Source organism: Tursiops truncatus, chromosome 9 (genome assembly GCF_011762595.2).
Source record: "Tursiops truncatus isolate mTurTru1 chromosome 9, mTurTru1.mat.Y, whole genome shotgun sequence".
Lineage (NCBI taxonomy): Eukaryota > Metazoa > Chordata > Mammalia > Artiodactyla > Delphinidae > Tursiops > Tursiops truncatus.
The window spans coordinates 40867786-42021218 of record NC_047042.1 but is presented as its reverse complement, the minus strand read 5'-3'; the positions used below and the strand labels follow the sequence as shown (position 1 = coordinate 42021218).

At 36.6% G+C, this 1153433-nt stretch overlaps 3 protein-coding genes, 2 long non-coding RNA genes and 1 pseudogene across 28 annotated transcripts; 2 read left to right on the top strand and 4 right to left on the bottom strand.

Moving 5' to 3' along the window:
- Positions 1 to 203924: 203924 nt before the first annotated feature.
- On the bottom strand, positions 203925 to 236248 carry NDUFA4 (NDUFA4 mitochondrial complex associated). 2 transcript variants are annotated; one of them, XM_073809679.1, is made up of 5 exons: positions 235858 to 236248; positions 210871 to 211133; positions 210663 to 210783; positions 209403 to 209491; positions 208646 to 208705 (listed from the first exon to the last, which is right to left on the bottom strand). In XM_073809679.1, the coding sequence occupies exons 2-5, from the start codon at positions 210910 to 210912 to the stop codon at positions 208688 to 208690; spliced, it is 270 nt and encodes an 89-aa protein (XP_073665780.1). In that variant the 5' UTR covers positions 210913 to 211133; positions 235858 to 236248; the 3' UTR covers positions 208646 to 208687. The 2 variants fall into 2 exon arrangements, with proteins under 2 accessions (XP_004328999.1, XP_073665780.1); XM_004328951.3 differs by lacking the exons at positions 210663 to 210783; positions 235858 to 236248 and adding an exon at positions 203925 to 204221 and having other exon boundaries at positions 208645 to 208705; positions 210871 to 211060.
- On the top strand, positions 235476 to 435615 carry PHF14 (PHD finger protein 14). 23 transcript variants are annotated; one of them, XM_073809676.1, is made up of 20 exons: positions 235478 to 235944; positions 236446 to 236556; positions 244164 to 244942; positions 251297 to 251441; positions 265065 to 265224; positions 270001 to 270112; positions 273355 to 273492; positions 285705 to 285851; positions 286656 to 286926; positions 287234 to 287340; positions 288466 to 288561; positions 290416 to 290519; positions 293005 to 293136; positions 302000 to 302168; positions 323718 to 323768; positions 323890 to 324011; positions 364127 to 364156; positions 364913 to 365030; positions 399091 to 399175; positions 435414 to 435615. In XM_073809676.1, coding segments are annotated over exons 1-20 (2886 nt in total). In that variant the 5' UTR covers positions 235478 to 235943; the 3' UTR covers positions 435422 to 435615. The 23 variants fall into 23 exon arrangements, 15 of the variants coding, with proteins under 15 accessions (XP_033718927.1, XP_033718923.1, XP_073665777.1 ...); XM_033863030.2 differs by lacking the exons at positions 399091 to 399175; positions 435414 to 435615 and adding an exon at positions 388580 to 396558 and having other exon boundaries at positions 364130 to 364156; XM_019928017.3 differs by lacking the exons at positions 399091 to 399175; positions 435414 to 435615 and adding an exon at positions 388580 to 396558.
- Positions 430690 to 432295, bottom strand: LOC141279537 (uncharacterized). Its single transcript, XR_012333953.1, has 3 exons — positions 432162 to 432295; positions 431601 to 431657; positions 430690 to 430751 (listed from the first exon to the last, which is right to left on the bottom strand). It is a non-coding gene; the product is annotated as an uncharacterized lncRNA (long non-coding RNA).
- A 188822-nt stretch (positions 435616 to 624437) lies between the features above and the next one.
- On the top strand, positions 624438 to 675787 carry LOC141279536 (uncharacterized). The gene is made up of 3 exons (XR_012333944.1): positions 624438 to 624546; positions 674458 to 674533; positions 675393 to 675787. It is a non-coding gene; the product is annotated as an uncharacterized lncRNA (long non-coding RNA).
- THSD7A (thrombospondin type 1 domain containing 7A) lies at positions 668475 to 1124254 on the bottom strand. The gene is made up of 28 exons (XM_073809674.1): positions 1123608 to 1124254; positions 933817 to 934648; positions 887012 to 887260; positions 883841 to 884022; positions 847758 to 847913; positions 846226 to 846438; positions 772486 to 772680; positions 761745 to 761979; positions 756928 to 757043; positions 741456 to 741588; positions 739600 to 739703; positions 728227 to 728421; positions 726494 to 726757; positions 710089 to 710267; positions 707454 to 707459; positions 705695 to 705828; positions 701360 to 701513; positions 698108 to 698252; positions 696628 to 696743; positions 693071 to 693188; positions 692454 to 692599; positions 691864 to 692038; positions 684490 to 684663; positions 680260 to 680355; positions 677121 to 677203; positions 676562 to 676772; positions 674013 to 674100; positions 668475 to 673311 (listed from the first exon to the last, which is right to left on the bottom strand). Exons 1-28 carry the CDS (start codon positions 1123768 to 1123770, stop codon positions 673227 to 673229), a joined length of 4947 nt encoding a protein of 1648 aa, XP_073665775.1. The 5' UTR covers positions 1123771 to 1124254; the 3' UTR covers positions 668475 to 673226.
- On the bottom strand, positions 718691 to 719160 carry LOC109548802 (large ribosomal subunit protein eL22 pseudogene; annotated as a pseudogene).
- Positions 1124255 to 1153433: the final 29179 nt, after the last annotated feature.

Sequence of the window (1153433 nt, the reverse complement as noted above, 5' to 3'; positions counted from 1 at the left end):
TATCCTGTAACAAGAAAAGCATATATCTTAACCAACCTAAAGGTACACCTAAGCAATAAGAGGGAATAAATGAGTGATGGGGTAAACCACCTAAAAAATTCAACGTTTGACTTAAATTGACTACTTTTCTCTCTCTCTTTGTATTTTTTTTTTTTGCGGTACGCGGGCCTCTCACTGTTGTGGCCTCTCCCGTTGCGGAGCACAGGCTCCGGACACGCCGGCTCAGCGGCCATGGCTCACCAGCCCAGCCGCTCCGCGGCACGTGGGATCCTCCCAGACCGGGGCACGAACCCGCGTCCCCTGCATGGCCACCAGGGAAGCCCTCTCTATTTTAATGTATAAAACTTTGAATTCTTGAAATGTTATTGCCATTTTATTCATGTGAATTCTTTATAAGTTACTACAATTTAAAGGAATTATTTTTCAATATTAAAATTCACGATCCCATATACCATATCTATATGAAAATTTTAAATTTTCGATAAAATAAAACAATACTGAAAATATCAGAAAATAAACATTTATTTTTTCACACATTCTGTATTTTTTAGATGAGAAGTTCTGTATTATTTGAACATAAACATACAAAATCAGAAGGAAAAGAAAGTTAAATATCTTAATTTACACCACAAAAGTAAAAATAAATTTTTAAAAAATAGCTTCAACATCAAGTGAACTAAAAGTTTCAACATCTGCAAGTGGTCATGTATTTGACTACACCTAAACTACCCAAGTGTAGGTTTTTATTCCTCTTGTTCAATTTACTGTGTCTTCCTGCCTCGGAGTCTTATACCTCTGTCCCCCCTGCCAGTCCAGACCTCACAGGGACCACAAGGCCATCCATCCCAGAGCCCAGCTATGCTCATGAACAATCTTGCCAAAGCCATCACTGCCTACAAATTCCAGATGTTGTGGCTTTGGCCGTCTGAACCCAGAATATCTTACCTTCCTTACCTCTTACTATTTCCTAAAACAGTTTTTTCCAAAGCCTGTTCCTCAAACACTTGTCTGGTTAGACATCTTTCAGAAAGAAACAAAACGAGTTGGGAAGAATTGCATGCTAACACTGCTCCTGCCTTTTCTTAATATAAATCTTAGGAAGGAAGTAATAAATTCTATAGTAAAGAAACTTGTGTCTTTTCTTTTAATCTAGCATATTAGCATTTTCTTTCTTACCTGACTTCGAAACTAACACACTCAAACAAAACTAACACAGTCACTCTCTCTCTCTTTTCAAAAATACTTACCAACGTGTTCTACAGACACACTTTAGAAAATTCTGTTCTTAAATTTACCCTGTGCCCCAGGCAAATTGAACACATGTCCATTCTTGGATTACATGTGTGCTTTGACACTGTGCCACCTCTACTGCCGCCTAGTGACTTGTACATATATCTTATTTCTCCTACTATGCTGGAAGTTTTTGAGGATCAGATTACATCTGCTTAATTTTATAAAACTTTGAGTGTCATAAACACAGCAGAAATATTCATATTTGTAACCTTAATGAATGCATGGTCAGAGCTTACTGAGGGCAAAGACTTCTAGGGTGGAAAGATGAGAATTAGGGGACTCTGGAGAACACGTGAGGAAAGGCCAGTGAATGATAATAGAGCAGACAGAAGCTCTCTCAGCCTTTATGTAGCCAGGAGAAGAATATTGCTTATACCCTTGATGATGGGATGAGACCCAAGTACAGCTTCTTTGCTTACAACAGAGGATGAAGCAGTAAAACTAAAGAAAAACAAAAAAACAAAAAAAAAACCCTGCAGTATACAGCAGGGCTCTTCAAATGAGGGACACTATTTTGAAAAGGTAGGAGTTTTAAAGAAATAAGTTCCAGATTCTCGACTTCTGTATATATTCTGCCTGAAAATTAATCTGCCTGTGGAGCCAGTGAAGTTCAGGTTCTCCCTTCCTCCCTCCCTTTCACGCTGAACCAGCTTTCCACATGACAAAAGGAAGTCACAGCCCTCTTACGGCTCATTGCCTCCCAAGGCATACATCTTCCACAGCAGCATAGGGACCACTTTGCTGTTACTTTAATCAAGGCATCATAATCAGCACTCTCACTCATCCACAAAATTTGACATTTTATATTTAATAATGATATGTATAAATTTATAAGATGTTTATACTGTTTTAATCAATTGTATGTTAACATTTATAACGATAACTCAGCAGGTAAAAGTTTAATACTTGAAGCATTTGGTTATATGAAAAAAATAATTTCAATTTATAAATGATCTTTGTTGCAGAGGAGTATTATATGATAGGGTAATCAATAAGTCTTTCAAGCATAAAAGTATATTACATTAGGATAAAATCCTTTGCAGAAAGTGGAATGGAAGTACAAGCTCAAGGAGAAAAAAAGAACAATGTAAAATTTCCAATGATTACATTAGGTCTTATATATTTATAATATATACCTATATATCTTTAACAGATATGGTTATCAAACTACTTATGTTTTTTGTATTGCTTAAAATACGTTTAAAAGAGTGATGAAAAATTTTAAATTTCTTAATGTCAATATTTATAATATACTGGTAATTACATACTCTATTTCAAAAAGTTTTCAATTGATTATGAAAACTGATGAATATCTATTTTAAAATGTGTGATGGGTACATTTTTAAAGTATTTTTTAAAGAGGTATGTGGGCAAAAAAGAAACCACAGGCTTAAGGCTAAAAGGAAGAGGTTTGAGGTTAACTGGCTACCACTCTACTTCTAAACTAGAAAAAAACTGAAAAGAAGAAGAAAAAGAAAAGAAACAGCTACTGTTTGTGGGTACACACATATACACACACCCTCCTTCCCTCATTATACCTAGGCCCCATCCTTTGCCTATCTCCTCTACCAGCTCCACCTCTGACATGCCTGGTGGTAAAGCCAAACGTTTCATTCTCTGGCAAGAACCAAAGACCAAGAACCTTAAATTACTCCAGAGCAGTGACCTATAGATGTCACCCAGTGTCCACCCTAGAATGAGCCACTCTCATGAAGCTAGAGGCTGCAACAGGCAATGGAGACCCCCAAGGAAGTGACAGCAAGGACATTGACCAGGTGGGGGAAGCCCCTGGAGGGAGCACACCTGAGTTAAGTGTACAAAGGTATTTTGAGCGAAAACTGCAATAGCCACTTCAGAAGCTGAACAGTCCCAGAGACAATGCTGTGACTGGTGGCAGGAACCAGCTCCACCCAAGACCTGAAAGATGGAGCAGTCAGGTGTGTAGACAGATCGAGTTGAATACTTGTGAGACCTTTTGAGGGCCTTGTGAGGAAGGAGAGACTGGGGTGTGGTGACCCAGAGTGGGACTCTGAGCCAGAGGACATGGTGATATGGCCCTGAGGCCAATGTCTGTGGTCCTTGACTCCTGTTGTCTAAGGCTGAAGACCTCCATGACTGTGTGGGCCACATTTATATCTTTTGTTCTGAAAATCCCCCTTAGAATCACCTTCACTATGTCCTTGTCAATCCAGGTATCAAAATCACACAGAGGGTTGAGAAAGTATTCACTGAATTAAGGTTTAAATATTCACAATGGAGAAAAAAAACAGCTTGAGATGCTAAAATATTTCATGTTGATTTACCACATTAAACAAATTCTGAAGGTAATTGCTTGATCTTTCATTTCATTTTCCTGTGCAGACCCGGCTGCCTCTAACTGATGGGAAAACATGAGGCCACACAGGTTCAGTGCCTTTGCAGACTTCAGGACTGCAGATTCCGTCTTCAAGAGCCATCATGGACAGAAACAATAGGAGGAGTGATCCAAGTGTTTAGTTTCACCAAAATATGTTAGAAACAATGTTTTTCTCTCTGATTAACACACAAGTACACACATTTTCAGATAGTTACCAAGAAGCAAGTTCATTTAAGATGGTTGATGTTTCTTTCTCCACACAAAATAGTCAAGAAAGTAATCTTTTGAAATTTCTGACCAAAGGAAAGTTCTCTGGAGTTCCCTTGGATAAATGTTTGTCTCTACCTGGGGACTGTGCGCTGTGACTTGGAGAAATGAGCACTCCCCTGGAATCAGATGAGCTCAATTCCAACCTAACTCTACCATTTGTTATTTGGTTACCGTAGCACCTCAGATACTTCCTCTGTAAAATGAAGATAGTGTCTGCCTCAAGGGGTTGTAAAAGTAAAATATAGGTAAAATTGGAGTCAATGTTAATTTTCTTCCTTTCTTTTTCACACCTGAAAGGTATTATCCCCGCATTAAGTGCTTGGATTTGAATTGGCCTCCACCTGAGAGCAATAGAACAATGAACTGAAATAAAAGGTTAAGCTCATTTTTACTGGTTGAACAAAAAGGCCATTAGAAAAAGCAAAAACCTGCAAATTATATGAATCTAGGTTAATTGTTCAGGAGCTTTTTCTCGTTGCAGTGAAGACTCTAAAACTTAAGTCACTTTCATTTATGAATATTAAATCAAATACATCTAATCTAGCCTAAATTTATATCCCAGCATAAGTAATTGAGTCATATAATGTGTCACATAGGAATATTAATTTTTTTAAGTGAAGGAATACCAGGAGGATGATTTGATTTTAAGGAACTAAGTTTTAGTTTTTAGAAAGCAACTGAAGACTATAGAAATGTCGGTAGAAAATATTTAGGCAAAAATAGTAATAACAATAATAGTGATAAGTAGCTAAGATTTACTGATAATTATTATCAGGTACTAACTGAGTACTAATATGCTACAGACATTGGTAGGGAGCTTTTATATATATTAACTCCTCTCAGCCCACAACAACCCTACAAAATAGGCATTATTGTTGTTGTTGTTATTCTGTTGTTGTTATCATTGTTGTTATCATTGTTGTTGTAGTTGTTATTATTGTTGTTGTTCTGTATGAATGAAGAGCTTGAGGCCCAGAAAGTTCCCCGAACTAGAAGGGGAAGGATCTAGAAAGCAACCCCAAAGTCGGCTTGCTTAACTGCTAACAGGTGATACTACTGTAAATAGTTTGTGAGGCCTGAGGAAACTGAAAATAAAAAGTAAACTGTCAAAGGGATTTTTTTCCTGATTGTCTTCTTACTCCATGTCCCCATGGGGCTGATATAAGCCCAGATCTTTTGTTAGAACCAAGAAAACGAGCATATTCTGCCTAAATCAATTTTATTAGTGCCAGTTTAGTTACTCTTTTAACAGTATGATTTGAAACACTTGTGAACATAAAAACTGGTAAGATTTTCATTGTTTTCGTTTTTACTGGGGAGAAAGGCAATGTCAATATAATACAAATATAATTGTGAAATTTTAAAATGTACACCTATTTTTATTTTATTATACTAAATAAACCCTTTAGCATGTTGTAAAATACATGTTATAATAATAGGTTTCCACTTACCAAGTCAATACAAGAAATGGTAACAAATTTCTATAATATTCAAGACATGAAAATGTAGAGAGATGGCAAATAAAATCCTGGCTTTATGATTATTATTGTTGTTGTTTCTATTTCCAAATTTGTGTTACTTTTCTCAGGAATTGTAGCCTGTTTAAGAAAGTGAATCCTACTTGCCTTGAGCAAAACAATCATCTCTCATCCATGCTTAGGATTTCAATATGATCATCTGATGTTCAGTAACACTTTGAAAATTCAGCTTGGGTGACTGTCAAGTTCTACACTCGTGTCTGGGAGCCCTCTCTAACTTGAAACACCATTTGTAGGTCTCCAGCAATCAAGTACACACACCTTCATAGAAAGGGAGTGACAAAGGTTGATTAGTTTATCTAGAGTAATAAAAGGAAAACTCAAAACAACATAATCTCTGTTTCAAGGAATCAACTCAAATTTAATAGAACAACTGCACACCAATGGTGATAATGAAAGCAACAACCAAATAAACATTATTTAATGTCATAAACACTATTTAGACTTGGCCTAAAATTCCTAAAGACAGTGTCCATTTTGGATCTACACCAAATTCAAAATTCTTTTAGCTGTCAAGCAATTTTTGGTGCTTTCCATGTGCCAATGATGAGATAGGCACCAGGATCAAGTGGATAATTAGTAAACAGACACAGTCTCTGACCTAGTGGAGTTTATAGCCTATGTCTGTTCACCCTGATAGAGACTGGACTGGATGAGAGAGACCAAGAAATAATAAACAGTGGTAAGATGATGAAGTGAGATGGGAGAAACAAGAGTAGAAAAAGACAGTCAGAAAAGAGCGAGAGTGACATAACGGAATACATTTAAAAGTGAGAAAGAGAAACGTTGCCCCCAAAGACTCAGCCCTGCTTTATTCATTGATCTGAAAGAACCCTTCTTATAGCTTTTTTTATAATACCAAAACCCTTCATTATTACAGCAATCTTCATAAGGAGCCTAACTTTATATTCTTAGATTAATATTTATAGTTTCTAATGCAAATAGTAAGTTCCCATATTTTATATTATCTTTTTCATTTAAACTAACATGCTACAGAGATCAAGATCTAACAATGAGGTGATAAAAAATGAAAAACTGTAAATGTCAGCTCCTTATGAGGCCATAATAGCTTGACTGATACTGCACCAACAACGTGTGTAGAAACAATACAGAGTATACGTATATTTTAATTACTCTTATAAAATCTGTATTATAGTTTAGAAAAATACTATAAGCAGGAATAAACAAAATTAATTTTTGTGTAGCTATAAAAATTATTTATTTCTAAAATGGATAGTTTTTGCTGTTAAATATGTATATTATGTGTAGTGCATAACTCTATACATTATATACCTCACATATTTAACAGTGAAAAGCTATGATTATTTATAAAAGAACATTTTTAGTCATTAGATGTCTATGTCATTTGATTCACTGAAATTTTAAGACATCTTTATTGTAATAAAATTACCTGATAGCATATATAATATTCCCCCATTCCTTTATAACCCTTCCTTCAATAATTAATGAGAAAAATGAATTTTAATTTTTACTCTAAGGTAAATATTTTGTGAAAATAATGTTAAATCTCTCTCAGACAAAAATTTTTACATGGTTTGCTTTAATCATAATTATGGAAACTGTGACTAAAGCAATATGCATTATACAAAGAAAGAAAGAAAGCTAGCTATAGCATAGGCTCAGTATCTCTAGTGTGTTATCAAAGATGGTTTAAATAGGATCCTCTAGCATTGGATAACCTAGATAAAATCAGTGCAGGAAATTCAATGGAATGAAAAAAACATGATCCCGGATATCTTAGAGAGTACAGCCTAATGAGAGGAATAGCAAGATCAAGAATATATCTCTATATTTGGGCATTTAGGGAAAGAACAGAAATGGCTATTTGAGAATGACTCAGCCTCCAACCCATATGCTATACACAGTTTATGAAACATTTCACATAAGATATAACTTTGGTGCTATAATCTTAAATTAGTGTGGAGTTGGTGCTACTCCAAACCTGCCTCATTGGGTAGTTACATATTTCTTAGATGCCACTAGTTATAAGAAATATTTTTTTAAGTTCTGCTAAGAATGAAAAAAAACACTGCCAATTAAAGATAACGTGCCCTTGTTTGTAAAATACATCCCATTTCCAGAAATACTAAAGTATGAAAAAAATGTGCATCTTGGAATCAGTGAAATTCAATAAAGAAAATCTCACTCAAATTGTCCTCTGGTCTAGCCTTTTCATTATTAATCCTTCCCCAGTGTCCTAAGGTGGTTCATGATCCACACCCAGCATCAGAATAGTAGCAAGTCTCCTTTACTAAATTCTGAATAGTCTGCCCCTCTTTTTGCCAACAGAGCCACTTCAGAGGACATCTTTAATCGTATCTTAATACCTTTCCCCCCACAGCTCCTCATTTCTACAGCAAGATCTGTACAACCCTTGAGACTAAGGAAGCTCATGCTTTTCTAAAGTGCTTCCTGCCAAATGTCTCGTTACTACCCGTGTAGTGGACTGGTATTGTCACAAAGATAACACTGGAGTGACTGATAGAAAGAGAAGAACACAAGTTACCTTGCCAGAAATAAAGGGTACAAGAACGTGTTGCATGAAGTTAGAGGATGCAGAACAGGAAACATAGGCTTCCCAGGCCCTCAAATCCCCACAATGTTCCCTGTTGACTGTGATACCACCTGGTTGGAGTAAAGATCCTGTCGTTGGATGTTCAATCCCCTCCTGTTCTCCAGCTGACCACCAACTATGCTGAAGACCCTAGGTATGCGGTACCTGCTAGTCCAAAGGGTGTGATGAGCAGTACAACTCTAGCACACCCCTGAGTAATGACTGCAAGACCAGGTAAAACAAAGATCAATTCGTCAGATATAACATCCCCCAATGGAACTGTTTTGAGCTAGAGATGGCTCCTTTATCCCATTGTATATATTTTATTTCCAATTCTACAGGAAAAGACATCTTTTATGCTGAATGTTATCATAAGTCTCTCTCATTGAATAGGCGTAGGGAGACTTTGTTACATCCAATGTGACACATACGGGCATTGTCCTGTCCACAGCAGAACAGGGCATTGATATTTCTATGTCTAACCATTTCAAGTCTACTTACAAGTAGAGTAATCCATACAGTTCAAAGTGTGGAACATACTGGCTGTTGGAATTTTGATTCCTTAGGTAAAATCTACTGATATTCTAATAGCACTTTATTAAAGAGAGAGAAAAAAATGGCCATTTTGAATCACAGGAAGTTCATTTCTAGCACCTACACAGAGAAATCTGTAAAATGACTAGTGAGAGGAAAATATGTCTCACAAGGAATGAATCTTACCTCTGAATTCTTTCAGTTCTGTCCTCACACCAAGAAAACTAATCATTAGGGATAAATGCCTACACTGTTTTATTTTCAGATTTAGTAATGAGAAACCTGTTATTCCTTTCATTCCATGGATGAGACAGAAAATATTTTCTTGGAGTCTAATAACATAAACTATTCTGCTGATTTTTCAAATTGTGGGGAAACACCTATATTTTATTGTAAATGGAGAATAAATGATGAATCACAGGGGTAAAAAAAGATTTCTAAAATTCTGCTTTGGTTACAGGTAAGACCAAGGACAACCTGATTCAACATGTAGTGACTATAAATAGTCCTAAGAGGATTCTGGCACAGCTGGGGTTTGGACCCATTTCTGTATGTGTCACTGTGGGGTGGCAGCGGGGGGTATACTCATTGACCTTTGTCATTTTCCTACACCTCTGGCCTGGGGAGATAGCACCAAATGGACCACATGGAATGGGTTTCCCAACAAGAAAAGAGAGAGCAGATACTGGAAGAGTGCTGGACAGACATTAACAATAGAATTTTCCCTAAGAGATCTTTTGGTGATATGGGTCCATCATCAACTCTCAATCCCTTGTTTGTCGCTTGAGTCTCTTCCACTTACTGAACTCTCCTGACAAGTGGCAGTGTGGTAATACTCCCTTCCTGTCATACTCCCTTCCTGTCACTGTCAGTACAGTGAATATGCTGCCACATACAACTCTAAACATTCTATCATATATTAACGCATATATGTGGAACCTATAGAAATGGTACAGATGAACCGGTTTGCAGGGCAGAAGTTGAGACACAGATGTAGAGAACAAACATATGGACACCAAAGGAGGAAAGCAGAGGGGGGTGGTGGTGCTGGTGTGATGAATTGGGAGATTGGGATTAACGTGTATACACTGATGTGTATAAAATGGATGACTAGTAAGAACCTGCTGTATAAAAAATAAATAAAAATAAATAAATAAATAAAATTCAAAAATTCAAAAAAAATAATAAAGTGCACATAGAATTCAATGGTAAAAAAAAATGCTGGAGTAGCAATTCTCATTTAAAAAAATAATAATAATAACCCAAACATTCAGAGATCAGCAACCTCTACCTGATTTCAGCTACAATGTTGGCTTAATATTTCTACATCGTATTGACTCCTGATCCATGGAGTAGAAACATAGCAATGCATTAACTACCATCAACTAATTATTGTTTAATAACTGAAAGACAATCTATTTCCTATGACTTAGATGCTTGTCCCAGATCTACAGTATTCCCTCTCGGTATATTCAGTTTTGCAGGGTTTTATCTCAAAATAATTTTTGATCATCCTTTACACTGGATGCTGAGAGCATTTTTTATCTTTGCTTTAGTTAAATTATATTTATGGTGCATTGAGAATTCTGATATACCAAAAATTTACTGAGACGCATAGAGATATGTCATTTTCTTGTCTTCTGAGAAAGCTTGTCTATGTTGTTAAATGTAGATTAAATATATTTTAACAAAAAGTGATTGAGAACTATCATTGGTAAATAATAAGATATAAATAGGAAAACACTGAAAATTAACATAGTTATTAAATAGGATTTATTATTATTAACAGACTACTCATTTGGAAGCTGAAATCCAATTTATGTAACTGCTTGACTAGATATATTCTTTACTTTGATATGGTAAGAATATAATAATTCACTGTTTTTTCATGCTGATCAAGCTCTTAGGATTATAATTTATATTTCAGACAATTAAAAATGCCAAAAGGTCAGATCAGAAATAAATGAAAAAGAAATGAAGGAAACAATAGCAAAGATCAATAAAACTAAAAGCTGGTTCTTTGAGAAGATAAACAAAATTGATAAACCATTAGCCAGACTCATCAAGAAAAAAAGCAGGAAAACTCAAATCAATAGACTTAGAAATGAAAAAGGAGAAGTAACATCTGACACTGCAGAAGTACAAAGGATCATGAGAGATTACTACAAGCAACTATATGCCAATAAAATGGACAACCTGGAAGAAATGGACAACTTCTTAGAAAACCACAACCTTCTAAGACTGAACCAGGAGGAATAGAATATATAAACAGACCAATCACAAAAACTGAAATTGACTGGGATTAAAAGTCTTCCAACAAACAAAAGCCCAGGACCAGATGGCTTCACAGGTGAATTCTATCAAACGTTTAGAGAAGAGCTAACACCTATCCCTCTCAAACTCTTCCAAAATATAGCAGAGGGAGGAACACTGCCAAACTCATTCTACAAGGCCACCATCACCCTGATACCAAAACCAGACAAAGATGTCACAAAGAAAGAAAACTAGAGGCCAATATCACTGATGAACATAGATGAAAAAGTCCTCAACAAAATACTACCAAACAGAATCCAACAGCACATTAAAAGGATCATATCCCATGATCAAGTGGGATTTATCACAGGGATGGAAGGATTCTTCAATAAACGCAAATCAATCAATGTGATAAACCATATTAACAAACTGAAAGAGAAAAACGATATGATCATCTCAATAGATGCAGAAAAAGCTTTTGACAAAATTCAACACCCATTTATGATAAAAAGCCTCTGGAAGTCGGCATAGAGGGAACTTACCTCAACATAATAAAGGCTGTATATGACAAACCTACAACCAACATCGTTCTCAGTGGTGAAAAACTAAAACCATTTCCTCTAAGATCAGGAACAAGATAAGGTTGTCCACTCTTACCACTATTATTCAACATAGTTTTGGAAGTTTTAGCCACAGCAATCAGAGAAGAAATAGAAATAAAAGGAATCCAAATCAGAAAAGAACAAGTAAAGCTGTCACTGTTTGCAGATGACATGATACTTTATATAGAGAATCCTAAGATGCCACCAGAAAACTACTAGGACTAATCAATGAATTTGGTATAGTAGCAGGATACAAAATTAATGCACAGAAATCTCTTGCATTCCTATACACTAATGATGAAAAATCTGAAAGAGAAATTAAGAAAACACTCCCATTTACCATTGCAACAAAAAGAATAAAATACCTAGGAATAAATCTACCTAAGGAGACAAAAGACCTGTATGCAGAAAACTATAAGACACTGATGAAAGAAATTAAAGATGATACCAACAGATGGAGAGATATACCATATTCTTGGATTGGAAGAATCAACATTGTGAAAATGACTCTACTACCCAAAGCAATCTACAGATTCAACACAATCCCTATCAAACTACCAAAGGCATTTTTCACAGAACTAGAACAAAAACTTTCACAATTTGTAGGGAAACAAAAAAGACCCCAAATAGCCAAAGCAATCTTGAGAACGAAAAACAGAGCTGGAAGAATCAGGCCCCCAGACTTCAGACTATACTAAAAAGCTACAGTAATCAAGACAGTATGGTAGTGGCACAAAAATAGAAATATAGATCAATGAAACAGGATAGAAAGCCCAGAGATAAATCCATACACATATGGTCACCTTATTTTTGATAAAGGAGGCAAGAATATACAATGGAGAAAAGACAGCCTCTTCAATAAGTGGTGATGAGAAAACTGGACAGCTACATGTAAAAGAATGAAATTAGAACACTCCCTAACACCATACCCAAAAATAAACTCAAAACGTTTTAAAGACCTAAATGTAAGGCCAGACACTATAAAACTCTTAGAGGAAAACATAGGCAGAATACTCTATGACATACATCACAGTAAGATCCTTTTTGACCCACCTCCTAGAGAAATGGAAATAAAAACAAAAATAAACAAATGAGACCTAATGAAACCTAAAAGCTTTTGACAGCAAAGGAAACCATAAACAAGACAAAAAGACAACCCTCAGAATGGGAGAAAATTCTTGCAAATGAAGCAACTGACAAAGGATTAATCTCCAAAATTTACAAGTAGCTCATGCCGTTCAATATCAAAAAAACAAACAACCCAATCCAAAAATGGGCAGAAGACCTAAATAGACATTTCTCCAAGGAAGCTATACGGATTGCCAACAAACACATGAAAGGAAGCTCAACATCACTAATCATTAGAGAAATGCAAATCAAAACTACAATGAGGTATCACCTCACACCAGTCAGAATGGCCATCATCAAAAAATCTAGAAACAGTAAATGCCGGAGAGGGTGTGGAGAAAAGGGAATCCTCTTGCACTGTTTGTGGGAATGTAAGGTGATACAGCCACTATGGAGAACAGTATGGAGGTTCCTTAAAAAATTAAAAATAGAACTACCGTACAACCCAGCAATCCCACTACTGGGCATAGACCCTGAGAAAACCATAATTCAAAAAGTGTCATGTATCACAATGTTCATTGCAGCACTATTTATAACAGCCAGGATATGGAAGCAACCTAAGTGTCCATCGACAGATGAATGGGTAAAGGAGATGTGGCACATATATACAATGGAATATTACTCAGCCATAAAAATAAACGAAATTGAGTTATTTGTAGTGAGGTGGATGGACCTAGAGTCTGTCATACAGAGTGAAGCAAGTCAGAAAGAGAAAAACAAATACCGTATGCTAACACATATATATGGAATCTAAAAAAAAAAAACAATTCTTGTGAAGAACCTAGGGGCAGGACAGGAATAAAGACACAGATGTAGAGAATGGACTTCAGGACACGGGGAGGGGGAAGGGTAAGCTGGGACAAAGTGAGAGAGTGGCATGGACATATATATATACACTACCAAATGTATAATAGCTAGCTAGTGGGAAGCAGCCACATAGCACAGGGAGATCAGCTCAGTGCTTTGTGACCACCTAGAGAGGTGGGATAGGGAGGGTGGGAGGGAGACGCAAGAGGGAGGAGATATGGGGATATATGTACGTGTATAGCTGATTCACTTTGTTATACAGCAGAAACTAAGTCAACATTGTAAAACAATTATACTCCAATAAAGATGTTTTTTTTTTTTTTAAAGAAAAGGAATGCCAGACGTTTTATCATATATCTATCTGTTAGGATCGCTTCAGTAACAAGGGAAAACAAGCATCTAACTTAAACTGGCTTAAATTTGAAAGAATTTACTGACTCACCCACCCAAAGGACCAAAGTAGGATAAGCTTTAGTTTGACTTAATTAAGAGAGCTTTCTACGTAACACTCTTTTGTGGATCAGCATTATATTGATGCTGTAGCAGTCTGGGCCTCACGTCTCTGCAGGAAAACATGTAAAAGAGAAATCATTTCCAAGTTTCCCTGGATAGCAAGATCAACTTTTCCAGGAGCCTTCAGCAAACTTTTCTCCTACTCTTTAACCCAAATTGTACCAAAGGCCCATTTCTACACTAATTATTGATAAATATCTTTAACAAGTCATGTTCACCCCTAGAGCCTGGCAAAGGATCAGCTACTCCTTATGCAAGTAGTTTTAATGAGCTGCATTAAATCACACATCTTACAGGAAGAAAAAGGGGCAAAATGTTGGGTAGGCAACCAACCACTGCCTTAGGATGAAGTTCAGTCAATATATTTTGCTAGAGAACATGGATGGACTTACTTAGTTTAGAAGCGTGTTCAGTATGTTGGCTTTCCTGACCTCCTGTATGCTATATTATCCTAACTGACCGTGGGAATTTGCTATAGGCATCATCCTTGGAGTCTTGCCAACACATAGCATGAATCTTGTGTTCAGGTGGTATAAAGAAAAGGTAGGATGAGCTCAGTCAGTCTCTCCTTTCCCTTGTTATCTTTGCTTCATCTACATAAAATAGTCTTGATTTGTTCAATTTGGTTCAAAGTCTCAGGGATTTCAGAAACGTAACCATGTATTTAACTTTTTTGAGTTGCGGAGGGAATTTTTTCACTGTAAGAACAATATCATCACTCATAATGAAATCAAATTTAAAAATCACTTGTAATGTCACTTTTCTAACTCAATTTTTATTAAAATTATGACCTCATTTTTTCTAGTAAATACATTATAAACATCTCTGTATATTGTGATACAGTTTCCATACCCCTATTCTTAATTCCTTCATAAAATTTTGACAAGTTCATGTATATAACTGACAATATTTAACTGGAAAATTAAATTTAATTCTAAAATATTTGGCTGTTTCCTACATTTTTCATTGTTTTCATGATTTGAGGGGGCTAATTCCTTATTTTCAACCTATCCTAGAAATGTCATTGTTCCCATGAGACAAAGATGGCAGAATGACTGCCTATTTCTCCATCTGAATGCCACTTTTAGACAATAGACTCTACATCCAGATAAAAGAAAGAAGCATTTCATGTTATGATACAGACAAGGAACACACTGTATTTGAATTTGAATCATTCAGAAGGAAATTGTACTAGACTATGAACCAGAAGATATACTGCAGTGTAACGCTTGGGAAGTCTCAAAGAGGCTTCTTACCTTCTTTAAATTTAGCCCATTCATATAACATGATGCCCAAGTATAAAATGAGAAAAATAGTCACTGCCCTCCCCCGCTGCCAGGAGACAGGGAGATTGTTTGATAGTGCATTGTAATTTTTGAAATAATATTTATTTTTCTGCTTATAAAAGTAATGTATGCTCATTGTGGACTTTTTTTAAAATTCAGGAAAAATATATAAAAGCAAATATAAGCTACCTGTAAATGTACAGTTCAGAAATAACTTTTAATATAAACTTTAAAGTTGTTTCTACAATTTGTATTTTTAATGGTATAAAATTAGACATAGTTCTGTACACTCCCTTTGACACTTCATATTGTGAGTGTTGATTTCAAACAGTAGCATACCAATTCAAAATTGAGTGACATACATCAGAGAAAAAAAAAAGAAAAGGGAACCTGAATAACGCGTTTGTGGATCTAACTGTGAACTTACAAGAACTTCAAGAAACAGAACAAATGAAAGGGTGCTAGAGGAAATGAGAATGTGGGACATTTCACATGACAGGTGATCTGTTTTCTTCAATAAATAAGTGGCGTGGGAAAAAAGAAGGAGAACTATTGCAGATAAAAAGAGACATTAGATACATAACAACTAAGTGTGATATGTGGACCCTGTATGGATTTCAACTTAACAGAGCCATATGTTTAAAGGCATTTTTGAGGCAATTTGGAAAACCCAAATATGGACTGAATATGGAGTCTATCTGAATGTAATCCTCACTAGATGATATTAAGGAATTATTGCTCATTTCACTACATTTCATAGACAATTGCACTGTGCTATGTCCTCTAAAAACACTATTCCTTGTTAAAGATGCACACTGAAGTATTTACTGGTAAAGTAATACAGTTCCTGGGATTTACTTTCTAATACTCCAGCAAAAAGGGGGAGGGGAAAATAATTAACAAGATTGGCAAAATGTTGATTATTGTTTAGGCTGAATGAGGGGGGATCATTATATATTCTCTCTACTTTTGAGTTATGTTTAAATTTTTCTATAATAAAAAGATGTTTTTATTGTTAAAAAATTGAGTGACATATTATGATAGACTGCACATCATGTGAAGGTAACAAAAAAAATGATCTTCAATATACCTACATCAAATATTTCTCTACAAAGTAAGCAAAGCAAATTTCTTTGATGTGATCACCAGGCAGCAGTCACAGAAGCAGTGGATTCTTGATGTTGTTCTCTTACCCAGAGACACTAAAAATGCAGGGCACACAGTGAGTCACCAGGATGGGCCCATTCCCCACTAATGCTGCATATCCCTATACATGTATACTATGAGACAGACAATCATCTGTGTAATCTAAGAACTTTAGTTTTAAGTGAAAACCCTAGGGTCAGAACTCCACACAACACCTGTCCACTTGCCCACTGAGCATTCACCTGAGGATGTGTTTATCACCACCAGGTATCTAGTCTGACAGGCTTGATCCCAGCCATCTGGCTTGAGTCTAAAGCCCCAACCCAGGGACTAGAGCCACCTATCCCCACTACACCACTCTGACAAAATGTTTTTTAATTATTTTTTCTTTTTGCCTTTTTTTTTTGGCTGCTCCGTGCGGCTTGTGGGATCTCAGTTCCCTGACCAGGGGAACCTGGGCCCTCGGCAGTGTAAGCACGGAGTCCTAACCATTGGACTTCCAGGAAATACCCCAAAATGCTTTACATAGTGTTACCTTAGAAAGACAAGGCAAAGGACCAGAAATCTACTTGTCTGAAAATAAAACTTTTCAGTACCTTGTGGACACCTTTGCAATTCTTGTAGATGATTGGCCCGGTAAAAGCAGTCTGGAAATAAAGTAGGAGATTGTCTTTTTATTTGCTTCTACAAAATGATGTAGGCTTCTCCCTAAGATTTGGGAAAATATTCTATGTTCCGTGTGCACCTGGGTGTGACAACTGCCAATGCAAAAAAGTATACATGGTTTCCCTTCCCACACAGTGACAGCAATGTGGATGCTTCTGTGTGTGAGGGTGATGCAGTTGGAAGCATCACTGTTGCCAACTCTTATCTCTCCCTTGACCTATTTTTGCAATACTTCTTTTTCATCAATTTTAGTTGGGCATATGTGCATAGTCTGCCCTCTTGGATTGGAATTTCTCTTCTGTTGAATTTTTACTGTGACCACTCATGAAAACTGCATGGCAGGATTTGGAATCAGAACTGGAGGCTCAGTCTTCACTCTACTACATAGCTGTGTGGCTTTAGACAAGTGACTAAATGTCCCTAAGCCTCAGTTTCCTCATGTGAAAGTGGAGTAAATAATGTCAGACCTTCTTATGTTGGAGTTATTTTGAGGTTCCAGCGAGATTATGTTTATCTGAAAGTTTACTCACTAAAATACAAAAGTAATCATAGCTTCCATGCTTAAACCATTGAATGGCTCCTCTCAATTTATAATAAGATCCTAAATAGTTACGGAGTCCTTCATTATCCTGCCTCATTTCTACCCAGCCTCATCTCCTACATCTCCCTGCTGGCACTCCAGACACACTAGCCACTTCATTCAGTCATTTCATTTTCAAAATAAATGGGGGAAAAAGTCAATTTGACTATCTTTTCAAAACACCTGCAACCTCTAGGCAAGGTCTTCCAAAGTTTGCATCCAAAACGACCTTTCAAGGTATGAATCACAATCGCCAAGCCTATGCATGCTATTCTGCAGATACTGAGAAAAATCCTTCGGCTACCAAAATGTAATATTAATATCAGTGATCTTGGAATTATGACTTTATGTCTGGCCTTTATAAAAGATCATTTACTCATTTCAAAACTGTTTCTAACTCAACAGGTGTTGTGCCCCGTTTAACATTCAGAGTGAAGTCAACAGCAGACGGATAAACAGCTTGGCATCTGGCTTTGCTGCAGAACTGCCAAGAGAAGCCCAAGCATCCTGCATCACCTGCCTTTTCTAAGGTTTCTGTTGTCATACGAATGGCTCATTTTGTGGCTCCAGCAATGCTTGAAATTGGCTGTCTGGTATCACAGAATGCCTGACCCTGACCAAGGGGCAAATGTCAAACCATGCCAGAATACACAGCTTGGTTTCAAAATGACTAGCAAAATTCACTTCTTAGGAGAAGGGCATTGTGCAGATTTGATGCCAAGATCTATGGAAAATTATTCTATGCTTAATTTGAAAGTTCACTCTTCTGCTTGCTAGTCAGCCATTGTAAATATCAAAGTTATGGAAATATACCCACTACTTTTATCCTTTCTCCCACCGTTTGTCACTTCCATTCCTCAAAAACTTAAATGGAAATACAAAGCACTCAGTGTAGTCTGATTTTGCTGTGAATTTGTCTTAGGTTGGGTTCCCTAGAAGCAGCACTTGAACTGGGTATTCTTGGGCAAGTGATCTATTAAGGGAGTGCTTTCAAGAAACTAAAGGAAACAGGCTGGGCAGGGGAAGAAGCTGGACAATGATGTAGCTTCAGGAGCAGTCTAGCCTCAGACTGGTCCCACAGGGACCTTGGGAGCATGAATTGAACCTCATAGATTAGTTCAACTAGAGGCAAGGGGCTGGGCTATCACCCTCCCATGTCAGCCAATCATTAGCCTATGGCATTTTTCAGGCAAGTTGGCTCATATCAGCCAAGAGCCAACCTCCAGAAGAATGCATCTATGAGCTCTGAGCAGCCAACACCTACAGCATGTGGGGATGGTTGCAGCAACCTAGTAAAGGGGATCTGGGCAGCGCACCACAGACTGTACCCACTCCATAGCCTTATTATATTCCTCCCATAAATCTCTGTCATTATAATTATTATGATATTTTTATGACCATATTGTTTTTGGTAAGGAAGCCTAAAGACAAGTAAGAATGATCTTTGAGTTCTAAGCTGGGCTGTACCTATTTCAGTCTCATAAAAGTAGCAAGAAACTGAGAATGTGGAAAAGATGTAATTTACTTTTACCCCAGCAATTTACAGATAGCTGATCATGGTCTATAGGAAACTCAAGCAAAGGATATGTAACAGGTTTTTTTTTCCTAAACCATTTTATTTCCATTCTGCTATTGTTATTGCAAAGGATTATTCTTAGAAAACAAATAAATTAAAAGCTAACCTGTTCTTCAACGCTCAAAACCTGTGATGACAAAACAATGATTTATCTCACCAGTTAGAATTCAGTAAAATTCATCTTTATTTCACCTTAGCTAATCCAGAACTTCAATTCTGAATGCAAACTATAGTGCATTCGGTGGCATTTTACTGGGAAATAGTTTTATTATTAAAGTCCAGTGATTTACACAGCTATTCAATTCCTATTATCCTTGTGTTTTGTTTGAAAGCTTTCAAACACCCAGTAATGACTGTTGCCAAAGTTCTCATATCCAAATACTCAGGAGCATTTTTCCTCTCTTTTACCAGATTCTTTCAAGCTTAAATACATAAAGAATTTGGATTTTACTTCTCAACTAACATTTTGTTTTATTTTGTTTTATCCTGCTGAGGACACAAGGGCACTAACTGGCCAGACCTAAAAAATGTATACTGTGGGTAAACACATATGCAGACAATCTTGATACTACATCAATGAATGCCTTGGGCAATACTGCAGACATAATTTAACATTACAGAACACGTACAAATGAATGAATCAACAGCTTAATCTGGGACCATAAACTTTCAAGAAGTAGAGAAATAGTCTCCATAGCTTAACCTTCCCAAGTATGCTGGAAGCAAAGAAAGCTTTACCTTGAAGATAATGAAACTTTAATTTCAGTGCCCTTCCATTGCTCCCGTTTTGTTCAAACCCTGGGAACGACCCTACAATATTTTCACACATTCATCTATTTTTTTTTAATTTTGCAGAGGCAATATATTTGATTCCTTTTTTTAAAGAGGCCCCCCAAATTATAAATTTCACGTCCTACAAAACTTGGATTCTGCCATGCTTACCCATTACCCGGACCACGTTTTTCTACCTAAGTAGCCAGGTTGGGATGTGATGAGAGGAACTGATTCTTTTGTCACCTGTGGCCCACACATCTTCAGGAGAGGGCGAAGGATTCAGTGCCTGCTTTCATCAACCCTATGGCTAAAATCTTTATTTAGAAATGCTTATCATGAGTATTCCCGCCACAGCTAACAGAAATAACACGCTTCAAGGCACTAGAATGTATAGCCCCATGGTCTCTTTTGGTTTCCCTGCCCTGCATGCCACACATCCTTAAAAGACAGTCAGGCAAGGGACTCCCAAGCATTTATCTGAGGATACAAGATTGTCTTTATTAGTGTGTCTGCGGCACCTGAGTCTGCATATGCCATTTAAAATTAAAAGGCCACAGGATTTTAGATCCAATCATAAGACTGCCAATTAAGGTATCATTTGTCTTTGAATAAAAATCATTTGTAGTTGTTTTTCTTTTATCCCCACGCTCTTATTTACTGTAAATTTCCAGCAGGCAGTATGGACCACAGCTGCTCAACCTGTTTGAAAACTATCTAACGCAGATTCATTTGCAAATGGACACTAAATAAATACTCGTTGATGATATGTGATGATTTGGGAAAGATTTTCATTAAACATGTTTGATGGGGATTAAATCTTTATGAAAACACTTCTGAGCCAGGGTGACTTTCCCCAAGTCATGACTGATCCACTTCAACAGCTACCAGATATGGAAATCCCTCATATTTAACGCCAGTTCTATGAATATAATGCCTCTGAAACTTGAATCCATTAACAGAGTCAGAAAATATGTTTTAAAGTATGAGAAGAGCTAAAAATTTCTTCTCCTCTAACTGGAAACAGAAATACCAATTTTGTTCGAAGGAGATCACTCACCAGTGCAAGCTCCTCAGCTTACACATTAAATTCTAATTTTGAGTAGATCTATTCATTTACTATTGCAACAAAATATATTTCAAGTGTTTTAAAACAAGGAAATATACGCCAAGACTTAGAATAATAAAGTGACTTGGAAACAGTTGTCCTTCCCAGTCAGGTAATGCTTGTTTCTGTAAAAAGAGAATGCCAAGCATTTTTTCTTTTCTTCATCCTCTCTTGAGTTGATAGGCCTGAAGCTCCCAAACAAATTTTTTTCTGTCCTGTCTCTGCTCCCTAGGGAAAGGCTGGATTTCATTTTGAGGTCACGTAATGGAGGCAATATAATTTTATAAAATCAAAGAAGGAAAAACCTGAATTCCTGCCATCTTTTGTTCTCCCTTTTGTTTTGAAGGACAAGGGCAGAGGTCTGGCCTGCTTATACATTCCAAAGGAGTAAGGAAGAGGCCCCTCCTGGCCTCCTCTCTCCTGATCTTCCCTTTTAGGATTCCGAGGTCCTGGCAGGAGCTTATGTCTCCATTGCATAAGCCCTACCATCTAATTCTGCTGTTCCAATTAAAGTCACACACTGGTAAAAAAAAAAAAAAATCAGATCTGATCACTAGTGTTCATTGTTGATGTTAAGTCTGATAATCAAAAATAGTAGATTTACTGCCTATTATAGCATTGTATAAAGACAGGTAATTAACAGTTTTCTTTTTGGTCATGATATCACCAGCTGACCTAAATCTTGGTAAATTATTTTAGTGATAAGACCTTTTATTTTTTATAGGAATCACCTGTATTAGTGAAGTAGGAACGGCTGCCTCTCCTGCTCCTTTGGTCTTCCGGACCAGAGCAGGTACATGTCAGATACTTCCACAGGTCAGCACAGGTCAATTTCCAAGGCAAGCACCAACTTAGAACTATAATCCATACTACTTATGGGTGCAGAATGGCTGTTCGGTTCATGCTCTATTTCTAAGTCCAGAGACTCAAAAGAAGTATCAACTCTTCCCCAGGAGTCAGAACTCTGGACAATCATATATGCAGCAGAGAGCACACAGAAGCTGCGCAATCACAGACACCCTGGGAGACTCAGTGACCGCTTCAACCCATAATACGGAGAGGACCAAGTGTGCATCTCCTCAAAGACCTCAAACCCACGATAACCCTTGACCCATGGCAGGTCCATGAGAGTGGAGCCTGAGAGGAGCCCAACAAAATTTTTGAGGATTTTGAAGTGGCACTGCCACAGATATACAGAATATCCTCTGACTGAAGGAGCCACTGAAATGTCACAGAGAAATTTAATGGGAAAGAAGCCTGGTTATTTATCATATTTCTTTTTTGCTGAGGACCCCAAAATACTACCAATGGTTATATTACCTATAGAGGGCATTATTTATACTACAATTTACCAACTAAACAGATAGGGATTTGAATAGTGTTTTTCATGCCCAAAGAGTCAGTGTCAAATAAAAACAATAGTGACGATAACAGCTAACATATACTGAGCACTTAGCATGTGAAGGGATCTGGACTAAGGGGTCTGTACATTATTTCACTTGACCCTCATGACATGCTTATAAGGTAATAGATACACTAGTAAAACAGTATATTTTATTTATATAGTTAAAATACTCAGCATATATCCCCACTCTCCCATTTATATACGGTGTGACCTTAAGTTTGTTTGAACTTGTTCAAGTCACTTCCTCTCTTAGTCTCAGTTTCCCCATATGAAAAGTAAGAACCCCATCACCTGCCTTCCATACACCATAAGATTATTGTGAAGATCAAGACACAATAGATGAAAAGTTTGCTATACACTAGAAAACTCACAGGTGAAATTTTTATCTACAAAGTTAGGTTTTATGTGTCCACTTGTAGTCACTGGTTATCTTGAGAAGGAAAATGTTTTAAATGCATCAGTGTGGACTTCCTTAGTGGTGCAGTGGATAAGAATCCCCCTGCCAATGCAGGGGACACAGGTTCGATCCCTGGTCCAGGAAGATCCCACATGCCACAGAGCAACTAAGCCCATGTGCCACAACTACTGAGCCTGCACTCTAGAGCCTGCGAGCCACAACTACTGAGCCCACGTGCCACAACTATTGATGCCCGTGCAACTAGAGCCCATGCTCCACAACAAGGGAAGCCACCACAATGAGAAGCCCACGCACCACAATGAAGAGTAGCCCCAGCTCGCTGCAACTAGAGAAAGCCTGCATGCAGCAACGAAGACCCAACACAGTCAAAAATAAATAAATATAAATAAATAAATAAATGCATCAGTGTTTGCTTAAATATGGAAACCTTCCTGTTAGTACATGGATCGTAAACCTCTTTTAGCGTGGTCCACCAAAATGGAGAGAGCATATAATCTATATAATATGTTAATATTTGCATGAAATGTGTAAAAGCTTTCACAAAAAGCAAAAAAAGCTTTGTGAAAGGTGAAGGTGGTGAAATTATTGATTCCATCTAGGCTTAATTTTAATAAGTTCTCTTATAGATGGCTTTTTATTATATCCTACAGCCATTTAAAAAATGTTTTAATCAACACTTCTCTTTTATAGCTGCCAATCTTTTTCATCTCCCTATGTCCCACAGAAGTTATCAACATCAACATGCCATATATTAAAAGTCTTCATTAACCAGGGCTAATTATTTGAGAGTTAGGCCTCTCTTTTCCACTTCATGTTCTAAATCAATGCGTCTGCAGAGAGTTGCTTCATAGTGTGAGATTTTGTGGGCTGGGTTTTTCCTCCATTTTGGGTCACACCAGGGCTACTCCTGTGAAATTCAATTAGAACCTTATAATAGTTCTCTGTAAACTTCACTACTTCAAAAACAAACGGTAAGATCTTGAAAGGAGCCTACAACTGCTGGAGAGAGTTTATTAACACTTTGTCAGAAAATGTGTTTTTTGTCTTAGGCAGATCAATCAAACCCACTTCAATTGGCAAGTCCCTCCACTCTCAATGTGAAAAACAGACTTGTCTAATTCTCTCAAAAAATGTTAAGAAACACTCCAGTTCTTCACAGCTATAACACTATTGAAAAAATTTTCCCCCTTTCAACTTGAAAAAAAAAGTCACTTTTCATTTGGCATAATGATTATCTAGGGACCATAAATGAGGTAGTAAAAAAAAAACCTATTATTTTAAAGAGCCTAGAGGGAAAGTAAATTCTGTAATTTTAACAAGATTTAAACCTCATTTGCCATACTCTTTCACAGAAAGCAAAAGGGAAGCCAGCTCAGCAAATCAATGCAATTATGAGCCTATTAAAAAACGCACACACACAAGGGAAGTGAACTGATCAAAATTAGGTAATATCAGCATTTAAAATTTAACCCTGCATTCAACAATCTGCTATTTAATTTTCTGTGATTATGTACAAACAGTGAACGAAACAGTAGGTTTTTAAAGAAATAACAAGTTTTTTAAGCTATAACTTTAAGTTAACTTGGTAATGGTAACAGCAAATGATAAGTACTCAGAAAAAGCAAACATTAAGATTGAATGAAAGCACCCACAGGGCAGACATAATAATCTGTATGGACAGGAAAAGAGGTTGATAAGGAAATATGACATAACAATACAGGTACATTCAGACAGTATTGGGATGGGGGAGTTACAAGTAGCAGTAAGGAGAATTTGAACAATTATTTTTAGAGAATTAAATATAACATTTTGAATAGCCAGAGCTGTCTATGTGATTGTTAGTATAAACTTCTGATACTCATTTATGGGCTTTGTTTCTGCTTTCTCTTAAATTGTAAGCTATCAAAAGACAGAAACACAGCTTCTGTTTCCATCATAACTAACTCCTTTACAGCACCTGGTTCAGTGCTCTTGCAATGTTCTGTAAAGTACATTAAATTTGTTTGATGGACTAGCTGGCTTACCAGTATGGGAAAACAAAAAAAAAATTGTTAGTATTTACACAGCAATAAAATCAGTAACAATCATGTCAGTTCTATTTACTATATGTATGGCCTCTATCAAAAAGGTATTACTTTTACTAGCTAAAAAGTACTGCTTCTGACTGCCTTGAGGTCATGCAAATAATAAATAATCATGCAATGAATTTCTCTTTAACAATTTCTTACAATATTTATGCAATGCTTTACAGTTTACAACGTACTGTTCTGGGATATTATCCCATTTAATCTCACTTAATCCCAGAATATTTCATTGAGCTTCTATTAATTTTCTAGTAAATTTCTTGCCTGTATCTCCACCCTACTTTTAACTTTCAAGTAGCAAGGAATTTGCTAAAAGAAAAAAAAGTCACAAATGTCTACAATCACTGAATTATAATTTATACTTTGATGCCATCAGTTAATTTGTAGGTTGTCAGCTAAATTTAACTTTCTGCCCATGTGTACCAACTTGGTAGATGAAATTCAGTAAGAATTATCATCACAACTAAAAATAACACCTAAGCTATTGGAAAAAAAATAGGTCGATAATGTCTTCAATGAATCTTTCCCTTTTTAATGATTTTCATTCACAATTAGCCTCTCGACAATGTAATCAAATTATGGAAAAGATGGTAGATTTATTCTGTTATATTCTATTTTGGCATAAAGATCCTGATCTCATCATAAGAAAACTAATATGCACTAAAGGAAATTAGACACTAAGACCACTTTTGGACTGTGAATCATAACCAAGATTCAAATATTAAAATTTAAGCTGTCCCTTACCAAAGTTCTTAAAAGCCCATTGACCTGCATTTGCCCTTCTAAATTTCCCTCCTTCCAAATTTTGGTAACCTTAAAACAGTAAAATTGGCATGTAGGACCCCAGATTTCAATAAATAATTTGTCTGCCCTCTGAGACCGTTGATCTCATGGTATTCTCTAAAATTTACTCACCCCAAGCCCATTCCTTTATGGTTGATCTGATAAACCAGTCTGAACTGAGGCACTACTATGAAATGGTATTTGCATTTGAATAAAACCTTCTAGAGATCTGATTATTTCAATACAAAGAAATGACTTCAGCGATGGTTACTTCAAATATACATCAATGACTATATGGCAAAACATATGGAAATCATACCCATATCACACTGCCACTCGTTCACCTGCTCTGACTAATCACAGGCTGGTTCTGACTACAAGCCCAAATACATCTGCTAGCTGTCCATCAAAATGAATAAACTATGGGTCCTGCTCTCAGAGAGTTTATGCCCCATATCAGTAGCTCTCAACTGATAAAGATTACCTGGGCCTCTCTTTTAGGGATTCTGATGTGCTGTTTGAGGCAAAGATCCTGAGTTGTCTGAACTAAATTTGGAAAATTCTGTTCCAACCAAGAAAAAGGTGATACACATGTAGGGGAAAATATACACATATATATTTGTACATATATATGTGTGTACATATTAATTCAAATAAGTGCTAAAGCAAAATGGGGAGGAAGTGCCAAGAAAAGAGAAGTGTTATTTTCACTGGGGCATTGAAGAAAGCAGAGGGAGCTTTTGAATTTCATTTTCAGTGGTAAAATTTCCTTTTTAGGCTGAGGAAACACTATGAATAAGGGCATAGAGATAGGAACATGAATGTCACACTGGGGGAACAGAGAATAACTGGGGTGGGGGTCAAGGTAGGTTAAGGTTCATGGAAGAATGTATTTTCTTTCTTCTTAAGTTGTTAAGTCTTTAATAACTTGATGAGTTTACAGTCCAACTGGGCTCCAGGAGAAAAGTACAAACAAAAGCTTAAAAACTGAAATACATATAATACTATTAAAAAGAAAAAGAGAAAGTTGAAATCTAGTCAGCTACAGCTGTATGAAAGCAAAAAGAGCAGATCAACCCAATTTTCATGGAACTGAAAATGAGTCTTAGCAATGTAGCAATGTAATTTGAAGACTGATGACCCTTTCAGATAATATGAATCTGAATAGAATATAACAGAATAAATCTACCATCTTTTCCATAATTAAGTCCAGAATATGACTTAATGATTTCAAAGAATTTTCCTAGAACCACCTAAAGCTAAGAATACTGGGCGATAAATCAGGATCACTGAAAAGCCACATGTGCTTAGAATAAAGGCAAACTAAATGAGAGTGAAAGGGAGACCATCACGCTCTCTTTCACTCCTTTGATATAGTAAGGGAGTCAGAAGTGGCCATAACCCAATAGCATCATTCTATGACTCTGAGAAATAAGGTGGAAGCAATTCTGTCAATGGATGGGTGGGAAGCAGGTTGGTTTAAAGGAAGGGCCAGCAATGTTTACTCGGCTTTCTTCAGGGGATGCCAACAGGATGCCAACAGTACAATCTTGAAACTCCTCTCCTGAGACAAACTCTACTGGTTCATAATATACAGACAAGAAAGGAGACACCCTTAAACATTGTTTACCACTTATTTTAATGACAGGGTAGAATGAAACATTATTATAAAATATACATAACATAATATAATATTTCAACTAATCAAAAAGGCTCTTTATTTGTGGTCCTGGAGTCCAAGTCTCTGAGACAAGGTTCCTCACAGCTGTCTTTAACTGAGCTAGTCACTTTCCTGTCTGCACCAACAAACTTCTTTCTTCCTGAAACACTTTCTCTCTTAGCTTCTATGTCACTGTGTTCTAAATTGTTTCATATCTCAAATGGCTCTTCTCAAGTTCCTCTTTAAAGTCTCTGAATGTTGGCATGTCCAGACCTTATTTCTCAGTCCTCTTCTCTTTCTTCCCTTAATTATACCCCTTTTCCTCATCAGTGATTCTCAAGTGTGGACCGGGACCAGCAGTCATAGCATAATCTGGGGAAATTAGAAATGAAAATTCGGGGGCCCCATCCCATGCTACTGAACCAGAAACTCTGAGGGTAGAGCCAGCAATCTGTATTTTAACAAACCAACCCCGTATGTGATTCTGATGCACACTAACCTTTGAGAACCACATCTATACACTATCTCATCCAATCACAAAGTGTCAATATCAATGTATGATTATGACGCCTAAAGTACATCTCTCACCTGATCCCTACCCTGGACTCAAGATGGTATACCCAACTGCTAGCTTGACATCTCCAACTTAATATCGTCTAAATAGAATTCTTGATTATTGATTTCTCCCAAGTTTGTCCTCCCACTTTCCCAGTAAATGACACCATCATTCATTCAGTTGCTCAAACTAAAAACTTTGAATTCATCTTCGTTTCTTCTTTCACTCATCCCCTCAGCAAATCCATCAGCAAGTCCTGTCAACTCTACATCCAAACCACATTCAGGGATCCAATTATTTCTATCTCTTCCTCTTCACTACTACTACCTTAGTCTAAAGCATTATCCAGTGAGACAGAATCAGCAAAAGTCAAAGAAGGGGGGCTTCCCTGGTGGTACAGTGGTTAAGAATCTGCTTGCCAATGCAGGGGACACGGGTTCAAGCCCTGGTCTGGGAAGATCCCACATGCTGCGAAGCAACTAAGTCGGTGCACCACAACTACTGAGCCTGTGCTATAGAGCCCTCGAGCCACAACTGCTAAGTCCACGTGCTACAACTACTGAAGCCCGCGTGCCTAAAGCCTGTGCTCTGCAACGGGAGAGGCCACCACGGTGAGAAGCCCGCCCACCACAACAAAGAGTGGCTCCCACTCACTGCAACTAAAGAGGGCCCGCGCACAGCAACGAAGACCCAATGCAGCCAAAAATAAATAAATAATTTTTAAAAAAATTATTTTAAAAAAAGTCAAAGAAAGAAATTAGAAAACAGAGATTTTAGGATTTTAAGGAATCGGGGCAATGAAATATCACAAAAATTTTTAAAAAGAGGAGGGTCTCAAGTCAGAAACATAATATACATCTCCAGGATGCCAAGAAAGAGGAAGACTGAGAAAAGAAGTTAGTGTCACCTAAGAGGTCAAGGTAGAATTTAAAAGACTATATGGACTGACGGCCCACATGGATAAATATTTTGAGAAAGAAAAGGGAGAAGGTAAGAGCTGGCTTTGATCTCAAAAAGTCGGTACTGAGGACATCCGCTACAGTAGGAAAAATGACTGAGGAGTTGAATAAGAAAGCAAAGGTTTGAACAGTCACTGCAAAGAAAGACAAGTACTAAAACAACATAAGAAACAGAAATAAATAACTTAGTTAACCTTAATGTGAATTTGTGTTCTGAAGTAACGGACCACCTCCATCTAGAAATGTGTTAAACTGAATATTTGGGATAAGTCCCTTCATGATAGGTCCTCAGATGATTTAAACATTGATATGGATCATCACATAAATTATTTTTTCCATGGCACTTGGTGTCAACCATGAAGCAAATGGAAGCATTGGACTTGTTATCATGCAAAGTTTATCCCAGGAAATTATATCACAAATAGTATAGACCTAGCATTTCTAATTACATGAGACTATTTTCCCTTCCTTGGTAACTATTTACATTATTGTTTGGAAAAGACACCTACTCCAGCATCAAAGCGTATCAGAAAGATAATTTCTAGCTAAAGTTAAAATGATAAGAGAACACTCCCCAAATGAAAAAGGTGAGCCTCAACCAAAACTAGAGACATAAGCAGACCCAACGTAAAGCTACATCCACAGTATAATGTACAGAATGATAGAATTTGACTTCATACTTAAAGGTTATTCGATTTATTGAATCTACAGTGGCAAAGATAAGTGCTCCTTTTTTAAAGTTAAATTTGTTTCTCTATTTATTCATTTAACTAACTCCAATTGGATTACTTCCATATGCCTGGCCCTTTGGTATGCGTTGGGGCTATGGACTTGGCATCTGCATCCGAGCAGCATTCAACAGGCTGAGAGGCAGCCAGGGTCAGCGCATCCAGAGAATGCTGCAGGCATCACTTCAGGAATCAAAGAAGGGGCAGCTTGACCAGACTGGAGGAGTCAGAGAAGGCTAAAAGCTGACCATTGAAGGCTTAGTATGAGCTTTCAAGGTGAAAGGAGGGGACATTCTGACCTCTCTTTCCTCATACATCCTGAATTCCCTAAGTAAGTGCTACACATAGTATGGTCTGGACCGGGGTCAATCCACAAACTATCAATACTTTTGGTCCAAGATGAAGTAAATACAAAAACTAAGAGTAGCATTTGGAAATTTTTTATCAGTTTGACAGGGTAAGTATAAGCCTGTTGAATCTAGTAATAAAAAATTAGGGTTTGTAGTTTGTATATATTTGCTTTTATCTAATGATGCTAATAATTCATTTTTATTTTGTTTTTAAAAAGTACTTGTCTGTGATGGGTTGGAAATGTTTATAAAAACTGAGCTGAAAATATGTCCAACAGAAACCTGTACATGAATGTTTATAGCAGCTTTCTTCATAATTGCCAAAATGTGGAAGCAACCAAAATGCCCTTCAGTAGATATATGGATATATAAGTTGTGGTAAATCCAGACAAAGAAATATTATTTAGTGCTAAAAAGAAATGAGCTATCGAGCCATGAAAAGACATGAGGAGGAAGCTTAAATATGTATTGCTAAACGAAAGAAGTCAATTTGGAAGACTATATACTGTATTATTCCTACTTTCTGGTAAAGGAAAACTTGGAGACAGTAAAAGGATCAATGGTTGCCAAGGGTTAGGGGGAGAAAGGGATGAATAAGTGGAACACAAAGGATTTTCAGGGCAGTGAAATTATTCTGTATGATACTATAATAGCATATACATGTCATTATGAATTTTCAAAGCCCATAAAATGTACAACACCAAGGGTAAACCCTAATGTAAACCATGGACTTTGTGTGATAAGAATGATGTGTCAGTGGATTCATGGACTAACAAATGTACCACTGGGGTGCAGAATGTTGATGGTGGGCAAGACTGTGCATATATATGGGCAGAGAGTATATGGGAAATCTCTGTACCTTCCAATCCATTTTGTTGTGAACCTAAAACTGCTCTAAAAAGAATAGTCTACTAAAAAAAAATTTTTTAAAAACTGGTTCTTAACCACAGATGGTTTGAGAGACACACCCCTATTTTCATTACTTGTTGGCCCCAAACCCTACCAGCTCCTCTGGCTGTATGAAACATCATGGTAACTCCTTGTAGGAGCCAAGAAAAATGAGGCAGTGGAGGTAATTATTCACCACATGCTACAAATCTTCTTATAAAATTTGATAGTAATAAAATTCAATAAAATTTTAGCAATATTTAAGGTAAAATGTAAAAGCCCATCATAAAACCATGTTCAGAGACAATAAGAATCATCAATATAATGAATATTACTTCACTGTTTTTATCTTTGTGGAATAATACTACCTATACTCACTTGCAACTTCCTTTTTTCATTTACTTTATCTTGTACATTTTCCCATGCAGATTCAGAAAAATGGTAGCTGTGAAGATGTAAAATTTGAGTGCCTACTATGTTCCAATGTTCTAAAAATTTCAGTGTTTTATCCATTTGTTTCTCATGAAACCCTATGAAGTAGATACTATTATTCTTCCCATTATACAGATGAGAAAACTGAGGCACAAAGATGTAAATAATCTAATCAAGTTCACACAGCTGTTAAGTGTCAGATCTCAGAAATAGAAATATATATAGTTCACTTTATTCTTTTTAAAGGCTACTTAGCATTCCCATTTTTTAATTTAATGATTTCTATTTTAATAGATATTTGGATGATTTTGTTTCACTATTATAAATAATGCTGCAACATCCTATACATGTTACTTTATTCACTTACCTTAGTGTTTCTATACAATAAATTCCCATATGTGGAGTGTGAGATCCAAGGGTTTAATACATTTTGGTTAGAACAGATATTGGCAAATTGTCCTCCAAAGTGCTAGCATCCACGGATACTCACAACAATCATGCATTAGAGTTGTCAGCTATTTATCCTTTACAAATGCCATATATTATCACTTAAAAATTCTTTTTTACTCTTAAAACCAAAAATATCTTATTATTGTTACAGGAATCTTAAAGCTACATTATAATGATGTGATATTTCTAGAGATGATTATACATGGCATCTGGGCTTAGGAATCAAATTCCTGTTTCTTACTTCCCCTTCTGCTCTGCCTGTGGAAAGAGGGAATGGATGCCCTGAGACCTCCCTAAGGAGCCCTGGCACTAACTACAACCCATAAGGTTTGGCCAAAACTGGACAAGCTTTTGGAAAGTATTAATTCAACTATCATCCAACCTGCTGCAGTCAACCGCCTGTCAGTCATTCATCATGCGGCGTGAGGCTCTTGTTTAATAACTTTGCTAAGGGCTGCACAGAAAAAAATCATACAAGACTACATCAGCCAAGCAGTATTCCTTGCTTTTCCTCATCACTGTCCTCTACCTCAAGCCCACCAAATAATTCATTTGCATGACATTTCGTCACTTGAACTATTTATCCTTTAAATGGCATCTTAGCAGTTAAGGTCCTCTTGCTGTCTTCTTTTCCTTCTTCCTTTGGCTGACACTTTTCCTGGAAGTTTGTGAAAAGGCTTGACATTCGCAAAGTCTGAAGTCTTCTGGTGATACCAAATGTAACAGGAGTGGAAGCATGATTAGCACAGGGTGACATTATGCCTCTTTAGCATGGTTTGGCTCAGGTTATAGAACCTGGGCAGTTGTAACACAGACAGAGGCTGTGGCCATTTCCCTTCTATTTTATGATCATCCCATCCTCTTTCATTATTTTGTGCTTTCGCTACATCCTGGCCTAGCAGTCTGTAGCAGCAGGCTAGAGAGATAAGGCCTGGTAATAAATAAAGTCGAAGGTTACAACCACAAGAAAGGGAATGTGGGAAATTGTGATGATAAGGCCGTATGTTTAGCCTTGGATATGTTCTCTAAGGGTAGTTGGGAGCCTTTTTACCCTGTTTTAAGAGGACTTCACATTTACACTCTGCCTATCATTCAAACATTCATTAAAGCGTACGCTTCACAGCCAGGCAAAGAGACTGTTTGACAGCACCCATTTCTTGTTCTAGCGAGTTAAGTACAAAAAACAGGCATAGTGCAAATGGCTTCCACTCAAGATAAAATTCTGTAGAATTCTGAATTTTACTGAGAAAAGATATTAGAAAAATATCATTTGACTGATGATCAGCCACAAAGAGGGTGGCCCTTTCTAGTCACCTTAGATCCCCAAACGTGTAGATAACAGAGTTCTGAAGAGGGATGGTATACAAAGATGTAGAGGGTAAATTCAAACGTATTTAATTAATTGAACAATATGACCAATTGATAAATAAATAGGGAGTGGGGAAAATCCTTGCTAGTACCCTTCATGTTATCTTTTTTTTTCATAAATTTATTTATTTGTGGCTGCATTGGGTCTTTGTTGCTGCGTGTGGGCTTTTCTCTAGCTGTGGAGAGCAGGGGCTACTCCTTGTTGCGGTGCGCGGGCTTCTCATTGCAGTGGCTTCTCTTGCTGCAGAGCACGGGCTCTAGGTGCACGGGGTTCAGTAGTTGTGGCACACGGGCTCAATAGTTGTGGCTTTCAGGCTTAGTTCCTCCGCGGCGTGTGGAATCTTCCCGGACCAGGGCTCAAACCCGTGTCCCCTGCATTGGTAGGCAGATTCTTAACCACCGCGCAACCAGAGAAGTCCCATCATATTATCTTTGACACGTACTGGCTTGCATCACAACTGCAGGAAAAGAAAATTTCCCATAATATACAGCATCTCATTTTACTTTTCATTCAAGTCCTCAACTTTAAATATGGATCTGAATTCCATTGTTAAGGATATGTATCCCAATAGTTGTTTGGGAAACGAGAGAATAATGAGAGGTATTTTATTTTATTTTATTTATTTATTTTTGGCTGCATTGTGTCTTTGTTGCTGCGCGCCGGCTTTTCTCCAGTTGCGGAGAGCGGGGGTTATTCTTCATAGTAGCAAGCGGGCTGGGGGCTATTCTTCATAGTAGTAAGAGGGCTTCTCATTGCAGTGGCTTCTCTTGTTGTGGAGCATGGGCTCTACGCGCACGGGCTTCAGTAGTTGTGGCTTGTGGACTCTGGAGTGCAGGCTCAGTAGTTGTGGCGCACGGGCTTAGTTGCTCTGCGGCATGTAGGACCTTCCCGGATTGAGCCCGTGGATTTTTAACCACTGTGCCACCAGGGAATTCCTGAAAGAAATTTTAAATCTCTTTCCTGTGCACAGAAAAAAAATATTTTCAATACAGATTTAGTAATATTCAGTAATTTTGCCTGTATAGCTCATTTTTTTCCATTTTTTTTCCTTGACCACCCCAATACACTGCTTTTTGCTTGATCAAGAAAGAAATCAAAGTTGGACAAAAAGCTACAAATGAAAGGAGTGGCCTGGGAAGCATAAGATAGATATATTTACTAAAGCACGAAGGCTCCCCCTTGTGATGTATTACGGACAGCTGAGGGAGCCAGCTAGGAGGCAGCAAGGACTAGTGTTGGATGTCCGGTGTGCATTGGAAATACTAGTCACTGTATCTTATTATTGGATTTTAACTGATTCAGATCTCCTCTAACATGTATGAGTAACTATAGGACCCAGTAGTCTATGTAAAAATCATTAAAAATAGCTACAAGCAAAAAAAAAAAAAAAAAAAAAAAAAAAAAAAAAAAAATAGCTACAAGCATTTTATAGAAACCACAATAAATTCCAAATGGATTAAAGATTTAAATGTAATAAAGTACCTAGTGAAATTTTAATGAATAATTTCATGAGCCTTAACTGGGGAACAACTTTCTAAACAGAACATGAAAGTCAAAAGCCATAAAAAAGAAGCTGCTAGATTTGATACATAAAATTCCTAAACTAAATTTCTTAAACTAAATTAAAAGAAAACTTTTTAAAAATTTTACAATATAGACAATAGACCGGTATTTAATACACTTATGAAAAAATGAGCTCCTCCAAATTTTTAAGAAACAAGCACCCCATATGGTTAATAAACACACTAAGATATATCCAGTTTCACTAGTAATAAAAAATAAATAAAAATTAAAAGACAAATGAAATAGTTTTATTTCATTTACCTTCCATCTTGACCCAGATTTAAAAGAATGATAATACTTAATGCTGAGTTTTCAGAAACAGACACTTTTATACATAGGTAGATACATATAGACAAGTTTTCTGGGTGGTAATATGGATATATATAACTGAATATATATATATATATGATTGAATGTGCATATTCTTTTACCAGAAAGGCAATCTCTACAAATTTATCAAACAGACATTCTTGCATAAATAAGAAATGAATATTCAAAGTATTTTCTATTATATTAAAGTACTGCAAAGAGTATTAAATGCTCACTTTTTACAGAAATATAGATCAATGGAACAGAATAGAAAGCCCAGAGATAAACCCATGCACACATGTTCACTTTATTTTTGATAAAGGAGGCAAGAATATACAATGGAGAAAAGACAGCCTCTTCAATAAGTGGTGCTGGGAAAACTGGACAGCTACATGGAAAAGAATGAAATTAGAACACTCCCTAACACCATACAAAAAACTAAACTCAAAATGGATTAAAGACCTAAATGTAAGACCAGACACTACCAAACCCTTAGAGGAAAACATAGGCAGAACACTCTATGACATAAATCACAGCAAGATCCTTTTTGACCCACCTCCTAGAGAAATGGAAATAAAAATAAAAATAAACAAATGGGACCTAATGAAACTTAAAAGCTTTTGCACAGCAAAGGGAACCATAAACAAGACAAAAAGACAACCCTCAGAATGGGAGACAATACTTGCAAATGAAGCAACTGACAAAGGATTAATCTCCAAAATTTACAAGCAGCTCATGCAGCCCAATATCACAAAAACAAACAACCCAATCTAAAAATAGGCAGAAGACCTAAATAGACATTTCTCCAAAGAAGATATACAGATTGCCAACAAACACATGAAAGGATGCTCAACATCGTTAATCATTAGAGAAATGCAAATCAAAACTACAATGAGGTATCACCTCACACAGTCAGAATGGCCATCATCAAAAATCTACAAACAATAAATTCTGGAGAGGGTGTGGAGAAAAGGGAACCCTCTTGCACTGTTGGTGGGAATGTAAATTGATGCAGCCACTATAGAGAACAGTGTGGAAGTTCCTTATAAAACTAAAAATAGAACTACCATACAACCCAACAATCCCACTACTGGGCATATACCCTGAGAAAACCATAATTCAAAAGGAGTCATGTACCACAATGTTCATTGCAGCTCTATTTACAATAGCCAGGACATGGAAGCAACCTAAGTGTCCATCGACAGACGAATGGATAAAGAAGATGTGGCACATATATACAATGGAATATTACTCAGCCATAAAAAGAAACGAAATTGAGTTATTTGTAGTGAGATGGATGGACCTAGAGTCTGTCATACAGAGTGAAGTAAGTCAGAAAGAGAAAAACAAATACCGTATGCTAACACATATATATGGAATCTAAAAAAAAAAAAAAATGGTTATGAAGAACCTAGGGGCAGGACAGGAATAAAGATGCAGACCTACTACAGAATGGACTTGAGGACACTGGGAGGGGGAAGGGTAAGCTGGGACAAAGTGAGAGAGTGGCAGGGATATATATACACTACCAAATGTAAAATCGATAGCTAGTGGGAAGCAGCCGCATAGCACAGGGAGATCAGCTCAGTGCTTTGTGACCACCCAGAGGGGTGGGATAGGGAGGGTGGGTGGGAGGGAGGGAGATGCAAGAGGGAAGAGATATGGGGATATATGTATATGTATAGCAGATTCACTTTGTTATAAAGCAGAAACTAACACACCATTGTAAAGCAATTATACTCCAATAAGAATGTTTAAAAAAATTTTTTTAAATGCTCATTTTTTCAGATTTGGTAAATAAATAGACTCCTTGTTACAAAAGAATAATACACAGCTGTTTAAAATGATGATATAATCATGCTGTTAGATGCCATTAAATGTCCATGATAAAACTGCTAAGTTAGAAAGGCAAATATTAGATAGTCCTATTTTCTACAACTATATTTTTATATACACTTTAAATTTCTAGGTAATTCATGGTTTAACGTCAAGAATGGTTATCTTAGTGGGTGGGAGTTTATAGAGGGAGAGAGGATAACTGGTGATTTCTACTTTTTCTTGATAGTTTCCTTTGTTTTCTGTGTTTTATATAATAGATATAACTTTTATTAAAAAAATTATTTTCCTTAAAAATATAATGAAATCCTCATTTTAGAGCTTTTTCTCCACTTTAACTGCTTTTTAAAGACTTTAGATAACGAATTAGACAGAGCTAAACATATTTTTAATCTATGTGCCGACTAGTCTTAACTCTGAAGGAAATTCACCGTAGCAGTTGGTTCTGAATATAGAAACCATGGCTAAACTAAACCTGCTGGAGTGGAGTACATTTCTGCAATTGTCTCCTCCAAATGTTCCATTTGACAGATAAAAACATTTTAATTAGGAAGATGCCTTTCCCAAGTCACAGAGCAATGGGCAGCCAGTCAGAGTGAAAATTCAGATACTCTCACTCTTCATCAACTTCTTGTTCGACTTCAAACCCTGCTTTCGTGACTTTTATTGAAATGAGTATAGAAACAGAATTTAAGACAGTTCTCACAGCATGCTAGTGTTGTCTTGAACGATGACATAAATAATAACACTGACTGCAGGAGTATTGCCTTACTAGGAGGAGCATATGCAAACCACCCATGCTCCAAATGTGCCATTGGTCACCAGGATTGTAACGATGAGGAGGAGAAAGCGGATGGTATACCACCACTGAGCTATGGCAGCATGCAGGCCCCTGTGTTAAATGCTTTATACGCACTATCTCATTTAATTGTCACTACTTAAATAGAACTTTGTTATTTTCTGCATTTTCTTGAGGAAGCCAAGGTTTAGAAGAGTGACTTACCCAGTATCACAGAACTGGTATGACATTCTAGCACCTCCTAGGTATATTTAACTCCAAAATTCAAAAATAAAGGACTTTCCATTGTTACCTGAAACTGCTTCAAAGATTCAAAACATATCACATGTCTTCCTGATAGTAGGTTAGAACTAAGCACCATTTACATAATGTCCAGCATATTATAATGTATTACCAGCCATGTTGCAATACATTTTCACGCCTCCTTTAATAATGGTCTCATAAATAATGTGTTAATCAATAGTCAACCTCTATATTATACCTAGAAGCACTAGCCCATTGCATACTCATCAGATGACAGTGTGTCTTTCTGCTAAACTGTCTTCAGAGAACTTAAAAGTGGTGAGAATACCAATAAATTATTACATAGCACATATTCAACTATACTTGGACACTTTTAAAATAGGTAATGGGTGTAAATCTTTAGTAGATCTGACTTAACGAAATTTTGCTGTAAATCTCCTTCCTCATTCATTTGCTCTTTTTGTTATATTCTTCTTACATGTTTCCTTATTATACTATTTTATTTTCCCTTTCAATCACTCTGCTTATATTTGTCTTCTCAGGTCTTAAACTGTACACTTATTATTTCTCCATAATTCATATTATAGGCTCCATGTACCCTTCACTCACCCAATCCTTCCCTGGGAAGCAGCAATGATGAGCAGTGAAGGAAAGCAAGAAGGGAGAACCCTACAGAAATGCCAAATAGGCTGGAATTTAGGGATTTAACCCAGTGAGTCACCTAGTTGCAGAGAGAAAGTAGAGAGCATGAGGCAGAGTCATCCCTCCTTCTCTCTAAGTTTAGACATGACAAAGATTCTCTCCTTGACGTAACTCTAGCCAGGCTCCTCTGAGCCCTCTTCTCAACTAGCCCTCAACCTTGGCCTATAAACAAACTAACATAGTTTCTAATGGCTCAAGACCATTTCCCTAAGATGATCCTAGCCCGCTTAAAGTGTCTGCCTGAGAAAATTCAAGGTTTTCTAAAGAATCTGTTTGTTCCAATCAACATCTGAAGATAGGGCTCCTATGTCTCAGTCTCTATGGGAAGGTAGAAGCCTAGCTTCAATAAGGGCCAGTTAGCAAACCCAGATGGATTTCACATAGACGAACTCCCACTTCTCACTTCTTGTAACTGTTCACTTCCCTGACTCTACTGAGCCCCCATTCAACACCCTCCCTATTCCCACATACTCCCTTTAAAATACCCAGTCATCTCTGTACAAATTGAAGTTGAGTTCAGTTCACACTGGAATCTTTTCCCTATTGCGGTAGTGTATTACTGATTAAAATCTGTCCTGACCACTTTAACTATATGTCTGGCTTTGCTTATCTTTGACAGGTGGGGGCATCACGGGGGCAGGGATATTTGGCAAGAAGAAAACAAGGAAGAACCTAGAGGCACTTCTAGATGTGGTAGACAGGGAGCTCCTTCAGTTTTCTGAGAGCTCTTTTCCTTTTAGACACTCTTGCCCTAGAGAATATGGTGGGTGGGACTCAGAGGAGAAGTAATGTAGGATGTCACTTAACTTGGGCTTGCTTTATGCTCAAGGGAAAAAGAAGTAGAATTTCCTTTAAGCCTCTGCCAATCAATTCACCAGGATAAAAAAAATGAGAAAGGAGCTTTAGCAACTAAACGATAAATATTATCCACTTGCACTTAATCAGGGTTAACTCCCAGGAGAAATTAGAATACATTACAGCCCTGCATTAATGGTGGGAACAAAATGGAACCAAGTAGGAAGATGTGACCAGTGAGAGTGAGAAGTAGCTGTGAATCCAATACAGAGGGCACTGAGTGGGATTCCTGGGCCCGAGTGTAGGAAGGAAAGGATAACAGGAAAGTGTGATAAAGTGTACATACGTATCAGGAGGTAGAGCCAGATGATCTGGACCCAAACCCTCCCTCTGGCCCTGACTACTTGTGTGTTTGTGACTGATCTTGGCCATTTCACTAACCTTCTCTGAAATCCGATAATTTTTCTTATATAAAGGAGGTAATAATACCTGGCTGGCAAAATAACACATAAGGTATGTAAAATGCTTAGCACAGGGTCTGACATCTAGAAGTATAATCAGTTACAGAGTGAGATTTTTCTGCTGTTATGCATCTAGGGTTGCCAGATTTAGCAAATAAAAATATAGGAGGCTCTGTTAAATTTCAATTTCAGATAAACAAGGTATAAATTATTTAGTATAAGTACAACCTGTACAATATTTGACCCCTATTTATCTGAAATTCAACTTTAACTGCATATTCTTTTTTTTTTTTTTTGCAGTACGCGGGCCTCTCACTGTTGTGGCCTCTCCCGTTGCGGAGCACAGGCTCCGGACACGCAGGATCAGTGGCCATGGCTCATGGGCCCAGCCGCTCCACGGCATGTGGGATCTTCCCGGACCAGGGCACGAACCCGTGTCCCCTGCATCGGCAGGCAGACTCTCAACCACTGAGCCACCAGGGAAGCCCTAACTGCATATTCTATATTGTATCTGGCAATGATACAAGTTGCATTCAAAACTGGAGTTAAACAGGCCATGAGCATCTCACTTTTGTAAAGGACCTACAAACAATTAAGGGCCAAAGGTCCTATGAGGAACTGAGCCAAACTGGCTCTGCTACTCCCAATCATCTCCCACATACCCCATCCACTCCCATCCTCACCACAGAGAGTTGAAGAAAATGTCAGAGAGATTCGTTGGAATAAGGAATTATCAGCCTAGGGAGACAGTAGTTTTTAACCACCACTCTCAAACCAAGTGGGAGCATCTCCTTCCCTGGGTTGGATGAGCTGATTATGTACCTGAGTTGCTGACATGCCCTCTGGACCTATGAGATAGCAGAGTTTGCTGTCATGACAAAGATGCTTGTGTTTCCTATGAAACACATGGGAAGTCAAGTAAACACTTCAGAAGGTATGGGGATTTGGAAGGGTCCTGAGGAGTTAAAGTCAAAGCAGCCTAGCTTGCATCACATTCAGTGCAGTGATGAGGCTCGAGTGGGCCTTCTAACGCATTCACAAGTGAATCTCACATAAGAGACAATATTTAGATGTCCATTATGCAGAGAGCAGTGATGGTCAGTTAATGGTAATTGTAGAAGCTTCAGCAGTCAAGAGATCTACAGCAGTCCCAGGTAAATGAAAAGATTTAACTTCTCTCCACCTCCTACTCTTGAACATATCGGAGGCAGCAGAAAGGAGGAAAGGAAAGAACAGAGCACAACTTTGCCCCTTGCCAAGTCCCCTAGACTGAATCCTCACAAGTGCTGAGAGAATGAAGATGAGGCCTGAATAAGATGTGAGACACAAACTTTAAATTGGACTAGACTGAGCTAAATTTTCTAATAACTGAAAGAAACCAGAAAGCCTGGGATTCACCCGAAATGACATGAAAGATGACAAGGAAAAGGAGATCTAACCAAACATGTTTGGAAATAGTAATTGAAGAAAAATAAAATTGTTTCATGTTTGGACGTGCACTAAGCTCAGCCCCTCTTTGCTGGCACTCTAATTATGCACAGAGTAAGTACAGTCAATCCAGATTCCATATGGGAGCTCCAACCTAAGAGCTCCTTAAATATTTCAGTGTGCTTCAGAACAAGGCTCTGAAGTGTAGGCTGGTGAGCTGGACGAAGCAGAGGTAGGTTTCAGTTCACAAATAAGGGCATCAATTAAATTGTGAGGCAATAAAGATCAGAAGTGTTAGGCTTTGGGGAAAGGCTACTAATAATGAGGTAGAAGTTGGCTTCAGCCACCAGGTCCACTGTTGAGTTTTGGAGATTCCGGGCACCTGGTGAGACAAAATGGCTTACCTGTGGACTTAGATTGGAATTCTGCCCTTCAATTTAGTGTCTCTGAAATGTAAGGTCATAGTTTCTTAAGGAAAAAAAAAAAAAAGAGCATGGAAAAACCATTTCAAAACTACTGAATGAGAAAAGTCCTCTTTATATTATTTGAGCTGAGATTCTTTGTAACAGGTAACAGCAGGACAGCCAACCACTAGTTTGAGATTTGCTTCTGACAGCAAGGACACTTCCTGGAACATTTAAAACAAAGAACTGGGGTGTAGGAACCTCCACAGAAGTATCATGGCCTCCACGCTCATGTCACAAAATCACCCCTTTTTTTAACCTTTAGATCCTTCTTGTTTAAATTGATCTTTTGCCTTTAGTCCTGTTATACTCACAATACAGCTTAGCTCTTAGCTTGTATTTTTCAGGGGTAGTGCCAGTATTAGGTGGCATTTGTCCCCCGAAAAAGATTTGCTTTGTAAAATGAATGAGGAACCATGGTCTTTTCTTCCTATTGTTTTTATTATTTGATATGTATTCAAAACTAAATATATATATATATCAAAGCACTATATAATATAAATAAACCCAGAATTTTGGTTTCACTGGTTAATGAAATAAGATTTGTTGATCTTCTGAGGGAGTTTGTCGAGTGAAACACAAAACTTAAAATACTAAATACTGCTGAAAATGTCTATTTAGTGTTGTTGAAGTTTTTTTTATTAAAAATGAAAAAATCAATAAAATACCCAAAGTCCCTCTAAATAGTTGACCACAAAGAAGCTAAGTTAGCAAAAGAGGAAAAACAAGAACTTTATTCTAATTACAGGATATAGAAAAACTTGTGCCAATTCTCAGATGTGTTCAATGGGGGCAGAAGCACAGATCTAGCTTTCTTTGTAGTAAGTACACGGGGGATTGGAATAGTATTACCGAGTTCCTGCCACATGGAGCATCTAAAACAAAATATCCTCAATCCAATTCGCCAAAACTGATGATTACATGTGGTGGAGGTGGCAGAATTCTAAGACAGCCCCCAAGATTCCTGCCCCCTGGTGTACAAGCCCAGTATAATTCCCTCCCTTTGAGGGTGGGCCAGGTGTAAATATGATGAGACAGACTCTCTCATGATTAGGTTATGTTCTATAGCACAGTCTGCTTTAAGAAAAGGAGATTATCCTGGGTGGACCTGAGCTAGACACGTGAACCGTTAAAAGTAACTAAGCTCTTCCTGGTGAAAGAGATGTGTGAGGATTGAAGTGTAAGAGGGATTGCAGTGCAAGCGAGATTTTTCCACTGCTGGCCTTGAAGGAAGAAGGGGCCACATGGCAATGAATGCAGGTGGCTACAACTGCAAGGAACTAAATTCCACCAACACGTGAATGAAAAAGGAAGTGGATTCTCCCCCCTGAGCCTCTACAAACACAGAAACATAGACTAGGCAAACCTGATTTTAGCTTTTGAGACCCTGAGCAGAGAAGAACCCAATTAACCCTGCCTGGACTTCTGACCTACATAACTGGAACCGAAAAATGTCTGCTATTTTAAGCCACTAAGTTTGTGTTAATTGTGATGCAGCAATAGAAAACGAATAAAGAGGACAACAATTATCACTTAAAATTGGTTTGGCAGGGCTTCCCTTCCCTTCCCACTGGTGGCGCAGTGGTTGAGAGTCCGCCTGCCGATGCAGGGGACACGGGTTCGTGCCCCGGTCTGGGAGGATCCCACATGCCGCGGAGCGGCTGGGCCCGTGAGCCATAGCCGCTGAGCCTGCGCGTCCGGAGCCTGTGCTCCGCAACGGGAGAGGCCACAACAGTGAGAGGCCCGCGTACTGCAAAAAAAAAAAAAAAAAAAAAAAAAAAATTGGTTTGGCAGAAAGGTGGTGATAGTTGAGTTAACCTCACAAAAGTAAGTCAAAGGATATCTTAACTGTAGTCTAGTCATGGGTACATTACACAACACAAATTGAGGTATATTCCACTAAATACATGACCAATACCCTTCCAAATTGTCAAGATCATGAAAAACAAGGAAAAAACAATCACAGACCAGAGGAGACTAAGGGGACATATGACTAAATGTAATGTGGTATCCTGGATGGGATCTTAGAAGGACATTAGTGGAACAACTGAATAAAGTCTAGAGTTTAGTTTTAAAATAAATAACTAAATAAATTAATAGGACCTGCAAAATATCATACAAATATCTAAATGAATTCAATAGTGAACAAGTGAAGTTTAAATACATTTAATTTTATATGCATTAAATGCTATTGTTTTGGCCATATGCTAATTTGATTAAATATTATAAAGTTATTTATAGTCACTATTTTTAGTAAATGTAATAGTTAAATTTTTATTTAAAAAAAAACAGGTGTAACATGCAATAGATGTATAGCTCTGCCATACTGATCTTTTCTTTATGGTCTCAGTGGATCCCCAAGGTCAGTCCAAAGCAACAGTAAGAAAAGTAATATCCTAAGGCTTTTTATTCCATTCCATTGCTAACGTAGGTCAGACAGTAGTCAGAAGATTAGAAGATGTCATCCCCTAATCTGAGCTTCTGATACTTAAGAGATCACTAGAGGACCCACAAGTTTAAAGATTCTGTTCCAGAATGTTTAATGTGCTTTGTAAAGGTGAACTCAAAGATTTACCTGAAAAGGGGAGAGAGATCAGGCCCAGGTCCTGCAGCAGCCAGCATGATACTATTAACATCAAATGCACCACATTCCTTATACTGCTTTAATTATCAATGCTAATAGAAGAAGCATGGGGCAATAAATTCAGCATTTGGCTGGCAAAAGAAAGCTAGTTTTCATGTTTCATTTTTAAAGGAGTTATATTCCTATTTAACTTTAAGTGTCCTTGCATGTTCTTTCAGACTAGTTCCTGCTATATTCTACAAAGCTCTTACTGAAGCAAAGAAAAGAAGACCACTAGGATTTTCTCTTTTTTTTTTTTTACTTCAATTACTTACTGTCTACACTCATAGTAAAAGATCACAGGCTGGAGATATAGTGCCTTTCTTTGCCTTAAGATGATAAGGATTTTATCTGATTTTTGAACTGCTATTTGTCCATTTGAGAACATGTATATATGACATTGTGTTTATAATGCATTTTCAGATACATTATCTCATATTTTTACTCAGAACCAGCTTCCCCAAGAGTTAGAAAGAACACAAACTACGATTCCCTCTACACAGATAAGGAAATTGAGGCTGGGACAGGTAGAGTGAGTTGACTACCAATGGATCTGAATGAGATATTTTCATTCCTGGTCCAATGCCGTTTGTAAGCAGATGTGCCTTTGGCTTCTTTTCTTGCCTTTTTTTGCCACCCACTGCCATATTCAGTGGGGACTAATGTCATTGCTAAACTCTGGCTACTGTGGTTCCCCAATTTCCTGGCCTTCCTGCTACCGTTGGACTGCTTTGGACTTCTTACTACTCTTCTCTCTTTCCTAAGCAAAACTTTAAAATCCTGCTCAAACTCTGTTCCTCTAGTGAAGACTTTGTATTTGTCCCCAGTAAGGACAAACACGTGGATAACCAGAGTGCCATTTGGCCCTGGACCTCACACAAAGACCCAAAAGTTTAGACTTCGACATTGTCTCTGGATGAGGCTATGTGAACAGTCATAGAAAGAATAGAACTTTAAACTTGTACCAATCCCTAACCACATGACCTACATACAGTATACCAACATACTTGGTTTTTTTTTTTTTTTTTTTTTTTTTTTGTGGTACGCAGGCCTCTCACTGCTGTGGCCTCTCCCGTTGCGGAGCACAGGCTCCGGACGAGCAGGCTCAACGGCCATGGCTCACGGGCCCAGCCGCTCCACGCATGTGGGATCCTCCCGGACCGGGGCACGAACCCGTGTCCCCTGCATCGGCAGGCGGATTCTCAACCACTGCGCCACCAGGGAAGCCCCCATACTTGTATTTTTAAAAATCGTATAATTGCCATTTGAATGATATGCTGAATTGTAATTTTAAGTGTTAATTTGTTTAAAATAAACATTTGAAATTCACCACAATTGTTGAAATCCTCTTTCTACACTGCTTCAAATTTTACTAAAACTAGAGTTTCAACATATGAAATGGCCATAGCTTGTCTCAAATTCTAGAAGGTCCCCTTTCCAAGGGGGACCCATAATAGAAAGTTGAACAAACAGTGGATAAATGTATATTCAGTAATTTACTTACACTGTGTCCTAAGTGACATCACCTTTTAAAATAAAGAGCTGGAATTGTGCCTACAGGCTACCATCACTAGTAACTATTTTCATAGTTGCATTGTTTTTAAAGAAATCATGACAGAAAATGGGCAACAGATTTTGAGATGAGGCTGATTGGTTAGTTTCACAGAACTAGCATTTCTCTATTTCAAATATGACTGAGCTAAATATAACTTGTTTATGGAGAACAAGAAACAAAAAAGGAGTTAACAAAGTGAAGTTTAACAGAAGAGCAAGTTCAGTCCCTTAGTGTTTAGAGCAATTCATACAACAATTTTGCATATAGAATAATCTCAATCCTTTTCTAACCCATCTCAAACACCCCATCCTCAGTCACTTCATTAAGCAGTGTTTAGCAATCCCCATCCTCTGTTCCTGCCAAGCCAATCGGGTCCCCACTAGTTTTTCTCATCCATCTTATACCCATGTCCCTTTTACAGTCTGTGGAAGCTCTCTTAAAGCTCTCTTTCATGTATGAACATTCTCTTAGAAGGAAAACTACTTTCCTGATTTCATCCTAACAAACACACAATTATGTGTACAGTCACAGCAAATCACCATGGCAGTCCCAAGACATGGTTAAACAACAACAAAAACTTTTATAATGGTATCCTAGCAATTGATACGTGTTTTATTCAGAAAACTATTTTGTTTTCCACTTCTGCTATCTGCCCTCTCATATCCATCACTGCTCTTCTTATTGGAAACCTCTTTCTCTAAATATCAACTGCAACCATCACAGGTTGAGATTTAATCTGCATTTATCATGAATAAAGATACATTTCCATTCCCTCCCACTGTGTGTAACCACAAACGATGTACTGTTTTTAATTCTAAATTATTTGTTTTTCTCCTTTTATTAAAGGAGTCACGCTAACTATACTGATTTGAAGGTTTTCCTTCTTGAGGAGCTACGGCAATGAAAATTGGCACCAGTCCTCATACTTTGGGGCAAAAATATTTACAAGTGTCTGGAACCAAATCCTGCTGGCCCTACAAGAAACAAGTGTACTCTGCCTTATCGCTCTCTGTCTCTCTGTCTCTGTCTCTGTCTCTTTCTCTCTCTCTCTATTTTGTTTTCACGTGAATCTTTTTTGTGCAGAAACACAACATATTTCATTTAGACGGGTCTCATCGTTCCTTTAATCTAGGAAGCTGGCAGAGAATGTTGAAGTCAAAAAAGGACAAGATGGCACAGTTATATGTGGCCAAAGGTAATGCATACTGTGCAGGCCAAATAGAAATTTTTCTGATGATTTGAAAGACTGATTTAGTAAGCCAAATTCTCCCCAGTGTCTGGATAGAGCTCATGAGAGCCCCATGCAAGGAATAGGGAAATAATGCTCCTCTTCTTGGTGATACAGAAATTAATGCCCAGGAAAGTTTATGACTCCAACAGGAGTGTGTACCCTCGGTCCAGTTTTCTGTCCCAGAGTAACCTGCCATAAGCCAAGAATTCACCATTCTAAGGAGAAATTTAAATACACAAAATATTTAAAATTACCCCCAAGTGATTGTTGATTCAGATCATTACCACTCTTATTATTGTATTATATTTATTGATGGCAGAGAACAGAAAAGACAGAGAAACCAAAATGTCAGCCAAACAAAAGAAGGACCTGCTGTCACTGACTGCATGCCCATCTCATATTTAGAAGCTCAGAAGCTGAGCAAAAAGCTAGTGTGTACCTTAGGCAAGAAGCAGCAGCAACAACACACATATACAGTTTTTGAAAAGGGCAAAATGTTCAGAGTCTGCCTGTTCAGCACAAAGAATCCCCAAAAGCTTTGGAGACTTGTCCTTTTAATGAGAAACAATAGTTTGCGTCCAGATGCTCCTCATCATTACGAACACTTTGGCATCAGAAAGAAGCACAAAAGGGGGCTATGAGCCCAGCGCTTTGAAAATAAAGGCCCCAATGGATAAGTGCACCTATTAATATAAGTGGTTCTGAATAGATTCTGCTTCTGCTCCAAGTCTATCAATTAACAGCAATAAAAATAATACACCATTGCCAAAAAAAAAAAAACAAGGTATCAAGCATATCTGGAGACACCTATTTTTTTTTTACTAACAGTAATCAGATCAGTTGCATGAATATAAGAATTTAAAAAATGCCCTTGAAAATACTGACATCCTTCAGATTGGTTTCACACTAAAGACAAAATGTCTAGCATGATTCTGATTTGCAGCTATTTTACTGTTGAGCAAAAGTAGACTAAATATATTTCCATTTAATAATAGAAATGAGAACATGAGCTTCATGGCAAAGTTGCCATGAAAGAAACATGCGTAAATGAACTAATGATGATCATACTGCACTGGTATTTCCTCTATTTATATTGATTGAAGAAAAGGCAGTTTAATTGATATTTGCTTTTCTATTATTTTAAAATCAAAATAAGTATATTAAAGTGTCATCAAATTGGGACTTCCCTGGTGGTCCAGTGGTTAAGACTCTGTGCTTCCAATGCAAGGGGTGCAGTTTCGATCCCTGGTCAGGGAACTAAGATCACACATACCACACGGTGGGGCGAAGAAAATATAAAAAGGAATAAGTAACTAAAAATAAAGTATCATCAAATTAATTAGTATCTAATACTTTGCTGTTAGACAGCATGAGTTTAAATCTCAGCTCTAACACTTCCTAGCTGCATGACCTTGACCCTGCTATGTAACCCCTCTAAACCTCTACTTTTTCATCTGTGAATTGGAAATAGTAAAATGGTCCACTTTATGGGGTTATTGTGAAGATTAAAGAAATAATCTATATGCAGAATTATGACCGGCTCTGGAATTTAGGATCTCCTCAATATATGGTTACCTTTTATTAACATCTAAAATTAAAGACATTTTAGGAAAATTTGAAAATTGTCATCCAGGAATTTTACAAGCAGTTTTACATTTGAGAATTGTGATGTGTATTTTAAATATGTCCATAATATCAAAAAAGAAATTAAATTCACTGTCTAAGCTCTTTTTCCATGGAGGTGCATTAATGCAAATTAGACAGAATGACTTTTCCCAGTTATAATTGGGCTGAAATGAGGTGGAAGGAACAGAAAGACAATTAACTTTAGCTTTTTTTTTTTTTTTTTGTAATCTCCAGCAGTTCGGAGTAGGTTTTAGTGCTTGATGGTTGTAGACTGTCAATTCTGCCAGGCGAAATTATTCAGAGACCTTCAAGGGGCTTTGTTTATCTCATTTTTCAATTAACCTCTGCGTTTTAACTTCATCATAATGCCTATGCCAATTCACACCAAAGAACAAACAAAAAAAATCCCGTTTGCTGTCATTATTTCTTTGCTTCACAAATCTAGTTTTATTTTTCCTTTTTAATGCGTAAAGAAAATGCATGAATGAGGTGCATTTCAGATTGCAAAAGACCAGCAAAGTGGCAAATGATTTAATATAAATTAAGTTTCTGTGTTAACCTTTTTCCCTTTCTTTTCTTTTACGTGTTTCTTCATGTGAGGTAACAGCTAAGTTTAGCACTGCTGAGAGCAAAGATCAAAGTATGCTTAAAGGCTGGGATTTTTATCATCCTCGTTTGAGATTTCGAGGTCTACATGGTTACATCTAAGACAGGAGATCAGGATCCATCTCTTCTTCCCTGAGAGTCAATGTCACTAGACTTAAATCTAAATCCATGTATCACCTTCAAATGTACGTTAATGGCACTGAAACACCTCCCCCTCATTTTTATTGTCAGTACCAGGATAAGAGTAGCTTTTAGATAAGCATGTCCAGATTTTTTTCACATTATTTAAAAGGTGCTTTTGAATGGACAGCACATTTCAACATAAAGCAAAGAAATATTAATGGAAATCTTTAAATAATGAGTCCATTCAAGAGAAAGCCTATAGAAGCTCTACATATGAGGGAAGCAATATAAATGCCATCCAGTGGGTAAAAAATCAAAATACGCGTTTCTGAAGATGACCAAGTAGGCGTGCCCAGACAAGTGCCATTATTTTCTTCTGAGAATAAATATTGGTGGGCCCAAGAAATTCCTTAATTATTTGCAAGTCTCCTTCAATTAACATTTTTCTTTTTTCTTCAGATTAAGAAATGGGGTTATATAGAAACTTTCCATAATGACTGAATTACAGGCTTAATTCATATTTCCACTGAACCAAGTCATTAGGTGACCTTAGAGTTCCCTAGACATCACCCTAAGCCCTAACCTGAATGAATCACATCTCCATAAATGAAGTAAGTGCAGACTAAAGTCATTACAATGTTTTTCCTTTCAAGACACCAATACTGAGGGTAACACTTCAATATTCTTGCTTTGTCTCCATGCATAGCATTAAAGTATGAGCTGGTCTGACCTCATCAATCTTTTTCCCGGAAGAAAACACTGTCAGTCAGTAACAGGTTTTGATCATTACAAGCCTAATGTGGATTTTGAGCTAGATTTCTAATCTACCAAATAAAACTCTCTATATCCTATTATTCAACCTTATGAGCAAGGCAGAAAAGAATTTGATATCTTATTCTTTGGAAGAAAAATAAGTCATTGAAAAATCATCTTAAGTAAAAAATATACCTAATTTCAAGGAAAAAAAGAACAACCAAAAATTAGAAATATAATTTTAATAAAGAAATATTGTGAAAACTCAAGTACATTTTTTAAAATACAAAATGTTGAAAACATAACACTAATTCAGAAAAATGTTCTGTACTCAAAGGTAGTAAGCCTCTCGAGATTCTACACTTCAAAAGAATCGTGAATTGCAACAGCAATAGCCCCAAGGGAATTAATACAGCACTCTCTTTCCTCTTTCTGGTGTAAACAATTTTCTTCCTAACTTGCACAACCCAACTTTTAACTGGGGTATAGTCAGAAGGACCTTCCAACTTCTGTGAAAATTGGTCTGAGCATTTTGATGCTGTCACAAAGTTTCCGCTTTGCTCAAGACAGAGTGGCTGCCAAAGGATTATGAACTGTGCCCTCATCAATACTAGAGATCTCACTTTCCAGATCACTGGACCCAGAGATATGGCCCACAGAGCACGAGGAGGGTGAGGAAAACTGACTCAAGAATATTCTGGTTGACATCAGACACTTCAGCATGGGAAAAGCCATCACCTTCAACATTTGCAAAAGCAAAGCATATAAAAGAACCCACTAGTGTTCATGTAATACTTTAGAAATATAAAATATTGACTGTTGACATATCGATGTGATCTTTGGTTTTTAATGGTACATAGAAAGTTGACCAATTATGGAGAACTGTTTTATGCTTCCCAATATTGGCATATAAACATTTCAGTTATGTATATACAACCAATGTTCAACATGTACGCATGTGTGCTTATACATAGAGTTAAACAAATCGTTGAAAAACAAGTAGTCTTTTTTACTTTTTTCCTTACAGAAAACATTTTGTTTTGAACAAAGCCCAAAACCTAAATAAACATTTCATGACCCAAATACAATATTCACTGATTTGTAAGGAAGTATTTTCATTGATTACTTAGATTTTTCAAATTCTTTCTATATACAGGTTAGTATTGAGTTTTCCACAGATAGCATTTGTATTGATAAATATAATAGTTTGTGTTAATATCCATTTAAAAATCTGTTTCATACTCCCTACACAAACATCCTCATTAAAGTAAGTTTTATGTTTCAATCACCCTCACAGGGCATTAGAGAAGGTAAAAAGAGTGCTTGAGAATTAAAAGTGTGAAATCATAATAATTTTTAATAGGACTTCCAAAGGGATTATAGTTCCACCTTCCAAATCGCCCTCTTAACATATACTTATAGTGACTTAGCAAATTTAAGACAGTATAAGAATCAGCAGAAAAAAAATCAGAAACAAAAGAGTAAATTCGTCAGACTTACCACCATAAAGGAACAAAGTAAATTCTTCTAAAACTTCCATTGGAATTCAAGTAATAATGTATATGAAAGATATTACTATAATTATAAAGTAATTATAATTACTTTATAATTCCGAATGTGGTTTCATTCGGAACCACAAATATAACAGATACAAATCTCCTCAACTCTGTTGACAAAAAGCCATGAGAGAAACAAGGAAAACTGCTGGTGATATTTATTAGGAAGAATATTTTTCCACTTAGTGCCATCTCACTTCTCAAGTAACTGACTTTCACAATGTGCATTTTTGTTTCTCCCAATTTTTCTAAGCCTTATTTTATTTAAAAGAGAATAAGTAAGTCAATAAGAGATACCCCATACATGTAAACTAATACCCAGTCTAAAGTTTCAGACAGATTTATAAGTACCTCCTTACAATGTACTGTGATCTTATAGGATAGTAGAGGTCTACACAAGACTCTGTAGATCTCGAAGAAGAAACCAAACTCACTAGCAAGGGGGCAAGGCACGTTGTGAGGCTTGTAGAAAAGTGGAAAGCATCCACTCAAGAAAAGGTGATATGTGGATTCTCTTCAGAAGAATTACCATATTTCACCTAATTTATGATGTTCTCAGGGCTAAGACACCCATTAATTTATGTTCTACAAAGAATTTTTAAAATTACAAATCATAACTGTAAAACAGCATGGATTTAATACATATTCCTATTTCAGACATAGTAAAGTGTGGAAAATATGAATATCATCATCATTTGAAGTATAGAAGAGGAACCATTGTTTGAAGAACTTAAAGATGTAGAGTTTGTGTTACAAGAAGCAGAAATTATAAGCAACGAAGTTTAAGCAGTTGGCGAGGGGTGTGTGCGTGTGTGTGTGTGTTTGTGTGTGTGTGTGTTGGAGTGAAGAAGAGAGGACGATTCCCAGATTTTGAAGATGATTGAAAAGCAGAATACGTCATTACGGTGATCTTGCATATTAGGAGGCATTAGAGGATATAAAGTGAAGTAGGCATGGAGGTAATGACCTGACCTCATCTTTCTTATTGGGACTTTGGAGTAAAGGTCTTTCTGTACCAGGCTAGGATGGAATGTCTGGCCGAAGTTTAATAATTCCCACAGTCTTGCAAGAGCCTGAAGTTGCAGAGCCCAGCATAAGCAGAGATGCAGGAGGTACCCATCATGATGACTGTCTCAATTTGTGTCTGGGCAGCTGTTATTAGGACTTCAAAGAAAATGTAGGTGATGAGATGCCACAGAAATTGTATACCCCTAGGGGCAGAGATTCAGTCATATGCCAAATTTTTAAGTAAACATTATATTAAGGTGTCAGTAATAAAATCTTCTCTCTTTAATATTCATTCAAAGTACCCACTGACCTTAAAGTAGAATTAAGTACAGCACAACTCTCCTGAGAGAATTAATCATTTCTTTATCACTAGTCAGGAATCATATTCCCAAATGCTAACTCTTGCCCTCTAATAATTCACTTCTACCTTCTGTGGATCCCTGGTTGTGTGCCCAAGCCCTCTCCCTGACCTCAGCAGAAGAAGTTGGCTTCAGTGCAGTCTGTCCTTGAAGACCACCTGGGAGCCTCAGATCGTGCCCAGTGCAGCAGCCTGTCGGAAATGGGCTACTGCCAGTGCCAAGCAGAGAACACCTGTGCCTCGCCGTCTGCACTGGCCACTCTTCTGCTCCCAAGGATCTTGCACGATACAGGTCAAGTCTTTCTCCAGTGATAATTTAGGTATGGATACTCCTCAGGTTTTCTTGTTGCCACTGCACCATCAGTGCTGAATAATGACTTGGGAAATGTGTGAAGGGAATCAGAAATTAGGGCTTGAGTCAAGTTTCCTTTAATTCCCGGTGTCTTTTTTATGACTAGGATTTTATTCTCTAACCCTACATCAAGCAGTACCCACTTATTGTAAAGGTGCCCCAAACACACACACGTGCACACACACACCCCACACATAAACAGTTTATCTTGTACCATAATGGTACAACTGAATTGACTCAACTATCAATCTCGTAAATATTTGTGGAGCTTTCAGTTTCCACTTGGCATTGTGCCGGATGCTGGGGCTCCAGGCATTATCCCTGTTTTCAAGTAGCTCAGAGTTTAAAGGGAAAGACAAAACAGAGCTTCTTATATTTAATAAAATATAGACCAGATAAGGAAACACTAGTATGTACAAAATTACTTTCTCAAATCACATTTTTAAGAAGATCTTTCAAGTAAGATCTTCCATCTATAAACAAAAATAGAGCTCATAAATGGAAAATATTTCTATTTTTCTAAACCTGGTCCAAAACTCAGCTTCCTCACCTTCCTTGATTAACTTCACCCCCTCTGCTGTTTGGTTTAATATGAAATCAATATTTCAGTTTTAAAAACATATGGAAAATATTTATTGCATTAGGAATATTTTAAGATTTTGCTTTATACCCTGCTCCTGAATTGATTTATGGAAAAGATCATGAGGATTTTTTTGGATTCCAAGCGCAGTGAGATCTCAGTAAACGCCAACTGACCAGTGATTCTGCTAGGTAGTCGCATTTTACTAGCTGTGGCAACATTTATCTAGTGGTTTCTCCTTTAGAGGGAAGTATGAGTTTTTTAAATCCTACATCTTTAATATAGTGGAGAGGAAGAGTCCTAGTTGGAAATCTATTTATTGGGGTGCTGGTATTATATGTGGGTATGCTTACTTTTTTCAAAAATGTGAAGGCACAGCACCTAGTTCAGTTTTTTTATTGTTATTACTCAGGTGATACAAATAAATCACAAGTTTTGAAACTAAATTACCTTGAAGTTCATAATTTTCTTTTTAATCTATAAGAGCAGAAGTTTGAGTGAGGTGTAATGCTACTTTATTTTGATGTGCATCAAATTTCAATTGTATTTTAAAAATCTAACTAGTTAATCTTGAGGTACTTGAGATCATTATGACAAGCTACAGTATTTTATTTTAATATAAAGACTTCCCCCAAAGTACTTATTCCACTTTAACTACTACCAAAGTAAGGAACAGGAGTCTGTTTTTTCAAAAACTTTTTGTCTTCTGGTGAACAGTTGATAAATAGCTATAAAACAAAGTAAATGCATGACACTAGGTGCTCTAAGAGAGAGAATACCATTCCCATCATTATCTTAAGAAATGTTCAGCTGGTGGTGAAAAGCCAGAGTCTAAGAAAGATATATCATGTCCATACAGTAGAAACAATTTTTCTTTCATACTCTCTGCCTCATATGTTTATGCTTATGAATAGAAAATGATTAAAATGCATAACAGGGAAATGAAAATTCTAAAAGTATGAAAGAATATTATTCATTCTGGGATTAATGAGGTAAATCACTTAGTATATGTTATTTGCGAAGAGGTAGGAATTCTAAGGATAAATTGCTCCACCCCAAATATTCTCCTTTCCCCTTTTGGTTTTATCAGCTGCCAGGGCTTACCCTGAGGAACTCTGTGTTAATGCATATTCCACTCTAGTCTTAGCCACAGAGGATGTGCCTTCAGTCTCTAAAGTCCTTTTAGGGTACACCCAGAAATAATATAAAGCAGGGTAAAAAGCATGCAGCATCTGCTAGAGACCAAGACCTCACCTTATATTTGCAGTGTTGAACTTGATGACTGCTTCTGACCTTCCAGACTCTGAATTCTGTATTCATTTCTCCCAACACTAGACATTTGCCTTCCTGAATATACCACAAGTCTTCCTCAGAACAGCCCTACTTTCTTGCCCCTGCAACCCAAAACATACGTAGAGCCTAATAAGTTATCTGATTCCACGGAGAGGCATAGATTCATGAATAACTATTTCAGCTTCAGCGTAAACAATAAAAAAATGCCAGTCCTGGGTCAGTTGTGGTATGAGAGGCAATGAATTTGGAAAAGAGATGTTAAATCAAAACCAGAGCTCTCAAGATATAGTCCCTAAAGAATAAGAGAAGAAACAGTAGTTTCTTTATCATATTATCCTGATATTTTGAGTTTGCTTTGGAAATTCTGGAAATCCAGAAATATGCTGAAGATATCTCTGTGCTGATTCTCTGTTCCAAGGGTCTTTATTTTCCATCTATTCTGGTTTCCTCTTTGGATAGAATATACTTAATTCCCCAAAATAAGGTTTATACGCCCACAGTGCCACTTCAAAATCTGAAAAGAGGATTTAGGCTACTTTTGTCAGCACTGAAATGAAAGGAATGAAATCATAACCATTAGGCAAAGACCTAGTCTCTCCCCAAAATGAAAAAAATATGGAAATATGAGAGGAATTGAGAAATAATCATACATTGGTTTTACCCAAAAAGGATATATTCCATATAGTGATATAGAATACTATCATACAAACAGAGGAACTTAGTATCTTCAGTGGTATATTTTGCCATTCAAGACCTTTTGGCCAAAAAAGGTAAAAGATAATTGTTTATAACTAATTTAAAGAGAAAATAGATATTACAAATGATATCAAAATGGATATGCCTATAGTGTTAATAGTTGTTTCTTGATTCGCTTTACTTAAAATATTCTGATTAGGGCAGCTTAAAATTAATCCCCTTTCACTGATCTTGGCAGAGGATTTTTAGCAAGTAATTCTATTTGAATTACTACTGCAGAATTAATCCTTTTCACTGCTTAAGGCAAAAGAGAAACCAGAGAAAAACAAAGAATATAAGCTGGGGTTGAGATAGTTACGTTCAATTCGTTCTTTCTTAATTGAAAAATTGAATGAGGTATTTTGTATTATAAGTAAATCCTTCCTCTATATTTATTTTGCTTCCTTCTAAGGGAATAAAAATCATGTCTTACAAAGCAGGTATGAAATACTCGTTGTGTGTCTGAGTGAAAATTTATGATCATTTCCATAATACATAAAACTAAGATTCTTGTATCAACCAAAATGAAAGCTAACAGAAGAACAACATGAAGAAATGTTTCTCCTATTCTGAATTCAAAAGAAAATCCTAAATTGTGCCTATCTCTCTGAGTTTGGCAAGAGTTTATCTTGTACGATGTTGTCAATAAGCTAATCATTGAAGCTTTACATGCTGTTTTTTCAATTCTCAGATTCTTTAGAAAACAATTTTTTAAAAAGGTAATCAATGAGGAAAAAAATGAGTTCTCATGGTCCAAGATGGTAATTTTCAACATGTAGGGAACAAGCTAGAGGAAGGGATGGAGAAGAGGCAAAGGGCATGTACGCATTGTCTTTAAGGAGTTTCATTACATTTCTGCTTAAGTACTATTGACCAGACTTAGTTAGAAAGCCATAAAACATCAAGGTAAACTGGAAAATGCACTCAATGTTGGGTCATGCTGAGCCAAAAACTAGAGATGTGGCACCATGGAAGAAGGAAGAGATACTATGGGGCAACCAGCAGGCTCTGACACACTCTGCCTCTTTAGCCACCTATAGATTCTTTCCTCTTACATGTGGAACAAACTCTGCCTCTCCTGAAGCAACCCAGTGCCAAAGTCCCATCCAATTCCAGCATCCAGCTCAAAGTCCAGCGTGTCTGGGTGATATGATACATTAAGTCTGGATATGATAAGTCACGGTCTGAGAAGCTACAAAATAAAATACAAATTATTTTCCCCCTCACTGCATCCAATGGTGAAGTAGAAATAGAATTTCCCATTAGGAAAAGGGGAAAATTATAAGTACAGAGCCATCACTGGTCCTTTGCAGCTATCAAAACTGGCTTTGCTGTCATAGTTGGCTTGGAAATTGCTTTATATCCTGCTAAAGTTGCTGCCTTGTTTTGGGTAAGAGAAGTAGTCGGCTGTTTTAACCTGCAAGGCCTTAAACTCTCAGTTTGCATCCCAGTTAGAGGCAGAGATGGTTGAGCTTATTAGAGCAACATTGCCTCTATCTCAGCTTACCCCTAGCCAATTCTATCCTAAGTAAAGTTCTCACTTCTAAAACCTGTGGAAAGCAACAATAATAACAAAAGTTTGAATTCTTATTTTCCCCAAGGCTTTGAGAAAAGCAGGCAAATGGACTGCCTTCCAAGAGACCTTTGGGGATGGTGTTCCCAAATGTTTTTGATGACATAATTGAGATCACCAGCTTTCCAAACTGCAATGAGTTCTTGTTACCTGGCAATTTACACTAATCCAACACCACGTTATTTGTAGTATTCCATTTCTGTTGAGAAAATTTGAATTACTTAAGGTTAGATTAAGTTACAAGAGACAGAAAACCCAAACTAATGATGGACTAAAAAAGGCCCCAGTTTATTTCTCTCTCATTTAAACTCCTGGTGTATGGTCGAGGATCGGCTGGGTACTCCACAGGTTCTGGGTCCAAGACTCCTTCTGTTTTGTTGCCGTTGACTCCTAGTGCTTTAGATTTGGTTTTGACATCTGGAGTACATTCTCACCTCCTTATCACAATGGCCAGAGGCAGGTGACAACACTTTCCAGGCTCCCTAGCAGCTACGGTTCCAGAGGTAATGTTACTTGTGCCAGTGAGATGCACTCATGAGAGATTTGGAAAGTGGAAGTCAGACGAGAGGTTATCTTACAACGGTGGATACGGTGGTGGCTCGCAAGCAATTTCCAAGAGATGTGAGTACCTGCAGAAGTCATATTCTAAACACTACTCCTTTGTAGCATGGGCAGCCAAGGTGATGGCAGAGGGGACAGCAACAACAGCACCTGCCAGACCTCTGCCTCTCGGGACAATGACGTGAACTTAAAACCAACTGTCCTGTGGTGGTTCTCTGACTTCCACTCCTCCAACCCTTCTGATTATTTTGTAAGCACTTAATTCACAGTGCTAAGTCCTTCTCTGCTTGGATACCTGGAGTGGTTACTGTTTCCCGGCCTGAACTCTGGCTGATATATCTACTGTGTTGTCCCTCTCACATGTTTGAAGCTGAAGCAGGCTCGCCACTCCCACATTTATATTTCCATCTGAAGAAAGGAAGGGAGGGTAGTAGAGGGAAAGCAGTTTCCTCTTAAGGGCATGACCTCAAAGTAGCACACATCACTTCCTCTAAAAAACATCGAACAGTCCCATGGTCACATCAAGCTACACATCAGAGTCACATCAAGCTACACATCAAGGTCACATCAAAGTAGGCCAGAAGAGTAGACGCCAGCAGGGCAAACATATGATCAGCTAAAACTTGGAAATTTTAATTGATGAAAGGAAAAAGAGGAGAATTAGATATCAGGGGACAATTAGCAGCCTCCACGAAAGATCTCAATACATCACCCACTTTCAGCAACAAGGCCGTGGTCATTTTAACTACGGAAAGGAAACATACTGAAAAAAGAAGTAAAAAGAGTAAAAAAAAAACACCAAAAACCAGACAATGTTAAGTTATCACCATTTCAGTAGCTGCCAACCACAGGCCAGAAACAGGAAATAGTCATTATGTCATAAATTTAATTTTATCAATAAAACTTAAGTTATTGAAGTCCTTTCCTCTCATCCTGGTCCACTGAGATCTACTATAGCCCTCCTCACACATACTCACACACACAGGAATTCAATAAAGTAGTGCATTTCAGTTTTCTTCTTTATGTTAGACCAGCTTCCTTTATGTCCCCAGAGCATGAATTCACCAAGGCCTTTGTTGTTTGGGGCACAAAATTCAGCACTGTATACATTCAGAGATCTTATTTTCTTAGGAGATTTTTACTATGACCCTTAGCCATGACCTTTATTATTTCCTTTTTGTGGCTTCTCTTTTTAAATTATTCTGTTCGAAAAAGTCAGACCCCAGTTAGGAAACATTTTTTCACAGAAGGTGGTGGCATTTTCAAAGCTCTTAGTTTAGTGCCTTAAAGAGTTTGGACAGAGAGTAGCACTTGAATCTTATAATTATCCTATGTTTGGAGCATGGATTTTGACAGGTGTGCAAGCAGGACCAAGTAATGAGAGAGTTGGCAAAACAGTTGAATTGTCACGTAATTCATTGGTCAAAAGATAATCATTAGTAGTAATAACAACGGGTCTTTAGGAGAACAAGAGTTTCAGTTCTGGCTCAAAATAATTTTTCCAGTCAGGATTTCAAGCACGTTTTATATACTAGCTGCACTGTTTTATCCAATCATTTGGCTCTCAATTCACCCAGAAAATATATCATATAATTCTGCCATATTTCTTATCACAGAAAATATGAGATTGTAGAACCATAAAGACCATCTTGTTCAGCCTCCCATTCAAGAAACAGTTTTACCTCTATTGACCATTGTCCCACATACTTCGTCAAGCCCACCCACCAAAAAATGGTGCCTCAGCTTGCCATCTGTAAAATTGGAATAATAGAACCTACTTCAAATGGTTGTCAAAAGGATTCATTAGTCAATATTTGTGAAACCCTTAGAACAAGGCCTGGAAAATATTGAATATTAAATAAATATTTGTTAAATCTAAACAAACTACTTAAGAGAAAGAACTCTGTGTCCAAGGGAATGGCACTTAGAAGGGGAGAGCCTGTGCCATGTAGAGAGCAATCCCCTGGAGAACATCCTCTTCTGAGGCCTTCAATTTAGTTTTCCCTCTTTCTTATCCATAGCACAAGCTTTCTGCCCCTTTGATACTTCACCCATCAACCACTGCAATAGCTATTCCCATTTCCCTAAGACCAAAATTAAACACTCAAATAAGTGTACAAGATAATGTCTACAAAGAACATAAGTAGTTGATGAATTCTAATTTAGAAAACTATATTCGTTCATTTTGAATAGATATTTCACTGATGCTCAACACACTCTTAGATCGTGCCACTTCTCCATTCAAATCCACTCAGGGTAAATACCAAAGTCCTTACAAAATATGGCCCCTTAAGGCCTCTCCAATTTCTCTTACTTGGCTTCCATTGCCCTTCCTGCCCCAGCCCACTTCACGAATCCCACTCCACATTGGGCTCCTTCTGGTCCCCCAACATATTGACTACACTCCCATCTCAGACTTTTGCTTTTGTCCCTCGCTTGCCTAGAACTCTCCTGTTCTGTGCCCCACATCTGCATGGCACACTCCCTTACCTTCTTCAGGACCTTGTTAACAAGAAGGCCTTGTCTGGCTACCCTATGTAATGTAGAACCAACCTGCCCAAACCCCCATCCATCCCCAGTACGTCTTATCCCTCTACTATTCAATATTTTCTTCTACAGCAATTATCATCAGACAAACTATATATTTACTTGCTTATTTGTTCATTCTCTGAACAACCATCCCTACACCCTGCCTCACAACACAATGTAAGCTCCATGAGCCCAGGCACTCTGGTCACTGGAGTATCCTATCCCCAGCAACTAAAAGAATGCCTAGTACATTGTAGGTGCCCAACAATATTCGTTGAATGAGTAAACAGATAAATAACTATATAATTATATACATTTGTAAGATATATAGCATATTTATCTGACATTTTCTTCCTTCTACTAATCCTGCCATGCGCACAAAGCTGCCAGTTTTTCCAGTTTGGGCAGGAGTCTCCTATACTTAATAACTGAGTCAACAAATCTTGGTGAATACAGTCCTTCTCAGTACTCACCTAGTCACTGTGTCCAAGCTGTTCTCAGACTCCAGTGTGCCCAAAATTCATCTGATCTCTCTCTTTTATGAAGATCCTGACTCAACAAGAAGTTCTAATCTCTATGATAGAGGAGATCCCTCCACTGCACTTTGATAAAAGCTACATTATGTACTTAAAACATATGTCTAAAGGAAGAATGTCTAAAGAAAAAAAACTTACAATCTATTTGGGGAGGAAAAGGGGCATTGATTTTATCTTTGTATCCTCAACTCTAGCACAATATCCAGAAAAAGTATGCACTCTAACTTTATATAAAAGACAGTAATAATAAGTATTTAGAGCTGTGCTTGTCTAAAACAGTAGTCACGGTCACTGTAACTATTTAAATTTAAATTAATTAAAATAAATAAAATTTAAAATTCAGTCCCTTGGTTGTACTTGTCACATTTTTAGTGTACAAAAGGTACATGTGGCTAGTGACCACTGTATTGGCACAGATATAGAACATTTCCATCATCATAGAAAGTTCTATTGGACAGCACTGGGCTAAAGGAAAAGGTGACCAGTTATTACCAAATAGCCCCGTGTAGACATACTAGGTTCCTATACCAATCTCCAACCAATAGTTCTGTAGGAGTTCAGGCAGGTTACCTGCTGATGACTCAGTTTCATGAGTTGTGAGGATTATGTGAGTCTTTTTACTTAAAGTACTTAGCATAGTGTCTAGTACATAATGAATAATCAATATTTACTACTATTACTGTTGTTATTATTTTTAATGAGAGCTAAACTAGCCTGGGAAACCTTAAGAGTATAAATGGGACTTGAACTAGGCTTTGCCGTCTGTGCAAGATTTAAGTAGGCAGATGAAAATGCATAATGTGGAGGCAGTTAGAATAGAGACCAGACGAGAGTACAAAGAACCTTCAATGGACCATGGTAGGCAGTTGCCAACCATCACATTCCCCCCACAAAGTGACTCACTTTTCTTCTGAAATAGAGCCTACATTGAGCCTACATTCTAGCAAGTCTGCTTAGTTCTACTTTTTAATGAAGTTATAATAACCAAAGAATAATTAACTTATTTACTAAGTAAATATGACTAAATTTTAATAACAGAGGTATAGGTTAAAATAGTAAATATGTTTAAAGCTGTTTTTACTCATTGTAAAAGGGGAAAATGTGAATGCAATCAAAATGGGTTTTTTATAGGCCATTTTGTAAGAGCTGATCCCTTACTTAAAGAATCTTATAAGTTGCTTTCTCTAAAAACAGAAAATATTAAATATTAAAGAAGTTGAATATTAGATCAATAAATTGATGTAATAGCAACAAACAACAAAAAATAATAAATAAGCTTAAAATTAGAATTTTTATTTTATCTTGAAGCATAAATTGAGGACATTAGATAACCCTCTGAATTGTTTTCTGCATTTAAAGTAATAATGTAACGATCACTTTGGATTTCTCTATGCCCCTGCACTTCCTGGTAACAGCATAATTTTTGAAAAGTGTGAATATTCATGTAAATAATTTCTTAGGTTATTGTAGCCCATGCAATTCTATCACCCATATTCTAGTTATTTCCACATTTTCATTTTATCCTGGGATATATAGAATAAAAAATCAATGATCTATCCATATGTTCAGTATTATGAGCACCTGGAATATCAGATATATAAGATAAACTTTAACTTAGTCATAAAATTCATAGATTTCAAAACTAAAAGTTCTTTAGAGATTACTTTTCCAATTTCATTAGCTTTTAATTTAACCCTTTCCTGCAAGCTGCTCAAACCCATGGGAAATTGTTAGCTATTGCCACATGATTCTGTGTAACCACCAACCTCAAAAGACCAGTGAAATGAAACAATAAACATGTATTTATCACTCCTGAATTTGCAGGTCAGCTATGGGAGCTCTGCTTCATGTATCTATCATCTTCTTCTTGGGATAGCAGGAGAGCCTGGCAAGCTCTTCTCTTGGTGGTGGCAGAAGTTCAAGAGAGCAAGCAAGCACATGTCAAGCCCCTATCTGCTAACACCCCATAGGCTGAAAGTACACTGGCCACCTTGAAGTGGGGATGGGAAACATTAAAGTTCCATGGCAAAGTGTGTAGATGTAGAAAGAAGAGAAGAACCAGAGTCAACAATTCCATCTACCAAGATTAGATATACAACAAAGCATGAGTGTAATGAAATAAACACAGGCTCCATCTCTGTAGTAGTCTCATATATTCCAGTTCAAGACAACCTCAACAGTCTGGAAAATTTCTGTGGTAAGGACAACTTGGTAAGAGAGAAAGTGTATATATTACTTTTTATGAAGTAATATATGAACTTATAAGTTGGAAATATATCTTCACACAGTAATGACAGTTTGTACTTTTCAAAAGAAACTATTTGGTCATTACAGCTACAAGTTTTTATTATTGTTATAAGTTAAAGTGGCTACATGATGGTTTTGAAAAGAGAACTTACAACTTGAATGTTCAAGATGGGCCAGGCACTGAAAAGTTTAAAAATAATCTTAAGTTCTCATTAAGACAAAAAAAAAAAAAACTGTAGTAACCAAAGTAAATGGATATAAACTCGATATGAACACAACCATTGCTTTTCCCCAAAACATTCTAGCTATGTTTCAGGAAACACATTACGTTTGATTCTATCACATTATGTTTGATTCTATCACTTATGGTATGAACAAGAAATTTCATGTAAGAGTCCAATCAAGGAATATTTTATGCTCTTCTTGGTTTAGAAGGAAAACACTTTGTGTGTGTGTATGTGTATGTATATTTGTGTGTGTGTGTGTGTGCAAATTAAAACATCTAAACCAAATGTCACCTTCAAAACTAGGCACCAGTAAAAGCCCTATACTTATTTCAACATGGAAGCCAGTACCAAAACAGTTTCAAAATTCCTTATTTGGAACTCCTATCTGAGCCAGTGGTATGTTCTTTCTATTCAGTGTCCTTAGTTAGCTTTTTTTTTCAAATTGAATTTGGCCAAAATAATTCAGAGCCAATTCTGACCACAAAGTAATAGAGCAGATGTCCTCATGAGACTCAAAAAGCTAATTGAGAAGTGTTTCTTAAATACACTGTCTTAAAAAAAATACCACTTATTTAAATGTATAAATTATATTGAGTTTATTTAAAAATATGTTGCATGCAAAAATAAAATAAATAAAAATATGTTGCATGCAAATAAGAGAAACTGACCCTGTCAGTATATAATATGTAATATATTGAGTATATTAAGTAGCTCTCAGTATCTGTAGGGAGATTGGAGAACTAGGCCTAGAAATTTGGCGGGAACCAGATACTGCAGGTAAAAGCCATGGGCAGAGTAAGGAGATTCAGCTGCTGCCTCCTTTGTTGGTCATCTTGTCCTGCACCATGGATACTGTCACTGCTCAATCCTGTCCCTGATGGATATTTCTGCCACTGGACACCTCATATGGTGCAACTAAAAACTAAAGAATCTCTTCCCTTATGTCTCTTGCTCCTGATTGAGGTCCCAGATTTGAGCATCCATTTAGCTAAGCCAGGGGCCAGGCAGTGGACAGGGAGTGTTTGACCCCCTTGGCTTCAGGAATGGGAGGCAAGATCTGGAAAAAATAAAAAACAGATGCCCTTTCTGTCAGTCATAGCTCTCATATCCTGCCAAATTCTGTTATTTGCAATTCAGAGTTATTCATGTGAAATTCATGTGATCGAGGATTTTTTTACACATTGAATTTCAGGACTACATGCACTGAACCCCATAGAAAGTCTTACGATATAAAATAACTTCCTCACATCAGATGGATAAGTAAAAATTAAGACCGGGAGGTTAGATTTCTTTTTGCAAACAAGTAGGTGTGGGAGTATTCTAAGCTGGCTTCCTCATTTCTTCAGAAAAATAATGAGAATATTTTCTTCTGTCATCACATTGACTATTATTTCCATCATAATCATCAGAGCTACCTTTTCCTTAGCGCTTTCTATATCCCATCACTGTATTAATGCTTCACAAACATTATGATCATTTTGTCTTTATAAAACCACTGCAAGGTAGGTATTTTAATCAACATTTCACAGGTTTGGAAACAGAGGCAAGGAGGCTAACTGACTCATCTAATGTTCACGGGTCTGTCTGACCCAGAGCCTCAGTCCATCTCTGCCACTCTATAAAGTCTCATCAAAATGTCTCTTCAAAAGAATGTCAAGGTTAAAGCCATTAGAAGGAAAATTCAAATGAGAGAGCAAAAGGGAAGAGCCGCCCCTATTTACTTCATTCTGTGCATTTCCTTAGGAATACATTGACATGTTTTGAACTGTATTACTATTAAATTATTACTATTACTATTAGATTACTATTGCTGTTTTCAGTTTGGTGTTTTAGTTCTAAAATCTTAGTGGCAATGATCATATGTTTGGCAGATGCTTTAGGTACCATAGACACAAAACATTTCTTCCCCAGATACCGCACCTAAATTATACTGCAAACAAATTGTTAGCAGTAAGAAAACCCTTTTTCTGAGCAAAAAGGAGCAGCCATAGACATATTTTTCTTTGAACTAATCAGTTTATGCATATATACATAAGGGAGTTAATGAACTCACCCTAACCAAGGATTAATAGCATTTTGTCATTATCAACACTTTATCCCAAAGATGGAAGAAACATTTTACCAACAGATTTGCTAATCCAGAAAACTGTCTTTTAAGGGAGAATGACTTTGTTCCCCATCTAACAGAAGCAGAAATCAAAGTCTAAAGAGGATGAAGTTCTGAGGAAAAGTATCACAAAGGAAAAATCTTAGGTCGTGTGTGTTCTATCTTGGTACATGCATATCACTAGACCTCACCACATCTGTGGTCCATTTTATAATGAGACTACCACTACTGTAGCACAGTGAGTACTGCCCAAATGAAAACTTCAGTTCCTGAATCAAGCAAAGCTCCTGTTCACCCAACATTTACATTGCTTCTGTCCATTTCTAGAATTAAAACGCGAAGAATTATCTTACTTTCAAGGAAACAAATTGAGCAAACGTTCCCATGAAAAAAATTTCATTTATACTCAGAAAGAACAGGTATTTACTAGAAATATCAGACATACATGCATCAACTTTAAGTGTCTGAAAGACAGAAAGAGGCCTTTGTTAACAGAATGTACCTCTTTGTTTAACAGCTCTTTGCCAATTTTCTAAACTGCGAATATACTGGTTGGATGACAGTTCTTTCTCAAAGCCATCTGTTCCTCTGAGTCAATCCTGTGGGAAATAGTTTATACTAAATTTGTCACATCACACCTTATTTCCAGGTCAACAGAGTGACAGCAGTAGAATTCCAACTCTTTTGCTTATTCTGTTTAACATGGAGATTAGCATACACCAGCAAATAAGTTTTGAAAGTTTTGGGACCACAGTATGGTGGTTGGCTTCACAAGCATGTGTCTGAGCCAAACTGACCAAGATTCCTACTGTCATTCCCACCAACAGATGTCATTCCTGACAATAAAACCCTTTCCAGTGGCCTATAGTTCTATTCTTCTAGGACAACACTATGAGTAAGATTTTGATGAACTCACTTATCTCTTCCATCTGCAATACATGAATGGATAAAAAAGAGAAAGTGTTTGGTTACAAGCATAATACTATTTAAGCTATATTCATGAGAATTCTTTTGAGTACAAGTTACTGAAGCCCAGTGCAATGAAATACAAATTACAGCTTCAGTCTCTGGATGAGTGTGGGGCTACCTTCTGCAGGAAGACAGCTTATCTCAGATGTCTAACCCTGAACCAATTATCTTTGGAACAAGTTAGAATACAGCAGCTCTGAAGAGCACACCTTGGATGGGGAGGTGTAGAGGAAGGTGGGAAGTTGCAGGAATGCTAGGCAATCAGTCCTGTAGAGGCCCATGATGTTTCCTTCTGTGGTTTAAACTTGGATACTGGCTAAAAAAGAGTTCACTTCTGAAACAAGAAAGTGCAAAGCCTAATTCAAAGTCCTGGCCATTTTGGACTTCCCTGGTGGCGTAGTGGTTACAAATCTGTGTGCCAATGCAGGGGACATGGGTTCGAGCCCTGGTCTGGGAAGATCCCACATGCTGCAGAGCAAGTAAGCCCATGCACCACAACTACTGAGCCTGAGATCTAGAGCTGGCAAGCTACAACTACTGAGCCTGTGCGCCTAGAGCCCGTGCTCTGCAACAAGAAAAGCCACTGTGATGAGAAGCCCACGCACCACGATGAAGAGTAGCCCCCACTCGCCGCAACTAGAGAAAACCCATGTGGAGCAACAAAGATCCAATGCAGCCATAAACAAATAAATTTATTTTAAGAAAAGTTCTGGCCATTTTAATAAGCTACTATGTAATCTAACTAATCAAATCAGTCAGTTGACAATCTAAACATACCAGGATAAACTCAAAATTCAGTGTCTCTACAATGCCAAACTCAGCCTTTCTCCTCCTCTAGATCTTGTTTGTAGAGCAAAGTTATGTCCTAAAGTTCTATTTTTTCTTTATGATTACATTCTTCTCTCTGTTGAATTGAATGTGGGATTACATCTTTTATCTAACTTGAAACTAGTATATTCTGGATTCATACACAGTCAAAAAATGGTATTTAAACTACAAAGATTACATTATTAATCTAGTAGTTGAAGTTTTTTCTAAATTATAAATGAGCACTACATTTTAATAGGTGAGCTCTGTTTTGAGTCAATTTTAGTTTCAGAAAACAAATCATCTGATTCATCCAAATAAGCAATACACTTTGCTTCTTACTTATTCACCTACTGTTTCAAATTCTTCTGCCAATAACAAAAGACGTAATTGAGCAAATGCAATTTTTGACCATTTTAAATACATATTAATATGTGTAATATGCAAATATAATTGTGTAATATATTTTTATTGCAGTACCCATATTATATATTTACATGTAACATTTATGTGATACATGAAATATGTTATAAATATATTAAATGATTTCCTAAAGAACAGTATATTTGGGGAAAATCTTCATAAGGACCCATCATTAAGAATAAAATGAAACCATAGAGAAAATATGTTCTATAATATCACTATTGTTTTGTTTTTTTTATGTTCCCACCGATATTAATTTCTCCATATCCCATTTCTTCAGTCTAACTACAAAATAACACAAAAGCCTGGAGTCAATGCTATCACCTCATCATCCTATTACTTCCTTAAAGTACACATTTCTCATAAAGGGTGTTATAGTGGTCCACAATTCACTTTTTTCATATGCAATTCCACTTTTATAAATACTTATTTTTTAACAGCACAATTAATTAAAAAAAAAAACAAACCAAGAGCCAAGAGACCTAAGATCTAAAGCTAGGTCCACTTGTAACTCATTTTGTGACGTTGATCAAATCACTTAACTTCTTTAGAATCATTCTAAAATAAAGATGTTAATCATTTCCTCAAGCTTGAAGGCTACAGTTATCAAGATTTATATTTACAAAATTCTAACCATCCTCAGAGACACTCTTTAATGGAAACACTACATAATAGCTGATAAAAATTATTGAGAAACTCTTTTTATAATGCCATTCTTCTACACACTCTGGATAATGCTGCATCTTCTCTGAAAAATCTGGAAACAATTATTTTGACCACGCAGAAGTAGATATGAAGCAAGAAGTGTCATCACAGAAACAAGCAGGTCAGGAACCATCTTTTGTAAAGGGCTCGAGATTGACCAACTATCATCAATTTCCCATATTCACATTTTACCAAAAAAAAAAAAACCAAAAAAACACACCAATAACGTATTTTAAAAACTGAGTATTCTTCCAAAAATGTATAAAAGCAAGTAAAAAATTCCATAATGGCACTGATAGACTCATTGATGGCTCCATGTTACCGTTTACTCTGTAACACTTTGCTGAACATTTGACCTATGTGACCATATTTAGTTCTTACAACTTCCCCATGTGGTAGGTCACTTTATTTCCATTTTACTGAGGCTTGAAGTTAAAACTATTGTCCCAAGCTATTAAATATTGGAGTCGAAACTCAATACTAGGTCTGTCAGAGAAAGAAGCAGAATCTAAAAAGAAATGATACAAGTGAACTTACTTTCAAAACAAACAGACTCACAGACTTAGAGAAAGAATTTATGGTTACCAGAGGGGAAGGGCTGGCGGAAGGGATAGTTAGGGAGTTTGGGATAGACATGTATACACTGCTCTACTTAAAATGGATAACCAACAAGGAACTACTGCAGAGCACAGGGAACTCTGCTCAATATTATGTAATGACCTAAATGGGAAAAGAATTTGAGAAAGAATAGATACATGTATATGTAAAACTAAATCTCTTTGCCATACACCTGAAAATATCACAACATTGTTAATCAGCTATACTCCGAAATAAAATAAAAAGTTAAGAAATAAAAGAGAAACAAATACTAGGTCTGTCAGATTCCAAGTCTCATGCTCTTACCATTTCTGCAATATTGTGTCACTTCACTTCATAGCAATGCATATGATTTGCAAATAGCATGCCCAAAAGTACAGAAGAGACTATTTGGGTATATTTCTTTTGCCTTTTTGCAAACAGACAAACCTATACTAATGGATATATATTGCAAACTGCACCACAATACCCACAAATTACAGAGACTCTATATTTAATTTTTGAATATCCCAAACATTCATAAAATAATGAAAAAGACACCCGTGAGCCTACCATCTAGATTTATGAAACATATGAAAATAAGTTACCATATTTGCTTCAGATTTTTTTAAAGAAATAAGAATGCATTGTAGTGATGGAAAAGTATTTTAGACAAAAGTTAAGTGTCTGCGGGTAAGTGTCGATATCGATTTAGTTGCTTAAATTATCACATTCAGAATGTTTCAGAAATGTGAAAAGTCTCTTCTCTGTCATTATTTCCCTTAACTGGGTTAAAAATCAATGTTGTGTTTTTTTCCAGAAACAAATTTTCTTTTAATACCTATTTATTTCTAAAAATGGAGTCACAAGAAAGTTCTACCTTTGGAAAGCCAAAATATCTGGTGCTTGGTTGGAAATATCTTTTCCTAGGATGTCTAGACTAATAAACATAGCATATTGTCTTATTGCCACAGGATAAGTTGCTTACTGAGAGGGTAAATTCTTTTTCTATTTGGTGACAATATAAGTTGATGTTTAATTTGTGTGACAGATTTCTCATATCTTCCTCGTAGAATTAGAATGCAGGCAAGGGCAGAAATTATGATGACCAGGTCAATTAAATATCACCAAAAGTTTATAATATAAAATAAGTTTGGGGAAAAGCATCCATCTTTGTTATAGGAGACTTTACATTATAACACTAATATGAAGATATTGTACTGTATTTTTCACAAACTATTTTATCACACTTTTGTGCATGAACTATTCCATAGCTTTTTATAGATGTTTAATACTTGATTTTACATGCTTCTTGGTGATTTTATTTTACCATAATTAAAAACTTATTAAAGTGCACAAATTTTCTAAGACTGTAAAGTTTATTGTTAGGGGTCACTATTACCTCTGATCTTAATAATATTCTCAGTAAATATTAATATTCATGTATAAAAATGTTTAGGTACAACTAAAGCCCCACTCACTCTCGATCCTTTCCCCCTGGAAGTAATAACTACCCTAACATTTGTGTTATTGTTTCCATGAATATTATTATACTTTTACCACAAATGTACATGTGGTATTTTAAAATATTTTGTGTAGTTTTACATATTTTCATAAATATAATCATATTATATGTATCATTTTATAACTTGCTTTTCTCAGTCAACTTTATCCTTTTGAGAATTATCCTGTTGATACCTGTAATAATACATTTACTTTCTATTAGACTTCTACCTTTCTGCCTTCAATGATTTCTTGATTCCCTGATTTTATCTATTTAATAGACTTTATTAAGTAAATTGCAAATCACTAATACGCCACTTAATCTCTCGGGACAGTAATGTTTAGTTTAAAAAAACACACTCTTTAATAGCAAAAAGATAGTTTTGCTAACCCAGTTTGTAAAACGTTACTTTCTGGGTCCACCTGACTTGCTTGTAGGAATGAAATCTCTCTTTCAGTGACTATATTTCATTAACAACAGCCCATTGTATTTTAATTATAAAGTAAAAATGTTCTTCCCTGTGAGCTAGTTTAAATACTAGTCTTTCAATTTGTGATAGCTGCACGTGAATTGGAAAATGAAGTCATGAAGATCAGCTGCAGAGTTCTCAAATAAAGACCAGAGGTGCCAGAGGGGCAATAAAAGAGAAAATATAAGGTTAAGAGAAAAATGCAAAGAAAATGATCAGGTTACCCACTCTGACTGGGGTTCAGCACTGAAATCATGTTCATTTTGCCCTGAGTCACTTTCCCTTATCTACAACTGAGGTATCATTTTAGTTTGCCCAGTACTCTCTGTCCTTTATCAGTACAATCAACTAACCAAACACTTTCAGCAATCTCTTCAGTTCTCTCTCTCCTCCTTGAACTTCATAAAACTTCTTGCACCACAAATATGAAACACAATCAGCTTCTGTCATTTGTGTCTCATATTTGCCCAGGAAGTGCAGTCCAAACTAAAGTTGGCTTTTTTTTGTAATGGGGTTCCTTTAATAGTCTTTTTATTTCTTTTTTTTTTTTAAATAAAATAAGCTCTGTTCTGCCTGTAATTTTTAGGTTGCATCTTGCTTGAACATGGGGATGGTTGATGTGAACAACAGAACTCCATTTAAGTAAAACGGTCTCATTCCTGAAGCTATATTGTCACTGACCAAACATAAACAGTCCATGACCGGGAAAATTGAAATTAAAGAAATCATTATTTAGGGTATCATTTTTATTTCAATTGAAAGATAAAAATTATTGTTTATTAGCCGACTGAAGGTCCTTGGCTTTTCTGAAAACTGTTATTCCATAAAATTACTGACTTGAGCATAGAGTAGCCACATTTACCAAGTCAATATCTCTCATCTTCGTATGGTTCTTGATGGTCTACAATGAGTTTTCAAAGCACAATACCATTTGATCCTTAGAGCCAGCAGATGACATAAATGGAAAACATAGTCTTAATAATTTATAGGTGAGTAAATTGTTTTTAATCTAATCTATGTGACTTGCAGGTCCCAGAGCAAGTTAAGTGGGAGAGTTAGCAGTGAAACTCAGGGCTGCTAACACCCGGTAAACAACGTAAAGGATTTTTTAAAGATTTTTTCATATCATGTATTTTGCCATTTGTATTGGTTTGCTAGGACTGTCAATATTCCACTTTAGGTTCTTCCAATTATTACCATAAAAAACTAAGAAGACATAGTGACTCACATCCCAGAGACACTCAATAGATAGTTTAAATGTGGGTGGATAAATGAATTCTCATACGTGAGCAGATGCTATAATTGCTAAAAGAAGCATTAAACACAATGCACCTTTTGGAAGTTTCTAATAATTGTTATTTGGCAAGTTCCTTAGTAAGACAAATGTTTCCATTTTAAGGTTATGGGTACATTACAATTTTTTTTCTCTCGCTAGACTCCAGCAATTCAAAAACATTTGATTTTCAGGTAAGCCTGTCCTATAGAATCAGCTACGAGCAAATCATTTTTCCAACCAATTCATTCACATTTCTAAAGGAAATATTACCTCTCCTGGGCAAGCAATAAAACCAGCAGACAGTGCAACAGCAGCAGGAGACACTTTTCAGAGATAATATGGGGTGTCTGATCAAGTGGTATCACCAAAGACAAGTGGAAATTGATTAATTTTAATACTACATTATGGCACTGTGGTCATTGCAGACTTCCCATGAATATTGCTCCTTTCTAAATTTCTCAATTATTCACATTAATTCAGTCTTAAGAGATAAATAGCAGCCTTTTGTTTTTTGCTTTTAAAATGACCTTATTCCTTAAATGCTAAACATTTAACATGTAAGGATTAAGGAAAAAGGTAGTCTCAATTTTAGGTACTTGAAAGTGTGTTAGTTGCTTACCATACATCATGTTAATTTGCACTATAAGTCTTCCAGGGGGATATTATTTTCCCTGCTAAACATATAAGGGAATTCAGACTAAAAGATATTAAGTCTGCATGTCCGGTTATTTGAACCAAGGTTGTCACCATCCAAAGTCCATGGTCTTCTAAAAACATGGGCTGGATCTGCTTTTTATGGTATATTATTGGTCAACCTGTGGACCACATGAGCATTCAGTGTTTTCTCACTTTCAGGATCACAATTTCTCACTCTGTCCTAGACCATGAAAATAGGGAAGTTCTCATTGTGGTCAGCATTCTCCACTAAAGAGGCCTGAGCTTCTGGGATCCAGGCAGAAGCCTCATGAGTTAGTCCTAAAAGAACTCAAGCACCCACATACATATATTCAACACCTGAAATCCGTTCCAATATCAGGCAAGATTGAGATTAGCTGCTTAGTAACAAGTTCCCTATCTCCACCCGTTTCCTTCATCTCTGCTCCCTCTTTGCCACTAAAGGCTGCAACTGATATTTACCTTAACTGGATTTTATGTATTGTTGAGGAAAGCAGAAAGAAACTCCTTAAAGTTTGATTTGCCTGGATTTTCATGTCTGACACTTTGGAGTCACAACTTTTGAGAACATAGAGAGCTATGTACTTTTCTACCCCCCAAAATGTAAATTCACAAATATTCAGACAACTCCAAATATAATTTCAAAGAGAGAGCTAAAATGATCCCATTTTGCCTCAGATGGACTTTCTATGGGCAGTGTTTTCATGCTTCTTAGAATCATTAAGGATCTTAGATGTCAAGAAATAAAGAAGAAATTAAATTTGGAGGGACATCACACACACACTTGGAGAACTGTCCAGACGATTTAGGATTTTAGAACTCAATAAGTAAATTCACTTGTGGAGATATTTTGCTGACAGATTATTAGGAAATCCTGGGTTTCCTTGAGGAACTCAAGTTCTTTTATAGCACAAATATGAATGCATATAATTCTCAGTGCTTAACACTCATGTGAAAAATAATGTCAAAATACTATTTTGATTGAAATTTTCACTTTCAACTGATTTATACGGTGCTGTGTAGAAAACCTAAGTTGCTAGATTTTAGGTAAATATAATAAACAAACTTGTTTATATATTAAACAGCACAATCGTAATGCTGAAGTTCAATATTTCTGAAAATGCAAGCATACCTTGGGTTTTAGAAGTGTAGAAACATTCATGAATAACACAATCAAGAAGGTGGTTGCTTCACTTATGAATTGTAAAATAAAATAAAATAAAAATATAATTCTCAGAGAAAACAAACCGCTATACATACATTTCAATATAAAATTTAGTTCAAGATCATTTATCCTTAAATGAACAGATAGTTCTCTAGTCAAAGTAAATATTTCTGGTACGGCAGCATGGTTCTTGAAAACATTACAGAAGAAGTGATATACTAGAGAGATACATTTGAGGATTTAAGTTCCATACAACAACTTAAATGATTGTGCAGGCAGATCCTTACTCATGAGGAGTTTCTAACTGCTTTTTGCAGTGCAACCCTCTTTAAAGAGAGTCACGAGGGATAAAGAAATGTCTATAAGTAGGATTACACTCAATATGAATTACATATGAAAGAAAGACTACCTCCAGTGAACTTCATTATAAAAGAACCAAAAGACATGGCAGATGAATGGATAACTTGGAAAGAAATGTCACCATATACAGATCTGTTACTTTTGGAATCGATTTCCCCATACCTTGGAGAGCCTTGTGCTACGTGTCAGTGTTCATTCCTTTAGGTTCATTTTGACTAGCTCTTACATGAAAATGTGCATTCTTTCATTTCATTGGAACAAACAAACTTCTCTTTAAAAAGTAGCTTATTATCCTATGGTGGCAAAGCAGTTTTATTGCTTTAGCCCCATAGGTTTTGTTTCAGACAGGGTACATGCCCTCAGGAAAGCATAAATGGACTGGAATTGTAAGAACATCTATGTCCAAATAGAGTTACCTGTTAATCTCTCTGAAAGGAGAGAGAAAGAGGAGCAAAGGAGTATTGTCAAGGTCTCTCTCAAGAGGATTCAGCATCTGAAGATTGGAGTATGTCTCCAGACTTGTAGTCTAGTGGCCCTAAAACACAGAAGATCTCAACCCATCCACCAATTGGCAATTCAGGCCTGAAGACCACACAACCCACTGTTCTTGGTCCTGTTCAAGGCTTACTGAGTAACCTTCTCATCATAATTTGCCCTTGTGAGAAGACTGGCCACAGGGAGAAAATATATTGATCAGCAAACATTTTTGGATCCTCTCAACACATTCAGTTCTCAATGTAAATTAATAGATTGGCTTTCTGGTTTTTATTCATCAATCTCTATTAGTCTGTTCTGTGCAAGTCTGCCGCCTGAGGCAAATTTGTTCCTGATTCATTGACAAATGATATTTTGAAGTTTGTCAGGCCAGGGCCAGACTCAGAAGTGAGTAAATTCTCTAAGGGAACTTGACCTAAGTGTGTGCTTTTTCCATTCGGGGAGGCAAGAACCCTAGTTGTTTTATGTACAATCTGTTATTTCTTCTGTCTTCTGTCTTTATAGCTTTGACTAAGGATATATCTCTACACATGCTTTTGGGCACACAGCTTCTCAAGCAGTGTGATAAAGCCCAGTGACACAGTGTAAAAGCTACACATGTTGATGCTGTCAGGGTGGACAGCTGGGATACAGTGGGAATGCTCGGGCCAGTTGCCACCAGCCACATGCCGCCTCCTTCATTTATCCTAGAATGTCGTGTTACTGATATTATTTTCCAGGATATGAACAACATCGGGAAGCACTTACTTAAACTACTCCACTGCTCAGTCACTTAATCGATTCACATTGTTTTCATCATAAAATAATAAAAAAAATCATGACCTTCAGTCCTCTGACGAGTTTTCTCTTTTCCACCCCCCTGATGTTATCTCTTATCAAAACTTAGCCATACCTCTCATCCTTCTCAGTTAAATCACCTATCACCTAATACATTCCTCTTCTCCCTAACTCTCATCCTGACTACAACCATAGCCACTCTAATTCTGGGACCACCCCCTTAATGAACCTAAACCAGAGGCAAATTGACAGAATAAGTAGCCAGTTTGATTGTCAGCTGTACTACAAAGCTCGTTCTCCAATTCTTACATAGTAATAGAAATTGATGTGAGTACATCCTACCTATCCAAAAATCCCATCTTTTAGTCTCCCTTGCAGTTAGGTGTGGCACTTCAGAGTTTAAGCTGAGGTAATACTTTACTTCCTGAAAATTAAGCACACCCTGGGGGTGTCACTGTCCGTCACAACTTTACAAAAATTCAAATGTTTTCAAATTCAAGTTTTTTCTTCAAAATATAGACTGCACTTTTCCTGAGTAAACTGGTAAATGTACTTTTCTCTATCTCGTTACAATCTTGAAGTTGTTCCTTATAGTTTGGCTACATGAACACTTTGCATACATTATCTCATTTCAAAGGACAAAAATGTTTTACAGTGAATGGTGGCAAGAACTGTGAAAGGTCTAAGATTTTACTCTACTTTCAAGTTAATGAGTTATCCTGATACAGTGTCATAGATGCTGGCAGAAGACATGAGACTTCATGAAAACAAAGGTCAGAAACAAAGAACTTCATTAGTCTTGGCATAGCAAGCAGCATGAGCTTCACATTCACATTATTTCTCCTGTCCCCAAGGGTCTCGAGGGCAATATGTAGGGGCCCAGGTCTATGCTGCATACACAGTGGGTTTCTGTCACTGAATTTAGGAAACCCCTAATCTTTTACAATGAGCTAGAAGCAAACCCACACTTGGCCCCAGAGGAAGACATAATCTTTGTTATACAGGTCAGGAAACAAATTTTTCCTTTCCTGGAGAAGGAGACACTATCTCTCTGTCTTCTCAGGCTGTTTGTTAAACAAACATCCTTAAAAAGAATTTGAAAACAAAGGTTTTAGTGATTCTGCCCTCAACAGTTACAGATGCATAGAGAATTGTCACCTAAAAAATGACAATGGTCAGTCTTCAGCATGGGCTCTATGAGGAAAGAAATGAAAACATCAGATTGAAGTAACTTCTATTCCCTTCCTCCTCCCCACGAATCCCCTGCCCAGGACCAAAGAAAAGAACAAGGGCAGTATTAATGATGTTTAAGGGAAAAACAAACTGTTTGCACAGCCGAAGTGGACAGAAACATCAGGTAATTATCTAGTGAACTTGGGTTAAAGAGTCACTTAACTGTGCTCTGAGAGACAAGCTCCAGTCCATTATGCAGGTAACCCTGTCCCTCATGCCTCAGCCTCCAACAATCCAGAGGACAAGGATTTGAAAGTGGTGCTGGGAATAAGAGGGTCTGTCAGACACTTGAATAGAGCAGTCTGGTGAAACATGCGCTTAGGGAACCAACTTGGGCACCCAGAGAAACAAATTGTTTCAAAAGAGAACTCTGATTTCTTTCCTTTCTGTGGTAATTTTTTTTTCCTTTTTTTCACTCTTCTCCTTTTCCCTCCTCTACCTTACCCAAGCTTATATAACCCACAAGCTGACAGCACTCACTATATGACCAGAATGATTTTAAGTGATATGAACTCATTTAATACAACAACACAATGAGGTAGATTCTAGCGTTGTCTTCCTTTTACAGAAGAGGAAATTGAGGCATAAAAAATTTAGTTATCTTCTCCAAAGTCACACAGCTAAATACATTGCATAGTCAGGATTTAAATGTAGAAAATTTGACGCCAAAGTCCATGCTCATCACTACAGGAGATCACCTCTCAGTGTTAGCACCCTGTTGTGTGATTTCCATAACCTTCTCCATGCCAAAAGAATAATATACAAAGACATAGATACCCAAGTAGGGATTTGGGAAATTTGGGGTGTTCATTTCCTAAAATTGAGATTATTATACCCTCTTATTTTCTTGCTCTTCTTATTTAAAAATCTTCCAAAGTTAACTGACAGAATCCAATCTACACTTTCTAAGTGTAGATATATGATATTCTTTGCAAGGATGTACCATAATCTATTCAATCATTACTCTATTCATGGGCATCCACCTTGTTTCCATTACAGATATCCCAGCAGTAAACTCCTTATACATAAATCTTTATAGAGCCATGCTTTTATTTCTATGGGCTCAATTCCCAGGAGTAGGTCTGCTCTCTATATTAGATAAACAATGCCAGACTGAATTCTGAGTCACATTTCACCAATGACATATGAGAGTGCCCTGTGTTCACATCTCCATTAGGATAAACATAATTGCTTCTTTTAAATGGCAACAATATGATGGGTATAAAGTGATTTCTCACCGTTACTTTAAGCTGCGTTTACCAAGTAGTGAACTTCAGATTCTTAACAAATGTAACTGACCATTTGGATCTGTTCTTCTAACAATCACAGCTAAATCTTTTTGTGCACTTTTAATAGGTCTCTTTTTTTAATTGGGTTTAAATTGTTAAACTGCTCATTTTTAATAAGGTTCTTTTTTTTAATAGGGTTTTTTTTTTTTTTTTTTTTGCGGTATGCGGGCCTCTCACTGTTGTGGCCTCTCCCGTGGTGGAGCACAGGCTCTGGACGCGCAGGCTCAGCGGCCATGGCTCACGGGCCCAGCCGTTCCGCGGCATGTGGGATCTTCCCGGACCGGGGCACGAACCCGTGTCCCCTGCATCGGCAGGCAGACTCTCAACCACTGCGTCACCAGGGAAGCCCTTAATAGGGTTTTTAAAATAGGATTCTTTCAATAAAGAGCTCTATTATTTATGGCCTCTTTATTATAGATATTAGTCATCTTTTTTCATTTGTATTTTAATTTTTCCCCAAATCTTTCATTTCTATTGAATTTATTTATGGGAATTTTTATATAAAAGTTTTTTTTTGTTTTTGTTTTTGTTTTTGTTTTTGCGGTATGTGGGCCTCTCACTGCTGTGGCCTCTCCCGTTGGGGAGCACAGGCTCCAGACGCGCAGGCTCAGCGGCTATGGCTCACGGGCCCAGCCGCTCCACGGCATGTGGGAACTTCCCGGACCGGGGCACGAACCCGTGTCCCCTGCATCGGCAGGCGGACTCTCAACCACTGCGCCACCAGGGAAGCCCCAAAAGGTTTTAATTTATAAATATTTGAATACATTTCTGTTTTCTTTCATGCATTCTGAGTATCATACCTCTAATAAGAGCTCTCTAATCTCTAACTCTTATACGAACTAATATACATTTTCTTCTAAGATTTTTAATGTTTATAGTTTTAATCTATATGAAGTCTATCTGTATATAAGATGTGAGGTAGCTTATTTTCTTATTTTCTTTATTTTCTAAGCTTATTTTCTTCCAAATGGATAGCCAATTGTGCCAGAATCTTTTATTAAGTAAATCATGCTTATTCTATGAAATTAAATTTTTATCACATACTAAATTCTCCTATTTGGTGGGATATATTTTGGACATTATTCTGCTTCATTGGTCTATTTGTACATTTTCTTGTGCCAAATAACACTGCAATCAACAATTTCCTAAAGGCTGAAAGAGAGGAGAAAGGAAATAAGCAGCACTTTTTACAAACCAGCAAAAATAAATAGAAAAAGGGAAAACAGAGTAGCATATATAATAAAACAAAATCAGATAGAAGGCTGTTGTTACATGAAATGTGAGCATTTATCTCTTTCAAGCTTTGCTGCTATTGTCTCCATTGTGGCTAGCACAAGTCATCAAATCACCTGGAGAGCTACACTAAAGTATTTAACTATTTTATATCATAAATAGTAGAGAATCTTTTACAAGAGCATGGTTTATCACAGGCTACTTTGATGTATTTTTGGAAAATCAACATCACAATAAAGTAAACCTTTTTTTAGACTGGAGATACTGAACCAATGTCATTATTTCTATCATATGCCCCAAAGATTTTGTAGTTGACACTATGTTATCTGAAGACTATTTTACTTTATTTTATTTATTTTTTTATAGAGCAGGTTCTTATTAGTTACCTATTTTATACATATTAGTGTATATATGTCAATCCCAATCTCCCATTTCATTCCACCATAACCAACCCTCCCTCCGCTTTCCCCCCTTGGTGTCCAGACATTTGTTCTCTAAGTCTGTGTCTCTATTTCTGCCTTGTAAATAAGATCATCTATACCGTTTTTCTAGATTCCACATATGTGTTAATATATATTTGTTTTTCTCTTTCTGACTTACCTCACTTTGTATGACAGTCTCTAGGTCCATCCTCCTCACTACAAATAACTAAATTTTGTTCCTTTTTATGACTGAGTAATATTCCATTATATATATGTACCACACCTTCTTTATCCATTCATTTGTCAACAGGCATTTAGGTTGCTTCCATGACCTGGTTATTGTAAATAGTGCTGCAATGAACACTGGGGTGCATGTGTCTTTATGAATTATGGTTTTCCCTGGATATATGCCCAGTAGTGGGATTGCTGGGTCATATGGTAATTCTATTTTTAGTTTTATAAGGAACCTTCATACTGTTCTCCATAGTAGCTGTATCAATTTACATTCCCACCAACAGTGCAAGAGGGTTCCCTTTTCTCCACACCCTCTCCAACATTTGCTTTCTGTAGATTTTCTGATGATGCCCATTCTAACTGGTGTGAGGTGATACCTCATTGCAGTTTTGATTTGCATTTCTTTAATAATTAGTGACGTTGAGCAGCTTTTTATGTGCTTCTTGGCCATCTGTATGTCTTCTTTGGAGTAATATCTATTTAAGCCTTCTGCCCATTTTTGGATTGGGTTGTTTGGTTTTTTTTAATATTCAGCTGCATGAGCTGTTTATATATTTTGGAGATTAATCCTTTGTCCACTGATTCATTGAAAAATATTTTCTCCTGTTCTGAGGGTTGTCTTTTTGTCTTGTTTATAGTTTCCTTTGCTGTGCAAAAGCTTTTAAGTTTTATTAGGTCCCGTTTGTTTATTTTTTATTTTATTTCCATTACTCTAGGAGGTGGGTCAAAAAAGATCTTGTTGTGATTTATGTCAAAGAGTGTTCGTCCTATGTATTCTTCTAAGAGTTTTATAGTGTCTGGTCTTACATTTAGGTCTTTAATCCATTTTGAGCTTATTTTTGTGTATGGTGTTAGGGAGTGTTCTAATTTCATTCTTTTACGTGTAGCTGTCCAGTTTTCCCAGCACCACTTATTGAAGAGACTGTCTTTTCTCCATTGTACATCCTTTGTCATTGATTAGTTGACCATAGGTACGTTGGTTTATCTCTGGGCTTTCTATCCTGTTCCATTGATCTATATTTCTGTTTTTGTGCCAGTACCATATGGTCTTGATCACTATAGCTTTGTAGCATAGTCTGAAGTCAGGGAGTCTGATTCTTCCAGCTACTTTTTTCCCCCTCAAGATTGCTTTTGCTATTTGGGGTCTTTTGTGACTCCATACAAATTTTAAGATTTTTTGTTCTAGTTCTGTAAAAAATGCCACTCATAATTTGATAGGGATTGCATTGAACCTGTAGATTACTTTGGGTAGTAGAGTCATTTCACAATGTTGATTCTTCCAGTCCAAGAACATGGTATATCTCTCCATCTGTTTGTGTCATCTTTGATTTCTTTCATCAGTGTCTTATAGTTTTCTGAGTACAAGTCTTTTACCTCCTTAGGTAGGTTATTCCTAGGTATTTTATTCTTTTTCTTGCAATGGTGAATGAGATTGTTTCCTTAATTTCTCTTTCTGACCTTTTGTTGTTAGTGTATAGGAATGCAAGAGATTTCTGTGCATTAATTTCATATCCTGCAACTTTACCAAATTCATTGATTAGCTCTAGTAGTCTTCTGGTGGCATTTTAAGAATTCTCTATGTATAGTACCATGTCATCTGCAAAGAGTGACAGTTTTTCTTCTTTTCCAACCTGGATTCCTTTTATTTCTTTTTCTTCCCTGATTGCCATGGCTAGGACTTCCAAAATTATGTTGAATAATAGTGGCGAGAGTGGACATCCTTGTCTTGTTCCTGATCTTAGAGGAAATGCTTTCAGGTTTTCACCACTGAGAATGATGTTTGCTGTGGGTTTGTTGCATATGGCCTTTATTATGTTGAAGTAGATTCCCTCTATGCCCACTTTCTGGAGAGTTTTTATCATAAATGGGTGTTGAATTTTGTCAAAAGCTTTTTCTGAATCTATTGAGATGATCATATGGTTTTTATTCTTCAGTTTGTTAATATGGTATATCACATTGATTGATTTGCCTATATTGAAGAATCCTTGCATCACTGGGATAAATCCTACTTGACAATGGTGTATGATCCTTTTAATGTGTTGTTGGATTCTGTTTGCTAGTATTTTGTTGGGACTTTTACATCTATATTTATCAGTGATATTGGTCTGTAAGTTTCTTTTTTTGTAGTACCTTTATCTGGTTTTAGTATCACGGTGATGGTGGCCTCATAGAATGAGTTTGGGAGTGTTCCTTCCTCTGCAATCTTTTGGAAGAGTTTGAGAAGGATGGGTGATAGCTTCTCTAAATGTTTGATAGAATTCAACTGTGAAGCCATCTGGTCCTGGACTTTTGTTTGTTGGAAGATTTTTTATCACAGTTTCAATTTCATTACTTGTGATTGGTCTGTTCATATTTTCTATTTCTTCCTGGTTCAGTCTTGGAAGGTTATACCTTTCTAAGGATTTGTCCATTTCTTCCAGGTTGTCCGTTTTATTGGCATAGAGTTGTTTGTAGTAGTCTCTTATGATGCTTTGTATTTCTGTGGTGTCCGTTGTAACTTCTCCTTTTTCATTTCTAATTTTATTGATTTGAGTCCTCTCCCTCTTTTTCTTGATAAATCTGGCTAAAGGTTTAACAATTTTCTTTATCTTCTCAAAGAACCAGTTTTTAGTTTTATTGATCTTTGCTATTGTTTTCTTTGTTTCCATTTCATTTATTTCTGCCCTGATCTTTATGATTTCTTTCCTTCTACTAACTTTGGGTTGTTTGTTCCTATTTCTCTAGTTCCTTTAGGTTTAAGGTTAGTTTGTTTATTTGAGAATTTTCTTGTTTCTTGAGGTAGGATTATATTGCTGTAAACTGCCCTCTTAGAACTGCTTTTGCTGCATCCAATAGGTTTTGGATCGTCGTCTTTTCATTGTTATTTGTCTCTAAATAGTTTTTGATTTCCTCTTTGATTTCTTCAGTAATCGCTTGGTTATTTGGTAATGTACTGTTTAGCCTCCATGTGTTGGTGTTTTTTACATTTTTTTCCCTGTAATTGATCGCTAATCTCATAGCATTGTGGTCAGAAAAGATGCTTGATATGATTTCAATTTTTTTAAATTTACCACGGCTTGATTTGTGACCCAAGATGTGATCCATCCTGGAGAAGGTTCCGTGTGCACTTGAGAAGAAAGTGTGGTCTGCTGCTTTTGGATGGAATGTCCTATAGATATCAAGTAAATCTATCTGGTCTATTGTGTCATTTAAAGCTTGTGTTTCCTTATTAATTTTCTCTCTGGATGATCTGTCCATTGGTGTAAGTGAGGTGTTAAAGTCCCCCAATATTACTGTGTTACTGTCGATTTCCTCTTTTATAGCTGTTAGCATTTGCCTTATGTATTGAGGTGCTCCTATGTTGAGTGCATATGTATTTATAATTATGTCTCCTTCTTGGATTGATACCTTGATCATTATGTAGTGTCCTTCCTTGTCTCTTGTAACATTCTTTATTTTAAAGTCTATTTTATCTGATATGAGTATTGCTACTCCAGTTTTCTTTTGATTTCCATTTGCATGGAATATCTTTTTCCATCCCCTCACTTTGAATCCGTATGTGTCGCGAGGTATGAAGTGGTCCTCCTGTTGACAGCATATATATGGGTCTTATTTCTGTATCCATTCAGTGAGCCTGTGTCTTTTGGTTGGAGCATTTAATCCATTCACATTTAAGGTAATTATCAATATGTACGTTCCTATTACCATTTTCTTAATTGTTTTGGGTTTGTTTTTGAAGGCCCTTTTCTTCTCTTGTGTTTCCCACTTAGAGGAGTTCCTTTGGCATTTGTTGCAAACCTGGTTTTGTGGTGCTGTATTCTCTTAGCCTTTGCTTGTCTGTGAAGTTTTTGATTTCTCTGTTGAATCTGAATGAGATCCTTGCTGGGTAGAGTAATCTTAGTTGTAGGTTCTTCCCTTTCATCACTTTAAATATATCATGCCACTCCCTCTGGCTTATAGAGTTTCTGCTGAGAAATCAGCTGTTAACCTTATGGGAGTTCCCTGTATGTTATTTGTCCTTTTTCTCTTGCTGCTTTCAATAATTTTTCTTTGTCTTTAATTTTTGCCAGTTTGATTACTATGTGTCTCAGTGTGTTTCTCCTTGGGTTTATCATGTTTGGGACTCTCTGTGCTTCCTGGACTTGGGTGGTTATTTCCTTTCCCATGTTAGGGAAGTTTGCAACTATAACCTCTTCAAATATTTTTGCGGGTCCTTTCTCTCTCTCTTCTCCTTCTGGGACCCCTATAATGTGAATGTTCATGCTTTTAAAGTTTTCCCAGAGGTCTCTTAGGCTGTCTTCATTTCTTTTCATTCTTTTTTCTTTATTCTGTTCCGTGACAGTGAGTTCCACCATTCTGTCTTCCAGGTCACTTAACCATTCTTCTGCCTCAGTTATTCTGCTATTGATTCCGTCTAGTGTATTTTTCATTTATTATATTGTTCATCTCTGTTTGTTTTTTAATTCTTCTAGGTCTTTGTTAAACATTTCTTGCATCTTCTCGAACTTTGCCCCCATTCTTTTTCCAAGGTCCTGGATCATCTTCATTATCATTATTCTGAATTCTTTTTCTGGAAGGTTGCCTATCTCCACTTCATTTAGTTGTTTTTCTGGGGTTTTATCTTGTTCCTTCACCTGGTACATGGTCCTCTGCCTTTTCATTTTGTCTATCTTTCTGTGAATATGGTTTTCATTCCACAGGTTGCAGGATTGTAGTTCTTCTTGCTTCTGCTGTCTGCCCTCTGGTGGATGAGGCTATCTAAGAGGCTTGTGTAAGTTTCCTGATGGGAGGGACTGTTGGTGAGTAGAGCTGGGTGTTGCTCTGGTGAGCAGAGCTGAGTAAAACTTTAATCCACTTGTCTGCTGATGGGTGGGGTTGAGTTCCCTCCCTGTTGGTTGTTTGGCCTGAGGCGACCCAGCAGTGGAGTCTACAGGCTCTTTGGTGGGGCTAATGGTGACTACAGGAAGGCTCATGTCAAGGAGTACTTCCCAGAACTTCTGCTGCCAGTGTCCTTGTCCTTGCAGTGAGCCATAGCCACACCCTGCCTCTGCAGGAGACCTTCCAACACTAGTAGGTAGGTCTGGTTCAGTCTCTTATGGGGTCACCCCTGGGTCCTGATGCACACCCTACTTTGTGTGCGCCCTCCAAGAGTACAGTCTCTGTTTCCCCAAGTCCTGTCAAAGTCCTGTAATCAAATACTGCTAGCCTTCAAAGTCTGATTCTCTGGAAATTCCTCCTCCCATGCCGGGCCTCCAGGTTGGGAAGCCTGATGTGGGATTCAGAACCTTCAGTCCAGTGGGTAGACTTCTGTGGTATAATAGTTCTCCAGTTTGTGAGTCACCTACCCAGTGGTTATGAGATTTGATTTTATTGTGATTACGCCCCTCCCCTACTGTCTCATTGTGGCTTCGCCTTTGTCTTTGGATGTGTGGTATATTTTTTGGTGAGTTCCTGTGTCTTCCTGTCAATGACCGTTCAGCAGTTAATTGTGATTTCAGTGCTCTCGCAAGAGGGAGTGAGCGCACGTCCTTCTACTCTGCCATTGTGAACCCTACCTATGTTATCTGAAGACTATTGATAGGTAACTGTCAACTAAGTGACAGCTGCTAAGATTTTTTTGATGGCATTATTTAATCTGAGGAATACTGGTGGGTAAAAATAAAATAAATGACAGCTGTTCGGGGTACCATTTTGGCGTTGTTACCTTCCCAGCAGTTTTAACAAGGAGAAGGATGATTTTCAACTAATCAGAAAAATGATTTACCTACTAAAACATGTTTCTTCTCTTGCTGTTTTGTTTCCTGTTGGACAGCTTACATTCTACATCTGGCAATCACTTTGTATGTGTGAAATACTATGGTATATGGAGTATATTTTTCATCCTTGTGGATTTGGGGTGGTTTTGTCACTACCATCACCATTGCTATTATTTTAGTGATATTATCTTGGAAAATGCTTTGTTTAAGGTGAAGTTACATAAACAACAAAGAAAATAACTCCTATAAAAATCCTATTAGCTCACCTATACTCACCCTATAACATCTTGGTAATGTCAGCCTTATTTAAGTAAAACTTTTCAGTAAGTTCAGTTTCTCAAGTATATGTACCCTTTATTTAGTAAAATGGTTCATTAACAATACGGAGAAAAGTAGAATAATAGGCATTGCTGTCATTCCTCAGCATCTAGTCCTGATTTTATTTGGAGTTTAAATTGCCTGATGTCCTCACTTTAATAATTGCTGAGGCTGACTTTTATGGATCTATCATGAAGAACACTTCAAGCTTTCAAGGCAATGTCATTTAAAAGACAGAAAATTAGATGCCGATATGCCTAAGTAACTGCTAATAATTAATTAAAATGAGTTTCAATTAGTGAGTTCTTTAACATCTCACCCCTTTCCTAAAATTGTTAATAAGGTAATCAGTAGGCATTATTTTGAGCATTGTAGTATTAATACATATACAAGTAATGATCTTAGTCTATGTTTAGTTAAAAAAAAAATCAAAAGCATCTACTTCATGCAGAGGAGATGCTATACTTCTATCACCCTAATGGTGTGAAAATGTAATGATGTTTTCCTACAAAGGAAAACCTCTTTTCTTTGATGTTTGAGCTTGGTTTCCATTACCACAGCCTCAGTAAGCTGAGAAGAAAACACACATTACCCACACTATCAAAGACGCCATGACTGAGCTGCTGACAAGCATATACTTAATTGTAGGATTTTAAATGATGTCTCTGCTTTTGATTTTCATGGTGACAACTTTTTACTAAAACAATATAAGCAGTACTACCTAAAATCAGCAGATGCAATGTCCTACTACTTCATAGAGGTATCCACAAAAAAACAGTAGAAATCATAAAGATGCTCAGTCTAAATGATGAATCACTGTGTTCTGTCATTTTTGTGAGTTTACTCTGAAACATTCAACTTGACATAAACATCTTAAACCTGTTTGCATAAGTAAAGAACTCCCATTATTCCTAGAAACACAAATTAAATATAGCCTAAATGATTACAGATTAAATGTATAAGATATTTTAGTAGATGTTATACTTTTCCAATCCAATTCAACTGGGATATTCCAAATTAAAAGGTATTCTGTAAAAATCACTTCTGTTAAACATGGGGAGAGAAAGAGAGATGGAGGGGGAGGGAGAGGGAGAGAGAGAGGGAGATACCATGGCATGAAAACAAGAGTAACTCATCTTGCAAGGTTATGGTTAATCCTTGTGAGGATTAAGTTAGATAACACATTGCAAAGTATGTACTTCCAAAAAATACTGTATTGTTTATCAGCTTTACAGATAAGAACAAAATATAAAAAGTGAAGATCTTGAGGTTTATAATATCTTATGGAAATGGGTGGCGGGGTGAGAGAAATCAAAGAAGAAAGACCAAGTAAGAGAAAGAGAGAGAGAATGAGGGAGAGAGATGAAGAGCTAAACGTGGAAGAAGAGGACAAGAAGGCTGGGTTGAGGTGGTGGGAAACCCACTTCAGTGGAAGCCATTTGAGCTCCTTTGACCAAGAATGTCTGCATCCCAGGGAAGTCTTAGTGTTTGTGACAGTGATGCCTATCAGACCTTTCAGACAGTGAACAAAATAGAATTCTTTGTCAAAGAAATTGAATAAGCCATCACAGGACCTCAGGTAGATTGATATATTCAGTGTGCCAGTGCATATTAGAATTCTGGGCATCCTAAATGAATTCTGATTCTTGAAGCCCTCATTGTATGAATTCTGATTAGAGGTAGTGGACAGGAATAGAGAAATTTCATCTGCTCTGCCAGGCTTACATTGTATATTGGACCCTCAGAGGATGGAGATATTGGCCTGATTCCAGGAGTTTGAGCTGTCCTGCTGAGAACCCAGTGGATAAGAATAGCCAAAATTTCTGGACTGCTCTTCTCTCGTGAAGACATAAGCCTCTCAGAATCATTTAAATTCCAGAACCTCATCATAATAAAGTCAATCCATTAACTGGAGTAGCTGTTCTCCAACTCAGGCATGCCAGTTACATCATGGCCCAAATCTATTCCTGTTAGTACTTACTAAGATACTGAATATGTTGCTAACATATATGGCTATAAGAATAAAGTTGTGGTACGCATCAGAGAGGTATACTTAAAGCAACATACAGAATTAAATGATCCATCATCTTTTACACCGATATCATCCCAGGCCCCCAAAGTAACCAACAGTTCACAATGGCTAGCCCTACGGATTTACTAGAAATGTCAGCTCTTTCTTTATTGGTATCAGTGATGATCAGTTAACCTGCAACTTTTTCCCAAGCAATAAACGTCAAGCAAAGAGTAAAAATATGGACTTATGGATATCTGGACTTATGGCAAAGCAGTAGGAGAATTTTACCATGTGTTGTCTTCATTACCTAGTCTACTCTGGGAGCCAGTTGTAGTACTCACACAGCTTTTCCCCAAAATATGTTACTCCTATGCTGCAAAACACATACTACTCCATGCTTCTTCCATTATCTTCCCTTATTTCTAGTGAAAAAAAAAGAATCCTAGTTCATGAGATTGACACTGTATAGCATGTCATTTCATCAGATCCAAATTCAAGCAGTACAAAAGACTCCAAGTGAGAAATCTCAAATAAGAGAAAATCGACAGACTCTCTTAGGAGTTTCAATATATTGAGAGTAGATTTACAAATTTGAAGAAGAATTTATGTTTGAATTAGTGATAACTACAGAGCAAAACAAGCATATGAAAACACAGCAATTCTTAACTTCAGGAAAACAGAAGGTTGGGTCAAAAAGAAAAGTAAGAGTTTACTAAATGGCTCAGCTATAAATAGACATAAAAGCTGTAAGTGACTTGGTCATTTAATGTAAGTCCAGAGAATTGATCTGAACAAAAATAACATATAACTACATTGGAAAAGTGCATGTATATGATGAGGTCAGTGGTGGTACTGTGAAAATGAGCTGAATCTACATCTTCTAAGTTATTTTTTATTTAGCAAAATGACAGTAAACATTAAAATATTTTAAAAGTTGCAACTAGTTACTTATAGAAAGCAAGAAATGGTGGGGGAGAGCAGGGAGAGATCATTGTCATTCACAGCAAGCTTAATTTGACTTTAAAATTATTTTCACATATAATTTTTATAAAACTTTTTTTAAATTTCAAAAAGCAAACTATTTGGGTCCACTTCAGCCCCCATCCACTCAAACTCAAAATTCAGACACCTGCTCTACCAACAGTCCTTGTAAACTCAAAATATCTAGATGCTTTATTTAGCAGATGACAACCCTTGATTCTGTCCCTATGTCTTCAGAGTCAATCAAAACAAAATTTTGAAAGACAGTATTTTAGCATGATTTATGATCTTTGTAATATTTTCTTTTAAGACTTCACAACTGGAAATAAATTTACATATGCCAAAACATTTAGTATGTTAGTTTTCTTCTTTCTGTCATAATAGTCATTGAAAAATATGAAAACTGAATCTCAAAACTTTTATTTTCTATTATTCTTTACACCCATTATATTTTTATTCACATCCTCAGCTTCCCAGCTCTTCATTGTAAATCATATGGGAGCAGTAGAAGTTATTGAGAGCTGCTGAGTAAGCCAGATTCGAAATATTAACTCACTTTCTAACTCCAATCACGTTAATTGCCTTACATTCAGCATTTAATGTATGTTGTTGTTGCATTTATGCCTTATCCTTTTGCTATCATTCATTCACTCACTCATGTAGTTATTGAAGCCCAGGAACTGTGATAACCACTAGAGAATTTCCATGTATTAACTCCTCAAATAGATTTTTGTTCCTGTTAGACAAAGACCATGTGTTATATTTGCTTAGAACTCCTTCATATAGTGCTCAACCTATAATAAATACATAAAACCTCATTAATAAATAAAATTTGTCTCCTGCCATTTGGATTTAGACAACATTAATATATAATAATGTAATAAAATAAATTATAATATAATATATGTTAAATATAAAAGGGACTGCTTCATCTAACTTTACTTTTTTAAGTAGGCAGCTCTACTAGTCAGGTTTAGAGTTAGTGACCATTTCAAACATCCTATGTGGATCAAAACAATTTACTACATATAAGCAACTTCTAGTATTTTGGAAGGCTATGAAAAGTCACAAGTAAAATATTCTTCCTGTCACCATTTATTAAGTTATGCCAGTGTTGACAGATTGCCATTGTTACCATTTAAAATATTAACCAACATTCAAACTGTCCTTAAAGGACCATCTATACACACCACCCAAACCACATACAAAGTTAAACAAATATAAGTAACAAAGCTAAGCTGCATATAAACAGAATTTGAAATATGATATAAAATATTAATTTAATGTTGCAAAGAAAGCAAGTTTGAGAGGCTACATAACAGGAACTTCTATAGGCACTGTTTACCTTGAAAGAGGAGAATTCAGAAATGAAAATGTTCTCATTGCTGATAGGTGTTCCTAACACTTTTTCTTTTCCCATATTTGGATGTATAAAACACATAGCTTATGAAATAATATATTGGTGCCAAATTATTAAGTTCTCCCTATATTTTTCAAACATGTGTGGTTCACCAAATTTTGGTCAAAATTTGGGACTACTAAGGACCCAAAATAACTGTAAACCAAGAAGGACCCCACTGACTTCTTAAATACCATGGTCCAATAGGACCCTGAAAGAGCTAAATTGAGGCAAGGGTCAGATCTCAGAACTGAATAAGGACAAATATCTACTTAAAAGTTCACAGAAGTCAATAACCTGGTTATCAAATTTTGTAAATTAATTTCTATTTACTTTATGTGGGTGGTTGCCTTTCATCTTCAGTGCCAATGAAACCTGACATTTCATTCCTAGAAAAAAAAATACTTATGAAGCATAATGTGGTCACAACTACTTCATAAGCAATTACTATGAACAATATTCTGAGCCACAAATATCTATAAAACACAGATCTCCTAACAGCTCACAATATACAGGAGACTACATATACGAGACAAATTTCTGGAAGGCAAACAAGAAGCATATTAGAAAATCATAGAAACCCTTAGATAGTCTGCCCAGAAGGTTCAACCAACAATGAAACTTGGAATTCATGAACTGAAATTTTCTGGGACTTGTGTCTTAGGTAATTTATATATTCAACTACTTTTTTCTTGTAGTGCACCTCTCTTTTGACTAGATAAACCAGAAAACTTGAGAAAAAGCATGTGACAAACTAAAATTAGTTGAAAAGGACTATCTTATTTTTACATCTTATTTTTCCTCACATATTATAGAATAGATATAACTTTGATGTGTTTTGTGAAATAATACCTTGAAATACCATGCTATTTTACTTGACTTTGTTTACCAAAAAAGGGTGAAAATAATAATTGATAAAATAAAGATATTTCACTTCAATTCAAAAGCCCTAAAATTTGTTATTCTAATAAATCACTCCATCAAGATGAACATACAACAGAGCTTACAGCTCTGAGAGCTTATTTTGGAAAATAGGTTGGTCTGGTATCATGATATTCAAACATTTGAAAGATTTTTGTTTCCCCTGAATAACATATTATTTGGCACTATTTTCATTCTTTTTATGTGAAATTTGACCCAAATTTGCTTTCTTTTGTGTATAAAATTCTTTTGATATCTCACTTGAAAGAAAGAAGATAATGATGTAGCAAAGTAGCATCCCTTTTCTACAATAAACAAGCTAGAGACTAGCATCTTTTGATTGTGCTTTATGATGTGCAAATCCTGATTATACAAAGGTTTTAGTTAAATTACAGAGTGCCAAATCCATGACAGAGAAATTTAAAATGATTATTTAGTTTGCAAACTGACTCAAATAAGAAAATATTCAATGCTATTCTTTAAATAAATAGTATAAAATGCTCTGAAAAAAAAAGAAAATAGCTAATTGGCCAGGATTTTACAATAATGCCTCTAAAGGCAACAAAGAGGAGATAATGATCTTCACACACAGTGCTCTAGGGATGCTTAAAATTTAAACTATTGAGAATGCCATTTCTCCCTCACCTTGGATAGTGTTCCTAAAATAAAACATTTCCTTTTCATTTGCTAAGATATGATACTCGTTATGTGCCCTTTAAATTGGTTTCATTAAAATCCATTTGCCTTAAAGGTAATTCAGTATCAGAAAATCTATTAATATGCTACACCATATTAATAGGCTAAAAGAGAGTAAAATATGTCTATTTCAATAGATGTCAAATAGAAGCACTTGAAAACTTCAACATTCACATAAGAATGTCCACTTTTGCCATTATAATTTAATATTTCCCCAGAAGTATCAGTCAATGAAAGGAAAAGAAAAGGAAAAGGTAAAATTCCCATGACTTGCAGATGAAATTTTATATACCTAGAAAATCTCAAGAAATCAATACAAAACTATAATAAAAATCAGTAACATGTCTGATTATAAAATTAATGCTCAAAAATCAACAATTTTCCCATGTATAATCTATGACCCACTAGAAAAGATAGTGGAAAAAAATATCTTGCTTACAATAGCAAAAAAAGATAAAATAGCTAGAATTTTTTTAATGTTAAGAACTTGTAAGAAAATATTTTAAATTTACTGAAATATAAAACAATTTTATTCATGGATAGTAACAGTCAAAATTGAAAAGATTTAACATACACTAATAGGATTATTTTGGAAACTTTATAAAATAAGACTAAAGTTCATCTACAAATATAATGTCACAGTATCCAGAAAAATCATGAATAAGATGAATGAGGGGTGACTTACTATATATTAAAATATATTGTGAGGCAACAATACTTAAGTTACTTTGGTACTAGGGAAATATTAGACAAATTAAACAGAATAGATACCCAAAATAATATGAAAATATACTTGACATTAAAGGTGGTTTTTCAATTAGCAGGAATTTATTCAATAAATGAACTTGACACACTGTTTAGCAATTTGGAAAAAACAAATGTAGATTTCTCCTTTATTCCATTCACCAAAATAACATCCAAGTTCATCAAAGAATGGTTAAAAAGTAAAAATATTAAATGAAAAATATAATTGTAATTTTCGTGTAGAGTAGGCATTTGTAAATAGGAAACAAAATCAAGAAGCCATTCAGAAATAGATTGATAAACTTGGATAACTTCAACATTTGAGTATGGTAACAAAGTATCATAAAGTCAAATGACAAATTAGGGAATTTTTTTATGCATGACAAAAAATATTATTCTTAATTTAAAAATTCATAAAAATGAAAAAGGAATAAGTAATCCAACTTTAAAAAATAAAATAAAATAAACAAAATAGGAAAAAAAGAAGAAAAGGCAATTCCCAGCTAGAGGTGGGGAGAAGGTCATAAAAAATAAGTTTGCTCTTACTTCCAATTTTAAAAAGCAGACGAAAACTATAATGAGATGCTGTTTTTCATCTATCCTATTAGCTAATTCAAAAGTTACCTTATACCCTGTAGTATCTGGTGTGAGGAAAATGAATAAATTGGTAAAATACTTTTTTTAAAGAAATTTGACAGTGCCTCTCAAAACTGGAAATACATATACTTTTGACCCAACAATTCTGTGGCTAGAAAGTTACCTTATGAAAATTTTAACACAAGTATCCCAAGATATGTTAAAGGGTATTTATCACTGTAAAATTAAATAAAATAACCAAAAAGTAACTATAAATTCTTTAAATGCCCCTGATGAAAGACAGATTCTATAAATGAGACTATATTTCTTGGAAATCAATGTCAGTATTTGAGGAATTAGATACTCACTGATATAGACTTATACCCAAATATTTTTAGTGAAAAATAGAAAGTGCAGAACTATGGCAATATTTGTATATACTTTTGTAAATAAAAAAGATACATATATATGCATAAATTTTAATTTTCTGGAAAGTTCAGAAGAAACTGTTCACAGTAGTTTCCTTTGAGGAAAGCTTCTGAGAGTAGAGAGATGTCTTTAAACTTCTATTTACATCTCTCTGTGCTGTTTAAACTTTCTAACCACGTGCATATCCATTTTTTTAGTTGTAAACATAAACTGATTTTATGGAAATATGGTCCACTTTTGTTTTCTTTTCCCTATTAAAAGTAATAAATGATTTTTAAGTCATTTTCTTTCTGTTATACAAATTGATGGTAACAAGTATTCGTAAGGATGTAAAGTGCACCCTGATACACTGCTGGAGGGAGTATAAATGGATTCAAACTTTTCTAGTCTGGCAACAGGTATCACCTAGAAATTCTACTTCTAAAAATTTATCCTAGGGTTAGGATAACTAGGCCCCAGAGAAAGCAATGACTCGCAGTGTTCATAATAGTCAAAAAGTGAAATATCCTAAAGGACTATTAATACTGTTGGTTTCATAAATTATGAAAAATCAAAATAATGAAGTTAAAATATAATACATATTTATGATTATTCACATGAAAACATCTGTGTGCATTCCACACTGGCTTGCAAACACTCCCAAAGAAGACTATATATATGTATATAGTCTTCTCTCTCTCTCTCTCTATATATATATATATATATATATGTAACCCAAACAAGTTCAAACTTTATAGTCCTTTCTGTAAGATATATAGAAAAAAATGATAGGAAATGAAAAAGGAAATAAAAGAACAAAATCTACACAAAAATTTTAATGTAAAAAGAGGTTGTATATTAACATGCATAGTATAATCCCATATGATTAAAATTATTTACAAATTTGTATAGAGGAACGATGTTCACAGAAAAATTAACAGTCGTTATCTATGGAAAGTGGGAAATTTTTTATTCTCTTTTTATGTCTGTGTATTTTTCCTGAATTTTCTATACCTCTAAATGATATATTCAAATCACAAAAGAATTATTAGTATTAAGTTTTTAATCATATGCCTTACTATGTAAATAATGAAAAAACATTTCATCATAAACTATAACATAAAACTATTAAATTTTTCATAGAAGAAATTACATTAAAATGTTTCTAAAATATATTAAAATGAAAAAACTGGGATTAGAAGCCTATAATCCCCACCAAAAAACACAAAAAAATCCCAAATTTGGAATGGTATTTATTCTACCTGAGGCCTTTACATAATTATAATTTCATGTGGGCTCAAATTTCCCTAAGACACAATGCCTGTTTTCAAAGTGCATATAAAATCTAGATGGACAGCAAAAGATAAATACAAAGGTAATTATTTCACAGGATAAGACAGAGTACCTATGCCACTGGAACAATGGAAACAGCAAACTTATTAGTTTTAGGGAGTACCATGTACTGGTGCGTGAGGGGCCAGAGAGAAAAGGAGGAAGTAATCATGGAGGATGAAGCATTTCAAAGCCCTTGAATAATTTTCAATCTTCTCTCCCACTTTGAAGCTTTACTAAGCTTTGGGGATAACTGACGTGGTGATGTTCTTTTCTTGTCTAGAAAAATGTACACGGCCATTATCCTAATCAACGGGAACTAAGACACATGCAGATTTCCTAGGCAGAAAGTTACTTGCAGATGTCTCATCTCCTAACTCAACTCATCACATCATAACCCCAGTATAAACTTCTAAAATAAACAAAGAAAAAATTCAATAAATACATCTAGTCTTACTGTCTAGTTTTTATAACTCACCAAAAAAAGTTGACAAACTATGAACAAGTTTCTCTATATTTTCACCACTAGTAGGTTAAAAACTATCCTAGCCAATTTTTATTGCTACACAGTAGAAATTTTCAAGAAATTACTCTTCTCAGCTCTGCCAATCACATATCATCTGGGAACTTTCTTAAAAATTTTCCATTCATCTATGTCTAAGACCTTCTATCATTATTTCAATCTGAGAAAGGAAATACAAAGAAATATATAAATGAGGAAAAGATTTACTTACCTTACTTTATTGTCAGCTGCAATTTTACATTTTCTCTATCTAACTCTAACTTGAATTTCTATTCTTTCTGAGAATTTTCAGATTATGAGAAAAGAAAGAAAAGTCAATAAATAAGGGGTATTTTAAACAGCTGCTATATTCATATTTTAATGCTTTATTTTAAAAAGATATTTCTAAACAAAAAGTATATCTATCTTAAGCCATCCACTAAAGGAATTAGAAAAATACACTACATATTCTTGAAAGACAGGGAAAAAAACATAATTCTAGGATCTAATTCTTTTGTTCCTTTTCCATTTGACCTGTGTAAGTAATAGCCAGTTAGGGAGAAACACTTAAAACCAGGGAATGAAAATCCTTCCCCGAAGTCAGTACCAGTGACAAAAGGCAGGGGATCTCTTGTCTGCAGTTGCCTTTGGTAAAATGGTCAAATTAGCTTTTTGTCTTCATAATTGGGAACGAAAAATATCATGCATCTGTCTATAGCATCAACATCTACCTTCAACGTTCTTTGATGTTGGCTCACTTAATTATGCTTTGTGTTACATTTCCCTTCACTTTCTAGGCCTAGGCTTCCCATGGGCAAGAGGATTATCCCAGTATTTACACAAATCAGTAGTGCTAAATCTTGCCCAAACAAAGATTTAGAGGGATTTAATAGTTATTTCTTAAGACTCTGGCTCTTTGGAAGCTCTTCAGTTCTAGAAAACTGAGTTGTAAACAACAACATTTAAGATGGTATTAGTAAACATGTATTTTACTGATTATTAATGTGACCATGATGGAGCATCTATTTCTCTCTCAGAAAAAGGTTGATCTCATGGCAAAGCAGCCTAAAAATGGCTCCCAACTTTATATTCCTAAGTATATTGGACAGAAATCATGTGTATTAGACAGCAAAGGCTTGCAGTCAAGTTTAAGGGCAAAGGACATGGTAATGATTTACTCAAACAACCAAAGTACTGTCTTCGTTATTAGCATACAGTTAGAACAATTAAGACCACACTGTAAATTCTATCTAAAAATAGGTTGAAGAAAAAATTCATTCCTAAACGCACTTGGTGTATTACTTCTCAAAAGATTTTCATCGCTAAACTAAACACAGATGTTAAATCAGAACCTGCCATTTTGGATTTTACTCTTTAACTTCCCATCCCACCATCTCTACTGGATTTGTCCAAAGTCATTGCTCCCTGTCTGGCCTGAGCAGAGCCCGATTTCTCTTCGCCCATAATGTGCTCACTAATCAGTCTACTTTGGCTGTCTTCCTTAAATAGTCCCAAACCAATCATAATTGTTATAAATACTTCCTTTCTTTCTTGTCCCATCATTTTATAATCAACCCTGAGAAGATCCCCCAAATATGGCTTCACCTATCCTCAAGGCCCCAAATGCATTCTTGCACACTAGTCATTTTGCATACCATAACAATAGTTCAATTCATCAAAAAATTAAATTCAAGAAACCATTTTTGAGTTGCCTAAAATATACATATTTTGGTATTTGGTGAGAAACAAAAATGAATAAGACAGAGTGTTGCCCTCAAAATGATTAGTGTTTATACATAAAAGAAAATCAAAAGAATAATTTAAAAGCAAAATTTGAAGTATAGTAATTTGTGTTATTTATAAGAGGGGCCAAAGAGAATGTGGCAATAAATTCTGATGGGGACAGAAAGACAATGCGAGGGATGATGAGTCTAGAAAAGAAGACTGGACCCTGCCCTAAACTGTGTTGTATATGCAAGAGGGGTTATCAGATGCAAGTTGCCAGATTCTACCTGTATTTAAAATACCGTTCTGAAAGAGACATAAGAAATGAGGAAGAGACTAAAAGAAAGACTAGAGTCAAATGCTAGTTAAGTAACAGAAAAAGTAGAGCTGTCATGGAGTTTATAGACTTGCAGTTTTGATGTGATACCAACAGGGTGGGTCGAGTATAGGCAGAATGAGTTGTCATTCTATTTAGATTTTTTAAAAGGAATACCCATGATGGCTCTCCTTGGCTGTAAAGCTTTTTTTGGAATTGGCTAAAACTCCACCAATTAGAAATTTATTTGTATTAAAAAGTTTAAATGTAAAAAAATTAATTAAAAATAGAAAGTTTTAAATATAAACACTCCTGGTAAGATTAGGGGGCTATCAGTAATTCATAACAGCGTAAACTAGCTCAAACAGATCGCCTCCCCATTAATATACCAGGGAAAGTTGTTTGGGAACATTCTGAGGGGGAAGAAATTATAAAACAACAAAGGGGGCTTCCCTGGTGGCGCAGTGGTTGAGAGTCTGCCTGCCGATGCAGGGGACACGGGTTCGTGCCCCGGTCAGGAAGATCCCACATGCCGCGGAGGGGCTGGGCCTGTGAGCCAGGGCCGCTGAGCCTGCACGTCCGGAGCCTGTGCTCCGCAACGGGAGAGGCTACAACAGAGAGAGGCCCGTGTACCGCAAAAACTAAATAAATAAATAAAGGTAGAGGAAAAACATACTCTGGCAAGAGCAGGCCTGGATGGCACACTAAAGTAGAATCTGGGGGCTACAGAAGTGTAGCCTGAGGAACTTGAGGACTAGGGTGGTGAGGGTAGGGCCATTCTTAGCAGGGTGCAAACCTGGTGCAACCACACATGTCCTGCATCAATGTTCAGTGTAAACTGATTCTCTTTTCATGAACAAGAACATCAAGAGCCACCGTGAAGGGAAAAAGTTAAAAAAAAAAAAAAAAATTGCAGCCTCAGAAGAATATCTATGATAAAGTGGAGAGAGCTCTACATGTTTGAAGAAGAAATGCTGACATCTTTTGTACAAACAGATTGCAGACTAATCTTTTTTGTTGTTTTTTAAGCAATAGATGGCAGAAGCAGCTTTCCTCTACACTGGACAACATCCTGAAGTCTCTACCAAGCATAAATAGTGACGGGTCCAGGGGAATGGTCACAATTCCCAATTCCCAAGACTGACTCAGAATAGTTATCAAAAGTAACTTCACAATATTTCTAAAGTCCAGTTCTGAGTGTCACTGATTTAGGATTTTTAGTTTCAAGAATTCAGAGACCTACACATATAATCAAAGCAAAGAAAAAAAAAAAGCTACTGTGTTTCTCCAAAGAATCTCCTAAAATACATTTTTTAAAACAACACAAACCTTTTGAGCTGCAATCAGTAACAATTTCCATACAATTAGCAATCTCATTGGCACTATAGAATCATTATCATGAGTTCAGGGCATCAGTAGAAGTTATCAAAATCTCTAAACTATTTACATTTATGGAATTGCTCTGCCTATTTTCTCCTTTTATTTAAATTCTTGCAGAGGGCTAAAGACTTATGAAGGAAGCTTTTGGATAAAAATCACTAACTGTATATTATGGGGGGCGGGGGACTAAAATATGTCCTATGGAATGTCTATTTCCCCTTCTAGATAATGACTTTAAGTAAAACCTGGTCCTTTGCAATTGGAACTGTGGTATTACCTAACTGGAAGTTTAAACACTGCAAAAGTAATTATACAAAAAGTTTCTGGCTTAAACATTCCAGGACTACACTGAAAAAGTAAAAAGCTGTGTCACGTGTTAAACAGTAGGCCATATCCTTGTTGTCCGGAATATAGCATAAAAGTCAATGGGTCCTTGTGGCTTATTTATTTCTTCCAATTTGGATTCCTTTTATTTATTTTTGTTGTCTGATTGCTAGGACTTCCAATAGTATATTGAATAGAAGTGGCTATTTCAATTAAAAAAAAAAAAAGTCAGTGGGTCATTAGGACAAAAGCTAGTTTCCTGACTTCTGTTTCTGCTCCTCCCAATCTACCCAAATAGATGCATTCTTCAAAGTCACTATCAGTATCTTCTCCTCCATGAAGCTTTCCCTAAATTCGCTAGCCTCTCCCAAATTTGTCCATGTTAAGTTTTTTCATTAATCTTTTGAAATTAGTCTTACTCAACTTAATTTTAGATGTGTTTACAGTTTGTCTCCTTAACTACAGTATAAGCTTCTTTAGCACAATGCCAAGCAAGTACTAGATTTTTGGCAAATACCTATTTGTTTGATTTGTTATCTATCTCTGATCATTTCTTTCTTGTCAACCCTGGTGTAAACCAGATCAGTTGGGCAATTTAGCTAGATTGATGGTTTTTAAACTGTGCTTCAAAGAACCTCTCAGAAACTGAAAGGGAAAAAAGAGGGCCCAGAGAACAGAGCCCAGGCCAGCCTCATAGGAACCCCTCACTGCCTTTGAGGAGACAGACGTGGTATATATACAATGGAATATTACTCAGCCATAAAAAGAAAGGAAATTGAGCTATTTGTAATGAGGTGGATGGACCTAGAGTCTGTCATACAGAATGAAGTAAGTCAGAAAGAGAAAGACAAATACCGTAGGCTAACACATATATATGGAATTTAAGAAAAAAAAATGTCATGAAGAACCTAGGGGTAAGACAGGAAAAAAGACACAGACCTACTAGAGAATGGACTTGAGTATATAGGGAAGGGGAAGGGTAAGCTGTGACGAGGCGAGAGTGAGGCATGGACATATATACACTACCAAACGTAAGGTAAATAGCTAGTGGGAAGCAGCCACATAGCACAGGGAGATCAGCTCGGTGCTTTGTGACCACCTAGAGGGGTGGGATAGGGAGGGTGGGAGGGAGGGAGACGAAGAGGGAAGAGATATGGGAACATATGTATATGTATAACTGATTCACTTTGTTATAAAGCAGAAACTAACACACCATTGTAAAGCAATTATACTCCAATAAAGATGTAAAAAAAAAAAAAAAGGTAATGAAAGTGACCTAAACGATTTAGCAAAGAATGAATAGAATTTTGTGAATGATTACTTGGAAAGAGTTACAGTCATCTATAATTGCCTTTAAATTTGAAGATTTCACTGAAGTAGAATATTAATGAGTACTTGTTGACTGGTGATACATTTGTCTTTTCTCCAGTCTTAGAGCCCCTGATTGTTATCCTACTACCAATACATCACAGATTTTTTATGAAATTCATAGGCTTGCCTAATGAAGGAAATTAAAATCTGGCTTCAATATCATTTAGTAATTAAATCTCAGCCTGCTTAAATTAAAATAAACAAATCAGACAGTGCAATCTATAGAATTCCTAAGTACTTATCTAATATTTGTAATTATCTAAAATTACTTTTCCTTTAGGTCTAACAGTTACCACCTACTTTCTTATGCATTTTCTTGATATAAGATGCTCTACTGCTGGGCAGCTTCCTGCCCTAGGTAATATCACTTGTTGAAGCAGGGAACATATCTGCTATGCTCACCACAGAGGTTAGCACAGTGTTCAGCACAGAGTAAACATTCAAAACATATGGATTTGTTGAATGGATGAAAATTTTAATAAATTAACATCAGAAAATCATTTTCACTAATGTTAACAGCTTCCAGTATAGATCAGCCATATTCATATTGCCTCTTTCTAAGAACACTCTTGTAATTTTCTCCAACATATCTCAGACACCCAATCCTTCTCCAAGGAAGGCAAAATAATATGGTGGAAAACAGCATGGACTCCGCAGTCACACGGCACTGAGTGTGCATATGGACTCCAACACTTGAACTTAAGCAAATCCTCAAATGTCTCCAATTCACAGACATCATCTCCTTACTGGCCTTTCAGGGTCACTGTGTGTGTTAAATAGATAATATATATATGAAAGTTCACGTCCTAAAGCTTGGCAGTTGGTAGGCATCAACAAGTGTTCCATTTTCTTCCCTCTCTGCAGCATGCTTTTCTGTATGTCCAGCTTTATTTGGATCTGGTACCTATAGAATGGTTGCTTTAGAATCCCAGTCCAGAGGGCTCTGCTTCTGGAATCCACCTCTCCTCTACATCAGCCAATAGCCAAGCACTGGGCCCTTGCCACCATCCTGAACCAGCATTAGATATCCTTCATTACACCAGCAAAGGAATTTAAAACTCTTAGATTACAAAACTCAGAGAATTCTAATCTGTTTCTTTCACTTATTCAAAACTCCTGAAGGGAAAGCCAAATTTGGCAGTACAAAGTTTTAAGTTCTTTGTATTTAATCAAAGAATGCACTTCTAGAGGTAATAGAAATTTTGATCTAATTAACACTCACTACTCTCTCTAAAACAGACTTTTAAAGTTACTGGCTGAAATTTCCTTTCTTGAGTTGTATCACCTTTAGAAATCTGAGTAATTTGAAATCTTAGTACCCACTACTATTTCACTGAACATTTCCTCAAAATCTTAGGTAACTCAATTTCAATATAAAGTATTAATTAGCAAGTTATACCTTCTTAATGCCATAAGTAACCTTATTCAGAGGTTATTGACATAGTTATGTGATGTAACCAAGTTAAATTTCAACCTTAGATACAGGCAATTATTTTCAATCAGGTCCTTTAACAGTGGCTAAATAGGCACTTGTACTACTTACATTGTAGCTTATTTCCCCACAGAGAGTTAACAACTGTTGTTCCTCTGTGTGGCCATCAGGCTTAAGAGTTTTCTGTAAAACCCAAGTCAAATGTATGTCCATCCTGTAACAGAAAGTAGGGGAATAACTGCCTGCTCTCACAACATAACATTTAATTTCTGTTTTAAAAAAATAGCTCCCATTTGTCCCAGTGAGATGCTCCATACAACTGTCTTTTTCCTTGGCTTTGCTCACCTCCCTTCCCTTTGCCTCAGTTGCTTTTATTCTCCAATCCATATTCTATTACTGATTACACACTTAGTTCTCAATCTCATTCACTTTACCATTGAGAGTATTCTAGAATGATTTTCTCTAGTCCTCTCATTGATATTTCTTTCTCAATTACTTTAATTTCCTAAAAAGAAAGCAAAGGAACAATTTTCACCAAACTGGAACTACCTCATGAGTACACTGTAGTTTACAGAATCCCATGTCAGATGTTTCATAGAAAGGTAGTAAACCCCAAAAAATGCTATAATAATATTCATTGATTCACTTATTCAAAAACTATGTAACACTTTTAACATTTCAATGAAAAGATTTCCAGATTCTCCTTCACTTTACCTAGGCCAGAAAATAACGAAAGCCTTTCTGATTTTCAATAAAACTAGGATGACCCCACATTCCACTCTCATTTAGCTACATGTATAATTATTTTTAGAAACCATGACTCTGAATATAACTGGATAAGCAGAGTGCAAAACAAAGTCTTGTTGCTCAATGTGTCTCAGTTCTTTAAGCATGTGAAGTAGGCAGCAGTTTCCAGTGTTGCTACACGCAGTTGGATTTCATTCTACTTCTTCACTCTACAAACTCTCACTGAATATGTACTATATTCTAAACACTGTGTAAGATTTGAAGGGTGCACTGTTGAAGAACTGGAGTTGCTCCTGCTCATGTAAGCTGAAAGTCTTGTAGTCTTACAAACTGTGATAGTGAAATGGAGGAAAAACACAGGATAATTTTAGAGAGTAGGACCAGGGGTCCTGGTTTAAACTGGAGTGGCAGAGAAGACATCCATGATGAGGTAGGACTTGTGGGGATCAAACAAGACAGCTGATGCAAATGAACAATCCCAAAATAGTGGATAACTATGATTAAATAGCATCAAGCAACCATTTTCTGTAGTTGGGAAGGTATGAAAATGTAGGGAGTTCATATTGTGGGCAGGATGAGACAGCATGTGTGATAGTGCTAACACAAAATGTCGAGAGGCTCAAAATGGGCCTCCCAACATTACACAACTGTAGGCTACACACAGGGGTTAAAAATGTCTTTCCCCCCACCACACATGGTGACTACCACTCCACAAAAATACCAAGGTCTTTGCTTTTCTACCACCTTTTAGGCATGATTTACTTTGAGAACAAGTTCCAAAATCAGGAAGCCCTAAATCCAACCAGAACTTTCACCATGGTGAATTATAGTATCATTGACATGTTTGTCCAACATGCATGAGGAAAGGATTAAAGGCTAAACGGAGTCACTGAGAGGGAGGTTAAAATGTCCCTCCCCCTCTCCTACCACACTATTAACAGTCTCAAGTCCTCCTTTTCTGGATAGTGTCTCAGATTATTATAAGATGCAGGACAAATTGGAAGAACATTGGAGAAGGTGCACACTTGGAAATTTTAACTAACATAAGTTTCAGAAAAAGGTTGCTCATTGGAAGGAAGGTCAGTGGACAGAATGAACGCCATCCATTCTTAAGTTTCTTCCTACAGACTCATATTTGTCACCTTTTCATTGCACTGGAACCTCAGCGCACTAAATTCATGAGTAAAGGACGACTGAAGGGCCTATTAGACAACTGCTAACAAACCCGCCACATCGTTTTGATTTTTGCCAAATTTAAGAAACACTATTATTATAGAGAAAGCTAGCCAAGTTTATACAACCCTGGACTAACAAGGTAAAGCATGTCTTTCAAAGCACAGAAAATTTGTTTCATTTTTATTCAATGTCTATTAAATAATTTGGTTAAACATTGTTAAGAAAATTTGAACTTCAAATATTAAATTCTGAAACTGATATCTTGCTAAATATATTATAGGGATTCAATTTCAACTTATTATTTCATCTAGATATTTACTCTTGTGTTAGAATGGTTTCCACAAACAGACTGTAAATTTTTTAAAGATAAGTAGCTGCATTCTTTTCAATGCCTGACAATAGTGCCTCCAATAACATATGCATATAAAATACTTGTTAAATAAATACATGGTAAGCCAAATTTAATTACAAAACCAGTTGCTGTCAATTGCATTGTCTCACACATGTTAAAAGTTCCTTGGGCTGGGACTTCCCTGGTGGCACAGTGGTTAAGAATCCACCTGCCAATGCAGGGGACATGGGTTTGAGCCCTGGTCCTGGAAGATCCCATATGCCACGGAGCAACTAAGCCCGTGTGCCACAACTACTGAGCCTCCGCTCTAGAGCCCGTGAGGCACAACTACTGAGCCCATGTGCCACAACTACTGAAGCCTGCGTGCCTAGAGCCAGTGCTCCAAAACAAGAGAAGCCGCTGCAATGAGACGCCCACTCACAACTAGAGAAAGCCCACGTGCAGCAACGAAGACCCAACACAGCCAAAAATAAATAAATAACTTTATAAAAAATAAAAAAGTTCCTTGGGCTTCCTGAGAAACCAGTAACCATATTTTTAGTTTCATTTTCACAAAATTTACTCTTCTGGCTGTCAAAGTTCGAACAATGAATAGCCTACCTTCTTCGAATGTATTATGAAAAACTCTACCATTTCTCTTCCTTGCTTCTCTGGGACTTCTCATTTTGTTTTACTTTTTTGTCCTTAGTAAAGCATCAACGAACAAAGGACAAAATAAGGGCAACAGAACAATTGGGTGATGTCTTTTATTTCACAGCTCTGCTCATCTGCTGCACAAATTGCAGAACCCATGGTTAATCACCGCACACTCCTGGTTCCCAGGGCACTCGTGGAGCTTCCCATATGGTCTGTTCAAAATGGGGACTCATACATATATCAAATACAAATTATGCAAAGAAATGTGATCATATAGTGGAACCAAGTCGTAAGAGAAAAATACCTGTTCAACAAAACAGAAACCTACTTTAAAAACCCTCCACGTTTCTCTGTTCCCAAGGCAAAGCAATAATGAGTACACTATATAAATCTTCATCCTAACATTAACTAGGATAATCTCTCAGACATACTCAACTGGAAGCTTTCATTTTCACTCATCCAAGCAAAAGAAAAAAAGTTTAATTGATTACTTCCATTTTCTTCTTCTTTAATGCTTTAGGCTTTTCAGATCTTGCTGCTTACTCTGGGTGACTTAGTCCCTCTGTGGTAAAGTTTTTAAGTGTTTTTTTTTCCCCAATTTTATCTTTAGGCTTTAATCTGCCCCTTTTCCTAGTGGCTTAAATAGACAATTTTTAGCCTCAGGTTGGATAACCACATAGTTTATGGTTCAAACTAGGGCACTTTTGAAAGTGAAAAAAAGCACAAAGCAAAAAGGATAGTGCAGCAGCAAATGAAACAGAGATTGTGCTGGGAAAACTGGGAGGTACAGTCACCTAACCTTAGGGTTTGCTTTTTGGTCAACAGAAAGTTTCTCCCACAATTTTTAAGGTTCATCGGAAGAGTCACTTACATAACCAGAAACTGTTTGACTGTAAGTTGGATCCTATTTCCTACGTATATCACTTTTCTAATGGCAGTCAACTGAGAAAGGCAGTTACAAAAATACTAAAGTTTTCATGAGACACTTTCAGTAACAAGAAGGCATGGAGAATAAAAGAAGAAAAATAGTTTTTTGGTGCAACTATGTGCTAGGTACCAAATCTATGGAGAGAGAGGGAAAGTGAGAGATTAATTGCATCTTCTTATCAATCCTATAATTTAGATATTAATGTTCCTATTTTAAGAAATGAGCAGCCCATACATAGACGGTGTGAATTACTACAAAATAATGCGTGAATTACTACAAAATTTTGGAAAAATAATCTGACAATACCTATTGAAAGTTTTAAAGTGCCACCTTTAAAGTGCCTACTTAGCAATGTATCTTGTAAAAAAGGAAAGCACCTACACATAATGATGTTATGTACAAAGAAGTTTATTACAGTATCGCTTTTAGTGGCAGAAAAAATGAACCAATTAGAAATCACATCAATAAAAGCATACCACAGAATAATGTGTGCAGTATGCTCTTGTTTTTGTAAAAAAAACAAGTAAAAAGTAAAAAGATCATGGGTTTTATGGAAAAAAAACATATGTACAAAAGTATATATGATTTATTTTATTTACTCAAGAAAGATATTTTGAGCTCTCAACATGTGTTAGGACGTGTTCTATGCGCTACATTGATGTATACTTGAAGTAGCAGAGAAGATTATTGAGGATTTGAATCAAAATATTTATGACATCCTAATAACAGGACTGACAAGGGAGAAGTCAGAATAATAACTCTTCATTCACCTCAATGTTTTTTCTGACAGGATATAACAAATATTATCAGTTTTGGAACTTTTAAGAAACTGATGCATCTCATGTATGCAGAAACAAAAGCTCCTTGCTCTTAAGTAACTAAATGAATTGACCCTCCCGGATACAACTAGAAAGTGGTCAACTTGAGTTCAGATCCCTGGCTAACTCCTGGGGCCCACAGGAGGAGCTGTTGCATTACAATCAATGTAATGCTTAGAGATTTAGCAGTTCATTCAAGATAAAACAACCTAGAAGGAAACGGAAAGAGACACGAAGTAAAGTTAAAATAAAAGCTAATTTTCGTTCACATACAAGTTTGAGATGCTTCCTTCATTTTACCAACTTTGGTCCTAATTTCCGTAATTTCATACACTACCTAAAAGATTTTCTACAACAGAGGTTAATAACTTAATAGCTGTGCAAAGGGTAAATAAGCACAGTTCTCTAAGAACTGTAAAATCAGTGTGAGCTCTGGAAGAGAGACGCTTTTTTTTTTTTTTTTTCTCTTTTGCGGTACGCAGGCCTCTCACTGCTGTGGCCTCTCCCGTTGCGGAGCACAGGCTCCGGACGCGCAGGCTCAGCAGCCATGGCTCACGGGCCCAGCCGCTCCGCGGCACGTGGGATCTTCCCGGACTGGGGCACAAACCCGTGTCCCCTGCATCGGCAGGCGGACTCTCAACCACTGCGCCACCAGGGAAGCCCGAGAGATGCTTCTTAAGTGAACGGGAACAATCAAGATAAAAAAGTTAAAGGCAGACATATATTCCAAGTCCAGCTTTAATATTGGGTACTGAGTCAACCACATAATTAGCATGGATTCAAAAACTGCAGTCTCTTTCTACATGTATCAAAATTATACCAAGAAACTCCAGAAAGCGTGGCAGACTGAGAGCTCAACAAAATATACAGCAGGTGCTGCTTGAGTCGAAGTCGCAAAGAACAGGGCTGAGGGAGAAGGAGCACAGAGAACTGGAGGAAACCATGAACTCTTGATCCAGGAATAGAATCAAAATGTAGCTGAATCTCAGGCAAACGAGAACTGGGATCTGGAAAGTCTGGAGCCAAGGCGATTGGACCCATAGCTCAGCAGCCCCATGGTCTCCTGCCTGTGCTCCTCTCTGAGGTTGCACCTGTGCCATCCTCATCCTGCCAGCAGTCCACTCAGCCAGCCGACCTCCTGCCCAGCCTAAGAAGGCTGCCGGCCTCAGCTCCTTAACATGGCCCTCAGCTCCAGTAAAGTGCACTGATTAATAATGGTCCCTTAGTTCAGATTTTTATGGGGAAAAAAAAGCATTCTGGTAGGATATCCCAGCTGGCTTAATAAAAGCCTATTGTACCACAGTGCGTTACAACCCCTAGTCAGCCTGTGGAATGGCTGTCCGAGGACTAACAGCTCAGTCCTGAGTGCATGAGGACCACACCCACTCAGTGAGCACTATGGGTGCAGAAAGACCTAAAGAGAGGTATGTCTTTTACATCTCAAAATTTTATTTCTGAGTCAGTCATTTGGAATTTGTAAAACTTTTTCTCACAGGAAAAAAAATCACAAGAAAGAGAAATAATCTTTAAAGCAAACAAAAATATCAGTTGTCTACTGTGAGTTAAACACAGTGATAGGAACTTTACATTCATTTTCTACTTTCATTTTATTTCATTCATACACCAACTCTATGCAAGTTATTGTTCATGAGGTAGTTTATACATTACGATTGGGCTCCAAAGATAACTATCAATATCTTATTAAAATCAAAATATGTATTAACCACATCCAAAATAGGATGAATGGTAACCATCATCCAAATCATTGTTTCTGTAGAAAAATATATCTCAAGTTCCAGCCTGAGCTGTTAACAGCACATTTTCCCCCAGTGAGAGCAAGAACTCCATCTCCTTCCTCTCCTACTATGTTCTGTTCAATAGTGAGGCACATCAACTCTGGACCATAAGTAATCTAGTGCCCATTGCCTGAGAGAGAGGCTCTGGGGTGAGACACGGACATGAGAAGCAGTTGGCAAAGGTGAATATGTGTTTTACAGTTTTTTATAAAAAAGCATTGTGGGGGCTTCCCTGGTGGCGCAGTGGTTGAGAGTCCGCCTGCCGACGCAGGGGACACGGGTTCGTGCCCCGGTCCGGGAAGATCCCACATGCCGCGGAGCGGCTGGGCCCGTGAGCCATGGCTGCTAAGCCTGCGCGTCCGGAGCCTTGCTCCGCAACGGGAGACCACAACAGTGAGAGGCCCGCGTACCGCAAAAAAAAAAAAAAAGCATTGTGAGGGCTGAGGAAGAGGATGAGGCAGTAAGAAATAAAGTTGGAATGAAGTTTGCATGTTTTCCCCCCTAAAGTTCCTGCTTCTTTTCCTATACATTACTACTTCCAATGTTAGTATTAAGAAATGGTAAAGTATGAAGATGCGGGACAGCAGTAAGACGCCGACCTCTTTGCTATAGCTCTAAAAGTGCTCAACCTATGAATTAAACAGAAAGGGACAGGGGTGAGAGAAAGAGAGAATTTTGCTGACCCTCTCTCAGGAACCCATTTGTAAATGCAAGGACATTCATAAGTCAGGCATATGCAAGTCAGGGACTGTGGGTAATTGGATCATATAATATGACATTCATCCCTGACTTTTTTCCCCTCACCTAGTCTCCTGGTTTTATATCCTACCTGGATGTAAGATAATACGGTTGTACACGAGTGACCTGAGTTAAAAAATAGATGCATAAAATTCTCTCAAGCTAGATACTCAGCAATCTAAATTGTGAGGCACTCTTTAGCCAGAGACAATTTCATAGAGAAGAGAAATGAGGCACTGTATTACACAAATGGAAAACAGCCTTTATTCCCTTATTAAATTTTCAAGGAGTTGCAGGGAGATTTAACCACAAAGCTCACATTATTTAGAGGATTTAATTATTGTTTGTTTCTTTCTTTCATTTTGTCTCCAAATAAAAGCATATTTCATTACATGGAGAGGTTTAATGCTTTTCAAAAGGTTCAGAAGAAAAAAAAAAAAAACTTTTCACAAAATCAAAACCATACTCCTTATTATCTACACAAGTTAAGAAAAGCCATTCTTGCTCTAGGATTGGACATGAAAAGAGGGGGGAAAAAATGTTCAGGTGGCATCTCCTCAGCTTACTCTCTGGTAGCTATGCCTTTCTAAATTTTGGAATTTGGGTCTCCCACGGCATGGTCTTACAGAGGGAGGATACTATAAGCCTTAAGAAAGTGATTTCTAAATGCAAGGTGCCCAGAATCACTTAGGGAGAATGTAGAAAGTACAGATTCTCTGGGTCCCAATCCAGACACTCTGGAAGTCAACCTCCCAAACTTGAATAAGGTCAAGACCTTGAATAAGTTCTCTCTGTGAATCACTTACACCCTAGACACTTTTCCCCAAAAAATACATATTTGAAAACCATTCATTGACTTAGACATTTCTTTTTTCTTCTCAAAGTGTGATCCTTGTATTGTCTTCAAGCAGAATCACTTAGCATGTTTGTTAAAAATGCAGATTTCCAGACTGAATCAGATTCTCCATGGGGTGCAATCCAGGAATCTTTTCTTTTAATAAGAACATTTCAAAGTAGATTAGTTTTCTATTGCTGAATAAAACTTAGTGGTTTATTAGCTCACAGTTCTTTAGATCAGAAGGCTGGTGTGGCTCAGCTACTTTCTCTGCTTAGTGTCTCTCAAGGTTTCAGCCAGACTGGGAAGCTCTGGTGAAGAATCCCCCCCCAAATTCATTTAAGCTGTTGGCAGAATCCAGTTCCTACAGATGTAGGAAGGAGGTTCCACTTTGCTGTCTGTCAGCTGAAGGCTGTCTCAGCTTCTAGAAGCTGCCGTCACCCCTTCTCAGGTGACTCCTTCTATAGTCAAGCCAGCAACAGCTGTCAAATCCCCCCCTTGTGCTTAGAGTGTCTCTGATTTCCTCTTCTGTCATCAGCCAGGCAGAGCACTCTGTTTTAAGGGCTTATATTAGATCAAACCCACCAAGATCATCTCTATCTTAAGGGCAACAGTGACATTTAATGTAACATAATCATGGAGTGATATCTCATTTTATTCACAGGTTCTGTGGATTAGGGTGAGACATCTTTGGGAAGCCATCCAAAAATTCTGCCTACCACACTCAGCCCCTCTTATATTCTGGTGTGTTGACTCATTCTCACCAATAGAATAGCAGCAGAAACGGTGTGTGTCTCTTCCAGGCCAGGATTTTTAAAATCAGGTGCTCCTTTTCCAGTTCCTCTTCCCCAACCTGCCAGATGACTTTGAGGCCATAATGGATGGTGGAGCCACAAATAAGAGTCCTGGGTCCCTGAATCACTGGGTGGAGGAAAGCTGTTCATGGGCTACATAGATCCACAGTGGATTCTTAATGAGCAATAAATGTTGTTTTGTTGGGTCAAACTATTAAACATTTGGCATTCATTTACGACAGCAAATAGTGTTATCTTATATCTGGTTTCTTCTGTTTCTAAACATAGAGTAAGCAAAATTACTTCAAAATATGCATTTTCTGAGTAGAATTGGACAGCTCTCAGTCTGAAGTATAATTCCTTCAAGTAATAGTTCTATGACCTTACAAAAGTTATTTCACCTCTTTGACTGTGATCAAATATTAACAAATTTCTGAGGCCATAACTAATTAGAATAGAAGGACTAAGACTTCATCTCCCTTTTTTAGCAAAGATCATACTTTACATTAACAGTTAACACCTATTAAATTCAACTAATCAGGCTCTCCATGCACAAATACTTTGACATTAGAAATGCTGACCCAAGCAATTGAAAAAAAGTAATAAGGACCTTAGGCTCCTCATAAGCAATTCAGTCATGCTATTAGAGATTATGTTCCTATGTTTGGTGCTTTAAAGCATACATTCTATGTACCTGTAGGTATTATATATCTGCTTCAATAAATAAAAACAGATGTTTCATTAAATACCTGGAATGGATAAAAATGTCCATTAGCAAAACACAGAAAGTGCAAACTGCCTCTTTAGTACTATCCCCAAGACACATGAAAAATAGATAATATTCACTTCTTGAACTAGGAAACCAGCAAATACACTTAAGATGACAATTTTGAAATGAAATTTTCATTTCGTGTATAGGGAGTATTTTTTTTCCCTTTGGCAAATCAACATTTAGTCTGTAAAACACGATGCTCACTCATAATGTCATGCATCTCACTCACAATAATTCTTTCTTATTAACTGCTTGTGTACAATTTATTTTCCTCTCAGGCTATGAAGGTGCGTGCAAGTGCAGCAGACTCTGGCTGGAGCTGATAAGCCAGCACATGGCAGCAGCACTGCTGGCCTGATGAGATCTGTAAGAAGACAATATTCCATTGGCTCGGAAAACTATGCTGTATATCAAACCTATCAAGAATAATATCTACAAACAATGCCTTGATGCGTTTGCCAACTCTCGCAGAAAGCTCTCTGGTGTTCTTCTGAAAATATAGCTTTATCTTTTTTTCTGTTGTAGTGAAAAAATACAGACCACATTTTTTTTTAAATATCCTTGCTTCTCTTTACATTTTTTTCACTAAACGTGGTACTCTAAAAGAATATTTTTAAATCTTGGCTTTCAAACAGACATCACTATAGTTCCAGAAGAGAACAGATTACCATCCTTTGGGTAAGGACCATTTATTTCATAGGAGAATAAAAAAGAAATCAAGAAATGGTCAAAAGACAAGTATGTCCCAATCTTACAAACTAAAATCTCATTATAAGTTTTCCAAAGCTTTTTAAATGAAATACTTATGAGGAAGGCAAACACTCCCCTAAAAATATGCTTTTCCTTCTGCTTAGAATAATTATTTTCTTTTAGTGCCACACAATTTTCTCAAAAGCACATACAGTATTTTATTCTAGTATATTTTTGAGATCTTTGTTTCCAACAAAAATTGATGCTCCTAAGAAAAATATTATTTTAAAGACAAACCACTGTAAGCAATCTAAATAGATGACACACTGGATATATTCACTTTATGTATGCATTGAGTAATTTAAAAGATAGTAAGCTACAGAGACAATATTATATTTAGATAATACTTTACAGTTTACAACATACTGACATGTATTTCCCACAACACTGTGAGGTGAAAATGGCTAGTACCAGAATTAGATTCAAATGCAAATTGACTGCCATTTTTTTGTTTACTGTATACTTTATCTTTACATACAATACCAGATTTAATCCTCATAACAACCAAATGAGATTTCTTAGAAGGCAATATTCCATTGGCAGAAAAAATTCCCTGCTGTACATCAAATCTATTCAAAAATATCTAAAACATGTTCTGATGAATTTTCCAGCTTTCACACACACACACAAACTATCTGCTGCATGTCTAAAACAGTGTGATTTATTTTTTTATATTTTTAAAAAAGGATAAGGAACTAGAGGTATAGGTAGGATTGATGACTTACCTAAAAGCAGAAGTACAGAGAAGTTGGTGCTTTGAGCACCAACTAAGGATGTGCTGAGTGCTTTACATACACACATACAATCACACGATCTCAGTTAATATTACCAACTGCTCCATAAGCCTGGTATTATTATACCTCTCTTTTTCCTCTGTGAAGTTTTATTTCTTTAATTTTATTTTCCAAGTGTCATACAGTAAACATAACTTTTTATTATTAGGTATACAGTCCTATGGACACCGACTCATATTAGATTCATGTAACCACTACCACAGTCAGATACAAAACAGTTCTATCACCCCAAAAACCTCCTTACTGCTACCTATTTATAGTCACACACACACCTCTCATTCCTAACCTCTGCTAATCACTGATCTGTTCTCTAACACTGCAGTTTTGTCTTTCCAAGAATGTCATATAAATGGAATCATACAGTATGTAACCTTTTGAGACTGGCTTCTCTCAGCCTGATGTCTGTGAAATTCATCTAATAAGTTTTGCATGCATCAATAGTTTGTTCCTTTTTATTATATCTATTTTAAATATAAATAAGATATTAGTTTGTTCCTTTTTATTATATCTATTTTAAATATAAATAAGATATAAATTTGTTCTTCTTAATATGTCTCACAAATATCTGCTAGTTTCATATTCTCCCATGGTTATCCTCTTTTCATCTTTTGCACATGCCCTTTTAACACCTAGATTTTGTGGCCACATTAACTTGTTTAAATGCTTCCCCTGTTTTTACCTTATTGGGATAAAGTGTGATTGTGCTGTTGGAATATTGCTTTCTAACCTTCTTCCCCTCATCCCTCTTAAATCATCTTTCCTCAAGATTCTCAGAATTTAGATATATAGCAAAACTAGTTAACTAGGCCAACTTTTATCAAACTCCTTGGAAATGGAATATCAAAAAATTACTGGGGGACTTCCCTGGTGGCGCAGTGGTTAAGAATCTGCCCGCCAATGCAGGGGACACGGGTTTGAGCCCTGGTCCGGGAAGATCCCACACGTCGCGGAGCAACTAAGCCCGTGCACCACAACTACTGAGCCTGCGCTCTAGAGCCCATGAGCCACAACTACTGAGCCCATGTGCCACAACTACTGAAGCCCACGCGCCTAGAGCCCGTGCTCCACAACAAGAGAAGCCACCGCAAAGAGAAGCTCCCGCACTGCAACGAAGAGTAGCCCCTGCTCACCGCAACTAGAGAAAGCCTGAGCACAGCAATGAAGAGCCAATGCAGCCAAAAATAAATAAATTAAATAAATAAATAAATTTAAAAAAAAATTACTGGGGATGGTATAAACAGAGGGGATCCAGTTTTGATAAAGGCACACTGAGCAGGAAAGTCTCGAAACTCAAAGATAATTTGTGCTTATTGTATAAGTCTTGCTTATTTAGGGAAATTTTTATTACAATCATGAATACTTTAGACGTGACCAAATTAAACCTTATTCTAATTAGAACCACCTTAAAAACCATGAAATTAGAACTAACTGAAGGGAACTGCCTATTTGTGGCACCGTGAAACTGCCTCCACTTGGCCCTAGAGCTGGGAGCATTGCTTTGCAAGAAGGCAGCTCTCAAACATGTTGATTAAATGACCTATTACCTATCTCTCACCGACACTGTCTTTCTTAATGCTCCAGTGGCTCCTTGTGTTTTCATTGTTCTAAAAAAGCAGATTTTAACATAACCAATAGATGTCTCCAAAATCCTAAGGCAAATAGGATAGTGGCACTTTGCGGTAATTTCTCATCCCTTATGGTGCACTGGAAATATCTGTGCAATCATTTGTGTTCTTACCTTTTGCCCATAAAATGAAAGCTTTTTCATAGTAGAGCCAAATTAAAGAAAAAAAGAGCTCCAGGAATCAGAAGATTGTCTTACAAGTCCCATCCTTCAGAATGAAAAAGAGGTGAACTTTGAGAACTAAAAAGAAGGTAAATTATTTGTATTCTTAAACTGTGTCCTTTGTTACAAATGAACGTGTACTATTAAAAATGTCTTACTGATATTTACAGGAAAGAAAAATAATCCACAAACTATTATTACTCCATGTTCTACCCAAAATATATCTTCTGAATCTATGTAGTTTTAAGCTGTTTCTCTTGAGCTTGCTCTGATGCCACCCATGATACATTTCCAGAATCCCTTGTGCTGATCTCTATACCACAGTCACAAGCAAGGCTTCCCACATTGCTGTCGAAAGCCACATTGATATGTATGAGTAGATGGTCAGAGACAACATTATCACCAGGGCAAAGTGCTTCCCACAGGAAAACTGTCATTAGATACAGTTTGGAATCACCAGAGGCCCTCCAAGGGAAGCAGTGGGTTGAGGGGGCACAAGTCAAAGTAGCCAAAAGGATGCACATTAGTTTCAAGTTGGGTTTCTCTTCATTAAAATATCAGGCCAGAATGTGAAAGAAGCAGAGCTATCCTGAAGTGCTTATCTAATGCTCACCACACTACCTGTTCTGTGATTACCTGTTAATAAGATATTATACATGTTAGCTATCATCTCCTATTATGGTTTTCTTGCTCCCTAGATGGATTTAGCACAAATCATGATGCTTTAGATTAGATTTCAACTCCAAAGTTGCAACATACTGAAATATCTCAATTAGTTGTGAAGGATGGCACAATAATTCATTACACGTTAGAATTTCAAGGTTTGGGAAATGATTCATTTGAAAAATTAGATCACGTTTAAGGTTATTCATATAATAACATCATTTTCACACCTACTAGGTTGTATGCTTCAGGTGGCTAATTCCATCCCTTTTCATTCATCAAGAAAGTACCTCAGATATAGTATGCTCTCATCAAATAGTTGTTAAATGAATAAATCCCTTTTGTAACCCAATATACTTTCCTGAGTAGTAGAGAGAGTGACAAAATAACCAGCTTGCCAGGAATTACTTATAACCCATGGAAGTTTCATATGCCCGTGAGAGTATGTCGCCTATGTGAACATTATCTATAAGAAGCACTGCAACACCACAAAAGACAGGGTTACTATTCTACAGCTAAAACGTTATTTCTCTTTTTCTTTTTACGTCGAAAAGAATGCTAAGCCAGTGTTTGTTATGGATGGAAATCGTTATTAATAATTACACTAGCAACAACAATTACTATAAAATACTCTGTTATGATCATAATGTTCCATATGAAATACAGTTCATTGGCAACACCTCATTTAATCCTCACAACCTTATAACAGAGGAGTGATTTTCTTTATTTAGATAAACCAACTGGTCACACTAGTAGCAAGTGGCAGATTGGTAATCAAAACACTATCAGCCTGATGCCGAAGTCCATGCTCTTTTCGCCTTAACATGCTGCCTTTATTGAACAAGGTAAAAGAAAATCATAAATGCTGAAAAATCATTAGCTGCTTCTGAATTGTAAATTTGTTTCCAAAATCTAAAAATCCATTAGCAATACATCAAAAAAGAATTCTGGGCTTCTGGGAAGATGGCGGAAGAGTAAGACGCGGAGATCACCTTCCTCCCCACAGATACACCATAAATACATCTACACGTGGAACAACTCCTACAGAACACCTACTGAACGCTGGCAGAAGACCTCAGGCCTCCCAAAAGGCAAGAAACCCCCCACATACCTGGGTAGGGCAAAAGAAAAAAGAAAAAACAGAGACAAAAGCATAGGGACGGGACCCGCACCAGTGGGAGGAAGCTGTGAAGGAGGAAACGTTTCCACACACTAGGAAGCCCCTTCACGGGCGGAGAGTGCGGGTGGCGGAGAGGGGAAGCTTTGGAGCCCCGGAGGAGAGTGCAGCCACAGGGGTGCGGAGGGCAAAGAGGAGAGATTCCCACACAGAGGATCGGTGCCGACCGGCACTCACCAGCCCGAGAGGCTTGTCTGCTCACCCACCGGGGCTGGCGGGGCTAGGAGTTGAGGCTTGGGCTTCGGTCGGAGCGCAGGGAGAAGACTGGGGTTGGCGGCGTGAACACAGCCTGCAGGGGGTTAGTGCGCCACGGCTAGCCGGGACGGAGTCCGGGGAAAAGTCTGGACCTGCCGAAGAGGCAAGAGACTTTTTCTTCCCTTTTTGTTTCCTGGTGCGCGAGGAGAGGGGATTAAGAACGCTGCTTAAAGGAGCTCTAGAGACGGGGGCGAGCCGCGGCTAAAAGCGCGGGCCCCAGAGACGGGCGGGAGACGCTAAGGCTGCTGCTGCCGCCAAGAAGCCTGTGTGCGAGCACAGGTTACTATCCACACCCCGCTTCTGGGGAGCCTGTGCAGCCCGCCACTGCCAGGGTCCCAGGATCCAGGGACAACTCACCCGGTAGAACACACGGCGCGCCTCAGGCTGGTGCAACATCACGCCGGCCTCTACCGCCGCAGGCTCGCCCGGCCTGAGTGAGCCAGAACCCCCGAAGCAGCGGCTCCTTTAACCCCGTCCTGTCTGAGCGAAGAACAGACGCCCTCCAGCGACCTACACGCAGAGGCGGGGCCAAATCCAAAGCTGAGCCCCTGGGAGCTGTGAGAACAAAGAAGAGAAAGGGAAATCTCTCCCAGCAGCCTCAGAAGCAGTGGATTAAATCTCCACAATCAACTTGATGTACCCTGCATCTGTGGAATACATGAATAGACAACGAATCATCCCAAATTAAGGAGGTGGACTTTGAGAGCAAGATTTATGATTTGTTCCCCTTTCCTCTTTTTTTGAGTGTCCATGTGGACGAAAGGCTCTTGGTGCTGCAGCCAGGAGTCAGTGCTGTGACTCTAAGGTGGGAGAGCCAACTTCAGGACACTGGTCCACAAGAGACCTCCCAGCTCCACATAATATCAAACGGCAAAAATCTCCCAGAGATCTCCATCTCAACACAAGCACCCCGCTTCACTCAACAAACAGCAAGCTACAGTGCTGGACATCCTATGCCAAACAACTAGCAAGACAGGAACACAACCCCACCCATTAGCAGAGAGGCTGCCTAAAATCATAATAAGGCCACAGACACCCCAAAACACACCACCAGACATGGACCTGCCCACTAGAGAGACAAGATCCAGCCTCATCCACCAGAACACAGGCACTAGTCCCCTCCACCAGGAAGCCAGACTCATCTAGAAAAAAAGGGAGAAAAGTCAAACCAATAGAATTAGAAATGAAAAAGGAGAAGTAACAAGTGACACTGCAGAAATACAAAAGATCATGAGAGATTACTACAGGCAACTCTATGCCAATAAAATGGACAACCTGGAAGAAATGGACAAATTCTTAGAAATGCACAACCTGCCAAGACTGAATCAGGAAGAAATAGAAAATATGAACAGACCAATCACAAGCAGTGAAATTGAAAGTGTCATTAAAAATCTTCCAACAAACAAAAGCCCAGGACCAGATGGCTTCACAGGCGAATTCTATCAAGAATTTAGAGAAGAGCTAACAGCTATCCTTCTCAAACTCTTCCAAAATAGAGCAGAGGGAGGGACACTCCCAAACTCATTCTACGAGGCCACCATCACCCTGATACCAAAACCAGACAAGGATGTCACAAAGAAAACTACAGGCCAATATCACTGATGAACACAGATGCAAAAAATCCTCAACAAAATACTAGCAAACAGAATCCAACAGCACATTAAACGGATCATACACCATGATCAAGTGGGGTTTATTCCAGGAATGCAAGGATTCTTCAATATACGCAAATGAATCAATGTGATACACCATATTAACAAACTGAAGGAGAAAAACCATATGATCATCTCAATAGATGCAGAGAAAGCTTTCGACAAAATTCAACATCCATTTATGATAAAAACCCTCCAGAAGGTAGGCATAGAGGGAACTTTCCTCAACATAATAAAGGCCATATATGACAAACCCACAGCCAACACCATCCTCAATGGTGAAAAACTGAAAGCATTTCCACTAAGATCAGGAACAAGACAAGGTTGCCCACTCTCAACACTATTATTCAACATAGTTTTGGAAGTATTAGCCACAGCATTCAGAGAAGAAAAGGAAATAAAAGGAATCCAAATCGGAAAAGTAAAGCTGTCACTGTTTGCAGATGACATGATACTATACATAGAGAATCCTAAAGATGCTACCAGAAGACTACTAGAGCTAATCAATGAATTTGGTAAAGTCACAGGATACAAAATTAATGCACAGAAATCTCTTGCATTCCTATACACTGATGATGAAAAATCTGAAAGTGAAATCAAGAAAACACTCCCATTTACCGTGGCAACAAAAAGAATAAAATATCTAGGAATAAACCTACCTAAGGAGACAAAAGATCTGTATGCAGAAAATTAAAAGACATTGATGGAAGAAATTAAAGATGATACAAATAGATGGAGAGATATACCATGTTCTTGGATTGGAAGAATCAACATTGTGAAAATGACTCTACTACCCAAAGCAATCTCCAGATTCAATGCAATCCCTATCAAACTACCACTGGCATTTTTCACAGAACTAGAACAAAAAATGTCACAATTTGTGTGGAAACACAAAAGACCCCAGATAGCCAAAGCAATCTTGGGAACAAAAAACGGAGCTGGAGGAATCAGGCTCCCTGACTTCAGACTATACTACAAAGCTACGGTAATCAAGACAGTATGGTACTGGCACAGAAACAGAAAGATAGATCAATGGAACAGGATAGAAAGCCCAGAGATAAACCCACACACATATGGTCACTTTATCTTTGATAAAGGAGGCAGGAATGTACAGTGGAGAAAGGACAGCCTCTTCAATAAGTGGTGCTGGGAAAACTGGACAGGTACATGTAAAAGTATGAGTTTAGATCACTCCCTAACACCATACACAAAAATAAGCTCAAAATGGATTAAAGACCTAAATGTAAGGCCAGAAATATAGGCAGGACACTCTATGACATAAATCACAGCAAGATCCTTTTTGACCCACCTCCTAGAGAAATGGAAATAAAAACAAAAATAAACAAATGGGACCTACTGAAACTTCAAAGCTTTTGCACAGCAAAGGAAATCATAAACAAGACCAAAAGACAGCCCTCAGAATGGGAGAAAATATTTGAAAATGAAGCAACCGACAAAGGATTAATCTCCAAAATTTATAAGCAGTTCGTGCAGCTCAATAACAAAAAAACAACCCAATCCAAAAATGGGCAGAAGACCTAAATAGACATTTCTCCGAAGAAGATCTACAGACTGCCAACAAACATATGAAAGAATGCTCAACATCATTAATCATTAGAGAAATGCAAATCAAAACTACAATGAGATATCATCTCACACCAGTCAGAATGGCCATCATCAAAAAATCTAGAAACAATAAATGCTGGAGAGGGTGTGGAGAAAAGGGAACACTCTTGCACTGTTGGTGCGAATGTAAATATATACAGCCACTCTGGAGAACAGTATGGAGGTTCCTTAAAAAACTAAAAATAGAACTACCATATGACCCAGCAGTCCCACTACTGGGCATATACCCTGAGAAAACCATAATTCAAAAAGAGTCATGTACCACAGTGTTCATTGCCGGAGATGGAAACAACCTAAGTGTCCATCATCGGATGAATGGATAAAGAAGATGTGGCACATATATACAATGGAATATTACTCAGCCATAAAAAGAAACGAAATTGAGCTATTTGTAATGAGGTGGATAGACCTAGAGTCTGTCATACAGAGTGAAGTAAGTCAGAAAGAGAAAGACAAATACCGTAAGCTAACACACATATATGGAATTTAAGAAAAAAAAAAATGTCATGAAGAACCTAGGGGTAAGACGGGAATAAAGACACAGACCTACTAGAGAATGGACTTGAGGATATGGGGAGGGGGAAGGGTAAGCTGTGACAAAGCGAGAGCGAGGCATGGACATATATACACTACCAAACGTAAAGTAGATAGCTAGTGGGAAGCAGCCGCATAGCACAGGGAGATCAGCTCGGTACTTTGTGACCACCTGGAGGGGTGGGATAGGGAGGGTGGGAGGGAGGGAGACACAAGAGGGAAGAGATATGGGAACATACGCATATGTATAACTGATTCACTTTGTTATAAAGCAGAAACTAGCACACCATTGTAAAGCAATTATACTCCAATAAAGATGTAAAAAAAAAAGAATTCTGGTGTGTACAAGGCTCATATGTCACTATATTGTATGCCAGACCATACTGTCAATAAAACAATATATAAGAGGATCTTTTATATTCAAGGCAAGAAAACTTCCTGAAAAAAATTACTTTAAGCTGTGCTTTTTATTCCCAAAAGAGAGGCCTTTTGCTTTAATTTTCAAAGTAGGCCTAAATGTAAGCATCATTTTGCCAACATATCCACATGAAAAGATTGCTCCTTGGGTGCAAAAAGAAGTTATGCTATATTCTTCTTTGGTTCCTATGCTAATTTTGGCCTTTCACATAAAAGGCTTTCTTGAACTGTTGTACCAAATGTGTGATAATTTAGTGATATAACCTCTAGTCCGTAGAATACTCACCCAAAGTTACCAAAATAATTTCATTGAAGAGAATTTGGATTCAGGCCCTTCATAAATAAAGAAAGAATATGTTCTTTTCTTTTTATTTCTTTTTTTTTTTTTTTTTTTTTTTTTTTGCGGTACTCAGGCCTCTCACTGTTGTGGCCTCTCCCGTTGCGGAGCACAGACTCCGGACGCGCAGGATATGGCTCACGGGCCGAGCCGCTCCGCGGCATGTAGGATCTTCCCGGACCGGGGCACGAACCCGTGTCCCCTGCATCGGCAGGCGGACTCTCAATCACTGCGCCACCAGGGAAGCCCAACATGTTCTTTTAAATGGGAAAACAGAGCCAAACAAAAAGCAGCCATTGTCTAATCTTACAATTTAGGAAAGGTTAGTGCATCTTTTCACTGCATACTTCAATACCACATAAAGCTTTCTAACTACGGATATCCCCAGTAGAGAATTAATCCAGAGAATAGTATCCTCACCCCTCCTTTCTCTTTTGCTTTAGCCTGTATGCTTTTATGACCACCTATCAACTCAATGTGAATAATCCACAGATCTACATCTGAATGTTTTAGAAATCTTGAACAGCTCCATGTGATCCCGGCAGAACTTCAAACAGAGAACAATAGTGTCTAAAGTGAGCTCATCCTTTTCCCTTCTAAACCTATTTCTCCTCTTGTGGTCCCATTTTTTGTTGTTGTTGTTTTGTTTTTTGTTTGTTTGTTTACGGCACCACCAGTTACCCAGGTTCACACCTTTGGATTTTGGATCACTTTGACATTTTTTTATCCTTTACTCGTCACAAGCAAATATTCCACCAGATTAAACACTCAGAATCTGAATATTTTTACCACTTCCACTGCTGTTACCTAGTCCAAGCCACAGTTCTTTCTCACTTGGGTTATTGAAATGACCTCACGATAGGTTTTCTTGTGTCTTCACTTCCTCCTGTATCAGTTAGGATTAGGTATTTGTGTATATGACAGTTCACCGGAAATAACAGGACCTTAAACAAGACAGGAGTTTATTTTTCTCACATGTGAAATAGTCCAGGTAGAGAGTGTTCAGGATTGGTATGATGTTCTATGATATCAGTAACCCATACTCCTATCATGTTCCTCCACAATGAAGAAGATTTCCCTCACAGTTAAGATGTCCATGCAAGCTTCAGCCATAAGTCCATATCTGATTTAGCATGTAGCCAGGAAGGTTGAAGAGGAAAGTCTCCCTCTTCTAAAAGTCAGTTTCTGAAAGTTACATTTAACATTTCCAATTTCCATCCCTAGGGCTGAATTTGGTTTCATTGCCACACATAACTGCAAGGGGGTTGGGGTCGGGGGCAGCCTGGAAAGTGCAGTCTTAATTTTGGGTAACCAAGTGACCAGCTAAATATTAATGGAAGACAGAGAGACTAAACATGGGGGGGGGGGCAAGTAAACAACCTCTGAATAACCCACGAGAGTCATTTAGCCATCCAGCAACTAGAGGAATCCTTTTAAAACATAAATTTTCGATCATATCTTCCAAAGCTCTTCAACAGTCCACAAGGCCCTATGTGAAATAAGAAGGCGTAAGAGGATCACCCTTAAACATTGCTGGTCTTGCATTTTAAGTGAGATGATTCAGAATGGTGTTGTGTCCAACATCTTCAGCTACAGAGATGCAGGCACAGCGTAGGCAAACCACTGGCTATGAGAAGGATTCGGGGTTTGCCAGGCAAGTGTGACAAAGTGAAAAAGGAGTGGGAGAGTTGAAGGAGTACAAAAGTGAGTGAACTATGGAGTCTAATATGGGTAAGGATGGAAGTAAGGATATGAGCAGAGTGAGTATTTAGTCCCACTCCTCCAAGAATCAGATGCAAAATAGAATTAAAAGTGTAAAAATCTTATGAGGGAGAATGCCTCTGTAAAAGGAAATAGGAATGGAGGCAGAGAGGGCTAGGAGAACCGCCAGACCATGACGCAATCTATCTGACAAGTGGGATGCAAGGTTGGGTGTAAGTATCCTAGACTATCATGCAGTCTAAGGAAAGTTCAGCAAGCCATGAGAGTCCTTGAGACAAAGTTGGCAAAGGAGTTCCGTGTCTCCCAAGAATGGGTCTGCCTTAAAATGCCCACCAACTCAGACACTGGTCTCGGTGCAAATGCAATGGATTTCAGGTGGCGAATGCAGCTGCTGGGGTCCTGTGTCAATTCAGTCACTGTAGTAGGAGGTCTGCAAGATGCGGTCTCATGGCCACTATATTGAGAGACATTTTAAAAGTTATATAACCAAAAGACTGTATGTCTCAATGGGTACAAAGTATTTTTGGAGATCATATATTAGAGGGAATAAGCTGGATACACAGGAGGGAGAAGCCTTGAAATTAATATTTAAGATGGAAAGTAGTCAGTGGTAGTAACAAAGTTGAGAGTGTGACCATGAGGATAAGTAGCTGACGTAGGAAGGAGGGAAGACCACAGGAGAAGGAAGAATCAAGAAAACAAGGGTATAAAAACGATCTTCCACTTTGGTTATTGAACCCATCAAAATTGTGAATGGGGTAATCTAGAAAGAATGACAGTAATCCAGACACTGAAATCTTCAAAGAGTTAAGAGAAACAACTTGGGGTCTCCAAATGACTGTGCAAGGGTGCAGCGGGTGTTATAATCTGATGATACGAGTTTTAAAGCTGTGGCTCTTTAGGGGCAGAAAGGGTGAAAAATTTGAAAACAACAATGAAGAGCTAGTATGTCTATACCATTTCCCAGCCCACTGGTTCAAGGAGTATGGGAAAGGAAGCAGTCACCCATCTAGAATTACAGAGGCAAAATATTATCTTTAGTATTTGACTTAAGTTATGGCAAAAAAAAAAAAAATGGAAGAAACAGACGATGCTGAGCTCTAAAGATGAGGTATTTTTGCTTATGACAAATGTATTCTAGAGGGCAGAAGAGTTTTAAGAAATGGAGGAAAGGGAGAAATGGGATCCTACTTAGCAGTTGCACAGAGCCATATGAGAATGAGAATCCAAGTAATAAATAATCCAAGTGGGCTTTGGGTTTCTTGTGGTAACTGATATAAACAGGGATACAGGGCTTGATGCAGTTGATATTGTATCTGGCAGATTTCAGTAGTGAAGCCCTCACCTAAACAGTCTAATTCTAATTTTTGGTGAGGTTAGACGACCAAAGTGTACATACTCTGTATTCTTGGACTGTATTCTTTAAACCTAACTAAATCACCTTTTTAGATCTTGTATTTGACTTTTTTCTAAAGTTTGTAACAGGAAACAGTAAGAGTCTGGTTTATCTAAACTACAGAGCTGCCGTATTTCTTTCACTTCTCACCTTCTTTTCATGTGCTTGTCCACTAAGTCCTGATCAAATACTATTTACTTCATCGTATCTTATTGCTCATTTTACTTTAATTAGTACTAACTCTTGAGGCAGACTGGGAATCAAGTCTCGGGCATCAACCGTCCTCTGAGGATCCCATCGATTAGTCCATAACCTTTCCACGCATTATCAGACCTGTTTCCTACCTGGTTATTTTTTGGGACAACTAACAGAAGTAGTTAAAATTCTTTCTACAGCTCCTAATATTCTGGAACTATCAGAAATATTCTAATTGGAACATCAGAATTATTCCAATGCATTGTATCAATCCTTCTCTACTTTCACAGAAAAAGAAATACATGTCTATACTGCATAGACATAGACTTAAGAGAAACAGAATACCCACATATGTTTATACAAATGATATTGTCTCATGATCCCAGAGGGAGTTATACACTATAAGGGTGTGAGAATCCTTTTCTTGGGGACTGAGAAATTCTTTTATAAATGTGTGCCTTCGATTTGATTCTTTTCAGCTACAAATCACTAGTAGGCTGTTGTAAACGGATTCACCTCAAAAGAAAAATATGGCAAGTTGCCTTCTGCTGTATCCAACAAAAGAGTTGCTAAAAGATAACAATACGCTCTGGGAAGAAGTTGAAAATGCATCTCTAAATTCATATTATAAGCCATACCAAATTGTAACAAACTGTTTGGGGAAGAAGAAAAACATCAAAGAGAAATTATCAGAATAGAACGCTGTCAGATGCTATATCCAGACTAGAAGATATCCACAGAAGATGAATAAAGTTTCATTTCTATTTGCTACAATTTCAATGCAGTGAATTTTACTCTATTATAGACATCAAATGAGAAGCTCTTCTTAGGCACATTACTGGTTTTAAATCAGGGTTGTTTTGAGACCTCTGTGTATATGTACGTATATACACATACATGTGCACACACACACACACACACATGCATATACTTCTCCTTTAAAAGCATAAAATTCAAGATCAGAATATGTACCTAATTACATTACTTCATTCTCCATCGTACATTTCTTCTTCCTCCATTGCATAGCTTTCCGGAAGTGACAATGAAAATAAAACTTAAAATTTTCAAGTGCTATTGTCTGCTGAAGTTTTCTTGGATTTCACTTACATTTATATCAGTCCCAGTACTTCTAGCTCTATTTCAGGAAATCAAATGTTTCAAATATATCCATCTTGTTTTGGACATAAAAAGACAATTAGAATTAAAGTGGCAATGTCTACAAGAATAAGAAAAAGGATTTTGCCCTTTAAGATTACCTGCTTCATTGCCAAATTGATTATTTAAAACAAAGATAAGTCTGTGTTAAAGGTGAATGATGTAGGTCTGGCTCTTCAAAATCCATTCATTTTGGTCACTTTCCTCATTAACTTAACTAGTCCTGCAAGCAATCCACATTGATCAGAGTTAAATTAATAAATCAACTAGGTTCCAATCTATTTTTTTCATCAATATAGCCAAAAGGAGGATAAATTAAAAAATTGAAAAAGAGAAAAATAATACGCTTTGTTTTATTCCTGTTTGTTTTCACTTGTGATGAAGATCCTTAGAAGAAACTTAGCTTGCTTTATCAGAAAAAAAAAACAGTGGTTTAAAGTCATGCTTCATTTCATGTTCTTCAAAGGAAAGCAATCTACAACTAATCAAGATACATTCTATATGAATTATTATCCTATTTCCTAACCAAAGATACACTGCCATAACCCACCGTCACATCCACAGTAAAATGTCTCCCCGACATTAAAGAGAAGAATGGTCTTAAGAGATCAAATAGAAATTCTTTTTATTTATTTATTTATTTATTTATTTTTGGCTGCGTTGGGTCTTTGTTGCTGCACACGGGCTTTCTCTAGTTGTGGCGAGCAGGGGCTACTCTTCATTGCGGTGCATGGGCTTCTCTTTGCAGTGCCTTCTCTTGCTGCAGAGCACGGACTGTAGGCACCGGGCTTCAGTAGCTGTGGCACATGGGCTCAGTAGTTGTGGCTTGCGGGCTCTAGAGCGCAGGCTCAGTAGTTGTGGCGCACAGGCTTAGTTGCTCCGAGGCATGTGGGATCTTCCCGGACCAGGGCTCGAACCCGTGTCCCCTGCATTGGCAGGTGGATCCTTAGCCACTGTGCCACCAGGGAAGTCCCCAAATAGAAATTCTTAATATTAGAGGTTCAAGTACTATAAATGTACTGGTTTGCTGGTTTTATTCTTAAACCGCAAAAAGAAATGAAATTTCTTGCAGAGTTCTTGCGTATTTTTAATCCTTAAAACACACACACATATGCACGAGCGCATACACACACCTTTCAAGTACTTCACTCACTCAGAGTGAACATGGGCACATTTCTATTCCCAAACACTGGGGTAATTTTCATGAAGTAAACTCTCTGCATGTCCATTTTCCAGCCACCTCTTTTTCATTCATTCTAAAATATAAAAATTTGTTCAACAAATATTTCTTCAGTATCTATCATATGACAGGAATTAGAAAAGGCATTAGAGACCATTGATGAATGTTTTCTGGGCTCCTTCTCTTTGCTGTACTCAGTGGGCAGGAGGGCACTTCACAATCCCCTTCTCCTTCACCATGTAAACTGTTTTAAGTATGGATAGCTTCACAATTTCGGCTCTTACCCTGATGCTCCTTGAATACATCTTAGGGCAAAACAAACCCAAATAAAACACGAATTCAACGTCAAAAGGATATTTTAATCAAATTTTCATCAGAAGACAAAAGAGAAGTTATATGACAGTCACAGAGGAAAAAAAAATTCTCACAGCCCTATCAATCCCTGCTAACTCTATTTCAACTCCCCACCCCAGCTGATATATTCAAAATCCCCTAGCTGATGTACCCTACTCAGCAAAACAAAATCCCAATAGCATTCCAAACAGCCTCCACTAAATAAAGCCTCAGTGGCTAGCCAAACCCCAAATAAGTGCTATTTTCATTCCGCCCAAAACTTCAGTTATCTGTCTACATCTAGATATCTATATCATATCTATCTATATGTATATCACATTTCTTCTCATTTAAACACTTGCCACTGCACTAATGGCTCATGCAGTCTTTTCATCATATCATTTACCTGAGTAAATGTACCCATGGCTGTGAATCCTTAATTTAGAAAAAGAATGTCACACCTGGACTCTTGAAAGCACAGAGTATGCCCAAGCTACATATAGTCCTGGTTCTGCTTTGCTGCTCAGTCTTAAACCAGCTCCAAAGCAGAAGTCCAGGTTGGGACACAAGTCAAAATCGTTTGGTTCCATTACAGTACACACTGGGACGGCTTATAGGCAACGCCACAGAGGCCTGCAGAGCCTCCTATTCACAACTTCTCTCCGGTCTAAATACACTCATTCTTCTTCCAACCACTCCCTTTCTCAATCCAAACCCAATCAGGCTTCCCTAGCTCCATGTTCAGAACACTCTCTGTGTTCTTAGGTACAAAATAAGGAAAATTAAAAGCTGGACAAGTGAATGAAATAGGGCAGGGGCATGCTACCTTGCCTACATAAGCAATTTCTCCTCTCCTTTTCAAGGGTCATAAAAGATAAATATATAAAATTGATAAAAAACATGGGCTTCCCTGGTGGCACAGTGGTTGAGAGTCCACCCACCGATCCAGGGGACACGGGTTCGTGCCCCGGTCTGGGAAGATCCAACATGCCGTGGAGCAGCTGGGCACGTGAGCCATGGCTGCTGAGCCTGCGTGTCCGGAGCCCGTGCTCCACAACGGGAGAAGCCACAACAGTGAGAGACCCGCGTACCGCAAAAAAAAAAAAATTGATAAAAAGCAGGTAAGTAATGGTTACGGGGGGAGGGGCAATATAGCATGGGGATGTGGGAGGTACAAATTTTGGGGTGTAAGATAGGCTCAAGGACGTATTGTACAACACGAGGAATATAGCCAATATTTTTTTAATACTGTAAATGGAAAATAGCCTTTTAAATTGTATTAAATTTTTTTTAATTTTGTAAAGCAGGTAAGTCCTCAATAAGCATTACTGGTGTTATTGTTGTTGCAAATATTATTTCTATTTGTTCCTCTGTCAACTATGGGAATAGAGAGCCAAATCAAGATACTCTTTAAAAACACACACTTGGGGACTTCCCTGGTGGCACAGTGGTTAAGAATCCGCCTGCCAATGCAGGGGACACGGGTTCGAGCCCTGGTCCAGGAAGATCCCACATGCCGCAGAGTAACTAAGCCTGTGCGCCACAACTACTGAGTCTGAGCTCCAGAGCCCGTAAGCCACAACTACTGAGCACGTATGCCACAGCTACTGAAGCCTGCATGCCTAGAGCCCGTGCTCCGCAACAAGAGAAGCCACCACAATGAGAAGCCTGTGGACCGCAACATAGCGTATCCCCAGCTCGTGGCAACTAAAGAAAGCCTACATGCAGCAACGAAGACCCAACGTAGTCATAAATAAACAGATAAATAAATTTATTAAAAAAAAAAGACACTTGCACTACAAGCAAAGTGGAGGGAAGAGGAACTATCCTTGCCAAGGAGAAGTTTTAATTGATGACAGCTGCAGCACTAATGAGACTGCCTCCCATTGATATGGCTCCTGCTCTTAAGTACCCCTCAGAGGGGCAGCCATAGAGACAGACAGAAACGACCCATTCTGTTGCCAGAACCTCCCATGTGGCAACATCAATAATCAGAGCAGCACTGATCCTCTGCCTTTAAATCCATGTTGTCAGCTCATACCACGTTTAGGGAATCAGACTCTCCAGGGGAATATCAGTTAATAAAAGAACTAGAGAAAAACCAAGTGTTGCTGTAAGGCGGCTCTTATGGTAGATGGCCAGTGTGTATTACTAGGAAAGACTAGTGTCATGTAAAACATTTTTTTCAAGGCTTAAGAAAAATAAAAATTTCAATGGTAAATTTAACTGTTTAAAAATATTTCTATATAGTTTCAATTTTCCATGTGAGCAAGATATTTCAAAGGCAGATACTCATTTCTGCAAAAGATATGATAGCCTAAAAGTCTTGAACTTGTGTAGAAGAAGACAAAATTCAGGTAATTCACCCCAGTACACCTCAAATATCTAGATATCTGAGATCACCTTTTCTTGCTTCTCAGCTATCTAGACTGGCTCTGTGAACTGCCCACTTTATAAAAAAGTAATAGCTGCAATGGGGTGTTTACCTTGGGCCACAGTGTACCAAGTACTTTAGGTGAATTGCTTCATTTATTAGCCACAACCTTCCATATAGGTACAATTATAAATGAGGAAATTGAGGGATAGAAAATAAAAGTAATTTTCCTTCATGTAAATAGCTCCTGATTGAACTGGGGTTCAACCCTTAGCGTCTGAGTCCAAAACCTGTTCTTGTAACCACTAACTTCACTGCCTTCTTTTAATTTTTCTGATCAAAAAGAGCTCATCAACTAAGTTCTTGTCTACTTAAAAGTAAAACGTCAAATATTGAGAGGTAAACTCTTTGCAATCTTCTTTCATATTTTCAAATTAAATCTAGACAAGGCAGCCCATTTTTTTATATAACAGTTCCCCTCACTCTCCAATATCTTCTATCAAGACCTATCAATTTCACCTCCAAAAAAATCCTGAATCAGTCCACTATTCTCCAACTCCACTGTCATCTTGTTCCTGGATTACTTCAATAGCTTCCTAATTTATGTTCTTCTTTCCACTTACATTACCCCCAAATCCCTAAAGTAGTATATAACAGTATGATTTCTATAAAATTTAAATCAGATTATGCTCCTCTCATGCTTATTTTAAATTATAAATAAAAGTTGAAACATTTTTTTAAAGTAGCCTATTCTATCTTTGCCCCTCTGCATAGGGGCAAAAAAACTAACAAACTTAGAGGACTACAAATTCCACTTTGTTTTAATACCACTTGAAAAGCAACTTTTCTTCACTTCAGTGGAAAGAGCATAAAAATTCTCAACAAATTACAATCGACAGGAAGATGTTTTCAGGATAGGTTAGACATGTGTATATATCTTTGGTTACCTATGTCAGCAAATTTTTTCTTTGCCTAGTGGACAAATTTCTGGGCAAATTTATTGTGTGTCTCAAAGATTGGAAGGTAACTATATTCTGTATGTCAAGAATAAAGATAAGGGATATGCTAAAGCATGAGATATTATTAGAAGCGAGCTTAATGAAAAATGTAACACAAACCAGTCAAAGTAATACCCAAATTTCAAGGTCTAATGAGTCTCCTGTGGAAAACCCACCAGTTGGCAATTTCTGCCTAAATGATTATTGCCTGCAGTCTAAGACTCTTCCAGGTTTTTGCTTAATGCAATATTTATTGATTTCCTACTACGTGCAAAGCGAAAATTGAATAATGTTGAAATATGGCCCCTGCTGTTTAACTGATTACAGTCTACCAAATTATACACACTTATAATCAACTCTTGGTTCAAATACCTCTTCCTTGTAGGTAGAAGGTCCCAATTGACTTCAATGGTCTCATACATCAAGAATTTCTTCACAGTGATGCTATATTTCTGTAACTCCAGTACCTTTTTACTAAAGAAAAATAAAATTTGAACACTGTAATTAACTTATTCTATCTTTCCAATACATTGCAAATCATTTTAGATAAAATGCAGCACAATATCTGACATAAACAATGATAGGTTATATTCTGAAGAATGAAAACCAAAAGCAAGAACTCCAGACCTGATTCCAAGGTCCTGACTCAGCCAAAACTCAGGGACTTGCAAACAAGTGCAAATGATAGACTCATGCCCTCAGGAAATAAGAGTGGTTCAAAGTGCTAAATCCACCTAGCAATTGCAATATCGTCTATTGCTTGTCTGTTGCATTACCTGACCTCATGAGATTAGCCTGAACAGAATTTCAGTTTTAACAATGATTTAATGGAAAACTGAATGATATCTTAAAAACACTAATGTCAAAAATACTGGAAGATGGGGCTTCCCTGGTGGCACAGTGGTTGAGAGTCCGCCTGCCGACGCAGGGGACACGGGTTCGTGCCCCGGTCTGGGAAGATCCCACATGCCGCGGAGCGGCTGGGCCCATGAGCCATGGCCGCTGAGCCTTGCGCGTCCGGAGCCTGTGCTCCGCAACGGGAGAGGCCACAACAGTGAGAGGCCCGCGTATCGCAAAAAAAAAAAAAAAAAATACTGTAAGATGGATAGTGACTTTTATTCATTAAGGGATGTATTGAATATCTACTGTATACCCTGCTTATAGTAGGCACCCTGACTGTTTTTTCTTTAACTAAGCATTTGAACCTCATTTACTTAAGATGCACCCAGGCAGGCAAATATATACCAAAGAGAAATATGCAATATAATAAATGACATCTGTTTAATAAAACTTTTTACCACTCTACAAAGAATGGTGCAACTGCATTTTATTTTATTTAAAAAAAATTGCTATATTCAGTGGAGTACAGTGAAGTGGACACACCAAGCTCTTCTTTAAATGTAAGAAAATACAGTGTCTATTACCTTTACCTTTTATGAGTTGCCTGTTCTCCCGTATTTGGCAAGACAAATAGAATTACATACTGTGAGTGACTCAGAACAGAACTTCACTATCAATCATTCCCTTGGCTCTGCACAAATTCTGTAGGGCATTCAGGACATTCTGCTGCTTATGAATATTTTAGACAAGAAGACTCCCCGAAAGCTTCCTGATGGATTAATACAAGAACGGAGGACGTTTACATGTTTTATAGCTATTTGCCAAAGTACTACAGCCATTACTACACTCCAATGAAAAGATGTCTCTTTAAACAGAAAGAAGCAACCCCGTGGAAGAGTTCTGGCTCCCTTTATCATAAACTGATTTCTAAGTAATGATATATAATATATAAATATTGCATGCAATCCTCTGCAGAAAATGAAAGGCTGTACTGGTGCCAATGCCAAACCCAGCAATAACTGTGGGGGGAAAAAAACGTAGAAAGAAAATGTATGCCAGCTATTTAAGAAAAGAAGTCTGCTCACATACCTCTTTAGCTATGCCAATGAATTAAAAAGCAATTTATTGGCGTCCCTATCATTTTATTGTGATTCACACCTATGAATAAACAGCAGAGTACCATTCTCAACAGCAATTCACAACTTATCAAATAAAGTTTATACTTTATCTTAAAGGTAACAGAAAATTTAGAAACCACAGGAAAACAGACAAAGAAAAAATTTACTTGTCGGGCCACTACTATTGATATTTTAAAGTATTTCCTTCCAGTTTTTTTTTATATGTAGTATTCCATACTTTATGTTTCCACTAATATTTAAACATTTTCCCAAGTTATTATAAAGTCTTCATAAACATTTTAATGCTACATAACATTCCATTAAGAATATGTAACAAAGTTGATTTAACATTTGTACATGTCAGATATGTAAAAGGAGCCCAATTTTTACTCTTATAAATATCATTATTTCATATCACCATTCATATATATTTCACTTATTGTTTTACTTTTTTTATTTCTAAATTAAGCAATATATCTCCCATCTAGAAATGGTGGGATAACACACCCAAGTTCCCAACGACAAAACAGGCTTTGTTGTTGTTGTTATTGTTGTTTTAGTGTATCTTCTCTTACTAAGGACAGAATAGAGAAAGTTCACATATATCTACAGAATAACTTAGTGACTACCAATTATAACATGCTTTACAATTTATTAACATTCTCACAACTACACTGGGATGCATAATAATCTCACGTTTTCAAATTAATAAATTGTAGAAAACTAATGCAGACATTAATTATGTGCACAGAATTCACCAGAAGGAGAACACTAAATAACTCTAGAAAAAATAATTTAGACTCCTTGCCAATAATGGAAATAAAATTATTTAAGACAAGAGACAAGTCTTAAACTTGCAAAAAAAAAAAAAAAGTAATTCATGACAAATACAAACAGCAAAGAAAAAGGTATCAGAACAAGTTTAAGTTTTAGCACGAAGAACTCAATCAGTCAGGGTTCAACCAGAAAACAGAAACACCGTGAGTTTCAGGCTAAGAGATTTATTATAGGAGTTAGATCTCACAAAATTAGAGGAAAAGCTGGGCAAAGGAGGCTCAAGAAGCTCAGGAGGTCCAAGAAGCTGGAGGATCAGAGTGAGTGTGACCAGCCAGGCAATCTGAAAAGCCAAACACATCCAGCCACTGAAATGGGACTTGAAAGGACTTCAAAGGAAGCTCTATATGGGAAGTGTGCTTCTGCGCAGCTACCACTCCTCTGAGTCCACTACAGAGAGTTGGGAGTGGGCCTGGAACCACTGTGGGTCAAGAATCAGAAGGAGGGCTTCCCTGGTGGCGCAGTGGTTGAGAGTCCGCCTGCCGATGCAGGGGACACGGGTTCGTGCCCCGGTCCGGGAAGATCCCACATGCCGCAGAGCGGCTAGGCCCGTGAGCCATGGCTGCTGAGCCTGCGCGTCTGGAGCCTGTACTCCGCAGGAGAGGCCACAACAGTGAGAGGCCCGCGTACCACAAAAAAAAAAAAAAAAAAAAAAAATTAAAGAATCAGAAAGAAAAGCTGGATGCAGACCAAGAGCCAGCTGGAACCTGCCAGCACCCACAGGCACCTCTGCATCTGTCAGTCACTGCATCTAACCATGTCGGCCTTCTAGGAAAATGGTTACTGCTTCACTTCTGCCTTCCAAATCTTGCATAAAGTCCTCTTTTGGCCAATGCTAACTTAAACCAACACAGGGAGGAGCATTAGAAACATATGGTTCCAGTATAAGTGACGCACTACAAACTACCACAAGGTTTGGAGTAAATGGACAGGTAATTAGCATTATAACACAGCATGCCTCTTCTAACAACAGTTCTTGCTATCATAGAAAGAAAAAACTCAAGACGTTAGTGTCAAGGAAAACTGCAACACTGATGGGAAAAAAAAACAAAAGCCTTCTTTTTACACCAAAACATGAAACATATAATAGGAATACGCAAGTAAAACTGTCTGATTTGCATATCTGAGGGAGAAATGATCTAATAAGATTACTTCTCAAGTTAATAAGGTATTATTTCCTCATTAATCATCACCACCATTAAACAAGGTTCAACTAGAATCTTTGTTGCTTATCTATTATAGCTTATGAAGACAATGCAAGGTTTTTCAATTTGTTTTTCAAATTTTTGAAGGGAAAAATAAAACTTAGAAAGCCCAAAACATAAAAAGGAAGGAGGCAAGAGAAGTGCTAAATGATCGCACTCCATCAATCTGAATGGGACTGATAGAATGTGAAATAAGTTCTAGGGCAAAAATACGCCATGGAACAATACGAAATGTCAGATATTATTTATTTGTTTAGCATTATAAGGCACAGGTAGGAAAGGAGAAATGGAAAAAAATGTTTTCCTTAAATAAAATGTCTAAAACATTTGGGGCACTGAAATGTGTCCTACGTCCCTCAAATAAGAAATATAAGCCCACTGCTGTAAAGAACAAAGTATAATAGTAAGTATGGAATATCACAGTGAGGCTAGCTTACAAAAAACAAATTAAAATGATGTATAATAATCTAGTAATAGAAAGACTGCCTAAATGATCCAAATGAAGAAGAAAATTTTTACCTGAATTACTCTAATTCATTGTTTAAAATTTTTCAATTCAAAGTAAATTATTGTTTCAGATCTGCTACATAAGGTGCTAAGCATACAAAGATGAATAAGATATATGTAAGGGGAAATCTGCCATTTGTGTTAGCCATGCAAAATCTAAACCTCTTTCTACTTTGTGTGCATTGCCTCCACTTTATTATCTCGGTGGAAGAGCAAAAGCTTCTTCCGTTACAGGGGCTAAGTATGTTAGACACTCACATTCCTAGTCTTTCTTGCAAACAGAGAATAATTTCGTGACCTAGGCTCTGGCAATCAAGTACAACCATATCTGACTCTGACACATCCACACTCTCTGCAGATGGAGGCTGCAAGGTCAGGGCACAGAAATGGCATGTGGTAGAAGCTGTGGTAAAGTTGAGGTGTTGGCACCAAAGGGGCAGCAGTACAGGTGTAGACTGGTGTTCTGCCATGGTTTCCTCATTGCACCAGCTCTGATATGGGATTTGGAGCTTTGTTCCTGCAACATTTTTCCATATATAGTGTTCTAGCCTTACATTAAACCTGGCACGCACCCAATATCTTTTCAATAAGCTCCTGCTTAATTGGAGTATCTGCTACCTGAAAATAAGAACTTTGAGTGATATATATGTTTGCTAGCCTCAAAGAGTTCACAGTCTGAAAAGAGAAACCAAATGATAATACATATAAAAGGCATAAGCATGCTATATCTAATTAACGAGCAACATCTCCATTGTGAGGTCTCAAAGGCACTTCAAACTTAGAATGTCCAAAACTTGAACTCAGACTGTACCCTCTGTCACCTTTCTCTCAGTCAATAATCGGTACCATTCTTCTGGTTGTTCTTAAAAAAAACAGTAAAACTTCTTGAAACTGCCCTCTCCCTCATTCACAATATCTAATACATCATTAAGTCCTATCAATCTTGCTTCCTAAATATCTCTCTAATCATTCACTTCTCTGCAGTATTATCACCACCCCCAAAGGCTAAGCTTCCATGATCTCTCACAGGACTGCCTGCATCAGTTAGCCTTCTAAGTGACTGATGACCCACACTTTGGCTTCCTTCCAAAGTATTTTTCACAAAGTGATCTTTTTAAAATACATATCAAATCATATGATTCAATTACACTTCTCAATCGTTTCTCAAGGCTCTGTATACTCCAGCCCCTGCATGTCTTCCTACTCTGATTTCTGTGCACTTTCTGCCCCTAGTATTTCCATTCCCAAACACACTAGCCCTCTTTCCCGTTCTCACTGTTCCCAACGCTTCTCCTTGTTTTGTATCATAACATCCTAGTCGCCCTTCAAATTTTAGTTCAAATACCATAACCACAAGGAAGACTTTGATGAATGTTGGACTATATCCGGTCTTCTTGTTACAAGCAATCAAAGCTCCCTGTATTTTTACTTATAGAATTTATCACAGTTTGCAATTTACAACATAGTGCCTATACTTAACAATGCTGTATAGTACATTAAAAAATTTGTTAAGAGATCTCAAGTTAACTGGTCTTACCACAGAAAAAGATGGGGGGCAGGAAGAAATTTTTGGACGTGATGGATGTTTATTACCTTAATTGTGGTAATGGCTCATGGGTGTATGCAGATGTTCAAACCCATCAAATCCTATACATTAAATACGTGCCGTTTTTTGTATATCAATTATACTTCAATAACGCTGTTAAACTTTCATTTTAAATCCAGAACAGCCATTGATGTGCTGATAAATGTTTAAAAGAATAGCTATGGTGGGAGGGAATGTATGTGTCTTACAATTTTAAATAATTTTAATTAAATTATTTTTAATTATTTTTATTCAAATGATTTTAATAATTTTTCAAATTTAAAAACAATAAAATATACAATACTCTTTATCATAAATTCTATATAGTCCATTGATTTTCACAGAATGCTTCTGTTGATTTTTGCTGAACTCTTGTATCCATAGCCAACCTGTAATTGCGATTGACAAGTCAGCATAGTTCCAACATGAATGCTTGTTGACATTTCCCTTTACATTAACAAGTAAGATAAAATAATGAACTATGTCAGAACTTCACTCATTCATCAGTGATGTAAAGGACTTCTCTAATAGTAGTTTTAAATACTGGAAGAGTATTTCTTCTTTTTTGTGTTATTCACCATTTAATGGCTACAAATATACAGCACACTTTTAAGTTTAATTATATCAACAAAACAACAAATCAAGCCCTGCTTTGTAGAATTTGCCTATTTCTACGGGAAAATACTCCCACGATGGCCAATTGCAAACTACCAACAAGACATCACTAACACAGAGTGGGAACTGACACCTACACAGCATCACACTGCTATATCATATATCAACCATAAAAGTACAATAGACATAGATAACCCTAACAGCATAGATAATAGAAAAATGTAGTAAACTAGGAAGTGATACATTTTGAATATCTATTAACTTTGTTCTTCATATAATGTATTTAATTGTAAGTTTGTATAACTTAATTTTTTTAACTTTATATACCTTAATGTGAAAAGAGGTAACTATTTTTTTTTCTCTGTATTTCACTGTTGTCATTTTGGAAATATTTATGGTAATTTTTAAAAATATTACACATAATTTGTAATAATGACTGTGTGTAACGGCTGTCTTATATTTCTTGACATTTTAACAACTGGTTCTTGCAAACCAGTGAAAGCTGATTCCAGCATGTTGTGGCACCACCTGCATGGAGCTGCTTGTGACACTCTTGGTTGGAATGACAATGCCATAGTTTTCTATTTCTCTTATATAACACTAAACTAGTAACAATATTGGTATTTTACTGAGTGTGTTCATAATTCGTTAAATTTTTAAAATGAGTAAAACAATTTTAACTCATTTCAAATATTTAATGTTTTTCACAAAATATCACTAAAAATATTTGTTAAATATTAATATAAACTTCAATATACATTCTCATTCTAATAAAAATTATAAGTAAATAAACTAATAGAAGTAAAATATTAGTCAAAAATAAAAAAACATACTACATTAAAGTGAATAAATTTTAATTATATACAACTGGGGAAAATAATGTTATTTAGTTTAAAAAACAAAGTTATTTAGTTTAAAAAACAAACTGTGTCAACAGAGGCATTGTTAGCCATAGATATATTTTTGTAGAATTTTCCAGCTGCTGTAAAAGTTCTCTCTGACTCAGCCCTGGCCACAAAAATGTTAACAAGATGGTTATAAGTTAACAAAAATGTTAACAAGATGGTTATAAGTTACTTTCAAATATTTTCCTCTGATTCCTTTGTCTTCAAAGAATTTCATCTTTTTACAACTTGATAAAAATATTGATAACTTTGGAGAATTCTATTTGAACAGCTCTTAGCTTGTTGGCAGGGACTGCACTGTGTTTCATAGTGCAGTTTTTGATTCAAAGAAAGCATTTCACATTCTGTGTCATCATCTTTAGTTTCAAAATATAAATATATAGATAGATATCCCAGGACTGAGACACTGACAGAAATTTCAGTGCCCTCATGTTCATATCCTACTTGTTTGGAAAACGTAAAACTGAGTAAGAATTAGCCTTGCAAAGAAATTTTTGCTTTGTGAAACTATTTTCACCTCCTTCTGAGGACTGTGAATGTCTAAAAAGAAAAAGTTTTCCAAAAGAATGTACTTTTGTTCAATTTACATTTTTGCTACTGTGTATATCACTCTTGTTTTTTAAAAAAAAAGGAAGGGGTTGTTCAACAAATTTTTCTTCTCCACCATGAATTGAGTATCTTGTGTCATTGATTGTGATGTCAAAATATAAGTGTTATATGTTAGTTATGCCTCAATAAAGATGGAAATAAAATGGGAAGCACATTAGAAAAATACAAATGAGTCAGATTTTATATTATTTTTAAATACCAAAATAATAGGTTCATGAGACACCTCATCCCTCTGGCAGCTACTAGTTGTGTTGCCTTTTTTGATATAGTCTACTTCAGCCTAAGCACTACCCAGAGCTGCCATCCCCCATGTAGTAGGTGTAGTCAGAACTTCAACACAAACTTCCCAGTTGTAGCTACCCTGAGAGAAGCTCTGGTAATGCCACCTCTGGACAACTTCTACCACCTGAACAGCACTCTAAGTTCGGCTCTATCTCCAGCCAAACAAGAAAGGATAGCCTTAGCTTGTCTGATGACTTAAATTGTGTCCTGTCTAGCCAATGTTCAACATTTGGTGTTTGTTTGATTGTTTTATTGATGGCCAATGTGACAGGGAAGGAGAAATGCAGGAGCTGAGTTGTAAAGAGAGGCTAAGGGAGGTTTTGGCAATGGTGTTAGGATAAGAAAGAGGAGGCAAGAAAGGGAAGGTAAAGGAATGGGAAAAACTGCCAATAAGTATGAACAAAGCTGCTGATCAATACTTGAGACAACAGTATCCCACCAATAAGATATGCCAGTCTCTCAGTACTTAATATTAGCTTAACATACAGAGCATTAATTTTTTTAAAAAATACGGTGTAACAAACACCGTGACTGGCTCAATGACTGTGATAATACTGATACTAGCAAAGGACAATGTCACCAAACTGAAAAAAATAGAATCTTGTTCTGGTGTTAGGGAATTGTACATAAAAAGAGCTAGAAAATGTGAGTAGGCACAGAGAGGAAAAAAGTATAATTACCTTTCAGAATGAGCTCAAAAGCACAAAAGAAAAATAACATTAAAAAAAGTCAACTAACAATTTCAACAATAGAAAGGTAAATTTGCTCTTTGATATAAGTATATTTTAAGTGACTTTGATATAAGTATATTGCAGATATTCAAGGAGGGTCATCAGGACAGTGACATAGGTCATTCCAGACTTTATTCATCCTCATAAGAAGATCAACTAAGAACTATATACCTGGAACCTGGGGGTTAGGCTGAAGCAGAGGTGGAGAAGGACTGCATTAGAAGGGTGAACATCTCATCTCATGTTCTCCTGCTCTCAGAGTAGCGTTCACATCATCAGCTCCCCTGGTTCCCAGGTCTTCAGACTCAGACTGAATTATACCAACAGCTTTCCTGGGTCACCAACTTGCAGACTGCAGATCACGGGACTTTTCAACCTACATTATCATGTGAGCCAATTCCTCATAATAAATTATATATATGATATACCGGTTCTGCTCTGGAGAAACTTGACTAATAGAGTTATGTATAGGGGAAGGGAGGGAACAAGTAAAAGGGAAAAAGGATAAGGCTAGAATTTTCAGAATATATTTTGCTTTGTGTATTTGATGTTGGGAACATATAAATATTTCACATAATTGTAAACTTTTAAAGCAATCTCTAAAAAAGCAAAAGCAAAAAATTGATAAATTAAATGGTGTGACAAGTTAGTAGCATAACTGCACACATCATTATTTCAAGTGTTTTTAAAATACAGTAATTTGATCCTACATGCCTAGTGGAATACACACTAAGCTGCAAATATACAAAAAGAGCTGCAAAAAAAAATTCTTAAACTGTTTTCAGTAATCATACCATTGGAGGTAGTGTAGTATTGCTATACTAAGTGTACTGTTGAAAAAATAAAAAGCAAATGAATAATTATACTGGCATTGGTGGGAACCAGAATTTTTGGCAGAATGCAAAGAGAAGCAAATGTAAGAATAAAAAGGTTAAGTAAAATCTCTATGTTCTTGAATTTGAATTGAAATTATCAATATGAAATCATGATATACTTTATTTTTAACACACACACATTTCTTAGCTCTGTTCACTAAAAAGGCAATAGCATGTTTAATACACATCTTGTGCTTTCTAAATATTATTTTTCCACTAAAAGAACTAGTACTCCTTGGACAAATAGAGGATTCTAAGATGGGGCAGGAAATGTAAAAGATGATTCTATAGAACATTTTGTCAAGCCAGGAACCAAAAAATCTATCAAAGACTACTGAGGACAGATAGAAAGGATTCAGGAGATAAAATTTTTTCTAGTCAAAATATGGACAATTTGAAAATCAACAAGAATAATAACTGCAATTGATTGAAAAATCAAAAATGCCGAAATTCATGATACACAATGACACTTTTAAAAAATTATTGCACACCTTAGCAAAATACTAGGGAACCAAGTCATTATTTTGAAAACTTATATATCCTGACTTTCTTGCATGAATTCAGGATATTTGAGGTTAATTAAAGAGTTGATTAGGGAAAGTTTCTTTATAGAAATATTTCAGGTAATAAATTTTAAAAGGAGAGTAAAACATCATCATTTTGCAACTCCTAATAAAATAACATATCCAGGCAGTGATCATCAATTGATTGCTAACATCAACAGAAGAGAAACAACCAGACATCCTGTCCTCTCTATGAATATCCTTATGAAACTTTCTTGCAAGAAAAAAGAAAAAAAGAAAATCAGACTGAATCTGGTCAAGCCTTTAAATCTAACTACTTATTTATAAAAAGTGAGGGAGAAAGAGAAACCTGTTAAAGAAAACCATGAGATGCAATTGGCAAAATCCATACTGTAAGAAAATTTGCAGAATAATTGCAATGGGAAAATAAAAAAGAGAAAGGAGGGGGAAACACAAATTAAAATAGATTACGGATGAGTCTTTTCAACTGCTTGCCGTTGTGAACCTTATTTAGATCCCTATTTGAACAACAATGACAAAAAAATTATGAGACCATCGGGAATATTTGAACACTGACTGGATATTACATGACATTAAGTAAATTTTTAGGAGTGATCATGACATTGTGATTACATTTTTAAGAATATCATTTAGAAACAAATACTGAAATGGTTACTTAAGAAATGATACAAAGTAGGGAATGTTAATAGGTGAAAAAAGGTTGACCATTTTTTTATAATTGTAATCATTGTTAAAGCCATACCAGCCACAAGATAATTCACTATACTGGTGTCAAAAACATATGCATGTTTGAAATTTTTCATAACAAAAAGCTTTTTAAGTATTGTATAAATAATGATATTTTTAAAAATTTTAAATCTAGAGTTCCTCAATAAAATATTAGCAAATTTAATATAACTGTATAACTAAAAATGATAGAACTCTAGGCATTCTAAGCAACAGATATGGAAAGACTGAAAATGCTATCTATAGCTTCCAAAAACAGCCCAGGGATTAAAAACAAAGAGCTGAAAGGAATAAATTAAACTTTATCATTCTTACAAAAAGTAGGAAAATTAGAAAAAAAAATTAAGCAAGGTAAACAGAAAATACAAAGTAAAATGGTAGAAACGAGTTCATGTATTCAATAAAAAGTATAAATGGACAATATAACAAGAGAAATTGAGGGATCAAGTATAATAGTGGGAGAGGTCCAAAGGCCAAAAGCCTACAGTGCAGCCCTCAGCTCCCCAAAATACTACACACACACACACACACACACACACACACACACACACTTATAGAGCAAGCTGTTCACTTATTCGTTCAAACATCTAATGAGAAGCCACTAACTCTTTAGTACTAAGGACTAGTGGCATAACAGTAAACAAGATAGACCTGATGCCTTCCCTCATGGAGCTTACAGTCAAGTGGGAAAATGCTGTTCCATTCAGAATAAGTTTGTACATATAGTCTGTTTTTCTTTTAAGAATGAGAGGTATTAAAAAATGCAAACCCTAGGGAATGCCAATACCTGTCAGGAAATAATATCCACCATCACATCATACTCATGCACAAAGCTACAGAGCACCCCTGACCCTTGTTACTGAAGTCCAAGACAGATCCACAGACACATAGATAGAATGAGAGTGCCCACTCAAGGCTAAAGAGGGCCCAGTTTAGAATAGTTTGGGGTGATGCCAGAAAGATACTGACAGTACAGAATCAGTAAAGTCTCATTAGGAAAACAGAAATTGTGCTAAATAGTTCAGAGAGGATGTACTGCAAGGAACCCTTATAAAAAAAATTATCGAAGGCCTGAAGGATCAAAAATGTTTAAGTGGGGCTTCCCTGGTGGCACAGTGGTTGAGAGTTCGCCTGCCGATGCAGGGGACACGGGTTCGTGCCCCGGTCCGGGAAGATCCCACAAGCCGCGGAGCGGCTAGGCCCGTGAGCCATGGCCGCTGAGCCTGCGCGTCCGTAGGCTGTGCTCCGCAACGGGAGAGGCCACAACAGTGAGAGGCCCGTGTACCGCAAAAAACAAACAAACAAACAAACAAAAAAATGTTTAAGTGAGGAAAATCAGAGAATAAGAACTACTGAAGCTGCTACCACCCCTTGGGCTGGAATAACAAAAGGGAGGAGAGGAGATTACCAGAACCCAGAGCACAAAGACTGCTAAAACTGCTAGGGACTGCTGTTGCCAGTGAAATCTCTGACACCCTAGCCTGAACCATCAAAAGCCACTGGGAATGGTAGTCACCCCTGACCTTAGTTCTGATACCACTAAAATCACAGAGGTCACTTTGACAACCGGAGAAACGACCTAAGGACACTGGACTGTATACAGAATAGCTGTATTCTCGTGTTGGAAATGCCATCAGAAGCAGAGGCTACTCCTATCTTCCCCTCTGCAGTCTCTCACAGGTATTTCCTATTAGTCAAATCTAACTGGAAGCTACTGGGCAAAGAGTCTGGAAATTGAAGTTTGCAAGGGTTGAGCTTCTTGGTATACAGAGTAAGGCATGCAAGGGCAGGGCGGACCTAAGAGCAACCAAAAGGCAGCCTTTTGGTATTCATCATCCATTCCCTCCCTTCTATTCATAGTTAACTTCTTTATAACAACTTGTTATTTGGAGGAACGTAAATCAGGAATTCAAAAACCGAGCAGAAGCCACCAGCCTCAATCAATGCTGAGCTGACATCAACAACTTGAGTCTTTCTAGCAAAGCATAGCATGAACCTGAAATAGCAGCTCTAGGTCAATTCCAATAAACTCTATCCCAGAATTCGTAGAAGTAAACATGTCACCAACTTAGTTGATAATTATGATTCTATACTGTATAGTTTAGCCTTTACCATAATGATATGATGGTTTTCTTCTCACTGGACAAAAAAATGGCATACTTCCAAATTATTTATTTCACTGAGCACTAATTTACCAATAACTGTACCTGAAATAATTTAAACACTAATAGAAATTACACCGATACATAGCTATTTGTTTCCAGCAATTAAACAGCAATTATTAATACACTCACTAATGGTTCAAAAGTTTTACAATAAGAAATGAATCATTATATTCCTAAAGGTTTATTTTTAATTGGCCCAGCTATTTATTGTTAAGCATATTATAATTTAATTAATCTACATTTTATGGTAGTCTCTAACTTTTATATATCCCATATTTAAAACAAAGCCCGGTCTATTAAGATTAACATTGATATCACAATAACTCATAAAATTACCATTATATTCTAGAAAAATACAATCAAACAATAATAATAGAAATCTTTTATTCTTTAATGTATGCTAGTAACAAAAATTTCAGTTGATTGAAAAAAATCATTATGTTTGATATATCAGGACACCTTCTAATACATAAAATGTCATCTAGCAGGTGTAAATGTAAAATGATGCCCTATTTTCTAAAATTCCCATTCATCCATTGTATAATATATCATGCTTCATGCTGTTTTACATTATGTAAAATAAACAATGAATACAGACTCTGAATTTTAATGCCTGAGGTGTGAAATTAGTCCTCTGCCAAGGATGTTTTTGATTGTTAGAGATTTAAAACATTCAGAAGTGTGTCAGTCTGAGACAACATTTCTTCAGTTCACTTACAAGAAATGAAATCTAGATATTTAAAAGAAGAGAATGAGACTGTGTTATAGAATGCACTATGTTGTGATTTTGCACACAGTCTTTGGTATTTATTGGATTTTATGCATACTACTTACACGGACAATAAATAGTTCACATACTTAGTTTTCCTAATTTTTCCTCTGAGGCTCCTTTACATTGCAGTTATCACAAATCCTCCATTATAACAAGATCATCTTGTTTACAAAAGTATAATCTCGAAAAACATTTGCATCTCTAATGTAATTAAGTACTTGTTCACATGATAATGTGTCCTAATTAATCTTCTATTTGCAAATTTCCATATCTGCACAATGAATAGAAATATTTTTGTGGTTAATAAAAATCTTTGGGGACTTCTGCACTAGGATGGTGTAATAAGACTGGTGCACAGAATTTCCTTTCCCAACATTCAATTCAGTGAAATAAAAATAGCAAAACCCAGGAAAAATGCAGCAGCAGCAACTAGGCAATACAATGCCATGAAGCTCAAAAAGTGGCAGCCAAAAGGGGGACAAAAGATGAGAATCTGGAGCAGAGTGGCAGGTATTTTATAGTGAGGCATCTACTCTCATCCCTCAGAAGCCAAATAGTGAGTTATTTCTGAATACCTCCAAGTCTGGAAAAAATGAACTGAGTGATGTTCTGATGGGGAGAAGTGGACAGAGCTACAGGGAAGAAACAGGTAAAGCTTGGGAAATGAACAATGAAGTTAAGAAGCTGAGTACCTCTACTAGAAGCAAAGGCCCCAGGCTACACGTGTAACATGGAAGAGGGCAGATCCAGTTCCCTGTTCCCTCAGTAAGAATGGGACATGTGTTCCAATTAGTTTCAGGGAACCCTAGTGTGGGAGGTTTAACAAAACCTCAGAAGTGAGAATAGAGTCCGAATACTCTAACAAAGCCTGCACAGAATTCGGCTCAACTCTCTTTCCAACTCCCCTCCCCACAGTTCTACACTATAGAAGACATAAGAAATACACAGCCATCAATTTCCAAGATATACAAACAGCTCATACAACTCAACAACAACAAAAAACAAACAACCCAACTGAAAAAATGGGGAGAAGACCTAAACAGACATTTCTCTGAAGAAGATATACAGATGGCCAATAGGCGTAAGAAAAGACGCTCAACATCGCTATTAGAGATATGCAAATCAAAACTACAATGAGGTACCACCTCACTATGGTCAGAATGGGCATCATTAAAAAGTCTACAGAGGAGCTTCAAGATCTCAGAAGAGTAAGATGTGCAGATCACCTTCCTCCCCACAAATACATCTACATGTGGAACAACCCCTACAAAACACCTACTGAATGCTGGCAGAAGACCTCAGACCTCCCAAAAGGCAAGAAACTCCCCACGTACCTGGGTAGGACAAAAGAAAAAAGAAAAAACAGAGACAAAAGAATAGGGACGGGACCTGCACCAATGAGAGGGAGCTGTGAAGGAGGAAAGGTTTCCACACACTAGAAGCCCTTTCGCGGGCGGAGACTGTGGGTGGCAGAGGAGGGAGCTTTGGAGCCACGGAGGAGAGTGCAGCAACAGGGGTGCGGAGGGCAAAGTGGGGAGATTCCCGCACAGAGGATCGGTGCCGACCAGCACTTACCAGCCCAAGAGGCTTGTCTGCTCACCTGCCGGGACGGGTGGAGGCTGGGAGCTGAGGCTCGGGCTTCAGAGGTCGGATCCCAGGGAGAGGACTGGGGTTGGCTGCGTGAACACAGCCTGAAGGGGTTAGTGTGCCACAGCTAGCCGGGAGGGAGTCCGGGGAAAAGTCTGGACCTAACGAAGAGGCAAGAGACTTTTTCTTGCCTCTTTGTTTCCTGGTGCGTGAGGAGAGGGGATTAAGAGCGCTGCTTAAAGGAGCTCCAGAGACTGGCGCGAGCCGCGGCTAAAAGCGCAGACCCCAGAGACGGGCATGAGACGCTAAGGCAGCTGCTGCAGCCACCAAGAAGCCTGTGTGTGAGCACAGGTCACTATCCACTCCCGGGAGCCTGTGCAGCCCGCCACTGACAGGGTCCCGTGATCCAGGGACAACTTCTACGGGAGAACGCACGGTGTGCCACAGGCTGGTGCAACGTCATGCCAGCTTCTGCTGCCGCAGGCTCGCCCATGCCTGAGTGAGCCAGAGCCCCTGAATCTGCTGCTACTTTAACCCCGTCCTGTCTGAGCGGGAACAGACCCCCTCAGACGACCTACATGCACAGGCGGGGCCAAATCCAAACTGAACCCCAGGAGCTGTGCAAACAAAGAAGGGAAAGGGAAATCTCTCCCAGCAGCCTCAGGAGCAGTGGATTAAATCTCCACAATCAACTTGATGTACCCTGCATCTGTGGAATACCTGAAGAGCAACAAATTATCCCAAATTGAGGTGGTGGACTTTGGGAAGGATATATATATTTTTTTTCCCTTTTCCTCTTTTTGTGAGTGTGTATGCTTCTGTGTGTGATTTTGTCTGTATAGCTTTGCTTTTACCATTTGTCCTAGGGTTCTGTCTGTCCGTTTTTTTCTGTTTGTTTGGTTTTTTAATATAGTTTTTAGCGCTTGTTATCATTGGTGGATTGGGTTTTGGTTTGGATGCTCTGTTCTTTCTTTCTTTCTTTCTATTACTTAAAAAAAAATTTTTATTTTTAATAATTTTTTTTATTTTAATAACTTTATTTTATTTTAGTTTACTTTTTTCCTTCTTTCTTTCTTTTTTTCTCCCTTTTATTCTGAGCCATGTGGATGACAGGGTCTAGCTGCTCCAGCCGGGCATCAGGCCTGTGCCTCTGAGGTGGGAGAGCCAAGTTCAGGACATTGGTCCACCAGAGACCTCCCAGCTCCACGTAATATCAAACGATGAAAATCTCCCAGAGATCTCCATCTCAACGCCAAGACCCAGCTCCACTCAATGGCCAGCAAGCTACACTACTGGACACCCTAGCCCAAACAACTAGCAAGACAGGAATACAACCCCACCCATTAGCAGAGAGGCTTCCTGAAATCATAAGGTAAGAGACACCCGAAAACACACCACCAGACACGGACATGTCAACCAGAAACACAAGATCCAGCCTCACCCACCAGAACATAGGCAGTACTCCCATCCTCCAGGAAGCCTACACAACCCACTGAACCAACATTAGCCACTGGGGACAGACACCAAAAACAGTGGGAACTACAAACCTGCAGCCTGCGAACAGGAGACCCCAAACACAGTAAGTTAAGCAAAATGAGAAGACAGGGAAACACACAGCAGATGAAGGAGCAACGTAAAAACCCACCAGACATAACAAATGAAGAGGAAATAGTCAGTCTACCTGAAAAAGAATTCAGAATAATGATAGTAAAGATGATACAAAATCTTGTTAATAGAATGGAGAAAATACAAGAAATGTTTAACAAGGACCTAGAAGAACTAAAGAGCAAACAAACGATGATGAACAACACAGTAAATGAAATTAAGATTTCTCTAGAAGGAATCAATAGCAGAATGACTGAGGAAGAACAGATAAGTGACCTGGAAGATATAATAGTGGAAATAACTACCACAGAGCAGAATACAGAAAAAGAATGAAAAGAATTGAGGACAGTCTCAGAGACCTCTGGGGCAACATTAAATGCACCAACATTCAAATTATAGGGGTCCCAGGAGAAGAAGAGAAAAAGAAAGGGACTAAGAAAATATTTGAAGAGACTATAGTTGAAAACTTCCCTAATATGGGAAAGGAAATAGTCAATCAAGTCCAGGAAGCACAGAGTCCCATACAGGATAAATCCAAGGAGAAACATGCCAAGACACATATTAATCAAACTATCAAAAATTAAATACAAAGAAAAAATATTAAAAGCAGCAAGGGAAAAGCAACAAGTAACATACAAGAGAATCCCCATAAGGTTAACAGCTGATCTTTCAGCAGAAACTCTGAAAGCCAGAAGGGAGTGGCAGAACATATTTAAAGTGAAGAAAGGGAAAAGCCTACACCAAGATTACTCTACCCAGCAAGGATCTCATTCAGATTCAACAGAGAAATTAAAACCTTTACAGACAGGCAAAAGCTAAAAGAATTCAGCACCACCAAACCAGCTTTACAACAAATGCTAAAGGAACTTTTCTAGGCAGGAAACACAAGAGAAGGTAAAGACCTACAATAAGAAACCCAAAACAATTAAGAAAATGGTACTAGGAACATACATATCAATAATTACCTTAAATGTAAATGGATTAAATGCTCTGACCAAAAGACATAGACTGGCTGAATAGATACAAAAACAAGACCCATATATATGCTGTCTACAAGAGACCCACTTCAGACCTAGGGACACATACAGACTGTAAGTGAGGGTATGGAAAAAAATATTCCATGCAAATGGGAATCAAAAGAAAGCTGGAGTAGCAATTCTCACATCAGACAAAATAGACATTAAAACAAAGACTATTACAAGAGACAAGGAAAGACACTAAATAATTATCAAGGGATCAATCCAAGAAGAAGATATAACAATTATAAATATTTATACACCCAACATAGGAGGACCTCAATACACAAGGCAAATACCAACAGTCATAAAAGGGGAAATTGACAGTAACACAATCACAGTAGGGGACTTTAACACCCCACTTTCACCACTGGACAGATCATCCAAAATGAAAATAAATAAGAAAACACAAACTTTAAATGACACATTAAACAAGATGAACTTAATTGACATTTATAGGGCATTTCATCCAAAAACAACAGAATGCACTTTCTTCTCAAGTGCTCAAATGCTTTGGCCACAAAAAAAGGGATAAAAGTCACATCAATAAAATTAGAACTAAAAAGGGAGAAGTAACAACCGACACTGCAGAACTACAAAGGATCATGAGAGATTACTACAAGCAACTATATGAAAATAACATGGACAACCTGAGAGAAATGGACAAATTCTTAGAAATGTACGACCTTCTGAGACTGAACCAGGAAGAAATAGAAAATATAAACAGACCAATCACAAGCACTGAAATTAAAACAATGATTAAAAATCTTCCAACAAACAAAAGCCCAGGACCAGATGGCTGCACAGGTGAATTCTATCAAACATTTAGAGAAGAGCTAACACCTATCCTTCTCAAAATCTTCCAAAATATAGCAGAGGGAGGAACACTCCGAAACTCATTCTGCCACCATCACCCTGATACCAAAACCAGACAAAGATGTCACAAAGAAAGAAAACTACAGGCCAATATCACTGATGAACATAGATGCAAAAATCCTCAACAAAATACCAGCAGACAGAATCCAACAGCACATTAAAAGGATCATACACCATGATCAAGTGGGGTTTATCCCAGGAATGCAAGGATTCTTCAATATATGCAAATCAATCAATGTGATACACCAGACTAACAAATTGAAGAATAAAAACCATATGATAATCTCAATAGATTCAGAAAAAGCTTTTGACAAAATTCAACATCCATTTATGATAAAAACTCTACAGAAAGTAGGCATAGAGGGAACTTTCCTCAACATAATAAAGGCCATATATGATAAATGCATACCAACATCATCCTCAATGGTGAAAAACTGAAACCATTTCCACTAAGATCAGGAGCAAGACAAGGTTGCCCACTCTCAACACTATTATTCACCATTGTTTTGGAAGTTTTAGTGACAGCAATCAGAGAAGAAAAATAAAAGGAATCCAAATCAGTAAAGAAGAAGTAAAGCTGTCACTGTTTCCACATGACATGATACTATACTAGAGACTCCTAAAGATGCTACCAAAAATCTACTAGAGCTAATCAATGAATTTGGTAAAGTAGCAGGATACAAAATTAATGCACAGAAATCTCTTGCATTCCTACACACTAATGATGAAAAATCTGAAAGTGAAATTAAGAAAACACTCCCATTTACCATTGCAACAAAAAGCATAAAATATCTAGGAATAAACCTACCTAAGGAGATAAAAGACCTGTATGCAAAAAATTATAAGACACTAATGAAAGAAATTAAAGATGATACAAATAGATGGAGTGATATACCATGTTCTTGGATTGGAAGAATCAACATTGAGAAAATGACTCTACTACCCAAAGCAATCTCCAGATTCAATGCAATCCCTATCAAATTACCACTGGCATTTTTCACAGAACTAGAATAAAAAATTTCACAATTTGTATGGAAACACAAAAGACCCCAAACAGCCAAAGCAATCTTCAGAAAGTAAAACGGAGCTGGAGGAATCAGGTGCCCAGACTTCAGACTATACTACAAAGCTACAGTAATCAAGACAGTATGGCACTGGCATGAAAACAGAAATATATATTAACAGAACAGGATATAAAGCCCAGAGATAAACCCACGCACATATGGTCACCTTATTTTTGATAAAGGAGGCAAGAATATACAATGGAGAAAAGACAGCTTCTTCAATAAGTGGAGCTGGGAAAACTGGACAGCTACATGTAAAAGAATGAAATTAGAACACTCCCTAACACCATATACAAAAATAAACTCAAAATGGATTAAAGACCTAAATGTAAGGCCAGACACTATCAAACTCTTAGAGGAAAACATAGGCAGAACACTCTATGACATAAATCACAGCAAGATCCTTTTTGACCCACCTCCTAGAGAAATGGAAATAAAAACAAAAATAAACAAATGGGACCTAATAAAACTTAAAAGCTTTTGCACAGCAAAGGAAACCATCAACAAGATGAAAAGACAACCCTCAGAATGGGAGAAAATATTTGCAAATGAAGCAACCAACAAAGGATTAATCTCCAAAATTTACAAGCAGCTCACTTAGTTCCATACCAAAAAAACAAACAACCCAATCTACAATGAGATATCACCTCACACTAGTCAGAATGGCCATCATCAAAAAATCTACAAACAATAGATGCTGGAGAGGGTGTGGAGAAAAGGGAACCCTCTTGCACTGTTGGTGGGAATGTAAATTGATACAGCCACTATGGAGAACAGGATGGAGGTTCCTTAAAAAACTAAAAATAGAACTACCATATGACCTAGCAATCCCACTACTGGGCATATACCCTGAGAAAACCATAATTCAAAAAGAGTCATGTACCAAAATGTTCATTGCAGCTCTACTTACAGTAGCCAGGACATGGAAGCAACCTAATTACCCATCAACAGATGAATGGATAAAGAAGATGTGGCACATATATACAATGGAATATTACTCAGCCATAAAAAGAAATGAAATTGAGTTATTTGTAGTGAGGTGGATGGACCTAGAGTGTTTCTTACAGAGTGAAGTAAATCAGAAAGAGAAAAACAAATACCATATGCTAACACATACATATGGAATCTAAAAGAAAAGAAAAAATGGTCATGAAGAACCTAGGGGCAGGACAGGCATAAAGACGCAGACCTACTAGAGAATGGACTTGAGGACACAGGGAGGGTGAAGGATAAGCTGGGACAAAGAGAGAGTAGCATGGACATATATACACACCATTGTAAAGCAATTATACTCCAATAAAATGTTTAAAAAAAAAAGCTTACAGGGATTTCCCTCGTGGTTCAGTGGTTAAGAATCCACCTGCCAATGCAAGGGACATGAGTTTGATCCCCGGTGTGGGAAGATCCCACATGCCGCACAGAAACTAAGCCCATGCACCACAACTACTCAGCCTGCACCCTAAAGCCTGCATGCCGCAACTACTGAGCCTGCATGCCACAACTACTGAGCCCACGTGCTGCAACTACTGAAGCCCACTTGCATAGAGCCCGTGCTCTGCAAGAAGAGGAGACACCACAGTGAGAAGCCCATGCACCACAATGAAGAGTAGTCCCTACTCGCCGCACCTCAAGAAGCCTGAGCGCAGCATCGAAGACCTAATGCAGCCAAAAAAAAGTCTACAAATAACAAATGCTGGAAAGGGTGTGGAGAAAAGGGAACCTTCCTACACTGTTGGTGGGAATGTACAGGTACTGTGGAAAAGAGTATGGAGGTTCCTCAGAAAACTAAAAATAGAATTACCATGTGATTCAGCAATCCCACTCCTGGGTATATATCCCGGACAAAACTCTAATTCAAAAAGATACATGCACCCTTATGTTCATAGCAGCACTATTAACAATAGCCAAATCATGGAAACAACCTAAATGTGCATTGACAAATGAATGGATAAAGAAGATGTGGAACATATATACAATGGGATACTACTCAGCCATAAAAAGAACGAAATAATGCCATTTGCAGCAACATGGATGCAACTAGAGATGATCATACTAAGTGAAGTAAGTCAGAAAAAGAAAGACAAATACCATAGCATGTATATATCTGTATAACTGAGTCACTTTGCTGCACAGCAGAAATTAACACAACACTGTGAATCAACTATACTTCAATAAAAAAATAAATTAAAAAAAGAAATACACAGCCATCAGTTGTAATTTGTTGAATAAAATCACCGCCTCTCATAAAATCAAAATTGAGTCACCTCTGGTTTTATTTATCTGAGTCTTCTTTCTTTGTTTCTTAGTAAACCTGGCTAAAGGGTTTTCAGATTTTGTTTATCTTTTCAAAAAAACAACTCTTGGTTTTGTTGATTTTTTTTAATGCTTTTCTACTCTCTATTGTTTATTTCTGCTCTTCTGATAACTTTGGGTTTAGTTTGCTCTTTTTCTACTTCCTTTAGGTGTAAAGTTAAATTGTTTATTTGAGATCTTTCGTTTTGTTTTTGTATTTTTTCTTTCACTTTTAATGTAGGCATTTATTGCTATGTACTTCCTCAGTAATGTTTTTCCTGCATCCCGTAAGTTTTGGTACGTAATGTTTCGATTTTCATTTGTCTCAGGATTTTTTTTATTTCCCTTCTGACTTCTTCTTTGACCCATTTGTTGTTCAAAAGTGTGCTGTTTAATTTCCACATGTTTGTGAATTTTCCAGTTTTCCTTCTACTATTGACTTCTAAAATGGCCAACAGGTATGTGAAAGCTGCTCAATGTTACTATCATCAGGGGAACACAAATCAAAACCACAATATGTTTTACAAATGTCAGGGTGGCTATTATAAAAAAAAAGAGAGAGAGAGAGACAAGTGTCAGCAGGATGCAGAAAAAGTTTTGGAACTGTTGGTGGGAATACAAAATAGTTCAGCAGCCACTGTAGAAAGCAGTATGAGATTCAATTCAAAAAACTTAAAATAGGGCTTCCCTGGTGGCACGGTGGTTGGGAGTACGCCTGCCGATGCGGGGGACATGGGTTCGTGCCCCGGTCCGGGAGGGTCCTGCTTGCCGCAGAGCGGCTGGGCCCGTGAGCCACGGCCGCTGGGCCTGCGCGTCCGGAGCCTGTGCTCCACGGCGGGAGAGGCCACAGCAGTGAGAGGCCCGCATACCGCAAAAAAAAGAAAAAAAAAGAAAATTAAGATAGAACTACCATATGATCCAGTGTTACCACTTCTGGGTATTTATCCAACAGAATTGAAGTCAGGATCTCAAAGAGATATATGTACTCTCATGTTCACTGCACTATTCATAATAGCCAAGATGCTGAAACAAACTCAATGTTCATCAACGGATAAATGGATAAAGAAAAAGTGCTATCTATATACAATGGAATATTACCCAGCCTTTAAAAAAAAAGGCAATTTTGCAATATGTGACAATGCAGATGAACTTTGAGGACATTATGCTAAGTGAAATAAGCCAGTCAGAGAAGGACAAATACTGCATAATTCCACTTATATGAGGAAATCTAAAATAGTCAAATTCTCAGAATCAAAGAGTAGAATGGTGGTTGCCAGGGACTGGGAGAAGGAAGAAATGAGGAGTTACTAACCAATGAGCATAAAGTTTCAGTTAAACAAGGTGAATAAGCTCTAGAGATCTGCAGTACAACATTGTACCTATACAGTTAAAAATACTGTATTGTAAATTTTAAATTTTGTTAAGAAGGTAGATCTCATGTAAAGTGTTCTTACCATAATAAAATAATGTTAAAAAAAAGAGAAAGTCACCACACAAGTAGCAACCTGAAGAAAAGAAAACACACCATGCAAAAGTATGCACACACATATGTGCATACATGCACATACTATACAGGAAGGGAAGAAAGAATGTGGAGCGGGAGGGATAGAAGAAGAAAGGGGTGAAAGGCAAGAAAATACCACATGAAAAAATTATCAAATAACACAGTCTAGTAAGAACAGATAACCTACAGAAGAAAATTCCCAACAATTTATAGATCAACTTAATAAACATCAGTTCGAGAAAACAAAAGTTCCAAGATTGAATAAGACAAGACCAGAAGGTAAGAGAAAAAGTGGTTGTGGAGGTGGACAAGTCTTAAATATGCAGGGCAGACTGGCAGACTTGAAATTCCAGCAGGAGTTGAGGACTCAGTCTTGAGTCTCAGTCTGCAGGCAGCCTGGATGTAAAACACTCTTCTTCTTCTGGTGACCTTGCTCTTTTAAAGACTTCACCTGATTGGATGAGTCCCACCCACATTATTGAGGGTAATCTACTTTACTCAAAGTCTACTGATTTAAATGTTAATTACATCTTAAAAACACCTTCACAGCAACACCTAGATTTGTGTTTGACCAAACAACTGGGTACCATAGCCTAGCTAAGTTGATACATAAAATCAGTTGAGAAAGAAAAATATTAAGAGGGAGGGAGAATGGGAGAGAAAGAGACAGAGGTTACAAGGAAATAAATTGAGGATCAAAGCAACATAATAAAGATTATAGCTAAATTTAAAAGGCAAAAGATTCATACGATCTGAAGAGAAACTAGAGTATATAAAATTAGAAACCATAAGTAACAGAATATATATAGCTAACAAATTACCAACCTAGAGGAAAAAAACAGAGAACATCATGATGACGACAGATTTTAAAATGCAAATATATCGAAAAATAAAAGCAAAGCAAATATATGAAGGAGAAAGAAGGATGATCCAAAATAAAGTTAATTGATGTCCTCTAAGTAGAAAACTTAATAAATAAATTTCCATGGGAAAAAAGGAATTAATCTTCAGATCCAAAAAGCATATCAGATTTCAGAAAAATCCTAGTTAACTTACTGAACTTCAATCAGGCTGGCCTTAGATTTCTACATATAACATTTTATGCCATAAGCATAAGAACAATGTCTACAAAATTCTATGACAGCCTGAAGCCATGATATTAGTCAAGTATAAAACCAACAGGCAGTCAGTCATTCTAAAACATTAAAGAATTTGGGGACCACAAAACTCATGAGCTTTTCTTCAAAAACTGCTTTTTAAAATATATCAAAATTTAAAATTACTTTCATAGAATGAATGAAAATAACAAACTAGGGAATGGTGAAACAATGTAAAAATGACAAGTGATGAGTTGTGTCTCCATTTAAGTAGAGTACAAAGAAAAGATAATGTTTACAGAATAGATTATGTTTACAGAATAGAATGTAAATGCCCAAAACCTTGGCAGTATGAAAATAATAATGTTACTAATAAATACCAGGAGATTAAAGAAAAGAAGTAAAAGGAAATATGAAAGCACTAATTCCCCATCATCAAAAAGTCAATCAACACCCTCTTAAATTGAAGATGTAGTTTTAAAAAGGCTCCAAACTCTTAATGATTTCCATAATCCTTCTATTTAATCTTTTAATAGGGATCTTTTAAGAAATAATGATTCAAAACATTTGATGTTTAGCAACTTCTTTCACTTCACCTTATTTTCATTTGCTAGCTCTAAATTCAAATAAAACTTAATTTAATACATTTTATTCTTAAAATATCACATACAACATGATCCTATTTCATGAAAAACATTTTTCAAAGCTTTCATTCTAGCCTCTGTTTGCATACATATATAGAAAGATAATAGGATAATGCTCACTTAATACGACGATTGCTTGGGGTAGTGAGATTGGAGATCACTTCTATCACTTTTCTGTAATTTTTTGAATTGCTTAAACCCTTCATTACAAAAATAATAAAGTAATTTTTCTATGAAAAGAAGTTTTGATGTCAAATGACAAGAATGAGTTCTACAGACATAGTAATGTCTTCTACATACATTTGAAAGTTACAATACATTGCCATAAGTATTAACTTTTCAAAGGCATGTGTACCTCATTTCCAGAATTAGATCATAATTTTCTTGGGGAGGAAAATGAAGGTTTATAGCTGTTAATATGCCTAGCAAATAACTAAGCACTTTAAAGTTACACGTTTATAATTATATATTTATACACAAACACACAAAATTAAGCTTTGGGTTTTGCATTTTGAACCATAGAGAATCATTCTGTTAGCAATCAAAAATTAATCTAGTTCCTGTGGGGAATACTGGGGAAGGCTAGGGAGTTCAGGGGGGCCAATCACTAGAGCCATAACTTGTTCAGGTTCCTGCAATTGAACTGCCTGTTTTGCAATTTGATCAGCTTTGCTGTTCCATCCATCCCTCTGATGGCCCCTACAGGGGATGATGGCTACCTGGGTCAGAAGCTGCACTGCTTCTAAAAGAGCCAGAATCAAATCTTTATGTTTTATGGGGGAATTTTTAGCAGTTAACATTCCTCTTTCTTTCCAAATGGCAGCATGAGCATGTAGCACGTGGAACCCGTATTTAGAGTCAGTAAAAATATTTAATTGCCTATCCTTCCCTAATTGCAAAGCTCTCATTAATGCAATTAGTTCAGCCTTCTGGGCTGACGTCTGGGGTGGCAGGGCCTTGGCTTTTATGACTTCATTTAGACTAACTATGGCATACCCCACCTTTCGGGTTCCCATTTGCACAAAACTGCTCCCATCAGTAAACCAGTTGACCCCAGAGCTGTCAGGAGGTTCTTCTAGAAGATCAGACCTGCTGGAGTAAGTTTGTTCTATGGTCTCTATACACTGATGCAACGTCTCCACTTGCGACTGCCGGAAGCAGAGTTGCTGGGTTCAGGGTTTGGCACACCTTTAAGGTAATGTCAGGGATGTCCATTAGGAGGGCCTGATATCTTGTTAACTTTCTTCCTGACAACCAATGATGTCCTTTGACTTCCAGCACAGATCGTACCTGATGAGGGGTTAACACACCTAAGTGTTGTCCCCAGGTGAGCTTGGAAGCCTCATTAACCAACAGGGCTGTGGCTGCTACTCCCCAGAGGCAGCTTGGCCATCCCAGGGCCACTGAGTCCAGTTGTTTTGAAAAGTAAGCCACTGGTCTCTGATCTGGTCCCAGCTTTTGGGTCAGGACTCCTAGTGCCATCCCTGACCTCTCATGAATGAATAGGATAAAGGACTTGTCCAGATTTGAGCTGGTGCTCTACGGGAAGACTGGCAGTTAGATTTCACCCAAATGCCACCAATTAGGATTAGGATATAAATATCTTCTGGTGTTTGTTCATACTTTCACAGGATAGGTTGAAGCCTTCCCCACCCAATCTGAAAAGGCTATGGAAGACTGTAAGTCCCTTTTAAAAGAAATAATTCCTTGGTTTGGACTTCCAAAGTCCCCCCAGAACAATAACAGACCCTCTTTTATAGCCAAAATCACACAGGGGCTCACAATGGCTCTAAGGATAGACTACAAGCTACACATCTCTTGGCACCCCCAGTCCTCAGGGAAGGTAGAGAAAATGAACCATACTTTAAAGAAAACCTTAGCAAAGCTCTACCAAGAAACTCATGAACCCTGTACCAACCTGCTTCCTATTGCACTCCTCAAGGTCCGTGTAGCCCCAGGAGTGGTCTGAGACTTAGTCCATTTGAAATGACCTATGTGAGGCCTTTTCTTACTACTGACATTGTACTGGATGAGGAAGTGAACCAGGCCCTGAGATATATTCTTAATCTAGGACAAGTTCAGAAGGCAATCCAGGACTGTGCCCACAAGGCACCGCCAGCTCCCACTAAAACTACGGAGGAAGGAGCAGTTCCTTCACAAATAAACCCCGGGGACCAAGTTCATCTTAAAACTTGGAAAGAGGGGTCCCCCCAAGACCAACTATTGCCAAAATGGAAGGGCCCCTATAAAGTAATTTTAACCACCCCCACTGCTGTCAAACTTCAAGGGATATCTCTTTGGGTGCATTTGTCCAGACTAAAGTTTTTACCTCCAGAAACCCCACAGGTCACCTGTGAGCCAGTGGCATATCTGAGCTACCTATTCAAAAGACAGGCACCATTGACAGATAAGTAAAATGATGTAGTGGGTTGGCTCCTATTTGAAGCCTTAAAGGGACTTGGGACCCTCTCTTGTTTCCCTGGTTGATGTGGTTCTTGACAATCGTCTGGGGCCCTTCACTACCTTCTGGCAGAACAAGGTAGAGTTTGCGTGACAAGTAATACTTCCTGCTGCACTTGGATCAATGCGACAAGACAGGTAAAAGTTAATATTAAGGAAATATGTTTCAGACATGGAAAACACAATATATTGGCTTCAAAATTTTTTTAAAGGCAAAATTAAAATGAATAAACATTAAAAAAAAAAAAAAAAAGGAAATATACACCCGGGCAGAGTGGCTTCACAATCTTGGCAGGGGTGATATCGCCTCCCTTGTCTGGTCAACAGTTAAGGAAGCCCAAAGTTAATCTGCTTCCTTCCCTTTCTAGGCCCTTTAATGGCTATTGTTCTTCTCCTTCTTAGCCCTTGTTTATTCAACCTTTTGGTTAAGTTTGTGTCTTTTAGGCTCTAACATTTTGAAGTAAGGCTCATGATGGCTCAAGGAATTCAGCCCATTCCAGCAGAAAGTGGCCCAGGTCCTTACAGCTCCTTGGAACAGTCAGTGAGGGGCTTCTACACCTCTAGGGTAGGCTAGGGTCTGCGGCCCCTGTCCAGCAGGAAGAAGTTCAGAAGAAGAGACCTTTGGCCTCTTACCCCTTAAGAATAAGGGTGTAGAGTCTCTCAGCGGGGAATGAGACAGGCTGGGACCTAGGACCCTTTGCTGCAGTGCTGCAATGCTTGCAACTGGACACACGTCTCTTCCAACAACAAAATACAAAGAAACTATACAGGACTAAAAATAACTTCGTGCATGCACAGTTGGGGCAAATTCTGGACCAAAAGATATAAAAGACCAAAAATAACTCAACTGCCCCTTCTGAAGAGTCAGGAGCAAATGCAGGGTGTCGGGAGAAAAAGCAGGGTACTGAGCATGCCCCCTGCCCACAACACCACTGGAGGGGTGGGCAAACGACCTAAACCACCCCTCAGGCCCAACCCTGGACACACCCCTACCCTCGTCCCATATAAAGAACAAGCTTGGCCCCCCTCAGTGAGCGGGCAAGAAAGGGAAACTGTTGTTTTTTCTCACTCCCCCCTGTTGTAGCAGGGGCCCCAATAAAGCCTTGCCTGAAAAAAAATTAATCTAGTATTCAAATATACGCATGCTGTTTTTTAAAATACATGTAAAACTTCTAAAACATAACACACAGAGTAATGTTATAACATGATTTCTTTGAAGGAAGATAATAAAAAGATATTTATATTTGCTTGTAATTTATAAAAAACCTCTGGAAGAATAGAGAATAACAGTGCTAGTGATACATTACCTTAAATCTTGCTAATCAAGCATACTTCCATCCTCACTCCCTACTCTTTTTGTCAGGATTTTTAAAAAATATCTAAAGTGGCCAAAGCAATGTTTTTCAGTAATGCTTATTACTCAAACTTCTATGAATCTAAGTGGCAGCTTCAGTAAAGCAAAACTCCCCAACCATTCCTCCTAACCTTATTGGTTCCCTTGCTAGTAAAAAGGGTGTGAAAGTGATTAAATTCTCATTTACCCAAGAACTCTCTCAAGTGATGTTCAACTCAAGATGTCTGGACTATAGCTGCTAACAACTGCCGTAAGGGGGAAAGATGCACATGAGAAGAAGAATAGAAAATTATGTACAAGCCAAGTATACATTTAAATACTTCCTTTTTGAGTTGAGAGAGGACATAGAAATGCACACTAAGAAATAGTTAAATAAAATGGTTGATTAATTATGCCCTATTAACTCCATCTTTGCCTTCAACAAGGAGGGTAGCATAAACATATATCATAGTATTCTGGTATTTTTAATTAGTTTGAAACTGCAGAGAATGGAGGGGAAAGCAAATATTCTTTAAGTTTCCTCCGCTTTGGACTTAGAGCCTCATTTTAAAACCAGGGCTCTAAAGTTCAGACCCGGAAGACTTAGGATGAAAAGAGAGCAGTTATCTAGGCCAGATCTTCTCCATGCACTCACTCAGTGTGTTACATTTAACAGAACTGATGTACCTTTGCACAGGAATGAGAGCCAAGCCACAATAACAGCAGCTTTGTCTTCAGTCTGAATACTCTTTAAAAGAGAGCAGGATTTTTTTTAACTAATTCAATAAACAGTAGCATAGTGAGTCATTTGAGCAAAGCTGGGTCTATTCTCAGAAAATGGGGGTACCTCAGCAAGGCCATTAATGAAATGACTACAAAGAAGTATAGCTGGAATAATTGATTTGGATCACTAAGAAGGTCAAGTTGGACACATCAGTATTTCGTGATCCTATTAGTCAGTCAAAGATAAACACAGCACTTTAATCAAATGTAATTAAATTATTGCTGTAAGTCTAAGTCTTAATAACCACAGCCAAAATGCCAGATGAACCACAAAAAATTCTCCTAAGTGTTTAAAAAAACCTCAAAACACCATTCTGTAAATTAAATGAAACTCTTTTCATGTTTGTTCCCAAATGTCTGTGTCAATGTATTTATGGGTATGGTATATATATGGAGTTAGAGTCTGAAAAATGATGTATGGGTATGGTGTATGAAGATAACATATATGTATGATTTATAAAAAGTATATATAGTCTGAAAAATTATTTATAAAAATGTATCTATAATCTGAACTGAAAATGATTTTCCCATTCTTCAGTATAACTGAATTCCTTTCTTTATGTTTTATAATTATGCTTATTTCTTATCTTTACAAATAGAAAATTTTACTGTAAAACAGCTTAGTTTTCCATTATTGTTTAATTAAAGGTAAGCAATAAAAAATTCTTAGGGAAAAATAAATTCTAATCAGTTCTTTTATGTACATGACTGATTCACATTTGTATCCTTCCTAGGTAAGTTTTAGAAGCCGCTAATCTATAGTGCATTTAACACAAAGCAGATAAAACATGGGCTACAGATGTTATTATAATGTGGCATTCTGTTTCATGTTGCATATTGTTTGCCTCTTTTCTCATAATACCTTTCTAGCAGTTGCTAGATGCTAATTATAAATTTCAAAAACTCCCAATCATCCAAACAGACATGTAGACACTGATTTGTATTAAAATAGAAATTGTGCACTTTAGGCTTTAATCATATAAATGTATGAAGATGAATGCTAGTCTATCAATGCTTAAATTGTGTAGATTAATATGTTCCTACTGTTACAACTCATGGGTGTTTTGAAAGCTAACCAAGTTGAAAACACCACTCCCACCAATGCAAGGATGCTTTTGTTATTGCTGCTAAATCAGAGTTTTGTCTGTAAATATATATAACACAATAATTTGAAAGACTTAAAATTCTATGAAAATGCAGTGATTAGTAAAACATAAATGACCTTCTAAATCTCTTTTTAGGCCATAGTCAATTGTTTATGAGAAACTGGTAATCAAGATATAGAAAAACAAACCTGCAAAATGGAACACCCCTACTCTAATATGTGGATTACAGCTCCTCCCCTCCCTGATCTGTACCAACAGATTAGTTTATTTTTAAAGAGCTCATAATTTATATGAAAAGACATGGGTTGAAATGACAATGTGTAGAAGAAAACAATCCTCATAAAATGAAAGAAGGGCTGGCTTGCTAAAGGATGACATAACATCTATCAGTAAAATGAAACAGCTGTCTCAGAAAACAAAGATAAAAGCTGAATACCTTCATAAAGGAAAAGTAGATGGAAAACCACGCTGTATTATTCAAACTCAAGAGTCCTGGAGACAAAGAAAGGTCAGTCATTAACAAGTACATCAGCTGTTGTAGAGCTACCCACACTGAACCCTGAGGTCCAGGGGGTCAACTTTGTTCTGAATGGTTTCAGTCTAAATGCCAACTGCACAGAGATCTTTCTGGGCCACCCTCCCTTATATAGTTGCAACTCATTCACCCAACCCAGCAGCACTATTATTTACCCCTACACCCCATTCATTTCCTTCAAGGAACTTAGTACTTTACTGTTTTCCCCTCTGTTCCAGGAGGGCAGAGTTCACTTTGAATTTGTTCACCACTATATTCCCAGCATCTCTCACACAGGGCCTAGCACACATAGTAGGCATCCAAAAAATAGTTATTGAATAAATTAACAAATGTTCCACTGCCACAGAGAGAACACCTAGGCCCAAATAGTCCTAAAAAGATGAGCTGCAACTCCCTCAAGAGGGGTTCTGGATCTTTTACCTCATCATCACAGTTTTCTCCCCAACTGACTTTATAGTATCACTGAATTCATCATTGTTAAAAATGTTAACAGATTTTCAACAGACTCCCAATATTCAACACAAAAATTCTTTCCTAAAAGAAAATGCTGGCCTATGCCTCCAAGGAGAATCTATGAGCCCGTGAGAGAGGTTGGACCTATGGGTAGTAGGTTTTTTGTATCATCTGTATGCTAAAGATATTATAATTATGTTACAGAAAGAAATATTCATTTACTGACAAAATTGAGGAACTTTATACTTACTGCAGAACCAAAAAGAAAATGGGCTGCAATCTGTAATTCAAAGACAGATGTAATATTTTTTAAACTTCAATGTAATGATTATTTTGGTTCTAATTAAATATAATTAATTTCTAAAAAAAATAAATCTCAACAGAAAACATGAGTTAATGTACTTTCCCATTTAAAAAATTGTGCTTTTACTAGACAAAATGCAATAATCCTACTTAGAATACTTTGTCCTAATAGTCTATGCCATAAGTAGTAATAATTATCAAAAAATGAAAACATACTATCCACCAGGCATTTTATATAACTATTAATTCATAAGATTGTCACAATTCTATGAGATGACTATTTATAGCCCTGTTTTATATTCAAGAAACTGGAGGCTCAGATGAGTTTAAAAAAACCTTTGTCTAAGGCCAAGGTGCCAGTAAATGGTATATAGAGGCCTTGAAGTTAATAACAGCACGCAATGAAATGTTGTGATGGGACAAGCAATAATCTCATATCAGGAGAAAAATATTTATCTAGAAAAAATACGGAAGAAAAATCATCAGTTATTTTTAGATACTGAACATATATATAGGTTCTGCAAAGCAAAAACCATAATTCTTCCACACTTTGTGCCTTGGATAACTTTGTTAAACTCAGCCTGAAACCTATCCCATGCCTCTCTTCTTTGAAAAAACTCTTTTCTAAGTTACAAACTTCATATCTTAAAATATTGAAGAAAGATGTGAAAGAAGAGTATAAGTAATTTTATTATTATCAATAAAACTCCAAATTCCAAAGGTGCACTGTGGACTCCCCTGCTGTTGGAAGGTTCACAGCACGGCCTGTTAAGGATATTACACCCCACAGAGAGCCACAGTGTTTAGAAGGTAGATCCTGGGAAGTAGGAACAATTCAAAGAAAATCGATTTTCTTTGTCCTTCCTGCCTACTTGGATTGAATGTAGATTTTTTTTTTTTTTTACCTATTTAATTGTTCCCTTAAACACATCTGCAAATAGATGCATCATATCCTGAAACCATTATACGTTCATCCACACAGCTTTTTCTTGAATCCAACAAAATACTTTTTTTATTTATGATCTCATGTGTCTTGAGTGAGCATTGACTTCCTAACAGATGACCATGAAGTGTGACACAGGTTGCTTAGCAACTGCCTTATGCCCAGAAGTAGAAATAACTCTTTGATATACTCACTATGTGTATTTCTCCTGATTTACTTCATTTGTGTTTAGCATGGCAGATCAAACAGAATCATTAGAATCCTACTAACACCCCCAAGGGTAGAAGAGTTCCTGGTCCACTTTAAGCTAAAGTACCCAGAGATCAAAACAGCTTACGTGTCATCACAGAACAGTACTGCAGAGTAAAAGAACAGTAAATACACTGTGCCTGTCCATTGCCAAGGATAAGGTGGATACAGTCTCATCAGTGCTGACACTACAATGTTGTTTGAAACTTGAAAAGAATTCTCAAAATTGTTATTTGTAAGCCTCACTTTTTTTGAAATGATAAAGGACTGTATTCTTCCCATTATGTTGTTTGCTACAAAGTCTTTGATATCCTGAAGGACAATCCATTGTTTTAATGCATGATATAATGTAATTCATCATGCAGCAAAAACAATACTAATTACCCTGCTTGTTTGCATCAACCATCACTCTTCGACCCTCACTGTATCTGATCCAACCTAAGCTCATTTGTATTATTTGTGACTTGTTTATATAGAAAGAAGTCAACCAAATATGCAGTGGTACTGTACCTCAGAACAATAATCCACGCAGAAGTGTCGTGGGTCTTAAATTCAAAAATGAAAAACTTAAAAGCTTTTAAAATAGAATTTGGGGGTGGAAATATGCAGTTAATATTATGATGTAATGAAAATTAAAACTTACAATATCAGCAAGGATAAAAATTAGAAAGAATTTTAATACAGGAAACCAGTTAGGTTTTTATAAAGCATACTGTTTTTAGCACAAGTTTTAAAATTTCAGTGTTCCGGAAACCTGCAAACTTTTTTATACCAAACAAAATAACAAGTGAAAAATCTTTTCAAATTGTACAATGTTAATTTAGAAACCATAAAGTTATTAAAATAATAACATCAAGGCAAAATTCACACTGTCACAAGACTAGCATTTAAGGAGCTATTTTGTTTTAGACAATAATTAAAAATCCCCCAAATTTCTATGAAATGGAGACTAGTTAAATAAATTATAATAATCCATGCAGTGGGGACTTCCCTGGTGGCACAGTGGTTAAGAATCCGCCTGCCAATGCAGGGGACACGGGTTCAAGCCCTGGTCCAGGAAGATCCCACATGCCATGGAGCAGCTAAGCCTGTGTGCCACAACTACTGAGCCTGCGCTCTAGAGCCCACGAGCCTCAACTACTGAAGCCAGTGCACGTATAGCCCGTGCTCCACAACAAGAGAAGCCACCGCAATGAGAAGCCTGCACACCGCAACGAAGAGTAGCCCCCGCTCATCGCAACCAGAGAAAGCCCATGCGCAGCAAAGACACAACGCAGCCAAAAATAAATAAATTTATATATAAAAAAAAATCCATACAGTAGAATATAGTTACATAAGTTTAATATATTTAACAATATATACAGTGGAATACTTTGGAATAGTTTTAGCTCTTTTTTTCTTTCTGTTAATGATGTAGATCTCTACAAACTGACATAGAAACATTCCCAAAATAAATTGCAAAGTGAATAGAGGGGGGTAGAACAGTGTGCTATTACATTTGTTACACTTGTGTTCAAAAAGGGAAGCTTTATATTTGTATGTGAGTGTAAATATTACCAATGTATGTGATACATATATCTCTATAAGAATCTATAAGGAACTGGTAATAATGTTTGCCTTTGGGAACTGGGAATATCCGTGACATTTTTCACTGTACAGTTAGACAAAACTTTATTTCTCTTTATGTTCTGTTCATGTGAGACAGAAAGGTGGGCAGTCTCTTTTTCTTTTTTTTTTTTTTTTTTTTTTTTTTTTGCGGTACACGGGCCTCTCACTGTTGTGGCCTCTCCCGTTGCGGAGCACAGGCTCCGGACGCGCAGGCTCAGCAGCCATGGCTCACGGGCCCAGCTGCTCCGCGGCATGTGGGATCTTCCTGGACCGGGGCACGAACCTGTGTCCCCTGCATCGGCAGGCAAACTCTCAACCACTGCGCCACCAGGGAAGCCCTCTTTTTCTTATTGATAGAGAAAGAGCACATAACACATAGTGCCCACTAGATCCCAAGCACAGGTTTATCAAGAAAGATTTAACCACGATAATAAAGTAAGCAGCCATTGGAGAAAAATCAGAATATCTAATTCCACTAACCCAAATGCCAGCAAACAGAATTAACAAGATTTCAGAATATGAAAAAATAGTACTTTTCTTTGAAATATTATTTCTCTTAGATCTGAAACCTGGCTTTTCAGAATCCTAACAACAAAGGAGAATTTAATAAGGAATTATTCTAAATCAGTGCAAAAGATCAAAACTTCTTTTAAGTGAGTTTAATAATTATGGCAACACAAATGTGCTGTGCAAAAAAAAAAAAAGGAGAGCGAGATAGCTCTAAAGTAATACGTTCCAAAGTGGGTTCCACAGAACACAACTCTCATGAGAAACTGCCACAAGAGAAGGTTCCTTGGTCAAATAAGTTTAAAATATTGTACAGTATATTTGCAGAAAAAAAATGTATTGGAGGCTCTGGGTAACTGATGTAGTTAGGAACTTGTTTTAAACTTCTTTGACCACAAAAATATTTTCACACATACACAACTATTAAAATTCCCAGGAACGAGTACTTCATTGATCCCATTTTGGGAAACACTGCTCTAAGAATATAAAAGCCAAATTGATGACCTTTCCAATGGGGAAAAAGGGAAAAACACACCTTATCAATGAATCAGTAAGGCTATTATTAAAAGGCTATGATTAAACTGATTATTCTACTTTAGTTGGAGTCACATGAAGTTATTTAATAAGGTATTGCAATTAATTTTCAAGAATAATTAAGCTACTCTTAATCTACACTCTCAGACCACTCTCAGACCACTCTGTTTTGTTTTCCACTACCTGTTTTTTTTGTTTATTTATATGCTTGTTATTGTCTATTTATTCCCACTACAATGTAAGCTCTGTAAGAACTGCGATACTGTCTGTCTTACTCAATGCTGTATCTCCAGTACTTTGAACAGCATTTGTCTGTACTAGTTTCTCAACAAATGTTGATAGAATACTTGAATAAATCTAGTACTTTTCTCTTTGTTACCTCAAGTCAAAAGAATACTTGTCACTTTTTCTCCTAAGACATGAGCAGTTAAAGGAATTTCTGTACTGATTTACTAGCTGTGTCACATTGAGGAGGTTACTGCACTGCTCTATGCCTCCGTATTTGGCAATAACCAAATTGTTGAGGCAAAGTACTTAGAACAGTATCTAGTGTATGGTAAGCACTTCATAAGTGTTAGCTGTGATGATGATGATGATGATGATGATGGTGGTGGTGGTGGTGGTGGAAAAAAGTCTTAAATTTAAATGAATTTGAGAAATGCCTGACTTATAAAATTAAACAGATATTTTACTGCATTTTTAAGAGCTTTTAATATGCCTCTGTGAATCTTCAAGTAGACACAGTTAGAACAATTCCAAAAACTGACCCTTAGACTGTCTTTCACAGAATACACATTAATGTCTCCTAGAATACCAACATTTCCAGAAACACAGTTTGGAAAGAACTCAATTAGAAGGTCTTGCATAAAGCAAATAGGTACAGAAGACCTCACTCCACCCACTCCAGAACACATAGAAATTCCCATGATTAATAAATTAGAAAGTGAGTGGATTCAAAAGGCACTTAGGTCTATGGTCCAGCTTATTATTAATTTCTCTTTTACCTTAAGCTCTGGAGGTCAAGCATGCTTTGGCTGTGAATGTTGTCTTTCCTTGAGGTTCCCTAATATTATTCCCTTATCACTTTAGCAGTTGGCTGGATGGTTTCACTGAAGCCTAATACTTGGGCTCCCATCTTCTGACTTCTGTACACTGGCACTAGCTTGGGACTGTTGCCATTCTTGTCTTCCAGCTACCTTATTTTGCAAAAGATCTAAGTTAACATTCTTTACCACAGTCTTTTCAGTCAATGAGACTTCAAAGGATAAAAAAGAATTTTACCATGATCAAAAGACTAAAGCTGTAGTAAAAGAAAGAAAATCTGAAGGTCTTTCACCTAACAAGCCACTACATAAACGAAAAGGATTAACGGTTGAATTTTTAATGCCTCTTAAAGGAAAAGAATTTTTATTTAAACATAGATCAAGACAAAATTCGAATCCCAGGGGCCAATAATGGCACCTCCTGACAGGAAGGATGGGAGAGCAATGGTGATGAATCAAAGCATAGTAGTGTGGTGTAGTGAAAACATGGGCTCTGGAGCATAATAAACCTGAACTGGAATAACACCACAACCTTCTCCCAGCTGTGAGCCCTCTCTGAGTTTCCATATCACTGTCTACAGAATTATAAAACACTATATAGATAACATTCATTGAACAATTACTTGGTACCAGGCACTATTTTAAGTCTTTTACATGGATTAACTCATTCATTCCTCATGTCAATGCCCTCTATCCCAGGACCACCAGGAACACACCTTTGGTCAAACAAGGTTGGGTTTATTGACTTGTTACAATAAGGGAGGCCATATATTGGGGAGAATTGTAGGGCACGTTAGCAAGTGGGTGTTAGAAAGGACTAGGATTCAGGCTTGTGTCAGTAATTTAGGGAGAGTTCAAAGAACTAGAACATTGCTTTGTATTTGATATGGTCAGAAAGTGAAAGTAATTCTATAATTGGTGTCTTAATAATTCTTATCTAGAAGGCAGGAAGAATAAAGCTAGATTTGTTATTGGTAAAGAAGTTATAGTCATTCATTTTAGCCAGGAAAGGGGGATACTTGGTTATTTTTGTGGTTTGGGCAATGTGCTTGTTTTTGTCTGTATTCAGACATGATTATAGAGTAGTCTTGTTTTTCTCTTGGTTCATCACAATCACAGAGTGGCCTTGTCTGCCGTTGATGGTCTATGAACTTGTTTATATTCAGCAAACGCCACAGCCTAGCTGCAGTATCAAGCCAGCTACTAGAACACCAAGCCCTAGCTGATACAAATGGGCCAGCTCCTGGCTCTCAGGTGTTGCTCTCCTCTTTCTCACTTACAGCAACACTATGGGATAGGTACTACTTATCTAGATCGTAAAGATGAAGAAATGGAGGTCGCTCAGCCATTAAGCAAAAGTGTGCAACTCGAATCCAGACAGGTACCAGACACTATTCTATGTGACGGAGAACCAGTGCTCTTAACCTCTATGCTATTCTATCTCTCAATGTTAGCTATCACCACCTTATAGGGTGGCTGTAAAGATTGCAGTCGATCCATGTAAACACCTGGCTCATGACAGCACTTTGATGAAAAGTGGTACCTGTTATTACTAAACAGAGAAACTAAAACATTTTAAATTTAGGTTTATTTTCAGTTCCTCAGGAGGCCCTGCTTTGTGAATTGAGTATCTCAAGAGGAGGAGTAGGGACTTCCCTGGTGGCGCAGTGGTTAAGAATCCACCTGTCAATGCAGGAGACACGGGTTTGATTCTGCAACCTACAACGAACAGTAGCCCCGCTTGCCACAACTAGAGAAAGCCCGCACACAGCAATGAAGACCCAATGCAGCCTAAATAAATACATAAATAAATTTATTTTAAAAAAAAGAGAGAGAAGCAGGAAACTTGACTGTAGGCCAGAGTTTTGTCACTAATGAACCATGCAAGTATGAGCCGCAAGATTCTATAAAACCCTGCAATGGTCTGTTCCCAAGGAGTTCTAAGTGTTTTGTTTTTTTTTAATCATTGCCATAGAAGAGTTCTAAATGTTTTTAGTCAAATTATTTAATTCTGTTTCTAAAGATGGCCTTCTCTAAATATTCTCTGAATGCAAATATAAAATACAAATATTATGAGTTTTTTCATGTATAAGACTGGAGTCGTTTTTTAATTATCTTTAAATATATGTATAATTTTCATTTTACTCTAGTGATGACTGCATATTAAAAGCAAGGTCTAGCCGTGAGGGTCCCTATGCTAGATTAGTATCAAAAACAGGTACAAAAATAAGGCATTTTCAAATATGTTCTTAAAAGCTTGATTTTCCTCCAAACATGAATTCTCTGTATATTACTAACTTAAAATTATGAATAAGACAAAATTCATTTATTCTTTGATTTCAACTCTGGCTGTCATTGCCTGTCACTTGAGCGTTCTAAGTTCCATTGTCCTTCATCTTACCACTCTTCCAAATTTCCAAATTTTCTCATCCCTATTCTCTGTTGGTTAACAAAATAGTTCATGTTGACTTGGTTATGCTGACAATAAATTATTGTCTTAACCCTCCAAGATGACATTTTTGCATATTTTGATTTTAAAAAAAAAGGTCGATATGGGACTTCTACGCATCATGGTAGCGAATGGCAAGAGATAGCTTTGGCTATATATATGGAGGGAAAAAAAGAGCTAGAGATAGTTCCACTCAGTTCCATGAGTGGGAGGTATAGGTAACCTATACTTTGATGTTTTAGGAGTACTCAAAATACTCTTCATTCTCACTTCTTGAAAACCATACGTGTGATACATGTTTATGGGCAGGAGTGGGAAGGCTGCTCTGCAATCAGCAAATACAAACACACACACACGCAGCGCAGTGTTACTATTTGCCTTCTATGGAGTCAGAATTTAAAGATTTTCTATTTTGCAAAGTTAGTATCTAATAAGTTTTAAGTCATGAAATGACAGTCACATCAACAGGCTGCTAAAACAAAATAATCTCTCAACTCTTATTCTTGAAGGATTCCAAAAAGAAAACAACAGTAAAGGACAATATCTTGGAACTTATATTCCAGGAAATATCCAGAATTTAGTTCCTTAAATCTGCTACCTGAGATGCCCCCTAAACTTAGATTTGTTCAGTTTAAGTGTCATCTAAGAAAAAACAAAAAACAGAGAAAAAAATCAACGAACCCAAGTTTCTAGATTCACTTTTTTGTGAGAAGTATAAACTTTACTGCATTCATTACCATAAACTCCTAAAGAAGAGGGAACACCCAATATTGTAGATAGAGCACTGCACTTGTATCAGCATAACTCTAAACAAATGATTAAGTTACTTATCTGTAAACTGAGAGAGGTAGGGAAAAGAAATAGTTCCCCAGGGTCCACTAGAGTCCTGGAGCTATTTTCAAAATCTCAAAACTATAATAGAATTAGTGTATTTTCTCACAGTAAGTCTGCACTAAATACTAGAATTTTTTTACATGGTAGAAATTCATCATCTCAGGATGGTGTCATTGCTGAACTCATGCTAAAGAGATCAGCAGTTGTATGTGTTCAGATTAATTTAAAATGAAAAACCTAATTATCATTTAAGGAGTGCTTTTGGTGAGGAAAAATAGACAAAATATTTCAAAATGTTGAATCACTGGAGAAAAATTAATTAAAGGAGCCTTTGGCAGTAAAAAGGTCGAGAACCACTTGTACCAGACAAGCCTATGATATCTTCCTGCTTTAAAAATCAATATAACTATGCATCATTTTTAATAAGGTTTTTGAATTCTTTGTATAAATTAGATGAAAAAGCAGATCAGATTTTGTTTAAAGCAGATTTAAAGTTGTTTGAAATTTTTAAATGTCTATATTCTACATTCTTCCATGTCTACTCACAAGAGGTGGTTTTCAAAAAATGTTTGTAGTGTAATAACAATAAAACAGCTTCCTCAGCCTTATCTACCTATTAAACTCTTTCATAAACTTATAAAGTTCAAGCAGCAATAACTTCCACTTTAAAATAAGGTTACAAATAAATTTAAAAGAAATTTGAAAATAAAAAATTGTTTGTAATCCTACAGTGATAGTTAAGGAAATGAACATTTTGACAATGTGTTTATCATTATCTAGTACTTTAGAATTCAAAAATATAAGCTCTGATTAGAAAAGTCTAAAATATCCTGAAGATCGTTTAAAGTCATCCTAACTCTAACTCAAAGTGTCAACAACTAAAGAGTTTGGACTCCAAGAGTGGGTTTTTGTGCATTCTTTTAGTTTTTTTTGTTTTTCTGGGTTTTTTTTGTAAAGATTTCCCAAAGGCACACACCAGTGTATTTAAAACAGGATCATCAAATTCTGGGCAACCTTGTTCCTTCTTCCTCTTACATGAGTACACAGTATGAAACATCAAGTAGTCTGGCTTCTGTTTTTTGCAGAAGTACAAATAAGAAATGGTGGGATTGTAACACTCTCTGGCTAGCTACATGAAGACAGTTTGTAGAGACTAAGGAAAGATGGATGCTGGACTGCTATCTCACTCTACCTGCACAGTGTAACTGGGTGATAGTTTTGATGACTAATCACCAATCAATTCGCTCCTAGAATTTCAGATATCTTAGGTATCTTAGAATTCATCCAGTCCAACCCCCCAATTTGTCCATGATAAACCAGAAGCCCAAGAAATGTAAATCACTTGTTCACAGTCATATAACTAGTTAGTGGATAGACTTTAAATCCAGCTCTCAGGACTCCTGCCCAATGTTCTTTCTACTACCATAAGTTAGAAACCGTTTTACTAAAATGTTACCTCTTTCTATAGCTTCCAAACCTCCCAAGGTTCTTATGCCTTAACATTTGCTCAGTTGCTGCCCTCTCAAGTGGGCTCTTCTATGGAGGGTCTGCCCAGATGATGTCATGTTGTCATAGCCCTCTGACATCACCAGTTCTGTACAGACATCTTGCTTTCCTGATACACTCACTTCAAATCTTACCACAGCTTTAACTCTACCCTCTCCATCGAATGAATAACCTGGTAACCCATGGCTTTTGGCTTAAACTTGGTGATTCTTGTTAGTCTCCATTTGTTTGTTTCAATCCTCCAAAAGGTTTAAGGTAAGTGTCTAATAAGTACCTAACCCTTTTAACACTCTTGTTATTCCTTTATTTTGTTGCCTTCTCAAGTAACTGAAAAGACCTTATTGCAGACTCCTTGAACCCAATCTTCTGTCTCAACCCTGAACAGATGGTTCCCCAGAGGGAACCAGAGGCCTGGGCCTCTTCAGCCTATTCATGCTATTGCTTTTCCTGCCAGTTCCTGGCTTCTGCTGCCCTCTAGTAGTCATTAGTAGCATGGCAGGATTTGAAACAAGAATGTCATACTTTTGTTGAATTTAATTACTCAATAGGTTGTTTCAGCATCATGTAAATACAACCTGAAAAACAAATTGTGACATGTAATTGGTGCCACTATTCTGTGACTCCTCCACCTCCAGGCCTGAGTCAGAACATGATTTTAAAGTTAGGGCTATAATGGGGCTAATGATCATGTCTATACATGCAACAGATTCTTTTACACCTCAGTTCATTTGCCCAACTCTGACGCCCATCAATAGTTCCTTTCAAGAGTCCAATTCTTTAATCCCTTCACCTGCTCAACTGAAATCCCAGCATAGGAACAGATCAAAAGGAAAAAGTGACAAAAGTGACCTAAATGTCCAACAATCAGGGTTTATTTGAATAAATTTTGGCAACATGTAATTACAATGGTATATTTTGTGACTATTAAAAATTATGTTTTAAAAATCCCCAAAAGTTTAGAAAAATACTATAATATTAAGGTGCGATAGCTGAATATTAAAAAAAGAATTACAGTAAGATCCCAATAATATAGAAAGAAAAGAAATGGTCTGAAATGTTAGTTGGTTGTTAGTCTTTGTATTATCTATAAGCATGTGTAACATTTTATAATATATAAATTATAATAATTTATACTTTAATAATTTAATTACATAAAAGCTGTACCTGTGGGTACTAAATAAATAGTGGGTCACTCATGCCTGACTGTAAGACTAAGTAACAGAGTAAGATCTCCGGAACTACTGTGGCCTGTGCCAGTTATCATAGTGATAATGCCATTATCATAGCCAAGGACATGGATAGTATTAGTGTGGGTGGAATAAAATGTTACAGTGGCAAGATAAACCAGAGGGTTAGTCACATTCTTTTGTTGTCTTTCTGCCTAGAGAATCCCTGGGAAAGACAATCCCTTTTGGCCAATTAAACCTACTAAATTTTTCAACAATTTATATGCGAGCAACTTCAAAAGTGAGTGACCAGATGTTCTACTGCATTGAGCATGCAGAGGTGTGAGAAATTTACGTGAATCACACAATGTGACATTTTGTGTAACCAGGCTGGTGAAGCAGGCCAATCCATGTACATAAACAACCCTAAGGGGGATACGGAGTGGGAATCGTGGTGTCAACTATCACAAATATGTTTAAGATTTCCAATATATATACTGTCAATATCCTTCTAGAAACTTTGTACCAATTGACACTATGGGTGTGGGATAAATGAGATAGACTGCAGGCCATGTACATTTTCTAGCATACTTGCTGCAAATCTGCTTCTCTCTCTAGTTCAAAAGAAGGGAGACCCTGTTATAATAAAAATAATCACATTTGCTCGTATTTAATTCTTTTAAGCAAAATCCTACTCAAATTTTGGTTCTTCCTCCTTGTAGGTGGTAAATTTCTTACCACTCACACATATGCACAAGAATTCACATAAGCAGAGCAAGTGAGTACCGATACCCTCAAGTGAAGAACCACTGAACATAGTCATAACCTTTCAGTATTCCTTGGTTTGGTAACAGTAAATATTTAAAAGTATATTTTTATTGGCCTTCTTGAGTCCTTTTCACTGTACTCACCTCACATTTTATCAGTTGACTAAATATAGGTTTCCTAATATTTTTCAGTGGTAATTTCTACACCTGCCATTAAAGGAAAAGATGTAAATTCCCCAAAAAGTACAAAAACTCAGATTCCTCTCTACTTTTTACTTTTTTCATTCAACTATTCAACAACTACTTGTTAAATATTTGATACATGCCAGGTATTGTTCTAGGAATTGGGGATACAACAGTGAGCAAAACTGACTAAAAAAAAAAAAAAATCCCTGACTTCCTTAAGCTTACGTTTCAGTACTTAAGTATTTGTTATCTATATATCTTTCATACTAAGCTCTATATCTAACCCATCGCAAATCCCATCAGCTCTGCCTTCAAAATGTATCCAGAATCTGGCCACTTATCACCACCTCCACAGCTAATTTCTCTTCTGATCATTCTAGGAGTATTTTAGCTGTTCTCCTTGCTTTCAACTTTCCTCTCCCTCCACCCCTCATCACCACACACATACACACAGTCTATTCTCAACATAGGAACCAATGTCATCTTTTAACGCCGAAGTCAAATTACATCACTCCATTGCTCAAAATCCTCCTATGGCACTCCAGCTCACTTAGAGGAAAGCCAAGGCTGTACAATGATCTACAAGGCCCTACAGAGTCTGGCCCCTGATACTTCTCTGACCTGATCTACTACTGTCTCCTTTGCTCACTGTGCTCCAGTGATGGTGGCCTCCTTGCCTTGAACTCACAGGGTACCTTTGTGCCTCGGGGCCTTTGCACGTGTTACTACTTCTGCCTGGAAAACTCTTGTCCAAAAACCCACAGGACCCACTCCCTCACCAACTTCAGACCTTCCCTCAAATCTGATCTTCTTAGCAAGGTGTTTCCTGACCACTCTATTGAAAATGGCAACCTTGTATTCTTCCTGCCTTCCTAATAATTTACTCCAAAGCCCAGAAAGGTAAACATTCATGCAGAGTGGGGTTGAGGGGTAGCAAACCTGTGCATTGTGTAGGAATCCATGAGGTGAGGAGGTCACCAGTGCAGGGGCCACTGGCAGAGGAAGCTTGAAGTCAGATGTCAAAGTCTTAAAAGGAAAAGATGGGTGGAGAGTGAAGAGTTCAGCCATGAGGAAGGAGGTTGGTAGCAGCATCCAGAGATTGGTTCTACTCAGAGAGGATTGATCTAACACATAAATATGTTAAAGGTAAGGCAGCCAAGTTTCTCCCAGGGGGAGAAGGGGATTACCAATATGGAAAGGGATAAAACTAAAATGAACTGTGGTGTTGGATTGGAGCTGGAGGCAAATGTTAACTCATGCTTTCAGTATATACAGATATAGAAAGAAATGTGTATGTAAATATGTGTGTATAAGTATTATGTATACATGTGTATAATCATACATATAACTCCAGCTCTGTCCACTAAAAAGATCTGGGAGCAGCAATACCTTACTAGCCATAAGCATACCTAGCACTCAGATCTTAGTTTGCAAATATCCAGTGTCATTATCCACTTATGGGGTCCAGGGATCTTTGAAAGTTGCTGATTACAGAGCTGGGCAGAGAAATTACAAGATAAGCCTGAAGCATCTTATATGCTAGAGAGAAAGGAAGTTCTCGAAGAAGGGGTTTTGTCAATATGACACAGGTGCCAGCTTGAAAGGGCCACCCACTGGCCAAATCTAGGAAAATTTGAGTAAGAAATTTAATAATAATGCTAAAAAGTATAACTTGCTGAATAAAACAAAATTCATGAATTCATCCTGATATAAAGTTTTAAAATAATAAATAAATGCAGAGAAGAACAAGATTTTCTCTATAGTATCAATAGAATAACCAATAAATATAATGAAAGTCATGGACCATCATAGTAATAATCAACCAAGAAATATCAACAGATGCTAAAGCTATTGGATGAAAATTGGTGCAAAATGGGATATTTACATACTCTCAAAATACCTCCCCATAAAATGCTTTTTTAATTACAAAAGGAAAAAGAGTAACTTTACAGTGGAGATTGCCTCACAGGTGTCTTCTTAATGAAGTGATCAAAGTTAACATTACCAATTATGAGACAAACTGAAATCACTTATCACTTGACAGGATGACATAAGAACACAACTTTACTTATGTGGCATTCTTACATGTATAATTGGCATCTAACCATGAGGAACCATTAGATATACCCATATACAGGGACATTCTAAAAATGTTTGGCCAGTGATCTTCACAAGTGACAAGATTGAAAGTCAAAGAAACACTGAAAAACTAGGTTTTTTCCTCAGCTTTACTGAAGTATAATTGACAAATAAAATCGTAAGATATTTAACGTGTGCAATGTGATGATTTGATATACATATATATCGTGAAAGAATTCCCCCACTGATGAAAAACTGTTTTTGATTGAAGGACATTAAAAAGACATGACAACTAAATGTAATATGTGATCCTGGATAGGGTCCTATTGTATAAAGAACATTACTGGGACAACTGATGAAACGGGATGAGATGGCAGTAAAGGATCAGTGCTAATATCCTGATTGTGATGGCTGTATTATGGTTGTATAGCAGAACGTCTTTGTTTGCAGTAAACTAGTCAGGAGTGATAGCCACTTACTCTGAAATGGTTTGCAACAACAGTAGTTTCTTGTAGTATTTTTGTTTTTTCTGTAAGTTTAAAGTAATTTCTAAATAAATATATAAACAACATTGTGAATCCGTTCAACACATTCCCCACTCCCTGCTCCACTTTATTTTTCTCCAGAGCACTTATCAACATCTGATATACAATACATTTTTACTTATTGTTGTTATCTGCCTTCTTCTACTAGAATACAGACTATATGGATTTTTGTATTACTTTTCCTTCTGTATTCTAGCACCTTCCACAGTGTCTGATCCATAGATGATGTTCTATAGGTATTTGTCCAATGAATTGACTTTTCCTGTCCGCAGGTGCAGATTGCCTGTGAGCTGGGGCTAAAGCAAGTACACAGTCTCAGCAAGCCAGTTAGCAGGCACAGCTCTGCTTAATGACATACATAGAAAAAGAATCTCTTCTCGAAAGGAAACACTTTCTGCAGAAATGCAGATATGCCTACTCCTAGACAAACATTGATTCACTATAAGGACAGTTTAGCCCCTTAGAGCCAGAGATTCCCAAACTCCTCAAATTTCCTTGGTAGTTTTGTGTAACAAAATGGCCCACAGCAGTTTTTTTTCCAGAACAAAGAAACAGTATGCTTCTGACTCACAGATATAGAGATCAAACTAGTGGACATCAGTGGGAGAGGAAACGGGGCATGGACAAGATAAGGGTAGGGGATAAAGAGGTACAAACTAGTATGACTAAAAATAAGCTACAAGGATATATTGTACAGCACAAGGAATATAGCCAATGTTTTATAATAAATTTAAATGAAGTATAACCTACAAAAATATTGAATCACTATGTTGTACACCTGAAACTAATATTATATTGTAAATCAACTATACTTCCATAAAATAACTAATAAATTAATTTTTAAAAAGAAACAGTCTGAAGTTTGCTTCTAAATCAATTCAAGTTACCTCATTTTCAAGCCAGATTTAAAAAAACAAAAAAAAGCTTCTGGGCTTGAATGGACAGTTAATTGTTTTTTCTTCTTCTACTAATCTTAGCAAACTTTTCAACATTCTTAGAGAAAATTTAAGTAAAGACATCTTGTTCAATCATCTATTGAGATTTTTAAATGTACACTGGAAAAAGCCCTATAAAATTTCCATTTGAAAAAGCAGTATTAATTTGAAACGTTTTTACTTTATTTGTATTTTCTTTACTAGTCATACAGCTCTCCAGAATTTAGTTAAATTAGTATGAAAATACAATGGGAGGCAGCAGGAGTATTATAGCATAAGTCTTATAACATAAGAATATGAGTCTTATAGTCAGAAAGACAAGGATTCATTCCAGCTTCACCATTTATTAGCAGTATAATCACGGGCAGGTTATTTAACCTTCCTAAGTGTCTGTTTCTTTATTATAAAACTGGTATGATAATGATAGTGTCTACCTTATGGGCTAATTGTAAAGATAAAAAAATACATAAAACACTTAGCACAAGGTCAGCACATGGTGAGGAACATATAAATATTAGCTTTTATTTTTTGTAAGTGTAATTTAAATGTAAAATCCATATGTCAAATATAAATATGCAATAAACCTAATTGAAGGAAAATATATAACTTATGTTTTTTTCCTTCTAAGTTTCATTCTGGTAAATTTTATACATGGAGTCTCGTTTTCTGTAACTCACATTAGCATATCCTTGAAAAATATCAAAGTGTGATATAAAGGTAAAGATGTAGCTTTGACTTTGCATTGTTAATATTTATGGGCAGCTCAAATTGTATGCAGAAATTATATTATTTCAGCTCGAAACTGATTTGTAAGATATGACATTTCATTTTCATTTGCACACATTTTGTCTCTAACTGATTAAATAACTTCCCAGATCAGCTTGAATTTGTCATATATGTTTATAGCTAAAGATAACAAACAAATTGTTTGGGGGCTAATTTACATAGTAAATATAGTGGAATTTTTGTTCTATATGAAGTATCAGATATAAACATTATTTTAATAAAATGCTAAAGAAGTTAACAATGTAACTTAATTATATGATATGTGTATATTTGTATTCAAATCTCGTTAAAATGTTAAAAACAAAAAGTGTTACATGGGTTGCTCTTTTCTCTTTTTCAGTTGACATGGTTAACAAGTCTCATATTAAATCTGGTTTTGTAAAACTAGAACCAGTTGCTCCTAATGCATTTAACTCTAAAGTTGGACGAAGCAAAACATCTCCAATTCTCAGACCTAGTCTTGAGTTTCAAGTCTTCTGGCTTATGCCAAACTCAGCTAATGGCAGGAAAGCTTACACTGATTGATGATGTGATGATGGTAGGTAGATACCTCAGCAGCTACAGCCCACAGGTTCAATGCAATGTTATTTCAACTGTGCCTTAATTATCTACGAAAGGTTGGCCCTTTCTTGGAGGAGCAGTTAAGCTTGTGGTAAAGATTCGATCAACCTACTTTATATATTCAGATTTTCAAAAAAAGTTTCCATGAACTGCCAAACCAATGGCTTTTGCACAGTCAGGATAGGATAAGTTGTCCAGCAATAACAAAAATACTCTCATATAGTCTACTGCAGATCAGCTGGTGGGCCAGGGGTGGGGGTAAGGGTGTCAGCTGGGGTTGTCATCACACAGGGGCACAGGCTTTTACAGCTTCTACCTAGAAGTGACTTGGATCACTTCTGTTCACATTTCATTATTCAGTGCAAGTCACCTCCAGGTACAGGAAAGTGCAATCCTAACTGTATCTGGAAACACTTAATGACTAGAACTAATCATTCTCTTACCTATTACAATTAATTCAATTTACATGGAAAATTAATTCAATTTACATGGCTATATTGTTTGGACATCTCCCACTTCATCAGTACCTCATCACCCAGGGCTAATTCTGTCTAACAGAAGGATTTTTCTCTATCATTCTATGTACTTCCTTTTTACAGCTGTCACTCTCTTGAAGAGGAAGATTTATAGGATAGAAGCAAACCCTTCCTTAGTCTATAATAGCTATGCTCTTCTGCATGGATCTCAGCCTACTTTTACGATTCCAATATAATCTCCAAAACATATTAGCTACTTAGCCAAAACAATTCTGGAAAAGAAGAAAAAGTAGAAAGACTCACACTCTCCAATTTCCAAACGTAATACAAAGCAATGGAAATCAAGACAGTGTGGTACCAGGAAAAAATAGACTTATAGATCAATGGAATAGAATTGAAAATTGAGAATTAAACATATACATCTATGGGTCAACTGATTTTGGACAAGGGTGCGAACACGATTCAATGGGAAAGGAATAAACTTTTCAACAAACGGTGCTGGTTGGTACCAACTGGATGGTTACATACAAAAAACTGAAGTTGTTTTCTTTGTATTTTAAGTCTAACATTTCCTGTGCTGCATTGACTTCTTTGAGCCTCACAGGGCCCCAAAGTCCTAAGCATGAGATTCCTTGCTCTTGTGAGATATGCCCCCCACCCAGCAGGAAAGGCTTCCCATCTGACTAGTTCCTCTATCAGCTGCACCAGCTGCAACCCACTCAGTCCTCAGTCTAATGGGTTTTATCTCTCTGCCAGACCTTGAAATGCAAACAAGCCAATCACAAACAAGCCAATGACCTCCCATGGGAACCAGGGATCACCTCATCCTCTGGATGCTATGAAGTCTGACTTCCACAGCCTCTACTTATTCCTACTATTCTAAAGCACAACCCCCATGTGACCCTGTATGATATGCTGTGTCCCTCCCTGGGGCTGCAAGTATGATTGATTAATAAACATCTATTTGATTTCATCTGTCTAGTGCTGAATATCATGTGTTCAGCCATCTCATACTATCTATGATAGGTGATACCTCCCTCACCAACTGGGTAAATAGGAGGTGATCAAAACATCCTTACCTAACGACAGATACCAAACTTAATTCAAAATGGATCAAAAACCTAAATGTAAAAGCTAAAACTATAAAACTCATAGAAAACATAGGATTTGGCAAAGAATTCTTAGATATGACACTAAATCATGAGCAACAAAAGAAAAAATAGATAAATTTGACTTCATTAAAATTAAAAACGTCTGTGCTTCAAAAGACACCGTCAAAAAAGTAAGAACACACACAATGAGAGAAAATACTTGTAAATCATATATCTGATAAGGAACTTACATCTAGGTTACATAAAGAATTCTTACAACTCATTTTAAAAAAGACAAATAACCCAATTTTTAAAATGGGCAAATAATTTTTTTAACATCTTTATTGGAGTATAATTGCTTTACAATGTTGTGTTAGTTTCTGCTTTATAACAAAGTGAATCAGCTATACGTAAACATATATACCCATATCCCCTCCCTCTTGCGCCTCCCTCCCAACCTCCCTATCCACCCCCATCCCACCCCTCTAAGTGGTCACAAAGTACTGAGCCGATCTCCCACTAGCAGCTTCCCACTAGCAATCTATTTGACATTTACTAGTGTATATATGTCAATGCTACTCTACAAATAACTCAATTTCATTTCTTTTTATGGCCAAGTAATATTCCATTGTATATATGTGCCACTTCTTCTTTATCCATTTATCTGTCCATGGACACTTAGGTTGCTTCCATGTCCTGGCTATTTTAAACAGTGCTGCAATGAACATTGTGGTACATATCTCTCTCTCCCTTTTTTTTTTTAACATCTTTATTGGAGTATAATTGCTTTACAATGGTGTGTTAGTTTCTGCTTTATAACAAAGTGAATCAGCTATACGTAAACAAATATCCGCATATCCCTTCCCTCCTGCGTCTCCCTCCACCCTCTCTATCCCACCCCTCTAGGTAGTAACAAAGCACCGAGCTGATCTCCCTGTGCTATGCGGCTGCTTCTCACTAGCTATCTATTTCACATTTGGTAGTGTATATATGCCCATGCCACTCTCTCACTTCGTTCCAGCTTACCCTTCCCCCTCCCCATGTCCTCAAGTCCATTCTCTACGTCTGCGTCTTTATTCTCGTCCTGCCCTTAGGTTCTTCAGAACCATTTTTTTTTTAGATTCCATATATATGTGTTAGCATATGGTATTTTTCTCTTTCTGACTTATTTCTCTCTCTATGACAGATTCTAGGTCCATCCACTTCACTACAAATAATTCAGTTTCATTTCTTTTTATGGCTGAGTAATATTCCATTGTATATATGTGCCACATCTTTATCCATTCATCTGTCGATGGATAATTAGGTTGCTTCCATGTCCTGGCTATTGTAAATAGTGCTGCAATGAACATTGTGTAAATAACTATTTGAATTATGGTTTTCTCAGGGTATATGCCCAGTAGTGGGATTGCTGGGTCATATGGTAGTTCTATTTTTAGTTTTTTAAGGAACCCCCATACTGTTCTCCATAGTGGCTATATCAATTTACATTCCCACCAACAGTGCAAGAGGGTTCCCTTTTCTCCACACTCTCTCCAGCATTTATTGTTTGTAGATTTTTTGATGATGGCCATTCTGACTGGTGTGAGGTGATACCTCATTGTAGTTTTGATTTGCATTTCTCTAATGATTAGTGACATTGAGCATTCTTTCATGTGTTTGTTGGCAATCTGTATATCTTCTTTGGAGAAATGTCTGTTTAGGTATTCTGCCCATTTTTGGATTGGGTTGTTTGTTTTTTTGATATTGAGCTGCATGAGCTGGTTGTATATTTTGGAGATTAAACCTTTGTCAGTTGCTTCGTTTGTAAATGTTTTCTCCCATTACGAGGGTTGTCTTTTAGTCTTTTTTACAGTTTCCTTTGCTGTGCAAAAGCTTTTAAGTTTCATTAGGTCCCATTTGTCTGTTTTTATTTCCATTTCTCTAGGAGGTGGGTCAAAAAGGATCTTGCTGTGATTTATGTCATAGAGTGTTCTGCCTATGTTTTCCTCTAAGAGTTTGATAGCGTCTGGCCTTACATTTAGGTCTTTAATCCATTTTGAGTTTATTTTTGTGTATGGTGTTAGGAAGTGTTCTAATTTCATTCTTTTACATGTAGCTGTCCTGTTTTCCCAGCTCCACTTATTGAAGAGGCTGTCTTTTCTCCACTGTATATTCTTGCCTCCTTTGTCAAAGATAAGGTGACCATATGTGCATGGGTTTATCTCTGGGCTTTCTATCCTGTTCCATTGATCTATATTTCTGTTTCTGTGCTAGTACCATACTGTTTTGATTACTGTAGCTTTGTAGTATAGTAGTATAGTCTGAAGTCAGGGAGCCTGATTCCTCCAGCTCCATTTTTCTTTCTCAAGATTGCTTTGGCTATTCGGGGTCTTTGTTTTTCCATACAAATTGTAATTTTTTTGGTTCTAATTCTGTTAAAAATGTTATTGGTAGCTTCATAGGGATTGTACTGAATCTGTAGATTGCTTTGGGTAGTAGAGTCATTTCACAATGTTGATTCTTCCAATCCAAGAACATGGTATATCTCTCCATCTGTTTGTATAGTCTTTAATTTCTTTCATCAGTGTCATAGTTTTCTGCATACAGGTCTTTTGTCCCCTTAGGAAGGTTTATTCCTAGGTATTTTATTCCTTTTATTGAAATGATAAATGGGATTGTTTCCTTAATTTCTCTTTCAGATTTTTTGTCGTTAGTGTATAGGAATGCAAGAGATTTCTGTGCATTAATTTTGTATCCTGCTACTTTACCAAATGCATTGAATAGCTCTAGTAGTTTTCTGGTAGCATCTTCAGGATTCTCTATGTATAGTATCATGTCATCTGCAAACAGTGACGGTTTTACTTCTTCTTTTCTGATTTGGATTCCTTTTTATTTCTTTTTCTTCTCTGATTGCTGTCACTAAAACTTCCAAAACTATGTTGAATAATAGCAGTGAGAGTGGGCAACCTTGTCTTGCTCCTGATCTTAGAGGAAATGGTTTCATTTTTTCACCATTGAGAATGATGTTGGCTGTGGGTTTGTCATACTGGCCTTTATTATGTTGAGGTAGGTTCACTCTATGCCCACTTTCTGGAGAGCGGGCAAAGAATTTTTTAAATGGGCCTTTCTCTAAGGAAGATATACAAGTAGCCAGTAAGCACATGAAAGGACTCTAAATATCATTAGTCAACAGGGAGGAGCAAATCAAAACCACAATGAGATCCCACTTCACACCCACTATGATTGCTAGAATTAATGGGTCAGATAATAACAGGAGCTGATGATGATGTAGAGAAATCAGAGCACTCATACACTTTTGATGAGAGTATAAAATGATGTAGCCACTTTGGAAAACATTCTGGTAGGCCCTCAAACAATTAAACATAGAGTTACCACATGACCCAGCAATTCCACTTCTAGATATACACTCAAGAGACATGAAAATATATGCCCATGCAAAAACTTGTATAAGAATATTTATAGCAGCATTATTCATAATAGCCAAAATATGGGGGGGGGGACCCAAATATCAATCAGTGGACAAATGGAGAAACAAAGTATGGTATATTCATACAATGAAATATTACTTGGCCATAAAAAGAAATGAAGTACTGATATATACTACAGTTTAAATGAATCTTAAAAAACATTATGTTAAGTGAAAGGAGTCAGTCACAAGAGTCTCCATATCAAATGATTCCATTCATACAAAAGACCAGAATAGGCAATCTATAGACGCAGAAGGTAGATCAGTGGTTGCTTAGAGCTAGGAAAGTTATGTGGGAGTAGGATGGTAATAGCTAAAGGTTACAGAGTTTCTTTATGAGGTGAAGAAAATGTTCTAAAATTGAATGTGGTGATAGTTGCACATATCTGTGAGCATATGAAAAATCATGAAATTATACACTTTTACAGGGGTGAATTATATGGTATGTGAATCATATCTCAATAAAGCTGTTTAAAAATACTAGAAGAGTATTGTAGTATATTCAAAAAGATTGACACAAATTCACAGATGACTTATCTATAATAGGTTGCTAAGAAAAGTAAGCAAATTTGGTTTTATTCCTTGTTCGAATAGAATTATGTTTTCCTATAAAATATTTCTTGGTGCTAGTATTCGAAAAGGATAGATTTGGATAATCCACTGCTCTAAATAAATATGGCATGTTGTGTTTTTATATGATAGACAAAACGGGGGAAAAAAAGAAAATGGATAGGGTTTTCAGAATTTAAGCTCTGCGTAAAAGATCCTGCTCTTTTTCCTTATTACAACTTCTCCTAGTTCCTTGAAACCATCATCCCTCTTCTGATTTGAGTCACTTCTTTACAAAACTTAAACAGAGTTCCCTGAAATGGTGCTCCCTTTAACCTTGGGGAGGCATGGTGGGGCCTGGATCAACTACAGCACCACTTGGTAACTTCTGGCAGATAGCAACCTCCTCTGGGGCTCCTCAGGGAGCAACCCAAGTGCTGCCCACAAAAAATGATGAGTAACCCTTTGTGCCTCCCGTTTTGTCATACAGTGATGAGCGTGGACAAGGATGTGTTTTTTCTATCGCTTGGACATCCTCAAAATCTGCTTCAGCACTCAGTCACTGCCCATTGCCCACAAGTGAACCAAGAAGCTGTTGAAGGAGTTTGTGTTCCAGGCAACCAAGTAATACAGTCCATGCTCCAGAATGTTGGGGTGAGGAGGTCAGGCAGAACACAGGGCAGGCACAGCTGCAGACTACATCTCCAAATAAACAAGTCATGGTTAATTTGCCCTTTCAGCAGCCACCAAGCTAGCTACCTGATGATTCTTCTAACAATGCATATGCATTTAAATGCTTGGTCTGGAAAAGCTTAATTGGATTTGAAATCTCTTTCCACTATCTTAGAAAAAGTCCAACATTACATTTGTCAATGAAAAAAAAGAAGAAAAACACTTTTTTTAAGTCATTTTTGGAACTGATTTCAATTCCTATAAAATTTTGTCCTAAAATTTTGTTTTAATTTTTTATTATATACTTATTTATTCCATCAATAATGACTATCAGGAATTTAAATGGATGATCACTTAAAAGTCTTGATCAGTAATTGCTCATGGCTATTCTAGGGGGAAAATCCTGCTATTAAAAATGATATGCTCTGTAGACTTTTGAGTCTGGCTTCTTTCACTTTGCGAGATAGTGAGATTTATCTATGTTGTTCCATGTATCAACAGTTTGTTCCTTTTTATTGCTGAGTGATGTTTCATTGTATAGATGTTCCACAATTGGTTTATTCACCAATTGATGGACATTTGGATTGCTTCCATCTTTGGTGATTATAAAGTTGTCATAAATATTGCACATAGGTTTTTATGTGGGCATAACTTTTCATGTCTCTTGCATGACACCTAGGAACAAAATTACTGGTCATATGCTAAGTGTGTGTTTAACTTTATGATAAACTGCCGTAACTGGTTAAAAAAAAAAAAGGTGATATGCTCAGAAAACAATATAAAATATGCTCAGAAAACAAATTGAAGTTTTCCATTAAAACATTTTAAAGGATTTTATTTACAATTGCAGACAAATGCAACAATAATATCTTCTGTAGTATTTGCTATTCATTATTCTCATTAAGTGTATGTTACTAAAAGGTAAAACTGATAGTACAAAATTTTTTCCACCAAGACCTATAAAGATGCCTCCAAATGCCACAAAAATTGTCATTTCTATGTCATTTTCCTGCCATGACATGAAAAGAGTTAGGAAAGCATTAGTTTAAATCCAATGGCCCGCCATTTTGAGGATGCCATCATTAACAATATTTTCTCCTCCCCGCATCTACCCCCACTCTCTCAGACATTCTTGTTTATGTCTACTAATTCAATTCCCAATCCTGTTTAACCTCTGGCATTTATACGAATTTCCAATCCCAGGCTGCTATGTCTTGCTTTAGAATGGAATCAAACTGTAGTGTGGGTACACAATCTTTCCATTTTTATTACATAAAGTCAATAGGAAATGCATCCTCCTTTTCTGAGAAAAGCAAAACCATCTGTTATGAACTGAATAGTCTTCCCCTCAAATTCATATGTTGAAGCTCAGACTCCCAAAGTGACTGTATTTGAAGACAGGGCCTTTAGGTAATGAAGGTTAAATGAGGTCATAAGGGTGGGACCCTAATCGGATAGGACTGGCGTTCTTATAAGAAGGGGAAAAGACATCAGAAATCTCTCTCTGTGTGCACGTGCACACATACACACACACAAGAAAGGTCATGTGAGGACACAGGGAAAAGGCAGTCTGCAAGCCAGGAAAAGAGGTGTCACCAGAAACTGAATTTGTCGGCACCTTGATCTTGGATTTCCAACCTCCAGAAGTGTGATAAAATATATTTCTGTTGTCTAAGCCATCCAGTCTGTCGTACCCTGTTATGGCAGCCCAAGCTCCACACTTGGTCCATTACTACATATTTTGCTGTGTCTGATTGCATCCTATCGTCTTTACTTGTTTCTTAGGAAAAGACAAAAACCAAAAACTGTCATCTCCAAAATGAATCCTTGCATCCTTCCAGCCTTCCATCAAAACTCCTCTCTTTTTTTTTCTCTTCTCTCTGGTATCAGTTACTTTGGAACACAGAAGTATTAGTGAGAAGGTCGTTTGGGAGGCAAGAAATCAAAGTGAAGAGAGATAAACAGTCTTGGGGAAATTTTTGATCAGACAATAGTGAAATATGAAGAATTGTCCTTGCTCTTCATCAAAGCCATCTCTATAGGGATGAAAGCAATTCTCTCCAGGTTCATCATCACTCTCCCTCTGAGCCTATTGGACTAACTGGTAGATTCCTGGACTTTGGTCTCCCTTTTCTAGGTTCTACACTCACTATCACCTTCTGTCAATTAATTTCCACCTAGAGATAAGTAATATAATTATGAACTGGTAAATGTTTTATTTACTGGAGTATATTAAGTTGCAATTTAATTATATTACAGCTGTTTATATTTGATATGATTAGTTTAGGCCTGGAGATTTTATCTACACTCACTGTCTCCATTTCCTCATTTTACACTCATTCCTCAACCTATTCCATAGAGATTGCTCTTGCAGTCTGCATGTTGCCAAATTTGATGGTTATTTTGCTTTTTTCTTATTGAACATTTCAGCAGCAATAGCACAATTCACCACCACCACTACTCCTTCTTAAAACAGCCTCCTCCATCGGTGTCCATTATACAACACTATGTCTCACCGAGCTGCATCTTCTCAATCTCCTTTCCTGTTCCTCTGTCTCCACAGAATCTCTAAATGCTGGAGTACTTCCAGATTGGCACAGGACTTCTTCTCTTCTGTACCTGCACATTCTCCCTATTTTTTCTTAACCACTACCTGACCTTATAATACCATCAATATGTTGATGTCTCATAATGTGTATCTCTCCAGGTCTCCAGAAACACATATCCAAGTGCTTACTTGACACACCCACTTGGATGTCCAAAAAGTAAATCAAATTATCTGTCCAAGCAGAATTCTTGATTTTTCCACAGATACTGTTTCTTTCCAAGTTTTTCATAGGTCACTAAAGGGTATATCCACATATTAGGTTGCTCAAGCCAAAAACTAGAGTCATCCTTGATCCTTCTCTTTCTTTCCCCCCTTACATCCATCAGCAAGTCCCACTGCTGCTAGTTCCACATTATATCTAAAATCCATCCTCTTCTCTCCACCCCCATTGCCACCACCCTAATCAAAAGTCCACTATGTCTCACCAAGATTGTTAAAAGTGTCTTCTAACTAGTCTCCTTGCCTTTGCTCTTGCCCTCTTCCATCCATCCTCCAAATGGTAATCAGATTATTCTTTGTAAAACAAAAAGCAGATCATATCACTTACTGAATAAAAGTCTTTCTATTATCAGAATAAAGTCCAAACGCCTTACCCTGGCCTGGCTCTTGCCTCCTCTTCCACCTCTTTTTGTACCAATTTTCCCATGGCTACATTCTGGCCACGTGGGCTTTATTTGGTTCCTCTTTGAAGCGTCAGTGTCTTTGCACTTGCTAACACTTGCGGCTGTAAAGCTATTCCAGCTCTTCCCTTAGCAGCTCATTCCTACCCTTTAGGTTTCAGCTATATGACTTCCTCACAGAGAAACTCCATTATGATCTAATTCAAAATTCTTCCTACCTCTTCTTTGCCCTCTTTTTGTTCTCTATCTTGTCATCCTGTTTATTCCCCTCATTGTACTTATCACAATCTATAACTGACATATTTACCTGTTCATCTATTTCTTCCAATAAGAAGAGGGACATTTATGTCTACATCCTTAGTCTCTATCAAAGCTTTTGTCCCCCAGTAAATATTGAATAAATTGATAGATGAATAAATGATTGAATACTATTCTGAACTTATACTCTAGTAACTGATAGCTTTGGAACTCCTTAGTTCATTCTCACATTTGCAGAACTCAGAAAGACCAATTTTCACAGGTGGATGATTTGCATTCATTGCCTGTATATTCTCCAAAATTTCACTCTCAGAGAGTAACTGACCTTAAAATTATACGTGTATTATTTCCACCATCACATGCATATGTACATATACTAACTTGAACCAAGAAGGTACTTGTTGCTAAATTTATAGTTCAGCAGCAGATCTGTTATCTTTTGGATCTGATTTATTTTCTGGGTTTCCTTCTAAACATCTGCTTTTATCATTTCTAAATTGATTTTATTTGTACAACTTTTCATATGTTTTAATATCTTAAACCACCACAATCTCTTTTATATGCTATGATCTGACCAGATGCTTATCAATACACTTTGTCTTCTTCCTGGGCACAGAACTAGTGTGGTAGTTCTTTGTGTTGTTCACTAAATATTTCTGACTCTGCCTTAAAGACACATGGTCAGTTGCTCTTCTTTGCCCACCTTGATTTTAGGCAATGTCATCCGACTGACTTAACACTAACCAATGAGAGGAAGCAGAAGTTGCAGGTGTCATTATTAGGTGGATGCCTTAAACATAACATTTCCTTCCCACTACTGTAATGATTTTGTTGAGCGACCAACCACCCCAATTTTCCCAGAACTGAGGGATTTCCTGGGACACAGGACTTCGAGATTCAAGATCACAACAATACCAGACAAACTGCTCTGGTTTGACTGGGTTCATGGGAAGCAGGGTTTTCGGTGCTAAGTCTGGGAAAGATCCAGACAAATGAGAATAGCTTGGTCACCCTATGATTTTGCAAGAAAGTGTTTACATGAAACCTCCACTAGCCTTGATTCCTTAGTGATTATGAACAAAACCTGTTACCCAACCCACACTAAGCATGTAGCATGAAAGAAAAATAAATTCAGTTTAGTAAGCCACTGAGATTTGGGAGTTTTTGTTTATATATCATAATCTGGCCTACCCTGAAAAATGCAGAAATTAGTACCTACCAGTGAGATGCTGCCATAACAATAAAACCTAACAAATGTGGCACTGGGTTCAGGCAACAGGTAATGAGGAAACTCTTTTCAAAGGCTGAAAATATGGTTGTCCAGTACTATGCCATGGCAAAACATCTGACAGACCTGCCACCTGAAATAACTTAGATGGAAGATTATATAGCTGATGAACTTGTGATCCTAAAGGGAAAGGTTAGAAAGAAGTTTAGCAACATGTTCTAGTTGGTGTTGCCTACATTCAATGAGGTATCACAAGAAAATGAGAAGCTCATGAAAAGAACTGGTTGGTAATAAGCAGAAATATACGATTTAGAAAGAATGTACAAATTCGATGATTTATAGGGTTGACAGAGGTAACTCTCCTCAAACCTAAATAGTAAAAGATAAAGCAGAGAATTAAAACTGATTAAAACTGAGTCTCTGGCAAAGATGAAAGCTAAGGTTTGTGAATAAATTGACTTGACACCCAGTTATATGCTTTCAGTTGGTCAAAATGACCCAAGGGAAAAAATTAAGGGTACGCTTCTGCCACCAAAGTCTGATAAGTCCAAGGTACTCCAATTAAGGTGAAACACCAAGAGATCGTAATAAGATGAGAGTGAGAGTAACAGAGAAGAATCAGATGATAAGAAGGAAAAGATATACAGAAAATATAAGAATGTCTAGAAAAGAACTAGTGTGTGATAGGCAAATAAAAGTACCTGGAATCAGATTAAATGCCTATTAAGTTTACAAGAACATTATTCTGTCAAATAAATCATGAGCCTAGACTAGAAATATCTGAGACTTTCTGAGTTTTAGAACAACCCCTGGCCTCCAACCTTCCTCAGACAGAAAGCAGGGTAGAAAAAAAGCTACTCAGCCTGTAGGGAGGGCATATTCTCCAACGTTCCTTTTAGGTGAGACCAAGAGGAATATTGGAAAGGAATACTCCTCAAAAGGGAAGACCTGAGAGACACAGAGAACAATGGACTGAGCAGCACCTTCCAGAAAACAGAATTACCCAATTAAGGGACATTCCCTATCCCTAGGGTAGGGGACCCTTAAAACATGGAAAGATTTCAGAATTTTAATGGACCAGAGACTGCTATGTGTTCCCATTCATCTTCTTTCTGAATGGGTATGTTTATTGGGGTTATCCTATATCTTATATGATTATATATTATGTATTGAGTATGCAGACAGTTCATCTTGTAATTCTTAAGACTCTAGATCAAGAGGAGCTATATTCAGAGCTAGCTTAGAAATAACTACACATCACTCCCTGATGTAGAAACTACTATGTATCATGCGGGGATCAATCACAACTTTGAACATGACCCATATTGAAAACTTCCTGCCAAGGAACACAGGTTGGACTTCACTAAATTCTATTGTGTTAAGCCATGAATATTTGGGGTATTATGGACTGAATGTTTATGTTCCCCCAAAATGTATATGTTGAAGCTCTGAACTCCAGTGGCAATTTGTGTTCTGTGTAACCATAACTTACTTAACTTCACTACTCCAGTTTCTTCATCTGTTAACATCGGAATAAAAATACCCAAAGGCAATGAAAAGAGCAAGCTACAGTTAAGGCAAATTTAAGCCATTCCCACCAGGTTGTGGACTTGTAATGCCAGATCATTTTGTCAGTGGCGTCAAGACTCAAAATTATTGGCACCCTCTGATAAGCATAGCTGAAAATAAAGAGAATTCTTGCCACAGACGAGGCACGATGCAAAGAGAATGGACTTTAGAGCTATGTAGATCTAGATTCGAATGCCTGCTCTTATTAAGGTAGTAGTGTGACTTTGAATCACTTATTCAACCAGCCTCCCTGAAGTTTATTTTTTTCTATATGGAAATGAGTATAATAATGCCAGCCCAATTGGACTGATGTGAGGGTAAAAAGTGAGATAACCCATGTAAACAGCCTTGCACATTTAAGCAAGAGCTCCCTTCTCTCCCCTCCCTATCCATTACAGAAAGCAAGAGAAAAATTAATCCTCCTAATTCCTTAAGCTTTACTTTTTATCCCTAGCAATCTGATTATTCAATGTTTCTCCATGTTCTTTGCTTTCTAAGCATTTCTTTCCTAACACAGCATTATATTAGGTTTGTGCTTTTAAGAAGCAGTATATATTAGCTAAAATGTCTTTCTGTTTTCTTTCCAGCGAACTAATTCTCACTGCAATCTAAAATATAAATAGCACTGTATTTCTTGCAATTGTTTGTGATCTGTGATCATGTTTACAAATTGATATGCCAGCAAATACCAAACTCATTTTCTTCTCCTGGCAACATTTAGCTGAACTCAAAAATTATACTTATTTGAAAATCAAGTTCAAAACTAGAATTAAAATTATATTTTGTACCAATATTGACCAGTAATATGATCTATTTTGTTTCCTTGTTTATGCACCTAAAAATTAATTATAGGCATCTAGTGCTTATTTCTCCATGGAGTAATTTATTCTCACTATCCATTAGGTCCTTTGTTTCATTTGCCTGCTGTAAGGAAACTAAAAGAAATGGGCATTTCATGCTCATAGTCATTTTGCTTCAATATGGAAAACAAGTCTATAAATTTATTCATGATTGTTAGGCACTGTGGGATTCTAGTAAAATAGAGGGGGAGTATCACCATATTATAATGATAAACTAAAAATGCCTCTACACATTATTTTTCTAGAGTAATTCAAATTAGTAGCTTCCATCTAGAAACATCATATAAGGTGTCTACATGGTAAACTGTCAGTAATTAGGGCTTTTCAGTAGCTATTTTATTGCTGTTTCATATATGAAAGCTTGGGTGTTTATAAAAAATATTTTACTGCATTTTATTTTCATTTTAATAACCTATAAACACTTGAGTTTTCACTTCTAAACATTCATTCAAAATTCAGCTATCATCTACAAATTAAGTTACACTATCACTCAGAAAATGTCTATAAATCAAAAGCCTCTGCAATCACATTATGTTCTATATATTCAATCAACGAATACTTGCAGGTCTATTAAGTGCAGACACTGTCAGGCCCTGGAGATACAATGATAAGCAAAACACAAACTCTGTTCTCATGGATACAAAGAAAACCTCAGTGCAGCACTCAAGATGTGTGGAATGCGGAAGTAGATTAACTCATCAAGTTTTTGTAGCTGTCATAAATATAAAGTCCATGGCCATGTGTTATGAGAGGTGCAAAGGGGAAAAGAATTGCATATTGGCTGAAAGTCACTGTCTGGAATTTTTTAACCTTCCTTTCTTTTCTTCTCTTCATTTTAATTAAGATTTTATTTTTTTAAGAGCAGATTTAGGTTCAAAGAAAAACTGAGGGGAAGATGCAGAGATTTCCCATTTAGCCCCTGCCCCCAAACATGTATAAACCCACACGCCCGTTATCAACATCCCCCACCAAAATGGTACATCTGTTACAGTTGATGAACCTAAACCGACACATCACAATCATCCAAAGTCCATAGTTTACATTATGGCTCATGCTTGGTATTCATTCTGTGGGTGTGGACAAATGTGTAATGACATGTATCCATCATTATGGTACCAAGCAGAGTATTTTCAGTACCTTAAAAATCCTCTGTATTCCACTTCCTTATCCCTTCCCCACCCCCTACCCTAATCCCTGGGAACTACTGAACTTTTTACTGTCTCCATAGTTTTGCCTTTTCCAGAGTGTCATATAGTTGGACTCATACAGTATGGAGTATTTTAGATTGGCTTCTTTCACTTAGTAATATGTATTTAAGATTCCTCCACGTCTTTTCATGGCTTGATAGCTCATATCTTTTTAGTGCTGAATAATATTCAGTTGTTGGATGTACCACACGTTATCCATTCACCTACTGAAGGGCATCTTGGTTTCTTCCAAGTTTTGACAATTAATGATACAGCTGCTATAAATATCCATGTACAGTTTTTCTGTGGGCACAAATTTACAATTCTTCTGGGTAAATATTAAGGAGAGAAGTTACTGGCTCCTATAGTAACAGTATGTTTAGGTATATAAGAACCCCATGAAGCTGTTTCCCAAAGTGGCTGTACCATTTTTTATGGATTCTCTATTCTATTTCATTAATCTATTTGTCTATTCTTTTCTAGTAACACATTTGATTACTGTGGTTTTCTATCAATAGTAAGCCTTGAAGCTGGGTACTGTCAGTTTTCCAACCTTGTTCTTCTCCTTCAATATTGCGTTGACTATTCTCTTTTGCGTCTCCATGAAAACTTTAGAATCAGTTTGTTCATATCCACAAAATAACCAAGATTTTGATTGCGACTGCATTGAATCCATAGCATATAATGAAATACATTACATTGTTATTATTATTATCTTGAACAAACTGTTATCTAGTAGATAAATTATGAAGAAAAATTAAAATTTTTATTTTACCTTCACTTATTCCTTCTTCCACATTCTCCCTTTCCTTTAAGTAAATCTGAGTTTCTGACCTACATTATTTCCCTTATCTTAAAGAACTTCTTTTTAACATTTCTTGCAAGGCAGATCTACTGGCAACAAATTCCATCAATTTTTGTTTGAGAAAGTCATTATAACTCCTTTGCTTTTGAATGATAATTTTGCAGGGCACAGAATTCTAGGGTGGTACATTTTTTTTTCTCAAAACATTAAAAATATTTCACTCCACTCTCTTCTTGCTTGCGTGGTTTCCAAGGGGAAGACAAATGTAATTCTTACCTCTGTTCCTCTATAAGTAATTGTTTTTTCTCTGGCTTCTTTAAGGATTTTTTTATCTTTTAACTTTCTGTAGTTTGAAAATGATATGCCTAGAGGTAGTTTTTTGTTTGTTTGTTTTTGCGGTATGCAGGCCTCTCACCTCTGTGGCCTCCCGCTCCGCAGCACGTGGGATCTTCTCGGACCGGGGCACGAACCCGTGTCCCCTGCATCGGCAGGCGGACTCTCAACCACTGTGCCACCAGGGAAGCCCACCTAGGGGTAGTTTTTTGGCATTTATCTGCTCAGTGTCCTCAAGCTTTGTGAATCTGTGAACTAGTTTATGACATTAATTTTGGAAAATTCTCAGTCATTACTATTCAAGTATTTCTTCTGCTCCTTTCTATCTTCTTCTATTTCCATCACATGTATGTGTGTAGCTGTCCCACAGTCCTTGGATATTCTGTCGTTTTTTTCAGTCTTCGTTCTTTTTGCTTTCCAGTTTCCAATGATTCTACTGACATATCATCCTCTAGCTCAGAGATTTTTTTCCTCAGCTCTGTCCAGTCTACATAGAGCCCATCAAAGGCATTCTTCATTTCTGTTATGGTGTTTTTGATCTCTTGAATTTCTTTTTGGTTCTTTGGCTGGACAGTGACTAAGACCAAGTTCTACATGATTCAAACCCCGTTCTCTTTTTTCTACATGATCCTGATTTTTGACTTAGTTTCTAGTGAACAGTTTAAAAGAAACACTGTATAAAAGAGCAGCAGTTTTCATATTTGTGTAAAAACCTAAAACTATGTTGAGGACTTAATGTTGTTCAACTAAATGGGACATCATTTGTACTGTAGTCCCCCTCAGGAGTTGTTCAACATGATGACCTCATCTCATTTTCTTTCCCCTCCCTAGTTGCTTCCCACTTCCTACCTTCCAGCTGCCTTAGGTCCTAAGAGGAAAAAACAACAACAACAAAACACAAGAAAAGTAAATACTAGGGAATAGCTTAATGATAGTATAAGGTTTTCAATTAGTCATTTTTTGTTGCATTTATTATTCTACTATGAAATATAAGGAGAAAATGAACAAAACTTTTCTTATTTGAGTCTACTCAGTGATGTGCCGAAGTCAGTTCACATCAGCTCTCAAGAGCTAATTCTTTTCATCTTTTTCCAACCTTTGATCAATAAAAACAAGATGGTACCTTAAACTCTGCCGCAGTGGATGTATTAGTTTTCCCTTTGCTGCTATAACAAATCACCGTGAATTTAGTGGTTTAAAACAACACAAATTTCTATCTTACAGTTATATAGAAGTCTGTCACAGGTCTCATTGGGCTGAATTCCTTTCTGGAACCTCTAATAGAATCCACATCTATAGATTTTCCAGCTTCTAGAGGTGTCCCACATTCCTTGGCTCATGGCCTCCTTTCTCCATCTTTAAAGCCAGTAACAGTGCATTTCTTTGGCCATTCTTTTATAGTCACACCTCCCTTTGACTTTCCTCTTCAGGCTCCCTCTTCCACTTTTAAGAATTCTTCTGATTACACTGGACCCTGAATAATCCAGGATAATGCCCCTATTTTAAGGTCAGTTGATTAGCAACATTAATTTCATGTGCAACCTTCTTTCTCCTTTGAATATATAACTGAATATATTCTCAGGTTCCAGGGGTTAGGAGGTAGACTACTCTAGGGGAAGGCATTAAACTGCCAATCACAGAAACTGGCAAATGCTTAAAATCAGGACTTTTCCCCCTGGAGAGCCGGTTGTTGAACATTTACCTGCACACGACAGCTAGAAGTAATCATGAGGGAATATGAGGCAAGCCCCTTGTAAAAATTATAAGATTTAATTTAACAATTTAGCAATTTAACAGGATTCTTCTAACAAAATTGCTTTGTAATTTAAGATGTTGAAATATACTATATAACAAGGAAGGATAAATTACTCTTTGACCAGTCTAAACAAATTAAATTTGCAAAGTATCTTCATTTAGGATGGATTAATATGGAGTCTGAAAATCTTGTGAAGTATTAACTCTTTTCTTAGAAAAGATTTGGTTAGAAACAAACAGAAAAGCTTATTATAGAGCATACAAGCTGTTGCCTTTTAAGATTAAAAAACAATAGCTGGGAAAGAGACCTGAGATAAATTTTTCCAGATGTTATTTATCATTCAAATAGCATCAAAAAATTCTTTCAATATCAGGCATGGATTAACTCAGCATCATTTTCAACCAAGGAGAGATGACCTACATATAAAGATTTTAATTCACTGAGTCATAATGCAAATCAGAGAGGGTGGAACATTATTATGGCATGCTATGTGGGCAGGCGTTGCTTGAGCAAACCTAGGGAGAAACATAAATCACATTTCTTAGACTTACAGCTCTGGTATAAAAGGGGGTCACCTTGTCTACATGTTGAAATCAATGATATTTGCAATAAAGAGTTATTTGATCAGATTATTGGTAGTTGGATAAGCTTTTACTAAACAGTCCTTTTCTTTCCTTTAAGTTTTATATAATATGGCTTTTAGAAGTCTCCCATTAAAGTTTCTGATGGAAGGAGAGAAAGAAATGAATTCCAGGCTTTATAAATATAATAGCTAATATTTAAGTAATACTTATTCTGGCAGGAGATACATTAAGCCTCTTACATATATTATCTTATTTAATTTTAAAGACAACCTTATGAGACAGGTCTAGAGGGTTCAGGGAATGAACTTTTAGTCAAATTGTCTGGATTCAAAGCCTGGCTCCACTACTTCCTAGTTAAGTTTGACCTTGGGCATATTTTTATGCCTTGGTTTCCTCATTTGTCTAAAAAAGTGGCGGGGGGGGGGGGGGGTGGTCCAGTAATAAGTGTGCCTTACAATGTTGTAATTAGTAGTAAATGAAGTAATACATATCGTGCCTGGCTCAATAATGTTATCCATTATAGTTAGTTTCATCCTGATACGAGATGCCTTCTTACAATCCTTTCTCTTGTCTTTTTTCTTTACCTTCTACCTAACCAAGAAAGGTGGAGATTTCCTCCAAAGATGAATTCTACCAACCACCTTAGAGGAAAGGAACGAACTGCTACAGTGGGAAATACCAAAGAGTAATAAATGTATATATAATTTCTATGTACACTTTTACTGGACTTGAAATTTAAATTTCAAATTTAGAGGTTCTGTTTTTCTATACAGCAACTGCTATTTGTTAAGATAACAAGGTTCCTGCATGCCATATTTAAGCATTTTTGAATAAGGGGTTACAGAGTAGCATTCTAACATATCCTCTTATACCACTAAAAGTAAGCCTTGGATATATAAAAATGTTTCCTGTGAATTATTTTAATTACACTGAGCATGCACTGCTTTTACAATTGGAAACAAAAGAAAAAATGCGAAAAAAGAAAATGGATATTTTTTGGCAATGGTGACTACGGTATGTGGATTCTAAGAAACATTTTGCTGTTGTTAATAAAAGGAGGACATATCTGGTTTTATTTGTGCTTGTACCTGATTTTTCCTTCATTCAGATTCATCCTGACTGAAATGTGAAATAAGAGAACAGGCTGCAAATACCCGGATAGATGTTGTTTTAGTACCAACATAATGCTCTAGTTGGAAATTTAAAAGACCTATTAAAAAATTATCCACTGGGGGGGTGGTGAAGTAAAGCTCAGAGCCCTTTTGCTAAAGGTGTTCCATAATCTCCAATTCTGATTCTCTGCCTCCATCAAGTCACTTGTAGCCACTTATGATTAGACACTCGATGAACTGGTCTTTTATAAGTATCTCTTGAACACCAACTATGTGCCTGGTCCCATTCTAGGTGTTGAGGATACATCAAACAAAACAAAGAAAACGGCAAAAATTCTTGTCATCATAGAGCTTACATTTTAGTGGAGGGAGATATATAGAACAAAATAAGCTAATTATGTAACATATTAGACAGTAATAAGTACTGAGATGAAAACAAAGAAGGGAAAGGAGATAAAAAGTGATGAGAATGCAGTAGGTGTGATATTTTGGACAGGGAAAGCCTCATTAAAAAGGCACTGGAGCAAAGACAAGAAAAAAGTGAGAGCAAGCCATGCCAATATTTGGGGAAGAGAATCCCAAGCCAGGAAAGGGCAAATGCAAAGCCCTGAGTCATGTAGAGGATCTAGGATATCCACTTGCTGGTGTGGGAGCAAAACGGAAAACAGTCAAAAGTCAGAACGTTTTCTTTTTTTAAAGTATCTAGCTTTTTTTTTGAGTAAAATAGGGAAATGTTGGGGGTTTTAAACAAAGGAATAAAGATCACTTTGAGTTTTGTATTAAAGATCAGTCTGACTGCTGTGCTGAGAACAGACTGTAGACAGGGAGACCAGCTGAGAGGTTATTTTAATATTCCAAGTTAGATGACAATGGCTTAGGACCAAGGTGACAGGAGAGGAATTGTGTGTTGAAAATAGTGAGATTCTGGGCATTATTCTTAAGGTAGAGCAAACGTAATCAATATATGGATATGGGGTGTTAATGAAGACTCCGAGGATTTCGGCCTGAACTACTGGAAGGATGGTGTGCCTATAAACTGACATAATTGAAAACAGCAGGAATGAAGATTGTGGATATGGGAACTGAGAAGTTCACAAGTTCAAGTTGGACATGTTAATCTGAAAAATTACTTTGGACAGCCAAAGCATAGTATTTGAAGACATGAGACTGGATAAAGAGTTCAAATAGTGAAAAGGTCCAAAGTGTTTTTCCTTTGGGGCACTCCAACACTAAGTGAAGGTGTATCACCAAGAGACTGAGTAGAAAAGCCAAGGACGTAAAAAAGAAAACACAGACGGCATGCTGTTCTAGAGAGTGAAGGAAGAAAATATTTCAAGGAGCTGGGTCAACTGTTACTATTAGGTCAAAGTGAGCAATGATAATTACCTTTTGAATTTAGAAACATAGAGGTCATTGATGTCCTAAACAGAAGCATTTTTAGTTGGGTAGAAAGGGTAAAACCTGATCAGGGTGGGCTAATAAACTTGAAAGCAGCAAAAGTCAGTATAATTTTTGCTTGGCTCTTGTTTCACGTACCTACTGGGAAGCATTTGTCAATTCCCAAAAATGCAATTTTTCAAATATACATAAATGTTACCCAAGGCAAGATCTGTATTTAAATGTAGCTCTGCCTAGTGACCTCATTAAGCTGAGGAACTGAAAAAGCAGTCCGCTGTATATTTAAATAAGCAGCACAGTAAAAGCATAATTTTAAACAAATTCATTTAAGGAAAAAAAAAAAAGAGCACGTTATCTTTCCTGGCAGCATTGGTATTTGTTGCAGTCCTAAGTGACAGTCAACTTCCACTGCCATTGCAGCTTCCTGAATAGCAGTAATTGGATGTAATAGTTTCTTCAAGACATATCTCATGCCAAATTTTACATTGTTTTATGTGGGAAAGTCCAGGAATACTGAACACAAAGAGTTTACTTAAAGTTTAAGAATCTTAAAAGATCCATACAATTGTCTTCAATATTAGAAAATGCTATTACTAATTTCTTAATGCATTTATTCAAAACTGCTTAATAAAATGTTTGTCTTTCAATTACTTAGCTATTTGTAACTAATGTGTAGTTTTTTACACTTTTAAACTTTGAGGTGATCTGTGCCAAAGCATCCAGTGGTTCCCAACATGGGTGGAAATGAGACAATTTTGCCCACTAGGAAACATCTGGCAATGTCTACATGCATTTTTGGTTTTCACAACCTGGAGAGGGGAAGAGTGCCACTGGCATATAATGGCAGAGGACAAGGATGCTGCTAACTACGCTAAAATAAAAATGCACAGGACAGGCCACTACAGCAAATGGTCTGACTCAGAAAGTCAGCAGTGGCGAGGCTGAGAAACTCTGCTCTGGAGATTGAAATTACCCAAGACACAGGAGCTTAAAAGTATGGACAGTCAAGTAACTGAAATGCACTCTACATTCATTTCAAGACTACCTGGGTTCAAATACAGTTGGCCCTCCACATCCATGGGTTCTGCATTCATGGATACAGACGGCTGACTGCACTATGCCACTTTATATAAGGAACTTGAGCCATCTGTGGATTTTGGTGGCTGTGGGGGTAGGAGGGGGGTGGGTGGCCTGGAACAAATCCCCCATATACCAAGGGACGACTATATCCACATCTGACTAAGAGAATGAACTGGAATAATTTAATCCAAGTCTTGGTTTCCTTACTGTTTTTGAAAAAAATTTAAGTATCTGATATAATCCATATAACATTTAATTCAGTTCCTGACATGTAAAATGTGCTATTACTTTGTAAACACAAAGATTTATTATACCTACATATTAAAATCCAAAATTGTCTCACTAAATTCCTCAAGTTTCTATAATGTCATGATTTACATATACCTATGTGGAAACTTGATATATGACATGGTTAATTCTTGATTAGCCACCACTGAACCATTGAAATGTTCTGCTCATCTGATCATTTGAGATCCAGCTAAAAGGTCAGAGCTATGTAACAGGTAACATCAATATACACCCAAACATTTTCTCTTACCAAATTCCAATTCCACAGCCCATTCTTAAAAAGTTAACTCTCACTCAAAATTGCTACTAACATACTTTCTAGCCTTTAAAAACCTGCCAAGGCTCAGCAGAAGTTCTCAAGAGCTCTTCTTGGCCACTAGTTCCATGGTTAGTAGTGATGGACTCAGATCCAACTACAATCCCCAGCCAGACCACAGCGACTAACAACCTTAAAAATCTTCAGCAAAGAGAATGCCATGGTAAAAACCAGCATTAGCAACTGCACATACTTCGACATCAGCCAGTAACAGAAATCTAGAGGTTTTCATTTTGCCCATGCCAAAGAGGCTTGAATAATCTTGCCAGTCTACATTTCATTTCCAGTTCTAGTTCTTAAATATGCCCTAGTGTTACCAATGGCCTACACACAAAATAAAAGTGTTTTATTAGAGCAGCTTAAAGTCTTATTTTCAAATTACACGAATACACAGAAATTCAAGAAACTCCTTAAATTCTAATAGTTTATTTCCTATACCCTAAGTTATAAAATTCAGAGTAGAGTTTCAGCATTAAATAGTGACACACATCAAGTTTCAAACTATTTATTAATCAGTGTAAACCCCATCACAATACACCAACAGGATTTTGTGCGTTTAGAGGGGAAATATTTCCTGGTTAAGTGGAAAATTGTGCGGATGGCTTCTGGAAGACCTTCATTCTAAGCAGCTTTATAGTGAAACATTTCATTTAGAAGTCTGGACCTTCTTTCTTCAGTTTGCTGTAATCTACATTCACTGAGTAGAACTTGGAAAAGAAAAAAGATATTTTAGATAATCAATCAAATACACAAAGATGGTATAGAAGTTTAAGATTATTTTTATTCAGCTTTCTATAGTAACAATTACAGACATTAATTTTGTATTAGGAATATTTAACAATATTAAAGTCATTCAAACAAAGACATTAAAATTCCAGTTCTTTAATAATGGTTTTGGTAAGGTAAAAATATTCAATCTTCCTCAGAAGAGCAGTAGTAGTATAATCTGGTAGAACCTATAAAAAAATTCTTCTATTTCAAGGTGAATAACTATGAATTTCTTCTGATATATACTTCCAATTCTTATGTTTTTACTTCCATCTCCACTACGTACACAGGTCACTCTCCAACAGAATAGAGAAATACCAGTTATCATCCCTATTTGGTTAGGAAAGGGCTATAAATTTAGATGGGAAAGATTTATAGCAATAAAGATTGGCTAGTAATATAAAGTAATACTTTGTTGTGTGTGTGTATCCATAATTTTTAGATACAAATTGGCCTGCTTTGATGGCTTTTCTGTCCATTTTCTCTCTCTCACTTAGACATTTCCTTAATTTCCTAACCCAGAATGCATCAAAATCAAATTTACACCTGACCACCTTTGGTACAAAAGCTTTTAAACAGTACAGTATTTCTGCTTTTAAATAATACTGTATTTTGCAAACTTTGTAATTTCCATAAATTTCCTTATATTCAACTTAAATTAATTTTAGAAATATATCTTACCATCATTACTTAAAATAACTGCCTCTAACTCTCAACAACTTTAAAAAAAATGATTTATACTTGATACTGCTCTAGAATTCCTACTGAGGAAACATTAGGATTTATACATAAGCTAAGATTTATACATAAGCTATAATCTTGAGTTTACTCATTCTTGTGCCAGGGAAGACTGAATTGTGCTGTAGTTACTTGGAGACTACATTATTTAACTCCAAAAGAACCAAAACTGCAGAATTATCATCATTTTCTTCAGTTTTTAAGGAAGAAGCTCATAAATCTGTGTCCATTATTTCTTCAAACCCTTTTCTTTATTTCTCCAAACATACCCTAACTTCTTTATCTCTAATTGAAAAATTCTTATTTTATTTGACTTTAAAAAAAAGAAAAATTCCCAGGTTGTGAAGCTTATCCTTGAGATACGTACACAGACTTTTATCAAGTTTATAAACATAAAAGTATGAATCAGTCATAAAGCAGTATTTTTTGTTCTGACAGTGTTCTCCTATGAAGCAACTGAACTAGACAATGAGACTTAAAAAGAAACTAACTGTATCATCTCTTACATATTAACAAAATATTAAAGGGAATATTTATAAAAGGAACTGCAGGTTATATTTTAAGAAATAAATATTTGTTGGGCTCTTCTAATAGATCCCAGGCACTGTAGGCAGAATGCTTTATGTTTATCTTAATTATCACAACCTTACTCATTCTTACTTTATAAAAGAAGACACTGAAGATCAAGTTATATGACTTGCCAGAAGCAGGATCAAGCCCCTACACCCAAGCAGAGTGGAAAGGTCACAGGACCTTTGCTAATTTTCTCAACACTAAGCAGGTTTCTGATGTATTTGCTTTTATTCGGTTCCATGTGCCAGTATCAAAATACTCCGTTGAAGTAATTTTCAAATCTGATTTATTTTTCAGCTTCCATGTCCACATTCCTTTTCTCAATTTAATGGTGGCTACCTTTAAGTTTTTTGTAACAACAGCTGGGAAGGCACAACATATTCTGATCTTGGCTTTGGGGCATTTTATTCAGATGATGTGTTGCTAGGCCTTTAATCCTTAAATCCTATTTTAGTCACCTCTCTTGTTTGTATTAGTTAGCTTCTCCTAGATTGTGAAGTAGCAAAAAATAACCACCAAATCTTAGCGGCTTATAAGAAAGGTCTATTTTTCATTCACATTATATGCCATTTATAAGCTGACTGCCCTGTGTTCTCTTCATTCTAATCCTGGGCTGAATGAGTAGCCCTTAACTGTCAATTTGGTCTCATGACAGATGGAAAAGAACAATGGGGGAACTACACACTGGCTCAGAAGTGGCAGATAGCACTTCCCCTCACTTGATTTGCCAGAGCAAGTCACATGGCCAAATCTGATGTTAATGGGCCAGAAAAAAAATTATCTTAGGTGAGGGGAAGTGAATGATAGAGAAAGAATAATCTAGTCTACTAGTCTTCTAGTCTAGAAGCAGTAGTAGGCATCATCCACTCCAGGCTCACAAGCTTCTGGACCTGGTTCCCTTTTATTTCTGCTTGCAAATGTCCCAATTCTTCTAAACTCATCTCTTGGCAAGTAGAGCCAGCAACAGTCCACAAACATCCTGTTTTCCAAAAATCTTTTCTATAACAAACTCTTTAGGCAAATGGTCTTTCCAAGTAACAGCAGGTGACACCTTATCAAATATTTTGCCATTACACGATTCATTTTTCCAGGCTCTAATACCAGTATCTTAGCTATTCACAGCCCAGTCTATGCTGCACACATTAGTTTTTTGTTGCTGCAACGTTCCATTTCCAGCTCACATGGCCTCATATTGGCAGGTATTTTCATGTTCCAGAACATGATAATAATTAGCTTCATTATCATAATCACCTGAGAAGCTTTCTAAACTACATACGCAGAGACTCCAATATGCTCTTTGGTGGAAGGACTAAAGGCCTGTTTTGTTTTCTTTTCTTTTTTAAAGTTTATTGGATGTGGAATCATTTTCTCCAGAATGGACTAAAATTTATAGGAGAGAAAAAACAGGATGCCAGTGTATCATTTTTTGAGTCAAAATGTGACACAGATTAGATGGTTCACTTCAGCTTCACCAGTGCATTTTTGTTTGTTTCTTGTAGCAAGATCAGTTTAGAGACTTGGAAGCCAAATTATAATCAGAAGGTTGAGTGGAAAGCTTGGAATCTGTAAAAGGTGACAGTTGTCTTAAAAGTTGTTGTCATCAGTAATGACAGCATCCATCTCCATCAAGGAGGTATATCTGCTAAGGGGCCCTGAACACTCCTCGGTCAAGACACCTCTTCTTGAGAGTGCTCAAAGAAACTGCTATTTTTTGATGAAGCAGCCTGGTATAATGGAAAATTCATGGCAAGTTATATACTGTAAATGGGTAAATTGTATGGTATGAGAATCACACCCTAATAAAGCTGTCCCCCACCCTTTTTGACATTGCAAGGATTGTTTCTTTGTATCCAAAAATTTTACAGGTAAGTAAAGCTGTGTTTGGGGAATCAACGGTCTCAGATTTTTAACTACATGGATGGACCTTAAGGGCATGATGCTAAGTGAGATAAGTGAGACAGAGAAAGACAAATACTGTATGATATCACTTAAATGGAATCTAAAAAACCTGAACTTGTAAAAACAGAAAGCAGAATGGCAGCTACCAAGGGATGGGGGGGCGGCGGGGAAATTAGGGAGATGTAAAGGTACAAACTTACCACTATTAGATCAACAAGTTCTGGAGATTTAATACACAATATAGTGATTATAGTCAACAATACTTTATTATAAACTTCAAAGTTGCTAAGGAACTATCTCTTAATTGTTCTCAACACAAAAAAGTGATAATTATGTAACATGATAAAGGTGTTAGCTAACACTACTGTAGTAATCACAGTGTAATACATAAATGCATCAAACAACAAGTTGTACACCTCGAGCTTATACAACGTTGCAGGTCAATCATGTATCAATAAAACAAATTAAAAAAAGTAAGTGGCCTCAGTCCATGAAGTTATTCTTTGGAAGAGTAGTTTCACAAACCAGTTTTCCAGAAAGATGTTAAAAAGTTTATCTAGAAGGTTTATGGTAAAATATAAGTTTCAACTGATTTTCATTTCTTCCTACTAATTCTCAGCTGAAATATGTCAACCATACCAAGAAGAAAGAACAGCCAACCAAACTAGCCACTAGATTAGTGCTACTCAAAGTGTGGTCCATGGACCAACAGCATCAACATCATCTGAAACCTTATTAGAAATGCAAATTCTCAGCCTCCGCAACAGATCAACTGAATCAGAATCTCTGGGGATGGAGCTGAAGAAGAAGATGCCTATGTATACTGAGGTTTGAGAACCACTGCACTACACTACCCAAGAACAAAGAAAATATTAAACAAGAACTATACTCTTTTTTTTCTTAGTCGAATCAGTACAATTAAGACATTATCTTCATTTCACATACAGAGTCTAAAGCCTGTGAATAAAATCCTTAGAAAAAATATTTATTAGAAAAATATGCCATTCTAATTTCACAGAACAATCTAGCAATTCTTCTAAGTTCATTGTAACAGAATCTTACTTGCAGATCCAATTTCAAAAAGAACCTACCCCATGACAAAGTTTATTAAAATACAATTTCCAGCAATTTTGAAGCAATTTTGTAGCTTACCTTGTACTGATCATTGGGACCCAGTTTGTTCCAGGGTTCTGGGTTATTCTTTTTGTCCCAACTAAAAGAAATAAAACATTATAACTGTTAGAGTAATAAAACACTATTTAAAACAGTCTTGTACTCAAGAAGCTAACATTTCAAATATATCAATCCCACCTCCTATCAGGTGAAGGACGGTGTTATTTTCATTATGGAGTTGAGAGGATTCATAATAAGCAATCTCACATAATCAATCAGAAAAAGGTACAACACAGAGCCTCTTGGGGCAGTTGTCCTTGTCCCTATCCCTGTCACAAAAAAAACTTTACACTTGGCTTTTACTAGTGTTTTCTATTTCATCAATGAAGTGATATATAGAAAACTGCATAGAAAAACAATGAAACAACCTTTTCCATGCCTGTTCTTTTACAACTTCAGAAAGAAGCATTCCCTATTGTGGAACACAGGCAAAAAACACTTAAACATACCAGCAACCCTGACTGTTTTATAAAAAGTTATTATTATCTCGATCCTCACGTTACAAAATAGGTATAAGCAGTTCTAATCAACCAATGAGAAAATGAGACTCAGAGAAATTTAGATAATTTCATGAACCAGGAAAAGTAAATGACAACAGTAGAACCGGGATCTGAACTTACTGTATGACAACAAATTTCAGGTTCTTTCTACTACTTGATGCTGCCTCCCTAAAAAGGCTGTGGCTCCTGAATCAGTTTGATAAACCACCAAAATTCCAAACATTTTCAAGCACTTACCTGACATCTGGATTGAACAACGCCAGGCGCAAAACATACAGTGCTGCTCCAGTACCTCCCGCTCCAATAAATAGGAAGAGGGGGATCAACTGGAACCAAAAACAAAATAGACAAGAATCAAGAATCATCTTCAAATACCTACATACTGATAAAAATAAACAGAAAGACTACAGTAGTTTCTACACATTGATTTCCAAGTCTCAAGCCACCTTTTTATTTTTTTAAAAACTTTAACAGCTTTATGGAGATTTAATTTACATGCCATAAAATTCATTAATTTCAAGTATGAAACCACCAACGATTTGTACTAAATTTATAAAGTTGTACAACCATCGCACGATACAATTTTAGAACATTCTCATCACCCCAAGAATCTCTCACGGCCACTGCAGTCACTCCCCATCCCCCCCCAGCCTCAGGCAACCACTAATCTGCATTCTTTCTATCTCTACAATTTTACCTTCTCTTCAAACGTCTTTTTAATCTTGTCTTAAAATTTGAAAAAATATAGACCTCATATTGAGATAAGATTTCTTATAACTACATTCAAAAGAAAGAAATGTAATTTCCAAAGGATGTAAAGATAATTCTGGTTTAAATGTAGAAAAAGTTACATTCAAATTTTAAATTTTCCCAGAAAATATATCGCCTTCTTCACTTAATATTTATACATCACTCCCATTAAATTTCCCAACTCAAGGCTTGCAAAACAAGCTCTTGGCAAATGACTTAAGCTTGCTTCGATACAGACGTTACGAAAAATAAAAATTCTGTTAAATAAAGAGTCTGAATGAGCAAACAAAAACACACCTATTATAAATACCGGTTTTACGCATAATCTCTGAAAACGTACTGCTACCAACGCTTAATGCGTCGTTAGGCAACTGGGTTTAAGATAAAAATTAAATACTGCGTAATTGATTTTTAGGGCCACAGCACGTTTATATGCAGGGAAAAATGTGAGATTCAAAAGAACTCAACTGCGATTAAACTCCACACTACAAAAATCCTCCCAAATATCAAGACGTCCAGACAAACTGAGCATTCCAAGATCAGGGACCTTCATATTTGCCTCAAAGCCTCATGGTGCAATGCAGTGAATACGAGACTCTAAACAGCACAACAAATACGGTGCCTGACCTTTCCTGGTCTTTAACCCACACAGCGCACAACTATCCCTCTTGGTCCGACCAACCTGCAAGAGGACGCGCGCCCACCACACTGTTCCAACATTTTATTTTCCTCGAGAGCGTCCCTCACCTTCCGTGTGCCAGGCCAAACCCCGCAATGCAAGGCCTGGAAGGTCAGAGCTCAAGGTCTTGGGGCAACCAGCAGAATATGACAAAGTGAGACAGGGTCCAGACAGAGGAACGGTAAAAGGCTGCGAAGGAGAAAGCTCAGGGGAGGCAGCCGCAACCCGACACAGGATGCACAAGTGAAAACACTGGGAAAGGGTTTAAGAACTTACGCTAGGATGCTTCTTGGCCTGACCGATGATCTGGCGGATCATGGCTGCGGCAGAAGCCTCGAGTCCAGACGGAGAGAACGACAAACTTGCAAAGCCCGGGACTGAACAGCCTTCGCGCCGAGGAAGGGCGGACGTCCAAAGTCAACCAGCACCTCCTATCTGAAGGACCCCTGCCTCGGAGGACGGCTTGCGACAGGAGGGCCCGGATAAAGCTGTCCTAAACAGTGCCTGCTTTGATCCAGCAGCTCTCGCGCCCGCCTAACCTGTCCAAACCAACAGCGTTCAACTGCAAAGTGAAACATTCTCATTCCTATGCTACTCATACTTCTGATGGGTAATTTTTTGCGTCAAAAGTAGAATCCTCCGATTGACTACACAGGCACTTGCTCGGTAGGCCCCGTGTTTAAAGAGGGGGCGGACAGGCGGACGCACGGGCCTCGTGCTCTGCGAGCCGGGTCCTTTTACTAGCCTCCAGGGAGCCAGGTCGGCGCGCCGAGACGCTGGGGACGCGCGTGCGGCTCGGGCGCCGGCTGCTGTAACCGCCGCTGAGGGAGCTGCGAGGCGCCTTTGGCTGCTGAGCGCCGGGCGTCTGGAGGGCAGGTCGAGTCTCTAGCCGCCGAGGTCAGCCACTGCGGTTTAAAAATACTGCAGCTGCTTCCTGTCCTTGACTGTCGTTTACGGGCAGAAATTAGAAACTAGTAAATGACTTAAAGATGGCAGTTGTCCTGTCACTGTGATCTGTAAACAGTTCCTGAGCCTCGCTTAAGTGTTCAACGCTGAAAAGACCTTTGCGACATTGCCACTATTCTCTCCCCGGGCCTGAAATTGAATTCTAAAAATATGTTTTTATTGGTCGTGTCGCTACACATAATCTTTTCCTGTACCCCAATACAATTGTCATTTATCTGTTTGTTTTTGTTTTTTAACCCGGAAGTCTTCCCTGAGACGGGCTTTAGTGGACACTCTGAACCCCCTCCAACCCCATAGGTAACTTAAAGCATCAATCAAATGATCACACAAGTAATTGGGCCTGGAAAGAATAGGAAAAGTCACCTCTGAAAAAGTAATGTTAGACCTGAAGGAGTAGACATTAACCGAGTGAAAGGAAGGATGTAGATATACAGAAGAGAGGTAATAGGAGTGACGGTCTGAAACTAAAGAGACTTTTTTGAGAAGCGGAAGGAGGTCTATACGTATGGTTGGAACTTGGAAAGCAAGGTGGGAATCAGATCTGCTGGACCAATGGTCATTTACACAGCATGGGTTTTATGCTGAGAGCATTAGGGAGTTAAGCAAAAGCAAGATGCTGTGGTTTTAAATGATTGCCTGGTCTATGAAGAATGAATTCGAGGACATAAACATGAAAGGGGAGGGACTGGTTAAGGGGCCATTACAATAGTCCCTGTGAGATAATGGTAGCTTGGACTAGTATAGGGGATGTGATGATGACGAAAAGATTCCAGAGATATTTAGGATGTAGCACCAAGACTTGGTGATTGGTCAGACATAGGGGAGTGGGAAGATGGGGGAGTCCAGGATAGTTTCAGAGGTTCAGTTCTGGCTGTGTGGATTTTGATGCCTATTATTGAGATAAGGAACAATAGAGAATGATGGATATGTATTTATGTAAAACCCAAGTGGACTTCTGTAGGGCAGAAGAGACATATAAACTAGAAGAATACATTTAGGACTCTATTTATTTATTTATTTAAGCCCACCACGCGTCTTGTGAGATCTTAGTTCGCCAACCAGGGATTGAACCCGGGCCCTCAGCAGTGAGAGTGTGGAGTCCTAACCACTGGACCACCAGGGAATTCCCTAGGACTCATTTTATTAATAGGAAATGAAGTCATGTGACTGAATGAGATTGTTTAGGGAGAGAAGGTTGAGTGACAAGAGAGACAAAGGACGTGGAGCTGGGGAATGCCAATATGCAATGCTTAGGAGAGGGAGATATGGCTAGCGAGGTAGGAAAAAAATAATAAGTGGTGATTATTAAGATGACATGTCATGAAGCTTTTGAAGACTGGTGTCTTTTTCATTCATTCAGTAAATCTTTATTAAGTACCTACTCTGCATCTGGCACTGTTCTAACTAGGGAGATAGCAGTGAACGAAAAAATTGTTCCTCCCGAATGGAGTTTACATGCTGGTTAGGAAGACAAACCATAAACAAACAATTCAGATAATTTTAGAGAGTAACAAACCAATAAAATACAATAATGAGAGAGAAGGACATGGGGGAGTGGAGGAAAGAAGTTTACTTTAGTGAGAGTAGACATGGAAGTTTCCTCTGAGAAGGTAATATTTGAGCTGAAACCTAAATGAAAAGAAGGAGGTAAACTGCTGAAGATCTGAGGGAGGAATATTCCAACTGTCAAGAAAAATGGTTTTGAGATTTTAAAAAATAATAAATAAAATGCTCAAGGGAGGCCAGTGTGGCTGAGCCATAACAAAATGAGATCAGAGAGGTTATAAAGGTCTCTCTGACATTGACCTTATAAACTATGGTAAGGAGTATGGTTATGTTAAAAGAAAATATCAGCACAAAAATCATAAAAGATACTTAGAAGTGAACACAGAAGCCTGATAGCAATAAGTATAGGTAGGCTTTCATTAAAGAAATTAGAAGCAGAAGACCTTTCCTTGCAATATTTTATTTTTAATGATAACACTTGGTAATAAAATAAGTAGGCATACAAGAATGCCACTGTTTAAGGGGCCATTGTTAATAAGAAAGTAAAATCCAGTGGCTTTCTGTTAATAAGAAAGTAAAATCCTGTGGCTTACTCTTTTGTCATTGACCTAGTTTCTAGAAGTAACAATAATATAGGTAGTCAAGTGATGCCTTTGGAATTGTTAACAAAGCAGGGTTAGAGAATATAAATTTCGTTAAAAAAATTTTTTTTTTGGCCATGTGGCTTGGGGGATCTTAGTTCCCTGACCAGTGATTGAACCCGGCCCTCTGGCAGTGGAAGCATGGTGTCCTAACCACTGGACCGCCAGGGAATTCCCTAAGTTGCATTAAAGATTAACCAAAATGTCCAATTGTAAAAGTTTAAATTTTGCACATTAAAGTTAGGGGAGTCTGTGAGCAATATTTTAAGCAGAGATTGGAAGATTAGAAGTGACAGTCTGGAAAAAGAAGCCATAGTAGAATATACATATTGTAAAAACAAACTTTAGCTTTAGCAGTAGGATTGGTATGTGTGGTAGATTATATTGTGTACAAATACCTGCTGCCTCTCCCTGGAAGGGGATATCACTTACTTGCCTCATTAATGTCAGGCTTGATAAGATGACTTGCTTTATTCGCAAATGAGATGTGAAAAGTAGCCTGTGTCATGCACAGGCAGAAGCTTTAAGAGTCAACAAATGCCGTGTTCTGTCTTTTCTCTCTGCTACAAGATCAGCAGTGTTGTAGATAGAGCCTTCTGTGTCAGGCTGAAAACTACTTGAAGCAGATATGTTGCTGACCTACGGTGGACATGTACTGAGAATGAAAAACAAACCTTTATTGTTGCAAGTCACCAGATTTGAGAGTAGTTTGTTACTGCAGCATAGCCTAGCCTACTGTGACTAATACAGAATTTGGCACTGAAAGTGTGGTGGTGTATTATCATGATAAAAATCCTAAAATATATGACATTGGATTCAGGACCCAACAACGTGTGATGAGGTAACTATTACCACAGGCTAGAAGGATGGCAATCTTTATTATGCAGTGCTGGAACATTTTGTGAAATAATTCTCAATTAATTAGAAGGCAGTTAACATCCCTGATGAACTCAGAGCTCTCAGTGAAATGGCAGGCAAAGGGTATGTTAGGAACATGTATCAGTTACTATTCTCAACAGTTGACAAAGTAGTGCAATAGAAAGAAGGACTCAGAAAATAAGTGATCCGTTTGCAAGTTATAATGATAGAGAATGGAGCATCTAGAAAGTTAGAGAAAAAAAAAAAGGGAGATTTGCTTCCATATAGATGATATAGCCTGAACAAGGCAGAAGAAATAAAAGTTCATAGTGTAAGTGCATCATGTGTAGAAGGAATTGAGATGAGTTCAATGTGAGGGAGCTTACGTTGCATAAGGAGGAGTTATAGAAAATGAAATGGAAAAGGTTAACCCAGATTTTTGAGAAGTTTATTTGGAACTTTATCTTTTAGGCGGTGAAGATTCATAAGTTTTATATCTAAATACAGGTAAAACGACTACAGGGCATACTGTCTTAATCAATGAATTGGAGCTGTTTTTTTACCATTCCACTCTGAAGACATGTGCCCTCTAGATTTCTTATTCCTTTGTTTGATTTAATTTTGTGAACAATTTAAAAATCCAAAATATCAGTTGTTCAAATTAAACGCAAGTTGTTCAGTGAATAAATCTAAAAAATCTAGGCAGTATATCAATAGCACCCCCCAAAAATTATTTCTCTTGCATGGTTTCTCTGAAGATTCAAGCCCAGAAAATTCTGGAAGGTATAGTAATTATATGTTATTAATGTGTGACAGGAAAGAAATAGCTTTATTCTTAGAGAAGAAAAATTTGATAAGTGAGCTATGGAGTGTGACTATATTAATGCAAATTGAAAGCAGAATCTTATATTTTTTACTCTGTTTGCATTTAGGCATTTAATTATTTTTCTAGCAGATAAATTGACAACCAGAGTTGTTTTTCTGATAACACAAATACAAATTATACCTTCACTTATTAATAAAGATTCTGTAGCTATACTTAATCTAAAAATAAAAATGTTCTTCCACTCGTATTGTGGTTGCTTAGTATAAACTGTAATTATAAAATTTCTATAGGAAAAATGAAAACATAGTTTGTTCTGTGAAAGTTTACTTCCGCTGTTATAAATCTCAGAGCCTCACATACTGTCATCAGTTTAAATTAAATACCTGAAGCATTTTATGTACAAAATTCAATGAATAGTAAAAAGTAAAGAAACTCTAGCAATTTAAAATTGTTGTACTCTTTTCACTGAAAACTTCTTAAATAATATTTTGGGGAAACTGTGTATTTACAATTTTTGGAAAATTATGCCATACACGTAGATCTTTAAATTACAGCTTTTTGAAAATAACTATGTTCTATTCTTCTGTGTTGCCATTTATTATCTCTCTGCAATTTCTATCTTTTCTATGAGTCCATTCATCCAGTCATTTGGTCATTCATATATTCATTCATTAAACATATATTAAGTGCCTACTATGTATTGTTCATCATGCTAAGTGCTTAGGATAAAAATAACACAGTCCTGTCTTTCTTCAATATCTTGTAGTCTAGCGGGGCTGGGAGTACAATTATTACAAAGCTTTATGATAAGTGCTACAATAGGCACTGATACACAGCTTACGTTACTTGGTGTATAGTGTCCTAACCAAGGTTAGGAACATGAATTCATTTTTGGAAATGTTGGGTCTAGGATATCTACAAAATATCCAATCAGAGATTCTCTGAAGGCTGGCAGAAATACCACTCTTGAGCTCAAGAGAAAAGTTTGGTCTAGAGGTACAATATAAAAGGAAAGGTCACGTATGTGAGAGTTACAGGAATTGATGAGCTTGGCTACAAAGAATGTGTAAGAAGGAAAGTGTAAGGAAAGAAGAGGGTCAGTGATAAAAGTCTAGAGAATACTAACAAAATGAGGACCAGGCCAAGAAGGAGAAGTCAGAACAGAAAAGCTAGAACGAGTTCGAAATATAGGCAGATATATCCATCAGGGTTCAACCAGAGAAACAGAGCTTCTAGGACATATGCATGTATAATGAGGGATTTATTATAAGGAATTGACATTATGCAATTGTGGGAGCATTTCTTATTGCATCTTGAAGTTAGTGGGAAAGGTAGTCAAGAAAGGAGGAGGACATGAGTCACAGAAGCAAAGACACATTAGAACCTATGGGGATGGGTGGGACCCATGAGGACAGAGAGACCACGTTGGTCTCTCATTGCCCCCAGGCTCTCAACGTCAATGATGTGGGTATCCTGCCAAAGACACTAGAGCCCTTTGTCACAGAACTAGATATAAACCTAGTTTAGGAGTATAGAAACTGAAGGAGGAATTTGGCAAGAACTGGAATACTAAGAGCTACCCCAGATCTCCTGCATTTCTGACATACCTACTCCTCCCTACCCTCATTGAGTTGTAGTGTCCCAATTTCCCCTTGCTAATCAAAGTCAATTACCCAAGCTAATAGAGTAACCTCCCATATGGCTGTTGATTGACTGGAATGAAGAGCGCCAAGTGACCAGGAGGCAGTTTCAACTTCCAGTTTAATAGAATCATTGCCCTACTCCCTGACAGAAGCATTCTTTTCTTGAAACTAAGGCTTCTAGACCAGCTAAGCTACAGTTGCAGGGGTGGTCAGAATTTCACTAGTGGATTATTAGGGAAAATAATAAGAGCCACTCCCATATTATCTGTCACTACTGTTCTTCAGGGTTAATCCAGAGTGGAACTAAAGTGCTACAGCTGTCTATTTGATATTGACAGCATTTCATACAGAAACATCTGTAAAACAGGCTCAAATATTTCTCAGTTAACTGGTCAAAGAGAGTGCTCTATGTAACCACAGGTGCAGGTTGAGAGGGGAGGGGGCATTATTGCAGGAGATAAACGCAGGCATCTGTAACAGTTACTCATGCAATTTACTTATACCTTCAAGACCAGCTCAAACTCATCTAGTTTCCATTTGGTGATGCAATGCTGCTCTGCATATTCAGTCTTACAGCTTTGTTGGTCAGACAAAACCCAGTTCATGATGGATAACTCAGGTAGCATGGTAATTTGCTTCAAGTACCAACAGATCTGCTAGGTTATTTTTATTATTGAAGTATAGTTGTTTTACAATGTTGTGTAGGTTTCTGGTGTACAGTTTACAGTGATTCTGTTATATATGTGTATGACCAAATATATATATGTATTCTTTTTCAGATTCTTTTCCATTATAGGTTATTAAAAGATATTGAATATAGTTCCCTGTGATATACAGTAGGACCTTGTTATTTATCTATTTTATATTATAGTAGCATGTGTCTGCTAATCCTAAACTCCTAATTTATTCCTCCCTTGCTTTCCACTTTGGTAACCATAAGTGTGTTTTCCATGTCTGTGAGTCTGTTTATGTTTTGTAAGTAAGTTAATTTGTACCATTTTTTTTAGATTCCACATATAAGTGATATCATATGATACTTATCTTTGTCTGACTTACTTCACTTAGTATGATAATCTCTAGGTCCATCCATGTTCCTGCAAATGGCATTATTTCATTCTTTTTTATGGCTGAGTAATATTCTATTGTATATATATACCACTTCTTCTTTATCCATTCTTCTGTTGATGGACACCTAGGTTGCTTCCATGTCTTGGCTATTGCAAATAGTGCTGCTGTGAACATTGGGGTGCACATATTGTTTCAAATTAGAGTTTTCTCTGAATAAATGCCCAGGAGTGGGATTGCTGTATAATATGATAACTCTATTTTTAATTTTTTTAAGGAACTTCCGTACTGTTTTCCATAGTGGCTGCACCAGTTCACATTCTCACCAACAGTGCAGGAGGGTTCCCTTTTCTCCAAACCTCGTACAGCATTTGTTATTTGTAGACTTTTTCATTATGGCCATTCTGACCAGTGTGAGGTGATACCTCCTGGTAGTTTTGATTTGCATTTCTCTAATAATTAGCAATGTTGAGCATCTTTTCATGTGCTTGTTGGCCAATTGTATGTCTTCTTTGGAGAAATGTCTATTTAGGTCTTCTGCCCATTTTTTTAAAAATTTATTTATTTTTGGCTGCGTTGGGTCTTCGTTGCTGCATTCCGGCTTTCTCTAGTTGTGGCGAGTGGGGGCTGCTCTTCGTTGCGGTGTGCGGGCTTCTCATTGCAGTGGCTTCTCTTGTTGCAGAGCACGGGCTCTAAGCACATGGGCTTCAGTAGTTGTGGCATGTGGGCTCAGTAGTTGTGGCTCACGGGCTTTAGAGTGCAGGCTCAGTAGTTGTGACACATGGGCTTAGTTGCTCTGCGGCACATGGGATCTTCCCAGACCAGGGCTCAAACCCATGTCCCCTGCATTGGCAGGTGGATTCTTAACCACTGAGCCACCAGGGAAGCCCATTCTTCTGCCCATTTTTTGATAGAGTTGTTTGCTTTTTTGATATTGAGTTGTATGAGCTGTTTGTGTATTTTGAACTTAAGCCCTTGTTGGTTGCATCATTTGCAAATATTTTCTCACAGTCTGTAGGTTGTCTTTTCATTTTGTTTATGGTTTCCTTTGCTGTGCAAAAGCTTACAAGTTTGATCAGGGCCCATTTGTTTATTTTGCTTTTATTTCTTTTGCTTTGGGAGACTGACCTAAGAAAATATTGCTACGATTTATGTCAGAGAATGTTTTGCCTATGTTCTCTTCTAGGAGTTTTATGGTGTCATTTCTTATATTTAAGTTTTTAAGCCACTTTGAGTTTATTTTTGTGTATGGCATGAGGGAGTGTTCTAACTTCATTGATTTACATGCAGCTATCCAGCTTTCCCAGCACTATTTGCTAAAGAGACTGTCTTTTCTCCATTGTATATTCTTGCCTCATTTTTCAAAGATTAATTGACCATAGATGTGTGGGTTTATTTCTGGGCTCTCTATTCTGTTCCACTCATCTATATGTCTGTTTTTGTGCCAATACCATGCTGTTTTGGTTGCTATAGCTTTGCAGTATTTTCTAAAGTCTTGGAGGGTTATGCCTCCAGCTTTGTTCTTTTTCCTCAGGATTGCTTTGGTAATTCTGGGTCTTTTGTGGTTCCATATAAATTTTAGGATTATTTGTTCTAGTTATGTGAGAAATGTCATGGGTAATTTGATAGGCATTACATCAAATCTGTAGATTGCTTTGGGTAGTATGGCCATTTTAACTGTATTAACTGTTCCCATCCAAAAAGCATGGAATATCTTTCCATTTCTTTGAATCATCTTCAGTTTCCTTTATTAATCTTTTATAGTCTGCATGTAAGTTTTTCACCTTCTTGGTCAGGTTTACTCCTAAGTATTTTTTTTAACATCTTTATTGGAGTATAATTGCTTTACAATAGTGTGTTAGTTTCTGCTTTATAACAAAGTGAATCAGTTATACATATACATATATCCCCATATCCCCTCCCTCTTGAGCCTCCCTCCCACTCTCCCTATCCCACCCCTCTAGGTGGTCACAAAGCACTGAGCTGATCTCCCTGTGCTATGTGGCTGCTTACCACTAGCTATCTATTTTACATTTGGTAGTATACAGAAGTCCATGCCACCCTCTCACTTCATCCCAGCTTACCCTTCCCCTTTCCCATGTCCTCAAGTCCATTCTCTACATCTGTGTCTTTATTCCTGTCCTGCCCCTAGGTTCTTCATAACCTTTTTTTTTTTTTTAGATTCCATGTATATGTGTTAGCATATGATATCTGTTTTTCTCTTTCTGAGTTACTTCATTCTGTATGACAGACTCTTGGTCCATCCACCTCACTACAAATAACTCAAGTTCGTTTCTTTTTATGGCTGAGTAATATTCCATTGTATATATGTGCCACATCTTCTTTATCCATTCATCTGCCGATGGATAATTAGGTTGCTTCCATGTCCTGGCTATTGTAAATAGTGCTGTAATGAACACTGTGTAAATGAATTTTTGAATTATGGTTTTCTCAGGGTATATGCCCAGTAATGGGATTGCTGGGTTGTATGGTATTTCTATTTTTAGTTTTTTAAGGAACCTCCTACTGTTCTCCATAGTGGCTGTATCAATTTACATTCCCACCAACAGTGCAAGAGGCTTCCCTTTTCTTTTTTTTTTTTTTTTGTGGTATGCAGGCCTCTCACTGTTGTGGCCTCTCCCATTGTGGAGCACAGGCTACGGACGCGCAGGCTCAGAGGCCATGGCTCACGGGCCCAGCCGCTCCGCGGCATGTGGGATCTTCCCAGACCAGGGCACGAACCCGTGTCCCCTGCATCGGCAGGCGGACTCTCAACCACTGCGCCACCAGGGAGAGGCTTCCCTTTTCTCCATGCCCTCTCCAGCATTTATTGTTTGTAGATTTTTGATGATGTCCATTCTGACTGGTGTGAGGTGATACCTCATTGTAATTTTGATTTACATTTCTCTAATGATTAGTGATGTTGAGCATTCTTCCATGTGTTTGTTGACAATCTGTATATCTTCTTTGGAGAAATGTCTATTTAGGTCTTCTTTCCATTTTTGGATTGGGTTGTTTGTTTTTTTGATATTGAGCTGCATGAGCTGCTTATAAATTTTAGAGTTTAATCCTTTGTCAGTTGCTTCATTTGAAAATATTTTCTCCCATTCTGAGGGTTGTCTTTTCTTCTTGTTTATGATTTCCTTTGCTGTGCAAAAGCTTTTTAAGTTTCATTAGGTCCCATTTGTTTATTTTTGTTTTTATTTCCATTTCTCTAGGAGGTGGGTCAAAAAGGATCTTGCTGTGATTTACGTCAGAGTGTTCTGCCTATGTTTTTCTCTAAGAGTTTGATAGTGTCTGGCGTTACATTTAGGTCTTTAATCCATTTTGAGTTTATTTTTGTGTATGGTGTTAGGGAGTGTTCTAATTTCATTCTTTTACATGTAGCTCTCCAGTTTTCCCAGCACCACTTATTGATACCATTTTAAACGGGCTTTTTTTTTTTTTTACTTTCTCTTTTTGGTATTTCATTGTAAGTATAAAGAAATGCAACAGATTTCTGTATATTAATCTTCTATCCTGTTACCTTGCTGAATTCATTTAGCAGTTCTAATAGTTTTTGTGTGGAGTCTTTATGGTTTTCTATTCAGAGTATCATGACATCTGCATATAATGACTGTTTTACCTCTTCCTTCCCAATTTGGATACCTTTTATTTCTTTTTCTTGTCTGATTGCTGTGGCTAGGACTTCCAATACTACGTTTCATAGAAGTGATGAGAGTGGGTTTCCTTGTCTTGGTCCAGATTTTAGCAGGAAGGCTTTCAGTTTTTCACCATTGAGTATTACATTGGCTGTGGGTTTGTCATAAATAGCTTTTATTACTTTGAGATATGATCCCTCTATACCCACTTTGGTGAGAGTTTTTTATCATGAATCAATGTTGAATTTTATCAAATGCTTTTTCTGCATCTGTTGAGATGATCATGTGGTTTTTGTCTTTTCTTTTGTTGATGTGGTGTATCACATTGATTGACGTGCGTATGTTGAACGGTCCTTCTGACGCTGGGGTGAATCCAACTTGATCATGGTGTATTCCCCTTTTTATGTGTTGTTGGATTTGGTTTGCCAATATTTTGTGGAGGATTTTTGCATCTATATTCATCAAAAACATTGTCCTGTAATTTTCTTTTTTGGTAGTGTCTTTGTCTGGTTTTTGTATCTGGGTAATGGTGGCTTCATAGAATGACTTTGGGAATGTTCCCTCCTTTTTTGGAAGAGTTTGAGAAGGATCAGTATAAGTTCTTCTTTGTACATTTGGTAGAATTGCCCAGAGAAGCCATCGAGTCCTAGACTTTTGTTTGCAAGGAGTTTTTTTTTTTTTTTCTTACAGATTCTATTTCACTTCTAGTGCAGATTGACTAGGTTATATCAGTAGATCTCAGTTGAAGAGCAATTCGCATGGCAACTGAGACCTGTTGCAGAGCCCTGCCAAAAACTAGCAGCTCTTCAGGCTACTCAGTAAATGGGTCAGAATAACACCCGGATGAGGTAAATGTTGCCTCCAAAATCTAAAGAGACCCACATAGTATATGCATTTTTGTGATAAGAGGAAGCAAATGCAGTAACAGATTCCTCACTTTGAAAGGCTAACTTGACATGTCCCAGGCCATTGGAACCCTCGAAATTTCACTGAGGTGGCAGAAATATGATTTTTTGATCATGTTTACTTCCCACAATCTAGCCTACAACTATCAATATGTTAGACTAGGTGTTATTTCATTTTTAGTACATCAATTCAATATGATACCATCAGTGTAACTGGCCAGCATGATTTCTTGTGGGAAAAAAAAAAAAAACACAAGGACACAGCAGGAGGGCTGCCAAGTTGATATATCCCTGAGGTAAGACAGTCAGAGTGTATTACTAATCAACAGGAAGCAAACTGCTTTTGATGGTCTCTAATAACAGCAGTAGATACAGAAGCATTCTCCAGTCCAAGATCAAGGTGCCAGCAGATTGTGTTTTTGGTGAGAACCATCTTTTAGGCTTGCAGATGGGGGACTTTTCACTGTGTCCTCACATAGTGAAAAGAGAGAGCTCTGGTCTCTCTTCTTATGCTTATAACAACAGTAATTCCATCATGGGGACTCCACCCTCATTACCTTTCTAAACCTAATTATGTCCCAAGGGCCCCATTTACAAATACTGGCATATTGGGAGTCAGAGCTTCAACATATGAATTTTCAGGAGACACAAACATTCATATGCATAGCTGTTCAGAACAGCTATCAAACCTTCAAGGGATAGATAATTCCTATTAAATGTAACCATAACATTGAAAAAAAGAATCTTCCATATTTATAAAGCATTAACCTCATAATAAAACTTGACAAGAATCATCCACCCATGCTTTCTTTAATCCCCACCAGACTAATTACAGCAATTTTATTAAAGAAATATCAAATTCCTCAAAACGTGGGTCCCTAGTAAAACATTATGGGTTAAAATTACTTGATCTTAAAACTGTTTACAGGGACTTCCCTGGTGGTCCAATGGTTAAAAAATCCGCCTTCCAATGCAGGGGACAAAGATTCCATCCCTGGTCGGGGAACTAAGATCCCATATGCTGCGAGGCAACTAAGCCCATGCACCACAATGAGAGAGTCCACATGCCATAACTAGAGAGAAGCCCGTGTGCCACAACTACAGAGCCCACGCACTCTGGAGCCCACGTGCTCTGGAGCCCATGCACCACAACTAGAGAGAAGCCTGTGCACCACAACTAAGACCTGACACAGCAAAAAATAAATAAAATAAATAAATAAATATATTTAAAACTGTTCACAACTTGAACTTCCAAGATTAGCAGATTAGGTTATTCAGACAATGCAGACTATATTTTTCTGTTCAAAAATTTTGAAGAGTATAGTGGGTTGAATAGTGTCCACTAAAAATTCGTGAACACCTGGAACCTCAGAATGTGAACTTACTTGGGAATAGGCTCTTTGCAGATGTAATTAGTTAAAGTAAGGTCATATTGGATTAGGGTGGGCACTAAGTTCAATGTTTGGTATCCTTATAAGTAGAGGAAGGGACACAGAGGCACAGAAAGAAGGCCATGTGAAGATGGAGACAGGTTGGATTTATGCTACCAATAAGCACAGGAACACCAGGAGTCACTAGGAAATGGAAGAGGCAGGGAAATTTTCTCTCCTAGAGCCTCTGGAGGAAATATGGCCCTGTTAACACCTCGATTTCAGACCTCTGACCTCCAGAACTGTAAGAAATTAAATTATTTTTATTGTAAGCCACCCAATTTACACTTGCAGTCCTTGAAAACTAATACAGATTTTGGTACCAGAAGTGAGGTCCTGTTGTAACAAATACCTAAAAATGAGGAAATGTCTTTGGAATTGGGTAATGGGTAGAGGCTGGAAGAATTTTGAAGTACATGATAGAAAAAGCCTACAATGCGTTGAAGAGAAAGTTGGTAGAAATATGTATATCAAATGCAGTTCTGGTAAGGGTTCAGATGGAAGTGAGGAGCACAGTAGAGAAAGTTTCTATCATCTTGGAGAACACATGTATTGTCATGAACAGAACATTGGTAGAAATATGAACATTAAAGGTGCTTCTGGTGAGGTTGTAGAAAGAGAACATGTTATTGTACATTGGAGGAAAGGTGATCTTTGTTATTAGTGGCAGACAACTTGACTGAATTTTGTTCTATTGTTGGGTGTGAAGTAGACCTTGTAAATAGTGAACTTGGATATTTAGCTGAGGAGATTTCCAAGCGAAGTGATGAAGGTACAGCCTTGTTTTTCCTTGCTACTTATAGTAAAATGCAAGAGGAAAGAGATAAGGCTGAGAAAAATGAAGACAGTGCAAGATAGTGCCCAATATGTATGAAATTGAAGTCTTGGAAAAGACTAGGAGAATAGAGAAGAAAAAAATATTTGGAGCTATGATAACAAAGGTTATTCCAAATCTGATGTAATATGTCAAAAAAGATTCAAGACTCTCTTCAAGTACCATGTAGAAGAAAAAGAAAACCACACCTAAATACATTGCTGATGTATACTTCATATACTTTTGAAGTATACTTCAAAAATCTGCTTGACTTTTTCACTAAAGTTTAATATTTGAATACTATATGACCCACTAATTTCACTTTGAGATATAAACCCAACGGAAATGTGTGCTTATGTGCACCGAGACATGAACAAGAATACGTATAGAATCATTATCTATAATAGCATAAACTGGAAAGAGCCAAAATGTTTATCAGGGTAAATGAAAAATAGATTGTGGTACATTCAAGCATGTGCTTCCACAATGCAAATGAACTACAAATACACACAACAACATAGATGAGCCTCACAAAAAAATATTAGTCAAAGAAACCAGAAACGAAACAATATATACTGTATGAGTCCACGTACATAAAAGTTGAAAAAATAGTGTTAGACTCAAGAAAATGACTATATTTATAGACTGCAGAGGGTATTCATTGAGGGGGCTCAAGAGAGGCTTTTTTGGTCTTGGCATGGATGGTGTTTATAAGGGTGTTTTGTTTCTTGATCCTTTCATCTGTATGTTTATTTTTCGCTTTCCTCCGATATTTTCCAGTAAAAGTTTTTTTTAACTGAGTTGTGTAGATTTAGAACAGTGTTAGGGAGTTTGCTTATGTTCTGTCACTTAAAGACCTGATGGATTAAAAAGAACAGAAGGTATCATTTACATATTCTTGTTTCTTTGAAAGCTTCACCACCTTTTGAGTTGATGACATGAAACCTCCTGTCTCTAACTAACCTTATTTGTCTAACATACAATATTGTACACTTTATGATGTTGTGTCGCTGATGCTGTCTTCCATCTGCTTTGCTTTCTTGGGACTTGCCCCTTGTGAAACTCAGCCCCTAAGACTGCCATTCATATGCACCAAAGCATAATTAACTATCTCGGCTTGTCTAAGAGATCTAATACACAACTATTATAGCAAATATTGAAATACCTCTCAATTTCATCTTTTCCTCATGCAGAACAAATACTGATAACATTTCACAGTATCATTGTTAGTTTAAAAACAAGCTGTGTTACAGTGTGAACGAAACACTGAAAACACTATGAACAACATGAAAACACTATGCTAGGTAAAAGAAGCCAGACACATAAGATCATTTGTATGAAAAGTCTAGAATAGGCAAATCCCAAAGACAGAAAGTAGGTTAGTGATTGCCAGGGTCTAGAAATAAGGAAACAAGGAGTAACTGCTAATGGGTTTGGGCTATCTTTCTGTGGTGATGTTATAAATGTTCTAGAATTAGATAGTGGTAATGATTGTACAACTTTTGAATATGCTAAAAACCACGAATTTTACACCATGAAAGGGTGAATTTTATGGTATGTGAATTGTATCTCAATAAAGCTATTATAAAAACTCAGTCCGGAGCTAAGCACCTTTTTTTTTTAAATAGATCTTTATTGGAGTATAATTGCTTTGCAATACTGTGTTAGTTTCTGTGGTACACCAAAGTGAATCAGCCATAATGCATACATATGTCCCCATATCCCCTCCCTCTTGAGCCCTATCCCACCCCTCTAGGTAAGCACCTTTTTAAAAAAAGTTAATCTTGTTATGTCTAGAGAGATGACTAACTGGCTAGGGCACAAAGATTATTTTCATAATTTTTTGTGCATTAAAATTTTTTTACTGTGTGTACATATTATCTATGAAAAATTAATTAAAAATTTTCATTATTATTCCTTTTTTATATATGTGGAAAGTTTTTACTCTGTAATGCTAGAGCAGATCCTTGCTGCCTTGGGGGAAATTCTGTAGTCAGTATATTTTATATTATTTGAAAAGAGTGATTATCAATGAACCCTTTATTAGGAAACATTGAAATAATTTTAGAAGTTCCCAGTTATCCAAAGTTGCAGTTGAGAATTCTGATTCAAACCTGACTTCTATTCCTTTGTAGATATTCTGTCCTTTCGCTGTGGAAGCACTTAGGATTCTCTTGAAGATCAGATATTTCAGCACTATCTTTTTGTACTTCATCAATATTGTTTTCTCCTGAATATCTCTGAAAACATTAATTATCGCAAGATAAAATGATCCATGGACTCTGTACAGGGAATACCCTTAAGGCAGGGGTCCCCAACCCCCGGGCCTCAGACCAGTATCGGGTTGGGCCTGTTAGGAACCAGGCCGCACAGCAGGAGGTGAGCGGTGAGAAAGCGAGCAAAGCTTCATCTGCCGCTCCGCATCGCTCCCCATAGTTCGCCTTACTGCCTGAACCATTCCCCCCATTGCTCACATTGCTGCCTGAACCATACCCTCCCCCAAGCTGGGGAAAAACTGTCTTCCACGAAACAGGTCCCTAGTGCCAAAAAGGTTGGGGACCCCTGCCTTAAGGGATCACAAATGACAGCCATTTGTTTGGCTAGCTGCCTGCTCCAGCCCAAGTCAGTATTTCTTATTTTAATCCTAATAAAATAATAATTTCCTTCTGTCATAGCAAGCACTTGTTACCAAAGGCTTGCCTTCAACAGCCACCTCATTCCAGGTGATCACATTTCATACTGTGAGTAACTGTTCTACCACTGCATCTGTATCTTATTTTCCACTGGTCATGAAGTTGTCACTGATTTTTGACACACACCAAGTCAATTAATAAACTTTTAATTCCCATTGTTGAGAAGTTGGTTTATTTTCTGAACACCTTTCTGTAGCAAGCACTGTGTCAAACAAGATTTTAGTAGAAGAAATGGAAACCACTCTAAGTACTTTATTCTGAAAAGAAATTTGGTACATACAAACTCATTAGAAAGGCTGAAAGAGTGAAAGTCAGTGATCCAAAGAGGCTTTTAGTTTCAAGATCATACAACTGTAGCTGAGATCTAGAAGTCAGAAAACAAAGTGCAGCTGTTGCTGCTAACCTTTTCCAGATCTGGTTCTCCACCATGACCTTATTTATACCTTTGAAACTGGTGAGTAGATGCCAGAACGTAGATTCTATTTTCATAGATAACGGATCTTGATTTGCTGCTGCTACAGCTAAAAGAAGGTGGTCTCTGTCTCCTTTTCACCTTCTATATCTCATGATGTACACAAGAGACCTGATATAGATGAATTATATAATTGTCTTAAAGGTTTTTTAAAATTTAAAACCTCTCATGTTGGTAGTTTTACTTAAATGTTTATTGATTCTTGGTTGCCTATATGTTTGTATACATAATGTGGTTTTGGTAGACAGAATTTATATATGTTGCCTAAATAAGAAGTCCCGTTCATCTGGCAGGTAATGAATGCAAGTTCTGTTTGTAGATGTCCTTGCTCTGATGGTGGTTGTGTGTGGGAAAAAGATCGGTGATGTAGGGAGGGAGCATGTGAGTAGGCTCTCCTTTGTGGTTTATGAGTAGTTTTATATGCCGGATCTTCCTATTCCTTATGGCAGTTCATGACACTGGGTTCATTATCCTTCTTTCTCCTATAAACCTGGTGCCCACTCTGGTAATTTCTGTAATCAGACTTCTCACTTAATAAAACTGAACTTCAAATTATATACTGGGGAGAAACACTATTTTCAGCTCCTCTGAAACTGGACTGTATGTGGCTTTTTTTCCTTCTTATGAATCACCCAGCCCATTATCCAAGTCTTAGCTCTTCTCACAGCCCTCATTATCTCTCATCTGAGTGTTAGGCAGAGACTTTACTGGAAAAAAAACTCATTTCAGTAACTCATCTATTTCACCTGGATGCGATGATTCACTTTTTAATCAGGTGGGTTTCGTTGGCAATCTGAGCCTACCTCCATAACTGTCAACATTATTTTCTAGCCCTCAAAAGTTTGCTTGTGACACTCTTCTAAGGTGTATAGCAGTATTATGCTTTTATGGCTTTATTTCTATTTTTGTGTCTCTTCTGTGATTTCAGTGAAATTTGGGGAGGGTAGAAAGGTAACTGATATGTTCAGTTACCCTTTGTGAGCCAGACCTATTATCCTTAGGTTTATAACAAACTGATTTCTACTTTTCTGGCTGCTTAAAAAACTAATCAGGATCTACAGCTTCTCACTCAAACCAGATAATACAATTCAACTTTTTTTTCATTTCTCTTGCTTTACTTCCACCAAGCACCCCATCTCTTTATCTCCAAATATCCTGTATTTGATTATAATCATTTTGAATTACGACTCTTCTATTTTACTTACCCTTGCTTATTAATTGTATTAAAACCCACACTTTTATTATCAATAATTATTCACATTTAATTGTAACTTTTATTTTCCTTTCCTTTTTACATCATGTTTTGCATTGCATGCCCTCCTATTTCTTGGATTTTTTTTCCTCCATTTTCCTGGAGTAATTATGGAGATAAGTTACTTTGTCATTTACTTCTCAAAAATTTTATTTAATGAGAGAGGCTATTATTTTCGTCTCCAGATTCTAAATGAAGAATCAGAGGCTCAAAGAATTCAAGTTGACTTTCTAAAGAAATTTCTAAACAGAAATTTGTTTCTTTCTAAACAGAAATTCAGTGGCAAAGCTCTGACTCAAATTCAGTTCTCCAGACTGTTTGTTTGTTGTTTCTTATGTATGTTTTTCCTATAGCAAGTGTCTACAACAACAGTTTGCTGTTTATGTCACTACCTTTTGTAGGAGTAGCTTGAAGGGCCATTTCTAAATATAAATCTCCTTTTTATAATTATTGTTGATGATGCTTGTACAATCACATTAGGCTTGCTTCGTTGAACAGAATTGCGAATATTAAGAGTATTCTTTGGCAAAACTCTATTAAGACTGTGGTTGCAGCTATTAGGAAGTAATTATTCTTATAATATGTGTAGTAATGCATGAATACCTCAAATTTTAATGCAGAACAAAAAAAGAAACATGATGGATTATATAATAAAAATATTTTAAGAAGATAGCCGATTATTACAAGATTCAAAATTTTCTAAGAATGCACAAATTTATCATGTGTGCTTTCAAGATGTACAAAAAATTTATAGGAGATGATATAATTGCAGTTAATAAACAATACAAATTCTTTATCTGACATAAAAATAATATTAAGTAATGCAATATCTCTTATGAATATAGATGCAAAAATAGTCAACAAAATACTAGCAAAACTGAAACCAGTAATATTCACCATGAGAAAGAGGAATTTAAACAAGTAATGCAAGGTTGGTTCAACATACGAAAATCAGTCACTGTATTATTGTACCATATTGAAAAACAAACTGCAAAAATGCATGATCATCTCAATAGACACAGAAAGAGAGTTTAATAAAACTCAAAACTCTTTCATATAAAAACAACCAACAACCTAGAAACAGAAAAGAAGCTTCTCCACCTGATAAAGGGCACGTGTGAAAACCCACAGCTAAATATAATTAAATAGTGAAAGACTGGAGGCTTTCCAGAGAGAGAATTCAAGATGGCAGCATAGGAAGATACTGAACTCACCTCCTCCCACAGACACAACAAATCTAGAACTACATATGGACTAATTTCCTCTTAAAGGGACCTAAAAATTGGATGAACAGAACCTACACAAGAAAGGGTAAAAGGACAGCATTAAGATGCGTAGGAGAGGCAAAAATACGATCTCACCAAGGGAAAAAAAGTTACACCTGAGCTGTGGTGATCCACAATCAGGAGGGATTATAAAGTTACAAATCTTTTCCCTGACGAGCAAGGGATTTGAGCTCCACATCAGGCATCCCAACCCTTAGATCCTGCACAGGAGAGAAGAGCCCTCAAACACCTAGCTTTGAAAACCAACAGGGAGTGGGGAGAACACATCCAGGAAAACTATAAAACTTTATAGTTTTATGGCTTTATGGAGGGAATGGAAAACCTGCTCTTAGAGGGCCCATGTGTAGACTCAATTGACCCAAAAACTAGCCCCAAAACACCAGATTAAAAAGTGCATGGACCATAGATAAAGGGGATGCATTTAGTAATATTGGAGTATCTACCAGAGAAGGAGGAACCAGTTGGGACATTCCCCAGGGACTGAGACACTGGCAGGAGCCGTTTTTGCAATCTCGCCAGCACTGGCAGGCACCATTTTGAAACTACTCTCCCTTTAACTGTCAGCACCAGGGGTCAAACCCCACTGAGAGCCCTGCCCAGCCCCGTTCCTTGGCTCCAAAGCTGGTTCCAAAGCTGGTAGCTTTGCCCACCAGCACTCTGCGGCAGTCATGGCATCACCACAACAGGACGGCACAAGCAGCCCACATAGGAGACACCCCTAGAGCACCTGGCTCTGTTGGCTGGGAGGGATTGTGCTTCCGAGCTCAACAGGGTGTCTCTTACATAAGGCCACTCTGTTAAGGCTGAAAAAGGTAGCTGATTTACCTAACACTAAGAAATGAACGCAGAGAATTAGACAAAATGAGACAGAGGAATATGTTCCAATTGAAAGAACAAGACAAACCCTCAGAAAATGAACTCAACAAAATTGAGATAAGCAATCCACCTGATAAAAGAGTTCAAAGTAATGGGCATATAAATGCTTACCAAGCTCATAAGAAGAATGGGTGAACACAGCAAGAACTTCAACAAGGAGATGATAGAAAATATAAGAAAGTACCAAACGGAAGTTATAATTGAACTGAAAAATACACTAGAGGGGTTCAATGGCAGACTGAATGAGGTAGAGGAGTGAATCAGTGAACTGGAGACAAAGTAATGGACTCACCCAGACAAAGCAGCAAAATGAGAAAAGAATTTTAAAAAGTGAAGATATCTTAGGAAGCCTTTGGGACAACATTAAGCAAAATAACATTCCCACTATAGGGGTCCCAGAAGTAAGAGAGAGAGAGAAAGGGTCAGTATGGCAATTCCTCAAAAAATTAAAAATAGAACTATCATATGACCCAGCTATTCCATTTCTGTGTATTTATTCAAAGAACATGAAAATACTGATTGACAAAAGATATATGTACCCCTATATTCATTGCAGCATTATTTACAATAGCCAAGATTGGAAGTAACCTAAGTGTCCATTGATTGATAAATGGATAAAGAAATTGTGGTATACAATTGTCCCTTGAACAACACGGGTTTGAACCGTACAGGTTTACTTGTACTCAGATTTTTTTCAATAAATATAGTACCTATATTTTCTTTTTAGAGATCTTTAAGTGTGGGGAAAAGTTTGTATTCAATTAGAGATCACAATATGTGGAATCAAAGGATCTAAAGTTTAAGTCCTGATTCTATCCGAACTGTTTCTGCTTCCTGCCCTTGGGTGAGTCATTTATCCACTTCTTTGTTTTTGAGGTAGAGATAGCAGTACTCATATTTTGATTGCAAGGGAGGGGACGGTCAGTGCCCCTAACCTCTGAGTTGCTCAGGGGTCAACTATACACACACACACACACACACACACATATATGTATACACACATACACACACACACAAAGAAATACTACTCAGCCATTAAAAAAATGAAATCCTGCCATTTGTGACAACACAGATGGACCTTGTTGGTATTATACTAAGTGAAATGAGCCAGAGAAAGACAAATACCATATAATTTCACTAATATGTGGAATCTAAAAAACAAAACAAAACAAATGAACAAACAAAATAAAACAAAAACAAACTCATGTATACAGAGAACAGATTAGTTGTTACCAGAGGGGAAGAGGTTGAGGAGTGGGTGAAATGGGTGAAGGGGGTCAACTGTATGGTGATGGATGGTAACTAAGCTCGTGGTGGCGATTACTTTGAAGTGTATACTGATGTCAAATTATAATGCTGTACACCTATAACATATTCTTATATATGTAAGTTTTCTCAAAAACCTGTAAACTTTCCTCCTAAGATCAGAACAAAACAAGGAAGTCAACTCTCCCTACTTTTGTTCAATAGCATACTGGATATTCTAGCAAGGGGAGTTAGGCAAGAAAAAAAAAAAAGGGAACTAGAAAAGGGGGGAAAATTTAATGCCATCTCCTGGAAGTTGCACGTACCTCTTCTGCTAACATTGCATTAGCCAGAACATAATTACATAACTGCACATAACTTCAAGTTATGAAATGAAGTATTCTTGGAAAGCTTGTGCCTATTTAAAATTTAGGGCTTTCATTTTTGAAGAAGAAAGGGATAAAAGGTACTGGGAGACAACTGTCAGTCTCTTCCATATTTATTAAATGCACATCAAAAAAGCAATTAGCTATTTTAAAATCCTTTCTTTCTTTTTTCTTTCTTTCCTTCCTTCCTTCTTTCCTTCCCTTTCCTTTCCCCTTCCCCTTCCCTCTCCCCCTCCCTTCGTTCATTCCTTTTTTTTTTTTTTTTTTAACACATGGATTGCAAAGTTTAAAAAGGTTGTCAATCTAAATGCAATATAGCCCCCTGAATTGGATCTTGGAACAGAAAAAGGATGTTAGTGGAAAAACTAGTGAAATTCAAATTTTACTTAATAATATTGTACTAATATTAATAAATAAAAACTAATAATTTTGTAAATGTTCCAGGGTTATGCAAGATGTTGACATTAGTGGAAGCTGGGCAAAGAATATACAGGAACTCAGTATTATCTTTGTGTACTTCAATAAATCTAAAATTACTTCAAAAGTTAAAAGAATGATTGCTAATATTCAATGATGAGGAGTTTGGAAAATTGGAGAGAATTCTCATGAACTCTTGGTGGTAATATATGTTAATATAGCCTGTTTTTAGAGAACAATTAAGCAGTATTTATAAAATTAAATGGTTTATGTATTTTCATTGAGAAAATCTACTTCTAAGATTTTCTCTTATAGAAACTTGAATGCCAGCTTTAGAAATCTCTTTTCCCTTTTAAAATAATTCAGAATAATTCCTCCCAATGAATGTAGGAGGTTGCCAGAGAGAGGAATGTTTGGTTTTATAATTTCAGGGATTAAACAATCCATAGTATGGTTAATGTTTGAAGCATGTAGAATGGAAATGAAGTTCCTGGAGTGGAGTTGTTTAAATATTTAAGTCGCTAGGCTTTTGACTGGAGAAATAACAGATCTGAAAGGCAGTGGGGAACATTAAGGACCAGATGCCACATTTGGATGTTGAGAAGATGAGTGGCTTCCATCTGAGGGGGCTGCAGGGTAACTTTCCACTTTATACAAGGAGGTACAAGAACGATCATTGAAAGGGAAAAGGATTTACTAAGGTTTTAAAATTTTGGAATGGAAGTTTCCTCAGCACGCTAGAAAGATTTGAGCGGGTACATAGCAGTGGTAGTTTGGGTCAGGGAACTAAAGTTTCAGAGAGATTGGAGGGTCAGAGAGACTGCATTTTTAGCAGTGATTAGGAACACAAATATGAGGTTGCAGTAACTACTATTGTGGTGGAATATCCTGAGGCATTAGAGGTAGTCCTGCTTTCAGGGAATCTGACTAGTCATACTCTCTTCATCCTGGTCATTTGCACATGTCCTTTCTTTGGTCTGGAACCTCTGTCTCTTTTTCTCCCTTCTCTAGCTGGTTCAGACACTATGTCTGGATCTAAATATAACTTTCTGCAGGAAGACTTAGCATGTGTACTTTTTCTCTGGCAGTCCTTTTCACAATTGCTCACTGACTTCTTTGTATCCTCAACTGTACCTTAAGCTCTGGCAGGGAAAAGATAACAGCTTTCTTGCTGAAGGTTCAGCCTGTATGTAATCATCCCATGACTTGTACTATATAGGTATTTACTAATTTTTCAGATTTGTTATAAAATTTAATTACAGTTTACAAAAGAATTCAACACGTTTTCTTTAAAGAATAAGCGCCACTACTGCAATGTATGATTTGATTCCTGTATATTTCATTTACAGCCCTTTGTGACACGGTATTTCCCTATGTTACAAACATTACCACTCAGTGTATATCTGGGGAATAAATGAATCAATTGAATCGGCTTCATTCAAATCTTCCTCTATCCTTGATATATAAACATTTAGAAAGTATTAATACTGCTCAGATTCTAACATTTTAACATTGTTTTTAAACATTGTTTTTAAAAATAATTAACCTGTATGTGAATAAACGTGGCGTTTGAAACTGTTGAAGGCCTGACATCCGATTGTACATACTCTCCTCATATATTTACGGATTTAAAAATTCTCCTTATAAAATAAATTATCTAAATGTATGCAAGGCAGTATTCCACATTCATGGGGCCACACATCCTGCTCCATCTTGTCAGACACAAAAATTGGCCTTCCACGGATTTGGACTGAGGGCCGGGCCTCAGGGACTTATTGGCCAAGAGCCTAGAACTCTCTACTCCCCCCTCCCACTGCTCCGCTCCTCTTGGCTCCCTCTCGCCTTCCGTTCGGTTCCTTCCGGCTCCGTTCGGCTCCTCCTCCCTGAGGGAGAGCGGAGGCGAGGCCGGCGCACGCGCCCTCGGCCCCTGCTGCTCTTAGGGCCGCTCTCTGTCTGGTGTTTTCACTTCCTTCTCTTCAGAGCTGTATCCGGGTCGTTGTTTTCCCTATTGTTTTAGGCAACCGGCCTCGGATTGTGTAAATTCTGAGTCTTTTGTTGCTTTTGTGGCAGGCTAATAAAGTTTTTCTTTCGTTTATTTTTTTTCTAAGAGTTTAAACAGGGGAAGTTAACTCCCCAGGGCTGCCGGGTTAGCCGCGCTGCCTGGGCCGGAGGGCGCCTTTGGCCGGGGAAGCGCCAAAGGAAGCCGCGCTAGCGGCCGGGGTCCGTTCTGCGAGGACCAGGGGCCGGGGGGCGGGAGGGGAACCGCAGGGCTGCACCTGGGGCGCCCCGGTCTGGTCCGCGGCGCCGCCTATTTTTAATAGCATCTTTTGGACTCGTTTACCTTGGTCTCAGTCCTCGACCTCGGCGCTGCCTGGGCTCTCGCAGCCTCTCCCTAGGTCTACTCCAAACGACCACCTCGGATTCCTTAGTAAGTGTGTCGGAGGCGTCCGCGGGGCGAGAGGTGCATTTCAGTCCTTCTAGAAGTCAGGGCCGGCTGGAGCAGGGCGGGGGTGGGAGTGTCCTGCGGGAAGCTGGACCCTTCGTGGACCTCCCCCTCCACGGTCCGTGGGAATGAACATAGCTTCTCATACTCCCTGGGCTTTGCAATTTCTATTGACTGTTACGATGTCTCAGTGAGGGATTACAAGCGAGTTTCAGAAGCAAGATGTTTAAGAGGGCCAGTTTCGATTTTGGTCGGCTTGGGTTCGTCTTTGCTGCACCTCGGGGCTGGAGCTGCCCGTGGAGCTGCCCGGCCCTCCGCAGCCAGTGTTCCCACCCCAACCTTCCCCCACACCTTTTGCTGAGAACTGAATTAAGACAGAGATTTGCACCACCTGCACGAGGTCATCTGTACCTTCCCTCAGTACCACAGCTCTCCCCCGTGCTTGCCGTGATTATGAATGACGGTGTAATGTTTTTCTCTTAACAGTGGATCGCAGCTCCAAGAGGAGGCAGGTGAAGCCTTTGGCAGCTTCTCTGCTAGAAGCTCTCGATTATGATAGTTCAGATGACAGTGATTTTAAAGTTGGAGATGCTTCAGGTAAATGTTTCCTTCTCGCTTCCCTTTTCCCAGCTTTCTGCAGTTGAGCTGATTTTCAGACTTTTCTTAAAAAGAATCCGTTTAATTAAAATGCCAATATAAAGTTAAAGCACATAAACTTTATTTTGTCTGTTTATTTCCCACCTTTCCCTAAGATCGTATCACTAAATACTGTCACTGCTTCTGGTTTTTTGATATTTACTTAGATAATTATCAGAGAAGGCCTTATTCCAAAGATGCAGTAAATACTGTAAATCACCTATACCTTATTAAAAAACAAACAGAAAGATACAAAGATGCAAAAGTGTTTTCTCTGTTCTTTACTTTAAAATATATTCATGCTTATTTTATGGACAGAGGGGAAAAAAAATCTAGAGATATCCTGAAGTAGAGTGACATCCTGAGAATAACATGAGCCATGAACAGCCCAGGAACAGAGTTCTTCTCTTTTCAGATCACTTGGCATCCTCTTGAGGGGAGTTTTGCTTTTTGTCTGTTAGCTCCTTTACCAGAATAGAATTGACCAAAAAAAGTTGTACTTTGGTAGGTGCTGGATCTTGTGGATTGGGCCTTTTAAAAATATGAGGTACAAAGTATGCGTGCTTGCTTGTTATATTTTGTGATTTTAAGAACAATAGACTTCTTTAAAGAGTCGTATATTCACATGGTACAAAATTGAAAAACAGAAAAGTGTGGTTTTCCTTTTATCTTCTGTTCATTGTAACACACACACGGACACATATATACATATAAAGTTTTCATTGCAGGAATCTGAGAAATACAAATTATGTTTAAATATTTTATGTGAAAAATACAAATACATGAACAATAAAAATTACTTAATTCTGTCCCTTTTGACAGAAATTTAGATAAAGTGAGAAATTAGAGCCCTTTCAGTCTTATCTTTTTAACAGTTTTAAAATATTCTTCCAGAGAATTTTTGTTGCTTAGTCATATCTCTCTCCTTTCCTCTGGTTTTTCTTTTTCTTTTCTTTCTTTCTTTCTTTTTTTTTTTTTTTTCTGTTCGGTATGGTAGGAAGGGATGAAATTTGGTTGTGTTTTGTTACTATTTTACTTTTAATGGCATCAGCAAGCAGAATTTGCATTGTGATTTACCAAGAACTTTTTGTTTCTACAATCTCATTTAATTTTTACAGTAACTCTGTGGAGGAGATATTATTTGACAGATAACAGGGGCACTGAGTTTAAGGAATTTGCATGAGGCCACTTAGGCCTAAATGGATCTAATCCAATTCTTTCGGCTCCCAACATTTAGAATCTTTTTATTGCTTAGATCCTAAAAGTAGATAGGTGTAATCTTAAATTGAAACTACTTACTTACTGTATCAAGGTGACTAATTGAGGTTACTTCCAACAATCAAAAGTTAAGTTTATCTTGATCAATTTTTTTAAAACTTTACTTCTCAGCTCTTTCATCTCCCATTTCGTTTACTGTTGTTTGGTACTTCCAAAGAAGAGAAAGAAAGGGAAGGTAAAGGAAGTAAAATTCAAATCTATTTTAGTGCTCTTGGTGAAAACCTTGGCAGAAAAGAATATTCTTGGCTAGAATGTAGCTTTGGTTTGTCATGGTTGAGATTGTAAACTGACAAAAATAGTTAGGTCTCAGAAGTTATGACTTAATTTGAATACCATTAGGGAAAAACTCCAAAGCTTAATTTCTTTAAGTATTCCATAATTGTTTTTATGAAAATAAATCCTGACTTTGTATATAATTTTTCTCTTTGTTTATTGACATGTATCACTTCCCTTTACAAGGGTTAAAACAATCTAATGATACAAATTACTTTCTCAAAATAATGTTTGGTATCAAGCAAATTAGAAACTCCTGGCCTTGTTAAAGCTTAATCATGGTTGATGGGAATTATCTGTTACTTGTGACAGTGGTAGAATGAGTTTCGTTAGTTTTTTTGAATCTCCTAAAAGCACTCAAAAATGTATACTTTCTGTTACCTAGTCTGCTATACTTGTAATTTACTTCCTGGGCCCCAAAGGTCACAAATTTATTTGTGTAGTTCTTGATATGTTATCATAACTGAGAGTTTAGAAGAGAATGATTTTGTTTGAAATAGGTATTAGTAGAAATTGAGTTGTATTTTACACTCTTGGTTAAGGTGCATTGTTGTCTCCCATAGCTGAGATGTTGGCTTACTCTAGATTACCAGTGTTTCCTGTTTGAATCCTTTCTCGTCTCTGTGTAAGACAGTTGGACTCTTACAGGAAATAAGACATTAGACTTATCACTGTTTTCCAAACATGCTGAAGTTGTGGGATCCCAACCCTATTTAGTAATAGGTGATTAAACTGGAGGTGGAGAAATAATAGCTAAATAATCATCTTTAATGATAGCTAATAATAATCTTTCTGATCATAGCTTCTTTCAGAACAATCTGTAGACATGACTAACTCAGTGAACTACTGACTTCCTTCAAACTTAATGTTAAAATGGTTAGATTAGTGGCCCTCAAGTTTTAACTGATTCTGTGCATCAGTTTATTCTGATTTTCATTTTGAATTCTGAAATTCTGACGACAAAACTTTATATTTCTGTTTGGCTTTAAGAATAAATATAGAGGGACTTCCCTGGTGGTCCAGTGGTTAAGACTCTGAGCTTCCGGTGCAGGCGGTGTGGGTTCCATCCCTGGTTGGGGAACTAAGATCCTACATGCCGCAGAGTGCAGTCAAAAAGTAAATAAATAAATAAACAAGAATAAATATAGACATTTCTGAAAAGTTATTACCCTTGCTGATAGACATTATTTTTGTGCTTCTCAGATGATAACATAGAGAAAGATAAATATTATTCAAAAATGACCTGCCAATAAGATTAGCAGGTGATTATAAAGAGTTAATAATTATCAGGTTCTACCTTTAGAAAATTGTGAACTAAAAATAGATCATCTTTTATTTTATCTTTAATGTGAAAGTAGGGCTAAATTTCTCATTTTTGATTGAGGACAGTCAATAAATACATTTTCAAATTAGTCCTAAAACAGTGTGTAAGTGTATTAGAGTTATGGTGGTAACCACCAGAAGAACTGTATGTAGAAAAGTGAGCTGGTACCATATGAAATTATCAGCTTTATAGGTCTAACACAGTTGATTATTGGCAGTTTCATGGTTTGGCCTAGTTAAAGTGGTTATATTTGAGACTTGGACTTAAGATTGGGTATAGGATAGGAGATACTTAAGATAGGATTGATTACATTTAGTAATCTACATAATGAATGATTATGAAAATCAGTGCATATATTACTTTTATTAAACAAGACAAAATAGCAGTGCTGTGTCTTCCCAACCCCCTAGCCAAAGTAAGATGGCTAATTTTAGATCTTGAGCCATAGTTTAGTTGGTCCAAATTGCCAGAAAGCAATTTAACTGGAAGAGTCAGGCTGAGAGTTTGCCTTGGTAGTATTTTGTGCTTAACTTCATTTGGCTAAATGGATCAAGATATGTTCATTGACCAACTGTAGCTTTGTTTAAAAGCACTTTGCTGGACGTTATGGTGAATTCACAAAGAAATAATGATAATGTTAGAATAATTAAATAAAATAGCAGATAGATGTTATAAGGCATGATCAATCACTTGTGTAGTTCAAGTCTTTCAGAGGAGATGGGACTACTTGAGACTGGATTTACGATGATTCTTTGAGGAGATGAGACTTGAACTAGGAAATGAAAGAGAAGCAACCTAGGTAGGGGAAACATTAGGTGTTAAAAATGTGGAGGATGGAAAATATCGTTTATCCATGGAGATCAGGTTTCGAGTAAAAGCGCAGTAGAAGAGATGAGCCTGGGGAAGTAGAATGAGGTCAAATTGAGGTCTTACATGCTAGACCAGTGTTTCTCAATCTCAGCAATATTGGCATTTTGAGTTGGTTAAATCTTTGTTGTGAAGGCTTGTCTTTTGTATTGGAGGATGTTTAGCAGCATCCCTGTCTTCTACCTACTCAATGCTAGTAGCACTTACTGTACCTAACCCCTACCCTAACCCTGCCCTTTTGTGGCAACCACTGTCTCTAGACATTGCCAGATGTTTTCTGTGGGAAAAATTATACCCACTTGAGAACCACTGGTTTAGATCTCTAAGAAGATGTAAAATGACACAGCTGGAACTGGAGTCAGAAGTAGAAGATGAGTTGTGTTCACTGATTGGCTTTTTAGAAAGAGATATACTAGATGAGTTAAAAATGTTTCCAAGATGATAACTGAATAGTAGACTGGTGATCTGTCTGTTATCTGTTATATATATTTATAATCCTAAATACTGTTGCACCAGATCAATAAACAGAATAGTTAAATAATTAAGGTTGATGAACAAAGATGATTTTTTATATTGCAAAGTTAACATAAAACTCTGAATTAAATCATATTGATTTTATTATTTAATATTTATCATGGGGGAAACGTAAGCATTGAATATTGTGAAGGGATTCTTGAAGGTTGGTTTCTAATCTCTGTAATTGTAAAACATTTAACTGTCTGTTAGCTGAAATAGCTATTGCTTAGAGAGGTTTTGATATATTGTGTGTTTTTTTTTTTTTTTCTTTTGCGGTACGCGGGCCTCTCACTGTTGTGGCCTCGGCAGGCGGACTCTCAACCACTGCGCCACCAGGGAAGCCCTGATATATTGTGTTTGAGAAAGGTTACCTTTTATTTAACTGAATAGGAGGTAGGGATTTCCATTTTAAAGATTTTTCTTCTAATGTAAACATTTTCATTGTAGACTTAGAATTAACTCTGTTCTTATACCTGAAATAGCTGTATTTGAAATATCTGGTTTATTTCTCTAGTCTGTTATTACTTTTTTCTTTTATTTAAGGTTGTAAGAGTGATGGATTTGAAACGTTGTTTGAGTTGGTAGGAATGGGAAATTTTTCATTACAGCCTACAAAAATAGAATTATAGACAGCCAAGGACAGTGATTTTCTCATTGTCATTATTACTAAGTAGTGCCATAACTAAATATTGTTTATCTCCATCCCTCAAGTGTGTATGTACCAAAAAGAACTTATGACTAATCAGTTGAAGAAGTTATTTTTCAGAAATCAAAGAAAGATAAAATTTGATATATTCCTGATCCCAGCAGTTGGAGTATGGAGAATGTGATATATTTGGAGAATGAAGGGTTGGGTAAGCTACTAGGATTTAATTCGTGGAAAAATCTCACATTCTTCTAATAATGTTAACAAATATAAAGCATTTAAATCTTTTTAAAATTCTGCTTTCTATTTAGGCATGATAACAAAACAAAATCAGAATCAAAGAGTATCAATTTCCCTGTACTTTTGAAAATAATCGATTGGCATTGGCAACGACAACCAAAGCAAAATTGCAGAAATGCTTGACATTCTGTAAAATTTACAACTAATAGCAAAGTTGGATTGGTCTCAGTTTTGATCAGGAGCCCACGTTTGTGCCCCACTTGATCGTTCTTTTATATCTACTGTTATGTTTTTATTGGTGAAAATTATTAGGAGTACTTTCTAGTTACTTAAGAAAAAATTCTACAAGGTTAATCCAGAGGAAAAGTTCCTTTTCTCCATTTCCCAGGGCTGTTAATTATAGCATTGCTTGCTTTAGTCAGTGTGCACAAGGATCTATCTTTGCCTTAGAAGCGTTTGGTCAACTCTGCTTATTATTATATCCTTATCTAAAAATATCTAGGAACTATTATTTTTTACCAGGGGTATTTTTCTTGGTAGGTTGGATTTAATTGGTGTGAGTGGTATAAAAAAATCACTTCTTTTCCTAATGATTTGTAGAGCTGTTGGACTGAAAATAAGTCCCCTATTTGTAAGTGACATTGGGTCCACGCTCTTTTGGAAATTTAAGAAGCTCACAAATCCAAAGATGTTTCCTAAGTTTGGCATGAATTTATTTGATGGTAAAACCTGACTGGAACTGATAGGAGTTTATTTGTAGCATTTACTTATCATACTTGTAAATATTCATACTTTTCACTGCAGATGTAACGTATTTGATTACAGTACAGTACTATAGACCTCACTGGAGGTGTTAGTGTAATATATTGTGCATACACAATGCTACCTTTCTAAAATCTGAAAAAATCTAAATTCTGTAACATGTGTGGCTCCAAAATTCAGATAAGGGATTGTTGGTCTACATGATATTGCTCTTGTGTCCTTTACAAGATTGTTCAGGATGACAGTGTTTTGTCACAACAGTCCTGAATAAGATGTAGGCACCTGTATGATAATCTTGAGATTGACAGTGATTTTATAGGTTCGATCAACATCCACTAAATGTTAGTCTTTATTTTTTATGTGATTTAACTTGCAGGATTTTTTTCATCAGCCATTTTTAAAGGATTTCTGAGATATTTTAGAAACCAGATACTAATTACAGACAACTTTTTTTTACTTTGAACACCCAGGCAATTATAGAGGCTAACACTGGTTGAGTTAACAGAAATTAAAATGGTATGGAAACATGAATTTTTTTCACCATTTTATTATTAGCCTTATCTTGGTTATAGGTGCAAAATATTCATCACCCTACAGATTTTACTATTGATGTTGGCTACAACTTGACTGTGACTGGTTTGTTTCCCACTTCCTCCTGCTCCCCTTCCACCAATAACCCTCTCCACAAATATTTTAGATTTTTATTTATTTGATTATGTGTAAAGAGGATTAGAATGTTACTGAGCAGTGTTGGTCTAAGAGGGCCTGAGCTGCCCTAGACAGGAATGGAAGGCACTTGCTAGGAAGCTTATGGTCCTGCATGAACTCTTTAAAGTCCTCAACCTATCTTTTTAGTGACTACTGTGCTTGCTCATTTCCGAGATGGATTAGGTTTTAAAAAAATGCATTGATCTCCATTCTAGGGTCTGTAGTAGTTACTGCCTAGAATTTTTGGAAGTTTCGGTAACTCTTTTATTGATATGAACAGTATCCTGATAATCAGAAAAATTGATAACTTATCTTGCAACTTCCATTTTCTGTGCCATTGCTATTGTCTGTTTTTCACTTGTGTATTTGGTGATCGTAAAATTGATTGGTATATTAGGGATGTGGTACAAATTGACTGTCATAAATGTCTATGTTCATTTTTGCTGGGTAAAGAGCGAGATAAATGGAACAAAGTTTTTGGGTCATATTTTTCTTGTTCTGAATGTGACTCAGTGCATGTAAGTCCATATAATTTATGAAAGAAAGATGTAAGAGAAGAACAATTTGGTATGTATTACATTATCATAAAGTTAAAATCAAGTGCTCAATTTAAAAAGAAGCACATTTACTTTTCGAAAAAAATTGCCTCTAGGGTACCAAGTATAGCATGAGATGTATGACACAAAATAGTGGTCCTCGTTTTAAAGCATATTTTAATTTAGAGTTACATATATTCATCTTCATTAGTGCTATATTGAACTAGAACCATTATTCCAGCTTCATTGATTTATTTAATCAGGTTGGGAACGTCTACCATTCTTTGACTTAAATTTGTTTATATTGTTTTGCAAGTTATTCACAAATTTTGGTGGTTTCATTTGTGTCAGCGTTGTGTGTGTGTGTGTGTATGTATATACATATGTGTGGTTTTTTTTTTTCTCATATTTTCAACAGATTCTGAAGGGAGTGGTAATGGAAGTGAAGATCCTTCAAAGGACAGTGGAGAAGGTTCCTGTAGTGATTCTGAAGAAAATATTTTAGAGGAAGAACTGAATGAAGATATTAAAGTAAAAGAAGAACAACTTAAAATTTCTGCAGAGGAAGAAATACTATCATCAGAAAAACAGTTAATTAAAGTGGAAAAGAAGGAGGAAGAAGAGAATGGAGAGAGACCTAGAAAGAAAAAGGAAAAAGAGAAGGAGAAAGAAAAAGATAAAGAGAAGGAGAGAGAGAAGGATAAAGAAAAAGCAACAACATCTGATAACGTGGCTGCTTCTGCTGCTTCCACCACACCAGCCACAAGTCCTCCTGCTGCTAACACATCTCCTTCAGTCCCCACGACAACAACTACAGAGGAGCAAGTCAGTGAGCCAAAAAAGTGGAACCTGCGTCGCAACCGACCACTTTTGGATTTTGTATCCATGGAAGAGCTGAATGACATGGATGACTATGATAGTGAAGATGACAATGATTGGCGACCCACTGTAGTAAAAAGAAAGGGAAGATCTGCATCTCAGAAGGAAGGAAGTGACGGAGACAATGAGGATGATGAAGATGAGGGAAGTGGGAGTGATGAGGATGAGAATGATGAAGGCAATGATGAAGATCATAGCAGCCCTGCCAGTGAAGGGGGTTGCAAGAAGAAGAAGAGTAAAGTTCTTAGCAGAAACAGTGCTGATGATGAGGAACTGACCAATGATAGCCTGACACTATCTCAGAGCAAGAGTAATGAGGTAGATCAACCCAATTTTTATGATATCTGTCTGTCTGGGGAAAAGGGAATTCTTCTTTAAACCATTCTACCCGTTATATTAAGTGGCTTCCTTGAAATCCTGTTATAGACAGCTGTGGTAGTGCGTGAGCACCCTAAATGTAACATTTATTCATTTGGTCAGCCCGCCTTTATTGAGTATCTGCTGTTTGTCACCGTCCTCAAGGAGCTCACAATCACCGTCCTCAAGGAGCTCAGTCTCTATTCTTAGAGAAATATTTCTATATCCATACCCTTGGGAAATAGTAGAGTTTTCCTTTCCTTTTTCTGTCCTCTCACTCCATTGTTCATAGGACTGCTGAATGGTGCTGAGTGGATTATGAAAACAAAGGTCACCTTTCTTTCAACTTAGTTACATCCATATCCGCATAAAAATTTAGACTTTTAGAATACTTTTGAGCAGGGCAACAAACAACTTAATGATTGTCTCAGGCTTTTAGAGATTCATTTTAAAGGTTAATTCCTTTTTCAGTTGTAGCACCCATCTGAATAGTCACCAGATCTTTGCTTTAGATGTATGGGAGTAAATACAAACTATATATTTACATATTTTTAGTGAATAAGTTCTCTCTACAAAGAAATGAAAACAAACAAACATTTCTTATCCTAAAACAAACATTACTATCATAAAACTACAGTAATGACTCAGTTCTTCCACTTGAAGTTCTACTACTGAAAGTTAGGTTTATCCATTGGGCCCAAGATGCAACATTCAAGACTCTTCAGTCAAACACATTTGTGTCTCTTTGTCTGTGTGTTTATGTATATGTTTTTCTTCAAAAGAAAGATTGAGTTGTTGTCTTACATGTAGATGTACCTGTTACATCACATGTAGAACTATAATAAGTCTGTCATGCCATTAATGTGTTTATAGTCTTAAAAATTCACTTCTTTAACAAGCACTTATTTTTTTGTTTTTTCATATTATTGAAATAGGTTAAATTGGTAGAAAGATTTTCCTTCTATGCTTTATTCTTTTACATTTCTTCTGTTTACAAATTTTACATAGCAGTGATTTTCTATTTTAAGTTTCATTAAAAAATTTGGTGTTTTACCAAAATAATATATAGCAGATTAAGAGGTGTTGTATGTCAGTAGAGAAGAAGCAGTTTATATTTTACATTATAAACATTGGTTAACTTCCAGGTTGCCCATTTTCTTAAGAAGAACATTGCCTGATTCCAGTGCTTACCTAATTCCTATCTTTAGGTAAAGGAAAATCGTCATTTGGAATATAGTATTCATAATGATGTAGCACAGACAGTTCCATATTTCCAATTTAAGGAAACAGAAGTATGGAAAATCTAATTGTTCATACTTGATTTAAACATGTATCCTGTTTATTTTATAGCACTTAATACTAACCTGTATCTACTGACTAAGTTTACCTTCTGCAGTATCACGTTCTTCATTTTTATTAGCCTGACATTCATAAAAGGAGGCTGGCTAGGATAGAGGCAGTATGGATTAGATTTATGCTAAGATGTGGGGGAACACCTGCATATGTCTAGAAATTTGCCATGTAAAATGTATACAAATTATCCATTTGTTAATAATCTGTAATACATAACAAATTGCTTAAGAGGTTGTAGACTCTTCTTTATGATGCATTTAAAGGCCACATGTGCTGTTTAGTTTTTTTCCTACTAAACAGAAGAGATTTTAGTAAATAATGGGACTTTATTTATTTAGGTTAATAGTCCGAAAGGAATGAGATTCCAGGGCATTTCTTGGATAAGTGCCTTGATACAGTTGTCAAGAAGATCCTTCTTATAGTAACTAAATTAATTCCTTTTGTGTTAATTTATGTTAATTTTCCTTTTGCTCTACCCTATGCAGAAATGTAGAAGAATTTATGTAAGGTTAATTTTCCCTCAATAATATTCTACCTGAAAGCTTGATAACTGGTTTTTTCCAAGACTGTTATTCAAACTCTTCAATAATTTTTGATGATTCTAGTCCTATATAAATGTCATTTAAATTAGATATTAAATTTTAAGAAAGAACTAATCGAAATTATTTTATATTTCTAAATTTCCTGTTCTTATAATCTTGATTTTGTAAAAAAGATGACTAAAGGTAATCCTTGTTGTCTTCTGGCCAATGTTTGTAGTTTAATCTTCCTGGTTATTTTAGGTAGTGATACCTTGCCAAGTGTGCATTAGTTAATATGTATATATTTGATTATATTTGAAGTTTTATTTTTCTATGCTTTTACTTTGTTTTCAAATACTACTTTGTAATAGAGATAGCTGAAAATGTGGTTTTAGAATACATAATAGAATTGTATTTAGTCTATATGCAGGAAATTTTTTCTTGGATGCTATGTCAGGTGCTTTTGTAGGGATATGGTTTTGGGTATCATGTAAATGATGCCCAGGAACTTTCATAATTTTGAAATTTCTTAGGGGAATTTGACTTTTTTTTTTTGAGTGGAGGCCTTTTATAATTATTGGCTCTTAATGGTCTTACCATGCCTATGCTGTAGGCCTTGAAATGCTCTAGAGCAGTGGTTCTCAAACTATTTGCTTCAGGACACCTTTATAGTCTTAAAAATTGAGGACCCTGATTATTATTCATATAGGTTATATCTTTTGATATTTGCCATTTCCAGTTAAAACTCAGAAATTTAAAAAAATGAGATGTATAGAAACACAAAAGTTATTAGATTGATGACACCGTCACGTGTCATGTAACTTCTGGAAATCTTCACCATACACCATGAGAGAGAGTGAAAAGGCAAATATCCTTAGTATTTACCTTTTGGATCCCCTGGAAGAGAGTTCCCCAGACCACGCTTTGGGAACTACTGTTCTAGATTTGGGCATTTGATAGCCTGCATTTTCTTCACATGGGCATATACCTTTGTCAGTGGCATTACGGCATTTTAGTGCTATCTGAAACAATCCCATTGGAATATGGTTACATGTCTTTTTCAAACTTTTATCTTGAAGTTTTTGAGATTCACCAAGGTTATCTTGCCTTTAGTTTTCTGAAATAAATTTTTTGGGGAGGGCTGTGTAGTATTTTCAGATAATGGTTCCCATTTTCAGGACTTTGAAACTAGAGCTTTGAATGAGAATTAGTATATGATAGAAAATCATCTCAGTATACATTTTCAGGTGGAAGTTTTTTGGGTTTTTTTTTTCATAATGTTAAATAGATTAGATGTCTTGCCATGTGAAGAAATACCAATTGTCATCTGAATTTTGCTAATTAAAATGTAAACATTTTGCCAAAATTTTTAAATAGCCATTTCTTTTGGGGGCTTCTGACTTATTAATCATTTGTCTTTTTACACATTTCAAAATAAAACAAATTGCTCTAAAGCCTAAAAAAAATCAGTTTGTAACATTGTACAAAAATTACTTGAGATTCTAGAAAATTTAACCTTCTTTAAAAACTTCTAGGAAGAACTATTGGTCAAACTTGGTATAATAATTTTTTCTCATTTTCAGAGCAATAGGATTCTTTTAATTCTGGTTTTATATGAAGGGTGCTGGAATTTCCTCCTATTAAACACACATATAGCTTAGTTAGAATTTACCCTGTTGTATATGTTATTTATAATAATCTTTGTGGAATACATATATAAATGAACACTAAACATATTTGAGAGCTGATAAAAAACATTGGGCAGAATCATTTTTGGTGTAAATTTTAAATCCCAAGGAGAAAAATGAAATAATTTACAATAAGGAGTCATTGATTTATTACTATAGTGCTCCATTTAATCTTAATAATTACCATTAGAGTCCATTAAATTATCCCATAGTATTAAAGTTATATCCTAGATGTGCCATTCAAAACCCATTTTCCCAAATTCTATTTTTATGTAAAAATCATATTTTCAAATGATGTATTTTGTGGTAAAAACTTTAGCTTAAATATTTTCTCCAGAAACTTGAAAAATGATATGTCTTTAGAAATACGCTATTAAAAATTGATACTAAATTGACTTTTGTATTCTGATCAGAAGTGCGCTTCAAGCCATGTTTGATCTATTGAAGACAACCTAGATAACTTTTTAAGAGGATGTATTGTTTAGATTTTCCCATTGAAACATTGTCAGCCATTTGGTTAGGGTAATATTGTAGGACTCTAAGTTATCCCCATTTCTATCTGTTTGTATTTAATGTCTAGTAAGAGTCTCAAATGATGGGGATCAGAGGGTCAAAATTGCCAGTTAATTTTGTTTTCTCTGCCTCTAAATGATAATATGTGTAGAGAGAAAATGGAATAGAGATAATTTAGACATTTACTGTTTTTCTGAGCAAAATGGCCAAATAGGAAAATAATAGAACTATCTGTTGATGCCAGTTTTTCTGATCCATAGACGTTTACTTGTTTCCCACATGGGTAAACCTTTTTTTTCAAGGGCTGATTAGTTGTAGTTCCACCAGGGAAATATTGGCAGAGCCCATAAACATGAATAGCCTCTCAGTCATCAAACTCTGGTTGTTTGCTAGATCTTTTTCTGCTCTGTGATTTTTTTTTAACCTAGATGTGGTACTTTAAGAAAAAAATTTTTTGGACTTATCATGGGAAAATATTTAAAGTACCAGTGTTCATTGAGGCTTATAACCTTTCTTTTGGGGTTCCAAGGAAGATTCCCCAGTGTAATAAATGGTCAGCTCATGTTTCTCTTTTTGGACCACCTACAAAGAAGTACAGAGGAAAGGAGAATGGGAATGAACATTTATTGAGTACCTAGTATGTCTCAGGAACATTCTTGCCATACATTATCTTGTTAAGTTTCACAACAACCTGATGAGGTAGGTTTTATTTTTATCATCCCATTTTACAGATGAGAAAACTATAGCTTTGAGGTTCAATAGCTATTAAGTGAGAGCTGAGAATGAAACCCAAGAACATTTGATTTTAAGGCAAATGCTGTGTCATTTGAAGCATTGCTAATGGAATGAAAATCTGGGCAGATTTTTGTTTTGCTCACTGTACTAAAGTACTTTAAAACATGAGTTTTCTTTTTAGGAAGTTTTAATCTTTATTTGCTAGCCACGTCCAAAGCCCCAAACTATTGATACTTTGGTTTTATAACAAAAAGGAGCAAAATACAAAATTCTAAAGTACTAGAATTCTCAAGAGAAATGATGCCTCCTTGTTAACTTTTGCATTCTTTTTTGATTTGTTTTTTACATTAGCTGCAAGTTTAGATTTATTACACAGAAAATATATTGAAAGAATGTTATTGTGACAGTCACGTGTCTTTCAAATGTTATTTACAAATTGCTATTGAAATGACTCTAAAGGTTACGTTTGGATATTGGTCAGTTTAAAAGAATATAGAAATATAAAAATGTTAACATGAAACAATATAGTTAATGTGTGATATGGAACTAATTTATTTTGTTTCTGAATATGGTTAGGTTCTTAAATGAAAATATATAGACTCAAGTGCCATCTTTTATTATATGTAATGCTGAGCCCAGTGTGTTAAATATGACAAGAATCGTCATCATGTTAATTTGTCATTTAAAGTTTAAATTCATAATGCCGAAGGTTTAAATTAAATGGAGCACACTCTTCCCTTTATTTTTTTATATTCATTAATACATCTTCCTTTCTCCTTTTATATTACAATTAACTAGGTATCTTTATTACCAGTTTTCACTAGATATTTCTTGACATAAACCTAATAGAGTACTCTGACTCTTCTAGCAATCAGTCAATCTGCATTCTTTTTTAGATGGTTTTCTGTACCTGTATACACAGATTTCCTATGCAGGCTTTCATGGATCTATCATCCAGTGGTTTGATGACCCTGGAAATTCTGGATTCCCCAGCACTAAAGGAGTGTAGTCTGTAATATGCCATCACATACATATTTGCTTATACGTTATCTTGATTTTTTTTAACTGTTTAATATGTGTGTGTCTTGTCTCCCCAAGATAAGATTATAAGCTTCCTAAGTGTAGGAAACATGTCTTATAGTTTTAAAACCCATATATAGGGTTAGTAATTACTTACGGGTTAATTTTTCCTTTCTTGTAGTTTCAGGGGTCAGACTATATCCAGAATGGCAAAGCAGATGAAGGGTTGTTGGTTATAAGCTTGGTTTTATATTTCCTAGAGGAGAGAGAATATGGGACTTGGAGAGAAGTGAAAAATTAGAGAGAGGGTGCTTAGAGGGTCCTTTGACAAAGAGGTTCACTTCTCAAACGTACCATACTTTGAAATTACTAAAATAATGGAGTATGCAGCATAATTTTGAAAATGCGTAAAATGATTTAAGGTGCGAATTTTATTTATTAAAATCACCTTTTAAATATGTGATTTTCTGATATTTTAATATTAGGACTCGCTGATTCTTGAGAAGAGTCAAAACTGGAGTTCTCAAAAAATGGACCATATTCTGATTTGCTGTGTTTGTCTTGGAGATAATAGTGAGGATGCTGATGAAATAATTCAGTGTGACAATTGTGGCATTACAGTCCATGAAGGTAATTTTGCTTTGTTTTGTTTTCTTTTAGAAATGGCTGGTTGATACTGCATTTATATAAGTAATATCAGTTACTTTACATATGTACTATACTAAGGTTTTCCTGTAATATTTTATGATATTTGAACTAAGACATACTGAATTTTCAAAGTATAATGGGTGTTATTTTTCAGATTACGTTCACTTAAAATGTGTTTAAAAAAATTAAAATAGATTATTACTGTATGGAAATCAGTATTTCTTTGAAGGTCATTGTTACGATATTTTCCATCATGGCATTATTTCTAGTTTTTAACTGAAATTTAGATATAGGAAAACATCTAGTATGTTAGTCTAGTAGAATGTATTATTTAAAAAGTTATTGTTGAAGTCTAGTGGTATTATAGTTTCTTCTTTAATAGTTACACTTTTAAATTTTGAACTTGAAAGGAGAATTTGTAGAGTTCATCTTTTAAAATTTGAATATGTTGAAATATGTTGAACATATTTTTATATGTAATGTGTAATTACATATTACGTATAATATGTTGAAAATATTTTTCCTGATTATGAATTTTGAACCTTTTTTTATGTATTTTTTTGTTGTACTTTATTTAAAATTTTTTATTTTGACATAATTTCTGACTTACAGAAAAGTTATAAGAGTAATAGAATTTCCATATACTTGTCAGTCAGATTTCCAAGATGGTGACATTTTGCTGTATTTGTTTTATCTTCTCTCATATAATAATTTTTTCCTCACCTCTCTGAGGGTAAATTGTAGACAAAATGTTCAGCTCTACCCCTAATACCTCAATGTATATTTCTTAAGAACAAAGAACAAGGGCATTCTTTTACACAATCACATAATTATCAAAGTCAGGAAATCAGCATTGATAGAATACTATAATCTACCGATTATATTCACATTTTGCCAATCATCCCAATAATGATGATTCTAGCAAAATAAAATCCAGGATTATGAATTGCATTCAGTTGTCATGTCTGTGTAGTTTCCTTTAATCTAGAACATATTTTGAGTCTTTTGTGTTTCATGCCATTGGCATTTTTGAAGAATACAGGCCAGTTCTTTTATAGAATGTCCTCAATATTGGGGTTTTCTTACGTTTTCTCATGATTAGGTTCAGGTTATGTGCTTTTGGCAGAGGTGCCATAGAAGTTATGTTGTGCTGTCAATGCATGTATGTTTGTTTGTCCAGTTACTGGTGATGTTATTTTGATCACTTGGTTGAGAGGGTGTCTTCCAGGTTTCTCTGTGGTAAAGTTATTCTTTTTTCCTATCAGTTAATTTTTTCTTATCAGGGCCATGACTACTGCAAAACAGTGTTTCTATGGCCTTTTCTTACTGGCCTTTCTGGTATTATAGTCCTTCTCCCAAATAGTTCTGGGTGTCTGCTGGGCTTGAGACCTGTGGGGCCTGTGCTTCTTTAACCAGTCTTCTTGCCTTCATGTGAAGCTCCCCTCCCTTGCTGCTAAGACTCACTGTGGGAATGTCTCCTATTACTGTTATTCATTCATTTATTTTTTTCAGTAATGTTTGTTTAGTACCTTCTGTGTGCTAGGCATTCTGTTGGTTTTAGGCATGTAAAATAAATATAGACATTGCTGACCTCATGGAGCTTAAAGTACAGTAAGAGAGACAGGAATGAAAACATAAAACAATAAGTATGTATCAGGTGGTCTGGACTATGGAGAAAATAAATCAGGAAAAGGAATATTGGGAGTGCTACGAATGGGGGTGGTTGAGTGGGTAGGTGGAAGTTTGTATTCATAAAAGCTTACACAGGAAATCCTCTCTGTTACGGTGATATTTGGGCAGTGACCTGAAGGATGTGAGTGAGCAAACCATGTGAATATTTGGGGAAAGAGCACTCCAGAATGAGGGAGTAGTGAGTAAAGATGTTGAAGTGGAAATGTGTTTGAGGTGTTTGTATAATGACATGAAGGTTAGTGTGGCTAGAACTGAGTGAGTGAGCTGATTAGTGGTAGAGGCAGAGCTGGGGGCAAGCCAGATGAGGCCTTGAAAGTCATAGGTTTCAGATTTTACTGTGATGGATCTGGGAAGACCGACATGAGTTTTGAGCAGAGGATTAATATACTTTGATATATGTTTTGGAAGGATCACTCTGACTGCTGGGTTGAGAGTAGACTGAAGTGGGTCCAAAGTGGGAATTGGGGAGACCATTTAGGAGACCATAGCAATGATCCAAGAGAGGAATAGGTTTTGAGGTGGAGAGTAAAAGTTTGGTTTTAAATTTTTAGAGTTTAGGTAACATATAGGGGCTGGCGAGATAAATTTGGGACTCATCAGTCTGCAGATGTTATTTAAAACTGTGAGCCTGGATGTGCTATCTAGGGAGTAGTAAAGTGGTCCTAGCACGTCAGAGGAGATGGGGAACACATTGCCAGTGAGATAGAAGAACCTTAAGTAGTGACCTGGAGGTTAGGTAAGGAAGATGTTTCAAAAGAGAAGGTAGCTCTCAAATACTGTTTTTAGAGTAAGATGGAAACTGTCTTGTGGGAAATTACTCTAATGCAACCGTAGACACCCAGTACACTAGCAGGCAAGCCATCCCAAAGGTCATGGGAAAAAAAGGGTTACGGACAAAATGTTTATATCACATGATTTATTAAATAAATGTAAAATACATAAAAGCAAGGGGAAAGATACAAAATTAGTTAACAGACTATGTACTATCATTTCTGCCATATTCTGTTGTTCACACAGAACAACGCTAGTCAAATGTAGGAGGGGACATTCCAAGAATGTTAATACTGTGGGCCATCTTAGAGGCTGCCTACCACAGATGCAGATTATATGGCATGTTAGTGTGCTGATGGAAGTGACCAGTGGAGAGAGAAAGTTGAAAATTGATGATGTAAGGAGAGAAAGGGGAGCAGTTGGTGGAGCAAGGGCTTTGAGTACAAGGCTAGAGAGGATGGGATCCAGTACCGTGGAGACATTTAATACATAAAGGTAGCCATAGTAACTGGAGGGAAAAGAAAATATATGGATACAGATGTAGGTAGGATGTTAGATGTGGCGGTCAGAGCATGTGGAAGTTATTTTTTGAATGCTTCTTTTCAGTGAAATAGGAAGCAGTCATTAGCAGAGTGTTGGAGATTTGAGGAGTGAGAGGTAGGTGTAAAATAGTTATTTGGGGGAATAACACAATACTTAATATTGTGTGTGTGTGTATACATACATACATGTATTCACATGTATATATTATGTGTATATATCATTACTAGATAGCAATAAGGAACCACTTTAGATTAGTAATGAATATAAATTGAGACCAGTCAACATGGTTGTATGTATGCATTTTTTTTTTTCCCTCCAGGAGTGGTTCAGATTTCTTGGAGGAGTTGCAGAATAGTTGAACATCAAAAGCAGCAGCTGTGCTGCCATTGTTGTATTGATCACCACTGATGGTCACAAGTATGTTACCATTGCTTGTATTCATGACTGTCATTGCTGATGTGTGATGCAGGCATGATCAGTACTATTAGTGTTGTTGACATTTCATCATGCTGAGGGCACTATCTCTACTTCATAGGTCATAGGTTTGACCATGGATGTGATTTTTAAGGCTAGCACAATGGTTTTAAGAAATTGAATTGATTGCTAACATTTAAAAACTGGGAGATTTTGTTTTGCACATTCTGGAATTCGTTCTCTTGAAGTTCTGACAGCAGTAGGTTTTCACTCTCTTACGGCAACAATCCTCTGGAGCTGAATAGGGCTGCCTCCTGCTGGTGAAGCCTACAATCTTCAGTTTACCACTGTCTTCTCTCAAATCCCTTGCTCATTTTTGATAGTTGCCTGGTCCCTAGAAGTATTTGACTGTATAGTTCCTCATCTACTTTGAGGGTGATGTGTCTTGCTGCTGGTAGGCAGGCTCCTACGGCCATGCGGTCTCAATGTCCCACAGCTATGATAGTAAAGCAACTGTTTATTGTACTATAGGTCCTTCATTTTGGACTCAGGCCTGAGTCTCCTGGGGACTAGTACCATGTACAAATCAGAATGAACCCTCTCCTCTGACCTCTTGTCTTATTTATTTATTTATTGAAGTATAGTGGATTTATAATATTATATTAATTTAAGATGTATGAAGTAGTGATTCAGTATTTTTATAGATTTTACTCCGTTTAAAGTTATTACAAAATAATGGCTATATTTCCATGTGCTGTACAATGTATCCTTGTTACTTATTTATTTCATACATAGTAGTTTGTATCTCTTAATCTCCTACCCTTATCTTGCCCCTCCTCCCTTCCCTCTCCCCACTGGTAACTGCTAGTTTGTTTTCTATATATTGAGTCTGTTTCTGTTTTGTTCCATATGTTTGCTGTTTTATTTTTTTGGATTCCACATATAAGTGATAACATAGGTATTTGTCCTTTTCTGGCTGACTTATTCGCCTAAGCATAATATTTACTCTCTAGGTCCATCCACATTGTTGCAAATGGCAGAATTTCATTCTTTTTAATGGCTGAGTAATATTCAATTGTGTATACCAGATCTTCTTTATCCATTCATCTGTTGATGTACACTAAGGTTGCTTCCATATCTTGGCTGTTGTAAATAATGGTGCTGTGAACATTGGGGTTCATGTATCTTTTCGAATTAGTGTTTCTGTTTTCTTTGTATATATACCCAGCAGTGGAATTGCTGGTTCATATGGTAGTTCTATTTTTAGTTTTTTAAGGAACGTCCATACTGTTTTCCATAGTGGCTGCACCAATTTACAATCCCACCAACAGTGTACGAGGGTTCCCTTTTCTCTGTATCCTCACCAACATTGTCTTTGTCTTTGATTTAGTCTTGTACCTCTTCGATTCTTGGTATGAGTTCTTTCCCAATAGATTCTTGTTTAAATGAATGTAGATTTCTGGAAGGACACCCCATTAGTTCTCCTTATGTGTCTAGAGCTATTAAAAGTTCATAATGATACTTGTGCTTCAGATGAATAGTCTCAATAATGGCAACTCTACTTTCTTTCTAAGGAAGCTTTGATTTTTTAGAAACAGCCAAAAAATCTTTGAGTCAAGGCAGACAAAGAAGATTATCAAACTGAGTGCTAATTTCATTTAGGTCAAAAGCAAGTTGTGTCTATAAAGTCATGTAGCATTTTTTCTTGTGTTATTCATTTAAATGGCTCTGATGGCACTTGAGCATTTGCTAATGATTGCTCATTTTTCTCCCAAGACTAACTCATTAGAATAGGTGAACTATTTTTATTATGAGAGAAGGAAGAAGGGAAGACACGGAAAGGGAAATTAATACTCCTGAGTGTGATGCTTTGTAGGCTTTTTGGGAGCAAGCTAATATGTGGAAAAAATAAATAGGGAAAACAATAAATAGAGAAACTGAGTAGTTTCTCTATTCAGAAACTGAATACGTTGTAGTATAATTGCTTTGTTGGGAGTATTGTTAATTCTGTGAACTTCAGATACATTCAAAGTTAAAGATGCAAATTGTAAATCAAAGTAAAAAATAAATCTTGAGTTTTTTATTTTATTGTTACTACTTTCTTCCTTTAGTGTAATTTTCCCTTTCTCTCATTAATTTTGGGGTTTCTATTGTATGATTGTGATTATATAATTCTCTTTCTCAGTTTCTTAGTAGCTTTTCTTTCTTTTCTTAGTAGTAGTATTAGAGCTAATATCTTGAAAGATTCCTAGTTTTGGAGATTTTAAATGATCTGTTTTGGTTTAAGGGAGAAGTATTATTAAACATCAATGTATATTTTTATAAACCTAATGAATTAAAGTTATGATTAATATAGTGTTCTAATAAAATTGTTATTCCCTGTTTGTTACTAAACATACCAAATATGGTATTTGGGATCCTTTTTAATGTAATTTCCTGTAGGTCATTTTTATCTACTAGTGCAAAAGATTCCTTGCCAAATATCACTATTCGTTTGAGAAGGGGTTGTTTTAATATGGATATACTCCTGACTTTTCCATTTAAGTTTTTTTAGTAGCATTTGGATAGCATCACTAAGAAATTGTGTTGATTAGTAGATCTGTGAAGACTTTTTCATCTTCCACTAGCTTTGTAGCAGTCTTGTCTACTAAATAGAAAAAGAAAAAAAAAACACATCAAACCCTGCTTAATAATCTTTGGTTACATGGTTGAATTTCTCTTTTGAGGAAAAGTAACAATAATCCTCAGTACAGTAATGTGCAGCCTGATCAGCGTATATATATCCTGGAGATGTTTTGGGTCAAGTCTTACTGACACTGTTATGCACTGTTGCCACCCCACATATTAATTGGAACCTGGGTTGAAAAAATATGTAATGATGTGTGACCTGGTCCAAATAACGTAGATTTTTTTGTTTTTTATCTTTTTTCTAGGTGGACCATGGTCTTACTCCCTTTTAGCTTTTAATCTTGTGTATAGTGTTAGGGAGTGTTCAAATTTCATTCTTTTACATGTAGCTATCCAGTTTTCCCAGCAGCATTTACTGAAGAGGCTGTCTTTTCTCCATTGTATATTCTTGCCTCCTTTATCAAAAATAAGGTGACCATATGTGCGTGGGTTTGTCTCTGGGCTTTCTATCCTGTTCCATTGATCTAGATTTCTGTTTTTGTGCCACTACCATACTGTCTTGATTACTGTAGCTTTGTAGTCTAGTCTGAAGTCAGGGAGCCTGATTCCTCCAGCACTGTTTTTCTTTCTCAAGATTGCTTTGGCTATTTGGGGTCCTTTGTGTTTCTATACAAATTGTGAAATTTTTAATTCTACTTCTGTGAAAAATGCCATTGGTAGTTTGATAGGTACTGCATTGAATCTGTAGATTGCTTTGGGTAGTATAGTCATTTTCACAATGTTGATTCTTCCAATTCAAGAACATGGTATATCTCTCCATCTGTTTGTATCATCTTTAATTTCTTTCATCAGTGTCTTCTAGTTTTCTGCATACAGGTATTTTGTCTCCTTAGGTAGGTTTATTCCTAGATATTTTATTCTTTTTGTTGCAATGGTAAATGGGAGTGTTTTCTTAATTTCACTTTCAGATTTTTCATCATTAGTGTATAGGAATGCAAGAGATTTCTGTGCATTAATTTTGTATCCTGCAACTTTACCAAATTCATTGATTAGCTCTAGTAGTTTTCTGGTAGCATCTTTAGGATTCTCTATGTGTAGTATCATGTCATCTGCAAACAGTGACAGCTTCACTTCTTCTTTTCCAATTTGATTCCTTTTATTTCTTTTTCATCTCTGATTGCTGTGGCTAAAACTTCCAAAACTATGTTGAATAATAGTGGTGAGAGTGGGCAGCCTTGTCTTGTTCCTGATGTTAGTGGAAATGGTTTCAGTTTTTCACCATTGAGGATGATATTGGCTGTGGGTTTATCATATATGGCCTTTATTATGTGGAGGTAAGTTCCCTCTGTGCCTACTTTCTGCAGGGTTTTTATCATAATTGGGTGTTGAATTTTGTCTAAAACTTTTTCTGCATCTATTGAGATGATCATATGGTTTTTCTCCTTCAGTTTGTTAATATGGTGTATCTCATTGATTGATTTGCGTATATTGAGGAATCCTTGCATTCCTGGAATAAACCCCACTTGACCATGCTGTATGATCCTTTTAATGTGCTGTTGGTTTCAGTTTGCTAGTATTTTGTTGAGGATTTTTGCATCTACGTTCATCAGTGATACTGGCCTGTAGTTTTCTTTGTGACATCTTTGTCTGGTTTTGGTATCAGGGTGATGGTGGCCTCATAGAATGAGTTTAGGAGTGTTCCTCCCTCCGCTATATTTTGGAAGAGTTTGAGAAAGAGAGGTGTTAGCTCTTCTCTAAATGTTTGATAGAATTCACCTGTGAAGCCATCTGGTTGTGCACTTTTGTTTGTTGGAAGATTTTTAATCACAGTTCAATTTCAGTGCTTGTGATTGGTCTGTTTATATTTTCTATTTCTTCCTGGTTCAGTCTCAGTAGGGTGGGGATTTTCTAATTCTATCATTCCTTCTACATTTATCAGGCAGCATTTATTTTGTAGAGAACTTCTCCCCTTTTATCCTTTTCAGTATTACTGTGGTCTCACACATTATCATCTACAACCTCATTACTCTTTGTGATTCTTAGATTGTCCAGATTTGACCAGTGAAGAGCCCCTTTCGTCAGGCTCTTACTTACATGCACGTGTGCACATATGCATATGCATATTTGCACAGTCCCTGCCCAATAAGTAAATAAATAAGATAAATTCCATGGGATTTTCCTCCCGTATAACTCACTTTATTTCACTCATCTCTTTATTTCACTCACTCATCTCTTAATCTTGAGATTCTTTTCATATGAGTACATATGGATAATTTATTATTATTTTTTTAATGGTATGTATTTAGCTATAGTGTGGTTCAACCATAATGTATTTACTTTTTTTGTTTGTAGTTTTTTGCTTACATATAGTGCTAACAAATATGTCATATACATGTAATAATTTCTGTGGGGTAGATTCCTAGAATGAATCAAAAGGTAAGTGCATTTAAACTTTTAACAAACTTTGCCAGATTGCCCTTCAAAAAGACTGTATTTATTTGTGTTCTTACCAACAGTGTACAAACTACTTGATAACTCTGCAACACTGCATATTAATAAATTAAAAAAAATATTTTGGAGACTATCTCTTAATTATGTGTTCACCTTATTTGTATTGAAGTTTGGTATCTGTGGCTATTTTCTTTTTTCTGTTACTTTCTATATATTTCTCTTGTCATTTCCTGTCTTTTTCTCATTGACTTCTTGGAATTTTTTTTTTTTTAATGTTAATCCTTTGTTAGCTATATGTGTTACAAATAGTTTTCATCCTTGCGAATACTTTTTCCACCCTGTTCTGTACCTTTTAACTTCGTAATATTTTTCACTGTTTAGAATGTTCATTTTTATACACATATGTAGATATTTCTCTGATACTTTTAAAGTTCCAAAATAAATTTTTATCTAAAATTAATGAATTCAGAAGAAGTGAAATTTTCTAAGGCATAATAGGAAACTAGTGTTGCTAGGTTTTATGTTTTTGGTTTTTAATCAGGTGCCTAAGTGACAGACTTCCGTATTGTAAATCGGCCATGCAACTTTTCCTTAAACATTTCATGGTTAAACATGAGCGTATTAAATGTTTTATTTTATAGAAAGCTAATTCTCCTTCATAATATATTGTATGAATAGTAAATAAAATGTGGGAACTATAGAACAGAGAGAAGATAAAACATTTCTAACAGTCCTAATATCCGGACAACCATAGTTAGTGCTTTTGTGTATTTGCTTTATCATTTCTTTTTCTTTTTTCCCTTTTTTAAAAAAATATACTTATGGCTTAAGTAATTATAATTTAGGTAAGTTTTTTTAAAAATTAATTAATTAATTAATTTTATTTTTGGCTGTGTTGTGTCTTTCTTGCTGTGCGTGGGCTTTCTTTAGTTGCAGCGAGAGGGGGCTACTCTTCATTGCGGTGCACGGGCTTCTCACTGCAGTAGCTTCTCTTGTTGCGGAGCACGGGCTCTAGGCGCGCGGGCTTCAGTAGTTGCAGCACACAGTCTCCGTAGTTGTGGCTCATGGGCTCTAGAGCGCAGGCTCAGTAGTTACGGCGCAGGGGCTTAGTTGCTCCGCGGCATGTGGAATCTTCCTGCACCAGGGTTCGAACCCATGTCCCCTGCATTGGCAGGCAGATTCTTAACCACTGCGCCACCAGGGAAGTCCTAGGTAAGTTTTTAAGTTGAGATTTTGCTAAAAGATAGTTTTCCAAATGTGGTTATTAAATGCATAACTGTCTGTTTTTCAGAGTACTTATTTCATCTAAATGTAGATGAATTTCTTTTCTGTTTGGGTTGCAGCTTGTCACTTAGTATAAGCACCTTTGTGACAAGATCTTGTAACTGGCTTGTAATAGTAGGGTACCCCTGACTGTGATGTCAGTTATCCTGATGTATTGATTGTACTGTCTGAAGAAAAATGCCACTTACATGTCATAGTACATGACAGATCATTAGGTAGCACACTTGACAGCAATGCATTAAATAAGGTCTACTAAGATGTTTTCCCCCCTTTGTTTATTTTTCAGTCTGCTGTTAGCCTAGCCCTAGACTATTTTTATTTCTTAGCATATGCAAAAATATATTCTTATGAGTGTTTATTGGGTAGTAAAGTATGTTCAAGTTATAACCATTTGGACTTTATATGTGAGCAGGCACTTTTGCTCTTTTATGCTTTAGGATATATTTGTGACAGGTATCATGCATGTTATAAGTTCTTTTCTCATAAACAACAATATTACTCAATTTAAAATCTTTTATTTTAGCGGGTTTTGTAATCAGAGTTCTAGTGATAGGATGTTAAGTACAGAAAAATGTTTTAAATTTTAAAATGGCAAATATTTTGTTCCTGTTTTTAAATTTTCTATACTGAGAGACAGTTAGAATAGATGTTAAATACTTACTGCAGATGAGGTAACTCAGCCTCAGAGATGTGGTTTGTCTACAGTTACATAGCTAGGAAGTAGAAGACTGTAGGTCTTTTGGTCTCCCATGCCAGGCTGAATGGGAATATTTCCACTGATTTGGATTATACGTATTCTTGTATAACTCAAAACAATTGTAAGCACATTTTATATTATTTTGCATTAAATATGATTTGTATAAGTTGCATGTACTCCCCAGAGGTTGATTGTTAGCCATAGAACCATGTTTTCTCTGTTTACCCATTTAAAAACATGAAAAACCTATATGAAATAGGTTTTATATATCTATAAATTTTTTATTTTATATGTTTACCCATATAAAAAAAGACTTTTTTTCTGTAATCATATTGAAAGTGTACTTTTTGCATCTTTTACTCAAAATTAGATAGGTAGAAGAGAATAAACCTTGTTTTATGGTAGTTTAAATTCTTTTGTCTATGGAAGAAAAAAATATTTTAAAATGTATTTAATCATTAATTAAAATGGATTAGAGTGGATATAAATGCTAGAACTTTGGTCTAGAGCTCAATAAACCCAACAGGTATGGCAGAGAAATAGGGGAAAAGTGGCAAGTAAAGAACTCTATAAAGGTAATAACACAGTGTGGATTATTTTTCAAGGGCAGTGAAGCTGAAGAAGAAATACTTTTCCACTTGCTGGTTGTTCTTTGTGCTTATATAATACCAGCCTTCTAGGTTACAAAGTAGGAATTTCCTAGGTTGAAATCACTTCTCAGGTTGTTTGTAGGTGGTTTAATCATTATGCAGGTGTTTGTCAGGTGTGTGGTATATTCTTTAAAAATTAGAATTGAAACTGCTTTATTTTAAAAGAGTGAACTGCTGTGATTTACCTTGATATTGGTGAATGAGATGAATAAAATGGATAGTCACTTGGGGGTTTTATTATCTTGGGACTTTGTGTGAATACAAATGAAAGAATTTGCCTCGAAGGAATATTATTTTGTAAAGAAAATAGACTTTTCTCTTTGTAGTATTGCATAACCTTTTGAGAAATCAAATTGACTGTTTTTATTGTTTTATGATTTTTTTGAATAAAATGTTTTGCTTACTGTTGCCTTTACTGAAGAATATTCTTCTATTGGTGATGGTTAATAATAACTACTCCCAGAAGAAAATTTTATTTCTTTTTCATTTTATAATTTATCATTTAAAAAATGTATATCTAAACAGAAGTGATGAAGTTGATAATTATTACCAAGCACAATTTAATTATATTAAAGAAATTAATAGTTTGATTCCTTTTCTTATCTTGTGCATGATAGTCTAGCTCCTTTAAAATCTTTTCTCTGGCATTCTTTCGTATGACTTTTCAGAATATGTTAAGGTTCACCATTATAAAGCCTTTGAATAACATAAGCTTGGCAGTAATTAAGGGATTTGCATGAGGCAGCTTATGTAAATCACAGTTGCAAACAACTTTTTAGTTTTCTGCCTACTAGGATATTTTAATATAATCTATATGGAGTGGTACTACTGTGTGAATAAAATACTTATGCATGACTGTTGACCTACTAACGACATCTAGTTAATGTTGGTAGTTTAAAATTATTTATTAATGTGTATGGGTCTTTTTCTTTCTGGGTGACTTGTTCAACTCAGTATTTATTTACATACTTATTTATTTGTTTTAACTTGGATGTCTTTGGTGGTTATGTGAAGATGCTTTTCAACAGGCTCCTGTTGTCTGTGTAGTGTATAACCAGTTTCAGTAATCACATGATCTTACATTGGATGCATATAAACTTACCTACATGGTGAGTCCTTTTGAGAGATGCTTGTTACTTATATATGTTTCTCACAGTGTTTTTTTTTAATGGCTTCAGTTTATTGAAGGGTACTTTGGGTACTTAGTGCCCTTTCGAGTTTGGCACTAAGACTACCCTCTTAGAATAAACCTGGTGAAAAGTATCCTGGGAAGGTTGATTATAGGCTCTATGTAGAAGTGACCTGTCTTGACAGGAAATAAATGTGTCTTAGGATATCAGAGAAATGCCCAAGCCTAAAGATGATGGGGCATACATTGGAACTAGAATAAGATTGTAATCTTTTTAATTACTACATATACATTAAATTATTTTTCTTAAGTATGTTTTGTCATTAGGGCAGTGTCTTCCTTTTTGGAAAAAGAGTTAGATAATATGAAGTTTGTGGTATATCCAGCACTATTTAGGTAAAAGAAAACAATTTAGGAGTCATGATTATTGTAGTCACCAGGGAGGTACTCTTTATTACAAGCCATCAATAATAGTTGATGTCCTACTCTAAAATGTAAAGAACTATGCTACATTATCTTCTTTGTTTGGTATGTTCATGGGGATATTTAAAAATTTTTTAATCACATTAGCTGCTTAAATAATTTAACCCTCAGAATATTGAGTTATCAGTGAATGAAAAGAGGGAAAAGAGTATTCTCTTTTCATTCATTTCGGTTATGGATACATTTTTACAGAAGATAGAAGAATTATAAATGTTTAAAAAGATCAGATACCTTATATAGTTCTAGACTGGCTCAGCTGTGAATAGAACTCACTTGTCTAACTCTAGTCTGAGCTATTCAAATTGTTCTGTAGGCTTAATTTATCTGTGTGCGTGTTTCTGTATTATTTTCCTTTTACTAATACTAACTTTGCATTTGTGGTTGTATGAATTTGTGTTTTAATCTGCCACCTCCAAAATTAGATTAGAGGCTTTTTGTTTGTATGTTTTGCATGATCATGGTCTTTTATATATGTGTTCAGTACAAAGGGAGCTCAAAAATATTTACTAATTAATAGTTCCTAGACTAAATAGTTCTGATTTCTTTTTAATGAGAACGCATATTTTTATGTATTTTTTTAATTAAAATTTTTTTTAAAGAACCGTAAAATTTCCTCCTCCTGTAATGCTTTCCAGTAGGTCTAAAATTATCTTAAAGAGTCATTTATTTCATTGCATATACTATGGTAGGTGAAAAAATATTTTTATAAAATGATTTCACTTATGTGTTTTGACTTTAATATTCTTATAAACCATTAATTTTTCAGAATTTTTCTCTACTTCCTTTCCCTTTTTCTTTTGTAACTTTATAAATGTGAGTTTAAAAAATAAACTCTATTTAATCATACTCTTTTTTTCTTTTAGGTTGTTATGGAGTTGATGGAGAGAGTGACTCTATTATGAGTTCAGCTTCTGAAAACTCCACTGAACCTTGGTTTTGCGATGCCTGTAAATGTGGTGTTTCCCCTAGCTGTGAACTATGTCCCAATCAGGATGGAATTTTCAAGGAGACAGATGCTGGAAGGTTGATGTCATAATTCTGTTGGGTTAATATGCCTGCTTTATAATGAGTATGCTTCTGACTATTTTTCTATTTATGATTTTCTGAGTTACACACTTTCATTTGATTGCTTCTTTGTGTCTTTTTGGCATAGACTAAATGGACAGGAGGCTACAGATCAGGGCAGGGAGGAGAAAAGATCATTTATTGAGGATCTGCATTTGCCTTTATAACCCATAATCCCATTTAATCTTAGTAATGACCATAAGATAAGAGAGATGGTAAAGTTTCCTATTTTATAGGTAGTACCTGAGGCTCAGATCATTACATAGTTTTAATTTGAACAAGTCCATAGTTAAATCTGAACTCAGATCTGTTTGACTTCAAGCATATATCAGGAAACAGAACCCATACAGTGATTTTAAAAGGGGATGTTTAGTGTAAAGAATTACTAAGCTATGATAAACATAAGATATAAAAGAACTCTAAAGAATAATACCGTAGGGCTGAGGGAGAGTATCCAGGGAATGACAAACTTGGAATGAAGACACCTTCCCCAAGGCTGGGGTTCAGGCCTTGTTAGAGAAAGTGTAGTTCCAGCCTACTGGATGGCAGAGAAGTTGGCTGGTTTGCCTGGGTCACTACCTAGTCTACAGTTCTTGGCAAGTGGGTGGCTGGGCAGTGGTTCAAAGCCTGGAATGTATGGTGTCTGTGTTGAGAGGCCCACAGAAAAGTGATCTCCAGCCTGGGCCTGCAGGGTCACTGAGGGACGATGCATGTGGTGGGGCAGAGCACTGGCGGATGTCCTCTTCCCATCCTGCAGAGAAGCCCCTTCCTCCTACAGTGCCTTCTACCACTCCCTACTGAGACAGCTTAGTATGATGTGATGCTTACTGTAAAGGAGAATTGCTGAAGGGATTCTGTTCATTGTTGCAAAGCAGATATTGAAGGGTGGATTTGAGCTGAGAGGCAATAAATTGATAACTGGCACAAAGACCTATGTTCTTTTCACTATATTCACACTCATCTTTATTACCACATTTGAGCAGTTGTCATCATCATAGCATTGGCATCTTTCATGTTTTTTTTTCTAAGGAGACTACCAACTAGGATGGGTGACTGATGTATAAGAGTAGTTTCTAACCTTTTATATTTTATGGATCACTACTTACCTTCCTCCCCCATGTAAGAGGGGGTGCTCAATTTTTTATTTTGCCACATATGTATATTTCAGTATTTTTACAGAACATTTAATATTTTAACAAGAATAACAAAATAACTTATACAAATTATCACCATTATTTTTCATATTTTAACATCTTGAAAAGGATAGGATACATTTTATCCCAAAATAAAGGACAGTCTTTTAAATTTAATAATTTTATTTTAGTAAAGTAAGAAATATTTTTCTTATTTTTCTCATTTTTACCTCAATTGGTGGACAGGGCCTTGAGAAGTATTGCCATACAAGATTGTTGGGATTGCATAGGGTCCACCATGGAATCTTACAGAACCCTGTGTTGATGTTTAGGAAAAATGACTAAAAATCTTACCTCTTGTGTGTCATAAGCTTATCCCCAAAATAAAATAAATATATAACAAATTATTTGATGTATTGACTTGAGTCTCTGGTCTGTATCGTGGACATGAGCATTATTTTATGTTTGGAGTGACTTTGGCCTAGAATTAGGGAATTTAGTACAACATGAAAAGCGTGTACTTCCAGGTTGGACCACCTATATTTGAATTCTAGTCTTTTCTTACTAACTGTGAATTTAGATTTAACCATTTTATGCCTCAGTTTCCTAGCACTTTTGAGAGAATTAAATGAGATGATTTCTGTAAGCAGTGTACTTTCTGGAGTGTAGTAAGTGTTTTAATAAATATCTCCTTAGTTTTGCTACTGCTACTACTAGTGATTTTTATCACCAATATTATTCTACTTACTTAAGGTAATCATAGAATACCAACTGCATAAATTCTTTCTTAGTAACTCTTTAGTCCTGAGATTTGAAATTTACGGTGATAAATTGTTGTGAATAAGTATGGCAGCTTTGGAAAACACAGAGCTTCGTTTTAGGGAAGAGCGTTTATTTTACCTTTTTTCTCGTCAGTAATTTGAAATTTCTATTGAAAAGCAACTATAAAGTAGCTCTCTTATCACACTAATATATAATATATACTAATACATAGTCCACAAAATAACTTGGAAAGTTCTTCTGAATGAAGAAAAGGGAGGCCTCTTTAACCATTTAGTTTTACTGGGAGATATTTGTATTGACTTCTGTGGATCTTACATGTATGTAGACACCTCCCTTCATGGTGCAGCCTGGCAAGTTTTTTTTATACTGTTTGAACATTTTATTTGTGTTGATGTTCACACTCACCTGTAGGCTAGTGTGGAAATTACAGGTCTTGATATAGTTTGAAGGATGTAATACTAGCTTTAATCAAGGCAAAAAAAGCCAAGAAATTTGACAAGCTATTTAGTATTGTAGCTAAAATGCAAAACAGATGAAAAGAAAGAACAATGCATGGAAAGAATGAAAAAGGTTTTGAAATTGACTTCTATTATGTAGTCTCATTAGACTTTTCCCCCCTCTGTTTCTGATGGGAGCCACAAATTCTACAATAGAAGATGATGTGATTTAATGTGAGAAGACCATCAGCACATTCTTACCATTAAATTTTTATTTTTTTCTTAGGGAGAGTGTTTTATCCTGTGTTAATGGTATTAAAAACCTGATTATAGGAAGTATTAGACATACTTTAATATAATAGGGTACCACACCCTATGCTGCAAACATTTCACATAAATCATTGTAACTTCCAGACTTCCTGCATGGTGCTCCATTCCTAGTAGACACTTAGTAATTAATTACTGAATGAATAAATGAAGGAATGAAAATAACATCCTGGAAGTGAATTTTTTAATATGTTATAAAGGCACTACAAATACAAGACATTGCAAAATCAAATTTGATTGATGAATATAGTTCCCATTCTGAAATGAGTTTTTTGAGAAGTAGCTTTCTACTTAGTTTGCTTTATTAAAATATGTAAATTTAAAAGAATCTATTAATAGCTTCTATGCTAGAATGACAATTCTGTCTCTTTGTTTTTTGGTGGATTTATGGGATGCTTGTTTTCTGATCCTTTCCCTAATCAACATCTGTCTTCATAGCTCCAAGCAGAATGGATGGTAAAGTAACAAGGAAAATTAGTCCTTTTTGATTTCTCAGTTTGTCTTAATTAAAAGGTTCTAAAGTATGTGCAGCTAAACAAATGAACAAAGAACTATATACAATGTATATTAAAAAGGACCAAAATTGTCTCAGCTGTTTGATATGTATTTTAATAAAGAGTCAAGTTGGCATCCTCACATGAGTGGTTGGGGGAAATGATACGCTTGTGTGCCAATCACACTGAAATGGCAGTTTAAATCTGTAGTACTGTGTGACTTGTACTAAAACATTTTAAGAAGGTCAGTAGGAAGCAAGCAGCCAGCTGTTGGGTTTATCAAAGATGAACTTGTACAGAGTACAGCAGCATTTAACACACCAGTGGAGCATGAGAAAACTGTGCAAATTAAATTGAGAAAGCAGCTGCTTGTTGAAGATGTGTATCTTTATAGTGAACTCCACAGGATGCATCTGGGAGGTTGGATTGAAACATTTTATCAAGAAAATCACAAAACCTTGGAGTTTCTTCCCAATAAAAAAAAATAATTTTTAAAGATTTATAACTATTTTCCCCAGTACATCTATAAAGTGATTCTTAGTCTTATTTCTTTAAAACTCATAATGCATCACAAAACAGAACCATGTAGCAATGATAGCCTCTCAAGCTGTGCTAAAGCAAAATTTGTTGTTAATATTTTCACAAGGTTAAGAGATATTTGCCATCTCATTTTTACCCTGTGTCTTGCAGAAGTGATATAGATCTATTTACATTTCAGAATCTAGTGATCCTGTGTTTTGTTTGATTGTAAGCAGAGTGCCTAATATATTTTAAAAATGTTCAGAGCAGTTTTTAAAAAATGGAATTAGAATCAACTCCTATTTATTTTTTCTGTTTAGTATACTGAAACTGAACATTCTTTATTTAGTGTTGTAGCATCATTCAGACTTCAAAAAATATATGTGGGGCACATACGTTTTAGTATATAGGTTGTATGGTGAACAGATAAGTTGAATGAAATATGACCTTCTTATGTTATTACAACTGCTCTGTACCATCTTCTAGCAATCAGTTTCAACCTGAGAAGAAATAAAGTTAAGATGCACACCAAAAATTGTTTTAAAATATGTCCTTAAGGGTTATCTAGTAGCTTTTAGAAAAAAGTAACAGGAAAGAGCAATTTTATGTGATTTATGCAGAGTAACTTCACAAGTCTTAAATTAGGATCCTTAATTCTCAGAGTGCTTAAAATAATGAATGTGAATACCTTTCCATGCATATGAAAATGATGTTTCATTTGAATAGTGGTTTTGTGCAAATATTTAAGAATAACAGATAAGTGCAAAGTGTGATGAATTTTAAGTGAAAGGCAATTATAGATGTTAACTCTCACCTTTGGCTAAGCTGCTGGAAAAGTAATGCTTATTGCAGTCCCTTTTTCTGTAAATGATATCATTGTATAGGTGTTCCATATTCTTTAGTTGTGTGTCTGAGATTTTGAAATCTGATCATAAAATTCTTGGAGTAGTTATTTGAGATGACACATAATTTTACATTTATTTTCCTGTGGGCATTTTTTCCAAAGGTCTGATAGCAAAATCATATCTTTTCTCCTTATAGATGGGTTCATATTGTCTGTGCCCTGTATGTTCCTGGTGTAGCCTTTGGAGATATTGACAAATTGCGACCAGTAACGCTAACAGAAATGAACTATTCCAAATATGGTGCCAAGGTAAGACAAAGTGTTTTTGATTGTCTAAGAGAAAGTTTTTACTTGTTAGTTTACATGACTTTTTACTAATATCATGGTTGACTACAGAAATGCTTATTACTAATTGTGCTATTGGAGAGCAGTTAGCACTAAATCATTTAGTATTGATAGTAATTTTCCCAGAGAGCCAATAATGTATAAATTCTTCTATATATTTGTATAACTTGGGTAAAATGGTAGTTAATGCCACTGCTGTTTTCCTCGTATTTAGCACACTGCTTAGTGCATAATGAATTCTCAGACTACATCCATATTTTTAATCAGTTGGATCGAATACAAGCTTAATTTCTGACTTTACTTTTGAAGTGGAATTTATTAAAATTATGAAAAGAGTACAAGAAGCACCCATTATTTTACTTCTACTGCAGAAGGCCAACAGAATTTTTTTTTTTTTTTACTAGCAAATGATCCTCATCCTCCATAGTTTATAAATAGGTTTTTAATTATGACTGAGTTTTAGGATTATAAGTGATAAGATTACTCACTTATGAATTTAAACTTAAGTATATAATTATTGCAAACATCTTCGGAATACTAGAACTAATTAGGCAATGATATATTCTCTTTCCATTACTATGTATTGGGCAGTTGGGAAGGAAAACTCTTAAAGAGCATTAGTAACATATTAAAGGTGGGGTGGGAAACGTACAGATTGTTGGAAAATTCTGATTTGAAATTTTTAAAATTTCACAGTTTCTGCTGTTATATCCAGAATATCCTCTTTGGGCTTTAAACACCATCCCCATCCGTCACCTTCTACCCTCGAATAATCTTGTGCTTTAGTTTGGGAGGTTGCAGCTTCCCTCTCCAGAATTAGATAAAGCTTCCAGGCCCTAGTATTGAACTTAACTTTCCTGGTGCTCAAGTAATTGTACACTATCTTGTTACCTCTCTTAAATGCCTTTAAACTATAACAAAATAATTTGTCCACATTTTCTAGTTGAGTAGGAATAATACAAATTACCTGGTCCACCAGTGTTGGAAATGGAAGTTACTACCTTTTGAGGGCAGTTTCATAATTCAAGAGCACATAGCCTAGAAGCGAGTAGCTTCCATCTTTTTCAATAAGCACATGTTTTTACCATAAATATAAATCTAGAAGCAATTAAAGAACAGTAACCAGATATTACTTCATATAACTGAGACCAGCAGTGACCTCTGGATTGAAAAGGAGAGTCATTAAATGTATAATTATCAGCTGATTATTTTCATTATCACCTGCTTTTGTTTTGAAGTATTACTGGGACATGGAGTCAAAAAATTACGTACTCTCTAGCTCATCTGCAAAATCAAACCCAGTGCTGTGAATTATATCTGGGATAGCTCTCTAGATCACATTGTCTATCCATTTCCTCCTCCTGATTACTTTCTCCCCTGTGTTCTCAGTTGCTTAGTTCCCTAGCATTTTATTTATTTACTTATTTTTAAATTTATTTATTTATTTTTGGCTGTGTTGGGTCTTCGTTGCTGTGCGTGGGCTTTCTCTAGTTGTGGCGAGCATGGGCTACTCTTCGTTGGGTGCACAGGCTTCTCATTGCGGTGGCTTCTCTTTGTTGTGGAGCACAAGCTGTAGGCACATGGGCTTCAGTAGTTGTGGCTCCCGAGCTCTAGAGCGCAGGCTCAGTAGTTGTGGCACATGGGCTTAATTGATCCGTGGCATGTGGGACCTTCCCAGACCTGGGCTTGAACCCGTGTCCCCTGCATTGGCAGGCTGATTCTCAACCACTGTGCCACCAGGGAAGCCCGTTCCCTTGCATTTTAAATGATTCAAGCAATTGAGGAAGACTCTATTTTCTTTATTAGATTGTTGTATTGTCTTATGAGACTTCATTGTTGGAAATTTTTTCTTTGTGTTCACTCTGAAATCCCTTGCCCAATTTCATCATACTACGTTAAATTACTCAGGGGACTATCCTAAACAATTTGATTCTGTTCATAGTATTGACATCCTTTAAATAGTTTAATTTCTCCATTTCTCCCTCTCTGACCCCCTCTCCTTCTCTCTATCTCTTCTCTTTCTCTCTCTTTCTCAATTTTTTGGTTTTCATGTTTAGATTAGTATTTGCTGGAATTTTTACCATACATATACTACTGTTGGTGGAAAAAGACCCATAATTAGGCAGTAGAGTGTCAGGTGTTGGGAATGTTTTCACATCTGTACCCAGAGTCCTGTTCCTGTTATTTTTATTCATTGCTGATACATCAGTTTGGTGCTGTATACCAAGTAGGTACTCACTAACTGTTATAGTATTAATATGATGTTTTTAGTGTCTATTGAAACTTTTTAATTTTTTAAAAAATGTTTCTCTCATATTTAATTTACGTATAATGCATTTATTAAGCAGTTCTTCCTTAGTTGTCTACTGGCAATCTTTCACAATTTAGCAGGTTTTTTTGTGAAGGTTCCTATTACCAGAGTAGTGTATATTTTGAGACTAGGTTTTTCTTTTTCTCTCTCTGTGGCTTAGTTAAAAGTATAAAAAAAATAAATCGGGGTGGTGGCATTTGGGGTAATTTCAACAGTTTATGCCTTTAGTTTTGCAGGTTTTCCCTTTGTATACAGAAAGAATGTAAATAATTGGCTATATTGTGTATTACTACCAACTTCACAAAATTGTTTACTTAAGATTACTTTTAATTCTCTTAAATATATTTTTTAAATGCATTATATCTTTGGTTGCAATGCCTAGATCTTTCAGTGAATTTTCTCTGGCTTCTTATTTATTTTCCTTAATTTTTCCAAGTAGTATTACATTGTTCAAATCAGTGTAGCTTAATGGTTAAGAGCATGGACTTAAAGTAAGGTTATCCTGGTTTGAAAACTGTCTTTACCTCAGTTTTCTCATGTGTAAAATTTTCTCATATGTAAAATGGAAATATAGTACCTTTTCCACATATTATTGTGGAATAGAGTGTCAAATGATTATATATATTAATACTTATAAAGTGCTTAGAATAGTGCCTAGCACATGGTAAGCCCTCAAATGATATTATTATTATCCTCATTACTATATCAGTGGAATTTTGTTTTTTAGAACTATATAGAGAATTACTTTTTTCATATAAATACTTGCCTATAGTTATTGTTTGTATTGATATACTGTTGGTTCACTATTTGTATTTTGTAGATGCTTTGTATGAGAATGCAGTTTCTGTTCTGGAAATATTTTTGCTCTGAGACTTTTCCTGTTATTCCATTGTAGGAGTGTAGCTTCTGTGAAGACCCTCGTTTTGCTAGAACTGGAGTTTGCATTAGCTGTGATGCAGGGATGTGCAGAGCCTATTTCCATGTGACCTGCGCTCAGAAGGAAGGTCTGCTTTCAGAGGCAGCAGCAGAGGAGGTAGGTTGATTTAAATCCATAGTTGGTGAATATGTTCATGAGACTTCTCGTGACTTCATTATATCCTACAAACAGGTATGCATCATAAAATAAATTTACGAGTTTATTCTTAAAATCTTTGTCTAGGTCACAGATCTAAAACTTTAAGAGTAAACAGTATATATGAGTTTCTTCAGTCTTAAACCTAGCCAGACATTTAGAAAACATGTTAAAAATTTTATAGTGAAATCTGACAGATAAAATGAAACATAATTCAAGGTGTTTTAAAGCATTATAATGTCAGCATATTTTATATGAGAATCTGAAATTATATTTGAGTAATAACCTTGCTCTGTTACTCTTTAAATAAAATCATTACCCTGTCTTCAGTCTTCAGTATTTGCATTTCTATTTCTTTACAATTATTTTTAATTCTAAAATTTTCCTACCAGAAATTTACATTAAGCAGTCAGTTGTTTTCATAGTATGTATTCGGGACTCTTTAATATTCTTTCAAGGTCTTTGAGGTCAAAACTGTCTTCATAACAGTATTAAAATAGTATATACTTTTTTTGCTCCTAATATTCTCACATGTAATAGTGGAGATTTCTAGAGATTATATAGCTATCTTCTTTAATGTCCACTATTGAGATATTAAAGAGGTTTGTAAAAATGTAAAACAGTGCCACTCTTCTCACTAAATTTTTTTTGTGTATAAATTATAGTATTTTTCATAAAAATGTTATTTTTGTTAACATGTAATGGCTTTATTGTTATTTTAAAAATTACTCAATTTTAACTTCTAATATGCTATCTATAAATATAACTCACATAAGCTCTTTGGGGTCTTCAGAACATTTTAATACTGTAAGGAGTCCTGAGAGCAAGTTTTGTTGATTCTTTAAGCACTTTATATAGGCAGGTAATTGAGTATTCTGTAGTTCTTACTTTATATTTGGGATATATTGTTATGTATATATGTTATGTTCCATCTTTTATTGGGTAAATTTTCAGTGTCATGTAAAAATATGTTTTTTATGTTGGACTTTCATCTTATTCCATTTATTTCATAGACAGGAAACAAGTAAAAAAGATAATCTGATGAAGAAAATTTGTTAAGCAAATTTTGAAGGATATATTTTATCAATATAGGGATCCTATTGAAATTATATTTTGGGTACATAAATCTGTTTTTGTGTCAGTCTCTGATTCTGATGAGTTGTACTTTAATTGAAGAAGGGTACTAAATGAACACTGAGCATTTTCACAGCTGTTTGGTAGACATAGAGGTACAATTATAAAATAGGGTTGTGCGGATTAGTGATGGCTGTAACTCAAGATGGTGAGCAAAAGTGCAGAGAGACAATACAAGTAAGACTCAAGATCAGATAAATCTCAGTGAACAGCTGGAGAAGCCTGGATTTCTTACTTCTTAATGGCTGTTTTATATAGGCAGTAAAAGAAAGGTTGAAAAAGAGAATAAGTACCTCAGTTTCATCCAATGACATCATACACCTTAGCATATTTTCATGTTTTTTTATAGCCTTCTGACATAGTACTTTATCTTACTGGTGAGAATGCATTTGAAGTTTCTATTCTTTTTGATCCACTTTGTGAAAATTCTAGATTATTTAGAATATTTAACCATGTTATGTTACAACATATTATTATTAAAACTGAACTATAGGGCTTCCCTGGTGGCGCAGTGGTTGAGTCTGCCTGCCGATGCAGGGGACACGGGTTCGTGCCCCAGTCCAGGAGGATCCCACATGCTGTGGAGCAGCTGGGCCTGGGAGCCATGGCCGCTGAGCCTGCACGTCCGGAGCCTGTGCTCCGCAACGGGGAGAGGCCACAACAGTGAGAGGCCCGTGTAGCGCAAAAAAAAAAAAAAAAAAACCCAAAAAACAAAAAAAGACTGAACTATAGCACAGACTCAGTTATGACTGAAACTTATATTATTATGGTTCACATCATATAGTTGACTTAAGGTTACTTATATTTCATTTAAACCATATGGTAGTATGGTAGTATGATAAAGTATGATTTTGGTACTGTGAACATTGTTATAATTTGTTACCATGTAGAAAATTCTCTTTGAAACATGTAAGATAATTTATCGATTTTTTTCCCACAGCCTTTGATAATGCATTGAAATCATTCATGGATTAAATTTCAAAGGCTCAAATTAGATCTTTAGCTGTTGAACTGATGCCTTAATATTGCTAGAAGAACCAGGATGGGTAGGAATGGCTCGTGGTGGATCAAAAACTTTTTAAATGAATTCATCAAGAAGTTATGTTACTTAAAGTCAGACATTTTATATCAGATCTTCAGTGATACCTTTATGTGGCTGTGTTAGGCATTATTTTAAAAATTATTCTGGATGAACTCTATGAGAGTTACTCAGATCACTTTCTCTCTCACTCCACGTCTAATCCATTAGCATATCCTGTCTTCAAAGTATATCTAGTATATGTCCAAATTCTTCTTACCACATTCATTGCTGCTATCCTAGTCTGTCATCTTTCGTCACCTGGATTAATACAGCAACCTCCTAACTCTTTCTACCCTTGCCTTGCTAGAGCAGAGGGTGGTAATTTTTTACTACAAAGAGCCAGATGTAAATATGTTAGGCTTTGTGGGCCTATGGCTTGTATATAACTATTTAACTTTGCCATTGATTATGAAAACAGCCATAGACAATACATAAACGAATGACCATGGCTGTGTTCAAATAAAACTGTATTTCCAAAAACAGGCAGCACCAGATTTGGCTTTCAGGTCATAGTTTGCCAATCCTTTTCCAGAGAATAGAGGACATTTTCAGTAGCAGCTAGTATTATCCCATTAAAATCTAAGTCAGATCTGGTCACTCCTTTGCTCAAAACCCTTTAGTGGCCTTCTGTCTGATTCAGACTAGAGGCCAGTTTCTCTGCTGATTTATAAGATTCTGTGTGATCTTCACATTACCTCTCTGACTTCATCATTTCCCCTTATTCAGCCTCATTGGTCTACTTGCTGCTCCTTTAATGAATGGCCAGGTGAGCTCCTACTCTGGGCCTCTGTACTTGTTTCTCTGCATGGGCTGCTCTTCCCTCACACGTCTCATTCCCTCACTTTTTTCGGGTCCTCATTCCATGTCTACTACTCGCTAGTCTAAAGTTAAAACCCTCTGCCTCCCATTACACTTTCTATTCCCCTTTCCTGCTTTATTCTTCCCTTTTAAAAATACCTAACGAGTATCTAATATAGCTCTAGTAGTTTTCTGGTAGTGTCTTTTGGATTTTCTATGTATAACATCATGTCATCTGCAAACAGTGACAGTTTTACTTCTTCTTTTCCAATTTGGATTCCGTTTATTTCTTTTTCTTCTGTGATTGCTGTGGCTAGGACTTCCAAAACCATGTTGAATAAAAGTGCTGAGAGTGGACATCTTATCTTGTTCCTGATCTCAGAGGAAATGCTTTCAGCTTTTCACCATTGAGTATGATGTAAGCTGTGGATTTGTCATATATGGCCTTTATTATGTTGAGGTACGTTCCTTCTATGCCCACTTTCTGAGGAGTTTTTATCATAAATAGACGTTGAATTTTGTCAAAAGCCTTTTCTGCATCTATTTAGATGATCATATGGGTTTTTAAAAATAAATTTATTTTATTTGTTATTTATTTTTGGCTGTGTTGGGTCTTTGTTGCTGTGCCTGGGCTTTCTCTAGTTGACAGCGAGCGGGGTCTGCTCTTCCTTGGTTGCGGTGCACAGCCTTCTCATTGCGGTGGCTTCTCTTGTTGCGGAGCACAGGCTCTAAGTGCGCGGGCTCCAGTAGTTGTAGCACGCAGGCTCAGCAGTTGTGGCTTGCGGGCTCTAGAGCACAGGCTCAGTAGTTGTGGCGCACGGACTTAGTTGCTTCGTGTCATGTGGGATCTTCCCAGACTGGGGCTTGAACCTGTGTCCCCTGCATTGGCAGGCGGATTCTTAACCACTGCGCCACCAGGGAAGTCACGATCATATGGTTTTTATTTTTCAATTTGTTAATGTGGTGTGTCACATTGATTGATTTGCAGATATTGAAAAATCCTTGCATCTTTGGAATGAGTCCCACTTGATCATGGTGTGTGATAATATATATGATTCTTATTTATCTTGTTTATTGTCTGTCACTTTCATTAGGATATAGATTCATGAGGACAAGGATGTTTTGTTCTTTTTTATTTTTCACTGTATCCTCAGTGCTTAAAATACAAGTTGAGGGACAAGCTCTCTTTTGTCATTCAGCTTTTATTTGGTCAGCTGTTTAGCATTTAAGGTCTTTTTTTTTTAAGATTTTATTTAAAAAACAATTCTAGGGTAAAATTAGTTTTCAAACCATCATTTTAAGTATAGTGCCTTGCATATTTGATTTCCCATTTTTCCTTGTTTTGATTTCCTATTTATCTACGGGCATGGACTGAGAATATTTCCTTGGCACATTTTCTTGTGGTATTGGAATAACTTTATTCATAAACGTGTCTCTTTATCTCTTTGGTTTGCTTAAGTTGATGTTCACTGCTACCCCAGCTCAGTTACCTGTTAAAGCGTGTGTTAGCAAATAGATCACTTTCACTTTGGTACTTCTCTAAGAATCTTATTTAACGTTTATTTGAAGTTTGACTGTAAGAAATATGATTTATTTGGAATATATACAGAATATCCACTCCTCTAAACATTCTATGTAAGCCATATTATTAGATGCTTACATACCTGGACAAAATTATTTTGATTCATACTATTATTCCTTTTGCTGATGTGTGCTTTTTACATTTTTGTTGTTGTTGAAAGCCTTACTGATTTTTTTCTTTTGTATTAACTGGGAATGTTGATGGGCCTATTTCTCAGCACAGTATTCTTTCTCTCAGTTCTCGATAGTATGTATAGCAGTGTGTTTGCTTACTAATTGGTTTGTGATATTGTGAATTATGTAACTGTATTAATAACTTCTTTAATTTTCTGGAAGTTTCAGAGTCACATTTGGAGTCTACTACCAATGTGCATGTGGCCTTTAAGATAAATGCTGTGGTGGTTCATCTTCTTGATGTTGTATCTTACCTAGGCTTTTGGCAGCAAGTAATAGAATACTTAACTGCAGTAGCATAAGTAGTTATTAACTATCTCATACGATAGGAGGCATAAACATAAGTAGTTCTGGGGCTGTTTGAGCAGCTAAATGATGAAGTCTTATTTTATCCTTCTCTCCCACCGGCATCAACATATTTTTCTTTTTAGTTCCTAACCTTGTTGTCTCATGGTCTCAATATTGCTGAAATAGCTCTTAGCACTGTGTTCTTTCATTATAGAATTCAAAGCCAAAGAGAAGGGAAAGGGTTCTGTTATTATTAGGAATGAAAAATTTTCTCATACATTCACACCACTAGATTTTCCCATCATGTCATGTATTGAAACAGTCATTATGGCCATTGTTAGCAATGAGATAAGTTGGGAAGGTGAAACCTGACATTTTTAGTTTCTGTCAAAGAAAATGGATTTTACAAAAAAGGAATATGTTGGAAGGGGATGACTGGGGTGGGGGGGTCAGCAACTAACAGTTTGCTACCACTAGCCTAAGAAGTTGGCAGTTTATTTCCATTCACTGTAGCTCATACCTAGACCAAATGAAGAAGTCTTTATATCAGCTATTAAAAGAAGGGAAAGAAGAATCAGGTGTTGTGAATTAAAACAAAAAACAAGTAAAAAGGTCACCTTTCCCGTTTTTCCCTTCTTTGTTTCAGAGTAGAATTCTAATATTCTGGGCCTTCTTTTTTCTGGGTCTGATCTGTTTCCTGGTCTTTGCCTTTTAATAGTGTCATACCCTCTCCTTCCAAGCTCCCTCATCACAGTGGAATTGGCTTCTCAGTAGTCCTTCCTTTCCAAGCCTTTTTTTTTTCTCATGGGGCTTTTTACCCCAGTCAGAGGGGGGGTCAAGTTAATACTGGCTCAGTTACTTTGTGTTTTTTAAGGGAATTCAGTTTAATAAATCAGAATATTGTTTAGTCAAGATTATTGTTATTTTTGATTTATGGTACATTTTATGTCAAAAGAGATCACCTGTCTAAACTTCAAACATTAGTATGGCTTTAGCATCTGTTAGTCAAGGAAAGAAAACAACATTCTACATTGAAAAAATAATTCCATAGACTGAATAGTACTGGCTTTATCTTTTATCATCACAGCCCCAAGTTAGTTCTATAATCTTACACAGAGCTTTGAGGGATACTCTTTTTGTTTGTCAGGGAGCATAAAAATAGCTTTAAGTTACAGTATCAACCTAGGTGGGGATAGATAGTAAACACAATAAAATGTTCAACAGTCTTTCAAGATGGCAGTAAAAGATGTCACAGGTGCCTAGTGTGGACAGGAAGTGGTGTAAGTACAGAAAGAAGGTTCCCTGGAAGAATCAGAAACTTCAGCTGGACCTTCCTGACCTATCTGTCTCTTACCTTTGAACTATCTAAGGATTACAAATTAATGTTTTTACTGTCATTCATTCAGTATATTTATTCAACAGGTATATTGACCTACTGTGTATTAGGCATTGCTATGGACCAGGGGTCCCCAACCCCCAGACCGTAGACCAGTACTGGTCTGTGGCCTGTTAGGACCCGGGCCGCACAGCAGGAGGTGAGCAGTGAGCAAGTGAAGCTTCATCTGCTGCTCCCCATCGCTTGTATTACCGCCTGAGCCATCACACCCCTCACCCCACTCCACCCCACCCCACCCCCGGTCTGTGGAAAAATTGTCTTCCATGAAACCGGACTCTGGTGCCAAAAGGTTGGGGACTGCTGCTATAGACCCTGTAGAGGTAACAGTGAACAAAACAAACTGTGCTCTTAAGGTAGCTTACATTTTAGTGGCAGGTGGGCTCTCCTCTGACAGAGTGAAAAAGTTAGCAAAAAAAATATTGTGATAAGTATTGTGGAGAAATATAAAGCAGGATAAAGTATTTAGGGAGTAAGGGAGGTAGGGCAATGCTGCTTTATATGGGGAGATCAGAGAAGGACTCTCTAATAAGGTGACATTTTATGGAAATATGTAAGGAAAATTGTAGGGAGCATATGTTTATTTGAGAGGAGAGCATTACAGGCAGGGGGAACAGAAATACAGAGGCTCTGAGGTAGGAACATGCTTGGTTTGAGGACCAAGAAGAAGACTGGAATGGCTGGTACAGAGTTAGGGGCTAGGGTTTGGTAAGAGGAGAGGAGGAGGTCATAGAGGTAGCAGGGAGCTACTTCATGTAGGGCCTGGAAAGATATGGGAATGACTTTGGATTTGCACTCTGAGTGGGGTGGAAGGCCATAAGAGTTGCATAGAGTACATATGAACCAACTGATGTTTAAAAGGACTGCCCTGATAACTGTATTGAGTACAGGCAGTAGGGAGGCAAGGGTGAAAGCAGGGAGACCAGTTAGAACTTTTATTGTAACAGGTTTTAGGATGGAGGTAATGAGAAATGAGAAATTTTATAGGTATTTGCTGAAGGATTGTGGAATGTAACAGAAAGAGAGGGTAAAAAGGGTGACTTCTTTCTGGCCTGAGCTTCTAGCAGAATGGAGTTGTGGTTTACTGAGGTGGAGAAGACTGAAGGAAGAGCAGATCTGTTGCAGGAGAAAAGGCAACTGAGGACAGTTTTGGACATGTTGAGTTCAAAATGCCTATTAGACATGTAAGTGGAGAGATCAGGTAGGTTGTTGGCTATCAGAGTCTGAAGTTTAGGGAAGCAGTCAAGGCTACAGATATAAATTTGGGAGCTGTCAGGGTATAGATAGTATTTATGGTGAGATGACTAGATGAAATTATCTAGGTTATAAGAGTAGAAGGAGATGGGAAGAGGTCTGATGACAGTCATAGGGCTACCTCAGCATTCAACAGCATTCAAATTTGGGAAAATAAGGAATCTACCAAGGAGACTGAGGAGGAGTGATCAGTGAGGTAAAGAAAAGAACTAAGAGAGGTATTTCAAAGAAGTGTTTCAAAGAGGGAGTGAGCAAATTGTGTCAAAGGAGTAAGATTAAGATTGAGAAATGACCATTGGAATTGGCAAAATGAGGGTCATTTTTCACTTGACAGGAGCTATTGGAGTGGTTGGGAGTAGTCAATGAAAACTTAGGAATGGAATAGAATTGAAGATAGCTAATATGGACAGGTCTTTAGATTTTTCCTTTTAAGAGAAGCTTAGAAGTGGAACAACACGTGGGAGCCCAAGGAAGGTCTTTTAAGTATTTTTAAAGGATATTACAGTATGTTTAGCATGCCAGTGGAGAGAAAAAAATGTGTAAGAGAGATAGAATTGCTGTAGGGAAGACGGTGTGGGATATTATCGCAACTGAAGGTTAACCTTAGAGAGGAACATTGGGCAGCTTATCCATAGTAACAGGAGATTAGTCAGAGGATATGTGTAGACATGCAGATAGGTTGAGGTATATGGTGATTGGAGGTTGTGGAAGTTTTTGTTTTGTTGCTTTTCTCCTCTCTTTGAAACCCTCTCCAGTGAAATAAATAAGGTCATCGTCTGCAAGTTAGGAATAGGGGGGAGATATTGAAGGTTTGACAGAGAGATAAAGCTATTCAATAATTATCTACAAAAATGGAATACAAATTAATTTGAGAATGTGTTCAGCTGCTCAGGGACAGGTACAAAATAGGGGAAGAGTTGGTGCCTTAGGTTTTGTCAAGTGAAGCTAGTTGAGGAAGAGAGGAACAAGCGAACCGATGCGCCATGCAAAGGAGTAATTAATTGATGGACCATGAAATAATCAGGTAAAGAGGGCAATCATGTGCATGGGCTCTCGGACAGTCAGAAGACAGAAAGTCCGTACATTGGAGACCTGAAAGGTGTTAAAAACTTGTTTGAGTCTTAGAGAGAGTGATCAGGAAAGATAAAAGATGATGCTCAGAGGGCTTCCCTGGTGGTGCGGTGGTTGAGAGTCCACTTGCTGATGCAGGGGACGCGGGTTCGTGCCCCGGTCTGGGAGGATCCCACATGACGCGGAGCGACTGGGCCTGTGAGCCATGGCCGCTGAGCCTGCGCGTCCGGAGCCTGTGCTCTGCAACGGGAGAGGCCACAACAGTGAGAGGTCCACGTACAGCAAAAAAAAAAAAAAAAAAAAAAAGACAACCTTGAGTTGAGGGGCATTCCACTTTGTCACATTGCTCATAGTCCCCACCATTTACCCTGCATCCCCCCTCCCCCCCCACCCCCATCATTACTTTTGTCTTATAATCTTCCAGCGTCTTTTAGGCCCCTTTGCACATTTACGTTTACTGGTACTTTTTCTCAAGGCATTCATGTTTAAAACTCTTTGCCTTAGACCTACTGAATCACAATCTCCAGAGTTGGGCTTTTGTCATTTCTGTTTGGAAACATCCATAAGTAAATCTGATGACAGATAGTGGTTGAAAACGATCTTAACTTGCTAGCAGTGGATCTTGGGTCAGCAACTTAACCTCTCTTGTTTTCAGTTTTCTATCCATAAAATTGATATTAAAATAATAGAACCCACCTCATGTGGTAGTGTTAAAGGATAAATGAGATAGTATGAAAAAAGGCACCTGTGTCTGGTACATGGTAGATATTCAGAAAAATGTTTTTCCCTTTCTATTTTCCATTGGGGAGTAGGATCTTGAAAGTTTCTCTAGGCAAGTTAAAGGGATATTCCAAGTCAACCAATGCCTTAATTAGGACACTATTTTGAATGGTCTAACAAAAGCAAATAGCCAGTGACTTAAACAAAGAAGAAGTTGAATTCTTGCTACATTCCAGACTGATTTGATATTGGGGGAGTTTGGTTCCAGGGACCAGGTGCCTTCTTACTTGTTGCTTCATCTTCCCTTAGTCTGTAGCACTTTCTTACATGGTCAGAGATGGTTTATCACACCTTGACTGGGTTCCACCCCATTGGAAGGAAGGAAGAAAAGGTTAAGAGTAGGCAGTTTCCTTTCAAAGGTATGGTTAGGAAATTTCACAAACCTCATTGGCTGGAACTTATCACATGCCCATATCCAGATGCTGAGAGTCTGGAGCAGAGGTTTTCTAGCAAGGTCGTCAAGTACCCAGTAGAAACTCAGAAGATTCTAGTACTAAGGAGAAGAAGGAGAGGATAGATATCAGAAGACAGTGGTTTCTGTCACAGTTAATATTTGCTTGGTATATCTGTTCCACTGTCTAAACAAGGTTAATCCCTTGGTCATTCTAGCCTTAGACTTAGGGTTTATTGTCCCGCAATCCCAAATAATGAAAACAAACAAAAAATTACTTGGGCTACCTAGTCCCCTTCAGATACCTTTTTTTTTTTTTTTTTTTTTTTTTTGCTGTACTTGGGCCTCTCACTGTTGTGGCCTCTCCCGTTGCGGAGCACAAGCTCCGGACGCGCAGGCTTAGCGGCCACGGCTCACGGGCCCAGCCGCTCCGTGGCACGCGGGATCCTCCCAGACCGGGGCACGAACCCATGTCCCCTGCATCGGCAGGCGGACTCTCAACCACTGCACCACCAGGGAAGCCCCCAGATACCTTTTTGACCAGAGATGACTGGTCTTTTTAGCGAGTCAGAGTCTAGGTCCTAATGCTTAACTCATCTGTACAAGCATGAATCCTATCTCTGATAAGTCAATTTCAACCATACCTACTACTTTAAAACAGTAGAATAGTTCTCCAGATCATTTTGACTACGCTTCAATGTGTTCTTTATTTCCATTAGCCTATTCTGTGACCAGGATGTAGAGTATGTTGTGAGAAAGCAACTGTGTGTGTGTGTGTGCACGCATTTTAATGCAATCTCCTGCCCATGTTTTTGTATTGTGTACCTATGTGAAGTAGTTATTATTAAATCTGTTTTACTAATGAGTTAACAGAGACCCAGAGATGTTTTGCAACTTGTTTGAAGCCACAAAAATCAGTAAATGGTGGAGCCAGGATTTATCTCCAGGTTTTTATATTTCCAAATTCTGTGATCACAGTGTTCACAGTGCCATATTGTGACATCTTTGGATATCACACTACAGAACTGCATCATATGCGTTTTTTTTTTTTAATGTCAAGGACACTTTAGTTTTATTATTACGATGATTTCTCTTTTTGTACTTTCTCATTTGTTTCTTCTTTTCTTAGTGTCATCATTTCTCTTTGGGCTGTAAAACCCTACCTTACTAAGAGACCCTTTAACATAACTTAGATAAAAACCTATATGGATAGCTTATCTTTATTATTCTCTTTGGGACAGACCTAAAGAATGAACTGCCTGTTACTTTGCTGGCAATCACATTGCACATTACTTTTTTTGGCTACATATTTACAATTTATTTCTATTTTTGATAGTAGATTTCTTTTATTTTTGATACCCTGCTATTTATAAATAAAAAATGTACCCATTAAGGTAGTATCATGAAATATGACTGTGAGAGAGCTGTGTTTCCATCTGAGATTTTAGGGTTTCATGAAGAGTTAAAGGGAATATCTAAAGTGTTTTATTGACAAGTCCTGGCCTTCTTTTTTTTTTTTTTTTTTTTTTTTTGTGGTACGCTGGCCTCTCACTGTTGTGGCCGCTCCTGCTGCAGAGCACAGGCTCCGGACGCACAGGCTTAGCGGCCATGGCTCACAGGCCCAGCCGCTCCGCGGCATGTGGGATCTTCCCGGACTGGGGCACAAACCCGTGTCCCCTGCATCGGCAGGTGGACTCTCAACCACTGTGCCACCAGGGAAGCCCCAGGCTTGGCCTTCTTAATCCATTTTTGTCCCAGGTGGAATCTGCCTGTGCATTTCTAGTCAATTAGAAGTACCCTACTTATCTGTGTTGGCTAGTCCTGTATTTTCTAGATATACTGTTGTTTTATAATATTTATGTATGCATAACTTTAATATTTAATGATGATTTCTACCTAAGATTATTGAAATCTTATTTGTTTTAAACCGTGATTATTTTTTTAGGTAACAAATATATCTAAATGGTAATACCTAAGATTTGATTTCAGTATTTTTAAATCCACAAGGCCCTTTAAAAAAAAATTGCTAATTTGAACTTGAGATATAGGATTAAGTTTCTAAAGCAGCAATTTTTATCATTATGTATAAAAATTACTTTTGTAATTTATTTTAGGAATAACCAACACTGTGGGCTGTTCTTCAAAAAGGAAATATTATCTATTACTGTTTTTTTAATGACCCTTTGAAGTAAAAATGTTTACTTTTTCCCCCCTGTTTTTTGATATAGGATATAGCAGATCCATTTTTTGCTTATTGTAAGCAACATGCAGATAGGTTAGACAGAAAGTGGAAGAGAAAAAACTACTTGGCTCTACAATCCTATTGTAAAATGTCTTTACAAGAGAGAGAGAAGCAACTATCACCAGAAGCACAGGTATGGATGGGATTCATGCCAAACCTCATGTTTTTTTCTTTCAATGTTATAGATTTCAGGGAATTCCCTGGCGCTCCAGTGGTTAGGAGTCCACACTGTCACTGCTGAGGGCCTGGGTTTGATCCCTGGTCAGGGAACTAAGATCCCACAAGCTACACAGCATGGCCAAAAAAAAAAAAAAAAAAATCAAGGTTATAAATTTCAGATCTCATGTGTGTTTGCCAATGACATGTGAAGTATAATTGTGAAATTTGGTTAGTTACCTAGGAAGTGGATCGTCATTAAGATAAATGGTGAGTATAGTTTGTGGTTGAATATATTACTCGTCACCTAGTCAACAAAGCAGTCATTTGTAAAGCATGCTTCCAGTACATTAAAGAATATGGCTTAGAGGAAATTATTCTATCAGTGCAATATGTTGACCACATCTTTTTTCAGTCTGTTCTAATGTTCTTTTATGCAAAGAATTTGATTAGTTTGCCTATCATATAAAATGTATTTTTATGTAAATTAAGTACATTTGTGGAGACTAGTGCAAGGCTGGTTGAGAAGAGAAACTTCAGCTTAATCATATTAGTTTTTGACAATTCTGATCATAGACTAGGACAGTTGTTACTAGGGGTAGACCTGGTTTATTATAGCCCAAGAATTATACAGTATACCTTAAGGACTGTGGATAGATATAATTTGCCTTGATATGTGAAATTCTGGTTATCTTTACTTTTTCTAAATGTGGAAGTAAAAATCATAAGGAGTATGTTCCATTTTAGTATCTTTTAAAATTTGTATACATTTCTTTTATAGGCAAGGATCAATGCCCGGCTTCAGCAATATCGTGCCAAAGCAGAACTAGCTCGATCCACCAGACCCCAGGCCTGGGTTCCAAGGGAAAAATTGCCCAGACCACTCACTAGCAGTGCTTCGGCCATTCGTAAACTTATGCGGAAAGCAGAACTGATGGGGATCAGTACAGATATCTTCCCAGTGGACAATTCAGATACTAGTTCTAGTGTGGATGGAAGGAGAAAACATAAGCAACCTGCTCTCACTGCTGATTTTGTGAATTATTATTTTGGTCAGTATAGACACTGATTCATGCACGTTTTCATTGATGACAATTTGCCGATGGAGATTTCGATATGCTGTCAATTTTTAGAAATTTACTAGCAATGTTACATATATCAAGTAAAACATGTTTATTTTCCTAATAAGTTGTGGGTTGCTGTAAAATGCTAAGCTATTTTGTGAATAGAGTTAAAAGTGTTTTGAATGATGTAGATTTATCCATGTGATCATCCCTATGGCTAGCTTCTTCCTTTGTGTATTTTGTGTATCAGCTTTTATTTTCTACTAAAGTAAAATTGGATATTTAATTTAAATAGAGAGAAATATGCGCATGATTCAAATTCAAGAAAATATGGCTGAACAAAAGAATATAAAGGATAAATTAGAGAATGAACAAGAAAAGCTTCATGTGGAATATAATAAGGTAAGTTGGCTATAAAACAAACAACATAATATATTACATCTTATTGATGATTTCTTTTTTGATTTTATAACGTTTTTATTTATGTTTTATTTTGAAATTCCTCTGGAGTTCTTACAACTTGCCTACAATTCCGACCCCTCATTATTTTCATTACCATCATTAACACATACTGAGTACTTTCTATGTGCCAGGCACAATTTTGAGCACTTTTACTTATATTAACTCATTTAATTCTGATTTCAGCTTTATAATATGGCTTAGGATTACTGCTCCCATTTTCAGAGGAGTAAACTGAGTCCTAAACAGGCTCACATAGGTAGTCAAGTCATAGAGTTGGGGTTTGAAGCCCAGCAGTCTGACTCCATTCCTTATTCCTAACCACTGTACTATGGAACTTCTCTTTCTGAGTTGTAGAAAACTTGAAAACTTATTTTGAAATTACTCTTTTTTTCTTGAATTGTTTTGTTACTTTTGATTAAAAAAAAAAACCTCCTAATTTAAATTTCCCTTCTACCCCTTCATTCTAAAGATGAGGAAGGTCAAAAAGAAATATATAAAAGCAAGTTGTGACTAACTTTTAGGTAATAAGTAACATGAGCATATAAAACCAGGATTGACTTACTGATAAATAATATTTTAAGTGATAAAAATATTTGTAGGAAGTAAATTTCCAATAATCAGCCACACTGTATTGAAAAGAGTACTGGGATTCAATTCAAAAGACCTAAGGATTCTTGCTAGTCTTATGATTTTAGCTAAGTCACAAAAACCTTGTGATCCTTAGTTTTCTCATCGGGAAAATGATGGGAGTGCGTCTTGATAGACTCATAGGATTAATTAGCAGAACGTTTCTGAAATTATATAGTAAACTATAATAGAATATATAAATGTAGGCATCATTATCATTAGTAAAAATGGTAACATAAAACAAAATGCTTACATTTTGTTGGTGCTGCTTAGATAATTGGAGACCCTCATTTTTCAGTGTATTGTACTTGCATGTGTTAAAAATATATGGACTATAAATATAGATATTTTGGGACATTTATTAATAAATTATTTACATTTTCACATATTTTACTGTATATTTTAATGGTTTACTAATTTGAATTATTTACGTTGTAGCTGTGTGAATCTTTAGAAGAACTACAAAACCTGAATGGAAAACTTCGAAGTGAAGGACAAGGAATATGGGCCTTACTAGGCAGAATCACAGGGCAGGTTAGTTTCTTTCCAATTGCTATCTTTCTCTTCTTGCTCTCTATATGATTTCAAAGATCAGAACTCTAATACAACTGTCTCTTCACTAACTAAAGAATTCCGTTTAATCAGGGTCAACTAATCCTCTGGGATAATGATTCCTGCCTGCGGTACATCTAGAGCTTTGGAAGCTGCCTACTGAGAACTTGTAGCTTAATTTGGCTGTTTTAACAGCTGTCTTGTTTGCAGATTTTTTCATTTGCTCTAACTGATTGACCTGTCGTTTGTGATGAAGCTAAGATTTGAAGCATGAGTTACTTCTACCATATTCTTCTGCCTCTAATGTAGCGGTTTTAGATTCCTTGCCACATTTCTTCTGTCCTGTTCTTGTGCTATAATTAGTTCTTTTTTAAAAAATTTTTTTTGGACCGGGGGTGTGTGTAAAATTTAAACAGAAAACTGGAGAGATTTATTTTCATGTTGATTTGATTTTGAACTGCATAAGAAATGGTTTTTGAAACTGTAATGTTAAAGTGTAGTTTTTCTCCTTCAGTAGCTATTATTGTAGTTATGAAAAAAATTAACTTTATCCTTGAACATATTTAGCCTTTTATAGTTCTTGGTATTGAAAAGAAGAATCATTGCCAAATGGATTTCTTTGAATGCTTTTTTTTGATACTGTGTATATAATTCTTAAATTAAGAATTCATTTGAATAATTTCAGTTATTTTTTTAAGGATGATGGAGACTCACTGTGGTCCTTTCACTATGAAAATAGTTTTGTTTGTGAAGGAAGGTTTTCAAAGAACAGATATTTTTCATTGTACTTGTTTTAAAGGTTTACAAAGATTCAAATTCATTAAACAATTTGTGTAGACATATTATTTTAGAAGGTAACGCATACTGATATGTATTGTGCCATGCTGGCTTTGAAGATGCTGCTTTTGTGAACAAGGTGTATATGGCTTATATTATAATGAATAACATAATATAAAAGGTGAGAATGAAGTTGCGTATGGAGAATTGACCTTTGTTTCTATTGATAAGTTGTTGATGAATTTTTGGAAGATTATGGTGTTTTATATTTTATATTTAGATAAGTTAATATTGAATGCAAGCCTATTATTAGTTTATTTGGCAAGCTAACATTATCTTTTGGCTTGGTTTGCAAGTTTGTCTCATAAGAATTTCCTGTTTAGTATAGAACATTATCTACTATAAAAGAGCATTTTCACTTATTAAATCACTTGTAACAGAAGCGCATACATTTCCTTGTGCAAATGTAAAATACACAGCCGAAGTAGAATTCATTTGTACCACTTGCAGGACACTTTCTTCCAGTTGGTTAAACAGATGCCAGCCCACCGGGCCACTGAGAAATGACTTTGATAGATGGTTGCTGTCTGGGAAGCCAGCATACTACTGATTAGTAGAAACCCAAAGAGAATCTACTTCACTTTGTGGAGAGTTTGGTCCAATAAGATAATTTTTCTAATTAACCTTTGGAGCACCAGTGTAGCTGAGATGTTGAGGAAAATAAACGGCCTCAATATTCTTTTTGTCAAGTGTACTTTTTTTTCTTTTAAGTTCTTAAATTCTTGTCCTTGTCTTTCATTTTTAAAGCTAAAGTAGAAGTTTAATTTTCATAATGTTTTAGTGGTCCACTGAAAATCGATGAAAGTATGTTATTATAGGCTTCTAACGGCAGTGACTGAGATAAAAACTCATTTTAGTCCTTTTTGCCAATGTAAACGCTTGTAAAAGATTTCCCCCTCACAATCCTAGCATATTAGTTGACTTGAGCAGTGCATAGAGGAAAGTTGCTTTATATTTTTTCTTTAAAACAAAATAAACTGCATTTGTTCAAATCAATAGAAGTTGAACATACCGGCAATTTTGCGAGCACCCAAGGAGAGAAAACCAAGTAAAAAAGAAGGAGGCACACAAAAGACATCTACTCTTCCTGCAGTACTTTATAGGCAAGTAATGAAATTATGATAGATTAATATTGTGTATTTTTTTCATTTTTAAAAATATTATTTATTTTTGGCTGCATTGGGTCTCGGCTGCTGTGCGTGGGCCTCTCATTGCGGTGGCCTCTTTTGTTGAGGAGCACGGGCTCTAGGTGTGTGTGCTTCAGTAGTTGTGGCACACAGGCTCAGTAGTTGTGGCTTGCGGGCTCTAGAGCGCAGGCTCAGTAGCTGTGGTACACAAGCCTAGCTGTTCCGCGGCATGTGGGGTCCTCCCTGACCAGGGCTTGAACCCACGTCCCCTGCATTGGCAGGCAGGTTCTTAACCACTGTGCCACCAGGGAAGCCCTTGTGTATTTTTTAACTAATACTTTTTAGTAACAAGATGCTTCAGATATTTGTGAATGAATTACGTTTATATTGGAATTTAAGTTAAATGCATTTGAAGTTCATTTTATTAAAACCATCAAAGATGCTTTCCAGATTGAATGATGATAGAAGAGATTTTGCTCCTCTTTTAATGACAAGCTAAATCACTTTTTGTATCCTTTAAGTAACTGGTGCTATGTGTGCATATGCTCCATGGAAATGAACTGTCCTCTTTGGGGAATTGGAAAGTGACTTTAAATAATGTAGATGATTATTTTCTTAAATAGTTAAAATGATATGTTAGGTAAATGGGCATTTATATTTTATTTTACTTGAATGAGTTTTAGAGGTTTACATGTGTTTTTAGGTAGTGATGGGTACTATAATATAGCTTGAATTACTGCCTTTGCACAGTGGTGGATAATGAAGATAAGTTTTAGATTTGAATCTGTCTACATTTTTTTCTCTCTTGGCTCAGTTGTAATAATTTCATTCTCCCAAATATTTTTGTTCTTGGCTCAGTATTTTACAGTATTCACAATTATAGCAATTTTACATAGTTATTAAGACTTCTTTCCATACTTCAGTAGGTTTGGATCTCACTATTTTTTCCATGTAACTGATGATATTAATTGAGAAAAGTCTAGAAGATGCTAGTATATGTTTTTGTGTGTGTATACATACACAGATCTATTCACATACACAAGTATATGCTTATGTAAATTTATAAATATTCTCCCCACAACCTCTTCCTTTCTCAGAAATAGCAGCAGTAGCAACAATATCAATCTCTATAATTACTTTCTCTTCTTGATTGGAGGCTCTCTCCATAGGTAATAGCAGATAACTTCCTTGAACTGTGGAAGCCCACTAGTGTTTTAGTGTACTTTATGAAGACTAGCACATTCTCAGTCTAGCTTTTCCAAATAAAATTGGTTCATTTGGAACCGTCAGGCATATCACTTATGCTCCTGACTTTTTATCACTACAGTTCATTTTTATTTCAGAATATACTTTAAGTAATTTTCCATTTTTACTCTGAGCAACTTTGAGACCCAGTACTGGTCTTTGTTGTCATTGTTGTATATGTGTGTATGTGATCTTTTTTTCTAGGATTATTTAAAAATTCAAACATCATTGCTGTTTCTGTATATATATGGCTTTTTTAGGTTCTCAACAACTTTTTCCTCAACCTTCACATTCTTAATATAAATATACCCTAGATTTTTAGGTCATAGTGTTTGTGCTCTCAGGAGTAGTTAACTTGTCCTTCTGCCCAAGAAAAGTTGGATTTCTTAAGAACAAACAAAAATGTAGAATAACAGTAACAGGGAGTTTCCTGGTGGTCCAGTGGTTAAGACTTCGCCTTCCAACACAGGGGGTGCGGGTTCGATCCCTTGTCGGGGAGCTAAGATCCTACATATCTCGTGGCCAAAAAACCAAAACATAAAAAAAAAAAAAAACAACCTGGAAGCAATATTGTAACAAATTCAATAAAGACTTTAAAAATGGTCCATATAAACAAATAATGTAACATAACAGTAACAACAACAGTGAAACTTCCCATTCTTTATAATAAATAATCAATTGGTATATTTTTAAGACTCAAAGTCTGATTTTGTAAAGAGACTTATATATGTAGCTTATTTACATGTTGAAGGTTCTTTGAAAGATTTATAATTAATGGTAGAAAATAAACTGAATTTTGTTTGTAAAGTAACTGCTTTTGTAGTTTTAGAGACGTAGAAAATTGAAAGATTTTTTTGTTTAATAATTTGTTTCTAGAAAAAAATTGGTCTAATGTTAAATGGGTTTTAAAGTGATAATTAAAATTAAGATAAAGACAACGTTAACATAAGTATCTAACATATGCCCTTCTCTGAAAAGTATGACACCAGCAATATTTAAATTTATACTAGATCCAGGCTATTTTTCTACATTCTCAAAAGTATATAGAACTAATAATTATTGACATTATAAAAAGACATGTTATGAAAAAATATTTGATTTCAATAAAAGAAAAATTAATATGGTGAAATTTTGAAATTTTAAAAATATGCTGTAAGTTAACTGTTCACTATGATGATAATTATTCTAATCCTTTATTTGCTGCCTTTATTCAAAGTTGTGGAATTTGTAAGAAGAACCATGATCAGCATCTTCTTTTATTGTGTGATACCTGTAAACTCCATTACCATCTTGGATGTCTGGACCCTCCTCTTACAAGGATGCCAAGAAAGACCAAAAACAGTTATTGGTAAGTAAAATGGAGAGGATTTAGATGTTAGAACTGCTTTGCTCTTAGTTTCAACAGTGTAAGTGTTATATCATATTGCTTCATATAAAGTTTTCAGTAAGTTTTTAATTGATATTTTTATAATTTTTTCCAATTTTATTGAGGTATAATTGACAGTTAAAAATTGTGTAGTTTTAAAAATAAACAAATGGGACCTAATGAAACTTAAAAGCTTTTGCACAGCAAAGGAAACCATAAACAAGATGAAAAGAGACAACCCTCAGAATGGGAGAAAACATTTGCAAATGAATCAACTGACAAAGGATTAATCTGCAAAATATACAAGCAGCTCATGCAGCAAAATATCAAAAAAACAAACAACCCAATCCAAAAATGGGCAGAAGACCTAAGTAGACATTTCTCCAAAGAAGATATACAGATTGCCAACAAACACATGAAAGAATGCTCAACATCATTAATCATTAGAGAAACGCAAATCAAAACTACAATGTGATATCATCTCACACCGGTCAGAATGGCTATCATCAAAAAGTCTAGAAACAGTAAATGCTGGAGAGGGTGTGGAGAAAAGGGAACCCTCTTGCTCTGTTGGTGGGAATGTAAATTGATACAGCCACTATAGAGAATAGTATGGAGGTTCCTTATAAAACTAAAAATAGAACTCCCATATGACCCAGCAATCCCACTACTGGGCATATACCCTGAGAAAACCATAATTCAAAAAGAGTCATGTACCACAATGTTCATTGCAGCTCTATTTACAATAGACAGGACATGGAAGCAACCTAAGTGTCCATCAACAGATGAATGGATAAAGAAGATGTGGCACATATATACAATGGAATATTACTCCACCATAAAAAGAAACGAAATTGAGTTATTTGTAGTGAGGTGGATGGACCTAGAGTCTGTCATACAGAGTGAAGTAAGTCAGAAAGAGAAAAACAAATACCGTATGCTAACACATATATATGGAATCTAAGAAAAAAAATGGTCATGAAGAACCTAGGGGCAAGACAGGAATAAAGACACAGACCTACTAGAGAATGGACTTGAGGATATGGGGAGGAGGAAGGGTAAGCTGTGAGAAAGTGAGAGAGTGGCATGGACAGACATACACTACCAAATGTAAAACAGATAGCTAGTGGGAAGCAGCCACATAGCACAGGGAGATCAGCTCGGTGCTCTGTGACCACCTAGAGGGGTGGGATAGGGAGGGTGGGAGGGAGGGAGACGAAGAGAGAAGAGATATGGGAACATATGTGTAACTGATTCACTTTGTTATAAAGCAGAAACTAACACACCATTGTAAAGCAATTATACTCCAATAAAGATGTTAAAAAAAATTGTAGTTTTAAGTTTTACAACCTAATGATTTGATATATATATGTATACATTATGAAATAATCACCACAATCAAGCTAATTAGCATAGTCATCACCTCACATAGTTACCATTTTTTTGTGGTGAGAACATTTCAGACATAAATATTTATTATAGCATTATATGAATAAAGATGTAGCAGTTTTTTGATAAATGAATTTTAAGTTAATTGAGGCTATTTTGGTATCTTAGCAATGGTTTCTTAAAGCATGAATTCTGTTTATAATTCTCTTGCTTTATTATACATTTTTTAAAATGCTTTAATTTTGTTTTGAAATTGAATGAATTTATCAAGAATTTGCCTCCATATTCATGCTTTTATTTGTAATTTAGTATTTTATTTCTAAATTAGTGTCACCGAAGGCTTTACTTCTGGTACTTGTCATTTGTGCTAGTTGTGTATTTAAGTTCAGCCATTCTTTGCAAATCTAGAAACATTTGACATATGTTTCTGAATTATTTTTTCATTAACTTAGGCATGTTGAATCACTACAGATGTTTGATAAAAGCTTATGATATTTATAAGTTTTATGCTTAATTTTAGTCCAAGCAAGAGACAGATGTTCAAATTCTAATAGATTGATTCCATACAGGAAGAATATAGGCCACAGAAAGCTCAGGAATGAACATGACTATTCTTTTTATACAAACTTTATACAAATTCTAGTTTTGGAAAAGACTTTTAAATGGTAATTTAAAAGTGAGGTTTTAAATTTAAAAGTGATTATTTAAAAGTGATTATTTAAAAGTGATTATTTAAAAGTGGTAATTTAAAAGTCCCTGTTACACCAGCTTTTTAAATGGTAATCTATACAAAAAGGTGTGTATTCTTCAAACACATTAAAGCAAGTTTTCTGACCTCATTGTTTTATTTCATAAACCTACCTCTGTTCATTTTATTAAGAAGCTCACATTCTTTCACCATTTTCACATGATTGCTTTTTCATAGTGTTCTTTTATCAGTTTGTCTTGAGCCAGTCATACTGATCAACTCTTTTTCAAGTATAGTGGAATGTATTACTTTTGATACATGTGTGATTTTGAAAGCAGAATTTAAGAAAAACTTGCTGTCACTTATTAGAATGCCTGCAGTGTTAATAAACATCCTAAGTGGGTTTCTAAATTGAAAGCCAGTTTGGTAGTCTCCAGGGCCAGGAAGCTTTGTCATGATCTTGGAAGTGTAGATAATGCATTTCTCTTCTTAAATGAGGTTATTAATTTGTCTAATCCCACTGTGCTTGCAGAGTTTGTTTTCCAGTGTGTAAGAGTTTCTGGAAGAATATCAGATGAAAGTGCATAGCCTGGGATGTTTTAGTGAAAGCTCCCCCCAGAGAACCTAAATTACTTCGGGTTCTATGCATTAGTTGCAATGTTTTAAAGTAAAAGTAGAAGCTAATATTGCAGCAAAGTGAAGTCTTCACTATCTTGTAGCTTCTAGTGATCAAACTTCCTTTGGCCTCTAAAGTCAACTTAGCTTTGCTTAGCAATTAATTGGATGTATTACTTTTGGAGTAATTTTTGGAGAATATTATTTTCTTCAGTTCTCTCAAATGTGGGAGGCAGTTTTTACTTTTTGCTTTTCAACATTTCCAGTTTATTTTTGAAATTATATTAAAGATGATAAATACTAAAAAAAACTTCACCTCCTACATACTTTACCATTAACTATGCTTTTTAGTTTATTTAAATCTATTGTGTGTGTATATATATATGTTAGAAAAACTGTGTGATGGTGTGCTACTACATCTTTTCCTCATTCTGTGCACGATAGCTTGAAATTGACCACAGGTAGGAGTATTCCTATCACAGAAATTGGCAAAAGCTACAAATTAGGACTTTTGCCCATATTTACCATCACACCGTTGCCTAATTTCTGCTTTAATCTCTACCTTAGTTTTCAGTCTTTTACTTAGGGAAAGAGGTCCTGTTACTGGGTCCTTATTTCATGACTAAGCCCTAGTTTGGGGCTTAAATTTCTACAGAGCCCACTGGTATACATTTCTGATGTCACCAGTTTCTGCTTTTGCTATCTTTATGCTATGCAAGCCTGTGTTAACACCCTTACTGCTATATCCCCCTTATGTTTGCTGCCAGCTAGAATTACTATGCAGTATGTTGCTTTACTTCTCAAATACCATATTCTGCTTGATAGACTATTCTAAGCAACTAGTCCAGTCAATAGTCCAGTCTACTATTCTAAGCAAATAGTCCAGTCTAAGCTGGACTATTCTATCCAGCTCTTTCTTCCAGTATCAGCACTGCTTTCCTGAAGATACTGGTTCTAGATCTGGATGCTTTCTGTTTGGTCCATTCCACAATAGTTCACAGCGCTGTGCTGGACTGAGTTAAGACATGTGACAGGAAAGAAGAGATGGTTAAAGCTACAGAAGTAGTTATTGGTGGAGAATAGGGAACTTGAGTGAGTTCATGTTAGATAGACTTTTCAGTGAAATAGAAGTAGTCTTGAGAGGGGAAAGGACCTGGGATGATGATAATGGGGGCTTGAGAAGAGAGGAAATAGTTTGCACCAGGTACTGTGGGAAAAAAATCAGAGATAACTGACTTGCTGAGGCTATATAGCAAGAATGTTCAGTGAATTTGTTTAGTAAGTGTGATTAATTGATTTTTCTCCAGTAATGCTGAGCTGACCAGGAGGAGGAGAGGGGAAAACCCAAGGACTTCTTAGGTTAGATTAGAGATGGGCAAATCAGATGAAGAAGAATATTAGGTGGGTGAGGCATTTGGCAGGGGGTAGAGGGACTAGTAAAGGTGTAATCTAGGCTCTGTTTTGTTTATACCTACTCCCAGTGTTTGAAATGTATTTTGTTTCACTTTTAGTTTATGTTATCTTGGTTTGCTTTTTAAAATATATAATTTTGAACACCACCTTACATTCTTTCTAAGACAAGCCTGGTAAGGTATAAATAAATAGGGTTTGATTCGTTAGAGTAGTTCAAATAGTAAATACTTATTTTAATTTTGGGGTACTAATCTTATGTTTCCACCACCCATCTGATCAGAATTTGTCTTGCATTTTCTAATTATTTAAAGAATATTATGAAGAGTATTACTTGACAGAGAATTGAGTAATATTACTTAAAAAATATTACTCAGCATAATGTCCTCAAGGTCTGTCCATGAAAAAAACTGTGGTGTGAAATCTTTGAAGACTGAAAGAGGTAATTTGTAAAGGAAAAAAAAGTAAATCATAAATTATTTATAATATTTGGGAAATAGAGCGTTACTAGATTTATTACGTTTAAAATTCATAAAATCATTTTTTCTTTTATCCTTTTATTCTCTGGATATACTTTTATTCTTTTAAAACAAAAAGAAAATATGTAGCACAAACTCTTCTATGAAGAATTTTGCAAGTAGTTTTTTCCATGTTTTTCTTCATAATTTGTCTTCCCTTTCTCCCATTAACTCTTTTTTTTAATTGAGATATAATTGACATTTAACATTTTATTAGTTTTAGGTGTACAACATAATGATTTGATATAGATATATTGTGAAGTAATTACCAGATTAAGTTTAGTTGACATCCATCACCAAACAATTTTTTTTTTCTTGTGATGAGAACTTTTAAGATCTACTTTTTTAGCAACTTTCAAACATACAGTGTAGTAGTATTAACTGTAGTAACCATACTGTACATTACATCTCAGGACTTATTTATTTTGTAACTGGAAGTCTGTCCCTTTTGACCACGTTTACCCATTTTGCCCACTCCCTCCGCTTGCCTCTGGCAACCACCTGTCCATTCTCTGTGAGTTTGTTTTTGTTTTTAATATTTCACATATAAGTGAGATTATACAGTATTTGCCTTGGACTTATTTCATTTAACATAATGTCCTCAAAGTCCATCCATGTTGTTGCAAATGCCAGGATTTTCTTCTTTTTTATGGCTGAATAATACTCTATTGTATATATAGACCACATTTTCTTTATCCGTTTATCTGTTGATGGACACAGGTTGTTTCCATGCCTTGGCTATTGTAAATAATGATGCAGTGAATATGGGAGTGCAGATATCTTTTCAAGATAGTGATTTCATTTGCTTTGGATAAATACCCAGAAGTGGAATTGCTCATATGATAGTTCCATTTTTAATTTTTTGAGGAATCTCCACACTGCTTTTCAGAGTGGCTGTACCAGTTTACATTCCCAACAGTACATGAGGTTTCCCTTTTTTCCATATCCTCGGCAGCACTTGTTATCCCTTGTCTTTTTTATGACAGTCATTCTAACAGGTTTGAGGTGATATCTCATTGTAGTTTTTATTTGTATTTCCCTGATGTAGTTTTCTATAGGCACCTTTGAAGATTTCCCTCTAAAAAGTGGGGAAAGCATGGCAAAAGGCTTAGAAATAAGAAAAAAAAACTATGGTGTGAAATCTTTGAAGACCGAAAGAGGTAATTTATAAAGGAAAAAAAAGTAAATCATAAATTATTTATAATATTTGGGAAATAGAGTGTTACTGGATTTATTATGTTTAAAAATTCATAAAATCTTTTTTTCTTTGCCTGATGCAAATTATATTTTCTAAAGATTAAATTAGCATTCTTCCTTGTTTTAGCATTATACAATAAAAATTATTTTACTTTAGTAATTAAGATTTTTAAAACCTCCTTAGGTAATTATTATGAACATAAGTTACAGTGTAGGGTGCTGGGGATCAAGAAGGTACAGCAAATTGAGGAAAATCTCTTAGTATTTCAGTATGAAGGTAGTGCTTTGGCATAAATTCCTTACCTGAATTTTCATTATTTATACTTAAAAATCCATTTTTAATTAATGGAATTTTTGATTACTTAAGGTTACCTTTAGTACTATGCATAGGAATTATAGATTTTATACATTCTCTTCCCTAATAGAATATATTAAGTAAAAATATACAGGATTAAGGTGAGTTTAGCTAAATTCATAGATAATAGCAGCTTAGTGGAATTTTTTTTCTATTTTTTAAATTAATTTATTTTTTAGTGGATTACTAAAAGAAGGCAGTTATGTGTTTTGATATTATGAAGGATAATTATGACTTTCCCCCCAATATATGTAATTCCATGGAATTGGACAGGCCATGGCTTTATCCTCAGTTATTATTTCTTAGGCTCTTGTGTACCGGTTAATGTAGCAGAGATGCTTTTTCATATCTTAAAGGCTATTTATAAGATGAGGACTATAGGGACTTCCCTGGCGGTCCAGTGGTTAAGACATCGCCTTCCAATGCAGGGGCGGGTTCGATCCCTGGTCATGGAGCTAAGATCCCACATGCCTTGTGGCCAAAAAACCAAAACATAAAACAAACAATATTGTAACAAATTCAATAAAGACTTTAGAAATGGTCCATGTCAAACAAAAACAAAAAAAAACAAACCAGAAACAATATTGTAAAAAATTCAATAAAGACTGTAGAAATGGTCCATGTCAAAACAAAACAAAACAAAAAAAAGATGAGGACTATAGAGTTTAAAAGATTGCTGAAAGAGTTGCAGGTAGTGTTTTCATCTGTGTTGGCTTTTTGTACTGCAAGTATCATGTGGCAGTTGTCTTGAAATAGGAATAGGTAAATTTCTGTTTGGCAGTTACATTTTGTTTAGATTTTTCTGAGTTGTTCAGTGTTTTGTGGTTTTCAGAGCATAATATTTCTATTATCTGAGTGCTCTAAAACAAGTTTCTCTGTCACCTAAATGTATTACTTTTGGTGGGGGTGAGAATGAGCATGAGAAGTTGGAGAATGTACTGACAAAGGTTATAGTTACGAAATGAGAAACAGAGGGGAAACAATGGAAATAATGGAAATGAGATGTCCATTTTCCTGGAAATGAGGTTCTCCTCCATCCGTAGGGCTTGCTGTGTTTTGTTATTTATTTGCTTGTTTGTTTTTATTGTAGCGGGCTGTCTTTGTGCTGGGTAACAGCCTGAAGTGTAAACTTGTGGTTTTCTCATGTCTTTTCTGAGCCTTTCCCTGGGCAAGTGTGGTCATTTAAAATTTTTTCCCATATATGCATTTTCTTTTGAAGGTCCTAGTCTTTAATGTCTGGTTCCCAAAAGGGGAAAAAGAAACATGAAGGTGGGGGGTAAAGGGTACCAGTCTGCTAAGTCCTGGAAGTCACTTTGGACCAACGGGTGGGGTTTGCAATAATAGGAGGGGTCACCCACCTCTTTGTCTGCCATCATGTGATGAGAAGCAGCAATCAGTGATCAGAGCACATATCCCCAATATTTGGAGGACAGGGTTCATTTTGTCCAACCTGGCTCCTAAAAGCTGTGACATGCTGCTGCAGGAACATGTGCACAGCTGCCTGCCATGTGGCTTAGGATGGGGGATAGGTAGCTACTACTGTACTAAGAGCTGAAATTGACCAAAATTAACTGTAATTTACCTGTGCCAGCCTTTCCCTGGAAGTTGCAAGCCTTCAGTAGACTCCAGAGTTCCAAAATAGATAAGTCAGGCAGACTCTGCTAATGTAATTGTTGTCTAGGTTGAGATTCAGATTCCTATTGCTTTCTATTCTTCCATCTTCCCCCCATATTTTTAAAAACGCTACTTTTTAAAGTTAATTAATTAACTTATTTGCTTATTTTTGGCTGCGTTGGGTCTTCGTTACTGTGCACGGGCTTTCTCTAGTTGGCGGCGAGCGGGGGCTGCTCTTAGTTGTGGTGCACGGGCTTCTCATTGCGGTGGCTTCTCTTGTTGTGGAGCACGGGCTTGAGGTGTGCGGGCTTTGGTAGTTGTGGCACACGGGCTCGGTAGCTGTGGCTTGCAGGCTCAGTAGTTGTAGCTCACAGGCCTAACTGCTTTGTGGCATGTGGGATCTTCCCGGACCAGGGCATGAACCCGTGTCCCCTGCATTGGCAGGCAGGTTCTTAACCACTGTGCCACCAGGGAAGCCCTAAAAATGCTACTTTAATACATTCTTTTCATAAATAAATTTATATATTTTCTTTTATATGTAGTAAAGGCCACCAACCAAAATGATCCATTTATTTTTGTTCACTTCTGAGAGTCTGTTTTTACAGAACTTCCTTAGTTGGTATATTCAGTACAGCTTGCTATTAATTAAGATTCAAGGATATTATAGCTGTGAGAAGACGTAGAGTCAGGGTCAATGAATACTTTGATTTTCTGGTGTCACAGTATATGTCACTTGAGGAAAAATCATGATTTCCTAATGGAAACTATCTGGGCTTCTTATGTTGGTTCACTTAAACATGTAGCAGTATTACATGTGTTTTTATTATACTTATTAGAGATACATGGAATTGCTTGATACATTATACTTATTTTTGTTTCTCTTACAAGAATGTATGTGCTTTTCTGTATGTATAATCATTGTATACTCTATGGTCACATGTTCCTGTGTATATTTTCATATATTCTAAACATATACCTGAATTTTGTATTTATAGAAAACATAGCTAATGCTGGAAGGTAAAAATAAATGTATGAACTTATATTTTTTTCTTTATGTAGGCAGTGTTCAGAATGTGACCAGGCAGGGAGCAGTGACATGGAAGCAGACATGGCCATGGAAACCTTACCAGATGGGACCAAACGATCAAGGAGGCAGATTAAGGAACCAGTGAAATTTGTTCCACAGGATATGCCTCCAGAACCCAAGAAGATTCCAATAAGAAACACGGTAATTTATTCCCTAGTTATCATAAACATTACAAAATTCTGAGGTCAGAATTTAAGGGGTGAGAAAGACAAAGGGTAAACATATACTCAGTAGCCAATGAAAGAAACATGTATATTGCTATTGGTTATTCTTAAAAGTTTATTTTATATTATGAAATATAGCAATCATACATGAGAATGTACAGTTTTTATGTTCAACATAAAGCATAATAATAATGAAGGCCCATTGTGTTCACAAACCCACTTCAAAAATAGAATATTACCAAAGCCTTTGAAGTCACCTTTGAATCCATCGGTACTCACTTCACCATCCATCTAGCCCAGAGGTCACCACGTTTCTCAACTTTGTATTTTTCATTCACTCCTTTTTTTATACGTATTGATAAGTATGTATATATGTATTCATAAATAATACATAGTTTTTCAGCGTTTGAACTTCATATAAATGGAGTCAGACTTTTTTCCTGTTATTTGATACTTTGACCAACGTTATCTTGATTTGATTCACACATGCTGATCTGTGTAATTGTAGTTCATTTATTTTCACTAATATGTAGTTTTTTATTGAAACAATAGATCATTATTAATTTATCTTTCGTTCTATAGTTTGGCAGTTTTGTTGTCTCCATCTTTTTACTTTTATAAACAACTCATTTTTAAATATCTTTCTAAATGTCTCCTGCAGCATGGTAACAGGGAGTTAGGGTATATAGCAAGGCATGGATTTGCTTAGTTATAGGATATCTGCATCTTCAGTTTTGCTAGGTAATTCCAATATTTTCCAAACCAGTTTACACTTATACCAGTAATGAATAAGTGGTATAAGTTTTGCTCCCAAACATGTTTTGTCCAATGTTTTAATGCTTTCCAGTGTGATACATGTAAAATAGTACATGGACATTTTATTTTGCATTTCCCTCAACACTTAGATGACTTAGAGCATGTATTTATATATTTTTGGTCAGTTGTATTTCCTCTTCTAGGATATGTATGTGCAAGTCTTATTCAGCTTTTCTATCAGGTTGTTAGCCTATTTCTCATTGAAAATTCTTTGAGGTCAGAGTTATTACCAGGTGCCTGGGAGCTCTACCAACCTAAGACCATTTTAAATAAAAGTTTGCATGTGTGTCTCTTCCATTACATGAGTAGTGTTAATTTCTACTCCAAACCCATGAGGGGTGGCTTGCAGTTATGAATTCTAAGGGGAGACATTTTTCACCTTTTTACCTTGAGCCAAGGCAGGCGCATTTAAAAAATCTGCCTTCCCCTGAGGGAGATGTAAATATGTATTTAGGGTTAGTTATCATCATTCATTTGTTTTATCTGTTTGGTTTTAGAGAGTCTTAATTTTTTTTTCCTTAAACTAACAGTTTTCTCAAAAGTAATTTTTAATCTGTAGTCTATATTACAATATAATCACTTAAATGATTTTGTTTAAGAGAAATCACTTAGATTATTTCATTCAGTTTTGTGTTATGGACTCATTTGAAATCAAAGAGGCAAATCTGGGAATTTTTATCTTTTAGATAATTGAAGTAGTTAATTTTGAGTGCTCTAAATTGATCAACTTGAAATAGTTTTATCTATAATTTCTACTACTTTAAAACATTTTTTAGACTTCACAAATATATTTGGTTTACAGATGAACTAGAGAGAATTTTCCTTCTTTAAATAAGCCTGTTTGTTTCTATTTCTAAAATATTTTCTATAACTGTTTGTTGCTACTATCTGAAGCTATTCTTAAAATCTTAGAGAAAAACTTCTTATGTCTACAAAATTATCCTCTTATGAAACATTTTTTCTAGTTTATTGTTTAAAGAAATCCTTAGGAACAGTACTATCATTTTTTAACTTTGGAGTTATCATATAGAGGGGAATTTTGTACATATTATAGTGATATTTATGTGCCCATAGTTTAGTATTACTTAAGATAAATGAGGATTCTGGTTTTTTTTTTCTAATTTACCTGTCTGCTTTTCCAGCCTAGAATTACAAGGAAGCTTTTAAATTTTCTAATTTAGTCCAATTCCTCTCATCTTATTCTTTGTCTCTAGTTTTCTTGTGTTAAAGTTTTGGAGATGTTGGTAGGTAAAAGACGAGAAAGGATTCTATGCCCAGTAATTTTAGGAAATATAGTATGGTTATTTTTTCTTTGGGGGGAATTCAAATGCATATTGAAGCTTTGAGAAATACTAATGTTTAGAAAAATGATTACTTTTCCTTATTTATCCTTTTTCCTAACTTATTTTATCAAAGAGCACTTTTTTTCAAGATAATATTTTATTGTGGCATAGAGCACCATGAGGTACCATCTTTGGAAATGGTATTCTAGAGGCCACAGATTCCTTGCATCAGGATCACCTGGGGTGTTTGTTGAAATGTAGACTTTGGATTCATCCTAGAGCTAATGAATTAGAATTAGGGGGTTGGGCTAAGCAGATATCTTAGGTGTTAGTCTTATGCAGACTAAAGTCTGAAAGTAACTCTCTGGATAACATTTATGATTATTACTCTTACTCTTTTCATTCTTCTCTGCCTTTGCTCCATCAGTCTGTACAGCAGTTCAGAAAACTTGTGATAAGCATATTCAGTTGGTCAGGTAACAGACTGAGGAACTTAAGAATTGAGAGATGTAAAAGAGAATGATCAGTCTCTTGATCTTGATCTTGGCTGAGTTTCTATTGTTACCTTAATTTTTTTTTTATTAAATTTATTTATTTATTTTTTGTTTTGGCTGCATTCAGTCTTCGTTGCTGCCCGTGGCCTTTCTCTAGTTGCAGTGAGTGGGGTCTACTCTTCGTTGCAGTACACAGGCTTCTCACTGCGGTGCCTTCTCTTGTTGCAGAGCACAGGCTCTAGGCACTGGGCTTCAGTAATTGTGGCTCGCAGGCTCAGTAGTTGTGGCTCGCAGGCTCCAGAGCGCAGGCTCAGTAGTTGTGGCACACGGGCTTAGCTGTTCCGCTTCATGTGGGATCTTCCCAGACCAGGGCTCAAACCCATGTCCCCTGCATTGGCAGGTGGATTCTTAACCACTGCACCACTAAGGAAGTCCCTACCTTAATTTTTTATTGGTCATTTTTGTTTGAGTTGTATTAACATTTTAAAGTTTCTTTTCTTAGCACTCTGTTAATTATGGGAATTCAAGTATATTACTGCCTAATAATAATTTGTCTAGTCAAGTACCTTTCACAATAAATAACTGATTTATCTCTTCCTTTAATTTTTTAATTGTTGTTCCTAGTATCTTCCTACTTACACCTTTTATTTTAGTACATATGTTACATTTTGGGATATTCCATCCTTAAATTCTTTCTAATAGTATTTTTGCTTTTGCTAGTTTTTTGTTTTTCCGGCCATTATTCATCAAAATATAGTTCATTTCACAGTAGTCATAGTATTCTATCTGAATTTTCAAGAAAATTTTACCCTTGTGACATAGGGGATTCATGACAGAACTTAAACTTCAGTTTCTCATTTCAAAGTAATATCTCACTCAGTAAAACTGTTGAAATGATCATCTCTTCTAAAACTTTCCATTTCTGTTAAGTTTGTTATGTTCCCTTGGGTTATAGTGATAGTACAGTTTTTAGAAAAGTAGTTTGGGGTTATTTCATGCTAGTAAAAATGATTTCATCTTGTTTCAGAAATCCATCTTGTGCGATATATGAATTGATATTCTGTTAGAATAATTTTATTTTTAAAAATTCAGACTTTGCAGTATAATTAAGTATATATAGCCCTTTAATCTGTTTTTTTGAAGTCTGTCTCTGTGGGACTGTCCAAGAATCATCAAAAACAAAAAATGATCAGAGAGCTACTATAGATTGAAGTTCCATTTTTATTGAATATCTTTTCTTACCATCTGTTATTACTTTCTCTCCTTTTATACTTTATATCTTTATGTTTAAAAATAACATCATGGTGGTAGTAAGGGAGTGAAAGGGAGAAGGAAGGGATTCACGTGTTGGAATATTTGAGTAAATCCTGGTATATTACTACTATTAATTTAACATCTTTTAAATCTATATTGCTAATAAATCCAACCATTATTCTCTATTTCTTCCTATTATTTGACCTTTGTGTATTTTACTTCATTACATTTTTCAAAGGTAGGTAAGTCAGAAGTGGATGTGGGGAATTAGTTTACTTTTATATAAGATGGTTTAATAATAATAATACCTAACATTTGCTGAGGACTGATCATATACCAGATACTGTAGTAATCCTCCACCCTACTCCCTCTTTAAAAAAATAAGTTACTTTTAACTTTTCATAACTCCTATATTACTCAAAATGAATCTGAGGCACAGAAACCTTAAGTAATTTACCTGTGATCTTACAGATAGTAAGTGGAATAGGAATTGAACCCAGACAGCCTGAATTAAGAACTAGTGTCTTTTCTGAGGTCTGTAAAAGAGCATTTAGTTGAGGTACAAATGGAGTAGTTATAAAAGCATTTGATCATTAGATAGCATAGTTGGGAATGTGATATTCTGATCTTATACCAAAATGGTCATGTGTCGTTCCATACCGTAGTGTTATCTGTGGGAAGCCAGGCATATATCCACTTATAACTCATGTAACTGAGTTCATCCACATTAAATATTACATTTAACACTCCTTTTCTTTGTACTTTCATTTAGGTGTGAACAATTTTCCTTTTCAAGCTTGTGCAAGCGCATTGGCATTAATCTTGTCAGTTACAGTGTAATAGTGTAGAAGTTAATAAAATGTTTGAAGGTTATTTTACCTCGAGGAAATTGGTATTTAAAAAGATCAAACAAAAAGAAAAAAAATTAGAAGCAGCAAATCAATAAGTACACTGACAGCATGTGTATGTATGAACTGCCAGTATATGTTTGTTTTGCTGTTCTCTGTTTTGGTTTGCTTTTTTTCCCACCTAATTGAGTACTATGAAACCTGCTGTGGAAAAAAAAGTGTATGCTCTGCATTGAGAGTGAAGTTGGAGAAGTACATAGTGGTTTTCTTTACTATTTTTTTTCTTTCCTAACTAGTCTCTCCAAATCTACCTAAAACATTTGGCTTACCACATCTCAGGTTTTTTTGATTAAGCAACAAATATCTTTTTGATTGTTTCACTTGGTTTGATCAGTGTTAAGAGAGATGAGCCCATAGACTCAGTCTCTGTGCTCCAGTGCCGCTTTTATGCCAAACAAGGCTGCTGTTAGAAAAATGGCATCCACTTTTTCCTGCTGACAGGCAGTTGCCATTTATCATGGCCAACGTGTACAATGGGAGTAGAACACTTCGTTAAACCTTACTATATTTTTATTATTTGGATACTGAGGAAAGTCATTTTTTATTTCATTCTACTCTGATTTCCTTAATAAGGATTTATAGAAATCTGAAGGAATACAGCATATTTTGAGACAGTTGATTTAATATGATATAGATGCTTTTCAAAGTGAATAGTCTCGGTGTTACTTTTTTCTCCTAGATTATTTGTACCCAAAGATCATAAAAAGATTAGCCAGAAAAGTTGTTTGAAAAAAATTATAGCACTAAAGATTTAGTATTTTTTTTTAAATGGGGTAAAAGAGCTATTTATCTGTATAAGAATGAAAATAGTATACTTTCAGAAAATACCCTTCTTAAACAAACATGGAGATTCTCTCTGTTTCACATTTTAATGTTATCATATTTAATTGTTAGTTATCAATGTTTTTGAAATTTATCATTCTGAATGTTAGAATTATTTTTAAATTAAGTTTTAACTATAAAAGTAATATGTGAATACTTTTTGTTCTAATAAATTAAAAATAGAATTAAAGTCTTCTTTAACTTTTCTCCCAACATTCCCCTTCTCCAACCCAATTCACATGCCTTGAATCTATCTTTATTATGAGGGCACATATTTTGAACTTTGATTATCTGACATTTCTATAGGTATATCTGTCAAAAAAAATAAGAAAAAAATTGAAGAATGAGCCATATGGAAAAACAGTATGGAGATAGTTCAAAAAACATAGAAATATTCAAGTATTAATAGATAAAAGAGGAATGATCTGGTTTTAGAAAATTCTTCACATGTTGTTTCCTGCTCCAGAGATAAGACTTTGTAACATCTTCCTAGATTGGCTCACAAATATCCCATCTCCAGTATTTAAGCATCTCAGTAGCCATTATTCTCTTTTATTACTGGGTACAAATAGGAGGACTAAGTCTAAAGAAGAAAAAGGGTTGAAAAGCATATTTCTGTTTAACCTTTACCTGTTATTTACTGTGTATTTTATATTTATTCAATTGTCGTAGCTACCCTGTGAAGCAGTAACTAATATCATTGCCATTTACAAATGAGAAACTGAGGCAGAGAGTTTAAGTAACCTATCTAATAAGAACATACAGCTTCAAAGTGGTAGAAACAGGAATCAAATTTAGCTAGCTCCTGAGCCCATACTTTAATTACTTTATTAGGCTGCCTTTCTAGACAAGATTACTAGTAGTTGTTCCTGGTATTTCTTGGGCTAGGGTCACAGTATCTTCATGCTTCCAGCAGCTTAGTGACTAAGGGTTTGGTCAGGAAAATGGAAGTCACTCTATGGAGAATTATGGCCTTATACTACTGTTGGCATAGCTGAGGGCGTGGCTATCAAGAAAGCTGTCACCATAGGTCAGAGGAGCTCTACTGAACATCAGAGAAACTGTCAATGAAATATCTATCCTGAAGCACCAAGCAGGTGGTAGGAGCTGACATTAGGTCAGAGAACTTGACAGTGAAGACCTCAGGTGAACATCACTGGTGAGTGGGTAGAAAAGTGAGAGTTTGTGGGGAAGTCTGCAAAGCCTGCCAGGACTGTGAAGTGGGAGCTGATGGAAAGGTCAGCAAGGCTACAGCATCTGAAAAAGCCAAGCATCTGACTCCCATGACCTCCTGAGAAAAAATGGCCTTCACTTTACTTAACTGCTTCAAATATGAGGTTACAGACATGGAACTTTCCAGGGAAGGGGGACTGTGGGGAATGTGGTTTCCACCCTTAGAGTAAGCAAGTGTGGTGGGGGTGGTGGTGTGTGCCGGACTGACCACAGACAATCTAGCATAGTAACCAACTGCAGCTTAAAAAGTGCTTAATGTAGTGCTTACTTGGCACATGGTGGGTGCCCTAAAAAGCAACATTTTAGACTCCTTTCCCCACCCCCCACTCCTGCCCCCTTTCCTTTCCTCTTAGAGGACTGTGATACCGTCTTCATCCATATTCTCCCAGCTCTGAGCCCTGTGCAAGGCAAGCTTGAAGTTCTTAATAAAACGGTTATATGCATCACTGACAGCATAAATACAGACCTGAAGAGTTATAAAATACCAAGAGGATAACCTCAGTGTAGGCCAAAGAGGGTGAACGTGGGCTTTTTACAGGCTTAGCAGTATTTAAGAGAGAGAAGTTCAACTCCTTCCCTAGCTTGCTGCATATCCAGTGGAGCCCTCACAGTGTTTGCCGTTGATTTACAGGTGTCACAGGTTTTTTCTCACCCTTGTATTTCTTTTCATTTCTTTCTTTTTTTAGTTAATTAAAAGGAGGCATGAGAGAAGTAGAGAATCTTAAAAGATAAAGGTTCTTGTGATAGATGTCAGCGTTGTTAACTCAATGACTCTCTTCCTCTGTTCCTCTTATAAAAGCTACACAAATGAATATAGGGCTTTTCTCATTAGAGATTTTGACAAAGAGAGTCCCTTTTATTTTGATTACATTAAGCAATTCTTTCTTCCAGAATTCCCTACAATTTATACCATCCATTGCCAATGTATATTTCAGAAGTCGGCTTTGATGTAATTTATTTATTTTTTAGTGGTTGAGCCTATGCTTTGGATCCATATATTCAGTATAAATGGTATAATACCACTTTATAAAATAATAACTGTCATATGTCTAATTATACATTCTGGAGAAAGCTAGCAGTTTTCTCTAATGGTTTTAACTTCTGCGTTAGCCAGTAATAATAATTGGGGATAATTTTTAAATATAGTTTTCATTTACTGTAGGAATGAAAATGTTTCGTTTGGGGAACTGGGATCTCATTTATCATAATATAATTCAGCTTCTTTTGCTCTGGGAGAATTGCTTTACTTCTCCTGCATGAAAGCCTTTTTATACGTATTAGTTTTATATACCTAGCGCACCTTTAAATGTAAAATGACCATACTTCATACATACTGTTTTCCTTTGATTCCTATATTAGATAAAATATTTTTTCTCGAACTTCTTAAAATGTTACGTGGTTCTAATCTTTCAACTATGAATTTTTATTATAGTACTTTCTTTCTACTAGTTTAAAATAGTATCTTTTTCCTTCCACTTTTCCAGTTTGTTTCTATGGCATCAAGCCAGAACAACTTGTAATACCACTGACCTTGTAGGTTGCTGTTTTAGTGATATGTGATGCAGTCACTGTCTAGTATCACACAGTCTGTTTTATGATGTTATAGTATTCTAGTTTTAAGACTTAATTGCTTTGTTTTTTACACCTTTACGGATCCCAGTAATTCTGTATTTATTTCATCTCCCCTGATTTTGCTAATTTTCAGCTTTATCTCACATCACTTAGAGGGTAGATAGTGACTTGTAATGCATACAACACAATTCTCAGCCTCAGTGGTTTGATCTTTATTTTGTCCTCTTGGGAAAACCTTCAGAGTCCAGTGAAGGGAAGACAGTACTTTAAGATGAACGTCTGTTTATAATGTATAGAAGCATGAATTGACGTTATATTTTCTTCACAATTGTCAAAATTGTAGGTAATTATCTTTTGTGTGAGTGCTTTATATTTATTCCTGAGTTTAATAGTTAAGCAGTAAAAATTGCCTGAGTGGGAATCCACGTCTTTCCATACTCTCTGGTCTTTGTGACTCCTTGTCCTACTCTTGAACCATGGATCAGGTTAATTTTTTCAGTATACACCTGTTGAGCAACTAACGAGGTAAGGCACCGGGCAGTAGATGCTGAATAGAACACTAAAGTGAAGACATGGTCTATGTCCTCAAAGAACTATGGTGATAGAAAGTTGACCCTCAAATAATGTAATATAAACTAGAAGGTAGAGTGTCCAGATGAGAGGTACATTAAATTACCCTAGAGGTAACATAACTGAAATGGAAGAGGAAAGACAGAAGATTGAGGTGAGCAACAAAACTAGAAGTTGACTATTAATACTAGTAGGAAAGTATTCTACTGGCTGAGAAATTATTTATTTTCCACTGCCCCAAACCTTTGTATTAAGAAGTTGAAATTTTTAAAGTAACAGCAAGCTGAACACCTGTAAAAGCATTGGAGCCTTTAGCATAAAATTTAGTGTAAAAATTTTGAACCACATTTAGATATCATCTAACACCCGTATTTGTCTTTCTTACAATATGTTTTTATGATAGGCATCTTGATGGCTGGCAACAGCTTCTTGCATTAGTAACTTGGCAAAATTTTAAAGAAGTTAATTGGATCAAATCTTAATAGCTTAGTGTTAGTACAGATTCACTTATCAATTAAGGTTATTGATGATTAATGACTTAGAGCACCTTCAGCAAAAAGTCACTTAATATTTCATTCATTCAGTTTTTTCAGGTAAATAGGTGTGAACATTTTTTAAGATAGCTCATTTCTCTATAAATTTTTCCTGTGTTAAGGAAATTTTGATCATTAGTATATTGATTGAAGTGTTTTTTTTAACTTAAATAACTCATATTTATTTAATTAGAAATATATATGGATATAACTTCTAATTATACTTGAGAAAATAATCAACCATTTAAAATGTAATGGTATTTTCCTCTCTAGGACAATTTTTTTGTAGCATTATTCCCTGTAAAAGATAAATGGTACAAAATCAAATTCTTAAGTGTTTTAGACAGCATCAAAACCTGTAAGATAGCCTAGTGTGTGGTGGAAAGTACCTGGACTAGCACATGATAAATTCGAATTCTAGTCCATACTCTGGCAATAACCCTGTATGTGGCCTTGGATAAGTAATTTAACTTACCCTGTTTGCGCTCAGTATCCTCATTTATAAAATAAATTAGATGATCTGCAATCTTTTCTAGAACCAAAAGCCTCTTTCTAAATTTCACAATTGTATTCATTTTTTATCCCTAAGACTGTTTACGGGAGGGTTAAAATATACACATCGACATTCAAATAATCTGGAAATGGTAATACTTTGTAATTATACTATACTTCAGGGTTTTAATTTATTTGTGTATTTATTTTATCATTTTAATCATTTTAAATGTACAGTTCAGAGGCATTATGTACATTCACAGGGTGTGCAACATCACCACCATCCACTTCCAGAAGTTTTTCATCATCCCAAACAGAAACTCCATACCCATTAAACGATAATTCCCTGTTCCTTCTTATGCCCAGCCTCTTGCAACCACCATTCTATTTTCTATCTCTCTCAGTTTGCCTTTTCTGCATACCTCATGTAAGTGACTGGCTTATTTCACTTAGCATAATATCCTCAAGCTTCATCCACGTTGTAGCATGTGTCAGAATTTCAGTCCTTTTTAAGGCTGAATTACATTTCTTTGTATGTCTGTACCACATTTTGTTTGTCCATTCATCTGTTGGTGAACATTTGGGTTGCTTCCACCTCTTGACTGTTGTCAGTAATGCTGCTATGAGCATGGGGTATACAAACACCTGTTTGAGTTCCTGCTTTCAGCTCTTTTGGCTATAAACGTAAGAGTATAATTGCTGGATCATATGGTAATTCTGTGTTATACTCTTTGAGTGACTACCAAACTGTTTTCCACAGCACTGCACAATTTTACATTTTCACCAGCACTACACAAGGATTCTAATTTCTCCATATTCTTTTTTTTTTTTTTTTTTTTGCGGTACGCGGGCTGCTCACTGTTGTGGCCTCTCCCATTGTGGAGCACAGGCTCCGGACGTGCAGGCCTAGCATCCATGGCTCACGGGCCCAACCGCTCTGCGGCATGTGGGATCTTCCCAGACCGGGGCACGAACCTGCGTCCCCTGCATCGGCAGGCGGACTCTCAATCACTGCGCCACCAGGGAAGCCCTCTCCATATTCTTGCCAACACTTTTTTTTTTTTTAAATTTTAATTTGTTGATAATAGACATTCTAATGGGTGTGATGTTGCATCTCTTAGTTTTGGTTTGCATTTCCCTAATGACTAATGTTGAGCATCTTTTCATGTGTTTATTGGCCATTTGTATATTTTCTTTGGAGAAAAGCTTATTCAAGTCCTTTCTCATTTTTTGATATAGTAGTTTGTCTTGGCATTCTTGTGGAAAATCTGTTAGAAATGTGAGGTATAGGGGCTTCCCTGGCAGTCCAGTGGTTTAAGACTCTGCGCTTCCACTGTAGGGGGCGTGGGTTCAGTCCCTGCTTGGGGAACTAAGATCCTGTATGCAGCGTGAAATGGTAATGCTTTGTGATTTTATTTTACTTTACTTTAGGGTTTTTAGTTTTGTTTTATTTTTAAAGATCACATTGGTTGGTAACCTTTATTTTTTCCCTTTTTGGCACTTACCTTTATTATAATCATTGTCTTCTGAAAAAATCGTATGAATGATTACAAGAAACATTTGTGATCAAGTGGGCCACCAGATGTATATACTGCAGGGTGATTTATTTTCAAGATTTTATTTTTTTGAAATTTTCCTTTTGCTTCATTTACAAGTGACATTTGATTGGCTTAGCCCATTTTCTTCATGATAGAAACTTCCCAAAGATAAAATATTGTTTAAGAATAATAGAGCCATGCTCTCTGAACACTTTATAAACTTTTAAACAATAGCACACTTTTTACCCTATTACTGGTCTAAGGCTGGGTAGGCAGGAGTGAGGCGGATTCTGAAGGAAGGAATACAGTCAGACTGTCTCACTAATTAAGTTTTGAGGATCCTCATTCATTCAGTTTATTTTTAAAGAAAGGAATGAATAGTTTTAAAAATAAACCATTTGCCCTTCATTGTATTTTCAATTTGTTTAGTTTCTTTGAATCTAAGACTGAGTCTTCTCATAGCCTTCAACTACCTTGTAAAATATCTCTGATAGACAGTTTTCCATATGGTCAGCCATGTCAGATAATTTCTTAGATATTTTCTCTGAGCCCTCTCTGCTCCAGCTCTAATGTGAATTGGTTTTTTTATGTTATCCTTGAACTTTATTTCATCATCATTCTGGTAATTCCTTTTAACCTTTGGTGGGTGGAATTTTCTGTTGCTTGCATTTCAGTTTCTTTTTTCATTTAGTCCCTGATCTTGACGGGGCAATGCTTTCAATGACTTATTGAGTAAAGATTAATGAGAGGTAAATTTTTTGAGATGTTACATGTCTAAAATTTTTTTAATTTCTTATACTTTATTAGTTATTTGGCTGTGTATAAAATACTGCATATTTTTTAAAGCATCACTCTACTGACTCCTGGCTTCCATTATTGCTTTCTGCATTTCTAACTTTTTTTTCCCTTCCCTTGAAACTCTTAGGATTTTCTCTTTCTGAGTTAGGATGAGTATGTACTTTCTCTGTTTCTTTTAATAGTAGATGTTCTTATTTCATGATTGCAAAGACTTCTTTTATATCTTTATGAATATTAATTATATTTTCAAAATTTTTTTCTGTATCGTGCATTGTCTGTGTTTCCTGTGGTTTCATTATTTCTATTCATGGTCATCTCTTTCATGTTGATGCTTTCAGGTGCCTAAGGACCTTTGGATGTCCACTCCTATTTTGTTCTAAAAAAGGTAATTAAGTTTGTATAGGGCTGATAACCCCATTGTTTTCCCTGTGGTGTGATTTTATGATCAGGGGGCTTTTTCTTTGGGAACCTTCTTAATGTCAGTATCTGTAGGTTTTTTTCTACAATAATTCAGTAGAAGTATTCTCTCATCTCCTAACTGATAGGTATAATTTTGACTGTCAGACTCCTGGACAGGTGAGGAGAAAGGGGCTAAAGGTCTCATGGTTTAGAAAGCAGAATTGCATTTAAGCTTCCTGGTTTCTGTTTGCTACCTCATTGCTCCCTTCTCTGTGCCTGATAAACCCTTGTACAGAGTCTGTCTGGTTCTTTTTCTCCAGAGGATATGCCTACTGTGTCCTATGGGAGAAGGGTAATCTCTTGACTGCATAGAGAGGGAGTGAAATCCTTATACTTTTATGTTATTGAAGTTTAACCCAAAGTAGCATTTTGTTTCTTACCTATGCACGTTTGTGTGATTGTAATATACTTAGGGATTTTTGTTTTTCAAGTGTTACTACTGTTAAATGCCCCATTTCCATCTATAGGATGGTAGTTTTAATAAATTAATTTAGTGTATAAATTTGATTTCCACAGTGTTGAGTATTGTAGGCAGAATAATACCCCCCCACAAAGATATCTGTGTCCTAATCCCCAGAACCTGTTTATGTGTTACCTTACATGGCAAAAGGGGCTTTGCAGGTATGATTAAAGTTATGGACCTTGAGATGGGAAGATTAAGCAGTATTATGTGGGCTCAAACTAATTACATGTGGACCTAAAAGGCGAGGACCTTCCCTGACTGTAAGTAAGAGGGAGATGTGACTACAGACAATGGGTCTGAGATATACAGCATCCCTGCCTTTAAAGATGGAAGAAGGGGGTCTTGGACCAAGGAATGTTGGCAATCTCTAGGAGATGGAATAACCAAGCAAACTGATTCTCTTCCTAGAGCCTCCAGAAAGGAATGCAGCCTGCCAACACCTTGATTTTAGCCCAGCAACACTTGTGTTGTATCGCTGTGTTTTTTTGTTTGTTTGTTTTTTGTTTTTGCGGTACGCGGGCCTCTCACTGTTGTGGCCTCTCCCATTGCGGAGCACGAGCTCCGGATGTGCAGGCTCAGCGGCCATGGCTCACGGGCCCAGCCGCTCCGCGGCATGTGGGATCTTCGCGGACTGGGGCACGAACCCGTGTCCCCTGCATCGGCAGGCGGACTCTCAACCACTGAGCCACCAGGGAAGCCCTCACTGTGTTTTGTTTTGTTTTGTTTTGTTTTGTTTTGTTTTGTTTTGTTTTGCGGTATGCGGGCCTCTCAGTGTTGTGGCCTCTCCCGTTGCGGAGCACAGGCTCCGGATGCGCAGGCTCAGTGGCAATGGCTCATGGGCCCAGCCGCTCCGCAGCATGTGGGATCTTCCCGGACTGGGGCACGAACCCGTGTCCCCTGCATCGGCAGGCGGACTCTCAACCACTGCGCCACAAGGGAAGCCCCTCACTGTGGTTTTGATATGCATTTCTTTGTTGGCTAATGGTACTGTTGATATTGTAAAGGAAAAAAAAAATGGTGCAGGCCCTTTTCCCTTTCTGCTATCTATGCTATGTTACATAGTGCAAAAATGATATTCTAATTGGACTCTTTAACAAATGAAAAATGACAGAGATTGTAGATCTGTTGTAAAGTGTTAATTAATCCTCTGTCATTATTGCCATCATCCCTCAATTTTAGCTCATATGAACTAAGAAAGCAAAACCTAATGTGATACTATGATGAAGTTCTAGAAAACCACTCTGAGGAGTAATTAATTGAAACATTGTACACATAACACTATTTTATTTTGCTGCCCTTGTCACAAGTGTAATTACGTTTTTTTGGTATGTTTATTAGTTTAATAAATGAATAAACAGACTCTTTACATAATAAAGACCTGGTCATTTATCTTTAAATATTTAAACTTCTGTTACATGAATTCTAGGATAAGTTCAGATAGTAAAACTGGGACCAACAATTAGAACTGTGTCATATGGAACATGCTTCCTTGTTATCCAGAATAATTGAGGCTATATGACTATCAGGGATATTTTTGGAAGAGTTTTCTGCATTGGGTAGAGAGTATTATATGAAATAATATTTGATTTTAATTTTAAGATGCTTGTGAAATAATCATGATTAAATTCATTTGACCTCAGTATGTTGCGGGTTTCTTCTTTACGTTTCTAGTCCAATAGCCATCTTTATTCTCACAGTTACTCAGCAGCCTGGTTATCTAGGTACCTCATGCCTTCACTTAGAGTTCCAGTATCTTTTCTCGATCCTGTGTTCAGTTATTTTAGTAATGCTTTTGCTGCTGTCCTTGATTCTTTTATCCTCTTGCCAATCTGAACTCTTTCTTTTTCCATTCCTGCCTGAGGGTTGCCAGAGTCACACATAAGTGTGTTCCTTTGAGAATTTTTTTTTCCAATTTGTTAGGCATTTTCTCCATATGCATCTTTAAGGTGAATGTAGTTTTATATCATTATAAGGGCATTAAAATTATGATTGATTCTTAAATTTAAGAACAGTTTTGATTATAGTGAGATTTTGAAAGATCTGAGCAGTATGTGACTGTTTTTATCCTTCACTTTAGTTGCACTTACCGTATTTATAAATCATTATCCATTTAATTATTTGTTTGGTATCTGTAGACTCATGGACCTGAACCCAGGTGGACAGGAGCTGTCCTGTTCACCACTATATTTTCATTACCTACCACAGAAGGTACTTAGTTTGTATTTCACAAATGAGTTCTTTTCTCTTCCACTGTGGCTATGCATCTGAAGACAGTGTACTTTGAAAGAGTCTTTTTTTCTGGCCCTTTATAGTTAGGAAGGGAATTAGTCCCTTTCTCCTTGTATATTAATCATATTTCATTGGTGAAACTGTAGAATTACTCTAAAGGTAGCCTGGGATACTTCTTTTTAAGTACCTTGTTAGACATTTTCTCTGCATTTTTTTTTTTTAATGTGGAAACTTTTCACTTGCTTTTAGAGAAGGAAATTACTTTTTTTTTTGTTTTGCGGTACGTGGGCCTCTCACTGCTGTGGCCTCTCCTGTTGCAGAGCACAGGCTCCGGACGCGCAGGCTCAGCGGCCATGGCTCACGGGCCCAGCCGCTCCGCGGCACGTGGGATCCTCCCAGACCGGGGCACAAACCTGTGTCCCCTGCATCGGCAGGCAGACTCTCAACCACTGCGCCATCAGGGAAGCCCAGGAAATTACTTTTGAAGAAAATATAAATTAGCTTAATGTTCCCTTTGAAGTTACTTTAAAATTGACCTTTGTACTTTTTGGCATATTTTCTAATAACTTTAATGTAACTTGAAAGCTTTCAGATTTTCTTTTCGTTTTCTTTTCACTCTATGTCATCTAGTGACATTTCATCTTTTATACAAGTGCCAAAGGGACTTGTTGAGACTATCTTTCCATAGTCTTTTACACAGTGTATCATCTTCTACTCTCTTTGAAGTTGTCAGATCTTTCTTACTGTCTCATACATTTTTATATTGTTTTGTATCTCTCCTTTTTTGGGAAGATAAATGCAGTAAAAAGTCAAAGTACTTTTTAGCAGCTTTGACTGAAACCATATTGTTTTTCAGGATGCACCTTTTCTTATAGATCATTTTTTTTGGAAATAAACTTAAACACATCGTTAATCTGTTTTCCATTTTATTTAACAGTATAAATCAATAGCCTGTTAAAAGTGCAGTCTTCATTTGAGAGATAATCAAATATCCTAGAGTCTGCTTTCGTTATGTTTGTTTTTAAAATATTTTTTAGATGCTAGTTCAGTAGAAATATAGAAACGTTTAGATTCAGCCCTATTGAAATGACTAAAGTGTACTAGGCATTCATGATGCCCATGTCTTAATTTACTTGTTATCTTTATACTAATTGTTTTGATTAAATTAATGCAGTTCTGGAAAGAAAGGGTTATACATGGGGGCTTTAGATATCAAGAGTTATTATTGAGTTTATTATCAGACCCAAGGTGACCTCTGAAGTACTAAACAGATTATATAAACTGTGTCTGTCACAGAACCTTAGAAGAAACCCTAGCAAAAATTTTTGTGGTGAACTAAACCATACTTAAGTCACTTTGGCTCACTTGGAAGAGATCTACTGTGGGTGTCCTTAGGGCAAGTAATCGTATTCAGAACCCAAAGGCTCCTGCTATGCTTTTTGCCTCCTGGAAATTCATCATTTTTATTTATTTCCAGGAGCATGGAATAAAGGAGACAGGGACGAGGCAGAGCTTCAGGATTTTACTTATTTTGAATATACCGTTATCTGTGAGAAGAGTTTTATAGAAACATTTATTATGTAGGATGTATCTTTTATATTTTTAGGCTTGTGGTTATTTTAATTAATAGTGTTAAGCCAATTAGATCATGATGTTCTTTTTATTTTCCACCTATTTTCCTAACCCTGTTAACATAAATTAGGTTAGATAAAAAGAAACTCTACAGCCAACTGACAAGAAGGGAAAACACTCATTTTGGGGAATCACCATTCCATCTGTTGTATGCCGATAGCCCAACGGAAACTGGTGGTGCTTTTGTTCACACTTTGTTTATATATGTAACATTTTTCTTTTGAATATTTTATTAGCTTTAATATATGATTGTTTTCAATATATTGTTTTATAATTGGAAAACAAATACTTACTTTTTAAGGAAATACATATACTGTATGTATTTCATTGAAGCATTTTGAACAGCTGCCAGACAGCCCCAACATTTATTCCTCAGCATAAATCTGAAGATATTTTAGCTTGATAGGTTTTCAAGGTTTGGCTGTTGTCCTAATTAACATTGAATTTGGAATTTTCTCATAAATAAGCATGTTCTCTTTTTATATATAAATTACGTAGGAGGGTATCTTTTTGTTTCATCTAACCATGTATGGCTTATTTATTGTCATTTGTATAAATATTGATTTGTCGTCAAAAAAATAAGTGTTGAATTTAGAGAAATCAGTGTACAAATGAATATGTGAAATCCATCTTAGTGATCTCAAAGATGCTGAGACACTGTCTTTTAGTTTTAAATTTAGTTCATTTGTGAAATGAATCATTCTAACCTTGGAAAAATCATCATGCATCTGACTTAATTATAAATTAAAACAACCCAGCTCTAAACAATTAATTAAAATTTGTTGCATGTTTTCTAGTCCAAATGAGTGAAGTTATTGAAACATTTAATTATTTGTTTTAGCTGAATAAACTATTAAAATGATGCCTATAGTTAAAAATGTTTTAATCTCTCCTAACTTAGATACATTGTCTCTAATATCATGCCACTCTTTGTGGATGATTTTATCACATCCTGTTTTCAAGTAAATGTACCAAAGACAGATAAAGAGCCAGATGATCTAAGCAGCTCAGATTGTCAGTGTTCCCTCAGAAAATAAAGTTCTTAAAAACTAACAAGAAAAAAATAGGAATGTGTCAAGATTTGGAATGATTTTCAAACTTTCTTTTACTTTTAACAGTTTAATAATTGCAAAAGGAAGCACAATTTGGAAATATACCGTCAATCATTTGGAATGTCTAGATAATTTATCTGTGTTAAGTTCTAAAGCACATACTTGTTAAATAATGTTTTTCCTTCTTCCACACCCTGTGTTCTCCCTTCTGCTTTATTTATCTTGTTTCTAAAATAGTGTCAGCCTCAATGTATACCATGAAATGACAACCTGGTTACAAATACTTCTGTACATCTAAGATGGGGCAAGCTCTTTGATTATTGAAATTATTATTTGATTATTGAAATTTGTTGGATGAGCCAAGCATGGTTTTTTTCTTTTTTCCATCGTTTCTCCCTCTTTTTAACTCCCCTTATATTTTCTGATTCATTCAGGGATACCATGTTTAAGATATCTTATCTGTTATGATCGTAGGCAGGTATGAGTTATAACAGTTACAGTTGCTGCCACTTCATTAAAACTAGAAAAAAAACCCACAACTCTCAGCATTTTCTTGGTTGGGGAACTTGATATTGTGAAACATTGTGTTTGGATTAAATCCTCTTATTTTCAATTTTTGGAAATACTAGTTGTGTGATAAATGCTAAGGCTTGCTGCAAGTTATTTCGGTAATGGATCATGTTAGTCATTGTATGTGTAAGGTACCAAATTGGATAGAATATAGTGTCAGTTTGAAGTATTCAGGTCTCCTCTCCATTGGGTAAATTGTCTCATTTACTTGTTTCAAAATATAAAAACTCTTCATTTATGCGTCACGGTATTACAGTTTATTTACATATTCAAGTGAGAATAAGAGATTTGCTTTCTTATGATAATTTGCTCATCTCTATTTGGGATTAAATTATTAATCTTGGATTTGTCATGCAAGAAAAATCACTGAATTGAGAGTTGAGAGACCTGGGTTGAAGTTTACCTCTGTCAGTTTTCAGCTGTCTGATCATCAAGTCATTTCCCTGGCCTGCTATCTCAGAGCTCTAAGATGCTGTAATTTCGTATGGCTTGTAACAACTCTGGTTTTCTGGCTAGAATTTGTTTATGTTGCTTATGTTTAGTTATTTAAAATTACTGCAGGAGTACATCAGTGATTACCTTTTTGTAATATTGATACATGCATTTAAAATGACTGTTTTAGATAATTATATTTTTATTCATTTAAAAATATTTAATAAAATATAATAAAAAGGAATTTATAAATGCAGAGGTATGTAACTATGTCATTGTGTGATAGGATCATTCTGTGGCATTATGCTTTTTGATGCTAACTGCAGTATGGGTTTGAAGAACTTCCAATTGACGGAATCAAACCAGATATTCAAAGATTTAAAGTATTAATCAGAAATGGTAAATAATTATATATCTTCAAAAGAATTGAAAACATGAACTTGGAGCATTCACACATATACTTCAAAAATTAATTCAGTGATTAGATGATTCAAAAACTAGATGACTCAACAAAAGATGGGTTGAATGAAGAGAAATATGGAAATGTGTGAAGGCCTTTTGAGCATTCTTTAGATGTTTATAGAATTAAGATAAGTAATTTGAATATTTTCCCTTTGATATTGGTTATTAATTTTGATCACCTTTTTGAAATGGATGGCTATATGCATAAATTATGCAAATTGAAAATAGATTACCAGAGAAGGGAACAATAATTTACCCTTTTTGTCAGTTGTTTTATCATTTGTATTATCTAGCGTGTTCATCTGTGAGTTTCAATCAAAACACTTATTATTTATTTTATTAAAACAAATTTATTGAACTTTTATGTAATATGTATTGTATTAAATTTAAGTCTAGAAAGATGAATATGACATGGTCCTTACCAGTTTTGGGATAAACTGCATTGGGGGACAGAAATTGAAGCATGAGGAAAGGAGTGTCACAGAAGGGAAAGATGACTATACAAAGGGCTAGCCATAAGGTTTTAATTAGGACTTGGAGAAGTGTTGTCAATATTAAGGGCTGTTTTCAAACTTTAACGTGTGTATGACTTACTTGGGGATCTTTTTAAATGGCAGGTTCTAATTCAGTATGTTGTTCCGGGCATGAGATTCTTCATTTCTAACGAACTCCCTGGGGATGCCAGTGCTTATGAACCATGATTGATATTTTGAGGAGCAAGGCTTAGTACTAATTCTTTGGAAGTAAGAACAGATGTAGGGCCTGCATTTAAAACTTTTTCCTAGGTATAGTCTTACTTTTTCTTCCTTATTTCTTCCATAATGTAATTAAAACATACTGATTGGCAATATAAATGTAAATGAATATGTAGTCTATAAATTTACTTATTTTGAACGGCTAATTTAGTCAACTCTTGGTTATCTAGGGGCAGATTAAACAGAGTGCAGTTAGCCTGGGTACTGAATAACAAGTGACTCGGTATTGTAGAGAATTGAAACGACAGTAATTTAGAAAAACATTAATGTTTTTTATATTGGACAGCAATTCTCTTTAGAATTATTTGGTACCTACTCTAACGTGGGAATGATCTTTGGTCTCAACAGTCAGGTAAAGTAATTTTGGGGAGTGGTGCCTCCTTTTTCTTCCAGTCTCTCTAAAGAGCAGTGATCTTCACATGGGGATTATAAACCTCCAGAGGCTGTGCTACATGGGTGGAGATTTTTAACATATTGGCTGCAAATCCTATTGTACTTACATTACTTTCAAACATATGGATGGCATCTTTCAAATGGGAAATGTGTTCCAAAATACAGGATATAAATTTTAAGGAAATAAGCTTGAGTCACTTATACCATGTTTTTTTTAGTTAGTTGTATTTTAACTAGGATTGGGAGACATCTGAGACCTTTGCCTCCCACTTATTTACAGCTGTTAAAGATTGTTTCTTTATGTTATTCAAACATGTTTGTGCACGCACGCACACACACACAGAGGCATACAATAGATGTGAGTCCAGGTTTAGCATTTTAGCTCTAGAAGTCGTGTAAGTTATGAAAATTTAAATGTTCTGCATAAATCATCATTGTGTGATGTGTATGAGGTGTTCAGAAATATTCAAGCTAATTTTGTAGAACTTATTTTTCTTATCAGATACCTGTGTTATTTAACAGTAAAACACTGTCACTGTTGAGTGTATTTAATTTGTCTTGTGTTTATTTCCTCTGGCATAAATTGTAATAAAGTGCAATAGAGCAGTACAGCATTAATTAGAAATGCTAATTTTCCAAGTGCTTAACCGAAGCAGTAACATTTAACAGAGAAAATTTATTTTTATTATTAATTAAACATTAGATATTTTTGTGGATTTTTCTCTTTTTTTTCTTTCTTTTTTTTTTTTTCTGTTTTTTTTTTTAGAGAACCAGAGGACGAAAACGAAGCTTCATTCCTGAGGAAGAAAAACATGAGGTTGGAATAAGTTAAGCATATTTTACACAATCTAAATTTGAGAAACTTTCTTGCTTAAAATTATTTCTGTTTTCCTCATATCCTGATTTTATGTTTTGTTTCATCCTCCCTTGTATGGCAGGAGAGAGTTCCTAGAGAGAGGAGACAAAGGCAGTCTGTGTTACAAAAGAAGCCCAAGGCTGAGGATTTACGAACTGAATGTGCAACTTGCAAGGGAACTGGAGACAATGAAAACCTTGTCAGGTAAACTGGATGCTGAGACCTTGGCTTTGGGGGATTAAGGCTCCATCTTCATCATTTTCTCATCACAGATATAATGGGGAAAACAAATCACAGCATAGGACCTTTCTTAAAGTCTTATTTAGTGGAAACAGTACTTCAGAAACAGATTTCATCCACTTAGTAACCTGCCACACATGGTTATTCTCTGGATTTAGATGTAATTAAGAGTGATTATCTGGATTTTGAACAAAAGAGAATTAATTTCCCATTGACAAGAGAAGTTGACCGTGCTCTGCATATAGAGGCCACAAAAATATATAATTTGATCCAAACCCTTTGTGCTAAGATTATTATGTTTTATCTCATAAAACAATAAAATTACTAAGTTCTGTTAGCATGTTATAAAAGTTGAAGTTTATTAGAGATAATGATGACAGATACTTTTTCTTGACAAAAACTTCGTTAGCACTTCCTTATCATTTTTCAAAACAATGTGTTAAATGCTTCTCTCTTATGAAATAAAGAAAGGTGAAAAGATGGCCTAGATAGACATTTTTTGTTTTTTGTTTGGTTTTCTTCTTTGCTTCTTTGTTTTGTTCTGTTACTTTTTTTTTTTTTAAATCAGACATAATTCTAATCAGGAATCTCAGCTGATACGGCACAGTGGCTATTCCTGAGGGTCCAGAGACTGCTAATTTTAGCCATTTGCCTCTCTTGCTGAGATGAAGAAATTGCTCAAAGCCCTGGGTGAGATGAAGGAGTGGGGGGGGGTGATCAAAAGGAGACCTCATCTAAATAAAAGAGGTATCCTCTTTTCAAAGGACAGTGACACAAAGAATCTTTTAGTATGTTACAGGAACGCTTTCTGATTTCCTTCAAAAATTGTCTTTTGATAAAGCCCTATTGAACTAACTCATGGCACAGAAATTAAATGTTTCAAAAAGAGTAAGTTGATAAAATGCATATTAGTACTGTTACAGGATTTTAAATATTTGCTTTCAAAATGATGTCATTAAAAGTATAATTTGTTTGTTTTAATTCCTCAAGTAAAGGCACCTGGTTTTAAATTTCATGGGGTTTTTATAATGTCGCTGAGGAAGGTAATGAGAAAGTAAAAATTCCAGTAAAGAAATACAAAGTGCTTCAACAAAGTTGAGAAAGTCTATCATATTAGGCCACTGTTTTTTGAAGTAGTTTATGTAGAATATCATGAGAGCTCTCCTGGAGGTTAAGCTCATTTAAGTTTAAGGTAAATTAGTTCTAATGTCAGAAGATACACATGAATAATTCTGACTGCAACATAATTTTCTGATTTGTGTAAAAAAAGAAAGCATAAGCATAACAGAGTGGAGTACATAAAACAACAAAAATAAACAGAAGAAAAAATTATAAAAACAGTCTTACATAATGAAGAAAAATTCAGTCTAGAAGAAAATTCCCATGGGGGTTGAGGGTGGCATTATAGGGCATGATCATTTTGAAACACTAGTTAAAAACTTAAGAGACCTGGTTATACTCTTTAATTACTTAAACCTATGTAAATATCTACCTCTAATTTTTTTTTTTTAAGATAGTAGCTTGATTCAGGCCTTGTTGCTATAGGCCCTATATGTTTTTGCCAGGTTTTTATTTTATTTTTTTGGTCATGTATTTGAAAGAAAGAACCTAGGAAATAAGTACAATTTTATTTTAAAAGCCACTTAATACAAGAGCATCTCCAAGACATTGTATTATATAGTTGTTTTAAAAAAAATAGGTATTGGGCTTCCCTGGTGGTGCAGTGGTTGAGAGTCCGCCTGCCGATGCAGGGGACATGGGTTCGTGCCCCGGTCCGGGAAGATCCCACATGCCACGGAGCGGCTAGGCCCGTGAGCCATGGCCGCTGAGCCTGCATGTCTGGAGCCTGTGCTGCACAACGGGAGAGGCCACAACAGTGAGAGGCCCGCGTACCGCAAAAAAAAAAAAAAAAAAGTATCATGTTTCTTTGATTCTTGATAAGATTTTTAATTAATATTAGCCTTTCCTCTCATTTAATTAGTTCCTGTTATAAAATTTTCATCCTTAATTACATTATTATAACATTCCAGTGTCTGGGGTTTTTGTGAAAGTCTCGTGAAAGGTAAAGATATTTTTGTTACTCTAGAAATGATGGATATACAAAGTCTTTTTCCTTGGTTTTGCCTTGTTAAGAAGATAACATCACAGATTTTATGCAAAGATTTTAAAAAGGTTATGAAGAGGGAATTAAATGTTTTATAAATATTATATATTGATAATGTTTCTGAGGATAAAACAAGCTGGATATAAAGCAGTGCCATCAAGTGTTTTATGGTTATAATATGATTGTTCTTTAAATATGTACACACACACACACACACACACACACACACACACACATTCAGTTTAAGCACTTTGCTCTTGGGATAAAGAAGAATTTTATGTAGAATTTCATGTGTTTAAAAAGGTACTCATAAGCTAATATCTGCCATTTCCCTTAACATCTCTTTTATTTAGTAATTGGCACCATCATTTTTGCAAATCTGCCCCAAAAGCGCACACTTTTATGATTAAGTTGCATCTTAAATATTATGTATACACGCTATTTTTAACTTTATTTTAAGACATTTTAAATTACACTTTATTTTCCCTAAAGATATATTTCAGTGCTTGATCATTATACTCACTATGTATGTCTATTAAGTTCTCTTATAAAATTAAACTTCTTGGATCATAATTTAATTAATTTACTTAATTTTTTATTGAATTTACTGTATTTTCTCAAGTTCCTCTGAACTAATATACATGACTCTTTAGAATCAGCAGTTTAGCAGTTTTGATTTTGAAACCACACTTCTCTATGTAATTCAGGCTGTATAAAAAATTTCTTTCTTATTTTTTTTTCCTTTCTATTTCAGTTATTTGTATATATGTATACATTAATTTACATGTATAATTTTTAATATCACTAGGAAATTGCAATCAATTTATCAGTTAACTGTAATAATAGGTTCCAAATGTTATTTTCTGTTTTGTCTTTAAGTTTTTCTCAGGCCTTTGGCAAGTAATTTAGTATTTCTGGGTCTTAGTTTTTCCATCTGTTGTACATGATAAGAATTGTACTATGTTCCATTACAAGCTTTGTGAGTAATTCTGTATGAAATAGTAGGGCAGTGGTATTACTTAGTAATTTAAAGAATACAGGGCTTCCCTGGTGGCGCAGTGGCTGAGAGTCCACCTGCCGATGCAGGGGACATGGGTTCGTCCCCCAGTTCAGGAAGATACCACATGCCGCAGAGCGGCTGGGCCCGTGAGCCATGGCCGCTGAGCCTGCGCATCCGGAGCCTCTGCTCCGCAACTGGAGAGGCCACAACAGTGAGAGGCCTGCGTACCGCCAAAAAAAGAAAAAAAAAGAAAAAGAAAAAGAGTACATATATGTGGGCTCTGAAATAAGGGTTCCTGTTGGTAAATATGATACAGTAATAATATAAATGCATATTTTTTACTTTTCAGAGAATGTGCATTTTTTTTATTTAATTATTCCTGCAATATGGAGGACAAAAAATTTGAATTTGTTGAAACACGTTCCCTAAAACGATTAGACTAATAAACTATTTCCGCTAAACATGGGAAATATGAAAATTACCACAAGGTGTTAAAGACAAAGATAGTTTACAGTATCATATGGATTTTTTTAAAAAAAATAGTGCTTCCTATTTTTGCCATCTACTTTTTAAACTTAATTAAAATTTGTCTGCAAAGTTTACAGTCGAAAATATATTCCTTTATGTTATTTAGTGCAATTAAATGCTGAAGGCCAAATTGAAACTGTCTTGGAATTGTGAGGTCTTTTGGGGTATTTATCTCCTTGCTGTGGATATTCATTGTTGGAGGTAGTTTTGAGCCTTTAGTGATATCTTACTTGGTTTTGCTTCCACAGTTCCTGGGACATTTAATGCTCAGTAAATGCTTGGTAAATGAATGACTGTGCCACATAAGTAGTGACTGATTATTCTTTGCTGAATTAATTAAAAAAAAAACCTTTTACTATTATAATTTATTCCTAGAACAAATTGGTCACTCAGTGTAAGTATTTGATGAAGACGTTTAAAAGGCTTAATAAAGGAGGATTACTTTCCTGTCACTAAAGAATAGTGGATGAGTTTTTTCTGTGTCTTAGGTAAAGAACTAGGAATCACAGAGTTGAGATTAGTTGATACACTCATGTGACAGTAGAAATGATTCTTCTTTTTGAACATATTTAATTTTCAAAGGATAGATTTTAGAGGTAGGTAGGCTTTTCTTCTCTATAATTCTTCATTAAACTATCAAATTAGGAATAAGACCAAACTTGTAGGCCTCAAATTTTATCTTAACTGTGTAAACTCATTGTGACACATTTTATTACTTAATGGGAGATAGGAAGAAGCAAAAAGGTCTCCTAAAACTAAGAACCTTAAAATCCATTGGTCCTCTTAAATAGCATCTTTAATTTTTATCTTGTATTGTGGCCATTACTTAGAAGCAGTGAAGGTAGGAAATGATCTATGAAGCTATTTTACTTTTATAGCTAAGTTCACACCATTAAATGTTTGCTGTATTCTCTTCCTTATTTGAAGATATGGCAAGTTATATAGATATTGAACCATTTTGGTTACAAGGTTAGGATGTTTGTTTGGTCTGTTAACAATGTTGTTAGCACTTTTATTTATTTCACAATTTAAACATATAGCTTCTGAGTGCCTTCCCCAAAACCAAATTTGATGGTATCATAAGTTATTAGGAGCACCAGCACAAATTCATATTTATCAGATTTTTATTTCAAATATTAGTCTCTTTGATAAATCAGATTTAAAAATTTTTAATTACGTGTCCTGTTCTCACTGGTATGGAGGCTTATAGACTGCCTGGGTCATAGTAAGGGGTGTTTTCCCCCAGAGATTTGATTAGACCAACAGAGCAAGGTTTAGTTGTAACTTTAGTTACTGTGTTCACAGAATATAAGGTCACTTTAAATAGATTGTTTTAGTGAATGAAATGAAACCTAGTTTCATTTCTTTTAAGAACACTTAAGATTGCATTTGATAGGTTGCTTAAAACAAATACAATGAATTATTTTATTTTGATTATAGACTTACCAGTTTACTGTTTTTTATGCAGTTTATCACATAATAATCACTCTAAATGGTAAAATTTGCTTATTCATGTAGGAATATCAAATGATTGTAAAGTGATGGTGCAAATGTATATTATTTGGATACTTATAAATTAGAACTTAGAAACAAATAGAAATTTTAAAATTATTTGTCATCTAATAAATTTCAAATTATTAAAAACATTTCCTGCACAAAGACATTTCTGGCTAATCTTCTGTTTCTTTTCCTTACTTCTACCAACAATTTCAGGGATAAGTTTTAGGTTTTTGTTTTGTTTTGTCTTGTAACCCTGAGTCAGTGATTGGTATAGTACAAATTACTGTATTCTAAAGGATTGTTTCCAAAGTTTAGATTTCTAATATTTCTTTCAATTGTGTGTGGTAAAATATATCCCCTCTTGTCACCCTGATGTCCTGTGTGATATGCCTCTTTCTTCAAGTTTCACTGCTGTTAGCTCTGGAATATGTTTCACTTGAAAGTATGACCATCTTAAAGGCAAGATCTCTGTTTTACTTATCTTTACAGCTCCCATGTTCTTACTCCAAGTCACTGAGCAAGGGGTGCCTCCCCATGGTGGTTAGTGACTTACACACTTCATAGGAGGTTGCGTTAAGGAATCATTGGCCAGATATTAAATCTTCCTAATTTTTATTTTTAATATAAAGTAGATTTAAAATAAAAATCTGATCTAAAAATAGATTTAATATACAAGGCAAAGATAAAGTAGCATATCAAGATGTCTCAGAAAGCATATAGACTTATTGTAACCCATAGCCTGTGGAAATATGCTGCCTAATTCTTTTAACAGGGAAGATAGGGCTTCCCCGGTGGCGCAGTGGTTGAGAGTCCGCCTGCCGATGCAGGGGACACGGGTTCGTGCCCAGGTCCGGGAAGATCCCACATGCCGCGGAGCGGCTGGGCCCGTGAGCCATGGCCTCTGAGCCTGTGCGTCCAGAGCCTGTGCTCCGCAACGGGAGAGGCCACAACAGTGAGAGGCCCACGTACCGCTAAAAAAAAAAAAAAGGGAAGATAAGTGTAGCATTCTAAATACAAGCTGATGAAGCATTAGGAATTATTTGAAAATTTAAACAAAGGAATATAATTATGACCTGAAACTTTGTTTTCTTAGATTTTTAACTGTTTAAAAAACTTTTACATTTACGTTATTTTTTAAATAAGCATTATAAGAAATAGTTTATAGAAACAGCTTTTCAAGGAAATTCTGATATGAATACCAAACAATAACATCATCTAATGCTTAAGTAAAATTGAAATTCAATAAAATTCAGGACACGTATTTCTGTCACATTCTGGAGGGTTTAACATAATTATGTCCCTATTTTGAGACAATATTTCTAAATTTTCATTTTGTTTAACAGTTCATTTTTAAGGTTTTTGATTTAAAAACAATAAATTATCCGTTCTACTTTAGTTTTGAAAGTTTATTATAGTTTTTGAAAACCAGGTCATTTAATTGTATTAACGTAAAAAAAAAAACCAACTAGTTAATTGAATCAGCTTAATACCAGAAGTAAAACTCTCTAAGAATGCCAATATTTAATATATGAATAATGCTAGAATGTGTGAAGAAATCAGCCTGAGCATCAATAAACAAAACATAGTTTTCTTTCTTTTTTTTTTTCAAAGATAAGTAGGAAAAAATGCAAATATTACAACTACTTAAAGTTTCATAATGTATCACCCTTCCTGATATGTTTTTTTAAATAGGTATTTTGACAAAATATGATCTTAGTAATTTTGGTATAGACCAAAAAATTAAAAATCAAGTAACAAAAATGGCTGTATCTACTTAGAAACGTAATTACATGTGCTTTGTTTCAGTGTTTTTAAATCCAGACTGTGTAAACTACTTAGAGAAACAATAATTCAACTTCCCAAAAGTTGTAAATTCTGAATTAATGATGAAACAAGCTTAAACAGTTTCATGGAAATATTTTTTTCAATTATTAAAATGTATTTATAAATTGTCTTGTCCGATTTAGGTCTCAGGACAATATATTTTCCTATTTGCTCAAGCTTAGAATATATAGGAAGTAGTTTCAGAATTGCCAACCCAAACCACGGCAAAAAAGTAAATCTAAGTTCAGTAGTTGTTTGGGTGGGTGTGTGTGGTAAAAGTTACATACAATGAAATGCCTAAATGTTAAGTGAATAAAGTAGTGAATTTTAACAAAAGCATGCACTCATGTAACCCCCATTTCTATCAAAGTATAGAACATTTTCATCACTCCCCAAAAGCTGTGCCCTTTCCTGGTCAGTCCCTCTTCTCAAAGGCAACCACTTTTCTATTTTTTTCCCTTATAAGTTGCCTCCTATAGAGTTTCATATAACTGGCATGTTTAGTATTTATTTGATGTCTGCCATTTTAATGAGTGTGTGAGGGAATCCCACTGTGGTTTTAGTTTGCATTACCCTGATGTATAATGATGTTGAGCACATTTTCATGTGCTCACTGGCTATTTGTATGTCTTCCTTTGTGAACTAATTCTTTTGCTGATTAAAAAAAAAATTGGGTTGTATGTTTAGTATTGAGTTATAGGAACTTTTAATATGTTCTGGATTTAAGTTTTTTTACAAATGCATGTTTTTCAAACATATGCTCCTTATCTATGGCCTGCCTATTCATTTTCTTAATGGTGTTAAAGAGCAGAAGTTACTAATTTTACTAAGTCCAGTTTAGCAACTTTTATGATTATTGCTCTTGTTTCCTATCTAAGAAGTCTTGGCCTAGGTCCAGGTCACAAAAATTATCTCCTTCGTTTTCTTCTAGAAGCTTTATGATTTATCTTTTATATTGAGATATGTGATTCATCTGACATTAATTTTTATGGTCTCAGGTAGAGTTAAGGAAGGTTTGTTTATTATCCCATGTGGGTTTCCAGTTTTCCAGTGCCATTTGTTGAAAACGCTTGCCTTTCCACATTAAGTTGCTTTCGTTCCACTGTTAAATATCAATCGACTTTTTAAATGAGGGTCGATTTCTAGACTTTGTGTTGTGTTCCATCAAGCTATGTACTTATTTCTGTGCCAGTACCAGTCGTCTTGATTCTTGGGGCCTTATGATAAGCTCTTTTGTTTTTCTGGATCCTTTGCATTTTCATATGTGTTAGAAAGAGCTTTTTATTTTCATTAAAAAGAATAAAGTCTGTATATAATACCAAAAAAGCACAGGCAGCAACAGCAACAACAAAAATATATAAGTTGGACTTCATTCAAAATTAAAAATGTTTGTGTATCAAAAGAATCTATCAACAGAGTGAAAAGGCAACCCACAAAATGGGAGAGATATTTGCAAATCATATATCTGATGAGGTATTGATATCAAGAATATAAAAAGCACAAGAAATCATTCACAGCAATAAGGAAAAAACCTGATTAAAAATGAGTAAAGGACTTGAATAGACATTTCTCCAAAGAAGATATACAAATGAGTAATAAGCACATGAAAAGATGCTAAACATTAATCATTAGTGTAACTCAAATCAAAACCACAATGAGATACTGCTTCAGACCCATTAAAATGGCTATTATTAAACAAACAAACAAAAATCGAAAAATAAGTTTTGGGGAGGATGTGGAGAAGAAGGAATTTCATTTCTGAGTGTATACCCAAAAGAATTGAAAGCAGGGACTTAAAGAGATACTGTACATTCATATTCATGGCAGCATTATTGGCAGTAGCCGAATGGTGGAAGCAACCCAAGTGTCCATCAATGGATGGATGGATAAACAAAATGTGGTATATGCGTACAGTGGGATATTATTCAACCATAACAAGGAAGGAAATTCTGACGCATGCTGTAACATGGATGAACATTGGAGACCTTATGCTGAGTGAAATAAGCCAGTCACAAAAGAACAAATGTTGTATGATTCTACTTAATATGGGATACTTAGTCAAGTTCATAGGGAAAGAAAATAGAATGGTGGTTGCCAGGAGCAGGGTGACTGTGGAGTTAGTGTTTAATGGGTACAGAGTTTCAGTTGGGTAAAATGAAAAAGTTCTGGAGATGGTTGGTGGTGATGGTTGCACAACAGTGTGAAAATACTTAATGCTTCAGAAATATACACTTAAAAATGGTTAAAATGGTAAGTTTTATGTATATTTAACCAAATTTTTTCAAAAGAAGCCTACTGGGATTTTGATTAGCTTTGTGTTGAATACATGGATGAATTTGGGGGAACATTAACATCTTAACAGTATTTTCTGATCCATGAACTAGGTATATCTCTACATTTATTCAGATTTTCAAATATCCATTATTTTTTCTCATTGGATGTTTTTGTAGTTTTCATTGTAGAAGTCTTGTATGTCTATTATTAAATGTATTCCTAAGTATTTAATGTTTTTTGATGCTATTGTATAAGAATAAAATATGATTTCTTTTAACTGTTTATGCAAGTTTTGAGAGCTACCAGGAGTTGAGGTAGTCAATTAGGATCACAAGCCAAGCTGAAAGTTACAATTAAAATTATTAATTTGTTGCAGTAGTATAAGCAAGAGGCCAAACGTTTAGGAAAGGTTGCTGGTTCCCAGAATGTTCCATTTCCCCGCACTGATAAGGGTCTAGTGGATCGGTGCCGAAATGGGGAGGGGTTGGGGCATTAAGGTCACTACTGAGGCAGCCTGGACAGAAGGTCCTTGCTGTTTAATGGACCCAGGGGCTGGAGGGGAGGAAAAGGAGAAGCGGTAGGCAATAGAACAGTACTGAGTCGGTGGAGCAAAGTGTCTTTAAGACCCCTCAATGAGGAGATCTTGGCAGAGGTGCACAAGCAGTCTTTCAGTCTGGCTTTTCCATTCCCCACGGAAAGAGGCCTCAAAAGTTAGATCAGCCTTACAGTCCTGGGGTAAACCCCTCTTGGTCGTGAGGTGTTGCCTCTTTTATATGTGTATTTTTTTATTTTTTGGATTTCATTTGCTAATATTTTGATAAGGGTTTTGTGTCTCTATTCACGAAAGTATTATTCTTTTAATTTCTTAAGTCTTTATCAGGTTTTGTTATCAGGTTATATTGGCCTTCTAAAAGGTGTTACAAAGTATTCTGGTTTTTTTTTTTTGAAGCATTTTTGATTGATTTTATTTCTTCATTGAGTTTTCATTGAATTCCTCAATGAAACTATCTGGACCAGAGTTTCTTTGTTGGGACGTTTTTGGTAATTAATTCAATTTTTAAAATAGGTAATAGAGCTATTGAAATTTTTTCTTCTGTCTTATGCTAGTTGTGGTAAGCGTGTTTTTTCAAGCAATTTATTCATTTCATTTCAGTTGGAAGTTGCTTCTTTTCTTTAGTCTTGCTTTTATTTTGAATGTGCACTACAACTATTTGCTTGAGACTTTCCAGCTTCCTATAATATTTCGGATCATATTCTCTTCTTCCTTCTAATACTAGGTCAGTATTTACTTCTTTCATGTATCCTTCCAGACTTACATGATCCCATAATGATCTTTTTCTTACTTTGATTGCCCTTGGGACCCACATAAAATCCCACATCATGCTGTTATCCACTTGCTTGCAAATTGTCTGTGAATTTTTACTTTTTTCACTAGATTAGGTCAGGCCTTCTATTTAGTCATGATGATTTCCTTAGTTTATACAATATGGCACAAGAAGTTAATTCAGAATAAATGCTTATTAAATTATTTACTGATGCATTGCTAAATCTGTATGCATTGCAGCTTTATACACTGAAATAGTATGTAATCTCTTTGAGGGCAGAGACATTTCTTTAAGTCCAAATTGTTTCTTTTCATTTTTAATTATTAAAAACAAACTTTAAAATAGTATATATATGTTGCAAACAACAGCAAAAAAGAGTGGTAAAAAATGGTTTCTGGTTGACTGCGATTACTTCACTCAGAGTAGGAGATCTCAATTAGTCCAAGCTTCTCACTTGCCAGTGCTGGCAAGTCACTTAATCTCTATGGATCTCAGTTTTCTTATTTTACTGGAGAAGATATCAGGCTATATCATCTCTGAGGTCTAACACACTAGCTCTGATATTCAAAGGTTATGTGATATTCCAAGTTCCCAAATAAATACTGCCTATGTGTTTACATTCCGTCACAGCTCTCCTGTAAACACCTACTTTCAGAATCTCTTGCTAGAGTATTCTGTAACTGTGTAGAATATGATTAATGATCAAGTCTCTTAGAGTGGAAGCCATTCTTGTTGCCCTTTCTCTCATTTAGCTAGAGAGGAGTGGAAGTTATTTCCTTTGATAAAGCGTACTTCCTTTGATAAAGAGCAAATATCTCTTTTCTTTTTTAAAATAACTATATTGAGATCTCATTTTCATACCATACAAATTCAGCCATTTTAAGTGTAGACTGTAGTAATTTTTAATAAATTTATAGAAGTGTTCAGCTATCACTACAATCCTATTTTAGAGCAATTCCATCACCTCAAAAAGTGCTGTGCCTCTACACTGTAAATCCTAGCTTCCACCCCAGCCCCAGACAACCATGGCAAATGTTCTCTTGTCTCTGGTTCCTCATAGCCTATTCCTTTCCTGATCCTTTTTTTTTTTCATCTTAATATTATGCTTATACATGTTTCTAGTTTTGGGTTTTTTTTTTTTTTTTCCAAAAAAAGTTTAATGCACTAAAGGCAACAAAGATTCTTTTCTAGAGGAAACTTTAGTCAGGTTACTGAACTTTCTCCTCAGCTCATCTGTATATTTCCTTATAAAGTCCAGTGTTAGCAAGAACCCTGCTAAGTTACTTTAAGCAGAACCCCCCACCCTTGATATCTGATCACCCTAGATACCTGATCAGGTTCCTCATCCTCTACTATTCTGATCACCTTGGCCTGTCTTAAGCAAAAATCCTTTTAGGTCAGTTTAGCCAGAACCCCCTTAGCCCTGATGTTTCCGCTTACTAATTTTCTATCCACTGATCCCCACCGTGTTCTTTGGCTATAAATTCCCACTTGCCCGTACTGTATTCAGAGTTGAGCCCAATCTTTCTCCCCCAATATAAAATCCCATTGCAGTGGTTCTTAAATCTATCATGATGGTCCTAAATAAAGCCTGCCATACCATCTTGAACAGCTGTCATTGAATCTGTTTTTTGTTTAACAAAGGAATTTTAATTAAAGAGATATTTCTAATTAAAGTGAGTCTTGAAATGTGAACAAATTACTCCATTTCATTCCTTCTTCAGCTTGATATTTTACATTGGATGTTTTTAAAACAAGCCTGCTAAATTTATGTGACGAGCCTAAATGTTATTAAATTTTAAAGTCTTTCTACATTTTGGGAGAGAGTTTTATATAATGGATGATTAAGTGGGGATTTATAGACACTCTGCTGGGTATGAAACCTGTTTCTGTTATTTGTGAACTCTGCCTTTATGTTCCCTGTGGCTTAGTTTCTTTATCTGTAAAATAACCATAATCAGTAGTACCTAACCCATAGATTGTTGGAGGATTAATTGAGATAAATACAAGTAAGTGGCTTGGCACAAGTGTTAGAGAATTCTAAATGCCTTATATATGCAAATGACAACTGTAATAAACCATTTATATAATGCTTACTATGGGTCAGGTACCTCATGTATACATTTTGAATCATTTAATCCTTACAGCTTCCCTGTTAGGTGAGCAGTAGTATTATCTCCTTTGAATTGTCAGAGAAACTAAGGCATAGGGAGCTTAAATAACTTCCCAAAAGAAAGTAGAGAATCACTCAGATTCAGGTAGTCTGGCTCCAGAGCCTATGCTCTTAACCTATACAGTCTCAACATAAATTTACATTTCAGCTCCCTGGTAGAATAAAACTTGCCTTTGTTAAATGTATTTGTTTCAGGCTAAATGATGACATCTCTTTCAAGATCATATCTGATGTTCTGTTTATATTATGGTTTTCAAGACTATTTGATGTTCATTGAGATTGCAGTGCTATAATCTTTATTCTTCTAACTATGCTATTTGATTTTCTTTGATATTAAAATGACCTATTTAAATAACTACTTTTCCTTTTTAACTTTAGATGTTATTAAATTATCCTTTATTTGTATTTATATTAAATGAGGATCATAGCACTCATAATAAACCCGACCTTTGTAGATGTTTATCTCTGGGACATTTGTGTTTTTTGTTTTTTATTTTGTTTTCGGCTGTGTTGGGTCTTAGTTGAGGCATGCGGGATCTTTCACTGCAGCGCGGGCTCTTCGTTGTGGCATGCAGGCTTCTTGCTAGTTGTGGTGCACGGATGGGCTTCTCTCTAGTTGTGGTGCATGGGCTACAGAGTGCGTGGGCTCTGTAGTTTGAGGCACACCAGCTCAGTAGTTGTGGCACACGGGCTTAGTTGCCTCGTGGCATGTGGAATCTTAGTTCCCTGACCAGGGATCGAACCCAAGTACCCTGCATTGGAAGGCAGATTCTTTACCACCGGACTACCAGGGAAGTCCCTGGGACATTTGCTTTTAACAAAATATACTCTGTCCTTTTTTAGCTGCAAGTTACATCTTTTACAAATAACTTTAAGATTGAAGGATATATGAATATTATATTCATTCATGTATATGAATGAATATAATATATTTACATTGTATTTATGTTATATATACACACATTAAAATGGCATATGTGTACATACTTAATTCACACATATGATACATAATACCATATATATTAATTGAAGTAGCTATTTGTGAAGATCTGTTATGCCATCTATATTTTTACCTTTTTGGTCACAAGTAATTTTAATTGTGATCATCTATTTACTGAATGCTTTTGTAGTCCCTCTATCTTGAAGAACAACGCACATCGCTCTAATTATAGATGAAGAAATCTGAGTATACAGGCACAATGATGTGAAATTTTAGAGAGGTGAGTATTTACATTAACCACCAGTTGTGCGGGGGTGGGGAAAGATGACAGCACAGTGTAATTACATTTGGTAGATCAAATTTGGAGAATAGATATACCTCACAGATAGCCTCTTGATTACCTGTGATCTGAGGGTTTTATTTTGTTTTGAGAAGAGAGGTCATTTAAATGAGTAGAACAATACAAGATAATAGACAAAGAATTGCAGTCCTTTGAAATTTAGTGAGCTTAGCAAACAAGAACATTGTTATTTCAGAATCTTCATAAAATAAATGTCAGTTTGTTCCTTAGTTGAGAAGTTTTGCATCAACTTGATTCCTTCTTCAGCATATGTGAAACAGAGACTTAAATCTCAAGAAATACATAACCTCAGAATTATATAACCTTAGGGTGATCTTGTTCAGGTTTTAAAACGTGCGTGCGTGTGTGTGTGTGTGTGTGTGTGTGTGTGTGTGTGTCTGTATTATAACATTGTTGTATTTAAACAATGCTTTCATATTTCTATCTCTATTTCACGATTCAAGATAAAAATGAGAAGATTTCAAGCCTCATTTTTTCCCTCATTTCACCTGATTCACTTATTCTTTATATGTGATACGTGTTGTTAGTATACCTCTACTTTTCTACTTAATGTTGTTGACGTATATGGAGAGGTTGTTAATTAGGAAAAGCAAGAATATAATTTTCTTGCTTATTAAGGACAGTTTCTCTCTCTCTCTTTTTTTTTGTGGTAGTGCATTTAGTATTTATCTTAATAGGCTCAAAAAATGAACCTCACTTGACAACTTAATTAGGTAACTAACCAGGAAAAATGGTGGGGAAGGTATAGGGCTAAAATTGGGAGGTTGAAGACTGTGTCAACCATGAGGATGCAGATAACTTTTCTGGGAACCAGTTGTCTCATAAAATGAGCAGTGTGTTAGATTGATTTGAAAATCCTTTTTAATTTTCACATTCTATGATTTTATTATACCATAGGAATGAAGAAAAAGAGAAAGAAATTCTGGGATTCTGAATAATTTACAGCATAAACCTCCCACCAACAGTGCTATTTTTTATTGTATTAACTCATAATATTTTTTCTAATTTTAATTCAGTTATATACTTTATAGGTCATAGCCTACCAGAAACATATGAGTTAATTATAAGGCAGCCACTTTTCATTTTTTACTAATTGAGATATAGGTTTGTGAGGAATGGTTTATAGTAGAAAATGTTTTCTTTCAATCTGAAAAGTTTTTTTTCTTCTTAACTCTGTAAAACAAAATATTATAGATTGAGCTTTTAAATAGACTAAAACATTTATAGATAATAATAACATGCTATTTGGATATTTATAGCATATCTCGTATTTACTGTAGCTTTATAGCTCCTAATAGGTTTACATGTATGATGTATGGTTCCTTTTCATTTTAATTCTTAATTTTTCTTTTAATTCTTCATTTTAATCCTTTTTGTGAAACAGTTTCAAGAAGCAATTACACTTATCCTAAATTGGAAGGAATTAATATTATCAATTTCTGAATTAGCTCTTCCTATTACAATGCAGTTAATAGGATTTAAAGTTAAATATAGTATACATGTACACAGCAGGCTCCCATTTAAAATGAGTTTTCTCCAATTCCAGACTCACTTTCTAGACTGACCTCCTGTAAGAAAATACACAATCAAGAATTAGGTTGACATTGTGAAATGACTTGGTAGCTGACTTTTATCATTGCACATAAACAGCACAGTTATTCTAAGTCACAGTATCACTTTCAGTCAGATAACCACTAAAATCACTGCACTGTGGTTTCCTGAAAATGCCATAATCCTTCAAATGCCACATTAAACTGAGAGAGAAAACCATCAGTAGTGCCTGCACGGTTATGTAGAAGGATGAGCTATGAACCAAGTGAAAAGATGTTCTGGCAGAACAGTAACCTTTCCCTTGATGTGTGCATTTCCCATTACATTTTTGACACAGAATGTTGCAGAATGATTTAATGGTGGCATTTTGTTTTGCTGACTTGTTTTTTCATTAAAAAGAAACCAAAGTTTAGGATAGGAATGTAGAGGAAGAGTGACCAAGCAATGAATTCTATTACAGGAATCTGTTTTCAAAATAAATAAGTTAAGTTTGTTTTAGGAACATGGCTTTTACCCCTTAACATTTTATGTTAACTGTGATAGACAAATCATTTAGTTTTATTATATCTTTAAAACAATGTTGTTTGTTCTTTAAAGTTAATTTTTTTCCTCCATTGTTCTCCCCTCTTCTTTTTTCCTTCCTAGTAACTCTTGATCAGAAATGACATGTCAATAAATAGGAAAGCTTTGTTCAGTAATTACATAGACTGCACATATCGCATGTAACCCAGAAAGTGTCCTACTTTTTATTGTCACTTTAGATGTATATTACTAGAGCTGATTTTACAGAGAAACAAAATACGAATATCACTGGTCTAAAAGATCAATGCCTATTAACTTTGAGAGGGCACATTTCTATTGGGAATGAAGTCATAAAGTTGTCCCACATAAAAGTAGTACAAAGCTTTTTTGCACCTATGAAAACACACTGAGAAAGAGAAAGAACCTTGCCAAAATATATTTTGTAAGACTTGCAGCATTGGACTTTCAGTTTTAATGTTAATATGGAGTGCCTGGATATGGGCCCTGCCACACAATTATTTAAAAAACAAAAACAAAAACTTGGGAATTTATTTTGCAAATACATATTTCTTAAAATCTCACTTTTGATAAAAAGATACATCAGATAGTGTTTGACTAAACACTACTTTGGTCCCCCCCATCCCCCAGGATTATAAGAATATTCATAAAAGGTGCAATTTCAACTAAAGAAATGGAAATTTGACTTGGAATTTCTCACTCAGTATGCCCTTTTTCCCAGCTGACTAACTTTTTAAACAGGAGACTGTCGCTCTTTATGAACTCTGTTAAGTGTCCATTATATTTAGTTTCCTGACGTGCTTTAATTCTGCTGCTCTTTCTTCCAAATGTCACAAAATGGAAGGGTTTACATTGAGTTCAACAATTCTTTATCTTCAAACTGTTACCTAGATCAAAAGAACTAATCAGAACAATATGCAGTGTGGATATATGTTTTCAACTAAAAGTGACTTAGGGGCTTGTTAGTGATATAATTAAAGTATACCTTACTGAACAAATACCTTTATTTTTCTTTCCTTTCCTTTTTCTCTTTCTTCCTTTTTTCCTTTGTTCCCCTTCCTCTCACTCTCCTTCCCTCTTCCTTCTTCCTTTCTCCTCCTTCCCTTCCTCTCCCCCTGACCCCGTCCCACCACCCACCCGCTCTCTCCATCATCAGGACCAGAAAGCCACAGAAATTTGTTACATAGAAATAATGTGTTTTCTGAAAAGTCCCACGTAATGGGAACTCAGTATAGGATTACCCGGAAAGATAATTGGGAAAAAAACAAAACAAAACAAAACAAAAAACAGTGGTAAGCAGTAAAACCAATGAAGTTGTAAAATAATGGGTAGGTTTAAGTAAGTAGGGAAGAATGGAGCAAGACATTCCAGAAGAGAAAAGAGACTTTGTAAGCATACTCAGGAAGATGGGAAGTCCTTTTATGGCAGTAGGTAGTTTCAAGCAGAGATCTGTGCAGAATTATTTGACCTAAAATGGCACAATTTATGGTTGTTTTTTGGGATTGTAACGTTACATAAGTAAGATATAAAAAGATACTTTATAAGATGCTATTTGCATAGCTATTACTATTTGCTAAAAATGTAGTTAAAAATAATTACAAAACTTAAACATGTTCAGGAAGAAAATATATACACACATACAGTACACATACATTCTGGAAAAAATAAAAACCATTAGTAAAACAAATGTTTTGCGTATACAGATAACCTTTTATTTCGGAGATACTGTCATACTGGCTTTAGAACGCATTTATTAATTTATCAGGTTGTTTTTTAAGTACCAAAGCAATATATGTTGTTTGTAATCACTTAACTAATAAGTGTAGGGCTTCCCTGGTGGCTCAGTGGTTGAGAGTCCGCTTGCCATTGCGGGGGACATGGGTTCGTGCCCCGGTGCAGGAGGATCCCACATGCCGCGGAGCGGCTGGGCCTGTGAGCCATGGCCGCTGAGCCTGCGCGTCCGGAGCCTGTGCTCCTCAACGGGAGAGGCCACAGCAGTGAGAGGCCTGCGTACCAAAAAAAAAATAAAAATAAAAAGTGTATAGAGGAATGTTATTTTCACCCTACTTACTCAAAACCCTGTCCATTTGGGGTAACAGACATAGTTTAGTGTATATTCATCCATACTTCTTTCTTCTATGTGCAAACAAAAAATTCAGGGCCCATTGGCTGGCCTCCTCCCTCTCTCCCTTCTATAGCTTTTGTAGGCTTTACTCTGAAATTTGTTTTTTGTTTTTTTTAACTTGAGAACACATAATGGACTTTTTCAGTAAATATAGAACTAAGCCAGTCTTTTAAATAGCTACAAAATAATGTGGATGTGCCATAATTAATTGTAGTATTTCCCTATAAGTAGAAATTCATGGGTTTTTTCTGTTTGATTTCTATCCCAAACTGAGTTTGCTAGACCAAAGTATATGCATATTTTACATTTTAATGGATACTGTTATTTCTTTTCCCAATAGACATGATTGTGTGAGGATGTTATTGCATAACTTTTTGAGAGTCTGGTGGGTAGAAATTGACACTTTGATTTTATTTTGTGACTGCCTGTGAGGTTGAGTGTTTATTCATATATTGATTAGCTATCTGGATTTTCTCATCCATGTGTTGTCTTTCCACATCCTGTGCCTCTTTATTTATTGAGATGTTTTCTCTTTTTTAAAAATGAGTTTATCACATATCTTTGTATAAGTTGCAGATCTTTTCTTTCAGGTATTTTGTGTGTGTGTTTGTACTTTGCTTGCTGATGGTACTTTTTGCAAAATTGAAATTTTAATTTTTGTATGTTGTGATATTTATGTCTAAAAACTAATATGATGTGTTATTATGACAACCAACTAATATCTCATACGTTCTTTAAGCAGGCAGTGCATATTATTTGTCTTTGCCCTTTAGATGATCTTTGTGCAGTTTTGCTTGAAATATTTTTAAAGATCTGAGTTACTATGTCATTAAAAAATAATTTATTTTACATTTTTGCCTTAGCATAATATAAAACTGTTATTTTGCTTTACTAGTATATGTCAAATTCTTCTGTTGATTTAAAAACATAATTTGTTTTACAGAGACTGTATTTTGTTAATTTTATGTGTTGAGAATGCAAATTTTCAAGCATGTTGAAGCTACTTGTCAATGTTGTAACCTTTTGTATGGTGTTTCAGACCTTGAGGAAGTTGAATACATGTTTGGTGATTGGACCTTGAGGAAGTTGAATATATGTTTGGTGGTTGATTACAGAGGCAAAAATTATTGTTTTCATTGAAGAAGTCACTGGCAAACTCTGAATTGCTAAATTCAATGGCCTTTTAATTTTCTATGTACTCTTCGTATTTGGTCTCATTTCAGCATTTAACATTGGTGACCAACGTTCCTTCTTAAAACTTTTGGTTTTCATAGTTTCAGTGTTTTACTCTAGTTCTTATCAGTGGCAAAACTGTGGTTCAAATAGTTGTATTTGGGAACCAAATTATTTGGGTTCAAATCCTCGGCCAGTAGTTATTAGTTTTGACTTTGAGTTAGTTATATTCTCTCTGTGCCTTAGTTTCCTCATTTATAAACTGGGAATAGTAATCACTCCTATCCATGGAATTGCTGTGAGGATTAAATGAATAGAAATAGAAGTTATATGCCTTCATTAACTCCCTCTTAGTCTATTACAGTAACCAGCACCTTTACTAGTTTGAATGTCACCAGGCTCCATCTAGTTGTATAAAGAATTTGTTCATGTTGTACTTAAATTTGTCCAGAAGCTTCTCATTTCTTACAAGGTAAATCCAGAGTTTAAAACATGGCTTCTAAGGCCCTCCAAACCTGACCCCCGTCTTTTTATCTTCATTTCAGTTATTCACAGCTCCAGATAACCTAGTTCTCCTTCCTAAAACTTTCCGGTTAGTTTCATGCCATCTTGCTTTAACTTTAACTTGCTCTTATCTAAAATGATCGCCTGTTTTTCTCTGGAATGAGGGCTTCTCTGTCATTTATATTTAGTCTATATTTCTTGTTCCACCCATGATTCTTAGTGTATAAGTACCATATCTTAATAATTAAGTTAATTTTAATATTCCCAGTCCCAGGCTCCATGCTTATGACATGGTATGCCCTTTACATAACTGTAGAGAATAGAGAATCTACAGATTTTAATTAAAGGCATTCGTATTTAATATTTTAGAGTAACAGTCATCAGATATTAGTGGTAACTTGGCTTAGTTACGTTATTTTTATGTACAAAATGTCAAAGCCTTATTTATTGGGTTGGCCAAAAAGTGCCCTCGGTTTTTTAAGTAAAAATAAAAGACACATTTTTCATTTTTGCCAGGAACTTTATTGACCAGCATATTCACCCTTTTGTTCCACTACCCTCTGCCGTTTTTCAGGCAACTTCATAATTCCATCTTCCCAAAACTTTTTATCTTTTTGAGCAAAGAACTGTTCCAGGTGCCTTTTATAGTCTTCCAGGGAATCAAAATTTTTTCCATTAAGAGAATTTTGTACAGACCTAAATAAATTGAAATCTGAAGATGCAATGTCTGGTGAATACGGTGGATGAATCAGAACTTCCCACCCAAGCTGTAGCAGTTTTTGCCTGGTCATCAAAGAAGCATGTGGTCTTGCGTTATCCTGCTGGAAGATTATGCATTTTCTGTTGACTAAATCTGGACGCTTTTCGACAAGTGCTACTTTCAGTTGGTCTAATTGGGAGTGGTACTTGCTGGAATTAATCCTTTGGTTTTCCAGAAGGAGCTCATAATAGAGGACTCCCTTCCACTCCCATCATATATACACAACATCACCTTCTTTGGATGAAGACCGGCCTTCGGTGTGGTTGGTGGTGGTTCATTTTCCTTGCGCCACGATCTCTTCCATTCCACATTATCGTACAGTATCCACTTTTCATTGCCCATCACAATTTGTTCTAAAAACGGAACGTTTTCATTACATTTAAGTAGAGAATCACATGTGGAAATACGGTCAAGGTTTTTTTCGCTTAACTTATGTGCAGCCCAAACATCAAAGTGATGAACATAACCAAGCTGGTACAGATGACTTTCAATGCTTGATTTGGAAATTTTGAGTATGTCGGCTATCTCCTGCATGGTATAACGTTGATTGTTCTCAGTTAATGTCTCAGTTTGATCACTGTCAACTTCAACTGATCTACCCGACCATGGAGCATCGTCCAGCGAGAAATCTCCAGCACGAAACTTCACAAACTACTTTTGACACATTCAGTCAGTCACAGCACATTCTCCCTACAATGCACAAATCTTGTTTTGTGTTTCAGTTGCATTTTTACCTTTCTTGAAATAATAAAGCATAATATGCTTAAAATGTTGGGGTTTTTTCCTTCCATCTTCAACGTTAAAATGGCTACACAAAAATTCACCAATTTTGATAAGTCTTTTTTTTAAATGCACGCTGATATGACAGCAGTCACATACACTCTAACAAAATTGTTTTGAATGAAATTAAAAACAACTAAGTGCTACTAGAGCCATCTTATGGAAAAAAACAAATGAAACTTTTGGCCCACCCAATAGATCGGGATAGTAGTTTTTGTCATACTTTGTTTTATTATAGTTTGTGTAGTAATTCAGTTCATTTTTTTCTTCATGGCTGTATTGTTCTATGAGTTAAGATATATTTAAAGTCTTAAATGAGTTTTATTACCCTTAACATTCCTCTTGTGTTTCTAAGGATAGTACCTACTTCATTGAAATCTGAATTATCTTTAATCTGAAAATATGTATGTTTACCATTAATTTTTGCTAATTTTAACTGCTTGGGCAATGCAGAGTCAGTTAAGTTAGATCTGACTAAGTCATAATCTAATTTTAGTCAGAGTAGAGGAAATAAAACTGTACTTTGTTTTATAATTTTAATGGTCTGGATCTCCTTTCCATTTTAATCTGAAAGAAAATTATTAGCAGGTTGAGAATTTCTAATTTGGCTTCTGGGGTAATTCCACAGCAATAAAAGACACTGTGATTCTTTCTTTATCTTTTTTTTTTTTATTTGTTTGCTTTGTTTTTTGATGTGCAACTTGAACCTTCATTCCTGACAGCACCTATTTCCATTCTTCTCATGCTCCTTATTTCATCACCTTTTCTCTTCCTTCTTCATATTTAACAAATGACCTCGTCTCCCGCTTCACATAGGAAACAGAAGCCATCAGACAGAAATGCCTAAACTTTCTGACATGGAACCTGTAACTTACATATAACCTTATTGATATCCATAGGCATCTCTCTTCCACCACCCTTCCCTCTCTTTTCATAACAGTACAGTAGAAGAGGTGTTCCCTGTCACTTTTATCCAACAAGTACTCTTAACTCCAACCTACCAAACTATGTGGATTTTCTGACATACTCTTCTTAAAAATTCCTCTGTACTTTCCTTCTGCATCAAATTTTACCCCACATATTCTCTCCCTGATAAATTCCTACTTACCTTTTAACACTTGCTTTAATCCTCTGTTAATCTTTTTTGTTTTGTTTTGTTAATCCTTTCCTCAACCTGCTCTCTCCTACTCATCAAGCAAGATAGTCTGTCTACCTGATATGCTTCATTGGCAGTTTATATAGGCCTCTATGCTAATAATACTTACCACTCTGTATTGAATCTCTCCTATTCAGAGTCTTACACTTTTGTTCACTTGACCCCTCCATCAGACTGTGAATTTAATGAAGAGTTATACTTATATCTCAAGTGCTGGGATAAAATTTGGCATACTATAATCTTTCCGTAATTCTTTGGATGGATAGTTTGTAAAAGATCACTTGGTTAGTGTGAATTAGGTTTAGGACCCAGACCTCTTGACTTCAGCATTCATTATCATGCTGTTTCTACAGGTTCTGTGTTATTAAGTCCTTACAATAATCCTACTCTTTTTAAAGAGACTATTATAGTGCACAATTGTGTCCTTACATGCCCTATTAACAGTATTATTAGTTTTAATGAAATGTTTATACTTTTTAACACTTTTAGTCTAGTATCTGGGCTGTTCATCATTTTAGTTGTCATTTTAGTTTTAGAGAATATAGCTCCTTCTGGATTAACTGCACAAGTCTTTTCATTGTTTAAATACTGGAAATAACTTTTGCAGTGTCATGTCACTGTATGTCATTGGGTTTCCACATTTCCCTTTTGTGACAGTAGCTACTTTTATTCTGTGACATTTAGTCTGGTCACTTGAGTGGAAGTGGTACAAAAAAACTTAATTCTTCATGCATTGTTTGACCTTTAATCTTCACAGTCACATCTTTTTAAATTCTGCACCCATTATAGTAGTAGTAGTATATCCCATGTATAAAATTGCTCACTTTATAAATTTCCTACTTCTTGTTCTGATGTTGTTTGGCGGTCTTAAATCCCTGAAAATAATTTTTGGTAACGATGTGTGGTTTATTGATATCAGCCAGACATGTTATCTGTGGGCAAACTTTTCAGTCTCATTAAGCCTCTTTTTATACTGGTAAATAAGAATAACTCTTCTTTTATATATAAATATATATAAACACACATATGTATACATAAAATATACATAACATTGCTCCCTTTGTACTTCACTTCTTAACGTGTAGTACTCGAAGATACGAATTAGATTTGGGGGAATTTCCTGGCAGTCCAGTGGTTAGGACTCGGTGCTTTCACTGCTGTGGCCAGAGTTCAATCCATGGTTGGGGAACTAAGATCCCTCAAGCCGTGCAGTGCGGCCAAAAAAAAAAAAAGAAGTTAGATTTGGAATTAGATTGTTTTCATCTTGTTTTTTTAACTTTATCAACTACAATTTTGATTTATACTGACTTTATTAGTTAATAGAACTAGAGTTAGAAACTAGAACACAGTAAGTGAAATAATTACCAGAATCTTCTGAAAATTGCCAGAATTTTCAAAAGATTCATTTACTGTTAAATAGGATTTTTTTTTTCATTTTAAAACCCTGCATATTTAAAAGAAAGAGAAAAGGTTCTTGTGATCTTTGTTCCTTTGCCAAAACAATACCTTTTCTCATTTACCCAAATTGGTTATTATGGTATTTAATTCTATGCTATGCAAGGGTATGTTGTCATTTGACCAAAGTTTGTTTTATTACACCCTTACTTTAATTCTTTGGTGAATGAAAGTAAAGAAAGAAATTTGGAAGAAAATTAAGAAGTGAATAACCCAGGTTCTACAGCCTTTCTTTCATAGATACTCTATCAGTTACACAATTCTTTATAGTTTTCCTCTGAACCTTATCTGAATACTCCATAGTTTCTTTAAAAGTTGAAATTCAGAACTCTGGAAACAGTTTTTAATGAGGTACTTAATGTATGTCTATATTCTTAAAATACTTAGGCAAGTTTGAGAAAAATTACCTCATGACTATACTATTAAACAACTGTATGATTTGACTTTAGTATAATATTGTTCATGTATTGTGTGTGTGTATATGTCAAAGATAATACATGAAGGGCCCTAAGTGTGTACAAAGATAATACATGAAGGGCCCTAAGTGTGATTTAGCCAGTTTTGATACATTGAACTACATAAAAGTAACTCTTTAAGTATGTTCTCTCCAAACAATAGCAAATGGAGGAGGACTTCTGCTTTGAGTGAAATTGTTAGGCACTCCCTGTAGCGCTCAGTAAATTAGATGGACACAGACAGCTGCACAAGGAAGATAGGCCTAGGAAAGACTAAATAAGTGGGGTTCAGTCACATCCAAGTGAAATTATATCAGTCAATGACTTTCTTTTTAAGTGATTGGAATCTTCCAGACCCATTTCTTTTGTCCGTTTACTCATTGGTGTCAATTATTAAAGAATTGAAAAATTGCCTGATTATATCAAGAACCTTGTTGTGACATGACCTGTAAATGTAGATCTTTTTAAAAGGAAAGTTGAGTTTCATGTAGTGAGAGCCTTGAGCACTCTGACCAAAAATTTATTTGACTGTGCTTTTGACGCTTTCATTTGTAAAGAAAGTATAGAATCTATTTTCTCCCTATTTTTTTTAAAAATAAGATTCCTATGTTTATTCTCATCAAATTTATTTTCTAAACTATTCAATATTTATTAAGGATATTAAAATGCATTTATTTATTCATACATCAAACTGTTATATGGAAGGTATATAAGAGACATCAGAATTTAGAGGATGATGGGAATATTCCTAAAAGGATGAGGGAGAAATCTTATGTAAACCAAGGAGAAATTTGAGTTGCATGTTGAAGTATGTATGAGCAGGTTTCAGAAGATTGAGATGGGAGGTACCAAATCCTTCAAGAGAATGAATATGAATAAAGAAATAGCGTGGGATCCTTGGAGTCATTTGTAATGTAGGTTAAAGGTAGATTGGGTCCTGGATTCAGTCTAAAGATTTTAAGAGTCATAATGGGGATTTATTGAAGGTAAGAGATAATAGGGAGAATAGTCCTTTAGGAGATTGATATTGTGGTGGCCTGTGTGATGAAGGAATGGGCAGCTGGAGATAGACCAATTTGGGGGCCTAGAACTTAGACTGATGGAAAAATAAGTGGAAAGGATTCAGTAGATTCAGGAGACGTAAGTTCACAGTAGAAGTTACAGCAGATAATTAACGAAAATGAGGAGGCAAGGAAGAAAGGGGAGTGTTAAACCAAACTATCCGACTTTAAGGTAACTAATTTGAAAGAATGGTGATACCAATAACAGAAAGATTAGTGGCTATATTTATTTTTTGGAGACAAATACAATAGGTGAATGACATCATAGGGAATTGTGAGGTTTCTTTTTAGGAGTTATTGAAGTAGAAATTTTCAGAATGCACTTAAAGTTATGTGATTATAAATACAGAGAGGAATCCAAACCCTGGAAATAGATCTAGTAACTGTTACAGATCTGTTCTGTACAACTCAAGTATCCAATCCTAATTTTCCTACCTTTACTTTAAGTAAATGACTGTGTCTCTGTGTCTCTGAAGGTCTGGTAAGGAATCATGTTCCATAAGAACAGAGGAACTGAAAGAATTGGGTAGATGTCCTTGGTTTAGTTGGACCACAGGCTGAGTCCAGAGAAATTGAATTATCTCATAGGAGATCCTCAAGATGAGATTGTTTAATATTCTGTGGGGTTTTTTTTAAAGCTTTGTTTTGGTGACCACAGTATTTATGTGTACAAATAATATTTGTCTGTGCTTAGTTGAATGTCAACTGGAATATTTGTAATTTGTCTCCTACCTCCCTTTATTTTTTTTAGCTTTTGTTTCTATGCCTCTTTCTTTGTGATTTCTTCACAGCAGCTGAATTTAGTCTACTTTAAGGCTCTTAATCTTTAGGGTACATTGAAATCACCGGAAAGGCTTATTAAACCACAGAATTTCTGCTTTGGACGCTCTGGAGTGGTGCCCAAGAATTTGTATTTGTAATAAATTCTCAGCTGTTGCTCATTCTGATGATTCGGGGACCATACTCTGAGAACCACTGCTTTGTTCCAGAAGCCCTTTAGCTGAAGCTTTAAGATAGTGGTTCTCAGCTTGGCTAGAGATGCAAGTTACCCATAGGAAGAATTACAAACAACACGATCATAAAATTATTCTTGGAGATTCTGAATCAGTAGGTTCTAAATCTGTGGAGTAGAGTTTGGCAGAGGCAGAGTTAAGGCTGGCTTAATCCTCATCTGAAAGTCTCCCTTTCTTTCACATTCTCAAGTTCATTGTTTATCCCCATTGCATGTAACTCAGCAACTTTTTCAATATCATCACACTGAATAAGAATCAGTGAAGTGTGAACACTCCCAAATCTTGGCATATTTGTCTCTTCCTCTATTTCTGTCTTTCTGGCATTCTTTGCCTTCATTTTTCTCTACCCCTGATCTATCAAAGGCACCATGATGTGAAAATGAAGACTTTAACATTTAAATTTAAATTTAAAGGGAGATGTGGTGGGGGGAAGGGGGGGAGTGTATGTGCTCAATTTTTCTGTAAATCTAAAACTTCTAAAAAATAAAGTCCATTAATTAAAATTTAAAGGCAGGTAAGTGAAATTTTCATGTATATTTAAAAAATTTTGTTATAAAAATATACTTAACAAAAAACCAAAAATATAAAAAAAGTTTGAATTACTATGATCTTATAGCATCTTAGTATATTTACTTTTATTCATATAATTTTAATAATTGTGTTCAAAAAGTTTAAAATATATACCTGCTGTGCATTATTTGAAAACTAAAAATATCAGAGTAATTGGGGAACCATTTTCCATCATAACGTTTCTTGATCTCCATTTCTTTTTTTCCCATTTTTTCGGCTTACTTAAGACCTTTCTCAGTGTCTACGCTGTTCTCTGTGATGTTATTCTGTACACCTTAGCTGCTTCAGTGTTTCCTCTTGCCTTCTTTCTATGTTTCTCACTTCTGATTAGGCCTCCTTGGATCCCACTCTCTTTGCCTGGGCTGTCCACATTTTTTATTGCTAGAGTATAACTGCTTTCTGTAGCTCTAATGTATCTTGATTCCTCCAACCTTCTGGGTTCTTCTCTTGCCTGATTAAATGGCCTAAACCCAAACTCCAGTCATTGAAGAAATTCTACCAGAATCCTCCCTAACTTTCAGAGCAGGCCATGCATTCTCCTGCTTCTTCATTTTCTGTTGAGCCCAGCTGTTCTTTATTCTCCAAATACAATTATTCCAAGGCTGTCTTGAACATTTACTGAACCATTCAGGGTAAAAGAGTCTAAAATTTAAAATTAAATGCTTTATACCACTGTTCTTAGGAGTTACTTGGCCATCCCTAACACTAAGAGTGTTCCCGTTATGCCCTAGACCTGGCTTTATAAAAAGCAGTGATCAATGATTTTAGTTAATGTCTTTAGAACTAAATTGATGCTGTATTGTACATCATGAAGAGATTAGATTCTAAAGAGGAAATTAGAAAATAAACTGGGTCTTGTGAAGGAAACAACTTAGAAGTTACATTTTAAGAATGCTTTTCTATTAGTAAAAATTGGAAAAGAGATGTTTAATATTCAAAATATTTATATTTGGATAATGAAAGTAGACAAGCTGCCACTGAATCTGTCTTATTAAGGTGGTATTCTGATAAAATTTGGATTGAAAAGAAAATGTTTATTCAGTATATTTTTTTCCTTTATAATTAAGTTGATTTGATGATTTGTTAGACATGTGGAATAGCTAACCTGCTTCACACATTTAATATTCAATGTATGACATTCTTTGATTTTCATATCTATATTAAAACATTAAACCTTTAAGTAACTTAGTGTGATTTATAAATATTTTTATGTTACATTATCAGTGTTTGAATTTTTAAATTTTCTTTTTCTCTTTAAAATAAATGCATTATAGACAAGTAAATTGTATTTAAAGAAAACAGAAGCCTGAACATGGTAACCATTAATTACATAGTGAAGTGTGGTATTTCTGGAGTATGCAGTTTTAGAGTAGTAAACATAATTTCTAGCATATATAGCAATGAAATATTTCTCGTTTCACTCATTTATTTTTCTGTAAAATTTATTTTTTGTAATTACAAACTCATTTTCTATTGCAATGTGGTAATATTGTTAACTTGTTAACTTACACAAAAGGGATTATCTATTGTTAAGAAAGACTGGGACTCCACCCATAGTTCTGCTACTGGCTAGATGAATGACCTTGAATTAAGTTACCGTGATAGTCATTTTTTCATCTATAAAGTGAAGGCATCAACCTCAATTTTTCCCCAGATTTTGTAACTTTTGTAACTCAAAGCAATTTCAAAACAAGTATTAATACAATACAGTTCTGAAAAGGATCTCACTATTCTTTGACACTTGAATCATCTGCTCAGTATCACTACTAAAGCCACAGGGAAAAAGCTACTGCCAGGGATAGAAGTGTATAAGTAACCCATTCCCTCTTGAGGCAGCTGTGACCACTGGCAATTTCTTTCTCCAAGTGAGCTAACATATCTCTTCTTAATAATTTCAATCCTTGGAATCATATAAAACAAGCATAATCCAGCTTCTAGTATTAGAAACCAACTATATTGTTTTCTGGTTTTTCTTTCTTTTTTATTTTGAAACATCCTGTTAAATCTGTTCCTCCTATAACAAGGTTTTGATCTGTGTTGGTTTTTTATAGTTTCAGACATATAAAATAGACATATTAATGGAATTAGAATTTGTAGATAAGATTGGATATAAATTTTGGAGTTGATGATGAATTTTGATATCTAGGTAATAATGTATAAGAATCTCATATTTTTAACATTTTAATTGAACCCCATAGACATGTTAAAAGTCTGTATGAACTGGAAATTAAAATAATGCTAGTGTTAGATGCTTACTATATCCCAGGCTCTATTCTCTGCTTTCTAAGTGTATTATCTCATTCAGTTTTTAACAACAGTCCTCTGAGGTATGGCCATCTCCATTTTGGAGATTAGGTAACTGAGGTACAGAGGCACTAAGCATCATGAAATAGAAATTATTCCAATTATATATTGAAATTCTGTTCTATAAATTGTTATATATTAGAATACAGTTTTTTCCTTCCATTAAATACTACTAGTGTTTGATAAATTTACTGTTGTTCATATTAGTTGCTGAGATTTATAGAGTGCTTATGAAGGGCCAATGTGCTAATGCTTTGTATAGTTGATCTCATGTAGTCCTCAAGGAAACTCCATTACACAGATATTGATTTTATCCCTATCTTATGGGTGAGGAAATTGAGAAGTATTCCTTGTTCAAGATCATACAGCTAGGAAGTGGTAGAGTTAGAGTTTTGAGTCTAGGCAGTCTTGACTGTGTTGCTAATGCTCTAATCATTAGGCATACCGCTCACCAAACTGTGCTCCTTTAGCATATTTGACTTCATTGGGGCAAAAGTAGGTGCTTTTTCTTGGTAGGCATCCAACTATACAGGATAACAGACCATTGGTGCTTGCATCAGGGAAGCCCTTTGAAAATAGTTAATTCCCTTTTTTCTACATTAATTTGTAAGTAAGCTTATTAGAAGCATATGGAATAAATAGAAAGCCAAGACTTGAACTCTGATATAAGAGACCACATAGTAGTCTTTTGTCCTAAGACGGTAGCAGCCAAGACAAGTCATGTTGCTTACTCTGAATATTAAGTGAAATTTTAGGATGGAAGAATACTAGTTAGAGCTTTTCAGTTTTTTTCAAAGTTAAATTTAGATTTAATTAGAATTTAAAGCAGATTTCTGTGACATCTAATGTATCTATTGGGTTGGCCAAAAAGTTCATTCAGTTAGTGAATCGTTCAATAAAATTCTTGGTGAAAATGAAAAATGTCTTTTACTTTTACTTAAAACCAAACGAATTTTTTGGCCAACCCAATATATATTTAAATTCCTATCAGTGTTAACTACAAATGAATCTTTGGGTTGTCTGCTACTCTCTATCGTTTGTGCATGTAATTAAAACTTAAATGTACTTCTGTGGTAAATGATGTGGTTGCTTCCTCTTTCATTTTGCTTATCTAGTAGTGCTTAACCTGCAGGCAAAGCACTTCTCAGAATATCAGATTTAGAATGTGCTTACATTTCATCACTTGGAGCCTGAAGCACTGAGAAAAGTTAGCACATGTGACTATTTAGCAAGGGAATTCAGCTCTTCCTATCTATTTCCTTGTTACTCAACGAGGGAATTCTGTTCTTTCTGCTTACTTCTCATATGCTGATAAGTACATGTCTCTGAAAACTATGTTTCACGTTATATTCTTTTTTTCTTGTACAATTTTATTTTTCCTTTCTTTGGAATTTATTCATTTTGGCATGGTAGCTCGTCGATGGCATAGTAGTGCTTTATTTATCTGTGATTGTGCCACTTTTCACTTTCTTTTTCTCAGTAGAACTTAGAAGCATTAAACACATCTCTCTAATACTTAAATATTGAAATGAACTTTTTCTATACTGTGTGACTAGTTGGTAATTTAATCTCATCTGCACAGATGTAAATATCTGAAGGAAATGATAAAATTTTGTTTTCCACAATCAAAAAGAAAGTTACTTCTCATCACCAGGCATCTAAAATTTCTCCTCTGAAAATGCGTCGGTAGGGAAATAAATATAAGAAAAACTAAAGAAAGTTTTGAAAAATAAATGCAAGTGAATGACTTGAAAATTTGGCCAAAATTAGTGTTGTATAATCAATGACCAGGTCTTTACAGTGAGGTGTATTCTCTGTTACTTTTGTTGCACAAATCTACTAAAATAGCTAGCTAGGGATATACTTTTCATAATTGTAAGCAAACGTTTCCAATATAGTCTTTAAAAAAAGGAAGGCAAGTATAGGCCCAGGGAATAAGAATCATCTGAATATTTCCTCCCTGAGACTCTGTACTTGAGTAGAACCACTCCTGTAATGTACTGATTAGGTGTGCTTGTTTTCAGTATATTGCATGCTTTCTCAAGCATTGTTAACTTGCCATATTTGATGAAAAAATAGCAAACTGCTATTATTTAAAGCATCTATTAACCAAATTACATGTTTGCTTATATAAATACAAACCCCTCATCATTTTTATATTTTCTTTTTTGTTTTACTAAGATAGATTTATTGTGACAACTAAAAGTAATAATAATACAAGAGGCAACTCAGTGTTTCAAATGATGAAATAGTTCCAATTCAACTAGTAAGAACCTTTACAAGATCATGGCATTTAGGTTTAGGGCATCTGTCTCTTTGGACCAGATCATATGTTATTTGAATCTACTATGGTATTGTTAGTGTGTTTCATAAGACATAGTGCAGAGCTGCTGTGATCTTTAAATGTTAATGTTCTTTTCTTATCACTTTACTGTGTAGATACCCTTCATGAGACCCAACTCTGCCACAGCTCATCCTCGGAGGCAATCCTGGAAACCTCTTTTATAAGTGTGATTTTAAAAATGTGGATAACACTCTCAATAGAGTATATAAAGTAAAGGAGAACAGCTATCTTGTCTTTCCCATAAGCTTATCACTGCAAAAAGTTGCCTTTGCTTGTCAGGTTTGGATAGAATGTAATTGATTGGTTTGTTACTTGGACTGACAAGGCAGTTAATTTGCCTGTGTGGATTTTTTTCTCCTTTTTTTCTTTTGCACTAATCAGAAACATTTGATATGTGCATTGTTGAAAAATACTAGATGATGTCTTGTCAGAATTGTCCTATTAAGTAATGTCTTCCCCTCTTGCTTCTTTGGCAAATGATAGACAGTATTTGGACTTACTTAAGAGTTACTGAAGCCTGTGGGACTTACATGCAATGTGCTACTTGTTGTTGAACAAATCTAGTAACAAACAAGAAAGATAATGCATTCCATTAGTCTGCTATTCTGTTTCATCCAACTTAATACATATATTCATATATGAAATACTGCATTGGGAAACAACTGTAGACTATATTAAATGTTACTTCTATTTATCATATTCAGCAAAAGTGAAAGACTTGTGAAAGCGTATGCCATTCTAGTTTTGACTCATTAGTTCTAGTGTGAAAGCACTAATATTAGTAGCATGCAGTTTTTGCAACTTCAGATTTTAAGCTTGTAAATAAGAATATATCTGTGTTGATCTCTAGATATTTTTTAGTAATAACCAAATATATTCACTCTTTATTGATTCAATACAAACTTTCTCTGTTCAGTATAATTTTATTTTTCTCAACCTTAAGTATGAGGTTACAAAATAAGGAGAGAGATACAAAGCTTTTGACTATACAGCCTGCCAACTGAAAGATCTTCATCAACATTTGTATCTTTCCAAAGGTTTACAGAATTAAAATTTGGTCTTCAAGCTTTAATGAACAAGTCTTAAATCAATGACAGAAATATGTTGAATATTTCATCACTTCATCTTGAACTGATTTAGAAGAGACTGTTTGCTGAAATTGAAATACATATATACATGTAAATTGTCAACATGTCTCTTGGAATTTCCTGATTTATAAATGTGGTTTGGGACATCTTTTCAGGTATAGTGGCATTGAAAATAGTTCAAACATTAGGAATAGAGTAGGAAATGTTATAGATAATTAAAAGCAAGTGTAAATATAAAGTTGCTGTATGCTAGTAATCTTTAGTTATACTAAGGAACCATATTATTGGATATTTAATAAAAGCAGTATGTATATAAAATATGTATAAACTGAGATTATTAACTTATTGAAAGACCTAACATTGGAGGAAAAATATTAATAACCTGTAGCAAAACCAGTAGGCTTTTTTTTTTTTAGAAAAAGAATTCATTATTTATCACTGCATAAGCTTAAGAAAAAGTTGGTAGTTATTACTATTGCTGAACTGCAGCTGATTTTAAGAAAAATATCAGATTGCCATTTCCTTAAAAAAGAATATGCTAGTGCATTTGGACCTGACTCTCCTTTGATATATGGTAAGATATTACTAGTGGTCATTTTATTTTAGATTTTTTTGAAAAATCATTAAACCTTGTGGTTTTGGTGACACTATTAATCAAAGTCCTTTCCACCTGGTTCTATTTAGAATACCATATTATCATCATTCTCCATCTTACTGTTCGGTGGTGGATATGTGGTTCCATATTTGGTGCTAGCCCTAAGAATCTTTGTCACACATCACGAATATAAACCACATAATATTCATAAGATCATTGGTCCTGCAAATGTGTATTTGGAGTAGAACTTTTGAAGAGAGTAGAATGAAACACTTTCTCCTAATCATCTCCTAGACACTCTCATATTTCCATGGTACAAAATTAACCCTTTTCTGTAATTGGTCCAGTTGTTATTCAAAGGAGATATTAATGTGTATATCAAGAGAATATACACTAAATAGTTCATATTTTACATACATGTATAAGAGAAAGCAGTCCGACAGGTAAATGATGGTTATTTGTCGCATGATAGGGAAAGAAAAAAACACTGAAATATCAAGAAGTAAAATAAATAACTCTGAACTACAAGAAGAATGACATGGCAGTATATATAGCAGTGGTTCTCAAACTTTATAGTACATCAGAATCAAGGATTTGTTTAAAAGCAGATCGCTCACCTACTCCCCTCCTCATTTTCCTCCTCATTTTCCTCCCTCTTACTTCTCCCTGCAGTTTCTGATTAAGTGGGTCTGGGATGAGGCCTGAAAATCTGCATTTCTAAAAGTTCCCAAGTGATGCTGAAGCTGGCCAGGGACATCCTTTGAGAACCATTTGTGTATAATATTTTGAAAAGAATCATGGTATTGTGGTTGACATTGATTGATTGAATGTGGCTTTAATCTTGTTAAAAGGGCCCTTAAATTTTCAAAAATACTTGTTTCTAGGTAAAAGAGATTATAGTAGTTTATAGCACATAGAGTATAACTTCTTTATTATACATAAGTTTAGTTAAGCAGGTGTTTATTTTATACCTATTTTGGACACAGCACCATTTTAGGTACAGAAATTAATCAAGGAACATAGCCTTTGTCCATAATTCACTAATTCCTTTGTTAGGAAAAGATTTGAAATTAGGATTATGTTTAACATGAAAACAAATTTAGCCTTAACCTTTATCCATTTTGTTTGTAAATGAAATTTATTTATCATTTATATATCATTGTTATTCGTGTTTCTTGAGTGTTTATCTGATTTTACAATTATAATGTTAAAAATAGATCACTGACCAATAAATAATAAGAATATTCACACTCATTATCCTATTTCCCTGTTTTTACATCCTATTACTTACTAGATCACTCTTTTTAAACTCTTAATGTTTTTTATTTGACAAAACTTACCACTGTTTTACTTGATTCTCAGTATGGGAATATTTTATTAATATTTCACCAAAATCTATTCAAGGAATTCAGAAGGACTCTCTAGCAGAATGGAATACTAACATTACTAATTTTTCTTTAAACTTTCTGAAATCATTTTGACAATTAAAACTTGTTTAAGAGACTCAGCTTTAGAGTTGCATGGCATATGAAGGCAGAAATTTTTTCCTACCCAGTCAACACTTTATCAATTTACATAATACTAAGGATTGCAATTAAAAATATTTCTGAGATAGACATGCTTTGCAAATACTTTTTTTTTTTTAAATAAACATATAGACCTCTTTCTCCCAGTACACAGTCTTAAGACTTTCTGCAGGCCTGCTGTAAGATTCACTGCTGTTCAGGTACATAGGATATAATGAAACTGGATGTTCATGCTGGGCTTTGTGAATAAAATGAGACTGACCTCCAGCCATTATCTCATTTATCTGATTTACATTGTAAAATCAAGATCTACACTATTGATTAGAGAATAATTAGTTAATTATGAGCAGGGAAATACAAAGTTATGTGGGGCTTGAGCACAGCGGGTTGTACTGCTGAAAAATTTCCAAGGGCATGAGCAGATGGAGATCAGTTTATTAAAGAACAAAGCAGATGTGTTTCAGGTATGAAAATGTCTAATCATTCTCTCATGCTGTGAAGAGGTACTTGACCTTATTGTGTATTTTTATATGAATTCTTTTATTTCATGTTTTAGTTTTGCCTTTCACTTTTAATCTTGTAACTTGACTACTGCAGATGTAGCTAACTGAATTGATCCCATTATTTAAGTGATCATTAAACATGAATTTGGACTTCAATAATTATCCAAATATTTTTTCCAGTTAATATACTTTACAGAATATTTTTGTCTTTCCTACCACTCATTCATTCATTATTGCATGTGATGAGAGTCTATAGTGACATTAATGAAAATATGTTCAAGACCTCCACATTAGCCTTTATTTGTGAAATATCATATAAAAGACATTTTCTAATTATTTTGAAAATGCTCATATAGGTGATTTGCACTAAAAGTGTTGTAAAAAGGAATAAAGTTTGCCTTTATTGATATTAAATGTTATTCTAATATTTGTAGAATGCAGAATTTTTTGCAAGCTTGTATTTTAAAAGTGATTTAACTCATGGGCCACAAACCTGCATTTTCTCCATCTGTTAAAAGGAATAATTGAATTGGCTACTGTTCAATGAAAGAGTCTGTCACTACTGGTTAATACATTTGTGTAGGTGTTTCAGTTGCTAGTAAGATTTTATGTAAGTAATATTAAGACCAATTCTTTTGGTCATTCTTCTATAGAATTTTTGTGTAGAAATGATGAAAAAGTAAGAAAATCCAACCCATCTATTCTCTTGATATTTAGTTGTGAGTTTTTTGTTTTTTTTAATTAAATGGATGTAACAGTATATATTTTCAAGGTTGGTTCTTTATTTTACTGTATATAAACTTGGAAGGGACCTAAACCAAATGTTCATTGCCATAAAAAATATCTGTGATTATGGATCAACCTGGTCATAAAACATGTACATTACTTTTCAAGTCCATGTTACAGATTTCTCTTCTTCATGAAATTTAGCTAATCATCTGGCTATAAATTATATATATAGGAGGTACACCTTTTTTTTGGTTAGTTTTGAAAAGTAGTTATTTAGTGTACTCTTCTAGTGAAATTATCAATTGGAAATTAAGGGAATTTAAGAAACCCTTTGGAACACTGGCCTGTCTCTTAGGTGTAGACAGAAATAAATAAGTTGTTTCTTTTTACTTGTGTGTATATTCTCAGTAATCAGATAAACACATGACTGATTGCTCCCATGGATCATAGGACATAGGAACATAAATCATTTTCTTCCTCTTTTATGTCTAGGGTGCTATACTTAACCATATCTAAGTAAGTATTTTAAATACATATAGAACTATGTTTATTTGGTCACTGCATTTTGTTAAATGAATGTGTAAAAGACCATATACATATAGCTGCTTTATTATTGACATCTGTATCCATTATGAATCTGATGCCTAGGAAGTTGTATTTAGTAAAAATCTAATTAAACAATGAGGTTTCCTTTTCTTATAAATGGGATTTATCTTATCTCACTTACAATTGTAATTTTAGAATGTCCCATAATATGTTAATGTGTACAGTTTTATTAGATGTTTAGAGGATATTCTTTAAGCATCCAGTTTGCATTTTATTAAAAAACATAGTGTATCTTTATAGGTTAGTTTTATATTTTTTAATTTAAGACATTGTCTTCCTATTTAATATATGTGCTATTGGTATAATAGTCCGTTTTTATTACATAGACATTTGTGTTATTTAATAAAGTATATTGTGTTATATCACAGCTTTTGTGGGTCAGTGACTGCTTTTGCACAAGATTTATTATTTTGATACATTAAATATGTACTATATTATGTGTTGTAATTACGTATTTCCAAGTATGTGTAAGAAGTAGATGTAGAGGTCATAAATAATAATTTGATCAATAACTACTTCAACTCTATTTCAGCTTTTAGGTAGCAGAATGATTGCAGATCCTTACGAGCTTCTGATTTTTGAGTTTTTAAAATGACCTATATTTGTAACTTAGCCATAATTTGTTGGCTGACAAAATTTGCTAAAGTTTACAAAATGGTGTGCGTGTGCATGAAATAAATAATTTACTATTTTTACCATCTAAATTGTTCTTTGATTTCTAGGGTTCTTAATGGCATTCCTTACGTTTGTCTATGGTGAATTAATTCTTGCAAATTCTACTGGAGTTCCCTTGTATCACTCAGGATATTTTTGTTACCAGCACACGAAGCTATAGATTTATTCAATTAAATATTTTAGTGTAGAAACAACTATATTTTTTCCATATGGAAATAATTTTAGTCGTTTTTAGAAAAGGCTAATATTTATATGTTTGTTTATTAACAGAGTTATTGATTTCAAGATTGGGTTATTTCTTTTTCTTTTTCATTTTCTTTTTTCCTCTCCTGGATTTTGGCAGTTACTAAGTGTATTAACTACTCCCTTCTGCTGCTTAGTCTTGGAATTACAGTTTTTATTTACTGCTGAGTGAGCTATAACTTGAGAGAACTTCCATATCACCCCTGATTCTATCAAGCAGATTCTTCCTTTCCTCTGGAACCCATCACTAATACATGAGTTCCATGTGTAGACTAAGTCATTCTAAAAAGTATAACTAATGAAGGAATCAGTAAGGATTAGGTCACTTCCAAATGGCATATACTTCAACATTATCTTCTAACAAATCTAGCATATAAAGTCTTTCTTTTCCCTTTTGCATTTATTATTGAGCTGAAAGATAACTTGAGTTTACAGTTAATTGAAATCAGCTACAAATTTGAACTATATCAGTGTAGCAAACTTGTTTTTAATTTATTAGCTTGAAATATATATATGTACATATACATAATACGTACACACACACACACACACACACACCAGCAAGAACCATCTTAGTACATGAAGGTAAAAGGTAATGAATTATTATTCACCTTTATATTCATCATAGTGTTTGACTCTAGTTGTACACTAGAAACCATAATTTGCAAGTTATTATGGCACAGACTTATAAAGTAAATATGTAGTAATTAGGTTGTAATTTGATATGAACTAGGAAAGCATTAATACTATAACTCTTCACTTATCAAAAGCCCAGGTTATTGGCAATCTGAACTTGCTTAAAAACCCTAAGTTAAGCAAAAAAGACTATAGTTAACCCACATTGAGTCCATGTACTTAGTAGTCCTCATTTTCATGTTTTTATAAACTGTCAATTTGCATAGTCTTATGTCCAGTGATCTGGTTTCTGAATCCACAGTGAATTATTGTCGGAGAAATGCTGCTTAGACAGATGACACTGACAATATCAGAAAGTAGTGACTGATATTTTTTAAGCAAGTGAGGAGGACCTATAAAAGTTGAATACAAGAATTCAAACAGAACAGCAGACTGATGATATTCATGTCCAAACACAAAAGGCTGTCACATTGTTAGACATGTAGCAGCATCTATTACTCATACTTGTGACCCTGGAATGATAAAGATAGAGTAAATTATATTTAATGGATTTTCTTGATGAAGCAAAGAATGTGATTCTCTTTAAATTTCCCATTAAAGATGACTGAAATACTATTTTCCATGCTTGAAGGACTACGCCCTCAGCTAACTAGAAATCTCAACCTTCTCATAACTCATAAATGCTTATACGCTGAAGGGTCCTCTAACTATGTGTTTAATGTAATTGGAATTTTAACTATTGAAGGGTAAATAAGTTGAATTGAGAAGAACAAAATTTTGTGGGCTTGCCATTTAGTTTTATGTAATGTTTTATGTTAGCTATATATTATCTATTATTTTTCTTAATACTAGAACAACAGGTATTTAAACAGTTTAAGTGCTTTTAAATATATTTTTGGGTGGTTTATTTATAATACTGGCACAGTAAATAAAGTACTGTTTGTTATTACTATTTGATTTGATTTTTTTGTATAGCTAGAATTATTATAGTAAACATTTTTATTCAAGTCCATCTCTTGAGTCTAAGTGAAGGTTTTTGGAAAAGTACGTAAGTTTATTTGGTTTATGAGAAGGAAGTTGTAGGGGAAGGAGTGCCTAAACTTAAGATATATAATTGTGTTTTAAACTTCTGTATACCTGAATAACTTAGCTAAGTTGCTAAACTTTCTGAAACTTCTGATTTCTGAAATGGGTCTTTGGGAGATTGGGTTTTATAGAATGACATGAAATTTTTACTATAAATGTAGATTTATAGTTCCCTTTATTGTGAAAATAAATTGCTTTTCTTTGCATGTTGTTTATCACAATAACTCCTTCTCCTTTTTTTCTAATAAAAGTTATTTAAGAGTAATTTTGTACTTTAAGTAATATATGTCCTATAAAATATCCTCCTTGCTTTCTTAGTTATGGATTCCTCAACTTTTTAGGTTTAAATCAGTAAGAGTATATATAAAGAGAATGTGACAGATTGGTTTGGAGAAAGTATTATTTTTTTTAACTTACAAAAAAATAGCACAAAGAATAAGAGGAATATAACCCTTTCTATAAAATGTATACATCTTTGTTATTTGTTGTTAAATTTTGGTCTTGTTATTCCAACTGATGCAAAATTCTTTTTAAAAAACACTGAAATAATACAGATCTTTCTTCATTGTCAGCAGGATGAGATTGTCTGAAACGAAGAATAGGTATGATAGTTTTCTTAGATTTTGTACATCATAGGTGGCAAAGACACTGTCAAAACATTTGTTAATAAGCTTTAAAATGTACTAAGAGGTACTTTGAAAAACCAATTGCACTGAAAGTGACAGGTAAATTTTTGAGAAAATTTATATTTTAGAAAATAAACTTCTTAGAATGGTTTTTATTTGCTGTAGATTATGTTAGCATGCTATACACATTAGAAATTTTATTTACAATCTACCTTAACTTAGAGAAAGAGAGTGATGAGGTATATCAATTGTATAGAATTAAGCTTAGTGTAGCCTAGTAGAATTCATTAGATTTAAAAGTTTTTTTAAATAATCACAATATGTTAGATTGAATTCATAATCTTGAATTATATGTATCTTATATTAGTTTTAAAACCATCTAATGGGCAAGTGATTATTATTGAAGTTCAAAATTGAAAATGTTAATGTTTGTTAGTTTTGAACACATAGGGTTATACACATAAATTTATTCCTATGCTGTTAACATTTCTACTATCAAAATGTTCTGAATGATATTTGTTTTGTTTATTTTATTTTGGTATTTTGTTTTTCCTAAAGCATTTATTTCAGGTTTAGATTGTCTTTTTCATAAACATTAATTTAATAATCTTGTCAGTTAAGGATAGAATTAACAGTGTTACAGTTGAAATATACAGTAGTTTGCTGTTTTTCTCTGAAAAAAAGTGTTTTTTAATATTATTTAAATATAGTATAAATCTGTTTACCCTGCAGGTGTGATGAATGTAGACTGTGCTACCATTTTGGTTGTTTGGATCCTCCTTTGAAAAAGTCTCCTAAACAAACAGGCTATGGATGGATATGTCAGGAGTGTGATTCTTCATCTTCTAAGGTAAGGGGAGAAACTTATAAGAAAAAGTGTTGTTTCCCTTTATTTTGATAGCTTTTCTGTATCTCACCAATGGCTTCCTAACTTTAAGGAGAATTGGAATATGAAGGACCAACAATTTACTCTATGCACTTTAAGAATATATTGCCTTGATGATTTTATTGCCCTTAAATTAAGGAGTAAAGAGCTCTACTGACTTATATAAATTTTCTCTATGAAATATTTTAGCTGTTTCGTGTATTCTCTATATTACTGTAGCATGTTAAATAGTTCTCTAGTAGCCAGTCACCCTCTGCTAATTTACCACCCCTAGGGAATAACCAATAAAATCCAATTTAGGGGCTTCCCTGGTGGCGCAGTGGTTGGGAGTCCGCCTGCCGATGCAGGGGACAGGGGTTCGTGCCCCGGTCCGGGAGGATCCCACATGCCGTGGAGCGGCTGGGCCTGTGAGCCATGGCCGCTGAGCCTGCGCGTCCCGAGCCTGTGCTCTGCAACGGGAGAGGCCACAACAGTGAGAGGCCCGCGTATGGCAAAAAAAAAAAAAAAAAAAATCCAATTTAATTTTACAGATGACTCATCTTAAGATATAGTAGGTATATTGTGAATGTTCTATAAGGTTTGCTCTTTGAGAAAACTAGTTTTTATATCATAAAATTTTTTTCTGGTAATTATTTTAGATAAGTAGAAAGGATGAAATATCTAATAAGGTTGTTTCGTAGTTTATCTCCAATAATAAACTATTGAAATCTTTTGAATATCAATCTTATAACCTTAAATTGTGACGATTGACATTTTAAGATTATTATATGCTTTTTTAAAGTGTGTGAGTAAATAGCTGGACCCCTGATGCTTTGACTTATTTGACAGAAATATTAAATATATTCGAACTAAGACAATATGGTCACCTGTGGGTTAATCAAATTATTCTTCTTTAAATAGACAACAGAAGTTAACTGTCTGTTGTAATGTGGACCTCAAGCCATCTCTCCTAAATGCCACTTAAGTGCATTTGTTTTTCCTAGAGTGAATTAAAATTGATACTGAATTCCTGTCTGATCATGGAATCAAAAATACTCTTTTTATCAGTTAAAATGATTTATTCCAGCTTACCACAGAAGCCATCTGTAAAGTTTATTTATTAAAAACTGCAGAAAAGCATTTGGCTATAGGAAAAAAAAAGCTATTTAAAGGGTTTTTTAAATAACCAAATTTATTAAAAATTTTACAAATCTGTATAATGATTATTAATATAGAATCTTATGCATTTTATTTAATAATCAAGCATTTTTGCTCAAGGTTTTAAACTATACAATATCAAGAATTATTTAAGAGGGAGATTTAAGAGGGAGATTTAAGAGGGAGCGTATTTAATATCAAAAACTTTTATTACATAATTAAAAAATGTTTTCCAGAAATTGTATTTAAATGAGAAAAAAATAATGGTGTACTATAGATTTTAAATAGTTGTCTTATGGGACTCTTTATGGTATAATATAATTTTTCTAAGTGTGTTTTTTGTTTGGAGTTTTCTTCTACCCTCAGAAAGCAATTAGGAAAGCAATTTTTGAAAAAAAGATTTATTGCATTTATAAATAAGCCTTTTTGTGTACATTCTTTTGAAAAGGTTTTATACTACTGTAAATATGGAGCATTGTATTAACTGCAGAGTGCCTTTGTTAAGTTATATAGTAATTTTGTTAATGAACATTGAAAATGCAAGAGGACATTTCACATATGTTGGGAATATACAAAATGAATATTTTGTAAGTGCAGTAGGTGCATGCCAGTAGCCATTGAGATGTTCTTGTATTTTGCTTTTCCCTGTCTACCAGAGAATAAGATCTTTGGACTCAGAATGGAAATCCATTAGGAAGGCACATTGTTAGAAAAGTTGCATTGTACTCTGACTTGTGATTGAATGAATCCCAGATATAAACAGCCAAGACTTTTAAAATATCCAAATATGGTATCTAACTGACAAATGTCACAGCAGTTTATTGTAAGGATTACAGCAGTGAAATGGATTTGTATTTTTATCATATCAAGATGAATATTACATACTTCTTTTTCTAATGAAAAATTAAGCTTAATATAATAGTTAAGCTGAAAGTTAAGGAAAATTAATTCATTCCCTTGAATACTTGTGTTACATCAACTCTGTTTTGCTCACTTTGAAAACTTTATTCCTGACAAGTAAATTTCTGTTTACATTTTCTCTTGTAAGGTGTTTGCTAGTATTGGGTCCCAAGAAGAAAACATTGATAGATAATGTCATGCTTTATAATTCAGTAAATTCCTGCAGAAGCTTTTAAATTCAGAAAGCAGTATATTATTCATACCTGAGTCAAGAAAATTAGTATCATTTGGGGGCCTAAAAGAAATCCACAATAAAAGTTAATATATTTTGCTTGTCCTTCATTCTGCTCTATTTGCTTTGGTGGAATGGTATTTTTTAGGTAATACTAAGTATATATGCCATGTTCATTTATTTTAATAGTATGAAAAGCTAAGGTAGAAGTAGTTATTTCCAGGAGAAAGGAATCAGTTGCCAATAAACTTAGGTGGGGAAAAGTGAATATAAAATTGTTATAGCCATAAAATATATATCCAACCTTCTTTCTTTATGGTAGTCAGGATTAAGTCCAAGAAGTCTTAACTTTTATTATAAAAGTTTGACTCCCAAGTAATAAATTATTTATTTTGCTTAGAATTTTAGATTATATATGGTATGGGTGTGTAGTTGAAAATGTACTTGAAAATGCATTGCACTTTAAATATTATTTAACTGTTGACATTGTCTCCAAATTTTGCATACCAGGGGAAACTCTAAAATATTGCCATGTATACTCTGAGCAGCATAATGTATTGATATATGACTTTGTCTTTCAAGTAATGGGTTTTTTTGCTGTGACCTTTATGAGAGCAAAAATCTTCTGTCGCTAATCCTGCCTATTGCTTTTAATTATAGAAAGTATAGAAATTCCACAAAAGTCTAACAAGATTCATCATATCTCAATCCATATTAAGCTTTAGCTCATGAAAGATAAAATATACTATATTAAATTAATAATATACAATTAATGATAAATTAATGATATTTCATAACAGTTTAGCTAACAGTAGAATGATATTTTAATTGAGATATAATTGACTTATTATGTTTCAGATATACAACATAATGATTCAATATTTGTATATAGAATGACTTTTATTCTACCCAGACCCACAAAGTATGGCATGATAAGACTTTCTCTGCATTATCAATCCTTCATAAACCTAGGTAGTCACTTTAGGTTTCATGAAAAATGACCAGCTACATGGATTCAGATATATACGTTACATGTAACACACACAGAGACACAAATCTACAAACATACAAACACATGCACAAAATATACTTTCTCCCATAGGCTATGCTTCAAAGATACTTGACTAAGGTAGCAGCTATCCAAGACAGTGTGCTATGTTTTTATTCAGTGGGGCTAGTTCATTGCTACTGATCACCATGCATTAGGTTTTTTTCTCTTGCTCTTTACTGTGTTGTGAAAATACTGTTACAAATGAATGCTATATGCCTGGAAAAGCAATGTATTTTATTCTTTCTCCTCCACCTCACCCATCTTTTATATTTTCTTTCATCTTTACTTTCATCCATTCTCCTAAGCCAAATACCTGGAATCATCTTCAAGTCTTCTTCATCCTGTCCCAAATAGAAAATCACTTGCTGAGTCCTGTAAAAGTGTTCTTGCTTAAATATTTCTCCGGTTTACTCTTTGCTCCTTTTCTCCACTGTTAACTGCCTTGATTCGGTGCCTCACCTTTTCCTCATTCTACCAGTTCCTCCTATTTTAGAGGCTATCTAAATAAGTCTACCAGACTCTTCACTAGGTTCCTTCAAAATGAAGTGTTTGTACCTCAGGAGATAGACAAATGACTAATTAAATTAATTCTATATAGCATCCCATTTTAATTTCTGTGTCTGAGTGTGTTTTCTAATGTAACAGGTTACTGCTGTAGAATAGGTATATAACTTCACACATATATACTTATTAAGGTATGTATTTAAAATGTTTTAGTATTGGGGTACATAAACAACAGTGTTTGGAGATCACAGTCCCACACTGCTACTAGAGTAATCTTCCTGAAAGTCTTTTTGACACACCACTGCTTTACATTTGTCAGTGTTTTCTCATCCTCCTACATATCCAGAATATAACTGACAAAATCAGGAAATTAACATTGATACACTATTACCGTCTAATCCTCAGACCTCATTCAAGGTTTGCTATTTGTCCCAGTAACGTCCTTAATAGCAAAATGATCCAATACAGAATCATTCATTGCATTTAATTTTTATGTTTCTTCAGTCTTTAATCTGGAAAGTCCCTTAGTCTTTCCTTGACTGTCATTTCATTGCCACTTTTGAAGATTACAGGGCACTTATTTTGTAGAATGTCTTTTACTTTGCATTTTTATGATCTTCTCTTGTGGTTAGATTTATTTTATGCATCTCTGATAAAAATACCACAGATGTGATGCAGTATGCATTCTATCAGGTGACACATGATTTCAATATGAACCATAAATGGTGATGTTAACTTTAATCACTTGACTGAGGAGTTCTCTGCAAGTCTTCTCCATTCTCTTCCCCTTTCTAATTAATAAGTAATTTGTAGGGAAGAACCTTGAGACTGTGTAAATATCCTATTCCTTATCAGACTTTCATTTTCTGTTTTCAGTGGTTTATATTGGTTATTATCATTATTTATTTTGATGTTTGAATTGTCTCAAATTTGGCTAATGAGAGCCACTTCAGGCTGGCTTCTGTGTTCTTTTTATATGGATCCCAGAAATATTTGAGTGCTTCCTTACTAAAGGTGTTCTAGGCTCAACTTGGTCTTTCCCTTCCCCTACTCCTGGAACCAGTGATTTCTCCAAGGAGCTCTGCTTCCCTTTTAGTGGAAAATGGTATTTAGAAACTAAGATCATGGTACTAGATGTGCTCATTGTTACTGGGATGTTGCTTCTCTTAGGTCTTCTCAGTAGACATAGCCAAGGACTAGATGTATGTATGTACATTCATAGACATACACATTTACTTTTCTTTGTCTTCATAGATATTGGAAACCATTCTGGTTTTTTCCCTTTTCATATTTATAACTCCCTCACTGAAAACTGGCTCCCATTATCCTTGATATATATTAGAAGATTAATCCCCTGACGTAAAACTAATCTCCTATCACCCTCCATTCCCCTGCTGCATGGACACCTTCTTTGCTTGCCATAACCTGAAGGCTTTTAGATTGAATTGTTCAGGAAGGAGGGGAGAGAGAGGGATTGAAGACAGACATTTTTATTTTTTACAAGCTTCTAAAATTATTTTAATGAGCAGTTAGGAATAAGAACCATTGTTTTATGTATTTTAAAAATTGTTCAGTTATTAAAAAGTTTTTAAGCTAAAAATGAATGTTTTTGCAATTTTAAAACAAATATGCACAAGGCATATAACCCAAGGCAAATTTCAACAAACTGATACTTTAAAATTATGTTGTATACTTAAATATAAGATATAGACTTAATATTATTTTGTTTTAAATTTTTATTTTATTTTGGAGTAGAGTTGATAAACAATGTTGTGTTAGTTTCAGGTGTAGGGTAAAGTAATTTAGTTATTCATATACATGTATTTATTCTTTTAAAAATTCTTTGCCCATTTAGGTTATTAGAGTATTGAGCAGAGTTCCCTGTGCTATACAGTAGGTCCTTGTTGGTTGCCTATTTTAAATACAGCAGTGTGTACATGTCAATCCCAAAGTCCCTAACTATACCTTCCCCCAGCCCTTCCCCCCGGTAACCATAAGTCCATTCTCTGAGTCTGTTTCTATTTTGTAAATAAGTTTGTATCATTTTTTTTTAGATTTTGCATATAAGTGATATCATATGATATTTGTCTTTCTCTGTCTGACTTACTTCACTTAATACGATAATCTCCAGGTCCATCCATGTTGCTGCAAATGGCATTATTTCATTCTTTTTAATGGCTTAGTAATATTCCATTGTGTATATGCACCACATCTTCTTTATCCATTCCTCTGTCAATGGACATTTAGGTTGCTTCCATTTCTTGGCTATCATAAATAGTGCAGCAATGAACATTGGGGTGCGTATATCTTTTTGAATTATAGTTTTGTCTGGATATATGCCCAGGAGTGAGATTTCTGGATCATATGGTAATTCTATTTTTAGTTTTCTGAGGAACCTCCGTACTGTTTTCCATAGAGGTTGTACCAATTTACATTCCCACCAACAGTGTAGGAGGGTTCCCTTTTCTCCACACCTACTCCAGCATTCGTTATTTGTAGACTTTTTTAAAATAAATGTATGTATTTATTTGTTTTTGGCTGCATTGGGTCTTCGTTTCTGTATGTGGGCTTTCTCTAGCTGTGGCAGGTGGGGGCTACTCTTCGTTGCAGTGAGCAGGCTTCTCATTGCAGTGGCTTCTCTTGTTGCGGAGCATGGGCTGTAGGCGTGCGGGCTTAAGTAGTTGTGGCTCATGGGCTCTAGAGTGCAGCCTCAGTAGTTGTGGCACATGGGCTTAGTTGCTCCGTGGCATGTGAGATCTTCCCAGACCAAGGCTTGAACCCGTGTCCCTTGCATTGACAGGTGATTCTTAACCACTTTGCCACCAGGGAAGTCCCTGTTATTTGTAGACTTTTTAATGATGGCCATACTGACTGGTGTGTGGTGGTACCTCATTGTACTTTTGATGTGCATTTCTCTAATAATTAGTGATGTTGAGCATCTTTTCATGTGCCTAGTGGCCATGTGTATGTTTTCTTGGAGAACTGTCTATTTACATATTCTGCCTGTTATTTCGATTGGGTTGTTGTTTTTTTGATATTCAACTGCATGAACTATTTGTAAATTTTGGAGATTAATCCCTTGTCAGTCTCATTGTTTGCAAATATTTTCTCCCATTCTGTGGGTTTTTTTTATTTTGTTTATGGTTTCCTTTGATGTGCAAAAGATTTGAGTTTGATTAGGTTCTATTTGTTTATTTTCATTTTTATGTCCCTTACTCTAGGAGAGACAGATCAAAAAAGATATTGCTGCGATTTATGTCAAAGAGTGTCTGCCTACATTATCCTCTAAGAGTTTTGTAGCATCTGGTCTTACATTTAGGTCTTTAATGCATTTGGAGTTTATTTTTGTGTATGGTATTAAAGAATATTATAATTTCATTTGTTTACATGTATCTCTTCAGTTTTCCCAGCACCACTTACTGAAAAGGCTGTTTTTTCTCCATTGTATAGTCTTGCCTCCTTTGTCTTAGATTAACTGACCATAGGTGCATGGGTTTACTTCTGGGCTTTCTATGCTGTTCCATTGATCTATATTTCTGCTTTTGTGCCAGTACCATACTGTTTTGATGACTGTAGCTTTGTAGTATAGTCTGCAGTCAGGTAGCCAGATTCCACTAGCTCCATTTTTCTTTCTGAAGATTGCCTTGTCTCTTTGGGATCTTTTGTGTTTCCATACAAATTGTAAAAAATTTTTTGTTCTAGTTCTGTGAAAAATGCCATTGGTAATTTGATAGGGATTGCACTGAATCTGTAGATTGCCTTGGGTAGTATAGCCATTTTGGCAGTAATGATTCTTCCAATCCAAGAACACAGTATATCTTTCCATCTGTTTGTGTCATCTTTGATTTCTTTCATCAGCGTCTTATAGTTTTCAGAGTACAGAACTTTTGCTTCCTTTTGTAGGTTTCTTCCTAGGTATTTTATTATTTTTGATGTGACTGTAAATGGCATTGTTTCTTTAATTTCTTTCTGATCTTTTGTTGTTAGTGTATAGAAATGCAACAGATTTCTGTGTGTTAATTTTGTATCCTGCAACTGTACCAAATTCATTGATGAGCTCTAGTAGTTTTCTGGTAGCATCTTTATGATTTTCTATGTATAGTGTCATGTCATCTGCAAACAGTGACAGTTTTACTTCTTCTTTTCCAATTTGGATTCCCTTTATTTCTTTTTCTTCTCTGATTGCCATAGCTAGGACTTCCAAAACTATGTTGAATAAAAGTGGCAAGAGTGGAAATCCTTGTCTTGTTCCTGATCTTAGAGAAAATGCTTTCAGCTTTTCACGGTTGAGTATGATGTTAGCTGTAGTTTGTCATATATGGCCTTTATTACGTTGAGGTATGTTTCCTCTATGCCCACTTCCTGGAGAGTTTTTATCCTAAATCAGTGTTGAATTTTGTCAGATTTTTCTGCATTTATTGAGATGGTCATGTGGTTTTTATTCTTAAATTTGTTGATGTGGTATATCACACTGATTGATTTACAGACATTGACAAATCCTTGCATCCCTGGGATAAATCCCACTTGATTATGGTGTATGATCCTTTTAATGTATTGTTGGATTTGGTTTGCTGGTATTTTGTTGAGGATTTTTGCATCTACGTTCATCAGTGATATTGGCCTGTAATTTTCTTTGTGTGTGTGTGTGGTATCTTTTTCTGGTTTTGGTATCACGGTGGTGGTGGCCTCATAGAATTAGTTTGGGAGTGTTCCTTCCTCTGAGACTTTTTGGTAGTTTGAGAAGCATAGGCATTAACTCTTCTCTAAATGTTTGATAGAATTTGCCTGTAAAGCCATCTGGTCCTGGACTTTTGTTTGTTGGGAGGTTTTAATCCCAGTTTCAATTTCAGTACTTGTGATTGGTCTGTTCATATTTTCTATTTCTTCCTGGTTCAGTCTTGGGAGATTGTACCTTTCTAAGAATTTGTCCATTTTATTAGCATATAGTTGCTTGTAGTAGTCTTTTGTGATCCTTTATCTTTCTCTGTTGTCCGTTGTAACTTCTTATTTCTAATTTTATTGATCTGAGCCCTCTCCCTCTTTTTCTGTATTAATATAGGGCACAGTTCACTATTCTCTTTTTTCTAGGGTATACTTGATATAGAGCTCAACACCTTCTGTGTACTGAAACACCCCAAATGAAGATAACTTCTTTTGGCGTGGTTAAATGAACAGGTATTACTATAAATATTTCTTTTAAAAGGACATCATCCAAGTGATATATATTCACAGGTGCCACTGAGAATTTAAATACACATCATATACTTTACAGTGACTGTGCCAGTTATGATTCTAGCTTTTCGTCCCTGTTCACGTTCTGTTTTGTGAAAAGCCAAAAGGTGTACATGACAGGTCATTGTCTGAATACTACAAGATGAGCTATCTTAGCTTGGAGACCTCCATTTGGTTCACTCTTATTTGATCTTTCTAGTATAGTACTCTTTTTGAGTGGTAATAAGTTGACTTCATATGCATGAAGATCTCATTTAAATTCTTATGGAAGATTTTCTGGCACTACAAATGTATGACATACCAGCTCAGGCAAGTGTGGTACTTTTTGGTAATCATTTGTATTAGAAATCCCTGAGTAGGGAAGTCTGATTTTTTTAAAATTTTTGTTCTATTTTTCCAATTTTTTTTGCATTGAGCAACTAGAATTCTGTAACTGAAATGCTTGTGTCCAATGACATATATAAATACTATCAAGCAAAATAGTCATTGAGAATTTTGCCTCTTTAAAAACTGAACAGAACAATCTCTCCAAGGAGTATCTTGCCACAATATTAAACAAGCACATTTAATTGAACCTGGTGATACTGGAAATTAAATGTCTGAGTTTTATGTATTATGAAGATTTATAAAAAATATAAAATTAAAATGAATTATCCTTTAAAGTTCTTTTAAATTTGAATCATATAACTGACCCATAAAAAAGGACTTTTTAATACTTTATTCATTTGACCTCTGGGATTTTATCTGGCATTAGGTTAGATTTTAAGTTTCTAAATTTAGCATAGTTGACAGATAAGTCATTTCCAGGTATAACTTATACCACTTAACTGTCTTAATTCAGTATTCTTCTAGGACTTGTGTGACATTAGAGGTTATAACAATATGTTTTATCAAGCTTTACTGAGTTTTTTGATTTGCCTTTTTACTGATACAGTTATGTAAAGTCTGGAGGAAAGTTGTTTATACAGTATCCTAAATTAGAATCCCATAGGAAAATCTTTGGTAGTTTGTAGACTTACGAAAAGTCTGAGAATTAAAACTATGGTGTGGTTGTCCTTGATGATGGCTATAGTTAAATATTTAAACTTTAGATTTCATCTTTGCTTTACACCACAGGTGTAAAGCCCAAACACTTCCAGGTGATCTTGTACCTTATCCTAGGCCAAGTCTGGCTGTTGCTGGTTACTCTAGCACTTTTCCTGGCAGGAAAAATTGTTTGTATAAATGTCTTTTAAGTCTTAATTTCTAATAGAGTGCTGTACTTTGAGACTAGTAACAGTGTTTTGTGAATTCAGTAAAAAGTAATAGCCATTAACAATTCTACTAACTATAGATGCTACTGTGCTTTAAAAAAAAAAAAACAAAGTGTTATTTGTATAAATTGAACGTTTATGTACTGAACTGAACTTTTTATTTGTCATTATTGCCTGCTCAAAAAAGTTGTTTACTTGATTGTCCTAGACATGTTTCTGAACCCTGTCTCTAGGTAATATTTTCGCCAAGTCGCAATTTTCAACAAAACATTGTTTATGGTTATTCTTTATAACAGAATTGGAATCTACACTGATCTGTTAGTTCTTTAACCTAGGGTAATTTTCATGGGGACTGTGCAATACACATTAAGCACACTGGTATACTGCAATAAGTCATGGTCAGGTATTCCTTAAGAATCTTTTCAAAAACAGGATTTCTTTCCTCCAGATAAAATTCGTTAGTGTTTATGATGTCCATTTTTATATATCTCAGAATATTTATAGAGAAAGAAAATGATTAGAACCTCTAAAATTATACAGATGTTTTCTGTATTAATATTTTGAAAAAAATGGAAAGACTACATCATCTTTTAAGTTACACTTTCTACAAACTGGGAAAACCAAGCCATTTTCTAATTCGGATGGCATGTGGGCTTGATGTGTTTGCATAGCGTGCTGTAAACCATGCTGTGGAATACCATATGATGAGAAACTGAATCATAACTGAGATAAATAATCAAAGTACCGTAGGGTGCCATATATAGGACTACCTTTTAGAGCTCACTAACTTCATACTATCCTTTGGTTTAAAAAATTTATCTTTTTATTTTTATTTTGGAGAAAAAGTTACCTACTAAAAATCTGATGGCTAAGCTGAAGGATATTTCATTACAGCTTTTAAAAAGTTAATAAGAATATTTCTACCTTATTAACCCAACATTTGACATACTAATTTGGGGTTATATAATATACCAAGAAGGAATGTAGGATATATTATTTATGTAAACATATTATTTTTAGTATTCATATGTAATGTGAGTGTGAGAGACATTGTTCATTGCAGAGATGGTCTTAGTTGAATTAAGTGAGCCCATTCCCAGAGTTGTGAAAGTAACACCTGAATGATAGGAATGACTTAAATCCTAGCTTCAAAAAACAGAGTGAGAGTTCATGTATTCTAGATGTAGATACAGTTAGATAGTTACTTCTAATTTTAACATTTAGTTTTACTATTTCATCATTTTGTAGAATTACTTATCTCTTAAAAAATTGTCTTTCTGACCTATGTATTGTGGTTTAAGAAGTACCCTTTTGCTAAAACTTAGTCGTCTTTAAATCTAAGCTAAGAAAATTAGAAGTATGAACTCAGTTAATGAAATTGAGTTCGGAAATCAAATATATTTAAGCATTCTGGTCTTGATTTTCTGATAGAATCTTATCAAGGTTAATAAGAAACTACAGATTAGGAGTTAGTGTGTTATGCTATGTTACATTTTAAGACACTCATTTTTTGACATCTCTCAAATTAGGATGTGTATCTATAAGTGGTTTATTTCTTTGTGATAATATTTCTTTTTTCCATAAAAATTTGCCATTAAATTTATGGAGTTATAATCTGAGGCATTGTTGAGTAAGAATATTGAGTAATTTAAAATGCACAGAAAGTCAAAGTATGCAGTGTGATGCAGAGGAAAGAGCTTTATGAGCTTTGAAAAAGAAGCAAACTGAGTTCAGATATTAACCATTTACAATGTTTGTGACTTTCAGCAAGTTGCTTCACTTCAGTGAGTTTCAGGTTGCTCATCTGTGAAAGGTTTAATGGCAATATTTAGAATAATAGAGGCACTCAGTAAATGACACATCTTCTTATTCTTAAAAATAAACAATCATTGGGCTTCCCTGGTGGCGCAGTGGTTAAGAATCTGCCTGCCAATGCAGGGGACACGGGTTCAAGCCCTGGCCTGGGAAGATCCCACGTGCGGCGGCAGAGCAACTAAGCCAGTGAGCCACAGCTACTGAAGCCTGCACGCCTAGAGCCCGTACTCTGCAACAAGAGTTGCCATGACAATGAGAAGCCTGCACAGTGCAACAAAGAGTAGCCCCCATTCACCGCAACTAGAGAAAGCCCACGCGCAACAACGAAGACACAACACAGACAAAAAAAATTTAAAAATTAATAAATAAAGTAAAAAAATAAATAAGCAATAATTTTAGCCACAGAGAGGAGAGTTCAAAATCAGTGATAATGTTCTGATTTTTCAAATGTAAAAAATGTTTTTTAAAAGGAATCTGAAGAACAGTTTTCTGTGTTTTATTTTTTATCTTCACACATACCAAGTAAAAATCTTTCTTGTCTCTTTCAGAGTTTCACACCAAATAGAGTAAGGTCATGTCTAACTTTTTCATTCACGAAAAGGTCCATTTGTTTTAATTTCTTGCTAGAGCTTAAGAGGCATTGAAAGCTATTTTTATATTTAATCTATTTTTAAACTAAGGCACTTGTAGCTCTCCACTTTAAATTATATACTATTCTATAAGGTGTCTCTTCTAAATTTATTGTATAACATTAGCAAATAGTTGGTATTTTTTATATTGATGGCAATGACTGTTTCGCATTAAATATAGAATTATGGTGCTCTGTGAATCGCACTCATCATATACTAACATGTTTATTTTGTAAGTAGAAGGAATGATATTTAGAAAGTAAAGGTTTACTATTATATTTAAACCACTGACTCTACCAAGTATTGACTAATAGGAAAAGACATAACTGATACAGGCAAAAGTTCCCTTGTAGGGAAGGAAACTTGTTTTTAACTGCAGACATTATTTTAATAGGTGAAGAAATATCAAAGAAATTTCCCATAGACAGGAGAGGTATTATTTCTGTGTCAAGGTCATGAAAGCTATAAACTTGAAACTGAAATGAAAATAAAAAGTTAATAAAATTTAAAAGTAGTGAACCACGAAAGACAGCTTTGAGATAACTTATGAATTCACTTTGTCAACGTGTATACAGTTTTTGATAACAGAAGATTCATCAAGCCTAACAAATAGCTTTTAGAGAATAGGCATATATATAAGCAACACATCCTTTTATTGTATAAATGTTTGAATACTTTTAAGGATGGAAATGTGGGAAGTTACGGGCTAGCACTTTTACATTCCTGTGGAATCTGGAAATTAAGGTAATTTGCTCTTAGGGCATACTGTGTAAATACATTTAGAATGCCATAAAGTAATTATGTGCCTTCAGTATGTCTTACAAGCATTTGTGCCAAGAGAAATCCTCATTCTTAAGTAAATAAGGAAATTTGTACTCATTCTCAGGTGCTACTAATGTCTTTCTTTTAAAAATGTAGAATCTCAATATGTGCTTTATATGTAAGAGTTAAAGGGCAGTGATTTATACATGTAAATTCTTTAGAACCCTATCTTTACACCCCATACCTCTCTCTCTCTGCCACCTGCTCCCTTGATTCCCAGTGGAAGAAACCATTAATAATGTACTTCCTTAATCATAGCATATATATTTCTCTATTTGTTTGTTACTTTAAAAGTGGAATATCCCTTTCTGGGAATATCAAATATGCTGTTCTTAACATATTTTCTGCTGGTAAAATGCTAAGTAAAGCAGATTATAAGACTGTGGTTCACACTATCCTCCCACTGCCCCATAGCCCCATCTTAGTCCAGTCCTGTTCTATATTAGCTTCAGTTCTTATTTTGACAGGACCGTATGAACTACCTGTAACTAACTTTAATTAGTTAGGTTAGGTGAACACCACTTTATTTCTCCTTGTGCTTTATTTATCAAAAAAATTTTTTTGATCTTCTGATTTACATCATAGTTTGAGATTTTCATCACTTGTCAATCTACGTAGCCCAGATTTCTGTGATTTCTCCTCAAAGTATAGTCTACAAACCACCTGCACTAGGATCGTCCAGAGTAGTTCTGTTAAGTAGGCAGCTTGGAAGGCCCATGAAGATCTGCTAAATCAGTATCTCTGGAATGGTACCCAGGAATCAGCATTATTATAAGCACCACAGGTGACAATTATGCTTATTAACATTAAAGAACCACTTCTGTGACCCTCATCTCTGTTAAATTCCTTACATATAGTTTTGTCTCTAACTGAAGTATTCACTTATTGTAACTACAGGATATCATTCACTCTCAGACTTTACTCTTCTCTAATAGAACTTTCTTTCAACCCCACAGGCAGGTTCAAGATAGGTTGATGACATCTGATTCAGGTTCAGTACCGTAGCATTTCTGGATTGCTGATATCCTATATTCCCTTTCTTCTTTCCAAGTTCTGGAATTGCCCAGCAACAGCTCAAGGATCTTCTCTGAGCTATAGATTCAGTTTGTCCCCATCAATCTTCTTCAGTTACTCAGCTTCATCTTTTTTCTACTTCTGTGTGGCTGTTGATACTGTTGGTAACATCTTCCTTCTTATAAACTCCTTCCTTGCCTTCATTGAACCTGTTCTCTTCCTGGTTTTCTCCCTTCTTGGCACACCTTTTTTTTTTTTTTGGTCTTTTTGATAAGCTTCTTTGGCCTGTTTTCAGTCTCTTCTCACTCTGCAGGTGACAGCACCCGTACCTGCTCACTACCCTACCAGTTTTGCTACAGGAAAACCTGGGACTTAAGATTAAATGATCCATCTACTTTCTCTGAGTTCATGTTCATCAAGAGAGAGACTTTCTGCCTTTTAAAATATTATCCTTTAGTCTAATAATTAAGACATAATGTAGTGATAAATTTACTAATAAGTTTTAGTTGGCCATTTCCACTGTCTATTAGTCTCCTTTTATTATAAAGCTTAAATAGTATTTGCTTAACTAGGAAAATACATTACAACATGATCTCCAAGGGAGATATTAGTGTGGAGATATGATTAAATTGATATAACTGAGGTGTCAGACTCTATTTGAGTTTTGTTTAAAGCTAGAGAGTAATAATTCAGAATAGCAAATTTTTAGTGTAATAAAACTAATATCCTTTATATAAAATATTGCTTTAAAAAATGCTTCTTACTCTTTTTTTCTCCTTTTTTCTTTCTTCTGACTCTACCTTTCTGGAGAAATTTGAAGTCAGAAAAAAATTACGTGTGTGTTTTTTTAATTTCTTAGAAATGGAATACATGGTTATTGTAGAATATTTGGAAAATTTTAAAAAGATAAAAATATTTAAGGGCTTCCCTGGTGGTGCAGTGGTTGGGGGTCTGCCTGCCGATGCAGGGGACGCGGGTTCGTGCCCCGGTCTGGGAGGATCCCACATGCCGCGGAGCGGCTGGGCCCGTGAGCCATGGCCGCTGGGCCTGTGTGTCCGGAGCCTGTGCTCCGCGGCGGGAGAGGCTGCAGCAGTGAGAGGCCTGCGTACTGTAAAAACAAAAAAAATTAAAATTACCTGCAATTATAGCACCTAAATGTATTTGTATTTCTGCTCATATTTTAGTGGTATATTCTATCTCAACCTCCTCTCTAAAAATGGCAATTATATTATACATTCTGTTACATACTTTTTTTCATATAATTGCATTATATGACAGTTTTCTATAGTGTTAAATACTCTTTTCTAATGAGATTTTTTAAGTACTATACAATATTCTTTTGCTCAGATATACTCTCAGTGTAATTTCTGGGTCAAAAAAATGAACATTTTAAAAATAAGAAAGTGCCCTACTGATCTCAGTTGGCCTTGGCGTGCAGCAGCGGCTTGAAGCAGGATTTTCGTTCCCAGACAGAGATTGAAGTCAAGCCACAGCAGTGAGAGCGCTGAATCCTAGCCACTAGACCAGTGGCCAGGGACCAGGCCCTGGCGCATCAGCTGTGTAGAAATGAATTTCCACATAGAGTTGGAAAGTAGTGAAGCAAGTAAAGTGTTTATTAGGAGGAAAAAGGGTACCTGTGGATAGACACATGGGTGGGCTCAGAGGGAGTGAGTTGCACCCTCATGGTAGTTTGAATCACTGTTATGGGGCATTTCTTCTGGGTTTCCTTTGGCCAGTCATCTTGATTTGCCTGGTTCTGAGTCCGTATTTGGTATATGTCAGGAACCTCCCATGTGTGCATGCGCATCTCTTAGCCAAGATGGATTCCAGTGAAGAGGTCTGTGGGTAACCTGACATCACTTACTATGAGGTGACGCCCCCTTTAGACCTTTGAGGAGCCTTTCTGTGCATGAATAGTTGGGAAGGTCTCCTTGACTTCAAGAATGAGGAATATGTGGTCTTTTATCTGTTATCTGGGCAGGGCTCAGCTCTTCTCTCGCTCCTGCTGTTTTGGAGTATCTGTCCACAGGGGAGAAACTCCAGCTGTTCAGACTGGGGCCCATCTGTCTCCTGCCTCACTACTAGTAATAATATTAGTAGTTAACATTTATTGAGTACCTCTATGTGCCTAGCATTATCTAAGCACTTAAAATGTATACTCATTTAATCCTCACCATAGTCTTTATGTTAGTTACTGTTTTTCATCTCTTCTCTGTGGATTAAAAAAAATGAGGTTCAAAGAAGTTCAACATTACACAGCTACTAAGTGGTACAACAGTGATTCAAACCCATATCTGCCTGATTCAAGAGCCTGTATTTTAGAAACTTTTCATATATTGAAATAGGAATTCTCTATTCCTTGTTGCAAGAGCTTCTCAAATTAGATTTTGTCCTGAAGCCATTTTAGATTTTCATCATGTAGAAACTCAGATAATTTTTCTATTATAAATAAACACTACTAGTAATAGGAAAAAGAAAAATACTTTTATTGTTAAGTGCGATCTATTTTGGTCTTTTTAATGAATAGGAGACTAAATCCTGGAGGTAATTCTTAAATGAATCGATTAAGGATGGTACTACTGTAAGATATTAAAAGATAGACTATAACTCCTCAAGGCCCTTTCTTTATAAAATTCAGTGAAGTATGTGTCTTTGCTTAGGGAGCTGCTGCTTGACAACATAGATGATTTATGTGGACCCAGCAGAATCTAATCTGTTGCACTTGGAGGGAGGTGAGGGAAAGGGATCTAGAAGTGAATTTTTTTTTAAATTAGGTATTAAGCATTGTATTTTAGCTGAGTCAAATATTACCGTCTAATGTTTGTCATGAGTTGTGAAGCTTTGAAAACCTGTACTGTAAGAAGAAACTAAAACCAACCATATTCAACCTCTTTGCAAAGATAGTTTAAGAATATTCTGATTTGTGCAGTGTTAGCCATTTTATGTATAAACGGGAAGATTTTGTATATTTTTTTTCAGTATTAGCATTATTTTGCAGTAAAAAATCCTCTTATTCAAAAATAATACCTTGTCTGTCAATGGATCAAATACTAATTATCATGCAGTTTTAGATTCATTTGGGTTAGTTCTTTTCATACCAAAGAGTATGAAATTATTTCCTCACCTATAAAAAAGTTAAAAAATGTTTCCCTCCTCCTTGACAGATAAAGATCCATATATGTAACTGTTTTTATTCCACCGTATTTCCACCTGTGACCTAGCTCAGCCATCTACGTTCTTTTGTGATTTCAGACTTCTACAAACTATTTTAGCTAGATTTAATATATTGTTCTCTTTTTTCCTCTGGACCATATCCATATGCTAAATTTAAACTCTGGTCACCTAAGATGCAATCTATTTTAATGTTTTCTCTGAAGGTTTCTTAAAGGTTTATGTTGTAGTGTTATATCGTCATTGAAGTTAAGTTGGTTTTTTGTTAAATGTACCTTCAGTAATGGCTACAAATGATTATCTGCTTCGCTGGTGTGAAACCTCTTTAAAGTATGCTTATAGAGGTTAAATTTTTTAAGAATCACTTTGAAAACTTCAAACTTCATCAAAGCATTTTATCAGTTCACTTTTGTGTTCCTGAGGGACTGGACTATTTTCTCAGCTTCTAAAGACAGATGGTATTCTGTAAATTCTGTTTCTAAAATCAGTTTTTTAAATGTAGATTAGCAGATATTTGTGAACCAGATCCAAAGTATAGATATATAGTCTAAAGCAAGTCATGAACATGGGATGTTTCAGCATTATTTTCTTATTTTAATGCAGTGGTTTCAACATACACACACCAACAAAAAATCATTAATAACTCAATTCAAACTTTATTCCAGCATCCAGTCATTAGTTTAGTTATCATTAATCAATTTTTCCCCACTTCATGTCATCTTAGGATTGTGAATGAAGTAAATATTTTTAGAAAACTTTCTTTTTTCCTTTAAAGAAAGCAAAGTGGTATATAATTTAGACATTTTCCTACCCTTTCCCTGTGACATTTAATGACAATGTGGAAGCTTTAACCTGTTTACAGCATAAATACTATATTAAGTACCATCTTATCCTCCATTTCTTTTTGAGTGCTTCTTTTTGAGTTCTACTGCTCATGAATCTAATTTTTTCTGTGAGGTAAACTTTCTTCATGATTTAGCTGTTCCCAAATCCCCAAATTTTCTCCTTTCCTACTCTTTCTCCCCTCCTCATTTTTCCCAGACTTAATGAAAACAGCATTTGGAAACATGACATTCTGTATATTTATCAAGTGTATTTGTGTTCCTTCATCAGTAAAAAGCTTCCCTAAGATAGGAACCTTCCTAATAGGGCCAAATACAATTAGTTGCCTTTTTTTAAAACTCACCATGGCAATTTGAGGGGAAAAAAAAATCCTGTAGTCTGAAACCTACACCTTTAAACAAAATTAATTTAAATAAAAGGAGACAATAGAAATGGTCTTATCTGTTCTCTATATTAAATGCTTTAAGGACTATCCAAATTACTGTTTTTTTAATAAGCTTTATTTATTTATTTATTTGACTGTGCCGGGTCTTAGTTGCACACGGACACAGATCCTTAGTTGTGGCACGCAAGATCCTTAGTCGCGGCACACGGGATCTTTTAGTTGTGGCATGCGGGCTCTTAATTGTGGAAGAGACCACATGCCAGATCTACTTCCCTGACCAGGGATCTAACCTGGGCCCCCTGCATTGGGAGCATGGAGTCTTAACCGCTGGACCACCAGGGAAGTCCCAGACTACTATTTTAAAAAGACTGATTTTCCTTTTTTATTCCGATCTAAGTAAATTTTTTTCCTGAATTCAAGACAAGATGCACAAAGAAAGCAACTTAATTCTTTCATCCCTGTGCCTTTAAACAAGCTCTGATAGATTTTCTTTTTTCGAGTGACTCATGGGTTTTCCAGTCTTCTGAGGTATTAATAGTCTTCTTTTTCAATATCAAAAATCTAGTCCAATTTAATATCAAGGTTTCAGTCTCTCAACCAGTTTAAAGCTTCTCCTCTCACCACCTCAGATCTGCTTCAAACTGGGAAATCTATAGTTTGGAAGGGGCGCATACTGGAGTTTGACTCTTGTCCCTGCTTCCTTCTGTGGGTTTTTAGTGATTTCTCATTGCTAGGGCTTTCCTACCTGCTGTTCCCTTGAAGTGAGAGATGTGTTCTATTGTGGGTTACCTGTAACTCATTTTCTGAACGTAAGTCCCTTTTGGCTCCTCTCTGATTGGCATCACCCCACTCCCACTAGGCTGTCCTCTTTGGCCCAGATCCCTTTCTAGACAATAGAGTCTTGCTCTCTTTCACGTGTCTTTCTCATTGGTCTTAAGGTAAGCACATGCAACCCCTTGCCCTGTAAGCTTAGAAGTGCAGTCATTCCCCCTGCATCTTTGCTGCTCAACTATATAGATGCATCACCAGCTCAACTCTATGTCCCTCAAAACTCCTAGAGGACAAGTTCTCTGAGTACTCTTCAGAAGCCTCTCCAACCAGTCTCAGTGTCCCTGAAACTTCTAGGGGACAAAAACTTTGAACACTTTTCAGAAAGACTCTCTTATATAGGGACTTCCTCTATAGTACCTCTGTTAAAGAAATCCTCTCCAATCTCACCTTTCCTCATTCTTCAGGCTTCTTTCTCCTTTGATGAATTACCAGACCAGTCTTTGTGTGTGTGAGGCTTTGAAGAAAATATTTTCTGAAGTATTTTATCAGTGTATATCTTTTAAAAATGAAATTTTAGACTGTTTATGAGAGGTAAATGTCACCTACCCAATAGTCCTTTACTGTGAAAATGTCATATACCCAATCATCGTGACTCAGATCATCATCTTTTTTCTTAGTTCTTCCACTTTTTCAGATACCTTCCACTATTTCCTCAAGACGCCAGGACATCATCTTTCTGATTTTACCTCCCTCCCCCTTTTTAAGCTATTATTTGGCATTTTAATGGATACTTTTCAAAAACATTAGAGCCCTCTATTATAATTCCTCAACTTTCTCTGGATCCACTGTGTTATTTCATCTCAATTTTTTTTTTCCTTCTGACTAGAAATAACTGGAGGAATTCATGGACTTAGGTTCACTACAAATTTTATGGCTCCTAAGTTAAACCAAGCCTCATTGCTGTCTTTTATGAGCTCTTGGATCAGATTTCTTAGAGCAGTTACTTCAGATTTTTGCCACATACCTCAAGTCTCAGTTGTATTTACAGCACCCTCGTTTTTTCTAGATGACTGTCTTCACTGAGAAAAAAGGGGCCATACCCTTATCTTATCTCCTCCCAACCTTAGAAATAGTCCTTGTTACTTTTCCTACTTCAACCTTTGTTACTTTCAAAATACCTCCATCTCGTTTCTTTTCTCAGAAGAAAAAAAAAATGTCACTTACTTTTGTTCTTTATCTCCAAAATCTTTCTCTTCAGAATCTAAGTTTCTATTCTCATTAAGCCCTCCTACAGAGTTTTCCAAATCAGCCTTTTTGCAAGGTCACTTTTTGCATGTCCTTCCAGGTTAGAAAACTCAAAGAAGGAGCTCTTCATTGTCCACTACTGTAAGACAGACATCACAGTTTTATCCCTGACTTTCAAGGCCATCTATAATCTGGACCCATGCTAATATTCCAGACAGGTCTTCCTCTGTCTCTCTCTCTCCCTGCCTCCCTCCTTCCTTTCCTCTCCCTTTTACAGATATCATCAGGGTGTCATGCTTGTTTGTTTGTTTAATTGAATGTTCAGCTTAAAACCTAGTTTTCCCAGCAATCCGTAGGACTACACTAAAATTCTTTTGCATTTTGCTAGACTGTTCATTTGACATTTGGTAGATGTTTCTTTGTATTGTTATTCATCTTTTTATGTCTAGGCTCTTTTTACCAACTGCAAACTCTTATGGCAGAAGGATATTTTTCATAATTCCTTGAAGACAAGGAACCTGAATGTTGCACGTAATTTTTTTCCGAGGTAGATTTAAAATTGCTCCTGGTAGTTCTTCACTGCTAGCCTGTTTCCTATTTGTTGTGATTGAAATTATTTTTTAAACTTTCATTTCGCTGAATGGCAGTGGAAGTGGTACAGCTTCTAGTTTTTGCCTTAGATGCCCAAGGCTGTTTGGTGAACAACAGATGGATGTCTGAAACATAAATTTCTGCCAGCCATGACCCAAATATGCAGAAAAGACCTACAATAAGAGACATAAGAGAATATCTATTCAGCAAGTTTAAAATAATATCCTTTCTTAGAATTGTTTCTGTCTAGATCAGTCAGAATTTCTGACTGTACCTACCAAAACTACCTATTGATTATAGTAAATTTCCTTGGAATAGAGATATAGTTTTAAATTAAAAGGAAACTGTCTCCTCCAGAATGAAGAACACTGGGGTTGTCTAAGAGTTTAAAACTAATCTGAAAGAAAATGTCTATTTCATATTTTGTACACAACATTTGATAAGAAACATAATATTTGATAAGAAACAGTAACTTTTATTTATACAGATATTTTCTTTGTCTTGATGGACCTACCAATATAATCTGCAATAGGAACCTCATTTTACTGAAAGAAATCTGTGTAGTATTCAAAAGGTATGCCACATACTCTGCTAGGTGCTTGAGATGTACTAAAATAATTAGACATGAATCTGACCCTTAAAAAATTATGTTCTATAGGATAGATAAGGCATGTATGGATATAATTATAGGATTTAAAGTATTAATACAAGATTTAAAGTGTTAAATGCCATTAGAAGGTACAGATAAACTACTGGGAATTAGAAGGCTAGAAACATTGCTTTCAGATCCAAGAATCAAAAAGATTGTGGATAATGTGACATCTGAATGGAATTATGAAAATTAGGTTGGATTTGATAGGAATGTAAGTCAGGATAGGCTAGGTTAAGCAGCACACACAAAAAAATCCCAGATTTTCTGTGAACTAACACAAGTTGATTTCTCACACAAGTAACATGTCAATACAGGTTGACAGAGCAACTCTGTACATCATAGTCACTTGAGGACCAAAGCTGATGGCAGTTTTATTTCAACATCTGTGGTCCAAGGCACTGTAGCAGGAAATATGGCAAATTATATAATGGCTTCTAAAATCATATCTGGAAATTGACACATTTAACTCCATACAAATTATATAGTTATACCTAATGTTAAGAGGCCAGGAAAGTATAATGCTACCATGTGCTACCGTATTTCAAAGGCCTTTCCGGTGTTTGAAGCAGCATAGGGGGAATCCTTGGAGAGAAGGAGTGTGTGTACAATTTGTATTGGGGAAATGGCATAATAATTTGAAAAGCAGTAATTATACTAATAATAAATGCTAAGATGTTTAATTTTTTTCTTTCTGTTTTTTTTAATAGACTTTTTTGGAGCAGTTTTAGGTTTACAGAAAAATTGAGTGGAAAGTACAGAGTTCCCCATATGCCCCCTCATTCCTGCGCCCACCCCTGTAATGTATGAAGCTGTAGTAATAGTTTCCCCTGTTATTAACATCTTGCGTTAGTGTGGTACATTTGTTACAATTAATGAGACAATTAATACATTATTACTAACTAATGTCCACAGTTTACATTAGGATTCACTCCTTATGTTGTATATTCTGTGGGTTTTGAAAAATGTGTGACAGCATATATATACCATTACAGTATCATAGAGGATAGTTTCACTGCCTAAAAATCCCTCGTGTTCCACCTATTTGCCCCTCCTTCCCTCCCCCCTAAACTCCTGGCAGTCACAGATCTTTTTACTGTCTCCATACTTTTGCCTTTTCCAGAATGTCATATAGTTGGAATTACATAGTACATAGACTTTTCACATTGGCTTCTTTTACTTAGTAATACACATTTTTCTCCATGTTTTTTCATGGCTTGATAGCTCATTTCTTTCTTTCTTTCATTTTTTTTTTCCTTTACGTTTTAGGTTCACAGCAAAATTGAGTGGACCATACAGAGAGTTTCCATGTATCACCTGTTCCCACAGATGCACAGCCAACCTCCCCCACTTGTGACATCCCGCACCTCAGTGTTACATTTGTTACCATTGAGGAACCTCCACTATATATGTGCCACATCTTCTTTATCCCTTCATCCATTGATAGACATTTAGGTTGCTTTTGTTTCAGAAGTTTTTAATTTTAATGAAGTTCAACTTAATTTTTTTTCTCTCATGGGTGGTTCTTTTGTTGTATCTAAAAAGTCATGGTCAAATCCATGGTCAGCTAGATCTTCTCTTGTTTCTTCTAGGAACTTTATATAGTTTTGCATTTTACATTTAGGTTTCTGAACCATTTTGAGTTAATTTTTGTGAAAAGTATAAGATCAGTATGTAGACTCTTTTTTTTTTTTCTTTTTTTCTTTTTTGGATGTCCAAGTGTACTAATGCCAATTTTTCTTTTTTTTTCTTAACATCTTTATTGGAGTATAATTGCTTTACAGTGGTGTGTTAGTTTCTGCTGTATAACAAAGTGAATCAGCTATACATATACATACAATTTTTAATATTCAAAAGTCAATTACTTTTTTATATCCAGCAATGAACAATTGGAATTTGAAATTAAAAACACAATACCAATTTCCTTAGCACCAAAAAAAAAAATCATATACTTATATATGTCTAACAAAATATGTACAAGATCCATATGAGGAAAACTACAAAGAAATAAATCAATATCAAATGGGGAAAGAAATCAAAATCAAATGGAGAAATATTCCATGTACATAGATAGAAAGACTTTACTTGATACTCTCAAGATGACAGTTCTTCCCAACTTCAACGATAGATTCAGTGCAAACCCAGTCAGATTCCTAGCAAGTTATTTTGTTGATATTGACAAACAGATCTAAAGTTTATATGGAAAGATGTAAGTCCTTGAATAGCTAAGACAGTATTGAAGGAGAAGAACAAAGTTGGAGGACTGAAACTATCTGATTTCAAGACTTACTATAAAGCTACAGTAACCAAGGCAGTGTGGTATAGGCAAAAGAACAGACATAGATCAGTGGAACAGAATAGACAGCCCAGAAACAGACCCATGTATATGTAATAACCCAATCTTTGGCAAAGGAGTAAAGGCAATTCAATGGAGAAAATGTAGTCTTTTCAGCTAATATGTTTTTAATGCAAAGCAAGTGGTTGGGAGGGTAGATGGAGACCATATCATAAAGGGTTACAAATATTATACCATGAATTTGTAACCACCGAAGTTCTGTTTGCCCTTTAGAGGATGTTAGGGGTCAGGAGAGGAGACATTATTTAGACCAGTGATTCACAAGCTTTTTCAGTCACAGATTTATTTTATATAGTTTGCTACATATAACCTAAAGATTTTACAGAATAAAAAGCATGCTGATAATTTTTGTTCTTTTCTTTTTACATTAAAAAATGCTGATCAGTCTCCACTAAATTGATTTTACTACCACTTGTAGCATTAAATAATTTGAAAAATATCTGGTCAAAGTGCTTTATTTTATAGTTAAGAGAAGTAAGACTCACAGAAGTAACCTCTTGTTAATCTCAGGTTTACACAGCTAGTTAATGGCAGAGCAATGACTAGGTTAGTGTCAGTTAGTGCTCTTTTTACAGTCATTTATTAATCTATCACTGAGCACTTCAGAAATTATTTTATATTGTCACTAAATCTGTTCAGTAATTAAAAACAAGTTCAGTGCTAAAATACAGATGTCTAAAATCATTTTGCAAATCATGAGTAAACTCAAACTATGGAAGGGTACACAGTGATTGATTAGGTAGAGCAACACATAGTCCTCTGATTAAACTTTGTCAAAGACTGAACGCATTCTTGTGTTATATGAGTACTTGCACATAAACGTGCTGGTTTGTCTGTTGTCACTGGAATCCACCTCTGTCTTCACCTGACATACTCTTCTAAGTCTCTGAACTTGATTTTATTCCTTCCCTCATCAGTGTCCTTCATTACTACTTCTGGTACAAACAGTTTCCTGAAAAATTTGTCTCTTAGATGTACTTGGTGTCCCTGTACTCTTAGTCACATAGTCTGCTTTAAGAATAGACTTGGAATCAAATTGTCTAGGTAACTGTGTAAATTTGGGCAAGTGACTTAATGTCTCTGTACCTCATTTGCTCACTTTAAAATGGAGACAGCAATAAATAATACCTACTTGTTAGGGCTTTTTTTTTTTTTTTTTGGCTCTTTTATCAGTGGTTTAGAGTCTAGTAACAATGACAATGAACCTAACTAATACCTAATTCAGTTTTGTATTTAGTTGCACAGGAAAAAGAAATGAAATACTTTTCACTAAGATAAAGATGAAATATACATTTATGTCTAGTATTTCTGAAACACTGAGAATAGCACATCCATTGTGTTTTTTTTTCTTTATCTGAGGACCATTTAAAATTATTTTAATAGAATGTTGGCTTTAACTATATTTCTTCAGTATTCTATAAAATTTAATTTTAATCAAGTATTAATTTTTTGTACATTTTTCACAGTATAGAAACATCTTTTTTTCCTTTGAAACTCCAACTTTGTTAAGGAGCAACAATTTCCTGCATTGGTAATGTTAAGTGTAACTTTAGCTTTCAATTCATTGCTGCAGTTACGTTTCCAGAGCCTGCTGTAAGAGATAAACCCATTGCAAATGAAGACAGTATTCATTTCCTTCCACCTCAGGCCACACTGAATTGATTGAGGTAATAAAATGACAGCACCTTGTAATATACTGAAGGCTCTTTAATTCAAAAACCAGTTCTAGCCTGATTCAGAGCTTGTTTAAAGCTAATTTATAGCTTGCATAATTTTCAGCAGGCCAAGGTAAAGGATGATATATGAAAACTGATAAAGAATTAACTTATGACACATTCAGACCTGTCTTGTTAAAGTCAACGGGTATTAAAAAAACAGAGGTGGGGGGATGGTGGAAAAAATAATTGGTAATCTTTTGCTTCACATAAGTAACATTGTTGACAACAGTTTAAATTGCCCACCGTCTTATTTCAAACCTAGCTTCTTGTCCTTTCTTTGTAAAATCAGTTCTATTTGCATTTCTTATATTGTAAAGTCCTTCATTTTTCATGACATATTAAGGCCAGTGTGAGGCTGAGTACAGTTAGCAGCTGTTGTGACTTCCATAGCGTCAAATATATTGTATGCCGCATTGGCAATGCTGCTGCTAAATAGTTCTCTGTCGGTATTTTAATTACAAATAATCTTTTTCAAGGTGCAAGCTGGAAGGAGTGAGGGCTCTTCATTTTTATTTGGGCTGAAAATTCAGGATTAGTCCTTTTGCCTTTGTGGGCTGTTTTTGCTCTCTTTATTCCAGCATATTTCTTCACTTTTGACCCACAAATAATACAACTACGATAGTAAAGTATTCTGTACTATGTGTGAAGCCAGATTCTCAGAAATTTCATGTCAGCATTCACAAGTGAAACACGGATTACATTTTCCTTTTTAATGTTTAAATCTTTTGCATAGTTATTTTTTCCTTAAAGAACAAGACAACAGTGGAGGATGGGCATAGCTTTTGCCATATTCCATTATTATAGGATCCTAGAAAGTGTTGAAAACTTTCAGAAATGCGTTTACCACTAGTAACCATGTGAATCACACTGTATATTGGAAATATTTTATATATCAAAGCTAAAAAAGTCAATGAATAGATATATAAATGTAAGGTTAGATATATGAGACTGAGAAATTTTTTGTTTCTTCAGTGTAACTTGTCTATTTAGGTATTAAGATGAAAAGATTTTGTTTAGTCTAATTATGTCTATGGTAAGTGGTCATAATTTTAATTACTTTTTTGAAAGTTATAAGCATACGTGCTTATTATAGAATAATATATAAAGATGAAAATAAAAATCACTCAGGGAATAACCACTACTAATATTTTGTTATTTTTACAACTTGAAGATTTCTATATTTTAGATACAAGCTCCATTTTCATTTGGTTCACTGTCACTAAAACGTTAACTCCTTGACTTGAGCCATAAAATATAAAAACTTTCTTTTCAAAAAGTGCACTCCTTTTTAAGTGAATTTGGAGCCCATGTGTAACAAGTGATTTCGGAGCCCTAGTAATCCAAACAGAAAAATACGGTTGTAGTATTTTTCCTGCTTTTATAGCTTGGGGAGAATGTTGTTTTTAGAACAAATATTTTATTTTTCCCACATATGAGTTTGAAAAATCTAATGAAGCCAAAGGCTTGAAGATATTACAAAAAATTCAGGGAGCAGGAATATCTGTGAGAAAGTATTATTGTTGCTTTTATATTCAAAATATTTATATATAAGAAAAATTTTTACAGCAAAAATTATTTTTAGATAGGTTCTTTTAGCCTCACTGGAATTAACAATAGAAAGCCATTAGTTTTGAGTTAATTTAAAGCAAATTTTGTCCCTGGCAAAGAATTGATTTATTTCATTTTTTTTATACATCTTTATTGGAGTATAATTGCTTCATAATGCTGTGTTAGTTTCTGTTGTACAACAAACTGAATCAGCCATATGCATACATATATCCCCATATCCCCTACCTCTTAGGCCTCCCTCCCACCCTCCCTATCCCACCCCTTTAGGTCATTGCAAAGCACCAAGCTGATCTCACTGTGCTATGTGTCTGCTTCCCACTAGCTATCTATTTTACATTTCGTAGTGTGTATCTATCGATGCTACTCTCACTTTGCCCCAGCTTCCCCTTCCCCATACCCCTGTGTCCTCAACTCCTTTCTCTATGTCTATGTCTTTATTCCTGCCCTGCCACTGCGTTCATCAGTACCATATATTTTAGATTCCATATGTATCCTTTAGCATATGATATTTGTTTTTCTCTTTCTGACTTACTTCACTCTGTATGACAGACTCTAGGTCCATCAACCTCACTACAAATAATTCAATTTCATATTTTTATGGCTGAGTAATACTCCATTGTATATATGTGCCACATTTCTTAATCCATTCATCTTTTGATGCACAATCAGGTTGCTTCCCCGTCCTGGCTATTGTACATAGTGCTGCAGTGAATATTGTGGTACATGTCTCTTTTTGAATTATGGTTTTCTCAGGGTATATGCCCAGTAGTGGGATTACTGGGTCATATGGTAGTTCTATTTTTAGTTTTTTAAGGAATCTCCATACTGTTTTCCATAGTGGCTGTATCAATTTACATTCCCACCAACAGTGCAGGAGGATTGCCTTTTCACCACACCCTTTCCAGCATTTATTGTTTCTAGATTTTTTGATAATGGACATTCTGACTGCTCTGAAGTGATACCTCATTGTACTTGATTTGCATTTCTCTGATAATTAAAATGATGTTGAGCATCTTTTCATGTGCCTCTTGGCCATCTGTGTGTCTTCCTTGGTGAAATGTCTGTTTAGGTCTTCCACCCATTTTTTAATTAGGTTGTTTGTTTTTTGATATCGAGCTCCATGAGCTGTTTGCATATTTTGGAGATTAATCCTTTGTCAGTTGTTTCATTTGCAAATATTTACTCCCATTCTGAGGGTTATCTTTTTGTCTTGTTTATGGTTTCCTTTGCTGTGCAAAAGATTTTAAGTTTCATTAGGTCCCATTTGTTTATTTTGGTTTTTATTTTCGTTACTCTAGGAGGTGGATCAAAAAAGATCTTGCTGTGGTTTATGTCAAAGAGTGTTTTTCCTATGTTTTCCTCTAAAAGTTTTATAGTGTCTGGTCTTACATTTAGGTCTTTAATCCATTTGGAGTTTATTTTTGCGTATGGTATCAGGTAGTGTTCTAATTTCATTCTTTACATGTAACTGTCTAGCTTCCCAGCACCACTTATTGAAGAGGCTGTCTTTTCCATTGTATGTTCTTGCCTCCTTTGTCATAAATTATGTGACCATATGTGCATGGGTTTATCTATGGGCTTTCTATCCTGTTCCATTGATCTATATTTCTGTTTTTGTGCCAGGGCCATACTGTCTGGATTACTGTAGCTTTGTAGTATAGTTTGAAGTCAGGGAGCCTGATTCCTCTAGCTCCATTTTTCTTTCGCAAGATTGCTTTGGCTATTCAGGGTCTTTTGTGTTTCCATACAAATTGTAAACTTTTTTCTAATTCTGTGAAGAATGCCATTGGTAATTTGATAGGGATTGCATGGAATCTGTAGATTGCTTTGGGTAGTATAGTCATTTTCACAATATTGATTCTTCCAATCCAAGAACATGGTATACTCCCCATCTGTTTATGTCATCTTTGATTTCCTTTATCAGTGTTTTATAGTTTTCTGGGTACAGGTCTTTCACCTCCTTAGTTAGGTTTATTCCTAGGTATTTCATTCTTTTTGTTGCAGTGGTAAATGGGATTGTTTAATTTCTCTTTCTGATTTTTCGTTGTTAGTATATAGGAATGCCAGAGATTTCTGTGCATTAATTTTGTATCCTGCAACCTTACCAAATTCATTCATTAGTTCTAGTAGTTTTCTGGTGGCATCTTTAGGATTTTCTATGTATAGTATTATGTCATCTTCAGACAGTCACAGTTTTACTTCTTTTCCAAATTGTATTCCTTTTATTTCTTTTTTTTCTCTGTTTGCCATGGCTAGGACTTCCAAAACTATGTTGGATAAGAGTGGCAAGAGTGGACATCCTTGTCTTGTTCCTGATCTTAGTGGAAATGTTTTTTACCATTGAGTGTGATGTTTGCTGCAGGTTTGTCATATATGGCCTTTATTATGTTGAGGTAGGTTCCCTCTGTGCCCATTTTCTGGAGAGTTTTTATCATAAATGGGTGTTGAATTTTGTCAAAAACTTTTTCTGCATCTATTGAGATGATCATATGGTTTTTATTCTGTAATTTGTTAATATGGTGTATCACATTGATTGATTTGCATATATTGAAGAATCCTTGCATTCCTGGGATAAATCTCACTTGATCATGGTGTGTGATCCTTTTAATATGTTGTTGGATTTTGTTAGCTAGTATTTTATTCAGGAATTTTGCATCTATGTTCATCAGTGATATTGGTCTATAATTTTCTTTTTTTGTGATATATTTTTCTGGTTTTGGCATCAGGGTGATGGTGGCTTCATAGAACAAATTTGGAGTGTTCATCCCTCTGCAATTTTTGGAAGAGTTTGAGAAGGATCAGTGTTAGCTGTTCTCTAAATGTTTGATAGAATTCACCTGTGAAGCCATCTGGTCCTGGACTTTTGTTTGTTGGAAGATTTTTAATTACAGTTTCAATTTTGTTACTTGTGATAGGTCTGTTTATATTTTCTAATTGTCCCTGGTTCAGTCTTGGAAAATTGTACCTTTCCAAGAATTTGTCCATTTCTTCGTGCTTGTCCATTTTATTGGCATATAGTTGTTTGTAGTCGTCTCTTATAATCCTTTGTATTTCTGTGGTGTCAGTTGTGATTTCTACTTTTTCATTTCTAATTTTATTGATTTGCGTCCTCTCCCTTTTATTCTTGATGAGACTGGCTAAAGGTTTATCAATTTTGTTTATCTTCTCAAAGAACCAACTTTTAGTTTTATTGATCTTTGCTATTGTTTTCTTCATTTCTGTTTCATTTATTTCTGCCCTGATATTTATGATTTCTTTCCTTGTACTGACTTCGGGTTTTCTTTGTTCTTCTTTCTCTAGTTACTTTAGGTGTAAGGTTAGATTGTTTATTTGATATTTTTCTTGTTTCTTGGGGTAAGTTTGAATTGCTATAAACTTCCCTCTTTGAATTGCTTTTGCTCTGTCCCATAGGTTTTGAGTCATCATATTTTCGTTGTCATACATTTCTAAGTATTTTCTAGTTTTGAGTAATTTAAAGCAAAATTTGTCCCTAGCAAAGAATTCATTTGTTTTAAATTAACAGATTTATTAATGAGTCATACTAAAAGAAAATGTTTAAGTAATTTGTGTTGTTACTGTTATTAAAAATTGAGTATTTACCCGTATTTAACCTTTTAGTCACTGTATTTATTTCAATGTATACTCACTTATTTCTTCTGATATTGAGGTATTTAATAATGATTTAGTATTATTTTCATTGTATAGGAAGATTAATTTTTTAAGCTCTGCTCTCTATTTGAGTAACTTTACATATTGATCTGGGGAAAACATGATCAAGTTAGCCTAATGAAGTTAACTAATTGTCACCCTCTTATGAACTCCATATTGAGAGGAAATTAAAGACAGAGAGAAATCATCAGGCTTTGGTTTGAAATCAAATTTAAAGTATTTTACAAAGTTGTAGTAAATTTAAATGAAGAATGTATCTATTTTAAACTAACCCTAAGTGTAGGTAATTTAAAATGTTAAAACTCAAATGTCTGGAGCATGCCAGGCATTTAGCTTTGTTTCCAAAAGAAATGAAAAATAAATTACAAAAAATGAAATATATGACAAGTAATTTTTTGAACCTTTTAAGGTACAAAAAGTATAGTAAATCAAAACAGAATTGATGAGAGTTGAGTAATATTTTCCATAGGATATGACTTAATGTACTATTCCTAATAATGTACTAATGCATCATTGTCATCATCAAGTCCACACATTGACTTCTAGATTCCTGTCTTTGTGTGGGGATAACCTGGCTTATGAGGACCCTACACACATTCATATACATGATTATACACATACATCAACCTTCTCATACCCCTGTACACACCTCCACATACATTCCTACAGATGTTCCTATGTACAGCTCTACACATAGCCCTTCACACACCCGCTACTCTTTACAAGACTCTATCATGCACACACCCTGTACATATATGTACACACTCTACACTAAAACAAAACTTACTTTGTTATCCTTACTAGGTGTGATGTACCTGATTTTATTCTTTTTAATTAAATTTCACTTTTAAAACAACTCACTAAACTCACTAGACCCACATTTCATCTAGACTAGAGCTGTTACAGTAGATCCTGACATATACAGGCCTATATTTTTGCTAGGTGTCTATGTATATGAATACAGATAGAGAAGAAAATACAATCTAGGAGGAAGTAATATTTTGCTTACATTCTTAATTTTGTGTAGATATTTTTGAAGCTTTTATGTTGTGATCTTTCATTGTTCAGCAAGGATGAGCTATAGATTTGTAAATTTCCTTTTTTTTTTTTTTTTTTTTACCATGCAGTGGACAAACTACAAGAATATTCTACGTAGAAGTATTTAAAGAAACTAAGAGTTCAAGCAAAGAGGTTTAAATTATACGATTTGAAAGCAGTTCATATAATAGGATTGATATTTGTACTTTATGATAAAATGAAAGGCTTTGTGCTGGTAAAGTGGCAGTACACTGCAGATTTTGGCATTATCTGAAATTTTTCCCAAGTACTTACTGACACTGAGAAATGTTCAATTCCTGGGAAACATCTCTTGTATACAGTCAGTCTTCTCATATAAATGTCAAGAAGCCAATATTGTTTTATGTTTATTATCTGTGAGTTAAACCTCTTTTTTTATATGTCAGTTTTTATAAAATTGAACTTAAGTAAAACTTGCCTGTGGAACATCAGGTTTATAATCAGATAGACCTGGATTTGAATATCTGCTCCTCCACTTAGTAGCTTTGCCACTCTGGGGCAAATTCCTTAAGGCTTCTGAGTTTGTATTTCCTCATCAGTAAAGTAAAGGTAATATTGTGTAGGCAAGTTCTGTACATCAGAGAATAGCATATGTAGAATGCCTAGCATAATTGCTGGCCCATTAAATTATCTATAAATTGTAACACATACCATCGTGATTATTATTATTATAATTATTACTATCGTTATTAACCCTGTGTTATTTTTATCCAGATTTGTGAGCAAAACCAAACTGTTTTGTTGCATGTGTGTTTGATTTTTCATAACCCAAAGGATAAGAGATGCCTAAGAACTTAGAGAAGCTCTTTATGTAACAGTTGTCAAGATTGAGAAAAATAGGATCATGTATAAATTTGATTATAGACTTATAACCTATGGTTTCTAGATTAATATGGAATCATATATGGAAATAGTACTATTTCATGGTTTTTTCAACAGGATTATGTGAATACTTATTTTCTAGTATCTCAATTTTTAACTCAGGCTCTTACTGTTGAATTTCAGATGATATTAAATTATTGCTAATAAAAGATGTCAGTAGATACTGCAGATGTGCTCAGGCTTACCTAAAAAAGTAATGTCTGCCTTAAAAATTCAGTTTGTTAGAATTATAAAGCATTTACCCAGGGAGAGACTTGGTGCCCCAAGGTTATTTGAGGAAAATACGAGTTTCACCTTGAGTCTTATTCATAATGGTTTACTTCTCATTCATTTAAAATAGTGGAATCTTAGAGTTTAAATCTAGAAGTGACTTTATAAAGTTACAGCTCAACTGGTCAAATTCCCTTAGACCTTTTTTCCCCTCAAGGTTATCACTAGTTAAGAAATCTAGACAGATTTTAGGAAGATGGCTCAAGAGTAAGACGTGGAGATCACCTTCCTCCCCACAGATACATCAGAAATACATCTACACGTGGAACAACTCCTATAGAACACCTACTGAACGCTGGCAGAAGACCCCAGACCTCCCAAAAGGCAAGAAACTCCCCCACGTACCTGGGTAGGGCAAAAGAAAAAACAGAGACAAAAGAATAGAGACGGGAGAGAGTGGGAGGGAGCTGTGAAGGAGGAAAGGTTTCCACACACTAGGAAGCCTCCTTGCAGGCAGAGACTGCGGGTGGCAGAGGAGGGAAGCTTCAGAGCTGCAGAGAACAGCACAGCAACAGGGGTGTGGAGGGCGAAGCGGAGAGATTCCCACACAGAGAATCGGTGCTGACCTGCACTCACCAGCCCAAGAGGCTTGCTGCTCACCCGCCGGGCCGGGCGGGGCTGGGAGCTGAGGCTCTGGCTTCAGTCGGATCCCAGGGAGAGAACTGGGGTTGGCTGCGTGAATACAGCCTGAAGGGGTCAGTGCACCACGGCTAGCCGGGAGGGAGTCCAGGAAAAAGTCTGGACCTGCCAAAGAGGCAAGAGACTTTTTCTTCCCTCTTTGTTTCCTGGTGTGCGAGGAGAGGGTATTAAGAGCGCTGCTTAAAGGAACTCCAGAGACGGGCGTGAGCCGCGTCTATCAGCGTGGACCCCAGAGACGGGCATGAGTTGCTAAGGCTGCTGCTGCAGCCACCAAGAAGCCTGTGTGCGAGCACAGGTCACTAGCCCCACCTCTGCTCCCGCAAGTCTGTGTAGCCCGACACTGCCAGGGTCCTCTGATCCAGGGACAACTTCCCCGGGAGAATGCACAGCACGCCTCAGGCTGGTGCAATGTCATGCTGGCCTCTGCCGCCGCAGGCTCATCCCACATCCGTATCCCTCCCTCCCCCCGGCCTGAGTGAGCCAGAGCCCCAGAAGCAGCTGCTTCTTTAACCCCGTCCTGTCTGAGCGAAGAAGAGACGCCCTCCTGCGACCTACACGCAGAGGCGGGGCCAAATCCAAAGCTGAAACCCGGGAGCTGTGCAAACAAAGAGGAGAAAGGGAAGGTTCTCCCAGCAGCCTCAGGAGCAGCAGATTCAATCTCCACAGTCAATTTGATGTACCCTGCATCTGTGGAATACCTGAGTAGACAACGAATCATCCCAAATTGAGGAGGTGGACTTTGGGACCAATATAGACTATTTTTTCCCCTTTTCCTCTTTTGGTGAGTGTGTATGTGTATGCTTCTGTGTGTGATTTTGTCTGTATAGCTTTGCTTTCACCATTTGTCCTAGGGTTCTGTCTGTTTTTTTTTTTGTTTTTTACTTAAAAATTTTTTTTTCTTAATAATTATTTTTTATTTTAATACCTTTATTTTATTTTATCCTCTTTCTTCTCTTTCTTTCTTTCTTTCTTTTCTTTCTTTCTTTCCTTTCTTTCTTTCCTTCCTTTCTTTCTTTCTTCCTCCCTTCCTCCCTTCCACCCTTCCTTTCTTTCATTTTTTCTCCCCTTTTAATCTGATCTATGTGGAGGACAGGCTCTTGGTGCCCCAGCCAGGCATCAGGGCTGTGCCACTGAGGTGGGAGAGCGAACTCCAGGACACTGGTCCACAAGAGACCTCTCAGCTCCATGTAATATCAAACAGCGAAAATCTCCCAGAGATCTCCATCTCAACACCAAGACCCAGCCTCACTCCACGACCAGCAAGCTACAGTGTTGGACACCCTATGCCAAACAACTAGCAAGACAGGAACACAACCCCACCCATTAGCAGAGAGGTTACCTAAAATCATAATAAGTCCACAGACACCCCAAAACACACCACCAGACGTGGACCTGCCCACCAGAAAGACAAGATCCAGCCTCATCCACCAGAACACAGGCACTAGTCCCCTCCACCAGGAAGCCTACACAACCCACTGAACCAACCTTAGCCACTGGGGACAGACATCAAAAACAACGGGAACTATGAACCTTCAGCCTGCAAAAAGGAGACGCCAAACACAGTAAGATATGCAAAATGAGAAGACAGAAAAACACACAGCAGATGAAGGAGCAAGGTAAAAACCCACGAGACCTAACAAATGAAGAGGAAATAGGCAGTCTACCTGAGAGAGAATTCAGAATAATGATAGTAGAGATGATCCAAAATCTTGGAAATAGAATAGAGAAAATGCAAGAAACATTTAAGAAGGAACTAGAAGAACTACAGAGGAAATAAGCAATGATGAACAGCACAATAAATGAAATTAAAAACACTCTAGAAGGGATCAATAGCAGAATAACTGAGGCAGAAGAACGTATAAGTGCCCTGGGAGATAAAATAGTGGAAGTAAATACTGCAGAGGAGAATAAAGAAAAAAGAATGAAAAGAACTGAGGACAGTCTCAGAGACCTCTGAATGTACCAACATTCGAATTATAGGGGTTCCAGAACAAGAAGAGAAAAAGGAACTGAGAAAAAATTTGAAGAGATTATAGTTGAAAACTTCCCTAATATGGCAAAGGAAATAGTTAATCAAGTCCAGGAAGCACAGAGAGTCCCATACAGGATAAATCCAAGGAGAAACACGCCAAGACACATATTAATCAAACTATCAAAAATTAAATACAAAGAAAACATATTAAAAGCAGCAAGGGAAAACCAACAAATAACACACAAGGGAATCCCCATAAGGTTAACAGCTGATCTTTCAGCAGAGACTCTGCAAGCCAGAAGGGAGTGGAAGGACATATTTAAAGTGATGAAGGAGAAGAACCTACAACCAAGATTACTCTACCCAGCAAGGATCTCATTCAGATTTGATGCAGAAATTAAAACCTTTACAGACAAGCAAAAGCTGAGCGAGTTCAGCGCCATGAAACCAGCTTTACAACAGATGCTAAAGGAACTTCTCTAGGCAAGAAACACAAGAGAAAGAACAGACTTAAAATAACAAACCCAAAACAGTTAAGAAAATGGGAATAGGAACATACATATCGATAATTACCTTAAACATGAATGGATTAAATTCTCCCACCAAAAGACACAGACTGGCTGAATGGATACAAAAACAAGACCCATATATATGCTGTCTACAAGAGACCCACTTCAGACCTAGGGACACATACAGACTGAAAGTGAGGGGATGGAAAAAGATTTTCCATGCAAATGGAAATCAAAAGAAAGCTGGAGTAGCAATTCTCATATCAGACAAAATAGACTTTAAAATAAAGACTATTACAAGAGACAAAGAAGAACAATACATAATGATCAAGGGTTCAATCCAAGAAGAAGATATAACAATTGTAAATATTTATGCACCCAACATAGCAGCACCTCAATACAGAAGACAAATACTAAAGCCCTAAAAGGGGAAATTGACAGTAACACAATCATAGTAGGGGACTTTAACACCCCACTTTCACCAATGGACATATCACCTAAAATGAAAATAAATAAGAAAACACAAGCATTAAATGATACATTAAACAAGATGGACTTAATTGATATTTATAGGACATTCCATCCAAAAACAACAGAAAACAGATTTTCCTCAAGTGCTCATGGAACATCCTCCAGGATAGATCATATCTTGGGTCACAAATCAAGCCTTGGTAAATTTAAGAAAATTGAAATTGTATCAAGTATCTTTTCCAACCACACCGCTATGAGACTAGATATCAATTACAGGAAAAGATCTGTAAAAAATACAAACACATGGAGCCTCAACAATACACTACGTAATAACGAAGTGATCACTGAAGAAATCAAAGAGGAAATCAAAAAATACCTAGAAACAAATGACAATGGAGACACGATGACCCAAAAGCTATGGGATGCAGCAAAAGCAGTTTTAAGAGGGAAGTTTATAGCAATAAAATCCTACCTTAAGAAACAGGAAACATCTCAAATAACCTAACCTGACACCTAAAGTAAGTAGAGAAAGAAGAACAAAAAACCCTAAAGTTAGCAGAAGGAAAGAAATCATAAAGATCAGATCAGAAATCAATGAAAAGAAATGAAGGAAATGATAGCAAAGATCAATAAAACTAAAAGCTCATTCTTTGAGAAGATAAACAAAATTGATAAACCATTAGCCAGACTCATCAAAAAAAAAAAGGGAGAAGACTCAAATCAATAGAATTAGAAATGAAAAAGGGAGAAGTAACAACTGACCATGCAGAAATACAAAGGATCATGAGAGATTACTACAAGTAACTCTATGCCAATAAAATGGACAACCTGGAAGAAATGAACAAATTCTTAGAAATGCACAACCTGCTGAGACTGAACCAGGAAGAAAGAGAAAATATGAACAGACCAGTCACAAGCAGTGAAATTGAAACTGTGATTTAAAATCTTCCAACTAACAGAAGCCCAGGACCAGACAGCTTCACAGGCGAATTCTATCAAACATTTAGAGAAGAGCTAACACCTGTTGTTCTCAAACTCTTCCAAAATATAGCAGAGGGAGGAACAGTCCCAAACTCATTCTATGAGGCCACCATCACCCTGTTACCAAAACCAAAGAGGTCACAAAGAAAGAAAACTACAGGCCAATATCACTGATGAACATAGATGCAAAAATCCTCAACAAAATACTAGCAAACCGAATCCAACAGCACATTAAAAGGATCATAACACCATGATCAAGTGGGGTTTATTCCAGGAATGCAAGGATTCTTCAATATACGCAAATCAATCAATGTGATACACTGTATTAACTAATTGAAGGAGAAAAACCATGTGATCATCTCAATAGATGCAGAGAAAGCTTTTGACAAAATTCAACACCCATTTATGATAAAAAACCCTGCAGAAAGTAGGCATAGAGGGCACTTTCCTCAGCATAATAAAGGCCATATATGACAAACCCACAGCCAACATCATCCTTGATGGTGAAAAACTGAAACCATTTCCACTAAGATCAGGAACAAGACAAAGTTGGCCACTCTCACCACTCTTATTCAACATAGTTTTGGAAGTTTTAGCCACAGCATTCAGAGAAGAAATAGAAATAAAAGGAATACACATCAGAAAAGAAGAAGTAAAGCTGTCACTGTTTGCAGATGACATGATACTCTACATAGAGAATCCTAAAGATGCTACCAGGAAACTACTAGAGCTAATTAATGAATTTGGTAAAGTAGCAGGATACAAAATTAATGCACAGAAATCTCTGGCATTCCTATACACTAATGATGAAAAATCTGAAAGTGAAATTAAGAAAACACTCCCATTTACCACTGCAAGAAAAAGAATAAAATATCTAGGAATAAACCTACCTAAGGAGACAAAAGACCTGTATGCAGAAAATTATAAGACACTGATGAAAGAAATTAAAGATGATACAAATAGGGCTTCCCTGTTGGCGCAGTGGTTGAGAGTCCACCTGCCGATGCAGGGGACACAGGTTCGTGCCCCGGTGCGGAAAGATCCCACATGCTGTGGAGTGGCTAGGCCCGTGAGCCATGGCTGCTGAGCCTGTGCATCCGGAGCCTGTGCTCCGCAATGGGAGAGGCCACAACGGTGAGAGGCCCACGTACCGCAAAAAAAAAAAAAAAAAAAAAAAAACGATGATACAAATAGATGGAGAGATTTACCATGTTCTTGGATTGGAAGAATCAACATTCTGAAAATGGTTCTACTACCCAAAGCAATCTACAGATTGAATGCAATCCCTGTCAAACTACCACTGGCATTTTCCACAGAACTAGAACAAAAAATTTCAAAATTTGTATGGAAACACAAAAGACCCCGAATAGCCAAAGCAATCTTGAGAACAAAAAACTGTGCTGGAGGAATCAGGCTCCCTGACTTCAGACTATACTACGAAGCTACAGTAATCAAGACAGTATGGTACTGGGACAAAAACAGACATGTAGATCAATGGAACAGGATAGAAAGCCCAGAGATTAGCCCACGCACATATGGTCACCTAATCTTTGATAAAGGAGGCATGAATATACAGTGGAGAAAAAACAGCCTGTTCAATAAGTGGTGCTGGGAAAACTGGACAGCTACATGTAAAAGTATGAAATTGGAACACTCCCTAACACCATACACAAAAATAAACTCAAAATGGATTAAAGACCTAAATGTAAGGCCAGACACTGTCAGACTCTTAGAGGAAAACATAGGCAGAACACTCTATGACATTAATCACAGCAAGATCCTTTTTGACCCACCTCCTAGAGAAATGGAAATAAAAACAAAAATAAAGAAATGGGACCTAATGAAACTTAAAAGCTTTTGCACAGCAAAGGAAACCATAAACAAGACAAAAAGACAACCCTCAGAATGGGAGAAAATATTTGCAAATGAAGCAACTGACAAAGGATTAATCTCCAAGATTTAAAAGTAGCTCATGCATCTCAATCTCAAAAAAACAAAGATCTCAATCCAAAAGTTGGCAGAAGACCTAAATAGACATTTCTCCAAAGAAGATATACAGATTTCCAACAAACTCATGAAAGTATGCTCAACATCATTAATCATTAGAGAAATGCAAATCAAAACTACAGTGAGATATCATCTCACACCGGTCAGAATGGCCATTATCAAAAATTCTAGAAACAATAAATTCTGGAGAAGGTGTGGAGAAAAGGGAACACTCTTGCACTGTTGGTGGGAATGTAAATTGATACAGCCACTATGGAGAACAGTATGGAGGTTTCTTAAAAATCTAAAAAATAGAACTGCCATACGACCCAGCAATCCCACTACTGGGCATATACCCTGAGAAAACCATAATTCAAAAAGAGTCATGTACCAAAATGTTCATTGCAGCTCTATTTACAATAGACAGGACATGGAAGCAACTGAAGTGTCCATCATCTGATGAGTGGATAAAGAAGATGTGGCACATATATACAATGGAATATTACTCAGCCATAAAAAGAAACAAAATTGAGATATTTGTAGTGAGGTGGATGGACCTAGAGTCTGTCATACAGAGTGAAGTAAGAAAGAGAAAAATAAATACTGTATGCTAACATATATATGGAATCTAAGGAAAACAATAAAAAAAGGTCATGAAGAACCTAGGTGTAAGACGGATATAAAAATACAGACCTAATAGAGAATGGAGTTGAAGATATGGGGAAGGGAAGGGTAAGCTGTGACAAAGTGAGAGAGTGGCATGGACATATATACACTACCAAATGTAAAATAGCTCATGAGAAGCAGCTGCATAGCACAGGGAGATCATCTCAGTGCTTTGTGACCACCTAGTGGAGTGGGATAAGGACAGTGGGCGGGAGGGAGATGCAAGAGGGAAGAGATATGGGAACATATGTATATGTATAACTGATTCACTTTGTTATAAAGCAGAAACTAACACACCGTTGTAAAGCAATTTTACTCCAATAAAGATGTTAAAAAAAAAAAATCTAGAGTTCCAAGAGGTTTGTGAATCAATTGTTGAAGACCCATGATAAGTGGCAGGGCCACCAATGAGGACTTTGACTTTCTGTGTCCAAGTCCTTTGGTCTTTCTCCTATATAGTACTAATGTCCAGTGCTTGTTTATGTACATTTGTGGTTAAATATCTTACAGTACCTATATAATTCTTAAGTATTATGTACATCCCATGATTATCTAATTGCGCTTATAATGTTTGGCATATGTAGACAAAATAAAAATATTATCATTTTGATATGTTTGTTTAAAATTTTCTATGCATTGTGTTATATTATAGTCTGAATTTCATCAAGAGTGTAATTTGATACACAGTTTTTCCAGGAGGTTTAATCAAGATACAGATTTCTTTCTTTGAAATTATCAGCTTCATTTTGCATCAGTGTAGCATGTGAATCTCTGATTTTAGGTATTTTTGTGTTTCATTCTTTAAAACCTAGTTTAAAATTATTTCTAGCACCTGTACATTTTTATGCTTAGGTGACTTTATTAATGATATTGCTGTTTCTACTTAATATTGCCTTCTCCTTTCCATGTAGTCTCTCCAAATGTGTAAAACTACTGCTTCATGGGAAAAAAAATGCTAGCATATTTTCCTCAAATTATCAGAGTATGAGAATTTGCCTGCACATTTTTTGAATGGTTACCTTTTGAATATCTAGATATCAGAAATGGCAAAGTAAAGGAATAATTTACTTAAATAGCTTCACTGTTTATTATTTTTACATTAGGATTTCTTAAACTTTTTTTTGGTGCAGGTTGTGGTTCTTTTGATGCTACAGATGCTTCTCAATTAAAGCAAAGTTTTATTGAGTTTCCTCCAAAGTATGCTGTAGAGAATAATGTTAAATTTATCATCAATGCAAAATTATGAACCACAAACACATTATCCCAAACACATAAAATTACAGATTTTTTATTTTCTCAGTAACTTTAGGTATCCTCAGATTTAAAGGTGGTAGAAATACTTGATGCCCTTTTCTCTTCGAATGGTGATACAAATAGCAATTATTCACTGCTCCATAATGGATCATTTTTATCTACATCTTGCATCTGTTCTGTTTATATAGAATAAATATTTATGTTTTCTCATTTTTCTCAACTAAGAGATACAGATAAAAGAGATTTGAAGTATCAGCTATAATTCATTTCTTGAAAAGAAAGGCCTTATACTGATACTGCATGGAAGAGAAAACTATCTAAATCATTTCAGCAGCAAGCTTGTAACAAAGATAACATCAGCATTTTCCTTCTTGAAAATGTATCTTCCCTATATTAAAGTAAGGAAGCAGTATTTTATTAAAAATAGTATGAGAAGCTCAACATGTCATCACAAACCTAGCTTAAAGAAGATCCTGTTATGTTTGATAGGGAAAAAATAATGATAAGGTTTTGTTTTAGTCACATGTTCACTATACAAGATCATCCAAAAATTCCTAAAATGCAAAAACAAAAAAAAAGTGAAATAGTTCTTATGTTAATTGTTTTCTACTTTTAAGTTGTCAAAACCAAATTATTATTCTACATAGATACACAGTGATAAGAAATTAATGACTTAATGGCTAGTGAGCTAATGTCAAAAAAGTTATCAGTTTGAAAAATCTAGAATTTTCTTTTCTGCTCAGACACACGATGTAGCCCTGTAATTTAGTACTGCTAGCTGCTTATCTATTGCTGCTTACCTATTTTTTTGTAGTTAAATATTTGTTTAGGATAGGAACAAGCTATATAACACTTGATCTGCATTACTTTAAAATTAGACATTAAAAGGTGTTAGTTACGTTAGAAATATTTCACATGCTTTGTGACTTCAGATTACATTTCCTGACTTTGACTTGGTATTGCCTTTTCCTAATGAAGAACAAAATTTCATTGAACTAGGATCTATATACTAAAATACATCCTTAGGTAATTTTTTGAAGATGGTGTGTTACAGTAATTTACAAATAAAATATATAAACTTCATTTAGCATAAATGTTTTCTATAAATAACTAGCATTAATATATTTTAATTACTTTTTCATATTGCTTATCTATTGTGTAAGGAATTTAGTGAAAAATTACTTTGAACTGTGTTTTTAAATGTATTAATTATTTTGTTCGCATTATGCAACTAATACATGTTCATTACAGATAATTTGAAAAATGCAGAGAAATGGATAAAACAAAAGTCATAATCTACTTCCCAGGGATTACCACTGTTGGCATATTGATGTATTTGTTTTTAGCGTTTCTTCTTGCCTTCATTTTACAAATATTTACTGAGCCTCTTGTAAGTGTAGGGCCCAGTAGTAGTTGTTGGGAGTACTGTGGTATCCATGAAAGGACATAACCCCTTCCTCTTGATGCTTATAGTCTAAAAGAGAATATAGACAAATGAGAAGAAAACTATGGAAGAACTCAAGATACTGTTAAAACCAGGAGCAGTGGAAATAACCTGGTTTGATGGGTCCCAGCAAATATTCTTGGTATTTTTAGAAAGTGGTAGGAATCTTCCCTCAGTTCCACTACTATTATAGGTGTATGTTCTTACTTACATCCCCTTCCTCCCTCTTTCCCTCCTTCCCTCCTTCCTTCCTTCCTTCCTTCCCTCTCTCTCTTTCTGTGTCTCATGTTTTTAAAATTCCATTGGCCATTTCAGTGAGGATCTAGAAGGAAAAACAATTCTTATGTGCATATACCTTCATATCTGAAAAATGCACATTATTTTAAAACCACTGTGCATCATTGTCATTTCTACAAACTTAAATAAACTGAGCTAACTTCCAAAATGTCTACAAGGCAATTACTTCACTATGAGCAGAAAAGAATTTAGCATTTCCAAATTATTTTTATGATATAAATATATAAAATATACATAGTATATAATATATGTTGTAAAATAACATAGTATAATAAATATATTTTATAAATATTTATATAAATATATAAACTTATAATTTGTATTATATGTGAAATATATGATACTACAAAAAGTTGCTGATTCACTTGTTATAATTGATGGAAGTATTTTATTTTATCCAGTTTTAACACTGTCATTTGCCTAAAGCAGCACAGTTTTGTAGCATTTTGTAAAGAAAATTTTGTATTAATATAATTAATTTAATCAAACAAAGAACTGTTTCTCTAATCAAATAATCATGTGCTTTGTTTTTATCATCATGAAGTAGTCTAATGAAAGTGAAAACTAACATGTGTTATAGATATATGTGATAGTACCACTAGGGAAAATGTAAAAGCATATTTTATAAGAAAAAAATTTTTAAAAACCAATGGCAAATAGGCTCTTGCATGTGTTGAGACTAAATTCTTTATTATGAATTATTAACTATATTAAATTAATTCTAGTGTTATTTTAGAATGTTTCATTGGAAAATCTAGGCTTATGACAGTATGTTTATGACATAGTTCCTAGTACTTTACAATTAAAATATGAGAATTCCTATAATAGAATATTTATTTACATGTTACAGAATTATATTTTGAAAGCAAATAATTTTGGTATGATCTAAGACTTTATATTTGAAACTAGTACCAGAGGAATATCAGATAGAAAATATCTTAGTTCCTTCAAGAAGAATTTCTTCATTTCCTTTGACATGTTTTAACATTTCCCAATCTTTTAGAGAACTTCACCTCATCCCTTCTCCAGTTATTGCCCATTTCTGTACTACAGCAAAACTTCTAAATAGTTGTCTATCCTCAGTACCTCCATTTTCTCTTTTTTCCTCTAAAATTGGAAATGTTTATAAAAAAATAAGTGAAGGAGTACAAAAATATTATATACCTCCTGATTACAGTCATGTAGAGTTAATTTTCAGAGTACTCAATTAAAGTTGGAAAGATCATTCTGATTTGACTGTTTATGGTTGAAGGTATAAAGGAACACATCTGCACTTGTTTTTAAAAGCATTTATAGAACTCTGCTATGTGTGAAAGTTTTCCTTTCATACCTACATTCAGCTCCATATGTTCATTTTCAGCATAACTAGGACATGCAAACCTAAAAGGAGATAATGAAAAGGTATTCTTTTTAAAGTAAATGCAGTAGACTCACTGTTAGTGCAAATCAGTGCTGCAGTTGTTTTTTGTTTTTTATTCAGACTGAAAGTCTTAGAGACCAGGAGAGAAAACATACCATATATTACTTTTAGGGAAGGGATATTTTTATGCTGCAGGAAAGGTTTGATTAATATAGAGATATAAAATTTAACACATAACAGAAAGCCCAAAGAAATAGTATTTTCAGCAGCCCAGGCTACCGGGAGTAATTTTATCATGATTCTTTTGGTTTTTCCATCATAGTTCAAAGATGGCTGCTATAGCCCCAGTCATTACATCTTTGTTCTTGAAATTAAAGAGGAAGAACAAAGTGCAAAATGGGATCTCCCTCTTTAACTATTTCAGCCAGCCTTTGATCCCTACTACTCCATTAAAATAGCTCTTGTTAAGATCACTTGCTATCTCTTTCTCAGTAGTCATGCCTGTCCTGAATCTTATCTGACCTCTCAACATCATTTGACAATGTCCACCATTCCCTCTTTCTTGAAACATTTTCTTATCTTGGTTTCTATGACCCTCAGAGTCCCCTAATATTCTTCCTACATAAGTGGGAACTCTTTCTCAGTCTTCTTAGCTGAATTCTCTACCTGTACCCAAGTTTTATTATCATGGCGTAGTCCTTGGGACCCTTTTCTTCTCTGTATGCCATTCCCTACATGAATGCATATAGTCTCATCTATAAGTTGAGAACTTCCAGATTTCTCTTGGTAGCCCTGAACTCTTCCCTCAATATCTAAATTCATGTATCCTGATGTTTGCCTGACATTCCCATTGGATAGCTAAAGATTGTCTCAAGCTTAATGTTGCTGAAATAGAATTTTTTTTCCTGATCCTTCCTCACTCCCACTCCCATCACGACTTGCTTCTCTCTTAGTCTTTCCTAACTTACTACTACCATTTTTGTGTGCCCCAAACAGGAATCATTCCTAATTACTCTCTTTTTTTTATCCCCCACTTTCTACCTTGCAGCCTGTCCTGACTCAGAACCATGTCATACATCTTTCCATTCCCACCACTACTGCAGTGCTCCACACCACCGTCATTTCTGATTTATACTGTTGCAGTTGTCTTCTGCCTTATTTCCCTATTTTCATTCTTACCTATAACCTCTACCCTTCCTTCTCTGTACAGCAACTAAAATAAGCTTAAAGCTCAAAATCATATTACTAGTATTAAACCCTTCAGTGGCTTCTCACTGTAAATGGAATAACCAGTGTGGCTTACAAAGGTAACCTAACATTGCCTCCTGCCAGATATACTGGTGGTCATACATGCTGAGCTCATTTGTACTATAGGGCCCTTTGCCCTTGTTGCCTATGCCTGGACATTCTCTTCTCACAGATTAGTACCTAACTGGCTCTTTCAAATCTTTCACGTCTCAGCCTGAATGTCACCTCTTTAGTAGAGGAACTTCCCTCACTACCTTGTCTAAGGAAAACCGTGCTCCCACACATTGTATTCCTTTCCTTTGTTTTTTCTACTACATCAAAATATGAAATTATTTATCTGTTAACAGTTTATTGTCTCTTTCCTATTGAAGTTTAAGATCTCTGAGGACAAAGACATGCTGTTGTTTACCACTTGTTTCTCTGTCTCCTAGAACAGAACCTGGCACATAGTAGACATTCACATATTTGTAGGTTAATAAACAGTAGAAAACATTTCTATATTATAAGTTTAAGTAATTCTTTTTTTAACACCTTTATTGGAGTATAATTGCTTTACAATGGTGTGTTTCTGCTTTATAACAAAGTGAATCAGTTATACATATACGTATACATATGTTCCTATATCTCTTCCCTCTTGCGTCTCCCTATAAGTTTAAGTAATTCTTAACATTATAATTACCATTTGTATTGAAATACTAAAACCGTAGTTAGAAAAGGAAGCAAAACTGATCATTTTTATCCTGGTAAAAAGAAAAAGCACTTTCTCCAACCATGTACATCTGAGCTCAACTTTCGACCCTGGTTTTTGGAAATGTATTTTAAATTCTATAATATAATAGCTACCATTGTTTTGAGCACCTACTGTGTAACACATTTTACTAGTAAATGTAAACATTTTACTAGTATAATTTGCATGCATAATCGTACTTCTAATCCCCAAAGGCTGTTTTTTGAGGTTAGTTTTTAATTTTTTTACATTTTACAGGTAAGGAAACTGAGACTGAGAGGTCATGTGACTTTCCCAAGGTCACACCAATAGTAAGTGCCAAAACAGGATTCAGATAGATTTGTCTGAGGCCTAATGTATATACACTCTCCATTGTGCTCATGTAGATACTTTGGGTAAGAATACACAATTATTTTACAATATAAGATCAGTTCAATTCTTAGAATACCTAAATGCACACCACCCCCACACACACAACGTCAGCAACATTTTTTGTTTTTATGTATGCTCTATTTTTGCCAACATTTATTTTTATTTTATTTTATTTATTTATTTTGGCTGCACCAGATCTTAGTTGTGGCACGTGGGATCTTTGTTGTGGCATGTGGGATCATTAGTTATGGCATGTTGACTTATTATTTGCATCTTGTGGCATGCAGACTCTTAGCTGTGGCATGAGAACTCTTAGTTGCGGCATGCATGCATAATCTAGTCCGACCAGGGATCAAACCCGGGCTCCCTGCGTTGGGAGCGCAGACTGTTACCCACTGGACCACCAGGGAAGTCCCCAGCATTAGATTTAAAATCATATTGATTTATTATGGTCACTACTGGCTCATCATGAAAAACAGTTCCAGACAGCAACTTAGGAGACTTGAATTCTGATTCCAGCTCTACTATTAAGTAACTGTGGGACCTTGGGGAGGTAAATTATGTATTTTAAGAATGGCTTCTCTATCAGTAGAGTAAAAAGAGTGGATCAAATGAACCATCCTGTAAGTAAAATACCTTCTGTCTCTATAATTTTATGGCTCTTAATAGAGAAGAGTGGTCTGGAAAACCACTGAAATCTGTTGTAACTTATGTCAGCATCTGATTTATCTCTTAAATGTGAATTGCTTATTTAATATATTGATTTGCTCTTCTTAGAAATACACACAATGAGTAGTATTCTTGCTTTAATCAGTCTTGAAATTTAGAGAGGTAATTAGAAGAATATGGATATAGAATTTAATAGTTGTCTTGAATAATCTATATTATTTTATTTTTTGTTATCTACCTTTGATTTTCCTCATATTACAAATAGAGGTGCTCACTGAATTCTCTTCTGCTTATTGCAGTGTTTCAGTTGATTCTCTTGACATTTCCAGGTATAAACAAATAGGGATGGTTTTATTTCCTCTTTTACAATTTTATACTTCATGTCCTTCTCTTGTCTAATTGTGTTGGCCAGTATCTCCAAAACAAGATTAAATAATAGTGGTATATTTGTCATCACCTTGACTTGGATTGTTTCTAGCGTGTTTCTTGGATTGTTGCTAGCTTTTGAGCTGAAAACGTGTGTTATTTTTAAAAAGTATAACAAATAAATATATAAAATATAATAATGAAAATAAACTGGAAGTTGTAGAAGTATAATACGATGCCATTCATATAAAATGTTAAAATAAAAAAAAAATACCAGGGAGTGATTAATGTCCAATTCAGCGTATTGGTTACATCTGGTAAAAAGGAAGGAAGAGTAATGGGATGGGGAAGGAATATCCAGAGGGCTTCAATAAGTGTTATAAGTTATGGTTATGATTATTGCTATGTTTGCAACATTTTATAACAAAATAATTGGACTTGCTGAAGAAACAAGGAGGTGTCTGTTGAGGAATAGAGAAGATAGGAGGCATAAATTGAACTCACTTTCACAATTCAAGTGCATAAATTTCCTGAGAGCAGGGATCAGCTCTGTTTGTTCTCCTCTCTACCATGAACATATGCACAGCACATAGTAGGTATTCACTTAATAATTTTTGAATGAAAAATAGAGGAAAGGAAGGATATTTTTCATTAGTTTTCCCTATTCCTTCTTTCTCCTTATTCTTTCATACACATCATTAATTTTTTTTAAAGTAAAGCTTAAATAATTTAGGCATATAGATCTATTTTATATATTAGAAGCCTACATTTTTTCTAAATGTACAAAATGTTACCAAGTTTTCCATACAGCTTTCTGGAACTCAACATATTATTACATATTTATTGTGCTGCTTGTGATGTGTAAAACACATAACACAAATTAATTATTGGGTACACTACTTGTGTGCTGAGTCCTAAAAATGATTCATGCTACCTATGTTCAGAGGAGGCAAAATGGTATTGCAGTCTCAAATGCCTGCTGTTGCTCAGTTATATTCCTGCTTTATCATTCTTTTGAAATTGAATATGTCATATATCAACAAGACATTTCAGACTGTGGTGAAATACAGCTTATTTTTTTTATTTTAAAAGAAAATTGGAATAAAAAGGTCACATTCTGTTTATGTACTTTCTGTGTGATAAAATACAAAACAGTAATTTAAAAAGTTAAGAAAAGTAAAATCATTTTTTAATGCTTTCATAATTCAGTGAAGAATTAGAAATTTATGTTTCCTAGGTAATTGTTGAACACCTGTATTACAAAAATTAGCACTTTCCAAATGTTTAACGAATTTTCATTGAACAATATGGTTGCCACATAATGTGGCCATGAGATCATTAACTTTTATTTTCTCATTTTTATATATTTAAATTTATAATTTAATTTTCATTAACTGTTCCATTTTGTCAGTTTTATATTCAATATTATACCAGGATTTTCTTTTGAGACCCTTCAGTTTGAACTCTCAACGTTTCCAAGAGCTTCCAAGAGTCCTTCATGTACCTACCTCTGTAGAAGCTTATGATTCTTCTTCTTAAAAAAGAGGCTATTTTTTCTTTCTCAGCAAGTAAGCTTTTGTGTTAATAACTGTCAAAGAATTGAGAAAGCCGAGGACCTCAATAATAAATCCTCTTTACATGAGCTTATTTGAAGACAAAAGAGCAGCCATCCCAAGGTAATGGTAGAATTTTATGTTTCTCAGAAACTGATTCTTGCAACATTTTCCCAGTACCCCTTTTTGTTCTCAACTATTCCTGTATCCTCATGAGATTTAGGAAATATAACACAACAAATCCTAATATTGTCAGAATGCTTGAAAAAATGAAAAGGCAGTTGGTATGTTTATCAGGATTTCTCATAAATAATCTTCAGGTAGCAGAATTCTAAACTGTTTTGGATTTAAAGATTGCTTTTCAATGATTTCTGCAAGACAGACTTAGGATCTTTTTGTATAACTGAGTAATGTGGTCAGTATCTGTTGGGCAAAAATTGAATTATTTTGGAAAAATATGTGAGGTTTAAAATTTATTGATCATGAGCAGTTCTTCTTGTCTGCGTGGTATGTTGGAAAGAGAACTCTTTGGAGTCAGACAGAGCTGAGTTTAAATCCCAGCTCCTCTTATATTTTTAGGTACGTGACCAAGGGCAGTTCTTTAATGTCTTCAATTCTCAATTTTCTAGATGGGAAACGGGAATAAGACTTATCTTGCCTGGCATTTGTGAGGATTACATACAATGCATGTAAATACTCTGTATTTAATAAGTACTCAAAAAGTCAAAACTACTATTTGTTTCCCATGCATCTATATAGTAGAGAATTTATTCATATAGTCAAAGGAAATATTAATTGAGACACTGTGATATGATAGAAATGACACTAGCTTCTGAGGATACTATGGTTAGCAAGACAGAGAAAATCTGCTATCCTGGAGCTTCCACTCTAGTGAAGGAAGACAGATAGTATATAAAATAAGTAAGTAAGTGATCATTTCATTGTGATAAATGTTATGAGGAATGATCTGTTTGGTGGAGGAAGGGCAGGTTCCGTGCATGAAGTCAGAGAACTCACTGATTAAGACCGTATAACAAAAACAAAAAACAAAAAAAACTAGGCATATAAAATTAAAGGCAGAGGAAGGAGCTAGTGCTGTTTGTTCAGGAATCACAAGGAAGACCAGCATGTTTGGAGCTGCTTAAGCAAGTTGGAGAACTGTCCAAGATGAAGCCAGAAACGTGGAAGGGGCCAGATGATAATAGGACTTTGTAGGCCATGGCAGGAGTTTGGATTCTACTCTAAACACAGTGCTGTTGGAGGGTTTCAAGCAAAGGTGGGATGTGATATTCTCTGTGTCTTACAAAAATTGCTGCCGACTATATGGACAATAGGTTGTACAACTATGAAATGGAAGCAAGAAGGCTGATTAGGAAGCTATTAAAGTAATCCAGGCAAGAAATATGATAGCATGGACTAAGATGGTAACAATGGAGATGGAAAGCACTAGACAGATTTTAGATACTCTGTGGTGATAGAGACAACAGGAGTTGGTTGTGGGGTGTGAGAGAAAAGAATCAAGGAATGACTCCTAGAGTTTGCATTTGAGCAGTTGGGTAAATTATAGACCAAGAGAGGTATAAGGCTGTTTGGGGAGGTTGTCAGTGGTTAGGAAGAGGAATCAAGTTTGGCTTTGTACATGGTATGTTTGAGGTGCCTATTTAAAGTTCAGTGAAGACATCAAGTAGCATTGGACATACAAGTTTAAAGCATGGAATATACGCCAGGCTGAAGATATAAATTGGAGAGTCATCATAAAATAGATGGCATTTGAAGCCCTTTAGAGCCATCTCCAGATAACAGTAACAGAGTTCTAAAGACAGGGATGAAAAGAAGTTAAAAGAAATAAAAGATATGGGGAAAATTCAGAGAACTAGGAGAAGAAAATTAAGAAAGATGCCAATGTTGTATTGGTAAGAATGCTTTAACTGCAAGTAATAGAAACGCAACTACTTTTTAAATATTTCATACCTTGTAGATTCAGAATTGAGAATATTAGATGGTTATAAGGTGAAAAAAGACATTTTCTTTGTTTTCTGATGTTATCTGTGTGTTGACTTTAGGTTTTCCACTCCTTCTTATTCTTCAGGTCTTAATGTATCTGTCGTTTTCCGGAGGGGGAGGAGCTTCTATGAAATTCTTAGGTCCTTCTAGTAAAACCCTCATAGCACTATACTTTCATTGAACATATCATAATTGCAGTTAGATAGTTGCTCGAGTAACCATTGTTTTGGACACAGATTACAAGCTCCATAATGCTGGGAGTCTGTCTCTTATATATCATTTTTTCTGTTTAGCACCTATCACAATACCTGACACATAGTTGATAGTCAGGGAAGAATGTAAATGGCTTTTGTAGCTCTCTGAATGCTCTTTTCAAATAGGGTTTTAAAATGTCATTGTATGAAACATTTTTTCTAATGTTGTATAGCCTAGATCATGGACTATTGAGAAACACTTTATACTTATAGAATAACTGACTGGTCGTAGAAAACATTAGTTAACTAAGTACATTTTCAGGCAGGCTTTATAAGTGATTTGGTACTTGCCACATGGCCTACTTTTTGGAATCATTTAAGAACATAGCAGTTCATGGTTTTCATTATGGTAACAGTTTAAAACAAGGAGTTTAAAACATTTAATATTTTTCTTTAAAAAGCAAAATAGTGTTTATATGGTTATCTGTGAATTCAAGATGTGGAAATGTGGCTGTTAGGTTTGACACTGATCATGAAATACAACTATTAGAGAAATTTTCTTGTGTGGAATTTTCTAAAATACTATTTTTAATTTTTCTTGAAGCAAAATCTACTTTTTGTCACCCATGAAAAATTATGCCATAAGAAATGTGTTACTTGGACGTCTAATGAGCTATTAATTTCCAATAAAACTGTGAAGATTAATGGATTCACTCTAGGGAAAATAGCATTCAACTTGAAATAGAGATATTTGAGGCAACTTAATCTGTTCACTTTGGAGTAAAGATTTTAAAATTCACTTTCTAAACATAAGTTTACTTCTCAAAGATACAGTCCTTTGATGTTGTTAATCTTAATAAAAGAGCAGTCAGTGTAAGTTACATTGAGAGGTATTTGTTTTAAAGATTCACAATACCACTCTTTGAGAATGAAGGAGGGTATATTATTTCGATGCCATACCTGAACTCTAGAATATCAATCATTAAAAAAAAAAAAAAAACTCTCCTTATGTATTGTCATGGTTTAGTTTTTTTCTCTTAACATTTTATGCCTGATAGACTTTATAATATACTTTCTCCATTGCACTGTAATTCTGTGCCTCCCTGTCTTCCACATTGGAACACGGGCTCCTCTAGGCAGCAAGACATTTCATTCATCTTTGTTATTTCCAATACCTTTCCCAGTGTCCGACACACAATCATTGTTCAATAAATTTTTGCAGGAGGAAGAAAGGAACGATTCTAGGAATAGAATTTACTTCAAGAGTTAAGATTATCTTAAAAAGATAAAATGTTTAATATGAGTCAAGGATGAAATGTATTCCAGACTCTTCTAGAATGAGGAAATTATTTACCATAACAGTTGAATCTGGTTCTCATGGTTCTTAAACTTCATGAATCCACAAAACACAGCAATGAGTTTCATGTGTGAAACATCACTCAGTATTACTGAATGACTGTGATTTTACTAGTGAGCAGTAAATACTGATTTATATTGTGGAATCTGTAATGAGCTGTCCATATCACAGAAATGCCAAAACTCTGCTATTCATAAGTCTGATTACCTCTGCATACTATTTTGGTGGGAAACTTTATAGTATTTAAAACATAAGTATACTTATGTCTAAATCATCTAACAAAGCTCATTGCTTGCTTGTCTGGTTTTATTTTTTGTGTTGAGATAACTTTGATTTTCAAAGCATTGCAAAAATTGTATGGAGAGTATGAAGCACCCAGTTTCTCCTTATGGTAACATCTTATGTAATAGGACAGTTATCAAACCTAAACATCAAGTTACATAAATAACAACATTTTCATTAAGGGAGTTTGTGTTACCTTTCACTTTTTGAACGTCTTCTACCTCTTCTCTAAAGTAGCACTAAGATTGTGATATTACCATTTATGTAAATTCTGTTTATTTCTATGACAGTGATTTGATACTATGAGCTATAACTGTCCTTTGTTTAGAACGTCAAAACTCAGCAAAGGAAGTGTAAAACTTCCGTATTTTCTCATATTTTTTTTTATTATGGCATTAATTAAAATGGCCAAAGATTATGCTTTTTCTAATGGCAATATAGAAATTAGTTTGAGTAAAATTTAACTGTAGGGCTTGACTAAGCCAAAAAAAAATTTTGTTTAATTGAAATATAGTTGATTTACAATATTGTGTTAGTTTCAGGTGTACAGCAAAGTAATTTGTTTATACACACACACATACATACAATATATTCTTTTTTTAATGCTTTTCCATTATAGGTTATTAAAAGATACTGAATATAGTTCCCTATGGTATACAGTAAATCCTTGTTGTTTATTTTACGTATGATAGTATGTATCTGTTAATCCCATGCTCCTAATTTATCCTCCCCATTCCCCCTTCCCTTTTGGTAACCATAAATTTTCTCTGTCTACGAGTCTGCTTCTGTTTTGTAAATAGATTCATTTGTATTATTTTTTAGATTCCACATATGTTATTTGTCTTTCTCAGTCTGCCTTACTTCACTTAGTATGATAATCTCTAGATCCACCCACGTTGCTGCAAAGGGCATTATTCTTTTTTGTGGATGAGTAATATTCCATTGTGTGTGTATATATATATATATATATATATATATATATATATACACACACACACACTTCTTCTTTATGCATTCATCTGTTGGACACTAAGGTTGCTTCCATGTCTTGGCTATTGTAAATACTGCTGCAGTGAACATTGGGGTGCATATATCTTTTCAAATTAGAGTTTTTGTCTTTTCTGGATATGTGCACAGGAGTGGGATTGCTGGATCATACAGTAACTCTATTTTTAGGTTTTTAAGGGACACATACCATTTTCCTTAGTGGCTGCACCAATTTATATTCCCACCAATAGTGTAGGAGTGTTCCCTTTTCTCCAAACCCTGTACAGCATTTGTTATTTGTAGACTTTTTCATGATGGCCATTCTGAGCAGTGTGAGATGATACCTCATTGTAGTTTTTGATTTACATTTCTCTAATAATTAGCGATGTTGAGCATCTTTTCATGTGCCTGTTGGTCATCTGTATGTCTTCTTTGGAGAAATGTCTATTTAGGTCTTCTGCCCATTTTTTGATTGGGTTGTTTGTGGTTTGTTTTTTTTAATTGAGTTGTATGAGCTGTTTGTATATTTTGGAAATTAAGCCCTTGTCGGTCACATGTTTGCAAATATTTTCTCCCAGTCCATAGGTTGTCTTTTCATTTTGTTTATGGTTTGCTTTGCTGTGCAAAAGCTTATAAGTTTGATTAGGGCCCATTTGTTTATCTTTGCTTTTATTTCTTTTGCCTTGGGAGACTGATTTAAGAAAATATTGCTACCGTTTATGTCAGAGAATATTTTGTCTGTGTTCTCTTTTAGGAGTTTTATGGTATCACGTCTTATATTTAAGTCTTTAAGCCACTTTAATTTTGTGCATGGTGTGAGGGAGTGTTCTAACTTCATTGATTAACATGTGGCTGTCTAGCTTTCCCAACACCACTTGCTGAAGAAACTGTCTTTTCTCCATTATATATTTTTGCCTACTTTGTTGAAGATTAATTGACCATTAATTTATTTCTGGGCTCTCTAATCTGCTCCATTGATCCATATGTCTGTTTTTGTGCCAGTACCATGCTGTTTTGATTACTGTAGCTTTATAGTATTATCTGAAGTCTGGAAGGGTTATACCTCCAGCTTTGTTCTTCTCTCTCAGAATTGCTTTGGCAATTCTGGGTCTTTAGTGATTGCATATAAATATTACAATTATTTGTTTAGTTCTGTGAAAAATGTCATGGGTAAATTGATAGGGATAACATTAAACCTGTAGATTGCTTTGGGTAATATGGCCATTTTAACTATGTTAATTCTTCCAATCCAAGAGCATGGGATATCTTTCCATTTCCTTGAACCATCTTTGATTTCTTTTATCAATGTTTTATAGTTCTCAGAGTATAAGTCTTTCACCTGCTTGGTCAGGTTTATCCCTAGGTTTTCTTTTCTTTGTTTGTTTGTTTTTAATGCAATTTTGAACAGGGCTTTTTTTTTGTACTTCCTGATATTTCATTGTTAATGCAAAGAAATGCAACAGATTTCTGTATATTAATCTTGTATCCTGCTACCTTGCTGAATTCATCTATCACTTCTAATAGTTTTTGTGTGGAGTCTTTAGGGTTTTCTACATAGAGTATCATGTCATCTGAATATAATGACAATTTTACCTCTTCCCTTTTGACTTAGATACATTTTGTTTCTTTTTCTTGTCTGATTGCTGTGGCTAGGACTTCCAATACAATGTTGAATAGAAGTGGTGAGAGTGGGTGTCCTTGTCTTGTCCCAGAATTTAGTGGGAAGGCATTCAGCTTTTCACCATTGAGTATTATGTTGGCTGTGGGTTTGTCACAAATGGCTTTTATTGTGTTGAGATATGTTCCCTCTGTACCCAGTTTGGCAAGAGTTTTTATCATGAATGGATGTTGAATTTTATCATATGCTTTTTCTGCCATCTATTGAGATGATCATGTGGTTTGTGTCTTTTGTTGATGTGGTCTATCACATTGATTGATTTGTGTATGTTGAACCATCTTTGTGACCCTAGAATGAATCCAACTCGATCATGGTGTATGATTCTTTTTATGAATTGTTGGATTCAGTTTGCTAATATTTTGTTGAGGATTTTTGCATCTACATTCATCAAAGATATTGGCCTGTAATTTTCTTTACTTAGTGTCTGTCTTTTTGGTATCAGGGTGATGGTGGCTTCATAGAATGACTTTGGGAGTGTTCCCTCCTCTTCAGTCTTTTGGAAGAGTTTAAGAAAGAGTTTAAGAAGTATAAGTTCTTCTTTGTATGTTTGGTAGAATTCCTCAGTGAAGCCATCCAGTCCTGGACTTTTATTTGCAGGGACTTTTAAAAAAATTACAGATTGTATTTTACTTCTAGTGATTGGTCTGTTCAAATTATCTGTTTTTTCTTGATTCAGTTTTGTCAGACTGTATGTTTCTAGAAACTTGTCCATTCCTTCTGGGTTGTCCATTTTGTTGGCATGTAACTGTTTATAATATTTTCTTATGATTTTTGTATCAATATTTATGCATTATTCATTGTTATTTCTCCTTCTTCAGTTCTTAATTTATTTGGGTCCTCTCTCTTTTCTTCTTGGTGAGCCTAGCCAGAGGTTTGTTGATTTTATTTATCCTGTCAAAGAACCAGCTCTTGGTTTTATTGATTTTTTCTATTGTTTTTTAATCTCTTTTATTTATTTCTCTCTGATCTTTATTATTTCCTTCCTTCCACTGACTGTAGATTTTGTTTGTTTTTCTTTTTCTAATTCTTTTAGGTAGTAGTTTAGGTTGTTTATTTGGGATTTTTCTTATTTTCTGAGAAAGGCCTGTATTTCTATGAACTTCTCTCTTAGAACTTCTTTTGCTGTGTCCCATTGATTTTGTATGGTTGTGTTTTTATTGTCTTTTTTCTTGAGGTATTTTTTTTTATTTCATTGTTGACCCACTGGTTTTTTAGCAGTGTGTTGTTTGGTCTCCATGTAATCATTTTTTGTTCTCATTTCTCTTTCTGTGATTGATTTCTATTTTCATTCCACTATGGTCAGAAAAGATGCTTGAAATTTCTATCCTTTTAAATTTGTGGAGGTTTGTTTTGTGGCCTAGTATGTGGTGTATCCTAGAGAATGTTGCATATACACTTGAAAAGAATGTGTATTCTGGGTTTTTTGGATGTAATGTCCTATAGATATCAACTAAGTCTAACTGTTTTATTGTGTCATTTAGTATCTCTGTTGCCTTATTGATTTTCTGTCTGGAAGATCTGTCCATTGATGTCAGCGGAGTGTTAAAGTCTCCTACTATTATTGTATTCCCATCAATTTCTCCCTTTATGTCTGTTAGTATTTATTTTATGTATTTAGGTACTTCTCTGTTGGGCACATATATGTTAACAAGTATGATATCTTCTTCTTGTATTGATCTTTTTATCATTATGTAGTGTCCTTCTTTGTCTTTCTTTATGGCCTTTGTTTTATTTTATTTATTTTTTAATTTATTTATTTTTGGCTACGTTGGGTCTTTGTTGCTGTGCACAGGCTTTCTCTAGCCATATTGAGCGGGTTCTACTCTTTCTTGCAGTGCACAGGCTTCTCACTGTGGTGGCTTCTCTTGTTGGAGAGCATGGGGTCTAGGCACGCGGGCACAGTTGTTGCGGCATGCAGGCCCTAGAGCATGCGGGCATCAGTAGTTGTTGCGTGTGGGCTCAGTAGTTGTGGTGCATGGGCTCTGGGGTGTGCAGGCTTCAGTAGTTGTGGCGCACGGGCTCGGTAGTTGTGGATCACGGGCTCTAGAGCGCAGGCTCAGTGGTTGTGGCTCACAGACTTAGTTGCTCCATGGCATGTGGGATATTCCTGGACCAGGGCTCAAACCTGTGTCCCCTGCATTGGCAGGCAGATTCTTAACCACTGCACCACGAGGGAAGTCCCTGGTCTTTATTTTAAAGTCTATTTTGTCTGATATGACTATTGCTACCTTAGCTTTCTTGTCATTTCCATTTGCATGAAATACCTTTTTCCATCCCCTCACTTTCAATCTATGTGTGTCTTTTTCCCTAAAGTATATCTCTTGTAGGCAGCATATTGTAGGTCCTTATTCTATTATCCAATCTGCCACTCTCTCTCTTGATTGGAGCATTTAGTCAGTTGACATTTAAAGTACTTATTGATGATTATGTATTTGTCATTTTAAACCTTGTTTTCCAGTTGATTTTGTAGTTTTTCTTTGTCCCTGTCTTCCTTTTGATTTTCCTTTTATGGTTTGATGGTTTTCTTTTGTATTATGCTAGAGTTCCTTTCTTTTTGGTTTTTGTGAAGCTGTTGTATGTTTTTGATTTGTTATCCTGGTTTTCAAGTATGCTAACCCATAACTATACCTACTTGCTTTAGACTGGTAGTCATATAAACAAACATTCTAAAAGGTCTACCTTTTCTTACTTCCCTCCCTGACATTTTGTGATTTCGATGTCCTATTTTACATCTTCATGTTTATCCTTTGGCTGTTCATTGTAGTTATAATCGCCTTCACTGATTTTTTTTCATTTTTATTCTATGTACTGGCTTATTTAAGGGATCTTCAATCCTTTTATAAATTTGTCTTTCCTGTTGTGACTTTCCCTTTCCTGTAGATTCTTACTTCTTTTCTATTTAGAGAAGACCTTTCAATATTTCTTTTAGGATTGGTTTACCATTGCTATATGCTTTTAGTTTTTGCTTGTCTGAGAAATTCTTTCTCTCTCCTTCTGTTCTAAATGATAATCTTGCCTGGTATCCTAGGTTGCATGCTTTTCCCTTTCAGGACTTTGACTATATCTCGTCACTCCCTCTGGGCCTGCAAAGTTCTGTAGAGAAAACAGCTGATAGCCTTGTGGGAGTTCCACTGTAACTCACTGTTTTTCTCTTGCTGCCTTTATAATCCTCTCTTTAACTTTCGCCACTTTAATTACCATACGTCTTACAGTAGGGCTGTTTGGGTTCATCTTGTTTGAGACCTTCTGTGCTTCCTGTACCTGGATATCTGTTTCCTTCTTTAGGTTTCGGAAGTTGTCAGCCATAATTTTTTCAAATATATTTTTGATCCCCTTTTCTCTTTCTTCTCCTTCTGGAATTCCTGTTATGTGTAGATTGGCATGCTTTGTATTATCCCATAGATCTCATATATTGCTTTTATTTTTTAAATTTGTCTGTCTGCTGTTCTGATTGGGTGATTTCTGTTATTCTGTCTTCCAGATCACTTATTCATTCTTCTACATTCTTTAGTTTGCTATTTTTTGCCTTTAGCTCAGTTTTCACCTCAGAAATTGAGTTGTCTAATTTTGATTGGCTCCTCTTTATGGTTTCTAGTTCCTTGTTACAGTGATCTACATTTCTATTGATAGTCTTTCTTAATTCCTTCAGCATTTTTATTACCTCCTTTTTGAAATCAGGGTCTGGTAGACTGGTGAGGTCTGTATCATTGTTTGTTCATTTAGGGGGATTCTATTGTTTTTTAAATTGGCAGTAGTTCCTCTACTTTTTCATTTTACTTATATTTCTCTGACTCTATGAATTTAGGAGAAACAGTTATCTACTGTAGTTTTAAAGGGCTGTTTTTATGTGTGAGTGACCCTGTGTAGACCATGTGAGTCCAGTATTGTTGGTGCCAGCGTTGTTTTTGGTATGGCTGCTTGCCAAGTCTTTCCTCGGGGTGTGCTGGCCCTTGTCTCCTTGATAGATGGGTGTGTTTGGTGTTTTGGTGACCAGAGCCTGTGCTGGATGTTGGGCAGGGCCTCCTCTTTGCCCTGTGGTTCTCACAGCCCTGTTGGGGTTAGAGTCTGCTCCCCAGTTGTTGGAATAGAGGCCCCAGATCCAATTCTGAGCTGTGGTGTGAGATAGGTGGGACTGGAGTGCTCCCTCTGGGAAAGGAGCCACTGTGTGTTCTTCCCCAGGAGACTTCTGCCAGGATGTGTGACTCTGTGATGCTGCCTGTCACCTGGTTTGTGCCCACAGAAATCACTGTTGCTGCTGCTGCACTCAGGGGCCACCTCCACTACAGGAGCGCTAATAATCAGTTCAGATTTCAGCCCTGCCTCCACTTGAGTGTGCACGAAATTCGCAAAACCCATGGTGGCAGAAGCTATGCCCTGCTGTGAGCACACTGATAATGAGGATGCTATGGTAGATCCACACCTCTCCCTTACTGAGTTGACAGTGGGGCTCCTATGAAAGATCTGCCCTCCATCCTGCGCGTGCCCCCTGTTGTGGCCCAGGCCCACTCCAGGACCTTCGGGCTGTCTCCCCACAGCCAAACTGGTTCTTCTCCCTAGGTCTGTCTGCTGAAGCCCAAGTTTCAGCACCTAGCCACTGCACACACCAGGAGGCGCGTGTCTCCGGCTGTGCTGGTCTCTCTACCCTGGGGGGCTGCAGGCCAGCTCCCACACTCTCCTCCCCAGCCTCTGAAGCTCCCTGTGTGTTTCAGCACATTTCCCAGCTGGTGAAGGAGGTTCCCAGGGGTGCAGGTCCTGTCCCTATTCCTCCTCTTCTCCCTTTTCCCTTCGTCTTACTGGTTATGTAGGCATCTTTCCAGCAGCTTTGGTTGTATGAGATCTTCTGCAAGCTTTGCAGTATGTATTCTGTGAGAATTATTCCACATGTAGGTATATTTTTGATGTATTTGTGAGAGGAGGTGAGCTCCATATCCCTCTACTCCGCCATCTTGATCTCCTTCACCCAAATTCTTTTAATATATATAAAATGCCTTTTAAATCTATGTTCCATTAAACTCCTCATTGTATTGTGAAGGATAAACAAAATGCTATCACATCCTATTGAAGAGGGCACTTCTTCCACAATGGCCAGTTCCAGTATCAATGGCTGTTGCTTATATTAATAAATAAATAAAATATGCTACCTATAAGTATTTTCCAGCTTGTATAATGAACTCAGTTATTGCTGAATAATTTCTAGTCATAAAACAGTGCATGTATGACTGGAAATTTTAATGAGCCAATCACTGATTTTTATACAACCTAGAAATTTCTTAGCTATGGAACTATAATTCGACTGGTGAGCTTGCATATCTTAAACATTTTTAGACTTTATTTCTGCCTCATTTTTGCTTGATGGAATTTTTTTAACTCCTGGGAATTTAAACCTGTATGTGTATGTTTAGAACAAAAAATAAAACAACATAAATTTAGAAATGTCTCTTCTTCTCCTTGAGTACCTGTGGGAAAAGTAGAGGTTCATATGTGTTGTCTTCAAATATTAGTACATTTAGGATTTTTGAAATGTTACATTTAGTGAATAGATGATTTATGCAAAAATATTTTCTAAAGAGCCTCTTTAAATGTTATTTCTTAATATACCATAATCTTTTAATTCATATACATTGGACTTATGCTATTCTCATTTGAAAATATACTTATATTGCCCCCTTATAGAATTTGAGGGGTTTTATTTGTTTTATTTTTCTCTAGAGTCAGTACTGACTACCCACCAACTTCAAAAGCAGGTAGCATTTTTTCTTCCAGTTTAATTGAGATATAATTGACACACAGCAGTCTATATGTTTAAGGTATACAGCAAAATGATTTGATTTATATACATCGTGAAGTAATTATCACAAGTTTAAGTGAACATCTATCTCATATACACACAAAATTAAATAGAAAAAAAATTTTTCTTGTGATGAGAACTCTTATGGTTTACTCTCTTAACAGCTTACATATATAACATACAGTGTTAATTATAGTTATCATGTTGTACATTACATCCCTAGTGCTTATTTATCTTATAAGTGGAAGTTTGTACCTTTTGACTACCTTCATCCAGTTTCCTCCCCATTCACTTCTCCTCACCCCACCCCCTAACCCAAATCTGATCTCTTTTTCTATGAGTTTGTTTTTGAAATTTAATTGATGTCCAATACTGTTAGTTCCTGTTGCATAACATTCAGTATTTCTATATATTTCAAGGTGATCACCATGATAAGCCTGGTTATGTATGTTAGCATACAAAGATATTACATAGTTATTGACTATATTCCCCACACTGTACATTTCATCAAAAGCAGGTAATATCTTTTAAACCAAAGTGTTACATATGATGGAAAGTTAGGGGCCTCTAATGTTCATTTCCAGCATACACTTCTATGCTTATTTCCTAGATATTAGATAGTCTGCCAGAGAAGGAAAATATTTTTATCTTTAAGACCATAAGTTCCGTAGGGGTTATCAAACATAAGCCTTATACAGAAACTCATCTGTCAGAGAAGAAAAGAGTGTGATGGTATTCTTAGCCCCAGCAGGTTAGCACCATATCTTAAACGTATCTTAAATACCTAAAACTTCATATTATGAAAGTTATGCTTTTCTTCATATTTATGAGAAGATATAAGCTTATAGAATTAGGTTTATGCTCATTAAGTGTCTAACCTAACTCACACTTATCATCCATCATTCATTTTCTTTTTTCCAATCCTATTTTGCCAGAGTCTTACCTTCCACTCACTGTTCTTCCTTTCCTTTCCTATTAATATGCCCTCCCTAGATGACTGTACCAATCCTTAGGGCCTTCCTTCTCAGGTCATAGAGATTCTCTCTTGATCTGAAATCATACATGGGAAACCCAAAGTCTTATTTTTAACTGTCCCATTTCCATGCCACCAAAAGCCACCACAAAGAAGTAAAAAGTAACAGGAGGAACTAAAGACTTAGAAAAGCAAACCTACTTTACTAGATCTGCTCCAGAATCACAAATTGAGAGGTAAGTGATTGCTCAACAAATGAAAAAGAATTATTCATATATACTCATACGTGAAATTAGAAATTTATTACTGTCCTTTATCTACTTGCTATTAAAATAAAAGGCCGTGATTCTGTAATGTTAGGTAATGGGATATTTCTTTGATTAACTATCTTTTGAGTCACTAAGTAGAGAAAAAAGGTAGAAATTTACAAAATAGCTCCATTTTGTTTATCGACTTATGTGTTTGAGCTAGGTTTACTAAGAACATCCCAGGTTACTTGAATTTTACAGTAGCCCTAGAGTTTTTTTTTTTTAATGTATCTATTTTATTTAGTTTTGGCTGTGTTGGGTCTTCATTGCTGCACGCATCCTTTCTCTAGTTGCAGCAAGCAGGGACTACTATTCATTGAGGTACTCAGGCTTCTCATTGCAGTGGCTTCTCTTGTTGTGGAGCACAGGCTCTAGGAGCGCGGGCTTCCGTAGTTGTGGCACGTGGGCTCAGTAGTTGTGGCTCACGGGCTCTAGAGTGCAGGCTCAGTAGTTGTGGTGCATGAGCTTAGTTGCTCTTGTGGGATCAACCCTTGAACCCTTGTCCCCGGCATTGGCAGGTGGATTCTTAACCACTGAGCCACCAGGGAAGTCCTAGACTTTCTAATTAAATATGCAACTTCTGTCATAAGAACCTCTTACGCTTTTTACTGTGAATTTAATTAAGCATTTCTTGTAAGTTCATTTCAGCATCTCTCATGGCCCACTGAAGTTGAGATTCAGTTGTAAAATGGTAGATTAATTGCCTTTTGTATTAAATGAAATAAGAATCTCAAATATGCAACATCAGGAAATTTAATTGCTTATTCAATGCATTGGAAAACTGAATACAGAAGTACAGAAAAAAGGGCCAAAGGTTGTTAAATGTAGCACATCACACACATTTTGCACTTAATGATCCAAGTGTTTATTACTATGAAGTAAATGCACCACTTAAAGAATTAGAGTGGAATTGTAAAATGTTAAAAACTCTAATTAATTTTAGTCTGAAGCATGCAACATGCTCATTTTTGCCTAAAACATTTTCATTATCGTATTTTTCCAGTTAAGAAAATTTTTTTCCTTATTGTGCAGCACTAGCATATTTTCTTTATTAAAAGCACAATCTTAGATGCCATTGAGAGTTATATCTGGTATACTTTTTTTTTTTAAGTTTAATTTATTTTTGGCTGCCTTGGGTCTTTTTTGCTGTATATGGGCTTTCTCTAGTTGCGGTGAGCGGGAGCTACTCTTCGTTGCAGTATGTGTGCTTCTCATTGCTGTGGCTTCTCTTGTTGTGGAGCACAGGCTCTAGGCACGCAGGCTTCAGTAGTTGCAGCACGCAGGCTCAGTAGTTGTGGCTCGCCGGCTCTAGAGCACAGGCTCAGGAGTTGTGGCGCACGGGCTTAGTTGCTTCACGGCATGTGGGATCTTCCTGGACCAGGGCTCGAACCCGTGTCCCCTGCGTTGGCAGGCGGATTCCTAACCGCTGTGTCACCAGGGAAGTCCCTCTGGTTTATGTTTTAAATGAATAAAAGCGCGTAGTTTTTGACCTCAGATCAGAACAATATATTATATATTGCTTTTCTATACTTAGCCTACAACTAACAGAACAGGTTAAGTGTGTCTTCATATTTTTCACCAAAAGCTGTGTATATACTACAGTTTTAAAGGACCATTATCAAAGCATACAGATAATTTCAACTATTAATTTGAATCCAATTACAGTAACTTTTCTCTGATTAAAGGAATATTTAAAATCTAAAGAAAATATCGTAAGAAAATAGAAATATTTTAAGTTAGTACTTAGTTGTACCTTCTCACTTTATTTTACTGTTTGTACCACCATGTGTCTTTATCTGCTGTCAATAGCAAATTCTGTAAAGTAAAAACAACTGACATCATTCTCTTTGAAAACAGACTCCCATTATGCTTACTTATTTCTGGAAATAAAGCTTATGTTTTCTAATTGTGAAAGTAATCTGTGCTCAGAGTAGAAATGTAAGATAAATGCATGGAAGCACAGACAAGAAAATAAAAACTAATATCATCACCATTATAAACATTTGAGGTACTTAAGGAATTTTAAATAGAAAAATGGAAAGCAAACAGTTTATTTTAGCGTGTATTTTTAATATAGAGGTGACAGTTACCTTGAATTTTCTTCCACATAAACTCTTTGTGCATACAATCACACTTACTTTGAATTTAGAAAACTTTCATTAAATAGTCATTTCTATTTTGTTTTTTTAAATCTTTTTATTTTGAAATAATTTTAAACTTACAAAAAGTTGCAAAAACAGCACAGATAATTCCCATTTGCCCTTCATCCAGCTTCCTGTAGTGTTATTATCTTCTACCGTTCAATTATTTTATAGAGTGTTTATCTGATGTTTTCTCCTTATTAGATTTAGGTTCATGCATTATTGGGAAGGATACCACAGACCAGAATTAATGTGCCCTTTTTAGTGCATCTTACCAAAGAGTTAATGTTAATATGTATTACTGGTAATGTTAACCTTCATCATTTGGTTAAGGTAATGTTTGACAGATTTCTCCACTCTAAAGGTACCCATAAAGTCATCTTTAAAGATATAATGAAATAATGGGGAAAGTGTGTCCCTTTGTATAATCCAACCTTTAAAAGAAATAATTTAAAACTTGACAGTCTGTAGGGTAAATACAGAGTCAGCTGTATTCATAGACTAATTTGAGTCCAAATATTACCTGAGCAGTAGAAATTCCAGCTGCTAAAATAATTGCTCTTTGTTTGGAGTCGGTTACCTCAAGAGAAGGGAAAAGCAGGAGTGGATAGGTTTTATTAATTGACATCAATTCTTTGAACTGTTATGAGTCAAATTTGTAAATAAGGAAAAATAGAGGGCCTTCTCTTCCAGATTGATGTTGCAAGCTGAGTAGGATTTAAACAGACTCTGTGGGTTTTACTTGGTGGTAAAAGGAATCTAGTTTAGATAAAAATGGCAGTATTGTTACTTACTTCTCTGTTATAATAACTCTTTTAGTCTCATGTTGCCACCTGGAGCATTAGCCCATAATTACATGGTCCATGTGTGCTTAGAAATTTTCATTCTCCTCACTACAGCAATGCTGTCAGTGTCCAAAGAGCAGGAAGGCCAAGGAACCACTTTTAACTGTGTGGCATTATGAGCGTTATTGTTATGTGCGTATTCCTGAAATTCCACATGTAACTAGCAGATCTGCAAGGTTGCTATAATCAACATGTTCTCTGGAGTATGAATTAACAAGCTTAAACATTAAGAGGTAAACCTGTCTGCTTTCCAGCAGCCCCAAAGGGTACATTTTCTTGTTGGCTGCTTCAGAACACTTGATGAAACAAATGTCAAACTTGTCAGGGCTGTCACTAAGAAAATGATCCGTGTAGCAAGGGTCTTCTTTCACTGGGAAAAAAAACAGATGTCTTATCTTAGCAAAGAGTGACAAGAACCTACCATCTATCAGAAGAAAATTTTGCCTGCCTTTAATATCCAGTAGTGAAGAAATACTTTGGTAAAAAAACTTCCTTTCTTTGCAGTTTCATTCATTATGCATTCACTTGTGAATGATATTTGATTTGCTGCCTGAGGTATTTTAATGATTGTATTAATCTTGAACTGTTATAAAGTTCTTATAAAAATTGATGTCTATAGAGAATGGGCTTGAGGACACGGGGATGGGGAAGGGTAGGCTGGGACGAAGTGAGAGAGTGGCATGGACATATATACACTACCAGATGTTATATAGATAGCTAGTGGGAAGCAGCCACATAGCACAGGGAGATCAGCTCGGTGCTTTGTGACCACCTAGAGGGGTGGGATAGGGAGGGTGGGAGGGAGACGCAAGAGGGAGTGGATATGGGGATATATGTATATGTATAGCTGATTCACTTTGTTATAAAGCAGAAACTAACACACCATTGTAAAGCAATTATACTCCAATAAAGATGTTAAAAAAAAAATTGATGTGTAAACTTAGAAACACAAATTAGCACTCCCCAAAAAAGGAAAAAAACAAAGCAACTTCTAAAATCCTTTCTGGAGCATTATTATATCTAATTCCAGTGTTTTATTTACAGTGATTAAAGTCTTTGGCTGTTATTATTTTGATGATATTATACCGTAGCAATTATGATGTGTTGGACTCTAGCAGTGGATTAAATGCCTTCTCTGCCCCTCCATAATCCTTTTCTGTATCCAGATCACAGCTATTCTTATACAAAGGAAGAAAGAGATTGTATCTTGTTAACTTACACAAATAGTTTAAAGGCAAAGAAAGGCAAGATATTTTAAGACATTTTCTCTGCATAAAGAAACTTTTGTACCTGTCCTGAACAGGAGGCAGTATTAGGCATGCATTTATTAACTATACTTTATTACTAAGAAAAATTCAACAACAAAAAGACTGACATTATATGAAGAATGTTAGTTAATTATGAAAGTAAATATTATAGATACTTCCTAGTCCTCAGGATCATCAGGGTAACCAAGCTTGTTAAACCAGTAAGTCATATTGCTGTGGGAACTTAGCAGACTGTCCACGTGATAAAGCCTCCACTTTTTTTCAAAAATTAAAGAATATGAATTCGATAACGGTGAGTTTGGCTTATGATGTTTCAAATATTTTTGCTTATTTCTGTTTTCAATAATGTTTTAGTAAATTCAGAAGTGTCACTACTGGATAAGGAAGGATATTATGCTTTTCCAAATTACAGACCTCTCTTTTACTCATCTTTTATTCCACTGTTTCACATAGTTCAGGAAACATTTATTGGACCCCCCCCCCCATACACTAAATGTGCCCTGCCTTGAACAACTAGGAATATAAGATAAAGAAGATAAAGCCCTGCCTTGAACAACATATAAACAAATTCAGTGCTACCTAACAAAAATTTCTTGCCACCTTTACCTGCTGTTTTAACACTTTCTGTCAGTGTTTCACTGACAGAAGACGACAGTGGAAAGTGTGGAATAGGATTTGCTTTTTATTGGGTTGTAATTAAAGTGTAATCTCTACAGACTCTTATCTTAGACTCTTAAAGTGGAAACTACCTTCATTAATAGATTTTCAAGAGTCAATTGAACATAATATGTCTAGTCAGTAGAGACAAATTGGAAAAAAAATTAAACAGCACACAGTGGCTATTGCGCTTAGATAAATATATTAAAATTACATTGCCAAAATTGATAGTCAGAAACCCCATTCCTTGCAGCCAACATATCTGTAGTGATTCAGGTTGATTGATAATATTGATAATTTCTCTGCTTTCCTGGTGTTGACAAAGGCTAAATCACAGGTGCTGTTGAAATTTAGAGACAATGTATATAAAGGAAGCTTTCTCCACCTTAATGTTTATGGGCAAGGGTGTGGTCTTTCGTGGAAAACAAATATATATATATATATGACACTTAACATATATATGTTATGTATAAACATTATATAAATATGTTATACATATTAACATATATATAACAAATATATATTTGTTATATATATACACCTTGATTTTCATTTACTTAATAAAGTCAGTTTACTTAATAATTATTTGTTAGCAAAGCTTAATAATTATTTAATTGAATTTGGTTTTTATACAGAGATGCAGGGTGATGTGTAGTGATATTGATGTTATTACTGCTGTCCAGAGATACTTAAGAAATTAAGCTACTCATACTTTAATTAACTCAGTAAAGAGTTAGACAGTGTTCTTTACTTCCATTAATAAAAATGGCAGGCCTATCAGAAATATTAGAAAAGCAAGACTGCTTTGTACTTACGTGTTGTTGAAGGAACATATATGATGAGATGGGTTATAAAATGTAAGATGAAATATTTTTCCAGATTCTCATTATTTATACTTTGGAGGTCACCATTTAATATTGAACACAAGATACACTTCATTCCTATGGAAGCAGACATTATGATGTCACTTTATTTATTCACCATGTTCCACAGGAACCTGCTATGAATTATGAGGCCACCACTTAGAATGAAACTGTAGAATGTAAGCATTCTGTCGCCTCACGTGCCCATTTTAGAGTTTCCTATTTTAGAACTGACTGATCTTCAGATAACATGGTGGCACAAGTAATTGGAAAATTGGCAGACCTGTCAAGAAAGTATGCTGGATGAGACCAAAATGCCATGCTGGGTACATAAAATGTCTCAGAAGTTAAATTTACTGTTTTTTATCAAATAGTGAAGTAAAAATATCTGGTTGACCCCCTAAAAAGGACACTTTTTAGTAGCAGGTGCTTTCAAAAGTAATTCTTAAGTCATTGATAAAATAAGTTGTTTTTAAAAACATACAGAAATTTTTAGTCAATGTGTAGTATAAAACAGCACCCACTGAGAATGTTAATGTTTAAATGTTGCATAATTGTGCCATTTTGTTTATAGCCTTTCCCCTACGATTACTGGAGTCATGATAGTTAATTCATCAGAGAAATGAAGTTAAAGTGTATTAAGTATAGGTGATAAAATGCCCTGAAGTTTATATTTTAATGTTTTCTAAAATTTATTTCACAGGAAGATGAAAATGAAGCTGAAAGAAAAAATACATCTCAGGAGCTCAACATGGAACAGAAAAATCCAAAGAAATAAAGGATTTTCTGTAGTGTTTTGAAAAGTTTGCAACTTACGTAGTAGCAGATGAAATTTCTAATTGTAAAATGTTAAGTTGTAAAATCTAATTTGCAAAACGTTCTCAATAAAGTCATTGAAAATGAAATAGGAACGTGCGTTTGGAATTTGTATTTTTTAAGAGCGATTTAAACTTTTATATAAAAGTTAGACCGTTAAAATATTTTTTTAAATTCTTTACTGAAATTTGAGAATAAGAGACAGAATTTTATCTGTAACCCAAGTGTTAACACATGTGGATGACTTTAAAAAAAAAAAAACTGAAAGTCTTTTCCCCTTACAAGCCTGTTGTCTTCTTCAAGGACCTTAACAGAATTCCAATTAATATAAAGAAAGTCCAACATAGTTCAAAAATGAACAGGAAATGCTTGCATGTGAAAACACTGAAAACCAACTACTGCCACAAGATTAAATACCATTTTCTGATTTCTGCCAATGTTTTTGGCAGATGTCTTTGGTTATTTAAAGCAGAGTTTCTTAAAATTAGAAGCAGAGTTTCTTAAAATGGGAAGCAGAACTTTGGAAGGCTTATAAGAGAATGCCAGCATACACTTCTTCCCTGTGAGAATGAAATCTGTATACTTAGCCTGGAGCCATAGTTTTATCACAAGCATCTGAGGAGCTCAGTAAAGGTGTGACAGTGGGACAGGCTGGCAGCTCTGATACAGTAGGCTGAAATGGGGAAAACTGCAAGTAGGCAAGATAGAAAAGTCATTGATGTATAGCCTCAAATAATGTAACTATGGATATCAGGAAAACAGCTATATCCCACAGACTAGACTCCCTGGATGAATTTTGAAGCAGAGTTTGAGCCAAAGAAAAGCCTGAGTAGGCATGTCAGAGTCTGAGGAGGGCCTGTGCAATAAGCAAATACAAAGATTAATTTGACTTTTTCCCATTTTTTTCCTATTTTTTGGAATAGATACTACTCTATTTCAAAATACCCATATTCACTTAGATTGGAGTTACATTAGCGGTGTCACATTTGAAAAGAAACAATAATACATGATTCATATTATCATTAAAATCTATTACATATACTATGTTGTAGGTACTGTGCTAAACAGTATTCTTTATACCACTAATCATCCCTATTAACATATAAGATAGTTATTACTTTTCTTCACGTTACCAATGATCAATCTGAGACTTAGGGAAAATAAGTTAACCAAGGTTATGGAGCGTGTAATTGGCAGAGCAAAACTTCAAACCCAAGCAGTCTCACCCCAGAATATCACATTTAATTATTGTGAACTACCTATGTCATACCTCTTTCAATTCACTATCTTCCCCAAAAACATAGTCTTTGTTGTTAGCACCTTATTTACCACCTGCTACCTCCCGTTTAATTATTTTTCTTCCCTAAATTCTTAGCCATGCTTAATTTGAAAACTTTGGCTTAAGTGAAGTTAATTAACTACTATTCCAGCTCCCCTAAAACATGAAAATCCTGCTTTATCTTTTCTACGTTGAGTTATGATGGAACAAGTGTAAAAGCATCTTACTGCTTCTCTACAATTTTTCAGTAACTTTTTGGCCATATTTTTCAGTAGACTGTTTGTTTAGTTACTAGTGTGCTGTCATCTCATCTCTTAATACTTTCATTTCTAAAATAAGTTGCTGAGTATGAGAAGAGGGACACTCAGCCACCCAACAGGCATTTTAAATATTTATATTTGTGATACCTTTAATCATTTAAAACTCTAGTTTTCCTTTTTAGAAATATTTTAAAATATGTATGTATCCCTTGGCTTATGGACAATGAGTAATAAAGTAAATCACTGTAAATTTCCTTTAGGGAAAATCTGCCGTATGAATTTATCAAATTTTTAGGGTTTATACACTTATGTCTAAGTATATACACATAAATCTTCTTATAATGCTAAAAGATTGCCCACATTATATGACTAAGCTGGTACTTTTTTTGAATCAAATTTTGCATATTATGTAGTTTTTTTATAGAATATAACATATTGTAATAGCTCAGGTTGCCATAACAACATACCTCAGGCTGCTTGGCTTCAAAAGCAGAAATGTATTTTTTCACAGTTCTGGAGGCTGGAAGTCCCAGATCAGGATTCAGCAGGTTTTGGGTTCTGGTGAGGACTCTCTTCCTGGCTTGCAGATGGTGGCCTTGCTTCATCCTCACATGGTCTTTCCTAGGTGAGTACACATAGAAGGAGGGCAGGTGAGCTCTCTGGTCTCTTTTTATAAAGACACTAATCCTATCGGATCAGGACTCCCAACTTCATGACCTCATTTAACCTTAAGTACTTCCTTACTCCAAATACAGCCATACTGGGAACCAGAGCTTCAACATGTGAGAATTGGCAGAGGTGGGGATGGGGGAGGGGCACATTCAGTCCATAACTTATTTAAATAAGTCCAAATGCCTGTTATAACAATTCCAGTTATGTTAAGGAACACTAGAGTGAAGTCCCAATGAAATGTTTATGGCAATGTGGATTATATATATTTAGGATCCTTAGAAACATTAACAATTAGAATATGATCTAACAATTGATTTCTAAAGAAGACAAACCACTACACAGTTATATATACGTGTTTTATCTCCACATCCCCATTACTTAGCTTGTTTCCTGACCCATATTGGGTAAGTTAGCTAAGTAACTAGCTTAGTTAGTTACAGCTAAGTCAGCCTGTAACAATATAGAATACCTGAAAGACAAAACTTGTTTATACTTCATGATGCCTGTATAATTTCCACCCACTCAACTGAATTGTATTTTCTTCATGTTAATTATTGAGCTATACTTCTTCACATTTTCAAAGAATTTAAAAGTAAAACAACTTTTAATCAGTATTTGTCTCTATCATATTTACATACATCATTTAAAAAAAAAAACTATACAGAATTCTACTCTCTCCTCAGGTCTGTGGAACACAGAGCAGAAGTAGGAAGAGGTGTTAATGCTGTCCTTGAAAGGAAGTTGCTGTGCACTAAAATGCCCACATTCTTAAATTCATCCAACAAAATTGTATTGGAACCTACTATATGCCATGCACTCTCTATCACCAGGGAATCATAACAAACTCCCTCTGCTGTCACTGTCTTAAAATTCCTAATACTTTTTGAATAAGGGATCCCACAGTTTTACTTTGCACTGGGCCTGGAAATTACATAGCAGGTACTAACATATGTTGCTTTTACTCTTTAAATCAGTTTTATTGGAGTATAATTTACATACAACAACATGCACCTATTTTGAATTAGCAGTTCAATAAAGTTTGATAAATGTACATATCTACATAGGTACATTTATAGCATTTCAAGATATAAAGCATTTCCATCACTCCAGAAAGTTCTCTTTTGCAGTTTTACAATCATTCACACACCTCTACTATAGCAGTGGATTTGCTTTATTTTTCTTGATTAGTTTGCCTGTTTTAAAATTTCATGCAAATGGAATCATTTCATCTGTATTCTTTTGTGCCTGGCTTTCTTCACTCAACATAATATTTTGAGATTCATCCAGGTTATTTAATGAATCAATAGTTTATTCCTTTTTATTACTGAGTACTTTTTCATTGTATGAATATACCACAATTTGTGAATCACCATTGTGTGAATATACCACCTGTTGCTGGACATTTGAACAGACATTATACAAAAGAAGATTTACAAATGGCCAATAAGTGTATGAAAACATGCTCAACATCATTTAGTTATCAGGAAAAAATACAAGTTAAAACCACAGTGAGTGACTACTGTATACCCATGGAAATGTCTGTGTTGTCCAATACAGCAGCCACTAGCCACATGTGGCTATTCAGCACTTGAAATACAACTAGTCTGAATTGAGATGTGCTGTAAGAATAAAATACATAACCAATTTTGGTGACTTAGTATGAAAAAAGAATGTAAAATATCTTAACTTTTGATTATAGGCTTAAATGGTAATATCTGGATAGATTTGGTTAAATAAAATATATTACTAAAAGAAAGTTCAACTATTTTCACTTTTTTAATGTGGTTCCTAGGAAACTTGGATGTGTAAATTCCATTGTATTTCTACTGGACAGTCATAGGTGATCATTTAGACTCAGATAATGAAATGTTGGTGAGGTTATAACACAACTAGAATTCATACAAAGAACTCAGCTAAGCCATATCAGGCTCATGGCCCATAGAAACTCAGAAATAATAATTGTGTTGTTATAAGCTGTAAATTTTTGTGGTAATTTTTATGCACCAATAGAACTCTAATGGAGGTATTACATAAAAGGTTAGGGATAGGTTGCTACTGCTGGCAAGTTAGGCATTCAGTAATGGTAACCAAATCAAGAGTAAACACTTATATTATTTTCTAGACACAGCCTTCATCCCTCCAGAATGTCCATTTTATTCATGAGCCTATTAAGAAAGCAGTGATGGAAAGAAGCAGACTAACAGCCAAGGGAATTGTCATCTTGTCCATGTGACTGCTGGTCCAAGTATAAAATGGTACACCACTTTGGAAAGAAGTTTGCAAGTTTCACATGAAGGTAAACATGCCCTTAATATATGACCCAGTTACTCTGCTATAGATTTTTACACACGAGCAATGAAAAGAGATGCCCACAAAAAGATGTATATATGAATATTTTAAACAACTTTATTCATAATATTCTTAATAGCCAAAAACTGGAGGCAATTTTTTTTCTTTTAATTAGAAGTTGTGCTTCATAATGGTCATTTTTTTTTACAACTTTATTGGAGTATTACTGCTTTACAATGGTATGTTAGTTTCTGCTTTATAACAAAGTGAATCAGTTATACATATACACGTTCCCATATCTCTTCCCTCTTGCGCTCAATTCCCTCCCACCCTCCCTATCCCACCGCTGTAGGTGGTCACAAAGCACCGAGCTGATCTCCCTGTGCTATGCGGCTGCTTCCCACTAGCTATCTGTTTTACGTTTGGTAGTGTATATATGTCCATGCCACTCTCTCACTTTGTCACAGCTTACCCTTCCCCCTCCCCATATCCTCAAGTCCATTCTCTAGTAGGTCTGTGTCTTTATTCCCGTCTTGCCCCTAGGTTCTTCATGACATTTTTTTTTTCTTAAATTCCATATATGTGTGTTAGCCTACAGTATTTGTCTTTCTCTTTCTGACTTACTTCACTCTGTATGACAGACTCTAGGTCCATCCATCTCACTACAAATAACTCAATTTTGTTTCTTTTTATGGCTGAGTAATATTTCATTGTATATGTGTGCCACATCTTTATCCATTCATCTAATGATGGACACTTAGGTTGCTTCCATGTCCTGGCTATTGTAAATAGAGCTGCAATGAACATTTTGGTACATGACTCTTTTTGAATTATGGTTTTCTCAGGGTATATGCCCAGTAGTGGGATTGCTGGGTCATATGGTAGTTCTATTTTTAGTTTTTTAAGGAACCTCCATACTGTTCTCCACAATGGCTGTATCAATTTACATTCCCACCAACAATGCAAGAGTGTTCCCTTTTCTCCACATCCTCTCCAGCATTTATTGTTTGTAGATTTTTGATGATGGCCATTCTGACTGTGTGAGGTGATACCTCATTGTAGTTTTGATTTGCATTTCTCTAATGATTAATGATGTTAGCATCCTTTCATGTGTTTGTTGGCAATCTGTATATCTTCTTTCGAGAAATGTCTATTTAGGTCTTCTGCCCATTTTTAGATTGGGTTGTTTGTTTTTTTGTTATTGAGCTGCATGAGCTGCTTGTAAATTTTGGAGATTGATCCTTTGTCAGTTGCTTCATTTGCAAATATTTTCTCCCATTCTGAGGGTTGTCTTTTTGTCTTGTTTATGGTTTCCTGTGCTGTGCAAAAGCTTTTAAGTTTCATTAGGTCCCATTTCTTTATTTTTGTTTTTATTTCCATTTCTCTAGGAGGTGGGTCAAAAAGGATCTTGCTGTGATTTATGTCATAGAGTGTTCTGCCTATCTTTTCCTCTAAGAGTTTGATAGTGTCTGGCCTTACATTTAGGTCTTTAATCCATTTTGAGTTTAGTTTTGTGTATGGTGTTAGGGTGTTCTACAATAGTGTTTGTAACAACACTTTAAAAGTAATAACTATCTACAAATGATGCTAATGAAAGTTTAAAAAGAAATTAAACAACATACAAAAAATTGTAAAAATTCAACATTCAGGGGCTTCCCTGGTGGCACAGTGGTTGAGAGTCCGCCTGCCGATGCAGGGGACACGGGTTCATGCCCTGGTCTGGGAAGATCCCACATGCTGTGGAGCGGCTGGGCCCGTGAGCCATGGCCGCTGAACCTCCGCGTCCGGAGCCTGTGCTCCTCAACGGGAGAGGCCACAACAGTGAGAGGCCACAACAGTGAGAGGCCCCTGTACCGCAAAAAAAAAAAATTCAACATTCAAAAAATAGTGTGATGCCTTCTTGAAAACATTTAATGTAAAGATTTTTAATGATTTCATGTTCTGTTTTAATGATTTTTTGAATGACTTTGCACTCGAAAATACACTGAAACACAATTTAAAATGTTTAAACCTTGACTTTATCTTCTGGATAATTCTATCCATTTCCATTGGGATTAGAAAGCTTGACTGAGAGGGAAAGCAAGATGTATGCCCAGTTGCTCCAACTTTACATCACAGGGGTTTTTTTGTTTGTTTTTTTTGCGGTACGCGGGCCTCTCACTGTTGTGGCCTCTCCTGTTGCGGAGCATAGGCTCCGGACGCGCAGGCTCAGCGGCCATGGCTCACGGGCCCAGCCGCTCCGCGGCATGTGGGGTCTTCCCGGACCAGGGCACGAACCCGTGTCCCCTGCATCGTCAGGCGGACTCTCAACCACTGTGCCACCAGGGAAGCCCTCCAACTTTAAATGACTATAAACTGCTTTGAGTTTCAACTGTCTATGAACTTCTTTGAGTTTTATTTCCACACACATCAAATAAGACATGCTCTTTCCAAGGTATAATATTTCTCATTTGTAACTTTCTGATCATCCAGATGAAATGAAGTGAGTCTAGGTAGCTTTGCTTCTCTAATATTTTTTGGAAAGCAATAATTATATTCCTATTGTGAGTAGGTATATATTCTTTCATATGTATATATTCTTTCTGTAAAACAATCACTAAGACTCTCCTCTAAGATTAAACATTTGGAGGCATTTGAAATATCTGTACTCTCTTTTAATTTGTCTTGTTTTTCCCAGATGCAACCAATCGTTGCTCTTTAAGTCGGACGTGTACAAAACAAAACACGGAGAATATTTCCTATAAGTGCATCTCCCCCATGGCTATGTAAGATTTATTCCAAAATCCACTGAGAAAGAAGAAATAAGTTCAGTTAATTGCTGTGACATTTTCCAATGCCTTGGATCCCTGAGGCCTGCACACATTTCTATTGGTTGGGTGCTAGCACCGCATGAAACTGGAGCAACTTACTCCTCCTAAGAGTAGGCTAAATAATGTTTACTCTGAATAGTGAAGGTTGTTTAGAAACCCTCTCCTTTTCACATTACCTCAAGAAAACAGTTTTTATACAGCCATGAATGAGCAAATTTCATCCCCGTCCCAGACTATCCTGAACAATCATAGCAAGTAATAATTGTCTCCCCATGGTGAATTCAATGTGGAGTCTGGGGTTTTGTTATCTAGAGAGGAAGTTAAGTGCTAACAGCAACCGCATGAAAACACATGCAACTATGGCATAATTCTGATTTGTTTAAAAAAAACAATTCATTTCCTTTTTACAAAGCCAACTAAGTACAACCATTTAAAACTGTTGAACCATGAAAGCCATTTTCCTTAAGCGTTTTAAATTTAGGAACAGACTCATGAAATTTATGGCTTTAATGAGATATTCTTTGCCTGCAGTCAAGATGAGAGCTAGATCATTGGTTTCTCAGCATGACACCTATATGTTCTGTGCACTTGATATCATGAGGCTCATCATAACACAGCCAACATCACATTAACGTTTGAAAGGTTCACTTTTGTCTCTTAGTTTATGTCTTTCATTTACACCTATGGCATGCTAAATATCTCACTCTAGAATAAAAGATATACTCTACCTTTATCGATACTGTCAATGGAGTAAAAAAATTGCTATTTTCATATCCATGTTTCAAGCCACAGTCAATAGATATGGTTTCCAGGAAACAACAGATAATTGAATCAGATGTTGTGTGTATAAGTCTGAATATGATACCCTTACTTTTGATACATAAGGAGCAGAAAATGTGGATTGCCCTGATGCATGCAGTTCCAACCATTATCATTTTTAATATTGAGTCTAATTCTAAATGTGATAAAAGATTATTGTTGCTTTTAAAGATAGATGAACTCTTGCAGGATATTTAGATTTCAGGGCAATGAGAAAGGCAACTTATTAAACAGTATCAGAGAGAGGTAATAACCACTGTAGAAATATGTCATTTTAGGTACCATTATGAAATAACACATATGAAAGAGCTCTGAAGAATCAATCCTACTATTTGCAAAATATCATTATTTTTTGACATTATACAATAAAATTCTATGATTAAGGAAACTAATCATTTAAGTTGTACTCTTAAATTTGTGCAAATGTTTGAAAGTATTTTATCTGTAAGCTTATGATTCCTGTATCATTTATTCTCATCAACAATTTCATATATATGCAAGAGAGTGGAGAGCAGAGTACAATGAATCCCCATGTACTCATAACTGAGATTCAACAATTGTTAAGATTTTGCCATGTCTGCTTTATCTATGTACTTTTTCCTCTCTCTCACCAAATTGTCTTAAAACAGATCCCAAACTGCAATACTTTTTAGCTTATGTTTCTCTCCTTTAAACAATTCATTGCTGATTGAGGTATATTTCATTTATACATGCTTTTCTATGACAGATGCACATTTTGTTTTGTTTTTTAATAATGTGAGACAATCAATAGGTTAATACGGTAATGGAAGATTGGACAACAGCACATTTTGCCTCATGCACGTCAGTCCACGGTTTTAGTGAAATTCAAAAAAAATTTGTTTTGTGTTTTTGTATTTTTTATAATGGTGATGGTCTAAGAAGCAGAAATTACACAGCATCACAGTTCACATTTGCGTTTCTGCACCTTAGGCAGAAAAATAGATCTAGTCAGAGCTGCATATCATAAAGGAGAACACGTTTCAACCTCCAGAGCACTGCTGGACCAAGACATCTTTCTGATTATACTAATAAGGGACAAAACTGGTGCATTCAGCAATGCCTTCAAAAATGTATTTTGTCAGTAAAAGTCAAATTAACAATTGAACATTGGTTCAGGGTTCTCTTTTTTTAAGACTTTTTGGCAAGTATTGATTTGAGATTTGAAATTTTACACTTGATTGTATCTAATTCTCTAAGTCAGGAATAGTCTTATGAAAAAGGTTTTAGTAGGCTGTTTGTCTTCATTGCCCTTAGACACACCCAATCTGTGAGTTCCTTCTTCCTTCACCGCAGCCTAGGTCTATCTTCCCTGAGGAACAACTGTGCTCAAGACCTTTCCTTCACACCTACATTTTTCCTAGACTCCTCTGAAATCAAGCTCTCCTTCTGCCTCCCCTCCAATCCATGATCTATTTTCCATGGGGTTCCACATACTCCATTTACTTATATCACAAGAGAACAGCTGACGAATATGGTGAATGGATTCTTCATGAGTCTATTAGGCTGTGCTAGTTTATGCTGTGGAACCAAACAATCCCTGAAACCTCAATGCCTTAAATCAACAAAAGTTTACTTCCCACTCACATCACTATGTGATATGGGTTAGGTGGCTCTTCTTGGCAGTTCTCTCTAATGTTGACATTGCAGAGTCTCCATTTCACTGTGAGTGAGGGGGGAAGAGAGACAGAGACAGATTCTGGTTCTGGTTGGGGAGACAAAAAGGGACACAGAAAATTGTCATGATTAAGTGCTCCAATAGAGGCTGATAAAGGGTGATATAGATCACAGCTAAATAAGCCCAGAGGTGGAAAGAGCACTCCATAAAAATAATACTTGAGTCTGACTTTGAAGACCTGGGATTTTATCAGAAATAGTAGTGGGAAGAGTGTTTCAGAGAGGTGAAAGAGCACTATGCAAAGGTGCAGAGTTTTCAAACGTTAAAGACAACTCAGAGTGTCTGGATCCAGGAGAATGCAGGGCAGGAAGTGAGAGGAGCTGAGTCTGGGAAGATAGGATGACGTTTTCCCGTGAAAGCCTTTGGGTCTTTGCTAAGGCACTTGGATTTAGCTCTATAGAACTGGACATACATTAATATCAAATGGTAATGAGGAACTAGTGGTAATGGCTGTACAATATTGTGAATGTAACTAATGCCACTGAGTTACACACTTTAAAATGGCAAGTTTTATGTTATATACGTATTTTTTTGCCTCAACATAAAAAAATAATAGAATATACCAAAAACCATTGAATTGTACAGTTTAAATGGATGAATTTTGTGGTAGGTGCATTATATCTCAATAATACTTTTTTTTTTAAAGAATTAAGCCTAAAAAATAATAAAATCGTATGAGGAGCTTGTAAGAAAATTGACATTTGAGCCCTATCCAATGATCAATTAAATCAGAATCTCTCAGGGTGGGCCGAGCATTCAGCAGCTTGAAAAGTGCTCCAGGTGATTCCAATGTATGGTACAGAATCACTGCTGTAGGCAATAAGAAACCAGCGAAGAATTTTAATCAGGGGAATAACATGATCAGATTTGCATTTGAGGAACACAGATCCCTAGCTCAGATCTTTCAGTAGCCACATACATGCGTATAGAGACTTTATTCATAAATGCCCAAACCTGGAAACAACTCAGATGTCCCTCAACTGGCAAATGGATAAATAAACTCTGGTATATTCATATAACAGAATACCAGGTAGCAATTAAAAAGGAAAAAAAAACCCCACCATCTTGACCATATTAACTGTATTTCTGATGCCTCAAACTCTATTGGCCAAGGCAGAATCTGTGCTTAGTTCCTTTTGGGCTTGTCTGCTGCCCAGCCAAGCTTTCCTGTTAACCTCAGCAATGTCACTCTCTGTCACTCAAGCCAGAGACCTCTTGCATTTTGCCTTCATTTTTAAGAGTTATGATGTACGTATAGTAAAATTCACACTTTTAATGTACAGTCCTGAGTGTTTTGACAAACCATACACTTGTGTAGCCACCACTACAAGTAAGTCAGAGAACAGTTCCATCACAGCCCAAAATTCCCTTGTGCCCCTTCATAGCCAACTGTCAATGTCTCCTCCCCACACCCAGACTCTGGCAGGCACTCTTCTGCTTTCTGTTCCTTTAGTTTTGCCTTTTTCAGCATATCATATACATGAAATAATATAGTATGTAGCTTTCTGACTGGAGATTCTTTCACTTCAAATTGTTCATCTGGGACTTCCCTGGTGGCTCAGTGGTTAAGAATCCGCCTGCCAATGCAGGGGACATGGGTTCGAGCCCTGGTCCGGGAAGATCCCACATGCCGCGGAGCAACTAAGCCTGTGCGCCACAACTACTGAACCTACGATCTAGAGTCCACGCTCTAGAGCCCGCAAGCCACAACTAACGAAGCCCGTGTGCCTAGAGTCCGTGCTCCTCAACAAGAGAAGCCACCACAATGAGAAGCCCGCGCACCACAAGGAAGAGTAGCCCCCGCTTGTCACAACTAGGGAAAGCCCGCGCAGAGCAACGAAGACCCGACACAGCCAAAAATAAATAATAAAACAAAATGTTAAAAAAAAAAATAGTTCATCCGTGTGGCTTCATGCATCATTTCATTCCTTTTTATTGCTGAGTAGTGTTCTTTGTATGGATGGACCACAGTTTGCTTATCTACTCCTTAGTTGGAGATATCTGAGTGGTTTCCTGGTTTTGACGATTATGAATAAAGTTGCTATAAACATTTTTATACAGATATTTGTGAGGACATGATTTTCAGTTTTCTTGGGTAAATGCCTAAGAGTGAGATTGCTGGGTCATGTGGTAAGTGTATATTTAACTTTATAAGTGCTACCAGAGTGTCTGTCCAAGTAACTGTAACATTTTACAATCCCACCAGCGGTATGTGGTGGCTACAATTGCTCCACATCACATTCTCATCAGTACTTGGTATTTTTTGCTTTGTTTTGATTTGGCATTAGCCATTCAAGTGGGCATCTCATTGTGGTTTTAATTGGCAATTACCTAATGACTGATGATGTTGAACATTTTTTCATGTGCCTATTTGCCATCTGTCTATAATCTGCTGAAGTGTCTGTTTAAATCTTTGGCCCATTTTTCTACTGGGTTGTCTGCAAAGTCATTTTTTAATGTCCCTGATTGTCTTTCTCTAGCTATGACTAAGGCAGTCAGTTGTTCCTCCATTACAATAATCAGACTTTCTTTTTCTATCATTCAATATCCTTCTAGGTCCTGCTTTCAGGAACTAGTAGCATCCTCTTGTTAGATTCAGCCACCTATCTTTCCTCATTTGAGGCCGTCCTCTCACGAACCTCATGTCTCTGAACTCCCCTTTTCATCTAATGAAGTTGCTGCCTCTGTTCTCCATCCTGGATAATTCAGACTTCCTCATCGATACCCATAGCTCCCAACCTGCATTTAGCCAAGGCTGTTGCGCATTGTCTTTTTTTCCCTCTCTGTTACCCCAAATATCCTTTTTCTCCCTTTTCAGGTTGAAGGCTTTCCTCAAATATCTAGAAATCCTCTACTGAAGCACATACTTAAAAAGTGGGCACTATGTACGTAGGGCAGATTGTAGGCTGGTGAGCTCCACCCCAGGAGGTTTTGATGAGAGAATCCTCCAAATGTCACCACCTCCGATTCTTTTCTCTGAGGCTGGCCATTTCGTCTGGGAAGAATGCTATCACCTCCGTCTTGGAACTGTATGTCTTGAGACAGTGTGCGGGGTCGGGAAGCCAGGGCTCTCGTGGGGCTAGAGAGTCTCATGGCGCCACATGTATACTCACTCAACCTCCTGAGGTCAGTAGGGAGCCTCCCTCTGTCCTTAGGAGAACATGCTGTCCCTCCATCTGGAGACTCTCTGGTTTACTTGGTGGTCTCTAGTTTTACTTTAGCTGGAGGAACAATCACCTGACTATGCAGGTTGGGGAATTCACCCAGACATCTGTTCCTTATTCATGTTTTTTTTTTCCAGCTTCATTCTTCACTCCAGCCTCCCATTTACGCCTGGCATTTCCATTTCTTGAGTTTTTAATGGGGTTTGAGACACATACTGGACTGATTCCCATCCCCCTTTACAGGCACCTGGGCCTCACCTTTCCTGCCTAGCTAAGACAGTTGTCATTCATCATGCTCTTTCCATTGTTCTAAATTTGACTTTATTTTTCTCCTTGTCCCTGTGATTTCAAATACTTTTATTTCTTTACTACATTTTTACTGGATCTTGGGGAGGCAGCAGAGAGAAACATGGATTCAGTCAACTATTTTTAAATCAAAAAAGCTCTAATTTTTAAATATAATTTTTTACAGGGTTGTGAAATTTCTTAGATATAGTTTGTAAAGAATAAAAATCCACATGAGACTATTTATGTAAAGGGAGATATTATGTGGGAGTACAGGGGTGTCTCACAGAATCCAAGTGCTGGAAAACCTCAGACATTCTGGAACGGCAAACTGGAAAGTCTTCAAGAATCAGAGTAGCCAATTGGCAGCATTCCTCTCTGTAGTCTTCCACCTATTTTTCTTACCTGAAATTGGTTCCCTTTTCTCTCTTATATATAAAAACTCTTTCTGATTACTCATCAACATAGGTTCTAAATTAACCTTAACAGTCCCCTGATCTTCTAACACCAGGAATTTCTCCTAACAAAGTCTAAATTGTCCAATGAGGTGATCTGATTGGCTTAGTTCTCGAGTCACATGTTTTCCTATATCCAATCAGCTGAGGGCAGGGAGTGGTTGGCTACAAACATAGCAACAGCTAGGACCACTGGAAGGAGTCATTTCTCCCAGACCAGGGTCACTAAGAGTTATCTACCACATGAACATTAAATAAGTAGTAGACATGACAGTGTTCTGGTCATGATAAATATTAAATAACTTCTTTTCCACAAATAGTTCCACATTTATGGAATATCTTCTCTATCGCATCCTTTATAATTTCATTAAAATATTTTACTTCCAAATAAGCTTAAAGGGTATTATAATCTAGTAAGAAAAGAAAATGAATGCTAGTTATAGTGTCAAAGTGGCTCAGAGAAACTACACATGATGTTGAAAACGTAAAGCAGGAAGAACATGACTGTCTACAGAGGCCCTGAATGAGAAGGTAGTTGACGTGCAAGGTCCCAGGCCAGAATCTACAACTCGTCGACAAACACTCAGATCAAGACCTGAAACTTCTTAACGTGGCCAGAGCACAGTTAAAGCGAAGTCTCCTGAACCAAACTACTAATGGATTAAAAATATAAATGAGGCTGTCCATAGGAGAAGAAAGTTTAATTGGAAAGTAGGTCTAAATCTCTGGGCGGGGGGGGGGGGGGGCAAAAATGAAATATAAAAGAGGAAGCAAAAATCTATATAGAATTTAATTTCATTTTAGAGCTACTGTGGTTTTGGAATCATATTACTTTTCCCAACAGTCACATTTTCAAGGACACTATATAATGGGTATTCTGATGACAGAAATGACATACTTTGGAATATGAAAGATAATACAAAACTAGGGAAACAACTGTTGATTTAAAACACTGTTACAGAATTGGAACCAATTAATTTTTTAAAAGGATAAAATCAAGTGGGATGTCATTCCCAAAACTTTGAGAACATAAAAGTTAGATTTGTCTTTAAGTATTCTAAGCATACACAGGGAAGATATAGTTCTCTGGCTTGTAAAGGTTTACATTTTCTGCAGTTCATTGAACAGACGAAATGTCAAAGAGAGATCTCAGCTCTTGGTGTCCATAGTTTATATCATGAAACACAAAAGAGGCTGTGAGTTTCCCTTAAAGAAGAAAACAGAAAACCACTACCTACAAAACCCTCTTGCTCTGTACTTATTCAATACCTGTTTAATGTCTTTTTCCTTCTAGTTTAGTGCATAATGACCCATGAATCACATTTACCCTTTGATGAGCTGGGCTGGAGGTACAGGCTTGGGAGGGACAAGGAAATGAATTCTGCCAGCAACTTGATTGGAAAGAACCCTTTCTCAGTCAAACAGTCAGATGAGACCCATTCCTGGATAACCCTTAATTGCAGCCTTGTGGAAAACAAAGTGTAGCCAGACTCTTGAACCACAGAAACTGTCAGATAACAAATGTGTGTTGTTCGAAGATAAATTTGTGGTAATTTGTTACACAGCAATAGATAGTTAATACAATCAGTGCTTTCAAAGTATGTTTACTAGGACACTATTCTCATTTTAAAACAAGATTTCACATGCAAATCAGTTTGAGGACTGTTGCATTCTAAATCCTATACCCCCCTAGAGGGTCACAGTGCTTTCTGAGAAGTACAGTGAGGACACTGTTAAATCAGAGATACTTTACTTTTTACCCATTATGGAGCCCAGCCCCATTTTGATAGTTTAACTTCTAGTAATATCTTATAAAACTAGTTTTCAAATTATCACACCACAAAGTAGTCACTGCAAAGAGCAATAGCCTACAAGCTGGAGAACACACCCCCTTGGAGGTACATCAAGACCTGCAATAAGTACTGGCATGTGGTAATTTTAAGGAAATCCACTTCCAGATTCTTGCCTCCTTATATATTCTTTTTCTCAAACTCACCTACCAGACAATACTCCTGGGGAGGAGTCTTCAAGTTTCCCTTTTCCACTTCACAAAAGAAGTGACATGAATCCCATCCATTCCCAATAAACCTCTAGATGACACCCAAGAGGACAATATGAAACACTGGTCTCCATGTTGAGCGAGTGAATGCCCGTAAGATTGGGTATCACACTGCAGAAAAGCTAATGGAATGGGAGAAATTGTTGTGGCCAGCTTTGGAAAACTCGGTGTGCCACAAAGGGGCAAATAAATTCATAAATGAAAGTCCCCTCATAGGTAATTAAAGCAAAATGAAAAATGTCGAAGGATAGGACTAGGACATCCCTATGACAAATAAAACCCACAGCCTTGAGCCGCCGCTGAGCCTCCCTGAGCATGGCAGCCAGTCATAAGGAAGGAAAGAGGCTTAAAAAGCCCTGGGGTTGGAAGACGCGGCAACTGCGTCTCTGCACAACTAGGGCACCTACCAGGCACTGGTGGGGGACCACGGACACCTAAGGGGATGGGAGGAACCCCCAGCGACCGGGTACGACGTGGGGCATGGGGTGGGGGAAGGAGAAGTGGAGGCAGGACGGGACTGGTGCCCCTGAGGGGCAGCTGGGGGAGGGGAAGAGATCCCACACCCGAAGGGGGAAATAGAGGAACCACTGGGAGGGCAGAGGATCAAAAGGGAGCGTGGCCAGGTCTCCCTTGCCCACTTGGACCCCCGGGAGCCTGTTGAGATTCCGGGCCTGATCCTCTGCCCACAAAGGCCCCCTCCAGCCACGGGGATCCTGAAGGAGTGGGAGGGAGGGAAGGGGGAGCAAAAGTAAAGGCTGGACCTCCAGGACTGGCACCCCTGAGGGGTGGCTGGGGGAGGGAAGGAGTTCCTACACCCACAGGGACCCACCCACGGTTAGGGGTCCAGCATCTACGGGGGAGACGGTGGGGGGGGCGCACAAAAGAACGTAAGGGAACGGGGCCTGTGCTTTCCCTGTCCACTTAGGCACTGGGGAAGCCTATTGGGCTCCTGGCCCTAATCCTCTGCCCTCATAACCTCCCTCCTGCCGTGCAGAGCCCAAGCCCCACCCCTACACCCACACCCAGGGCCCTACCTCTACACTTGGAGACCCCCTCCAACACGCTGAGCCTAAACCCCACCCACAGACCCTCACCCAGGGCCCTTCCTCCAAACTCCGGAACTCCACACTGCAGAGGCCCTGCTTTGGACATGATGCCTCCCGCCTTCCACACAGGTCATAAGCAGAGGCCCTGCCCCATGCTTAAACATCACCACCCCACCCGCCTAGGCCCCGCCCTACCCTAACCCCACCCCTGCCTAAGTTCCAACCCCATCTAAACTCTTCTCCCATAGCCAAGGCTTTTTTTTTTCCTCTTTTAGATTGAGGTTCTGTTTTACCTTGTTGATTCACTGTTTTTGATTCTTTTATATTTTTATTTTTCCTAATCTTTTATTTTTCTAATTTTATTTTGTTCTTTACACTTTATTATTGCTCTCTCCTTTTGGCTTGTTCCCCACTGACCCCCCCATTTTTTAATTTATTTTTGTTGTGGTTTTATTTTACCTTGCTGCAGTTGTTTCAATTATAGTTTTACTTTTCCTAATATATTGTTTTCCTATCTAATTTTACTTATTTATTTTTATTCTTTGATATTGTACTGCTCCTTTTTTTCTTTCTTTCTTGCTTTTTTTTGTTTACCATGCCACAAAGCTTGGGGATCTTGGTTCACAAGCAGGGGATTGGGCCGAAGCTCCTGCAGTGAGAGTTCAGAGTCCAAACCACTGGTCTAACAGAGAATCTCAGACCCCAGGGAATATTTATCAGAGTGAGGTCTTCACGGAGGTCCTCATCTTAGCACCAAGACACAGCTCTACCCAACAGCCTACAAACTCCAGTGTTGGAAGCCTCAGGCCAAACAACCAGTAAGACAGGAACACAATCCCACTCATAAAAAAAAAAAAATTGAGATGGCAAAAAAATATGTCACAGATGAAGGAGCAGGTAAAAACCTACAAGACCAAATAAATGAAGAGGAAATAGGCAACTACCTGAAAAAGAATTCAGAGTAATGATAGTAAAGATGATTCAAAATCTCAGAAACAGAATGTAGAAAATACAAGAAACATTTAACAAGGATCTAGAAGAACTAAAGAGCAAACAAACAGTGATGAACAATACAATTACTGAAATTAAAAATACTCTAGAAGGAATCAATAGCAGAATAACTGAGGCAGAAGAATAGATAAGTGAGCTGGAAGACAGAATGGTGGAAATAACTGCCAGGGAGCAGAATAAAGAAAAAAGAATGAAAAGAATTGAGGACAGCCTCACAGACCTCTGGGACAACGTTAAATATACCAACATTTGAATTATAGAGGTCTCAGAAGAGGAAGAGAAAAAGAAAGGGTCTGAGAAAATAATTGAAGAGATTATAGTCGAAAACTTCCCTAAAACGGGAAAGGAAGTAGTCAATCAAGTCCAGGAAGCACAGAGAGTCCCATACAGGATAAATCCAAGGAGAAACATGCCAAGACACATATTAGTCAAACTATCAAAAATAAAAAACAAAGAAAAATATTAAAATCAGCAAGAGAAAAGCGACAAATAACATACAAGGGAATCCCTATAATGGTAACACCTGATCTTTCAGCAGAAACTCTGCAAGCCAGAAGGGAGAGGCAGGACATATTTAAAGTGATGAAAGGGAAAAACCTACAACCAAGATAACTCTACCCAGCAAGGATCTCATTCAGATTCAACAGAGAAATTAAAACCTTTAGAGATAAGAAAAAGTTAAGAGAATTCAGCACCACCAAACCAACTTTACAACGAATGCTAAAAGGAACTTCTCTAGGCAGTAAACACAAGAGAAGGAAAAGACCTACAATAACAAACCCCAAACAATTAAGAAAATGGGAATAGGAACATACATATCGATAATTACCTTAAACGTGAATGGATTAAATGCTCCAACCAAAAGACACAGGCTCGCTGAATGGATACAAAAACAAGACTCATATATATGCTGTCTACAAGAGACCCACTTCAGACACAGGGACACATACAGACTGAAAGTGAGGGAATGGAAAAAATTATTCCACACTAATGGAAATCAAAAGAAGGCTGGAGTAGCAATTCTCATATCAGACAAGAGAGACTAAAATAAAGACTATCATAAGAGACAATGAAGGACACAGCATAATAATCAAGGGATCTTTCCAAGAAGAATATATAACAATTGTAAATATTTATGCACCCAACACAGCAGCACCTCAGTACATAAGCCAAATGCTAACAGCCATAAAAGAGGAAATCAACAGCAACACAATAATAGGAGAGGACTTTAACACCCCAATTTCACCAATGGGAGGATCATCCAAAAAGAAATAAGGAAACACAAGCTTTAAATAACACATTAAAATGGACTTAACTGATATTTATAGCACATTCCATCTAAGAAAAACAGAATACACTTTCCTCTCAAGTGCTCATGGAACATTCTCCAGCATAGACCATATCTTGGGTCACAAATCAAACCTTGATAAATTTAAGAAAATTGAAATCATATCAAGTATCTTTTTCAACCACAATGCTATGAGACTTGATATCAATTACAAGAAAAAAAATCTGTAAAAATTACAGACACAGGGAGGCTAAATAATATGTTACTAAATAACCAAGAGATCACTGAAGAAATCAAGGAGGAAATCAAAAAACAACTAGAAAAGAGAAAAAAAGAAAAAAAAGAGAAAAAAAACCTAGAAACAAATGACAATGAAAACACAATGACCCAAAACCTATGGGATTCAGCAAAAGCAGTTCTAAGAGGGAAGTTTATAGCAATACAATCCTACCTCAAGAAACAAGAAAAATGTCAAATAAACAACCTAACCTTACACCTAAAGCAATTAGACAAAGAAGAACAAAAAAACCCCAAAGTTAGCAGAAGGAAAGAAATCATAAAGATCAGATGAGAAATAAATGAAAAACAAATGAAGGAAGCAATAGCAAAGATCAATAAAACTAAAAGCTGTGGTTGTTTGAGAAGATAAACAAAATTGATAAACCATTAGCCAGACTCATCAAGAAAAAAAGGGAAAAGACTCAAATCAACAGAATTAGAAATGAAAAAGGAGACGTAACAACTGACACTGCAGAAATACAAAGGATCATAAGAGATTACTACAAGCAATTGTGTGCCAATAAAATGGACAACTGGGAAGAAACGGACAAATTCTTAGAAAAGCACAACCTTGCAAGACTGAACCAGGAAGGAATAGAAAATATAAACAGACCAATCACAAGCACTGAAATTGAAATTGTGTAAAAATCTTCCAACAAACAAAACTCAGGACCAGATGCATTCAAGGTGAATTCTATCAAACATTTAGAGAAGAGCTAACATCTATCCTTCTCAAACTCTTCCAAAAAATAGCAGAGGGAGGAACACTCCCAAACTCATTCTACAAGGCCACCATCACCCTGATACCACAACTGGACAAAGATGTCACAAAAAGAGAAAACTACAGACCAATATCACTGATGAACACAGATGCAAATATCCTCAACAAAATACCAGCAAACAGAATGCAACAGCACATTAAAAGGATCATAGACCATGACCAAGTGGGGTTTACCCCAGGAATGCAAGAATTCTTCAATATACGCAAATCAATCAACGTGATACACCATATTAACCAATTGAAGGATAAAAACAATCTTGACCATCTCAATAGATGTAGAAAAAGCTTTTGACAAAATTCAACACTGATTTATGATAAAAACTCGCCAGAAAATGGACAGGGAACCTACCTCAACCTAATAAAAGCCACATATGACAAACCCACAGCCAACATCATTCTCAATGGTAAAAAACTGAAACCATTTCCTCTAAGATCAGGAAGAAGACAAGGTTGTCCACTCTCACCACTATTATTCAACATAGTTTTGGAAGTCCTAGCCACAGCAATCAGAGAAGAAAAAGAAATAAAAGGAATACGAATTGGAAAAGAAGAAGTAAAACTGTGACTGTTCACAGATGACATAATACTATACATAGAGAATCCTAAAGATGCTACCAGAAAACTACTAGAGCCATTCAATGCATTTGGTAGAGTAGCAGGATACAAAATTAATGCACAGAAATCTCTGGCATTCCTATACACTAATGATGAAAAATCTGAAAGAGAAATTAAGAAAACACTCCCATTTACCACTGCAACAAAAAGAATAAAATACCTAGGAATAAACCTACCTAAGGAGACAAAAGACCTGTATGCAGAAAACTATAAGACACTGATGGAAGAAATTAAAGATGATACAAACAGATGGAGATGGAGAGATATACCATGTTCTTGGATTGGAAGAATCAACATGGGGAAAATGACTATACTACCCAAAGCAATCTACAGATTCAATGCAATCCCTATCAAACTACCAATGGCATTTTTCACAGTACTAGAACAAAAAAATCATACAATTTGTATGGAAACACAAAAGACCCCGAATACCCAAAGCAATCTTGAGAAAGTAAAGCGGAGCTGGAAAAATCAGGCTCCCTGACTTCAGACTATACTACAAAGCTACAGTAATCAAGACAATATGGTACTGGCACAAAACAGAAATATAGATCAATGGAACAGGATAGAAAGCCTAGCGATAAACCCACGCACCTATGGTCAACTAATCTATGACAAAGGAGGCAGGGATATACAATGGAGAAAAGACAGTCTTCTATAAGTGGTGCTGGGAAAACTGGACAGCTACATGTAAAAAATGAAATTAGAACACTTCCTAACACCATACACAAAAATAAACTCAAAATGGATTAAAGACCTAAATGTAAGTCCAGACACTATAAAACTCTTAGAGGAAAACATAGGCAGAACACTCTATGACATAAATCACAGCAAGATCCTTTTTGACCCACCTCCTAGAGAAATGGAAATAAAAACAAAAATAAAGAAACGGGACCTAATGAAACTTAAAAGCTTTTGCACAGCAAAGGAAACCATAAACAAGACAAAAAGACAACCCTCAGAATGGGGAAAATATTTGCAAATGAAGCAACGGACAAAGGATTAATCTCCAAAATATATAAGCAGCTCATGCAGCTCAATATCTAAAAAACAAAGAACCCAATCAAAAAACGGGCAGAAGACCTAAATAGACATTTCTTGAAAGAAGATATACAGATTGCCAACAGACATGTGAAAGGATGCTCAACATCACTAATCATTAGAGAAATGCAAATCAAAACTATAATGAGGTATCACCTCACACCAGTCAGAATGGCCATCATAAATAAATCTACAAACAATAAATGCTAGAAAGGGCGTGGAGAAAAGGAAACCCTCTTGCACTGTTGGTGGGAATATAAATTGATACAGCCACTATGGAGAACAGTATGGAGGTTCCTTAAAAAACTAAAAATAGAACTACTGTATGACCCAGCAATCCCACTACTGGGCATATAACCTGAGAAAACCATAGTTCAAAAAGTGTCATGTACACAATATTCATTGCAGCACTATTTACAATAGCAAGCACATGGAAGCAACCTAAGTGTCCAGTGACAGATGAATGGATAAAGAAGATGTGGCACATATATACAATGAAATATTACTCAGCCATAAAAAGAAACGAAATTGAGTTATTTGTAGTGAGGTGGATGGACTAGAGTTTGTCATACAGAGTGAAATAAGTCAGAAAGTGAAAAACAAATACCGTTTGCTAACACATATATATGGATTAAAAAAAAAGTGGTTCTTAAGAACCTAGCGGCAGGACAGGAATAAAGACACAGATGTAGAGAATGGACTTGAGGACATGGGGATGGGGAAGGGTAAGCTGGGATGAAGTGACAGAGTGGCATGGACATATATACACTACCAAATGTGAAATAGTTAGTGGGAAGCAGCCGCATAGCCCAGGGAGATCAGCTCAGTGCTTTGTGACCACCTAGAAGTGTGGGGAAGGAGGGTGCGAGGGAGACGCAAGAGGGAGGGGATATGGGGATATACGTATGCATATAGCTGATTCACTTTGTTATACAGCAGAAATTAACACAACATTGTAAAGCAATTATACTCCAATAAAGATGTTAAAAAAACAAAAAAATGCCCTGGGGTTCACATAAACAGAGTCAATTCTTAGTGCAAGTCAAGGAGGGAGTGGGTAATGATGGAACCCTGTTCAATGCCAAACATTTTCACATTAAGTCCTCACAACCACCTGAAGGTAAGGGGAATTATTACCCATATTTTACAGGTGCAGGAAACCACACTTCAGTGAGTTGTAAAACTAGGACTTGAATCCAGACTTGGGGCCTAAAGTTCAGTGTGCCTTTAATACCACACCATTAAGTGGGTCTTCCTCACTACAGAGGGAAGGCAGCCTACTGACACTTTTGTTTCCACCTTTAAGGTAAGACTTTAGTTCCTTTATGAAAATTTCACCTCTGTAATGGGATCCTGGGAACACTGGGCTCTTGGGATGATTTAGACACAACTCAAATCCCAGAGATATAAGCTATTCAAGCTGCATTCTGAACTCGTAAGCGTGATGGCAGGCCACTTTTTATCTCACGAAATGTCTGTAGAGAGAATGATGAGGTGCTGGTGTTTGGACAGTACTTTTCTAATAAATAATGATGCGGCTGAGAAATATTTATAATAACTGAAAATACAGTTATCACTCACATGATGTAAATCATTGTCGGAACTGAATCATACCAATTTGACCTTGTTTGACTTGTTTATCCGTTCCTAAAGTGTGTTTAATAGTTACAGAGCATATGAACAGGTTAAGTAAGATATCTTAGTGCTTCATTGTGTCTGTGAATGAAACACACCAGGAAAGAACAATGACAAAGCAAGCGGTAATTTTCCGGAGAATTTCTGTTACAAGGTTAAACACAGAGACATGTATAATCTATGTGTATAAATTTCTTGCCCTATGTCTGGCCTATTCCCTAAAAAAGAAGAGATGGTTTCTAAAATGCATGCAGTAAAACAGAAGAAAGTAAACATAAAATAGTAAAATCAAGAATAGGAAAAATATAAATTAGGAACCAAGGTCAAGACTGGAGGACGGGAGGATGCAGGCAGGTAGGGTCTACTGAGTTATTAAAGTCAAGTCACAAATTTGGCTCTGAGCTTCCTAGAGGCAAAGCAGCTAGGAATTAATGACTAGACTCACAGATTTTGATATGTTATCAGTAGGAGAAAAGTATTTTCCATTACCATCTAATTTTTGAATACTTCACACTAAATATTCTTTGCAGATAAAGTTTAAATATGGAAAGTTTGTGGAAAATAAGGGTTTTACTAATTAAAAGAAAAGGCATAAAGAAGTGTGTTTACCAAAATGTTTCTGATTATGAAAACTGATGGTTTCAAAACACATATTATAAGAAAGAGACTTTCAAAGAGTTCCCAGGTTAATCAGGAAAAGTAACCAAGGGCCTGCTGCTTTGAAGGTTTAATCCAAGATGCTTATCCAACCTCTTGGTTCAACAAATCTTGCAAATAAGGCCTTCTCAGAAGATTCACAGCATTTTCCGTGGGAGCTTGAAATGTCAGCAGAACAGGCTTTCTGATGATGTTATGCTGGCATAACATCCTAACAGTTGGGGTGGGTGTGCAAGAGAAAGATAGTAAAATTGTTTCACTGCCGGGTTTTTATGCTATACTACATAACAGCGTCTCCGGCAACGATGATAGGCGTAACATAAAGAGAAAGCAAAACAAATAAATAAACCAAAAAGAAAAAAGAAAAGAAAGCTTGACAAGAGCCAGAAGCACAAACCCTTGGTTCTCAACAGTTTCTAGTGTTAAAGGATACAATTCGAAAGAGAATAACATTATAATGTTACAATCGATTTGAAGGAGAATCCAAAGAACAGACACATTCACAGATCAGGAATATTGAAATGAATTTTCAAATGAACCCATACAAGGCTTTTCCACGAAGAGGAAGGCTGTCCCTCCACCAGACAGAACTCACTTGCATGTCTGTAGACACATATGATTTGCTTTGCCATCAATTGTGAAATAACTCAAAGGCAATGACAAGCTAGAATCAGATAAACCCTGGAAAGACGTCTCTAAATAATGCACAGTTTTCCATTGGAGACACCTAGTAATCTTAGTTGTTTATTCTGAATTTCCTTACACTGGTAAGTGAATATGACCTTCATCCTGGACACCCCACTGGTAGTAGCAGTACTGAACTTTGGAGCATTTTGAGGCATATGATGCTGTTTATCTTACTTCCTGGGATTCATAAACAGAACAGTGGCCTTCAATCTTACTTGAAGTAAACAAAATAGAGGGTCCTGAATAGAGTCCTACTGTTCTGTGGACCCTCAATATTTGCCCTAATAACAGATCTTTCAATAGCTCCTTTTAACCTAAGACTCGATAAATGGATGAGATTAGTGAACACGCAGATCTCATCAACATCAACAAATCTGTCTTCCAGGAACAGTTATGTAATGCCACAATTTCAAAACAATGCTCTAGTAAAAACTAATTTTAAACACTCAACAAATAAATAGAATTCATCAGAATTTTTCTTTTGCTAGGTTTTTCCACTGGTATAATACATTTTTTGTTCACCAAACTCTTCTCCTTCTCCTCTAAGGCCCACAGCTAGGCTGTGTTCCCAGCTTCCTTTGCAATTGGGGGTGGTCATCTGGCTGAATTCTGCCAAAGCAATGAGGGTAATGATGACTGCCTCACTTCCAGGCCCATGGCTCCTCTCCGCACCCCAACCCCACCAGCTGGACGCAGAGGACTCTGAGATACACAGGAGGGAAGGAGACCTATTTTTTTTTTTTTTTTTTTTTGCTGTACACGGGCCTCTCACTGCTGTGGCCCCTCCAGTTGTGGAGCACAGGCTCCGGACACGCAGGCTCAGTGGCCATGGCTCACGGGCCCAGCCGCTCCGTGGCATGTGGGATCTTCCCGGACCGGGGCACGAACCCATGTCGCCTGCATCGGCAGGCGGCCTCTCAACCACTGCGCCACCAGGGAAGCCCAAGGAGACCTATTTTGAAAGAAGCCAGGGTCCCTGAATGACCTGAGTTTTTGGACTTACTGTGAGTGAGAAATAAACATGTACTGTAGTAAGCCTTTGAGTTTTATGATTTATTTGCAATAGCAGTTAGTAAGCTAGTATTACTTTAACAAATACACATCCCAAATTTTTTTTTAATTTAAATTTTCAAAAATAGGCTATATATTCACATTGTTTGACAATCAAAACAATATAAAAGGTGCACATTGTCAATCTCACTCCCACCTCATTTCTGTACATGCTGTTCCATGCCCCCCTCACCTCTGCCTTCTAGTAAACTACCTTAATAGTTTCTTGTATATATTTTCAGTGTTCCTTTATACATATATACAAAAAATACAGACATTTCTCAAAGAAGACATACAGATGGCCAAAAAGCACATGAAAACATGCTCAACATCACTAATTATCAGAGGAATGCAAATCAAAACTACAGTGAGGTATCACCTCACACCAGTCAGAATGGTCATCATCAAAATGTCTACAAACAATAAATGCTGGAGAGAATGTGGAGAAAAGGGAACCCTCCTACACTGTTGGTGGGAATGTAAATTGATACAGCCACTATGGAGAACAGTATGGAGGTTCCTTAAAAAACTAAAAATAGAACTACCATATGACCCAACAATCCCACTACTGGGCATATATCTGGAGAAAACCATAATTCAAAAAAATACATGCACCGCAATGTTCTTTGCAGCACTATTTGCAATAGCCAAGACATGGAAGCAACCTAATGACCATCAACACAGGAATGGACAAAGAAGATGTGGTACATATATACAATGAAATATTACTCAGCCATAAAAAAGAACGAAATAATGCCATTTGCAGCAACGTGGATGGACCTAGATATTATCATACTAAGTGAAGTAAGCAAGACAGAGAAAGACAAATGTCATATAATATCACTTATATGTGGACTCTAATTTCAAAAAATGATACCAATGAACTTATTTACAAAACAGACACAGACTTACAGATATTGAAAACAAACTTATGGTTACCAAAGAGGAAACGTGTGGGGGAGGGATAATTTAGGAGTTTAGGATTAACATACACTACTATATATAAGATAGATAACCAACAAGGGCCCACTGTATAGCACAGGGAACTCTACTCAATATTCTGTGATAACCTACATGAGAAAATAATCTGGAAAACAATGAATACATGTACATGTATAACTGAATCAGTTTGCTGTACACCTGAAACTATACAACACTGTAAAATCAACTATACTCCAATAAAATTAATTTTTTTTAAAAAGTGCTTACAAACAATATATGTGAATATATTCTTTTCTTCCCTCCCTAGCCCAAAGGCAGCATACTATTTAAACTGCCTTACATCTTGCTTCCTTCACAGAACAAAATATCCTGATGACCTCTGCACTGAACTGCATAACAGTCTCCTCACTCTTTTTATGGCTGCATAGTATTCCATTGGATCAGCTACTATAGATTAATCAGTCATCTATTGATGGACACTTGTCAACCCATTTTCCTGAGGGTAGATAATATAATTCGAATAAATCAGTGTCAGTTTAGGATTAAAGTCCAGTCCTAGTTGACTGCAGACCACAGGCCCTGCCACACCTTCTTTAGGAGGACTGTTTTCTGGAAGAATTTTTTTCTTTTATTCTCTAAGACAACAACATAATGCACACAGGGAGAGTCAGATGACCAGAATAAATTTAGGATGGAACTGCCCTCAGCATAGCAGGTGGCAGGAGAAAGGCACGGTGGCCTCATTCAGTGTCTGCCACAGATTATGTGTGCCGACGGAGAAGTAGAGCTGTATTTGTACTTCAAGGGCCTCCTTCTCCTATTCCTTATGAAACACCGTTTTGGGGGCCGTTATTAATCTACAAGTCAAAGCCAAGCTTTTAGCTTCTACCTCTCATTGCTGAAAGGACAAAAAGGATATCAATATTTTTTTCCAATTAAAAAATCTGTAGCTCTTGGCCTCCCTTCTCACCTCTCTCTCTGCCTCCTGCACTTTCTCTCAGATGTCTAAAACCAGATGCAGCAGGCTCACCTTCCTGTTCCTCCCAGACTCAAGGTCAAGGAGCCATCGTTGAGTGTCCTACATCTGAAAGGCAGGAGCCAAGTCCTTGTGCTTCTTTGTTCACAATGTCCCTCACACTAGGCAACGTACAGGAGTTGTGATTTGAAGAGATGTGTGCAATTTCAAATGCTGAGCTCCGAACGCCTTTCTGTGCCATATAAGTTAGTTACTCAGGATGGTTTGGTATACAGACGCTGTTCCCACGCTAGTGTTCTCATCATCCTCATTAACCACAAAGCACTCTGAGAACACATTAAGGCATCAATCCTGGAAAAGTTTAGGAACTAGGCATTCTACTGAAACCGTAGATTTTTCAATGTGGAAAGATCCTTAGAGATTAACTTGCCCAACAAACTCCTTTCACAGATGAAGAAACAGCATCAAAGAGGATGTACCTTGTTCGAGTCCACACAAGAATGAGTGACAGAGATTTGGTCTTCTGAGGGCCATTGATTTTCTTTTTACATTTTATGCCTTGCTTTCAAAACTGTACAACTGGCCACGCTTTTTACTACTCTCCATTTAGTAAGTATATTAATGGGCTGTGTTTGATCTGCCTAAGCAGTCCTTGGTTTAAATAAGGCTGAAAGAAATCATGAAAAATTGTTGACCTTTGCAATTGTGAGGACAGAAGTGCCCTGTGCCGTTTTGAATGCAATGGCAAGCTTCTTGGGTAGGGGTAGGGGTAAGGGAAGAACAGTTGCCTGGGCTGAGATCTGGAGAATGGCTACAGGTACTCTGGGCATTCCTCTCTTCCCACCTTTTCCCTGAGCATCTGGAACATTGCTGGTTCCAAATCTCCTGTGTCTGTATTCCAGGGTACATGAGTGTATCCCCAAGGGAACAAAGGCGAGAAAGACACCCATTTTCTGTTATCATTTGGTGCTCAGTCACATTTTTCCATCTCAGTATAAATTTAATATCCTACCCACAGGGTTGACCTATGCAGACTTAACCCACGACCTGTCCAAAACCTTATTCAATCTGCATCACCTCAAATCATGACTTAAAAAGATGCAGGGCCAGAGTAGAAGTTGTTTGGTTGCTCTATCCTTGAAAGCGGGGGTGGGTCCAGGTCTAGTCCTTCAGTTTATAGATTTAGACTTAGTTTGATCTATTAGTCTGAGGACCACTGGATATCAAGCATGACTCATGATAAACAAAGTTGATGACACTGATTTTGTCTGCCCAAGGAAACACCTTCCCCAGACTCTGGGACAGTGTTCTCACCCATCTTCAAGCACATGATCCTAAACTGGGTCAATCATCTTATTCCATCCCTGGGGCATCCCTCACAAATGAGCAGCTAATCCACATCTGAACAACAGGAGGCGTATTTTAGGATTTTCTCTGCTGAAACTAGAAAAATAATTTCTTTCTTCTTGCTTGCTTGTGAACTGTATAAAGATATGACTTCAGAGCTGCTGGTATCTTCCCAGATGTAGAAAATCCCAAAACAAAGATGAGAGAAGAACATGGAATTCCAAGTTCCGTATCCTGAAGGTCCTGAAGCAGCCCTGGTGCCTCAAGTTCCTACTCTGTGATTCAAATAGATAATTTTCCTGGAAACCCCTTTTGTTTAGCTTATGTTGGGTTTCTGTAAATTAGAGTCCTGACTACACACCAGACTCCCAAGAGTTTGTTTTACAAACTAGATTTTCAATTTTTAAATTTATGCTAAGAAATATGCCAAGAGGATTGGAATATTACTGTAGGCTGGTTAGCTTCTTCTCTTCCCCAGAGGACAGCCTATGTGGGAAACCAAATTATGATGCAAAGGTTTCTTTGTAAGTGTAATGTCAGGATAAAAGGAGTAGAACAATCTCAAGGGGCACCTTCTATATCCCACGGCACTTTAGGGACATAATGCCTGTTAAGTAGGGAAGAGCAACTCTGCCCGCTGGACAGGCCCCGGTGCCGTGCATAATTTCTTAGAGGCACACTGGCAAACTTTTCTAACTTTTCACTTTTAAATGTCTTATCAACTACCAAATGATTCTGATCCCTCCATCCGATATCATGTAGTTTTAAATAGTTCTATGACTTTGCTCGTTGCCCTTGCTACCCTCCGCCACATCAATCCCCTCACTGCCAGCCACCTCCTTTCTCTCCTCTGGCTGTAGAAATCCTCCTTAATCTTCTAGAAATTGACAGTACACATCAGTTCCTCTGTGAGGCATTCCCATTGTTAAGTCCAAATCAGACTTTAATCCCACCCTCTCCTGCATTTCCCTTTAGGGCAAATTGCACTCATTTTGCAGGGTCACAAGCTGTGTTTGTGTTGTGTCTCCTTCTAGATTGAGTTCTTTGAGGACAGGGATTCAACCTGACCCATTCTTTCTGATGCCCAGTTTTTGACATACTCCATTGCAAACAGTAGATGCATAAAATGCATGTTGAGGGCTTCCCTGGTGGCGCAGTGGTTGAGAATCTGCCTGACAATGCAGGGGACACGGGTTCGAGCCCCGGTCTGGGAAGATCCCACATGCCGCGGAGCAACTAGGCCCGTGAGCCACAATTACTGAGCCTGCGCGTCTGGAGCCTGTGCTCCGCAACAAGAGAGGCCGCGATAGTGAGAGGCCCGCGAACCGCGATGAAGAGTGACTCCCACTCACCGCAACTAGAGAAAGCCCTCACACAGAAACGAAGACCCAACACAGCCAAAAATAAATAAATAAATAAATAAATAAATAAATAAAAATACATGTTGAATGTTAGGTATATTAGCATGAATTACTGCAGTTTTATTTATGTTTTACTTACAGGGTATTGTACTGCTCAGAACTTTTTCTGTAACATTTGACAGAAAGTAAACCTAAATTAAAAGAGTTTGAAAAAAAAAAAAAAAGAGTTTGGGGTGAGGACCTGAGAAGCAGACTTGAACAACCAAAAGACAGGAAGAGCAGGAACATAGCCAAGGCTTGAAGACAACTGGTCCCAGGGCACAGACATCCTTGAGATTTCTCCCTGTCCTTGGTCTCTGCATCTCTTCCCACATACCACCGTGACCAGCTTCTTCCTCTCACTGGGGTATGTGGGAGCTTAAAGCTCCCCGTCTCATAATGCCACTGACCAACAAAGAACTGAAACTCCCCAGCTTGAGATGGAACATTCCTAGAGAAGTGTATGGGATTGTGTCATTGGTCCCGACTCTTCACTTCTCCCTGAATCTTTATCCTTTCCTTTTTTAAAAAAAATTTTATTTATTTTATTTTTGGCTGCGTTGTGTCTTCATTGCTACGAGCGGGCTTTCTCTAGTTGCAGTGAGCAGGGGCTACTCTTCGTTGCGTTGCACAGGCTTCTCATTGCGGTGGCTTCTCTGGTTGCGGAGCACGGGCTCTAGGCATGCAGGCTTCAGCAGTTGTGGCTCACGGGCTCTAGAGCGCAGGCTCAGTAGTTGTGGCACATGGACTTTGTTGCTCTGTGGCATGTGGGATCTTCCCGGACCAGGGATCGAACACGTGTCCCCTGCATTGGCAGGCGGGTTCTTAACCACTGCGCCACCAGGCAAGCCATATCCTATCCTTTTGACTGTGAACTTCTCCTCACAAGAGACAGACCACATATCCCCCTTCTTGACTATATCTGGATGAGGTGAAAACAGCAGTGTGCTGATTCCTAGTCCAGGCCTCAGAAAGTCTCTTGATTCTATCTGGGCTCTTGCTCTTTGACTATTCCCTAAGAAGGACATGCTCAAGCCAGCCCTCAAGTGCCTGGAGACACGGGGAGCACAGCCACCAGCCTGGTACAGGCTACATCTGCTGACCCTAGCAGACCCAGCTGTATAAACCAGCTCAGCAAAGGTCATCAGACACACCCAGCTGAGCCCAGCCTCTGCCAGCCAACACTCGTGTGGCCGCCAGCTCAGGGAAAATACATGAGTATTGTTTTAAGCCACTAAGGTGTTTACCTAGCATTTTTATGGCAATAGCTAATTGACAGAAATCAAGTCTCAGCTTTGCAACTTTCTAGATATGTGGCCCTGGGCAAGAGGCCTAACCATCTGGATTTCACTCTCCACCTCTGAAAAATGGAGATAATAACGGTACCTATATCGTAGAGTTGTTGTGAGAGAAAGTACAGTGTAAAATATCTGGCACATAAAAACCACGAATATATTTTGTATTATTGTTACTGTTTCACAAGCTCATCCACAAACAATGGTAGCCAGGGAGTGGGGAGAAGTCCTAGGGACTGGTCTGGCTTGGGCAGGTGCCATCTCTGGGCCAACCACTGTGGACTGAGGGGTTGAGGGTCTGTAAGAAGAAAGCGGGCAGCTCTTATTCAATGAGACGGTGGGTGTGGTGGAAGGAGCAACCCCCAGAGGATGCAGATGCTGATTTCACGTGAAGACAGGAGGCAGGTGGGACAAACAGAAAAAAACACACCCAATACATTGTAGTTATTTCTAGAATCATAGTTTCATTGGCAACCTCTGAATCACAAGAGATGGTTTCAGATACCCGACACAGAGCAAGCGGCACGAGTGTATGCTGTCTCTTCTATTTACTAGGTATTTAATCTTAGGGATTACTAACTTAGCTCTACTTAAGTTCTTCGAATATTGGAGAATGCAAACAATAATTCCCATTCCCCAGCCTGGTTTTAGGAATTAAAGGAGATAATGTATGTAAAACAAGTGGTAAAGTAAGTGACATATAGCAGGTACTCCATAAGTGGTAGCTATCGTGGCTGCGGTTACCCTTGGCTCCTTCGATGACGTGCTGTTTCTCATTAGCCTCTGTGACTGGAGGGGACCCTTCATTTCTGGGGCTCTCTCTGCTGACTGCAGCCTAAAGCACATTCTATTAAGATCATGTGTATGATGAGGTCTGGATGTGAGCAAGCTGCCTTCATTCTAGTGCAGTTAATGATGAACATGTCCACGTCCCTAGTTTTTCAAAGGTGATGGACTCAGAAGAAACCTTGTGATATCTGATCTAGAAATCCTTTTTTGTGTGCAGAATCTGAATTGCAAAGCTGTTATTAAAACCTGCAAATGATCAGCAGTGGTAAATGTGCGATGTTAACTGCCTCTCACCCTCTTTGTCTCTCTTTGGCTGACACTCCTGACCGATGCCGGGAACTGGTGAGCAGCTTGCTGTGCTGGGCTGGAATTAACGTGTGCCTGGCAATGCATGTTCACAAATAGACCTTTGCAGAAAATTGCTCATTATTCTTGTGATTTCAGGAAATAAAGAAACACCCCAATTAATTCGCAAGCCCAAGAAAGGAAGAAGAGCAACAAGCAGTTTTCCTCTGGCAATGTGAAGGAGAGAAGCAAATCGGATGCAGATTGACTGCACAAGGTCACAATCTGCTGGAGTGCATTTGTCCCTTCTCACCCCCAAGCCCAGCAGCAAATACACGTGACCTCCTTCTTGCCCAGAGGAAGATGAAGGTGAGCCTGAGGGGGCTGGCCTTCCTGGGCATGGGAAGCAGTTGCCCTTTGTCACACCTCTGGCTGGTGTCAGGAGATGTGCTGGGGAGAAGGGAAGTCTGTAGTAGTTGAATGAAGGGATTCACCCTGAGGGGGAGATGCACAAAGAAAACGTATCATGTCTCTACGTGGAGTTAAATAAACTGCCAGTCATAATTGTAGATATATTCTCCAGACAAATTAACAATTTTCATCCCTGTCTTCATTCGTCAGAACGTGTGGTATATTGGAGTGAGCACAGGGAGAAGGGGAGGTTGTATGTCAAGTGCAGTGGGCTAGTTTCTTCTAATATGTTGCTGAATGTCAGGAAAGTGGGATCATGTGCACGATGGGTTGTCCTGGTGCTTGGCTATTAGTTCATCAAAGGTAACGTGAAGTCAGCAGGCTCAGGCATCTCAGCGTGTCCCCAGAAATGCACTTACTATCCTTAGGGAAAAGCAGTGAATTCTCAGACTGGGAACGGGCTGCAATGAACTATGGGGCTGCTGTGATCAGACAGAACAAGTAGTCCTGGCACCTGGAGCGTATTCCAATGACTTTGCATGGAAGACATGATCAATGGTTTTTTTCCAAAGATCTTGCTTTTAGGTAAATTTACTTTCCCATCATGAATGCCATGCTATCAGAAAGACAAATTAACTTAACATATGTGACTTAGTGCTCCTTTATGAATTACTTTCCAATTTTTTTTTTTTTTTTTCATTGCGGAGCACAGGCTCCGGACGCGCAGCCTCAGCGGCCATGGCTCACAGGCCCAGCCGCTCCGCGACATGTGGGATCTTCCCGGACCGGGGCACGAACCCGTGTCCCCTGCATCAGCAGGCGGACTCTCAACCACTGCGCCACCAGGGATGCCCTCCAATTGTTTTTAATAGCATCTCTTTATCTCGAGCACAAGAAAACACAGTTGACCTTTAACAGCCTCTTACAAACAAACCCAACTGCAGTCCAGGTTTTCCACTTTCAGATCTTTATCTCGTGGCACCTTGAATCCAAACTCATCTGAATGCAGGTCCAGCTGTCTCTCTAATGGTACCTCTCCATTAATTAAGCACTCTGTACTTAACAGCTTGCATGCCAGCAGCTCTAAAGGATGAAAAGGCAGTTCTCCTTTAATCCACAAATATTTATTTTCTTTTGGGGAGACTGGGAAAAAATTAAGTGTATAGGAGGATCACCAGCTTACAGAGAATGTGTGTATTGAGGTGGAAGTTTCCTGCCAAGTCACATCAGGTGCATTCAGTAAGCAGGAAGGCTGGCTCCTAATCCCTGCAATTATAAATTATGAAGTGCTGGTTAAACAAGCATCTCCCTCTTTCTGGGCTGAGGAATGTGTCTGTGTTCTCTGAGTACGTTAATGCGTGCATGTGAATGAGTTTACAGGGAGGAGTGAATATAACTCACATAGACTCGGACTCTGATATTTATGGGATCCTGTCTGCCCAGGGGCTGGGTCATGGCCTGCATAGTCTTATCCTGCCACAATGCATTATGGGACCCCCACCCCTTAGTCCATTTACATTTTTCCTTGTTTCTCAGACTCATTTATCACTGAACTGTATAGAAACTGTCCTGGAATAACAAAATAACAGGTTGGAAGTTGGACACAGCATTAGTTTTTTCAAAATATTTTCTTAAAATACAGGAGGAGTTTGTGTGTGTATGGTAGGATATTAGAAAATACAGGTTAGCAAAACTAAGGGAATAAAAGGATCATACTGCAAATATCTAGAGACTGAACAGTCAGTACCTTAGTGTATATCTTTCTGGATCATTTGTCTTTTGGAATACACACACACACATATTCTTAGTTAACAATATCTATTTTTCCACTTCAGTGTTATCTTCATCTCATCAAGTACAAGGCCATATTCACATTTTTATAATTGTCTCAAAAAGATCTTTTATATCTGGTTTGCCCATACTAGGATCCAATCCAGAACCATACATTGTCTTTAACTGTTACATCTCCTAGGTCTTTTTCAACCTAGCCCGGTACATCTTTCCATGCACTAATGTGTTAGAGTGGGCTAGTTGTCCAGGACAAGATTCCATGGCTTAGTTTAGGGCATTAACTCCCCTCTGCTTCCAGCTGTGCTTGTGCAGGCCTAAAGCTTGTATAGCATGAGAGAAGGCCCTGGGCAAGAACACGGAAAGGTTCACCTAGCATCTGTCCACTCCAGCTGCAATGCAATCAGAGGTGGGCCAAGGTGATGTGATGTGGGCACCAGGAGCTAGAGCCCACGATACAAATTTGTCTGTACTTTTTTCCTCATTTTTCCTCCATGTAGTATTATTCATTTTGTTATTCTTTAGGAGAATTTCCTATAAACAAAAAGTTATCTAAGTCTAGATATAGTTAAATTAAGCATTTTGGGGAAAAGAATGGTTTGTTTATTCTTATTTACATATGCAAAGATGTACTAATATCTTTTATTTTATTTCCAAGAAATTAATTCTCAAACTTCTACTGAGCACCAGATATTGAGTGGGTGTTGATAAAATAACCCTGCCCTTAAGTTTAGCAAGTTTTGAAAAATAAAATATTGTGGTGCTGTGGGAGAATTTTATACGGAATGTGGTGTTGGGTCAGAGGGGGGAAGTGATCAATTCTTTCAGAGGAATGAGGGAGGAGGGAGGAGACAAAAAAGTCTTCATTAATGCACTGATGCTTGACTTGGGTTTTCAAAGGTTACTAGATGAGGAGGAACATGTTTTAGGTTGAGTTATTTTGGGAGCAAGTGTTATATCGGCAGCAAGGGTTATAGGCAGGAAAAAGGAAAACTTGCTTGGGAAACTGAAAGTCATTCTGTATGACTGGCGAGTGGGTATAAAGGGGTAAAGCCAGAGTTGGAAAAAGAAGAAGGGACAGATCATGGAGACCTTGTATGTTAGACTAGATATTATATTCACTACTGATTTTACAAGGAACATTCCTGGCAGGAACACAGATGCTCAGATGTGTTCAAAATTGTTAATTTGGGAGTATACAAAACTGTGATGCATAAAATCCAATAACCTTTTGTAGAAGGCAACTGCAGGGGGTCATCACAATTTAGTTAGTGAAGACTCTAATGCATACCTTCTCCTTGATTTGCAAAATGCAGCTATGCAGTAACTTCTTCTTGGGTCATGGAATTGCATTAGACATTAAATGTGTGAAATAGAAACAACTTAGGAGAAGGACTGATGAGAAGTAGAATTGGGGTCTCCTAGGCCTCTGTTTGCAAGAGTTGATAGGCATGAGAGGAAGTAGACTACAGGAAAGTGGGAAACAGGAATGGAGGGGTCCAAGCCAGGTCTGTTGCCTCTGGTGACGCAGTTCTAGAGCCTCATGTCAAGTCCCATAAAGACGGACTACAGGCCAAGATTGACATAGCTGTTCCATGAGGTATTGTGAGGCAAGGGGCATGGGCAGAGTTCCTTTGGTACCCAGAGGCTGAAAGCCAGCATGGTTGGCAAGAAGAGCATTCTTCTACTTCCTCAGGAGACAGGACCACACTAGATCCTTGAAGTTTGGGAAGATCGGGAGATTGTCCCCTTGACAGAGACATTCAAGTTCCTATAGTAAATATGACTGGTAGGACAGCATCTCCAAGTGCCTTTGCTGGTAGTAGTTACAAAGGAGAAGGCTGGAGCGAAAGCTGCAACATAACTCTGGCTGGAACTGACCACTTGGTATGGGAGCACTTTAGGGTGACCCTCAGGAGATTCCCCATAAGAATTAGATGAGACTTTACGGGGACAGTATAAGTGGATGGAGTCAGTGTCATTGAAGTTAATGTTAACCTAACAATAGATATTCTGAGTCCCATTTGTTTCCACAATGGGTGAGGCCTGGAAGATTTGGGTTACAAATAAATAATGGTAGACCAGGAGCATGCATGGTTGGGTGGTGTGGTTCAGGACCCTTAGCTGTACCTGAAAGCCTCCCTTGTCTGTGTTTATGGCACCGTTGTGATGGTGTCCAACTTGTGGTCATATCCTCCTAAAATGTGTATTACTATTATGGATTACACTGTGAAGGTTAGAAGCACTTCAAACGTGAGACATAATCATGATAAGAGTCAGTCCTATTGCTCTGTCCACCCTTTGTTGGCTAGCTTACCTCATGCAAGTGTTGATCACTGCAAGGGAAAGAGGCCGTATATTCAACCCCTTCTGTCAAAGTGAAGAGATTTATCTGAGTACAAGTAATGAAAGCAGGCAGGGAGAGGGGAAATATGACCAGGAATCAGCTACACTTGATGAGACAGTGATGTCTGGAGGAGTCGGTGACAAAAAGGAGAAAAATCAGAGACGGGTCACTGAGCACAGCCAGCAGCACCTCCAGGTGAAGTATGATGCTACAGGTCACAGAGTGCTGCCTTCCTAACTGGGCTATGTAGGGCACTCATGAACAAGCAGATTTATTGTACTGTCACTGGTGCATCATTGAGCAGAGAAGATGTAGGGAACTGTGGGTAATAGGTTTTTGCTTTCTCTCCGATGGAAGCCTCCTTTATCTCAGCAGGCAGAGGCAGAGCAAATTGGAATTTATACATACATTATGTTCCTATCCTTCCACGTTTTGTTATAGTATGTTTGACTTCTGTTGTTACAAAAATAATGGGATAAAAATAACACAAACTACATCATATGTAATGACTAACTTTTACCATTTGTCTTTTCTGCTATTCCTATATTTCTATGCAGAATCTACCAATATTTATAACATTTTAAATAACTGTGAGGGAATAATCAAACACACCTGGGGTTTCCTTTTTTGAGGATTAAAAGAGGGAGAGAGCCAATTGTGACAACATGGATGGACTTGAGGGCATTATGCTAAGTGACCTACGTTAGACAGAGAAAGACAATACTGCATGATATCACTGATATGTGGAATCTAAAAATGAATAAACATATCAAAAAACTCCCAAACTGCTAGGTGGTTGCCAGAGGTGCGTGTGGGTGAAATTGGTGAAGGTGGTCAAAAGATACAAACTTCCAGTTACAAAATAAATAAGTCCTGGGCATGTAATATACAGCATGATGACTATAGTCAACAATACTGTACTATATATTTGAAAGTTGCTAAGAGAGGGGATCTTAAAAGTTCTCATCACAAGAACAATATGGAGGTTCCTTAAAAAACTAAAAATAGAACTACCACTTGACCCAGCAATCCCACTACTGGACATATACCCAGAGAAAATCATAATTCAAAGAGTCATGTACCACAATGTTCACTGCAGCTCTATTTACAATAGCCAGGACATGGAAGCAACCTAAGTATCCATCAACAGATGAATGGATAAAGAAGATGTGGCACATATATACAATGGAATATTACTCAGCCATAAAAAGAAACAAAACTGAGTTATTTGTAGTGAGGTGGATGGACCTAGAGCCTGTCATACAGAGTAAAGTAAGTCAGAAAGAGAAAAATAAATACTGTATGCTAACACATATATATGGAATCTAAAAAAAAAAAAAAAAAGGTTCTGATGAACCTAGGGGTAGGACAGGAATAAAGACGCAGAAGTAGAGAATGGACTTGGGGACACAGGGAGGGGAAAGCATAAGCTGGGACGAAGTGAAAGAGTGGCATGGACATATATACACTATCAAATGTGAAATAGATAGCTAGTGGGAAGCAGCTGCACCGCACAGGGACATCACTCGGTGCTTTGTGACCTAGACGGGTGGGATAGGGAGGGTGGGAGGGAGGCACAAGAGGGAGGGGATATGGGGATATATGTATACATACAGCTGATTCACTTTGTTATACAGCAGAAACTAACATTACATTGTTAAGCAATTATACTCCAATAAAGATGTTAAAAAAAAAGTTCTCATCACAAGAAGAAAAAATGTGTAATTCTGTGTGGTGATGGATGTTAACTAGACTTACTGTGGTGATCATTTTGCAATATATATAAATATCAAATCATTATACTGTACACCTGAAGTGAATATGTTATATGTCAATTATACCCCAATTTAAAAAAAAAGGAGGGAAGGAGCTTAACGAGATGGAGGGGGTGTGTTCACGGACACTGTTGGTGGCAAAGTCACTTGGTGCACTGCTTTGGGGGAGCAGTTTACATTTAAAACATGATTTTCCTTTAATCCAGCAATTTCACTACTAGAAAGTTTTCCCTACAGATATACTCATACAAATGTGCAAAGACAGATGCAAAGATGATCAGAGAAGCACACTTCAGAAGTAAAAAAAAAAAAAATGGAAACAACCTATATGTTGGTCAGTAGGGGATTTGAGTAAATGAATTACAATGCAACCTCATGATGAAATTACTCAACATTAAAATGAGTACTGTGTGTTGGAAAAGCCAGCTGTAGAATAGTTTGTGGAGTATGACTCCATTTGAAAAGTGTGTGTATATGCCTAGAATATATTTGGAAAGGAATGAACACTCTGAACAATCATTGTGGAAAATGTGACGGATGGGCATTTGCAGAAGTGGAAGTTAGATACTGTTGTACAAAAAATACTATATAACCAGCATCTTTTACTTATGTAAATTTTAAATGCACTTGAAAGTAAAAAACAAAAGGGAATATAATTTCAGGATTTTTTTAACACAACGTGCCTCAAGATAGGTGGGAGCCCCAAATGACAAATCCAGGTACGTCCCTATAGTGTGATCTTATTTTACATATCCCTCCTCAATGGGGTTTCTCCTCCCTCTTTTTAATTTCAGTATAATTTTTAGCAACTGCAAAATATGTCAAGGAAAAGCGAAAAATAAATTGAGTAGAAGTGGTTGTGTGGAATTATGAGAAAACACCTAGAAATGGTAGGAAAAAATCCTTGTGGACAGCCATCAGCCAAGAGGAAGGCACTGTCTACTCAAGGTTATTTCAACATTAAATTCTCAGGAAGCTGAGACTGGAGTTCTTCCTAATTCTTTTCCTGTGTAAATCTTGCAGGTGAGGGGAGCCAGCATGTTTCAGACGGAGGGCGCCCCCAGTTCTCCGCAGGAATTTGAGCTGAGAGACCGCCACATCCTGAGGTGTCAACTGCCATTTGGTATTACCTGTAAAGAAAACCCGTGCACAAAGCCTATACCTCACTAGCTAAACTGAACTTTGATAAAATGTCCATTTTATTAAATTGACCACAATTCTACTCCATAGGCATCAGTGAGCACTTTCTGTGTCTCAGGCCCTGCTAGACGCTGGGGATATAAAGATGAAAGTGCATGTTCTTATGGAGTTTACAATCTAGTTGGAGAAGTAAATATATGACACAGAAATTACAATTTAGCATGTTAGCTGCAATGAAGTGAGTAGGTTTGAGGTATAGTCACCAGGAAACACACACACACTGATATTTATAACTGAGAAATACATGCCCACTTTAGCTTCTTAATTCAGCTGAAGGAATCTACCACACAGACATCATCCTAAGCTCTTCTCAGGACAAACTCAACAGTGTTGTAAAATCACAAACTAATTGTGGGGACAATGGTTTGGGGAAAAAATAAACCATGATATAATTTTGTGACTGCCCATTTATGAAATGCATCCTATATTCATTCTTGAGAGGTTCCCTACTTCTCCAATTAACATTGCAATAAAAATTAGGGTCCTCTTTAGTTTTCCAAATCTGTTCATTGAGAAAAAGAATTTTTCCTTCTAAATATGGTACAAGAAATAAACAATTAGATTTGGATTATTCACAAAAACTTACTAGGAAATTCTAAAGCAAAACGTAGCAGCTAGCAAAGAGTAAACAAGAGCGCTCTTGACATCCTCAACAAACAGTAAATTTTTCCTTTCCATCCTAAGATCTTCCACACTTGTCAATTCCATTTGCTTTTAATTATGCCACGAGTAAGTCATATGGAAAAACAATAGATCTGTGTATGCTAATTATGTTTTGAAAGACAAATAGATCCAGCAGATTTAACTGAACAGAATAAATCTGTGTGCATTCTTTATTTTTGTTTGGCTGTCTGTTTTAACAAACACTATCCAGATTTACTTTAGCAGTAGTGTAAAAAGAGAGCAAAAGAAACTCGATAGGTAAATATAGGATTATGTTCAACTAAAATAATGGAATTAAAAATAAAGAGCCCAAAAGTTGTAAAATATTTTTTTGTTCTCTAATTTGATATTAGGGGCCCTTTAGAATTTGAACTCTTTCTGGCTTTCCAGAAGGCTTTGGAGTTTGCCTCCCGCCATCTGCTGGATGGTATTAAGGTTTGCACGTGCACTAGGAAGAGATCTGGAAAGACATCCAGATTCTCATGTAATGTCTCTTATGCTACTGACCAAGGCAGAGTACCCTTTTCTGGCCTATAGCATTTTTCTGTGAATATGTTTTATCTTCCATTTTCACTGCCAGAAAGATGGACAGATTAGGCAAATTCCATTTATATTTTCAAATCTGATGTGTATAAAATATGGCCTTTGCCAACAGATGAGATTATGGGACAGTGAGTGGAAGCAGAGACCTGATCCTCCCCATCACATGCTTGTTTGAAGGGTTATGTCCTTAAGCAAGGGGCAAAGAAAAAAAAAGAAGTCTGATAAGCTGATATACTAAAGTCTTATTTTATTTTATTTTTCTGTATTCTATCAAATATCTTATAAATCAGGATGTTTACATTAGTTTTATTCTGACAAATGAACTCTGTGATATAACAATAGGGTATAGAAAAAAGGAATTGATAAAATAATATTTAAAATACTAGGTTTATGGAAAGATCATCATTTGAAATTGTGATTGATACTTTATTATTCTAGGATAACTAGGCTGACTTTGAAATCAAATCACTGTCTAAACACCTTATGAAATTCTATCACAAAGTGGTATAAATTCAAAGATTATTTCATCATTACAGACAGACAAAAACAAATAAGCAAAGCTGCAGAAAAAATGCCCAAAGGACATTTTCTCATTGCATGAACATTGTGAGGTCTTATTGGTCATGGGTTAACTATTTGGTGTATTTTAGATTTTGAAATTGCTGGAGCGTTCCCATGGGAAACAATATAGCCATTATTTTCATGGTAAAGATTTGTCCATCATCTCTATCTTTACCCTTTTGCCGTTATGCATGCATTATGCTGATTGTGGCAGTGTTACCTGTATTTCTAACTGTACTTTAAGCCTAAAAACTTGTAATACTTCCCATTTAGCCAACCAGCCCTACTTTAACAAGTTAGGAAGAGAAATACATTTGAAACACCGAGTCCTTGTTGTACAAATTGTGGGGTTTCATGGAAAACACCGAGCCAAATAGAAAGCCAGCATTTTATTCTTTTATGTATAGAATAAAAGTTCCGTGGGATTGCAGCATAGGGGAGTGCAAAGGTCTAGAGACGAGGGACTTAACAGAACTGACAGCTTGCTGTAGTCTTGTTATGCAAGATCAGTTGCTCAAAAACAGATCTGATAAATCTCACATTTATTTCTTGTCTGTCACTGAGGTTGGCCACTCTAACAGATGCAGATGACAAGAGGAAGGGAACTGTAACAAAATAGAGCCTTGCATCTCAGGGAAACCTCTGTCACTGCCCTTTTCATTTAAGCTCAGCACTGTGTCCCATTAGAGAAATCTTCCAAACACCTCTTTATCTCTGAGCTGAGTTGATCCAGAAAAGACCGAGTTCCATGAGACTTGGGGAAAACAGAATGTGCATGAATAACTATGGGTGCAAACTCTTGAATGAGGCCACTTCTAAAAGACATTTGTTTTTACAAGAGCCCCTAAATTATTTAGGAGAGTAATAACAATGGAAGTATAGGAAATAAATTCCATCATCATTATGAAAACAGCTGCCATTGGCAACTTTTAATATATAGTCATGGTACCTGAGAAAGTTCTTTATTTGTGCCAACAAATGATGGGAATGAAAATCTGTCCCTTCCTTCACCAGATATGTACAGTAGGTCCTCATTATTTATATATTTTGTATTTGTGAATGTTGGGGAACATGGAAATCTATATTTTTAACAAGCTTCCCAGGTGATCTCCAAAAGCAGAAGCTTACCCACTGGCAAGCTGTGGTCAAATGGGAGCATGGGCATAGACTCCTTTTACTTTCCCTATCCCTCGCTTCAGAGGTAAACACTTTTAATGTCTGGGGTTTGCTCAATCTGTCAACCTCAGAGGCAGAAAATAGGCAAAACACTGGGAGGTGCTCTTCTTGGGAGTCATTATAGATACTCTGGAGCTCATCTTTGGGAAGTCCTAGAAGAGTAGGTATGAAGCTGCATTGAGTCCCCAACTACTCCATCTGCTCTATTTGACCTTGGATCATGGTCTTTATATCTCCAACGCTCTGCTTCTTGAAGACAAATGGGGAATGATCCTAACACAGTAGTTCACCCATCACCCCTTACATGACTCTCCAAAATTTTCCCTCTAGCCTTCATCTCTAGCCTCCTCTTTTATCACTTTCTGCTCACTTACTTTGCTCCATATGCATGGGTCTGCTAATTTGCCCTTGAACAAGGGAAACTATTCCTGTCACAGCGTCTTTGCACTTGCACTTCCCTGGATCTTCACATGTTGGTGAGAGATCTCATTTGATTTAGCTCTTCACTCATGTGTTACTACATAAGAGGTCTTCTCTGGATGCTCAGTCACTCTCCTATAATCCTGTTTTATCCTTTAAAAAAAAAATCCCTCTCATTGATACTTGACATTATATTATATGGTTATTTTTTAAATTGTCTTCACCCCAATACTCCTCCTCAGAATGTAGACCTCATGAGGATGGAGACTTTGTCTTGTTCATCTCTGTATTTTCTGCCTACTATGAAAACGCTTGGCACATGTGAGTTCTCAATAAAATGGCAGACTGACTGAACAAATATTTGTCCATAAAGGGGTCTTTAGAAATCCTCTGGCCCCACTATCATTGCCATTCACCTAGTAAAGGGAATCCAAAATTTGATTGAACGATAGTTACTTTATGTTGCATTAATATATGCTTATATTTAGAATATGTTAAAATTAATATCAAGATATTAACACAGAACAAAGACAATGCAAAGCACTTATGTGAATGCTTCCTGGGAAAATATTTTTCCTGTTACAGAAGGGTCTAGAAGAGTGCATATTAACTTGACATGTACATCTGGGGGTTGGGGGTGCTTTGAATGGTCATAGGGTATTTCAGGATGCAGGAACAGCATGAACAAAAAGCAAGGCATATTTTTGGAAACTGGGAGTAATTACAGGTGACTAGAGATGAGGGCACATGGAGGGATGTGGACAGAAATGAGGGTAGAAAGATAAAGCTAAGTTGTAAATAGCTTTGTCTATTATGTAAAATACTCCACACTCAATTTTATTTGGAAGAAATGGGAAAAAATTAAAGGCTTTTAAATGAAGAAATAACATAATCATGTCTGTGTTTTAACAACATAATACCAGAGGTGAATGGCATGTGGAGTAGAACAATTCTGTTGTAATTAATGAGGAGAGTTAGGTGGAGTCAGGGAAATATGGAAGAGTGTGGGGTGGTGGCCAGGAGGGAGGGAAAAGAAGAAATTTTCCTGAAGTAGAATCAGTAGGATTTGGGATAGTTTTGGGTGTAAATAGAATAGCCGTGAGCAACCCACTTAATAGTACCATCCTTTCTTTTGGGTGTTGGGTGGGTGTAGAACCCTACTAAACAAAAAAATGCTTCAGAATGATCAGAGAAAGGGAAAACCATAGTCCCTAGTGTTGAGGAATAAACAGTGAGAATACAGGAAACTAACTGTTAATGCATCAGACCATTTAGGATTTATTGCCACAAGATTTGGAATTATTCAGATACCTGGTAGGTTTCTCTGAGAGAGTTGTATAATAAAATGAATACAGAGCAGAGATTTAACGTAAGAAGTCAGAAGGTAATTAACTTGAAAACAACAAGACTTGAAACAAATAACCAACAGGAAAAACTGATTTAAAATATGCACTTACATTAACTAACAATATACCTATTCCACCTTCATTAAGATACTTGTTACAAATACCTCCTTTGAGCCATCCAGAAAGCGGATTATGGTTTTCCTGTAACTCACTCAGATGTAACAATAGAATTGAGCAGTCATTCCCAGGCACTTAAAAAAATGAAAAAGGAACAGAGACTTATTTGGTAAGTGGCAAGGGGCCAAGTGGAAATAGTGGAGCAATTACCCACCCTCATCTATTCCCTGTCCCATGACCAGACAAGCTCTCATCCGGGGCACCTTCTGCTGGAATGCATGCGACTGGTGAAAGATGCAGGGGTTTTGGGTTTTTTTCTGACCCAAAATTTTTTTCTCAACCACACTGAAAAAATGTTGACTCATATTGAAGCAATTTAGAAACATACTCAGGCACAAAATGGAAATAGATTACATTAAGTTTAATATTTGTTACTAGGGTACCTGCTAAAAATAACATCGCAAAGTTTTATGCTTCCTTAAAAGGGTTTTAAAAGCTGTCACATGTATTGTATCTACTTATCTTTTCTTTAACTTTTTATTTCATATTGGAGTATAGTTGATAAAACAACATTGTGTTAGTTTTAGGTGTACAGTAAAGTGATTCAGTCATACATATACATGTATCTATTCTTTTTCATATTCTTTTCCCATTTAGGTTGTTACATAATATTGAGCAGAGTTCCCAAAGGATTAAACACGTAAATATGAGACCAGACACTATAAAACACCTAGAGGAAAACATAGGCAGAACACTCTCTGACATAAATCGCAGCAGTATCTTTTTTGATCTATCTCCCAGAGTAATGGAAATAAAAACAAAAATAAACAAATGGGACCTAATTAAACTCAAAAGCTTTTGCACAGCAAAAGAAACCATAAACAAAATGAAAAGACAACCCACAGAATGGGAGAAAATATTTGCATATGATGTGACCGACAAGGGATTGGTCTCCAAAATTAACAAACAACACATGTGGCTTAATGTCACCAAAATAAACAACCCAATCAAAAACTGGGCAGAAGACCTAAACAGACTTTTCTCCAAAGAAGACATACAGATGGCCAAGAGGCACATGAAAAGATGTTCAACATCACCAGTTATTAGAGAAATGCAAATCAAAACGACAATGAGATATAACCTCACACCAGTCACAAAGTCTGTCATCAAAAAATCCACAAACAATAAATGCTGGAGAGGGTGTGGAGAAAAAGCAACCCTCCTACACCGTTGGTGGGAATGTAAATTGGTGCAGCCACTATGGAGGACATTGTGGAGGTTCCTCAAAGATGCAGGTTTAATGGCACCTCCTTGACTGAGACTTGGTAATGAATGGCAGGTCCTCTTACCAAGGATCCTATTCATGAGGCAAAGGGAGGGGCACAGAGCAGCAGAGCTGGGCTTCTAGGCACAGGTATATAGCATGTCAACTGTAACAACCTTGGTCTGTGATCTCAAAAGCTCCCCTTCTCAGAGATATGAGTTTATCACTCAATGATTATGCACTCTGAAGAACTACTCAGAAAAGTGAGGGCTCAACTGATTTCTCTTACTTATGGGTACAAAGTTCAGTGAGACTTAGGCACTTTGTACTCGTGATTTTTCATGGCTAGGTTGTACTCATCATTTCAAAAGTATCTCAAATTCACCATAAATTTTAAACAGAAACAAACTCAATGTCCAGTAATAATATATCCAATATGGTTTTTCTTGCCTTTTATAATGAAATAACTCTCCATAATTAGGGTAATCTCAAATTTTCTCATCCCCCCCAGATAGATTGTCACAAATCTTGGGAAACCCAGTGTTCAACTATTAATTATTGCTTGCATTTTTGGATGGCCAAACACAATATATGAAGTGACTAGCTGGAATCTTCAACTTCAGTATTCATATACAAATTTTCTCAGAAAACTTTGTTGTTCATCTCACCTGACCTTCACAAAGTACATGTGTGCTCAATTAGCTCTTAGGTTCCGTGATTTCCTAGCCAGTCTCATTCATCTTTGACTTCATAAAATATATGCTCAAGATGCCATATAGCAATCAAATAAGTATTCAGGAATTGCTCTTTTTTTTTTTTGAGAGAACACACTAAGTATGCACTTTATTCAGCTTAAGGATTTCATATGAAAACTCTAAGAATATAATACAATTCCAACATATGCAAATCCATATGAAGGTCTGCATTATGACTAATATTATTTAGAGGTAAAATTTTAAAGTGAGAAAATTTTTTTTCAAATTCAAGCAGATTTAATTGTGGGTGATAAAGCACACAGACACAAAAAAAGGTGACTTAGATTTAAGGCACACAAAATGGCTAATGTACTCTTAGCAAAAGTAACAGGTAGAATTCTCTCCAGTGCTTTTGGTCAAGTTTCTTTCCATGGTGAGCCCACATTGCTACATTCCAGAAACAAATGGCAAAACAAGCCAGCTAGTTGTCCATTGCACGGAAATACCAGGTTTTTATTATATCATAAACAAAATGGTGGTCAAGGAGGAGTTCATAAAAATGCTTTAGCCCTTAAGTGAAAGACAACAGGCAGAGTAGGAATTGCTCTTCTTTATTTCTTGGTTTTATAAATAAGCTTTTATGTCTTTTCTAGTCTGGTACATTAGTCAGTCATCTGTGGGTAGCCTCAGAAACAGAAAAATCTTCTACCTACATATACATATATGAGCATATCCATCATTTCTTATTTTCATAAAGATCCACTTCATAATTTAGAGAGTCCCTGTGACTATTATTGCTAGCAGTATTCCAATTGGAATATTTGTTTTGAAATGATATAGGAAGATTATTCTGAAGGCTTGGAGATCATGGGATTAACTGTAGAACTATGGCTTCGAAAAATAAAGAACTGAGGTCAGTAGGATAATGGGATCTACCTGGGGTCTGAGCATACTGCTAAGTCTGAATCATTTTATAAATGATTCAATTGCTAGAAGTCTTGCATTAAATAGAATTTAGAACAATAAACATTGTGTGCAAAGGATAAAGTGGGATAAAGTCCATATACTACCACAGGAAGCTTATTGTCCAATATGGGCAACAGACTTCAATACATCACACTCTAGTAAAATGCATTACATGGTGATTATCCCCAAATGAGGGATAAACAGGGTGCTATGAAAAGGTAATCATTCTTAACAATGTAATTAGGAAACACTTCATGGAGGAGATGGCATTGGAACAAGGCTTTAAAGACAACGGAATAAGAACTAAGGCTGGGCTCCCCTGGTGGCGCAGTGGTTGAGAGTTCCCCTGCCGACGCAGGGGACACGGGTTCGTGACCCGGTCCGGGAAGACCCCACGTGCCACAGAGCGGCTAGGCCCGTGAGCCACGGCCGCTGAGCCTGTGCGTCCGGAGCCTGTGCTCTGCAACGGGAGAGGCCACAACAGTGAGAGGCCCGCGTACCGCAAAAAAAAAAAAAAAAAAAAAAAAAAAAAAGAACTAAGGCTGATGGAACAGCTCAACTGTCATATCCAGGTCAGAGATAATGAAGGGCTAAAAGAGGCCACAGGGAATTGAGAAATCGAAAGTGTGTTCCGGGAATGGCCTATAGTTGTATGGGGCTGGTGTGGGGGGTATCTGTGATTATACTTTCCATCCTACTTGAGAGAAAATCAGAAGCCACTTCTATATGCCAAGGATGGCAAACATAGGACCAAAAGCATGATTTTAGGTAATTCTATTTAACTTTGCATTTTACAGTTGCATATGTCAGTCCAGATTTAAGGCACACAAAAAGGCTAACGTACTTTTAGCCTTTAGCCTTTAGGCTAATGTAGGTCTACTGATGATACTGAATAATTTTCTAGTCCCCAGTGATACTGTGAGAAGGTATAGTTTCACATAATTGCATGGCATCCATTATGAACATTTATTTCCTTCAAATTTTTTAATTGAGTGGCTGTTAATTGCTCTCCTCACACCATGGTCCCAGGAATAATCACTGGTGGTTGTTCTCACTCATCAATAATGCTCACTGTGCTGCAGTATATTCATCCATGAATATTTTCTGAAAAACTTTATTAAGTTTCTCTTATTGTATTGGAAAGAGCAGCCCCAAGAACAGACCTTTTGTCTGAAGTGTAATCATTAATTTTGCCCTTCTTGCTGAGTATCTCTGATTCTTGCTTTGTAAATTGCCTATATTATCCTAGATTTAACCATAGTCTGAGATGACATTTACAGGAGCAATGTCCACATTTACAGGGCTCCATGCACTTCCAATATACTCTGTGTAAGAATGATGGTATGGAGGATAATCCCTTACTCATGGAGAGAAATCAGGTTCTGTTTCATAAATAAATTCCACTCCCACATCAGTGGGAGTGGAAGCAGAAAATAGAAGTATTCTTCAACAAGGCCATATAGCCATTATGACACAGCGTCAAGGAACAGAACAAATTCAGGGGACTGCCAGTAGGACACTGCCTCAGGGTAAAGACTGTGCTTGTAAGTCCCTTTGCTAAGACATTTGAAATGATTAGGGTACCCACTAGATCCTTTTACTTGGACAAAAGAGTTCCCACAAAGATTAAGGTCTTGGTTCTGTAGAAGCCAGAAACCTCTGAAGTATCTGTAATTGAGTCTCTAGAGAGAGGCATATCTCAAAAAGAATCTTGGGTGTCACATACTAATATTTTGGTGCAAAAATGTTTGGAACTTGCAACATTTTTAAAAGAGCCATCTTGGAAAAATCATTACCAGCCTGAACTAAAAGACTGAAATCATTTGAGATATAAAAAGGTCTTGCAACTCCCATCTTTCCTCAGGCAGGAATCAGTCTGGGAAAAGTACTCACTTTTCTAATTAGAGTTCTTACTACTTTTATTCCATTCCTGTTCTACCTCTGTATGTTGGATGTGTGCTGGGCAGATAACCTGTCTTTTTATTATGAGGCCTCTGGATGAAGAAGAGCTACATTTAGACCTAATGTAGATCATAAGGTCCTGGACTTTGAACCTGATGCTGTGACTAGATGAGACTTTTGAGGTTTTGTACATGAGAAGAATATTAATATAAAAAAGAAAGTTGATAGTAATAGTTTGTGTGATTGCTCAGGAAAAACTCCTATCTCCCTCCCACAGCCTGATTGATGCTAGGCTTGGCCATGTGTTTTGCATTAGCTAGTGGGATGTTGGTAGACATTATATAAGCAAATGCTTGAAATGTGCTTGTGTGGTGGTGCTTCTGTCAGTGCCATAAGAAAAACATGTCCCGGGGAGGCTGCTCGTCCCAGGAGGAGGGAGATGTGTGGAACACAGCTTGCTCAGCTTCCCTGCACACCTGCAGCTTCAAGATGTCACCTTAGTCAACTCCAGACGTATGAGTATGAGAATGAAAACTTACTGCTGTCATGCCACTGAATCTGGGGGATATTTGTTATACATCAATAGCTAACTGATATAATGCTATATCCTAGGCACTGAGCTCAGCACTTCATCATTTATCTGCCTTGTGAGCTATATTATTAGCTTCATTTTGCAGGAAACTGGAGTTTAGAGAAGTTCAGTAACAGAGTGTAGCTGACAGCCTGTCCTAATTATAAATCTTTTCTTGTTAACCCTATCAATACCTTTCAATGTTTTGGAAAATTCAGGTTTGATCCTTTTCTCCCACTTCCCCTGACCCTGCTTGTAAAGAATCCCTGCTTTCGGATGAACATACTCAGTGGGCAGGACAAGAAGGCTTTCTCTCTGCTTACTGCTGTTTTTGCCCTAAGCAGAGATGACACTAACCAGGGCTGACCATGGTCCCAATGGTGAAGCTGGCAAAAGTTGATCTGAGGCCTTGTAATCACCCCCACTTTATGTTGCTATTTCTTTTTCCAGTGAACTGTACTACTACCTTTCAAGTACATTTTTTGAGTCCTTATGAAAAAAAAAAGAGGATTTGAAATATTTACTTGGTGAAAGAAACTCATCAGTACTGTGTGGTCTTGATCCTAGTTGCTTGGATTTTAAGCTTCTTACCTCTAAATGAAGATTGTGAGGGCTGGAGAGAACCTCGTTAGCCCTGAAATACTGTCATAAGTCAGTTGAGCTCTGAAGGGCAGGAAGGAAAGAGAAGAATAGTAGACAGGAGGTTAAAAGAAAGAAAGAACAAAATGTAGATTTGAGCTCACTTTAAGTGCTGGACACTTTACATGTGTTCTGCTGTAGCATATAGCCCACCTGGACAGAAACCGCCCTATTGAAGACATGTTATGTGGTGCCCCATACCCCTTTCATCTTCTTTTGTGTTCCCGGACCCAATGCCAGCGTGTGTGCAGAGTGCTTCCCACATAATACCAAGCAGTTCTAGAACACCAACAGGGTGTCTGAGAACTCAAATCTGAGCCTATCTGTGGGTGAAGACCAAATATATATTTATTATAAATCACAATGTTGCAATCTCCTCTGAAAAGTTGAACCCTGGCTGAAATAGCCAGGTAGGGGTCTTTCTCTAGCAACCCTTCTCACCAGTAGAAATGACTTACAGTTCTTGGAAAAAAGTCCCTTTAATTTTTTTTTTAGCAAACTATGTCTTATATTGAGTGGATTTTACTTTTAAATTTGTAGGTTTTTCTCCACTAATGAAACTGATACTAGTCAAGGAAAAAATTTCCCCAAACCTCACTTGGGACAGAGTCTTTTTATGCAATGTAATTCATGACTTCCTTCTGGGAAGATATTAGCATGGCTAATAAAGTACTAAGCAATTTTCTGATAAACTTTATGGGAATTAATGGGGCTAAAATTTGTTCTTGGAAAACTTGTCACCCATTCTTTCTAAAGAAGATCTTTTAGTGATCTTCTGCTCTTTTCTTTTTGTATTTGATCTAACAAAGGCTATTTAACATTTTTCTGTTTCTAAAAATGTCAGTACTAAGACTAAATCTTTCAATTAGCCTGCTGATTAAATTGGCCTTCTAACCGCAAAACTATAACCAAACATTTGCCTGTATGTGTAAACAACAAGATTATAACCAAACACGTATCTAAAACTAAATTTCTGATATCAAACAAAATGCTTTAGCATTTGCCTGGGCCCATTCTTCCTCTCATTCTGCTGCTTGAGGCTACCAATCCTCTTTGTGGTTCACCCTGTTCTTTTCACAGGCCAGTATCTTGGTGGGGATGGGAGCTGAATTCAGCCTTGGTGGACCCCACATTACATAATAAGATTTGCAAAATGCCTGGCATGAAACATCTACTCAATGTTGATTTCTTTCCTTATTTACTCTGCTGTTCCTTCCCTCCTTTTTCATTCCCTCTGTTCAGAGAAACCATTACGGTCAACTGGCTTTAGGGCAAGAAGATCCCCGCCACCCCCCCCCCCCCGCAAACATTAGTCTCTCATCCTCACTTTTTGCTCATAAATTCTCACAGTTTCCACTCTAAGTACTGCCTTTATATTTTTAACAAGTCTGTTCTTTCAATATACTACATTAATCACAGAATGATTTACTTTCTCTCTGTGCGGCTGACCTTGCAGGTTGATCTTCATTGAACTTGAACGTGCATGTCCCTCTTCTGTGGCTGGGGGTTGAAACAGGTATGGGGATGAAACAGGTGTGATCGTTTTGTTCCAATCCCTTCAACTCAAAGAGCAACTTCATGGCTGAGGTCAAGCTGAGCATAGAGCCCTCCCCGCCGGGCAGACACTTTCTGTCTGGCATCATTAAAGCCTATCCCTGACAGCAGAAGCCCGAGGTTGTCCTTTTCCCATTTCTTGCCCCCTGTGGTGTGTACAGGCTAAAAATCACAATCACTGCAGGAGATCTGAAACACGGGGACAAGTGTCTTTATTCTGTAGAGGGGAAAGCGAATTCTCAAAGAGACTAGGTGACTTTTCCCAAGGTCATATGGCTAGTGAGTGTAGGAGGGGGATTCCCATGCTGGCTGACCGTGGAGTCCGTGTGCTTTCGGTACACATGTCAGTACCTGCAATGCCAGACATGTTTCCTAAGACCGTGCTATACATGGTACCGGCTGTAGACCAGCATTACTGGCATCTTCTGGAAACTCGTTAGCAATACGGAATCTCAGGTGCCACCCCAATACTGAATCAGAATCTTCATTTTTACTAAGATCGCCAGGTGATTTGTACACATATGAAAGTTTGGGAAGCACAGAGATAGGACATAATACGCAGCTACTAAATAAAGGCATAACGAGTATAAAAGTAATTTTAAAAATATGTAGGAAAAGTCAAGAAGTTCTGAAATCAGTCACCTGGGAGAGTGAAGAAGAGACCAAAAGAATGGATGGAAGGCAACATGCAAAGAGTAAAAGAGAAGAATTTCTCTGCATTAAATGTCAGACTAAATGGGCCCATTGAGGACTAAGTAGGGAAAAACAACAATATCAACTCATATCTAGATAAATGGAAGATGCATTTAGGATAAACTTAGGAAAAAACTGTTAAAACTTCCAGAGAGAAGAAACAGATTAACCAGGGAAGGAGAAACAGAGATATTAGTTGCAAGAAGAAACCAGAATAATATAAAAAATCTGAAGGAAAATATATTTGAGCCTAGAATTCCATACCCAGTGAATCTATTATTCAAAGATCGGAGCAAAATAAATACATTTTCCAACACAAAAGTTGATTCACTTAGGATTCTTAGGGGCAGATCACGGAATTGTCTCTATCAAGTTTAAGCAGAAAAGGACTTATTAAACAATGCAGCCAGAGGCAGAAGGACTCACCCACGCCACCAGATGGAGCCAGCAAAAGCCCATGACTGTGGCCATTTTCTGCTCAGTGCCCATGATGCTCAGATCTGGATATGAGGAACTCAGCTACAGCCCCCAGAGGAATCTGATGCCGTTAATATTGTGCTTCCCCAAAGACCAGCTCTCTCTGCACATGGCCTTCACTTGCAGGTGCACATTGCCATCTCTGAGCCTCATATGGGTGCATCTGCTTGGCAGAGCTGAGGTCCCATAGAGATACCTAGCTTCTGGGGGGATTGGAACCATAGTTTCCATAAGAAAGACTCTGAAGAATAGGAAGGCAAGCTAGAAGAGGGGTTGAATCAGAGTTGAGTGAACCAGATTACAGTGACACTCAAAGGCTCAAAAGAGTTTATAATTAGTAAACACACTCTGAAATAATTATTCATATTCCAGAGCAAGAAAAATTTGAATCCAAGATGAAAAAAGAATTGCAAGAAGTATGGTGATAAAAGAAATTAGTGTTTACATGCCGCGAAGCGGCTGGGCCCGTGAGCCATGGCCGCTGAGCCTGCGCGTCCGGAGCCTGTGCTCTGCAACGGGAGAGGCCACAACAGTGAGAGGCCCGCGTACCACAAAAAAAAAAAAAAAAAAAAGAAAGAAATTAGTGTTTAAAGTATGTTTAAATGTGTAAATAATTTAAAATATAATTTGAGTCAAAAATTTCAATCTATATCAAAATATAAAATAGGGGTACAAGGGTAGCAAGACAGTGGAAAAGAGTTTTTGCTATTATCTTGTTGGGTAGAAATTTTAATACTGATTGAGACATTTTAAAAATTATGTTTCAGAATGTGTGCTAAAATGTGTGGATAATCACAAGGAGAATTAAAAACAGAATGTATAACTTTCAAACAAGTACAAGAAAAACAATACAAAGAAAACTAAATTAACCTCCCAAAAGACAGGTAGATTTAAAAAACTAGATCATTCTAGCAAAAGATCGATAACATTTTTCAAAAGACTAGAAATCTTGGGAATTGGATGCACAAAATGAGAAGGGAGGAATAAATCTAAACATATAGGTAATCAAAATAAATGCTAGTGTGCTGTGCCTGTCTTTCAAAAGACAGATTCCCAGATTTTAAAAACCATGCCAGGAAGTTTCAGAATAAAGGGATATTCAAAGAATTACAAGCAACTGGTCACAAAAAGAAAGTGCAGTAATTGAAATAACAGACTAAATAAATTCAAGATGGAAAGTGCTAAACAGAAAAAAGATAGTTAATATTGATAAAAGGAATAATCAACCAAAAAGATCTAAATTCCTATTCTCCACATTGTTAAGTAATTACCTACCTAAGTCGTTACTTAAATTAGGAAGAATTTATAGAAAATTATAGCACTGAGGGCTCAAGTTAAAAAATGGAACTAATGTATAATATTGTAGATATACAATATTTTTTCTATTTAGAGGAATACAGAATCAGCGGCATACATGTAGAACATGAAGGGAGCAAGAAAAATCCTTAAAGCAAACAGAACAAGTTCATAAGCAGAGACGAACTACGCAGATTCTCAAACAAAAAAGTTCAAACTGCAGCTGATCTGGCCCAAGAAAACCAAGTCTCCCAGAAGAGATCAACATAACTTGAAGAGCATAGGAAGAAAAAGACTTCCTAGCTCCTCATCAGGAGCTAGAGGTTTATATAAAACCGCATTGTATGGCATTTATACTGTACTTTCAGTATTTGTGCCTTAACTAATTAATTTATTTTACTTTATAGAAAATGTATTTGGTTCATAATCTAAAATGTAGCTTCATTTTACTCAGTGGATAAAGCTATCACTGAAATTGAATAGTATTTGTAATCCATCAGAATATTATTACCACTGATATGATCAAATAAAATATTCTTTCCACAAAGAGGGTTGTAGTGTAGCCAGTCTTGATTTTCTTTGTATTTGAAACCTCTTGTTTCACAAGTGTAGTTACCCACTCTGGTTGGGAGACAGACACTCAAAGGGTCAAGCTGGAATTTATAATCATTTTAGCAGTTTGGTATTTTGGTAGGAAAAATCATATTTTTCCCAAAGTCACCATGTTATACTCAGAAAATTCAGAAAGTGTTTTGGCCCTTGCTGTTCTTAGAGCATCTTCACCTGCACATCTTTGATAGAAGGAATTGGCTTGGTCAGCAGATCTTCCCTGGGACTTTTTCCCTTCATATTTACGGCTTAAAGTTCTGCCTCTTAGGGAGTCATTGTTATCAAGGGACACAATTTAGTATCTGCTAAAAATCAGAGCATAGTAAAAGTTTGCATTCTCAGTTCCTTCATCTGAGGACATCCATGTTTTCCAAGTCCCTTGTCAACTGTGACAAGTAGTGATTAAGAGGATGGACTTTAAAATAACATACACCAGCACTTAAATCCAGGCTCTGCTACTTAGTAGCTATGTGAACTTAAGCAAGTCATTTCCCTTCTCTGAGCCTCAGTTCTTGGTTTATAAGGTAGGCTTAATAGCAACAATTTGCAGAATCAGATAATGAGACAATGAATGTAATGCATTTGACACAGTGTTGCAATAAATGGTAACTATTATCAATACAATGAAATAGCTATAGATGTCCTTGGGAAAAAAGAAGTTAGCTGGGAGATCTCATAAATATCTTTATTGTTGTTTATCTGTTGGTGGTGAATGTGGAGCATTAGGGATACAACGCAAGAGAAAAGAGAAAATAAAATAGAGGATTAGGGAGGTAAGCTGGAGCCATTCACCTGTAAGGACCTTAGTATTGTTTGCATGTCTCATCATAGGTATTCTGACAATATGAAGCTAAAGCATTAATGATAGGCCTTCGGGGGCAGCAATTCCCATTGCAAAAACTTTTCCAAATGAGTTAACTCAATCATTTCCTATGAAGCAGGCACTCTTCTATACACTTGGGACATATCAATATATAAATTAAACCTGCTAGGTTAAATATTTATATATCAGAATGGTCACTGTCGCATAATTTATATAATGGGTCTGGCCTGAAGTACAGGTAAAAACAGAACTTTTATTTTTCAAATACAGTCTAATTTGATCATTTCTATGCCAGATTGGCAGCAAGTGCAGAAAATCTATGGTGAGAAGGTGGGAGTCCCTCTTTCTTCTGAATTATGCAAGAAATACACAGATTCAGTCAGTCCAAAAGAGCTTTACAGAGATTTTTCAGCTGCTATTGTTACTGCTGCTCTGCTGTGGCAATGCTGAAACCAACCCCTTCAGTGCAAAGTATCAAGTCACACAGCTGCCGTGACTAGGACACCCGCGCTGGTTCAAATACATGTGCGTACCCAGTGGATTTTTGGAAAAGGGAGCCCCAGTTTTCTGAGCATTATTCACAGAGAAGAGTACTCCATGTCTGAGAATTAATACAACTGATCTCTAGGCACTGGGATTATGGGTAGTTTCATTTTTTTCACTTTGCTTATCTGCAATTTCTAATTTTTCTTTAGGGACATGAATTACTTGCATTAATTTTTCAAGTTAAGAAAAGCCTCTTTTTTTTTTTTTTTTTTGCGGTACACGGGCCTCTCACTGTTGTGGCCTCTCCCGTTGTGGAGCACAGGCTCCGGACACGCAGGCTCAGTGGCCATGGCTCACGGGCCCAGCCACTCCACGGCATGTGGGATCTTCCCGGACCGGGGCACGAACCTGTGACCCCTGCATCGGCAGGCAGACTCTCAACCACTGCGCCACCAGGGAAGCCCAAGAAAAGCCTCTTTTAAAGTGAACTTTATCAGTTGTATTCAATGTGAAATTCCTCTTCTAGAGCTGATTGAGAAAAGAAGATTAGGCATGGATATTCATTTAAAAATCATCAGATCAAACTTTTCCTTTACGCACTAGTCTTTTATTCAACAAATCATCTGGCGCACGGCTTTTGTGACAGGGAGTCATGGATAGGAAAGAGACATGGCCCTACACTCATGTAGTTTACTGAGTTGTCACTAGATGCTAAGGAAGCACATGGGTCAGTTTCGGTTGCTCTGGCAAAGTCAAATGCTGACTTTCTGCTCTGAATGTGGTGGTTCTGCCATTAGAAGCCTCCGAATGGCATACCTACCAGTCAAGCGTTACAGAGTCCTTGAACTTTCAGAAAGGTGTTTCTACAGAGGTACAGAGCATGGTGAACAGATGCAGAGATGAGAGGCAGTTCCATCTGGGCTCCCATCCTGGTTCTGTCAGTGACTCCTATGTGACCTTGAACTAATTACTTAGTTCAGTCTTCATGGTTCAGTTTTCTTATCTTGGGGTAGGGACGCATAATAAATACTTATCTTGAAGTGATGATGTCAACTACGTGGCACAATGTAGTTTTCCATAAAGAGTGTTAGTACCCACATTACTGACACCTGCATACCCCTGTTCATGTAAGGGCTGGATTGAACCCACCTCCTTCCTCCTCAAATCTTTCTCTGGTAGGTTTTGGGAAAACAGGACAGGAGCTATGTGAACTCCTGAGTTGGCGCATACCAAGCTTGCTTCTCTGCTGTCTCCTAACAATTGCTTTCCTTGCTGTCATCTCCAGAAAGCTTCACACACTGGGCACTCCTTCCCTTACTCCTCAGAGCATCCTTAATGTAAGACTGCTGTGTCCAACAGCTGTTTACTGATGATGTGAGTAACATAAGGGGAACCCAGCAACAGAGCAGAATCTGAATACATGACATTGCTCTTAAAAATATTCCCAGGTCTCACGGGGATTAGGGATTTCTTGCTGTCATCTTTGTCTGTAGGTTCTTTTGCTGCCATGTTACCAGTCTTTTTGACTAAGACCCTTTTCCTGTCTCCCCAGATGCCTGGGAGTACATCTGATTTCTTTATTATAAAAAACAATTTGGTCTTCATCTAGATTAAGCTTCTGGTCTACTTTTGTATATCCAAAAAGAAATGAATGGCTTCTACTCAACAAAATAAACAATCTTTAAATCAATTCTTCATTTCTTCTAAAATGTGAAAGTTAAGGCAGAAATTCTCCTCTTTTTTAAGAGAATATTTCCCCTTCTGCTAAACTAGTTACTGCTGTTGTCATTTCTGCCACATTGAAGCTAGATTCTGAGAACAGGTGGCTTGAAAACAATTCAGTAGACTGGGTGTGTTCCTCCAAACCATTTCTCTAACTATACTTATGCTTTGAGGTGAAACTGTAAACTCCTTAATTTAATTGAGCTTAAACGGTTGTTTCTCCAGTTATTTCTGTGTTGATTTTTGTCCAATGCCTTGCAGTGTTTTCACAAAAGAACTTCATAAAGTTGATTTGATTGATTACGTCCATAGGCCTCATAGGTACCAGGGCTGAAATAAAGCTAAAAGCAGAGCAGGAGCTCTGTTTCAATGGTGGTAAGAGGAGTGAGGGATTACTTCAAATGGTATTGCCAAGATCATTTCAACGTCTTAAAAATAGCTGATATGGGCTTCCCTGGTGGCGGAATGGTTGAGAGTCTGCCTGCTGATGCAGGGACACGGGTTCGTGCCCCGGTCCGGGAGGATCCCACGTGCCACGGAGCGGCTGGGCCCGTGAGCCATGGCCGCTGAACCTGCGCGTCCAGAGCCTGTGCTCCACAACGGGAGAGGCCACAACAGTGAGAGGCCCGTGTACCGCAAAAAAAAAAAAAAAAAAAAAAAGCTGATAAATGCCATAGAATAAAATATTGAAGTCCTCTGTTGAGTGACACCTGCTTGTCCAGATAGGGTTGGGTGGCTGCCAGTAGGTGAATTAAATGTCAGTTGGGTTTATACCATAGGAGAGAATCTGTTCTAGCAGTACTTAGACTGGAAAAAGGGAATGAATTGGTAAAGAGCTGTTCTACAGCCTGCCCCTCATTCAAGGAGCTGAAGAAATCCCACTGAACGCCAGATTATTACAGGGTCAGGGTTGTGCCATTCACCTATTACCAGGCAGAAGAGTAATCATTTTCCAGCACTAAGGATAAGGCTTTCTGAAGAATAGTGCCCGGATGAAAAAATTCAAGAAACGGATATGTATGTGTTGAAAACTCAGTGGCAGACCTTGAGTAAAATTCACATCCTCTGGGGACTTCTCTGGTGGTCCAGCAGGTAAGACTCCGTGCTCCCAAAGCAGGGGGCCTGGGTTTGATCCCTGGTCGGGGAACTAGATCCCATATACATGTCGCAACTTAAAGAGTTTGCACGTTGGAACTAAGATCCGGTGCAGCCAAAATAAATAAAAATAAATAATTAAAAATCATAGCCTCTGGGCTTTGGTACTAACTAAGGAGGATATTATAAAATAAGCAATAGATTCCTTAGCCTATTTATTTCAGGTTACCTTTTAAGGCTTGAAGATTCTCATTTCTTTGTTAATTACAATTTCAATTGTAATAATTTTTTAAATGAAAATAACTTTATATTTGGGAAGATATGAATAAAATATGCACATATTCAAATATTCGGGCAATAAAATTATTTTGAAATAGAAGGAAAAAATTAACCATAAACCACCATCGAATACAATTATTCCTACACTCTATGATGTATATCTTTCCAGATGATTATATATATATATATGAGAGACAGAGTGAGAGAGAAAGAGAGAGAGAGAGGGAGAGAGAAAGGGGAAACGGGGGGAGAAAAAGAGAAATACAAAAATGTATTTGTTTATGCATTTTTCTATACTTACAAAATGAGATCATACTATACATGATGCTTTGAAACATGTCTTTTTTCATCTAACTATATCACGGAATCTTTCCATGTTAATAAATATACACGTAAATCATTTAATGACTGCATAGCATTCCATTATATGAATGTACAGTCATGTGTTTATTTAATTCCCTATTCGTGGGTATTTGGATTATTTCTACTTTTTGCCTATTGCAAACAATGAGGTTGTTATGGATTAAATTATATTCCTCCCCTCCTCCAATAAATTCACATATTGAAGCCCTAACCACCAGTGTGACTATATTTGAAGACAGGGGCTTTAAGGATATAATGAAGGTTAAATGAGGTCATAAAGATGGGTTCCTCATTCAGTAGGACTGGTATCCTTAAGAAGAGGAAGAAGTATCAGGGATCTCTCTCTCTCCATGCATGAACAGAGGGAAGGCCATGTAAGGATACAGTGAGAAAGTGGCCGTTTGCAAGTGAAGGAGAAAGGCCTAAGAAGAAATCAAACCTGCCAACACCATGACTTGGATTTCTAGCCTCCAGTACTGTGAGAAAATAAATTTCTGTTGTTTAAGCACTGGATCTGTGAAGTTTTGTTATGGCAGCCCTAGGAAATTAAGACCATAGTCATCCTAATGGATGTGAGGTGGTATCTCATCGTGTTAATGTGCATTTTGCATTTCCCTAATGATTAGTGATATTGACCATCAAATACACAAAATTTTAAGCTTTTGATTTATATTGACAGTCTGTTCTCCAGAAATCTTTTACCAATTAAAGCTGTTGACACTAGTGGCTCATTTGCCCTCTCCAGCACCCATAGGTGATATTTATCATGTAACTTGTGAACAACACTCATCACAGCTGTGGAAAATGTTGCTGTAAGCTCTTTGATTGCAATTAAAAGGTGCTACATTTCTTCAGTGTTATATACATGGCCTGAGCAGGCACTAAAAATATACTTACTGAATTGAAACTTACATTTTCAAACATATAATTGATCTTTAGAATGACTACATGAGGTTAAACGACTGATCTGATTCTTTTATATCTGCATTCTCTCTGCCTCTCCTAAGACCTCTTACTTCCAATTCCTAAGTGTTTCAGGTGGTCTCCCATCTCCCTACAGACTCTTTGATGATATTTAAGTTTACTTATCTAATCCCTAGCTCATGTCACTTTCCTTCTGTTAACATAATCAATAAATAACAGTTATTTTTTATAAGAAAGAAAGAAAAGGAGAGCAGGAAATCATGTTCTCAATTGAGGAAGCTCACATCTCTTGAACAAGGGCCCAAGAATCCACTGACATGTTGCACTACACCCTTTCATCACAGTTAACATTTCTCTTTCTCTCCTATTAACTTTAAAGTGACAATTCTACCAGTAAAATCTACTAATAATATGTTCTTCAGTGAGGAAGTGGATGCTTTTGAGTAGCCTTCCATTCGTGTCCTCCCCCTTCAACCTCAGATTTTTGTGATTTTTTTTGGCTATATCTCTGACTTTCTGATAATACAATTGATAGAAAGAAGAGGAAAACTCTCTGGTTTAGACCTTATTTGACAAAATGTCCTGGCTTGTGTGGAAACTGCTTGGAGATTTCATTCTCACTGAACTCTGTATCCTACCTTGACTTTTTGTGCTTTTCTAATCAAAACAAAGAAGCAGCATTGTTTCTCGCTTTCCTGGGAATATAAAACAAATAAATAAAAGTTCAAATGTTCTACTGGAATGAAAAGGAAGCCATAAAATGGTTCAGCCTGCAGGCATACATAACAACACAAAAAATAAAACAGCAAGCAAACATAATCTTTTGAGAGGGCATTTAGAGAATCATCATCATCTACCTTCCCACAGGTAAGAAAAGCAATAGACACCTCATATAGGTGGAATCATGCAGCATTTGTCTTTCTGTGACTAACTTATCTCACTTAGCATAATGTCCTCAATGTTCATCTATGTTGTTGCACATTGCAGAATTTCCTTCTTTTAAAAGCACAATAACATTCCAGTGTGTGTGTGTGTGTGTGTGTGTGTGTGTGTATCTCCACCTTTTCTTTTTTAAAAGGCAGAATATTCCATTGTATGTGTATATATAAATATATACCACTTTTTCTTTATTCATTTATCTATGAAGACCCTATGCTTTCTGAGTCACATTTGTTTAATTCTATTGATTTAATTCATTTTGTTTTTACCACAGAGCAGAATCACAGTATATTGTTCATCCCAAATTTCTCCCTCATTTTAATATGGGAAATTTTCCCCCTGATAGTACTGCTCATATTGTCCTAAAATTTTCTTTCTAAATGTATCTTTCTCAAATTTTTATTTCCTCATACATGGAGCTAACATCTGAACTTTCCATATTCTTCTCACTTTTTTACTTAGTTAAAATTTTCCTGTGAGGTGTCTTCTGAGAAATTAAGAAGAAAAAAAATGGAAAAAATATTTTGGGCAGTGAATGGTGGGGGAATATTAGAAGGGGCCAAAGAGTCTAAGCTTATTTGATGTAACAGGTCTAACAAGCAAAACACCAAACTGAAAAACTGGCATGTAAATGTGTTGGGGGTGCTTAGGAGAAGAGGCCAAGAAAACAAGTCTATGAGAAAAATCTGTGAGGGATGGCAAGGTAAACCCAGATGAATCAGAACAACGAAGCAAAGCTTAGTTTATCAACATTGACAGAAGCTAAAGGAGGGCAGTCTACAGATTTAAAAAAAGAAAAGATGAACATTTCAGGTATTTTATGTTGTCAGTTTCTTAAGGCATTGGTTTATTTTCCTTAATAGTCAACTTTTATGAAATATTACTAAAATGAAGAGGTTTGAACTAAAACAAGTTCATTGTGTGACATTTATGGAGTGTCATGCTGCAACTATTTGTAATGAGGTCCATTTAGGCATACTATTTAAAACATAATGTTATTATTGGATTATTGGCTGCTATATGGGGATGCTCATAATGAATTGTAGCTGTTGACAGGGTTTAATGAGATTTTCTACTTTTTTCATTCATTCATCTTTTAATAATACCAATAGTGCTCGTTTTTTATTTCAGTGGGCTGGCAACAAACAGTCCTTAGAAGAGAACAACGCCACCAGGCTGCTTCAGTGTTAAAGTGCTGTTGTGAATTGTCGGCAGCCTTTTCGGATCCTCTCTTTTTTCCGTCCAAATTCCTCTTTATCTGCCTTAAATGGTAACATTGAATTTCTTTTTGTTGTCTGACCACACGCCAGCTAAGCACTGTGAACACCCAAAGCACAACTATCTGCAGAACAACCGTCTATGAAAAAAACAAAATCTACCAGAAAAGACCTACCATTAAAGACGTAAAGGAGGCATCACAAAGAGACGGCCAGGAGGGGCAAACTAGTGATATAATCAAGTCCTCCACCCTCAGGTGGGTGACCCACAAGCTGGAGAATAATTATAGTACAGAGGTTCCCTCATAGGGGTGAGGTTCTGAGCCCTGCATTGGGCTCCCCAGCCCAGGGGTCCTGCACAAGGAAGACGAGCCCCCAGAGCATTTGGCTTTGAAGGCCGGCGCGGCTTAATTTCGGGAGTACCAAACGGCTGAGGGAAACAGACTTCACCCTAAAAGGCACACGCAACACCTCACATGCACCGAGACCCATGGCAAAAGCAGTAATTTGATAGGCGCCTGGGCCAGACCTACCTGCTAGTCTTGGAGAGTTCCCCGAAGTGGCGGAGCTCCCTGGGGACCAGGCACCGCCGCAGCCGCGGCTGGAAGCTCTTTCTACGCAGAAGCCTCTGGTAGCAACGCCAGGTGGAACCCTCCCTTTCGCTTATTAGCGCCAAAACCTGGCCCCGCCCAACAGCCTGTAGGCGCAGGCGCCGGGACGCCTCAGGCCAAACAATTCACTGGGTGCGGACAGAGCCTCACTCGTAAGCAGACAGGCTGCCTCAAGTCTTCCTGAGCCCACAGCTGTGTGGAGACGCCGCTACTCTCCACAAAGTCTGCACGAGCCTCCAGACCAGTCTTAACCACCAGGGAGCCAGATACCAGATGCGAGAAAACCGCCATCCTACAGCTTACAGCAGGCCAGACCCTACCCTGGGACCGGCTTGGCCCCGTTCCTTTCCACCAGCAGGCCAACGCAAGCTTCAGGACATCTCGGACCCCATACCCAGCTGTGTAAGGAGAAGCGCCCCTCCCCCCCCGTGCCCTCCCCCCCCACCCCCACCCCTCCAGTGATCTGACACTGGCTCTGGGATTCCTGGGCCCTGTAGCCAGACTCTAGGACCCGGCTCTTTCTGCCAGTAGTCCCGCACTAACCCTAAGACATGGCTTCCCCCACCAGTGGAGGGGGCAGCAGCCCTGGAGTCTTCTGGATCCTGACCTCACCCACTGGTGAGCCAGCATGAGTCCCGGGGCCTCTTAGGGTTGCGCAGCCAGCTGCCTCGTGACCAGGCCCCTCTAACCAGCAACAGCCGCATTTGCACAAGGCAGGGCTTGGCAACAACTGCGCTGGGGCCAGCCAAGCCTATCAGACCACCCACATTGTCAGCCTGCCTCGATAGAAGGACCCACACAGCCCTCTTACGGGGAATCCCTAGAGCATACAGCTTGGGTGATGAGAGGGGAGTGACCTGCAGGGACGCACAGGACTTCTACAAAGGCCACTTCTCCAAGGCTAGAAAGGTAACTGACCTACTAGATATATAAAAATACCAGTAGTAACTTAGACAAAAATGAGGCTGCAGAGGAACATGTTCCAGACAAAGGAACAAGATAAAACCCCAGAAGAACCAAGTGGAGATAGGCAATCTACCCAAGAAAGAGTTCAGAGTAAAGATTGTAAGCATGATGGACTGTAATTGAAACAACAAAAATTAAAGATAGAGAGTATTAAAATCAGCAAAGGAAAAGCAACAAATAACGTACAAGGGAACTCCCATAACGCTATCAGCTGATTTTTCAGCAGAAACTCTGCAGACCAGAAGGTGTGGCACAGTGTATTCAAAGTGATGAAAGGGAAAATCCTACAACCAAGAATACTCTACCCAGCAAGGCTCTCCTTCAGATCTGATGAAGAAATCAAAAGATTTACAGACAAGCAAAAGCTAAAAGAGGTCAGCACCACCAAACCAGCTTTACAACAAATGCTAAAGGAACTTCTCTAGGAGAAAAAAGAAAAGGTCACAACTAGAAATAAGAAAATTATGAAATGAAAAAGCTCACCAGAAAAGGCAAGCATATAGTAAAGGTAAGAAATCATCTACACACAAAGCTAGTAGGGAGGTTAAAAGACAAAAGTAGTAAAATTATCTATATCCACAATAAGCAGTTAAGGGATACACAAAATGATTAGATGTAAAATAAGATATCAAAAACAGTAATCATAAGGGGAGAGGGGTACAAGTGGAGGGTTTTAAAAATGCGTTTGAAATTAAGAGATCAGCAGCTTAAACCAATCACGTATATATAAGCACTGTGCAGTGTTCCAGAGAAGACATACTTTCTTTGAAGTATTTGCATTCTGATTTTTCAAAGCTTAGTCTTGTTGCTAGCTGCCTCTTCTATATCTCAAATTTATATAGAGAGTCTAGAATTAGAGAATGAAACAAACAATAACAAATCCCTGATTACTATTTGGGCACTAATTGGGTTTCGTGTATCCATTTACCCTGGTAAGATAATGAACTAAATTTATTAAGTATTTTCATTACACTTTTATTATTCCTTGGAGATTTCCAAGCTATTTATATGTGGGCGTCCGCAGGCTATCTGTTGTTAACTACATTAGGCACAAAATAAAGAAAATGGTATGTTTATTTTTGACGCACGAGATTTTAACATTTCAGGGAAATTATATGCAAGCCTGATAAATGTAAAGCAACATTCTGAGTAAAATGTGTAACTATTGCTAGTAAACTCTGAGAACCCAGCTATCATTTGTTGTGGTTAGCACCATAAAGCAAATTACCCTATCTTTTGTTTTATACAGTTTGTATCACAGATTGTAAGGTAACTACATGCTATATTCTTTGTCTAGAACAATTAATATAACCATCAATGGTAGTGGTTTACATGGGTGTAATTATCTCCGTCTTTTATACAGTTCTTCCTTATTAAGTGTTTTAATCATGATGTTACTGAGTTTATCCTTTTGTTGATGATAGCGGAAAATTGACAGTTTTCTCTTTCAGAAGTCTTAGGGATTTGATTTTTCTACTATGTTGAAGATGGTTCTTTAGTTTTAAATTGTATGATTTGCATGTAAAAGTCTTCCCATCTTTGTCCCTTCTGAAATTTACAGTAGCTGTTTAATGAGAAAATTAAATAATTAAAAAATTAAATAATTCTACTAGTAGAATTATACTTTTAAATATTTTTTCTCCTAAACTGTAAATCTCTCTTGAACTCTGCTTCTCTCTGCATCTTACAACACTATATCTGCCAATGCACCAGCAGCGGTCCTGGATATTTCTACCAGAGCTATGGCTGCAGCCTCCTAACTGGTTTTCTTCCTCAGTTTCATTCTCCTTTGTTCAATTTTCTGTTCAAATATCACTTCCTCAGAGAGCAATTCTCTGGTCCCCCAGTAGCAAACAACATTCCATCACTCTTTCTATTTCCTTGCCTTATTTTTCTTTGACATTTGTATTTTCTTTGAAGTATATTTGTTGACTCTTTCCCCTTTAGAATGAGTCCATTGCTTCATGGGCTTTGTTCCCTGCTGTATCTACTGTATCTATAGCCCCTGGCATATAGTACATACTTAATAAACATTCGTAATAAGACAGAAAATATTGGTAGGTGTCAATGGCTTAACACATTTGTGTTTTAAGTGAGAATTTCTAAAATACACTGTGCACGGTCCTAATTACACACACCACAACAAAACTATGGGGCTTATGCTTGTGGGTCCCACAGGACTATAACCAGTGGAGAAAAAGTTCTTAAATGGCTAACATCTTCAGGGCACAGCAAGAGGCAGTAGACCCAGGAGCTCAGTCTTTCTGTGAAAGAAGCCTATTAGCTTATCATCATAGCTGCAGCTTGAGGGGCAGGCTTCTAACTAAACACACATTTAAGGGCCAACTGTGATCCATTCCAGAGACCACAGAGGATGGGTGCTATCTTTACTCTCTTCCTCTGTCACACTCTAGAGTGCCGGTATTTCCTGGAGGGAAATACTTCTACATGTGCCTGGTGTCTTGGTTTTTACTTTGGATGCCTGCTGCCCAAGGGATGTCCCTTGATACCCTTGCTTGAGCTTGCATTTCTGGGTCCTGCGGGACTATAATAATCAGAGGATAGTTCTTGGCATGCTGCCACTCCCAGGACTGCACAGAGAGCAGACTGTTTAAAAGCTTGAACGTAAGACCTAGAATCATAAAACTCCTAGAGTAAAACAGGCAGTAAACTATCTGACATCAGTCTTGGCAATAATTCTTTTTTTTTTTTTTTTTTTTACATTTGCCACCAATGGCAAAGGCAACAAAAGTAAAAATAAATAAGTGGGAGTACATCAAACTAAAGAGCTTCTGCACAGTAAAGGAAACCACCAACAAAATGAAAAGGCCACCTACTGAATGTAAGAAGTTATCATAAATCATATAGCTGATAAGGGGCTAATATCCAAAATATATAAAGAACGCATACAAGTTAATAGCAGAAAAAAAAAAAAAGAAAAAAAGGATTCAATTTACGAATAAGCAGAGGATCTGAATAGACATTTTCCCAAAGACATAAAGATGGCCAACAGGTACATAAAAGATGTCCAACATCACTAATCATCAGGGAAATGAAAATCAAAATAATGAGACATCACTTTACACCTATTAGAATTCCCTGGTCATCCAGTGGGTAAGATCTGTGCTCCGAAAGGGAGCCTGGGTTCAATCCCTGTCAGCAAACTAGATCCTGCATACATGCCGCAGCTAAGAGTTTGCACGCAGCAACTAAGAAGTCAACATGCTGCAACTAAGAAGTCTGCATGCTGCAACAAAGATCACGCATGCTGCAGCTAAGACCCAGCACAGCCAAAGTAAAAATAAATAATAAATTAATAAATATTTAAAAAATAATAAAAATTTTTAAAAATTAAAAAAAAGATAAGAAAGAACAAGTATTGGTGAGGATGTGGAAAAAAGGGAATGCTTGTGCACTGTTGGTGGTCATGTACATTGGTGCAGCCACTATGGAAAACAGTATGGAGAAATTAAAAATAGAACTGCCACATAATCCAGTAATCCCACTTCTGGGTATATATCCAAAGAAAATTAAAACAAGATATGGAAAAGGTATCTACACTCTCATGTTCATTGCAGCATTATTCACAATAGCCAAGACATGGAAACAATGTAAGTATCCCTAATAGATGAATGGCTAAAGAAGTTGTAATATATATATTACATATAATGAAGTATATATATGTGTATATATATATATATAATGAAATATTATTCAGCTATAAAAAAGTGAATCTTACCATTTGTGACAACATGGATGGAACTTGAGGGCACCAGGCGAAGTGAAATAAGTCAGAGAGAGACAAATACCATATGATAACACATATATGGAATCTAGAACAAAACAAAACAAAATGAAAAACTGAACTCATAGTTAAAGAGAACAAATTAGTGGTTGCCAGAGGCAGGAGGTGGGAGATGGGCAAAATGGGTGAAGGGGGTCAAAAGGTACAAACTTCCAGCTACAAGATAAATGAGTCTTGGGCATGTAACTTATAGCATGGTGATTATTAATAATACTGTATTGTATTTTTGAAATTTGCTAAAAGAATAAATCTTAAAAGTTCTCCTCACTAGAAAAAAAGCTTTGGTAACTAAGTAGGATAATGGATATCAATGAAAAAAATTAATAGCAAATCTAAGAAAAAAATGAAAAATTTTATTTGAGCCAAATTGAGGATTATAACCCTGGAGAAGTCTCTCAAATAGCTCTGAGAACTGTTCTGAAGAGGTCAGGGGGGAGGTCAGTATATATGTGATTTTGGTGAAGGGGGTACGTGCAATCAGGCACACATCTTAGTAGAAATTTGCTATTGGCCGTAAGGAACAGACAGCTTAGTTAATGATTTTAGTGCTTTTCTAAGTAGGGGAAGATGCAAGAATCCAGGTTCTTAAAATTTTTCTCCTGAACATGTCTATCTGAAGGTTTCTTCTGCCAGTTTTCCCAGAGTACAGAGTGCCTCATCCTGATCTTAACCCTGAGTTATTTTCAGGGTGTATCGTAGGTCAGAGACTGCGGTAGCTAATGACCTGACTCTTGTAGAACTGGATGGTGGGCAACATTCTTTAGTTTACAATCCCTTCCCTTTCAGTCTTAATGTAGACCAAGGTTTGGGAGGCATTTCCTGATCAATTTGTCCCACAGTGCTAGGAATGCTCATTCCGAGTCAGATAAGGATTTTTTTTTTTTGATGAGCCACTCAATGTGCTACAATTGGACTAGGTCCTGTTAACAGTAGCCAAAAGCCTCTGGACTGCCTGTCTTACTAGTCTATTATGGTTCAGGAAATGGTTCCCTCTTGATGCTTCTTCCCATATCTAGAGTTATACTATTACAATCATTGATCTTCTAGAACTATATATTCAATCAATCATTCCAAGTCACCCAATCATCATTAATTTTATCTGAAGCTCAGTCACACGTTAGGTAATGCAGGGAATCTTATAAAATAGGCAGAATATAAGTAGTGGAGCTAGTAACATGAACAAGGTCATAAGTAAATATTAAGAATTTCCGGTATCTCCCCAGGTCATCTGACCAGTCTGTTATGCACCAATCCCTATCTTTAAGGGAAATGATATATTGGCATTGTACATAAAATTCACCAAAGATCTCTGCATAAGTTGTCTGTATAAGGCAAGTAGTGGGTCATCGTGACCCCTTATGGAACTGTGGAAGGAATGTTATCTTCTAAGGAGTTACATGGCTGGTGCCAGAAGGAGAAAAAATGATCTTTATAGTTGAGCAGGGATTTCTGCCAGTGGGGAGGTCTGGTTAACGTGTAATGCAGATGCACAATGCACACTAGAGGGAAGGGAGGAGGCCCAAACAGGAAGAGAAAATTCTTATGTTTAAATTTTTCTTATCTTAAAATGTGAATTTTTATTTCATTATGGACCACTAGGCTTATTGTGGTTATCATTTTGCAATATACACAAATATTCTATCATTACATTGTATACCTAAAACTAACATATTGTTATATGTCAAAATATACCTCAAAAAAACCCCCAACAAAACAAAGCAAAAACTATGGTTAGAGAGTTTTATTACTGTGTTATCAAACAACAAAGTCCTTGTGAAAGACATATTTTAAATATGGATTATAATTTGCATTCAGGTAAACATTTTCATTAGTCCAGATAAGAGTGTATGTAGGCTTATGCCTGTAGTTCTATATTAATTTTCTCAGCACTAAAATATTTATTGAGCTTCATGATTAACATGATTTCTGCTAAGGATATGGCACCTTCATCTTATGTTGTTCACCAACCTCATTGTCATTAATGAGTGGAGTGATAATATTTGCTTTTATTTCTAGAATTTGAATCTTCTCATGACTTAAGACATTTATTGAAATAATTTTTGTAGGGGAGGAAACATTTTCTTTACCCATTTTAGGTTCTCCAGCTAGGTCCCTGTAAATTAGGCTGACAAAAGACAGATTAACAAGAGAAAAACAAATTAAAGTTTATTAACATGTGCATCGCACATATATATGGTTGTATTCAGTGATGAGTAACTTACTGGTGTGGTTAGAACCTGGGCTTGTGTAGCATCTTAACAAAAGAACAATACATTTTTAGGAAGTGACAAGTGAAAGGAAAAAGACTGAGTTTCTAGGGTGGCAAATTGTGGGAAGGTAAATGTATGGGGGAACTAATGGACAATAAAGTCTAGTTAGTAAAGTTTGATGTAAAGATTCCTCTTGTGCATCTCTGGGCTGATAAGGGTCTAGAGTTATCACTGATGATGAACTTCTGTGCTTCCTGGTAAAGGGGGGCAGGGGACAACGTTACAAATTTATGTCCTACTTTTAGGCAAATGAGGGAGGGCAGAGAGCTTTTCTTTTTCCTTTTTCTTTCATTGAAGTATAGGTGTTTTACAATGTTGTGTTAATTTCTGCTGTACAGCAAAAGTGATTCAGTTATACATATATATATATACATTCTTTTTTTATATTCTTTACCATAGGATAATGAATATAGTCCTCTGTGCTACGCAGTAGGACCTTGTTGTTTATCCATTCTATATATAAAAGCTTACATCTGCTAACCTCAACCTCCCACTCCATCTCTCCCACAACTCCTCCTCCTTGGCAACCACAAGTCTGTTCTCTATGTCCGTGAGTCAGTTTCTGTTTCATAGATAGGTCCATTTGTGTCATATTTTAGATTCCACATATAAGTGATATCATATGGTATTTGTCTTTCTCTTTCTGACTTGACTTCACTTAGTATGATAATCTCTAGTTGCATCCATATTGCTGCAAATGGCATTACTTCATTCTTTTTTTTAGCTGAATAGTATTCCATTGTATATATGTACTACATCTTCTGTATCCATTCATCTGCCAATGGACATTTAGGTTGTTTCCATGTCTTGGCTATTGTGAGTAGTGCTGCTATGAACATAGGGGTGAATGTGTCATTTTGGATTAGAGTTTTGTCTGGATATATGTCCAGGAATGGGATTGCTAGATCATGTAGTAATTCTATTTTTAGTTTTCAGAGGAACCTCCATAGTGTTTTCCATAGTGGCTGTACCAACTTACATTCCCACCAACAGTGTAGGAGGTTTCCCGTTTCTCCACATCCCACAGAGCTTTCCTTGTATCTATTTCTTCTCAATTATCTTTATGCTAAAGTGGCACATTTTGCTACCCTTCACCTATACATTATCTCAATTCATTTTTTAATGAAACTACATAGTCCTTTGTCCTAAGGTGACCATTTCCTCAGTTTTAACATTAATTTTCTCATTCATATGCCTCTTTATGCTTTATGATTAGATCTATGATATTTCCTACAAAAATCTTTAGAAATTATGATTTAGTATGTTTAATATCCTTTACTGATAATCCAAAAATAATGCTTTGGTGGACAGCTATCTTGACTTTCAGGAAAAATTACCTTCTTTGTTATTCATATAAATTTACCCTTTATTTTCTAATTACAACTTATTGCAGTTTCTAACTTCCAGCTGCCTTTAGAATCCCTGGCCACCTTTTTTTAAGGATACCTATATTAATAGTAACTTGAATCTATATAACTGGGCATAAAAAATTACTCAAAACAATATAAATATAAGCACTTTTCATTAGAAATTTCACTCAAAAGTATTTTCCGGGCTTCCCTGGTGGCACAGTGGTTGAGAGTCCGCCTGCCGATGCAGGGGACACGGGTTCGTGCCCCGGTCCAGGAAGATCCCACATGCCGCGGAGCGGCTGGGCCCGTGAGCCATGGCCGCTGAGCCTGCGCGTCCGGAGCCTGTGCTCCTCAACGGGAGAGGCCACAACAGTGAGAGGCCCACGTACCGCAAAAAAAAAAAAAAAAAAAAGTAGTTTTCTTCTAGTAAAAGCTAGTGAAGAGATAATATGAGGAAGAAACAACAAATAACTCAATCTTTTCTTATTCCTATGAATGATTACATTACTTATTTAATCACATAATGTGTTGCTCAGTCTTTGAAGTATTATGCTTGAGGATAAAGGTTTTATAACAGCACTATTATTTGTAATGTTGTTTTACCAAATTAAAAAGTTTTAGTGTGATATGATGGGATTTTATCTGTACTGAGCACTGTTACTTATCCTTTTTCTCTGGTCCTCCTTTAGAATGCAAGTCAAATCATTATTCCCACTTAGAAGCAAAGTAATGCAAATTGACTTACTTGAAACAAAGCCACCCTAGTGAGCAAGTTCTAATGTTGCAACTGGGGCTGAGAATGCTTCCTTGGTCATTTACCTGTACTTCTAAGTCCAAAGTTAATATCCATAGATGTTAGGTACACTTCATCTCAACTTAAGTGCCCCGAATTAGATACTTTTATGTTAACCAAACTTGACCTGGTTATTAAACAGTAAAATAAGATTACACATTTTTTCTTATTTACATTTTAGTTCCCTTCCTTCCCTTTTCAACTCCTCACCTGCTTTGTTCCCAGTTATTCTGGTTTTCCTGTGAAAACCAGTGGAAATGCTTTCTACAATTCAATTTGCCTTTGGGACGACAGCCAGTGCTTTTCTGAGAAAAGTGACCTGATGACAGTTTTACTGGCCTTGTTTTATTTTTGAAACAGAAAAATAGCAAGTTCCCATCTTTCTTTAATTTTTGTTTTCCTGGGTGAGAATGCTAAATGACAGCTGTGTGGACCAAGTTCAGCTTTTCAGAAAACTGACTAATGGATCATCTGATGAAAGTGCTGCTACCATTTGGGCATCACAGTAGTTTCCCTCCTCCAGAAAACGTCCAAACAAGCGTGAAACTTGAAAACTGGAAACCAAAGAAACCTTTGTCATTTTGTTTAACAGTTAAGTTAACCCCAAATTCTTAAGTATTTTTAACAAATGGACCGAGAAAGAATCCATCTATCAGAGTCCCAAAAATGTAATTGAAAATGAAGTCAGAGTTTATAAATAACCATAGCCACAATCTTGGGTACTTAGAGCTCTGAGGTTTGTGATAGACCTGCAGGTCCTTTTTCTCATATCCCCATAATAATCACTATCATGATTGTTCTCAATGTGTTTTATTATCAACGATGACTAGTAATAAGAAAAAGTAATAATTCATTTTTTAAATTTTGTTTTTGTTTTTATTAAAGTATAGTTGACTACAATATTATATTAGTTTCAGGTGTACACCATAGTGGGTTTTTTTTAGTTTACTTTTTAATTATTTTAATTTAATTTTTATTTTAAATTGGAGTATATTTGATGTAAATGTTGTGTTAGTTTCAGGTGTATAGCAAAGTGATTCAGTTATACATATACATGTACCTGTTCTTTTTCAACTTCTTTTCCCATATAGGTTATTACAGAATACTGAGTTGAGTTCCCTGTGCTATACAGTAGGTCCTTATTGATTATCGGTTTTATATATATTAGTGTGTATATGTTAATCCCAAACTCCTAATACATCCCTCCCCTTCACCTTTCTCCTTTCGTAACCATAGGTTTGTTTTCTGTCTGTGAGTCATTTCTGTTTTGTAAATAAATTTGTTTGTATTATTTTTTTAGATTCCACATATAAGCGATATCATATGACATTTGCCTTTCTCTTTCTGACTTACTTCACTTAGTATGATAATCTCTAGGTCCATCCATGTTGCTGCAAATGGTATTATTCCTTTCTTTTTTACGGCTGAGTAATATTCCATTGTATATATGTACCACATCTTCTTTATCCATTCCTCTGTCACTGGACATTTAGGTTGCTTCCATGTTTTGGCTATTGTAAATAGTGCTGCAATGAACATTGGGGTGCATGTATGTGTGTGTGTATATATATATATATATATATATTTTTTTTTTTAAACATCTTTATTGGAGTATAATTGCTTTACACTGTTGTGTTAGTTTCTCCTGTATAAAAAAGTGAATCAGTTATATGCATATGTATATCCCCATATCCCCTCCCTCTTGCATCTCCCTCCCACCCTCCTTATCCCACCCCTCTAGGTGGTCGCAAAGCACCGATCTGATCTCTCTCTGCCATGGAGCTGCTTCCCACTAGCTATCTAGTTTACATTTGGTAGTGTGTATATGTCAATGCTACTCTCTCACTTCATCCCAGCTTACCGTTCACCCTCCCTGAGTCCTCAAGTCCATTCTCTATGTCTGTGTCTTTATTCCTTTCCTGCCCCTAGATTCATCAGAACCTTTTTTTTTTTAGATTCAATATATATGTGTGAGCATACGGTATTTGTTTTTCTCTTTCTGACTTACTTCACTCTGAAAGACCGACTCTAGGTTCATCCAACTCACTACAAATAACTCAATTTTGTTTCTTTTTATGGCTTAGTAATATTGCATTGTATATGTGCCATATTTTCTTTATCCATTCATCTGTCAATGGACACTTAGGTTGCTTCCATGTCCTGGCTATTGTAAACAGTGCTGCAATGAACATTGTGGTACATGACTCTTTGAATTATGGTTTTCTCAGGGTATATTCCCAGTAGTGGAATTGCTGGGTCATAAGGTAGTTCTATTTTTAGTTTTTTAAGGAACTTCCATACTATTCTCCATAATGGCTGTACCAACTTACATTCCCATCAACAGAGAAAGAGTGTTCCCTTTTCTCCACACCCTCTCAGCATTTATTGTTTGTAGATTTCTTGATGATGGCCATTCTGCTTGGTGTGAGGTGATATCTCATTGTAGTTTTGATTTGCATCTCTCTAATAATTACTGATGTTGAACAGCTTTTCATGTGCCTCTTGGCCATCTGTATGTCTTCTTTGGAGGAATGTCTGTTTAGGTCTTCTGCCCATTTGTGGATTGGGTTGTTTGTTTTTTTACTATTGAGCTGCATGAGCTGTTTATATATTTTGGAGATTAATCCTTTGTCCATTGATTCTTTTGCAAATATTTTCTCCCATTCTGAGGGTTATCTTTTGGTCTTGTTTATGGTTTCCTTCGCTGTGCAAAAGCTTTTAAGTTTCATTAGGTCCCATTTCTTTATTTTTGTATTATTTCCATTACTCTAGGAGGTGGATCAAAAAAGATCTTGCTGTGATTTATGTCAAAGATTGCTCTTCCTGTGCTCTCCACTAAGAGTTTTATAGTGTCCGGTCTTACATTTAGGTCTCGAATCCATTTTGAATTTATTTTTGTGTACGGTGTTAGGGAGTGTTCTAAATTCATTCTTTTACATGTAGATGTCCAGTTTTCCCAGCACCACTTATTGAAGAGACTGTCTTTTCTCCATTGTATATCCTTGCCTCCTTTGTCATAGATTAGTTGACCACAGGTGTGTGGGTTTATCTCTGGGCTTTCTATCTTGTTCCATTGATCTATATTTCTGTTTTTGTGCCAGTACCATACTATCTTGATTACTGTAGCTCTGTAGTATGGTCTGAAGTCAGGGAGCCTGATTCCTTTAGCTCTGTTTTTCTTTCTCAAGATTGCTTTGGCTATTTGGGGTCTTTTGTGTTTGCATACAAATTGTATGATTTTTTGTTCTAGTTCTGTGAAAAATGCCATTGGTAGTTTGATAGGGACTGCATTGAATCTGTAGATTGCTTTGGGTAGTGTAGTCATTTCACAACGTTGATTCTTCTAATCCAAGAACATGGTCTATCTCTCCATCTGTTTGTATCATCTTTAATTTCTTTCATCAGTGTCTTATAGTTTTCTGCATACAGATTTTGTCTCCTTAGGTAGGTTTATTCCTTGGTATTTTATCCTTTTGTTCCAATGGTAAATGGAGTATTTCCTTAAATTCTCTTTCAGATTTTTCATCATTAGTGTATAGGAATGCAAGAGATTTCTGTGCATTAATTTTGTATCCTGGCACTCTACCAAATCCATTGAATAGCTGTAGTCATTGTCGGGTAGCATCTTTAGGATTCTCTATGTATAGGATCATGTCATCTGCAAACAGTGACAGCTTTACTTCTTCTTTTCCGATTTTGATTCCTTTTATTTCTTTTTCTTCTTTGATTGCTGTGGCTAAAAGTTCCAAAACTATGTTGAATAATAGTGGTGAGAGTGGGCAACCTTGTCTTCTTCCTGATCTTGGAGGAAATTGTTTCAGTTTTCACCGTTGAGAATGATGTTGGCTGTGGGTTTGTCATATATGGCCCTTATTGTGTTGAGGTAGGTTCCCTCTGTGCCTAGTTTCTGGAGAGTTTTTATCATAAATGGGTGTTGAATTTTGTCAAAAGCTTTTTCTGAGTCTACTGAGATGATATGGTTTTTCTCCTTCAATTTGTTAATATGGTATATGACATTGATTGATTTTCGTATATTGAAGAATGCTTGCATTTCTGGGGTAAACCCCACTTGATCATGGTGTATGATCCTTTTCATGTGCTGTTGGATTCTGTTTGCTAGTATTTTGTTGAGGATTTTCGCATCTATGTTCATCAGTGATATTGGCTTGTAGTTTTCTTTTTTTGTGACATCTTTGTCTGGTTTTGGTATCAGGGTGATGGTGGCCTCGTATAATGAGTTTGGGAGCGTTTCACCCTCTGCTATATTTTGAAGAGTTTGAGAAGGATAGGTGTTAGCTCTTCTCTAAATGTTTGATAGAATTCACGTGTGAAGCCATCTGGTCCTGGGCTTTTGTTTGTTGGAAGATTTTTAATGACAGTTTCAATTTCAGTGTTTGTGTTGGTCTGTTTGTATTTTCTATTTCTTCCTGGTTCAGTCTCGGAAGGTTGTGCTTTTCTAAGAATTTGTTCATTTCTTCCAGGTTGTCCATTTTATTGGCACATAGTTGCTTGTAGTAACCTCTCATGAACTTTTGTATTTCTGCAGTGTCAGTTGTTACTTCTCCTTTTTCATTTCTAATTCTATTGATTTGAGTCTTCTCCCTTTTTTTCTTGATGAGTCTGGCTAATGGTTTATCAATTTTGTTTATCTTCTCAAAGAACCAGCTTTTAGTTTTAATTGATATTTGTTATCGTGTCCTTCATTTCTTTTTCATTTATTTCTCATCTGATCTTTATGATTTCTTTCCTTCTGCTAACTTTGGGGTTTCTTTGTTCTTCTTTCTCTAATCGCTTTAGGTGTAAGGTTAGGTTGTTTATTTGAGATGTTTCTTGTTCTTAAGGTAGGATTGTATTGCTATAAACTTTCCTCTTAGAACTGCTTTTGCTGCATCGCATAGGTTTTACATCATCGTGTTTTCATTGTCTTTGTCTCTAGGTATTTTTTGATTTCATCTTTGATTTCTTCAGTGAGCTCTTGGTTATTTAGCAGCGTATTGTTTAGCCTCCATGTATTTGTATTTTTACAGTTTTCTTCCTGTAATTGATATCTAGTTTCATAGCATTGTGGTTGGAAAAGATACGTGGTATGACTTCAATTTTCTTAAATTTACCAAGGCTTGATTTGTGACACAAGATATGATCTGTCCTGGAGAATGTTCCATGAGCACTTGAGAAGAAAGTGTATTCTGTTGTTTTTGGATGGAATGTCCTATAAATATCATTTAAGTCCATCTTTTTTAATGTGTCATAAAGCTTGTGTTTCCTTATTTATTTTCATTTTGGATGATCTGTGCATTGGTGAAAATGGGATGTTAAAGTCCCCTACTATGATTGTGTTACTGTCGATTTCCCCTTTTATGGCTGTTAGCATTTGCCTTATGTATTGAGATGCTCCTATGTTGGGTGCATAAATATTTACAATTGTTATATCTTCTTGGATTGATCCCTTGATCATTATGTAGTGTCCTTCTTTGTCTCTTGTAAGAGTCTTTATTTTAAAGTCTATTTTGTCTGATATGAGAATTGCTACTCTAGCTTTCTTTTGATTTCCATTTGCATGGAATATCTTTTTCCATCCGCTCACTTTCAGTCTGTATGTTTCCCTAGGTCTGAAGTACGTCTCTTGTAGACAGCATGTATACGGGTCTTATTTTTGTATCCACTCAGCAAGCCTGTGTATTTTGGTTGGAGCATTTAATCCATTCATGTTTAAGGTAATTATCGATATGTATGTTCCTATTACCTTTTTATTAATTGTTTTGGGTTTGTTATTGTAGGTCTTTTCCTTCTCTTGTGTTTCTTGCCTAGAGAAGTTCCTTTAGCATTTGTTGTAAAGCTGGTTTAGTGGTGCTGAATTCTCTTAGCTTTTGCTTGCCTGAAAAGCTTTTGATTTCTCCATTGAATCTGAATGAGATCCTTGCTGGGTAGAGTTTTCTTGGTTGTAGGTTTCTCCCTTTCATCACTTTAAGTATGTCCTTCCACTCCCTTCTGGCTTGTATAGTTTCTGCTGAAAAATCATCTGTTCACCTCATGGGGATTCCCTTGTATGTTATTTGTTGCTTTTCCTTTGCTGCTTTTAATAATTTTTCTCTTTATTTAATTTTTGATAGTTTGATTAATATGTTTCTCAGTGTGTTTCTCTCTGGGTTTATCCTGTATGGGACTCTCTGTGCTTCCTGGACCTGACTGACTATTTCCTCTCCCCTGTAGGGAAGTTTTCGCCTATAATCTCCTCAAGTATTTTCTCAGACACTTTCTTTTTCTATTCTTCTTCTGGGACCCCTATAATTTGAATGTTGTTGCATTTAATGTTCTCCCAGAGGTCTGAGTCTGTCCTCAATTCTTTTCATTCTTTTTTCTTTATTCTGCTCCCTGGCAGGTATTTCTACCATTTTATCTTTCAACTCACTTATCCATTCTTCTGCCTCAGTTATTCTGTTATTGATTCTTTCTAGAGTATTTTTGATTCCAGTTATTGTGTTGTTCATCACTGTTTGTTTTCTCTTTAGTTCTTCTAGATCCTTTTTAAATGTTTCTTGTATTTTCTCCATTCTGTTTCCAAGATTTTGGATCATCTTTATTATGTTTTCTCTGAATTCTTTTTCAGGTAGGTTGCCTATTTCATCTTCATTTTTTTGGTCTTGTAGTTTTTTACCTTGCTCCTTCATCTGTAGCAGTTTTTTTGTTGCTTCATTTTTATTTTTTTTGATGGGTGGTGCTGTATTCCTGTGTTATTGTTTGTTTGGTCTGAGACATCCATCACTGGAGTTTGCAGGTAGTTGGATAGAGCTGGGTCTTGGTCTGAGATGAGGACCTCTGGGCCTCACTCCTATTGATATTCCCTGGGGTCTGAGTTTCTCTGTTAGTCCAGCAGTTTAGACTCAGATCTGCCACCACAGGAGCTAGGCCCGATCTCTGGCCTGGGAACAAAGGTTTTGCAAGCTTCGTGGTGCAGTAAAAAAGAAAAAAAAAAAAAAAAAAAGAAGAAAGAAAGAAAAAAGGAGCAGTACAATATCAGAAAATAAAAAACAAGATAAAAGTAGAAACATTAAAAATATATTAGGAAAAACAAAACTATATTCGAAACAACTGCAACAAGGTAAAATAAAACCACAACAGAAAAAAGAATAAATAAATAAATAAATGAGGGGGCAAGCCAAAAGGAGAGATCACTAACAATGTATAAAGAAAAAATAAAATTAGAAAAATAAAAGATTTATTAGGAAAAATAAAAATATAAAAGAATAAACAACAATGAATCAAGAAGGTAAAACAGAACCCCAGTCTAAAAGAGGAAAAAAGAAAAGAAAAAAAAAAGCCTTGGCTGTGGGGGCGGAGTTTAGGTAGGGGGGTGGAACTTAGGCAGGGGAGGGATTTAGGGGGGCGGGACTAGGCGGGTGGGGGCGTGACCGGGGCGGGGCCTATGCTTGTGACCTGCGGAGAAGGGGAGAGGCAGCACGTTGAAAGGAGGGCCTCTGCAGTGTGGAGTGCCGGAGTTTGGAGGTAGGGCCCTGGGTGAGGGTGTGTGGGTGGGGTTTAGGTCCAGCGCATTGGAGCGGGTCTTAGAGGAGGTCTCTGAGTGTAGAGGTAGGGCCCTGGGTGGGGGTGTAGGGGCTGGGCTTGGGCTCTGCAGGCAGGAGGGAGGCTCTGAGGGCAGAGAATTAGGCCTGGGAGGCCAACAGGCTTCCCAGTGCCGAAGTGGACAGGGAAAGCACTGGCCCTGTTCCCTTCCGTTCTTTTGTGCCCCTCCCCCACTGTCTCCCCCAGTGTCTCCCTGGTAGCCGCTGGACCCCTAACTGTGGGTGGGTCCCACTGGGTGTAGGAACGCCTTCCCTCCCCCAGCCACCCCTCAGGGATGCCAGTTCTGGAGGTCTGGCCTTTACTTTTACTCCCCCTTCCCTTCCTCCCACTCCTTCAGGAGCCCCATGGCTGGAGGGGACCTCAGTGGGCAGAGGATCAGGCCCGGAATCTCAACAGGTTCCTGAGGATCCAAGTGGGCAGGGGAAACCTGGCCACGCTCTCTTTTGATCTTCTGCCCTCCCAGTGGTTCCTCTATTTTCCCCTTCGGGTGTGGGATCCCTTCCCCTCCCACAGCTGCCCCTCAGGAGCGCCAGTCTGCTTCTCCCTCCACTTCTCCTCCCCCTTTCACTCCCCCCACACCCCACGTCCTACCCTGTCGCTGGGGCTTCCTCCCGTCCCCTTAGGTGTCTGTGGTTCCCCACGGGTACCTGGTAGGTGCCCTACTTGCAAGGAGACATGAATTCTGCCTCCTCCTAGTACGCCATCTTGACTCCGCCCTGCATGTATATTTTTGAAGTATGGTTTCTTCTGGATATATGCCCAGGAAGGAGTGAGATTGCTGGATCATGTGGTAGTTCTTTTTTTTTTTTTTTAATTTATGTTGAAGTATTGTTGATTAACAATGTTGTGTTAGTTTCAGGTGTACAGCAAAGTGATTCAGTTATACATATACATGTATCTATTCTTTTTCAAATTCTTTTCCCATTTAGGTTATTACAGAGTACTGAGCAGAGTCCTCTGTGCTATACAGTAAGTCCTTGTTGGTTATCTATTTTAAATATAGCAGTGTGTACATGTCAATCCCAGACTCCCAGTCTATCCCTCCCTCCCACCCTTCCCCCCTGGTAACCATAAATTCGTTCTCTAAGTCTGTGAGTCTGTTTCTGTTTTGTAAATAAGTTCATTGGTATCATTTTTTTTAGATGCCACATATAAGTGATATCATATGATATTTGTCTTTGTCTGTGTGACTTACTTCACTTAGTATGATAATCTCCAGGCCCTCCATGTTGCTGCAAATGGCATTATTTCATTCTTTTTGATGGCTGAGTAATATTCCATTGTATATATGTACCATATCTTCTTTATCCATTCATTTGTCAATGGACATTTAGGTTGCTTCCATGTCTTGGCTAGTATAAACAGCACTGCAATGAACATTGGGGTGCATGTATCCCTTTGAACCAAAAAAGTAATAATTCTTGATATTTACCTTATGCTAGGTACATTTTCATGTACTCCTGAATACACGTTTTCATTTAATTCTTACGTTGAAACTATGTGATAGATATACCCATTTTACTGATGAATTGGTTGGGTCTGAAGAAGTTCAAAAACTTTGCCTCTGATCACCAAGCTAGTAAATGGCAGAGATGATATTTGAACTGTGGTGAATCTGATTTCAGAGTCTTAGCTTAACAATTACAAAGATAAACATATTATTTTAAAGAAGAGTTTCCTGAAACTCGAAATGTATAGGATTAGGTTTGAGTTTTCTTTGATTTGGTAATATATTTATTTTAGCTCAATTTGTTGAGTTTCATTGTACCTGTCTAAAATGTTAATATTTGAAGAATCAAGAAAATTATACAAAGGAGATGCGTGAGTTGAATGTGCAAGTGGAAAATCCTATTTATTTTTTGTAGATATCTTGGCAAACATTTTAAGGAAAAATAATCTGATAGCCTCTGTGACAAACAAAGGGAAGGCATATCATTTAACTCACAGAGAGAAAGTGTCCATTCCTATACTTGGAGTTCTATGTTAGCATTTGAAATGTGTGCTTCAGTGGGGAGTAGAAGGCGCCTTTGTCTACTGCGTAGAGATAACGGATGGAGTGGTTAGAAAAGCACAGGTCATTTTGTGTCCATCTCTAAAATCTGCATTGTCATCCTCAGGGATGCCAAGTTTCCCTCTAGAAAGTATATACCAGTTTTCTCTTTCTAGGAGGGTATAGGACAATTCCAAAAAAATCACTCGAGGGACTTCCCTGGTGGCGCAGTGGTTGAGAGTCCGCCTGCCGATGCAGGGGACACAGGTTCGTGCCCTGGTCCGGGAAGATCCTACATGCCGCGGAGCGGCTAGGCCCGTGAGCCATGGCCACTGAGCCTGCGCGTCCGGAGCCTGTGCTCCACAACGGGAGAGGCCACAACAGTGAGAGGCCTGTGTACTGCAAAAAAAAAAGAATCAAAATAAATCTGTACATATTAATCAGACTTTTACTATTTGTTTTAAAGTTGTGATCAAATGTCTGTTGTTCAGAAAAGTAATCTAAAAACACTAAGATTAACAGAGATCACTGTTCCAAATATACAAGAGCACTCTGACACACATTTAGGGGTATACATGAGTATTGTTATGCTGCATAGCAATTAGGCATAAATGTGGAACAGTTTATATAAATAACTCTAGTGCTTTATTTTCAACCATATCAAGATTTCTCAGCCTCTGAACTCTCAGCCTATGAAGTTGTCAGTATTGATGGCTTCTTTGCATATCACAGTACTTGTTAGTAATCTCTGACCTCCTAGAACTCTTGCGCATTTCAGAGAGTTTCCAAGAGTGCAAATTTCTTTTCCCTAACATTAAAGTTCTCTGTGGTCTACCACTGAACATTCCAACTCTACATCTGTTTTCCTTCTCTAACTCCAGGCTCCTAGACCCGAAACTTTCTGAAATGAATATGCATTACCATCAGCATCACCTGAGGTATTTTATAAAAACACACATACCCAGTTCTCTCTCCTGAACTATAGAATTAGAATCTCTATGCATGAATGAAGTGCTTAAACCAGCTTTCAGATGTTTCTTATGCAGACTGGAGTTCCAAAATCAGCTGTGTTGTTTTGGAGGTCTTGAAAGTGCAGATGAATTATATCATGCGCCTGAGATGTTTAAATGTATGATCAAGATATTGTGGGAAGAGAGGATACCCAGACTGGTGAGGAAAATAGTGAGAAAAATCTCAGTATTCAGCTTTCCCTAAGTCTTTCTGAAATTTTTAATGAAGAAATGTGAAGGATGTTTGCATATTATATGGGTAGTGGACATAAAGCACATGACACAGAGTGTTACCCATAGTAAGTGCTCATTAGTTGTTGCCTTGTGATATTAATTCATTCTTTCAACTAATTTTTAAGTGCCTGCAATGGTCAAGCCCTGTGTTAAGCACTGAGACTATAAAGATGAGCAAAAGCAGACATGACTTCCCCTCAAGCAGTATACAATGCATTGGTTAAGACAGACAATAATCCAATAAATACAAAAACAAATATAACAACTGAGACACACACTAGAAAGGGAAGAGAGAGTGTTAAGGGAATATATCTAAGAGGGAATTTGGTCTAAGCAGAGAAAGGGAACAGAATATGTTCCCCAGAGAAATCCAAACGAAGAGTGGAAGTGTTGGAGAATTGGAGTATTTTAGGCAGAGATCAGCATGTGTTTTACAACCCTGTGGTTATTATAAATGCCTATGTTCAGTGATTTGCTTCATAAGTCTTTAGACTTACACCCTTTTATAGACTAGAAAACTGAGGTTAATTAATGCGGGCAAAGTCACACATGATTTAGCAGGTGATGAGTTTACAATTAGAAATCCATTTGGTTCCATTTGAAGCTTACGATCTTTCTTTTTTATTTGAACATGAATGTGTTTCAAAGGGTAAATGACAGTAACATCTTCTCAGGCTTTGCTTACAGGAAAGTGTTAGAAATCAAGCATTAAGTGCATAAAGTTGGGAGTACAAGGGAAAGAAAAGAGGAATTTAAAGATACTTTGTTGCATCACAGTTTTGTTGTCGGTTGAGAACCAATGGGTATGAATCCCGTTGTGGTAGAAATGGCAATGTGGAAGCATCTGGAGTTTCCATTCTCTTCCAAAAGAGTAATTCAAAGTCAACTCTGTATCTCTGGAGAAATTGTAGATGTTAGTGTCACCACCAAATTCTTGAAAGATGAAGACTGATGATTCTTATCACATCCCCAGTTAGATTAATGCAGAAGACAAGTATATTCTGGAGAATGATGGTGGATTATTATAAGCTTAATCAGGTAGTGAATCCAAGTATAGTTGCTTTTCTTGATGAGGTCTCCTTAGTTGAGAAAATCATTACAGCCCATTGAATCTGTTATGTAGCTATTATACTGGTAAATATTTCTCCACTTTGTCCAGTAAATTAAAACAAACAAAACAAAACAAACAAAAAAGAAGCAGTTTGTTCTTACCTGGAAGGGAAAACACCACACCCTTACTGTTTTGCCTCAGGGTCTGATCACTTGTCCAGTTCTGTGCTACAGTTTTGTCTAAAGGAAATGCGGCTGTATCACTGTTCCACTGAAGGTCATGTTGGTTCACCACATTTATCACACCCTGGGCAAATGAGGGGAAAGGGAAGTAGAAGAAACCCTGGAAGTCTCGGTAAGATATCTTTCTAAGTGCCAGAAGAGGAGGATAAGACTCTTGACAATATAGCATACTGTCACTTCTTTGAGGTACCTGGGGAATATCAAGATTTCTTCCTCAAAGTGAAAAACCAGTAGTTATTTGTTGAGCCTGTTACCACTGAGAAAGAGGTACAATTCTTTGGAATTTTCTTTTGTGTGTGTGGGTATGCTTTAGAGGTAATGTATTTTACATCTGCAATGTGTTCTATGACTGAAGTTTTCTAGAGCAAGCAAAGAGCTCTCTAACTGGTCCAGGCAAGCACTATGCCATTTAACTTTAATGAACTAGCAGAAGTTGTGATGATAAACTTATCTGTGGCAGATTGGGAAGTTCAGTGAAAACAAGTCAAACTCCAAGAAGAGAATCCATAACAGACAGGAAGCAAAATAATTCTCTTTAGGCAAGTTACTATACTCATATTAAGAAGTGGCTTCTCTTTGTAACTAGCTCAGTAGAGACCTTAGGACCAGGGGATGAAGTGACCTGAGTTGTCCCTCATAAACAGATACTCTCATACCTGCCTAGCCATTAAGTTGGGGAGTGCCCAGTAGCTTTCCATCATCAAATGGAATGTCAAATCAGCAGATCGTGAAGGCACAAGAACGTTGCCTGAATAGGTAGTTCAAGCTCTCAACATGCCAACTCCTCATTGCCACCCCTTGTGAACCTATATTTGTGGTGACTTGGGGAGTTTGTTCTGACCTATTTATGGAGGAGAAGATTCAAGTCTGAATTGTCAATGGTGCCACATGATATATAGTGCTCTTGAAGGACAGTGGGAAGGAAGTTTCTGTAGCTGGGCTTAATTTCGTAGATATCATATTGTCCTCTTTGTCAGAAGAAAAGGCTTGAGATAAGGAACTATATGACTCATTGGTAATGACTAAGATTGACTGGATGAACAGAAAAATTCAAGGATTGGTGACAAGACAGTCTAAGGGGAGGTAAATATTTGCGGGGGGGAGATTTTCCTGGAATGGTCCAGAGTGAGAGAATATTTGAGTCTCATGTGAATTCTCGTCAAAAATGCCCTAGTTCACAGGACAAGATGACCATTCTATGGATAACAACAAATCTCTTCTCCAGCCACTCCAGTGCTTGTTTATTGAATTAGTTCATTTGACAAGTCAAAAAATATTTACCAAATTCCTATACATTCTGAGCACAGTTTCAGGAAAGGCGTATAGCAATAACAAAAGAAAAAAAGTACTCACTTTTATGGAACCTTTAAATTCTTCTAGTGGGAAAAGAAATATCAAATAAAAATATACATAATATTTTCAGGAGGTAATAAGTGCTAAGAAGAAAAAAATGAAGAAGTGTTGGTTGGTAGAGAGGAATGAGGTGAAATTTTAGATATTGTTTAGGCAATTCTGCACAAGTAAGGTGTAAGTGTATTATAGCCAGCTTGGAATAGTTAGCAAAAACATGCTTGTTTTGTTCAAGAAACAGGAAGGTGGCCAGTTTGACAGCAAGCAAGGGGAAAATTAGAGGAAGCAGAGGCCTGATCACGTAGGGTCTTGTAAACCATGATGAAAAGTCTCAATTTAATTCTGAGATGGGAAGACACTAGAAGGTTTCAACTAGAAAAGTAATGTGATACAAGTTATATTTTAAAGGGATCATTAGAATGCCATGTGGAAAATAGACTGTAGAGGGTAAGGGGGAAAGAAGGAAACAGGCTAGAAAATATCCAGTGGTTCAGGAAAAGGGATGACAGACTAGACTAGGATGATTGTGGGTAAGGTGGTAAGAAGTGCTTGGATTCTGAATATATTTTGAAGGTAGAACTGACAGAATTTGCTAATGGCTTTGATGTGGGTATGAAAGAAACAGAGGTGTCAAGGATAACTGCAGTGTTTCTGCTGTGAGCAACAGAAGGATAAAATTGGCATTTACTGAGATGAGGACTTTATGAGGCACGCACTGTGGGATAGGAAGAAATCACTTGTAGGTATATCATTTTTAAGATTCCTATTAAATAACTGGAGATATTGAGTAGGTAGTTAGTTGTATGGGTGTAGAATTCAGGGAGGTGGTCTGACTTGGTGATTTAAATATGGGAATTCCCAGCACACAGAGGAAATTTAAAGCAAGAGTTGGATGACATCTCTAAAGCGAGTGTAGATAGAGAAATAATGTCTAAGGATAGAGCATAGAGCCCTGGGGCACCCCAGTGATTAGAGGTTGGATGATGAGAAGGAAGCCTGAGCCCAACAGCATGTATGTTCCTAATGAGAAATAGAAACGTGGCTACCTTGATTGTTTAGTGCCATCTGCAATTAGAGGGTCTGACACTGAGCCCCCTATTTGGTACTAACTCTACAGAGACCTGTCATCTACTTCTAACAGTTTGATTTTATTGAACTCCTTCCATCTTGGAGAAGGCATCAATTTGCCCTCATTGGGGTAGATCATTCTGTGTTCAGATTGCTTTTCCTCCTGCATCATGCTCTTGCTAGAACCATCCAAGGAATTACTACATGTGGTTTACATAGTATCCTACACAACATTGTTTCTTTCTAAGGAACTCATTTTAGAGTGAAAGAAGTAAGGAGATGGGATGCTGCGCAGGAATTCATGCGTGTTATCATACACCTGATCACCCAGAAGCAGCTGGTGTTCTATCCACAGTGGGATGCCCTACTGAAAACTCATGCCAGGTAGGAGAAAATCCTTCCTTTAACTATGTAGCATATGTCTGAATCAACAAGGACATATGGTGCTATTTCCTACATAACTGAAATTCATGGATCCAGGGTCAAAAGCACGGTTGCTTTCACTATTTTAACTGCCTCACAAAATCTTCACTTTCCTTCTTGAAGACTCTGGTTTCTGAATTTAGCTTGAAGTGGGGGAATGCTTCCAGAGATACCAATTGTTTATTTAATTGGAAGTAGAGACTGTCAGCTGCCCATTTCATGCATCTCTGATAACAAGGAGAAAAGAAAAAAGGGGGCTAAAATATTTGGCTGGGGTGATTAATTGTGACCAAGAGGTGGAAAGAAGGCTGCTGCTATTCAGAGGGGGAATCAATCCTCTGAGGGTATGCCTATTATGACCAACACCAGTGGTATAATGTACAGGATGGCTAGAGCAACTCCATGTAGGATCTGTCTAGAATAAACATTTGGATTATCCCACTGGGTAAATCACAAAGTGAAAATAATTTTCTCTTAGGTATATTTTGGTTAAAAATCCCAATTCTAAACCATTATGGATGGCCTAAATCTGTTAGAAACAACACACTTTCTATTGCTTAAGAGATAAAGGAGAATATGAATTACTTTTAAAATTATAACTTAGGGAGTAATGATAATTTCCAAAAAGAAAATCATTTACTAATGGAGAATGAAACTTAGGGATTTCTGAAATGTCACTAAGAGCATACCACAAAGCAAGGGGAGAAATTAGAAAAAAATTGTTTATGATTTATTCTATGTTGGAGTTAATCATAGAAACGTCTGATTTGTTGAGTTGAAGCAGACTGATCAATATTTTCACCCTGATTCAATTGCTTTCAGGCATGGAGACACAGTGTTCAATGAGATCTCAAAATCAAAGTATGCAGTTTCTCTGTGCTTTAATTTTCCATAATTAAAATAAGGGCAAAGCCTTATCTTCCTTATTTGTCATACCCACAATTATGTGCATTAACCCAAATTTTGTAATTAAAAGAAAATTCCAGTTTTGCGACAAGGAATATCTAACTTGAAATTGGTCACTTACATTTTTTCTTTAAAAAAGTAAAGTATGAAACCAGAAGTCAACAAAAAATAATTGTTCTGTTTTCAAATTTCACATTAGACATCTTTCCATAAGGCTTGCCTGCAACATTTTCAGTGAAGGACATGTTGCATCTTTTCAGTTATGGTTGGAGGGATTAGAACAGGGGTGAGTCGGTAAATGTATTCCACTATGGCACAGTAGTACCTTTGGTTTTCCCTTCTAATTTCACTGCCTCTTAAGAGAACTTTACTGTACTGATTAATTAGACAGATAAGTTAAAAATTGATAAGTTAGAAATTGATTAAATGATTTAGGAAGAATACGAAAGATGCTTTGGAATATTTTATTTTCTTACTAAAAGACTTAGGGAGATTGGATGGTGAGGGTGAAAGGGAGGTGGGGATGAAATGAAGTGACAGAATTTGGGGAAGGAAAATCTGTAGAGTACTTCCTATTAATAAGTTTTGCTAGCCCTCTCTTACAAATGTTCTCATTTAATCTCATGAGTACTCTGCAAGAGAAGTGTTACTATTCTCGATAGAAGTTAGGAAGTGGAGACTAACAAAGGTGAAATAATTTGCCCAACTTACACAGTAAGCAATAGTGATAGAAGTTGACCTCGAATAATCAAAGGTAAAGAAGGATGATGAAAGAGATCATGAGTTTTAAGCACATTGCTTGTAGAGCTGATCTTATAGAGCTGATAAATGGTCCTGGTATTCATTCTTGGTACATTAACTAGGTGGAAGGTGAGTGACCAACTCATGGAAAGATCCTGCCAAGTAAGGAACTGCAAAATGCTGAATGATTAATTCTCCAAACAAAGATAAATGTAGTTTACTGATTTCGTGTGTGTATATGTGTGTGTGTGTGTGTGTGTGTGTGTGTGTGTGTGTGTGTGTGTGAATGCAGTGTGTTAGAAGGACTGAATATTAAAATAACATGTTCATTTGACACATAGATTCTCAACAATAGGGCTTTTGGAAACTAAGTCCTCAGCTTTGGAGTTGAAAGAAAGAAATTACTTGTCAAGTATAGTTCTACAAAGATACATTTTCTATAGAAAAATGGACATTCAAAAGTATAGCTTTATTTCACCATGCTGGTGTAAAAGGATAGGAAAATGTAATGAACTTAAGGTCCCTTAGAAATTTCTATATGTACCGTTGTGTGCATTGAAACGTATCTAAGCAGTCTGTACAAAGAAACCCATTTAATTGTCCTAAACCCTCTTTTTACCTAGTCTATTTGATCAAAGTACCCATTTAACATGGAGCATACATAAGTATTTTGAGGAAAACCAAGTCACGGGAGCACAATTTGAGGAATTATCCTACTCTCTAGGATAATGGCTTTTTTCAGATTCTTTAAGAACTTCCTATGAGTTACACTGAGTTCATATAGGAAACTAGATACTTACTATAATAACTGGAAGGGAGTCAGACAGGGTCTCTCCTGATATGCACAACATAGTTTAGGTATAATAGTCAATCTTGAAGTTTCTTTTTTTCTCTCTATTATTCCCTCCTTGTGCCGAACTTCTGCCTGTTTTGTTGCAGTTGGTGATCAATACATCAAAGGAAAAAAATAGTTTTCAGTGTACATGTCTACACGAAACGGTGAATTTTGTGAATCTTATGTTTGGTATCAGATTTCTCTGACCTCTTTCTATAATCTGTGAGCCTGGATTCTGGACAGTGTGGAAGACACTAGGGAGCAGTGGAGAATTCATGTGTAATAGGGTAATTATGCAACTGAATTTCTTCCCATGAACTCAGGGAGAGCTTCTTCTTGGGATGCTGAAGGGTACACATGAGGCTTCAGGACATGGTGCCAAATGGCTAAACAGCATGGGGGAGGTCTGAAGAGTATGTAGTGAAACAGATACCAGCACGCTATTTCTTGGGCAAAATACACAGCCAAATGTTTTCAGAGCACGTTGGTAGAAATTAACAGTTGACAAAGACTATATTTGAACTTTTCAGACCAAGAACCTGACAGTTTTTGAAACGTGTTTTAACTTTTTAAAAATTTTTTAATAAAAAAATTTTCTAGTTTAGATGTTATGAGTGACAACGATAAATCAGAAGCAATGGAGAACTTGAATTCATTCATTTGTTCCACAAATATTTATTAAGCATTAATTATGTTGCTGGCATGGTGCTGGGTGTTGGCTTAATCTTTGCCCTCAAGGAATTTACAGGGTACAACAGACAGAATGGAATAGCCCAGATAGGTCAGGGACATTTCCTTTTGTCACACATTGCTGAAGGAACTGGAAATTAAAATTAGACACTGTATATTAATTATAGATTGTTGTGTGCACTATTTCATACTCCGATTGACAGGTAAATGAAGTTCTCACATGTAGTGCAGTAGTTCAGGATGGCAGAGATTGAGTGCAGACTACGTAGCCAGAATGTCCAAGTTCACATCTTAGATCTATGACTTAATAGCTGTGTGGCTCAAATTTGCTTGCACAATGAATTATTGAGTAATGTTTTCAGCCTAATATTTGGTTGTATTCAACCATGTATGGTGTCCCTCTTTCTATGCAAGACTGTCAGTTGCAATCAGGCCCTGTGTCTGGGTATAGTGTAAAAGTGTGTGAGGACCAGAATACCTTCCCTCCCTCACTCTGCCAAATATTGTCAGTATTATTTCAGTTCAGTTAAAAAGCCATTGATTGAACACATGTTATGTGCCAGGGACTATATTAGGTGACTATTAAAATAAACTTCTTGTGTTAAGGAAATAATTCTCAGGAAGCCTGGGATGAAGTACATGTTTTTGGACTCAGAAGAATAATGTGTGAAGTGGTTGGCATTTCCCTTTTCCATGGCACTGTTAGTCATTGGGTGTGGCTATATTCTGGAAGCCTGGGGTTGAGGACTGAAGAGCGGAGAAAGCTGGACAGTGGCACCTAGAGTAAGTTGTGGAACCTTGGCAGCTGACAAGGAGCTTGGGGTTGAGCATCTGACTTAGGTTTGGCAGGAAGTGTGCAAGATAAACTTTGCTGATGACCAAGTTTAGGTCTTATTGAAGGGAGAGGAAAAAAACTTGTAGCATATGTTTTATAAACCTGTTACTTTAATCACCTTTTATGCTTTGGTTATAGGTTTTAGGATAAGAGGCTTGAGGATGTCAGAAAAACATCATAATTCAATGATTTTTGTTCCTGCCATTTTTCGCCCCATTTGGAAGTCATAATAGCCCATTTCTAGAAGCTGCTAATTCTTAAAAGAAATAAAAGTTTAAATTGCCCTTGATGACACTGACCTAGGAATCTCCTAATATCTAATTCTTGCATGAAAATGTAGCTAGCAAGATGACTCCTGCTGGCTTATAATATGCTTATTTAAAAACACCCACTTATCAGGCACAGAGCCTTGATGTTGATATTTGAACATGATTAAAATGAATTTGTAAGCCAAGTCAGTCTGTCAGATGTTTTCAGTTTAAATGTTCTGATGCGTGATGAGACTCAGCATGAGGGCATCCAAAATTGTCTTGTGAAATTTTAAAAAGTCAGCGAAACAGGCTAGAAACATTTTGACATTTAGTTAATAATCATTGCTTAATTGGGTTTTTTTTTTTTTTTTTTGCGGTATGCGGGCCTCTCACAGTTGTGGCCTCTCCCGTTGCAGAGCACAGGCTCCGGACGCGCAGGCCCAGCGGCCATGGCTCATGGGCCTAGCCGCTCCGTGGCATGTGGGATCCTCCCGGACCAGGGCACGAACCCGTGTCCCCTGCTTCGGCAGGCGGACTGTCAACCACTGCGCTACCAGGAAAGCCCGCTTAATTGGAATTTAAAATTTCCGGTCAAGAAAGCTTTTCATTTTCTAAATTTGGATTTTACTACTTAAAAATCAAATATCATTCCATTGGCTTTTTTTTTCAAATGACAGAGGTTATGTATTTTACCACAGATCACCTATGGAATGTTGGAGAGGTCAATTCAGTAATGATATAAGCATTTTTACCTCAGTTTCTGGGGTGAACAACACTACACATTTCTCCTAAATAAATACAGGTAGCTTGAGGCCATTCTAATGTCAGGCTATTTTAAAATGTGCATTTTTTCTAATGAATGTTTCAGTTTTCTTGGAGCACAATGCTCTGGTGCACGACCTTCTACTTGACAGCGATGTTCCACTGTAGCTCCTGCACAGGGTCATTACACAGGCTTACTGCTAAAGCCGGAATGGCCTATAGCTCTTTGGAGGTCCACAGCCAGCTGATTGCTAACCCAGCCCTGCCTCAGTTCAAGGCTTAAAGGAGCTCTGTGTTGCTGCCTTCCTAATTCCTGCAGTCCCAATGTACTGTCACCAAGGCTGTGGCATCCTTAATGCTATCAAGTAGGCATATAAGAGAAGTAAATAATTCGTAGGAGATGGCAAGGTTGATCACGATGTAGGCTCTTTGTAAATTAGGCAGTACCTAATATGCAACACAGATCTAGAAATCAGGTTTGGAGATAGGTTCTTAATGATTCTCTCACTTTGTCTGTATCTTTCCCTAGCATTCTGAGTTTAACCTTATTAACGTTAAGCCAATGCCCAACTGCTCAATAATAATTTCTCCTTCCTTGTTTATAGTCTTTCTGAAACATCTATAACCTCTTCCCCTTTACATTTTTGTTTTGTGTCTCAAGATACATGGAAGTATCATTCAATAAGATTTTTCATGGGGCTGTCACTACGTGCAGAGCTAGGTACTGAATGAAATGTAGAATTAACTAAGTATCATCTAGTTGGAGATATTAGATTTACATGTGTGAAATGTTTAATAACAAGGCAATATCAACCACGGTGAAGGGTCTGAGACTTTACCATACTTATAAGCTTACAAGTTGCCCTGTCACAGTTAGTTTCATGAATACTGGCAGAAGACCTGAGACTCTTAGGTCAGAGAACAAGGACTTCATTACTTACAGAACGGAAAGCTACATGAGCATTAGCATATTTGAGTCAGTTCCCCTTGCCTCAGAGTCCTAAGGAAGTGATATAAATGGGCCAGATGAATGCCTGCACACTCACTGGATTTTGATATAAGAAAGTAACCCTATGTTTAGGGAACCTGAATTTTTTTTTATATATAATAGGCTGTAAGCATGTTTGCTGTTTGCTTCAGAGAGAGACACTATCTCTATTTTCCAGAGTTGTTCACTGTGCAATCATCTTTGAAAGGATAGTCCAGAACAAAGAACAGTCAGTGTCTCTGCTTATAAGATACGCAAAAATGCAAAAGATCTATGGAGAGCTGCTTCCCAACAGGCAAAACAGCTCTCAAGATGAGTCACCTAAGCAGTATGCTAGAGAAATTCAGAGACAATGAGTTTGATCTTCAATACCAAACTCTCATTACTTTAGTTCAGAAAGGTTTTAGAGAGAAAGTTAACATCTAGAAATCTTTGAAAGGTGGGTAATATTTGGAAGGATAAAGAAAAGGGCAGTTGTACTTCTTTGGAGGAACACAGTATGAGTATGAGGCTGATAGGTTACGAGGATGCATTGATTCCGCCCTATTGCTTGTTAATCATCTGCAGCCATTCTGATTGGTTAGTGTCCATTCTGTACTTATTGTTTAGAATTTGAAATAGTAGCAGCCATAGTAGTTGTATGGTGTGGGTGTAGTATGGTCTCACTGTTGCAGCTGGTTATCCTTCAATTAATGTCGCCAGATAAAGTCTTCTATTTTTATTTGCTAAATCTGGTAACCTTATCTCCGGTACAGTAAGGCTAGGTCTCTATGGTGCAGGAGCTCAAATCCAAACTGTCATTTACTTTTGTAGGTAAAAGGGAGCCATTAAAGGTACTTGGCAAGGCATTATATGAAAAGAATTGTGTTTTAGCAGAATAAAAATGATATCGTGTGCTGGGATAGGTGATGAATCAGATCTTCCTGATTACCTAGAGAATTCCCTTATCTCTACTTTGGAGTATGGGTGGAAAAAATGTATCCTAAGTTTAGGAGATGAGTGATTTAAGGTTGGGTTTCATGGAGACAGAGAAGAGATTCCATGGATGTGGTGTAAATAACACGTAGGGGAGCTATGCCCCAAAGCATGGTTGTGACATGCATGACCTGTAATTGTTCTATGAGTGTCGATGTGGAATGTGTCACTAGTGATGAAACTGAGTGGCAGAAGACAGAGATAGCTGAAACCCTTTTATTCTCTTGTCTGCTTTGAATTGAAAGAGTTAGAGGCAGGGAAACTTACCAGAGTGGCCAGTAAGGTATATGATTTCTATGCGTTGTTTAATTTCTGTTAGGATGTGAGCCAAAAAAAAAAAAAAAAAAAAAAATGGGGAAAAAAGGAGTTTTCACATACTAGGATGTAGATTTGGATAAACTTTCACTTACAGAAAGGCCATGGGTTTTGGTGCCAAGGGTATAGATGAGGAGAGCTAGGATGAGTAAAACAATGGTGGGGACCTGGGCAGGGGGAAGACATTCATAGCAGAGGGTAGCAGCTGAGGAAGGGAGTGATGAGAAATCAGGAGGTCTTACCAGGATGAAGTAATGTACACAGTAGTATAACAAGAATACTGAAGGGCTAGAGAAGCAAAAGCAAGTAGACAGGGGTAGCTCTAATATCCTAAATATTAGAATGATGGGGCTTTATTAAAATAATTTTGTCTTCTCTGGGTTCCATTCAGATGGAATTTAGGTCTTTTGTTGTCTCCATTTGGAGAGAGCTTATGATCCTTCATGGTAAGTAGAAGATAAAACAAATAATAAGGCAGTTTTAATTTTTTCTGAAAAGTGAACAAAATAAATCTGTTGACATGAGATTTGGTTTATTTTTCATTTGACATAGAAAACAGGTGTTGTAAAATATACTAACAGGTATATTTATATACCTGTTATTGGGGGGATTTTAGTATAACTGCTAAAAGTTATAAGCAAAGGAAGAGAAAGGCATACATATGAAAAGGATGTTGTCATAGAAGTTTTGGTTGAAGCATGGAGAAAATTAGTGCCATATTTCACAGTGAGTTACAAAACCACGATGCAAAAACTTCAAAGGAGGTATTTATTCTAACTTCAAAGCAAGATTGAATTTTGACCATTATATAAGAGTAAATAATTACTCTACTGCAACTGTATTGGGAGACTTGACCATAAAGCTTTTTATTTAAGAGGCACCAGAAAATGTCAGCGGGCCTTCCAGGAAAGATCTGGCCCATAACGTGTACTTTAAGAGATAGTAAGAGACAGAAATAACTTTCCTTTTGTTATATATTGTAAATCATGATTGTTGAATGTAATGATTACACAGTTAATCTGGCAATCTGAAAGGTAGAATCTATGAAAGAGAATTGGTAGGGTTCCGGAAGTTTGGTGGACAAAACATATGGTATAAGAGTAACATTTGTAGAGTCAAGCATGTCTAAAAAGTCTGATTTAAGTAGGCAAAAAGGAAAGCAGTTTTTCTCAAGCACCCTAATATTTTCCAAACTTATCAATGGGTAAAGCTTAATTTTTATAAAGAAAAAAATAAGTAAAATTGGTTATCTTGTATGTCATGGAATTTAGGCTTCAAAATAGCTGGATTGATCTCAATATGTTAATGTTAATATGTTAATCAAAATGAAAAATATAAAAAATATCATTGGCCAACATTTACCCCAGGCATATAAGGTATAAAAATAAGGAAAAACCTTTTTTTTCTCTATGTATAATATACATCAAGGACTTCACCAAATATAGGACATGGAGAACCTTTAAAATAATTCATCTAACAGACTAGAAAGTATAATATACATCAAGGACTTCACCAAATACAGGACATGGAGAACCTTTAAAATAATTAATCTAACAGACTAGAAGGTGTATTCCAGTTATTTATTTTCTTCTTAAAAACGTTATGTGTTTTCAACTTTTCTAAAATGAAAATGTATTCTTTAAAAATAAATATTAAAACATTCTAGGTTTCTTCTCCAACATGAGGAATCAGATGGTTTGTGGGGAATTGGGAATATTGACTGACATGGTAGCTGTGAATTACTGAGACAGTGACTAGTCCCAAAGAACAAGTACACTCTTTGCAGGGTCAGTGCTTTCTGTCCGAAGTTCCTTGTCTGGCTTATAATGAAAGGAAGGGCCGGAAAGTTTCTCCGGGATGGATCATCTTTTCTCCTGTGTGTCTTGACGGACCATGACAAATAAGACTGTGTTTTAGCCACAGGAAATGAAGGAAAAGGCCAGAAAGAGGGACAGCAAGCTGGGGAAGTCAGGAAACTAGGCTAAGTCACAGTGGTTTGCCCAAACACGTTGCAAGCAAGCCACCCACCAAGTAGCACTGCATGGCTATAGTGAAATCTGTATAGTAGAACACCAGCATCATGCCAGGAACAGAGAGGCTTTTTCAGTTGGAGTCCAAACACAGAGCATCTGTCACAAAGCCACTTATAATTAATTCTGCCTTTAAATTAGCAGCTGTCTTAGAACATTTTGCTGGTGGGTGTGTTGGGGATGAAGACACATTTAGAGTGTAATGGATTGAACTTGTCAGTTTTAGGGTCACCACAGTATCCAGGATTGTGCTTGTCTAAGGGCTGCTCATGTTTATAGAAGTGGTCGTGACCTGTTTTTGAAATCTTTGATATTTTCTTGGCAAAGACTAGAGAGGCAGCTATTTCAGTGAAGAATTTAACCCATCAAATTCTTCTAATTCTTCTTTCTCTTTCTCCTATTTGTATTCACATAATTTGAAGGAAACCTGATTCCATGTAGAAAAATCATTGTCTTGCTATTCTGCCAATCCCTGAGGTGATGGATACTTATTCTTTTCCCCACAGCACCGTATGACTTACTATAGAGGGGGATAGCAAGACTACTTAATTCAGGTGTCCTCAGTTGCAGAGTAGAAGACTCTGGTGGTCATGGTGAGAGCAGGCCACCACTTTTACAAGTCTTCAGAGTGGACAGAGGTTGCTAACCCTCCTCACGGCCTTTTGCTTCTCACTTTCTCCCTCCTTATTTGATTTCTAATATTTGTGTTCAGATATAACTTGCACTTGATGACTTGAGTTTCATACTTGGGTATATCCCATTTTATTTGTTTTTTAGGACATTATTTGAAGCTTGAGCACAAGTAGTACCTCATTTATCCACTAACCATAAATAAAGAGCTCTTTTGTGAGTTTTCCAGAAGATAATAATCATAGGAGCTAGCATATATTAAGCTCTTATTATGTGTTAGCACTTAGCTAAATACAAGTGTGGCGGGCAGCCTCAAAGATAACCCCCAATGACCCTGTCTCCTGGAATTCGTGCATTGCATAATCCCTTCTTTCAAGTGCGGGCTGGATTTAGTGACTGTGACATGATATATATTTGTTGTTTTTAGCCACTAAGTTTTGGGGTAATTTGTTACACGGCAATCAATAACTAATACGACATTAGATATATTATTTCATCTTTCTAACAATCTAGTGATGTAGGTATTATTATTGCTATTATGAAGAAACATTTTGAGAGGTTAACTACCTTGTCCAAAGTAATACAACCCAGGTGAAATAGGGACTTAAACGTAGATCTGCCTGACTCCAAAGTTGCTTCATAGAACTGTTCAGCTATTCTGTCTCGGGTAACAGAAGTTTTAAACATTAATGCACAAATAAAACTTAGGTTTTCCTCATTCATCAGAATGTTGATGCCATTGAAAACCTCTCTGCCTTGCAGAAATATAGGTGGATATTGTTCTGAGCCTTCATTCTGGTTGTAGCTAGGAAGGGACGACTGTTCATGTGGGGTCCATGGCATTATTTCACCCCCAGGCCCTCTGGTTCCCTCTCTGCCTCCATTACTGGTAGCGCTCTAGGAAACGTGGCTGTTTTCTCTCCCCACTCCTGTCCTGCTTTGCTCTTGGCAATCAGTCTCTCTTTGCTACTGACGAACTGTAGCTCTCAAGAATTCTGGAGAAAACACATTTTCCCTCCAGTGGAGTTATAAATATAACCAAACTCACCTTAATGATGATGTTAGATTAAGATGTTCCCTAGAGGTATTGCTATGCTTTGAGTCATATTTTCCCCACATCAAGGACATCAGATTGTTACTTTTATGATAGTTTTTCTGCTTTGATGTATTTTTTTATTCTCCTTTATCTTAAAGCACTTTCTTTACAGCCTGGGATGAATTGTATGATTTGTATGCAAAGGAGAAGTAGATGGACTCTGAGTAAGGGCTGAGGGTTGTTTTCTATTGCGTGTGCTTGTGGACATTTTTTTTTTTCCAGTAGAGGGTACAGGTTCTCAGCTTTGTTTTGAATGACCAGGAGAGCCAAAAGTTCATTTTCACCTAAGTGGGTTATTACTCCATTTTTCATTTAATTTCACATTACTTGCAAATATGACCACATTTTCATTTATTCCTGGATAACTGCAACAGCTCCTAACTATTCTTTCTGCTAACATTGCATTCCTCTCCGGTCCAGTCCTTCTATGGCTACCCAAAGAGCTTTTCCACTTACATCGTAGTGTAAACTGATGATGGCCTCCAGCATATCTTTATGAAATAACCTGAGAACTCTTCCTGGGGTTAAATGTAGATTGTTTAAATAAACTAAAATAGAATGTTTAGAGTAAGGACTTGACGAATTAAAGTTGGGCTTTGTCTATTAGAAATTATCAAATAGGTTTATGATGACTGTACCACTAATTCTGATGTATATTAAATTACATTCAAGTGTGAAAATGAGCAGGAAAAACTGATTTCTAGTTGAATGATAACCTCTAATATAATGAAAGTCATTTAAATGTCAATATAAATATTTTTAATTCATACATTATGTTGCTTGAGTTGTGTGAGTAGTAATGAAAGTAACACTGGTGATAGTGATAGTAGGTAGCTTGATGGAATACCTACAGTGGGACACTGACAAGAACCTTATATGGATTGTCTCTTTTGATCCCCAAAAAATCCTTTGATGTAGGTACTAATACCATCCTACAATTTATAGCTTATTTTAATTTCACAAATTAGCTCACTGCTTTTTTTCAAATTCTAAGTAACTATCAGTCCTATTTTTATCAGTCAATAAAAATTCCATGTTTCTTGCTTGTCTCTTACAGGCATGTGCAATACAGTGGTTTAGGGAAATGAAATATCTTCTATCATGAAATATTATACTTCTCTAAATCAAGATTTATTATAGCTGGGGGAATTTTCTGTTATACAAGTCAAGAATTTCTATTTGTTCTGCCTAGTTTAGCTGTTCTCTCTACTTTGCTGGATAAAATAAAAAGATGTGACAAAAGGAGACCTTAATATACACAAATCCATCTCTACAAAAGTGAAAATCGGTAGCTTTTATGATTCCTTGACAAAGGGTTCCTTTTAGAAGGGAGTAGCAATTATAAATAATACTAATAGCTGTGGCTCTAGTAATAGTAGTCCATTTGTCTTAGAACCTTTTTTATAACTTTTATTTTTCCAAGTGAACCAAGATAGAATGAAGTTCATAGTGTCTCTATTATAGTTGTAGTATAAAGATGGGTCAGGAAGAAAAAAATGACAGTAATTTTTCTTGCCTATTAAAATATACTATAAAGAGCCATCAAGCATGAGTCATTATAATGTTCTTAAAGTTCCCAAATCTCTACTCTTTCTGAACTTGTTTGATTTAGAACAATCACTTTGAGAGGTAACTTCAGATAAAAACAACAGCAAGATAAATAGACCCCAATCTGTTATAAACAATTACTTTTGGGTATGTGGTCAAATAAAAACCAATCCTCCCAAATATATCCTCCCCCCAAACAAGTCCCACTTGTAGGATCATGTAGTTGAAATAATTCAGAGAAAACTCAAAATTAGTCTTGGTTAAACATATAAAATATATTAAAGAAATCAACATATTCAGCACCAGTCACAACACTGTTAGTTCTCTCAATTTCTTTTCTTTCTTCCTTCCTTCCTTCCTTCCTTTCTCTTTCTTCCTTCCTTCCTTCCTTCCTTCCTTCCTTCCTTCCTTCCTTTCTTTCTCTCTTTCTCTCTCTCTTTCTTTCTTTCTCTCTCTCTTTTTTCCTTCCTTCCTTCCTTCCTTGCTTCCTTTCTTTCTTTCTCTTTCTTTCTCTTTCTTTCTCTTTCTTTCTTTCTTTTTTGGCCATGCCTTGTAGCATGTGAGATCTTAGTTCCCAGACTAGGGATCAAACCCACACCCCCTGCATTGTAAGCACAGGGGAGTCTTAACCACTGGACCACCAGGGAAGTCCCAGTTTTCTCGATATCTATATTTAGGTGCACAATATAAAAGTAATATGAAATAAGAATGTCAAATCAAAGGATACATTTCAATGAATGAAAAAATAGTAAAACAACTACTAATTTAGGTACTTTGTATCTTCCAAGGATAAATACCTTTAGTAGTCTCTTTGCTTGTGCATGCATATGTTCATTTGCCCAATTACTTGTGATTACTCTTAAATAATCACTTGGTGATATGTTATTTCAACTAAAATCAGGCAGTGATTCAAGGTAGTAGGAAAATAATTCTAATAAATAATAAACAATTTTTGAGTGATTTTTGACTGTTCATATTGCTGTAGTGCACTCAATTAATTTAATAAAGTTAGCAAATCAAAAGGCTCACACCCCACCAGCCTTCACACAGTCTTGAGAGGCTTATGTGTTTTCGTAATAGTGTGTATTGTCAACTCAGAATCAATGGAATTAAGAAACGTATTTTTCCAACTTAGCCTACTCTTGCAATATCCATATTATCTATATGTTTATCTGTACTTAAGTCCCTCTCCTAAACTTCCAGGCTTGGTACCTTAGTTTCAATTTGGATTAACCCTTCATCCTTATTCCCCACCTAGTGCCACAGTTTTGTCAGTGCTTGCTTTATCATGAGCCTCATGTCCCCTTTTCCGCATTTTAATCTCATTAGTTCAGAATCTTATCAAACCATGTTATCATCATTTTGCACAAAATTGTTTAATATAACCCTGTAACAAATAAGATAATATCCAAAATCTTTAGGCTGGCATTCAAGATATTTATAAACTAAAGCAAAAAATGTTCTGACTTCCCTTTCATTTCTTTCACATACAACTCCAACTAACTTTATCTTTTCGCGCTGTCTTGGAAAGTGCAATTCTCTGTCCTGCCTCTGTATTTTCACTTCTGATGTTCTCTTTGTCCTTTCTAAGACCTCATAACGTCCTCAGATCATTCCAGTTTATAATAATCATTCCTGAGTTTGAAGTCAGAGAATCTGTTATTCTCAACTTCACTGTTACTCTGTGCTCTTCTTCAGGACAGGACCATACATGTATTTCTTTATGTCTCTCCTTCGAGCATATTTTAGGAGCCTTTAAATATCATCAAATTTTTAAAAAGTGTTCAATTGAAGCTACTTAGGAGAATTCAATACACTGAATGTTATTATTTTGAAAGACATGCTGTGACACCCTTTCTACCTTTCTCAGACCCCAGTCCCCTACCAACACAGAGGTATATCACGTAGGCTCTCTTATATGTGGATTATGGCACTCAGAGTTGTGAGGATTTTTGCTAATTAAACATTTCAACAGAGCCCTTGATTCTATAGGCAAGTTATTTCTTCTATGTCCACCACAGAATTAATAGCAAGGATAGTACTGTTTTGGTTGAGTATGTTTGTGGAACAGATTTATCTACAATTAACAAAAGTTCAGAGGCTAAAAAAGAACAAGATTTTAGGGAAAATTAGTCTAAATTAATGAACTTTTTTTTGGTATTTATTTTGAACCTATAAATAGTGGTATTACATTTTTTCCTGGACCTTTGTGTATGGTTTCAAATACTCTGGATAATCTGATACCTACTAATAAAAAAACAGTCTTTCCAAATGTCTCCATAAATTATCAAAATGTCCCTAAATTTTTCAATATTTCAGAACTCAAAAATATATCTCCTAAACAACCTCTTGAACACAGAAAATAATTTGACCAGCTGTACGTATGTACAGAAAATACAGTCATCGTTCATACTGGCTCAGGGGTTCCAAATGGACCAGATAGATAGATGATTAAAATAGAAAGTTTAAAAATAGCTTATGTTTAAAATAGGTCTAAATTCAACTAGACCTAAGAACCTAGACCTAGAAGATAGAAGAAACAGAGTATTGCTTTTGGTTCAGAAATTGTATTGGGTAACAATGTCTCATTCCAGTAATTTTAAGTCTGCATTAGTTATTGAATTTGACAGTTTGAAACAGTAAGTCATAATATAACTTAGCAGAAATACTATAATTTTCTAAAATAAAAATAGAGGGGATGTAATATATAGATTAAAACAAAGAGTTTCTGTTGATCCATAGGCTGTAGATTTATTCTGGAATCTTTCCTCTGAATAGTTAATGGGGTGAAGGTGGGAGGGAAGTGGTGTGACCCACAGGGTAATGGGAAAATAGTTCTTGGGAGACAAACTGATCTATGTTCCAGACCTAGCTCTACCACGTCATAGATAAATATCCTTGGGAAAACTACCTAACTTCTTAGTATATATCCTCACTTATAAAGTGAGTATTCTGATATCTCCTTTGCAGAGTGATAATGAGGATTCAATGAAATAATATATGCAAATTACATAGCACTGTACCAGGCACCTAGGCACTTCCATTACATTAGCTTCTTGCCCCTTCCTTAGTAATAAAAATAATCTAGTTATCAAATAATATTGTGGGAAAAAGGATTTTATTGTTTTTAAGGACTAGGTATTTAGATTACTATTAAGAGAATAATGATATAATATATAAATGTGTGAGCGTTTGCTCCCCCATATGCCTATCCAATAAAAATATAATGTGAGCCACACATATAATTAAAATTTTTCTAGTAGCTGTATTTAAAAAAGTAAAAAGGAACAAAGGAAATTATTTTAATATATTTTATTTAACCTTATATTTCCAAAATATAATTTTAACATGTAATTAATGAACATTACTAAGGAGACATTCTACATTCTTTTTTGTAATAAGTCTATGAAATCCAGTTGTTTTTCATACTTACAGCATATCTCAGTTCAGAATAACCACACCTCAGGTGCTCAATAGCCCCTGTGACTAGTGGTTGCTCTATTGGACTATGCAGACCTATGTACTTCTTGTTGAAGAAAAAGGGAAGAGGACATAACTCTGTAAACTGAGGACTTATTCCAAAAGAGGTTGTTTTAAGCTGATAGGAGACTGTTCATACTGGTAGAAGCTGGTAGTGTTAACTGAACAGGGTATCCATCAGGACTTTTACTTTCAAGTGACAGAACCACCTCTGGTTAATTTAAGCAGAAAATCAGATTTATTAAAGCTATTAGTTAGTTAACAATTGCTGGGACTGCTAGAAAACTAGACTTGGAGAATACCTAGTCAGAGACAAAGGCCAAATCATTCTGCAGAACTGGTACATCAAGACAGCACTGCTGAGAATGAGTATCTCTACTGGAACTGCCTCCATGATCAATGCTGGACAATAGAGATAATGCTAGAACTCTTTCCATTGCTGCCACCTTTGGAAAATGGATGCAACTGCTGATTTTATTGCCAATATTGAGAGAATGGATTTTGCACACTCCCTGCTTCTTTGCATCCCAGACTCTAAGCCAAGGTCTAGTGTGTGTCTATCTTATTGGTAGAACCTAGGTCATGTGGAAGTTGGGGAAAAAAATACTCAGTTCTCAGAGTGAGCAGTAGTCACTGCCTCTCATCAGGATTCATGGAGTAGGGGATTCCCCACGAATAGAGTTGGGTGTGGGTAGGGCGATTGTTATAGTCCAAAGAAAGACAATGTCCACCTAACAAGCTTGGGTTTTCTAGCTATCAAGTGGGATAGGATGAGAGTTCCTGAAGATTAAATTGTTTTAATGAATATTAAAATATTACATATCTGTGACACCCTTCTTTCCAATATAATTGTAATACCCATGAAATTTGTGACTTTGTTTCATGCCAGAAATATAACATGAGGGAATTTTAAAAAGCTGTGAAAATGTGTTTACTTGACCTTCATTTTTTTTTGTGGAAAGATGAAGTTCTAACATAGCATTTAGAAACCAGAGTAAATACATCGGAGTGAATGTTCTTATTTTGATATTGAAAGTAATTTAAATACTGAAGACAGAATGTATAGGAACCTGAGTAGGCTAATAAATAACACGCTTATTCTCTGCCTGAGTGTAGAACTGTTGGAGATATAGTTACAGGCAGATGAAGATGAAAATGTCATTACTTTTATTGCTAGTGTGAAGAATGTGGCTTAAATAAAAACAAATTAGGTTTCTGATGCCTCCCAGATGGAGACCTACCTGGTCTCACTGCCTCACACTCACTGGTTTGGGTGGCTAGAGAAGAATAGAGACTAAATCCTCAATATTTCAGAGACATAATGGAGACTCCATCTGATTTGGAAACGTGATCTACTAATTTCTTCCCGCAGAATACTGGGTGAGCAGTGGCCATGAGCAGTGAGGAAGTGGTAGTGCAAAGGCCTAGGAGCCTTACTCTACCTAAAATCTCTCTCTATAGGGAATCATGAAGAGTGAGGGACAAATATTCCCCATAACATTTCTAACTTTTTGTTCCTCTAAACCATTTGGCTTGGCAATTAGCCTGTGGTTTCCCAGGTATGTGACTATGGGTCCCGGAGGAGATCACCTCTTTATACAGATGTGCTCTGACCTCCATGAAGGCAGTCTTTTAATTCCAACAGGGCTCTGCTGTGCAACTTTCTGGAACCACTGGTGAGCAGTGTAGACTTTGACCTAGAAGGCTCTAAAAATGAGTGAGAATCGTACGTTATTTACATTAATTCCAGCACTTTGCCCTATCCAGTGCTTAGAGGTCACCTTATTCTATTTCTCCTCTGACATAATATCTAGACATATGGCCTACTGGAGCTCACCGGAGCGTATGCAATGAGACTGTACAACAACATAAAGATATTCCAATAACAAAATGCCGCCAATATAAAGGGGCCCCAAATTTGAATATCTGTGCTATGCTAGCATCAAATTGCCAGGAGAAAATTAAAGTTCAAAGATTGAAAACACAAAGAAATTAAATTCCAGAATTCTCAAGTTAAATTCTGAAACAATTAAAGTCCCAAATCAAATTCTCTTGTCCTTGTCAGTTATAAATCCAATGAATTAAAGTGCAATTTTTTTCCTCTACCACTTTTTATATAATAGGAATTTTTAAAAACCAGGGCCTTGAGGCCCACTTAGTGGCTGTCTCTTTATACATCTGTCCTGGGTCAAAACATTGGCCTACAGTACAGTCCCCAAAATAAAGTCATGTATCCTTTTTAGAAGAAAATCTGTGGCCAGTGACATGATAAACAGTAAGTGGGATCAAACAACTCCCAGTCACACCTTATAGATAAGGGTTGGGTTTTTTTTGGGGGGGTTGGGGTTTTTTTGCGATGCCACGTGGCTTGTGGGATCTTAGTTCCCCGACCAGGGATTGAACCCGGGCCCCACAGCAGTGAAAGTGCTGAGTCCTAATCACTGGACCACCAGGGAATTCCCTAGATAAGTTTTTTAGATGACATATTGTTACATTTTCCCAGTTAAAATGAGGACTCAATCTCTCATCATAAAAGTGAGGGTGCCACTATTCCAGGGCAGTGTCTGTAGCCTTTTGTTTCAGAATTTGCCTGGCATACCAAGGAAGCTTAGGTCATTTACAGTACAACCGGCACACCAGACACCAGTTGAAAGATTGAAATTTTAACCTGAGCTTTCTCGGGTAATGGTTATGTTACAGATAATAACACACATACACCAAAAAAAATGGTACAAACCCAGCAAAATGTCCCAGGCCTCCAAATACCTGCAGGGTGTTTAATAAGGCACTCTCCTCATATCCTAGGTGTTCTTTTATACATCCCAGTATCTACGATTCAATTTGAGGAATTATCCAAATCAAGTCCTCCCTGAATGCAGTGATCTCATCCCTTTGGATCAGAGTCCCACATGGCATCATTTAAGAGCACCCCATTGCACCTCCGTGAGGTTCCTATGCTCCAAGCCACCAGTAAACCCTATGTAGTGCTATGATATAGGACACAGTCTATATCATATGGGTGGTTCCTAAAAATTATGTGATTTTGCATTCTGTACCTTTATTTCTCAGTCTGATAAATTTTCATGGCCACAGTTCAAAATGATCAAACAGCTATTATTAAGAAACACATTTCATATTTGTGTTATGTTTTCTTTCCTCTTTTTCTAGAGGTAGAAGTCAAACTCTAGAATATTTGAAGCATTATTTTAATGATAACTAACGAGTATTATAGGAAACACTCACACTAACTTATGATCCTCTCCCTTTTAAGACAGAAAGAAAGGTCAGCTACAGTTTTTCCTCTTACATTTGATACAAGAGCAGCTGATGAAATCACACTCACACATACTATCAAAAAGTGTACCTATCTTGAGAGAAGACCAACTGGAAGGCCCTGAAAACTTGAGCACCTTCTCTAAACAGGTGTCAACTAATCTGGGGGCACATTTATAAATGGCATCCTGCTGTCAGCCCCTGACACCTGGTTGTTTTTTCTAATCTTCATGGGAAAAGTTTCCATCCATTGGGATAATTGTAGCTTTTTAACACATTTCACTATAATTAGTGAATCTGTATGTCAGTGTTTTTTAGTGTATTCCCTGATTGAATTGGAGACTGTTTTAGTTCTCCCCATGACCCGTCAAAGATAAAGAATTTGTTTACTGTAAATTGCACACCACTCACTCCTATATGCCATCTGCCACACTTAACTACACAGAGCAACAATTTTCTAATAATGGCTCTTTGAGCTCAAGAAAAATCATCAGAGGTGTTCATCATACATGCTAAGGGAATATTTACTTCTCTCTATCAACCTTTTACTTCCCTTTTTTTTAAAAAAATAAATTTTATTTATTTATTTTTGGCTGCATTGGGTTATCGTTGCTGCGCGTGCGCTTTCTCTAGTTGCGGCGAGTGGGGGCTAATCTTCGTTGCAGTGTGCGGGGCTTCTCATTGCGGTGGCTTCTCTTGTTGTGGAGCACAGACTCTAGGCACACAGACTTCAATAATTTGGCATGTGGGCTCAGTAGTTGTGGCGCACGGGCTTTGTTGCTCCGCAGCATGTGGGATCTTCCCAGACCAGGGCTCCGTGTCCCCTGCATTGGCAGGCAGGTTCTTAACCACTACACCACCAGGGAAGTCCCTCAACCTTTTACTTCTTGGTGGGATTTTCATTTTAGTGTATTAAGGTGAGATGACATTGTGCTTCTATTAAATAGTGCATAGCCAAACAGGGTTCAGAGATTCCCCTAAGTGGTAGTCATTTAACATAATTTTGAGAGTTGTACTTCCCAGAAAGGGTATAAAGTTCCAAACTTCAGAAAGGAATTCAGATTTTTACCATGACTCTTATTGTCAAGTCACAGTCAAATCTGTGAAGTTTGCCTCTCGAGCTGTCTCACCTCCTGCTTTACTGTTTTTTCCTTTCCTTTTCTTTTTTTTTTTCATCTTTTATGGAAACCTTGGGTAACCATGAAGTATATATGTCATGTTCTTAACTTACTCCTCACGTTTTTTTTTATTATTCCCAGTGGCTCTCCTGAGCTGCCATATTGGAAGGAGTAATCACAAATTTAACGCATTATTAACCAATAGACCTTGAATGTTAACAAGGTCTTCTTTCCAAAAATGAGTTGCTGAAATATATCTCTCAATGGCAAGATTGGATAAATAATGAAAGGCTTTATTTGGTTAGGAGTGTTCACAGCCCCTTATACTGAAATAGCTGCCCTCAAATGAGGTATCTATTCCTGTGGAGTCAGAACAATTAAATTTTTTATTTATAAAAATGAAATAAAACAACAACAACAAAACCACTTGTTCACTGCCTCTTTACAAAGTACTGTAGTCCATTGCTCCTTGAGGGTTTTGTTTTTTCACTTGGATAATCTTAGAGGACACTGCATGATGGAGGAAAGCCAGCTGGCTGGACTTGAAGGGCAGGTTGAATCCCTTTTTCAACATTTAATATTTATGTTCTCAAATATATCCCCAAACATTTGAGGATATTGATGTTACGACTTTATTTTGTTATCTCTGAGTCATTGCACTGCCAGAGCCCTCATTTAACTAACTGTGATGAAAGAGCGGCATAGATAGTCAGTCTTGCAGAGGACAAGCTGTAAACTTTTCCCCTGAAATTTATCTTTTGGACTTTGATATTTTTGTTACCAGATGTCCCCTGTGCTTCACAAGCTTGTGGATAAAATGAAATTGCATTTGTATTTACGACCACATTTCAATGGCTTTAAAGCCTCTCCCGGTTTACTAGCAAGGTTCCCCTTCCCCAATTTTTCTAAGACTCCCCAGGGATGCTTACTCATGACCATGAATCAGTTATCTTAGAATAAATAGAAATTCAGACCTTTTGTCTGGACCCCACTGAGACTGACATCCACATAAGTTTATCTGTCAGGTATATCCAACCTGTCAAGTACCCTCAAGGTTCACTGGAGCCCCACCTCCTTAAGTCAGTGAGAGCAGCCTCAGGGGCCCCAGGAGATTCACAGAGCTATGGATTAGTTACATTTTCTGTTCCTCCTAGTTGTAATGCCTCACTTGCTGATCCCCTTGCTATCACCGCTGAATCTCTCACCTCTTTGGATGCTTTTCTCAGCCTTGAGGTTTCCTCTCAGTGGGGAGGAGGACATTACTTTCCTTGGTGTCACACTCTGAAAGAAGACACCCACAATAAACTACTTGGGTTCCAATTTTTATTAGTTATGATGCTTCAACTCTTGACTGCACATACACAGAGTCATTTCAGCAGACACACCCACAGTGCAAGAATGACTAAATGAGAATGGGTTCCAAAGTTAACGAAAAATGGAATCTAGAGGCAGCACTTCCATCTGTAATACAGATCCAAAGACCTACTTCCTTATGGTACATTTTCCGTCAAAAACCCTCATTGTGCTTTTTTGAAAAAAGACATGATTTTATATTTTGAGATTTAACGTTGATGGTGGTTTGGTGAGTGGGAAAAAGAAGAATCATGGTCCAAGTGTTTTACCTTCCACAAGACTCCTATACCTCTACATAAATTTCTGGCATCCAATACATGTGTGGAGGGAGGGTTTTTTCCTCATTTCCTCTCTAGCCAAGCCACTGGCCAAGGAATGATATCTCATTTCTATCATTGATTACATCTAAGCACAGATTTTTACTCAATCAAACTTCTTGTAAATTTTTATATTGTTTGTGATAAAATGTTTTGGATTCTTAGAATTAATGTATTCATTTTGAGGTACACAAAACACTTATGATATGAGGATAGTATGACAGTATGAGAGTTGGGGTTACAATTGTAATGTGAAAACATTCTCTTTTTTTTCTAATTTGAAATAATAGCATTAATTTAACTTAATGAAAAGCAGCATGAATTTAAGTGATTAAAAGATCCGTAAATTACTTGGTAGATTTTTCTCTTTTCCTCTTCCTAATTACCCATGTTCTCATTATATTTTTATTCAGCTAACATCTATTTTAATTTTATTAGGTTATGATTTGGAAATACCTGTGTAAATTAGGTACAGTCCTTACTCTTAAGGAGTTCATGGTCAGAAGAAACCAAATAGGTTAAACACACACACACACACACACACACACACACACACACACACACATTGCACTTCATCAGGAACTCAAAAAGGGTTTTGAGGTTTCAACTCTACTTAAATGCTTACCAAGTGAGCCTGCTACAGTTTCATAGATGCTCTCATAAGGCATGAGATTCCTGGCTCAGAGAAAAGGACTTTATTACTCATGGCACAACAGGTCGCATGAACTTCATGCTTTCATGGATTCATTCCCCACCCCAACCAAAATCCATGGCGGTGATGTAAAGTGGCCCAGGTAGATGTATATATAGTAGGTTGGTATCAAACTTGAGGAACCTATTCTTAGGAAGCTCCCAGTGTTATAAAGAAGGCTGCTGGTGAACTTGCCTAACCTTCACCTTTTCTTTGATATCAACCCAGGTTAGGAAAAAAAGCTGCCTTCTTCCACCTTGAATGGAGACACTATCTCTATCTTCAAAGGCAGTTTGCCATACAAACATCCTTGAAAAGATAGTTGGAAGCAAAATCTATCAGTATCTTTGCTCAAATGGGCAGAAATGCAAGAGCCCAATGGAAAATTGTTTCTCACTGCTTATCTAATAACAATAACAACAGTGTGATAAATTCTGTAGAAGAGTTATGGGTATGCCACAGAGAAGAGCACGACCAAGTCCGACTCCTAGAGTCTAGGATAAGGAGAGATACATTTTAACCTGATAAGAAGGGAAGAAAAACCCATACAAAACAACTTCATAAGCATGGAAACACTGCTGCTCCGAGACTGCCCTCTAGTGTGTGAAAAGGCTTTACCTCCCTGGCATTTGGCTTTGATGTCTCTGCAGGATGGGAGGATGACCCATGCATCTCTGAGCATTGTTTTTTTTTTTGATTTAATTTTTATTTTATATTGGAGTATAGTTGATTTACAATGTTGTGTTAGTTTCAGGTGTACGGCAGAGTGATTCAGTTATACATACACATTTAGCCATTCCTTTTCAGATTCTTTTTTAAAATTTTTTAGCTGCACCATGCACATGGCATGCAGGATCTTAGTTCCAGGACCAGGAATCAAACCCACGCTCCCTGCAGTGGAAGCGTGGAGCCTTAAGGGCCACTGCCAGAGAAGTCCCCCTTTTCAGATTCTTTTCCCATATAGGTTATTACAGAATATTGAGTAGAGTTCCCTGTGCTATATAGTAGGTCCTTGTTGATTATCTATTTTATATATAGTAGTGTGTTTATGTTAATCCCAAACTCCTAATTTATTCCTCCCCCTCACACCTTTCCCCTTTGGTAACCATAAGTTTGTTTTCGAGTGAGTGTGAGTGTGTTTCTGTTTTGTGAATAAGTTCATTTGTATTTTTTTTTTAGATTCCACATATAAGTCATATCATATGATATATGTCTTTCTCTGTTTGACTCCCTTCACTTAGTATGATAATCTCTAGGTCCATCCATGTTGCTGCAAATGGTATTACTCCATTCTTTTTTAATGGCTGAGTAATATTCCATTGTATATAAGTACCACATCTTCTTTATCCATTCCTCTGTCGATGGACATTTAGGTTGCTTCCATGTCTTGGCTATTGTAAATAGCGCTGCAATGAACATTGGGGTGTGTGTGTATATATATATATATATATATCTTTTTAACAGCTTTATTGGAGTATAATTGCTTTACAGTGTTGTGTTAGTTTCTGCTGTATAACAAAGTGAATCAGCTATATGCATACATATATCCCATATCCCATCCTGCATGTATATTTTTGAATTATGGTTTTCTCCTGATATATGCCCAGGTGTGGGATTGCTGGATCATATGGTAGAACTATGTTTAGTTTTTTAAGGAACCTCTGTACTGTTCTCCATAGTGGTTGTACCAATTTACATTCCCACCAACAGTGTAGGGGAGGGTTCCCTTTTCTCCACACCCTCTCCAGCATTTATTGTTTGTATGTTTTTTGATGATGGACATTCTGACCAATGAGAGGTGATACCTCATTGTAGTTTTGATTTGCATTTCTCTCATAATTAGCGATGTTGAGTATCTTTTCATGTGCTTTTTGGCCATCTGTATGTCTTCTTTGGCGAAATGTCTATTTAGATCTTCTACCCGTATTTTGATTGGGTTGGTTTTTTTGTTTTTGATATTGAGCTGCATGAGTTGTTTGTATATTCTGAGCATTGTTGCTTTGGAGGTAAAAGCAACAAATAGCTCTCTGGTATATCACCTGGGGATCTATTTCTCTTGGTACTCCTAAGAATTTATACTATTACAAGTTTCTCTTACCTTAAAGCTTCCTTGATGCCTTTATGTGATGAGTTTAAGGGAACACTTTCTCTTGGGACTGGAGAACAGAAGAATAGCTTATTGGTTTTGATAGTTACCCCTCACTGTCTGTAGATTGTATGTGTATGACATGAGAGTCTGGTGCAAATAAATGGAATCACGGAGACAGAATTTTAGAGCTAAAAAGTTCCAGAGTTATCTAATTGATCCCTTCTTTTTTTCTTCCCTATTCCTTTCTTTCTCAAACACTTTAATTGCTTATGTATTTATGTTCCTGGCTGGGGATACAAAAATGAAGAACAATGGCTTTTTTGCTTAATGTCCTTGCAGAATATTATGGATAAACAGACGTTGTCAGTCAATTATAACAAACTGAGATAAGTTCCAAGGCAAAGGGAATTGTAAGATGCTGCGGTTGGGAAGCCTGATTTAGATAAGTGTATCATGAATTAATATTCACGGAAGATAATTCTTGAGTTGGGTTTGGAAGGATGAGCAGGGGATATGAGGGCAAGAATGGGTAGGGAGATGGTAAGTCCCTATCAGGGGCTTTTTATGTCACGCTGAGGAGCCTGGATTTTATCCCAGTTGGTACCAAGGAACTTTTAGAGGATATTTTTCAAGGAAATGATATGATCAGATTTGCATTTTAGAATGATTACTTTGGCAGCAATGTGGAGAATAGATTGAAAAGAGAAATACTGGGGACATTGGAGATCAATTAATATATTGTTACAGTGACCTAGGTAGGAGATTGATGAGGCTCTGACTCAGTCATTAACGAACAGAATGAAAGGAGTGTCTAGACACTAGCAATGAAATCAATAGAATTGGTAAAAGATGGGGAGAAACGGGAGTGAGCGAGGATACAAAAATGACCCTGAGGTATGTGGTTGTGTAACTGGGTAGATGGGCTATCATCAAACAAGATTTGGAGAAAGAAAATATGGTAACAGTCGAGATTAGTTGAGGTTTTGATATACTGTGACTTAATCACGTCTGGATCATCTATACAGAAATAATATCTGGACTCGGGCATATAGGTATGGGAACTCACTTTTATTCTTCTCTTTCATTACTTGATAGTATTTATTCCAATTTTTTATTTCTTTCTGCTGTCCCTTTTGAATTCATCATGCTTGAGCAATGGACAGGCTACTGCAAAGCACTGTGGGTTCTCCACTGAACACATTTCTCTCCTCTGAATACTCATACATCTAAAGATAGTTCTTTCATGTAAATCTTTGCTTCATATTGAATGTGACTTGAAATTACTGTAAGGTTTGCACCTTTATTTGAAAGTCAGTTAATTCAGTGGTTCTGTGTCATGAAAATGTTTTTCAGTAGAATCTGCTTTTCTTTTCCCATCTCTGTTGAAAGTGTTTTGATTGTTCTGCAAATGTGTATAGTGTTCTCAGAACTCTATTCAGCTTGCCCAATACTTTTTGAATCTGTTGTATCTGGAAATTGTTGATTCTTACGATGACAAAAAATAGTTTCAATTCTTTTGTTACTATTTGCCGTTTGTGGAATTTGGTTTCTACATTATATTTATTCAGCATGAATAATTTAAGAATAGAGCATATTGATGAGGCATTTTACACACTTAAAAAAAACAACGATTTTTGCTTCTCATTTCATGCTCATCCTTTGCTCCATGATGTACAATCAACCGCTTAACAGTTACAATCTTAATTTTATTGGTAACTTAAGATCTACTTCATCTTTTGTATTATATTATGCTGAAGAGTGAATATAGTCTTCCTTTGTAAAAGATTTTTCATCTATTTGTAAACAGAATGACTCTAAGAAGACTTAAAGAAATTATTTATTTCCATCAGAGAAATGAAACTTGATAAAAAAAGGATCAGCCTGAGGTGTATACTGAAGGTTCTGTCAGATATTTTCTGAGTCTGTACCTTTTCCTGGGCATACATGGTCATTTTCTAATTTTCCCTATATATGCAGTTGCTTTAGGGTGTCCCAATCTTTAATTTCTGTCTCCCGAAAGAGGAAAAGAGAAAAATCAAGTGGGGAGAAAGCGAGCTAGCCCTTTAAGTTCCACTTCAGCCCCGGAGGGTGGGGCTTGCCATAATTGAGGGAGATGCAACAACAGCGGTCACCTACCTCTATGTCTGCACTTCTGTGATTAGAAGCAGCAATCAGAAATCAGAACACAGCCCTATGATATTTGGAGGATAGGGTCCTTTTTGCCCACCATGTCTCCTGCAAGCTCTGTGCAGGTTGCTCCAGGAACACGTGCATGGCTGCCTGCCACGGGGTTGGTTTTGGGAGATGGGTAGCTGCTACTGTACTAAGAGCTGAAACTGACCAAAATTAACTGCAATTTAGTGTCCAAGCCTTTCCCTGGAAAGTCCAGGCCTTCAATAGACTCCAGAGCTCTAAAATAGTTGTATCAGACAGGTTCTGCCAGTACAATTATTTTCTTGGTGAGGAGAGAGATTCCTGGTGCTCCGTAATCTGCCATTTTCCTTTTTCTTTCTTCCTTCCTCCCTCATTCCCTCACTCCCTCCATCCTTCCATCCCTCCCTTCCTTCCCACCTTCCTTCCTTATTTTTTCTGGAAAGGCTGCAGATATGTGTTCCTTGGTATAAGCTGGGTTGGGATCAACTGGGCCACCTGCTCTGACTGCAGTTCTCTATTAGTCTTCTTCACACTGCCCCATGGCCATTTCCCACTGCTGCTTCAATTCACTGACTCTGGGAGTTATTTTCAGTGGAAGTGTTTGCATCTTGTGGTCCCTAATTATTTTTATAATCTGGATCTCACTCTTTCCTCACATAGGGATTTTGTCTATGTCCCTTTTCTGCAGACACCTGTCCTACCTAAGCACAGAATTGCTTTGTCTCACCATCAGTCCATACTTAGACTCTCAAATGTTGTCCTGTATCATCAATTTCTCATTATTGACTGGGCCATTTCTCTGAGTATGCATACATACCCTAGGACCTTCCTTCTGTTAAAAAACAACAACAAAAACAAACTATCTTGACCCATCATCCCTGTCTGGCTACCATTCCATTTCCACAACTTATCTTTGTTTTCACACTTCCTACTTACTCTTAATCCTACTTCATCGCTTCAGTGAAACTGTTCTTATCAGTCACCAATGACCTCCATTTTCCCAAATTCAGTGGAGTACTAATTGTTGCATTGCTTCAGAGCTTGTTCTTGATATATCTTCTGCGTATTCACTCTCTCCACAGTGAAGTTCATTTAGACCTATTTTTATTATTTATTTATTTTTTTGCGGTATGCGGGCCTCTCACTGTTGTGGCATCTCCCATTGCGGAGCACAGACTCCAGACGCGCAGGCTCAACGGCCATGGCTCACGGGCCCAGCCGCTCCGCGGCATGTGGGATCTTCCTGGACCAGGGCACGAACCCGCGTCCCCTGCATCGGCAGGCGGACTCTCAACCACTGCGCCACCAGGGAAGCCCTAGACCTATTTTGAAAATACAACTTATATGCTGATGATTATCACCTTTATTTATCTAACCCTGACATTTGCTCTGAGAATCTCATATAGACAAATATTTAATTCCCACCTTTATTTGGAGGTCTAATAAGATTTTCAAGCTCTACTCATTCAAATGTGAACTCTTGACTTCACTCCCAAACCTATTAGTCTCTTAGTCTATCTAAGATCAATTATTTTCCCAGTGACCCAAATAAAAAATAAGAGAATTATTTTCATTTTCCCCTTTCTTTCATCTCCCATACACAAACCACAAGGAATTATTCTTACTTCCTCTATAATACATTTCAAATCTGTCTACTTCTATTCATCTTCACTGTATTCTAAGCCACTACTATTTCTTATCTACAGTGCAGCAAAAGTATCCTAATTGGCCTCTCCATAATTCCTTCTTTACAAACCAATTTTTAAAGAACACAATACATCTTGCTAACTTACATGCTCAAAACCTTCAGTGTCTCCCCCGTGCTCTTAGAATAAAGTTATAGCTCTTCAGTATGACCTAAAGGTTCATACCAACCGCTTACTTAAATTTCATTGCATATTGCTCCCTCCCTTTTCTCTAGTCAGGTTCTTTTCTGATTTAGTGGACCTACTCTAAGGACAACTAATGTATTGAAAGGGTTACATGATATGTGATTTGGGGTTGACAACCGAGAGGTAATTTTTTTTTTACCCTGTTGCTGAGGTTGTAAACAGCTATGCATTGGGTATGTAGATTAGCAGGAAAAGTCAGATTTACCATCTTCCCCTACTTTTTGACCCTCCCTTTCATCATCTGGCTCCCCCAATGCCTATAAAGACCTCTCTGCTGCTCTCTCCTCCGTGGCTTACAAGAGCCAGAAGGAATGATGACACGGTACACATGTTGGGAAAGTCATACCTGACCCCCACCCTCTTGGGTGTGGAGGTAAGATTTCTTCTATTGTATTAGTATCTCTTGTCTGTACCCCTAACTAGCACCTGGCTTATTTTTTATACCTTGAAGTTAAACATTGTGTTGTTTAACTTACATTCTCTAATTTTTTCACATGGTATGAGTTGTCTGCTTTTGGACAAGCTAGGATTTTAAAAAATCCTGAGGAGGAAAAATCTAGGTGCCTATATCAAGTGTTTGTTTTGTTGTAATTGAAAATAAATTTTGGATAATTTTAGTTACTGACAGTCTAAGTAGATTTTTTATCCCCTAAGTAGGGCCAGGATTGCTGAATACTTCATAGATATCTATGCACATGATTCAGTCCTTTCAGGCAAGTCATAATCTCTATGCCGTAGAAGAGGAGGGGCAGCAGTCATACTACTGTCATTCCGTTTTACTAAGAATTATTTCTTCCATAGCAATCACTATGCTTACGTGACATGCTATCTCATGACTACTTTCCCTGACACCCATAATCCATTTGTGATATTTAATCCTGCTCAGAACCTTAGACACCAGCCGGTTTTCCTAATTTCCAGGAATTATTCACTGTTTTTATTCCCCCTCTTTAGGCATATGTCCCATGTTACCCCAAAAGTGGTTGTTATGTCACACGACATGTTGTTACTGATAATTTTGGAATTATTTTCCCCTCAGACCAGTGTCTAATGTAGTGATTGTTTTGGTATGTTTTTTCTTAAGATAGAGCAATACAATTTGTCTTTAACAATGTCGTTTTTAAACGTCTGTTAGTAATTTACAGTTTACTATTCCTTTTGCACAAAATGCTATTAAATAACATTGAGTGATTAGCTATGTACACGTGCCAAGGATTTTACAGACTTGTAAAATATCAGGCCATTTCAAGGATTTCTTTCTTGGTAGAGACATTTATAGGGAAAAGAGAAGTGAGATTAAAAAATAAATTTAGTTCAAGGTCTAGTGACAGTCAGCTGGGTTGGGTGGGTTACTCGTTTCTTCAAAGGGGTTTTAATCCATTTTACGTCCATCAGAAATTGCTTAAACAGTTTATCAGGGTTACCAATTTTTTCTTGAGATGAGGTTGTATATTATATTACAAAAAACAGATTCTGTCTTAGAGCAGATTTGGGACAGTTTTTAGTTTAAAGTTCTCCTTTTGACTCAGACAATCTTCAAAGATCTCTCTCAGTCAATAAACAGGTTCTCATTGCATATTTGTGCTAAGATCATTCACTGGATTTTTTAGCCCATTCTCTCTTACATTTTTAAATAAATGGCAAAAATTAGACACAGGCTAAATTTATGCAATATATATGGAGTCATGCTTACCAGGTCATCCACAATGTTTCATTATATATTGATATTCCTTTTCCTATGTAATAGGAATATTTCCAGACAAAATCCTATGGCAACTCAAGATCAATCTTAGCTGTTTTATATAGTCTGTGGACTAAAGCTTTTATATTATCTATGTTCTTTTCAACATGGCCTACTTTACTTATCTAACTAAGTCCAGTTAAAAGTTTCGATAAATGCTCTTGCTGTTTGCTTAACAAAACTAGAGCTATTCCTTTCTAAGGACAGAGAATTAACTTCTATTCAGAGATTTTCAAAAAATTCCAGACTGCATTATTATTTCAGAATCTCCTTTTCTCTCCTCCCCTCCCTGCCCTCTCTCCTCTTCTCCTCTCCCTCTCCTCCACATTCATCTCCTTCTTTCCTCAACTCTTTCTTCCTCTCCTTCCTCTCTTCAGTCCTCTACTTTCCACTTCCCTACCCTTCCTTTTTTTTTCTTTCATTATTCCTTCTTTCCTCCCCCACTTCCTTCCATGCTTCCTTATTTGTATCTGCTCTTGCTCTTGTCACCTTGTCTACTCTGAGGCAAAGGACCAAAGAACAAGTAGCTGTTTTTTCTAGGATTACTCACCATCCCTAAAAATGTAGGGCTATCCTTTTTCACCTCTAAGAACTCAAATTCATGATTGTATCTGGCCTACCAGGAGTGATTATATATATATATATATATATATATATATTTGTAAGCCTGGAATCCTATTAATTATGGAATGGGTACCAAACCAATTTCCATACGTGAAGTGCAGTTCTAATTCTTTTAGAGTGGGCTTGTCCACTTAATTAAGTGAGCTTTGCCTTCTAGTGTGACATTTCTTATACAGTTATGATTATAAATTTGGTTTATCTAATTATGTTGAAACCATGCAAACAACTACATTGCCATGAGCAGTGTAAAGGGAATCAGTAAAGACCGTGTGCATAATAGGTGACCTATTTTACAAGTAGTTTTATAGCAAGGCCAATCCATATATATGCTATTTTTACAAAGTCATTATAAATACCATCAGTGGTTTGATTATTTACAGATATTATGTGGTTAGAATCAGTGAACCTTTTACCAACATCTTTTATCTAAAATAATTGTGATTTTTTTTTTCTGAGCTCAACTCATTTTAAAACACTCCTCAATTCCAAACATTAGAGACATTATACTTAAATTCTTTTGAGAATCCACTAGTTACATCTACAGTTCTCATATGAAGAATCCATAAACTCACAGCCTTTTTTGTAGATTCTATTGAATTTTCTACATAGACAATGATTTCATCTGTGAATAATGATAGTTTTACTTCTTCCTTTCCTATATGGATTTCTTTTATTCTTTGTTCTTGCTTTATTGATCTGGCTAAAACCTTTGATACAATGTTGAATAGAGGTCTCACAGAGGTCCTCATCTCAGCACCAAGACCCAGCTCTACCCAACAGCCTACAAACTCCAGTGCTGGAATACTCAGACCAAACAACCAGTAAGACAGGAACACAATCCCATTCATAAAAAAAAAAAAAAAATTGAGATGGCAAAAAAATATGTCACAGATGAAGGAGCAAGGTAAAAACCTACAAGACCAAATAAATGAAGGGGAAATAGGCAAACTACCTGAAAAAGAATTCAGAGTAATGATAGTAAAAATGATCCAGAATTTCGGAAATAGAATGGAGACACAGATTGAGAAAATACAAGAAATGTTTAACAAAGATCTAGAAGAACTAAAGAGCAAACAGAGATGAACAATACAATAACTGAAATGAAAAATGTACTAGAAGGAATCAATAACAGAATAACTGAGGCAGAAGAACGAATAAGTGAGCTGGAAGACAAAATGGTGGAAGCAACTGCTGAGGAGCAGAATAAAGAAAAAAGAATCAAAAGAATTGAAGACAATTTCAGAGACCTCTGGGACAACAGTAAATGCACCAACATTCGAATTATAGGGGTCCCAGAAGATGAAGAGAAAAAGAAAGGGTCTGAGAAAATATTTGAAGAGATTATAGTGGAAAATTTCCCTAACATGGGAAAGGAAATAGTCATCCAAGTCCAGGAAGCACAGAGAGTCCCATACAGGATAAACCCTAGGAGAAACACCCAAGACACATATTAATCAAACTAACAAATATTAAATTCAAAGGAAAAATATTCAAAGCAACAAGGGAGAGACAAAAACTAACATACAAAGGAATCCCCATAAGGTTATCAGCTGATTTTTCAGCAGAAACTCTGAAGGCCAGAAGGGAGTGGCAGGGTATACTTAAAGTGATGAAAGAGAAAAACCTACAACCAAGATTATTCTACCAGCAAGAACCTCATTCAGATTTGATGGAGAAATCAAAAGCTTTTCAGATAAGCAAAAGCTAAGCGAATTCAGCATCACCAAACCAGCTTTACAACAAATGCTAAGGAAGCTTATCTAGGTGGGAAACACAAGAGAAGAAAAAGACCCACAAAAACAAACCAAAAACAAATAAGAAGATGGTAATAGGAACATACATATCGGTAATAACCTTGAATGTAAATGGATTAAATGCCCCAACCAAAAGACGCAGACTGGCTGAATGGATACAAAAACAAGACCCATATATATGCTGTCTACAAGAGACCTACTTCAGACCTAGGGACACATACAGACTGAAACTGAGGGGATGGAAAAAGATATTTCATGCAAATGAAATCAAAAGAAAGGTAGAGTAGCAATACTCGTATCAGATAAAATAGACTTTAAAATAAAGACTGTTACAAGAGATAAGGAAAGGGTCTGAGAAAAGGAGAGACGTTACATAATGATCAAAGGATCAATCCAAGAAGATATGACAATTACGAATATTTATGCATCCAACATAGGAGCGCCTCAATAAATAAGGCAAATGCTAACAACCATGAAAGGAGAAATAAACAGTGACACAATAATAGTAGAGGATTTTAACACCCTACTTACACCAATGGACAGATCATCCAAACAGAAAATAAATAAGGAAACACAAGGTTTAAATGACACAATAGACCAGATAGATTTAATTGATATTTATAGAACATTCCACCCAAAAGTGGCAGAATACACTTTCTTCTCAAGTACACATGGAAGATTCTCCAGAAGAGATCACATCTTGAGTCAAAAATCAAACCTTGGAAAATTAAAGAAAATTGAAATTGTATCAAGCATCTTTTCTGACCACAATGCTATGAGATTGGAAATCAGTTACAGGAAAAAAAACTGTAAAAAACACAAATACATGGAGGCTAAACAGTGCGCTACTAAATAACCAAGAGATCAGAAGAAATCAAAGAAGAAATTAAAAATTACATACAGACAAATGACAACAAAAACACAATGACCCAAAACCTATGGGACAGAGCAAAAGCAGCTCTAAGAGGGAAGTTTATAGCAATTCAGTCTCACCTCAAGAAATAAGAAAGTATCAAGTAAACAATGTAACCCTACACTTAAAACAACTAGAGAAAGAAGAACAAAGAAAACCCAAAGTCAGTACAAGGAAAGAAATCATAAATATCAAAGCAGAAATAGATGAAATAGAAATGAAGAAAACAATAGCAAAAATCAATAAAAGTAAAAAGCTGGTTCTTTGAGAAGATAAACAAAATTGATAAACCCTTAGCCAGAATCATCAAGAAAAAAAGGGAGAGGATGCAAATCAATAAAATTAGAAATGAAAAAGGAGAAATCACAACTGACACCACAGAAATACAAAAGATTATGAGACGACTACAAACAACTATATGCCAATAAAATGGACAACCTGGAAGAAATGGACAAATTCTTGGAAAGGTACAATTTTCCAAGACTGAACCAGGAAGAATTAGAAAATATAAACAGACCTATCAAAAGTAATGAAATTGAAACTGTAATTAAAAATCTTCCAACAAACAAAAGCCCAGGACCAGATGGCTTCACAGGCAAATTCTATCAAATATTTAGAGAAGAGAGAACACCGATCCTTCTCAAACTCTTCCAAAAAAGCACAGAGGGAGAAACACTCCCAAATTCATTCTACAAAGCCACCATCACCTTGATACCAAAACCAGAAAAATATATCACAAAAAAAGAAAATTATAGACCAATATCACTGATGAACATAGATAAAAAATTCCTGAACAAAATACTAGCAAACAGAATCCAACAGCACATTTAAAGGATCATACACCATGATCAAGTGGGATTTATCCCAGGAAAGCAGGGATTCTTCAATATATGCAAATCAATCAATGTGATACACCACCTTAACAAATTGAGGAATAAAAACCATAAGATCATCTCAATAGTTGCAGAAAAAGCTTTTGACAAAATTCAACACCCACCTATGATAAAAACCCTCCAGAAAATGGGCATAGAGGGAACCTACCTCAACATAATAAAGGCCATATATGACAAACCCACAGCAAGCATCATACTCAATGGTAAAAAACTGAAAGCATTTCCACTAAGATCAGGAACAAGACAAGGATGTCCACCCTTGCCACTCTTATCCAACATAGTTTTGGAAATCCTAGCCATGGCAATCAGAGAAGAAAAAGAAATAAAAAGAATACAAATTGGAAAGAAGAAGTAAAACTGTCACTGTTTGCAGATGACATGATACCATACATAAAAAATCCTAAAGATGCTACCAGAAAACTCCTAGAAGTAATCAATGAATTTGGTAAGGTTGCAGAATACAAAATTAATGCACAGAAATCTCTGGCATTCCTATACACCAACAACAAAAAATCAGAAGGAGAGATTAAAGAAACAGTCCCATTTACCATTGCAACAAAAAGAATGAAATACCTAGGAATAAACCTACCTAAGGAGGTGAAAGACTTGTACTCAGAAGACTATAAAACACTGATGAAAGAAATTAAAGATGATGCCAACAGATGGAGAGATATACCATGTTCTTGCATTGGAAGAATCAATATTGTGAAAATAACTATACTGCCCAAAGCAATCTACAGATTCAGTGCAATCCCTATCAAAGTACCAATGGCATTCTTCACAGAATTAGAACAAAAAAGTTTACAATGTGTATGGAAACACAAAAGACCCCAAATAGCCAAACAGTCTTGAGAAAGAAAAATGGAGCTGGAGGAAGCAGGCTCCCTGACTTCAAACTATACCACAAAGCTACAGTAATCAAGACAGTATGGTACTAGCACAAAAACAGAAATATAGATCAATGGTACAGGATAGAATGCCCAGAGATAAACCCACACACATATGGTCACCTTATTTATGATAAAGGAGGCAAGAACATACAATGGAGAAAAGACAGCCTCTTCAATAAGTGGTGCTGGGAAAACTGGACAGCTACATGTAAAAGAATGAAATTAGAACACTCCCTAACACTATACACAAAAATAAACTCCAAATGGATTAAATACCTAAATGTAAGGCTAGACACTCTAAAACCCATAGAGGAAAACGTAGGTAGAACACTCTGTGACATAAACCACAGCAAGATCTTTTTTGATCCACCTCCTAGAGTAATGGAAATAAAAACAAAAATAAACAAATGGGATTGAATTAAACTTAAAAGCTTTTGCACAGCAAAGGAAACCATAAACAAGCAAAAAGACAGCCCTCAGAATGGGAGAAAATATTTGCAAATGGAACAACAGATAAAGGATTAATCTCCAAAATATACAAACAGCTCTTGCAGCTCAATATCAATAAAACAAACAATCCAGTTAAAAAACGGGTGGAAGACCTAAATAGACATTTCACCAAGGAAGTCATACAGATGGCCAAGAGGAACATGAAAAGATGCTCAACATGATTAATTAGAGAAATGCAAATCAAAACCACAATGAGGTATCACCTCACGCCTGTCAGAATGCCCATTATCAAAAAGTCTAGAAACAATAAATGCTAGAAAGGGTGTGGTGAAAAGGGAACCCTCCTGCACTGTTGGTGGGAATGTAAATTGATACAACCACTATGGAAAACAGTATGGAGGTTCCTTAAAAAACTAAAAATAGAACTACCATATGACCCAGCAATCCCACTACTGGGCATATAACCTGAGAAAACCATAATTCAAAAAGAGACATGTACCACAATGTTCATTGCAGCACTATTTAATAGCCAGGACAGGGAACCAACCTAAATGTCCATCCACAGATGAATGGATAAAGAAGATGTGACACATACATACAATGGAATATTACTCAGCCATAAAAAGAAATGAAACTGAGTTATTTGTAGTGAGGTGGATGGACCTAGAGTCTGTCATACAGAGCAAAGTAAGTCAGAAAGAGAAAAACAAATACCATATGCTAACGCATCTATATGGAATCTAAAAACAGACCAAAAAAATGCACTGATGAACCTAGTTGCAGGGCAGGAATAAAGATGTAGACATAGAGAATGGACTTGAGGACACAGTGTGGGAGGGGAAGCTGGGGCGAAGTGAGAGTGACATCAACATATTTACACTACGGAATATAAAATAGCTAGTGGGAAGCAGCAGCATAGCATAGGGATATCCGCTTGGTGCTTTGTGATGACCAAGAGGGGTGGGATAGGGATGATGGGAGGGAGGCTCAAGAGGGAGGGGATATGGGGATGTATGTATGCATATGACTGATTCACTTTGGTGTACAACAGAAACTAACACAGTATTGTGAAGAAATTTTACTCTAATAAAGTCTATTAAAAGTAAATAAAATGTGTGTCTGTGCATACATACATATATACTTACTTTTGGAGAAAGAAACACAGTATGATATACCAGAAACTAATGAAAAGTTTTTCCTCTGAAGATGAGTAGGAGTGGGATGGGATAATATTTATGTGAGTGAGACTTCCCTGAGAATATCTGTTTACAAGATTTGAATTTTGAATCATAGTTTTGACTTTTGAAGCATAGTTTTGAACTTTGTAAGTATTTTATGTATGCAAAATTAAACAATATCAAAAGGAAAAAAAAATACTTGATGAACTGCTTGTACTCCAAAAAAAACAAACAAAAAAAAGAACAGTGGGAGCAGACATCCTTCTGTTTTTCCTCAAATCAAGGTGAAAACATTCACCATAATGTCTAATGTTACTTATAGGTTTTTCATAAATGCGCTTTATCATGTTGAGGAAGTTCCTTCTATCCTCGGTTTGTTGAGAAAGTTTTTATTAGGAAAGGATGTTGGATTTTGTCACATGCTCTTCCTGCATCCATTGACATATCATATGTTTTTTCTTTCTTTAGTTGTTTAATATGGTGAATTACCTTGATTGATTTTCAAATGATAAACCAATCTTAGATTTCTGGAATAAAACTCACTTATTCATGATTTATTTTACATTTTATATATTGTTGGATTTGGTTTGCTAACATTTTGTTTCAAATTTTTGCATGTATATATTAATGAGGAATACTGACTGGTGGTCTTCTTTTCTGGTAATGTCTGGTTTTAGTATTATGGTCATGCTCTTTCTTTTAGAATGAATTGGGAATAGTTCCCTCCTTTCCAATTTTCTTGAAGTATTTCTGAAGAATTGATACTTTCTCTAGATATGTGGTAGAATTCACCATTGAAGCCACCAGGGCTTGGAGTTTCCTTTGTCAGAAGGTTTCTACCTAAAAATTTAATTTCTTTAATACATATAGGGCTATCCATGTTATTTATTTCTTCTTGAGTGAGCTTTTGTAGTTTATGCCTTTCAAGGAATTCTAAGTCATTGAACTTTTTCAGTTTATTGGTTCTTTCCTCTGTACTCTGGGCTGGAAACTCTATCAAAATACTTGGTTGGGGCAATCATAGGGCTCACCTCATTCATTTTTCATCTCTCAAGCATTGTTGTCTTCCATTGCCTAATGTCCAGTATCTTGCAAATCTTTATATATTTTGTTTTTTCAGGCAGGAGAGAAAATCTAAAATTCTTCATTTTGGCCAGAACCAGAGTTCTTGACCCAGGTATTTTAAACCCAGGAATAAAATTTTCTTAGAAGTCAAGTTGTTAGAAGTGACTGTATCAGCCCAACTTCATGAACATGAGTCTACTTCCATCCATCCTCAAAGGTAATACAATTATTAAATTATATTCATATTAATAATACTTTACCCAATCGACACTAATTTAGGTTTGGTTGAGCTCTTTTCCACTTAACTAAGAAAATGTGGAGCCTATCTATCCTAACTCACTATTGCTAGTATCTCTGCTTTCCAAGGGCTGACCCTCTGTTACAAGGAGAGGGAATCTGTGCTTCAAGAGAGTACCAGAGATGATTGAGTAGGAAAAACACCTGGTCAGTTTATTATTTGGAGTTTAGGGACTTATCTTGGATAGATCAACAGTGAAATTATTGCTGAGTAAAATCATAAGTTTCCAAGAGAAAGAAATAGCCACAGTGATGGCTAAGTTATTATCCAGAGTAGTAATACATTATAACTGCCAAAGGAATGTTAACTTTATAGAAGTGAGAAACCCCTTATTTCCTGGTGGATTTGCTTATAATTGTTTATAGTTATGAAATATGCCAAAGCAGTTCAATTCTCAATAAACCTTTTTCACAGTATATATATGCAGCTGTTAGGCAAAAATCCTGACATGTGGGTAGAATATGAAGAAAACAAAAATAATTTTGTACAGCCTTATATTGAAAACAGACTGTACACTTAAACACCAATTTTATTTGTGAGCTACCAGAGTTCATTTTCTCCATTATACATAGCTTCTTTTAGAAGTTAGTCTTACTACCTCCAAGTATTTTAATATTAAATATATATACATGTACTAGATAATAATGAGGTGATATTACTTAAACTTAAATCATTAGTTTTAAAATGAAATTATTCTTACAAGCACATTTTAAGACAATATTTCACTCCACTAATTTTATCCTCTTAAAATGAGTATTAAGAAGAACAAATGTGTTTAGGAATAAACGAGTATATAAGTAAAAATTATTGTGTGGTGACCAAGTAGTTTTGTTTGATACTACTGCTTTGTCTCTCCTTGCCAAGTACTATATCCTCTTTTGCAGGAGAGGTTTCTATTTATTTTAATTACGTAAACATTTCTAAGCCTTAGGTCTTAAAGTTAATTAAGTCTGAAGTCATAAAGTTAATTAAGGGTCTTAGAATTACAATTTAAGTTGACACTAAAGAACAATAAATCTACTTGGTATTGAACACTTATCCCTAAAATTTTACTCATATAATACAAATAAGGTAACTGTGGATTTAGGTAATTTGCAGTGTTGCTTGAAGTTTACAAGAACAGTGCTTAAGATGTTCATTATTGTAGCTCAATATAGTTTTAGATACATATTTACATCTCTGCAATCTTAATTAATTAATCTTAATTAATATCTGCAATCTTAAGTAATTAATGATTACTTATCCATCTATAAGACAGATATAAGTTGTTTCCAGTAAATTGGCTCCCTATCAGAAAAGAAATGAGGGTCATGCATGAACCAAAATGTTGTTTGCATTTTATCCCACACTGTGACAATATTTAATCCATCCAAGTATTACCATAACTAGTATTTAACTAGTGTTAAATATTGTAGTTTCATATAAGATATTTATTTACAAGTATTTATTTATCAATAATTAAAACATTTTTACACCAATATTTTTTTAAATATTTGAATAATGGTAAAATCTCAATACAGAAATTTTTCTTAAGGGTGGCCTGATGCCTATCTGTTTATCTTTTGGTCTTTTTTATCTTAGTCACCAGGGACCCTTAATCATTAAATGAAATACCTTTGTTCCCTTTTTGGAGACTTTTCTGCCTTTCTGTAAGGGGAACAGAATTATTTTTCGAACTGTATGATTGGGCCACCTAAGTTGGCTGTTCTCTTGTTCTCAGTACATCCCCTGCTTGACCAGTGCCTGCTTTACCCACACCAACTCACATGACTGACCTTCCTATATACTTATCCTTGCCCCAGTTAATGATTGTTCTAACCTTTAGATCAGAACATCTCCATCTCCACCTGTTAGCCTATCAAAGGGGTGGTGAGGGGTGTGCCCCTCTGCTGATTTCCCTGGTAACCAATGAGCCAACCTGACATCAATTACCCCTGTAAGTGGTAACCTCCCTCTCCCCCTCCCCCCACGAGCAAAGACTGCCGCCAGTTCCTGCCTGCCCCACATGGTGGGGTGTCGCTCCAGGACCTTGCTTCAGATGGTAAGCTCTGCAGTCCATTAAACCGTTGATGTCTCTGTCATGGACTCCGGGCTCTTTCTTCAGTCTTGAAGCTGGGCAGGTACAGGGCAGGGTGCAGTCCAACAACAATTTTACACTCTAATCAGCAATATATGTGAGTTCCAGTTGCTCTGCATTCTCACCAATATTTGGGGCTGTCGATTTGAAACAGATTCATAATTCTAGCCTTTTAGCATATGTGTCATGGACTTTCATTGTGGTTTTAATTTGCATTTTCCTAATGTATTATGTTGAACACCTTTTCATGTGCTCTTTGGCATTCTTGTTTTCCTTTGTGAAAATGTATTCCTGCCTATTTCCCATTTACTTTTATTTGGATTGCTTTCTTTTTTATATTGAATTATAGCAGTTATTTATAGATTCTAGAAACCAGAACTTTGAGATGGATTTGGACTAATTTGAACATCTTTGAGATCTCTGTGTTTACATGAGTCTTCCTAGTTGCTGCATTTCTTAAACCAACACTTATTTTTGCAGATTTTTAAAATTGTCTTCTAAGACATTATGTTGGCAATGTTCTGATACATCTTGAATCTCATCCAAAATAGCTCTTTGACAATTGAACTTTCACTTTTCATTAAGCTTTGAGTTTCAGTATTTAGTCTTAAAAAGTAGCAGCCAAAATGTTCTTATCTTTTTTTTTTTTTTTTTTTTTTGGTACGCGGGCCTCTCACTGTCGTGGCCTCTCCCTTTGTGGAGCACAGGCTCCACACATGCAGGCTCAGCGGCCATGGCTCACGGGCCCAGCCGCTCTGCGGCACGTGGGATCTTCCTGGACCGGGGCACGAACCCGTGTCCGCTGCATCAGCAGGTGGACTCTCAACCCCTGCACCACCAGGGAAGCCCCAAAATGTTCTTATCTTTATGTTAGGATATGTGATACCAGAGTGTTGTAAAAATAACTAATACAGAAAGAGTTAGTAATTTGCTACTGGCTCTCCAAAGTTTTGTATACCATTTTATATTTTGGCTCAAGAAAAGATAATTTAAATTCTCTACTTTGAAGAGTAATCTCTAAATTGATTTTGTTACCGAACCAAACTTGGGTCCACTCGCCAGTGCAGTAAAGCCAGTCTACTGACACCGTGTTGTGGTGAAGGAAAGTGCAGCATTTATTGCAGGATGCCAAGCAAGGAGTCCAGACAGCTAGTGGTCAAAAGGCCTGACGTCCCCAGTGGCTTTCAGGGAAAGGTTTTTAAAAGACAGGGTGAGGTACAGGGTCGCAAGATGGGTGATCATTCTTCAGATTGGTTGGTGGTGAGAACTGGGAGTCAACATCATCAACCTTCTGGTTCCAGTTGGTCTGAGGTCTACCTGCTTGTTGCCAGCATACAGTTAACTTCTTCCACATGGTGGGGGTTTCAGTATCTGCAAAACAGCTCAAAGGATATGGCTCAGAATATTATCTATAGCGCTTGAGGAACTAAAAGTCCTTTCCTTTTTTAATGGCTAAACTATTATTATTTTCTCTTACTTGACTGTTTTCCTTTGTTTCTGCATTTTCTCACTTCTCTGGTTAAATTTATTCTTTGGAGCTTGCGGAAGGCCTAGGAGGCTAAAGTTTTTCTACAAACAAGAGGCAGGTGGAGGACATGGTGAGGTCTCTCCCAGGAAGTCCCCATGAGGTCCTGCTAAGCTATAATTTTATTGATTTAATCTTTTTATTTTAAATTTAAATGTTTTCTGAAATAATTTATTTCAGGAAAAGTTGTAAAAACAATTATATGTGAATAATTCTGTGTGAATTACCCTTCATACTAATGCTGCAAATGTTAACACTTTAATCACACTTACCTTGTGTCTTCTCTTGTATTAGGTAAATATGTAAAAAAAGTATTATAATTTTTGAAACATTTGAGAATAATCTGCAGATCTGTAATACTTTATAACACTATAAACACTTCAGTGTATATTTCCTGTTAACAGGGATGTTTGCTTTTATAATGTGGCACAATTATCAAAATAAGGAAATTAACACCAGTACAATACTATTATCTAATCCAAATTCCTGATTTAAATGTCACCAGCTGTCCCACTAATGTCCTTTAAGGAATATTTTAGAGTATAGGATCCAATCCAGAAACACACATTGCATTTAGCTTTCCTATCTTTTTAGTTTCATTGAATCTGGACCAGTTCCTAAATCATTCTTTTTCTTTTATCCCCATGATATTTTTGAAGAGCGTAGTTAATTTATTTGGTAGACTCTTCCTCAATTTAGGATTGTCTGAGGTTTCATCTTCTTTTTTTTTTTTTTTGTGGTATGTGGGCCTCTCACTGTTGTGGCCTCTCCCGTTGCGGAGCACAGGCTCCGGACGCGCGGGCCCAGCGGCCATGGCTCACGGGCCCAGCCTCTCCGCGGTACGTGGGACCCTCCTGGACCAAGGCATGAACGCGTGTCCCCTGCATCGGCAGGCGGACTCTCAACCACTGCACCACCAGGGAAGCCCCATGAGTTTTCATGTTGATTAAATTTGGGCTATGCAATTTTGGCAAGAATATTACAAAAATGATGTTATGTTCTTCTCAGTGTGCACTGTCAGGAGCCCATGACATTTATTTTTCTCATTACTGGTGAAGTTAACTTTGATTATTTGGTTAAGGTCATATTTGCCAGGTTTCTTCTTCCTATAATTAAAATGTTTTTTGTTCGGAATTACTTTGAGATCTTGTAAATATTCCTCTTCTTTTTACTGAGTCCAAGCTCGTACTGCTGGCCCCATGACAGGCCAATAAATGGAGAGATGAGTTGCTGGGGGCAAGGAATAGTGACTTTATTTGGAAAGCCAGCAAACCAAGAAGCTGGTGCACTAGTGTTCCAAAGAGCTATTTTACCCAAGTTAGAATCCACGCTTCTTTTATACTAAAAGGGGGGTGTGGTTGGTTGCTGCCAGATCCTTTCTTCTTGCAATTGTCCATATAGGTCCAGTCACAATGTTCCTGTAAACCTCCAGCAAGACAAATGTTATTCTCTGTTCTGCAACTTTTTACCTCTGTATGAATGGAAAAGTGTTAAATGTTTAAAGGTCAGGGCCTTGAGAGTGAGCTCTCCCATATACTTCAGGCTATAGGCAACATTCTTAACTTGTAGCAAAAGCAATAGAATACAAAGGTCAGAGTAAAAGAAACAGATCCAATATGGAGTTAGATCTGTGCTTCCATATTACATTCTACTCAACCTTACACTTACCAGCTTTAGTGTCTTGGATGATTTTTGCCTGGAGGAATTATTAATAGGTAGTTGTCAAATGGTGATTTTTCTAATTCCAGTATTCCTTCTACATTTATTACTTGGCATTCTACTGCAAGGATGAGCAGTCTTCTTTCCCTCTGTTTATTTATTTGTGTTAGTATGGATTTATGGAATCTTATTTTATTTAATAAGATATAATCCATTACTATCATTATTTGTTTTGATACTGAAATTGTCCCTTATTTGGCCAGTGGGAATTCTTATGCCCTTTTTCCATGTCCCCATCCTTCTTTGAGAACTTCCTTACAAAACAATTGAACAGCATTTTAAAGAACTCACACTTGAGACTTGTGTTTTTGTAGCTGTCTTATCCCCATCGTCTAAGGAAGACACTGACTACAAGAAATTTTGTCACTATTTGATTTGAACATTTCTCTAAGGTGATTTGTTTTAATCAAAAAAAAAAAGAGAGACCTTCAGTGGCCACTTTTGATATATTAAATATGGCCATAGAATCTTTGCGGGCCCTTCCATCAAGCCCTGTGACTTGCTTTGGCCACTGGGATGTGGCAAGTTCCATTTTTACCTTCTTGAAATTTTGCCGTGAGATCACCGTGTAAGGAAGCCAGTCTAGCCCATTGAAGGATGAAAGGACACCTAGAGAAAAACCAAGGCTCCCAGCGATAACCAGTACTAACTGACACGTGAGTGAGACTATCATGGATCTTTTGGCATAGCTGACTCTCCAGCTAAACTGGCTCCGTGAGTGAGCTCAGGTAAAACCAGCAGAAGAATCATTTGGCCAAACCACAGTATTATGAAAAATGATAAATCTTTTCCTTTAAAGCTTTAAATATTGGGATTGTTTGTTACTCAGGAATAATTAATGTGCCATTATAAATTCAAATTATCTCTAGTTTAATAATTCCATGTTTTTAAGTATTTTAGAGCTTTTCTCAATAAAATACGAAAAGGCAAAAGTCTTTTGGGTCTCCTTGGCTGAAAGATCTATTTGGCTTGAATTAGATAGCCCCATGGTCACACAAATGATGAACTCTGCAACTAGCAGCATTTTCCCATGGAATACTATTTTTTATGTGAAGGAGAAACTTGGGTTTTTCAGTCTTGGGTAGTTGGCAGACACATCTCTGAAAATGAATGGAGTGAGTGTCACTTCAAGAAAAATATCTCCTAGTATTTTTTGCCGGTGATAAAATTTGAACTTTCAAGTAAAAAATTTGCATTTTGGAAAACTTGTATCTGCCGCTAGAAGCTTCACAGCTTCATAATACTCTTTTGATATTGGCGATATCAACTAAGGTGATGTTTTGGTTGTTATTTTATAATGAAATTTGTCAGTATTTGGAAGATCCTCATAACCTGGTGAATCTGTATTTTCCAAATGACAAATGTATGATGTTACAAAATTATATATGTGTCAGAAAGATCCATTCAAGCAAATTAAGACCATGAATTTTAATGTGGTGAGGTACAAAAGATTTGTTCATATGGTGTCAAATTCCACATGCCAACTAACCTTTTTAAAAACTACCACTTGTAGACTTTTAGTGTCAAAGAAGAGTATTCACAATTATACAAAAGGCTATTAAATAATTCTCCCTTTTCCAAATATTTACCTGTGTAAATCCAGGTTCCTTCATTACTCAAACCAAAGCAACATATTGCAACAGGCTGAACATAGAAATGGGTATGAGAATACAGCTTATCTTCTATTAAATCAGATATTAAAGATCTTTGCAAAACAGTAAAACAATACTAGCCTTATAACTAAATTTTTGTTCTGGAAAATTTTAGCTGTTCATAAAAACATTGTATTTATGCTATATGAAATTGTTTTATTTATAAAAGAATTAATAAATATGTTAATTTTTTCTTGGTTTTTAATTTGCAATATATTGAACATAAATGGATATAACTCCCATAAAAAAAGCTATTTGGAGTCCTCAGTTCTTTTTAGGAGTATAAAGAAATCCTCAGACCCAAAGTTTGAGAACAGCTGCTCTCAGCAAATGGACAGCTGTGTATCTAAAAGATTCCCAGAGAATTTCCACTAACTGTAAACACAAAGGCCTACAAGCAGCTTCGTAAATACATAGGCAAACATACAGGGAATCCTGCGTCAAATATAATAATCTAGACAAAAGGCAGACAGAAATGTGTCCAAAAATAAACACTGTAGGAAGAAAACAATATATGCTCATGAATTCTTCAAACAGCTATAGAAGTTCTCAACCTAAAGCATTTACCAGAACCTTGAGGTACCATATCTAGTTCTCCTTCCTGGGGGAATCTGATATCCCCTACATGTCAAATCACATGCTCCCACTCTGGAGGAGGTCACTGACAGGACCCAAACTGCAAACCTAAACTAACTTTCCAAGCTCTTACCTGGGATGGCAAAATGTCTCAAAAGCAGTCATCTTTTAAAATGGCTGATGGACAATCGTCCTTTAAAATGGGTATATAATAGCACCCCAAATATGCCGATGCTCTAATCCCTGGAAACTACAAATCCCATGGAACCTATGTTACATGGCAAAAGGGACTTTAAGATGTAATTAAGGTTATAAAACATTAAAAGAGAGATTGTCCTGGATTATCTGGGTGTTAGAATCATATGGGCCTGTGAAAGTAGAAGCTTCTTCTGGCTGGAGATAGAAGAGTTGGGGCTGAAAGGGAAGTCAGAAAGATTTGAAGTGTGAGAAGGACCTGATACACTGTTGCTAGTTTGAAGATGGAGGGGGTAACATGACAAGGGAAGGAAGCAGAATTAAAGCACCAAAAGAGGCTTCCCCCTGATAGCCAGCAAATAAACAGGCACCTCAGTCCTATAACTGCATGAACTGAATTCATGATTGAATTTGTTCATCAGCTTGAATGAGTTTAGAAGATTCATCCCCAGAGCCTCCAGAAAGGAACACAGCCCAGCCAACACCTTGATTTCAGTCTGTGAGACTCTAAGGCAGAGGAACCAACTGAGCCACACTATACCTGGACTTATGATCTAAAGAGTTATAAGAATATAGATTGGTGGTGTTTTAAGATGCTAATTTATGGTAATTTGTTATGATAGCAATAGAAAACTAATACAATGGCCATTGGACTTTGACATGTGAACCCTCTTGAGAATGAGCCCCAGTTTTGACATCTCAGCAGAAACTTCCAGTCAAAGTTCAGGTACTAGAAGTTTAGGACAACACACAGGATCTCACCAGAATGTTTATTCTCTTCTTTGATCCTCTTCACCATGGTGGGTCTTCATGAGAAAAGCTCATCTTGATGGGTCCTCCAAAACTGTAATAAATACTTTTCTGATATTAATTATGAGTTAGTATCAGCATTTTATTACAATTTTGCTGCAATTGTAAAGATCTCTAGCAGACAATTTAGAGATTTTTCTTGGTAGTGATATGCAAGAAAAAAAAAAAGGATTGTTCAATAATCATAATCATGGATGGAACAGACAGAAAGGGAAACAAATATCTGGTTATAGGTCAACTGACAGTCAACTAGTTACTAGTTTCCCAGACTCCTAAAACCAACTGAAATCCATCAGAATATTGCTTAAATATTTTATCAGGAATAATAATTCCTTCCCAGATATAAACTGAATTATATTACACTGAAGGTTCTGTCCAAGTCAAGGGTGGGACAATTTTTTTTTGCAATTTTTTTTCCTCCTCTCTTTACTGAATTAACTCCTACTTACATTTTGTATCTCATATCATGTATTACTTCCTCACAGATTCTTACTGTGACCTTTCTAATTCCTAGCTCCTTATTATGCACTGATAATGTACTTCATGCCTCCATAACTCTTTTTTTAAGTCTTTTTTTTAAAAAATATTTATTTATTTACTTGGTTGCACTGGGTCTTAGTTTTGGTAGGTGGGCTCCTTAGTTGTGGCATGTGAACTCTTAGTTGCGGCTTGCATGCGAGATCTAGTTTGCCAACCAGGGCTTGAACCCAGGCCCCCTGCATTGGGAGCGTGGAGTCTTATCCACTGCGCCATCAGGGAAGTCCCTCCATAACTCTTTTTACACTTGCAATTTTACATTTGTTTTGTTGATTCTTTAAATAATGTTTCTTTCATTTACTAGACTTTAAACTCCCAGGGGCAGGGGCTATAACTGTTTTTGTTCATTATTAGATCCTCAGTGTTTAGTAGTGCTGGCCACATAATAAGGGCTCAGCAAATATTTTTAAATGGAGAAGTGAGTACGTTACCATTTAAATGTGGTGAAATGTATGAATATCCTTAATAGGAAAATTGAGCTTTTGCTTTCATTCACAGTGTTTTACTACCACTTGTGAGGACCAGTGAGATGTATGGTATGAATGTTTGAGAACAATTGCTCTGGTTCACAGTAAATTTTTGGCCTGATTTAGACAAACTTTGTTCTGGTGAGAAACTGGCCCGTTTTATAGTTGGAGAAAATTTGGTCTTTACCAAGTTTACTGAGATCAAATAGACAATCAGAGGTAAGGTTATTCTCTTACGTTTGTCATCTATTATTTTAATAAATAGAAAAGCATCCTTAGGAAAAGAAAATAACTTTTTACATCACCGAGTAGCAACTGCAGGATGGTAATAGGAATGAGAGTATGTCTGTAAACTCAATATTTAGTTGTCTTGATTACAAATAGGGTAACATACCTGGGTGTTCTACAAAGCTCATATATTCAGGGAGGATGCTGTGACTTTCTTTTCAGGATATGAAATATTCATTGAGCCCACCATGCCTTCCTTTTTTTCTTCACACTCCATTTTTCTGGTCATCTACTTACTCTTTTAGTGAATAGCTGTAAAATATCATGGTGCTTAGAAAAATCTCTTTGCAAATGTTTTTCTTTTTTTCTTTAACCAGGAGCCAAAAATATCATGTGTTTCTGTTTTGAGAATGTAACAAAAAGAGCTTCTGAAAAGTACAGATGGTGTAGCTGAGATAGGATGGCAATATTTTTTAGAGACACATTTTTATAGAACCAGATGGTCTAGTATATTCTCAAACAAATATGTCACCTATAATTTGATGAATACCTTCCAAAGGAAAATAATTTTTTCAGGAGATAACAGATGGTATCAGTCAAAAGCATATCGAGATGCTTTAAGAAAAACTTGATGGCTCAAGTGATTTAACCAACAAGATTTTCTCCAATGTACCAAGCATGTTTTAGGATCTAAAATTTGTCATCTGTAAATAATTCAACCTCATTTCCAAACTTTACCCCATGGAGAATTGAATGTAACCTGCTTTATATGATACCTATGAAAATGATGAAAATTCCTAAGTTGTTTTCTGGCTTTGTTTTTCAAGTATCTATTATATTATGGTTAAAAGAAAACAAAATACATATATGTGTCTTAAAACAGTAAATAGTCTATATTAAAATACAGAAATATTTTAATAGGACTGAACTCCATTTTACCTATGGGAGCATAAAGCTGTATTAATCATGAAATTTTATTAGTGCTTTTCTTAAAGCAGCAGACATATGAACATAATAGAAAAAAAAAGAATTCTGAAGCTGCAGGTATGGATTATTAAGGGATACTTAGAATACTAGTCACTTATTTTGCCCTGGTTTTTGGCAAATAATACTGTAACAGGGTCATGGTTCAGAAATCCCACCATACTGGTATGGTGACATACACAAGCTTGAGGGGAAGGAGGTACAATGAAAATCAGAATGTTACCTTCCTTCATGCCTCATATCTGTATGTAAACTGAGGTGGGACCATATAATTTATCATTTTACCTGTGATATGTTTGTGAGTAAAAGAGGCACTGATTGTAGATATAAAATGAAACTGTCTGGGGAAAATTGGGATTATATATTCATCCCAAGTGTTCACAACTAGTACTGTGCCTGTTAGGAACAGGGCCGCACAGCAGGAGGTGAGCAGTGGGCAGCCAGCAAAGCTTCATCTACTGCTCCCCATTGCTCCTCATTGCCTGCCTTACCACCTGAACCGTCCACCCCCCACCCCCTTCAGTGGAAAAATTGTCTTCCACGAAACCGGTCCCTGCTGCCAAAAATGTTGGGGACCGCTGGTCTAGAGTATCATTATTGTTTTCAGACTTTTGTCAACATTATAGGTAAAGACTTGTTTTTAAGACCATTTGCAATTCTGTTTCTTAGCATGGATCTCAAATAATTAAACATACATTTGTTTGTTTAAATGTAATGGGATTGAAATTCTGCTTGCAAGCATTATGTCACAGACCATGGAAGGGCAACAATCCCACTATAAGTAAAATTTTAAAAATAAAATAAATTACAAAATTATGTTTTTAAAGAAATTGAATTGCTATATTAGTAAGGAGAATAGATGAACTAAAATTCTAGAGAAGGAAAAGCCTTTCCTATATGGGTTCATGATTGCCAGCCATTTTCTTCCCTAGGGGCATTTCTTATTTGGTCTAGGAGTAAGATTGGCCTTAGTGTAAATAGAGGGATCCTGCTGAGGGAAAAACTGGAGCTTTAAAAAAAAAAATTGAGGTATAATTGACATATAACATTGTGTAAGTTTAAGATATACAATGTATTTAATTGATACATTTATATTGTAATAAGATGGCTATTTTAGCACTAGCTAAAACCTCTGTCATGACACATAATTACCATGTCTTCTAGTGGTGGGAATAATTAAAATCTAATCTCTTAGCAAGCTTAATGTTTATAATACAGTTTTGTTGTCTATAATCATGTACTGTGTATTAGATATCTAGGACTTATTTATATACTAGTTGCAAGTACATAGTCTTAAAAAAATTCATTGAAGTATAGTTGATTTACAATGTTGTGTTTAATTTCTGCTGTAGTCAAGTCACCCAGTTATGCATATATTTTTTTCATGTTCTTTTCCATTATGGTTTATCACAGGATATTACATATAGTTCCCTGTGCTATACAGTAGGACCTTGTTGTTTGCAAGTACATACTCTTAAACAATATCTCTCCTATCCCTTTCCCACTCCCCACCCCCACTCCATCCCTGGTAACTACCATTTTTTCAAGTTTAGTTCTTTTTTTTTTTTTAATTTGGTTCTTTTGAAGATTGTATAAGATAGTATGATTGATTGAATCCAGAGGGGACTCAAAAGTACAGTTCCTTTTTCTCATGAGACTGCTTGGGGACCGGCTCAACACCTCTAAAAGGTGAAATTTCTTACAGTTTCCTCATGCCTAGAGACAGGTACTGCCAGAGAGGGAAAGCTTGATGTGGCCAGTCTCCACATCAAAATATTAACACTTGACACATCAGTATGTTTGATATATATTTGAAATAGTATGGAGCAGGAAACTATAGAGCTCAGCTCAAAACCCATAAAGGACAGAATAGAATCTCTCATAGATTTTCAGGATTAAAGAGACAAAGATCTTCCAAAGCCTAAAGCCCTTCCAAAGCCTAAAGCAAAAGTCTAGAATGCCCATGCCCAAGGAACATTTTTGAACTAATGGTAAACTGCATTTAACTAAAACTACAACCTAGACCTGAGTCAGTTAAATCTCTAGATTTAAATAATCAAATTTTGACTTATCTGCCTGAGAGGAGAAAAGAATAACATTTCTTTGGGGAAAACAACATTCTCAGCAGGTGCTACAATTATTTTTTGTACAATGTAATATAGGCAATAAAAATTATGAGACTATGAAAAGATAGGGTAGTATGACCAATAAGCAAGAGCAAAAATAGGCAATAAATGCAGACCTTTAACATTCCTCATAAGCCTGGTTTAGTGATAATAAACACTTTTAGCTTTTGCTTGTCTATAAAATTCTTTATTTCTCCCCCAACTAAGAATGATAACCTTGCTGGGTAGATTATTCTTGGTTGTAGGTTTTTTCATTTCAGCATTTTCAGTATATTGTGCCACTCCTTTCTGGCCTGCAAAGGTTCTGCTGAAAAGCCAGCTGGCAGACATGTGGGAACGTCTTTATGACCATGACCTCAAAGTCTTTATCGAGTAGATTGCTTATCTCTGTTTTCTCTTTCTGATGTTTTGTTTTGTTCTGTCACTTGGAACATGTTACTCTGTCTCCTCATTTACCTGATTCTCTGTGTTTATTTCTCTGTAGTAGGTAGGTTTGTTACATCTCCTGCTCTTGGAGACGTGACTTTATATAGAAGATGCTTTATGGAACCCAGCAGCACAGTGCCCTCTGACCATCAGAGCCAGATGCTTCAAGGGTTTTCCCTATGTGGGCTGTATGAGCCTTTCTGTTGTGTTGGGCCCAACTGCTGCAGGTGCGCTGGTGGGTAGGACAGACCTTCAGCATAGCTGGCTGTGTGGCTGTTGGTGTTTGACTGCTGTGGGCATGCTGGTGGGTAGGGTAGGCCCCAGCACACCTGAATGTGAGGCCTGGTGGCACGTGACTGCTATAGGTGCGCTAGTTGATGGTAGAATGACATCTTTAAAGAGATGAAAGGAAAATAATAATCAATACAGAATTATATACACAGTAAAATGGCCCTGGGATAGCCTCATCCACCAGAGGGCAGACAGCAGAAGCAAGAAGAACTACAATCCTGCAGCCTGTGGAACAAAAACCACATTAACAAAAAGATAGACAAGATGAAAAGGCAGAGGGCTATGTACCAGATGAAGGAACAAGATAAAACCCCAGGAAAACAACTAAATGAAGTGGAGATACAAAAGCTTCCAGAAAAAGAATTCAGAATAATGATAAAGATGATCCAGGACCTCAGAAAAAGAATGGAGGCAAAGATCGAAAAGATGCAAGAAATGTTTAACAAAGATCTAGAAGAATTAAAGAACAAACAAACAGAGTTGAACAATACAATAACTGAAATGAAAACTACACTAGATGGAATCAATAGCAGAATAACTGAGGCAGAAGAACAGATAAATGACCTGGAAGACAGAATGGTGGAATTCACTGCTGTGGAACAGAATAAAGAAAAAAGAATGAAAAGAATTGAAGACAGCCCAAGAGACCTCTGGGACAACATTAAACACAACAACATTCTCATTATAGGGGTCCCATAAGGAGAAGAGAGAGAGAAAGGACCCAAGAAAATATTTGAAGAGATTATAGTTGAAAACTTCCCTAACATGGGAAAGGAAATAGCCACCCAAATCCAGGAAGGACAGAGAGTCCCATACAGGATAAACCCAAGGAGAAACACACCGAGACACATAGTAATCAAATTTTCAAAAATTAAAGACAAAAATTATTGAAAGCAGCAAGGGAAAAACAACAAATAACATACAAGGGAACTCCCATAAGGTAAACAGCTGATTTCTCAGCAGAAACTCTACAAGCCAGAAGGGAGTGGCATGATATACCTAAAGTGATGAAAGGGAAGAACCTACAACCAAGATTACTGTACCCGGCAAGGATCTCATTCAGATTCAATGGAGAAATCAAAAGTTTTACACACAAGCAAGACCTAAGAGAATTCAGCACCACCAAACCAGCTCTACACCAAATGCTAAAGGAACCTCTCTAAGTGGGAAACACAAGAGAAGAAAAGGACCTACAAAAAGAAACCCAAAACAATTAAGAAAATGGTAATAGGAACATACATAGCGATAATTACCTTAAACGTGAATGGATTAAATGCTCCAACCAAAAGACACAGGCTCACTGAATGGATACAAAAACAAGACTCATATATATGCTGTCTACAAGAGACCCACTTCAGACCTAGGGACACATACAGACTAAAAGTGAGGAGATGGAAAAAGACATTCCATGCACATGGAAATCAAAAGAAAGCTGGAGTAGCAATACTCATATCAGATAAAATAGACTTTAAAATAAAGAATGTTACAAGAGACAAGGAAGGGCACTACCTAATGATCAAGGGATCAATCTAAGAAGAAGATATAACAATTATAAATATATATGCACCCAACATAGGGCACCTCAATGCATAAGGCAACCGCTAACAGCTATAAGAGAGGAAACTGATAGTGACACAATAATAGTGGGGGACTTTAACACCTCACTTACACCAATGGACAGATCATCCAAAATGAAAATTAATAAGGAAACACAAGCTTTAAATGACACAATAGAACAGATAGATTTAATTGATATTTATAGAACATTCCATCCAAAAACAGCAGATTACACTTTCTTCTCAAGTGTGCACGTAACATTCTCCAGGATTGATCACATCTTGGGTCACAAATCAAGCCTCAGTACATTTAAGAAAATTGAAATCATATCAAGCATCTTTTCTGACCACAGTGCTATGAGATTAGAAATCAATTACAGGGGAAAAAACATAAAAAACACAAACACATGGAGGCTAAACAATATGTTATTAAATAACCAAGAGATCACTGAAGAAATCACAGAGGAAATCAAAAAATACCTAGAGAAAAATGACAATGAAAACACAAAAATCCAAGACCTATGGGATGCGGCAAAAGCAGTTCCAAGAGGAAAGTTTATAGCTATACAGGCCTACCTCAAGAATAAGAAAAATCTGAAATAAACAATCTAACCTTACACCTAAAGGAACTAGAGAAAGAAGAACAAACAAAACCGAAAGTTAGGAGAAGGAAAGAAATCATAAAGATCAGAGCAGAAATAAATGAAATAGAAACAAAGGAAACAATAGCAAGGATCAATAAAACTAAAAGCTGGTTTTTTGAGAAGATAAACAAAATTGATAAACCATTAGCCAGATTCATCAAGAAAAAGAGGGAGAGGACTGAAATCAATAAAATTAAAAATGAAAAAGGAGAAATCACAACTGACACCGCAGAAATACAAAGCATCCTAAGAGACTACTACAAGCACCTCTATGCCAATAAAATGGACAACCTGGAAGAAATGGACAAATTCTGAGAAAGGTATAACCTTCCAAGACTGAACCAGGAAGAAACAGAAAATATGAACAGACCAATCACAAGTAATGAAATTGAAACTGTGATTAAAAATCTTCCAACAAACGAAAGTCCAGGACCAGATGGCTTCACAGGTGAATTCTATCAAACATTTAGAGAAGAGCTAACACCTATCCTTCTCAAACTGTTCCAAAAAATTGCAGAGGAAGGAACACTCCCGAACTCATTCTATGAGGCCACCATCACCCTGATGCCAAAACCAGACAAAGATATTACAAAAAAAGAAAATTACAGACCAATATCACTGATGAACATAGATGCAAAAATCGTGAACAAAATACTAGCAAAAAGAACCCAACAACACATTAAAAGGATCATACACCATGATCAAGTGGGATTTATCCCAGGGATGCAAGGATTCTTCAATATATGCAAATCAATCAATGTGATACACCATATTAACAAATGGAAGAATAAAAACCATATGATCATCTCAATAGATGCAGAAAAAGCTTTTGACAAAATTCAACACCCACTTATGATAAAAACTCTCCAGAAAGTGGGCACAGAGGGAACCACCCTCAACATAATAAAGATCATATACGACAAACCCGCAGCAAACATCATTCTCAATGGGGAAAAACTGAAAGCATTTCCTCTAAGATCAGGAACAAGACAAGGATGTCCACTCTCACCACTATTATTCAACATAGTTTTGGAAGTCCTAGCCATAGCAATCAGAGAAGAAAAAGAAATAAAAGGAATACAAATTGGAAAAGAAAAAGTCAAACTGTCACTGTTTGCAGATGACATGATACTATACATAGAGAATCCTAAACATGCCAACAGAAAACTACCAGAGTTAATCAATGAATTTAGTAAAGTTGCAGGATACAAAATTAATGCACAGAAATCTCTTGCATTCCTGTATACTAACGATGAAAAATCTTAAAGAGAAATTAAGGAAACACTCCCATTTAGCATTGCAACAAAAAGAATAAAATACCTAGGAATAAACCTACTGAGGGAGACAAAAGACCTGTTTGCAGAAAACTATAAGATACTGATGAAAGAAATTCAAGATGATGCCAACAGATGGAGAGATATACCATGTTCTTGCATTGGAAGAATCAATATTGTGAAAATGAGTATACTACCCAAAGCAATCTACAGATTCAATGCAATCCCTATCAAATTACCAATGGCATTTTTCACAGAACTAGAACAAAAATTCTTAAAATTTGTATGGAGACACAAAGATCCCGAATAGCCAAAGCAGTCTTGAGGGGAAAAAATGGAGCTGGAGAAATCAGACTCCCTGACTTCAGACTTACTACAAAGCTACAGTAATCAAGACAATATGGTACTGGCACAAAAACAGAAATATAGATCAATGGAACAAGATAGAAAGCCCAGAGATAAAGCCACGCACCTATGGTCAACTAATCTATGACAAAGGATGCAAGGATATACAATGGAGAAAAGACAGTCTCTTCAATAAGTGGTGCTGGGAAAACTGGACAGCTACATGTAAAAGAATGAAATTAGAACACTCCCTAACACCATACACAAAAATAAACTCAAAATGGATTAGAGACCTAAATGTAAGACTGTACACTATAAAACTCTTAGAAGAACAGTCTTTGATATAAATCACAGCAAGATCTTTTTTGATCCACTTCCTAGAGTAATGGAAATAAAAACAAAAATAAACAAATGGTACCTCATGAAACTTAAAAGCTTTTGCACCACAAAGGAAAACATATACAAGATGAAAAGACAACTCTCAGAATGGGAGAAAATATTTGCAAAAGAATCAATGGACAAAGGATTAATCTCCAAAATATATAAACAGCTCATGCAGCTCAATAGTAAAAAAAACAAACAACCCAATCCAAAAATGGCCAGAAGACCTAAATAGACATTTCTCCAAAGAAGACATACAGATGGCCAAGAGGCACATGAAAAGCTGTTCAACATCACTAATTATTAGAGAAATGCAAATCAAAACTACAATGAGGTATCACACACTGGTACCACACACCAGTTACAATGGGCATCATCAGAAAATCTACAAACAACAAATGCTGGAGCGGGTGTGGAGAAAAGGGAACCCTCTTGCACTCTTGGTGGGAATGTAAATTGATACAGCCACTATGGAGAACAGTATAGAGGTTCCTTAAAAAACTAAAAATAGAATTACTATATGACCCAGCAATCCCACTACTGGGCATATACCCAGAGAAAAACATAATTCAGAAAGATACATGCACCCCAATGTTCATTGCAGCACTATTTACAATAGCTGGGTCACGGAAGCAACCTAAGTGTCCATCAACAGATGAATGGATAAAGATTATGTGGTACATATATACAATGGAATATTACTCAGCCATAAAAAGGAATGAAATTGGATCATTTGTAGAGACATGGCTAGATCTAGAGACTCTCATACAGAGTGAAGTCAGTCAGAAACAGAAAAACAAATAGCATATATTAACACATATATGTGGAACCTAGAAAAATGGTACAGATGAACTAGTTTGCAGGGCAGAAATTGAGACACAGATGTAGAGAACAAACGTATGGACACCAAGTGGGGAAGTGGTGGGCGGCGGCGGTGGTGGTGTGATGAATTGGGAGATTGGGATTGACATGTATACACTGATGTGTATAAAATTGATTACTAATAAGAACCTGCTGTATAAAAAAATAAAAAAATAAAAATTTTAAAAAATCCTTGAAAAATAAAGGTGCTCGATGCTATCTATTATCTCAGTATGTATTCTGCGAGAGAAAAGGGATGTTAGTGGAAAATATGGTGAATATGAATAAAGTCTGTAGTTTAGCTAATAGTAGTGTTAGTATTTTAGTTTTGAAGCGCACCATAATTATTTCAAATGCTAAGATTAGGGGATCTGGGTGAAGTCTATAAAGAAACTCTCAGCACCATCTTTGCAACTTTTATGTAAATCTAAAATCATTCCAAAAATAAAAATGAAATAAAGAAGTTTTTAGATAAAACATGAGGACATTTGTCACCAGTAGAAGCAGACTATAAGATACGCTAATAGAAATTCTTTACACTAAAGGAAAGTATTTCCAGATGGATGCATAAAACCAGAGGGAGAAATAAAGGACAATGGAAAGTATAAATATATGAGTTATATTTAAACACCAATATATGATATTGGTGTTTAAAACAACAGTAATAATATCTTTGTGGTTTATAATACATGTGAATGTAAAGTGTATGACTATAATGTCATAAATGTCAAGAGGCATGTAAATGGAGTTACATTGTTAAAAGGTTATTGCATTATTTGGAAATTATAATAGTACTAATAGGAGGATTGTATGATGGCAAAGGTGAATATTATAATCTCTAGGGTAACTTCTAAAAAGTAATAAAAATGTAAACAAACAGGCTAAAAGAAGAAACAAAAAGAAATAAATAAAAATTTATTGAAGTCTACAGAAGGCAGGAAAAGATTTAAAAAGGAACAAAGACCAGATGGAGCAAAGAGAAACAGTTATTGAGACATTGTTAAATGCAACTGCATTGGTTATTACATATAATGGAGTAATCACTATTTAAAAGACAAATGGATTTAAAAAATGAGATTTAAATATATGCTTTCTAAAGAGATTCATTTTAAATATAGACAGATTAAAAGTAAAAGAATGAAAGAAGATATAGCATATAAACTGTAACAAAAAGAAATTCAATATAGCTATAATAGTATCAGGCATAGAAGCTTTACTGCAAGAATTATTGAAAGATACGAAAAAGATATTTCATAATGAAAAAGGATCAATTAAACAGGAAGCCAAAACAATCCTAAACATGTATGCCCTTAATGACACAACTTCAAAATATATAAAAATTGACATAATTAATTATTATTGTGGATTTGTCTGTTTCTCATTTTAATCCTGTCAATTATATTCTAGATCTTGATCTGGGTAGTAATTGCATTTAACATTTGTGTACTGTATATATGTTACATGTCAATAAAAAAGTTTATAAAAATACACTATGGGCCATTTATCCAGGTAACAATGTTTAATATGGTATATTTCTTCTATATTTTACCAAATTCCTGAAACCAAATAGTAGTTTTACATTAGCTGTTGCTAGCATGTTTAAATTATGTTTGATAAATAGGAGAGGTCACAAAACTCATCATAATCATAAAGAGTTTGTGACACACAGTACATGTAAAGGTTCCATTATACTAAAAACATAGTGAGAAATATGAGTTAAATTGTATTTTAAGATATTCCTCAAGAAATGATCTTCTTTATAAATATTATGGAAACAAGATATTACCATAAATATTGCCAGATCTAGAAAGACCAATAAATAGCGGCTAAACTTTCAGGAACATTTAGATAAGCAGGTTCTGAAATTAGTATTTATTTTGTGGCATCCTCTTAGGCAATGCTATTAGGATACCTATTCTAGTATACATTATATTCTTTAAGATACTTCAATTTCATTCAGTTCTCTTAACAACTTTCTAAGATATTAATGACCTATATTTTCCATATGAAACATTTGCATTTGCTGGTGGTTAATAGCTACCATATGTTTTTCACGGTTGTTGCTAATGAAAATTTAGACAAGAATTTGGGAAAGTGCTATGAGAAATTTTTGTAGTGTGTACAGACAGTCCCTGATTTATGATGGTTCAAATTAAGATTTTTTGACTTTGCAACGATGTAAAATAAGTTACGTGAGATATTCAACATTTTATTATAAGATAGACTGTGTTAGATGATTTTGCCCAACTGTAAGCTAATACAAGTATTCTGAACATGTTTAAGATAGGCTAGGCTAAACTATGATGTTCCATAGATTAGGTCTACTAAATGCATTTTCAGGTTATGATATTTTCAACTTACAATGGGTTTACTGGGATGGAACTCCATCGTAAGTTGAGGAAGATCTGTACTTTGTTCTAAGAGCTCTATAAAGTGATTATGAGTCTTATAATCTTTAAAATATTTATATAGATATTTTTAGTATGTTTTGTGACAATTATTACATATTCAGGAAGCAACTGAGGTATACTTTAGTCCTGTACTAGTTGAAGCATTTGTAGACTTGGAGTTGGACTTAAAGGATAGGTAGGATTTAGACCAAGATAAAGTTACCTGATACAGGAAGAAGAACCAATCATAGTATCATACTGAGAAAGAAAAAATATATATAATGAGATTCCCTGCCTAAAACTCAGATATTTGTGTAGAAGATGCCATGTGCTGCCTAGATTCTTCCTCAGGAATGGTGAATTTTTTCCCCCAACTACAGAATATGCTGCTGACAGACAACTGTCAGCTCTCAGCTCCTTTTGGGTTTGTCTCAGTTGAAGAGAATCATGTAGCCAAAGGTCATACCCTCTTCCAGGAAAACCTGTATCGAAAGACTGAATGATGACTTTGTATAAAGGCCTGCCCCCCTTGCCCCAGCTCTGGACACTTCTGAGAAGTCATCCCAGCTCCAGAATATAGGGCCGACTGAGTTCTTCACTGAGACCAGATTGTATTCAAACTTCTCTTTCTGTCCAATCCTTCTTTCTTTCCTTTCTCCCAAGTATTTTGCCTTGAAGAGAAAAGCTAATGTCAGTCTCAGAGTTTGCTTTGCATGAGTACAGTTATTTTCATAAGTTTCAGCCGTATTTGTTACTACATTATGGGGGATTAGGAGAGGGTTATTCATTGCTTGCAACAGAGTCTAAAACTGGAGAACTGTATCTCTGCCTTGACATGGGAGTAGTTGCTACTGAATGCCATTGGAGGCCAGGAGAAAAGAGCGTGAGAGAGCTGCTTCAGATATATGACAGTGCAGCTGCAATCCTTAGAAGACATTGGTAGATGAGCTCCTGCAGAGGTGGGTAAGGATGGATATATTGTAACCTGATCTTATGGTCAGAGGTCTGTGATGCCAGATATTCACAGTTAATCAAAGTCTTGGTGAGGATATAGGTTTAGAAGATAAGAGGACATGGAAGAATGATAAGTGGTATGTCAGAAGTTTCATTGAACATTTGAGAATGACCTACAGATTTTATTTTTCCCCTTAAATAGTTTATTGGCAGTGAGCTGGAAAGGGCAATGGATTAATATATACAGACGACAACACCAGGCACCAATGTCATGAAGGAGGCAAGAACGATGGGAAAAAGCTGTGGAACTCTGAATGAGGTCCCCTCTTCAAGAGTGAATGTGTGAGGAGGGCGAGGCCTGGAGAGTGGCAGGGAGTATGATGGGCATGTTATAGTTCTTTTTTTTCCTTGAAAAGAGAGGACATAAACCACTGAAGATAAGTAGAATTATTATAAAAAGGAATTATAATAAATAATTAGAGGTAGGAAATTCCTTGAAAAGTTAAAAGGAGATAGTTGAGAGTCTCATAATAAAAATGACCCATGTCATTTTTTTCCCAGATAAATAGTGACTTTTTTTCTAACAAGGAAAATTTTAAGTTCAAACATGATATTGAGCATCTTGTAAATGACCACAAAATTTTTTAATAAGAGTCCAGTAGATCCCGAGCAATGTGTTTGGCATACAGAGGAAGTAAAGCTACAGTCGACAGTCTTTGCCCTTGAGAGGAAATAAGATTTTCTTTCATAGACAGAGTTATAAAAGAACACAATCCAAGGCAATGCACTTACTGAAAGATGAACAGTATGGTGATGTGCCATTGTAATTTTCCAAGTTCAAAGACACTTAAGTTAGAGATTACATGCTGGTATTTGGTTTCCCATAAATGTTTACACTTCTTTCTAGGAATCAGAGGGCTGTAAGATTGGTATTAGTAGTTTGAGCCCTTGCTCAGAGTATCCAAAACTCCATTCATGTTGGATGGTTTGCTAGGTTATAATCTTACTTTCCACCGTATGTCATGGAAAATTATTTTCTCAAGTGAAAAGTAGATATCAAGAGTTGATATCTTTCCTTCTCATTTTGAAGAGGTAGATGTTGAGGTTGTGTGATTCCTGAACGCCACTGATTAGGAAGCCTTCCTTTGTTTCTTGTTTTTGGTCTACCACTTTCTCTGGTGATTCTTCACATCTCTTATGATTTGCAAATCAGTGGGGTTTGGTCTGGCATCCTAGAGAGCTTGGTGTCCTAGGTCTGTCAACTTCTTCCCTAAGATGTTGATTCACACTCTTGACATCTACTTCCTTTTTATTATTTTTTCTCCCTGTGGTAGCAGTAGAATTAAACACTGTCTGTAGATCTGGTTTTATAGGAATTTTCTGAGCTCTCTTGAATTCTTGAGAGAAACAAGGTTCTGTATATTCTACTATGTGCTATACGTTGGTGAAAACTGTGGACCACTGACTTTTTGTAGCTCAGGATGCCTTTCTAGGGATTACAGGGGATAAACTAATGTTTTTCAGCAGTCTTCCGGGTTTGGTATCCCATTGACTTGGCATCCACCTTCAAATAGTTTCACTGAATATTCATTCATTAGAGGAGTACATGTATATTGAGATTCAGGAATGTGCTTGGGGATCCCATCTCTCTTTAGCACAGTGGGCTGGAAAGGGTGCAAACCCGAATCACAGGATAATAAGACAACTTACCTTATTGACTGTAATAAGAAAAACTTGGACATTTAAAAGTGCTCAGAACAAATTTGTAAGCCTCTTTTTTTTTCTATTACTTGATATAATGTCTTAAACAAGTTTGTATTTTCTTGTCCACAATTCCCAGTGTATGATCATTCCCTCAGTGATCAGAGATTTCCACATTTCTTGAGGAGAATTAAGACTGTTGTAATTGGAATGCATAGAGAAAGAATCAATGGCTGTTCAGTCTTTGACTTCTAAAACAGGCTTTTGAAACTCACATCAAAATCAATATTTTCAAAAGCCAGAGCTTGCATTACAAGAACTGAGTTTGATTGAAAGAAAAACAGTCTCTTGAGAATCAAAAGGGAAGACTCTAAAAGAAGCAAGCACAGACACTAGGACAGTAACAACGGATAGAAAAGAGACCAGATAAGGGTCCAACTACCCCACCCTGTAGGACACTAGGTGAGCAACAACTGGTGTATCAGTTAGGAATTGTGTTTGGTTGCATTTAACAGAAATCAGCCAAATGTGCCTAAACCAAGCATGGGTTTATTTAAAAAGAAGTCCAGAAAAAGGCATTCGAGGCTGGCACAGCAGTTCTATGATATCAATACCCAGGGCTCTATCCTTCTGCTCTGTTATCCAGTTATCTCTATCTGGCTGTCATTCACATGGTGATTTCATGGTCACAGTATGGCTGCTCCAGCCCCACATCTGTCCTCAGTAGACAGAAAATGAAGACGACAGGGAAAGCAAAACACTCCAGAAGTATGCTAAGGTATTAAAAGCTAAAGTTGCTTTTGCTACACTTAATTGCAAAGGAGTCTAGGAAATGTCAGGTTTTTTATAAAAGTGCAGTCTCCTCAAAGAAAAATTTTACTGGGTTAGAGGTAAAAGAATGAAGAGTTGGATGGGAAATACGTTAGGGGGATGTTGGTGAGACCTGAGACGTAAGTCCTCCCAGAGGGTACCACTTGGAGAGAAGCTGAGTGGATATCATTGTGCCAATGCTGTGAGCTTTAGGAAGTCTGTGCAAAGAATCCTTATTAATTTTGGAAGGGGAAGGGGCCAAGGAGGCCCCTTTCCATTGACATCTGCCTGAAGCTTTTATAACGTGTATTTGAATTACCTCTTTGGAACTGGCTTTTCAATGGTTAGAAATTCATAGCCTCAGAAATAGAGGGTGGGAATGTTCATTGCAGCACTATTTACAATAGCCAGGCCTGGAAGCAACCTAAGCGTTCATGGACAGATGAATGGATAAAGATGTGGCACATATATACAATGGAATATTACTCAGCCATAAAAAGAAATGAAAGTGAGTTATTTGTAGTAACGTGGATGGACCTAGAGTCTGTCATACAGAGTGAAGTAAGTCAGAAAGAGAAAAACAAATACTGTATGCTAACACATATATATGAAATCTAAGAAAAAAAAATCGTTCTGAAGAACCTAGGGGTAGGGCAGGAATAAAGACACAGACGTAGAGTATGGACTTGAGAGCAGGGGAGGGGGAAGGGTAGGCTGAGACGAAGTGAGAGAGTGGCATTGACATACATACACTACCAAATGTAAAATAGATAGCTAGTGGGAAGCAGCCGCATAGCACAGGGAGATCAGCCTGGTGCTTTGTGACCATCTAGAGGGGTGGGATAGGGAGGGTGGGAGGGAGACGCAAGAGGGAGGGGATATGGGGATATATGTGTATATAGAGCTGATTCACTTTGTTATACAGCAGCAACTAACATAACAATGTAAAGCAATTATACTCCAATAAAGATGTTAAAAATAAATAAATAAAATCACTTGATACATTTAAGAAAAAAACAACAAAAGAAAAAAACCCCTACTATGTATAAAATAAATAAGTAGCAAGGATATATTGTACAGCAGGTGGAAACATGGCCACTATTTTGTAATAACTTTAATGGAGTTTAATCTATAAAAATATTGAATCACTATGTTGTTCACCTGAAACTAATATAATATTGTAAATCAACTATACTTCAATTAAAAAATGATTGACAAAAACAAATGTTAGACTATATCACTGCTTAAGATACGGGATTGAAAAAGAACAAAGATGCTTCCAATTTATGACTCCCATAATGTTAACTCTTATTCTAAAATCATGTTTCCTAATATTGCTGTCATCAAGCTTAAAGGGTACAGTATTATCTATTCTGTTAAGTTCTACGGCATTATGTCCACCTCCATATCCCCATAGCCTATAAAAATACCTGACAAAGGAGTAAAGGGTTTCATAAATATTTGTGGAATAAAATAATTTAATAAACAGGTAATTGTCACCCTTTAAAAAATAAAAAAAAAGAAATAGAGGGTGGGTTTAATGACACATAAAGACAAGACACCAGTCAGGGAGGAAGGGAAAATTGCTCTTCCTCTTCCTCAGGACTGCATGGGGGCAAAATTTCCTCCCATTCACCCATATGGACAAATATTATAGACTATGTCTTTTGTGATTTAACATGTTTTCTTAAACTCTTTATAGCTCAAATTTCAGTTTTGAGAAAATTTCAGAGATGGAAAAATGTGGAGAAGGAATGGGAAGAAAACTCAAGAGGAATTTTCAAATAAAGCTGTGTCTGAGCTTAATACTGCAATAAATTCAAGAGACTTTCATCAACTATTCGCACTGCAAAAGCAGTTAGAAATATTCTTGGACAACTTTTGGGAATGACCTTCATCATTGCTTTTAAGCTTTGTGTCTGTGTGTGCTTCCCATTACCTTTGTTTGATTTATATTGTTATCAAACTTGTTAACACTTCTAGTACAGGGACCTGCAGTAATGGATGTTCATGTGCTCACCATTTTTTTAAAGAGTGTTGGGCAAATAAGATGTTTCCTCTCGCAGGCTATCCCAGAGAGAACACACTGTAAATAAGTAATGCTGCCTAAAAAAAAGAAGGGCAGAAAAAATGTGTAGATTTTGATATATATAAACCATTTTTATTCTACTTCTATAGTTTCCAAAGTGAGAGACTAGATATTCTTTCTCCACCCAAAATGCATTAGATGGATACTTCCAGAAGTGTGTGCTTTTATTATGCTATTCATTTGATTCATGATTCATAAAGCACCTTTGTACGAAAGCTAGCCAGTGTCTAAGCCAACACACTGACTTTAAAAATATACTTTGGACATAATTCTCTGTGCTCTGACTAGAGCAGCAGGGAATGCCAACAGAATTTAAACTCCTGGTCTTTCAAAGGAAAATTTGATAAAGAGAAGCTTACCTAATATATTGTTGGTAGAAATAAAAGGAAGACAATGACTAAGACACAAACAAAAGAAGAAACAGAGTTGTTCTTTTTTGGAGCTATATTTTGAAAACAACAAAAACAGAAGGTTAATCTCTTCATTCTCGCTATTAAAATATTTCCCCCAACTTCAGAAAAATAGCATTATCATTGCAGAAAAGGGTAGTCAGATATTTTATTTTTAACTAGAACCAGAATACTGTGATTCTGACTAGGTTTTATAAGTTTTAAAATCTGAGAACCTCCTTAGAGTCAGGGCTTTTAGTGGATGGGGAGTCTGCCTGTTTATATTCTTGACACAGTTCCAAGAGTGCTAGGTTGCAACACTCACAGACAGCTCTGCTCTCCATTTGTTTTGATGAGCAGAGTCGTTCACGCAATACCGATAAATTCTTTAAATGCTTTTTCTTATATAATGGGCTTTTACTCTTCTCGGTAACATAAGCAGAGGAGTAAAATGTAGTGGTGTAGCTAAGGCGAGAGCCCACTATTACCCTTAGCATTTTATCCCAGTAAAGCTAAAAGCTTTAAAATAAACAGTTTTTAAAGAGAAAATTAAAAATTCTCCTACTAACAAAAAAAATGGCATCTTTGGGAGGATAAGTTTCCTGTTAAGCATATATTTAAAAGCTTTAAAGATATACTAAGCTTTGAATAAGGGAGGAAACCTTTTGTGCCCAGCACAAGCAAAACTCTTTGGATTCTACATCTAGGGTCTTGGTTAGCCGTTGACATTATTGGTGAAGGATAAGAAATTAGAATTTCATAAATTCTATTCTAATTTGCTAGGGCCTGTTAGGAAATGCTACCCCAGCCTGTTACCGTTTCTCTCTGTGACTTGGGCCTCAGGCATATGGAAATAAGTCTAGGGCCTTCCTGATTAGCTGGGAAGTGGCTCTTTCCTTCATTCATTTTTTTTTTTTCAAAAATAGTAACCACTTTAAAATAATGCATACATAGCATTTTTATCTTTTAATTTTTACAGTACCTTATAGTAATCAGAGCATGTGATATTATTCCCATTTTGCAGATGTGTGTGAGATTTTAAGATTTGAAAAGTTTAGGTGTCTTACCCATGCCTAGAACATCCTATAGCTAAGATGGGAGTGTCCTAAAGTCTGGAGTCTGTTTTTGCTGTTAATCTTGTGTGGCTTTCCATGGCAGCAGGATCGAATGACCTCCAGAAATTCAGCGGGGCCAATTGGCTTGACTTCCAGCGTTGGTAGAGTCCAGATGCTCACTCACCAATCTGGAGGAGGGAGAAATCAACTGAAAGAGAAACATCTAATTCCTGTCTGGAGCTCACTCCCTCACTCCTATAGCATTGTCTGTTTGAGAGTAGGGATTCTGTCTTCTGTGGTAGTTTTAGGTCTGGCACAGGGCTCTGGAAACTGTTCTAATGAAATACTTGTAGAAAAAGAGAAAGAGAGATTTACTTATCACTATAGTGCTCAGATCACTTAGCTGTGAGTAAGCAATGCTTAATTGCATGGAGATTGCTGTGAGGAATAACTAAATCAATTCACACTTGATGTCAATGTGCAAAGATAATGCCGGCTATATAGTATCCAGTTAAATGCACCATTCAGTGCCTTCACCTTCCCCGCCCTTAAGTTGATATGTAGATAAAAATTACTTTTGTTATTAGGTGTTCATTTTAGAAAGAAGTGTTCTATATTTGGGGGAGATTTTCTATTTGATTCATGAGGTGCTAATATATATAAAAGAAATTAAGAAAATCTCATTAAGGAACCCCAAACAATTCTATTTTGCAAGTCGTAAATACATCACACAGCATCATCTCAGAGTTGGAAGGGTCCTTGGAGGAGCCAGGTGTCCTACCTTATGCACGAATTCCCTCTACAACATTCTGGATGCTATCTCCAGCCTCTACCCAAGTCCCAACATGGACAAAACCATTTTCTTACAACAGTCGATTAGAGTGCTGGATTCCTGTAATTGTTACAGCTCTTTCTAATACTGAACTGAAATCAGTTTCCTCTGGATTCCACCCAGGCTGCTAGTCTTTAAAAAAATTTTTTTCTTCTCTTCTGGGGAATAAAATGGCTCTAAACTTGCTGGGCTGGCATTTAAACTTAAATTGAAAAATCAGTGGGTGGTATAAGGCATATGAGTGTATAAATATACTTTCTGAATGGTTGTTTGAACTGGATCCTTCAAACAATGCAAAAAGGGTAGAGAAGATTTGAGAATGCTTCATTTTTTTCTCATTTATTTTTAAGCACCCCATCACACTATTTCACTCATCTAAGTGAAATAGGGATCTCAGTTTTGGACTAAACTGGAATTCAAACATCTGTGGGCATGATTGCCATCTAGTGGATGGGTCCATGATAAGTTCATTTGTAGTAAAAATAATGGTTTGGGGTGGGAAGGGGGAAGTTAGGAAGAAAGTGATTTGTTTTGTTTGGGCACCTGACCAAGGAATTGAGATGTAGAGAGAAGCATGCTGTCTGCCTGTCATACTGTCCCTACATCAGTCTGCAGAACTACAGTGAGAAGATGGAGGGACTCTGCATGAAGGACTCCACGAGATATGGAAAGAGTGATAGTGCTTTGGCTTTATCACAAGTTACAAAGTGTGACCTGAGTCAGGGAGAGAGGTGTTTTCTCTGCACCTCTTTGAGTTCCTGGGGATTTAGTGCTCTGAGAGTTTTTCAGTGGTAGCATTTTGGTCTGGATAAATTGCATGGGGTGGAGTTAAATAGGCAAAAGAGACGTTATTCAAGATTTATCATAATGGGGAGAGAGTAAGAACTCAACTCCAGTAAGACAAAAGTTGGGAGAGTTTTAAAGCAGTGCGGTGAGCTAGTGGAAAGTAACTGGAGGACATTAGTGGGGAGGTTGGGCCATGTGTTTAGTCATTTGTGTTTGCTAATTGGCACTTATTGAAGTCAGGTTCCTACCCTCCTACAGAGACAGGGAGATAGGTGCCCTATCTTTCTCTATGTTTGTAGTTAGAGGGATGACTCCCAATCCCTTGAGAAAGACATTCCTGGGTTGTAAAACTGGCAAGAGACTAGGAGATTTACATCTTAAAGGGGCAGAGACTAAATTTACAGGTGCAAGTTTTCCTAAGTAAATGCTCTAAGAAAAGGTAGATCAGGGAGCTGGAGTCAGGAAGAAGCCTGTCTAAAGGTTAGTCAAGCTGAGCGAATGTTAAGTGTATCTTGGTCAGACATCGGTGTTTCCATGGAATATGGTTGTAGCAGTAGAACTGAGAGGTACTGCCCTCAGTGGTTTCAAGGGAGTGGGCATCACTGAAAAGACAGGGTTGGGAGACTTGTGAGGCTCTTCTGGAACGCCCAGAAACACATGGAGGGCTGTGCAAAGGATCGAGAGTATGTGTGACATAGATAGAGGCAAGACCAGTGAAATTTGGGTTATTGCCATTAACGAGGTCCCACAACTGGCGAGGCCTGGGAAATACAGGTTACTGAAGTAAAACATTTTAAACTGACTTTGAAACTTATTGCAGCATTTAGTCCAGGAGTGCATGTACTGAGACATGTTGCTTTTCTGGCCTTCATACAAAGGGTGCTGTGGTAGAGTGGAAATAACACTTTCACACAGCTAAAAGAACTGAGTATTTTTGTTTGTTTTTTGTTGTATTCTACCATTTACCAGCTAAACAGTCTTATATGAGTCACTCCTATTTCCTTTACTTCCTTATGAGGAAATTGGGGATAATATATCTACTTCACAGGGTTGTTATCAGGATGAAATCAGTGTACCTGAGATCCTTTGCAAAGCCTTATGAACAGCAAGTATGATGTGTTTCTTTTGACCTCCAATGTGTCTCATCCATTACTTAAACACAGCCTTAATGTGACCCCAGTCACGTCCCTGTAGGACCGTTGTAACTTTTCATAGTCAGACTATTTCTTTTATGCTCTGTTTATGCAAATTTACTCTAGTTCCCATTCATTTAAGCAGCACATACATGTTCTAAATAGATTTTTTTTCTCTCTATTTCATCTGTCATGCTTGATCTTTGTACCAGCTCACCAAATCTTGGACTTGGACTTCCATCTTTTCTACATTACTCTCTCTCAGGAGGTCTTTTGTGATGAAATGGAAGTCAGTGGAAGTCTTGCCCGTCACACTCCTTCCTGAATACACATGTTGCCATTTGCTTGCTAAAATGTCTCAGTGCTTGCTTAGTGATTTTTATGTTCTTTATGGGTCTGTTTGAATTTGACTAAATTATACTGTGTAGCTGTAAGCGGCTCAACATCAATATCTACACATGATAAATCAATTCAGTTTATAGAATATCTAAAGAGGATGTCAAAGAAAAATCTGTGCTCTTTGATAGAAAATGTGGGTGTTGATAAGAAAAGAAAATCATTATTTGGTGGGAGAGTTAAACATTTGCTTACCGGAAAAAAATAAATTCTTAACTTCAAAGGAATTGCTTATTTTTCCATTAAATACTCAGGACAAAAAAAGTAACTATTTTGAAAGGACTATCTAATGATGCAGTCGCAGTTACTTTGGTATTTGGCCCTTGTTCTGTAGTAATTTAGTCTGAACAAGACCCGAGTGTGTGCTATTCTTTGGCTTTATGGTCCTCTAAACATAGGCACTGATGGCATTCACGATTATAGATTAAATAGGGCCAACTCTTATGAGTAATTTGTTAGAAAACTCCCACAGAGATACCTATGGTGCAGCTGAACAATGATGTTGGTAGTGTGTTCTTTTACTTTAGGAAAATCTACAGCATTCCAACACGGGATTCAATGCCTGGTACTGGAAGACTCTTCTCTATTTGATGTAAATTAAACATTGAGTACACTCTGCCTGGTATTGCAATTAGCATCTGGGCCCTGACCAAATTCTAATTGTGCAATTGCAGGTTACTTACCACTGGATAAGAAATATACTCCGTCATGTCCTTACTTTGTTATATAATTTTGCCTGGGGTTGTGAAATCACTGTTGCATTCTGCCACTGTGTGCAGCCAGTGAGCTTTTAGAAATTTTAGCATGAAAGGCTCTCAAGAAAACATGAAAGTCTTTTAACATAAGGTTATCTCCAGGAGACTACTGTTTGGTTTAGTTATGTGATTGCATTTGAACAAATATATTTTTCTTTAGTTCTACTTAGTGGTTTTTAAATTAATGGACTTAATGATAGGTTTTCAGATCTTGTGCTTTCAATTCCATGTTTTTAGGGGGTGTGGCTAAAAGTTTTCAAGATGAAATATGCAGTGTTTTGAGATGAAAAATAAAAGTACAATCAACTAGACATTATTTTGCTGATCTGAATTTTTTTTGGAAATAAAAACAGTAGAAGGCTAGTATTCTTAAGAGAAAATAAAATTTTTGGAAGACAGCTGCTGGATAGTCTAATTTTTTATTGATTGATTAAATTTTTCACATTTTGAAGAAAATATTACTTGAGGTACCAACGGATTCTTTGTGAGGTGGCAACAAAGGGCTGCTTGATTTACACCAGGGTCAGCAAACTAAAACCCAGAGGCTCAGTCAAGTCCACCACCTACTTTCGTAAAGGAAAATGGCCATGCCCATTTGTGTATGCATTTTCTATGTCTCCTTTTGTAGAGATAGTATGGCCTATAAGGCTTAAAATATTTACTATCTGGCCCTTTCTAGAAAAAAGTTTGCCAACCTGTGGTTTACATCATTAACTTTATCTTGTGGAATCAGAGCTGAGTTTGTACATCCTCAAAACTAAGGGAGAATCAAACCACATATTTGACAAACAGCTAAACCTAAGACTCTTCTATCCCTTGTACTCTGGATAGACATTTGTGGCAACCACAAGCTTCCCTTGTTTTTCCTGCAGAGCCCCTAGCTCTTGTCTGTGACTGTGGCACCAGAAATTTGGGGTGGATAGACCGTTGTTGGATTAGTGGTATGTATTTTTACCTAAACCCTTGAAATTATGTTTTGAACGCAATGGAAACATTAGGCGGTTTGCAGCAGCTTCATATTTTAGGCTGCCTGTTTAGAACTGCCCTTGTGCTGCAGTTTGCACTTACACTATAAAGGTAGAACAACATACATCTCTTCTTTTACTGTTAGCTCAAACTGATCACACGCCTTTTTCTAAACCATTATTGTAGACTAATCAGAATCTACACCTGCAATTTGGAATAGGGTTACTTACCCCTGTAACACTTGGGAGAAGAGTGGACACCTGGAATGGTTATTCTCCTTTTGCCCCTGCAGAGCTACCCCTTCTCTGTCTATTTTATCTTGAGTTCCCCCAAAGCAGAACTTGAGAAAAGGGATACATGAAGATAGTTATTTTGGGAAATGATATCAGACAATAGGAGTCAGGGGACCGGCAGTAGTAAAACAGAGAAGGAGGTAAAGTGAATTCAAGAGTAAGACGTTTTAAAGTTGAGTGTTAGTTACTGTTATGGGCAACTGGGGCTGTCTGGCAACTGGGGCTCAGTCTAACAGAGAACATCTGAAGAACCCTGTAGATCCCATCTCAGAATTGTCTGCTCAAGACACGGAAGAAATTATATTTACCTATTGGTTTCCAAACCCAAACGGTCAAGGGTTGCCCCAGGGACAACTAACTTTCTATGTACAGTTTGAACATGCTGCAGAATGGGTAAGCAGGCTAGTCTCCTGTAGGTGTCTCATGTGGTGAAGGCAAAGGATTCCTGAGAAACAAGAGACATGCTGTGAAACTGAGTCCAGGGGCTATTGCTGCAGCTAGTTGACCTAGCAATGGCCAGGACAAGATGATAGGCCAAGGGAATGTGAGGCAGGACAAAAAATATGTATATTTCACTGCCCTTCTTAACCTGCTACATACCTCAGGGGCTGATATCAGTAGCCTAGATCACCTGATTTCCTTTGCTATCTGGCTTCTCATTGAGTCTTGGTACCAGGAGACATGGGAGGAAATCCGAAGGCAGGAGAGAAAAATGGTGGGGTATTTATTTCCCCCAGCTTCCTCCCTCCTTGGGCTGCCATCGGCAGAACTCCTAATGGGTAGGTAGTCCTGTTTCTGTTGCTCCAGCTCTCTTGGGTTTTGGTAACACCATTCTCTTTATTCCGCAGGCCATAGCTTCTTCCAGAAGACCTCCTGTAGCTATAGCTTTCCCTTGGGTTCAATAACCTCTTGTCCCTCTTTGCCTTCAAGCCTGAAGTAGGTATTAGCTCTCTGCTATTGCTGATCCTTGGAGCTTGCTCAGACCACTCTAAATAGTCCTTTCATTGAACTTTCATCTATTTAATCCTTTGATTGTAGCTTCATTTTCTGTCTAAACAAAACTGAGATTTTGTTAGCAGTAAAGAAGGGGAAACGTCTTTTGGGTTGGCATCCAAAAGTGTCTGTTATTTCTGTTAGGAGGACCAGAACAAACAGAAAGCTTGCCACTGGCTTCAAATACTTCTAAAAATGGCACAGAGATGAAATCCCTCTTCTGTGACAGCTTTCACCTTCAGTGGTTCCTACTCCCATATTTGAGTTGTTGAACTGGGAATGCTCTATTTATATATATATCTTTTCAATGTAAAGGATTTAAACAATACAAAAAGGCATAAAGATGAAAGTGAAAATCTCCTATAGATCAATATTAGCATATTGGTGTATATTCCTTCAGACTCTCTTGAATGGGTCTATAAAGTACATTGGCACCTCAATTTTATGTTTGGAAGGAAGACACTATAAAAAAGTGGAATGGGTGGGAAGGAATAAGGAGAATTAAGGCATCATGTTGTTGGATAAGCACCAAGTTTGGATGTATCTATTATTCAAGGATGCGCAAACAAGGAAAAAAGAAATAGAAGAGACAAAGAAGAAAACAAAAAGAACAAATATTTACAATCCCTCAAAAAAAACCCACCACAATTCAAAGGAAGACCATGCTTTTAAAAAACGTCTCCATGATTAAATACTTGTGACAACTTAAGTATCCATCATGGGGTAGTAGACAAATGTATTACGGTGGACTCAGTGCTACTTACTCACTACTTTGAGAGCAGTGTTACTTCAGTGAATAAATGTGGTAGCCATTCTGTGATACATTTAAAGAAGTGTTTATAAACATGTAAAAAAGGTATTTGTATGAATGCTACTTGTGTACTACTTTGAGAACAGTGTTGTTATATGTTAATAGAATGAAGTAGAATGTTATATGCTAATATGAAATGATCTTCAAGATATATTAAGTGAAAAAAAAAGACTTATAGAAAATCATCTCATTTGTATTAAAAACAGAAAATATAAATATACATTTACATGCTTGTATATACATAAAACATTTCTGGAAGGAAATGAGAAATTATTAACAATGTTTGATTATAGGAAAGGGAAGGATATTTGTGATAAGAGGGAAATTTGCTCTTAATTACATACATTTTTGTCATGGTTGATTGTTTTTCCTGTTCACATATTACTTATTCAACTAGTGAAGATTTACTAGAGGGAACACAATTACATCTTTATTGTGCACTCAGTTAACTTTAAGAAGACACAGAATCTCTGAAATGAGAGAAGAAAGATGACAAAGAAGTAGAAAAGGGATTTCTACACACTTGTAAGTATAAAAGGAGCTGACAAGAAAAGTTTAAATTGTAAAGAAATTAGGGCTTCCTTGGTGGCGCAGTGGTTGAGAGTCCGCCTGCCAAGGCAGGGGACATGGGTTCGTGCCCCGGTCTGGGAAGATCCCACATGCCGTGGAGCGGCTGGGCCTGTGAGCCATGGCCGCTGGGCCTGAGCGTCCGGAGCCTGTGCTCCGCAACGGGAGAGGCCACAATAGTGAGAGGCCCATGTACCAAAAAAAAAAAAAAATTGTAAAGAAATTAAAAATATAATGAGAAAATTAAAGTCTATGTTAGAAGCAGTACAGATAAGAATCCTCTCTCAGAGAAGCAACCAGTGACTTGGAAGACATCTTTCAACAATTCTCCCAGGATTCAGAGGATAAGAAAAAAAGGGAGGAAATTAACAAGAGTGAAGAGCACAGGTGTAAAAAGACACCTGTTCAACCTACAAAAAATTGGTCTTCCAAGAAGAGAGAACAAATTGAACACAGCAAACATCAGAAAATAACAGTATAAAACTTTCCTGAGGTGAAGAATATCCTGAGACAGCACATAAGGCAAAGTGGGCAAAATGAAAACAATACCTAAACATATCCTGGTGAAATTTTTGAATTTCAACAGTATACAAAGAATCTTCTGCACATCCAGAAAGAAAACATAGAAAAATCTGACTGGTTTTGTTCTTTTCCCGCATAACAAAAAACATTAGATACCAGTGGAACAATGTCTGTAGAATTTTGGAGTAAATAAAAAGAATTTGAGCTCTAACCAGGAATTTCTTATTCAATCATGATATCACTCATGTATATAAAAAGTATTTTTATTTAGTATATATTGATATATTTATTATGAGCTTTAGAAAATATACCCCTCATATTATTCCTGATAAAAAAGATTACTCAAAGGTACACTTAAACTAACCAAGAATTTCTTTTGTAGATATACACAAGATTATTCTAATATTTGAATGGTTAAATCAAAGGAACTAGAATAGCTAAAACAATTTGAAAAATGAAAAATTGGGAGAAATCAGTCTACCCAGTTTCTACAGTACCAAGACTGTGTGTTATTGGCAGAGAGATAGACACATAGATCAATGGACAGAATAGAGAACCGAGAAATGGACCCACACAAATATGTCCAATTGATTTTTGACAAACATGCAATCCAATGGAGGAAAAACAGCCTTTTCAACAAACGGTACAGAAGCAAGTAGACATCAATGGACAACCAGAGATACTCACCGTTGGAAAACCAAAGGCAATCAACTAGTTGGAAATAGAAGTAAAACAAAAAATATGATCAATATAGCAAAAAATGGGGGAAAAAAAGAGTAGGCATACAAGAGTATGCTTATCAAGTGGTAAGCATAAAACATATTGTAAATAAAAAGGGAACAGAGTAAGACCAAATATATAAATTATGATAATAAATTTAAATGGGTTAACCTTTTAAATAAGAAAATGAAGATGTTCAGGTGTGGTTAACAAGCATATAACAAATAAAAGTACAAAACAAAATCAAAAAGTTAAGTTAGATGCCATGTAAGAGATACACAAGGAAGGGACATTTCAAAATAAAAGCTAGGAACAATACACATTAGGCGAACACAACAGATAAAAAGCACAGATAGCAATATTAATATCAAAGAAAATAGAATTCATAGCAAAAACCATTAAATGGGACCAGGAGGTTCTTTTTGTATAAATTTAATAGTAATTAATTTTTATGTACTGAATAAAAAAAAACAAAATATATAAAGCAAACTAAAAATATTAGATTTTGAACCTACCTCTTTCAGTTTATAACACATCAAAAAGTCAAACATAAAGAAAAAGAATGTATAAATAAAACAATTTATAAAAGTACCTAATAATATAATGACATTTATATTTATAATATAAATAATAAATATACTATGCAGTATTTTAGTATAATAATATAGTATATAAAGTAATAGCATCTAAATAACGTAATTTATAATATATTTCATTGACATAGTTCTAACTCTTCATTACTAACAGAATATACATTTTTGTCAACTCACAATAAAACATTTACCAAAACTGAGAAACTACTAGTCCACAAAGAAACTGTTTTAAGTTCTAGAAAATGGAATTATAACGAATACATTCTTTGGCCCTAATGCAAAATAAACCAGAAATTAATAATAAGGAAGCAAAACATCTCTAACTATTGGAGATGAAACAAACATTATTGCAAACTAGCCTCCTTTAAACTCTTAAGTCAAAGAGAAGTTCAAACCAGCTGTTAGAAAAAATAATAACAAGGATGACATTAAATAAGAACATTAATGGCATATTATCAAAGCTGCAATCAGAGGCAAATTCATAGTTTAAATTTTTCATTATGAATCAAGAAACAAATAATTCACTCAAGAAATTATTAAAGGTAAAACCAAATAACATGAAGTTAAGCAGAGACAAAAATTTATGTAAGCCTCATGAGGACATGGGCCTTGTCTGTTCTGTTCAGAGCTGGGAACCCACCTGTGTCCTGAACCTAGTTCAGGCAATTGATAAATGTTTGTTAAATTGATGTGTGAATAAGTGGTTAATAAGTGAATGAATAAAAACAGAATTTGTGGAATAAAGACTATTAACAGAACTGAAAATATAAGATTTTCCTGAGTGCAAATGCCTGTTTACAGGGCAAAAAGATGAGCTGAGCCTAGTGTGGTCTTAGACACACAGGTGGAGAGTGCCAGAGGCCTCACTGTTCATTTCTGGAATGTTTAGCACCTGCTGGGGGCAAAAATCTGTCACAGAGGGGGGCTTTTCTCTGGTAAAACCTGCATTGTGGCAGTTTAGTGGCACTGCAAGGGGAAAAAGCCATCCTTCCCCCTCTTATTGCTTACCCTCAAAATCCTTTGAACAGGTGCTGAAGTGTTCCATTGCAACCTGAAAATAAAACCTTCATAATAACAGAAGTGATTGAGGCTTACTTTGAGGTTTCTTACTGATAGCAAAATGTTTCCTGAACCCTCAGTTTGAAATAGAAGGGTGCTGGACTGCTGAGCGCTGAGAAACTGAAGGAGAGGGAGAGTTTTTATTGCTATAAGAAAGAATGTAGGATCATTAAAGACTCATTTGATTACTTTGTACATTTTCCCAATATTAATTTTCCAGAAAGAAAGAGAAACAAATAGAATCGCAAGCTGATGACACATTGTTGGATATATTGACTGTGGAAAAATCACTTTTCGTGGTTCCCTGTTTCAAGTCACTCTGACTGGCTTCCTTCACTTATGTGTACAACATCCCCTAGTCTTCTGATGCTGAGATGAAATGATAAATCTTTATCATTGTCAATCCTTAGTCCTCAAAAAATTCTCATTCTTTTGACCGGTGAAAAGATGAACCAAATTGAAACGAAAGCCTTAAAATTTCAAAATATTGAATAATGCAGATAATAGCAATAGCACAGCTCAGGGTAAGGTCCCACTCAACTGGCATTCCACTTAAAAGAGCACAGCACACTCCTTTTAAATCAGAGTATTTCCCATGATCCTGTTTAGAATCCTAGCCATATCTAACTTCTCAGGTACTTCACATGAAGACTAGTTTGCCTTTTCGCTTTTGTTTGGGAGGTCACCTTCATCAGGGCTGTAATTAATTCTTGCCAGGCTAATAGTGTTCCCTGTGAATCACACAGGTCTTGAGGGGAGAAAATAGATAATCTAATAACCACAACAAAATGAGACATCTTCACTTTCCAGACCAGGTATCTGGCTCTCTCTTTTTTTGGCTGACACAGCTTGGTCTGTAGTTATGATTGCTCCTAGCTGTAGGGAAAATAAAAAATAGTTCATTGGCTTTCTTTAGGTTAGCAGCATCCTCCATTTCTGTTTTCAAGTGCAAAGTCAGATTCTGAGTCAGCCCATCCCTTTACCTGGAAGCAAAGGCTTTTCAGGCAATGAGATACAATGGCTTAGCTTGCATGAGGTTTTTGGGAAAAGGCCAAATATTCAAAAAACCATCTGCTTGCACCGCTCATAAATCACCGTAATGATTGCCCTTGATCTGCAGCCCTTCCCTATTATAGAGGATATTGGTTTCCAAAAGATGTCACAGCATATTAAAATGAGATGGTCTCTTCCAAGCAGAAAATTCCTCTTTACCATTACATTATATAGTGGAGTAGAATTATGTCATGTTAGCCCTCAAAGGCAGATAGGATCTCAGAGAAGATGCAGGTGAAGGGGTGGCTGTAAATTTTGCAACTAGCATAAAGGACAAGCTGCTAAATTTTTTTGTGCTTTCCTTCAGTCAAATGCTGTAAGAATTTGAAATGATTGGGAGCAAGGAATTCTATTTCTGAAGACATCTTTTAACCAGGTGTCCATCTTGTCACTTGTAACACTGTTTCTCACCAGGAGCAGAGACAACAGCAGTTAATAGAATGAATATAAAGAATGACTGTACTGCAAATAGCCCATGAAAGCTAGACACTGTTATTATTTAGCACTTGGAGGACCATGTACAGAATGCTTGGCATTGTACAGAGCACAGGGGGTGACAGGATGTCTGGCCAATGGCTTTGATGATCTAAATGAGACACAACCTTCCAAGGAGCTGGCATGGCACAAGCATGCTCCACTCATGTACCCTCTGTGGTAAAAGCCAGTGAAGTGCTGGGTCTGAAATCCACAAAGCGTTGGGAAATCCTTGGTACTTTCTTTAACACCCAGCATTCATTCCAGCTGGGTTGATCTGACAGCATGTTGCTGGGTGATCTGCAGGGAGATGGTTGCCATTACAGCCTCATACGTGGTATCTCTGTTGAGACAGTGGCTGCAATGAGGGCTCTCTCATTCTGTATTTACCACCTGGCCTGAAATCTCTTGTGTGCTCTGTACTTATCCTGAGTAACATGAAAATTCTATTGTTGCCAAGTGGTGATATTTGCCTCAGCTGTGTGTTCAGATTGTCTTCAATAAGCATTAAGTACGATAAGCGTGGTCAACTTTGATTCGCATTTTTGCTTTAAATTTGGTTTTTGTGACAGCTATGTGAGATCTCATTAGGATGAGATCCTCTCCTGAGGATGTTGGAATGTATTATGGTTCATGCTTGGGATGGGGAAGTAGAGGAAAGTCCAGAGTAGGAGAGGGCAGGAGAAGACAGTGGTTAAGCAAAAGATTTTGGTGTTTTACAGACCTGGGTTTGAGTCCAGTTCTACTACATACTTTGGAAATATATAACATTGAACCAATTATCTAAACTGTCTAATGCTAATTTTCTTCATTGATAATAATAGTCCTACCTCATAAGAATGTTGTGAGGATTAAAATTAGACATATGTGTGTTTGTGTATACACACACATATATGTATATATGTGCATAAATGTATTATATACATGTAGTATATACATGTATACGTATATATATATATATATATATATACACACACACATACACATACACACACACATATTTATGAACATGTAGCCTGAGTGAGTACTCAATAGAAGGTAGCTATTATTACTCCCGTTTGAGAAAGTAACAATTCCAGGGCAGACTTAGGTAGAACAAAAAAGTTAGTGACTGGGGGCTTCCCTGGTGGCGCAGAGGTTGAGAGTCCGCCTGCCGATGCAGGGGACACGGGTTCGTGCCCCAGTCTGGGAAGATCCCACATGCCGTGGAGCGGCTGGGCCCGTGAGCCATGGCCGCTGAGCCTGTGCGTCCGGAGCCTGTGCTCCGCAATGAGAGAGGCCACAAGAGTGAGAGGCCCACGTACCACAAAATAAATAAATAAATAAGTGCCTGAAACAGAATTGAACAACCAAAGCGAGAGGTGATCCAATAAAGACTATAGCAGCGTCATTTCCTTTATCTCCAGCTGGTTGTGTGTTTCACCAATTCTTATGGGGACAGATTGAAAATTCAAATTGAATCAACATTGAGCACTGTGTGTGTATGTGTGTGTGTGCGCGCGCACACTCACGTGCGTGTGCCTGCCTGTGTATGTATACTTCATTTTGCAAGGAAAAGCAGTAGTCTCAGTTAACTGAGAGATGGGACATATGGGAAGTAGGGAAATACAGGGAGCTGTATAATACAGCTCCTGTCCTGGGCTTTAAGAGCCTGGAATGACGTCCACAGCTGCTCCGGTTACAGCAGCAGCTCCAACGACTGCTGTGTGTATGAAGATTCAATCATTTTTCACTCCTCAGAAAGAGATGCCTGTTACCAACCACCACCCCGCTCTAGTGAGCATAATTGACTTGGCTGAAGTTACCTTTCCCTGCTTCTCTTGACTTTCAGAAAAGCTCACTGTCTGCCTTCTGTTGCTTCATTCACTCTGAGGACTGGGTCTCCCGTTTCATGTGTGCATTACTGGGCCATGCCATCCTGGCAAAGATAACTGATCCAGGGGTGGGCACCTGACCCAGGCTGGGAAAATATTCTTCTTTCTCACTGGAATTACAAAATCAGAATAAATAGCTAGGGAGGAGGGGCTTCCCTGGTGACGCAGTGGTTGAGAGTCCGCCTGCCGATGCAGGGGACATGGGTTCGTGCCCCGGTCCGGGAAGATCCCACATGCCGCGGAGCGGCTGGGCCAGTGAGCCATGGCCGCTGAGCCTGCGTGTCCGGAGCCTGTGTTCCACAACGGGAGAGGCCACAACAGTGAGAGGCCCGCATACCACAAAAAAAAAAAAAAAAAAAAAAAAAAAAAAGCTAGGGAGTAGTAGCTGACTTTTGTTAATAGCCACTCTCCAGATCAGGGTTTCTCAACCCTGGCACTATTGACATTTTAGGCTGGACAGTTTGTCATCCAGCTGGGGCTGTTCTATCTCTGCATTATATGATACCTAGCTGCATCCCTGGACTTCACCCACTAGATACCAGTAGCATTCCTTCTCCTCCCACCCTCTCCCCATCTGCCACAGTGTCACCATCAAAACTGTATTCAGATCTTGCCAAACGCTCCTTTGGGGGGAAGTTGCCATGGTCAGAACCACCGCTAGTCATTAGCAGGTAACGCTCAAAGCACTGGGACACTGATACGCCAGCCTGGACAAGGGGGTCCCAGCAGGCCATCAGGAGTGAATACTCTCTGTGTTCATTATATCACTGATATCAAGGTGTTGGGCCTGAGAAAACAGGAAAAGGGAAATTCCCCAGATGTTTTGGTTCAAGGAGTAGGAGATAACATCTGCAAAAGTTCTCAGGTTGATACTGTGACATTTCTATGGCATTAATGATTTAGAATATGTTGGGATATTATTTCCAACCTAAAATACAAGTTTATATACCTGGTCTCCCTGACATGGAGATGGAAGCACAGCACATAGCATGGGGGTCCCCTTCAGATTTTGAAGACAGTCTGTATCGTATTTGAAAGAAGTATGTTGTACATTGTCTCCGACCTGTTTACTTAGCATCTTAGTCTGCTTTCATTTAGTTTTACTATGTCACAAATAACCTTGAGAATCTCAGTGGTTTACAAAAATAAGCATTTCTCTCTCCTTCACTTGCATCACACGTTGCCACGGGAACGCTATTCCAGGCTGCAGGTAGGGCTCAGGTCTGCTCCATGTGCCCTTATAGGGCCAGAGTTGAAAGAGCGCCACCTACTTGTGATGTTCTCTTGGTGCAGGACAGGGGTGCAAGAGAGCGATCCTTGAAGTCTCTTTTAGGAACTGGAATCCTGTCATGTCCATCCACATTCTGTTGTTCAAAGTAAGTCATATGGTGGGGAAGCACAAAGTCTTTGAGACAAGGAAATATACTTTATCCACAGTGAACCGTGGCAAGAAAAGGGAGAGAAATAATTGTGAATGTATCACCTCCAGGTACCTGAAAACCTCCCAGAAAAAGAGAAGCACTTTTAACTCTCCCAGAGCAAAGTTCATGCTACTCGTTTCTCAGCCCTTATAACCCAGCAAGTCCAGAGGTGCTGTTTGGAGACGGGGTTGCACAATGGAGTCTGTAGTAAGCCCTAATGGGACAATCTAATGGTGGTCTCTAGAGTCTGAAGGCAGATCCATGCTCTTCTTTCCAGATGGTTATCCTTTTTAGATGAGCTCCCAACTTTTAAATGGACTCGACTCTGGTGAAGACAGAATACCTGGTCCATAGAAAGCTATAGTGTTTGAACTACTCATAAGCAACTAAGAGTGTTTGAAGTACTCATAAGCAACTAATAATATTTGATATATCTAGCTTTAAAGCTGGGTATGGCTGGTAACATTCCACCGTCAAACCAGATCCTGAAGGCACATATTACTTACACAGTCAGGTCATACATACTCCCGTTGTTCACATTCCCATGAATTCCTTAGTCCATACCTATGAATGCCCTCATGGGTGGTTTCCTATGACCACTTGACTAAAGATAAAACTGTCATGCTTCATTCTCGGTGAAATGCTGACATGAACTGAAATGGTCTATATAGTGTGACAGCTCCAGACAGGAGTGGCACTGAAAGACAGCGGAGGAAATGAAAACTCTTTGTGGCCAAAACAGCAAGCATACCAACATGCTTATTTACTCTGGTCTAAAATCAGGATCGATCTTGATTTCTAGGCAATTGTTATTGTCTGGCCCTTGCTGGGGAAGAGCAAGATTAGAATATTAGTGACAAGAAGCTTAAGGAATAGGCTGGTGTGGATGAGCTTAAAGCATGAAAACAATTGTATCTCATGCCTGACTTTCAGAAAACTTTCACTGTAGAAGACACTCTCAGTAATCAGGTAGACAGGATGGTCCATAGATGTCATCATTTTCCTTTATTATTCAGTATGGTGGTTAATCAGTGGGCTTATGAACAAGGCAGGCATAGTGGCAGAGATAGATGCTAGGCTTGCTATAGGCTCAACTGTGTGAATTTCCCTTCACTAGATCTGACTTGCCTACCTAGGATCATTGCTGAGTGCCTAATTTTTCAAGCAATAGCATCCCATTCTGAACCTCAGTCTGGCACCAAACCTCAAGGATGCTTTCTGGGCACCTGGTAATTAGATCAACCAAATTGGGCCCCTGCCATCAGTGAATAAATCGGGGATTTTTTTTTACTCTCAGAAGAGATATGCATTGCTCTGGATTCTCTTTCTTCCCTTCGTACCTATGCACATCATCTATGAGTTTATTGAAGGTCGTATGCACTGTCAGAGTAAACATATTATCACCAGATTCACTTTACAGCAAAAGTGGCCAATGAGGTGATATCCAAGGGATTAATGGATACTATCATGTGCCCTATCATTCAGAAAATACTGGCCTTATATTCAGTGACCTATAAAAACCCAGCTGTATGACATGAGCTGGCAGCTCTCACCTTGCAATTTTAGGGTGCTATTTTTTAAGATGCACTATGTTCTCTGTACCTGTTATTGGCAGATTTGTACAGAAAAAAAATCCAAGACATCCTGAAGCATTCCTGTTTCCTTTTCTTTCTGAGAGTAGGTTACTCAAACTTTTCTTCACTTTTATGAAATACCCTAGTATACGTCTAACAATTCCTCCCCCACTTTTTGCTTCAGCTTGTCAGTTGGTTCAGTTCCTTGCAACCAAAAGATTCTTAATGAATACACCCTACTACTAAAGTATTCTTCTTGGTTTTTAAAATAGCAATAAGAGAAGCTCTAATGATCATTTTCATCGAGGCAAATAAGATAGTTGACAGTTTTTCAAGAGTATGGCAGACATTTTATTTGCACACTCCGTATCCATCCTCCTTCACTTTATTTCTAAAAGACATTCTGATGTTCTTTAAGAAGGTACCCAGCTAAAGAAATTTGCAGCAGGGGATGAATAAAGAGGGCCATAGGGACTTCCCTGGTGGTGCAGTGGTTAAGAATCCGCCTGCCAATGCAGGGGACACGGGTTTGATCCCTGGTCCAGGAAGATTCCACACGCCGCAGAGCAACTAAGCACTTGCACTGCAACTACTGAACCTGTGCTATAGAGCCCGTGAGCCGCAACTGCTGAGCCTGCTTGCCGCAACTAGAGAAAGCCCATGCACAGCAACCAAGACCCAATGCAGCCAGGAAAAAAAAAAAAACAAAAAAAAAACCAGGGCCATAGCTCTGGTAACGTACGTAGTACAAGCAGATGCTGCTTTCAGGAAAGTCTTCTAAAGGGAACAATAAACCTCCCACCTTACACCCTTAGCCCTTCACATTCCCTTCTTTTTCTTGCCTGGAATGCAGAGTGAGTTGACTTTGGAGCTGTCTTGTATCCATGGATGAACTGAGGATGACAGAGCAGAAGGATCGAAGGGTGTCTTTGTGGAGTCTTTGGACTAACCCCGGATTGCCTACTTCTGGACTTACTCTAATGAGAGAAGAGCTGAACCCTCTTTGATTAAACCACTACATTTTGGAGTCTGTACATTTCATCCAATGCAGTATTGAACTGGCATCCACAGTTTCCCTTTTTATTACAGTTTCAGGATTGAACGAAAAATCTTTCTATTTCCATACAGGTGACAGAGCTATGCAGATGATTTGAAGCTATTGAAAGTATAATTTATGGCTATGTTTTTTAAATTATAGGGATTCAAATAACTAATAATTTTTGTTAGAATTGCTATGATTTTAGCCGACAAAAAGAACACATGAGAAATTTAGGACAAAGTAAGTTTTTATGTGCCAATTTCAGGCATATTTGTTTATCTTCAATTTATTTCCCCCAAACATAGAAATTACCTTATTTTTAAAAAGCGCTCTCTTTTCTATTACCAGTAAATTCTGCCATCACCAGGGAATGTGTTCTGCCCTCTAGTGGTGCTGATGGATTTTTGTTTTACCTTCAGCCCTACAGCACTGTCTCCAGATTTCCTTGAGGAATATTCACATTTGCCTCGATAAGCAGTTAGTCCACTGTGAAGATATTTTCCGGGGCTAACGCAAGGGTCATGTCTTTATTTTCTCTTGTTCTGTTTCTTACCAAGTAGTCTTTGAGATTTTGTACATGCCAGCGGGGGGGTTTCCATTTTAGTTGTACAGAATTGTGTGTCAATATATCTACCACGTCAAAGCACGTGAACATAAACTTCAGGAGCCCCAGGAACTAAGGGCAATATCTAGGCCAACATCTAGACAGAAGTTGGAGGATCGCAGTGTCCTCAAGCTGGAGGGGATCTTCAGGATCAGGTCACTAGAGACCTCACTTCAGAGTTGCCTGGACAAAGGCTAAGAAGGTGGTGAACCCATCCTACTCTGGAACTAGAATCAGGGAGCTAGGAACGGAGTCCTAATTTCCTGTTTAGTGCTCTTCCTAGGACCTTACACATCTCTTTCCTTCTCTATTCAGATCTTTTCTCCTCATACCCACTTTCTCTTTAAACGTCCCCCCATGTGACCATGTATAGCCAGTTCTACTTCTTTTGAACGTTTCCCACTTAACTCAGAAAGGATTTGCATCTACTTGTTCAGTCATGATGCATTTTCTTTGTATGTATCTGAAGTCTCTAATCGGAAGTCAGAAGCTGGCGATGCCCCCTCTCCTGAGGTTCTGACAACAGTCTTCTGCGGGTGTCTTTTGTCCTGACGGCTCAAAACCTCACCAGGAATTCCCTTCCAAGGCATTGCCTCCCCTCCTTGTATTTTAAGAACCTCTGTACTCGTTTCCTATGGCTGCTGTAATAAAACACCACAAAGTTGCTGGCTTAAAACAACAGATTTATTCTCTTATGGTTCTGGAAGCCGGAAATCCAGAATGGTTTTCACTGGGCTGAAATCAAGGCATCGGCAGGGCTGTGCACCCTCCAGAGGCTCTGGGAGGGAACCTGCTTCCTTGCCTTTTCCAGTCTCTAGAGGCTGCCTGTATTCCTTGGCCTGTGGTCCCTTCCTCCATCTTCAAAGCACATCACCACAATCTCTGCTTCCATATCCTTTAAAGTTGAATCTCCCTCTCTCTTAAAACGACACTTGTGATTTCATTTAGGGTTCTCTGGATGATCCTGGATAATCTTCCCATCTCAAGATTCTTAACTTAGTCCCATCTGCAAAGTCACTTTGGCCACATAGGTAACATTCACAGGTTCCAGAGGTTAGAACCTGGATATCTTTGGGGGCCATTATTCAGGCTACCATAGCTATGCCTTCCCCTTCTGACCTCTACTTGGCCATCTGGTGACAACAAGCGCTGACATGTGAGTGCACTTTCTGATCATATTTGCAGCCCAAGGTGAGGGTGCCTACCTAGGCTCATAGAAATATGAGCCTGCATTTAAAACTTTGTTTTGAGAAAGATGTCTTTGTTTGTCCAGATAGCAGAAGCTATGCTGTGTGAAATTCAGACCGCTTAGTGGTTGTGTTTTTCTGCGATAGTAGCAGAGATCATGACAGCAGTTGAGATAGAGGCGGCATGTGCTAGAGAGAGAGAATATGGCTGAAGAACACACAGCAGAGGTGGGAAGCCCTGCCATGATCCCATGGTCCTGCTTCCGTTCTTGAGGCGCATCGGAGTCCCCACCCTTACCATGGTCTGCTGGTCAACCCTTTCTTGGTTTCTGTGGGATACCTTCATATCTAAACAACAAACTCCTTTTCTTTCCTCTTAGTCTGATTTTGCCACCTGTAACTAAGAGTCCTGACAAATGCAAGAATATAGAAATGGAAAGAATGTGGCTGGTAATGGGGTAGAGAGGGCAAGACCTGTAGATAAGAATTTGACTTTGATTCCATTGATATTAGGTGGACTGGAGGGAAACAGAGCTACTAGGATGCTTGTCAGTGGGATATTCTGAGTCTGGTAAATGGTTTTCAAATGTCTAGATGTTGTATAGTGAAAGCTGGTGTTATTTGCAACCAAAAAGTAGGGAGGGAAATACTCGTGGCATTGAAAGAATAGTTCCTTCTATTCCCTGAAGCACTGTTACTTAATCTCTTGAAGATTCTATAGTTCAAAGTGTTTTAACAGGGCTTCCCTGGTGGCGCAGTGGTTGAGAGTCCGCCTGCCGATGCAGGGGACACCGGTTCGTGCCCCGGTCTGGGAAGATCCCACGTGCCGTGGAGCGGCTGGGCCCGTGAGCCATGGCCACTGAGCCTGCGCGTCCAGAGCCTGTGCTCCGCAACGGGAGAGGCCACAATGGTGAGAGGCCTGCGTACCGCAAAAACAACAACAACAGCAACAACAAAAAAAAGTGTTTTAACAGAAGGACACGCACTTCATTAGGAAAAGCCTGTCACAGTGAAGGAAGAGGACATGGAGATGGTCCGAATCCAGGACAACATCCTTGGAGTCACTTTAGAGATTTTATTTAGAACAGGAGAAAGAAGCTTTCCAAGGTCATACAGCAGGTCTTCCCTACGTCTCATTTTTCAGTTGTAAACATCCCTGGAAATGGCCCCAACTTAAGCTGGTATTAATTATCTGTTAGCCAGCAGCAGATAGCCAGCCAGAAGGAAAAATGGGGAAGAAAAGCCTCCTGGGGAAGGTGGGCTGGTAGGGGTAGTGGTGGAGGACACAGTTCTGCCTGGGGTTGGCGGTGTCCTCATGACCACCTTTACACGTCTAAAGCACAAGGGCGGAGACCCGTATTTTTTTCCCAAATTGAACAGAAATCAAATTTTGTTCATAACACATATAGTCCTGCACTTTATTGGGATTTGAGAGCCTTCTGAATTGAAAAGGAAAGCTTAGATGGGATCCCCAGTGTCAAGTGTGGGAGGAGAGATACCCGCAGAGATAACCATGTAGTGCTATGACACGCTTCTCAGCCCAAGAACTACCTGAGTTAGCAATGCTTCTAGCAACCCTGGTTTCTCAGAGGAAATGAACAATGCCCACCTAATGAGGAATGAATTATGGCATCTGGGACACTGGAAAAGTGACAGGGATTCTCTCTCCTATGAAAGAAAGGGGCTGTGATTACCAAAGCCCCTTCCCGAAAAAGAGGAAGGAGGGACGGAGAGAGAAAGGGGGAGGGAGGGAGAGAGAAAGGTGGAGAGAGAGAAAAAGAGAGGGGGAGAAAATGGGAGAGAAGAGGGAGAAAGAAGGGTGAGAGAGGGAGAGGGAGGGAGAAACATACTGGTAGCAGTGGGGATGCTGGCTGGGCAGTGGGCGGTGCAGAGACTGTGACAAAGAGTTCAGAGAGAAGGGGAAATCTCTGAAGGAAATGGGGTGACAGCCATGCAGTACCCCCTCCCCAGGAGGAGACCATCCCCCTGGCAGCACAGCATGCCTGCACGTTTCCTGCGAGAGATGGGCCCCGCTCATTGCTAGGGTTATATTATAAATGTTAGCTCGCCTGACAGGACATCTCTTAATAAGGGGCGAGAACTTCATGTACTTTTGATAGTGCACCAGTGACAAAATCCCTCCCAGTTTAGCAGAGAAATACTGCAAGGGTAAATTGCCAGTGACAACATCGGTGTCTTCCCTAGGCTTCAGGGATTCAATGACAACAGTCACAGCCAGGACCCAACATGGCTTTAGGCATCTTTAAAAAAAAAAAAAAGCAACCAAGTAAAGCCACATACATGAGGGAGAGAAGCCTCTTATCCTGGCAGAGAGACACCTTTGATTAAAGCTCAGTCTGACCTTCCTGCTTCATCTCCACAGAAATTGAGACACATTTCCTAAATGACAGGACTTTACAGAATCATAATGAGCAGAAACCAGGATGCTTTGAGTTACATTTCCACCTTCATTCCTGGAGCGGGCAAAGGAGACAGCCAGGGAGAGGCTCTACTATGTGTTATTAAAAGAACAATGAGGCTCTCTCCCCTGTTTCTTTTGTGCAGAGGCAGAATTATCTGTGAAACAAGCAATTCATTCCTGGACACTTTAGATTGCTTTTCTGCACAGCCAAATTCCTAGGTTATTCGCGTTTAGTGGGTGCCAGTAGTTTGATGGGAAATCTTCTATTTTGAGGGCGATATGTATTAGTAAATAATTCACCCTGCGAAAGCAACCCAAGCTTCAGGGAATTTAAAGCAAAAGCAAACCCCAACAAAACAAATCTGTTTCAAAGTTAATCAGGGTAAAATAAACCAGAGGGTTTTACTTCTAGGTTCTTTGATGTTTCATTAAATCACAATTACTCAAATTGCAAAGTGCCCAAGTAGGCTATGGAGTCAATAAGACTTTGCTGTTTTTTAAAATCACTTAATTTTTTGGGGTCTAAACAATTTCTACCAACTTGGAAAATATGCCCACTGCAACACTGTATTGTTCCTCTTGTGAATTAAAATTTAAAAATGATAAAAGCTGGGTTCTTATATTATTAGTACCCTCCATTTAACTTTATTTTTGGTATGAATTATAGAATCTAGCACCTTTTTGGTACCTAGTAAAGATTAAAACATTGTAATATAATATTTGTATTGGAAGCAAGGTCTCAAAGAAATTATATACGTATTTTTTAAGCTTGGAAAACAGTATACCCATCCATCATGTTTTTACATAAGCAGTATACGTTGCTAACCGGTTTTGGTGAATATATACCCACCTAAGACAGGAAGATAGATTTTCTGAAGGTAAACAGTGCTTATTAAAGAGAAAAATTCTGCCAGTTTGTGTAGAACGAAACTACGTAATCTCAATCAGCTTCTCCACTGTCCCCATTGTCATTTAATATGTTCTTTATGTATGTCAGGTCTGTGTTCCTGCAAATGGTGAGCATGTGTCCAATAAAATCTCACCTGTGCCTTCATAGGGGAGGAATGTGTTATGTTCACATCAGTGTTCCCAGGCGAAACACGTTGTGTTTAGCCTCAGTCTGCTTGAAAAGGAAAAAAAAAAAAAATCTCGCGAAGGGGCGCAAAGCCCATTCAAAACTGAGGACATGCTGCCCTCTTGTGGAGAGCTGTGGTGCTAACAATGTGCGTCCCGGATTGAGTGCTTTTTATTTTCCTAGAGAAGAAATGGTTTTAAGTGGTCAGCTTGATTAGGATCTCAGAACAGTGTTTGAAAATTCTAGTGGCATCCATATTTATTATTTCACCCACCCTCTGGATGCAGAGGTCATCAAGACCCTCAATTGTTTACTATTTTCACTACTGTTTACTATTTTACTGCCTTTACTATTGTTCTTTAAAAAAAAATCTTTGCTATACCTTCCTCCAAAAGAAAATATCCATTTGCTTCCTTCAACTACCGCCTCTTGCTCCTGTTCACTGTCTTTTTTGATCATACCACTCTCTCTATAAAATAAACTAAAGAAATCTGGACATTTCTGTTCTGTTTTTTGGTTATTTTTAATAAAAGCTAATTCACGTACAAATGGTAAATGAGTGAAAAATAAGGAAAATATTGGTGCTAAGCTGAAGAGATGATACAAAAAGGAAGTAGTTTATCCCCCTTCCTGCCCACAGGTGCTTTGTTTAACTATCCTCGCTCACCTCAACCCTGGCACACTGGTTTTCCCTTCCTTCATAGAAGATCATTTTACCTCCTACTTTATTGTAAAAAGTAGAAAATAGTACATGAATTTGGTTATAATTTCCCTCCTTCATTTACCAATCGATCTAGGTCTGCATTCCAAACCCTTCCACTAACTGACAGAAATGCCCTGCCTCCGGGCAAGGCTAATGTTTTCCACTCTCAGGAATGCACATCCTCGGGTGTGTCTGTATTTTGAAATTCTGCCCCTCTACTGGATCACTCCCAACACTTACAAACAAACACTTGTGTCTTCCACACTACAAACAAAAATAGAAAAAAAACAACCCACAAATAAAACAATACAAAAGAGAATACACCTGCCCTCAATCCTGCACTGCCCTCTATCTCCAATCCTACTTCTCTGGACGTTCCTAAAGAAAAATCTACAAGGTCTTATTTCTTCCTTGTCTACTCATTGCTCAATCTGCCTGACCACTAAGTTCTAGAGCCTACCACTCCACTGGCCCTTTTGTGGAAAGAGGCCCCCAGCTGTTTTGCACCATCAAGTAGCTCAGCATCTCTGAAAGCTCATTCCCTAAACCACTAGTTCCTTGGATCCCTGAAAGAAGATTTTAGTGGTTCAGTAAGTGTGGGAAGTGCTGTTTGCTACAGGCCCCCAGAAACTCATAGTGCAGAGTAAGGCACCTAACACACTGAGAAATCCCACAGTAATGAAGTCTGATCAATTTAATTTAACTTAGAATTTCCTCAACATACCTGATTGAGAAATCCTTTTTTGCTTAATATCTATTAAGCACCTGGAGAAATAGCGTTTTACTGAATACATGTTTTGCCATACAAAAAATTCTTGACTTATCCTTGAATATATCTTCTTGTAGGCATTTGCATATCTTTTCGGGGGATAGATTCAAAGGAGGGATTTACTGAGTCTTAGGCAAATTCAGACAAATTGTCCTTCTATGCGGCTGTACCTATTTATAAAGCCAATGGCATCTGTAACTGTTTTCTCACACCATTGTCAAATCTTCATATTATCAACTTTTTAAAAACTGCTGTGTAAGAAAGGAAGTATTATTGAGACTTAAAGTCTAATTCTCTGAACTGTAACAAGGTAGGGGCACATGTATATTTATACTTTCCCCTTATCTGAGAGTTGCTGTATATATTATTTGATATTTTGGGGGAGGTAGTTTTTATTCTTTATATATATATTCTGGATCCTGATCTTTTGTCTTTTATGTAAAATGGAAATATTTTCACTCAATTTGTTACTTACGTTTTAATTTTTATAATGCTTTGTTGCAACATTTTAAAAAATGTGCTCTTTGCAAGGTTTAAAATTCTAGTATTTTCCTTTATACCTTTTAAGAAGACTTTCTCTTTAGCCAAGAAAAAAGGACTATTGTCTTATATTTTCTGTAGCAAACTTCTTTTTTTGTAAATTTATTTATTTATTTTTGGCTGCGTTGGGTCTTCGTTGCAGCACGTGGGCTTTCTCCAGTTGCGGTGAGCGGGGGCTACTCTTTGTTGTGGTGCGCAGGCTTCTCATTGCGGTGGCTTCTCTTGTTGCGGAGCACAGGCTCTAGGAGCATGGGCTTCAGTAGTTGTGGCTCGCAGGCTCTAGAGCGCAGGCTCAGTAGTTGTGGCACACGGGCTTAGTTGCTCCACGGCATGTGGGATCCTCCCGGACCAGGGCTCGAACCCGTGTCCCCTGCATTGGCAGGAGGATTCTTAACCACTGCGCCACCAGGGAAGCCCTGTATCAAACTTCTTAATTCAACATTTTAATTCAATCCTTTGATATTATCTCAGCATCTACTTGTATTGGCACCTCTGTTCACGTACATAAGTATTTACAGATTTATTTTACAGCGAATTTTAAAACATGATACCTAGAGATTCTTGATGAGGATACTTCTGGGTACATATCTGGGTACAATATAGAAGGACGGTTTGGATGACAAAGAAAATATTCACTTTCCTTTGAAGTGAAGAATATTTAGATAGGTGAAATGGTATCTAGTCGGTAAATTTCCAGAATAGGCTAGATGCTGCTGCTTATCCTATTCCACGTTATTGGTAATATGTTATTCAATGGTATTTTTTTTTTCATTTAGGCAGTTAAGGTTTATCTAAAGTTTGATTGTTCTATTTATTAGAATTTAAAATTCATGTCCTGAAATTCAGTCCAACACTCACGAAGATGTAACTGGCAGTTGCCTGACATCGTTCTCTTTCTATATTCATGAAATCTCCCTGTTTTACTAATAAGAAATACAGACAAATATTGTGCTAGGTGAAGTCTGGAAGGGGCAGACTAAAAAGATTACAGTGTTCCGTAGAAGAGTAGAATAAAGTCACTACCTTCTTGACCCAGCAAATGAATGCCATTAGGTGATTTCTCCTGAGTTTTTGAACCAGCAATTAAGTCTCAATTAGTGATTTCAGTTCAAGGATAAGAACCAATTATAGAGGCTCAGGGAGAGGTCTTTGTCCTTGGGTGCTCAGGTGGTTTAGTGCTGCTGGTAAGTTTGTCAGTGGCACTCATGAAATAACTGGAACTTAATTTCATTCCCAAACCAGCGCTGAAAAGAGTAAGGGTCCTGAGAGGAAAAGCATAGAAAGCCACATTAGACAGTGACCTGCCATCCCAAGGCCCGACGACAGGTGTGGGAATTCTGCTGCACATCCTCTCCCTTCTGAGAAAAAAAGTGCTTCTCAATTTTAAGGCCTTACAGGCTACACTTTGCTTCCAGCTTTTGCTGGAGCCAGAAGGAATCAGTGAAATGGTCTCGACTGTTGGGGTTCAGAAATGGCCTACTTTAAATTCAGAGTAATTTTCCTTGGACTAACGAGCTGAATCATTCAATTAGCATGAATTGAAGTGGTGTCTTGGGAGGGGAAGAGAGACAAAGGTACATGACCAGTCTGCCATCTCGAATTGCAAATTTGTGTCTGTGTTTATCTTCCCTACTTTCTGTTTCTTGCCATGAATGTGCGCTATCATGGTGAAGATGATTTGGAAGCCAGAGAAGATGGCAAGGCCACACTGAGCCCGGTCCACGCGCTGATGAGGACCTGATTGTGACACGAGGAACATCGTGCAGGGACATCGTTGGCACAAGTCAGACCTGGACGTGAGCACGGGCACTTTCACAGCAGCAAGAGCTGACTGCTGCGGTGTAGAAGCCAACTAAACATAGTCAGTTGACTATGTGTTGACTATGACGTAATGTTGACTCTGATCAGATACCCTAATTGTCACCACGCACAGTGACGGGAGCTTCCCAGAACTTCTCCTCAGTCTGGCTGGAGAACCAGTGTTATCTTTGCTACACTGTAAACCACCTACGCTCACATTTCATCAGATACATCCCCTCCTTCCAGCGAACGTACTCAAGAATTAAACTGCTTGTCTACCCTGATTGTAGGATACTGGAATGGGTCACCCTTAGGAGGAGAATTGCCCTTTTATTGTCAGAATGGAATGTATACAAACTCAGGCAGGTTTCTGAGTCCAAATAGCTTTAGGAGAAGTGGTCCCTGGATTCAAGACACAGTTAAATCTGAGAACTGTCTTTTTTTTTTTCTAAATTTATTTGGCTGCTCTGGGTCTTAGTTGTGGCATGCAGCTTCTTTGTTGCAGCATGCGGGCTCTATTAGGTGTGGCATGTGGGATCTAGTTCCCTGACCAGGGCTGGAACCCGGGCCCCCTGCATTGGGAGTGCGGAGTCTAAACCACTGGACCACCAGGAAAGCCCTTGGGAACAGTCTTAGCTGTCATCAGAATATCATTATCTATGCCAATATGATGGCCTTTATTTCGCTCCAGTTTATCTTTCCCCATACTTCTTTGTGTATTCTTGTCTCAGGACTTTTGCGCTAACTGTTCCTTCTACTGGAATGCTTCTCCTTCTCTTTCTCCTCCTCCTTGAGGTCTCTGGTCTCCTCCAGCACATCTCCTTCTCTGGTTAGACTTTTTTATTTATTTACCATCCTCTGACATAGTGTATATTTTACTCACTTATTTATAATATGCCACAGAAACAGGCATTAAAAACAAAACAAAACTGGTTTGTTCACTGATGAATTCTTAGAGTCTGGAAGAGTACCAGGAATATAGTAGATGCTCAATAAACATTTATTTTCAATTAATAAGGAAACATTCATTCTGCTCACTCTGAATTATCCACTGTTCCCTCTGCCTAATCCATGATTCCTGGGCCATTGCTTTTGCCCATTATCACAGGTCCAAATCCTACCACCCTTCAAGGTCTGCTCAGTGTCACCTCATGCATAGACTCTGTTGATTCTCCCCAGTTATAAATAACATCGCCTCTCTGGCCTCCCTAGAACTTTTACAAACAGCACTTTCTTGTTTTTAATTGAAGTATGGTTGATTTACAATGTTGTGTTAGTTTCAGGTTACAGCAAAGTGATTCAGTTATACATACATGTATATCTATTTTTTTCAAGATTCTTTTCCTTTATAGGTAATTACAAAATATTGAGTATAGTTCCTGTGCTATATAGTAGGTCCTTGTTGGTTATCTATTTTATATATCATAGTGTGTATATGTTAATCCCAAACTCCTAATTTATCCCTCCCCCCATCCTTCCTCGTCGGTAGTCATAAGCTTGTTTTCTATGTTTGTGGGTCTATTTCTGTTTTGTATACAAGTTCATTTGTATAATTTCTTACTTAGATAGCACTTTCTAAATGATATATATACTTATTTATATATGCCTTATCCCTATTGCTACAAGTGGTTTGATGAAAAGACATATTTCTTATAAGAATGAGTGATCCTAGAAGCGTAACAGACTGTTAACATACTGCTTTTCACAGAGTATGTTTATAACTGCCCAGAGCTTAAAGCCGTGGGCTTTGCGGTCAGATAAACCTGTATTCGGTATCTGACTGCTCCTCTTTACATGGGATGGAGGGCTTTGTGGTCTTTCACACCCACCCCTGGATTATGGAGCCCAGATTATGATTTTGAGATCATAATGTGGGGTGCTCTCCACGCACTACAGAGCACCCCTTCCTCTTTTTACCAGGTTATAGCTCTGGAGAACATTGACTAACTTTTTATCTTAACCCAATTGAGTGCCTAGGGCAGAGTAGAAATTCAAGAAGTATTTGTAAAAGGAATGAAATCGTGATTGTGAGAACTGAACTTTTAACAAATGAGTATGTTCATCCTCTAGGTACTGCTCAGTGAGTGAAGGTACAATGACGGTGGGAATTAGAAAATGCCAGACTGGCACCAGCTTGGTCTCTGCTACATCACCCACGGGAGACTGCAGCGGATGGTGAGAGAGAAATCGCGAGGGGTTTAGGAATGAGCTGTCAGCTGTTGACTCGCTGGATAACCTAATGAGCCACGCCATCCTTTGGGCGGGGGGCGGGGGGGAGCACAATTAATCGTTGGTAAAACAGGATTGTGGAATCCACAAGTTTTAGTGTTACTTGAAATCTGGATCACATAGTGCCTGCCTAGAGACAGCCACCAACGTGTGTTGAATGAAAAAGTGAATGGATCATTATTAATAGGAACAAAGATAATGGTATTAATTGATACTCTAGAATTATTTACTTTTAATTGACTTGTCATACTGTAAGCCATTTCGGCGTTACTTTTTCAAGCTTGGTTAGTTACCTCTCTTTCTTCGTGGAAGATTTTTTTTTTAATGTTTCTTTATCAAAGAATGCAAAGTATGAAAGGGAGTGAGTTATATCCTGAAATTGCACACATTTAGATAGGAGAAATTAATCACTTTTTATTTTCCATTGTTAGTATTATCTGTGATTATTAAATATGTCCTCTTTGCTTGTTTATATTCCCTCATGTTAGCATTTTCCACCGCATTTTACCTTCTCACGGTCTTATTTTTTCTTGGGGGTTATTGTTTAGAAGTTACTCAGTTTGTTACATGTAGCGTCCCACGTCTGCCATCTAGTGGAATAAAGTGTTTAAGACAACTTTTAGGGACAGTTGCAATTTAAATCAGGCACAGTGTTGCTCCTAAAAGAAATTACTCCTTTCATCAGAGTTCAAAGCAATGCCTGGACTCCAGCTTACCAGATTTGTGTAGTGAAACTGAAAATTGCATTTAATTTTCTAAAATGGTTTCTGGATATATGTTTGCTGTTTTATTAAATTTTGCAGAGCTTCTGAAGAGTTGAGTAAAGAAAGGTAGCCCTGTTATATTTGCTGTGAAAAGTGTGATAGTGAAACTAATGACAGAAATGATTTTTAGGAGAAAAGCTAAAATTACAAGGAGGTGTCTTTTCTGAGGACCATCAAAGGTCACAGCCATTTTTCATAGAAAGAGAAAATTACAAAACTAGGTTGTTAACCTTGTTAACTGTATACCATGGAGTATTTTAGGCTGTTGACAGGTGTTCTTGAAAGACAAAGGGAACACATAGCTGTTTCTACGGAACAACATAGTAGCAGATGGTTTTACTTGTATAGTTTACTCATATTTTTCCACATAGATGAGTGAAGAATATATTAGTTATTTTTTACCATCAATCCGTGATTTTTCAAATATATTCTCTGATTATAAAAGTAGCACCGTTTCCTTATAGATAATTTAGAAAACTTGGAAGTATATAAAAAAGAAAAAAGACACCTGTAATTTTCCTTTCCAAAACACATATAACCACTTTTTAAAAAATCATTTTGATGTATTTCCTTTCAGCCTTTCATCTCTTCATAGATGTAATATATTTATAATTTTTCTTCGACAAAATTTTAATTTTGTTTAAGTTTGGTTCCACTTTTCTTAATTAACATTACAAGATGAACATTTTCACCAGGTGATTCAAGAACACAATTTTTAAGAGCCATAAAATGTTTTTCATAATTATGTACAAAAGTTATTTAACCAGTACTAATTATTAAAAGCATAGGTGGTTTCCAAATATTTTGCTTTTAGAAATAATGCCACCTAGAAAGCAGCGGGGTGGTGGTGGTGTGCTGAATTGGGTGATTGGGATTGACATGTATACACTGATATGATAAAATGGATGACTAATAAGAACCTGCAGTATAAAAATATAAATAAAATTCAAAAATTTAAAAAAAAAAGAAATACTGCCACCTTGAACTCCTGACGTGTACATATTGGTAAGAATTTAATTGTTTCCTGAGTACATATTCCCTTGAAGTTTAAGTGTTCAAGATTATGAAATATTTTAAGGCTTGTGATTTTAAGAGCAAAGTTACCTTTCATAAAGTTGTAATAATTTTTTTCAGGCTAGCATTGTATGACAGGATCCCTTTCATCTCACCCTTGCAACATCATTTTCATTTGATTAAATAAATGTAAAAAGAATATCTCACTGTGGCTTCCCTGGTGGCACAGTGGTTGAGAGTCCACCTGCCGATGCAGGGGACACGGGTTCGTGCCCCGGTCCGGGAAGATCCCACATGCCGCGGAGCGGCTAGGCCCGTGAACCATGGCCGCTGAGCCTGCGCGTCCGGAGCCTGTGCTCCGCAATGGGAGAGGCCACAACAGTGAGAGTCCCGCGTACCGCAAAAAAAAAAAAAAAAAAAGAATATCTCACTGAATGTTAATTTGCATACCTTTGATTTTTAGACAGACTGAATTCTTTTATGTTTACCAGAAATTACATTTCTCACATCATTATTTGTACTTTTTTTTCTCGTGTGGTATTTTTCTTGTCAACTTGTCAGAGCTATTTACAAAGTTACGCTATCAATCATTTTTCATCATATATACTGCCAGTCATTTCCCCAGCTTGTCGTGTGTGTTTTATTTGGTTTGTGAAGTTTAACTTTTTTGTGTGGAGTAAAATTCACCAAATTTTTCCTTTACGCTTCATTTTTAGTTTTTATGTTCAGTGATGCCCCTTTCATTTTCCACTGTCGTCTCTGTCTTTTGCATATTCTTTCCCTCTTCCATTTCTTAGAGGCATGTCTTTTTGCATCTTTTTGAAGATATCCTTTAGAAATAAAAATTATTTTCATTTGGCTCTTTATTAAACCATTTTCCAAGGTAAGTTTCCCCTTAGCCTTTGGGATAAATGAAGCAGCATCTTCCATAGGTCATAATTAGTGTAAATTTCTCTCCACTTGTAGAAAAGTTTTTATTATGAGAGTTAATTTTCAGTACTGTTATGAAATTTTTCCTTTTTTTTAATTGGAATTTTAATGGGACACTGGGAGACACTGGGTCATGAAATCCTTGCCATCCTAAACCATACATCTATTTAATATCTTTTATTCAGTAAGCATCAGGAGAGAGGGAGAAATGAGTGAAGGCCGGGAGAAATGAAGATAATTCTAAGTGATACTATTGACGTGAAACAAGTAGACTGCCAGCTATTTCTCCAGCAAAAATGGGTTTATTCTGGATCAACAGAGAATTGCCATTCGGAGTCTGCAACCATGGAGAGCTACGTGCAAATCCCCCCACAGCAAAGGAAGGAGAACACTTTATAAGAGAGAAAGGACGTTGAGAGGGCTACGGTAAACATACTGACAACAGGGATATGCTTGCCTTCTTGCTGGGATTGTGGGTCAGGTTAATTCCTTTGATATCTTAAATATGGAGTTCCGAGGAAATTGAGGCAGTCAGAATGGCTGGTGTTTTGATCCTTTAAACATATCTCCCACCTATACCTTGCTCAGCCATTACTAAATCATAGCATCTCAATTTTCTCCAATCCCTACTCATTGATGTGAAAGGTTAGTGAAATTGAGGAGTATGACATTCCAAGCCACAGTGTGCCCTTCCCCTGGGGTCCATCTGATAACCTGAACTTTCTGCCTTCGGTGGTAGGAAGGCACCTTGAATGACATTGCAGCTCTGCACACTTGTTAGTGGTTTTACCTTCTAATCCAAGATGAAGGCAAATGAAGGTAATGCCCATCAATTATGTTTTGTTCTGTTTTTTTTTCTTCTTCCCCTCCTCCAGTTTCTCCTATAACAACACCATAATCTAAAGTTTAAATGCATATGAAGTGAAACAATAACTTATGGCACCTCCACACAGTGGTAAAATGGTTAAGAGCCAGGCCTTTGTCAGACCTCCTGGCTTGAGTGCTTGATCCACCATAACTACCCGTGGCCAAGTCACTAAACTCTTGCTGCGCCTCCCTTTTCTCATCCTTAGGTGCGGTTATAATTCTCCCTACTTCACTGAGTTGTTGTGAGGATAAACTGAGATAACCCAGCTAGCATATTTAGAGGAGGGTCTGATACATAGTAAGAGCTCTAGAATGTTATTGGGTATGTAGAGTTGATCTCCTTTAAACAAAATACTCAACATGTCCAAGTGGAAGCCTCATCCCATCAAGGATAATCTAAGGGATGATAATTTTACACTCTTCCACCAGGGGTCTTTATAACTATATTCAAGTGTTAATTTTCAGGGAGCAGAATTTGAAATGTTAGAAATCACAGATAATTTGAGATCAGAGATATATATATATTTTCTCCCTAATAATAACGCAAGTCTAGGTATTTGGAATTTGCCATTACAGCAGCCTCTTCGAACTAGCGTAATTGTAAATGGGGAGTTAGGAGAGTTCCAGCTGAACTTTAGGGACCAAGGGACCTAGAACTTTTGCCTTAGGATTTCCTTCTTGCTTGTCTCTTGCTTTACTCTCCCCTCTCACTCTTGACTAGCTCTCTCTGTTTCCCATTTCCCAGGCCACGGGGTCAAAAACATCGCTTTCAACAATTCCAAGTTTATATATTAATGCTCCGGCCACCAGAGCAACAGAATGAATCAATACTGCTTTCTAATTCTAGCTCCACCCATCCCCCAGACCAATACACTGGGACCACTTATGGGGCCATGCAGGTGAGTATGCTTACCACTCCTGGTCCCATCAACTGAGACTCCTTAGGGCTGGGAGTTTACATAGAGAGTGTCCACGAAATGATGGTTTATAAATCTCTGTTGGGGCAGAGAAACTACAAATGCTAGAAATTATAGATAATGAACACAGTTTAGAGAAAACAAGAGCTCTGAAATAAACATTTTATTTATTTATGACTTATGACTTTATACCTTACTTGAAACCACAAAACCTTGATGAGAATAGAAGGTGACTGATTTACAAAATTTTATTTTACCAAATAATTTGGGAGGGGGCACATCTATCGGTAAAGCAAAAATAGTACAGCTGTGGTTTATTTCAAACCGTATTCACTTGACTATTTTTAAAATCAGTATTTATTTGAGGAGAACTATTTCTATAGCATTTAGAACTGAATTCTTCTAAGATGCCGCTCCTTCCAGCTGAGATTCAGCAAGTGACTTTTATAGGTTTAATTTGTCTTGCAACTATTGACTGTGAGATTTAGAAAACGCTAAGTAAGCTGTGGGTTCACTGCAGACATTAATGTCTCTGTTCATCATACAAGATCTAAAACTGAATATAAAGTTCCCTGTCCCTTGTAAACAGATAAAGTAGCAAAGTGTGTTTTTTTCTGAAGCGCCCCTTCCCAGTCCTTGCTTCAATCTCCACCAACCTTCAGGCACCCAGTGTTCTCTGGCGCCCCCTTGTGACTGTCAGGAGATCCCAGAAAACTAGTTTTCAGAATCATTGTTGAAAATATTACATATTAGTTTCTTTCACTTTCGAAAGTTCTGTATTATTTCAAATTGCAGAAAAAGAGGTTAAGAAACAGCCACTTACATATTCACCAGTTAGATTTAAGAAATATTAACATTTTACCATTTGCCTGAGACCTGTCTAGATTTACATACAGAGTAAAGCACATATCTTAAACATAAAGTTAAATCAGGTTTGGCAAATACATGTTTTCATGTAACCCACAATGCTACCAAGAAAGAGTGCTTTTCCATTACTTTAGCAAGCTCCCTTAGGCCCCTTCCCAATTAACTACAATCCCAAACCCCCAGAGGCAATACTGATTTCTATCAGAATTATTAGTTGTCTTAGAATTTTATGTAAATGAAATCATACTGTTTGGATTCTTTGGCTTAGAATAATGTTTTTGTGATTCATCCACATTGCTGCCTGCATTAATAGATTATTGCTTTTTTAAAAAATTTCTAAGCGGCATTCTCTTGCACGAATATACCAGGGTTTGTTTATCCTTTCTCCTATCGATGGACATTTGGGTTGTTTGTAGTTTTGGGCAGTTATGAATACAGCTACCGTGAACAGTCTTGTATAATTCTTTTTGAGGGCATATATTTTTGTTTCTCTGAGTAAACGCCTAGGGGAAGAATTGCCAGGTCATAGGGCACATGTATAACATTATAAGAAAGCGCAAACAGTTTTCGAAGTTGATGAACCACTGTATGATCAAGCCACCGAGGTGGCTGTTCTCTTGCTCTCTATACATTCCCTGCTCCACCAGTGCCTGCTTCACCTACACCCTACTCACATGACCGACCTAACTACAAACTTGCCTAACCTTTAAATCAGAACATCTCCACCTGTTAGCTGATCAAGGGGGTGGTGAGGGGCGTGCCCCTCTGCTAGTTTCCCTGGTAACCAATGAACCAACCTGACACTAATTCCCCCTATAAGTGGTAACCTCCCCCTCCTCGGGGAGCGTGGACTGCCGCCATGTTCTGCCTGACCTCCGCGCGCAGTGGGGTGTTGCTTCAGGACGTTGCTTCAGAAATGTAAGTAAGATCCCCCATGCGTTAAACCATTGATGTTTCTGTCGCCACTGACTCCCCGGTTTTTCTTCCTTCTCGAACCTGGCCAGCTACAGAGCTTGCAGGCAGGCCTGCTGGGTGCAGCCCAGCAACCATTTTACAATCTAATCAACGGCACATGTGAGTTCCAGTTGCTCTGCATCCTCAACAATATTCGGGGCCATCAATTTTAAACAAATGTATAATTCTAGCCTTTTAGTGTATGTGTAATGGGATTTCACTGTGATTTTAGTTTGCATTTCCCTAATACGTTGAGTGCCTTTTCACGTGCTCATTGGCATTTTTATATCTTCTTTGTGAAGGTTTATCCCTGCCTATTGCCCATTTACTCTTATTTGGATTGCTTTCTTTTTCATATTGAATGATAGCAGTTATTTATATATTCTAGAAACCAGAATGGTGTGACATAAAGATCAGAAAAGAAGAGGTAACACTGTCTCTTCCCAGAGAAGACGATAGTTTACATAGAAATTCTTATAGTAAGTTTTGAAATCATGAAGTGTGGGTCTTGAAATTTGTATTTTTCAGGATGGTTTTGATGATTCTAGTTTCTTTGCATTTCCATATAAGTTTTAGATTCAGCTTGTCAGTATCTTCAAGAAAGCCTGCTGGGACTTTAATTGATACCGCATTGATTTTATAAATCTGTGTCAGGAGAGGGAAGTGTCAAGTCCTGGGACCCACAGGAGTCCTTAGGATGGACTGCCAAGTGAGGGTTCTTGGCTTTGGGCAGGGAAGAATTCAAGAGCTAGCCAGAGTATAGGGAAAGCAAGTTTATTTAGAGGGATATATAGTCCATAGGCACAATGGGAAACCTCTCAGAAACTGAAAGTGGCCCCAGGGCATGGGGTCATTAGTTTTTACGGGGTTAAGTAATTTCGCATGCTAACGAGTGGGAGGAATATTCTTGCTGTTGCGGGGAAAGGTGGGGATTTCTCAGGAACTGGGTCACTGCTCACGTTTTGGCCTTTTATGGTCTGTTTCAGAATTGTCATGGCATAAGGGGGAATGATGTTTTTTAGTATTACAATGAAGGTATGAGCTAAAGGTCAATGACCAAACTATTCTCAAAGCCACATTGGTTTCAGCTGGTTTCAGCTGGTTCCAGCTGGTCTTACCACATTCCAGCAGCTGAGCCCCTTCTTCACTATCTAGCCTTTGTGTCCTGCCCCTTTCCCTCCTGTTGCAAATCAATTTGGAGACAATTGAGATCTTAATAACTAATATTGATTTTTCCCAATACATAAACATAGTATATCTCTTCACATATTTTGAAATTTTTAAAATTTCTCTCAGCAATATTTTGAAGTTTTCAGTGTAAGGATCTTGCACATCTTTCATTACATTTATCCCTAAGTATTTTATTTTTTGATGTATTATCAATGATAGTTTTCTAACTTTTATTTTCCATCTGTTAGTTGCTTGTACACAGAAATACAATTAAATTTTATAATGAACCTTGTATTTTGTGATCTTTTAAATTCATCTATTAATTTTTGTTGTTGTTTTCCTAAATTCCCTGGGAATTTCTATGTAAACAATTGTATCATCTGATAATAGAGACAGTTTTCCTTTTTCCTTTTTGATCTTTATATGTTTTATTTTTTCTGGCTGTATTGCAACATCCAGATTCAGTATAATGTTGAATAGAAGTGATGAACCCAGATATCCTTGCATTGTACCTTATCTTAGGAGAAAACTGGTCACCATTAAGTATGATGTTAAATGTAGGCTTTTCATAGATGTTATCAGTTTGAGGAAGTGTCCTTGTATTCTTGGTTTAATGAGAGTTTTTATCAACAACAGGTTTTGAATTTTAACATTTTTTCTGCATTTTTTGAGATGATCTTGTACATCTTCCTCTTTAGTTTAATTTGGTGAGTTACAGTTATTAATTAACAAATATTATTAACCAACATTGCTTGTTTAACACCTTATATTCATGTGGTAAACCTGATTTTTGTCATCATGTATTATCTTTTTAATGTATTTCTGGGTTTGATTTGCAAATTTTAAAAGGGTATTTATGTGTGTATCATGAGAGATATTGATATTGATCCTCAACTTTCTTTACTTTCACTGTTATTCTCAGGTTTTCATATTTAAGCTGGTCTGGTAAAATTATTTGATACTTCGTATCATTTTCTTTTTTCTGAAAGAGTTAGTGTAAGATTGGTACTATTAATATTTCTTCCTTGAATATTTAATAGCATTCACAGGTGAAGCCATCTCGGCCTGAAATTTTATTTGTGGGAATGTTTTAAACTATAAAGTCAATTTACTTAATATATACGGGGAACATTTAGATTTTCTGTTTCTTCTTCTGTCAGTTTTGATAATATTTGTCCTTCAAGGAATTTATTCATTTTGTCCAAGTTGTTGAATTTGTTGGTATAATGTTGTTCAATAATTGTTGTTCAATAATAATCAAGAGAATAATATCTCTTGATTATTCATTTTTTCTTTGGTGAGAAATTATATCTCAATGTAGTTTTAACTTGCACTCCTCTTATTGTAAGCTAGATTGAGTTGTTTTCATAGATTTGAGTGGCATTTCCATTTTTCTTTGACCTGTCTCTTCATTTCTTTTGTGCATTTCTCTATTTTTTTTCCCCCAACATTTAGAAGATCCTCATATACTAACCATAATAATCCTTTGTATTATAAGTTGCAAATATTTTTCTCATTTATCTTTTCAGTTTTAGTGGGTTTTGCCATGCAATTTGTACTTTAATGTCATGAAACACATACGTCTTCGTCCTTATTGGTTCTGGATTTTATTATTTATTTATTTATTTTTAACATCTTTATTGGAGTATAATTGCTTTACAGTGGTATGTTAGTTTCTGCTTTATAACAAAGTGAATCAGTTATACATATACATATGTCCCCATATCTCTTCCCTCTTGCATCTCCCTCCCTCCCACCCTCCCTATCCCACCCCTCTAGGTGGTCACAAAGCCCCGAGCTGATCTCCCTGTGCTATGCAGCTGCTTCCCACTAGCTATCTATTTTGCATTTGGTAGTGTATATATGTCCATGCCACTCTCTCACTTTGCCCCAGCTTACCCTTCCCCCTCCCCGTATCCTCAAGTCCATTCTCTAGTAGGTCTCCATCTTTATTCCCGTCTTGCCCCTAGGTTCTTCATGACCATTTTTTTTTTTTTTAGATTCCATATATATGTGTTAGCATACGGTATTTGTTTTCCTTTCTGACTTACTTCACCCTGTATGACTGTCTCTAGTCCATCCACCTCACTACAAATAACTCAGTTTCGTTTCTTTTTATGGCTGAGTAATATTCCATTGTATATATGTGCCACATCTTCTTTATGGTTCTGAATTTTGAGTCATAGTTAGGAAATCAGAATTGTTTCAGGTGGGAGTCATTGTGTGAGAAAACCTCTGAGGACCTTTGTGCCTGAGATGCTTTATTTTTTATTACTCTCTCATATTAGAGTGAAAATTTGGTTGGATATGAAAGGCTAGGTTCAAGTTTCTTTTACTTTGAAAAATTTGATTTGCTCATTTTGTGTCATTCAGGGTTGCTGAATTTGTTGGTATAATGTTGTTATAATATCCTCTTGATTATTTTAATGTCTAGAGGCTCTGTCGTAGGTTTCCTCTTTCACCTGTGAAATGGATAATTTATATTTTCCTTTAAAAAAATTTTTTTGATCATTTGGGCCAGTCTTTAATTAATTTTATTGATCTTTTAAAATAATTTGCTTTTGAATATACTGATTTCTCTGTTGCTTGTCTGTTTTCTATTACTGGTTTCTGCTCTATTTTTCTTTCTATTTGGTATTTAGTTTACTCTCTTTTATTCTTTTTAGCTTCTATGGTTGTAGTTTAGATCATTACTTATAACCTTTCTTATTTCCTAATATTAGCATTTACGCCACAGTGTTTCCTCTAAAGCTCTACTTCAGCTGAGTTCCAAGAGTTTTGGTATGCTAAGTTAACCTTATTTCTTCCCCTGAGTTCTTTGGAGAGAGAGACCTTGCCTTATTTAGTATATCTCCAGCACCTACTGCAATGCTTGGTAAAGAGTAATACTCAATAACTCTTACAATAAATAATATCTTTCCTTACCAATTTTCTCTGCTCTCAGTACCCTTCTGATAGCTACTTTGTCAAGAGGTCCTCTTGTTCTCTGGTAGCATACAAAGTCCTCTCTGCACTAAGGGCCTGGGTTACTTCTAGCTCATATCCCCTCTCAGCTATTCAGGACATTCTTAGTCTTCATTTGCACTGTCAATCGTAACAGGTAAGATACCCAAGATCTTTTTATAATCAACAATGAAAAACCACTTTAAGGAAACATCCACAGCTACATAAATTAAAAATAAAAAGCAAAAACCAATATAAACAGATTTATCTCATGGGTGTGTTTCTCCTTCAAAACCTATGCCTTTTGTTCTTAATTCAAATTACTTATTACACAACCTTCTCATGATCTAGGCAATGTTTTGTCCACTGTGGTTAACGTGCTTATTTCCTTACTGCAAGAACACAACTTAGCTCTCTGAAGAAATGGAGGAGAGAAATACATTACTCTCCTTTGGGGTTCATCTGCATTAAGAACAATTGATGGAAACAAAGATTCATAATATTACCTATTATTTTTTATTAACATTTTCTAAAATCTCATGGTAACCTTCTTTTGCAGTCTGTTGCTTTAGACAAGCTCAATTTTATGCTGCCAAATTATGAACTATATAGAAGTGTGCATAGAACAGGTTCCTTATTTTCCAGATGTACATGATACATCTGTGGCTTCTTGAGCATCAACAAAGGCACCAGGGCAGTTTTATTATGAAGACCCCAAACAGATCCTCTTGTTTTTCATTTAAATCAATTGCACATTTGCCAGTCAGAGCTGCTAGGCATAACAGCCTTGGCAAGTTTATCTTAAAAAAACCATTTAGAGTAATTTGTGATGGAGATTGCAGATGATTTAGTTGCCTGACAACTGCTCTGTAGTCAATCACAATGACAGAAGTAAATTAATCCCCTGGCTTTCTCAAGAAACCTTTATGCAGACAATCTTGTCAAAGAGAAATGTAGATTAAGTAGAAGGTTGAAGCGGGTTTTCTTTAAGGTACGCAAAGCTATCCTGCATTTGACTGCCAGCCTCACTCTCAGCAGCTCTTCTGGAAATAAATGCTGAATCATCTAGGTCTTAAAGGGATGAAATTTGGAGCATGTCTACATAAAAATTTGGGGGAAGGAAATACCAGTTATGATTGTGACTCATTAAAGAAGCTCTTGAAGTTTTATGTTCACACCATAATTTGTGGAAACGTGGGCAACTAGGTTTAAGATTGTCGAAGCCAATTGGTTTTTATTGTATGAGTGAAAACATTTTACAATGTTTTGCAGTGGTTTTATCCCAGAGAACAAGAGGGAACTCAAGATATATGTTTCAGGCCATCCTGACATGGAAGACAAGTTTTTGTTTTTTTGTTTTTTGTTTGTTTGTTTGGTGACTTTCCATTGTTCTGTGAAAACTTGACAAAAACTTTTTGGAGGTGGAAGAAATAATGCTAAGTTCTCCTCACTAAATATATCGAGTTCATAGATGCCACAGACATACTTCTTTTAAGATGATCCTTTTTTTTTTCTTTTCCTGTGAGGCTTTATGTGAAGATAGAAGGAATTTCAGATTGAACACTCCATGGTCTGAATTCCAGGGAAATAGCTCAATGAACTCCAAGCTGAAGTGTTTCTCCTTGTGATCCTAGTTAAAAATAGGGGATAACAGTTTAAATGCTTCACCCTGTAGGATGATGATAATAGCCTATGTTTGCAATTATCTCATTTTATCCTTGCCCCAACCTGTCAGGTAGGCAAGGCAGGAAGTAGTATTCCCAGTTTTATACAAGGGGATATGGTAAGGTGACTGGCTTACAGTCATATGGCTAATAAGTGACAAAACCAGCGCTCTCACCTAGACTCTGGTGCTTTACCTCTGTCAAACTGCAGGGATTTCTTTTATTTTCTCCTTTGCTTTCTTTTTTCCTTCTAGGAAACAAACAGCTCCAAATATTCACTGACGATATTATAAAATGTCTGGACTAAAGATTCCTATGAGGAAATAACTGGGAATTGTTACATTTCCAAAAATTGATCATAAACATAGTTACAACTATTTTTTTTATGTCTGCACGTGAGAAGACTTGAGTTTAACAGGCTTCAAATCTGAGATCATCCAGCCAATTTTCTAAAAATGTGAGATATAAAAGTCAAGAGATTTGACAGTTCTTTTTTTTTTGCCGTACGCGGGCCTCTCACTGTTGTGGCCTCTCCCGTTGCGGAGCACAGGCTCCGGACGCGCAGGCCCAGCGGCCATGGCTCACGGGCCCAGCTGCTCCGCGGCATGTGGGATCTTCCCGGACCGGGGCACGAACCCGTGTCCCCTGCATCGGCAGGCGGACTCTCAACCACTGCACCACCAGAGAAGCCCTGACAGTTCTTTTTTAAAAAAAAAAAATTACAGTAGAATTTTCCATTTTGGAATTTTGGATATATTGGTAACATCTGGGGAGCTACTTAATAAGAACATATTTTAAATATAAGGTGGGTGTGGTAGGCTGGATAATGGCTTCCCCAAAGATATCCAGGTCCTAACCCCTTGAATCTGTGAAGATATGGCTTTATGTGGAAAAGGGGATTTTGCAGGTGTGATTAAGTTAAGGATCTTGAGATGGGAAGTTTATCCTGGATTAACCGGGTTGGCCCAATATAAACACAAGTGTCCTTATAAGAGAGAGGTGGGAGGGTCAGAGTTAACAGTAGGAGATGTGAAGATGAAAGCAAAAGCTTGGAGTGACACGATGTTGGAGTGAGCCAAGAAAGGAATGCAAGTGGCCTCTAGAGGTCGAAAGAGGTGAGAAAAGATTCTCCCCTGAAATCTCCAGAAGAAATGCAGACCTGCTAACATCTTGATTTTAGATTTCTGATCTCCAGTACTGTAAGAGAATAAGTTTGTGTTGTTCTAAGCCACTAAATCTGCGGTAATTGTTACTACAGAAATAGAGAAGTAAAATAGTGGGAATTTTTCTTAGTTTTTTTTCCCCTTCAATTCAGAACATCTTACTCAAGTAGAAGTGTATCTATTTTACTAGATTAAAGGCAACATTCTCTTGCATTACATTGTTTTATGTAGATTTGGGATATCTTAATTACTGGCGAAGTTTCAAGTTTTGTTTAATTGAACTGAATCTTTTCGAAGGAACATTGATTTTTGTTGGAGAAAAGTAGGCTCCCTGAACAAACATTACTCAGATGTGGGCTTATTGTTTTTTTTAATGAAAATGGTTTATTACATTTTCTTGTTATGAAAATATTTATTCTCCATGAACGTTTCAGGAAATAAAAAGGTATAAATAATAAAGTCAAAGTTGTCTGTAATCCTACCACATCTGGAAAATGCTCTGATGTCAAATACAGTCTAATCTTGTGGCGTTTCCCCTGAAAGCAGTGTGTTCTTCTCCAGTTGATTATCAGAGAATGAGGGCTCTGGAGGTGGGCTTTGGACCCGAGAATGAGCTTGCGAAATGAAAGAAGTAACACTGACAGTTATCAAGGGTCTGTGTGGTGTTTAGCCTGATAGAAATGCCTCAAGTTGTCCTGGAGCCATGGGCTAGGACAGGTGACTCTAGCAAGGAACCCAGAGGATACAGCTAGACTTAGGCCCTGTGTGTATACGTAGAGCCATAAATCATGTTCCTCCTAAACACTTCCCTTTCCTCCCTTTGCCCCAGATCCTTCCATAGGGTCTGGGTGAAACTTACGGATTGGTCTCTTCTGCTGCAGAGAATTAATTGAAATTCTGCCTCTGGGATGGAGTCACAGAGGTTAGCATAATCTCCTCTTCCCAGGAGCTTAGGTGTTACCAGCATTCCAAGAAGGAGTCACTTCGTGTTTGGTGGCTTCTCCTAACATCATGAAATGCTGTCTGGCTGCTGCAGAAGCACCAAGTCCCCTTACCAATCAGGCACTGCTGCACTAGCTCTCACGACTCTCCTTGGAGTCACTTATCTGCCAGGGCAAGTGTCCAGAATCCTCCAGATATGAAGCACAGGAACCATCTAGCATTGGTTGCTTGTGTGATGTAACGTTACCGAGGCAAATGCAGTAGGAGAATGACTGGTGCTACCTTGATTTCAGCACCCAAATTAGAGAACTGAATTATGTTTCCTTCTTCAGTTTCCTGTTGTGTGATGACCTAAGCCTATCTCCTGCTTCAGACTCTTCAACCAAGAGACAGATGTAGAAGGGAGTCTGGACATGACTACCCTGATGTTGACCTTGTCTTCCATCTCATGGGTGAAGCAATGCAGGGGCAGTTCAGAGGTACTTCTCAGCCCCAGGTTCACATTGTCTAATCCAAAGTTGCAGCGGTCATAAGCTGAGGAGGCAGCAGCAAAGCGGTGTGATGAAGAAGCTGGAGCTAAAGAATGCAAGGGACCTGTTGCTAAAGCATGTGAGACAGCATCCTGGGGGCCTCAGAAGTAGCTGGAGTTCGTGGTGAGGGGGACTTGATTTCTGACACGTTAGTGGTAGCTCAGGCATGTTTATTTGGGCGTGGAAGGTAAAGTGATGGCATGTGGAAGTTGGAGAGCCTGCCTTTTACACTGGCAAGCTGTCGTCTACAAGAGCAGCAATAGGAGATCCTTGTGTCATGTAGCGCTGTATGTTTAGAGGCAGCAAGAAAAACACCTGCTGGGCTGCCTTGTACGGCTGTGTAGGATTTGCTCTGAACAGTTCTGGTCTATGATGTACATGATTTTCCCTGGAGTTTTACAGTGCAGCTGCCCTGCCATCTGATTTCTGTGTATTCAGGTATCTGAAGTTCAGTGGGTTGTCTGACATTATCTATCACATACTTGAGCATTAAAACCCTCAGAGGTTTGCCAGAGTCTTAAAAGACATTTGACGTCAATCTGTCTAAAGATGAGACGTCTATGGAAATGTGTGTGTGAGTGTGTCAGTGTGTGAATACGTGTGTGTTACAGCATGATCAACTTTGTTTCTTGGGATTCTAACGAAGTTATAATTGTAAATGTGTGTGTAATCTGCAAGACTTTCAATCCTGTTGCCTTTGGTAATAACCAGGCTCAGAAGTTAACAATTAGGCAGTGCTAGATACAGCTCTTTGGGGGCGTGGTTGTGATGAGATAAGTGGATATACGGCCCTAATTGTTCTGTAGAAAATTTAAAGCATAACATTAAAAAATTTCTTTTGGAAAACAGACGTTGGATTCATGGTAGTTAAAATTTCTGGCTGGAGATAACATCTTGCGTTAGGCACTTTGCACTCAACCATTGATTCAGAGAGGAACAACAGAACAGATAATCCCATACGTAAAATAATCCAAAACAGGCTTTATTTGATGTTGGAATGCAAAGTAGCAGCTTCGCCTGTAGTTGCTCTGGGAAAGCAAGCTAGCTCATTCAGAAGCAAGGGGGTGAAGACTTCTTGCAGGTGTGAAGATTTCTTGCAGGTGTTAGATATTACCTGATTTCCCATTCTTCTTCACGAAATGCCGTCTGTCATTTTGCTCCACGTTGAGTACGAGTGAAACCTACTCTTAGATGGATGAAGAGCGTTGTGCTGGTGAGAGAGGCCAGGCCACCAAGGCCAGTCTGGGCTTTAAGAAAGGCCATTCTCTCTCAGCTTAGGTTGTTTCTACTTCAGGTTCAACCCCAAGCCGTGCAAAAGACTAGGTAAGGAAAAGAAAGAAGTGGACACAGCTCCTTGTTACCTCTCTGGTTCTTCAATCAAATCCACCTAAAGTTTGGTCGGTGTGACCCATGTGGAATGGGGAATCCTTTAGGTCAGGGCAGCTCTGGGCAGGAGCAGACTGCCGTTATGCCGAAACCGCACAACTCAGATGGGATTTGAACCCAGCCAAAACTCAGATTGGGACTCAAACCCACACTTTTAATTGAAATCACACACCTGTTCTCAGGACTTAATGAAACTCAGGTTCTTTATGTCTCGTCATCACAGAAAGAAATCAGTGAGAGACAAAGTGATAGGTAAGAATTGGATTTATTTAGAGATACACACATTCCAAAGACAGAATACAATCGGTCTCGAAAGGTGAGAACGGCCCTGAAGTATGCGGTGGTTAGTTTTTATGGGCTGGGTAGTTTCATAGGCTAACAAGTGGGAAGATTATTCCAACTCCTTTGGAGAAGGGCGGGGATTTCCAGGATTTGGGCCACCACCCACTTTTTGGCCTTTGATGGAACTGTAGTGGCACCTGTGGGTGTGTTATTTAGCATATGCTAATGTATTACAATGAGTGTATAATGAGGCTCAAGGTCTACTGGAGGTCGAATTGTCTGCCATCTTGGGCCTAGTTGGCTCTAACAAGTTTATGCCATGTCCTCAATGGCTATGTCATTCTTTTAAAGGTTGTGCCCTGCACCCTTCCCTCCTGTTTCAATATCACTGGGCTGAGAATATGCCACATTGGCATTTATCGGCTACCTACTACCATATAAGGGATTCCTAGCTGGGCACTAGTCCTATGTTCTTATTCTTACTGACTACACCTGCCCAAAAGGTCATTCCAGAGGTTTGGTTTCTATCTTTCGGGGCACAGGATTCACTTGGCAGTCTCCACTGCCTCGTTTTGAGCTCTGGCTAACAGGAGCGAGGGTCAGGCTGTGGTTATCCACCGTCTTTCTGAGGCATGGCTGACCAACCTGAGACTATATTTGCCAGCCTCCTTTGCGGCTGGGTGTAGTTAGTGAGCGAATTCTCACTGATTATATATGAGTGATACTAAGAGTACAAGTGGTACAAGAACCTGCATCCTTGATGACGTAACTGAGCCGGGGATCCAGTCAGTCCTGCAGTGGTTGGTTGTGGTCTCGTGCTGTGTAAGATGATTACACGTGGCCTCACTGTTTCAGCACTTTGAGTCAGGGTTCTTGCAGCTGAAAGCATGCAAATGAATACTGAGGAGACCAACTAGTCCATCTCTGGGCTTCTTGTCAGCGTTTCGTCCAGAGCAAACACGACTGATTTAGACCTTTTCAGAATTTACAGGCTTAACTCTTCTGCCAAGTGTGTTTTAAATTTAGCCTGTCTCCTTCCTGCTGTTGTTTAAGCACATGATTTATTGTCCTGTCAGGAGAGAAAAACTCCAGGTGATATACTGAGTGTTATTTTGTGAATCTTCCCAGCTACTTCTATTCCAGTATTAATTAATCTCTGGAACTTTAAGACTTTCTTGATAGATCTTATTTTATAACCCTTTAAATTGAATCCAAAGCAACTAATTATATTCTAGTCCAATTGATCTTTTTTTTTTCTTTCTTCAATTATACTTTAAAACTTTTATCCTTCAAAAACTTGGGAGTGAATAATTGTTCTAACACGACTTCCAAACTCCACAATTGCCCTAAGTTAGGAAAGGCCTGTAAACAATTAATAAACAGAAACCTCAATTAAATAGAGTTGGAAGACCAGAAAGGGAGGTCTCAAGCCCTGAGACAATAGCAAAGCTGATGAGAAGAAAGAGCTGCTTTCTTTCCTGGCAAGGGACTCAGCCAGTGAAAAGCTTTGGACTCTTTCTTTACTATAGCCCTCGAACTTCCTTCTCCCCCTCAATAAAAACGCTCTCCTTCCCTTGCTCTGTGGGGACTTGCATGTGCCTTGCCATGGTTGGAAACCCTGAATTTCAATTCTCTCCTGATCCTGAATAAACCCATCATTGCTAGAGGAATAGCTGGCAGTCTATTTGTTTTAGGTCAACAGGCCCTTTCAGCTTTCAAAAGCAATCCTTTGGAGGGCCTCCGGCTTCTACCTGCTCCCTGGTGGCAAAGCCAGTGTCACATGTTGTAGGTTTTCATAACTTCCAGGGACCAAATTCTGTTATCTATTTCTGAGTAACAAATCATACACAAATTAGTGGCCTAAAATAACAACAATATATTCGACTCACAAACCTGTGATGTGGGCATAGTTTGGTGGGGTTAGCTCATCTCTGCAGAGTAATGACAGGTGAGGTTTCCTTTAAGATAACTCACTCATCTTGTCTGTTATATTGGTGCTGGCTAATGGCTAGGGGCCCAGCCAGTGTTGGTTGCTGGTTGGAGACTTGATACCTTACTAGAGTGGCCACTCCACGGAGCTAATTGAGCTCTTTCACAGCATGGTGGCTGGGTTCCAAGAACAAATGTTCTAAGAGAGGGGAAGAGGAAGCTATCAAACTCTTAAGCACAGCATCACTTCTACAATATTTTGTTGATCAAGCAGTCACAACGTCTGCCCAGTTCAAAACAGTGAAATGTAGCAGAAGTAAGAAAGAACTTGCAGCCATGTTTACCAAGTAGAAGATATTAATTTTATCCAGATTTTAAAAACCAAGAAAAATGGAAACACATAAAAGTTAATTAATTTCCTCAAGGTCACACAGCTTGAAAGCATAGAGCTGAGATTTTAATCTAGGTGGTATTGTTACAGACTCCTAGTTCTTTACAAGTACACTTTTATGAGAAAATTTGACAAAGGCAAACTTTTTACAACTGATCACTATGGTTTAATATTAAGTCTGCCAATCAAGGCCTAAAGAGAACCAAGTCTTAAAATATATAAGTATAGGAAGCACTCCGGTTGATCAGTGAAGCCTAACTTTTATTTCAGTGTGGTCATGTAACAAATTTTAATTATTAAACAAATTTTTTAAAATTTTATTTTTTATAATTTTTATTGGAGTATTGTTGATTTACAATGTTATGTTAGTTTCAGGTGTACAGCAAAGTAAATCAGTTATACATATACATATATCCACTGTTCTTTAAGATTTTTTTCCTATATAGGGCATTACAGAGTATTGAGTAGACTTCCCTGTGCTATACGGTAGGTCCTTGTTGGTTATCTATTTTATATTTAGTAGTGTGTGTATGTCAATCCCAATCTCTCAATTTTTCCCTCCCCCAACTTACCCCCTGGTAACCCAAATTTGTTTTCTACATCTGTAACTGTATTTTTGTTTTGTAGATAAGTTCGTTTGTACCCTTTTTCTTTTGGATTCTACATGTAAGTGATATCATACGATATTTGTCTTTCTCTGTCTGACTTCACTCAGTATGACAGACTCTAGGTCCATCCATGTTGTTGCGAAAGGCATCATTTTGTTCTTTTGTTATGACTGAGTAATATTCCATCGTATGTATGTACCACATCTTTATCCATTCCTCTGTTGATGGACATTTAGGTTGCTTCCATGTCCTGGCTATTGTAAATAGTGCTGCAGTGAACATTCGGGTGCATGTATCTTTTCAAATTATGGTTTTCTCTGGATATATGCCCAGGAGTGGGATTGCTGGATCATATGGTAGCTCTATTCTTAGTTTTTTTAAGGAACTTCCATACTGTTCTCAATTGTGGCTGCACCAATTTACATTTCCACTAACAGTGTAGGAGGGTTCCCTTCTCTCCACGCCCTCTACGGCGTTTGTTTGTAGATTTTTTTGTTGATGACCATTCTGACCGTTGTGAGCTGATACCTCATTACAGTTTGATTTGCATTTCTCTAATAATTAGTGATGTTGAGCATTTTTGTATGTGCTTTTTGGCCATCTGTATATCATCTTTGGAGAAATGTCTATTTAGATCTTTTGCCCATTTTTTGGTTGGGTTATTTGTTTTTTTTAATATCTATCTATTTATTTATTTTGGTTACGCTGGGTCTTCATTATGGCATGCGGGATCTTCGTTGTGGCATGTGGGATCTTTAGCTGCGGCATGTGGGCTTCTTAGTTGTGGCGTGCATGTGGGATCTAGTTCCCCCACCAGGGATCAAAGCCAGTCCCCCTGCATTGGGAGTGTGGAGTCTTACCCAGTGGACCACCAGGGAAGTTCTGGTTGTTTGTATTTTGATATTGAGCTGCATGAGCTCTTTGTATATTTTGGAAATTAATCCCTTGTTGGTTGCTTTGTTTGCAAATATTTTCTCCCATTCTGAGGGTTGTCTTTTCATTTTGTTCATGGCTTCCTTAGCTGTGCAAAGGCTTTTAAGTTTAGTTAGGTTCCATTTGTTTGTTTTTGTTTTTATTTTCATTATTCTAGGAGGTGGATTGAAAAAGATCTTGCTGTGATTTATTTCACAGAGTGTTCTGCCTATGTTTTCCTCCATGAGTTTTATAGGATCCAGCCTTACATTTAGGTCTTTAATCCATTTTGAGTTTATTTTTGTGTATGGTGTTAGGGAGTGTTCTAATTTCATTCATTTACAGGCAGCTGTCCAGTTTGCCCAGCACCACTGATTAAAGAGACTGTCTTTTCCCCTTCATATATTCTTGCCTCCTTTGTCATAGATTAGGTGACCATAGGTGCATGGGTTTATCTCTGGGCTTTCTATTCCTGTTCCATTGATCTATATTTCTGTTTTTGTGCCAGTACTGTGCTCTTTTGATTACTGTAGCTTTGATTACTGTTTTGGTTCCTCCAGCTATGTTTTTCTTTCTCAAGCTTGCCTTATCTATTCAGGATCAAATTGTAAAGTTGTTTGTTCTAATTCTTCGAAAAATGCCATTGTTAGTTTCATGGGGATTGCATTGAATCTGTAGATTGCTTTGGGTAGTAGACTAATTTTCACAATATTGATTCTTCCAATCCAAGAACATGGTATGTCTCACTATTTGTTTGTGTCATCTTTGATTTCTTTCGTCAGTGTCTTATAGTTTTCTGAGTACAGGTCTTTTACTTCCTTAGGCAGGTTTATTCCTAGGTATTTCATTCTTTTTGAAGTGATGGTAAATGGGATTGTTTCCTTAATTTCTCTTTCTGATCTTTCATTGTTAGTGTATAGCAATGCCCGAGATTTCTGTGTATTAATTTTGTATCCTGAAACCTTACCTGATTCACTGATGAGCTCGAGTAGTTTTCTGGTAGCATCTTTAGGATTTTCTATGTATAGTATCATGTCATCTCCAAAGAGTGACAGTTTTACTTCTTTTCCAATTTGGATTCCTTTTATTTCTTTCTCTTCTCTGATTGCCGTGGCTAGGACTTTCAAAACTGTGTTGGATAAAAGTGGCAAGAGTGGACATCCTTGTCTTGTTCTTGATCTTAGAGAAAATGCCTTCAGTTTTTCACCATTGAGAATGGAGAATGATCTTTGCTGTGGGTTTGTCATATATGGCCTTTATTATGTTGAGGTAGGTTCCCTCTCTGTGTTTGTGGTCTCCTTTCCGCAGGCTGCGGGACTCGAGTTCCTCTTGCTTCTGGTGTCTGCCTCCTGGTGGGTGAAGTTGGTCTGGAGGCTTATGTCATTATCCCCTTCATAAGGGGTTCGGCTGGTGTTGTGGTGACCAGAACCTGCCCTGGATATTGAGCGGGGCCTCCCCTTTGCTCTGTGGTTGTCACTGTCCTGTCAGGGGCAGGACCTGCTCCCTAGTTGTTGGAGTAGAGGCCCCTAGATCTGTTTCTTAGCTGTGTTTCTGATCTGCAGTGGGAGGTAGGCAGGATTGGGGCATTTCCACTGGGAGGGAAGCCACTGAGTATTCCTCCTCTGGAGCTGTTCACCTGTGAATGTGCTCTGTTGTGTCCACTTTCACCCATTGTGTGGGCTTGCAAAGTACACTGTTGTTGGAACTGCTCTCCGTCCCACCTTAACTGTGGGTATCCTGGCAATTGGCCTTGGTCGCTCTTAGGCATTGTTTTCACCAGGCCACTGGTGCAGATCCACTGAGATCAGGTCCCAGGACTGCAGTAGTTGTGCACCTGGACCCGCTGTGGGAGCTATGGAGGCAGCTCAGACTCTGGTCTGTCCCAACTCCTGTGTGTACGCACCCACATAGCCCACAGCTGCTAAAGCCAGACCCTTCTCAGCTGCAGGAGCACTTGTTACCTGTTCTGATGTTCCGCAGGTGCTGAATTTAGGAAGCCATCAGCGGAGGTGTAACTCCATGGTTCATGCAGCCAGGAGGAGATTTCAGCTTTTTCCTTAGTCACACAGCCCCTGGGGCTCAGCTATGGTTTCATCCCCCGCTCTGCATGTGTTCCTCCCACCAGAGTCTGTTCCAGAGGCTGCTGGAGCATGCGAGCCCATCAGGAGAGAGGGGGCTAAGGTGGTGATCAGGCCGCCCAGGAGGTAGGGTGCTGGGTGGCAATCCAGATGCACGAGCCCATCAGGCAGGAAGGAGCCGAGGCGGAGACTGGGGTGTGTGGTCTGCCCAGGTGAGGAGGGCGCTGGGGTAGCAATTGGAATGCACGATCCCGTCAGGCAGGAGGGAGCCAAGACAGCGAGTAGTTTGCCCGGGCCGGGGTGGGGGACGGAGGAGGCAATGGTGGGGGCGTTCAAGCCGGCTCTGGAGGGGGCCCTCCCTAGTGCCCATGGAGGCGGGGGCCGGCGCGTGAGGAGAGAGGCTGAAATGGCGGCCCTGCCCTCTGCGCGTCACTCAACAACGGCACTTCGCTTCTGTGGTGGCCAGGGCTTCCTCCACGAGCATTCTGGGTTGTGGAGCTCCCCACTCCCGTCCCCCCAGGCTGTGTCCTCACACCCAACAGCAGTCCGCTCTCTGGGTCTGCTCTCCAAACTCCACATTCCCCCGTGTGCACTGGTGGACACCCGCCTCAGCCTGGGCTGTGGCATGGACCATCCCTGTAGGTCTCACTCTGTCCTGCCTGCCACAGGCCGGTTGCTGGGCTCTCCTCTAAGTCCCCGAGGCTCCCCTTCTGTACCAGCTGATCTCTTCCCTAGTGAGGGGGCTTCCCCAGATGCAGGAACCTCTCCTCACCTTAACCTCCCTGCCAGGGGTGCAGGTCCTGTCCCACTTCTCCTCTTCCTTTCTTCTTTCTTTTGTTCTACCCAGTTATGTGGGGATCTCTCATGTCCTTTTAGGTGTCCAAGGTCCTCTACTAGTGTTCAACAGGTGCTCTGTGAGAATTGTTCCATTTTTAGATGTATTCTTGGTGGCTTTGTGGGGAGAGATGAACTCCACGTTCTCCCACTCCTTCGCCATCTTGAGTATCATCTAAACAAATTTTAAGTGTTTTTTTTTTTTTTTTTTTGAAGTACGCGGGCCTCTCTCTGTTGTGGCCTCTCCCGTTGCGGAGCACAGGCTCCGGACGCGCAGGCTCAGCGGCCATGGCTCACGGGCCCAGCCGCTCCGTGGCATGTGGGATCCTCCCGGACCGGGGCACGAACCCATGTCCCCTGCATCGGCAGGCGGACTCTCAACCACTGCGCCACCAGGGAAGCCCCAAATTTTAAGTTTTAATAAAATTTCAGTTTTAAATTCCCATTTTTATTTTGTTGGAACTTGGTAAGAGGGAAAATCTGGTAAGAGGGAAAAAAAAGTAAACTTTTCAATCAATATAATTTCCCACAGGCTGTTCTGCCAGGTTAGCCAGTACTGAAGCCAGTTTACCATGGACATTTTCTAATTTAGCAGAATCAATGTGTAGACCAATTAAACAGATTAAGATACCAAATACTTTTCTTTCAATTAAAAAATCCAAGAGAAAATTTGCATGAATAAGAAAAATGATAGGCAAAGCCTCTGACAGAGAAAAATTGTAAGAATTTCTAAGCAGTTGAATGAAACAGGATGCTTTTGGAGGTACAATCTGGTGGTCCTGAGAAGGATAAAAGAGAAGTGATTGCCAGAGAAAAATAGAGAAGGGAAGCAATAAAGTGTCCTAGGTTAGAAGGCTCCAGTTTTTAACATGAATTCTCCTGGAAAGTATATATATATATATGTATGTGTACATTTATTATTTTATTGTACATTCAAGATGATAAATAATTTTGAGTTTAACAATGTGGTAAATATTAAAAGACAGAGGTCCACTTGTATTGTCTTCCAAACGTATTTATTAAATATGCTATTTATTAAATAACTTATCATTTTCTTATGTAATTGAACTACCATAAGGATCATTTATTCTCATGTATACTGGATGCTGTTTCTGGACTCTATTTCGCTCCACTGGTCTATTTGTATTTGTCTTATACAAATACAATGTTTAATTAATTATGATATTTTCAAATATGTGGTATATCATTGTGGTTCTTTTCTTGGCTACTCTTTGGTAATAGTAATTTTTTAAAAAAAAATACTAACTTGAAGATTATTTTTTCCAATTAGAAAAAGCTATTGAGTTTCTGATTAGAATTTCATTAAACATATATTAATTCAGGAAAAAAATTTAAATTAACTTTTCATTCTATCCAGTTTAAAATATGATCTGATCTGGTAATTTAAAATTTTTTTCAGTTTTTTTGTTTTTTCATTAGAAAAGTTCAATCTGTAGTCTATTTCTCTTCCTACTTCTTTTAAAAAGATGGTATGCTGCTCTACAGGCATGCTGAGTCTGTCCTCGGGAGTCTCCCCAAGAGTAGCACAAATGCCTCTTTAGTATTTTGAACACCTAGAGGAGAGCTGTTCATCTGACAGCTTATACTTATCACTGTTCATCTCCTTTCACTATGGTTGGGCATGCCATAGGCCTTTTTTTTTTAAATTTAATTTTATTTATTATTTTATAAAGCAGGGTCTTATTAGTTATCTGTTTCAAACATATTAGTGTATATATGTCAATCCCAGTCTCCATCACTACCCACCCGCCCTGCTTTCCTCCCTTGGTGTCCATACATTTGTTCTCTACATCTGTGTCTGTATTTCTGCCTTGCAAACTGGTTCGTCTGTACCATTTTTCTAGATTCCACATATATGTGTTAATATACGATATTTGTTTTCCTCTTTCTGACTTACTTCACTCTGTATGACAGTCTCTAGGTCCATCCACGTCTCTACAAATGACCCAATTCCATTCCTTTTTATGGCTGAGTAATATTCCATTGTATATATGTACCACATCTTCTTTATCCAATCGTCTGTCGATAGGCATTTAGATTGCTTCCATGACCTGGCTGTTGTAAAGAGTGCTGCAATGAACATTGGGATGCATGTGTCTTTTTGAATTATGGTTTCCTCTGGGTATATGCCCAGTAGTGGGATTGCTAGGTCATATGGTAATTCTATTTTTAGTTTTTTAAGGAACCTCCATACTTTTCTCCATAGTGGCTGTATCAATTAACATTCCCACCAACAGTGCAAGAGGGTTCCCTTTTGTCCATGCCCTCTCCAGCATTTGCTGTTTGTAGATTTCCTGATGATCACCATTTTAGCCAGTGTGAGGTGATACCTCATTGTAGTTTTGATTTACATTTCTCTAATGATTAGTGATGTTGAGCATCCTTTCATGTGTTTGTTGGCAACCTGTATATCTTCTTTAGAGAAATGTCTATTTAGCTTTTCTGCCCATTTTTGGATTAGGTTGTTTGTTTTTTTAATATTGAGCTGCATGAGCTGTTTATATATTTTGGAGATCAATCCTTTGTCCTTTGATTTGTTTGAAAATATTTTCTTCCATTCTGATGCTTGTCTTTTCATCTTGTTTATAGATTCCTGTACTATGCAAAAGCTTTGTTTCATTAGGTCCCATTTGTTTATTTTTGTGTTTATTTCCATTACTCTAGGAGGTGGGTCAAAAAAGATCTTGCTGTGATTTACGTCAAAGAATGTTCTTCCTATGTTTTCCTCCAAGAGTTTTATAGTGTCCCATCTTACATTGAGGTCTTTAATCCATTTTGAGTTTATTTTTGTGTATGGTGTTAGGGAGTGTTCTAATTTCATTCTTTTACATGTAGCTGTCCAGTTTTACCAGCACCACGTATTGAAGAGGCTTTCTTTTCTCCATTGTATATCCTTGCTTCCTTTGTCATAGATTAGTTGATTAAGTGTGTGGGTTTACCTCTGGGCTTTCTATGCTGTTCCATTGGCCTATATTTCTGTTTTTGTGCCAGCACCATATTGTCTTAATTACTGTAGCTATGTAGTATAGTCTGAAGTCAGGCAGTCTGATTCCTCCAGTTCTGTTTTTTTCCCTCAAGATTGCTTTGGCTATTCGGGGTCTTCTGTGGCACCATACAAATGTTAAGATTGTTTTGTTCTTGTTCTGTAAAAAAATGCCATTGGTAATTTGATAGGGATTGCATTGAATCTGTAGATTGCTTTGGGTAGTATAGTCATTTTCACAATATTGATTCTTCCAATCCAAGAACATGGTATATCTCTCCATCTGTTTGTGTCATCTTTGATTTCTTTCATCAGTGTCTTACAGTTCTCTGAGTACAGATCTTTTACCTCCTTAGGTAGGTTTATTCCTAGGTATTTTATTATTTTTGTTGCAGTGGTGAATGGGATTGTTTCCTTAATTTCTCTTTCTGATCTTTCATTGTTAGTATATAGGAATGCCAGAGACTTCTGTGCATTAATTTTGTAACCTGCAACTTTACCAAATTAAATGATTAGCTCTAGTAGTTTTCTGGTGGCATCTTTAGGATTTTCTATGTATAGTATCATGTTATCTGCAAACAGTAACAGTTTTACTTCTTCTTTTCCAATTTGTTTAATTTTTTTTCTTCTCTGATTGCCATGGCTAGGACTTCCAAAACTGTTGAATAATACTGGCGAGAGTGGACATCCTTGTCTTGTTCCTGATCTTAGCGGAAAAGCTTTCAGTTTTTCACCATTGAGAATGATTTACTGTGGGTTTGTCGTATATGGCGTTTATTATGTTGAGGTAGGTTCTCTCTATTTCCACTTTCTGGAGAGTTTTTATCATAAGTGGGTGTTGAATTTTGTCAAAAGCTTTTTCTGCATCTGTTGAGATGATCATATGGTTTTTACTCTTCAGTTTGTTTATGTGGTGTATCACATTGATTGATTTGCATATATTGAAGAATCCTTGCATTCCTGGGATAAATCCCACTTGTTCATGGTGTATGATCCTTTTAATGTGTTGTTGGATTCTGTTTGCTAGTATTTTATGAGGATTATTTCGTCTGTATTTATCAGTAATATTGGTCTTTAATTTTCTTTTTGTGTAGTATCTTTGTCTGGTTTTGGTATCCGGGTGATGGTGGCCTCATAGAATGAGTTTGGGAGTGTTCCTTCCTCTTCAGTGTTTTGGAAGAGTTTGAGAAGGATGGGTGTTAGCTCTTCTCCAAATGTTTGACAGAATTCACCTGTGAAGCCAGCTGGTCTTGGATTTTGTTTGTTGGAAGATTTTTAATCACAGTTTCAATTTAATTACCTGTGATTGGTCTGTTTGTATTTTCTATTTCTTCCTGGTTCAGTCTCAGAAGTTTATACGTTTCTAAGAATTTGTCCATTTCTTCCAGGTTGTCCATTTTATTGGCATAGAGTTGCTTGTAGTAGTCTCATGATGCTTTGTCTTTCTGCAGTGTCTGTTGTAACTTCTCCTTTTTATTGATTTGAGTCCTCTCCCTCTTTTTTTGATGAATCTGGCTAAAGGTTTATCAGTTTTGTTTATCTTCTCAAAGAACCAGCTTTTAATTTTATTGATCTTTGCTGTTGTTTTCTTTGTTTCTCATTTATTTCTGCTCTAATCTTTATGATTTCTTTCCATCTAACTTTGGGTTTTGTTTGGTCTTCTTTCTCTAGTTGCTTTAGGTGTAAGTTTAGATTGTTTATTTGAGATTTTTCTTGTTTCTTGAGGTAGGATTGTATTGCTATAAACTTCCCTATTAGAACTGATTTTGCTGCATCCCATCGCTTTTGGATTGTTGTGTTTTCATTGTCATTTGTCTCTAGGTATTTTTTTATTTCCTCTTTGATTTCTTCAGTGATCTCTTGGTTAATTAGTAATGTATTGTTTAGCTTCCATGTGTTTGTGTTTTTTTTCCCTGTAATCTATTTCTAATCTCATAGTGTTGTGGTCGGAAAAGATGCTCGATATGATTTCAGTTTTCTTAAATTTACTGAGGCTTGATTTGTGACCCAAGATCTGATCTATCCTGGAGAATGTTTTGTCTGTACTTGAGAAGAAAGTGTGATCTGCTGTTTTTTGATGGAATGTCCTATAGATATCAATTAAGTCTATCCGGTCTGTTGTCATTTATAGCTTGTGTTTCCTTATTAATTTTCTGTCTGGATGATCTGTCCGTTGGTGTAAGTGAGGTGTTAAAGTCCCCCAGTATTACTGTGTTACTGTCAATTTCCTCTCTTATAGCTGTTACAGCATTTGCCTTATGTATTGAGGTACACCTGTGTTGGGTGCATATATATTTATAATTGTTATATCTTCCTCTTGGACTGATCCCTTGATCACTAGATTAGTAGTGTCCTTCCTTGTCTCTTGTAACATTCTTTATTTTAAAGTCTATTTTATCTGATATGAGTATTGCTACTCCAGCTTTCTTTTGATATCCATTTGCATGGAATATCTTTTTCCATCCCCTCATTTTCAGTCTGTATGTGTCCCTAGGTCTGAAGTGGGTCTCTTGTAGACAGCATATATATGGTCTTGTTTTTGTATCCATTCGTCAAGCCTGTGTCTTTTGGTTGGAGCATTTAATCCATTCACGTTTAAGGTAATTATCGCTATGTATGTTCCTATTACCATTTTCTTAATTGTTTTGGGTTTGTTTTTGTAGGTCCTTTTCTTCTCTTGTGTTTCCCACTTAGAGAGGTTCCTTTAGCATTTGTTGTAGAGCTAGTTTGGTGGTGCTGAATTCTCTTAGCCTTTGCTTGTCTGTGAAGCTTTTGATTTCTCCGTTGAATCTGAATGAGATCCTTGCTGGGTAGAGTAATCTTGGTTGTAGTTTCTTCCCTTTCATCATTTTAAATATATCGTGCCACTCCCTTCTGGTCTCAGAGTTTCTGTTGAGAAATCAGCTGTTAACTTTATGGGAGTTCCCTTTTATGTTGTCATTTTTCCCTTTTTGCTTTTAATAATTTTTCTTTGTCTTTAATTTTTGTCAGTTTGATTACTATGTGTCTCAGCGTGCTTCTCCTTGGGTTTATCCTGCCTGAGATTCTCTGTGCTTCATGGACTTAGCTGGCTATTTCCTTTCCCCGGTTAGGGAAATTTTCAACTATAATCTCTTCAAATATATTCTCAGGTCCTTTCTCTCTCTCTCTTCTCTTTCTGGGACCCCTGCAATGTGAATGTTGGTGCATTTAATGTTGACCCAGAGGTCTCTTAGTCTATCTTCATTTCTTTTCATTCCTTTTTCTTTATTCTGTTCCATGACAGTGAATTCCACCATTCTGTTTTCCAGGTCACTTATCCGTTCTTCTGCCTCAGTTATTCTGCTGTTGATTCCTTCTAGTGTACTTTTCATTTCTGTTATTGTATTGTTCATCTCTGTTTGTTTGTTCTTTAATTCTTCTAAGTGTTTGTTCTTTAATTCTTCTAGGTCTTTGTTAAACATTTCTTGCATCTTCTCAATCTTTGCCTGTATTCTTTTTCCGAGGTCCTGGATCATCTTCACTATCATTATTCTGAGTTATTTTTCTGGAAGGTTGCCTATCTCCACTTCATTTAGTTGTTTTTCTGGGGTTTTATCTTGTTCCTTCATCTGATACATAGTCCTTTGCTTTTTCATTTTGTGTATCTTTCTGTGAATGTGGTTTTTGTTCCACAGGCTGCAGGATTGTAGTTCTTCTTGCTCCTGCTATCTGCCCTCTGGTGGATGAGGCTATCTTAGAGGCTTGTGCAAGCTTCCTGATGGAAGGGACTGGTAGTGGGTAGAGCTGGGTGTTGTTCTGGTGAGCAGAGCTCAGTAAAATTTTAATCTGCTTGTCTGCTGATGGGTGGGGCTGAATTCCCTCTCTGTTGGTTGTTTGGCCTGAAACGACCCAGCAGTGGAACTTACAGTCTCTTTGGTGGGACTAATGGGAGACTCTGGGAGGACTCACTCCAAGGAGTACTTCACAGAACTTCTGCTGCCAGTGTCCTTGTCCCTGCGTTGAGCTTCTCCTTTGTCTTTGGATGTGGGGTATCCCCTATGGTGAGTTCCAGTGTCTTCCTGTCGATCGCCATAGGCCTTTTAAGGGCTGTTTCCCAGATAAAGAAAACCTAGCAGAGGCTCTGAAGTAACCCCACAAATCCATGAAGTGACCAAATTTTTAAAACTGGGTGTTCTCCTCCTTTGTAGACTGTCTTTGAGAGTCTAGAATGAGGTGAGGGGTGGAATTATTATTTCTTTATTCCACTTGCTGTTGAACTGGTGGCTTGGACATGTGGGCATCCTTTGGAGTATTCCTAACTAAAGGATAGGAGTGGTAAGGGTCCTCAGGCAACGATCAGAAGAAGAGAACTGCCATTATTTTTTCAGGTCATGATAATAGGAAACATGATTGGTACATGGAAAAGGTCTTGGTATTTTCTTCACTTTGAGCAAATATCAATTTTAATTGACCTAAGTTAATTTAATCATGCTGTTTTAGTTTATTACTTTCCCTACTAATTTGCTTGAACTGGAAAAAAATTGCAAGTTTAAGAAATTATTTTGATAATCCCTGTGTCCTTTACAAGGAATGAAAATTTCAGCAATTTCCTTTATTTTTTACATCAACATTTTGGCAGTGATCCATTTCTTTTGTCTAAAGTACTCTTTCCTTGAAATGTGAATCAGTGAATCATGGGCCCACTAAGAAGAAGGATTATGATATTTTCATCACTGATGTCTGTAGAATATCACATATAGCCTGACATATATTAGATATACAAGTAAATATCTGTTAATGAATGAATGGGTAAAGAAATGTATCCTATGTGGTTGCCAAGTCAGATTTTTTAATTAATGTTTTTCCTAGGAATTAATTTGTTGAAGTATAACATATCTTTGTTAGGAAACTTTTAAGTATGAGAGAGTGTTGGCTTACAAATTAATCAATAAGGGAAATAAAAATAAGCAAATTATGATATAATTGAAGTACTTTCCAAATCAGGAAATGCAAAACTAAATGGCAAAGTTGCAATAATTAAAGGTGAAAACTGCCATTCAAAGATGAGATATCACAGACTATTAAAGGAAGAATAAACTCTAAAAGAAAACTGTCAAAGTAACCTTAAAGTTATTCAGGATTTTTTTTTTTCCCCAGAGGGTTACCCAATTGTCTGTATACTACTATTTATTAAATAATTAATCTTTTCCTCATGCATTTGAATTAGCATCTTTTATTATAAACTGAATGGATTTATTTCTGGACTCTGTTTTGTTGCACAAACTGTAAGTATTGAGTCCAAAAAGTTATCTTTTTTCAATTTTTAAAAATTTAACTAATTAATTAAATTAAAATTTTAATTCATTTTTAATTGAAGAATAGTTGATTTACAATGTTGTGTTAATTTCTGCTGTATAGCAAAGTGATTCAGTTATACATATATACACATTCTTTTTTTATATTCTTTTCCATTATGGTTTATCATAGGATATTGAATATAGTTCTCTGAGCTATACAGTAAGACCTTATTGTTTATCCATTCTATATATAATAGCTTACGTATGCTAACCCCAGCCTCCCCCTCCATCTCTCCCACAACTCTCTCCACCTTGGCAACCACAAATCTGTTCTCTATGTCCGTGAGTCAGTTTCTGTTTTGTAGATAGGTTAGTTTCTGTCATATTTTAGATTCCACATATAAGTGATATCATATGATATTTGTCTTTCTCTTTCTGAATTAACTTCACTTAGTATAATAATCTCTAGTTGGATCCATGTTGCTGCAAATAGCACTATTTCATTCTTTTTTTAGCTGGATAGTATTTCATTGTATATATGTACTGCATCTTCTGTATCCATTCATCTGCCAGTGGACATTTAGATTGTTTCCATGTGTTGGCTATTGTCAATAGTGCTGCTATGAACATAGGGGTGCATGTATCTTTTTGAATTACGGCTTTGTCTGGATATATGCCCAGGACTGGGATTGCTGGATCATATGGTAATTCTATTTTTAGTTTTCTTAGGAACCGCCATACTGTTTTCCACTGTAGCTGCACCAACTTACATTCCCACCAACAGTGTAGGAGGGTTCCTTTTACTCCACACCCTTTTGCAGCATCTGTTACTTGTAGACTTTTTAATGATGGTCATTCTGACTGGTGCGAGGTAGTACCTTTTTATAGTTTTGATTTGCATTTCACTAATAATTAGGAATGTTGAGCATCTTTTCATGTGCCTACTGGCCATCTATATTTCTTCTTTGGAGAAATGTCTGTTAAGGTCTTCTGCCCATTTTTTTTTTTTTTTTTTTTGCAGTACGCGGGCCTCTCACTGTTGTGGCCTCCCCCATTGCGGAGCACAGGCTCCGGACGTGCAGGCTCAGCGGCCATGGCTCACGAGCCTAGCCGCTTCACGGCATGTGGGATCTTCCTGGACCAGGGCATGAACCTGTGTCCCCTGCATTGGCAGGTGGACTCTCAACCACTGCGCCACCAGGGAAGTCCCTTCTGCCCATATTTCAATTGGGATGTTTGGTTTTTTTGTTGTTGAGTTGTGTGAGCTGCTTATATATTTTGGAAATTAAGCCCTTGTCAGTTGTATTGTTTGCAAATATATTATCCCATTCTTTAGGTTGTCTTTTCATTTTGTTTATCATTTCCTTTGCTGTGCAAAATCTGGTAAGTTTGATTAGGTCCCATTTTTTGTTTTGTTTTGTTTTTATGTCTGTTGCCTTGGAAAACTGAAGAAAACTTGGGTACCATTTATGTCAGAGAATGTTTTCCCTATGATCTCTTGTAGGAGTTTTATGGTGTCGTGTCTTATATTTAAGTATTTAAGCCATTTTGAGTTTATTTTTGTGTGTGGTGAGAGACTGTGCTCTAACTTCATTGATTTACATGTGGTCCAACTTTCCCAACGCCATTTGCTAAAGAAACTGTTTTTTTCCCATTGTATATTCTTGCCTCCTTTGCGGAAGATTAATTGACTGTAGGTGTGTGGGTTCATTTCTGGGCTCTCTATTCTGTTCCATTGATCCATGTGTCTGTTTTTGTGCCAATACCACGCTGTTTTGATTACTGTAGCTTTGTAGTATTGTCTGAAGTCTGGGAGGATTATGCTTCCTGCCTTGTTCTTTTTCTTCAGAATTGCTTTGGCAATTCTGGGTCTTTTATGGTTCCACGTGAATTTTAGGATTATTTGTTCTAGTTCTGTGAAAAATGTCATGGGTAATTTGATAGGGATCACAATAAATCTGTAGATTGCTTTGGGTAGTATGACCAATTTAACAATATTAATTCTTCCAATCCAAGAGCATGGGATATCTTTCCATTTCTTTGAGTCATTCAACAAGTTATCTTTCTTTAAAAATTTATTGTTTTATTTTATTGAGATATAGTTGATTTACAGTGTTATGCTAATCTCTGCCGTACAGCAGAGTGACTCAGTTATACACATATAGACATCCTTTTTTTATATTCTTTTCCATTATAGTTTATCACAGGATATTGAATATAGTTCCCTGTGCTATACAGTAGGGCCTTGTTGTTTAGCCATCCTATACATAATAGTTTACATCTGCTAATCCCAAACTCCTAGTCCTTTCCTCCCCCACACCCCCTCCCCCTTGGCAACCACAAGTCTGTTCTCTATGTCTGTGAGTCTCTTTCTGTTTTGTAGATAGGTTCATTTGTGCCATATTTCAGATTCCACATATAAGTGATATCATATGGTATTTGTCTTTCTGTGTCTGACTTACTTCACCTAGTGTGATAATTTCTAGGTCCAACCATGTTGCTGCAAATGGCATTATTTCATTCTTTTTGATGGCTGAGTAGTATTCCATTGTATATATGTACCACATCTTCTTTGTCCATTCATCTGTCTATAGACAGTTTGGTTGTTTCCATGTCTTAGCTATTGAGTTTAGTGCTGCTGTGAATATAGGGGTGCAGGTATCTTTTTGAATTACAGCTTTGTCTGGATATATACCCAGGACTGGGATTGCTGGACCATATGGTAATTCTATTTTTAGTTTTCTGAGGAAACTCCACACTGTTTTCCATAGTGGTTGCACCAATTTACGTTCCCACCAACAGTGTAGGAGGGTTCCCTTTTCTCCACACCCTCTCCAGCATTTGTTATTTGTCGACTTTTTAGTGATGGCCATTCTGACCAGTGTGAGGAGGTAGCTCATTGTAGTTTTGATTTGCATTTCTCTGATAATTAGCGATGTTGAGCATTTTTTCATATGCCTGCTGGCCATCTATATTTCTTCTTTGGAGAAATGTCTATTAAAGTCTTGTGTCCATTTTTCAGTTGGGTTGTCTGTTTTTTGTTTCAACAAGTTATCTTAACATGAGCCCACAAATTTAATCACTACCAAGGTAATGAAATAAAACATTAACAGCACCCTAGAAGCCCTTTCTTGATAAATATTTATTGACTGAATGAATGAATGAGAGTCTGTGGGGAGTAGTTAGGGTCTGTTTCCTACTCGTCATGTATAATATTATGAATGTGTTGGGTGAAGACATAAATGTGCTTACTAAACCCACAAATAGCGCAAAGATGGGAGATCGTAATAGATTGGCTTATAGACAAGTCTTCAAAATTTCTCAGAAGTCAGGGACCATGAAATGAAACTAAAATTATGTAATATATAAATGTAAATGATTGAATGTCACTGTAAGTGCAGTATTGGGAAGAATTCACAGCTCTCCTTTATGGGAATATGACAGTTCAGAAATGTTATTTTAAAGGACACTATGAACAGAAAAATGTGACTATAATCTTAGCATGTTCATATTATTGCTTGCTGTCAGAACAACGGTGGTTTGACCTCATCTGGCATGTTGTTACAGTTGTGGGCATTTTATCTGAAGAAGAATGATATGCTGGAGAATGTCTGCAGTGGAATGACGGGTGGCAGGAAGTCTGTGAACCTCAAATCCTTTTATATAAAAGGCAAGTTTAAAGAGAAGCGAATGTTATCTGAAGCATGGTGATAGAATTGGCAATGTTTTGCTTGAAAAGGAGTTGTAAAATGACATGAGAGCTTTCTTTAAAGGCTTAAAGATTAGCAGTATGGTGAAAAGAATTATAGTTCTTGTCTGTAGTTCCAGAAGAGAATCTCACATTTGTTTGACATTTTCATGGTCCAGTGGTTAAGAGGATGGGTCCTGGCTGGGTCCATGTGCCTGCTTCGTTGCCTGAGTCTCAGTATTGCCATTTTAAAGATGAAGAAGGCTACCTCATCGAGCCTTTATTCAAATGAAATAATAATGCATGCTAAACTCTTAGTTTCATTCATGTAGTAAACTTGAAACAGACATTATAGTAGCAAATAGCAACTGTCTCCTTCTACCTTCTGTATCTCCTGTCTTTTTATTGTTCTATCTTGTATTTCCTTTATTTAGGGAAATGTCCTATTTGTGCTATTGGCCAATTACCTCAATAGCACAATCTATAAAATGACTTTTCTTCTGACCTCAACTTTAACTTGCCCTTCCACCAACTGCTGCACCCAACACTCCTCTGACCCTGCTCTTACAAAGGTCAGCAATAACCAAATTGCCAAATGCAGTAGATCCAAATCTTCATCTCACTTTGCCTTCTCTGCAATATTTTGACAAGCTTTTTTCTTCTTGGCTGTTGATATCACTTTCGTCTTGTTCTCTCTCGTTTTCATATGAACACTATCCTTCGTAAATGCATCTTCATTTTTTTACCCATTAAATATTAGTGTTTCTTAGGGTTGGCCCTTTGCACAGCACTCTGGGTGATCTTATCCAGCTAAGACCTAATGACTTACAAATTTGAACCCACAGTTTTGCAGTTTTAACTCTATTGTATAAATCTCCCTGAGTATTTCTATTTGGATGTCTTGGAGTCATCTGAAACTCAACAGTTGCTCCTGAATCCAAATTTTATTCTGCCATTATCAGTTTTAGTAAATAGCAATTAAGGTAGCACCTGGAAGTTACTTTCCATCAATTCAACTTCATTAACATTTCTTGAAGAAATCTTCTTCTCACATCTACTCTTCCTTCCTTCCTTCAGCTCTCATTTTATCTTTCCTAGACTGAGGCAGTAGTCTTCCATCTAGTCTCCAATCCACTGTTTGCGTGGCTGCCAAAGTGGCAATGGCCTGGCCATATGGTCAGGTAGAAAGGCAGTAGAAACCAGGCCTATTAAAGGGATGCCCGTATGGGGCATGGTCCTGTGGATATCACTGTGGGAATTTGAAGGAGGCATTAAAGTAAGACGTGTCAATGCCCATCAGAAGAACTCCCTTCCACGTGTGGAAGGTGACTGAAATCAAGCAGATACCCTTGTGTGCTTCTGTGAGATACCATCGGGTCCATGAAATGAGTGGATGTGGAGGCACTGCAACAATGCAGAGATGAGCTAAATCTAGACATATTCCTCTGGTACCCTCTGAGGCACAAAATGTCAGTAAGAGCTGTTCTGTCTGCCAACAAAACAGAGACTGAAGATGGCCCTGTGGCAGATCCTCTGGTGGGAAGGTCCCGAACAGAGCTCAGCAAGACAAGCTGAGGCTGCTGTTGGTAGCCCTGGGGGATGGGGGGACTACAAATGGGTCCTGACAGGAATAGACACTGACTCTAGACTGCTGGAAATACTCTGAATGCCGTAAAAGAACTGGAACAGAAAATACTGCACCAGTTTAAATGCTGAGCATCATTTCTTCAGACAGAGGAACTTGCTTTATAACTGATGATGTCCAACAGTAGGCAGAGACATATCCTCCTCAGATTACTAGTCTGACAGCATTGGACTGGGCAGTTAAAACATTGGTCGTCTAAAGCAAGGGGAGATAAAAGCGTGAAGGGCTGGTTTACACACCTTCATGAGTGTGTGTTCATACTCCATGTGAGCATGAGTGGGGCTAGAGGAGTGTCCCCACTGGATATTTTTCTGATTTTTTGGTGGATCTGGCAAAGAGGGGATGGAGAAGGTGATGGTATAATTTCTTCCCCACATCACTTCAACATGTTTTTTTTCGTACATGATGCAGTGGTCATAGGACCAGGGCTGCAACTACAAGGGCTGGAAGCAGGGATAGTTCCAAAGCAAGAAACAATATTTTTAACCTTTATGTCAGATAGAATTCCTAAGGGCCTGATGGGGTAGGATGTGTCTTCACCCATCTGGCAAAATTGGGATTAACGGTGAAGGCAGCTGTATTGCCTGGTGGTAAAGATATCCCGCTAGTTCTGTACCTTTGTAACCTTACTCTGTGTGAAGAGAAGTAGACGGAGGGGAGGCACTTGCTAGACTAGTATTGCTGCCTGCATTCTAGACCCGCACGATGGCCAAACCTAACATTCCTTCCAAAGGTGGGAAAGTTTGAGTACAAACAGAGAGAAGTTAAAATAGCAGCTCTGGGTAAAGGAGTGAATAAATGGGTTATGTAATGAGAGAAACTCAGTATTACATTAACACCTCATAAGAAGTTCAGAACCAGAGATGATACTGTTTCTTAGCTCATTTATACTAGATGCCTGAAAGAGTGAAGACATATATTGCTGAGACCACTCTTGCTTTTGGAACCTGACAAGATGAAATAGAAGCCTGAAAATCTGAGTGGCCTCCCCCTGGGAGGTATTTTCGTACAATATGATGGTGGACTGGACAGTTACTAATGACTGAATGAGATTCTAAGACTGTACTGGTATCTTGTTTTTTATGATCGTTTGCTGTAAGGGATCCATGTTCAAAGACCCAGGGGGTTGACAGTGATTCATAAGAAATATACCTGTTTGGTCACTCAGATATTCAGAGAAATATATATTTCTCATGTGTATTTGGTCTTGCTCCATGTTTTCTGGCTCATAGTTTTAAAACCCTTGGAATTTCCCAAGTGATGAGAGCAATAAAGTTGTCTTGTGTTATGTTAATGAGGTGACTTCAGGAACTCACCCAAGGTTGGGGGCTGTTTGCCAGGAGGACGGACCATGGGATTAGAGTGTTGGAACTTTCAGTCCCACCCTCAGACCTCCAGGGAGGGGAGAGGGGCTGGAGATGGAGTTCATTCACCAACCGTCAGTGGTTTAATCAGTCAGGCCTATGTAATGAAGCTTCCCTGAAAACCCAAAAGAATGGGTTCAGAGAGCTTCCAAGTTGGTGAACGTGTGGAGGTGCTGGGAGTGATGAGCCTGGTGAGGGTACGAAAGCTCTGATCTTGGGTGGCCTCAGCCTGCAGCGGCTTGAAGCGGGATCTCAGTCCCCAGCTAGAGATTGACGGCAGGCCGCGGCAGTGAGAGTGCTAAATCCTAGCCACTAGACCACGAGGGCCAGTGACAAGGCTCTGGCTTGTCCGCTTTGTAGAAATAAATTTCAACAAAGAGATGGAAAGTAGTTATACAAGTGAAGTGTTTATTACGAGGAAAAAGGTACGTGTGAATAGGCACACATGGGCAGGCTCCGAGAGAGAGTTGTGCTCACTTATATGGGGCACTTCTCCCGGGTTTCCTTTGGCCAATCATCTTGCTTTGCTTGGCTCTGAGTCCATATTTGGTATAACTCAGGGTCCTCCCCTGTGTGCACGAGAGTCTCTTAGCCAAGATGGATTGTAGCACAGAGACCTATGGGAAGGTTGACGCCACCTATTATGGGGTGGTGCCTCCTCCCTTTTTGGTTCCCGAGGAGCCTTTCTTAGCATGTGTAGTTGGGAAGGTCTCCTTGACCTCAAGAATGAGAAACACGTGGTCTCTCTATCTTTTATCTGGGCAGGGCTCCAGCTCCTCCTGCTATTATCTTATCTTAGAGTGTCTGCCCACAGGGGACAGACTCCAGCTACTCAGCCTGGGGCCCATCTATCTCCTGCCTCAGCTCCATGTCCTTTCCCCATACCTTGCCCTATGCATCTCTTCCATCTGACTGTTCTTGAGTTCCATCCTTTTATAATAAATCGGAAATCTAGTAAGTAAATGTTTCTCTGAGTTCTTTGAGGTGCTCTAGCAAATTGAACCTGAGGAGGCGGTCATGGGAACCCCTGATTTATAGCCAGTCTGGTGACAGCCTGGACTTGCAACTGGCATCTGAAGTTGTGGGGAGGGCAGTCTTGTAGGACTGAACCCTTAACCTGTGGAACCTGATGCTCTCTCCAGGAAGAGAGTGTCCAAATTGAGTAGAATTCTTGGACACCCAGCTGGTATCCGGAGAATTGCTTGTTGGTGGTGTGGTGAAACCTCACCTCTCTCTCCCACCCTGCCCAGTGGAATTGGGTACAGGAATACAAATTATTACCCTTATGGTGGGGGACTCCCCTTCAATGCTCTAGCATTCCCTATCACCATATCCTACTTTATTTTCTCCACGGCAACTTTCACCAACAAGCATATTATATTTCCTTCCTTTTTTAAAAAAAATTTTTATTGGAGTATAGTTGATTTACAATGTTGTTTTCCTTATTTCTTTATTGTCTTTCCCCTCATTAAAATGTATGATCAGTAAGGGCAAGTTCTGGGTTTTTTCTTTCTCACTTCCCACCATTCACAGCCTAGAATGGTGCCTGGCATATAGTAGCTTAACAACTATTACTCAATGAATGGATAGAGAGATACACACCATATGCCATTGCCTGTGTTCAGCAAGTACCACTTCTCAATCTGCTTGAGGGATGGTTTCAGACACCTCACTAACCAAGTGGTCTTCTCAGACTCATAGTGCTTCACCATATTAGTGAAGCAATCGGGGAACCTTAGAACTGAATGTTTTCACATGGCATCTAGCGTTCTCATTACACCCACCTTTGGATTGACCATTTATGTTAAATTCCCAGTATTTTTACCTCTGGATGGAAAATAGAAGTTTCTTATGTGCTTCTTGTTCTTGGTCTTCTTAGCCAAGTTCTAATAGAGTGTTTCAGAAGATATATAGTGATAATCCAATTGGAGAAACATTTGTTCCATTTTTGTCGCCCAGAGGCCTCTAATGCATATGTTTGGAGATTTTTTTTTCCCTACCTACTTTATTAGCTTTGAAAATCAAGGCTGGATATCTAATCAGAAAGACAATTAGCAGTTCTCTGTGCTTCCAAGTTGGTGTTTTGTGTTTTTCTAAGTCCAGATGAGCTGCAAACGTCTTGCTCATTAGCTGGTAAGCACGGACCACTACAGACGGGCTTCTTTCTCCAGCTGCTCTCCCTAATGTTGCAGAAACCTTCCTTCTCAGTTCATTAAATTTAACTCCAGGCAATTACTAAAAGGCAAGATAATTCTTTTTTGTTGTTTCTTTGGCACTTCCAAATTTCAGTCTCACATTAGCAGCAACGAGCCAGAGGGGTTTTTAAAAGTTTTTTTTTTTTTTTAGTAGTTATTTCAGAAGATAGGAACTTAAAAAAAAGATCTATTCCAAATGACAAATATTTAGCATTATTTTCCCTTTTATTTATATTGAACTGTAATCAACTGTAATCATTTTCTAATTTGGCTTTATAAGTACATGATCAGCAGGAAATATTTCTGAGTTTCATTTTGTACCCAAAATCTGGACTCTCAGTTTCCAATCAGTTGTTTGTAAGACTGAAAATAAATGGCTTGAAGGCCATTTTTAGAGCCTAATTAAGAAGCAGTTTGTGAATATGTGTGTGCTCTGATTTTTCACTAATTTTTGCCAGTCCCCAGTTCTGAAAAGTTAAAGACAGAAATAAGAGGATCTTATAGATAGGATCTTGGATAGTATTCTGTGTTACAGATGCACCATTATTTATTAAACTTTCCATTATCGATAGCCATTTATGTTGCAGCCATATGTTTGTAATTAACAAATGTGATAATGTCTATACTATACCATTGTTCACAGGCTTTATATCAATTACCTATCTACATACCTATCATCTTTGTCAACAGATGCATGAGCGTGTACCGAGGTGTGTGTGTGTGTGTGTGTGTGTGTGTGTGTGTACACACCCATACCACACATGTTATCTATTATCTATCTTTCCCTCTTACTCTATCTATTTATCATGTCTCTCTCTAGACTTTAGGATCAGTTCCTGGAAATGGAATTGGTAGGTCAAAGGATATGTTTATTTTTAATTAAAAAACAGTGTTCCATTGCCCTTTGTTGACTTGAATTAATATTTTTCCCACTAGTATAAACAAAAATCTTCTCTTTGCCTTATACTTCATAAGATCATATACTGTCAAACTTTATTTTCTTCATCTATAGGGTCATTGTTTTAACTGGCGCTTCTTCAACTATGAATGTTCATGAGAATCTTATTTCATAAGTTTAAAAGTCACTTGCATGTTCTTCTCTGTTCTTCTGACCCTGTTCTTATATCCTACCAGAAAGTAAAATGGAACTTTCAATCAAGGTTTCTGGTCCCCCCTTAGTTTTTTCTTTTTTTTAAAAAAACAAACTTTGTATAATATGCAGGATCTGATAACTGCCAGTGGAAGGTACTGCTCTTAAAAGTTATGGACTGTGTCTATGCATGGTGTTGTAGTCTAAGTAACATATGTACCAATTTACTGCTACATCTGCCTTGGTTTAAATATTTTTGGCTAGGAATTGTTAATTTTTGAAAGCCAATAGGATGCCTATTCTGAAGAGAATTGTATCAAAGTCCTCTTTAGTTGTTTTTTTTTTTTTAAATTTATTTATTTTTGGCTGCGTTGGGTCTTCGTTGCTGCTTGCGGGCTTTCTCTAGTTGCAGTGAGTGGGGCTGCTCTTCCTTGTGGGCTTCTCATTGCGGTGGCTTCTCCTGTTGCTGAGCACAGGCTCTAGGCGCACGGGCTTTAGCAGTTGTGGCTTGCGGGCTCTAGAGCGCAGGCTCAGTAGTTGTGGCACAGGGTCTCAGTTGCTCCGCGGCACGTGGGATCTTCCCAGACCAGGGCTCAAACGCGTGTCCCCTGCATTAGCAGGCAGATTCCTAACCACTGCACCACCAGGGAAGTCCCATCTTTAGTTTTTATTGCTGAACAAATGTTGCCATAATCTTGGAACATGCATTATACCATGATTACTACTAGACATGGCTTCAGTCCATCATTTGCTGCTTCATTATTGGAGACATTTTAATTTGATTTAGCTGTGGATTCTTACTTATAGACATTAAAATGAGCATGAGCATACAAAAATTAATTTTCTTGTAATTTTTAAAGATCTTTTAAATATCAGATCAAAATCCTGTCCATTATGACTCCTTCTACAGTTAGGATACTTGCTTCTTGATTTATTTTTATAAATTATTTTTCCCATAAATAGCAAGGTAGTATCATCAGAAGACTTGTAGCCCTTGGGAAAAGATAGTAAAAAGTGATAAACACACACACACACACACACACACACACACACACCCTAGATGAATACTATAAATGAGGGAAACTTTTATAAAGATAAATTGTGAAAGGGTGCAGTTATACATCAGCTGTCAGACTAGCAGCTGGAGGGTCACTGGGGATGTGGTTTGACAGGGTTTTCATCACTAAGAAAGACGAGGACACAGGCCTCTGACTCCCCTTAAGATGTTCACTCTCTCCTCCATTACTACTTTCTAGACTCACCGACTGACTCTGATTTTGAAATTCTTTTCACTCTTCCAGGAAATCAGGCATGGTATTCTAGAAGGAATGGTTTTTAAATGGTCCATTAATGTATTTAACATGATTGCTGAATGTCCCCCTCTATTGTTCCAAAATGAATAATAGGGAATTGGGGAAACACTTTGAATTGTAATTTTATTCTGTGCTTTCTGTTTTATTTTTGCTTTAAAGCAAGCAAATATTATAGCACTTGACTATTATTGATACCATAAAGTAAATTAATATGGTTTAAGACTTAACAGGATAGTCAGGCTGCTTTTATATCTTGGAACAAGGGTTTTTTTAAGAAATTTGCAATTGCCCTTTTTTTTTTTTAACATCTTTGTTGGAGTATAATTGCTTTACAGTGGTGTGTTAGTTTCTGCTTTATAACAAAGTGAATCAGCTATACATATACATATATCCCCATATCTCTTCCCTCTTGCATCTCCTCCCTCCCGCCCTCCCTGTCCCACCCCTCTAGGTGGTCACAAAGCACTGAGCTGATCCCCCTGTGCTATGCGGCTGCTTCCCACTAGCTATCTATTTTACGTTTGGTAGTGTATATATGTCCATGCCACTCTCTCACTTTGTCCCAGCTTACCCTTCCCCCTCGCCATGTCCTCAAGTCCATTCTCTAGTAGGTCTGCATCTTTATTCCCGTCTTGCCCCTAGGTTCTTCATGACCATTTTTTTTGGTTTAGATTCCACATATATGTGTTAGCATACGGTATTTGTTTTTCTCTTTCTGACTTACTTCACTCTGTATGACAGACTCTAGGTCCATCCACCTCACTACAAATAACTCAATTGCGTTTCTTTTTGTGGCTGAGTAATATTCCATTGTATATATGTGCCACATCTTCTTTATCCATTTATCTGTCGATGGACACTTAGGTTGCTTCCATGTCCTGGCTATTGTAAATAGTGCTGCAGTGAACATTTTGGTACATGGTAGTTCTATTTTTAGTTTTTTAAGAAACCTCCATACTGTTCTCCATAGTGGCTGTATCAATTTACATTCCCGCCAACAGTGCAAGAGGATTCCCTTTTTTCCACACCCTCTCCAGCATTTATTGTTTGTAGATTTTTTGATGATGGCCATTCTGACCCATGTGAGATGATATCTCATTGTAGTTTTGATTTGCATTTCTCTAATGATTAATGATGTTGAGCATTGTTTCATGTGTTTGTTAGCAATCTGCATATCTTCTTTGGAGAAATGTCTATTTAGGTCTTCTGCCCATTTTTGGATTGGGTTGTTTGTTTTTTTGATATTGAGCTGCATGAGCTGCTTGTAAATTTTGGAGATTAATACTCTGTCAGTTGCTTCATTTGCAAGTATTTTCTCCTACTCTGAGGGTTGTCTTTTTGTCTTGTTGATGGTTTCCTTTGCTGTGCAAAAGCTTTGAAGTTTCATTAGGTCCCATTTGTTTATTTTTGTTTTTATTTCCATTTTTCTAGGAGGTGGGTCAAAAAGGATCTTGCTGTGATTCATGTCATAGAGTATTCTGCCTATGTTTTCCTCTAAGAGTTTGATAGTGTCTGGCCTTACATTTAGGTCTTTAATCTTTTTTTTTTTTTTCTTTTTGCGGTACGTGGTCCTCTCACTGCTGTGGCTCTCCCATTGCAGAGCACAGGCTCTGGACGCGCAGGCCCAGTGGCCATGGCTCACGGGCCCAGCCGCTCTGTGGCATGTGGGATCCTCCCGGACCGGGGCACGAACCCATGTCCCCTGCATCGGCAGGCGGACTCTCAACCACTGTGCCACCAGGGAAGCCCCTTTAATCCATTTTGAGTTTATTTTTGTGTATGGTGTTAGGGAGTGTTCTAATTTCATTCTTTTACATGTAGCTGTCCAGTTTTCCCAGCACCGCTTATTGAAGAGGCTGTCTTTTCTCCACTGTACATTCCTGCCTCCTTTATCAAAGAAAATGTGATGATATGTGTGTGGGTTTATCTCTGGGCTTTCTGTCCTGTTCCATTGATCTATATTTCTGTTTTTGTGTCAGTACCATACTGTCTTGATTACTGTAGCTTTGTAGTATAGTCTGAAGTCAGGGAGCCTGATTCCTCCAGCTCCATTTTTTTTTAACATCTTTATTGGGGTATAACTGCTTTACAATGGTGAGTTAGTTTCTGCTTTATAACAAAGTGAATCAGTTATACATATACATATGTTCCCATATCTCTTCCCTCTTGCGTCTCCCTCCCTCCCACCCTCCCTATCCCACCCCTCCAGGCGGTCACAAAGCACCGAGCTGATATCCCTGTGCTATGCGGCTGCTTCCCACTAGCTATCTACCTTACGTTTGTTAGTGTATATTTGTCCATGCCTCTCTCTCGCTTTGTCACACCAGCTCCGTTTTTCTTTCTCAAGATTGCTTTGGCTCTTCGGGGTCTTTTGTGTTTCCATACAAATTGTGAAAATTTTTGTTCTAGTTCTGTGAAAAATGCCATTGGTAGTTTGATAGGGATTGCATTGAATCTGTAGATTGCTTTGGGTAGTATAGTCATTTTCACAATGTTGATTCTTCCAATCCAAGAACATGGTGTATCTCTCCATCTATTTGTATCATCTTTAATTTCTTTCATCAGTGTCTTATAATTTTCTGCATACAGGTCTTTTGTCTCCTTAGGTAGGTTTATTCCTCGATATTTTATTCTTTTTGTTGCAATTGCCTTTTTCTTAATCAGCCTCCCTCCTTTATTTCCGGGTATTCCCTGCTCCCTCATGTCTCCCACTGGAGTTTCCCATGCAATGAAATTAAAATTAAGAGAAAGCTATGACAGAATTCTCTTTTATAGACTCCATTCTCAAGACAGTTTTTCAAATCCCATGGCCCACATCTTCCTGGCATGTCCTCAGCTGTCATTCTTCCATGATGCCAGGCTCAGTCATTACTGAGTTTATTTCTTCGAGTGCTCTGTTACTATTCTTCCCATGTCACAACATTGTGCTTTCTGAGGAATTTAGGTGAACATACTTGTGGCAAGTGAAATGAATATAAAATGATTCATGATGGAGTACTGACAACTTTAAGCTGTGGATGAATTAGTTGGTCACTTAACCCTAGTGGTCTCTTTATAATTGATCTCCTAATTAACCTTAACTACTCTTTGTCCATAAACCTCACAGTTCACTAATTCTTTTGTTCATGTATTCATCCAACAAGAATTTATTGTTCTTACTATGTGTTGGGCTTCATTCCAGGCAAGGAACAAAACAGATGAAGACCTGGCCTCTCGTGTGTGTGAGAGGCAGTAAAAACACAACCACCATCCATAAAAGATACATAATATAAGGTGCCATAAAGGAAACTAAAGAAGAGCAGGAGGATAGAAAAGTGACAGAGGGAGTCAATGCCTGAGGCCTGGCAACTTCTCAGATGAGGTGGCATTTGAGCAGAGACCTGCATGAAGTAAGGGAGCTGCCAGGCCTATATCAATGGGAAGAGTGTTCCAGGTAGAGATAACAGTAAGAGCAGTGCTCTAAGGAAAGTGTGTGGTTTTAATAGAAGATTGGGTTCCAACTTCATCACCTCCGTGTGACATTGGCCTCAAGGGTTAGCATGAGAGGGGAGGTGAGCATGCTCAGAAATAGCAGAGAGCTGGGGGCAGTGAAGTGGCAGGGGCCCTTGTAAGAGCATCTCTGCCTGGGATGACAAACTAGATTGGATAAATAAAATTCAGAAATTTTTCTTTACCAAAAAATTTAAATTTAATTGATGGCCTAAAATTAACCACTTTGTTATCACCAAAATTGCCATTTGAAAATGATATGTAATAGAGGACCAAATCCAATAGACAACACATACAGGAAAAGATAAAAGTTGCTCAAATTTGCTAGTCAGCAAGGAAATGAAAACAATGAGAGGGATTGATGTTTTGTTTTAGCCTGGACTGAGTGTTTTTCATAACTCAAATTGTGACCAAAGAGCTATGGGATTTGCAATAGGGTTGCCAAGGGGAGGACAAAGGACATTTTAGTGTGTTTGAAACAGTAATAGGAAAAGAAATGAAGCTGTTTTCTTATTGTATCTACCAAATTTAGCCCGTTTGTCTCTCTCTGTTCTCCTTTTCTACCCCTGTCCCCATCATATTCAGATTATATGATCAAGGAGAAAAATATGGCCGGATACATATCAGATTGTTGACTTGAGTTACCTTGGCAGGGAGATGCTATGGAGGAATGTGGAAAGGGGGAGGGGGAGTGATCTGAAGAAAAAAAAGAAAAAAGACTGCAACATCAGAAAGTCTGACTGCATGTAAGCATTTTTGTATGTACATACTGTTTTCAGAGTAATTGACACCGACAAGACCTGTAAATTGTAGTGTGTGTTGGCTTTTCTTTGGAGTATGTTCAGAGTTTAATGAAGGGAATCACTAGGGACTCAGACCAGCAAAATGTAGACCAGCTGTGTTCGTATTTGTGTTTGCAGGACATAAATTAGAGATGCAAAATAAAAAATGAAGTTAGTAATTGACTATGAATGTCCACATACATATAAAGAAATATGTGGGTTATTTAAAAAATTTTCATCTAGATTGAGCTGTAATGAACAATACAGAAAATAAGGAGACTGCAGATCACAGGTTTTTCAACAAGCGTTTGAGGCTAGCTGTATATTTTGAGCGGTTCATACACTGTGTTTAACAGGTTCCTTGCTCATTAGTTATATTTTAGCAAACAGCGATTTCAGAAAATGTTTTAGTTGCAAGCTACCCTAGAAGTAATTTAATTTGTGCATCTCTTCCTGAATTTGTTAATGTGTGAATCTTAATTTTGGGAATGAAGGGGATCTTAATTTGTTAATGTGTGAGCTTCTGCCTTGTTTTTTAGGATTGGTCTTTTACTGGTAGACATAGGGAAAATGGACGGGGAGAGGCTCGCCTTCTGACTGAGGGGGAAAGAAGAGCTGCACCATATTCTAGAGTATCTTATGATCCTCTGCTATTTAGTCTTTTTTAATTTACTGGAAACCAAGAGTTCCTTTGTCCAGGATGATTAATCTGTGGCCGCTGCAGACTTTTAAAGTAAAGGTTTGCATCTCTCAAACTTTCTCAATTGGAATTGCTAAAAAAGAAAAAAAAAAAGACCCAGGAAAGTGCAGTACAGTAGTAAAAAGATTTGGTTTTCCACTGAAAAAAAAATTTACCCACATTTGAGCAGCAAATGGTGCAAATTAAAACACAGATACACATGAGTAGAATGAAAATGATTTCCGTGTTTATGTTTATCACCAACATAGTTATTTACAAATAACCCATATGAAAATGTAAAAAAGCATATTACATCTTCACATGCCATCTATATTAACTGAATAAAGCTTAGTGACATTATTTGCAAATCTGTAGTTAATTGTACATAGACATTTTGTGCGTTAAAAAAGAAATGTACATAATTTAAAATAAATTACATTACACAATTTACAAAGTAATATTAACAAAAACTTCTTAGACAGCTGCCTCCTTACTTAAAATATTAATAAATACTCAGGTAATTAAATTAACCAAAAAACATATTTAGGGGATTATAATTTATAGAAAGACATTGCAAATTTAATAAAGTTATATTTTACAATGACAGATACTGATCGCTTCAAATCTTTGTACTAGAAATAGGCAGGAAAAAGTGTCAGGAAGGAAATCTTAATGTTTCCTTTGAAAAAATAAACATAAATAGAGTCCTGAAAAATAGTTGGGAAAAGCTCACTGAGGGTTCAAGGTAGGTAATCTAGAAACTATTGTTTAAAAAAAAAAATCTACAAAACACAAGACTGACACCCAGTGATAGTTTAAATAGACTAGAGGTTTTTGATCACTGGAAACATGACTCTCACAAGCTAAATGTCTTCATATAACTGCCATTTTAAGATCTGCCTTGGTAGAAGCACGAAAACATAAAACTACAAAATTAACTCTATCCATTTAGCATTTGTTTTACTCATTTCATAATGTAGACATAACCATTTCTCAGTTTCCCTGCTAGATACAGAATTATATCACACTGGAAAACATCCTTTTTATAAAGAGTCATGTCTGCCGGGCCCACACTCCAGTTTCAGACACCTGAAATCCTGCTCTGCACTCTCAGCCACCTGAGGGCAGGACCAGAAGGGACAGGCAGAAGTTTCAGTTCTCACATCTTAATTAGACCCAGGAAAGATCACTGCCTGACGTGATTCCTCACAGATTTGTTCATGGACTGCTCTCCTTTCAATACCCTCAAGCTTAGAGTGGAAATAGAACAAGAAACATATTTGAATTTGGTAATATTTTTACAATTAGTGAGACCCTGGATCATTTGGGAAGCCTGATTCTTGCAAATCTGTTCAAACCTGGATTCAGCCTAAGAATAGGCTCTTCTTTCTGTAAGTTTTGAAAGGTGCAGGCCTCCCTCGCTGTCTTGTAGACTAGCACGTGAACAAAGGCATGAGGGGAAGATTGGTGGAGGGGGATAGTACTGGGTAGGACTAAATCTAAGGTAGGAATTGACATTTTTACAGAAAACGTCTGTTGTTTTTTTTTTGGCATGTCCTCCACAGCTTTTCTTTTTTACTCATGTCTTTGACCAGTACATTCTGTTTACATCAACCTGTTCACACTCTAAATGACACTTTGACTCCAATAGGAAAGACATATAGGTATTCACCGCTTTTTTTTCTTATTAAAAATGTAGGCATGTTTAGCAGAAGGTGGTTCTGAGGGAAGCAGACAAGATTAGTTGTAGATAAGAGAGCAGAGTAGACAGAGACCAGGCACTGAACATCATCATAAAGGAGAAGGATATACAGGGAGTTAGAGGAGGTTAAAATAAAAATTGAGAGGTGTTACTTGCCACTATGACCACTGCCACCTGCCTGAGGGGAGAGGAGCCATATAGCCAAAGCCTGCCAGCATGGCCCGAGACATGGACATTACATAAGGAAAAATACTAACCGTGTTGAACACTAAATCTGGAGTGAAGGGTGATGTGTGTGTGATTTTCACTCATTAAGCATTTTTCCTTGTTTTGAATGTCTTAGATATAGATGTAAACAAAAGCCATTACTAATATTTTACAGTGCCTAGCAGAGTGTCTTACATGTGATAATTCAATAAATATTTGTCTTGTTATAGGTACTTGTGCTTTGTTATAATTAAAAACATGCTTTTATGCACTCCTTTTTAAATTAGCTTTAAGCTACACCAGAGTCCTCAAAAAGGCTTTGAAATAAGGATTGTGGTCAATTTCCTAGATTAGATATTGATGAATGAGCAAACCACCCTCTTTCAAGAGAGATCAGTTATGCCACTTCTGTGTCATTTAAATGGAAACAGTCCAACAAAATAGCATAATACTGTGTCAATATTTTTCATTTCTTTTTTTAAAACCAAGCAAACCTTCATACTTACAGAACAGTAATTCTTAATCTTTGTGGGCTCACAGACCATTTTGGTAAGTCAAAAGTGTCAATAGACAAGTTACTACTATATTGCCCTCCTGAATTCTTCAAATAAACAGGAGGAATAAGGTTTTGATGAAATTCCAGTAAAGTACTTAACTCATTATTGACTCATGCCAGGAACAAAAATAAGGCCATTTTCATGTTATAAACATGAATATAGTAACCTTCATTTGTCCAAAATAGTCAGCTATCTACATTCTCCTCTTTGTACCTTTCTAACAAGAGGTCATCCAGTATTTATTTATCCTAATGAGGAACTTCCAGTATGCTCCCTAGTGTTAGATCACATTGAACCTAGCGTCCTTCATATCTGTAAAAGGTAATCAATTTATGAATAAAATCATCTTGTATTTTCATGACATTTTATAATGTTGATCTATTCATTTAATTTTAACAATATAGGTAGGATGATACTGATCTACTTTCTGAATTAATGACTTTTAAATGATCGTAAGTATAGCATTAGTAGCAACAATATTTTATTCTAGTCAACAATTTCAAGGGTATTGGGTATGGCATGCATTTCATAAGCCTGTCAGTGAAACTCTTCAAGTAACTGCAACGGACTATTTCTCAACCATTTTGGACAAATGGAGTTCATTTTATTCAAAGAGATCAACTTGAGGATTATCTGGAAGACCCCTGAGTACGTATATTGACAATCACAGTTTTAGGGTGACAATATTATTTTTGTCTTCCTCTTTAATAAGACAGATGAAATGGAATTGTTTTTATGCTTTTCCTTGTTCAAATCCTTGGTTTAAGGTAAAATTCTCATTTTCCTGACATCATGTTTGCTTAGAAATGATTTACATGTTGCTTAATACAGTGAATGTTGAATAAGGAATTAGTGCTTACCACATTTAATGCTTATCGAAATATGTAGAAATCTGTTTATCTGAGGGACAACGACATTCCAATCTGTCTTTTGTAATCTTTGCAAATACTCTAGCAAACAGGAGGGGGAGTTCAAACTCTAGTATGAAGGTAAGATACCTTCTAGTCCAAACCACTTGTATAGCAACACAGCTATGTTTAAGACAGAATAGCTTGTGATGCTATTTTTTAAAGACCTGAAAACGTAACGTCCTTCCGTCTCCCAAAGGTTGTCACAATAAATGTTGCCTGAAAAATGGTATCGCTTTTTAATGGCACCTTTTGAATTTTCCTTTCATACGAAAGAAACCAGCCGAGTTAGATATCATTTTACTGTGCCATTCCCAGGGCTACATCTGTGAAAAATATAGCTACTTCCAATACAGTGATAAGTTGAATGACCGTTTTTCATTTCTGAAATTAAACACTGATCGCAGTCTGAGGGTAAATGAATGAAAGCTCAGGATGACACAATGGAGAGTGAGTTAGCACTGAAAAAGCTTCTAGACCAGGGACCAGCCAAACCACAACAAATGTGGTCTGCTCACTTCTTTTAAAGGAAGTTTTATTGGAAAACATCCATGCTCATTCTTTTATGTACTGTACTGTGTATTGTCTATGGCTGCGTTCTCACAATGGCAGAATGGAGAAGTTGCAACATAGACCTGGCTGAAAATCTTTACCATCTGACCTTTTACAGAAAAAGTGTGCCACCCTTGGTCTAGATATTTAATGAAGCCCTGGACAAAATATTTATTCTTCTCTTTTAAAAATTCTAGTTTTTGATATCATACATTAAAAAGACTCGCTTCAAATTTTACTGGTGAGGAAGACAAAACAATGGATTTTGAAATACATTCCATCTGAAACTAGGAAAACAAATCAGGGAGAAAGAAAAAATCAACACACAATTTTGATTTCTTTTAGTTACAAAAATCACAAACACATTTTTTTCCATCTGCTCAAAATTAAAAAGACAACCAGCTCCTTTTTTTCTTTTCTTTTCTTTTTTTAACAAAGATAACAAGTATAAAAATCTAGTCATAAACAGCCTTCAAAGTACAATTAAAAACCAACTAGAGGGACCCATCTTTTGGAGGGTTAGTGAGTTCGGGATTAAAACACTTAAATTACCGCCATGTTGTTGATGTCACAATGGCTGCAGTGATGAGGAAGTGTGCAGCAGATGTAATAGCTAATTCCATTCTGTCGCCATCCCAACTGAACTTTACTCTCTTTAGGACACAAGAACTTGTAAATGTCTCCTTGACACTCTGAGCACAGATGTCTTCATCCCATATGAAAAGAGGCAGTTTCTATGGCAATACTGGTTAAGTGCCTATCATGCTGCACTAATATAGTGCAAAAATGTGCCTTCCATATAGCAAAAAAGATGCAGGCAACCAGTTTGAAAATTAGAGAAAGTAGAAACATACTGTATTAACACAAGCAAATTAGTTTTCCAGACAATAACCACTATAAAATACTGAACTTGAGGACTCTTCTAAGGTACTAGTACCTGTCCAGCATTTGTAGTTTGGAGAGAGACAAGAATTAAGTCTTATAAAAGGGTCTTTGCCTCTGAAATGCAGGTCAATGAAACTATCATCAATCACCAGGATGCTGAATTTATTCAGTGGGTTTTCTGCTCAGTTTAGAGTTTATCTTTATTCACCGTTAAAATTGCTTATTAACAAGTACATAATCTGACATAATGTGTATCATCAATTGAGTATACATGTTGTTATGTTTGACTATAGTAGTGTAGAGATCTTGGTATAAACTCTTCATGCGAAAATGTTACTATGGTTAACTGCAGACAGAGGCTTGCATCAGGCATCCTAACTGGCCAATCCCACCACCGTATTTTAGAGATGAAAGTGAATTATCAGTTGGTAGATTTCAGAAAGATCACATGAAACTCTCAGAATGCAGCATGTATTCAACTAAATCTCCTAGAATTCTCAAGGCTGATGGTTTCTGTGTAAGTGGTACTGTCTTGATATCTCCAGTGGCACTGTGATTTTCACTCTTAATGATGATCTTTTAAGAAGTTACAATGTATTTTAATCCATACAGTTTGAATAGCTTTGTGGCCTCTGGATATCTACAGCAAAGGTAGAAAGCTGAGACTGGTTGTTGCAGGATAAGTTATGGTTTACATATCTGCATCTCCATCGTAGGCTAAGGTTAAAGGTTTCAGTCGGTTGTTTTGCCTTCTTTGGGGTTTCTTTGGCTTTTTGCTGTAAAGAAAAAAAAAATCATTAAAATTGGGAGAAAGAAAATATTCAATTGCAATTTTTATTGTTTTAAATGAAAAAACTGGAAACATTGGTAAACCTAAATTGCTTAATTGCCTACACTGCCTAAATTCAACCTTAAAATTTGATTTTCTGGTTTTTTAATTTCTCTGTTTTATGCTCTGAATAAACTTGAAACAGAACCCTTCAAATATTTTATTATCCTGTAAAAGATGAATTGTTTAAATGGTATTCCTCTAGTACTAACAATGAAAATAATGTTATAGTATAATCATTTATATTTGTCCATAAACTTTTATAAATAACACAATTTATAATTAATAAATGTTTTAAGAGATAGTTGAATTGGGTATTACCATAATATCTTCCTCAGTAGTAATTCAATATAAAAATCTACAGTTCATCATAAGTATACAAAGTAATGTTTGCTTATAGAACGAAGGAGAACACACTTGAGAAGATGACCTGGGGCAGCTCTGGCTCATCTTCAGAAATTAAATGGATCACATTTGGTAGTTTTTAGATTATCTAAGACTAAAGCCATGCTTATTCAGAAATTCAGATGAACACTAATGTGGAATACTTATTTGAGACATTAGATTGCTGTTCTTGGTTATGGCCAGTTGAAAGTGTTTGCTCTGAAATAGAGATCCCCTTAGATTTTGAAATATTTAAACACTCACCAAGCTAGATATATCATGGAGACAATGAAGATGAGTAACACAAATGCCCCAGCTGCTACACCATAAACCCAGGTCTTTAGTCTCCCATCTAAGAAGAATGGATATTAGTCATTAATTTACATTAGTCTGGTATATATATGACAGTCTTTAACCACAACCAATGACCAGTCACATATGACCAAGTCCTTTCAAAACTCAAAATGAATTATTGCTTAGGCATAATTAATGATTAATGCAAAGCTGCTATAGTTAGTTAGATGGTCCTTCATTAAAGATAAATTATCAATGAAAATTGAATTGAAAAGCAATGAAGTTTGAATTCAAGTTCAGATTTCAAGGTAGCAGGCCTACATTTCTGCTGCTTCTTATCTGAATTTTCTTTTAAACCCAATATATGTGTAATGCTAATATAAACATTTTCTTCTGATTTTCATTCTATCTTTAGAATGGCAATTGTGAGAAAAGAAGAAAAAATAATGCAATTTCAAGAAAGTCCTGCAACTTTGAGTTAATGCTGACAGGTATCTCAATGTAAACTTTGTCATTTAAATATTTTTTCCAGATGAATTGATAGTAAATATATTTAACATTTTTGGAATTAATAATCCTTTATCTAGTTTATACTTAGAGTGTGCTTTAAAACTGATTTGACAATATCCTTTGTAAAAACAGCCAAGTTTGATTAACATATAAAAGGATCTCTAAATAAATTTTTTCTACCTTTTCTATTGTATGGAATCAGGACAGGATTTTTTCTTTTTTTCCAGTTTTATGATAGGAACTTTTAAAATTTGGTTTTCTGGTCTCATTCACTTTGAACTTCTCAGTTTTATATTCTGAATAAACTTCAAACAAGTGATACTATTAATGACTTTGCCTAACCTAACTTGATCCTCACACCAACATATATTTTCTGTTGCACACATACAGCTAAACATATGATTTTAGAATTAAAATTATAGATTGGGCAAACTGACTCCACAGAGACTCTGGTTTATGCAATATTTGGAAGGCATCAAAAGCAAATTAGTACTATGAATTTTTTTTTTTTTTTTTTTTTTTTTTGCCTAGAGCTGGATCAATTAGGGGTTCACTTGCTGGAAATAAACTAAGTTTATATTCTAAATACCCTTTTTTTTTTTCTCAATTCTAAAGATTTATAAAATTTGAGTCTGGGTTCAAAATCGAAAGAGCTCTATTGGGTTTATTTGCCCTGAGAGAAATTCAACAAATATTTTTGGGTTTCTCATAAACCAAGAGCAAGGTCTAACTGTATGTTCTTAAAACATGTACCTTTTTAATATATTAAAATGTTCACTTTAGGAAAACTATGTATTAAATGAAAAATGACAATAATAATATTCTCTCTTTAAAAATCAGTTTTGATGTGCGGAGATCTGCTTGGATTTTTGGTCAGGGTCAAGACTGCAAATGGCCATTTGCTGGTCCGCTGTCCTGGACACTGAGAGGAAGAGTTTCCCATGCTTACAGAAACAGGTCAGCTTCATATTTAACCACATCATCACAGGGATGATGTGGTTAAATATGAATCACCCAAATATTGAACATACTTAAAAAAAAAAATCTCAATAGTGATTCACCAGTAAGGGAAAGTGTTTTGACTAAATGCATTAAAAATGTGCTGGCTATGCAAATCGCTTCCTTCCTTTCTCATGTTTCTAACGGAGTCAGGAAGTAGTTTATCCCTGGCTTTGCCTGGAGATTTCCTTCGGTCATGAACTAGTCATCCCTCTAGGGTGTGAGAAAAAGTGTCATGATCTTAGTTACCACATAGCTCTTGCAGCACATTTTTAAGCACGAGCTTAGTTCTAGGGCTAAGCATATGGTTGAATCAACTGCAGAGAGAAAATGTACAGAGTAAGGATAGCATCTGATGAGGCTTCAAGCTTTTGTCTGTATGGGCTTCAAGTCCATTGCTAGATACATTACGAGCTGTCTGTTGAATATGACAGGTGTCTGGTCAGTCTCCAAGTTTAGACTGTCCCATCTAGACAGGAAGGCTCCATCCTTGCCCCCGTTTATCTGGTGCTAGTATAGATTCTGAGTATTTGAGTGTGCCAGCTCTAAGGGCTGGTAGAAATTGGTCTGGCTGCCAAGTATCTCCTGCATTGCTGATCTTCCTGTTTAAGGTTCAAATATTTAACACTCTGTGGCGAAATGGAAAATTCTTTAATGTCTTTATAGTTTTATTTGTTCGAGTTCTGAATGACAACACTTTTCTCCTAATATTTTCATTGTTAGATTTCTTTGTTCAATGTGAAAATAATTACACTTCTAAATTTAGGACTGAAATTAAATAATATCAATCCTAAAATTTTTCTCAGAAGTACTCATTTTTCTGAATTTTCAGCATGAGTGCTTTTTTCACAATAGTAGAAAATTATAATAATATATGGCAGTATCAACATAAATGACTATACATAAAATAATTAACTCATATGAAAATGCTTGCTCATTTTTTTAATCCTTTGGCATTGGTTAAATATATAGCTAAAGAATTCTACATCAACACTGTCTAGTCACTTCACCTGGCCCAAATGGCTGTAGAAACCAGGTCCTTCCCCGTCCTGCTGGGTTACTGGAGGGTTGGGTTGGATGTACTGCCCGACTGGTTTTCACATCTCCTCTTTTGTCCTCCACAGTGGGTATCACCACCACGGGGATAAGTGTGCATTGCTCAAGTGTACCATTGGAAGACATGACTTCAGTGTACCCTTCTTCACAACTGCACATCCTCGTCTGCAGGAGAACAAGACTTACACTGTACATGCAAGGTGATCTTTGTAAGCATAACAGACCTGACTTGAAGAGCAGGCTTTAAAGAAATATTGTTCTGGGAATCTACTTCATGTAATTTCTGTCATAACTACGTAAAAAAGAACACACTTTTTGTCCCTTTACAGATTTATTCTAACAGTAGAGGCAAGTGCATTCAGAATTGTTTATAGTGATAAAAGGAGAGGTCCCAAAATAGAATTTTTATGCCTCAAGACATGCTTTTTTGGGGTTGGGGAATGGATTGTACCAGAGGCAGTGGGGTGACAAATGATGAAGCTGGCTTGCCTACTCTAATGAATTCACACATACCTCGCTACAGTACGAGTGGGGTTGACTACACGGTGGATTACAAGACCTGTCAGCATCAGGCTGGCGCACCACCAAGCAGCCCCCTGCAGAACAGAAAATCATATTTTGACAAGTAGCATCTCTTGCAATGATTAAAAATACATCATTGTTGTAGACTTGTCTTTGAATCCTGAACCACCTTGGGAATCCCACAGACTTTTCTGAGGGCAGCTGACTGAAATATTTGGTTGACCTTGACCACTGTATTTCGGATCTCGAGGCTCTTCTTATTCAGAGGAGACAGCATAGTACCTGCCACTCAGCAGGTGCTCGATAAGCACCTGTTAAATGGATGATTTTATAGTTGCTACTCTGAAAACACTAATTGCCTGCAAGCTATTTATCATAGTTTCTGAGACCAAGTCCAGCACTAAAAAGCAGATTTAATATTCTTTTAAAATTCTTTCTTGGTTATTCAAATAAATAGTTTTCATGTTAAGATGTCCCTTTAATTCATGTGACTATCTTGTATATGTATTTTTTTTTCTTTTTTTTTTTTTTTTGCGGTATGCGGGCCTCTCACTGTTGTGGCCTCTCCCACTGCGGAGCACAGGCTCCGGACGCGCAGGCCCAGCGGCCATGGCTTACGGGCCCAGCTGCTCCGCAGCATGTGGGATCCTCCCGGACTGGGGCACGAACCCATGTCCCCCGCACCGGCAGGCAGGCTCTCAACCACTGCGCCATCAGGGAAGCCATGTATATGTATTTTTTATAATACATATTTCTTTTTGAGAAAATCACTAATTCAGGATATTTTTAGGGTATAAGAAAACAAAGGCAGCTATAAGTGTATGTCTGCACTATTGTTTTAACTTGACATTGCAGCTCTGTTTAGTCCTCTTCTTTCTTCCTTCAAGTACAGTACCAGGTGTGCTGAAGTTGTTATAATGAAGTTTCAAGACAAGAACAGATGTCATAAAGAAACAGTATGGTGGCATGGAAAGAACTGATAGTTTCAAACCATACTTGTTCAACTTAGAATTTTAGCAAGGCAAGATTTTTCCTTTATTTGTGGAATTGATGATCCTCTTGGAATCTAATCAAAGGTACCTATTAATTCCTTGCCTTATCTCTCTATATTATAAACAAAATATTCACAGAAAAATTGTTATGGAAAAGCAGTTAGTCATTGCAAGGCAGTTGCAGTTACATGGCCATACTGAAGTTATCATCATTAAACATATGAAGACAAAGTAAAGCAGCATCTTGAGTTTCTTATAAGGACAACTATTCATAAAATTAAAGCAATCAATCAAGCCAGATAATATACTTTACATGCTTGTCTATTTCTCATAAAGAATCTCATCTCTCCTAAAAGATGGAAGAAGAATGCATACAGAGTTTATCACAAATCAATCATTTACACATTTTTGGGGGGGGGGTATAAAACAGCATTAGAAGGGAATAAATACATGGGATACTTATATAGAAAAGAAGTTGAAAATATGAATTCTACAGGTAAGTCTTTTAAAATTTGACTTACCTTTGCATTGGGGAATAGCCCCAATTTCAGTGTGAAAAGAGCTTTTAACATGTAGAAGAAAAGGCAGACAACTATTATTTGCATCCATATTTGGGGGGGAAAAAAAACACTGAAAACTGATAGGATCCTCTGGGGAAGCTGTAAAATACCCTCTGAAGAGTTTAAAGAAGAATGTAGACATTCATTTTCAACAGCTGAGTTGAGTGGACCACCTCTATAATGCCTTTGGGTTCAAAGCCTATGCTTCTCTTCCCAGAACTCTGTCTCCCCCTGTTGCCTCGGAGAGTGGTGTGCTTGGAACAGATTTTTCTTCCAGAAAATAACGGTGTGAGAGAGCAAAGCGTTTCTTGGTAGGTGTCTTTTCTTTGTTATAGATGTATCCACTGGGAGTTGCTATTATCAAGTGTTTCTTAACACAGATTTCTCATGTCTAAAATCTTATCTTCACAAGAATACAATCTGACATCCTGCTCTAGCTTTCATAAGGAAGAAATTAGTAATTAGGTTTCAATAAATCCAGGTAATTTAAAATTCAATATAAAAACTTATGCTTTCCAAAAAGCATATCGACCCCTGCTCCTATCATCTTACTGTAGATATTACAGTTAAATTTATAAATGGACATTACTCAAAGGCAACAAAATGCACATTACTTTTTCTCCCTGCCAGAGGGTCAAAACAATGGCAGCAAGTCAGCAGGTCCCCCTGAACAGTTAACTGTCAATACTCAGGCTGCTGCTATGCTATGGAGATTCCTATAGATTAGATCTCTACAAATACATTGTTTAAGAAGAGACATTAGATCTTTGGGTACATGGGCCTGAGGCTGAGGTTCTGTTCTGACCCTGGTTTCTTTGTAGAAAATTTGCAGGGTGGTTCACTCCATCTCTGGAGCCAGTTTTCTTCCCTCTTCAAAGGGTCTTTGGGATCCCTTGCATTTACTGGACTCAGATAAGGAAACTTCAGTAACTGTAGATTAGAGTAGATCTTGGGGGTATATTTGGGTCAAAGGAGATTCAAAAAAAGTTTTCATTTGGATTTCTTCCTTCAATGTACAATGATTTTTGACTTGGGACAGAGTAGGTAGATTGGCTGCTCATATGCTCTGGGCTTGAGTTTTACCAATAGGTCTTCTATATTAATGAATAAAAAACTATAAATCATAGATTCCTGAATTTAAGCAAAATATTTGGATTTGTGTCATCATATTCTCTTGGCAATATTTTTGGACTGCATGTGTATTGCCTTTAAGGCACAGAAACAGAGTCAACAAAATATTGACTTTCTTAGCATGTAAGAAGTAAGTTATTAATATATAAGATTTCTAGGAAAAACAATCTGAGAATTATTTACTTATAATCATTTATTAGAATTAGACAGTATTTTAAGTAAATTATAGCAGCAATGTCTAAAATGGCTGGGTGAGGGAGAATTTAATTGAAACATTAAACAGTAAAATAATTTGTCATTGGTCATTAGGTGTACAGCTCAGGTGTCGTGAACCCAACCACGTGTGGAATACTCCAAGAATATCTTTGTTTTCTTAATTATTTTCTTTAACCAATTACCTGTGTGTTACAGTAAGACTTTCAAAGAACAAAGAAATGGGAGGTTTACCTGTTACATTTATACCATCTGATCTCTGACACCAGACTGTTCGGGAAGAGCCCTTCCAAGCACTAGCCATCCATTTATACTCGTAACACTGTCCATCTGCAGGAACACAATAAACATTAACAGAGGCATTCTATAGGCCAGTGGAACAATCATGAAGATAGGGTATTAATAAAATATTTATAAACAATTGGAAAGGGATGAGAAGTCCATCCTGAATGATTCAAATGTCAAGTTATTATCCAGAAGTTGCCATATAAATGTTACAAAATTCCAGATACATACCTAAATTCCAACTAATTTTCTATGTCTGCTGTCATACTATCTAATGTGAACCTGGATTTTCAATTTAAGTTTATGTTTATTTGAAGTATTATAAAATATCCAACATACAGACAAGGACAGAGAATAATTTAAAAAATACTCAATTACCCATCATTCAATTTTAACTAATATTACCATTTAGTCATATTTGCTTTATTTTTGGTTGTTGATGAGTAAAAAAAGTAACAAATAAACTTGAAGTTCTATTATATTGCTTCCTTATTTGATCTCCCTCTTTGTTTCTTCAGCAATACCCAGTCTTCTGAAGTAGATACATGCATTTCTGTGACACGTTTTTAATTCTTTTAATATAAATGGAATGTAAGTATAAATATATACAACCTATAAATTATTTATAGAATTATTTTTAGGTTTTTTTTTTTTGGTCTGTGTTGGGTCTTCGTTGCTGCACGTGGGCTTTCTCTAGTTGTGGTAAACAGGAGCTACTCTTCACTGCAGTGCGCAGGCTTCTCTTGTTGCAGAGCACAGGCTCTAGGCATGTGGGCTTCAGTAGTTGCAGAGCGTGGGCTCAGTAGTTGTGGCGCACGGGCTTAGCTGCTCTGCAGCATGTGGGATCTTCCCGAACCCCAGGGGTCGAACCCATATCCCCTGCATTGACAGGCGGATTCTTAACCACCGTGCCACCAGGGAAGTCCTTTAGGCAGTCTTAAAATTTAAAAAGTATCATACTGATACCTATGATACATACATCTTTTTGAAACTTAATAGTCAATGTTATATGTAACATAAAATGTTATAAATGAAATATTTCTATGTGATTTTTTTAATGCAGACATAGTCAATTTATTTTAACTGCTACACAGAATTCCATGGTACTATCTACTACAATTTATTTAGCTATTTCCTCTATGGGTGGACTTTTAGGTTGTTTTCAACTTATGCTATTATAACAGTGCCTCAGTGGTCAGTCTTGCACAAGTCTCCTGGTGCTTCTTCAAGGTAAATATTTAGAAGGGAAATTTCTGGGTATCATTGTAGGGATAGCTGAACTTTACTAAATACAGCTTATTCTTTTCTTTAAAAGGTGACAGTTTATATACCCACCAGCACTGAATAAGAGTTACTATTACTCTAAACCCTCACAAACATTTATAAATTCCAGATTTAAATTTCTTGTCAGTCTTGTGGGTGTGGAAAGCTATCTTGTCATTTTTAACTTGTAGTTGATTACCAAAGCTATTAAACAGTGAGAAAAATGTTTTGGGGCATTTAGATTTCCTCTTGTGAATTGCTTATGTGTATCTTTTGGCTCCCCCCACCCCTTTTTTCCTACTTTGGCTCCCCCCACCCCTTTTTTTTCTACTGAAATCTACGCCTTTTCATATTGGGTTGTGGGAATTTTTTATTCTAGAATAACAATTCTCAAATTATGGTCCAGGGACCAGGGAAGACTTTGACATTCTTTCAGAGTATGTGTGTGATGATTTTCCCCTTTAACTACACACCTGGGTAAGTAAGGCTGGATTTTCTTCATATACATAAACTAAACTAAGATGGCAATAGACTGAATGCAGAAGCACAGAAGAGAAGCCAGCTGTCTTCTGTTAAGCCAGATGTTAAGCCAGAGATTTGAAAAAGTGTAAAACGAGACAATGACTGTCATTAAAGTTATTTTCTTTTTGTTTTGGAAAATAGTTATTTTTCAGGAAATATTTATGGTAACAAATTGATTTATGATTGTTTTAAATTATCAAATATTTTAAAACATCAGTTGTCATTTTTTAATATGAAAAATTTTGATATATATAACTCACAGAGAAAAGCAGTTTGGGGTACTCAGCAATTTTACAAGTATGAAATTGTCTTGGAATGCTGAAAAGATTTAGGATAGTTGTTCTAGACACTAATTCCTTAAAATTGACTTCACAAATATCTTTTCTAAGTCTGTGGCTTGTCCGGTAACTTTGTTTATGATCTATTTTACAGTGTAGAAGATTCAAATTTTGATTTAAAAGAATTTTTGTTTTTCATTTTCGTTTGTGATTTTGGTGGTGTATTGGGGAGATTTTCGTCATCTTTTTTTTCTACCCAACTTCGTTTTATTAAGATTTCACAATAAATGGGAGTTGTCTGTTTCTTTAAATTTTAATGAAACTCATAATTAAAGCCATTTAGGTTTTAGTATGTGTGCATGTGTGAGAATATTTGATAGACCTGTGTTTTTAATAGTTGCAGAATCAATGGTTTAGCTTCTCTATTACTCTTGATAGATAACATTCTAAATTGTTGTCAGGTTTTTACATTTATTAGCAAAATTTTTTCATAGAATTATATTTTTAAACACTATCTTATTATTAGTAGTAATTTTGTCCTTGTTTTTTCTTCATTGATTTTGCATGAGGTGGTCTATTTTGTTAGTTTGGTCAAAAAAACAAGCTATTGGCTTTGTTGATTATCTTGTTTATTTGTTTTCTATCTCATTGAATTTGTATTTATCATGAATTTGTATTTATCAGGACTGTATATACTCTATTGCCTTTTTTTTAAATTGGGTTGAAAGTCTAGCTCTTTTTATTTATTTATTTTAATTTAATTTAATTTAATTTTTTTGCGGTACGCGGGCCTCTCAGTGTTGTGGCCTCTCCTGTTGCGGAGCACAGGCTTGGGACGCGCAGGCTCAGCGGCCATGGCTCACGGGCCCAGCCGCTCCGCGGCATGTGGGATCTTCCCGGACCGGGGCACGAACGTGTGTCCCCTGCATCAGCAGGCAGACTCTCAACCACTGCGCCACCAGGGAAGCCTGAAAGTCTAGCTCTTATTAAACTTTTCTCCCTCCTATATAAGAATGTAAAGCTTCAAATTACCTTTCAAGTACTTCTGTGCTACATCCTGCATAACATTTGATATGTAATGCTCTAGAAATGTAGCTTTCGGTTTTCACTTCTGTGTGGGCATGGGGAGAATTTCTTGGCAATTTTTACTGATTCCTAATTTTACTTCATTGTCATTTCAGGGTAAACAATTCTTTTTCTTTTCTTGGGAACTATTTCATTTATTGTAACCTCTGACCTTTCTCTCCTTTAGCTACCCAGGAATATGAAATGTTTTATCTGGTTGGTAAATTTGGGAAGACTTAACTAAGAAGGTAGATAATTCTATAATTCTTGGGTTAAGGCATCTAGCTCAATTGGCTTTCATTCTAAGCATTGTTCTCCAACATTCTAAGCTTTCTTCAACTTTTCAGCAATATAGATGTTATTTTGGCTCTTATTTGCTAATATATGTCATACTCAGTTGCTTCAGAACACAAGCAGGAATGAGAGGGTTGTTTGTTGAGCAAGACATTCTCCACTAGACAACAATTCTTTTTTTTTCATTTAGATTTCTTCTGTGTTCCCAAACTAGAACATTTTAATGCTCTGTGGTTCTTGTGAATGTCATCTATTGCTTATATTGGGTGCATGGCTCTATGTGTATGTACACATATACACACAGACATATAAAGATGTATTTTTATATATGCTGTATGTCAAATTTAGACTAATCCTTACCAATACTTAGATTTATCAATTTCTGAGAATATAGTAAAATATCTCATTTTGCTGTTGCTTTGTAATTTTTCTTTCTCTCTTTTGATTTAAATAAATTGAGGATATTCTTACATTCACACATCATCAGGGTTGCTACAGGTGTACAAATAACTTGCTCCTAATCATCTCAGCCTTCTTTAGCTCATAAAACTTGGAAATATTTTTACAATATTTCATTTATGAAGGGTGGCAAGACTTTTAGTCTCTAAATATTTAGAATTCAGAATCATACCCTGAATTCTCAACTTTAAGTGATATCTTAGCAAATTTGCTTATTCAACAGAAAATTTTATATCTTATACTTTCGCTTATCAACACAAAACTAAAATAAATAGATTTTATGAATGGTAGCACTCACCATCACATGATTTTGTTTCTAACATCTGCTCTGGGCACAGATGTTGATTCTCTAGCTCTTGTATAATCACTGCTCTGGAACGGACCTGTATTCCACCAAAACCTAGGTCCTCACCGTTCACACAGGTCAGCTGACACATGCTCCAGGAAGACCACTCCTTCAAATAACAGTCACCTGCAAAACACAAGTTTGTAGTTTATACCCATAAAGAATAGCCAGCCAGATTATCATTTTATGTTTAACCCGACTGAGCAGTGTTTTTAGGTATGCCAGTCATTCATGATATTTGTAAGATTTGTATAAGTATTTAATATTTGCAAGTTTGTATGTGGTTTTGTAAGTTTGTGTTAATAGTGTTATTTTCTGAGTGGATGTTACTGAGTATAGCATATGTGCTGCTTAATGATATCAAAGGTAAACTATGGTTTGAAGGAACTTGTCCATCATGATTTCCCTTAAGTGACAATACTTAAAACCTGCTACTGTCACTCTTGTCATTATCATCATAAAAGGGTTTATTAAGCACTTGGTACTATTAAAAGAAAATCGAAATATACACAGGACTTGTCTTCTAGGCGTTCAAAATTTCCAAGAGCTTGAAGTCCAAGGCTGAGAAAGCTGGTATTTATGCTTGGTTTCTGTTTCTTACCAAAGTTGTGGAGGTGGGACAGCTAACCAAGCAGCTGCAGTAGTGGCAATAATGCACACAGTTTCCTCTCATCTACATCTTCAGTCAACTTCCTCCCTTTTTTTCAATTATGTATTGAAGAGTAATATACATGCAAAATGATGACACATTATAAATGCACAGATAGCTGAATGTTCACAGTCTGAATAAATACCCATGTAACCAACCTCCAAATCAAGCAACAGAGCATTCTCAGAATCTCAGAAACCCGCCTCATGCTATACATGGAATAGAACCGTATGTCCTTTTTTAATGTCTGGTTTCTTTCACTCATTTATGTCTTGAGAACCATCACATATTTATGTTGCTCTAACTTGCTCATTTTTACTGCTGTGCTTTATTTAAAAACATACCACTATTTACATTTCGATTCTACTGTGGGTGGGCATGTGGAGAGTTGTAAATTTTTCCTATTATGAATACCGCTGCTGTGAACATTTTAGTATGCATCTTTTGGTGAACTTATATATGCATTTATTTTGAGTATATAACTAGAAAATAGTTACAGTTATATAGGAATTGTTGGGCCGTAGTATATCACGTGTTCATCTTCAACCATTTTCAGAACAGGGAAGATTTAATGAAATACACCTTTCTCGTATACTCATTCATTCTTCAGGACTGACTGCTTGGTGATACTGTTCAGAGGATGCAGTACATTTTCATAAACACAAATCCATAAGGGATTCTTATCACTTTAATTATTCCAGCCATATCACATGAATAATTTATATTGCCTTATATTATACTGAAGATATCTAATGTTAGCACAAAGTTACCTGGAGATCTGATTAATGAAAAAACATCTTGTGCCAGGATTAAGAAATCCTGGAAAGACATGAATTACTGACTAACAGATACATGTATAATACTCAAGTGGAGTGATCTTTGTACACCTTTACTATAGTGTGTCATTATTACTCTGTCTAATGTCATCCTAAAATGAAGAAAATTCTAGTAAATTTTGGAAGTGCTAAGGAAAAAAGAAACTAAGAATTTTTAAGTAGTTAAAGAAAATTTTATAAATATTTATATCCCCTAGGAAATGCTACTTTAGGCTTACTCAGTTTTTAATTATGCAAGAGAAACTATTAAAAATAAGATAGAGAAACTGTCAATATGAATGTAGTGTAACGTCGCCTCAGTGACTGCAAACTACATGGAAGTAAAATATACCTTTTTACTAATAGGCTTTATCTCTGTGCTTGTATCACTTGACATAGTGTATTTTGACACAAAACTCAATAAATCTTTTAATGGTAGTCTGTGGATTATATAATTATCACTCCAGAATAATCCATGTCAAGCTTCAAAGATTTAATAACAGCAAATAAGTGTGAAGCACTGACTTGTACTAAATATATTTTTATATTTTGACCATATAAAACATTGTAATAATAAAACTACACTCTGCCTACCAAAGATATTAAGTGTCTGAAATGCATTTCCTACTTCAGTATTCTACTCTTTAAAGCTTATAAGCTCACATGCTACTAGCTTTCAAAAGCCATCATTGGAGAAAACTAGCAAGAGAGGAATGAAAATGAATAGATTGTAATTTACAAGAGAAGACCAGCCTCCTCCTGGATTTGTAATTGCTTTAATTAAAATGGTGAATTGCCTGTTCTATGCTACTATGGGATCTTGCAGTTTTTCTTCACATCGTTTACCACAGATTTGTTTTTTTTAATCTTATTTTATATTGGAGTATGGTTGATAAACAATGATGTGTTAGTTATAGGAATACAGCAAAGTGATTCAGTTGTACCCATACAAGTATCCATTCTTTTGCAAATTTTCTCATTTAGGTTATTACAGAATATTGAGCGAAGTTCCCTATGCTATACAGTAGGTCCTTGTTGGTTATCTATAGCAGTGTGTACATGTCAATCCCAAACTCCCAATCTGTCCCTCCCTGCCTTTCTCCCTGGTAACCATAAGTTTGTTCTCTAAGTCTGTGTTTCTGTCTTGTAAATAAGTTCATTATTATTTTTTTTAGATTCTGCATATAAGTGATATCATATGATATTTCTCTTTCTCTGTCTGACTTACTTCACTTAGTATGATAATCTCTAGGTCCATCCATGTTGCTGCAAATGGCATTATTTCATTCTTTTTAATGGCTGAGTAATATTCCATTGTATATATGTACCACATTTTCTTTATCTGTTCCTCTGTCAATGGACATTTAGTTTGCTTCCATGTCTTGGCTATTGTCAACAGCACTGCAATGAACATCAGGTGCATGTATCCTTTTGAACCACAGTTTACTCTGGATATATACCCAAGAGTGGGATTGCTGGGTCATATGGTAGCTCTATTCTTAGTTTTTTAAGGAACCTCCATACTGTTCTCCATAGTGGTTGTATCAATTTACAATCCCACCAACAGGAAGGTAGGAGGGTTCCCTTTTCTCCACACCCTCTCCAGCATTTATTGTTTGTAGATTTTTTGATGATGGCCATTCTGACTGGTGTGAGGTGACATCTCACTGTAGTTTTGATTTGCATTTCTGTAATACTTAACAATGTTCAGCATCTTTTCATGTGCCTTCTGCCCATCTGTAGGTCTTCTTTGGAGAAATGTCTATTTAGGTCTTCCACCCATTTTTTGATTCTGTTGCGTGTTTTTTTGATTTTGAGCTCCATGAGCTGTTTGTAAGTTTTGGAGATTAATCCCTTGTCAGTCACATTGTTTGCAAATATTTTCTCCCATTCTGTGGGTTGTCTTTTCATTTTGTTCATGGGTTCCTTTGCTGTGCAAAAGCCTCTAAGTTTAATTAGGTCCCATTTGTTTATTTTTGTTTTTATTTCCATTACTCTAGGAGATAGATCAAAAGAGATTTTGCTGTGATTCATGTTAGAGTGTTCTGCTTATGTTTTCCTCTAAGTTTTTAGTATTCTGTCTTACATTTAATTTTCTTAATTTTATTACAGAATTAAGAAAATTCTTAATTTTCTTTTTTTGCAATATCTTTGTCTTGTTTTGGTAACAGGCTGATGGTGGCCTTGTAGAATGAGCTTGGGAGTGTTCCTTCCTCTACAAGATTTTGGAAGAGTTTCAGAAGTGTAGGTTTAACTCTACTCTAAATGTTTGATAGAATTGGCCTGTGAAGTCATCTGGTCCTGGATTTTTGTTTGTTGGAAGTTTTTTCATCACAGTTTCAATTTCAGTGCTTGTGATTGGTCTGTTCATATTTTCTATTTCTTCCTGGTTCAGTCTTGGGAGATTGTACCTTTCTAAGAATTTGTCCATTTCTTCCAGGTTGTCCATTTTATTGACATAGAGTTGCTTGTAGTAGTCTCTTATGATCCTGTATATTTCTGTGGTGTCCATTTAACTTCTTTTTCATTTCTAATTTTATTGATCAGATTCTTTTCCCTTTTTTTCTTGATGACTCTGGCTAACGGTTTATCAATTTTGTTTATCTTCTCAAAGAACTGGCTTTTAGTTTTATTGATCTTTGCTATTGTTTTCTTTGTTTCTATTTCATTTATTTCTGTTCTGATCTTTGCGATTTCTTCTACTAACTTTGGGTTTGTTCTTCTTTCTTTAGTTGCTTTAGGTATAAGGTTAGGTTGTTCATTTGAGATTTTTCTTGTTTCCTGAGGTAAGACTGTATTGCTATAAACTTTCCTCTTAGAACTGCTTTTGCTGTGTCCCATAGGTTTTGGATCATTGTGTTTTTATTGTCATTTGTCTGTAGGTATTTCTTGATTTCTTCAGTAATTCATTGGTTATTTAGTAACATACTGTTTAGCCTCCACATGTTTCTGTTTTTTACAGTTTTTTTACTGTAATTGATTTCTAATCTCATAGCGTGTGGTCGGAAAAATTTCAATTTTCTTAAATTTACTAAGGCTTGATTTGTGACCCAAGATGTGGTCTATCCTGGAGAATGTTTCATGTTCACTTGAGAAGGAAGTGTATTCTGCTGCTTTCGGATGGAATATCCTATAAATACCAATTAAGTCTATCTGGTCTAATGTGTCATTTAAGGCTTGTGTTTCCTTATTAATTTTCTGTCTGGATGATCTGTCCATTGGTGTAACTGGGGTGTTAAAGTCCTCCACTATTATTTTGTTACCGTTGATTTCCCCTTTTATGGCTGTTAGCATTTGCCTTATATATTGAGGTGCTCCTATGTTGGGTGCATAAATATTTACAATTGTTACATCTTCTTCTTGGATTGATCCCTTGATCATTATGTAGTGTCCTTTGTCTCTTTTAATAGTCTTTATTTTAAAGTCTATTTTGTCTGATATGAGTATTGCTACTCCAGCTTTCTTTTGATTTCCATTTGCATGGAATATCTTTTTCCATCCCTTCACTTTCAGTCTGTATGTGTCCCTCGGTCTGAAGTGGTTTGTATGTGTCCCTCGGTCTGAAGTGGTTTGGATTAAATGCTGTGACCAGAAGACATAGACGGACCGAATGGATATAAAAACAAGACCCAAATATATGCTGTCTGTAGAGACCCAGCCATAAAAAGAACAAAATAATGCGATTTGCAGTGACATGGACAGACCTAGAGATTCGTCATACTGAGTGAAGTAAGTCAGAAAAAGACGAATATATGATATTGCTTATATGTGGAATCTAAAAAAAATGGTACAAATGAACCTATTTACAAAACAGAAATAGTCACAGATAACACACTACTATATATAAAATAGATAAGTAATACGAACTTCCTGTGTAGCACAGTAACTCTACTCAATGCTCTGTACTGACCTATATGGGAATAGAATCTAAAAAAGAGTGGATATATGTATATGTTTAACTGACTCAGTTTGCTGTACAGCAGAAACTAGCAAAACATTGTAAATCAACTATACTCTAATAAAAATTAAAAAAAAAAAAGAAAAAAAGCCAGTATGGCACTGGCACAAAAACAAAACTATTGATCAATGGAATAGGATAGAAACCCCAGAAATAAACCAACGCACCTATGGTCAACTAAGGTATGACAAAGGAGTCAAGGATATACAATGGAGAAAAGACAGCCTCTTCAATAAGTGGTGCTGGGTAAACCAGACAGCTATGTGTAAATGAATAAAATTAGAACATTCTCAAATACCGTACACAAAAATAAACTCAAAATGGATTAAATGTAAGACCAGACAGTATAAAACGCTTAGAGGAAAACACAGACAGAACACTCTACGACATAAATCATAGCAAGATCCTTTCTGACCCACCTCCTAGAGTAATGGAAATAAAAACAAAAATAAACAAATGGGACCTAATGAAACTCCAAAGCTTTTGCACAGCAAAGGAAGCCATCAACAAAACGAAAAGACAACCCACAGAATGGGAGAAAATATTTGCAAACAATGCAACTGACAAGGTCATCTCCAAAATATACAAACAGCTCATGCAGCTCAATATCAAACAAACAAACGAACACCCCCACCCAAAACAACAACAACAGAATTAAAGAATGGGCAGAAGATTTAAATAAGACATTTCTCCAAAGAAGACATAAAGGTGACCAAGAAGCACATGAAAAGATGCTCCACATTGCTAATTATTAGAGAAATGAACTTCAAAACCATTCCTGGGCATATATCCAGAGAAAACCATAATCCGTAAAGATACATGCACCCAAATGTTCATTGCAGCACAAATATCATATAATATCACTTATATGTGGAATCTAAAAAAATGATACAAATGAAGTTATCTACAAAACAGACTCACAGATGTCAAAAATTTATGGTTATCAAAGGAAAAAGGTGAGGGGGAGGGATAAATTAGAAGTTTGGGATTAACATATACATAGTACCATATATAAAATAGATAACAAAGACCTACTGTACAGCACAGGAAACTCTACTTATATTTTGTAATAATCTATATGGGAAAAGAATCTGAAAAAGACCATATATACACACACACACACACACACACACATCTGAATCACTATGCCGTACACCTGAAACTAACACAATATTGCCAATCAACTACACTCCAATATAAAATGAAAATTTAAAAAGATAGGCAATTCACTTCCAACCTTGTTCTTTTCTAGCCCACCAATACACTGTTGCCCCTATATCTTTCTTAAGGCCACAGGGTCATGCTTGACACTGAGGTTATTTTGACCTTCTATCTACCCTAAAGTCCTCTGCATCAAGCCCAAATTCCTAATCATTAACTTATCACTTCCTGCTATTTATTTCTAAACTACTTGATATACGTTTGCTTTCTACATTTTCCTGCTTGTACCTCTGTGTCCAACACTGAATCAGAATTTCTTTCATTCAAAATTTTCTTCCATAATACTATTTTTTCTCACTCTTGAATGGTAATTTATCTAGGGGTAGAATTTTAGCTATTATATCTAATAGCTAATATATTTTAGCTAATATATCTAGGGGTAGAATTTTCATACTCTCCCTGTCAAGCATGAGCCTAAGGCCTTAATTTTCATTCTTTGCAGAAGTTAAAACTCGAGGGGGGTGAGTGTCAACAGAGGCCACGTAGGAGAACTGGACTTCACCCCCACGTGGCAGTAAGGAGCAGTGCCCCCCTTCATCCACGCTACAGTGTCTAGCTGTTGGCACAGATATTACTGAAAGAGAAGACTGTTGACATCTCTTAAACTTATACACGCAACCCCTTCTCCACCCTGGTCCTGGTAAGGAATGGCCAAAGTACGAATTCTGTTTTGCTGTTGTTACCTGGGCAAGGCTGGGTGCAGGTTTCCTCAAGAACCACTTTTTTATTACCATCTATAATGGGTTCGATATCAGTACAGAATTCTTCATCCACTACCTTGCTGAAATCATCAGCTGACCCATCACTCACTACACAAGAAATATTCCTTGTTCTGGTCCCTTCGCCACACTGGGCATCCTGAAATGGAGGAAAAAATAATTAGGAAAAAAAAATAATTCATTGGTTAGCTTATCGCTTACAGTCATCTCTGCACCATTGATTTTGATTTATGAGCAGTTAAAGGAACATTTGAAACCCTAGGGAAGAGGTCCTATAGGGCAGTAGCTATAAAGCATAGCATGAACAATTTATTTGTTTTCTAGCCAAAGACAGGCAAATAAATTTTCATTAAAATGAATCAGTCTCCAAATGGTTTTAAAATACAGGACAGGGAGTGCTTGTTATCGAAACTAATTAAACAGTTATGAAATGGCAAGGTACCTAAAATCTTTAACAGGAAACATGCTATCTGTAAGCTCTGCAAATATTTCTGAAACCAAGTCTCTCCAGATAAAGAATACACACTTCCGTACAACTTTTTGAGATTGGTTACCTGCACTTGGCATGCAGACCACTGGCTGTATTGCCACCGATAACAGGGCTTCACTGGGCAAGGCTTAGACTGTTCCATCAGGGCAGGGCATGGTCTTCCATCACCCTGAAAGGGCTGGGTTACTGTTCTTCTTCGGATCATTTTTCCTTTAAGAGATACAAAGTGGTGCAACCTCAGTGATACACTACAATTGTGCAAGCATATATCTTTTTTTTTTTTTTTTTGGTGGTATGCGGGCCTCTCACTGCTGTGGCCTCTCCCGCTGCAGAGCACAGGCTCCAGACGTGCAGGCTCAGCGGCCATGGCTCACAGGCCCAGCCGCTCCACAGCATGCGGGATCCTCCCGGACCGGAGCACGAACCCGCATCCCCTGCATCGGCAGGCGGACTCCCAACTACCGCGCCACCAGGGAAGCCCAAGCACATATCTTACTGGGAGAAGGTGTCAAAGACATTTCTTCCGAAATTAGAGGAACAAGTAAGGCTTAGATGTTTTGGAAAGAAAGATACCCTGATTCAACCTTTCTGCAGATTATTTGATATGACTTAAAGCAAGAGGGACATTTTATTTCATATTCCTTGATCATCAGTCTAATGCCAAATAAAGCACAAACAAACCTGTGAGGCCACATGTTTGAGAACATTCTGACCAAGGAGACCAGTCAGAAAGCTGACAGTTCACAGGACATTCCACCATGCAGGACGTGTTCATCTGCCAGTTCTTCTCCAGGCCGAGCTGAAAGGATAGAGGTAGATCTATTTGTACTGACAGGAAGGCATGACCACAGTGCAGTGTTGATGGAAGGAAGAAGGAAGGGCAAGATTGGAGCGGGGATGAGAGGAGAGGAGAGGAAGAATAAGCAATATGCATAATAAAATAAAAAGATGTCTGCAGGACAAAGACCCAAACTGTTAAAAATATAAAGTGGCTCAATCCAGGAGAGTGGGAGCAAAAGGAACAGGATGAACAGAGGAGCCCATTTACTCAATATACTTATATATATATATATATAGTTGAATTTTTTATATAAAAAGTGAAAAAAGGAAGATTTAATCTCCAAATTAGTTGAATTTCCCTAAAGGAGGAATAAACAGGTGGAAGCACAAATATTTTCTATTAGTTAAAAAGCAAGAATATCATCACTATACAAATATATAATTGTATTTGGGGGATATTATTTATTTTTACATGTGGATGTCAAACTGAAAAAAGAGCGAGGTTAAAGACCAATTGCCACTCAAAACCAAAAATATAATGTACTAAAATAATATAAAATAGTTTTAAAGTAAGCTACCTCTCTCAAAAGGAGGGGTGGGTCACTAGAATTTTTATTATGAATATTTTATATACATTTATTATTTTTTAAAAAAGATTTTCTCTTCCAGAACTGATCTCAGGAGCTAACTGTGTGTAATTGTTATTTTGGCATTAGTCTCTCATCAGATAATAATGTTGTGCATTTTACTGCATTAAGTAGCATTACTTAGGTATTCTACGTTTAAAATGAAGGATGAGATTTCAAACTCATCCACTGTATATTCAAACATTTAAAAAGTCAAAGGTACAAAGTGGCATTGAAATAGAAAAAATAAGGCTTCTTAGGAAAGTGCAATTTTTTAAATTAGTCATCCTTGGGGATTTTCAAGACCTTTTTTATTTCTGCATGAAAGTAAGTTTATAGTGTCTAATTTATAGAGCAGAAAATGGCAAAAGAAAGTTTTTCTGAAATGTTATGTTGCGGTTCAAGTAGAACTCTTGGCTCTAAGTTATGCACTGAGAGAGGATCAGATCGACGATTTATGTACCAGATCCCTCTGTAAACACTCTCATATTCTCCATCAGTAATACTTGACAAAGCTGAGTATTTGGTATGAAAACTTTTACCATATCACTTAATTTAAAATTAAATTAAATCACTTATAATCACTGGAGATTAGAAGTTTTAAGGTGATACGATAAAAATGATGTGTTAAATTTAAGGTACCTAATAGTTTCATGGAGAAAGGTTTTGAATCACAGAATTCAACTACTACTGGTTTATTTATTTTGCTAGAGGGTTAAAAAGGATGTCTGTTTACAGATACTTTGGGTACCCAGTAGTAAGACATTTCAATTCTGTACTATTTTTTCTCTTAAATTTGTTGTAGCTTCTTTTTCTCCTCTCTCTGTATCTATCTATCTATCTATCTATCTATCTATCTATCTATCTATCCACCCTATCATCTATCTAATCTATCATTTATCTAAACATATGTTCAGGGATAAAAGAATAGGAAAGGAGAAACCAGTTATTAGGTATCTGGTGAATTAATGTCTGAAAAACATCAAAGACAAAAGTGCTATATAAATGCTGGATGGATTTAACCCTAATTTTCCTCTTTGTTGGACAGTAATGCCATTTTTCTTTTGGGCTGTTAGAGAAACAGCAAGAGTTAGCTACTGCTATTACACTCAATTCAGGGTTTGCACATGTATTAGTAGGTAGGCAATCTCCTGTTAAAAAAGATAGCCAGCTTTTCTCAGGGCTGTTATTTAAGTCTACTGCTTTTTAGGGTGGATATAATGGGATATGAGCTGTTTAATCCAATTCCTGCAGAGAGTAGCACTGCTCTCCCTGAACACAGGGTTTACTAAAATGTTATGATTTGAATCCCTGTGATCACAGTATTCAAACATTATAATATTTGTACATAAAAGTAAATTTATCTAGGCTCCTGGATACTTAAAATTATTTCTCAGGTTTTTACCCACGTTTCACTTAAGAAATAAAAGGCCCTATTTATATCTTTGTCCTGTAGTCATGAGATATTTAAAAACTGGTCTTGTATGATTTGGGTTTAGCTTTCTAAAAGCTCTCAGCTATTAATAGTTATCTCATTCTGACCCAGGAGGACACTTACATGTGCATTTGCAAAAAAAGAGACATATTAAGCAAGTAGAGGTAGACCACAGAAAGCTCTCCAGCCTGTATATAACTATAATAACATTCATTAATAATAATGTTATTTTTATAATGGTCACATCACTTCAATGTTATTAGTTTCAAAGCCAGACTGATTCAGGTATAAAATTTCTGATGAAATCTAAAGCAGTAATTGACTAAGTTATGTTATAAGATGACAGAGCAATTTATTAACTAAACAATTTGTTTTCAGCACACTTGGGAGCTCTGTTCCCATGGACAGAGATACAGATAGTTAAATTAGGTCCACATGATAATATCAAAGATATCAAATGGATTAAAATACTTCCATCTTGAGTTTTCCCTTAGGAGTTTGAATAATTTACCACGAGCTTATAATATCCCCTAGAATGTGTAGACAGACGTCATGGTCCCAAGTCTACTGAACCCTAATGAGGTTATAAGTTCCTCCCGGGTGTTGCAGGTCTGTGGAGGCTGTTGCTTATCTTGGTTCATGTTTAACCCAGTGGCCTCGGATGCAGGAGGAGTCAAAATCTGTCAGGAATGTGAGTGCCCTTTTGGTCTGGAAACCAGACAAAATAATCAAAACCCAAAGTGTAGCTTCATGAATACTACCGAAGGACAACAACTATGTTTTCTCGCGTTTCCTAAGGTCATATTAGAAATGATAACATTACTTTTGTAAATTGGAGAATTAACAGTTACAATTCTCTGTACCTAAAAGACACTAATGGCAGACTCTATTCCTTTGTTTGAACTTCAAGCTCTCTCTTATCCAGACCTGAGTCTTAGACTCTCACAGCTGGGTATTAGGTCCTAATATCAAAATCTGCTACCGAACCACATGTGATCAGTGTTTTGCAACAGAGAGAATAAATGATGGCTCTTGGCAGGTGTCCCAGGCAACACAAAATTCATATGAAATTACAAAAGATGATGAGTAGTCTGATTAAGATTTATTGCCTTTATTCACCTTGATTACTTATTGTTCCCCGAGCATTTCTTTCAGAATAGGCTAATTAGCATACCTTTGGGCTCCAAGCAGAACAAAATACAGGAAATTATGTGTAGAAATCAGTAGTGTTGGACAGTGTCTCTTTTCAAGAGAGTGTTTAGCAGCCTCTGAATAGTGCCGAAAACATCTGCTGGCAACGAGCTGCATAAAGCGCTGGTCAGGTCACTTGGCTCAGCATGAATTGAAATTATTAGGGAAGAATTTACTCGCAAAGACATAACAAAGCATCCCCTCACCTCTTCACAATATTTCAGGTTAACCGACTTGCCATCACTTCGAACACAATCCAGCATCCTCGTTTTCATGCCATTTCCACAAACTGCCTTCTCACTCAGCTGGCACGTACTCCAGTCTGGAAGGAAGGGAGCATATCAGAACAGAAGGCTATGCATGAACCGGATTTCAAATGAAACTCGGATGACCTGAATCCCATATTTAATTCACAACTGCTTCCTAAGCCCCGCAATCAATCATCCCACACGCAGAGCGTATGGGCCCCGGCTTTGAACATATCTGGAGTCAAATGGAAATGCTGGCGTTGCACATCGCTACAGGGACTATTCCTGAGGCAGATGTCTCCCTGACAATCTTGCTAGCTAGCTGTTTGGTGATACTGTAGAAATGGCTGTGGCCTGCAGATCAAATGTCATTTAAAAACTTTTCTCCTAACGAAAGTAGAAATTTACATTTCAACATTTTTGTTTAAGCAAAATAGTCATAATTTTAATGGCTCGTACTTTAGGTAGTTATATCCAAATAAACCTGTCTTTCACTTACTGTCCGTACTGTAGAGTACTGTAAAATGTATGCTTATTTATTTCAAAATCACTTTGGCCATATTTATTTAATTCCCTTTATTATATGTCTTTTGCAAAATAATTCTTTCTTTCCAGGGTAACGTAGCATGCCCCAGAGAACTGTGATTTCATTGTGTCATGAAAGGAAACTGAAAAGAAAAACCAAAGGAGGAAAAAGTCAATCTGACTGCTGTGTGTCACTGTACAGTCTCTGGGGTTTATTTTGGTGTGAAAATTACTTGGGAAAAATTCCAGAGTAAGCTTCAGTGTTGCCCTAAGTCATACAAACCATGAAAGTCTTCTTTCCTAGAGTATATGCCTTGATGGTGTGAGATGAGGGTTTGGGAAAGAAATGGAATTTAGATTAAGCCTTTTTTTTCTTAAAAAACCCTCATCTATCTTTTTTCTCCTATACCTTTGATAATATTTATATCTCTGAAATGTTTATATTCTCTTCACGCACTTCTTGGCAAGCTTAAGATTGCTGATGTCTTTACAGCAGACTAATCATGCCTATGAACTGCCCCCACGGAAAGAACTGTTGTCCCAGTATTCACAGTGATTAAACACATTCTGAAGAAGAAAGACATCTTTCAATAAACTGATACCCATGGGAAGATATACCTTTTATGTGCACCTTCTGAAAGTGGGAGGGTGGCTTAAATAGGAACCCTTAGACTATTCTCCGTCTGCCTTAAGAGCTAATGTTTGTGTGATCATTTCATTCTCTATTTTGATGTTTATGAAAAATAAGGCAGATAAATATTTCTTTCAGTTAATACGGAATTATTTCTGGGAGAGGAAGCAGCATGTCCAAAAGGCACGCAGATGGAGTTGACCAACACTTCCGGAAATGCTGCTGAGCTGACAGACGTGGGATTTGGCCTTTAACTCTATAAGGAGATGACTATTCACATACCTGTTACATTATAATCATAGTGGAAGCAGTTTTTGTTCAGGTTACAGGGTTCCTTCTCAACAGCATCAGGGCAGGCTCTTCCTTCATCAGCAGGTTGTCTGATGGGATCAGCTGACCTTTGCCGGAAACTGTTTTGACTGCAAGGCTGACAAAGAATAATATAACTCCTCAGAAAGGTGAATACTCAGCCACACAAGAGCTAATGTATTAGGGAGAGCACTGGAGCAAGAGCTAGAACCTTTGGGACACTGGCTAACTTAAACAATCTCATAACACCTCACTTTCTTCATTTATAAAATCAAGGTGCTGGATGAGTTTCTGATGTTCCAGCTAGCTCTAAGATGCTGGGAACAGGGAATGTTGTCTGCCATTCCAGTACACAAAGAATGTTGCCTGCTGTCTCAGTTCTACAATGATCAAGGCACCAGCCACTGCAGCTGCTGCAGGTGATGTGCCCTAAGCGAAACAGGATGGAGGAAAAGAGGTAGCATTCTGTGCTTTGGATACTGACCCAAGACAGTTAAGATACATGTCTAAGGAATGATTTCAATGAGCCCAGATTCTTGCATCTTCCTATACACAGGAAAGCACTAAAGTCATTAACTAGAGATGTCTGTTTTAGTGATTAGCAGTAATCTTTTGATGTCTGACTGTATGTTCTTTCCCAGCAAAAAACTCCTGTTTATCCTGGCTCTTCCTTTACCTTTTCAGAGCAGTTCCTCAGAGCTATCTAAAAGGTTGTCTCCCAGGCTATAATCCTCAGTAAGATCCCCGAATAAAGCTTAACTTGCAACTTTTAAGCTGTGTGTGTTTCTTCAGTCGACAATGCTTAAGGGATGTGTCTAACCTGAAAAGGTGTCTGCACCCCCTTGTTTATTGCAGCACTATTTACAATAGCCAGGATATGGAAAAAACCGAAGTGTCCATCAATGGATGAATGGATAAATAAGTTGTAGTATAATTATACAGTGGAATATTATTCAGCCATAAAAAATGAGGATTTCTGCAATTTGTGACAACATGGATAGACCCTGAAGGCATTACGCTAAGTGAAATGTCAGACAGAGATAAACAAATACTGTATGATCTCACTTATGTGCAATCTAAAAAACAAAAGAAAAAACAAAACTCATAGAAAAAGAGATCAGACTTACAGTTACCAGAAGTGGGGGTAGGAGAGAAGGGAGAATTGGAGGAAAGTGGTCAAAAGGTACACATTTCCAGTTATAAGATAATAAGTAGTAGGGATGTAATGTACAACATGATGACTGTAGCTAACACTGCTGTATGTTATACAGGAAAGTTGTTAAGAGACTAAATCTTAACAGTTCTCATCACAAGCAGAAAATTCTTTTCCTTTATTCTTCTTTCTTTTCATCATACCTATTTGAGAAGATGGATGCTACTGAACCTATTGCGGTAATCATTTCACAATATATGTAGATCAAACCATCATGCTATATGCCTTAAACATACAATGATGTCTGTCAATTATTTCTCAGTAAAACTGGGAGAAGAAGAGCCTATGTGTCGAATATTAATAGATACATCACATCATCCACACACAAACACATACATATGGTCATATTAATTACTGTAGAATACTAATAACTAATAATACTAATAATACTAATACTAATTACTAATAACTAATACAGAAATTATAATCTATTTAATATAGTTGACAGGACCTGAAAAATGGTTTTAAGGGTGAACTTTAAATAACTAGTTATATACAACCTTTATTTTTCTAATGTGCACACATATACGCACACAAACACAACTTAGCACGAATTAAAAAGACTGGTTGCCATTCTCCTACTGGTACAGTCTTGTTTTGAAAACATTTGGTTACTAAGATCAGAAACAGTAACTTCAAATCTGATGCTATGGAATTAAATAGAATAGAAAATCATTTGCATATGCTTGTGAAACAGCTGATTTTTTTTTTTTCTTTGGTTCGCGGGCCCCTCACTGTTGTGGCCTCTCCCGTTGCAGAGCACAGGCTCCGGACGCGCAGGCTCAGCGGCCATGGCTCACGGGCCCAGCCGCTCCGCGGCATGTGGGATCCTCCCGGACCGGGGCACGAACCCTTGTTCCCTGCATCGGCAGGTGGACTCTCAACCACAGCGCCACCAGGGAAGCCCGAAACAGATGATGCTTAATTGCAATTTAACCTGTATCCAAGTCAACTGCCAGCCTGTTTTGCTCCTGCTCTATCAGTTGGCTGCTAATCAGCATCTTTAATAATGTTAACTGAAATAGAAAATTAATTTCTCCTTGAAAACATGTATCTGTCCCATATTATATTTCAGCAAATTAATTCCACATTAGATGTACCTTTTCCATGATTTGATGCCATTCTGAAGTGTGCAGCTTTACAAAGGTACACAAGGGTAAGCCAAATTTCCCACATCATCAGCCAGTTCTGTTTCAAGTGACTCTCCTCCCAGGGTCCCATGGAAGAGGCCCTACGGGCTGCTGAAATCTAGAAGCTTTGTGTGATTGGAAACTCTCAGCTGGCTTTCCAGGCCCAAAGAGGCTCAAGAGTCAGTGTGTGGAAAGAGATTCACTGATGCACAGCTCTCTTCTTTCTATTCCCTTTCTTACCAGGATCTTCTGCGTTGTAGTGTCAATACTCCTGCTGCCATACCCCTACCGTGTGAAAGACTATTCCTACAATTTTAAATGGATTGGGCAAAAAGCAAGGGATGATAATAACCTGACACCATTAAAGTATTTTTACTAGATTTTCATTCTTTTTCCCTTTACCTGGAGGGAATCATTATCACCACTGCAGTTTTTAACATGCTGTGAATTCATAAGCAAATGTAAAGGCATTTTGGGACTTCCCTGGTGGTGCAGTGGTTAAGAATCCACCTGCCAATGCAGGGGACACGGGTTCAATCCCTGGTCTGGGAAGATCCCACATGCCGCGGAGCGTCTAAGCCCTTGTGCCACAACTATTGAGCCTGCGCTTTAGATCCCACGAGCCACAACTATTGAAGCCTGTGCTGGGTTTAGGAGGACGGTGGAGGAGCATAAAGCTTGCAAGAGGTTGAGCTGTTTCAGTGTGAGTCCAAACATTGCTGATTTTAAATGGCACAGTCATAAGAATGAAGTAGCCAAAAATACGCCTTGCTTTGGTAACTAATTTAGTAACCAAGCTATTATTTTCTTAATAATATTTTTAAAGCTTTAGTGGTAAGGAATTAAGCAAATTCTACATTAATAAATGGTTAATTGTCTCACCAAAGTGCATCGGGTCCACGGACCCCATTCAGTTATCACACAATCCTCGGGACATGGTAATTTGCACTCTCTAGAGCCCAGAGGCATCTCTTCTGGGTCACAGAGGTAATCCTCTACATGGTCAGAAGGGCCATCCGCCGTGTTCTGCATGCATCTAGAAGAAAACATACCTATCAGTGAAGGAACTGGGACAACTGAACAATGGCCAACCCATAAGGTACAAGGTTTTTCATAAGACATCACCATGGAGATGGGGGATGGGAAGCTTTGCATTTAATGAATAAAATTCTCCAAACATAAAGACGTAAAAGGATCTCTGCCTCCCATACCTAGTTGTATAGCTAATGATTTAAAAATCTATGCTTGCATGTATCATAATCTTTTAAAGTTATAGCCACTGTGTATACACTCTGTGTACATAAACTATGTGTCTTCCTCTTAAAGGAGAGGGTCATTTACACCCATATGTGATGCAGAAACTAATGAGTTCACCGAAGATATTCATAGATGGGTTACAATTTTGGAATATAATGCATGTTTTTCTTCTGAGGAAAATGGTGAATTCCATGGAGAAGGCAGATTCATATATGACGGAAGACAAGGCACACTGAAATCTCCTAGGGAGAGATTTCAGTAAGTGGTTTTGAGAAAGTAACTGATGGCATTTATCAAGTTGTTTTGTCATTTCAAAAGTAATTTTCGCTTCCCATCTGCTGATAACCTTAAAAGAAAGGCAGAAGTGAAGAGACAGTCATAAGAATAATAGCACAAATTCTCTAAACGTGGTTGTTGGGATCTTCCTATATCTTGACCTTTTTTATTCTTAGTTTTCCTTTTAACAGAACAAATTCAAACATTTTATTACATTTCATTCTATTGTAAGCAGTCATAAAGGGCTCCTTAGTCATCTCTTGGGAATCTAATTAATGTGGCTAGTACCAGACTTAACTTTTACTGTAGTTAATAATCTCTCAAGGCACTTTTCGAATAGAAGAGAAAAACTTTATCCCTCATTTGTAACTCAGAGAAGGTCAACCAAATTAATAGGTTTGGGAAGAGAACTGCATTGCAGGAGATGAAAAGGAAGGCTTGAGCTCTTAAGCCTCTCAAACCCACTGCAATGTTTTAAACTGTTGGTTGCATTATATTACCAATTATATCTGGAATGTCAACTTTTCTCAGGGATTTACAATCAGTAGGGACATTGCATCTTCACAAATCTCCTCTGCAGAATCACGTTTCTATACAGCGCTGCTAATTTTAAGAGAAATGTGGTTTTCCTGTGGAACGCATTCAAAGACTGGAAAACTAAGCTGTTGGTTATGTCTTAACTGGGTTTGTAAGCTGGAAAAATAGCCACACAAATACCCACCTCTGCATTTTTTTTGATACTGAATATATAAAAGGTAATCACAAAAATATGCAAATGTAGACAGACATTTATATAGTTTCATTGTTGAAGGAAAAAAATAAATTATGAATTTCTCTGGGAGAATTTTAGTTTCCCAGGAAAAAAGTTCTAGCTTCAGTGGCATTTTAAAAATGTTCTGTTGACAGCAGCTAGGAGAGGACAGAGCAGACGGGACAGTTCAATCTCCAAAGTTGGATTTGCTAAGAAAAGATTACATTAATGTGAGGCCCTGACATGATGTACAAGGATTAACTTGCAAAATTACCTATTGATTCAAAGTTAAGGACAGATGTTCAATACTCTATTAAGTAGTTATGTGCATAAAACTTTGTTTTCAAAGGTATTTCTTTTCCTTCGATTTTTACTATACAGGTAATAGATTCATTTTAGGAAAATCACAAGAAATAATACAAATTCACTACATTCTATCAGAGATAACCACTCTTAACAGACTACTATATTTAAACATATATTTTCATTTCATTAAACAGGAGCAAACTTCACCTACTATCTGTCCCACTTAGGAAAAACATCAACAATACATTATAAAAATCTTTTTGTGTTATTAACTGTGTTTCTAAGACATAATTTTTAATGATTACATTTGAATTCCATCTTTTGAATGTGCCACAATTGCTAAAAAACCCTTCTTGTTGACATTCAGATTATGTTTTATTTATTTGAGTTAGTATGAATGATACTTTTGTCACTGCAGAATAGAATAAATATTTGGATCAAGTCTTGAGCCCAAAGGGAAGCACTTTAAGTTCATTTGCTTTCTTCAAATTCCTGGCCTTTTCTCCTTTCCATAGGAGAAGGGATTATGCTGTGAAAATACTGAACTATTTTAGAAAACAGCCACCAAGTTGGAGGCCAAGGGTGGGCCCAGATGCCCACCACAGTTGTAGCAATAAGGGGGTGCATTGCCTGCAGAAAATTCAAAAGCAACAATAGAAATAACCAAATCTGTTTGGTTTTTATTATCATCATGTGCTGGCAATTCTACAAAAATGTTAGTGAAAAAATATTCCTTCCCAGCAGGGCAAACCACTACTATTACTCAGTCTTTGATGTCACACCATCCTAAAAGAGAAAGAATGAGATATTTTGAAACCTGCCCTCTTATAGACTCTTCTGTCCTGAAATGTCACCCAATGCTTGCATCTAACAGGACATTTGACCTTAATTAGCAGAGGGTAAGGTTTTGGAGGTATACTACTGAATAAAGAAAGAAACATTATTACACAATCAGAAATTCCAATCAATACTGATCTTCTGTTTTCTCTGTTTGCATTAAAAATGTTTACTGGAAAAATAAAAATAAGTTGCCTAAAAAAGTTACTGTGTTTAAGATGTGTTTGGAAATGTTGAGAATACCTATTCACAAAGCAAAAAGCAGCAACATATACACAGCCGAAGGGAAAGCCGAAAGAAGTTCATTATTATAATTTTTTTAATAACAAAAAACACAACCTGATCAAATTTTTAATATAAGAAAAATATTTTTATATTTGAAAGAGAAATTTTAAATTTGGCAGAAGATTGGCAGAAAACAGAATCTCTGTCTTTTTCTTCCCTGTTTCCTTATTAACTCATTACCTCCACCCCACCTCATCCACCTTTAAAAGTTATTCCGTAAAATAACTTGAGAGTTCAGATGGGCTTTTGAAAAAAGAGATAGAGACTATTTTTACTGGAAGAAATGTTTTACATAGTGTGCCAAGGTTTTATGATATAAACGTTAACTTGTTCTACTTTCCTACTGAAACAGATTAAGAAATACGAATCTTAAATTCATGAAAAATTATGTCATGAGTGAGAATGGGATTCTTCACAACAGTTGTTGTCAGGTTTGGGATGTTTTTATGTTTTTCTTTACTGTGTGTCACTCAGCAGAGTTAGAAGAAACTGGTTGTAGTTAAAGAGTGACAAGAGACTTGAGTTTGAATGCAACTGTCACTTTACTAGGTGTGTGCTCTCAGCACACTACTTAGTAAGTACTTCTGAATCTACTCTGTAAAGTGGAGATAATAAAGCCTCATATACTTGTTTCCCAGGTTTGAAACCCTTAAGGATCATATGTAGATGGTGTAGGGATAAGTTAATGAGTTAATTTAATTGTATTACAATTATTACAATAATTTAATTGTATTAGGTTTTAGGGAAGTTCTGTGAATATGACAGGGTCTCAGTTTGGAGAAACAGGATTTAATAAAGGGGACAGGCTTGTGGATGGATCTTTCAAAACAGTGAGGGGTATGTGGGGTATTATAGAACAAGGCTGCTCAGTAGAGCTTTCTATGACAATGTAAATACTGTGCTGTCTCACAGAATTGCCACTAGCCACCTCTGGCTACCGAGCACTTAGAATGTGTCTAGTGTGACTGAGGAAATGCATTTTATTTAATTTTAATAGATTTAAAGTGAAATAGTCACACGTGGCTAGTGGCTGCCCTACTGGACAGTGTGGTTCAGAAAACAAATGAGAGGCACTAGCCAGCGGGGAGGTTTAGGGAAGGCTTCCTAGAGCAGATGAGAGTATTCAAAAGATAGCCAGTTTGATACAAAGGATAAAGAGTTTACAAAAGATTATCACTAAGATACAGTTAGAAATATATTTGACCTTTAAGGAAGAAGTTACTAGGGTTGGAAAATCTGCATTCATTCACCTCACATTCAATGTGCAGCCCTTTCCCTGCAAGAGTACCTTGAAGCAAAGCTTCCTAAAATCAGAAGGCAGAGGATGATACACTGCTGCTGGAAGCAGATCCCTTTAGAGCTTTCTACGAACACAGACTCCATAAAAATAAAACTGAAGACAATTTCATTCAGGAGATTGGGAGGAGGGCAAGCTCATGTTGGCACATGAGAAATCGGGAGGTGGCTGTGCCTTTGCTTCTCTGTGTAACTAGGCTTGGCCTTACCTCACTTTTCGGGTTTGCACGCCCTCTCCACAGTTGTCCCGCATGTTCACAAAGGTCACCTTGCAGATGCTCCATGGCTCTGTAACCCATACGTACTGGCTGCAGTCACTGTGGCAAGGGACGACCTCATACACCTGAAACGCACACGGTTCTCAATGACCTCACCTCACGGAACCCCATGAGGTAAGTGGGAACACTTCGTATCACAGTTATCATGATATTCTTGTTTAGCTACTCTGAAGCCTTTCCTTTACTGTTCATTATTCTAAAACAGGAATATAGAGGATCTCTTGAGAGTTCTAGCAGTGAAGGGTACGGCTGTGTTGTGCTGCTCCTCTATCACATTGCAGCTGGAGATTGGACCTCATGGACCACATCAGACACATTCCATACTTTCCTAGACTGACCCTTACCACATAGCATTGTAATTTCCTGGGCCATATGTCCTGTTCACAGTTTCATTTGTCTTCAGTACTTAGCCCAGGATGCTTGCTCATATATCAGGCATTCTATAGAGATTTGTTGAGTAAGATGAATAAATGAATAAAAGAATTAATGAATTAAGTAAGCATATCAAAGTAGCTGTTTTCAAATAAGTTTCATTTGGCCTGTTTTCCAAATAAGTATGTATACCAATAAGAATTTTGTGTGTGTGTTCCATATATGAAACTAAATTAGAAGATAAATAATATGAAATAAAGCTATCTTAAAACTAACTAAACCTTGGAAGCAAGGTCTGAAATTGGTCTCATATTACACAGGTACAAAGCGGTGAGGGCCACATAAAACAAAGCAAATTGTCTCTGCTCTGGTGCCCAGAAAGGCTTGCAGCCCCAGGTCTGGGGTGGTGTGCTTGGCTGTTTCAGGATTTTTAGCACAATGAACCAATTATGCTCTTTTCTCAATGAGAAAGAAGAATGACTAAATAAATGAAAAAAAGGACCATAATCCACTGCAACAGAGCTGACTCAACCATTAAAGAAAAATGTCTCTCTTAAAATCATTTCAAAGTCTATGATAACTCTTATTTCCTATTTTACATACACACACACACAAACTACATGAATATTTCATATAACTATTTAATTCCAGAAAATATAAATAGTCCTCTGGAGCCATTCTTTTGTGCAAATTTTAGTTTTACTAAACATCCAAGTAAAGTGAATAAAGTGGACCTATTCCACATAGGAATAAAAAGTGTGCACTGTTGGAGTGAGAATCTGTAATTACTGTCATAAATTATCACCTTCACGTTGGGTGCTGTATTAAAATAGGACTAAATACTATTTTAGTATTTAGTAAAATATTACCCTACAAGTTGTGGAGAAGGGAACAACTGAAGGGAAAATGCCACCTTTCCTAATCCTTTGATGGCTTTCATTTTAATCTCCTACACTGGAGTGAATACAAATCAGTTCAGAGCCACCTCCTGCTACCGCTTTGAGCCCACCTGCACCTCTGCCTCTCCGAGAAGCATGCGACCATTAACAGGAGGGGTCATTGCCTTTTCAAGGGTGGTGAATTATGCTTGCTCTCCACTATCCCTGTACCTTAGGCCCTGATAGTGAAATGAGAAAACACATGTAATATGCTAGGAAAACAGAGGGAATAGCTGCAGAAAAAAAATTTTATGGAAAACATGTTTTCCCCTATAAAAGATAAGAGAAATAGCAGGAAAAGAAATACATTCTCTGATGTCAGGAGTAAAATGAAAACAAACAGCACTCTATTATGAACGATGAGGTTTAAAAGTTCTTACCTGGGCCTGGAGTAGTGTTCACCAGGAATGAAGAAAAGAGAGAGAAACAAAGATAAATTAAACAAAGATAAGTATATTTGATGAGAAGAACTCATGTTCTAAGTTTCAAATATTACCCATATATAAAAGGTGGGGGTTTTTTTGGTAAATGATTAGAACATCTTTCTTAGACCTTAAAAGAGAAAATCCAATTCCTTATTACTGTTTAAAATTAAGATACACAAATGAGTACTGCAAACAGCAAGTTAAGGAAAGGATTTGATGGGCAGGATGAAGAAATCAAACTGAGTAGACATCAAAACACGTATCATGGGGAATCAATATATGACTGCAAATATCTTGTGGTTCAAATTGTGAGTGGACTATCTATAGATTGACTGACTGACTGATATATTGATTTTAATCCATCCATCCACCCATATTTCTGAGGAAATGGGGATTTGCTTTCTCAACTGGAAAATGGAACCTCAGAGATCATTTCCAAGGCAAAGTACGACTTAATTACTGAGGAACGTATAACTGCAGTAAAAATCTATATGATTTACAATTTTCAACACTTACACAAACCTTTGCATATTCTTTACTTCCCTAACATTTTACTAACAAATCCCTAGAAGTTTCTATTTTTTAATGTAGAACATTTGTGCTCAAAGTCAAAGATTCAGGAATCTATTATTTCTTGTTTTAGCTTTGATTTTTCCATTGTTCATGTCTCAATATACCACCAGTAGGCTGATAACAAATACTCAGATGTCCTTATCATACTCTGCATTAGATTATATCAGAGTGACAGAGAAATGGCTTAGGTTAAAGAGTTTTTAAGCAAGGACAACTTGGTACAACCAATTTGAACTTCTTCAAATTCACTATTTAAAAAATGCTAAGGCAAACATAGCTCATTTTAATTTTAAAATCTGGCTGTTCACATACACACTAAAGGTATGAAAATGTGTAGAATTTATTTGAATCATGGATAAAAATTTATTAAAATTTAAATTTACTATTGGAAATTCAAGATTTCAAAACTTGTAGAATAATATTCTTTTGTATTATAAACATTACATTTCAGTTATTCTGTTTAATCGGGGTCATGCATTTTCTTCTTTGGAAATATTCATTAGGACAGAGAAACTCGATTACCAGTAGATGGCAGCAGTGCAGTATATTATTCACCTTCAGTTGTATTTAAGGGCAAGTTCAGCAATTTTTCTTTCGGGGGGGGGGAAAAATCAACATTCTTTTGGCGTACTTTCTATGCAATTTAATTCTCCACTTTCTTGGCCCTTAATCGATTTATTCAAAAGTTATTTTTATTTTCTCTATAATTTACTTTTATTGTGATGAACAAATTTAGATTAATTTGGGAAGGCAAACGTATGGGTAAGCAGTGTGTTTGGAGATTAAAATTAGAAAATCTATGTGTGTATGAGACATACCTACATATTTAAGGTTAGTTCATACATATGAATTGGTTCATTTGTGACTTAAATTTAAACATACATCTTAATACCTACACATATTGTGTGAAATTCACTCTTTGTTAATTCACATGTAGGCCAAACACGGCAATAACGGTCTGATGAATCTTATATTACATTAAACTAGTCACAATTCTCCCCATTAGACATTTTATTTCCAATGGAACACGAGTAACAGCTATGAACTGCCGCTAACAAGGTGTGCATCCGAAGTCAAAGTTTCACATAAGACTGAAAAGGCCAATCACCAAATTGATAGATTAACATATGGTTACTTTGATGCCATTTTTATATTTTTTCTTTTTTTAAAATTTATTTATTTTATTTATATATGTTTATTTTTGGTTGCGTTGGGTCTTTGTTGCTGTGCGTGGGCTTTCTCTAGCTGCAGTGAGCGGGGGCTACTCTTCGTTGCGGCGCAAGGGCTTCTCATTGTGGTGACTTCTCTTGTTGCAGAGCGTGGACTCTAGGCGCACTGGCTTCAGTAGTTGTGGCATGCGGGCTCAGTAGTTGTGGCTTGCGGACTCTAGAGCATAGGCTCAGTAGTTGTGGCGCATGGGCTTAGTTGCTCCACGGCATGTGGGATCTTCCTGGACCAGGGCTCGAACCCGTGTCCCCTGCATTGGCAGGCGGATTCTTAAGCACTGCGCCACCAGGAAGTCCAGTATATTTCTTTTTTCTTAACATATTTCATATGTAACAAACTTAAGTAAATGTACAGAATACATTTCCCAATTTTAGACCCAAACCCATATACTTTCTTTGATTTTAATTTATGTACTTGGTAATTGAGATGTCTTTTCTGAGAGTCTAGCGGATCTATCAGAAAAAGACAATCTTGCTCTCAGCGCACAAATTATTGTATAATAACAGATTAAATACCTTAACAGTATTTCAAAAGTAGATTTCATTTTTATTTCCATTGAATTATATTAATATGCATATACATATAATACAGTGTACTAAATAACTCTCTTGAGAATACAGAGATCATCTATCTGATTCGGGATTTTAATAATTTACTCAGGCATTCTAAAGATAAAGTGGGTCAAATTTCTTATTCAGGGTCTATTATTTATTCTTCTCTATTTTGGATTAAAAAAAGATTATTGTGCACCTAGAAAATATTTTACAATATTCCCAATGGTAGAAAATACCTGGTTGACATGGTCCAGTTTCGGGCATGGTCTTCCTCCATTATAGGGTTTTTCACGCAGCCATTTAGACCGAACCTTCACGCCACTCCCACAGGACTTGCTGCAGCGTGACCAATTGGACCACTCACTGAGCTTGCAGTCTGAGGGGCAGGGGATGATGCAGGCCTCTTCAATGTATCCTGAGTGGAGGAAAATGAGACAAGAGCCATCTCCTCCACATGTCACTTGCCTATTACTACCCACCATTCTAGCTCATTTAGAAGGTCCAAGTTTGACTTGACAGCAACATGCAAATGCAGAGATGTCTCTGTCGTTAGGGACTCAAATTAAATTCTGCAGGAAAATAACACATACATACAGTCACTCTGTTAAAGTAACAGCTGAGCAGCTGTCATATGATCTGCTTAGGATTCATGCTCACCATATTTCAACATTTCTGACTTCCTGACAGCTCGTGTTTAATTGACAATAACCTGTCTGCTGCCATATCATTCTCATGTGGCCAGACTGATACATTAAAAAAATTTTAACAGTTTTCTATAAAATCCTATCTGTTAATGTCACACAAGTTCAAGTGGCTGAGTCCATGCAACATTCTTCCTCAAGAAGAAAGCCAGAGCCTCTCAACCAATATTCAAAAGGAACCATTTAACTTAGCACCTTATGGTTCCCCTTCATTGAAAATCAAGTCTGAGGAAGAAAACTGAAGGATGTTAAATAAACAATGCCTCATATTTTTATAGTGCTGTCAATTTCAAAGCACCTTCACACCTTGTATTCATTTGATTCTCTTGCAGATATTATAAATGTATTGGGCATGTACTGATGCTCTACTGGACAGATAAGAAGACAAATACAGAGAGATAACTGACAAGTGCAAGGTCACACAGTAAGAGACAGGGATAGGATTTCTGAGGTCTAGTCTAGTACTCATTCCATCAAATCTCACAGTCAATTAACTTAAGAGTCTACAGATTTATTTTGAGAAATGGGAGCATTTTCCTTGACCAGTCCCTCACTACCAACTTGGCATTTCACAGTATCAGTTTATCACTATTGTTCTCAAGGCAAGTAAGTGGAAAGAGCAAAATTCCTCTGGTCAAGAGTCGAATGTTGTCGTCTGTCATACTATGGGGAGTGGTTGTTCTTGAAACAAGAAAACACCCTGCTCTTACCATTTTACATCAACATCAAAGATTCGATTTTGAAAATCATTATAATGTAAACAACTTATACTAGGAACTCTAGGTAGATTTTTAAAAATTTTATTGAGACACAATTTATACACTATAAAAATCAGCTCACGTTCTGGTCTTTAATAGAGTCTGAGTTATGCAACCATGACCACCATCTAGTTTCAGAACATCTTCATTACCACAGAAAGAAACCCTATACCTATTAGCAGTCATTTCCCATTTTCCCCTCCCTGGCAACCACTAATCTACTTTATATCTCTAAGAATTCACCTATTCTGAACAATTTATAAAATGAAATCAAACATTATGTTTTATGATTGGCTTCTTTCATTTAATGTAATGTTTTCTGGATTTTTCTATGGTATAGCATGTGTTAGTACTTCATTCCTTTTTATTGACCAAATAGCATTCCATTGTATAGATATATTTTTTTATCCTTTCATCAGCTGATGGACATTTTAGTTGTTTCCACATTTTGTATATTATGAATAATGCTGTGAATATTTGTGTACAAGTTTCTGTATGGACAAGCTTTCAATTCTCTTGGGTATATATCTTGGAGTGTATTTAACTTTTTGTAGAAGTACCAAACCGTTTTCCAAAGTGACTGTGCCATTTTACAATTACACTAGCAAGGTATGAGTGTTCCAATTTCTACATTTGTCAAAACTTATTATGTCTCTTTATTTTAGTGTCCTTTGAAGAAAAAAGTTTTAAATGTTAATGAAGTCCAATTTATCTATTTTTACTTCGGTTGCTTGTGCTTTGATGTCCTATCTAGGAAACCATTATCTAATCCAAGGACATAAAGATTTACACCCATTTTTTTCTTCTAAGAGTTTTATAGTTTTAGTTCTTATATTTAAGTATATGCTTCATTCTGAGTTATTTTCGTATATGTTAAAACATAGGCAGTCCAATTTCATTCCTTTGTATGTGATTCCCAAGTTACCCCAGGCCCATTTGTGGAAAATACTATTTTTTCTACAGTGAATTGTTTTTGTACCCTTGTTGATAATCAGTTGACTATAAATGTAAGGGTTTATATCTGGATTCTAAATATCACTCCACTGATCTCTATACCAGCACCACACTGTTTTGATTACTGTCACTTTGTAGTACGTTTTGAAATCAGGAAGTCTGAGTCCTCCTTTGTTCTTTTTCTTCCAAGAAAGTTTTGGGTCCCTTACATTTCCACATACATCTTTGAATCAGCTTGTCAATTTTTGCCCCAAATGGCAGATTTTGATAGGAATTGTGTTGAACAGTTTGATCAATTTGGGAGTATTGCTATCTTAACAATCCAGGTACATGGAATTTCTTTCCATTTATTTAGGTATTCTTTAATTTCTTTCAGTGATGTTTTGTAGTGTTTAGTGTATGTCTTGCACTTCTTAAACTTATTCCTAAGTATTTTATTCTTTTTATTCTAGACAGATTTAAAAGAGAGCCAACAAACACTGATTTCTTTTATTACAGTGAAATAAGACCACCTAAAAACCAGTATGACAGATCTAATCTATAAGCTTGTGCCCAAAGTGTCCTGACTTGATACAGTGTTAAAAAGCTAGCCAACTTACTACATAGTATATCCTAGCCTTGCTTTATAAATTACCTGGAACACATGTTAAAAGTACAGGTTTCTGGCAACCCCAGACATTACAATACAGTTCCTTTGGGATACTGCCTGATTTTTGGAACTTAATATATTTTCTTGTGTTTATTCATCACTCCCTCTCCTTTTAATTGAAAATTTTCTTATTAAGTTAATTGTAGACACATATATTTGTAAGAAATAATATAGAAAGGTCCCCTGCATACTTTCCCCAGTTTCCTACAATGGTAACTAAAGTATAATTTCAACCCAGATACTGAGATTGATACAATCCATTGAGTTTATTCAAGTTTCACCAGTTTTACTTGTACTTATTCGTGTGTGTGTGTGTGTGTGTGTGTGTGTAGGACTGAAATTAAGGAACTCTGTTGTAAGACACAGGAAGAATCAGCAAAATCTGGGTGAGAAGTAGTTTTGTGGTATATTTCTCTCTATATTATCTTCTATATTTTTGTCAAATATACACATCACCTGTTTTAAACTTATTGTAGTCTCGATACACAAAAGTGTATCTTTCAAAAGTATAAAGTTCACTGAACACATGCATGAAACCCACACTACTCCAGAACCCTCTTTTGTGTTGCCTTCCAATCACTACCTCTTCTCACATGGGCAACTACTACCCTCATTTCTTACAATCTAGAACTGTTTTACTTTAAAAAAATTTATGTAAATGGAATCATACAGCACACACCCATGTGTGCTAGCCTTCTTTCACCCTACGTTGTGATGTGAGATTCACCCATACTGTTGCACGCTGTTTAAGATTATTCATTCTAATTAATATATAGTACTCTACTGTGTGACTATATTATGGGTTTTTAATTCATTCTATTGTTTGTGAGCATTTGGGTATTTTTCAATGGCAAGCTATTATCAACTGTACTGCTATGAACATTCTAGAACATGTCTTTTGGTGAACATACATATGCATTTCTGTTAGGCATATTCCTAGGAGTGAATTTGATGCCTCAGGGGATACGCATATTATATCAGCAAATTGTAAGTATAAAAGAAAACTTTTTAAAAAGATGGGATCATGAATTTGGTATGAAGAGCAGGATGCAATGAAAGAATGCTCAAAAGTGGGAATTAGTCTCAGAGAATCTTCAAGGGGGCAGATGTGTCAGCCGGGGCTTTGCCAGCTGTGAGATACTGAAGACAGAAAGAAGATGTTAATGTTGAGTTTTGAATGTCCTTCTGATATTGAAGAAGACTTTTGGAGTATTGATAATAATCAGAGGGAAGTCCAATAGAGAACTGAAAAAGTACTTTACAATAGTGTTTACCAAAATTTTGAAAAGCATAACTGTTCTTCAAACAGATTACCATGACCTACTTAAAGCTCAGACTTTGACTTTAAGTATGGTTTGAGGTGGGAAAACAAGCCCAGCTCACTATCTTGAGTTAAAATATGGAGAAAAACATTCTCCTTTTCAATCAACACAGCCAGTAAATAAATCTATAAAGTGTCCGATACTTAAAAATGTAAGTCCTGATAGGGCCAGTAATAATTTGTGTTTCATAGGAATAGTTTAAGAAATAGAATCAAACTGTACAAATGTCTAAAGTCACTTCCCAATGAATGCCATCTGTAACCAGATTATTTAATGTTTGTAAAAGACAATGAATTAAGAAGAAATCCCAACTATTTCCAAATATTATCAATAGCTTAGTTAAAGGACACTAGTATTTCAAAGGTAATAAATTATTGAAATATTTCTAGAATTGCATTTTCCACCTTGCTAAAGATCAAAATGACTGCAAAAGTAAACCTCTAACCTTTTTGTTATTCAGTAATTATAGTTGAAAATAGAATCACATGAGTTTTCATGTCACTACTTCAGAGTAACAGATAAATGGAAATTCTTTCTTTCCATTTTATCTGTTGAAGTATTATGGCATTGGTGAAATATGTCATGTCTGACTTTAGTCTGATTCACACTGTATTTTCAAGTAAGCAGATATAAAATTTTTATGTTGGATCTTCCAATAGAGTATTCCAGAGGACGTCTCTCAAATAAAACTATATCTATTAAATTGTTGAAAGATACAAATTAGGCACTGAGATAAAGACAAAACTGCAAAAGAGTATAATGCTTAGCATTCCATTTTAATCTTCTAGTGTGTAACAACATTCAATAATTGCCTGTCATGTTTATCTAGTACAATTAAAACTCTTAATGCTACTAGTGAACTGCTAGATAAGCATTCCCCTGTCTGCTCTGCTAAGATCATTTGTGAGGGCAATTAACGCCAAACAATCATGGGGGATAGAAGACAGAAGCATTTGAAGCGTTTTAAGGCTAAATAAACTGCTGGCATCATGTAGCAATTTATGGCTCCTGAGGAATGCTGGAATAAAATAAACGACTTCACAATTAGGGTGTTAAAACTTTAGTAGCAGGCTTCCCTGGTGGCGCAGTGGTTGAGAGTCCGCCTGCCGATGCAGGGGATACGGGTTCGTGCCCCTGTCCAGGAGGATCCCACATGCCGCGCAGCGGCTGGGCCCGTGAGCCATGGCCGCTGAGCCTGCGCATCCGGAGCCTGTGCTCCGCAACAGGAGAGGCCACAACAGTGACAGGACCGCGTACCGCAAAAAAAAAAAAAAACCAAAAAACCTTTAGTAGCTCAATACTGAACCTGACACATGGAAAAATCAAACTCGTGGCTTCTGATTGTATTTTTTGTATCTATATCTATTCTGATGGCTGCTTTCAGGTTGAAATGAATACAGAACACTCGCAGGCTTTATGTGGCAACCAGAGGACTTACTGCCTTTGACATATATCCAGTCAGCTCATTCATTTGAATTATAAATGTGCAGATAAAGTAGCTTTCAGCAACCCTCACGATTACTATATTGTGCTGTAGAAAGGTGCACTGTTGATAGATTAAAGAATTCATTTTGAAAGCACGTGGAAAATATTGGTTGGTTCTGATTTACAGCTGTGTGAATGAGCAACGCTGGCACTCTATCTGAAACATCTAGATTAATCTCAAAAGAGACCTGAAAAATCTGTCCTACTTAAATGTGTGTTATATGCACATGACTGCAATCGTGAATGGGAACACTTAGCTAGAACTTTATCTACTGTGGTCCCTGTGGATTTGAAAATACTGAAAAATATCATTTAAAAATATTTTCAAAATGAACAGAATATTCTTTTGTATATATATTAAGAACTGATAACTTGAAAAGCTGCTGAAACTAAACTACTCTGTATATATCCAAACTCCTATAATCGACTGTTCTACCCAGATTCTTATATTCAATGTATGAAAAGTTATGAATCAACACTGGGCAATCAAAATTTTCATAGTGAAGTGTTCAGGTAAATTTATGTAACCACAATGAAATGCTATCTCATTTATATTTATTTGTTTTATATATATATGAAGGCATATCTCTTCATATCTGCGAAATACAGATTTTCTCAGAACATTTCAACATTGTTTTTTTTTTTAATAATTTTATTTATTTTTTTACTTTTGGCTGCATTGGGTCTTCATTGCTGCATGCAGGCTTTCTCCAGTTGTGGTGAGCGGGGGCTGTTCTTCAATGTCGTGCATGGGCTTCTCATTGTGGTGGCTTCTCCCATTGCAGAGCACAGGCTCTAGGTGCACAGGCTTCAGTAGTTGTGGCATGAGAGATCGGTAGTTGTGGCTCACGGGCTCTAGAGCGTAGGCTCAGTAGTTGTGGCACATGGGTTTAGTTGCTCCGTCGCATGTGTGATCTTCTCGGACCAGGGCTCGAACCTGTGTCCCCTGCATTGTCAGGTGGATTCTTAACCACTGCGCCACCAGGGAAGCCCTCAACGTTAGTTTTAATTGCTGTGGGATTTTGTAGCTGTTGCTATTCCAATACTGGGAGATTACCCAATGACTAGGCACCTTCAGATTCAGGTAGCATACCTATGTATGAGTTCACCATCAAGGCCATTTCTTATAGCAAACTCTAAAACTCTCTGCTGTATAACAAAGACTTTGGCTGGTCTGTTTCCCTGATTCCTGGGAGGCAGCCTCGAAGCCCTGAAATTTCCTGAGTGAGAGGAGTATCTTTGTTATTCTTGTTGGGCCTCTTGGACTACATGTGAAATTATGATAAGAAGATGTCTAAGGAAGGGGTATGATTATACCACCAAACCAAAGACCAACCATGTGTTTAAAAGGTTGGGACTTTAAGCCACTTGATATCCTCCCGAACTCTGGGGAGAGGGGATTGAGTTCAACTGTGTGGTCAATGATTCAACTGATGCCTACATAATATGACCCCCCAGAAAGCTCTGGATACAAAAGCTCAGCCTGGTAAAGCACAACCATGGGCCAAGAGGGTGATGCCTCCTAGCTCCATGGGGAGACAACATGGACGCCTTGTGTTTGAGACCTTCCCAGCCCTCGTCTATGTGTCTCTTCTATCAGCTGGTTCTGATTTTTATCCTTTTGCTATAATAAAACTGCAATTGTAATGGTGCTTTCCTGAGTTCTCTGAATCGTCCCAGTGAATTGTTGAACCTGAGGGGGTAGTGGGAATCCCCAAATCTGTAGCCAGCTGGTCAGAAGTGAGGTTGACCTGGGGACCCTGAAAGTGCACAGCTAGTGTGTCTGAAGTGAGAGCAGTCTTATAGAGGACTGAGCCCCCTAACCTGTGAAGTTTGCCCAAATCCAGGTGGTTAGTGTCAGAATTGCATTCTACTTTCAGATGTATATTTTATTAAAAAAGGAAGTAAACTTATTTATGAAAGAGCCCGTATCTATAGTTTACTTATTCAACCAAATTAAAACTTTGGGAATAATTACATACATTAAGGCATTTATGGACGTTTCACCCCAAATTTAACATTTATAACTTTAACTAATATTAAAATATTAACTAATATTAAAAATCAGAAAAACATTCTAAGAACCCACTTTGGAAGTAGGGCTTTGTCAGCAATATAAACATCATATTTGATGGAGTGTTCAGATTATGGAATAACGGGAAATAAATTAACTTTGAAATTTAGTAGAGTGATTTTTTTTTTAACTTGATCCAATGCAGGGCACTGTTCTTTCAGTCAACAAGAATCATATACTGACACTGAAGTATTTCCAAAGGATAATCTTTAAACACTAGTTTGCTGGATTCTAGTAAGTGTTAAACATAATTTTTATAAAAAGCATTCTGTGGTCAAATAAGTTGGAAAATTGTTGCGTTAAGCAGGTCTCTTCATCCCGAGCTTTCCTTCTTTTTTTTTTTTTTCTGATATGAACTGTGAATCTCTAGGAGAATGACTCAGACACTGCAGTCTATGCTTATTAACTTTTTCCTATAGCATCTCACTGGACCAGTGAGAAAAAGATCAATAGATCATCATGATATGTTGTAATTATAATGCATTAAAACTGGATTCATGTTTTGAGCTGTACAGAGTTTTAATGTTTAATCAGGCCTTTTATGTCCATTTCCAGATATGGAAAAAAATGCAAAAGTCAACAAACAAAACCCCCAAACTTAAAGTTTCTTTTTAAATTATTTTATACTTTAAAGTTTTAAAGCATTAAAGGTCAAACCTATGGCAAACGGAGAGGAAACTTATGCAGATAAACTTCCTGACATTTTTTTAATGACTATTTTAAAAGACCATTTTGTTTTCTGTAAATTAACTAAAATCTCCTGTAAGGGCTAAACTGGCCTTCAATGCGACTACGAGGAAATGGGATAAACATGAAGAGTAACTACAAGTAAAGATCTTCCTTTCAAATTTAACTTTAAAATGTCCACAAATGTGTTGGTGTTCTCTCAGGTTACTTTTTGTTTGTTTGTTTCCTAAATTTTATTTAAGAATTCATACAAAATACTCCAGATAACTGAGTTTAAATCCTCATCGTCCTCCTCTTCTTCATCTTGATTAATCTGGAAGTAACGTAATTCGTAACTTTCTTTGCTGTTAGCAACTACGCGTAACCAATCACGGAGATGATTCTTCTTCAAATATTTTTTGGTGAGATATTTCAAATACCTTTTGGAAAAAGGCACCTCGGAAGTTACAGTGATCTTGCTTTTGCTTCTTTCGATTGTTACAATATCTCCTCTGAGATTCCCAGCTTTTCCATTCACTTTGATTCTTTCCTGAAGAAACTGCTCAAAATTGGCCGCATCCATGATTCCATCTTCTACAGGATGGGTACAGTCAAGAGTAAACTTCAGGACCTGCTTCTTTTTTTTGCCCCCCTTCACCACAAGCTTTTTCACTGGCGCCATTGCCGCAGCGGAGGCAGAAAAGGGTCAGGTTACTTTTTGAGCCCATTGATATGGCTTATGTCTAATATATAGTTCCTTCTTCATGCATTTACCAAAGAAAATTCCTTATGCATAAGCTTTACTCACTACATGACCATTCTGATGATGCTTTGAAGTAGAAAAAGACCTATGTTTTAAGACCTATGTTTTAAGAATGAGACTAAACTCAACTAATGGGACAGAGAGCTTTACAATTATTTTGGATTGCAGGACATTAATGTAACAGGAATCTATATGAGGGTCAGTATCTTTATGAATTATGAAACCTTGTAACACAAGTAATGAACAACTCTGTGATTATATCAATAACATTATCATAGATATCAGCAAGATTACCACTCCTAGCCATTTCACTGAAATTAGTGTTATCCTTCCTCTAAGGCATTAAGGGGAAAACGGGGTCAGAGACCAATAGAAAGGATGTGGAGTAAAACATAATAGCAGAACTTGTTGATAAAGGCAAAGATAAACAAATTTTTTTGTTGCTGTTGCAAATAATGAATTGTTCTTGGCAGTTAAATTTATTTTAAGCAGTGAAACACTTTCTTCCTAAAAAGCTGGAAACCCAGTAGGTGTATGGGATATTCTGGAGGCTATGTTTGACAGCCTGGCCTGAGGGGCTCCATGGAGCCCAGTTTGAAAACCTTGTAAGTAAGTAACAGATGAGTTGAGGTCTCGGTGACATGGAGCACACAGAATCAAATGATAACACCAGATGTTTTTCCATCACACACGACACGATGGTAGCTGCAGGAAAATTTCCAAGGAAAGTCTCCCTCATCACCTCTATAGTCCCCCTTCAGGGATCCTGTCAGAAAATAATGCTGGTATCCACACCTTATTTAAATTCGACCCTAGACACCTGCTTTCTTTTTGTACCCACATATCCACAGTAGCCCCTTCTTTATTTCCCTGGTTCTTTAAACTTGCAACTGCTACTTCAGGAAAAGTCTGTTCCTCACTCCCTGCCTGTCTTTTACATTTGAAAGGAAAAAGATCTCAATTGTGAATGATGACTGCAAAAGCAACACTAGCTTCCTCTGTACTATCAAATGAAAGATTTAAATTCTGAAATGAATTAGACATTAAAAAAAAAAACCACCAACTGAAAAAGCTTTTCAGAGAAATCAGAAGTCCATTTCAGCTTATTTACAAAACTCTATTGCCTTTTCTCCCTGGTTTAATCAAACATGCTCTTCCTCAAATACAAGCATCCACTACGATAGGGCACAATTTCTCACTCAATTTTGTTTCTAATTAACCTCTAATATTAAACTTATATCATCTTCTATAAAATCCCATTACAAAAAGGAATACATTCCAGGTATATTATGGTTGAGTGGTCATGTAGGTTATCCTCAGAATCTACTCTCCTCATATTCATAATTATTTTTATCAGATGTACCCTGAGTTCCACAATGTCTTAAAAGTACATGCTCTTGAACTAAAATCTACTTGTAGACTGAGTACTCTCTGAATTTTAAAAAATTCAATTGGGCACTTGTACCACAAATACACCCAGGATGTATTCCTTTTCTAAGTTTTGTTGATGGTCTTTTTTTGTTCCTGTAAATTCTCATAGAAAAAAACCCCCACACCTGTGGCATGTGTACTAGAATTTATGACTGACTAAGGCAGCATCTGGTATTTACAGTTCCTTACAACATCAAGGGATATCATTTAAACATGATACCTGCTTTAAAATCATCCACATCATAACTTCGGGAGGCTGGTGAAATAGGATGTAGATCGCTTAGGCTATTAGGCAGTAATGTTAAATGCTGCCATATAAGGGTCAGCTATAGTTATAATATGAAAATATTTTATTAAAAAGCTTTTGTTTCACTTGTAAAATTTGTAGAGCTTTCTTTTTATTGTAATACTTAGTGCTGCAGTGCAAACTACCTATGAAACAACCTGTAAGAAAGACTTTGGGTGCCAGCAAGGGTTTTACAAAATATCAAGTTTTAACGGGCATACTTTGAATCCTACAGATGCTTAGAAAACCAACTGATAAAGCCATTCATTAATGTTCAGAAGGTTCTCTGTAATATCATTCATAAACATACTAGGCAAAGAGAGAAAGCTTGGAAGAATTAATGTAAATCATATTTAAAACTTAATGTCAAAGGGAAATTAATCTTACACTAATAAGGCATTAGACAAACTATGCTGAACAATTCAATAGTGACTACAGTTAAAAGACAAACTGAAATAATTAAAAGGGTGTAATGTGACCTACAATAAGTAGTACAGCTGCTTAAATGCCAGCATGATGGTCAAATGGCAGTACAAAGTACTGAGAATTTTAGAGTCGTTGGATCGTGAATACTGAGTGCACAAAGTCAAATGCACACAACACTTCAATATAATATTGTATTCTGCTTATGAACAGAGCAGTAGATAAACCCAGAGCTCTCTCTTATTTCTCTATTTGAACCAAAAAACTTTCCTCAGGGCAATCATTAACTTGCCAATATCCTTTCCACAGAAGATCCTATAGACTCATTCTGTTTTCAAAATCATACCTACACAGGCATTCACTTTATAAAGACACATCTTTGCAAATTTCAAAAGTTCCCTAATGTTCTCTTGCCCACAACGGGTAAGCAAGTGAACTATCTCCTGTGAGATATTTTGCCTAAGACAGCATCACATTGTGATCCTCTAGGACATGATCTTCACAGGTCTTTCACACCAAGGTTAATAAAGCTTATGATCCCTACCAAACCCTGTGAGTGTCTGCATGACCCAGAGAAGTAGTCTTAAACTTTAAATGTGTTATAGAACCCCCTGGGGATCTTGTCAGAATGCAGATTCCCATTCAGAAGGTCTGCAGTGTAGGTTGAATTTTGCATTTCCAATGGTTTTTCTGTGATGCCTATGCTGCTCCTCTGTAGGTGGCTTTCTGAGTAAGAAGGGTTTAAATCCTAGTTGGCAAATGACAGCACAGGCTGACAGCCTGTTTTTGTAAATAAAGTTTTACTGGAACATAATTGTGTAATTCACTCATATATTGTCTATGGCTGTTTTCATTCTATAACTGCAGAATTGGGTAGTTGTTACAGAGACTTTTTAGCCTGCAGAGCCTGAAATATTTGCTATCTGGCCCTTTAGGAAAACGTTTGGTAACAAGTAATCTAACCAAATAGCTGATTCTTGAGTTTCCTCATGAATTCTCCAAATTGGTATTTGATAGGTATCAAAGCAACATATTACTTTTAGGCGATAGGAGACCTATGTATATTAAACAGCAGGGGCTCAGGAAGAACAGTCATATCAGATAGGCCTTTCTGCTTACTTGATATTAACAGATGATAAAATATCACAAATAAAATTAAGTTCAATTTTAGAATATCTATTGATAGTACATTATGGCTTAAACTCCCTATAAGGAACAGCAAAGACAAATTTGCTGAGAGTAAAGACTGAAGAGAAGTGTCTGGAAGGAATTATGTAACTCAAAGAGCTCAAGACTTCAGCATCTGACATTTTTACACTTTATCCAATTTGCCTTCAAAGTGTTCCTTTGAGATAAATCTAATAGAAATGTTATTCCTTATTTTCTCAAGGAAAGATGAGTGGACACAAAGAGAATTAAATGAACATTCCATACTTCCAATTAAAGTTGTAAACACAGGCTGGGAAAAAGCAAGTTGTCACAATTACTAATATAAACCAAGAGATTAAGCTGTTGTCCAAATCTGGTGTTGTACAAAGCAGGCAATTCTGAACAATAAGCTTTAAACTGGAATAAAGAGACTTACCAATATCGATATTACTGGACTAATTCAGTGGAATGGGTGTGTGACTATTATTTCTTCTACCTACCAATTAGTAGGAGGAGAGAAGCATAAATATTTGATGAATATCATATAGAAAGTTTGTGGCATGTATATAGTTTATTCCAAAGATCTTAGTTGTTCTCAATGATCTGTTTGATTATATGCCAGAACTGTGACACAGAGGGAAGGACACCGTCTGGAAAAAAGGAAGTGTCCAAGCCTGATTGTGGATAAAATACAGCTACAAAAATTATCTCCACCTCTTCACTCATTCACTCATTCTACAAATATTTACCGAGCACCTACTACTGTTCTAGGTGCCTGGGATACATGAGTGAATAAAGTAGTCCAAGATACCCTCATCAATCTACATTTTTGTACAGGATAAAACATAAATAATAAACACAATAAATGAGTAAATTATATGGTATGTTATAGAGTGATACATGCTTTTGAAATACAAAAAGTAGAGCAGAATAAGGGCTTTGGGGAGATCTGGGTAGGATTGAGGGGCAGCATAATAAAATTCTATCACTTATGTTTAAATGAAAGTCTTGTATATGTGCACCTTGCATAAGCTAGGTTACCTCTAACATTCTTTAAAATATCAAGATTAAATGATATAATAAAAAAAGTTCCAGAAATTCTACCTCTTGTTCTGTGAAATTTTAGAAGTGATTAACTTGAGAAGTACCTAGTACTATGTGCCAAGGCAATCAATTTCTAGTGAACCAATTAATTAAGATCTCAGAGTATTCTAGCAGTAAGTAGAAAATGTGTAATTTGGTTTTTTAATGATTTATCATCTGTTGCTAATAGTGACACCATTCAAGATTTCATACCAAAAGTAAATATACATAATTTGTATTATGATATCAGGATAAATGCCAAAAATGTATTTACATATCAACATTTATGCAGGAACTATATTTAATACCATATATCAGGATGGATGAACACTTATGTGGCTCCCAAGGTATACTTTAAGATCTGATTTTTGTTGTATCGATATATTGCTTTTCAGTACACAGTCTATTCTTATGAGAAATTCCAGACATAATAGAATTGTGCCTCGAGTTTCAGACATTAAAAAAAAAAAAGTGACCACATGGGAAATGACCTAAAATAATATACTTAAGCTGATGAAAGTCAAACTGTTTTATCAGTATAATAACTGATAATATGATCCACAGATGGATAACACAGATTAAGTAGAAATGCCATAAGGCCACTATTGAATAGGGTAGGGGATTAGTGTCTTTGTACTGCATGCACGTGGGGATCAATTTTATGTTTAAACTGAAAGCCGTAAGAGACTTTCTTGAAAGCCACTTTAAACCCCATTCCCACCATTCATCTGGAAGCTGCTTTGGCTGAGCAAAGGCAGTGCTCGTAGAAACTGCAAGTTAGCGCATGCCTAGGACAGAGCATCAAAGTGACAGCACTCCACTATCACTATCGGCATTGACAGAACAGCAGCAGTAATTCCAAACAAATCAGGCAAGAGACACTCAATTTCCTCAGACTTTGAGTAAAAATGTTAGTAGACGCTAAAATATCCCATTAGACATCCATCTTAGATCAGATTTAAGGAGAAAGGAGTGATGTTGGATAGACACAAAGAACTAAACTGAAACAGTTCACTTAAACTAAACATCTTAGATCCTTTCACAAGCTCCATGAAGTTCAGTGCTGCCAGGGACCCATCTTTTTTTCTACATGTGCTTTTCTTCTAGAATACACTACTGAATTCTTCATGCTTTGAATTGACAGTGCTAAGGCAGAAAGTCTACTGCCTTTGGCCAATTTCAGTTTTTCTGTACTTTTACTTTCTTCAAGGGATCAAACATTTTCGTGAGAGTCACAGGATATTTTTAAAGTTTTTTTTTTTTTTTCTAAAAATAAGATTGACTCTTAAGTGTCTTACTGAAGCTCTCATGCATCTAATTAACAGGTCAAGGTAAAAGCGAGAATATATGAGTCATTTTGAAAGCTCAAAGGTTATGTTAAAAACAAATGATTATCTTGGCGATTCACTAAGCATAACAATTTAAAATGTGAGCAAACACTTACATGCTACATTTCAGGAGAAACATTTTTAAAGTGATCTTCACTTTTACATTTTAATGACTAACTATGACCTTCTACATTATTATATCAGCTCAGAATGCGAAGTGCATTTACATTTTTCCTGGTATCTGATTAATAGCACCTATGTTATTTGATATAGAGAATAAAAAACTCAATTACTCTTACAGAAGTTTTTCAAGGCTTACTAAACTCTTTTTAGTTATTGTTCTAAATGCATGGAATAATCTTAAACATAGCAATGCATGCATGCTAAATACTTATATCTAGAGCTTCAACATAATGGACTCTTATAATGGGGGCTTATATCACTAGACTTTGATAAAACAGTAATTATGAGATAAGGTAAAAAATAAAAGTCAGGGTTTCTGAAAACTGTTTTGGGGACAGATTTAAGAGATTCCATAAATGTGTCACCATGATACCCCATAATGGCTTATATATGTGAGATGGTCCTCTTAGTTCATCTTGTTTTCTGAACCATATAATAAAACTGGAGGAGCACTGTTCCAACAGCAGAAGTTACTTCAGCAAGGTTGGAGGGTAACTACCATATCCCTCTCTCCCAGTAATTTAACTTATCTTTGTTAGGTCACCTCCATGAAGAGAGGAGAATCACTGTCCAGTGTTTGCAAATATGTGACATCCATGATTCAGGCTGACCCACTGTAAACGGATCTCATTCCATAATAAAAGGACAGATACATTAACATAAAAGAATGAAGAAATATTGCTTAAGGCTGACTATATTATGATGTAGAACGAAAGAGTTCACTGCATACTATGGTCAAAACCACTCTTTATAAACTTTGGGCAATTCAATTATTGTCACAGTATTTTAGCTTCTTTTTGATTTTTTGTTTGGAAATCAAAAGTTTCCAAAGTGTATGTCCCTTTTTCTATTTCTGTTTGTTTGCGCCAATCTCAGCTTAATGAGGAATAAATGAGATGTTTGAGTTTTCACCAACTGCAGCTTTCAGTCTTTCTCCTCTGCCACTTGATATCTTAGGCACGTCACAAATCTTGCCAGTTCGGTTATTAAAAGTCTGTCTAGTTTAACACTTTATTCTCAAATTAAATTCAATCTTCTCTTCTCCTCCCTCCTTTTCTGTACACGGACTTGTGGGGATTGCTGAGCCTATTCAGTAGACTCTGGATCTGCCCCAAGGGAAGTTTCTGGCACCATTTTTGCCTACATGTAAGGCTTCCTTATCACCAACTTTGGGACTTAGTTGCCAACTTCTAGACAACAAGACAAGTGCCACCGAATGTCCTGTTACATATAAATGATATAGCAATACATACATAGCGGTGCCCCTAAGGTTCAATTTAGAACACACTCCTGTAAACTCTCATTTCTCTCCATTCTGATACACTTGCATTTCACCTCCGCCCCCAAAGACAGCAAATGTATAACAGTGAAGAAAAGTTGGATTACCGTGGCTGTTACATCTGGATGTCTCCACGAGCCTGCCATTTTGATCGTAGCATGCCATTGCTTGGTAACGATATCCTTGACCACATTCCTTGATGTCTCCTTGTACCTTCATTCCCAGCAACACTTCCACTTTCCCCTCTGGCAAAATGCAGTCTGACCAGTTCCCCACAGGCTGTGCATTATACTTGTCACAGGGACAATACTGCGTCTCAATCAGGGGGTACAAATGAGAATTTTTACATTTTTCCTTCTTTTTACTTTTTCCTGTGGAGAAAATTAAGTTGGAAAATATCATCATTAATATCAAGCATCCCTAAGTTTTCTCCTTTCCTAAACATCCTTTCTTTTTAACTGTATTCAACAGTAGCCTATAAATAAATGCTATTTTCCCCCTCTGTAGTGCTTTCTATGTAGGCTTTTGTTAGCTCTGGGTGCTTTGCATAGTGAAATTTCTCTTATTTGCTCACTTAAAAATAGCCCATTTTGAATAAGACACTAACTGTTGTGCTGAATTTTACACTCCTCAAAATGATTAAAATCCTCTCAAATGATCATGTGCTTTCACTGACTGGGGAGTTTGAGGTAACTGCACAATTCTCTCCTTCATAACATGTGCAAAAATATGAAATGGAGAGAGAGAGTCACTGCACTGACCTGTACAGTTAAGGAACTCTTTTGTTAAGTCCAAATAGATGGTTTAGTTATACAGGATTACGATTCAGAAAGTGAGGTTTTTGCATTTACTTTTCTGATTGTGATTTTGCATCTTTCAGTATTTCTGAAAAATAATCACTTTGACATACTTGGTGATTAATGTAGGAAATAATAATAATCAAAATTAAGATATTTAATATCACAATAAAAATATTAGAAATGGTTTGTGAATAAATTGAAATAAATTCCCTTTTAAAATAAAAAGACCTTGAGTATAACAGTAATATGTGCCTGAAAAATATCATTATTTTAATTAGATCATAATTTATATTATGTCATATATGTTATATACTTTTAATTATACTGCATGTAACTAATTACATATGTTTTACATATATTTATCTCTAACTTTCATAAGCTGCCTTATATAATTTTCAACAGTTTTCATTATGACAGCTGGATCATTTTGCAACTTTAAATTCTGAATACTCTACTAGCACCAATATTTTTAGGTTTCTTTTGCCACTGACAATATTTTTGAGTGCATCAGAGTTTAGTTCAATATGATGGATCCTGTTCCTGCTCGTTATATTACAGCTTTCTGTCATTGTGACTACCTTTTAAAATGTGTTTTCAGGTACAGAATTAATGTCATATTTCTCGTCTAGGATATGAAGGATAATCTGAGGCTGACAGTGAGAATGGCTTAAGAAAGTGAAGTGGCAACCTTTCCCCATGTTCCTAAAAAACTTTTCTCCAAGTACTTCACTGTCTGTAGGTAATCCACCAAAGGTACATGTTTAAACCAAAAATTAATCTACCGCGTATTGTATAGGGAGACAGAGTTCAGTTTTCAAGGCTGCTTTTTCTTTCTACTAAAGGTACATAATGCATCTGTCACTGCCAACTTACATCAAAATACGGCTCTGAATCCATTGCCGTATTCATGTGTTAGTATAACAATAATAATGCATGTCTGTGCATTTTCCAAATACATTGTCAGAACTATCCTGGCCTGACTTTTTACTGTGTTTTTCTGCCTTGACAAGTGTTGGCTTTGGCATCCCAATTATTCTTACCAACAATGGTGCGCTTTCTGGTCCTAACTGCACCACAGTCTCCACTGCAAGAAGAAAACTTGGACCAGCTGGTAAACTGACAGTCATCTTGGCAAGGAATCTGGCAGGCTTGGGTGAGGGCTGGCACGGGGCCTGCATACCGGAGACACTCATGGATACCAGCCTGTCCACCATCTTGCTTTCGACAAGTAATGGCTAAAGGAAAAGCAAAAAGCTGTTTATCATGAATCTGAATGTCTGTAATTACTCTGTAATTTAGGAATTAACCTAACATTTCTTACTCAGTCAAAGGAGTCCTCTTTTAATTCTTTATCTGCAGCAGAAATCTGGTAGGAGTGTTTTTAGTGATCACAGTAGTCATTAAATTGATCCTATAGGATTTTTAAAATAGCAGATAACCCTCAGACACACACACACACACACACACACAGAAGTTTTTATTAGATGCTATTAAGGATTTCAAGTCACATGTGGAATATACTTAGAAATGAGTTAAGAGACAAATAAATAATACATGGGTTCTGATAATAGCTTATGTTGAACTAAACATATTCATGGTGGTGCTGGGAGACACCCTATACCTTTAATAGTTGTTTTCATACCGTTGTCTACTCTGGGATTTCTATACAGAAAGGTCTTAATGGCAGCAAATTGGTTGGAGGGTTTGGGTGGAGAGAGAACACTTATGAAACTTGTGAAGCTCCATTTGCATAGAAAGCATGTTTTTGTTTTTTAAATTACGCTCAAAGTTTGTTGTGATGGCTTTGAAGTGGTTAGTAGTTAATGGGAGGAGGCGGTGTCAAAGTTCCCCACTTCCCTGTACAAATTCTTCAGACGCACAAAGAACAACCACAAATTTAAAATGAAGACAAACACTTTTAGCAATCTTAATCTATCACATCATAATTGACATTTCCAACAATTACATATGGCCTCTCCAAAAATAGTCAAGTAATTTTGGTTTATATATATTATTTTCCCCAAGACATTGTTCTACTGAAGTTTTTAAACCAAGTCATAGTTTTATTATGTATTGAACATAAATGTAGAATTGCTTAAAGGTAACAGGTCTTAATGAAAAAGAGCAAGTGATGTTTAAGTTCTGTTTCTCCCTCAGCCATTTCCCACTGTTGGTTTTAGAAATACTTCATTTTTTTATTGAGGAAGCAGATGAAACATTTAGACCTCGGTCCTGAAGTTAAGTCTTCATTGGACTAGCTTAAATGGCCCAGTCAGACTGACTCACATGGGCACTTTCAGGTTTGTGCTCTAGGCTGACACTGCAGCTGGTCTCTGCCCTGCTCAGAATTCTATCATCATGAAACTAAGATGAAGGAGCCTGGCATTTTGATCCTAAATTACAGTTAGTGCACACAGGGCCCCAGGTTGGACAAGACTCTCTGGATCTGTACACTAAAACTTAACACCCAGTAGTATAGGACTGTGTGATGGGGTGTGTACAAAGATTTAACAATTTTAGCAAAGGAAGCCTTTCTCTGTGTAGGTGAACACAACTTGTCGCAACTGCTGTAGGAAAAGTTACATAATTGTGCAAATGTAGGTGAAAACTCACCTATTTCTTAGCTACAGATATCTCTTCATTTAATACGCACAACACTGGAAGAGCCAATTTGTATGACTAGACAGGGGTCCCTGAATTTTACAGATATGAAAACCTGGTTGAGTGGACTGTGGGAGCCTTTAGGAAGCTTATGTGACAGGAAAAATTATTAAGTGCTCCAAAGAGACTCTCACCACTTGGGAGAGGAGTTGTCTGGTGCACTGTGGTTATCAGACCAGTGTAAGGTAGAGGCTCTCAAATCGAGCTGCAGATGAAAATCACCTGGATAGCTTTTGGAAGAATGTCTATGCCCTTGCTAGACTCCAACCTTCTGATTTAATTGGTTGAGGACAGGGTCCCAGGCATTAACATCTTTTTAAAGTTCCCTGATGATTCAAACACGCAGCAGCACGTAGTGTGCTTCCACTGGCAACTGAAACACCTGGAATGCTGTTAAAGTTGAAGATTCTTAGATTCACTCCAGAGCTCCTGAATGAGATCTCTGTGTGTGAGGTCAAGGAAAATGCATTTATTTTCAAGTTGCTCAGATGATCCTTATGCGCATTCAAGCTTAAGGCTTATGAGCCTGAGTATTCGAGTCACTAGGATATGTTTACCTGAGACTTGGTACTAAAACTGAAGGTCCTTTGGTACCCCGATCTCCCTGGCACTGTGCCCAGCTTTGGGAAACAAAGGCTGAGCGTGTAGGAATGAACTAAGGGGAGCTTAAACTTGGAGTACAAGGAGTGGGCCAAAAACAGCATCCATGTAGCTTGGAAGAATGTTATCTGTGGATTGGCATAGGAGGAATCCATAAAATGCAGTATATTAATAAGCTGACGGGATTCTGCAATTCTCTCTACACTTGCTTAAACAGTTTATACATAGTAAGCTCTGATAGTTTGTGGGCAAAGTTGCCCAAAGTTGCCCAAGGAAGGATGGATAAAGAGGAAAATATGAGGCTTTTACTGATCAGAATACGTAGGAACCTCAAGAATGATTAATTTGGAAAATAAGAAATTTGGCCATCAGAACTCTAAGCTATGAAGAGGGTCACACTGTTTATAACTGAAAGAAAACTACAAAATTAAATTTATGTTCTTTGAAATAAGCCTACTTTTATCTAAGCATTCCAATTTGGTTCTCTGAAATAGAGACTTGACTATAAATCTTTTAAACTAATGAAATTGCCTTAAGTTCTCCATTAAGGTTTTCTCTCTAAGGTTCTCTTTTATAAATTTCATTTCATAATGGCTCCAACCATCGTCACATTAAGGGACACCAAAAAACCAAAATAAAATAAAGTAAAACCACTATCAATACAATTCCAGAAACTAATTTCTTCTGTGCAAATCTATACCATTTACATAAATCTAAAGCCTATATACCTGCCGTATGTAAAAATCTCAAAAAGTATCTCAAGTAGGTGAAAAGAAACGATGTGTAAAATTCCCAAATCTGTACTCAGAAACCCACTCAGCACGTCACTCCCCTTATCTGAGCATTTAGACAGAGTACCTGGAGTGAATTACTCATGCAGTGTGATCCAAACAAGTAGCAACGGTACCATTTGTACAATATATTGACGTTTATCACACATCTCAACTTGTTTCTATTCTGACTTGGAGGAAATACAACAATTCAAACACAGGAATGTAATCTGAAATGAACTTCCTGCTATTAGGGTGAAGAAAACATAAATGTTTGGAAAGGAAACCATCTGGTCTCTCAACTTTATAAATCTTAAAAATCATTTTTAAGACACTGAAACCAGGGTGGTTTTAACTGTAGAAAAGATGCGTCATCCTAAGCATGGTTTCCTTGCGCACCAGAAAGCTACACATACCCAGACAATTGTAGTTGTATTTACAGGTGCAGGATGCATATCTTGTGTATAATGATTATGCAACTCTTTTTTGGGCTGAGGCCTTGTTAGGAAGAAGGGCCAAAACCCATGTTGCCCTATGGATGAATTACCATGAAAGCTTCTTAGTGAGGTCGGCATATATCAAAATAATTATTTTAAATTAAAATTCCATCTTTAATACTATGCTGATTATATCCATCTGTTTTATTTAAATTTTATTTTACTTATATGAAGCACAGAAGTTAAGGGTCACGGACAGGCTACTTCCAGCAGGCTGAAAACCTAGGAGACATTCATATGACTACTTTGTGGCTTACTTATAAATTAAGCTAGGCAAGCTCAACCCACCAATACTGAGGGAATGTTGGAAAGATGAGCAAGAAAGGCAGTTTCTTCAACAAATAAATGCTCTGAAAAAGGGAGCTCAAATTGTTAGATTAAAAGTGACTGAAGAAATATTCTAGCCAAATGCAATGTGGAGACGTTTATGAACCCTGATTTGAACAAACTGATTGTAAACAGGCATTTTTGAGACAACGGGGGAAAATTAAACGTGGTATGAATATTAGACATGGTATGAATTATTCAATTTTGTTTAGTGTTATAATAGTACTCTTGCTATGTTTAAAAATATTAGGTATTTATGGATGATGTATGCCTTACCTGGGAGTTGCTTTACAATACTCCAGCAAAATCTCTTTAAGGGTATGAGGAGTGGCAGATGACCAAGAGTGACAATATGTTAAAATCTGTTGAAGCTGTGTGAGTGATGACTACACGACTAGTATTCATTACCACAGTCTCTCTACTTTTGTGTATCTTTGAAACTTCCCATGAATTTAAATAAAAACGATTAATAAGTAGAATAAGTAGAGTCAATTCCAGAATGTTTTCATGTAAGTTGAATTTCGAGCTATGTTTTAAAGAGACTAATAAAGGTTCCTGAAATGAAAGGGAATAGATAACATTGGTTTGAGCTAAAAGAACATGGATATTTGCGTTATGCATATACGAGTATGTAAATGGAAGGCTACCAATGCCGCTCTGAAGTAAATCTAATAGCATTCAGAATGGACTTGCTCGTCTTCATTTTCTTGAAGAGGAATGAAACACCCTTATTATTCAGGATGCACAAAAAGAAGGAGTTCTACTGGTCTGTGGACTGTCCTTCGGCATGCAAGACCATGTTGTCCTTTCGTTTGAATAATCAGAGTGAAATAAATGACGAGATCTAAAATGTGCACACGGAAGTTCATTACAGGAAACAGAATAAGATCAATGCCCGAGTGCAGTGAAAACTGTTGGATTATATGTAACAAAGAGTTCAAGGAGCTCTGAGACCTTATCTATTAAACTGAGCCATATTAACACGGTTTATCCCACAGCAACAGCATCTGGGTAGCACTGGAGACAGAGTATGTTCACCAGACTGAGTAATTAGAGGAGTGATTTTTTTCCTATGGTGTTACAAAAAAAAATGACAATAGTGAGAATGAATCATGTGGAAATAAAAAAGAAAAAGCTTAATGTGAGTGGGAGCTAGTTACCAAGAGACCTAATTGTACTTAGAAATAAGACCAAACCTATAAATAATGCAAGAGGGCTCCAGTTGTTTACTAGGTGGATTTAATGATCCTGGTCTTTCTCTGTGTGGAAGAGATTTTCACTGACAAGTTTGCCAAATTACACTTCCTAATTACAGTTTGTGAATGTAACTCTGGCAGAAGGGAAGGAAATGTACTTTTCTTTCTTATTGATCCTAAATAGTTACCAATGATCTCTAGTCTTATTGATGCTTATAATATATGCAAAAGTCCTTCTCTGGGGACTTACTAGGAAATAATAATCAGCTCCCCGTGGAGTAGCTTAGACCAAGGTCAGCTAGATCCTTGATTGGGATCTGGAAAGGGTTAACTGCATCACAACGAACCAACTAACTGGGCATTGAGGAACCATCACAAAGACAGACATCCCGGTGTCAAGCTTATTTTATCAGCTATTTAAAAACTAGCAAATGCTAATCATCATTTTAGGACAGGACTCTCACAGAGAGATAAAACAAAACCAAAATTCCCAAATCAACTAGAATGCTAATAGTCACAGAAAATTAGAGGAAGCCATTTAAAAGTAGAAATAATTCTAGAAGATTTAAATAATAGCTTATATAAATGAAGAGTACAAAAATATTACACGGTAATTAATAAGTATATTAGCCCAAAAAAAAGTTTAAAAATCACGTCTGTGCAAAATTTCTTTAAATCAAGCTCTTTGACTCTTTTTTACCTAGTTCTTTTTCTACTTCCATTATTTTCATTCCTATTATATAACAATCTCTGAAAATTAACAGATTAATGTGAGTTACTGAGATAAACTGGCCCAGATATTCTGGGCCTAACTTCAAAAATGCCTCTAAGGTATAATCTTTTAAAAAGAACAAAGTGGACCACAATTTAAGCAAAAGAGTGATGCGAAAGGTGTCAATATAGTTTAAGCTACTTAATTTAAGCATAAGATTTAAGCATATTTGCTCACAAAAAATAACGGCATAAATTGTAGTTAAATACTTATATCTCACATTCTACAAATTCACGTGGATTTGATTTTGGTGGAGGGAAAATTAGAACTTTCTTTTTTATTCCTAGACTTTCCTTGAATAACCTTTTTAACAAATAAGTGATGTCAGGTGAGGACTCCCAGGACCAGGAGGGTCCCTGCCATGTGAGGCATATAATTAAATTTTTTTTCTTTTTTCTGTGGTCTGGATTTGAGAATACATCTGAATCATGCTGGCTTCCACATAAAGAGATTGATGTCAAATCTTAGTGACAGGTTAACATTACAGTGGACATTCCTTGGCAGGCAAGGATACAGAGCGGGTGGGGGATTACGATAGGTAGGGTTGGCCCTGGGGATTATTAACTCTAGCTCCATCTAATTTATAGAAAGTACACTTGGCAGGAAATAGCATTAAGATCAACACAGAGATTGAGCAAGAGTAAATCTGAAATTATTTTTATAACATCCCAGCATCTAATCGATGATATTCTTTTCATCATATTCCTGGTATAAATACGTCACAAAGTAATAAACAGTGGAATTAGTTTTATATATATACACACACACACACACACACACACACACACACACACACATATACACATTTTAAGTAGTAGTGACATTGTCCTTTAGGGCAGTCATAGAGAAAAAATAAGTAAATTGTCCAAAATTGTCATTAATATGGGCCACCTCTTTTATTTTGAATGCAAATGTAATGATAACTCTAGCTACGGCTAGTATGGCTATGTTTCAGTCACTGACCAATCAATAACTTAGCCCCCTAAATGCCATCTGAATTGTAGAAATGTGAGCAGAGAGAAGAGACAGCAGAGGTTACTGTTCGATTAAAAGTTTATACACAAGTGACTTGAATAGCATGAAGCAAATAGAACCTGTTTATACACTTAAAAATTAAATAGATTGCGGACATAACTTCACGTTATTTTCATTTCTTTTATTGACAATATTATAGGAAAGATGCCTATTTCAAAAGCCCTCTAAAATTTCCCTGTGAGATTCAAGAATGATTTAAGTTTTAAAATTGCAAAATCCTGTTAATTCCATCTTTAAAATACCTTTCTCCTCTCTCTTTTTCATTCTTATACCATTAGATAAAATTTCCTGGAATACACCATCCTTGATATTCAAAGCCTTGCTAAAATTCTTTACTACTTCTAACTTCCTATTGTGTTCTAATGTAAAGCATTTCCACAGAAAGCACTTTCACATAGTTTTGAAATACACAGAATGTAGACTTGGTCAAGACTGCATTTACTTGACTGTAGTAGAATCTTCCTATCTTCTTATGCCCGGGTCATTTTAACTCAGTTGTGGGTAAGGCTGATTCTCAATGATTTGCTTTACACCGAGTGCCAGTGCTGAGATGGTAAGCAGTTACCATTAGTGACTCATTAAACAGACTCTGGGAACATAACTGCCTCCCAGCCCCTTTGAAATGCATCAGGGATAGTCCCTACACTTGGAGCAATCATGCTATTAATAGTACTAAGAGTAAAAATGAAAGTCTGTCTATAATGACCACTTTTTAACAGGTGGCTAAAAGTAGGTGCAGGTGACTCAAAAGTGAACAACAAGGATGGCTTGCTAGAAGCTGGTAGGTAAGTTTAGAGTTATATTTTTTTCTACTAACAGGGAAGGTTCAAGTCATTTTAGAGAAAACGAATCATAAAAGGTGACCTTGTAAGTGTTCTGCTGAGTGAGGCATAGTATATGAGACATACATTATTTCTTTTCTATGCATACTTAGTAAATTAACTCCTTTTTGGTTCATATGATATTTTTATTTAACTGAAGAAATCTAAATTATCATTTCAAAATGTAGTCCACATCAGAATGAAAGCCAAGATAAATCCTGTTCTTTCTGAGTCTTGAAATGCAGTGTTTTACAATTACAGCCCATCTCAATTCAAAAGCTAAATTTGATCTGTTTCAAGATTTCATAAGATTTCCAGTTATGAGAAGATTCATACAGATTATTTGTTAACCTTCTTTAAAACAATAATTCCCTGTGCTATACAAGCTGAAAATACTGGAGTTAAAAATCATATGATCATCTTTGACTTACTTAGGTCTACCTCTGCTGCTATTGTCTGCTACTGAGTCCTAAAGTTATTTTCCTCTATTGTATGTGGAAAATCCATTTATTTTTACCCATTCCGACTACAGTGGTTCCAATCTGAGCCCTTATTACTTCAACCTTGCTACAGCAGCGTCTCGGCTGGCATCCAGACCCATGTGTCTTATCTTTCTAACTTATTCTGTACACGTTGACAGATAAAACACTGCTTTCATCAGGTCCTTGCTCCTACCACTTATTGAACAAGGTCTAAAATACCGATCCTGACATTTATAGTCCTCTACAAAATTACCCCAGGCTCCAGCTCACATCTTCAGAGGTTCAATCTACCCACTTTTCTGTGAACACATGTAATGTTTTTGTTTTTCTTACCTCAAATGCTTAACTTACAGAATTGCTCTCATTTTGTATTCTTTTCTCTTTTCTACTTATTCTAACATTACGGTACAAGTCAAGTCCCAGCTCATCCTTTAGATCTTTCTTAAGCTCTTTAGCTTCAAATGACTGCTTTTGCAACGGACTGGTTTCAGTTTTTAACTCATACTTGTTGGGTGATGTTACCAGTGGTCTCATTTCCCTAAACAAATTAAATTCCCTGGGTTGAACGTCTTCATCCCTTCCTGACACTCATGGCTCTTTCTACACAGTCTTCTGAATGCAGTCATAGTTATGTGAGTGCCTGAAATCAGAAAGTCTGAAGCATTAGAGAGGAAGGGGGTAGCTCCTCCACAGTATTTGCTGACTGATATTAATCCTTACTACACAATTATTTTAGTTATTAAAAAATCGCACAAGTCGGCATTTTTAAAGTCTCTGACTGGATAAGGGCAAAGATGGGAATAGCAAGAGTCTGACAGGTCAATTATGCAGAGTTCTGAAAACAGCCATGACCATCAAAAAAAGAATCTTTTGCCTTTTTGCCATTAGTAAAGATATTTCTACTCTCTTAATTCTCTCCTTTTCATGTTTCCATAGAAATATAGGCTCTAAGAAAAAAAAATATTTATCAAGGCAACAAAGAAAAAGATTATCTTCATATAGAAGTTAATTAAAGGAGTTCTTCTGAGTATATTTACGCATATATTACTTGTTATAATGCAACTTTCTCTTCCCAGATCTCCCATAAGATTGCTGATAGAAAAAGTAGTCTGACAAATATGGCAAGATGAGGAAGCATTACTTAGGTACAGGCAGAGGAAGAGGCACCAGTAATAGGAAACCAAGAATGGGAACCATCAAAAAGGCAGGAGAAAGTGGCACTGAGTGAGCCGAAGATCCCTGTCACAGTGGAGGTGGGTAGATATTACAAAGTAGTCACCTAGGATGAGGAATAAGCAGAGGTTTTCAGATTTGGAAATGAAAAGATCACTGGTAATCACAGAAAGAAACGTTTTTATACAGATTGTGTCAAAAAACAAAAGACCCATGTTAATATTGTTGCTTTTATGCCTACAGTGATCTATGCACACATTCACTGAGGCCATGATCTAACCGGAAGGGGAAAGGAATTAACATTTAATGAAGATTTAATATGTGCAAAGCGCTGAGAGGATCATTATGTTCTCAGCCTCAGAGGGAGGAAATAAATAAACCAAGGTTGTGCAGTTAAGTAACAGAGTTTGAAACTAAAGCTGTTTTCACACTTGTGCAGCTTCCACCACATCTTAGATTTCCTCCAGTGGTATTCTACAAAAATATGGTTTTCATCTTTTTACCTAACTTCATGTCACACTTTGCTCCCTGGATATCATCTGTGCATAGATTGTAGAATATGAAAATTGGAATAATCCTGAAAGATGATTTGGTCCAGCCCTCTTTTCTTTTTTTCCCCATCTAAATAAACTGATACCCGAAAAGGTAAAGGGATGAATAAAACTCACATTGTATTAGTGAAAGAACTGGGACTAAAACTTACGTTTTTTGATTCCCAAACTCACGCCTGTTTTCATCATAAACTCTATGTAGGGTCCAAACTGTATGCAAATGTATGCTTGATTCAAGGAGGAATTAGCAAGGCATGACAAGAAAGTCTGATATCCCTCAATTTCTCCATGAATGGTTTCAGATGGGGAGAATGATTTTCAATTCTAAATACCTAAGTCTCTATAACTGTAAAGGGAGAGTTATTTTTTAGCAGATGCTGATGGTGGAGGATACATAATGAAAAATAAGCATATAAAATAAAATCCTAAAAATCACTAGATAGTTAATATTAATTGTAAACTAAATGTTATGTTTCAAATGAAGATTCCTAAAATGACTATCATAATGGAAGATTTTTTACAAAAAAGAAGCTATTCTTCACAAATTTTAAAAAAGCAATCTTTTCACTATAAAGAAAAGGGGTCCCGGATCAAATCAGCAAAAACTGGAATCTAATTCTGTGTGTTCAGAGTTCTACAACATCATCCAATACATAACTACAAATGAGGGTGCAAAGCATGTTTTTATGAATTAAAAAAGGTGGTTGTGTATTCAATTACATATTCAGCTACATTTTAGATATGTAGCAAGAATTACATTCTAAAACTCAACATGAGTAAAAAGAATCATGTACTCTTTACAGATTGAATTTGCTACATGTATAAATAACATGTTCCAAAGCTTGGAATGTAAGTATTATCCATAATATCTAGTAAATAATCATGGCAAGTTGGAAACATTTCCATCACTCATTTCTGCAAGAAACCATGTTATCTAGTAGCGTCGACAGATTGCAATCCACATATGGCCGGTTTAGAGTACATAAATCTGCCATTTAAAAATCAGTACTAAATATGAACAGAATTGGGGGTCGCCATGACAATGACAAGGATGTCGTTACTGAGAATTTCTGGGAAAGTTAACCAATTATATTACATTTTATGCATTCACGTATATAATGCATATGGGCAATGATGTAAGGACCTTATTGATTGTTAAGGTGACAAGCAAAGTGTTATGGAATCCCATGAGCCAAAAGCTAATTACAAGAACAACAACAACAAAAAGCTGCAGTGTACAATCTATGTCATAACGCTTTCAAGAGCTTGGTCTGATCATCTTCTAGATATGAATGAGGGGAAAGTTTAACCAGAGGAGTTAGGAACTAATGTCAAAGAACTAAGGACACAATTTAAAAAGTCAGGTTTCCGTGTTCTGGTGTAAGGTAGAATGGGTGGTAGCAGATTCTTAACTGCTTTGCTCTGTTTGCCTAGCATAGCATCAAAATGACAAACTCTTCAAGCTAGTGGTTAAGTTAGTGCTGTTGGAGAAATGCAAAGCAAATCAACGTGGGATGGGGCCTCCCACCTCTTGCCTGCCGTCCGGGCCCACAGCCCTCCTGCACTCCAGGGCTGTCCTGTTGCACGCTCCAAGGGACTAGCTGGCACCTGCGCCATTTGTGAGTCTTCCACCTACAGGGAAAGAACAGAAGCCTCATAGAGAAGAAGCAAACATACTAGTAAATCACAGAGACACAATGCCAAGGAAGCATGACTCTGACCACTGCAAACAGGAATTTATTTGACAGTGCTGATGAACTTAGTTGCAGGGCAGGAATAAAGATGTAGACATAGAGAATGGACTTGAGGACATGGCGTGGGAGGGAGAAGCTGGGGTGAAGTGAGAGGAGCATCGACATATATATACTACCAAATATAAAATAGTTAGCTACTGGGAAGCAGCAGCGTAGCACAGGGAGATCAGCTGGGTGCTTTGTGACTACCTAGAGGGGAAGGATAGGGAGGATGGAAGGGAGACTCAAGAGGGAGGGGATATGGGGACATATGTATGCATACGGCTGATTCACTTTGGTATACAACAGAAACTAACACAGTATTGTGAAGCAATTATACTCCAATAAAGATCTATTTAAAAAAGTCCTATCTAAATTTAATTTAGATCTTCATCAAGGAATTATAAAAAGCAGCACTAAATATAAAAGTACGTCCTATTGCAGTGGAGACAAGAGTCCATCACTGTCAAGTTCTAAAGGAACGGACTCTATTGATAGCATTTAGCCTTTTTATTTATTTTTATTTCTTTTTTTTTTAAGGCTGCACTGTGAGGCACGCGGGATCTTAGCTCCCCAACCAGGGATTGAACCCGTGCCCCCTGCAGTGGAAGCGCAGAGTCTTAACCACTGGACCGCCAGGGAAGTCCCACATTTAGCCTTTTTAATGATTAGGACTGCCAGCAGATGTATCCAGATAGTACCAGAAGTGATGTGTTCCACTTTAGAAAGGTATATTTATTTTACATTCAAGTTATAAAATTGCATTCAATGCATGAGCCTTTTGTATATATAGTGGTCTTTTGATTAGCATTGTAGGGGTAACTCAGAAGCTGCAATTTAGAATACACTTCACAAAAACAAATCCCCCAAGTAAATAAGTTTGGGCTAACAGTTAATGTTCATCATGAAAGCATGCAATTATACTGTTTGTCATCTCAGAATTAAACACAGATAAATTAAGATGACAAATTTGCCATCAATTTCATCTTAAGTTATTATTTTGGGGTCACACATTCCATCAATTGATGCCATGATATTTCATTTGTTGTCAGGACTGCAATTATGCACCACATCAAGTTTCAATTAGGTACTTTTTTTAATAGTTATGGAAAAATTTTTTTCTAATAATCAAGATAATGACATATAGCTTCAATAACCTTAATTTTCCTTGAGGTGGCCACAAATGTTCAACAAAACAGACATCTTACTAACATCACTGAGACAAAGATGTCATTTCATGACCCAGAATGCCAGCATTTATGAGGAACAGGTGCTCTTTGGAGCCGGGGGAGGAAGGCTTAGGCTATTCCTGTAAGCGAAAAAGAACTGCTTCCAAAAGCATATGTTTCATAATTATTAATCACTTTTCTGCATTTTCTATAGATTATATCAACATAAGAAACTCTTCAAGCTCCTAAAGCTTATAATACAGCTTGGAAGTTTACGGAAGTATTTGTGTCCCAGGAGATGATTTCAGTAGCAAAGCAGCTCTTTAAAACAGGCAAGAGATGGGACCCACAGTCATAAACATCCTCAACTCCCCTGAGTCTGCGGGCAGTGTTGGCTTCCTTTTCTCATTGTCAGAAAAACCATGAACCTGAAGTATTTTGCTTAGTGCATAGCTCAGAAGGCTTTTCCTTCACTCCATTACCTGTAGCTTTGGCACACCTGAGGGGCCTCGCAGGCCTTCTCTTCATAGAGAGGATCCGTGCAGTCCTTGCCTCCATTGGCTGGCAGCTGAATGATGACCCGGTGCCGAGTCTGCTTCCGGATTCCGGAGTCCCCTGGAATGAGGCAGCTTTTTAACCTCTGTTCTCTGCACTGATGAAAGAATCTCCAAATACCAGCCTGTGTGAAGAAATTACATTGCTTCCAGCTCCATGTGCTTTGACATCCCTGACTGAGAGGCCTCGTCTAGTCATTTCCTAAATTCTCCCGAAGACGCTTATATTGAAAGCCAATCAATGTATATTTAAAAATGTGAAGAATGGAGAAAATAGTTCCATAGTCAGCTAGTCTTCCTAATGCTCACTTACAACGTAATTGCTCTTTTGTATGCTTCTTCCCCCTTGAGAAATATGACGGATCTAATGAATCTGTTTTTCTCTGCCTTAAGTTTATTTTCATGCCGTTTCATATAGCCCTGTTTACCACATGGGACTCATACACATCTAATGAATCTTTCTTAGGAGAATATATTCAATGTTTTAATGTGAAATTCTATTTCTCTGTTATTCACTTAATTTGAAATGTATAACTCGTAAATTATTCTAGTCATTTATTATTCATGTTAAACACTTTAAGATCTTTAATTCAGGTCACATCCTAAACATCCGAGCTGTAAGTAGTGAAATGAAAGTCGTTTCCTAGAGGCAGAATTTTTAGAGAAGCATTCAAAATACGATAATTACTATAAGTAAGTTACTCCAAATTATGTTACAAAAACAATGGAAATAATTAAGATTTACCTTCGATGAAGATATCAAATTGACAGTATTGCTGATATAAAGATACTCAGAATTTTTTAGTATGAGAAACAGATGATATATAAGACTTGACAACTTTAATAAAATACATACTTGACAACTTACAATATATACACTTTAAAGATGAATAGCCATATGTCATGAATTTGCTTACAAAAGAATTCCCTAAAGAATTACTTTACTAGAGTTCCCCTGATGCATTTACATGTTTTCTCAAGATCATTAAATATTTGATATGTAGACTACAGAAACAGAGAAATTTAGAAGAGTTAGCAGCCCCTAACAGTGAAAGTTTAATCAGAACTGAAATGAAATATCCTTAAAGTCATTGTGTTAGTAGAAAAATATGATTTGACAAATAGAAGTTTCCAGTAATGGAACATCCTCTGACATGAAGTCAGGGTATCCCTCAACACAGTCTGGCCACTGACTCCTAGCAGCGTGACTTGAACATTCCTGTATTAAATGGGAGAATGGATCAGATTAGTGATTCCTAAATGTCTGACTACATAGGAGAATTTCTTTGAAAAAATAAAAACCAAAAACCAAAAGCAGATTTCTCGGCATGTACCCAGAACTACTAAATAAGAATCTCTTGGGAGCTGGATGTGGGAATCTGTGGATGTGGGAATCTGATTTTTACAAAGCTTGCCAGGAAACGGTGATAAACAGCTAGGTTTGAGATCTACTGGAATGACTGACCATGGATGTCCCAATTTAAGATTCTAGAATTTGCATGTAACTTTTTAGGATTATTCCTATAGTGCGGGAAACCTGTACTGTTAATGACTGCATTAACTATTTTAGTGAATAGCTGGAATACTACAGGTAATGAAGTATGGAACTAGGGGGTGGAGGTAGTGGGTAGCAGAGAGCTAAAGTATTTGGAAATATTGTCCTAGACTTTTAAAAACTGTAGCAGTAATAGTTTGAATGCCAGCTGCAGCTTTTACATATTAAGAATAATTTATCTAAGAAAGATCGAAGAAGTGACAATAGGACTTTTAATAAAATTGGTAATGCTATCTCCATCCATTATATTGTTCAATGACCCTTATTTTAAGGCCCACGTGATCAATTCCTCTAATAATTTAGAGCTAGGAAAAATCTTGTTTCCCTTGACAATCCGTTAAGAATGCACTGTGCTTCTGTTTTTTGCTTTGTTCACCAGAATCTCAGAGCTAATTTTCTTCTCAACTGCAGGAGCTTACCTTAACTTTGATTTTATATTACCATTTTTCTCTTCTTCTCCCCTCCCTCTACCCTATTTACTGACTCCATGCTTTTTTTTACATTATTATCTATTATTTTTCCTTTTGTTTTATATTTATGCTCTGTCTTTCATCTTTTTAAAAGACTATACAAACTAAATGAGCATTCTTATCATTTGTTTAGCACTGGGGGAAGGCGGGAGGTGTGTGTTTGTTTTTTTAACAGGGAAAAGAGGGAAAGACCAAAGAGGAGCAGGTCTTTGTTTCCCAGGTGGTCGAAGTTCTTAAGAGTCAATAACTCTCCAACCCTTTTTAACCTGCAGATAAAAAATAGACATAGAATTGAGGCCAAGGGATCTACAGACTAGAGGGGACAATGAGAGCAGCATCAGTGGCACCATATAGACTGAAGCTCCTGGTCATTAACTACCTAAATATCACCTGGTATATACCCAGGGCTGTTCAGAAGCAGCAAGCAAATGTTAGTGTTTCAATTCTACTTTGTTTATTGACTTGAAAGCAAAAAAGTCACCTAATATAAAACTCTGAAACATTCTAGTGCCTTCTCATCACAATCTCCACAAGTTTGTACTTGATATATAACACCATGATAACTCTTTTCACTTCCATAATAGATTCCACAATGGGAATCCATTCATTCTTATAAAAAAGTTCAAATACCTTAACCTTGCACAGCCCACAGGAGAGAGACTGTGACCTGATTAAAGTGGAACATTCCAAAGCCATAACACCTAGAGAGGAAGTTTAATGGGGTTACACAGGAAGTGTCATGACATCCATGCTTCTACCCACTGGGAGGTTCGTTTCTTCTCAGATCGCAGTTAGCAAATTACGCGTACACTCAAAGAAACAGCACTTTAGAGCTCTACCAGTTACAGAGCCCTCAAATCAGTGTGCAGACAAAGGGAAAGCTGCAGTACATGTTAAAAAATAAATTAATAAAAGTGGAAGGCTCCTAACTAATAACTTGAGTTGGCAAGTGTGGAATTTTACAATCTTCAGAGTTTCCCACCTATATTTACACCCAATTTATTGTATGAGGTGGGGATACGTACATAATTTCCATTTATCTTTGTGTTTTAGCACCTAGAACAGTGGTCACACAGCATAAAGTCTTAATAAATGTTTGCTGAATGAGCAAACACATTTATTTCACTTCTTCTCAACTGGATTATAAATTAGCATTTTCTTTTCCTTTATATCCATTTCCTTAGAGTATTATGCACATGGGTACTAAGTCTGTTCTTTAGTATTAATAAAAAATAAGGTATCATTTTGTTCATTGGAAATAATAAGCATGGGAAAAATAAAGGAATAATCCTATAGTGTTTATACTTGAAAATACCTACCTAGGATAGGTAGAGAAAAAAGGGATTATATATTCAGAAAACATTTATGTGGTAATGGGCCATAGAGACTCAGAGGATATGTAGTCTCTCACTCAGCTACAGCACTTTTCAGATATCTTAAGACATTCAAGATAAATTTCACTGGAGAAGTTCCTTGATGGAAGGATTTAAAGGACAGGCAAAACTAAGATGGGTTAAGCTGGAAGCGAGGCGGATGGCAGGCTGCAGCAGCACAGTGAGGAAATTGAAAGGGAAACGTTTCATGCAAGAAGTCAAATGTTAAGGCAGTTATTGGACCTTTCAGGGGTAATTCTAGCATAGTGCTGTTTGAGGGCATCAAGGTAGAAAAGATGCCTCTGCAATATCCCTGCTAGCCCTCAAGTCAATACATTTAGCAAGAAAAAAAGGAGCAAACACAATTTGAGCAGCCAAGTGTATTATTTGATCAAAAGTATTGATTTTTTAAAGATTAGAGTTACAAATAATTTATATGCATAAATATTTTCCATCTTTAATAAAGCCCTTTGTAAAGATTTATGAAAATTTGGAAACATTAACAAGTACACTGGTTTGAGGATTAAATTACTTTCTGTTCAATACTGATGTTTACCAGCATTGATTTTTCAAGGCACATCATGAGAGAGGGCTGAATAATATTTCAAATTACTCTGCTTGTTCTTCCTGGAATCCTAAGCTACTCTGTCCCATTTTCTGCAATACTATACTGTAATCTTACCTATCTCAAGTGACTTAAAAAGGAGGGTAGCTCTACATTTTCGTAAGTTCAAACTCTTACAAAATGTAGATTTTACCTACAGAATTAAGTTTAAAAGAACCACCTCATTCCTGAATTAATTTTCATTTGCTATCATCTATCCTTGAACATTCAAAATTTTAAGCATTTTTTAATTGCACACAGAAGTCAGTGTAATTTCAATGAAGCTTGCCTTATTTCCATTTCATACCAAATAATGAAAAGCTAACTACATGTCATTGCTTTATTTTCCCTACGATAAAAGGCTAATCTTCTATAACACCACTGTATCCTTATTCTCAGTTACAGCAGTCTACAGGTGAAACAGAAAAGGTTTCTTCCAGCACACAAAGCATCTTGACACTGTGTCCAACAGCAAGCCCCTCTGCCAACCCCCTAGTCTTTCTTTTTTTTCCTCAATACACAACTATAGTTATTCTTTTTAAGTCTGAGTGCCTAGGTTTAAGATTTCTGAAAGCCTTTTGTTCTAGGAGACTCAACACAGAGCTGCCAAATACAACAGGTAGGGCTGATCTGCTGGTGGTGAGATGTGACCTGAGCTTGGCCAAACACAGCTCCTCATCTCAGAACCTCTTGCTCATAGGACAGCAGATTCCTGAGCTGGCATTCTTGCACTCCTTGGCCACTACCACCCAGGAGCTTCAGAGAAGACTAGTATTCTAGTGGCAGCACGCATTTTAATTCACAGCAGCTACCTACCTTTCACCAAGAGACTATCCCAACTGAACCCATTACATCTAACATGCCTGTCGCACCACAAGAAACTAGCACCCTAAATCCCCGCTGCATGTCTTCCATCATAGCTGGACCACAGCATACAAGCTGTGCATAACCTTATTCAATTTCTCTTTCTTTTCTATCCTCTAATCTTTCCACCACTGTACCTAAAGGAACACACTGTCTCTCATCTCCAATCTCTTCTTAGAAAGTTTCCTTCACATTCTTTGCCAGTGGAGGCTGGCTCTACCTAGCCATTTCCCAGTCTTTTCTCCTCTCTTTACCTTTAAAAATATCTAACTCCTCTTAAGCTCCTGTCATCAATTTTACCATCAGCTATCTACTTTGTAGCACTCATCCACCAACATTTCATTATTGAATGACCACAGAACATCCCGTACTGTAATCCTTTCTCTTCCTACCCCTGCAACCCCTTTGGTGGTTTGGGCATCCACATGGTTATTCCATCCAAGGCACTGGACTCTGAATTACTGTACCTCCTCACCTCCTATGACCTTTTCCTGCATCTTGTATCAATTACTAGCTCTTCTGTTCATGCCCCTGATGATATCATCATCAATACCTGCACATTCTCATCTTCGAACATATTAATTGCTGGTCACTCCTCCTAACCTTCTAGTTCACCTACTTTACTAAAAGTGAAAGTTCATCTTACTAAAAACTATTCAAACTCAATCAAGAGTGCCAATCCACTTTCCCAATCACTTTTTCACTATATCATCCCTTTTATGACCTTCACTTCCATCCCAACCCACCTTAGATTCCATACTTCGTTATTACATAAGCACTCTACTGAAAACACCCTTGACTCTCTGTTTTTCTCTCCCTTTCTTGTACTCTTCTGGAAAAGCCCTGACCTTAACCAATGCTAATTATTCTCCTACAGCTTTCCTTCACTCAGGCAGCTAAACGTGGCTGAAGAAACACTGGCAACTGTGTTGAGCAATTCCTTTTTAAAATGCATGACTAAATGGGTACTCCATGTTGCCTATTACAAATTCTCTTACATATTACTAACTTGCCCACTTTTGTACTCTCCAAAATGATGTCACATCTTCTTCTCTCTCACCCACCCTGCATTGTTCACCTGATCCTTCACATGCATCGAGACATTAGAACAATCATTAAATGCCTTTTCTGTCTCATACCACCAGAAAGTAAGCTTCCTAAACGCAGGAAAATTGTTTTCCTTGTTTACTGCTATATCCTTTACATTTAAAATTGTGCCTGGTAAATCGCAGTTACTTGAAAAATCTGTGTAGAATTAAAAAACTATGTATGATGTTTAATGACATAGTGAAGCATCTAAAAACAATTAAAAGCTTTTTTGAAGTTCTTCTCTGCGGGGCCATCAATGTGCTAGTTAAGTACAGTAATCAATAAACTAGAAATGCAATAAGTATTTATGCATATTACAGATGAGTATTAATTTAATAAACACATGTACAGTATTCAAAATCTATTTGTTCCCTCATCTATCTGCTAAAATTTTTTCTTTTTTTTCTTTTTTTGCGGTACGTGGGCCTCTCACTGTTGTGGCCTCTCCCATTGCGGAGCACAGGCTCTGGACGCGCAGGCTCAGTGGCCATGGCTCATGGGCCCAGCCGCTCCATGGCATGTGGGATCTTCCCGGACCGGGGCACGAACCCGTGTCCCCTGCATCGGCAGGCGGACTCCCAACCACTGCGCCACCAGGGAAGCCCTGCTAAAAAATTTTTTAAGTGCCTTGTATAAGTTATCACAGTTTGTCACATAAAATTTTCTGTATTTTATAAATGGTCAGAGAAGAGTAAATCAGTCTCTTAGAACTGTAAAAATCATCAGCAGAGATCAAATTAAAAATCATGTTATTTGATGAAATTTCACCCCTATTCATTAACTCATGATCCTCCTTCCCCTTATTTATCTTTCTTCTAGCATTCATCATTGTCTGATTTATGCCCTGGCTTATAGTATCATTGAATCTAGAACTGTTCAAACCTGATATTTTTCATGCCATGCACAGCAACCCAATGGAATGACTTGCTCAAGATCCTACTGTAAGTGAAATCACTGAGACCAGACCCTGGGGTCCCTCATCTGCACCATGGATTCCCCTGCCTCAAGACTTTGACCACTGTGGCTGTCAGTGCTCACTGGTCATTTGGAGAGTGGATCACTGTAGGGGCCCAGATCCCTATATTAGCCCCTAGCAAGTAATTGATGTCCTTTGAGAGAATCAGGAGAAGAAAGCTAAGGAGAGATTGGTTCAAGATGGTGAAGTAGAAGGACGTGCTCTCACTCCCTCTTGCGAGAACACCAGAAACACAGCTAACTGCTGAACAATCATCAAAAGGAAGACACTGGAACTCACCAAAAACAGACACCCCACATCCAAAGACAAAGGAGAAGTCACAATGAGATAGTAGGAGCGGTGCAATCACAATAAAATCAAATCCCATAACTGCTGGGTGGATGAGTCACAAACTGGAGAACACTTATACCACAGAACTCTACGCACTGGAGTGAAGGTTCTGAGCCCCACGGCAGGCTTCCCAACCTGGGGGTCCAACAACGGGAGGAAGAATTCCTAGAGAATCAGAGTTTGAAGGCTAGCGGGATTTGATTGCAGTACTTCTACAGGACTGGGGGAAACAGAGACTCCACTCTTGGAGGGCACACACAAAGTAGTGTGCCCTTCGGGACCCAGGAGAAGGAGCAGTGATCCCATAGGAGACTGAACCAGACCTACCTGCTACTGTTGGAGGGTCTCCTGTACGGGTTGGGGGTGGCTGTGTCTAACCATGAGGACAAGGACACTGGCAGCAGAAGTTCTGGGAAGTACTCCTCGGCTTGAGCCCTCCCAGAGTCCGCCATTAGCCCCACCAGAGAGCCTGGGTAGGCGCCAGTGTTGGGTCACCTCAGGGCAAACAACCAACAGGGAGGGATCCCAGCACCACCCATCAGCAGACAAGTGGATTAAAGTTTTACTGAGCTCTGCCCACCAGAGCAACAGCCAGCTCTATCCACCACCAGTCCCTCCCATCAGGAAACTTGCACAAGCCTCTTAGATAGCCTCATCCACCAGAGGGCAGAGAGCAGAAGCAAAAAGAACTACAGTCCTGCAGCCTATGGAACAAAAACCACATTCACAGAAAGATAGACAAGATGAAAAGGCAGAGGACTATGTACCAGATGAAGGAACAAGATAAAACCCCAGAAAAACAACTAAATGAAGTGGAAATATGCAACCTTCCAGAAAAAGATTTCAGAATAATGATAGTGAAGAATGATCCAGGACCTCGGAAAAAGAGGCAAAGATCGAGAAGATGCAAGAAATGCTTAACAAAGACTTAGAAGAATTAAAGAACAAACAAACAGAAATGAACAATACAATAACTGATATGAAAACTACACTAGGAGGAATCAATAGCAGAATAACTGAGGCAGAAGAACGGATAAGTGACCGGGAAGACAGAATGGTGGAACTCACTGCTGCAGAACAGACTGAAGAAATAAGAATGAAAAGAAATGAAGACAGCCTAAGAGACCTCTGGAACAACACTAAACGTAACAACATCCACATTATAGGGGTCCCAGAAGGAGAAGGGAGAGAGAAAGGTCTCGAGAAAATATGTGAAGAGATTATACTCGAAAACTTCCCTAACATGGGAAAGGAAATAGCCACCCAAGTCCAGGAAGTGCAGAGAGTCCCATACAGGATAAACCCAAGGAGAAACATGCTGAGACACAAAGTAATCAAATTGGCAAAAATTAAAGACAAAGAGAAATTACTGAAAGCAGCAAGGGAAAAATGACAGATAACATACAAGGGAACTCCCATAAGGTTAACAGCTGATTTCTCAGTAGAAACTCTACAAGCCAGAAAGGAGTGGCATGACATATTTAAAGTTATGAAAGGAAAGAACCTACAACTAAGATTACTCTACCTGGCAAGAATCTCATTCAGATTTGATGGAGAAATCAAAAACTTTACAGACAAGAAAAAGCTAAGAGAATTCACCACCACCAAACCAGCTCTACAACAAATGCTAAAGGAACTTCTCTAAGTGGGAAACACAAGAGAAGAAAAGGACCTACAAAAACAAACCCAAAACAATTAAGAAAATGGTAATAGGAACATACATATCAATAATTACCTTAAACGTGAATGGATTAAGTGCTCCAACCAAAACACAAAGGCTTGACGAATGGATACAAAAACAAGACCCATATATATGCTGTCTATAAGAGACTCACTTCAGACCTAGGGACACATACAAAGTGAAAGTGAGGGGATGGAAAAAGATATTCCATGCAAATGGATATCAAAAGAAAGCTGGTGTAGTAATACTCATATCAGATAAAACAGACCTTAAGTAAAGAATGTTACAAGAGACAAGGAAGGACACTGCATAATGATCAAGGGATCAACCCAAGAAGATATAGCAATTATAAATATATATGCTCCCAACACAGAGCACCTCAATACATAAGGCAACTGCTAACAGCTATAAAATTGACAGTAACACAATAATAGTGGGGGACTTGAACACCTCACTTGCACCAATGGACAGATCATCCAAAAAGAAAATTAATTAAAAAATACAACCTTTAAATGACACAATAGACCAGATAGATTTAATTGATATCTATAGGTCATTCCAACCAAAAACAGCAGATTACATTTTCTTCTCAAGTGCACATGGAACATTCTCCAGGATAGATCACATCTTGGGTCACAAATCAAACCTCAGTAAATTTAAGAAAATTGAAATCATATCAAGCACCTTTTCTGACCACAATGCTATGAGATTAGAAATCAATTACAGGGAAAAAAACATAAAAAACACAAACACATGGAGGCTAAACAATACATTACTAAATAACCAAGAGATCACTGAAGAAATCAAAGAGGAAATCAAAAAATACGTAGAGACAAATGACAATGAAAACATGATGATCCCAAACATGGGATGCAGCAAAAGCAGTTCTAAGAGAATTTTACAGCAATACAAGCCTACCTCAAGAAAAAAAAAATATGTCAAATAAACAATCTAACCTTACACCTAAAGGACTAGAGAAAGAAGAGCAAACAAAACCCAAAGTTAGTAGAAGGAAAGAAATCATAAAGGTCAAAGTAGAAATAAATGAAATAGAAAAAAAGAAAACAATAGCAAAGATCAATAAAACTAAAAGCTGATTCTTGGAGAAGATAAACGAAATTGATAAACCATTAGCCAGACTCACCAAGAAAAAGGGGGAGAGAACTCAAAACAAAAAAATTAGGAATGAAAAAGAAGTTACAACGACACCGCAGAAGTATAAAGCATCCTAAGAGACTACAACAAGCAACTCTATGCCAATAAAATGGACAACCTGGAAAAAATGGACAAATTCTTAGAAAGGTATATCCTTCCAAGACTGACCAGGAAGAAACAGAAAATATAAATGGAGCAATCGCAAGTAATGAAGTTTTAACTGTGATTAAAAATCTTCCAACAAACAAAAGTCCAGGACCAGATGGCTTCACAGGTGAATTCTATCAAACATTTAGAGAAGAGCTAACACCCATCCTTCTCAAACTCTTCCAAAAAACTGCAGAGGAAGGAGCACTCCCAAACTCGTTCTATGAGGCCACCATCACCCTGATACAAAAAACAGACAAAGATACTACAAAAAAAGAAAATTACAGACCAATATCACTGATGAATATAGATGCAAAAATCCTCAACAAAATACTAGCAAACAGAATCCAACAGCACATTAAAAGGATCATACACCATGATCAAGTGGGATTTATCCCAGGGACGCAAGGATTCTTCAATATATGCAAATCAATCAATGTGATACACCATATTAACAAATGGAAGAATAAAAACCATATGACCATCTTAGTAGATGCAGAAAAAGCTTTTGACAAAATTCAACACCCATTTATGATAAAAATTCTCCAGAAAGTGGGCATAGAGGGAACCTACCTCAATATAATAAGGGCCATATACAACAAACCCACAGCAAACATCATTCTCAATGGTGAAAAACTGAAAGCATTTCCTCTAAGATCAGGAAAAAGACAAGGATATCCACTCTCACCACTATTATTCAACATAGTTTTGGAAGTCCTAGCCAAGACAATCAGAGAAGAAAAAGAAATAAAAGGAATACAAATTGGAAAAGAAGTAAAACTGTTACTGTTTGCAGATGACATGATAATATACATAGAGAATCCTAAAGATGCCACCAATAAACTACTAGAGCTAATCAATGAATTTGGTAAAGTTGCAGGATACAAAATTAATGCACAGAAATCTCTTGCATTCCTATACACTAATGATGAAAAATGTGAAAGAGAAATTAAGGAAACACTCCCATTTACCATCGCAACAAAAAGAATAAAATACCTAGGAATAAACCTACCTAGGGAGACAAAAGACCTGTATGCAGAAAACTATAAGACACTGATGGAAGAAATTAAAGATGATACAGATGGAGACATATACTATATTCTTGGATTGGAAGAATCAATATTGTGAAAATGAGTATACTACCAAAAGCAATCTACAGATTCAATGCTATCCCTATCAAATTACCAATGGCATTTTTTACATAACTAGAACAAAAAATCTTAAAATTTGTATGGAGACACAAAAGACCCCGAACAGCCAAGCAGTCTTGAGGGAAAAAAACAGAGCTGGAGGAATCAGACTGCCTGACCTCAGACTATACTACAAAACTACAGTAATCAATAGAGTATGGTACTGGCACAAAAAACAGAGATATAGATCAATGGAACACGATAGAAAGTCCAGAGATAAACCCCTGCACCTGTGGTCAACTAATCTATGACAAAAGAGGCAAGTATATGCAATGGAGAAAAGACAGCCTCTTTAATAAGTGGTGCTCGGAAAACTGGACAGCTACATGTAAAAGAATGAAATTAGAACACTCCCTAACACCACACAGAAAAATAAACTCAAACTGGATTAGAGACCTAAATGTAAGACTGGACACTATAAAACTCTTAGAGGAAAACATAGGAAGAACACTCTGTGACATAAATCACAGCGAGATCTTTTTTGATCCACCTCCTAGAGTAATGGAAATAAATAACAAAAATAAACAAATGGGACCTACTGAAACTTAAAAGCTTTTGCAAAGCACAGGAAACTACAAAGAAGACAAAAAGACAACCCTCAGAATGGGAAAAAATATTTGTAAATGAATCAACAGATAAAGGATTAATCTCCGAAATATATAAACAGCTCATGCAGCTCATTATTAAAAAAACAAACAACCCAATCCAAAAATGGGCAGAAGACCTAAATAGACATTTCTCCAAAGATGTACAGATGGCCAAGAAGCTCATGAAAAGCTGTTCAACATCACTAATATTAGAGAAATGCAAATCAAAACTACAAGGAGGTATCACCTCACACCAATTAGAATAGGCATCATCAGAAAACCTACAAATAACAAATGCTGGAGCGGGTGTGGAGAAAAGGGAACCCTCTTGCTCTCTTGGTGGAAATATAAATTGGTACAGCCACTATGGAGAACAGTATGGAGGTTCCTTAAAACACTAAAAATAGAATTACCATATGACCCAGCAATGCCACTACTGGGCATATACCCAGAGGAAACCATAATTCAAAAAGACACATGCACGGCAATGTTCACTGCAGCACTATTTACAATAGCCAGGTCATGGAAGCAACCTAAATGCCCATTGACAGACGAATGAATAAAGAAGTTGTGGTACATATATACAGTGGAATATTACTTGGCCATAAAAAGGAACGAAATTGGGTCATTTGTAGAGACGTGGATGAATCTAGAGACTGTCATACAGAGTGAAGTAAGTCAGAAAGAGAAAAACAAATATCATATATTAACACATATATGTGGAACCTAGAAAAATGGTACAGATGAACCAGTTTGCAGGGCAGAAACTGAGACACAGATGTAGAGAACAAATGTACGGACACGAAGTGGGGAAAGCGGTGGGGGTGGTGGTGGTGGTGGTGGTGTGATGAATTGGGGGATTGGGGTTGACATATATACACTAATATTTATAAAATGCATAACTAATAAGAAACTGTTGTATAAAAAAGTAGAACGAAATTAAAATAAAATTAATTTTCAATGATAGGTTTTTTTAAATGAGTAAGTTATATCTATTATTCTTCCCTTTCCAGACATATATAATACATAATAAGATAAATTCTTAGACTACTAAATTGGTTCTTAATTCCTGGGCATATTCCAATATCTCAAATTAGTTTCAAATTAGTTTGGGATATTCCAAAATATCTTATTTCTAATGAAATGAGACAATTTTACCTGATTTCTCATTTTGAGGAGCATCTATCCTAGAATCAATTTAATGAAACCTTTTCTAGTTTATTATTTTATTTTATTTTATTTTCTTGAAATGCTTTAGACCAAAAGAACAGTTATTTTGAAATATTTTACTCAAAATAAGGAAATGCCCAATATAAAGAAAAGGCAATTTTTTTTCTACTTTCAAAAATTTTACTTACAAATGTTAAATTTGTGTGAGATTATTAATCATGTCATTATAAATGTAACTGCCTATGTTTTGGAATTATTAGTAAATGGGCTGTCTCATACCAATAGAAAACATCAAGTATAAAACATCCAGCATAAAATTTTCAAGCACATAAGTTCCATGTAATAAATAAGCTTTTTCATTGTAGCAATGAATAGACAACAATTATCACAGAAATACTACCCTATGAGAAATACTAACCTACAGTCCTACTGCTGATTATGACCAAACTAAAGGATATCATATGTTATTTAGTTTTTAAGAAAGTAAGGGGATAAAAGAAGAAAATCTGGATAAAATTGTCAATGACATTGCTTTATCAATAAGATCAATGCCATTAACATTTTTAAAGAGTTAATGCTAACTCTTTTTGTCCCAAAAGCTTTTAAAATGCCTTAAAAGACTTTTCAAATCAACATTTTCTATTCTTGCGCACTATGTGGTTTAATTTATTTGCTATTTCAAGGGTATTTAAAACAGAAAAAGCATGAAAAGGAACTCACGTTTCAACTATATAAAATAATCACACTGTAAAAACTATCCATTATTAAGTTTATAATCTTATGTAATATCTTCAGGATTTAAAAAAATTCTGGTGATTTGAAACAGTGGTTAAACTAGAAGTTGATTCTTTTTTTAAAATTTTTATTTATTTATTTATATTTTGGGGGGCTGCGTTGGGTTTTCGTTGCTGCGCACTGTCTTTCTCTAGTTGCGGTGAGCGGGCGCTGCTCTTTGTTGCCATGCACAGGCTTCTCATTGTGGTGGCTTCTCCTGTTGCGGAGCACGGGCTTCAGTAGTTGTGGCACTCGGGCTCAGTAGTTGTGGCTCACGGGCTCTAGAGCACAGGCTCAGTAGTTTTGGCACACGGGCTTAGTTGCTCCGCGGCATGTGGGATTTTCTTGGACCAGGGATCAAACCCGTGTCCCCTGCATTGGCAGGCGGATTCTTTTTTTTTTTTTTTTTTTTTTTTGCTGTACGCGGGCCTCTCACCGTTGTGGCCTCTCCCATTGTGGAGCACAGGCTCGGGACACGCAGGCTCAGAGGCCATGGCTCATGGGCCCAGCTGCTCTGCGGCATGTGGGATCTTCCCGGACCGGGGCATGAACCTGTGTCCCCTGCATCGGCAGGCGGACTCTCAACCACTGCGCCACCAGGGAAGCCCTAGAAGTTGATTCTTAAATTGAGTCTCTCTAGTGAGAGTCAAGAAGCATAAGTAAAAGCAAATAAGGAACTGAAGAAAAACTGTCTCTATTTGTCGGGAGAGTAAAATAAAAAATAGGAGACAGTGTCATTTGTGACACTGAGAGACAATGTGATCACTTACTGCATAAGTCACCTGGAGAATGCTCACATCTTTCTCAGCAGCAATGAGAAAGGACCCTATCCTGGAGGGTAAAGAATTAACAAAGTATCTGCCATGATATTAAAGGGTCTTTGTCTGTGAGTAATGAAAGCAAAAACAAACCAAACTGGGAACAAATCCTCGTCTTGTAAATGCCTCATGTCATGTTAAGCGTTGGCAGAGGTACAATTTGATCATTTTTCTCTTTCCTTTATTCCCATCCTTTGGGTCATATAATTGAAACTGTACTGAATCTGGTCCCATGGCTATTTCTTGCCACTAAGTAGGTTGAGAGCCATGAGTACTGAGAAGATCACTCTATATTCTTTTTGAAATACATAAGGCCACTATACATTCTTCTAGAATCAATGTTAAAGGAAACATTATTAATAAAGTTTAGAATCCTTTCACCTTGATCTATAGTATAAAGTTATTTAAGTCAGTTTTGGCATAAAACTTATTTGTTTGGTACACTAAAAGCTGTATTATTTTCTAGAAGGAAGCCAAAATTTTATGGCATTTATGCCAAACCAGGATTACACAGCCAGCCCCATGTAAGAATAAAAACATTGCTCAACCAAAGGAACTTGGAGGTCCCAGTGAGAGGGTTCCTAGGTGAACCTCCTTCAAAACTCTGCAGATAATACCTTCTTTACATGAGGAAGGGCATGATGTCCAGTCACTGTATGGCGTCACGATACAGTCCTTCCTACAAGGAAGCAGGCAGGGCTTCACTGTTTCAGGTCGAAGGCTTTCAGGACACCTGGGAAAAGCAAAGGGAAACTACTAGACCTCTACAGTAATCCAGAAAACCAGGTAATTTAGTATCTTTAGAATTTTTATTGCTGAAATTGCTAAACAGGCATCAATCTGTATTATTTAACTTAACCTCTAGGATCCTTTCTGCTTTTGACAAGGGCTATAAAACCAAACTAATTATTCCAAACTGAAACTCCATAAAGTTTCTCAAGGCAGGAAGTGTAAATTTAATTATAGTAATTGTGCTATGTAGAAGAAAATATAATAATTCTATTTTATCCATTTATAACAATCTCTCCATTAATAAATCTGTATTTTGCAACATGCTTTATAAGAAATTTATGGAAGTTCAAATTACCAATTTAAGGACCCAAAGCTACATCTTTGTATAACTAAATAGGCTTATTGCCAATTATAATCTTCCAGGTTATTCTGCACTTTATTTTTACAAAATATGTTTAGCACAAAATAAATTTATAATGGAGTATATTCTATACATAGTATATGCTCAAAAACCAATATTGTATTTACAGCTAAGTATTTCATAACAAATAAGTAAAAAAATAATAAAAGTGTATAGCTCATTAAGATAAACAATTTTTGCTTGATTCCTGGTTTCATTCACTGTCTCTACTCTTATCTTTTCTTCCATTTTATTCCTAGTTTTAAATTATTGGGTTTTAAATATTTTTATAAATTACAATATTTTTAGAACAAAAAGAGTGAATATAAATAAAACAAAAATAGCCAATAAGTAATTTAAAGAAAAATAAAACACTATGTTCTTGACATAAATTAGAGTAAAATTAATTATTATTTTATAAAAATACACCAAAAATATATTATTAGGAAAACAAGAGAAAAATAATGACAAAACACTGAAATGTCTTACACTATATAAGGTTTTCACTTCCTAAAAGATAATTTTAGGAAGCTGATATATGAGTTTTAAATATACTGTTTTGTTTATTGTATACTTATTACATGGTTTTCAAACTTTCCAATTCTTCTCTGCATCTTCACAATCTGATTCTACTATCATTAGTGGTCAAATGTTGGTCAGGAACACTAGAAGAAGATGTATATTACGACAACAAAATATAATAACATAATTCATGTAACTAAAAGTACTTAATGTTCTGATTCGTAAGAAATTCTCTTTTGAGGTCATATCAATCTCTGACAAGTGAGCTAAGAGGCAGTGAAGAAATAAACCAAACAATCAGTATAACTGTTGCTGGAATAATTTGGCAAATTAGTGAAAAATGGGATTTAAAAATACTCCCCATAGAAGAAGCCAAATTTTTTGTTAAGTCAAGATAAACTCTTTCAACAAGTAAGTTAATCAGGTTTTCAGAACTGAACTATGAGTGAAAAAACCAACATCATTCATTTCCTTCTCATAATTTCTTTACAGTGCTTTGCTGACACTTCATTTTTAATATATCTATAATTTTTTTATCTACATATCCTATCTCATCCACAAGTATTATGTTCTATTCAGCTATACAGATACATGCCTTTCTCTCTCATTCTGTAACACTAGGGCTTATTTGAAAGTGGATTTTAAAAAAATATATTGGATTCAACATTTCAAAAAGAAATTATCTCCCTGGTTTATGTTGAGTATAGGCTTGGATTTTCCTAATTGCTATGCCTACTCAAGGTCATGGACGGCAAAGAAATTTAGATGAGAATCATAGAAGGCAACGTTTTTTTACAATTGAGTTTATAAATCACTAGAATTATAACTTCACCTACATGCTTAACCAGGAAATATTATATGGCAAAACCCACATATAATCCTGTTAATTCTTTTGAAACTATGGAATTATTGATTAGTAATTATTATTGGAAGCACTCCTCCTCAATGAGGCAGTTTTATAACTTTAACAGTGGGAGAGCATTACTCAATTACATGCTCTTCAAATTTTAGCCCTCAATAAATCAACGGAATTTACGTTATCATTGACAACCTCCAAAATTCTGTTTTATATGGTTTAGAAATTTCCTTAGCAAGATACTTGGTTAACTGTGGAGAAAAAAATTACTAAAAACAAAGCCATTAAATGAACACACAAAGATAAATTATACAGCCTAGATTACATCCAGTAAAATGAATTCAGACTTCCTTTGGTGAGGCAATTGGTTCAGTCAACATGCTTCTTTTCTCCTTTGTACTGTTTGTATTTAGTGTCTGTGGTTTAAATCAAGGAATTGATTTTCCCCCAAATCTTATTCAAGGTCAAATTAAACAGATGTGATAGGAGTTGAAGTTTGTTACTCGGAGGATAGATAAGATCAATAACATTGATTTTACCATTGCACAGTAATCTGTTTTATTAAGAAGAGTTTAAAACAAGGTTTCTATTTGCATTTTTGTTTCAAATGCCTAGTACTGAAAAGCAGTCATTGAATTTAACCTAGTATTTAGGCATAAGGGTAGTAACATTTTCTTTTGAATTCACAGTATTTGCTTAATTTTTTAGAACTTTAAGGGCAAAGTAAACCCATTTGATTTAAGAAATCTATACTTGTATCCAGGTCATTGAATAAAGGCTGCAAGGGTAAAGCACATTTTTAATGGATTATTGTGGTGGTCTGACATGGGGCTTCAGGATACCCTTTCTACTCAATGATTTAATAACATTAATCCACCAGGCTTTTCCACACATAGGCTTGTGCATATGTACATCCACTGCTCAGAAATATATTTTGTAGTTTGCATAAGTGAGGAAAATACCAACAGCAACATCTAAAAAGTGATTAACTGCAAAATAGGAACAGAGTGAGCTTACCCATAGAAGCTCAGCACAACAACCCTCCAATCTGTACCATGACAAGTTAGTCAGGTTATAACCCTCTACACTGAATATTTCTACCTCTCTGCTTGTCCCAGAAAGACCCACAATTCTCCAGCACTTGGGACTTCCGCTTCTGTTGTTACTGCTATTGAATTTTAATACACTGCACATTAATATCCTTTGTTAGATTCATTACAACTTTAGCATTATTTCTATTAAAATATTGGTTTGGGGCTACCTATTAAGCATGTGGAATTGTTTTTCAGTGTGTTCAAGTCTTTTGGCATGTATTTTCTAATATATTTCTTAATTTCAAAGTACATAAACAAATAAAGTATGGGACAAAAATACTGCTAATGTCCAGAACCCTGGCCATTAGTAAAAAACAACTCATAATGGGATTCTTATTTATCCCCTGGAGTTTGTCATATGTCAGTTACATTATTATCCTTTCCCTGAAACACTAAGAACTATCTCAAATTTTTAAGAGAAAATACAATTTCTAAGGTTTATTGAGTGCTTACATTACTACAATTTCTTTTCATTAAATCCTTTCAAAAATTTTTGAAAACTGAAACCAGAATCTGTTAAGTAGTATGCTTAAGATCACACATGATACCTAAGCACTTAGCCAAGTATTTGGAAATTATGAGGCCATTTTTATACCAATGCAAACGTATGGGTTTTACTTTCCATGTTTCACATGGCTAAGATGATTTGAATTTTAAAAGATTTATGCTGTCTAAATCTCAAAAGGTAAAGAGTTATTTTTTCCTCTTGGCATATATATATATATATATATTTTTTAATTAATTAATTTATTTATTTTTGGCTGTGTTGGGTCTTCCTTGCTGCATGTGGGCTTTCTCTAGTTGTGGAGAGTGGGGACTACTCTTCACTGGGGTGCGTGGGCTTCTCACTGCGGTGGCTTCTCTTGTTGCACAGCACGGGCTCTAGGCGTGTGGGCTTTAGTAGCTGCAGCATGCGGGCTCAGTAGTTTTGGCTCACGGGCTCTAGAGCGCAGGCTCAGTAGTTGCGGCGCACAGACTTAGTTGCTCCGCGGCATGTGGGATCTTCCTGGGCCAGGGCTCGAACCCGTGTCCCTGGCAGTAGCAGGAGGATACTTAACCACTGTACCACCAGGGAAGTCCTTGGCATATATTTTTATAACTGATTAACTTTGTCTAAGAAAGAATTAGCCCAGTTATGCTATGACATGTTTTTGTTTATATTTCTCACAAGGCACATACAATATGCCAACTCTCTAGTTCTTTGCCCTCCCCTCTAGCAAATCGTTTGCCTTGTTGTTACACTACTGGTAACTACAGTAAGAAACTGATGGTTTTTCTGCTTATTATAACACTCATCCTATCCTAAGGCTCTCTCTTGGGAATAAATGGCTTATTCATTTAACCATTAAAAGATGTAATAATTTGGCCTCAGTATTTTTGATCTAGTACTTTCTAGGGGAAATGAAAGGCAGAGCATAGAAGGCTACCGCCCAATTAAACTAGATCGGCAGCCTCCATAGCCTACGGATATAAAGGAGGTCATGGATGACCTCCACTGCTAGGACTTCATATACTGTCATTATTGATCAGCGAGACCAAAAGCAAGCAGTTCTTTCATTGCTTCACTAGCTCAATAAAAGCAGAAACTGCTACTGTAACACTGAAAGTAGATACCACATAGAAAGATTTCTAGAGAATTTATGGATCCCAGGTACAAGACTCTCAAGCTGTTACAACTTTATCAGTGGCTGCATTCAAAACAAAGAAGTCTTACTCTTGAGGCCAGGTATGATAAGAATCAAATGCTTCCTTTCATGAAGCAAGTAAAGCCTAAGCCAATCCCTGCATGGCTGGCCACAGAATTTACTGTTGTCATTCTAAAGCCCTTACTTTTTGGGTCCCACTTGGCCAACATTGACCCGCACACAGATGACTTTTCTTGTCTGCATGCCAACAGAGCAAGAGGCCTCCCCGTTCCAAGTTGTAGTTGTGTTGAAGGATGAAACTGAGGTGTCCTCGATGCACTGGCCCCAGGGACCAGTTTGCCAGTGGTACACAGTACAGGGATGCTCGTTACAGCTGCGCACCTCTTGCAAAGCACTGCTATTTGGACACTGAGCTCCACCTATAAAAATGGACAACATTAGCAGATTAGATATGGTGCCAACAGGAACCTTACCATTCTCTGTTCCTTGTAATTAACAATAACAATGATACCTGCCACTTAGCACATGTGACCAGTGCACTGCTAGGAAGGCAAATTGCATAGTAAACTTATCTCATTTGGCATGGTCTGGCTTAAAATTTAAACTATGTGGTATATATGATATTTGGTTTGGGGCACTCAGGAGGACCTCAAAGAGAGAGGCCATTATTCACTAGAGAAGATGAAACTGAGGAACAAATAAAGCCTATGTAATTGCTAACCAGGGGAAACATGGGCATTGAGACTCTGTGGATGGAGAAAACCCAGTGTGTTTTCAAATGCTATCCCTCAAAATGAAAGCCTTAATTACAGGTTTCAAAGTGCTGATTATTTCAATGAATTAGGATTTAGGGTGATTAGAAACAGGGGTTTTAAAATCAACTGATGCTTTCTGACTTTCCATAGCATTATTGGAGAAGCCATGTAGTAATGATAATATCGTATTTCTTCAAATCTAAGATGTGACTGACTGTGGGATAGACCATCATTTTATGTGTCCCAAAGAAAGAGAAATGGCTGCAAATTAAACTACAATACTTTTTATCAACTCTAATTTTTACTGTATGCTTACTGAAATTGCTTTGTATGACTTACTGACATAATTTTAAAAAATATAACCCTTTTACATACTTTAAAAGGGACGGTATTCCTAAAACTTCTTTACATTCAGAATCCAAATATTTCAAGTAGTTTTTAGACTCGCACTCATCAAAGTTTGTGTTCTCCTACACTATCATCTCTGTGGCATCAAACGTGTTCATGATGCAGGATTTCTTCAAGAGTGTTCCCCTGTTGTCTCCAGCGTTTTCTTCCAGGATACTGGTACCTATTTCTAAGTTCTGATACTGTTGCATTTTTTTTTTTATTTTTTTATTTTTTGCGGTACGTGGGCCTCTCACTGTTGTGGTCTCTCCCGTTGCGGAGCACAGGCTCTGGACGCGCAGGCTCAGCGGCCATGGCTCACAGGCCCAGCCGCTCTGCGGCATGTGGGATCTTCCCGGACCAGAGCATGAACCCGTGTCCCCTGCATTGGCAGGCGGACTCTCAACCACTGCGCCACCACGGAAGCCCTTGCTGTTGCATTTTTAATCATACCAGAAGATGTCTATGAATGAGAGGTTTAAGCAGGCAACTGAGGAACGGTTTACTTTCCTTCCTCAAATGGCCCTTAGCTGTTTTTGTTTCTTTGTTTTTGGCAGAAATATCATGAGGTTGCTATTGCTCCCAGGAATAACAATGAAATTCACATGTACTAGCAATGAAAACTGTGTTATAACTGCTGCTTGGCCACAGTGATCTTAAAATGCATCCATTGTGGATAAAGAAGATGTGGTACATATATACAATGGAATATTACTCAGTCATAAAAAGAACAAAATAATGCCATTTGTGGCAACATGGATGGACCTAAAGATTATCATACGTGTGAAGTAAGTCAGACATAGAAAGACAAATATCATATGATATTGCTTACATGTGGAATCTAAAAAAAAAAGCATACAAATGAACTTATTTACAAAATAGAAATAGAGTTATGGATGTAGGAAATAAACATGGTTAGCAGGGTGTAAGTGGGGGAGGGATAAATTGGGAGATTGGGATTGACATATACACACTACTATATATAAAATACATAATAAGAACCTGTTGTATAGCACAGGGAACTCTACTCAATACTCTTTAATGGCCTATATGGGAAAAGCATATATAAAAAAATAAGAATGGATATATGTATATGTATAACTGATTCACTTTGCTGTACACCTGAAACCCAACACTGTAAATCAACTATACTCCAATAAAAATTAAAAAAAAAATACATCCATTGTAAGATGTAGTAATTACAGAGATGATGAAGGGTAAAACAGATGTGTCCTTTAATCAACAGAATATGGTGTGGAGTTGTCAATATGGAACTTTTTTATGTGCTAGCCCCATTATAAGTACTTTGTAGATGGGACCTCATTTAATATCCACAGCTGCTGTACAAGGTAAAAACTATAAAGTGGATGAGCCCATACAGATTAAAGGATGCGGCCACAGTAACAGGAATTTAGGAAGTTTCTTAACACTATGCTATTTATAATGTCAACTATGAAAATAAAAAGCTTTATATTGTTAAAAGCAGAGTATTGGAGGAATTTATTGCTTACTTTATTAACAATTTGATCTAGTCAAACTTATGTAGTCTCTGGATTTCATCTTAAGAACAGAAAATAACTGGTTGTTCATGTGGAATGGCAGAAACCTTGGGTGTTCATCACACATATTTGTAATAGTAAATGGGGGAAATATTGAACATAATAAGAGGTGGGTTTTAGATATTAGGAAAGCAAGTCTAAAGAAGTTAAAAAAAATAAGAAAAAGTGATTCAACAGCTAGTGACCCTATTATGGAAGATGGCCTCTAAAGCTTGAGATTTGGGTAAAAGTCATAAAAAAAACACACCCTGAGCTGATCTTTAGGTATCATTTCATTTGTGAGTAAGGACATCCCGCTATTCAGCATATAAATCAGTAGGCAGTTTACGTGAGAATTTAACTGCAATTTCTAATCACTTATGCAGTGTTGAACATGGGATCAACGTGCGAATAACCTGCATTAAACAGCATTTCATTGCTGTCCCCTGCTTCATGAAGGTGAAAACATCTGTCACAGTTCATATCCTATCTTCCATCACTGGAAGCAATAAGTTTAGGATTTGAATAGGAACGACTCCTAAACCTGCTAATTGGATTGGGGAGAAATAAATGAGCACTCTTATTACCCATTTCCCTGAGGCTCTAGATTTGTCCAGCCTTATTTCTCAGGAAAACACAGGCTAATTGTAGACATTTTACACAACCATTTTAACCATACCTTCATATTAATGGTGAAATTATCCTTCTTCAACAAAATAATGTGTGTCTTTACTTAGCCCATTTTCACTTTGAGTATACGTATGCTATTTAAATTGTGATTTTAAAACTCTGAATTGTTTTTGACATTGGAATTCACTGCTTGGCTTTGAAAAAAATAAGAACTTCTACAACATCAGCATAAGGTGTCGAGGAGCTACAAGATAACTGTTTAAGTTTACAGACATAAAGACTACCTATTTTCTTGCCCCAATCCACGTTAAAGCCACATCAGCAGTTTGGGGCTAATGTTAAGATACTTGCACAGATAAGCCCCAATGTGGTCTTAATTATAATAACAATGTGGCAATTTGGAAAGCATGGCTTGGAGTAATCAGTCACTGCAGCACGGTCATGTTGTTTGGGGAATAATTTTATGGTTGAAAAATTGATAGATACAATACTGAATTTACTTATTCCAGACATCTGGGAATATTCCCATTTCTGTAGTACTGGGGAGATTATAAAATGTCACCTGTGACAAAATTAGTGATAAGCATATTTTTAAAAAAATCCTTATACATAAAAACATATGCTTCATACTAATGTGACTATTTAGGTTTTCTATCATTCCAGCAAAAAGAAAGACTTTATAATACTTTGATGAAATCCTGCTATATAAATAAACTTTCATGTCCATAGAAAAATACCAACTATTATGTGAAACTTCTCTCTTAGGAATTAAAAAGTGACTTTTCCTCCCCACATCAAGATCATAAAAAGCTTGATTAGGAAACATTTAACAGAACTATGGTGTTACTGGGTCTGGCATTGAAGTCCTTACAATTTAGACGGCCAATTGAAAAAAAAAAATCTTTTCAAAACATTAATTAGAAACCTATGTACTGACTGCAATATGCAATGGTTACCTGCGCTTCAAGGGATAACTAGAGGGGCTGGAAAGAATTCTTGCTACTCTCAAGGATCTTATAATGCAGTGGAGAAAAGTAATAGGGGGATAAGTTGAGCAAAAAAATGAGTATAATTCTAGGTAGAATATAATAATTATGTTAAAAGAGGTATTTTGTATAATTGGGATTCAAAAGTGTAAGATTACATTAGTTTGGGGGGTAGTAAAAATGACTCAGGTTATTGAGATAAGGCATTGATATGAGTTTTGAAGGAGTAGTAGTTTAATAAGCAGAGTTCTGGGAAGGGAGAGAAGGAAGGGAGGATTTTATTTAAGCAGAAGAAAAAATAAATGAAAGCAAAGGTACTCAGGGAGGCATGACCCTGGGAATTAGTAACACTGATGCAGTCAATTGGAGTAGACAGTCCACACAGGGAAGTAACTGGCAATAAGGAAGTGGACGGGGCTCAGGCTAAGAAGAGGCAGTTACAGTGTACTATGAATTACAGTTTTAAGATACTTGTAACTTTGCTTGCTACTGCAGCCCTAATTACTTTGATAGCAGAACACTGTGGATGAAAAGAACATTGGCAATGGCATGATTTCAGGGAATTTAATTGGAAGAGTGTTAGCCATAGAGAACCTCAAGAGACTCTGCTGCAGCCCCTACCCCTTCCACTTGTTTCCCCTTGTAGTAAAAGGTAGAAGACGTCCCAGGGTGGAGTCTGCATAAATCCTGCCTGGTGGTCCTGTAGGAACAGACTGAAGCAGAACTCCTTTTTCAAAGTCAGTAGTAGGAAGATGAGGAAGTGGCAGTATTTGCTTAGAAGTCACAGTTATGTGTGTATAGACACATAAAATAGATCCTGGGTTCTTCAAATTCCTCTAGGAAATATAAATACTCCCTGATTCTTAGAATTAATATCATTTAACTATAAAAACTAAGCAAGATAAAATAGAAATATTCCTCTCCCCAATGTTTTATACTGCAAAATATAATTTTTGAAGATACTAATTATTTGAGAAAAATTTTGGCCTAATTTTATTCAATTGTCTCCATTCTCTGCATGTACAAAGCAGGTGTAAAGACACACTAACATTTTGCTGAAGTTATAATATCAGTTCATTTTGAACTTTACAAAAATAAATATTCTCTCATTTCTTGCTTTGTAAGGGTAATTGAATCTATAATGAGAACTAACAGAAGTTACTGCTATACTCAATGGGAAACATTTTGAAAATCATTTTTCCTTTTTAAACCAAGTGTGTTAAGAATCTGTAACACAAGTTAAAAAATGGAGAAGGCCATAAACCTAACATCAGTTTAAAATTTTTCATTAAAATTCAACTTACTACTATTTATATTAAAAACATGCCAGACTTAAATGTTAAAAGACGGCATCCTTTTAGAACTCCTGAAATAATTCTGAAGTAGCTCTTGGAATCCATCCTGTAGTTTTACAAAATACAGGGAAGATTTTTACCTCAAAGTATCAAACAAATCAAAAAGCAAATTACTAATCTTATTTAACTAAAAGTCAATGCTTCGGAAGTAAGATACAAACACATACACACACGATTTTATTTTTTAAGTTGAAAAGAAATATTTTTACTTTCTCCAGTATATTATCTATCTCCAGTTGCTATCATTTGTGATTTGGTTTCCAAATGACAATATTTCAATAAGAGGCATTTTATGACATTTTTGTGTACTGCCGGTACACAAAATAATAGGTTACATAATGTTACTCAAGATGCTATGAAAAGCAATTGTATTCAAATTGTTTTCATTCTATTATTTTTTGTTTAACTTTGAACCAACCTCAATACTATAGGAAAATTAAAAGTATTATCAATAGTTTCTTCCCTTGGATCACTTGGAAGAAGTTATTGAAATGATACCCTATTACCCTAAAAACTTCAATGTATATTTCCTGCAGTCAAGGGCATTTTCCTACACATAAGCATATTCAATATTTAAGATCAGGAAATTAACACTGATACATTATTTCCATCTAATCCTCAGACCCATTCAAGCTTGCCAACTATCCCAAAATATTCTTTATAGCAAAAGGACCTAGTTCAGAATCAAGTGTTGCATTTAGATGTTACGACTTGTTAGTCTCCTTTGATCTTCCTCAGTCTTTCCTTAATTTTCATAATTTAGACACTTCTGAAGTTTAAGGGCCAGTTATTTTGTACAATGTCTTTCAGCTAGGGTTTGTCAGATCTTTCCTCATGATTAGATTCTACAATATGTATCTGTGACAGAGATGTTACAGATGTGATGTCATGTTCTCATCGCACCACACCAGGAACACACGCTTTGCATGTTCCCCATTACTGATGATGTAAACTTTGATCACTGGATTAAGGTGGTGTCTGTCAAACTTCTTCATTTAAGAGGATACTTAAGATTGTAAATATAATGTTCTTCATCAGACTTTCAATTAATACATTTATTTATATCAAATATGGATTCATGGTTTCCTCTCTTATTTAAAGAGTTATAACCAGCTGTTACCGTTATTTTGGCATTCACATTGTTCCTGTATATGGCCAGTGGGAGACCCTTCAAGCTAGCTTCTGTGACCTTTTGACATATTCTCCTCTTCCTTCCTTTCTGGCACAAGATCCTCCAGGCACATCTTGTACTTTTCCTATCTCAGCCTTAGAATCAGCTATTTCTCCAAAAAGCCCTGGTTCCTTTCATTGGAGAACGGCATTAGACACCAAGATCTGAGTGCTGAACGCACATATTGCTATTGTGGTCCTGCTGCTCTCATGTCATTTCAGTGGACAGAGCTAATATATGTATACATCCATAATACGAATATATATCATACTTATGTTTGTATTTTATTTCTATGCCTAGATTTATAAATTGGACACAATGAATTCACACTGATAACTTCAAGTTCCAATATAATACAATAGGGTTTATCCTAGTTTTCTTTTTTTTTTTTGGTACGCGGGCCTCTCACTGCTGTGGCCTCTCCCGTTGCGGAGCACAGGCTAGGGACACGCGCAGGCTCAGCGGCCATGGCTCACGAGCCCAGCCGCTCCGCGGCATGTGGGATCTTCCCAGACCAGGGCACAAACCCGTGTCCCCTGCATCGGCAGGCGGACTCTCAACCACTGCGCCACCAGGGAAGCCCTAGTTTTCTTTCTTAACATACTTATAACTCCCTTCTCTAGCAATAAGAAACCCAACTCCTATTATGTTTAATACATGTACCTATTTGGTCACTCCCCCACCCCAGATTATTCCAATCTCTCACTGCCATCTTCATTGCCGTACCCATAGGATATCTTCATCACTCTGCCCATATTCTGACACCCTGCATTCGGCCACCCCACATTACTGAAACCCTCGTCATCCCTGCTTGGCTCCAACACCCCACACTGGGCTGGCTGCAACGCTGGGATTCTCTCTTCACCCTGCTCGTGCTCTGGCATCCTGTGTTGGGTAGCTGCTTTCACCCTCTTATATAATCCATGGTCCTCCCCACCCCGACCCCTTTAGACTTCTCAGTGTCTCTGACACTTCATGCCAGGCCATCCTTTTCCTACTGGGGATGCTCATCTCACTCAGCCTGGGCTCTGACAACCCACTCTGGACCACTGCAGACCCCCCACCTGCTGGCACAGATGCTCAACTGCTTGCTTCCACTTAATGACTTTGCATATAAAATTGTTCAGGAAGAGAGATACAGAGCCTAGAAAGGAAGGGAAGGAAAGCAAAAAGAAAGTATAACATGAGGAAAAGGAAGCACTATTCTACTATTCTATCATTCTTTTAATAGGAACAAAGAAATAATAAGTCATAACATTTTAACAATGGAGAGCTTATCTACTGCACTGGGGCCACATGGAATAATCCTCTATCTCACTCACACACACACACACATATATATGGAAACAGATATACATATAGACATAGAGGTAGACACACACATGCATACAGACATACAAAAAAAAAGACAGGTAAACCAGGGGTAAGACCAGTAGCCAGCACTCCTCTCTTTCTAGCACACAGTAGGACTATATTTCCCCTGCCCCGCTTAAAATTAGGTTCAACTTCAAGTCATGATTATATGATTTGCTTTGATAGTGAAATGTCAGTGGAAATGACACAAATCACTTCTGGATGAAAGAATTTAATTGCTGATGCTTTTAAATCAGCAGATAGACTCCCCAGCTATCTTCTTCCTCCGGCATGAGGATTGTGAGGTAGGCCTTCATATGCAGGTGCAATGCTGAGACATTTCATGTAGGACAGACTGCCTTGGAGAGTCAACTGTCACTGCAGCAAAATTCCCAAGAGGGAAAAATAATTGTTTTTTTTAAAAGTTACTGAAATTATGGGCTGTTACTGCAGTACAACTTAATGTTTCCTTATTAATACAAAGACGTTATATTACTGAGATAAATAAAAGTACAAATGTATAGGTTGCAGCATTTATTTTGTAAATCCAGATAAATACATTTTTCCTGTAAGTTATTTCATGAGAAAGTTGTATAATTTCATGTCTTACGTTTACTCAATACATAATTTTATTAAGGTGATCTTTTCCCTTAAGGCTATCACATTAATTTTCTGATCCACAGATAATTAAGAACATTTATGACATGTACAAAATACTAATTCTTGGGGAATAATAGAAATACCTGCTTTTGTGTAGAATTATAAAGGGTTAGCTAATTGGCAGGGAAACATATTTTAAAACTTCCTGCAAATGCAGTTCCTAAATCATTTAAAAAATAGCTCAGAATTAAAAAAGGCTTAGTTTGAAGAAAAGAAAATGTGTTTCAGTGTCCAGCAAATAATAGGTATTATATCGTTTTTGAAAGATAAATTCTTCATTAAATATTTCACATAATTATACCAGTTTTTGTAGCTGTTATTAACAGAGACAAATAGCAGCAGATTCCTCATTGCCAGAGTTTCCTCTACAGTTTCCATTTAAAAGTATGTTTTGAATTCATGCCTTTATGATTAACTATATACACATCTGTAATTTTCCAGCACGGGCTGCCTATGATGCAGCTATTAGCCTTCATTAAAAATTATCGAAGTCCTACACTTTCAAACTAAGTGGATGATACATACCAAACAACAATCATAAATTTTTGCCTTTAAAGCATTCTATGACCTTTCAGTGTGAAGCATCATGTCTATAGAAATAATGATCTGGTGAGTTCTGCAAACATGGCAAAATCTCAGCCATGTGACTCATAGGGCGAAAAGTCACTTATTACTAGTCACACAGCAAGTGTCTGCAGAGTATAATGGATTTATAGGAAGCAGGGTGACCACAGATCTAATTTTAATGTAGCCCAAGACATGATCTGAGCTGATAGAGTGTGAAGTCTGAATATAATCTATACAAGGTTAGAGTTATTGTTTGACAACATAAGGAATATAATTTTGTCTCTAAAAGGTTCTATTTTTCTACTAGGTTCCATAGATACATTTTTCTCTTGGTAGCAAATGATTAAAATTATATTGAGGTGACAAGAAAAAAGTTTTTGGACACTTTAAAGAAAATTCTAAATTTTCTCATAGGTTGACTATTTTAAATATGTTAAATTTTCTCCTATGTCTTAAGTCCAAGGTAGTTGTATTTTTGCATAGAATCACATACACAGATAGCAAGTTTGATTAAGTAAGAATACTAGCAGATTTCTATCACTAAAATGCTTCATAAACAGAAAAATGAAATAGGCAATATGAAAACTCCTCCAAAATTGATTACTTGGAGGTATACATAAAGAAACATGTGCTTACTACAAATAGAAATCATTATTTACTAGTGTTAAATGTGAATGGAGAAGTGTCATTCAGCCTGATAACATTTAAATAACGTACGCCTATATTCTTGAGGCAGAACATGCCTTAATGTGACAGAACTTGACTTATTTCTACGTTTTCCTTACTCCTGTGTTATTTTCCAGAATGACAAGATTAAATATGACATTATATCACCCAGTCACACAGAGGCCAAATTAGCATCTGGATACAAGCTTGAAAGACAATTACCAAGAGCCTTGTATTACTTGACAATAAAGCTTGAACAACTGAACTATGAATATATGAAAAACCTGTGCTTTATTCACCCAATAGGGTGAAATGATTTAGGAGCAAAGTATTTTAAAAATGAACACAGTCTACATTCTGGATCTCAGAGCCTATGCTCAGGAACCTGAATGCTAGAAAATCCATGTAATTTTTAGTCAAGCAACAGTCATGCTGGTGATTATTTAAAATAAAGCTTACTATTTATGAGAAGGTAGAATACGATTTCATGGGGAAAATTGACTACTGAAATAGAGAAAAAACAATGAAACCTGACATTTGCAATGTGGAGAGTCATTTTCAAATTTTTTTCACAGGTTTAACACTTTGAAGTAGAAAGAACTTGAATTATTAGGAGGGAGAAAAGGCAAAGTGAGTTCACTTTCCAAAGTCTTTTTTATTAAAGATCTATCTTGAAGGTTAATTTGGGGGAACAGGAGCAAGCTGCCCAATATGTCAACAGATATTAAATCTCCTTGGATTGCTGGATTTCTGGAAGTTGATTTTTGTAGAACATCCATCGTATCCAGGCTACACAAAGAAAATGCACACCAACTTCTGGAAGAAACCTAAGTCCCTTCTGAACCTGGTGACCTTACCTTCCTCTCCTGCATAGGCCAGGATGGACCGTGCTCGTATCTGTTTCCCTTCTGTGGTTTTCCCCGAGCAGGTGTGGGAGCAGGACGACCATGCAGACCACGTGCTGAGCACACAGTCCTTGGGGCACGGGGCATCGCAGGCAACAGGGATGGGGAAGATGGCGTCTCTGCACAGCTGTCTGTCAACTTCTTCTCCTGGGAAAGACATCATCACCAATAGTCTATCATTTTTAAATAATGTAAAATGAGCAACTGAAACCAGGTGGGCACCAACATAAACTAGGTTACTTCCCTCTTGTTCTTGGTTAAAAGCAAAACCAAAAGAGTCACGGCATACTATAGCCAGATGTTAAAAAATTACCAGGAATGAATAGATAGACACATAGATAAGACAGATAGATCGATCAATTGATTCCTAAATGAGGCTTCTTTATTATCATTGTTTGGGTGTGTAGATCAAGCACATTGTTACAAGTATTTTATGCTGTGATACCTGCCCAGGAAGTGATTTTTATACTTATATTATTAATCTTTGCAATAAAGAGCATCAAAGAAATATGTCCATCCCCCTTTATTTCATTATTGCAGATGAGCCATCATTCACAAATAATGAGTCCATCCATAGCATGTACCATTGGTTTTCCTGAACCAACTCATATTCTCTTATTTGCAAACTCTCTTGTGTCTCCCAGAGAATTTATTTTTGTACAGTTGGCAACCTTTTTCTTTCATTAAAAAACTAGTCCGGGGCTTCCCTGGTGGTGCAGTGGTTGAGAGTCCGCCTGCCGATGCAGGGGACACGGGTTTGTGCCCCGGTCCGGGAAGATCCCACATGCCATGGAGCAGCTGTGCCCGTGAGCCATGGCCGCTGAGCCTGGGCGTCCGGAGCCTGTGCTCCACAACGGGAGAGGCCACAACAGTGAGAGGCCCGTGTACCACAAAAAAACAAAAAAAAAAAAACAAAAAAAAACTAGTCCGTTAGTTGGAAATAGCCAGGAAACATAAATAATAGGATGGTAGTATAAAACCACTGGCTACAGTGATCCCATTGGGAAAGGGGCAAAAAACAACAAGGTAAGCTAATGGCAGAAGCAAGACTGTGTCACTCCAGTGCTTAAAACTCTTCAGTACTTTCCTACTGCTCTTAAGATGAAGGCCAGATTTCTCAAAAGTTTATGAGACCTCAAATGATGTGGCTCTTGTTTTCTTTTCTAGCTTCATCTCAGTCCACTCTTTCTGTTACTCACAGAGATCTAGAGACCGGCACTCATCTAGCGTTTGAGTAAATGAAAGGATATATACAAAAGGTCAGTGAGGAAGAAAATATTGTTGCTGTTAATAAATGCCAAAGAAAACTAGAAGAATTACAAATAAATGACCACAATACAGTATGAAAACGTCTGAACTCTGTGGCTTAGCTGTTAAGTACAGGTGCTAATGAGGTCAATGGAACAGAGTAAAACAATATTCAAACAGGCAAAATTAATCTGCTGTTTTGCCACAGAATATATCCATAATTCAGAACGGGTGTGTCAGAAATGTGTGACTTGAGGCATTAGGCATTCAGATGAGAAAGGGTGACGAATCATGCCCTTCTTCATTGCTATAAGCCAACAACTCAAAGCTGTTTGTCACTGATGGAGGGTTAGGAGCATCTTTGCATGGACAGTCCTTTATTCATGTATTTGAAAAACAAAGACAGAAAATCAGAAGTCAATTGGAAATGCTCTAACATTAATCGCTACTAGTTTGTAGGGCCTTAAATCATTAGGCAAAATCAGAAGTCAATTGGAATGCGTGTTAGTAGCCACTAGTTTGCAAGCCTTTAAATTGTTAGGCTTGCTCACTAGTAAGTAAGACTCACTAAAATGACTGTTGGGTCATCATTATATTATTCATTCTTCTTTAGTTACTCTGATCTGTAAGAAGATCTCCTTTAATTCTGCTTTTACTGGCTTTAGAGTTTGGCTTACATCCCAATAAATGGTATGATATAGATTGTATGGTAGATACAATATAAAAATCATTATACTCCAAAACATGTAATATTCTACAATTTACATAATGACTCTTGTGTGTACTAGACTTTTTTCTTAGTGCAAAGAGGGGCTTGCATATGTCTTATTTCCTTTGTTGCTATCTTTTATTGTTCTATCTACTCTCGTTCACTTTCATTTCCAATATTCTGTGAAAAGTAAGGCAAGTTTGGGGCGTATAGTCAACCAGGAATTATAGTTTTCTGTTTTCTATAATAGTTACTTAATCATTTCTATTCAGAAAAATTTAACTCATCCTGCAACATTAGAGGAGAGTGTGCTACCTGTGTGCAATTACATTAATTTGCATGACATAAATAATACATTCCTGTTTCTTGTAGTGTAAACCTAAGGGATGTACAATTTTAACCTTTCTTGCTTTTTGAGTTGGTCTTTTTTTTTTTCCCCCAACCTGTGTCTCACACCTTATGTTAGATCTTTTTCACTTACCTTTTTCTGCTTAATCAGGTGTACTTTCCTGTAAGCTAATTCCTTCTAGAGTCCACCTTAACCCTCTGTGGAGCTGTTAAGAACCACTTTGGATCCAACCTCCAAGGTTTCAGCATTTACTTCACTTTCCTCCCTGGCAGTCCCCCCTCCACACACATCCCCCCCCCCCCCCCCACGGTCCCACAACTTGGTCAGGTGTGACCTTGCCCCTGTTTGCCCCTCTAATCGCTCCTGATTGCCCATCAGGGTCTTGTATCCAAATAATGGCATTATGCCCTAGACACAGTGACTTTTTTTCCTTTCCTCCTACAGACCAATCTCACTGTTGCCTTTGCATTCTCTCTTCCTTTTTCATGAAACTTTCATATCTTCACACAGCAGACTGCTTCTCAACATTCAGGTTTCAGTTCAATTGTCTCCTTGCTAGAGGAGCCTTAACTGACCATACACAATCTGACAGTAAATTCATTTTATTTTCGTGATAGTTTTAACCACCACTAGAAACTATTTTAATTAATTGTTTACATGTTTATTATCTGATCCTACTACTAGAGTACAAGCTCAATAAGGGCATGTTTCTTATCTGTCTTGTTCATTATTTTATACTTAGAACCGAAAACACTGCCTGGCACCTAGTAGACACTAGATAATCTACTATGTGAATAAATGAATTAAGTTTAAGCTGTTGTTCTCGGAAACAGAAGGTTGGACTAGACAAATATGGATTTAAGTACAGTATTTCTTAAAATACCATGCATTCAAGTGGTCTAGGACTTTGCTAACATGTATTCAGTGGACAGGCAGCACATGCATCATCTGGAGTTTGCCAGAAATACAGTCTCTCAGATCCCACCCATAAATCATAACTTGTATTTTAAAAAGATCTCTGGGTGATCTGTATACAGGTAAAATTTGAAAAGCATTGCTCTAAGATTTTTTTGCCTTTATTCTCTTGTGGTTTGATTAGAACTGAATTGCCTCTTGAAAGGGCAGCTATATAAAACGAATTCATCTGGATTTCCTACCTAACATCATTCACTTCTCTGTGGGACTTCCCTTTATACTTCTCTTTATACCTGGGTGAAAACATTCATTTAATGAATAGTTACTGATTGCTCATCTTTGGTCAGGCACCATGCTATGAATATTATATACATCATCTCAGCTAATTGTGCCAACAGCCTTCTTTTTTTTGAGGTATAATTGACATATAACATTAGTTTTAGGTGTACAACATAATGATTCAATATTTGTAAATGATCACCACAATAAGTCTAATTAACATTTGTCCCTGTACATAGTTACCATTTTTCCTTGTGATGAAGATTTTTAAGATGTATTCTCTTATCAACTTTTAAATATGCAATATAGTATTATTAACTATAGTCACCATGCTATACATTACATCTTCATGACTTATTTATTTTATAACTGAAAGTTTATATCTTTCACAGCATATTTCTGACATGGATATTAATATGTATTTTTCACTTTAAAGGAAATTCAAGCTCAATAAGTTTAATTTTACTGTCTCAAATTAGCAGAAGTTTGACTAAAGAAGCAGAGACTTGTACTGAGTTCTAACCAACTCTCCAGTCTACCTTTTTAACTGTTATGGTGGTAGGGAGAACTTGAGATGCCAAAGGAGATAAGAATGGATGAGCCTTTGTCTGCAAAGAAGTCAAGGAACCAGCAGATTTTTTTCTTTAATCTTTCTGAGGTTAACTTCTTGCTATTCTGAATGTGATGCCAACACTTAGAATCCTTCTCATGCTTGACTTTGTGTATTAAATATACTATATTTTTTGGCATGCATTTCCAACATGAAAAGTTTCGAAGGACTGCTTTGCTTTTACGTAACATGCTCACCCCTGACCCCACATCAGGCTCTAGGCATTTTAACCAAATCTTAAAAAAATGCATATTTTACATGAAATATATAACACAGAAGTAAATGAATGAATCACTGTCCACATATTACAATTTACATCTTACTTTGAAGCCTTAACTGAAGCATATCTTATTCAAACTTGTTTGTGAAACACTTTAACAAGAGGTTGAGAAATAAAATGAAAATGCTTGGGTTTATTTATTTTTATGAACTCAAAAACATATTTAAATATTTAAGTTGGTGACACCCATTTAACATTTTTCTCCATAAATATAATCTTAAGAATGTTTTTAATAATTTATCATTTTAATCAACTTAAACATGTATTTTGGCACTTTAACTCCCAAATTTCCCCTTTTTGAATCTATTTTTAGGGATACCACCAAACTCTCATGAACTCTTCTAAAATATCTCCTCTCATTCTATTGCGTTTCCTACTATAGGATAAGAGAATTAAACATCAGCTTGAAGTAATACACCAACAATTCGTGAAGATTTCCAGAGAAGTAAAACAAAATGAGAACTGGGGTCAGAGGACAGACATTTTCTTTTTTTGGTAAAAGTATATACTGAAAGTTTATTGCATTCATTGTGGTGAAGCTTAAATGTAATATAAAAGATAAACCTTGGTTTATGAAGGTTTTTATAGTTTAAGAGTTAAGAATATTGATACATTAAAAATATAATGAACTGTATTTTAATGTAAGGTATATGTACGTTTAGTCCTACTCCATAAATGTCCCTGGCATCATCCTGATTTTTCTAAATCATAGAAATGTGGAGACTGCTATGGTTGACTTTTAAAAAAAAATTTATTTTATATTGGAGTATAGTTGATTAACAATGTTGTGTTAGTTTCAGCTGTACAGCAAGGTGATTCAGTTATACTATGGTTAATTTTTAACAGTCTCAGTAGCACTATATGCAATGCACCTCCAGAAGCCATTGCAAAATCAAAACTCATCAGTGTAATGAAATTGAGAGGAGGGTAAGCAGAAAGGAGAAATCAAAGTAGAGAGAAACCAGATAGAGTCAAGATTTTTTTTAAAAAAGCATACTATTTGGAAAGTCTCTAGTATTGTAACCTTGGGATCAGATTCCTCTCGCCAGACCTGTACAAACTCTACAGTAACCCTAAGGATTATTATTAAGTTGACAATATCTTTTGTATTCTTCAGAAATCGTCTTAAAAATTCATATTGACTTTTGATAGTGAAAGTCATTATTCATATACTTACTTATAGATTGATAACCAATATAAATTCAATAAACAATTGAGATGGGAAAAGAATGGAGGTTCATATTTGCCTAGATCTCCTAGAAAACATTTTCATATAACCACCTTATCTGAACTTTAAAACAACTGTAAGACATGTAAGTCCAGAATCACTCTCAGCTTACTGAAGTAAAAGACTCATGAATTGAATCTTATAACTCTTTCTTCATTCCCTATCATGAAGAGAAGCTACACATCTCTTCAACTTAAATGGGAAGTTTCCAAATCATTTTTAATGCCTGCACTCCCTCTCCAATCACATCCAGGTAGTGAGTCTGATTTATTCAACGTACTAAGTATTGCCTCACCCCATGTTCTCTTCCACACCATTTCACACTTTCCTCTGGCCTCCTGCTGTGTCCCATTTCCCCTGCAACCAATCACCCATCCTGAACACAAGGGTGTATTTTTAAAATGCAAATATGAGCATCACAGTCTCCTTGATACCTATCAGCTGAAGGCCAAATTCTTACTAGAGCAGAGAACATTCTCATCCTCCACCATTGCCTCATGTTTTCCCTAAATTCTATCCACTGAAAGCCATTTGCTTTTCCATGAACTGACATGCTGCTTTCTCACTCCTCTATCATTTCCTGTACACTGTTCTCCATGCCTCATTGCCCCATCATCTTGCTAAGTCATCCTTTAGGACTGGATTTCCTTCCTCTGTGAACCTTATCTTTCTCAAACCGCCCAGATGGGGCTGTGCTCTACCCTCTGTGTTCCACAGTGTTGTAGACATAACACTCTTTAAGACTTTTTATCTACCTCCATTAGCCTATGAGAACCTTCTGACCGGAGATATTGTCTTATTCAACATCTTTATATCTGGAGTCCTTGGTTCAGTTATTGTTAAAACTTAAGAGTTTTGCAGTAAATATTTGCTGGATGAGGGGGAAAAAATGAATTGGAAATCCAGAACATATGTTGCTTTCCTGAAAAAGCCACTGTTTATATTGGGTTGGGTTGGCCAAAAAGTTCATTCGGGATTTCTGTACAATGTTATGGAAACCCGAAGGAACTTTTTGGCCAGCCCAATATATTTCCAATTGATGGTTTACGAGAACCTGACCAAGATGGCCTTACCATTACCCACAGTTTGACTAAATTATAGGCAGGTTTCTTCCTGATTCTAGGTCCCTGACCTCCCTTTATTAGAAAATTTATTTTAGAAAAATGCAACTGTAAATTTTCTTTCTGACCCTTTGAAATTTGTGTAAATCTTCTACTAGCCTCTTGCCAATTTTACAAACCAGGAAATATCTTTCTCAAGAGTTGGGAACCATCTCTATCATGGACACATCAAAGAAGACAATGTCCTAATCTCCCAGTATGGTAGGTACCTATTTTTTTCACTGGGCACCAATTAGCCTAATCACAGAGAAAACATTTGCAAACTCAGGAGTAACTCAGTATGTTCAACACATCCCACTGATCAATCTCTTCTCTTACATCTTCCAGTGTTTTTCCACTAGCTCATCTCAGGGCTTAAAAAATATCTTTCGTTTCTGCAGAGTTGATTTTAGTTTCTCTCCAGTGTAACAGTCTAAAGTCCTCCTTACTTGTGTAATTTCAGTGCAGTTTTTATTTTGACCAACCAGTTTATATCCAATTTATAATATGAATGTTATCTTTAGCTTCACTTTCTCTTTCTTTATATATAGAGAGGAAGAGAATACATAAAAAAATTAAAGATATTATTTATCTCTATAGAAAATATAAATATTTTTTACCTATTGACTTTTAAATATCTTTAAACAATTTAGGGTCTTCATATTATAATTTTTTTTCAGAATTTTCCTACTTTCTCGCCATCTTCAAACTATTTCCATCCTCAGTAAGTTTATCTCTTATATCCCTACTCTGATCTTTTCCTTGCCACCTTTCTTTGTTTTGTTATCTCAAGTCTCTGTCTGTGTTTTCATCCTCCACAATCTCGGCAAAATTGAAACAGGTGACCCTGAGATAAAAACTTACCTTCCTTCCTTGTCAGCAGCCACTTTCCAACTCCAGGCCCTAATGTAGTCAATAATACAAGCTTTAACCAGAAAACTACTAGAGCTCATCAATGAATTTGGTAAAGTAGCAGGACACAAAATTAATACACAGAAATCTCTAGCATTTCTATACACTAACAATGAAAGATCAGAAAGAGAAATTAAGGAAACAATCCCATTTACTTCAAATCAAAAAGAATAAAATACTTAGGAATAAACCTACCTAAGGAGGCACCTGTACTCTGAAAACTATAAGATGCTGATGAAAGAAATTGAAGATGACACAGATGGAAAGATATACCATGCTCTTCGATTGGAAGCATCAATACTGTCAAAATGACTATACTACCCAAAGCAATCTACAGATTCAATGCAATCCCTATCAAATTACCAATGGCATTTTCCACAGAACTAGAACAAAAAATGTTTAAGTTTGTATGGAAACACAAAAGACCCCAAATAGCCAAAGCAATCCTAAGAAAGAAAAACGGAACTGAAGAAATCAGGCTCCCTGACTTCAGACTATACTACAAAGCTACAGTCATCAAAATAGTATGGTACTGGCACAAAGACAAAGATATAGATCAATGGAACAGGACAGAAAGCCCAGAAATAAACCCATGCACCTATGGTCAATTAATCTATGACAAAGAAAGCAAGAATATACAATGGAGAAAACACAGTCTCATCAATAAGTGGTGCTGGGAAAAGTGGACTGCTACATGTAAAAGAATGAAACTAAAACACTCTCTAACACCATACACAAAAAATAAACTCAAAATGGATTAAAGACTTAAATGTAAGACTGGATACTATAAAACTCTTAGAGGAAAACACAGATAGAACACTCTCTGACATAAACTGCAGTAAGATCTTTTTGGATCCACCTCCTAAAGTAATGAAAATAAAACAAAAATAAACAAATGGGACCTACTGAAACTTAAAAGCTTTGCACAGCAAAGGAAACCATAAACAAAATGAAAAGACAACCCACAGAAAGGGAGAAAATATTTGCAAATGATGTAACTGACAGAGGACTGATCTCCAAAATATACAAACAGCTCATGCAGCTCAATATCAAAAAAACAAACAACCCAATCAAAAATGGGCAGAAGATTTAAATAGACATTTCTCCAAAGAAGACATACAGATGGCCAAAAAGAACATGAAAAGAGACTCAATATTGTTAATTATTAGAGAAATGCAAATCAAACCAACAATGAGGTATCACCTCACACCAGTTAGAATGGACATTATCAAAAAGTCTACAAACAATAAATGCTGGAAAGGATGTGGAGAAAAGGGAATCTTCTACACTGTTGGTGGGAATGTATACTGATACAACCACTATAAAGAACACTATGAAGTTCCTTAAAAATTAAAAATAGAACTACCATATGATCCAGCAATCCCACTCCTGGGCATATATTCAACCCATATTTCAAAAACCCATAATTTGGAAAGATACATGTACCCCAGTATTCACTGCAGCACTGTTTACAATAGCCAAGACATGGAAGCAACCTAAGTGTCCTTCAACAGAGGAAACGATAAAGAAGATGTGGCACATATATACAATGGAATATTACTCAGCAATAAAAAAGAATGAAATAATGACATTTGCAGCAACATGGATGGACCTAGAGATTACCATACTAAACGAAGCAAGCCAGACAGAGAAAGACACATATCACATCACTTACATGTGGAATCTTAAAAATTGACACAAATGAACTTATTTACAAAATAGAAACAGAGTCACAGATTTCAAAAACAATGGTTACCAAAGGGAAAAGGTGGGGGGGAGGGATAAATTAGGAGTTTGGGATTAACATATATACACTACTATATATAAAATAGATAATTAACGAAGACCTACTGTATAGCACAGGGAACTCTACTCAATATTCTGTAATAACCTATATGGGAAAATATTCTGAAAAAGAATGGATACATGTATATGTATAACTGAATCAATTTGCTGTACACCTGAAACTAACACAACTGTGTCAATCAACTATACTCCAATGTAAAATAAAAATTAAATTTAAAAAGTAATACAAGCTTTAACTTCATTTTTGAGATGAAACCCATTCTAACAAAGCCTAGTAAATACAATGACTTGTTATAAAGAAATGATGAAAATTTTGTGCTAAATCCTTCAATTAAGGCACTTATGGTATAAACTGCCCACTTAGTGAACAGAGCATTAGGCGAACAACTTGTTATTACTACATTAATGACTTCCTCTCCTAATAACTCTAGTTAAGGATTTCACTTGTGGTTAGGCAGAAAAAAAAGGGTAAACTGTAAAGATTGACATCAGCCCCATGACTTCTGCCTCTGTTTAACATCAACTGTCATGGCACATTGTTATTTTAATTAATTAATTAATTAAATTTATTTATGGCTGCGTTAGGTCTTTGTTGCTGCACTCAGGGTTTCTCTAGTTGCAGCGAGTGGGGGCTACACTGTTGTTTTTTTTTTTTTTTTTTTTTTCGGTACGTGGGCCTCTCACTGTTGTGGCCTCTCCCATTGCGGAGCAGAGGCTCTGGACGCACAGGCTCAGCGGCCATGGCTCACGGGCCTAGCCGCTTCGCAGTATGTGGGATCCTCCCAGACCGGGGCACGAACCCGTGTCCCCTGCATCGGCAGGCGGACTGTCAACCACTGCGCCACCAGGGAAGCCCGGGGGGGCTACTCTTCATTGCAGTGCGTGGGCTTCTTATTGTGGTGGCTTCTCTTGTTGCGGATGAACAAGTGGTGGCTTCTCTTGTTCTCTTGTGCACGGGCTTCAGTAGTTGTGGCTCACGGGCTGTAGAGCACAGGCTCAGTAGTTGTGGCGCACGGGCTTAGTTGCTCTACGGCATGTGGGATCTTCCGGGGCCAGGGCTCGAACCCGTGTCCCCTGCATTGGCAGGGGGATTCTTAACCACTGCACCACCAGGGAAGTCCATGGCACATTTTTAAATGCATGTCCTCTATGTGTACAATATGATAGTGGTAAAACTGAAAGTACATGTGTTTTGCAATATAGGTGTGAGATGTGTTTTCTTAACTGAAATTAATATTTCATTTTTATGCCTTTTCCTATTATCATTTTGTTCATCTGCCTGAACCCAAGATTACCCTGCTTTGTTTAATTTCAACGACTAAAAGGTGAATGACTCATCTTTATAAAAGCACTCTGGAAACTCTAGAAAAATCAAACAATAATTTTACCTCTGGCATTATTTAAGATTAAAAAAAGCTTTATTCATTCTTAGTTCCACAGATTTTTTTATTTCATATTTTCATTCTTGATTAGTTCTTTCTTCTGACTTCATTCTTCTTAATTGTTTTTGAGTTTGAAATTATCTACACTGTTAATTTCATCTCTTCCAAATGTACTGTTTTAGTTAACTAGAAGTTAAACTGTCCTGGTTCCAATACTGGCTCTACCACTTACCAACTATGTGTTCCTGAGCAAATTATTTAGCCACTGTGAGATTCAGTTTCCTAACCTGCAAAATGGAAGCTAAATAATAGTAATATTTATTTATGGTACTGTTGTGCATATTAAATAAGAAAAATGATTTAATGAGGTCCCTAGCTCAATGTCTGGCACATAGTTTAAAAAGGTTACATATTATAGCAGTGCCATGCCTACTTTAATCTCCTTCTGTCAGTGGAGGAGTTGAACATCTCTCCCATACCACTGTGGAAGGATCTGCTCCATTCTAAACACCACTGTGTTTCAATCAAGTTGAGTTAATGTGATTAATAATTTTTTCCTTAGTTCTGCTTATAAGAGGGCTTGTAGAAAGATATTAGCAAATACCATTGCACTAAACTCACAGCATAACCTTCATATTCAGTAATTTTGGGTTTTTCTTTTTGTTAAAGTGTGGAAAATCCTTGGAAAAGCCAATTTATGTAATTATGACTATCAAATTTTACAGTTCATATTCTGAAAATTATTTAGAGTTGTGTTGTAAATATATTTTGGGTCTCAATCTAAAAGTTAAATTTAAGAGTTATACTAGAGAATATTTAGCTCACAGTAATAAGCAGAAGTACCGAGATACGTGGCATCCTATAATGTTCCTTTACTGCTCTATGCAGTAAATAATTGCCACCGACCTTTTTTTTTTTTTACCATCTTGAAATTCTTAATAATTCTGTCATTGAACTTGTGATTTGCAAGTTATGTCTGATGTAACAGAAGAGCCTGTATGTGAGCAGATTGGATATGCACAATCTGTGTGCCCTCCTAGTCTTGCTTTTCCATTTCCATAGTGTGGTAATGCCCCATGACAATAGAATTCTGGCAGACCCATGAAGCTTGAGAATTCAGTGAGACTCACAGTGAGTACTATCATGTTACACTTATGACTAGGTAAGCAGAGTCCTTGAAGGGCCACACTTTCCAACTTAACCAGAACTTGTTCAGAAAGAATTGAACTCACAAAGAAGGCAGTTACATTCCAAGAAACACAAATGACCTGGGAATCCTATCAGATCCTTTCTTACTCCTGCTACTTGCCTGTATTAGCCAACCACTAATGCTGAAAATGACTTAGAAAGTCAGAGCAATCTATGTTCCTTTTTCTTCAGTCTTTCGTTACTCATCAGTAACTTGAAGATAGAGTATTGGTAGAATGTATGCATATAAAGTGGAAAAAAAAAGTTAAATTAGTTTTATGGAGCATTTCTGCAATGTTGGTAAGAATAAAATATATATGCATGTATGAGTTATAAAATGTGAATTATGTCATTTTGATGATTCTGCATATGAGTAAATGCCCTTATATTCACTTTTATTTATTTTTAAATTTTGTTTTATTTATTTTTTTACACAGCAGGCTCTTATTAGTTATCCATTTTATACACATCAGTGTATACATGTCAATCTCAATCGCCCAATTCATCACACCACCACCCCCACCTGCCGCCGCTTACTGCCTTGGTGTCCATACGTTTGTTCTCTACATCTGTGTCTCAATTTCTGCCCTGCAAACCAGTTCATCTGTATCATTTTTCTAGGTTCCACATATATTCGTTAATATATCTGTTTTTCTCTTTCTGCCTTATTTCACTCTGTATGACAGTCTCTAGATCCATCCATGTCTCTACAAATGACCCAATTTCGTTCCTTTTTTTATGGTTGAGTAATATTCCATTGTATATATGTACCACATCTTCTTTATCCATTCATCTGTCGATGGGCATTTAGTTTGCTTCCATGACCTGGCTATTGTAAATAGTGCTGCAGTGAACATTGGGGTGCATGTGTATATTTGGATTATGCTTTTCACAGGGTATATGTCCAGTAGTGGGATTGCTGGATCATATGGTAGTTCTATTTTTACTTTTTTGAGGAACCTCCACACTGTTCTCCATAGTGGCTGTATCAATTTACATTGCCACCAACAGTGCAAGAGGGTTCTCTTTTCTCCACACCCTCTCCAGCATTTATTGTTTGCAGATTTTCTGATAATGCCCATTCTAACTGGTGTGAAGTGATACCTCATTGTAGTTATGATTTGCACTTCCCTAATAATTAGTGATGTTGAGCACCTTTTCATGTGCTCCCTGGCCATCTGTATGTCCTCTCTGGAGAAATGTCTATTTAGGTCTTTGGCCCATTTTTGGATTGGGTTGTTTGTTTTTTTAACATTGAGCTGCATGAGCTGTTTATATATTTTGGAGATTAATAATTTGTCCATTGATTCATTTGCAAATATTTTCTCCCATTCTGAGGGTTGTCTTTTTGTCTTGTTTGTAGTTTCCTTTGCTTTGCAAAAGCTTTTAAGTTTCATTAGGTCCCATTTGTTTCTTTTTGTTTTTATTTCCATTACTCTAGGAGGTGGATCAAAAAGGATCCTACTATGATTTATGTCAAAGAGTGTTCTTCCTATGTTTTCCTCTAAGAGTTTTATAGTGTCCAGTCTTACATCTAGGTCTCTAATCCATTTTGAGTTTATTTTTGTGTACAGTGTTAGGGAGTGTTCTAAATTCATTCCTTTACATGTAGCTGTCCAGTTTTCCCAGCACCACTTATTGAAGAGACTGTTTTCTCTCCATTGTATATCCTTGTCTCCTTTGTCATAGATTAGTTAACCACAGGTGCATGGGTTTATCTCTGAGCTTTCTATCTTGTTCCATTGATCTATATTTGTTTTTGTGCCAGTACCACACTGTCTTGATTACTGTAGCTTTGTAGTATAGTCTGAAGTCAGGGAGACTGATTCCTCCAGCTCTGCTTTTTTCCCTCAAGACTGCTTTGGCTATTCAGGGTCTTTTGTGTCTCCATACAAATTTTAAGATTTTTTGTTCTAGTTCTGCAAAAAATGCCATTGGTAATTTGATAGAGATAGCATTGAATCTGTAGATTGCTTTGGGTAGTATAGTCATTTTCACAATATTGATTCTTCCAATGCAAGAACATGGTATATCTCTCCATCTGTATCATCTTTAATTTCTTTTATCAGTGTCTTATAGTTTTCTGCATACAGGTCTTTTGTCTCCCTAGGTAGGTTTATTCCTAGGTATTTTATTCTTTTTGTTGCAATGGTAAATGGGAGTATTTCCTTAATTTCTCTTTCAGATTTTTCATCATTAGTGTATAGGAATGCAAGAGATTTCTGTGCATTAATTTTGTATCCTGCAACTTTACCAAATTCATTGATTAGCTCTAGTAGTTTATTGGTGGCATCTTTAGGATTCTCTATGTATATTATCATGTCATCTGCAAACAGTGACAGTTTACTTCTTCTTTTCCAATTTGTATTCCTTTTAATTTTTTTTCTTCTCTGATTGCCATGGCTAGGACATCCAAAACTATGTTGAATAGTAGTGGCAAGAGTGGACATCCTTGTCTTGTTCCTGATCTTAGAGGAAACACTCTCAGTTTTTCACCATTGAGAATGATGTTTGCTGTGGGTTAGTCATATATGGCCTTTATTGTGTTGAGGTAGGTTCCCTCTCTGCCCACTTTCTGGAGAGTTTTTATCATAAATGGGTGTTGAATTCTGTCAAAAGCTTTATCTGCATCTACTGAGATGATCTTATGGTTCTATTCTTCAATTTGTTAATATGGTGTATCACATTTATTGATTTGTGTATACTGAAGAATTCTTGCATCCCTGGGATAAATCCCACTTGATCATGGTGTATGATCCTTTTCATGTGTTGTTGGATTCTGTGTACTAGTATTTTGTTGAGGATTTTTGCATTTATGGTCATCAGTGATACTGGCCTGTAGTTTTCTTTCTTTGTAGTATCTTTGTCTGATTTTGATATCAGGGTGATGGTGGCCTCATAGAATGAGTTTGGGAGTGTTCCTTCCTCTGCAATTTTTGGGAAGAGTTTGATAAGCTCTTCTCTAAAGTTTGATAGAATTCACCTGTGAAGCCATCTGGTCCTGGACTTTTTTTTGTTGGAAGATTTTAAATCACAGTTTCAATTTCATTACTTGTGATTGGTCTGTTCATATGTTCTATTTCTTCCTGGTTCAGTCTTGGAAGGTTATACCTTTCTAAGAATATGTCCATTTCTTCCAGGTTGTTCATTTTATTGGCATAGAGTTGCTTGTAGTAGTCTCTCAGGATGCTTTGTATTTCTGTGGTGTCTTTTGTAACTTCTCCTTTTTCATTTCTAATTTTATTGATTTGAATCCTCTCCCTGTTTTTCTTGATGAGTCTGGCTAATGGTTTATCAATTTTGTTTCTCTTCTTAAAGAACCAGCTTTTAGTTTTATTAATCTTTGCTATTGTTTTCTCTGTTTCTATTTCATTTACTTCTCCTCTGATCTTTATGATTGCTTTCCTTCTGGTAATATAGGGGTTTTGTTTGTTCTTCTTTCTCTAGTTTCTTTAGGTGTAAGGTTAGATTGTTTATTTGAGATTTTTCTTGTTTCTTGAGGTAGTCTTGTATAGCTATAAATTTCCCTCTTAGAACTGCTTTTGCTGCATCCCATAGGTTTTGGATTGTCGTGTTTTCATTGTCATTTGTCTCTAGGTACTTTTTGATTTCCTCTTTGGTTTCTTCAGTGATCTCTTGGTTATTTAGTAACGTATTGTTTAGCCTCCATGTGTTTGTGTTTTTTACGTTTTTTTCCCTGTAAGTGATTTCTAATCTCATAGCATTGTGGTCAGGAAAGATGCTTGATATGATTTCAATTTTCTTAAATTTACTGAGGCTTGATCTGTGACCTAAGATATGATCTATCCTGGAGAATGTTCCATGTGCACTTGAGAAGAATGTGTGATCTGCTGTTTTTGGATGGAATGTCCTATAAATATCAATGAAATCTGTTTGGTCTACTGTGTCATTTAAAGCTTGTGTTTCCTTATTAATTTTCTGTTTGGATGATCTGTTCATTGGTGTGAGGTGTTAATGTCCCCAGCTATTACTGTGTTACTGTCGATGTCCTCTTTTATAGCTGTTAGCAGTTGCCTTATATATTGAGGTGTTCCTATGTTGGGTGCATATAAAATTATAATTGTTTTATCTTCTTGGATTGATCCCTTGATCATTATGTAGTGTCCTTCCTTGTCTCTTGTAACATTCTTTATTTTAAAGTCTACTTTATCTGATATTGCTACTCCAGCTTTCTTCTGATTTCTATTTGCATGGAATATCTTTTTTCATCCCCTCACTTTCAGTTTGCGTGTGTCCCTAGGTCTCAAGTGGGTCTCTAGTAGACAGCGTAAAAATGTGTCTTGGTTTTGTATCCATTCAGCAAGCCTGTGTCTTTTGGTTGGAGCATTTAATCCATTCACGTTTAAGGTAATTATTGATATGTATGTTCCTATTAGCATTTTCTTAATTGTTTTGGGTTTGTTTTTGTAGGTCCTTTTCTTCTCTTGTGATTCCCTCTTAGAGAAGTTCCTTTAGCATTTACTGTAGAGCTGGTTTGGTGGTGCTGAATTCTCTTAGTTTTTGTTTGTCTGTAAAGCTTTTGATTTCCCCATCGAATCTGAATGAGATCCTTGCTGGGTAGAGTAATCTTGGTTGTAGGTTCTTCCCTTTCATCACTGTAAGTATATCATGCCACTCCCTTCTGGCTTGTAGAGTTTCTGCTGAGAAATCAGCTGTTAACCTTATGGGAGTTCCCTTATATGTTATTTGTCTTTTTTCCCTTGCTGCTTTCAGTAATTTTTCTTTGTCTTTAATTTTTGCCAGTTTGATTACTATGTGTCTCGGTGTGTTTCTCCTTGGGTTTATCCTGTATGGGACTCTCTGCACTTCCTGGACTTGGGTGGCTATTTCCTTTCCCATGTTAGGGAAGTTTTCGAGTATAATCTCTTCAAATATTTTCTCAGGGCCTTTCTCTCTCTCCTCTTCTTCTGGGACCCCTATAATGTGGATGTTGTTGCGTTTAATGTTGTCCCAGAGGTCTCTTAGGCTGTCTTCATTTCTTTTCATTCTTTTTTCTTTATTCTGTTCTGGGCAGTGAATTCCACCATTCTGTCTTCTAAGTCACTTATACATTTTTCTGCCACAATTATTCTGGTATTGATTCCTTCTAGTGTATTGTTCATTTCCGTTATTGTATTGCTCATCTCTGTTTGTTCTATAATTCTTCTAGATCTTTGTTAAACATTTCTTGTATCTTCTTGATCTTTGAATCCATTCTTTTCTCGAGGTCCCGGATCATCTTCACTATCATTATTCTGAATTGTTTTTCTGGAAGGTTTTCCATCTCCATTTCAATTAGTTGTTTTTTCTGGGGTTTTACCTTGTTCCTTCATCTGGTACATGGCCCTCTGCCTTTTCATCTTGTCTACCTTTCTGTGAATGTGGTTTTTGTTCTTAATTGACACCAACTTTTAAAAACTGTAACTTAAATAGCTGTACACAACTACTTTCAGTCATCAAGCCTCTCAGGCATCTTCTGGATAAGAAGAAAAAAAGGTTCTTTTGGAAGTGTTGTGATGCAGTTACACTGAACTGTAGTACAGTACTAAATGAGAGAAATTATGTTACAAAATGGAAAAAAGTTATATCTCAGGAACATTTTGAAGTTATCAATACAATCAACAAAATAGTCATATTTATTTTAATCTACTGTTTAATTATTTTAACTTTAAAAGCTTATGTTTCATGTATTCATCTATGATGAAATACAACTCTTGTGTTGATCTCTCCAGCCTCACTCTCTATCCCATTAAGGCATCTTACAGGCTGTATCCCAGTCAGCTCCTCTTGCAACCTTGTAAGGATCTTTGTGGATGAGGGCCCTGGAAGTGGTTTTTCCTTTTGTTTTATTCATTTTTTTTCCTACTTTCAGGTCTTGGTTACCTCACATTCTTTCTCTGAGTGAGTCTCACATTTCCAATCTGTCCTGCAAATTACCAATCAAATAGTCTGCCAGCCACACTGCTGTGACTGCATTACACCCTCTAAGGACTCCCTGTAGTTCTCCAGATCAAGCATTCATACATGTCTGTTGTGTTTTAAGACATTCAACCATCTGTCCCCACTAGACATACCTTGTCTAGCAAATCCATTTCCCCTGCTCTGGGTATAGTTGCAACAAGATTAGGCTCAGGGGACCACATTGCTTGGAAAAGGATGACTCCAAACCTTTATCAACCATTCAGGATTAGGTTAAAAACCAACATCAATTTGTAAATTTTCTTGTTTAAAGCAATTTTTACCATCTCTCTTTCTGCACTCCTGCATTTTGGGATCTCTTTCATATTCAGAAAAATAGAAAGAAAGTATAGTTATTCTACAGATAGCTATTACAAGATCACAATGTAGAAACAAGTCTATGGAGTAATGGGAAAATTACAAAAAAAATTTTAAGTAGACCTATATTTGACTTTGGAATCTTGCCAGGATTAAGAAGACCAAATGACTTAGAGATATTATATTTATCACATAAAACATTCATTAATAAACAGTGTAAAATTTGGCTCACTGATAGAGACTGTACATTAGATGATTAGGTGATTAGAGATGACACATTTTTTTAAGGGAGACATTTTGAAGGCAGTGGAATTTGAACAGAGTTTTGAGGGAATGAAAGTTAAGTGATTAGAAATGAGGAAGAGAGAACAGTAAAATAAAGGAGACTTTCTACATGGAAGGCTCTGAAGCAGAAACTAATCCAAATAATTAATCATCACAATTACTCTTTTCCAAAATCTTCCATTTTGTCCTCTGATGACCCTCATGTAGAAACACAGAAAGTTTGGACCATGAAGACTGTACGCTGAGAGCTAAGTTGCAGTCTGTCCCTTTAATTTGCATCACTGTAGTGCAATGTCTGCCAGCAAATCACAGGAAAAGAGTCCTAGGGAAAATAAAGTTTCACTGATGGGAGAAATGTTATTCTATTAATTGGTCCAGAAGCTGTTCACTTCCATACTAAAAATCACAAATGTGTTAGGAAATACCAGCCCATTTCATCAAGAGTTAACATTTATAAAAAGTTGTTCAGGACCATCTCAGACTTAATAACAATTGCAAGAGTTTGTAATAAAAAAAAAAGGATAGCTACAGCTGATAGAGAAAGAGCATCATACGCTCAGCAACTGAAATAGAAAGTCTCTGTTAAGATCAAACAAAGCCAAACCATGATTAATGAATATTTCCAGAAAGTAAACCTGAGAGTTCTATAAAACATTAATATCTGCACTGATAAAGAAGGAGTTGATTAGACGGAGATGGGCCAAAATGGAACTCATGAACCAGTCAACATAAGTGAAAATTAAAGGTCAATGAGAACAAAGATCTGGGAAAAGATAGAAAAATTACCCTAGTTCACTGTTTTCCAAACCTGGCAGAAGGTGGGGAGTGGTGGTGGTTCTAAATAGTCCTACTTTCAGGTCCCATTAGAAGATTACTCAATTGGATCTACAAAGCAAGATCTTAGAAATATTTATTTTAAAAAGATCCCTGACACCTCCATCACATCACATCATTACCATTTCTGTTTTGTGGTGAGAACATTCAGGATCTACTCTCTTAGCAGTTTTCACATATATAGCACAGTGCTGTTATCTATAATCACAATGTTGTGTATTAGATCCACAGAACTTACGCATCTTCTAACTGGAAGTTTGTGCTTTTTGTCCAACACCTCCTCATTACACCCCCACTACCAGTCCCTGGAAATCACAGCTTTTTCAGATTCCACATATAAGTGAGATCATATATAGTATGTGTATTTCTCTGACAGTTCACTTAGCATGATGCTAACACTAAGATGGTAATCATACTGCAATATATGTGTATCAAATAAATACCTTGTACACCTCAAAGTTACACAATGTTATGTGTCAATTACATTTCAATACAGCTGGGGGAGAAAAAGATCCCTAAATGATTCTGATGCATCAGTGTTTGGGAGCTATTCTGTCTACTCATTTCTGAGGGAGGAAGGAAGGAAGGAAGGATTGACAGTTCAAGTAATTTCTCAGTCATATTTGGGACTAGAAATTATATATACTTATTTAATTAAAAGTAAATAACATTGTCCCACTGCATCATCTTAATTTACCTCAAATAACTCTTTTGTTGTTGTTCATCTCAAGCCCAGAGTTGAAGCAATAATTTGGTATTTTAAGGAGACATAACTAAATCAGAGTGGGCTCTTTTTTACTTCATCTTCTATAAAGAGACTAAGTAATGAAGTTTTATAGTAGTCATTTCCTAATAAAGACATTTGGGGGTAATAACATTTTGTTTATAAGGTACTTTGATGAGTGCTAGGTGGGCTATTTAATCATAAATCAATAAAATACAATTGCTGCTCTGAAGGAACATACACATTTATATCAATACATACATAATATAATTTGACACCGAATCTAAAAGCAAGTATAGGTATACGTTAGTGGGAACTTTGCTCTTACAGGAAAGAGTAAATATTTTATAAAACTGAAATGTAACTAGATTAGGCTAAAGATATTATACAATTTTCTCAGGTAAATACGGTGCTAATATTCAGTTGGTGTGTGCTGGCTTATACAGAAAAAAGCACACTGATTTTTAAAAACAGACCAATAGATTAAGGCATCTTTTCAGATTGGTCAGTGTTTGTGTCTTGATCAGTGAATATTTTGTTAAATATTACAAATAACACCCTGAGTGTAATCAACAATTTATTTATAAGTCCTGTTCTCTTAATTCCCAGAGTTCCCATTATAATTTCAAAGGAAAACAAAGTAAAACAAAAAAAAATCACGCAGTTGAGCTCAAGAATCTTACACGTCTCTCCGATCTAAATCTACCTACCACAGCAATTCAAGGTAAGTGATCTCTCATGTTTCTTTTCTGCTTAAAAACCTATAATAGCTTCGCACTGATTATTATATCCTGAATGAAGGGAAAGGAAATAACACTTTTGAGTACCTACTATGTGCCCAGCAAATGATCATCATGGCAATTCAATAGGTAAATATTTTTCTTAGTCACATTTTACAACATTTGAAATAGAGAATCAAACAGTTTTTTTTTTTTTTTCCTTTGCCCCAAGTCATCAGCTACTTAGTGCAGAGGCAGGATTTCAAGCCCACATTCCTAGACTCCAAAGCTCATGTTCTCTCTATCATAACATGCTAAATTCCAGGCATAAGCATTTTGTAGACACTTGATTAAAAACTGGTAATAAATATGAGTTTATATTTTACCCAAATCTATATACTAGTGCATTTTTCAAAATACACTTTTCTTTTTCTTTCAGAGTATAATCTACCCTTAAATTAGACCAATCCTATGTAGCATATTACAACCTGGAAATAATCAACAGTATAACCTTGAGAAATGGAATCACAGTAAAGTCACAACTTTTAATAAATGGATGCTTAATATCTTTGGAGATTTATTCTTCTATTCAGTGTAATTGTTTCTGACATTTCAGTAATGCTTTTATAAGCAACTTGACCTTTGATGCATTTCTTTTTTCAAGCTTGGAGCTTGACAAAATGCCAGAAATAGAGCATTCAGGAGGAGAGTTATAAAAGCAAAACAAAGCAAAACAACTAAAATAACTGGGTTACAAAGCAATGCTTTTTCAGGTAAAATTTTATCTGATTTATAATCTCATCTTTTGATTTATTTTTAATACGCTGCATGTAAATATATGCTACTTTACATTGTACTTTCATAATCTGAAGTTCAGAACATATGCAGTAACTAGGTAAGTAAGCTTTAGGGAGCATTGGCCCTACATGCTTATGAGGATAAATGTTCAAAGTAATAACTGAGTAAACAAATAAAGAAAGAAGAGACATAAACAACAGTTACACTTGAACTCTTTTACTAAAAATCAGCCTGAATACTAAGGAAACCATGATCATATTCACTTGGAAACTGGCAGCGCTTTTATTCCCCAATTCTTTAAGTAGCTGCTGAACAGTATCAATGAAGATAAAATAAAATCAACGTTAACTACTTTCTATTGTAAAACTGTATCTTCTAGCATTGTGTGCCAAGACAATGTTCTCCAGAAGGCATTAAAAAAATCAAAACCACTACTGAACTAGAGAAATCTTAAAAAGTGCTTGGCTTATGTGTACATCTGAAAGATGGAATAAAGGCTGCCTATTTGATCAAACAAGGAGAGAAGATGCAGGCAGAATGAGTTCCATAGCTAATGTGCTAAGACTTTTGAAATCTTTACCCTGGGGGTAGGAACAGTAAGCTACTCTGCTTGGGTTTGGATGGACTTGCAAAGCCGGGGTGGGGGGGAATGGATGAGATGAAATACACAGAATCAAAATAAGAGGGGATTTGGGGAGTTAAGATTTTTAGACAAGTTAAGTTACTGGAAAGTCAATGCTAAGAATAACAGTAGATACCCAAATAGGAAAATCTTGTTAGTAATATTCTAAGATCATAAATTTTTCAAGTGATAAATTTTATAATGAGTCAGAAGTATAAGTAAATACTATGATCATATGTGAACACTATGCTTCTATTTCCACTCTAAAGGACATGAACATACAATCACAATCTGGAACTGATAACTGTTGACATTTATAAGGATTGCTATGTGTTAGACACGAAGTGTTTTACAGGTTTTAGCTAATGTAATTCTCCAACTATCTTATGAGGTACACATGGTTATTATACCCATATTATAGAGAAGGAAACTAAGGCATGCAAGTTGAATAATATGCGATTAACCTCTTATGATTCTCCAGTAAAAGACTGCTGTGCACACAGAATCAGAAAAGTGTAGAAAGAAAAGATATGGGAGTGATTCAGCTTAAGGATTGGGGGCCCACAGAAAAGGAAAGACTTGCCCAAGGTCACACCACAGGTTAATGATATAGCTGGGTTTCTACTATTCATTCAATGATCATATGAAGCTAGGATTTAGGGATGAAACAGTTGTTATTTTCTTACGTATGAGGCCATTACAGAGATTACAGATACTATTTCACAACACTTTGCTCAATTACCTGATGCACCAACAAACACAAATTACACTTCTCCCAAGGGTCAGACACCTGTGCTATATAAATTGCTTACAATAATCTTCAAAAGCAGAAAATATCTTGCTTTTACATGTGAGGAAACTGTATGAATCAAATGCAAAAGCAGTAAATCTCACTCAAGGATGCATGGGATTAAAAACATACAATGCGATTTTCTTGAAACAAAACAAAAGAAACAATGAAGAAATTCAGCCAACCAAGAGTAGAACCAAAGTCCACAACTTAGGAGTAGGAAAGACAAGAGGTTATAGGCCTGATAACAAAAACTGAATATATGTCAGCAAAGGAACTGAGGCTAAATAATTGTGAGAATTCATTACAGAAGACCACATAGATGCCATGAATCCAGAAATCAAACTATCCAACATAAATCAATAGGTAATTTTAATGGACATATATCTGCTGACATAAGCAAGATGTTTTGGTACATCCTCCAATAAATGGTACTGACAGAAATTCACCCCATTCCATTTCTTCAGGACACTATAGAAATGAAGTAGTTCCTGAGAAAGCAATTCAAACAAAGCCAATCCCCAATCCAGCATTGTTTCAAAGATAGCATGGAAATCACTGATTATCCTGTTGGTAAACACATGTTGCAGTATAATGCACCGTTGATAATCTTTATTACTTAATATCACCTTCCACTCAGAAAAAAGTTACCTTAAGGATAACTGTTCAGGTACATTATTATCTTCATTGTACGTACGAGGCAGAGACTGCAGAGATGCAGGTATGTTTTGGAATTCCTGACTGTCAAACTGTGGCCATCACATTCTCTTTCGATTCAGTGTGCACTTAAATGGATTTGATAGGGTATCAATGCTTAGGAAGAGTTTTCAACTTATTAAGTATCAGAGGATGACAAAATTCAATTCTGCTTTAGTAGAACTGAGTATCCTCAATATCAGATTAAAATACTTTGATAAAAGGAAATAATAATCAAAATTTTGTAGTGCATTTCATCGGTTGTCCTAATTCTTCTCTCTAAAATGCCTTACAAATAAATGGTCACTAATTCCAAACATTCATTTCCAATATTTGATGTGAGAGTCTAATTCCTTTTGCCTTTTCAACTTCAAGTAGAAATGATGAAGAATTAATATTTAAAAGAACTCAGCTATAACCTATGCTTCAAAAAATATTACATTGTAAAAGAACTATTTTTTATTTGATAAAGTTGACATGTTACAACTTGTAAATTTAGGGGGTACAGTACGTTACTTTGATACAGTTATATATTGTAATATGATTGCCACTGAAGCAATATTATCACATTACATCATAATAGTACAGTACTATTCGCTATATTCATCATACTGTGCATTAGATCTCCATGGCTTATTTAGTACTCATTACAAGTTTGTACCCTTAAATGCTATCAATCATATCCTGCCTCACTCCCTGGTAACCACCACCCCATTCTGTTTTTTTTTTTTTAACAAGTCTGACCTTCTTTTAGATTCTTCATATAAGTGACATCACACAGTACCTGTCTCTCTCTGTCTGACCCATCCTACCTAGCACAATGTGCTCAAGGTCCAATGTAAATGGCAGAATATCTTCTCTTTTCATGACAGAATAATACTTCATTATGTATATATACCATGTCCTTTTTTATCCATTCATCTGTGGGAATCTTTTTTCTTTTTCTCTTTTTTCTTTTTTTAATTCAAACGATTAGAGTAGAAGACTTAAAAGATAGAAGGCCAAGTATTGGGTGGGCCAAAAAGTGCCTTCGGGTTTTAAGTAAAAATAAAAGACACATTTTTCATTTTCACCAAGGACTTTATTGAACAACATATTCACCTTTCTGTTCCACTACCTTCTGCCATTTTTCAGGCAACTTTGTAATTCCATTTTCCCAAAACTTTTAATCTTTTTGAGCAAAGAACTGTTCCAGGTACCTTTTACAGTCTTCCAGGGAATTGAAATTTTTTCCATTAAGAGAATTTTGTAAAGACCTAAATGAATGGAAATCCGAAGGTGTAACGTCTGGTGAATATGGTGGATGATCAGAACTTCCCAGCTAAGCTGTAACAGTTTTTGCCTGAACATCAAAGAAACATGCGGTCTTGCGTTATCTGGATGGAAGATTATGCATTTTCTTTTGACTAATTCTGGATGCTTTTCATCAAGTGCTGCTTTCAGTTGGTCTAACTGGGAGCAGTACTTGTTGGAATTAATCCTTTGGTTTTCTAGAAGGAACTCAAAATAGAGGACTCCCTTCCAATCCCACCAGATACACAACATCACCTTCTTAGATTGAACACTGGCCTTTGGTGTGGCTGGTGGTGGTGCATTTCGCTTGCCCCACGATCTCTTCCATTCCACATTATTGTACAGTATCCACTTTTCATCACCCGTCACAATATGTGTTAAAAACGGGACATTTTCATTACGTTTAAGTAGAGAATTGCATGCAGAAATATGGTCAAGAAGGTTTTTTTCGCTTAACTTACATGGAACCCAAACATCAAAGCAATGAACATAACCAAGCTGGTGCAAATGATTTTCAACACTTGATTTGGGTATTTTGAGTATGTTGGCTATCTCCAGCGTGGTATAACATTGATTGTTCTCACTTAGTGCCTCGATTTGATGGCTAACAACTTCAACTGGTCTACCCAAACTTGGAGCATCATGCAGCGAGAAATCTCCAGCACGAAACTTGGCAAACCACTTTTTTTTTTTTTTTCTTTTTTTTTGCGGTACGCGGGCCTCTCACCGCTGTGGCCTCTCCCGTTGCGGAGCACAGGCTCCGGACGCGCAGGCTCAGCGGCCATGGCTCACGGGCCCAGCCGCTCCGCAGCATGTGGGATCTTCCCGGACTGGGGCACGAACCTGTGTCCCCTGCATCGGCAGGAGGACTCTCAACCACTGCGCCACCAGGGAAGCCCGGCAAACCACTTTTGACACGTTCGATCAGTCACAGCACCTTTTCCATACACTGCACAAATCTTTTCTTTTTGCATCTCAGTTGCGTTTTTACCTTTCTTGAAATAATAAAGCATAATAAGCCAAAAATGTTGCTTTTTTCTTCCATCTTCAATATTAAAATGGCTACACAAAAATTGACCAGTTTTGTTAAGTCTTTTTTTAAATGCACGCTGATATGGCAGCTGTCACATACAACCTAACAAAATTGTTTCAAATGAAGTTAAAGACAACTAAGTGCTACTAGAGTCATCTTACGGAAAAAACTGAACAAATCTTCTGGCCAACCCAATAGTTTTTATAGTAGAATTGGAAATAAAAGTGCTGCCACAGACAGGAACGTCAAAATTAAAAGTAGGTACTTGGAACATACATTTAAGGCAAAAAATTAAATACACGAGAGAATTTAAGTAATAAAAACGCTTAGATGGATTCAGGGAGAGAACTTTCCATTAGAGTGAAAAATAGCAATTCATATAGCATTGGCATGGTTAGTGAATAAGGTTATGGGAAATTGTACATGGATAAAAGTAAAGGAAGGATTCAGAATAATGAGGAAATGAAGCATACTAGCGGAATGTCATTTGGGCAGTTATTGCATTACTGGGTCATATATTATGGCATGAGATTTACATATCTGTGGGGCTCATTACCTAGTTTCTTCTCCTGCTGGTAGTGACTTGGCATGATAAGAATCTGGAATTAAGGGATGGAGAATCTAAGAGTGCTTTACAAAGCGTACCTGTTTTTAAAAGTACTTCTGGAACAAACGAAAGTTTTATGAGAACAATACAGGGATAAAGAGATCCTGGAGCAGCAGGACTCCTAAAGCAGGACTAAAGCAGAGGTGTCAGCATGTACAGATAATTTCACCAAGGGACACTGCAAAATACACGTTTTAATGTTTTTAAGTTTTTCTGTCAATTAAATATTTTCTTAGCAAAGAAAACGCATTTCGCTATTAAATATAAGGACTGTCCTTGACGTATATGGCTATTATTGTACTTGGTTCATTTGTATCCTGATCATTCTCTTACTGATTCGACCACTTTCTAGGTTCCAGCTTCCACTCTTCCTCTTCTCCACTCAGCAGCCAGACAGTCCTTTTAAAAACAATTCTGATCACACCATTCCTCTCCTGAAATCTTCCAGTAGCTTCCCATTAATGTGGAATTATCTCCCAAGTCCTAAAAGGCCCTCTATGATTTGGTCCTTGGTCACATCTACGCTTTTCCAGCCACACTGGCCTCTGTGACACTCTGGGAACACTTGAAGCATTCTCCTGTCTGGACTCTTCCTTCTGGCTGTAGTACTTTTCTCTTTGATATTCACTTTATTGGTCCTTCACATCCCGTCTCTGTTTGACTTTCTTTTCCTAAGAGAGGCATTGCCCGGCCGTTCTGTCTAAGATACTCTTCTCCCCACTCATAGCTCTCCATCACAACACCTTTCTTTGTTTCCAGGTATTTTTTCCAATGGTTATTGTAAAATATATACATTAATGTATATATAATATATACATGAATGATGTCTTGTATCTTTCTGTGAGTTTGTTCTGTCTCCTCTCCCTAGAATACAAGTTCTACAAAGTCAGGGATATTGTCTGTTGTTCGTCTCTCACTGCTGTATCCCTATAATGGTTAAAGAAGTACCTGGCACATAATACAAACTTATTAAACATTTTCTGAGTAAATAAATGAATGACACCTAGCGACTTTAGGCAGTCATAATAAGGAATACTTATAACTCAACTGAAAGACAACCCAATTAAAAATAGTCAAAGGATTGAATAAACATTTCTCCAAAGAAGATACACCAATAACCAGCAAGCACATGAAAAGATGCTCAACAGCATTAATCATTAGGAAAATGAAAATAAAATCACAATGAGATACCATTTCACTCTCACTAAAATGGTTATAATAAAAAGAAAAGAAGAACCGGCGTTGTTGAGGACATGGAAAAACTGAAACCGTTACATGTTGCTGGTGGGAATGCAAAATTGTGCAGCCACAGTGGAAAGGTTTGGCAGTTCCTCAAAACATTAAACCAGAACTATCATATGACCCAGCAATTCTAGTCCTTGGCATATACTCAAGAAAATTGAAAAGATATGCCCATACAAACACTTTCCCACAAATGTTCATAGCAGCACTATTCACAACAGTCCCATGGAAACATCCCAAATGTCCATCAACAGGTGAATGGAAAAACAAAATGAGGGCTACAGAACATTACTCAGACATTAAAAAAGAAGGAAGTACTGATACATACCACAATGTGGATAAACCTTGAAAACATCATGCTAAGTGAAAGAAGCCAGGTACAAAAGGTCATATATCATGTGATTCCATTTATAGAAATATCCAGAACAGACAAATCCACAGAGACATAAAGTAGACTGGTGGTTGCCATATACTGGGGGATAAGAAAACAGGGAGTGACTGCTTAGTGGGTACTGGGTATTCTTTTGGGGTGATGAAAAATGTTTTAGAACTAAATAGCAGTGGTGGTTGCACAACACTGTGAAAATACTAAATGCCAGTGAATTGTACGCTTTAAAACACAGTTACTTTCATGTTATATGAATGTCACCTCAATTAAAAAAAGAGAACAAGAAACTGTGATGTGTTTATAACAGTCTATAAAGGCCCTCAGGATCTGGTCCCAGCTACATTCTACTACCCACCCCTCATCTATCTCTCCTACACACACACACACACACACACAGTCACACTCAGCTCACACTCCTGGCCTCATGCTCAGCCTCAAACCAGCCAGGTGTGCTCCACCTCAGTCTTTACACTTGTTCTTCCCCTCATCTGGGCACAGATTTCCCACACCTGCCTAAGAGCTTATTCCCTCTTTCCTTTCGGGTTCTGCTTAAACGTTGCACCCCAGAGAGGTCTTCCTTGACCAGCTAAAATAAACTAATATACTCTCCAATGTCTCTCACCCTGTGTATTTTTCTCCATAGTACTTATCATCATCTGACTCATGATATTTTACTTATTTACTTTTTAATTGTCTGTTCCCTCCCTAGAATATGAGGTCCATGAAGACAGGTACATTATTGTAATCCTGTTATAACCATTACATGTAAACAGGGCCTGGCACAAAGTAGGCAATCAGTTAATATTTACTAAGTAACTTAAAATCATTTATATGAAGTTCCAGAATAAGTAAACACAAAATGCTTGGAGACACCTTCATATGTTGAAAAACCATGTAATATGCAAAAACAAAACGAACAAAAAATTCACTTAGAAAATCACTCTGGAGAAGGGGTGAATAGGAACCAGAGGAATGAGGTCATGAGGGTCCAGGGAGTTCCAATTCTATTAGTAAAGTTCTATTTATTTAATTGGATAATATTTTAATGGATGTTTATCTTTATGCTTTATGACGTATAATATTGTAAGATCTTTGGTATGCATCAAATATTTCACAACATTTTAAATAGGTTAGGAGTATAATTATTTGGTAACATTTAAAAAATACTAAACATATTTAAACAAATTACTTGCTTCTTTTTTTTCAAGAATATTATTTTACTCTTTAGAAGAACATAGGGACATTTGGCTAAAACTGCATGGAGGCTCCAAAACTAAGAATGATCAACACTGGGTGGGGAACTCAGCCTCAGAAACAGTGACTTCTGTTACTCCATCCCTAACTCATCGGGAAGGAGGTTTTCATCCAGTCCTGAACAGATCACCAGCTGCTTTGTATTTATACTCATTTAAAACTGTTTTCTTTTTGCTTTGAATGGTAAAATAAGTGATAAATGAATTCACAAAAACAGTAGCTACAGAGAAAAAACGTTTACATATAATCAGGAATCACATTAGAAAGCCCTGCTGACATATTTAAGATCATTTATAAATCAAAATGGAATAACTATGGCTCAGGAGCCGGGTGGCCATTGTGCACGTGGTTTCAGACACATTCCTGCATCACTGAGAACTTTTCTCTAAACTGTATCAAACACAAGGACAGCACCAGCAGTTTTCAAAATACTATCTGTAAGCAGCTACTAGCTGCAACCTTGTAATTTCAAAGTCTGCCTCCCCACCCCCTTTGCAACCAGGTAATCATTTCGAACCCCAACCAATCCTTGCTTACCAAGCACCCTTACTTCTTGCCATCTCCAATCCTGAATCTCGACAATTTATATAACCTTAGGGTTTTTTGCCTTTATAAGCTTCCCCCATTTTGTAGTCCGGCAGAACACAATTCAAGCGCTTCTTGGATCTGTGTCTCCTGGGCTGCAGTCTTAATAAATCCTCCCAAAACACATTTCTGTTGCCTCAACCAGGTTCTTGGAATTCTTGATTAACATTACATTAGAAAATATTAAAATACATGTCTTCAACTGAAAATGGAAAAAAATTGCTATGATTCTGGTTTCTGTTCTAACAATGAAATTTATTTATTGGACTCTGTATTGGCCCTATTGCCCTCAGAACAATACAATCAGTTGCTGGGTATGTAATATTTTAACTTAATACTCACAACTCCAACAAGATTGGCATCAAACAATCATAGGAGATGATGATGGAAAATTGATCCTATTTTCCTATTTGTTGATATACTGGGTTGGCCAGAAAGTTCGTTCAGGTTCTTCCATAAGATCTTATGGAAAAACCCGAATGAACTTTCTGGCCAACCCAATATCTCTGGCTGACCTCTAACAGTTGTCAACTTGACTTCAACCCATGCACTTCTACCTTTTAGCTGAGAGAAGAGAATTCCTCTCTGATCCTGTAAATATTCAAGACAGGCAATTTAATAATCCAGAGTGCCTTAAATCAGCACAAGTATCAATAATCAAATATAATGTATTTACTTAATATGGAAATTTCACTTACCATCTACTGATCACGAAAACAACTTAATGTCATTGTATTTAGCTGGATTCACTGCCAGATACTGAGTTATCATCATAGAGAATTAAAGCTTCAGAGATTTTGTCCATTTTTTTTAAGAGATGAATAAACTGAGCTGGTGATAGTAGAAAAGATTTGTCCAATGTTTTACAATTAGTGACAGAACTAGGATTAGAATTCATATCTCTTTATTCATATTTCAGTAGTCTTTCCAGTATACCTCTGGTGATGATTTGCATACATAATATCTTGGTTGTACTCTCCAGGTATATAATCTCAAAAGTTGCTGAGAAGAGCAGAGTACTGCTCTGGCTAAATGAGTTGGGATTTCGTAACTGTGACTGGCCAAACCACAGTAAGAGCCTGTCAAAATATTTCAAGTAGCGGGCTTCCCTGGTGGCGCAGTGGTTGAGAGTCCGCCTGCCGATGCAGGGGACGCAGGTTTGTGCCCCCGTCCGGGAGGATCCCACATGCCGCGGAGCGGCTGGGCCCGTGAGCTCCGTGGCATCCAGAGCCTGTGCTCCACAACGGGAGAGGCCACAACAGTGAGAGGCCCGCGTACCGCAAAAAAAAAAAAAAAAAATTTCAAGTAGCAGTATCAATCACAATTTAGAATGTACTGTGACTAAGTAGTGAATGAACGTTGTTTATATAAAGATAAGAACTTCTGACTGTGGTCCTCCAATTCCCCTTCCTATTAATTAGAGAGTTCTAAGAGCTACTATTTGTATGCAGTTTTATTTTAAGCTGTATTCTAGCTATAAGGAGGTATAATACCTAACTAGTAATTTAATGAACTTACTGAAAATAAATTCTACCCAAAAGATTACATGCATACATGGAATACACTCATAAAATCAGAGACTTTAATACATAGATCCATTTTTTGAAACAGGAAAGGCAGAACGGAAGATAAGCAGGGTTGTTGATTAAGCCTAGCTAATGTCTTCGTACCCTAGGAATGACTCTGAGAACTGATTCATGACTCCAGGTGACCTACTACAGATGTGTTAGCTCTTCCAGAGTAGAAATTATGAAACTGCACGTCATTGATGCAATATAGCCACCCACCTCCACCTTCCTATAAAACAAGGCTTTCACAAGCCAGTCGACCTTGCCTGTGTGCACAGATGACCTTGTTTGTATACATACTAAGGTCACTGTCTGGCTTTGGTGTAAAAATGTCGTAAATAACATTTTGGTTATAAATTCTTAATTATCTGCAGAACTCTTAATCCTCTTTTTCTGAAGAAAAATGTGATCTATTTACTGATAATAGAAAATTCCACACAACTTCTTTACAGAAGAAATAAGCAAGCAGAATTTAAATTGTACTTTTGAAAGATTAAATATTAATTTTAATTGAAAATCTGGATATACTTAAGTAATTCCTTAGGAGACACCATGTGAGTTTAATAATGAACTTGAATGTGGGGATACAGTGCCAATTATTCTGTAATTTCATTAGGACCTCTATTTGGTAATAGGAGGACATACATATCTTTATTTATATTGTTGTTATCTTTCAGAATTACAGTAGTGGTCATGTAGATAAAGTCTTTACAGGATGCAAGGGGATAAAAGAGAGAAAGTAACAGTATTATTCCCATACCAATAATTGTTTTTAGACGTAAAATACATTGCCATCTGTCACATTCACAGAGTCAACAGCTTAAACAAAGGAAGGCAGAAATATTTCCATATAATTTTAAAAATCAGAAAACTACATTTCAAAACCTACTACATACTGAGATAGTAGAAAAAGAAATGTTTTCCTTCCTGAAACACAGCTATGTCATTAAAATGCATTGAGTATAACAAAGTACAAGCTATAAAGTAAAGAATAAGCACAAGGGAGTCAGATAAGAGAAAAGAAGAAAATTCGAACACACAATGTAATATTTTGGTGTGTGCTTTTGATTGCCATTTTACCTCAAGTCCTTTTTTAGGGCCTTCTATTGATCTGAGCTGTCAGAAGACAGCTACACTACTTTAAACACAACTTCATTAAAATGTCTTGTATAGAAAGCACATTTTAAAGATGCATATAATGAGATACATGGAAGAGGATTTTGTAGTAGGCTTATTTTTCTGATATTTTATGTAAACCAACAGACACAGCATCTCTATATGCTAATGTGCTTTCTTCCAATCTAGAAGCAGGTGCTCTTCAGGGAAATTCAACATTTGTAAGTGAAGAACCAACAAACTATTCAGATTTACAACTCTTTCTGGACCACCCCCATGGAGGACACTAGCTCAAAGAGCCACAGAGAGATAAGGCAGACACATTGTTATGGAGGCAGCATGGAAAGGTGAAAAAGGAACTGATTTCAGAGCCACAGGGACCTGGGTACAAAGAAGACGTTGCCCCCTTGCTAGATGTGTCACCTTGGTCACGTTTTCTAACTTAGAGCTGAAGTGGCACTCTGCTCAGGGTCTGGAATGCAGAACTTTAAAAAATGTTAGCGTCTGTTTGTTCTCCCCATGCTTTCCTCACATAATCTACTATCTTACAGCTTAACTCAGAGAGACAGACATGCTCGAATAAGAGTAATACAAGGAGAGCATCATATAAGCCATGATAGGGATACAAAGAAATTGCTACTATCAATAGAATGCAAGGCGAAAGCATTTGGTTCTGAGGGGAAGAGTGAGGGAGACTTTGCGAAAAAGACCTTTCAATTTGGCTCTTAAGGAATAAGTAGCATTTCAATAGAAATATATGGGTAGGAGAGTATATATTAAGTGGATGGAAAAGCAGAAATATGGCATATATAACTGAATGGTCTGACAAGTATCAAGCTTCATCCACGTGTGTGCTGGCACCATTCTAGGTACAGCGCATACATCAGTGAACAAAATATAACAAGCATTCTTTTCCTGACAAAGTGCATCAACTGACTAACCTAGTAGAAGGAAGAGAAAGTAGGAAAAAAAGATGCACAAGTATGTATCAGATTATTTTTCGCTTGATATTGTATTACACAAGAGATATTTACCATGTACGTGCTATGTGCCTAGAAATAGGTGCTGTGGGTAATTAAAACCCAACTAAATATGACTCGCGGTTTCCAGAATTTTATAATCTAGTCCAGTGGACAAAATGAACTCATGTGAAATAATAAACAATCACATTTTGTGGCACTGACTATAAAAGACATCAGTTAAGAAGAGGAGATAGCCCTCCCTCCTCACCGGGTCTGTGTGTCTGTCCGGCAGCCGGGCTGTCTTTGCGGACCCTGCCCTGTGACTGGGAAGGACCCGGCAAGCCCAGCATGTGGTGCAGACGAGGACGCAGCGGGGCAGCTGCCCGCTGGCATCCTCTGCACTGCCCTCTGTTCCCCACTGGGTGTGGGAAGTAATGATCAAACTGAAAGGGAGGGAGGCACAGAGGCAGGAGCTGGCAGAGTGATGGGAAGTGCATGAACCAGGGCCGAGACCCGTGTGGCTGACAGGGTCTTGGTGCTCTGGGCAGGTGTCAGGCCTGAGCCTCTGAGGTGGGAGAGACGAGTTCAGAACACTGGACCATCAGAGACATCCCAGGCCCTAATACTATCAATCAGTGAGAGCTCTCCCAGAGATCTCCATCACAACACTAAGACCCAGCTCCACTCAGCGACTAGCAAGCTCCAGTGCTGGACACCCCATGCCACAATTAGCAAGACAGGAACACAACCCCACCCATTAGCAGAGAGGCTGCCTAAAATCATAATAAGCTAACAGACACCCCAAAACACACCAACAGGTGTGGTCCTGCCCACCAGAAAGACAAGATCCAGCCTCATCCACCACAACACAGGCACCAGTCCCCTCCACCAGGAAGCCTATGCAACCCACTGAACCAACCCTACCCACTGAGGGCAGACACCAAAAACAAAGGGAACTACGAACCTGTAGCCTGCAAAAAGGAGACCCCAAATACAGTAAGTTAAGCAAAATGAGAAGACAGTGAAACACACAGCAGATGAAGGAGCAAGGTAAAAACCCACCAGACCTAACAAATGAAGAGGAAATAGGCAGTCTACCTGAAAAAGAATTGAGAGTAATGATAGTAAAGACGATCCAAAATCTCATAAACGGAATGGAGAAAATACAAGAAATGTTTAAGAAGTACCTAGAAGAACTAAAGAGAAAACAATGATGAGCAACAAAATAAATGAAATTAAAAATTCTCTGGAAGGAATCAACAGCAGAATAACTGAGGCAGAAGAACGGCTAAGTGACCTAGAACATAAAATAGTGGAAATAACTACCACAGAGCAGAATAAAGAAAAAAGAATGAAAATAATTGAGGACAGTCTTAGAGACCTCTGGGACAACATTAAATGCACCAACATTCAAATTATAGGGGTCCGCAGAAAAAGAAAGGGACTGAGAAAATATTTGAAGAGATTATAGTTGAAAACTTCCCTAATATGGGAAAAAAAATAGTCAATAAAGTCCAGGAAGCACAGACTCCCATACAAGAAAAAGCCAATGAGAACACACCAAGACACATAATAATCAAAATATCAAAAATTAAATACAAAGAAAAAGTATTAAAAGCAGCAAGGGAAAAGCAACAAATAATATACAAGGGAATCCCCATAATGTTAACAGCTGATCTGTCAGCAGAAACTCTGCAAGCCAGAAGGGACTGGCAGGACATATTTAAAATGATGAAAGGGAAAAACCTACAACCAAGGTTACTCTACCCAGCAAGGATCTCATTCAGATAGGACAGAGAAATTAAAACCTTTACAGACAAGCAAAAGCTAAGAGAATTCAGCACCACTAAACCAGCTTTAAAACAAATGCTAAAGGAACTTTTCTAGGCAGGAAACACAAGAGAAGGAAAAGACCTACAATAACAAACCCAAAACAATTAAGAAAATGGGAATAGGAGCATACATATTGATAATTACCTTAAATGTAAATGGATTAAATGCTCCAACCAAAAGACACAGACTGGATGAATGGATACAGAAACAAGACCCAGACACATGCTGTCTACAAGAGAACCACTTCACAACTAGGGACACATACAGACTGAAAGTGAGGGGGTGGAAAAAGATATTTCATGCAAATGGAAATCAAAAGAAAGCTGGAGTCGCAATTCTCCTATCAGACAAAATAGACTTTAAAATAAAGACTATTACAAGACACAAAAAAGGACACTACATAATGATCAAGGGATCAATCCAAGAAGAAGATATAACAGTTATAAATATTTATGCACCCAACATAGGAGCATCTCAATGCATAAGGCAAATACTAACAGCCATCAAAGGGGAAATTGACACTAACACAGTAAGAGTAGGGGACTTTAACACCTCATTTTCACCAAGGGACAGATCATCCAAAATGAAAATAAGTAAGGAAACACAAGCTTTAAATGATACATTAAACAAGATGGACTTCATTGATGTTTATAGGACATTCCATCCAAAAACAACAGAATACACTTTCTTCTCAAGTGCTCATGGAACATTCTCCAGGATAGATCATAACTTGGGTCACAAACCAAGCCTTGGTATATTTAAGAAAACTGAAATTGTGTCAAGTATCTTTTCTGACCACAGCACTATGAGACTAGCTATTAATTACAGGAAATAAAGTATAAAAAATACAAACACATGGAGGCTAAACAATACACTACTAAATAACCAAGGGGTCACTGAAGAAATCAAAGAGGAAATCAAAAAATACCTAGAAACAAATGACAGTAAAGACACGACGACCCAAAACCTATGCGATAAGGCAAAGGCAGTTCTAAGAGGGAAGTTTATAGCAATACAATCCTACCTTAAGAAACAGGAAACATCTAAAATAAAGAACCTAACCTTACACTGAAAGCAATTAGAGAAAGAAGAACAAAAAAAAAACCCAAAGATAGCAGAAGTAAAGAAATCATAAAGATCAGGTCAGAAATAAATGAAAAAGAAATGAAGGAAACGAGAGCAAAGATCAATAAAACTAAAAGCAGGTTCTTTGAGAACATAAACAAAATTGATAAACCATTAGCCAGACTCATCAAGAAAAAAGGGAAAACACTCAGATCAATAGAAATAGAAATGAAAACGGAGAAGTAACAACTGACACTGCAGAAATACAAAACATCATGAGAGATTAGTACAAGTAACTACAGGCCAATAAAATGGACAACCTGGAAGAAATGGACAAATTCTTAGAAAAGCACAACTTTCTCAGACTGAACCAGGAAGAAATAGAAAATATAAAAAGACCAATCACAAGCACTGAAATAGAAACTGTGATTAAAAATCTTCCAACAAACAAAAGCCCAGGACCAGATGGCTTCACAGGCGAATTCTATCAAACTTTTACAAAAGAGCTAACACCTATCCTTCTCAAACTCTTCCAAAATATAGCAGAGGGAGGAATACTCCCAAACTCATTCTATGAGGCCATCACCCTGATACCAAAACCAGACAAAGACGTCACAAAGAAAGAAAACTATAGGCCAATATCACTGATGAACATAGATGCAAAAATCCTCAACAATATTCTAGCAAACAGAATCCAACAAAACATTAAAAGGATCATACACATGATCAAGTGGGGTTTACCCCCAGGAATGCAAGGATTCTTAAACATATCAATCTGTGTGATAAACCATATTAACAAACTGAAGGAGAAAAACCATATGATCATCTCAATAGATGCAGAAAAAGCTTTTGACAAAATTCAACACCCATTTATGATAGAAACACTCCAGAAAGTAGGCATAGAGGGAACTTTCCTCAACATAATAAAGGCCATGTATGACAAACCCATAGCCAACATTGTTCTCAATGGTAAAGAACTGAAACCATTTCCACTAAGATGAGGAAAAAGACAAGGTTGCCCACTCTCACCACTATTATTCAACATAGTTTTGGAAGTTTTAGCCATAGTAATCAGAGAAGAAAAAGAAATAAAAGGAATCCACATAGGAAAAGAAGAAGTAAAGCTGTCACTGTTTGCAGATGACATGATACTATACATAGAGAATCCTAAAGATGCTACCAGAAAACTACTAGAGTGAATCAATGACTTTGGTAAAGTAGTAAATACAAAATTAATGCACAGAAATCACTTGCATTCCTATACACTAATGATGAAAATACGAAAGAGAAATTAAGGAAACATTCCCATTTACCATTGCAACAAAAAGAATAAAATACCTAGGAATAAACGTACCTAAGGACACAAAAGACCTGTATGCAGAAAACTATAAGACACTGATGAAAGAAATTAAAGATGATATAAACAGATGGAGAGATATACATGTTTTTGGGTTGGAAGAATCAACATTGTGAAAATAACTATACTACCCAAAGCAATCTACAGATTCAGTGCAATCCCTATCAAACTACCAATGGCATTTTTCACAAAACTAGAACAAAAAAGTGCACAATTTGTATGGAAACACAAAAGACCCCGAAAAGCCAAAGCAATCTTGAGCAAGAAAAACCGAGCTGGAGGAATCAGGCTCCCTGACTTCAGACTATACTATAAAGCTACAGTAATCAAGACAATATGGTACTGGCACAAAAATAGAAGTATCGCTCATTGGAACAGGATAGAAAGCACAGAGATAAATGCACACACATATGGTCATCTTATTTTTGACAAAGCAGGTAAGAATATACAGTGGAGAAAAGACAGCCTTTTCAATAAGTGGTGCTGGGAAAACTGGACAGCTACATGTAAAAGAGTGCAATTAGAACACTTCCTAACACCATACACAAAAATAAACTCAAAATGGGTTAAAGACCTAAATGTAAGGCCAGACAGTATAAAAGTCTTAAAGGAAAACATAGGCAGAACACTATGACATAAATCAGAGCAAGATCCTTTTTGACCCACCTCCTAGAGAAAGGGAAATAAAAACAAAAATAAACAAATGGGACCTAATGAAACTTAAAAGCTTTTTCACAGCAGAGGAAACCTTAAACAAGATTAAAAGGCAACCCTCAGAATGGGAGAAAATATTTGCAAATGAAGCAACTGACAAAGGATTAACCCCCAAATTATACAAGCAGCTCACACAACTCAATATCAAAAAAGCAAGCAACCCAATCCAAAAATGGGTAGAAGACCTAAATAGACATTTCTCCAAATAAGATACACAGATTGCCAACAAACACATGAAAGGATGATCAACACCACTAATCATTAGAGAAATGTACATCAAAACTACAATGACAAAAACATAATGACCTCACACCAGTCAGAATGGCCAACATGAAAAAGTCTAAAAACAACAAATGCTGGAGAGGGTGTGAAGAAAGGGAACCCTCTTGCACTGCTGGTGGGATTGTAAATTGATACAGCCGCTATGGAGAACAGTATGGAGGTTCCTTAAAAAACTAAAAATAGAACTACCATACGACCCAGCAATCCCACTACTGGGCATATACCCTGAGAAAACTGTAATTCTAAAAGAGTCATGTACCACAATGTTCACTGCAGCACTATTTACAATAGCCAGGACATGGAAGCAACCTAAGTGTCCATTGACAGATGAATGGATAAAGAAGATGTGGTACATATATACAATGGAATATTATTCAGCCATAAAAAGAAACGAAATTGAGTTATTTGTAGTTAGGTGGATGGACCTAGAGTCTGTCATACAGAGTGAAGTAAGTCAGAAAGAGAAAAACAAATACCATAAGCTAACACATATATATGGAGTCTAAAAAAAAAAAAAGGTTCTGAAGAACCTAGAGGCAGGACAGGAATAAAGACGCAGATATAGAGAATGGACTTGTGGACACAGGGAGGGGGAAGGGTAAACTGGGATGAAGTGATTGAGTGGCATGGACATATATACACTACCAAATGTAAAATAGATAGCTAGTGGGAAGTAGCCACATAGCAGAGGGAGATCAGCTCGGTGCTTCGTGACCATCTAGAGGCGTGGGATAGGGAGGGTGCGAGGGAGATGCAAGAGGGAGGGGATATATGTATATGTATAGCTGATTCACTTTTTTATACAGCAGAAACTAACAACCATTGTAAAGCAATTATACTCCAATAAAGATGTTAAAAAAAAATAACAGGAGATAATGTAGGAACAGATTTCATTCACACGTCTTTTTTTTAATGTTTCCATTTTCACTGTTCATTGATATAGACTTCCTGACAAATCTGTTCACCAAATTTGAACATGCACCAAAGTTTTACTCCTTGTATCTGTTCTACTGAATGAGGATAAACCATTCATAGGCCTTGAAGTTATTAGGCAGACCTGAATTTGAATCCCTTACTTCCATTTTCTAGCTAGATGACTTTTTTCTTGTTTTTAGTATTTTGGTTTTACTTATATTTTTATTGAAGTATATAGTATGCATATGGCAATGTTCTAAAAAAACATACAGTTCAATAACTGTCACAAAGCGAACACCTGGGTAATCATTCCTCAGCACAAAAGAGAACACTGTCAGCAGCCTTGAGCCCACCGTGCTCCTTCATGACCATTCCAACTATTTCTCCTTCCCTCTTCCCCACAGTAACTATTATTTTGATTTTTAGCTCCGTTGTTTAGTTTTGTCGCCTTTTGAAATTCATAGCAATAAGGTTTTAACGTTCTTTATATGGTTTTCGTGCACTTATGCCCACATTTCTCTTTGGTACATACTTAGGAGTGAGTTTCCTAAGTCACTGGAGATGAATATGTTCATTTTTGCTAGGCAACGGCAAACCGTCACTTTTCTGCAGCAGTGTTTGAGAGTTCTCTTCCTCTGCATCCTGACTAACTTTTGGTATTGTCTAACTTTTTAATTTTAGCCATCCTGGTGTGTGTGTAGTGGTATAGCATTTTGGTTTTAATTGGCATTTTTCAGTTACCAATGAGTATGTTTTAATATATTTATTGGTTTACAATGTCTGTTTTGAAAAATCTCTGTTCAAGTCTGCTGATAATTTTTATTCTATTGGAATGACTGTGCTTTTCTTATTGAGTTGTAGCAGTTCTTTATATATCCTGAATACAGAAAATTGTCAGCACATATGTTCCTTCATTCTTTCTTTTGCCTTTCCATGATCTTAATAATGTTTTGTGACAAGTAGAACTTTTTTACTTTAACTTATGAATCTTTTCCCTTCACAAATTGTTAAAGAAAGTTTTCTCTGTATCAGTTTATAAAGTTAATCCCCTATATTATCTTCTAGATTAGAAAGGTTTATCTTTTATATTTTGATTTACAATCCAGCTAAAATTGATTTTTGTATATTGTTTGAGAGAGGGATCAAACAATATATTTTTTTTATTTTTATCCCATTGGCCTAGCACCCTTTATTGAAAAAGATTTTTTTCTCTATGCATTTACATTTCCAACTTTATCATACATTATGTCTATAAATATGTGGTTCTGTTTCTGGATTGTGTATTCTGTTTAATTGGTATAAATGCATATTTTGCCCCAACACCACTATGTCTTATTAGGTTAATGATAAATCTTGTTCTCCAATACAGAATATTCTTCCATCTTTCTGTTTCCTGAATGTATTGCTTACTTGTGGCCCTTTGAATTTCCATAAAAATTTCAGAGTAAGTTCTAGATTTCCTATTGAAGAGTGACTGAATAATAAGTATAATAATAAGTATCATTTTTATTACAATCTTATAGGTGTTGGATGTTTAATATACATTGACTTGAGCTGATAATTAACTAATTAATTCATATAAGTGGTGATAGTGTATAGCCTTCTTTGTTGCTTATATTAGAGGGAAAGCTTTCGTATTTCACCACTAAATGTCATATATGGTTTAGTATTTTAATCATATACTTATCAATTTAAAGAAGTTTCCTTGCATTGCTAGATTGCTTCAAGTTTATATCCTGAACAGAGGTTAAATTTTACAAAATATCTTTCCTGAATCTATTGAGAAAAGTATGTTTTCTCCTTTACTTTGTTAACTAGTTGAATCAACTGTTCGATTTTTGAATGATAAACTGACCTCACACTCCTGGAAAAAACCATAACTAGTTGTTATATATTACCCTTTTTACATATAATTGGGTATAATTTTCTGATTTCTACTTATAATTTTTGCTTCTAATTTTGATATCCAATTTTGACTTTAATTTTGGTATTAATATTATGCTTGGTCTCATTAAATAAGTTGGGAATTAATTCTCATTTTTTATTCTCTCAAAAATTCATATAAGACTCACAGTATTTTTTCCTTAATATTTTTGCAGTACTTGTTAGTGAAGCCATCTGGATTTGTACATTTCTTTATGGGAAGATATTTATTTTGGATTCAATTTTAGTGAACTGTATTTTTCTGGAAATCTGTTCTTTTCAGCTAAATTTTTAAATGTACTGGCACCAAGTGGTTAATCATATCCCTTTACTATTTTTTATGTTTTTATAATCTCTAACGATGTCCCCCTTTTCACTCTGAAATTGGTAATGTGTACTTACTATCATTTCTTTCTCTTCATTTGCTCTCTGTATGCGTTTATAAATGTTAGTCTGTTAAGAAAGAAATGTGTTCATTTATCGTATCTAGTGCATGCTTCCTTTTCTATTCCATACGTTTTGTTGCTCTTAAATTTTTTCTTCCTATTATTTTATTTGTGTTTATATTTCTAGATTTTTTTAAAAGTGCATGTGAGGGATAATTAGCTCGTTGACTTTTTTCAGTATTCCTTTATTTCTAATATATATGTCTTTAAGAATATACATTTCTTTTACATATGGCTTTAGTTGCATCTCATAACTTTTGATATATAATATTTGCACTATAAATCAGTTCAAAATATGTTTTACTTTCCATTTTGATTTTTTCCTCTGATCCATTTACTGCTTGGAAAATTATTTCTTAATTTCTACACATACGAATAATTTATATATATTTTTTAATATTGATGTCAAGCTTAATAGTACTAGGATTAGAAAGCACATTCTGGAAGATTTGAAACCTTTTAAATATACTCATACTTGCTTTATGTCCCACAATATTTAAAGATTTCATATTTATTGAGAATTGGATATTGGACTATTGGATATAGCATTCTTCTAGTTCAAATTTGTTAATTGTGCTTTTCAAATCTTTGTTATCCTTACTGGTTTTTTGGTAACTGTTCTATCAGTTACTGATAGTGGTCTATTAAAACCTCACACAAAATTTATGTACTCGTCTCTTACAATCCTGGGCAACTTAATCCAATATTCATGATTAAAGTGATCTGAAGCTAGTCTTCAGACTTTGTGCATTGGTCTGTTTTTTTTATTTATTCTTTTGATTTATCGTAGGGTAGAGCTCTTTGAGATCTCACCCTAAAGACTGATGTATTCACTAAGGCCCCCCTTCTTTGGCCCCCCTGAATTCTCATAACCCTGAATTCTAATCCTTGTCTACATAGCACTATGTGGCTATGAAAAGCTCTGCTAACCTTCTCAGCCACACAGCCTCCTGTTCTAGAGTTGCAGCGATCCATAGAGCTGAGACTACTCAAATACCAAACTTACATTTTTGCCATTTTCCTCTCAGATCTTTGACCTGTAATTCTTCACTAGCCTTGCTAGCTCTCCAGTGTCTTCAAACATTTCTACAAATATATTTTTCCAGCCTTTTAACTTGTCCTTAGAAGTAGAGTTAGTCCTAATTATTACTCTTTCATTACCAGTAGTGGAAGTGTTAATAGCTATGACTTTAATAAACTACTTACCCTGAGACTCAGTTCATTCTACTATAAAACAGAAACTAAATTACTACCTTTAAAATTTTCTAGTGCATACTTTGCATATAGTAGTAACTCAGACAAGAATTATATTTGCCTTCAACTATACTTCATTTACTTACAGATCTGATCTAGTCTGGTGGTTTTACATATCTTTATACATTTGACAAGCCATACTTCATTTCCTGACATCTCTTTTGATGTTCTATCTCATATTCATCATTTGCTGGTTGCTTTCAACTTACTTATGCTGCTAATATCTCATATACAAACTAATTCATCTAAATAACCCTTCTTCTCAAAGTCACTTGCTCCTGTAAATTTAGAGAAATCTCTTTGTGGTAACATTGTTTTTCCAGTTAGCCCCTAAATTTTTAAGGTATGTTTGAATCAACTTTGTACTAATATTTGTTTAATTGCAAAGATGTGATTTGTCCTTAAAAATATCACTAGCCTACACTCTTTTAGTTCCATTGCATGAATCTTGTGAAACTTAGCCTCATATCTTTGGACTAGTTTAAATGTCTCCTAATTCTTCTACTTCAGACACTCAGACTCTATCCTGCAGTTCTGTCAGGTTAATACAGCAGTCTTAATACAGCATTTGATAGTATTATTCTTTCCCCCAAAAGCTTTCAAGGAAACGTGGTACATTCAATAATAAATACCAAGCCATTAGGTGGCATGCACGCCCTTCTATAATCTTATGTTATTGACTCTCACTTCAACTTTACCTCCAAACTACTTTCAGATGAAACTCATACCCTGTATGTTTCAGTATGTTTAATTCTCCAGGACACACGTGCTCCTCCTCCTTTTGTTTTCACTAACCAACTTGTGCCTCTTTCCCCCACCTTAGAACCCCTTCTTCCTCTCTCAACTTTTTTTTTTTTTTGGCGGTACACGGGCCGCTCAGTGCTGTGGCCTCTCCCATTGCGGAGCACAGACGCGCAGGCTCAGTGGCCATGGCTCACGGGCCCAGCCGCTCCGCGGCATGTGGGATCTTCCCGGACCGGGGCACGAACCCGTGTCCCCTGCATCGGCAGGCGGACTCTCAACCACTGCGCCACCAGGGAAGCCCCTCTCTCAACTTTTTAAAATCCTTCACACCAAGAAATGCTGGATCAGTCTGCACCAGCTCTGTCAAGTCTTCCCGACAACTATAGCTGGAGGCAATCTCTAAGTTCTGAAAACCTATGTATAACATCTGTGGGGATGCAATATAGTACTCTGACAGACTGCAGTCGTTGTCAAAGGGAGCTAAACTTTAAAGTATTTCTTACCTGCACAATCTTGAGTAGGTTACTAGTTCCCTGTCTGCAAAATGGATTTAATACTAGCTCTTTTGAAGGGCTGTTATAAAGATTAGATATGATAGATGTAAAAGCTGAACACAGTATAAGAACCTGGTACATAATAGTTGTTATAATAAGTGATAGATATCACTTCTATCATTAATAGTATGACTCATTTAAATTTAATTGTGGGCTATTTTTATTGTCAATTATGTTTTATGTGTATATTCCATATATGCTACAGGGATATAAAGTCCTTTAGAATAAGTACTATGCATATACATACTTTTGCAAATCTTGCAAATAATGAGTGCTTGAAAATGTCTGTTGATTGATATATTTACATATGAGTACATAATATTTTTTAGAAACAGACTTGTTGAATATTTTAGGTTGATAAAAAAGGTTACAGTTGTAAAAATACTTCAAGTTTTGGTATAATCTGACTAGAACCTGAACGATTCCAGCTTTCATTTATGAAGGTAGTCACTGAAAGGTCTGTAAAATCAGTGAACACAAGCATACTGATTGTACTCAATGACGGAAGCCTTCTTCTGTTGAATAATCCAATCAAATGTCATTTTGGCGTAAGAAAAAAAGTAATTTGATGACGAGCAAAGGTCTCAGTGTTGGGAGGAGGAATCAATTTTAGTTATGGAAACAACAGGGATCAACATGCACACCACCACTCTACAACTATACTGAAGAGTCTTACAGGAAATCAGTATGCTGACTGGGCTACTTAAAAGAAAACCCTGGTGGTGCAGTGGTTGAGAATCTGCCTGCCAATGCAGGGGACACGGGTTCCAGCCCTGGTCTGGGAAGATCCCACATGCCGCGGAGCAACTAGGCCCCTGAACCACAACTACTGAGCCTGCGCGTCTGGAGCTTGTGCTCCGCAACAAGAGAGGCCGCGACAGTGAGAGGCCCGCGCAACGCGATAAAGGGTGGCCCCCGCTCGCCGCAACCAGAGAAAGCCCTCGCACAGAAACGAAGACCCAACACAGCCAAAAATAATTATTAATTAATTAAAAAAAAAAGAAAACCCTACACATATTACTTTCCAAAATGTAATCTTTTAAAATTTCTGTGCTTTTATCAGATAATTTTCAAAACATCACCAATAATGATTGGATTATTAGTGATCATTTAAGGAACACAGTGATACTAAACACATACTACATACTCAGACATTTCATACATCAGAATATATGTATATATTCTGCATATGTATACACACACACAAAGATATGAAAAAGAGTGCTAAACTTGAGCTGCCCCATTAGTAGTACTACTTTCCGATTACAAAATGTCATCTAGGTCACCTTCCGTTCTCTTAGACCTTTAAAGAATGAAACATGCCAAGTACATTTACACAGCCTTGCATTTTCAAAGAACTTTATATATAATCACTAATTAAAAAAAAGTATTTGCTAATTGGCTAGTGTTTTCTCTGAGACAGAACTGTCTAGAGACACTGAGTCACAAGCTTAGGGCTCTGAGATAGAGCCACATGGTTAAAGAAAACAAACTTACGGTTACCAGGGGGGGAAAGCGGGGAGGGAAGGGATAAATTGGGAGATGGGGATTGACACATACACACTAGTATATATAAAATAGATAACCAACAAGGACCTACGGTATAGCACAGGGAACTCTACTCAATACTATGTAATGACTTATATGGGAAAAGACTCTAAAAAAGAGTGGATATATGTATATGTATAACTGATTCACTTTGCTGTACAGCAGAAACTAATGCAACATTGAAAATCAACTATACTCCAACAGAAATTAATCTTAAAAAAAGGAGTTTTCATAGCACAATGCTTTCATTGTAAGACTTTTTCCTTCAAAGGACTGATTGGGGAGTGAGAGGGAAAGAGAATTGCTATAGCAGTTACAGGCAGTCACTACCTTCTGATTGGTTGACTCCAAAATTCCAGGCAGATGTCTGGAAATGCGGATTTAATACATTAATTAATTCCTATATAAGCTTGCTTCAAACAAAGTTTTAATGTAGTTTGCAGCACCTAAAAGTTAGCTAACAGTAATGAAAAAGTTGAGTAATAAATTTATTTTAAGAAGTACAGACATTTGAGAAACGAAGTTAATACAAGCGGTTGTGCCACATATTGGTTACAGGTTCCTCATAATCTTAGTTCTCAGCTTTTTAGCTCGCAACATAAAGGGGGATTAAATATAAAATCCATCCAAGAATCGAACTATTTTCAGGAAAGGTAAAATTGTTCTTGATTTAAAAAACCAGTAAATTTCTTCCCACAATTTTCATAAAGGAGACAGTACATAATTTAATGCATAAGTGTTACCACATTTTCACATGCCGTTTGTGATAGTGTCTTCAACATAGGCACATTAAGTAAAACAATGCGGTGAAAAGGCAATTGTACAGAGCAGCTGAGAATATATTTTCGTATGGAAAATACTACACCTGACTATTAATTTCTAAAAAGATTTCATAAACCCTTTCTGATATAGCGTTGAGCTGGATTTCGGAAATCAGTCCTAAAACTTTAGAGTTTCTAAGCTCTTTAGCTCCTAAATCCAAGTAAGGTGCGACCAAAATTAGGGAAAGGAGAATTCGGACCTAATAAAAACTTTGATAGTAGGGACATTCATGACACTGTCAGGGAAAAACTCAACTGTAGGAGAGCGGTAAGGAGGCAGCACTATTTGCCATCATGAGGGAATTCATCATCCCGTTAGTTATTCAGAGGACAGAATTCCTAGATAGAAGCCCAAGAGTCAGAGCCTGCTTCCCCCATTTCCTTTTAAAAATACATGTTTCCCCACAGGCCACTAGGCAAATGTCCAAATGAAGTAGGTCACTGCCTAAACAGAACGAGTAGAAATCAATATTATTTAAAATGTAAATATTTCATCACATTGATTTATAAGTTTTCTTTCACTCTCATGTTTATGGATATGAGTTAACACTTACCTGCTGTTTTAAAGTATTTTTCTCATTTATCCTTGGGCTTTGTTTTTTGGATTGTTTCTGGGTGCTAGTGTAAGAGACAGTCTGAGATAAAACCTGTTCTTGATAGTTAAAGAATAATTATTCTTATTAGGGTATCCTGCATCATTATAAATAAATTATTGTAAATAAAAGATAAAATAATGATCAGTTTAATGCTAAAACATTTAATATAGGAACCAGATTATATCAGGGTTGTGGGAACTATAATATTAGAGTTCTTTAAAAGTTTCCATCAGCCCATTGCTTTCACTTCTCTTACAGGAAAATGTTTATTGTGGTAATGTTTGCTTGGTTTCTACTATAATATGAAAGTACTTGGAAAATTAAAATATCAAGGCATAGCACACATTTAATCAAAACTATCAACAGGCACATACGATATTTTTCTTCTGTTAAACATTCCCTGTCCCTTTCAGGATAATCTGCACTAGGTGTTCTGAGGCATTTTAAATATTTCTGTAGAATTTGAATGCCAAAGAAATAAAAGGATTATCATAGTTGACAAACTCAGATCACTCTCTCAATGCCCAAACTACAAAGAAAAGTTACGGGAAAATGGTGCTTTATTAGTAGTAACATGAATTTTAATATAAAAGATACTTTCTTAAGACCTAAGATAGGTGTCACACCATTTTCAGTTCTGTGTTGATTCTGCACTTCGGTGAATGGAAGGTTCACAAAGTTCAATGCATTATACAAAAACTACTTAGAAGCAGAGTCATAAGTAAAAATCAAGCGTTCTGATCCCTCTAAAAATATGGCTAAAGTCTTTACATTAATATACTGACCTTTGCTTTTAGAAAATAATTACTAAACGAGAGACACAGGCACTAGAAAATGAAAGGAATGGCAGTAATCGTATCACTCTATCTCTTTGTCTGAGAGCATCTCTCTTTGACATAAAAAACAATTTTCAAATCTCTACTAAGGAAAATAAAGAAAAACTTGACAGATAATGGAGAAATACTCCAAGCTTTTAGATGGAGAGGTTATACATAATAAAGATATCAGTTTTGTCTAAATTCATTTAAGATTTGCATAATCCACCTTCCTACACTGTTGGTAGGAATGTAAACTGGTGCAGCCATATGGAGAACAGTATGGAGGTTCCTTAAAAAACTAAAAATAGAGCTACCATATGATGCTGCAATCCCACGCCTGGGCATACATCTGGAGAAAACCATAATTCAAAAGATACATGCAATCCAATGTTCATAGCAGCACTATTTACAATAGCCAAGACATGGAAGCAACCTACGTATCAACAGATGAATGGATAAAGTATATGTGATATACATACACAATGGAATATCACTCAGCTACAAAAAAGAATGAAATAATGCCATCTGCAGCAACATGGATGGGCCTAGAGATTATCATCGTAAGTGAAGTAAGTCAGACAGAGAAAGACAAATACCATATGATATCACTTATATGTGGAGTCTAAAAAATGATACAAATGAACTTATTTACCAAACAGATACAGACTCACAGACTCAGAATGAATTTATGGTTACCAAAGAGGGAAGGAGGGGAGGGATAGATTAGGAGTTTGGGATTAAAATATACACACTACTATAATATAAAATAGATAGCACAGGGAACTATACTCAATAAACCATAATGGAAAAGAATCTAAAAAAGAATATATATACATGTATGTATAACTGAATCACTTTGCTGTACACCTAAACTAACACAACATTTTAAATCAACTATATTTCAATAAAAAATTTTAAAAAACTATACCTCAATTTTTTAAAACTGAGATTTGGATTCAGAGTGAGACCCAATATTTGGATTCTGGAGTGGGACCCAAGATTCTGCCTTTCTAACAAGATCCCGGGAGATGCTATGCAGCTGGTATATGGACCACAATCTGAGTAGAGAGAGAAGAGAGAGCAGACAGGAGAGGCAGACAGCCCGCAGAGCCAGCTAGTTCCCAACCCTGTATTCAGATACTTCTCTGACCATGTATTTATCTAGGCACGTATTGCTCATAAATAAACTACTGTATTCTTTAAAAAATTTAAAGGGATTGATAATCACAATGTTCTAATGATATACACAAATAATACATACAGAGAGGTTTTCTCTGTAAGTTATGTGTCCTCCAAACAAACATGCTTTAAGCCATGTGGACATTTATTATTCTCTGTATTTCTGCATAATGACTCTTCTGTCATTTTCATTGATCTATTTTATTCCTTGATCTTGTACCCACAACCTCTGAAAAAAATGACAAAAATAGGAAGCAGTTCCCTGAAAGATGCAATTTGCCAAAACTCACATAAGAAGAAACAGACAATCTGATTAGGCCTGTATCTATTAGGGAAATGAAGCAATATTTAATAACCTTCTAAAACAGAAAGCATCAGGCCCAGAGGGGTACCCTGGAGAATTCTATCAAACATTTAAGGAAGAAATTATACCAATTCTCTGTGATCTCTTACAGAAGATAGAAGCAGAGGGAATACTTCTAACTTCTTAACCATAAGACCAATATTACACTAATAACAAAACCAGGCAAAGACATTACAAGAAGAGAAGAATACAGACTAATATCTTTCATGAATACAGATGCAAAAATCTTCAACAAAACAGGAGTAAACCAAATCCAACAATGTATAAAAAGAATTATTCATCGTGACCAAGTGGGATGTATCCCAGGTATATAACGCTGGTTCAACATTCAAAAATCAATTAATGTAATCTATCCCATCACCAGACTAAGAAAGAAAAATCACATGATTATTTCAACATATATAGAAAAATTATCTGACAAAATCAAACACCCATTTATGAAAAAAGAAAAAAGGATTTGAATATTCCCAGTCAAAAATTTACCCAAAAAGTCAATTTACAACTTAGAAAAATGACTTACCAGTGAATATTTGAAAGTCTACAAAAGAATAACAGGGAGATCAATAGACCAGAATATATTGTACAGCCCTCCTTCATAGTAATTATTATGACTAATACCTTTTCCTACACAAAGACATTCTCTCTATTCTGTTCTCTTTCTTGCAGTTCCTTTTAGGTGTTCTTTATTGGCTACTCCATTCGTACTGCTTATAGTATATGCTGCAATTTTTTTTTTTTTAAGCATCCACATTTTGGGTACTATCCCTCAGAGTAGCTTACTAGAGGTGGTATAGATGAACATACTTGAGGTTTATAATATATATTGTTTACCTTCTGAAGATCATAATAATTTACAATTCTTCCTCTTTGTGTAACCAGCTTGACTGGTTCAGCTGTAACAGGTTTAAGACTTGTACCATTTTTACAAAAAGCACGAACCCTACTCATTTACAGTAACACTTTTTGAGTGTTTCAGTGAACCTTAAGTTGAAACTAATTGGTCTCAGATGAATAATCTTTTTTATGGATGTAGAAACTTCTTTAGATGAATATTTTAGGTAAATAGAGCAGTGATTTGGTTGTAAAAACGTTTTTAATCTTTATATGTCATACGTACTTAGCCAGGCAGAAACAGAGCATCATATAGTCTGAGTTCGCTAGGGTGCTCTGAATGGCCCCAGTACGCTATTTTCCTCCTCTCATGAATGTGGGCAGTCAAACTAGAATAATGGGACCACGCTACTTCAAAACACATATATATGGAATCTAAGAAAAAACAAAATGTCATGAAGAACGTAGGGGTAAGACAGGAATAAAGACACAGACCTACTAGAGAAGGACTTGAGGATATGGGGAGGGGGAAGGGTAAGCTGTGACAAAGTGAGAGAGTGGCATGGACATATATACACTACCAAACGTAAAATAGACAGCTAGTGGGAAGCAGCCGCATAGCACAGGGAAATCAGCTCGGTGCTCTGTGACCACCTAGAGGGGTAGGATAGGGAGGGTGGGAGGGAGGGAGATGCAAGAGGGAAGAGATATGGGAACATATGTATATGTATAACTGATTCACTTTGTCATAAAGCAGAAACTAACACACCATTGTAAAGCAATTATACTCCAATAAAGATGTAAAAAAAAAGAATTACTGCCATTCTTCTACGAGAAATAGTAAAGTTGTTAAGAAATCGAGATTTACTTAATTCAGAATGTATGATTAATGCATACCCAAATCCAAAGTACAATTTTGTAAAAGAAAAGTTCAAAAAAATAAATTTTTCCCTGAATTTGACTAAATAATTTATGGGATTATTTAAAAAGAAACAGCAGGGAACCAGCCTTGACTTTCTTAATCTTAGCAGGAGATAAACACGTCCATTTTCTGGGGATGAAAGGTACATGCTTCATACACATTATTATGTATTTCACATTTAACATTAACCTTTCTATTTACCAAAGCTACATTTGTAAGTCCATTTTGAAATGCTTTTATCAAATTATAAGAGGAGGATATGATTTTGTGAACAAAGGCAAAGGATTCTTTCAAGACTCAGATGCAACTTTGGTTTGTTTTCCCCTCACTGTAATCAATTGACCATGCCTGAATACAGTCCATCTAAACAGCATAAAGTTATTATTTAATTTAAATCCACACTGCTAAGAAACTTCATTATAAGTGAATGCATTAAAGTACCATAAAATACATAATATTCTTCATACTAAATTGAAAATATGAAAAAAATCAATTTTTAAACTAAAAGCATAAGAACAATCAACTTTTTAACTTTATTTTTTACACAGCAGGTTCTTATTAGTTATCTATTTTATACATATTAGTGTATATATGTCAATCCCAATCTCCCAACTCATCCCACCACCATCACCCCCCTGCTCCCGCTTTTCCCCATTGGTGTCCATATATTTGTTCTCTACATCTGTGTCTCTATTACTGCCTTGCAAACCAGTTCATCTATACCGTTCTTCTAGATTCCATGTATATGCATTAATATACAATATTTTTCTTTCTGACTTACTTTACTCTGTATGACAGTCTCTAGGTCCATCCATGTCTCTACAAATGACCCAATTTCATTCTATTTTAACGCTGAGTAATGTTCCACTGTATATATGTACCACATCTTCTTTATTCATTCGTCGATGGGCATTTAGGTTGCTTCCATGACCTGGCTATTGTAACTAGTGCTGCAATGAACATTGGGGTGCATGTGTCTTTTTGAACTATGGTTTTCTCTGGGTATATGCCCAGTAGTGGGATTGCTGGGTCATATGGTAATTCTATTTTTAGATTTTTAAGGAACCTCCATACTGTTCTCCATAGCGGCTGTATCAATTAACATTCTCACCAACAGTGCAAGAGGGTTCCCTTTTGTCCACGCCCTCTCCAGCATTTGTTGTTTGTAGATTTTCTGATGATGCCCATTCTAACTGGTATGAGGTGATACCTCATTATAGTTTTGATTTGCATTTCTCTAATAATTAGTGATGTAGAGCACCTTTTCACATGCCTCTTGGCCATCTGTATGTCTTCTTTGGAGAAATGACTAGATCTTCTGCGCACTTTTTGATTGGGTTGTTTATTCTTTTTAATATTGAGTGGCATGAGCTGTTTGTATAATTTGGAGATTAATCCTTTGTCCATTGCTTCACTTGCAAATATTTTCTCCCATTCTGAGGGTTGTCTTTTCATCTTGTTTAAGGTTTCCTTTGCTGCGAAAAAGCTTTTAAGTTTCATTAGGTCCCATTTGTTTATTTTTGTTTTTATTTTCATTTCTCTAGGAGGTGGGTCAAAAAGGAATTTGCTGTGATTTATGTCATAGAGTGTTCTGCCTATATTTTCCTCTAAGAGTTTTATAGTGTCTGGCCTTACATTTAGGTCTTTAACCCATTTTGAGTTTAATTTTCTATATGGTGTTAGGGAGTGAGCTAATTTCATTCTTTTACATGTAGCTGTCTAGTTTTCCCAGGGCCACTTATTGAAGATGCTATCTTTTCTCCATTGTATATTCTTGCCTCTTTTGTCAAAGATAAGGTGACCATATGTGCGTGCGTTCATCTCTGGGCTGTCTATCCTGTTTCACTGAGCTATATTTCTGTTTTGGGGCCAGTACCATACTGTCTTGATTACTGTACCTTTGTAGTATAGTCTGAAGTGAGGGAGCCTGATTCCTCCAGCTCCGTTTGTCTTGCGGGATTGCATTGAATCTGTAGATTGCTTTGGGTAGTATAGTCATTTTCACAATGTTGATTCTTCCAATCTAAGAACATGGTATATCTCTCCATCTGTTTCTATCATCTTTAATTTCTTTCATCAGTGTCTTATAGTTTTCTACATACAGATGTTCTGTCTCCTTTGGTAGGTTTATTCCTAGGTGTTTTATTCTTTTTGTTGCGATGGTAAATGGGAGTATTTCCCTAATTTCTCTTTCAGATGTTTCATCATTAGTGTATAGGATGCAAGAGATTTCTGTGCATTAATTTTGTATCCTGCAGCTTTACCAAATTCACTGATTAGCACTAGTAGTTTTCTGGTGGCATTTTTAGGATTCTCTATGTATAGTATCCTGTCATCTGTAAACCATGACAGTTTTACTTCTTCTTTTCCAATTTGTATTCCTTTTATTTCTTTTTCTTTTCTGATTGCTGTGGTAAGGACTTCCAAAACTATGTTGAATAATAGTGGTGAGAGTGGATATCCTTGTCTTGTTCCTGATCTTAGATGAAATGCTTTCAGTTTTTCACCATTGAGAATGATGTTTGCTGTGGGTTTGTCATATATGGCTTTTATTATATTGGGGTAGGTTCCCTCTATGCCCACTTTCTGGAGAGTTTTTATCATATATGGGTGTTGAATTTTGTCAAAAGCTTTTTCTGCATCTATTGAGATGATCATATGGTTTTTATTCTTCCATTTGTTAATATGGTGTATCACATTGACTGATTTGCAAATACTGAAGAATCCTTGCATGCCTGGGATAAATCCCACTTGATCATGGTGTATGATCCCTTTATGTGTTGTTGGATTCTGTTTGCTAGTATTTTGTTCAGGATTTTTGCATCCATATTTATCAGTGATATTGGTCTGTAATTTTTTTTTTTTGTAGTATCTTTGTCTGGTTTTGGTATGAGGGTGAGGATGGCCTTGTAGAATGAGTTTGGGAGTGTTCCTTCCTCTGCAATTTTCTGGAAGAGTTTGAGAAGGATGGGTGTTAGCTCTTCTCTAAATGTTTGATAGAATTCACCTGTGAAGCCATCTGATCCTGGACTTTTGTTAGCTGGGAGATTTTTAATCACAGTTTCAATTTGATTACTTGTGATTGGTCTGTTCATATTTTCTATTTCTTCCTGGTTCAATCTTGGGAGACAGTACCTTTCTAAGAATTTGTCCATTTCTTCCAGGTTGTCCATTTTACTGGCATAGTGTTGCTTGTAGTAGTCTCTTATGAGGCTTTGTATTTCTATGGTGTCCGTTGTAACTTCTCCTTTTTCATTTCTAATTTTATTGATTTTAGTCCTCTGCCTCTTTTTCTTGATGAGTCTGCTAAAGGTTTGTCAATTTTGTTTATCTTCTCAAAGAACCAGCTTTTAGTTTTAATGATGTTTGCTATTGTTTTCTTCTTTTCTATTTCATTTATTTTTGCTCTGATCTTTATGATTTCTTTCCTTCTACTAACTTTGGGGTTTGTTTTTTTTTGTTTGTTTTTTTTGCGGTATGTGGGCCTCTCACTGTTGTGGCCTCTCCTGTTGCAGAGCACCGGCTCTGGACGCGCAGGCTCAGCAGCCATGGCTCACAGGCCCAGCCACTCTGCGGCACGTGGGACCCTCCCGGACCGGGACACGAACCTGTGTCCCCTGCATTGGCAGGTGGACTCTCAACCACTGCCCCACCAGGGAAGCCCTTACTTTGGATTTTTTTGTTCTTCTTTCTCTAGTTCCTTTAGGTATAAGGTTAGATTATTTGAGATGTTTCTTGTTTCTTGAGGTAGGACTGTATTGCTATAAACTTCCCTCTTACAACTGCTTTTGCTGCAACCCACAGGTTTTGGATCATCGTGTTTTCATTGTCATTTGTCTCTAGGTAATTTTTGATTTCCTCTTTGATTTCTTCAGTGATCTCTTGGTTATTTAGTAGCATACTGTTTAGCATCCATGTGTTTAGATTTTTTACATTTTTTCCCCTGTAATTTATTTCTAATCTCATAGTGCTGTGGTCGGAAAAGATGCTTATTATGATTTCAATTTTCTTAAATTTACCCAGGCTTGATTTGTTGACCCAAGATGTGATCTACCCTGGAGAATGTTCTGTGTGCACTTGAGAAGAAAGTGTAATCTGCTGTTTTTAGATGGAATGTCCTATAAATATCAATTAAATCTATCTGGTCTGTAGTGTCATTTAAAGCTTCTGTTTCCTTAATTTTCTGTCTGGATGATCTGTCCATTAGTGTAAGTGAGGTGTTAAAAGTGCCCCACTATTATTGTGATACTGTTGATTTCCTCTTTTATATCTATTAGCATTTGCCTTATGCATTGAGGTGCTCCTATGGTGGGTGCATATATAATTGTTATATCTTCTTCTTGGATTGATCCCTTGATCATTATGCAGTGTCCTTCCTTGTCTCTTGTAATATTCTTTATTTAAACTCTATTGCATCTGATATGAGTATTGCTACTCCAGCTTTCTTTTGATTTCCATTTGCACAGAATATCTTTTTCCATCCCCTCACTTTCAGTCTGAATGTGTCCCTAGGTCTGAAGTGGGTCTCTTGTAGACAGCATATATATGGGTCTTGTTGTTGTATCCATTCAACGAGCCTGTGTCTTTTGGTTGGAGCATTTAATCCATTCACATTTAAGGTAATTATCGATATGTATGTTCCTACTACCATTTTCTTAATTGTTTTGGGTTTGTTTTTGTAAGTCCTTTTCTTCTCTTGTGTTTCTCACTTAGAGAAGTTCCTTTAGCATTTGTTGTAGAGCTGGTTTGGTGGTGCTGAATTCTCTTAGCTTTTGCTTGTCTGTAAAGCTTTTGATTTCTCCATCAAATCCGAATGAGATCCTTGCTGGGTAGAGTAATCTTGGTTGTAGGTTTTCCCTTCATCACTTTAAATATATCATGCCACTCCCTCTGTCTTGTATAGTTTCTGCTGAGAAATCAGCTGTTAACTTTATGGGAGTTCCCTTGTATGTTGTCATTTTTCCCTTGCTGCTTTTAATAATTTTTCTTTGTCTTTAATTTTTGTCAATTTGATTACTATATGTCTCGGTGTGTTTCTCCTTGGGTTTATCCTGTATGGGACTCTCTGTGTTTCCTGGACTTGGGTGGCTATTTCCCTTCCCATGTTAGGGAAATTTTTGACTAGAATCTCTTCAAATATTTTCTTGGGTCCTTCCTCTCTCTATTCTCTTTTTGGAACCCCTATAATGCGAATGTTGGTGCGTTTAATGTTGTCCCAGAGGTCTCTTAGGCTGTCTTCATTTCTTTTCATTCTTTTTTCTTTATTCTGTTCTGGGGCAGTGAATTCTACCATTCTGTCTTCCAGGTCAATTATCCGTTCTTCTGCCTCAGTTATTCTGCTACTGATTCCTTCTAGTGTAGTTTTCATTTCAGTTATTGTATTGTTCTCTGTTTGTTTGTTCTTTAATTCTTCTAGGTCTTTGTTAAACATTTCCTGCATCTTCTCCATCTTTGCCTCCATTCTTTTTCTGAGGTCCTGGATCATCTTCACTATCATTATTCTGAATTCTTTTTCTGGAAGGTTGCCTATCTCCACTTTATTTAGTTGTTTTTCTGGGGTTTTATCTTGTTCCTTCATCTGGTACATAATCCTCTGCCGTTTCATTTTGTCTTTCTTTCTGTGAATGTGGTTTTCATTCCACAGGCTGCAGAATTGTAGTTATTCTTGCTTCTGCTGTCTGCCTTCTGGTGGATCTCAACATCTTAATCATTGTTATGATTATGATTTAATCATTGTTATCATATAAATGATTAGATCAATTCCAGGAATACAAAGCTTAAACAACCTACTACTTCTAAGTATTAGAATTAATACAATTATGCTACCATTTTTTTCAAGTATTCCTGGCATATAAAATGTGATATTTAAAAATTACAACTTTCACCCATATTATAATAATCTATCAGTCTTCTATACTTTTATGTAGATGTTAGAGGTGTGTATGTATAACGTTTAGATATGGATTTCTTGAATAAGTATGAAAGACATCCTTACAGCTACATTATCAGGGGCTCTTTAAAAATAAAAATGTTCAGTATAACTTCTTTCTTCATTTACTTGCCAGATCACAATAATTTGGAACATTCCTTCTTTTAATTAGCATTATGACAACCTGTAAAACATCTTTCATATTCTATGAAATATATAAAACATAAATTCTAAGATATGTGGATTTCCCTACTTTCTACATTTAATGTGTCAGGGGAACAAGTGAGCATTAATAACTCTGATCAAACACAAATGCCACTACAATAAAATTCTCAGGATTATTCCTAGATCAAATTTTGTGTTAAAGACAAATATACTTCTTACTTTAGTTTAAAAAAGAATAAGAGCATCTGTCTCAACTCCCTTCCTCTCTGCTATGGTTGGAGTTTTATTTCTAAATGATCTGATTATACCACCTCCACAGCAGAACACTTTTTTTAAAAATTTATTTTTATTTTTTAAAAAATATTTCTTATACAATTTTTAAAGGTTGCTTTCCATTTACAGTTATTACAAGATACTAGCTATATTCCCCATGTTGTATAATATATCCTTGAGCCTAGTTTATACCCAATAGTTTGTATCTCCCATTCCCCCACCCTTATATTGTCCCTCCCCACCCCCTCCCCACTGGTACCACTAGTTTGTTCCCTATATCTATGAGTCTGCTTCTCTTTTGCTGTATTCTCTAGTGTGTTGTATTTTTTAGATTCCACATATAAGTGATATCATGTAGCACTTGTCTTTCTCTGTCTGACTTATTTCACTTAGCATAATGCCCTCCAAGTCCATCCATGTTGTTGCAAATGGCAAAATTTTGTTCATTTTTATGGCTGAGTAGTATTCCATTGTGTGAGTTTATGTTTGTATATATGTACCAAAGCTTCTTTATCCATTCACCTGTTGATGGACAATTAGGTTGCTTCCATTTCTTGGCAACCGTAAATAATGCTCCTATGAACGCTGGGGTGTATATATCTCTTTGATTTAGTTTTTTTTTTTTTTTTCTGGATATATATCCAGGAGTGAGGTTATTAGGTTATACGGTAGTTCTACTTTAAGTTTTTAGAAGAACCTCCATACTGTTTTCAACAGTGGCTGAACTGATTTACAATCTCACCAATAGAGCAGAAGTGTTCCCTTTTCTTCACATCCTCGCCAACATTTATTATTTCTTGTCTTTTTGATAATAGCCATCCTAACAGGTGTGAGGTGATATCTCATTGTGGTTTTGATTTGCCTTTCCCTGATGATTAGCGATGGTGAACATCTTTTCATGTGCCTGTTGACCATAGCAGAACATTTTTTAATACCAGTAGAATGGAACAGAGTTTCTTTTACTTGGCTTCTTTCATGGTCTGGTATCACTCACAAAGACTTATCTCCTTCAACTTTCCAAACACAAATTCTGTAGTGACATATCCAAATATTTTCAGCTCCTCAAACATCCCAAGTTCTTTCACACCTCTGTGCTTTTGCATAGCTGTGCATTTAGCCTAAAATAGATGGATCTTCTTAAGAATTTTTATTTATCCTTTGAGTAAACACATAAGTCATCTCCTTTTTTCAGTCACCCTTCGAGGTAGAAAGTAAACTCTACCCACTTTTCCTCTTAGCACCCTGTATTTATTTCTAGTTTAGAAATTACTGCACTATGTTAAAATGATTTGATTACACATTTTCCCATCTCCAACTAGGTGCTTGTTGGGATGGGAGAAGCTATCATTAGTATATCACATCACTAGCACATGCTACAAAATGCCTGAAACAGAGCATTAAATAAACCTTGTGGAATGGATGAATGAATGAGCCTAAGTAGCAGACTCTCACAGATCTAACCAATGTTCAAACCAATTCTAAATGTTGTTTAGAGGGTTCTAGCTCTCTCATGGCATATGGCAATGTTCTGGGTTGTGTATCCTAGAAAAACCCAAACTAAATATTTAGAAGGCTGACTACACACGTTTTTTATTTAAAAATTCCGATATAGCTCTGAATCAAAGTTGACATTATGTAATTTTAACACTGGGTTGGCCAAAAATTTCATTCAGGTTTTTCTGTAAGATGTTATGGAAAAACCCGAATGAACTTTTTGACCAATCCTCCATTAAAAAGTACCAGGCAGAAATTTTGTGACATCATGTCATTTCTATGATGTCTACAATGATGTCCAGCAATGGAATGTTTCAATGTCAAAGGAGTAGAAGAGAATGGGAAGGATAAAAAGCATCTTGTAACAATTGCGGCAAAAAAAAAAAAAAAGATGCCTTGAGGCACTTTAGACACTACACCATTTCTGCTGACCTACTTCTGCTTTGGTAAGGACAACTGATGTTTTCTTTATCTAACATTAAATGCTCTGAAGATATAAAACAAGTTCTTCTTCTTCCAACCAGACTGTTGCCCTGCATTCTTTTTACTAAGAAATCTTCTGTAGAAATTAGCTTATTCAGAAAAGCCACTTTTGACCCTTCTTTAGCATAAAGGTTTTGCAAATGGTTCATAGACATATTCTTAAGGAATATAGAGATTGAATAATTGCTTAGAGGCGAATTTTGGATACATCTGGGAGTATGAGCCCATGTAGCCACTCATTCAAAGTGGGAACTAACTTCCTAGTCTCTTTCTGTATTAGTTAGATCTATTCTGGGATAGAAATAATGAAGAGACTTTACTGGTTTAAATAATGACCTCAGGTAAGGATTAAAAATGGCTTCAGGTGAGGATAGTATAGATTCAATGGCTCAAATGGTACCAACAAATACCTCCACCCCTGTCTTTTATAGTATCAACTTTATATAGTGACTCTGGATAGCTCCAGTATCTCTTTTAATTTCTTCTGCACGAGTTCTTGGGTGTATTCTCTCTTGCTAGCCCAAACTGGGTCATACACTCATCCTTAAAGCAATCACTATGGCAAAGTAGATAGAATACAGCTTTGGCAAGTACAATCCCAGCAAACCTTGTGAATACGTTTGGGGGATGGATGAATTCTTCAAAGAAAAATCAGAGGCACAGTTAATGAGAGAAGAGAATGAATGAATGTTGAGGAGGCAAGTAACACATGATGAACACATATCTTCAAAAATTTTACATCAATTTAGCAATTTTTTTAATCAAGGATTTAAGACTTTAATATATAAAATCAAAGATTTAAAAATTTTACTTGTTAATTTACTTAAATTCTTTACCCCCTTTTAGCCTGTTGGTAAAGCTGAAAATCAAGTAAATGCACTGTATTAATCTTATAGATTTTCATACCTTATTTCCCATTTCAACACTAGGTGCTCCTGAAATAAGAAACCTCAGATTGAGGGTCACAGCTAAGCCTTACTTCCTAACGTGGATTTTTGGGGAGTATTTTGGGATACCAGTGGTCTTAAAGTTTGAAGATTACTATAGATTTATTTTCTCAGATATTTAATTGCCATTCCACAAAAACATTCCCTGATCTGATATATAAACCAAGTGAAGTCCAGTTTCTGACTAGCTTATTATCTCTCTAAGGAAAGAGAGAAAATTACAATTATCTGTGCATGACACAGTGCAATTCTTACATCATATGAATATAAAATGCATAGTCATAATCTATACTTTAAAAACAGCAATATGTTATGAGAATTAATTTTCAAAATTTGGTCAAATTCAAATAATCTTAGTTCTCTTCAGAAGACATTACTAGCTCAATACTAATTTGAATCACTAGCATGTGTCAAGTGGAAAAAAAGAAACATCAATTCAGACATCTATTTCCTTGTGTAACAGGTGAAAGGATTTTCTATGATGAAATTTTACTATTATATAATATTTATTATATTCTGATCGCTAATAGAACAAAGAAGCAGGCATCATTTCTGTAAGGATATATATATAATATATATATATCCTATATCATATATATACATATGCTTTTGAAAATACACTTATTTTATTATATATATATATATATATATACACACACATATGCTTTTGAAAATACACTTATTTTATGAGAGTGTTATGAAAATAAATGAGATCGACTGTAAATCATTTGATCGGTATGGGTAAGTAATAAAATTCTTATCCTTAGCCAAAGAAACAAACAAAAAAGAATGGTTTTTGTGCTTAGTTCCCTTTTTCACTATTGAACTCATCTCAAATGAATGATAGTAACAACAAATACTTAAACAATATTTATTATGTGTCAGGCACAATTCTTAGCACTTAACTTATATTAACTCATTTATACTCTACAACAATATTATGAGTAGGTAACTGTACTATCCTAGTTTCACAGATGAGGAAACTTAGTCACAGAGGATTTAAGTAACTTGCCAAAGAAAATGGTAAAGTTAGCATCTGAACCCATACTTAGTGCTTCAGTGACTGGGCTCCAGAAAATTGAATCTCAGCAAAAGTCAGACTAATGATAAAATCCTGTTAGAAGAATCCTTCAGATTATAGGTTTTTATGAACAATCTGTTTATTTTTTCTCTTTATGCAAATGCAGTGGCTGTTTTGCTCTGGTGTACTGGGACTTGAGAGTAATGGAATTTGAAGGCATATTGAGATGGTAATAGAGTGTGCAATTTGGTGTCATGCTTTATCTGACATCTGAGAGGCAAAGTTTGAATTTGCAGTGAGAGCATTAACAAAAGTTTACTTAAGGAGAAATTGAGAGCCATTTCCTGAAAGGATGTGATGTTTAGGAATAAAAGAAAGCAAGAAATTGGTGATGAATCAGAGATTCATTATTGACAATCTGTTATATGGAGCACAGGGCTAGGAAATAGGTATACCAAAATAAATAAGGCATGATTCCTAACCCACAGTAACTAATAGTATAGAGGGGATAATGGGTAATAGTAAAGTGGAAAAAACCAAATTCTATAAAATGTACAATGATGTAATAAACAGAAGGACAGAAAGACGACTGGTAAAAGGACCAGAAGAGATCAGGGGAGACATTCTGTGATTCCCAAATAGCTCTGAACTTTATGCAGAAGGCAACAGGAAGCCAGCAAGAGATTTTAAGCAGTTAAATTATATGATCAAGAGAGGATGTTTGGTGGGAGACCTGTGAATCCCCAGATAAGGAAAATCTGATCCCAGGATCCCACTATCTCTATTAACTACCTTAATTCTTCCTAGACAATCAGTTTAACTCTTTTAACCCCTTCCATTGTTGCAACCCTTATCTAAGGCTCACAACTGTCTCTCACCTGAATTATTGCAATAGCCTCTTCACTGTTTCTTATCTACTCTTTCAAAGTTGATTCTCAACAAAGCAACATGAACGATTCTTTAAAAACAAAAGTCATCTCCCGTTACTTGTCTGCTCAAACCCTGCAATAGATTCCAACTTAGTCAGACTGAAAGCCAAAGCCCCTTAGTGGTCTTACTCCTCTATAAACTCCTCTAACCTCATCGCTGATTATTCTGCCCCTAATTCACGCTATGCCAACCACACTGGCCACCTTGTTGTTCCTCAGATTCAAAGCAGTTCCCATCTCAGGGTGTTGCATTTGGTGTTCCTTCTGCCTAGAACATTATCTTCCCAGATTCTCATGGGGCTGGCTTCTCCACCTCCTTTATGTCACTTCACAGTTGTCACTCTATCAGCAGGACTGAGCAAATTGTGGTGCTATCAACTAGGTGAGGAAAACTGGAGGAGAAACCAGTTTTGGAGGAGAGATGATGAGTTTGACTTTGGTACATACTGATTTTGAAATGCCAGTAGGGTTTAGTTGGAGCTTCCAGGTAGAGCTCAAAAGCAGAAGGTTGAAAGGGAATGTTAACATTTAAACAGGAAGCACAGAAAGAGTACAGCATACAGGAAACAGAGGAAGTAGCCTGTGGTAGATTAAATATGTCTACAAATTCTGACAAGAAACTCCCATCAAAAGGTATAATTGAGTCCATTATCCCTTGAATCTGGCCAGCCCTGGGACTGTCTTTGACCCAAAGAAGAAGTAGCCTTATGACTGTTCCAGAACCCAGGCATTACAAGGTCTTTCATCTGTTTTGCCCTTCTGGAACACTGCCCTGGGATCACCTTGAAAAGAAGCTGGTCTAGTCTACAGGGCTATGACAAGACACATGGAGGAAAAATGAAGTACCCTCATTGATATTAGTGAGGCCAACTTGGACATCATCCATGCCAGCCCTCCAGCTCACTGCAGCTGCACCAGTGATCCCAGCAGGAACCAATAGAGGAACTGCCCAGCCAACCAACAGAATTGAGAAAAAATTTTTTTTAAATCATTAAGTTTAGGGTGGTTTGTTACGCAGCATATGTATCTGGTAGAAAACTTGGTACCTAGAAATGGGGTGCTTCTTCACCATAAACCTAAAACATATAGCAATGGCTTTGAGACTTGGGGTAGGTAAAGGTTAAAAAATAGGTGAGAAGATTGTTAATGGAGGATGGAGACAGAAAAGGTTGTTAATGGAAGATGTAACATCATCATGTTACATACTGATGGAAAAATTCTCATAACTGTTGCTTATAGAAACTTGCAAGACAGAAAACGTATCTAATGGACCTATAAATCTAGACATTTCCAGAAAAGAGGTTAGAAGTGTCAATTTAATTTTTTTACCCTGAGAATGATGATATAGGGAGAGAAATAAACTAAAAAAAGAATAATCAGTGTGCAGTTGGAATTAAGATGATGCCATGATATACTGAAATGGAAAATAAAATTGTTTCTCAGCCCTGGTTAGCTGGTAAAAGATTTTCAGAGAAATATATGGCCTAAGGTAAAAATCAACTCAAGGATGTAGCTAAAAATTCTTTGATAAGACCTTAGAAAGATTTAAGTGGTATTTAGAAGACTCCCTGACTTTTAAAAGGCCTCTAAAAATCTTAAAGGTAGTTTCCACAGCAGCCTCATACATGGCCCAAAGTAAAGAGAGGCTTTTTCAAAAACAAATCATCCAAATTACGGCTATGGCTTTGGTGCCACGGAGTGACTTCCAATGAGATTCTTAAGAAACCCAAAACCATTTAAGAGTGTTATATTGATAAAAACACTGTCAGCTTGGTCTCAGAGAAACTGCAATATTTCAAAATGAATAAAAGGACTCCAGGCTCTCCGATTTACATGTGCAGAAGGCAGACTGAGAAAGTTCCTCAGCTATAAATGTGAGCCATTTCTTATGGAAAAGGCAAGACATTTTATGGAAAATCCAAGATCCCAGGGTGAAGAACAAAGAGCCAAGGAGAAAAATGGGCTACGGAACCACTCTCAGAAAACAAAAATAGGCTTAGATCAAGGAATTTTCCCTGCCCCTGGTATAGGGGAGACAGGCTGGGTCTTAGAATTGATGTAGACCAGAAACTGCTGAACGTTTCCTAGTTTTCTCATCTTTGAGTGGGAGAGTCTATTCTGATTTTCTGGTCCCTGTTACATCATTGTATGTTGTATGTGTGGAGAAGGTTATCTTGTGTTTTTTTGTTCAAAGCCCTCTGATTCAAGAGTAGCCATACCCTAGAAACCAAAATTTCCGATTTCAATCTGAAATCAGGTTCTTCTGACAAGTAACATAAAACAAGGATTATATGAAGTCATTATCTCAAAGAAAATCATTTTTCATAAATCACTTTGTGAAAAGCACCACACTAGTGTATAGTAAGATCTTGAAGGAATATGTATGTTAGGTGCAGGACAAAAGAGTTTCATTTGGGGGGGAAAGTTAATTATCTGAATGATTCAAATTTTTATTACATCTACAAATTAAAATATCTTTCAATATGAGAGTTATATTTTCCATGTCTTGACACCTTAAATAATTATTCAGACATTCAGCTAAACAGATAGATTCTGTAGGACTGAGTCCTTTCTAAACTCACAGGAAAGGTTTCTGAATACAGGATTTAATTAATAATAAGAAGATTTAAGCACTACAATAAACTCCTTTTTTAAAACTTAGAAAGGAATAACAATATACAAGTAAGGGACAAAAGCACTTGAAATTTACAAGGTTTTAAAATAAGCACTAATCCTATCATCTGAGATAATTTTTTTTGATGTGTGCGTGGTATTATGTGGAAGATACAGAGCACAATTCTGTTTAAGAAGTCAAGTTCTATCATTTTAATTTGATCAAATGAGACTGTCATATTATTTGTACATGATAAGAGCCTATATATTTATTTTTATATTTTCTGATTTTTATTTTTCCCCTCAAAAAATCTATAATTAATGGAGAGCATTAAATGACTTTGAAAGGCACAGGAAAGAATTTGACAAATTGCCTCATGGGGCAAAACAGCTCCTCTGAAAGTAAGAGCTCAAAGCAAATACGTGAAAAAAATACAAATAAGAAAAGAGTAGCCACACCCGAATTGTTGTCCCCGAGATGCCTCATCTATATTTGAACTAGATGCAGAACATGAGATAGTGAACTTTAAGCCTGATGGCATAACTGCATGAGAATTCTGATGGTCTCCAGTGGAAAAGGGGTGTACTTTGCATGTGGGAGGAGTGAAAACAATTGTGACCAGAGGGTGGACTGTAGTGAATTAAATTCTTTGCCACAATTCTTCATAACGTCTCTCATCAAGCGGTAGAGCCTATTTCTCTCCTCATTAAATCTGAGTTGTCAACAGGACCTCCTTTGACCAAAAGAATGTGGCCGAAGTGACACTGTAAAAGTTCAAGAGGCTTGTCAGCTTCTGTTTCTGTCCTTTTAAAAGCAGTGCCCTACAACCACCAGGTAAGGAAGCTGGTCCAGCTTAACGGAGAATGAGAGCCCCTGTGAAGAAGCACCAATGCACCTTAGCAGGCAGTTAGCATCAGATGCAAAATACGTGAGGGAGCCCATCATGGATCTTCCTCCAGTCACAGCCAAACCTCTCTGAGTGAGCACAGTAAAACTGGAACAGGAACTCCGCAGAATCATGGGAAATCCTAACTGGTTTTGTTTTCAGCCAGAGAGTTTTGAAGTGGCTTGTTATCCGGCAACAGTTAAATGATACACGGCCTGAGAGGGAGGAAAGACATCAGAGGAATGGAGAATCAATGAAATCAAGGGAAAACGAAGTCTGACAGGGGAGATAAGAGATGAGCAAAGTCACAGAAGCAAAAAAGGGAAGGATAAGGTAAGGGATGAGATGCATCTGTTAGGTTGAAAGATGTGCCTTCTATCGTACTGGCTTTTACTGACCCAGCTATGAGAAAACTGGCTGCCCTGGGTTGTGTTAAGGCACTTGACCACTTATAAAGTGAAAGACTGTTTTCTTTTGCATTTGCCATTTGAAGTGGTAGATAAACCTTAGGGGGAAATTTATATCATCCTATTAAGTGGCAAGCAAACTACTGTTCACTCAACTTTCATCTGAGGTTTCTGCTATAACTAACCTACTATTAAGAAGAAAATTCCTTATAAAACGCTACCCTTTGCTAAGACATTGCTATGCAAAAGAACGCTGGCTCAATCCTGATGGCTTCCTTATAAACAAAAAAATACTTTTTATTTACAGTATATCAAAAGATATTATAATACACATACCACACACACGCACACGCGCACACACACACACACACACACAGAATATAGATCAGGGTATCTGATGCCAGATTTTTTAAGGCCAGAATAAAATTGTGATTACTACAAACCAATACTGAAGAATAACCTATTGTCTTAAATGTTCTAAAAGGCTATAATGACTTTCATCTTTACAACAAATTGAATAGAGAATCTCAATGCAATTATAGGAAACAAACTCTTACCAACAGTGTTAGATGATCCTAATTGTAAAGTAAGGGACCTTAGATTTAAGCATAATATCCAACCTAATTATATTGCAAACGCATTAAATGGCATAGCCTTCTACAGGAAGGAAACTCCTTAGTTGATTTATTGCTTAAATTATGGAAAAACAATTCAGTTAAAGGACGTATTCTTGCATTTAAAAGATCAGCTTTTCCATGTAATGACTGTGTAATCTGCGTTAAGAAGCAGATTCCAGTTCCAAAGAGTGATCATGCTTTTGAAATTGTGTTCTCAGCTAGCTCCACAGATATTTCAATTGATCTGAACTTGAGCTCTTGCCAGTTTTTGAAGCAAATCCTAGGTTAGTTTCCCTTATAAACTTAAACAAATTTTATCTTAAGTTTTCATCACTCCTCCTTGTGTATTATGATGTTCTTGTCCATCACTGATAAATAATTATGAAAAGATATAGCACAGAAGGTATTATCCTGATGGAAAAAAGCAAAAATATACTTTTTGTCTCCTCTGTCTCACAATTTATCAGTCATTTCTAGGGTGATCTTATTACTTATTCTCCAAACCAGGACAATTTCGGGGACAAATGGGAGTGCTATCAATAATGACCTCAAGAAAATGGTACTATCCTGATCAAACCCATGAGACCAAATCACCCATTTCATACCAAAGGGTATTTCCAGTTATCTGTGGCCATCCTCAAACTTTTTCTCTTTCTTCCTTAAGATCCTTACTCTCACTTCTCCTCCTAGAACTATCTTTCATTCTCTTTTATCATTCCCAAACTGCTTACCTCTCTCCCCATACTACCAGAAGTAACTTAAAAATTCTCTTATTTTGCAGAACTCAGGTCTTCTCTTATCATCCAGGCAATGTAGAGAGTACTGCAGATTTGTCAACCAAAACTGTCCCAAAGTGTTTCCCTAAACTGGAAACTATATCCTCATGGGGATTCCTCTGTAGTATAGAAGACACTGTTACCAGGTTTTAGGTTTGCTTTAGTATACACACATTTATACTCCTTCCCACCATATTTGGATCTCCCTCCTATACAGTGTTCTTGCCCAGCTTGGAGCCCTAAAGACTCCTTTTACTGGATCTTTGCACCCATCTATCAGATTCTGCTGCTTATATCTCATTCTTGGCCTTTAGCTGAATGGCCTTGGGCACTAGGGTGGTCTGGCCAATATAGAGAGCTGGAAGTTTCCTGGACCCACCTTCCTCCTCCCAGCCAGCATCTGTGCACCAATCGTGACTGGTGTGAGAGTATAAAATCCCAGCTCCTTTACTTCTAAAGCTAGAAGCTTTAGGGTTTAATTTACACTCCAGAGTGTCTCACCTAATTAGACTGAGACTGCAACTCTGGTGTTCCCTGCAGAAAACAGTTAACTTAGCAGGCCTGAGAGTTATCCTTAGACACTTGCTCACTAGGCTGGCCTTTGGCTTGCCTCTGGGACCTTGAATTTCTGGAGGGCTCCACATTCTCTAAATGATAAGTGTTGCTCAGGGGGCTTAAAGTATTCAGACGAACAACGTGCCTTATACTGAACACCTGCTTTCCTTCTGGGAGTCTGGAATTTTGGTATGTGTTAGGCAGAGGGTGACTGCATAGCTGAGCCAATATAAACCCTGGACTCCTAGGCTCAGGTGAGTTTCCCAGGTAGACAACACTTCACTGGTGGAAAAATTATGCATCATCAATTTGACTCCGCTGGGAGAGGACTCTTGGAAGCTTGTGCCTGGTTTTCTCTGGACCTTGCCCCATGTGCCTTTTTCTCTTGCTAATTTTGCTTTGTACTCTTTTGATGAAATGAATCATAGCTGTGGGTATGACCATATGCTGAGTTCTGTAAGTTCCCCTAGTTAATTAAAGAACCTGGGGGTGGTCTTGGGAACCCAAGACACACTCTCCTTTCACTATTTTGCTTCTTTATTCCCCCTTCTCTTACTGGCTTCCCCTGGGAGCACATCTTTAATAAACTGTGGGCATCCTAATCCTTGACATGGCCTATGTTTCTAGGAGGGCTTATGAATATTCTCAACCAGACAAAATATTAGTTTCAACTATAAGCTCTGTAGTTTCTCTCTTTCTATTCCTGGAATGATTTGCTCCTTACCCTGTCCTCTTTATTCCACATATCTTTATCCCCCTCCAAACTGTTACTCTTTAATAAATATATATTTGGACAAATTAATTCAGTGTTTATATAATTTGTAAATTGTATACAAATTGTAGTACAAGGCTTAAAATACAGCAGAGCAGTACTTCGCCCCATTTCTCCCCATACTGAGTCCTGTTTTCCAGAGACAAAAAATTTCCATTTTTTTAAGGAGCTTATTCCTGATTTACCTCAAGATATCAGGTGTGCCCTTACATTCCTCTTAACACTGAATACCTGGGGAAAGAAGAGTACAACATAAACTACTTGGGAAATAAATAGCATTCAAGTCTTCCCTTCCATCTACTCATATGTGGATACATATCTCATTCCAGTAGGAAGAAACTGGTGGTAAAAATTCAGAAAGACTAAGCAGTCGCATGACAAGCCCGTGCCTGGGATATTAAGTTCATCTTCAACCATCTTTCACGGTCAGTTCTTTTGGTACTTCTGATGCTATACAGAAATGGTTCCCCCCAAAAAAAGGCAGAAAAAAATTACTTTAAAGGCTTGCTTCAGTATTACTCTCTTAGCGTTCTTAATCATAGGTCTTCTTCAGCGTTACCCAAATCCAGCCAGTATGCTTTGGTGCTGGGAATCTTTGGGTAACAGAATCAGGTCTTAGGTTCCACCAAAACAATCCTTTTGTCATTTTAGTACAGTGATTCACAAACTTCATTGTGTATCAGAACTATCCAGAAAGCTTCATAAAAATGCAGCTTTCTGGGACTTGCCTCCATAGACTGTAATTAAGTCCATAGATAAGACAGGAATCTGACACTCCTTTACAAATACCAATAACAAAACTGTGGTTTTGAAATTCACACAGAAAGGTGTCAATACTCTGATATCTAGCATAGAACACATGGTAATGAAATATAGATGGTATCATTTATCTTCTTTCAACAGAGGGGAGGGAAATATGGAAACAATACTTGGTTTACAGTATCCTTAAGTAATCAATAAGATTATAGATTATTTTTTGACTTTCAGCCTAATAGCCTTGCTTTCTTCTGTCTCTAACCAACCAATTTGGGAAACAAAATACTCTTGCCTCACCAATTTACACCTTTACATAAAACACAAACAAATTTTGCAGAAACTGAAAGAAAGCAGATTTGGGGTTTTCTCATAGGTTTAACATTCTCTAGGATTCCACTCGGCACCCTGACGCATTACCACCAGACCTTTAGAGTAGTTCCTCTATGTGTGCCCACAGGTCTGGGATTGCTTTTCTGACAATCTTTAAATTATGAGTAATATTTTTTTCTGTTACACATAAAATGTTTCTCTCTTCCTGGACAGTCTAGTTGTCTTCTGAGATCTCTTTCACCTTGCATTTTTGTTACACCCCTCTGTCAGACAATCTACATGAAACTCCTCCTGGGTGCTCTCTCAACCCTCTGTCAACCCTGTTCCTGAGAAGATAATTGGAAAATGGACAATCACAGCAGCAGCCAATCCTAATGATCTCAGAAGCCTGGGTAAAGAACACTTCAGAAAAAAAGAGACTTTAAATGCTTTGAGATAGATCATTAACAAAGTGGTGAAATTTGTGAGGAAGGTGGGAGAAAAAAGTCTTTCTACTATTTGCTAGATTCACTCGAGAATTAGGCTCTAATTCTTCACTTCCCTAGTTGAGCTTTAACTTAATTATAAAACAAAATCTATAGCCACAGCCAGGCCTAGAGGTAGAGTCTGTACAACTAATCAACTTTAATTCCCTGGGCTCGATTTAATTACAAAACGACATTTGGTGCAGCTGCTAAACACTTCCCAGGTGACCACATAATACGGTTGTAGTATTTACAGGTCTCCAGCTTTTGCACTGATTCGCACAGCACAATTATGTTTCAGTTATATATAAATTTGAACAGCCTCTAGGATTTATAATAAAACATTTTCTTGATTTTCTATATTCCTGTAGTTGAGGCAGTTAAAACACTGAATCGCACAATAACTAATACATGTCAGGGAGTAAAATGTGATGACAGAGGAGATGTCCTGATAATGAACAATAATAACAAACTGAATGTTAGCAACACATTTCTGACCTTTTAAAATTAATTCTGTTTGTTAGGTGGACAAAGTGAAACCAGCTTATGTATACTGAGTTATCAATTTGCCTTTTAGGTTATAACATACATTACTTTCCAACATAACTAGACATATCTAACTCATTCTTCTTCTTGTTCTTTAATGTTCCACAAGACAATTTAGGAGGTGATTATATGTGCTACATAGTACTTTTTAGCTGACAGAATTAAAATTAACCACTGTTGTTTTTAAAATAGCCACCTCCTCCAGTACATTTCAAATATACTCAATTTGCACAAACATCCAGGAAGACCACTGCAATACGTGAGACCTGATTTTTCATTTTATAATATTTAGGCAGAGGTTCCATGCACAACTAACTTTTCATCTTAAGAGTTTTTTTCAACTTAGTCCATGCAAATATACTTTTTATAATATCTGGGATCCCAGTTCCTCCCTAGGTCTATAGGAGGATAAGAAAAATTATTTAAATTGAGAAAAAGGAATCAAGAAGCAGTATCATTAAGGAAGTCACTAACGATACTACAGAGAAAAAAGCGGCATTCATCGTAAAATAGCTGGGGCAATAATCCCCTCTTCACCTTCCAACTTCAAGTGCTGGTTCAGATTTTAGCTAATGCTGTCCTGCATGACTACCTTGGACCCTGGACAAAGACAGCACTGTAGGTTTCAAAGTTGAAAGGCTAATTTCTCAGTACTAGCAGTGTCTGTCAGTCTCTTACCCCAGAGAGTATCTTTCTCTACTGAGCAGTGATTGAGTCACAGGAGGTAACAATTCTGCTTGCTGGAAGAAAATACGATGGAAGGAATCACGACGGTTACCAGATGTTCCAGTGCCCCTGAGGGGGCACCAGAACGTTCCTGCATATGCTGTAAACAGCATCAACTGTCAACCGTGGGACCCTGGGGTGTGGTGCTCATGCTGCTCTGATGTGCAGAGTCTCAGAGTTGGAAGAACCTTGAAGATGCTCTTAGCCAGAGGTTTTACACTACGTCTCGGGGAGTTCTTTGTTTCCTAAGTGTGATTCAGGCATTGCTGAACAATAAGGGGGAATCTCCCTGAAACAGTTGCAGCACTCTTGGAAAGAATGTAAAGATCTTAAGTCAGGGCTGAAAGCAAGACAGGATATTTTATCCAACAAAAATCAGTCGTAAAAGTCCAAGGTAATTCCTATGGTTCAAGGAAAGAACTTTGTGGAAAATCCCTGTCCCAGTGGCTCTATGACATTCCTAGAAGGGAGGCCCTAGAGCTCAGAAGGTTGATTCAGGAACTCTAGGCTGCAATAGGCCTCGTGGCTTGGAAGTCTGGAAATTAAAATATATTACTAGGACACAGTATCAGGGTGGGAGACGAAGGCTTCTAAAGGCAAGTCAACCAATGCTTACAACCCTTCATTATTTACATATCACTTTCCATGGCAAATAGGAAAATAAAACACTTAGAAAAATGTTACCTTTCCTTGTTATTTTAAAATTTGTCAATTTTACACATTGCCTTGATGATGGTTTCTTATTCTATGATACCTGTTTTCAAAGTAAAGAATACCTTGTGATTGTTCAAGACCCTCTCCACAGCCACCATCAGGAAGGAAGAAAGGAAGGAAGGGAGGAAGGAAAGGAGGAAAGGAGGGAGGGAGGGAGGGAGGGGAGGGAGGGGAGGAAAGGAAGGAAAGGAAGGGGCAGCTATTTCTGTGTTTGTAAATGGAACCAGCTATGATGTGAGAAGACATGAGATTTTAACATAAGGAAAACTGTATCTCCAGGGTCAAACAGACATCCATAAAAACAGGATAGATAATCTTTCTCACCATCACTGTTGATGCACACAACCTCTTGAATTTGAGTGCCTGGACCACACTCCCTTCCATTATCTGGTTCACAGTCTCCTAGCCTCACTGCTTTCCAGTCATAGCAGGATGGCTCCTCACAGGGAATGGCTTCCAGTAAGTGAGGGCAGCTGCCAGCGCCCCCAGAGCCTCCAGTGGGCTCATTGGTAATGTGCCGTTTCCTCAGTTTAAAACCTGAATTGTTGGGGAAGGAAAATATTTACTGTTACCATCATGCGCTGAATACTTCAGAAGGCTGAATGAAATTCCAAGTGAAAGCTGGATGAGGGTAGAGGGTAGAATTCATATCTGCTTTAATCACTAGTGTATCCTCACACTCTAGATTAATATGAGCTCATTAACAATTTATTAAATGAATAAACAGAATGGCCAAAGAGGGACTTTTGGTGTCAGCTTACTACAGTAAAAGTCAAGCAAGAATGGGCTGGAGAGAGATAAAGAGAAAGAGAGACAGAGAGAGAGGTGATTGGTTGATTTGGAAAGTCTGTAGTTGTAAAATGTTCAAAGACACAATAAAATCTCAACCTATTCAGAAATATTCATGACCAGACACAAGTGCTATTACTTTGAATTCCTCAACAGGATCACCTGGTTAAATTTGAAAAGGAACCTCTGAGAAGTTGGATGGTTTCAGGAAACTGTCTCTTGAAGGCTTAGTTGAATTTAGACTCTCCAGAAATTTGAACTCGGGATATAAACCATCTGGGCTCTAACAAGGAGTATTCAAAGTCCTGCTATGTGCTTTAATAACACCTAAGTGTTGCCCTTTCTGACAATGTATAACAAAATTAATAAGTCTGTCTACTGCTATGTGAATATATTGGAATCACTAGAAAACTGTCCTTTGAAACAAAATAGAAAAATGTTTTCAATTACTAGATCATGTGAAAATTACTCTACCAGGCCGAACATGTAGTAAACAATTGCATTTATTCTATTCCTTTTAGATATATTATTTGCATCATAAAAGCAATATTTATTATTAGTTTGTTTACCTTCAAAGTAATAAGTAGTTCTGTTTATTAGGCACTAGCTACAGGTCAGGCAATGAAATAAGTGCTTTATGTTTATCTCATTGAGTCTTTAAAGAAAACTTGGGTACCAGATCATATTACATCCCTTTTACAGGTAAGGGAACAAAGATTTAAATAAGTTAATTAACTTATCTAAACAACAGAGGACAGACTAGGTTTTCCAATCCACGTCAGTCTGACACCACAGCTCATCTTAACCACTGCACCAACTGCGTCAGACGCTCTCCATCTGTTGTCTAAATTAACAAGCATCTTGCCTACGTTCTGCAGTTTTAATCTTCTGGTATCATCACCAGAATAGGTTTATAATTCTTTTGTGCTAAAGATCAATACTCTTTAGCCATTCTGGAAAATACTGCAAACGAATGATCACAGGAACACAGAGCAGCACTTGTTAATAATTCATGGTTTGACCCAATTTGATGGGAGTTTTAAGCATGCCATTTTAATATTACATACCTTTTTTGCCTTGCTGGTCATTACAATTTTCGTAAGTACAAGGTCCCCAAGCTGTCCAGGGTGAAACCTCACATTCAATAGGACAGGGAATGTGGCACAGCTGTGTCGTATTAGGGATAGGGCCAGCACATGATTTCAAGTCCACTGGTTTTGAGGCTGTTTGGAGAAAAACAGAGGTTCCTTAAGAATTAAACAGGTTGTTATGGTCAATAATACGGTTTTTCAGAGCAGTTTTGTGTACGGAGAAGGAAAATGCTTAAAGAAGCACCACCAAGACATTACTCGAATGCTTCTCAGCTCCATCCTGAGAATAAAAGGAGACAGAAGGAGTGGGGGGAAAAGAAGCAGTGTAGTACAGTCAGAGGAAACTGGGCTAGAAGGCTTGCAGACTGTTTGATCACCAGCTTCACCACTAATTAGTCATGCCATTAATAATGCTGAGTCTAACTTTCCTAGTCAGTAAAATAATCCTTACAGTTAATTTTATTTCTAAAATTTTATAGTTAGGTTCTAAAAGAGGAGAATTTAGAGGACTGAACAGAGTAGGAGGGGAACTACAGCTTTAACGTACATGGAAAAAATCTCCACTGAGTGGCTCTGGCAGAGAAGGCCCCCTTCCCTTTTGGTCTGCAGAAAGGTGACTGATGGATATGATGAAGGAAGAGCTCGGGCCACCAAATGGGGCATCTCTATCTCTGACTGCATGACTCACCAGATACTTTCCAGAACTTTAAAGAATATACTATTTGCATATGTGATCCAAAGCTCAGAATTGCTAAGGGGACAAATTTATAATTGTCCACGTATGTTCATGAGTTGACCAATGAACTGTGTATAAATACTGCTAGCCCTTGCTTCTCTTCTGCTATGATGACTGCAGTTTGGCTATTTTGTACAGCACAGGTATTTGATAGTTAACGTCAGAAGGTGTCCACAGTTCTGATTAAAAATGACTGAGTAAGAATGATACTTAAAACTTTATGGACATCACAAGAGAATCAAGTTTACTACTGTCATAAAAATTTTGAGACGTAAATGTCTTAAGACACACATTTCCTTTAATAAAAGCTAGCCCCTGTTACTCTCTGATACTTTGAAATGCCCATGCATGTAGCATAGAAGCCTGAAATAAGCAAACTGTAGATACTTGTATATCCCTCAACTTTCTGCACACAGAATCATAAATGCTACCTAAAGACTATTATCTCCTCTTTCTGCCACAGCTTTTCAGTTCTGAAAAATATTCTATAGATTTTGTTTTTATTTTTTCTTCCTAGGAGTACTTATTTTCATCCCCTCCCACTCTCCGCCCCCCATCCCCCACCCCACCCCGGAACACACACACACACACACACACACACACACACACACACACACACACACACACACACACACACACACACACACACACACACACTGCAGTGAAAATAAATGACTGGGCATCCCTAATTTGCTTAGCATGAGCACCAAGAGCATTCTCACTTAAGCTTATCAGAATTGTTGCTAATTTGTATCATAACATTAGGCAAAGCCAAAAATGATTCATTGGATTGCTTTCCAACAGTGAAAGTGCTTGGCACACTGATGACAGAAAATACAGGAATAAATGTTTCATTTCTCTGAATATAAAAAAATGACATCAATGATACATATCTCACATAAAACGATTTGTTTTTAATATTTTTACAGGTGTAAGAGTCTTGTGATGGTTAACTTCATGCGTTAACTTGCCTGGGCTAAGGGATGCCCACATAGCTGGTAAAACACTGTTTCTGGGTGTTTCTGTGAGTGTGTTTCTGGAAGCGATTAGCATTTGAATCAGTAGACTAAGTAAAGCAGATTGCCCTCACCACTGTGGGCGGGGCATCATCCAATCCATTGAGGCCTGAATAGAACGAAAAGGTGAAGGAAGGGTACATTCCTTCTCTTCCTGAGTTGGGATATCCATCTTCTCTTCCCCCTGGACATCAGAGTTCCTGGTTCTGGGAAACTGGGTATTACACCAGTGGCCCACTCCCAGGATCCCAGGAGCTGATTCCTATAATAAATCTCCTCTTACATACCTGTATATATACTATTGGTTCTGTTTCTCCAGAGAATCTTGACTAATATAAGTCCACAATATGAAGAAAAACTCCTATAACTGCAAATTAACATACGCGATTCCTTCACTTGTTGAATCCTTCAGACTATCATTTAAATTAGTGGTTATATGTATAATTACCTGAAAAGTCTCCATTTTTTTCCTTTCAATTGACTAAAAGTAACTTTAGTCTTTAGTGTTATTATATAGTGTTGGAAATTACAGTTACTATAAAGGGAAGTCTACTGAGCATGCAATTGTGAGAGCTATGATTACAGCCTGAAGAAATTTATTTTATATATAAGACTGAAAACTGTAGGAGGAAAATACAGTTTTTATTAAGGAAAAAGGTACAAACATTAATTCCTGGCCATTTTTCTAAAGCTTAATGTTAGCTCTTGGTGTATTTTGAATAAATCAAATAGAAAAATCGGTCACAGATTCTTCTTGAGCTATTAAAAGAGAAATGTGACAAATAAAGGTTTAAGGAAGTGTTGCTTGAAGCAAAATACTCTTAAAATCTTCTGCTAAGCTGAGCAAATCAACACAGAGATAATACAGTCCTTGAAAAATAGTACCAACTAAAAAGTGGTACTTGCTATCTGCTTCTACAAGGATTAAACCGTAAGCTGCTGACCTTCCACATACCCTGAAAGGAGTGCAGGGTGGAGACCAGGAAGGAGGCACCCTGTGCTCTGGGAAAAACTGGCAAAACAGGCCTTCAGATAGATATTTTCAGGAGAAGATTTTATGAGCCCAATTCTCGCGACTCCCCATAGCTGAAATGGCACTAAAATCCTTCATGGTGATGTCTGCTCCTTGTGACTAGCAGCAACCTTCTGCAAAAATGTGTGCTTGGTTGCATGTACTCCCCCTTCACCAAAATCACATATACACTGACCTTCCCCCCTTACCTCTTTGGAGCAGTTTCTCAGAGCTATATGAAATGCTGTCTCCCGGACTATAGACCTCAATCTGCCCCAAATAAACTTAACTCACAACTCTCAACATTGTGCATTTTTTTTTTTCAGTTGACAATAGCCTCAATTTTACAGATAATTTTCTATCTATCTATCTGTCTGTCTATCTTTCATTAATCAAAGAAAGACAGGGGGAGAGTATTTTCTGTATGATTCTATTCCTTTGGTGATTTTCATTATAGGTTTTCTTATCCAGTATATGCTGATTCTTTCTGTTTTTTGCATTTTCAACTTTTTATTTAAAAAAACACCGTAAATAAATGTTCTCGGCTGGTTTTACAAATATGAATCACACAATTATTGATCTAACTGGTGGGGTTCTATCTTAGACCTTCCCTGGCATACAAAGAGTTGGCAAATGTGAGGCTACCACTTCAAGCCTCATGCCCATAGCACAGATTGACCAGTGGAGGTACCAGGACAAAACTACAGCCAGAAAAACAGAGGGCCTTGGGTAGTGAGAGCACAGTTTCAACAGAGTCAAATCTGTGCCCATAAACAGTATATATGCTGATTAATGTAAATCACAGATACTAGTTTAACTCCTCAAAAGTGGTCTTTTTTTTTGGCAATTGCCCAAGATTTATTTGGAATCAGTGTGATTCAATAATGAAGTAAAGAACAGACCTAGGAGATCTTACTGGGTTCTAATTTAATCTGTGGGACATAATTCCTATAGTTGTGTATTACATAATGTAGTGTTTATTGCTGATCCCTTGTTCTCAAATATCGACAACTAAATTTTCTAAAGTGGCCCAGTCATTATTCTTATATAATTTTACTAGAAATTATAAAGAAATTGTTCATCCAGTACAAGTTCCAAGGAAGTATATATTAGATTTTTTTTGTCTTATTGTTGATCTCTTGAAAATAAAGGAGACCTTTTATTGTTCTCATACGACTTACAGGGTTTTCAATTATATGTACTTTGTACGCTTCACAGGGTCATAAAAGAATGTCTGAACTTTTCAGGACTTAATAAAACAAACAAAAAAATGAAACTGGTGCATTTTTGTAGGTAGGTCTGAAATATTTTTATATTTGTATATTCAGAGTATTACGATGGAAAAGAAATTCATTATAGGAGGTAAACTTAAATCATCTGTTTCCAGTAATGTGGCCAATGAGGTACTCTGAAAATATATTCACTGTATAATCCCTAAGAACAGTGAATATATAACTTTTTGAATTAAATGTTTTATTCTGAGATAATTGTAGATACACATGAAATTGTAACCTCACAGAGATACCACATACCCTTTACCCAGTTTCCCCCAATAGTCAGATCTCACAAAACTATAGTATAATACCACAATCAGAATACTGGCATTGATACAGCCAGGGTACATGTACTGGGTTGAATAGTGCTGCCCCCTGCTCAAATGTCTACTAAAAACTCAGAACACGACCTTATTTGGATATAGGGTCATTGCAAATGTAATTAGCTAATGAGGTCCTACTGGATTCAAGTGAGTCCTAAATCCAATGACTGGTGTCCTTATAAGAAGTCCATGTGAAGACACACAGAAAGGAAGGCACTGCAATAATGGAGAGAGATGGAGTGATGAAGCTACAAGGATTGCCTACAGCCACTTTGCTCCTAATCTTAGAGAGAAAGAATTCAGTCTTTCGCCATTAAGCATGATGTTACCTGTAGGTTTTTGCAGATGATCTGTACCAAGTTGAGGATGTTTCTCTCCATTCTTATTTTTCTGAGAGTTTTTATTATGAATGGGTGTTGAATTGTGTCAGATGCTTTTCCTCCATTGTTTGATGTTATCATGTGATTTTTTTTTCTTTAGCCTGTTAATACGGTGGATTATATTAACTGATTTTCCAACATTGAACCAGCCATGCATCCCTGAATACACTGTACTTGGTCCTAGTCTTCAATTCTTATAATGTATTACTGAATTCTAATTGCTAATATTTTTGTTAAGGATTTCTGTATCTGTATTTATGAGAGATTTTGGTCTGTAGTTTTCTTTTCGTTCTAATATCTTGGTCTCTGTTCCCTCTTTTCCTATTTTCTGGATAGAAAAGATCTGTTTCACATTGAGTGAGTTACAGTAGTTTATAGTTTTTTTATTTTTATTTTTTAAATTCCTTCTATTTAGTCTAAGTTGTCAAATATATGTTTATAAAGTTGTCTGTGGTATTCCCCTGTTATTTTGCTGTCTGTAAGGTCAATAGTGATAGCCTCTGTTTTATTCCTGATGTTGGTGATTTGTGTCTTCTCCCTTTTTTACTTTAGTAGTCTTGCTAGAGTTTTCAACATTAATAGTCTGTTCAAAGAACCAGCTCTTTGTTTCACTGATTTTCTCTATTGTTTTGGTTTTCAATTTCACTGATTTCTGTTCTTATTTTTATTATTTTCTTCCTTTTGTTGGCTTTCATCTTATTTTGCTCTCTTTCTTCTTGGTTCTTTAAGTGGGAGTTCATATCATTGATTTGTGTCTTATCCTCTTCTAATGTAAGCATTTAGTGTTATAAATTTCTTTTTCAGCACTGGTTAGCTATGTCTCACAGATTTTTATATGTTATATTTTCATTTAATTCAGTTCAAGTATTTTGATTTTCTTTGAGAATTCCTCTTTCACACATGGCTTATTTAGAAATTGGTTGTTTAGTTTCCAAGTGTTTGGAGACTGTTATCTTTCTGTGATAGAATTCTAATTTGGTTCCCACTGTGCTCAGAGAACACACTGTGTATGATTTAAATTCTTTGAAATTTGCTGAACTTTGTTTTATGGATCAGGGTATGGTCTATCTTAGTAGATGTTTCACAGATACCTGAAAAGGAAACGTGTTCTGTTGTTGGAGTGTTCTACAAATGCTTAATAAATTCTGTTGGTTGATGTTGTTGAGTTCTTCTGTATCCTTGCTGATTTCTGTATGAGGAGTAGAATGTTGTCATCTCCAACTTTAATTGTGGATTTGTGTATTTCTCCTTTCAGTTCTATCAGTTTTTGTTCACATATTTTGTAGTATGTTGTTCAGTGCATATACATGTAAGATTTCATTATCTTCTTGGTGGATTGACCCTTTATCATTATATAATGTCCTTCTCTGTTTCTGGTAATTTTCTTTGCTCTGATGTCTAATTTATCAGATATTAATATAGCTACTCCTGCTTCTCTTTGAATAATATTTTCATGATTTATCATTTTTCATTATTTACTTTCAACCTGGGATATTGCTATATTTGAAGTGAGTTTCTTGTTGAATGTGTATAGTTGGGTCATATTTTTAAATCCACTTTACCAATTTGTGTTTTTTCTCCTTGTAAGTCTAATTTTTTATAGGTACAGAATATATTTTAATTTTTATATTGTGTTAGAAGCAAATTAAAACATTGCCTGAATAAGCATCTGTTAGGGTCTTTTAAAATCTGCTCCCACTGGTGTTTATGAGTGGTGGTCTTCTCTCACTACAAGTCTGAGATGTGGGAGGCAAAAGGGAACTGAGCATCTTGTCATTTCTTGAGTCTTAAAATCTCTAGCTTGCCTGCCTCCCTCTCCGACTTTCAGAGTCATCTTAATGGTCTGTTTACTATATAATGTTCAGAATTTTTTTTTTAATTTAGTAAGAGAATTAGGAAAAATTACATCTTTTCTATATTCCTGGAAGCAGAAGCCTATATGTTATTTAAAACATAAAACCTTTCAATTTTATAACTAGGATCACAAGAAAGGAAAATCCTCAAATGATTCCCCAAATCCACAGCATGAATCTGGTATGGTACCAGAGTCCTAAAGCTGGCCCCTCCCTTGAGGCAGTACTGATCCCAGGTCATAGAACTTGCATATCCAGAGTTCTTTAATTACCAGGGACAAAGGAAGGCATTTTCAGACAGAAAATGAGAGTTAAGCTATAACAAACCATCATTAAGGAAATTTCTAAAGGATTTATTTCTCATACAAAGGACAGTGAACAGAGAAGCAGGGTCTAAGATGCCAGATGGAATGGTGGCCAAAGAAAATATTAAATGTGAGTAAAAGTAAACGTTGACTGTAAAAGCATAATTATGATGATTAAATAGGGGAGTGTGGTAGGCAGAATAATGGTCCCCCAAAGATCCCATGCTTTAATCCTCTGAATTTGTGAATATGTTATCTTAATGGGAAAAAGGACTTTGCAGCTGTGATTCAGGATTCAAACCCTGAGATGTGGAAACTATCCTGGATTATCTAAATTGGCCTAATCTAACCACATGAGTCCTAAAAAGCAGAAAACCTTTCTCAGCTGGTCAGAAAGGTTAGATGGAAGAAGGAGGAGGAGAGATTCAAAGCATGAGAGGTACCTGATTTGCCATTCTGGCTTTGGAGGAGAGGGTGTAAAGGCCAAGGAATGTGGCCTCTAGAAGCTGGGGACAGTCCCTAACTAGCAAGGAAATGGAGATCTTACTTTTCCAACTGCAAGAAACTGAATTCTGCCAACAAGCCGAATGGGCAAGGAAACAGATGCTTCTCTAGAGCTTCTAGAAAGGAACGCAGCTGTGCTAAGCCCCTGATTTTAGCCAGGTGAGAACCATGTCAGACTTTCGACCTACAAAACTATAAGATAAAATGTTAAGTTTTTGGTACTTTGTTATGGCAATGATAGAAAACTAATACAGACAGTTATAAACAGCAGTATAGAACTAAAATACAAGACTACATAATATGTAAGTTGGTGAAAGGTAATCAGAGGTAAAGCAGTTTAAAGCCCTTAGCAAGGTAAATATATTAATTATAGATTGTATTCATTTAGGTCTGAACCTTAATATTTTAAGGTAATCTCTTTATATAAATAGGATAAGGATGTGTAACTTCCAAACCAAGGGAAAAAATGCAACAATAGCAAAACTGTTGCAATAAATTCAAAGGAAGGCAAGAAAGAAGAAACAATGAAACAGAAAAAATGTAACAAAGAATAAAATAAGATGGAGGAAATGAATGCAAGAGTATAAATCACTATAACTCAAATATTATCAGACTTAATAAAAAAATAACATCTGAAATGACATTTTATATCCACTAGTTTATCAGAAAATGTACATGTTTGACAATACCAAGTGCTGGAGAAGATGTGAAGCAGCCAGAGCAGTTAAACACTGCTGGTAGAAATTTAAATTGTTTTACCCATTTTGGAAAATAACTTGGAATTTTCTAGCATGTTTGAAGACAGGCATACTCCCAGGTATACAGTCTGGAAAAAGCTATCAGACATCAGACATTTACCCCAGGAGATATTTATAAGAACTGTCATTGTAGCATTGTTTATAACTGCAAATATCTAGGAGTAACTCAGGTATCCAACAAAAAGGGAATGGATATTAAATTATGGTGTCAATACTATGGTGTCAATACAATGCTATACAGAGGTGGAAATAAATAAACTACAGGACAATCGCTGATATGATGAAACCCACAAATATGTAACAAAGAGTGGAGAAAGCAAGCCAAAGAAGAATATATACTAAATCAGCAGTCCCCAACCTTTTTGGCACCAGGGACCAGTTACCACAGAAAGTGGTCCACAGCATGGGGGTTGGGGACTCCTGTACTAAATGATACTATTCATATAAAGTTTTAAAAAGCAAGCATTATCACCATGTTTTGGGATAAATACGTAAGTCTGGAAAAGAGGAGAGTGGCCACCATTGTCTGGGAACTGGCCTGATCTTTTCAGCTAGGCTATGATGGAGTAAGACAAAAAGTAAGACTACTTCATTTGTCTAACTAAAAACAAGGTCACCGTGGGAACAGCCAAAATATCACATATTCCCATCTCCCAGCTAATATGAGTGAGTTCTGCTTCTTTATCAGTTACAGCTTTAGACTCCCTCTAGTCTTTCCTACTTCCAAAAATAAGGTTTATTAAGATACCTGGTTATAGAATTACTCTTGCTTCCTTACAGCATTCAATCCACAGCAAAGCTCACTTATTTAAAGCCCCCTAAAATAATTACCTAACTGAAGCCCAAATCCTAATATAAGTGCTTTCTGACCCTCTTACTGAGATGCCCCTGGTTGCCCAGGGTATGGGCTCTCCCTTGCTGCAAAAAGTAATAAACCCAACTTGTTCAAACACAGGTGTGTAGCTGGTGGTCTTTGGCTGAAAAGCTTGGGCATGTCAAATACATAAAGAAAAGCAAGGAATGTTAAACATAAAATTGAGAATAGGAGTCCCACATCCTGTGATGGAGTGGATGTGAGTTATTTAATAACAAATGCTTACTGGCATTTACAATGTACCAGGCAATGCTATGGTGCTCCAAGTACTTCACAAATATTAATTCATGTAATTCCCTCAAAACCCCATGGGATAGGTATTTCAATTATCCCCATTTGCGGTGGTGGTGGTGGATAATTATTTCCAAATGGGGAAACTGAATATGGAAAGGTTAAGGAACTTTCCCAAAGTCACACAGCTAGGAGATAGTATATTTTGGACTCATATCCAGGCAGTTTGGTTCCATAATCTTCAGTGTGTACTTCTAAGTACTACTCTATGCAATCTTGGAAGGATAAGTGAGGGAGCTTCAATAATATGTAACAATATGTAATGAAATGACACACACACACACACATGCAAATCCATTTGAAATAGGTCATAATGTATTGAAGTACAGTTAATGGGGATTATTAATATTGTATATGTATGTCATAATAGTAAAATGAGGCTATCAAGATAATCCTGGGGCTTCCCTGGTGGCGCAGTGGTTGAGAGTCCGCCTGCCGATGCAGGGGACACTGGTTTGTGCCCCGGTCCGGGAAGATCCCACGTGCGGCGGAGCAGCTGGGCCCGTGAGCCATGGCCGCTGAGCCTGCACGTCCGGAGCCTGTGCTCCACAACGGGAGAGGCCGCAACAGCGAGAGGCCTGCATACCACACACACACACAAAAAAAGATAATCCAGCATCAGCCCTGGTGGTCAATCACTGAAAATTATTCTTTCATATATCAGTTGGGAATGGAACTAAATTTTCATTCTACAAGAGATCAAGAACTGGCTGTCCAACTAAATTACTATTAAAATGGGATGTTCTGCACCTATAATCTTAATAATAATAGTAAATACTTATATTTAATTTAGCAAATAAATTCTTTTAATCCTCACAGCAATCTCATGAAGTAGGTACAAAAGTAGTAATCCCAAATTTGGAGATGAGGAAACTGAGGCACAGAGAGATTAAGTAACTTGCCTAAGGTCACACAGCTAATCGGAGGTAGCTGGTATCTGACTTCAGAGACCATGCTCTTATCCACTTTGCTATATACTATGATATGACAATTAGTAGAAGCCACATTCTTCCCCCATTTAACTCCAACTCCTAGAAGTCTATAATATGAAGGGTGGCCTGAGTAGAAGACATACACATTTTTTTTTTTTTTCGGTACGAGGGCCTCTCACTGTTGTGGCCTCTCCCGTTGCAGAGCACAGGCTCCGGACGCACAAGCTCAGCGGCCATGGCTCATGGGCCCAGCCGCTCCGCGGCATGTGGGATCTTCCCGAACCGGCATCGGCAGGCGGACTCTCAACCACTGCACCACCAGGGGAGCCTCATACACATTTTTTAAACAGTCTATTTGATTACTGCTGTGGGGGTGACAGAAGAAACTGGAAGTGATATTTATCTGGCAAGTGAGTCCTCAGTATTTTAATAAGAAACATTTTAGATTCTCATCTATTTTTAATACTAAATTTTTAAAACTAAGTAATTTTTGTTCTAATGCCTAAAAAATACACATGTGTATTTTAAACTTTTTTTATCACGAAATTATATATTTGGATTCTTAAAACATTCTAAATGACAGATCTCACACCCAGCCTACTTCAGACCTATTTGTACAACAATACGCCTTTTGTGAGTCATTCGAAAGATATATTAGGGTTCAAAGGTTGAGAAAAGTGCAATAGGTTTAATAATTCATTCATCCATTTAGCAAAATGGCTGAGCATTTTAGGCATTCAAAGTCTCCTGATACTGTATTTATTTTCCACTGTCTTCCCTGAAAATCTATCTTTTTCTTGAAATAGCACTGCTTCTTTAAAGAAGCTTATTTCATTGCTAATTCAAAAGTACAAGGAAATTCTCTTGGATTTAAGTCTTAGTTTCAGTATAGGAACTGACCAAACACTATTATTAAACATAAGGATGCCTGCTAACAAAAGAGATTCCAAAGATCTATAAATAAAATCAGTTACAAATGGCTTTCCTTTCCTTTGTTCTTATATTGCTCAAAGTGTTAAAATAAATATTAGATGCCTACTCTGTGCAAAGCTCTGCCACTGTGTTAGGAACGTTATGCCTAAGGGTGCTATAGGGTCAATGGCAGTGGCAATGATGGTTTGTTGGTTTTTCTTAATTATTACAAGTATGTGATAGTAATTTAGGGTATATTTAACCAAAGTAGTTTGAATTCCACTAAAGTTCTATTGATGGTTTATTCAACCCTCACTTACCGCTAGATGTAAGAACTGATGTCAAGCAAATAAAGCCTATGTCCTGAAAATTAATCAAATTCTACATGTATCAGTGGTTGCTTAAAGCTTTTTGAAGATGTTCTTGTACTAAACTTTATTCACGGAAGTTTCTTTTATCTTTCATGGGCTGGCATAGTTAATGGGGACATAAAACCCACTTCCTTCTTAATAATAGAGGGCATTGTTTTAAGATAATACACTTATTCTTTAATTAATTTTGCAACCATATTTAAAATGATGGTTGAGAATTATCTCTCGGTATTTAATGTGCTTTGAAGCTTACTGCCAGTCCTTTCTGCCTATGATTAATTCATTATAGAGCTATTGTTTTGGATTAATCATTTCTTATATTAACACATATAGTTTACTTAGGAAGCATACATGACAGTCTTGAGTGCATTTTCTATACCATAATTAATGTTTTCAGTATCCGATGGACCATCGCTGCTTCTGTGCAGCTCACGTACTGATAGCCATGATTTTCAGCCCCAGGCCATCCTGTTTGGCCACAGCTTTCTTCCTCTTTGTGCTTGCTTGTCCTTGCTCTTTGGATAACCTCTTGAATTGTGTTGAGGTCACAAATCAAAACATCTGAGGCCACAAAACATTTTTTAATTTTGTTTTTCTTATATTAGACAATTTCAGAGCTAAGGTATTTGAATGGTCCCTATGTTTGAAACTGTGGTATATTTACATTTTTCTGATTTTTCTGTTTGCTTATTCTTTGGGGGTTAAAGCCCAGGCTTGCTCTATCTTGGTTTTAATAGTCAAGTGAAAGTTGCACTGGATACATTTTATAAATTTAGGTTAAGGTTCTTCCCAAATATCCCAATAATGAATATTTAGGCCCAGATTAAAATAAGAAGAGAGCATTCCTCTTTCTTTTCTTGTCAGCTATATATTCTAGTTTTAACTTTTCAATTATGGGTGTTAAGGAGACTGACGGTGGGGAAGGAGCTAGCCCATGAACACTAACAGTGTTGTAAACTTGACAGACTGGGCAGACTTTTAAGAAGGCCATCTTCTCCCTATAAAGGACTCCACCCACCCTGCGGCTGGTGTGCTGTCAGCAGAGTTAGGAGGGCACCAAGTGATGGGCCTGTTACTTCTTTTGTCTGCAGCCTTCACTCTGCTGTGCTGATGCCAGGGAGAGGACTGTCAGATCCCTTCCTACTTCTCTCAGGAATTCTAGTCAATCCCCCAGGTGCCTCTGTTCCTTCCATCTTACATCAATATCACCCCTAGCAAATAGAAACTCCTTTAAGGGTCTAGCCTCTGGACGGGCTCTCTCCTGGTTTCAAGGACTGACACAGGTTTTTCCTCTATTTGTATATTCCACTGGTCATTTTAGGAAACTACAGAGAGAGGTTCATATGCCTATGCTTACAACGCCAAACTCCCTCGACTATCCTCGTGTCTTGACTCAAATAAAACAGAACTGTGCTATCCTTTTAAGTATTTATAGGGACAAACATATGTCAGGTAATTTCTCTCAGGGACCCTGATTCCTATAAAACAAGAACATTTAAAAATACATGGGACTGTTCAAAATATATACCTTCATAGCAATGTCAATCATATTAGGATTTAAATTTCACAAACTGTATCAACAGCTTGACGAGGACATCACTCTCCTACTACAGGGATGTACCATCTGTCATAACACTGCAGTATGAAGGTTTTTTTTTTCCTTTTTTTTTCTTTCTTTTTTTTAAAAATATAGGACATATTGTCGAATAATCTATATAAAAGTCACACTGAAATCTTCCAACAACACACTATTATTGACTCAAGTTACCATTTACAATGTCCCTAACTTGGAAAATAACATTAATAGACAATGTAAATTAAAAGAAGCAGTTTGGAGCCTGTATGTTATCCAAAATATAATGACAGAGAACCTTAGCAGTTAGAATTTCAAAGAACTGCAACTTTCGCTTTAAAAAGGGTTATTTAAAAAGTTGGAATATCTAATCAAACAAGGCCTGCAACTAGCTCCAGAGACTTGCTGAGCTCCTCCAAATATAATTGTTCTGATGATCAAGTGTATTAGTCTGTTAGGGCTGCCATAACAAGATAGCACAGACTAGGTGGCTTGAACAACGGAAGTATATTTGCTCACAGTTCTGGAGACTGCAAGTCCAAGATCAAGGTGCCGGCAGGGTTAGTTTGTATGAAGCCTCTCTTCTGGCTGCCTTCTCACTGTCCTCACACAATCTTCTCTCTGTGCACTCATCTCTGGCGTCTTCCTCTTTTTCTAAGGACACCAGTCCTATTGGATTAGGGCTCCACCCTTTTGATCTTATTTAAGCTTAGTTACTTCTTTAAAGACCCTATCTCCAAAAAAAGTCACATGGGCGGTTAGGGCTTTAACAAATGAATTTGGGGGGAACACAATTCAGTCCATAATACCAAGCTTGATGGGATATTGAAGAAAAAATAATCTGTGATAATGACTTAAGCATAGTCATATTCACTGGCATATTTTATCAACTTTTCCCTGTTTTTCTGGGGGGAAAAAAACCGGTGCTATACTTGTATTCACTCAAGTTTCTCCATAGCAGGTTGCTGCCACTATTACTCTCTACACTTTATTTAGAAGCAAACAGAGGTAAATACCTACAGTATGAGATTTTCTGTTTTTCCTGAAATCTTCCATTCTTTTCTCAAAATCTCCATTTATAGAATTCCAAGTGTAGAGTCCCATTTCCTGATCACTGCACAGATGATGAACTTGATAATCAAGAGAAATTTTATGGCTTTTCCTTCTAATGTCTTGGTGTTAAAAAATAAAATACAACCTGGAACACTGAGTCAAAGGCCAAAAGCCTGATTTGTGGGCAGCCTTGAACTGTAACCTCAAAACTACTTACCACCTACAAATAAACCATTGTCATAATGTGTTACTTGGATCCAGGCCCACTCTGATTTTCTGACCCACCCAGTTATTTATACATATCTCAGACCTGATTCTTATTGTAATTACTTTTCTCTACTTAAGTCTTTGTAATTACTCCTAAATTTCCCCTTACACTTTGTCAGGATCAATATTTGTGAATATTTACTTAAGTAACTCACTCAACAAATGTCTACTGAACATCTACTAGGTACCAGGCACATACTGGTACACAGAGATGCTCAGGATTTAGTAGAGAACAAAATAGATAAAGGTATCAGCTTTCTTGCAGTGGGAATACTCATTGAGGGAGTGGGGAAACCTAAAAGTAATAAGCTTAATAAACTACTAACTGGTATAGTATGGTATAAGGCAAAAAGGGCTATGAAAAAAGACAGAAGAGTAGAGGAAGGGGTCTGAGAGTGTGTGTGGGAGAGGTGGGCAATTTAAAGTAGGGTGATCACATCTAGCCTCTTTGAGAAAGAGACATTTGAGACAAGGATGGAAGGAGGGGATGGGGTTATTAGCCAAGCACAAGTCTGGGGCAAGAACATTCCAGGCAGAAGGTGTGGTACGGGAACTGCAAAGGAGGTCCAAGGGATTGGAGAAAAAGGAGCATGAGGCAGAAGCATGGGAGACGGGGTCAGGAGACAAGGGGCAGAAGAGGGAGAAGGGCTTTTACGTGGAGTGAACGGTGGCACAGAGGCAGGGCTTTGAGCACAGGAGTGACACAGCCTATGATTTTGAATGACTGCTCTGCTGCTGTGTTGAGAACGGATTGTGGTGGGACAAGGGACACCTGTCAGGAGGCAAAACATAGTGTTTCAGACCAGGGGTGATAGTGGAGGTGAAGTGGTCAGATAAATATTGAAGGTAGAGCTTGAAGAATTTCCTGAGGAACTGATTGTGAGAATGAAAGAGAGAGAAATCTAGAATGACTCCAAAGATTTTGGTCCAAGCAACTAACATGGAACTTGTGGTTGTCACTGCATCATTCTTCCTTGTTCTTGACTTTTTAGACTGTGATGAGTCTATTTTCTCACACTGCCTTTCAGAAGATCCGCATCCTATGCTGCATACAACATTGCAATTGACAGGAATCCCAATTCCTCCTCCCTGTACCTCTATTTCTGCCCTGTTATGCTCTACCTCCAATTAATCCACCCATTTCTGCAGCTGCCAGCTGTACTGGCAGCTCTGGACTAATCTGCTGGGTTTGACATTCCAACAAAGTTTCCAAGACGTCTAGATTCCCCCTTTATTAGGCTATAACATGAGGGCTGCTAAGGTTCAGCCCATTCATGGTAAGACACATGAAATCCATGTTAAGACTTCTGGAAAAAAAAAAAAAGCACTGAAGTTTCTGGCATTAAACTCTAGTGTGTGTTTCTAAAAAAACCAAATGTCAAAGGTGGCAGAGTCACAACAGCGCTTGTTGGAAAATGTCATCATGTAGCATCAGAGCTTTTTGGAACATGCAAAGTTACTGATTTCTGGGCCTGGGGAGTAGAATCATGATTTTCAAGATCCATGCTTAACCTAACAACAGTGACTTTTCAATTTTCAGTGCATGCAACAATTACTGGAAGGTGGGAGTGAGGAGAGGAGTTGTTTTAAAGAAGCAGACTCCTGGGTACCATGACCAGAAGTTTGGATGCACTACATTTGGATTGAAACCTAAGAATAACCTCAGAATATGAATTTTTAACAAGCACTTCAGCTGATTCTGATGCAAGTAATGCTCAGGCTACCCTTTGAGAAACACAGCTATGCAGGACTAGAGTTGACGTTAACCACAGGATGCCATAACGCTGTGGCACTAAATGCTTATCTTTTAGAAAATGTCATTCATATTCCAGAATAGAGATGCGTGCACTCTTAAAGAATTGCTTGCTATTGTCTTTGGCCATAAGAATATTAAGAATTATTTCTTCAGTGGTATAGTTTTTTCTATTGGTGGTGTATTTCTTCCTGGACATTTTTCTAACCTTAAATCCACCTTTTAATTTATGGTAGCAGGTAAACTGAGTTTGAATACTTTCCCCAAGTTTACACTATATTCTTTTAAATAAAACTGCTTGGAAAATGATACTGGAGACTTGAAAACACCTGCCATTGTAGAGCTCAAGGCTCACTAGGAAATGCTTCTGGAGCTTTGATACTAGTGATCTCCTTGACTCACTTTTGTGGGCTGATACAACTGCATCTTAGGGAAAACGGATAAAATTGTGGGAGAAAGGGGGAGATCCCTAAAGCAGATTGGCTTGTATATTTTGGATATTAAACACTTATCATATAGGTGCTTTGCAAATATTTTCTCCCATTCCATAGGTTGCTTTTTCATTTTGTTGGTGCTTTCCTTTGCTGGGCAGAAGCTTTTTAGTTTGATGTAGCTCCACTACATCATTGTTTATTTTTGCTTTTGCTGCCTTTGCTTTTAGTGTCAAATCTAAAACTCATTGCCAAGGCCAATGTCAAGGAGCTTACCCCCTATGTTTTCTTCTAGGCGTTTAATGGTGTCAGGTCTCACATTCAAATCATCAATAAATTTTGAGCTGAAGTTTTATTAATTATTAATGAACCTCTCTTACATTTTATCTCACAGATCTTAAACTTTTTAATCTAAACTTTATTTCTTTCACATTTATGTTTTTCTTGACTTCTAGCCTATATTAATGAAAATCTTATTTTTTTCATTTTTATTTTAATGGTATTTTGAGTATACTATTACCTCATTACTTTTCCTCTAAATCTTTTTGTACAATTTAAAAACTCTACTCCTAACCTCTCCTATTGTTATTATTTTTAAATTCTCTGTTCTCATATAGTTCAGATTTTTTTCCTCTGGAAGCAAAAATGAGAGACTCCGCAGCAATGTATATGGAGTGGGGAATTCTCCTTTTACTCTGCTGACCTTCTGATTAACCCCAAAGCGTCTCTGAGTGTTTCCAAGTATCCCTTAAAAAATGGAACGGTCTTGGTTTTTAATATTACACATCATTCAAAGTTTACAGGAAGAGCTACATGTTCTAAAATCCATTCAACCTGACACAAAGAATCACTGAATGTGGGGAAAAAAAGAAAATGTCAGCATTACAGCCCGAGCAAGGAGGGACTGTAGGCATTGGGGTGGGGAGAGGCTTTAACCTTCTGGCTTCAACTTGACGAAGGACCAGGTGGCAAACAACCTGAAAAGAACTCTTGGGAGGATATTTAGAAGTGGATCCAAAACTAGGGATCTTGACTTATATGTATTTCACTTGGTTCTTGTGTTCTGTCAAGATGACTTCTGTCTCCAGTCTTGATGAATTCATCAAAGAACCCTCTTGGCTGTAGCGTTTCTCAGCTCCATCCTCAGGTTAGAGGAAAGTTTGCCAATGAGCACAGCAGGATTTAAGTTGGAAGGCCACGTTCATTTGTGAAGACTCATATTAGACCAGCTGGCACCAAATAAATCTGAGAAACCACAGATATGAGAAGGAAAGCTGATCTTTCCTCAAGACTATGGGTTTTGGTTCCACCAGATAAAGCTCTCTGGAACTGAATAAATGGTGGAGGTGCCTCAGATCCTTTATCTGTCACCCAAAAAGAAATTAGGGGTGTTATTCTGGGGGAAGGTAGAGAACTGGGGCCTAGAGGCACTTACTCAATTCCCAAGGTCTAAGCTGACAATTTTTTTTCAGCAGAGACACTGCTTTATTATCTCTGATGAGATTTCAACCCTCATTTGTTATCTTTATTCACATGTATATATCATGTGTTTTTTCCTCTGGGTGCTTTGAGAATTTTCTCTTCATCTTCAGTGTTCAGAAATTTGAGTTTATCGTATTTTTATTGTCATTTTTGTATTTATCCTGCTTGAGTTTTGCTGAGCTTATTACATATGAAAGTTGATGGTTCCTTTTTCAACAAATTTGAGAATATTTTGGCCTTTATTTCTTCAAGTATCTTTTTTCTCATATCACTCTCTGTCTTCCCTATCATTAATACATGGATAGTTTGATATTATTTCACCAATCACGGAGTCTCTCTTCACTTTTTTCCCCCTCTGTCTTCTTTCTCACTGTTCTTCAGATCTGATCATTTCTATTGATCTGTCTTCAAGATCAATAACCCTTTCTTCTACTCAGACTCAATAATTTCTATTGATCTGTCTTCAAGATCACTTAACCTTTCTTTTGCTAGCACCAAGAATAAAACACAATGATTTTTTTTTTTTTACTGCAGATCTGTTACATTTCTGAATTTCCATATTCTTATGTCTATTTTTCTCTTTATACTCCCATCTGTTCACTCTCCAAGACAATCTTTTCCTTTAAACCTTTGAAAATATCTATAATAATAGTTCCTTAAAGTCCTTGTCTGCTAACTGTAATATCTGAGTCCTCTAAAAGTATATTTCTACTGACTGCTTTTTCTTGATAACAGATCTCTTTATTGAATTTTGTGGAATAACTTTTTTTTTTTTTCTTCTGGCCACACCATGTGGCTGCTTGCTGGATCTTACCCAGGGACTGAACCCGGGGACTGAACTAAGTGAGAGCACTGAGTCCTAACCACTGGACTGCCAGGGAATTCCCTGGAGTAACTTTTTATCTTACTTTCTAGACTTTGTGAATGATACGCTGTAGAGAGTCTGGATTATGTCATCTTCCTTTATGAATTTTGTTCTGTCAAACAGTTAAATTGCTAGCAGATCCTTCTGATCTTTTCAAGCTTGGTTTCATTTGGATTAAGGCTTGTCTGGTTCAGATTTGAACTTGGCTGTGACACTGTGGTCCTTACTCCTAAGCCATGAGGGCTGAGGTGTTCAGTGAGGATTCTCATCCTTGCAGGGCTAGAACTTTGACATCTCCCAGCACTGCACTACCTATTCTATCACCACTCAGCCCTCAGCCTTGCAGCATAGGATCTCTGCTAGACTTCACAGAGTTTCAATCTGCACATGTGCAGCCCAGCCCTGGGACAAGGCCCCATGGGATATCCGCACATAGACGCCTGGACTCCACCCCACTCCCCTCAGTGCAAATGCCCTTTCTCTGTACCCTGTCCTGAAATTTCCAGTCATTTCAGCATCCTGGAATTCAGATTCCTAACTCTTTAGTTCAGCAAGACCTGATGCTCTGCTTGTCTTCATTTTTCCTACTCTGTGTTAGGAGAGGAGACCCTCCAGTAGAAGACTGAGGTGATTGATCACCTCAAAATTGTGGTTACAGTTTTCTGCAGCTTGCTGTTTAATGCCTAAAAGCAGCTGCTTTGTAATTTTTGTCCAATTTTATAGTTATTCTTATTGAGAGGTTCCAGTTACTCAATTATAGTTGGAAGCAGAAGCCTAACAATATGCTTGCTTTCCTGATGAGTTAAAATATTTAGTTACCAGGTTTTGTGATATATTTCTAAAGATGCATATCTTATAACTTTCATCTCTCTGGCTATCAAAGTAATAATTCGTTGGAAATCATATATACCGACCCTTGGAGGTCATTACTCAGTCCATTTATTCATTTACTCAACAAATATTTACTAAACAATTATTTTGTGTTGCCTATTCTGTTAGTGATTATTTTCCCCCTAAGTAGCTTCAAGGGATTTATTTTAACACATGTATTAAATAGATCATGGAATTTGTACTATTCAGGTATACTGTACTCCGATATTGTTTTAAAAGTTTTATTTATTGTGCTGTTACAAGAGTGTATGGAGGGGAGACAAGCACACTTGAGTGTTATGATTGGAGATGTCAAACAGGAAGATAAATATATGATTTTGTTCTTCAGAGGAGAATTTGTGCTTAGATATATAAATTTGGGAAGCCAAACAATACCCTAGAGTGCCAAAAATATCATTGCCCAGTCATCCTCTCTCACATCACGCTACTTTGATCCTCCGTATAGTACTTCTTGCTATCTGATAATTTCTTGTTTATCTCTTTGCTGATAGTTTGTCTCTTTCCATAAATATATAAACTCTGTGACAGCAAGAATCTTGTCTGTGCTGTTTACTTCTCTATTTTCAGCATTTTAGAACATTGTCTAGACATAGACAGCATTCAGTAAGTATCAGCTAAATAAATGAAAGAATGAATAACTTCCTGACATAGTAAATGGAAACAGGGACATTATATGTATAATTTTACTGTAATTAAATAGGAATAACCTTAGTAAACCATTCACTCTCAGACATAATTACTTATTTAAAAGAAAGGCACATATTTTAAAAGAAGTATCACTTAGAGGGAAGGTAACTTTTTCTCAACATCAAACTGACTGACAATTAATAACCCTAACTCCATGGCATAGTGGTTAAGAGCACAGGTTCAGGAAGCAGACTTTTTTTGTATGTGTGTGGTACACCGGCCTCTCACTGCTGTGGTCTCTCCCGTTGCGGAGCACAGGCTCTGGACGCGCAGGCTCAACGGCCATGGCTCACGGACCCAGCCGCTCCGCGGCATGTGGGACCCTCCCGGACCGGGGCACGAACCCGTGTCCCCTGCATCGGCAGGCAGACTCTCAACCGCTGCGCCATCAGGGAAGCCCAGGAAGCAGACTTTTTGATTTACAACCCGGGTTATGATATTTACTAGCCATACACCTTGGTAAAATTATTTAATTTCTCTATACCTCAATATTATATAATAACAGTACTTCTTAGGCTTGTGCTGAAGGTCTAATTAACCACTAAATGTAAAACAGAACAATGTCTCACATGTAATAAGCGTCTATCATCTTCTCAATCCTCCTCATCATTATCATTATCACTTCAAGTTAACTCATTTAGGTCCATAGATTTACACTTGCAAATTATTTTATCTTGAAGAAGATACCAGAAAGTTAAACTGCTTCTTCTAAGAGATGGCATTAATGTCGAAGCCTGGTCTCCCTTGCACATGTAACAGATTTTTGCTACGGGTTATGTGCTGGAATAGACTTAAGGACCTTTGATATTCCTTTATCTGTGTCTAAACTTTTTCTCTGTCCTACATCTAGTTAGTTCTGAACTCATCTCACTGTTCGAAGTGGATCATATTTTATTCAAGTTTATGTCTTTGTCAAGCCTTTTGATTTTCTTTTAAGGATGCTAATCCTGTTCTCACCTAGATGATGGCTGGAAAATGTGTCTCTGCATTTAAGTGCAACTAAACAGAAAGCAGAATAAAAGTACTCCAGATCCCTGTGTCAGGGGATGTGAGGGAACTCTCTGCCTCTCAATATCTATCAAAACTCTGAGGAGGGTTGCCTGAGGCAATAGCTGTACATCTATTCATTTAGATATTCTGAACTCTATCCCTGGGTTATCCTGCTTAGCAGAGACCTATAAATCTGTACCGTATCACATTAATCCCTACTGATTTGCCTTTCCTGAGTTACACTTTCACATTTATGCTAGTGGCCTACATTGAGGAAAACTGCTTAAAGAAAAAGCTTCCTTATAAAATTCATTGTGGTGTTTACACTACAGATGTTAATAAAGTTGTAATGCAATACAGTCGCACTATCCTCTTTAGGAAGCCCTACTGATGAATTTTCTTTCTGACCCTAAAACCAGAAATTGTGCTTTTCCTTTAAAACTGGTTCTACTGTCTAATGGATGCTGTGAATTTCATAATTCACTATTCCTCTTTGCACTGGCTATCAAGCTTAGAGTTAAGATACTCACAGGATCTTACGGCACACATATCGTACATTATCTTTATTATATTCATCATTGGTTGGATATCCTCTTACTACTAGCATTTTTCCTTTGTCCCACATTCCTCACCCACTTATCCTTAAAATGACTGTATCTCCTTTTATTTTATATATTTACATAAAACAAAGTGGGGCACAGGTAAGTATTAAAAATCACATAATACGGAAGATTTCTAACTGCATCGAATAAAAGCCGCTTGATAAATTCAAGTCACTCTCAAGCCATCAATATAAGTTATCTTCCCATAAGTAATATCTACTACAGGGAAATCTACATATTTTTACGGAAGACAATCATTACCCTCTCTAAAGCACACTGCACACAGCACAAATGCATACTGTCCACATGGAAAGAATGACTACAGTTCATAGCCAATAGCTGCAGGCTTGATTCTGACAGTGGAAAGTCTGGAACAGAGTAGTTCTGTTCCACTAGGTGACTTAACACAATACAGTAAAGGTACCTTTTCAGGTGATGTATAGGAAATTGCCACTAATCAACAGCTCTTGACCTACAAAACTAACAATTTCATACGATTCAACACAATACTGGTTCACATGCCCATGGGCAAGACTTCATATTGACCTTATAGAACCATCTCAGGGAATGAATCTCTTAATTGTGTTGAATCGTAAAAGGGAATTAAATTATCCTTAATTTTCTTTCAATTTTCTGTTATAAGAGGCATATCTCCATGGCATTTTTGTTTATTTTTGCAACAGAAATATCATCGGATAATTTAATATACTAGAACTGCTTTCAGTGACTTTGATAAAGTTGTGGGTGGCTACTGTACCCAGTTTTTTATTCTGAAGCAAATTCACAGGGCAGAGGAATAAGACTAGATAGAATTTAGACTTGGAGTCAAAAAATGGCTCAAGTCTGTCCTCTGTCACTTGCTGTCTTGGTATGTCTGCGAAAATTTAGTCATGCATTACTAGGAAAACTATCACAACATGTTAGTTTCTTTGCTTACTCCCTTTGTTATGAATTTTTGAAAGACAGTGAGAAATGGATCAACAGTTTTCTTAGTGAAAAACATGATTTTTTATTTTCAAAGTACTTCTGGAAATTCCTAATGGAAGAGGAACTTAACTGATCCCAGGCTTTCTAACCAGACCTAGCTGAGGACATGTAAAACAACAAGACCCTTTTGTAGTTTTTTGCATCTGTTTATTAATATTATTTTGGTCAAAAAAGTTAAGGTCTCCCGGGCATAGTGCTGCCTAACCAATGTGGTTTTAGAAGCCCAGGAATCCTGTGTAACGTTAGGGGCAGATGGACCAGCGTGGCACAGGCTGAGCAGTGATGAAAGTGTGCTTTTAGAGCAACCAAAGAATCCCACGGTTATTGCAAGTATTTCCTTCAGAGTCCTTTGGCAACAGAGCGCTGCCTAAACTTCTCAAGGATTCAGCGTCACAAAGTAAGGGAAGCTGTAATTATTCTGTCTCCCATAAATACAGAAGTAAAATTAGCTCTATTTCTTTTTGCTCTGAAATAATACAAAGGAAGTCTACTTTTTCCAAGAAAGGAGCAATTTCATGGATAATGTAAATACACTAAAGGATTTTGAGACATACTGAAAACAGACTCCATGAATTATACATCCTCTGTTATGTTTCTCAACTAGCAAGGCCAGTATACAATTATGCCTTTATTACATGCAAAATGCTTGGAGTAAAATTATCGTTTAAAAAAATTCCTCCCTTTTCTCAATTTAAGCAGAGAAGTAAACACATAAACAAAAGCAGTTAATACTCATTTGGCATATAATAAGTGCAAGGCCTTATGCTAGGATGTGTTTTACATATGTTATCTCATTAAGCCTTTGCAGAGGAAAGGAAAACAAAGGAGGAAAAGAATGAAGTTAGTGAGGCATACAGATTAATTCAAAATGAAACACTGTAAATTAGATGTCTAGGAAGTAAACATCCTCTCATTGAAGGGCTTTTTAATCTCTCTTAAAGATATTTCTAAATGACACAATTCACAAACTACCCAGACCTCTGGTAAGAATAATGGATCAATTAAAATTTAGGCGGGAAAAAGTGCCATTCCCTCCTCAGAAGCTTAAAATCTTGGGGAGTTGGCATAATACTCATGAGGCAACTGTAAAAGCACAGAATTCTATGTAATCAAATGGTAACTTGTGTAATACAGTATAAGAAGGGCATAGGCTTTGGATGAAAAAAGATAACAGTGTGAAAAAGACAATTTGAAACAGGAGATATGTGGATAGTTGTGACAATGGTGGAAGGTATTTCAAGTCAGATAATAGAGAAGCAGCACAAGAAAAGGAAAAGAAAGGTCACTGGTCTCTGTTGCAACAGGCAGGTGACCCTTGACTTAGAGAAAGTTCTTGTCTATAGACAGACACAGCACAGCATCTGATGCTGAGAATATGTAGCTTTGCTGAATATTGAAAATATGAAAGTATAAACTGATACATCAAAATCACATAACTACAATAATATGGATGGCTACTTTAAATTCTTAGGCTGTGTTCAATATACAATTTTTTTTATAAATTAGCTGACCCCTAGAGGTATTTTTAGTGGATTCCAGACTAATAATATGGACCCTTGTATTTCAAGTGTATTTTTGTGTACAATAAATGGTGAAACCTTTTCAAGATGAATCTGTTGTCACGGCTTCCTTTTCCCACTGCTATTCTACCCAGTTTATTTCCCTTTTTATTGCCCATTGCTTTTAGAAGGAATAAATATTAATGAGTTCCACAACGTAGTTTGTACTCCTCTGTTAACACTGGTGAGAGTAGCTACTCCCTACTGAGCAATCATCGGCAAGGCAGGGAACAGCCTGCCACAGACCACTTCTTTTACATTCTTAGGTTGCAGGAGTGTGCCGCTGAAAAAATGCTATTCATTCGCCAGCGCAGGTCCCTGAGTGTTCATTTCAAAATTCCTTCTGGTGCTATCATTCATCGACAACTGACTCGATGAAATATGTGCTTAAGGGTTACAAAAAGCACACATAGTACAGTCACTCGATAGTGTCAGGTTATGTGACATTTTATCTAATGTTTTTCTTTCATTAATGGAAGGTCCTTTACTAACAGCTATGGCTTCTTTCCATCTTGGGTTACAGATATAAAGTGAGATGAAACAGTATCTCAGTGTAAAGTGTTCTTCCTCACCAATTTCCTAACTTAACTACTAGCAAGGTATAGTGGTTTTCTAAAGATTTGCAGCTCAGGGACCTATAACTAGGGCTCAGTGAACATAACTAAGACCAATATTAGAACTGAAAGTTCTACTTCACTTCTGAACACAAAGAGTGACTTTTCCCAGTCACTCCATTCTTCCCAGTTTTATCTCTAGAACTTTGGGAAACCTGTCTTCAGGACACGAATGCCTGTGTTTCTGTTTCTCATCTTAATGTACTGATTCTCTTTGGCTCAAATAGAGGCCAAAAATCTGTGTTAGAATTTGGGACAGATTCATTAAGAAACCCATGAGGCTTAAGGTCAGGGCGCTTCACATGCACAGGACCCTTCTGAAACCCTGACAGAGATCTTACTGATTTTGTATTTGGAATTTAGCTTTTTTTTTGTTTTTTTTTTTTTTCAGTGCATAAATTACATAAGCCTTGGGCCTCAAAAAGAAAGAAAAACGGATTTCCATTTCCCTATCCCAGTCTCTCCCAAAGCTTTGGAAAGGGCTTTTAAAAGGACCATCATGAGCTTTATGGTAAAATCGTCTCCTAATTATAATCACCACGGTGCTTATAAAACAAACAGAGATTCCTGCACCCATTTCAGACCTACAGAATCACAATCCCAGTGGATAACATCCAGGGATTTTTGCATTTTCTTAAAGCATACAGGTGATTTTTAAACTACATTTTGAAGATACGTGATTTCCAGAAAAATAATATACCCAGTGAATAAGGGTAAAGGTTCTTTGTTAAGGATGGACCATGGTTGTAGTATATTTTCAGATTTTAACTGAAGAGCCCCAAACTGGCATGTCTGTAGAAGTGTCTCCATGTTAGCCTTGTGAAGGGGCAACCCTGAACTTCCAGTAAACAAAACCTTAATACGAGGTTATTTGAGGTTCGGTTATATAAGGTAGGTTATAAGTTCCCTGACAGGGATCAAGTCTGCTTTTTAAAACATTCTATGTTCAACATCATAATCAGTGGTGCAACCTAACAGTTGCTCAGTAAGTATGTACTGAGTGAATGAAGGAATATCACGTGAGATATCCAAATTTTAACACTTCATTGATAGCTTGTGATTGATGTTCAGAAAAGAAACATGGGAGAACAGACACAGAATGAGTTTAACATTAACCCACTGACACATAAAAAGATGCTCAACATCGCTAATTATTAGAGAAATGCAAATCAAAACTACAATGAGATACCACCTCACACTGGTTAGAAAGGCCACCATCAAAAAGCCTACAAATAACAGATGCTGGAGAGGGTTTAGAAAAAAGGAAACCCTTCTGCACTGTTGGTAGGCATGTAAATTAGTGCAGCCACTATGGAGAACAGCATGGAGGTTCCTTGAAAAACTAAAATAGTTACCATACGATTCCACAATCCCACTCCTGGACATATATCCTGACAAAACTCTAATTTTAAAAGAGGCATGCACCCCAATGTTCACTGCAGCACTATTTACAATAACCGAGACATGGAAGCAACCTAAATGTCCATCAACAGACGAGCGAATAAAGAAGATGTGATACACACACACACACACACACACACACACACACACACACACACACAGACACAATGGAATATTACTCAGCCATAAAAAGAACAAAATAATGCCATGTGCAGCAACATGGATGGACCTAGAGATTGTCATACTGAGTGAAGTCAGACAAAGAAAGACAAATATCATATGATACCACTTATGTGTGGAATCTAAAAAACAAAATGATACAAATGAACTTATTTACAAAACAGAAATAGAGTCACAGATGTAGAAAACAAACTTATGGTTACTGGGGGGAAGGGGAGGGGAGGGATAAACTGGGAGATTGGGATTGACATATACACATTACTATATATAAAACAGATAACTAATAAGGACCCACTGTATAGCACAGGGTACTCTACTCAGTACTCTGTAATGACCTATATGGGAAAAGAATCTAAAAAAGAGTGGATATATGTATCACTGATTCACTTTAGTGTACACCTGAAACTAACACAGCATTGTAAATCAACTATAGTACCAAAACCACAAGGTCTTACTGTATAGCACAGGGAACTATATTCAATATCTTATAATAAGTAATAATGGAAAAGAATCTGAAAAAGAATATATATATAATCATATATATATATATCATTCAGTTATATACCTATAACTGAGTCACTTTGCTGTACAGCTGAAACTAAAACAACATTGTAAATCAACTCTACTTTAATAAAAAATAATAATATAAGCAATCGATGCCATCTGTTCCTTCCCATTAAACATTTAATCTTCACAGCAACCAAATAATTAACATAGTGCCTTAAAAAACATAATCAATACTCTCACTGTCATCATATCATCATCATATCATCATCATTATGGTATCATTTCCTTTTACAGTGGGCATTTGGCTCTTAAGTGTAGGTATTTGTTGTAAGTATTTCGTTAGACTTCATATTGTTGGAGAAATTTCAATGTGTCTAGCCTACTGATATCTTTTTGCATCATAAAATTATTATCTAGTATGTTTTATCCTTTCTAGCTTAATATCACTCACATATTTAACAGCACACCATCTATGACTTTGTCAAAGGCACCAACATACATAATGAATTTTATTATCTTCTCTGGGTAATAATTCCTTTGTCATTATTACCTTTGTCTAAGTAATCAAGCCAGTGTCATTCACCTTTCCCATTAGCAAACTGGGAAAAAAATGAGAATGATACAAAGGGAGATAGGTTTGAAATACTCAGGAATTTTCAGATGTTTCCTTCAGTTTTAAAAGTTTAGTCATTCTCAAGCTTCACTGAACAATATCAAGTTAGCAACATATTTTTTATTGAGTTTTATGTTTGTGAAGACTATCCTTCACTCTAAAAATACTGGAGAAAATTCTGGGCATTTTTGATTATCCAATAAAATTTTCTATCAAATGCTGTTTAATCAATCCAACCATTAAATCTTCTGGATAGTTTTGACACTGCACACATATATAACTCAAATCAATCTCATGTTATTTCTCATGTTAAAATAAAATTTTCAGCTGCACTTTGTATATAAAGATGGCATTACTGCCTGGGAAATACAACGTGTGATCTGTTTAGGTATTTTCCGGCAGTGGTAAATGTTTGGACTGAGTAATCCACACTCTTAGTTTGATCATGGCAAAAAACTTATAAAACAGTTGGTTGGTCTTATAATAATAACAAAAACAAAATGACTTTCTGTAATAACCTTTAACTCTGACATTTGAAAAGTCATATTTCCAGATTTTTAGTCTTTTTTATTTGGTATTAATTAGATTGTCTCTAAGAAAACAATGGTTTTTTTTCTCTTGTTCAGTACTTTTATTGAATTGACTCATTTTTATTTAATCCCTTTTAGAAAAGTGTGTATATATATAATGTATTTTTATGTTAATAATTATTCTTAATTTTTTAACAGGCATAATAACTTAGTAATATGTAAGGGTGCTCAATATCTCTACGCTTTCCCAAACAATACACTCCTTATTATTTCCTCCTGTCACATATTATTGTTGGTCATTAACTAATTTACAGTGTTTTAATCATGAAAATTATTGTTGTTGCTTCACACATATTTATACTTATTTAGATTACCCACATGCTTACCAAATTCCTTGCACATCTTGAATTCTTCTCTTTCTGGGTTCAATTTCCTTCTTTCTAAACATCATTTAGCGGTACTTTCAGTAAGGGTTTATTAGTCTTTTCACTTTTGTCTTAATTTTGCCCATAGTTTTCAATGATAGGTAGTTGGATAAATAATTTTAAGTTGACATTTATTTTCCTTTCAGTACTTTCAATATATTATTTTTATTATATTGATCTTCTGTAGCTGTTGAGAATTTCACTGCTAATTTGTTAATTCTTTTGTAATTAATTTTCTCCTTCTCTCTGTTCCTTTTAATATGTCTTTGGAGTTGATGAGTTGAGAATTCACTACATTGTATATGAAGTGTACATATATTATTATCCTGCTTGCAAATTTTCTTGATCCTGTATATCTTGTCTTTCATCAATTCTAGACAATTCTCTCATCTTTTCTCTTGATTGTCTCACTCTGAACCTTCTTGTTTAATTCTTCATGACTGTTATCCTTGCTTTCATTCTCAACTTCTATTTTCAGTGTTGCACTTTGAATAATTTGCTTACATTTGTCTTTAGTTTACTAATAATTGTTTATCTCAATGTGTATAATCTACCCATTTGTTTATTTCCAGTTAAATTATTTTTCAGTTCCAGAACTTTTGTTTCTTTCCTTTTTCTTTTTTTAAAATCTGGTCTTTTTAATTGTGACTCATTATATTTAATGTTTTAATTTTTCCTTTACATCATAAATAAGTTTTAGCATATGTATTTTATAGTTTGTATCTGCTTTTTCTAATATTTCCAAGTCTAATATTTGCAAATCTAATATTTAGTCCAATATTTGCAAGTCTAATTTTACTGTTTGTTAGGCATTCTAAATCCTGTTTACAATGAATTATTTTTCCTCATGTAGTTCACAAATTTGAATGGTGCAGTTTACCTGGGAAAATCCTGCAGCTTAGGTTAAGGTATTCCCATCTTTAGAGTTTTTGCTTTTGCTATGTCAGGCACCTTGCTAATACCACTGCCTGACACCATTTCTTACATTAATTTTCAGCTTTGTGGTCTTTGGACTTATGGAAGTACCATACATTTGAAACTTAAACTCATATGAGTACTGGCCCATAGTTGGAATTTTTAGGAGAGGTTTGTTTTTGCCCTGATTTAAGGCTGAAGCTGATCTGCTTCCTTGTTATCTCCCTCTATAGGTAAGTTGAATTTCTCTGCTCACTCAATCATTGACGCTATAACCCTTTGAGGCTGATGAAGTAATGCAGTATTTCTGCTTGTACTCTCTTTCTCTGAGTAAAAGTTTATGTCATGCCCTCAAGTCCCCATAATGTAAACCCTTGTTCTGTACCATCCCTACCCAAGGGCAACCACAGAAAGCATCATCTCAGCCTTCATGGTTTCCTTTGGGAAACTGTTTAGTTAATCAAGACCTCAGTTCTTCTCTTAAAAGTATTTAAAACAATATTGTATCCTGAATGTCTAGGTATTTTTTAAAGGATGATTTTCAGCTATTCTAGTCTGCCACATTGCTGGAAATGTAACATAAGTGCAATTAAATAGCCATTTTTAGGTAAATAAAGTTAAGTAATGTGCATCAAGACATAAGGCCAAGCAGAAATGAAAACCAGATTTCCTGATTATCTGTCTGGGGTTCTCTTGAAAGTAGTCTTAAGATGAAAATTCAAAAGACTTTTAAGCTATCTATATAATTAGAAAAGAGGAAAATAGACATATAAAACTATTCTCTTAAATGAGTGGCCAACCTGACACAAAGTGTATACATTTTGACTCTCATCATTTGATCTAACAACTAGATCATGTGTCCTCTATTCCAAGTCAGAGGTGTGAATAGTTAACTATTCAGGGGTGAAGAATGGTGTCTGTGGATATATCCCCTAGCTGAAATAGAGAATGTTTAAGTGTACCTGAAATGCTGAAGAGACAATTTTCAGACAAATTTAAAAGGAAATTGTACTATTTTACAAAGGGGAGAGTAAACATGTCAAACAACAAATGTTTATTAAACATTGACTAAGTCAAAGGTACTGTAAGCATTGTTATCATGTTTACACAACTTCAGAGCTGCCTCATTATATTTTTCTTTGATTGCCTTTTTGGTTGAATACTTCCTGACATGTCATTAGTAAGCTCTTCCTCTACTAAAAATTGTTAAGTTACCTCTGGCGTAGACCAATGACCAGCTTAATCTAATTCTCAGAATGTAAGTTTTTATTAGCTTCTATCCCAATGGCTGAAACCTCCTGGCATCTCACCTTCCATTTTGTAATCCACTGATCACAGAGAAATTTCCTAGGGAAACAGCGCTTCTCTTCCACAAAATATCCAGAGGACTGATTTCCGAGGAAGGTTTGATTCCTTCAGGGATTTAGGATTTAAAACATAGGAATGTTTTAGTTATTCTACAATTATATCACAGTGCTTTTTACAACCCACTGCACCAGTGTAGGCTATGTTTCCATTATGTGATTTAGTTCCTTCTTCATTTACCATAGGAAGATTAAGAGACAACAAAGCGGTGTGTTTAAAAATATAATGATAAATTATGAAAAGTGTTTATACCTTCATTAATTTACCACAAAAAAAAGTGTTCATAACCAAACTTTATATATGCTTATATAATTATGGTATTATCCTAGTGACATTTTAAAAAATTAATTAATTTAGTTTTTTGGCTGCATTGGGTCTTCATTGCTGCGTGCGGGCTTTCTCTAGTTGTGGTGAGCGGGGGCTACTCTTTGTTGCAGTGTGCAGGCTTCTCATTGCAGTGGCTTCTCTTTGTTGTGGAGCATGGGCTCTGGAGTGCATGGGCTTCAGTAGTTGTAGCACATGGGCTTAGTTGCTCCACAGCCTGTGGGATCTTCCTTGACCAGGGCTTGAACCCGTGTCCCCTGCATTGGCAGGCAGATTCTTAACCACTGCACCACCAGGGAAGTCCCCTAGTGACATTTTAAAGTCAGTAAATTTAAAAATCTTTTTATGTTTTTCTATAATTTATATCTATATAATCATGTTCTAGAAAGACAAGAAACACAAAATCATTTCTATTTCATGGGACAGCTTCTATTTCTAGCAAAATAGAAAGTAAAAGTAAATTACTATCTTTCCTACAGGGTTTAAGAATTATATCAGGGAATGTATAGAGAACCCTGATACACATTTCTGATTGAAATGTTGTGCAAAATAGTCTCACGCACCTGTTATTTCAAAAGTGATGGATAGGAAAGATGCAGCACTAGACTTCAATGTACTCTCTGATATTTACTTTCTGAAATAACAGGGAAATAGCACCATAAGCATAGCCTTTTTTTTTTTTTTTTTTCAAAATAGTGTTGACTGAAGTGGGCTAGTCTGTGGAAACTGTAGATAAAAGACTACAATTATAAAGAATTTGCATTTCATTTAGGGATGGTGACTATTTTATTCTTATTTCTTTGCAGATGGGAAAATATGAGCTCTTTATTCATCCTTCTGTCTACCCATTCACAGCACAATCATCCTTCCCTCAATCCATCTTTCTACTGATTCTCCAAACCTTTCTGCCGGTTTATCTCATTCTGTGTCATCATACAGGCTCATTATCCAGGCTGTCTATCGTCATAACCTCAAATCCCACGGACCTTCTCCAGATTTCAGTGTGGATTATTTGCTACATTTTCTATAAAGGAATGTTCTAAAATCTCCTATAATATAAATTGCAGTAAGTTTTATGGTGCTTTATAACCAATACCTTTGGTGCCCCTCATTTAAAAACATGTTCAATCTGTATCAAATGGAAGAATTTCTTGAATTACTATAGCTAAAATCTACTTTCAAGTCACTTTGAACTCTTAAAAAAGTCAATTCGCGTTCATGCATCTAATGATCAGCAACATTTTCATCAGCTTTCTAGGACTTATGCTGATAACCTCCCCATGGGCAAGGCCTCGTCCTGTCATATCCTGAGAAGGATAGAGTTCATGCCAGCGTAAGTTGGATATTCTTCAAGCCTACTGGAATTCTGAAGGGCCAGATGACAGAAACTGCCAAAGATTTTACTACTAAGTCTCCTCAGTACAGAACTTGTCAAGCCTTTCTTCTAAAGAAGTGATTATGGAAATTTTGATCACCTGAATATTGTTCTAGAATTGGGAGAATTCCAAGAATAAAATGTGGATACTCTCCAATATCAAGCAGATATATTTTTCCTATTGTCTACAGATGCCATCGCCAACTTAATAAGTATTCTGATAATTCAACTCATTTCAAGTTTTGAATAACATACTTTACACTTTGTGAGAACTTTAATAATAAATATTTCAATTTTCTGCAAATTAAATATATTAGCTCCAAGGAAAAGAATTTTTAGGGCCTTGTGTGGGGTGAGTCAATTAACAGTAGTAAATACGCCAGTGAATAAAGTGATTTAATATGACCCTGCCTTTGTGCTAAGGTGGTCATTATCATTCTTCTGTGTAATATGATGTACGAAGATAATAAAGGAAGTTTATGTGAATTTCATATCACTTGTTTACAGTATTTTTTGCATCAAGAAATTTTATTTTTGAGCTAAAGTATTTTATTTTGAATTAAGTTTTTTTTTGTTTTTTTGGGTTTTTTTGCAGTACGCGGGCCTCTCACTGTTGTGGCCTCTCCCGTTGCGGAGCACAGGCTCTGGACGCGCAGGCTCAGTGGCCATGGCTCACGGGCCCAGCCGCTCCGTGGCATGTGGGATCCTCCCGGACCGGGGCACAAACCCATGTCCCCTGCATCGGCAGGCGGACTCTCAACCACTGTGCCACCAGGGAAGCCCTAAGGTATTTTAAATAGTTTGGTTATGTGTGAAAACGACATTTATAGGACACAAAGTGTGAATCTACAAAAACAAAAGTGTAGTCCTTGTTCTTCAAATTAAGTGCAATATGAATTGCTCTTAGAGTAGGTTGTTCATGGTTACACAGTCAGGATTTCTTGAGATCAGTACCTTCTAACTAGGATTGAATGAGGAAGTTATTTTGAGAGGTTTCCCTGTTTTTATAAAGTAAGCTTTCATTCTTTCTTATTTGTTTAAGAAGACAGACTGTGAACAATCTTCACAGTCCACAGTCTAAGTATTCTCCATTCACACATATTTACAGTCTTTACATGTCACCCTTGGGATGCTGGTATATTAAACAAGTTTCCTATTGGGCAATGTTAAGTACTTCTAGGGGGAACTCAGTCTAAGTTCTAAGAAAAAAAAGCTGCAACTTTTAGCAAGAATCAGCTATTTTTGCAATAAGAGTTTTATTAATATTCTTGGTATTGGACATGAAAGGACACAAATTCCTAAGTTATTCATGTTACATACTTACATGATTAAATATTAATTTTAGGTGAATTGACTACTTCCATGTCTATTAATCTCTGCTTTAGCATTTGCTTTAGTCCAACAGATACATCTTAATAATAATATTCTTTGTGTTTTCCCTTTTTTCTGTGACTTACTTTTGTTGCTCTGCAGTGCTTTGACAGCAGTAGAAGGGGAATTCTATGACAAAATGATTTTTTTAAATGTCCTGTTGCAATTCAGAATTCTGAAGGATCTTTTTGAAAGCAATAACCTACAGGATATAACTGACGTTCAGAAACTAAAATCTAATCTACCTCTAGCAGTGAAATTATACTACTCTGAAAGGACTGCTATAATAAATCCACCTAAGAGTGTTAAAAATGTAGCCATTAAAGTGGCCAAGACAATATTAATGTACTAACATTACATGTTTTATGGTATTTCCTTAAAACCTCAAGATACGTTAGTAGTAAAATGTATCCCTAGGCTAGATTCCTAAATGAGCTAACGTGCTGTGTAAAGCTAGTGGATACAAAACAATTAAATTTTTCAAGTTGCAAATGCAAAACTTTAGTCCTTATTTCCCAAGAATTACTGGTCACCAGTGCCACTTCTTTTTTGGGGGAGGCAAAGGAGCCATCTCTTCTTTTGTTTTATGAAATGCCCATTTCATAAAACATGTATGAAGTGTATGTGTCATAATTCAGCTCAAGTTCCACCTCCTTTGTGAAGGTTCCTCCTTCTATGATCTCCCTATGGTTATTCTAAAACTCAATTATAATGCATATCATACTGCATTATAACTATTGGGCTGTTTGTGTGCCCTCAAGATGACCACGAGCATTTTCCTGACATGAAGTTTGTATTGATATTTTCATCCTCACCACCACATAAAATTTTTGGAGCTCTCCTGGCAACTGATCAATATATGTTGAATGTATTAGTGATAGAAGTCCTGCAATCCCTCAGGTAGTGAAATGTAAAAGGGTCTGCTTAAAGCATTGCTTGAAAAGTCTCATATTTGTGTGGACTAATGGGCTACTAATTGAATATAAACTTGATCCAATAATGAGTAAAATTTTAGAGTTGAGACAGGGCAGAAGTTGAGACACAGATGTAGAGAACAAACGTATGGACACCAAGCGGGGAAAGCCGCAGTGGGGTGGTGGTAGTGGTGTGCTGAACTGGGCGATTGGGATTGACATGTATACACTGATGTGTATAAAATTGATGACTAATAAGAACCTGCTGTATAAAATAATAAATAAAATTAAATTAAAAAATTTAAAAAAAAGAAGTCATGCCTTTGGGTTAAAGACTTTTTCCTGTAGTTTTTTTGTTTTGTTTTGTTGTTTTGTTTTTTTCCTGTAGTTTTATTCTGTATTTATTTCTTTTAAATTCAAATTGAAATTTTCACTCAATACCATAATTAACTTATGTTTTTCAACCCCATTATAAACAGCAAAATAAGGTGTTCTTTCTACAAGCACGTTTTACTTCTTCTTATATGAAGAAAAGAAAATTTGGACTTTGGAACACATACTTGCATTCTATATGTATCCTTACGAGATACAACTTTATTCTATTTTTATAATTAATTACTCCTACTAAAGAGAGGTTTGTCAGTGAATCAGAACGGACCAAAGATGGAACTGTATTAATTATTTTTACAACCATAATTTAGACTACTGTTCACCATAGTCAATATCAGCCATAATGTGAACAGAAATATGACTCTTCCTGCCCCAAACGACTACATATACACCCCTGCAGGATGATCCCACTCTTGGTCTCCACAGTTGAGTACTTGAGAAGAAAACAGCTTACCTTCTTTGTCCTTGTGGGAGTTTAAGTGTGAGAGGAGGTCCTCGTTGGCCTGCACGCAGTACACCTCTCGGGTCTGGACCCCTCCTCCGCAGAGGGCCGTCTGGTTTCCCCGCCTCTTGTCCTGCTGACTGAGCAGAGGATCCACACGGCACTCAGTCCACTCTGTAGTCCTCCAGCCATACCTAGATAAAGAAAATGATGGCAGTGGCAACCTGTTTACTGAATAAAACTTTTCTCCACTCCTATTTTTTGTTCCTCAAAAAGATTAATCTGGGGCTTTCCTGGTGGCACTGTGGTTGAGAGTCTGCCTGCCAATGCAGGGGACACGGGTTTGAGCCCTAGTCTAGGAAGATCCCACATGCTGCGGAGCAACTAGGCCCGTGAGCCACAACTACTGAGCCTGCGCGTCTGCAGCTTGTGCTCCGCAACAAGAGGGGCCGCGACAGTGAGAGGCCACGCACCACGATGAAGAGTGGCCCCCGCTTGCTGCAACTAGAGAAAGCCCTCGCACAGAAATGAAGACCCAACACATACAAAAATAAAATAAATAAAATAAAAATTTATTAAAAAAAGATTAATCTGAAAAATACTTGCCTCTTGAATTAATCTTAGACTACATCTAAGGTGCAGGTTCACTTTCAATCCCTTCCTCTACATCCTCATCCCGCTCCATTTAAAGAGGAGTTAAATTTAAGATGATCCAGTTTTAATTGCAACTACTGGAAGTTACTTATAAATATTTTATGAAAAGAGAGCATAATGCTGAAAACAGGAAATTTTATGTTCAATTAAACTGAACTCAGGCTTGCCCTTTCTTGATGCTTATAAGCAAAGGAAGGTTGAATCTGAGAATGGAACACATTCTAAATGATGATGAACCCAAACATTTGTTTTGTCTCTAACAGAATGCATGAAAATTGCAGCTTCGTACTGGATCAAAATTATAATTGTGTGTTAGTAATAAAAATGTAACATAATTCAGAGTTTTCTCTTTATTGTTGAGAATAAGAGTTTTTTTTTTTTTTCCTGTAGCACTGAGCATCCCTGATGAGTGCTGATGAATGATGGAAAGAGCTGACGTTTCTAATCAGTGGAACACAGGAAAGATGATCTGTGATTCTAAACTAAAGCTCCAATAAAGATTATGATGTGAAAAAAATGTCAGGGGATTGTCAGCCCAACACATGCTTTAAGGAGATAGACAGGGAACCATTTCCCGATGCCACTGAAGATAGAAAGTGATGGCATTTCTCCACCTCGAGGAAAATGGATATTCTAAAAGCACAAAGAAAATGGCTCATGTAGCACTTGGTTTCACTTTAACCAAGATGCCTCCTTAGTAATCAGATTAACAGCCAACATAGGTACAAATGGGTGTGCTAATGTTCACCTCAGTTAGACAGAAAGGTTAAGTGGGCTCTAGGATGTCTCATCTAGAGGCTTTGCTTTGTCAGTGGTAAAGTTTCATGACAGTAAAGCTGCACTTCATGTTCGTTTTTCAGTTTTTATAAGTGGGGATTCATGGCTTAATAGAGGTGCAGGACTGGGGCATCCAGGAACAACACTCTTGACATACATTTATAAAAGAAGTGCAGCATTCAGGTCAATTCTAAAAACATGGATACTTGATGCCTTGGGAGGAGAGACAGTGAAGGAAAGTAAAACCAAACAAGTCATTCATTAGGGGAGCTAAAATGAAAATTTTGGTTTTTTTATAGAATGGAGTCCCAATTTAGGTCATCTTACGGAGTCCTGTGAGAGGAACAAATTTTTAGTAACGTCAATTGATCGCACATTCTAAAAAAGTGCTATCATCCATAAAGGGTTAGAAGAAAGATTCAGAATAGAGATTTTAATTAATAGCTAATGGCGTTTGAATATTTGAGAGGATAAAGAATAAAACACCTAGCTTGAGACAAAAATGGAAGAAACTTGTAGGAGACAAAACACTGATTAGAGAACCTGGCAACTTCCTTGAAACTGTTATGTAGAGGGGAACACACAAGTCAGCAGGACAGGCAGAGTAGTTAGGAAGAAAACTCTCTAGAGCATTCTGTCACTTGTTATATCAGAGAAGGGATGATTCCAAAGTGCTGCATAATTGAAGATCTTGTCTGAATCATCACTATTCTTTGTTATTATTATTATTACTGTTAGAAATGGGAGGAGGAACAATAATAGTAGCAATTTTCCTCCTCACTGTGTCATGCAGTTCAAGCTGTATGCATGTTCTCTAAATATCTGAAATATTCCAGGGAACCTTTCAATGAAGCTTGTGCATATCTACTGAGAAACTAAGATTCTGTAAGTTGTTTCATAAATATTCTATATTCAGACTAAGCTGAAATATATTTATCACCAAGATAGTTCACAGTAATGTTTTGGAGATGATATTTTTTAAGGATAAAAAGAATATAGTTACACTGCCAAATATTTCAAAATTAGTCTTATTTCATCTGAATTCAATGCACATTGATTGGACACTTACTGTGTGCCTGGTCCTATGACATGCAAGCAATTAAAAAACAAACAAGCCCCACCCCCAAGGTTCATAAGCAGTCTTTGTCCTGAAGGAGCTTACAGTCTCATTATTTTGATATAGCATCTTACTCTATTCAACAGGAATTGTTATATACAGTACTGAATTTTAATGGGACTTGCTCAATAAGCAATAGGAACCTGTATTTTGAAACTTTATTTTACCTTATAGACTAGTTGACAAACTACAGCCAAATCCAACCTGTCGCCTGTTTTATAAGTGAATTTTATTGGAACATATCCACACTCATTTGTTTACATATTACCTACAGCTCCAATGGCAGAGCTGAAGCATGACAGAGACACATGTGGCTTGTAAAGGCTAACATATTCACTATCTTCTCCTTTATGGAAAAAGCTTGCCAATCCCCATGATAGAAAATACACAAACAGGGAATTGCCGTTAAAAATCTAACTTGCATGGAGACTGGGAAATCCAGCTTGTTAAAGACACTTTTACCCTGTAAAACCAGTCATTTTTACAGGATAGTGTTTGTAGAGAGATATTTTTCTACTTAGAATTTGTAAAAATCTCTATTTCTCAACATACTATCCAGTTGAAATCAAACCGCTAAAGGAACACGCAGTTTGGGCAGACAGGGCAGCAGATGCCACCATCCTTTATTTACTCACATGGCACAGGGGGCAACTCCATCTCCTTGAGACACACAGGGTTCTTTTTCCTCAAGTTCTGGACACTCCTTCTCACTGCCAATAGGAAACTGCCTGATGAGCCGCGTCCTCACACGGGTGCCTTTAGGGGATGCCATATCATGGCACGTTTTTGAGCAGGGGCTCCACTCAGACCACTCTGACACCTGGCACTCTTTGGTGATCACACAGGCCTGGAAGGTCAGCGGCAGCTTCTCTTGTTGGCAAAAACTGCAAAAGAGCATTAATATTCTCATCACAGACTCACAGGCAGGCATGAACTTTGTCTTCTACACGCCAGAGTGAAATCAGCTTGGACATTTTTATTTCTACTTGGAGGTACAATTCCAATTTCATTAAAAAGATATCAACATTTACGATGTGTAAAAGCTGTTAGACTCAAAGCTAACATTTGCATTTCCTCCTATTTTGTAAGAGTTGTTAAACCACTCATAGGAAATAGAAAATAAAGGGGTTATGCAAAATTAGCTGAAACTAAGTTTACCATATTGTTCATTTTACTCATTCCAGATTTGTCTTTATTTAGAAAATGAGGAACCAAGAACTGTTAACATATGATAATTTCCATTTAGTGATTTAAATAAACATGCCTGGATAACTAATACAATATTGAACAGAAAAAGTGATTTAATTTATGCTTAACATTATTTTTAATACTGTTTGAAACTTTAGTTGTCAATTACAATGTATGCTTATTCAACTACATCAACTTTTCCAGTTCATACTTTAATGTAAGGTATACATATGAGTATATTAATTAAATACATCATAAGCATTAGAAATATAAATCTATTTAAGCTATATTACTGTAGAAATATCCTCTAAATAGATCTCTAATTCATCGGTAAAGTATTTATGTTCAAATTCGTATCTATCTAATCCTCCTTGAATTAGAGGGATGTTGAACTCTAAATTGTAATGTCTACATACGAAGATGATGTTCCAAATGTCATCAACTACGGGCATATGCACTTTGAGGGCTTTTCCTGGCATTGGATGGCCTTGCGTTGATTCTTAGTTGAACTCCTGCCCATTCTCAGTAACTAGTAGCTCACGTTTACAAGACACAGGAGGCATGCTGCCACGATAGGGCATCTGTTCCAGTGGGAGAGTTCACTGATAATTCTGTCTCATCATTCAGCTGCTATATTTAACTATGATAACCAACCATACAGAGAGGCAGGTCCATTTTAATATAACAACTCACACACAATCTTTTTAATTCTACTGGCATGTGTACGAAAATTGCATTCCTAGGAGACAATTAGAGCTCAATATGTCAAAGTCAGTTTGTCTGAGCTGAGAGGTCTGGGCAGGAGAATCATCTGAGAGTGGCAGTAAAAGGGCCCTGTAAGTCAGCTCTGTTCTTCTTATAACAACAGAGAGGACCAGAATCCCAGTTTTACTCAAATGTCATATATTGAGTGTTAATGATGCATTAGGTACAACACTAACCTTAGAACAAAACTTTCTCTGTGATGAACAAGTTTTCACTCTAACACTTGTGAGTTTATCCAGGAAAATCAGGCAAGATGATGACCAAATGATGACCTCTATAACTCCTTTTTTCCAAAACTCTCCATGTTAATTTCCTCTTAGATACATTTCTAATCCTTCATGAGATTGTATTCATATACATATATGCATATGTTATCCTCTATGTATTACTTACCAAGTCCATATTCTATGTAGAGGCAGAGAATTAACAATCCCTTTTAATCTTTTGTGGAGAATTTGACCATCAGTTAAATACCTCCAGTTACAGTTACCTGGTAACCTGATGAAAGCTGAAATATCAGCTATGTTACCAGATAATATTATTTATGATACAATGATCAATTTTGATAAATTCCATTTGCTCTGGAGAAACTAAAACTACCTGGTAGGCAGCCACAACTCTGGGCTTGCCTGAATGTGTCAGCTCTTGGAATAGGGCTTGTTTTTTGTGTGGACTTTGCAGTCTATGACTACGGGATCACTTCAAGAGATATCGGCGCCTGTGGGGCCTGAGACTTTTAAGCCAAGGCAACTCTTGGACTTGCTGGATGTAGAATTATCTTCTTCCATCTGAATTGTGCTGCATTGATTTCTAGAAGAATTACCACCAGATTAGGAATGTCTGTTGCTACAATGATGACAAGTTCTTTATCTTTCTAAGTAGACTGATGCCAGACAGCAGTCTGTGTGTCTTGTGTATCTGAAAGTCTGCACAGCCTAAGTTTAAAACTTAATTCATATTACCTCATTTAATGCTTCCAATAATTCTTTTATGTGGGTACCATTATCATTTCCATTTTACAGGGAAGGAGTCTCTGAAAGGTTAGGGAATGTGTTTAAGGTCATATAGGAATGTGTTAAGTAGGGAACTGAAATTTGAACTTGGATTTTCTAAAATCAGAGCCCATTTTCTTAATCACTTTGCCCTACTGCTTCTCACAGTTTAAACTGACTGTAAATCCCAGTTTGTTAGAGCAATTGCTGTAGCTGAGGCCAGTGCCAAGGTTACCGGCACATTGTGAATCCAATAGTTTCACTATTTCACAGCCCCAGGATTCGTACCACCCTAGCACTTTGCAAATGTGCTACTTGCTCTAAGGAGGACTTAGTAATTATGCAAAAGTCAAAACAAATACATTTTCCTGATACATGTTAACAGTTTTTAATACAGGTCCTACATATGAGAAATCAGCAGCATAAACATGAGAACAGTATTAAGTTATATGATTATACAGTTTTTAATATATGTGATGTATATAACATACCTACCTACTTATCTGTCTATAGTTTGTTTTTCCTTTAATTTTCCAATACCATTATCTCAGCAAATGTGAATCAAGTAACTCTACATATTGGGCTTTAGAAGTACAAAGACAAGATTATAGTAATTAAATTGGAAGCATATAATTCTGCTTGGGGAGGCACAGAAGGCTATATGAAGTAGTACATTACTATGAAGTTTTCATATTGAGTGAAGGTAATCAATGGAAATATGAAATAAAAGTCTTTTCTTTGTTTATTGGTGGGTGGGGGAAATATAGATTTTTCATTGGCCTCAGTGTAAGGAGTTTTTGTTGAGCAGTGGAAGTAAGAGTGGAACTGAAGCCTAGGTCAGATCAAGGGCAGTTATGTCGACCCAGAAAAGCACCTCCTGTGAGTCAGAGAACCCTTCAAAGTTGTGGAGCATAAAGGACATGATATTTGTATTTTATGTAAATTCCAATAGTAGGGTGCAGGACAGAATAACAGGGTATAAGATCAGAAGCAGGCTAACTATGATGATGATGATGATGATTATGACATTAATATTTATAGTAAATATATATTGAGTGCTTACTATATATAGTAAATATATATTGAGTGCCAGACACTGCTCAAACTGAGTGAGGTATGATTACGAACATGAGGTTAATCATCATTGAATGTCTAGTGTAAGCCATGTACTGTATTAAGTTTTACTTAGAGTATCTCATGTAATCCTTAAAACTATTCTGTAAGATGGAGATCCATCTTTTTTTTTTTTTTAAGATAAGGAAATGGAATCTAAATGTCTCACTTAAGTCTAGATAAAGTAGCAGAGCTAGGATTCTAACTAGATCTTTCTGCTTATGAGGCTTATCAAAGTGTGAACAAAGGCAATGGCAGTAGAAATTAAAAGGGGTTACAAACTATAAAAAGGGGAGTTAGAAGCTATACAACCTGATGGATAGTTGAAGGGGTTAAAAGAGAGGAAGGAGTCATTAAATAACTTGGAAGTTTCTAGCTTTGGCAATCTGCTGAGCATCACTGCAATTCTTCGAAATGGAGAACATGGAATAAAAAGCAAGTTCCTGGCAGTTGATAATTGAGTTCAACATTATTATCTTGATTTGATATGGACACATCCAGTACACATCCAACACGCAGAAATGTCTGGTAGACAGATCCAGAACTAGGGATCAGGGTTTAGCTGAAAGTTCTGGATGGCGTGTATACTTTTAAAAGTCATGAGCATAACGGAGTTCAAAGCCAAGGCCACAGGCGTAGCTGAGTGCTCACACACTGGGGCTCATTTTAGGCCTGAATAACTCACATATGGCCTTACAGTGGACTTTGGTAGGTCCATGAACGCTGTGATGCATGTTAATTTCATTTTGTAATTGTTAGTTGGACTAAATAGGATCACCAAATCACCCATGCTTACTAAATTATTCAGCTGCCACCCTCAACCATTTTCTCCTTTATTCTGGCAATGTAAAACGGTGACACTAGAGAGCTCAGGGGAACTATCCATTTTGGTTCATTATGGTTTTCCTGAGAACATGCCCCTTTGGAGGTCAAAGGCATAGGCTACGCTTCTGCAAGGGCAGCCTGGTAGAAGATGTGATGGTCACTGTGACAGTTTCCTTTTCATTTATGTGGTATATTCAGGATAGCCCAGATGGCTAGGACTGATAGAACAAAAGTTTGGCTTTGAGACAAAAGCAGATATTACTTAATCACCTTGTATCAGACACAGAGGAATCAGACTAAAAAAAAAATGAAAAAGTGGAGAGCAGGAGCTTCAAGATGGCGGAAGAGTAAGACACAGAGATCACCTTCCTCTCCACAAATACATCAGAAATACATCTACGTGTGGAACAACTCCTACAGAACACCTACTGAACGCTGGCAGAAGACCTCAGACCTCCCAAAAGGCAAGAAACTCCCCACGTATCTGGGTAGGGCAAAAGAAAAAATAGAGACAAAAGAATAGGGACGGGACCGGCACCAGTGGGAGGGAACTGTGAAGGAGGAAAGGTTTCCACACACTAGGAAGCCCCTTTGCGGGAGGAGACTGCAGGTGGCAGAGCGGGGGGAGCTTCAGAGCCACGGAGGAGAGCGCAGCCACAGGGGTGCGGAGGGCAAAGCGAAGAGATTCCCGCACAGAGGATCGGTGCCGACCGGCACACACCAGCCCGAGAGGCTTGTCTGCTCACCTGCTGGGGCGGGCAGGGCTGGGAATCGAGGCTCGGACTTTGGAGGTCAGATCCCAGGGAGAGGACTGGGGTTAGCTGCGTGAACACAGCCTGAAGGGGTTAGCGGACCCCAGAGACAGGCATGAGACGCTAAGGCTGCTGCTGCAGCCACCAAGAAGCCTGTGTGCGAGCACGGGTCACTATCCACACCCCCCTTCCGGGGAGCCTGTGCAGCCCGCCACTGCCAGGGTCCCGTGATCCAGGGACAACTTCCCCAGGAGAACACACGGCGTGCCTCAGGCTGGTGCAATGTCATGCCAACCTCTGCTGCCACAAGCTCACCCCGCATCCGTACCCCTCCCTCCGCCACGCCTCAGTGAGCCAGAGCCCCCCCAATCAGCTGCTCCTTTAACCCTGTCCTGTCTGAGCGAACAAAAGACACCCTCAGGCGAACTACACACAGAGGCGGGGCCAAATCCAAATCTGAACCCCAGGAGCTGTGCGAACAAAGAAGAGAAAGGGAAGCTTCTCCCAGCAGCCTTGGGAGCAGCAGATGAAATCTCCACAATTAACTTGATGTACCTGCCTCTGTGGAATACATGAATAGACAACGAATCATCCCATATTGAGGAGGTGGACTTTGGGAGCAACAATACATATATATTTTTCCCTTCTTCTCTTTTTGTGAGTGTATGTGTATGCTTCTGTGTGTGATTTTGTCTGTATAGCTTTGCTTTTACCATTTGTCCTAGTGTTCTGTCTGTCTGTTTTTTTCTTTTCTTCTTTTTCTAGTATACTTTTTAGAGCTTGTTATCATTGGTGGATTTGTTTTTCGGTTTGGTTGCTCTCTTCTTTCTTTCATTCTTTTATTACTTAAATTTTTTTTGATAATTATTTTTTATTTTAGTAACTATTTTATTTTATTTTATCTTTTTCTTTCATTCTTTCTTTTTTTCTCCCTTTTATTCTGCGCCATGTGGATGACAGGCTCTTGATGCTCCAGCCAGGCGTCAGGGCTGTGCCTCTGAGGTGGGAGAGCCAGGTTCAGGACATTGGTCCACTAGAGAGCTCTCAGCTCCACGTAATATGAAACAGTGAGAATCTCCCAGAGATCTCCATCTCAACGCCAAGACCCAGCTCCACTCAAGAACCAGCAAGCTACAGTGCTGGAAACCCTATGCCAAACAACTAGCAAGACAGGAACAAACCCCACCCATTAGCAGAGAGGCTGCCTAAAATCATAATAAGGCCACAGACAGCCCAAAACACACCACTAGACATGGACCTGCTCACCAGAAAAACAAGATCCAGCCTCATCCACAAGAACACAGGCACTAGTCCTCTCCACCAGGAAGCCTACACAACCCACTGAACCAAACTTAGCCACTGGGGACAGACACCAAAAACAACAGGAACTACGAACCTGCAGCCTGCAAAAAGGAGACCCCAAAAACAGTAAGATAAGAAAAATGAGAAGACAGAAAAACACACAGCAGATGAAGGAGCAAGATAAAAACCCACAGCAGATGAAGGAGCAAGATAAAAACCCACCAGACCTAAGAAATGAAGAGGAAATAGGCAGTCTACCTGAGAAGAATTCAGAATGATAGTGAAGATGATCCAAAATCTTGCAAACAGAATGCAGAAAATACAAGAAATGTTTAATAAGGACCTAGAAGAAATAAAGAGAAAACAAACAATGATGAACAATACAATATATGAAATTAAAAATTCTCTAGAAGGGATCAATAGCAGAATAACTGAGGCAGAAGAAAGGATGAGTGACCTGGAAGATAAAATAGTGGAAATAACTACTGCAGAGCAGAATAAAGAAAAAAGAATGAAAAGAATTGAGGACAGTCTCAGAGACCAAGGCACCAACATTTGAATTACAGGGGTCCCAGAAGAAGAGAAAAAGAAAGGAACTGAGAAAATATTTGAAGAGATTATAGTTGAAAACATCCCTAATATGGGAAAGAAAATAGTTAATCAAGTCCCAGAAGCACAGAGAGTCCCATACAGGATAAATCCAAGGAGAAACATGCCAAGACACATATTAATCAAACTATCAAAAATTAAATACAAAGAAAACATATTAAAAGCAGCAAGGGAAAAACAACAAACAACACAGAAGGGAATCCCCATAAGGTTAACAGCTGATCTTTTAGCAGAAACTCTGCAAGTCAGAAGGGAGTGTAAGGACATATTTAAAGTGATGAAGGAGAAGAACCTACAACCAAGATTACTCTACCCAGCAAGGATCTCATTCAGATTTGATAGAGCATTTAAAACCTTTACAGACAAGCAAAAGCTAAAAGAATTCAGCACCACTAAACCAGCTTTATAACAAATGCTAAAGGAACTTCACTAAGCAGGAAACACAAGAGAAGGAAAAGACCTACAATAACAAACCCAAAACAATTAAGAAAATGGAAATAGGAACATACATAGCGATAATTACCTTAAATGTAAATGGATTAAATGCTCCAACCAAAGACATAGACTGGCTGAATGGATACAAAAACAAGACCCATATATATGCTGTCTACAAGAGACCCACTTCAGACCTAGGGACACATACAGACTGAAAGTATGGGGATGGAAAAAGATATTCCATGCAAATGGAAATCAAAAGAAAGCTTGAGTAGCAATTCTCATATCAGAGAAAATAGACTTTAAAATAAAGACTGTTACAAGAAACAAAAAAGAACACTACATAATGATCAAGGGATCAATCCAAGAAGAAGAGATAACAGTTGTAAATATTTATGCACCCAACATAGGAGCACCTCAATACATAAAGCAAATACTAACAGCCCAAAAAGGGGAACTTGACAGTAACACAATCATAGTGGGGGACTTTCACACCCAACTTTCACCAATGGACAGATCATCCAAAATGAAAATAATTAAGGAAACACAAGCTTTATATGATACATTAAACAAGATAGACTTAATTGATATTTATAGGACATTCCATCCAAAAACAACAGAATACACTTTCTTCTCAAGTGCTCATGGAACATTCTCCAGGATAGATCATATCTTGGGTCACAAATCAAACCTTGGTAAATTTAAGAAAACTGAAATCGTATCAAGTATCTCTTCCGACCACAACGCTATGAGACTAGACATCAATTACAGGAAAATATCTGTAAAAAATACAAAGACATGGAGGCTAAACAGTACACTGCTTAATAACGAAGCGATCACTGAAGAAATCAAAGAGGAAATCAAAAAATACCTAGAAACAAATGACAATGAAAATATGACGACCCAAAACCTATGGGATGCAGCAAAATCAGCTCTAAGAGGGAATTTCATAGCAATACAATCCTACCTTAAGAGACAAGAAACATCTCAAATAAACAACCTAACCTTATACCTAAAGCAATAGAGAAAGAAGAACAAAAAAACCCCAAAGTTAGAAGAAGGAAAGAAATCATAAAGATCAGATCAGAAATAAATGAAAAAGAGATGAAGGAAATGATAGCAAAGATCAATAAAACTAAAAGCTGGTTCTTTGAGAAGATAAACAAAAGTGATAAATCATTAGCTAGACTCATCAAGAAAAAAATGGAGAAAAAAAAAGGGAGAAAACTCAAATCAATAGAATTAGAAATGAAAAAGGAGAAGTAAAAAGAGACACTGCAGAAATACAAAAGATCATGAGAGATTACTGCGAGCAACTCTATGCCAATAAAATGGACAACCTGGAAGAAATGGACAAATTCTTAGAAATACACAACCTTCCAAGACTGAATCAGGAAGAAATAGAAAATATGAACAGACTAATCACAAGCACTGAAATTGAAACTGTGATTAAAAATCTTCCAACAAACAAAAGCTCAGGACCAGATGGCTTCACAGGCGAATTCTATCAAACATTTAGAGAAGAACTAACACCTATCCTTCTCAAACTCTTTCAAAATATAGCAGAAGGAAGAACACTCCCAATCTCATTCTATGACACCACCATCACCCTGATACCAAAACCAGACAAAGATGTCACAAAGAAAGAAAACTACAGGCCAATATCACTGATGAACATAGATGCCAAAATCCTCAACAAAATACTAGCAAATAGAATCCAACAGCACATTAAAAGGATCATACACCATGATCAAGTGGGGTTTATCCCAGGAATGCAATGATTCTTCAATATACGCAAATCAATCAATGTCATTAACCATATTAACAAATCGAAGGAGAAAAACCATAGGATCATCTCAATAGATGCAGAGAAAGCTTCTGACAAAATTCAACACCCATTTATGATGTAAACCCTCCAGAAAGTAGGAATAGAGGGAACTTTCCTCAACATAATAAGGACCATATATGACAAATCCACAGCCAACATTGTCCTCAATGGTGAAAAACTGAAACCATTTCCACTAAGATCAGGAACAAGACAAGGTTGCCCACTTCACCGCTATTATTCAACATAGTTTTGGAAGTTTGAGCCACAGCAATCAGAGAAGAAAAAGAAATAAAAGGAATCCAAATCAGAAAAGAAGTAAAGCTGTCACTGTTTGCAGATGACATGATGCTATACATAGAGAATCCTACAGATGCCACCAGAAAACTACTAGAGCTAATCAATGAATTTGGTAAAGTTGCAGGATACAAAATTAATGCACAGAAATCTCTTGCATTCCTATACATTAATGATGAAAAAATCTGAAAGTGAAATTAAGAAAACACTCTCAGTTACCACTGCAACAAAAAGAATAAAACACCTAGGAATAAACCTACCTAAGGAGAAAAAAAGAACTCTATGCAGAAAATTGTAAGACACTGATGAAAGAAATTAAAGATGATACAAATAGATGGAGAGATATACCATGTTCTTGGATTGGAAGAAGCAACATTGAGAAAATCACAGTATTACCCAAAGCAATCTACAGATTCAATGCAACCCCTATCAAACCACCACTGGCATTTTTCACAGAAGTAGAACAAAAATTTTCACAATTTGTATGGAAACACAAAAGACCCCGAATAGCCAAAGCAACCTTGAGAAAGAAAAACGGAGCTGGAGGAATCAGGCTCCCTGACTTCAGACTATACTACAAAGCTACAGTAATCAAGACAGTATAGTACTGGCACAAAAACAGAAATATAGATCAATGGAACAGGATGGAAAGCCCAGAGATAAACCCATGCTCATATGGTCACCTTATCTTTGATAAAGGAGGCAAGAACATACAATGGAAAAAAGACAGCCTCTTCAATAAGTGGTGCTGGGAAAACTGGACAGCTACATATAAAAGAATGAAATTAGAACACTCCTTAACACCATACACAAAAATAAGCTCAAAATGCATTAAAGACCTAAATGTAAGGCCAGACACTATCAAACTCTCAGAGGAAAACACAGGCAGAACACTCTATGACATAAATCACAGCAACCTCCCAGAGAAATGGAAAAAAAAAAACAAAAATAAACAAATGGGACCTAATGAAACGTAAAAGTTTTTGCACAGCAAAGGAAACCGTAAACAAGACGAAAAGACAGAATGGGAGAAAATATTTGCAAATGAAGCAACTGACAAAGGATTAATCTCCAAAATTTACAAGGAGCTCATGTAGCTCAGCATCAGAAAAACAAACAACCCAATCCAAAAATGGGCAGAAGACCTAAATAGACATTTCTCCAAAGAAGATATAGAGGATATACAGATCGCCAACCAACACATGAAAGAATGCTCAACATCATTAATCATTAGAGAAATGTAAATCAAAACTACAATGAGATATCATCTCATACTGGTCAGAATGGCCATCATCAAAAAATCTACAGACAATAAATGCTGGACAGGGTGTGGAGAAAAGGGAACCTCTTGCACTGTTGGTGGGAATGTAAATTGATACAGCCACTATTGAGAATAGTATGGAGGTTACTTAAAAAACTACAAATAGAACTACCATATGACCCAGCAATCCCACTACCGGGCATATACCCTGAGAAAACCATAATTCAAAAAGAGTCATGTACCACAATGTTCATTGCAGCTCTATTTACAATAGACAGGACATGGAAGCAACCTAAGTGTCCATCAACAGATGATTGGATAAAGAAGATGTGGCACATACATACAATGGAATATTACTCAGCCATAAAAAGAAACGACATTGAGTTATTTGTAGTTAGGTGGATGGATCTAGAGCCTGTCATACAGGGTGAAGTGAGTCAGAAAGAGAAAAACAAATACTGTATGCTAACACATATATATGGAATCTAAAAAAAAAAAAAAATGGTCATGAAGTACCTAGGTGCAAGATGGGAATAAAGATGCAGACCTACTAGAGAATGGACGTGATGACACAGGGAGGGGGAAGGGTAAGCTGGGACAAAGTGAGAGAGTGGCATGGACATATATACACTACCAAACGTAAAACAGATAGCTAGTGGGAAGCAGCCGCATAGCACAGGGAGATCAGCTCGGAGCTTTGTGACCACCTAGAGTGGTGGGATAGGGAGGGTGGGAGGGAGGGAGACCCAAGAGGGAAGAGATATGGGGACATATGTATATGTATAACTGATTCACTTTGTTATAAAGCAGAAACTAACACACCATTATAAAGCAATTATACTCCAATAACGATGCTAAAAATAAATAAATAAGTAAAGGAAAGAAACAAATGGAGAGCAAATTTTAATATTTGTCTTTAAAGAGACTTCATTTTAAAAGTTGATAGAGCACAAACTTTTGACAGTTACTTTTAAACTCTGATTATCCAATATATTTAACATTTTTTATTTTAGGGCAAGGTTAAAACTGATAAACTATAGATTACATTTTGTTTCTTTTTTGATAATTTAAGTTATACTACACAAAAATAAAGTGCTGTGTCAAATCTTTTTTCCTAAAATTACTTCTGTAGTCCATTTAATAATCATGACAGCTGACAAAATATACCTTCTTTCTGAAGGTAGCCTAATTAACCTCCCAAAATACCATTATCATTTTTAGCTTCTTAAATAGAAACTTTCCAGGACTCTCATTTCCTTAAGATGAAATCCAAACTTTCCTTTCTGGTAACTGAAGCTCTCTATAATCTGTCACTGCTTCCACGGCCCTCTCTCTGGTCGTCACTCAGCCAAAATTAATTTTCAGTCTTCCTCCCCAGTAGCCTGCAATTCTGCACAGTCTCCTTACTGTCTCCAGATAACAGTGGCCTGCTTCTATCTACCCACTTTTGTCTACACTATTTGCCATGTGGAATCCCATCTCCCGTCTCTCTTCTGTTTCTCTGTGAAGCAAACTCGCTCAGGACCTAGGTGGTATGGTTGAAGCTCAGGAAAACTCTCGAAATGTGGCCTGAACCATCCCTCCCCAAATAGCACCATCTGACAATTTTTGCTTCTCACGGAAAGCAGATGAAATACTAGACTGAAAATACAATGTCATAAGTTATTGGCAAGAAATGTGTGTCCCTAGTGTTATGGACATATATACACTACCAAATGTAAAATAGATAGCTAGTGGGAAGCAGCTGCATAGCACAGGGAGATCAGCTCGGTGTTCTGTGACCACCCAGAGGGGTGGGATAGGGAGGGTGGGAGGGAGACACAAGAGGGAGGAGATACGGCGATATATGTGTATGTATAGCTGATTCACTTTGTTATAAAGCAAAAAGTAACACACCATTGTAAAGCAATTATACTCCAAAAAAGATGCTAAAAAAAAAATGTGTATCCCTTACAAATAGGTAGGCTGAATATATGCATTGAGGTGGCCCAAAAGTGACATCTGTAAATCCCCCATTTGAAGTCTCTGCTTAGAACCAACTTGTTTAATCCCTTCTTTCTTGTATCTCCTCTTTACTGATAGAGAGATAGATAGATATCGATATATGAAAAAAAAACCTTTCTCTCTTTTTGTTCTAATAAGGCAAAAGAGAAAAAAGAAGTCATAGTAGTTATGCTTGGAAATCACCACAGGTCCACTGTTTCTAATCCAGGGAAAGTAATAAAAAGGATCAGAATAGTTTCTCATCATCTTGCTGAAGCCTAACATCTGTAGTCAGGAGCTCTGGAGGTGGAAGTTATTCCTGAAGGCTTAGTCTGACCTAGAATTTTACTACTAAAAGTTTGGTCTGTGGACCAACGCCATGGCAATTAACTGGGATCCTGTTAGACGTGCAGAGTCTCAGACCCCCAGGTTACACTACTGAGCCAGAATCTGTATTTTAACTACATTCTCAGGTGATCCATAAGCACACTGAAATTTGAGACCACTCGTGGAGCGCTAACTCCCTCGACTACTCAAAAGATAGAAGCCATCCACTATTTACAGTTGGCTAATCAATCTTTAACAGTATAGCCTTTCTTCCTGCAGAAGACAGAAACTGAGTAGATCACACAAAATGTGATTTATTACCAGATATTAGGTGGCTTATAAAATAACTGGATAGGCTGAAGAAGAAGGCTTCTAAGGACAACTGCAGCCCTCAGAATCACATTGCCATTTCTCTGACCCATACAGCTGCTTTTGTGGCTGCAGGAAGCCACACTTCTGGCACAAACTTCCCTGTGAAATGGGTGCTTTTCTCTCTTCCTCCTGACCTGAGCTCAGAATCTACACCCAGCTCTAGCACACTGTTGGAATCCAAATCACATCCAGAAACCTGGCTGCAAGCGACTTTGGGAAGTATGGTTTAGTTTTCTGCCTTTATAGTATGGGAAAACCCCACTAGAGCAGCAGTAGTCAAAATGTGGTCCATGGAGGAGGGCAACTGATTGTTAGGGGTATGCAATGAGCTAAGCACGGAATTGAAACTAAGGACTGAGGCACTGTTACAGCAAGTTGAAGTTTGCAACACCTAAGCACATGATCAGTAGATGCAATCCTGTGAACAGGGCACAGGCCAGTTTTGTTAATGATGAATTCCATGGTGAGAGGCATACAGTGTGAGCTACATGCTAGACTATGTAGGACCGTGTTACTGGATCAGTAGGAAATCGAACAAAAACGAAATTGAAAACCAGCAAGCAAAATCTGATCCTTCCCTGTAGATAGCCTGAGAAGCACTACTCTGCCACCAGAGTGGCATGATTGATGGGCCAGCCAATATGTGGTAACCCTCAATCCCAGCTCAATGCCTAGCTCGTTCATGAGGCCTATGGACTGTAATGAGCTCATATGACTTTTCAGAAATATAAGTCATTGTGGCACTTACAACATTTATAAACAAGATCCATAGCAATATATCTTTCTTAGTTCCTTTAGAATTGGCCTACAATAAGCACTTATAATATTCTTATTGAATGAAAGGACATGTTTTCTTCCTGTAAAGATGCAAATGAATTCAATAACACTATTCATGTTACAGGAGGATTTTCTACACAAAGGATAATATCTGAAATCTTTTCATAATATTAACAAACACCCCCAAGTTTTGTAATAAGAACGAATGTAATATCGTGTTCAGAGTAGATTAAAATATTCATTTTGTTGGTATAAAGCAAAATATATTTGTAGGCTTGTATACTCTGTTAGGGCAGCATGGTCATGTATTTAATTTGATTACATAATTTGTTCCAAGAATGAAAGTGGTTGTCCCTATCCTGGCCTGCAGAATATGAAGCTATGAACAATGTTCACAGCAGCACTATTTACAATAGCCAAGACATGGAAGGGATCTAAGTGTCCACTGACAGATGAACGGATAAAGAAGATGTGGTGTCTATACACAATGGAATGTTACTCAGCCATAAAAAAGTGAAATGATGCCACTTGCAGCAACATGGATGGACGTAGAGATTATCATACTAGGTGAAGTAATCAGACACAAGAAAGAGAAATATCATATGATATCATTTATATGAAAAATTAAAAAAAATTGATACAAATGAACTTGTTTACAAAACAGAAATAGACCCACAGACATAGAAAATAAACTTATGGTTACCAAAAGGGGTAGTGGGCAGTGGCGTGAGAGAGAAACTAGGAGTTTGGGATTAACATATACACATTACTGTATATAAAATAAACAATAAGGTCCTGCTATATAGCAGAGGGAACTATATTCAATATCTTGTAATAACCTATAATGGAAAGGAGTCTGATAAAGAATATATATATATATATATATATATATATATATATATATATATAAACCAAATCACTTTGCTGTACACCTGAAACTAACACATTGTAAATTAACTATACTTCAATTAAAAATATGGTAAAGAAAATATAAGGGTATGAAACTTAAACCATATACAGAGTATTAGTGTAACTCTACTGACTATTTGAGAAAAAAATGACATGCTTTTTGAGGCAGATGCATTTTTCACATTTACAAGATAGCCATCAGCCAACCGACAGTCATGTCTGTAAGTCCCATTTCTTATGCTTACATACAAACGATTTAATTTTAAAATTATATTCAGAGGTTAATATAAGAATATTCAAATGTGTATTTATTTTTCCTCCCGATCTACTGTTTGCTTTTCCAATGGAAAAAAATGAATGGACCAAGAGGATTGCTCAGTTGTCTGAGTCCCCAGTTTGTAACAAGATAGAAATTGATGAATGCTGTACTCATAGTCAAGAGACTCAAGTCATTTCTAAACTGCCACTCTTGAGATGCATAACTCTGATCAGGTAGCAATTCTTCTACCATGTAGCTTTTCCATACGATGAAATTACATTTTCCTAAAAGACCTCTAAAGTCCCTTTCTTCAGTAAAATTGAACTCTTAAGTCTTCATAATCTAACCAATCTAAATTCTTATTGGTTTGTGTTTTCAGATTGAATCTTTAAAAAAATACTTCTCCCACCTCTAACTACGTTCAAATTGTATTCCTTTTTTTTTCCCACAATTATATATTGTAAGGACATTTATCACATTTGTAGTTACAAACGTATGGAAGCAACATAAACGGCTATAAATAATGGAAAGTTTAAATAAATAAATTATGGTGTGTACATAACACAGAATACTATGCAAGATCCTATCTATAAGATTGTCTTATTTCTGTCTTGAATTTTTCAGAACTGGGAACTGGCAAAAATTAGTGAAAAATCATAGCACACATACATATTCACAAAATATTTCTTAATTATGCTCTAAAAATGGTCTTCAAACCATTTATTTTAAATGTTACAATTAATTGGAAATTGAGAGTCCAGATGTTTTAAAAATACTTTTCCCACCTTTAGCTATGTTCAAAAGGCATTCCTTTTCTAAGCACAGACTTCAATTTCCTCTAATTTTGCACTTTTTTATCCATTTGAATGAACAGTTTACACATTTTCCAAGCTAATTTCATTTCTAAGTGTGCCCTTTCCTTCACAGAATTCGGCAAGTTAGAAGCAATAATTCTTATGGAAGCAAAACGCATGCACAGTCAAATTACTTTCCTTACAAAGGCAGAGGTCTTTCTGCTCGCTTTGATATTTGAAAACCTTTTGTTGAGCTGCTGGGAACACTGCCAAATGGCGTCACCTGCCAGCTGGAGGGATCATATGCTCCCTATTAAAGCTGAGGGCCAGGCTGCTGGTCAGCAGCTGAATGTGAGGGTATCACCGCTGCAAGTATTTGGTAATGGGGTAAACTGCTATAGCAGTGAGGCCTCCCTGGAAGGGCCAGTGCGCACATTTTCTATCCTTTCGCACAGTGAATGCTTGCATGCAGCTGCTTCCTTATCACCCATACTATTCCAGCCGGCAAACCGCAGTGAAGATTCGTGGCACAATCCCAAAGCCACCCCAAGTGAAAACTCCAGATAGCTTTATGAGACAGGGTGAGAACAACCTAACAGACTTCTAAAATGGTGTCACACGGCAATGATTGATTTGGGCAGTTCTTTTCATTAAAGGCATTCTTCAGCATTAAGGAATTTTTGTCTCTGTTTTCAAGCTCAAACTAAAGAAAAAGAGAATGGAAACATAGCCACAAGGATATTTTGGCATTATTTTGGATTCTGCACCCAATTTCGGATGTGTGTGTGTGGCGGGGGAGGGCGTGTGCAGCATCAACGAGCAATTCTTGGACACCAGCTGGGTGTCCGAGGATTCAACTTAATTCTGACGCTATCTACCCAGAGATAGCGTCAGATTCCTAAGGCTAAGGGTTCAGTCCTACAAGACTGTCCCCATCCTCTCACTTCAGATGCCAGTCACAAATCCAGGTTGTTTCCTGTACTTCTGATGGACTGGCTGTAAACCACAGGTTCTCAAGAACCCCCTCCTCAGGTCTGATTAATTTGCTAGAGGGGCTCACAGAACGCAGAGTAAAAACATTTTACTCACCAGATAAGCCATTTATTATAGAAGGATATAACTCAGGACAAGCCGGACAGAAGACATGCATAGGGCAAGGTATGGGGGAGGGTGTGGAGTTTCATGCCCTTACCAGGCAGGTCACTCCAATCTGTACCTCCACTTGTTCACCAACCCAGAAACACTCCAAACCCGGTCCCTTTGGGTTTTTATGGAGGCATGATTGGTTAAATCATTGGCCATTGGCAACTGGTTCAACCTCCAGCCCTTCTCCTCTTCTGGGAGGCAGCGGGGTGGGATTGGAAGTTCCAAACCTTTAATCACAGGTTGCCTTCACTGACAGCCCCTAGCCTTAGGTGCTTTCCAAAAGTCATCTATTAACAAAGACACCTTTATCACTCTCTACACTTAGGAAATTCCAAGGGTTTGAGAGCTGTGAGCCAGAAACCGTGGATGAAGACCAAATACACATGAGAAATAAGTTCTGGTCATCTGAATAAACAAATATATTTTTTTCTTATAAATCAGAATAACATGTATCAATTATTTAGAAGGAAAATTACTAAGTATCAATTCAAACAGTGATTAACTGTCATAATTTTATGATTAACGAAAGAGAGAGAGAATTAGTCTAATATATCCCAGTTAAGGGATAAAAGTTAAAGGCAAGAAAGCTTTGGGGCAGTGATAATGATCGTAAATTCTTTTCTATATAGACACTGGATTCCATCAACATTCACCTGACCTGGCTAACTCCCCACTCACTGCGTGGACAATCTGAAGGTCCCAGTGATTACTCTTTTGAAATTAGTATAGAACCTAACCATAAAATCTAATTCATAATTCATAAAACTGTAAGAAAAACAGAATGCACTTTTTCTAAAAATACCACTTTTCCTGCTTTTGATCACCATTTCTAGGATATTTCTCTGGCCTTCTTCTCTTTTCTCTGAACTTTCACTCTCTTAGATGAACACCCATAACCATGCTCAACTAGAATAACTATGGACATATTTCTATTTACCTCAAATAGAACGGCTCTCAAACTGAATTCAACATCTTCCCCTCAAATTGACATGCTGCATGTCTTTCCCAAACCTCCTGATTCTTCACTGTCAACTCTGCCTTATGCTAATGAGCAAAAAGCTATCACAAATCGTTATATAGGACATCTTTTCAGATCATCCTCTGATCTCCAGTTCCACTCTTATCGTACTGAGCCAAGTATTCCCTGTCCTGTGTCAGGGGTAAAAGGATAAACCGCCATTTTTCTTTCATCTGCCCCTGCATACAACGTCCCACAATGCCCTGTCATAATGACCTGACAACTTTATATTTATCCAATTTATCATCTTCTCAAGAACCCACAGTGGCTGGCTTAGAGTCCACTTGATCCAGCTGGAGCCATTTCTCCTGACTTTTCAAGGTTTTCATATGATCCCTGTCATTTTCTCACGGATGTGGAGACACAGCACACTGACTGCATTCTTCCACTTCTTTCTAGCTCCTAGTTCTCTGTGGCTATTTTAATTTTTCAAACACCTACTCAAGCCCATGATATTTTTATTCAGTACTGAATTTAAAAGGCGGAAATTTAAAATATTAATTTAGATTAACAAATGACATACTCAGAATTGAGGAGACTTACTTGAGTAGTAATCCCTGGGACAAAGTAGCAGAGCCGGTCTCTAAGAATAGTGAATCATCAGGATTGACAAAGAGAAATGAACTGGTTCAGAGCAGGTAAAATTTACATGAAGGGAGAAATTCTGCTTCACACAGAGAAGGATTCCTAAATATTACTGCTGCTCAACTCATAAAGAGCTACCTAGAAAGAGACCAGGTCTAGAAGAGCTGAGGTGGGCTCTAGGTGAACTCCCATCAGGATAGCGTGGTGTGGCCTTAGGAAGGGAGGCTAAAAGGACTTTGGTGAGAGGGACTCCTGGATTCTCACCCCCAGTTCATGCAGAGAAGCTTATTTATGTTTTTTGTTTTTTTTTTTTTAATACTGAAGGCTAAAGTTTAATTTTGTTTAATTAAATGTTCTGGTGCCATTTTTTGTCTTTTTAATGAGTGGCAGAAAAAAAGAGAATTGGCCTGGGGAGAATGAAAGGCCTGCACTCTTGTATTTTCTTTGCAACATGATCTTCAGCAAATCACTGATCTTTTCTGAGTCTCTAAATTAGGGACAGCAGCATTTGGCTTTTCTATTTTATAACATAGTTGTGAGAATCATGTGAGTAAACTACTTGAAAATGGTGAATTCTTACAAATGTTAGATATGAAGATGATGGCAAAGATAAGATGGATAAACATAAATATTTGAATCAAACTTTCAGTATTAACTTTCTTCTCTGGAAGTTACATAAACTTTCACTTAACCTAAAACTGTTATCTCCTCTGACACAGAAAGAGACATTTGATTATTTACTGTCTCTTGTTCACCTCTAATTTCTGCACGTGTGATACTATTTTCTCCCCTATTGGACTTTATTCTTCCTCAAATATTGTAGCCTTATTTATTCATTTGATTATTTTGCCTCGATACTCGGTATTGAGGCAAAAACCCAGTATTGAGGCAAATACTGAGTATATCTACTCAGTATATAACATATACTCAATTTATAAACTACATGATGGAAACCAAACAAGAAAAAAAATCATTGTCAATGCAGCAGGTGAAGGTAGTAAAGGGTACTTTATACGTGTTAAAACTGGAGACGAGACTTTAAATTGGAAGATACAAAGGCTTCTTGAGAAATGGTACTTTAAAATCTCCCACCCACTACTCAGAAACTCTTTAATAAATTCTTGAAATATGGAGTATGTAGGATGAAGAACACAGTTTGCTTAGTTCTTTCTACACTGAGAAAAATGGGAAAGCTAAATCTTTTAAAAGAAGATAATTCTATTTGCCTTTCCATAATGCATTCTTCAAAAGGCTCAGGAAGAAACCAAGACATTCAGAAATAGGACTTAATAATCAACATCTTTAGGTATATTGCAATAAACAGGAAAAATGAAAAGTCATTATAACTATATGGAACTCCTGCTAGTATATTTGTTCAACTTAATGGAAAAGTACCTATTATTAGCTATATTTTTATCTCATCATTTTTTCACTATGTTCCAATATATGTATCTCGTAATCTCAAAATTATTTCTCTGTAATGGTAGAAAGTTCTTTTGTTGAATTACAGAGTTTATGTGGAAGAGAATGCTTAAGGGAGATTAATAAAAAGGAGAGGGTAGTTCTCTGTTTAAATACCTATTTGACATGTTATAAGACATAGAGGGTTTTGAGTTATAAATGGAAGTCTGATCTGGACAATAATAACCACAGATGTGAAAGAAACTCATCTTTCAACCTGACTTGTACATATTTGTCAAACCTATGAGAACTTGGAAAGATATTTTTTCAGTTAAAATACAGTTTTCTTTTATTGCAAGTCTATTTCAAGTGTTAGGGAAGATCTATCTAAGTCAACATTTAATGAGCAATAAAAGAAATGAATCCAATTTTTATTTTAGTGGATGAAGGTAATGTATTAAATATATGCAGAGGGCACTTTTAAATATATAGATTTTAATGTTAGGAGGAAGAACTGACTACAATATGTTATTTTATCATACTACATATCCTATGATAACTGATTACTAAGGCTATTCTTCATAGTATATTAATTCTAACATTAATGGATAGCAGTGTACTCAGGCAGGAGACCTATTACTTTTCAGAACAGTTACTGTACATTAAATGTTTACACAGTAATAAATATTAATGATCAATTTCACTGATATTAATAATAACCATATCATTGATTTAATGGTTTGCTAGGCATTAAATCTCCTTATTTGTTCAGAAAAGCTACTATACACTGTACTGTTAATCATATGTAATACATTGATAGATTTAATAATAGTGTAACATTATTTACTGGGCTTTAAACTTCCTGAATCGAAGCAATACATGAAACACAGCAAATGAATGAAAGCAATGAAATGATCACAATGGAATCCACTGGTCTTAACATGTACCCTCATCATCCAGAAGTAACTGGCCCTATGGAAAGATAGAATAGTCAAAAGATATTTCGGTTAAGGTGCCATCTGAGAAAAAATAGCTGGTGAAGTTGGGATATTTTACCTGAACCAGCAGCAAATATACAGTGCTATTTTTTTCAGAGGCAATATACATATTTCTGGGAACCAAAGGGTAGAATAAGTTACATCTAATGATCCACTTGAAAAAATTTTGGTTTGCAGGACTTTGGACATCCTGCTGTGGAGGTTTTAGCTGCCAAATGATGAATGCTTCCACTAGGAGATTATGTCTGGTGATTTGGAAGCTGATGCAAACAACAGGCTGTTTTTGGTTCTTCATGCCACTAAATCAAGAAGCAAAAAAGGGAGGAGTTTCTTAGTTGGTGTGGTGATTCGTCCTGTAATCATCACAGGCAAGTGGAGGTGCTGCTTCACAATGGGGGTGACTCCTGGTACTGCCATGTTTAGTGTTATGAAGGCAGATCTACCAATCTCAAACCAACAGGGAATGCAAGGTTTGGGTCATTCCACTAGATAAAGGATCCTGAACAGCTGCAATTCGAGGTGAAGGTGAAAGGAAAACTGAATACACACTGAAAGAACTAAGTTACATATCACAGCTATACTCTTGTAACAATTACAGAAACTAGTATTGGGCTAACTTTTCTTTCTTATTCTATTACGTATATATGTTTTCATTTATATTAATCATATTCATTTTTTCTCCCTATTGTCCTTTCTATTTTATATAGGGCATGCTGGTGGTGGGTAATATCATGATACAGATTTATCTAAATTTTGACTGTAGTTGGTTTAGAGAAATAAATATCATCAAGGGATGGAATTTAGCGAATATTTAGAATCTGGAGAGAAGGTGAACATATTTTCCTCTGTAAAGGGGCTAGTTCAATTTCAACAGCATGTTGCTGTTACTACTGATATTTGAAATATTAGAATGGAATCAAAGTATTATAAATATTGAGCATCCAAAAAAGGGGATGACCCACCAAGGCAAATAGCACAGACTATCTTACTTCACTCTACTCCAGCATCCTTGGAGCGTGTCTTTGTGTACATCAGAGACTGGAAGGATGAAGACCAGGTATCCTGGCTCCCTTGAAGCTTGGGTTACACATGTGGCCTAGATAAGTAAATGCAACTCTATGCAACTTGGAAAGGATATGAACACTACTTCAGGCAACGTAAGGAATGAGATCATCCTTAGAAGAAGGCAAGCAGTCACAAATGTCTGGCTATTCTTCACCAGCTAGTGTGCAGCTTCTGGCTTTAGGGGTGCTGAATAGGGAGTGGTGAGTAAGACATGGGGCCTCTGCTGGCGCTCTCCCCTGGTGGGACTGGGTAATTCTCCCAGCTGTACTTTTCCTGGCCATGTGGCTTCAAAGCTTGTTTCCCTGGCTCTCTCTGGAATTCTGCACTCTGTGCATTGCCAATAATAAACTCCTTTCTGCTTTTAAACGAGCAGTTATGGAGTCTCTTATTTGCAGATAAGACAACTGACCAGTATACTAGTTTTCTAATAAACTCACTTAAGTCTGTAATTACTGTTTTGGCCAAATACCAAATTATGTATTTTCATTTATAATGTACTCAATTTCTATTATTTATAAGTAGCTTTCAATTTTTTAGCTTCATCCCCTCTTTAGCTGGAGAGTATGTATTTTTCTTCCGGCTATCTTTCAGTTGCCAGTTTCTAAATGTAATGTGCAATTATGGTAAATGTAGTCTGTCTGAAATAAGCAGAAGAGCACTGATTTAATCCAGATTTGTCTGGTCTCACACAGTGTATTTTATCCACCACATTATATAATTTTGACCTCTGTGATTTCCTCCATTATTTTAATTACTTTAATGGAGGAAACCATCCACAAATTAGATAATATTTATTTGTTTTCTTCTCTTTTCCTCCATTATTCAACATTTTAAAACTATCTCACTAGTATTCATTTATTGTACTGTGTACAGTAAGGTTTTAAATTTATTTTTAAAAATGATTTTCTGTTGCTAAATTCTTATACATTACTAGTGTCACAGTACTGTTTATTGAATAAATTTTCCTTACTCCACTGATTTGTGATACTTTCTTTGTTATATACAAAAATTTTAAATAGATAAAATTTTTTCAGGTTATATTCCATTATAGGTTATTACAAGATATTGAATATAATTCCCTGTGCTACACAGTAAATATAGGAAAAACCTTTTAACACTTCACTTTTTTTTTAACATCTTTATTGGAGTATAATTGCTTTACAATGGTGTGTTAGTTTCTGCTTTATAACAAAGTGAATCAGTTATACATATACACATGTTCCCATTTCTCTTCCCTCCTGCATCTCCCTCCCTCCCACCCTCCCTATCCCAGCCCTCTAGGTGGTCACAAACCACCTAGCTGATCTCCCTGTGCTAACGCAGCTGCTTCCTACTAGCTATCCACTTTATGCTTCGTAGTGTATATATGTCCATGCCACTCTCTCACCTCGTCACAGCCTACCCCTGCCCCTCCCCTAATACTCCACTTTTTATATGTATCTCTGCACCAGTATAAGCAGATTTTCAACATCATTACTAGTCTCCATAACTTTTGACACATTTGCCACTCCTACCTTCATGAAGTTGTCCCACTTCTCAATTTCTCCACTTTTAAAAGGAAAATGCATCATCACAAAACACACTTAGAATTACTTGACTGGTGTTCTGATTTCATCTCTTTCTTCCCACGAAGTTGGACATATAAATTTTATAATTTTATAAATTTTATTATAAGTCCAGAGGATGTATATGGGAACACCAGTAACAGATTAAAGCACGTGTCCTGTAAACACAATATGGTCTGACAATTTTGATCCAAGGCTAACCTAGAGAGGCAGAAATAAATTTTTGGAGAGCATTGCCTTATCTCATCCAAGTATGATCTTTAAAAAGCAGAGCCAAAGTTGAAATTCAGTCTTTTCTCAATTTCTCTCACACATTAAAAGGAGTCTATAAAATGTGTTTCCAGGCAGCCGTGATTAAATTGCTGGTTTTGTCTTATTCACTTAAATCTCAGGAAGTGGCTCACTGTTAAATTATTTCAACTCTTCCCTCTTGGTTCCAAAAGCTCTATCATTCTCACTTGGGCCATTCCCTCCTTAGCTCTCCCCAAGGTTTCACCGTAGCCCACAGTTCCCTGAAAAGTCTAGTTCTTCTTTGGCTCTAATTGCTTTTTTCAAGATAATACAACCCTGCAACTTCTTTCTTTTTTATCCTAAGAGAAAATAGGCAAAGGGGAAAATATTAAATAGTAAAATGAGCAGAAGGTTGTGAATTCTCACAGATTGATTTTTATTCTCTGACGCCATCATTCATTTAAATGTTTTTTTCGTTTTTTTTTTTTTTGCGGTACGCGGGCCTCTCACTGTTGTGGCCTCTCCCGTTGCGGAGCACAGGCTCTGGATGCGCAGGCTCAGCGGCCATGGCTCACGGGCCCAGCCACTCCACGGCACGTGGGATCCTCCCGGACCGGGGCACGAACCTGTGTTCCCTGCATCGGCAGGCAGACTCTCAACCACTGCGCCACCAGGGAAGCCCCATTTAAATGTTTTTATTTTTTATTTTTTATTCCCACAACAAGAAAAATGTGATTTAATTCTACAAATTTACAAGCCAAGATAAAATAAAAAGAAAACGTGGAAAACCCCATGAGAACAGCAGTCCGACTAGACTTGAGGTCGCGTCCACGACAGCCCCGCGGCCAGGCCCTGACCGGGATCTGGACCCAGACGCCGCCTCCAGCATCTGCCGCCGTCCCAGCTGGGCCTCGGTGGGCGGCGCTCCACAGAGTGGGTCCGGGGTCGGCTCTGAGCCTCAGAACTAGAGGCTGAAGCCTGGGCCCGGGACCCAGGCCCCCTGGTTCGTGGTCGCGAGGTGGAAGCCCGCCTCCTTCAGGTTGTCCTCACCCAGCTGGCAGTAGCCCAGCCTTCCCACTGGGGGCTGGTGCCCTGCTTCACACTTTGCTGTTCCCTCTTGGCGGGCCACGTGGGGAACACGGAGGGGTCTGTGGGAAGGGGGGTCTCGCGGAAATACTCATGCTTGAGGCCGTCCTTTGCGTTGACCCGCCGTCCAGGGAAGCAGGTCAGAAACTTTTTCATGAGGTCGAAGCCTTGGTCTGAAAACAGAGCCCCGAAGCGCTTGCGAAGGTTGTTATACGAGTACTCAGTGAAGGTCGTCTACTTGACGTTGGGGATGTCTTTGTAGCGGACAAGATTTTCTCATTGGGGGTCCCCAGATCGTTGAACACTTTGTTGATCTGATCGATTTCTGACTTCCCAGGGAACAGCGGCTTCTGAGTCAGCAGCTCCCCAAAGATGCAGCCCACCGACTACATGCTCACAGCCATGGAGTACGCCTGGGGGTCAGGAAGCACTCAGGGGGCTGGCGGGTCGGCACGCCCAGGGAGGGCTAAATGTTTTTACTTTTTAAAGGTAATTATCATCTTATTCTTCAAGGAGACTCAGAAAAAAAGTTGCTGAATAGATAACATAAGCAATATTTTTAGAACTGACAGTGACGGTGTATCAGTGCTTTGCAAAATAACTGCAATCAGTTCAAGCAGATATACCCAAGCAAGACATTCTATGGGAACCCGAGATTTCCTCTAGCCAAAAGCAACATTCTATCTGGTCCATAGTATCTTGACCCCTCTTGAACTGCTTTATACAACTGTTATATAAACTTGCGCTCCAAAATTCACCAGCAGCTGACAGAGGAAACCAGTATGCACACAACACACACACGTACACAGACACATATTAAATAAGAATCAGGCTTCATTTCTTTCTACTAGTTGCCCAGGTATATCGATCTAACTTCTGTTTCCAATTGCTATAGCTAACCTACAAACGTGATTTTAAAACTTCATATATCTTCCTTCCCTTCCTCTTTCACTAATTGCATTTACATATGTATATATCATTCATTTGTTAATTCATTTTGCTTTATTATTGTAAACCACCCCCAAACCCTTATTGGACGTAGACAGATTATAACTACATTATATGAATGCTAAAGGAGACCTGAAATAAATTTCTAACACTTTTATGGTTGGCAAATGCCATTAAAAGTTCACACTACTTAGCATTCTATTTATCATAGATTATCAACAATCACCAATTCCTTCGTTGTTACATTAAACTTACCTTTTGTTAGATGTTAATGTCTGGTCTAATTCGGAAGTGAACTAGGATAAAGGTAAATTAACCACAATGCTTTGTTTCAATACTTAACTACTCTTCTTTAAGTAATAGGCTATTTAAGGTCTAGAGTTAATTGAAAACCGCCATTATCAAGAGTCTCTTCAATTAGCAATCAGAGGGGTAGAACACATATTACTGTATTTGAAGACCATAAGTCTCACTGCCAGCTCCCGGCTCCAGTGGGAATTACTGGAACATAAACTCTAACTAGTAACACTGTGCACTTCCTTAGACAGGATTCAATTTACATAGACTGTGTAACACAGTCAATGTTACAAGGCTTTTCAACTCTATTTTTATTATAGCATACTAATTTCAATCTAAAGCACAGAATAAATTTGAGGTTTCCTATTTGCAGAACTTCTGAAGATAAGAGAACTGAAATACCGTATAACTAGTTAATGCCTTGATTTAGTTCACATATTTTCTTCTTCTGTACTAATAATTAAAAATAATTATTTCAGTGAACTTAAATAAAGCCCCCAGGGAACAAATCGTTATTGATCACTGTTACAGTTGAAACTGCTTTGTTCACCCAAGCAAAAACATCATGCAAATGAAATAATTGACATAAACACTGGAAAAGATGAGAGAGAAATTTCTTTTGTTAATGCTACCGCTGTGTACTATGAAAACATAAGAGACTCTAATAAAACATTTTTGGAATTAAAAAGAGAATTGGCAATGTGGATGGATATAAGTTAAAGACATAAAAGTCAACAGCTTTACCCTTGTAATAAGCACCTAGACATGGAAATATTTAAAAAATTCTATTTATATTTGCAAGAGGAAAAATCACCTATAAAATATTTAGGAATAAAGAGAGCCAGAAATATTCAAAATTGATATAAAAATTATAATGTATTATTTTAAAAGATGATACACAATACAAGAGCAGAAGATACAGAAAACCATAATACAGTCTTGCTGGTAGTTTATAATTATATTCAAATATAAATTATTCCAGTTAAAATCACAACATGGTTTGTCCTGTAATTAGATATAAAGACCTCAGTGTTAGAATAGCTAGAAAATCATTAAAAAGAAGTAGGAAGGAGCACCCTTGCCATTCCAAATATGGGAAAATACACTATATATTCCCTAGAGAAAAATGTACATGCTGTTGAACAGGAGAAGAAAAAGAGATCAGTCGTATAGTATAGAGAATCCAGAATTAGAATCTGAAAAATCTGAGGTATTGATAGGTCAAGTAAATGAGGAAGACAGGACCTTTTAAAATGGTGCCAGCAAAGCCAGATGTCCAGAGGAAAGAAAATTTAAAAAAGGAAGCCCTATCTTGCACGTACATACACAAAATAAAGTCCAGAGAGAAACAGTGTAAATTTAAAACAACACAATATGTCTTACAGGAAAATCTAGGAGACTAAATTTGTAACCTATAACTAAGAAGGCCACCTTAACCTCAACTGAAAATGTAGAAGCTGTAAAAGAAAAAAATACATATCTGATGTTTTAAAAATTTAAACTTTGTGCTAGTCAGATTTGTGAATTTGAAAAAAATTTAATAAATATTATGGAGACTTAGTTACCATAAAATAACATGAGTTACTCTAAACTGATAAGAACAAAACACATAAAAGAGAAAAAAATACATATCTTTTGTTTACTATATACACAGATGCACAGAAGAGGAAACTCAAAAGTCCATAAATACGAATGATAAAATGCTCAGGTTTGCTGCCCAGGGATATGAAAATTCAAATAATAATGCTATGTCACTTGATAGGCATGAGACTGGCAATAATTCAGAGCTTTTGATTAGAGGAATGAGAGGAAAAGAGTAATCTCAAACACTGGGAATGCAAATGTTACATGTTACCACCTTTTCAGAAAGCATCTAGAAATATCTTTTAAAATAAAATTTGACCCAGCAATACTACACCTGGGAATATGCCCTACATAAATAAAAATACCAATTCACATGGAAATTTATATGAGGATGTTTACTGAAGGCTGGTTCCTGGTAGTCGTAAACCAGAAATAAAGTTAACCCCATCAACAGGGAGCTTAAGAATTTAAAAACAATGGATTAGAACTATTCTGTATCAATTGGAAGGGTTTCTGTGAGGTTTTATTTAGCAAAAAATAGGACACAGAAAAATGTGTACAATATGATCTATTTTTAAAAAATGAGCAAAATAAGTTAGCTGTGCATTTGCATGCATATGTATAATCAATATGTGCAGGTTCATATGAATAGAGCTTGTTAACATAACACTTCATGGGGGAATGGGATGTGTTTGATGTGTTAATATGATTCAAGAAGGGGAATAACAATAAATTTATGTCAAATTACCTGATACACTATAGATACGTAATGTGACACACAGGCATCCAAACACTAACGGTGGTTATTTCAGGGTGGTTAGATCCTAGGTGGCTTTTACTTTTTCTATATATTTTAATACATTGTTCTCAGTTTAAAGATAATATTATTTACATAAACAGAGAAATAAGTTTGTTTCCACTGTGTATGAAGAGTAATAAAACTAATTTTTTAAAAAATAATTGTATCATGTAATATTTATGAGCTAGAGGGCACACAGCAAGGAAACATGGTAAGCAAATAAGAAACAAAAAGAAACTGGTTCCATTTACTGTTACTGAAATGTACTGGATTTTCAAAGCTTTGAGATGTAAATTTCAATGTAATTTTATAATATTGACAACTGCAACAAATGCTCATAAGTGATTAAACTATGATTTTTGCCACCATATCTAGGCATTAACAACTAAGTTTCAAAGATGAATTTTGATATGATTTGTGTGCTTTATCTAGACTTTTAAATTAAAATAGCCATACGAGTAGAGAACAACTTTATTCTTTACAATCTTTGTACTTTCAAGGCCGTAGGGGATATGGAGAAAGGCACAAGGACACATGAGTATCAAGTGATCCTAATTTGTGAGCCAGTTTAAATATTTATGAATTTCTGATTGTATAATTAATATTTAACTCTGTTCTCTTCTTAGAATGTGACAACTTTATAATATTCTATTTGTGCCAAAATCACATCATTTCCACCTTTGTATAAGTGAAAATTGCTGACACTGCACACCCCTATCAGGTAGTACTCACCTCTAATCTAGAGCTAAGTTCTGGTGCAACACTTTCTGAACATCTGGTTTACTTCTCTCTCAAATCCAGAGAGTAAGTTGGTAAAAGCAAACCATGGGGTTGACAAACATATGATCAGTTACGTGATGATTCTTCTCAATAAAAACTAGTTATCTAAGTAATTAACAATTCTATTTTTCTTCACACCTTTCTTCTACACATACCTTAAAGTTGTAATTCCAATAAGTGCTCAACAATCATTTTCTTTTATTGAAGTATGTTGTACTATTAGCATTTTTTTCTTTAGCATTTTTTAGAAGTCTACAATTTTCTTTTTACCCATCTTCCCTTTTAAAAAGTTTCTGGACAAAATTCACCAGAATTTTTTTTTTTTTAAATCAATGATATACCTATGGTATTAAGGTTACTGTCCTAGATTAATGTATTTAATTTACATATAGAAGTACTATCATGCATTTGTATACTAATGAAATAATAAATGCAATGCATATAAGGAGATTACAGATATAAGACATATCTGAAATTCTAACTTTTATAAGTGACGTTGCCAACGTGGTCATTTCTGATAGAGACGATCCATGCAGAACAATGTATGCAGTTTCAGGGGTTGCATTTACTAGGTGTTAATGATTACACCCCCTCATCCTCTGGTAGCTGTCAAGCACTGAGCACCTCCTCAAAGTCCTCTCACAGTAGAGGGATAAGGAACAAGAATCAAAAGACAGTCTCAAGTAGTTCACATTCTACTTGACAAAATACTGCATACGAATGATATAAAACATGTTCTTATTATCAAAAGCAAATTAATCTAGCACAACTGAGGCACTTCATTTAGGCTCAAGAAGATAGAACTAGACCTCTTTCATCATTACTGTTCATTCAACCTGTACTTTTCCATCACCCATTCTCAGCAATGTCCCTGGCAAGCAATAAATGCTCGCTATGGATTATACAGCTCTGACCATACCAACAAAACAGAACCTACTCCCAACCCCTGCCCCTACTTCCAACCTATTCTCAGCTTCACTTGCTCCTCTGGCTCCCCTGGGCTCTAGACTGTCAGCTTCATAACGAAAGTATGAGAGAGAATGAAGCTATGCAAAAGTATGTCACCAGGGTACTCTTACCAAGAAACTCCACAAATCAAATTAGGGAATATTTTCTTTTCAAACTGATTTCTTTCACAACACTCTGCTTTGGTTGTTCTAATGCAAACAGTTCCAGAAACCAAATTTGCAATTCTAAAATTAAGATGCCACAGCAGAGCATATGCATCATTCATGATGATTTCACAGTGTTTCCTAGTCTGATTTACAGTTTTCAAAATTAACATTACATGACATGATCCATTATGTGTTTCACTCAACAGTGTATCATCCAAATTATGATAAATTCAATTAAAACTAGCTTCGATTCACTTCAACCCTTCCATTGATTCCTTTTTGCTCTTTATTACCCCTTCCTTTCTTTCTGCCAAGATATAAACTTTATATGATTCTAATTATGACATCCCTTTAGTAACAATTTCTTCACAATTTCCAACACAATCCTCATTTTCATATTTTAATTATTTAATTGCAGATTTGTTTTATCTTACTTTTCTTTCCTTGATTTACATGTATTGTGTAGAAAACCCCACATTGTTCTGAACTAAGTCACAGAATTCTGTCTCTATGGAGGTGTTGCTGTAGACATTAACCCCCGACATTTAACGATACAAATATATAAAGGAAGTCTCTTTACATCTAGCTTTATGTTGAATGTACTGTCTTATAAGCTAGGAAACAATTAAGGATGAAATAGTTAAGAAATGTTAAGCCAATAAATGATTTTTCAGAGGAAATCTGTGATGCAGTAATTCTTCAGGGAAATCTCTGATTTATTTGAATATCAAAATAGTCAATGACATTAGCTATCACAGATTTATATAACATTTGTTGAATATCACAAGTCATATAAAAATTATCTTTAAATATCCTTTATAGTATAACTACCCATAATAGTATAACTTTTACAAAAAATAGTTTTATTTTATGCTTAGTAGGATGTAGCTAAAGATAATATCTTACTAATGATATTCTGGATCCTTCTAGAATTTAAAATAGTTCTGTATTGTGTGAGTGGAACCCAAGATTCTGTGAGCTTAGCAGAAAAACATATTCATAGTAAAATGTGTATACTTACAAAGTAAATATTACCATATTAATATTGGTCTTATCCTATCATATTAAAGATACAAAGATGTGAAAAAGGTGTTTATTTTACTTTGCAAAATCATTAGACATCGATTTCTGTCCTCTTATGTAATGCAACTCTGCCCTTTTGAAAGGGATTTCATGAACCTAAGAAGGAAAGGGCTGTGTTCTTTTTTTGTTTTCAATGATCGTTACCATCTGATTATTTTAAAGCCATACTTTACTATTAATAAAAATTCACATTTTTCTCAGCCACATCAATTTACACAGCAATTATACACACGTAGTTTTTTTTTTTTTATATCCTCACAAAAATCCTAACACATATATAATGCAGGAATGTTATCCCCATTTTGGAATTAAAAAATAAACGGTAGGATTCTGACTTAAATCCAGACAGTCTAAGTTTAATGCTGGTATTCTGTCAATTACATCAGTTGCATAAAATGATTTCTTTTTTTTCCATGAAACTATTCCTTGAGTGTCTAATACGAGTTAAATTTCTAAGCACCTAGCAGATGGGGACACTACATCCTCTTCTCAAACTAACCAAAAGAGAAAGGTGCTACCTTTAAAAGGGCCACCAAAGACTCATGTATCTTAACTTCTCTCTATTAGTCTGTCTGAACACCTAACATTGTTCCCCTCATTATTCCTTTCTAATAACAAAGTGAAGAGTCATGTATTATTATGAATACATTATATGAGTTTGTTAGGTTAAATAACCAGTAATCATAGAGGAATAATATAAAAGCCAGATGGAATTTAGACTGAGTAGCGAAAGTCTCCAAAATGCCATTGCATGGGTACTGCTTAGAAAGGCTTTAGATAATACATCTACTTAAATACAGAAGAGAATAAAGGCACAAATGAAAAATAGAGTCAAAGGGACTTCCACAGAGGGAGACACTTCGGCTCAAAGAAAAAGTAATTCATAATTTTACACCTGTTCAAACGTCACAGTTCCTTGCACCTCCCTAAAATACTGACAGATTCTTGGAATGTCTAAGTTAGAAGGTACAGATAATCAAGGTCAGTGCTATAAAAACTTATTTTTCAAATAAAAGGTTAAACATACAATATGGACTTATATAGATGCAGATGATGAACAGCCTTTGGAAGAGAGGACATGTGAGTCCTCAGACCCTCGGCCAACTCACTGCTCTTCTGACCCAGGGTGAGGCTAAGTCAGGCTAAGAGCCTATGGAGCAAAACAGAAGGAGGCACTGGCAGGCCCCGGGGAGTGAATGAATCCTTAAGTTTTGTGCCTTGGGAGCCTCTCTTGCCTCCTGCTAGTTGGGCCCTATTCCCATCCCCCCACTAATCTACTATGCCTTGATTAGGAGTCCTTCTTCCTTATTCATAATCTAGAAGAAAAAAGCTAAGCCACACCCCTTCGCAGACTTGGGCAGACTTCGTGGTGGGGAGTGAGTAGAATGAAGCGATTATTAAAGACAAATCTCTTTCACATCCCTTTCTTTTCTTTTTTGAAAGGGTAAAGCCTGGGGAGTGTAGAGTTTGGCTAGCACACATAATTATAAGGCTCAAAAGTGATATACGTGGACATGTTTAACAAAGAGTAGAAGAAAACCTTAGTTATCATCATCATGAAAATTTATCCACGGGGACAGTCAGGGATCAGCTTCAGTGCTTTGGCATCATCCCACAGCATCCTTGGCTATGATCTATTATGTAAGTGGGACCCCAAATAAAATGGCCAGTTTAAAGTCTATATATTATTTGAGGAGCATGAAATAGCTGACCACCAAAATAGGAAAGGCAACTTCTTTTTCCTTCTGTTTCTACTACTTGCCAGTGTTCCATTTTAGCTAACCCAACTATCCTAGCGTTTTGTCATTTATTGGTCACAGTTGCGGAAACTAGAGGCTCATAGCAAGCAGAGATCAAAGATACAGTCAAACTTTTCAATGGAAATTGCCAAGATTGAATTTCCTCCTATTGTCTGTTTGACCTCAATATTCCCAGCACTGATACCTTGATCCAGGTATTCCTCACCCCATTCTTAGATTATAAATATGACCTAAGCCCTGGCTGCCCATACTCTAAAATCTGGGCCCTCCAATTCATTCTGCATGCCATTCCTGTTTGTTAACATAATTCCGTCCCTGCTTACTGGAAAAACCTTCAAATTTCTTTGCCTTTCTATCTGTTTGACTTGGAATGCTCACTTTCCCCATCACACCACACGTAGGTAAATACAATCCATTTTGGGGAACTTGGTCAAATTCTGTTGCCTTATCAAATTATTCTAGTCAATACAGATGCAGCTTTCTCTTGAAAACTTTAGTCATTTTATCTTAGATTTATCTTTCCATCAAGTATTTTTACCAACTATGAACTATATATATTATACAACTCATAAAGGACAAGAACTTTCTGGGTCTACACGGAGTTAGAGTAATTTAAAGTGATTTTACTTTTTTTTCACTTTTTTTTCTCCTTGTTTCTCATGCATAGAATTAAAGATATCGAGTGCAGGAACAATGCTTTCCACAGAGCTGAAACTATACAATGTCTACCATAATTTAATTCACCTATTTCTTTTTAAATTTTACTATACAGGATCCCTGATAGACATGAACCTGCCAGAGAACTGCATTTTTGATAAACTTTGTGAAACCCTATATAAAATCCAAAATGTATCAGTCAAAATTTATTTTTTTGATCAAAAACATGCTTTGTTTGTTCCAGCTCTCTACACTGTACATGACTGTACCAACATTCCAAGATCTTCCAAGTACAATGGCTTCTTGTATTAAGCACAGCACAGTTATTTTGTTCATTTACAATTCAACTGCTATCCTGGTAAATACTACCCAAACAAATTTTCACATTCTTTTAAAATGTAGTAGCAATAACCACATATCTACACTAAATAGAGAAAAAAATATCTGTCAAAAAAACTTTGGAGAAAAAACCTGGATAATGACCTATAATAAAATGATACAAAATTAGAACAATAAAGAACTCAGTAAGGTGAAAGTGTGAGAAGAGGCCTAAAATAATGCCCAATATATAAGTAACAATTTTAAGGAAGAAATAAGACAAAACACCTGAAGTTACTAACACAATGTATTAGTAGATTCTAAGAGTGAGCATATTCTTAATTAGGTTATACAAATAATGCATTAATGATTTATTAAAATCCTTATCCCACGTAGATTTTTTTTTCCTTTTGAAAGTATTTCCTCCCATTGAAATTCTTCTTGTTATGTTCCAGTCAGACAGAGATTCAGTACTACCCATATAAAGCTGGTAGAATTCCAGCAAATAAAAGAGAACAATGGATGAGATCAAATTTGCTGCCAAGGAGATGCAAGGTCACTGCCCAGTCAGTGGCCAGGCTGCTTAAGGAAGTGTCCGCTCAAGGAAGTTTCTCAAGGAAACATGCTCTCACACCAGCTCAAGGAAAAAAGCTAAACTTAGAACAGTCAAATAGGAGATATTAATAAAGCTCTGAGGAAAAAATGAGGCAGTTGGAATGGACTTTAAAGTTAATGGGAAGGAACATTAGGCATTGGTATCTACACTGTGGCTTAAGGTGACCCTGGCCCTAAATGCTTTCCTGTAAGTTAAACATATTTTAAAAGCTACCTAAGAACTTCCTTTTAATTGTCCCATGATAGGATCATCATCTAAACCAAAAATACTCCTGGGAGGCAACAGAGACAGATGTAGGAGAGGTGAAGATATCCTAGGTATGATGAGACAGTGGTACCTTAGGATGGGGGGAGTGACTCTGAGGGTCACACTGATATTTCTGAATTTGATATAAGTTTGTAGGTGGATATTGACAATATTAGCCTTTTAGTTTGCTGTCATCAACACCAATTAATTGACAGTTATGACTAAGTAGCTTAGTGGCTTCAAGATGTAAAAACAGAAATAATATGCTTACAGTATAACTAAAAATGCTATAAATGGACTAAAGATTAAGCTAAATCAGCTAACGCTCAGAAACTATTGGAATACGTTTACAGTATTAGGAATGGTACATTTTCTATGTTCTATAGAATATATATTTTATCTAATTATGCAACAGCAATTGTTTGGTGTTAACCAGGCACAATAATATTGAAATATATTCTAAGTGATGTCACCTGAATGGTCTAATATCTATATTCTACATTCTATATATTCTATATTCTCTTAGTTGAATATGACTTATCTCTCTTGAGTTATTTACATATTCTGGTTACTTTCTTCAGAATCTACAGAAATTTCCATTTTCCCATTGGCCTTACTTGACTCCATATTATTCACTAAAAGGCTCAAGTTCCAAGACCAAACACTCTCTTAAATTTTAAGCCTTTGACAAACATTTACTGGAGGCTAGGCACTGTCTTAGTTGAATGGGGGTAAGTAAAGACTAAGTTAATAAATAAACCAGCAATGACACAGTAGTAGTTCTCTGGCTCTAATATTGTACTCTAGTATATGTCAAGGTTAGCAGAAAACAAATTACCAACTCACATGGGTTAATTCAGAAGAGTTTAATAAAAGGATTGTTAACAACAGCAACAGCAAGGGCAGTGTTATATCGCCAAGGGATGGTGAAGAACTCTGGGGCTAGCAACTATGGGAAATTTATCACCCCAAGGTGACAAAGGGACCAAAAAAAGGATTTTTAGCAGCACTGAGCTAGATGCAGAGCAGTCGGAGAGGGCTGCTGGGCAGGGGCTGAAGCCTTTTGTTAGAGGAACTCAGGCACTGCTGACCCCGGAAGACAGAATGAATACCCCAACACCCCTCTCTTCCCACCTTCTGATAGACTGCTGCTGCCTCCCATGGGTAGAGCCCAACCAGGAGGAAGAGAACTGGGAAGGCTTATTAATGTGCTGCTCACAGATCAGCCTCCGGGCACATACGCAGGATCTGGAAGGTCTGCGAGTGACTCTCTAAGGGTAAATATAATATATTCCCAGTTAGTTCTACATTTTGAGAAAAGTAAAGGTTTTCTGGCTAGCCATATATGATCTACAAAAGAATGTGGACATATTAACTACTTCTTTAGTCAGATGTGGCCAGAAAGCAGCTGAGGCAAGCTCCTGAGAAATGCTGGTGCGTATCTGGCAGGCAAGTCGACACTGGGGATATTACAGAAAGTTTTTAATCTAAAAGCCTGCTATTTATGCATGAGAAGTAGTAATTTTATAAATGGATTCTGAATAACCTAAAACTAGTCAATATTACTTTAAGAAGTAGGCAATTTACTCCCTTCTTTTTGGTAAGGTCAGGATAAGATTTGCAGTTTCACTGATTCACAGTCATATCCTGGGAATGGGCCCTCAGGAACCATGCAGCACATCAACTGAGGAAAAATCTTGTAGTTACTTTCAAGACCAGGAGAGTGGTCTTATTCTACAGGCACTGCATATACATTCATTTCCATGTTTCACAATGAACTGATTTGTGGAACACGTTGAAAATTAACTTTCTGCCAAGAAAAATATATATGACTTTTTATATATGTGACAATTTCAGGTATGGTTTTGGTTCAAGGTTCATTGGAATCACAAAACTTGGAAGGCCTTTAGAGAATTTTTAAGATCGTTCCTTCCTTCGCTCATCACTGCCCATTGCCATACACACATATGGTTTATGGGTGAAAAAAAACTGAGTCCCAGAAAGTTTAAATGACTTGTTCAATGTTGTGGAGCCATGAGTGCACAGGTTTCCCTATTCTTACTGAGTACTTATTTCTCATAATTATCCATTACTTAAATTCCCCTCTTGTTGACTGAGCGAAATTTTCAGACTGTTGTGAAGCCAGTAGCTTTATATTGAACTTTTATATGACCATTCTAGAGGGCAAGCCGAAAAGAGAAGGATGGAGTATTCAACAACAAGTATCCTAGAGTAAAATAGGAATCAGGCATAAAGAGAGAGACTGTGTTGAGAAGAAATACAATTTCCTATTCAACAGATTTAAGTCTGAAGTTTAGAGGGTATGTCAAAAAAGCATGAGTTTAGGAAAAAAAAATCAGAAAGTCACTTGAGCATGATTCATTACTATTTGAAATGCTAAGGTTGAATTTACATAGAGACTAAAAAAAGAAAAAGAAAATTGATAACAAAATGAGAGAAAAGTACTCCAACTTGTCAGTATTTCTAGGAGTTACTAGATTATTTTCCTCTTCATGTATTACCCAGTTTTTTAAAAAGATTATTTATTTTAGAGCAGTTTTAGTTTTACAACAAAATTGAGAGGAAGGCACAGAGATTTTCCATGTACTCCCTGCCCTCACACGTGCACAGCTTCCCCCATTACCAACATCACTCACTAGAAAGGTACATTTTTTACCAAGGATGAACCTACTTTGACACATCATAATCACTCAAAGTCCATAGTTTACATTACGGTTCACTCTTGGGGTTGTGCATTCTGAGTTTGAATGAAAGTACAACAGCATTTATCCATCAGTATGATATCATACACAGTACTTTCACTGCCCTAAAAACCTTCCCTATTCATCTCTTCCCCCTATCTAATCCCTGGCAACACTGATCTTTTTATTGTCTCCACAGTTTTGCCTTTTCCAGAATATCACATATGTAGTTGGAATCACACAGTATGTAGCCTTTTCAGATTGGCTTCTTTCACTTTGTAATATGCATTTAAGCTTCCTCCATGTGTTTTCATGGCTTGATAGCTTATTTCTTTTTAGCACTGAATAATATTTCATTGAATGTAAACACAGTTTCTTTACCCATTCACCTACTGAAGGACATCTTGGTTGCTGGAGGCTGAGTTAATTTTTGTGGAGAATGTAAGGTCTATGTCTAGATTCTTTTTTTTGCACGTGGATATTCAGTTGTTCCAGCACCATTTGTTGAAGAGACTATCTTTGCTCCATTGTATGGCTTTTGCTTCTTTGTCAAAATGAGTTGACTATGTTTATGGACCCAGTTATTTTTTATCCTTACATATTTGTGCCTAAAATGTCTGATTCATGGAGTTATCTGGAAGCTGGATAAAGCTACTTTTTTTTTGTCTTAGCCAACAGAAATCTGTTTTAAATTCTAATTCTTATTCCCTCAGGAATTTACTGGGCTGAATTTTCCACACTTCTTGGCAATGCTTCCATTAGATTTATAGTTACAACTAACTGCATCTGTCAGACAATACAACAAAACAGTGCGTGTTCAAAAGGAAGGTATTTTCAAAAGTAGGCTCTATTTCCACTAAATACTTCTTGTATTATATATAGCAGATTTCATAGTTATTCCTGAAACATGTACCTTTGAAATGCATAGTCAGGTCTTTATTTCAGGAATTGGTGAGCTGGGACAACTAAAAGCTTTCCAGATGTGAGGGTGGCTTACAGCAAACCCTTAGATCTTACAAGCCTTAAAGCTATGCTTGCTGCAATCTAGAAATGTCTGCCTCCTATATCCTCTTCTTCTCCACTTCACTTTTGACAACTTAACTCAGCCAAGAGATGAGGGGAGTTATGTTCTGTTCCTCCAGCTATACTTCCCCTGTGGTTCTAGGGTGAGGAACTGGATCCTAAGGGACTTTTCCCATCACCTCTGTAGATGGTCCATGCCCACCTCCCAAGACTGAGATATTCCAAGGAAAAGATTCTTGAACGGATCTTCCTGGATTGGGCCCTAATTACTTTAAAGGAATCTCCCCACCTCAAGTCCTAGATTCCTCCGTCCTTTAGATCTGGATTTTTCACGTGGATACTTTTTTTTTTTTTTTTACTGTAAATAGAAGTGATTATTTCCTTTATTGGTGTTTCTGGCTAATTTCAAGGCAGTGAATTAAAATAAAACTACCTTTACTCCCTTATGTTTAATTAGAAGTCACATACTGCAATGGACTGAATGTTTGTGTGCCCCCAAAATTCGTACGTTGAAAACCTTAACTCTCGGTGTGATGCTATTAGGAGGTGGGACCTTTCAGAGGTAATCATGAGGGTAGAGCTCTCATGAATGGGATTCGTGCACTTACAAAGGAATCCTAGAGAGAGCTCTCTTCCCCTCTTTCTGCCATGAGAAGATACAGTGAGAAGTGAGCAGTCTGCAACCTGGAAGAGGGCCCTTACCAGACACCAGATTTGCTGATGCCTTGATTTTGGACTTCTCAGTCTCCAGAACTGTGAGAAAAAAATTTTTTCTGTCGTTTATAAGCCACCTAGTCTATGATACTCTGTTATAGCAGCCTGCATTGATTGAGATACGTATCTCATTTGGTAATAACTACGTGGCATTCCACACGTGGAAGCACCGTGATTTAAGTAGTCCTTCATTGGTTGGATTTAGATTGTTTTTCTGTAACAAATCATGCTACGATGAGAGATGTACACATATTTACACAAATATATTTCAGAAAACATTTCCAGGAATAAAATCACTGCCAAAGGAACGTGTATTTTTAATTTTGACACGTATCATAACATTATTTTTCAGATATTTGTACCTATTTCTGCTCCCACCAAAACTGTGTAAGAGCAACTCTTTCCCCAATTTCTTTAATATTAAATACTATTGTTGATAAAATAGCAAGCAAGTCTCAGACTTCTATCCATACAAGGTCTGTTTGCAGGACTGGCCTTTGGCTGGCATCTGGGAACTTACCTGGTAAACAGTTCCCTATATTGATATAAAATTTTCTCTAAATGATAAAGTGGCTCTCTGTGCCTAATTTGTTTGTCTAAACAATGTGAATTATGGTGAATAGCTGCTTTCCCTCTGGGAGTTTGGAATTTTTGTACATGCCAGGTTGAGGGTGCCTATGTGATCAACTGCCAATAAAAGCTTGGGGGCACTGAGTCTCTAGTGAGCTTTCCCAAGTAGACAATGCCTTGCCCGTGTTGTTGCAGCTCTTTGCTGGAGTAGTTAAGCGTAGGCTGCGAAACTCCTCAGGGAGAGGACCCTGGAAGCTCGCTTCTGGTTTCCTCTCATCTTTTCTCCATGCATGTTTTCCCTGGCTGATTTTGCTTTGCATCCTTTCACTGTAATAAATCTTACCTATGAATGCAACTATATGCTGATTCCTCTGAGTCCTTTTAGTGAATCACCAAACCTGGAGGCTGTAAACCCTGATACACTATCAAACATTTTTATTTGCTAATTTGACAGGTGAAAATGAGATTTTAAATGTTTTATATTTCTTAATTATGATTGAAGATTAGCATATTTTCTCTGACCTGATCCTGTCCTTTGCTGATTTTAATAGACTTTATTTTTTAGGGCAGTTTTAAGTTCACAGCAAAATTGAGTTGAAAATATAAACAGTTCCCATATACCCTCTGCCTCGACACATGCATAGCCTCACCCATTACCAGCATCCCTCAGAGTGGTACATTTGTTACAACTGATGAACCAACACTGACACATCATTATCATCCAAAGCCCACAGTTTATATTATGACTCACGCTTGGTGTTGTACATTCTATGGGTTTGGACATATATCAACTGTTATAGTATTATATGGAGTAGTTTCACTGCACTAAAAATCCTCTGTGCCCTGCCTATTCATCCTTCCCTTCCATCTAACCCTGGCAACACAGATCTACTTATTGTCTCCATAGTTTTGCCATTTCCACAATGCCATATATTACAGTTGGAATCATGCAGTATGCAGTCTTTTCAGATTGGCTTCTTTCACTTAGTAATATGCATTTAAGTTTCCTCCATGTGTTTTCACGGCTTGATAGCTCATTTCTTTTTAAGCAATGAATAATATTCTATTGTCTGAATGTAACACGGTTTCTTGATCCATTCGCCTACTGAAGGACATCTTGGTTGCCTCTAAGTTTTGGCAATTATGAATAAAGCTGTTATAAACATTCATGTGTAGATTTTTGTGTGGACATAAGTTTTCAGCTCCTTTGGGTAAATTCTTGGTGAAGCATGATTGCTGGATCACATGGTAAGAGTATGTTTAGCTTTGTAAGAAACTGCCATACTGTCTTCCAAAGTGGCGGTACCACTCCGCATTCCCACCAGCAATGTAGGAGAGTCCCTGTTGCTCTACATCTTCACCAGCTTTTGGTGTTGTCGTTATTATGGATTTTGGCCATTCTAATAGGTGTGCAGTGGTATCATATTGTTGTTTTAATTTGCATCTACTTGATGACATATGATGTGGAGCATCTTTTCATATGCTTAGTCTGCCTTCTGTATATCTTCTTCGGCGAAGTATTTGTTAAGGTTTCTAGTCCAGTTTTTAATCCAGTAGTTTGTTTTGTTACTGTTGAGTTTTAAGAGTTCTTTGTGTGTTTTGGATAATAGCCCTTTATCAAATGTGTCTTGCAAATGTTTTCCCCAGTGTGGCTTGTCTTTTCATTCTCTTAAACTTATGCTGATTTTTATATTAGATTTTGGACTCTTTCCCTAATGATTTGTAGGAGCTTTTTATGCATTAAGAAAACTAGCTGTTTGTCAATTTTACGTATCACAAAGATTTTTTCTTCATTTGCTACTTGGATTTTAATTGGTTAACATTTTTCCTGAGCAAAATTTTCTTTATTCAAATAAATATAATCATATAGATGAATCTTTTCCTGTATGTTTTCTGCATTCTGTGGCCTAATAGGTCACATAAGGATACCTTCCTTATTTTGAGACTTCAACTTTCTAGCCTTTCTTCTAGTATTTAAAAAGAAAACATTTTTAAGTACTCAATGAACCTGGACTTTGTTTGGGTATACAATTGAAAAAGGGATACAATTCTTTTTTCCCCTTCCTTCTTCCTCTTCTTCTTTACGTGGCAAAGCAATTGCCCTCCAAACAAAACCAAATTGATTAAATTATATCTTTTCTCCCGACTTGGAAATGCTCCTTCACCATTGGCGCCATACTGCAGGGTTTTGAGGAGCTTTTTTCTAGACCCTTTTCTGATCTGATTATAAATGTGCTAACATAAAATTATTATTATTCAAAGAATAAAATGCATTTAATTATCTTGTGACACTAGTCTTTTCTCTCTACTTTTATTTTTCAGAATTTTCCTGGCTTTTACTTATTTTTCTCTTGTTAATTTTATAGTAACAACGTAGGGACAACTGATATATTTATTAGATGTTCTAGCTAGGCACACATTTACTTTTGTACTTTCAAAGTCTGGTATTATGTGCAGAAATTTTATAATTAGGTTTATTAACAGAATTTTTACTATTGTAAATGGGATATTTTAATTTTTTGTGTCCATCATGTTTAGCTAATTGTTGTTTGCATCTAGGGAATATATTGATTTTGAGATATTATCTTTGTGTCCATCCACCCTATTGAGGTATTTTATTGTTTATAATATATTTTCAATTGAATATCTTGAGTTTTCTATAACATCTGGAAAAATCTTAATATTCCCACCTGTTTTCCAATTTTAATTTCTTTCTCTTTTCAACTACATTAGCTAATACTTACAGATCAATGTTAACAGTGAAGATAATGTGCAGTCCTGTCTCATTTTTGACTATAAAGGAAATGCTTCTAGTGTTTCAGAACTGGGTACTAACCTGGTCTTTGGTTTGGTGTCTCTTTGTCTCTCTTTATAAAATTGTTCTATATCAGGTCTTCCATGAGGACATTATTTCAGCCTCCTCTACCAGAATATTGGCCCTGTACAATTTCAATCTGTGGATTGAAGTCTTCCAACTTCAGGAAAGTCTTCTATTATATTTTGGGGGTTTTGTTTTATCTTGTTTTTTCTTTTTTCTGTTCTTTTTCTGGTCCTATCTTTAGGAATCCCAGAATGTTATACAGTGATCTCCTTTCCAGACCCATCATCTTTTTAAAAAACTGGAGTTGATGTTCTTAAACTGTTCTCCATCTCACTGACTCCTCTTACCACTGAAAATTTTCCAATTACCGTTGCACCTAATGTGAATTTATTTACTTGTTTTATAATTCTCTTCCTTTTCGGAGCTCTGTCAAATCACTTTTAAAATTCTATTTTCTTGATTCTTCTTTGAATACTAAAATTACTTCTGGTTTTGATTCAGAAGACCATATTTTCTTTAGTATGTTTGGTTTCTTGAAGAGCTGTCTGTTGAAACTTTCAAAACAACTCTTCACCTGGGGTAAGACTCTATTCAAGCCTGGCTGAAAATCACTGGTTCACAGGGAAGCCCCCTGTGTCATGGTGTGTGTAATGATTTAGAATTCTCTTCCACTGGTCATCAAAACTTTAATCCCTCAGTCCATCAAACTAATAGTCTTTTCTTGGCAATAATGGCATAGTGAGTTCCCCTCAGTGTTATTATGCCATTCTGTTTTCAAACAGAATACAAGAAGGCTTCAGCAGCCCTTTCACTAACACAGACCATGCCATCATAAAACATGCCATTAACCTGGCCCCTCAGAAGTTTCAGGCTACCCTTAGAGATTTTAAGTGCTCATGAAAGCTATAAAGACATAATGCCCCCTTGACTTTCCTCCTCAGTTAGATCTATTTAATTTATAGATTGAAAATTGATCTATAATCTCTATCAATTGTGGTTTGGGACTGTGATTGTTTCCTATTGTCATAAAAGATGGACTTGCATTCATGTTTTTCATTCTTACTGATTTTAGTCTGTTTGAAAGCAGAAAGCATGGGAAATCTATCATCTTTAGCTTTGCAGTTCTAGCAGCAATTCTACTAAACTTATTTTTATTTGCCCTATGAATTGCTTCCCCAAGATTCTTAGGTTTATTTAGATAAATTCATTTAGTTATTGTAATAGGACTGTTTTAGCCTTACTAAATGACTTTTTTATCCTCTTACACAATAAAATTGTTTCTGAATTTGATATAAGATGAAGCACTTTAATCATCAAGTCTTTCACCTGTGGTCCTGTTCTTTGTTGGAGTTATCCATCCATTCTTCACTTTAAAAAGCTTCACTGGTATGGTGTAATGTTTGAGAAAAATGTAGGCAAAATACCTAATTGTTGTATCTTCTTTACTAAGACTAACTTTCTTAATCATATATATTTATTCATATTATTCTTATATATAATTGTCAAATAAGAGAAATATTAAGAAGCAATTTGTTTAACATAGTATTTAATTTATACCCTAGTAAGTTATAACATACATGCAACTACCATTTTATTGGAATCAATACAGTATTTCTAATGGAATATAAGCACCCGGCAGAGGATCTACAGATTTTTATATCTATTTGCTTACAAATAACTGGATGGAAATATCAGGCTCTATGCAGTAGTAGCTACTACTCTAATTATACTTTTAATTGAGTAGTCAACATGAAATTAAACGTCTACAGCATATTAACCTAGCGACAGCAGGAGACAACTCAAGTTGCCTTGGAGGCTTATTCAATTACATGGTGGGAGCCAAGTAACTAATATAACTGTAATACTTCAGGAAAAGAGATCAGAAAATCACCAGGAAAAGGCCAGTGAGAAAAGAATTAAACAGGGATTGAAATTAAAATGTCCATGACACAGAATCAGAGGTGAACACACACACACACACACACACACACACACACACACACTTCCTCTCCCTCTCCCTCTCTCTCTCTCTCAAGGAGTCACAGGGAACCTGGAGAATGAAGGCAGGAGAAGCAGCCTTTAGCAAGACCAGGAAAAGAGTTGGATTGATGACCTCAGAACACAGAGAGAGCAAATTACTGTACGGCTGAAAGAAAATCCAATTGTGTATGTACAAAGAGGGAGTAACAAATATCCTAAAAATAGCGACCAGAACAATGGTATGATGAGAGAAATTGTCTTAGGCAGATACATCAATTGTTTGTTTACTCACTTACTGAAACTATATCCTGCTCCAAAAAGGCTTTCAGTCAGCTTTCAAAATCCATAGATAGCAAAATCATTAGACAAGAATGAATGAAAGAAAATAATGAGGGTGAGAAGAACATGAAGCCGGTGGGGGGTATTAGTAAACAACACGCATGCCACACAGTCCTACTTATGTTCCCAAGGTAAACAGGAAAACGTGATCTATTACAAGATATCCAGGGGCCATAAGGAAAACGATCCAGATGCTCACCAGAAGCACATGGGTTGAGACGTCAGTGAAATTTATCTTATGTGTTTTTAATCAAGAGAACAGACTGTGTAACGGAGTAGATGACACTTCCAATGTCATTTCTACAATAAATACGATATAAAATTCTGAGTGATGTTGCCATAATTTCTCTCAGTTCAGTCCAAATCATAGCTGCATAAATATTACAGAAGCAGCACTTATGCAAATGATCCAAATAAGCCCCTCCCAGATGGTCTGGCTTATCCAAGAGCAAAATTTAGAATATCCAGAAAACATAATACCCTTTAGATAATCCTCAATGAATATTTTCACAAGAAATAAATCATGCATGAGAAGTCTTTCATAATATAGTCATTATTCACCCAGAGATAATTAGACAAATAATTTCTGTCTAGACAATGCAGTCAATTAATTACATGTTTTCTAAAGTAAGCTACTCATGATTAAATAACCTTTACTTACCTTATTTTCTGCTGGTTTCCCTCTTCTTCTGGGGAGAGTTATTCCATTTTATAAAATGTAAAAGGAACTATTCTTAGGTATAGCTCCCTGGGTGGTTGTTTAGATTTTGTTTATAGGGTGATTCTGAACATGTTACAAACTTGGGGAGATTATAAGTGTGCCTTATTCTTACTAAAATAAGTATCTGAAATGAAAATTCCCAAACTCCAGCTCACTATGGTTTTCTTTCCCCCATTATAGGTGAAAACAGCACTGCTGATCTAAAGAAGCAATATCATCTCATGCAGAATCTCTCATGCTTTAGATTTTGACAGGAAAATTTAAATTACCTCTAGTGGTATAGTGCCTAAACATATACAAAACAGAGGTAACTTCAGGAAAACCACAAAAGTTTAAATGTCTTCAAGTGGAAAATGTCCCACTTGGGGGTAGCTCATCCTAGGTGTACACATATGAATTCCAGGACTTAGTACAGAAGGTCTTAAGTACTCTCTAGCCCATGGTCTTGACAGAGAGACACGCTTATTTAATGGTAATAAAATGTTACCTTAAATCAGCAGCTTTCCCCGTCTTGTTAGTACACATAACTTCTCTGGTCTGGTATCCAATCTGGATGTCCCAATATTTGTTCTCTTGTCGGTTCTGTCTGTTTCTATTTCTCTTTTTCTTGATCAGTTCACGGGCCTCCGGATCCTTCACTCCTTTCCCTCGGTCCTTGCCCCGTTCTTTATTCTTCCCACGTCTCCTTGCTTGTCTTACTTGCCTCGAGTGGGGTATCGAGCACGTGCTCCAGGGCCCCACCTGCAAGCTGTACATGCTCTCTTCAGCTTCACAGGCACTGGACTGGCACACCTGGAACTCAGTCAGATTTGGACAGCCTGAGCCTCCAAACTGGGGGGGCGCCACCACATGACGTGTCCGGTGCTGGAGCCCACTGCCACAAGTCTTGGAGCATTCTGACCAGGCAGAAAACTCAGACACAATGCAATCTTGCTGGCAGGGGATGAGGCAGGCCTGTTCCAGAAGAGGCTTGGGCTCAAAGTACTCACAAATGATATCCTCCGCAGGGATGTCTTTCTCTTTCTGGATGCACATGATCTCTCGCACCTGAATGCCTTCTTCCCCTTTAACGCACTCAAGGGGTTTCTCTAGGCTTTTTGAAATCACAGGCTGACAGTGATTCCAGGGTCCCAGCCTCCAGTCGTATAACTCTTTGTGCCAGTCACAAACTTTGAAACAATTTTGCTGGTTACTGGGTCTCTCAGCCTGCTTGCAGTTTGTATGCAACGTTGTCCATCCTTCCACATGAGCACACCACACAGCCCGGGTCTGAATGCCTCCTGGACCACATTCGTCTCCCATGCATCGGCCCCATGGACCTAAAAACGATACAAGAGTTAACAGTGCTACTAGATGAAAACTACAAATTACTTCACGTTCCAGAAAGGCACTTCAAGATCTAGTACATGAACTTCCCTGAAGTGTTATAAAGTAGGTCTCTGTACATGACTGTTGGAAAGTAATGATCTACACTCAGTATTTTCGCAGAAGGGGAACTGTGTCACAGAGTCTATATAAGGTAATTGCTGGGACAAGTTCATTTTGAGTCCTTTTGGGATTACTGAAAACTTGCTTTTATTCATTTTCTTAATTTTAAGTAGGTAGAGAACCCTCGGCTCATTAAGAACCCTTGCTTAATTTTAGGTAGGTAGAGAACCCTAGCTCACATTAGAAACTAGTCACAGTGAAAACCCATTACTCCTGCCTCATAACCATCAAATTCATTTCACTAACTGGCAAAGAAAACGGCTGCTTGTGAAGAACTTAATCTCCTGCAGACTTTTCTTTTCCTGGGGCAATTAACTATTTTGTAGGATATGCTCTCTTCCCTCTCATTTTCTGTTGTTGTACATACTATGATTGAAAGAATCTATTAGTTGCATACGTGTGTGCTGACAGAAGTGTTTACTTTCTTGTAACCAAAGCTGGGAAGTGAAAAATTCATTCTATCACATTCTGCCCTTAAATTTACAAAAACAATTTTTTTTTTTGCTCATCTCCACAGTGAAATAAAAAGATGGGTAAGAGAATTAAACTTTGACTAAAAGATTTTTGGAATTTTCTGCATGTTAAAGTGTTACTTTGAGTTTTATCAATTTATTCATTTCCTAAATATGAACTACTTGGCATTATGGAGCAATATTATGGAATACTTAAGTCAGTGGCTTTAAAATGAAATGTGGGCTTTTTACCTTAGAATCCTTCTTATCATAGATTGAAACCTACTTATATTTGCATATATCATTTCTTTTTTTAAGGTAGATAATAGGATTCTCAAGACTTTAATAGACAAATAGCAATTTATGTAATAGAGATTACATTATTTTGGAATTTTAAAGAAATGTAATAATCATATAATTACATGATTTTCAAAACGTGGCCCCTGGCATTTGAGGAATTATTTGATGTGGACTAGAGCCATCTTCAATAGGATGTGTGGGAAGTGGGCGACTAGCATACAGGGTCCGGCTCTAGGGTCACTCAGCCCCACCCCACTCCCTTCCTCTCTCATTGCTGCTTCCCTAAGAAAAGCTCCATTATTATTATTTATTTTTATGTATGTTGAGATAATACATAGATTTTGTCTGAGAAGAGGCTTCTGTCGCTGAAAAGTAAAAACCACTAAACTACGCCAAGAGATTCACTCTATGAATGAGGAAAACAAGTGACAAGGAGGGGAGGTGACTTGCCAAGTTCACCTTTTAAATGAATAAAAAAACCATCCTGGATTTTAGACTCCAGTTCTGATTTTTATTTTTATTATTTATCCTAGATTTCAGAGCTTGAGACTTAGATACTCCTATACAAAACAATTAATATACAAAGAATGAAATACGAAGAATGTGATTATATTTAAACATTTAATTTTGTTTAACTAGGAAGATGTTTACAACTGGAAGCTGTTAACTTCATTACAAATGGAATGATGGAGTTGTAAATAGAAAACAGATTGACTGAAAATACTGTGCTAACTAACCACAGTTGTGTGAAAATTTGACATACCTATATCATTACTTTATGAAGTTCATGTGCATATGTAGAGAATTACAAGTGGCTTAAAATACATTCAGGGAAACAGCCTTTCCAGAGTGCTGATGTCAAAACTTTATGAGCTAAGAAAGTCAGTGAGTGTATTACATCTGTATACATGGAATACCTGATAATATTTTAATCTTATTTTTAATTTGGCAAAGAAAAATATATATTCATAAATCTGTTGATGCTGTCTTAGAGATTTCCAAATATCCAGTTTGGGAATCAGAACGTGGGACCCTTCTCAAGGGAACAGATTAAAATGTATGAAATTTTAGTTAATTCCATAAATCTTTGCTATTTATTCATTTTCTCCTTCATACTCAAACAATAGTAATCTTTATTTCTCATCCTAAATACAGCATATAAAGATACGTTTATGTTGGACCATCAAGTTAGGAGTAAGCTATATGCCATTAAGTCTAAATTTCAAAATATAAGTGTCTTGCATTAACTCAAAGTGTAAAACCCAGGTGTAATTCAGGAGAACTTCTTGATATTTTGTTTTCCAATCTTTGATACTAATTATGAAATTAGACTGAAGAATCAGACTAGGACTATTAAGAAGTTAGTCTTTTATCGTCCAAGTAAAAACAAAAGATTTTTATAGGAAAGTTATAGATTTGGCACTTAAAAATATTTAATTGTACTCTTTAGGTAGGTTGTACTACTATTAATGGGTGTGTTTCAACTGATGAAAATTAATATTTTATTACCAAAACCTGAGTATACAAAATGTGGATTGACTTTAAGTCTGTGTGTTATTACTGAGTAAGGAAAACACACATACTAAAAAACAAACCCTCTAAAACTATGAAGCAGAACTATACAACACTAGTTAACTATTACGTTTGAAATTTACCCTAGACAAAATAAGGATGGGTGAAGATATTACTCTTATAAACCAAATTTTATCAGAAAACTCCAGCCTTTCTTATAAGTTTCCTCAAAAATAAAAGTGAATGATGGTTACTTTGAAAATGATCCATAGCTTACTAACATCAAATTAGGGAGAGATCCCTTCTTACACATTCTTAGAACACTCCACATGTCTCTCACATCATGTTTACCACAATTTCAATTAGTTTATTAAATAATAGTTTGCCAACATCTGTTTATCACATCAGACTGACTCAGTGGCTCCTTAAGAACAGAACTTTGCTATCTTCTGCAACATTTGGTTTGATCATGTCTTTTACATGGCTGGCTTTTGAATGAATTTCCTCAATTATTCTGTTCAGAAAAGAGAGAATTTAGTTTGCAGATTTTATTATCCAAGGCATTACGTGGTTGATATCAATGCCAACAGAAAGAAACTGAGTTCGAGAAAAATTCTACACTATTTCATATACATTGATAATGAATAAGCATTTCGAAAGTTGACTTAGATAACTAGAAAAAGCATACATTCTATATACAAATTCAATTTCCATTCCAAAAATAATATCATAGATTCTATTAACCAGCTAGTAATAGATAACATTGTTGGGTTTATTTTATTCCAAGTATATTTACATTGAGAACCAGAAGATAGGTATCCCAAGAAAATTCTAGAGATATATAAAAATACTAGGCTAAAGGGGGAAAAAAAAAACGCATGAAGGCACCAGTGAAAGTAGACATGGCAACATAATCACAATTGAACCTAAAGAAAACTCATTCACTTTGCAGGGTACCTTATCTGCTATCATAACTTTTCATTAAATCATGGGTATTGTACTTGTGTCCAATTAACAGACCTATTGAAAAATCAGATCTTCACCACTGCACACCTGATGAACGGCTGTCTAGTTCTGTCCTCCAAGTAGTTTTAAAATAATCACATACTGAACAGAAAGAGGACCACATCTAAAGTTGCTCTTGGCAGCTAAGAATTATCAGCCCAATTAGCTACCACGTTTCAAGAAGTACAAATGTTTTAAAGTGCAATTTGAAAAGCACAATACGCAAACTCTATCAACGAAAACATGAAGTCGTCTCCCAAGCACAGTATGAGAATATGATATTTAATTCATAGGTCTCTGCACAAATATTAAATTGTAGCCCCACATCTCATATTACTAAGAGTGGGAAATGGTGGTGTTGGAAAGGTTGTGTGTGTCTGCGTGAGCGTATGTGTGTGTGTATCAGGATGTTTGTATTTTTAACAAGAATAGAAAGAATTTCCATTGGTTTGAAACTTGCTTCCTTTATTATTCTTGTTCATGATTATATACAGAGAACTTGGAATCTAATTGTGCAAAACAAAAGATAGGCACCTTTCTACTTAAGAGCTTGGTAATGTCCCTTTACAGATGGAAATGTATTCCTGAATACAGATTTGTAGGATTGTGTTCATTCAGTATCATGAAAGCACTTCTAGGGTGTAGGTTAATAAATACATGTAGAACACTCAGCTTGACAGATTTTATGTAAATTGAGAAAAATATACTGGATATCTTATTCCACTAAAAAGAAGTTAAAACAAATGATTGCATATACAAAATATTTATGTAATTGCTGGACTCACAATACAAATATTTTCACTTGGAACTGATGCAGTATTATGCAAAATTGTTACAACAACTTTAAATGAATGCTACTTGGCTTCGTTTTCCACTGACTAGTGCTTTAAATATAATTCTTAACTCAATTTCCAAAAACGTTGATAAAATAATCAATTTATTTTTATTCCCCCTAAGGAAGATTTCATAACATGCCTATTCTCTTCACATCATTCAAAACTCTCTCTTTATGTCAGTCTACAAAAGACAGTCTTTTAAATTTAAAATTAGTATGTTGCCCACCCTATTCAACACTGACTCCTTCTAAGGTTGTTTTTCTGTATGTCAAGGGCATGAGAACAATAAAAGGTTGAGTCTATAAAAGGCCACATTATTGACAGGTGGCTAGCAACTGTTCCAAAGAGCCTTATAAAAGATAAACACTATAAAAGGAGCATGAGAAAATTATGCAAACTACTTTCTGTCCTTGTTTGCTATAAAACTCTCAGATGAGCCAGTTTCTTGTTGGACTAAATATGTCTGCATCCTTCAAATGAGATGATGCATTTTCCCTCCTGGATTTGCTTATGGAACAGCATGTCCTAGTTTACCATGATCAAGGAATGCACAAACAACTTAGTAGTATATTAAATTCTGTCTCATGAATGCTGCACAGTATCCTATTTTGAAATACACAAGTCACAGATTTTTTTTTAAATATCTTTATTGGAGTATAATTGCTTTACAATGTTGTGTTAGTTGCTGCTGTATAACAAAGTAAATCAGCTATACGTATACATATATATCGATATCCCCTCCCTCTTGTGCCCCCTCCCACCTTCCCTATCCCTCCCCTCTAGGTGGTCACAAAGCACCGAGCTGATCTCCCCGTGCTATGTAGCTGCTTCCCACTAGCTATCTATTTTACATTTGGTGATGTATATATGTCCATGCCACTCTCTCACTTCGTCCCAGCTTACCCTTCCCGCTCCCTGTGCCCTCAAGTCCATTCTCTACGTCTGCGTCTTGATTCCTGTCCTGCTCCTAGGTTCTTCAGAACAATTTTTTTTTTAAGATTCCATATATATGTGTTAGCATATGGTATTTGTTTTTCTCTTTCTGACTTACTTCACCCTGTATGACAGACTCTAGGTCCATCCACCTCACTACGAATAACTCAATTTCGTTTCTTTTTATGGCTGAGTAATATTCCATTGTATGTATGTGCCACATCTTCTTTATCCGTTCATCTGTTGATGGACACTTAGGTTGCTCCCATGTCCTGGCTATTGTAAATAGAGCTGCAGTGAACACTGTGGTACATGTCTCTTTTCCAATTACGGTTTTCTCAGGGTATATGCCCAGTAGTGGGATTGCTGGGTTAGATGGTAGTTCTATTTTTAGTTTTTTAAAGAACCTCCACACTGTTCTCCATAGTGGCTGTATCAATTTACATTCCCACCAGCAGTGCAGGAGGGTTCCCTTTTCTCCACACCCCCTCCAGCATTTATTGTTTGTAGATGCTTTGATGATGGCCATTCTGACCGCTGTGAGGTGATACCTCATTGTGGGTTTGATTTGCATTTCTCTAATGATAGGGATGTTGAGCATCCTTTCATGTGTTTGTTGGCAATCTGTATATCTTCTTTGGATAAATGTCTATTTAGGTCTTCTGCCCATTTTTGGATTGGGTTGTTGTTTTTTTGATATTGAGCTGCATGAGCTGCTTGTATATTTTGGAGATTAATCCTTTGTCAGTTGCTTCATTTGCAAATATTTTCTCCCATTCTGAGGGTCGTCTTTTCGTCTTGTTGGTGGTTTCCTTTGCTGTGCAAAAGCTTTGAAGTTTCATTAGGTCCCATTCGTTTATTTTTGTTTTTATTTCCATTTCTCTAGGGGGTGGATCAAAAAGGATCTTGCTGTGATTTATGTCATAGAGTGTTCTGCCTATGTTTTCCTCTAAGAGTTTGATAGTGTCTGGCCTTACATTTAGGTCTTTAATCCATTTTGAGTTCATTTTTGTGTATGGTGTTAGGAAGTGTTTTAAGTTCATTCTTTTTACGTGTAGTTGTCCAGTTTTCCCAGCACCACTTATTGAAGAGGCTGTCTTTTCTTCACTGTATATTCTTGCCTCCTTTATCAAAGATTAGGTGACCATATGTGCGTGGGTTTATCTCTGGGCTTTCTATCCTGTTCCATTGATCTATATTTCTGGTTTTGTGCCAGTACCATACACTGTCTTGATTAAGTCACAGAATTTTTTAAAAATTCTCTTCGTTTTTACTTGAGCAAATCACTGTAGGAAAAAAACCCTAGAAATTACTGCTAATTATCAGGAAAGAAAATTTTTCATAAATCCCATGAACTAAAGGTAACTAGTCTTCATATTTTGCTGTCATCCTATTAGGCAATTAAAAATATATTTAAATAAATTTAAAGTCATCCTATAAGTTGTTTTATAATTTTCTTTTTAACTACACAGTATGCTATAAAAATAACTGTTTCAATAAATGTTGGGGGGCTCAGGTACACACACACACACACACACACACACACACACACACAAAGACTGACCCTACTAGACAGTTAATCTCATATGTTCTTCATGTATGCACAATTAGATCTATACTATGGTTGAATGGCATGTTGTATCAATTTACCATGATTTACCTAATTGATATTCTATCTGTGGAAATTTAGGTCTTATAAAAAATTTTTTCCAACACTATACAGAATGTTACAATAAACATCGATTGTTATATATTGGTCAGGTAATTTAGCCAAGAGTTTTGCAACTTTTCAAGCTTTTGATACATCTGTTATTGCAAATGTGTCCACCCAAATGTACCAGTTTGCCCTCCAAACAGCCATTTTTTCCCGTGATATCTACAGACTGCTAGTTTTCCAAATTTGGGCTCCCATTGGGGGAATCTGATGTGCTTATTATTTCCTCAGAGGGTCCATCTTTTGACTATTTTAACTACACAGATAGTCTTTATTCCCTTAAATCCAATCCTTTGTGTACTGTGGTCTACGTAAGACCTCAAACCTTCTGGAGGATTGCTGGTGTCCTCCCTTTTTCCAACACTGAAAAATAAGTTTTTAAATTTTGCATTCATTTTGGTCATTTCAAAGCATTTTTGCTGTGCGTAGAAGCAAACATGTGATCTTAGATGTCTTTCTTGAAATAATCCCACAGATTGGTAAACTGAATGCCTGGCATACTGTACCATTCTATATTATACTAATTGATTTAATTATAAGTATGCACTCTCTCTAGGAGACCCCCTTGTGTAGATTTATCAACATAAAAACAATTAAATTTTTAATATTCACTGACCTAAAATGGATTAAATTTTCTTTTTAAAGGAAAAAAAAGGAGTGCTCATAACTTTTTTGACTTGAGTTTTAATTTAATTTCACTTTAATTTAAAATATAACTCTCAAATGACAAATCAGTTTGGTGGATAAGGAGAGATCACTGTGAAGTCAAGCTGAGCTTTCATCTTCAATAAGTAATTAAACTTTAATAAGAAATTATATAAGAGTATCAAATTAAATGTATAAAAATTAGAACAAGCTCTTTAAATTTGATGAGACAATGAATGATGAATCAGTGTCTAGGATAGCTGATTTCACAGTTGCCAAATATAGTAATCTATTTTCAGGCCCTATCAACTTGATTTCTCTTACAAAAATTACTTAACCTCTTTAAATCTTGATTTCTCCCATATGTAAAACATAATATAATACGTACCATATCATTAACTTCCATAGTCTCATAATACTATCGGAACCGTAAGCTATGTATCAATATTATGAGGAATATTTGTGATAAAGTTGTGAAATGCTTTTTTCTCACACAAAAAGATTTCATTCTTATGTGACTTAATCTTTTAAACTCTGTATGCATCAGTGGTGATGTCTTTAGGCTAGACTCCATGCAAGTCTGTTGACCCATGATCTCCTTGGAAGCAGATCCTTCAGCACCAGTCAACATCCAGGTAACTGCAGGCCTGGCCAGTCTTGACCACAGCCTCATAACAGACCCTGAGTCAGAACCACCCAGCTAAGTTGCTTCCAAATTTCTCACACATGGGAACTGAGATAATAAATTTTACTGGCTGTAATCAGCTAAATTTTGAGGTAATTCATTATGTAGCAATAGATACCTAACACAGACTATGGTCCTTGAAGACGTATGCTGCTGTAACCAAAAATTTAAAATATGGGAGTGGCATACTGGAACCAGGCAGTGGGCAGAGCTGCAAGGACAATGAGGAAAGTGTTAGTCAAAGCCAAAGGTACTTTTTAAAAAAAAGACTGTTAGAAAAAGGCTAATGGTAGCTGCCAGTAAGAACTTAAAAAGAAGTGAGATCTCCAAAGAAGACATACAGATGGCCAAGATGCACATGAAAAGATGCTCAACATCACTAATTATTAGAGAAATGAAAATCAAAACCACAATGAGGTATCACCTCACACCAGTCAGAATGGCCATCATCAAAAAATCTACAAACAATAAATGCTGGAGAGGGTGTGGAGAAAAGGGAACCCTCCTGCACTGCTGGTGGGAATGTAAATTGATACAGCCACTATGGAGAACAGTATGGAAGTTCCTTAAAAAACTGAAAATAGACCTACCATATGACCCAGCAATCCCACTACTGGGCATATATCTGGAGAAAACCATAATTCACAAAGATACATGCACCCCAATGTTCACTGCAGCACTATTTACAACAGCCAAGCCATGGAAGCAACCTAACTGTTCATGAACAAGATGAATGAAGAAGATGTGGTACATATATACAATGGAATATTACTCAGCCTTAAAAAGGAATGAAATAATGCCATTTGCAGTGACATGGATGGACCTAGAGATTGTCATACTGAGTGAAAGAAGTCAGAGAAAGAGAAATATCATGATATCACTTATATGTGGAATCTTTAAAAAATGGTACAAATGAACTTATTTACAAAACAGAAATACAGTCACAGATGTAGACAACAAACTTATGGTTACCAAGGGGGAAGGGAAGGAGGGATAAATTGGGAGATTGGGATTGATACATGCACACTAATATATATATAACAGATAACTAATAAGGACCTACTGTATAGCACAGGGTACTCTGCTCAAAACTCTGTAATGACCTATATGAGAAAAGAATCTAAAAAAGACTAGATATATGTATACGTATACCTGATTCACTTTGCTGTCCAGCAGAAACTAACACAACAATGAAATCAACTATACTCCAATAAAAATTAATTTAAAAAGAAGTGAGGAGAATGTTACAGAAATTTGAGGAAAGGAGATTCTTATATCATGACAGAGAGTTTAAGCAATACTGTCACCTACAGTCATGTAAAGTGGAAAATACACCTTATGAACTGGGTGATCTAACTAAGATTTCCAGTCAGAGTGTTGAGGGTGCCCCTGGTTTTTTTTTATTAGAATATCTCTAATAAATAATCCCTTCCTAGTCACCAAATCCATGTCATGTCACGAATATAGTGGACTAGTGTGATGTGCTTTTTGACAAAAGGCAGAAGTGTTAACTGTCCCCAGGGTAAGGGAGTGATTGCATCTGTTATATAGTTTCAAGTAAAAGCAAAGAGCTTTTGATCCTTTTTACTAATGAGAATTGAGGAAAACACCTTTGCCAGATCAGTATCTGCATACCAAGGGTCTAACACTGTGTTGATTTGTTGTAGTTTAAATACCACATCTTTCATATCGGCTGCAATTGGGCCTAACACATGGTTAAGTTTACAGCAGCTTGCTATCATCTTCTATGATCCATCCCGTTTTGTTTTACCTTTTTTAGAAACAACACAGGTCAATTAGACAGGAATATGATGTGGACCATGTCTCCTGTATCATTTGAATGTCTGATGTGGCACTAATTTCTGTAATTCCTCCAAGGATGTTATGTTGGACCCTAACACAAAATGCCTCACTTCCTACCTACAATTCATCTCAATCTATCATCTCCATCTATCAAAAAGTCAGAGTCTTAGTAATTCTCAGTAGTAAGCTACTGTATGTCAGCCTAGCAGGTGATATTGCAAAGCATTTATCCTCTTGCCCCTATTCCCCACTGGTCAAGAATGGTCCCATGGTCATTAACTCCCTCACAATTTCAAGCTGTACGTGAGTGAGTGCTAAGTGGATTTCTGCAGGCGTCTTGCACTACAGTGTCAGAGAAGCTCTAGGAAAGTAGACTGCTCAGCCTATGATAAGTTGCAGTCAGTTTTCATCTACATGAACCTAGTTAAACCTGTGCAAAATTGGATGTCACAGGAGTGACTGGAGGTGGAGGTGAAGCCATGTGGATTGGAGATGGCACATAAGTGACATTTCATGCTTAGCAAATGATGGTTTTTGTTTTTTGTTTTTCCTCTAAAAATGTCAAACCAAAGTCATCTATCTTTTTATGAACAGTATACCTTCAGGACAAAATTGCTAAAGGCTGAAGATGCCTGAATTTTTATCATGTTTATTTATTCATTTAACAGACATTTAGTGTGGGCTTACAATGTGCTAGGTGCTGTGATAGGAAAGAAAATAGATATATATTGAGATAAGAAAGCACTACAAAAGGTGGAAACATCAAAAGATGGAAGAATAAACAAAATATGGTATATACATAAAGTTGAATATTATTCATCCTTAAAAAAGAATGAAATTCTGATACATGCTACAAGATGCATGAGCCTTGAAAACTTAGGCTAAGTGAGATAAGCCAGACACAAAAGGACAAATATTGTATGATCTCACTCATATGAGGTACCTGGAATGGCCAAATTCATAGAAACAGAGGCAGAATGTTACCAGGGGCTAAAGGAAGGAGAGATGTGGGCAGAGTGTGATGTGGGCAGAGTTTCCGTTTGGGATGATGAAAATGTTCTGGAGATGGTTACTGGTAATATGGTTGCACAACAATATGAATATACTTAGCGTCACCGAATTGTTCAATTAAAATGATAAAAAGGCAAATTTTATATTATATACATTTTATCACAATAAAAAAACATATAATGCTACAACAAACTTTAGCCAACAATTTTTATATTCAATCTATAATCTTATGAAACTTCGAGAATTTTCTGGATATAGCAACATAGTGCCAAGGTTCTAGGAAGTTACTGCCAAGTTCAAAGCCTTGGGGAATTCTTAAATTCCTTAGGCCTAGAAGCAATTTATTTGAAACCTTCAAGCAAAAAGGGAAGAGCCAATTATAGATATAATAGACCCTCCTTGTCTTATTAAATACTGAAAAAAAGACAGCTCAGAAATGCCACCATTATCATCTTAGGTCTAGTGCCTAGCATATTAAATACATAGTTATTATAAATAATAGATTCCAAGTTCTTCTGATGATGTTACACTGTGAACTGCATACCTCTATAATTACAATATATTTTTAGTCAGTAATGTGAGATTATGGATATGATCTTCACAAAATGGAAAATCAAAATGAATGGAAGTAACCTTTTGACATCCGTGCTGTTTTAATAACCCAACTAAAATATATTTTATTCTTTGATTATTTAGGACATTTTTTTGCACATACTTTGGTTAATAAATATGTACATGTCTTTTACTTTTGTGTGAAGCTCATTTTAGGTATATATTACGATTTAATACTCCCCTGCATATAATAAACCACTCTAGTAAAACAGAACCAAAGTAGATTCTCCCCCTAATGTGATGTTACAATTAATAAGGCTAACACAAAAAAAAATGTTAATTTCTTCCTTTCACGCACTGGGGTAAGACTGCATTACAGGCAATTATTAAGGATAACAATAAATTCCGTTTTTATCTTCTTACTTCAAAGGACTACAGTTATACATTTAGGAAACTGAGAAGTATGACTTCTTTACAAGAGACTATAAAGCCTTCCTTCATGGTTACCTTAGTCAATGCCCTTATGCATCACTGTATATTTTCATAATCTCCATATAATTGATATTGCACTAAATGCTGTAATTATATAGAGTTAAAAGTAAGCAATTCAAATACCTGAAACATTTAATTTTCAACACACTAAGCGGTATGTATATGAATGTAACTGTAAATTATCTGTAAATATACTTTTTAAATACAAATGATTTTTGCTAGCAAAATACTTCATCTGAAGCCAAGTTAATCTTTCCAAACTCCACGTGTCAAAGGAACTAGAGTGTACAGTTTAGGGCGGTAATTTGCAACATCAGTGACTTGGAAATGTCTACTAGAGCTTAGATTATTGTTTCCATAATGGGTAAAGTCAAGTGTAAAGCTCTTATAAAGTTAAGCATGAGCTCAAAATTATACCATGCTGTGAAAAATAATCAGTAGGTAATTTAAGATTTGAATGTATATGTTTCAGTTTCCCAGAAAGTGAATTGAAGACTATCTTAATTTTTTAGGAGGCTCTTCCCAACTTTGATAAAATATAACCCATAAACATGCACAAATTTCTTAAGAATTAGATTATTTGATCAGTATTTTTCATGTAATAATTTTACCTTGGAAAATATGGCATATGTAAGATAGCCCCAAATTAAGTTATAAAATGTAGAGCCATAACTGGATTTGATCAATGTTGAGTATTTCTAACTCATGTCCTTTCTTAATAAAATCAGACATTCAGTTTTATCTTCAAAGAAATGTCACCAATAAAGCAGTGCTGAAGATGCATACAGTTCTGTTAGTTGTTTCTTAATAACTGTGGACAGTATATCTTTAACGAGGGAAAGTTTCTTTTAGCCTAAAACATTAAGATCTTATTAAAAATTAGGGAGTCAGAAATAAGCATCCATTTTCTGATTTTTGTTTCTATGTACCTTTCTGTGTTTGGATATACATTTCTCCTTGATTATTAAATTTCCATGGCTGACAAATTCCATAAGTATTAAATACCTATAATTTAAAAATCATATTATATTAATACCAGTGTATTAGGCTAATCTATACTTTAAGGCACATCATTACTCTTTTTGAAGACACATGTAGATGCAATATAATACTTCTTTAAAATCACAGTAAGGATGCATTTAAAAAACATAATATATATCAACTGAAATTAACGCAGGGCATTAATACACATGGCTTCACTGAGTAATTGGTTCCAAGAATACGACAGAGAATCAACTAAGGCAGATGGTTAAATGAGGAATAGGGGAGCTGACAGTTGCACATTCACAGAAACTGTAAAATTTAAAACTGAAGGACACCATAGTGATAAACAGTGCAAGATCTTCAGACCATCAGAAGTTAAGTGCAGCTTACAAAGTCATTATCCAAGCCTGGGTCAGAACCCAGATGTTCTGACTTCCCAGCTCACGTTCTCTGACTTCCCACTCTCACATTCTACCGTAGGAGACTTTAGTTAAGATAAAATAGCTCACACTGGAACTCTATTTCTCAAACTCTACTTAGTAAATTATCCAAGTAGCCTCTGGCTCCAAAAATAATTCACTCATTTACCATTATCTTGGAATCTGTGATTTGGAAGTGTCCACAGAGATCCTGTAATATTTATAAACTTTCTTCAATCTTTCTTAGGTTCTTTTAGCCTCAGATGGAATACCTCTGGTGACAAGAGTTCATTGTTTAGCAAAGTTGCCCATTTTGGTGACTGTCAGCTTTATTTATTAGAGATTTCTTTGCAATATTCCTATAAAATCTTCCACTCTAAGAATTCTAATCTAAACACTTCCTTATAGCTTTCCAAATATTTTAACACTCCAAACTAAATACTAATCTTCTTATTTTTTCTTATTCCTAAGAAGACTTCTGGTCTGATCATTAGGCTTGTTGCTTTCTGTGGCATTGTTAGATTGTGCAATAATACAACAGAGCAATCTGGAAACTAGTAAATAAAATGGACTAGACAGATAAATAAAACACCTGACCACATCCACATATCTTTTATTCTAATTGAGATAAAAAAGGTAATAACCTCATATCCATTTCAACACAGTGAGTCTCACCCAAGCTTCTTACGTTAACTCTGTTAACTCATCTCACACACATTCTGTCGAGATTTAGACTTTTTTGATTCATACTATGCTATGTAATGAACTTACTCACTATGGCCATTCTTTTGGTAACTGCTTGGCTAACTCAGCCCCGTAAGGACAAAGGCACATATTGAAAATCCTGTCCCTGAATATCTATTTCTTCAATGAATCTTTATCCAGAGGCCAACTCAAGGAACTAGAGGTACGTTTCACTTCTGAGCTCTTCCAGATTCCTTAATCAGCAACACTCTCTGACCCAGGTTCTTGAGGTGCCATGCATTCAGTTATCACTCCCCAAACCTTTTCTCTCAGAGCACTGTAATTCCACTGCATAGTCCAGAATTGATAACTTTTAGGTTATATTTGAAGATAAATGTTTATAATATATGTTTACATGCTTTGGTATAGTGTTCATATAATGCCACGAAAAATTAGGCTAATTACAAAGCAAATGCTTTACACATCTATCTGCATCAATTTAGTATTCTTTTGGTGGAAAGGAATGAGAATTATTTAAATCAAAATTACACTCATAAATTAAATTCTCATTATAGGAAGCAATTCTAGTGCTAAAAATGTTCTGAGCATTCTATACTGAATGCTCATTATTTGCTAGAGTACAAAGGTCATAGGGGCTCACAGTTCACAGATGGTCTCGGGCTAAATAGGACACAGCAGAGGGACAGAGGAAACTTGCATTTAGATTACCTAGACTGTGTTCCTTACCAGAATTTAATCCTAATTTTTAAAAATTTTGGTTTTTTGTGGTAAGAACACTTAGCATGAGATCTACTCTCAACAAATTTTTAAGTGTACAATAAATTATTGACTATAGGTATAATGCTGTACAGCAGATCTCTAGAACTTATTGAAACTTTATGCCCATTGATTAATAGCTCCCCACTTCCCCTCCCCCAGCCTCTGGAAACCACCATTTTTACTCTCTGCTTCTATGAGTTTTACTATTTTAGATAAGTCCATTGTGTATCGCATTCTCTCTTCTTTTTTAAAAAAAATTAATTAATTAATTTATTTTTGGCTGCGTTGGTTCTTTGTTGCTGCGTGCAGGCTTTCTCTAGTTGCAGCGGGCGGGGGCTACTCTTCGTTGCGGTGCACGGGCTTCTCATTGCAGTGGCTTCTCTTTGTTGCAGAGCATGGGCTCTAAGGCACACGGGCTTCAGTAGTTGCGGCACCTGGGCTCAATAGTTGTGGCTTGCAGGCTCTAGAGCACAGGCTCAGTAGTTGCGGCGAATGGGCTTAGCTGCTCTGCAGCGTGTGGGATCTTCCCAGATCAGGGCTCAAACCCGTGTCCCTGCACTGGCAGGCGGATTCTTAACCACTGCGCCACCAGGGAAGCCCTGTACCACATTTTCTTTATCCATTTATCTGTTAATGGATATTCAGTTTGTTTCCGCATCTTGGCTATTGTGACAGTGCTGCCATTCCTCCAAAGAAGACATACAAATGGCCAAGAGGTATAAGAAAAGATGCCCAATATCACTAATCATCAGGCAAGTGCAAATAAAAGCAAAATGAGATATCACCTCACACCTGTCAGGATATTATCTAAAAAACAAAAGGCAACAAATACTGATAAGGATGTGGAGAAATTGGACCACTGTTCATGGGAATGTAAACTGGTTCAGTCATTATGGAAAACAGCATAGTGGTTCCTGAAAAAAAATTAAACATAGAACTACCATATAATCCAGCAATCCCACTTTTGGGTATTTATCCAAAAGAACTGATGTTGAAGGGATATCAGCAGAATTTATTTTGTCTTTTTGAGGTATCCACTTCAGCTCTGGGCATCAATTTAGATCACCTGTTTTTCTTAACATGAGAGTTCTAACTAATTATTTAATACCTATGTCCCTGTTCATAATAATACTGTACCTTGTTAACTGAACAATTCCATTTGATTTAATAAATATTATGAATACCTAGAATTTTAAGCATCCACATCTCTTTGCTAATCCAAGGAATCAGAATTATTTCTCTCAATTACCCATGAACTTCTTGAGTTAAAAAAATACTTGAAATCAGAGGTTGGTGAAATTTTCTTTCACATTATTGAAAAGTCATTACTGGAAGATTCCAAATAGTTTTTAATGTAGAAAAACATAAATGAGCATTGTTATCTTCTTTTTAACTATTGATTATTAACAACAAGTTCTGAGGTAGGTTCAATGTGACCCAATTGTTAAAACTGCCATGTAGTAAATTTCATATAATGTTCTTTTGGCCATATTTTGAAGAGTGGAGATGAGAAGACATACACTTTAGCAAAGTAGCCTTAATGACATACTTTAAATCATAGCTCCTTGTCATATACCACAAGGTAGCACTCAATACTTTTAAATAGTAGAATGAATTTTGTGTATTCCAGTCAGAGAGGAAAAATAGGTTCACTGGAAGCCTAAAGAAGGAGGATATTATATTCCTACTGGGGAACTCAAAGCTTGATGGAAATAATGAGATCTGAGTTGGAGAGGCAGAAATGGAATCACGGGACATAAGGTTGACAGCTGCTAGTGTGGGCGTAGAGAGTGCCAGGAACAGGGGACAACATGGACAAAACCAGAAAATGAAGACTGTATAAATAAGTAAGCACGTGGAACATAGATCTGAAAAGGAAAGGGAGCTTGGGATGAGGTTGGGGAGGCACTGGAAACTTTTCTGTAGGTGAATCCTAGCTTAATATATTTTATAATACCTTACTCTAAGTAAATCCTAACTTCCTTTCAACAGTCTGCTTTAATTGTGCTCATTCATTCTCTTCTCACGCTATGTATGTTTAAGAGAATTTCTCACATTATCTGTGCTACATATTCTGACCTCTTGTTATAGTGTCCTATTTTGTTTACCAAGTATTTTGCATATGGAAACCTATTTCTCCAGTAAGATTTTAAACCACTCAAGGACAGGAGCTTTGACATGTTCCTTTTGTAATTCCCACTATAATGCTAGACTGCCAATGAAAATTCATATGAAAGTTCTTTCCAGAGTACATTTAAGATATAATTGGGATTGCTCCTTAGTATATACTTGGTGAGCTGTAAGAGCTATCAGAAGATGGCTGTTTCTAGGAATCCTTGAAGGAAAAGATCTGAATTAAAACAAATAGCTTGACACCCTGTACGAGTTAGCAAGAGGCTAGAAAATAGAGTAGCCTAGCTATGGAGGTCTAGGTTATAGTACACTCAGAAAGTGACAGTAATGAAAGTCAAGCACCAGATAGGATGGCCACCCTGCCAGCATCAATAGGGGACCAGCAGTCTGTGAGTTCAGCACCAAAAACTCATTAATTGCAGGGCTAATAGGTGAGAAAAATAAACCATAGCTTAAGAAAATTTGTCCCTGAAAGCTAATTCAAGCCTTAGGGACGTTAGGCAATTAAATGGTAAAGCATGACTATTTCTTTTCAAGAAAGAGCCACCCATGATTGTTGAAAATTTAACAATAAATTTAACAATATTAAATAATTAAATTAAATAATTAAAATTTAACAATATTTAATTTAGTAAACTTTAACATTATTAACCTTCTGGTTTCTTTTCTATTTTTTTCCTGAGGTTGTCATCAGAAGGATTCATGTTTATCATGTGTATTTTACTTTAGACTTGTTAGTCACTTGTTAATATGCTTGTGAAGATGACTGCAAGAAGTGATGGAATTCAAATTATTTTCCCCACATAGGCCTTCTTTCACCCTGATGGTGTTAATAGTTGACTCGTTATTTCAATGGCATTTTCTTCAATGTCACGGTGTTTCTCTCAGGATGTGTTCCATTTTCATAATTGCTATCTTCCCAAGCATTCTGGTTTCTCAATGTGACAAACACTACACCTAAGATTTGAGATTCACAGCTCTCACAGGAAATCTCCATCTCTTAGAGGGTTTTTAAACTCATTTTGCCAACGGCTGAATTTTTTTTATCTGTGGATAAGCAGTTTTTCAGAATTTTATGCCATAAAAAAATTCCAGTCTTACGTTATTTTGATATCTTGCAGTTTTCATGACATAAGGAATTATAAAGCAGAGGCTACTGGTGAGGGAACTTTTATCTCTGACCTCCCTGTAGCTCCTAGAAAACATGGTAAGTTTTGCTTGTCTTGAAAAGAAAATGAGCACACGTAAGATGCACTGGAAAGTATTTTAAGATTCTTAGCAGAACTCAGTAGAATGCTATATGCCTAAGAGGATGAGTGAAACAACCCAAATAATTTTATCCAGTAAGGGCATATTTCTTAGGACTTAAACTGCACTTTTTGGAGGTATTTCCAAAGGACAAATATTTGACATATTTTGGGTTTTGAACTTATTCAAATTAAAAAACAAACAACAACAACCGAAAACGTCTTTCATTTACCTCCAGCTCTTTTGGTTATTACCCATCTGTCACTGATTTCCTTACTGTGTAAATGACTGGTCATGAGTAACTTAGATCCCATTTATTACAGTAGCTATCCATTAGAGTAGAGGAGCTTATTAATGTGCTTAAAGACACTAGAGCAACCTATACCCACACCTGGAATTCTAAACACGCTAGCCATGCAAGTCCACTTTGGCCCACCTCTCACTGTTCTCTGCACTGAGCAGCCAGCGGGAGCTTTTCGACACGCAAATCTGTTCGTCTCACCCTGTTGCATAGAACTCTTTGATACCTTTCCTTTGTTCTTAGGTTAAACCAAAGCTTGTTAGCACCATCTAGAAATTCCACCAGGATCTGACCTGAACCTCCCTCTCCAAATCTGTCTTGTATTTTGCGCCCTCTCAACACTGTGCTTTAGCCATGTTCACTTCTGCACCATTTTCCCACAAACAGATCTCCGTTATAGCACTTACTGTGCTGCAATTATTTGTTTATTTCTTTCTTCCCTACAGGTCATTACTACCTTAAAGGCAGATACTGCCTTGTTATTTTTCTATCCCCAATGCTTAGGATAATGCATATCACATATTAACTGCTGCTACATAAATACTTGTTTAATGAATAAAATTTCAGATGCCTAATTAGAAAAATTTATCACTGCTTTACCTTAGTGAGGACAAACCTCTCCCAATAAGCACAATACCTTAATGCAGTTAAAATATACATTTCCACATAAGTCCTATCTAAGAACCTAGACCCTTTCTACCCAGAGTGTGATTCAGGGAACAGGAACATCAATAATGCCTGGTAGCTTATTAGAAATTCAGAACCTGCAAACCCTAGCCCAAACCTACTGAATCAGAGTCTACATTTTTAGAAGACGCCTAGATAATTTGTATGTGTATTAAGGTTTGAAAAGTACAGATCACAAATTACTTTATACCAATTTATAAAAGATACCTTTATATCAGCCAAGGTAGAGAGGCATGTGCTCCTAGATGTGAAGAATTAAAACAGACAAAAGTCAGTTTTTTCAATAATAATTCATAAATTCATTTATGCTTTCAACAAAGAGATAATGAGTAGCAACCATCTGTTAAGTAGTGTGCTAGACTTGGACACACCATGATGTTTAAAAGTAATATGGCTACTGCCCTCATGCAGCGTTCCACCTATTCAGAAGATTAGCTTATATAAAGCATAAAAAAACTATCATACACTTAAAATTAGAGCAAAGGCTAAAAGAAAATTCAGCTTAATATAAATAAAAAATTTGAATAAAACAATTTTGAAAGAGAAAATGATTCCAAACTTCATCTTTTGTTACAATCAACTGTATCTAAGATAAACATTATGAATTCAAGCAATGCTATTGGGATTTGCCTGCTTTTATATTAAGCCACAATTTGGTGTCAAAAAAAAAAATGACAGTCAAGTAAGAACTGAACAATAGTTCAGCAGAATACAATATTCAGAAGCATATATATGCAAGTGACATATAATGAAGTGGCATTTTAATATGCAAGGAAAATATAATGCAGTGGCGTTTTACATTAATAATAAATAATAAAACATACGAATAAAAAATAATAAATAACACTGAACTCTTGACTAACTCTTTGACAAAAGCACTTAATCTCTACCTGGTAATATACAACAAAATAAATTACATATGTATAGAAGTGTTAAATATTGAGAAAAACGTTAAATATTGAGAAAAACGTGCAAATTTTTAAAACACAGAAAGACATCTTCTGTCACTGACTCTTATACTTGCTTGTGCCTGACCAATCTTTCCTATGAGATCAATTAGAAAAGCTAAATTTAACAAAACCTGAAGTCATCAGAGAAATATGAATGCAGCAAGAACTTGGAGAACTAATACCCCAGACAAAGATGAAGTGCATAATAAGTAGTCAGAGATTTGTCTCAACTTGGACCCTTGAGGCATTTTCCATTTCTTAAACTATGGGCAAGCAGTGAAAAAGATGAGCAGAACTTTTAGCAGTTTTATGGACCTGAGAAGAAAATATTATGTCCAGGGTTGACCAGGAAGAAGAAAACCAACTCAGCTATCAGTTATAATTTCCAAAGGCTACACTTGTGGATAAAGGAAAAAGAAAAAAAGATAAGCTTTTAAGATTAAATTCAGCTGATTAGAAGCTGAATTTCAGCCTAGATTAAGATGACATTTCCATAGTCTAACACCAGACACACACAAAAATCCTATCTGAAAGATTATGTCAATTATACAGAGTCCCCACGCCCACAAAAAAAAAAACAAAAACCTTAAAAAAAAAAAACGCAACAGCTGGCATTCAGCCAAAAATTGCTTTGCATAACAAAATGTAGGAGATCCATATTATCAGGGTTATCAGACCTTCATGTTTAAGTAACTGTGATGGATGTTTTCCAGAAAGTGGAAAACACGACAAAGGATATCAGCAGAGAGCAGAAATCTATTTTTAAAACAGTGAAATGCAAAATCCACAGGTGAAAAATACAATAACCGAATTAAGAACTTAACAGAGATTTAGCAGCAAGAGGGCCAGTGAGATAGAAGATAATTCAATTAACCCAGCAATCTCACTACTGGGCATATACCCAGAGAAAACCATAATGCAAAAAGACACATGCACGGCAATGTTCACTGCAGCACTATTTACAATAGCCGGGTCATGGAAGCAACCTAAATGCCCACTGACAGACAAATGGATAAAGAAGATGTGGTACATATATACAATGGAATATTACTCAGCCATAAAAAGGAATGAAATTGGGTCATTTGTAGAGACATGGATGGACCTAGAGACTGTCATACAGAGTGAAGTAAGTCAGAAAGAGAAAAACAAATACCATACATTAATGCATATATGTGGAACCTAGAAAAATGGTACAGATGAACCAGTGTGCCAGCCAGAAATAGAGACACAGATGCAGAGAACAAACGTATGGATGCCAAGGGGGGGACGTGGTGGGTGGCGGCGCCAGTGGTGCTGTGATGAATTGGGAGATTGGGATTGACATGTATACACCAATATGTATAAAATGGATAACTAACAAGAACCTGCTGTGTAATAAATAAATAAATAAAACAAAATTCAAAAAAAGAAGAAAATTCAATTAAAATATCTAACATGATGCAAAGACTGAAAGAAAGAACATATGGGACATGGAAGAAATCTTTACAATTCAAACAAGATAACAGGAGAAAAAAAATCCAAGAAGAAATCATTCAGGAAGTAATAAAGACTGGAAAGCTAAATCCAGGTGAATATTGAATGTATGAAACAATGATAATATGCCTAGTGGGATTTACATTTATATAGACTAGAAATACATACCACTAAGAATGTTAACAATAGAAGATGGGATAAACAGAGGCAAAGAGTTTTAAGGTCACTGAATTTTCTGGGATGAGATAGAATTACTAATTTAGAGTTGACTTTAATGAATATAAGTGTACCAGTGAAAGATTATCCAAACAATGTATAATTAATGAGCTATCAGAGGAGAACCAGTGATAATAAAAATAATTAATGAAAGAAGAGAAAAAATACATAGAAAAAATGGAAAAACAGAAAAACAGTAAGATGGTATATACATTTAAACCAAAACGCATGAATTTACATCAGATGTAAATAAATAAATATCCCAGGTAAAAGACAAAGGTGGTCAGATTGGATGTAAAACTGAAACCCAATTCTTGCTGTTTATGAGAGCAATGCCTTAGATAAAAGGAAATTGGGTAATAGTCAAAAGATGAAGCAAATTATAGCATGCACATACTAAACAAAAGAAAGCTGGTAAAGATATATTAATATCAAAGTATATTTTAAGAAAATATGCAAATATAGACATTTAATAATAAAAGTATCAATCCACCACTATAATATGTAAAATTTTCCACATACCTAGTAACTTCTGGCCCCAAAACATATAAAGCTAAAATTGATAGAACTAGGAGAAATACACAGATTTATAATTATAATAAAAGACCCTAAGACACTTCTCTTATTAACTGATACCACTAGCAATTTAGAAGATTTGAACAACATATTAACAAAATCAACATAACTGACATATATATAACCTTGCATCCAGAGCTACACAATAAATACTCTTTCTTTTGAATACACACAAAACATTAGTCAAGATTGATTATATGCAAACGCTAAAGCAAATCTCAACAAATCTCAAAGGACAGATATCAGACACAGTATATTCTCTGACCACAGTGGAATTAAGCTACAAATCAATAACAACAAGATAAATAGACTTTCCTTGAGTGCTTGAAAATTAACAATATGCATTTAAATGACACACAGGTCAACTAAGGAATCACAATGGATATTAAAAACTATTTTGTGGTAAATGAGACTAAAAACGTGATATCAAAATTTGTGAGATAAAGCTAAACTGATTCTTAGAAAAAAGTTTACAATTTTAAGTGCTTAAATTACAAGTACTTAAAAAAATTGTAAAAACCATGATTTAAGTATTCACCTGTAGAAATGAGAAAAGAATAATAAACTCAAAGAAGTAGAAAGAAGGAAATAATAAGGGTAAGAGCAGACATTAATGAAATGGAAATCAAATATTGCATAGAGAAAGCCATTTAAAAAATATACTGATAATACTGATAGACCTCAAGACTGAGAAATTTTTAAAAGAGAACAGTTACAAATGACTAATATTAGAAAAAGACAGGAGACATCCTTAGAAACTTTGTGGATATTACAAAGTAAAAGAGGGTATTATGACAAATCTTAAGCCAAAAAAATTGAAAATTAAATGAAATAAATTTCTAGAAAAACACAAAAATTATCAAAACAGACACTGAGATTTAAAAAAATTTAAATACATATTGTTCTATCTATTCAATTCATAGTAAAAACATCCCTACAAAGAAAATTCTTGGCCCTTGATGGCTTTATTGGTGAATTCATTCAAACATCCAAGAAAAAAAAAACCCAAAAAACTTTGTGATAAGCTGATTCCTAAAATATTCCAGAACACAGAGGAAAGGGTAATCATTACCAGCTCATTTTACAGAGTCAGAATATCCGTGATCTCAACAGCTGACAAGGACATTAGAAGAGAGGAAAATTACAGACCAATCTATCTCATAAACACATGTAAGAAAATGCTTTCACAAAGCCAATCCAACAATACATCAAAAGGATAATACGTCATAACCAACTGGAAATTCCTCCAAAAATACAAGACTGGTTTTAATGTTTGAAAAATCAAACAATGTAATGAAATGAGAATTCTCAATATGTATTGTTAAGTCAAAGTATAATATATTAGACTAAATATAAAAGAATCTCAATTTTGTTGGACAAAAACACAACTGGAATGACATTTGCAAAATGCTAATAGTGATTTTTTTCTGCCTCATAAGATAATGGATTTTAATCTTACTCTCCATTTTATTTTTCCCTTGATTTAAAATAATGAATTATGACAAATTTCCTTAAAAAAAGAAATGTAACACATTACAGTAAAAAACTGAAGTCATCCTACATTCTGGGCTTTTTACTTCTAGATACCATTAGAACTAAAAACTGCCTTTTTATCCACCCCTGGTGCTCTCTGGACTCACCCCTATTATAAAATCTTGTTATTCACCTTTTATTTCTTTCAGTCTCTATCATCCATAGTTTTTTATGAAAGATTTTTAAAAGTTTCTAATATAAGGTATTTCAAAAAGGCAAAGAAATTAGCTCTTAAAACAATAAATAGGGTTTCTGAAGTAAATACCTCAAAGCATATGTGTACTATCCCCATTTATAACAAAATACAATCTATGGCAGTCAGAAGAACAGAGTGCTAATAGTATACTTGGTATCAGATTAATTTGGGTTTGTGTAGATACTTGTCTTTTATTATACTTCTTTATATTACTTAACCTCTGTAAGCATCTATTTCCTCATTTTTATATAAAGGATGATAACAGAACACAGCTCCTAGGGATGTTGTGAGTATTAAATAGATCACACACTTAGCATAATTATTACTGAAAGGGAAAAACCTAGAGATCAAAAATCACATTTGCCTAAGGTTCAGAGACATATTTTGACATTTTAGTTACTCAGCAACGAGTAGCAAATAGCCACTGAATCTGATGCCAGGTTGTATATGGCTATCAACTCTAACATTTTAAACAGATTTGCACATAGCAACATAAAAGATAAGAGATACATGCTTTCTAAAGCACTTAAATTACTACCAAGGATAGAGCAGCAGAACAGATTCTCAACTACATGATGGTAACCTTAAACTGCTTTTTCTAACCTCTGAATACTGTCCCCTTAATAGCATTTACTGGGACCGCAGTTTTCCTTGGGAACAAACCTTCCCTTTAGACTCTATCCATGGATCACCTTGACAGCCTCTTATCTCTGTTACATTTTTGTTTTTCTTATCTTCTCTTTCAAGGGTTGAATGGAATCAATAAGAGAGTGTCACTTTCTAATAAGATGGATGCAAATCAAGGAAAAGGGTGACTTAAGTATTAAATTGACCATTCTGTTACTTGTAGGAGAATTTCACAATTCAGGAGCCATCAATACCAATCTACAGGTAAAGTAGCATCAAAGGCTTTCTCTGTGATGTCAAGCAGAGTTTACTTGGCTGCTTCTTGATGGCATAGGCACATTTAGATTCCAAATAAAAGGAAGGAAAAATCCCCGGTTGTCTCTGCATATGTAAGGTCATGCAACAAAGCTTATTTCTAAGGAGGAAATGTGAATGTTGGAAGAACCAACCTTCTGTACTAGTTATTATGCCATGACGCCAATTTCCACTGAAATTGTTCCTGCCCATTAATGTTAATTACGAATAATTTTCAGACCCTGCCAGCTAGAACAGCTTTGCAGGCATATAAATTCAATAAATACGGTATGACTAGAACTAATAAGTACTAAGGTTAAGACCTAAAACCCCAGAGGAAAATAAGGCAAATGTGAGTTGGGTTTCTATTGTGTCCTCAACTGACCTTTCTTGATCTTTCGGCCACATACATCCCACATTCAAAAGCTGTTCTCATCCCTTCTCAAGAAAACCTTCTGTAGTGTGACAATTATAAACCCCCAAAATACTGGGATATAAGGGGTTTGGAGCACTCAGCTCCTTTTGTAATCTCTAGATGTCTGCAGATAAAAACTCCCTTTGTATAGGGAATTTTACTTTACTAGACGGAGAGGTCTCTAAGACTGTGGGGCACAATGAAAAAAAGCAGTCTTGTGAGACTTAAAGATGAGCCACCCACTTCGGACACTTTTAGCTGCAGGAACAGATCCAGGTTGTGGGAGATCTGAAGCTTGTACAGTTTGGGAGCCCTCTCTAAGGAAAAAGAATACAAAATTACAGATACAACATTACAGATACAAAATTAATTACAGATACAAAATTACAGATACAAAATTAGATCCAAGAGTGAATTTTTACACAGAATGAGCAAACAGACACATACTGCAAGTTTTTAAAAGACAAACAAATATAAAAAATATTTGACTGCTCAGAGCTTTAGAAGGTCTTTTGCAACCGAGAGGCTTTATTCTCTTCAAAGTAAACCATCCTCTAATTAGCCAGGTAAAGGTAATCAGGTTATTTACCTCACTGATTCTCAATTAATTATTTGGACCTCAAAAGGCCATAAGGAGTAAAAAAATAATACATTTAGAAATTATCCTGGGCAGTTCCTGTGGGTGTTCAAATGGATGGCAGGTAATAATTAATATTATTATGAATTACATTCTGCCTATTACATACTGCCTATCACAGCAACTAGCATATATTGGAGACCACCCAGCATTTTATTGAATAATATCTTTTATGCATTTATTATCAAGGAACACATAGTACATTTGACTGTCCAGTGGTGAGGAAACTTTTTTATTCCTTTAAATATTATTCTAATCTGTAGTGCAACAATCTGTTAAAAATTAAAGATATGTTTTATAAAGTATATCAAAAAGAATGTAAAACAAAGTTTTCAAAAATATGAAGGATGACACTCCATTTTATAGGAGCAATGAGTTAATAATTTAAGAAAAGGAGGAATTAAAACATTTGAAATTCATTACTGGTTGCTTCATTTAAAAATGGTTTCTAATTTAATACAAGCATATTAAGTCAGAAAAACTAAAATGTCAACTCATATACTGTAGAATCTAGACAGTAATGTCATTTAAAAAAACAGGTTTTATACTAAGTGCTGTCTGAACTGATATAGGTCTAGTCACTGAACAATATAGGAGGCATTCTCAGCTTTGTTAACAATTCTCTTTACATTTTCCTACAAAATCAATATTCTTTTTTTTTTTTTTTTTGGACGCGCAGGCTCAGTGGCCATGGCTCACAGGCCCAGCTGCTCTGCGGTATGTGGGATCTTCCCGGACCGGGGCACGAACCCGTGTCCCCTGCATCGGCAGGCGGACTCTCAACCACTGCACCACCAGGGAAGCCCCAAAATCAATATTGCTTCAACCTACAAGCATAAACATTTGTACTCTTTTTTTATGCTTCCTCTTTCTTCTTAATAGTCGTTATTAATCATGGACCGTTTTCTATCAAAAACTTAGCTTCCGAATAGCAATATTTAAAATAAGTTTTAAATTAATATTAAGAGTAGGGCAAAATGGAGAGAAGAAAAGCATCTTTTCTCTCCAATGTACTTGCAGTGGTCATAGATTACAGCCACACTAGAATAAACATACTCCTGAAAAAGATGATGTTCCCTCTGGGCCCACAGTCTAAATGCCAATAAATATCAATGATTAAACAAGTATTTTGTTATCAGTAACCCATTCATAAATCAATTTATGAAACTGAGAGTAATCTATGACTACCATGATTTTTTGATAATCCCTGTGATTTACTGTAATTAAATTATTTAAAACAACCTTGAAAAAATCTGAAATGAACTGCTCATTTGCTTTATTAAAAGCACTTAGAAAAACCCCAAGCCATACATTAAATAAAAGTATGTGAATCAGGAGAAAACAACATGCACAACTTTAATATTAATAGTTAAACAAATGTATACTTTTTTAAAGTTAGAAGAGGCTTCAGAGACCACTGAACTCAAATGTTTCATTTTGTGTACATTGAAACTAGAATGCTGAAATGATATTTCCAAGGTCAAGGTGGGAATCATGATAGCAAACGGAACCAAGAACTACCGGTCTCTGAAGTCGGCGCAGTGCTCTACTCTGGATGTGAAATCTACTTTTCCCCATAAGATGTGGAAGTATTGTGGTTTTTAAGCGCACAATACATCAGCACAATTAAACAAGAATAATGAATACAACAAACAGTAAACACTTATAAGACACAACTAAGAGTTAAAGGGCTGCCCTAGGGAGATTCACAATTTTATGATGTCAGTAAATGGAAGTCCTAAAATAGAGATATGGATGGAGGAAAGTGCAACACAGAGGAAAACACATTTGATCTAGCCTTCTATCTTGAAAGAAATTATTTCATTAAGATAAAAATTTACATGCAGTCAAATAATGAGCCTGGGCATAACTGGTTAAGATATACATGGTGTAAGTATACAGATTTTCCCCACTCTTCCGAATTCTCCACCTAAATTAAAGCCAAGTTCCAAAAAAGGTGGGCTGGAATAGTATTTTTAGATGAGTGGCTCTTGGCTATATCTTTGGCATAACTCTCATCATTTCCCCTAGAATCAGGGTTTGACATGTTCCCCAGTTCAAGCTATTTCTCACTTAATATTTCTATTTCACTAATCCACATGCCATTATGTATATAGAGGGTCTCTGTTACAGAAATGTCCCACATGGAATATGAAAGAACAGAATAAAATATCAATTCATTGATTTATAACTTAAATAATTAATTCTGCAGTTAATATGCACAGAAAACCTACCTCACAAGAGAAGAAAGACCTTTATCTCTCACCACCCCCAACAGGAAATATTTCTTAGTGTGATAGAAATACAACACTTAAAAGACAGTTTTCAAAAATCAGTATTTTAAGTTATTAAAGACTTCTTTTTCTTTCAGTTACTATATCATGTGTACAGATACAAAAAGTAAGATGCTTGGCCAACCAGTGTGAGAGAACTCTTTGAAACACACACTCTGCAAGTTGAAGAATGCTGTAACTTAAGAATGTACAAAGTATCAAGTGACCCCCCCCAAATAAATGAATAACCATAATTGTTCAGGAACTAACAGGAAAGATCAGGCCACCTTATTTTTTGGTTGTAGTCTCCCTAATTCTAGATAAATTATTAGCACTTAAAAAGAGTAAAACTTTTGGTTTTTAAAAAGTCTTATTACGTCTAGAAATTTATGAATATAAATTAATGTAAATAAACAAGTCATAACCAGAATCTATGATCTCCCTTTAGAGACACAATACGTCTACATTTATCTATTACCAGTATAGTTGCACAGAAATTAGGAAATAGACATTGCCTCATCCAACCAAGTATAATCCTCCATCTAAGAATCTACCGTTCCTAAATACTCCTTTTCAGTCTTCCAGACCTTTGTTACCTTATTGGAAAATATGAGCCATTTTCATTCCCAGTGACAACTCTCCCAAACTTTTCATGTCGAGGTAGTGCTATATTTATGTGTGTGTGTACCTGTGTGTTACAAATATCAGTACCATAAGTTGTAATGTGTAGTATTCCTCAGGCATGCAACAACAACAAAAAAAGGTGGGGGGGAAGGTTTTCTGGATTAACATATCACTGAGGAGTTTAGTTTGGCTACAAGGTAGAATATAAGGAGAGAGACACAGATTGGAAACGTTGTTTTCACCAGATTCTGGACAGCACTGAAGGTTGAGGTAAGGAGTTTATGCTTGAACCTTCAGGGGACTCTTAAACGAGTAGGCAGAGGCTAGAATTTAAGGGTCTGTGGCTATAAAATGGAAGGGGGAACAGATGCTCCAGGCATTCAGCAGGGCACAACCTGGTTGGAGCCTGAGTTCCGAATTTTCATATACATGAAGGAGAATATCTGTATTCAAGAGTTTGCCTTAGGGCTCTCCTAGGTAGCTAAATAAACTGATAAACAAATATAACCCTATATTAATGGGTGATAATAGTGGATCTTTTTTCTGATGCTGTATGAGCATGTATCTAACATAGCCCTGCTGAAAACAAACCGACTTTTACCAAAGACATCATAGCTAAGCTGCACATTTCTGGGATTCTGATAGTTTAATAAAGTGATCCACTGGGGCAGAGGGGCCTCATATTAAAGCACTATAGACAGTATTAACTTATTCAGCAAAAGCACAAGACATATATTTCAAAGTCCTTTGTACAAATCTACTATTCACAGAGGTTCGATCCTATCTTTTTGAAGATGATTTCAGAATACCTTAAGCTAAGAAAACTGGATCCCAATACTCAAACTGCTCCCCAATATTTCTACCTCTTTACTGCTATGATGTTAAATTAATACCTCTTGTTAAATGCTCGCATTTTCTTAATAGTCCAGCAGCTAGCACAGTAACTGGCCTTAGATGGTGAGACTCCCTGACTTATGTAAAATAATGCTATTTTTCATAAGATTTAACAAGTTTCATAAGATGTGTCAAATTTCATAGAAATCTTTTCACGTGTGCAGTTCTGTAGGCTAACAGCAGATAATGAAGAGCTCTCCTGTCCTGTCTATGTAATATATGAAGGCTACAAAGGAACATTAATGGACCTTCAATGGTAAACAGTGGGAAAGGAAAGTAGCAAATGCTTTTAGTTGCTTTTCTGATGCTCCCAGCACTAGTGAAATCAATCTTCAAAATGGGAGGGAAATCTAATGGTCAGCTCCACTGACAGTCTCTGGTTGTGCCCCTAGCACTAAATGGTTTTATTTATAAGACATTACAAACTCCTAGGATAAATCAGTTTACTTTTCTATTCCAGATGCAATTAAGAGCTATAAACTGTTTATTAGTAATAATCAAATACCTCATTATTTAAATTGTAGAAATAACAGCAAAATGATTTTATAGGAATGAGTATTTTGAAGTCTAGAAGACATTCCTCTTGCTGAGAAACATCCCATAGAGCCGAACTTTCGTTCATTGATTATTCATCGTAATTTCCAATTTGCTGAATAGCCGTGAAACCCATTTACAGCTTTACACACCCTTTTAAAAGACGATCACATAAAATCTTTTTTTGTTGTTTTAAATTTTCTAATTTGCGATGCTTAGCTTTATAGGTAGATGACTAGAAATATACAATGCATGTAATGTATTAAAAAACAGATAAACAGAAGGTTCAATTAAGAACATATTTGGGGTTATCATGAAATCTTACTAGGGCAATGAAACACAATATACCCATTTCATCTGTAATACATGTAATCCAAATAAGGGTGATTAAAATTTTCCATAGCAATTTCAATTTTTTCATTCTGTGGTTGTCTATTTAACAGATTCCTAAAGGGAGTAGGAGAATTTATAATCAGTAGTATGTTGAACTTCTGATGATTAGTGGTATTAAGAAAATAATGTTTACTGTTTTTTCTCTTTGCTCTCTTTGCTTTATTCTTTTTTTCCTCTCATTTTCTTAAAGAAAATAGGCCAATTATTATGAAGAATGGAATATAGTCCAATTGGGGAAATTTCAATTCCTAACTTTTATAAAATTTTTCTTGTTAGAGCTTATAAAATATTCCAGAACTTCTGGCATACTTGATATCATAACTTTGATGGTCTGCTCATTTCCTCACTGTCAGTATTTCTAATTAGAGAATCATTACACTTCTTTCTTTCAGGTATTCCCATGGGGGAAACATTAAAATCCTCAAAAAGATTTTTTTAAACCCAGGATTATTTCTGATTTGATTTTTTGCTTAAAATATTTTTTCAGCTCTTATTGTTTGCCATCAGAGAACAGCAAGTACAACTGCTATTTAAAATGTACTGCATTAAAAAATATTTGGTCAAGCTGGTATCTAGCCAGTAAACTCGCCTTCCATATTGATACTATCTTAGATTAAGTTGAGGTGTTAATACTACAATTATGAATCATTCTATTACCCTTCCATTTTGAACAAATGTTGCATATTTATGCTTGTACCATGTTATGTTACATTTCAAAGGACATAAATGTTAAACCTTCATTATCAATACAGAACAATCACCTTTGTCTCACTTTTAACTTTTGCCAACAATTTTAATTTGGTTTAATAGTGTGACACATTTACCTTTGGTGGGCAGTTAAATTACCTTATAAATAAAAAGTCATTATGTGTGTCACAATGCTGTGTGAAGTAGCCATGGTGGAGGCAAAAGGAAATCTGTGAACTCTGGCTGTAATGGAAGCAAATTCATCAAATTTTTTTTTTTCCAAAATCTACTTCTTTGCCAATCTCACTTTGAATTGAGAAAATTGCCATGTTTGACAATTTCTCTTGACCAAGAGACAACCTAAAATAATTTTAGCTTCAGCTGAATTAAAATTATAATAATTTTGTGCCAAATATTTAGCATAAATATCATTTAAACATTTTTCATCAACTATAATGCTCTAAAAAAATTACCCATTAGAAAAACATCAAAACATGTATCTAGAGGTGCACATTTTTCCTTTTGCCTCAGACTGTGATATGGTTCAGCATAGCAGTAATCTTTATTTACAATTTTGATATTTTCTTCATGATGGATTTTTCTGCATTAATTTGCATTTCTAAAAATATTACATTAAAATGTTACTGTTTTGATTACTGAGTGGAACTCCCTCACTTAAATTTTGCACTGAGAAAAATACCTCACTTGCCTCACTCCAGTTCTGGCTCTCATTGTATAAAGAAATCACCAGGTGTGAAAAAATGTGCACTAAAATACAGATAACATTTAAAAACTAAAATGAATTTTGCTAATAAGCAGTTAAGTCGAATAACAAGTTTACATATTTAAAATTTAATTATTTTGACTGTCGTAAGTTGGAATGACTGTCCTATGGTAAGGATACTGGTTTATGGCTTGAGTGATTTATGGATAGATTCTCAAAAGTAAGAAAAATGAAATATACATACACACATATACACACACACGGCTCATGGTCATATTTTGTGGCAGACATTCTTAAAATGTTCTTCTCAGTAAAAAAAAACTGAAGGAAAATATTTTCTTTACATCACTGGAAGGGGAAAACAGGATTATTTTTTACTCTGAAGCACTCTATACTTGCAAGCATCTTTTTCATTTCAACTTTTAGACTATCGCTGCTTGAGAATACTTTTATCATCTCCAAGGAGTATTTTGACAAAGAAAACTAGAATGCCAGTGATAAGCCAGACATTAATTCAAACATTCATATCCCCTACTTGGTCCTAATGGGTCTCATACCTAGCAAGCTCTGTGCTAGTGGTCAATGAAGCCGACTGGTGCTTTCCTGCAGCTCAGGGCAGAGCTCCTTAACTCTGCTGAGTTAGAATCATCTGGGGAACTTCGAAACAATACTGATGCCTGGGCCTTACCCAAGGCCAATTACTGGAAATTTCTAGCAGATGGAGCCCAAGCACCAGTACTGTTTTCCAAGCTTCCCAGATAGTTTAAAGTGCAGTCTGTTTTGAAACTCACTGGCATATAGTCTAATGGCAAGAACACAAGCACTGCGTACGATCACTCACCCATACATTCAAAATGACAAGATGCCACGGGAGAACAAAAGGATACTGCTTTAGTAAAGAAGGGGACCACCTCACAGGATGCACAGACAGACTTTCCTGAGAGGTAAAACCTAAACACAGACTGCATGATGAGGCAGTAGCCACACAGTGGGCAAGCACAGGACATTTCAGGCAGAGAGAGAGACATGAGCAAATGTTCTGAAGAGGAAAAGAAGGAGTGAGCGTGTAGGACTGTAGAGCAGTGAGGGGAGAGTAACAAGAGGGAAAGTTAGGTAGGAATGAAATGGGGGTGGTGGAGAAGGAAACTGACCAAGAAATAAGAGTTTTGGGTGGCTACCCCTCATCAAGTCAACTACTCTGAACTCGCCTTGCATTACCGCAGTTAATTCACATAGCAACCCTTTGATGTCCGTGGTAAGTGAAATGTAATGGTTCAGCTACAAAGAAAAATATAATAAAGACAGACTTCACTGGAATTCATGTAGATAGAAAGTAATTTTTTAAAAAAGCGTAGTATCCCTCTGTCTCTGTCTTTCCTCTCTTTGTTCTCTCAAGTAGGAATAAGCTTTTGTAGGCTTTCCTTCTTTTTAAGATTAAAATGTGGATAAGAATTAATTTCTATATGATACAGAGAAAACATTGAAGATATGACAATGTAAGCTCTAGCCATGACAGGGCTATGTCATAAAGGGTTAAGCTACAGAGTCTGAACAGAGGAATTCTTTACTTGACAAACTATTGGCCAGTAATTATAACCAAACTAGTTAAAGCTGCTAAAATGATAATTATTATGTCAGATCAAAGCACTTGCTGGTTCAACGACTGCTTTCGATATCACCGTGTGCAATAAAACGCTTTTCTCTTAACTGTCCTTTTCCCTAATTTGATGGGCATAAAGAAGTAACTCTTACTGGAACAGGGTTATGACTGAATAACTGACAGTGCAGCGAGTAGACTTGACTTCTGTGACCTTGGCCTTGTCACATCCTACTGAGAAAAGGTTTTGAGGATCTTTCTGAAAAACAGAATCCATGCTTTTTTTTTTTTTTTTTGGTCAATTGAACATGAAATCATGGCTTTCTTTTTTTCTTTTACCAAGTTAGGTAAATGATGTTATCCTCTTAAGAGCCATAGGTTAATGTCATGGGTCATTTTAGTTCTTCTTCTATGGTCATATTACTTTAGAAAATGGAAATGTCATTCCCAGGTGCCATTCTCCTTGAGGCAAGAAGGTTAACCCACAATTTCGAAAAATACGAGGTCAAGCCTTTAGAAATCAATAGTAAGTGGGGTGAAGATAGCTTTTTATGTACGGAACCTACTCCAATTAAGAAAGCTCTCACCCAGTTGGAGTGAATAAAGAAAAAAGGTTAGCATTGGACAAAGACCACTGAGCATTCCCGCAAGCTGGGCTCCAGAGGTTTGTTATCTGCCTGCATGAAATTGAAAGCTTTGGCCGTTAATAAAATGTTGCCAAATTATAAATTTCATTTTATTTCCAGAAGGATATTATGAGGCTTGTTTAGCTTCTGGCAAATAAAGAATTCATAGTAAGTACCAAATATGAACCTAAATAGTCAACATTACCACGTACTCTTCTTAGAGTGAAAAAAAAAACAGCATTTCATAGTCTCCTGAAATTCTCAGAGTAATTTCCTGTCATGAAATTTGTGCTGAGGCTGATGTCTGTGCTTTCTCTCCAGCTCTGTTCTTTAAGGAAGTTGCCCCAGGATTTCAGAAGATGGAAGTTTGAGACTTCCAAATTTCATTTACTGAGGACTCTTGCTGCACGATACACAGGCTGATCCACCCTGAGAGTCCTTTAGGGAGATGTTAGCACCCTGAAGGCTAATTTTTGCCACTCCCCAAACAACTCATACTTTCCTCAAATCTTCTCCATGGGGAAAACAAGGCAACAGTTTCCCTGTAAGAATCATTTTTACATATGTGTGTGTGTACATATGTCTGTATATTCATACATATACAGACATATATATATATATATATATATATATATGGGGGGAGGGGGAGAGAAAGAGAGAAAGACTACAACTATACACATTTTTGTGCTGATACTCCTAACCTCCCTCCTTAGCTGAAATATTCCCTTTTAAAATGTTAGCTGAGGGCTTCCCTGGTGGCACAGTGGCTGGGAGTCCGCCTGCCGACGCAGGGGACACGGGTTCGTGCCCCAGTCCGGGAAGATCCCACATGCTGCGGAGCGGCTGGGCCCGTGAGCCATGGCCACTGAGCCTGCGCGTCTGGAGCCTGTGCCCCGCAACGGGAGAGGCCACAACAGTGAGAGGCCTGTGTACAAAAAAAAAAATAGCTGAGTTGAACACAAGTGTTCATGTAGTGGGATACCTGGATGATACTTCCTTTACCAATCTTTAGTTTCCCTTTAAATTCTTAGTGGTATTTTCTAAGTAACAAAATGTTACCTAAAGTAGATAGGTATCAGTGATAAATTTAAGTGAAACACTGAAGTCATACAATCATAAAATTTATGCAAGTCCTCACTTTTCTTTTTTAAAAAAAAAGGGTGACATTTTTATATTTTGGGAAGAAATTATTTACCTATGAATAAAATGTCCATAATGTGTTAGGTTTTCATATCCTTTAAAGGTTGGGGTGAACGTAATTCCAAATGAAGGAAATAATTCACATCCATGCATTTATTCAAATTTCCTCAACACTTATTTTTTGAGCCTGGTAGGTCCAGCATTATGGTAGACACTGAAGATACAATGATGAACAAGAAGATTGATTCTCTTGGCCCTCAAGGAACTCACAGTCCAATAGGGAGACACACATTAATCAAATGCTCATAGTAAAATGCATGGAAAATTGCAATTGTAATAAATACTACCAAAGAGAAGTACATGGTAATAAGAGAGTACAACAGAGGTATTTAACCTGGACCAGGGGGTCAGTGGAGGCTTCCTAATGGAATGAGAGAGTAAGCTGCCATAAAGGCTGAAGAGAAGATAATCTGGCAGAAAGAGATCTACCTTCCTATCAGGATACAGCTGCCTTTGAAACTCTTCCAAAGCTCATATTCTACAGATCCTTTTGCAAGAGTGATGTATAAATGTTATAATTCCCTACATATAGCTTCTTGTGGGATGTTATACAAATATATAAAAGACATTAAAAGAGAAAACATTCATATTTCTCCTAAGCCTACAGGTAACCATGAAACAGGAAATACTATTCTCAAAAAATATATAATATTCAGATATAAAATAATAATTTAACAAATAAGTGAATATTTAAACATCACACATAGCATTACAGAAATATTCTGTCAATTAGAGGGCAGAGAAACTCCAAAAAAATTTCTACATTAACAAAACTCAATCACAAAAAGCCCGTGTGGATGATTAAGTCACCAGTGTCAAATGGAGTAACATGTAAAGCTATGAGAGGCTTGGGTAGGGCAAAATGGATCCAAAGGTTCTAGCTCAATAAAAGATGATGGGATCGGGAATGACAACCAAAATCTGTGGGAGGAAGAAAGTCAAGAGTAGAAATGATGGTTACAAAATTTGAAATCTGGAAATAACGCATACTTGGATTGGGCATAATTATAGGTCTTGTGCAATGGCTTCACGTAGTTCCTACAGAAGTGTGTGCTTACAGTGCTTCTGATATACTTAAATAAGAAGATAATAATTTATGTAAATAAAATGGATAAGGTGATCAATCCGCGTGGCTATATGACGGGTGTATTATTTCAGGAGCAATTCTCTATCTCCCATGGGAAAACAGGACAGCTTTACTTTAGGCCATTGGTTTTACAATTCTGCTCTTCAGTTTTAGTAGCTGAATATTTTTTAAAAAGGCTAAAATATTAGGCAGATGCTCAACGTAATAACTAATAAGGATAAAGCTGGACTGGTTTGAAGAGCATGCTGTTATTTAGTTAGCTCCATCACTCTCATCTCCCCCCTCCATCCTCCCATCCCACCCAAGTACCTCAAGTATTCTTACAAAACAGTTTAACTATGACTGCTTTAAATCAATTTAAAGAAAACAACTTTCCTTAAAATAACAAGAACATTTTAGGGAATGTTCTTGAGGTGAATCTTGGAACATGTGAAATGAGTACCTTGTAATTAACTTTTCAATATGAATTTCTAGACCTAAATATTGAACTCTGAAAACAAAGGATCCTGTGAGATGTGTAACATCTTACTAAAAATAATATAATTTAAGCCTAATAGTTGAAATCCTTCAGGAAAAGATTCTATGATCATGTCTATGGCTCCCCAGACAGCCCTTAAGCCTTTGTTTGAGTCACTTCCTCAGATACTAACTTGTATCTTGCAACTACAGGGAATCTCAAGCTGCAACAATTTTTCTAAGAGAATATGCTGTTGAAATATTAAATGTATTCCTCATGATTCTTAGTTTCTATGCTTAAGCCTAAACTAGTGAACTTTCAATACTATAAACTTGTCAAAATTTGTACGAAACATCTTAAAGAGAATTCAAAGTAGGAAAAACAGAATTGTACTTTGATTATGTAGACATACGTTTAAATTTGTAATATAAGAAACATTTCTAACAAAGGATATATACAGTCTTGTGAAATGTGAAATCTTGAAAATATGTGCATATTATAATCTAGTAAACTTATTGATCTAGAACACTATCAAAAACAAGTATACCATTTGACAGTTCACAGGGTACATTTATGTACTAACTAGATGAAGCCTCAAAACCTAGTAAAGGGCTTCCCTGGTGGCGCAGTGGTTGAGAGTCCGCCTGTCGATGCAGGGGACACGGGTTCGTACCCCGGTCCGGGAAGATCCCACATGCCGCGGAGCGGCTAGGCCCGTGAGCCATGGCCGCTGAGCCTGCGCGTCCGGAGCCTGTGCTCCGCAATGGGAGAGGCCACAACAGTGAGAGGCCCGCGTAACGCAAAAAAAAAAAAAAAAAACCTAGTAAAGCTAGTAATAACAAAACTCACTACATATTATAACTTTAAGGTAAACTCAGGAACTTTAAAGTGATTGCTGCAAGTTAGCTAGAAAGCAATCAACATGAGACTAACATTTAGTCTGGAGTTCAAGATTAGCACCACTGAGCTGTCCAGTCAGAATATTAAAGATAAGGTTACCCATAGTTAGACACCATATTATTTCATTTCTGTAAGAGAAGATTAATGGGTTAAGTGTAATAAAATAGTAGTACCGGGCTTCCCTGGTGGCGCAGTGGTTGAGAGTCCGCCTGCCGATGCAGGGGACACGGGTTCGTGCCCCGGTCCGGGAAGATCCCACATGCCGCGGAGCGCCTGGGCCCGTGAGCCATGGCCACTGAGCCTGCACATTCGGAGCCTGTGCTCCGCAACGGGAGAGGCCACAACAGTGAGAGGCCCGTGTACCGCAAAAAAAAAAAAAAAAAAAAAATAGTAGTACCTTTGCTACTGACTAGCTTTATTCTGTTCCCCTTATCTTGAAGACAAGGATAATAATACTTCCAGGGTAATAGTTGGAGCAAATTAGAAAATACATGTGCACAGAACCTGCCATGTATTGGGTTCATGCACCATGATAAACGGTAGCTGTTGATATGGTTCACAACATTATTTTCATTGCCTGTATATTTTTGAAAATTTTTCTATAAGATTGATAACTAATTAAGGCATCTATTTTACTTCTCTCATGAAAGCTCAATAAATATTTTTGGAATAATTTATTTCATAAAACTCAGAGGAATAATTTCACGTATTTTTCTCAACATCTCAGTAATTAGGTTTGTAAGGGTACTCAAAGAGGTTTTGCGTTGGGATTTTAAATATGCATGTATGTAAAGGTATAAGTGAGTGTAGCTTTAAGTACTTACTTCATCTCTCATTGATTCCCATGTTCTCATTTTGCTGTACCTCTTGGCTATCTTTCTAAGCCTGACTCCAGATGATTAGTGACTCCATTTTGGACTTTTTACAGTGTCACTCTAGATATGTCATTTTCAGTTATTGCTATTACGTCCATACATTTTAAGCAAGGACAAAAAGTAGACCAGCTCTATGCTCTTCCCAAGCCACCAGAAACTACAGCTGGACCAATATCCATTGGTAAAGAACAGGATTCAGAAACACTACACTACATTTGTATGTCTGTTCCAAGCCAGCCACTAAAATTCAAGCTCTACTCTGTCTCCATCATAGCGCTTTCCAGTAACGCTGAATACTGAGAGTATTCAGATACAGGGTAGAATACCAATGAAAGTGCTGAAATGACAGATGCTGCTTTGTAGAGACAGCAGCTGACTGTTATCCCAACAATTGAATATGAGGTAGTAAAGCTTTCATAAGTGTGGAGATTGTTCATCACACTGCTCACGAAGCTTGTTAAATACAGTCCACAGCAACCAGAAAAGAGACAAGTGGGTTTCTATTTGAGCAACGTTACTCTGAACATAGGCACAGTATTTGAATTGAAGTATGCAATAGGCTTCCTATTCCAATTTTTCAACCTATATGTATTAAACTGTATTTTTCCATTTCTGAAAAATATAAATCCATTGATATATCTATCAAAAGAGTGGGAGTTCAAAGTCTAACTCTGGAGGACTATTTGACAAAAATTTTAGCATAAGCGTTATGTACTGCAGTGATGTGATGAGTTCCAGAATATAAACCTAATGTAAAGAAATGAATTTTTTTTCTTTTACAAAATAACATCTACTTTTTCTAAGAGGTGACCACACTTAACAATGGTGTGTATCTTTTAATTTTATTTACTTGCACGGTAACAAGTATATAATATTAATGAGCTCAGACTACATTTAGTTAATACTTTTGGCTGTAGACAGCACACCAGACTCAGTCTAGTTTTTTAAACAGATTTTGCCAATGGTTGTACAACTGTGAGGATACTAAAAACACTGAATTGTATATTTTGCTTTTACCTTTTGACTTCCTTCACGCCTTTTTCCTACCCCCCACATCTCCTACCTCTGGCAACCACCAATCAGTTCTCTGTATCTGTAAGGTCTTTTTCTTTCTTTCTTTTTTTTTTAAGAGTCCACATGTAAGGGAGATCATATGATATTTGTCTTTCCCTGTCCGCCTTATTTCAGTAAGTATAATGCCCTAGAGGTCCATGAATGCTGTTGCAAATGGCAAGATTTCATTCATTTTTATGGCTGAATAATATTCCATTGGGTATATACACACACCACAATTTCAGTATCTATTACTCATCAATAGAGACTTAGGTTGTTTCAGTGTCTTAGCTATTATGGATAATGTTGCAATGAATATGGGAGTGTGGATATCTCTTGAATATCTTGTTTTCATTTCCTTTAGCTACATACCCAGAAGTGGGATTAATGGATCATATGGTAGCTGTATTTTTAAATTTTGAGGAGCTTCCTTACTGTTTTCCACAGTGGCTACACCAATTTATAGAGTCCCACCAACAGCGCTCAAAGGCTTCCTTTTCTCCACATCCTTACCAACACTTGTGATCTTCTGTTTTATTGATAATGGCCATTCTAACAGGTGATGTCTCATTGTGGTTTCGGCTTGCATTTCCCTGACAATTCATGATTTTTAGCACCTTTTCATGTACCTGTTGGCCATCTTTATGTCTTCTTTGAAAAAATGTCTATTTAGATCTTCTGCTCATTTTTAAATTATGCTGTATTTTTGCTACTGAATTGTCTGAGTTCTTTATATATTTTAGATATTAGCCCCTTATTAGATATGATTTGAAAATTTTTCTCCAATTTTCAGTAGGTTGTCTTATTTTGTTGATTGTTTCCATTGCTGTACAGAAGCTTTTTAGTTTGATGCAGTCCTGCTTGTTTATTTTTGCTTTTCTTGCTTTCACTTTTGGTGTCAGATTTTTAAAAATCATCACCAAGACCTGTCAAGGAGCTTACTGCCTATATTTTCTTCTAGGAGTTTTATGGTTTCAGGCCTTATGTTCATATCTTTAATCCACTTTAAGCTAACTTTTGTGTATGGTGGAATACAGTTGTCCAGTTTTATTACTTTGCATGTGGCTGGTAAGTTCCCAACACTATTTATTCAAGAGATAGTCCTTTCCCCATTTTATATTCTTGAATCCTTTGTGGTAAATTAATTGACCATATATTTGTAAGTTGATTTCTGGGCTCTCTACTCTGTTCCATTGATCTATGCATTTGTTTTCATGCCAATACCATACTGTTTAGGTTATTATAGCTTTGTAATACAGTATGAAATCAGGGAGTGTGATGCCTCCAACTATGTTCTTCTTTCTCAAGATTGCTTTGGTTATTCGGGGTCTTTTGTGATTCCATACAAATTTTAGGATTGTTTGTTCTATTTCTGTGAAAAATACCACTGGAATTTTGATAGGGATTGCATTAATCTGTATATTGCTTTGGGTAGTAGACAATTTAACATATTAATTCTTCCAATTCCATGAGCATGGAATATCTTTCATTTATGTCTTCTTCAATTTCTTTCCTTAATGTCTTGTAGTTTTCAGTATATAGGCCTTTTACCTTGTCAAATTTATTCCTAGGTATTTTATTTCTTTGATTCAATAGTAAATGAGACTGTTTTCTTAACTTCTCTGATAGCTCATTATTAGCACATAGGAGTGTGACAGATTTTTGTGTATTGATTTTGTACCCTGTAACATTACTCAATTAGTGTATTAGTTCTAACAGTTTTTTGATGTAGTCTTTACAGTTTTCCATATATAATATCATTTCATCTGCAAATAGTGACAGTTTTACTTCTTCCTTTCCAATTTGGATCCCCCCCTTTTTTTTTCTTGCCTAACTGCTCTGGCTAGGACTTCCAATACTATAGGGTTTTATTTATTTATTTATTTTTAAAGTTTATTTATTTTTGGCTGCCTTGGGTCTCCACTGCTGCGCAGGGCTCTCTCTAGTTGTGGTGAAAGGGGACTACTCTTTGTTGCGGTGTGCGGGCTTCTCATTGCAGTGGCTTCTCTTGTTGCGGAGCACAGGCTCTAGGTACGTGGGCTTCAGTAGTTGTGGCGCATGGGCTCAGTAGTTGTGGCACATGGGCTTAGGTGCTCTGCAGCATGTGGGATCTTCCCGGACCAGGGATCAAACCTGTGTCCCCTGCACTGACAGGCCGATTCTTAACCACTGCAACACCAGGGAAGTCCTCCAATACTATGCTGAATAAAAGTGGTGAGAGTGAGCATCCTTGTCGTGTTCCTGATCTTAGAGGACAAACTTTCAGCTTTTCACCACTGAGTATGACATTAACCACAGACTTGTCATATGTGGCCTTTATAATGTTGAGGTATGTTCCCTCTGTACCCATTTTGTTCAGAGTTTTTATGATAAATAGGTGTTAAATTTTGTCAAATGTTTTTTCTGCATCTTTTGAGATGATCATATGATTTTTATCCTTTTTTTTGTTAATATGGCCCATGACACTGACTGATTTGTAAATGTTGCAACAGGCTTACATCCCTGGAATATTCAATTCGACTGGGATTATATTAACTTGCTGAATGTCAGAATCCTTCCCTAGACAGTATCATTTAATCTCAGCAATAACCCTGTGATCAGATACTATTATTCATATTTTATGGATAAGGAAACCAAAACCCAGTGAGGTGAATAAATTTCCCATAATCACACAGGTAGCATCTGAATGAAATATTAAACCAAGTATATTTGACTTTAAAGTTCACAGATCTTTCATCACAGAATTATGTCTTCCTGTTCGTCTCTTCCTGATCATAATATACCTTAATTAAAGGAGAGTACTGGCAAAACAGAGAGTATATCAAGAACAGTCAGGATAATGAAGTGTCTTAGAAAATATGACAACCTAAAGATTATTAACCTATAAGTAGTCACTGATTCATTTATCCAATTAACATTTAATGAGTGCCAAATGTGAGCCAATCTCTTTGCTAGATGCCAGAGTTCCAGGAAATTATCAAGGTATCTGTATCATCAATAGCATACTTAGTATTAGAGAGAGAGAAAAAAGAAAATACGGATTTCCATGCAGTGCTAGTTGTATGCATAAGTTACTATGGAAAGATAAAACTGAGTACCTAATCTGTCTCAAATGGGGTAGAGCAGAATTGCCTGACCAGGGAGGCTTTAACAGGATCCACAAGAGTCAGGCTGTCAAATGAGACAGAAAGGATATTGGGAAAGGAGTTAGTTGATAGATAATATGGAAAACTAAATGTTGGTGTGACAGTATATTAGAACATAGTAGTAACTAATTCTGAAAAGCAAGCTAATAGTTTGAACTTCATTTTGAATATGGTGGTACTCCAATGACTTTTTTTTAAATTAGGGGAATAACCACAAAAATCCACATTTCAGAGAGACTTTATGGCATCAGTATAAAGACTACACTGAAGGTGAGCATAATTTAGGACAAGGGGACTAGGAGGCTATTGCCATGGTCCGCAGCAATGATGAAAGAATGAAATAAATTTCAGTGCATGTGGTACGTGCTGAATAGATATGGATGTGAAGTAAAGCAAGGAGTTTAGGAAGACTGTGGTTTCTAGACTGAGTCATTTGATGAATGCTGAGGTCAGTTACTAAGCTAGGGAATACAGAAGTAGAACCTGGTTTGGTGGGGAAGACGGTGAGTTTAGCCTCAATTCACACATGTTGTGTTCAAAGTTCTGTGTGACACAAAGACCTAGAAGTGTGTTCAGTAGGCAGTGGAAAATAATGATTTGGCGACATGGTTGGTAACTAAATCCATAAATAACGATGAACTTGTCAAGAAATAATATATTATTTTAAAGGTTTACCATAGGAAAAAATATTAGACTTCTTATGTGACTCCATTAATCATATTTAAGACAAATATCTGGAAGATACTAGGAAGCAAATTTTAATTCAGTATAAGGAAGGATTTCTAAAACATGTTCTGAAACATGACAGGGCTACCTCAGAAGGAAGGGTTTTGGTAGTGTTCAAAGAGAGGGGAGTATAAACTGTTAGGAATGTCAAACAGGGAGTTCCTGATCTAGTAGATGAGGATTTGCAAACTCACATACCTACAGGCACTAGTTAAGAAGCATTAATAATTGAAGAATCAGCAGTAATATAATATGGAGAGAATGTCCAATCTATACTAGAACATGAATTCTATTCTGATGATGCTGATAAGAGAATATGGACTCATCACTACAGTTTTAATCAGAAGTTCAAGAATATTGGAAATACAAATTCATTACCAAGCTTTTAAATACCTGAAATGAATTCAATATCTTTAAATTTGGTGAGGCTAAATTTACTGCCATCTCTGTGGATTAACAATGGACTTTGATGACATTTCCCACTGTGAGATATATGGTTTCTTTTAACCTATGCTCTCCAAATAAATATTGTAATTTCCAATATTTTAATATATAATAGTTTAATGTTTTCCTATATTTGCGTCTAATTGTATTATTTGTCATTGGCCAAACTATCTTTTGCCTTTAATCTTCCAAAACTTTAATGTATTACAATCCCTATGCTTAGAATAACGTCCTGAGGCCGGAGGGGAAGATGGCGGAAGAGTAAGACGGCGGAGATCACCTTCCTCCCCACAGATACACCAGAAATACATCTACACGTGGAACAACTCCTACAGAACACCTACCGAATGCTGGCAGAAGACCTGAGACCTCCCAAAAGGCAAGAAACTCCCCACGTACCTGGGTAGGGCAAAAGAAAAAAGAAAAAACAGAGACAAAAGGATAGGACGGGACCTGCACCAGTGGGAGGGAGCTGTGAAGGAGGAAAGATTTCCACACACTAGAAAGCCACTTCGCGGGCGGAGACTGCGGGTGGCGGAGGGGGAAAGCTTCGGAGCCGCGGAGGAGAGCACAGCAACAGGGGTGCGGAGGGCAAAACCGAGAGATTCCCGCACAGAGGATCAGGGCCGACTGGCACTCACCAGTCCGAGAGGCTCGTCTGCTCACCCGCCGGGATGGGCGGGGCCTGGAGTTGAGGCTCGGGCTTCGGTCGGATCCCAGGGAGAGGACTGGGGTTGGCAGCGTGAACACAGCCTGCAGGGAGTTAGTGCGCCACAGCTGCCGGGAGGGAGTCCGGGGAAAAGGTCTGGAGCTGCCGAAGAGGCAAGAGACTTGTTCTTCCCTCTCTGTTTCCTGGTGCATGAGGAGAGGGGATTACGAGCGCTGCTTAAAGGAGCTCCAGAGACGGGCGCGAGCTGCGGCTAAAAGCGCAGACCCCAGAGGCGGGCATGAGACGCTAAGGCGGCTACTGCCGCCCCCAAGAAGCCTGTGTGCGAGCACAGGTCACTATCCACACCCCCTTTCCGGGGAGCCTGTGCAGCCCGCCACTGCCAGGGTCCTGGGATCCAGGGACAACTTCCCCGGGAGAACACACGGCGCGCCTCAGGCTCGTGCAACGTCACACCGCCTCTGACGCTGCAGGCCCGCCCCGCGCTCCGTGCCCCTCCCACCCCCACCCCCCCGGGCCTGAGTGAGCCAGAACCCACGAATCAACTGCTCCTTTAACCCCGTCCTGTCTGAGCGAAGAAGAGACGCCCTCCTGCGACCTACATGCAGAGGCGGGGCCAAATCCAAAGCTGAAACCCGGGAGCTGTGCGAACAAAGAAGAGAAAGGGAAATCTCTCCCAGCAGCCTCAGGAGCAGCGGATTAAATCTCCACAATCGACTTGATGTAACCTGTATCTGTGGAATAACTGAAGAGACAACGAATCATCCCAAAATCGAGGCGGTGGACTTTCAGAGCAAGATTTATTATTTTTTCCTCTTTTCCTCTTTTTGTTAGTGTGTATGTGTATGCTTCTGTGTGAGATATTTTTCTGTATAGCTTTGCTTCCACCATTTGTCCTAGGGTTCTATCCGTCCTTTTTTTTGTTTGTTTTTAATTTTTTTCTTAATAATTAATATTAATTATTTTATTTTACTTTATCTTCTTTCTTTCTTTCTTTCCTTTCTTCCCTCCTTTAGGCAACGAATCATCCCAAAATTGAGGAGGTGGACTTTGAGAGCAACATTTATGATTTTTTCCCCTTTTCCTCTTTTTGTGAGTGTGTATGTGTATGCTTCTGTGTGAGTTTTGTCTGTATAGCTTTGCTTCCATCATCTGTCCTAAGGTTCTATCCATCCATTTTTTTTCTTAATAATTATTTTTTAATTTAATAACTTTATTATATTTTACATTATTTTATTTTACTTTATCTTCTTTCTTTCTTCTTTCCTTCCTTCCTTCCTCCCACCATCCCTCCCTCCTTCCCTCCTTTCCTTCTTTCTTTCCTTCTTTCCTTTTCTTCTTTCTTTCTTTCTTTCCTCCTTCCTTCCTTCCCTCCTTTCTTTCTCTCTCTCTCTTTCTTTCTTTCTTTCTTTCAATTCTCTCTACTTTTTCTCCCTTACTGAGCCGTGTGGATGAAAGACTCTTGGTGCTGCAGCCAGGAGTCAGTGCTGTGCCTCTGAGGTGGGAGAGCCAACTTCAGGACACTGGTCAACAAGAGACCTCCCAGCTCCACATAATATCAAACAGCGAAAATCTCCCAGAGATCTCCATCTCAACACCAGCAACCAGCTTCACTCAATGACCAGCAAGCTACAGTGCTGGACACCCTATGCCAAACAACTAGCAAAACAGGAACAAAACCCCACCCATTAGCAGAGAGGCTGCCTAAAATCTTAAGTCCACAGACACCCCAAAACACACCACCAGATATGGACTTGCCCACCAGAAAGACAAGATCCAACCTAATCCACCAGAACACAGGCACTAGTCCCCTCCACCAGGAAGCCTACACAACCCACTGAACCAACCTTAGCTACTGGGGACAGACATCAAAAACAACGGGAACTACAAACCTGCAGCCTGCAAAAAGGAGACCCCAAACACAGTAAGATAAGCAAAATGTGAAGACAGAAAAACACACAGCAGATGAAGGAGCAAGATAAAAACGCACCAGACCTAACAAATGAAGAGGAAATAGGCAGTCTACCTGAAAAAGAATTCAGAATATGATAGTAAAGATGATCCAAAATCTTGGAAATAGAATAGACAAAATGCAAGAAACATTTAACAAGGACCTAGAGAACTAAAGATGAAACAAACAATGATGAACAACACAATAAATGAAATGAAAAATACTCTAGATGGGATCAATAGCAGAATAACTGAGGCAGAAGAACGGATAGGTGACCTGGAAGATAAAATAGTGGAAATAACTCCTGCAGAGCACAATAAAGAAAAATGGATGAAAAGAAATGAGGACAGTCTCAGAGACCTCTGGGACAACACTAAATGCACCAATATTCGAATTATAGGGGTTCCAGAAGAAGAACAGAAAAAGAAAGGGACTGAGAAAATATTTGAAGAGATTATAGTTGAAAACTTCCCTAATATGGGAAAGGAAATAGTTAATCAAGTCCAGGAAGCACAGAGAGTGACATACAGGATAAATCCAAGGAGAAATACGCGAAGACACATATTAATCAAACTGTCAAAAATTAAATACAAAGAAAGCATATTAAAAGCAGCAAGGGAAAAACAACAAATAACACACAAGGGAATCCCCATAAGGTTAACAGTTGATCTCTCAGCAGAAACTCTGCAAGCCAGAAGGGAGTGGCAGGACATACTGAAAGTGATGAAGGAGAAAAACCTGCAACCAAGATTACTCTACCCAGCAAGGATCTCATTCAGATTTCATGGAGAAATTAAAACCTTTACAGACAAGCAAAAGCTGAGACAGTTCAGCACCACCAAACCAGCTTTACAACAACTGCTAAAGGAACTTCTCTAGGCAAGAAACGCAAGAGAAGGAAAAGACCTACAATAAAGAGCCCAAAACAATTTAGAAAATGGAAATAGGAACATACAGATCGATAATTACCTTAAATGTAAATGGACTAATGCTCCCACCAAAAGACACAGACTGGCTGAATGGATACAAAAACAAGACCCATATATATGCTGTCTACAAGAGACCCACTTCAGACCTAGAGACACCTACAGACTGAAAGTAAGGGGATGGAAAAAGATATTTCATGCAAATGGAAACCAAAAGAAAGCTGGAGTACCAATTCTCATATCAGACAAAATAGACTTTAAAATAAAGACTATTAGAAGAGACAAAGAAGGACACTACATAATGATCAAGGGACTGATCCAAGAAGAAGATATAACAATTGTAAATATTTATGCACCCAACATAGGAGCACCTCAATACATAAGGCAAATACTAACAGCCATAAAAGGGGAAATCGACAGTAACACATTCATAGTAGGGGACTTTAACACCCCATTTTCACCAATGGACAGATCATCCAAAATGAAAATAAATAAGGAAACACAAGCTTTAAGTGATACATTAAACAAGATGGACTTAATTGATATTTATAGGACACTCCATCCAAAAACAACAGAATACACATTTTTCTCAAGTGCTCATGGAACATTCTCCAGGATAGATCATATCTTGGGTCACAAATCAAGCCTTGGTAAATTTAAGAAAACTGTAATTGTATCAAGTATCTTTTCTGACCACAACACCATGAGACTAGATATCAATTACAGGAAAATATCTGTAAAAAATACAAACACATGGAGGCTAAACAATACACTACTTAATAACGAAATGATCACTGAAGAAATCAAAGAGGAAATAAAAAAATACCTAGAAACAAATGACAATGGGGAAACGATGACCCAAAACCTATGGGATGCAGCAAAAGCAGTTCTAAGAGGGAAGTTTATAGCAATACAAGCCCACCTTAAGAAACAGGAAACATCTCAAATAAACAACCTAACCTTGCACCTAAAGCAATTAGAAAAAGAAGAACAAAAAAACCCCAAAGCTAGCAGAAGGAAAGAAATCATAAAAATCAGATCAGAAATAAATGAAAAAGAAATGAAGGAAATGATAGCAAAGATCAATAAAACCAAAAGCTGGTTCTTTGAGAAGATAAACAAAATAGATAAACGATTAGCCAGACTCATCAGGAAAAAAAGGGAAAAGACTCAAATCAATAGAATTAGAAATGAAAAAGGAGAAGTAATAACTGACACTGCAGAAATACAAAAGATCATGAGAGATTACTACAAACAACTCTATGCCAATAAAATGGACAACCTGGAAGAAATGGACAAATTCTTAGAAAGCACAACCTGCCAAGACTGAATCAGGAAGAAAAAGAAAATATAAACAGACCAATCACAAGCAGTGAAATTAAAAATGTGATTAAAAATCTTCCAACAAACAAAAGCCCAGGACCAGATGGCTTCACAGGCGAATTCTATCAAACATTTATAGAAGAGCTAACATCTATCCTTCTCAAACTCTTGCAAAATAGAGCAGAGGGAGGAACACTCCCAAACTCATTCTACAAGGCCACCATCACCCTGATACCAAAACCAGACAAGGATGTCACAAAGAAAGAAAACTACAGGCCAATATCACTGATGAACATAGATGCAAAAATCCTCAACAAAATACTAGCAAACAGAATCCAACAGCACATTAAACGGATCATACACCATGATCAAGTGGGGTTTATTCCAGGAATGCAAGGATTCTTCAATACATGCAAAGCAATCAATGTGATAAACCATACTAACAAATTGAAGAAGAAAAACCATATGATCATCTCAATAGATGCAGAGAAAGCTTTTGACAAAATTCAACACCGATTTAGGATAAAAACCCTGCAGAAAGTAGGCATAGAGAGAACTTTCCTCAACATAATAAAGGCCATATATGACAAAGCCACAGCCAACATCATCCTCAATGGTGGAAAACTGAAAGTATTTCCACTAAGATCAGGAACAAGACAAGGTTGCCCACTCTCACCACTCTTATTCAATATAGTTTTGGATGTTTTAGCCACAGCAATCAGAGAAGAAGAGGAAATAAAAGGAATCCAAATCGGAAAAGAAGAAGTAAAGCTGTCACTGTTTGCAGATGACATGATACTATACATAGAGAATCCTAAAGATGCTACCAGAAAACTACTAGAGCTAATCAATGAATCTGGTAAAGTTGCAGGATACAAAATTAATGCACAGAAATCTCTGGCATTCCTATACACTAATGATGAAAAATCTGAAAGTGAAATCAAGAAAACACTCCCATTTACCATTGCAACAAAAAGAATAAAATATCTAGGAATAAACCTACCTAAGGAGACAGAAGACCTGTTTGCAGAAAATTATAAGACACTGATGAGAGAAATTAAAGATGATACAAATAGATGAAGAGATATACCATGTTCTTGGATTGGAAGAATCAACATTGTGAAAATGACTCTACTACCCAAAGCAATCTACAGATTCAATGCAATCCCTATCAAACTACTACTGGCATTTTTCACAGAACTAGAACAAAAAATTTCACAATTTGTATGGAAACACAAAAGACCCCGAATAGCCAAAGCAATCTTGAGACTGAAAAACAGCTGGAGGAATCACACTCCCTGACTTCAGACTATACTACAAAGCCACAGTAATCAAGACAGTATGGTACTGGCACAAAAACAGAAAGATCAATAGAACAGGATAGAAAGCCCAGAGATAAACACACGCACATATGGTCACCTTATCTTTGATAAAGGAGGCAAAAATGTACAGTGGAGAAAGGACAGCCTCTTCAATAAGTTGTGCTGGGAAAACTGGACAGGTACATGTAAAAGTATGAGATTAGATCACTCCCTAACACCATACACAAAAATAAGCTCAAAATGGATTAAAGACCTAAATATAAGGCCAGAAACTATCAAACTCTTAGAGGAAAACATAGGCAGAACACTCTATGACATAAATCACAGCAAGATCCTTTTTAACCCACCTCCTAGAGAAATGCAAATAAAAACAAAAATAAACAAATGAGACCTAATGAAACTTCAAAGCTTTTGCACAGCAAAGGAAACCATCAACAAGACGAAAAGACAATCCTCAGAATGGGAGAAAATATTTGCAAATGAAGCAACTGACAAAGGATTAATCTCCAAAACTTACAAGCAGCTCATGCAGCTCAATAACAAAAAAACAAACAACCCAATCCAAAAATGGGCAGAAGATCTAAACAGATATTTCTCCAAAGAAGATATACAGACTGCCAACAAACACATGAAAGAATGCTCAACGTCATTAATCATTAGAGAAATGCAAATCAAAACTACAATGAGATATCATCTCTCACCAGTCAGAATGGCCATCATCAAAAAATCTAGAAACAATAAATGCTGGAGAGGGTGTGGAGAAAAGGGAACACTCCTGCACTGCTGGTGGGAATGTTAATTGGTACAGCCACTATGGAGAACAGTATGGAGGTTCCTTAAAAAACTACAAACAGAACTACCATATGACCCAGCAATCCCACTACTGGGCATATACCATGAGAAAACCATAATTCAGAAAGAGTCATGTACCAAAATGTTCACTGAAGCTCTATTTACAATAGCCTGGAGATGGAAACAACCTAAGTGCCCATTATCAGATGAATGGATAAAGAAGATGTGGCACATATATACAATGGAATATTACTCAGCCATAAAAAGAAACGAAATTGAGCTATTTGTAATGAGGTGGATAGACCTAGAGTCTGTTATACAGAGTGAAGTAAGTCAGAAAGCGAAAGAGAAATACCGTATGGTAACATATATATATGGAATTTACGGGGGAAAAAAGTGTCATGAAGAACCTAGGGGTAAGACAGGAATAAAGACACAGATCTACTGGAGAACGGACTTGAGGATATGGGGAGGGGGAAGGGTGAGCTGTGACGAAGCAAGAGAGAGGCATGGACATATATACACTACCAAACGTAAGGTAGGTAGCTAGTGGGAAGCAGCCGCATAGCACAGGGATATCCGCTTGGTGCTTTGTGACCGCCTGGAGAGGTGGGCTAGGGAGGGTGGGAGGGAGCGAGATGCAAGAGGGAAGAGATATGGGAACATATTTATATGTATAAGTGATTCACTTTGTTATAAAGCAGAAACTAACACACCATTGTAAAGCAATTATACTCCAATAAAGATGTTAAAAAAAATTAAAAAAAAGAATAACGTCCCCACTTGACTCAGACTGTTGACTGCTTATTAACTCTTTAAGGCCAACTTACACCCAAAAGTGCTCACAGATTCCCTCCGGAAGAACAGAATTTTATTTTTCCATAATTCAGCTAACAGTTTTTTTTTTTCATATTTGTTATATGCTACCGTATTTGTGGACAGCAAACTCCTTCAGGATACTTATGACTGACAATTTTATGGCTCATGTGGTATTCTGCATAAATTTAATGTGTAGGAAATATTTCTTTCATGAACATCAAGGCAAATCTTGAGATTATGCAGTGAGATAAATATTTTATGTGAACACGCAAGCAAGAGGCATGCACAATCCTTGTTCTTCAGCTGCTTATTGAGCTCCAAGAGGTAATAATAATCATTATTGATCCTTTACAGTTTATAAGTTGCTTTCAATTGTCTTCTTGTTAACCTTCACAAGAACTCTTCAAGATGAGAGAGAAAGCTATTTTTATTAACCGGCTACCCTAAAGATATCTGTGTAGAAATGCAGGAACATGTACAGTAAGAAGACCAAACTGAAGGTCACTTAGTTTCTACACTTAGGAGCCTTCCCAGGAATTGAAAATCATAAAGTTCTTCCACTAAAACTAACACCAATTAAATGCATGTTAATAAGCACTACACATTGCCATCTTCTAGTAAACTACTGCTGATACCTGGTGTTTCAACTCTATATATTATACAACTGCCCCCACTTGATTTGGAAGCTGTTGACTGTTTTTACTGTATAATCATATTAAATTAACCTTTGATGAATTCTGACACTTAATGTTGTAGGCCTGCTGGCATGTCTGATTCCACATAACTTTTTTTTCCAAAAATGGAAATTTGTTGACTATATGTATCTAAATATGATTTAATGATTATTTCTCTGTAAAATATTTTCATAAAAATTACAAACCAGAAAAAAACACAACCTTCCTAGAAAACACTGGGCTGATTTGGGGAACAGAAGTTGTGATCCTGACAGATAGGAGCTTCTGGCTGTAGAGGATTTACACAGTGAATCTAAGAAATGATTTTTTTTTCTTTCAAATTTCATGCTTTGGCAAATCAACAATACTGTATTTCATTTCAGCTCTCATATAATTTATTCACTGCTGCAAAGAGACAAGGCCCCCTAGGGAACTTCCCAAATCTATGTAATGTTACCTCTTACTATATTTTCCATTTAGCTACAGCTGACAGATGTGACAAAATTGCAAGTAGCCAGGCAATTCCCCCAATCGGGCCTACAGAAGCAATTCCCACAGCTGCACAGAAGAAAGACTGCAAATTATTCCACACTCAGGTTAAATTATTTCAAGTTAATTTGCACTTGAAGTTCTCTCTCCAAAGACACCTTTATTTCTCAATGTATCATAGAGCTGTTCTGGGCTGATTTTATTTAGGTTCAAAACAACACTTCAAATTGGAAATCATCCAACACAGAAAGGAAGTACAAAGATTACGGAAATTGCTGATTTCAGAAATGGTAATGTGAAGAGAGAGCAACGTTAATTATAGAAACTAACAGTTCTAATCATTTTAAATAGGTACCTAAAATTGGAGAATCAGATCAGGTTTTGAGTCAGCTATGTAGCTCAAGTTTATTTCTTATTTTATAGGAAGTGACTTAAAAAATAAGCATATCTGTATGTAGGTGCCTTGAAATGTTACTGATTGTTTTGCTTTTGCATTTACAATGTCAATATACCTTAACATTGCTAAGAGGCAGATAACTAATTAAGAGCCAGAAAAACCCAATTCTGCAAATTTGCATCAAGAAAATAAATCAACTTCTGTCATACTAATAAGACAGCGTGACTCCTGTGTTCAGGTTAGTTCGAGGCTGACCTTGAGGCATGGAATTCCACATTCTAGCTAAGCACTGCAGCCTCACTCTTCTTTTTAAATTTAATTTTTATTTTACATTAGAGTATAGTTGATCTACAACATTGTGTTAGTTTCAGGTGTACAGCAAAGTGATTCAGTTATACATATATCCATTCTTTTTCAGATTCTTTTCCCATATAGGTTATTACAGAATATTGAGCAGAGTTCCCTGTGCTATATAATAGGTCCTTGTTGACTATTTTACATACAGTAGTGTATATATGTTAATCCCAAACTCCTAATTTATTCCTTCCCCCATCTTTCCCCTTTGGTAACTATACGTTTGTTTTCTATGTTTGTGAGACTGTTTCTGAATTAAGTTCATTTGTATCATTTTTTTTAGATTACACATATAAGCGATATCATATGATATTTGTCTTTCTCTGATTTACTTCACTTAGTATGATAATCTCTAGGTCCATCCATGTTGCTGCAAATGGCATTATTTCATTCTTTCTTTACGCAGCCTCACTCTTTAAAACACATCTTTTTTTTAAAAATCATGTCCTTTAGCCATAGAGAAGAGAAAATGAAGTACATGAATATACTTTAAAATAAAATTAAACCCATATTGTCCTAATATTGGTCTACTTTGATGATGCTTTTTAATGTCTTCTCCCTGAAGAAAACTGGAGAAAACGCACTAGAAATGTCTTCCTAGTAAAAAGTACTAATGTAAGCTCTGCATCTTTCAGATGCCCCAACTATTTGTTATCACTGGTTGTTAATTTTCTCATCAGTTTAAGTTTTCTGATTTTATGACTATAATTCCTGAGCTCAACTCACAAAGTATACATAAAAGTAATATATAAAGTATAAGTAAATCATGCACAAGGCAGAAAGAATCCTTAAAAATTGAGCAAGTGTGTTACCTTCAAAGTTAGTTATGATGATGAAAATGTATTCTAAATTAATAAATGTTGCATGTAACATTTTAAAAATTCCCCTTCAAACTCACACTTAATTTCAGAACACACTAGTTTTGCTGCTTGATGACAGCAGGTGACATCTTCAACTTTCCATCTGTGTAACTGAAGTGTAACAGTTATCACATAACTTATTTCTTGGATTTCATGTAAATAGAGTGTGTTATAAAAGTGATTATAATTTGTATTAATGGAAATGTCAAAAAAGGGCACTGAAGGTATACACATACATGGTTGCTTTGTCCCAATACATCTTGCGCTGCTCTAAATGAAATCTTAAACAAAATTTTTATACATGGCTCTGAAGCTGAATCAGAACAGTGTGTAAGAAGAATGTTCTTAAAACTGTATGGAAATAGTATTTATTAGTTGAAAATTTTATAAGGTTATATTTATTTTAATTGTTTGTAATTATTGAAGGTTCACTATTTTCAAAATTACTTTCTGAAAACGACAAGCCATACAATGTGCTAAAAGATGTGGAATGTATTTTACAGAAGGTCTTCTGATTGTAGATCAGGTTAAATGGATATCACTTGTTGGATCAATTTCTGGCAGACTTCCAACTCATGGGATAACGAAAGGGAAATTGATTAAATAATGTACTCTCTTTTTCTACAATAGTGCAAAACATAATAAAGGGCACTCATTTCGAATACAAACCAACCACATGATATTGGACATGTCTTACAACTTTTAGAAAGTAGTTGGGGTTTATATAATTCTATATTTCCCTACTGAAAAATCCACTTAATAAGAAAAAAATTCAAGTCTAACACAAAGATTACTAATTCAAATAAACAATTAATACATATATTGGCTTCAGTAGAAAAAGTTAACAGTTCAATGTACAACCAAATGGCAGGAACTTCACAGGTAAAGCCTTTACTAAAAATTATCTTATTGCCAAAACAGAGTGAAGTAAGTCAGAAAGAGAAAGACAAATACCGTATGCTAACACATATATATGGAATTTAAGAAAAAAAAAAAATGTCATGAAGAACCTAGGGGTAAGACAGGAATAAAGACACAGACCTACTAGAGAATGGACTTGAGGATATGGGGAGGGGGAAGGGTAAGGTGTGACAAAGTGAGAGAGTGGCATGGACATATATACACTACCAAACATAAAATAGACAGCTAGTGGGAAGCATCCGCATAGCACAGGGAGATCAGCTCGGTGCTTTGTGACCACCTAGAGGGGTGGGATAGGGAGGGTGGGAGGTAGGGAGACACAAGAGGGAAGAGATATGGGAACATATGTATAACTGATTCACTTTGTTATAAAGCAGTAACTAACACACCATTGTAAAGCAATTATACTCCAATAAAGATGTAAAAAAAAAAAAACAAAAAACTGTAGTTGGAGTGTTTTCATGTTGTGTCTCTTTACATATAGCCCTTCCCGAAAGTAGGTGAAAGACTAAATTATCTCTCACAAACATTTCTAAAAATTATAATAATTTATTTTGATCTTAATGGCAATCTCCTGTCAGGATTGTTGTGCCCTGGATTTCATGCCTGTTTGCTCTCACTGCCTTATCTCTCTAATAAAGTATTCCCGTATTCATGATTGCTTCATAGCCCAAGGAAAAAGAACAGACTTCATCTACAAGTAACTCCAGCTTCATATTGGAAAAAATGACAATTTTAAATAACTGTATGTAAATTTATATGCCTAGGTTGTTTGCTTTGTCAATTTATATGCCTAGGTTTTTGCACTGTCCTCTTTAAAACAATGAAATCTTTGATTATTAATTTTATTCTACAAGAACATGAAAAACAACCTCTCTTTCATATACTGATTTTTAAAAACTCTTTTTGTAATTCTTATTACTTTAAAAAAGGATTTGTATGATTTAAAATAGTGATATTTGCTTTAAAATGTGAACATGCAATAAAATTTCTTAGGGCTCTAGTCGCTGGTTTCAACATGTGCACACCACTCAAACTGTTAAAAAAATACAATGTGTGGGTTCTTTTCTTTATGTGGGATGCTGCATACCCAGATAAATAAGACAATGCAAGCAGTATGTAGTAAATATATTATCACGGTTTCATATACAGTTCATACAGATTGTTAACATGCGGATCGTTATTTAAAGACGTATATAAATCATTTGAAGATTCATGGACGTGAGTTACTTTCTTTCTTAGCTCTGCAATCCATTTGTTTCATCCTTTGAATTTTCTGAACAGTTTTTTCTAAGCCATATAGATCACTACAATTTACTAGAAGGATACTAAAACATAAAAAATGAAGATTCAAATTCTATTAAGATCTTTTTCCTCAGCTATATTCTACTTGGCAACCGACAGAAATGTAATACAGAAACTGTTGGTTTCTTCTTTTTTCCTAGGGCAGTGCTTCAAAAACTTTACTGTGCAAATAAATTATCCAGTATCGTGTCAAAATGCAGATTCTGACTTACTATGTCTAGGGCAGGAACTGATATTCAGCATTTCTAACAAGCTTCCAGGTGATGTTGGTCCTCAAGCCACATTTTGAGTTGCACGGCTCTAGGTGATATACTAATGCTCCTTCTGTCCACTTTCCATTAAACAAGTCAGGAGACCTCAAATCCTTCTTGCTTGAATCTCTGACTTCTGCCACAGGCTTGAAAAAATTTTCTGCTTTTAAAGGGCTCGTGTGCTTTTGTCAGTCAGGTCCACCTGGATAAATCTCCATACCTTAATATCAATTGAATTTGAATTTGAATTACATCTGCAAAATCTCTTCACAGCAGTACCAAGATTAGTGTTTGACTGAATATCCAGGAGCTGGGAGTCATGGGGAGTCATCTTAAAATTCTGCCTGAGCAAATTAAATAATTCTTTGTGCTTCAGTTCCTTCATTTGTAAATGAGGGTAATATGAATACCTATCTCATAAGATCTTTTTGGCAATTAAATATTAAAGTATATATGAAGCATTTAGAACACTGTCTGGATCAGGCTAGGTATTCAGTACCTATTAGCTGCAATTATTATTATCAATATTATGGTGACATCTTTTCTTTTCTTCAAACTTATTTCTGCCTCTGGGACTATACTAGCTCAGTGTAATTCTTCTTAGCTTCTCTAGATAGAAAACTACAATCATGTCTGCTCAGCCCTCTGGAAACTCTCCAAAGAAGACACTCGATTAAACAACTCTTTGAACATACAAATGGCCAAGAGACACATGAAAAGATGCTCAACATCGCTAATTATTAGAGAAATGCAAATCAAAACTACAATGAGGTATCACCTCACACCAGTCAGAACGGCTATCATCAAAAAGTCTACTAATAATAAATGCTGGAGAGGGTGTGGAGAAAAGGAACCCTCCTGAACTGTTGGCGGGAATGTAAATTGGTGCAGCCACTATGGAGAACAGTATGGAGGTTCCCTAAAAAACTAAAAATAGAGTTGCCATATGATCCAGTGATCCCGTTCCTGGGCATATACACAGAGAAAACTCTAATTCGAAAAGATACCTGCACCCCAATGTTCACAGCAGCACTATTTACAACAGCCAAGATATAGGAGCAACCTCAATGTCCACTGACAGATGAATGGATAAAGAAGATGTGGTATATATGTATATGTGTGTGTGTATATACATACACACACACACACACACACACACACAAAAACAATGGAATATTAGTCATAAAAAAGAATGAAATAATGCCATTTGCAACAGCATGGATGGACCTAGAGATTATCATACTAAGTGAAGTAAGCCGGAGAAAAACTAGTATCATATGATATCACTTACATCTTTTTTACATCTAAGAAAAGATACAAATGAACTTATTTACAAAACAGAAATAGATTCCCAGACACAGAAAACAAACTTATGGGTACCAAAGGGGAAGGTAGGGGGAGGGATAAATTAGGAGTTTGGGATTAACATATACACACTACTATATATAAAATAAGTAAGGACCTACTGTATAGCACAGGGAACTCTACTCAGTGTCTTGAAATAACCTATAATGGAAAAGAATCTGAAAAAAGAATATATACACACACACACACACACACACATATATAAATGAATCAGTTTGCTGTACACCTGAACCTAACACAACATTATAAATCAACTATACTTCATTAAAAAAGAATCTAAAACAAACAAACAAACAACTCTTTGAAGGGACATGCTCAAAGCTGAGAAGTTCTGCTCAGGGAAAACATGCACAACACTCCTGACGAGTGCCTTTCTCTAGGTAAGATCAGCTCTCCGAATGGCCCTCGCATTGGTTTCACTCCTCCCAACCAAGCTAACGTGTACTGTTGCACATACATTAAAACTTTCTGGCAGTGTTCAAACTCTGGTGTCGAAAAGCCTTTCCCAACTTGTGTTAAATTGCTAATTACAGACACAGGAGCTCATCGGCAAACAATGAAAAAATCTTCAAATTCACACACACACACACACACCTGTGCTTATTGTTTATTATTCCTGCTTTGCAGTTCAGAAATATTAGGATCAAAGAGATTTTATTTCAGAATGAATATAATTTATTTTCCTAAATAAAAGTAATTTCACCACACCCAATAAGGAGCAGCACCACGATTAAAACTGTGCTGGCTCTCTCATTAATCATGGTTGAGAAGTTGGTATTCTGGAATTAATATTTGCCATTACTGAAGATATCTGTACTTCTTAAATGTTTGCAAAAATTTACTACTATGTACTAGCAAAGTGCCAGGCATGATATCTTATATGAAGTCTGCACTTAAAAAATTTTTGTTCAGATAATATTGAAATTAAATACAGCAGCGTCTGACTATATTTGACCTTCTCTGTCCCTTTGATTTCACCTATACTTATTATATCTTCCTAATGCTCTAATCAAATAGACTCTGATGGACAACAGGACTTACTGAAACGCACTGAATATGCTTCATAGAGCATATCTTTTTTGAAAGAGGAGCAAAGCCGTTAAGATTAGAGAAGCTTCAGTTAAAGCATCCCCTCTAGAGCAGTGGAGGAAAAAAACTGCTCACATTGAAACTGGAGTTAATTGGGGTATAATTGGCAACAAACAGACTTGAATTGGAAACACAACAGGTTTCAGAATACATTAGATCGTCACTTAATTAGTGGCATCTTTGAACCATAAACCAATTTTTACACTAATTCGATACACAGAACAAGCATTTAATTGCAAGGAACAAAGCACTGGAAACCCTCATTAGGGTCGCCTAATACAAGTGGGAAAAAGATAGTTTCTACCTACAACAAGTTATTTGAACTTTTAGTCAAACTTTAAAGCAAAATTGAAAGCAATGAATCACGGTACACCATTACTCCTAATTACACAAGGCTGCCTGAAATCCAAAATCCTCAGCATTTTCAAATTAAACATAAGGATAAATAAGAAATACAATATTTTTAAGACATAGTAAGTAATAGTAGATAGATAATAGCATACCTTGGTATACCCAAATATGTCTTGCTGCTAATAGAATTACAAGGTTTTCTTCCCAAATCATGCACAAGATATAATTTAAGTGACTTAACCTTGTGGGGAATAGGGATATGTGTAGAATATCCCCCCCCTAAACTGTTTTGGTACAGTTTCTCCCTCACTGAATTTCTTTGATGGACAAGGAGAAGCAGCAGGAGAGGAGACAGAGACACTTGGGCGTCTCACTGGTATTTGAATACTCAAAAGGTCACACAAGAGTGGTTCCATCTCTAGTCTCCTTTGTGTACTTTTCTCACCCTCCACACCTGTGCCAATTTTGCTTGAAAACAGTTGAGCTATACTTTTGTCGTGTGCATCTAAAAGAATTCCACCTCTATTATCGAATTACCCCAAGTCGCATCCTGGAGTAAAAGACCAATGCTCACACAAAATCACCAATTCTAGATCATGCTTTCTGAATATGATTTCTTTATCTTCCAGCTGGATTGTTCAACTATTCCCCCTACAACATTTTCTTCAACTTCACTGGAATCGTGAGTATATTACTTCTTTGATTTTCTCACATTTTCCCTTATTAATCTCTGACACAGCACCCTATAATTTCATTAGTGGTCCTGCCAATATTCTAATGCCTTTTCGTTGTATGCTTTCTCCATACCTACACTGAAGTCTCCCAGAATTGCTGGGAAAAAAATCTACTCAGAAGCCACTTTATCATTATTTTCGTTATAAATTCATGATCATTATCCTCGTATAAATTCTGCAAATCATATTTTCTCTGGTCAATTCTGAGACACATATTCCATCAAAAAAGGAAAAGCATTTTAAATATTCTGAAATCAAACTTACCCCTTAGTTCCCGGATGTAAACCTGTCTCATACTTCAGATCAGAAAGAACATCACTGCATGAGTTTCAACTTTCTGCTACCAAACCTACAAAGCTGTCATTGTTTTCAATATTTCATAGTGATTAAGTTCCTGGGCTTTAGAGCTGGGCTCTTCCACTTATTAATAGTGGCATTAGCCTGTTAGTTATTTTCTATAAGACTCAGTTCCTTCATCTGCAAAACTGGAACAGTCTCTATTTTATTGAGTTGTTGCAAGGATCAAATTAAATTATGCATGTAAAGTGCTTAATATAGAGCCTGGCACATGATAAGCTTAGATAAATAATAACCATTACTGTATTATGGTTGTTATTATTATTGTTATTATTATTTTGTGGAACTTTCTCTACCTTACTTTTCTGTTTCAACAGACAAAATCCTCCCCTACCAAAGGCCAAAGTTTTCACACATCTTTTGAATCCTTTCCAGCTTCCTTCTCCTTTTGTTAACAGTGCTCAGTGTCAAGCAGTAGTTATGGAAGGGCTTCATAAAGAGCAGTTTTTACAACACTTTGGAAACATTTATACCAATCGTGCTTCCCAGGGTGGGGTTTGTAACCTGAGGCTAGCCTGGGGTCCATGAATTATATGTGAATTCATGGATGTGCTGTTTCTCTCACTTGCTTCCTAGGGAGAAGGTCCTTAGCTTACATTCTATTCGTGGTTCACGACCAAGAAAAGGTTAAGAAACAATTGCTCTATAGCTTCTGAGACCTTTGGGGGCATTATAGGCCACATTGAGTGGTGGTTTGGGAACTATATTATGGGGCCCTATAAAGAAAATCAAGTAAGTTAACATGCTTCATTTAAAATAGCTCTCCAAGCAATTATGCTCCAATAAAGATGTTAAAAAATAAAATAAAGTAAGATAGCTTTCCAAAGAAAAAAACATACTGTCAGTGGGTGCTTCACCCAAGATAAGTTTAATGGCTGCACCATATCTGAAATGCTAATCATCAATTGACATTTCAGAACTAAGTGACTTTAAAAGATACATTCGAAGTACTATGACCGATTTAAGGAAGTGACTAATTGCCCGTGCAGAGAGGGGAAGGATAAAAGCAATGTTGGGTTACTGCACGTAAAAGTATTTGTCACTGTTACACTGCCAATTTGAGATAATATTATCAAATAATGGGAAATTGACTCAAACTTATAGGTATGGTGTAGTAAAATAAAAAGCCTCATCATGATTATATTTGCTTAATAAGAGTCACAGAAACAGTTAAATATCCTAAAAACATGTTTAAGCTACTGAGGTGAGGAAATATCATATACAAAGCTTAAAAGTACCTATGACACATTTCAGTAATCTAATATAAAAGTATTAGCAAATTTAAATGAGCCAGGCCTAGGTACGTCTTTTACTTCCGAAAGATGACCCAGTGATATTCACTTTGATTTGGTGTTACGGTGATTCCAGGAATCCTATTTTCTTTTCAGAGGCACATGGGACTTTGATTTCCTCTTACTTCCCTTTCAATCAGACTATTGCACCTGTGTTTATACTGTATCCCCACTTTCTTTTATCTCTTCCTCAAAAAAGGACTGGAGGAGATATGCTTTTAAATTGGGAATTGAGGGATGCAGGAGGATTTTTAACTTTTACATATTAATTAGGTTTTATAATAAGATTTGTACTGTATTTTAGGTACATTTCATCTAACTTGGTTTAGTGGGCAAGGGGTTCCTTTATTCTATGGGAGAATGTTTTTGGAATACCACAACCCATTACAAATTAATTTCTATAAATTAATCCCTGAGTCTATCAGAGATTACCAAAATAATTATCTTTCATAGTTCAAAAACCTCATCTTCTGTATTCCAATCTTACTGTTATTCAGTGTCTCTAAGAACACCTATCACATAGTAAGTCTTCCAGTTGGCCCATAATATAGGCTGTTTGAATAAAATGAGTGAGCACATAATATGTTATAACATATAAATGCACATAATTATCAAGAATAACATTTCTATTATTACAGTCTCCATGTTACACGAATGATTCATGTTATACTTTTTACCAATATACTCTGAAGCCATATTGATCTGGTTCTTACAAAATGTCTCAGAATTACTGTAATTTTACACTTGAAAATTGATCTAATGTTTGCTATTCCATGTAGATAATACCTAAATGTAGTATTGTCAGCCACTACATTTACATTAAAATGTGCTAAAAAGGTACCACTTTGCAATTTGTACACATACTTCTTTTTGTTATAGTTACTACATGTGTATTGCTCCAGTGTCAAACTAAATGCTGTGGTCTTGAGTATGAATACACACTAAATATTTATCAAACTAAGCGTTACTTCTATTGAGATGCAAATGACTTTTCGAAGCAGGGATTGCACATTAAATTTGCAAGTGGGAAAGCACACAATGAGACTTCAGAGGCTACAATTCCTCAGAAAGTAAAGAAACTGCCATTAGTTTGCAAAAATATCCTTTCTATTTTGGCAGCTACACAATCTACTTTTATTCACAAGGCGGGTCTATTAAGACAGGACACGTGTGTTTCGCTTGTGTTCAGTAGTCTATTAGCATCCACTTAAACCCTATATATTTAGGTTAATCTTCCTTCTTAAAAGTTTCTATCACGTGGGTTTTGAAAATAGTCTAAAGATTTTGAAAGGATACCATTTAAAAACAAAAATATCAACTGCTTGGCAGGAACACATTTGCTTCTTAAAACAAACTATATCTATAAACCAGGTAAAGTAACACAAAACAGAAGAAATGTGTTCTAATCACTTTCAAAGATTAAGCCCATGCTTAACAGAAAATCATTAATATACATTTATCAGAGTCTAAAGAACCAATGACTTATTGGTAAATGGGTGATCAGTCATCTTCTTGTCATTATCTGAATAGAGCAGATACCAAGCAATCTACTCAGCTCTGATTCAGGGTTTTTCACCTTGTTCTTTGTACATAAGAAGAGTTTCTCATTGATGTCATTTTCATTTCTTTATTTTTTAAAACATGAACTGAAGAGGTAGACTAAAGTGCAGTCTAGAGAAAACTGTTCGTAAAACATACGACTGGCTTAAATATAAAATGGAATGAATTTCCAAAATGATTGAACCATTGAACTAAGGGGGGTCACACTGAGTTTAGGAAATGAGATAGTCCTTTCTGCCCCTGATGCAAAACCACCACTTTGAAACAACCTCTGGATTCTCATCTCTAGCCATGACACCATTAATATTTCTGATTCCTTCCACTGCTTTTCCTTGAATTCATGCCCAATTAGCTGTAAATCACAGTGAAGCCACAGTGGGAAGTAAGCACAGCGTTTGTCTTTGCAAGAGTTCTTTGGCCTCCTGGTTTGAATGCTGCCTCTCAGTTATGGAGCTATTAATTTTTTACAGACCTTCTGTTTACCACCACGCCGTCTCACATGCCAAGTGTGTTAGCTGCTTGATGAACCAGTATATATAATTCTGTTGGGTTTAGGAATCATGGAAAATTCTGGGCATTTATTATTAAGGGGCGCCCCAACTGACTTTTGTTTCACCATTTGTTAGCTAAAATCAATACATTCTATCATTCTAATCTCTGCAAAACCTCCGATATGTGTGCCTGGCAGGCAAAACTGTCAGAGAGACTAAGGTCTTCCCCAGCTGTGGAGAAATCTTATTTTTATTTTTCATTAATATAAAATGCACATTGAAACCAGAGGCTGAAAGACCCAAAGGAATCTGTTCTAAAGCCTTCGGCAGTGTGTGGTACACCCTTGTTTCCTTGTCTGCATTTTTCAACGCTTATTTGATATTCCTTTGAAATTCATTTGGCTTGGGCCAAAATAACTCTTGAAAGTGAAAGAAGCTCATACAAATAAAATATTTTATTCAAGGATCTTAATGTTTTCTCATTTTTTTTCCTAACAGTCTGTCATAACTTTGAATATGCATATTTTATCTCTTTCCCTCTCCATGATTTCTTAAACCTAAAATAATAGCATGTAGCTGAATCAGACTGAGGAATGCCAAGGGGTTACTCAAATATTCCTTGCAGTTTTCCCCACTTTAAACTTTTTCACCCCAGTTCTCTAACCTGGAAGTGAATTCCAGCTTCTCTGCCTAATCACGATTTACTAATCTTCAAAATGCCTGGCTTAAAGCCTAGAGTTAAAGCTAGTTAAACAGATACTTTATATATTGTAAGGATAATGTAGGACAATGCTATAATTTAGTACTCAGTGTTAAACATTTACGCATGTTGAAATATTTATCATAAATTATCAATACTTCATAATCATAGGTACTACTAAAACATAGTTTTTAAAAAATCAAATGGATTTTGCTCATGTTTTCCATAGGTTTGAGAATAGGTTTCCATAGGTTTAAAAAAAATAAAATAACCAATAATGAACAGAACTCATAAATGTTTACTGTTTGCTTTCTAATATATATTTGCCTATAGCTGTACTATGTTCTATTGAGGGTGCACAAAACTTCTAATAAAATCAATCAAAGATCAACAACTCGAGATAACAGAGTACAAATCAACATAAAACCATATGACCTTTAAAATAAATCATTTACTCTTTCAGGAACTAGGTCCTCTCAGCTGTAACATGGAGACTTTTGAGTAGATTACCTTTAAATTCCATCTTAGCTCCAAACTGTTGTACCATTAAAGTTTTCTCCACTTACTCTAGCCCAGGGATTTATGTTTACTCTGAATTCAAAAGTTTTGGACCACTCACTCAGCTGGAAGTGCTATATGATGTGTCATCTCTTGAATCATGGTCCAATACACTGTACTCCAATATGCTATTTCCACAATCATTAACAAATGGCCATTGTGGATCAACTAAGCATAATCCTTCGGAGTTTAGGCATACGGAGTATCATCTAATGGGACTGACAGATTCCTAGACATTGTACATTGGCAAATAAAACATATCAACATAGGAAACATAATGGAAATCTAAGCAATGTATGATTGATGCTACATGAGTGGTTTAGAAAATTATAAGAAAAATTCAGAAAAGGAAGAAATTGAATAACCTTGATTTATTTTGAAATGACTATGCACTAAACTGTATTAAGCCCTGGAAAAATAAAAAAGATAAGACCCCTGCTCTCATGGAAATCACTAGTAAAAGCCTAAGCTAGTCTACGAAGACGACAAGGCTCTAGGGCTTTTGAATCATTTATCCAGAATATTTAAGCCCCTGCTTTTTGTAAGCTCTCTGCTCAAGCTGCACAGGTTCAATGCGACATATATCTTTATATTCCCCATAGTGCCTTGTGCACGGTAGGCACACCCAATGATACCTCGTAAATGACTGATTTTCTTAACCCATGAACTTATGCTCACAAATACCCTACTACAGCCAGATCAGCCTGAGATAATAAAAATCTGCTGACATGATTTAACACCACCTGAGTGTCAGGACTGCTGTGCTTTCTGACTTATCAATCTCATGATTTGGCCTGGTAAATGAGTTATGGACAGTTGAATCACCTGTGATTCAGATTTGATTTTATGGCCATAACTCATAGCTGGGATGGAAGGAACCAGGAGTGTCTTCTCTACCCATCTTCAATTGCTGTCTCTTTTGGTCTATATTTCAGTCTGTATCTGACGTATTATTTAAAAAATATAATAAGGCCTTTACAGATGCCTAAGAAGTAGTTTAACTTAGCTTTGATAATGTTTTATTAAATCCCTGGAAGGAACCAGTACTTGGAGGTTGCAGAAAATGGTTCTTTAACAACAGAGAAATAAAAGATTTTTTAGAAGGTAAATCATGACTGGGAGGTCACTGAAGGAATAGCAAGTTTGTCAGGAAATGTAGTATTTCCTGCTAGTTAAAGCCTGCTACCTTCCCATGTGAGATAGAAGCTGAAGGTACTCTGGCTTCTGAACAGGATCAATGCAAACAGGCTTTCCTACCTGGACACAACTTAGTGTAGCCAGTCTTGCTGACTGCTAACTCTCAAAAGGGCAGGTAAAATACATGTGTGATCTATAAACTTCTTTAATGCCACTGTACTTAAGAACCTTGTGAATATTCAGTAAAACTAAATGTTTTACAATGTGACTGTATTGAAAACACAAATAACTGAATAAGCACAGAAAATTGAGGGATCCGCTGTATGCATTAAAGTGGTAGTTTCAAAGCCTTAACAAGCATCAGAATCCCATGGAAGCTTATTAAAACATAAATTGCAAGGCCCCACCCCAAGAGTTTCTGACTCAGTAGGTCTGGGGTGAGGCCCAAGAATATGCATTTCTTACAGGTTTGCAGATTATGCTGATGCCAGTGGACCATGGAGCAAGCCTTGAGAACCAGTGCATTAAGACTTAATTAAATATATTTTACACACACAAACACACACACACACGAAGAAAGAAAAGAAAACTTTGACGGCTATCGCTCAGTGACTTTCCTAATTTCAAAAACATGTACTTCCTGTAACTCATATTTCTTTCAAGTCACTTGGGGAACCTGAATTAGATTCTCAGTAATTCTGATTCTGTTTCATCGACCCATCAAGGCTAAGTCTCAGAGATGAAATACAATAACGGGTAATGTAAGTTTTCACCTAAAAAAACATGCAGGAAAAATTTACCCTAGAAGTCCCAAGGCAGTGGAGGCTAGAATTATTTGAAGGTAGCCATGAAATGCAGGGTAGATATCCCCTGCTCAATTCTTGCATACAGAATTAAAAAGTACTTCTTGAGTTCTAATGCAGAGAGCATTTGTATGCTCACCTACTTCTCAAGAAAGCACGATTAAGTTTGCAAAATGCTCTGAGGAGGAGAAGTGCTTTATTATTTCACCCAAGATGCCAAAAAATATGTTTGCAGTGTTAAATTTCTAGTTGTTACAAGCCCCTATTTACAGACTATCATCTACTTCAGATCATCACGGTATTATGCAGGTTACATCAAAAATGAGAACAGAACGATATACAGTTGAATGTAAGTTTTAGGATCTAACAGCCTCATATTTGCTACTCAAATGATAATTGTGATTGTTACCTAATATGATAATATAATGTATTTATCAAACGGTTTGAAGAGAGCCAATAAGACAATATTTGCTTTATTTGCTTTAATAAGGTATTAAATGGCCTAAAGATGTATCTGCTAAATAATGTGTGTATTAAAGAGTTTTAATTCAGCAAACAAAGAATCTTCAGTTTACTTCCCTTGTAGAAAAAAGCTTTAGGAATATTCCTAATACTGTCTTATTTATTTTCCAAGGACTGCTAAAAAGTCTTAGAAAGTTGAAGGAATAGAAATCAGATAAGCAACTGTGCTCTAAGTATTTAGCTGAACACACAGGCAAGGAACTTTTGATGATTTTGTGCCTCAGTCGTTTCCAACCATGGGTTTTGTCCTCCACTCCATGTGCTATAAATGAAGGATTTTATAGAAGAGCAGAAACTTCCTACTCTTGAGCCACACAGCCCAGACTTCTTCAAATCTGTGTCCTACAGATTTGAATGTTGTGTCAATTCCTGCAGGTGAATGTGACGTTCCTGGACCGAAATGAAGGTTTTGAAATACCACTTCAATCTTAAATCTGACATTTATTTCTTATAAAACCAATGAATCTCTCTATTCCTCTCTATACAGATTCACACTTACACTTCCGTGCTTTAACATCCTCAATTTCCTCATCAGGCAAGTGGCATTCTAATTAGCTACCAGACGAGACTGTTACTAGGATTACGTGAAATAATAAATGTGAAGCTATAAGACAGAGCACAATGTAGGTACTAAACATGGTCATCTTCGTAAGGAAAAAAATGCTAACTGGTTATATCCCAGTGAGAACTGATTGAAGTCTGTGATTCCAATGACAATAGGCAACTCAGCTGTGCTCCAATTTCATCTTTTGGGAAAGCACACTGAACAAGAGAAATGTGGTCAAAGGTGAATTAATAGGGGAATATCCTAGTTGAGATAAGAACTGGTTATTTATCACCTTTGTATTCATATCAACAAAAGCCTTAGGACTATCTTTAAGTTGCTCACTTATTTGGATTTCTCTTTTTGTCCCCAGAAACAAACAAAATACTCAGCTAAAACCTTCTTTCCAGTTAACACATGAAGAGAAATGTTCAAAAGAAACCCTCTTGCAAGAAATCACATAATATGAATGGGAAAAACTACAAAACTTATGTCTATGGTGTATGTTTCCAGCTTATCTTGCAGTTATTTACTGGGGCTACTACATGGTGAATTTACCTAAAAGAATGATGACAGCATCATACAAAATGACAGGTCCGTTTACTCCTGGGTGATGAGCTGATCCTATGTATTAAACGCTAATATTACTGTCCACAGTCCACTACAGTAGCTAAAGATTATTCATTACTGGTTTGTGCTTGGGCTTATTAAGCCATAAATAAGTAATCATAAACCAGTGAAAGGAACAGATAACTTTGCCTCTCGCCACATAAAATGCCATTTTGCTTTGGAGTTTACAGATCATACACATGTCACCTAACCTTTACTGTAAAGGTCAACATTTTGATACAGCACAAATACACTCATTAATCTCGGTAGCAGATTTTAGGTATTCCCCTCACTTCCAAATATCGGCAGTTATTTTCATTTCCTATGCACACAGCTACTGGCCAGATCTCAGGTATCCATGACCCAGGTGAACCTGATGCCACAGCGGCCCAAATAGAACATCAGATTTGTTGCCACAAACTTAGACTCTGCATTTATTTACTTACAAGACACTTCTCTTTAATCCTAACATCAAGTCTCATATCCAAGGGTAAGGTAATAAATAAGTGGCTGACTGTAAGTTATTACAGGAATCAAACTTTTTTGTTTCCCATTTAGAAATCATAAATTTCCTAACAAGGTTTCTTAAACTGTAAGTCAAAGCAAAGGGCACAATTCATAACACAGAGCAGACAGTAATTTTAGAACTAGACAAACTTAAGTCCCTTCCAATGTGAACATTCTAAGCCCAGAAATAAGTGTCAAATTTCCCCTTCCTTTGAACTTCCACAGCATTACATCTCCACTTGCCCCTAATCAATTATTCATCTCAGTGTGTCCATGCATATGTAAAGACTGACTGAGTAGACAGACAATCTTCTTAATTCTTCCACACACAGGATGCGCTGATCTACCTATAGCTCTAAAGCTATGGCGCATCAATTAACAGTTCTGCATAGCACATTGTTGCTGAGCCAGTTAGCCAACTAAGTCATGCAAAACTCAACTCCTGAGACTGGCATCTTGTGTTTCACTTCCATTCCTCAAAAGGGGGAAGGACTAGAGGAAACTACAAAATAGGCCAAAAAAAGAAAAAAAACCAGATGATCCTACTTTACAGGGTTCAAGTTTATTTTTATAATCCTTTCCTCTCTAAATGCCTGTTTCAGCTTGGCTAAAACATGCCACGTTACAGCAGTGAGCAGCAGTTTAAAAACACATGAATTGATCGATCATCTCTTTATCATAAATAAGACTCTCTGCTCATTCATGCTCTGAGAATGAGGTCTGAATTTACTGTCACTCTGCCCCTTTAGCAGATTACTCATGTAGGCCTAAACAAGTCTATGAAGAATACAGGGAAACTTCCTGGACAGAGTAATTTATAGAAGCTTATTATATATATCAAGAAGCAATTTTAAGCATATCTTAAGCATGAGAATCTTTTTTTAAGGATTAAGAAAAAAATATACCTCAACCTATATTATAGAGGTCAGATGATCATTATTTCTCAGTCTAGTGACAAATCTCTACAAATTCAACAGGTACACTGAAGCCAGATATTCCCATGTCACCTGAACTTTGTAACTCTTATCAGTAGGTTCTGAACACTTAATATGACTCAGATTTTATTAAATGTAATGCTGGTAACATAGTCTTTCTTGAAATAGTGACAACCAATAGGCGGATCAAGATCAGCCCTTTTAAAAAAGTGAATAGAACAGAGTAGAAGATAATAGGGAAGTTAAAAAAAGAAATGAAAAATACCACAGTGCATCACACATAACAAGGGTTTTATTTCTTGAAACTTTTAAGTTGTATATGTGTGTGTATACTGAGTCCCAATTTTAAAATTTTTAATGAGGGTCACAGTAAAAAAAAAAAAGTTTGAAAAGCACAGATGTAATAAATCCTGCAGTACTGAAATAGCCAAATGTGTTAATAAAATAATCTAACAATATTTCAAAGTGTGCGCGCTGTGCCAGGCGACATTCACAGCGATTTACCTGCATTTTCTCAGTTAGTCCTTGCATTAATCCTGGAAGGTGGGTATTTTTATCTTCCACTTTGTACAGACTGCACTACTGGGACATTTATCTGAGGCTCCTCTAATAACATTTTGGTTGAATTAGTATCAAATAATGCATGTTTTCATAAGTTACATGAAAGTATTTCCTTAAAAATGCCACAGAAAAAAACAGCAGTTTGTCCAGAATTATAGTCTAACCAATGGAATATCTGGAGCCAATAAAGACCATTTGACTAAATTTGCCAGAAAACCGTGTACACAGAGCATTCTGCATCATTATTCTTTCTCTTTGATGCCCCTCTGCCTACATGGATCTTCTCAGTCAGGCTTAAAGAATTCCAAGCTTGCAAACTACAGCAGATTGTTTAGCATGGCCATTGCAAGAGGAGTATCCATGTTAGCTGAGCAAATCCAGGAATAATCTATGAAGAAGGGGACCCAGGCAAGCACACTATTCTCATTTTTCCTCCTGTGAAGCTATGCAAATCTGGCCAAGTGGCTTCTATGGTTCTCCCATTCTTTTTTTTTTTTTAATTAATTAATTTATTTATTTATTGGCTGCATCGGATCTTTGTTGCTGCACACGGCCTTTCTCTAGCAGCCTTGCTGCTCCCCCAGTCTCTGGTTTCTGGGCTTTGGGATCTTGGAATTTAACTATGACCCTGTAAAACTTCCATCACTAAGTTCTTCAACAAAAACAAAATCACACAACCCAATAGATTATTCAGTAGGTATCTTGTAACTCATTACATGCCTCATATTATTCCATTATTCTTGTTCTCATTGCCACTAATCATATTTATGTTTACATCACTGTTGCCTACAGTATTCTCCAAATTGGTTTTTAAATCTGACAGTCAATTTTATGCATCAGCTTGACTGGGCCATGGGGTTCCCAGGTTAAACATTATTTCTGGGTGGGAATGTAAGGGTTTATCATGATGAGACTAGCCTTTTAATTGGAGGACTTAGTAAAGGAGACTGCCTTCTCCAACATGGGTGGGCATTATTCAATCTGTTGAGGACCTAAGTAGAAAAAATAGCAGAGGAAGGGAGGTTTGTTCCCTCTCTTCCTGCATGCTGAGCTGGTACATCAGTCTTCTCCTACCCTTGGATTGGAATTTACACCATCAGCAACCCTGGTTCTCAGGCATTTGGACTCATCTGTAATTTACACCACCGGCTTGCTTTCCAGGGTCTTAGGCTTGCAGATGGCAGATCATGGGACTTCTCAGCCAATCACACGAGTGATATATAATTGGTTTTATTTCTCTGGAGAACCCTAATAGAATATCTCTTTTTTTCCCTCATTCCAATACATTTTATGTACATGGCTGCCCTATTTGTCTTTCTGAACGAAAAGTCTTATCATACTGCTCCTATAGTAAGGATAACAACAACAAAAATAACAATATATTACAAACACAAAACACATAAACACAAAACGCAGAAAGCAAACAAAAAACCTCAGTAGCAATAAAGAACCTTCGTGAATTGGAATCATTTCTCACCTTATATTCTACTATTCTTATCATTAACTCTTCAAATCTCTTCCTTGCAAAAACAGCACACTTCCCCATGCCCACCATTTGCTCATAATTTTTCTTATAAATGAAAGAGGGTAGAAGGTAACACTTATTAAAAACTTATCATTTGCAAGTATAGTGCTAACTATCCTAACATATTAAAACCTAAACTTGACTTGATTCAAGGGTCTGATTGCAAGAACGACATGAAAGCAAAGAAGGTGATCTCTCTCAGTCAGAAGTAGGTGTATAAAAGGTGGCCTATATACTATTCTGTCCTTTTCAATATCCACATGACCAGGGTTCTCCCTTAAGCCATCTTTGTTGCTTACATTTGTGAGGAACCTCCTGCACCCTTTTTTTTTTTTTTTTTTTTTGCAGTACGCAGGCCTCTCACTGCTGTGGCCTCTCCCATTGCGGAGCACAGGCTCCGGACGCGCAGGCTCAGCGGCCATGGCTCATGGGCCCAGCCGCTCCGCGGAATGTGGGATCTTCCCAGACCGGGGCACGAACCCGTGTCCCCTGCATCGGCAGGCGGACTCTCAACCACTGCGCCACCAGGGAAGCCCACCTCCTCCACTCTTGTTACAGCAAGCCCTGCCTCCACGTGGAGGGACTTCTACTGTAATCACATTCCTGCCTCTTCTCACTCCTTCTACCACCTCGCCCTTTATTTACTCTTCTCCATGGAGGGAAGAGAATTAAAGCACAAGAATTGTACAACGCCTGCCAAGCACCTTTCTCTCATTCTTTCTTGGAACCAACTTTTCCGTAGGATGGCAAATTCTGATCTGTTCTCTGACATTTGGGCTGCCTCTATGGAGAAGTCTATCTACTGTCCACTTGTGAGTGTTACTAGGAGGATATGTCTGTCTAATTCCACAGCAAAGTACCAGGGAACCCACTGTGACAATATTTCCCTCGATCCACGAATCTGTCATTTCTATCTCCATCTGTGCCTGACTCTTGTCTCTTATTTGGTTCCAAACTAAGATGTGGATATAAAGTGTTATTTGTTGGTCTCCTAGCTGCTCCAATCTCTGACGTCTTTAACTAGCACTTTTGTGCCTATAGTCCCAGATACATATCTTCATATGGTTCCTATGATATTTAGTTTGTGAAGAGCTTGCAGAGTACCTTCTAGATAATCTTTTCTAGGACCTTTGCCCATCTGCACCTTCCGAAATCAAAAGTTTCTCTCTATGAAATTCAAGACAACTAACTTCTCAAAACTTTATTCTCTACGTATTGTCAAAGATTACCAACAATATGTTTGCAATCATTACTGAAGTAATCTACATAAAAGGAAATGTAATTTCCTTTGGACAAGAGCCTAAACACAAGTTTGTAAAGAGCACGCTGCGTTCTCACTTGAGAGTACTTTAATTTTCTTTGATATACAGCATAGCAAATGCAAAACTATGCAAGGATTAGCAAGCTCGTGTTTTGCAACCCAAGTTGTATATCTCTTTGTATGAGGGCTTTTTTGATCGTAGGAAGGCTCTAAACAACTTTATATATTTAAACTTTATTCTTTCCATCAAACTGCTTAACCTAAGTATATACCTAAGTATATATGTATATACAATTTGAACTATGGTTGTTTGTTTACTATGTCTAATCTGATAAAATATTCCAAATAGCCTCACATTTATATTGACCTATTAAAATATCTGCATTTTGAATACTGGCGCATTCTATAGGTTTTATGAATAATTAAAAAGCTTGTGTTAAGTGGAACTAGCTGGGTCTACCAGGAAACAATGTATACAATTGTGATAATTATCCACATTCTTTCCCTTTAAATAAATCATTAATCTGTGCCTAAATTGCTCTAACCAATAGGTCCTAATATAGCATTAGTCTACTGAGTGCATTCACTGAAGATAAGGAATTGACTGAAGAATTAGCTGATAAGAAATCTTTACCTAAAACACAGGCAGAACACTCTTTGGCATAAATCGTAGCAATACCTTTTTGGATCCACCTCCTAGAGTACTGAAAATAAAAACAAAAATAAACAAATGACATCTAATTAAACTTAAAAGCTTTTGCACAGCAAAGGAAACAATAAACACAACAAAGAAAACCCACAGAATGGGAGAAAATATTTGCAAAGGAAGAAACTGACAAGTGATTAATCTCCAAAATATACAAACAGCTCATGTAGCTCAATAATAATAAAAAAAAAAAATCAAAAAATGGGCAGAGGATCTAAATAGACATTTCTCCAAATAAGACATACAGATTGCCAAAAGCAAATGAAAAGATGCTCAACATTGCTAATTATTAGAGAAATGCAAATCAAAACTACAATGAGGTATCACCTCATACCAGTCAGAATGGCCATCATCAGAAAGTCTACAAACAATAAATGCTGGAGAGGGTGTGGAGAAAAGGGAACCCTCCTACACTGTTGATGGGAATGTAAATTGGTACAACCACTGTGGAGAACAGTATGGAGGTCCCTTAAAAAAACTAAAAATAGAACTACCATATGACCCAGCAATCCCACTCCTGGGCATATATCTGGAGAAAACCATAATTCAAAAACATACATGCACTCCAATGTTCATAGCAGCACTATTTACAATAGCCAAAACATGGAAGCAACCTAAATTGCCACTGACAGAGGAATGGATAAAGGAGATGTGGTACATATGTACAATGTAATATTACTCAGCCACAAAAAAGAATGAAATAATGCCATTTGAAGCAACATGGATGGACCTAAAGATTATCATACTAAGTGAACTAAGACAGAGAAAGACAAATATCACATGATATCCCTTATATGTGGAATCTAAAAAGGTGATAGAAATGAGGTTATTTACAAAACAGAAACACACTCACAGCCTTCGAAAACAAACTTATGGTTACCAAAGGGGAAAAGTGCGGGGAGGGATAAATTAGGAGTTTGGGATTAACATATACACACTACTATATGTAAAATAGATAATCAACAAGGACCTACTGAATAGCACAGGGAAATCTACTCAATATTCTGCAATAACCTAAATGGGAAAAAATTCTGAAAAAGAATGGATATATATATACATATAACTGAATCACTTTGCTGTACACCTGAAACACATTGTAAATGAACTATACCCCAATATAAAATAAAAATTAAATTTAAAAAAATACAGAAAACTGAAGAAGTTGTCACATAATCCACAATCCTTTTAAAGATTACAAAATACACAACACAATACAATATAACTTAGAGGCATATTTGGGTCCTAATTTTGTTCAAATAATTTAAGATAAAGTAAAATTTGGGCATATAAAACTCTGAATTTCATTGAAAATTTCCTTTTTTGTCTCAACAGGTTTTAAAGATAGATACCAATGTTGAAATGGGTAAATTATTGAAAGCAAAAAGGATGTCAAAGAAAGCATCAGACAAATTTACTACTTTATAGTTATTGAGGAATTTTGTACCTATTATTGCCAAAAGAAGAGCTGGACTTTATCTTTTCTGTACAAACATATTATCTTTGTGTGAGTGTGTATGTGTTCTTTTTAAAGTCTACATAAGGCCAAGTGTCACATCTTTCATTTTCTAGAAAAGGTAAGCCTTTTGGTCACCTATATAAAACCTGGATTAGCAAACTCTCCTACTCCTTCGATAAATTCTTTTCTAGGTTCCTTCCATCTTCCTGCCTTAGCTGAAACCAGGGTTTTCATTGTTAAGTCCACTTTCTGCAAAGTGCCTTCTAATATATAAGAATGATCCCTCTTATTTTCTGCATTCCATCTCTGCTTTCTTCGGGATCTAGGTCTTTAATTATCACCATTCCCTTATCCTTAATAATCTCCTTCTACTGGCTCATTTCCATCAGCCTTGAAATGTGCTCAAGATTCTCTCAATTTAATGAAGCAAAACAAAACAATAACACCCCCCTCCCCTTAATCCTACATTGCATTTCAGTTTCTGCCTTTCTCTAACCTACTTCTTGTAGCTTAACTCATCCAAAGTGGCTATTTCCATTTCTTCACTCCTCTACCTATAAGCAACCTACCACCAACTGGTTCCCACCTCCATCACTCCTGAAACTGCCAGCATCATGGTCACCTCAGACATCTACACTGATAAATCCAGTGGATCCTCCTCAGTCCCTGTTTACTTGGATGTTCAGAAGCAGTTGACATTCTTGACAACTTTCTCTTCTTTAAACATTACTTTCCCTTGTGTTTCAGAGTCATACTTTTAGCTTACAACTCTTGATTGCTCCTTCTTCCTCTCCTTTGCTAGGTCCTTCTACCCTGTCTATCCCCTGATGGGACTCCTTAGGGCCCATTCAGGCCCTCCTCCATTCCTGCTCTGTATCCTGAGTGATGACATCTAATCTCACGCTTTCATTTACCAAGCATATGCTTATGAATCGCAAATCATTTTCTCAAGGCAAGACATTTATCTTAGGCTTCTGATATATGAAACTGTTAGAAAACTCCACTTTCTACTTCTACAATCAACATGTACAAAACAAAACTAATCTTATCCCCCAAATCTGCTTTTTACTCAAATAGTCCTAAGAATCCTGAATTAGGCCACGTCTCTCCATTCCCACTGCACTCCCCTAAAGTGGCCACAGGCATCTCTCACCTGGATTACTGAGACAGCCTGAAAACTCTTCCTTACACCAAGTCTTCTTCCTCTTTAATTCATTCTTCAAGTTACCACCCCAGTGATCTTTCTTAACTGGAAAACTGATTTTTACATTTCTATTTTAAACCCTTCAATCATTCCCCAAGGGTCTTTGGTAAAAATGCAGAATTCATATGCTATTCCAGGCCTTCCGGTATCTTGCCCCACTCTACCACTTCAACCTCATTTGGAGTCTCTCTTTTGCTCTCTATGCTCCATATATACTGAACTCTTATTACCTTTTTGCCCCTAAGATGTTTTAATATGTTCTTTCCTGCTTCAAAACTATCCCATCATCTTTGCCTGGTTAGTCTGTACTCTTATTTACACTAGTGGCTCAAACTACATCTTGTTCCAGAAAGCCTTATTTGTCCCTCACAACCCAGTTAGGTCCTCCCCCTGAGGGCACTATGGCACCATATATTCTCATCATACCACTGATCAGGTTTATTTACACACTTTTTTCTTTCATACTATTTTGTTTCTCTTCTTACTCAAACTGTAAACTCACTGAAGTCAGATAACATGCCTGTCTTCATAGATTTTCTTCATGACCCTCAGTTCATACACAACAGAAATTCAATAAACGTTTTTTTTTTTGATAAACTAGTGTGTGAAGTGGTAACACCTTCTGTGTGTATGCACAGGCTTTAAACAAGAACACATGTATATTCCATATACATTTATGAAATATCTTTGAGCTATTAGGGAACCAAGAATTTATTTCAACACTCTCACTTTTAAAATGTGAAAAGATTTCATGCAAAAAGGTCAGTAATTTGCCCAAGGTCATAGAATTAATCTATTTGTTTTCTTGCTAATTTACATTTCCAGGTAGTATACCTCTCTTTCCTTCCTTTCTTTCTTTTTTTTCCTTAAATAAGTTTATTTATTTTTGGCTGTGTTGGGTCTTCATTGCTGCGCGCAGGCTTTCTCTAGTTGTGGCAAGCGGGGGCTTCTCTTCGTTGCAGTGCGTGGGCTTCTCATTGTGGTGGCTTCTCTTGTGGAACACGGATTCTAGGCGTGCAGGCTTCAGTAGTTGTAGCACGCGGGCTCAGTTGTTGCGGCGCACGGGCTTAGCTCCTCCGCGGCATGTGGGATCTTCCCGGACCAGGGCTGGAACCCATGTCCCCTGCATTGGCAGGCGGATTCTTAACCACTGCGCCACCAGGGAAGTCTGCTTCCTTTATTTCTTTATGTCAATCACGTAGATGTGCCTTCTTCATAAGACTTTGAAAACTTGAAGCTATTATTCATTTGGTATTTATATACACAAATAATTTGAATTTAAAATACTGGTCCAGAGAAACAAATGTCTTTAAAATGTTTTACATATGCCAAAACTCACTTCTAATATCCATACAATTGTTATTTTTATCACCTCTCCAAAACACTGTGGTAACATTTTTGATTATGTACAAAAACAAATGCAGCAATAAAGCCTGTATATTTTCCATCCCTGAGAACTATCTTCTTGAAATAAATTCATTCATTCATTCAACAAATACTGACTAATTGCCCGCTAGGTTTCAGGCACTGTTCATAGTGTGCTGCATATGGCAATGAAGGAAAGAAAAAAGTCCCTGACCTCTCAGAGCTTGGCTCTAGTTGAGGGGATAGAAAAATAAACCAATAAATAAGTAACTTAAATGGTAAGTTAGATAATAATAAGTATTTACTAAGAAGATAAATAAAGCAGATAAAGCAAACTTCTCTGTTATTTGTTTGTTGGTTGGTTGATTGGCTTTGCAGTTTTATCTGGAGCTATGACCAGAGGTTCTCATTTAAGTGAAGATGAAGGAAGATAAGAGAACTGGCCATGTACCTATGAGGGAAAAGAGCATTTCAGCAGAGACAAGAGCAAGTTCAAAGGATCTGAGGTATAAGCATGACCGGTGTGTTTTGATCATAACAAGGAGGTCAGTAGGGCTGGAGCAGAATGAGCAAGGAAAAGATTAGTGGAATATTTTCAGACAGGAGGTAATTGAACCAGACCATACAGGACATTGAAGGACATTGTAAGAACTTCGGTTTTACTCTGAGTGAAATGGAAAGCTCTTGGAGGGTTGTGTGTACTCTAGCTGCGGAACTGAAAATAGACCCAAAAGTAGCAAGGGTAGAATCAAAAGACTAGTTAGGAAGCTACTGCAATAATCTGGGCAAGAGATGATGGTGGCTTGAATCAAGAGTAGGAGCAAAAGTGGTGATGAGCTGCGGAATTGGGATATATTCTCAAAATTGAGCCCATAAATCTTGCTAATGGGTTGAATGTGTGGTATGAGTGTAAGAGAGGGGTCATGGATGACACCAAGGTTTTTTGCCTAAGTATACAGAACGAAGTTGCCATCTATCAACTAGATGTGTTATTATTCAGAATATTAGAGTAAATAGTGTTCTGGAGGCACACTATAATAATTTCTAGTACAGCATTCAATACAGTGCACAGTCTTCCTGCAATGAAGCCAGGATAGCTCCATTTTTGGAATATGCAGCAGAAGCATCTCTTTATTAAGCATTTTCAAGTAACACTCCTCTGATCTTACTCTGTGGTATTGTCAGCAGCACTCTATACTGATTTTATTGCTTTATAAAGTGTCACATGGAATATTACTGTGGATCAAAACCTAGGCAAAAATTTAATTAAGGAAAAAGAAAATAGGTGTGTTTACAATATATATACATATATGTATGTATTTTCCCTACCATAACAATGTATTATTTAAGCCTAAATTTTGATATTTGGTGGATTAAGAGTAGTTTCCAACTTATTTTCAACATGTTGTGGACATTTAAGGAAGTTGAGTTTTTAAAAAGGAAAAAGAATTTTTATGTTACTGAAAAATAGTTCTTTTCTTTCTTATATACCATCATATATATCTGAGTACCCAAATCAGTGCATGAACATAAGGAGATACATATGCATAAGTACATGTAACAGCTAAAAACTACTGATCAAGCCTGCTGTGTAAGCTGTAAGTACAGTAATCAAACAAGTAAACGTTAAGATGTTTCTCCCAGATGAAACCAGGGGAACACACTTTTAAAAAATCCCTAAATACAACCCTTTAGTGTAAGACCTATGAATAAGGACGATGCCTAAATTAAAGACACTCCTCAAAATTAAGATCAGGGCTTCCCTGGTGGTGCAGTGGTTGAGAATCTGCCTGCCAATGCAGGGGACGCGGGTTCGAGCCCTGGTCTGGGAAGATCCCACGTGCCGCGGAGCAACTAGCCCCGTGAGCCACAATTACTGAGCCTGCGCGTCTGGAGCCTGTGCTCCGCAACAAGAGGCCGCGATAGTGAGAGGCCCGCGCACCGCGATGAAGAGGGGCCCCCACTTGCCGCAACTAGAGAAAGCCATCGCACAGAAATGAAGAGCCATACACAGCCATAAATAAATAAATAATTTTTTTTTTCCTTTTAAAGGCAAAATTGGGCTTCCCTGGTGGCGCAGTGGTTGAGAGTCCGCCTGCCAATGCAGGGGACGCGGGTTCGTGTCCCGGTCCGGGAAGATCCCGCATGCCGCAGAGCGGCTGGACCCGAGAGCCACGGCTGCTGAGCCTGCACGTCCGGAGCCTCTGCTCCGCAACGGGAGAGGCCACAGCAATGAGAGGCCCGCGTACCGGAAAAAAAAAAAAAGGCAAAATTCCTTTAAAAAAAAATTAAGATCAAAGAAATAGCAGAAAAGCCATTTAATTGATCAACATTTTCTTTTGTAAAATATAAAATCCTACGCAAACATGAATCATTGAAAAATAACATACTTTTAAATTTCAGTTTTGATGTCAATCCTTTGCACTTTTAAAACAAAATGCTAAACTTTTAACATACAGAGCATTAATTCAATATAAGTCCCACTTTCTAATTCCCAGGGATGCCTGATGACACTTGTTAACTTGATTACACATGTAGTGAAATAGGATTAACAGGATTAAGTTTATATTCTTAAACCTGAGATGTTCTTACCAGAAACTGTATATAGGGACTGAACTTGCTTAAGCACTGCACACAGTTTCTATGATAAATATTTGTACCAAACATTTTCAGATACATTGTTTTTTGGAATATTTTTGTTGTTAAAGTTTTGAAAGACTTAGCTTGTTTGGCTTTGAATGGCAGTGGATTTACTAAGACTCACTACTTTCTCCTTCTGTAATTTTCCATTAATTTAGAACCCAGATTGGAAAGTGAAATGTCAATAGGGTCATTAAAAAATGGAAAATTATTTGTATTTTTTATGATTGAATTTTATGTAGTTAGTTTGAAAATAATCTACTTTATGTATTTGAAATAGACTTCTATTGTGTATGCTGTGATGTTTATGTTATTTTTCCATGTTTATATATGTGCATGAAATAGATCTGAATATCCATATCATATTTACTTAAACATCTAAGAGTATTTGTGTGACTTTTAGTGCAAATCTCTTGCTTTCTCTAGGCCTTAATTATCAAGAGTGCTAGGTTTAGAGAAACAATTTGGTTCAAACTGTAGGTTCAGTAATTATTTGCTGCAAGTCCTAATGAATTATTTTATTCTGTGTGAGTCTGTTTTTTCATCTATAAAAAAGAGATAATAATTTAACAGTGTTGCAATATTAAATTTTACAATACATTTACAGTAAAAATAGACTGAAACAGACATAAAATCTTAATGCTTTAACAGAAACAATTTCAATTAGAAACACTAATTTGCATTGCTCTTATTGTGGTTATCACACTGTGGTTTGATCACACTTTAATATTATTTAGAAAAAAAATAGTGCTTTATAGAGAAACACAATGATGTGAAGCATTTTTCATAAGAACTACAGGAAAACAGAATTTAATATATGTACTGCCAAATGTCCTACATCGTTTGGCAAAGTTGTGCAGTCCTGAATGATACAGTCCATTTGGGCAGCTGAATCAGAGCTCAAAAGGGAGATGTGAATAAAATACCATATTTTATATTTCTAATGTAAAATGAACCTTTCTATTAATACTTTGACAATGACAATCCATCATGCCTCACCTAATCTAAAGCTTCTGCCCACATTACAGTTTTAGGTTTTAGAAATAATGATTAGGTGCAGCTGTAAAACACAGTGATTCAAAATGAAAGGTTCATTAGTCACGTAACAGGAGTAGCACCAAAGAACTGCACGATGAAATCTGGGATTTCCCTTTTGCCTATCTTTTGGTACTCAATCTGTTTTGGCCTGAGGTCTGCATGCAGACAGATGCCCAGAATTGATTTTTTGTGTGTGTGCCCTAATGATTCCCTTTCCCCTCTTTGCATTAAATTGATTGAGGTGTACAATGACTATGCTGATATTCTAAATGGATTGTGAGTCCCTCATGGCATAACTGAATCAAGGAGAAATACAATTTGAACCGATATTTTTTCCAGGTTGGCTACTTTATCTGTGAGTACCACATGAATTCTGACCAGTGTATGAGTAGCGCTGAAATTAACTTATTTCCCCCTTATATCGTCTCCCATAGTCTGAAGAAACAACACTGACTTGGGAATCATAAAACACAAATACCTCATGCCTAGTGGGTCTCATGTTTTCTAGATTACCTTTTCAGTCACTGAAGAATAATTTCTCATATCCACCCCAGTCTCTCTCATAATGAAAACCAGAGGTTTGGGGCATAGCTCTTGACAAGGCTGCTGGAGTTCTGATAAGAGCTACGTGACACACCAAACACTGGTTGGACGGCAGGGGTTCTGAGGTTCTCCTCAGGCATCCAGATATTTTTGAATTTAATCTTGAGACCCCAGTACTAATATTATATCACATTATAGGTGGCATCTTTCTAATGAAAATGTAGGCGGCGACTGACAATATTCTGCCATTGTACCAGGAATGCAGCAGGCAATGGATACATATTTGTGAAGTTGAGTCACTGAGATTGTTACCAATATCACCAGATATCCATTTTCAACTCTCTTGAACTCCTCATTCATTTCTTCCCTACTGCCTCCTTGCCTTTTCTTTCACTGACCTTCTTTTTTTCTAGGCCATCATACCTTCCTTCTAATTGCAGCAGTCCCCTTCCTGTTCTCTTTCACCCTACCAAGAAAGTGTGAAATCTCAAAATGATAACACCCATAATAAGGGGAAGGAACAATTCAAAACAAAAATCCACTGGTAAAATAACTAATTAAATATATCATCACAAAAATACCTATTATAAGGAACACCTTCATTTATTACTCTTTCTCTAAATTCATTTTGGGACCAAAATGTTGAAATAATTGAAATACACTATTACCAACTTAGCACAATGGACAGATATGGAACACCAACGAGGGTTTCGTGTTTTTAAAAAGTAAAAGATATCATTACATTCTTTATATTTTTCTACTTTACTTAGGAGATTTAATATTTCTGTTCTAAATTAATAACAGAACACCATCTCAAAACAGTTCTTAAAGTTATTTCAATATCAATAGGATTTGGTCATTCATATTATTGAGATTTACTTTTCCCTTAGGATACATCCATTATTTTCCATTTCCATTGACAACACTAACACTTTTTACCTCACTACTGCAATAGCTCACTAACTGGATTCTTTCTTTGGTCCTTAAAATAAACCTGATTTTATTTTCTCTTAGAAAACCCTTAAATGACACCCCATCGTCTATAGCTGTCTTCAAATCGGAAGCAAGCTTCATATGGTGTTTGTGAGAAGATGCACTGGAGTGTTGTAGAATCTCATTATTCCAAGCGTGGTCCAGGGACCAGCAGCCTAAGTCATCCGGGAGCTTGTTAAAATGCAAACTCTCAGATTCCACCCCAGACCTACTTTATCAGAACCTACAAAAAGTTCTCCAGGTGTTCTATGAATTTTTACTCAAATAATATTTTATCTATAAAATAAAAAACACATTAAGAATTGCTTATATTTAGCGCACAAATCAATACTGGTGCCTTACTTAGTCCATTGGCTACCTATGCTATTCTGAAAGAAGGTCAGAATTAGATCAAGCAAAGGCATATTTAAACTTTTCTTTCATTTTCACTTGTTTAATATTGGAGTTTCCTTGTATATTAATACATAGATTGAAGTGTTATACAATCTAGAGTAGCATAAATCAATTTTCCCAAGATAAATATATGGCATGAAAGTGTGAACATGAATTGAAGATCGGACAAAGTATGCAAACACAAGTGAACAAGAAACTGGCAAAGCAGATTCTTCTATTCCTACTACAAACTCTTTTTCAGTCACTTAGTGGGGGAGGGTTGGGAACAATGACAAATCTAGTCATATCTGATAAGAAACTGACCAGTAAAATTATTGAGATTATTTGAATTATGATACACAAGCGCTATTACTAACTAACGTAAGTGTACTTTGTACTTTGAGGTTTGCATTGATCAAAACCTAAACTTCCCTCAAAATATTACAAGAACTGAGTAGACTGAGAGAGGTTGCCAGTATCAATAAGTACACTAAATATTAGTAACACTTAATCCGTTTATTTTCTAGTACCTTCAGGCTTCAGGGTGAACAAGACATTTTAAAACTAAAGATTTTGTTAATAATGACAAACCTCTTTCTCTTTTCCAGCAACATTAAGAGTTATGATACACCATCACTTAACAGAAATGTCCTAAATTAAATAATATTTTGAAATATCTTTTAAATTTCTAACTTAACAATGAAATAATTTAATGAAATTGTACCATTAGACGAATATAGCTTTCTTCTGCCCTGGTGAAAGAAAATGACTGAAACAATATATGGTAAACAATATGATAACAACTTAAACAAAATCCTTTGTCAGCAAACTTTTGGGGAGAATCACACAGAAAACACTGCTGATGAGTTAGCTGAAAGAAGAGGTATGTCAAATTATGTAAGTTGGGGAGATTGCTCATAGTGAGACTCAATTATAAAAGTTTCTGTTCTGTCTTAGCTCATGAAAAGTTTAGTTTGGGGCAGTAAATAAGAATATGTATGGAGAAAGGTATGTTATGAGTGGTGGATGACATGTAACGAAAGTGGTGTTCTATGCGGAGGGACCACTGTCTATAAGGGTAACCACTGATGAAATAGATTCTAGAGCAAGGTTACTAAAAGATAACACTACGTGTGAATTTCTTTCACTGCATCCTTCCAGGACAGTGCAATGAGAGGAAGAAGTTGAAGCATGAAAGGCCAAAAATGCTATACTATGTTTTAGAAGCAAGCAGGCAAGGAAGCAAGCAAACAAAACCCCAAGATCTACAGTAAATTCTTAACAATAATCTGTAATGATATATGGGCAGTGATCGTGAACATCATTTATACTACAGAATGCTTTGCTGGTTTGCTCATGTAAAATGCTTTAAAAAGAATCAGATTTGGGCTTCCCTGGTGGCGCAGTGGTTCAGAATCTGCCTGCCAATGCTGGGGACATTGGTTCGAGCCCTGGTCTGGAAAGATCCCACATGCCGTGGAGCAACTGGGCCCGTGAGCCACAATTACTGAGCCTGCGCGTCTGGAGCCTGTGCTCGGCAACAAGAGAGGCCGCGATAGTGAGAGGCCCGCGTACCGCGATGAAGAGTGATCCCCGCTTGCCACAACTAGAGAAAGCCCTCGCACAGAAACGAAGACCCAACACAGCCATAAATAAATTAATTAATTAAAAATATATTTTTAAAAAGAATCAGATTTAAAGGTACACTGAACAGTTTTCTCTTATTAAAAAAAGAAATCCAAATTTACTGACTTCTAGAAGAATGCTGCCTATTATATTGTTTGGAAAAAAGTATAAACATATTTAATCTGTCTTTTCAAGGTAGTATTTTAAGCAAATGAAGTCCCCATGGACATTATACACACTTATATTTGGAGTCAAAATTTGCTCACTTGTTTAAATGTTTGAAATAAAGATTTTCAGTAGATTTTAGACCTATGTGTTGAATGTATAGGAAAAGTCTTCCAACTAGTTTGCCAAACAACTGATTAACATTAGCGAAGACAGAGATACAACCAGCTAATAATGAAGGCGGGAATGTTCAACATCAACATCAGCATACTTTCTGTCATTGGTGAGTGGATTTGAAGTGACCATCATGATTTAGTAAGCATGAACGATGATACAGTCTTTCCTTTTGGATTCACCTATTTTGTTGCAGAATCATTTTGCACCTAGACACACTGCATCTTAACTGAGCTCAGAACCAGAGCTTGAAACTTTGTAGTCAACATGTTTAATAGAAATTATAAAAAAGAGGTGAAGCATTTTAAAAACAAAATTAATACTATTTAAATTAGTTATTAGCTAAATTGAGTAACGTTCTTTTAATTTCTCTGTTTATCGTATATAAAGTATATAAAATAAAAACAAATGGAGCTTCTGGAGGAGATAAAGTGTACTCTAAATTCCTTAATCTTATTTTTCCCTCTTTTTAATTTATATTTTTGTCTTATAAAAATTAATGTTTTAAAATACAAAGTTATTTTATATAATGCATTACAATATACTTTATTGTGAAATTAGTACTCTAAACGTACTGTTTGGATATTACATTTTTATTTTCCTCACCTTTGGTTCAAAATAAGAGCCAAATACAAGATATTTCTGTCTACAACTTACCCTCCTCACCCAAACATTTCAGCTAATTAAATGTTTATTAGCTTATCCTCCTGTACGCTGGTCAGTAGTTATAACTCATGTTCAGTTCCTTTATCTTTGGATTAATACTACTCATCTCCTGCAGCCTGCTGGCCACCCATTTTTGAGTCCTATCTTTCACTGAATATCCCTTTTATATTTTCTTTTCTCTCTCCTGGGATTTTCTCAATCCCCTGAGAGCTCCTCAGCTGTTTATCTGGTAGTGCACCCATTTACCCTCCACAAGGCAATCTCAGTTGACCTTTTCATCCATATTTCTTTCTCCTACACCAGCTCTGTACTCCAGTTAAAACAGCCTCTCCATCTTCCCCAGGACATACCATGTATATACATGGTCTCACTTTGCAATTTGCTTTGACCATTATATTCTTAAAAATGCTCTTTTTGGCCTCTCTGCAACCTAATTAGTTCCCTTCAAGACAGTTCATATTTAACTTTTTCCCTTTTCAATAAACTGAATCCATTTTTTTCTCCTGAAATCCTATATTTATTCCCTATGCAGATAATGTGCCTTGTGCTATATACACTGTCATATTGTATTGCTGTTCCGTAATACACAGTGATGTATTTTCCCATTTAATTATTTTGTTACTTTTCATAAAAATAAGCTTTGAATCTATGAAGTTTGAACTTCCTTGAGGGAAGATAACTTCTGATTATTGTGCATTCCCAAGAGTGCCTACCATGCTGTTGACAGAGAATAGATGCTTCTTAATACAGTCAGTAATTTAGGAAAGATTCATCAACTGTGTATAACACATATGTTTAACTCATACAATTAAGAGTTCTAACTACTTCCATTATGCCTCAGAGTTATTAATAGAAATTACATGTTTACAGTGAATTCTTAAAGTCAAGTTAACCCAAGTTTGCATGGGTTAAAAAACTGGTCTATTTCTGTTATCACAAGATCATTTCTTCTTTGACTATTTCATCATAGTCTACTTTATTTCACTTGTGGAGTTAGAGTAAGGTCAACTGCCTAATCTAAATAAATAATACAAGCAATGAGCCACACAGAAATCAATCCACCTGTAAAACAGAAATGTAATGTGGTTGAAATGACAAAGGAAATCAAACTATAGACTAAATCTCAGACAACCTTTGCAAAAGAATCTAATTTGTGCCTCATGGAAACAGACAAATTTTGTTGATAGAAGAAGTATTATGACACATGGCCTTCCATTCCTCTCCTTCAAAAATGCTATTAAAAAGCCTTATATACTTAATCGCCCTAACCACTATCACAAGTAATGGCACTCTAAGTCCAGCTTATTTTAGTGTTACACTAAAATTTAAACAAATACACTAAAGTTTATGTATGTTTTGCTATGCATTTCAGGCATTTTAACAATACTAGTAAGTGAATATTCACACAATTACATGTAAATTTAGAACAATTCCATTCATTATTTAAGGATTTTTAAGAGTGTCTCTCTGGAAAAAAGTCCTCATGGCAGAGATATGATTTTATCTGCAAAAAATGAGAGGGTGTTTTTATTGAGCATCAAATACATGGGTACATATTTGATCTTTCAAAACATGAGCACATATTTTTATTTTAATAGAGATTCACCTGACATCCTTTGGTAATACCTTTACAGTAAGATTTTGAAAAATTGACCATGTATTGCTTCAAGTATGATAATGCTTCAAGTATGCTTCAAGTATGTATTGCTTCAAGTATGATAATGCGTAATCATTAAATAGATAAGCCACAATTCAGAAATGTAAAATAAAACTGTTGCAGTCATCCATGTGGTATACTGCAGAACACAGAATGCAAAGTGAGTGAAACCATGTTAAACATGAAATTAATTCTTATTCGTGAGCTTAACCCTACAGGGATTACTCTTCCAAGCTTACATATCCATGTGCTTTTACCTTTCAAAATATTTTCAGCACATTTTAAAGTCAAAGCTATTTTACACTGTACCTATAGTATATAGCGTATGTATAAAACACAAAACAACACATTTACTCATGTAGCGAAGACCTTTCAACTATTTATAAAGCAACAAAACAACAACAACAGTAAATGTGCTTTCAACTCCATCTACAGAACACTGCCTAACCTTGGATCCAGAGTTAATTATCTTTATGGCTTTGAAAGTACATGTAAAAGGCCTATGGCAGTGACCTTACTGTAAGATTATCAAATGGAAGTGAGGGCATACGAACCGTGGTTGAAAGCCTATTTCTTCAGATGAATCATTTTCAAAGTTTGTAACCTATACACCTCACACAGATTTTCTTTAAATGTCTTCAAAGAATGTAATTTCAAAGGCACATATATATTGGATTTGACCCTGAACATATTTAGTGACATCGAACTACCTCTTATAACTATGAACTTGTAGTAAACACAGCCCTTGGAACATAAATACCCAAACAGTATTCACTAGTGTTAATTACCCAGAACTGTAACCAAATATACTTGTATGAGAAAAATGACTGACAATTTTTGATGACAGTTCTATCGTCACCAACTAACAAACCAATCCCATCTCATGTTCTCAATAAGACAATTTCTTTCCATGCTGGGTTTTGTCCTCTAAAGAAACCCCTCAGGAAATTGGCGTTTCCTATGGGACTAATGCATACAGGATTAACGGAAAAGCAGAAATGACATGTCCACGCACTATACATGTGAGTTCCTCCACTTCGTATTATGTCAGTGTCACCCAAGTTATCTCCATTGCTGAAATTTGACTGATAGCTCCAAAAGTCAGAAACTATATCTTGACTTATACACAGTGACATCTTCATGTTGATGTTGGTGTTCCTTAAATGACATTTAATGATAAAAAACCAGGATATATGTGTTCAAAAATAATGAACACAATTCTAAGAGCCTTTGATCTCTTTATCTGCTCCTGTATCACTTTTAAAAAATTGTTTATTTTATATTGGGGTACAGTTGATTAACAATATTGTGTTAGTTTCAGGTGTACAGCAAAGTGATTCAGTTATACATACACATGTATCTATTCTTTTTCAAGTTCTTTTTCCATTTAGGTTATTACAGAATATTGAGCAGAGTTCCCTGTGCTATATAGTGGGTCCTTCCTGGTTATGTGTTTTTTGCTTTTTGTTTTTTTTTGGGGGGGTTTGTTTTTTTTTTTTTTCGGTATGCGGGCCTCTCACTGCTGTGGCCTCTCCCGTTGCGGAGCACAGGCTCCGGACGTGCAGGCTCAGCGGCCATGGCTCGGGCCCAGCCGCTCTGCGGCATGCAGGATCTTCCTGGACCGGGGCACGAACCCACGTCCCCTGCATCAGCAGGCGGACTCTCAACCACTGCACCACCAGGGAAGCCCTATGTGTTTTAAATATAGCAGTGTGTACATGTCAATCCCAAACTCCCAATCTATCCTCCCCCTGACCCTTCCCCACTGTAACCATAAGTTCATTCTCTAAGTCTGTGAGTCCTGTATCACTTTTACGTAGCTGTTAGAGACAGAGAAAACTACTGATGGCTTGATCTAGCTGAAGTAATGTTGAATGTAACTGAGGAGGAAAACTGCCTCATCAAAGAGGCAGTTTTTAAACACAGTGTAGGGAGTTGAGGTCTGAAGTGAGACTTTTACAAAGTCAATGCTGAGAGGTCAACATGATTAAGAAAGATATGTGATCTGAATAAGAACAATTAAAAACAGAGAGCTGTACATAAGTTGGAAACTAAAGATCTCTTCCTTTTAGATCTCCTTGTATTACCTCTTTGACCCCTCTCTTGAACACCTGTAATACTGTTTTGGTTTCTCTTAAAGCACTGATAACGACCTTTCTTACGTTACTACTGTTTATGTCCATATTATTTTCTTTTCTAGAATGTAAACTTCCTTAGGAAGCAAATTGCTCCAAAGGATAGGAATTTCAATTTAATAAAAATTTTACTCCACACAGGGGATAACACAGTACCTCATCGTGTTTCCTGAAAAATATGTGACTGTGGAGAAAGAAAGTAATTGAATAAACTTCCATTTTTTTTGACAAAGCATCTTTTCCCTAATTTTACAGTCATTTTAAAATTTTTCCTGTCAATGATTTTTATTGTTTAGAGGACTAAATCTAATTATCTTATTTTTACCAGAGGCTATACTTGTTGGAATTTCCCACCTTTATAAGTTACAACACTTTTCTGTAAGAACCCTCTGCTTCTTCAAATAGGTCTTCTTACACATTCAAGTTCCCTCTGAAATGCTTCCCGTTCTCTAGTTGTTTATGGCATACACATTTCCAGCTCAAATTCTTAGTACTCTACTGGAGTGTTAAGCATCTATTAGTTGGTGAGAGTTTTTGAAGTATCTATAATGCCACAGTAACAGAACTATGTTTCTGTATATTAAAGAGAGGCAGGGAATGATGTATTATAATTAATTGACTCTCAAGCACAATTTTATGGATTAGTCTCAAAATTACTTTTTGTTTCATCTGAATCTGTAAGAAACAAAAGTTGACATAGTGTAACATGATGCTAAAATTGTTAGTATTCATTCCTGGATAGATAATGACACTTTTGAATCATGGGACAGCAAAGCCAAGTGTTTCGTTTATAAATATAAATATCCTGTTTTTACATTCTTAGCTATGGATGTAAAATGGACATATACATAAAAATATTCTGTATTAAAATGAAAAATGTATGACCAGAAAAACTGAACCAATATAAGCTGGTTTCTTATACTCAAATGGCAGTATGTTATTTCAAGTGTTATAGTAAACATACTTAAATATATTAAGTTTTAAACATTCACATGGTAAATACATAGTACTTAAAGTTCAGCAATGCTTTTTCTAACATACTTAATTTACAACTAAATTTTCAGGTTAATATCTAGGCAAAGAAGCAGCAAATACAGTGTTTATAGACATTGAGTGAATTCTTTTCTAAAGATGAATACTTAGAGTAAATGGAGATATCATAGATGCATCTAAGATGTTCTGAATAATAATCATTAATAATAATAAACTCGTCCACATAATAGGAGTCAGAGCAAATTTCTTCATCTTTTGTAACATTCTAGGGCTGTTCAAAGCTTTTTTAAGGCTGCAAAAAGAAAGCTCTAGATATTGTTTTTATTCTTCTGGAACCAAAATCATAAAGGAAAGCCACCATTTTTCTTGATACTCAAAAGAAAGGGCTAAGTATACCTACAATAGTCATTTATACAAATGGAAAACTAAGAAGAACTAAATGATAAAAAAGGTATTCTTGACCTTCAAAGGAGGATACGACATTTACTTCATTCTGCTGACGTAATGAGAAGAGTATTTTATATGCCAGGGGAAACTCAGATCAGACTGAGGGGAGTGTCTGCTTCTGAAGACAGAAGTTGTTTTATGTGTGATGGTGGTAGGGAACGGAATTAGAGACACTTCTTTTGGACTAACACCAAATTTGCCATTTTCTCAGAGGAACAGGTCTCCTAGGAATATTTGCGCCAGATAAATATTACCATTTCATCCTTTTCCATGTATAAATTAAAACCTAAGATTAAAAAGAAAAGGTTTGAGGGAGATTGATCAAGATAGTGGAATAAGAGGACATGGATCTAACTTTCCCCCACAAACACATCAAAAATACATCTACATGTGGAACAATTCTCACTGAAAACGAATCGGAAACTGGCAGAAGGACCCTGGAACAACAAAGGCTGTGAGAAAGATCCACACATAATTGGATGGGAAGGAAAGAAAGGTGATCAGATTGGGACCATGCCCCTGGGAGGAGACTCAGAGAAAGAGGGAGAATACACGGGTGGACAACTACTCTGAGGAGAGAGTGGTGAGAGCCACAGACTGGGCACCCTAGTCTTGGAGTCCTACATGGGAGACATGAGCACCCTCTTGACTGGTTGGAGGACCACTGGGACTAACAGGAGGGCTGTGGGAAGCCTGGACTCAGCTTGAGAGTAGTGTGTGTGCTGGCTTGACCCCACGGCAGGGCAGAGAGGGTGGAGAGAAGACTCATTTAGTGGCTGCTAGGTTTCCTGTGACCACCTTGATGCACGCCCCGGCCCTAGCCAAGCAAATGTTCAGGCCCAGCTCACTCTACGTCACAGCATGGCACTGGATCTGGGATGGCCACAACGGGGGAGAAGACCTGACCAACAGATGTAGAGGTGACCCTATCCTAGGGTAGAGCCTGGGTGCAGCAGTGGTGGCCATTACTGGCACTTACTCAAGCAGCACATCAGAAGCAGCCCACAACTCTGGCAGCAGCTGCTCTATCAGGGCTCATGCCCCAGTGTAGGCAGAGAGTCCGTGTAGGCCCTGCCTACCCTGTAGTATGGACCCACAATAGGGGGAGGGTGGCAGAAGCAGGGAGCAGTGACCCACTGAAAGTGACGAAGGGGACTTGCACCCAAAGCTGCATCTGAGCAGAGTGAGAGAAACAATTCTAAGTGTGTGCACAGGCAGTGCATCAGAGACAGCGTGGACACCTCTCTGTGGCTTACACAAGCCAAGAGCCCACACAGGCCCCCCTGTGCTTCAGCATTCCACACTCTAGGTCACGGGTCCCAGTGTGGGGAGAGAAGAAAACACACTCCTCAAAGGAGCAGAGCCAGAACCCCCAGAGCTTCTGCTCCAGCAGCCTGGGAACAGACCTCACACCTGATAGGGTGTTGATGGCCACTGAGTAGAGGGAAACTCCCAACTCAAAGCTGGCTCCAGCTCTAGACCCTCCATCTTCAGTCCCACCCCCTACCAAAGCAGTAACTGCCGGCACACCCTGAGGAAAGACATGCCTTGCATCCACGTCAAATCCAGCTTTCCCACCAAAGGCACTAGGCACACACAGTCTGTATAAGGATGCTCCTGCATAAGAACACCCCTTTGAGATCTCAAGAGGTAAGTGTTTAACCTAAATTCATACAGGCAGATAAAGTTAAGCAAAATGAACAGGCAGAGGAACTGCTCTCAATGGAAAGAGCAAAAGCAAATCCCTGAAGAAAAAAAAAAAAAAAACAGAAACAATTTATCAGATACAGAATTCAAAGTGTTGGTAATAAAAACGTTAACTGAATTAGGGAAAAGAATAAATGAGCACCATGAAATTTTTAACAAGGAACTAGGAAACATAAAGAAGACCCAATCAGAAATGAAGTATTCAATACCTGAAATAAAAAACACGTTAGAAGGAATGAAGAGCAGACTAAGTGATACAGAAGAACACACAGGTGATTTGGAATATAGGATAATGGAAACCACGCAATCATAAAAGCAAAAACAAATTTTAAAAAATTAGCACAGTTTAAAACATCTCTGAGGTAATATTAGGCACAGCGACATTCACCTTATACGTGTCCCAGAAGGAGAAGAGAGAAAGAAGGGGATTGAAAATGTATTTGAGGAAATTATGGCTGAAAACTTTCCAAACCCAAAGAAGGAAACAGATATTCAGGTATGGAAAATGCAGAGGGACTCAAACAAGATAAACCCAAACAGACCCACACTAAAACATATCATAATCAAAATGGCAAAAGTCTAAGATACAGAGAGAATTCTTAAGACAGCAAGAGAAAAATAGTCATATACAAGGGAAGCCCCATAAGAAAGACTGATTTCTCTGCATAAACTTTGAAGGTCAGAAGGGGGTGGCATGATATATTCAAAGTGCTGAAAGGGAAAACTCTGCAACCTAGGATACTCTACCCAGAAAGATTATCATTTAGAATAGAAGGAGAGATAAAGAACTTCTCAGACAAGCAAAAACTAAAAGAATTCATCAGTACTAAACCTATCCTAAAAGAAATGTTGAAGGGTCTTCTCTAAATGGAAAGGAAGAATCTTTAGGAGAGAGAAAATCCCACTTGGAAAGACAGACAAATAACAAGGACTGAAGATTACTTAAATAAGCCAGTATATAGATTAAAAGACAAAAAATTATAAAAAACCACTGTAACTACTATAATAAACTGTTAAGGGATAAGCACAAAGACATAAAACATGACATCAAAAACACCAAATGCAGGGGAGAGGATTAAAAAATCAGGATCTTTTAGAATGTGTTTCAACTTAAATGTCCACCAGTTTAAAGCAAGTAGATATGATTATGGGTAAACATATATGAACCTCACGGTAACCACAAACAGAAAACCTGCAGTAGATAAGCAAAAACCAAAAAGAAAAGAACTCAAGCATACTACTAAAGAAAATCATCAAAGCATAAGGGAAGAAACAAAAAGACTAAGAAATGAACATAGAACTACAAAATAACTGGAAAACAAGTAATAAAATGGCAGATAAGTACACAGTTATCAATAATTACTGAAATGTCAATGGACTAAATGCCTTGATCAAAAGACATAGGGTGGCTGATTGAATAAAAAAAACCAAGACGCTTCAATATACTGCCTACAAGAGACTCAATTCAGGGCTAAAGACACACACAGATAAAGTCAGGGGATGGAAAAAGATATTTCATACAAACAGTAACAACAAAAAAGCAGGGGTAGCAATACTCATATCAGACAAAATGGGCTTTAAAACAAAGGCTGTAACAAAAGACAAAGAAGGGTATTACATAATGATAAAGGGATCAATACAAGAAGAGGACATTATACTTGTTAATATATACACACCCAATATAGGAACACCTAAATATATACAGCAAATACTAACAGACATAAAGGGAGAAATTGGCAACAATACAATAATAGTAGGAGACATTAACACACCATTTACATCAATGGACAGATCATCCAGACAGAAAATCAATAAGGCAACAGTGGTCTTAAGTTACACAATAGACCAGTGGACTTAGTAGATATCTATAGGACATTACATTCAAAAACAGCAGAATGTACATTCTTCTCAAGTGCACATGGAATACTCACCAGGATAGAGCACATAATAGGCCACAAAATAAGTCTCAAAAATTTAAGAGGACAGAAATTCTATAAAGCATTTTTTCCAACCACAATGGTATGAAACTTGAAATCAATTACAGAAAGAAAAATGGGAAAACAAACACATGGAAAAATCAATGGGTCAATGATGAAATCAAAGAGGAAATTAGAAAATACCTTCAGACAAATGAAAATGGAAACAGAACTTTCCAAAATCAGTGGGATGCAGTAAGAGGAGTTCTAAGAGGGAAGTTTACAGTGATAGAGGCCTTCCTCAAGGAACAAGAAAAGTCTCAAATAAACAATCTAACATAACCACCTAAAAGAATTAGGAAAAGTAAAACAAAGCCCAAAGTCAGCAGAAGGAAGGAAATAATAAAGATCAGAGAAGACATAAATAAGACAGAGATCAAGAAAACAACAGAAATGATCAATGAAACCAAGAGCTGGTTTTTCTAAAAGATAAACAAAATTGATAAAAAAAAATAAGATATGAAAGAGGAGAAAGGAGAAATAACAACTGATACCACAGAGATAAAAAAATAAAACTATAAGGGAATACTATGAACAGTTACATGCCAACAAATTGTACAACCTAGAAAAAAATGGAGAAATTTCTAAAAACATAAAACCTGCCAAGACTGAATCAAGAAGAAACAGACAATTTGAACAGACTGATCACTAATAGTGAAACTGAATTTGTAATAAAAAAAAATCTCAGCAAACAAAAGTCCAGTACCAGATAGTTTCACAGGGGAATTCTATCAAACATATAAAGAAGAGCTATCCTTCTCAAACTATTCAAAAGAATCGAAGAACATGGAACATTCCCCAATTCATTCTACAAAGCCACCATTACCTTGATACCAAAACCAGACAAAGACACAACAAAAAAAGTAAATAACAGGGCAATATCTTTGATGAATACAGATGCAAAAGTCCTCAACAAAACATTAGCAAATCAAGTCCAGTGATATATTAAAAGGACTAAATACATGATCAAGTGGGATTTATTCCAGGGACACAATGATGGTTCAATATTCACAAATCAATCAGTGTGATATATCACATTAACAAAAGGAAGGATAAAAATCAAATGATCAGCTCAAGAGACACAGAAAAAGCATTTGACAAAATTCAACATTCATTGATGATAAAAAGTCTTATACAGTGGATACACAGGGTACATATCTCAACATAATAAAGGCCATTTATGACAAACCCATAGCTAACATCACACTCAACAGTGAAAAACTGAAAAGCTTTCCTCTAAATTCAGGAAGAAGACAAGACTGCGCACTCTTGTCACTTCTATTTAACATAGTATTGGAAGGTCTAGCCACAGCAATCAAAGAAAAAAGAAAGAAAGAAAAGAAAAGACACCCAAATTAGAAGGGAAGACGTAAAACTCTATTTGCAGATGACATAATACTTTATATAGGAAACCCTAAAGTCTCCACCCCAAAACTATTAGAACTAATAAATGAACTCAATAAAGTTGCAGGATACAAGATTAATATACAGATATCTGCTTTTTTATTCACTAATAAAAAACTATTAGAAAAAGTAAAAAAAAATCCCATTTAAATCATACCTCCCCCCCCAAAAAAATACCTAAAATAAACTTAAGCAGGTGAAAGACCTATATCCAGAAAACTATAAAACACTGATGAAGGAAATTAAAGATGATACATAGAAATAGAAAGATATCCTGTGCTTCTGGAATGGAATAATTAATATTTTTAAGGTGACCATACTACCCAAAGCAATCTACAGATTTAATGCAATCCTATCAAAATAGCCATGACATTTTTCACAGAACTAGAACAAACAATCCTAAAATTTATATGGAACCACAAAAGACCCCAAATTGCCAAAGCAATCTTGAGAAAAAAGAACAAAGCTGGAGGTATCACCCTCTCAGACTTCAGACTATACTACAAAGTTACAGTAATCAAAACAGCATGGTACTGGCACAAAAACAGATACAGAGACCAATGGAACAGAATACAGAGCTTAGAAATAAACCCATGTACCTATGATCAATTTATTATGACAAAGGAGGCAATAATAAACAATGGAGAAAAGACATTCTCTTCAGTAAGTGGTGCTGGGAAAACTGGACAAACTACGTGTAAAACACCACATACAAAAATCAACTCAAGGGCTTCCCTGGTGGCGCAGTGGTTGAGAGTCTGCCTGCCGATGCAGGAGACACGGGTTCATGCCCCAGTCCAGGAAGATCCCACATGCCGCGGAGCGGCTAGGCCCGTGAGTCATGGCCGCGGAGCCTGTGCGTCCGGAGCCTGTGCTCCGCAATGGGAGAGGCCACAACAGTGAGAGGCCCACGTACCACAAAAAAAATAAATAAATAAAAATAAATTTAAAAATAAAAATAAATTCAAAATGGATTAAAGACCCAAGTGTTAAGACCTGAAACCATAAAACTAGAAAAGAACATAGGCAGAACACCCTTTGACATAAATCATATCAATATGTTTTTGATATGTTTCCTAAGGCAAAAGAAATAAAAGCAAAAACAAACAAATGGAACCTAATTAAACTTAAAAGCTCTTGCATAGCAAAAGAAACCATCTCCAAACAAAAAGAAAGCCTACAGAATGGGAGAAAATATTTCCAAATGACATGACTGACAAGGGATTAATATCCAAAATATATAAGCAGCTCATACAACTCAATATCAAAAAAAAAAAGAACAAACCAATCAAAAATGGGCAGAAGACTTGAAGAGACATTTCTCCAAAGAGGACATGCAGAGGGCCAATAGGCACATGAAATGATGCTCAACATCATTAATCATAAGGGAAATGCAAATCAAAACCACAATGAGATACCACCTCACATCTGTCAGAATGACTACCACCAAAAAAAATAAATAAATAACAAATGTTGGCAAGGATGTGGAGAAAAGAGAACCCTTGTACACTGCTGGTAGGAATGTAAATTGGTGCAGCTCCTATGGATAATAGTATGGAGGTTCCTCGAAACACTAAAAATAGAACTACCATATGACACAGCAATCCCACCCCTGGGTATATCGGGGAAAAAATGAAAATACTAATTTGAAAAGATACATGCACCCCAATATTCACAGCAGCACTATTTACAAAAGCCAAGATAGGGAAGCAACCAAAGTGTCCATCAACAGATGAATAGATAAAGAAGATATGGTGTACATACACATACAGAGCTGTTAAAGAGAATGAAATTCTGCCATTTGCAGCCATGTGGATGGACCAAGAGAATATTATACTTAGTGAAATGACTCAGACAGGGAAAGACAAATACTGCATGATGTTGTTTATATGTGGAATCTAAAAAATAAAACAAACAAATGTACCTAGCAAAACAGAAACAGACTCACAGATATAGAAAACAAAACAGTGGTTACCAGTGGGGAGAGGGAAGAGGAGTGTGGCACGATAACAGTATAGAATTAAGAAAGACAAACAACTATGTATAAACTAGATAAGCAACAAGGATATACTGTATAACACAAGAATAGTATGATTTGCTATGTTTTATCTCCTTTGTTAGATTCCCAGTTCCTTGCCTGCTGGATTGAAGTTCAATTAACATCACATCCGTAACAGCACTTAGCATATTATTTTCAGATATATGTAACAAAATAGCATCTCATCAAACATTTGTTAACCCAATATGATCTAAATATAAAATAGTACTAGCAATGCCTTTCTCTTCTTTAGCAATGGCAGTATGACTTAGTGGTTAAGCATGCAGGTTTTGGAGCTCATGGCTACTTACTAGCTTCATGGTCTTTGACAAGTTCCTGAACTTCTTTGTGCCTCAGAATCATCACTGTAAAATGGTGAGGATGTTTGTGGTAGGCAGAACATTGGCGCCCTGAAGATGTCCCTGCTCCACTTCCCAGAACCTGTGACTATCTTATGTTGCATGGCAAGGGGAAATTAAGGTTCTAATCAGTTCATCTTAAAATACGGAAATTGCCCTGGAATATCTATGTGGGCTTGATGTAATGACAAGCATATTTAAAGTGGAGATGGGAAACAGAAGAGGTAAGTCGGAGTGAGAAAGATTTGAAGATATTACTTTGAAAAAGGAAGGGGCCATGAGCTAAGGAATGCAAGTGGCCTCTAGAAGCTGGAAAAAGCAAAGAAGTGTGTTTTTCCCTAGAGCCTCAAGAATGAACAAAGTCTTGCTGTCATCTTGATTGTAAGATCATAAATTTGTGTTGTTTTAAGCCACAGATTTTCCGGTAATTTGCTACAGCAGCAACAGGTAAGTAATATACTACTAATGGGTACATCACAGGAATTCTGAGAGGAATAATATGTAAAAGCACACAGATCAGTGTTGGATCCACTATTATTATTACTGGGTGGCCCAGGATAAAAATGATATATGCTTCATGAAGGAAGTGAATCTTGTTGGACTGATACAGTTTGGCTACAGAGAAGGTAATAAGGAAAATCCTAGGAATATGAACATACTTTGAGCAGTAAGGAGATTATAATGTTTCAAGAAATATTATAAATTTGGATAACTTTAATGAGACCAATGAATGGAAGAGATTGAAACATAAACAAAAAAATTAAAATTTAATATGGTGATAAACTGAAGGACAAAGGCTTTTGAGTACTGGAATGACATAGAAAAATGAAAAAGTTGTTGGAGGAGAGAAAAGAGATCAAAATAAAACCATTTACAAGAGCATTTCACTCTTGCAGGTAACCCCCCCGAAAAAAAAAACAGGTAGGTAATATGCTGATGAAGAAAGAGGAAACAGAAAAGTATATATTTAATTAAATCACATTCTTGATTACCAGACATTAGCAAACACTACATTCCAAGCCACCAGCATCTCTTCACTGGACTACTTTAATATCTTCCCAACTAGTCTTTCTACTTCTCCTAATCTTCCTATCTTAGTTTGGTTTCCCTAGAAAGTAGAGGAAGGGCAAAAGTTTATATGTTTCTCTTGTGTTAGGAAGTGCAATCCCAAAAGAAACAAAAGGGAGGAATGGTAGGTCAGGCAGGGAAGAAAAAGCCAATAACAGAGTGCATTACAATGCTGGCCATGGACTGATACCAAGCACAGTGGATTGCTCCCTCTTTCAAGACAGACATTTAAGAGACCACATGAGCTACTCTATCTCAAGACAATCTGTTTTGAGGAAGAGAGAGAGAAAAATCTGTCCATATGCTCTCTTCTCCTAATGGTCAAAGACTCAGCCTGGAGTATTAATTCCCCTACAACTCCAGATTGTGCTTGCATGGACACTAATAAGATCTCATGCATCTCACACCTCAATGGCTTCAGTGAGGCCCTAGAATGGAAGGTGAGAGGCATGAGACACAAGCATGAAGAGAAGCAATCTCAGGTGTTGCCCACATTAATTTGGAAGCCATGGTGACTGGGTGAAACTAGTCAATGGCCTCAGAGATAGGTGCAGCTGCCAGTACCTGATGAGGTGCATTTGAGGAGTGTGATACACCTCTCTGCGGTCTTTCCTTCACATAGCATGTGGTATGATCATTTTAGAAGCTAAATTCAGATTGTGTCCACCTCCAATAGCTCCCCAGCACATTTAGAAGACAACTCAGACTCTGCCATGACACTCAACCTCCCTCCAACCCCATCCCTTCTTTGCACACTTTGCACCAGTTGGGCTGGTCTTCTTGCTGCTAATCAAATATGCTAAGTTTCTTTTCCATCTCAGTGGCTGAACACTTAGGAAAGGTGTTCCCTGTCCTGGAAATATACTTCTTTAAGATATTTAAACGGCACTCTCCCTCAGGTCATTTGATGTTTTCCCAAGTGTCATTTTTTGAAAGATGCCTTCTCTATCTCAATGTACCTTCCTCATCCCACAACATTTTATTTTCAATTACTTATCTTCAGCTTATGTTACGGTACTTGTCAGTCCCTAAAAGTATATTATGTATGCATTTATTTACCACTCTAGAGTCTGCTTTTCTGATAAAACATACACTCCCTAAGGTCAGGAAGTTTACTTGTCTTGTTCCCTATGATTTTACCAGCACCTGGAACATAGTAAGCACTCAAATATTTGCTGAATGAATGAATAAATGACTTTAGTTTTACCATAATACTGTTTCTGTAAATAATTCTGGTAGAAGAAAAGAAATTGTCATTTATTAAACGGTGACCATATAAATTATTATTTAAACTGGGACACTGAAGAGAATGTTAACATTTGCTGAGTACCTATTATGTAAATGATTACGTAATTCATTGTCCAAACTGGGAGAGTGCAAGGGGTGCTATTAATAATTACACCAGAATAGCAGGCATGGCTATCCTTGTGTCCTAGGTACTCTGGTAGGTATTTAAATGTATCGTGGCTTTTCCTCCTGATGTATAAGATGTTTGGCTCTCTGTAAGATTACCCTGCTTTGTGCTCTTGACTTGGGAAAGACTTTTTAAAATTGAAGTATAGTTGATTTATATTAGTTTCAGGTGAACAACATAGTGATTCAATATTTTTATAGGAAAGATTTTTTTTTTGGCCATGTTGGGTCTTCGTTGCTGCACGCAGGCTTTCTCTAGTCATGGTGAGCTGGGGCTGCTTTTCGTTGGGGTGCGTGGGCTTCTCATTGCAGTGGCTTCTCTTGTTGTAGAGCACGGGTTCTAGGCACGCAGGCTTCAGTAGTTGTGGCACACAGGCTCTAGAGCGCAGGCCAGTAGTTGCGGCGCGTGGCCTTAGTTGCTCCGTGGCATATGGGATCTTTCCAGACCAGGGCTCAAACCCATGTCCCCTGCATTGGCAGGCGGATTCCTAACCACTGAGCCACCAGGGAAGCCCAGGAAAGACTATTTTAATTAACCTCTGGTAGGAAAGTTAGTCCCTGCTTAAGAGATACAAAGGGAACACAGACCTCTCTTCATCTAAAACATTCATGCCATGCCAAGTTCTGAGTGAACGTTTATTCATTATTCTGTGGCCAACCTCTCCCCCATGAGTAAAATACTGAATACACTTAATAATTAATTTTGCAGGAATATAGTTGCTACATATATATACTGAAAAGATGAACACTGAAATAAGCTCATGAGCAATTTTTCAGTCAAGTTGTCTAGTGTTATATTATCTTTATAATAGATGAAATACTGGATAGATAAGTGGAAATAAAATATTGGTTTCATTAAATTTATAATCTCTGTATATTCATTGGTTAAAGTAAATCTGAGATAATACTTTTAAATTATAAAGCTAACACCTCTAGGAAGGTAAAAGGAAAGTGAAAGGTAAAGTAAGATATATAGTATCTATATAAATCAATTTTTTAATAACTATGTTGATGAGAGAAACAAAGAAAATAGTTGAAGTTCTCATATTACCTCCAAACTTTATATAAATTTACTATTTCCAAAACTAAGGTGCATACATTGTTTAATATGGTACTCACCCCAAAAATACTAATGTTAGATAATGCTGGCATGGTAATTTTTATTTTATAGATGTGAGCGCTAAATCTCAAGGATAAGTAACGTGTCCAAAGTCACACAAGGCTTAATCTGGAACTTAAACCCAGGCTTCCTAAATTCATACTCTTTCTATTCCTTCAAGCAAGTCTTTTACTTTTAACTTTGGGAGTACTGAAAATTTGTAAAATCAAAATTGAGCCTCACTGCTTCTTGCTTATCATCTGGTTATGGTTTTCAGAAGAAGCTGTCAAACTCAGAGGCAGTACAAGAACAACTGAACTTAAGATAACTGGAAAAAATAATTTAAAAAGAAATGATCAGATTCAATTGTCTTTGTAACAGTTAGAGTGGGGGAGGGGAAATAACTAAATCCGGTTCCTGTTTTAAGTTGTCATTTAAAAATTTGATTCCTCTTTCAAGTGATTAAATTAGTAAAATCCAGATCCTTTGCTCATTGCCTCAATTTTCTTTTCATTAAAGAGAAATAAATTGAATAGTGATTTTTTTTGCTTCAAGAATATACCTACTCTAATAATATAAAATTCTCAATTCAAATCGTTGTGATAGTGGCTTGATGTGTTCACAGAACACATTCTAAGGACTCCTACACTGTCTAGTAGATGAAGTGCTCAGATGCACAGTCAAGAAATTCCGTATCCACTTCTAACAAATTCGTATAGAAAATTCACATCTTCTCAGCTGAAAGGAAAACCTTTGTGCGTGTCACTTGCACTCACAGTGATTGCCAGAAGTCTTGGATGTTTCTATTAATAAGGATCCCTGCTGTGGCTGCACTTCGTGATTTATCACCTTCACATCTAAGTGGGAGGAGGTCAGATCAGACAGAGGAAGCTATTCATTCAAAGGTGGCATTTCTCCTTCCACAGCCAGCGCTTTAAAACATAGTAACTCATACCCAATTAATGGCTGTCTTTTGTGTCATTATGATTTTCTTCATTGTGATTCATAATACGAACTGCTACTTTCTAATATAATTCTTCAAAAATATTACCATTAAGGTTAAGAGTGTGCCTCTGCAATCAGGAGCCCTGACTCCTTTCCCTTACTGAAGAAATCAGCTACATCACGGTAGGCTTATCATTCAAAGGGTAAAGATCAAAAATTTTTCTGATTTAAAATACTGTGCTACACATTACTGCCTTTCCAAACTCTAATTTATAGTCAATGACATTTGTTTACCTATTCTCTTTCATTAACATTTATGGAAGCACACAAATATTTCATAGCCCTAAAAGATGAAATACGTAGCAATGCTTTATTGACTTTTGTTATCTTTACAAGGTAGCTCAATAATAAAGAGTTAAGGTGTTTAGAATGTAACACTGAACCTAGTTTTACTGGTACTATATATCCTTAACTCTTAGACCTGAAATTTACAGCAAATGGAAATAAATTTATCCTCCACTGGGAATATTCGTCTAGATCTCAGAGTTCAAATTTATAGTCTGCATGTTCTTTAAGTATATCATCAATTTTTGGATGAGCTCAATGGAGAACAGTATTTCTGTGAGAATATTAAACAATTAAGGATAAACATTACACTCCCTTCTATAATCTAATTCTATCCATTCTCGTTTCAGATTTTATTTTATTTTCAGTTACTACATTTTAATATATTCCTCTTAGTATGTAATGTGTTTTCTCAGGGATACAGTTCCTCTTGGAAACTGTCATTTCACTCTAGAGACAAACTACAACATGAAGCCACATGAAGACTAAGTACAAGCTAATGCGAAAACTCACTTATTTGTATAGAAAATTCTAATATCACTGGACTTACATTAACACATGTCAACAGTAAATAAGAAGTAAAAATAAAAATATTTTTATTACCATCAAAAAACTCACTTATTTTTATTATCTTCTATAAACACTCAGAGCTGTATTAATAGATAGAGATCTGTCTGTCCAATCCTATGCTATGGTCACCAACCAATACCTCTACATTACACTTAGGGATCTCTTCAAAAAGCACTTCTTGCCTATATTATGTGACATTCAAGCTGTCTATAAAGAATTACAAGCTGTCTATAAAGACATTCAAACTGTCTATAAAGAATTACAAGGGTCTTGATTTTTAAAAAATTCATGTTTTAGGTAAAATTAATGAATGGTAGAATATCCCATCATTAAATAAACTTTGCCCATGTTGTTAACTTTTGATGGCACCTATGAATTCTTCCCAACACAACCACCTGGAAAGTAAACCAGTTGTCAGACATTTTATACAGACAAGATTGACACGGCCTGACATGATATAGCACTTTGGAGGGTCTTACACTTTCCTTCTGGAGACGCCCTGATTTTTTTTTTTTTTTTTCTTTTCTTTTTGTGGTACACGGGCCTCTCAGTGTTGTGGCCTCTCCCGTTGCGGAGCACAGGCCCCGGACGCACGGGCCCAGCCGCTCCGCGGCATGTGGGATCTTCCCAGACCGGGGCACGAACCCGTGTCCCCTGCATTGGCAGGCGGACTCTCAACCACTGCACCACCAGGGAAGCCCAGATGCCCTGATTTTTAAGGAACCCAAAACTAATCCACAGCTTTCACAGAAATTTAACATCTCATGACTTCTCACATACCAGGTTGAGTATTGCAGATAAACGTCTTTAATACAATAACTGTCCTGTTAATAATGGTCTAGAAGGAGATCTTTTTTTGACCTTAATGTAACTGCCTTACTGGATTAAAATTAAGCCCTACATTCATACTGACTAATGTACGAAAACACGTGGCAATAAACTTGTAGAGCAAGCCTCTTCCTGGCATCAAAAGATTGATTAATGAATGTACATTTGTTTTCAATTCAAATGATTAATGTGTATTTACATAAATATTTATGATACCATGTTTAATTGACCTTTAACTGGAAACTGTATTTACTTCTTGGTATTTTCAATTATTGCATTCATCCTTATACTCTGTATATGAACACTTATCTTGGAATAATTACAGAAAAGCCACAGAGTGTATAAAGAGTTCCAATATAATCTTTACAATTTCCCCTAATGTTAACATCTTATACACCATAGCAGATTTGTCAAAACTAAGAAACAAACATTGGTAAATTGCTATTAACTGAATTCTAGACTTTATGTAAATTTCATCTTTTTTTTTTCCCTCTAATATCTTTTTACTGCATCAAGATCCAATTTAAGATTCCCTCACTGAATTCAGTTGTCATGTCTCCTTAGGATACTCTATACTATGACAGCTCTTCAGATTTTCTTTATGACCTTGACAGTTTTGAGTAGTACTAGTCACATATTTTGTAGAATGTTCCATAATTTAGGTTTGTCTGATGCTTTTCTCGTAATAAGCTTGTGGTTATTGGTTTTATGAACAAATACCTCAGAGACAGAGTGCCTTTCTCATCCCAATATGTAAGGGGTGCATCATTTCAACTTGACATCATTAGGGATGTTAACATTGATCATTTGGCTAAGGTAGTGTTTGCCAGGATTCTCCACCATAAATTGACTATCTTTCCTTATCCATACTTAATCAAATTGTTAAATGGGTACAATTACACTTACATTGTAATCTAAATTAGTTTTGTCAATTTAGCTTCTTGGGTTTATTCACTGATTCTTTCATTCCATAAGTTTTAAGTCTAGCACACGTCAAGCCCCGTGCTAGGTGCTGGAGATGCAGAAAGAGAAGACACTCTCTACCTGTAAGAAAATGATTACCTAGTATGGATAGATAGATATAAGTAAATGAACAATAATTCTACAGTGAATATGTTGCTGCTGTAAAGATGGAAAAGGGGATCTTGTGAGGCACAAAGCCAGGAGAGTTTAATTTCTCTGGCAGGCCATGGAAAGCACCTTGGACAAAGTGACATATAGTCTTGAGTCTTAAGGAGAGCATTAACCAACCGAACAATGGAAAAGTAGAGATTTTTGGCAGTGACAAAAGTATGTAGGAAGGCACAATGGTATTCACAGAACAGGCCACTTTCAGGGAAATACAAACAGTTTTTGCATGTCAGAATGTATATGGAGATTGCAAACAAGAGGGCTGAAGCCATTTGCCAAATCATGAATGGACCTATGCCATGCGAAGGAATTTGTGCTTTAATTCAAAAGCTAGGGAACTCTAAATAGGGGAGCTGTACACTATATGATTTTTACTTTTTTTGTTTACATTTTTAATTGAAGTACAGTTGATTTACAATGCTGTGTTAATTTCTGCTGTACAGCAAGGTGATTCAGTTATACATATATATATATATATATATACATTCTTTTTTTTTACTTTTAAGAGCAGTCTGGCACAGTGTCAAGACAGAGAGGCCAGGTAGAATGCGACTGAAGTACAGAGGGCCTGATTATAGCAGTGGAAATGGAGGGAAACAAGTCATTTGCTAAATTGTTTAGAAGACAGAACTGATAAGACTTGGTGAACTGATTAAATTTCAGGAGTGAAGAACAGGTTTCTTTCTGGGAAAAGCCTGGATAGGAGGAGAATGAAATAAAGGTTGTTTCCGATAATGGAGCTGACTGTCAAATTTGTTCATGAATATAACTCGTAGATGACTGGAGATGAAGCTGTTTCCCAACTTATGAAAGGTATTTTGTTCTTGAAAACACTTTTAAGGCAAAGTATAGGAAGAAATTTTAAAAGTATTTGCCATTTAAATTGTTAGCTCACAGACAGTTGAACACTTAAGAAAAGCAAACATGTATTCTTGATATTTCTGTAATCTTTAATCCTCTCCCAAACAAAACTCAGAACAAAGCCAAGAGAAATCATCTAAAGGCATGCAAATGATGTAAAAGATTATTAAAAGTATAAATTTCCAAACTATGTACACCCTTGGAGTTAAGGAGTAACACATAATTTGCCGGGTCCAGTGCAAACTGAAAATGCAGGACCCTTTTTCAAAAGACAAGAAGTAAGTGCTAACAAATATCAGAAATGAAACAGGGGACATCACCTCATGGCCCATAAAAATTAAAAGGATAATAAAGGAATACTATGAACAACTCTGTGCCCGCGTATTTTATAACTTAGATTAAATGGACCAATTCTTTGAAAAACATTATCTTCTAAAACACACACAAGAAGAAATAAGACAATCTAAATAGGCCTATATCTACAAAAGAAATTGAATCAATAATTAATAACCTTTCACACAGAAATTACCAGGCCCAGATGAGTTCACTGGTGAATTCTACCAAACATTTAAGGAAGGAGTTACGCCAATTTTCTACAAACTCTTTCAAAAGACAGAAGCAGAAGTAATACTTCATTATATGAGGCTAACATTAATACCAATACCAGATAAAGACATTACAAGAAAACTACAAACCAGTATTGCTCACGAACACAGATGCAAAAATGTTCAACAAATGTTAGCAAATTAGATCCAAAAAAAGTATAGAAAGATATACCACAACCAAGCAAGATTTATCCCAAGTATGCAAGGCTGGTTCAACACTGGAAAATCAATTAATGTAATCCATCAAATCAACCACTATAAAAAAATCACATGGGCTTCCCTGGTGGCACAGTGGTTGAGAGTCCACCTGCTGATGTGGGGGACGCAGGTTCGTGCCCCGGTCCGGGAAGATCCCACATGCCGTGGAGCAGCTGGGCCCGTGAGCCATGGCTGCTGAGCCTGCGCGTCCGGAGCCTGTGCTCCACAGTGGGAGGGGCCACAACAGTGAGAGGCCCGCATACCGCAAAAAAAAAAAAAAAATCACATGACCAAATCAATAGACTGATAGAAATATCTGACAAAACCCAAATACCCATTCATGATAAAAACTCTGTAAACTAGGTATAATGGGAATGCTCTTAATAAACACTACAAAAATCCTATAGCTAATTTCTTACATAGTGATGAGAAACTGGTGTCCCCTCTGAGATCAGACAGAAGGCAAGGATGTTCCCTAACATCACTTCTTTTCAACATTGTACTGGAAGTCCTTGCTAATGTAATAAGGAAAGAAAAGATATACAGATCAGGAAGTAAGACATAAAACTATCTTTGTTTGCAAATGACATGCTCATCTATGTAGGCAATTTGAAAGAATCTCCTGGAACAAAAATCTCCTGGAACTAATGAGCAATTACAGCAAGGTTGCAGGATACAAGGTTGCAATATAAAAAAATCAACTGCTTTCCAATATAACAATAATGAGAAAGTAGAATTTGAAATTAAAAACACACTACCATTTACACAAGCACCCCAAAATGAAATACTTAGCTATAAATCTAACAAAATATGTAAAAGATCTATATGAGGAAAACTACCAAACTGTAGCGAATGATAAAGAAGAACTACATAAATGCAGAGATATTCCATGTTCATGGATCGGAAGACTCAATTTTATCAAGATATCAGTTCTTGCCCACTTGATCTATGGATTTAATTCACCAATGCAGCAAAAACAGTCTCTTCAACAAACGATGCTATCTTTGTCTGGCTTACTTCACTCAGTATGATAATCTCTAGGTCCATCCATGTTGCTAAAACTGGCATTAGTTCATTCCTTTTTTATGACTAACATTCCATTGTATATATATACACCATATGAACTTATTTATAAAACAGAAATAGACTCACAGCCGTAGTAAACAAACTTATGGTTACCAAAGGGGAGGGGAAGAAAGATAAATTAGGAGTTTGGGATTAAAATATATACACTACTGTATGAAAAACAGATAACCAACAGGACCTACTGTATAACACAAGTAACTGTACTCAATCTTGTCATGACCTATAATGGAAGAATGTGAAAAAAGAATATATATATATAAATGAATCACTTGGCTGTATGCCTGAAACTAACAGAACATTGTAAATCAACTATATTTCAAAGAAGACTTTAAAAATTAAAATTCAAATAAATAAAAAAACAAGTGGTGCTGGAACAACTGGACATCCACGTGCAAAAAAATGAATCTACACACAGATCTTAAACCTTACCCAAATATTAACTCAAAATGGATCAAAGACCTACATGTAAAATGCAAAACTATAATACTCCTAGAAGAAAACCTGTGAGGAAACCTACATGACCTTGTGTATGGTGATGCCATTTTAAATACAACAACAAATGTATAATCTATGAATGAAATAATTGATAAGCTATACTTACTCAAAAACTTTTGCTCTGAGAAAGACAATGTCAAGAGAATGAGGAGACAAACCATAGACTGGGAAAAACATTTGTAAAAGACACATCTGATGAAAGACTGTTATCTAAAATATAAAAAAGAACACTTAAAATTCGACAATAAGAAAACAAACAAACAAAACCTTGGACACCTCACCAAGGAAGACATACAGATGGCAAATAAGCATACGAAAAGATGTCCCACATCATAGGACATCAGGAAAATGCAAATTAAAAGGACAATGAGATACCACTATACACCTATTAGAATGGCCAAAATCTGAATCACTGACAACACCAAATGCAGGTGTGGATGTGGAGCAACAGTAACTCTTATGCAATGCTGACAGGAATGCAAAATGGTACAGCCACTGTGGAAGACAGTTTGGTGGTTTCTTATAAAATTAAACATATTCTTACTATATGATCTAGTAGTCATTCTCGGTATTTATCCAAAGGAGGTGAAAACTTATGTCCACACAAAAACCTGTACATGGATGTTTATAGCAGTTTTATTCTTAGTTGCCGAAACTTGGAGGCAACCAAAATATCCTTCAGTATGTGAATGGGTAAAAAAAAACAAACAAAACTGCGGTACCTGAAAACAGTGAAATATTATTCAGAACTAAAAAGAGATGTAAAGGCAAGCCATGTAAAGACATGGAGGGACTTTAAATGCATACTGGAAGTAAAAGAAACCAATCTGAAAAGGCTACATACTGTGTGACTCTATTTGACATTCTGGAAAAGGCAAAACTATGGAGACGATAAAAAGATCAGTGATTGCTAGAGGTTGGGTCAGGGGAGAGATGTATAATAGGCAGAGCACAGAGTATTTTAGGGCAGTGAAAACACTCTGTACAATACCATAATGATGTATATATATCATTATACATTTGTCCAAATCCATAGAATGTATGGCATCAAGAGTGAACCCTAAACTATGGACTTTGGTTGATTATGATATGTCAAAGTAGGTTCATCCTTGGTAAAAAATGGTAACATCACTCTTGTGAATTACGTTCATAATGGAGGTGCGGGACCTCTCCCAGGGCAGGGAATATATGGATATATGAGAAATCTCTGTACCTTCATCTCAATTTGTTATGAACCTAGAAACTACTCTAAAAAATAGTCTTCTGGTAGAAGTGCTGTTAAAGATACTAAAACATAAAGCCTTCTCTTTTAGAAATAGTTTACTTATAAAAAGTAACTGGGGCAATAGTGATACATGAATAATAATATAACTACAAATTACAAAAAATATTTTGATGCCACTGTTTTATATAACTTGATAAATAATAATACATTGTTAATACATGTGATATCTTTATTGATCATAAGATCTTTGTGCTTATATTTTTGCAAATTCATTTATTAGGTCATCACAATGTATACTTTCATACTTTATTATTCTTTAATAAAACTGAAAACAATGTCAATCCCTCTTGGACAATACAGGATCACAAGTAACTTTTGATAATTTTGAATTTTGAGAAATGTCTTCCTGCTGATAAAACTGTTAGTGGAGGTGTTAAGAGTACTCTATAAAGTTCAAAATAAGGATAAATTCTGAGTTATGATTTTGAAATATAAAGTTTAGAACATCTAGAGGTGATGATTCAATATACAAAAACTTTCTAAAAAGATTTAACTCTATATAAATCAGTACTGTGTAAGTTTTAATTTAACTTTAAGGGTAAATTTATACAACAGAATTTTAATGTTTCCTTGGGCATTTCCTATAACTTATGGAGATTATACAAGAAACTGGATTGGATTTAAGATTTATACATAATTCAAAATACCCATTTATGTCATCTATCACTGTATCTTCAATTACAAGAAAATACGATGATCTTTAATTTTAATTTGTATTTCTAAACCTGTGTATATTGGTTCTGCAATATTACATTAGAGATTCTAAACTTTTGTAAGAATTTCAATACCTCCCCGATAAGCTTAATTGTGATGTCCACTTATACACTATTACAAAGTAAACTTTGTAATAATTTATTCACAAAGTTTACCTTCCAACCACCTGTTCCAGCTCTCAGGCAGATGGCTAATATCTGTATAGATGTTGGTAGATATGAAATTGAGGAACGAAAAGGCAAGCTGGCCTCCCATTGTGGGTCTCAGCACCGCCTGCACATGGAGTCCTTTCTCTCTCTCATGGCTGCAGTCGGTGCCACCATCACTGTGTCTGCTGCAGCTGCCACTGTCACCACTGTTAATCTGGGCCCAGTTTCCAGATTAAGGAGGGACCTACCTTGGGGTCCCGCTGCATTCTGAATTGTTCTGAGATCAGAGATCACACACATGGGGAAAACACTCAAGAAAGTTCTCTTTGAAAAGATTAATATGCTTATAAACTCCTAGCAAAACTGATAATAGGGAAGGATGAGAGGGAAAGAGAGAAACAGAACATAAGTTACCAGTATCAAGAATAAAAAGCGGCATTAGTATAGATTTTTAAATAATTAGATCCAAGCTTTACAGAATTAGTTCATGAATTTCCTTCAACAAATATAGAGCAATATGAACAACAATAACAACAACAGCAACAAACAGAGAGGGAGGAGTACAATTTTCAGAGTTGCCATATTAAATTTCCACTTTTTAACAAAAATAATTGTAAGACACAAAAAGAAACTGGAAAGTTTGATCCATTTATAGATAAAAACGATCAGCAGAATCTATCCTCAAGGAAGCCCTAATGTTTGACTTAGTGCACAACGACTTAAATCAAATATAAATATGTTCAAAGAAATAAAGGAAATTGTGACTTAAAAAACTAAAGGAAAACATGAGAATAATGTTTCACAAACTAGAGAATATCAATAAAAAGACTGAAATTATAAAATATAGGGAGTAACTGGGAGTAGGGAGTTTAGGTAAGGAGATGTGGCACAAAGATCATGGGTTTAGTAGTCTGCACTACAATGGAGAGAACACACACTGAAGTCACATGATGAGGCCACACACAGGATTCAGATAGCAACTGACAGAATAAAGGGAATAAAACAGAGGAAATACGTAGTTTTCGCCTTAAGGAATATGACTATCCTAGAAGTTACAAGTATCTACTGCACCACTACCAGTATGGACCTTTCTTCTGATTTTGCCAAGACAGTCTCCTTGGAAATGGCTTTCTTTTATGTGCTTTTATTTCTGCTTTTGTGATTTAGGTCATGCAATTAATCCTGCCTAGAAGGTAAGCAAATCATTGTCACTCCTCAAAATCTGTCTCAGTGCCATCTCCTAAAAACCTTTCTTAATATTTCCGCTGTAATGACCATATCTTATTTCCTAGGGCATAATTGATTCTACCACATATTGTATTTCTACAACTGGGAACGATTTTGCCTGTGAAAGGCCGTTGGCAATGTGTAGACACATCTGACAATGTCTTCAGAATGGAAGACAGTGCTACTGGCAGCTAGTGGGTAGAGGGGCCACAGATGCTGTTGAACTTCATACAATGCATAAGGCAGCCTGTCAAAACAAAGAATTATCCAAAAATTTTATTAGTGGTGATGTTGACAAAATCTAGTTTAGGTACATACTATAAAATAGGTGAACACTTCATACAAATCTTGAATAAAGTATTTTTCACAATATTAAGCATCTACATTGAGTTATTATAATTCCAACTAAAAGTATAAATATGAAAACTATGAGGTCATGGGAAAAATCCTAAATTCAAGAACACTATAACATAGGTGTGACAGTTTATGTCCTCTGTGAAGCAGATGCCAAGATACGATCGGACATACAAGATATTTACAGAGAAAAATGCTAATTAAGATTAAAAGGGAAGGGGCAGAAGTAATGAGGAGCCTTTCAGTCCTTGATGGAGTCCTCTTACCTATGACAGAGATAGGGAAGAAAGGACGGGGTAGACAAAGCCTCAGACTGAGGCATAATTCTGGGAAGTCTCAGTCAGGCTGATGGGAAGTGTTTGGACCAAAAATACAAATTAGGAGAATCTCTTGTTGAGCAGGATGCCTTAGCTCTAGTACCCCTGCTGTGGGCACTCAATGGCTGGGAATAGCCCAGGGGAAGCATGGTCCTGGCATCGACCACTACCCACTACTAATGGCTCCAAAGGTGTGGCAGCTGTAGGCTGTCAGTGGAGCATGCTTCCAGAACCAAATTTTCTCACATAGATATCTGAGCAATATACCTCCATGACCACCACCATAGTTATTTGAAATCATTCGGTATGAAATCATTTTTTTCCTTGTTTGTCTACTACCTTCAATAACACAGTTAAAGGAATATCATCTGATAGCAAAATAAAAAGAGGTTGTTATATTTATGAAACCAGCTGTGTCATTCACTTTGGGGCTTGAAGGTTCAATGTAATCATATTTCTAAGTTAACACATGCACGTATTCAACGCATATGAGTTCTGCAGTTCACCTGTTATAAAAATAAGTTAGACTTTTTCATATGTTTATGTTTCAAAGAAATACTCCTTGGAAACACAGCTAGGTGTTTTCAGTTAAATAACTTGAAATAAAGTAAAAAAGAATTTGTGTAATTGTGTATTTACAACAACTTTTAGATAAATAAAAGTAAAAATATGCCAAATACATTTTAAAAGCAGTCTAGAAAAGACTATGTTCAAAATAAAATTTTGCCTATACACCTACATTTTTATGTTTCAGCTAAAATCTAAACAATGTTTAAAGATACTTTACTCAACCTATCTCAAAGCAACTTCATCACTGTATATGATTTTAAACAGCCCTATATTCTAGTTTCTTTATTTACATAGTCAATGCACCAGGTTATTCATTCAGGCTCCTTTGATTCCTCCCTTTTTCTCTCCCCCATATTCAGTATGTTACTGAAATCTAAAGATCCCACCTCTTAAATGCTCATAAAGCCATTTCTTCCTTTCTTTTCCTCTTGTCCCTATTCTTGTCCAGGACTTCTTTACCTTTTCTACCTATTTAGCATAAAATATTAATTTCCCACTTCAAGTAGTTTCTTCTACATTTCTTTCATTCTTTTCAAATAATCTTCTGAAAGCATATCCCATCCAAGTACCCTTCAGAGAATCCTTTGCTGTCCTACAGCCATTAGCCAGCCCTACGTGGATGAATTCCAAATTGATATCTCCAGCTCCATCCTTTTCCCTTAATTTCTGAATCATATATCCACTACCTACTCAGAATCTCTATCTTGATATCTCACACACATCCTTAACTTCACATGTCCTAAATAAACCCTTTATTTCCCCCATAAACCTGTTCCTCTCCCAGTCTTCTCTCTCTTTCATAAATGAAAACTTCATCCTTTAAATTACTGACTTCTTTCTTCTCATTTTATCATATCCAGTCCATAAGCAAATGCTGTTGAATTTGCCTTCAAAATATATCAATTTTATGCATTCAAAAAATATGTATTAAGCCACTAATATGCAGTAGGTACTGTTTTAAGTGTATGGAAAACTGTCAGAAGTCCCTGTCCTCCTGCAGCTTACATTAGACTCGGAGGAAAAGTCCACAGAGAGAGCAATGCAAACACAACTTTGAAAGTACTTGTTATCCCTCAAACTAATGGCACAGCTTCTTCCCTACTTGCCAACCCCCATCCCTGTCTAGGACACCCAGCCCCAGGTTCCATCACTTTGATATTAGAGGCTAAAGGTTATTGATTGCTCATGGAAGTTTCAGAAGTTTAGACTTATCCTGATACACACTGAGTATCTAGATCTCCCTCATGAGCCCAGAAAAAACCATGAGGGGCAGAGAAAGGCTGCTATTAGGCTAAGTTGTTGGGTAATAGTCAATGGTGAAATTCAAAATCATGTTTCTAGAGAAAAGAACATAGTTGAAATAATATGAATATTAAGCATCAGATTGAAAGGTGAGAAAAGGCTTTAAACCGAAGTTACGAATAAGAAGAGTGTGGTGCAATGGAAAGGGTAAAATTTTATGTTGCAGTCTGTATTAGTCTGGGTTCGAATCCATCTTTTATTCAAATAATAGTAATTGAACCCTTTTTATATGCCAAGAACTTGCCCAGGCACTTGGTATATCATAATGAACAAGTACACTCTCCTTAATCTCATGAAACTTATATTTTAGTAGGGAGAGAAAGACATTAAAACCATTATCAAATAAACAATAATATAATAACAGATGTGGGGAAGAGGAAGAAATACAAAGCACAGTCATAGGGTAGACAGTGATGGGTGAAGGTGCTACTTTAAGTAGGATGGGCAGTGACCTCTCTGATAGGATAACATTAAGTTGACCAAAACAGAGGGTATAGGAGGTGCAAACACACTGAGATGGACACAACCTTGGTTTAGCAAGGAATAGCAAGAAAGCAGTTGTGACTGGAGATTATAAAATACATAGGAAAACGGCAGATGAGAACAGAGACTTAAATCATTCAGGTCAAATGATGCAGGGCTTACATAATCATGGTAAAGAATACGGATTTTACTCTTAGAGAGATGGGAAGCCACTGGAAGTTCTTGAGGATAATTTAATTATACTTTAAAAGAACCACACTTGTTTCTCTGTTGATAACAGACTTTGGGGCAGAAGCAAGAGTGGTGTTACAGAAATCTAAACTCTTACTTCCTTCACTTTTCTTTTGCTCTAAATAATTACAACATAAAACTTCCCAGAATGAGAAGACTGAGATTAGAGGTACTTTTTTGTTATTGACAGATTAGAAGCTGACTCCTTTGATTCTCCAGAATGTTAATATTCTTATTCCTTTTGTCCACTGCAACATTTCTTATGACTTAGAGTAAATATCTTTTATGGGCTTTCATAAAGTACATGTAATATAGTGAATATCTGATACTCATTCTCTTACCCCCAGAGGCTAGTAAAGTGCTAACTACTAATTTTTACATTCTAGAATAAACGATTTAAGGATAGGCTTAATTATTTGTAGAATAGGCCAATACAGTTATAGTAGTAATTATATTAATAATAACTATATATCATTTTTGCTAACCACTTACAATTGCTGGGCAAGATGCTAACACTATATATACTTATGTATTTATATTTATACAAGGTTCCATTTTTATTGTCACAAAGTCTCTAAGAAATAGGTGCATTTATTATCATTTTACTGAGATGAAATAGGGGTTTAATGGTGCTTCCATAACTAGCCCAAGGCCACAAGTAAAGAAAGTGGTGGACAATTAACTGTGTTCAGCAGTCTGAATCTAAAGCCAGTAGGTTTTAGCTATCCCTGGCTTGAAAGAAGAAGCATGGCTTGAGATCATTCCTAAAATAGGTTATGCTCCATATCTGGTAATATGGTAGAACTTGTGTCTAGAGAAACCCTCTTAGTGTAGAGCACCTAAAAATTCTAGGTAAAACATAACATGCATATTTTAAAAATGCATAGCTGATCAAATAGAAAAGGGAAATTCTCAGATGCAGAAATGATGAGAAAACATTAATTCAGTGAGCCAAGAAGATGCTAAAATCTGTATTTGCCAGAGGTACATTTTCATTCACCTTTGATGGTATAGGATATGGCTTTAAAGGTTAAAGATACACTGGACATATGACAAAGTCTTAAAGCAGCTCAAAATGGGAAGTCAAATTAAAGGCCAATACAGGACTTCAGGACTCCAACCAGGTGAATCCACTGATACACTAAAGACAGAGGGTTAAGGTCATTTCCTGTCACATCACTGTCTCTGTTTGGAAGGGAATAAGAAAAAAAGTTTCCTATGCGAATTCATAACCACAAATCTGCCTTTAAAGAGTTGGGATAGGAATTCATACTACCTCTATGGTTTAATAAAACCATAGTTGACAAAGTTTTTCTGCAAATGGCCAGATAGTAAATACCTAACAGTTTGTGAACTATATGGTCTTCGTTGGAGCCACTCAATTCTGCCATTGTAGTAGAAAAAGCAGCCAAGAATAAAACATAATTGTGGCTGTATTCCAATAAAACTTTATTCATAAAAGCAGGCAGCAGGCTGAATCTGTTCTGAAGGCTGTAGTTTGCTGATCCCTGGTCAAAAGTACCTTAAGTAAAAAACCAGTTTTAAGTGGCCCCATGCTGGTAATGATACAGGGACCTGGCAGAAGAAAACACAAAACACTTTTGGAGAAAATACTTCAAACCCAGGTTTCAAAGAATTCCCATAAATAATGTTCCAAGGAACAGGAGTTCAACAGGAAAAGAACAACCAGGAGCATAAGTCAACAAAAACCAACACATTACAGTTAATATGTGCAAAAAGGGCAAGTAATGGAATTATAATCTAAGAATGTTTACTTATTTAAAAGAGTAACAGCATATAATAAAAGTATTCTGAAATAAAGAGGCTATAAAAATGACCAAGTAGTTTGAAAAACAAGCAATAAAATAATCACAAATAAAAGATATGCTTCAGGGACCTCCCTGGAAGTCCAGTGGTTAAGACTCTGTGCTCCCAATGCAGGAGTGTGGGTTCAATCCCTGGTCAGGAAACTAAGATCCCACATGCCGTGTGGGGCAGCCAAAATAAATAAATAAATAAAGATATGCTGCAAATTAGAAATTCAGTGAGAATGTTAAACAGCTGATTAGATACAGCGGAAGAGAGAACTAATGAATCGAAGTACTGATCTGTACAAATCATCCACAGTGTGACAGACATGAATGCATGACAAGGAGGAAAAGAACGAGAAGTTCTAATATCTCTAATCAGTATTCTGAGGATGAGGGAAAGCAGTTTCAGAAGAGGAATGACTAAAAATTTTTCACTATTCATAAAAGATACCAGGTCTCAGATTCCGAAAGTCAAGTGAATTTTTAGAAGTAGAATTTTTTCAAAAATCACATCTAGAAGCATAACACCAAAAACAAAGGATTAAATTTTCTCATAGTGCTAAGATAAAATATCTGTCATCCTAGAACTGTACACTGTGAAAAACATTATTTCATAATAATGGTGAACTAAGGACATTTGAAGATACCCACAATTTGAGACAGCTGACCAACTACATACTCTCATTAAGAGAACTTCTAAAGAACATACTTCATAAAGAAGTTACTGAGCCCAAAAATCTGCGAAGCAGTACATATATGTGTATGGATTTAAGCCATTATTGACTGTACAGGCATACCTCTCCGTTTACTGTGCTTTGCTGCACTTCACAGATACTGAATTTTTTTTTTTTTCCTACAAACTGAAGATCTGTGGCAGCCCTGCATTGAGCAAGTCAATTGGCACCATTTTTCCGACCCCGTTACTTTTTGTTTTTAGGGTTTTTTTTTTTTTGGCTGCATTGGGTCTTCATTGCTGTGTGCAGGCTTTCTCTAGCTGCAGCGAGCAGGGGCTACTCTTCGCTGCGGTGCACTGACTTCTCATTGTGGCGGTTCCTCTTGTTGCAGAGCATGGGCTCTAGGCATGTGGGCTTCAGTAGTTGCAATGTGCGGGCTCAGTAGTTGTGGCACGCAGGCCCTAGAGGGCTCAGCCTTCAGTAGTCGCGGCGTGTAGGCTCAGTAGTTGCAGCATGCGGGCTCTAGGGCACGCAGGCTTCGGTAACAGTGGTGCGCGGGCGTATTAGTTGTGGCTCGTGGGTTCTAGAGCACAGGCTCAGTAGTTGTGGCGCACAGGCTTAGTTGCTCCACAGCATGTGGGATCTTGCCGGACCAGGGATCGAACCCACGTCCCCTGCATTGGTAGGCATATTCTTAACCACTGTGCCACCAGGGAAGTCCCCCAACAGCATTACTTTTTAATTAAGGCATGTACATTGTTTCTTTAGACATTAACACTGTTGCACACTTCAAACTACAGTGTAGTATAAACATAACTTTTATATGCACTGCGAAACCAAAAAATTCTTGTGACTTGTTTTATTTCAATATTTGCTTTATTTTGGTAATCTGGAACTGAACTTGCAATATCACCAGAGGTATGCCTCTCTAAAGAATTAATAAGAATATCTAATATTTAGGGAATAAAAATCTAAAAATTAAATATAAATAATATCAAATAAGTTGGGAAGGTGTGATTTGATTTAAAACAGTCTAAGGCACTTGTATTTTGCGGAAGGAAGCAACAGTAATTAACTTTAGAATTTGTAAATTTAAATATTTCTGATAAAATATCTATTATAACCACTAAATAGCTAAGAAGTATAAAACTACCAAACTAGAAGATCAAAAAAATTAACTGAATGAAACTTCGGGAGATTTAGAGGATTACAAGTAAAGTACATTTACATAAAGGCAGGAATAAACGTGTCAAAAATAATAACACCCAGTAATATTCACTGAATAGTCATTTCAGAAATATCAATGTAGCTGAATCCCTACTAGATAAAAAAGGAACTAGATGTAATTTTGCATTTCATAACCAAAGGATAGTGATACAAGCTTGAATTGCTGTTCATCATTATGTGGACTTTGCTAACTCAAAAGTATCAGTCAACAAAGGTAAATGTTGTGAAATCCAATCTTCTAATTCACTGAGCTTCCAGGAAGGACTGCAGAACTCCAGCCTCACAGGAGGCCAATTATAGCAATGTAGCCTCCAGGCTCACATAATCACAACATCCGTACAAGTCCCCTTCATGGATGGTTTACAGTAGATTTCATTATAGCTTTCATGTTGTACCAGAGGTTTTAGCACACATTGTGCTAATAGTATCAGCAAACAACCAATTAAAAACCAGATAATCAAAATTACTACTTTTACCTGGAAATAATTTATGAAGTTTAACTTGTTCTAACCTGATACTAATCATTTATTTTTTAAAGTACTTAAAAGCTAATTATCCACTAACTTTACATATCTTGGAACACAAAAAGTACTCAATTACAGTATTCTAATTTATTATTCTAATACAAACTTGTCATACTGTTAAGATAGTGATAAGACAGAAATATGTCTAACACAAAATTACAAACATGTCAAACAAATAAAACATCTGGTGGCAGACCTTAAAGGTTTAATTGCTGTTTGTGAAACCTGAGGAAAAATCCAATCACATCAAACACTGTTTAAGACTTTTATACTCAATTTTTTAAAAGTAAACCCATTTCTAAATACAACAGTTGCCCCGCGTGTTCATTAATGAAATGTATTTCATTATTGGTTAAACAAGATATTAAAAAAACAGTATTTTTTCATGGAAAAGGGAAATCCAAAATCTGCTAATCTAAAGTTGAAAAAGATATAATGCCTTTGAACATTACAATTTTGGTCAATATATCACATACTTGCAGATGGAATGACTTATATAGAAACACTTTCTTAGAGCTTATTTCACAAAGATGCTTTTAGCATGGGTTTTTTTTTTTAATAAGGGGCATTTAACTCATTGTATATAAAAAGTGTGTCCTTGAGAAGACTATTAACAGGTGCATGAAAGAGTTGCAAAATGACAAATTTAAAAGCCTCTTATTCTTGTTACAACAGCCTTCAAACTTTTCTCTCTTTTGATATCACAATTGTATTTCTAACTAAATTGGTTTGTATTTCATCCCAACCCCTTGTTCAAAATTCTTTATTGTGTCCCTATCATCGACCAACAAAAAAAAAAAAATCAAAAAGAAAGTTTTGTATGACAGATAAGGCCATTCTGAATTGTTTTAACACTCTCCTATACAACTATTCTTTTCAGAACAAACTATGCTCCTACCCTACTGGCAACCAAATCATCTCACAGCTAGGCATACACTCATGCTGCTCTCTCTGCCTCAGATGCCTTCTCCCATCTCTGTCCTCATCTACCTTACAGACTCTATTCAACTTTCAGGTCTCAGCTAAAATGGCACTTCTTGGGGTAATTTTTGGCTGCCTGTATCTCCATTAGATTGAGTTAGATGCTTCCTCCTTTGTGCTCATAGAAATTAAAAATATTTTTACAATGCATTGTTGGGTGTGTATGTGTATATACATATGTATGTACAGTATATACATAATACATGCACAGGTGTACCTGTACATACACATATATACACAGATATCTATACAGTGTATGTGTACATATACTTTTTACATAAATAAAAGCTAACATATAGCACAGTGTCTGAAAACAGTTACTCAAAAAGTCAAATAGATAGATTAATAAAGCTTGTTGGCTCTTCCAATTTAGTTTATCAATAAACCATCAGTTTTTACCACCTTGACTTATGTGTAGAACATAATTTCCCTTAATGATTATAGCAATATTTGTGGCTGGTCATTAAATATTGTTCCTGCCTTTCCAGAAGAAAAGATATTTCAATAACTGCTTTAGTTTTTTTCACAGCTCTTCTTTACTGCTCATTTTATCAGGATTTAAAGATGATATATTTTATAAAAACATGTCAGTTGGAAAGATAACACAAAATTTGCTTTGTGGAGTAGTTACAATAAGACTATGATTAGTAAAAGAGGAGATCAGTCAGATTTTGCAAAACTCTTAAAAGAATTTAAACTGTATGATCAGTTAGTTATTCATTATATTGCTAAATATTTTCCTCCCTTTACTATTTTAATTCCTTCCAATCAGAAAAATATAGATAAATCCTGCAATTCTTCCTTTCAAATACATAAGTACTAATTTATTGTTCTAAGAGATTTATCAATAATTCACTACAACAGGATTATTCAATCCTAACTTAAATCTCAGAAGTTGAATGATTCACATTAAGGCAGAAAGTTTATGTCAGTATTTGACAACATGGTGGTCTCTTATTAAATAGCAATGCGGGACTTCCCTGGTGGCTGCAGTGGTTAAGAATCGGCCTGCCAATGCAGGGGACACCAGTTCAAGCCCTGGTCCGGGAAGACTGCACACGCTGCAGAGCATCTAAGCCCGTGCTACATAACTGCTGAACCTGTGCTCTAGAGTCCGCGAGCCACAACTACTGAAGCCTGCGGGCCTAGAGCCCATGCTCCGCAACAAAAGAAGCCACTGCAATGAGAAGCCTGCGCACCACAATGAAGACTAGCCCCCGTTCACGGGAACTAGAGAAAACCCGCATGCAGCAACGAAGACCCAACTCAGACAAAAATAAATAAATAAATATATTTTTAAAATAGCAATGGAAGTTAAATAAATAATATTTACAAATAATCCCTGCTATACAAATGGATAAATACGAAAAGGGAATGAAATTATAATGATCTTAGGCAGACTGTCATGTGAAGATCAGAAAGAGAATCAGATCAATATGCTGAATTATTAAAATCTAAATCTTGATTTCATTATAATTTTGAGTAACTATGGGTGAATAAATATAGTAAACTAATAGATCATAATACTTAGAAGAAACTTTAAGATGTCAATTTTCTCTACTTCAGCCTTCTGGCAAATGTGTTATTTCTAATGAAGCAACTAAATTTCAGAAATTTAAGTAAATTTCCCCGGTTATATAGTTCACTAACTCTTAAGGTAGGAAAAACTATAAAAATAGGCCAAGGATTTCAAGAGATTAATATGTCACACCCTAACACAGGGAGAAATGGTTTGAAAGTATATAACAGTATGAAAACTCTAAGACTTGCCCAGCCTTGGCATGTGTTAGTGAGACATACCAGTCAACAGCAATGTGAATAGCACTTTTCATCAGTCCCAAAGGTAACCAGCTACCTATGAAGAACTGCAAATTATACTAGCTCAGAGCTAACGAATGCTTTCACTACTTAAAAGTTGCTTAGGCTAATGGAAAATTTAAATATATATGGTTTGTATAATCATTTCTAGAGAAAGAATTTCAGCTATTGCCAACTTAACTTTAGTTTTTCAACTATGTTTTTTTGGTTTATTTTATAACACATCCTGTCACTAAGTGAGAATACTACATATTTCACCTGCTTAAGTCTCCTGAAGAAAGACTGGTTCCCTTGAGTAGTTTCATACAAGTACATAGCAACAGTCTTCCATTTTATCCCCAAACTGGTTATGACTCTATAGTCTGTCCCTTCTAACCTATATACCCCAAACATGTATGACACTATAAGGAAATAAATCCCATTTTCCTTACAAAGAGGCCAGAACCTGAGCAACTTAACTGAATAATGATAACCATCTGAGCTTGAGTTCCCATCTTGAAGAATAAACAGATTACTTTTTATCCTAGACAGAAATCTAAACAGTTTGACTTTGCAATGATCTAGCAAAACATATTCTAACCACTGGGTGTGCACAGTGTCTATTCAGTGATACTAGACCCTGAATAAATAGTTAAAAGTTAAAAAAAATACAACTACTTATATGTGGAAGGACAATGAATTTTAAAAGAAGGTTTATGCAGTCCCATGCCCCTTGACCTTCTCTTATTACTACTGCCCGGCGAACCTTTTCAAGATGAATGGTGTATATCTTTATCTATGACAGTCCATTCAGCAATCACAATATTTCCTTTAAGTTAGATAAATTGTCCAGTCACTTAACAAGACAAAAGGCCAACATCAACTGCAGCAAAGGTCACTCAATCTAGTTTTGTTCTATATTAAATTGTCATCAGATCTGAACAGCAATTTCATCAATAGCACATCTAACTAGAATGTTCCAAAACTTAGAAATCAACTGCCTGCCACAATGGGAAAAACAAAGTAGGTAAATAAGACGCAACTTTCCAAGGCAAACTCAAGGGTATTGAACCCAAGATCATTCTCTCACCAAGAGTGTCATTTATCATTTAAAATGAATATGACTTTTAGAAATAACTCTATTGGTTCAATGTTTGTCCTTCTAGAGATTACACAAGTGAATGTCATGTGAACTTTTTATAAGACTGACTTTCTCTGCCAAACTAGCCAAGCAACGAATATATGAAAGAAGCAAAGTATATTATATTATGACCTGAATCTAATAATGAGGAGCCTGTTAAACAGATCTAGAGTGAGGGTGATCTATGGGACAAGTGACCTGAACTCTTCCAGAGATTAACTGCCATGAAGAACAGAGGGAGGGAGAAGGACTCAGAATGGAGAAGAATAAAGAACTCAGACAATGCAATGAGTGGGTCTTGGCTTATCCAGGATTAAAAAACAACCAGGTAGTGAAAAGGATGTTTAAGAGAAACTGGGTAAATTTTAAAATGTGGGAAATTTGAAACTATTATTTACTGTATTAAGTATGATAATGTTGATGTAGCTCTGTAGGTGCAGGTCTTTGTTTCTGGGAAACGCATACTGAAACATTTAGGGGAAGTGTCATGTTTGTAGACAGCTTTTGATGACTTGGCAAAGTGGAAGAGAGTGTGTGTGGCTGTGTGTGTAGATGCAGCAACTGTGGGAAGAGATAAAGAGTTCCATGAATATAGGAAAAGAGTGTACAGAGGTACATTACATATTATTTCAACTTTTCCATGGGTTTAAGACATTTTAACTTTTTAAAATCAGATGTTATTCATCTGCTCAGAAATCTGTACCGGTATGCCATTTTATTTGGAATTAGGCCATTCTTCAGAGGGGCGTACAAAGCCCAATATGATCTAATTCCTCATAATCTCTCTGATCTGTTTGTTCACAATTCTCCCCATTTTGTTCATTCATTTCAGCCACTCTGGCATTTTTGTTGCTTCTCAAACATATCAGGCGTGCCTTTGTACTGGCCTGTTCCCTCAGCCTGAAACAGTTCCTCCAGACATACTAATTCCTTAAAGGCACTTCAATGAGACCTAGTCTAACCAACTTATTTAAAATTGTAACTCAGCTGCAACACACTGTTAACCTGTATATTTTCTTTTTTATATCACTTCTCAAATTATTACATATTTCATTACATAGTATTTTCACTTTTACTGTATGCATTATCCCAAAGTAAGCTCCAAGATGGATGGACTTTAGGGTTTTATGTTCAATGAAAAAGCTAGGAGAGTTCCTGGCACATAAAAGATTCTTCATTAATTCTTGTTCAAAGTTTGATGAAAGAAGAAAAGCTTTATTGCTTTCTGTTTAGTTAGAAAATTAAAGATTTTAGTGCAATTTTGTGGTGCAACACAATGGGTTGGGGAACATAAAAGCACAAGGAGGAAACAGATCAGCACAGAGACACAGAAGTTTGGGAGGAGATCTAAGGAATAAAGACTTGGAATGAGAGATGACCTCAAGATATCCTAGATATCTGCTCACTTTTACAATATGAATGAGGAGCTGAAAAGGGAGTGAAATGAATATATTGTCTATCCTCTAAATATTTTGTAATGTGAGAAAGATCATTAACAATGGGCTACTAACAATGCTTGTTGTCCTATAATATATTAAGGACATTGGCAAATGGAACCATATGCTTGTCATGAGGCAAAACCACCTACTAAGTTTTCCATATTTCAAATACTAACATCACCAGTGCAATCATAAACCAGCTTAACACCATAGGAAACAAACAAACAATGGCATGTAATTCATATTTGTGGCAACATGGAATCATTTAAAGTGTCTGAGAGTGGAGAGGTGAAAAGGAATCTTCAGGTCGGAAGGCATGACACTCAAAGCTTCTTTTCAGTATATGCATTACATTGTCACTTTTCTCTTTCTGGATACTCAGGTGGGACTTATTTAGGAAATTAGTGATGGGTATGATCAAATGTGATCTCCAACTCTATCTTAGAGATTCTGAGCATAGAAATAGAGTTCTTGAACAAGGACACTGAGACCACGGTTTTATTTCAAAAGTGTTGGGAGATTTTCCATGTGTTTAATGTACATCTTAGGTTTTTAAAAGAAAAGATGAAATTAAGGACAACTTATGATGCATCATTAATTTATAGAATAATTTGCCTTTGAAGCCTTATTTAAAAACGTAATATCTAAATGAAAAATATACTTTGAATTACAATCACTTGGCTTACAAATTTTCTGGAACACAATCAACCTCAACATCCCAAGCATCACAATCCTTTATGCTTTCAAACACATGGCCTATGGTAATACATTTAATAGATTTTAAGACAATTATTTGCAAAGCAAGCTATTCCATAAAATTCATTCCAAATATATTTGTAACCAAACAAGAGTTAATTATTAAACAAATCAATTGTGGTGGTCCTTTGGTTGAGACTTAAGAAAGTGAGTCCATAAGGTTATCACTGCATTGCCATTTAACATTAGCGTGTGATGATAAATGAGTTTAACTAGACATATATCCTTCTTGTTCAGGATCTATTCCCCAAGAAATGGTCAGCAGGGAAACACTTTTATAAGTAAAATTCTTTTGAGTATGTTTAGCTAGAAACACTTCTGGTATTTACATCTAAGGCATTTACCACTCCACATGTAATCCTGTCTCAACTGTTTTATTAATTTTGGCAAATAGTTCTTGAATCCCTACTACTTATAAAGTACCACATGTAGTTTTCTATTTATTTATGTAAAATAAATATTTCTATTTATTTATATCCAGTTGATTTACTTATACCCAATAAATAGTTGCAAATTTAGTTTTGTTCACCAGGTGTTTAATTCTTAATGAGAAATATTTCAATGAATCCTCCTAACTTTAATCTAAAAGCACTTTTATGATTACTTGCAATAGACAGCAATTATTAACTTCAAGCATCTTAAAAGTTAAATAATGTAAACAAGCAACATTTTTGAAAACTGGATTTCATTTATATTATTCTAATCTTAATCTGTAATTCCTTGTCACTATTGCATTTCATGCTAATACGAAATACTGAGATATGTTTAAAGACGTATGTTAGAAGTTGACTGTCAACTGTTGTGATTGAAACATTCATACCACTATTCCACTAAACAAACATGTGTTTGTTCTTCTTTCACATATTGAACTGACAATTCTGTGATCTTTATGTATATTTAAAAGACTTAAAAAATACTTGAAGAAAAAAATAACATCAAATTGTTATAATGAATACTTTTATAAAATTATTTTATAATCAGTCACTTATTTGAATTATATTTTATTATTCCCAAGGGATCAAAGTTAGATCACAGTTAATTTTAAGTGATTGCTATTTTAATAATTAATGTTACACTCAGAGCCAAATCAAATATTTATTTTGCTAACATGAATAATAACATTTCAAGAATTGTATTTTAACTGCAATTTCAATAATCTGGTTTAATCTTAGGTTTGCTCAATATTTAATGTTAATGAAATTATTACTTACAAGAAACTACAGAGTATGTTTTCTGTTTTTCTAGAATCAAAAGCATACTTTAGGGGATTCCCTGGTGGTGCAGTGGTTGAGAGTCCGCCTGCCGATGCAGGGGACACGGGTTCATGCCCCAGTCCGGGAAGATCCCACATGCCGCGGAGCGGCTGGGCCCGTGAGCCATGGCCGCTGAGCCTGCGCGTCCGGAGCCTGTGCTCCACAATGGGTGAGGCCACAACAGTGAGAGGCCCGCATACCGCCAAAAAAAAAAAGCATACTTTAAACAGCAAGGTCAGTCCTGGTAGTGAGCCACATTTTACCAATGTTCTGCAGGAAGGGAATAATATTATCAGTTGGAAATTGACAAATGTAGTTTCAATCTGACGTGTGAATTTTATCATTACTCAAATCTTCCTAAAACCCCCTCTATTCCACACCAAGGGCTAAATGCATTGTGAGAAATGTATCTTAAATAGGGTTATCACAGATAATTCTCGATTGTGTGGTTTAAATGATTTGTTATAAGCTTTCAGTAGTTTGAGAAAAATACGCATGACATCACTTCCATTTTAAAAAACAGTCACTATTTATTTACACTTCGCAAAGTAATAATACTAAAGCAAGGACAATATTTATGGGTTAATAGTCTATCTCCAATCCACTGAATATACTAAGCTTTTGGCTAAATAAAATTATTTATGGTACAGTAAAAGACAGCATTTTTTGTAATATATTCTATTTTTTAAATCAAACATAATAGTTATATGTGAAAGGAAGAAATGTATTAATATCTATAAGTTTACCTAATAAATATAAGAACAGTTAAAAATGTTTGCAGGTTTTTTTTTGAAATTTAAAAGACTAAAAAAAAAAAAAGACAAAAAGGACAATTTCTTCATACAAGGGTCCCATAACACCTTTCCTTTCTAATTTTTCCCTCACAGGCTAATTTGTCAAAGCTCAAAAAGATACATATAATAACACTGACTATTAAAAGATTTGTGGGTGCCGATGCAGGGGACACGGGTTCGTGCCCCGGTCCGCGAGGATCCCACATGCCGCGGAGCGGCTGGGCCCGTGAGCCATGGCCGCTGAGCCTGCGTGTCCGGAGCCTGTGCTCCACAGCGGAGAGGCCACGGCAGTGAGAGGCCCGCGTAATGCCAAAAAAAAAAAAAACTCAAAATGGATTAAAGACCTAAATGTAAGACTGGATTCTATAAAACTCCTAGAGGAAAACATAGGCAGGACACTCTAGGATATAAATTGCAGCAATATCTTTTTGGATTCATTTCCTAAAATAATGGAAATAAAAACAAAAATAAATGGGACCTAGTTAAATTTAAAAGCTTTTGCATAACAAAGGAAACCATAAACAAAATGAAAAGACAACCTATGGGCTGGGAGAAAATATTTGCAAACTATGTGAGAAACAGGTATTAAGTTCCAAAATACACAAACAGATCACGCAGCTCGATATCAAAAAAAATACAACCCACCCAAAAAATGGGCAGAAGACCTAAATTGACATTTCTCCCAAGAAGACACACAGATGATCAATAAACACATGCAAAGATGCTCCACATCACTAATTGTCTGAGAAATGCAAATCACAACTACGAGGTATCACCTCACACAGGTAAGAATGGCCATCATTAAAAAGTCTACAAATAGGAGGAGCTTCAAGATGGCAGAAGAGTAAGACGCGGAGATCACCCACCTCCCCACAAATACAACAGAAATACATCTACATGTAGAACAACAACTACAGAACACCTACTGAATGCTGGAAGAAGACCTCAGACCTCCCAAATGGCAAGAAACTACCCACACACCCTTTGGCCCTGGTTAGGGCAAAAGAAAAAAGAAAAACAGTTACAAAAGAATAGGGACGGGACCTGTACCAGTGGGAGGGAGCTGTGAAGGAGGAAAGGTTTCCACACACTAGGGAAGCCCCTTCGCGGGCGGAGACTGCGGGTGGTGAAGCGGGGGAAGCTTCGGGGCCACCGAGGAGAGCGCAGCAACAGGGGTGCGCAGGGCAAAGCGGAGAGATTCCCACACAGAGGATCGGTACCGACCAGCACTCACCAGCCTGAGAGGCTTGTCTGCTCACCTGCAGGGGCGGGCGGGGGCTGGGAGCTGAGGCTCGGGCTTCGGAGGTCAGATCCCAGGGAGACGACTAGGGTTGGCGGCGTGAACACAGCGGAAAAAGTCTGGACCTACCTAAGAGGCAAGAGACTTTTTCTTGCCTCTTTGTTTCCTGGTGCTCAAGGAGAGGGATGAAGAAGGCCTCTTAAAGGAGCTCCAGAGACGGGCGTTAGCTGCGGCTAAAAGCGCGGACCCCAGAGACGGGCATGGGACGCTAAGGCTGCTGCTGCTGCCACCAAGAAGCCTGTGTGCGAGCACAGGTCACTCTCCACAACTCCCCTCCCAGGAACCTGTGCAGGCCGCCACTGCCAGGGTCCCGTGATCCAGGGACAACTTCCCCAGGAGAACGCACAGCTCACCTCAGGCTGTTGCAACGTCACGCAGGCCTCTCACCACAGGCTTGCCCCGCATTCCGTACCCCTCTCTTCCCCGACCTGAGTGAGCCAGAGAGCCACGAATCAGCTGCTCCTTTAACCGCATCCTGTCTGAGCAAACAACAGACGCCCTCAGGCGACCTACACGCAGAAGCGGGTCCAAATCCAAAGCTGAACCCTAGGAGCTGTGCGAACAAAGAGAGAGGGAAATTTCTCCCAGCAGCCTCAGGAGCAGTGGATTAAATCTCCACAATCAACTTGATGTACCCTGCATCTGTGGAATACCTGAATAGACAGGGAATCATCCCAAAGTGAGGAGGTAGGCCTTGGGAGCAAGGATATATATATTTTTTCCCCTTTTTCTCTTTTTGTGAGTGTGTATGTGTATGCTTCTGTGTGTGATTTTGTCTGTATAGCTTTGCTTTAACCATTTAACCAGACAGTCCTAGGGTTCTGTCTGACAGTTTTTTTTTTCTTTTTAAAAATTCTTTCTTAATATTTTTTTATTTTAATAACGTTGTTTTACTTTATTTTATTTTATCTCCTTCCTTCCTTCCTTCCTTCCTTTCTTTTCTCCCTTTTATTCTGAGCCGTGTGGATGAAAGGCTCTTGGTGCTCCAGCCAGGCATCAGGGCTGTGCCTCTGAGGTGGGAGAGCCAAGTTCAGCACACTGGTACACAAGAGACCTCTCAGCTCCATGTAATATTAAATGGCGAAAATCTCCCACAGACCTCCACCTGAATGCCAAAACCCAGCTTCACTCAACGACCAGCAAGCTACAGTGCTGGGCACCCTATGCCAAACAACTAGCAAGACAGGAACACAACCCCACCCATTAGCAGAGACCCTGCCTAAAATCATAATAAGGCCACAGACACCCCAAAACACACCACCAGAAGTGGACCTACCCACCAGAAAGACAAGATCCAGCCACATCCACCAGAACACAGGCACCAGTCCCCTACACCAGGAAGCCTACACAACCCACTGCAGCAACCTTAGCCACTGAGGACAGACACCAAAAAAATGGGAACTACGAACCTGCAGCCTGCGAACCCCAAACACAGTAAGATAAGCAAAATGAGAAGACAGAGAAACACAAAGCAGATGAAGGAGCAAGGCAAAAATCCACCAGACCTAACAAATGAAGAGGAAATAGGCAGTCTACCTGACAAAGAATTCAGAATAATGATAGTAAAGATGATCCACAATCTTGGAAATAGAATAGAGAAAATACAAGAAATGTTTAACAAGGACCTAGAAGAACTAAAGAGCAAACAATGAGGAACAACACAATGAATGAAATTAAAAATTCTCTAGAAGGGATCAATAGCAGAATAACTGAGACAGAAGAACGGATAAGTGACCTGGAAGATAAAATAGTGGAAATAACTACTGCAGAGCAGAATAAAGAAAAAAGAATGAAAAGAATTGAGGACCGACTCAGAGACCTCTGGGACAACATTAAACGCACCAACATTTGAATTATAGGGGTCGCAGAAGCAGAAGAGAAAAAGAAAGCGACTGAGAAAGTATTTGAAGATATTATAGTTGAAAACTTCCCTAATATGGGAAAGGAAATAGTTAACCAAGTCCAGGAAGCACAGAGTCCCATATAGGATAAATCCAAGGAGAAACACGTCAAGACACATACTAATCAAATTATCAAAAATTAAACACAAAGAAAAAATATTAAAAGCAGCAAGGGAAAAACAACAAATAACACACAAGGGAATCCCCATAAGGTTAACAACAGCTGATCTTTCAGCAGAAACTCTGCAAACCAGAAGGGAGGGGCAGGACATATTTAAAGTGATGAAAGGGAAAAACCTACAACCAAGATTACTCTACCCAGCAAGGATCTCATTTAGATTTGAAGGAGAAATTAAAAGCTTTACAGGGCTTCCCTGGTGGCGCAGTGGTTGAGAGTCTGCCTGCCGATGCAGGGGACATGGGTTCATGCCCCAGTCTGGGAAGATCTCACATGCCGCAGAGCGGCTGGGCCCATGAGCCATGGCCGCTGAGCCTGCGCGTCCAGAGCCTGTACTCCACAATGGGAGAGGCCGCAGCAGTGAGAGGCCAAAAAAAAGCTTTACAAACAAGCAAAAGCTAAGAGAATTCAGTACCACCAAACCAGCTTTACAACAAATGCTAAAGGATCTTCTCTAGGCAGGAAACACAAGAGAAGGAAAAAACCTACAATAACAAACCCAAAACAATTAAGAAAATGGTAATAGGAACAGAACACACATATCGATAATTACCCTAAATGTAAGTTAATTAAATGCTCCAACCAAAAGACATAGACTGGCTGAATGGATACAAAAACAAGACCCGTATATATGCTGTCTACAAGAGACCCACTTCAGATCTAGGGACACATACAGACTGAAAGTGTGGGGATGGAAAGAGATATTCCATGCAAATGGAAATCAAAAGAAAGCTGGAGTAGCAATTCTTATATTAGACAAAACAGACTTTAAAATACAGACTATTACAACAGACAAAGAAGGACACTACATAATGATCAAGGGATTGATCCAACAAGAAGATATAACAACTGTAAATATTTATGCACCCATCATAGGAGCACCTCAACACATAAGGCAAATACTAACAGCCATAAAAGGGGAAATCGACAGTAACACAATCATAGTAGGGGACTTTAACATCCCACTTTCACCAATGGACAGATCATCCAAAATGAAAATAAATAAGGAAACACAAGCTTTAAATCATGCATTAAACAATATGGACTTAATTGATATTTATAGGACATTCCATTCAAAAACAGCAGAATACACTTTCTTCTCAAGTGCTCTTGGAACAGTCTCCAGGATAGATCATATCTTGGGTCACAAACCAAGCCTTGGTAAATTTAAGAAAACTGAAATTGTATCAAGTATATTTTCCGACCACAAAGCTATGAGACTACGTGTGAATTACAGGAAAAAATATGTAAAAAAATACAAACACATGGAGGCTAAACAATACACTACTAAGTAACCATGAGATTACTGAAGAAATCAAAGAAGAAATCAAAATAATAACTAGAAAGAAATGACAATGAAAATATGACAACCCAACATCTATGCGATGCAGCAAAAGTAGTTCTAAGAGGAAAGTTTATAGCAATACAGTGCTACCCCAAGAAACAAGAAACACCTCAAATAAACAACCTAATCTTACACCTAAAGAAGTTAGAGAAAGAAGAACGAAAAAACCCCAAAGTTAGCAGAAGGACAGAAATCATAAAGATCAGATCAGAAATAAATGAAAAAGAAATAAAGAAAACAATAGCAATGATCAATAAAACTACAGCTGGTTCTTTGAGAAGATAAAATTGATAAACCATTACCCAGAGTCACCAAGAAAAAAAGGGAGAAGACTCAAATCAATAGAATTAGAAATGAAAAAGGAGAAGTAACAACTGACACTGCAGAAATACAAAAGATCATGTGAGATTACTACAAGCAACTCTATGCCAATAAAATGGACAACCTGGAAGAAATGGACAAATTCTTAGAAATGCACAACCTACCAAGGCTGAATCAGGAAGAAACAGAAAATATGAACAGACCAATCACAAGCACTGAAATTGAAACTGTGATTAAAAATCTTCCAACAAAAAAAAGCCCAGGACCAGATGGCTTCACAGGCGAATTCTATCAATCATTTAGAGAAGAGGTAACACCTATCCTTCTCAAACTCTTCCAAAATATAGCAGAGGGAGGAACACTCCCAAACTCATTCTACGAGGCCACCATCACCCTGATAAGAAAACCACACAAGGATGTCACAAAGAAAGAAAACTACTACAGGCCAATATCACTGATGAACATAGATGCAAAAATCCTCAACAAAATACTAGCAAACAGAATCCAACAGCACATTGAAAGGATCATACACCATGATCAAGTGGGGTTTATCCCAGGAATGCAAGGATTCTTCAATATATGCAAATCAATCAACGTGATACACCATATTAACAAATTGAAGGAGAAAAACCATATGATCATCTCAATAGATGCAGAAAGAGCTTTCAACAAAATTCAATGCCCATTTAGGATAAAAACCCTGAAGAAAGTAGGCATAGAGGGAACTTTCCTCAACATAATAGAGGCCATATATGACAAACCCACAGCCAACATCGGCCTCAATGGTGAAAACTGAAAGCATTTCCACTAAGATCAGGAACAAGACAAGGTTGCCAACTCTCACCACTCTTATTCAACATAGTTTTGCAAGTTTTAGCCACAGCAATCAGAGAAGAAAAGGAAATAAAAGGAATCCAAATTGGAAAAGAAGAAGTAAAGCTGTCACTGTTTGCAGATGACATGATACTATACATGGAGAATCCTAAAGATGCTACTAGAAAACTACTAGAGCTAATCAATGAATTTGGTAAAGTAGCAGGATACAAAATTTATGCACAGAAATCTCTGGCATTTCTATACTCTAATGATGAAAAATCTGAAAGTGAAATCAAGAAAACACTCCCATTTACCATTGCAACAAAAAGAATAAAATATCTAGGAATAAACCTACCTAAGGAGACAAAAGACCTGTATGCAGAAAATTATAAGACACTGAGGAAAGAAATTAAAGATGATACAAATAGATGGAGAGATATACCATGTTCTTGCATTGGAAGAATCAACATTGTGAAAATGACTCTACTACCCAAAGCAATCTACAGATTCAATGCAATCCCTATCAAACTACCACTGGCATTTTTCACAGAACAAAAAATTTCACAAGTTGTATGGAAACACAAAAGACCCCGAATAGCCGAAGCAACCTTGAGAAGGTTAAACGGAGCTGGAGGAATCAGGCTCCCTGACTTCAGACTATACTACAAAGCCACAGTAATCAAGACATTATGGTACTGGCACAAAAAGAGAAATATAGATCAATGGAACAGGATAGAAAGCCCAGAGATAAACCCACACACATATGGTCACCTTATTTTTGATAAAGGAGGCAGAATGTACAGTGGAGAAAGGACAGCCTCTTCAATAACTGGTGCTGGGAAAACTGGACAGGGACATGTAAAAGTATGAGATTAGATCATTCCCTAACACCATACACAAAAATAAGCTCAAAATTGATTAAAGACCTAAATGTAAGGCCAGAAACTATCAAACTCTTAGAGGAAAACATAGGCAGAACACTCTATGATATAAATCACAGCAAGATCCTGTTTGACCCACCTTCTAGAGAAATGGAAATAAAAACAAAAATAAACAAATGGGACCTAATGAAACTTCAAAGCTTTTGCACAGCAAAGGAAACCATAAACAGGACCAAAAGACAACCCTCAGAATGGGAGAAAATATTTGCAAATGAAGCAACTGACAAAGGATTAATCTCCAAAATTTACAAGCAGCTCATGCAGCTTAATAACAAAAAAACAACCCAATCCAAAAATGGGCAGAAGACCTAAACAGACGTTTCTCCAAAGAAGATATACAGACTGCCAACAAACACATGAAAGAACGCTCAACATCATTAATCATTAGAGAAATGCAAATCAAAACTACAGTGAGGTATCACCTCACACCAGTCAGAATGGCCATCATCAAAAAATCTAGAAACAATAAATGCTGGAGAGGGTGTGGAGAAAAGGGAACACTCTTGCACTGCTGGTGGGAATGTGAACTGGTATAGCCACTTTGGAGAACAGTATGGAGGTTCCTTCAAAAACTACAAATAGAACTACCATATGACCCAGCAATCCCACTACTGGGCATATACCCTGAGAAAACCATAATTCAAAAAGAGTCATGTACCAAAATGTTCATTGCAGCTCTATTTACAATAGCCTGGAGATGGAAACAACCTAAGTGTCCATCATAGGATGAATGGATAAAGAAGATGTGGCACATATATACAATAGAATATTACTCAGCCATAAAAAGAAACAAAATTGAGCTATTTGTAATGAGGTGGATGGACCTAGAGTCTGTCATACAGAGTGAAGTAAGTCAGAAAGAGAAAGACAAATCCCATATGCTAACACATATATATGGAATTTAAGGGGAAAAAAGTGTCATGAAGAACCTAGGGGTAAGACAGGAATAAAGACACAGACCTACTAGAGAATGGACTTGAGGATATGGGGAGGGGGAAGGGTAAGCTGTGACAAAGCGAGAGAGTGGCATGGACATATATACACTACCAAACGTAAAACAGATAGCTAGTGGGAAGCAGCCGCATAGCACAGGGAGATCAGCTCGGTGCTCTGTGACCACCTAGAGGTGTGGGATAGGGAGGGTGGGAGGGAGGGAGACGCAAGAGGGAAGAGATATGGGAACATATGTATGTGTATAACTGATTCACTTTGTTATAAAGCAGAAACTAACACACTATTGTAAAGCAATTATACTCCAATAAAGATGTAAAAATAGATATATATATATTTAAGTAAAAGACTTTAATGCACTATTACCTTTAACAAAAAATGGGAATCAACACACCCATTAGAATAGCTTTTAGTTAAAAGAAAACAAACAGAAAATAACAAGTATTATACAAATATGTGAAAAATTGGAACCCATGTGTACTGTTTTTTTTTAACTTGAAACATATGCTTTATTACTACTCTAGATTTAGCATCATCTTTTTAGAAATGATAACTTGTTTTACTATGTTTTTTTATATTTCCATTTAATATTTGGAAACACAGAAGTATTACATGAAATATTGCACAAAACATTTGGATCACTCATTATATGTGTGTGTATTTATCTGTGTGTATGTGCTTCCCACCCTTTCACTTTTCAAAGGTTTTGGCTTTTTTTTTTTAATTTTAAATTTTATATTGAAGTACAGTTGATTAATAATGTTGTGTTAGTTTCAGGTGTACAGCAAAGTGATTCAGTTATACATATACACGTATTTATTCTTTTTCAAATTCTTTTCCCACTTAGGTTATTACAGAATATTGAGCATAGTTCCCTGTGCTACACAGTAGGTCTTGTTGGTTGTCTATTTTAAATATAACAGTGGGAACATGTCAATCCCAAACTCCCATTCTATCCCTGCCCCCCCCCCAGACTTTCCCCTGTAACCGTAAGTTCATTCTCCAAGTCTGTGAGTCTGTTTCTGTTTTGTAAATAAGTTCATTTTTTTTTTTTTTTAGATTCTGCATATAAGCAATATCATATGATATTTGTCTTTCTCTGTCTGACTTACTTGACTTAGTATGGTAATCTCCAGGTCCATCCATGGAACCCTTGTGTACTGTTGACAGAATGTAAAATGGTACAGTTGCTGTGAGATACAGTATGGTGGTTCCTTAAAAATCTAAAAATAGAATTGCCATATGATCAGCGATTCTAGTTGGGTATATACCTCAAAGAAATGAAAGTAAATAAGTTCATTTGTTTACACATTACTATATATAAAATAGGTAACTAATAAGGACCTACTGTACACCACAGGGAACTCTGCAATGGTCTATGTGGGAACAGAACCTAAAAAGAGTGGATATATGTATATGTATAACTGATTCACTTTTCTGTACATCTGAAACTAACACAACATTGTAAATCAACGATACTCCAATAAAAATTAAAAAAATAAAAAGAAATGAAAGTAGATTCTTGAAGAGACAGCTGTATGCTCACGTTCTCAGCAGGATTAGTCACAATAGCCAAAAAAGTAGAAGCAACCTAAGTGTCCACTGATTGATGAGTGAATAAATAAAATGTGCTATAAACCTAGAACAGAATGTTATTCAACTTTAAAAAAGAAGGCCATTTTGACACATGATACAACATGGACAAACCTTGAAGACATTCTGCTAAGTGAAATAAGCGAGCCACAAAAGGACAAATACTGCATGATTTGACTTACATGAAGTACCTGCAGTAGTCACGTTCATAGAGACAGAAAGTAGAATGGTAGTTTCCAGGGCCTGGCAGGGAGGAGGTAATGAGGAGCTATTCTTTAACGGGTACAGTGTTTCAGCGTTACAAGATGAAAAATGTTCTGGAGATGGAGGATAGTACTGGTTACACAACAACGTGAAAATAATGCCACAGAAAGGTACACTTGAAAATGGTAAATTTTGTTATGTATATTTTATAACAATTTAAAAAAAGCAAAAAAGAATCAAATTAAGTGTTCCATAAATTAATAAAAATAACTATGAACATTAAAATAATGAAATATTTTCTATATTTACGTATTTTCTATATATTCCCCCAAAATGTCCTCACTACTGTAATTATAAATATACATTTGGTAAGTAAAATAAATGAGACCCGAAATTCTTTTAAAAGGTAAGATAAGTGGAGTAGGCTTCCTTTGTAGACCTCTTCTGATGGTGAAGCAGATGTTTCCTAAGGCATGACTGGCTCAAGGGAACTGCAATTTCAATGAAGCAAACTGAAAATGATTCTCTGGATAGGTTCTATGGGGGCGGGGGCGGAAACTGCCTCTTTGTAGACGAGCAAAGATCTGAAACATGACCGTTAGGGCATATGTTTCATTTTCTCCCCCAGGGCAGCTAACAAATTTGTAGAAGAAGCTGTTCTAACCTCATGTATGTAATTCTGCCCCTGAGACTGAATCTGCATATGAAAAATCAGTCCCAATAATGAAACACATCAAGCTGCTGAGACTACAATGCCTGTAAGGAAAACGTTGAAGGCTTTATAACTTTTCAGAATTCCCTAGATAGAAAAAGAAAATTAAAAAAAACCTTCCCTTTATTATCTGGTCACTATTCACAACCTTATTTGCTAATAGAGTGGGTGGTCCATTATAATCAGATCTCATTTTCTGTTTTATGACTTTATATAGAACCTACTTTGAATTCATATTATGCTGGGTGAAGAACTACATCATGTTTGTCTCTTTTGGATTCTTCTGTTTTAATGTTTGCTTATGTTTCATAAAACTTGGGGTTTTATTATTCCATTCTTCACACCCAGTTTGTAAAATTTTTAAACATCAGCTTCTGAAAACGTAGACATTATATCTATTGAATGAACTGATGAAACGTTATAGAAGTGTTCTAAAAGAGCCAAAGACACATCCTAACAACTAATACAATTGTTTTCATTTAAAAGTCCTAACACTGGAGAGTTTGAAAGTATTCCATAGCTAAAAAAAAAAAAAAAAAAAAAAATTGTGAAACTCCAATTATTAGTGGTTCTCTCCCATCAGGCCCAGTTTAAATTTAAGGCATTTCAGCCATCAGTGGCAATGACTATTAACTTTGAAACATTGCTATAGATGCTGCAGTTGATTTAACATCAAGAAGTCTAACCGTCCTACATTTGTTCATTTAGGCATTCATTCTGTATATATTAGTTGTTATAAAAGCATTAAAAGATATACTTTATCATTTTCAAGAACAGAACGGAAAGCAATGCTCATTTTGCATGACAGCAAATCACAAGAGATAACATGCAAAGAGAGAAATACAAAAAGTAACATACATTGCTCAACTCAATTTCTGAAAAGCCCACTTCCTTGAGAGGATGCCAAGTTACAGCTGTCTCTACCAGCAGAAGGGGACATTTTGTGCCATTTAATATTTTCAAGAATTCATTACACTTTTTTTCCACCAGGAGACCAAAATTCAGTAAAGATAAACCTCACAGTTGCCAAAACACAGAGAATATTAAAGCCAACAGACCCAATAAACTCACAGGAAAGACCATCATTGTGCCATAATGGTACAACAAAAGCTGTTACAGATGTAAATTAATTACACACACAAACACTTTAACTTGTAGCCTTAAGCCAACTGTGGCCAGCATCTATGATGTAGTGTATTCTAATATGATTCAAAGTCTACCAACATGGGTAGATCATCCCCCTTACTGAGGACTCAGAGTAGGGAATGGAGAAGATGATTCCTAGATCTTACCTATTTGTGTGTCTTCCAAATTTCCCATGTTCATCTTGGGTAAACAGTCCTACAGAATCCCCTACCACTTAAAGTCCATGGATGCAAGGAAGGCATTACTGAAGTCGAATTCAGCAAATCTATATTAAATTAATAATATTTAACAGGAATGAAATAACTGGTATGGGAATTGTGGCTTGGTTTCCTTTTGAACCTGGTATATTTTTTCTATTATCATTCTGAATATATTACACAATGGAAGCTGTTAAAATTGCATCTGCTCCTACAACAAAAAAAACCCTTCTCTGTGCAGTAGATATATTAACAGACTTCAGGTGTCAGTTTCTAGATGGGGCTTTGGAAAAGATAAACCACTAAATAGATTCCTAGGAGTCCCTAAAAGACAAAAGCATCTTCATCATACATTTTAACACTTGATTCAAACATAAAGCCGTTCATTATTACTCACTAGATAATGCTTTAGTTATGACTAACCAAGTTGTAACACTTATTTGATGGGTAGTTATAGTTTCACATCTATTTTTAATGATTTGTATGTGGTTAACAGTGCCAACAAAAATACAGCTCAATATAACCAAGTCCCTATTTTTGAGGAGATCAAAATAAATAGACAGTACCTTTAAAAACTAATTAAATACTTTTAAAATTATAAAAAATGGTATTCATATTCAGAGATCACAATTTGAGCCTTATGCTTAGAGATGATTAAAAGAGAATAACTGCATATCGATTTTTTAGAAACTACTCTCATGTGAACAGAAACTGTCACATTGAAATCATACACTGAGAAATATACCCAATGATTCTACCAACTATATACACAAACAAAATATATAATATCCTTATTAATTTTTAGACATTATGCAGATTCTGCATTAATCATAATTTATAAAGCAGTTTTACATACATTATCTTATTTTGTTCTTATATCAATCCTATGAAGAATATTAATATTTACATAAAACAAATGTGAACATCTTAAGTGTCATTAACCTTTTGACCTAGATGTACTATAGAGATTTCCTAAGTCTCGAATAAACGTGAAATGTAAGGATAAGAGAAATTGAATGATTTGCCAAAGATCAATCTGCTAGTTAGTACCAGAGATAGGTTTGACACAACGTGATGTCCTTTTCACTATACCAAGTTACTTTAACTGGAAAATAGTGTTAACCCCATCAAGTCTATAACGTACTACCAAGAAGTATTTCATCCAACTTTAGGAAATATCCACTTCTGCTCCATGCTAATGTTCCACCCCACACACACCCCTCTCAACTTTATCCATGTTAACTGTACCTATTTAGCAGTTAATTCCCAGACAAGATCTCTTATTAGGTGCCCTCTCCCATATAACAGATCCAAGTTTCCAACTCCTTCCTGGATATTTTTATGTGAATTTCTTTTTGACATATCAAGGCCAAGAAGATCAAAACTAGGTTCATTACCTAAAAGTACTCTTTACCTGGGTGTTTTGCTATCTTACTTAAGGTCATGTTCTATCTACAAGAAGAGGTAAAAATTCTCAGAATCATCTGCAGTATATGCCTCTAATTGACATCCAAAGTTTATGCACTCATCCTCACATTTCCCCATTCTTTTCCCACTCTCTGTTTATTTCTGCTTCCACAAGCCTAGCCCTCATCCTCCTTTGAATGAATCATTATATTAACTTGCTTATTGATTTCTCTACTTCTAGTCTTTTTCCTTTTCAAGTCATCAATCAATGGGCTGCAGAATTAATATAGAACACAACTAAATAATTCATGAACATACTCTGTTACATACAGAAGTAAAAACTTTGGCTAATTATAGTAAAATATTTTATTGAGTATATCAAAAGTGTGGAAACCAGAATCACAGGTGCCCCCAGTGGTTTGTACCCCCTGGGTTCTGTGTCTTATACAGTTTCCTCCAATAGTGAATAAGGCTGATCTTTGTAACCAATCAGATATTGTGGAAATGATAGTGTATGACTTTTGTGACTAGGTCATAAAAAATATTCTGGTTTCTGCCTTGCTTTCTCTTGGATCACTAGTTTTGGAGGAAGCCAGCTGCCATGTTTTGAGGATATTCAAGCAGCCCTATACAGAGGTCCATGTGGTAAGAAACTGAGGTCTCCAGCCAACAGCCAGCTCTAACACGCTGGGCATGCAAGTGAGCCACCTTAGAAGTGGATTCTCTTGCACCAGTCAAGCCTTCAGATGGCTGTAGCTCTACAAACATCTTGACTTCAATCTTAAGGAGATCCTGTTCCAGAAGCATCCAATTAACCCATTCCCCGAATTTTTGACCTGACAGAAACTGTGAAATAATAAATGTTTATTGTTTTAAGCCACTAGGTGAGGTGTTTTAGTATTTTTTTTAGACAGCAATGGATAATTCATACAATGAGAGCTTTAATTTCCTGGGGAACATTATGTAGCAATAAGATATCCTGGATAGAGAATCAAAACATGGGTGCTAGGTAAGAGACAGTAGAAGCAGATGCTGTATAAAGCACTCTACAGTGAGATAAAGAAAAAGAAGGTCATTCTGCAACCTGCATTCCCATGTAAAAATCCACTTTAACAGCCTTTTCCCAGAGTCCATTTTATTCCATACATGGTTAATGTGTATGCTACAAGTGAAATAGATATTGTCAAAACCTTGGATGATCCTAAATAAGAAAGACCTGCCAAGTCACATGTTACTCTTACTTGTGTATTTATTGAACATCTGTTTGAGATACTAACAAATAAACAACAAAATGATTTGGCTCTACAATGAAAACAAGACAATTCCTCTTCTCTGTTTTGAAATCCAGTTGCTAAAGCGTTCTGTCTCTAAAAATTTACAGCGAAAATAATATTTGAATATCTTAAGTAGCTGTAAATTAAAATAAACATGTGCAAATTATCCCAACATATAGACCAGGGTTTCCCAAGTTCTACTCTACACATTCTTTGTTGCAGGTGGCTTTCCCCCGTACTGTAGGGTGCTTAGCACACCTCTTGGCCTCAATTCACCAGATGCCAGTAGGACCATTCTCTCTACTGCTCCAAGTCATGATAATAAAAAATGTTTGCAGACATCATTGACAAGCATTCCTGGGAGGGCAAAATCACCCTTGGCTAAGGACCACAGTTACAGATTCCAGGATGTAATGTAATTTATAAGCATTTACTGGAGAAAAAAATTTTTTTTCCAGCAAGTAGGAATGTTCCCATCTGTTCTGTAGCACTTCATACTTTAGGATAAGATTTAAGGAAAATCCAGAACCTTCAGTTTGGATTTTCTGATTAAAAAGTCTGAGGCCATCTGCCATAGTTATAATCATCTGCCAGATTGTCACAACAAATGATCAGCCCAATGTTAGGAATCAACATGAAAAAATATTTTTAGAGATGGGTGTTTGATGTCTTTATTGCAGAAGATAAAGAAAGCTCTTAATTAAACACACACACATATACACACAGGTACGCTGGAAAAAGCAGTCATTCCTTTTCCGTACGTCTAGTAGTTTTCCAAATGAACTGTAAATATTATTTAGGAAAGAAGAAAAGTAATGACCTTTAAGCAACAGGGATGAGAGAAATCACTATCCAGGTCTGTTTTGTTGAAACTTTCAAACTTGACTGAGCAATATTCATCACCTAAATTAGCCAAAGGTCTGAAATAAATTTGAGGCCAGAAACTGCTTTAATAATGGCCTTAAAAAGACCTTAAGGGCTTCCCTGGTGGCGCAGTGGTTGAGAGTCCACCTGCCGAAGCAGGGGACGCGGGTTCGTGCCCCGGTCCCGGGGGATCGATCCCACATGCCGCGGAGTGGCTGGGCCTGTGAGCCATGGCCGCTGAGCCTGCGCGTCCGGAGCCTGTGCTCCGCAACGAGAGAGGCCACAACAGTGAGAGGCCCGCATACTGCAAAAAAAAACAAAAAAAAGAAAGAAAAAGAAAAGGAGAGGGAATGATTTCTGCAGTAAGAGGGACTTCTTTGAAATATTACAAGGTATTTGAGATACTTTTCCATAACGAATGATTAAATTATATGTTTTTCCACTTTAATGACTGGGGAACATCTATTTCATTGAAATCTTGATTATGAAAATTTTTTAAAAATAAGCTACTTTTGTTTTAGTTATGGTTCCTGCATAATCAAACTGTAACATAATGATTTGAGTGTTCATAATTTATTTCCTCGTAAAGGAAACATTAGTAGAGGGATGGGAAAATGAGACACAGAATGGTGGTGGGGGAGCTAATAAAGGACACATGGTTAAACTAGCTGTCACACAAAGCAACTGAAGCTTAAACTCACTAGGGAAACTCGGAGAGCCAATACAGAATTACCGGTTCACTGTCATCTGCTGAGGGGCAGCTGCAGTATTTGTACACCAGCCCTCACTGACTGTTGTTTGAGGGCTACTGCAAGAACATTAAGCATGTTTGACCTCCTCCACAGGCAGAGAAAGCAGACTTCAGTGGCCAGAGGAGGCCCTCAGACAAATAAATACAGAACTGGGCAGTTAGAAGTCAAACAGCTAGTGAGTTAGAGAAGACAGACAGGTGGGGAACTAGCTGCATCTGCTGATTTGTCATGGCTATTATACAATAAATACCATAGTCAACCAATGTCAAGGCAATATTGCCTTCTTAATTAGATATACCTGTATATTTGCAAAGAGGAAATGTCTGTCTTTCCATATTGAAGATGCAATAAAAATATCCCTTTAGGAGAATCCAAATGAACTAAAACATGCAAAAAACAATTCCCCCTTCGGTTTATCAGTTAATTAATATAGGCCGTAACTATCCATTTGTTATCTGTTCTTTTTTTATAAAGTATATAATTTTTTTTTTTTTTTTTTTTTTTTTTTTTTTTTTTTTGCAGTACGCGGGCCTCTCACTGCTGCGGCCTCTCCCGTTGCGGAGCACAGGCTCCGGACGCGCAGGCCCAGCGACCATGGCTCACGGGCCCAGCCGCTCCGCGGCATGTGGGATCTTCGCGGACCAGGGCACGAACCCGCGTCCCCTGCATCGGCAGGCGGACTCTCAACCACTGTGCCACCAGGGAAGCCCTATAATTTTTTTAAAGATAAAGAAGTTTTAAAAATCCCTGTTGACTGAAAATTACAGCATTAACAAATTTAAATTGCACAGAAAGTTACAAAATGAAAGTCAATACCTCCTCCTCTGAAACCAAGCTCTCTCCCTAATCTTGCTAAAGAAAGCTATTGTTAATATTTGCTTGTGATTCCTTCCAGAAATCCATATATACGTATTTATTCTATTCTGACTGGGGTTCTTTAGTGCTTCCTGAATCTTAGGAGATACGTCTTTCATCAATTCTGGAAAATTCCCAACCAATATTTCTTCAAATACTGCCATATGAAATTCCAATTAGATATAGGTTAGATCAACTCTTTTTTCCTTCCAATGTGCCTTAACCTCTTCCATAATTTCCAACTCTTTTTGCTCCATTAAATTTAATTTCTTCGCCTTCTTCCAGTTAACTAATTCTTTATTCATCCATACCTAATCTGCTCTTAATTAATCCACTGAATTCTTAATTTCAATTATTACTATTTTTGTTTGTTTGTTTCTAGGTTTACCTCCTTCCCTTTCAAATATCCCTCTTCTTCCTGGATAGGAACTGTTTCTGTTTTCAGAAGTTTTCACTCCATATCGCATTTTTCAATCATTCTAAACATACTTTTATAGATCGGGGCCAATAATTTCATGTAGTGAATAATAACGTCTGTAGTGTCTCTTGAGTTAATTTTTATGTGTATATTGCAAACAGAATATCGTGAGCAAATATTCAGACTATAGGAATACTGTAAATTCTGGGTTTGTGGTGACTTTTGCCAAGTACTTCAAGGAACTCAAAAGAGACCGCTATAAACTAACTTCTCACATTATTTAGGTAGTACAATTTTGAACTTTAAATATATGAAATAGAGACCTATGATTATATCCCTCTTTTTTGCAAGGGTTTATAGCTCTTCGCATGTCTGAACTTTATGTGGGAAGTCTCAATTCCAATTGCCTACCCCTTCTATTTCCATTGCCTTTTCTCCTGTCCTCAGCTTCTTACAAAAATCCAAGTTCCCTGATTATTAAGTTTGTATACTACCCTTCACGGTAGGGTTCACGACTCTGGATGGCAGTATCATTTTATTTCTGGCCCTTCAAATTTCTTTTTCATTCTTGTGAGCTCACCCCTACTTTCAATGTTAGACTACATTTTATTGAGCATTTGTATTTTGTATAAGGAGGTCTTTCATGATATGCAGTATTTCACAGTGTGTGAAATACTATCTCTGATTCCATCTACTCATTCCCACTTTTACCTGCTATTTTTCTGCACTGTTTTAATCCTGTCCCTCAAATATCTCCTATTCCTTTGGCACATTATGTGCCCCTAATTGCTTTTATTTCTTCCATATTCATGATTATTAAAATAATGTTCTAATAAGTACTTTAAATTCACTCACCTAGTTTCTATATTTTATATCATATCCCAAACATTTAATATATCCTACCCTCAACTGAACTTCACATACAGTTGCTATCAGTTTTCCAAGCCTTAATGAAGAAAGTAATTCGCTCTACAAAACAAAACAAAGAAGAAACAACAAGCACAAAAAACCTCTCTCAAAATTCAAATGGGTTAATCTGTAATCTTTAATTAATTAAACTTTCACTAAACCTTGGAGACGTTTTTTCTGCTTTCCCCTTAATGTCATTCCAATTTCAATCTGAAGTAATTTCCTTTAAAGAGGTTTATCCATGATGGAGTATCTCTGCATATTAATTCATTTATTTCTCTCTTCTCAAAAAATAACTTGTTTTACTTATTATTTCCTTTTATTTTGAATGTTCAATTGTTCCTTACCCAACAGATCCTTCATCACATTGTAGAATGTTTTGTTTATTATTGATATTCACTCTTCTCCCACCTCTACACTGTGACAGACACTGGACCAACCATACAAAAGCCATCATTAACCCTACTCTTTCTTACCCTCCACTACAATAGAGACAAGCAAACCAAATTACTCCACTGTGTATTCTCCCTTGCAGACATGAATAGCCATGCTACAGGGCTGTGGCCAAATATAGCCAGAAAACCCTGAGGGAAAGATTCCCTCGTTAAAAAGAAAGGCAGGGGACTTCCCTGGTGGTGCAGTGGTTAAGAATCTGCCTGCGAATGCAGGGGACACAGATTCCATCCCTGGTCTGGGAGGATCCCACATGCCGCGGAGCAACTGGGCCCGTGTGCCACAACTACTGAGCCTGCGCTCTAAAGCCCACAAGCCACAACTACTGATCCTGCACACCCTAGAGCCCGTGTGCTGCAACTCCTAAGCCCACGTACCACCACTACTGAAGCCCACACGCTCTAGGGCCTGCGTGCCGCAACTACTGAGCCCGTGTGCTGCAACTACTGAGCCCGTGTGCTGCAACTACTGAAGCCCACGTAGAGCCTGTGCTCTGCAACAAGAGAAGCCACCGCAATGAGAAGCCCGCACACCGCAAAGAACAGTAGTCCCCACTCACAGCAACTAGAGAAAGCCCGCGCATGGCAACAAAGACCCAACGCAGCCAAAACAAAAGAAAGGCAAAACCTTGCAAGGAGAAGTAAGTTTTCTTTCTTTGTCCCTCCCACTTTCTGCCTGGAACGTGGTTGTTCAGTCTAGAGGTGCAGCAGCTAGCTGTCTTGCAATTGCTGTGACCTTACAAAAAAATGCTAAGAACGGTAAAGTAAAAAAAGCAAAAGGCACCTGAGACCTTAATATATTTTTTCAGCCACAGAACTCTCTGGATGCTAGAGAATACTCATTAAAAAACAAACAAACAAAAACTACTGTAGTCTGACTTTTGTTACTTGCAAACCAATATGATATTAAATACCTTTCTTTGGTATCTCCCTCCCTCCACACCCAGCTGACAAAAATTAAAACATTAAACAAACTATATATGCTTGCTAATCTTTATTTTGTCACCAACCATCCACACAATGCAATGGCTACAAACTGGTGGCCCTCAGGGCATGTTAGTGCCAAGAGTTACCTGCTTGGCTCTAAACAGTTTATATAAATTTTAAATTAATCACCAACACTTAAGCATTAGAAAATGTTAAATTTTAAATTTCTGGGTTCATCAAAACATAAAAAGAGTAGGGAACACTGGACTGACCCACACTTCCTGAGAGCAACACAGTTGAAGTTGTATAACGGCTGCTTTTGAAACTGAAGCAAACAATACAATGGAGAAAAGACAGTCTTTCCAACAAATGTTGCCGGAATATTCACATAAAAAAAAAAGAATCTAGACACAGACCTTACACCCTTCCCCAAAATGAACTCTAAATGGATCACAGATATAAATGCAAAACACAAAACTATAAAACTCCTAGAAGATAACATAGGAGAAAATGTAGATGACCTTGGGTGTAGTGATAATTTTTTAGATACAACATCAAAGGCACAATCCATGAATGAAATAATTGATAAGCTGAACTGCATTAAAATAAAAAAATGTCTGCTCTGTGAAAGACAATGTGAAGAAAATAATACAAGTCACAGACAGGGAGAAAATATTTTCAAAAGACACTGTTGATAAAGAACTACTATCCAAAATACACAAATACCTCTTAAAGTTCAACATTAAGAATTAAAAACCTGATTAATAAATGAGCCAAAGACCTCACCAAAGACACAGATGGCAAATAAGCATATGAAAAGATGCTCCACATCACAAGTCCTTAGGAAATTACAAATTTAAATAACAACCGAATACCGCTACACACCTATTTGAATGGCTAAAATCCAAAACACCGACAATGACAATGCTAATTTCTAGTGAGAACGTGGAAGGAGAGTAACTCTTACTCATTGTTGATGGGAATGAAAAACGATTCATTTACTTTGAATGACAGTTTGCCTGTTTCTTAAAAAAACTAAACAAACTCTTACCATATGATCCAGTAATCAACTCCTTAGTATTTTTACCCAAAGGGGTTGAAAACTTAGGTTCACACAAAAACCCACAGACGGATGTTTATGGCATCTTTATTCATAATTGCCAAAATCTGGACACAACAAAAATGTCCTTCAGTGGGTGAATACATAAATAAAATGTGGTACATCCAGACAATGGAATATTACTCACTGTTAAAAAGAAATGAGCTATTAAGCCATGAAAAGACGCGGAGAAGATTTAAATTCACATTACTTAATGAAAGAAGCCAATGTGAAAAGGGTACATACTGTATGATTGCAACCATATGACATTCTAGAAAAGGCAAAATTATGGAGACAGTAAAAAGATCGGTGGTTGCCACAGGTTAGGACAGGCGGAACACAAGATATTTAGGGCAGTGAAAATACTCTGTGTGATACTATAAAGATAGATGCGTATCATTACACATTTATCAAAACACAGAATTTACAAAAAGAATGAATCCTAACGTAGCCCTAAATGAACTATATGGACTTTGGGTGATTATGACGTGTCAGTGTAGGTTCATCAATGGTAACGAATGTACCACTCCTGGTGGGCAATGTTGATAGTGGGGGTGACTGTGCGTTTGTGAGGGCGACGGGGTATATGGGAACTCCTCGCACTTTCCACTCAATTTTGCTATGAACCTGAACATGCTCAAAAAAACAGTCTATGAAAACAATTGAAGTGAGCGCTATCCTCCAGGTCATTACCATCCTTACCTAGTCAGCTCTGTCCACTTGCATCACATGCCTGCCCTCCATGGGCGTTTACCACTTGCAGTCTGGATTCTGTTTTCACTGATCAACTAATCTCAATAGCCTTTTCTTAGTCCTTAATCTCTTCAGTTTCTTTGGGAACACTGTCACTTCTGAGCACCCCTTCTTCTGTTGTGTACGCTCTCCTCCTCAGTCTCCCCTAATGCTGTATTCTCTTCCTTGGTTTCTGTTCCTGCTCTTGCTCCAAAGATGTTGCCCTAGGATCTTTCATCTTCTTTTCTGTCTCTATACATTCTCAGTCTGCTGTACTAGAGAATCACTCAGAGTGGAACAGTGTTTCCACACTTGTAACTTCCATTCTCACTACTCATGAGCACTCTGAAGCACCAGTTCCAGACTGCCAGTGTCTTTTGGAATATCCAGTTGAACATCCTGCAGTCACTGCAAAGTCCATACATCCAAAACCAAGTTCATTATCTTCCCTACAGAGTAGGTTTCTTTCTCTGTTTCCCCTCTTTTTTAATGACACCACCATCCTACAAGTTTTTATTTGACCTATGAACAATCTTTTGCATCTAATCCTTCCCAATGATTTCTATAAGCCTGCTGTATTTGTCATCAATATCTCTTGCCTGTATTACTGCAGTCAAGATGCAGCCACCTTTAGTATTCTACTGTTCTTTCTTGATGATTCTGCCACGTTAATCTTAAAACAGAAATTTGGTAGTTACTCTCCTACTGAAATACCTCAACTGTTTTGCAACTGCCTAATTTTATCTGGCATGTGTCATTCTGTAGTCTGGCCCAAATCTACGGACTAGATTTCTATTTCTAAGGTATTCAATATTCCCTGTACATTCCCCCGATTTTTTTTAACTGAGAGCCTCTTGGTATTATTCACTGCTGGGAAAACGTCTTCCCTTCAGCTTCTACACCAGCCATGTATGCCCACACATACTATTCAAGGCCTAGCGTGTCTTTTTAAACTTTTAACAATTATTCAAGTGCAGACAATGGGACATGCTCTTTCTTAGACATTGATAAAGAAGACAGTGTGGAGACTAGAGTGTGTCACAGAGCTGTGGGTAAATTCACAGGCTCTGGAGTCAAGCTGCCTTTATTCGCATCTTAATTCTATCACTCACTTGGAGTTTTTAAGTCTTTTGTGACTGGGTTTCATTACCTGTAAAATTCAGATAATAATATAATGAACCACTGTTGCTCTGAAGACTGAATGAGTTAATACTTAGCACTGAGTAGTAACAGACTAAGTACCGAAAATAATAAGTTGTCAATAAATGTTAGCTGTTGTTATTGCTATAGTCTAGTGAGGTAAATCATACAAGAAGCAAGAAGTTATATAGCAATAAGTGCAATGAAAAACATTAAATTGAGTGATTTACCAAATATCAATAGTAATTCAGGGTGAGGAGACAGATTGGATGGTCAGGGAAAGGCTCTTTGAACAGGTGACAGTGGAGCACTGACCTGAATTACCAAATGCACCCAATTCCCCATAGATCCAAAGGCCGAGGGAATAACAAAGTGCAAAGGCCTGAAGTGATGTGTTTGAACAACATAAAGGCCAGTGTGCCTGGAACTTCGTTGAGCAACATAGAAAGAGATAAGAGATTACATCAGAAAGATGGATGATTAACCAATCGGGTAGGGCACTGCAGTCCACTGTAAATGGTTATGCTTTTAGTCTACAGGAAAAGGGAAGCCCTTGGAGTATTTTAAGCAAGAGCATGCATGATCACTGGGACTGCTATACGGAGGGCAAAAATGGAAGAGGGAAGACCAGTTAGGAGGCCACTGTAGTCCACCAGAAAAGAGAGGATGATACCTCCAAATCCTCTTTTCCGAGTAGATAAATCTTTGTCTTTTAAGAACCAACCCCAAAAATACCTTTGTTTTAAAAACTCTCCTGATCTTGCTTTAAACTGCCATTTATCTGTACTTCCCTTACGGCACTTGGTGTATAATTACTCATTTGAGTGCACTTCTTCCTAAGTATCCTCTAAGCTCCTTATGAGCAGGATTTAAGTGATATGAACTTCTGGGTGTCCAATTTTGCGTCATAAATATTTGCTGGAGAAAGTAAATTTGTATATGTAATTTTGCATCTCTAGAATCAATACTAAAATACTATAAAATATTAATAACAAAATCTTTGTTCTGCATTGATATTTTTCTTCCAATAATTATTTGAAAATTAAATCTTTGGAGATACAATGAGAGGAGGCAAGGAGATATAAAAAGTGTACTGAAATAGAGATTATAAGGAAGTAAAGATACTTTTGGAAGTCTAAAAGGGGAAAATTAAATATTTATTGACTTCCTAATCAGAGTCAAAATAAAAGCAGACATGACTCAGCTAAAACTGCTTAGTGTTTTATAATGAGGGCAACCAAACTGTTGGGGGTTGAAAATCAAATTAAACAGCTCAAATACTGCTATACTGTACAAAAAATAAAAATAAATAAAACAAGAAAGGACTGGTGCTCACTGTGGTATATGATAACCAATATTGTTGAGACAATACAGTAATTACACACTGTAAGGGGAGTGAGTTGTAACATATCTTTAGAGTGGCAACATTTACACAGAAGGAACAGTAAGAGCAATTGTATAAAGATTTGAAGGAGCTTCAGAAAAGAACAGTTCCTTAGTTTGCAATAGAATGGCTTCATACTCAGCCCTTCAAATTGTTATATGTTGGTGCATTTCCTGTTTTAGCACAACAACAACAAAAAATTAAAGTTTATAAAGTAAGACCTTCCTAATGAGGGATAAAAGGAGCATTTCTGCATGAGGAAATTAAAAATTACATTGTTTCCACTTAAAATTCTCCTGATATTGTAAAAACTTTGAAGAATATTAGGCTGACAAATACTGATAAAAAGATGATAATTTAATGTCTAGAAAAGCTTTTACCAAATGATTTTTAAGATTTTTAGATTCAGTTACACATATATATGTATATACATATAAATGCCAAAAATATATATTATTACAAACTTATAAAAATAAAATACATATAAAGACTGGTAGACAATAGTCATTCTGACAAGTCAGTAAGACAATAAGTATTTTTTTTTAATTTCTGTAATTTTTTATTCAAGAAATAAAATTTTAAATAAACATTTTTCCACTGGTTGAGTACTGGGTTGAGTACTCACAAATCTCACTGCTGTCACCATTTCTTTAAAGCACAAAACCCATTCTACATATCCCCTTGTATTCTACTGTAACATGCAATCCTGCTTCTAATATTGTGAAGAATGAAAAATAGTGAGGAAGGTTGAAAATCAAGCCATGTATAATTTTCTTATCTACTATAAATTTACAAAATCAAAATAAAACTATATTTGAACGTTTTATTTCTGCAGACTTTAATAATACGTATTTAATTAACCTGGTAGGACACAGACTAGTCAATACTAATAAACATAGTATAAATAAATATATAGTAATATAGAAGAAAAACAAATTATAATAAATAATATATAAACAAATATAGTTTGAGATTACAGCCTAAAACCCTGAAGTCTGCATGACTCAGCAGCTTGTTCTGATTATCACTGAGAGTCTTCCATCCATTTTACCTGGCAACTGGTATTTGTTATCTCTTATTATAGAGAGCCATGGCAATTTTGTTGGACTGCTCTCCTACCAATAAATACATTATTCTCCCCTCCCCATTATCTCCTTTTCTTACAAAATTGTAGAGAGGATAGGCAGTTAGATCAGATATGTTTACCTTCTATTAAGGATTGGGGAAAAATTGTAGTTTCCCAAAGCTAAGTTGATTGTGACAGTTGAGGAGTTTTTGTAAAGTATGTTTCATGGTGAATCTTTACCAGCTCATAGGAACAAAAGTTTCATAAAGAACATTCCTTAGTACATGATGGCAGCCTAGGTATTTACTGTTGTCTCCCTTTTAAGAAAATATTTAGACATGAAGAGCACATAACCTATAAAGTCTAGTTCTTTAAATTTCAAATATTGGTACTAATGGCTATTTGTTCTTTCAGATAAGCAATGAAAAATAATTTATACATTGTAAACTCACAGATGGACTGCATGCAATGAGTGACGTATATTAAGTAATGAGGCACTGCATCATTTCCTTTCTGTGGACGCTTCATCTTGTTCCTGTCTGCTTCCTCCTCCTCCTTGCCTACCCCTTTCTTTGGGGGCATTTCCTGGTACTATCCTCAGAAGGTTTTTCTTAATTTTACTCTTGTTTACTGGTGGTCTATTCATTTTATAACTTCACCTAAATTTTCCAGGGACACCTTCAACTTCATATGCCTGAAAAGTAAACCATTAGTTCCTACCACTCTTCCCTGTGCATTTCCTACCATAAACACAGTCACCCAGACTAGAACCTTTAGAACTGTCTTTCCCACCCCCTCCATTTCACTTTTCCCATCTTATCTGTCATTGCTTTTACTCTCTAAACATCATTCTATTTCCTCTTCATCATTACTGCTTGACTGAAGTTTCTTACCCTTTCTGGCTTAGATTATTCTGCGTCATAACAGATCATTCTGCTGGGAATGGAAAAGCTCTTCAACTTTACAACAGAGCTTTTCCACAGCAGCAGAGTGATCTGCTTGCCCTAAAGCATAAATCGGAATGCCATTCTCCCGTTGAAAAGTTCCTGATGGCTGCCCATTGCAAACTACTATTCATGGTATATGTGTCCTTAATAATCTGACTCCTAACTCCAAGGTCTGTCTTCCTGAGTTTATTACCAATTCTTCTCTCCCCCAATATATCTGTAGCAAGCCTTATAGTGGGGACAATTTAATCAGAGCTTCACTACAAAATGCAATCTACTCAAATACAAATTACAGGAGAAGTACATCTGAATAAACTAACCAAGGTTATTTGTTCAGCATGCAGTAAACGCAAGAGCTCCCAACTGTACCCAATGAAGAAGCTGTTATTCCAATAAAAGATAGAGAGGGGAAATGCATGGGTAGCCAAAATCAAACATAACAAAACACAATTTTTTTTTTTTTTCCAGGCCTCTCACTGTTGTAGCCTCTCCCGTTGCGGAGCACAGGCTCCAGACGCACAGGCTCCGCGGCATGTGGGATCTTCCCAGACCGGGGCACGAACCCGTGTCCCCTGCATCGGCAAGCGGACTCTCAACCACTGCGCCACCAGGGAAGCCCCAAAACACAATTTTTAAAAAATTTCCTCTATTTCATAGGTCAGCAAACATTTTCTGTAAAGGGCCAGAGAGTAAATATAATACCCATATAGTCTTTGTCACGACTATTCACCTCTCCTCTGTAGCACGGAGGCAGCCATAGACAATGTGGAAAGGGATGGACATGGCTGTGTGCCATTAAATCTTATTTTCAAAAGAAGATTTTGGGCAAGATTTGGCCTGTGGGTTGTAGTTCTTCAATCTCTGCAATGTATCATAGCACCATGATTTCAAAGTAAGACACCCATGGATCAATTAAAATTTTGTTGTCTGTGTTCGATGACTTATTACTGGAAATGAAAAAATTACATTAAACTGTTTGGTATCTCCAAATGAATAAAAGAATTATACAGTCTCTGCACAAGAGAAAGGGACAACCACAGAAGAAATTAAGCTAACACGATGAAATGGTAAGACAATAAGAAGGGTAAAAGGAGAGACTAAGGAGGTAAAAAGTATTTCAAGTCATCAGAATGGAATGGCACATTTTAATATCTACTTTTTAAGCAATAAGACATAATTACCAATACCAAAAAATTCTTCCAGTATGTAATGGAAAAACATAAAGCAATGACAAAGAGAGCTAAGACAGACAGAAACTGAAAAGTGAACTTCAAAAAAGTTTCTGCCTCTGAGGAAGAAATCAGAAGTTTTCCACAGAAATAAAATTCAGACTTAAAAAAAGAAGCAAAAACTGAAGAATCTGGAAATCATGGTAATACAATGTACTGTATTTTTTCCTTCTAGAAATATAAACTAAGGAAATAGTCTGAAATGAAAAATTAAAAAAGATATATTGCTTCAATGTCAAAGTGGAGAAACCTAAACATAAAAAATTAACAAAAATAGGGCTTCCCTGGTGGCGCAGTGGTTGAGAGTCCGCCTGCCGATGCAGGGGACGTGGGTTCGCACCCCGGTCCGGGGGGATCTCACGTGCCACAGAGCGGCTGGGCCCGTGGGCCATGGCCACTGGGCCTGCGCGTCCAGAGCCTGTGCTCTGCGACGAGAGAGGCCACAGCGGTGAGAGGCCCCCGTACCACAAAAAAAAAAAAAAAAAATTACAAAAATAATCAAAAAGGAATATTATGCAGTCATTACATAAGATATTGATGCTTTCTGAAAGTCCTGTGGAAATGCTATATTTTACTTTTCAAGTAAAAAAAATATCAGATATAAAAATTTATAAACAGCTAATTTCAAACTTTTTTAAATAACTGAATAAAACAAAAGGAGAAGACTCGTGTAATGTTAACAATGCTGCCTTGGACTTCTAATATAATGTTTTTCTGCCTCCTGTGTATTCCTTTTCTTTTTCAAAAATTTTTAGGAAGAACAAGTAAAAAACAGAAATAAATAAAAACTAAATGTGCAAAGGTTTTTTCAATCTGGTGATCAGATTATCCAATGTAAAGTGATATAAAATTTTGGAAAGTTTAGGAAGAAACACAGAATGAACCTTAGATTCTATTTTCAAAAATGAATGTAATATAATGAGGAAAAGAGAAGAATTGGAAGAACAGGAGTTTTCAAGTGCATAAAGATTTTCTAAGTTACATTTTCATTTACCGAATTATATTCTAATATATTTCACTTCCATTAAACTCAGTAAAACACAGAGGGTAAAAGATAAAGAAGTTTGTGAGGTCAAGATACATGTGTTATACCTCCTACCACTTTTTTCTTCAATATAAAAATAAAGGATATACTAGACAGAAACATAAAAAATAATTTTACTCAGAACCTGAAAAATTATAGTCAGTACTTCAGAGGTTATCTAGTCACTTGTCTAGTCTGCATAATTAAACTGAGAATTTCTTATTAAGTCAAACTGAATAGCATCTCCCTGGCCTAGAATCATATCCATATCAAACTTATGCTCAGGAATTAATGATCATTAGTGATGTCCTTCAGACCAGATATAAAGGAAAATGGAAATCTCTTCTCTTCTGCACATCTAGTTACTTCTCTCCCCTCTGCTTCTTTTCTAACAGGCAATGCGATATAAGGATTTAATTCAGGTCAATCTCTTACTAATCCACAGCATGAACGAAAAAGCAGCATAGCTGAGGGGTCTGTACCAGCATTAAGCTTCCTAAATTTTCCAGTAAGCTTTAATATCATCACCTAGGACCTAAGAATCAATAATGAGGAGCTCATCTTCATAAAGTCACTTAAAACATAAGTCTCTTGCCAGTGAGACGTTTTTCAACATCCCTCCCACCCACTCTACTATCATACAAAAGCACACATACCATTTTGGTTTCTTCAAAATAGAACTAAATTCTTTATGTCAGAGCACTGTGAACCAGAGAGTTTACTTTTTTAAACTGTGCTATATATAGGGACAATAAGATACCAATGGAATAGAAACAGGATTTAATTTTTCCAAGTATCAAGAACAATGAAATAAATTATTTACCTAATGAATACTACCATCGGCCTTGGAATACTTTGTGCTCGAGAACAGTTTCAAACATGTATAACGTAAGTTGAATGTTTTATATCTAGAAGTTAGAGAATTTAGTAGTGTGATGTTTTTTAAATAGATTATAATTTGACTCTTGGGGGGGTGCTTTTTATTTTTACTGCACCAGTACCCAACTTTGGATTTTGCAGAAAATTAGAGAGATATTCATTTTAAGGAATTACAGCATTCTCAAGAAAATTAGCTACACTTTAAACTTTAAAAATATATGTAGGGAACATATGTTTATGTATGACTGATTCACTTTGTTATAAAGCAGAAACTAACACACCATTGTAAAGCAATTATACCCCAATAAAGATGTTAAAAAAAAGAAAAAAAAAAAAAAAAAAATATATGTAGAGCTTCCCTGGTGTTGCAGTGGTTGAGACTCCGCCTGCCAATGCAGGGGACATGGGTTCGTGCCCCAGTCCGGGAGGATCCCACATGCCGCTGAGCAGCTGGGCCCGTGAGCCATAGCCGCTAAGCCTGCGCGCCCGGAGCCTGTGCTCCGCAATGGGAGAGGCCACAGCAGTGAGAGGGCCGTGAACCACAAAAAAATAAATAATAAAAATATATGTGAACTATGAAACACTGATGAAAGAAATCAAAGATGACATAAACAGATGGAGAAATATACCATGTTCTTGCATCAGAAGAATCAATATTGTGAAAATGACTATACTACCCAAAGCAATCTACAGATTCAATGCAATCCCTATCAAACTACCAATGGCATTCTTCACAGAATTAGAACAAAAAATTTTACAATTCATATGGAAACACAAAAGACCCCGAATAGCCAAAGCAATCTTGAGAAAGAAAAATGGAGTTGGAGGAATCAGGCTCCCCGACTTCAAACTATACTACAAAGCTACAGTAATCAAGACAGTACAGTACTGGAACAAAAACAGAAATATAGATCAATGGAACAGGATAGAAAGCCCAGAGATAAACCCATGCACATATGGGTACCTAATTTACAACAAAGGAGGCAAGAACATATAATGGAGAAAAGACAGCCTCTTCAATAAGTGATGCTGGGAAAACTGGACAGCTACATGTAAAAGAATGAAATTAGAACATTATCTAACACCATACACAAAAATAAGCTCCAAATGGATTAAAGACTTAAATGTAAGGCAAGATACTATAAAACTCTTAGAGGAAAACATAGGAAAAACACTCTTTGACATAAACCACAGCAAGATCTTTTTTGACCCACCTCCTAGAGTAACAGAAATAAAAACAAAAAATAAACAAATGGGACTTAATTAAACTGAAAAGCTTTTGCACAGCAAAGGAAACCATAAACAGATGAAAAGACAACCCTCAGAATGGGAGAAAATATTTGCAAATGAAACAACAGAAAAAGGATTAATCTCCAAAATATACAAACAGATCATGGAGCTCAATTTCAAAAAAACAAGCAATCCAGTTAAAAAAAATGAGCAGAAGACCTAAATAGACATTTCACCAAGGAAGATGGTGAAGAGGCACATGAAAAGATGCTCAACATCACTAATAATTAGAGAAATGCAAATGAAAATACAATGAGGTATCACCTCATGCCAGTCAGAGTGGCCATTATCAAAAAATCTAGAAACAATAAATGCTGGAAAGGGTGTGGTGAAAGGGGAACCCTCCTGCACTGTTGGTAGGAACATAAACTGATACAACCACTATGGAAAACAGTATGGACGTTCCTTTAAAAACTAAAAATAGAACCACCATATGACCCAGCAATCCCACTACTGGGCATATACCCTGAGACAACCATAATTCAAAAAGAGACACGTACCACAATGTTCATTGCAGCAGTATTTACAATAGCCAGGACATGGAACCAACCTAAATGCCCGTCAACAGATGAATGAATAAAGAAGATGCGGCACATATATACAATGGAATATTACTCAGGCATAAAGAAACAAAACTGAGTTATTTGTAGTGAGGTGGTTTGACCTAGAATCTGTCATAAAGAGTGAAGTAGGGCTTCCCTGGTGGTGCAGTGGTTGAGTGTCCGCCTGCCGATGCAGGGGACACGGGTTCGTGCCCTGGTCCGGGAAGATCCCACATGCCGCGGAGCGGCTAGGCCCGTGAGCCATGGCTGCTGAGCCTGCGCATCCGGAGCCTGTGCTCCGCAACGGGAGAGGCCACAACAGTGAGAGGCCCGCGTACCGCAAAAAAAAAAAAAAAAAAAAAAAAAAAAGAGTGAAGTAAGTCAGAAAGAGAAAAACAAATACCGTATGCTAATGTATACACATTGAATCCAAAAAAAAAAAAAAAACAGGTACTGATGAACCTAGTTGTAGGGCAGGAATAAAGATGTAGACATAGAGGACACGGGGTGGGAGGGGGAAACTGGGGCAAAGTGAGAGTAGCATCGACATATATACACTACCGAATGTAAAATAGTTAGCTAGTGGGAAGCAGCAGCATAGCACAGGGAGATCAGCTTGGTGCTTTGTGACCACCTAGAGGGGTGGGATAGGGAGGATGGAAGGGAGGCTCAAGAGGGAGGGGATATGGGGACATATGTATGCATATGGTTGATTCACTTTGGTGTACAACACAAACTAACACAGTATTGTGAAGCAATTACACTCCAATAAAGATCTATTAAAAAAATATATATATGTGAATACACACACACACACACACACACAGGCACATGCAAACACACACACAAGCATACACAGAACTCCTGTCTTCTTAGGGAGGAAAGACAAAATGATATTAAAAACTCAAGTCACATAATATTCTAATAATCCTAAACTCAGCCCCCAGTAGCATTTACAAGCCATTTATGATTTGTCAGAAAATGACGTTATCTATACATAGGAAATCACAGTTGAAGTCAAGCTTTATAAATAGCAGATGGCATTCAATTACTTTTCTGGTAATGGCCTGATTAAAAAAAAAAGTTTTAATTCTAACACAATTTGTAGGCTCCAGTCATTATAATCCATTTTATTAGTCCATAGGTTTAAGTTTTAGAATATTTGATTGAAATAAGCATATTTACTTATAATTCAAATATATATCATATTATTCAGAAGAACTTGTACATAATTTATAAATAAACACACACATTTGTTGGATCGTTCTCTGAACCCCTTTCCTTCTGTTTCCTGACCAGGATGGAGACCAAAAAATTTGGAACCAATGAATCTAGGTATGCAATGAACTGCTGGAGTGAGAAGCCTTAAGAAATATGGAAGATATTTGAGAAGAAGAGAAAGGAGTAAAAAAAATATGGGCTCAAGGAAGACCCAAAAGAAGAGTCAGCTAACAGCTAAGGAATACTTCATCTAGTTCAAAATTTTACCTAAGGTCAACCCATCAACTACTTTCAAATAAAATTTTGATCATTATAAATTGTAACACTTCTAATTATGCTTCGACTGTTTCCTAGAACTGTGCTAAGACATGTATGTTTGGTACTTCTTTGAATTTAAATCCAGCATAACGTTTCTTAAAACCATAATGACACCTAAATGTAAACAGTTAGCAAGCATGGATCAGGTTTTATAATCAGCTTCAATATAACCCTGCACAGGTCTCTACAAGAATCCACTGGTATTGTGATCACAACTGCATCATACTCATATATTGATTTGGAAGTTATCTTCATTTTTATGATATTGTTTTCCATCTAGAATACGGCATACTTTGCTATTTACTGAAGCTTTGCTTTATGGCTTTCAATGGAATGTAATCATTTTCTTCACTTAGGTGTTGCTTTTCTCCTGTTAAATTTCTTTCTTTATATTTTATGTATTTGCCACTGTTATTTTTTATAATGAAAAACGTGCCTTTCTCTCTTTTGTTTGCTTAGTTACTTTTAAAATAAATATAATCTTTATATATTCATCTTGCATCCAGCCACTTAGCAAACTTTCCCATCAGTGGTAATATTTTGCTATACTATTTTAGATTTCGTAGGTATACAGTCACAGCATGTGTAATATGGTTTATAATGTATGCATACTAAAATAACATTGCTGAGTTATATCATTCAAGATGCTACTCAAATGTGAGTAAAAAATTGTGTGACAGAGAGTCTTTTTTAATTTTTGTTTTCACTTCTAAGTCTGAAAAAAACTCTCTAAAAGAAGCCACTAATAGATAAAATTATTTGAGGCAAATCCTAGTTAGACTCCACAGACAATCTGGAAAAATTCTCAGAAACTCTGTGCCAATCAAAATGACTCTGATTAAATATATATACATTATATACATTTTTATGCATATTTTATTACCTTTTTTTCCTCCAGTAGAAATAAAAAAAATTTTGCTTTTAGATTTAACTGATTCATATTTCAGAATACTGATGTTATTTAAGGATAATACATTTAAGTCGATGTTATTTGTGGCAATTTAACTTCTACATCGCTCATTTGCTTTCTCAATTTTACTCTTCTAAGAGTAGATGCTTGGGAATTTCACTTTCACATGCTAAATTACTTTGTAAATAAAAGTAAGACATCATCTCAATAGATAATCAAGCAGGTATTACTCCTTTGAATGACCTCAAAAATAGTTATTCAATTTACTTGTATTTAATTTAGAATACTGCCTCAGAAACTAGTAACATTTAAAATAATTTACCAGAGAAAATTTAACTCAGCCACCTAGACCTTCATCTTAAAATAAAATATACAAAATTCAGACATTGTGAGCAACATGCAGGCAGAGGCAAAGACAGAAGTATCAATCAGAACTAACGCACAATTATGATAAAAAGTTTGCATAGGATTCATCTAACCATCTGTGTCCTATTAACATGAACAGAGGGGGTATAATTATTCACACTATCTTACTACTATAATAGAATTATGTTCCTTTTTTCTTACTTTTGTAGAAATAAAACATGCATACGAATGCATGCTATGCTCTTAACAAAACTTTTTAGTCTCCAACCGCGATAATTTGTTTTCAAAACGCTGAAATTTCCTATTTTTAGAGTAGAGGAATCTTCTTGACCGTATCACGTTCTTACTCTATGCCTAAGTGGCCCTACACAATCCGTTTCTTTCCCCAAATCCGAGTTCCTCCGGCTTAAGTTCCCCCAACATTGATATAGACATGGCACCTGCATTATCATCACCTGGAGATTGTATGTTGAAATAAAAATCGTGTAGTGGGAAAGGAGTGTGGGCACTGTGACCATTTTCTCCCGTGCTTCTGATGCAAACAAAAGTTTAAGAAATGGCAACTTTGTGTTAGAGGCCTTGAGGCTATTGAATCTGAGACTGTGAATGTGTGATCACTACGTTGTGGGAGAAGCCCCGAAGCGGAACACTGAAAAAGGTCTCTGGATCCTGTGCTTGTGCCAACACTGGGACAGCTTATTTGCATTTAGGAGTAAACAGAATAAATAAAAGGGAAGGATGGCGAAAGGATGAGTTACGAGTGGGGTGGGAAATAAGTTACTTTTTCCAGTTCTGTTCTTTCCCATCTTTATATCACTGGGTAAGTTAGTCAACCTTTCTATGATTAAATTGAGGATATAAAAGTACCTAATAGATTTTTGTGTATATATGTGTTAAATTATTTGATGTACAATGTCAGACACTTATTAAATGTTCATTAAATATTTCCGCTACTATATATTCATCCATCCATCCATCCATCCAACTACCATCTGCCTCCTAAAATGTGTCAAGCTCTGTGCTATGTTATCAAAAAACAAAGATGAGAAAATCTAGACGTGGCAAAATCTTTCCCATTAGGAAGCTTAAAGTATCATAAGAATACATATATTAATCAAAGTCACTCAGATATTAAATAACATCTGTAATAAATATAGAAAAGGAGAAAGAGATAGAGCAAAGGGAATATACAATAAGATAACGTAAATGTTCTCTTGAGAAACCTGAAGGAAGAGCAGAAGAGAAGACAGTAGGGACAGCTGGTACCTTTTAGGCAGAGAACAGCACGTGCTGGCCCTTGGGGCTGCTATAAATGCCTCAGTTTGGGTGACTGTACTTGGCTGGGTATTTTATCTGAAATCATTACAATTCTTTACATTAGGAATTTCAATCAATATTTTTTAGTTGAGAAAAGTGAAGCTTAGAAAGAGTAATTACTTAAGCAAAGTCACATGAAATGTAACAAGTAATAGACCTAAGAGTGGAAATTCCGATCAGTTCAAAGTCTATGATTTCTTACTCTATTTGGGTACAAATGTATTTCAAAGTGTAAATGATGTTAAAGGCTTCTCCAGAATTAATAGAAGAGTCAGATATCAGGAAGGAGCTAGGTCTGTAACAGTGGGAGAGAGGAGACAAGGAGAAGGAATGGTAAAGAGGAATTTGTCTCCTAAGTATCAATGCTGAAAGGACGACAAGTTCAGTCTAGAGACACTGCACGTAGAGTAATTGTGGGATAATTGAATGATCTTGTCCAGAAGGCAACTGAATGCTATTAAAATTATTTTGGTTTACATTTTCTATTTCAGAAATCTAAATGAATATTTAACAATTTTTTACAACCTATCATTTACTCTGCCACTAAAGACAATCCCATTATTAAATAGAATTTATCTGTAATTAATTATCATTCATTTTTATTCCAAATTAGTAAAATTAGGTTTTAGAAACATATGATTAGGTATTCTTTCCTTCTAAGCAAGATATTTATGCATAATATTGATTAAACGATTAAAGTTCTCCTTTTGTGGATTCTTGGATTTAAATACTGTGTATTAAGAGAAAGATTTCTTAACTATTTTCCAGAAAACATATGTTCAGCTAGATTTGTTAAGATGTTTCAAAATTATTAGTTTCCTATAAAAAAAAATGACATGAAGAACAGATTTCTTGACATACATAGATGTAAAAATAAGCAAAAATACCCCAGACCTACATATCAACTTCAAACTCAACACAACTGAAATACAAGTTACTTAAAATACTTTTGGAGATTTGTTAAATGTGCTACACAAAATGCTATACATGTTCCAGTCTGCATGGATTAAGTTGGCCAAGACAATGGTTATGGCTGATAAATCATATTTTTATGATATCATGCGACCTTCAATTCCTAGCTAATGGTTAAGGCTAATATCTCTTTCTCAAAGGAAATGGAAACCAGGCTTGTAACACCTTTAATGCTTTAAATATTGTGACTGAATTTTAAACACTTCCATTGTTTGTTTAATGAGCTGCCTGGTAGTGCTCAGTCCCCACACCTGGGGCCTGAGAGGCCCCATCTGCAGGCTGAGCCCACCCACCATTTGACTGAGACTGTGGAAAAGTAATAGGGGATTTACACACATTTGGTGACTCCATAAGAAAAAACATTAATTCTGGTAATTTGGGGAATTAAGTCTGATGATAAATATTTTTTTCTTGTTCACTATCCTCAAGCCCTCTGATTTCCTCCCAGTTCTGGGAATTGAATAAAAACTTGAATCCCTGCACTGGTTCCCTGCCAAAGGCTGTAATTATGCCAGAACCCACCTCTTGGTCATTATGTCTTAGCCTACTACCTGCCTACACTTCTATTCATGTCAAGCCTCTTAACCTTTAGCCCATAGACCCAGACTTGCTCCTCTTGTTTACTACTCAAGACTTCCCCATTCACGTTCCCACTGCAATAATATACTTGTGTTTATTCTCATTCCAAAAGGAATTTGGAGGAAATGGAGACTGTCTCTTTTCTATATTGCAATGATTGATCCCACACCATCAAAATATTAATTGAAACATTATGTTGTATTTATTATTGTTAGCACTTATAGAAGCACCGTAATGTGATAATATAATATTACCTTTGTTTACTGAATAAAAGTATATGCACTTGCTATTTCACTTGTGGCCACGGTTCTATATCTTATTAATGCAATGTTTTAGGACAAATATGTGTATATTTGTTTGTATACATATATATATGTATATAAACAAAAATCTCCAGATTTCTAATGGTCCCTGATAGTATTCTAATCATGGAAATCTTTTAACACCTCTCTAAAGCTTCTTTAGAGAACATAATTCCCTTATATCATGCACAGATGAAAAGATTTGATGATAACTTTTATTGACTCACATCTGATTAAATGGCTTGGAAATGTCAACTAATAATATAATGTAAAATAAATCATAGTGATTTCAACTTTAAGACAAATTTATAATCATATGCAATTTTAAACATTTGAAATATCAAAATCCACAATAATTTTATTCAGAAATGGTGATAATATGCTTACATTCAACACCATTTATGAATCACTATCTTAAAAATATAAAATAGATAATCAACAAGGACTTCTATTCAATATTCTGTAATAACCTATGGGAAAAGAATCTGAAAAAGAATGGATTTATGTATAAGTGAATCACTTTGCAGTACACCTGAAACTAACACAACGTTGTAAATCAATTATACTCCAATATAAAATAAAATTTTTACAAAATGTTTAAATAAAATATGAAAATATAATGAAGTTACAACATACATAGGTCTCAGAATTTCACTTGTTTTGAATGTAACTCTTTTGCAAAAGAATACAAATTATGTTTGTCTTATTGGTTGATTGCAGATGTTTTCAAGGGCAAAATGGAAAACTATTCAGTGATTGATTCTTTATTTTTATTCTGATCTTCATTCAAAAATCACAAACAGGGATTTCCCTGGCCGTCCAGTGGTTAGGACTCTGCATTTTCACTGCCGTGGGCCCACCTTCAGTCCCTGGTCCGGGAATAAGATCCCCCAGCCAAAAAAAAAAAAAAAAATCAAAAGCAGTTCTAATTGTCATACTTTTCTGACCTACAACACATTACTTCGAGTTATCCCTGTGATAGATGGAGCACATTTAATTTTTTGTAAGCAAAACAGAATCTATTTAACGCCCTATGATCAGCTGAATATTCACACAGTTCTTCCTCACAAGGCTAACCAGTGCTCTTCAGGTCAGGAAATGTAGCTCCACTTCACGTTCTTAAAAACACTTATTTTTAGTTATGTTCAAACTTCAACCTCTGCAATAAGGTCCAGAAATACATTTTTTCTATTTCAGGAAATTTTTTTTTAAATAGAAATAGAAATAACTCCATAAATAAATTTCAAAAGGTAAACCTAAATATAACATTTTATTAAAAGTTAAGTCACCAGGAATTCAAACACTCAATGTGCAAAACATAGAGCTTTTGGAACGTGGACTTATAAACAGTACACCTTCCCAAATAAATGGCAGAAAGAAAATATATTAGAATTTATAAATAGGAGACTTCAACGTTAGTCCAGAGTTTAGAAACAGTTGTTGGTATACAATCATTTTTTAATAAATAAATACAAAGGCCGATGTGTGGGACTTCTTGCATGAACAATAGTCCCGTGTTCAATCAGACTGATGCTCTGCCCCAGTAGTTCTTAGATGATCAATTTACTATTGGTGATTTAAGATAAGCAGAGCACTGCTCAGAACCTGGAGTAAGCAAGCAGGAAAGGCCCATGGGGAGTAGGTAGCGAGCGGAGAGCTGGTGGAGCAGAGGCGTCCACCATGCAGCTAGGAGAATGCAGGTGCCAGCCCCCAGGCAGTCTCCTCTCTGCTGCACAGCTGTGTCTTAAGCTTCCTACTTTTCCCATCCAATATCATGTCTCCCCTCCACTGCTAATCTAAGACCTCCAGCATAATTCCTGCACCTGCATTGAAATATTCAATGCAGCATTATTATTTTTATGGATTGAAATCACTTAATCCTCCTCCTTTTCTTCCCCCACCACTCACCTCTCTCTCTTGCTCTCATTCTCTCATTGTTTCTCTCTTGAACACACACACAAACCTGTCTCCTTCTAGGGGCTTCTGATTTGCCTTAAAGTTTTAGGTTGACATGACACAGATCCAAGTCACCAATACTAAATGGCTTCTCATTTTTTTCTAAGAAAGATGTTTAGAATCTGTCTGCTATACCCTCAGGCCTTCTAAATTACATGTGGCTATGGCCAGCAGATGCTAAAGGCCGGTACTAAGATCTGTGAGGACGTGGGCCTGGGAATAATGGAAGCAGGAAATTATTTGCACGAATATTTCGAAATATTTCATAAATATGTCTGATCAAGGTAACAACCTCAAATAAGTGTCTGAGAGAAAGGTATTCCCACATACTACTTACTTTGGGTATCAAGAAGGATCAAAATTATTTACTATAAAGTCTGCTTTCTTAAATATACAGATGATATGGGAAGAAAATATAAAAGGCGGCAAAAATATAAAGCACATTATTGGTTTTATCATCGTTTTCATTTGAAGGCTTATATAACTATAAATGAAATTGGAATATTAAACACTGCAATTTTAGCCCCACCTAAACTCAAACTTATTTTGAGTAAACCATTTTAAATGTGACAAATTATTCACAGTAGTAATTTATGACTGAAATTAATACAGTACGTTTTTATTTTTTAAGAAAAGATTGATCACACCTAAAGCTTGGTCTAGGCAGTTCACTCTCCATAAAAGATCACCTGACATGAGTTTTAAATCAATGAATATTTCACTACAACTATAATACACAAGCCTGAATTCTATTTTTTTTTTTTTGCCAAAAAAAAATAAGATTTGTCTCTTGCAAAGCTAACATTTTAAGCCTATTTTCCAGATCTCAACTAGGATTAATAATTCTAAATTAATACCAAAGTGAATGATAACCAATAAACAATACACTGTCAGAACAATATTGATACCCACCCCCATACCCATCTTCTAAATGTCTCATTGCTCTCCTATCCTAAGTGCCCCGGAGGGCCTCTCACTGCCCCTCACCTATCTACCTGCCTATCCATACACAGCTCCCCAGAACCCTCCTTCTGTCTTGTGAGAGGTTCTGATTATGCCGGGCTGGAACACCTCCGGGCCCAGCTCCAACCACTTCAGGATAGTTCAGAAAGAAACCAAAATAAATAAACAAAACCAACCAAAATAATTATACATCAAAATGGAAAAATACAGTATATTTTAACATATTTAAAAGTTATCAATTAAAAAATAATGATAATACTGAGATAGATGACTTGCGATTTGTCATACTGGCAAAAGTTCGTAAACTTTTATGCCCAGTTTTAGTCATGTGACATAGGCACCATCGACTCCCTACTAGTAGTTATAATAATTTGACAATCTGTACCAAGAATCTTAAAAGAGTTCATCCTTTTAACTGAATAACTTTCTTTCTAAAACTGCATTATAAAGAAATACTCAGAGATGTGCAAAAGAGATGTATTTACAAAAATATAATTCACAACATCTTTTCCATAATAAAAGAAAACAACCTAAATGGCCAGTATTATATAATAGAAAATATACTCCACTAAAAGGTATCAATTTTTCTAAGGTTATTTAATAAAATAAGACAATTGTCCATGAATGTTATGAAGTAAAACAAAAGTAATATAAAAATTATGTGATCGAAAATAAGGTGCAGTAATTTATTCATTCATTAACCACACACTGACATCTAGTATGTGATAGTAACAAAGTAACAAAGATGATTAAGATAAGCCCTGACTAAACATGTTCACATTTCAACAGTAAGAGACCTACGAGTATCAAAAAGAAAGTTACAGGTACTTCAGTGGAGGCACATACTGTAATACGTACACAGGGTTCAAAGAAAAGGAAATCAAGTATCGTCTGTTAAAGTGCTACCACAAATCAGGAAGAAAGATCACAAAAGACTTCACGAGGAAATGGTGTCTGAGCTGAGTCTTCAGAGGAGAGCAATTTTTGGAAGCCATAATCTTCTACTCGTAGAGTTATAGCTACCTGTTGCTTATGTACCAAGAACTTCAAATAAGATATTACATTTTACTACACACAACTATCCTTCCCTTTCTGTGTGGTTGCCTATGAGGGTATAGAAAAATCACAGCTCACTTACTGTAGGAGGATTTTCACAGCCTTATCATCACAGACTTACAAATGCATCAAATTACATTTTACATGAAGGGGAGCTCTAAGAGTTAACCACACTGAATATTAGAGTAAGCACCAATGTATCATCAAGTAAGACAGAGCTAAGACATTCTTTAAACACAAATGAGTTACTTTATGTAAATCTGGAACTTGCTCACTTGCTTAATTCCTGGGTCTAATGGAGATACAACTTACTTCCTGACACAAATTTTCATTGGTTTTCCCACTAAACCCCAAAGAACGTTCATACGTACCAAAGCATAATGGTGTAACACATGGTTCAAGGTAAATATGGCTGGGAGTTGGATCTAATAACCAATTACAGTTATTTGATATTTCTGGGTTCATGTCGAAGTTGGGGTTTGTGGAACAGTGGGCTGGACAAGGAAGGTGAACTAAACTGACCATTTGTTTAAACTATGAAACCGAAGAACATGGAAAAGTAACTGGCTAGGATTAAGGTCAGAATTTGGAATTCAAGTAGACATTGTAAGAGGCCAAACAAGGAATTAGAAACCAGGTAGAAAGTGCAGCTGTTGCATAAAGCTGGCAGGTTGATGAAGGAAGAAACAGAACTGACAGGAATCACTGAGGTTACTGAGGATACCAACAGGGAATTACTGTAGTTTTCACAGGCAGGGAAAGAGCTATTCACAATATAAAATCCATTTAGTTGGTTAATTTACACTTTTGTGACTCTACCATTCATGCTATCCCTACATTTTGTCTCTCAACTCTCAGATATTTACTCATCCTTTCAAGCCCAGCTTAACTGTAAATCCTCCATTAGGCCTTTCCCTCCTGGTCCTTGCCCTTCTCCAGCCCAGATGAACTGATCACTCCCTCTTCGGTGTCCTTAGAACACTTCAAACATGCCTCCTCGATAGCCCCACTTACACTGATTTATGGCTGTTGTGTTTCTGCATCTCTTTAAAAGATATGAGCTCATCACTGACCAAGGGACCGGTCCTGTGTGTCTATATTTCCCCACTGCTAGAAGAGGATCTGGACCAGAGTTGAAAATGTTCGTGCAGTAAATAATGGGGCTCGAAGGGGACCACACCTACTGCTGATATCACTAACATGTTTGTAATAGATTAAAACAGGGAAGGGGGAGAATAGCTTTGCTTGGAAGATGAAATAACAACACTTTGTCTACCGCTTAAACTTATCTGTCCATCCTAGATGCATTAATATGATGCAACACATAATAAAAGAAATATTACACACATGTACATGTAGGCACAATCATTGAAGATGTTAGCACAGCCCTAGAATGGTTTAATTTCAACTCTCAAAGGTGTGGATGTGAGTAGAATGATATAGATTTCTGTAAATTTTTGAATGCAGACAATCATTTAGAAAAATACTGCCACTTTTAAATGTCTTAAAAGTACACAATTAGGGGCTTCCCTGGTGGCGCAGTGGTTGAGAGCCCGCCTGCCGATGCAGGGGACACGGGTTCGTGCCCTGGTCCGGGAAGATCCCACATGCCGCGGAGCGGCTGGGCCCGTGAGCCATGGCCGCTGACCCTGCATGTCCGGAGCCTGTGCTCCGCAACGGGAGAGGCCACAGCAGTGAGAGGCCAGCGTACCGCAAAAAAAAAAAAGTACACAATTAAATGAGAAAGACTAAAAGACTCCTTAAATATGGCTTAATTCAGCATCCTACCAATGAAAAACTTCTTGCAGAACTTCTTCATAATTCTAATCAGCAATAAATTTTTGTTCACAATGAAGACTGGCACACTTCAGCCTTCTGAAGACATTTATGCATCACTATAAACTACAGATTAAATTATGTGCAGTATGATGTTATTGTTAAGTACATCTTATTGGATTACAATATTTTAAAACTTGGTGATTTGTGTGTAATGTCTCTTCTGTCCATTAAGCAGACTTTAAGACACCAAATTTCCTGTGCACATTAACCAAGAGAATTATCAAATACACACACACACACACACACACATAAAACAACTTAAAATAAGGACATGTACTGTACAGAAGTTAGTAAAGACCTTCAAAATAGAAAGAAGAGTCCACATTTTCCTCCAAGTAAAATTGCTATCTGGTTGTATACTTTATACTTAAGGAGTTAAATGCTTCTACAATGTACTCATGACACATTCAGGAACTAATCATCCACTTTGTCAAAAGCGATTTTTGATATTGGTCCAATATTTAGGAAGAGATAAGCTTAGGTCTGAATTCAAGTTAAAAATCCTATCACACTGGTGATAGGAGGAACCTACCACATAAAATCCCTGAACACTTTAGGGGTAAAAATCCCTAATTTTTATCTCCTTCATCACATGTCCTAAGATAGTGTCTTCAGAAAAGTCATTTTCGAAGTACAAGAGACAGAATGAGAATGTTCCAAAGCCTATTTACTGTAATGTTTGCAAAGAATTTCATTTGAATAAATTTACACTAGTTCTTTTACTTTCAATAATAAATTATAGCTCATTTCACAACTGTATCCCATACAGTAGTCCACACTGAATATATCATAGTTTAGCTGCCTAGAGACAAATATAATGATGCTGGCAGGTTTTCACTTCGTCTCTTTCTGGGAAGAAAAGAAAAGGAAAACTACAGCTGGAATGCAAGTCTCCCTGTGCAGCACACTGCAAGTCAGCATTTCTATTGTCAATAATATCCCTATTCAAGAAATTACTTCAGTTAATATACTTGGAAAATGATTCCCTGAAATTAAAGGTGGAGTGCAATATTGTACCGAAGCGCAACACAGATGGTCAGTCCAATTTTTTCAGTGTAATACTTTATTTTCTATTGTATCAAACTAAGGCCAACAAAAATGAAGTTAAATTTAAAGGCAAATCTTTACTCCTTAAGGAAAAAATACACACTGTGATACTTTTATAATAGGTCATTATATTGATAGTTTACATAATATAAACCAAATCACTAATGTATCTATATGCTTGGTTTCCTTAAGCTACAAGGAACCACAGAATGCGTGGAAAGTAATGGGAGAGAAGGGATAGGAAGAGCCTAGGAGTAAAGAAAACTTTAAAGAGAGAGTGAAAGAAACTTGAGACTACTTAGGAGAGGGAAAGGAGATTATGTGTAAGTGCGTGCGCACGTGTGCGTGCGTGCGTGTGTGTGTGTGTGTGTGTGAGACAGAGAGTTCTGTGGGGTATTTGGGGAGATGTAAAGAAGATTTGGGATGTTTCATTGTATGGTGTTCAGTATAAACTCCTGTGTGACGCTGTCAACAAAATCTACAGTCTAAATCCATATAACACTCTAAAAAAAAAAGAGGAATAAAAAAGGGCAACATCAATATACTGAAATTAAATATTGAGTTATGACTTGAAGCAGTAGTTCATACTTTTCAATGTTAAGATTCACTGCATCACGGAACAATATGAGAATATGCTTACATTTGATTACGGGGCAATCAATGGTTTAGAAAAAACATGTCATTATTTTATATCACAATAATGAAAACTATGAGAGTAAATGTTGAAATCTCAAGGACATTGTCAAACGCTCAATAAAGATACCAAATAGTCAAAATAGTTACTAAAATACAAATCTGTAATCATTTACTGTATCTCCCGATACTTGTTTTAAAGTGTTAAAACTAAATTTCTGTTATTGCCTAGTAATACCACATAATGCTAATTTAAATATTTGAAGCTTACTCTTCACAAAACCCAAGAAAATTTTCCCTATCACCTCTTCAATTAAAATATTAGGCATATATTTTAAAGTGTGCTGTATAAAATTTTTATTTTTGTGTATGTCATAGCATAAAAGACAATAAGATATTTGTCCTGGCTGCTAGTGTTATACTAAGAGTGTGGCTTGGGTCAAATTACTTGACCTCAGGTACCTTGGTTTACTCTTTCAATAAAAGAGAAGGGCATTACTTCTTGCCCTACATTAATGAAGAAACCGTGAGAATTCAGTAAAAGAACACGTGAGTATGAGTGCTTAGAGAACTGTAGAGTACCATGAAAATACAAGCAGGTATTGTTATTACATACACTAACTTGTAGAAACCAAATGGGCAACTTCTAAAATGCATTAACATTTAAATTTTTCATTAGTATCACGTAGGTTTTTCTGTGCATTTTAAGTACATGTGATTAAGTAATCCACTCATTCTTTAAGTCATCACACCTCTCCCATCCCAACTACTTTTTTTCTTTACTGAAGCTTCACTATATGATCAGATTAAAAACCCAAAAGAAGCTTCTTCTAGGCATCCTATCAAGTGTATTCAAGATCTTCCTCCTAAATGTGCTTTTATTCTTATGAAATAGGTTCCCTACAGCACTTTGCTATATTTCACAACTACTTACCTTCTAATTACACAAGATATTTTTATTGGAATTTTAATGTATTTTCTCAAATGATAATTATCTCATAATTGAAGTTCCCGGAAAACACTGAGTTCAAAAAACTATGGCTCAAACAGTCTGGCAGTTCCTCAGATGATTAAACATAGTTCTCATAAGACCCAGCTATTCAACTCCTAAGTATATATTCAAGAGAAATGGAAATACATGTCCACACCAAAACCTGTACATGAATGTTCATAGATTATAGCCCAAAAGTGGACACAACCCAAATATCTATCAATGGATGAATGGATTTTTAAAATGTGGTATACCCATACAAATGGAATATTATTCAGCATAAAAAGAAATGAAGCACTGCTACATGCTATAACATGAATGAACCATGAAAATATGCTAAGTAAAAGAACCCAGTCTCAGAAGACCACGTAAGGCATGATTCTATTTATATGAAGTGTCCAGAAGAGGCAAATCTATAGAGATGGAAAGTAGACTAGTACTTGCCTAGGGCTGGGCCTGACAGAAAAGCATGGAGTTTGAGAGCAATGGCTAAGGGGTACAGGGTTTCTTTTTGGAGCAATGAAAATGTTCTAAACTGATTGTAGTGATGGATACACAACTCTGTGAATATACTGAATTGTACACATTAAAAGGTTGAATTGCATGGTATCTGAATTATGTCCAGTAAAGCTGTTAAAAATGGCTGTGACAGCAATTCTACTACTCAGCATATGGCCAGTAAAGGTGATTCATCTTGCCTATAAAGACACAGTATGAGAATCACTCTTCCCTCTATTTTTCATATCTTTCATTAAATAATCAAATTGATTTAGCTTGTGGATGATTCTATCAAGAGAGAAAATTACTTCGAGAAGAATGATCTTGAAAGCTCTGAAAACTTTCCTCACGATTTGGGACATCACGACGCCCATGCTGCTGCAGTGCTTGACCAACCACGGTTCAAAGACCACCTTGTCTGCCCTACAATATTTATTCTCTTCCTGTGGAATTTTCACAGCTGAAGCAGTTCAAAGCCAGTTCTCATACAAAACAAGCCAAGGGAACTAAAGAAGTTATATTAAACCTTGCAGTAAGAGAGAGGGTGAGAAATGTATCTTAGCGGCACTCAAAGCTTTCCTTATGAATTATGTGATTCCATAAATCCAAATCCAGTCTGATGACTCTCCCATTAGTGGTGTGTAGTCACCACTGCAAACTGTCAGAAGAAGCTGTTTTATAGAGTGATTGAACCCTATGATCTTCACTGCATTTCTGTGATTATACACACCAGCTCAAGGCAGCAGATGCCTTGCTCCAACTAGCTCCTCTCATGCCATAGGGCCTGTTAACTAATGAGAACAAATGAAGCACAGCATCTAGTGTGGAGGGAAATACTGATGCTGGCTGGAAGTGGGACTGTTCAGATACCTTGATTTTGGAGTTTCATATATTCTCATGTAAGTCATTCTCTCAAACTCAAAAAAGTATTTTTAAATTATCTTTTCCATCCTATATTTAAGCTTCAGATTTTTAAAGACCTGATATGATGGTCAAGCAAAGGTTGTGAGCTACTACCCCATAATCCAACTCTGGCTCACTAGACACTGTATTTGGCAGACAATGTTGTCCCTTATAAGATTTTTTTTTTTTTTAGATGTTGGGGGTAGGAGTTTGTTTATTTATTTATTTATTTATTTTTGCTGTGTTGGGTCTTCGTTTCTGTGCGAGGGCTTTCTCTAGTTGTGGCAAGCGGGGGCCACTCTTCATCGCGGTGCGCGGGCCTCTCACTATCATGGCCTCTCTTGTTGCGGAGCACAGGCTCCAGACGCGCAGGCTCAGTAATTGTGGCTCACGAGCCTAGTTGCTCTGCGGCATGTGGGATCCTCCCAGACCAGGGCTCAAACCCGTGTCCCCTGCATTAGCAGGCAGATTCTCAACCACTGCGCCACCAGGGAAGCTCTGAGAGTTTTTTTTTAATGGAACCCCATCTCTAAATTATGGCAAATAACACACCTCAGCAGGGTGAGGAGTGGCACAGCTTCTTTAATTAACCAAGTCCCCATAGAGAAGAGTGAGTTCAACCAGCCTTTACCCTATGGCTGGTCCACTTCACTCATTTATATTCTCTGTCACTGACCCCACCAGAGAAATAGTACATAGATTTCAGGTTTACTCATTTCAACATTGGTCTAATCAAAAGTGTAGAGGAAAAAATATCAAATCACCCTTATATATAAGCCTGAAAGGGTCTCCACTCTTGAAATAACTGTCTTTAATCAGCATTACTTAAAGACAGCATTGCTCATAGAAAGTTTGCAAGGAGAACAGTTTACTTAACGATTTACTTATACAATCAACAATCTGCTAAAATTCGTAAATTCACATATGGCTTCATATTTGCAAATATATTCTTTTATTCTTAGTAATATTTTATCCATCCAAATAGAGTTAGGCTCCTAGATTCCTTAAGTCAAACAACAGCTAACAAAGGCTAAGCTCCGTAGGACGGCCTGCTCACGCTAGTCCACACACGCCCTTCTCCAGACACACCCAGCTCACTCCCTGCTTGCTCCTCATGCCTCAGAACTTCTCGCTGCCCCTGGACACGCATGTCATTTAATTTCTTCACAACTGTTCCTCTGTGCCTGGAATTCTGTCTCTCTAGAGGCTTTGTCCCTTTTGTAAATGGTTTATTTTTCAAACTTGTGTATTATGAAATCTTCCCTTCCCTGTCTCCTTCTGCAAGATAATCACCCCCTTCTCATTCTACATCTATCTATATAGGCTTTTGTTTTTGTCATAAGTTCACTAACCAATAATTACTTATTTACCCATGATAGGGGACTTCAGAAGGGATGGGTCCATGTGCTGGTTATGTTTGCCCCCAGCACCTAGCTTGGCATGAAACAGGCATTAAGCACTTGCCAGTTTTACTTAATTGAAACTGATCGATACAAACTGATGAAGAAAAAGGTTACCCAATTTTTTTTTTTTTTTTTTTACTGTGACTGGAGTCCCTGAAGTTGCATGATGTAGGGGCTCTGAGTAAACTGTATTTCCCATAGAAAAAAATACATTAGATATAACGTATACATTATACACACACACATACAGAATAAAGCAATAGTTAATCCAGATCATTCCACCTGGGTCTGTTATCTGTACTGCCTTAATGATATCACAATCAATGTAAACTATTTACAAGTTAATATTTTATATAAATGATGTTCTCGGACATGCTGGCAGGCAGTGCTATTAGAAGAGAAGTACTTCGTGGGAAATTGTGCAGGGACTGCAGTTTGAAGACTGTTCAGGCACCAGAGGATCAAACACAGAAGGATGGTTAGACATAAAAAGGATCTTAAAATAAAAGCTATAAGTTAGTGGGAGGTAATGCAAGGACTTGTATAATAAGATCTTTTATATGACTAGGCTCTTGATGAATGCTGTATTGGCATAAAATTTTCTAAAATAAAATTTTAACATAAATATTGTATAATTAATATTTTAGTGAAAAGTACTAGTAATTGCACACATTTTTAAAACTCACCTCTATAAATACCAGGCATAAAACACATGTGAGGAGGTACAAAAATTTCCACAATACCAGATAATTGTGAAGTTCTGCGTAGTCATTTAACCATAAATAACTGTGCTATTTGCATGTGTATGTATGTTGTATGCATTTATGTATCTAGGTATGTATGCATGTATATGTATGCTTGCAATGGTGTCTTATATTGTTATTGTAATTCTACCATAATTTTATAAATGCTAGAAAATTTTAGAGAATATACAGATAAATGAGTTGTAATGGGCATTAAAATGTTGCATAATCATCTCTCCTCCAAGTTGAGAAACATTTTAATTTCCTTCAAAAGACTCTGAACCACATATATTGAGGTGTGTAAGTAGGATATTTATATATATGAGATGTGCATGTACATATACAGAGCATATACATGACATGTGCACGTTCATTCACATACAGAGGGAGGGAGGGAGAGAGAAATAGAAAACATACTATAGGAGAGGAAAGAGGACTTTGAGAGAGGAAGCCTCAGCATTCACTGTACATTCCCTACACCCTTTCACTCAGCATCACAGACCAGGAAAATCTTGACAAGAACATTCTTAGGTGTTTCCACACAAAGGAATTTTGGAACACATCGTCCCACTTAAAGAGTTACACCTCCAGCATTCCTTGCATGGCAAAGATATGCACCATCACAAGTAAGAATGAAACACTAAGGCAGAATGTCTCTGTTTTAAAACTACTTTGAACAACTCTGCAAACAGCAAAGCTAAGGGCTTTGCAACTATGCTGGTGGCTCTGACAGCAGGTAGAAAGCAGAGCAACTGTCAGTTGCAGAGAAGCTTGAGATGCAAATGGAGATCCAAGAAGAAAGAAGAATCAAAACGAAGGAAAGGATCCAGACAGATCCAGGAAACAAACTCCATCCCAGAAAGAAGGCATTCACAGCTCACACCAGGATCACACCAAGTAAGAGAGGACATTTACGAGCACTGATGTGTGCCAGGCATCATCTAAGCACTTTACAGGTTTCTCTCAAGTTATCTTTAAAATAACCTGAAGAGGTAGATACTAACATTTTACCTATGGTATGTCTAAGGAACATGAGACACAGAGAGATTAGAGATCACATTCTTAAAAAATTATAAAATTAGGTCAAGATTCATGTTTGGCTCAAAAGTCTCTTCTTGAACATTGCCTTTTATTTATTACATACACACGCAAATGCATACAAACATATATTTATTTAACTCCTGAGCAATCAGTGTCTCTTTCATTTCAAGCTATAAGTTCAATTCTCTGCACACACTCTCACTGTGAAGGGGAAGTACCGGAATACAGTGGGTCCCACTGACATTTACAGTTGCACTCTCTGATTTTGGTAGAGAAGACCAAAATTATATTTAAATATGGAACCCAAAGAGGCACTCTCTGTACTCTGATGCCATTCTCTAGCAGGCACATTATAGCACATACTTGCAAACATATCCGTCTACAATACTCAGAATATTCTATTACTGCTATAATAATCCAAGGGATAACTTTTTATCCAGACTGTGTGGCACAATTAGAAAGCCTTGCACTGGCCATATACCATAAGTTACATGATTGCACCCACATAATCTATGCCTGTGCCTGATACATTTGCTAGGGAAAACTGATCTTCTATCAAGCTCTCTCAATAGAGCAACATCGTGTGCTATATGTCTACCCCCATGCACACAAACTATCCACTTCTAAGTCATTGTCTTACTACCCCCATTTTGGGGGTACTCAGCACTTTGTGTTCATAGCAAGTTCTGTGGGAGCAATCTGAATAGCAGGCTGCCTTGACAACCTGGTTCCCAGGTCAATTTACCAGAGGTTCAGGATAGTGGACCTCCACTGTTTCCCAGAAGTTCAGAAGGATATTACACCTTGACTTTCTGCCAGCCCATGGCTTCCTCCAGGCAAGAACAAGGAAAAGTGAATATGTAGCTATGTATGTGATTTATTAACCAGACCAGAGGCAGCTAGAGATACAGCACATTCACAGTGTACTTGAAAATCTCACAAGCTTGCAGGTCCAATTTAACCTTTAATATATCAGTTCATTTTCTTCCCTTTCAAGGTACTGTTCATCACTTCCAAACTCTCTCCCAAGGGTTTTCCCTGAAGGTAGAACAAACTAGACCGAGTTTACACCCATCTCCATTTATTCTTTACTTAATTCCCATGTGTGTTTTCTCTTTATATAAACAAATGTACTTAGTGTGGGTCACATCATCAGAACAACAAGAGGTGGAGTATGTGCAGCACAGGCTGAATTGAGACTTTGAACTCTGTCACAAAAGAGTTCTACTGGCTCTTACTACTCTTATTTAGATGATGAAAAGGATGCAGATCCCCTACCAGAGAAGGCATACAGATGACAAATAAGCAGATGAAAAGATGATGCTCAATATCGTATGTCACTAGGGAATAGCAAATTAAAACAACAAAATAAAACTGCATGCCTATTAAAACAGCTAAAATTCAAAACACGACAACACTAGCAAGGATGCAGAGCTATAGGAATTTTCACTCATTGCTGGCAGGAGCACAAAATGGTACAGTTTGCAAGACGGTTTGGCAGTTCCTTACAAACTAAACATATTCTTACCATATGATCCAGAGATCACACTCCTTGGCATTTATCCAAAAGAGCTGAAAACATAGGTCCACACGAAAACCTGCACATGAATGTTTACAGCAGCTTTATTCACAATTGCCAAAACCTGGAAGCAACCAGACGTCCTTCAATAGGTAAGTGGATAAACTGTGCTACATTCATACAATGGAATATTATTCAGTGATAAAAATAAATGAGCTATCAAGCCATGAAAATACATGGAGGAACTTAAATGCACATTACTGAGTGAGAACGAAGCCAATGCGAAAAAACTACATATTGTATGATTCCAACTGTATGACATTCTCAAAAAAGCACAAGTATGGAGACAATAAAAAGATTAGTGGTTACCAGAGATTTGGGGGGAGAAAGGGAGAGATGTAGGGATGAACAGATGAAGCACAGAGGATTTTTAGGGCAGTGAAACTACTTTGTATGACACTGTAATGGTCAACACATGTACTGGTGGATATATGTCACTATGTATTTGTCCAAAACCACCCAATGTACATTAGAGTGAACCCTAATATAAACTGAACCTTAATATAAACTACGGACTTTAATAATAATGTATCAATACTGGCTCATCAGTTGTAATAAATGTACCACACTAATATAAGACGTTAATAATAGGGAGAATTGGGGAGAGAACGAGGCGGTACATGGGAACTCTGTACTTTTTGCTTAATTTTTTATAAACCTAAAATTGCTCAAAAATAAAGCCTATTAAAAATAATTTTTAAAGGAATCCAGATGATTTGCCCATTTTTTTCTCTCCTTGTTTTGTTGCTCCCTCTTATAATGTCTTACTTTCTTGTCTTACTTTCTTTTCAAGTTTTAGCAGCCATGCATAGCTTCTCCTGAATTTACCGATGTCACTCTATGTGGACCATCTCTCTCTGATGGCTCCTGGAACACGAGCCCCACTGAACTTTATTACATGTGCCATTTGAAAATTACTGTCCTTATAAAGGAGTGTATTTGTGATTTTTCCCCATCTGCCCCTATTTCATTTCTTTTCTCATAGTGTAACTTTGATACAATAAAACAGAATCAGTAAAAATGATACCCCAAATATTATGATTTCACATGGCAAATTATGCAAAACACCAATTAGCTCACTAGTTCTTCTGGAAGATGAGAGGACATCCTTTTGGTTAGGTCCAATGACATACTGGAAGCAATAATTAGTTTTGGCATCAACTGGTTTAATTACTACCAGGTTTCCCCCACTCTTTCCTTATTGGGTTATTTTTAATTGTTGTGTCTCTTCCTCCAAATAGAAGTACTTTTCTTGCTGCTTCGGTACCTGGGGATTAAATGCAAATGCGTGTATTTTTTCCATCATTTTAATGCATTCTAAAGTGTCAAGTGTAAAGTTCTGATGAAGGAAATCAGAAAAAATCTCTACCTTATGACCCACTGGAACCTCTAACTCACACTCTATGATGTTCTTGTGATAGGAAAGATATGTTTTCCTGGATGCCACTTCCCCAGGGCTTCTGACATTAAGGGCCACTCTAATGTGCCTTCATATTAGGAAGCCTAGAGGCTTCCACTCTCCGCTTCCCAGAGAGATCCACTGTCCAGTGTCACCATTCGAACTTAAATCAGAGGCTAAGAGGCTTCATTTCCTCCTAAAAGGATCCAAAGCATATCACACTTCTCCAATAACCTAATCAGAACGTCAGCATCTCATCCCACCACCAGTTCTTTATATAACAATAAAAGGTAGGAAGAGACCTGGGTATGTGTTGCTCTACAGCACTCTTAATGCCAGTCCTGACTGGGGCCTTCATTATTTTGCAAACCAGGCAGCTACCTATAATTTGCATAAGGAGTGATCCCTGTTACCACAGTCCACTGAGCTATTAAAGCTTCATAAAACCACCTGAGAACTTGACTTTTTGGACCAAATAACCAATAAGCTCTTAATGAATTCTGAGTACTAACTGTGCTATGTACGCTAAGAAAGAAGGGTAGGAAAACAAGACATAAACTGTAGTTTGTTTGTTTATTTATTTATTTAAATAATCACCTAAGATGCTAAACAAATCATAAACCACAAACAATTCTACCGTGAAAATATTTAATTTGGAAGGCACTGGTGACAATGTTAACTGCAAGAATGTGAAATTTCAGGTTCCCGAGAAATCCCGAGACACTAAACAAAATGAAGTACAAAAATATCTATTTATATAATTCACCCTGAATTTGTGCTCAAAATATTTTGATGGTCTGTGATCCATGCTGTCTACATATAAGTGCCAAACTAATAAGAAAAGACAAGCCTACAGTAAAATAACATCTTTCTAGACTTGTTTTATTTGTTTGTCCTGGCGTCCCTTAGTTGGAGAAAACAGATAAATTGTGTTGGATCATTAAAATTCCTTCAAGATATGTCATTTTTAGGAGAGGAAAAGGTAAAGAATGGGAAGAGAACTAATTTTTTTTAATGTTTACTATATTTAGGGTACTGGGCTAGACCCTTTCTATTTACTACCTGTTAAAACTTCACAAATACCCTCTCACTTCAGAACTTCTGTCACCATTCTAAGGTGAGAAAACAAAGTCAGGTAGTGACCAGTCAGGTAGAGGCAAAATTTAAATAGTGATCCCCAAGTCCATGTTCCTTCCATTCCACAATGCTGCCTCCCTTATAACCTGTGGGAATATCTAGCCCTGTAACTAGATCAATTTGTAATTTCTAGTGCATTTACAAGAAAAGATGCTTAAGAGAAAGCTGAAGTTACTAGCCTTGTTCCAGGTCATAAAATTAAGTAACCATTCTATTATATAAGAGAATAATAGCAATAATATAACCTACCACTTATTGAAGTCCTAATACGTTCAAGCACTCTACTAATATATACATATGTTACCATATTTAATCCTCAGAAAACCCCTATAGAATACATAATATTTATCCATACTGGAGATGAAAGAAAAAGATTCAGGGAGATGAAATAATTTCATAGGTCCCATGGATAAAATATTTCAATCCATGTTCCAGATTAATTGACACTGACGCCCACGCTCTGTCCATCCCTATCTCTGCTCCATCTCTATTCTTCATTTAATGAGCAACCTGTGTCACATTCCAAATTACGACAGATTGTAAGCACAACTGAAATGCAAAACACTTTTTTAAGGATAATGCCACCCTTATGTTACTACTACCTGGTACAACACCCCTCTCTCCTTTGTTATTTAATGAATGGCAGGATTAGGATGGTTATGTTTCCATGTACATTGCAGAATATTTTATATTAGTATAAGTACATGAAAGAAAAAGAAAACACTTGTTTTTATTTTAAACTGAGGAAACAAAGTATTATTTTATGTGCAAGTAACTATGTAAAGGACACAGTGACTGTCAACAGCACTGTCTTGCAATGCATGAACCCTGGTCCAAAGTGTTTAATGTGAGAAGTAATTTCCTTAAGACAAAACTCAACTGTAAATACCCTCATCACCTGATGCTGAAAAAACGGCTACCGTGTATCTTTCTTGGATTTTAGTGTAATTTCATTATTATAAAAATAAATTCAACTACTTCAGTAAGATCTTTTGAAAATATATCTCTATGGCATAAGTTGATAAAAGTTGGTTGTATTCACTATCTTCTGTCTGACTCATGCTTCAATCACATTTTGTTCAATGCACTTAATTTGGAATTGCCAGGTGAATATAATTAGCCATAATTATTATTGAAACAATTCCATATTCAAGAATATTAAAAAGAGGAGAACTGTCTAACACTCACCAGTAACAGTAATTATTCATCTTCCAATAATATAAGTGCTTTACCTCTGCAGGTATGAAATATATTTTTCAAGTATTCAAACAAAGTTACCTTTCAAATGACTATGGCACAAAACTGTTGAAACATTAACTTTTATATTTTAATATCTTATATTTTGGTTTTTTCTCTGTTGAAAAACAACAGTGTAGTAGAAGGACTTAAATACCACTTGCTTATTCACTTTATCAATACTATAACTTCTCCACTATCTGGTTTATTATTCAACTAAGTTTCTAGCTCTATCACTCTACTGAAAATGTCTTTTCCCAAAACAGTGTTAATTATCTTACCAGTTCCTCCTCTTACTTGATCTTTTCTGAACTATTTCATAACCCCTTTCCAGACTCTTGGAAATGTTTTATACTTTTTGCCCCCATCCCCTTCATAAGATATCTTCTTCATTTAGCACTACTGGCATTTTCTCTGGACCTGTTCTGACCATACTTTCTCAGGCTCTTTCACTACTTTCTCTCCCATACTGACTCTTAAATCTCAATATTCTCTGTGAAGTATCCTGGCCCCTCTTTTCAATATTTTTGTTGTTTTAATGATCCCTCCCACTACCATGCCTTGAAATATTATATATGTATTGAGTTCCAAGCCTATACCTTCAGCCTAACACTTTCACCTAAACTGCTCACCCATTCACTAATTCCTCTATTAGCTGACTGAATTACTGCTACCTCAAGTTCAGTATATCTGATACTGAGAATTAAACTGGTATTCTTTCTTCCCCAAGCACAAGAACACTGTTCTTCCTTCTTTCATATCCTCTGTCTCAATCAAGTAACTGTGTGCAGACATGATGCAGATAGCATTACTTCCACCTCTCCTTGGCAGACACTGTGTCCCCTGCACTCCAAACCTGAGCTAACACTTCTGCCATGTGCCCCCAGCCCTCCTCTACTCATCCTTCACTATAAGTGGTTTGTTCCCCTTTGTCTCTCAGTCCCTCTCCTCACTGACCTCCCGGCCTCTTAATTTACCTTTCTCCCTTCTGGGTGAAGAACATATCAATCCTCTGCTCTAAGGTTATAATGGCTTCCACCTGCTTACAGGTTACACTCTAACATCTTTACCATAGTGTGAAGGTTTTCTTACAATCTGGCCCAACTCATCTCATTAGCACTACATCCATTCATTCCCACCACATATTCTGGACTTGAGCTGCAGTACTTCTAAGACCTAGGAATATTGTCATGCCTTGTCTTTTTATTTTTTCTCTCTATCAGCTACACAACTTCTCTGCTCTCACAGTGTTTTGTTCATGAGTATGGTATACCACGTTGTAATTGTTGTGTATTGTTCAACTGTAACTTTCTTGGGGGCAGGGACAACAAAACCCTAGCCAGCCTCTACCACAATGACTTCAAATAATTCACACAGTGAGTCCTCAACAACTCTTTGTTGTGACTGACTTAATAAAACATTCATACAATATACCTTACGCATTAAACGTTCATATATATTATGTACATATATATGTATATATACGTTAATATACTATATATGTGTATAGATGCATACATGTACGTTTATGGTGTATGTATGTGCATATGTGCACATAATTTAGGGCTGAAAAGGCCTTTAAATATCATCTTTTCTAATCAATGAATATCACAAAAAAGGAAACCAAGAACTAAAGTAGTTAAATGACCTAGCTAACATTCTAAAGCTCGTTAGCGACAAACACAGTGTTACAGTTCCTCTCTTAGCTCCTCATCCAGTGTACCTTTCACTACATCACTTTAACACAATGATCTCACCAACAATGTGATTCCAAATAATCTGCTCTACCAAGACCAAGCTTATCCCACTAGAATCTTGGACTGTTTCACCTCATTTTCTCTCTCAAATCACTGCCTGACTCTTTATTTTCATCAAATGAGGAACGCTTATGATTCTGTCATTGATTTGTCAAATAACAAATATCTTCATTTACAGTGTATTCCTCTCCTTTAAATATTCCCTATTTCCTCCAATAACTATTCTCAGTTCCTTTATAGATATGGTGAAGTCTCCTTTCCCTCTGGAAAAAAATAAAGAGGTCATTATTTTGCTCTCCTGTCTAATTCACCATTTTTTTCATCAAACCAAGGTTCACCATCAAAGAGATTACATTATTCTCATCATACTACCTTATATTTGTACATGCACATAACTTTGAAGTTTACAGATTACTTTCTCATCACTCACTCATTTGATCTTCATAATACTACGAATAGTCAGGAGAAGGTCCCATTTACAGGCAGCTGAATAAACTGGGGATCAAAAGTTAAGTGACATGCCAACATTCCTAGAGCTAGCGAGCGCTGGAACTGGCACTGGAACCAAGGTCTCCATATCCTTGCTCCTGAGAGCTTTCCACTATCTTAAACTGTTTATTGGCTTAAGTTGCCACCATGACATTTATATTGACGTGTATTGGCACCTCAGATGCTGCACAGTGAATGTTGCCTAGCCTCTTCTTTGATCTGAATTACTGCTTGGCTCTTGTTACTTTAACAGTACAAATTTCAACAGGGCAAGTACTGTTTTGTCCAACACTTACTTACTTGAGAAGCTCTTACCGAGCATCTAAATAACACCATTTAATGGTAAATTATAGTTTAACTAGTGTTTGTTATGACTGAGCTTCTGAAAATTAAAACCACGGCTTCCGCTAAATTAGAGATCTTCTTTATTTTAAATTGAAAAAATCCATTTGATTTCATCTGCATCCCCTAATCAACTGATCTTTAAACTGCAAGTGGTAACAAGAATGGCTAACACTAACATCCAAATGGCTTTTCTAAACGTGTGTTTATGTGTGTTCTTTCATGCAAGATTCTGAGGCAAATTCTGTACTCTGGCTTTAAATAAGTTTCTATTCAATCTCCTCACTAAGTTGTTAGATAGATGCAACTTCTTTAAAAATTCAGGGTATCAGTGTAATTGTAGAGTAGACTGATCTGTCTCTGCATGGGGGACTACAGACAGCTGAAGCCAGGAAACAGACACACTCACTGTAACTTGTTTGTGATCCCATGACCAATATATACTTTCCCTCCTGTCTACTGCATCCTTCTCGTAATGTCTAGTCATTGCCAAGAAACTCTTAATTCATTCCTAGCACTAAGCAGTAAGAATAATGTTTCCCACTTTCTTCTTATAAACCTGAAGTTTCAGGTCTGCTGAAGAATTCTCAGTGTCCTTTAGAGGAGAAAGGAGCCTCAGGAGAGGGAGTGGTAATTCCTCATTTGGTATTGTTTTCCTGCCTGTCACTGCCTCACACCAGGACCTCTAGTCAGCACTTTGCTGGGAGATTCTGAGGGACAATTAGTTGCTGCTTTTGTTGGCTGGCTGAAAACAAAGCAAAAACTTTTTCAAGGCAGGAGAAGTTAAAACCTAAACATCCTAACAATTGCATACTTTAAAAATCCCTCAATTCGCTCATTAAGAATCGAGATTCACAAGGTCTCAGTCAGCTCACTGCAGCCCCATTTGCCTTCAACTGTCAGAACTGCCCTCACTTGGCTTGTTTCCACGTGTCCCACATAAGCTGTACCTTAAATGTAACTCTATATCCATATATATCATGGCACAGAGTGAACTGTTTGCCTAAACACAGAATAAAGACCGGAGTTAAATGTTTGCTAGAAATATATTTAAGAAAGTCCTAGTAGAATGAGAACGCAGAGGTTAAAAATATTGCACGTAATTACGAAAGCGCAACGTTGGTTGCCCTCATTAACTACGGAGCTGTGAAAGAAATAGTCCAGTGACTCACTAATGCTTTTTAGTTGTTAGGTTTTTCTTTCTAACAGCATCGGCCATGACCTAATTTGCTTCCTAAGAATTGTACTTTTTTACCTTAGGGTCCCAGTACCCCCCGTTCATCAGAAGCACAGGGGTCCCTCCTGAAGCCCAGCAGTTTCGTAAATGTGGACCCAGATGGGAAGATGGGAAGCAGGGGCAGCTCCGTCCCACTTACCGGTCTTCCACAGATAGAGGGTGGGTGCCTCCGCCGCGCCCGGCGCCGCAGCCCCACAGGCGCGCAGGCACAGCAGCAGCGGCAGCAGCAGCGGCAGGACGGCCGGGCGCGGGCCCGCAGCGTCGGGGCTCCGGGACGTCGTGCGCCTCGCTTGCAGCCCCATGCCGCCCGCAGCCGCTCCAGGGTCCAGGTCCGGGACGCGGTTGGCAGGGAATGTTCCTTTGCCCTCGGAATGTCTTCCCAAGTACAGAACGCAAAGCTCTCCCCGCTATTGTTCTTGTCAGATGAAAAGGAGGGAAAGCGCGTTTAACACCAGGGAACAATAGCTTCTGCGGTGGCCGTGGCTGCCGCCGCCACCGCCACTGGCGGGGATGCTGCTGCCGCTGCCATTCCGCGCAGAGTGGCAGGTCCTACAGGCGAGGGAGGCAGCCGTCCGCAGGGGGCCCCAGCTGACGGAGCAGGTCCCGAGGTCCGGGAGGCAGCGCAGCCCCCGCCGCTGCCAGCTGGAGAGAGAGGAGGGGGGCGTGATCCGACAGGAGCACCGAGGGAGCCGCAGGCAGGGGGAGGCGAGAGAGCCAGGGCAAGAAAGAAGGCGAGCGAACGGGAGCGGGGGCACCCACAGCCAGCACACCCGCCAGAGAACTCCAGTGCACATGGCGCGGCGAAATATGTTTGGACGGATACACCACTAAAAAGAATCATCACCCGACAGGCTTCCGCATGACAAATAACAGGCTCTGAAATTCATCGTCACCCAAGGAGTCAAATGCTAGCTCTAGTGGCATGTTCTTCTTAGCATATATTTATGTACGCAAAGCATCAGTGTTTATCATTTATTTTTAAGCCGTGGCTTCTGAATTACTTTATGTGGGGAGCAGTATTTATGATCAGATGTGAAAAACGTAGGAAAACTGCAGAGATGTTTACTTGCTGTTGAAAGGCACTTAAACTCTTTTTTAAATCTTTCCTTTTTAACTTAAAGGAATCTATTCCCAATAAAAATATAAGCAGTATTGATCTACGGTTACAAATCAAAGTACACTGTCTTTTAACAGCCTTTAAAACTGAATTAGTATTAATAAGTATCCACAATGATATCTAATTAGACGGATAACATTTTACAAAAACTAATCATGAAATTATATTTCACCTATGAAGTTAATAAAAGTGCTATCCCTTTATCTACGCTCTGTCAAAAATATGCTACCTTTAAGGATCCACACAGTTCTGAGTAAAATTAAAGAACAAAGTGAGTTTCCTTTATTTGTGTATCTCCAAATTAGTAAATTATTTACTTAAAAATCCTTGACACTAATGTCTCTTAACAGATACTGTAGAAAAATGCCTTTATAATCTATATAATCTAATGTGCTTGGGCCTTTTGTTCTTTGTGTTTTCACTTTCTTAAACCAGTAGCAATAAAGGAATGTGTGTGAAGTCAGACAATGCTTTGCCCTTTCTCTTTCTCTCTTCTCCCCAATACTAACCCTTTACTAATTCATTTCCTAGTAAAACTAAAATGATATCGAGGCATTTAGCCAATTAAAAACTGGGCAAAAAGAAAGCCAAAGAAAACTATTCACATCCGGTCAGCAATATCTGGCCAAATAAAATAAAATTTAAAAAGCAGGAAAACTACTCTTTATGAATTTGCTCCATCAGCACAGCCAACCCAAGAGTTTAAAATGAGGAACCTACTGTTTCTGAAAGAGGAAACCTTCCATAAAGCTCTCTTGGGACTCCTGTCGTTTTGCAGATCATTCCAGACACAGCCCTGCTGCATGCATTAGATTAAAAGCAGGTTTTGATCAAATAATTCCCAGTTCCTGCCTATTTAAGTATTCTGACATCAGAGGAAATTAGCAATGTTGAAGGTTGCAAATTTGGTCCTTATTTACTTTCCACTCTGTTAGGCCTCTAAGAGGGAATTAACAGCTCAGAGAGCCCTAGCTCTGTGAGTCTGTGATTAGGAGAGAAAATCTAGCGTGGATTACTGTTTCTTCACTGGTGAAAAATAGGCAACAATCAAAAGATTATAGGTTGATAAGGGATACAAAAAAGCCTGATTCCAACTTATGTGTGGCTCCCTGAAGGAGCACTTGTTTCAACAGTTACACCGAGGAAGAAAATAGAAAATAGGAATTGTATGGCTTCCTTGGGTCTGTCTTCTTAGGGAACACGCTGTAATACCACTCTACAATGGCAGTGTTTTCCTATCTTGTTTGTTTTTATTTCTCAGCTACTGTTAGGGTGCTAAACCCTAAAACCATCTAATTCGGGCACAGAGAGCATTTAAAATGAAGTACTCTGTTAATCAGCCCATTCTAAGCATTCTTGGGAAGTCCCAGGTCAATCCACCAAGTAGAATCTCATTAAATAACAGAAGACAGAGAATCTAAGGAGTCAAGCTAGTACAATTTGATGTGCAGGATAATTACTTAGCCCTTTGAAAAGCCATCAGATGCTATACCTAATAGCTTAATATCAAAAGAAAATTTAAGATTCTGATTTTTATATTTATCCATAGTTGTGTAATAATTACTCAACTGATCAAGAGTTTAAACATCATAGCTAGAACTTCCAGCATTATACAGAACAACCAGGGACCATTTCACAACTAGGGTTACTGTTCTGCTGTAGTGTTTGAAACTAGCCAACAATTGGTTTCCTTCTTTTACTTTCAATTTATACAATGTTTAAAGATCACTGCCATTTGCAGCAACATGGATGGACCTAGAGACTATCATACTAAGTGAAGTCAGACAAAGACAAATAAGATACCACTTATATGTGGAATCTAAAAAAATGATACAAATGAACTTATTTATAAAACAGAAACAGACTCACAGACACAGAAACTTATGGTTACCAAAGGGGAAAGGTGGAGAGGGATAAATTAGGAATATGGGATTAACAGATACATAATACTTTATATAAAATAGATAAACAAGGGCTGACTATACAGTAATGGGAACTATATTCAATATCTTGTAATAACCTATATTGGATAAGAATTTGAAAAATAGATATATACATATGTGTATGACTGATTCACTTTGCTGTACACCCAAAACAGTGTAAATCAACCATATTTCAATTTAAAAGTTTTTTTAAATTTTTAAAAGAGTTAATAAAAAAATCACTCTAGATACATACACATGTACAATTAGTAATAAAGATACCACTGGACAAGGTTACAGAAACTAAGTCATAAACATTTGTCTCCGCCAATGCCACACATCTGTTCTATAACAATGTCATTATTGCACTCGAGGACAAAAATGTATGGGTCTCTGAGGACACAGAAATGATATATATTTTCAGATACATGTTCCTTTGTGAAAGCTATAGTGTCCAGTCAGATAAATCCTATCAATAAAACTGATAGATTACAAGAGATAGCAAGACATAGCAGTCTTTGTTTTCTAGCATATGACATAAATAATGCACAAATGTTTAACGACATGATGTCAAAATTTAGTCATGAGAAGTCTCAAAGATGCAGATTAAATTGACCATCTGTACAGCCTGCCATGAAGTAAATCGTTCATCATTTTTCATAAATAACTGTTCAAGTATTAATGAACCAGGGATATATAAAAGTTTCCAAACCAATGGATGAAAAATGCAAAGCATGTATGTTTTTTAATATTTAGAAATAAGATAATTCTGAACCTATCGCTTCTCATGTGTTGTCCTTTTATCTGTCTTTATTATTTTTGCTATACTTTCCAAACTCCAGAGAGGGTGGATGTGTACAGATCTACACATGTGTTATCTCTTTAATTAGAACATAAGCATATAACCGTACTCGAAGACCCAAAAGCCATACAGACAGTGACTTGTAGGGATTAGTACCAGCATTTAAAGTCAATCATCAAAAATTCATTTACTTGACAGAGAGGGAAACTTTTAATATCATCAGTTTTTATGAAGGAAAACAATGAGTAAATGAAGGAATATATACAAAGTTATTCACAGCTACATAGGGAAGTATCTAAGAATATCCACTTTGAAATAACAACTTTAAATAAATTTCTCTACCTAAATGCATCTTGCCTTATAAAAAAAAAATCACCCAAAGGAATTCTGTTTGTATGGCCTCTAGGTGTCATACTTGACCAACATTTGGGGTAGAAAAAACTAATTTGGGGCTTCTTTCTATTCCCCCCCTTCTTGCCACACCCACGAGATTATTAAAAGATGAAACATTTCCCTTTTTATCTTTGTAATAAGTAGCCACAAATTTTACTTTCCCAATTCTGACTCTAATATTCACCATTTATTTTCTTTCCAATTCCTTTTTCTTTATAACTACTTTGTTGGTTGGTTGGTTGATTAGTTTGCTGGTTTGTAGGTATATGCAGTGAGGGGAGGGGAGATTCTAAATTTCAAATAGTTTTACAGAAAGAAAATAAACCCCATGGTTTCTCCATTTTACTCAAAACTAAACCTGTTTGGAAACAATAATGATCTCCTATGAATAATCAGATTCCTTGTTTTGAGTGTCGGGTAAAAAGGTACAGTATTTTGGGGCTTCCCTGGTGGTGCAGTGGTTAAGAGTTCGCCTGCCGATGCAGGGAACACGGATTCGTGCCCCGGTCCGGGAGGATTCCACGTGCCACGGAGCAGCTGGGCCCAGGAGCCATGGCCGCTGAGCCTCCATGTCCGGAGCCTGTGCTCCTCAACGGGAGAGGCCACAGCAGTGAGAGGCCCACGTACCGCAAAAAAAAAAAAAAAAAAAAAAAAAAGCTTAAAAAAGGTACAGTATTTTGGTTCAGATCCTTCTAGGTTTGGGGAATGGATCACTTACTGCAAGCCTTACAATAAGGATCCCAATCTCGGTGGTAGGTGAGGCATCAATAGTCCCTGACACAATGCAGTACCCCAATCGTTACATTTCACCAGGGGTTCACTTGGGAGAATGCTTCCATACAGAACACCCAGGCCAATGCAATGATTCAGGTATTTGAAAGTGCAGAGCAATAATGTATACAAAGGCAACAGAATTGATTAGCTATCACTAGTTGTGTTGGTCCTACAGATGGATAATGAAAAGGTACCGACCTTTAACAAGCAACTGAAAACTAAATATGAAGGAAAGGAGCCCTTAAAAAGAGACCCTTGTCTCCTGCAGTGGCAGAGTTAAAAAAAAAAAAAAAAAAGCTGAAGATCAAATTAAAACTTAATAGTTAAGAGTTGACAACTGCAAAGATAACTGAATGATCAACTGAGGCAAGTTTGTTACGAAAAGATCAGGGTCTGCTTAGGAAAACCTGGAACCTGATACACGGACAAGTTTCTCTGGGTCAATGCGCACATGTCTTTGGTTCCCTGGGCTCCTCTGAACTCTCAAAGCCTTCGAAGGCAGCCCACCTCTCCCTGTTAAGTACTGGCATATCGCCTTTCCTAGTTTTCAGACTGCTAGCTAGGATTAAGTTGCAGCGTTAAGTCAGTCTAGTCATGTTGGGTCTGTTAAGAGTAAAAGGACTACACAGCAAAGGAGCTGCCAGAATTAGCTAGCAGCTGACTACTGGTAGGAGCCAGAAGACTATTCAGGAGGCTTGATTTTGAGAGTGTTTGATTAGGGGCCACAACATACAGGGATAGAGAGTTTATTATCTTGGAGAAATACTCTATGGGCATAGAATTTAACACTCTGCCAAGGATGAAAGGGATGGTGCAAACTGGTGGTTCCTAGAAGCCTGGAGAAACACTGATGGAAAGTGAAATGTCAGGGAAGGAAGACAGGGAAGGAAGGGACATGCTGGAGTAGATACATTATCTAAGGAAAAGGAAGACCAAGACAGGATTATGCTCCTCCAAGGGGACACACAGAGACCACACCAATCACCAAGGCCTTCAGAAATGTACTGGTGAGAAGGACGCCAGCATCACTGAGTTCCACGGTGGCTCTTTGCACGCCACCAGTAGGAGAGGTGGTCACACAGGTTTAAGTCTCTGATCCATCTGAGTTAATTTTTACGCATGGTATGAAGTAAAGTTCTGAACTCATTATTTGGCACAAGGATACTCAACTGTCCAAGCACCATTTAAAAGAGTGTTATTTTTCTCATAGAATAGTCTCAGCACTTAGTAATAAAAAATCAACTGACCATTAAGGGAATGGTCTACTTTTGTTCCACTCCAAGGCATAGCTCAGAGATATTGCGGGTTCAGTTTCAGACCATCATAATAAAGCAAAAATCACAATAAAGGGAGTCACAGGATTTTTTTTTGCTTTCCCAGTGCATAAGAGTCATCTTACCCTATACTGTAGTATATTAAATGTGAAATAGCATTGTGTCTTTAAAAAAGTGTACATACCTTAATTAAAAATACTTTATTGCTAAAAAATGCCAACCATCATCTAAGTCTTCAGCAAGTTGTGATCTTTTTATCATAGTAACATCTAAGATCACTGATCACAGGTCACCATAACAAATATAATAGTGAAAAAGTCTGAAGTATTACAAAAGCTCTCAAAATGTGACACAGAGGGCTTCCCTGGTGGCACAGTGGTTGAGAGTCCACCTGCCGATGCAAGGGACGTGGGTTCGTGCCCCGGTCCAGGAAGATCCCAGATGCCGCGGAGCGGCTGGGCCCGTGAGCCATGGCCGCTGAGCCTGCGCGTCCGGAGCCTGTGCTCCGCAACGGGAGAGGCCACAACAGTGAGAGGCCCGCGTACTGCAAAAACAAAACAAAACCAAAAAAAACCAAACAAACAAAAAAAATGTGACACAGACATGCAAAGTGAGCAAATGCTACTGGAAAAATGTCACTGATTAAGACTTGCTCCACGGAGAATGGTAATTTGTAAACAATGCAGTATCTTAAAAGCACAATGAACCACAGAGCACTAAAACGAGGTATGCCTGTATTCCCATCTTTATGCTCATACCACACAACCTTGATTTCTTTAGCTTATACTAAGTTTTGAAATTCAATAATGTAAGACCTTCAACTTTTTTCTTTCTCAAAATGTTTTTGCTATTCAAGGTCCTTTGCGTTGCCATATCTATTTTAGGATCAGCTTCTCAATTTCTACAAATTGCCTACTACAATTTAGATAGAGGTTGCAATGAATCCACAGATCAATTTGAGGTGATCAGCCATCTTAACAATACTGAGTTTTCCCATTCATAAACAGGAATGTCTCTCCATTTATTTAGATCTTCATAAATTATTTTCATAACTATTTTACACTTTTCAGTGCAGAATGCACTTATTTTGTTAAATTATACCTGTTTCATTGTTTCTGACATTCTTGTGAATAGAATTTACTGAATTTCACTTTGAATTGTTTATTGCTAAAATACAGAAATCAAATTGATTTTTACATATTGACTCTGTATCCTGCAATCTTGCTTAACTCACCTATTACTCTAATAGATATTTTCCAAACTTGAGATTTTTCAACATATAAATCTGCCATCAGCAGACAGACATCTCTACTCCTCATTTTTCAATCTGAAAGCCTTCATTTTTATTATTATTACAATTACTGTTATTGTAATTGTTATTTTGCCTGTTACACCAGCTAAAGCTTCCAGCACAAGGTTAAACAGAAGTGGAGAGAGCTCATATCCTGGCTTGGTACCTGATCTGAGTGAGAAAATATTCAGTCTTTCTCCATGAACTATGATGTCAGCTACAGATTTTCATAGATGCCATTTCCATTCCTAGATTGAGAAAGTTCCATTAAATTTTTAGATTGTTGAAAGTTTTTATCAAAAATGGGTGTTGGATTTCGTCAAATGATTTTTGTACATCCTTTAACTGTCTTATATCCTTTAATTGATCAATACACTCTATTAATTGATTTGATTTTCAGATGTTAACTCAACCTTGCATTCCTGAGACAAACTGCACTTAGTCATGGTATATAATCTTTTATGTATGTTACTAAATTTGATTTTCAAATTTGGTTTAGGTTTTTCCTTCTATATTCATCAGGAATATTGGTCTTGAGTTTGTTTAGTTTTTCTTCTTGCTGTTACTTGTGATATCTTTTTTTATTTATATATACAGCAGGTTCTTATTATCTATTTTATACGTATTAGTGTATATATACCAATCCCAGTCTCCCAATCCATCCCACCACCATCACCCTGCCCCCGCTTCCCCCGTTTGGTGTCCATATGTTCGTTCTCTACATCTGTGTCTCTATTTCTCCTTGCAAACTGGTTCATCTGTACCATTTTTCTAGATTCCACATATATGTGTTAATATATGATATCTGTTTTTCTCTTTCTGACTTAAATTCACTCTGTATGACAGTCTCTAGGTCCATCCACATCTCTACAAATGACCCAATTTCGTTCCTTTTTATGGCTGAGTAATATTCCATTGTATATATGTGCCACATCTTCTTTATCCATTCATCTGTCGATGGGCATTTAGGTTGTTTCCATGAGCTGGCTATTGTAAATAGTGCTGCAATGAACATTGTGGTGCATGTGTCGTTTTGAATTATGGTTTTCTCTGGATATATACCCAGTAGTGGGATTGTTGGGTCATATGGTAGTTCTATTTTTAGTTTTTTAAGGAACCTCCGTACTATTCTCCATAGTGGCTGTATCAATTTACATTCCCACCAACATGCAAGAGAATTCCCTTTTCTCCACACCCTCTCCAGCATTTGTTGTTTGTAGATTTTCTGACAATGCCCATTCTAACTGGTGTGAGGTGATACCTCAATGCAGTTTTGATTTGCATTTCTCTAATGATTAGTGATGTTGAGCAGCCTACTTGTGATGTCTTTATATGGCTTTGGTATCAGGATAATTCAGGCTTCATAGAATACATTGGAATGTGTTCCTTTCTCTCTTATTTTTCAAAGTTTGTGAAGGACTGTATGAGTTCTCCTTTGAATGCTTAAAATTCACTACTGACACCATCTGAGCCTAGACATTTCCTTCATGGAATGATTTTAAATTACTATTTCAGTTTCTTTACTTGTTATAGATCTACCCAGGTTTTCAACTTCTTCTTCCATAAGTTCTGGTAACTGTGTTCTAGGAATTTACCCGTATCATGTAAGTTGCCAAATTTGTTAGCAAAAGTTTGTTCATAATAACCACACAAAATCGTTACATTTATATAAGGTTGCCTTCTCTTTTAGGAGATCATAATTAGAGGGGAGAGAGAGAGAGAGATGAGCAAGTATCTTGGTATGGGCTGAACTGTGTTCCCCCAAATTCATAAGTTGAAGCCCTCACCCCCAGTACCTCGGAATGTGACCGTATCTGAAGAAAGAGTATTTGAAGAGATAATTAAGGTTAGATGAGGTCATTGGCGTGGGCTCTAATTCAATATGACTGGTGTCTTTATAAGAAGAGGGGAATAGGACACAGACATGCAGGGAGGAAAGACCATGTGAAGACAAAGGGAAAGGACAGTCATCAACAAACCAAGGAAAAATGCCTCAGAATGAAATCAACCCTGTGGACTTCTTGATCTTGGACTTTTAGCCTCCAGAACTGTAAGGAAATAAATTTCTGTTGTTTAAGCCAAAAAAAAAATTTTATATAAGGTTGGTACTGATTTCTCCTCATTCCTGATTTTGGTGATTCATGTCTATTTTCTTTTTTCTTAATCGACCTAGTTAAAGGTATGTCTTTTTTTTTCTATCTTTTCATAAAACTTCTGGTTTCTTTGATTTTTCTCTATTGATTTTCTTTCTTTTAATTCATCGCTTTACACTCTAATTTTATAATTTCCTTTCTTCTGTCTTAGGCTTAATTGCTCTTTTTTTCTCATTTCTTAAGGTGAAAACTTAGATTACTGAGGCCTTAGGTTACTTAGGTACTTAATTAGGTTACTTACTGAAGTTATGTAGGCCTTTCTTACTTTTTTTTAAAGATTTTTTTTTTTTTTTTTGATGTGGACCATTTTTTTAAGGTCTTTATTGAATTTGTTACAATATTACTTCTGTTTTATGTTTTGGTTTTTTGGCTGCGAGGCATGTGGGATCTTAGCTCCCCGACCTGGGATCAAACCCACACCCCCTGCATTGGAAGGAGAAGTCTTAACCACTGGACCACCAAGGAAGTCCCAACCTGTCTTATTTTTTGACATACACTTAAAGCCAAAAAAATTTCCTCCTAAGCACTGCTTATCTGCATTACATTCAGTTTGATATGATGTGTTCCATTTCATTCAGTTCAAAATATATTTTTAATTTCCCTTATGATTTATTCCTTGTTCTGTGACTATTTTTTTGTGACTTATTTTTAAATGTATTTTTTTTATTTCCAAATATTTGAGAGTTTTCGAGATCTATTTCTGTTGTGCAAGTCTAATTTACTGGTGTTAAGAATAAACTTTACATGATTTCAAGTTTTTTACATTTATTGGACCTTGTTTTGTGATCCAGCTTGTGGTCTATGCTGAAGAATGTTTCATGCACACTTAAAAGAAAATGTATTCTTCAGACATTGGGTGAAATGTTCTATAAACTTCAAGCTAGTTGATGTCACTGCTCAAATGTTCTATATCCTGGCTGATTCTCTGTCTAGTTGTTTTATTGTTTTATCAACTATTGAGAGCACATAACTGAAAGCTCCTGATATTATTGTTGATTTGTCTTATTTTCCTTTTAATTCTGTCAGTTTTTTAATGTCATATATTTGGGAGCTCTGCTATTAGGCATGCACACATACATTGTTTTATTTTCCTGATGTACTGACCTCCCTCATTAGAACATGTCCTTTAATGTCTCTATCAATTTTCCCTTGTTGTGAAGTCTATTTTTCCTGATAATATGGCTAGCCCAGCTCTATTATGGTTGCTGCTTGCATGGAGAATATTTTTTCTATCCTTTAACTTTCAACCAACTTGTGTACTCAGATCTAAGGTATATTCTTGTAGATTGCATATGGTTGAGTTTGCTTTTTATTCAGTCAAATATCTTTGCCTTTTGATTGGTTTTTGGTTTATTTGCACTTAATGTAATTATTTATATGGTTATATTTACATCTGTTATTTTGCTATTTATTTTCTACTTGTCATATCTTTTTTAAATTATAGTTTCAAGACATAATTCACATATCATAAATGCACCCATTTAAATACAATTCACTGGTTTATTCACACAGTTGAGCAACTATCACCACCGTGTAATTTCACAACATCTTCCTAAAGCTAAAAAAAAAAACTCAAACCCATTATCAGTTACTCTTCTTCCCCCTAACTCTGGCAACCACTAACTTTCTGTATCTATGGATTTACCCATTCTTGAAATTTTGCATAAATGGAATCATACAATATGTGGCCTTTCGTGAATGGCTTCTTTCACTTAGCATACGTTTTCAAGGTTCATTCTTGGTATATCATGAATCAGTACTTCATTTTTTTTCTGGTTGGGTAATATTTCATTATATTAATATACTACATTTTCTTTATCCTTTAATCAGTTGATAGACATTTGTGTTGTTTCCACTTTTTGGCTATTATAAATAATGTTGCTATGGACATTTACATACATCTTATATCTTTTTTTCCCTCTGTTCCCCTTTTATGCCTTCTTTTGTGTTTTTGTCATACTATTCTAACCACCCAGGGTTTTTAAAAATAATTTTCTGAGTTACGCTAAAGACAATATTTACTTATGCCAGCTTTTCACTACATACTGTTGAATATTAACTTAATTCCCAGGAAATATAGCATCGTTTTTCTAACATGTCCCCCTTTTCTCCCCTATGTTATGTGATCTATACATGGTAAAAAACCAACAGAACAGTATTATTAAAACTTCCATATAAAATCTTATATATTTTAGAAAGGTTAGGAGAAAATATGAATAAATATATTTACAGGCTCTTTCATATTTAATAACATGTTTACCATTTCTGACACCCCTCATTTCTTCAAGTAGGTTAGGGTTACTCTCTGGTTTCATTTTCTTTCAGACTGATGGACTTCCATTATTAATTCTTGGAAGGCAGGTCTGTTGGTAATTAATCCTCTCAGACTTTGTTTAGCTGGTAATGTGCTTACTGCATCTTCATTCTTTTTTTTGGTTTTTTTTTTTTTTTTGGCGGTACGTGGGCCTCTCACTGTTGTGGCCTCTCCCGTTGCGGAGCACAGGCTCCAGACGCGCAGGCTCAGTGGCAACGGCTCACGGGCCTAGCCGCTCTGCGGCATGTGGGATCTTCCCGGACCGGGGCATGAACCTGTGTCCCCTGCATCGGCAGGCGGACTCTCAACCACTGCGCGACCAGGGAAGCCCTGCATCTTCATTCTTAAAGGATGCTTTTGTTGAATAAAGGTTTCCTGCTTTACAGTTTTTGTTTTCTCTCAACTCTTTGAACATAAGATTCTGATGTCTTCGGGAAACCATTGCTCCTGATGAGAAGTTAGCTGTTAGTCTTACAATGATATTGAACCAGGTTCATTTTGCCCAATGCACAGCAAGGCAAAATGCTGAGATGCCAAGGTTTGCAGCAAAGAGAGTTTATTCGCAAGGCAGCCAAGAGAGGAGATGGGAGAACAAATCTCACATCCACCTCCCCAAAGGCAAGAAGCTCCAGGTATTTATGGGATAATGAGTAATGAAGCAGGGCGGTTTGAGGCATGGGGAGCATGGGGAAAGGTGATTGGGAAAAGGTGCTGTAATCGTTATTCTGCAGAGGTGTTACTAAGCTTCAGACCTATATGCATGTTCAAAAGGTCACTGAGAGGATACTCAGGCTTGCTCAGTTGAAGGATCAGTGGTCTTATCCAATCTTAACCAGCTCCGTTGGAACTAAAGCAGTTGACTCCAAGTTCCTAGAAAACAACTCAGGCAAACAGACTACAGTTTAGGCTACATACTGCTTGGAGGAAATGCAAGTCTTAAAATGACTTTGATTAGTGAAGGAAGATGAAATGGATTTAACCCATGGTTTCAATTGTGGTTCCTTTGTACTTCATGAGTCTTTTTTCTCTTAATGTTTTATGATAAATTCTTTTTGTATTTGATGTAGATCTCTTATTTTATCTGGGCTTTGTTGAGGTTCTTAGGTGCTTAGGTAAATGTTTCTCATCAAATTTGGTAAGTTTTGAGGGCTATTTCTTCAAATATATTTTTTTCTATTCACTTCTCCCTCCTTTCATTCTGGGATTTCCATGACCTATTTGTTGGCATGCTTGATGCTGGTTCACAGATCTGTGAGGCACCGCTCATGTTATCTTTTTCTTTCTCTCTATTCATCAAATTAGATCATTTATACAGATCTGTGTTCAAGTTTACTGATTCAATGGTTCTACTTTCCAGGAACCTAGGGTACTTCCATCTTTTGACTCAGGATTTCAACATGTATCCTACATGTTTGCCTCTGAAGGAAAGCAGAGGGCAAGAGAGTGCTACAGTTCTATGAGATGTCTGCATTATCTCTCTCTACATATCACTGGACAAAATGATACCATATAGCCACAACCTAATTGCAAGGGAAGCTGGGAAATTTGTGTCCCAGTATGCCCAAGATGAAGAAAATTGAATAAATTTAATAAATACATAGCAATATCTCTACCATAGATTCCTACATTCAGGCAACTGTGTCACCCAAAAGACTTTATTATTTTTCTTTGTCTGATTACCTAGATGTCATAACCCTCTACATGTTTTCAGGTCAAACTGTTGAGCACATAGGTAGACAGCAGATTAATAATCACTGAAATGTAGAAATTGGAGTCTAATCTCTAGAGAGCTGGCAGTGATTAAGATGGCAATGGTAGACCTCTTTCAGGGTTTAACTTGACCAAATAAGAAAGAAAATTCACAATGAAGGCAGGCTGGGAGTGATTACTTCATAAAAGGTAAAATGATAAATTGAACATAAGAGTTCTCTCTGCTTCATCCTCAAACCCCACTAAAACATGAACAGCAGAATTTTAAAAGTATAAAACACATAAGGCTGAAGAGAACAGTAGAGGGAAAAAACCCTGCATCTTTAATAAAAGAGGTAAATAGATAGTGGTTTCCTATGCTGCATTACTCCTTTAACTCTAGATTTGAACAGGTTTTTGTGACAGGTTATCAGGCTTCACTTCATAATCCCTCACATATCATCCATATAGGCTACAATGTGAATGGCTCTCTCTGCGTTGTACAAGGTAACAGCCCTTCCTTACTCCACCTTTGGAGTGGATATGCCTCTGATTTCTGACCCTTCCTGAGTACGAGATGCCTCTGATTTCTGACCCTTCCTGATAAATATATTTGCTTTACTCTTTGACACATATAGGATCTCAGCTTCCCCTAGTCTACTGAGTCATTTTAAAAGTTTCTCCTGATTGAATTTTCAATCTTTTTCTAAAATTTTTTGACAACACTATTTTGTACTATCTCCTCTCCATTCTATTTGGCCTTACGTATTTATACATTTTAAACTCTGCTACTGATGTTTAGTGGGGTTTGGGGATGAATCAGGCAGTACCCTTATGTTCAACCCATACGTTTAACTGGGAGTCAATTAAACTCCAAATGAGTCAGTTCATTTTCTATTTTTATTTTTCTTTTATATTTTTTAACCAACTATGAAAACAAACTTTAATATTTAATTGATGCTCATTACTTTCATATGTTAAATGCCAGCTAAACCTTTCACATCAGAAGAAATAAGTGGGCAAGGTATCATTATGTGACAATAGAAAAAAAATAACAGTTTAACAACTTTCCCATGTACTTAGTGATAAGTTTAAAAGTAGGAGGATACCGGACTTCCCTGGTGGTCCAGTGGTTAAGACTCTGTGCTTCCACTGCAAGGGGTACAGGCTGGATCCCTTGTCGGGGAAGTCCCTCATGCCACGAGGTGAGACCCATAAAAAAGTAGTAGGATACCATAATCTCCCTATACATTGTGTTGCCCAAATTAGAGATAGCTTTCTGAAAATCAGTGATTTTGTAGAGAATATCTGCACTAAAAATATAATAGACACAAATATTTGTCTAATTTGAATTTATTTAGAGTAGTAGAAGGTCCACAAAATAAATGCATGAAAAGTTCTTATGAAAAAAAAGTACTTATGAAAAACTGGAAAACAATTTAAATAATTCACCTGACTAAAATTTAAAGGAACTTTGACTTTTTTAGTAATTAGAGAGAAACAACCATACCCAAGTGTTCTAGAACCAAATGTGCAGAATGAATGCAAGTATAATACTTCCCTAAGAAAAAAATGAATCTTGGCATATATGATTATCCGTAATAGAACTAAAAAACTCAAGCTTGTCCTTGAGATAAAATTTGTTATATAAAAGTTACATTTGTTTTTTTTTTAATGACAGTTTTTGACAGTCTTGCTACCGATATTTTAAGTTGACACATCTTTCTTTGCTAACAGAGTGGCCTTTCTTTATACTTCTGCTTAGTAGGTGGTGAAAAGAGACCAGCTATTCAGGCTTCCCTGGTGGCGTCATGGTTAAGAATCCACCTGTCAGGGCTTCCCTGGTGGCGCAGTGGTTGAGAGTCCGCCTGCCGATGCAGGGGACAAGGGTTCGTGCCCCGGTCCGGGAAGATCCCACATGCCGCGGAGCGGCTTGGCCCGTGCGCCATGGCCGCTGAGCCTGAGCGTCCGGAGCCTGTGCTCCGCAACGGGAGAGGCCACAACAGTGAGAGGCCCGCACACCGTAAAAAAAAAAAAAAAAAAAAAAAAAAAAGAATCCACCTGTCAATGCAGGGGACACGAGTTCAAGCCCTGGTCCAGGAAAATCCCACATGCCACGGAGCAACTAAGCCTGTGTGCCACAACTAACGAGCCTGTGCTCTAGAGCCCGCAAGCCACAACTACTGAACCTGCGTGCCACAACTTCTGAAGCCCGTGTGCCTAGAGACAGTGCTCCACAACAAGAGAAGCCACTGTGATAAGAAGACCGCGCACCACAATGAAGAGTAGCCCCCACTCTCTGCAACTAGAAAAAGCCCAAGCACAGCAATGAAGACCCAATGCAGCCAAAAATAAATCAAATAAATTAAAAAAAAAGAGAGAGAGACCAGCTATTCAACACATCTTGGCATTCACAGATGTAAGATGCATTCATTTTTATAGAGTAAGATATGCTTACATCTTATATACCGTGCATTATAATGCAATAAAAATACCTATAGTTATGCTGAATTCATCATTTGGCAATGAAAATCAAGCTCAACGTAAGATGAAGATATAGGACACTTTAAGAAAAAAGCAAATGTCAGTAAATTAACTCCATCCATTGTACTACCCTGTGGCGACAGCAGACGTCACTACCAATTTTCTCAAGCTGCTAGTACACGTCTATAGCTGAAAACAGTATGAAAAGCTTTCTAATTAATTGCTACTGGCAGATCTGCTACTTCCAAAAGTTTTTCCCTTGAGATACAGATGCTAACCTGTCTTACTATATGACAATTGCATCCTTTTGCAATTTACAAAGAAAATAATTTTTCTTTCATTTTCTAATCGGTGGCACAGAAAATGTTCCAGATCCCAGAAAGTGATAAAGGGGACAAAAAGGTATTTAAAATTTGTTTTCCTTTCTACGTTGAATAATGGGCTGAGGACTGCCAAGTTTTGGCTGAACAATAGCTCACCATCCAGGTTTACTTTACTCAACTGAAAAGAGATGAACGTAAGCAGCTTAACTGGGATGTGAATAAAAGCAGTACTTCAAAACTATACTAGCAAACATGACTCTTTAATCTACAACATGTCTCATTTACCACATTTTTTAAGGTCTCAATGTAAGAGGGTTGAGAGTGTGGACAAAATGCCCTTATAAACACATGTGTCTCTAAATGAAAAGTGACAGAAACTACATTTTGCAGCTGTTTGAATATTCTGAAATTTTTACATTTTTAGTCCAAAATAAAAATAAGAAAATAACACTGACAAGAGCAACACTATCAACATCATGCAAGCCAAATATCAGGATCTAGGCTCTTCCCAGGGCTTTTTAAGTGATGACCCAAATGTGGCTGTGAAAGTCCATTTTATCACAGTTTTTATGTGATCTCCATTCTGTCCTCCAAATCAAACCTTTGTTGAAAATTGACCCATTCATTCAACCAATGGGAAAATGTTTACTGAGTGCCTACTATGTGCCAAGCACTGTGTCAAGCTCTGGAGATACAGTGACTCACATATACATCATGCAACACTCACTGAGCCTTCACGTATGCATGGTACTGAGCTTGGAAATGTACAGGCTAGCCAAACTGCCATGTCCCTCGACCACAGGACAACATAATACATATGATAGCATTACGTACACAAAGATAAAATGTAAAATGAATCAAGAGAAAAGCCCATTAATATATCAACACCCAGGGTACTGTTAGGCACGTAAATAACTAACAGTGGGCCTTATCCGCAATCGATACTTTGCAGAGTAAACTGCTCCAGACAGGCAGCCCCCATAGCATGTAATGAGCAGAAACTTCAGGCTCTCTGTGTTGTCATTGCAGATGTTTGGATCCTGCTGTTTTCACATTCTGCGTGGCTGCGATGACTGTACTTTCTTGGCAGCCAAAAGGGAAGCTTGCCCCGGTTTCTCCCATAACAAGCTAAGGACAAAACCTAGAATCCATCTTATTTTCACCCCATGTGACTCAAAAAGGAGTGTTGGTGGGGGCAGGAAACATCACTGACAATGGCTAGTGTGGAAGAAAAACACCAAAACAAACTATAAAAGGGTATTAACTCAATGGGTTTAAATTACAAGAGATTTCTCTTTTGTAAAATGCAACACAGACTCACACCCAACTGTGTTTCACTATCTCATTATGCAATTATGGGGGCTACTAATGGTTTATATACCCTTAGAAAAAAAATAAGTTTCACAGAAAAAAAGAGAGTAGTAGAGATTTTTAAATGGGTAATATGTTGTTGACATTATCACAGATGTTATTTTTAATGAACAAGAGTACTAATGTATTTCACTCTTCCAGATCACACAAGTACAAAGGAGCACCACTGTTAGCCTATTTTTAATAACTATTTTCTTAATATAGTCTCATGAAATTCCTACAAGTGTATATGTTTATCCCTGACATAATATGGACTACTTCATTAGTTTTCCATGAAATTTAAAAACCTCCTGCATTATACTGCTTCATATTGGACTGATAGCCACCATATGCTTCAGTCATTAAAAAGAACAGTCTGCACCACACCATAAGTAAAGCTAATGCCTACCTCTAAGCAATAAGTAATTAAAATGAATACTAAACATTTGCTTTACAGCATGTTTTTCTTCTCTAAATTACGATTTTTGCAACATTTTTAACGGCTTTCATTTTTATTGCATTGCAAAAGTGAGATCATATTCTTCGTATGTACTTCATTATCTCATCTGATTGGGTTTTAATTCCTGCAACATACAACAAAGGTTGATGTGCCTTTTGCAATTTGAAAACTGTGGTTGCATGCTGAGAATAATTAGCTTCACTAAGGCAGAACAAATGATTTCTTTGCAAAACACCAAGTCTGTGTTTCAACAGATAATTGTAGAATACCCAAGTTATCTTGGGACTTACAGTATAGTGGTTACTTTGAGTTTAATTAATATTTTTGTAATCTTAATTCCCTAATAACTATGTGACCCAGGGATTATCATAAAGAGTGTTGTTTTTGAAATCTGGAGTTGAGGAGACTTTCTCAGATTGGTTCATTTGAGTTGTCAGTTTTCATTAAAATACTTATGAAAAATATTAATATTATTTATATCCAGTCATAATTTATGCAAAATTTCATTATTGGCTGTGGCTACCAGAATGGTAGTAGGCTATCTTTCCTGCCCAATTCACCCTGAAATGTTGAAGATATTTTATGAATCCAATAGAGAAACACTTAAAAGTAACCAGATTAGTTGAGTTTTCTACTTAATTTTACTGAGATAATATAAATGTAGCAATTAAATCCCACAAGCCAATTTAAACTAAAGAGAACTCATTTAGTAATAGCAACAACAGAGAAATCTATAATTTCTTGTAATTAAGAGGTTAATCTTCTTTAAACCAGTAAAATCTGCACTGAAAGCTTCATTCAATTGTTTATATTTTAGTTAAGATTCTTATTGAGTTAAAGATTACTGCAGCACCTTAAGTGGAAACATTAAACAGAGTTCACTACACAGCAAAAAGGTCATGAATGCATACTGCTCTGAAATTAAACCTTACTTTCATTCCCTACATGGCTGCAGGAAACTTAAGCTGCTGCTGAATTACAGAGCCATCTAGTATCTTATAGTTCCAGTTATCAATGGCCTGACAAGTCTAATTCCAAGCAAGACTCCTTCAACTACTCCAACCTCACTACAATTAGATTCACTACAATTTAGATTCATCCTCTAAAATGTCTCTGGAATAAGCAGGTAGATACAAGCTTTAAATGTTTTAAACTTTATAGTCTAGATTGACTTCTATGGCATCGTTGGCAGATAAACAATGAAACTATTATCAAATTAAGTTTCATTCTATATCTATAACTTTAATCCTAAATATTAACAAGCTTGTTATTTATTTGATTGACACAGAAGGTGCTTTTAAAACCTAAGAAATTATTCTCCTTTCCTTGCTTTGAGACTACTGAATCACAAAAAAGTTTAGTACCTTTTGTAAAGTGAGTTTTATATTCAAAATTGTAACTCTGACTACAATTTTGAAATGCAAACAGACTGTGTTATATAGATGCTCTTAATATATCTACAAGTTGTTAATGTGCACACCAGCCCAGTTAGCAAATACAATAAGAGGAATGAAAATTACTTGAAGATTATTGAAACAACAGTGAGGAAAAAAAAAAAAGGATTCAGCAAAACAAACTTGAATTCAAAGACTATGAAATTCAAGGAGTATTAAACTGTTTGCCAAAGAACATTGCTTTATTTTTATTCAACTTTTTAGAGACTGTTTATCTGAAAACGTGTTCTTTACATGCCCAAGCACCACACCACTGAGGTTTCCAAATTAACTTTTGCAGTAAATTATTTTGATTAGAATCAAGGTATTATATCTCGGAATATTTAAAATATTCATATTTCACTTAGATTTAGAGACACAAAACTATAAAACTCACTTTCTCCTAGTAATAGCTTTCAAGTAAAGTCCTTTTCCTTTTTGTTTGGCAAGCATGTAACTTTGATATTGCTTTTTTTCCCTTCTCTCACTCAATTCCATCTCTGCCTTGTACTGGTTAGATCAGGTTCAAAATTATATTTATTTCATTTAATAAATATGAATTCAAAAGAGGGTTAAAAATAGGAATGTTCACTGAAATACTGTACCATTACAGTAAAAGTTAATTTTTGCTGCAAATCAAGTTTAGTTACCTTAGCAACCCTTTTATTTTTTATTTTTTAACCCTTTATTTTAAAAGTTCGAAGTCAACAAACTCTATTAAGAGAATATAATTGGAAAACCATGGCAATTTACTACTAAAAATATCATGATGCTGAAATAATTTAATAATTTAATGTGTTTAGAACTGGTGATGCCACTGACAAATTATTAAGGTTTCATATAAAAAGTTGATGGTTACTGCTCAGAAGTACTTAAGTGACAGTAAAAGTGGGACTGTGTTTTTTCATATGTGGTAAAAGAAGACTGATCTCGTTGTAAACCAGTGAAAGGATATAGTAAGAAATATTATTTTATCCCCTATAAAGTAGTAAATATCACCAAAATGCTTCACTTTTTATGTACTAGTTGGGGTATCCAATCTTTCTACCATTTAAAATCAAATATTAACCAATATTTAAGTATACAAATTACACCCTTCCCACTCTTGCTTCCACCTGATTCACAGAAATATATTTTATTTTAAATAAAACAATGCAGACAAATCATACTAATGGAGAAAAACAGCCTGATATGAAGCTGGATGGAGGAGCAGAGTCTTGTGACAAGACATATTCTTTCACCAATTTCCCTAAATTCACTTACAATTTAATTCACTTACAATTTAATGTAATTAACATATGGAGTTATTAATATATCATTTGGATTTGCATTATTTTCCTTGTTTCATTTGAAGCCAGCACAATACAAAGATATAACAGTAATAATTAAGATTTCACTTTTTCCTCAGGATTGCTTTGGGAATTCTGGGTCTTTCGTGATTCCATATAAATGTTAGGATTATTTGCTCTAGTTCTGTGAAAAATCTCATGGGTAATTTGGTATGAATCACATTAAATCCATAGATTGCTTTGGGTAGTATGGCCATTTTAACTATATTAATTCTTCCAATACAAGAGCATAGAATATTTTTCCATTTCTTTGAATCATCTTCAGTTTTCTTTATCAGTGTTTCATAGTTCTCAGCATATAAGTCTTTCACCTCCTTGGTCAGGCTTTTTCCTAAGTATTTTATTTACTTTTTTTTATTTACTTTCTCTTTGTGATATTTAATTGTTAGTGTGAAGAAATGCAACCGATTTCTGTATGTTAATCTTGTATCCTGCTACCTTGCTGAATTTATCAGTTCTAATAGTTTTTGTGTGAAATCTTTAGCATTTTCCATATAGAGTATCATGTCATCTGCATATAATGACAATTTTACCTCTTCTCTTTCAATTTGGATACGTTTTTATTTCTTTTTCTTGTCTGATTGCTGTGGCTAGGACTTCCAATACTATGTTGAATAAAGTGGTGAAAGTCGGCATCCTTGTCTTGTTCCAGATTTTAGCAGAAAGGCTTTCAGCTTTTCACCACTGAGTATTATGCTGGCTGTGGGTTTGTCACAAATAGCTGTTATTATGCTAAGATATTCCCTCTATACCCACTTTGGGGAGAGTTTTTATCATGAAGGGATATTGAATATTATATCAAATCTCTTCTCTGCATCTACTGAAGTGATCATGTGGTCTGTTCTTTTTTTCCATTGATGTGGTGTATCACATTGATTTGAGTATGTTGAGCCATCCTTGTGACCCTGGGATGAATCCAACTTGATCATGGTGAATGATCCTTTTTATTGTGCTGTTGGATTCATTTTGCTAATATTTTGTTGAGGATTTCTGCATTCATATTCATAAAGGATACTGGCCTGTAACTTTTTTGGTAATGTCTTTGTCTCGTTTTGGTATCAGGGTAACAGTGGCTTCATAGAATAACTTTGCGAGTGTTCCCTTCTCTTCAGTCTTTTGGAAGAGTTTGAGCAGGATCAGTATAAGTTCTTCTTATACCAGAACAAAGTTGGAGGCATAGTCCTCCCAGACTTCAGACAATACTACAAAGCTACAGCAATTTAAAAAGTGTGGTATTGGCACAAAAACAGACATGGATCAACAGAACAGAAAGCCCAGAAATAAATACACATCCTACGGTCAATTAATCTTTGACAAAGGAGGCAAGAATATACAATGGAGAAAAGACAGCCTCTTCCACAAGTGGTGCTGGGAAAGCTGAAGAGCTGCATGTAACTCAATGAACTTAGAACTCTCCCTCACACCATACACAAAAATACACTCAAAATGGCTTAAGACTTAAATATAAGACATGACACCATAAAACTCCTACAAGAGAACATAGGCAAAAGATTCTCTGGAATAAATTGTAGAATGTTTTTTTAAGTCAGTCTCTCAAAGCAAAAGAAATAAAGCAAAAACAAACAAATGGGACCTAATTAAACTTAAAAGCTCTTGCACAGCAAAGGAAACAATAAACAAAATGAAAAGGCAACCTATTGACTGGGAGAAAGTATTTGCAAATGATGTGACCGACAAGGAATTAATTTCCAAAATATAAAAATGGCATATACAACTCAATATCAAAAAAACAAACAACCCAATCAAAAAATGGGCAGAAGATCTAAATAGACATTTCTCCAAAGAATACATACAGATGGCCAACAGGCACATGAAAAAATGCTCAATATCGCTAATTAGTAAAGAAATGTAAAACAAAATTATGAGGTATCACCTCACACTGGTCATCATCAAAAAGTCTACAAAAAAAAAAATGTCTACAAATAAATGCTGGACAGTGTAAAGGGAACCCTCCTACACTGTTGGTGGGAATGTAAATTGGTGTAGCCACTATGGAGAACAGCATGGAGTTTCCTTAAAAACACTAAGAATAGAGGTAACATATGATCCAGCAATCCCACTCCTGGGCATATATCCAGAGAAAACTAATTTGAAATGATACATGCACCTTAATCGCTATTTACAATAGCCAAGATACGGGGAGCAACCTAAATGTCCATCAACAGATGAACAGATAAAGAAGCTGTGGTATATATATACTCAGCCACAGAAAAGAATGAAATAATGCCATCTGCAGCAACATGGATGGACCTAGACATTATCATACTAAGTAAAATAAGTCAGACAGAGAAAGACAAATGCAATATGATATCACTTATATGTGGAATCTAATAAAAAAAGATACAAATGAACTTCTTTACAAAATAGAAACAGACACACAGGGGAAAGTGGCAGGGGGGATAAATTAGAAGCCTGGGATTAACAGATACACCCTACTATATATGAAAGAGATAAACAACAAGGTCTTACTGTATAGCACAGGGAACTATAGTCAATACCTTGTAATAACCTAAAATGGAAAAGAATCTGAAAAAGTGTGTTGTGTGTGTATATATATATATATGTATTATATCTATACATAAAACTGAATTACTTCGCTGTACACCAGAAGCTAACACAACATTATGAATCAACTGTACTTCAATTCAATAAAAAGGGTTTCACTAGAAATGTAGATGCAAAATTTTGAAATAAAATATTGGCAAATTCAGTTACTTGGTAGAGCAATAAAATACCACAATAATATTATTTAGAGTCATGCCCAGAATGCAAAGATGGTAGAATACTAGAACTTATATATAAGGACTTATATATTTTCCCATATTCCTAGGTAAAGAGAGACACATTCTAAGATCATAATATACCGAAAAGAAATTTGATAAAGTTTCTTATGAAAAACTTGATCCATATTTTCATAATGATAAAAGATACATATCACAAAGGAGATAAAAGACTCCTACCACAAAGCAATTATATTCTTCAGAAAACATTTAAATATATTCTCACTAAATGAGTGAACAAGATGCAAATGCCACTGTTGCCACTGAAATTTTATATTATTCTAAAAGTACAAGAAAATATAACTAAGAAAAAAGAAAGAAAATAAATGACTATTAGAGTGAAAATTATCAGTAACTAAAATTTATAATATTATATATCTAAGAAATCCAAAGATATCAATAGAAAAGTCTTTTAAGTGAATGAGAAGTCAAAAAATTAAATCTTTAATGTATAAAATGATCATTAATTTTATAAAACTAAGAATAATCAGTTAGAAAACATGATTAAAGGGATTCCTGTGTATAACTGATAAATGAGGTAAGCTAAAAACAAAAGAACTTGGGAATTAACAAGAGTTGTATAAGACAGAAAGAAAAAGTCAATTTGAATTTTTCTAAGGGGACTTTCCTAAATAAAGAAAAAAACTACCTATTTGAATGTAGAAAACTTTTGAATGTAGAAAACTTTTCCCTAAGTCACTTTACATGCTCATTAATCCACTTTACACACATATTTTCCTTGCATTACTCCATATGATCAAGGGGTAGTAAAATATGCAATAGGACATTCCTAAACCAGATAAGTGGATTCTAGCACTTAAATGGAAATATACAGCCTTGAAAACAGTCCTTGTAATAAAAAAGGAATCTGGTTATACAAGATAAACTTACATTTTAAAAACAACATGGGAGTGGCACAACTGGAGGTGTGCAAAACTGTGGGCCTGCACACAAATCACTGTATAGAAATTTTAAAACAAACAAAAATTTATTTGATAGCTTAGAATAGGACAAAAGGGACATTTCAAATCAGCAAAGAAGCAATGAAGAAAACAGGAAATGTTTGGACAAACTTCCAGCCATTTGGAAGTGAGGAATAATGAATCTCTCCTCAAACTTTAAAATAAATTACGGATGAATCAAAGACATAATCATGAATAAAAACAAAACTGTACAAGTACTGAAATAAAATGTGGGAGGATATTTTTATAAATTTCGTAAAAAGGCCTACGAAAGTCAAAAACTCAGAAGTCATAAAGAAGATATGTGGCTTCACCATAATTAATTATCCAAATAGCAAATAAAATAAAATAACCCACCAAAAATAATATCACACAACAAAGAAAAACTGGAAGAAGCTTTTTCTATACTTGCCTTCATTTTTTTTTAACATATAAAAGAGAAAATGTTTAACAATACTATAAGAAAGCGGATAAAGTTTGTTGATAAGCAGTTCACTGAAAGTGATATACAAATTTGCCAGGAGACAGGAAAAAATGTTCAACCATGTAACTTAAAATTGAAAATAGCAATAAGAAGCCAATTTTTTACCTATTATATTAGCCAAGATTCATATGTTTAATAACATTTAGTAGATGACTACCTATTATGTACCTAGCAATCCTTCTGGCGAAGAAGCACCATCCTCCCATCCTATAGCAATTCTGTCTATTCCATATTCTCCATGAGATAGTTAACTGCCCCATCATCCCCCGGTTCCAGGAGTAGCTACAGGCTGCTGTAACTGATACTGTGGATAAGCCTGCTCTCTCACACTCTATAGTAAGACCCTGTTTAGGTACAACCTCTTACCAGTTTGGCAATATTCATTAAAATTAAAGGGGCAATATACCCTTTAATCAGTTGAACTTTTTAGAAATTTATCCTAAATATATAAGATATAAAAGATATAAGATACAAGAGACATTTTTTATTTTTGTCCTTTGAATTTTGTTTCAAAATAAGCAAGTACTATTTGTATGATTAAAAAAATCTATTTAAAAAAGAAAAACATGTAAAATTAAATCAGTAACAAGAGAATTAAAAATACAAGTAAAAAGAGCAATAAACAGAAATATAAATGCACAAAATAAAATTAGTGGTATTGGGGACAAATGATAGAAACATACAGAGGATACCACAAGAAAGGTCCTAACTGACATATAATGACCAAAGTGATGATAAGTAAGGTATCTCAATGGCATAGAGCACATATAGCTCTCGAGGAGGAAACAGAGATGACTAGAACAAAATAAGTAGTTACATTTAGAAGAAAAGGGGAAAAAAATCTCCTAAAATTGAAAAAAAGGAGTCTCCATTTTGAAAGTCTTAAAATTTCTCCACAATAATTAGTGAAATGAAGATCCACTCAAAGAAATAACATACTCTAAGATTAAGAAGAAAAAAAAGCAAAACCTCTCAGCCTTTGACCATTGAATTAAAGAAAAATTTACTTGAACATATATTTGAATAACAAGATTTAAAGTGTAGACTTATTAACCACATATTGAACTTCCTACCCTAAATGCAGAAAATGTTTTGGATTTCCAGAAATATATTACTGTATTACTGCTATTACTCTTCTATTCTACAGGACACTGGAAGTTATTTTCAGGAGAAGTTAAACCAGCAAGATGGGGGGACACCAGGAGAAGTTGAGTATGGAAGTGAGGAACTCTATTGAAATGGGAAAGACAAATGGATAGCTATATACTGAACTGGAAGACCTTCAATCCCCTCCCTTCATGAAACTCTGAAAACGCTAGAAACAGGGTATGTACTCACTCTCCAAGGAGACTTGAGGATACCTCTATGAGGAACGCCAATCCCAAAGCAAAGAACAATAGATACTGCTGTCTTCAATAAACAACACCTACAGAGTGCCTATAGAGTGTCCAATTTGACTTTTAGTACTTCATTCTTAAATGTCAACAGATAATTCACAGAGGAGCTTCTAAAATGAAAGACATAAACTAAAACACACACACATAATTTTAAAAAAGAAGGAAAAAGATAAAATGAAGAGAACAAAAAATAAAATCAATAATATTCAGAGAGAAGAAATGACATCAGGAAACAGAAACAAGAGGCTACAAAACAGAAAGAATCAACAGAGAAATAACACTTCAAACTTAAGAATATGGTAGTATAGTTTTTTAAATTAAAGTTTTACCAGGTTAAGAAATCTCCCAAAAAGAAGTAGTAAAATGAAGCTGAAAAACTTATTTTCTAATTGGCACTTTACTAAGTAGGACAGTCCTTAAAGAATAAGAAATTATGAATAGTTTTACCAAGTACAAAAGTCTTCAAAACTCTTAAAGTGATGAAGAATTCAAGAAAACAGAATTTTTGAATGTTTGTCTTATTTTCCCAGTTTTATTGAGATATAATTACTTATATCATTGTATTATTTTGAGGTGTACAACATGATGATTTGATATATGTATTTAGAAAACACAATTTCTGAAAAGACAGAATGGAAATTATGAGGATGATGAACTATGAAGGCATCAAATTTTGTAGGACATTTTTCTCCTTCAAAGAAAATAACAAATATTGTAAAAATTGAACTTTACTTTTGATGGAAAATTTTAATGAAGGATCATACAATTTCTTCTCAATAAATTTTAAAGAAAATTTAGCCTTTCCTGTGACAAGATTCTGTAACTGTCTAGGTGCTTTGTTATTCATTCACAGCAGCCAAAGCTGTCTTCTCTAAACTTTCTTCTTCAAGGAATGGGTGTTACTTGGCTCAAAAACTTTTCACAAGATAAACTCCACACTTTATAATAGGTACTTCCACTTAAAACCCACGTGAAAACACACAAACAGAACATGAAGTCTGAGTATCTATCTATTTAGAGATTATCTATTCATACTTTCTAATACTTTGGCAACTTTAAATCATGTGCTGTGAGCCTATCAAAAAGTAGAAGAAACTAAGCTTTTACAGTTGACAAACATTAATCATCTCTTGATCATGGTTTCCATACTAAAGACTCTGAGGCAAAGGAGTGCATGTTAGACAAACACAGCAGTTTGTGTTTCAGAATTCTTAGCAGTAGCTAACTAGGTAAAGCTCACACAGTAAGAAACTGAGGAATGTTGACACAAACATAGTTTTAGAAGCAAAATCTAGAACATACTGGCCTTACATACTGCCTAAGGCAAACGCTGAATCAGTAGTAAGTCTGGGTTTAGAATTTGGTCCTTTAATTTTGCAAGACTATCCTGTCTAGGATTGAAGCAAACCAACCGGTGAATTTTTAGACCTGCAAATTATATACAGCAACAAAAAAATGTTATATGCCCTGTGGACTTCCAAAATTTTATTTTGCCATACTTTATTTTTGGACAGTAACTTTAAATGTACTACATTTTTACAACTCTTAAAAATACTCCTGGTGTTGGTATCACAAAGGACTTTTCATTCTCAAAGACGACAAATTGTATTTCTTCACATTACAATTATGTTAGGAACAGAAGACAAGTTTCTTTTTCAATGTTTCTTGAGTTTAGTTCAAATAATATTTTCTGTGAAGTATAGTTATCTGCATAATTTTAAGCATTTCCATCTTTTGCCTTTTCATTTTGGTTTTATCAGCTCTTATTCCCTTTAAAAGAACAAATAAAACACACACTTTATTACTCACACTTTATTACTCACCAAATACTGTTAACAGCCTATGGTTATTAGGAAAGTAGCTATTTGTAAGGCTGATAAAATTCAGTTCATGCTGCTTAGACAACACAGCATGAACTGGTTCATGGGAAGTAAGTCTTTGCCTAAGGGTTTGCTAAAGAGGTTTCATGGGCTATTGAGGTTATTTCCGGTTATATTTTGGAATGTGGTTAAGCCCCACGGTTAACTCATTTCCCAACATGTTTCTTAACATTCAGAGGGAATGTTTGGTAGTATCATTACCTTTTTAATCATAGCAATAAAGGGAAGAAGATTCATACCTTATTGTTCTTTGGCAGGTCTACAGAAAGATTGAGATTTATTATCTTTACAACTGCATCTAAGATGATTTTCTCAAAATAATAAAAAATGGACAACTCATCTACACAGACTTACTGTCATCTATATAGAGCGCTATCAAGACTCTCAAGTAACTGGCTTCTTAAATTATCTGCAATCTTCATTATTCACATCCACTGGAGGATTCCTCTAATTATCCCAGACCTTACCTCTTTAGATGCCAGTATTATATACTAAGGTCAATTAAGAGGGACATTACATTTCTTGCCCAGCCAATGCCAAAGTACATCAGACAAATATGAGACAACTATGTTGAATGCCTATAGAGATCCGACTTTGTCAAGTAGAATCTATAATTAATTAATTCTGGCATTTGTTTTATAAACTTCCTCCAAGATTCTGTGTAAGTTTCCTGGTAAACAAAATTTTATGATACCTGATCTCAAGGAGTTCATAATATGTATCTGTACTCTCAAACATTCAGTGTGTGCTGCCTAATAAGACCAGGTGGTTTCTTCATTATACTTTATTTTGAGGAAACTATTTTTAAAATGCCATCCCAAACATCTGTGCACCCACACCAAAACTGAAAATCAGTAACATTTTGTCATATTTACTTAGTAAAGAAATATTTTTACTTAGTAAAGAAAGAAAATCATATAAATGGAATTTGTTTTGCAGACCCAATTCCATTCCTTTCCCTCCTACTAATCCCCACCAACAAGCACAGTCATCAGTTTAGTGGGGACCAGGGTCTCACTGTATCCCCCAGGCACTTGCCATGGCCCTGACTCAGAACTGCCAGCAGTTGCATCTCTTTGCCTACTGTTATCTTTGACCACTAGAGCCCACCCATCCCGGTACATCAGGCCATAAGTACCAAGAAATAAGCCCCTCTCCTCCCCTGCAGCAGCCCTTAACAAGCAACTGATCAATGCTGATATCCCTGGTCCCTTAAGTGAGCCTGTTCACACAGTCTACCAGAGTTCTCCAGCAGGACTGTACTTATCCCAGTTATTCACAGTTGTCAGTCACTTGATAACACATACTTTACT

Excerpts from the sequence above, each read along its gene's own strand:
- THSD7A (XM_073809674.1), bottom strand. The coding sequence starts at position 1,123,770 with ATGGGGCTGCAAGCGAGGCGCACGACGTCCCGGAGCCCCGACGCTGCG. Across the intron at positions 761,980-772,485 it reads GGCCTATGCAGGAGAGGAAG|GTGGAGCTCAGTGTCCAAAT; the intron begins GTAAGGTCACCA and ends CCATTTTTATAG. Across the intron at positions 696,744-698,107 it reads CTATGATTATAATGTAACAG|ACTGGAGTACGTGCCAGCTG; the intron begins GTATGTGAATAG and ends CCTTCCTTCCAG.
- PHF14 (XM_019928017.3), top strand. Across the intron at positions 244,943-251,296 it reads CTCAGAGCAAGAGTAATGAG|GACTCGCTGATTCTTGAGAA; the intron begins GTAGATCAACCC and ends TTTTAATATTAG. Across the intron at positions 286,927-287,233 it reads TTTTGTGAATTATTATTTTG|AGAGAAATATGCGCATGATT; the intron begins GTCAGTATAGAC and ends TAATTTAAATAG.
- NDUFA4 (XM_073809679.1), bottom strand. The coding sequence starts at position 210,912 with ATGATCCGCCAGATCATCGGTCAGGCCAAGAAGCATCCTAGC. Across the intron at positions 210,784-210,870 it reads AGGCCAAGAAGCATCCTAGC|CCTTTTACCGTTCCTCTGTC; the intron begins GTAAGTTCTTAA and ends TCTCCTTCGCAG. Across the intron at positions 209,492-210,662 it reads TTTGGCCTGGCACACGGAAG|TTGATCCCCCTCTTCCTATT; the intron begins GTGAGGGACGCT and ends TTTTGGTTCCAG.